Source organism: Lissotriton vulgaris, chromosome 9 (genome assembly GCF_964263255.1).
Source record: "Lissotriton vulgaris chromosome 9, aLisVul1.2, whole genome shotgun sequence".
Taxonomy (NCBI): Eukaryota; Metazoa; Chordata; class Amphibia; order Caudata; family Salamandridae; genus Lissotriton; species Lissotriton vulgaris.
The window spans coordinates 618,697,591-619,851,023 of NC_141697.1; the positions used below are offsets into that span (position 1 = coordinate 618,697,591).

The 1,153,433-nt window shown below is 47.2% G+C and overlaps 1 protein-coding gene across 5 annotated transcripts; it reads left to right on the forward strand.

The window, feature by feature from the left end:
* The first annotated feature begins 215,847 nt into the window (after positions 1–215,847).
* AKT2 (AKT serine/threonine kinase 2) lies at positions 215,848–860,571 on the forward strand. Of its 5 annotated transcripts, none has more exons than XM_086938261.1 (16): positions 215,848–215,973; positions 217,273–217,414; positions 226,134–226,263; positions 373,900–374,048; positions 435,454–435,582; positions 478,962–479,073; positions 540,200–540,356; positions 612,460–612,591; positions 639,621–639,686; positions 665,177–665,245; positions 728,977–729,099; positions 757,684–757,812; positions 814,325–814,539; positions 815,491–815,578; positions 853,862–853,964; positions 854,977–860,571. In XM_086938261.1, exons 4-16 carry the CDS (start codon positions 374,003–374,005, stop codon positions 855,054–855,056), a joined length of 1,449 nt encoding a protein of 482 aa, XP_086794387.1. In that variant the 5' UTR covers positions 215,848–215,973; positions 217,273–217,414; positions 226,134–226,263; positions 373,900–374,002; the 3' UTR covers positions 855,057–860,571. The 5 variants fall into 5 exon arrangements, with proteins under 5 accessions (XP_086794387.1, XP_086794386.1, XP_086794388.1 ...); XM_086938260.1 differs by having other exon boundaries at positions 226,134–226,234; positions 373,928–374,048; XM_086938262.1 differs by lacking the exon at positions 217,273–217,414 and having other exon boundaries at positions 215,856–215,973; positions 226,134–226,234; positions 373,928–374,048.
* The last annotated feature ends 292,862 nt before the right edge of the window (positions 860,572–1,153,433 follow it).

Genomic DNA, 1,153,433 nt, shown 5'->3' on the forward strand with positions numbered 1-1,153,433 from the left:
GCTTGGGGGGGGGGGGGGTGCTGCTACTGCTCGAACAGCCAGGTCTTGAGCTTCTTCCTGAAGGAGAGGTGGTCTTGGGTCAGGCGCAGGTCGGTCGGGAGGGAGTTCCAGGTCTTGGCAGCCAGGTAGGAGAAGGACCTTCCTCCTGTTGTCGCTCTTCGGATGTGGGGGACGGCGGCGAGGGCGTGACTGGTTGATCAGAGATGGCGTTTGGGAGCGTAGAAGTTGAGGCGGTTGTTGAGGTAGCTCGGGCCTTGATCGTGTAGGGCTTTGTGTGCGTGGGTGAGGAGACGGAAGGTGTTTCTCTTGTTGACGGGGAGCCAATGCAGGTCTCTCAGATGTCCGGAGATGTGGCTGTGTCGGGGGATGTCGAGGATGAGTCTGGCTGAGGCGTTCTGGATCCGCTGGAGTCTCTTCTGGAGCTTGGCGGTGGTTCCGGCGTAGAGGGCGTTGCCGTAGTCCAGTCGGCTGGTGACGAGGGCCTGGGTGACAGTCTTCCTGGTCTCGGTGGGGATCCACCGGCAGATCTTCTGTAGCATGCGCAGGATGTTGAAGCACGACGAGGAGACGGCGTTGACTTGTCTGGTCATGGAGAGGGAGGAGTCCAGGATGAAGCCCAGGTTGCTTGCGTGGTCTGTCGGTTTGGGTGCGGTGCCCAGGGCGGGGGGCCACCAGGAGTCGTCCCAGGCGGAGGGCGAGGAGCCCAGGATGAGGACTTCCGTCTTGTCTGAGTTCAGTTTCAGGCGTCTGGTCGTCATCCACTCGGCTACGTCTTTCATCCCTTCGTGAAGGTTGGCTCTGGCGGCGGCGGGGTCGTTGGTCAGGGAGAGGATCAGCTGGGTGTCGTCAGCGTAGGAGATGATGTTGAGGTTGTGTTGGCGTGCGATGGCCGCGAGGGGGCTCATGTAGACGTTGAAGAGGGTGGGGCTGAGCGAGGATCCTTGAGGGACGCCGCAGATGACTTCGGTGGCCTCTGACTTGTACGGTGGTAGGCGGACTCTCTGTGTTCTTCCGTCGAGGAAGGAGATGATCCATTCCAGTGCCTTCTCCTGGATTCCGATGTTGCTGAGGCGCTGCACTAGGGTGCGGTGGCAGACAGTGTCGAATGCCGCGGAGAGGTCTAGGAGGATGAGGGCCGCTGTTTCTCCGTTGTCCATCAGGGCTCGGATGTCATCGGTGGCAGCGATGAGGGCGGTCTCGGTGCTGTGGTTGGCTCGGAAGCCAGACTGTGAGGGGTCGAGGGATCCATTCGTCTCGAGGAAGGCGGCCAGCTGTTTGTTGACGGTCTTCTCAATGACTTTGGCTGGAAACGGGAGGAGCGAGATGGGGCGGTAATTCTTGAGTTCGGTGGGGTCCGCTGTTGGTTTCTTTAGTAGAGCGCTGAGTTTGGCGTGCTTCCAGCTCTCAGGGAAGGTGGCGGTGTTGAAGGAGGTGTTGATGATGTCCCGCAGGTGGGGTGCGATGACAGCGTCTGCCTTGTTGAAGACGTGGTGAGGGCAGGGGTCGGTCGGAGATCCGGAGTGGATGGAGTTCATCGTGCGGACGGTGTCTTCGGTGCTGATCGGAGTCCAGGCGCGGAGGGTGGTGGTGGGGGGGCGGTGGTTCGGTCGTGGCGTGCGTCGGTTGAGTGCTGAAGCTGTTGTGTATGTCCGCAATCTTGTTGTGGAAGTAGGAGGTGAGGGAGTTGCAGAGGTCTTGCGATGGGGTGATGTCGTTGTTTCCGGCGTTGGGGTTGGAGAGCTCTTTCACGATGTTGAAGAGTTCCTTGCAGTTGTGTGCGTTGTTGTCCAGCCGGTCCTTGAATGCTGTTTTCTTGGTGGCGTGGATCAGTTGATTGTGCTTCCGGGTGGCGAGCTTGAGGGTGGTCATGTTGTCCGGTGTTGGCTCCCTTCTCCAGGCTTTCTCGAGGGCTCGGCAGTTCTTCTTGGAGCTCTTGAGTTCGTCGGTGAACCATGGGCCTTCTTGCTGCCGGGTCTGCTGGGCGGGGTCCTCAGTGGGGCGAGTTCGTCCGCGCAGTTGCTGATCCACTTCGTGAGGTTGTCAGCGGCCTGGCTGGGGTTCGCTGAGCTGGCGGGAGGGTGCTGGCTCAGGGAAGCACCGAGCTGGTCGGCTGTGATCTTGTTCCAGCTTCTTCGAGCAACCTGTTGCTGGTGGTGGTGGATCGTGGTTCTTCTGAAGGTGAAGTGGACGCAGCTGTGGTCCGTCCAGTGGAGTCCAGTGGCGTGGCTGAAGGCGATGTCTTTGCTGGATGAGAAGACGGCGTCGAGTGTGTGTCCGGCGAGGTGGGTGGGGGTGGACACCAGCTGCTTGAGTCCGAGGTTGGCGAGGTTGTCAAGCAGGGTGGTGGTGTTGCGGTCGTTATTGTTCTCCAGGTGGAAGTTGATGTCCCCCAGGAGGATGTAGTCAGCGGAGGGGAGGGCATGCGGGCTGACGAAGTCGTCGATGTCCTCGCTGAATTGTGTGCGTGGTCCCAGGGGTCGGTAGATCAGGGTGCCTCTGAGGGTGGTCTTCGGGTCGGTGTGGATCTGGAAGTGTAGGTGTTCGGCGGTAGTCAGGGTGTCGTCGGTGTTGGTCGTGATGTGGATGTTGTCCCTGTGGATGATGGCGATGCCTCCTCCAGTCTGGATGTCGCGATCTCTCCGAGTGATCTTGTATCCCTCTGGGATGGCGATGGCGATGTGGGGCGCAATTTGGCATGGCGCAGACGGAGAAATTCCGGTATTTGCAAACCCGTCATGCGCTGCAGGCAGTCATATCACTGGGCACTTCACTACAGGAATCCAATCCACTGGAAGATAGGCTCCTGACGGAGCACATGACAGAAAAGGCGACCTCCCTAACGTACCGTAAACTGGTCAATAATTTGCCGGACCCCACATCCAAGCTGAGACGGACCTGGTCCCGGGAGGTGGGTGACTTTAATGATTCAGAGTGGCAGGAAGCCCTGTCCTCGCCCTGTGAGACGGCGCTCCCGTCCAGGCTCCGATTGGTCCAACTCAAAGTGCTACACTGCACATACTAAACCAGGACAACTCTTCATGTAATGGGGGCAGCGGAACATAAATACTGTCTGCGCAGCTGTGGAGGAGAGGATACATTTTACCACACTATTTGGGATTGCACCCGCATTGTGGCTTACTGGGTCAAAATAATGCGCACTGTATCTCAAGCACTAGAAATTTCGGTCCTCCCGGAACCAAGGCGCTGCCTATTGAATGTATGGGAAGCAAATGATCTTAACCATCAGGAACAGGATTGGGTTATGCTTGGTATGATGATGGCGAAACGGAATATTGCTATGTTGTGGGGGTCGGGAACGTTACCTACGCTTCGCAAGTGGTGTAAAGATATGGACGAGGCAATGGTGGCAGAAAGGGCGGTCTTTATACACCGTGAATGCCCGCAAAAGTGGGAAAAAGGTCTGGGGGGGCCTGGAATAAGTTCAGAGGAGACATTTGAGAACCACCAGAACTTGATGCAGATACTTTCGCCTTGTGATGAACCCCTTATATTACGGATGGCGGGGAGGGCTGGGTTGTGGGTGCGGGTCTGAATTAGAGATATCTGGATATGTTACACTAACTTGCTATCCCCTGACCTCTATGCGATTGCAGACAAGGATGAATATTGTTTTGTATATGTTAACCCTGCTTTAACCCTAAATAAAAATCTTTTTAAAAAAACCTAAAAAAACAATACAACCGTTTGTATTGCAAAGTGCCTATCATAAACCTCAGGCGATACAGCATATGTACCCCAATTCTTCATTGGAGTGTCCTAGGTGTCATAACCTGGAGGCAGATGTTATTAATATGTTTTGGACCTGCCCCTCTCCTTTGGAATTTTGGACGGAGGTTATGCAAGGCCTCACATACCTCTCTGAGCGTTCCTCCTTGAAAACCCCTGAAGCCTGCCTCCTAGGGCTCTTTCCTCTTTCTAAGAAGGCAAAAGTGTTGAGCCGCTTTATGAGTCTCATCTTAATGTTGGCCAAGAGACTTCTCACACAACGATGGAAATCAAACAGGGCACCATGCAAAGGGAAGTGGAGGGAGGAAGATATAAAATGGGCCACTGATGAGAGGGAGACATTGCACCATGAAGAATACAGAGGGTTAAGAAAGAAACCAATATCTTTGGAATGGGCTCAACTGTTAGAATATTTCAAACACAAAATGTAGATATCACTGATGACTAATGTGATACCGAACTTGTGGCCTGCTTTCCCTCCCTCCTGCCCCCCCCCTTTTTTGCCCCTGCCTTGAACTGCACCCCAATGGAAGTTGAAACAGACACTTAGTTCTTAGTCGCACAGTTCTTTATTGTTGTATTTTAACATTGACATAGATTTGTTGTTTAATAATACGATGATAGCTAGTACATTCCAGATTATGATCAATATAATGATTATACATGTATAACACATATTTGATTTATTCGTTCTATCCAGCTTTGTTCATTCTACAAACTATGTATGTCAGTAGACGCATCAAAGATGTAGTTATTGCAGGCTTATTGTTTGACCCAGATACCATGTCATTGCCTGCTGTTGTTTCTATAATTTAGCAGATTAATGTAAATGCTATTGTAATGTAATACGATATTCATCAAAACTGAAAATGTAATAAACATTTGTGTTGAAAAAAATAAAAGTTTGGAGGTGTTGGAACTGGGGTCACCAGTCCCCTAGGGTAGCATGGCACGAGCGCGTAGGCGTCCGAAAGCATATGTGTTAAGCGACCATACAGCACACTCAACCACTGAGTCAGAAACATGGGCACGCAATTAGTGACACCACTCCAGTGAGCTTGTGTAAAAACTCAAGTCAACTTTATTAAGATAGAGCAGGATCAGGGTATTAGGAATTCATCATAAAATTAGCTTCATAGCTCTCTTTTCAGATACCTGTGTGTCAACACTTGGCATTAAACTTCTGTTGAATAAATATTAGTTATTCCATAAATATTAAATATTGGATAAATACATTTCTAGTAAACCACAGGCCTGACCTATGCCTTGCCCCTGGTCAGCACCTGCATCAATTATATTAAGGAGACAACCAAAATGATAGGTCATCTTATTAGCCCTGTGGGCTTTTTACCCACCTCTCACCAAGCAAGGGTGAGCGGTTTACAACAGCAAGCATTTCAATAAATAACAGTAGGTTTCTACTTATTACTCCCCAAGCAAAGCTGAGCGTTTCAGAACAGCACATGTAAATAAATCACTGTAGCCTTCTAATAAATATAGCACTACGTGGAAGTAAACATTTCATTAGGAATAAACAATCTCGTGGGTAGGTATAACCATTTTAACAGGCAAGCCTGCGCTTAAAAGACTTGGATTAGGCATATACAATCTTTCAGTAAATGTAACACATTCCCTTAGCCGTAGCCCAGATTGACATACCACCTTCTGTGAAGCAGGAGTAAAACATTTCATGAGGCTGGAGTAAACAGCTCAGTATCTGAAGTAAACCCTTCAGCCATCCCCTTGTGCAGGGTCAACCTCTCCTCAATCAGGAATAACTACTTTAGGAATCACTCCCAGTAGGAATAAGTATTTCCTAATTTAGGGCATTAAGCAGTTCAACAACACATTTCCTTGGGATAGAGTAAAGGGAGTAATTCACCAATGCATCAACATACTATAAAGGCATAGCCTTTCATTACTTCCTAATAAACATTTCAGTATAACAACCCCAGCATTTCATTATGGCAAACATGACCAGAATTACCCCACCTCATCAGGTAAGAGTAAACATTTCCTTTATTCAGGAGCAAAACAGGTCATTAGAACCCAGGCCCCATTAGCAATTTTGCGCAGCAAACTCCTCAATTCTGCAGGGCCTGTAATAAGGTTTACCTAGCTCCTGCAGCTTAAAAATAACAGCCCCTTATGTAGGACTAAACATTGCATTTACTCAGAATAACATTCACCTCAAGCAGGGATCAACCCTCCATTAAATATATCTAAACCCTGTGCCTAAGAACCAGTAAGACAATGGCACATGAGCAGGAATTCTCAGGTTGGAACAAAACCTTTCCTTAGACAGGCACAATTAACCAATTCCTTGCTCGGCAGTTCTTGACATGGGAATAAAATATTTCAGTATCCCTGTTGGTAGGTAGAAGTTAAAACACTGGGGCAGGAGTATAAAACATTCCATTAGGTAAGTACCCCATAAAAAGGCACATCATTTCATGAGTGAATAAACGCTGCGTTACTCAGCCATAAACATGCATATGGCTACACTAACTGGCATGCAACTGTACCCCAGGCAGGGGTTAACTTTCACCAAGTGATGCCCTCACGGTGTTTAGGGGTCCTGGCCCAGGTCAGGGGACTCTCCTGGGCTAATTAGGGCCAACATAGACCAGTCACCAGTTTTCCCCAGGGAGGGGCGAACTCGGGACCTCCAGGGGCCTTCCGCCCTCCTCCCTGGGGGTTTGCTGACTCTTCGCCGTTAATCTGGGCCAACGGGGCCCAACAACAATCTGCCCCGGGGGAGGGGCGAACTCGGGCCTTCCCCGGCCTTCCACCCTCCTCCCCGGGGGTTACCTTTACTTCTTTGGCCACTCGCGGCAGTGTGCAGCCGGTGTGGAGGGCTCCGGCCCTCTGGTAGGCCTCACGCGGCCTGGGGACTCTCCCTTGGCACCTTCCGGTGGTTTGCGGCTAGTCAGGGGAGGCCTGCGCTTCTTCGGCGCTCTTCTCGGGGCCTCTCCACAGCTCCGATGTTGCTCCGGTCCTCGGGAGTCTCCTTCGTGGTCCCCGGCCGGGGACCAATCAGCGGCTGCTAAGAGAGGGGGCTCACCCGCGACCGCCAATGGCAACGCGGCTCGCAGGGCGTCCCAACCCTTCTCCAATCGCCAGCAATCCAGGGCGATGACACGGCAGGAGTCTCCCGCACCACGTGACGGGGGAGCTGCCGGCTTCGGCCTAGCGCAGCCTGACTGGAATCTACCGAAGGGGGATTCCTCTCACTCGTGGGCCGGGCGCGGCCCTCAGCGATACGGCGGCGGGCCTCTCTCGGCACCGGGGGCCGCCGGGGGCAAATCACGACGCTGGTCAGGGCAGCCTGGGCTGCGGCGGTGAGTGGGGGGCGGATAGCGCTTCAAGGAGACAGCGCTCCTGGGCACACGCAGCACTTTGCAGGATGCAGCGCTTCACAGGCTCGACAGGGGTCTCTGGCAGCACAGCGCTTTAGCTAGCGTCACACGGGGCGCAGACACAGTCCAGGCAGTAGCGCTCGGGGAGTACAGCGCCTCAGGGGGCCTTCAGCAGCTTTTACAGATCACAGTCCCCAACGTTTCACAGTTTACAGCGCTGGGAAGCAGACAGCAAACTCACAGCGCTTCTTAGGGCATGTTAGTCTTCAGAACCTCAGCGCTTCTCACAGGTGCTCAGCAGGAGAGCGCTGGGTGGGCAGGGCAGGCACTCTTCAGGTAGATTATTTGAATTCGAGCAGTGCCAGCCGGACAGGTAGTTCAGGGTGCTAGCGCTAGGGAATGAGAGCGCTTAGCCAGCAGACAGTTCACTTAAGTTGGAATCAGATCAGCAGGTTCCATAGGTCAGTTCACACAACAGTGGCAATCCAGCAGAAAGGGATCCCAGGTGGCGTCAGGGAGCGGGGGAGCGACACAGCGCCAATACCTGGTTGATTTCTTAATAGTTCTGTGGTGATTTTGTAACTTCTTGGCGCAGCTGTTTCTTGCGCCCTTGTACTTTCAGTCTCTTGGTTCCTTGAAGGGGGGGGGGGGGGGGGGGGGTTGGAGATGATGGCTGGTACCAAGTCTCCTCAGCCAGTTCCCTTCAAGCAGACCGGGGGTTCCCCTTCCGCCGGGCCAGGTCAGAGGGGCAAATTCAGGATACCTTAACACTTGATAGGCAGCACCTAGGCCCTGTCTCTACCAGTGTCAAAGGCCCCTGTCTAGGCCCCACCACCTAAAGCTCCTGCGTAGGTTCTCCCCCAGGTCTGCGCTCCCTCAGTCTGACAGGAAAGTTTCCCTCCCTTTCCTTTTATAGTGCCAGTTGACAGTTGGTAGTGGCAGTTGGTGCCACCTCATCTGTTCCAGAAGGTTCCAGGTGGTTCTAGGAGGTTCCAGCATACTGGCTATGGGCAGGCTGGCAGGCCAGCTCCTGACCACTAGAATGCGCCCACATAGACCACGCTGCAGCAGCAGAGGTCAGTGGTGGCCATGTTAGGGGTAGGAAGTACCTGTACTTTAACACTAGTTTTACACTACACAGGCCCTTCTCCACTACACAAGGCCTACACACTGTTGTTTCAATAGGGGCATTCTAAATTAAAAGGGGTAAAAAGCAAAACATTTCTGGGGAAAGGGCCAAGTCCCACAGGAGGCATAATCAAGGAGGTCTACTCCTTCATCTTCCTGGTCCTCCCACCTCTCAGCAGCCATGTCCAGAAGGGTACATGGTTTTCTGCCAAATACAAGTTCAAAAGGGCAAAACCCTGTGGAGGATTGGACATGGGTACATATGGCAAACAGGACCAATGGTAGCTGTCTATCCCAATCTTTGTCGGTTTCAGCAAACACTTTCTTCAAGAGGGACTTGATGGTGTGGTTATATCGCTCCACTAACCCATCAGTCTGTGGTGCTTTATCCCCAGTATTTTACAGACCCAAGACATCAGTCTGGACATGAAAAGGGTTCCCTGATCTGTCAGGAGTTTGTTGGGGAAACCCACCCTACAAAAGAACCCTATCATAGCCTGCTCCACAGCCGAGGTGGTCATGCTGGTCAGAGGAATGGCCTCGGGATACCTTGTGGCATAATCAACAAGAACCAGAATGTATTGACAATCTCTTGTAGAGGCTACCAGGGGACCCACCAAATCCATACCCACTCTGGAAAAGGGAGTTTCAATGATAGGGAGGGGCTGCAATGGTGCCCTAGGAATGTGGGGAGGATTCACCCTCTGGCATCTCTCACATGCAGCACAGAACCGTCGTATTTCTGAGAACAACCCTGGCCAGTAAAATCTCCGTAACAGATATTCTTTGGTCTTAACTCTCTCGAAATGATCTTCCCCTGTCTGCCTGTGGGCTAGGTGTAGTACCTGGTTCCTAAAAGGTAGTGGTACTCACAACCGTGAAACCAGTCTATCTGGGTGTCGTACTCTCCATTATAACAAACCCTTGGAGACTTGTAAATAGGGTCCTACCTGCCCTTCTTCGTTGTCAACGGCTTGAGCCCAAGCACGTTCCAGTATGGGGTCTTCTATCTGCCCTGCTCTAAAGCTGTGGGTCACTACCAGTGCTTCGTCTGTGGAAGAGGAAGAAGTGGAAGGAATGTCAGAACCACCCGCAAGGACATACCGTTGGTTATGTGCCCGTCTTTCTCGGTGAGTCATTTGGGTCTTAAACCTACTGCTGTTATTTCCTCCCAGAAAAAAGGCGCCTCCTAACACCATAAAGCTTCCTGCTTCTCTTTCATGGCCTTTGTTAGCAGTAGCGGGAACTCCTCATTATCTGTCCCCGGAATCAGGTCTTCCGTCAGATCAGGGATACCCTCCACCCGCAGAGTAATGCCACTCGTCATAGTTCAACTGTATCTTGGCTAGAGGATATTGTTTATTGTCCCCATGAACACATGTGATCCATGCAGTCTCCCCTCATCCACTGCCCGGACCCACATTTTCCGCCTTTATCACCGAATGACGGCATCCTCAGTCAAGTAGGACCTTCATGGGCGCTTGCTGATGCTCATCCAGTAATGATACTTCACCTCCCCTTGACCTGTCCATAACACCCACCCTTGTAAATTGCTAACTTCCATGGGTTCTGTGGTTGTTGCCTTGCGGGACAGTTTCTAGCTATGTGTCCCCATTCCCCACACTGAAAACACTGGGGTCCCGTCACCGTGTCCTGAGAGGGGACAGGTCTGATGTCTGTAATGTGTCTCGGGCTGCCCATTGGTGGCGTGAATCTCCATTTAAGGGCTATGGGAGTGGGCATTCTGGGCATGGGCGGTCTTGTTTCCATGGGTCGGGGTTGGGAAGGATGGGAGTCAGTCACCCTGTGATATGCACACACTAATTCTATAGCTGAGTGGATAGTTACAATAGGGTGTTGCTTTACCCAGGCTCTTGTGGGATTTGGCAGGGCATCTAGTTACTGTTCCAGGAAGACTTTATCAACCACTTCCTCTAAACTATACGTGGAAGGGTCTGCCAGTGGTTAACCAGGTGTTTGAATACGATAAAAAGAGGCCTCAAGGGTTATCATGGATGTTCCACTTTTCTCTGCGGAATTTGGAACAATAGTATTCATCGTCATAGCCAAGACGTCCTGGGATAGTTTTCTTGATCTCTGGATAGGGTGTTATGCCTGCGGGTGTTGCAGCCTGATAGGCAGCCTGCAGTTCACCGGCCAAAAGAGGAGCTTTGTACTGTCCCCATTTTTCAGGCGGCCAGGACGCTGTGGTGGCTACTCGCTCAAAATTGGTGAAGAAATAGTCTGGATCTTCACCTGTTTGAAACTTATGGAGCACGGAACTTGGGACATTTGGGTGTACCCTGGTATTAGCAATGGTATTTTTCAACCTCTGTATTGCGGTGTCCTGGATAACTTGGTTATTCGATATGATCCCGGCCTGGGCCTGAAGAGCTTCCTGGAGGGATTTGCGGTCTTTTTCGTCCGCGGTTGCTTGGCCTTCCACGACAAGCTGTAATGTCTCTGGCCTTCAGCCAGTTGTTTGACCATGTTGGTCATGGTCAGGGGTTGTGTCATCTCCTTGTCCTATAAGGAAGAAGGAATCCCACTTCTGACACCGCTGTCATAGGACAAGATGGAAGCGTAGTCACTGTTTGAGAAGAAAGGGTTTTTTATTCTTTTCAGCCTTCAATTGTGGGTTGTACTATTCTTCTTGTGCTCCACTCGAGTTCCTCTTCACTCCTTGGGATGTCAAGGTATCTTCACTCCTCTTCTCCCCTTCTCTGTTCTTTGTCTTTCCTCGCTCTTGCCCTCGGGAGAGATAGACAGGCCAGTGGCTGTTAACAGCACTTACCAGTAAATGAGAAGCCCTTCGCCAATCACCAAAGTGTCAGTACCCTTCAACTAGGTCGATGGGGTTTGTTTGTGCTGACCTTTGTAGTTACTCCCAGTTGTGGCAGGTTGGGTCTGGGGGTGTAGCTAAAGGAGAAAAGCATTTGCAATGCAATAGGTCTCGCATTACTGAAAGTTTGACCTATTGGCATTGCAAACAATAATGCAATGCTACTAGCTCAACCTTTCAATTGCAAATGCTTGTTTTATCTCTAAGAGTCATAAAAAAAGAGACTTCTCAGTTTTTAAAGGCCAAAACTCCCACCACTGTCGAATTACACAAACTTCAAGCTACAGTACAAAATTACTTTGAATCGCCAATACATTTAATTTGACAAAACAAAAGAAATCCAAAGAGCCATCGACATTCATGTGTTATTGGACATGATTCCTATGTAACTTTAGGACATTAAAAATGAAGGGCCATTGTATAAAGTACACCGTCTGCTCAAGAACAACCTTCATCCTACATTAAGCACAGTACTCAGTTCTCTCTTTGAGACATAAGTAGATTTAGCCTTGTGAATGAGCTCACCCGGAGTCTCGAGTTTAAAAAGGGGCCTTTTGTAAAGTGGTGGGTGCTATTGAGCATGTGTCTACATGACTAGAAGGAGTTGTATGACGGAACAACGCAGGGAAATAGCTTGCATGCCTTAACCAATCATTTATTTTACAACGTATACCATTACCAGGCATATTCTAATATATCTATATCTATATCTATATATCTATATAGGGACTCATATAGACGGTCTCAACGCTGTTAAACACTTTTTGAACCTTAGGCCTGGACAATTCTATGAACACAATAAGGCCATATTAAGCCTAATAGAGTGGTGTTTATGCAATAACTTTTTTGCCTTTGAAAAGGATGTTTGGCGTCAGGTGAGAGGTGTAGCAATGGGGGCCTGCTTCTCACCCAGCTACGTGTGTTTACACGTCGGCTGGTGGGAGGAGCAGGTCCTCAACAGGATACACAAAACATGGGTGGATGAAAAAATAATTAAATTCCTCAAGTACATTGATGATGTATTCATTGTGTGGCAAGGTGAAATTGAGGAAGCTATTACCTTTGTTAAGGAAATCAATGTTAATCATTTGAACCTGAAATTCACATCCCACATTAGCAAGAAGGAGGTTGAGTTCCTAGATGTTAAAGTGTATATTGATAATGACAACAAAATTCAAACGACATTATTTAGGAAACCAACCGCAGGGAATACCACCCTACATGCATCAAGTCTCCATCCCAAACACACAATCCATAGCATCCCTTATGGAGAGATCCTTCGATTGAAGAGGATTTGTAGCACCAATGAAGATTTCATTAACTGTGTGAGGGACTTGGAAACTCGATTAAGGGAACGAGGCTACTCCAAGAAGATCTTTGACCAGGCTTTGAAAAAAGCAAGTTTGAGAACTCGAGATAGCCTATTCCCGGTCGATTGTACCTTGGAAGATGATTCTTCTTCGAAAAAAGACACCAACAATGAGACATGCCCCAGGTTCATCACAGCATTTGGTGACCAGGAGAATACAATCAGGAAAATAATCACCAAAAACTGGCCCATTATAATGACAGATTCGGTCTTAGGTGCACTGCTACCTTCTAAACCCACGATAACCTTCCGCAGGGCACGTAATATGGGAGCTGTTCTGGACCAGCCAAGTCCAGAACTTAAGCAAAAAATGAATTGGATGCAGACAGCAGGTGGATTTCGCAAATGCTCCACCTGCAGAGCCTGTAAATTTGGTATTAATAAGACTCACTACTATACCCCATTCAGTGAGACCGCAATCCCGATTGTAGGTCAATATACGTGCAAAACTGAATTTGCGGTATATGTCCTGACGTGCACTTGTGGCCTTAATTACATCGGCAGTACTAGCAAACAAGTGCACGTCAGGCTCCTACAACATTTGCATGCAATTTTGCATAATGACTCAAGCTATCCAGTGGCACGCCACTTCAAGTCTACTCATAATAGGGATGTAAATTGCTTGTCTTATTATGTTGTGGGGGCAATACCAAAACTGCGAAGAGGTGGCAATAGGGATTTGAAATTAAGGCAGTTGGAATCTAATATGATATTGGAATTTGACAGCAAAAGTCCGAATGGCCTTAACAACACAGAGGATCTGCATACTTTCCTTTGAAATCCCTTAGCACTTCCTTAAGTAATTTTCTCCTTTTGGTCTGATTGCTAAAAACTGATTTTTGCTCCCAGGTAGTCAGGTTCCCTGTTGCCTGGAGTTTGCTTGAGCTTTTTTCACATATAACAACAGTTTTTCCAAATAATTTACCATATCTTTGTTCCGTCTAGTCAGGTTCCCTGTTAGGCGGAAATTAAAAAATTCTCTTGGGTCATTCCCTATTTTGTAAATATATGTAATTCATTACCTGTATTTATTCTGTATTTTTACACAATTTTTATACACAGGGTGTTTTTATAATCTTTGTCTATTTATGATTATACTTGCTTGGATTATCAAATGCTTTTATCATAGATTTTAATTTAAGCAAAATGTGGTTCTCAACCCAATTGTTGAAAATATTTTGATGAGGCAAATTTGTTTACAAGTGGGTTTTTCATGCACACTGTCACTTTTTCTTCCTCTGGACAAAATATTGGTCACAATTAATCTTTTGCACTTTTAGGACATGCACTGTTTGTACTTTAAAAATAGCACTTTAAGATCTTACCCATCTATTATTCTGATCTTGTTAATCATTTTATAAATATTCAAATTATTTAAAGATGGAATTTTTATAACTCACTCCCCCCTCTTTTTCTTGTCCCCCTCTAGATACAAGTATTTGATGGATATATCCGGAGACTTCTGATTTAAACTTGTATATACATGTGACTCTATTTTCTATGTACCAATGTATTTATACGGTCATATAGGCACTTCTACTTTATTTTGAATGTGTCTTTTATTTCCATGATCACGTGATACATGGAGGGGGCGGTGGAGATTGGGTGAAATGTGCACTATAAAAATAGAAAATGTACAAACAATGGTTGCATGTGAACAAGGGCTCTGGTAGCCCGAAACGCGTAATGCACTCTCGCACAAACTTGAGCAAATAAAAAGAAGAAACCTGACATCTGGTCCTGTGGTCTGTCTCCTGGGTTTTCGTTTCTGGATACAAGGAGTTTCTCGTGGATATATATATATATATATATATATATCCGTTCCAACTCCTACTCCTCGGCAAAGGTACCGACTCCTTGACGTAGGTACAGACCACAAATACTGCGCTTGTTTTCAAATCAAGGGTGATTTATTGTTCTTATGTCCCCAGCATGACGCGTTTCGGCTGCAACACGGCAGCCTTGATCACATGACTTAAAAGAACCAATAAGTGTGCTTTATATACTGTGAATGTCCCCTTTGAGACTCAAGTACAACATGAACATGGAAAAAATACTACGTAAACGGAGCAGCTGTCTAAGATCCAATTAATAATATACAATGGTCCATGTGCAAAAGGCAAATTCATTTCATATTAATATATACAATTGTAAACACATAATAAGGCAAATTGATATATTTACACATTATTTACAAATAAATATATCGTTCCATGCTAGTGCCTATGGAATAAAGTGCGTTGCCTATCAAAATCCATGATTCACTCCAATTAATGTATATATAGACTCAAATTGCTATAGGAAGTCTCAAATTACAGGGAACGTGCAAAATATGCTGTTACAAAAAGTGCAAAATAGTGCTGATGTGCAAAATTGTGCTTATTAAAACCGAGTGTCATACTCAAATGTTTATAGGGAGTACATTGGTGGTGGCACGTTGATTGGATCTCTATTAATGAAGAGTTACATGTCACCCACTAACAGAAGTAAATGTGTATAACAGTCATAGTAACGCTGAAAACCAATATAAGACACCGCTAGTAATGTAGCACAACGGGAACATTATGGCATAGTGCCCAATACATGATAAAAAAGCTCGCTACGGGAGGTACGGGGCCAAACAGGGGTGTAAACTCCAGTGAATATTATGGCATAGTGCCCTTTCAATGCTACGTGGACAGCTAAAAAGAGTGAGGAGCTTTACAGGGGTACCTCAAGTTGGTTAGACAGAATATCCATACCTGTCCCCTCGGTGTATAATATATCAAAAAGCTTCTACCCCTGGCTCCACCCAAACGGATTTATGAACGTAGGTGTTTTGACAGGATGATTATCAGAGCTCCCTATACTACACCCTCTAGAGGAAGCAATAAAGGTCCTCCCCCGTATTTAATCCATTTGGGATTCTGGTATCTAGCAATACGATGTACTTACTCTCAAGCTGCCTTAACGCTCTCTCCCTGTTCCCCCCTCTGATGTTTTTTGGCACCGCATCAATGATGAAATATCTTAATTCGTTTAGATTTTTATTGTGGACTAATTCAAAATGCCGGGCTACCGGATAATTGCCATCCGAATTGACCACAGCTCGTAGGTGTTGCAGAATGCGGTTAAAAGCCTGCAGTTTTGTACTACCAACGTACCTGAGTCCACAGGTACATTGGAGCACGTATACTGCAAAGTCCGTGCGGCAGGTGAAATGATCCCTAATCTTGATAGGATTGGGGTCAAAGGCAGAGCAATACTCACTGGTGTTTACACCAAACTTGCAGGCCCTGCAAGATATACATTTGAAAAAACCGCATTTGTTAGAAATTCGATGAGGTTTCATTATTACCTCTGGACTGGATTTAACCAACATGTCCCTCATGGACGGAGCTCTTCTAAACACCACCCCTGGTTCGGCTGGTATGAGGGGGGCTAGAGTGATATCTGTCTTTAACAGGGGCCAATGCTTTTTCAAAATTCCTCTCACTTTTTTGTGTTCTTCATTAAAAGTTGTTATTAGACTGATGTTATTAATCTGTGTCTCAACCTCCCTTTCAACTGGACTAGATGTAACATCCAAATTAATGGAGGCCAGATAATTGTCCCTATCCAGTTGGTTGGCTCTGTCTTTCGCCTCTAATAAAAGGGCGACATCATACCCCCGAGCACGGAATCTTTCCAACGCCTCATTCTGACATTTTTCCAAATCTGATGAGGTGCTGCAGATCCTCCTCATCCTAAGAAACTCACCATAAGGGATGCTTCTAATCAAATGGTTAGGATGGGAGCTACTTGCGTGCAGTATAGCGTTGCCCGCTGTAGCTTTCCTGTGCAAGCGAGTGTGTAACCCCCCATTCTCAATGTAAATCTCCACATCAAGAAATTGGATGAGGTGTGTACTGATCTGTGAGGTGAAACCTAAATTGAGATCATTGACATTTATCATATTGACGAATTCATTAGCTGACTCCAACGACCCTCTCCAAATCATACATATGTCGTCAATGAATCGCCAAAAATGTACCAAGCAATTGGGAAAACAATCAGCGAGTGTTCTCTTGAGGACATGCTCCTCCCACCACCCCACATGTAAACATGCGTAGGTGGGAGAGAAGCATGCCCCCATAGCCACCCCTCTCAGCTGCTGGTAAACCTCCCGGTTATAAAGGAAGTAATTATTGTTCAGACATAATTCAAGCATACTCATTAACATGTTGCTGTGTTGACTGTAAGATATGCTGCGTTTGTTTAAATAGTATCTTACTGCATTTAACCCGTCCTTATGTGAGATGCTAGTGTATAATGAATTAATGTCCAAAGCAATTAGAATAAAGTCATTTTCCCACTTGATACTGTTGATCTTAGAGAGGAAATGGCCAGTGTCTTTTATGAAGGATGGTAAATTTTCCACATATTCGTGCAGGAATTGATCAACATATCTTGAAATAGACTCCAGTAAACTCCCTTGGGCGGAGATGATTGGACGCCCAGGGACCGGCAATGTTTGTTTGTGAATTTTTGGAATTAAATAAAAGAAAGGAGTGATTGGGAAATCGTTTTTCAAAAAGGCATGTTCTTGCTTGCTTAATAAACCAAGATGCCTCCACTGATTCAATTCCTTGTGGGTCTTCTCTTTCAGGCTCTTGATGTCATTAAAGCTACCCTTTTTGTAGCAGGTGGTGTCACTTAAATGTTTTTCTGCTTCCGCCATGTACACGTCCCTTGGCCAGATGACAGTGTTGCCACCCTTGTCGGACTTGTTAATTATGAGATTCGAATCACTCCTTAATTTCTTCATTAGTCTTTGGTATTGTCTTTCCATGTATTTAATTCTTTTCTTTCTACGTGTAGTGCTCATTACTAATCCTTTCAAATCTTCCACAACTATGTCACAGAAAGCATCGATGTTATCTTTTGGCATGATTGGACAGAAAGTGGAAGGAGGCTTGAAGGATGTCACACAGGGTTGATTCATGGGAATCCCTGCCCTGGAAAGATTCTCCTGGGTGGAGCCTGGTTCAAACTCCACATTTTGTGCCAGTTCATTTGCCACTCTCAGAGCATTCACATCTGAGATCTGAAACACTTTTGAAGGTTGGGTCTGGTTAGTGATGTTTGTAGCCCGAACCTGAGCGTTGTTTAGTTTGAAATGCTTCCTTAATTTTAGTTTGCGGATGAATTTGAACACATCTATGCGTGTCTGCACGTAATTAAAAGAATTTTTTGGACAATAAGACAGCCCCAAAGAGAGGAGTTGCATCTCTGCTTTGGATAAGGTGGTGTCGGACAGATTGATGACAGTGTTGTCCTGTGCCGCTTGCACTTCTGTTGTGTTAGGGGTTGTATTTAACTTCTGATTCTGGGCCTCTGTTGGATTATCTAGGGTTAGGTTAGGTGCTGCCGTTACCATTTCTTCCCTTGTCCTCTGCCTCTCTTTGCAAAGCCTCTGCCTTTTGAGTTTTCTCCTTGCGCTGCGCTTTTTATTTGCTTTTCTTCGTTTAGTTTCCGCTGTTGGCGAGTTAGCGGTCGCAGCGTTTTGTGTCTGTCCTCCACGAGAAAACCCAATTCCTCAGATGGCGTATATTTGGTAGGTACCAATCCTCGACTAGTACCTCCTGCTGCCCCTTCATCTGAATCATAACTGCTCGTTATTGAGCTCATTTCTGGTTCTGATGCCTCCGATCTCTGTTCATTACCACCTGTTGCCTCAACATTTTTGGCTGCCAGTGCTTGTCTTTTTGCGTTGTCGAATTTTCGCGCAAACGTGAAAATCCTACCTGTTTCGTAGTCATTTTTATCTCGTGCAAACTTATATTGCTTGCGCTGACTAATTGTTTCCTGGTGTTTTACCAGTCTGGCATCTATCTCCTCTCTTTGTTTTTTGATGAATTCTTTGTCTTCTTCTGTTTCCAACTCCTTATTCAATTCCTCTATTTGTTTGATAATTTCTATGCGGTCAATCTCAGCATATTTTATAAGCAAACAAACCATGTTCATTGAGGCGTCTAGATTCATCGTGGCCCACTCTTTCAACAGGAGGGGATTGGGGTTTTCAAAAGATGGCGCTATGAGTATCCTCAATCCCCTTGGCACACGCCCCACATCTTTATATTTCTGCAATGAACGGTGCTCCCACCATTTGGTGGTTTCAGTTCGTAATAGTTTCTCCAAGCGTTTCATTTTGCTTTTCAAATCCGTTGCTTTTTCGTTTGCCTTAGCGGTGTCATTTTTGGTCTTCAGCGTCGGCAAATTAACAAACATTTCCTCTGCCAATGCCTCCCGGTTCCTTAAAGCCTCTGCTGGTAAGGACATTATGCTTAGAACAATAAACCCAATGCCTTTCACCGGGGAACGGAAATACGATCCCCAGCAGTCTTTCAATACTGATAGCGCACTTCTCCTTTCACCCGCAAAATGGTTAGCCAGTGAATTGGCACTCACGGACTGGTCGGCTTACCCGTCTGGGATCAACACGGTGCTTCGTCGATGTCCTCCGACTCCTCCAAAGCTCCACTGCGGAAACCTCCAGGCTATCCGACACTCCGCTCCGTATCTCACCAATGCGGGGAGCTGTATGCTCTTCTACTCCTTCCGGGTCAATTGATGCTTCGCTTCCGCGTTCGGCCGCATAACACAGCAGCCCATAGACGAAAGGAGGGTCTGTAGAGGCGGCAACCGCCGTTAACCGCCCAATAGTGATCCGTTCCAACTCCTACTCCTCGGCAAAGGTACCGACTCCTTGACGTAGGTACAGACCACAAATACTGCGCTTGTTTTCAAATCAAGGGTGATTTATTGTTCTTATGTCCCCAGCATGACGCGTTTCGGCTGCAACACGGCAGCCTTGATCACATGACTTAAAAGAACCAATAAGTGTGCTTTATATACTGTGAATGTCCCCTTTGAGACTCAAGTACAACATGAACATGGAAAAAATACTACGTAAACGGAGCAGCTGTCTAAGATCCAATTAATAATATACAATGGTCCATGTGCAAAAGGCAAATTCATTTCATATTAATATATACAATTGTAAACACATAATAAGGCAAATTGATATATTTACACATTATTTACAAATAAATATATCGTTCCATGCTAGTGCCTATGGAATAAAGTGCGTTGCCTATCAAAATCCATGATTCACTCCAATTAATGTATATATAGACTCAAATTGCTATAGGAAGTCTCAAATTACAGGGAACGTGCAAAATATGCTGTTACAAAAAGTGCAAAATAGTGCTGATGTGCAAAATTGTGCTTATTAAAACCGAGTGTCATACTCAAATGTTTATAGGGGGTACATTGGTGGTGGCACGTTGATTGGATCTCTATTAATGAAGAGTTACATGTCACCCACTAACAGAAGTAAATGTGTATAACAGTCATAGTAACGCTGAAAACCAATATAAGACACCGCTAGTAATGTAGCATTCGGTCTTAGGTGCACTGCTACCTTCTAAACCCACGATAACCTTCCGCAGGGCACGTAATATGGGAGCCGTTCTGGACCAGCCAAGTCCAGAACTTAAGCAAAAAATGAATTGGATGCAGACAGCAGGTGGATTTCGCAAATGCTCCACCTGCAGAGCCTGTAAATTTGGTATTAATAAGACTCACTACTATACCCCATTCAGTGAGACCGCAATCCCGATTGTAGGTCAATATACGTGCAAAACTGAATTTGCGGTATATGTCCTGACGTGCACTTGTGGCCTTAATTACATCGGCAGTACTAGCAAACAAGTGCACGTCAGGCTCCTACAACATTTGCGGGCAATTTTGCATAATGACTCAAGCTATCCAGTGGCACGCCACTTCGAGTCTACTCATAATAGGGATGTAAATTGCTTGTCTTATTATGTTGTGGGGGCAATACCAAAACTGCGAAGAGGTGACAATAGGGATTTGAAATTAAGGCAGTTGGAATCTAATATGATATTGGAATTTGACAGCAAAAGTCCGAATGGCCTTAACAGCACAGAGGATCTGCATACTTTCCTTTGAAATCCCTTAGCACTTCCTTAAGTAATTTTCTCCTTTTGGTCTGATTGCTAAAAACTGATTTTTGCTCCCAGGTAGTCAGGTTCCCTGTTGCCTGGAGTTTGCTTTAGCTTTTTTCACATATAACAACAGTTTTTCCAAATAATTTACCATATCTTTGTTCCGTCTAGTCAGGTTCCCTGTTAGGCGGAAATTAAAAAATTCTCTTGGGTCATTCCCTATTTTGTAAATATATGTAATTCATTACCTGTATTTATTCTGTATTTTTACACAATTTTTATACACAGGGTGTTTTTATAATCTTTGTCTATTTATGATTATACTTGCTTGGATTATCAAATGCTTTTATCATAGATTTTAATTTAAGCAAAATGTGGTTCTCAACCCAATTGTTGAAAATATTTTGATGAGGCAAATTTGTTTACAAGTGGGTTTTTCATGCACACTGTCACTTTTTCTTCCTCTGGACAAAATATTGGTCACAATTAATCTTTTGCACTTTTAGGACATGCACTGTTTGTACTTTAAAAATAGCACTTTAAGATCTTACCCATCTATTATTCTGATCTTGTTAATCATTTTATAAATATTCAAATTATTTAAAGATGGAATTTTTATAACTCACTCCCCCCTCTTTTTCTTGTCCCCCTCTAGATACAAGTATTTGATGGATTTATCCGGAGACTTCTGATTTAAACTTGTATATACATGTGACTCTATTTTCTATGTACCAATGTATTTATACGGTCATATAGGCACTTCTACTTTATTTTGAATGTGTCTTTTATTTCCATGATCACGTGATACATGGAGGGGGCGGTGGAGATTGGGTGAAATGTGCACTATAAAAATAGAAAATGTACAAACAATGGTTGCATGTGAACAAGGGCTCTGGTAGCCCGAAACGCGTAATGCACTCTCGCACAAACTTGAGCAAATAAAAAGAAGAAACCTGACATCTGGTCCTGTGGTCTGTCTCCTGGGTTTTCGTTTCTGGATACAAGGAGTTTCTCGTGGATATATATATATATATATATATATATATATATATATATATTCACTGAAAAAAACATAGGTTTCACACACGTTATAGTTAGGAATTAGCATTTTAAAAACCATTGAAATTTACTGATAAAACCATAAGTTTCACACCAGTTATAGTTAGCTGGTCATTTTACTCATACAAAACCTTTATAGTTAGTTCAGCTATCTATAACTCGCGGGCCCGCAATGCACATATTACATCACTCATGACATGGTCAGTGACATCACTCATGACATCAATGATGACATCTCAAATGACATCACTGATGATATCACTGATGACATCATCCAGTGGATGTGTGTTTTTCTGAAAAATAAATATTTTTTATATATGTATATCTAACGGTCAATGGAAGAATAAATGGGTAAGTAAGTGTCTAAATGGATGACTTTTTTGTAAAATTGATTGTGTAACTGACTGATTAATTGTATCTTAGTGAATGCATGGGTTAGTGAGTAATGTTTAAATATGTAAATATCTGTATCAGTCTCACACATGTTTTGAATAAGTGTCTGCATGGGTTGGTGAGTAACTACATGAGTGTCTATATAGGTTATTAGTTGTTTTTTTTGAGTATCAGTTTGAGTGTCTGAGTGTTTATATGGTTTGGTGGGGGATAATACTTAGCACATAGATGCATTAATGAGTGACTCACTGTTTATATGTGTTTTAAAGACAGCATGTGTACAGGACTGTATGGGTGGATGAGTGTGTGTATAGGTGTGTTAGTGAGTGAATGACTGTCTCAATACTGTCTTTATGACTAAGTACATATGTGTTAAACCACTATATGTGAGTATTGGTGAATATAAGTGAGTATATATGAGAGTTAGAGATTTGAAGAGTTCCTGTATAACTAAGTATGTGTTTCTATAAGTGATCGTTTAAGTCAGTATGTGTATGTTTGTGTCTATAGCTGTATATGCAAGTAAATGGATGTTTGATAGTTTATTTGCATGTGTGAGTATGTGTGTAAGTAACTCTATGGATGAGTATAGGTGTGTAACAGGATGTATATGTGTATGAGTACATATGATGATTGAGTACATGTATAAGTGACTATATAGAACTGTTGGTGAATGAGTGGATGTGGAAGTAGATGTTGGAATAGGTTGTTGTAACTGGTATTGGTATCTCCATTTTCTTTTTTTTAAAAATTCTATTTTTGAATGTGTGTATCAAAGGTTATATTAGAGTGAGAGGCGGTCTGCCACTCTTTCACAAGAATGATATCATCAGTGATGTCATTTGAGATGTCATCAGTGATGTCATGAGTGATGTCACTGACCATGTCATGAGTGATGTAATATGTGACATCATCAGCAGTCCATTGCGGGCGCGCAAGTTATAGTTAGCTGAACTAACTATAACGGGGGAATTTCAAAGGTTTTGTATGAGTAAAATGACCAGCTAACTATAACTGGTATGAAACGTATGGGTTTTTTCAGTGAATTTCAATGGTTTTTAAAATGCTAATTCCTAACTATAACGTGTGTGAAACCTATGGTTTTTTCAGTGAATTTGCAAAGTTTTTTAAATGCTAATTCCTAACTATAACGTGGCTGAAACCTATGGTTTTTTCAGTGAATTTCAAAGGTTTTTTTAAATGTTAATTCCTAACTATAACGTGGCTGAAACCTATGGTTTTTTTCTGTGAATTTCAATGGTTTTGTAAATGATAATTTTTAAATGTATTAATTGTTATATTTTTTATACTGATTTACTACATTATTTTAAATTATTTATTTTTAGATATTTTATTTTTTAAATTACATTACATATTTTTATTATAATTTGAAAAAAAAATGTTTTTACACCTCTCTGCAATGCAGCCCCCTGGCACTTTTGCAGAGGGGGAACTAATTCCCCTTGCATACTGGGGGTCCCTGGAGGCCAACTAGCCCACCTGGAACCTCCAGTGTAAGCCAGGGGGCTGCATTGTAGAGAGGTGTAATGAGGCTATGCCCCTTTTTACACCTCTCCCAAACACAGCTCCCTGGCGCGTTTACAGAGGGGTAACTAATTCCCCTTGCATACTAGTGGTCCCTGGGGGCCAACTAGCCCACCTGGAACCTCCAGTATGCACCAGGGGGCTGCATTGCAGAGAGGTGTAATGAGGCCACACCCTTTTTTACACCTCTCTGCAACGCAACCCCCGGGCGCGTTTGCAGAAGGGGAACTAATTCCCCTTGCATACTGGGGGTCCCTTGGGGCCAACTAGCCCACCTGGAACCTCCAGTATGCGCCACGGGGCTGCATTGCAGAGAGGTGTAATGAGACTATGCCCCTTTTTACACCTCTCTGCAACGCAGCCCCCTGGCGCGTTTGCAGAGGGGGAACTAATTCCCCTTGCATACTGGGGGTCCCTGGGGGCCAACTAGCCCACCAGGAGCCTCCAGTATGCGCCAGGGGGCTGCGTTGCTTTGCCCCGGGGGCGGTGGTCCCCGGGGCAGTGTGGGGGGGATTGGGCCCCCCCCCACACTTCTTTATCACTATGCCCCTGTGATTTGGTCCCCCAAGGGGTAATTTGAAAAAAAACTGACCAGGTTTAAAAAAAAAATGTTGGGCCTTGGGGGACCTTGTGGGACCACCTGGGCAGGCCTAGGGGGTAAGGGTGTTTCTACCATGCCCCCTTTTTCTGTTCTACACATTTGTTTTTCTGCTCTCTTGTGCCTCGGTCTACCGAGCACAAGATGGCTGTCAACACTTCCTGGTTTGAAGTGTTGACAGCCAATGAGCATGCAGCTTTCTCGGGAAGGTACGGGTACCGTAGGTGTACCGTACGCGTACAGTGCGCGCACGGTACGCATACCCCATGATTTTTCGAAAAAAATATATATATTTTTTGGCCTTGGGGGTCCTTGTGGGACCCCCTGAGCAGGCCTAGGGGGTCAGGGTGCTTCTACCCTGCCCCCTTTGTGAGTTCTACACGTTTGTTTTTCTGCTTTCTTGTGCCTCAGTCTACGAGGCACAAGATGGCTGCCAACAATTTCTGTTTTGGAGTGTTGACAGACAGTGGCAGCCAATCAGCATGCAGCTCGTGCACGGGAAGGTACGCGCACGTACGCGTACGGTACACGGACCTGTACGCGTACGGTGCGCGCTTCTAGATATATATATTTTTTTCTTTTGATTTTCTCAGGAACTACTGGAGGGATTTACACCATTTAAGCAAAAGCGTGATCTGCGAATCAGACGCTACCATTTTTGTCAAATTTCTTGTAATTCCGTTCAGCCGTTCGGGCTGTAGCCGTGTCTAATCGTCCTATGGAAAATAACATGGGGAAAACACGTTTTGGGACCCCCCTTTTTTTGTCAGCCCCAACTTGACAAATCCCCCCAAAACTTTCAGGGAAGTAGCGGAGCCATCTTCTTTGAGAAATTCGCGAAGATTCATCAACCGGCGCCAAAGTTATTCCCAATAGAATGTTGCGGATTTCCTATGGAAACTAGGTCCTAACTATAACTACCTACTGGCCACCGCCAGTAGGTAATATTATAATATTAATATATATATATATATATATATATATATATATATATATATTACCTACTGGCGGTCGCCAGTAGGTATATATAGTTAGGATTTTTTCTCTATGGGATTTTTGAAAATTCTATGTCTAATAACTTTGGCGTTTGTGGACGGAATTGGCTGAAATTTTCAGGAAAATGGAACATTTTGTTTCTGAGCAGCCCCTGACAATTTGGGGGGGTTTCATCAAGGGGGGGCCGAGAAAAAAGGGGGGTCCCAAAACGCGTTTTTCCCATGTTAATTTCCATAGGGCGGTTGGCCTCACTTTTAGCTCGAACGGCTGAATGGATTTGCACGAAACTTGGCAAAATTGTAGGGACTGTTAGCCCGATGTGCCTTTGCTAGGTCTCAATATATGTGCTCCAGTGGATTTTGAGTAATTTAGGTTCAAAAAAAGATATATATCTGGGCGGAGCCTAACCACACATCTGATCTGATTGGCTGTCAGCACTTCATCCAAGAAGTGTTGGCAGCCATCTTGGGACCAATATACATGATAGCACCTCATTAAAAATCATTGTAGTTAATAGAGGGTTTTAGGACTTTAGTTACATTATAAATCATTTGTTGATGGTACCATACTCGTTTTAGGAATTGTGGTGGGTTCTAAGGTGATTTTACCATGTGAAAAAACCTTCTGCTGTGATATCATGAATATTGTTTGAAAGAAAACTAATATCTCATGATTTTCCCACAGTGGTTTGGAAGGGGATCTATAAGCTAAACTGAAAGCATATTTTCTGTAAATTCACATTATCTTTCTCAGTCATGTGAAAATGAAGTCTGACATTCTCAGTAAAACATGTACATCCAACAAGGACAGAGACTGTCAGTTGATTCCTTTGTGCTCTACTGCAGCCTCCTAAAGTGTTCTAAAGAACAACTAGAGCGCTAACAGTCCTACGTATTACAAAGGTATAGCACACCTGGAGCCATCGTGATGGGAATAAAGTGGTAACTCTTAAAACATTTAATTTAAAAAGGAACAACATGAGGGGGTATATTATGCAATAGAAGGTATTATTAGTGCTGCAGAAAGAAAAATTAGGGCACATTTTGAGTGACTTTTCAAATCGTCTTCTATTTCATTAACAAATTCTGACATGCAGTCTCCCAAAATGGCCACCAGAGACAAAAGAGCCCAAATGTAGCCCAAATATCACCCAGATGTAGCCCAAGTATAGCCCAATGACAGAATGTCCCAGAGTGTTCTAAAGAACAACTAGAGCGCTAACAGTCCTACTTATTACAAAGGTATGGCACACCTGAAGCCATCTTGATTGGAATAAAGTGGTAACTCTTAAAACATTTAATTTAAAAAGGAACAAAATGAGGGGGTATATTTTGCCATATGAATTATGATTAGTGCTGCAGAAAGAAAAATTAGGGCACATTTTGAGTGACTTCTCAAACCCTCTTCAATTTCATTAAAAAATTCTGACATACAGTCTCCCAAGATGGCCACCAGAGACAAAAGAGCCTAAATGTAGCCCAAATATCACCCAGATGTACCCCAAGTATAGCCCAATGACAGAATGTCCCAGAGTGTTCTAAAGAACAACTAGAGCGCTAACAGTCTTACTTATGACAAAAGTATGGCACACCAGAAGCCATCTTGATTGGAATGAAGTGGTAAGTCTGAAAACACTCAATTTAAAAAGGAACAACATGAGGGGGTTAATTTTGCCATAGAAAGTATGATTAGTGCTTCAGAAAGAAAAATTAGGGATCATTTTGAGTGACTTCTCAAATCCTCTTCTATTTCATTAGAATAATTCTGACATGCAGACTGAAACATGCACTTTGAATACCAGCAGCAGACGTCCCTGGTGAGCAGTAGCTTTACTACAGTGATCTAATGTGCAACTAGAGTGCTAACATTCAGAATTTATGGCAAATGTGTGACACATCTGAATGCCTTCTTGATGGAACCAAAGTAAACAAGCATTGAAAATGCAATAGATCTCGCCCTCGTTTAATTTAAAGCCATTCTGTTTGTAATGAGGTGGCTTTTTAGCTTTGCTTTTATTAGTGTTTTTTCAACTTTCATGTAAATAACATGCATCTGTATGCATATAAGTATATGTATGCATGCATTTATGTTTGTATTTATATAGATATACAGATGATATATGTTTATATATGTATGTGTATATATATATATTCACTGAAAAAACCATAGGTTATAGACCATATATAGTTAGGAATTAGCATTTACAAAACCTTGAAAATTCACTGAAAAAACCATAGGTTATAGACCATATATAGTTAGGAATTAGCATTTACAAAACCTTGAAAATTCACTGAAAAAACCATAGGTTATAGACCATATATAGTTAGGAATTCGCATTTACAAAACCTTATTTTACTCACACAAAACCATTGAAATTCCATATATAGTTAGTTGCACTAACTATATATCGCGCACCCGCAATCCACTGCTGATGATGTCACATATTACATCATTCATGACATGGTCAGTGACATCACTGATGACATCACTGATGACATCTCAAATGACATCACTGATGACAACATCCAGTGACTGTATGTTTCTGTAAAGTTAAAATATGTCTTACATATTGAAGAATGTGTGGATGTATAAGTGTCTGGATGAAGGATTTAGTAGGTGCATGACTGACTGTATGAGTGAGTGATTAAATGTGTCTCACTGAGTGCATGGGTTAGTGACTAAACTGTCTTAATTTGTGCATCTTTATGTCTGTTGTTCTGTAAACTGTTGCATGTGTTGATAAGTAGCTATATGAGTAACTATATGGGTTATTGATTGGTTGCCCAAGTATTTGTATGGGAGACTGTGTGTGTGGGTGGCTGGGAGGTGTATGACTCTGTGCATAGATGTGTGAGCAGTTGATTCACTAGATGTATGGTTTCAAAAGTGCATGTGGAAACAGCTGTATGGGCGGTTGACTGTGTGCATGAGTGTATTGGTGAGTGAATGGATATCTCAGTGCTACATGTCAAAGTAAGTACATATGTAAAACACAGTACATGTGAGAGTTGACATATATAAATAACTGTGCATAAGAGCCAGTGAATGTGTGAGTGGCTGTATGGATCATTGTGAACTTGTATCAGGGATTGTATAAGAGAGTAAATATGTGTTAGTATATGTTTGAATAAGTAAAGTTTGTATAACTGTATAGTTGAGGAAATGGAGGTGTGATTGATTCTTTGCATGACTGACTAGGTGTGTGAGTAACTCCATGGATGAGTGACAGTCTGTGAGTGTCTGTTTACACTGATTGTATCTAAGGTTATATTAGAGTCTGAAGAGGTTCATCGTATTATCACATGAATGATATCATCAGTGATGTGATCAGTAATGTCAAATGAGATGTCATCAGTGATGTCATTTGAGATGTCATCAGTGATGTCATCAGTGATGTCACTGACCATGTCATGAATGATGTAATATGTGACATCATCAGCAGTGGATTGCGGGTGCGCGATATATAGTTAGTGCAACTAACTATATATGGAATTTCAATGGTTTTGTGTGAGTAAAATAAGGTTTTGTAAATGCGAATTCCTAACTATATATGGTCTATAACCTATGGTTTTTTCAGTGAATATATATATATATATATATATATGTTAGAGCAAATGTCCCTTGCTAGAGGAGGAGCGACCGATCAGCTGGTGCCGGTGCCGAGTCAAGGACAAGACTCGTAAAACTTTCCAAAGCAAATGAAATGATACACCGCACTCTTCTAGGTTTTGATTAAGCTTCTTTAATCCATCAAGGAAAAACTTCCTCACCTACGCGTTTCAAACAGATTACTGTTCTTGTTCACGGTACCGTGAACAAGAACAGTAATCTGTTTGAAACGCGTGTTGATGGATTAAAGAAGCTTAATCAAAACCTAGAAGAGTGCGGTGTATCATTTCATTTGCTTTGGGAAATATATATATATATATATATATATATATATATATATATATATATATATATATATATATATATACACACACACACACAAACAATGTATTTGTGGCGGGCCCTCTACACACAGCACCTTACCTATAATGCGTGGTAAAGGCATACGTTGTAAAAACAAACACATTGTAAAAACACGCGTGCTAAAAAGGCATGGTAAAGTCACAACATGGTAAAAACCTTGCTGTAAAGGCTGTTTCCCCTAAAAGGCCTGTCTTTGCATATGTTGTGGTCGCATGAGGGATGGAATTCAGAATGTGAAGCATAGTTTGGATTGCAAAGGGTGTCTGGCCTGGCAGTTAATATCGGTGGGAAGTTTGAGGAGGAATAAGACTAGATGTGCTCACAACTGTCTCCACTTACTACTTAACTGTGATAAACAACATGCTAACACAGATTAAGTACGCCTGGGTAACAGAGCTGCAGTAGGTGGAATAGATCTTGAACCAAGGCAGCAGCCGCTATTGACGAGACAAGACATGTTCTAACTTGTGAAAGAAGTTCTGCATTGATGCAAAGTGTTTTAATGCTCACATCAGTTGCTTGCTAATATCATGACACACCATGGCTGAAAAGTGCCCAGATTTTCTTCCCTTATAACATGAGAGCTGAAAGTGCGGCAATGTTTTAAAGGGTGACTTAATCTCAACATTTATTTTTTATTCTAGTGTTGTTTAACTCCTTTCATTGAGCATTTTCTTTGCACTTCTTTACAAGAAAGTAAATGTGCAAAAAAAAAACTAAACCTGACTAAGGGGCCAGCATTATTTATGTAATTAAGGCTGTCATGAACGTTTCCAATAATTCAGTCCAATTGTACGAGAAAACAGACTGCACATGCACTAAAAGGGAAGCTCACTACAATGTCAATTGCAGTGCTATCTCCACACTCCCCACTTCTACTCCCATGCCCATAAGAGTGGTGAAATAAAAATGTGCAAAGCCACTGCCCTGGTCTTTTGAACTTCTTTGCTAGGGTCCTACTTCCTACAAAAAAGAAGAGCGCAGGTAGTGGCTGATAGTGGAGAGGAACACAATTTGACATGGTGATTTGATACTTCTTGGGCAATGGAAAGAAAAAAGGCAACATGGTAAGGAAAAATGAAGCAACTCTACATCATATGGTTTGTATACAGACCTATTTGCTTCACCGGTACCTTTTAGCTGGGGGGTGGAGGGGGCCGTCAGTAACACAGGGGGCCAGAGACAACATGGAGGGTTCAGGTGGGGGAGAGGGAACCAAGCAGGATAGAAGGAGAGCAATATAGATAGCATGGCAGGTGAGAAAAAGAAACTGTTGACAGGGATCAATGTACAGCTGGTAGAAGGAGAAGCAGGAAAGTGAGAAAGCAACGCAGGCGGGAGGGCATCAAAAGGTGAGAGCATGACAAAGGTCGGCAGGGGTAACTACACAGGCGAGAGAGCAGCACAGAGTGAGGAAGAGAAGTACACTGGGTAGACAGCAGGAAAACGGATGTACGCTTGTGGTATGCTTAAAAATTAAAAACGAGCAATACAGAGGCAGGCACAGGAAATACGTAACTGCAAAATGAAAAGGGAGGGGGAGGGAAGCAAATCTGACAGCCAGGCAGTTGACAAAAGCAAACAAGATGGAACATGCCTTGCCCCTCCCTCGTGCACACAATCTTTAATTCAATTCATTCATGCAAAGCACGGGCTCTGGTAATCATTATTTACTCACTGCGAGCCCAGGTCGGTCTACGTCGTGCTTCGCCGCCGGGTAGAGGATGAACCTCCGCGGCATGGAAGAGAAGAGGCTTTGAAAGTAAAGCCTCAATAAGCTAGCATGAGGGAGAAGGAAATTCTCTTTTTAGAACTAGGCGCAAGAGCGCGCAAGCGTCACAGCGAGCCATGTGGTTTCAATTATCGTGCCCGTGTCTGGGCACGATAATTGAAACCACATGGCAGCGGTGCCGGTAACCGACACCAATAGGCCATGGGTGGAGCAATGCGCCCGCCTTTGGCCAATTGCGTGCAGTCTTTGATAAAAAGATGCATGCAAAGGCCAATAGCGTGGGCCAAAAGGAAAAGCAAACGCACGAGCATGTGAGATTCCTATGTCCGTTTTGAAACCCCCTACAAGAGGTCTCTTGCTGGGCGAGCAGTGCTGCGCACTGCAATGCTAGGCGCAAGACATAAAAAAAGGCTGTCCGTGGTTGTCCCATTCTTGGTTTTATCGGCCTCTCCTTTCCACTGTGCCTCCTCCAGGACCTTGCCCACTAGCCACATGCAAAAGCCCACCCGCTTCAATGCCTCCCCTAGAGACCACACTTGCCTCGAGCTGTGACTCCTGAGAGGAGTCACAGCAGCCCCATCTGTCTCCCCTTCCCTTGGATCTGTCTCTGCAATCCTTCTCCGTCTTCCGTCCCGACTTCCGCGTCCTCCTCCCAGCTCCAGATTCCGACCACCACTCTGCTTGCTCCGCTCACCTTCTCTACTGCTGCCGCGTCTCAGTGTCCTCCTTCCCCAGCCTCCTTGCTCCTCTCTCTCCTTCCGGACAGTTTGTCCTCTTCATTCCCTGCCCATCTAACCGCTTCAGGGTCGGGAAGGTACGGATCGCTAGAGCACGTCCCACCAGTGCCCCAGGGGCGCCTCTCACCCGATCCCGCGTCGCTCCTGCCACACTGCCTTTGGACAATATTTGGGAATATTAGTGAAAGTTATGTTTTTTTGCTTTCCTTTCCCTTTTTTGTCTCATAATACTCTTTTTATAGTTGCTCTTCCATAGCAACATACCGTATAGCTCTAATCTCACACACCTACAAAGAGAACTTTCTAATCATGCTAATATGTCCCATAGTGTTCATACCAGATTATCAGATAATATGTGGTATAAGCATATGTCAGACATAGCTTCAGAAAGTACCAATGAATCATGTTTCGTCTGCTCTCTAATTCCTCATGCTACTGGATCAGATAGGCTACATTCAGCTAAAGGAGTACAGACAAACACAGCTCAATGTCTATTGCATCTCTACTTGTGTAGGATTAAGGCCCAAATGCAACTAACACATGTTAAAGTAGCACATTTGCTAGTCAATGCCACAAGAAAGGACTTTTTAACAGACGTCTTATATATCCTTACAGATAGACAGGACATTAAGGATGAGATAACACAAATGAAGAGATCAGGTAATCCTACCACTATAGAATGAATACAAATGGTTTTAGATTTAGGATTTTCAGGAGTAACACACCCGCCCACTGAGTGCAATAGTTATTTAGTAAATCCTCTACCCCAGATTGTGTCTGAATGCCAGGATTCTGAGTTACTGGATCAGGTTTTACCCATGATTAATAGCATTCTGATATTGAATTTTCATGTAGGGTCATGTCCTTATGGAATGGAACTGATGTTAGTCAGGGTCCAGTAAACAAGTGCGCCTGTATATGGGATAATACTGTTGTGCATTACATTTGGATAGGCAGTACAGCAAGTCCTCAGACAGTCATGAGACTAACTTCTGTGGTTCAGAGGAAATGGCACTGTTAATGTAGGACACAATGCTAACTGTAGTGCCACAATAGATAACAATGACATGCAGGGAGCCACCTCTACCCTCGTGAATTATTATTGGCAGTGTGGAGAACTAATGTATGCCCTGTTACCACTGAACTGTGGCGGCCTATGCTCCTTGGTCACTTTGCACTCTCCTGTTTTGATAATTCCTGGAGTTAACATTTCAAGTTTATATGAACACCCCATGAGCTGTCCAATGACTTTGTTACATCATCAAGGAAGAGAACTGCAGATTAGTATGGCACTACTACCTGAAACAATATTCTTCAAGTGTATTGGTTGTTCAATGATGCACAGTTGTTCTTTGGAAGCATTCTGCCAGTTTTTCAGTTTAAGGCAAAAGCTCGATGGCTGCAGATAACTCGATGGGAGCTTCTTAAGTGCATCAACACTACAAAAGATTGATGTAATGCCATAAAGGAAGAGCTGATTGCTTTGAGAATTATAATAATGCGGCACTGTTATGTACTCAATCTTATGACAGCCATGCAACTAGGGGTATATGCCAAGATAAGAACTGCTTGCTGTACCTTTATCCCAGCAAACGATGTGGATAATGGAACTTTGTCAGAGTTTATACAAACTTTGTACAATCTACTGAAGAAAATGGTTGCTGAAGGGGATGCCCCAGATAATAGGTTTACCAGATGGTTATCTTTTCTGCCATCCCGGATGCCGGGACTGTTGAGAGCCTTGTTGCCAGCTATTGTGGTCCTACAAGTTGTATGTTGTGCTATTCAATTAGTTCTATAATGTTGTAGAAGGATTGGTTCAAGCTGGGAAGGATGTTTCCAGTTAGGACACCGATACATGTAGTAGATGCTCAGGGCAACACATATCACTTAGTGCCAAGTGTAAACCAAGGTTTAGAACCATTAGTTGAAATGTCAACTAGAGGGAGGAATGTTGTGGAAGAAATAAAATATGAAAATACGGTGTGACAGCAGACAGCAGGAGAGAGTGTCACACAGTTATACATGGTAAAAGAGCAGTGAAGGCCCAAAAACATGTGCTGATGAGAGAGAGGTGAAGACTTCACTTGAAGACAAAATGAATACCTTGTAAGGTTGTAGTTGAAGAAAAACTAGTGTTTTTAAAGCTTGATGAATTTAAGGCCTCAGCACATGAGCACACTGGCACATATTCTGTGTTTTCAATAGACTGAAACATGATTAGGCAATAGGAGCACGAGACTGAAGTAGCCAACAACACATGGAATCTGATAAGAGGTCTTAGGAGCATATGCTAAAGCACACATGTAAATAGATATGCATTCACCACAAACACACATGCATTCAAAAATAGAGCATGGTTACTTGGCCCGCTGCTCCTGCACCTGCAGCCACCATGGCTTTTCCAGCAGTACTTCCAGGAGTGACTTGGAGGACCTGGAATCACTCCCCCTGTGGAGTATGGAGCCAGCATGGAGGCAACCACTTAGAGATGGCATGTGCTTGTCAACTTGTCAACATGAATCTGGTGAGCATCACAGCATAGGGGTTGCTAACCCCGAGACTGGTGATTTATTTGTTACTGGGAGTAAGGGGTTAAGGGATGTGATGTTTCAGAGGACCAAAGGCCAGAGGCAAGCGAGTAGCCCATCTGGAGCACGTTCAGAGGGAACTTTCTTTTTGGAAGTCGATGGGTGGATTATTTCAGGCTAAACGAATTTGTAGAACTTCCAGCTATTATCCATGACTACGTACGTTCAACAGTTGCTGACTTGCATCTCTTGGGACAGGTCTCAAAAAGAAGGCTTTTGTTGCAGCCATAATCCACACATAGATGGAGAATGGCACATATGGCCTACTCAGTCTGGTGATGCATATGTGGAATTATGTCTGCCTTGTATGTGGGGTAGGCGACCATAGGAGGTTGGTCTGTTACTGCTTCTGAGAATCCAGATGATCCCCACTTACGAAGTGATCAGAAGACGATTTTGAATTGAAGGCAGGGTCTAATCCCAGATCATCCCCTTAGCGTAAAGTTTATCTTGGCCAGAATGGTTGGTTCGATTGAAGGTGTTTGGGAGCAGTGTGGTTACAATCAAGGAACCAGGCAAGTAGAGTAAAAGGCAGCTAATTCTGAATTGAGAGTAAGCCAGGAGGCATGTTATGTCTTGTGTGTTGGACTCCCATCACCAGATGACAGCTTTCATACCCAAAATGGAACAGATATAGCTGGCGTGTGACACACGCCTCCTACAAAACCTCTCTTCTTACAAACTTAAGGAGTGTTGCAGATGTTTTAAGTCTATCAGATTATGCAAAAAGGGTTCTTTTGGAAATTGCATTACATGAACATAACTGATTTGTTTCACTTGTGCTAATGTGTCACTCAGAGTGTAACACATAAGAACTGAATCGTCACATGCAAGGACACAGTGACCTTGATACCATATATAAGCACAGTAAAAACTTGGCAGCTATGTTTTGAAGTTGCTGGTATCTGTGCAGAGTGGAAAAAAATTACTGGTAATCCGGTTAATATGAGTATCAACAATAATATGGAGAAGAGAAATGGTGGTACAAAACACTTCCAGGAAATTATCATAGACAGCTCACTCATCTTCTTGTTTTGGAAACATGAGTGTGTGAAACATTGGCGTTAACAGTTGGTACTGCCGGTTACCCCCCTTTTATATAGGGCTTCATAATATAACAGAGAAGGCTGCAGCTAGAGATGATAACACCACCACCATTTTCTCCATCATAACATGGCTACATCATAATTAGTGGTGACCATTACACTTTTATTTACAGTGCCAAAAAGAACCACATCTTTTTTTTAAAAGTTCATTACCATTTTCCAGGGTTTCAAAATGTGTCCTCAATAGGGAGCACCAGGTTCACACATGCTAATCTCTAGGATAAATTGCCCGTTGGTTCTTTTATCATCTGTGTTACCAAGAGCTCCTTTTGAGGAAATATCAAAACGCCCAAAAACGTAGTTCCAGGGGGCTCAAAAAAATAGTGAGTTCATAGGGGCCTATTACGATGTTGAGCGGTAAACGGGACCGACCGACCGACCTCCCTCCCGTCGGCAGTCCCGACCACCTCATTATGATGCAACTGCACAAGGTGCGGTCGCATTCTGACATTTCCCTATGGGAGCATGTGTTATGTCCATAGCACATGCTCCCATAGGGAAATGTGAGGTGGTGTTAAACGCTGCACCCCGTGGAAAGACACCTCAAGGTGCCTGCCACGGGGTGCAGGGATTTACAGGGGGGCACAATAGATGCCCCCTCGGCCACCAACTGAAGCCTGCAAAGGAAAGGGGGCCCTGCTAAGGGACTCCAAACACGCTTTCCAACAGGGTTTCCATGTCGGAAAGGCCGGCATGGAAACCCAGCCGGAAACCGTGCATCCTAACCCAGACGGCGTAAACTGCCGTACATTTGGATTACAGGCCGGTTCCGACTGGCCGACGGGCTCCTTCAGCCCATCGGAAGCCAGCCGGAATGACAGGCTGGTTTTAATTCCGACCGGCTGAATCAAAATCAGCCGGTCAGAATTGAAACCCACGATGTCGGTAGTAAGGCCTCCGACCTCAGGTCAGAGGCCTTATGACCCACATCAAAGTGCAGCCTCGGGATGGAGAGAAATAAAAGGTTTTACATATGAAAAATAAGAACGGTGATGGATCAAAACCACATCTTTTGACTGGGTGTGAGTGTTTGATTGTTTCAGATGCTCCGTCCATCACCACCCCCTTTTGTACCGCTTTTGGCCGCCATAAGTGTGGCAGGGTATGCTCAGCCGTGAGTCCCTTGCTCAGTTTGCCACTGGATTCAAGCAAGCCATGCTGAAGACGGCTGGAATGCCAGAAACCGGTCCTCGGAAGCTTGTTTCCGGTCCAGGAAAGGCATGGCTTGGCAGTTCGGGCTGGATTGTTCCCATGAGGCACAGGGTCAGACTGATTTGCATATAGCCATGTCTGAACTGGGGTGGCAGAGTGGGCTAAAGAACGTGATGGATCAAACCCAGATCTTTTGACTGGGTGTGAGTGTTTGATTGGTTCAGATGCTCCGTCCATCACCACCCCCTTTTGTACCACATCAAGGTGCAGCCTCGGGATGGAGAGAAATAAAAGGTTTTACATATGAAAAATAAATACATAACTAAATAAAGCAAGACCGAGTGGTTGCAAAGTGGCCACATTGGTTTTATTCACATCCAAACGCATCAGCCTCACTTTACAGACTTTGCAGTGAAGCACTACTTTTTTTCTCGTCTTTCTTTGAACAGCATTGTTGTCTGCAGGTGGGGAAGTGCACCATTCCTGGATGTATTGCAATACCTGGTTGATGAGTGGATTGGAAAACAAAATGTTTCAAATCCTGCTTTAAAGCTTTCGTTTGCCAGGGGTTTCATGGAAATTAGTGTGTCATTGGGCTTTTGTTTCTGAGACAAAAGTGAACTCTACATGGAGGCGAATGTTGTTTTCCTTTTACTGAAAGGCTTGCAATTGATTTGAACCACATCGAAAAGGAGGAACAAATTGCTTTTCACCTGGTGTTAATTCCGTGACACTTGGCTCTGTGTTTGGAGCGTGCAGGTGTTTTTACTGTTTTCCACCTAGGGAGAGGATAGAGTGGTATGAACACCCAAGTATCCCATGTTGTCGCTAAGATGACTCGAGAGGTGTAAGTAAACCTATTAAAACCAGGGTTTCTCTCCCAATGGCAGCTCTGTTTTCACGCAGCAGGTCGGTGCTCAATACCGTGCGTGCATCATGTGGCCAACATACCTGTTAGTTCGCAATGATGTTCACCTCACACTGAATGCTGGTCTGCAAACAGTACCTGTGAAATGCACTGAACTAACTGCAGGAAACATTTTGGAGAGTGACATGAAGAAAGTAGTTTAAATATAATCTGCGTGCCTTCCAAATAAATTTCAACTGAGAGCTATAATGTCAGTGAGGTAATCTGATAAAAATGGAAGTAAAAAAAAAGCAAAAAACACTTTTCTTTAAACCTTCCGCAGTAAAAGGTGGCAAAACGTTAAGGAATCTAGACAATCTTGGATGTTTTTTGTTTTGAACTGTTTTCTGTTATTAGTCTGCATGTTACAAAGAAACTAGGGAAGGTATAAGGTGTCCAACAGCTACAGAGCTACATTTTTTATCATTCTGCAACCCCCTACCCCCCTTCCGACCACCAGGGCCATATCAGAAACAGTGGGAAGCAGCCATAAATTGTATATACATTTTATTAGAATTTTATTTTTAACTTGTCTGTCTCTGTATCCAGTTCCAATATCAGGCTTGCAGCAGTGGGTTCCAAATGCAGTGAGTCCCAGATCAGAGCTTGCACTTCACCCTCTGGTACCTTTATTCCCAGCCCTTTGAAAGCCAATGTCTCCATTCACCCTGACAGTGTGCTTGGAGTAAGGCAGCAAAAGCACAGACCTCCAGGAACCAAAAATACTTATTAACAAGCATTTGCAATGCAATAGATCTCACATTTGCGAGAGTTTGAGCTATTGGCATTGTAAATGATAATGCCATTTATTTATGTGTTGGTTTTCAAAACAGATAAAAAAGGCATTGTCATGAACAATGCCAATAGCTTAAACTCCACCCATGTTATGAGCATAGCTTTAAAAGACACTTAATGTTCTGGATCACTAGTTTAAAACTGAATGGACTGATGTTATGAGGTGGCCAGTAATACCTTTTGTTTTTCTAAGTGATATGCCTTAAGTGTGATAGGTATGTTGAGACGTGGGTTCCCTGTCCTATGTTCATGTGCCTTTGAACTCAAGCTGAACCTCACTGATGTGGCCTACAAGGCTGAAACCTATCCGGGGGTTTCTTGTTTTCCTGTCTGGAGGTGACATGGCCTATCAGTAAACACTGGACTATACCGGTTAGAGCAGGACCAGGCCTGATTTGCCTGTGGGTGTTCACATATTTTGATAGCACAGGGCAGAGATTCTTAACCTTTTGATTTCTGCAAACCCCCACTGAATCACCGCTGGAAGCCGGGGACTCTCACCTACCCAGTTTCTACAATTTGAACCTATTACTGCACAAAAACATAGAAACAAATATGCATCAAACAAATACACAAGTTATGAGATATTTTAGTTAATTCACGGAAAAATGCAAAAATCGATATTATAATGAGAAGTTGTTGCTTTTCGACATTTAGTTTCATTTGCAAAAGATGAAGTAACGGCCCTCACCAGTGCTTCAGTGGAAGCCCCCAATCGTCCATAGAAGATTCCATTTGCCATATGTATACTGTTCCCAGGATACCAACTTAATTTTTAGCCTTCAATTTCAAATCCCTTCATATTCACAGAATTATTTTACGGTATACAGTCAAAATATCGAGTTTTTAATATCGAGTTACATTAATATCGTGTTAAAAATATAGAATGGACACAATATCGAATGGACAGACTATAGACTACAAAAATATTGAATAGAATAGCATTAATATCGAATAAAAAATATAGAATGGACAAAATATCGTATGGACAGAATATAGACAACAAAAATATAGAATGACAGAATATAGACAACAAAATATAGAATGGACAGAATATAGACAACAAAAATATAGAATGGACAAAATATTGACAACAAAAATATAGAATTTGAGGTAAGTAAGTTAATATTATTTTTTAAAGTATTTTTTATGTTAGTATATGTGTGAAAAGTGTATATTTATTTTATAATTTATTTTAATTAATTAATTTTATGGTTTAATTTTTGCGTAATATAATTCTGTAGCGGGTTGAGGGTTTATAGGGGAATAGGGTGGGAAGTAATTTAATTATAATTAATTAAATATGTTAATTTATTTAGTGGTATTTATTTTGAATTAATTGTTAATTACTAATTAATTGGTAATTAATTAACATATAATTGTTAATTATTTTAATTGATTAATTGATAATTATGTTAATTTTATTAATGTATTTTCTGTAGCGGGTTGTGGGTTTATAGGGGAATAGGGTGGGAAGTAATTTAAATAGAATTATTTAAGTGTTTAAATGTATTAATTGGTATTTATTTTGAATTGATTGATGATTAAATTTTTAATTGGTACTTAATTAAAATATAATTGGTAATTAATTTAAATTAATTGATTAATTGATAATTATGTAAATTTTATTAATGTATTTTCTGTAGCGGGTTGTAGGTTTATAGGGGAATAGGGTGGGAAGTAATTTAATTATAATTAAATACATTTTTAAATTTATTTATTGGGATTTATTTGGAATTAATTGATGTATACATTTTTAATTGGTAATTAATTAAAATATAATTGGTAATTAATTTTAATTAATAGTTTAATTGTTAATTATGTTAATTGTATTAATTTATTTTCTGTAGCGGGTTGTGGGTTTATAGGGAATAGGGTGGGAAGTAATTTAAATGTAAATAATTAAATATTGTTATTTATTTATTGGTTTTGTTTTGTTGTAATTTTAAATATTTTTTTAATTGTTAATGAAATAATTGGTAATTGGTAAATAATTTGTATTAATAGTTAAATATTTGTAATAATTTTTTTTATATTTTTAATTGATTAATTACTATATTATATAAAATTGTTAATTACTTTTAATTAATTTGTATTTGGTATTAATATTTAATTTATTTTTATTCATATATGAAGTATTTACTTTCCCTACTGTTGCACTGTCTGGAGTGTGAATAGTAATTTTTACCCCTACGCTATCCAACGCTTTCTCTACTGTTGCACTCACTGGAGTGGGAATAGTAATTTTTACCCCTACGCTATCTAATGCTTTCCCTACTGTTGCACTCTTTGGAGTGGGAATAGTAATTTTTACCCCTACGCTATCCAACACTTTCCCTACTGTTGCACTCTTTGGAGTGGGAATAGTAATTTTTACCCCTACGCTATCCAACGCTTTCTCTACTGTTGCACTCACTGGAGTGGGAATAGTAATGTTCACCCTTACGCTATCCAACGCTTTCCCTTGTTGCACTTTCTGGAGTGGGAATAGTAATTTTAACCCCTAGCGCTATCCAACACTTTCCCTACTGTTGCACTCACTGGAGTGGGAATAGTAATGTTTATTTCAACGCTATCCAACACTTTCCCTACTTTTGCACTCTGGAGTGGGAATAGTAATTTTAACCCTCCCGCTATCCAACGCTTTCCCTACTGTTGCACTTTCTGGAGTGGGAATAGTAATTTTTATCCCTACGCTATCCAATGCTATCCCTACTGTTGCACTCTTTGGAGAGGGAATAGTAATTTGTACCCCTACGCTATCCAACGCTTTCCCTACTGTTGAACTCAGTGGAGTGGGAATAGTAATTTTTACCCCTACGCTATCCAACGCTTTCTCTACTGTTGCACTCTCTGGAGTGGGAATAGTAATTTTTACCGCTACGCTATCCAACGCTTTCTCTACTGTTGCACTCTCTGGAGTGGGAATAGTAATTTTTACCCCTACGCTATCCAACGCTTTCCCTACTGTTGCACTCCCTGGAGTGGTCATAGTAAATTTTACCCGTTCTGCTATCCTATGGTAACATTTTTGTAATTTTTGTATTAATATTACGTTTATATATATATCAATTTTCTATTTTTGTTTTACTTACATTAATTATTTATTAATTTTAAGGTTATTTAAGTATGTTTAAGTTAATTATATTTATTATTTCATTAATTTTTAATTAATTTAAAGCATTTCAAAAAATTTGATATTTTGACTAACTATATTTTTAACATCAATATTTTTGATTCAATATTTTTGTACTTACCTGTTTGGAGATAGGAGGTCAATATTTTGGTATTCCATATTTTTACCTCGATATTTTTGTAACTCGGTATTCTTGACCTCGATATTGTTTCAGTGATCCCCCATAGGTTAAGAACCGCTCACATAGGGCCTTTACTAGGACAGGTGCGCACTGGGCATGTAAAATAACATCCCTTCTAAAATTACGAGAAACCACCTACTAAAGCATGGGCATATATTATGTCAGTTCATAATCCCAATGTTTCTGAGAGCAGCATTGGTGTGTGCTTGACTTTTAGCTTTTATAGGTAGTTCTGAAATTCATCACTTGGAAACAGGTAAGCCCTGTTTTGGTCCCTTCAGGTACTTTCTCCAACTTAAGGATCAACGTTTCAAACAACCTTCTACCACAGGATACAAAGTGGAGGCATCAGTGAGTACCAAGAGCTGCTGGTACTTCCGCAGACTTGCAAAGATTCTCACTTTTTCTTGACCAGGGGATGCACTATTTTTTTTCTGTGAAGATTTGTTACAGAGGTTCAGCATTTCTAGAAGCTTGACAGAGCTTACACTAAGACACAGTCTCTTCTCCAACGCTATCAATGTTGAGAAATCATTCTTTTCTCACATTCATGCCCTCAATTCCCCAATGGCTGGCATGTGCCACGTTCATTGTTTTCCTGATAAAGCATGGTTGGTGTTGTAAGCATCTTGTATGATTAATGTTTTGTATGGAGTGTGGAGCACTGTGTCTAGTGCGTTCCACATTCCATGACTAGTTGCTGGTTCTATACTCTGGAGTTGGAGTAAATCTTCACATTGTTATAAGAGAAGAGGATATGTTGTAAGCATCTTGTATGATTAATGTTTTGTATGGAGTGTAGAGCACTGTGTCTAGTGCGTTCCACATTCCATGACTAGTTGCTGGTTCTATCCTTGGGAGTTGGAGTCGAGCTGGCCAAGGGAGAGCCACGATTGTTTCACCAGGATCTTATATCTTTATTAAAGTATACCTTTACTTCAACCACCTGCTTCCTGCGTAAGGAATGATCTCTCTTCAACAGTTGGTATCATTATTCTGTAACATCTTATCATTATTCCTGCCTTTCAGCTCTAGGGTCCACAATCTGGTGGATGCCGCTTGGTGTCTTCGCTCCTCCCTGAATATTTCCCAATTGTTATGCTACAGGGGCTGTGATGGCGGACTGTAGGCATCTGTCTGTTGTAATACATTTGTTAAAAACGATTGGACTTTGGGACGGTCTTCTGTGAATAGTATTCTCACACGAAGCTTTGTAATGTTTGCCAAGAGCTTTTCTATTTTCGTGTGTGACCATGGATGTCTGGGCAGGCTATCATTCGGGTTGATATCCCCTGGTTGGTAGCACAAATCAAAGTCGTACCATTCTGTGGATAGACCATTTGTCTATCCACAGAGGTGAATGGGGGGCTGTCTACTGAAACAATGGGATCAGTTGATCTTGATCCTTTACTACCTTTAATTGTTATTCATAAAGGTATAAGTGAAAATGTTGTCAGTCCCATTTGATGGCTGTCGCGTCCTACTCAATTTGCAAATGCCATTTCTCCATCTAAATGAGGACCCAGCTTGCAAACACAGCCTGGACATACATACATGCATGCTGTGCTGTTTCCCCGGCGGAGATAGTATCTCAATCACATGGAATGGTGTACTCAGAATGTTCTCTGGCCTTGGTGAGTGAAGCGTCATTTAAAGAAAGGTCACCAAGACTGAATACTATAACATTTATATTTATTAAAGTAAGAGGCCCACGGGCAACCAGCACGAAGCGTGGCTGGCAGGTGGAAAGGTTAGCACAGGAATGATCCAGCATTCCATGATGTGCACTAAATACAACAGCAGGATTCTAAATGACCTCACAATGCAAAAGGTAGCATGCTAGGTTGTGAGGTGAAGGCCTATGTTACATGTGCAATAACTTTATTGAACCCAAGAACTGTACAACATCTCCCCCCTTCAACGAAAACTAATACATTGCAAATTCATTAAATCTGCAAGGAAGGCGAGTCAACCTTCCAGAGCTGGTAGTTGCACCCTCTAACATATCACAAGGCGATGCTCTACAAATATTTTCATCATAAGCTTCACTGGTGGAATTTTTTTGCAATTGGGTAAAATCAACATTTGAGCCTTTGTTAATTCTAAATCCCTCTTGAGCACACGTGACATTGGAATCACTTATTTCATTACTTCAGAAAAGGTTAGATGAATTAGGATGATCATCTTGTACATTTACATGTGGAAAAGCTTCTGAGTTTTCAGATGCTTCAAAGTCAAACCAAGTATGGGTTTTCTCCCTATTTGAAAAGTCTACTTTTGGAATTAACAATGATTTCTCTTAGACCAGGTTTTAATTTAATTAAATCATTTTTGCTTCTCCATCCTTTATTATTCAACAGCACAGAACCACCTGTTACTTCAACAACCTCCAGTGGTTCAGAATATTTAGATTCTCCTTTTTGCACTTTGTGAGGTTTCTTTGCAATGAAAAAATCTCCTTTTCAAATTCTTTTATAGTTGCTCTGTGAATTTTGTTGTGGTATAATTTAGACCTGAGTTGACTTTCTTGTAACTTCTCTTTAACTCCAAGCTGGCCATAGTCAATTTCCATGACATTTGAAATTCTTTTCTCTTTAAAACCAAAGCTGGGAGTTAAAATGGTATTCCCTTTCCTGCCTCTCATCAAGAAAAATGGAGAATGTCCAGTAACATTGTTGGTAGTATAATTATAACTATTGACGTTCTCCTGAATAAACTCCTGTACTGGAAAGCCTGAAGCAATGGCCAGTTGTACACCTTCCTATATAAATCTATTGACTCTTTCGACTTGTCCATTAGATTTGGGTGAAAATAACGGGGTTTTCTCTTGTTTGATACAATTTGTTTTAAAAAATGAAGTCATTTTTTCTGAGGTAAGTTGTTTACCATTATCAGAGACAAGTACATGTGGTATACCTTCTATGGCAAAACATTTCTTTGGGAATTCTATAACAGAGTCTGTAACAATTGTAGCCACAAACTCAAAATAAATCCATTTACTAAAATAATCATTTATAACTATAATAAATCTACATTCATTATCCAAAATGTTGAATGGGCCTGTAAAATCAATGTCAATTTTGCTCCATGAACTGTCAGGAATAGAAACGAACTGTATCTCATTTACTCTAAGTTTCCAGTACTTATCAGACTTTAAACAGATAGCACAATTGTCAACATAAACATTAACATCTGTATCTAATCCTGGCCACCAATAGTACATTTTTAACATTTTCTTTGTTATGGCAGAGCCAGGATGACTTCTTATCAATAAGACACTTTCTCAATTTAGTTGGTGGGATTAAAAGATCACCACAAAGTAAAAATCCATTAATTATACTTAACTCATCAGAAATTTGGAAATATGTTTTGTGCTCTGAAGAAAGATTCTTTAAAGGCGGCCACTTATTTGTGGCAAACTCTTTGACTTTCAGAATGATTTGATCTTTACTGCTTAAATCCAACCACTTTGTCCCACTCCACCTTTGTTCAGAATCTTTGAAAAAAACTGTCAAGTAAAACAAGGTATTTTCCCTATGGGAGATACTGTTTTCTGATCCTGAACCAGGATTCAAAACATCATACTCAATCTACAGCAATCATTCAACTCGCACTCTGTTGGCTAGGAAAACACTCACCAGAAGGGAAGAAAAACAATCTATTTGTAAAAATATACAATTTATTTTAAATAAAAAACATATGAATTCTTATGCATTGCTGATTAAAAACATATAATTACACAATTAAAACCACCTAATGTGGAAATGGAGAAAGAGTTAGAAAAGACACTGCTATCTGTCTTAATCATGTCACTTCGGGCCCCCGTTTGGCAACAATGGGAGGAATAGTCTTTCCTTATAACCAAATCATTTGTTGACAACACCGAATATGACTTGTTGTAAATGCGTCGACGCGTTTCGGAAACCTTAGTTGATAATGGCTTCCTTCTTCAGGACAGTCTCTATATGTTTCTCCACAAAACTGTATCACACCGATGCCGTTGCATCGCGAAGAGTAGTCTACGTTGTTTATTGTGTTTCTGCTGGGGTCGCGTTCAGATATTCACGATCTCCCACAGTCCTCAGAATAAAAACAGAATAAAGATCTCGAAATTCGATTCAGATTCTTATTTCTTTTTCAATTTCAATTTGAATGGTATCTTCAAGATCCTTACAGATTTCTCACCGGGCGTGCATATATTAATGCCACCATCCAGACGGGTATCCGTTCTGTGTTTGTTCAATGTTAAAGTAATATTCTTTATGTGAAGTTCCTTTGGCGCAGCCGGGTAGTTTATGCTCGTGGCTAGTTATGTCACACGGCACGTATTCCGGGACTGCTGCTGTGGCGTCTATATGATCACCGTTTGTGAAATAAATAAAAAACAACAACATTTGCTACAACACATTCAGGGTCCTCCTCATCTTTTACTTAGTCATCTACAGGTGTCAATCTTGACAAACAGTCTGCTCTGACATGTTTTATGGTAAACTTATACTCCTGCAATTTGGCTAAAAATCAAACCAGCCTGGCAGAGGCCCTACCATTACCTCTGCCACAACCATCCATCATGTATGTAAGGGGTTTGTGATTTGTAATCAATTCAAAATGTTTTCCCCAGATATACATTTTAAGCTTTTCAATGGCCCACACAAAGGCCAATGTTTCTCTCTCAATTGTACTGTAATGAATCTCTGAATTGTGAAGAAGTCTGGAAATTAAAGCTACAGTATGTACTCGTCCTTTTACCTTTTGGCTAAATATAGCACCAATACCAATAGAGCTAGCATCAACAGTTATAATATTGATGCTTTCTGAATTATATGGATTTAAGGTAGGTGCATTGACAATAGCTTTTTTTACATCTGAAAATGCCAATTCCTGTTCATTTGACCAAATATATTTCTCTCCTTTACGTAACAAGACTCTGAGTGGTTCAACTTTATCGGCATAATTTTTGATGAAACGTGAATAATATTCACTGAGACCTAAGAAAGATCTCAATGTATCTTTGTCTTCTGGTCTGGGAGCATCAGAAATTGCATTAACTAAATCAAGTTTTGGTTTAATGCCATTACCACTAACAACATGACCTAAATACTCAATTTCTTTCAGAGGAAATGTATATTTGTTTCTTGAGACGGTCATATCTCTTTCACTTAACTGTACCCACATGTATAAGAACGTCATCTTGAAATTTTTCTACACCGTTAACATCTTTCAGAATACATTCCATCAATTTTTAGAAAACACTTGCTGATGACGCAAGGCCAAAAGGTAGTCTGATGAATCTAAATGCACCTCTAGCAGCTCTAACAGACAAAGGTACTGCTCCTACCTTGTGTTTTAAAGGAATAGCATTACTTTTCAGTTTGATGGTATGTTCAAATCCTTTCACACACCTGATACGATCTTCAAATAGAGAATCATATTTACGAAGAACATCAAACATGTAGGGATGCAACCTCAATATCACCAACAACAATAGGATCATCAGCTCCTGGTTTTAAAATTATTCCTAAGCGAGCCAAATCTCCCCAACCAACAATATTTCTTCCATGCTCTGCATATTTCTTCCTGATATTCGTCCAAAGGTATGAATTGCCCTGCAGGAACTTTTTTTTCAGGCAGGCTGTCAAAAATGTCTTGTCCAGCTGCATCAAGTAAACCGAACAATAAAGCTTTTTTTCTTTCAGGTTCATACTTTTTTCCATCAATGGCAATCAGATAGTTTTCAAACGAACGTAGCCAATTTTTCCATTTTATGGAAGGTTTACCAGGATCAGTTAAAAATGCTGCTGGCACACAAATATTTGAGTTTTGAGACATGTTTCCACTAATATAGCTCTCTACGATTTTTTAACTTTAAAATCAATTTTGAAGAATCTATTGTTAAACCAAAGCCTGAATTTTGAAAAGAACAATTTTCAAAATTGAATAATCAATTTGAAGCCACAAAGTAATGGAGTCATAGGAAAACATACTCCTTGCAGAGGAACTTCTTCCAGAAAAATATTGTGACAAAACAAAATTCTTATTTGCTTTAATGAAAAAATATTTATATTAAGTCAGTATATGAAACGCTCTAATAAGAAAATTTACTCCTTGCAGAAGAACTTGTTCCTGAAAAATTGTGACAAAATGTAATTCCTATTTGCTTGAATGAATTTAAAATAAGTCAGCACATGAAACGCTTTTGAAATAAAATTACTTTAAGAAAAAAAATACCTTTCCAGCAGTTTGAATAAGTTGCGATCAGAACAATCGTTAAAAATGTACCAATGAACTCCGTGTTACACACAAACAATAGAATGTGCATGACATCAAAATGGAGTCACACACGACGCGTTACGTCTTTTGCGTGCGTTGGCAACTGGAATGACGTAGAATCGATCAGAACCGTTGAGGCACGAGCAACGATGCAGGCGTTAACGGTCACTCGCAACTGACACATCTAACGGTAAGCTGCGATAAAAGAAACCGAACACGATAATGCGTTCACAAGTTAGAAAAATCTGCAGGGCATATAAATATAATGAAGAAACATAGTAACTTGCCTCAAGGATTTTCTCAGGAAAGTTGAAAATCGGAAACGCCGAAAATTTTTCACGCCTCTCGCAGGCCTCCTATATTTTTTAGTAGATCCCATCCTCGTCGCCATTTGAAGTGTTGTTTAAAGAAAGGTCGCCAAGACCGAATATTATAAAAATTATATTTATTATAGTAAGCGGCCGACGAACAACCAGAAGCGTGGCTGACAGGTGGAAAAGTTAGCACGGGAATGATGCAACATTCCATGACGTGCACTAAATACAACAGCAGGATTCTAAATGACCTCACAATGCAAAAGGTAGCATGCTAGGTTGGGAGTGAAGCCCTCTGTTATATGTGCAATAACTTTATTGAACCCAAGAACTGTACAACAGTGAGGCTGAAGTATTTTATTGGGGACTCAATCAACAAATCATCTTTTTTTCCTTCAAAAGCTAATTTTGGTACCTTTGATCAGGACCATGTCATATTATTTTTGGTCAGATTCCGCAGAATTTTCACTAGTGTAATGAGGTTGTGGATGAAGCTCCCGCAGTATAAGACCATTCCTAGAAAATTGCAGATGTTCTGAGGCCAGTTGGCCATGCAAATATCTTACATCGTCTGTGTACTGGATGAAAATCTGAAGAAGGGATTTAGTCATTATTCTGCATCTCCATTGGGAGCATCAACTATTTTGTGCCTGAAACAGACAGGAAGCTTCCACAATTTACTGACTATAAGGAAGTAAATGGCATCATAATTCTAAGTGATATCCGCTATCCTTCATTACCCTGCTGATAGAGCGCAGGCTCACCTGCTCAACATACTCACCTGGGCCCATATATCTATGTATTAATTAAACAGGTAAACCTGTACTCAATCAATTGGGGTTTTTACTATTTGGAATTTATACCATTAACTTACCAATCCAAGTCACTGATACCTAAAGTCCTAAAGGATCAAGGGAGTTAGAGAGAAAATAGGTAGCAATAATAAAATTTAGCATTTCATAAATAATCCCAAACTCGGGAAAGGTTTAAAATCTTTATCTAAGTAAAATCTTTGAAGGTTTTATAAACATGAAAACTCAAATTAATTTCTTATCCTGTGTAGACTAATACAGAATTTTAAAACATAAACATTTCAGAATGATTTGAAGAGAAAATGTCGTTAAGCATTTGAACAGAGGGTGGGTAAGAGAAAAGGGAAAACAGTACAATGACAAACCCACACTTAATAGTTACCTTTTTCGGTGTGATGACCAACCCTGGTCATGGGCTGAGACAAAGAAATAGAATCCCAAAGTTTAGGTGCCAGCAAAAAAGAACAGGTGCAAGCCAGAATCAGGACAGGTTACGGACCAAATTGGATCAGGATAGGATAGGACCACCACAGGCTAAGACTCGCACCAGAGTTAAAGTTCAAAACGCTAGCGTTGTAAACCCTCTCTTCAGCTAACAGTTAAACCCCAATTGGGTCATCGATCTCCTCCCCAGAACCCCGATTGGGTTATCGAATCTTCTGACAGAGTGCTCCGCCAGCAACTCTGCTCCCGATCACCCATTGAGTGCGTTGGGTCAGTGACAGGTCAGCTATTCGGACAAGTCAGACAATCTAACTAGCTAAGCCTACCCTAGTTATGCTATTTTTTAGGTCAGTGTACCACCCCCAAATGTTGCAAATGTATGAATCCCACAATTTTATTGGACAAAGAACGAGGAGTAGCCATCACACCATATTTTTCTATTGGCAACTTGTCAATCGTGTATTCATGACATTCCCTCCCATAACTTTATCAACCCATGTTCTTTTCATTCCTCCCAGTAATGAAATGTATCAAATGTTTTATTTTAATAAACAATTTTATAAATTCAGCTTCCTCTGTCAAGGCAAGAAGTTCATTCTTCTCCGCCTTCCATGTCCGTCTTGGCCATGATTCAAGGCTACAGCTTCTGTGGCTTCATGACATTTGTCGCACAGGCGCAGTCTCTCCACAGATGGAGTTCAGCAATGCGTTTAGGCCCATTCAGTTTATCATGTAAAAATAGAAAAGAACAGTTTTAGAGACACAGAATAAATGAATGCACTGTATACCACTTCTTTCTACTCTATTCCCATTGTTTCATTTTAACTATTGCGTTAGATATTAAGCAAAAACAAACAGCTTAGCAAAGCAGCGATGCAAGCTTCTTGCACATTAGGACACATATCAGCCATCTTAATTCTATTGCGCAGAAGCAAAAGTTTTCCCACCAAGCATGTCATGTGGGCATGACAGACGCATGCGCAGTAGAAAATCCCACGTTGCAACTGCCATTTTAGTGCAAGTGGATTATAGTTAGTAAAAGCACATTGGCAAGCTTCCCTTAGATATCTAATATGTTGTATAATGCAATTTTAATAAGACAAAACATGTTAATTAGTACATTAATATTATTATCGATAGGGTTGAGTACGAGCAAGTCACTTTACGTGTAAAACCTTGCTCCATCAATCCCCTCTTTGATGATATTTTATATCATCACTAATTAATGAAACAGATGCCCACTTTTACACTTCACCCTTCTCAATTTCTCCAAACTTTCTGTTAATATTCTTTTCATTCTTCATATGCAGGTCTTTCACCTTTTTGTATAAATGTTTATTATATTCTTCTAATTCTATTTCATTGATATTTCTTTTCTTTCCCTTTTTATTTATTGCATATATCTTTTTATGTTTGCGACATCTACAACAAATTATTATCCCTAAAATCATTAAGGCTATTCTCACCATTGGCATCAGTATTTTACCTACAAAACTTTTCCCTACATTAGAAAACCAACTACCTAAAGAGAAAAGACTATCTGTTAGTCTTTTCCAGGCACTATCAATCTCCAGTGGTTTAAGTTCCTTTTCTAAATATGTAATATTCCTTACATACCCTTTCAATTCTACACTTTTGTCAGGTATGTAAGTGCAACATTGTTGCGCTTTCAGCATTCTACAGACTCCATCCTCTTTTGCCAACAATGTATCAAGAGCAAGTCGATTTTGTAAAACCATTGATCTTACCGCAACTAATTCTGTATTAATCATTAAGAAACCTCCAGCAGTGTCTGTCGATAATCGATCTACCACTGTCGATAATTTGCAAATTCTTTGAGTATTTAAAACCACTCCCACTGAAGGTATCAATGCACTAAATATATCACCTACAATTTCTGCTATACTAGCTCTTTTACTACGTATTAGTCCATTAGTGTCTTCATTACTTCCAGTGATTCTATTTATATGGTATACTTTTGGGAATACTATTCCAAAATAGCAACTCCCATACCAATGATCAGGCAATTTGTAATACGCTTTGTTCCTACATATATATTAAATTCCAGGAAACACCGGTTCAGTTCCATCTTTGAAACCCCAACCCCCTATTATTTTATAATTGTGTTCACATTCACTGGAACCAATGAGTATATTGTTATATTAACTTGTTCTCTCCCTGTGGAGACATAGTTTCCCTTTCTTTCCAAAGTCCAGCAACATAGCAGCATGAGTTTTACCATTCAAGGTGCATTCTTTATTTTCTGCTGATTTAGGAATCTTTCGTTTCTGTTCTGTAGCTTTTCTTTGGAAATCCTCTCTCCTTTTCTCCACTACATTCAAAAATATCTTTTCTTCTTCATGTAAAATGCATGTTAAATTGCATGTTAAATTATTCTTGTGTGCTTCAGCTATATCTATTGTACCTATTGTTAGAAAATATTCTCCCATATAACGAGCTTTGTTACCTTTACTATGGTCAGAATTCAGGTTACTATGGATAGGAAGTTCAGAGAAAATCACATCTAGATTAGAATAATAATATTGTAAGGGTATCTAAAATACTACATGAAATACCATGTCAGGGGCAAATGATGATAAGTGACGCCTTCCGATACAGACAATGGTAGCTCCATACATACATAGCAATCGCTTATTTCCATTGCCGCTACATAGTGTACTAATAGATTTGCAAATACATTCAAATGTGTTCTATTTCTAACTTTATCGTAATGCAATCCTTTCTCATCTGATGCTTCTTCCTCTATTCTTTGCTGCCTAACATTGTCTATATTTCCATGTGTGTCTAATTTCTCAGGTGCATCTATCTTTTCATGAATGTTTGTATCATTCTTTTCACTTTTACTCATTAGATAAGGAATAGCTATGGTCAGTCCTAACCATACTATAAGTACTATTACTATACTACATGTGCATATTCTACAGCATGTTTTAAGGAATTTCTTTTCGGTTTACCATTAACAGTATGATCAGCCATTTTTGATTAGGGAGACTTAGCCCCTCTTTGAGACTTTTTCACAGAATTTCAACCTGTGAAATTTTCAAGTTGGTCTTACTTCTTCATCTGTTGGTTCATCAATTAATTCATCATCATCATCATCACTCAGTTCAAATTTTTCAAGATCTTCAAGAATGACATAAGTCCATTTAGGACCTCTGAACTTATTATTCAGTCTTTTCAATCGTGGACTTTTTCTTTTTGGTTGTTCTGTGGAAAGCTCAGTGTGACTTGATACTTCATTTACTTGCTCTGGTTCTTCATTTATTGATTTAAGAAAATGTTTTAATTTCTTAACAAAACCAGGCCAATTATCTCCTTTTCTGAGTCTTTTAGCTGGCACTATGCTTCGGTTTTTTTCAATTGTTCCTTTGTTTTCATTCAGTTGTGGCACAATTTGTGAATCTTCGTCATCTGTATTCCTCTTATCTGACTTGGTCCAGGTCTTTCTTTTGTTTCTTCTGCCTGGATATTTATCTGGCCTTGTTCAGGTATGTGCTGCAATTGACTTTGATTTGGTTTGTTTTCTTCTTCCTGAACACATTTATCTACATCTATCTGATCCTGCTCAGGTATCTCAATCTCTTGCTTTTCTTCCTACTGAGCTCTTGCCCTTTTACCTATCTGTCCCTTCTCAGACTCTGGAACTGTGACAGGTATTTGGAATGTCTGAGTATATTGATCTTTCCTTATCTGTTCCTCCTCAGAATTACTTTTGGCTTTGATTTGTGTAATGTGAGTACGTTCTTCTATTCCTGTCTCATCCTCACTATCACTTTGTCTATCTAAATAGGTCTGACTTCTGGTTCTCACAACAGCTGCAGGAATGTCAATCACTGGAATCCATTCATCCTGACTGGTGCTCGGTTGTTCATCATCAACTACTTCGGAATCACTTTCTCGAGACCCTTCAGCTGCACAACCTTCAGCTTCAGTTTCATCAGGTTCAGCCACTCTTTTTGTATGGCTCGCATGGATCCAATTCGGGATTCCTTTACACTTTACTGCTGTAGGGGTAACCAATATCACTTGTGTTGGTTTTCCCCACCTTGGAGCTAGACAAGATTTTCGTGTATGTTCTTTTATTACAAACCAGTCACCTGGAATTAGATTGTGTGCTGGAGTTGTTTGCCTGGTGACGGCGTCTTCTCCAACCTGGTGAGAGATAGAACGCACTTGGTCAGCCAGTTCTTTGCAGTACTCTAGTACTAAGTCATCAGATATATTCATCAACTTATGTCCTGGCAACTATGCCTGCCTCATTGCTCTTCCCATGAGTATTTAATGAGGACTCAAGCCTGTTTATCTGTCTGGAATGCTTCTGAGTCCCATCAGAACAAGAGGTAAAGCAACTGGCCATTCTAATTAATCGAGTTGATTAATAAATCTTTCCCAATCTTGATTTGATTGTGCCATTCAGTTGTTCTACCACTCCAGAAGCCTCTGGGCGGTACACACAGTGCAGCTTTTGCTCGATTTGAAATGCTTCACAAATTAGAACAATTATTTCATTATTGAAATGCCTTCCTCGGTCTGATTCAATCGTTACTGGAAAACCAAAATGTGGGTTGAGCTCTCTAAGTAGTAATTTTCTACTGTGATGCTATCATTCCTACGTGTAGGCTAAGCCTCCACGCATTTTGAAAATAAGCAGACAATGACAAGGACGTACTTCATTCGTCTACAAGGAGACAACTGAATGAAATCAATCTGAAGTCGAATAAAAGGACCTTCTGCCTTTCCAATCTTTCCTGACAAAACCACAGTTCTTTTCCCAGGATTCATTTGTTGACATATCAAGCACCTATGGCAAAGACTCTCTGCAACGTTCCTGAACCTTGCATTGAACCAGGTTTGTCTGAATAATCTTACCATAGCATCTCGCCCTAGATGAGAATCAGCATGATACATCCTAGCCATAGGAGCAAGCATACAGTTTGGCACCACAGGCCTCCCATCAAGGTAAACAATGACACCATCTTCAGCCCTTCTCTGACATCCTATTGTTGCCCACTCTTGCTTCTCTTCCTGTTCTGCATCATTTTGCAAATCTCTCACTCCTTCCCATGTTTTCACTTTCTCAAGCAACATAAGTTGGCAGCTGTTTCTTTTTGGTTTAATGTGTGTGTTTATTGCCATTTTATTCTTGGCACAATATTGTGCTAATTGGTCAGCATATTAGTTACCTGCTGTCACTTTGTCATTGCCAGATTGGCGAGCAGCACATTTGACCACAGCTATTGTTTCTGGTAATTGAATTGCTTTTAGTAATTTTTTTTACAAAATTTCCATTTTTAATTGGAGTACCTGATGAAGTCAGAAACTCTCTTTGCATCCATAGTTGGCCAAAATCATGCACGACTCCATAGCCATATTGGCTATCAGTAAAAATAGTCACTTTCAGATTTTTCCCAAATTTACAAGCTTTTGTCAACGCAATTAATTCTGCTACCTGTGCAGATTTTACTCCAGGTAAATAATGCTTCAACTGGACCCCATAAAGTGTAAACTGCATAAGCAGCACTCAAACCTTCTTCCTCATGTCGCATACATGAACCATCTACAAAAAGCTCATGTTCTACATTTAATAGTGGCCCTTCTCTTATGTCTGGGCGAGGTTTAGTACAATATTCTGTAAGATAAATACAATTATGTTCGATTTAATTTTTGAGTTCTGCAAATTATGATTCAGGTAACAATGTTGCTGGGTTCAGAATATTACATCTAGCAATTGTCACATTTTCTGCACCTACAAGAATTCGTTCTTACTTAGTCAGCCGCTAGGTGTTAGGTACTGTGTTTTAGTCCTGGTCAATAAAATCACAACTGCATGTGTAACATACACTGTTACTTGATGTCCCATATAATGGACTCACTTTGCTCAAGACTCGCACAAGTTGCTGCTACTGCTTTCAGACATCCTGGCAATGCTGTTGCCACTGGATCCAGAATAGAGGAAAAATATGCAACAGGTCGTCTCATCAGACCATGAGTCTGAGTCAGAACTGAGAGTGCACAATTGTCTTGTGTGTCACAAAACAATGCAAAATCTTTTGTATAGTCAGGCATCCCTAATGCTGGAGCTGAACACAAACAATCTCGTAATTTTAGAAAAGATGACATGCTTTCGTCATCCCATTCTACTGGGTCTTTTGCTCTTTTCCTTGTCATTTGTATTAATGGTTTTGCTAGGACTGCAAATACTACAATCCTTTGCCTGCAATAACCTACAACTCCAAGAAACATTCTGATTTCTTTCTGTTTTTGAGGTAGATTCATGTTTTGAATTGTTCTAATTCTTTTAGAGGTAACCCTTCTGCCACCTCTTTCTATCTGGTGCCCCAGATATTTCACTGATGTAGTACAATACTGTAATTTTTCAGGTGATACTTTGTGTCCACCTTTTCCTTAATGATTCAGCAAAGCAATTATATCAGTAACACAGTCTTTTCGACTCTTAGATGCCACCAATAGATCATCTATATACTGCACCAGGACTGATTGTCCGGGCAATATCAAAGATTCCAGACATTTTTTCAAGATCTTATTAAAGATCGATGGACTTTCTGTGTACCCCTGAGGGACGCGATTCCAAACATAGATATGGTCATCGAATTTGAACGAGAAAAGATATTTACTCTCCGGGTGCAGTGGTATTGAAAAAAATGTGTGGCAAAGATCAATTAAGGTGAACCAGCTTGCTGCCCATGGTATGTGATATAAAATCACAGCAGGGTTTGGCACAACTGGACAACATGGGACGACAATTTTATTAATTTTGTGGAGGTCCTGTACGACCCTGTATTTTCTGCTTGGTTTCTTGATGCCAATTATGGGTGAATTACATGGACTGCTCATTATTTCCTGCAAAATTCCTGCTTCCACTAGACGTTTTATTTCTAATGCGACTCCTGCTTTTATTTCTGGGCTCATTTTATACTGTTGAGTATTGGGATGAACGGCACCTTCTTTTACTGTCACATTTACTGGGTCAACATTTGCCATTAATCCTACACCTTTTCCTGTGAAATCCCACACTTTAGGATCTACTGTATGTGGTAATTCTTTTGGCAAGTCTTCTATGGTAAACATTTGTTTTTCTGTTTCTTGTTTTGGTAGCATAATTTTATAAATTCCATCTTCATCTGGAGTTTGAATTTCAACACCATTTGGTGTACAAAAGATAGTGCAATTCATTTTGCACAACAAATCCCTGCCTAATAGATTTACAGGACTGGAGTCACATACAACAAATTTGTGCATTTCTTTAAAATTTCCTATTTTGATTTCCATTGGTTCTGTAACTGGGGTACTAATTTGTTTATTAGAAACGCCCACTACTTGGATCCCTTCTCCCGAGAGGGATAGGTTTGGAACGTCTGCTGTTCTCACACTAGAACGGGTAGCGCCAGTATCCAACAGAAAGGTAACATCATTTCCTTCAACTTTTCCCTCAATGTATGGACCTGACTGATCTACCTGCAAGGATGTGCCAATACGCACTCCTCGTCCTCCCCCCTCAGGCCCTGTCAGAAACTATCTTCATCAAAGTATGAATCGCTAAAAAAAAATTGGGTTGTCACTGTGTTCCTTTTACCACTTCCTTCCCAACTTGTGGTATCTATACTGTATGCTGGGTGACTCCCAGGGTTTGGCATAGGCACCAATGGTAATTGATTTTGTATTACCTGTTTTTGCTGCTTTTTCTATACCTCATTCTGCGTCTGTGGATTCAAATTAATATTTAGCACAGCCTTACCCTCGTTCTTCCAATGCCCCAACTTGAGGCACCCATGACAAGAAACATTTTTCTTAGCTTCTTCTCGATTAAATTTAGCTCTAGGTTTATTACCATTTCCATCTCCTTGGGTCTGAATGTTTTTCAATTGAAGTCCATGTTGCCACTCTAATTTTACCTGTGCCCACATTACTTTTTCTTCTAAATTCTTTAATTTATTATCCAATTCGTCTTCGCAGTATTTTGCATATTTCAGTATTTCATCTGCAGGTTTGGCCTGCCAACAGATTTTATTATCCTTAATCCATTGTGAAATTTCTGGTCTTAATTCAGACACAAACCGATAGATAAAATGCGTCATATCTTTGGTGTCAATGTTTTCTAAACCACTATACTGTTTAAAAACTTGTAAAAGATGTTCATAGTATGCATGCACAGATTCAGCTTTATTCTGTGTAGTTCTGTCTATTCTAGTCCAATCTGTTTCTTTTGTAGGAACTTTCCCTTTCAAGTACAATATAACCTGATTATACTTCCTCATCACCGCGTCCGATGGTGCTCCTGTTTTCGGGTCTCTAGGATACCCATCATTTGGCCAGTTTACTGCAATTTTACATTCTGTTCATAAATCGACAGGAATACCAATGTCAAATAATCCATCCAGATCTTTTAATAACACTTTTGAAACCTTTACAAATCTCTCGACCTGTCTGTACCAATCTACAGGTTTTTCTCTGAGTTTTGGAAATTCATTTGTAAATGACAATATATCTTGTCGGGACCATGGAACATGCACATAACCTCCACCTGGTACTTCTCTCATTGGACTCAACCTTTCCACTTTTTCAGTTTCTTTCAACATATATTCCGATACAGTGCTTTTCCCTTGTGCTTCTGCCTTTTTCTTTAACCATCTAGCTTTCCATCTATCTATGTCACCCCATTTTTGCAACAATGATAACAGTTTTTTTATCTGTAATTTGAGACCTGACACATTCATATTTTCTAAATCTTTGTCAGAAAATTCAGCTCGATATGGTTTCTGTAACACTTTTGATTTACCAATGTCAATCCCCATTTCACCTGCTAAACTCATTAATTTTTCATGAAATGTTTTTGTATTTCGAGTGATACTTCGACATATAAACAACAATTCATCTTCATTTAATACATTCAATCGATTTAATCCCACATTTTCAGCAATCATTTCTTCTAATTCAACTCTTAATTTAAAAATATCCAATGTCTTGGACTGTGATTTTGGTTTTTCTATTTCTCAGGACCATCTTTCAATTTCTTCTGGAGTAACTACAGTTGCACTTCTTGTACCTGAAGAGATTTCTATTTGCACTTCTCTAGTATTTACAGGTATAGTTTTTCTAGCTTTGCTATTTACTGGTTCTCTTATAGGTAAATCCATCAAAGAAATTTCTGACCCACATTCACTTGCTTGGTCATCCACTATTAATGTTTCTTTCCTTGGCTGCACTACAGGTGTAGTTAAAACAGGAGGTCTTGGACCGGGAATGGTCTGTTTTTCTCCATATAAAGGAACAACTGGACCTATAGTCACTGGAATTGTCAAGGCTTCAGGACTAATATTTAACTGTGTAATTTTCTGAATTAACTCATTCCTTTGCTTAATTATTGCTTCTCGTTCTTTTTCCTGTAACACTTTTTCTAGTGATGCCTCATGTAACACTTGTGGAACTAAAGGTGGCTTTAAAAATGGAGCACTAGCATTTGTCTGATTCTGCTCCTCATTATAAGATGGTGGATTTTTCATTAACCCCTTGCGTGCGGGGCGTTTTCCCCGCCTGTGCTGACTCCGCCTTGCGCGGGCGGAGTCATGACGGAACGGTTCCGTCATCAGCACAGCTCAACCGACGCTGATGACGGAACCGTTCCGTCATCAGCATGGAAGGGGTTAATAAATCCTCCAAGCAATCATCTTCTGGATCAACATTTGTCATTACATTTTTATTTTTCTCAATACTTTTACTCCCTGTTTGTTCTTCTAATGCTCGGACAGGATATAATCCTTCCACCAGCATGGACTGTCTCCATTGTTTCATCTGCTTATCGCTTGTCTCTTTTGGAAATTTAGAATAAAATGTACTAATACTTTTATCACTTCTGGATCTGTCTCGTTCAAAGGCTTCTGTTTCCCATTCCTCCAATGCCTCATATTGGGTTAACCTAGGTCTTAGATCTAATTCGTTCATACGTGCTCTTAAATTGTACAAAACTCTACCATTAAAGGTACCATTTTCTGGAAATGCCAAAATTCCATCATCTTATGAATATTCTACCCAGTTTTCTAGCCATATGCAAGTATGGTAGCCTCTTTCAACCGTCATGTATGATGCGGGCGTATTCGATGGTGGAATAATAATCCCTTCTCTGGTTTTAATTGGCTTATCCTTCTTAAAGAAATTTTTAACTTTCTTGACAAATTACATTTTTCTTTTGTCTCCGTACATGATATAAGGTCTCCCTCTTATCCTCTGTTCTTTAGCAAAACCTAGATATTTTCTATCTGGTCTATTTCCTATGAATTCTGCATCTAAATGCCACATATATTTTATGCCTCTTTACTTCGTAATGACACTCCATTTGTTTACGAAAAAACTCCAATATCAAAACTTTTCTTATTTTCAAAAATTAGAAACCAAAATATTTTCAACCAATGGTTGCGCTGCTTTTTCTCGTAAGACAAGTTCTCGCGCTCCTGTACTCACCCCTCCTTTACAAAATTACCTCCGCTACACACCCGCTGTATTAACCAATACCAGCGCAGCTCTGAGTGACGTCAGCGCAACTCTGCAACTGACTCCCTCCTTTTCAAGGTAATACGAGAGATTTATTTTAAATGCTCATTTTCATTAATTAACAAAGTAAAAACATTTGCCACTGTTTCCAAGTAACTATTTCGAAAGAAAAGATTGATTTATATTCACTGCGAGTAACTCCCTTCCGTTTACTCTTCATACACTACAAGTAGATCCCTTCTGTCTACCTTTCAAACAAGCATCGGAAAACCTGTTACTCCCTCGGGCATACCCTTTCTAGGTTATGCAAGGCCTAACTTTCACCACGAACCCCTTTGATGTCAATGAAGCTTAGAAGAACCTGCTACTTCTCCAGAGTGACCCTTTCTAGGTGATATCACACTAAAGTTTTACTAGCGAACTCTTTACTATCAATTATTCACACATTTATACAGAAAAATCCGTAAAACAGTGCTTCCGGTTTTACCTAACCATGCACTTACTACTACGAACAAGTGACCTCACTACAGCATGGCTTCCATTTACCACCTGTTATTCTGCCCCCAGGGATTCCAGACAAAACATAAAAACAGGTACGAACAGTTTTGGCTAATGCATAAAATCAATAACTAATAATCAATCAATAATCAATATAAACTATCAATCTATCTACACTAATCCCTAACCACTACTCTGCTACCCAAATAACTGATAGAGCGCAGGCTCACCTGCTAAACATACTCACCTGGGCCCATATATATATGTATACATTAAACAGGTAAACCTACACTCACTCAATTGGGGTTTTTACCATTTGGATTTTATACCATTAACTTACCAATCCAAGTCACCGATACCTAAAGTCCTAAAGGATCAAGGGAGGTAGTGAGAAAATAGGTAGCAATAATAACATTTAGCATTTCATAAATAATCACAAACTCAGGAAAGGTTTAAAATCTTTATCTAAGTAAAATCTTTGAAGGTTTTATAAACATGAAAACTCAAATTAATTTCTTATCCTGTTTAGACTAATACAGAATTTTAAAACATAAACATTTCAGAATGATTTGGAGAGAAAATGTCGTTAAGCATTTGAACAGAGGGTGGTAAGAGAAAAGGGAAAACAGTACAATGACAAACCCACACTATTTACCTATTTTGGTGTGATGACCAACCCTGGTCATGGGCTGAGACAAAGAAATAGAATCCCAAAGTACAGGTGCCAGCAGAAAAGAACAGGTGCAAGCCAGAATCAGGACAGGTTACGGACCAAATTGGATCAGGATAGGATAGGACCACCACAGGCTAAGACTCGCACCAGAGTTAAAGTTCATAACGCCAGCGTTGTAAACCCTCTCTGCAGCTAACTGTCAAACCCCGATTGGGTCATCGATCTCCTCCCCAGAACCCTGATTGGGTTATCGAATCTTCTGACAGAGTGCTCCGCCAGCAACTCTGCTCCCGATCACCTATTGAGTGCGTTGGGTCAGTGACAGGTCAGCTATTCGGACAAGTCTGACAATCTAACTAGCTAAGCCTACCCTAGTTATACTATTTTTTAGGTCAGTGTACCACCCCCAAATGTTGCAAATGTATGAATCCCACAATTGTATTGATTGGACAAAGAACGAGGAGTAGCCATCACACCATATTTTTCTAGATGCAACTTGTCAATCATGTATTAATAACATTCCCTCCCATAACTTTATCAACCCATGTTCTTTTTATTCCTCCCGGTAATGAAATGTATCAAATGTTTTATTTTAATAAACAATTTGAGCAATTTAGCTTCCTCTGTCAAGGCAAGAAGTTCATTCTTCTCCGCCTTCCATGTCCGTTTTGGCCATGATTCAAGGCTACAGCTTCTGTGGCTTCAGGACATTTGTCGCACAGGCGCAGTCTCTCCAAAGATGGAGTTCAGCAAAGCGTTTAGGCCCATTCAGTTTATCATGTAAAAATAGAAAAGAACAGTTTTAGAGACACAGAATAAATGAATGCACTGTATACCACTTCTTCCTACTCTATTCCCATTGTTTTATTTTAACTATTGCGTTAGATATTAAGCAAAAACAAACAGCTTAGCAAAGCAGCGATGCAAGCTTCTTGCACATTAGGACACATACCAGCCACCTTAATTCTATTGCGCAGAAGCAAATGTTTTCCCACCAAGACGCATGCGCAGTAGAAAATCCCGCGTAGCAACAGCCATTTTAGTGCAAGCGGATTATAGGTAGTAAAAGAACATTGACAAGCTTTCCTTAGATGTCTAATATGTTGTGTAATGCAATTTTAATAAGACAAAACATGTTAATTAGTACATTAATATTATTATCGAGAGGGTTGAGTACGAGCAAGTCACTTTATGTGTAAAACATTGCTCCATCACTTCTATTAGACCAAGTCAAAATGGCCAAGATTTATTTTTCTTTTTTTTCCCCCAGAGTTTTATATATATAGCGCGAACCAGACCCGAAGGTATGGGGGCGCTTTACATCAGCACCAGTTAGTTGTGTTACACAAGGACACATTCATTCTTGAGGGGAGATTAAGTGATTTGCCCAGAATCGAAGGATGTTGAGCGTCGTTGCAGAGATCCGGTTCCCTGGATTTTCGGTCGACCGCCCTAGCCGTTAGGCCACATCCTCTCTCCAAATCTTAACTTGAGAGCGGCTTATAATTTAGTGAGGATCAGAGAGGCAAAATGAGTGAAAACAACCTTTAATATCAGAAACAGCCACTTTGAGTATTTAGTAAGGAAGTTTGATTTGCACCATTTCAACATTTCATTAATGAGATCTACAGAGATATATTGGACTCTTTTGTTATCATTTATCTGGATGATACCTTTGTATTTTCTAACACACAGGAACATTGAAAGCATGTGATAGAGGTTCTACAAAGATTGACAAAATTTATTGTATGTCAATTAAGAATGTGAGGTGCCCGGGTTAGGCCCATGTAGCCAAGCTGCACATTTTCTTACATTGTCCTCTATTGCACAATAACAATACTGCTGTGACCTTTTGCACATATTCGCGTGTGTGACAATGTTGGATTAGTTTCTCTAAAACTACTTCTGTTTACACATCTGGCTTCGTAAAACTAAGTGTTTGAGGTATCACGATGCCTCAAACACTTAGTACAAGGCCTTCTTACACACGATGTACAAATGTCATCCTATCGTCAGTCACGAGGCAACAGGCTTATCTACATATCCATAACATTGCTAATCTACACGTACATCGCAAGGATGCTTTTTATTATAAATATTATGCATCTCATAGGATTAGCAGAGAAGGCACTTCAGCTGACAGCGAGGGTTTCTGCATACTGAGACTTCACCACACAGCGGCCTGACATCTCCGTGAGGGATGTCCAGTTTGTGATCAAAACTGGATCCCACATTCCCTTCCACCAGGTAGTGAGGTTAGAACGTTCCTTGAGGGGATTCTTGTCTCTACACCTACACACACTCTAGGTACACAAAGAGTAGAGTTTTGCATAGTAGGAATACACCTGATTACTACATTGTTTTATATGCCTACATCTGTCTTAGCATCATGGTAGTAATATATCTGCTATTAACGCTTTTGGTGTTTGTAATCACTTTCATCTGCTTCTGTCTACAGATTATTGCATCACATGTATTCTATACAAGAATAACGTTGGTTCAATAAATATGTTGAAAATGTCCCTCTGTGTAATCTCTGTATATATCTCTGAGAGCAAAGAGTACGAGTGACTGAGCAAAAGGAACTGATCTGTTTCCATGATCCCTGAGGGGTCAGGGTTGTCATGTTCAGTGGGTGCCAGAAACCAGGTCAACACATCTGCAGGGGGGCCTGGAATCAGTCTAGGCACCTCACCCAAAGGTAATGTTGTCCAAAAAAAGCACAGATCCTAAGGATTAATAGGAACTACTCAACAAAAAAAGTGATGTTTTGAGGTATCCAAAATATATTTCTTAGCATTCCTGTTATAAGGTTATCAGGTTATTGAAGATAAGGTAAAAGAATGGCCGTGCCAAGACCAGTGAAGGATGTCCAAAGATTATTGGCATTAGCAAACTTCTATTGGACTTTTGTCCAAGGTTTTTTCAGCATTGTATCTCCTCTCATACACCTGACTAAAAAAGGAGCTGTGTTTTACTAGTAAGCGGAGCAAAATAAAACTTTTGAAAACCTAAAAACAGCTTTTACCACTGTTCCAGCAGTACTAGGTCTGGTTGGTACATTGCCTTTCATAATGGAAACTAATGCTGCATCCGCAACTATCGGAACAAATTAGCCTCAATGAAATTCTGAATTTGGAACTCTCCATCCTAATACTTCGATCTATGATGTTGAAATGTTAGCAATAAAGTAGGCATTTAGTCAGTAGAAATGTCCTTAAGAAAGGGCTCGACACAAAATAATTATCTGGATAGATCATATAAATTTGGATTGTATCAAGTCTATGAAATGTATGCAATGCTAGGTGGAGTCTTTTTTTTTCTTTATCACATTACCATTAAACGTGGCTACCGACATGGAAATCAGACACCCTCTCACATAAAGAAGACTTAGAGAAAAGGAAAAGATTAGATCCTCCTACCATTTTAGTAGTAGATAATGAAATGGATGAAGCCAAGACATTTGTACAAAGGATCTAGAGACAATTGGAAAAGGCGGATGCATTAAAATGGGTACAAACAGATCCTCATAATAGGAAAGTTCAAGATAATCTTTTATGTTATCAGGACATATTATTTAATCCAGTTCCCCATTTCCAACTAGAAGTTATCCAGGGGGGGCACCAACCTTCCTTCACATTGATGAATCAGTCAAATCGCAGCTCAATACTACCCAGGACTTCCATTCAATATTAAGAAGCAAGTGGACTACGATAGAAAAAAAACAACTGACCTCACAGAACAGATATGTGGCTCTGCTACTTCGGTCCTACCCAAGGTAACTGCTAAAAAAATAAGATAGTCGAAATGACAAATTTGCTCCTTAACTTGGTTTCTCTGTCTCAGTAAAATAAACATTGGCTTGCCACAGTACCAACGGGTTATTTGCCTTATAGGGGTCATAGTAAAAGGCAATGTAGGTCACTTACCTGGTACATTTGTGCAACAGATTCACTATCTATTTATGCATGACTACTGAAAGGCCCACGCAGGGACGCTCCAAGTAAATACTTAGTCTTATCATTCATACAAGCCTCACACAACTCCAAAGACAAATCTTCGACATGCACTCGGGTGCAGAGGAAAACAACAATGGATAAATGGATTAGAATTATGGGCCACATGTAGGAAGCCTTTTTGAGGTCGCAAATGGGCCGATTCGCAGAATCAGCCGATTTGCGAATGGAAAAAAGGCTTTTCACATGTATCAAATCCAAATTGCGATTCGGTAACCTGTTAACGAATCACAATTTGTGTTTGCGAATCGGTTTTAGGAAGGGGCGTGTTTAGGACTTTTCTTCCTAATACCGAATCACATCAGTATGTAGGAATGTTTTGCGACCGAAATGCAGTTGCAAAACATTCACATTTTACAACACCACCTACTTCAAGTAGGAGTCGGTGGTAACATGTGACCCCTTCCCTTTAGTGAATGTTTGCAAAAGCATTTTTTGAAAAGCAAGCAGTGGTCCCGGAGACCACTGCCTGCTCTTAAAAATTTTAAGGAAAACTTTTCATTTTTCTTTTTGTAAAGCATCCCGTTTTCCTTTAAGGAAAACAGAATGGTTTACACAAAAATTATTGCTTTATTTAAAAGCAATCACAGACATGGTGATCGGCTGACTTCAGCAGGCCACCATCCCTCTGATTTTTGCGGTTCCTAATGGGTCGAAAATTGAGATCTACCTCATTAACATTCATGTGGTAGGTCATTTGCGGCCCACTGGGAATTGCAGAAAGTGTTCAAAACACCTTAATAAATGCCATTTTGCGATTTCGTAATAGCGAATCGCAAGGATTGGCAATTAGGGGATCGCAAAGCAGTTTCTTCATACATCTGGCCCTAGGCCCTAGACAGTCTAATAGATGACACTGTTCTTGTGAGACACTGACTTACCATTTTGACCACCTAAATTTACACACTCGAAAAAAAGGAATGATTGTGGCTGAATATTGGAATTACAAGCAACACACCTCTCTTTGAGTGATTTAAGAGAACACTGTCTGATCACTTAAGCGAAGAAAGGTAGGAGATAACTGCAGAACACATGATGGATGGAGGAGGAAGCAAGGAATCCACCTTCTGGGTCAGGGGTTTAACTAGCATAGGTTTCATTTTTGTCTAGCTCAGAAAGACCCGCTAACAATTCGAATTAAAGAAGTCCTACAGAAGTACAATGAGACTTTTCAAAGTTGTTAATGTGTCTGGGTGAAAGTACTAGGAATGAGAATAGACGTCCAGAAATCAATGGACAAACACTGCATTCCTTTAATTCCTCATTTCCAGGGTGAACACGTTTAATAGTGCAGTAATATCACACCTACATGCAGTATCATTATTTCTGGATGTGGAATTACCTCATGGGTTTCCCCAGAACCTGTGATAAGCACGTAAAAAGAGAATTATGTGGCCATATTGAGAATAACGCACCTATGACTAATAGCCGAGGGCATATGCACAGTTTTAAACCCATGTGGGATTATTTATGCATGACCTCAGTGCCAATGTTGTGAGTTAACAGTTTGGTGTATATACAACACACCTTTTCTGGTGTCCCTCGGCTTGTTTTCAGGGCAACAAGGACATTATATGTGCAGGTAAAACTTGCCAATGCAAACAAAAACACCTGTCTCAAACCTATTGACAAATGAAATGTTCAAACCAACGTGTTATCTCTCTTTCTATCAAACACTGCACACTTTTGCTTGTTATTGAACTACAGAGAATATTGCACGTTGCAGCCCCTCCATCACTTTTTTTTTTTTGTTGCAGTTTCATATAGCTCGAACTCGACCTGAAGGTATTGGAGCGCTTAACATGAGCACCAGTTAGGTTACACGAGGTTACATTCATTTTTGGTAGGCACGGGGAGATTAAGTGATTTGCTTAAAATCACAGGATGCTGAGCAGAAGCCGAGGCTTGCACCTGGTTACCCAGCATCAAAGTTGGCAGCTCTGGCTGTTAGGCCACATCATCTCCCTTGCTCTCACTTTAAAATGATGAATGATCTAAGTGCGACAGGGCTAGGCCAAGACCTGTCAGGTCAAGGCCATGGCAAAGCAAAAAATGTGCAAAAAATACACGAACCAAGTGGCACATGTACAAGCCCCTATCGCCACAGGAACATCACTTTTTCTGATATTTCTGTGGAGATAGGGCCTTGCCTTATTTACAAGGCAGAGTTAAGCCACTTAACGTGGCTTAACGCTGCCTTGTAAATAAGGCCCCCTTTCACACTATGCTTTCAAGCATGAAAGGGGTGAGCAATGGGTGTTGCGGTGGGCGCTCCACGACAACACCTATTGATTTTGACGCTGCTCCCTATTTACAAAGGTGGCGTAAATAGGAGCACCATCAAATTTAGGACCAGGGAAAACCTGGTCTTAACTAGACAAAATGAGGAGAAAATAAATGCTTTATTTCTCCTAGTTTATGCTTTTTCAATGTGTGCTGCCACAGCACACATGAAAAAGGTAAAACGCCTTGGATTGTTTATGGAACCTTCATGCACATAAACAATCTTTTTAAAAAAATTACATTTTGTAACTTCTATGTGTGCTGCATCAAGCAGCACATATAGGAGTGAGAAAACGTCATTTAAAGATTGTTTATGTGCAGGAAGGGACACCTTCCTGAACATAAAAAATCTTCCCCTGCACGCAGACACCCTTGCACTATGGTGCAAGGGTGCTTGCGTTGGCGCTAGGCTGCTAAGTGTAGCATCAGCGAAGGGGGACACGTAAATCTGCACCATATTCTTGTAAATATGGTGCAGCCTTGCGTTTATGAAGTGGTGGAGTGAGGCGTTAAGCCATGACAGCTAACTCCTCACTCTGCCACTTCTTAAAACATATGCCCGTCCCTCCAAGGCCCTTTATTTACACCATTTTCCTCCTAAAAAAACACACACTGCCTGTCTTGTGCTAGTGCTGCACTGCAAAGTCACCAGATGTCCCTTTTGTGACACAATGACTAACTAACATTTGGCTAGTGTTGTTTACAACTGTTGTTCCAGGTCCTCAAGCAGTAATTCATTTCAACTGAATAACTAATATATTGCCAAGTACTTTTAAACTTAATGTGTCAAGTTGCTTTTTTTTGCTTTTGGTTCTGGATAAAGGTGCTACATAAAATGTTAAATAAAATATCCTGCTGATTTTGATTATGGGTTGTCCAGTGAGGTCCCGTTTATGAATCTGTATAACCGAGGATGCTATTTCACATGTATTGCTTACATAAGCCACATCTTGTGTAAAAACTTTACAAGTCACAACATTTTGAAAAATGTATGTAGAGCCCTATATATAGATGCAGTCCGGGCTTTAAGTGGGCTCGGTCTTGCCGGTGCTCAGCACCGGCAGTTCTGTAAAGGAGGTGCTGAACCGGGTCTCTATCGGGCACTCCATTTTGCTTTCAGGGTGAAAAAAAAATCTTACCTCTGCAGCGGTACCACCCTTTACTGCTTTTGAAGTTACTTCAAAAAGACTCGCTATAGTATTATTATTTCTTAACTGACGCATTGTAAATGTTGTTGCTGAATTATCTTGCACAAACAAAAAACATTTGCAAAGCCAATAGCCCTGGCTTGTTTTAGGTGTAATGTTACTTGTTGCATCAGTATTATAGATCTGTATGCAGTGACAGAAGCAGCAAAACAGTAGTTGGGCGGCACACCATGCTGAGCACAGATGTTTAGCTTGTGTATATTTAAGCCACACCCTTGATTACATCAACCACGCCCCTTTGAGAGTCTCCCCTAGTTTTCTCATTCCACTTAAAGCCCTGGGTGCAGTGATGAGTAGGACAACAGGTATAGGGTAAAGGAGAACATTTATTCCCAGGGTACCCTTCTTCACAACAGACTAACAAATATATAGATAAACAATCAAGGTGCAGAGGATTCCACCAATTACAACTGCTGAGCTGGATACAGCTCCCTGTTCAGCGTTCCCAGGCCACCACCATCTCCACCCCTGAAGAAAATAAGTACCCAGATTCTTGAAGGTCTACTCTATGGTTGGGAATCTTAAGCTGGTAGACATTTTGGGACAGATTTATGATGGCGTTGTGTTGCACTTGCCTCACCCAAGGTAACGCAAGGGCACCGCAACACTAAAGTCTGGCTTACCAAGCAACACAAGGCCACCTTGCTTGGCCTTGCAGTGTTTGGTGAATCTGGAGTAACGCAAGGCAATGAAAGTTGTTGTCTTGCGTTACTCTGCACCAGGGAGGTGTTCCATGGGTGGAGCGTGGGTGTTCCCACATCCACCCATGGATTTTGGAGCATTCCCAGATTTACCATTAGTGGTAGACAGTAGCGGCCCGTGCAGGTAAGCGCGGTGGGGCATATAGCGGGGTGAAAGTGACACACGAAGTGATAATGAAAAGAAAGAAATAAAACCACTTACCCTGAACTCGACGCATTGCCGAGTTGGAGATGCATCGAGGGCAACGCAAGTGGTTTTATTTATTTATTTCATTTAACTATCCTGTCATGTTATGTGTATGTTATGTTAGCTACATTTATTTTGCGCGCAGCTGCTCCAGCGAAGGAGCGTCCTGGCGCGTGGAAAAGGTGAACATAACACAACGCGAGGAAAAAAGTGAGAGTCAACATAAAAAGTTTAAAACAGGTAGGTTTTCACGGCCCTGCGGAATGCTAGTAGATCCTCTAAAAGGCGGATTTCCAAAGGAAGAGAATTCCAGAGAGCCGCAGCTCTCACACGGAAGGAGCGCCCGCCCATCCGGCTAAGCCTGAAACGCGGGGTAACCGCAAGGGATTGCCCAAGAGATCTGAGGGAGCGAGTCGGGACATAAGGGGATAGGAGGTTATTGAGGATCTCAGGTGCCGATCCTTTTAAAATTTTAAAAGCGAGGCTGAGTACCTTAAAATGGATTCGGCTTTTCACTGGCAACCAGTGTAGGGACCGCAGAGTATTGGACGTGGGACAGGACCTCGGCAGGCCCACCACTGCTCTCGCAGCCGCGTTCTGGACGCGCTGCAGGCGGACAATCTCAGCTTGGTTAGCTCCCAGCAGGAGCGAACTGGCGTAATCCAGTCATTTGTCACTTTCACCAGCCGCCCCCCGCCCCGCCCTGCTGCCCCACTGCGCTTACCTGCACGGGCCGCAACTGGTGTCAAAATGCAGCGCCTTCCCAGAGGAAGCATAACGGGGAGAAATATCTTTATTTCTCCTCATATTTTCTCTTTCATTTGATGCATTCTGCAGCACACATAGAAAGTAGAAAAAGCATCAGAGGATTGTTTTTGTTCAACATGACGCAAGGGTGCCACCGTTGGCGCTAGGCAGCCAAGAGTGTGCCCGCACTGGGAAAGAACAGTGATGCACCATATCATAGTAAATATGGTGCATTCCTGCTCTTTCCTTTTCACGCAGCACAGCACAGCATGATGGCTTGCTGGGTTCTAATGTGTGAATGTTTGATAAATATAGCCAAGTGTTTTCAACAGTATGATGTGTTGTGTTTGATCATTGCAGATGTGGACTCTGCCCCCTCTTTTGGTATCTCTACGTCGTAAGATTGACATCTGGCAGTCTTTTCAGTCGTTGTTCATGTCAGCCCAGTTAAAAAAAACAAGGAAACCCAGCAAAAGTCAATATATTTTTTCTTTTGGAATATAAACTTCAAATAACAGTACATAAATAAATCCCTTCAAAATAATTTAGAGCTACCTAATCTATCCCTGACTGTTAAGCAAACAAAACCAGAATGGACGAGGTAAAAAAGGATACAGAGGATTGTACACAAAACCATATTCCAGTAGTAGCTCCTAGACTTTTCAGAAGCTCAAGGTAAGAAAAAATGGGCAGTATTTTTCTAAGAGAAAGGTGGCAAGCCTTTTGGCTTGTGAAATCAATGGTATCACCTCTTGATCTCTTCTTGTTGAATGCTGTCCCTTTTCCCACTGTCTCACAGATCCTGGTCTGGTCTGCCTCCTCCTCTTGTCTCTCTCTCTGTCACACTCTCTTTCTTCCTTTCTCCTGGTCTTCCTCCTTCCTTTTTGGTCTCTTCTCATCTGCCATGCTCCTATTCCTATCCGTGACCTCCTTCCCTTTTGTCTCTTCTCATCTGCTTTGCTCCTATTCCTTCTGTTCCTCTCCACCACCTCCATTGTTTTTCATTGTAGGGCCTCACTGCTCATTGTCCTCGCCATCACTCTCCTCGCTTGCGACTTCTACCACCCCTCAACATCTTGTTGCCGGCCAGTGTCTTTAATCTTCTACTTCACCCCTTATTCTGGCTCACTCCACCCCAAACTCCGATGTTGATGGTCTAAGAGCAATTTCAGCATGTCCACTTACTGTTTTCCACCAAGGCTATCCAGAAAAACACAGCAAGAGCAGGTTGAGGAGCTGCTACAGCACAGAGTTAAACCTTCTGTAGGTCTTTGTGTCAGGTGCTTGACCATCACAAGCCCACTTTTCATTCTTGCCTCATTGGTAGGTTAGAGGTTGAACTAACGCAGTCATATTAAGTGATCACAACCCCTATATTTACCCGTACTGTATCACTCAGTGCCCTGTCTCTCTTCAGGAAGGACAGGGAGAAGAAGACTGAGATTAAGACAACCTCAGAATAAGGATAGGAATGGCATGATTGGTCAGTCGCGTGTGTGACTAGCGCTGCAAGTCTTTGAGGAATAGCAATGATTGACTATGGAGATTTGACACTGGTGAGGCTCCCATACAAAAATAACTGGCACCCTAAAGCTTAACGTACCACCTGAAGCGAAGGAGTTAAGCGGAAACACTCTGATGTTCTTGATTGACTAGATCGGACATGTCATGAGGGTGCTTTTATGCAAATAAAGGTGAAGTTAACCCCATTGACTGATGGGGTGCCTGCGCACTTATCTGCCCAACACTTTCTCCAGTGTTTGCAAAGTCCTTGTGCAAACAAGGGAGGAACACTTCCCTTGACATTTGTGCTTGTGCCTATTGCATATAAAACGTGTCATGAGGGCATCCTGAGCACACCCTTTTACTGTGTATTTGCGTCAATAGAGAGGTTGTGTTTTTATAGGGTAAAATGGGAAGAGCATGGGGTGCGACAAAGCTGTTTTGAAAAGCAAAGATTTGGGTTCGTAAGGGAGATAAGCGAGTGTAGGCTGCAGCGAAAGCTGGGCAACCCCAGACAGGAGAGGGTTCAGAGGTCTGTGGTTGAACACGGCTTTCAAGTATGTTGTCTTCAAGAGATGGGACACGTGCTGCAGGACATTAAGGGAAATCGATAGAGCACAAGAGCTCTGGGGTTGTTCTGAAGGTTTGTATGGGGGGGACTACTAGTCAAACAAACACCGGTCTTTTTCCAGCAGTTATTAATGATCATTTATTTCTCTTTTTCCAGCAAGACCCACCAATTTGTAACATAGAACATAATAGCGAAGCAATGGAATACTGTAGATGAGTAAAATAATTTCAAATGGTCTAATCGAATCTGTGGACGTTTATTTTCTGTTCAGAGGAGTTGACATTTCGTGGTTTCCATTCAGGCAATGTCCTGGGGCTAAATATTGCACTGCCACTCTCTTGGAGATGTTCAGTATTTCTACCTTGTAGGCTGGGGCACTTTTACTCACAGCTTTGCAAGTGAAGCAATACATCTTGAAAATGAACTGGGGTCATGGGGCAGATGGCTTTAATACATTAGGGTGGACGTAAAGAAATCATATCCCTCCGATCATTTGAAATTTACAGCAAAGCAAGAAATATTTTTGGTGCGGTCATGTTAGGGTCGCTAATACTGGTGAGGGTATGCAGACTTCTGGTTGTGTTAACCCAAGAGCTGGACACTCCAATGCACCGACTACAACCACACTGCAACAGTAGCAGGCCACGTATTGTTGCAGGGGCATTCGGACAAGATTGCAAGGGGAAAAGACTGAGGTCATGATTTTTGGAGGAAACCAGTACCTGTGGTCAAAGGAGTGGTGGCCACCCTCTTTGGGGGAATGCCCTCATCCTACCCCATCTGCAGGAACCTCGGAGTGCTAATCGGCTCAGCTCTTTCATTTGACTCCCAGGTAAACAGAACGGTGTCCACCTGTTGTGCCATTAGAAGAACACTCAGGAAGATCGCCCCGTATCTGTCTCAGGCAGCCCGAAGACAAGCAACAGTTGCCTTGGTCTTATCGAGCCTCGATTACTGTAATGCCCTCTATAGCGGCATTAATAAGAGCTCCATCAATCGCCTTCAGGTGGTGCAGAACGCTGCGGCCAGGATGGTCTTGAACATTTCTCGGCTTGCCTCGGTAACTCAGGCCAGAAGGGAGCTCCACTGGCTCCCGATTCTTTCCAGGATCTCATTCAAACTCCTCTGTATGGCCCACAGAGCTGTATATGGCTCAGGCTCAGAGGGTATTAGATCCCTTTTGTGTGTCTACACTCCTAAAAGAGCCCTCCGCTCAGCCTCTAAGAATCTGCTCTTGGTCCCTAGATTCGTGAAGGCAAGGTGGGGTGGGAGAGCCTTTTCCACCTTGGCCTCCAAACTCTGGAATTCCCTCCCTCCGGCACTTGCCAGCCAGTCCTCCATGCCGGTCTTTCGGAAACTTATGAAGACTTGGCTTTTCTCCCAGGCGTATTAGTGGTCTTGCTTCAGGTAGTTTGAGATCTTGTGTCTGTCTGTGTCACGCGCCTTGATGCCCCCTGGGGCTAAGTCTGCGCGTTATAAAATTATTTTCATTCATTCATTCATTCATTCATTCATTCATTCATTCATTCATTCATTCATTCATGGGTCAGTCTTGGCTACTTCAGAAGAGTGTTTCCCATTACTTGGATGGTGGCTTTCTCAGTGCAGCCTCTTGGTATGAAGTTGGATGATAGTCATTTAAAAGGCTGTTTGAATCAATCAGCTCTCTTAATTGGGTGGTGAAATAGAATTTCTGTTTTTAAACAGATGAATGTTAGCCTGGTGGTCAGTAGTTGAGGACATAGTGGTTCTGCTGACTCTTGTTAGCATCATGAGGATGTCTCATTTTGATTGACAGGAAGGTGGCTTGCATGAAGAAGGAGCAGATGAATGTTACAATAGTAAAATAGCAGAAATTTCATTTTCAGAAATGGACCCATCAACTAACGAAATGGAGCCCCCTCACCCCTGAAGACACCACCAGTGTTATGGAGACCATCCACTCAGGGGCCCCCCACTGACTCCTGTCCTCAACACTTCTACAACTTGGGAGGAACACTGATCAGCTATAACCTCACCACCATCATCAAAACCTCCATCCGTAATGGAACCTTAAAAGATAACTGGAAACACGCAGAGGTCATAGCTCTCCTGAAGAAACCTTCGGCAGACCTGGAATAATTCAACGACTACAGACCCATCTCACTCTTACCATTCCTGTCCAAAATCAAAGCCAAAGCACTACCTCCTGCACATCACTCGAATTGAGTCGAAACAAGCTTTATTCGATTTAGTACATAAATTGTAAAAGCACAGAAAAAAATAAACCCAGAATATTCTTCATAAAAACATGAATAAAATATAGGTAAAACAACAATATCAAAATTGACAAGATACACATAAAAACAGCAACATAGAAAATAGATTCAATATATATTTTCATTTGCTTCCACAGGGTATAGAATATCATGAATTGATATATCTAAAAATATAATATTCTAAAATTGCAAAATACAAAGTGCGCCTACTATCCATTAGCCGTACCTCTTTCTAATTACAATTGCTTCTCTAATACAATGTAAAACAGCAGAACAAATATCAATAGAATCCAAAGAGAGCAGATATATAAAACCTTCTATTTAAGAACCACGTGCTCTCAACAGTGGTAACAAAAATGTGTCTCTCACTGTCTTGTACAAGGCACAAAACAAAATGCAGGGTATTTTGTTTTGTCAGGTTATTACATGGACATAGCGTAAGGTTATTAGACCAGCCACATTACTTCAAAAAAGCTACCAAAAAGTGAACCAAAGACAAATGGAACCTGGTCAAATATAATCTATAATGCTGGCTCATAAACAATGCAAGATAAAATTGCAGTTGAATAGTCAAAGCACTTACATTTATACATCTCAATGATCTCTGCTGATTCAATGACTGCAAATGGTTTGAACTTACCCTTGTAGTATAAGCTCTCCGTATAATATGTTTTGCTTGGTAGGGCATTTTTTAAAGGATTATAAAAAATCAATTAAGCCCTCTTTTTGAAATGTGTGTTTCAGATAACTAAGCCATGGAATGATATCAACATTATACATAGAAAGACAATCTGATATAATAGACCTTGTAAATTCTAGTTCCGGAGTGAACCAGATCTTTTCCCATAACAGCAAAAGAGCAACACCAAGTCTGTCCTGAATATGCTCTAAACCCAGTTCATAGTGACAAATTGGGGTTGACACACTTTTAGGTACCTTCAAAAGCCTTCTAATCAAATTATTCTCTGCTACCTAGAGCTCAGAGCAATTACTTTAGCCACAAACCCCTGCCTCATAGGAGGCAATCGAAAAACATTTAGCTTTGTAGAGAGTTACATCTCTTTAACTGGGCAGCAAAACGAAAGTGTGCCTCCACTACTCTGGAGATCTGCAGGGCTCTTAAGGTTAATAAAGAGTCCCATGAGATCTGGGAGTTAAAAACAATTCTCAAATAAGAAAAGCTTTTGACTTTTTCGATCGCATTCCCCTGGACCATAAAAGTGTTGGCCCTCTTCTCTTAAGTCCACGTATGATAACGTATGATTTTTCACGGTTCACTTTTAAATCCAGGGATGCCATAAAACCTACAAAAGCATCAAGGGATTTCTGTAAACCATTTGCTGTCCTTGTAATAAAGGACAAGATTTTTCTTCCAACAAATGCACATCTAAATCAGTCATATAAATAAGGATTAGGAATGGAGCCAAGATACAACCTTGGCAAACCCCTTTGGTTGAAAATATAAGTTTTGTTTTCTCGCCATTAATACCATGGAGAATCTTAACCATGGTGTCGGAATGTAACCGCCGGAATAGAAGAACTAATGATTCCTCCACTACCATATCTCCCATCATAGCCCACAATCTGTCACGATGAACAGTATGAAATGCACTAGATAAGTCCATGAAAGCAAGATGTAAAGAGCTCTTCATGGACTTAGTGTACTTACAGAGTCCATTTTTTGAGAAGGGACATCTATAAACACAGGACGTTAATAACGTCCCAGGACTTTTTGATATCCTTAATAGACCCTGCAGCTACTAAATCTGTCCAAGCCTCAGTTCGCAGCTCCTTTTTTGTCTGTTCAATCGTAGCTTTGTATTTCTTCCTAAGTGCCTTAACTTGCTCTGAATGACATGGGATTACCTGAAGGGCACCTTTAAAATCTTTATGAGCTTTCTACAGGCATTGTTAAACCATTGCTTTAATGGTTTCTTCTTGTGACGATGGCTTTTCACCATAAGGGCTGATGAGATAACTGTACACAAGGCTTGAAAGACCCGTACAATAACAGCTGATGAACTCTTTTGACTTAAAAAACTTTTTATGAATTCAAAGTTCTCACAAATACATTTTTGCTCCAAACACTGTGGGCTTACCCAGTCCCATTTTAGCCTTGATTTGCATTATACCTGATGGGAACTTCAGGGGATTGATTACTCCCTTACTTTACTTTGAAAGACACTGTTAGAGGATTGTGATCACTAGACCAATGAGGTAAAACTTTATAGTCCCTAACTAAGCTAATAAAGCTGTTAGATATTAGCAAAAATCAATTATACTTGCATGCCCCTCCCCCACAAAGGTCGGACAATGCATAGCAGAATTATAGACAAAATCATTTAAAAATAGCAAATCATTTAAAATCACAATTCTTTTTAACGTGACCCCATAAATGGAATGATTAACGTGAGACATTGAATGAACGTCCTGTTTTCCATCTCACAGACTCATGAATAAGTTGTACAATTAAAATCTGCATACCACATAATTCATAGCGGATATCTCACAGAGGTTACTTAACTAATTTCTTCCTGTAATTTGTCCACCACCTGTGATTTTCGCTGTTCAAAGATATTATAATAAAAGTTTATATAATGAGCAAATCTACAGTACCTAAACCGGACAATAAAAATGATTGGTACCAAGGAGCAGAGCATACGGTTCTGATTTTCACAGATACTTTTTTAACGTCCTAAGCATTGCCAGTCCACTCACCCACCGCCCTTCCAGAGGTAACCAGAGGCGGCTCCTCCATTTGAGCAGAAGAGTGTCACCCCACAAACCCCAGAGCTGAAAAATAAAATGGCAATATAGATAATTTATTACGGTTTTATTTTTCAGCAACCCGGCCTGAGCTAAATGCCAGAATGAGGCGGAGCCAGTACTGCTGAGTGGCAGCAGCAGGGAGCTGTGCGCTTTAAAATGCGCAGGTCTGTTTGGTCGGCCGTCTTGGAACGGCAAGCCAGACATGACAATTTAAAGTACTGTAACCTAGCTGCCTTAGACAGCTGGACTAGAGAAAGTGCAGGCCTCCAGTTCTCTTAGTAGTGCTGGGAGAGCCTGCTCTATCCAATGCTGGTGCTGCTTTTATGCTGTGAACCAGTGCCAGAATTGGGTAGTGCAGTTTCCTGCATCGGGAGCTTACTGGAAGACACCCGAGGGAGGAGGACATCACGCTGCTCCTGCCCACCACCCTCTGTACAAGTCTGCCGCCACTGAGACCAGCGCACTAAGTAGGCCCACCCTGCCAGGAATGGGCAACGGCAAACTAAAACACGGACATTGAACCACGGCACTGCGATGACCCTTATTTATATTATTCACTGGCTGAAGTAAGAAAAGCTCATTATACTTTCCGGCCTGTTTATTTATTTTAATTTCTTTTATAGCGCTGGAATCAATCCCGTAAGGGTATCTCCGCGCTTTGCCAGCTATAGGGTTATCAGGTAGTACATCCTAAGAGTTAAGTGGAGAGAAACGCTTCTTGAAAGAGGAGGGTTTTTAGTGTCTTTCTGAAAGATAGGTGATTGATGGTTGTTCTTACATCAGTGGGAAGTTTGTTCCACAGGGCAGGTCCAACTGAGGAGAAGGCCCGGTCTCCTTGTCTGGATTTCTTTGTGGCCGGGGGTTTTAGAAGGGCTTGGTTGCTTGAGCGGAGAGACCTACTGGGCTGATACAGCTCCAGAGATTGAGATAGATATTTAGGACTTGCTCCATAAAGGCATTTGTGAACTGTGCAGCAGATTTTAAAGTTGATGCGCTGCCGTATAGGGAGCCAATGCAGTTCTTTCAGCAAGGGTTTGGAGGGAGTCCTGGCTGGTGCACCCATGACCAATCTTGCTGCCGTGTTCTGGACCACCTGCAAACGTCCTACTGCATCAGCATTTGCTAATGTCAGCAGGCCGTTACAGTAGTCCAGGCGACTGGTTACCAAGGCCTGTACAAGTGTCTTTCTATAGGTGGCAGGAAGATATGGGAAGACACGTCTTAGTAGGCCAATGGTGTGGAAACACAACCCTGCGATGTAGTTGGTGTGTTCCTTCAGGGTCAGCTTTTGGTCCAGCTTCACCCCAAGGTTCTTTACATGAGGTTTAGATGTAGGTACTGGGCCGAGATCTATTGGCCACCAGTCAGGGGACCAAAGGATGTTTGCCTTGCCAAAGAGCATGACCTCTGTTTTTGTCACATTGCATTGGAGGCAGTTCACCGCCATCCAATGTGACACCGCTCTCATACCCTCAGCAAAGTTCTCCTTGACTTTAGGGCCAAGGGAGCTGAAGGGATAGAGGAGCTGGGTGTCGTCGGCGTAGGAAACCGGTATGAACCCATATTTCCGTACAATCTCAGCAAGGGGGGCCACATATACATTGAACAATGTAGGGCTAAGGCATGATCCTTGTGGCACCCCCTTCGTGAGCCCCCTTGAGATGGAACGGAAGGGGCCCAGGCTGATGGATTGCGATCTCCCGGAGAGGAAACTCTCCAACCATGATAGTGCTAGGCCTCCAATTCCAACTCCCTGCAAACGGCTGAGAAGAATGTTATGGGACACGGTATCGAAGGCTGCGGACAGGTCCAACAGCACTAGAATCATGGAGCCGCCTCGATCTTGTGACATTTTGATCTGATCTGTCACAGAGAGAAGGGCTGATTCAGTGCTGTGGTTGGGCCTGAACCCAGATTGAGATTGGTCCAGGCCCCCTGTCGCCTCGATAAAGCTAGAGAGGGTGGTATTGACGTGTTTCTCTGCCAGTTTGCTGATGAAAGGAAGGAGAGAAATCGGGCGGAGGTTGGAGAGTTCTGACCAGGGCAAGGTGGAATTTTTACGTATGGGGTTCACTACCGCTTCCTTCCAGGCTAGTGGAAGTTGACCCTCAGCAAAGGAGAGATTTAGCAGTTTCTGAATAGGAGGTCCTAATATCTCAATTAAAGGGGAGATAAGTTTGGCGGGTATTAGGTCAGTAGGTGAGCCAGTCTTTATTTGGTTAGTGAGTGTGATCAGGTCCTTGATGGTTATTTCTGGAATTTCTTGAAGAGTTTTTCCAGACGTCAATATAGGGGAGAGTTCAGGGGCCTCAGTTTCCAAGGGATCTGAAACTGTAGTGATTTTTTTGTATATCCCTTCTATTTTGTCCTCAAAGAACTGTGATATTTCATCACATAGGACTTGAGTGAAGGTGTCTGGACTCTCACACACTTCAGGATTGGTGAAGGTCTGAATGATTTTAAATAGCTCTCTTGTAGAGTTGCCCGCCTCTGTGATTTGGGTGGTAAGGCTTAATTTCCTTGCTTTTTTTATATTTTTGTAGTAGGAGGTCATAGCTTCCAAGTATCGGCTCTTATCTTCCCCATTGCCTGTCCGTCTCCAGAGTTTCTCCAATTTTCTGCATCCCTGCTTTTCTGTTTTAAGGGCCTCAGTATACCATGCTTCCCTTTTAGCCATGGTAGTTTTTTTGATATTTTTCTGAGGGGCAAGAGTGTCAATAGCTGTCATCAGTGTGGAGTTAAACTTGAGGAGAGCAGTGTCGATGTTATCAGAATTGGAGAATATCGGCTGTTCCCATGTTTGTATAAGCTTATCAGAAGTAATTTTATGCCATGGTCTACGTTTTGTGGACTGAGTAGCCAGGCGATTCATGGGATTGGACAGGTGAGGTATGGAGAAATCTACCATTTTATGGTCGGACCAGTAAATGTGCTTAGGGGGATAGCAGTGGACGTTGGGATGGGTAGTGAGGATCAGGTCCAGAGTGTGACCACCTGAATGAGTAGGTCCACTGTTTCTCGGATGTAGACCTAAAAGAGCAAGGTCCGCCAGAAATACATTAGCATCCGTATGATCATCAGTATCAATGTGGAAATTAAAATCTCCAAGTAAGAGAAAGTCCCCATTAGCTTTCATGTGGGGGGCTAGCAATTCAGTAAGGGCAAGGGAGAACCCGGCATTGGGTCCAGGCGGGCGATAAACTAATGCTCCTTTCCAATGTACCTTGGGACTAATTTTTAAGTGAAAGATTAGAACTTCCATGGTAGGTAGCATTACTTGTTCTAAGACGCTGATATTCAGAGTGTCTCTGTATATGATAGCAATCCCGCCTCCTACCTTCACGGGGCGGTCTAGACGAAGAATTTTGTATCCCATGGGTATCCCCAGGGTGATAGTGGGGATAGTATGGGGTTTCAGCCATGTTTCAGTTAAGAAACAGATCTCTGGCTGAATGCTATAGATGGTGTCCCATAGTTGTATATGGTGTTTAGGGAGTGATCTGACATTTAGCAGAAAGCTTTTCCAGCCTCCATGGGAATCTGTGCTATCTATGGGCCGTCCGACAATGATGTGAGAGTCTGTAGCTTGAAAACCGCATTTCATGCAGGAAAAGGGACCCTCGGGGCAGTTTAGTGTTCTGTTGGTACACTTATATTTCCCCTGGGGTTGCAGTGCTCTAAGAGCAGATGGAGCATACCTGATATGAGGGGTAGACATAGGACAGTCCATGTAGGCAGAGGCTGAGAGGGTGGCCCCTGGCCCCGTCCTGTCGCGGACGGGCGCAGACGGGCCACTCTTTGGCTACTCTTCGGCGATGTCTTCGGCTCCCCTGCGCGCGAACGCTGCGCGCTCAGAGGGGGCGAGGGCTAAATAGCCCCGTCAGCCTGTCCGCTAGAGCGCTAACCGCTCAGCAAACCCGGAAGTGGTGTTCTCCTCCCCGATACACAATCACGGGGAGGCGGGGAAGCGAGCGAGTGCTCAGGTAATGCAGTGTTCTCAGCGTGTATGTGTGCAAGTGTGTGCACTATTTTAATCTAGTGTCACAGATGGCATAAATTCGTAAAATCAATTCTAACAATTCTTTTTAAAATCTCACAGGTTAAATCATGCGCAACACGCTGCTTTCAAAGGAAAGTAAAGTAGAGCGGACTGAGCGTCCAAGCCGGCCAGCGGGTCCGGGAAACACTCACACTGTCCCCCCTGCCGCAGCGCGGGAAGTGAAGGCTCAGCCTAAATAGCCCCGTCAGCCTGTCCGCTAGAGCGCTAACCGCTCAGCAAACCCGGAAGTGGTGTTCTCCTCCCCGATACACAATCACGGGGAGGCGGGGAAGCGAGCGAGTGCTCAGGTAATGCAGTGTTCTCAGCGTGTATGTGTGCAAGTGTGTGCACTATTTTAACTTGCTTGTGCTGCTAAAGCTGCTTGCTTGTGCTGCTAAAGCTGCAACACAGTGTTACCAGGGTGAAAACATTTAATTACACACATTTCTTAACTTGTGCTGCTGCTAATGCTGCAACACAGTGTTACCAGGGTGAAAAAAGTCAATTACACGAATCTCGCAACCTCAGGCGGTACAGGGGAGCTAAATGGATTTTAGAGCCTGGTACACGTATTGGGAAATGCAGTCATTTTGCCAACAAATATCAGCTTGTCAGATTATGAAAACATGCCATTTTTATTTGAAAAATGAACTCTTCATTTTGAAAAAGTAATCACGACTTCCTCTAACTAACGCTCCTGTTCACAAAAAATAATTTTTTGTCCTAAAATTCTGCCTTTTCATTTTAAGTAAATCCATTTTTCGGGTACAAATATCAATTTATCATTTCATTACTGCAATGTAGCAGGTCCCTGGAATGATGACAGGACAACTAAGGGTTGGCTAACCACGATATTTATTAATTATAAACCTTCCACAGAGAGCACCGAGCTTGCTGGCACTCTGCTCGGGCTCCTACACTTCATCCGCGCGTTTCCAGCGCAATCCAAGATGGCCGCCACTCACGCTACGTCACCACGTAGCGTGAAAATTAGAGCGTGATTCTACATATTTCCCCCTTTTATATCAAACAGCAAAAGAGGTAGTCTCTATAATGTTGCTTACTTTTCTTCCCCCATCTCAAAGCCTCGGTACCTAGAAGGCCTCACAATCAATCTGCCCCCCCTGGTCCATCTTACCGCTGTGGAAGTCACTTCTCTCGTACTGATCATTGTAGGCCCACTCTCTCTACCTTCTGGGATACCCGATCTCTCTCTGGCAGGAGTCTCTCTCCCTTCTCGTGGTGGTACCTCTGCTTTTGGACTCTCGCTGTCTCTTTGTTCCATTGCCGGTTCTGCCATCTCTGTGCTTTCTTCTCCTTCCTGGGCCATGCTGTCATTCTCCAGTGTCCTCCGACCTGTTGCCCCTTGTTCCCGGTCCTCAGGCTCCGTTGTAAAATCTTATTGCATCGGGACATGCGATCCTGCGACCACACATTCCCGTCGCTGAACAACGCCGCTCGGTCGTACACCTCTTTTACTTGTAAGGATCGGCTGTATTTGCTGTCTCCTTTCTTCTGCAAAGTAGCCAACTTGACCCTGACCCATTCTCCTTCCTCCAGAAATGTTTCTTTCACATTCTTCCTCTTGTTATAATGTTCCGTATAAATTGTATGGGCTCTCTCTAGATTGTACTGCACCACCGTAGGGGACCATTTACTGGTTACAGTCTTCTCCTTCCATGCTAAGTTATCCTTTGTGAAAGGGTCTCTACCTCTTAGAATTTGGAAGGGGCTGTACCCCGTGCTGGTCGGGGTGATGCGGTATGCCCATATCATATTTAAGACCTCCTTTTCCCAGTCCTTTCCCATCATGATGGCTGCCTGGATGGACCCCATCAGCACTCTGTTGAAGCGTTCTACCTGTCCATTTCCAGCCGGGTGATATATGAATGTATGCTTAGATGTGATCCCATTTCTCTCCATATATTTAGGCCATTTCTCTGATGTAAACCGTGGACCGTTGTCACTTAATATAGACTTGGGAATGCCTTCCCTGAGGAAGGTCGCGGTGAGGAACTTGAGTATCGTTTCGGTGTCCATTTCCTCTTGAATGCAGCCACTTGGAGTACGTATACACCACAGCACATGGATATGTTTGAGTTCCTTGGTCATCCAGTATGGGTCCCAGTATATCAATGGATAGCTCCTCCCACTGATTCTTCGGGTTGACGAATTTTCCAAGGGCTGGTCCTAATGGCGTCATTGTCTTATCGGCTCGTTGACATTGGTCACACTCTCTCACATGTCTTTCCGTTTGTATATCCATGCCTGGCCACCAGTATCCCTGCTTGGCCCTCTTTTTGGTTTTCACAATACCCAGGTGACCTTCATGTAATATCGCCAACAACCTAGGTATTAACTCCGCAGGGGGTACCACTTTGTCTCCTCTGTATAGGAAAGCTCCTTTGTCATTCATGGACAATTCTTCCCTTTCTTCGTAAAATTTTCTGAGGTTCGCCAGTAGGTGCCTTTTTTCGGGCCACACTCCAATTATGTGTTCTTTCACTTCCTGGATGACCCGGTCCTCTCCACACGCTTCCATCCACTCCTGATTGCTGATTACTTTCTCCGGGTCTTCCATCAAAGCCACCATCTCTTCACTCGCTTCCATTCCCTCTGTTGCTTCCTCCATCGCTGCGGCTCTGCTAAGGTAGCCAGCTACCTTATTCTTGCTTCCCGGAATGTACTCCACGTCGTACCTGTATTCTAATATTTTCAGTGTCATCTTGGCTATCCTGGGGGTAGCGCTGGCATGTCTGCTGGACGTGAGTACTCTTACCAGTGCTTGTGGTCTTCAGTGGAATCTCGTGCCCCACAGGAATTGTCGGAATTTGCCCATGGCCAATACCACCACCAGCATCTCCTGCCTTATGACGCTGAATTTCTTTTCCGTATCTGATAGGGTTCTGGAAGCAAAGCTTAGTGTTTCCGTCGTGCCGTTTCTTCTTTCTTGCATAAGGACTGCTCCCAGGCCCTTATCGCTGGTGTCTGTCGTCAACACCGTTTGTCCTTGTGGATCATACCCTTGTAGGGGTATAGCTTGGCTGACATCCCTCTTGATGGTCTCGAATTCTTTCTGCGTTTCTTCAGTCCATGCGAACACCGTTTTTTCCCTTGTGAGTTGCCTCATGTGATGTGTCTTGGTAGCAAAGTGATGCAAAAACTTGCTGTAGTACTCAGCCATCCCTAGAAAGGATCTAATTTCTTCCTTGCTGGAGGGAGGCGGGGCGTCGCAGATGGCTTTCACGTTGTCCCTTTTTGGTGTAATACCTTGCTCTCCTATTTATTGTCCGAGGTAAGTGACTGAAGCCATCCCTAGACGGCACTTATCCCATTCTGCTGTCAGGCCTTTTTCTTCCAGAATGTTCAGTACCATGGCCAATTTGGTGTCATGGTCTCTCCAATCTTTCCCCATCACCAGGATGTCAACCTGGAAGTATTGTACTCCTTCCATGTCTTTGAAGAGTCGGTGCATGAGTTTCTGGAAGACAGCCGCCACTGAGGCAAGACCAAATGGCATCCAAAGGGTGTTAGGAACCATGTTAACTTCCTGCTTTCCGGGTGTAATGCTATTTGGTGGAAGGCCAACGTCAAATCGATAGTGGAATACCATCTAATTCCTTTGGTCTTGGCCAACATTTCCACGATGCGGGGTAGTGGGAACTTTTCCACCACGATACACTTGTTCAGTTCTCTCAGGTCCACACAGAGCCGGACCTTGCCGCTAGGCTTCATTACCACCACCAGGGGCGCTAGCCACTCCCCACAATTTATGGGCTCGATTATGCCATTCTTCTCCAACCCTCGCAACTCCTGTTGCACCGCTTCTCTTACTGCAATGGGGATATTTTGCACTTTGTGCGATACTGGTATAGCATTGTCCTTGAGTTCTATCCTGTGCATGAACTTTTCCAGCTTCCCGACTTTCCCGCCAAACACCTTGGGGAAGTCCCTCTTCCATTGTTCCGGTGCCGTCATCAATACTTGTATGTCTCCTCCTGGGTCTAATGTTATGCCCAGGTCTCCTTGATCCATCCAGCCTAGGACCGACGGGCCCTTTTCCGCTACATACAATTTGCACTCCGTACTTCGTCCGCTGAATTCAAATTATAACGCTCGGTATCCTACCATGGGGATTCGTTCTCCTGTGAATGAGACAGTTCTTATGTCTGGAGGTTCCAATCGTGGTCCCAGGTGGGGCTTAAACTTCTCATTCCATACTGATCTTTGGACTATTGTATAGGGCGATCCCGAGTCCACCACAATGCTTATCTGTACACCTCCTATTAACATGTCGCACTGCGGTCTGTTCGACCTTCGGATGTCCACGCCCAGTACTTGATCCTCTATGCACAACACAGTGTCTTCTTCCTCTTGTCATCTCTCCTCTGTGTCTTCTGGGTCTTGATCTACATACTTCAACGTGTTGCGGACTGCTTTCCGATGACATACCTTTTCGTAGTGCCCTGTTATGCCGCAGAACATGCACTTACCTCGGAATGCCAGGCATCTCTTCTCATAGGCCTCGTGGGCCTGGCTGCCACATCGATAGCACGAGTTCCTGGCTCCCTTGTTTTGCTTCCCTTGCTGCATCGGTTTCCCCAGCCATTTGTTGGGCCCTCTGCTGGTTGTCGCTGCGCCTTTGTTCCTTCCTGTGGTTTCTTCGTCGTCAACTTTGTTCACCATCGGCCTCACGACTGGTTCTCTCTTGGCTGCATCCGCACATCTTTTCGTTAGTTCAGCCTTTTCACTATTGCAATCACTTCCTTTAGTGTGGCATCACCATTCGCCCACAACTTATCTTGGACTGTTTTGTTAGTGGTGTGCATCACTATCTGGTCCTTAATGAACTCGTCGTGTAGCGCGCCAAATTTGCACGTCGTCGCTAATTTCTTCAATGACGCCACATATTTGACTCTCCTATTTCTTGCTTCCACGGCTGGAAATTATACCGATCTATGGACGTACATACTGCCGGCCTGTAATACTCATTGAGTTCCTCTGTGGCATGCGCAAATACTTCATCATCTGCCGCTTGTTGGGGCTTGGATACCATGTTCTGGAATACTCTAATCCCTTCTGGGCCCAGGTTGTGCAGTTGTGTTCTCTTTTTCCTTTTACTCGTGAACGGCTCTTCATTCTCATCTTCCAGGGCTTCTATGTAATTTAGAATATATTCTCTCCAGTCTTCCCATTTCATCACGGGTTCTCCCGGTTTTGGTAGGTATGGAATTGGAGTCGCCATCGAAGACGCTTGCGCACTCATTTCTTCGTGCTTTTTCGGCGCTGTTTCCTGGCTCTTGGGACTGCCTGGCGCACTAGTTTCCTCCCCTTGGTCTGGTTGGAATTGCGGACTCTCTGCTCCTCCTGCTCCACTTCTCCTTGATTCCGCCAGGCCCCCTGCCCTGTTCGAATGTCCCGCTTCTGGTGTTTCTCCCAGCCTGTATGTTCCTTATTAGCTGGGTGTCTGCAGGCACCGGTCCTTCTGTTATGCCGCGTCCCTTCTTTTGTCCTGCTTGGTGTTCCTGGGATTTATCCTCCCTCTAAGCCATGGGTATAGCTGCCCCTGTACCTGGTTGTGCCGGTCTGCACTTTGCCCTGGTGCACTTCCTATCGCTGCTGCCACGCTCTCTGTGGTGCTCCTGTTCCCTCACACGTTGGGCCTGCCTTGCTTTACAATGCTGGTCCTTACTTCCTTGTCCTTGCCAATGCTTCTTTCCTCTTTTGTTTTCTGTTGTACATTGATTCTTCATGTAACATGGTTGTCTTTTGTCTTAGTCCTTTCTTTGTGTTTTCTTGTTCTCTGCCTACCACAATGCCTATGTATGTTCTGACTTCTACCTGGAGAGTTCCACTAGTGTCAGTTGGTGGTCTGGTCAGCTGGCGAGGTTTGACAGTAATAAACTCACGCTTGTAAAAGATATGCTTTTCTTAGTTGCGCAAAATTCGTTTGACTTATCTCTTATTGATGCGGTTTCTTCTTTCTTGTTTCCTCTGATCACAAGACTGGCAGCACAAAGGTGTAGAGCAGTGGGTTCTTTTCGTGAGGTGTAGCTCAGGCTGTGTTAGATGGTTTCTTCTCTGGTCTGGTCAGCAGAAAACGTCGCCAAAATGTTGTAAATAAGATCGTAATAGATGACAAGATACTTCTAGTTGATTGCATGTAGATTTATTGTAGGACACAGCCGAGCACAAACCTCGCCAGCTGACCAGACCACCAACTGACACTAGTGGAACTCTCCAGGTAGAAGTCAGAACATACATAGGCATTGTGGTAGGCAGAGAACAAGAAAACACAAAGAAAGGACTAAGACAAAAGACAACCATGTTACATGAAGAATCAATGTACAACATTTTCCTTTTATTTGCAGGTCCCAGCCTTGTCGCCACTGTATTATAGCAGGTCCCTGGAATGATGACAGGACAACTGGGGGTTGGCTAACCACGATATTTATTAATTATAAACCTTCCACAGAGAGCGCCGAGCTTGCTGGCACTGTGCTCAGGCTCCTACACTTGAATTGCGCGTTTCCAGCGTGATCCAAGATGGCCGCCACTCACGCTACGTCACCACGTAGCGTGAACACTAGAGCGCGATTCTACAATTACGTACTAACATATACTACTGCCACACATGGACAGTTTCTGCCTTGCAAGTCCAACAAGCATTCGCAGTGCAATAGATCTCGCATTTGCGAGAGTTTAAGCTATTGCTATTGCAAATGACAATGCCTTTTATTTATATTTTTTGATAATCAACACATAAATAAAAGGCATTGTCATGTACAATGCCAATAGCTCAAACTCTTGTTAATGCGAGACCTATTCAAAGAAGCAGCCGTCATTGTTCCGGGCTGCTTAGAAAGTGAAAGCATTCGTGGCGCGCTGAATGTTTTTTTAAAAATAATTTATTTTGTAGAGCAGAACAGGAAAACAATAAGCAAAAGTTGATTAATCATCAGGAGAAAAAACCAGCAGTTTACATTAATGTACAATTCTCATTGATTTATCGATTGGAACCCATATAAATATATAATCATCAATTAATCAGAATATTTTAAAAGACGACGGGAGTCCGGCAAAACCATATGGTAGTTTTTAACAATGCAACCAGGACTTACTACAAACAACAGGGTCTTTTTTCCCCATAAAGTGCTCAAGTGCTATTGATACTTCCTTTAGCTAAAGGGACATAAAGAGCGATATGCTAAGGTGCTTACCATTAAAGTGCAACAGTGCCTTCCCTTCTTTGTAGAACCATAGAATGCAGTATACATTGTTACTAGACACTGTTTATTACTACCTAAAGATCGCTACTAGCAAAAACCTTTTTTTTGCTTCTATCCCTCCACAATCCACAAAAATGCTGAAGAGCAACAACGGTCTAATCCAACAACGGATATTGCGAGCTTACACCCATGCTTCAGACGGCAACATTGAAAATGCTCCCCTAAATATAGGGACATGAAGTGCAACATGCTAAAGTGCTACGATTCTGACATTATCTCCCAATTCATCCAAAAACCTCCAAACAGCTGGGAATTTCTTTATAGAACCGACCCTCCTGGCATAAGCTTCTTCAAACTTTCTTGTCCTTTGTAATTTGTTTAGCCATTTAGGGTAAGATGGTACTTATACGGTTCTCCAATTTTGGAGAATTAAGGAGCAAGCCACTATAGAGCAAATTGCTATATATGTTTCTTCTGCTTTGGTCAAATCTGTCCTCACTTTAGAGACACCAAAAAGAGCTACTTCTGCCTCGGAGTCAATCTTCTTTTTAATTGCCAGGCGTATTGAAGAAAATATCTTACACTAAAAAGCTTCAAGCTTTGGGCACATAAAGAATATGTTTAGCCGTCTCCCTCGCCCTGGGTCTGACATCGAAAATATTTATTGTCTACTTCCGCATGCCGTTTATTTAAAATTTTCGGGGTATAATAAGCCAGCCACCTTCACAGGAAGGCCATTCTTTTAAAGTTGGCTGCTCTTGAGGCCTTACTTCCTACCTTGGCTATTACTTGCCATTCCTGGTGAGAGACGGAGCAATTAGTTTCCCGGGTTACTTTACCAAGAAATTCTTCGACCAAGGGGAGTGTCTTGCATTTCATTTATTCAGTAGAGAGTACCAGTTTCCTACCCCCTTTAATTTCACTTTATATAAAGCATTAACCTGATCACTTGGCGCCCCACTTGATGTTAGATTGCATTTTTTAATGAAGTTCACAATCTGCAAAAACTCCAAAAATCCAGGCTTATTTTGATTGCCATATCTAGTTTGGACCTCTTGCCAAGTAATTACTGTCTTAGCAGTCAAGAAATGGGTCAGGTCTTCAAAACCACTATCCCTACATCTTTTCAGCCGGTTCGAGTGAACTTGGAGACCAAAGATTTTACATTCTTCTAGCTTCAAAAAGGCAAACCCCCAGGAATCAGATTGTTTAAAAAAAAGTGCAATCTATTAGAGTAATCCCTAATCGACTTATAGCAAGACTTTTTAGGAAGTTTGTCTGTTTAAAAAAAAAAATTGGGAGTTCTAAGCCGGATTCCCTAATCATCTTTTCCAGAAAAAATCTATCTGGCAAACCATTGGGTTCCAGTAAGCGTGCTGTCAGATCAAGCATAGCTGCCTCATAATAGGTTCTAATATTAGGTAAGGCTAGACCCCCTTGATTTATTTCCAACTGTAGTATGGACATTTTCAGCCTTCCTATTCCACACAAATTCCCTAAATATTATGTCTATTTCTTTAAAATATTTAGAATTAATTTTCAAGGGAACATTTATAAGGAGAAATATTGATAGGAGAAGAATAGACATTTTTAAAATTCCTACACGGCCAATTAAAGTTACAAGTAAAAAGGACCACTTGTAAACCAGGGCTTTAATTTTATTTCGCTTGACTAAGTAGTTCAGGCTAAATAGTTGTTCTACTTGATTAGAAACGTAAATACCCAGATATCTTATCGGCACTACTTTTCGTGCCTGAGTTTTTAAATTAAGGCGTAAAAAGTTGCAATTAGTATTTAATATTAAAATCTCAGTTTTATGTTGGTTTATTTTATATCCCCCTATTTTTTCGAATTTACTGAACTCTTCCAGCACATGATTCAAATTCTGTTTATCTGGGCATAAGTACAAAATTATATCATCAGCAAAAAGTTTTAATTTGGCCATTCCTTCAATTGGGGCTTTAATTTGGGGATTTCCATGGATTTTTTTAGCCAAGGGCTCGATAAAAAAAGTAAACAATATAGGCGACACGGACAACCTTGTTGGGTTCCCGGATTCATATTAACTACCCCTATTAAGTATCCATTTACTATAACCCGAGCTTGAGCGCCTTGGTAAAGAAATCTCATCATACTTATAATTTGCTCCGGGATGCCAAATTTCTCCAAACCAAAAAAGAGTGTATCCCAGTTTACCAACTCAACCGCCTTTTCGGCGTCGACCCTAGAAATAAGGGTAGGAATTTTATTACTGTTCAAGTATTCCAGTGCCTCAATTAAAAACCTAGTATTAGTGGACATAGACCTCCCCGCAATGAACCCAGTCTGGTCACATTGGATAAGAGCCTGTGCAACGGGGGTAAAGCGTTTAGACCAGACTTTCATTAGTATTTTAAAATCTGCGTTGAGAAGACTAATCGGCCTATAGGAGTTGATATTCTTTGCATCTTGCCCCGTCTTTACAAAGCTAACCAAAATAGATTCCTTGAAACTTTGGGAACACTGCCTCCCTGTTTAATATTATTAAACAATTTCACCCAAAAAGGAGTCAGGTTTTATCAAATTCGATTGGTAGCCCATCAGCTCCACAGGCTTATGACCCTGCAATCGATTTTACTATGTCTATAATTTCTTGATCAGATGTCACGCTGAAGTTGTTCCACTAATGTTCCAGTGAGAGTAGAAAGATTTACCTCCTTAACATAATTAAAGATTTGATCAACTCCTACCTCATATCTAGTGGTGTACAGCTGTGAATAGTGCTCTAGAAACACATGGTATATATGGTCTTTATCAAATGTGATCAATAATTTCAGAGATCAGGACCGCTTCTTGTTTGGTTTTTGGTTGTACCGGCGAGCAGTTTTCCCACCATTTGGCTCTCCTCATACACTCGCTGCTGATATGTTCTGGGGCTGGCTATCTCTTCAATTATAAAAAACTCCTTCAGATCATACTTTGCCCTTCCTAGGTGAGCTCTAACCTCCCCCAATCCCACAGATTGTGTATCTCTCCTAAGCACTGCATTTTCTACTGCCTGCTGGAGTTTATTGATTTATTCTCGCCTTTGCTTATTCTGGCGGCTGAAAATGAAATCATCTGCCCTCGAAGGGCTGCCTTAAACCCACCCAATCAAAAAAAAAAAAAGGAGACAAAATGCCAACCCACTTTGTTTGGTTTTCTCTGAATTATAAGCAAAAGATCAATATTAATTTTGATATGTTAGGTATATTTATTTTTACCTTTTCTTTAGATTCTTTTTCTTGAAAAAATCATTGGTTTATGTCAGTAAGACAACACAACACATATAACACATATGTAAATCAACTTTTACAAAACATTTACCAAAAAACATTATTACATAAATATATACATTCACTGTACACAACATGGCTTATGCATTTCTATTTTTAACTGTTCCAAAGGCAAATATCAACTCTTCGCCTTATTAACCATCATTGATTTACAATGAAAAGAACAGTAGTGAACAAAGTCACGATCAACCAGAGATATTAAACAATAGTTCTGTGACTCAATAATTATAAATATTTCTAGTTTTTATCTCCGTTCTGCCGACGCGTTTCGAACACCATACAACAGTTATGGGTTCTTCTCAGGGCCTTGTATGCATAAAACAACGTGAACACGAAGTGAGACGCCCCTAAAGCTATCGGTGGACCTAGTAAGGTATGAAGACACTTGAGAGCTGTTTAACATATCTGAGTGGTCACATAAGCCCACAAATAGTAAACCAGCCTTGTATTGCCCGTAGGTTACAAGTGATTCCGAGCCATAGGGGGACGCCCTGACACAGATAGAAAAAGGTATGTCATGCAGTGTTTTTGTGAAGTAACCTAAAGGCTAAAACTGAGTCTGACTCTAACAGGATTCATTGATATCCTGTAGATTGCAGCTCAAAGACCCAGATTCAGACATAGGAGAACAACGGCTACAGGAAAGGTAACATGGATTTTATATGCAGTATAATGGAAGTATAGCAAAAACAGGAGGCTATGGGAAATAACACTATAACATTTTTTGGTGTTTTTTCTCTTCTCTACACACATGCAGATAGAAGTGACAAGGCCCTGAGGAGAACCCATAACTGTTGTATGGTGTTCGAAACGCGACGGCAGAACGGAGATAAAAACTAGAAATATTTATAATTATTGACTCACAGAACTATTGTTTAATATCTCTGGTTGATCGTGACTTTGTTCACTACTGTTCTTATCATTGTAAATCACTGATGGTTAATAAGGTGAAGAGTTGATATTTGCCTTTGGAACAGTTAAAAATAGAAATGCATAAGCCATGTTGTGTACAGTGAATGTATATATTTATGTAATAATGTTTTTTGGTAAATGTTTTGTATAAGTTGATTTACATATGTGTTATATGTGTTGTGTTGTCTTTCTGACATAAACCATTGATTTTTTCAAGAAAAAGAATCTAAAGAAAAGGTAAAAATAAATATACCTAGCATATCAAAATTAATATTGATCTGTTGCTTATAATTCAGAGCAAACCAAACAAAGTGGGTTGGCATTTTCTCTCCTTTTTTTGATAGTACGTAATAAGGTTCAGCCATTCCCACGCCTCAAGGACCTAACTCCTTTACTTTAAAAAATTAAACCCACCCAAGACAGAAAACATTTCTGCTGTGTTCTCATTTCTCTAAAAAAATTCTGCTATCCATTATTTAGTATTGGCCACCCATTGAGGGGCACAGCACGAAAACCGAAGCGGAGAGGGGAGTGTGAGCTGTGAGCTGTGAGAAGCTGCCGAGACCGGCGGCATCAGTATTTTGGCGTTTTCAGCGTTTTGGGCATTTTGGGCATCTACGTACCGCGCTGCACCTGGAGCGGGCTGGCTGGGGCGCCACTTGGCCCCATTGGCCCCCCTCAAGCGGGCCATAACTCCCTGAAGCTGCCGGCCTCCAAGTGCTTCTCGGGGGGCCGCAAGTGACTCTGGTGTGGTGAGACCCGCGGGCTGACAGCTGAGTACGCCCGAAACTACCGCCAGGCCTACAGTTTGGTAGGAGCGGTGCGGCCATCACCTGGGACGGTTTGGGTGCCGCAAATGCTTCCTTAATGCAGCAGGAGCTGCTACTGCACACTATACTTCATTAATCTACTGAGGATATCAGTGGATATTTGAAAGACGTCGGGAACTTCACGGGGCCCGGAGCCGTTCCTCGCAGAACACCTGGGGCCACTCGCTGCAGGATACCTGGGGCGGCAGTGGCGGCAGAGGCAGCCCTGGGACAGGGACTGGGATTGGGACATCAGGGTTCCATCGGCAGCTGAGGAGGTCCCGGGCGGGTGAGCAGGACGCAGCAGGCTGTACGGTGAGGCCTCCAGATTTACTGAATTGCTGTGCAGCGGGGAGCACTGATTTGACCCCGGCCGTGTTGTCCCTTTGCGGGTTCATCCATGCTGGCCACAGGCTCGGTCAGTGAGGAAGCGTGGAGGCTGTACGAGGACTGCTGCGGTGGCCTTATTTTAAATAGGCCTGTTGCAAAAGAGATCATCCTACTGCTTGAGAGCAAGTGGTAAAGCTATTTGCCATCCCTGCACCTTCTGTCACTACAATCTGATAATTACTTTCTACTGGGTTTTTATGGCCAAGCCCAACCTTCACTTTATAACCACACTACTTATTATTATTAAAAAGACTTCCAAAAATCTAAAAGCCCCCCACAAGTAATTACTGTAATCACCCACCCTACAATGGCCTATAAAAAACTAAGATCTCGTACGATCTTTATGAAAAGAATCGGAACACAGCAAGACATACGCAAAAACGCATGCAAGAAGGTCCATGTGGGACACATGGTGGGGACTTCAGAAATAACTGCATTTTCCCCAAAAATAAACCAGAAAGTACAAACGATCGACCCCAACGCCCAAGGAAGCGCGCTGAACGTCGGAAACCTTAATAAAGTGACCTTGACTGACCTTGGTGAAGATCAAAAAAACCTTAAGGGCCATAAAGTCAGTAAAGATAGTAATTCCATCGCTCAAGGTCTGGTATTACAGGACCAGGGAATAACATCATCCCCCCCCCCTTAGAACATAATTTACAACAAGTTCCTGCTACAGACTTTACTTTACCAGACATCAACGTCTCCCTTTTAACTCAAGCACCTAGAGGGATGAAAGATCACTTGGCAATTACAAACAGTACCCCCCGGAAAAATGCAGATTTAAGTCCACTAGGGAAGTTTTCTCCATCATCAGAATTTCTTTCTACAATGCATTTGCAATCTTCAACTTGTCACACACCGGTATCAAACTCTTTATTTTCTCTGCCCAAAATTCTAGAATCAATTCTCAGCTTTCTGGGGAATATGATGGATAACTCAGACCAGATGCTAGACACACACATAGGTATGTTGCAATATCTTGTGGCCAGAAAAAGGAAGCAGCAATGTATCTGCCAGTCACCACCCCAAAAAGGAATGGGAAAATCAGAGGACCATCTTCCTAAAGATATCCTTCCAAACGAAGAAACACTATTAAAGATTAAGCATATAGCAACCCAAACGGGGAGAAATAAACAAGAAACAACACAGCAAAGGTCTGAGACCACTCAAACATTCTCGCTTAACAAACTTTTTAAGGTGCTAGAAAATGATAAAGTCTCAAATCCGATTAAAGCATATTACCCAATTTTTTTATCAGATCAAATCTAAAGGCACAGTTGATCAAACTAATAAATCATTGACAACTGAAATCAAAAAAAGAAGAAAACTGTCAGAATCTCCAGCCTTACTCCTTACGGATACCCTTTCACCAAAAAAGGAAAAGAGAACTGTTAAGAACAAAAAAGGCAGAAAAAAAGAACAACAAGGAGAATCGCAAAACAAAAATCACGAGTGCTAAAGTGCCAAAAACCTTCATCTTCCGAAATTCAGTTACCTGAACAGGATGTACCTCTGGAAAATAATTAAAATCAACACATTACGGAGCGCATTGATACACACCTAAAAGAGACTAATAACGCATTAAATCCTTTGGCAGTTACCTTCGCAACTACCTCAAGCTGTAATGACTTTTCCCAACCAGTGCCCACTCAATAAACAGAAAAACTCGGAACTCCTTACGAAGAGCAGATTCACCCGCGTACCTTGGAGTTCACCGATCTATTCTCAACAGGGAATGTTCCACTTAACCGGAGAGAACTACGAACCTTATACAAAAGATTCACGTGTTGCATTACTTTTCAAGCGCTGAGATGAAACTAGTAGTCTTTCCTCTAAAACCCAGATTTACGGTAGCCGTCGTGGAGTTTTGGTCTCCAGTAATCCCGAGTATTATTCTAAAGGAAAGAGAAGTTTTGTTTAAAAAAGGATATGACGTTGTAGCAGCTGACCACAAAGGATGCCATAATTGGAACAATCCCAACGAAACCACTGATAACAAAAATTACTCACCCCCACAACCCCACAGTGGTCGCATTGATTTGATTGATACCACAAACGAATATCAGTCAGGAATGGTGAAAGAAGAATCCAGAACACACCTATCCCTAAAGAGGAGACAATACCAAATGAAAAGCAATAGTCTTGGATTGTAGAGAACTTAAACGGTAAATCACAGGGAAGGGCAAAAATATTCCCTTTTTAACCAAGGCCTTAGCATTACCTCCTGGAATATTGCAGGGAAAACCCAGGAGAAATTTTGCAAAGATTTTGGAAGGTGACCCAGGGATCGTGGCACTTCAGGAAACATGGTCAACTACAACTTTTCACTTAGACAATTATATGGTTTATGATATTCCAACAGAACCAGTCAGCCGGGGACATGCTAAGGGCGGTTTAGCAGTACTTCTAAGCGAAGATTTCTTATGGGAACAGGAAATTATCCTTACAAAAACGCCGAATAGCCAATGTATAAAAGTCAAAGGAACTTGCAGATACTCCAAAAGACCTACTTATTTACAACATATATATTCCGCCTGGCTCAAAGTTTGATTTTCTTATGTTCGAAATATTTGAGTAATTAGAAGAAATGATAGAATCCTTAGGATTCCCGTCAGTCTTCCTAATGGGATACTTCAATGGGAAAATCTCAAATGACTTGCTGGAGAAATGGAAACGTGGACTACACAATGAGGGCCAGTTAATCTCAACACCAGTTTTTCCTCTGTGGATAAAAGCAGATAAACGAGGGAAACTAATACTTTCCTTTATACCAACTTTCAACTGAGTTATCCTAAACGGTAACATAGAAGGAGACATACCGGCTACAAGTACAAGAACAGGTATCTCTAATTCCTCAATATTAGACTACATGATATGTAGCCAGGACTTGTTTAGGAAGATAGAACACCTAACCATCAACCCCAATCAGGGAAGCGATCACGCAATTTTTAATCTTACAACTGGTCTAATTGCGAAGTCTAGTTCAGCGGTCTTCAACATGTATCCACAAAATCGGGCACACGTGAATCAAGTTCAAGGAAGAATACTTGGAACATGAGAGCACTTGAAAATACTAACATAACAAAGGGACTTATGCAAATATTTGAGAGTATACATTTTGCAGACCCAATAACAAATTTTGAAGTTGCTTTAAAGAAATTAGTGAAATACTTGCAAGAATTCTTTAACCCCCGAGGTTCCCAATTAAGAAATCACAAAAAGAAAAATTCTGACGAAAAAACATAATACTACTAAACAAATTAATTTGTGCACAATTCTTATGCTTCTCTGAGCCTCGAGGTCCGTGGTAGCTCCTGTGCCTACTTGTAGGACACCCCCGCGCCGCACGGCCACCAGCTGCTGCGTGTGCTCCCTCCGCCCTCTGCCTCGCTGCCCAGCTGCTGCCGCCCGACCACGCCCCCTCCCTCGAGCCTCGAGGTCCGTGGTAGCTCCTGTGCCCTGCTGTCTTCTGTTAGGCTTAGTAAGATCTGTATTGCTTAATCTGTGTAATATTGTCTCTTTTCCTTTATTGTCAGCATTGTCGTTTCTGTCCCTCTGTTCCCTCCCCGCTCCCCGCTTCCCGCCACCGCCGCTAAGCCCCGCCCCTTTTTTGCCTTCTGTATCCCTCCCCGCTCCCGCCTCCCAGCTGCCCCGCCCACCCGCGCACTTGGCCATATATGGCGACCGTGCGACGCAGGTGAGTGTGACCTACTTGTAGGACACCCCCGCGCCGCACGGCCACCAGCTGCTGCGTGTGCTCCCTCCGCCCTCTGCCTCGCTGCCCAGCTGCTGCCGCCCGACCACGCCCCCTCCCTCGAGCCTCGAGGTCCGTGGTAGCTCCTGTGCCCTGCTGTCTTCTGTTAGGCTTAGTAAGATCTGTATTGCTTAATCTGTGTAATATTGTCTTTTTTCCTTTATTGTCAGCATTGTCGTTTCTGTCCCTCTGTTCCCTCCCCGCTCCCCGCTTCCCGCCACCGCCGCTAAGCCCCGCCCCTTTTTTGCCTTCTGTATCCCTCCCCGCTCCCGCCTCCCAGCTGCCCCGCCCACCCGCGCACTTCGCCATATATGGCGACCGTGCGACGCAGGTGAGTGTGACCTACTTGTAGGACACCCCCGCGCCGCACGGCCACCAGCTGCTGCGTGTGCTCCCTCCGCCCTCTGCCTCGCTGCCCAGCTGCTGCCGCCCGACCACGCCCCCTCCCTCGAGCCTCGAGGTCCGTGGTAGCTCCTGTGCCCTGCTGTCTTCTGTTAGGCTTAGTAAGATCTGTATTGCTTAATCTGTGTAATATTGTCTCTTTTCCTTTATTGTCAGCATTGTCGTTTCTGTCCCTCTGTTCCCTCCCCGCTCCCCGCTTCCCGCCACCGCCGCTAAGCCCCGCCCCTTTTTTGCCTTCTGTATCCCTCCCCGCTCCCGCCTCCCAGCTGCCCCGCCCACCCGCGCACTTCGCCATATATGGCGACCGTGCGAACGCGCAGCGGTCACGCGCAGCGGTCACGCGCAGCGGGCGCGCCGATTGTGCGCCGAAGGCGCGCCAAAGGTAAGCCCGTCTGCGCCCGTCCGCGACCGGATCGCGCCCAGCGCCAGGACCCCTGGCCCACGAGGACCCCGACCGACCCGCCTGACGTACTCCGCCGCCACCCTCATCGCACTCAACACCGGCCGACTCCCAGAATGCCATCAAGCCACTCCACGTCGCACCCACGGACCTTTCAGCTGCCACGCCTGCAAGTTCACCTGCATCCGGACCTGCCTCGCACCAGCACCTGCCAAGCCGAACACCAGCAGCACCCACCTCAAGTGCATCCTGCTCAACACCCGCTCCGTCCACAGACACGCCATCGAACTCTGGAACCTCCTAGACGCCACAGCCCCTGACGTTGCCTTCCTCACAGAGACCTGGATGAACGCCTCTTCAGCTCCCGACATCGCCATCGCTATCCCAGAGGGCTACATGATCGTCCGGAGGGATCGCATCGCCAACCAGATGGGAGGAGGCATTGCCATCATCCACAGGAACACCATCCGTCTCACGACCAGCACCGACAACACCCTGACCAGTGCCGAACACCTGCATTTCCAGATCCACACCAACCCGAACACCACCCTCAGAGGCACCCTGATCTACCGACCCCCTGGACCACGCACACAATTCAGCGAGGACATCGCCGACTTCGTCAGCCCGCATGCCCTCCCCTCCGCTGACTACATCCTCCTGGGGGACCTCAACTTCCACCTGGAGAACAACAACGACCGCAACACCAGCACCCTGCTCGACAACCTCACCAATCTTGGACTCAAGCAACTGGTGTCCACCCCCACCCACCTCGCCGGACACACACTCGACGCAGTCTTCTCCTCCAGCACAGACATCGACTTCAGCCACGCCACAGAGCTTCAATGGACGGACCACAGCTGCGTCCACTTCACCTTCAAGAGAACGACGACCCACCACCACCAGCAACAAGCCGCCCGCAGAAGCTGGAACAAGATCACAGCAGACCAGCTCGCCACCTCCCTGAGCCAGCACCCTCCTGCCAGCTCATCGAACCCCAGCCAGGCCGCCAACAACCTCACGAAGTGGATCAGCAACTGCGCGGACGAACTCGCCCCGCTGAGGACCCCGCCCAGCAGACCCGGCAGCAAGAAAGAGCCCCGTGGTTCACCGACGAACTCAAGAGCTCCAAGAAGAACTGCCGAGCCCTCGAGAAAGTCTGGAGAAGGGAACCTACACCGGACAACAGGACCTCCTTCAAGCTTGCCACCCGGAAGCACCACCAGCTGATCCGCGCCGCCAAGAAAACGGCATTCAAGGACCGGTTGGACAACAACGCACACAACTGCAAGGAACTCTTCAACATCGTGAAAGAGCTTTCCAACCCCAGCGCAGGAAACAACGACATCACCCCATCGCAAGACCTCTGCAACTCCCTCGCTTCATACTTCCACAACAAGATCGCGGACATACACAACAGCTTCAACAACCAACCAACGCACACCATGACCGAACAACCACCCCCCACCACCACCCTCCACGCCTGGACCCCGATCAGCACCGAAGACACCATCCGCACGATGAACTCCATCCACTCCGGATCACCGACCGACCCCTGCCCTCACCACGTCTTCAACAAGGCCGACGCTGTCATCGCACCCCACCTGCGAGACATCATCAACACATCCTTCGACACCGCCACCTTCCCTGAGAGCTGGAAACACGCCGAACTCAGCGCTCTACTCAAGAAACCAACAGCGGACCCCACCGAACTCAAGAACTACCGCCCCATCTCGCTCCTCCCGTTTCCTGCGAAAGTCATCGAGAAGACCGTCAACAAGCAGATGGCCGCCTTCCTCGAGACGAACGGATCCCTCGACCCCTCACAGTCCGGCTTCCGAGCCAATCACAGCACCGAGACCGCCCTCATCGCCCCCTCGCGGCCATCGTACGCAAACACAACCTCAGCATAATCTCCTACGCCGACGACACCCAGCTGATCCTCTCCCTGACCAACGACCCCGCCTCCGCCAGAGCCAACCTGCACGAAGGGATGAAAGAGGTAGCCGAGTGGATGACGACCAGCCGCCTGAAACTGAACTCGGACAAGACGGAGGTCCTCATCCTGGGCTCTTCACCCTCCGCCTGGGACGACTCTTGGTGGCCTCCCGCCCTGGGCACCGCACCCAAACTGACAGACCATGCACGCAACCTGGGCTTCATCCTGGACTCCTCCCTCTCCATGACCAGGCAAGTCAACAACGTCTCCTCGGCGTGCTTCAACATCCTACGCATGCTACGGAAGATCTTCTGGTGGATCCCCACCGAGACCAGGAAGACCGTCACCCAGGCCCTCGTCACCAGCCGACTGGACTACGGCAACGCCCTCTACGCCGGTACCACCGCCAAGATCCAGAAGAGACTCCAGCGGATCCAGAACGCCTCAGCCAGACTCATCCTCGACATCCCACGAACCAGCCACATCACCGGACACCTGAGAGACCTTCACTGGCTCCCCGTCAACAAAAGAATCACCTTCCGCCTCCTCACCCACGCACACAAAGCCCTACACGACCAAGGCCCGAGCTACCTCAACAGCCGGATCAACTTCTACGCTCCCAAACGCCACCTCCGATCAGCCAACCACGCCCTCGCCGCCGTCCCCCGCATCCGAAGAACGACTACAGGAGGAAGGTCCTTCTCCTACCTGGCCGCCAAGACCTGGAACTCCCTCCCGACCGACCTGCGCCTGACCCAAGACCACCTCTCCTTCAGGAAGAATCTGAAGACCTGGCTGTTCGAGCAGTAGCGGCACCCCCTCCCCCCCCAGCGCCTTGAGACCCTACGGGTATGTAGCGCGCTCTATAAGTGTCATTGATTGATTGATTGATTGAAATTAAAATACTCCCAAATCATAAACGGAGGGCGAAAGATAAACAAAGGAAAGTACAACAAGATAAAATATGGATGGATATTCAGATAGCGGCTAAACAAAAAAATATACGTGAATACTGGACCCTTATCGCAAGAGAAACAGGCACAAAAAAACCCTTGCAAGCCACACCAGTCCCCCCAAAGGAATGGGAAGAGTATTTAGCAAATTTGTACAAATTAAACAAGAGGAAAGAAATCATGATACGTCCATCGGGCAAGATACGGGTTACTACTCTCGATGATCCCGCACCTTCACCATCTCAAATTGCACTTCACATAAAAAATGCAAGAACATCCGCAGCAATGGGCCCAGATCATATCCCAATAAAGGTGCTTCAAAAGAACCCTAAGGAGTGGAGTCTATTTTTAGCGCCCCTCTTTGCCCATAGCTTCGCCACCGGCGAAATTCCAAAATCATGGAAAGGAAGTATAATTATTTCTATTTACAAGAAGGGCTCCCAACTGTCCCCTGGCAACTACCGTCAGATCGCCCTTCTCTATGCGACAGGAAAGATCTTCGCTGCCAGTGTATTGGAACATCTAAAGGAGTGGGCCTTCTCAATTGGATCAATTCCATTTAACCAAGCTGGGTTTCGCAAAAATCACTCTGTAACTGATAACATTACGATGTTGCAAACAATACTTGATAAATATGTGGTCTCGAAATCACAGGTAGTCTACTCTGTCTTTGTTGATTTTTCAACAGCATTTGACAGAGTGGACAGACCAACATTGTGGTGCAAGCTAAAAAAATTGGGAATCCCAGATAACTTATTACATATAATTGTGTCACTCCATTCCGAAACTTGGTGCCAAGCATTATTGGGGAAAGAGAAGGGCCTCACATCCCCAATTAAAACATCGAATGGCCTAAGACAAGGGTACCTTTTAGCTCCTCTATTATTTTCCCTTTACCGTAGTGACCTCCCAGATTATTTTTTGCAGATAACTAATTTTCCTCCGAAAATATCTCTACAGAAAATTCATACTCTCATGTATGCAGATGACGTGATTATTCTCGATCTCACTCCGTTTGGCCTCCAAAGGAATTTGCACACACTTGAGTCGTATTCAGAACAACATTTTTTGGTTCCTAACATAACAAAAACAAAAATAGTTCCTTTTCGAGGAAATAAGAGATACGTACACTATTACTGGACCTTGGGAGGTCAATCGTTAGGAATAGTGAAAGAATACACCTATTTAGGTCGTATTTTTACTCAAACCCTAAAAAAAATCACTGCCATCTTCAGCACCTGGCTCACAAAGCTGATGTTCATGCTGGGGCACTGCAAAGATTATACTCTTCTACCGGGTATAGGCACTTTTCAACCCTTTTACAGGTTTTTAGCATTACGGAGGGGGCGGAGCTAGCCGGCGTCGATGGCGGACGTGTGAGCTTTCGGCTCCTCGCCTAAGCCCCTGAAATATCCTGAAAAACTATCCTGCTAAATGCCAATTTGACTGGGTTCGGGGCCTGGTGACCCCCGGCGGCCCCCTGACCCGGTTGAGTGGCCCGGAGCGCCGAGAGCTGTGGGTGACGGCCCGCACACGATTGGCAACGGAGAGGGGTGCGGACCAGGCCTGAAGCCGCGACCTGCCCTGCGGAGCTGGCCGCACGACGTCACCTGACGTGCGGCCCCGACATCCAGAGGAGCCGGAGAGCGCAGCACGCTGATACTGGGGCGGAGCACGGTCCGCGCGACCGCCAAGGCTCACTTGGGAGCCCACGCGCAGGGAAGCTACACCTGCAGGGACACTACCGCTAGTACGCCAGTCGGGGCCAGACACTGTGCTGGGCGGTTGGCGCACTCCGACACGAGGCGCACCCCGGAGGTTATTTCTGCGACGCGGCCGCCATTTTGGGCCCGCCAGTGACACCGTTTTCTGGAGCCGGGGAGTGTGCGGTACACTACCCTTGCGGCTCTGTCTGGACATTCAAGGGGTGAAATCCTCACTGGCGCTAGATCTTCATCATGGGGAAAAACGATGCAACGCAGGTTTTTAGCATTACGATCCCTCCAGTTCTTTCATACGCCCTTGAGCATATTCCTATAAATTATTGGCATCCAATACAATTCAAAGAAAGCAAGATCCTTTGAAAAATAACCAAAATGTCTCAATCTGTACCCGTGCAAGCCCTGCGCCTTGAGTTTTCTCTAACTAGTACATTCGCTAGAGGAATCACTAGTATCATCCGATGGGCGTATAACATTTTACATGCTGAAAAAGGCTCCTTAAGAGCTCTACTAAAACTGGAAATCTTTGATGAAGGATCTGTTAAATACGTCTTCTATCGAAATTTAATATTTGCATTGAAGTTGTCAGAATTTAAAGTTGACGTACTGAAAACCTGGACCCCGGCACATTTAAAACTTTTTATAAAACACTTGAATCCAAGGATTAGCTATGATCTCGATTTCCAGCACTGCACAAAACTACGTTATAAGTTATATGCTGAGTCAATCGAATTCAAACAAAGACAACAATATCTTTCCTACACTCTGAGACATGGTGCCCGGTGTTGTATGATGTTACTCCAGTTTGGGATTCTTCCTCTCAAATCTCTTACCTGCAAATGGACAAAAAACAATGCCACTAGCTTATGTGACCTCTGTAAAGGAGGTGTTCAAGATCTGATGCATATTGTGTTTGTTTGTCCTAACCCTACTGTAGTTGCCGCCAGAAAGCACTTCAAACAAAGTGTAACTCTACAAATGAACAGAGTTTGATTTCCACTTTTAAATTCCCTCCCAATGAATTTGTATGCTATAATCTGTTTAAATGTTTTAAAACTTTTTTAAATTTGTATTAGTAAAGTGTTCACAATTTTGCTGGCTATTAAATGAAATCCTATTGTTTTATTATTCTATTTGTTGTTCTCAGTAGAGAACTAAATCAAATAAATAAATAAAATTTGAAATTTGAATTTGAGGGTCCTGCAGGAGGAGGAGATCCATCTGCCACCTGGATTGCCGCCTCCTGCACTCTTCAATCTGTACTTCGAGTTTAATGAGAGATTAATCGGAAAAAGGATTTATCCCTATTTCGATATCTGTGTAAAGCAGGGATTGAGATAAAAGAAAAAAATCGATATGGGAAGCCGTATGAAATTGTTTAGAGTAGCAAGTAAATTCATGCTTAGTTGGATTGGAACTACGCCAGGGGTCTAGCAAAAGATGTTCCTGTCCTAGTACCTGAAGGACTTTTTTGGTCTTTGGTTTCAACTCTTATTTATTTTTATTGGAGGTATCTTTCTTTATATCCGGAATAAAATTGAAATCCCCACCCACAATTATCTTTCCCGGTGCCCCCCTAAGTGAAGTATTCAAAAATCCTTCTCAGGGGTCTCACTGATACTTAGTTATTTTAAACCAATAAAGAAGAAATTGGCACAGAAGCTGAAATATAAAAGATCATATTTATTTACTTCAAATGAGGTGAGACTATGTCACACAGAAGCCTTAGAAACTGAATGAGGCAGTCTAAGGAGTACAGAAAGCTGGGGCTTTATATATGCTTAGTGTTACATCGTAAGCATAAATGCAAGGGGCAGTCCTGGCTCATGTAAGCATGCAAAATGACTCAGATGGGCATACAAGATCTACTTATTCAACAAAGTGGGAGGAGAGTTACTTCTCCATACAGCAGCAAAAATAGCCTGACAGTTAAACTAGAGAAGCAGGTGCATTCTACTAGCTAGGCCCTTCTGGGCATGTGCGAAGTGGAAGATGCTGAATATAGTTTGTCTCTAGGCATATTTCAAGAGCAGTTAACACTGAGGGAGGACAGAGCACAAGGCGAGCACATGACAAACAAAATGGCTGCCAGAAATACAAAATGGCTTTCACAAAGCAGATAAGATAACTTCTAAAAACAAGATGGCTTCAGCTAAATGCTAACCCATTGCTGTCAATTTACGACAGACAGCTGTTTTAGCATTAGCTGAAGACATTCCTATGATCCAGTAGGAACATAGAAAAATATTTACACATTAATTTTCATAATTTTATCAATTTCCTAATTCATTGCTAGGTGGGCATTTTCCTGAGCTGTAAGCAGGAATACACAAAGAACAAAGCATCTGGTCATAATTATCATTCAGATAGCAAGAGAAAGTAATGACCACTATTAGAAACAGAATTATCATGTTTCTTGTCCTAAGCAAAAGCAAATCCTAAAATCATCTAGTAAATATTACAGGGCTCCTATGCATTTCAGTGACTATTATATACTCAGGTGAGACAGTGGCAATCCTTATCAATGCTTTCAGGTGAAATGGGAATACCCTTTATCAGAGTACAGACAGAACACTACTTTAAAACGATGCCAGCAGAATAGTAAGAACAGTCACACAAATTCACTTCTGGTGGACCATTTTGGATGCTAGGGGCGGAGCTACTAGAGGCTATTCCTCTTCCATGGCAATTCAGTCAAATGGGAGCATATCCAACACCCACTTTATACAGTTGCACTGGAATCACTTGTGCAGCTATGCCAAAGTCCGTTCTAAGCCTCTTTGGTAGGCTTCTATCATCCATCAAATCTGCTTCCATTGTCTTCTTCCGCGTTGGGCCTCTTGATGCAGGCCTTCCATGAAAATAATGCTTCTCAGTATCTGTTGGAGTGCCCTCCTAGCAAACACTCACAGCTCACTCGAAAGTCTCAATGTCTCAATGCAGTGTACCAGTGTCTTTCCTCTGCGGCAGGCACTACAGATATTGTGCTCTTCGTTGGTCGTGGGCACAGATCATCTCGTTCAGACCCGGGTGCTACTGAAACAGAAAAAGCAATAAAATTTCATGTTCAGCTACATTCTCATGCTCCAACATTCATTATTCAGTGTCAGAGGACGCTTGGACTGCTCTTTCATTTTATTTTTCCTTTAAACATGGGTACCACAGTGTAGTGCCTTTTGCCAATCTTGGATCCTCCGGTGCACTGCCCTTCCATTGGAGCAAAGAAAAGGGGGGGTGGCCAAAACTCAGGCCAAGGGGCTCAAGGGACCAGCACATGACAGGTAGAAAACTGAAGCCTCAACCCAGCCCTGCCATCAACAACAGGGATCCTTCTCTTTCGTTCTTTTGCACTGAAACTCTGGTTCTGTGGCAAACAGGGAACCAGCTCCTCCTTCTTGTCTGATGTCCCACGCCATCTGATGGAGCAAGCACGATGCTTTGGAGATGCCATTGATGGCGCGCTGGCGAACGCTGTCCAGCCTTGCTACTTTCTGGGTGCTGGGAATGTAGGTCCAAGACGTCTGCCCTTCATCTGTAGCTGTCACTGATGAGAGTTAGGACTCATCTTCATCATCATTCTGCAGGTTATTTTGACTCTTCCTTTTATTCTGGAAGATCCTACAGAACCTGGTGATATAAAAACCTGAAACAGCTGTTAGTTTCCTTCAATATAGTACAAAAACAATTCATTGTATTTAACAATGAGACTGCAGGCAGATGGCCTGTAATCTTCAAAGGAGTGGCCAGAAGCCATGGGACAACTCTGGTCTAGAATGCACTGTCACTCTCAAAGGCAAAGGCAGTACTTCTAGTCTCTTCAATTGGGTATTCTTCATTATCCTCCCTAACTTCAATGTGGGAGCATTATCCTCTGCCATTTAAGGGTAGATAGCTACATGGGAAGTCTATCTGCTGAAAACTCTTAAGAAAAAAGGAAATGTTCTACACTTTTGCTCATAGATTTTACATTTACTTGTACAGGACTGCAGACACTTCTAAAATGATTCTTCTTAATAAAAAGTACCTAGATTAGACGCTTAGGACCATGCTCTCATGTTATAAGAGCAGCAGGAAAACCTAAAACTGCTAATTTCACAGGGGCTCTTATCTATAAAACAACATTTTCTTCAAAACATTTTTGCTAAGGATCATATGGGCATCTTCCCTGCGTTCTACTTTTCATGATCCAGACTATGCAACATCAGCTCTAATAAGGACTGTCAGTTTATTTACACAGACGAGCTAATAGAAAACTAGCAATGCCCTTGCAAAACTACAATAATGGTGTTATCACCTAAGACTTGTAGAACAAAACTGCCCACATGTAATTCCCCTTAAAGATCAAAATAAGTGAACAACAGTCTAAACTACTGATCCTGTCATAATTTCATCAAACAGGATGGGCAGTAATAAAACCTATATATTTATTCATTTTATTAATTGCTAACAATGTTTAAAACAGTATTACAGAATAGCCAATTAAATTTCTCATTAATATTTCACAGACAGTTTAGACAGGCTAAAAAAAATTGAGAAAAGGAGAGAGCAACATACATATTACGTAGCCTTAATTTGTAGAGAAGATAGCCTCCTTCCTCCAGTTTGACAGTAGGAAAACCTGAAACAGGTTTCACTTCTGTCAACACTATCAACCCCTATATGTAGCAACTAGGCATAAACAAAGTTATAGGAGGTACATAGCACTTTTGAGAGGGCTAAACATCCTTTTAGCAAATGTACAAATTTCATTGCCTCAGCTTTTAAGCTATAGTGCTGTATAAATATGGCAACGCTTATCTGTTAATCAAAGTTCACATATACCATTATATAATTTTCTATCACATAAGTGCATAAAACTTGCTTCGCCAAAAAAATAAGCACAACTCCTCAATGTGCTACCATCTTGTCTTTCAAAAAATTTCAGATGTCAGAATGTCAAAGCAGACCTTTACTGTGGAAGCCGTACCAGGTTTCTAAATATAGAGCTGACATTTAACTCTTCTTAGCTATCCTATTCTGTGAGCGAATGCAGCTTTCCCTATTCGAAGTCAATCTAGAGACAGAAAGCTGGAAAGCACTTATTCCCCTGTTTGTAGTTAAAAGAATAACTTCTGCTGCTTTTTTATACATTTTTCAATTATAATCAGTGTGCAATATGCTCTTGTAGCAAAATAAAGATCAGCTATTTGTTTTATACCTAAATGTATGCATTTACTGAAGCCTAAGGCACTTTAAAAGCTACTCTAAATGAAAACAATGCTGTTTATAGAGTATAATTTACCCAATTTCGACTTTGATATTTGGGGCACTTAAAAATGAATATCCTATAATTGTTTTGCATAATATTCATTATCAGAATGTTCATTACATAGCCCAGGAGTTAGAAATTGAAAATAATAATTTATACCTTTATAAAAATGAGTTTTTTACGCCTGCGCAGAGTGATATTCCACATGCAAATGTCCTCATTATGCGGTACAACACAACTTAAATTACATTTTAATGCTAGGAGGTCACAGTATGAGTATTAAGCTTTATAAATATTAAAAAACAAATTTCAAAGCACTTATTTTTTTAACAATTTTTTATAATTAATATTTTTTTTATTTTTATAAAACCAATCATTTTGATGATTCCACATAAGAAAAGCAAGCTGCATCCCTTGCTTATCATATTTAGACGCATTCATTCATAAGCCTAAGCACAGAAGCCTAACTTGAAACATGACAAATGTTTGCGCCACTTTTTTTTTTTTAAAGGACAATTATTATTTAGCAACAGAACCAAGAATATGCTTATAAAATAAACCTTAAGAAAGGAAATCCTCACTTGAAATGTTTTCCTGTTATACAAAATAATGAACCTGATTTTTGTAACCTTTTTTAAAACAGCAATCTGAAATGCAGAGTTTCACCCGTGTTTAACTGACGAATTCCTTGCTGAGTGAACATTCCTGTCTATTATTTTATTTTATTTATTGAGTTTATTGAGTGAGACAGCTACCCAAAAAGGTTTTCCCGGCGCTAGAAAATACTGAACCAAGGGGAGGAGAAAGTCTCAGGGAGGAGACCGGGGCAAGTTACTGGTTGAATAGCCAGGTCTTGATGGCTTTACGGAAAAGATAGTAATTTGTTTCTAAACGGATAGGTTGTGGGAGGGAGTTCCAGAGCTTGGGGCCTAGAAGGGAGAAGGATCGGCCTCCCATCTTTGCTCGGCGTGTTTTGGGGAAACGGAATAGGCCTTGGGTGGAGGATCTCAAGCATCGGGCCGGCGTGTAGGTATGCACTAGGGATTGAAGGTATTTGGGTGCATTGCCCCATTTTATTCTGTGCATGAGGCTGAGGGTTTTGAATCTGACCCTGTTTTCGACTTTTAGCCAGTGGAGCGCCTTAAGGTGACCGGACATATGTTCCCTCCTATGGCATTTGCATAGTAGTCTGGCTGCAGCGTTTTGTACCAGTTGGAGGCGTCTCATGACTGCCTGTGAAGCCCCTAAGTAAAGGACATTGCCGTAGTCTAAACGGGAAGTGATCAGTGCGTTGACCACAGTCTTTTGAGTGTCGTCAGGGAGCATCCAAAGGATTTTTCTGAGCCATCTCAGAATTGTAAAACAGGTAGCTGTGAGGTTGTTGACCTGGGGTTCCATGGTTAGGCCCTTGTCGATGGTAATGCCTAGGTTCCGAACTTGTTGTGACGGAGTTGGTAGGGGGCCCATTTCTGAAGGCCAATGTCTTGGATTCCAGAGGTTCGGGTTGGGGCCCCCTATTAAGACCTCTGTTTTGCTGCCGTTCATTTTAAGCATATTAGTGCTCTTCCAGGTGGCAATGTTCCTGAGACCTGTCTGCAGGATGGAGGGGGAGTCGTGGTCATTGTTTGAGAGGGAGAATACGATTTGTGAGTCGTCTGCATATGTAAACATTTTGAGACCAGCTGTTTCAGCGATCTGGGCGAGCGGGGTTGCATAAAGGTTATATGGCCGGGATGCCCGCCACCCCCTCCCAACACCAATTCCCCAAGGGGAGGAGACAGACACAAGTATGAGCTTTTGGAAGGCGGGGGGGAGTTACCCCCCCGGCCGTATTTATTAAAAATATGAAACAAAATTTAAAACAATAAATTAAAACGTTTCATAAATTATGTACAATTTTACTTTCATTATATTTTGATGAAGACATGTTCTTTGGCTAACCTTAACAGATCTCTAATACAAAAGTTTCCTAGCCGAGTCTAGCATCCTGAAAATGCATACATTCTAAAATAAAATTGTACATCCTAGCATTAAGGGCCAACAGCAAGGTCTTAACCGGTGTCAGATCCCTACTACCAAACTCCCGCCCTCACGGTGTGAGTGGCGCATGCGCAGAGGACTTTACCCTCGTTGCCAACTGTAACTTCCCTTGTCGTGGGGGCCCCCTTTCACTCAACGCCATCTTAAAGGTTGTCCGAGTTCCCGTGTGAGGTATCTGTAAGAAGGACAGCGTGGACTCCCCCCCTTCCCCACACTCTCTTCCGCCGGAGCGGATATCCGGCCCCCGGGAAATTCGTAGGAGGGGCATCTAGCCGTCTCCCCCCTGGGAGGGGCCTATGGCCGTCTCCCCCTAGGTAACCCATCCGTAGTGGGTGCCGCCTCCCCGTGGGAGGGGCCAATGGCCGCCACCCCCCGGGCGCTCCCATCGATTCTGGGTGGCGCCCCCCCTAGGGACCTTGAAATTACTGCTCACCGATCATGACCTTACCGCCACAGGCCGAATAGTTGACCGACTATCCGGCCCCCTCCTAAAGATCATGCCTCCTCAATCCCACTAGCCATGCTATGAAGTCTCCTATGAGTAAATCATTCCCCGCCCTGGACAGGTGAACCCCATCATTCAAGTAAAAGTGATCACCCCGAATACACCCATGGGGAATGCTTTGCAAATGCGCGGAGCGAAACAATTTCCCAATTTTATTGTTGACCCTCTTTACCGAGTGGTTCAACGCCGTCACAGAGAGACCCCCCCGCCAAACTCTTCTGGGGATCATGTGGGACCAGGCAATTGTGCACCCCGGGAGCCTCTTAGCCAACCAGCTGACTGCCGACAAAATGTGTTCCACTAACACTCGTCTTACCAAGTCGTTGCCCCCCAAGTGTACTGTGATTATAGATGGCGGTGACCTTTGCCGCCCTAAAAGACCCTCCACAAACGACTGAAATTGGTCAAAACAGAGGCCTCCCTTCCCATGGAAGGTTACTCTGAACCCGTATTCCCCAGATGCGTGAGTCGCGTCACCTGCCATGAATACGTCCCCGGCGCGCCTCACGTATGAGTGGCCCACGACCCATACCACTTGCTCTCCAGTCGGTGATCCTCGTCCGCTGGTCCCCTGGTGATGGGTTGATCCCAAATTCCGCCCCGCGTCACAGGCTTGCGAAACTGTAATTCAAACAAAAGACAACAAGCGTGAGAGCATTTCTTCAGTCTTTTACAACATGTGCAGTCGCACATACCTCTTGAAACAGTTCGAGGACCAACGGCCTAGCTGTTTCACTTCTTCCGCACCCAGACCCCGAGCCGTAGCCTCAGTAGCGGCCCCTATTCTGAATGAGTGGGTCCCAAAATCGCACAGGTTCAAGCCCGCCGCAGCAATCGTAAGCGCCAGCACCCTCTGAAATTGAAATTTCGTCAACGGGGTGCCGTCCTTGTGTCTAAGCAGACTCCCTCCCCATGTCGCCGGCCTTTGTGCCAGGTAGTCCTCTACATACCTTATCGGACAACTGGGGCTCCCTCGAGCGCGCTGCACCACAACACTACTCCCTATAGCATCCTGGTCTGTCTTGGACCTGGCTATCGAGGCTAGCATAGAATCACCCCGTATTTGAACGTGATCCCTGCATAGGCCTCCCTCCATATCTTTCTTGTTCCTCGCTACGAGTTCACTCACCCGCATAGCCCCATGGAATGCCAAGGCGAAAGCCGCTCGGAACAGAACTACCTCGGAAGGGGAGGAGCATGTCTCATCCAGTTTTGCTAGTAGCAGAGACAATCTTTCTAAACCAATCGGGTGCCTTGTATCTTGTCTGCGACCCTCAAGGCGTTGCCAACCGCGGAGCGCCTTCCTGACTAAAAAGGAACCCGTCGGGTCCCTTATGCCGTGGAGCTGTGCCATGAATGATATGGCCGCCCTATGTCTGTTGGCCGTCGCAGCTGATCGGCCTTCTCTATGAAGCGCCACTAAGAACCCCAGGAAGGATTCCTCCTGCCCCAGCTATGTCTCCCTGCCGGCCCTAAAAAGGCGCAGTAAGAACGAAACGCTCCCTCATAGGCTTTCCTCATCCTGGGCGCTAAACTGGCTGCCACGAGGTCCTGTAATCCGGGGCACCGATCAGCCATAGTGCTTCGGGGAACGGTGCCGCCACTAGATCCGCTGTAGGTAGATAGCCCCTGAAAGCCTGCATGTGTGAACGAGAGAGTGCATCAGCTGCATTATTCAGTACACCCGGCACATGCTTTGCCCTGAACTGTACATTCAATCTCATGCAACGTAATACAATTTCTTTCAACAGTCTCAAGATCCACCTGCAGCGTGCTGCCTGCTGATTAATGCACTCGACCACTGTCATATTGTCTGACCAAAACACAACTGAGCGGTCCCTAAAATCTTCTGGCCATGCCAACAGACCACCCAAATGGGAAATAGCTCCAAGAACCCAATGTTACCTGTTAGGCCACTGGAGTGCCACCACGTCGGCCATACTTGCGCCAACCTTCGGTTACCAAAGATGGCGCCAAATCCCACGCTCCCGGCTGAGTCGGTCCACAAACCCAGTTCGTCCGACGATGCTGGGGGTTTGGTCCACACCACTCGACCGTTGAAGTCCGCCAGGAATGCCAACCAAATGCGCATATCCTGGCGAACCTCTGCCGACAGTCTCGTGCGGTGGTGTCCCTCCTTGAGGCCGGCCATAGCCTGTGCAATGGAACGTGAGAAGGGGCGAGCCATCGGTATTACTCTCAAGGCAAAGTTAAGCTGACCCACTGTTTGTTGCAACTGGTGCAGGGTCACTTTTTCTTTGCCCAGGCATTGTGTTAAGGAAGCCCTGAACTTGGCCACCTTCTCCATTGGCAGACGGAAGCATCCCTCCACTGAATCAAGCTCAATTCCCAGAAACTCCAGTGAAGTAGATGGCCCCACTGTCTTACCTGGTGCCAATGGGACTCCAAACTCCTGCATGAGAATGCAGAAGTCCTGCAGTGCCTGTGCACATTTCGCAGTGCCGGCCGGCCCTAAGAACAGGAAGTCGTCCAAATAGTGCATCACTTGTCTATGCCCTGTGGCCTCGGTGAACGCCCATTCTAAAAAACAGCTGAACATCTCAAAATAAGCACAAGAAATTGAGCAGCCCATGGGCATGCATTTATCCATGTAATACTTCCCCTGGAACGTAAATCCTAGCAAGCGCTGGTCCCGCGGGTGTACCGGGAGCAACCTAAATGCTGATTCGATGCCTGATTTCGCCAACAGAGCACCGGGGCCCAGGTGAATCAGTAGAGCAACGGCATCGTCGAACGATGCGTACTGAACTGAACAGACATCCGGGTCAATGGCTTCATTCACCGAGGCCCCCCTCGGGGCCGATAGATTGTGAATGAGTCTATACTCCCCTGGGTCTTTCTTCGGAACCACTCCTAGAGGTGAACACACGAAATCCGCCCCTGGCGGGCATGGAAAAGGTCCTGCTACCCGTCCCAAGCTGACCTCTTTGGTAATTTTCTTGGCTGCCACTGCCGGGTTGTGTTGAACGATAGCTGATTTTTACAAAAGGGGTTCCCCCGAAAATTCCCCGCCAGGATGTTGAAGCCATATAGGAAACCATTCCTCAAAATCCCGGCGGATACATGATCAGGGTATTTGTTCAGCCATGGAGTCAAAGCAATGACGTCGATGGGTGAAGACGATTGCTTCCCAAGCACCACTTCAATCCTGCTTGGATCCCCCCTTTCCTCCCGAACTACCGCTCTTGGACCTACAGCTACTTTCCGGGTGTGAGGAGTTCCCACAGCCCGCACAAGCATGCCAGAACCTACATGTTCCCTGGGGCCTGTTACAGTTACCTCTGTTGAAACCCCAACAAACCCTGCGCTTGCCCCCATTCCCGCCGGTCTTGGGTTGTGATTCCCCACCGGCGCTTGCTCGAAAGGGCTGCGCCGGCCTTTGTTGAGCTGTCCCAGACCCGCTCCCGCCCGGCGAGGACGTACCCGCCGATCCAGGCAAGAGCTGTTTGTGCCACGATACCGTGTCCAGGCAGTCCCACGTTAAAGTTACATCAAACTCTTTAGACTTTCAAAAGTGTACATCATAACCTTTCCACTCATTCCCCCGTACATGTTATAAAAATCCATGATCCTGTTCTGGTAACAGGATAGATCGGGCAACACTTCAGGTTTACGTTCCCCCATTACTGCCGTAAATATAGAGAAGGCCTTCACCCAGTTCGCTACGGTCTCGTCGACACTAAATTCTGCCATCTTGGCCCGCCATACGCTGGGGTGCCATAAATCCTTCTGTGTCTTTGCGTACTCTATTTCACGATGGTCGGTCAATAGTGAAAACATAGTAACATATTTGTCCCCCCATATCATTTCCTTCGAGGCCGCCGGGATGTGCTGGGCTACCCTTTCGCGCCTCGAAGGCACTGAACTTTCCCCTACCATTGGCAATTGGGTCTTACCGGGTTCAACCGCCGTGTCTGCTGTCTTTTCTCGGCCCACCGTCGTCACTCCCGGTGCCACCTGTGGGGAAATAGAAGGAACATTCGCCGTCCCGGCTTCTCTTGACTGCCGTAACTGCTCGATTATTAATCTGGCTTTCTCGGCCGGGTCCCCCGCAGCCACTGCCCCCCCTGTTTTCTTCTTAAACCAGGGTAACACTGCCGCTAACTGAAGGGTCAGTTCTGGGGGCATCTGATCATCCTCAACCGGAGTTATTACAACGGGGATTGGCAAACCCACATCCGGACTTGGTACAGGGCTGTCCACCGGTGTGACTGGGCCTGTTGGGGGTACCTCCGGGACTGGGCCCTCCCCGGAACCCGCCCTCTTCTTACTACGTTTCTCCCTACCCTCTGGGGCGACTCCCGGCAAGGCCGGTCATATGACCTTATTAGGCCGCCCCAAGGGGTTGTTCTGGGCTGCTATCTGCTTTTTAACCTCAGCTAATCCCCAACCGATCGAATCCACTTTACCCAGTTTTCGGTCCATCACCGCCATTCGGTTCGACAAAGTGCGCAGTATCTTCTCCAACTCGGAGCTCTTTCCCGCTTTTTTGCCGGACATGGCTTCGCTCACTCCGTTCGAGTTGATCGACGAGGATACTGAAAAAGAAACAACAAAGATTACAAATTCTCAAAATTGCCGCTTGTTCCGTCGAGGGCTCACGAGCAACGAGTGGTGCAGCCTTCAGAGCACTGGAACAAGAGGACGCTTCATTGGATTCCCGCTCTATTTATCCGTCTGCAGGAGGGCGGGGACCCTCCTCAGGTACGCCCACTGGGCGCGGTCTTCCGGGCGGGTGTCTAGGACAACCCCTTCTGGGCGGGAAGGGCGTGCTCGGGCTACGCCGCTTTGGGCATACCAGCCGAACCACGCCCCCGCCCAAAATGGTTTCCCGGGGGGATTGGGGAGCCCATCCATACGTTCGGGGGGAATGAGTGGTCTTCCCTTTCCAAAAAGCAGGGGACTTAACACAGATCCCTGTGGCACTCCGTAAGGGAAGAAATGGACGTTGGATGCCGCGGTGCTGGAGGAGATTTGAAATGTCCTTAGTGTCAGGAAGGATGCAATCCAGTCAAGTGCCTTTCCTCTAATGTCCATGTTGGAGAGTGAGGCAAGCAGTATATTGTGGGAGATAGTGTCAAACGCTGCGCTGAGGTCGAGTAAAATCAGCGCAGCTGAATCCCCTTTATCGACCAGGAGGCGGAGATTTTCCATTACTCCGAGTAGTGTTGTCTCTGTCGAGAATCCAGGGCGGAAACCCAATTGGGAGGGGTGCAGAATATCGTTTGTCTCCGCAAACCTTGCGAGGTGTTTATGGACATGTTTCTCCAAAATTTTGGAGAAGACGGGCAGGAGGGATATAGTGTCAAACTCCACGCTGTAGGATCCGGTCGTTGCACATATAAGTCAACCTCCCGACCTCACCAACACGCTGGCACTAACAATACAGCGTGTTCGTGGGATAGGGCGAGGGAAAAAAGAAATAGAACAAGGAGGGGACGGAAGGGGACAGCAGGGAAGGGATGGCTGAAAGACAAGAAAACAAGCATACAGGTTATAAATGGTCACAGGGAAAACCTACTCTCGTTGCATTCTCTCTAGGTGTATTAAAGGATTCAACTTTCCAGAAGAAATGCACTCCACCTCCTCCCTTTATCGAAATGTGAATAACTGCACCGCTAGTCCCTATGGAACATAAACACCAGTTACTCTCAGTTAACCCAGAGAATAGATGTTCAATACTCTCTAGTGGATTTGTACGTACCCCGCCTTGTGAATAGTTCTGTGCTCAAATTAAACGTGTATATGTCCACCAATCTACGTGAATCCAAAAATCAAATAATTCAACCTCTTGGAATACAGTTCTTCCTTCAAGGATGTACAAGGATAAACCTTAATGGATACGGCAAGACGTAGCTTCCTACTACAGTCATCTGCTCTCAAACCAACAATCACCGTGTCCTCAATAAAGAATGCTCCAAACACGGCAAGGTGTAGGATTCCCCCCACTACCTTCCGCTTTGGCAATTACCCCTGTAGACACTAGTGTCTTTCTTCGTAGCGGCAGTGTGCAGAAGACTTGCCCCACATACACTCCGCTCTCCTTTATCTTAACACAAAAAATCCTTAGCAGAACACTTCCGTTTATCACTTGTCCTTTAAGAAGATGTTTTCAATACAATTTCAACAATGCGTTAAATGTCACGCATTGCTGAACGACTCACAGTACTTGTGCCGATACGTCACAGTCCGCTCTTCCTCCGTAAACTTTCCTCTCCTTCCCGCCATGGTATGTGGCCGACAACAGGAACGCCAGGGGGAAAAAACGACCAGGATGCACAACCAGCGCTTTACTCGGTAAGCTCAGAGTTACATCCAAATGACTGAGCACGTCTCCTTTTTTCACTCGCGCTGACAGCGGAATGAAAGGGTCAAAACCTCTCTCTGTATATCACAGGGAGAGGACAGGCAACAGCACACAACTAAGGGAACCTTAGTACTGCAAACAACAAAATCACGAACAGTGTAGGAAGGGCTCTCCCAGCCTTTATAGGACCACGCCCCGCTCTAAGGACTTCTGGGAGTTGTAGTCCCTATAGTTTAGGTAGGCGCCATGGCCGATCCTGACATATAGGACGGAAGTTTGCCAGGATTTTAGGATCAGCCGATGGTTTCATGAGAAGAGGTGAACCCATAGCATGTTTCCAAGGTGCCGGGACCTTCGCCGTGGTAAGGGATAGGTTCAAGGTTTGGCATATCACGGCGAGTAGTGGGGTGTCCAGGAGTCTGAGTATTGGGATAGGGAGGGGGTCAGTGGGCGAACCAGATTTAACTTTCCCAAGAATGTCTTGCAGACCCTGAATGTCGATCCCGGGCCATGATGTTAATGGCTCATAGGACAAATGAGGTTGAGGGGAAATGTCCTCTGTGTTAGGGCCAGATTCTTGCACCCTTATAGTGTGAACTTGGTGCTGTTGTAGTATCTCCTGGTAGATTGTCTCAATTTTCGTAGTGAAATATTTTGCTAGCTCTTCACACTGGAAACTGTTCAGAGGAAGAGGTTTGGCAGTTGTATTAGAGCCTGCTAACTCTTTTACAAGGTTAAAAAGAGTTTTAGATTTATTTGTAGCTTTAGAGATAGATTTGGCTACGTAGCTGGCTCTAGCCGTGTTACAGGCTTTATGATAAAGCTTGAGCTCGTTCCTATAGTTCGAGCTGGCGGTCGGGGAGTAATCTTTCCTCCAGATGCGTTCCAGGCGTTTGCATTTGGATTTAGTGGTCTTCAATTGCTCATTATACCATAGAGCTGGTGAGTTGTGAGGGGTGGATTTTTTGTGAGACAGGGGAAGGCAAATATGTAGGGCACTTAGGAGCCATTTGTTGGTCTTGGAGGCTACGACCTCCATGTCTTTGGTGTCAAATATTTCGTCCAGAGGGGCAGAGATTAGGACAGACGCAAGGTGGTTTATGTCCAATTTCTTCCAATTTCTTGTGAAGGACTTGTTTGTCCTGCACAGAGGGTTAGAAGTCGTATGATCGTTCACATTGAATTTTATTAAGAAGTGATCAGACCAGTCTAAGGATAGAGCAGGCAGGCAGTGTAGCAGGGGAAGACTGGTCTACAAAAACGACAGCTGTTTGCTTAGCGGCAGTAAAAGCTTTTCTCAGTGTTGAAACGTGAGCACAGTGGCAGTCTATTTAAAACTGAGACATTTCTTAATTGAAAATGTGTGTGCAGTTCAGCAAAATCCAATTTATTCAGATGATGTGTTTGCCTGTTAATATCTAATACAATGTATCTAAGAAAATGCTTTATAATTGTTTATTTATTTCAAAACACACAATTTCGTTTTTGAGGCATTTTTTATTCCTATTGAATGTGAATTCTAATTTTATCGTTTTAAACATTTAGCAGTTTGTACATGTGCATAATTGCTTACTCTATAAATAAATAGTAACATATAGCTATTTTAGCATATATTGTTCATTTCTGGATGTTTATTTAATTTTTATTTAATATTAATTAAATGACATTTTGCATAACAGACTGATAACAACAAGAAAAACCACAAACACACACATTGAGCTTATTCCAGACATATAGAGAAAGGGTCACACACTCAGGACACATAATACAGCAAGCTTAATAGCCATTATTTCATAAATAGCGCAATCGCTATTTACTTACAGAAATTGCACTAATGGGAAAACCACAAACCACATAGACATTTAAACACACATTTAACCCACAGATCAACACTTAAGACAGAAACAAAGGACAGCCCACAGACTGTACTTAAACCAAACCATTTGTAAATACTAGTTGTAAGTCATATTTACAAGAAGCGTTTTTTCTATAGTATTCCAAAAGACTCCAAAAATAGCCCAACAAACTATTTCATTTCCAAGAAGCCAAAATACACTCAATTCACTAGCTTTGTCTGGCAGAACACCAAAAAAAATCGTTCTGCATATCTCAATTCATAAATTTGCTCAGAAAAAGGATCCTTGTAAGTATTTTTGTACATATTTGATTCCATGGAGATACAGAATCACCAAATAAGAAATATGTTTTCATACCTAAACCTATTTAGATATTCCAAAAAGGGGGTGGGGTCGCACACCACTCACTCACCAGCGGGATCGCCCCTAAGGACTATGGTCAGTGTAGTTTTGTTTTCCGCGATGTATCTTTCTTCGCCATCCCTGGACACGTGTTTCGGGGTATTTACCCCTCATCAGTAGGGAATAGGCCATCTTCTTATCTTCTGGGGTTGCCGGTGGCTGCCAAATATTGCCAGGTCTAGTACCACACGGGCGCGCGGGTGCGGGGTCCCAGGCTCGTCAGCCCGCTTAAATATTTCAAAAAGGGGGTGGGGTCGCACACCACTCACTCACCAGCGGGATCGCCCCTAAGGACTATGGTCAGTGTAGTTTTGTATTCCGCGATGTATCTTTCGTCGCCATCCCTGGACACGTGTTTCGGGGTATTTACCCCTCATCAGCAGGGAATAGGCCATCTTCTTATCTTCTGGGGTTGCCGGTGGCTGCCAAATATTGCCGGGTCTAGTACCACACGGGCGCGCGGGTGCGGCGTCCCAGGCTCGTCAGCCCGCTTAAATATTTTAAAAAGGGGGTGGGGCCGCACACCACTCACTCACCAGCGGGATCGCCCCTAAGGACTATGGTCAGTGTAGTTTTGTATTCCGCGATGTATCTTTCTTCGCCATCCCTGGACACGTGTTTCGGGGTATTTACCCCTCATCAGCAGGGAATAGGCCATCTTCTTATCTTCTGGAGTTGCCGGTGGCTGCCAAATATTGCCAGGTCTAGTACCACACGGGCGCGCTGGTGCGGGGTCCCAGGCTCGTCAGCCAGCTTAAATATTTCAAAAAGGGGGTGGGGTCGCACACCACTCACTCACCAGCGGGATCGCCCCTAAGGACTATGGTCAGTGTAGTTTTGTATTCCGCGATGTATCTTTCTTCGTCATCCCTGGACACGTGTTTCGGGGTATTTACCCCTCATCAGCAGGGAATAGGCCATCTTCTTATCTTCTGGGGTTGCCGGTGGCTGCCAAATATTGCCAGGTCTAGTACCACACGGGCGCGCGGGTGCGGAGTCCCAGGCTCGTCAGCCCGCTTAAATATTTCAAAAAGGGGGTGGGGTCGCACACCACTCACTCACCAGCGGGATCACCCCTAAGGACTATGGTCAGTGTAGTTTTGTATTCCGCGATGTATCTTTCTTCGCCATCCCTGGACACGTGTTTCGGGGTATTTACCCCTCATCAGCAGGGAATAGGTCATCTTCTTATCTTCTGGGGTTGCCGGTGGCTGCCAAATATTGCCAGGTCTAGTACCACACGGGCGCGCGGGTGCGGGGTCCCAGGCTCGTCAGCCCGCTTAAATATTTCAAAAAGGGGGTGGGGTCGCACACCACTCACTCACCAGCGGGATCGCCCCTAAGGACTATGGTCAGTGTAGTTTTGTATTCCGCGATGTATCTTTCTTCGCCATCCCTGGACACGTGTTTCGGGGTATTTACCCCTCATCAGCAGGGAATAGGCCATCTTCTTATCTTCTGGGGTTGCCGGTGGCTGCCAAATATTGCCAGGTCTAGTACCACACGGGCGCGCGGGTGCGGGGTCCCAGGCTCGTCAGCCCGCTTAAATATTTCAAAAAGGGGGTGGGGTCGCACACCACTCACTCACCAGCGGGATCGCCCCTAAGGACTATGGTCAGTGTAGTTTTAAATTCCGCGATGTATCTTTCTTTGCCATCCCTGGACACGTGTTTCGGGGTATTTACCCCTCATCAGCAGGGAATAGGCCATCTTCTTATCTTCTGGGGTTGCCGGTGGCTGCCAAATATTGCCAGGTCTAGTACCACACGGGCGCGCGGGTGCGGGGTCCCAGGCTCGTCAGCCCGCTTAAATATTTCAAAAAGGGGGTGGGGTCGCACACCACTCACTCACCAGCGGGATCGCCCCTAAGGACTATGGTCAGTGTAGTTTTGTATTCCGCGATGTATCTTTCTTCGCCAACCCTGGACACGTGTTTCGGAGTATTTACCCCTCATCAGCAGGGAATAGGCCATCTTCTTATCTTCTGGGGTTGCCGGTGGCTGCCAAATATTGCCAGGTCTAGTACCGCGCGGGTGCGGGGTCCCAGGCTCGTCAGCCCGCTTAAATATTTCAAAAAGGGGGTGGGGTCGCACACCACTCACTCACCAGCGGGATCGCCCCTAAGGACTATGGTCAGTGTAGTTTTGTATTCCGCGATGTATCTTTCTTCGCCATCCCTGGACACGTGTTTCGGGGTATTTACCCCTCATCAGCAGGGAATAGGCCATCTTCTTATCTTCTGGGGTTGCCGGTGGCTGCCAAATATTGCCAGGTCTAGTACCACACGGGCGCGCGGGTGCGGGGTCCCAGGCTCGTCAGCCCGCTTACATATTTCAAAAAGGGGGTGGGGTCGCACACCACTCACTCACCAGCGGGATCGCCCCTAAGGACTATGGTCAGTGTAGTTTTGTTTTCCGCGATGTATCTTTCTTCGCCATCCCTGGACACGTGTTTCGGGGTATTTACCCCTCATCAGCAGGGAATAGGCCATCTTCTTATCTTCTGGGGTTGCCGGTGGCTGCCAAATATTGCCAGGTCTAGTACCACACGGGCGCGCGGGTGCGGGGTCCCAGGCTCGTCAGCCCGCTTAAATATTTCAAAAAGGGGGTGGGGTCGCACACCACTCACTCACCAGCGGGATCGCCCCTAAGGACTATGGTCAGTGTAGTTTTGTATTCCGCGATGTATCTTTCTTCGCCATCCCTGGACACGTGTTTCGGGGTATTTACCCCTCATCAGCAGGGAATAGGCCATCTTCTTATCTTCTGGGGTTGCCGGTGGCTGCCAAATATTGCAGGGTCTAGTACCACACGGGCGCGCGGGTGCGGGGTCCCAGGCTCGTCAGCCCGCTTAAATATTTCAAAAAGGGGGTGGGGCCGCACACCACTCACTCACCAGCGGGATCGCCCCTAAGGACTATGGTCAGTGTAGTTTTGTATTCCGCGATGTATCTTTCTTCGTCATCCCTGGACACGTGTTTCGGGGTATTTACCCCTCATCAGCAGGGAATAGGCCATCTTCTTATCTTCTGGGGTTGCCGGTGGCTGCCAAATATTGCCAGGTCTAGTACCACACGGGCGCGCGGGTGCGGGGTCCCAGGCTCGTCAGCCCGCTTAAATATTTCAAAAAGGGGGTGGGGTCGCACACCACTCACTCACCAGCGGGATCGCCCCTAAGGACTATGGTCAGTGTAGTTTTGTATTCCGCGATGTATCTTTCTTCGTCATCCCTGGACACGTGTTTCGGGGTATTTACCCCTCATCAGCAGGGAATAGGCCATCTTCCTATCTTCTGGGGTTGCCGGTGGCTGCCAAATATTGCCAGGTCTAGTACCACACGGGCGCGCGGGTGCGGGGTCCCAGGCTCGTCAGCCCGCTTAAATATTTCAAAAAGGGGGTGGGGCCGCACACCACTCACTCACCAGCGGGATCGCCCCTAAGGACTATGGTCAGTGTAGTTTTGTATTCCGCGATGTATCTTTCTTCGCCATCCCTGGACACGTGTTTCGGGGTATTTACCCCTCATCAGCAGGGAATAGGCCATCTTCTTATCTTCTGGGGTTGCCGGTGGCTGCCAAATATTGCCAGGTCTAGTACCACACGGGCGCGCGGGTGCGGGGTCCCAGGCTCGTCAGCCCACTTACATATTTCAAAAAGGGGGTGGGGTCGCACACCACTCACTCACCAGCGGGATCGCCCCTAAGGATGGCCTATTCCCTGCTGATGAGGGGTAAATACCCCGAAACACGTGTCCAGGGATGGCGAAGAAAGATACATCGCGGAATACAAAACTACACTGACCATAGTCCTTAGGGGCGATCCTGCTGGTGAGTGAGTGGTGTGCGACCCCACCCCCTTTTTGAAATATTTAAGCGGGCTGACGAGCCTGGGACCCCGCACCCGCGCGCCCGTGTGGTACTAGACCTGGCAATATTTGGCAGCCACCGGCAACCCCAGAAGATAAGAAGATGGCCTATTCCCTGCTGATGAGGGGTAAATACCCCGAAACACGTATCCAGGGATGGCGAAGAAAGATACATCGCGGAATACAAAACTACACTGACCATAGTCCTTAGGGGCGATCCCGCTGGTGAGTGAGTGGTGTGCGACCCCACCCCCTTTTTGAACTATTTAGATATTCCCTCAAGGGAGCCGGCTAATTTAATTCACATCTCACTAGGGTACCTTCAAAAAGCAACACATTCTTCGATGTGTGCTTGAAACAGGCATGCCTAAAATAGTGCAAAATATGCAATATTATAATCAAAGTAGCTCTTAAAGTACTCTTTTTACGTTGAGCCGTTCAAATATTCTTAGAAGTAGAGAAAAATATCCTCATTACCTGCCTATATGTATTGCAACACATACATTTACATATTCATAGGACGAGTTCAATATTTGGCCATTACAAATGCCACAGTAAGCGTTTCTAAACTACCTTACCAATCCAAGGCTTCAAACTTACAAGTGCCGTAAAACGGCTCTTACCAAACAAATGGTTGTTCAAATTCTAACTGCCAAGTTCTGAATGACCTAATGGTCATTTTAAAATACTCACACCAAAAAGGTTCTCAGTCCGGGGTGACATCATGTGAAGGATCAAAATCAGGAAGATCAGAAATATACTGGGCTGCAGAGACAGAGAATCAGCAGAATCTCCGTGCACAGAGTACCTCCTTAGTAGAGTCCTGTCCTGTCCTCCTCAGTAGATTTCTGTCTCCTGACAAGATCACTCCTTAGATAGCCACTTCTGATGAGGTCCACGTTGCAGCGCCATTTTGAAGTATTCAAAAATCCTTCTCAGGGGTCTCACTGATACTTAGTCCTTTTAAACCAACAAAGAAGAAATTGGCACAGAAGCTGAAATATAAAAGATCATATTTATTAACCTCAAATGAGGTGAGACTACGTCACACAGAAGCCTTAGAAACTGAATGAGGCAGTCTAAGGAGTACAGAAAGCTGGGGCTTTATATATGCTTAGTGTTACATCGTAAGCATAAATGCAAGGGGCAGTCCTGGCTCATGTAAGCATGCAAAATGACTAAGATGGGCATACAAGATCTACTTTCTCAACAAAGTGGGAGGAGATTTACTTCTCCATACAGCAGCAAAAATAGCCTGACAGTTATACTAGAGAAGCAGGTGCATTCTACTAGCTAGGCCCTTCTGGGCATGTGCAAAGTGGAAGATGCTGAATAATGTTTGTCTCTATGCAGATTTCAAGTGCAGTTAACACTGAGGGAGGACAGAGCACATGGCGAGCACATGGAAAACAAAATGGCTGCCACAAATACAAAATGGCTTTCACAAAGCGGATAAGACAACTTTTAAATTTAAGATGGCTTCAGCTAAATGCTAACCCATTGCTGTCAATTTACGACATAAGTATCTCACTGATTTTAAGTAGGGCTGTGCTGTCATCTACAATTGGACTGTAATATTTATTAACATTTAATATCATACCATTTAATTTGCCCTCGATCCAAATCCACCTTCCTTGGAGATGTCTCTGAATTTGGCCAAATTCCCAAGGAAAACCTCTGGCAAAATAACAGCTACTCCTCTTTTAGCCATCCCGCTGAGGCAAAAAAGAGGCATGAGAATACAATCTAGGGAGGAATAGCTTTGGGAAATTGTTTTTTAGATGCGTTTCCTGCAGCTATAATACCTGAGGTGAAAAATACCCTAACCACCTAATCAATGCACCATACCTTTGCTTATTTAGAATCCCATTAACATTAATTGAGAATACAGTACTTGTTTAGCATTTCTTTTACAGTGTGTCTATGAAATATACAAAATATGCAACTAATTTCACACTCCTAACAATCTTTTTCAAAGAGTCCCTGCTACAACTGTACCCTCCCCATCCCCACCCTCGCCGCCCACCTCAACCCCCCACCCCTAGATCCTGCCCCAGAAATGTGGTGATGCCCTCAGGCCCTGCAAACCGCATTTCGCCCTCCCTACTTGATGGGGTGCCCCGGTACGGCGCCCTTGATGGTCTACCCCCCTACGGCCCAAAGGGAGTGATACCCAGTAGAAAAGAAGAAAAGAAAAGAAAAATCAAACATTAACACTAATCAATTCAGCACCTACAAAACAATACATATTCAACATTTATTTAGCTTGACACAGTGATCTCTCTCAGAAGCTACCGGCCACATGCATCATTGTTGCCATTTGCGATTCCTAAATTGCGAAAATTAAGGAATCGCAATTTAGAAATCGCAAATGTCAATGCATGAAAAATTCGCATTTTTAATTGCGATTCGGTATTTTTCCTTAATTGCGATTCACAATTTGCGAATCGCAATTAAGGAAACCCTGCCCAGGCATTGTGTTAAGGAAGCCCTGAACTTGGCCACCTTCTCCATTGGCAGACGGAAGCATCCCTCCACTGAATCAAGCTCAATTCCCAGAAACTCCAGTGAAGTAGATGGCCCCACTGTCTTACCTGGTGCCAATGGGACTCCAAACTCCTGCATGAGAATGCAGAAGTCCTGCAGTGCCTGTGCACATTTCGCAGTGCCGGCCGGCCCTAAGAACAGGAAGTCATCCAAATAGTGCATCACTTGTCTATGCCCTGTGGCCTCGGTGAACGCCCATTCTAAAAAACAGCTGAACATCTCAAAATAAGCACAAGAAATTGAGCAGCCCATGGGCATGCATTTATCCATGTAATACTTCCCCTGGAACGTAAATCCTAGCAAGCGCTGGTCCCGCGGGTGTACCGGGAGCAACCTAAATGCTGATTCGATGTCTGATTTCGCCAACAGAGCACCGGGGCCCAGGTGATTCAGTAGGGCAACGGCATCGTCGAACGATGCGTACCGAACTGAACAGACATCCGGGTCAATGGCTTCATTCACCGAGGCCCCCCTCGGGCCGATAGATTGTGAATGAGTCTATACTCCCCTGGGTTTTTCTTCGGAACCACTCCTAGAGGTGAACACACGAAATCCGCCACTGGCGGGCATGGAAAAGGTCCTGCTACCCGTCCCAAGCTGACCTCTTTGGTAATTTTCTTGGCTGCCACTGCCGGGTTGTGTTGAACGGATAGCTGATTTTGACAAAAGGGGTTCCCCCGAAAATTCCCCGCCGGGATGTTGAAGCCATATAGGAAACCATTCCACAAAATCCCGGCGGATACATAATCAGGGTATTTGTTCAGCCATGGAGTCAAAGCAATGACGTCGATGGGTGAAGACGATTGCTTCCCAAGCACCACTTCAATCCTGCTTGGATCCCCCCTTTCCTCCCGAACTACCGCTCTTGGACCTACAGCTACTTTCCGGGTGTGAGGAGTTCCCACAGCCCGCACAAGCATGCCAGAACCTACATGTTCCCTGGGGCCTGTTACAGTTACCTCTGTTGAAACCCCAACAAACCCCGCGCTTGCCCCCATTCCCGCCGGTCTTGGGTTGTGATTCCCCACCGGCGCTTGCTCGAAAGGGCTGCGCCGGCCTTTGTTGAGCTGTCCCAGACCCGCTCCCGCCCGGCGAGGACGTACCCGCCGATCCAGGCAAGAGCTGTTTGTGCCACGATACCGTGTCGAGGCAGTCCCACGTTAAAGTTACATCAAACTCTTTAGACTTTCGAAAGTGTACATCATAACCTTTCCACTCGGGGCGTGGCTTGGGCGCCGATGGCGATGGTCGCCTGAGAGCTCGGCTCCGGGACTAAGCCCGAGTTTATCCTGAACATCGGAGGCTGAGGGGCGCCCCAGACCCCTCATTCGGTTGAGCGAGGCGACGACACCCTGCCGGGGGCCTTGGTGGAGTTTGGACGGGGGTGGATACGAAGAACCGCCGAAGTTTGCGGAGTTGCGGAGTGCGACCCAACATGGCGCCCGGACTCCTTTGTCCCCTTGATCGAACCTACGCAGTTGAAGAGGTCTCGCGGGTGTCGACTGGCACCCGGCTTCACCATCCTCGCTTGTTTTAGACATTGGACATTGGCAGGCCCGGATCTTCTGCAACGGGTTCATACTCGATTGAACGACCGGGCGGGTGCCCACGCACTAGAGGGCACCGGGTGCGGGTGCCCTCTGATCCAGGCGGTGGTCTGCATCGCGACTCCGCAACTAGCTACGATTTCCTGGCCAGTCCAACTACATGGGAGGCGCGACACTCTGGCGCCACAGATCAACCGAGGGAGTTGGTGGCCCTCACCCCGGAGCTATAGTGGGTGAACGGGCCTGCCCGACCCGGCGACGGTTGTCTCCGCCCCCTCATCGGTGCCCTAGGACGCCGTGGCGGTGGCGTGAGCCGAAGCGGCGGAGTCTCCACAGGCTCTGGAGACGGAGATCGCCCATACCCGACGCGAGAACGAACTCCCGAGAAGGGTGTGCTGGACACCTGTACACGAAGACGCCTACTCCGGGACCCTTACGGAGAGTCCCTGGCAGCATGGGGAAACCTAAAGGAGCCAAGGGTTCCAACCAGACCACCTCGGACTCTGAAGCCCAGGACAAGGAAGAGCATGGAGACCCAAAAAGACCTGGTGGCGCACCACTGCAGCAACAATTTGACCGTGTACTGGAGGCGATAGAGGCAACTCGGTCGGCCCTCCAACAGGACATTGCTCAGGTGGCGACGGGCCTGGGCCTCCTTAGGGCAGACCATGGTAAACTCTCAGACCGGGTCAAGGAGGTGGAGGGCACAGTGAAAACTTTAGAACCGGCGCAGAGAACCCTGGCTGCGACGATAAAGGATGCCTTATCCCGAATTGAGACCCTCGAACGGAGGGCGGAGGATGCGGAAGGCCGCAACAGGAGGAATAACATTCGAGTGGTGGGCCTGCCGGAAAAAATCGAGGATGGCGATATGGTGCGATACTTGGAGACCTGGCTCCGAGACACGGTGGTCCCGGAGGGTCTGTCCTCCTTTTACACTCTAGAACGGGCCCACAGAGTCCCAGCACGGCCCCCACAGCAGGGACGTACCCCAAGGCCGGTGGTGGCGCGGTTGCTACATTTCCGGGACAGAGACCTGATCCTAAATGCCGCCAGGCACAATGGCCCGTTCCAGGTTGCGAACAGTCAGGTGAACATCTTCCCTGACTACACCTACGAGACGCAGCGCAAGCGGTTCTCCTTCCTGGCGGTTAAGCGTGAACTCAGGAGTGAGGGCATCCAATATTCACTCCTATTTCCCGCACGGCTCCGCGTCATTGTCGACGACAAAACCCAGTTCTTCGACACCCCAGAGGAGGTCTGTGACTGGCTCGAACTGTATCGGACAGGGAAAGATGGTTTTGGCGCCTCGACCCATCAGGCGGATGAGCCGGAACAAAGGAGGCGATCCAAGAGGGTCAGGAATCGCCGCGGCCGCACGGGAGGGCCCTCGACTGCGGAGACATCATCGGAGCGGAGGGGAGTGTTGGAAGCTCTGTCGGAACTGTCGGGAGCAAGAGGCGAAGTCATCGAAGAGGAGGAAGAAAACCCGGGTGCTCAGGGGGCACCATCGGACTCGGAGGATTCAGTGGCAGACAGTACCCATACACCGGTGATCACACCGAAATCGGTGGAGGACCTTCTGGACGGACAAGGGTAACGGGGGATGCTGCCTTGTTTTGGGTGGGGGCCCGGCAGGGGGGGGGGGGTTGCCGTTCTTTCTTGCTGACAACGAAGGAGAATGGGTTGGGGGGCTCATGCTCTTGCCCCGGAAGGTTTTGACACCGGGGGGGGGCTTGCTATAGTCCTGGTAGCCTGGGCGACGAGGGCCCACTGCCTCCGCCCAGCCCGCACCTGGCCCATAAGGCCTTCCTACGGTGGCGACCGTAGGACTAGTGGGGGTTTTGGGGTTGATATACATCGAGGTTTGGATGGGATCTAGATGGTGCAGTTTGGGTCCTGTTCTGGGGTGGGTGGGGGGGGGTCTTGTTGGTTTTTGGGTGGTTTGGTTCTGGTTGGGGAAAATGGCCGCCATCAGCGCTGGGAGGATTGATGCTTTTTCTTTGTGGGGACCCGAACGGGGAGACTGTGCAAGAACACTCTGGGACAATGGCTGATGTTGCTAACTTGAAATGTGTTACTTGGAACGTGAGGGGGCTTCACACTATGTCCAGGCGTCACAAGGTCCATGCTTATTTAGTGCGTAGGGGAGTGCAAATGGCGCTGCTGCAGGAAACGCATCTGAACAAGGCGGAAGGGGCGGCGCTTCAGCGTAGGTGGCGAGGGCAGGTCTTTTCCACGGCGTACTCTGCTTATGCCAGGGGGGCGCTAATATGGATTAGGGCAGGAGTCCCCTTCCAGGTCACGAGGACAGTGTTGGACCCAGAGGGGCGTTTCGTGGCCATCTCAGGCACTCTAGGAGGGAGGGACCTGAACGTTTGCTGTGTGTATGCTCCTAATGTAGACCAGACTGCCTTCCTTTCCAGGTTATCGGGCTCGCTGGCCCACTTTTTCGCCGGGCCCCTCCTGCTGGGGGGAGACTTTAACTCCGTAGTGGATGTGGACATAGACCGCTTGCATCCCCCGCTCCCCGATTCCCCGGTCCGGCGGACGGCTAAGGGTCGTCAAGATTGGCAGACCCGCTGGGGTTTGACGGACATTTGGAGGGCACATCACCCCACGTCTAGAGATTATTCTTACTTCTCGAGCCTTCATGAGCTGCATGTCAGGCTAGATGGCTTTCTTGGTTCGTCCGAACTAGTTTCGGCAGCGGTCCGATCAGAGTATTTATCGCGGACCATCTCGGACCATAACCCCCTCCTGCTGGACATTCGCTGGTTCCCCGAGGGGGAAGATGCGCCCTGAGATCCTCGAGGACAGTGTCTTCAAGGCGGACCTAGGGGAGAGAATCACGGATTATTTTGCGTCCAACGGTGGCTCCGCGAGTACTAGGGCGTTCGAATGGGACGCTTTTAAGGTGGTGGTGAGGAGCTACTGTATCTCTAAGAAGGTGGGCATGCGGCGTGTTATCCTGGCTGATTTGGACGCAGCGGACCGGGCACTCCGCGAGCTCGAAGTTAGCCGCCCCGGACACCCGGAATTGCAAACGCAAACGGTAGAGGCGAGGGAGAAGGTAGCGGTGGAGGTCGAACGGCTCCGCTGTTTCGATTATAAGGCCTATACGGTCCGGTCTATTGCGGAGGGAGACAGGTCGAGTGCGTTGCTGGCGTGGTTGGCCAACCCTACGCGCCAGTCCCAAACGACGACAAATATGCGTAGGGCAGATGGGACCGAGGTGTGCACCCAACCGGAGATTCTTAGTTGCTTCCGGCATTACTACGAAAGTTTATACCGCAGTCGCTCCGCACGTGACCCAGACCGGCTTGATAACTATCTTAGCCCACTGGAACTCCGCACAGTAGGACAGGAAGTGGCGGAAACCCTGGGTTCTGATATCGACTTGGGGGAGATCCGCGGGGCCATCAAACGGATGGCGAGGAACAAGACCCCGGGCCTAGATGGCCTTCCGGTGGAGTTCTATGCAGCTTACGCTGACCTCTTGGCCCCTCGATTACTGGTGGTCTACAGGGAGGCGAAGAGGTTGGGTCGTCTCCCTGGCTCGATGTGTGAGGCGTTGGTGGTTCCTCTCCTCAAACCAGGCCGAGACTCATCTGACCCGGGGTCCTACCGTCCCCTTTCAATGTTGACGGTGGACTACAAAATATTGAGCAGCATCTTGGCCTCGAGGCTGCTGGGACATATGAGTTCCCTAGTGCATGAGGACCAAGCCGGTTTCATCCCACGGCGGAATACGACTATGAACATCCGAAGGTTGTTCCGCTTGCTTGGGGAACCATTCGGGGATGCCCCGTCCCCGGTAGTCTTGTCGGTGGACCTGGAGAAGGCTTTTGATAGCCTAGAGTGGGACTACCTATGCACGGTATTACGGAAATTCGGCCTCGGGGAGGGATTTGTCAAATGGACTGCAGTCCTCTACGCTTCCGCTTCGGCCAGGGTTAGATCGGGCCCTTTGATTTCATCGCGATATCCGGTGGAGCGTGGCACGCGGCAGGGGTGCTCCTTATCCCCGCTTCTTTTTGCACTAGCGGTGGAGCCGCTGGCGATGCATCTTCGCTCGGGAGCCCACTATACGGGCTTATGGACGGCGGCGGGCCCACATTATGTCTCGCTCTATGCGGACGACCTGTTGCTCTTCCTGGAGGATCCGGTCGACGCTTTGCGGGGAGCGGAATTAGCGTTAACGGAGTTCGGAGCGGTCTCAGGCCTCCGAGTGAATTGGTCTAAGACCTGCCTCTTCCCGATGCGTAGGGGTACCTCCACTCCTGCGCTAAGTAAGGAGATCAGATGGGAGCCCGACTGCTTTAAATACCCTGGGGTATTTGTGTACCACGACCAACCCGACCTCCTGGATGGGAACATTGCCCGTTGCGTTCGAGCACTCCGAGGTTGCATGGACTTTTGGGCCACGCTGCCGCTCTCAGTGGCGGGACGCATCGCCCTACTCAAAATGGTGGCGCTCCCCCGACTATTGTATTACTTCCGAACTTTGCCGATCTGGGTCCCACCGGCCACGTTTCGTCGCCTGCGTTCTATGGTGGTCGGGTTCCTCTGGGGAACGGGCCGGCGGCGGGTGGCCCTCAATACCCTGATGAGGCCGGAGGACGAGGGGGGGCTCGCTGTGCCGGACTTCGAGAAGTACTATCTGGCGGCGCAGCTCCAGACCTACACCCAGGAGATAGCCAGGGAATTCAGAGGCCCGGAAGACGGTAGAGGGACGGGTATGGCCAGGCACGTCCTCTCCTTTATCGCGCTGCGACAACGCTTGGTCCTACGGGACTTGTCGATGGAGGAGCGGACTATCCGACTATGTTGGAATCGGGCTCACAACAGAGGCCACCTACGGACGCCATATGCGCCTGAAATACCGTTGGGGATGCTGACGGCCCTCCCCCACGGAGGGGATTGGTCACGATTGGCGGACTGGGAGGATTCCGGTTTACAGCTCGTCGGGGACCTGTACGAGGACGGAGCGCTCCTGTCCTTTCAGGATCTCATTGACCGCTTTGGGATTCCCCGGGGCGACTTTCTGCTGCACTCGGCCATTGTGCGAGCGATCCAGGCGCACTGGCAGAACGGGCTAGAGGAACCTCAATTGTCTCAGGTGTGCCAGTACGTAATGATGTCGGCGGGCACGGTGAAGGCGGTCACTTGCCTCTATGGCAGGCTGATTACCGAGGGGTTGGTTCCTCTCACCACACTGAAGTCCCGCTGGAAAGAAGACATTGGTAGGGAGATCCCGGAGACGACCTGGTCCCAGTTGGTGAGGCGCGCCTGGAAGGGTACACGTAGCGCCCGTTTCCAACTGGTCCACTATTATGTCCTCCATAGAGCGTACCTGACCCCGGTAAAGATCAAGCGTTATTTTGCCACGGCTTCAGCGGAATGCCCTAGGTGCCCGGCTCAGGAGGCGGACCTCCTACACATGCTATGGGCCTGTCCAGGACTGACGTCCTACTGGCAGGAGGTGCCGACGACTTTGGAGGAGGTGACAGGGAGGCACTTATCATTCGATGTGGCGGTAGGGCTCTTGCACTGGTTCCCCCATACCCCCCGGAATAAAATCTCCAGTAAATTTATTGACCTGGGGCTCCTACTTGCTAAGCGAGAGGTGACCAGGAACTGGAAGGCACGAGCTGGTCCTGCAGGCAGCAGATGGCACAGTGAGCTGTTGAAATGGGCGGCGGGTGAGAGCGCGCTAAGATATCAGCTGGCTTGGAGGCAGGGCAATGAGAAGGCGCAGGAGGCCGCGTTAGAGTGGGAAACGCTGGTGCAGGCCCTCAGGGATTATTGTACCCCTAGCGACTCCGAGAGTGAAGAAGCAACTCGCCCCGAGTCCCGTTAAACATTAGCATTGACAGCACTATTACCTTCCCCGTGGGTCAAGCAGTGGCTCCTAGGTTGATGAGCTCCCTGGCGCTGATGGTGGGGGGGGGGGGGGGAGGGGGGGTTTCACAGTTACTGGGAATTTCGAGGGGGGGGTTTATTTTAGGGGTTTTGGGTTTGTTTAGAAAAGCAGATGACGGACAGTGTGTTATCCGGACCAGCTCCAGCATCCTACTGACCCCAACTGTATTTGCCGCCCAACCCCAGGGATATGGGCTGATTAGCTGTATACAAACGTTATGGAAGGGGGTCGGTGGGCTTTATTTTGTATATGTTGTTCATAATACAATGCTGGTCGCTACTGTATTGTTTTACTGATTCCTGCAATAAAAATATATTTAAAAAAACAAAAAACAAAAAAAAAATCATAACCTTTCCACTCATTCCCCCGTACATGTTATAAAAATCCATGATCCTGTTCTGGTAACAGGATAGATCGGGCAACACTTCAGGTTTACGTTCCCCCATTACTGCTGTAAATATAGAGAAGGCCTTCACCCAGTTCGCTACGGTCTCGTCGACCCTAAATTCCGCCATCTTGGCCCGCCATACGCTGGGGTGCCATAAATCCTTCTGGGTCTTTGCGTACTCTATTTCACGATGGTCGGTCAATAGTGAAAACATATTAACATATTTGTCCCCCCATATCATTTCCTTCGTGGCCGCCGGGATGTGCTGGGCTACCCTTTCGCGCCTCGAAGGCACTGAACTTTCCCCTACCATTGGCAATGGGGTCTTACCGGGTTCAACCGCCGTGTCTGCTGTCTTTTCTCGGCCCACCGTCGTCACTCCCGGTGCCACCTGTGGGGAAATAGAAGGAACATTCGCTGTCGCGGCTTCTCTTGGCTGCCGTAACTGCTCGATTATTAATCTGGCTTCCTCGGCCGGGTCCCCCGCAGCCACTGCCCCACCTGTTTTCTTCTTAAGCCAGGGTAACACTGCCGCTAACTGAAGGGCCAGTTCTGGGGGCATCTGATCATCCTCAACCGGAGTTATTACAACGGGGATTGGCAAACCCACATCCGGACTTGGTACCGGGCTGTCCACCGGTGTGACTGGGCCTGCTGGGGGTACCTCCGGGACTGGGCCCTCCCTGGAACCGGCCCTCTTTTTACTACGTTTCCCCCTACCCTCTGGGGCGACTCCCGGCAAGACCGGTCCTATCACCTTCTTAGGCCGCCCGAGGGGTTGTTCTGGGCTGCTATCTGCTTTTTAACCTCAGCTAAGCCCCGACTGATCGAATCCACTTTACCCAGTTTTCGGTCCATCACCGCCATTCGGTTCGACAAAGTGCGCAGTATCTTCTCCAACTCGGAGCTCTTTCCCGCTTTTTTGCCGGACATGGATTCGCTCACTCCGTTCGAGTTGATCGACGAGGATACTGAAAAAGAAACAACAAAGATTACAAAATCTCAAAATTGCCGCTTGTTCCGTCGAGGGCTCACGAGCAATGAGTGGTGCAGCCTTCAGAGCACTGGAACAAGAGGACGCTTCATTGGATTCCCGCTCTATTTATCCGTCTGCGGGAGGGCGGGGACCCTTCTCAGGTACGCCCACTGGGCGCGGTCTTCCGGGCGGGTGTCTAGGACAACCCCTTCTGGGCGGGAAGGGCGTGCTCCGGCTACGCCGCTTTGGGCATACCAGCCGAACCACGCCCCCCGCCCAAAATGGTTTCCCGGGGGGATCGGGGCACCCGTCCTTACGTTCGGGGGGACCGAGTGGTCTTCCCTTTCCAAAAAGCAGGGGACTTAACACAGATCCCTGTGGCACTCCGTAAGGGGAGAAATGGACGTTGGATGCCGCGGTGCTGGAGGAGATTTGAAATGTCCTTAGTGTCAGGAAGGATGCAATCCAGTCAAGTGCCTTTCCTCTAATGTCCATGTTGGAGAGTGAGGCAAGCAGTATATTGTGGGAGATAGTGTCAAACGCTGCGCTGAGGTCGAGTAAAATCAGCGCAGCTGAATCCCCTTTATCGACCAGGAGGCGGAGATTTTCCATTACTCCGAGTAGTGTTGTCACTGTCGAGAATCCAGGGCGGAAACCCGATTGGGAGGGGTGCAGAATATCGTTTGTCTCCGCAAACCTTGCGAGGTGTTTATGGACATGTTTCTCCAAAATTTTGGAGAAGACGGGCAGGAGGGATATAGGACGGAAGTTTGCCAGGATTTTAGGATCAGCCGATGGTTTCATGAGAAGAGGTGAAACCATAGCATGTTTCCAAGGTGCCGGGACCTTCGCCGTGGTAAGGGATAGGTTCAAGGTTTGGCATATCACGGCGAGTAGTGGGGTGTCCAGGAGTCTGAGTATTGGGATAGGGAGGGGGTCAGTGGGCGAACCAGATTTAACTTTCCCAAGGATGTCTTGCAGACCCTGAATGTCAATCCCGGGCCATGATGTTAATGGCTCATAGGACAGATGAGGTTGAGGGGAAATGTCCTCTGTGTTAGGGCCGGAGTCTTGCACCCTTATAGTGTGAACTTGGTGCTGTTGTAGTATCTCCTGGTAGATTGTCTCAATTTTCGTAGTGAAATATTTCGCTAGCTCTTCACACTGGAAACTGTTCAGAGGAAGAGGTTTGGCAGTTGTATTAGAGCCTGCTAACTCTTTTACAAGGTTAAAAAGAGTTTTAGATTTATTTGTAGCTTCAGAGATAGATTTAGCTACGTAGCTGGCTCTAGCCGTGTTACAGGCTTTATGATAAAGCTTGAGCTCGTTCCTATAGTTCGAGCTGGCGGTCGGGGAGTAATCTTTCCTCCAGATGCGTTCCAGGCGTTTGCATTTGGATTTATTGGCCTTCAATTGCTCATTATACCATAGAGCTGGTGAGTTGTGAGGGGTGGATTTTTTGTGAGACAGGGGAAGGCAAATATCTAGGGCACTTAGGAGCCATTTGTTGGTCTTGGAGGCTACGACCTCCATGTCTTTGGTGTCAAATATTTCGTCCAGAGGGGCAGAGGTTAGGACGGACACAAGGTGGTTTATGTCCAATTTCTTCCAATTTCTTGTGAAGGACTTGTTTGTCCTGCACAGAGGGTTAGAAGTCGTATTATCGTTCACATTGAATTTTATTAAGAAGTGATCAGACCAGTCTAAGGATAGAGCAGGCAGGCAGTGTAGCAGGGGAAGACTGGCCTACAAAAACGACAGCTGTTTGCTTAGCGGCAGTAAAAGCTTTTCTCAGTGTTGAAACGTGAGCACAGTGGCAGTCTATTTAACCACTTGGCTGCTATGCTTCTCCTTCAACTTCAATGTAATTTCCATTGAAATCAATGGAAACTCCATGACGAGTTACCCTTGTCATTAGCGGCGAAGAGGTTAAAACTGAGACATTTCTTAATTGAAAATGTGTGTGCAGTTCAGCAAAATCCAATTTATTCAGATGATGTGTTTGCCTGTTAATATCTAATACAATGTATCTAAGAAAATGCTTTATAATTGTTTATTTATTTCAAAACACACAATTTCGTTTTTGAGGCATTTTTTATTCCTATTGAATGTGAATTCTAATTTTATCGTTTTAAGCATTTAGCAGTTTGTACATGTGCATAATTGCTTACTCTATAAATAAATAGTAACATATAGCTATTTTAGCATATATTGTTCATTTCTGGATGTTTATTTAATTTTTATTTAATATTAATTAAATGACATTTTGCATAACAGACTGATAACAACAAGAAAAACCACAAACACACACATTGAGCTTATTACAGACATATAGAGAAAGGGTCACACACTCAAGGACACATAATACAGCGAGCTTAATAGCCATTATTTCATAAATAGCGCAATCGCTATTTACTTACAGAAGTTGCACTAATGGGAAAACCACAAACCACATAGACATTTAAACACACATTTAACCCACAGATCAACACTTAAGACAGAAACAAAGGACAGCCCACAGACTGTACTTAAACCAAACCATTTGTAAATACTAGTTGTAAGTCATATTTACAAGAAGCGTTTCTCTATAGTATTCCAAAAGACTCCAAAAATAGCCCAACAAACTATTTCATTTCCAAGAAGCCAAAATACACTCAATTCACTAGCTTTGTCTGCCAGAACACCAAAAAAAATCGTTCTGCATATCTCCATTCATAAAATTGCTCAGAAAAAGGATCCTTGTAAGTATTTTTGTACATATTTGATTCCATGGAGATACAGAATCACCAAGGAAGAAATATGTTTTAATACCTAAACCTATTTAGATATTCCCTCAAGGGAGCCGGCTAATTTAATTCACATCTCACTAGGGTACCTTCAAAAAGCAACACATTCTTCGATGTGTGCTTGAAACAGGCATGCCTAAAATAGTGCAAAATATGCAATATTATAATCAAAGTAGCTCTTAAAGTACTCTTTTTACGTTGAGCCGTTCAAATATTCTTAGAAGTAGAGAAAAATATCCTCATTACCTGCCTATATGTATTGCAACACATACATTTACATATTCATAGGACGAGTTCAATATTTGGCCATTACAAATGCCACAGTAAGCGTTTCTAAACTACCTTACCAATCCAAGGCTTCAAACTTACAACAAGTGCCGTAAAACGGCTCTTACCAAACAAATGGTTGTTCAAATTCTAACTGCCAAGTTCTGAATGACCTAATGGTCATTTTAAAATACTCACACCAAAAAGGTTCTCAGTCCGGGGTGACATCATGTGAAGGATCAAAATCAGGAAGATCAGAAATATACTGGGCTGCAGAAACAGAGAATCAGCAGAATCTCCGTGCACAGAGTACCTCCTTAGTAGAGTCCTGTCCTGTCCTCCTCAGTAGATTTCTGTCTCCTGACAAGATCACTCCTTAGATAGCCACTTCTGATGAGGTCCACGTTGCAGCGCCATTTTGAAGTATTCAAAAATCCTTCTCAGGGGTCTCACTGATACTTAGTCCTTTTAAACCAACAAAGAGGAAATTGGCACAGAAGCTGAAATATAAAAGATCATATTTATTAACCTCAAATGAGGTGAGACTACGTCACACAGAAGCCTTAGAAACTGAATTAGGCAGTACAGAAAGCTGGGGCTTTATATATGCTTAGTGTTACATCGTAAGCATAAATGCAAGGGGCAGTCCTGGCTCATGTAAGCATGCAAAATGACTAAGATGGGCATACAAGATATACTTTCTCAACAAAGTGGGAGGAGATTTACTTCCCCATACAGCAGCAAAAATAGCCTGACAGTTATACTAGAGAAGCAGGTGCATTCTACTAGCTAGGCCCTTCTGGGCATGTGCAAAGTGGAAGATGCTGAATAATGTTTGTCTCTATGCAGATTTTAAGAGCAGTTAACACTGAGGGAGGACAGAGCACATGGCGAGCACATGGAAAACAAAATGGCTGCCACAAATACAAAATGGCTTTCACAAAGCGGATAAGACAACTTTTAAATACAAGATGGCTTCAGCTAAATGCTAACCCATTGCTGTCAATTTACGACATAAGTATCTCACTGATTTTAAGTAGGGCTGTGCTGTCATCTACAATTGGACTGTAATAATTATTAACATTTAATATCATACCATCTAATTTGCCCTCGATCCAAATCCACCTTCCTTGGAGATGTCTCTGAATTTGGCCAAATTCCCAAGGAAAACCTCTGGCAAAATAACAGCTACTCCTCTTTTAGCCATCCCGCTGAGGCAAAAAAGAGGCATGAGAATACAATCTAGGGAGGAATAGCTTTGGGAAATTGTTTTTTAGATGCGTTTCCTGCAGCTATAATACCTGAGGTGAAAAATACCCTAACCACCTAATCAATGAACCATACTTTTGCTTATTTAGAATCCCATTAACATTAATTGAGAATACAGTACTTGTTTAGCATTTCTTTTACAGTGGGTCTATCAAATATACAAAATATGCAACTAATTTCACACTCCTAACAATCTTTTTCAAAGAGTCCCTGCTACAACTGTACCCTCCCCATCCCCACCCTCGCCGCCCACCTCAACCCCCCACTCCTAGATCCTGCCCCAGAAATGTGGTGATGCCCTCAGGCCCTGCAAACCGCATTTCGCCCTCCCTACTTGATGGGGTGCCCCGGTCCGGCGCCCTTGATGGTCTACCCCCCTCCGGCCCAAAGGGAGTGATACCCAGTAGAAAAGAAGAAAAGAAAAGAAAAATCAAACATTAACACTAATCAATTCAGCACCTACAAAACAATACATATTCAACATTTATTTAGCTTGACACAGTGATCTCTCTCAGAAGCTAACGGCCACATGCATCATTGTTGCCGTTTGCGATTCCTAAATTGCGAAAATTAAGGAATCGCAATTTAGAAATCGCAAATGGCAATGCATGAAAAATTCGCATTTTTAATTACGATTCGGTATTTTTCCTTAATTGCGATTCACAATTTGCGAATCGCAATTAAGGAAACCCTGCCCATTGATTCCTATGGGCCAAAAGGCCCATAGGAATGAATGGGAAGGCATTCACATTTTGCGAATTTCATTTTGCGAATCGCAAAATGTGAATGCAATTTCAAGGGAGCACGGGGGGTCCAAAGAACCCCTCCCTGCACCCCTGAAATTTAACTTTAAGTGCAATTTACAAACACACATGACCCAAGGACATATGTGTGTGTAAATTAAAACTTTCAAATATGCAACTCGTGCATGTTTGAAAGTTTTCGGTAAATTAGCATGAAGTTCAACTTCATGCTAATTTACCCCTTCCAATTTGCGAATTCGCAATTTAAAAATAATTATGCATTCCATTTAAGAAATCTGAAAATGCGATTTCTTAAATTCAATCGCAATTTTAGAAATCGCAACATGGTTGTGATTCCTAAAATTGCGAAATACATGATGCATTCCAAATTAGTCAATTGCATTCGCAAATGGCCGAAAATTGCGATTTGCACCGTTTGCGAATGCAATTGACTTTAATGCATGTGGGCATAAGTGTTGTTTTGTTGGTGTTAAATATGTGGCACGCTGAATGTTGCCAGAAAGCATGTCGTACTGCAGTCGGAGAAACTATTTAAAGAAAATAGTTCTTGCAGGCTAAAAAAGACTCACTGTGTAACAACCAACGTAAAAGGGCCAGTCCTCATGGGAGGTTACGAATGAAGATAAGGCGGTAATTAGGAGAGACTATGAAGCCTATTAATGAATCAGAAGCTGGCATTTACGAAGGACAATGACACAAGCCAATGACAAATATGGGTGGAGAGTGGGTGGGGCTTCTATTCCATACTCCAATATAGCATGGCTCGCAGAGGAGGACATACGCTGCCCAGGCTTGACCTAAAAAAGTGGTGGGGCCCTAAAACGAGTGTGGCTTGAGAAGCACCCCTAGAAGCCTTTACACAATGTGTGACCTGTGTGATAAATACATGTGAAATCATTAAAGAAATGGGGTGTCACCCAGAATGGCCACAGGACCTGGATATCGAATGATAAAAATGAAAAGTGGTCCTAGACCTATATTTTATATTCAAGCAAATAAATCAAATAATACTCTTTACTAGGAAATAATCCTTAGCAAAAAATATCACAAGAGAAAAAGCCCAATGCGTTTGTCTATACACACATATAGTACATACCCATCAATAGTTCAGAACATAACGTTCACTCGGAACATATTCATTTATTTTGATATTTACAAATTCATAAAATACTATATACACAGATCAAAGGAAGAAATATTGCCAGGTACAAAACAGAGTGCAGAAAATGTGCTCATGTGAAAAAGGAGAAAAATAATTATGGAAAAAGAGTCAAATAATTCCAAACAGCAATAATAAGGTACAATTCCTTACACAAACGTAAACCTGACCTACAAGCTTTATCCAAACAATTACTATTCAAAATAGCACAGTAGGGGGATGGGGTAAGGGAAAGAACAAAGTTCAGGTTTCACAAAGTAGGGGGAAAAAGTCGACGTTTCGACCCTAGAGCATTGGTTGGATGATTAACACCTCAGCTGCGGGTCTTTATCAGGACAGGGGATAGGATAAGGAATCGGAGAGAAAGCCAAAATGGAATAAATCATCAGGCCAAAGTCTAAAGGAAATAAAATGTTTTTAAAAAACGTTATCCAATTACTGGGTACATTACCTAAACTGAAGAAAAGCAACGCCCCACGTTGGTGATCCACCTACGGATAGACAAAACGCAAAAGACGGTCTAAGTGCCAAAATACCAGATAATGGCACTAAAGTGATTTTGTACACTACTCATTCCCAATGAATGAGAAAAGCAACAGCAAAAGATGAAGAACTCACCAATAAATGATGTACTCCACCAACAAAAATGAGTATAATCTGGCCTCAGTCTGTCAATGACGAGGTGTATCCAATAAGGTAAATTAATTCCACAGGCTACAATACAAACAAAGGTGATGAACATAATCATAAGAACCTGACTACAAAAGACAAATCTACAACAACGGCTATGCCAAATATTAGTTAAGCTGTTCAATGTCGTGTGGACAAAGAAACTCACCTGGTCAGTATAACTTTGTAGAGAGGACCCGTAAACAGTATGGAGTACTGGTGGTGCCAGGGTTTTTGACCGTGTCTAGGGGAACACAAAATACCAGCCCGCAATTAGTCCAATTCGTCAAAATTACATATTTAAGATATAAAATCGGATAGGAGTGAAGCCAATACCCAGCCCCCGAAAACATACCTAATTGTGTTTCTTTAAGCAGAAGCACGGGTCTCCATAGGGCTCCTGAATCCAAAAACCGGGACAGCATACAGCGGGACGGCGTCTCAATGCACGAGATTGCCGACTTCCGCATCGAGTTAAGAAACACGGGAGCCGTCCAAGAAAAGCCGACGGCGTTTCAAAATAGCAGCTGCTGATTTAGTTGTTGCAAAATAAGAGTCCCACTCTACGGCTGCAATCTCAAACGCCCATGTTAATGGTACAGATGAACCCTCACGAAGGTGGCAAAAAATGTAGGGGATGCACAAGACAATTATAAACATATTCAATATACATATTTTACATATAACACAAATGTACAAATGCCATATGGCAACTATAAGAAGGCCATGATGTAAACGATAAATCAAAATAGCTGATGTTAAACTTTTTTTAAAACAATACAGACAATGCGAAATACATTCACAGAAGAAATAGATTATAACAGGTCCAATTGATATGGCACATATCTTCATTGGGATCATATTTGTATAGTTAAGAATACAGATTGCCCCAATAACAGTTGTATGAATACAGTTACAGAATGTGTAAAAAGACTGACCAGGATATACATGCTAAACATATTACAAATATGTCGTAACCATCCCGGCCTTATTTTCATACACACTCCATAGTCATATATCCCAGACAGTATAACAGAAGCCCAAATATATCTATAGTGCCACTAGATTATACACTTTGAAGGACAGCCATTTGTCTAGTGACCTCCTCATATTCATTGAGGCCTCTACTGACCGTGTCGAGAAAGTGCATCCACTTCACGGATGCTTAAGGTGTTGGCAAAGTCCCCACCACGTGGGTTCCTAGTGACCTTTTCTACCACCCACCATTTCAGACTCTCCGGGGGGTGATTGAATTTGACAAAATGGTCGACCAAAGGAGCACCTTGTACTCTGCAACGTACTCGACTACAGTGCTGCAGAATGGGTGTTTTTACCTTTTGCACTGTTTGCCCGATGTACATGAAACCACATGGACAAAGTATTGCATAAATGACCCCCATAGAATTGCAATTACTATGGTGTTGTAAGACATGCTTATAGTCGTTATACGTAAATGTTTTTAGTTCCAAGGTCATACTGCTGCACGCCTTACAAGCCCCTCACTTATAATGTTCCAGTACTGGAGGCATGTTCCACGGTGTGGTCTGGTTGTCCATGCTTATCTTAGGAAGTAAAGATTGGACCACTAGATCCCTTACACTTCTCTCCTTCCGAAAAGCATGCATCGGTGGATACACTATTCCAATTTCATCAGCCACTAGGTGCCAATGTTTATTGATTATATTCTTAATTTCTGTGCTGCGTGTATTGAACGTAGTAACACACGCCATTCTTTCATTCTCTTGTTTCTCCTGTTTAGGTTCCCATACGAGCCAGTATTTAGTAACACTGGATTGCGCCCTCCTTCTACTTTTACTTCACCTGCACATTTGAAGCCTCATAAGGTCTTGGCTTTTGAGCAGGTGGGATGTTAACAAAACTTTGAGTGAGAAGAAATACACCAAATATAATATATCACGACAAGAACGGGAGGCTCTAGAATCTTTGAAGAAGAACACAGGAATCGTGATTAAACCCGCTGACAAGGGGGAGCGATAGTAATTCAGAATAGGGAAGATTATAGATCAGAAATCTGCTCACAACTGGCGGTGGAAGGAAACTATAAAAAACTCACTACAGATCCAACTAGAGAGATTGCAGCCTCCATTAAAACCATTACGGATATGGCATTGATGGAGGGGTACATTACAAAACATGAATGTGAATATTTGAATAATCCTCACCCTAGACTCCCAACGATATATACACTCCCCAAGGTGCATAAACACCTCCAGAATCCCCCGGGGAGACCTATTATATCAGGTTGCGGCTCATTACTTGAGCCCCTTTGTAAGTTTATCAATGTATTTATTAAACCCATTGCTAACGGAACAACATGCTTCTTGCGGGATACTATGCAGGCAATTAAGTTGGTAGATGGACTCATTTTTGAACAGGAAAGAGATTTGTTGGTCGCTATGGACATTACGTCCCTATATACTAACATCTCTCAGGAAGCAGCACTTGGTGTTATCAATAAGGTTTTAGAAGAAAGGCCTAGACCACATAAAATACCATCGAGTTTCTTAATTGATCTCCTTGAGATCGCGATGTGGAAGAATTTCTTTTACTTTGATGGAGATTTTTATGTCCAGACCAACGGAGTGGCTATGGGGGCAAGCTTTGCCCCTGATCTGGCAATAATCTATATGGATGCTTTCGAACATGAACATGTGCTCAATGAGGATAATCCATATTTTGATAACATCAAACTTTGGCGTCAATATATCGATGATGTCCTTGTTATGTGGAGTGGTAATAACAAACATCTTACATCATTCCACACATGGTTGAACAACAGGAACAAGGACATACAGTTTTCCCTGGAGTATAGTAATAGCACAATTAATTTTCTGGACATTACTATCAAAGAAGAGAATGGGAGATTACAGACCACTCTATACAGAAAACCTATTGAGAGGAATACTCTTTTGCGTTATTCAAGTCATCATCCACGCAACCTCAGGGACAACCTCCCCTATGGCCAGTTCCTGAGGTTGCGGAGGAATTGTAGCAAGAAAATTGATTTCTTTGCAGAATCAGCCATACTGATGCAACGGCTTTTAGACAGAGGATACCCAAGGAGCCTTCTCAAGAAAGCTAGGAAGAGGGCATGGTATTGCCATAGGGAGTATCTGCTTGAACCTAAACAGGAGAAACAACAAGAGAATGAAAGAATGACGTGTGTTACTACGTTCAATACATGCAGCACAGAAATTAAGAATATAATCAATAAACATTGGCACAAAGTGGCTGATGAAATTGGAATAGTGGATCCACCGATGCATGCTTTTCGGAAGGGGAGAAGTGTAAGGGATCTAGTGGTCCAATCCTTACTTCCTAAGATAAGCATGGACAACCAGACCACACTGTGGAACATGCCTCCAGTACTGGGACATTATAAGTGCGGGGCTTGTAAGGCGTGCAGTATGACCTTGGAACTAAAAAAATTTACGTATAATGACTATAAGCATGTCTTACAACACCATAGTAATTGCAATTCTATGGGGGTCATTTACGCAATACTTTGTCCATGTGGTTTCATGTACATCGGGCAAACAGTGCAAAAGGTAAAAACACGCATTCTGCAGCACTGTAGCTGAGTATGTTGCAGAGTACAAGGTGCTCCTTTGGTCGACCATTTTGTCAAATTCAATCACCCCCCGGAGAGTCTGAAATGGTGGGTGGTAGAAAAGGTTACTAGGAACCCACGTGGTGAGGACTTTGCCAACACCTTAAGCATCCGTGAATGTAAGTGGATGCACTTTCGACATGGTCAGTAGAGGCCTCAATGAATATGAGGAGGTCACTAGACAAATGGCTGTCCTTCAAAGTGAATAATCTAGTGGCACTATAGATATATTTGGGCTTCCGTTTTACTGTCTGAGATATATGACTATTGAGTGTGTATGAAAATAAGGCCGGGATGGTTATGACATATTTGTAATATGTTTAGCATGTATATCCTGGTCAGTCTTTTTACACATTCTGTAACTGTATTCATACAACTGTTATTGGGGCAATCTGTATTCTTAACTATACAAATATGATACCAATGAAAATATGGGCCATATCAATTGGACCTGTTATAAGCTATTTCTCCTGTGAATATATTTCGCATTGTCTGTATTGTTTTTAAAAAATTTAACATCAGCTATTTTGATTTATCGTTTACATCATGGCCTTTTTATAGTTGCCATATGGCATTTGTACATTTGTGTTATATGTAAAATATGTATATTGAATATGTTTATATTTGTCTTGTGCATACCCAAAAATTTTTGTCACTTTCGTGAGGGTTCATCTGTACCATTAACATGGGCGTTTGAGATTGCAGCAGTAGAGTGGGACTCTTATTTTGCAACAAATAAATTAGCAGCTGCTATTTTGAAACGCCGTCGGCTTTTCTCGGCCGGCTCCCGTGTTTCTTTACGCGATGCGGAAGTCGGTAATCTCGTGCATTGAGACGCGGTCCCGCTGTATGCTGTCCCGGTTTTTGGATTAAGGAGCGCTCGGAGCCCTATGGAGACCCGTGCTTCTGCTTAAAGAAACACAATTAGGTACATTTTCGGGGGCTGGGTATTGGCTCAACTCCTATCCGATTTTATATCTTTAATACGTCATTTTGACGAATTGCACTAATTGCGGGCTAGTATTTTGTGTTCCCCTAGACACGGTCAAAAACCCTGGCACCGCCAATGTTCCATACTGTTTTCGGGTCCTCTCTACAAAGTTATACTGACCTGGTGAGTTTCTTTGTCCACACCACATTGAACAGCTTAACTAATATTTGGTATAGCCATTGTTGTAGTTTTGTCTTTTGTAGTCAGGTTCTTATAATTATGTTCCTCAACTTTGTTTGTATTGTAACTTGTGGAATTAATTTCCCTTATTGGATACACCTCGTCATTGACAGACTGCGGCCAGATTATACTCATTTTTGATGGTGTACATCATTTATTGGTGAGTCCTTCATCTTTCTGTTGCTTTTTCTCATTCATTGGGAATGAGTAGTGTACAAAATCACTTTAGTGCCATTATCTGGTATTTTGGCGCTAAGCCCGTCTTTTGCGTTTTGTCTATCCGTAGGTGGCTCACCAACGTGGGGAGTTGCTTTTCTTCAATTTAGGTAATGTACCCAGTAATTGGATAACGTTTTTTTAAAACATTTTATTTTCTTTAGACTTTGGCCTGATGATTTATTCCATTATGGCTTTCTCTAAGGTTCCTTATCCTATCCCCTGTCCTGATGAAGACCCGCAGCTGAGGTGTTAATCCTCCCACCAATGCGCTAGGGTTGAAACGTCGACTTTTTCCCCCTACTTTGTGAAACCTGAACTTTGTTCTTTCCCTTACCCCATACCCCTACTGTGCTATTTTGAATAATAATTGTTTTGATAAAGCTGGTAGGTCAGGTTTCCGTTTGTGTAAGGAATTGTACCTTAATATTGCTGTTTGGAATTATTTGACTCTTTTTCCATAATTATTTCTCTCCTTTTTCACATGAGCACATTTTCTGCACTCTGTATTGCACCTGGCAATCTTTCTTCCTTTGATCTGTGTATATAGTATTTTATGAATTTGTAAATATCAAAATAAATTAATATGTTCCGAGTGAACATTATGTTCTGAACTATTGATGGGTATGTACTATTTGTGTGTATAGACAAACGCATTGGGCTTTTTCTCTCGTGATATTTTTTGCTAAGGATTAGTTCCTAGTAAAGAGCATTATTTGATTCATTTGCTTGAATATAAAATATAGGTCTAGGACCACTTTTCATTTTTAATACATGTGAAAGGCATTGATACATTAATAGGGCCTCAATGTACAAAGCCTAATCAGCAGCATATTTAATTTAACAGTTTATATAACAGCTTTACCCAGGGCTCTGGAACACCAATGATAAACAACGGTATCCACCTGTAGCTTAGTCTTTGCCTCATCACATACTCTGCATCAGGATTTACATTTTGTGCCAGTAACCCCTGCTGAGGTACAGTTGAGAGACTACAAAGAAGATAAGGAAGAAGAGGGGAACGCATCAAAAAAACTGGAGACAATAAGCAACAAAAGGGAAATATGAGGAAGAGATGCAGAAGGACTAATGTTGAACATGGGAGCAGAGATACAGGGCACTGGGAAGAAGAAAAGAGAAGATAACGACAGGAATGGTGGGAAACAGTAGGAGGAAAAAAAGGCCTCTGAAAGACTGAAAAAAGGCATATCATTGGTAAAAAGAGACAGTACTGAGCAGAAAAAGAGTGAGACAGCACAGAGGACATAGGCAGAAAATACACTAAAGAGTTAGCATTGTGGAACAACTTGCAGAGAATAAGAGACAGTACACAGAAACAAGCATTGGCAAAGTCAATTGGTCCCGGCAGTGCCTGAGTTATTCGCCTTTTAATGTGAATGTTTTAGCCATGTTTTCTAGCAGTACATCTGCTACTCAGCATGGCTAAGAGTCCAGAATCACCGGATGTTGAGCTGATGCTGAATCTCTTCGCCACCCCCATGTTGAGTTTATTGTCATGCCCATGCTAACAAAAAAACAAAACGCTATGATATGGCCTGCGCTGGCCACATCATTGCTCTTTTTTCTGTGACTTTTAGATATGCTAAATAGCAGAAGTGCTGCTAGACAACATGACTAAAAGACACAAGGGCAATAGCTCGCCCACTGCCAAGATCTAATGGCTTTTGCCAATACTTGTTCGGTGTTGATACGGTCTTGTTGAACAAATGTGGAAGTAATAGTGAGAAACAGTTGAGGAGCTTTGAAGTGTAGAAAGAATGTGGCGTAATGACAGAGCTGCCAACAGGGAAACTGGGGAACCAGGTTCAAATCTTGGAGTCGGCTGAACAATTTGTGATTCTGGGCAAATCACTTACGCCTCACCCTGCCTAAGACTATGAATTTGTCATTGTGTAATGTAACTGATGAGAACTTAAAGCTCTCCAATACCATTGGCTGGTGTGAGCACTATGGCAAGATAGAGAACGGAAGAAGGGCTCCAATATCATTGGATTGTACAAAAAAAAACAAGCTGTTCAAAACTGGGAGGATATGAAACAGTAAGTGCTTGAGTGATTGAAATATTAATTGATATATAGATAGATAGAGATAGATAGACAGAAGATGAATAGATAGATAGATACAAAGATAGATAATTAGATAGATAGATAAAAGATAGATAGAAGATTGATAGATAAATGATGAATAAAAGATAGATATCAAGATAGATAAAAGATAGATACATAATAGATAGATACATAACAGCTAGATAATTAGATAGATACGCAGATAAAAGGTAGCTGATAGATAGCTAGATAGAAGGTAGATAGATAGATAGATAAATAGATAAGAGATAACTAGATAGATAGATAGATACAAGATAGAACGATAAAAGATAGATAAATGATAGATAGCTAGATAGATAAAAGAGATAGATATATAGATAGATAAAAGATAGATAGATCAAATATAGTTAGACAGACAGACAGATAATATCAAAATGCTATAAGTGAACAAAGAGAAAAGTCAGGGTTGATGTGTACCTTATATGTGGCCTAGATTCTTACTATACATTGCAGTACATTATAGGCTACTAAATAAAACTGAAGCAAAGTTTTTGTACAGCAGACATCCTGCACTCACGTGTTGGTAGGTGCTTTGGCTATGTTACATTTTTTTAGCATGTTGATTTTTGGCAATTCATATGCTACTTTAAAGTGAGGCAAAAATTGGGAGTTGACAAAACAAACTAACCAGCAAGAAAAATCACTTTATGTTACCTGAAAATTGCTCTTTGCAGAAGGACTCACAGGCCAACTGCTCTCGAGTCTTCTTGAATCCTCTTCCCTCAAGGTCTGGATCAACCACGCATGAGCATTACTCCAGGACATGAATCACAAAAAAAAACTATGACAGGCCTGGTTAGAAATGGGGTTCTCTAGTTGGCAAGGGCTTGCATCTTTGTCCAATTAGGGACCCTTTTTCTTAGTCAGGATAAGGGAGTTACATCCTAAAATAACCCCTGCTCACCCCCGTGGTAGCTTGGCACGAGCAGTCAGGCCATCTTAGAGCCAGTGTGTAAAGCATTTGCGCATAACCAACAGTATTACAGTGTAAGCACTACAAAAGGGCATCACAACAGTTTAGAAAAGTATCCAATATTTATATACTAGACCAAAACTATTAAAAATCCACACTACAGTACTTAAAAATCAGCAGTTATCAAAATACGCTTTAAAAACAGTTCTTTTACAGATCCGACACGTTATTCTCACTAGCGTGCCTGACCTCCCTTCCTTGCCAGGCGCTTCCCCCTTAGAGGATCGCCTGCTTACTGAACCACTCTTGGCTAAAACTATCTCCTGCACTTACCGTAAACTCTGCAATAACTTACCTGATTCCTTTCAAACTCTTTGAGACCGCTGGCAGACAGACTTAGGGATACTGGAAGATGAGGACTGGCAGACAGCACTGATATCCCCCATGGAAACAGCTATAAATCACCGCTTTCGGCTCATACAACTAAAAATACTCCATAGGTCCTACCTTTCAGTAGCACTCCTGGCCAAAATAGGTAGCCGTGGTGTTGCGTTGTGCCTTAGGGGCTGCGGCCAAGACTGTATCTTTTATCATATCCTGTGGACTGTCCACATGTACGTCCTCTATGGGACAGGACAACCAAGAAAATGAAAGACACATTGGGTAAACACATTCACTTATCACTGCTTCTAAATATATTCTAAATATATGGGAGATCACCGACCTGACAGAAGTGGAACAGCAATGGGTGGCATTGGGATACCTACTGGTGAAATGAGCTATAGCAATGCTCTGGGGATCCAACAAACGGCCACTGACGATTGGCTGGGTAGCAGAGATGGATAGATGTATGATCGCAGAGAAAGAGGTCTATAAACAAAGAGGCTGCCCTGAAAAGTGGGATAAAAAATGGGGAGGATGGAATGCCTTTAGGGGGGAAATTTGTACTTCTCCAACAGAAGATATGGTGATGAGAAGAACTGGAATTGGTGATCCTTTAATTCCTTCATATTTGTAGCACACAAACGTCGATATATACTGTAATATATGAACTTTGGACCACACTGTGATATTGTAATGATGACTCTGTGCTTTATCTTTCATAAAATTGTTAAAATATATATTTTTTTAAAAACAGTTCCTTGATGTTGATAGCTCCGTACGGGGGCGTCGTGAGCAAACAAATCCAAATAGTTCTGGCTGACTGCGTCTGCGGCATCGCGGGCCAGTTACGGTGTCGGTAAGAACCACAAACAGTACCTTTTAGAAATGCAGGGCGCCGGCGACCTCTCATTGAGTTTCTGAAATCATGGCGCCGGTTCCGGACGTCGGTGCAGGGGTCGTCGGGCCCTCGACGTCACACGCATTGCAGGTCAATCTTCCCTCTGTTGAAGTCAGGAGCGCGGGCGTCAGGTACTGCGGTGCGAAGTGCAGCGGTGCGGCGTGTGGTGTTCTCAGGTCGCGGTGCGAGCAGCGGCTCGATGGCGGCGTCCGATGGATTAGTCGGTGAGACCAGGTTCACGGTGCGAGATGAAGGTGGTGCTTGTCGCGGTGCTAGCAGGTCACAGTGCAAGCAGCATCGCCGTCATTGCTGGAGCGCTGTCAATGGCACCGGCGTCAGTAGGCCAAGGCTGCGGTGCGGGATGAGGGCGGTGCCTCTTGTAACTTTACCAGCGGTGCCCTCGAACCACAGTGCAAGCAGCGGCATCGATTTTGGCGGGGAGCGTCGTCGTCGGGGATACCAAGGCATCGCCGTGAAGCGAGGAGGTGCGGAGTGTGGTGCCCACAGGTCGCGGTGCGAGCAGCGGCTCGGTGGCAGGATCAGCAGGCGGCGTCGGTGAGACGAGGGTGACAGTGTGATGGTGCGGCGTTGCAGCGGTGCCCTCTGCAGTGCCGTCAGGACACGGAGGCGATAGGGCATGTTACTTGCGCTCGGACTGCTCGTGAAGTCGGGTCTCTGCTGGGGGTTGCTTGGCGCTGGCTTTTGCGTGTACGCCCCTCGGGGTAAGCACGGTCTGCTGGCACTTGGTTCTTCCGAGTCCTTTCATCGTGCCCCACCTTCAGCCGTGTACTACAAAGGTTCAGATTCTACTTGATAAAATGGGCACATTTGTAATTATATAAATATGATCAATGATCTATATGGCCCATGATCTGATATACCTTATTCTTATTTTATTTTTCACTAAGGGTATTACATATACCAGAGAGATTGGATGCGGAAATATGGCACAACTCCAACTACGCAGTCTTGACAAACAGTAGTAGTAAATATACGAAGGACTGGCTAGCAGTATAACAACAAGGTATGTAAATCTCCATTGCAATACAGTGGTGTCAAAATGGTGGACACAGAGATTATAGTTAAGTTATTTTTTCCCTTTCTTACAATAGGTGGCTATCCTTTTCATTCTTGGACTCTTGAAAAGAAAGATTCCACGAAAAGGCGTATTCTTTATAAGATTCATCATTGACATAGACACATCACGTTCTTGGTAAGATAATAGTGTGCTCTACTGTCGTCTTGATTGATAGCTCCACATGTGAACCTTAGAGGTTAACATGTAAAATACAGTAATAACACATTTAATCATGGTGCATGAGACAAGCAATAGCCCTTTAGATATAGTGTCATGCGTCGTTTTAAGACTAAATTACTATGAAAAAAATTGATGTTAGGAATAGCTCTTCCCTAAATTTCTAGAAATTCTGTTCTATAATGTTAACACACTGTATTTAATATCCTGTTCATTGGGTTCTCTTTCCCTCATTTTCTGTTAAAAGACTGTCTTTGGTATGTTGTGTAAAATAAATAGAATGAAATATGTTTGAAAATCCATTTAGTAGGTGAATTATGTCGACAAATACAGATGGAATGTGATTACTAATGTATATATAATAGATCACGTATTTGTCATTACAGCTGGAATGTGATCTCCAATGTGCATATAACAGATTACACCTTCTGGGACTGCAGTGTATGATAAATTGGGTTTTTAATTTGCAAATAATAGTATGTAATATATGTATTTTTGTATATCTATTTTTATAGCCCTGAAGAAGTCCTCTGGACAAAACGCGTTGGCTACGTTTTGTATGAAGCAAGAGAATAAAAGAAATTTTAAGCCCTACTGAACGGATTTCTTAAAAATCACCCAAATATGCCCAATCCACCAGGAGTGGTTTATCCTGCACCAATGGGAAAAATATCACCCATTTGTGCAGGAAATCGCCCAATCTGGCAACACTGGTTATACTTGTAACGATGCCACATATGGCAAAAGGTATGTCCTGTGCCACAGGTACGTATCCAGTCTCTAAGTCACCCGTGCATGTACATCCCATTCATATGCACACGTGTTCACACATCCCCAAAACCCATGCTCTCACTGACATACATGCATACATACATACATAGTGCCCCGTGTAAAAGTATTTTGTTCAAACCATAGCATCTGAGTCCATGTCCATTAGGCTTAAAGTCAATTAAAGTGGGTGTGGGGGCGTCCTGGTAACCATGCTTGAGTTCCTTAGCCTTCAGTAGCTCCAGGTAATTTTTACTGATCAGAAATAGTTTTCACTACAAAAAAGGCTGGAGAACCCTGACATAGCCAAACAAGTAATATCCATGATAGGCCCACATAATGATATGGCCACCGTTGGGCGTTTCCAAAGGCTTAAAGAGTGAGATTCAATTTCTTTTTATATATCCGTCCAGCGCAATTGTGAAATAAAATGGAAAACGCTTGTTACTATGTCATGGCATGAGAAGTCTACCTATACAGTATATACATTGCAACTTTTTAAACAGAAGTGCGTTCTGCATTTGGTTAAATGTTTTGTTTATGTATTTAAATGCGTCATGTCCCCTTGGAAGCTCTGCAGAGTATTTGGCAAACAGACATACAACACATGTTTGGATCTCTGATCAATTAGCTATGGAGCATGAGCATATTTGAATGCCAAATGTTTGAGTATGATGTAGTGCTTTTAAATTTAAGAGAGGTGGGGGGTCAGTCCCCCAGCAGAAGCGAGGATGTATACCAAACCTGACACCTCACTTAGCGTTTCAAGAATTGTGCACACTGATAAGCTTGCTGCTTACCGCAATTAAATGTTATGTAGAAAGAAGGCGTTTACATACCCAAGCTTGCCACGCTTCTCCTCCAAGTCTCTGTAGAGTGAGGTTTGGTTTTAAGTACAAGTAATTCGAATAACTACATCCCCATGCTTTCCAATGAGATTCATACCTCTTATCAGTGACGCGTTTTTTCATACTTGAACTATAATTTGAATTGTTTTCTGATCTTTACAGCACAAAATATTTGTACATAAAAATGCATACTCCTTTAGGGAAGCAGAGCTGCGCAGGCACACACACAAACAAGTGTGAGTAGCAACTGACCTGCTGATTGACGGTAAACCGAAAGCATGGCAGCAGTTCTACTGAATGCACTCGGTACACTGTTATTATTGGTGTGCATTTGTAGCATCTGAAAAAATACACCACCTTGCTAGAGGCCCTGTACTGATTTTTTAACCCCTCCCCTGCTGATGACGGAACCGCTCCGTCATCAGCTACAGTTGGGCTGTGCTGATGACGGAGCGGTTCCGTCATGGCCCGGCCGCCGCGCCTGCGCGGCGCTGATTTCGCGCCTGCGCGGCAGTTTTAATGAGCGGGGCGGGTCATGACGGAACCGCTCCGTCGCCAGCACAGCTCAACTGTAGCTGGTGACGGAGCGGTTCTGTCACCAGCATGCGGCGGCCTTTAGCGCTGCGGCGGAATAGCCGCCGCAGCGAAAGGGTTAAAGTTAATATTAAACACACAACATCGTCCCTGTTTACAAAGGTGGTTCCGTAGTCAGTTTCATTTAAGGATCTTCTAATGGTGACCCTGCCAAAGCTTACCGTACATCAGCTACACAGAGCTCTGCTATTTAATTTTTGAACGCTGATTGCCTCGGGAGACGGGGGAGGGGCAAGCACTGCGTACTCTATCTGGAACCCTACTTAGTGCTTGCTTCTTCTGAAGGGATATCAAGGGAACCCCCCTCCTTCAGCACAATTTGCTGTCCAGGTGGTCTCTCAACACCAGCGACACTCTAAATTTGCTCACCTCAAATTTAGAGTGTCGCTGGTGTTGCGAGTGCTTTATATTGGAGCTGCTTTCCCTCTAAACTTGAGAACTACCCAGAGTTCTCTACTTCTTTTTTGGCATAATTTATGCATCACTCTATGCCTGAAAGAGTATTGTTGTGACTTATAATGGGTGCTCCCTTGTGCCTGGATAAAGCTATACCTCTCTGAAGAGCTCTAATGAGAGTGAAACATGTGTCAGGGGTTGCTTTTATTCATTTCAGAAATGCCCTGGTATTCATTTTTGTTCTCTTAGAAACTGTAAACCCCTTCCAGTGTGAAAACCCTCACTGAGATATCCAACGCTCTCACATCAGAGACTCTTACACAAGATCAAGAATGACAGTATAGCCAGCTTGGCCAAGAGCTCTTTTTGAGAAAGGTACTGGTTATCTTGCCAACGCATGAGAAGGCGCAATACGAGAGTCACGTCTCACAATCCCAAATATCTGGAACATCGTTAACGGGGGTAAGGCCAATAGATATAGCCAATCAGAAATAATTCACAATGCAACCCGACTATACAGTGCCAATTCTGTCAAAAAATTCAGGATATCCCTAATGTCTGACTCCATGGTATACAGATGTCTCTCCACATACCAATGAACCCATCGTCTTCAGGCTGAGTAGTACCTCTTGATGGTTATGGAGGCCCATGCTTGTTGGATTCAATTTGCAGCGACTTCTGAAAGTTGGTTGTTTTTCCAACGTTACCGGAAATCTTCCACGCCATGAGTCAGAGGTATCCTTGTAGTACATACTAATGGGTGTTGACAACCATTGTGACCTTGTAGCATGGTAGGCAAAAAAGGGCAGGTATATCGGAAGGTCCCAAAAGAGCTGCAACCAGGCCAGAGAGTTATGAATCGGTTTCACCAACACCAGTGATGCCTTCTGATGGCTGGCTTGAACCGCTACTCTGTGAATCATCAGAAAAGGTGAAAATGCGAACAGCTGGCCACTTGACCAATCCTGAAGGAAGGCATCACCCACTATCGGTACCGGATCCGGAAGCCAACTCACACGTCGGGGCAATTGACAATTAAGTCTGGATGCGAACAGATACAAATCACATGGTCCCCATCTGTCCATTAAGGCTAAGAAGATTCTGCGTTTCCAGTTGCCAATCGCTGATGTCCTTGATGTATCTGGAGTTCCAGTCCGCCACTGTGTTCTGGTTCCCTGAAAGATTTTCGCTGTCACTGAGATCTGTTGTTGCAGGCAATAATGCCAGAAATCCTTTGCTACTTCTGATCTTGGATCGACTGCCTCCCAAGCGATTTATGTATCACACTGCCAACCGTCACCTTGTCCAATCTCAAGAGAATGCAGCAGGAGACTTTAGCCCTGGTTAGGGACCTGATCGCAAAGGATCCAGCCAGAATTAATGTGCAACGTCAGCTCCTATTCCATCCATCTGCCCCACATGGAAATGTTGCTGCATCTGGCCCTCCAGGCCTGGTGACTGTCATCCGATTTGATGATCATATGTGGATCTGAGAATAGACCGGTCATTCCAGGGCTCCATGTGATCTATCCACCACTGGACCTCCGTCCAGGGACATCAGTTCCAAGTATGTCAGTCCCCTCCTGAAGTACATTGCCTTGAATCGTTGGAGAGCTCTGTAATTCAGTGGGCCAGGGAAAATGCCCTGGATCAACGAGGATAATGGACTCACTAACTCTCTAACTGCTGGCAATCTCCTGTCTCATCTCAATACTTTCGCCAGTGCCTTTTTTATCTTGGAGACTTTCGTTTCTGGCAGACTCAGAGTGGCCAGGTTCAAATCTATGAGAAGCCGTAGAAAGGTCATCCTCTGGGACATGATCAGTTCCAATTTCTGGCTGTTGATCACAAATCTGAGTTCCTGCAGGAGTGCACTAGTCATGTTCAAGTTGGATACTTACTGATGCCGAGACTGATCCATCAACAGAATATCGTACAGATCTATGATCAGCCGAACCCCTCTTGTTCTGAGAACCTCCACCACGGGTCGCAGGAGCTTAGTGAAGTACCATGGAGGCAGAGGATAGGCTGAAAAGGAGTGCCTGGAATTTGAAAAATCTGTCCCCTCTAGCAGATTTGGAGGAACCACCAGTGAGGAGGATAGAAAGGAATAGTGAGTCCAGTCTCACCATCTAATCCCCTGCAAGCACTATATCTTGTAGCAGATATATACCTTCCATCATGAAATTACGATAAACTAGCACTTATTGAATTCCTTTAAATGTATGACTGGTCTGAAGCCCTTGTCTTTTTTCTCTACTTAGAAAATGTTCCTCAAAAACCCCTTCAGGTGCAGTACTGACTTGCAAATCGCGGCTTTGGTTAGTAGATCTGTCATCTTGGTATCTTTCAAGCTCATCTCCTGTAGTGAGAAACTCAAGGGACTCGGTTTTACTGCCTGAATTCGGGATCCATAGAATTCTATGTGGTACCCTTGAACTGGCTCTAAAACCAATGGATCTGAGTTGACTTCCCTCCACTTGCCTACAAACAATTGGAGTTTGCCCCCTATCTTCTCGAGGGAAAGGTTACTGCTTAACAGTAAACCTCCTGGAGCGTTTGATCCACCTCTGCCTGGTCTGTTTCCTCTGCCTCATCCAGAGCCTCTATTGGAGAAGAATGTGCCTAGATGTCCATCATTCTATCCAATGTTCCCTTTGGACTGGCCTCTAGAGGAGCCTTGTTGGAAAGAGCAGCCAGAGGAGTGGCGCTGCCTTGTCCGGCATAAACCTACCTCAGAAAAATCTTTTTGATAGGTGAATCTGCCTTATCCAGGGCAGAGAAAGTGGCCACAAACTTACACACCTGATTGACTATGCTTCTCTGAACAGACTCCCTTGAACTATGGCTCATGTGTGAGGAGGTGGTTCTGCCCATATAATTCATCTGGATATTTTGCTTTTTGTTCATCTGATTTTTGACCTTTTACTTTGGGGAAGCCGCATAACCTGTGACTTATCCACAGTCAGCTCATGGTAAATAGAGTGTGCCTGTTGACCGCAAATGTCTACTTTTTAAGATAAGGCCGCTGCAACGCTGCAGGGATAAGGGACACTTGGCTGGCTACATGTGATCGTGTGACCATACGTGTGATGGCTATGCTTGAGAGACTCCTGTTGTGCACTGCCGAGGAACAGTGTACAGGTAGCCTGGCGCAGAACTGACTCTGCAGGATTGGGTAATTACATGGGTTAGGCCTCATAATGCTAGTATACACTCATAGTGTGGTTTACTGACTTGCCTGAAGTGACACTCCATTGTACACACATGGGAAGGGCTGACTTAGCGTGGTTTCCCTTCCTCTTGGCCGACAGTCACCAGAGTCGTACTGATTGCAGCATAACCTGTGTGAAAAGATTAATTATGCAAAGTCAAAGACATATCTTTATAGTTTATGGGTCATCCAGGAATGTCATATTTCTCTGGCTCAGCTCAAGATCAGAGCCTAGGCCTCTTATTGCCCTGCTGGGATGGGTTAATTACTTTTCTCTCAAGCAGCAGGAACATAACCCTCTCCCCACCAAGGGAGCAACTAACAGTGCTTAAGTCAGCTCCTGAGGAGGAACAGTGGGGTAGACTATTCTGCATCAATCAGTTAGCTGTCACCCTGGGCCAGGAAGAGGGCCTGCCCAAGCTCACTAAACAAAGGAGGGAGTGCAAACCTCTGCAGCCAAACCAGGAGGGTGGCTCCTTTGAAGTTTTGCAGGTGCAGGCCCTGGCAGTAATGTCAGCGAGGGGTGGAGCCGAGGCTCCAAGAGCAGAAGTGGCAAGTGACACCTGTGTGAAACCATTTTGAAATATCTCTGCTGTAACCTCCCGCCCCCGGTGAAAAGATCCTACGCAGGGGAGAGAGGTCTCCCTTTGGTTGTGCTTTTCTGCTTGACACTGGGACCAGCTGCCATCGCCATAGACAATTAGAAAGAAGAATCCCCTGACTGCCATCTGGACTAAGGACAATGACTTCCATTGACACCAGGACCAGTGGGGGAGCACTCCTAAAAAGACGAAACTGCGGGGTAGTGCTGTCGCGCATACCCAGCAAGAGCGGGAACGGGCCCAGGACCCCATCCCGGGGCCCTGAGAAGTAACGCTAGTGAGGGAGTGCTGTTGTTTTCCCCCACGATACCCGGAAGGGGCCCCAAAGAGGAAGAGGGCAAGGCAGGACTGTCGAGCTCCCCCATGATAGCAGGGGGGGGGCACAGGAACCTACCACTGGGCCCCAATGGCAGAGAGAGAGGGGGGCCAGCTGCTTGGCCAGCCCATCCCACTCCCCATGCCCAAGAATGGGGAGAGCGGGAGGCTAGCCAAAACCAATGCGCCTGCCCGCAGGAGCAGGCATGCCAGAAGAGTGCTGCCAGCTCCCGCAGTAGCATGCTGGTGGGACTGGGCACCCTGAAGTCAAGGCTGCACAACCAGAAAAGCAGCAGCAGCTCTCCCCGAAGCAGTGGGAGAGCTGAAGATCAAAAATGCATTAGCTCGCAGATCATGCCCTGCGGGGCTTGCCCGCATGCTCAGCACAACCACTCGTGTTTGGCTTGTGGTGGCCCCCAGAGGACAGGGTCACCACCAAATGACTTCCATAGTGCAATGGAAGCTGCTGAAGTTGCGCAGCCTTCCCCCAAAAGGATTCCCAGAGTCCCCACCCTAGGTTGAGTGGAACTCTAAAAGCATCACCTCCAAGGGTTTTCCTTCTAGGTTCAAGCAGTCCCCAGGCTGGAACATGAGCTCTTCAGCTGGGAGTGCAGCGCCCACTGGGGGCAAAAGCTATTGCTGCAGGGGGGGCGTGGCTGACCGGTAAACAAGATGGGCCCGTCATAGTAGAGCTCCAAGACTCACAAACCAAAACCCTAAATATCCGCCAAAAATATTCATTCTAGCCAGGAGTTAAAAGTATTCTGGTGGTTCCCAGCGCCTCAAGAAGACTTGGTCCCTAAATTGTGATCCTGAGACCCCACTGGGCTTGGAAATAGCTTGAGGACCATGACCGGCGAAAGCAGCCTGCTGAGCCTAGAGATCGCATGGGTTGACACTGCGGGGAACTGCGAGAGACGCATAGAGGCCGGGACTTATGGCAACTAACAGCGACGTCCTCCATCAGGCTCCCCCCCGCCGCTCCCTGATCAGACTGTAAGACGACCAGCACCTGGAGGGGCCACGGTACAACGAGGCACGGAGTCCACCCGCGATAACGGGAGGTGGATGCCATTACGGAGGAGAGCTCAGAGGCTAACAGAGCAGTGTCTGGCACACCGGACTGAACCAGAGCCCTTTAAAGAATGACGGTAAGGGCAGCGGGATCTCCGGGGGCACGCCCTTCCCCTCCCTTCATCTTCCCTCCTCTGGATCTAAAATACAAGGCGCTGGCTCCAGGTGGGTCTGCGGAGGTAAAACAGGCCGGAGTTGAAAGGCTGAAGTACCAGGGTAGAAATTCAGCAACTCCGCGGCAGACACACGGAAAGAGAGCGAATAAACATTGGCATTAAATAGGCCTAACAGAGGCACGAACAGACAAGCAGTGGCAAATTGCGAAGCCCCGGAGGGCATCACCATACAGGTGATGACGGTGTGTGGGAGATAGGTGGGGGGCAGGAGCAGTTTTCCCTGATTGATGTACCCCATTTGAGCACAGGACTGGGGTCCCCTAACCAGATACAACACCGTGGTTGACCAGCCGCAGACACACCGGTGGTTGCCGCAATTATAGCCTCTCCCCGGGGCTGGGGAATGCATAGGACTACTCTCAGGAGGCAAAACTTGCATCGGGAGACAGGATCACACTAAAAGACAATGGCAAGCACAGCAGGATCTTCGATGAGAGCGCACCATTATCTCCCGATCGGGACTTACAATAAGGTGCTGGCTCCAGGCCAGGGTTGAGGAGTTGAAACAGGCTGGAGTTGAGAGGCCGCCATAGGTCAAACAGAGGGGCGGACAGATAATCTGTGGCAAATTGCGTGGTCCCAGAGGGCAATACCAGACAGGCGGCATTGAGTGGAGGAAACCGGTGGGGCAGCAAGCATAGTTTTATTTGATCATCGTACCCCGTTTGAGCACAGGACGGGGGTTCCCCAAATGCACAGCATATTCTGGGGTGTGGGGGAAAAACACTGTGGTTGATCGGATGCAGATATACCAGTGGTCGCCACAACTAAAGCCTCTCCCCTGGGCTGTGGCAAGTTTCTGACTACTCTCAATTGACAAAACTTACACTGGACATCAGTGGCCAGTGGCTCGGCACCGGTGATAGTGGGACCTACTTGTGAGGACTCTAAAATGTTGACGCTAAAAGGGTCTAAACAAACGCATCCAACCAAATTGGACAAATATGCGCAATCTAAGGTAGAAAACATGGAGGAGAAAAATGAAGCACAAGGGACAACGAAACAGTCAGATAAGGGTACCCCCCACCCTCCAAGACATTATGGAGGCTATACAAGGGGTCTGCACAACTCTTGAACAAAAAATCAATTAGATGACAACGGAGGTTACCCTAATGCACGCAGACCTATTCATTTTGGGGGAGAGGGTGAAAGTAATGGAAGATTCAGTCGCTAAGCTCCAATCCTCCACTAAAGCGTTAGAACTAACGGTGAAGAAGCTCCAACTGACAACAACGGATCTGGAAGCCAAGCTTGAAGAGTATGAGGGGCGGGCGCGCAGGAATAATGTTCGAATCTTGAGAGTTCCAGAGCGGGTGGAGGGACAAGCCACAGATCTATTTGTGGAGGACCTAATATAAAATCACCTGCAACCCCACTCTCTCTCCCAATACTTCTCTGTAGAACATGCCCACAGAGTACCAGGTGGATCTCCAAAACTGGGCGCAACCCCACGTCCTATTCTGGCCAGACTATTTAACTACAGGGACAGGGACATAATTCTACAGTCAGCACATACAGCCCCTCAAACAAAGTTTGAGAACTCAATGATCACCTTCTTCCTGGACTTTACGGTTAAGGTCCAGAAAATGAGAGATCCTTCTTGGAGGTAAAAAGACTGCTTCGTGAAAAGAACATTAAATATGCAATGCTTTTTCCGGCAAAGTTGCGGGTGATGGTAGTCAGGAAAGTCTGGTTCTTTCTGACCTCAGCGGAAACCTGAGACTGGCTGGAGGGCATTGAAAACCAATGGAACTCAAAGGAATAACTCACAAAGGCGCATGCAGGGGCAATAAAGACGTCAGGACGTCCGTGAATTTAGAGTCGGCCCTCAGAAGGACTGGAGTCAAAATGATACAACTAGGCAGCGGCGAGGGTCCCTAAAAAGTAATTGATCTACGAATGATATGCTGGGCGCGGAAGAAGGCTTTTCGATGACCAATGAAGATGTTGAAGACTGTTAAGTAATTCGATTGTTGGGGGGGAGTTAAATGTGGAAATGCTGGACAAAAATAAGGGAGTCAAGGACATTGTGTTGGGGGAATATAGGATATTTGGCTTGGGTTTGACTGGGCCACGTTCCCCTATGCAAGGTTTGATGGGGTTGGCCATAAAGGATCTCTGCAAAGTTGGGGGGAGGGCAGTTCGGAGTCCACGTTGCAGGGAGACAGGGAGAGGGTCAATCAATCAATCATAGCATTTGTATAGCGCACTACTCACCCGGAAGGGTCTCAAGGCTCTGGGGGAGAGGGGTCCGTTACTGCTCGAACAGCCAGGTCTTGAGTTGCTTCCTGAAGGAGAGATGGTCCTGGGTCAGCCGAAGGTGGATGGGGTGGGAGTTCCAGTTCTTGGCTGCCAGGTAGGAGAAGGATCTTCCTCCGGCGGTGGCTCTGTGGATGCGTGGTACGGTGGCTAGGGAGTGGCTGGTCGATCGTAGCTGGCGGGAGGGCGTGTAGAAGATCAGGCGGTCGTTGAGGTACTTGGGGCCCAGGTCGTGGAGGGCTTTGTGTGCGGGGGTGAGGAGCCTGAAAGTGATCCTCTTGCTGACGGGGAGCCAGTGCAGGTCTCTTAGGTGGCCGGAGATGTGTGTGTGTCGGGGGATGTCCAGGATGAGTCGTGCGGAGGCGTTCTGGATGCGTTGGAGTCTTTCCTGGAGTTTGGCTGTGGTTCCGTCGTAGAGTGTGTTGCCGTAGTCCAGTCGGCTGGTGACGAGTGCCTGGGTGACGGTCCTCCTGGTCTTGGTGGGGATCCATCTGAAGATCTTACGTAGCATGCTCAGGGTGTTGAAGCACGATGAGGAGACGGCGTTGACTTGTCTGGCCATCGAGAGGGAGGAGTCCAGGATGACGCCCAGGTTGCGTGCGTGGTCCGTTGGCTTGGGAGTGGTGCCCAGGGCAGGGGGACACCAGGAGTCGTCCCAGGCGGAGGGCGATGATCCCAGGATGAGGACTTCCGTCTTGTCTGAGTTCAGTTTCAGGCGGCTGTTCTTCATCCATTAGGCGGCGTCTTGCATTCCTTCGTGTAGGCTGGTCCTGGCGGTGGTGGGGTCGTTGGTGAGGGATAGGATCAGCTGGGTATCGTTGGCGTAGGAGATGATGTTGAGGTTGTGTTGGCGTGCGATGGCTGCGAGGGGGCTCATGTAGACGTTGAAGAGGGTTGGGCTGAGTGATGATCCTTGTGGTACGCCGCAGATGACTTCGGTGGCCTCGGATCTGAACAGGGGGAGGCGGACTCTCTGGGTTCTTCTGGCGAGGAACGAGATGATCCATTCCAGTGCCTTTCCTTGGATTCCAATGTTGCTGAGGTGCTGTACTAGGGTGCGGTGGCAGACAGTGTTGAACGCTGCGAAGAAGTCCAGGAGGATGAGGGCCGCCGTTTCCCCGTTGTTGAGCAGGGATCTGATGTCATCAGTGGCTGTGATCAGGGCGGTTTCGGTGCTGTGGTTGGCTCGGAAACCGGACTGCGAGGGGTCGAGGGATCCATTCGTCTCGAGGAAGGTGGCGAGCTGTCTGTTGACGGTCTTCTCGATGACTTTGGCAGGAAAAGGGAGGAGCGAGATGGGGCGGAAGTTCTTGAGGTAGGTGGGGTCCGCTGTGGGTTTCTTCAGGAGAGCGCTGAGCTCGGCGTGTTTCCACCTCTCCGGTAAGGTGGCGGTGTGGAAGGAGGTGTTGATGATGTCCCGGAGTTGAGGTGCGATGATGGTGTCGGCCTTGTTGAAGATGTGGTGGGGGCAGGGGTCGGTTGGTGATCCGGAGTGGATGGTGTTTATCGTGCGGGTGGTGTCTTCGGTGCTGACCGGGGTCCAGTTGCAGAGGGTGGTGGTGGGGGGCGTTGGTTCGGTGGTTGGGTGCCTGGTGGGTGCGCCGAAGCTGTTGTGTATGTTGGCGATCTTGCGGTGGAAGAAGGAGGCAAGAGAGTTGCAGAGGTCTTGCGAAGGAGTGATGTCGTTGTTTCCGGCGCTGGGGTGGGAGAGCTCTTTGATGATGCTGAAGAGGTCCTTGCTGTCGTGGGCGTTGTTATCCAGTCGTTCTTTGAATGCCGTCTTCTTGGTGGTGCGGATGAGCTGGTGGTGCTTGCGGGTGGCGTGCTTGAGGGTGGTCATGTTGTCTGTGGTCGGGTCGCGGCGCAAGGCTTTCTCGAGGGTGCGGCAGTTCTTTTTGGAGTCCTTGAGTTCGTCGGTGAACCAGGGGGTTTTCTTGCTGCCGGGCCTGCTGGAAGGGTTCTTTAGTGGTGCGAGGTCGTCTGCACAGGTGGTCAGCCACTGTGTGAGGTTGCTGGCTGCTTCGTTGGGGTCCATTGTGCTGGCGGGGGGGTTCTGGCTGAGGGAGGTGGAGAGCTGCTCGGCGGTGATCTTGCTCCAGCTCCGGCGAGGAACCTGTTGCGGGTGGTGGTGGGTCGTGGTTCTTTTGAAGCTGAAGTGGACGCAGCTGTGGTCAGTCCAATGGAGTCCGGTGGAGTGGCTGAAGGAGATGTGCTTGCTGGAGGAGAAGACGGGGTCGAGCGTGTGGCCGGCGTGGTGAGTGGGGGTGTTCACCAGTTGCTTGAATCTCAGGTTGGCGAGGTTGTCCAGCAGGGTGGTGGTGTTGCTGTCCTTGATGTTCTCCATGTGGAAGTTGAGGTCCCCTAGGAGGATGTAGTCAGAGGAGGCAAGAGCATGCGGGCTGATGAAGTCTGCGATGTCTTCGCTGAATTGTGTGCGTGGTCCCGGGGGTCTGTAGAGGAGGGTGCCTCTGAGGGTCGTCTTGGGGTCGGAGTGTATCTGGAAGTGGAGGTGTTCGGCGGCGGTGAAGGTGTCGTAGGAGTTGGTCGAGATGCGGATGGTATTCTTGTGTACGATAGCGATGCCTCCTCCAGCCTGGTTGATGCGGTCCTTCCGGATGATCTTGTATCCGTCTGGGATGGCTATGGCGATGTCGGGGCTGAGGAGGCGTTCATCCAGGTTTCTGTGAGGAAGGCGCCGTCTGGTGAAGTTGTGTCGAGCAGATTCCAGAATTCGACTGCGTGTCTGTGGACGGACCAGGTGTTGAGCAGGATGCACTTGAGGTGGTTGTTGCTGGTGCTCGGCTTGGCGTGTGCTGTGCAGGTCCGGAGGCAGGTGAACTTGTAGGCTTGGCAGGTGAAGGGTCAGTGGGTGCAATTCGGAGGGGCATGGTAGCAAGCGGGGTTCCTGTCGGGTTTGAGTGCATGGAGGGTTGCGGCGTCGTAAGTCCGTTTTGTGGGCTGGCATCCTCGAGGACCAGGGGTCCTGGTGCTGGGCGCGGTCCAGGCGCAGACGGGCTTGCCTTTGGCGCAACTTCGGCGCACAATCGGCGCGTCCGCTGCACGTACGTGCGGCGACCTCCATTAATGGCGCAGTGGGAGGGAGGAGCAGCTGGGAGGCGGGAGCGGGGTGGCCAATGGGTGGGATACAGAAACAAAGGGGGCGGGGCCACAGAGGAGCAGCGGCGGGGAGCGGGGAGGGGGAGAAGCGGCGGGAAAAACAATCGCGGGTACACGGGGGCAACAGAGCAGGGGTACAACTAATGAAACAGGAGACTGGCAAACAGGGGTGAGTCTGGGGTGGTTCCTGAGGGATTGTTATGGTATAGTTCAATGTTTAATGTGGATTATAGCAACATTTGTAGACAGTGCATGGAAAATATATGACCTAGCAGTAGAACGACCAACTTGAAGACAGGCTGGACAGCTGGCAGCTATATCGCTGATTATACATGGGGAGAGGGAAGATGGGGGTCTGTATGTACATTATCTCGGGGAGCCCACGGCGTTAAGTACACCAACCAAATGACCAAGGACCTTGGGGAGACTAAAAATACTTTAGTGGAATGTTAATGGGTTGGGAGACAGAATAAAGAGGGGAATTGTACTGCTGTACATAAATCGACAGGCCCTTGATGTGGTGTTACTGCAGGAAACCCACATACAAGGTACCTCTTATTGTGCTTTGATCAGATGGGAGTATAAAGTAGTGGCCAATGCAGGATACACTCAGGGATCAAGAGGGGTGGGGATTCTCCTTCGTAATTCGTTCTCCTTCCAGGTACAATCAGTGATGCAAGACACAATGGGTAGTTTTGTGACCCTATTGGGTATATGGGTGTCAGGATAACCACTCACCTGAACTCCAGTTTCTTCTCTTGTGAGATGAACGAACCCAAATCCCTCCAAATACCAGTGGAACTACAGAGACCTATAAACTCTGTAAAATTCGATGGGTCTTCCAAGGTGAAGGGGAATTGGGAGACAAAGAGACAAGAGAGAGTCTGATTTGGGCTTGGCTTGCGCAGTGCTGTCAGTTGGTCTGTTCTCTAGCTTAGCGCTGCTTCTTCTATCTGGCAGCTTCAGAAAGCACCTAAGAGAGTGATTGAACAATGGAGTTACACTCAGGCACTCACTCCTAGAGTTAACTTAAAGTATACAAGACTCTTAAACATGTTTACCTAAGATTACTTATTGCTGCACCCAAAGTAAGTAATCATAACGTCTCATATCACAGCCTTTTGATTAGCACGACTCTCTTGCCCTGTTACATTAAACATCAACAATTAACTGCACTTTCCTGTTAACACACATTGGCATTCTTAAACTGCACTGTATCCAATTGCCCAACTGTTACCTTTGTTTAGTGGTAATCCTTCTTACCACCGATTGTAGTAATAAAATGCCCAAAGTCTATTTTGAAATAAACTCTTTCTGATAAATGGCTATTAGACAGTCTGTGTCCAATCACAATGCTCGGCTTCCACTAAAAACTCTTTTCGTTCGAATATCCAAACAAACGTATACATCGAAGTATGCAAATAAGGCTTCAAACGTTTGTCGAGTCACTTATCTGTTTTGTTGTTTCTCTGTTGTTTCTTTTAGGTTTCCCCAGCAACGCGAGATGCGGAAGCTAAGGAGTTCTCCAAGGTCGGCGCCCAGGAAGAGGCGAAGAATACTTCTCCAGGAAGCGAAGGGAAAATCCGATGCGGGAATTCAAGGCGCGAAGTCAGGACCGGCGGGAGCTCAGGTAAGGTTTCTTCATTCGACGAGACTAAGCATCGGATTCAGGCACGAGTGACTTTAAAAAGGATTTCTTCAGCCCCGTGCGCCTTGTGAATAAATATGCAGAAACAGCACGTGTCAACTAACGTGTGCCGCGCCCCAATGTACATGAGAGAGAACAAGACTCAGAACAAGTCATTTCAGCTTTTGTTACAACAGTCAACCATAGCTCCACAGTATGCACTATCTCATTATCACTTTACAGTATGCATTATCTGAGTACTGGGTTTAAACAGTTTACTTAATACAGCATAGGAAACTAAACAATATCTTGGCCATTCAATCATTCAAATGAGTGATGGGGGAGGTTCAGAACATTTAGCATGATTGGGATTCTGTGTGACCGTGACAATGGGAAGGCAGATTACTCAATATTTCGTCCCTATATGTTCTGGCTCAACTGCACTCCTCAGCCTGGCTGATCTGGAATCCCATATACTTAAATTGCCTGAGGGGGAATCGCTGATTGGGGGGGGATTGTAACGCGGCCATGAATGGGTAGGAGGCAACCAAAACAGGGAGAGCCGTCCGGGAGTGCGCTGGGAGAATTTTTAAAAAGCAGTGGGTTTGGTGGATGTTTGGAGAGCGTATAGCCCGTCATCCCTCCAGTATACTTTCCACTTGGGAGTACATAGGAGTCTGTCCACAATAGATTATATATTCGGTAGAGCCGAACAGCTCTCTATGTTAGGAATGTGGCACACCTACCCAGAGGTTTTTCAGACCAATTCCCCAGTTATAGTTCATTCTGGAGGTAACCCCTCGGCCAAGAAATATGAGATGACACTTAACCCCTGGTATCTACAAGTACCGACTATATGGGAGGGGCTCATTAAAGCGACAGAAAATTACTTTAAAGAGAATGAGGGGTTGTTGGCATTATGGGAGGCATACAAAACTGTGATCAGGGGGTAGGGAATATCAGTGATCGCCAGATACAAGAAAGAAAAGCGAAAGCAGTTAGATACAATAGAAGAAGAAATCTCCTAATTAGAACGCAAGCTAGTGAAGTTGGCAACCCCCGAAGTCAAACACAGATTGCTCCTGAAGCAAAAAGAATATAGCGACATTGTCGAAGAGGTGCCTGAGGCTCATTACCGAGCCACACAATGTTGTGCATATGAGCTAGGGGACAAAGTGAGCAAATTGTTGGAGTGGTTGAACAAGCGTGAACAGGCCTCCATATGGGTGTTTGAGATTGTGACACAGGAGGGGGATCGACTCAAATAAAGGAACAGTATAGCGGAGGCCTTTGCAGACCACCTTAAATCGATATATGAGCCTTCAGGTACATCTACCTACGAAGAAGCGTGGGAGTTGCTGGCCACCCTTAAACTCCCTGTTCTGGATGGCAGAGAGGTAGAAGAACTAGATTTAGATCTTACCAAAGAAGAAGTGATCAAGGCCTAAGCTCCATGACTGAGAGGCCAACATGGACTGGTACATGCAGACGGAGAGGGTGATATATGAAGGGAGAGGGTGCCCACAAAATTGGACTAAGTTTTGGGGGGCGTGGAACAAAAGTAGAGGAATGTTGTGTACACTGTGTGAGGAGTAAGCATGGGCGGAAAATCCGTTCCGCTCGCGAATTTTGCGGATTTTCGGTAAATTCGCAATCTGCGAACGCTCGCGAATTTACCGAAAATCCGCAAATTCGCACGCAGAGGATTTTTTTTTCTTGGTGATACAATTTTGCGGCGTGCGGTGTAAGTTCGCAATTGCGAACATGTAGGTGCGGCGGGCAGCAACAATCTTGCACTCGCGAAATTACAAAAATTGCAATTCTGCACAAGAAATCCACTAGCAAGCAGCATAGACCTTCAGAAAATGATGATTTTTATCAGAATAACTCCTCAGGTTGACATTTGCCTGCACTTTTTTGGATTTGAGGCCTTTTGACTTTCTTTGGATCACTTTTGGATTAGAAATCAACTTTCACAAGTAAGCTTGTTTGGGGCATTACAGTTGCTGTAATGCTGTTCTGCAGAAAAACGAGTTTTGCAAAAGTGAAAGCATTCATCAGGTTCAAAAGTTCAAACTCATCATTAGTAACAATTCCCTGTAGTGCTTCCTGACTGGGGCCCCTCCAGAGTTCAGTTGCTAGTTGCAACAATTGTATGACCCTGCTCTGACCCTCACAGCAGGCTCATAGAATAGCTTCAAGTAGGCCACAAAGGTCCTGGAAAAAAAATTTGCACTGCAACAGAAAGCAAATTACAGATATGGAAGCAGGTGCCAGACTGGAATTTTAAAACAGTGACACACTAATAAATCAACCCCAAATTAATTCATGTCAGTTGAAGCAGGGCAGGTGTGCTTGCTTTTTCCCCCCATAATCTACAGTGATGATGAACCAGAGGGTGGCATTGATGTAGCAGAGGGTGGCATGGGTGAAACAGAGGGTGGCAGGGGTGAAACAGAGGGTGCTGGGAACCTGTGATGATGAACCAGACGTAGAAACAACATAATCGCGACCGTTGCGAACCGACATGTAAGTTCGCGATTGCGAACTTGTACAAAACCCTCGCGAACTGGCAGAAATCCTTGCGAACACAAAAAGAAAAAAAATGCGCAAATTCGCGAGAATTCGCGGATTTTGCGGATTGCGAGTTCGCAAATTCGCAAAATTCGCGAAGGCCAGATTTGCAAAATTCGCTCATGCTTAGTGAGGAGGGACTCCCGGAGGTAGCACCATGGGCAGACTCTACCTGTTGTCAGCCGGAGGTACGAGGGAACCGGGTCGACCAAAGAAATCCCGATCCTGATTCTGAACCTCCATGCTGTATTTCCATGTCTATGCAGAGCAACAGCAGCCGGGACCTGGAAGGAATTGGAAGCAACCCCAGAAGTAGCTATGAGGAGCGAATGAAAGGCCGGCATGGTGAAGAAGAGGGCGGGCAGTTAAGGAGAGCGCGGAAGGACGAGAGGACGCCAGAAGAAGAAGCCGAGGAGAGGAATCATCGTGACTAGACCAGCGTGAAGGAACCCCGGAGAGAAGACGTCGCGGAAGAGGAGCTGGACGAGCCCTGGTGTGAGGACTAGTGGAGTCCCCCGGAGGATGCTGGAGAGCGGCCGTAACTCTGGAGAGTTACGGCAGGGGCGGTGAGTGAGGGTGTTGCCGGAATTAAAGGGTGGAATTCGGGAGGTAGAGGGAAGGTGGTAGCAGGTGGGGCACGGGAAGGTGAAAAGCGCACTGAAAGCCTGCCTTAAACGTATAAAACTGTAAGGCATATCCTGACCCTGACGCACCTTGTTTTTGCCTATGTCTGCACTACCTATGCCTGCACTACCTATGTCTGCACACAAAGCCTGCCTGAGCATAACATAGTGTTAATATCCTTATCCTGGCACAGTACTTGATTTCGGGTCTGTGACTTCTCGGTTGCTTATCCCAATAGGTGGTTTTGACCTTTTTCATCTCGTTTTCGTTCCTTTCTGTTAACATCATCACCCTTCTTGATTCGATAGCAAACACTGTCCAGGTGTGGTGACGGTTTTACACCTTAGGTCACTTTAGAGACTAGTTTCTGACTGACCCTTTCTTTTTGCCTCTTTTATGAGCCTCCGGGGACACCCAGTGGACTCTGACGACGAGGAGCCTGGAACAACAGCCTTAACAGCCCTGGTCCAAGAGGAAGAAACGCCGGAAGAAGAATACAGTGACGCACAAACTTTTGTTTCCCCTGAACTTAAGCCAATTATAAATAAACAGCCTGTTCGCACCTATCTTCAGCCTCCGCGCCTGATTATCAGACCTGCGTTCCCACAAGTGGTGTCAGAAGTGGGATTGAAAGGCGAAATGGAGGCCGCTCTGGCGAAAATGGCGGAAAACCAAGAACACCTGGGGAAAGTAATGGAGCGTTTCCTGACTGTGGTGGAGGAAGATCGGGGCAAAATACAGCAAGTACTATCGGGACAAAGCCAAACACATGAGGCAGCAATGGGTAAACTGGCAGAGGTCCTGGGACAGCAGAGAGGACCTACCACCCTACCCTCAGTGGTGTTACAATGATATGTAAGCGGAGAAGACCCGGATTTCTTCTTCAACAATTTCGAGAGAATGGCGACGGCAGCGTCATGACCGGTTGATAAATGGGGACAATACTTAGGACCCCTATTGTCGGGCGACCTACAAGCTGCCTATCAAGCAGCAACAGTACAAGGGTGTATTACATATGCAGACATAAAAAAATGCATAGTGTTGTCCGACCCCAAGATTTGGGTTCTCACATGGTCCTATTGACAGAGCGGTCGCTATACGATGTCTACACGGAGATACACAACCATATCCTACTGCACAAGTAAGAATACAACACCCTAAAGATGCAGTAACCACCTTGACCGTTGGCTTAATACCCCAACTGCCCGAACAAGCGATCCTGGGGAACGACTACCCTAAGTTGGCACAACTGTTACAAGAGAAACCTGCCCAGGAGGAAGAAGGGTGGACTACTGCCCCATTTGCCTAAGAGGAAAACAAAGAGTGGCCTGTGGGGTGTGGGGGTGTGGGGGTGTGCGGGCCGGAATAACAGGCGTGGAGGCCGGATATAGTGTGCTATGATTAGCAAGGGTTTTATTTATATACAGAGAAGTTAAGTCCTTGGCCTCGGTGGTTAGGTACGATCCTCGGTGTTTGGGTTGGGCTTCCGCGTGAGGGTTTCCGGTGAGGAGAGTCCAGGTAGGTCTTCTACTGCACGGCCGGGGTTCTCCTTCCTGGCGACGGGAGTTGGGGTGTCCCTCGGAGATAAAGGAAAGAGACACAGGGCAGTTAGTTCCAATGGCCACGGAACTCAACAGGTTGACACCGACACCAGGAGTGTATGGTTGGAAACAGACCATGAGGGAGGACGGGAAGGTCGGGGAAGAGGGGAATGAAATAGACGGGGTGGAGGTACAGAGTGTCACTAGTGAGGGGGGGGTTGGGGGGAAGGTACTATACAGTGCAGGAGTGCTGATAATATACAGTGGGGTGCGCGTGAATTTCTGTACAAGATTTACACTCTTTATACTAATTACACAGGGAGGGGGAAACACGGAGAATGGTAACAGTTTACTCACGTGCCCCGCCGTAACTCTCATCCGAGTTACGGCCGCTTTCCAGCCACCTCCTGAGGATGCCACCAATCCTCGCACCAAACGTCTTCCTCTTCTTCTCTCTCTCTCTTCGTCCTCTCTGCTACAGTCGTCGCTGCCGGTCCGTCGTGTCTCGCCGACTCCTGCCACGAGTCCACCGCTGGGGACCTCTCCTCCTCTGTGTCGCCGGCTTTTCTACCATCCGCTCTGGTTCCTGAGGAAAGACTTCCGGGGTCAGATGGGGTCACTTCCGGTCCTTTAGTGGCCGTTGTACTTCCGGGGTCGGTCCAGGCCGCTTCCGGTCCGCTGTACTCCGGGGTTGCCGTTGGCGCCTGCAGGGAAACAGAAAGAGGTGTAGCCGGTTTTGGCTGTGGGTTAGTGTTATCGCCCGTATGGGCGGTCCTACGGGAGCGTTGTACCCGGGAGGTAAGGTCCGCCCCTTCACATCCCCTTTCCCTAGGATTGTTTCTTGTACAGGAGGTGGAAGGTGGATCCCGGGAGAGGTAGTCTGCGTTACCCTGCTCTAGCCCTTTTCGATGTAGAGTTCGAAAGCGAAAGGGTTGGAGTGAGAGGAACCACCTGAGTACTCGATCATTGTTACCACGATTACGTGCCATCCATTCCAGAGGCGCGTGATCCGTGTACAGAATGAACTCCCGCCCCTCCAGGTAATACCGGAGACTTTCTATCGCCCATTTAATGGCGAGTGCCTCTTTCTCAACCACTGAGTAATTGGTTTCTCGGGGGAACAACTTCCTACTTAGATAAAGGACAGGTCTTTCAGCTTCATCTGCATCTTTTTGGGACAGGACCGCCCCCAACCCCAGGTCTGACGCATCGGTCTGCAATATAAAGGGCTGGGTATAGTCCGGACTCATCAGTACTGGCTCCGATGTTAAGGACTTTTTGAGCAGATGAAAGGCCTGTAGCAACAAGGGTGTTGGCTGTTTGAGGATCTCTTCCGTTTTCGTTGTTTTCTTCAGTAGATCTGTCAGGGGGGCTGCGGTATGGGAGAAGTTGGGTATAAACCTCCTGTAATATCCTAACATACCCAGGAAAGCACGGAGATCTTTACGGGTTTGTGGAAAAGGAATGGCTTGGATGGTCCTGACCTTACTGTCTTGTGGACGGATATGCCCCTCCCCCAGCAGGTACCCTAAATACTTTACGCTCTGGGCGGCTAGTGTTGTCTTAGAGGGGTTAATGGTGAAGCCGGAGGCACCTAGGGAGGTGACGATTGACCGTACATGGAACAGATGCTGCTCCCAGGTGTCACTATAGATGACGATGTCATCGAGATAAGCACCCGAGTATTGGGAGTGGGGTTGTAGGACCTGATTCATGGCCCTTTGGAAGGTCGCTGGGGCTCCATGAAGACCGAAGGGCATAACTTTAAATTGGAACAGGCCCTCTGGAGTGGAAAAGGCGGTCTTGTGTTTGTCCTCTGCTCTCAAGGGGATCTGCCAGTATCCCTTGCAGAGGTCAAGGGTACTTATATATTTAGCCCTGCCGATGCGTTCGACCATCTCGTCTACGCGAGGAAGAGGGTATGAGTCGAAGGCTGAGATTTTGTTCACCTCCCTGAAATCAATACAAAATCTGGTGGAGCCATCGGGTTTTGGTACTAAGACGATGGGCGAGTTCCAGTTACTACAGGAAGGTTCAATGATGCCCATTTTTAACATTTGATTGGTTTCCTCTTTTATGACAGCTCTTCGGGCTTCTGGGACATGGTATGGTCGCTGTCTGACTATTTTCCCGGGTTCCGTGTGGATGGCATGTTCCACTACTGAAGTGTGTCCCGGCAGGGAAGAAAACACCTTTTGTACTGAAGACAAGGTCCGGCACAGGTCCTGTTTCTTGCTCTCTGGTAGCTCGACATCAAAACAGCTCTCAAAGGGGAGGGGGCTAACACCAGACAAGACGGGTCGAGGACCCTCCCACTTCTTTAGGAGGTTGATATGATATATTTGGACGGACCCTCTCGTGGCGTCTGTCTGGACTTCGTAGGTGACCGGAGTCACCTGTCTTGTTACAGTGAATGGACCCTGCCACTGTCCTAGCAACTTATGGTCCGAGGAGGGAAGAAGCAACAGTACTAAGTCCCCGGGTACAAAAGACCGGGGTTTGGTTCCCTTATTGTATTGTTGCTTTTGAGACGTTTGGGCGGCCAGCAGGTTCTGTCTCACGATTTCTCTGATCTCTCCTAAATGTGTTTTTAAATTGTTGACGTATTCGGGGAGAGGACGGGTCCGATCGGGCTCGGCTTCCCAGGCCTCACGGGCCATGTCCAAAAGAGTCCGGGGGGCCCGACCATACAGCAGTTCGTAGGGTGAATAACCCGTGCTGCTTTGGACCTTGCACCTGATGGCAAAAAGGGCCAAAGGAAGTAACTCCTCCCACCTTTTGCTCTCGAGGCCCAAAAGTTTTTTCAAGGTGGTCTTTAGCGTGGCATTATAGCGTTCCACCAAGCCGTCCGTCTGAGGGTGATAGGCGGAAGTCCGTATTTGTTTAATCCCCAGACTGGAACAGACTTGGCGCATAAGGGAGGAGACAAAGGGTGTACCTTGGTCGGTCAAGATCTCACGTGGAAACCCCACCCTGGAAAAGATGGAAATGAGCGCTTTGGAGATGTTCTGGGTGGTTGGTTGACGGAGAGGTACAGCTTCAGGGAATCGTGTGGCGTAGTCCACTACCACTAAGGCATACCTACAGCCGCTCTTGGAGGGTAGCATGGGGCCTATAATGTCCATCCCTACTCTAGTGAAGGGGACATCGATCAGAGGGAGGGGCTGTAGGGGAGCTCTCGGTGGTCGGTACCGGCTGGTTCTTTGGCACACCGGGCATTTCCGACAATAGCGTTTAATTTGAGCATACACGCCTGGCCAGTAGAACTTCTCCAAAATCGCCTCTCCAGTCTTTTCATCACTGAAATGTCCTCCTAACAGATGGCTGTGGGCCAGAAACAAAACCTTATCGCGAAACAGCCCTGGGATAACCAATTGAGTATGAGCCTGGGCTCCTCCTTTCCGATACAGGAGTCCGTTTCGTATGAAGAAGTAAGGACCTACGTGTAAAGGGTCTTCATCGGGAAGCGCCCGACCCCAGGCATCCTGTAACACTGGATCCTCCTGTTGAGCAGCACGGAACTCCCGATCTGTTTCCCACGGATGGTCGTCCACCTGGGCGGGACAGGCCAGGGCGAACCCCCTCTTTTCTTTTTTTCTTTGGGCCTTGGTCTTCAAGGGTTTGGGACTCTCCACCGAAGCAGGGGTTTCACGGGAGAACGGAGCCTCCGCCCACCATTTTTTTAGGGAGTCTGTGGTGTCTTGAAGGAGATGGGGAAGACCGCTGTAATCACTTCCAAAAATTGCCTGATCAGGAAGATTGGGCACCAAACCAACTGTCAGCAGGCTTCCTTTATCGGTAGGGTGTTGTACACGTACTTGTGCTGTTGGGTAGCATTTCGTGTCTCCGTGGACACATTTGATGGCCACCGACCCGGTCACGGGTCCCACTGCGTGAGGTAGTTCTTGGGGATGCAGAACGCTATGGCGACATTCGGTATCTGCAAGTGCCATCAGGCTGTGTCCATCTATCCGTACGGGGCAACGGAAGGGCGGAGGGGTTGTTTCTGTTGTAAGACACACATAGTTCCTGGTTAATCCAATCTCCATGGGTTCCTCCTTCTGGGGGCATATGCGGGCTATGTGTCCGAACCCACCGCAATGATAACATTGAGGTCCTGGTTGGGGTGGTCTTGGCAGGACCGGATAAGGCATCAAGGGGGCTGGTTCTTGTTTTCGTACTACTAGAGGAGGTCTCGATGGGCGGGGATGACTGCCACGAGCTATGTGGGCTGGGTGTTCTTCCTTCGCCCGTTGGGATTCCTGTGCTCGATTGTAAGCGCTGGCTATTTCGACGGCACTGTCGAGAGTCAATCGGGCATGTTGGCGGACCCACTTCTGTGTGGCGGGATGTAGCGAAGCCAGGTATTGCTCCAGGTATATCTTAGACATTATTTCTGCCTTGCTGGGGGTCTCAGGTTTTAACCACCGGTCGGCCAAATCCTGTATGCGGTAGGACAATGCCCGGGGATTTTCTTGTGGCCCCTCCTTGGCCTGGCGGAGCCTAACCCGGTATGTTTCATCGTCTATCCCCAGACGTTCCAAGATGCACTTCTTGATATCCGCATAAGGGGTTTGACCGTGTACGTTTGCTTGCTGATAGGCTGCTTGCAATTCACCTGTCAGAAGAGGACCGAGGTAATGACCCCAACGATCAGCGGGCCAGGCCGCAGCTTGAGCGAGGCGTTCAAAGTTAGTGAAGAAAAAATCGGGGTCTTCGCCAGCCACATACTTCTGCAAGACTACCGAGGGTAGCGATGTCATGGGTTTTTGCTGCCCCATGACGGTCGTTAGTTTTTCGAGTGCTTGGTCCTGGGCCGTGCCCTGCCCCTTCAGAACATCGTGCAACTGCCCCCTGTCGTCTTCTGCGGTCTTGAGGAACCGTTCCATCAGCTTGCCGAGAAGTTCCTGGCCTTCTGCCAGCTGTTTGACGGCGGCCTCCATGCTTCCTGGCGATCCCACTTCTGACACCACTTGTGGGGTGTGGGGGTGTGCGGGCCGGAATAACAGGCGTGGAGGCCAGATATAGTGTGCTATGATTAGCAAGGGTTTTATTTATATACAGAGAAGTTAAGTCCTTGGCCTCGGTGGTTAGGTACGATCCTCGGTGTTTGGGTTGGGCTTCCGCGTGAGGGTTTCCGGTGAGGAGAGTCCAGGTAGGTCTTCTACTGCACGGCCGGGGTTCTCCTTCCTGGCGACGGGAGTTGGGGTGTCCCTCGGAGATAAAGGAAAGAGACACAGAGCAGTTAGTTCCAATGGCCACGGAACTCAACAGGTTGACACCGACACCAAGAGTGTAAGGTTGGAAACAGACCGTGAGGGAGGACGGGAAGGTCGGGGAAGAGGGGAATGAAATAGACGGGGTGGATGTACAGAGTGTCACTAGTGAGGGGGGGTTGGGGGGAAGGTACTATACAGTGCAGGAGTGCTGATAATATACAGTGGGGTGCGCGTGAATTTCTGTACAAGATTTACACTCTTTATACTAATTACACAGGGAGGGGGAAACACGGAGAATGGTAACAGTTTACTCACGTGCCCCGCCGTAACTCTCATCCGAGTTACGGCCGCTTTCCAGCCACCTCCTGAGGATGCCACCAATCCTCGCGCCAAACGTCTTCCTCTTCTTCTCTCTCTCTCTTCGTCCTCTCTGCTACAGTCGTCGCTGCCGGTCCGTCGTGTCTCGCTGACTCCTGCCACGAGTCCACCGCTGGGGACCTCTCCTCCTCTGTGTCGCCGGCTTTTCTACCATCCGCTCTGGTTCCTGAGGAAAGACTTCCGGGGTCAGATGGGGTCACTTCCGGTCCTTTAGTGGCCGTTGTACTTCCGGGGTCGGTCCAGGCCGCTTCCGGTCCGCTGTACTCCGGGGTTGCCGTTGGCGCCTGCAGGGAAACAGAAAGAGGTGTAGCCGGTTTTGGCTGTGGGTTAGTGTTATCGCCCGTATGGGCGGTCCTACGGGAGCGTTGTACCCGGGAGGTAAGGTCCGCCCCTTCACATGGCCATTGGCCAAGATACGGAAAAGTAGACGACAAAGGAGAATGGAAAAAAATAAGCACCCTGTGGTGCTACCTGTAATTCCAGAAGAAACCCCCTGGGAAACAGATAGGAGCTTCCATGCAGCCCAACAAGAAGACCCTGTCCTACAGGAAGCCTGGAATCAAGCGCTGGAAGAAGAGGACCCTCATAATGTAGGTCCTTATTTCTTTAAGAAGAATGGCCTGTTATATAGGAAAGGAAATCCCACACAAAAAGCCCAATTATTGATTCCTGGTCCTTTTAGGGAGAAGGTCTTATATCTTGCTCACAGTCACTTACTTGGGGGACATTTTGGAGCCGATAAGACGGAAAAACAAATCTTGGAACTCTTCTATTGGCCAGGGATTTACCAACAAGTGAAAAGATACTGTCAGGAGTGTCCCGTATGTCAGCGCAATAGTAGATACCGACCCCCCAGAGCCCCCATACATCCACTCCCTATCATAGGGGAACCATTCAGCAGAATAGGTATGGACATAATAGGGCCCTTGTTACCCTTGCGTAGTGGATGCAGATATGTTCTTGTTATGGTGGATTATGCCACTCGGTTTCCCGAAGCCCTGCCACTATGTAGACCAGACACAACAAACATCGCCAAAGCTATGATTACCGTTTTTGCAAGAGTAGGATTCCCAAAAGAGATCCTAACTGACCAAGGGACGCCTTTTGTGTCCAGAGTAATGAAACAGGTGTGTTCACAATTAGGCATTAAACAAATACGCACATCGGCTTATCATCTCCAAACGGATGGATTAGTCGAAAGATATAATGCCACCATAAAAACCACCTTAAAAAAACTCCTATCTTTGGAATCCAGGAAATGGGAAGACATGCTACCTTTGGCCCTGTTTGCTATTAGGTGCAAAGAGCAGAAAAGCACAGGATACTCACCATTTGAATTACTGTATGGTCACAAACCACACACCTTGTTAGAAATGGCTCAAGAAAGATGGGAAACTGAACCCCATAACTCCAAACCTATCACATAGTATGTGTCCAACTTACGAACCCATTTGGGACAGATCAGGGCGATTGTTAAAAATAACTTAGAGGGAGCCCAATTAGACCAGAAGACACAGTACGATAAAGGGGGCTAAAGAGAGAACCTTCCAAATAGGAGACCCTGTGTTGCTAATGATGGCTTCCTCGGACCATAAGTTGTTAGGGCAATAGCAGGGACCTTACATTATCATAGACAAAGTCACTCCAGTGACATACTGCCTTGAATTGGACCCCATCAGACATGTATCCCAGGTATATCATGTTAACCTGTTAAAGAAATGGGAGGGTCCTGTCCCGACCACCGTGAACATGGCACGGGTGACGGCGACCTCATTCGACCAATGCATAGATACTGATTTACCTGATTCCCTACGAGAGAATCTCAAGCAGGTTTTGCAACCCTTACAGGGTACGTTTTCCACCTCTCCAGGCAGGACATCATTTATTGAACACACAATAAGAACAACCCCAGTGAAGCGGGTGCGTCAAAGACCATATCGCATTCCAGAAGCACGTAGACAAACCATACGCGAAGAGGTACAGACAATGCTTCAGATGGATATCATTGAACCCTCTATGAGTGAGTGGAATTCCCCAATCGTTCTGGTACCAAAACCCGATGGGTCGGTACGATTTTGCATCGACTTCAGAGAAGTCAATAAAATATCAGAGTTTGATACATATCCCCTACCCAGGGTAGATGAGATGGTGGAAAGAATTGGGCGAGCCAAATACATTAGTACGCTGGATCTTTGTAAGGGGTATTGGCAAATTCCCCTTCGCAAAGAAGACCGAGAAAAAACAACATTCTCTACACCCGATGGGTTGTACCAGTTTAAAGTCTTGCCCTTTGGGTTACATGGAGCCCCGGCTACTTTTCAGAGAGCAATGAATGTAATCCTACGACCTCATGAGCAATATGCTGGTGCATACATAGATGATATAATTATCTATAGCGAGACTTGGGAACAACACTTAAGTCATCTCTCCAAGGTGATACAGGCCCTATGGAATTATGGTTTGAGAATAAATCCTGCCAAAAGTCATCTAGCAGCCCAAACAGTTCGGTATTTGGGTTACTTGTTAGGAGAAGGAGTGATTAGGCCACAGGCATCCAAACTAACAGCAATAACACAAATACCTTTGCCTCAGTCAAAAAAAGACCTAAGAGCCTTCCTGGGATTACTTGGATATTACCGAAGGTTTATCCCGCAGTTTTCCCAGAAGGCAGCTCCTTTAACCAACCTACTGCAGAAAACCTGTAAGACCGAAGAGATTCTCAAACATCACCAGTAGAGATAACACAAGCCTTTGAGTCCCTTAAAAAGTCCCTGGCTTTGGATTCAGTGTTAACCAGTCCAGACTATTCACTACCCTTTATCCTGCAAAACGACGCTTCGGACCTGGGGCTCGGGGCAGTCCTATCACAGGAAACACCACAAGGAAAAAAAAACATCCTGTATATTAGTCGCAAACTGTTTCCAAGAGAAAAGAATTATGCCACCATAGAGAAGGAAGCCTTGGCCACCAAATGGGCCATAGAGTCCTTGAGGTACTATCTGGAGGGCAGAGACTTCACCTTATATACTGATCACGCTCCTCTGGAGTGGTTAGCTAGGAATAAGGGTCATAACGAAAGAGTACTCAGGTGGTTTCTTTCCTTATAACCTTATCGATTCCACTCCAAGCACAGGAAGGGAAGCGACCAAGGCAACGTGGACTATTTATCTCGATTTCCTCAGAATCCGACCCCAAGTAGTAGGACAGCAAGGGAGAGGGGATGTGAGGAGGGACTCCCGGAGGTATTACCATGGGCAGACTCTACCTGTTGTCAGCCGGAGGTACGAGGGAACCGGGTCGACCAAAGGAATCCCAATCCTGATTCTGAACCTCCTTGCCATGTTTCCATGTCTATGCAGAGCACCAGCAGCCGGGACCCGGAAGAAATTGGAAGCAACCAGGAAGTAGCTATGAGGAGCCGGCATGGTGAAGAAGAGGGCGGGCAGTTAAGGAGAGCGCGGAAAGACGAGAGGACGCCAGAAGAAGAAGCCGAGGAGAGGAATCATCGTGACCAGACCAGTGTGAAGGAACCCCGGAGAGAAGACGTCGCGGAAGAGGAGCTGGACGAGCCGTGGTGTGAGGACTGGTGGAGTCCCCCGGAGGATGCTGGAGAGCGGCCGTAACTCTGGAGAGTTACGGCAGGGGCAGTGAGTGAGGGTGTTGCGGGAATTAAAGGGTGGAATTTGGGAGGTAGAGGGGAGGTGGTAGCAGGAGGGGCACAGGAAGGTGAAAAGCGCACTGAAAGCCTGCCTTAAACGTATAATACTGTGAGGCATATCCTGACCCTGACGCACCTTGTTTTTGCCTATGTCTGCACTACCTATGCCTGCACTACCTATGTCTGCACACAAAGCCTGCCTGAGCATAACATAGTGTTAATATCCTTATCGTGACACGGTACTTGATTTCGGGTTTGTGACTTCTCGGTTGCTTACCCCAATAGGTGGTTTTGACCTTTTTCATCTTTTTTTCGTTCCTTTCTGTTAACAATATCACCCTTCTTGATTCGATAGCAAACACTGTCCAGGTGTGATGACGGTTTTACACCTTAGGTCACTTTAGGGACTAGTTTCTGACGGCCCCTTTCTTTTTGCCTATTTTTATGAGCCTCCGGGGACACCCAGTGGACTCTGACGACGAGGAGCCTGGAACAACAGCCTTAACAGCCCTGGTCCAAGAGGAAGAAACGCCGGAAGAAAAATACAGTGACGCACAAACTTTTGTTTCCCCTGAACTTAAGCCAATTATAAATAAACAGCCTGTCCGCACCTATCTTTAGACTCCGCGCCTGTTCATCAGACCTGCGCTCCCACACACCGTTTAATGATTCCCCCCTGCAGAAATGAGTAAATCTTTGGAGATAGGCAGTCACAAAGTAGAGACACCGGTATGTAATGTACTGAAAATGTTGGTCTACACAACAAAATGATTGTAAATGTACAAATGCACTGTATCACTTTATCGTCAACTGTTATTATTATGTTTTTCTTATTCAATAAAAAAGAAACTTTAAAAAAAAAGCTATTGCTGCAGCCTCTGAGACCTGAAGGGGTTCAACATAAGTTTTCATGCTGCGCAAATACCCTCTAGGGGTGAAAGGCTACAATTGCACATGTTGTGATTTTAATTGTAATGCACTTTAGGGGCTATGTTTTAATAGTGTGTTTCAGGCTAGAAGGTATAATGAGTGCACAAATCATTCAGACATGCCTATACATTTTTCTTGTCCCTTCTTTATTGAAATAATGAGGCTGACAGCCACTCGTGATCAAACTTTGAATGCTTTATTGCGAGTATTAGGTGCTCCTAGTCATGGTTATGTTTAATTAATGCCCTTATTCCTATGGTGAAATGCTTTGGTGAGATAAAGACGTTGACAGCTACTCGTAATCAAACTTGCATGCCTTATTGCCAGTATTACGTGTGTTCAAATTTTATTTTTAATCATTGCATTTAAGTATCAGTGACTGTCTTGGCATGTAATTTGTTGAACTAGACCCTCTTTGGAAGGGGCAACAGCGATTACAGAATGTCAACAAGGAGTATTTCCATCAGCCTATGTATATTTGTAAATTGCTGAGTAGTGTGTGTAATTAATGTAAATTTTTCCTTTTTCAAAAGAAAAAGCAGACTGGACAATCATTTATTGAGTGTTATTATTGTGTGCCCGTGACTGGTAATTACTCGCCCACACCACCTCCCTTGAGTAGGTATTGGACTGCTCTGCTTCGCTACCCTGAGAGAGTCAATCACTACAATGGGGTGTTTGGTTCCCAGTGGAGGACAAATGTGATCCATTACCTTTACAGGTCACACAAATAATGACCGATTTTCTAGCTGACAATGCACAGTCCCAGTTAGCTAAAAGGCAAATGGCTCTCTGCGCCCAGCCTGTCACAAGGTCTGTAGGCATGGGCATCCCTCTTCTCTTGGACTGTTTCGCTAGCTGTATTATTTTTTTTTTGCTGACCCACTACATCTATAAGCTTATCCTCACACGCCCTCGAGGATCCATTGATCCCTTTTTTAGGATCCTTCATATATTTCCCAAAAAACGTACACATTTTTGCATTTATCTCAGGGGTTAATGCCACCTTCCCCCTGAGAAAGGGCCTGGTACACTCTGCTCTCAAATGAGCCCTCGCCTTTTTCGAGTCGTTGACGGATTTTGCTGGTGACGTAGAGCACTACGTTTTGATCTGTGATCCACTCTGAGGACCAAGAGTGGTAAATACCGTCTGGTTCGAACATATCAGACCGACCTGGCTGTTCATCCAGGGAGTCAGAGGCAGTAGAGCCAGGGGGCCACTGTCTACTGGAATCTCTTTCTCCTTCTGAAGAATTGTCATAATCGGAATCACCCTCCCCTTTGTTGGGGAACCCAGTGTCAGGTTCAGAAATTGGAGCAACTTAGTCACAATTTTCTCTGGGAATTCAGAAGTCAGTCGAAGCCTTTGAAAACTTCAGGAATCTGTGCTGCTAATCTGGTCCTGCAGAGGGAAAAGGGCTTTGGAAACATCTTGCGAAAGAACCCTATCCACCTCTGCAGGCATACTGTGTCCCTCAGGGGCCATTCCTCCTCATTCCCATAATATGTCTACTACCTCGAAGGACTCCATTTTTGAGGCTGAGAACACACTGTAATTAAGCAACAAGTCAAAAGAACTCCTGTAATCAATATATTTAAGCAGCCCCCTTGCTGGTGCTCTATCATCTACAGGTAAATTGAAGGGAAATTCAGATTACCTATAGTGGCAACCAAGTGGCATCAGCAGCTGATCTGGCTGTGTATTAAGGCTTTGCTGACCACAGCGCGGTGTCAAGCGAGGGTTGGAAGAGAGGACCTGAGGGAATTCCCCAGGAAAACCTCAATGGGGATTTCCCCTGCACATGTTGTGTGCATGGGAGAGCTCACAGGGTTTCCCTGCCAAGCCGTGGCGCACATGGCATGCTCCTTTGCACAGTGCGAAACAGCGCCACCTAGGGGGTCCGTGAGCAATCAAGCTATTTGTTCAGGCAGAAACGCCTACTGTGCGTAGACAAATAATAACAACAATAATAAATACCAATTAACCCAGAATAAACACCACTGAACATCAATAAAACATTTCTTGAAAAAATATCAAGCGAGCTAAGAAAAATGGATGACTTAACTGACAAGCACTGAAGAAAGAGGAACAGGAGGGATATTATATATATAATTTTTTTTCTCACTAGTACAAAACCAGAGAAATTCAGCAGTTATAGTTAGCTAGCTAACTATAATTCTTGACCTGCAATGCACTGCTTGTGACCTCACATAATACATCGCTTATGACATGGTCTTTGACATCACTGACAACATCATTCACAGAATCTCTGAGGCACCCATTCACACCCAATATAACTATTCATACACCCACTCCAACTTCCACACTAGCATTCTCAAAACCATTGACACACCCATACCTGTACTTACGCACCCACACACTGATTCATAGGACTACACACACTTCCACTCAGTCACCCATACAGCCACATATACACCAACTCACTCACTAATACAGTCACTGATATATCCACTCAGACAGGCAATCACACACTCAGTCACCCATAGAGCTACTCACACACCTGGTCACTCACCCAGAGTCAATTACAAAGCCACTTACTCACCTATGCAGTTATACACACACCCACTCACTTATTCAAACAGATACTAACTGTTAGACCTGGCACCTTGGCGTGAGTCTCCCTTCCACGTTTAACTGATGTGCTCCCTTGTGTTTTGTTGGTGTTAGCTGCTCAGGGCACTGTGCCACTGCCAATCAGTGCCACAGTGCAAGTGCTCGCTATGAAAAGTGTATACATTGATTGGTGTCCATGATTGACTTATTTGGTTTACTATTAGTCCCCACTAAAGTGCACCAGGAGTGCCAGGGCTTGTAAATACAAATGCTGCTGGTGGGCTTGCAGCACTGGTTGTGCCACCCACAGAAGCGGCCAGGTAAAATGTGTCTAGGGTCTGCCATTGCAGATTCTGCATGCAGTCTGGTACTGTCATGCTGACTGCGCAAGTGCACCTACTTGCCAGTCCCTAAACCTTCCCTTAACTTCATATTAGTCACCCCTATGGTAGGCCCAAGGGCAGGGTGCATTGTAAGCATAAGGTAGGACTAGCCCTGATGTGTGTGGCATGTCCTAATAGTGAATTACAGTCAATTTCGTTTTTCACTATTGTAAGGCTACCTGTTCTCATAGGCCAGAATGGGCTGCTGGAATTATGACACTCTATATTCCCAGCAGGCTCAGGGAACATGGTAAGAAGTCAAATTTAGTATGCCTGAACTCAGAATAATAAAATACTTCTTTTAGTAAAGTTTATTTTAATATCCTGTGCTTGCAAATGCTACTTTTAGAACGTTAGCATTTGCTTGCCTAACCATTTCAGCCCGCCTCTGCTCTTATGTGTATCTGCTGTCTGGGTTCTGTGAGTGACAGGGCTAGGGATGACAGGTGGTGAATGGAGGGATTACACCAGGATGGGTGGGGGGGGAGTGCCCCTTGACTCTGAATAGGGCTGTGCTCTGCCACCACAATGCTGGCTCCACCCCCTGGGGAACGACTGATGACTCTGCCCTGCACCTGGTCCAGGAAGAGGGAAGAATGTCAACAGAGTGCTCCTGGCCTGTACTTGTCGTCACAATGCTGGCTCCACCTCCTGCGGAGCGTCTGATGTCCCTGCCCTGCACACATAAAGGAGAAACCAGAGCCTGAAAAACAAAGTGCTCAGAGACTGACTGGATTAGGCAAAGGCAACCCTGGCCTGCGAGAACAAAAGAAATGGCGTATAAAAGTAGGAGCCCTGCTCCTAAGAAATCAGATCCTGTTGACGCCAAGAAGAAACTCTGCCTGAAGAGAAGGACCTGGGAAAGCTGCATGGAAGACTACTGTCTCTAATCCTGAGAGACTGGCCTGTGGTGGGTGCCTAGCTGCAAGAAGGAGAGAGGAAGAAAAGACTGAAAGACTTTTTATTCAACTTGTGCATCTTAAACAATCTCCAAGGGCTTGCTTGTGAACTTGCCCCCTGAACTGCGCCCCAGGAACATTTGGCGCTAACCCCCCCTTCAGAAAGAGCTGCTGTTCATGTGGTCTGACCCTACAGCGCTGATCCAGGGAAGCGGAGTGTGTGAGGAAGCTTCCCTGCACATTCTACGAAGCAGTGCACCCCCGTCCCCTGAGCAAGGCGACTTCCTCTTGGCCGCGCCGAAGGAACAAAGTAAAGCCCAGCCCCGCTGGTCCGAGCACCCTAAACTGTGAGCAACACTGAGCCTTCATTTGCAAAGTAAAGAGGACCCGTCCGGTCCGAGCGCCACGAGCTTCTGGCCCTTGAGCCGCAGCCCGTAAAGTAAAGACGGACCCCGCCCTGAATCTATCTTCCCGCCGTGATCACATTGAGGAGAGTGCCCCGTTGCTGAGAAAGTGCATCCCGTTTCCGCAACTCATACTCCCGCCCGCACCACCTGCAGCCGCTCCCCCTCCAGGGTAGAAGCGTACGCTGCGGGTACGCCTGTCCTCTTCACAGCGCATCGTTGACCTGAGCCACGCCTGCCGAAGCCTCGAGCCGGAGCCGCAGCTCCCCTGGAAGACACCGCGACGTAAGGAGGTTGGCCCCTGCATTCGTCCGCCTCGACTCCCCCACAAAGAAAAAGGTACTGTGTCCGTGTTTGGTGAGCCGCGCTCTGGACTACGGAGTCCGTGAGGCGCGCACCCCTTGTGATCGCTTGTGCCCCAACACTGTGCGCACCGTACCAGTGAGACTCCTTCAGCCTGTCTCACGGACGCAATACGAGCCGCACAGCCACCCAGCGCTCCATACGCCTTGTTCCCTCAACCGCACCTTACGCGTGGTACGTGAGACGCGTGAGGGTTAGCGGGGCCCTTCTGCATTTGTCGTGCGAGACGTACCAAAGCGCTACGGAGCGCACCAGCTTGCACAAAAGGAGTCAACACGTCGTAAACATTGCCTGGATTATTGTGGGGCCAATTTTAAGTACTGCAGAGTCGTTTTAGAACCAGTGACACTGTTTTAAAGACTGCACCTGACCTTTAAGAACTGTGGCCACCTTTCAAAAGTAACTGGAACCGTTTTGAAGCACAAAGTGTGTAATACAAGTCTGCTTGAGAGTTTTATATATAAAAGTATATTTTTTACAAAACAAACAGTCTTGTGTCCCTGTGTGGTGGGTTGATGGTTTATTGTGTGTGTTATACAAATGCTTAACCGTATGTACTCTGGAATTTAGCCTTGTCTGCTCGCGCCACGCCGTCTAGAGGGTGAGCAGGGGTTATTTCTAGGAGTAAGTCCTTTGCCCTGACTTAGAGGAGAGGGTCCCTGCTTGTCACAAGTGAATACTTGCGCCAACCAGAGATCCCCAATTCTAACATTGGAGGCAGCGGTGAGGATCACGAATTTGCATTTGTGTAATATATACAGTGATTGTTGACCATTGCATAGTGAGTACAGTCCAGTAACTTAGCCACAAACTCTCTTTTTAATTTTTGCTTTGCTAGAACAGATCCCTTGTGTTTAAAGCCATACCTGGCTCAAACAGCATAGAGAGGGCAGCATCGGAAACCTCTGAAATGGTAGAGGTAGAATGGGATGAGTCAAAGCTGGACAACTACAAGAGATCAGAGTTGAAGACCTTTTGCAAGAAGTTCAAGGTTCTACATGTGGGATGCAAAACCAAGGCGGATCTATACAAGGCGCTGAAAGCCTGGCTTGAATCAAGGAATGCTCCTGAGGATCTTGTGATAGCTGAACCAGCAGAGAGCGTCCATGGCTTTGGCAGAGGCCTGTCGCCAGAGGAGCTGGCAGATAGACAGGCAACCAAGGATCATGAAATGAAGTTGGCAGAGCTGAAGTTAAAGGGCCAACTGGAATTAGAGAGCAAGAGAATGGCTCTGGAAGAGCGAAGAATCCAAAATGAGCATGAGAAGAAATTGAGGGAGATTAACTATAAAGAGAAAAGATTGGAGCATCTTCCCCTTGGTGGCAGCACAACGCCGGTGCAGGTAGAGTCAAGGGTGTACATGCTTAAGGATGTGGTGAAGGAGAACTTTAAGAGGGATGACATAGGGCAGTGGTTCAAGGCCTATGAGGTAGCCATGTCCTCCTACCGGGTCCCTGAGAGAGATTGGGGAGCGGGGTTATGGGGCGGTTCCTTAGCGAGGGGCGGGACCCACTGCTAGACTTACCCTCTGAAGAGTATAATTCCTATCACCACATGAAAGAAGCCTTAATGACCAGGTTTGGGTTAACTCCTGAATTGTATAGACAGAGGTTCAGGGGTTGTACTAAGTTTCCTGGGGGTACCTATGTGGAGTATGTAACCTTTTTCTGTAGAGCACTGGATGGATGGGTGAAGGGTAGCAAAGTGAATTTTTTCCAAGGTCTCCTTGATTTGATTGCATGGGAGCACTTGTCCAGTAATTGTTTTCCTGAGCTACGCCAGCACCTGATTGATAGCAAGCTGACTAACCCTAGGAAGCTTGCTGAGGAGGCGGACCACTGGCTCAGCACCAGGGTCCGCAAGGGTCCAGTGGGAGACTCAGCCAAGGGTGGGCAGGGTCCCCAGCAGAAGAGTGGGGGGACAAGGGAAAACAGAAAGGGTTCCAAAAAGGCCCCCAAAGTAATCCCCAAGGGAACCAAGGGAAAGGTTCTCAGCCTCCCCCACCCCTCAGACCGGGGCCCCGACAGCTACACCTGTTCCAAAGTGGCCCCCCACATGTTACAAGTGTGGTTAAGGGGGTCATTTTGCCAGTGATCCCAAGTGTCGCCATTGAAACCAGCCCCCACCGGTGCTTCGCCCCGGCAGATGGCTAGTGTAGCCTTTGGGGAGTAGGTAGAAGTCCAAGGTGGGTGGGACCCCGTCCAGATGACCCTAGTCTCACTAGGAGACAGTGCGATGGTCCCTGAAAGCTACTTACCCTCTAACACAAACAAATATGGGCAAGTAGTGACTGTCAATGGGAAGAAGGTAGAAGCTCTTACAGACACATGAGCCAGTGTGGCTGCAGTCCGGCAGCACCTGGTGTCTCAAGAGCTGGTTGTACCCCATGCCTATTGTCGTGTTGTCAATGCTGAAAACACAGAGAGTCGTTGTCCTATGGCTCAGGTTCCCTTTGAGTGGGGGTGGGGGGTCTCTGGTAGTCTGCAGCTTGCTGTGAGAACTGCCATGCCTGTAGACTGTCTGCTAGAGAATGACTTGGAGAGCTCCCCTTGGGAAAAGGTTGAGAAGTCAACCCACCTGCGGATGGTGGGTTTACCCGACTGGGCGTGCGTGACCACCCGGTCAATGGCAGCCAGTAGGGGTGTTCAAGAGGTCCTGGAGCTTGAGGGAGAGGCCCAGGAACCGGCCTTAGAGGGAGGGCGCAGGCGGCCCGGGAAACCGGCCCCTGAAGTTCCCACAGCCCAGGAGTAGGCAGACCTTGAGCGGATGCCCTGGAGCCTACTGGGGAACAGATAGCCGAACTGGGGGACCTGCCTGAGCTGACCCATTGGCAGCAAGAAGGAGGCCTCTCCAGGGAGGAATTCTGCAGGGAGCAGAAAGAGTGCCCTTTGCTCATAGGTATGGGGCAACAGGCTGCAGACCAGGCCAACGGTGTTTAGCCGGTACACATTTCATTTACTGGGAGAATGACCTCTTGTATTCAGAGCCTAAGGTTGCTGAACCTGGGTCAGCCCGTGCGCTGGTGGTACCCCAGAGGTTCAGAGCCTTCATACTGGGGCTGGCTCACGATGTGCCCTTAGCAGGACATTTGAGGATGGACAAAACCTATGACAGGCTTGTCACCCACTTTTATTGGCCCCAAATGCACAGGAGCTCAGATGCTCACTGTAGATCATGTTAGACTTGCCAAGCAAGTGGGAAGAGTGGGAGGAAGCAAAAGGCTCCTCTCCAACCCTTCCCCGTAGTCTGTACCCCATTCCAGCGAGTGGGCATTGTGGGGCCACTGGACCCCAAGACAGCCATGGGCAACAGGTTCATCCTGCTCTTAAATGGGGGTGGGGTCGCACACTACTCACACACCGGCGGTGTCGCCCCAAAGGACTCTGGTCAATGTAGGAAAGTGTTCGCGATGCATCATCTTTCGATCTTCTGCGATCTTCGCTGTCTTCGCCATCCCTGGACACGTGTTTCGGGGTATTACCCCTCATCAGCAGGGATAGGCAGTGTTCTGGGGTTGCCGATGGCTGCCAATATCTGCCAGGTATAGTACCACTCCGGCGCGTAGGTGCGGGATCCCAGGCTCGTCAGCCCGCTGCTCAAGGGAGCTTTAAAGTTACAAATGGGGGTGGGGTCGCACACTACTCACACACCGGCGGTGTCGCCCCAAAGGACTCTGGTCAATGTAGGAAAGTGTTCGCGATGCATCATCTTTCGATCTTCTGCTATCTTCGCTGTCTTCGCCATCCCCGGACACGTGTTTCGGGGTATTACCCCTCATCAGCAGGGATAGGCAGTGTTCTGGGGTTGCCGATGGCTGCCAATATCTGCCAGGTATAGTACCACTCCGGCGCGTAGGTGCGGGATCCCAGGCTCGTCAGCCCGCTGCTCAAGGGAGCTTTAAAGTTACAAATGGGGGTGGGGTCGCACACTACTCACACACCGGCGGTGTCGCCCCAAAGGACTCTGGTCAATGTAGGAAAGTGTTCGCGATGCATCATCTTTCGATCTTCTGCTATCTTCGCTGTCTTCGCCATCCCTGGACACGTGTTTCGGGGTATTACCCCTCATCAGCAGGGATAGGCAGTGTTCTGGGGTTGCCGATGGCTGCCAATATCTGCCAGGTATAGTACCACTCCGGCGCGTAGGTGCGGGATCCCAGGCTCGTCAGCCCGCTGCTCAAGGGAGCTTTAAAGTTACAAATGGGGGTGGGGTCGCACACTACTCACACACCGGCGGTGTCGCCCCAAAGGACTCTGTTCAATGTAGGAAAGTGTTCGCAATGCATCATCTTTCGATCTTCTGCTATCTTCGCTGTCTTCCCCATCCCTGGACACGTGTTTCAGGGTATTACCCCTCATCGGCAGGGATAGGCAGTGTTCTGGGGTTGCCGATGGCTGCCAATATCTGCCAGGTATAGTACCACTCCGGCGCGTAGGTGCGGGATCCCAGGCTTGTCAGCCCGCTGCTCAAGCTGACGAGCTCGTGGAGAGGCACCTGCGCGCCTGGAGAGATACTGCGTTCCAAGAATACGGCAGCCTGCTCAGCAACCCCAAATAATTTTGCCTAATCTCTGCTGATGACGGATAATAATCCAGAAACACGTGTCCAGAGATGGCCAGCACTAATCTGCACCCACCTGGTGAAACACTCAAGACTTTCCAAGTGTACTCGCTTGTCGATCTGAACTGCATCTACCATTATGCCCAGGGGCGACTCTGCTGGGAGGTGAAGCAGTGTGCTCCCACACCGGTTTCTTACTTAAAGGCTCCCTCAAGCCGCTTTGAGCTGACGAGCTCGTGGAGAGGCACCTGCGCGCCTGGAGAGATACTGTGTTCCAAGAATACGGCAGCCTGCTCAGCAACCCCAAATAATTTTGCCTAATCTCTGCTGATGACAGATAATAATCCAGAAACACGTGTCCAGAGATGGCCAGCACTAATCTGCACCCACCTGGTGAAACACTCAAGACTTTCCAAGTGTACTCGCTTGTCGATCTGAACTGCATCTACCATGATGCCCAGGGGCGACACTGCTGGGAGGTGAAGCAGTGTGCTCGCACACCGGTTTCTTAATTAAAGGCTCCCTCAAACCGCTTTGAGCTGACGAGCTCGTGGAGAGGCACCTGCGCGCCTGGAGAGATACTGCGTTCCAAGAATACGGCAGCCTGCTCAGCAACCCCAAATAATTTTGCCTAATCTCTGCTGATGACGGATAATAATCCAGAAACACGTGTCCAGAGATGGCCAGCACTAATCTGCACCCACCTGGTGAAACACTCAAGACTTTCCAAGTGTACTCGCTTGTCGATCTGAACTGCACCTACCATGATGCCCAGGGGCGACTCTGCTGGGAGGTGAAGCAGTGTGCTCCCACACCGGTTTCTTACTTAAAGGCTCCCTCGAGCCGCTTTGAGCTGACAAGCTCGTGGAGAGGCACCTGCGCGCCTGGAGAGATACTGCGTTCCAAGAATACGGCAGCCTGCTCAGCAACCCCAAATAATTTTGCCTGATCTCTGCTGATGACGGATAATAATCCAGAAACACGTGTCCAGAGATGGCCAGCACTAATCTGCACCCACCTGGTGAAACACTCAAGACTTTCCAAGTGTACTCGCTTGTCGATCTGAACTGCATCTACCATGATGCCCAGGGGCGACTCTGCTGGGAGGTGAAGCAGTGTGCTCCCACACCGGTTTCTTACTTAAAGGCTCCCTCAAGCCGCTTTGAGCTGATGAGCTCGTGGAGAGGCACCTGCGCGCCTGGGGAGATACTGCGTTCCAAGAATACGGCAGCCTGCTCAGCAACCCCAAATAAATTTGCCTAATCTCTGCTGATGACGGATAATAATCCAGAAACATGTGTCCAGAGATGACCAGCACTAATCTGCACCCACCTGGTGAAACACTCAAGACTTTCCAAGTGTACTCGCTTGTCGATCTGAACTGCATCTACCATTATGCCCAGGGGCGACTCTGCTGGGAGGTGAAGCAGTGTGCTCCCACACCGGTTTCTTACTTAAAGGCTCCCTCGAGCCGCTGTGAGCTGACGAGCTCGTGGAGAGGCACCTGCGCGCCTGGAGAGATACTGCGTTCCAAGAATACGGCAGCCTGCTCAGCAACCCCAAATAATTTTGCCTAATCTCTGCTGATGACGGATAATAATCCAGAAACACGTGTCCAGAGATGGCCAGCACTAATCTGCACCCACCTGGTGAAACACTCAAGACTTTCCAAGTGTACTCGCTTGTCGATCTGAACTGCATCTACCATGATGCCCAGGGGCGACTCTGCTGGGAGGTGAAGCAGTGTGCTCCCACATCGGTTTCTTACTTAAAGGCTCCCTCGAGCCGCTTTGAGCTGACGAGCTCGTGGAGAGGCACCTGCGCGCCTGGAGAGATACTGCGTTCCAAAAATACGGCAGCCTGCTCAGCAACCCCAAATAAGTTTGCCTAATCTCTGCTGATGACGGATAATAATCCAGAAACACGTGTCCAGAGATGGCCAGCACTAATCTGCACCCACCTGGTGAAACACTCAAGACTTTCCAAGTGTACTCGCTTGTCGATCTGAACTGCATCTACCATGATGCCCAGGGGCGACTCTGCTGGGAGGTGAAGCAGTGTGCTCCCACACCGGTTTCTTACTTAAAGGCTCCCTCGAGCCGCTTTGAGCTGACGAGCTCGTGGAGAGGCACCTGCGCGCCTGGAGAGATACTGCGTTCCAAGAATACGGCAGCCTGCTCAGCAACCCCAAATAATTTTGCCTAATCTCTGCTGATGACGGATAATAATCCAGAAACACGTGTCCAGAGATGGCCAGCACTAATCTGCACCCACCTGGTGAAACACTCAAGACTTTCCAAGTGTACTCGCTTGTCGATCTGAACTGCATCTACCATGATGCCCAGGGGCGACTCTGCTGGGAGGTGAAGCAGTGTGCTCCCACACCGGTTTCTTACTTAAAGGCTCCCTCGAGCCGCTTTGAGCTAACGAGCTCGTGGAGAGGCACCTGCGCGCCTGGAGAGATACTGCGTTCCAAGAATACGGCAGCCTGCTCAGCAACCCCAAATAATTTTGCCTAATCTCTGCTGATGACGGATAATAATCCAGAAACACGTGTCCAGAGATGGCCAGCACTAATCTGCACCCACCTGGTGAAACACTCAAGACTTTCCAAGTGTACTCGCTTGTCGATCTGAACTGCATCTACCATGATGCCCAGGGGCGACTCTGCTGGGAGGTGAAGCAGTGTGCTCCCACACCGGTTTCTTACTTAAAGGCTCCCTCGAGCCGCTTTGAGCTAACGAGCTCGTGGAGAGGCACCTGCGCGCCTGGAGAGATACTGCGTTCCAAGAATACGGCAGCCTGCTCAGCAACCCCAAATAATTTTGCCTAATCTCTGCTGATGACGGATAATAATCCAGAAACACGTGTCCAGAGATGGCCAGCACTAATCTGCACCCACCTGGTGAAACACTCAAGACTTTCCAAGTGTACTCGCTTGTCGATCTGAACTGCATCTACCATGATGCCCAGGGGCGACTCTGCTGGGAGGTGAAGCAGTGTGCTCCCACATCGGTTTCTTACTTAAAGGCTCCCTCGAGCCGCTTTGAGCTGACGAGCTCGTGGAGAGGCAACCGCGCGCCTGGAGAGATACTGCGTTCCAAGAATACGGCAGCCTGCTCAGCAACCCCAAATAAGTTTGCCTAATCTCTGCTGATGACGGATAATAATCCAGAAACACGTGTCCAGAGATGGCCAGCACTAATCTGCACCCACCTGGTGAAACACTCAAGACTTTCCAAGTGTACTCGCTTGTCGATCTGAACTGCATCTACCATGATGCCCAGGGGCGACTCTGCTGGGAGGTGAAGCAGTGTGCTCCCACACCGGTTTCTTACTTAAAGGCTCCCTCGAGCCGCTTTGAGCTGACGAGCACGTGGAGAGGCACCTGCGCGCTTGGAGAGATACTGCGTTCCAAGAATACGGCAGCCTGCTCAGCAACCCCAAATAAGTTTGCCTAATCTCTGCTGATGACGGATAATAATCCAGAAACACGTGTCCAGAGATGGCCAGCACTAATCTGCACCCACCTGGTGAAACACTCAAGACTTTCCAAGTGTACTCGCTTGTCGATCTGAACTGCATCTACCATGATGCCCAGGGGCGACTCTGCTGGGAGGTGAAGCAGTGTGCTCCCACACCGGTTTCATCCTGGTCATGGTGGACCATGCCACCCGGTACCCTGAAGCCATCCCTCTGAGGACAGTGACGGACCCCGTGGTTGGACGAGCACTGATGGGAATTTTCTCCCGAGTGGGATTCCCTCTAGAGGTGGTGGCTGACAGGGGCACCAATTTCATTTCCAAGTACATGAAATCCCTTTGGCAAGAGTGTGGTGTAACCTACAAATTCACCACACCTTACCACCCCCAAGGAAATGGGTTGGTTGAGAGATTCAAATGAACCCTGAAGGGCATGATTATGGGTCTGGAAGAACCCATGAAGCGTAAGTGGGAACTCCTCTTGCCATGCCTTCTCTTTGCATACCGTGAGGTGCCACAGAAGTCACTAGGGTTCAGCCCCTTTGAGCTTCTGTATGGCCACCCTCTCAGAGGACCTCTGAGTTTGGTAAAGGAAGACTGGGAGCAATCTACCAGGAAACCTCCCCAGAATGTATACAGTTACATGCTGGCCTTCAGAAACCAGACCAGGCGAATCAGCCAACTTGCTGAGGCAAATCTGGAAGCCAGCCAGGAAGAGATGAAGCGGTGGTACGACCAGAATGCCACTCTGGTAGAGCTTCAACCTGGACAAAAGGGGTGGGTCTTGGCCCCAGTGGAGCCTTGTACACCCACAGGATAAGTGGGCAGGCCCATTTGAGGTTGTGGAGCGCAAAAGTCCTGTCACCTACTTGGTGGACATGCAGTCTCCCAGGCACCCCTTGAGGGTCCTACATGTTAACCGCCTTAAGCCCCACTTGGAGAGGTCCGAAGTGGGCATGCTCTTGGCAACAGATGATGGGGCGGAGGAGGAGTCAGAGCCTCTTCCTGACCTCCTGGTAGCCTCAGAGCGAGATGGGTCAGTGGATGGAGTTAACCTCTCACCCACCCTGACCCCTGAACAACAGGATGACTGCCGCCAACTGCTGGGGCAGTTTCCTGACCTGTTTTCCCTGGTTCCTAGTGTCACAGATTGGTGCGTCCATGATGTGGACACAGGAGACAGCTTACCTGTAAAGCACAAGGCTTAGTAACTGACAGGGTCAGGGCCTGCATCAAGGAGGAGGTCTCCGAAATGCTTGCTCTTGGGGTGGTTGAGTCCACCAGCAGTCCTTGGGCCAGCCCAGAGGTCTTGGTCCCAAAGGCTGCAGCGCCGGGTGCCACACCCGAACTCAGGTTCTGTGTGGACTACAGAGGACTCAATTCAGTCACCAAGACTGACGAGCACCCCATCCCTAGAGCTGAAGAGCTCATAGATCGGTTAGGGGCTGCCCGGTACCTTAGCACATTTGATTTAACGTCTGGGTACTGGCACTGGGTACTGGCAGATCGCCTTGACTGATAGGGCCAAAGAGAGGTCAGCATTCTCCACACCAGATGGGCATTTCCAGTTCCGGGTTATGCCATTTGGGATGAAGAATGCCCCTGCCACCTTTCAGAGGTTGGTCAACCAGGTGTTGGTTGGGCTGGATGAGTTCAGTGCCACCTACCTGGATGACATTGCAGTGTCCCCTGGACAGAACACCTGTGCCACCTCTGGGAAGTGTTGATGGCACTGCGCAAGGCAGGCCTCATGATCAAGGCAAGCAACTGTCAGATCGGGTAGGGTTCCGTGGTGTACTTGGGACACCAGGTGGGGAGCGGCCAGGTGGCGCCCTTCCAACCCAAGATTGAAACCATCCTGGCTTGGGAGCCCCCAAAGACCCAGACAGAGGTGAGGGCCTTTTAGGACTCACAGGGTACTACAGGAGGTTTGTCAAGGGGTATAGCACCATTGTTGCCCCCTTGACAGAGCTGAATTCTAAGAAGCAGCCCAGGAAAGTGATCTGGACTGACACCTGTCAGAAAGCTTTTGACACCCTGAAAACGGCCATGTGCACGGCACCCGTGCTCCTGGCTTCTCCAAATAATTCCTAGTGCAGACAGAGCTTTAGAGCATGGAGTAGGGGCTGTACTCTCAACCATGACTGAGGACGGCTGTGACCAACCTGTAGCCTTCATCAGTAGGAGGTTACTTCCACGGTAACGTAGGTGGAGTGCAATTGAGCGAGAAGCATTTGCTGTGGTCTGGGCATAGAAGAAGCTAAGACCCTACTTGTTTGGGTCTCACTTCCGGGTTCAGACAGGCCCCTCCGATGGTTGATGCAAATGAGGGGTGAGAACCCAAAGCTGTTGAGGTGGTCCATTTCCCTACAGGGTATGGACTTTAAGGTGGAAGATCGCCCTTGCATAGATCACGACAATGCTGATGGTCTGTCCAGATTTTTCCGCCTTACTGATGAGGAACTCCCTGGGGTAGGGTAGAGCTCCCCACATTTTCATCTGGAGGGGAAACGTGTCAGACCTGGCACCTTGGCGTGAGTCTCCCTTCCACTTTTTGCTGATGTGCCTCATGTGTTTTGTTGGTGTTAGCTGCTCAGGGCACTGTGCCACTGCCGATCAGTGCCACAGTGCATGTGCTCCCTATGAAAAGTGTATACATTGATTGGTGTCCATGATTGACTTATTTGGTTTACTATCAGTCCCCAGTAAAGTGCACCAGGGCTTGTAAATACAAATGCTGCTGGTGGGCTTGCAGCACTGGTTGTGCCCCCCCACAGAAGCGGCCTGGTAAAATGTGTCTAGGGTCTGCCATTGCAGAACCTGCGTGCAGTCTGGTACTGTCATGCTGACTGCACAAGTGCACCTACTTGCCAGTCCCTAAACCTTCCCATAACTTCATATTAGTCACCCCTATGGTAGGCCCAAGGGCAGGGTGAATTGTAAGCATAAGGTAGGACTAGCCCTGATGTGTGTGGCATGTCATAAAAGTGAATTACAGCCAATTTCGTTTTTCACTATTGTAAGGCTACCTGTTCTCATAGGCCAGAATGAGCTGCTAGAATTATTACACTCTATAATCCCAGCAGGCTCAGGGAACATGGTAGGAAGTCAAGTTTAGTATGCCTGAACTCAGAATAATAAAATACTTCTTTTAGTAAAGTTTATTTTAATATCCTGTGTTTGCAAATGCTACTTTTAGAAAGTTAGCATTTGCTTGCCTAACCCTTTCAGCCTGTCTCTGCTCTTATGTGTATCTGCTGTCTGGGTTCTGTGAGAGACAGGGCTAGGGATGACAGGTGGTGAATGGAGGAATTACACCAGGATGGGTGGGGAGGAGTGCCCCTTGACTCTGAATAGAGCTGTGCTCTGCCACCACAATGATGGGTCCGCCCTCTGTGGAGCGACTGATGACTCTGCCCTGCACCTGTTCCAGGAAGACTGTCAACAGAGTGCTCCTGGCCTGTACTTGTCGTCACAATGCTGGCTCCACCTCCTGCGGAGCGTCTGATGTCCCTGCCCTGCACACTGAAAGGAGAAACCAGAGCATGAAAAACAAAGTGCTCAGAGACTGACTGGATTAGGCAAAGCCCCCCTGGCCTGCGAGAACAAAAGAAATGGCATATAAAAGTAGGACCCCTGCTCCTAAGAAATCAGATCCTGTTGACGCCAAGAAGAAACTCTGCCTGAAGAGAAGGACCTGGGAAAGCTGCATGAAGGACTACTGTCTCTAATCCTGAGAGACTGGCCTGTGGTGGGTGCCTTGCTCCAAGAAGGAGAGAGGAAGAAAAGACTGAAATACTTTTTATTCAACTTGTGCATCTTAAACAATCTCCAAGGGCTTGCTTGTGAACTTGCCCCCTGAACTGCACCCCAGGAACATTGGGCGGTAACCCCTCCTTCAGGAAGAGATGCTGTTTGTGTGGAGTGACCCTACAGCGCTGATCCAGGGAAGCGGAGTGTGTGAGGAAGCCTCCCCGCACATTCTACAAAGCAGTGCACCCCCGTCCCCTGAGCAACTCGACTTCCGCTTGGCCGGGCCGCAGGAACAAAATAAAGCCCAGCCCTGCTGGTCCGAGCACCGTAAACTGTGAGCAACACTGAGCTTTCGTTTGCAAATTGAAGAGGACCTGTCCGGTCTGAGCGCCACGAGCTTCTGGCACCCGAGCAGCAGCCCGTAAAGTAAAGACGGACCCCCGCCCTGTGTCTATCTTCCCGACGTGATCGCATTGAGGAGAGTGCCCCGCTGCTGTGAAGTGCACAGCTGCGGAGCGTCCAGCGAGAGAGTGCGTCCAGTTTCCGCAACTCGTACTCCCGCCCGCACCACCTGCAGCCGCTCCCCTCCAGGGTAGAAGCGTACGCTGCGGGTACGCCTGTCCCCTTCACAACGCATTGTTGACCTGAGCTGCGCCTGCCGAAGCTTTGAGCCGTAGCCGCAGCTCCCCTGGAAGACACAGCGACGTAAGGAGGTTGGCCCCTGCATTTGTCTGCCTCGACCCCCCCCACAAAGAAAAAGGTACTGTGTCCGTGTTTGGTGCGCCGCGCTCTGGACTGCGGAGTCCGTGAGGCGCGCACCCTTTGTGATCGCTTGTGCCCCAACGCTGTGCGCACCGTACCAGTAAGACTCCTTCAGCCTGTCTCACGGCCGCAGTAGTAGCCGCCCAGCTCTCCATACGCCTCGTTCCCTCAACCGCACCGTACGCATGGTACGTGAGACGCGTGAGGGTTAGCGGGGCCCTTCTGCATTTGCCGTGCGAGACGTACCAAAGCGCTACGGAGCGCACCAGCTTGCACGAAAGGAGTCAACAAGTCGTAAACATTGCCTGGAATATTGTGGGGCCAATGACACTGTTTTAAAGACTGCACCTGACCTTTAAGAACTGTGGCCGCCTTTCAAAAGTAACTGGAACCGTTTTGAAGCACAAAGTGTGTAATACAAGTCTGCTTGAGAGTTTTATATATAAAAGTATATTTTTTACAAAACAGTCTTGTGTCCCTGTGTGGTGTGTTATACAAATGCTTAACCGTATGTGCTCTGGAGTTTAGCCTGGTCTGCTCGCGCCATGCCGCGTAGAGGGTGAGCAGGGGTTATTTCTAGGAGTAAGTCCTTTGCCCTGACTTAGAGGAGAGGGTCCCTGCTTGTCACAAGTGAATACTTGCACCAACCAGAGACCCCCAATTCTAACACTAACTCACCTATACAGTCACTGACACAAGCACGCACTCGTCCATATGGCCACTCTTTCAATCACTGTCACACATACAGTCACCATATATTCCCAACACTCACCTATACTGTCTTTCAGATATGCACCTACTCACCCATATACCACGGACAAATACATTCATTCACTGACTCACTCAGTCATCCATACAGCCCCTCACAGATGCACTTGCTAACCCATACAGCCACTGGCTCCCCCACTCACTCATCCATGCAGGCAGTCATACACACCCTCACCCACCCACACAGACACTCATTCAGGCACTCAGACAACCAATCAATCACCCATACAGCCACTCACATACCCACTCACCAACCCATACAGCCAGACACCAACTGACAGACTGATACAGACATTCACACAACCTAGTCCCTCTCCAATACATTCACTGAGACACCTAATCACTCACATATACAGTCAGTCCCGCACCCACTGTAGCATCTATAGAGGCACTTATACACCCACTGATTCACCAATACACCTTGTATATTTATTTAACACTCATAAATGTTTTAAAAACATTCAGAGTCACTGGATGATGTTGTCAGTGATGTAATTTGAGATGTCATTGACCAAGTCAAGAGTGATGTAACATGTGAGGTCATAAGCAGTGCATTGCGGCCAGTGAGTTATAGTTAACTTAGCTAGCAAACTATAACTGCTGAATTTCACTGGTTTTGTAAGAGTGACATATCAGCCTAACTATAATGTCCCTCTATCTTTGTTTTTCTCCAGTAAATTTCTAGGGTTTTAAAAAAAATATTTTTCCTAACTATAACATCCCTGTAACCTTTGTTTTTTTCAGTGAATTTCTAATGTTTTTTAAATGCTAATTCCTAACTATATGTCCCTGTAACCTTTAGTGAAGTCTAGATATCACACTTGGTATATAATTGCATACATGGCTCTCTAGGAGCATACATTGCTTTGTTACTGAGCATGCACATGCATCAGTAAGTTCCTAAAACGGAAAACATTTTTTATATTTCAAAGCACAAAACCCTTTGTGAATGGTATACCTACATTATTTCCCAAATACTTCTTCTGCTTGTAAAACATATATTCAGCACTTCTCAAACAAAAGTTACACTCCAAATAAAGGTAGCACAAGAACTCTTGAGGCATTCTGCACTTCTAATCCTCCTCAATTTTAAACAAACCATGTTTAAAGAAAAAACACCATCCTCGCCATATACATGACATTTTCGTCAGCCTTACTGAACACAGATCACCATGTAAAACGATATGAAATGTCTTTATATATGTACACCTTCAGGCCATCTTTTCATAAATATATACCTCTCTGCATCTTTAAGTAACTTCAAAAACCCCACCATGAATATATAGCTATGTGCAACCACAAGAACCATATATTACGATCTAAGCATATGCAAAGTGGTCATATAAGTTAAAAACCACATTGACAAACACTTCCCAATACATACCTAAAAAGTAGTACTTCTTTCTAATTCATATACAGGAAGACAACATGTTCTCATATTTTAATTATGACTACACTGCTCCTGTTTAATGTTACTAAAAGTACTACAACTCCCACAGTGCAAATAACAGATGTATCTGTTCTGAACATCATGTTTAGACATTTTAAACATGCTTAGTTCTCCATTGCAACTTTTCACAACACTATACAATTATTTTTCAATAAAGTACACATTGTAATAAAGAGGCACTAATTCATTTTCTCTTTCTTACCAAAACATTCAAAACTAACCTCTTAAACACATACCCTCTAATAGATACAGTTCATCTGATATATTTTTTCATATCACTGTATTACTCTTTTTTATCAAACTTCCATATACATATTTATTTCTAATGTAATTTTTACAAAGGATTAAAACATTATTTACAAAACAGTGAATTCAGTTTGTAGGTTATATTGTTGTTTTAACTCTTTGTCGATAGTTTTGACACTGTTAGGATTTGTAAAAACTAAGCACAAGAATGTAACACCACTCTTATACAAAGCAACCATGAGATTACAACCTCTTCAACTTTGTACTCTGTGATCATGAGAAAGGCACCACATAAAAGTGTGTCTTTCATTTTAGACTACACTACTTCCACTTGTGAATGGTTGGTATCTGTTAATCCTTTCCCTCCTTTTCAAAAATAGATTCCTATTTATGTGTTTTCATGATTTATTTGTGATGATCGCAGAGAAATCGCCAAAATAAAAATGGGAGTTCTAATCTAGTTTCATTTTTCAAAAATGTAAATACTACACAGCAGTTCATTACAGAGTCCCACGTTTGAAAATTAAAGCTTGTCATTACTTCAATTGTGTCATCACTCCTCAACTTTAAAAAAAATGTTCTGTCTCTTTAACACCCTTCCCCAATACACTCGTACTTCAGTGTACCTAGAAACCCAGTAGAACCAGTAGGCTACAGGTTCATAGCACATTCTAGAAGGAACATACTACTTCCCAATAAGACGCAGCAGCTGTGCTTTACTCCACAGATTCAAAAACATTTCCTTCTCTGTTTTACATTTATTTTCTTAAACAACAGCCAATAATAAGGCAGCTTGCTAAGTCATTCAACACACTACCTAATTGTATCCACTTTCATGCTGACAGCATCCAATGAAATATATCTTTAAAAACAAAAATATTCCCATGTAACTGCTTTTCCTTTGGAAAACTTCCTCTTTCCACTCCAGCCTTCTCCTGACTACTATTGTTCCTTTACTTCAAAATGCTTAGATTGAGGGCTACTGCTATTTCTATTGGACTAAAGAGGCTGCTCCTGTTTAATGTTACTAAGAGTACTACAACTCCCAGAGTGCAAATAACAGATGTATCTGTTCTGAACATCATGTTTAGACATTTTAAACATGCTTAGTTCTCCATTGCAACTTTTCACAATACTATACAATTATTTTTCAATAAAGTACACATTGTAATAAAGAGGCACTAATTAATTTTCTCTTTCTTACCAAAACATTCAAAACTAACCTCTTAAACACATACCCTTTAATAGATACAGTTCATCTGATATATTTTTTCATATCACTGTATTACTCTTTTTTATCAAACTTCCATATACATCTTTATTTCTAATGTAATTTTTACAAAGGATTAACAAATTATTTACAAAACAGGGAATTCAGTTTGTAGGTTATACTGTTGTTTTAACTCTTTGTGGATAGTTTTGACACTGTTATGATTTGTAAAAACTAAGCACAAGAATGTAACACCACTCTTATGCAAAGCAACCATGAGATGGCAACCTCTTCAACTTTGTACTCTGTGATCATGAGAAAGGCACCACATAAAAGTGTGTCTTTCATTTTAGACTACACTACTTCCACTTGTGAATGGTTGGTATCTGTTAATCCTTTCCCTCCTTTTCAAAAATAGATTCCTATTTATGTGTTTTCATGATTTATTTGTGATGATCGCAGAGAAATCGCCAAAATAAAAATGGGAGTTCTAATCTGGTTTCATTTTTCAAAAATGTAAATACTACACAACAGTTTATTACATAGTCCCGAGTTGAAAATTAAAGCTTGCCATTACTTCAATTGTGTCATTACTCCTCAACTTTTAAAAAAATGTTCTGTCTCTTTAACACCCTTCCCCAATACACTCGTACCTCAGTGTACCTAGAAACCCAGTAGAACCAGTAGGCTACAGGTTTATAGCACATTCTAGAAGGAACATACTACTTCCCAATAAGACGCAGCAGCTGTGCTTTACTCCACAGATTCAAAAGCAAATCCATCTGTTTTACATTTATTTTCTTAAACAACAGCCAATAATAAGGCAGCTTGCTAAGTCATTCAACACACTACCTAATTGTATCCACTTTCATGCTGACAGCATCCAATGAAATATATCTTTAAAAACAAAAAAATACCCCCATGTAACAGCTTTTCCTTTGGAAAACTTCCTATTTCCACTCCAGCCTTCTCCTGACTACTATTGTTCCTTTACTTCAAAATGCTTAGATTGTGGGCTACTGATATATCTATTGGACTAAAGAGGCTGAAAAAAATAGAGTTATTGACAGGAACTTGGGTTTGCCAAATGTGCAAATTACTTGGTTTGGCCACAGAAGGTTAAAGTTTTATCAGTTGCTGGCTTTGGTCATGTGGATTCCCGAGCTTCTCACCTTATGCTTTTACAGTGTGGTGGCAATGACCTAGGCACATTCACTGGGCTAAGGCTGGAAATCCTAATGAAAGAAACATTTGCAGAACTGATGTTGTTTTCCCTTCACACTGTATTGGTGTACTCTAATATATGCCAAAGATGACGTTGGTACATGAGATTCCCCCGAATACGTTGCAAGAACAGAAACAAAAGCAGACATTCAATTATCACCAACAAATCCAAAAATAATATGTAAAAAAATCCATTCTGAACATTGCCCTACACATATTACTATATACATATTTCTTTCAAAGCATGTTTAAACTCATATTTTTGTCCTATGTTTCCTTAAAAACCATCTTTCAGACCTATTTTCCATTTTTGGGCCGTCACGACATCGCCGTTAACTGTGACGGTCGTGCCTTTTCCATGAATTGAAAACACATATTACAGTATTTTACACACTAGGGGTTTATTACTGTACTCCTCAAACTCGTGTTTTCTAGTGTATTTCTAGATACGATACGAAGCAGACGCATGAAGTCCGTGCATGTTCCCGACCGCTTTGACAGAGGGCAAACCCAATCAAAATTATAAAAGTTACAAACCGGCCAGATACAGCGGTATCCATCCACAAAGCCACCGGATTACGAAAAAAAGCTCCATATTTAGGACCTCCTTTTTTCGTCTTTTCGAAGGGAAAAGAGTGACCCACAAGAAATTGACCCATATGTTATTGTAAAGGTGTTAATTGCTTTACTGAAGAGTTTCGAAATAGAGCAAACCAGGAACAAGTATTCTTCATAAGGCCCATACCTTACAGATATCACAGGAGCCATTGGAAGACTGAAACTGCTTTCTCCCTTTATTTAGAAGGTCTATTCTCGAAACAATTGACAAAGAGAGTCATTATTCGGTCTTGATAAAGATGGAATAAATTACGAAAACCATCGAAACGCGTTGACGCCCTAACTTTACACACAATCTATTCACTCTGCATTGTTGGAACAAGGAGGAAAATGTACTAACCACCTGGCAATGCGAGTTACATGCCCCTGTTTTGTTATAGATGTGTTTAACCTCAAGACCAATTAGTCCGGTCTGTTTGAAACTCTCTCTTGCTGCTATATTGTATATCTTTTTATGAACTATGTTACAAATTGTAATTATTTTTATCTTCATGTTTTTAATTTGTTGAAACTGTAGACAGAGTGTCTTCTGATAGAATATTTTAATCTGTTTTTTGTAAATGAAATAAATGTGACATTATATTCATTTCGTTCTGTTGCCATTGAATTATATGTTATGTATATTGTCCCTCTATTATATGTGGCACAAATACCTACCAGAGCATGAAGTGTGAAAGAAGATAGTGACCGAGATAATTAATTAGGTGTGAATGGGAGAAAACTCTTTCTCTGACTTTAACGCATAGAAGTAGCTACCCTTTGGGATTTCTCTTTTATTTTACTGTATTTCTAGAACAACCATCTCTAAAACCTATTTACCGTTTTAGCAGTGAGGCCGGAGATCGCGATGACATCGGTAATAGCGATCCCTGCAGTTACATCACGAAAGCAAAAAGCAAAAGAAGGAATTCAATAGCCCCCACATACAAACAATATAAGTATATAATTAATTATAACTATCACAGTAGATAACTCTACATAACTCTATAAAAACATTTATCAAAATCTCAATATCTTTATAATAATGCGTATTAATGATTCACTGATTTTTTTAAAATATTTCTACCAATATTCTCACCATAGTCGCAATGTCCCTCGATGATACACGGGGGCTGCGCTGGCAGTCGTGTCATCGTCGCATATATTGCACACAATTAAAAACATCCATTTTGGACACATAACTTGTGTCACTTACACCCCCCATCCTCACACCTGGGGTCAAACTACCTCTACTCTTAACCCTTATGTTAGCTTTCTCAGAACTTTTCAGCCCTGAGAACCATTTCCGAGCAATAAAATGGTGGCCTCAACTTTCTGTTCAGGTTTCGTCCAGCCAATCAGAGCAATCCCATTGACGCATGCATTTGTGATTGCTCGCAAAACTGTCATGAAATATCTGTGACTAGACCTAGCACTAATATTTTTAACTCACATTTCTCAACTACTGAACGGACTTCACCAAATAAGAAAAAGGCACTTCCTTGAACCAACATCTACCTCCCTGCCAAATTTGGTGTAAGTCGGTTCAGCAGTTCAGGCTTAAGCTGTGGCTAAAGGTTCCTATGGGAATTAACATTACAAACGCATCCTTATTTCGCGACCAACATTCTTGTGTCCCCACTGCACGGATCACCCCCAAACTTTTCATGACAACCAGAACCTACCTTGACACTTTTTGGGAAAAATTTCCTGAAGACTGGTCAAACCTCGTCAGAAGTTTCTTATGGCAATACGGTAGAATATATATATATATATATATATATATATATATATATACTATTTTTTTTGTCACAAAAGAGACGGCACAACCGGATTCCTTATTGAAGCCTTTTAATCAGCGCTGATTAAAAGGCTTCAATAAGGAATCCGGTTGTGCCGCCTCTTTTGTGACAAAAAGTAAATTTTGGGTCAGGATCCGACCCCTGGGCTGAGCACACACTGTGGAGCGCACTCGATACCTGCAAGATCACATTGTGGCAAATATATATATATATAAATATATATGCACGAAAATTCGTCACTGGCCAAAGCAGCCGCCTCAGCCCAACACTCCAAAATGACGAAGGAACAGACCCAGTTCTTAGTGCTTTAATCGAGGTGTTTTATTTCCAGCAAGCCTGCCGCCGCCATTACGCGTTTCGCCTTACACAGCTTGATCACATGGCCAGTTGCTGAGAGCCAGTGCCAAACATTTAAAGTGCTAGTGCGCGCGCAATTTTTACAAATGAGTTCAACAACATGGAAAAAATACTTCATCCTCATGTGCTAACATTTGTATGCATAGTTGTAAACATACCATGTTAAAAGTACAAGTGGCTTAATTTATAAAATATATAAATATATATTTACACATTAAAAACCACAGATTTAAATAACTCGATACCTGCAGGATCACATTGTGGCAAATATATATATATATATATATATATATATAAATATATATATGAAACCAGAATCCCAGTGAACGACCGCAGCGGGCCAAGCAAGGGCACAAACTCCAGTTGAAGATACAATGAATAAGTTTATTGCCTTAGAATTTCAACCACAAGCCTGTGATCTTGGTCACATAGCGCGCTTTGAAAATTGGCAAAGTATTTATAGTATCTTTAGTGACTTTTCTATGTTCATTGTGACATGGCAAAAACATGGCAATTTTGCAGCATGTAGTAAAATCATCTTGTCATCAGTCGATGACTAGGTGCAAAAATGACAAGCAAACTTCGGTGACAGACATAGACAAAAGACTAGTGCTCTATATAACAGTACAGGTAGCCCAGCATTCTGCAACTCCAGTGATGCACCGTGTTTCAAAAGGTAAGCAACTGTGGGCAATGTTTGAGGCATAATCAATGTGTTAAAAAACGAGTTATTTTATTACTAGTCTCCCAAAACGTGTCTGAGATGGAAACTTATTCTAGAATTAGATGAGGTAACATGAGTATATGTTTCGGAAAATAATCATGAATGCCATGTGGCATGGGTAAAATACAAGGAACCAGGTGTACCATCATAACTAAATGGGGAACAGTAGATGAAGCCTATCTGATTCAGCCTTTGCGTGAGAGTGCCCATGCGGGTAATTACTTTGAGAAATCGCATCTGAAGTTATGCGGCTATGTACGCTGAGTGCGGGTACTCACAATGGGCCTAGGTGTTGCAAGAGTCATTTGTAGCATGTCGCAGTCTGCGTGTGATGTGTATTGTCCACTATATGCCCAAAAGATGTAAATAAGTATGTTAAACAGTGGTGTCACTAATGAGTAATACTAGATATAAGTGAAAAAGGACAGGGAAAAGTGTGAAGGTGCTGTGAGATGTGACTAATAAACCCAAAAGTCGCTCCAAGAACTGGCGAGACTGGTGCAGTGAATTAAAAATATATACACATACTCAAGGGACTGTTATGTAATTTTCTTATAATGATGCTCTTTAAAGATCCGCTGTAAAGTGAAGAAAGTAATGCATAATCCTCGCCTTCGGTCCTTACATAAAATTAGGGAGCTTCATAACAAAATTTTCCAAAGATAGCCAGCAGAGAAAAAAGAGCCCCAATGTAGCAACAAATTTCACCCATATGTACCACAAGTATATCCCAATAAAGTGCGCAAAACTCTTAATTTTTTTTAATTGTGCAGTTTTTTTGTTCTTTTTAAACTTTTTATTTGTTTTCATTCCGATAACACAATAAAACAATCCTGATCATAAATATGCAGCATAGCACAGCACATCATCATCATAAACATCTTCAATTATAACAAAGTCACAAGTATGCATTGTTATAACACCTGAGACCCAACTTCCTTTACTCATTCCTGGGTCATCCGACCTCCTCTGAATCTGAGTCACTGACCTCTCGGTCCGATGGCGGATCACAAATATCACTTTTGTACGTATTCCACACCCCCCAGAATTTACTCCACTTTTTAGGCCATCCCCTGCTACTGAATACTGCCCTCTCAGCTATCATGGCTGCATCCATATCTTTACCCCATGCTACTAGGGTAGGCACCTCCACTCTTCCCCATTTTTGTGCTATATTCCGCTTGGCAACCATCATGCCCAGTGTAACCCAACTTTGCCCAGAACGTGTGAGGTCGTTTGGCTCCCACATGTTTAACAAGCAACGCCTGGGCTCAAGCAGCAGCGAGACCCCCTCGGATTGTGAGATAGTTCTCAACACTTGCGTTCAATATTCCGCTTTTCTGGGACAATCCCATATGGTGTGATAAAAGATCCCTTCCTCTCCGCAGCCTATCAGGCAGAAGGGATGTTCTACCCTTCCTATCTTATGCAAGGTGTGTCTAGTGTAGTAGGAGCGGTGTAGGATGCGTAACTGCACCAACCTGAGGCGTGAGGGTATACCCACCTCCCTTGGGGATGCTAATGCTTCCTGCCACTCTGAATCATCAATCTCACCGACATCGTGGGACCATTTATCCCTCAGGGGTCCCGTCGAGTCAGGCAGGTTATTCACAAGTTTACGGTAGGTTAGGGAGGTTTCCTTCTTTGACATGTAATCAGTTAACAATCTATCCTCATAGGGGATGCCTCTGGGACTTCTGAGCCAGGCGGCAGTGCTGTCATCAGAGCATGTCGTATCTGCGTGTACCTGAACAGTTCTGAGGGGGCCAATTCATATTGCTGCCGTAAACTCTCAAAGGAAACCACTTCCCCTTTCTGACACATATCTCCGGCCGTTGATATCCCAATATCGTCCCAACGGTCAAATCCTTTACTATGCCTGAGTTTTCCTAGCCGTTTCGTATCCCACAGTGAAGAGAGCTGGGTTATAACCCCCCGCCACACCAATTTTGCCTGAGCCGTATGCCATAATCCAAGTGTATGACGCAATGGTCCAAACAGTGCCAGCTACAATTTCTTGTCATAGAGGGGAGCTAACATATCTCTTACACCCAATTGTGCTCTGTCTGCCTCAAATGCTGGGTCTGATTGTGGGAGATGTACCCATTGATTAATCACTTTCAGTTGCGCTGCCCAATAATAAAGTTGTATATCAGGAAGCGCTATTCCACCATCATACCAACCGCGCACCAGCTCGGCCTGCGCAATATGTGCCGGTTTATTGCCCCACAGCAGATTAGAGACCTGTGCTGCAATAGTTTTAAAGTATGAGGACAACACTGGGTATGGTGTATTCTCCAAAATATATAGAAACCGAGGTAGGGTCATCATTTTAAAAAGTTCTGCCTTTCCCAGCAAGGTCAGCGGTAGTGTCTCCCAGTGACGTTTGCCTCTTTTGAGACGATCTAGCGGTGGCTGCAGATTCTTATTGTAGAATTCTCCTGAGTCGGTTGTGATGTAGACGCCTAAGTACTTGAACGTACGTTCTGCAATTTTAAGCGGGCAATTGTCAGGAAGATGTGGTGGCGGGCCGTGTAGCACGTACATGATGGATTTAGACCAGTTAAGGGTGTACCCGGATGCCCGACCATAAGCCGTGCAAATATCTAGAAGACTGAGTATGGAGCGCCTAGTGGAGTTCAAATATAACAGGATATCGTCGGCGTACAGGGAGATTCAATCCTCCCAAGTATCTGTCCATTTGAGGCCTCGTATCATTGGCTCCCAGCGTATCCATATTTTGCAGTTTTTTAAAGCGCGGCCTTGACCCGAAGGTATTGGAGTACATGAGCATCGGTTACTTTACAAAAGGACACATTAATTTTGGTTTTAGGTATGGGAAGAATTAAGGGATTTTGTCCAGGATCACAGGATGTTGAGTTGACGCCGAAACTTGAACCTGGTTCTCCAGTTGCAAAGTTGGCATCACTGGCAGTAACACCAGATCATCTCCCGTATTTGTAACAAATAATCAAATGATCAACTGGAATAAAAATCTAAATATAGCAAATAATTTTAAATCGCTTTGTCGCTATTTGAGGCCTCAGAAAATGTATCATCATTTTTGTTTTTTAGAGCACTAACCATAATTTATATGGGACAAAGAGCCCCTCATTTTCAGAATTTCTAATGGAACTGATTTAGGTATTACAGTTTTGATTACAAGATGACTTCAGATGTGCCACACTTTTGTAATAAATATAGAATGTTAGCAATCTAGTTGTTCATTAGAATACTGTGGGAAGGCAGAGGTCATGGGCATGGGCTCGGACAATTGAGAGCAGGTATGTGGGGGCAGCAGCAGAAGTTGCCCATGATGGCAGGTGGAAGGTGCAGTGGCAGCACAATGGACCATGGAGCGCAGGGGAAAGAGGGTGAGGAGCAAAAAAAACACCTATGAAGGACAGGCAAGACAGGCTGTGGCAATACAATAGACCATTGAGGGCAGAAGCGAAAGGTAAAGACAGTAAAACAATACATGCCAACAGAGCTAATTCAAGCAGGAGACTCCTGATGTTTTTAAGCCAAAAAGAGCTTTATTTTAGTAGTTTCCTGCCTAAAATCTCCTCTTTTTCAATGTAAGTCAATGGGGAAAATCGATTCTTCAGATTTATTTTCACAAAATCTCACTATTACCAAGTACAAATGTTAGCACGTATGATACATTGGACCACGGAGAGCAGGAGGAATGGATTAGGTACATGAACTCAGATCATAGACGGCAGGAGGGAGGTGGGAAGGGGCACCAAACTGAACTTACAGGGCAGGCGCCAGGGGTTGCAGCAGCACAATACACCCTACAGGACAAGCCAGGAGGGCAGTGCAACACATCAGACCATGGAAAGCAATAGGAAGGGACAGGGCCATGAACATGGACAAAAGGGAGCAGAGGGGAAAGAGGTATGGGCAGCAAGCGGACCATACTGGACAGAGAGGAGGGGCAGTTGCAGCACAACAGACCATGAAGGCAGGGGAGATGGGGCAGTGGCACCCCAGCAGACCATGGAAGGCAGGAGAGGGGATAGGGGCCCACACATGGAAAATGGAGGACAGGCAGGATGGGCATGTAAAGCACAACACACCAGAGGGCAACAGGGAGATTATAACAGCATAAACACAGACAACGGAGGGCAGGGAGGAGGGGGTTGGGCAAAAAGCTGACCACACATGGCTTTTGGGAGGAGCGGTGGGAGCACAAAAGATCATGCATGTCAAGCAGGAAGGCTAGTGGTAGCACAACAGCCATAGTGGGCAAGAGGAAGGGTGCCCAGGCATGCACAGAGAACCATGGAGGGCAGAAGGGAGTGGTAGGGGCTGGTCACAGACAAGAGATGGCAGCTGAAAAGGGCTGGGGCTTCACAACAGACCATGCAGGACAGGCAGGAGGAGCAGTTACAGCACAACAGAGCATGGAGGGCCGAATGGATTGGCAGCAAAATGGACCATGGGGGAGTGGCAGGTCCATGGAACATGATGGGACCAAAGGGAGGGAAAAGGGGCATGCACACAGACACCAGAGGGCAGGGGGAAGGAGGGTAGAGGCAGCAGGCTAAGAACAGAGGTTTAGCAGGGGGGCAATGATAGGGGCATGGAGGGCAGAAGTAGTACGTCAGGACAATCGAGCTAACTGGAGGGCAGTGGCAGCAAGTCGGGCCATGCAGGGCAGGAGGGAAGGGACAGGTGTATGACACAGACAACAGAGGACAGGTAGGAGGTGGGTAGGGGCAGCAAACTGACTATGCAGGGCAGTGGCAGAACAATGACCACACAGGGCTGGATGAGGGGGACGGGGTATTAACTTGGACACTGGAGAGCAAGGGGGAGGGAGGTAGGACCAGCAAGCTTGGATGGGGGCAGCACAATGGACATCTTACTTTATGTTACAAAAACCCTAGAAAGTCATTGAAACAAAGAAGTTAAAGTAACGATATAATTAGGAATTGTAAATATATCTAAGATTACATTAAAAAAAACTTTAGCAAATCACTGAGCCAAACAAGGGTTGGTATAGTTAGGAGAAAATGCCACATAAAACATACCATTTGAAACTAACAAAACCACTGAAAACCACACATGATCAAGCCTTTGGATAGGTGAAACGCGTTGTGTGAATAAACAGCAGTTATTCTGATAGACGAAGGGTCTTTCTTTCCTGAGAGCGCGCGAAGTGCGAAAGTGAAGAGAAGTAATTAAAATAGCTGGACTACTCCGCCGGCGTGCGCGCCACTCTCTGTGGGTCCCTGGAAGCCCGGAAGGAGTATTTTGTTGTGTATATATATATATATATATATATATATATATATATATATATATATATATATATATATATATATACTTACTTTGATAACTTTATTGCGGTCATAGACCATAAAAGCACAGATAAAATATGTACATACACGAAATAGAATACATAAAAAATTAAAAATGCATGGTTAAAAAGTTATTAAACAGTAAGTTATCAAAATAATGGTAACAAACATCGCAATTAATCACAGTTTATCGCAATTCATTAGAGTGAGCCTTCTGCGCCACATACCATATAAAAAACGGGAGACCGCAAACACAATATATATACACACACACAACAATCCAGCTTCCTCAGACAGAAATCCAACGAAGTAGGCACGGACCCAAGAGTGCAGGTTAAAAGGCTTCTTTTAATGAATCAGGTCATCCTCAACCAAATAAATATATATGTTCTAAAAACAAGAATGGCTAAAAAGAGACGCTCTTGAACTGCTGGTGCCAGCGTCAGGGGTTTGACCACGTCCCCTGAATTATTGTGCACACAAGACTTGATGCTGCACTCCCGGAGCTTTCAATTGACAAATTCCTTTTATTTGTCAAACAGCACTTCGCCAAACACCACAACGTGTTTCGACTCTTGGCAGTCTTCTTTACAGTGGTTTTCATCTGGTTTCACTCGTTGTTCCTATGGCTTTTATTCATTCAGAGGCATTAAGGGAATTTTAGTCTAATATCCTTCACAGCTGGACATCATTGCTTTACATGTAGTGATGTTGATGTAGTTTATAGCACCAGCCAACTCTTTGCTTTCAAAACTCCAATTGGTAAGTACAGTTATTATTGACATTAAGCTCAGTGCTGATTCATGAGCAGTACTTGTAACAATCTTCACCATTAGTCCCTCAGAGTTTATCTTCAGCAGTTCGTACATTTGTGCGTTAATGCACTAAATTTAAAAAACCAATGCTTCTATTCACAATGACAGGGATATTTGTATCACCAATTCCCAGTCTCTCATTTGGAAATTCTAGTTTGCAACGACAAGAAGGTACTACACAAAGCCTCCAGACCCTTACTCCTACTGAATCAATATTCAATTAAAGCACTGCATTAGTACTGTGGACACACTCTCAAAGGACATATGCTCACCGTATTTCCTGATGAGACTGCCCTACAGTTGGAGAGTCACGCAGGGCACATTTGAAGTCCAGAACTCTTCTTGCCATGTAGTCTTCAATCGTAGTACTATCGCAAGAGATGAGTATCTCCTCACCAGCTCTGTAATAGTTGCTGTTCTCTTTAAAGTTCCACAGATCCCGGGCACTGCTGCTTGTGTTAGTTCCAAAAACAAGACAGGTCAAAAAACAACGTGCTCAAACTGCTAGTGCCAGTGATTTCACCACGAACCCCCGAATTATTATGCACACAACAAGAGATGACACTGCACTCCTGGAGCTTTCAAGTGGCAAATATATATATATATATATATATATATATATATATTATATATATAACTCCAAATGAAATTTTGACGAGTGAGACGCCCCTCCTGGGGGGGGGTCGTTGTTGGCACGTCACTGCCAAATATATTCCATCATAAAATAATGCCGGTATCACAGCAATGAAAACAAGCCCGTCCACCTCAGATGCTGGTAGTGCCGGTTTTATTCACGGCAGGCATATCTACCAGTACAACATTACACGTTTCCACCCTGGCAGGACATATATATTCACAAACATATCTACATATATATGCACATACATATATATATTTATATATACACACGTGTATATATGAAAATATATATATATATATATACATATACACATGTATACATATATACACACATACATATTTATACACACATACATATATACACATATACCTGCACGTACATATATACACATATACATGCACATACATGCTCATACATATATACACTTATATACGCACACACACATATATACATAAATATACATACACACATATATACATAGTCACATATATGCATATATATATATATATATACACACACACACACACATATGTACACATATATACAGACATTTATGTAGACACACATATATATATATATATAAATACACACTTACACACATATATACAAATATAAAAAACAAATATATATATATATATATATATATATATACACACACATATAGATAGATAGCATCACCTTGTAGGATACACAGTTACTGTAACCCAGTACTTCTAACCAACGTCATTAAAACATAAGAGACTCTGGCAACGACGGTAAGGTGGTGACCATCTTGGAATGGGTACACTTCCTTTTGTAATCACGAATTCGCCTTCAGCAAACGGGGTTTATCAGACACCTAGATATTTACTGTACACTTCCAAAAATATGCGTTAGAGTGAAATCAGCTTTAGAAACATAGTAAAATAAATCTGGAACCCTTCAATTAAAGACAATATACATTTTTGAAAGAGAATTCAAAAACAGTGGCCGCACATTGAACTGCTTCAACTTCATCATTCTATGACCGGCTGCTGGTCTTCTGAAACGGCTGAGTCTTTTGGTAACCTCCATATACATTCAACAAGCGCCATCTGTATGGAATAAGAAGCCCTTGTGTTACATATTTTATTTTAGTCAGCATAGGTACAGACTGTTTCTTTTTAAATAATCGCTGTCTTTTTTTCATTTTCGTGGTTGGGCTTCTTTTAGTAGGAAATGCCTTTTGGGCTTCTTTTGAAGGGAGTTATGCTAGTTTTAAAAAATATATATAATTGAATTAGAGGTGGTAGAGACATAGCTGAACAGCGCCCGGTACATCTGCAACGCCTTCGTGATGCGAAAAGACGGCCTCTCTGCTGATGAGAACATTCTTCCACGACTTTAGTGTAACAGCAGGACTCCAACCAATCGCTGGCATGTGTGCGGCTATCCTTCGCCGAGAGCCACGCGGCCTTTAAGTGCGTCACCGGTGCGTCACCTCCTGCGTCCTCCTCAGTTACAGCCTTCCGAGTACCCCCTGCTCCGGGCTAGGTCCCGCCCACCGCCGTCGCTGCAGAGTGCCACTTCTGTGTCCAGGCCGACTGATCTACTTCTACAACCCACCTCGGGCCAGCGCCGCCACCGAGGCCGCCATGAGGGCTGTAAGTGATCGTTCAGGGGTTCAATTTGCTCTCTTTTCGCTGTGATGGACTATGCTGTCCCAACCACCGCACCTACCTTTCCACGGGGTAGACCTGCTCCTCATCTCTTCCCTCACCCCGTGTTGACAACAGCTCAGGCTTGAGTATTCTTGAGGTATCTAACAGGTTATAGACGCAGTCAGAATCTTATGAAAGTCCTTTTGAAGTGCATCCTACACGTGGGGACCTTTACACCTGATTTTGAGAACTATCTGTTTTTATTTGTTAAAGTGCTTTAGTGCTTTGTCCCAACCGTATTCGCCTTGGAGAAGTAATTTCACTGCTTAGTTGTTATTAATATTTTTTAATATGTATTGCATTTCTCACGGATGTAATCTTCTATAGGTGTTTTGTCCATTAGAACTAAATGATTGTACTGGAATTATATAGGTTCTCAGAGGAGCCATAATGTATTTTTCACAGGCCCTTCTGAGCACAAATGCTTGTTTCATGATCCCTTCTGGTTTCTGAGATGCCACATTGTGCAGTGTGTTAGGAAGGAATTTCAACAAGTGTTTAACTTTGGCTACTCCACCCCAAGGGAAGGATTTAATTGAAAAGAGTGGACTATATATGGCACTGTCATCGTTAGTAAACTGCATAGGTGGGACTTCGTGTACAGTATGTCTGCCATGCACTCTCATCAAATTGTTTTTGTAGGGAAAGGGTAAGGTGCTAATGGGGCTGGTAGTTTCATGTGGAGTTTGATAGGAGAGTGGCATCTTCCTTTTAGCGCTACTATCGATGGTCTGTCTCATATCATCTCGTTCTGTTTTTACTCGTGGGAGAATGGCTATCTACAGTAAAAAGTATAAAGTAACAACCCTCTCAGTCTGCTGTTAGATTTAGAGGTAAGGATGTTTTAAACAACTACCTATATTGGAGTAAGCATCCTTGTTGTATGGAACATTTAACTGATCCTCAATTTTTCATCCACTCAACTTAATTTAAATGGAGTTGTCAAGTGGAACAGAGCAACATCCGCAGACAGACTCTACAAGTTTGACAAATGGTGATCCACGATAATGTAAATCTTTGCACTTCCTGAACTTCACAGCTTTGTTTTTCTGTATCCCGAGGTATTGTAGCTGGCAGACAAAGCTTCAGTTAAAAAAACAGACAGGCTAGCTTGCATTTGAGAGGATGTGCTACAAAGAAACACAGATGAGGTCAAGAAAAAAACTGCCATTAATAAAGCACCTGACAAATTAGCCCCTAGTATATCAGTGTGACCATTAACAATCCTGTTTTGTTTCCCAGTAGGTGGAGGCACTCCTGTCGTCCTAATTATCAAAGAGACCAGGAGCTTCGAATTTTATGACTTTCTTCAGCCATTAGCCGCTACACAGTTCCCCATCTCCATATTCTTTGGACTCTATCCTAAGTGCAGCATCTGCTTCTGGTAGGTTAAATAGCACGTCGTTAGGAATTGGCAATGTAGGTGGCAACGGGTGTACTGGGTATTTCCCTATTTGGGGACTCGTTATTCAGTTGTGTGATCCTTACTGACCTTCATGGTGTCTTATGTTGTTGCACTTCTAGCATATTTCAGTAGCTGCGGCCACAGTGAATCTTTTGGGACTCTGGAAGGTGCAGGGGTTCGATATAGGGATGTTGATAGCAGAGGTCAGTGTCCGTTGAACCCAGTCTTTCTGTATTCCTCTATCTTAAGGTTTTTCTGGGAACATCTCCAAGTTGTAACAGTTCAGTATAGACCCTTGTAACCTCACATATTCTAATTTCTGCAAGGTCAGTTTCAGTTTCAGTTTTAATATTTATTGCTTGATTAATTAAAATCATCACAATGCCCCCCCTACATAAAATGAGTGAGTTTCATCTTCTCAACAGCTAGAAGTGTCATATATGCAAATGTACATCTGTGCTCTGCCTCCCATACATTTCAAGTGTGTAAAATTCTGTTATTATAAAATCATTTTAAAACTATGTTTAGATCAAGTTACAGCAAAAAAGGTAAAATTATGTACCAACCAAAATAAAAGTATGGGGATATGTTACATGCAATTATAATTAAAGGTCATCCGCTTGCAATAAGCAGCTGTTGACTGATCTCATAAACTTGACTCCTCGGCAAGACAAGATGCATGACGAGCCCTCCAGCCAGCTTATTGCTGCTTGTCTACTAGAGCGAATGTTCAGGTTGATAAAGATCGCCTTTAGGTATGGTCTCCTTTGGGTTAACATGGCTGGACAGGCGCACAGCAAATGGGCCAAGGTTTCCTTTTGGAATCCGCATAAGCGGCAACGTTCTGAGTTAAAATCTGTTTCCCAAGAGGGGGATAAATCCTTGGAGACATGCACCCCCATTCTGAACTTTAGAAAGCACATCTTTAAATAGGAACTAAAATGGGCAGATAAGTAGGCTTGTGGCTTTGAAGACATGTATGAATTCATGACTGTCCATCCATGCAGTCTCTTTGTGAGCGCAAATTTATCTTCCAATAAAGATTTTCTTTTTTGCTTACGACATTCACAGTTTTGTTAAAGGACGCTCGATCCATCTTGTTGTCCCATCCTGTTTGGAGTTCCAAAGTGGCCAAAGATGTACTCCAGTAACTCCCCCAAGAGTTTGGGGTTTCTTGCTAGTTCTGTGGCCTTACTTCGTCCCAACAGAAACTGTTTAGAGTGTCCTCTTCGGATAACCGGAGGGTGTGGAAGAATTTAATAAAGTTGCTCATTGCCCTGTATTTAAGATCCTGAAGCTCAAATTCCAGTCTTACCTGGGCGGGCGAGGCACATTTTGGCAAATCAAAAACTGCTTTATAGATTTTTGACTGCAATTCGTTCTGAAATGCGAATCTTTGCCACACCAGGGGACAAGACCGTATGATAAACTTGGTTGGATTTGAGCAGCCATAACTTTTAACAAGTGCGAGTGGTTAGGGCAGTCCAATTTTCTGCGCAAGGATCTGTAAGCATAGATCAGGGACTGGGTCTTTGCTTTGAGGGACATTTTATGTTCTTTGTGACTTGTGCCCTGCCCGATTATTATGCCCAGATATTTGTATGAACTTTTTTCTTCCACATGGGCCCCCTTAACTGACTTTCAGCAATCACATGGTGTTTAATCAAGTGCTGCCGACTTCACTCTAATGCTAGGTATATAAAACACCAGCAGGAGTTGTTTTGCATTTTGTACATACAATTGAGAGAAACCACCATGGCTTAGTTTCCTTCCAGGTTTTAAAACTGTTATCAATCAAAGTCCGCTTTATTCAATTGTCATAAAAAGCAATCATGAAAACAAAAACCATTAAATAAATACTCTTCATGATTCTAAAACATTAAGCATAAAAACATTTAAATTGATTAACATCATTACTGTGCAAACATATTTTTCCTTAGTTGTATCACGGACCATAGAAAAACTCGAAATACTGCAGCAAGTCGATAATGAGTTCAGCTGTTGTAGAAACAATAGTGCTGACCGTCATTGTTTAAAGTTAAGGTAATGTAAGATGTGAAAAATAAAGCGTCTGCGGGACACATCGTAAAACAAGTAGAAAAATATAGTGTATTGCCTAGTAATACCATCGTAAAGACAATGGTCCGAACCTCTGACCAGTCGTTTTTGTCAGGAAAAGTGACTAAGTGATTAAAAAATGTCTAATATAAAACATATTTAAACAAATCTATGGTGTTGGTTGTGTATAGCAGTTAAGTATGGCTGAATGCCATCTGGGACCAGTGTCAACTGGTTATTAATGCCACTAGGCTTAACCTTCTCCCTGGAGAATCTTTGATCTTTTAGGAAAGATGAACATTAATGTTTAATATCTTTTCTGCTGATCCTGTGTAAAATAAAAGGTGAGTCAAAGTATTGAGCATGCCCAGCTTCACACAGAATTATGTTATAGATTTAAGGAGATTGTTTTCTTTTTAGCAAGATTATACGAGAAACTCTCCAGTAAAGTGCGATATGGACTATCCGGAGAATGCACCCCACTTTCTAATGTCAAACGCGGCATCCGTCAGGGATGTGTGCTGGCCCCATTATTATTATCACTATTTATTAATAATGTAGACTCCGCACTGAGGTTAATCCCGGCAGATTCCCCTATGATTTTTGAGAAAACCGTACCAATCTATTATACGCTGACGATGCGGTTTTACTCTCCTGTACTCCTATTGGTTTACAGCGCGTTAATAACAATTTTAAATAATTTATAGATTTAAAGGAAGCTCCTTATAAATAAAACAAAAACATTTATCATGGCATGTGGTAAGCACCCCAAACTGTCCAGGCCTTCTTACATTGATGACTTTAGGGTACAGGTGATCAATTCGTTCTGTTATTTGGGAGTGACTTTTTCAGGGAACGGAACTTGGGTTCACGAACATGCCAATGTCAGGTGAAAAATGTCAAGGTATGCCAATGGCATATTTAGATTCGCAGCTAAATTAGGAACTCGTTGACCAAAGGATATGGTGGATATTTACAAGGCCAGGTGTGTGACAGCAGCCTTATATTGGGCAGGTCTCTGGGGCTATTGTACAAACAATTACCTATTAATTGAAGATAACCTGTACCTTAAACGTTTATTATGTGCCCGTCCTCTGCCTCTACAGGATTAATACACAATGAGGTGGGTCTAGAATATATCTCCGATCTAGCGGCTATGCGCCCCTTCCTCCTCTGGAAATTCATATGGAGTAAGGAAGAGACTGCGTTCGCACAAACCTTAATTCAAGACTGCTTAAGGTTAGATAGTTGCAACAAAATATCATGGATAAAGTATGTTTGTTACTAGTTTACCTGCTTATTTAATTTTGATATATGTTTGGACCCATGCCTCCCAGATACTTTATCAAAATCAAAGATTAAAACAGCTTTTCTGGAGGCGAAAAAGGTATCTCGTTCCTGTATAACTGAGAAACAACTGACAGTGATATTTTATCGGCAACTGGAACTTGTAAAGGGTTTCCAACCGTATTTAACTTTTGTAACTATTGGTTCCCATAGATATGTATTGACACGCCTAAGACTAGGAATAGCCCATCATTTGGTAGCTTTTCCTATTATGAAACAGAGTCCCACCACTCCTTGCCCATGTGATGGATCTTCCCAGCAAAGTTGCTTCCATACCTTACTCTTTTGTAAATTCTATTTGAATTTTAGGATTTTTTATTTAAAACCTATCTTTTTAAAGTACAATATTATATCCGCGCAGGATGCCATGAACCTGCTCATTGGAATGGAGGATCCGGGACTGTGTTTCCACCTAGCATCTTTTTTAGGGCTCGCCTGCTGTGCGCATGCGCACAGCTGGAAGCTCTATAGGGGCTTATCCAGTGTTTAACCACCACTGGCGATTCCACTGGCGATTCCTTTGAGTGCACATGCTTTTTAGGTCATTGCGCAAGCGCAAGCCCTAAAAAGCGCGTGCACAATGCCACCAGCCATCTGCCTGCCTGCCTCGCATTACCACATCAAAGGCAGCCGTCCCAGGTCATTTGTCACCTCCTAATTATTCACTGCCTGCCGTCCGTATTTTCAGTTTCGTCTCCTAATCTTCCCGCCCCTTGCTGCAACAACTGTTTATGCTCTGCTTGAAAAGAAACATGGAATGCATGCTGTATCCAGGACCACGAATTCCATGCTTCTTAAGAGGGCTTTTCGGAGTTTTGGTTTAAGTACTGAGTGCACTGTGTAGTAGCTAGCGAAGGCGCAGTTATGTTGCCATGTGCTGTTGCCGTGCCCAGACAACATTCATATATATTTTCTTTCCTTTCTGCACACATTGTTGCGATTTATTTTGCCCTGCTACTTATCATTTTCTAAGCAGACCTTTAAAATTCATCATTCCTTAAAATATAGTGTAGCTTCGGTATTAATTAAACACCGACAGGTTTAACAAAACCTTCTCCCAATGCAGATGTTAACAAACACACCTCTCTCATTTACGGTTCGTACTCTTTTTTTCTTTTCTGTGATTTAGTTTTCCTTCCAGAATAACGTCCTACATATTTTTCTGCATGGATCTGTTGGAACAGTAGCAAGCACTTGTCATAATTTATCCAGCATCGTTAAAGGATAGATTTTTTTTGTTTTGAGAGTTGTAATTTCTGTTAAGGCTCCCACCAGACAGCTTCACCTACACAGCTCCACCAAGGCACCCACCACACAGCTCCACTGAGGCACCCACCCCGCAGCTCCACTGATGCACCCACCGCACAGCTCCACCGACACAGCTCCACCGATGCACCCACCACCCAACTTCACCTACACAGCTCCACCGATGCACCCACCACACAGCTCCACCGATGCACCCACCACACAGCTCCACCGAGGCACCCACCACACAGCTCCACCGAGGCACCCACCACACAGCTCCACCGAGGCACCCACCACACAGCTCCACCGAGGCACCCACCACACAGCTCCACCGAGGCACCCACCACACAGCTCCACCGAGGCACCCACCACACAGCTCCACCGATGCACCCACCACACAGCTCCACCGATGCACCCACCACACAGCTCCACAGATGCCCCCACCACACAGCTCCACCGATGCACCCACCACACAGCTCCACCGATGCACCCACAACACAGCTCCACCGATGCACATAGCTCCACCGATGCACCCACCACACAGCTCCACCAATGCACCCACCACACAGCTCCACCGATGCACCCACCACACAGCTCCACCGATGCACCCACCACACAGCTCCACTGATGCACCCACCACACAGCTCCACCGACACATCTCCACCAATGCACCCACCACACAGCTCCACCGATGCACCCACCACACAGCTCCACCGATGCACCCATCACACAGCTCCACCTACACAGCTGCAGCGATGCACCCATCACACAGCTCTTGCGATGCAGCCACCACACAGCTCCACCGACACAGCTCCACCGATGCACCCACCACACAGCTCCGCCGAGGCACCCACCACACAGCTTCGCCGAGGCACCCACCACACAGCTTCGCCGAGGCACCCACCACACAGCTTCGCCGATGCACCCACCACACAGCTCCGCCGATGCACCCACCACACAGCTCCGCCGATGCACCCACCTCCCAGCTCCACAGATGCACCCACCACCCAGCTCCACAGATGCACCCACCACCCAGCTCCATCGATGCTCCACCAATGCACCCACCACACAGCTCCACCAATGCATCCACTAAGCTTCACCGATGCACCTACCACACAGCTCCACCGATGCACCCACCACACAGCTCCACCGATGCACCCACCACACAGCTCCACCTACACAGCTCTTGCGATGCACCCATCACACAGCTCTTGCGATGCAGCCACCACACAGCTCCACCGACACAGCTCCACCGATGCACCCACCATACAGCTCCACCATTGCACCCACCATACAGCTCCACCATTGCACCCACCATACAGCTCCACCGTTGCACCCACCATACAGCTCCACCGATGCACCCACCATACAGCTCCACCGTTGCACCCACAACACAGCTCCACCGATGCACATAGCTCCACCGATGCACCCACCACACAGCTCCACCGATGCACCCACCACACAGCTCCACCTATACAGCTCCACCGATGCACCCACCACACAGCTCCACCGACACAGCTCCACCGATGCACCCACCACACAGCTCCACCGATGCACCCACCACACAGCTCCACCGATGCACCCACCACACAGCTCCACCTATACAGCTCCACCGATGCACCCACCACACAGCTCCACTGATGCACCCACCACACAGCTCCACCGACACAGCTCCACCGATGCACCCACCACACAGCTCCAGATGCACCCACCACCCAGCTCCACAGATGCACCCACCACCCAGCTCCACAGATGCACCCACCACACAGCTCTGCCGTGGCACCCACCATACAGCTCCACCGATGCTCCAACTAAGCTCCACCAATGCACCCACCAAACAGCTCCACCGATGCACCCACCACACAGCTCCAGATGCACCCACCACACAGCTCCAGATGCACCCACCACCCAGCTCCACCAATGCACCCACCACCCAGCTCCACCAATGCACCCACCACACAGCTCCACCAATGCATCCACTAAGCTTCACCGATGCACCCACCACACAGCTCCACCGATGCACCCACCACACAGCTCTACCGATGCACCCACCACACAGCTCCACCGATGCATCGACCACACAGCTCAACCGATGCATCCACCACACAGCTCCACCGATGCACCCACCACACAGCTCCACCGATGCACCCACCACACAGCTCCACCGATGCACCCACCACACAGCTCCACCGATGCACCCACCACACAGCTCCACCGATGCACCCACCACACAGCTCCACCGATGCATCCACCACACAGCTCCACCGATGCATCCACCACACAGCTCCACCGATGCATCCACCACACAGCTCCACCGAGGCACCCACCGCACAGCTCCACCGATGCACCCACCACCCAACTCCACCGATGCACCCAACACACAGCTCCACCGACACAGCTCCACCGATGCACCCACCACAAAGCTCCACCTACACAGCTCCACTGATGCACCCACCACACAGCTCCACTGATGCACCCACCACACAGCTCCACTGATGCACCCACCACACAGCTCCACCGATGCACACACCACTCAGCGCAACCACAGCATCACTGGTTCAAATATGTTCTTTCAATTTTTCAAGCTTTCACGCTTTATTACAAATCACAAAAAGATGTTAATATTTCACTTCTGTTCTTGGATTTTCGTCACAATAAAAAACACTGAACATAATCTTCACAAATGTTATTTACAAAAGTTTAAGCTATTGCCATTACAAATTAAATAAATAATTAAGTATTAATTATTTTAGCTATTGCCATTACAAATTAAATAAATAATTAAGTATTAATTATTTAAAAAAATTAAAAGCCATTGTTATTTGTAATATCAATACATCTAAGTCACGTAAATACAAAACATGTTGCATTGCAAATGCTATAGGTGTCACATTTGCGAAAGTTATAACTATTGGCATTGTAAATGATAAAGCTATTAATTTAGCTATTTAAAAAAAAAACATAAATAAAAATAATTCATTTATAACACCAATAGCTCAAACTTTCCTAATTCGAGCCCTATTGCATTTCCAATGCTTGTTATTAAAGGCCATCAATACTAGGAAATTAATTGTTATTAACTAGTGACTGTATTTTAAAGGGTATATTGGATTGTGTACTATTTTTGTATTTTGCACATTGCACTTTGTCGTTTCATGTTGGCTTTGCCACTGGAATTTCAGTTAAACTTTTGAAGGGCTATCTTTTCTCCAGCCGTATAATGAATTCGTACCCGTTGCATTTTTCTCTCCTGTATTTTGCACTTTATGATGTTTTATAGCTGGATTTTGCTGCTGGAACGTTTAAAAAAAAACTTGTAAGGTTACCTTTTTCTACTTATTGTAATGAATTTGTGTACGTCGTTTTTTATGGATGTTTTGCATGGAGGTAGTTACTGAAACTGTTGATATTTTCCTACTTGTAACTTTTTAACTACTGTTATACTGTATGGCTGATATACTGAACCGAATAAAGCTTTTAAATAAATGAAATGTTATAGATTTAAACCGTGGAAACGCTCCAGAGCTGCTCTGCTATAGACAGTCATTATGGATCAACCGGTTTAAAATGGTAGTATCACTGGTCCATACTTTGTGCCAAAGTAACATTTTCTGAAATATAATGAAATTGGATAAAACCGGTTGCTAAGTTCACGTGACATACAAAATTAGAACAACTAACTGGGACAGCAAAAGATTCCTAAAGAAGGCGTTCTCCATTGACTGGAGCTGGGTGATGTCTGTTCACTCAATCTGTTGTTTTGCTTGTTTCTTTGAATAATTAAATGCTTTGTTGAGTGAAAAAAGTGTCACTTATTATGCATAGCGAATGACAGCTTGGGAAAAAATTGTGTTTTATACACTAAGGGGCAATGTTTTAAAAAATTATGATGGTTAATTCTATAGTTGTAATTTGTAATTCTTCCTTTACAAAACCTATATCATTATAGACTTGTGAATGGTAGAGTATGAATAGATTAGGTATTTAAACCAAATTAGTGCTATAGATGCTTGCTGAAAAATTTACTTTGGTGCATTAATTATTCTAGGTAGGATATGTTCTGTGTAGGCTGCCAGCGAAGAACCCATATTGAAACCTGCCCCACAGACTCTAGCAAAACGCAGAAAGGCATCAGGATTTTATCCTAAGGTATGTTTCATTCTGAATTGCTGTCTATCGTGCTTGGGGCCTACGTTTAACCTCTTGGCTGCTAGGCGTTTTCCCCCTCCTGTGCTGGGAATTACCATTTTGCTGTTTTCATGACGAGCTCAGCTCGTCATCAGCACATGACACCCGTGGGTGATGACGAGCTGAGCTCGTCATCAGCATCGAAAGGGTTAAGTATGCCCCTGTTTTATATGTACTGCCTTGTTGTTGATACCCCGTAGAAACATGCAGCTCTTTGCACACACTTGCAGCGTTTTTCCTCACTTCTACATTGCTTTTGAAATGCATTATATGGATTGAGGCAGGGTTTGCCTCATATGCTCCATGTGTAGACTGCCAATTAGGAGCACCTATAGGCACACAATAAAGACGTTCATGAATGTTATGAATTTTAAGTTGGTGGTTTAAAAGTGGTCAGTTCTTGTATATAGCCTTATTATCAGACCTAAATGCATGTTTCAAGAGACTTTTTTTCAAATCACTGTATGATTGAAAGGTTAGTTGCTTACATTTATGTTGCATTGTGTCCTGTGTAATTAAAACAAGTTCCATACTATAGAACATGTGAAATTGGTGCATATCTAGTGTTGTAGCTACCTTCTATGCTACTGTACAAACAGTTTGGGGTAACAGGATATGTAGCCAGGCACTAAAGTTTCTAGACACAAGTTCCCTCTGGTACATTTTGGACAACAGTGATATGTAAAAAGAGGAGCTTTTCTAATAAATTGCTGGTTATGCCGTTAATAAATACAAATTGATTTTTAGTCCATTAATTCATAGTGATAGTTTAAATGCCTTTTTGCAATCTTTATGATTTGTCCCTTGATTCAAAACTAAAAGATTCTCATACAATTTCTTTATTCAGAAAATCTTGTTTGGATGTTCTAAAGTAACTGCTATAGCTGAAACGATAACTTTGACATCATAACAAGATTTTTGTACTAAGAGAAATTGCAAGAGATTGCTGACAAAGATTATTGTGAAAAGATTGAATTGATCACTTGGATTAATGGACTAAACATCAATTTGAGGTTAATTTTATAGCCAGCAATTCAGTTGCTTGAGTATTTGAAGAAAACCTTATTTTTCATACATTTTTAGAATGGACCCAAAAATGAGCTCTTGTCTTTACTGTTTATACTTTTAAATTGTACTTGGTTGGGTGAATGATTTCTTTTCAGGTGAGAGTTGTACAGCTAACAATGACCTTTAAGTTTCAAGGACTTGGTGGGCTACATATAGAATATGTGATGTGTTGACAAAGTTGCCTAGGCTTTAGGTAATCAAATACATGTACTATAGTAGTTCATAAACAGCAAGTAGATATATTATTTAATTGAAAAAAAAGTGGAAGACAAAAAGAAAGACCGGAGGAAATGAGGATGAAAAAAGTGGTGGTCTCCTTTTATATGTACAATGGGTAGGATCACCTATTAAGCTGTGTGAATCTTCTGGTTCCCGCCTACTTCAGACTGTAAAGGGCGACATCAGCAGTCTAGCATAGAGTACTATTGTAACCCGCAAAATAAACGTTCTGCTACCTGGAGTGGGGAATTTGGGTGTTGAAATAGTAAAAATACAAGTACTAAAAACAATTGTGTAGGGAAGTGGAAGTAGCAACTGGTTGTAATGGTTTAGCATGGAGGTTAGGGGAAAGGTAATATTATGGGTTTGTCTTAATATCTCTGCAAAGAGGGCTGAAATAAAATCATGAAGGTGTCAGAAGGTAACCGTGAAAGTACATTTGGTTGGTGGAAAGATCTGACTTCTGTGAGTTTAATATTTCGAGTAGGAAGCAAAGTGAAATCATAGGGATTTGTTTGTTGGCGGCACTAGAAGACTGCAAAACCCAGGAAGAGGTACGAGAGTTGAGAAGGTTACCTCTTGGTGAGGAAGAAGACCAAATCCTAGGAGTAAGGACTGTGTAATATCCTGATCAATAGTGGATTACCTCTGGAGAAGAGTGTAGGTGGTGTCATTAGCATCAAGAGGGAGATAAAAAGAAGGGATACCCCAGAGTACAAGGCAAATGTTACGATGTAGAGATAAATGATGGTTATAAGGATATAGAATTATGGGCATGGATCCGGTCAGAGATTGTGACAGATGAATAGCATGGGTAAGAAGGTGCCAGTGACAACTTGTAAGTCATCAAATACCCATCCATATTGGTAATATTGACTCTGGGTTAAAGATAGTAAATACTTTTAATTTTATTGTATTGTTTTCTTCACCACACCCAATCTTCCATGAATACAGTTCTCTCTTTGGCAGGAGTGGGCCCCCAACCCTATTCACCACCATCCTACAGAAAATTCAGTATCTGCACACCTGTGACTGAACTCTTGTAGAAACCTTGCTGTCTAGTGATGCACCATTTATCATACACGCCTACCCCATTCGCTTTTAGCGCAACACAAGTTGCAATATGTGATGAATTGATTTTTCTGTCATTGTATGCATAAGTCGCAAATAGCTATTGATACTTGATCAAAGTATGTAAAGGCAAACCTCATAGAGTGCCTAGATGCTGGCATTCTTATCATAGCTGAATGCTTTTAGAATTGTTATCTTAGTGAGTTCATTATTTTTCTTCAGAGCAGCTGCTGTCATAATTTTCAAAAGGGGGTGGTCCATCACCATCCTCTTTTGTACCATCATAATTTTCAGTCAATCTGTTTATGAGCTCTTGTGTGTGTATTTTATGAGTAAGTGGATCATTAAGCTCACTTTGTTTTCGAAAGTGGTTCACAAATTGCAGACACCGAAAAAAAATTAACTGCCCCCACATTGTAGCAGTCTTAATATTCATGCATTGGTGTCAGCACATCAATTAATGGTGTTATGGGTCAGAAATTAATTTTGGTTGGTTCTATATTTGCCAAACCATTGCTTGCATATGGCCGCAGACCATGTGTAATGCTTATTTACTTGGATTTATTATTGTTATTATTATTATTTTTTTTTTTACTGTACTTGAGTTTTTATCCTGTTTCTTTATTTAAAATGTATTTAGTTTGTATTTCATTGCTTTTGTCATTATCTTGATTAATGTTTGTTAAGCTTGTAGTTGGCATTCGGTGCACTAATGACATCTTGATGCTGAAATGCGAAAACAGCCACCTAAGCACAACGAATACTTATGATCTTACTGCATAGCTATCATTTTATTGGCATCTCAAATATAATGGAAACTTCATATTGGTAAATGGCTCAGTGAGTCTTGCATGTTTCGTTTTTTGACGGTTTGAAACAAGGTATCTTCTTGTAGGGCTCGCCTTGATTCTTGGAGTTAAGTGTTTACTTACACCTTAAGTCTCCATTATGAATGCATTTGAAATCTTTTGTAAGAATGTAATCTGGCAATTAATTTTGGAAAAATAGGTCAATTTGCCACGAGATTGGAACTTTGATGGACTTTTGATCAGTTCTAAGTTCATTCTGAGAAGCAGTGCCTTTCTAAACAAGTTACCTTCGATTTTAAATCCACAGAGAGCTATTTTCTAACTAGGGCATTGTTTCACCTACAACCAAGTGTGGGTGAAAAATCTATCTTTACTTGTCTCTACAATGTAGAGGACTATACTGTGCAAATAATACCCACATTTATTAGAGTAATTTGAGCCAAAAAAATGTTTATGGGGTTTTCAAATTCTGCCCAGTTAGAGCAAAACTGGTGCTACTAGCTGGTGTGCTATAGACACGCATCCGTTTAGTTTTTTCTTTTGCTGGTTGTAGTTGGCGATAAAATACCCTTTGCCCTTTTACCAGCCCTAGAATGCATGTTTGAGGGCATGTCTGAAATTGTGCCCTCTCATTCATTCAAGATAACATAGCTTTTAACCTGCCTTAATGCCATGCTAAAAGGAATGACCTAGTTTTCTTCTGGTTGGTTTTGTTTAAACTTCCCAGTATTTTTGTTTTAACTTCCCAAGCTGTAATTGTCACAGGGGGTATTTTTTTTTTTTACTGGCTTCTCTCGCTAAGACTTTGCTGTACAACCTTTTGTGCCTGCATTTCAGTCATGCCCTATTGTGCGTAGTCTTATCGCCCAGTGTTCAGAGGACCGGAGCAAATATATAAAATTAAATTATATAGACCTGTGTTAACATGTATGTTTAAATGAAGACTTTTTTTTTTTTTACATTAACTTTAGTTGGCTACCGAACACCTCATTGTGTAGTAGATGAACTACAAGAATAGTATTTTGAGTGTTTTACACTTCCGTTCTGCAGTGTAGGCAAAACTTTCTGTTTAAGTTATTCTTGTACTCCCTTTGCTGTGTATACTATGTGGTTAGGAGGAGAAAGTATAATTCATATTTTCCTTTTTAATTATTTATGGAAAATACCTTTTCTTTCACCAATTCAAATAATATGATATTGTTACAACTTAAATATTGAAGCCGTGGACCAGGTGATACCTTTCAAAAAAGCAACTGAACAAAAATGTGTATAGTGCTAAGAATTATGTGTTAATCCCTTATATTGGCATGGTACAAATAGTATAAAAAACTGGCGTCAGTCTTCTTTTTCCCATAATTACCTTGAATCTCTAACTTGCAATATTTCATTAAATGGTGGCTCAGTCACATGTTTTACCTTGGGACAGTTGAGCATGGAGCTTTTCTGTGCTGAAAGATTATTATATACATTTTTAGAACTGTTACAATATAAAAGTAAAAAAGAAAATGAAGCATACCAATCCTAAGGAAAATGCCTTATTTGATGCTAAACAAAGGCGTGGAAGGAGAAATGAGAATTACATGGGACAGTCATGCACAGTAAGCAAACGTGAACAGTGCTTATCTTTTATTTTATGGCTGTATAAAATATGCAAATAAGGAAAATTCGCTGAAGCTGATTGATTTAAAATTATTCCATGGTAGTAGAAGGGGAGGCTATGGTTAACCTCATAGTGATATTGCTTGATTGTGACTTTAAGAATCAGCGTGCACGTGCGATGTTCCCAGTGCTTACAAGTTCTTGTTTACGCTTGACTTTGCCCGAGCGCCATATGTATATATTTGAAAGTGTTTACTTTGGATTTCCCCACAAGCGCTTCTACTGCGGTTAGCTAATTTCTCGTTGTTTCCTCAGTAACTTGTTGGGATCTGAGCTGGCAGCACATTGAGTGTTATGGGTCTGAACATTCGCAATAAAAGAAAATGGAGGCGTAACGTTTTCTTTTATTGCAAATCACGATGCTTCGTGTGTAGCCAACTCAGATTCCAACAGGTTACTAAGGAAGTAACTGGAAACGAGCTAACAGCAGTAGAAGTGCTCATGGGCGGGAAACCACCTTTATAACGCAGTCATTACATCGCAACTTCCTTTACATTGCATGTCATTGCAATGCAGCCATTACCACGAATGTCACTTCAATGCATGTCATTACATCGCAAGTCATTATAGCGCATACCATTACAACGCATAGAACCCTTACACCATCCAACACTTACTCTACTGTTACACTCACTGGAGTTAGAATAGTAATTTTTACCCCTACACTATCCAACACTTACCCTACTGTTGCACTCACTGAAGTTAGAATCGTAATTATTACCCCTGTACTATCCAACACTTACCTTAAATGCAATGTAATGGTATGCAATTGTAATGGTATGCGTTGTAAAGGTATAATGCAATGTAATGGAATGTGTTGTAAAAGTTTCTGAAAATGCGATGTAATGGCATGCTATGTAAAAGAATGCGTTGTAAATGATGTTGCGATGTAAAAACTGCGTTGTAAAGGCATGCATTGTAACGTCATACATTCCTCATGAGCAAATTGAAAGTAAACACTTTCAAATATATACATATGGTGCTTGGGCAAAGTAAGAGTACAAACAATAACTTACACGCACTGGGAACATCATACGTGCACACTAATTCCTAAAGTCACAATCGAGCAACACCACACCATCTTCCCCATTTTGACCAGAAACAAAACACAAGCACAAAAGACCAGGGTGAGGTTAGGAAAGTACTAAATCCTCAAACCTCTTAGGAAGTCTCCTAATGCGGGAACCCACACAGCTCATAGCCGTGTGAGAACTGGATGAACTAAGAAACTCAGAAATACTTCCCACATAATTTACACCCCTACCATCCCTGCCTGAAGCTGGTACTGGAAGCTGAAGCCACAGTGCCCAATCAGCACTCACAACACAATCCCTCTTTTTAGGCATATCAACTTGTTCAGGAGTCACCTTGACCAGTTGTCTTTTATTCCACCATCCTTTTCCTACTATCGGAACAGCCCCTTTGGAGACTCTTATTTATTTGCATTGGCACAGAAAATTGGTAAACTCCTTTCTTGGTTTTTATGGGACTTTTTAATCCCAACCCAATCACTAGGACACACTTCCAAGAAGGTCTCAAACACGTTTTCCATCACACCTCAATTTCATGTTAGACTGTTGCAATTAAACTTTAGAAGCAACCTCATCCCTAGGTGGTATTGTACAAGCACCCTTGCGCGTCCTCTCAGACAACCAAGATGGACATAAAAGTGTGTGGACCAGTCTACCCCTGAGCAATAAAATGAGACTACACCAGTGGTACAATGCGGGATATGTTGGGACTCCTAATCTTTTGATTCACAAAGAATTAAACATCCAACCCTGAAGATACAGCAGTTTGCACGCCTTCCTTAATGATTTTGTTGGCCTGTTCAACCAGTCCATTTGAAGAAGGGAATTATAAGGCAACCATAAGTTGCTTGATATCCATGCTGGTTAAAAATGTGCACGTGTTCAGGGGCAAAATGTGTACTGTTATCAGTGACCACAAGTTTGAGAGATCCTTCCAACACAAAAATCCTTTCTAAAAATGCATTTACTGACTCCGCATCGGGCAAACTCTCAAAAGCATGATACACCCACTTCGAGTAGTAGTCATTGAGTACAATGGTGTACTTCATGTTACATAAAAGACTAGAATATGGTCCAGAAAAATCCAATCCCAATTTCTTCGAAGCTTTCTCAGGAAAGGGCTTTGGTTGGAGGGGAATGTGCAAGCATTTCCAATGTTTATCAGATAACAAGCACTTTGGACATTTGTCAGTCATAGTTTTGACCTGGCTGTCGAGAGAAGGCCACCTGTAGTGCTGTTTAGTCTACATTCTAGTTTTGGTATAGCCAAGGTGCCCCTCACGAGCCTGAGATATAATAAATGTGTGCACGCCTGCAGGTGGCACAAATGTATTTCCCCTCAGGATAATGTTATTCTAAACTGATAATTCATCAGCAATTTGCACATAAATCCTCAAATCCTCTGCAAAATTTCTAGCTTCGGGCCTAATCACACAATGTATTCAGCAACCTTCTCTAAAATGTGGTCCTCAGACAAAGCTTTAGATCATATCGTTTCATCTACAAATGACTGATAGTCAGTAAGGGCATCAACAAGTGCAACAAACTCCACATCATCAAGGGCATCCTCCTCATCACAGTCCATAGGCATGCATGATAAACAATTTGCCCTAAAATTCTTACACCCAGGGAACCGACTAATGCAAAAGCAATACTTCTGAAGCTTTCAGCCCAGTCTGGTAAGTCGGAGGACATATTGGAGCGTAAACAATTAGAGAAGACATGCACCAAAGGTTTATGATCTGTGACCAACTCAAATCTTGTAATCCAAATGTACGTCTTAAACTTGTGCACAGCCCAAACACAAGCTATCGCCTCTCTCTCAATCGTGATGTACTGTTGCTCATAAGGTCCTAAGGCTCTGGAGGCAAATCCTGTAGTTCTATCGCCATTCGTAGCCTTTTGAGTGAGTATTGACCCCAAACCTTGAGCACTAGCATCCACCGTTATGACAGAGCAGTGCTTTTCACAAAAAGCCCAAATGGCAGGGATATTAACAGTCAACTCCTTTACCATTTCGAACACTTCATTCTGTTCATCCACCCAGACAAATATATGTCCCTTCCTGAGCAATAAACGTAGATGTTAAACACATTGAGCATATCCAGACACAAAGCGAGCATAATAATCTGCAAATCCCCAAAAATGAGCATAAAGAATCCTTGTCCACAGAGGCTTTAGCTTCCATAATGGCTTTAAAAAGAGACCTTTTCGGACTGATACCCATTGTAGAGATTTTATGACCCAAGTAGTCCAATTCATTCACTGCAAACTTGCCTTTTTCCATCGAAACAGTCATTCCTCTAGCCAACAAGATATTTAGAACTTAAAGATTTTGTTATGCTCTGCCAAATACTTGGCGTAAACAAGAATGTCATTGTGATACGCCTGCACACCAAAAAATCATGTGGGAAATGTATCACTTGTCCTGCATAACCTGGGTTAGCAATTCCTTGTGTTCAGTGTCCCAATAAAAAACCCTCATTCATGTGTAGAGATGGAATTGGCGGTATATCTTGCTTCGCCGCCTCTTAATCACGCGACAGCATCATCATGGGGTTAGTGCTCATGCTTCCTCCACCCGGAGGTGTACCCCTTGTTAGTGCAGTAGTAATCAGTGATATAGGGGTCATAAGTGGCTTTAAAAATACTCTTACAGCCAGGAGTCGATTTAATAAGTCTGGATTTGAGATATTGGTTAAAAAGCAAGGTGTGGCACGTTCTGCGATTTGATTATGGATCTCCCGCACTTCAAGAGTCCTTTAAAATGGTCGACATGTTTCAGTCCTTTTTGCCTCTGTAGGTCAGATGGGCTTTCTTCAGGACCAGGGTGAGTAAGTGATATGAGACTGTGGAAGTCTTAGTGTGTGTACCTCGAAAATGATTTACGCTCGAGGAGAAGTGGGAATAGATATGTTGATCAGTTTATTGGCAAGGTCCAGCGGTACCTGTGAACAGAAGATGGTGGGGGATGGAGTAAAGGGAACACAAACGTATAGAAAGGTATTAAGTCAACCAATCTTCCTATCGTTGCTGTCTGTTTGTTCGTATTAAAATATTTCAAATAATCAAAAATAGCAACTAGAAAATGGCAATACTTCATCACATGACCACTTGTCTCATCTCTTGGCAAAGATTCTCTCTCCCAGTTCTTAAAAGCTAGACAGTTTTAGTGTGTGCATAACATGACTGCGTATCATTATTGGCAAATTGTTCTATTAACACAAGATAATGGAGGATTGTTATGGTGTCTTGATTTATTAACGGCGTGAGCCTCTTCTATTCCAATGTGTCTCTAAGGCGGAGTTTTTTTGCCTTTTGTACGTGCCTCGCTTTACTAGGTGTTAAGGAAAGAAGAGAAGTGACTCGAGCGTATTTTTGAACCAATACGGACCTCATGGTGCTCTTCGTGTATGTTAACTGTAATGAGCCATGTCCGATTGTTCGCCCGCGACGGACAACTGCGGAGTGCTTAAATTATACTAGCTAAAATAATGGGTAGTTGGGTTATGTTGGTGAGTACTTAACCGAGTTTTATAATAGAATGCATTCGTGTCCGAACAGAGTGTTTTATAAGCGGCACGTGAGTGAGAAAATGATGCTCACACGTCTAATTTTCAATTGGATACATGTCCCAATCAGTGTGCATTCATACGTGGCATGTCTCTTGGATTAAAATATCGGCGTGGTGTTTAGTTACGTCATTGGGCGAGGCACCCATGAAAAGACTCTCACACATACCTTCCGTGGTTCTTATAAATACATCAACGGGCTGCCAGTGAGTCTTTAGGCCTACTAGATAAAGAACATGACTCCAGTTAGAAAGGTAAATTGTACGTTACGGTTTACTGTAGAATCGGCTCCGTGCTGTGACTTCTACCTTCGGCTCAGTGCCAACACGACTTATGCTGACTCTTCTGCTCTGGGCCTGGATTGTTCACTCTGTTTCTGGGTGTGTGTTTGTATGTTTGTGAGTGGTAATAAAAAGCGGAGCGAGACTATGAGTCAAAATATAGTCTGTTTTCTAAAAATTATTTATTAGGTGTAGCCCGATCTAAATGGTTGTAAACTCACGTTTAGATAGCATGGTTCTTTTAGGAACTGGGACGATGGGTATAATGTAAATAAATGAGTTCCCTTTAAATATCATAGACCGTGAACATTTCATGCAAGGATGTTGTACTGATGCATATATTGAGTCTTCTACCATCAAATTGGTTTGGTGACTGGATCCCCTTCCATCTGTCAATCATATGTGTTCTATTGTCATCATTTATGAATTATACTAGAAGTTGTTTCCGCTGGTTTGTCAGTAGTCCTCCCAGTGCTGGTTGTTGGTGTTCAATGGAGGAATTTTATTGTGATGTGGGCATCAAATGACTGACTCTTATTTAAGTCTGTAGGTAATTTTGATGTTGCAATATGTCGTTCCTTGATCGTTCAGTTATTCAGGCTCAGCAAGGGATATGATCATTCAACCCTAAGGTATCAGTTTTCAGTCTGTGTTCCCATCTTTGTTCCTTTTCAAAAAGGATTCTTTCTGCATTAGGAGATTTTTGTTGAAGGGGTTTCTAGAATTATCCACTGTAAATCATCCACTGTGTGTTTTGTTTCAATGTAGTGGTTGCTCATCTTGGTGGTGTTCCTCTTGCATTTAACGTTGCTCCTGTGTTCGCATATCCTCTGTTTTGCTTTGCGACACGTCATCCCTATGTAGCGCATATTGCACGGACAGGTGATCATATAGATGACATGTGTAGTGTTGCAATATGTGTGCCTTTTTATGGTCCACTTAAAGTCCGGTAGGAGTTGTATGACTTTAATTGCTTTAGTTAGATCACATACAGAACATGAACCACATGGATAGTGACCTGTAATCGGGGGATTGTTCCATAGTCTAGGAGTTTCTTCTCCACGTCTTTTAGGCGCAGGTCTAGTGTGTGCTAACATATCTGAAGTTGCGTGTTCTTTTGTTTCCAAATCTAGGTTTTGTCCAGTTTATGGAGGCGGAAGTCAGAATTCTCCAATTCTTATTGACTATCTTTTTTTACATTGTTTGAAGCTATATTGTACGTTATCACACAGTTCATTAGATCTTTCTCCCGTGTTATTTTTGTGGTGTCTAATAGGTTTTCTCTGTGTTGATTTCTCGCCCTCTTTTTGCATTTGTTAATGACTCTCTGGGTAATCTCGTTTTTTAGGTCTCGCCTGTCGATGCGCATGCGCATCGAGCAAGGCGAGAGTATTGGGACTTATCCGCTCTTTATCCACACTGCAAGGAATCGTGGCGATTCCTATCAGTGCCCGTGACTTTTAAGCTCAATGCGCATGCGCATTGAGCTTAAAAGCGCGTGCACGTCCGTCTTTGTTTACCCGCTCCGCCCCCTCCCCTTCCCGCCGTGTCGCATTTCTCCTCCCCCCTCCCCTCCGTCCGTCCGTCCGTCTTGTTTGTTTGTTTCGCCAGCTCTATATCGTCCGTTTCTTCTCTCGCATCCAACCCGCCGTGTATCAGTGTATTTTCATGATGTTGCTGTTAGAATTTTTATTTATTGCTTTGTTCCCATGCCACACTCTAATGCTTTCGTTCCTCATAATTTTGTTTTCTTTGTTTAATTTAACCCGCTCCGCCCCCTCCCCTTCCCGCCGTGTCGCATTTCTCCTCCCCCCTCCCCTCTCTTCCGTCCGTCCGTCTTGTTTTCTTTCTCTCCTGCCTCTTGTGTTTTTCTCCTTCACTGTTGCCTTTTCTCTCGCCAGCTCTATATCGTCCGTTTCTTCTCTCGCATCCAACCCGCCGTGTATCAGTGTATTTTCATGATGTTGCTGTTAGAATTTTTATTTATTGCTTTGTTCCCATGCCACACTCTAATGCTTTCGTTCCTCATAATTTTGTTTTCTTTGTTTAATTTAACCCGCTCCGCCCCCTCCCCTTCCCGCCGTGTCGCATTTCTCCTCCCCCCTCCCCTCTCTTCCGTCCGTCCGTCTTGTTTTCTTTCTCTCCTGCCTCTTGTGTTTTTCTCCTTCACTGTTGCCTTTTCTCTCGCCAGCTCTATATCGTCCGTTTCTTCTCTCGCATCCAACCCGCCGTGTATCAGTGTATTTTCATGATGTTGCTGTTAGAATTTTTATTTATTGCTTTGTTCCCATGCCACACTCTAATGCTTTCGTTACCTCATAATTTTGTTTTCTTTGATACACTGTTCCACTCTCTCTCGATTTTTCCCTTTACATCATCACCCTTAGTCTTTCTCTTCTTCTCCTCTCTTACCGTTTCCTCTCCTTCCCATGGTCTCATTTCCCTCTCTTGTACTTTTTTTCGTCCTCCTTCCGCTCACCTGCCCCAATCTCTGTAATCTCAATCTAAAAAGCGCTATTAAGCGGCCAGCATTGGCCTCTTCATAGTGCTCCTTCAAATTATCCGGTTATGCACCCCGCCTTCACTGTCTGCCACCCCCCACCTGAGGCCAATGCCAAAAGCTCTCCCAAGGGCGAGATCTACTGGCTTTGTCAATGCTTTTTGCATACAATGCTCTTCCAAGAGACACAGCTGTAGCATTTCACTGAGGTGAGTTTCCTGAACCCTTACATCACAACTCCAAGGAAAGGGTTACTGACAGACTGATCATAGACCTGAAGTCCGTGTGCTTTTCTTCCATAGCCATCTAGTCAGAAAAGCCGCCAGCAAACACAACATATAAAACTTGCTACCATATTAAACAGGAGTGGCAGCTGAATGAAAACGGCAGCTGACAGGCAAAAAGATGAAGGATATGACAGGTTGCAGCTATCCTTCAATGGGAAATGGGAGCTCCTTCAACGTTATGCAGTGTCAAATCCGCTTTCCAAAACACAAATGATAAAGACGGCAAGCTTCTCAGGATAAACGTGTTTTAATGCATTGCTGCCGGTTAGACATTACACTTAATACGGTCTCCACCCCTGCTTGATGGCACGAACAAGCAGAAAGTAATGAAAGTGCTCTTTAGAATGCATACACATTCAAAAGTAGAAAGTGAGCAAAGGAAATGTAGTCCTTTTCACCATTTTCAGTCGTGATAGAACGTGCTCTACCTGGGAACTGAGGCTCATCATCTGTAAAAGTCATTGTCTGCACTGTGGTCTATCTTGTAACACATTTACCCCTCCCCCAGTGGGAGTGCTTTGTCCCCAGTGCCACACCCTCCCTTCTCGAGAGAGGCCCAGGGACATTATTACTTTGTACTGAGGAGTGCAGTGTGCGAACCAATCACTCAAGGCTGCCTGACGGTTTTCAACTTCCTTACATTAGGCCTGTACAAATTTATGCCAGCCATTGTACCCTCAACCCCTCACTCACCCTCACTCTCACTCCTCACTCCCCCTCACCCTCACTCACCCTCAACCCCTCACCCTCACTCACCCTCAACCCCTCACCCTCACTCACCCTCAACCCCTCACCCTCAACCCCTCACTCACCCTCACCCTCACTCACCCTCAACCCCTCACCCTCACTCTCACTCACCCTCACTCACCCTCACTCTCACTCACCCTCACTCACCCTCACTCACCCTCAACCCCTCACTCACCCTCACTCTCACTCATCCTCAACCCCTCACCCTCACCCTCACTCACCCTCAACCCCTCACCCTCCCTCACCCTCACTCACCCTCACCCTCACTCACCCTCAACCCCTCACTCACCCTCACTCACCCTCACCCTCACTCACCCTCACCCTCACTCACCCTCAACCCCTCACTCACCCTCACTCACCCTCAACCCCTCAACATCAACCCCTCACCCTCACTCACCCTCACTCACCCTCACTCACCCTCACTCACCCTCACTCACCCTCACTCACCCTCACTCACCCTCACTCACCCTCACTCACCCTCACCCTCACCCTCAACCCCTCACCCTCACTCACCCTCACTCACCCTCAACCCCTCACCCTCACTCACCCTCACTCACCCTCAACCCCTCACCCTCACTCACCCTCACTCACCCTCAACCCCTCACCCTCACTCACCCTCACTCACCCTCAACCCCTCACTCACCCTCACTCACCCTCACTCACCCTCAACCCCTCACCCTCACTCACCCTCACTCACCCTCACTCACCCTCACTCACCCTCACTCACCCTCACTCACCCTCACTCACCCTCACTCACCCTCACTCACCCTCACTCACCCTCACTCACTCACCCTCACTCACCCTCACTCACTCACCCTCACTCACTCACCCTCACCCTCACCCACCCTCACTCTCACTCACTCTCACTCACTCTCACTCACTCTCACTCACCCTCACTCACCCTCACCCTCACTCACCCTCACTCTCACTCACTCTCACTCACCCTCACTCACCCTCACTCACCCTCACTCACCCTCACTCACCCTCACTCACCCTCACTCACCCTCACTCTCACTCACTCTCACTCACTCTCACTCACCCTCAACCCCTCACTCACCCTCAACCACCCTCACTCACCCTCACTCACCCTCACTCACCCTCACTCACCCTCACTCACCCTCACTCACCCTCACTCACCCTCACTCACCCTCACTCACCCTCACTCACCCTCACTCACCCTCACTCACCCTCACCCTCACCCTCAACCCCTCACTCACCCTCACCCTCAACCCCTCACTCACCCTCAACCCCTCACTCACCCTCAACCCCTCACCCACCCTCACTCACCCTCACTCACCCTCACTCACCCTCACTCACCCTCACTCACCCTCACCCACCCTCACCCACCCTCACTCACCCTCACTCACCCTCACTCACCCTCACTCACCCTCACTCACCCTCACTCTCACTCACTCTCACTCACCCTCAACCCCTCACTCACCCTCAACCCCTCACTCACCCTCAACCCCTCACTCACCCTCAACCCCTCACTCACCCTCAACCCCTCACTCACCCTCAACCCCTCACCCTCACTCACCCTCACTCACCCTCACTCACCCTCACTCACCCTCACTCACCCTCACTCACCCTCACTCACCCTCACTCACCCTCACCCTCAACCCCTCACTCACCCTCACTCACCCTCACCCTCAACCCCTCACTCACCCTCACCCTCAACCCCTCACTCACCCTCACTCACCCTCACCCTCAACCCCTCACTCACCCTCACTCACCCTCAACCCCTCACTCACCCTCACTCACCCTCAACCCCTCACTCACCCTCAACCCCTCACTCACCCTCAACCCCTCACTCACCCTCAACCCCTCACTCACCCTCAACCCCTCACCCACCCTCACTCACCCTCACCCACCCTCACTCACCCTCACTCACCCTCACCCACCCTCACCCACCCTCACCCTCACTCACCCTCACTCACCCTCAACCCCTCACCCTCACACAGTGCAATAGGTCTCGGAGCATTTGAGTTAGAGCTTTTAGAAATGTTTATGGCTTTTTTTTTTTAATTCTTTAGCATTGGCTACAGGAAACAAAAATGCTAAAGATTTACAAAAAAACCCATAAACAATTCTAAAAGCACTAACTCTAATGCTGCGAGACCTATTGCATTTCCAATGCTTGTTTAGTTTTTCACAGAGATAGTCTGCTTGTTTTTTGTATTCTTGGAGTTTGCTGCAGTTACGTCTCAGTCGTAAAAATTGACTGTAAGGGAGGTTTTCTCTAAGAGGCCGGGGATGAAAGCTTTGGTAAGAGAGCAGACTATTCTTTGCCGTGGGTTTGAAAAAGGGTTTTGTGTGTGAAGTATTTTCTTCGGCACATATTGTTATATCCAGAAAGTTACGTTTCTTTTTGTCTGCTGTGTATGTAAATTTTAGCCACTCGTCTCTGGTATTTATCCATCTATGGAACTCCTTTGAGGCTTCCCATGTCACCTTCCCAAATGAGGATGATATAGTCTATGTAGCGCTTCCAGAATAATATCCTTTGGTGGAAAGGATTATTGATGTTCTGTATGTGAGTTTCTTAAGAGTCGCTGACGTATCGGCCGTCCATATTTGGGGCAAATGTGCTGCCCATGGAAGTTCTGTGACATTGTTGGTATAGGGTGTTGTCGTATTCAAAATAGTTTTCGGTTAATGCTAACCTGCAGCATTCAAGAATGAAGTGTCTCGGGGTTTTGAAATCTCAGTGTGTACTGAATAGTAGTGTGTCCAGGGTGTCTAGGATCTTCTGTTGGGGGAGGTTAGTGTAGATGCTTTCTACATCTAGCCCCATCAGTATCCTGCTTTCTTCTGAGTAGTACTGGTCTTTCAATAGATTCAGTAGGTCTCTAGTGTCTTTGAGATACGTTGGTGTTTTCTGTGTCATTGGTTTAAGATACTGGTCGGCGAATTGTGAAAGAGGTACTAGAACCGGAACTATCCCGAGACGATTGGTCTACCGGGTGGTGGTTTTCGTTCTTTATGAATCTTTGGGAGCGAATAAATGTATGGCACCCTTGGTGTTTTGGTCTGTAGAAATTCTGACTCATTTTTGGAGATCCAGTTATTTACTTCCGCTTCTTCCACCATGAGTGCGATGGTCCTTTGTAATCTTTGTGTAGGATCAGTGGTAATTTTCTTGTATAATTTCTGATCTGTAAGTAGTTCCATACACTGTAGGTCATATCCTTCTTTACTTAGCAGGACGATTCCGCCGCCGTTGTCTGCCGGCTTGATAATGATTTCACCGTCATTTCGTAATTCATCAAGGGCTTTGTGTTCTGCCTTTGAAATGTTCTTGAAGGGTTTCCTGATGTTGTCATTCAGGTCATCTATTTCCTTCATAGTGGCCTGTTCAAAGGTTAGTATCCCAATTGGGATTTGGGTATTCAGGGGACAGAATTTTGATTTTCTGCGTAGACGTGTCTCCATCTTGGGTGTAATATTCCTGGTTACTGAAGAAAGCTTCAAGTTTCAACTTTCTGCAGAATTCAGCCATTTCACACTTCAGTTTGAAAATGTCCAAGTTTGGTGTGGGAACATATCCAAGTCCTTTGTTCAAGACTTTTTCTTGTTCACTTGTGAGGGTTCTGTCTGTTAAATTTACGACAAGGGTGTCGTGCTTGTCCCTGGTTTTGCCCCTGTCATGCTCCTGGCATGGACCTGTCGCTCCTGGTCCGTCCAAGTGACCCCTTTCTGTCTCGATCTCTGATTCGTCTGGCCTCTTCCTGAAAAGAGAGCCATTGTTGGTAGTTTTGTCCCATTTGCTGTTGCATGTGGGGGGCCATTGGTGGTGGTCCTTGAAAAAAGGGGTTCATCCAGCCATGGAAGTGTGGGTTAAATGGTTAGTAAGGTATCCCTTGTGGGTGACTACAGTAGTTAGGTGTGTGCCATATGTTGGGTCTTCGGCGTTTTGCCCTTCTGTTTTGACCTCGATTTCTCCTTGGTGTTGGGAACTCATCCCCACTAGAGTCTGATCCTTCTGTGGACGACCCTGTATGCACACCAGTCATGTCCCCAAATAAACTATCCATAAGCGTTTGGAACACGCTGGCGGCAGACGCGACCATTGGATAAGCGCAAAAACTTAAACTTGCATGCCCCAAAGGGTGTCACAAATATAGTAAGTTCTTGAGAATCAACAGTAAGGGCAATCTGGTGACATGCAGATCTGAGCTCAATAGTGGAAAACCATTACGCTTCCTCAAGTTTAGCTAATAACTTCTGAATTTTAGGGAGGGGATTTCAATCCACTATAATATTCTTGTTGAGGGCGCGCAAGTCAGCAGACAACCAATTTTAGTTATTAATCTTGTGTACAACGACCATGGGAGCCACCATTGTGATGAATCTGTGGGTTTGATAATACCTTGAGACAAAAGAGTCAAGCAAGTTCTTAAGATCAGCCTAGGTGCTCAACGGGACAGGGCGAACTTTGAGCCACAGGTTGCGCACTGGGCATTAACTTGACCCTGTGTTCAAACCCCCTTGACTGTACCTACCTGGTCTGAAAACACAGGATTAAAATCAGACAAAATTTCAGCTACGGACTCCTGTCTTACATCAAGATACTGAACAGGTAATTGTCTGAGAACCACAGGTGTAGATGATGCTGGAACCAGGAGTATGTCCATCTTTGCCGTATCTTTCTGACCAACAATATCTCTCCCCTTCACAGCAACATAAACTTTGGGTCTTGTTTCTCTCCCAGCCATGTCGCTGTGGCAAGAAGATAACCTAACATGTCTCTGTCCTTCTCCCCAAACGCTATGGGATGAGCTGATGCAAGGAGGGGTAGAGGATGGAATAGTCTATAAAGGGTTATTTTGGGGATCATAGGAGTAGATTGGGAATTGGGGTGAATCGGAGTGGAGGTAGAGCATATATATTGAGAGAGGTATAGGTTGAGACAAAGGGTAGTGCGTTGGAGAGTAGCAGATTGAGGTTTGGGATGAATCAGAGTAGAGGTTGAGGACATATTGAGAGAGGTATAGGATGAGCTATATAGTGTAGCCTATGAGAGATGATGCTGAAGTAGGAGTAAAGTAATAAATGTACATGTAAGGTATATGTATAGGCAAGTTACTGTATCTAGATTTCAGTTGTATTTAATAAACTCAGACTTTCAAGTGTTCCTGTTCTTTAACTTAATTTTTTTGTTTCTATAAAAAAAGTCATTCACTAGTGATGCAATTGTAGATGGATACTTATGAATAAAATGTACTTATTTATGTAGTGACCTATATACATGTTAAACATAGAATATTAGAACTTTTGAATCTTGGTAGCCCCATTGAAAACAATGGAGTGCTCCGGACTTTTGATGGCTGGTATAAGCCCGGAGCTCCAACATTTAAATGTTTTTCTTTGTTCACAGCTCTGGCTGTGAACAAAGGCTTCAGGGAGCCTGAGGGGATTTCAATCCCCTCGCGCTCCCTGAAGGCTTTGTTTTATTTGTTAGAGCAGTCTGCCCTCTACTGACAGATTGTTCTACTAGCCTTATAGCTGTACTGGCTTTTAAAGTCCCTCTGCTTTGTTAAAGTCCCTTGCCTTCGGCTCGGGCCTTTAAGGGAGCACCGGCCCTTTAACAGCCGTATAGTCCGCTGCTGCGGGCTATAAGGCTATAATATAACCATAAGTACTATGTACATTTGTTAAGCAGAACTGATAAATATCTATATAGTTATAGACATGATTTATAATACAGATTTATACAAAGGAATACACATATCTATGTGCACATATATATATTCCTAATAACTGCTTACATACACATGGATGTGCTGTATATTTATGTTTGAGTGTGGTAGTTATGAGGAGAAGAGCCAACTCTTTGTAGTCTTCTGAAGATAAGGTAGTTATCCTTGGTTCTTATGTTTTGGGGTAAAGAGTTCCACAGTTCGGCTGCTTGAACAGCGAAGGATAAGCCACCTATTTCTTTTTAGGTCTCGCCTGGTGAAGCAGCGCATGCGCTGCTCTCGCCATTGCGAGTACCTTTTGTAATCAATTAAGCCAAAGCTCCTCTGGGTGGACAAAGATGGCTGCCCTTGCCATTCAGCCAAAGATAAACATGTACGTGTACCTCCGGACAGTGGACAGTCAGACGACATCTTGTTTTGCTAGTGCCATGGTCATGGCAACCAGCGCGTGGGGACCGAGTAAACTGGTACTGCCGGCCCCTGAAATGTCACTGGGCTCTGATTACCTTTGAAAAGGAGTCTCTGTTGTCGGCCCCGGGCTAAGCAGCTTTCTTCCTCTGCTGCTCCCCGGCTCCAGATACAGTGCTCGGTGGCGACAGGGGGGAAAGCACGGAGGCCTAGTTGCCAAGAGACGTCCCGCGCCTCCTACACTCAGAGCGTTGCTTCGGCCAGACGAGCCCCTTCGTTGCCAGGCAATGACCGCAGTTGGGTCCAATCCCAGCGCGGCGGGACCCTGACGCCAGGCGCTCTATTCTCCCGTGTCTCTCTCTGCCCTTGGTCATTGAATGCACCTCGCCTTCCTCAGCGCCCATTTCAAACTTGACACGAAAGCACCGTGGAATTCATGCCTTCTGCCAGGGGCTGGTCAATTATAATGCTGTCACCGCTTAATTTGTCCTTTCATAGTGACTCCCATCTTCCTATCCGAAACTCGCTGGCCAGCCATCTGTCCGGATTTATGATTCCTTATTCTTTTTGTTTTATTGGATTTGCTCTCTCACACCCTTAATAGTTGTTCCGAGGATTTATTTCTAGTTTTAATATGCAAATCAAATGTTAGTATAAAATGAGTGCAGGTGCCTAGTGTCACTCCTTTTCTAGACAGGACAGCCATTCCATGAATTTGGAACCCAGTAGCAAGAGCCAGTATAGACCTTTTGTGTGGAAGTAATTTGTTCACATGCCCTCATTTGGTAATTAGTGATTGGTTTACTCTTTCGATGTTGTTTTGTTTTTTAATTTTTAATTGTATGTTTTATAAAGGCTGGGGGTGGTGTGTTTCATTACCTTTTGAGAAGTAGTAGCATCTATTATGTTTAGCTTTTAGAAGTGTCCTTGGGGCTTTATGAAACGCTATATAAGGTAGAGGTTCATCCATGCTACCTTTCTTTTTAGCATTGCCTTTATACTAATCCATTTTTTAAGACTCTATATTGTTTGAATTTTTCCTGCAGTGCATTCGCTCTTTAAGTGTCAAACATGTTATTCAATCGGCCTCCCATATAAACACTAACGGGAGTGATTGATGGCTGTACATTTTGTACAGATTTGTGTATACTTGCGCTCTTCTGGGTGACATCATTCCACTGCATTTCCATGTAAATGGAGTACTATAAACGATGTGTATCTATTGATCATTTCGCTTGCCATTTTCCAAAATTCGCTCTTGAGATACGGTTTGTACATCACTGTAATATTATGCGCATAAGAAACAGATTAAATTTTTTTTTTTTTAACAAATGATCAAAATCAGTTAGTTAACAATAGTATGTGGCTAATGAAGGAAAACGCATCAAGTGCCTCCGCCAATCATCTTTAGAACTCTTAAGTGTGATGTGTATGTTTATTGTCATCCACAGCCTTTTCAATAGTAAACTAGTAGTGTTGTAGCACTCATCCCACTTGTCCAGAACAGAGTCTACATAGAGTCTGCTTCAATTGTACTGTCAAAGATATTTTCCAGATGATTATTTGTCCCAGTAATGTAGATAGTTTTTCACATAGGTATGAGCATTAAGGTCTTCTTTTTGTCTGTCTTGGTCATACAGCATTTTGTTTTCTTCCAAACTTGGTTTGTGGGAGTGTCATATAGCCTTCCTGTCCCAAATATCTAAAGCATGGAAAGTAGTTGGGTAACTGTCTTAAAGTATTTTTATGTAATTTCAATTCCTTTGCCACGTTTGACATGCGGCTCAAGTTTTCTTCAGTTTATTCTCCATCAATGCTTTATAAAATTGTGAATTGGCATGTTGTGGAGGATCTATAAGAGTGTAATAGAGTAGAACATTTGTGGGTGTAAGTACCTAATGCCTCAATTGAAGTGGTAGACAGGGTGAAACAACATAAATAAGCTGTATGGTTGTGTTAAAAGTTGGAAAGCACATTGCACATCCAGGAATAATGCTGAAATGCTTATAAGAACAAGCAGTGAAAACGCAAGAGGTTTCGCCTTTGATTACTTGAAAGCCATTTTCTTTGCTAATGGTATTGTATAGCAAAGCAAATGGCTTTACCTTAATAAAAGGGGAGACATATTGCATTTTCAATGCTTGTTTCTTTGTATGGTGGGATTTTTAGGTGAGGTGTGCCAATCAAGAGTGGAAGTTCCTTTGTTAAACGTATTTGGTGATTTTATTCCTGATGAAGAGCGATCCTGTTCCATGTATCGCTTTGTGGGTGATACAAAGCAGTTTGAATGTGGATCTTCTGGCAACCACTTAACAATGTAGGGCCTTCAAGGCGGGGTACATGTGGGCTTGTGGCTTTATATTTAAGAGTAGTCTGGCAGCAGAGTTTTGAATCCGATGAAGTATTTTCATAGTTTTTAAACCCCTGCAACCTTCCCCCGACCACATAACATTATCTTCTCGCCAATTCCTTGGGCCTTCTCTCTCGATACACCCAGGCCCACGTTGATCACATGGCGGGCCTCATCTAACATCTTTCAGGCAAATTTATGAATTGAGGGTAGCACTTATAATGCTGTCCATGCACCACAAATCGTAGGTATCTTCGATGTGCAGGGTGGAGGAGTATGTGGAAGTAGGCATTCTTCAGATCAGGGGCGGTCATGATGTCACCTTGCTGTAGAAGAGGAATAACATTCTGCAATGTGTCTATGTGGAAGTGCTCCAACAGGATGTAATTGTTAAGGGCCCTGAGGTCAAGGATGGGCCCGTGGGAGTCGTATTTTTTGAGAATTAGAAAGTATAGAGAGCATACCCAGTTTTCACTCTATTGTGGCGGCAGTGATTCTATGGCCCCTTTGGGGAGCAGTGCATGCATCTCTTTTTGGAGAGATGCTGATGCTCTTGGGATAGTCTGTGTTTATGTAGAGGACTGTTTGGTGGTGTTTACATAAGTTCTAAGCGCGAGTCCTCCTGTATGATGTCTGGAACACATTTGTCTGTGGAGATTTCTGCCCAGCGGCACAGGATCCCTAAGAACCACCACACCCCCCCCCTCCCCTCCACACACACACATACTGTTTATATTCTCACCTATTCCTTAGGCCTCCTCTCCCGGTATTACCAGGCCCACTGAGATCCGGCGGAGGGCCAAATCTAACATCTTTCAGACAAATATAGGAATTGAGGGCAGGAGTTTGTGGAGGAAGGAATGATCATTTCCAATATCCACTGTTCTTTAGATGCCACGGACACAGCTGCTCCGGGCATTAACACTAGCATCCTTCTCTGCCGCCATGCTTGGCTACGCGCTTCCAGCTTTAAGTACCTCATTAATGTGCCTTTTGAAGGGAATAGTCTCTTCAACCCCTATCTCTGTACATATGCAAGTTCAGGTTTAGTTCTTACCTGGACAACAAATGCGCTATGGCTTGAGAGAATTTGTGCTCCCTTGCAGGCGGCGTGGAGTCCACCCATTGCTTATAATTGGTATGCGCCATTGTTCTGCCTTTTTCAGAGTTGCTTATACGTCTCCTTTTTCATTCCTGTCTGCCTAAATATAAATCTCCTAAATGGTTCATAGAGCTTTTGGCCATGTGTTTTGATATGGCTTTATTTTTCTAAGTATGCCATAGTATACTCATGACCATTTAAAACAAACAGTGGTAAAGCCAATAGGCCTCACGTTATAGACCTGTTGGCTCTGGCAATGTTTTCCTTGCTGGATCTGTACGCACATAAAGGAGAGGTAAAATAGGGGTGGGATTGAAGCAGCATGGAGGACGTGAGAAAAGAAGCTTCTGGGCGTCAGAAAGCAGTATTGAGTGGTGGGAGAGAGGCATAGGGATGAATAAGAGCAACATTGAGGACCTCACACGCACCCTGGTCCATAACAACTAAGGAGATCATGGATGGGAGAACAGAAGCACATGCAAAAAAGCAACGCGGAAAAGAGCGCGGCAGCAACACGTGGGTGAGAGAGCAACTTTTAGTGCAAGTGAGTGTCGTAAGGTGTGAGAGTGAAGGGGAGAAGAAAAGCCCACGAAGAAGACCACTGTAAAGCACATACATTCTCCTGGAGTGCTTCATCACAAAAAAAGTGCCCAAGAATTAGGCATGTGTAGAGCACAAATACTTCAGCTGTGCTCTAGGGAAGGGACAAACTCAAGAAGTGGAAAGAAAGCCCACACATGCTAATGAATGCCATGCAAGTAAGTGTGACAAGCCAACCAGTGGCAAGCAATGGGTGGTCTCCAAGCCATCAAACTATCTTGCAGGTGAGAAAACATGCACTTCACTAGGCGAGACCTAAAAGGCTGTGCTTGCTTAAACCAGTCTCATTTTAGTGACAAGTGTCCTTCTTTCCATAGAGTGGTGTTAATATACTCGCTGTGTTGAGACTCAACAGATGAAAGATTGTATAGTTCTCTTCTTTACTGTGTACCTGAACGGAATGTACCGTAATAGACATGTAGGTGTTGCAGTCGAAGATGGAGATGCAGGCACTGAATTTTACAATGTGCCTTAACGTGTGCAACCTGTATTGCCATGGAGCACTTAAACAGCAGGATGCTTTTTAGTGATATTAGTGATATTATTTTTACAGAGCAGTTATTAGACTTTACCAGTAAAGGAATATGTAATAGAAATTATAAGGCTCTTGGTGACTTTAAAGGGTGGGTAGCTGTTTGGTAAATATGGTGGTACTGATGAACAGTATGTCTTTTTTTTCTTTGGTAGTTGCACAACACCTGGAATTATTGCTACCAATTTTAGTTAACTGGCCACCAGACCAATGCAGTATCTGTCCGCTCTCCTCCCCCTGTGCTCCTCTTGCTTGTCGATCCCACAAGTTTGCCGTCCCTTCTTTCAACCAATCTGTAACATCTGCTTTTGCTAGGCATATGAAATTATATTCACCTTGACTCAAAGAATATGCACAAGGTATTAAAGGTGATTTAGATTACTAATACTGCAGTCTTTCAGTGGTGCGAGTACCCATATATCATAAATATACGGGCATGTTCAGTAAAAACAAACTAGAGTTTGGTGTAGCTGCTCCATTGAACACAAACAATACAAGAACTACTCAAATAAGTAACAATTCAGCTGAGAAGTTTGAGGCTAAAAATATTATGAATACTCCACTTCTATCCAAATAAGAGGTGGCAGTGACCTGAGTGCATAGTGTATTTCCATTGGTTGAGGACTGGCTGCAGGATCTAACAATTCGTAATACACATGCAGAAACATTGTGAATGTTTACTGTAGAGTGTGGCTAAACGACATTTGAGCTCCTCTTCTCCCTTCTGTAAATGCATATGTACTAAACTCTTCTCTTGAAGGTCCTTCCAGTGTGGAAGGGCCAAACGATAACTGTAGCGGACCATGGCAATGTTATTCTCTCGTGTTAAGCACTATGATTATCTCCTAAAGGTAAATATTTTATTATTCCATTAGGTAATGAAGTGGTTTGATACCTGGGTTATAAATGGGCAGATCTGACAAGTTTTTACATGTATCCCAATACTCTTGCCTTCATTAACAAATCCTCACCAAAATTTTGAACGTTTTGTTACGTTGTATACTGTGGAATTCTTTTGAAAAGAGAAACGCAATTTAAAATATTCTCAAATGCATGTATTTTCTCAGCTAATAAGAATGTAGAGGTCTCCCCTACATGGCTAAAGCAACAGCATGGGGACGGAGCGAAGGTGGATCCGCTCCCCTCTTATGGAATTTAAAATATGTAAATACTGTGAGCTACGATTAATGTGAGAATTCATGTTGCTGAGGAATCTATGCTCGATTCTGTTGGCAAGCTAGCAAAATGTAATACGATTCTACTTTATTAGTGTTCATTAATAAAGAAATTGGACTGCTACATGATTTATTTTTGTTTGTTTGTTTGTCTTGAGATGGTAGTCTTCATGTGAAAATGGTCTCCTGACTCAGGGAATGTTTACCGTGATCTGCATGTTTGCAGTGTTTGACAATTGCACCATTTTGTTTTCTTACATACAACTATGGTTATTTTGTATTTATATTTTAGTGAATTAGCAGTTATATTGCAGGAGGGGGCTCTGTGGTGTTAATTTAGTATTTATAGATTTTCTACCTCCATGCTCGGCATGATCTCTGTATGGCCTTCTGTGATTGGCTGACGTGATGGAATGGTTAATGACCAGAGCTGTGAATGTGCTGCTGTTTTATGTATCCACATGCACATTGCAGTAGGTTTGGCACGGGGATAAGCAGCTGGAGAAGTTGGAAATGCCTCTGAGTCCATCCACCTTGACAATAGTTTTTTTTTCTCCCTAGGTTCAATCTCTGCTGTCTGCTCCCCACTTATATTTAACTTTGCTCCACTGCCATTTAAACTTTTCTTTTGTCTGGTCTTAATTCCTTAATTTGGAAATAAGGATTTGCCATGGGTAGTACTGTGAAGCTAGAAGTGCAACAAACTTACTCGTCTGTATGCAGGGGAACAGGTCCATGGGTATCCTTAGCCTTCTGTTTACAGCGGTACCGTGTCAGAATTTAAAAAGTAAATATGGTGGCTTGACTTGTCTCAGCACAGAGGAAAAGGTGTCCTTTTTAGGTGCCTTCCAGTGCAAGCCGTTGATTACTCCTTTTAGAGAGAGGGGGTGTCATTTAACTTGCACACTAACCAGTAACACTAAATCTTTTCACTATTCCTTTTGTCCCTTACACAGCCTTTCTCTGAACACTGTGGGAAGGTTGCATTGCTGCTTCACCTGTCCTTTCTAAAGAAGCTTGCTCTACTGGCGTTGCTGTTCAACATGTTTAGTGTGCACTAGTTTTGCATGATGGTGGTATGCTTACTTGTTCTTTGTGTGATAGCAGCTTGTGCTATTTCTTCCTATATTTTACCTATTGTGTATGAAAGTTAACTTGCAATGCTGCAGTACTTAATGTACCTGGTTTGTTTAAGGGAATCGTGTTCTGCTGCTGTACCTCCACTTTGTAAGTAAGCATACCCTTATACGTTTCACGGCTGCCTCCCCTGCTATATTCCAAATGTGTGTTTCTCTGAAGCTTGAATGAACCATTTCATTATTGAAAAATGAGAAAATATTGACTTTTTTTTTCAGAACAAAATGTTATTATTTTCTTTGAGAGAGATTGCAAGAAAAACGCAGCACTCCGAACACCGGAGGAGCTGTGAGCATATAAGCAAAATGCACTGAAAAGCAATCAATACAATAATTCAAAGGAGCATAATCACCACAACTCTCCCACCCCCCTGCCCCCCCAGTAACTTCTCCCTCCCCGATCCCACCCTATCCCCTTGCACGATGTCCATATATTCCTAAGAAGAAATCAATTATGAAACATTCAATGTATACTCTCACTCACCCAGGATCTAAGCGCATCTGTCCTGCATCTATATCATGTTGCGCTGGCGGCTCCAGCCACAGTCCCCTGTAATCTGCCCATCTCTTCCAAATTTTATAGTGTTTCCTGGGGCAGCCTCAGGCCTAAAACACTGGACGCTCCAGCCCCATACAGTAATCTAAACCCTTTTTCGACACTCCCACCGGGGGGCCCAGGGGTCCTTCCAAGCTCGAGCCACATCCCTCTTGGCCACGGTAAGGCCAAGAAGCAGTAAATGCCGTTTATAAACGTTACCACCCACTTGTTCCATTACATGGAGAAGGCCCAGCTGTGGCGTACGGCGAAGCTCCCAACCCAACACTTCAGACAAACAGTCCCAAACACCTGTCCAGAATCTCTTCAGTGCTCCACAGGACCATACTGTATGCAGAAAAGTGCCCACCTCCCGACCACATCTCAGGCATTCAGGGGACGCAATCAAGCCAGCTCGCCATAGCCTCCCTAGTATAGTAAGCTCTATGCAAATATTTGAATTGGATAAATCGTAGGCGTACGGCAACGGCCGCTCCCCTGGGGGCAGCAAGGGCTTCTCTCCAATCCTCTTCTTCCAGCTTACCCCCGTCCCCCTCCCACGCGTTCCGCAGCTTATCGAGCAAGGGGGAACAGTGTGGAACCAACGACTGGTATATGCGGGATATCTTCTTATCCTCCAATTCTCTCATGAATACCTTAGCCTCCAGGGGGCTGAATTCAGGCAAGGAGTCTAGGCCCTCAAGGTTGGGGGAGATGGCATGTCGGAACTGTAAATATTTAAAGAACTGAGTTCGGGGCATGTCATATTCGTCCCACAGCTCTTGGAACGATTTACGGGTCGTGCCTTTCATAACGTGGCCCAACGCCGAAATTCCTATCGCGTCCCTGCCGCAGAACCCCTATAGGGACGCCAGAGCCGGTAACCGACCATTCTGCCACAATGGGGTTTCCTCCGTCAGTCTGTTCCACCATCCCATGTGGCGTAGCGCCTGTCGCCAAATCTGGAAGACCACCTGTGTGACTACTGGGAGCTTCTTCCTCTTCCCAGCCGTAGGGTGTCCGGCTCCATAAAATATTGACTTTTTAAATGTTTGTTCATCTTGCATTGACTTTAGTTGTTCGTCTGTCATAGCCTAGCATTGATTTTGACTTTATCTAACCAGCAAGAGCAACTGGATTCCCTTGTCTTTGCGTGGCAATGGGGAAGGGAGTGTTGTGAGGGTCAAATGAAATGCATTGCTGCTTGCCATCCACGCCTTTTGTTATGCTAACAATTTTGTAAAGTGTGCTGTTACTCCATACAGAGTGTACCCGTGCTAGGATTCCTGCCCTAAGATGGTCAGAAACTTAAATCTACACCAAATTGAAGTATGCCTGAAAAAACAGGTTTTGAGTTTTTTCTGAAAGACCATTTCTGAATGTTCCTGCCTCAGGCTGGGAAGGTTATCCCCCAGTTTCACAGCTAAACAAGCATTTACAATGCAACGGTTTCGCCTTTGGAAATGTTAGAGCTATTGGCATTGTAAATGACAAAATTTGTATTTATGTGTTGGTTTTGAAAACAGCTAAATAAATGTCATTGTCCTTTACATTGCCAATAGCTTAATCTCTAGCAAATGTGAGACCTATTGTACCCTACGGACGAGCTCAGCTGACAGCAATTACTACCACACACATACACCCAGAGCCAACCACACACACCCAGAGCCAACCACACACACCCAGAGCCAACCACACACACCCAGAGCCAGCCACACACACCCAGAGCCAGCCACACACACACACACACCCAGAGCCACACACACACATAAACACACACACCCAGAGCCACACACACACACACACACACACACACACACACACACACACACACACACACACACCCAGAGCCACACACACAAACACCCACTCTCCCCGCGCCTAGCAAAACAAGCCCCCACTGCTTCGTGGCAGTGAGAACAGTATTTACAGTATGGAAGGGCGCACACCAGGCGCCCCCAACTAAAGGTGTGCAGTGGCGCAGACCAGGGCAGTGAACCCTATTAATAATAAGCGCCATTAAGAGACACCCTCAACGCTACAGTCTGGAGGAATTACCATGTAATCGTCTATAACATCATGAGCCAGCATCTTTGCCATCTGGCCCTTCTACATGTATGTTAATTACGCCATGGAAGAAACTAGACTTGAAAATACTGCAGGCATAATTATCTCCTACCTAACGGAGCCCTTCAAAGTCTGTATAGCAATTTTGCCTATGACAGACAAAGGCCTTTGACGCAATGGCTCAAACTAACACAAAACGCATTCTACATCATCTCTAGAAAAATAGAATGGTTAAATCAAGTCAAAAGTAAATAAAAGGGAAACTGGACCCTTTGAAAGAAGAGGAAAGAAAACATACCATCAAAATGAAATTTTTTGGCTCCAAAGACAATAGAGAAAAATCAGAACTTTCATCAAAGAAGCAGAGATACCATTCCTCCCATTGCGTTTCAGAGGTCTCATGGCTAAGCAAATAACTTTCTCACGTCCCTAAATTCCGTATATCAGCATGCATCTCATCAGTGGTGTGACACACCCAGGAACTCTGCAAAGCCTTAGCAGACCACTTCAAAAAAGCTGCAGCCTCAAAGCACATTTCCTCCAAAAAACGGGCAGTAAAAGTTCCCAGCATCAGATGCCTACTAAGCAGGTTACATCCAAATAACAACCTACTTTCTGTCTTTCAACTGGCGATCAATAAAAGGAGCCAATGATCTAATTAAATCTATAAACCTATCTGGATCTTCTGCAAACCCTCGCCCTAAAAAAATATATAAAACCTTTCTTCAACAAATCATTACTGTCATCCCGATTCGAGTTTTCATTAACATATCCCTAAGTAACTGGAGTGTTTCAGAGCAACTTGAAAACATCCTACAATAAACGCTTTTTATAGAAGCATGAACTTGAATACTCTCACCCTGCAAATTACAGACCAATAGAAAGTGGTCTGTCCCTGTGCCAACTCATGTAGAAGCATTGTTCTAACATACCAACCTTCACTGAACAAAACTCCTCTCTGACAAAGGGACAAGATTACGAACGGTGGAAGCATAGCATCAGTGCTGATCTCCCTCTGTAACGACCTCAAGAACGCCACAGACATGAAAAGAGGTGCTGCATCACTCCTTCTGGACTGATCATCAGCATTTGACACCATGGACCACCAGCTACTCATGCAAAACGTAGAAGACAAATAATTCAGGGCACCGTCTTCAAGTGGATAAAACCCCATCTCAACCAAGTGAGCACCACTTTATTACCCCACAACTCTGCCAAATTCGGCAGTACAGTAGACATCTCAGAGTTTCACTATCTCTCCCCTTCTATTTTAACATTTATCTGCACCACATGCTATCAAGCCTTCAAACTCTCCTACTGCAACTATGCGGATGATTTCCCACACCAGCCGGTCCCCAGAACAGGATGTACACCTCCTTCTGTGTACAAAATAGTTACATGCCACTGCAGCAAGCGTGGAAAAACGTCTACATGCTCTCACGCAGGATATGAAAACACGCCACGCCGAGCCCACTTCTCATTCAACACCTTCTTCCAAACGTACACCCAACAGAGCAGCTTCTTATTTGGCCTCCTGTAGTGAACTTTAAGACCCCGTCAAGGGGTAGAAGAGTGCAATAGAAAAACAACAATAAAATAAGATAAACAAATATATGAATGTAGGTATGCTTGGAACACTCCCTCTGCCCAGAGACAGGTACAAAGCCAGCATAACAGCACAAATTATGAAATTTACTAAAGCCCTTGAACGTTTCAAAATGTTGTAGATGAAGTGGATTAATTAGGGCAGATTAACAGTGTTGGTTCTGGGTTTCCCACAGGGCCAGACATTGCCATCTCTCTCACAGCTGCAGATGCGTTCACCCTCAAGCTAGGGCACCTGAGGTGTGGGGTCAATTGGGGATAAACTGAGGTGCCCAGGATCACAGGTTTTTATGTTTCTGTAATGAGAAGTAACGTTGCTTCATATTCTGGTCTCTCAGTTCCAAAGTGGTCTGCTCACCGCTGGGCTACACTTCAGACGCGTCTCAGCAGTTTATTTATATGCCGAGGGCATTCTCTCCTCCCGCCTCTGGTCCAAATTATAAATACTGTGTAATCAGAAGGGGGGGATCAATAGAGTTTAGGCCACTTTCCCGGTGATTAATTTTACTCTGATGGCAGCTGGTGTGCTGCTCCGCAAACTCCTCGACCCGCCAGGAGTCTGTGGCGTCTCCAATCAAAAGAGGGGGGAGAAAGTGGATTACACCGGTCTCCGTGGCAACAAGTGACTGGCGAGTGGATAAAGAGCGCGCGGTAATCTGGTCAGCGGAATGTCCCCGACTCCCACAATGCCATTTCCCGCGCGCTGCTGATCGCATTACAGGGTCGATGCAGTTATGAAACTATAATCAGTGTTATTAGATGCGGCGGCGGGAGCCCCTGACGCGACGCAGGGAGACGCAAATGTGTAAAATGCGATGGTGCTATTTAACCAAGTCTACGGCCCTCCCCGTCTAAGAGTACTTATGCTTAGTGCGAAAGTTCAAAAGCAAAAAAAAAGGGGCCAAACTACTTTCCTTTCCGACTGCGTGCTCCATTAAAACAAGGAAAGGCACGGACAGCGGGAGGGGGAGCGGGAAAGGCACTGACAACGGGAGGGGGGGCGGGAAAGGCACAGACAGCGGGAGGGGGGCGGGAAAGGCACGGACAGCGGGAGGGGGGAAAGGCCAAGACAGCGGGAAGGGGGGGCGGAAACGGCAAGAAAGGCAAGAAAAAGCACTCACCTGGACTTCTTCCGGCGGCGGTCGGCCTGCAATGACTAAAACAAACCTTCCCCCCCCAAAAAAATAGGAACCGCCCACCGCCGCAATGACTGCAACAAAGGGGCTGGATATGAGAAAATCTCAAACGCCCACGAGTCGCCTCGCAGAATGACGGACGCCTCGGTCTTCCAATGGCTAGCCTCCATTTATGGAGCTAGCCAATGGAAGACTGAGGCGGGACTTTTGTCCATACTGGTAAACAAAAGTTTTCGCCTGCGCGAAACGCTGCTTGCGCAGCTGTTCGCCAGGCGAAACCTAAAAACTGAACTAGCAGCCTCCCATCTGCGCTCTTTCTGCTCTGGGGTATCACAGTGAGTGCTGCTCCTGTGGTCCTGAGATATCTGCAAGGATGATACGGCTTAATCAGGGAAGGTACACCTCTGGGTCCTTTCGGGTGCAGGATCTTGTGGCAAAAACATAGAGGTTTGAAGGAAATTATTTTCCTGATTGGGAGCCAATGCGTTTGACAAGGGCTGAGCCTGTCAATGAGTGTCTGGGAATATTCAATAGCATCCTAGCTGCAGCATTTTGTACTCTTTAAAGCTTATGTAGATTGCTTTGTGTGACTTCCAGATAAAACATGTTGCAATAGTCCAGACGGGAGATCAAGAGGGCTTGGAATACTGTCTTTCTAGCCATATCAGGAAGCAGACCCAGGATCTTGTGTAGCGCCTTTTCTGTTGAAGTACATTACCCAGTCTGTTAGCCATTATTCAATTGTTATGTTAATTTGGAGAGTGCGGCTAATCGCGTGCGAGTTTATCCAGGCATAGAGTAGGGTTGGCCTGAGGGGGTATGAGGAGCTCATGCTTTGCCAGTCCATGAGTGAGGGGGAGGTTCTGAGGTGTTTTGGGAGGTAGTTCAGGTTTTTGCTGCGAGGTATGAGAAGTAGCATCCTCATCTTCTGGGCTGCTTGATGTGAGGGAGGTGTGCTATTTCCTGGGACGCAGGTCGAAGGTGTCTGGTGGGTTTGCAGCAGTTGAGGCGGTGGTTGAAGAAGGCTCTACCGGTGTTGTGGAGAGCTTTGTAGACGTGGGTGAGTAGCTTGAATTCACATCTTTTCTGAACTGAGAGCCATTGAAGTATGTTGAGGTTTGGAGAGATGTGGTCATTTCACACGATGTGTCTGGCGGCGGTGTTCTGGGTGGTTTGGAGCCTGCATAGGACAAGGGCTAGGATTCCTATGTAGAGGACGTCTTCATAATCAAGTCTACTTGGTGTTCAGTCGGATCCACTTCAAAACGTTGCATAGCATATGCAGACTGTGGAAGCATAAGGAGGAAACTGCGTTTATCTGTCTGCTCATGGAGAGGTTGATGTCCAGGATGATCATGAGGTTCTTGGCATGGTTGCAGGAGTGGGTGGGGGTGCAAACTTCGGAGGACCACCAAGAGGTGTCCCAGTGGGAGCAGTTGTTGCCGAAGATTAGGACTTCAGTTTTGTCTGTGTTGAGCTAGAGGAAGTTGTTTTTCATCCTAGCAGTGATGTTGCTCATGCAGTTTGCTTGTGCAGTGCTGGTTGAGTCATTAAGGGAGAGGATGAGCTGTGTGTCGTTTGCATAGGGTACTACGTTGATACTGTGGGTTCTGACAACATCTGTGGGACGCTTCATGTAAACGAAGAGTGTTGGGCTGAGCGACGATCCTTGATAGACTCCGCAGATTAGTTTCTTGGGTTTTGGGGTGTTTGGTGGGTGGATGGGTTCTGTCAAATTTGAAGGAGGATATCCATTTGAGAGCCAGTTCGCCGATACCCAAGTGCTGAATCTTTCTGATGAGTGACTTGTGGGAAACAGTATTGAAAGCTACTGAGAGGTTGAGGCAGATAAATATGGCCATCTCTCCTTGTTGAGGATGCTTCTGATGTCATCAGTGACCGCATTGATGGCTGTCTCTGTGCTGTGGTTGGTGTTCAAGCCTGATTGAGAGCTGTCTAGAAGTTGATGGAGCTCTAGGTGGTTTGCGAGTTTGGTATAGATGGCTCTCTCCATGACTTTAGCTGGAAAAGGCAGGCACCCTGTGGGTGTGTAGCTGCTGAGGCTGTTGGGGTCTACTATTGGTTTCTACATTTTTCCATTAAAATGGGAAATTGACGGTGGTTATGAAGGTGTTGATGATAGCAGTGAGCAGGGGTAGTTGATAGTTTTTCCGAGGTTGAATATGATGTGGGGGCTTGGGTCTGATGGGTCTCCTGCAAGGATGGTATTCATCAGTGTGGTGATTTCTTAGTTTGAGGGGTGCTTCCAGTTGCTTAGATGCTGTTTGGCGATTAGGGAGGTGTCCGGCTGGTCGAGGAAGTTCGAATCTGTATTATGTCGGTTGAATTTGTTGTAGATCTCGGCAATCTTCTGTTTAAAGAAGTTTGAGCGGTTGTTGCAGAATGCTTGGGATGGAGTAGTGATGTTGGCAGCTGCGGGACTGGCGAACTCCTTGATAATGCTGAAAAATTATTTGCCCGTTGTTGGAGCTGCATTAGTGTCTGCGAGTTAGGGCCTTTTTCTTTGCGTCTTGTAGTTGGTGGTAGAGGTTAAGGGCGGCTTTGTATGTGGATCTTGTTTGTGGTGGTTACTTTGTTGAGTTTGGACTCCCTGAGGAACTTTTGTGTACCATCTGAGTCATTTGTTGTTTTTGTAGGTCTTATTTCTGGTGGGAGCGGTACAGTTGGCGCAGTCAGTGAGCCATTTGTTGAAGAGCTGGTGTCGACAGCAAGGCTCCCGATCTGGTTAATTGGGCGTTCCTGAAGGGTTTTGGTACAGTTTTTCTTCAGTTATTTTGCCCCCTTGTCTTGGTGTTGCTTTGGGTTTTACTGGTGAGGTGGCTTGGTGGGCGGGTATCTTGAAATGTGTGATATAGTGGTCGGACTATGTGAATGGGGTCATGTGGGTTTTGGTGATCCTGTTGTTGGAGGAGAAAATAAAGTCGAGGGTGTGACCTGCTGTGTGGGTTGGCCCTTGGATGAGCTGGGCGAGTCCGAGACTGTTGAGACTGTCAAGGAAGGCTGTGGAGTTAGGGTCTGTGGTGTCTTTCAGGTGAAATTGTGGTCCTCGAGGAACATGTAGTTGGTTGAGCTGATGGAGAGGGGAACAATGAAGTCTGCAGTGCTTTTGCAGAATCCTGCTCAGTGGGTGGGGCAGGGGACGGTAGGCGAGGGTTCCCTTAAAGTTGGCTTCATAATCGGTTTGTATTTTGAAGATGAGGTGTTCCGTGAGATTGATGTCCAAGTCTTGGAGATGGTGCAGTCAATCATGTTTTTGTAGAGGATTAAAAGTCCTCTGCCTGGTTTGTTGGTTCGATCCCGGTGTATCATTTTGTAGGCCTGCGGAGATGTCTGCGGCGATGTCCGGGTTGAACCATGTTTCAGTCAGGAAGAGAAGGCCGGTTGTGTGGCTGTGAGTAGATCCCAGATTTTGCTGGAGTGTTTTCAGAGGAAATGGATGTTCGAGGACCATGGTGGACAGTGGGTGTGGGGTGGTGGTGGCAACGTGCGTTGGATGTCTGGAGGTGTTGGTGTCGGTGTCTAGGGTGTCATAGGTGCAATCTAAATAGGTGCAAAACGAAGGTCCTACCGTGGTGCTGAGGGATGTACGGCAGTATTGTGTTTGCCGGTGTCTGTCGTTGAGGTTGCAGAGGAGTATTTGTGGTGTTAGTTGGCTCCCGTGGAGACTGCGGTTAAGGTGTTGCATTTAATAGTCATGGGGCCAGGGTTCCCATATCTGGTCGCGATCCAGGGGTGGACAGGGCACAAATGAGCTGGGCGTTGGTGTGTCAGCTGCGTGTCCGCTGTGGGGTCATGCTGCGGCCTGCCTTATGTAAGTCCTCCGATGGGCGTGGCTTCTGTTGGCGGGAGAACAGTGAGCGAGAAAACACAGACAGCGGTGGTGTCGCTTGGTCAAAAGGCAACCACTATATCAGGCTGGAGCAAACACGAACTGGAGTCCACTGACAAGTGGCAAGCTAGGTGCCCAGGTGCATACCGTGCTGGTAAAGTACCATTCTGATAACAGTGGCTATGTCTAAGGGTCTTCTAAAGTCCTATATGTTGCATCTTTTATTCATAAAAATCAGCATTGGTTACTTCTCCAACCTTTTCTTCTCATTGGTTAGATCTTGCACCACTTTAATTTTCTGAACCGGAAAGAGAAAAGGGATACAATTTTTTTTTTTTTTTATTTTAAGCATGATTATAACCGTGTTTGTATCAAGTATTGTGCAAATGTTTTTCAAAGGGAGCACACTATTGGGTTACCATTCCCTTTATAAAAGGAAATAAACTTAGTCCAGTAGTCGCCCACACACCAACACCGGGCTCTTTTTTTGTTACTGTCCTGGAGACTTTTTTTTCGTTTTTCACCCGTTATTTGGATTTCACATGGAACGGTATGTTCTGTGTAGACCTTCTTTCTTCAGTTGTGTGGATTGCTACATTGGATGTCTACACAACCTTCCTCCAACCTTTGCAATTCTGAATATGGTGTGTGTGGGCTGCGAAGTGAGTATGAATGCTGTTCGGCAAACAGGTTAGTTTGGTGTGCATGTTGTCTGTGGGGTGCCTTGTGAATGTAGTTCATTAGCCTTTCATCATTATTCTGTGTTCCTAGAGCTCTGAGCTATTAAGTTGTGTTGTGTTTTTTCATTGTGTTTTGAAATGTGATCTTACTGATTTGCATTAAGCAGAGGGAGGGAGTTTAAAGTTTGAAGGGATTGCAGATTTGTAGTGGACTGCTTGCAGACTTAATCAGTTAACAGAAATAAAATAGTATTAGGGATCAGTTTTGTATGGTTGACCCAATCCTCTAGATCGTTCAGCAGGTTTGTTGCATTAATTTTGGCCTCAACATCGATAAGTGCAATTAATCTGTAGTTAGAAGGATCGGAACGAGCCCCTGATTTATGTATTGGTTTCAGGATGCTTTCTTGCCATGAATCTGGAATGGTGCTGTTCTCTAGTGTATATGCAAACAGCGAGGTTAAGCGCACTGACCAGAATTCTGGATCTTTTTTAATAAAGCATTGTGTAGACCATTTGGTCCCGGGGCTCCATCAGATCTTTGCTTCTTAATTGCGTACAAAACCTGTTTTTTTGTGAGCTGTAGTTGGTAGTCTTGGGGGTCGGGCCTTGATGTTTCAAGCAGGCATAGAAGCGAATTACCTTCTCGCTGGTTGATTTGAGGGGTGGGGGGGGATTTCGGTCTTGATGTATAGATCATAGGCTCTAGTATTTGATTGCTTCTTGATGTTAGCGCCTGGGTGGTCGATCCCTGGGTGCTGGTTCTCCGGGTCCCTTTGTTTGAAGTGGTCTTATAGATCATTGTCTCTTTTGATGTTTTGTTTTTGTCACCAGTCCCTGAGCGGGTCTGAGTGTTAAATGTGGCTTCTATGTGCACTCTCCACATATGTTCCGTTAGTTCTGAATTGAACTGCCTATTCTTCCCATTTATTAGGAGATTGATGAGTGCCCAGAACTGTTTTGAATTGTGTTGCTTGCTTACATAAAGCATTTTTGTCCAAAATTGCTCCTGGTAAGATCGCTTTGCCGCTCTGATATCCTTTTTACGGTCTCTTTTCCTCTGTTCGATTGTTGTCAAAGTCGCTCTGGCATGTGGGGGGCCCTTAGTTCTCAAAAGTCTGTGAAATGTATTTAGTTGTGTTTTTTTTGTCCTTATGGTGGGTGTGTACCAAGCTGCCCCGGTTGGAGTGATCGATTTTTAGGTCACGGCTAGAAGCGCGTTCTCGCCAGAGAGCTATAGTCGTCGGCTCAGCCGACAAAACGAGTGGAGACAAGAGATGGCCACGCGCAGATTGAGAAGCATGGCAGAGTCGGATTCCAACGCGCGCCTTGGGATTGGGTCGCGCGCGTGAGCTTCTACTGTACACAGCTTACGAGGCACGCCTTGTAAGTTGCGGTTTCGTTTTTACTCGTGCATGTGAAGTAGCGGCGGAGATGCCCTCCTCGGAGACCCGGTGTGAAGAGGAGCAGGGCAGCGGGGAGTTGACTAGCAGCAACGGAGGCGGCGGAAGCGGTGGAGGAAGGGGTAATGCTTGTATGTGTATATCGTCGGTATGAAAAACTGTGCACCGAGATTCAACTACTGACGGAGACGGGCAGGCACGACAAGCTTCAGCACCTGGGCATGGAATGAGCAGGGAGGCTGGAGGCGGGTGGGGGCACCATGACGACTGAATCCACCCCGGAAGGGCTGCCCCCTGGGAATCACATCAAAGTAATTTCTCCATGTGAAACATGGGGACTGATGTGACCTTTCACTTACGGGCTGCTAGCGCCAGGAAACCCTGGACTACGCGCTATTATTTATGTGTTAACACCCGACGGGCCTGCCCCTTCAAACACCAGCGTGCGTTTTGCCTCGTTGCCTTGCAGCACACACCCTGGGATACGTTTCTGACCTCTGTGACGGGCTCTTGATTCAGTGGGTGTTTATCATGTGAATTTCACGAAACGTTTGGGAACATTAATCACTGACAGTACAAGCACATACATAAATAAGCACTTATTTCGTATAGCGCTTCATATAGCAATATTGTCGCCGCTCTGCACTCCAGTGTAATGGTACTCAATTTACAGAGCTCTAGCCGACGGGACGCTAAATCCGCTGGGATTTGAACTCCCCAGCAGGTGTCAGAGGCGAGCATTGGGCTCACTGAGCCATCTAGCCGTCCGTAGTACATTTCTGAATCTTGTTCAGAAAGGCTAGATGTAGGGAGGAAAGATGGCATACAGGAGGAGTTGGCGGAGGGACTTTATATACCAGTTGGTTTCTTTCATTGCCCTGATATCCTACCCACAGGCCGTTTTATCCCTTTTAACTTTGTGTTTCTTTCGCTCCTTGTCATTTCCCTCTCTTGAAGTAAACTGCAGTATTGCTTTGGGCTCCCTGTCCAGCTATCTGCAGATTTTCTGGAACGGCTGGATACAAGAGACGGTTTGTGCGAGAAAGAGGGACAAAGAACGCATAGAAGAAAGACTGTTCCACTAGAAAAAGCAAAATACCAAAATGACATCTGGCAATCACTACTAGCATCTAGTAAATCTAATAACAACGGGAAATTTTGGGCTGAAATTAACAAAGTGGCAAATGGAGCGGCACAGGTCTTCAATGCAAACATTCTCGAGGGCGATTGGATACAACACATCGAGCAAGCCCAAAGGAAAAATATCCCGGCTTGGTGCACTGACCAGCAGACTTTGCTACTAATAAATACCCAAGAAGTGGAGCCACAATCATAGGGAAACTGGATAACGCCATCTCAGGTTGCAATGGTCCTTAAAAACTTGAGGTCCAAAGGCGCCCCAGGCCCAAATGGCCTACCGAACGGTTTGTTCAAACAAGACCAACAGTTTTGGGCAGAATACCTCACCCCACTATATAATGATGTATTTCAAACCGGAAGCATTCCCAAGTCATGGAGAGGTAGCATTTTACATCCTATTTTTAAGGCATGCTCAAGGTCCGACCCAGGCAATTACCGCCTCACTGCACTCATAGTAGGGGCACTGCACAGGACAAGAATGCTTAGAGGATATTAGACATCAGGGATGTTGAAAAACCATAAAATAGTAAAGAAGTGGGCATGTAGCTGAAAGCAAATCAAATTGGCAGCTTCAACAAGGTAAAGCTAGCATAATAGAGTTATGTCCATTCATAGTGGGCACTAACAGGCTGCCTTTGTGTTCAGTTCCTTCCTTTCAGCTCCATCCGTTTCCATGCAAGGTAAAGTAAAAAGTGCTGTTATGTGCCAATAAGTTTTTCTTTCCTATGGCATGAAACAGACTCGCTCTTCATGAACTACCAGCTTGATATGGTTTCTCGGCTAGCCTTGTTAGTATCTTAGTAGAGGCACAGTCAACTTGTGTCTGGCTACTGGTGCTGCAATGTCAATGAATGAACACAATGAACAAGAGAGCCTAGAGGCCCTGCCCTTCTGATGCTCAGGCCTCATGGAACTCCTGATCCTGGTCGCTGTATGTCTTGATGCCTCATTGTGTTCTTTCCCATTGTGTTGACTCTTCAGGTGCTTGTTCCAAACTGGTATCCATAGATGGAAGCTTGAGATGATATATGCATTAACGCGTTTATTTGAGGGGGAGTTTCTTTAAGAGCCAAGAAGGAGTAGTGGACTGGAAATGAGCAAGTGTTCCGGTCCTTGGTCGACCAAACTGGACCACAAAGGAAGTTGCATCCTAATTTGTGTTAAGATTTGTTGTGGCTTCGAGAGAAGACACCCTGTTAGGAGCTGTGAAATGTATTCATGACTAAAGCGAGACCTGCACGGCAGCTCCAAGGGCCAGATGTACGACCCTATTTTGCATGTGCAAACTGGTTTGCAACCCCTTTGCGTATGCAAAATGTCACAGGGCCACGTACAGTTCCTAAATAGGAGTCACAATTTATTTGCAACTTGCTATTTAAGAATTGCTAGTTTACTATTAGGAAGGGGCGTCCCTTTCTAACAGTGACCCCCAAAGCCATGTTTGAATGTTTTTTTGGGTGGGCAGGCAGTGGTCCCAGGTACCACTGCCTGCCCTTTAAAAAATGAAACAAAACGTTTCATTTTTTAAAAAAATGCATCCTGTTTTCCTTTAAGGAAAACGGGCTGCATTTAAAAATAAATACATTGAAAAGCAGTCCCAGACCTGGTGGTCTGCTGAGCCCAGCAGGCCACCATCCCTGGGAGGGTCTGCCATTCCCATTGGGGGTCAGAAATTGCGAGTGGCTCATTGCGATTCCCAATGGCGTCGCATAATGCGAGGCTCATGAATATTAATGAGCCACTCGCATTTTGCAACGCCATTGGGAATCGCAATCCGTGTCTCTGCCACTGTAGTACATTGTAAATTGTGCCTCGCAATTTGCGACTCTCAATTGAGCGCAAATTGTGAGGCGCAATTAGCAAGGGTCGCTCATCTGGCTCTAAGACTTTTAGAGAGGGAGTGGGGAAACCGATGCGGGCTACCCCTGTACAAGAACTTTAACCTTACCAGCCAAAAATACCCACAGACTTCCTGACGTTTCCGTTAAAAAAACAAAACTATTTGAATCGCTCACATCTGCTTTTCTGACTGAGACCACATAATAATAGTTTATTTTGACCAATTTAGCAACGCTCGAGACCTGCTGCTGCTTCTACATATAGAGGAAGGGTCTCCAGCAATCCATTCACCCCACAGTTCAAGCTTGTGACGTTTTAATAGCCGTGGCTGACTTGTTTCAAAGCACGGACGATTTTTGACACTTAATCAGGATTGCACTGTTTGCCAAAGTGGAGAGGCCCGATTTCAAACTTTGGTTTCTAACTTCCTTAACTGACCAGGCATGTTGAAGGTGCGGGTCTGCATACCTGGTTAGTTCATTTGTATCAGCAGCTAAAAGTTGCGCATTGTTCAAGTGTGCACGTTTTGTCCAAATTTGTTCCAGTTCAATTGTATTACTAACTACCTTTTACTCGTTTTTCATGAAAAATATTGATCTTACGTCACTTTGGGCTGTTTTTACCAATTCTGTTATTGTGAATATTTTTATTGTCCCCTTTGTGTTCTGTTTATTTATAATATTTGCTTTATTTTGAATTCTTATATAATATTTTGATATGTTTAACTTCTGCTTGGGGGCATCTCTTCTGCCTAAATGAACGTTTTGGATTAAATGGAAGCATAGAGTCAACACTAATTTAGAGAATGGCTTGATGGTATTCTTGGCATGCATGTAAACTGACAGTATGCAAAGGACAAAAATGTTGCATTTCCATCACATTGTTACTGTCTCTTGACTTAGCCCATATCAATGTGCAACCATTATTAACTGCCACAGTACTCGCTGTGTGTGTGGTCTTTCTTGGCTTGTGACTGAAACTCTGTGTGGGGCCATTGTTGTTCCACGGAAATGCAAACCTATTGCCCCAACACTTGTATTATGAATCACACAGTATCAGAAAGCATACTATTACACCTTCGGCTGGAGCATAGAATAACTTTGGGTTACGTAACAAATGATTTATTTCTCTTTCTGGAGATGAACATGGCAGATTCTTGGTTTGCATACTAGTTTTCTTTGGCACAAACTGTTAGCTGATTGACTGAGGCAGTTCCCAGAAGATATCTATTGTGGTTCATGCACGTGTATTTCACTACACCAGCACCCCCCGATTCTGAGTTTTAGAATACCTCCCATCTGGTGTCCCATCAGGACCCACCATTCTGTAAGTTGATATAATGAAATGAACGTGACTCTGTGCCAGTGTAATGTGATGTAATATTAAAATGTAGTAAAAAAATGTCAGGGAATGTGTCGATGGAAGGGGCAGTATCAGGAGTCGGTTGTTTAAGGCAGTGGTTCTAAGTTCCAGGGGTAGCTTTTGAATTGTCCCCCACGCCTTTGTTTATTTGGGAATTCCCCTGAGGGCAGGTGAAGGAGATGGCGCATGCGTAGTAATGCGTGGCCGTGATTTCAAAAGAATATGTGGGCAGTGAACCCTAAGCTGTTGTTTACGCTGCTTAAGTTGTGAAGTATGATAGGTGTATATCGAGGGTATTGGGGGAGGGATTCATGGAAACTTCTTACTGTGTGGTCCTGCACTGGAAATTGTAGCCTAACATCCTGTAAGAGTGATCATTTCATAAATTCCACTAACAGTGAAGGCTTCGTCCTCAGTGCGAATGCTGTTGTATCTGTTATCATTCAAATGTGGACTATCCTGCTCTCCGGCTGCCCTCGCCTCCCCCGACCCCCACCACCTTAAGTCCGTGGAATCTCAGGCTGCTGCTGGAAGCGCTTTTCATGGTCCCTGTTTGCTTTTCCACAAACTCTCCCAAATGCTTTCTTGTCAATAAGACGTTCGGTCTTTGCTCCTGCCATTAAGGGTTATATTTACCACATTCCAGGCATACCTGACCAGCCAAGTGCTGTTTTCTTTCTAGCCTGAATAGACATTCTGTAGCCACAGGCCACTTAGACATGATACTGTTGGTGGGTGGGTTGGTGGTTTCCATTCAGTGCATGTGCATAACTTTTTGTGGCTGGTAGGTTACATTAATAAATAACATTGCACCAGTTTTTATGCGACACATTTTCTGTCTTAGTTTCTGTCAAACCCTGTTTAATTGATACACAGTTGTGTTGAATTTGTGCTTTGTAGTCATTGCTAGCATTCTTTTTCGGTATTGTCATTTCAGACAACCTTACAGAGTTCATGACGGAGCAGTAAAATATCAATGCTTTTTATATTGGCAGAAGGTCTTTTTTAAATGTATAAGGGTCGTTCTAAGCTAACTGGACTCTGTACAATAATAAAACGGTGATATATGGAACAGGAATAAAAACAAAGAAAGATAATCGAACGATAGGCATTAGGAAGCATAGTAGGGCAGAAGCTGAAAGATAACTGACATAAGACTAACAATGGTAGGAAAGCTACTACTATTATTATTTCCTTAAATCATCGACCTGTGATTTTTGTACTGACATGTATGGTTTCTACCATTTATATACCTGTATGCATTCCAGGAATTTTCCTTTATTGCTATGTTGAACTACATGCGCTCTCACACTCTCAAAGCTCATATTTTTTCCCCTCCCTCTTAGAAAGTCTTAAACTTGGATTTTTGTGCGAACATTTCTGATTTGTTCCATTGGAAGAACCGGCTGATTTACTGAATGTTTTCCTGATAACTACGTCGAATGGCCATACAAAGCACCTCCAAAGTTCCATTCATACTTGACAGTGTTTGAATTAGAGCAATTTTCATTTTGTTTTTATAGAGTAAAAAGGTCGTTCTCAAAGTAGGGGCCATTCATTTTCAAAAGTTCGTTTATTAGTAGCCCATTTATAAAATCTCTAAATAAATAACTTGTGATTTTTGCCATCCCTTCGCTAGTGGGTTTTTCCGTGGTTCTGCTAATTTAGTGCAGCTAGTCCAGGTGTAGAACATGACAAAATGATCCCACTGTTCAACTCCTTTGGGTGGCACCCTAGGCAGACTAGTGAAATGAATTTGAAGTTCCTGACCAAAGTGTGGTTCAGGGTGACGTGTATGCTTTTCCATACACTTAGACCCTTGCAATGTGTATTTTCAAACGCTTATTTAATTATTTCTGCTTGCATTTTAACAATATATTGCAGAAGAACTTGCATTATACTTCAAATAGGTTTGCTTAAAATGTATACCTCCGTTTTCCTTATGTGGCCAGTTAGGTATTATTTAAATTGGCTGTGTATGTGTATAAATGTAGGCGGGTACACTTTAAATCTGCAATTCCGTGCCTTAATTATAGAGAGCACTTTTCCTTTACTTTCAACTTGTCTTTACTGCAAAACAAGCACTTCGGTTTCATGGAGGGCGGAAAGAGATTTTTTGGGTGCAGTGAGGATTCGACCTACATTTGGACATTTGAAGAAGGAATCTGTTTTGAAATTGTAACAGTTCATCTTAGTTTGTGTTCTTTGGTTCCTAAGGTGTTACATTGGCACTGACATTCCTTTTGTCCTGACTAATGCCTGGTACCAATTTTGGCCATGAGAATAGGGCAGAAAAATGTTGGCAAGCTGAGGGTCATAGGACCATTGTACTCCTTTTTTTTTTGCACCTCTCCATAATTATCATAAGTATAATTATTTTTGTAGTGCCTATCCATCCCGTGGTGTGCTGTCAGTCTTGGGTCTGTAGGAACTTTTGAAAAGAAAAAAAAAAAGGAATGTTAATTCTCAGTGCCCATTCATGTATTGCCGTTTTAACGATTTACTCATTTTAAACTGTGCGCGCGTTATCATTTCTATTATTCAGAAAGTTTACAGGTGATATGAAAACTGTAAATGTGTTTTAAAGATCGTTTCTTGCAGAACATTTCATGGATTGAGCACAGGTATAAGGGTGAATGTGCCTTATTTTAGGATTACATTGACTAATCGGACACATGAAGTGTGACGCGTATTAGATTTTAAGAATTATGTGCGATGGGACTAACCTGTATTGGCATGCAGATTTGAATTGGTTCCCCCTCCACGGTCTCAACTCATCTCCTTTCCAGCCTGAGAATGTCCAGCACAAGACATGAACGGTACAGCCTAAGCTAATCACTTTATTTCCCCACAGCTGTCCTCACTCATGTGATTAAATAGTTTCTTGAAAAGCAAACATCAAATAGTAATTTGAATTACTTGCACCTGAACTTGGAATGTAAAGGAGGAACGCTACAGTCCAAGGATGGTGGAAGCATTCGCTCCTCATAAGGAGCGCTTAAGAATTGTGACTGATACGTTGGGTAGGGCTCAATCGCTGCTGTATTGTAGAAGAGGCTGCCAGACAGAGGGATCCTTCTTTCATATTAATTGGGAATGACCTGTTATTCATCCCCATCCATCACTAGGGAATGTTTGACCTCCTTGCTGCCTCTGGTCAAGTCTGGTTCTCCGCTTGACCCCTGTCCGGCTCACATTCTCCGCCATATCTTTGTCTCTTGCCCAGACCCCCCCTTCACCTCCTTAACAGCTCTCTTGCTCAAGGCGTAGTTCCCAACCCCTTGAAGTCCGCGGTTATTGTGCCTATTCTGAAAAAACCCGGGGCAGACCCTTCTGTCCCTGCCAATTTCCGCCCCATCTCCCTCTTGCCATTTTTGGCCAAGGTGCTCGAGCGCCATGTCACCTGCGCTCTGAGCTCCTTTGTGGAGAAGCATGGAGCCCTTGCCCCTCGCCAAGCCGGCTTCCGCCCCGCACACTCTACGGAGTCCGTTGTCATTTCGGTCCTGGACAACCTCAGGGAGGGTATGGATACCAATCAGCACCAGGCCCTTGTGCTCCTCGATCTCTCAGCCGCCTTTGATACGGTGGACCACACCATCTTACTCTCCCGTATCAAGGCGGCGGGGATCGGGGGGACCGCCCTTGTCTGGTTATCCTCCTTCCTGAGCGACCGCACCCAGGCCGTTCGCCTGGGTGACTTCACAGCGGACGTCCAGAAAGTTCAGTGCGGGGTTCCCCAAGGTTCTTCCCTCTCCCCCCTCCTGTTTAATCTGTACATCGCTCCTCTGATTTTCTCTCTCCAACAGATGGAGGTCGCCGTATTTAATTATGCGGATGACCTCCAGCTTGTTTTCAATCTATCCTCTTCCCCCTCTTCTGTTCTAAACTTTCAATCTGTCATGCTCCATATCAGGGACTGGATGAACCACAATCACCTCAAACTTAACCCCGACAAGACCGAGTTGGTGTTGACGGGCGGTTCATCCAGCCCCTGGTCCTCTCTTTTCTGGCCTCCCTCTCTTGGCCCCTCTCCTGCACCCTCCTCCTCTGTCAAAACCCTAGGCATAAAACTCAATTCTCAACTCACCCTTCACTCCCAGGTTAGCTCTGTGGTATCTTCTTCTTTCCTTTCACTGCGCACTATACGCAGGGTGTCTCGCTTCTTCACTTTCTCTGCTCTCAAACTTATCATCCTGGCCATGGTGGTGTCCCGCCTGGATTACGGCAACGCCCTGTATGCCGGCATTCCTGCATATAGCTTGCGGCGCCTACAGCAGATACAAAACCAGGCGGCCCGCCTGGCCTTCAAACTTCCAAAATTTCACCACTCTACCCCTCTTCTGAAATCTCTACACTGGCTCCCCGTGCGAGCCAGAATTCAATTCAAGCTCGCCTCCATCACTTTCCTGGCCCGACTTGGCCTGGCACCAGCGTTCATCTCCTCAGAGATCGTTCCATACGTTCCCACCAGGGAACTCCGCTCGTCTTCCCAATCCCTCCTCACCATCCCACGCTACCGGAGAAAGAAGTGGGGAGGCTCTAAATTTGCCACCCTTGCCCCAACCCTTTGGAACTCCCTTCCCCTTGAACTTCGTACCATCACTCTCTACTCACAATTCCGTAAACACCTGAAGACCCACTTATTCACGAAGTCTTTCGAATAACACTCCTTTAGCTCTCCTAGCCTTTTAGCCTCGGATCCTGTTAGCTACAGCGCCAAGAAACCGCTGGTATACGTGCGCTCTAAAAGTAATTTTAAACTCCAACTCAAACTCATCGATTCTGGCAGGGACTGACAATGACAAGGGTTACGGGAGGGGAGGCGCCCATGGATGCTAAATGGCTTTTACTTATGATCAAGGGGGAAGAGGACTGGCCCAGGCACACGAGAATCTAGCTAGCCCTAGTAGCCGGAGTAGCGAAATGGAACATTGCGCGCAGGTGGGGGTCAAGCACTCCCCAATCTGTGGAAGAGTGGGAAACTGACCTCGATTGGTGCCAACAAGTGGAGAAGGTTATATACGACAGCAGGAGGTGCGAGAAAGAATTCTATAAAATATGGCCCCCCTGGGAAAAATACAGAACGGTGGGTGAGGGATCAACATCCAAGGATCCAGTGGATCCACAGTGACTCGCGACTGAAGAGGGCTCGAAGCCAGAAGTGTCACATAACTTAACAGTGGCCTAATTGTGTTGTAACTACTCGTTCTAAACTATAATGACTGGTGTATTGACCCGGTTGTAATGTAATTTGTCATCCTATATTTGATCATCTGAATGCATGTGCTCCTTTCTTCATTATGTATCACTTCATGAGCCTGTTCAATAAAGATTTTTTTTTTAAGAATTGTGACTGAATTAAAGAATTTGAAGACGTCAACCATCATATTGAGCTCCTGCAACAATTTTGTGAGACTTTTCTTTTTTTAGCAACGAAAACAAAGGATAAATCGCCTCCTCTAGGACCAGTTAGGAAGCTTTTGAGAAAGTAATTTGATAACTAAGAGAGTAAAGGATGAAGCCTCAAAAACACCAGCATTCATCTCTGTATCAGTTTAGGTCTCTACTGATCTCCCCATAAGACTTCTTCCAACTAATCAAGTTCAAAGCATTGGTACTGTTTAATGGTGGAGTACCAGTCCTGTACATTAGTTTATTTAGATAAGTTTTCTTCATTTTTTATAAAATATCTCAATTCATAATTGAATAATACAATTCCCTTGCACTTAAACCTTACATCCCATCTATATAACATGGCCAGTTTGGGGGGAGGAGCAGGATTGTTATGTCAAGACAACATTGCTTGTGGCCTCGTTACATGTTCACACATTCTGACTGTAGAGGGTCGTCTTTACACTGTGAATTATTTGGGTCCCCTTCTAAACACCCTACGCTAAATTTGAGGTACAGTGTTTAAACACTCGTACTAAAACATTGGTATATTGCTACCTTTTTCTTCAGGTTCAACCACATTTTATTAGAGGTTAAACCTTTGTACAATACATCAAAAGAGAAATTGAGTGTTGCGCAACTAAGGTCACAAGCATCATTCAGTGGGCAGGACATATACTAGTATACATAAAGCAATACATTCTCCTGAATGACGTCTTTTATAATACTTAGGATGAGAAAGTTAAACATATATAGTCAGGAACTTTTTGCACACTTTTAAAAAACAAGCCAAACTTGCCTTCAAAGCTATACAAATCTGGTGACATTTTCAGTAATCTCATTTGTGTGTGTTCATTTTAGATTTCCAGTTTTTAAAAATCACATCTGCCGTTGGTGTTGTATTAACTGTGGGCTGCTTACACTGCGAGATTTTTTTCATTTTTGGACTTATTTTGGAGACTGAAGTCAGGCATGTGTGAGTGTTCTGTTGGATCTGATCAGTGGTGAAGCCCAGCGTTCTGTAATGTTCATTGTGTGAGGGGATTGTTGTTTTATGAAAAACGCTAGTGATTTGAGGGAGTTCTACAGGATGAATGCAGTATACTTCACCTACTTTTTAGTCAGTTGATTTCAAGTGTGTGGGTTACTGTTGATGTACATGAAAGATTAGTTGGTGGGAGTTCTACTGGGTTCTTGTTCTTAGGGGACACTTGCCCTTTACTTTGCTGTTTAGGTTAATCCATGCTTTTTAGGTTTTGCCTCGCCAAAGATGCGCTCTGCGCATCTTTTCGGCGCAGGCGAAAACCTGATGAGAAGTGTAGTGTGGCTTGGTTCGGCCCTCGTCGTTGATTGGCTGGCTCCGTAAACGGAGCCTTGCCATTGGACGAGGGGCCTGTCCGTCAATGCCGGACCAGACACGGGGGCGTTCCCGACATTCTTTGGCTTTTGCCGACGTCACGGGACGCCGGGAACGCCCCCGTGTCTGGTCCGGCATTGCCGGCACTTCTGCGTCTCTCCTAACCCCGTGACTGGCCGGCCGGCCAATCCTAGCGCGGCCGGCCGGAAGTGCCCGCCCCCGGCAGCCCGGGAGAAGAAGGAGAGGAAGACGGCAAGCACTATGGCGGCGCCCGCGGGGAGACCGGAGAAGTGCCTCTCCAACCTGCCGCTCTAGCTGATTCACAGCATCCCTCCAGCTCTCAGGCCGTGCAATCAGGCTCTCGACGCTGCCTGCCGCAGGTCACACCGCCCTCCCGACAGCCCAGCCCGCCTCAGATCGGAGTGAAGTGCAAATCAATATGGTAATTACATTGCCATGCTGAACCGCAGCCAGGCTGGTGTGGCGGGAGCTCCGAGCCTCAAGTCTTCGCTTCCAGGCGCTGCATTGCGGTTACACCTTTTCTGATCCATTCTCGGCAGGCAGCGCTTGGGGACATCTCAGAGTCCCCGGTCTCGCTTCAAGGCGCTGCATTGCATACATCCTCTCCTTACATAAGTATCTTTCGTTCCCTTTTTGTAGGGGAGGAGGTGCGAAGCCTCTCGAGGCGCTATGTTCCCGTCCTCCTGCGCTCTGAAAGTTGGTGATCTTCGCCCAGCCGAGCCCGTTTCGAGGCGCTGTATTGCCTTTTCTCCTCGCCCCCTCTTCTCACGGGCGGGTTGCGGCCGCTTCTCGAGGCGCTGTGTCCCTGTCATTCTGTGCTCCGAGGGATAGTGATGTAGACACAACTGAGCCGGTTTCAAGGCGCTATGTCCCTGTCCTCCGCCTGTACTCTGAGGGTTGGTGATCTGCGCCCAGCTGAGCCGGCTTCAAGGCGCTGTGGCACCTCCGCCTCTTCTCTCGCCTCTCCCCCGTCCGCTCCACCCTCTCGGGGGTACCTCGGGGGTGGGGGGCGGGTACCCCCGAGGCCCGGAGCCCTCCCAGAGCCCTCCCGGAGCCCGCGGGGCTGGCCCGGCTCCAGGCACACCAGCGCCTCACAATCGCGGCTTGTAGCGAAGTGCCTCTCCAACCTGCCGCTCTAGCTGATTCACAGCATCCCTCCAGCTCTCAGGCCGTGCAATCAGGCTCTAGACGCTGCCTGCCGCAGGTCACACCGCCCTCCCGACAGCCCAGCCCGCCTCAGATCGGAGTGAAGTGCAAATCAATATGGTAATTACATTCCCATGCTGAACCGCAGCCAGGCTGGTGTGTAATAGGCTTCAACACATTGACAAAGCCAACAGCTCTTACATAGGCGGGACCTGGCTTTGCCAATGCTTGCTATATATTTTCAGTTTTATATAGGCTATCTCGACCGAAGGTATTGGAGCGCTTTATATGAGCAGCGGTGACATCACACGCGGTCACATCCTATTTCAGGCACAGGAGATATAGTGGTGTGCCGAGGATCACAGGATGTTGAGACGATGCGAGACTCGAACTTGTTTCTTCAGTGCCACAGTCAGCCGCTCTGGTCCTTAGGCCACGTCCTCGCGGTGTTGCCTTCCCATCCGATATTACTCTTGTGGATTGTGGGGTACGCTTCAAAGCGCTGCACGTACCCCTCCCCCCCCCCCCCCTCCTCCTCCATGTCGTCCTGTGGATGTGGGCGACTCTGAAGCCCATGGTCCGCTTCAAGGCGCTGCACCAGGGTCTACAGACATGTCCAAGGTCAGAGTCAAGGTGACCCCGTTGAACCCGGCTCCCTGGCCGTCCTCCGCCGAAGCCTTAACCCCAGCCCTCTCCCCCCGCCCCCACCGCGTTGACAGGCCAGAGTCTGTCTTCAAGGCGCTGCATTAAGTGTATACCAACTTTGGCACTTTCTATGCAGAGGGTGGGTGTGGCGGGAGCTCCGAGCCTCAAGTCTTCGCTTCCAGGCGCTGCATTGCGGTTACACCTTTTCTGATCCATTCTCGGCAGGCAGCGCTTGGGGACATCTCAGAGTCCCCGGTCTCGCAGCCCGCCTCAGATCGGAGTGAAGTGCAAATCAATATGGTAATTACATTCCCATGCTGAACCGCAGCCAGGCTGGTGTGTAATAGGCTTCAACACATTGACAAAGCCAACAGCTCTTACATAGGCGGGACCTGGCTTTGCCAATGCTTGCTATATATTTTCAGTTTTATATAGGCTATCTCGACCGAAGGTATTGGAGCGCTTTATATGAGCAGCGGTGACATCACACGCGGTCACATCCTATTTCAGGCACAGGAGATATAGTGGTGTGCCGAGGATCACAGGATGTTGAGACGATGCGAGACTCGAACTTGATTCTTCAGTGCCACAGTCAGCCGCTCTGGTCCTTAGGCCACGTCCTCGCGGTGTTGCCTTCCCATCCGATATTACTCTTGTGGATTGTGGGGTACGCTTCAAAGCGCTGCACGTACCCCTCCTCCCCCCCCCCCCCCCCCTCCTCCATGTCGTCCTGTGGATGTGGGCGACTCTGAAGCCCATGGTCCGCTTCAAGGCGCTGCACCAGGGTCTACAGACATGTCCAAGGTCAGAGTCAAGGTGACCCCGTTGAACCCGGCTCCCTGGCCGTCCTCCGCCGAAGCCTTAACCCCAGCCCTCTCCCCCCGCCCCCACCGCGTTGACAGGCCCGAGTCTGTCTTCAAGGCGCTGCATTAAGTGTATACCAACTTTGGCACTTTCTATGCAGAGGGTGGGTGTGGCGGGAGCTCCGAGCCTCAAGTCTTCGCTTCCAGGCGCTGCATTGCGGTTACACCTTTTCTGATCCATTCTCGGCAGGCAGCGCTTGGGGACATCTCAGAGTCCCCGGTCTCGCTTCAAGGTGCTGCATTGCATACATCCTCTCCTTACATAAGTATCTTTCGTTCCCTTTTTGTAGGGGAGGAGGTGCGAAGCCTCTCGAGGCGCTATGAAGATTAATAAATGTTTTATATTTTTTTACTTTCTATGTCTGTCTGTTACATGGTTACAAGACGGGGGATCTTAAATGATTTTATATCTATGTATTTTATGGTCCCTGCCCTTTCCCAGCCTGTCCTCTCCCAGCCTGTCCTCTCCCAGCCTGTCCACTTCCAGCCTGTCCTTTCCCAGCCTGTCCTTTCCCAGCCTTTAAACTTCCAGCCTGTCCACTTCCAACCTGCCCTCTCCCAACCTGCCCTCTCCCAGCCTGCCCTCTCCCAGACTGTCCCCTCCCTGCCCTCTCCCAGCCTGTCCCCTCCCTGCTCTCTCCTAGCCTGTCCTCTCCCTGCCTGTTGTCGTGTCCCGGCGGCAGAAGGCAGCAGCGTGCACTGCGTCCCCGAAGTAACAGCCCTAAAGCAAGCAAGAAGTACGCCCCCCTCCCACCAATCCCTGTTAGGTAGTGGAAACTGTCCAAACTGGGGTGCAGACAGCCCCTCTCACCTTTCGGCCTGGTACCACTGCACCAGCCGCACTACTTCCCGAACTGACCGTTCTCCACTTCAGCCCCGTCTAAATTACAATTCATGCTTGTGACCCTTTTGCCTGCTTGTGCTTGTTTTCATGACCCTGTTGCCTGCTTGTGCCTCCGTGTGCCCCTGTTGCCTGCTTGTGCCTCCGTGTGCCCCTGTTGCCTGCTTGTGCCTCAGTGTGCCCCTGTTGCCTGCTTGTGCCTCCGTGTGCCCCTGTCGCCTGCTTGTGCCTCAGTTTTCGTGCCCCTGTTGCCTGCTTGTGCCCCTGTTGCATGCTTGTGCCTCCGTGTGCCCCTGTTGCCTGCTTGTGCCTCCGTGTGCCCCTGTTGCCTGCTTGTGCCTCTGTGTGCCCCTGTTGCCTGCTTGTGCCTCTGTGTGCCCCTGTTGCCTGCTTGTGCCTCCGTGTGCCCCTGTTGCCTGCTTGTGCCTCCGTTTTCGTGCCCCTGTTGCCTGCTTGTGCCTCCGTGTGCCCCTGTTGCCTGCTTGTGCCTCCGTGTGCGCCTGTTGCCTGCTTGTGCCTCCGTGTGCCCCTATTGCCTGCTTGTGCCTCCGTGTGCCCCTATTGCCTGCTTGTGCCTCCGTGTGCCCCCGTTGCCTGCTTGTGCCTCCGTGTGCCCCTGTTGCCTGCTTGTGCCTCCGTGTGCCCCTGTTGCCTGCTTGTGCCTCCGTGTGCCCCTGTTGCCTGCTTGTGCCTCCGTGTGCCCCTGTTGCCTGCTTGTGCCTCCGTGTGCCCCTGTTGCCTGCTTGTGCCTCCATGTGCCCCTGTTGCCTGCTTGTGCTGTGTGGGTGTGTGTGGAGGGCTCTGTGTGGCTGTGTGTGTGGGGGGCTCTGTGTGGCTGTGTGTGTGGGGGGCTCTGTGTGGCTGTGTGTGTGGGGGGATCTGTGTGGGTGTGTGTGTGGGGGGGGCTCTGTGTGTGTTTGTGTGTGTCATTTGCGAGAGATAAAGCTAGTGGCATTGTAAATGACAATGCCATTATTTATGTTAAAAAAACATAAATAAAAATAATGTCAAGAGCAATGCCAATAGCTCTAACTTTAACAAAGGCAAAACCATTGCATTGTAAATGCTTGTTGTTATTAGTGTAGTGTTATGAATATTGTAGGGTCCATATCAGGTCATATTGTGTGCCGAGTGCAGTTTTGTTTTGGATTTAATAAGTTGTGAAGGGGTCGCATGAAATATTGATGGTTGCTCTGACTGTGTTAAGACTTTCTTTAGAATTTGCTTTGTACAAATAAAGATGCTTTTGTTTGGTAGCTGTGTTGCACGTATCGAATACGTTTATCCAATGCTGTTGTGAACGCTGCAGTGGATTCTACATCATTCTTAGCGTTAGTGGTCTCCACTTGTGTTACTAATAATTTTTTCAAATATTTCCATATTTAATTTTAGTAGGGAAACTCATAGGGATGAGAAACAGAAACTGCCAGCAAAGCATAATCGATGTTGTGGTGGAAGAGTCATTGTCTGCATTCTTCATGATTTTGTGAGGACACCAGCATGGTAAACCTTTGGTAGAATGCTTATTGCTTGTAGTCTTAAGCCATTGCTGTTCCCTTTGGGATTTGTAAACTCGTGCTGTGTGCACGAGTTTGCAAATCAACTGATGCCTGCTATTTAGTTGCTAGCAGCCAGTTTTAAGGCATTATACATGCTTCGCTGACCATCTCTTCACATTGCCCTATATTTCTGACAGTTGTATGTAAGCATTATTTCCTGCAGGCGCTAACAACTATTAATTACAACCTCCCTTGCTGCTCAGAGAAAAGCTGATCACCTTTCTCAGCCAGTGTGTGATGACTCCACTATTTACTTTGCTTGGGGGTGGGAGGGAGGAGGTTTAGTGAAGTAAGCGCTATCAACTGCAGTGGAGTAGAGTGGGGGGAAAAGTTTGTTTTCAAACTGCTCTGACCGATTTGGTCTCTAACAAAATAAGTCGAACCAGTGGTCTCAAAGGGAAAGCCAAATCTGGGCAGCCAAAGTATGAAGCATTTACACCTATCCTACCTGAGTACAAGAATCAAGGCCACACTCTAGGGCAAAGATGCTGAAAGGGGTTGAGGGAGCAGTGGTTCTCCAGGAAGGGCACACCCGCAAACTGGGGGTGGGGGTTGGAGCTGGCAGCCACAGAATGCTTCATGAGGGGCCCTCTCTTTGCCAGTAATTATTGAAGGGAACATGAGTCTTCCTGATTAAATGCCTGACTCCTAACGTTCCGTTTTGCGTGCCAGTTTCAATTATTGTACTCAGTTTGATCCCACTTGCTTCTTAAACATGGTGTATAATTTTTTTATATATTTCTTTTCCCCTGAGTGCCCCTCTATTTGCACTTCTGCTCCTTTCAATACGGGGAGTACGCTATGTTCACCTGCGAGGGAGTGAGGATTTCCGGCCCTCTCCCCTGTGGTGCTACTTACGATGCTTTGCCTCAGGAACTACTGTACTGTGACTTGGTACCAGCAGCCCAGCCGCTGTTCTCCTCTTTGGACAGCTATATATTTGTTATTTGTATTGTCGATGTGTTTATATGCTCTGTAATGATGTGTTTCGTCCCTGGCCTCTGCTGCTGCCATAACTTCATTTTTACCCACTGTGCTTCCCCATCTGGATATGGCGCCCGGACGTTATATGTATGCCGCTGCACTGCACTACACCTGAATCCTTTGTATGCTTTGTATGTCCGTCATTGATGATCTCATGCTTGTCTTCCACTGCTTGTTGCGAATAAAGGTTTTAAAAAAAAATATATATATATTTCTTTTCCCCCACTTACTGCTTTTTCATCAGCAATTGCGGCTCTTTGAATTACATTGTCTTTCAAATGAAAAAAGCGTGTGAGATTTTGTGTAAACTGGAAAGAGTACATAAGGACTTGCCAATTACGTTTATTTTCTGATAAGTTACAAGCCAGTTATTAAAGAAACGTGCATGATCATAAATGTATTAATGAGGTGTTGACCGCATCAGATCTGGAACATGGGTATAAATATAGCAAGCACACACATTGTGACGGGTGGATGATTGCAATACGTCTAAACTCTGGCGGTTGCTCATGGTAGCATTCCAACTCGTAGTTTTTATGCCCACCAGGCCACCTGAGACCCAGCCATATGCAAATCAGTCTTGACCCTGCCCCAATTGGAACAGTCCAGTCCGAACTGCCAAGCTAGGTCCGTGTTATACCGGAACACAAGCAACCGAAGGGTAGCTTTTGTCCTTCTCATTTGTCAGTGTTTTTTTCCTGGGTGACTAATTCAGTTGTATGTAGTTATTGTAGAACTATGAGTGATGTATCTGGCACTGGTAGTCATGACCTGTCTGCCTCTGTTACTGTTTCAAATCCAGCCATGTGCTTTGTTTGATTTCTTCATGGGTGACTTGCTGACTTTTATTATATTGCTAGTAGAATTGCTCGTCAGTTAATCTCTCGTCTTCAGTTGACTGTAGGTAAACTGAAGTTCGAGTTAGACACCTTGCTAACCAGTCGTTCTTGTATTCAAGATTAATAAAAAATGTATCCTTGTTGTTGCTGATGTTAATTACTGTTATTTGTAGTACTACGAAATGGCATATTTCCAGGGTTTTCAGCACTTAATTAAAAACTCATGTCCGTTCAGTGCTGATGACACCCAGGTCTTGTTAAATCTACACAGATGCTCTCAGGAGTTGGCAGAGGTGGAGGTTTGCATAAACTTAGGCCGTCACTGGATCCATGGGAAGTTTTGCTCTTGGATGCTCAGGATCTTAAGCAGCATGCTTCATCTAGCCCAACAGCTTATGAATCTTGGGGTGGTTTTTGACTATGATCTCTTCCTTGAGCTGCAGGTCAAGACCGTGACAGTCAACCATTTCAACTTCTATTTTTTATTTGAAAAATGGTCTTCTGGTGACCAGAGAAATCTTTTGGTCTAAGTTATGGTATCTAAGCTATGATGGTTTCACAGCTGCCGTGCTTTGACTGGCTACCTGAACATTTCTGTAAAATTGTTGTCCATTGCACAGTTGGAGAACATTGAGCAATTGGGAACATCATTAGGATACTCCCAAAAAATATAACCATCTCCTAAAATGATTCCTCTATTGGGTTTGCTCACAATTCTTGACCAGGGCCATTTTCAAGGCCTCTTCCTGATATTATGGCTTTTTAGTGCTTCTTCTCCTAAATGTTTGATTCACCTAGTCTGCTTGGGATAGGAATACACTTGAAAAAGGGAGTGGTAAGTTTGTAAAAATTATTCTAGATAACCCTCCTCTTTTTAAAATTCGACTGAAGACTTCTCTTCAGAAGGATAGCAGTTTGTTCCTCTTCCAGTTGTCTATTCTCTTCGTTATGGGTCTGTTTTTGCCCATTTTGCCGATTGGTTTCTTTTATGTTCATTGATGTTGCATGACCTATTCTATTCACCAGTCTTTTTCTATGCTGTGTATCTTAACCTGCTTGTGACTGAAATGTATGTATAGTTATTTGTATATGCTCTTTAAGGCTTACTACAATTTGTACGGTTCAGATTTGGAAAATATATACCATACATTTTTGTCTCTTGATCAGTTCTGTTTCGTTGAGTCACCGTTACAGCTACCAAGTGAACAGATGGAGAAAATGTCATTGAATGTTATTCTCGTCTTGGGTTAATGTTGCATACATTTTAATTACAGTGCCTCCACCATCAAATCGTATCACACTTATGGTACTGCTTTAAAATTGTGTTTTCTTCAACTCTTCTAAAATACAACCTCCTTATTTTATTTGTCAAAATTATTTTTTGTGCTTGTTCTTATTTGGGCAACGTGAATAGGGGTATGCAAGTTATTTTTTTTTCCAAAACACCTACATACTTCTGCTTTGTTTGCCCATTATGTTTAGGCCTACACATAAGTTCATTGTACAACTTTCCACCCTGAATTTTGCCCATATCTTGGACTGCTTCTAAAAGTTTATGTCCCTTTAGTGCATGTCTTGGGTGGCGTGTCTCTCTAAAAGCAATAATCTGGCTTTGGCAGAGCTGCTGACAATTTTATGTTCTGCTGCGGTCTCCTTTTTAAAAAAAATAATATGAAGATAAAAGAAATTCCCCAACCATATTTCTTTACCAGGTACTGTAATTGCCCTGCACCGCCTACACTCGCTCCTCCCTCCCTTGTAAGCCGTCTTTAGAGAGGACCCAAATAGTTTCCCTCATGATGCCTGATGCTTTCTTCCTTTCATTGACCATGTGTGTGGCACACAAAGATTATTTTTCTTCCTTGCAAGTATCTCAGCGTATCAGAGTGAACAAATTAAACACAGATGAAGGTCGAAGCCTTACGTAGCACTACCTGTATGGTGTCTAGACCAATTGTCAGCTGTATTCAATTAGGAACCTAAATCTTCCTACCATAATCGCCTAGCTGTATTGAAGATGGCCACTACAGCTTCCAAATTCTGGTCCTTTTCCGTTTTAGGCCATCGTCATTTGAAATTTGCTTGCGGGCTTTAGAGCAATTCCAGGAGGCTAAAGGATGGGAATGATCTCCGGCCCACTAGAACTTCACCCGTAAACTATGTGTATATGTTAGTCTTGCAAGTTATAGATGCAAGTTTAGGTGTCAGTCCCTCTTTGCCACTGGCAACCACATAATTGGCACATTTAACTTGCCCGTGTGGTTTGCGGTATGTTGGTATGACCACTCGCAAATTGAAATTACGTATATGCGAACATCGCAGCAAAATCAGATGTGGTCGGGTAACAACTAAACTGAGCGAGCATTTTTTGCAACACAACCAATACGACCAATGACTTGAGGTGGACAATGATTGAACAGGTCACCACGAAAAGAAATGCCCAAAAGATTCTGTTTGAGAAGGAGCAGAGGTGGGTGTATCGACTTGGGACATGCCCACATGGATTGAATGACAATATCCCCTGGGCTACTGTACTACAGAACTTATCACCTGTTGACCCCTCCGTTGCTCCTGATTTTGATTTTTGATTCTTGATTCTTGGTTTTGGACTGCTGGCTCCGGGATTTGATATCCATTAAAATGGAACGGTCCTAAACGTTGTTTGCAAGTTGCATTGTGCAATTCTGTTCTTTACTATTCATACGGTTCCCCCAACCATGCAAAACCTCCCTATTTAAAGGCACCTTTCTCCGCCTGTGAACGGTTTACCATGACTTGGTTTCCTCTGCAGATTGGGGTTTTGCAGAGTTAGGGGGTTATTTATCTTTGTACTTTTATCTCCTTACGACCTCAGTTGTAATGAAAATCTCCAGGAATGACTAATTAACACTGTGTGCACCCGCCTACACCATTTAGAATAGGCAATGGCCACTTCAAAGTACAGCTGAGCATTCCTTTCCCAACAATGATCCATTATCTTGGATCTATTGGCGGTTTGCTCGCTGCATACTTTTTCACCTTTAAATTTATCGCTATTAAGCAATCAGTTGCTCCATTTATTGGGCATGATGAGTTTTGCATCCCACGCCCCACATCGCCCCTCTATCTTGTAACGATCGGTAGCGTGTCCGCTTGCGTTGTCGTTACCATGACAACTGTTTATCCTTTACTTTTGTTGTCTGCGATTGGGGATTCCCGCGCCAAAGGTAACAGCCGCTTGCGATTGGCTCTCTCTGAATGCGTCGTCAACACACAGTGGTGACGCTAACCATTTCCTATTATACTCCGGGTTTCCACCTCGTCGTAGGCGGCGGCCGCCGTCGATTGGTCCTTGCATTTCACACCCCCCTCGTCATGCTGACGTGCAGTCCCGCGTTCGTTAACGCTGGTGATTTGAATTCCGGCTGTATAAACGCTGACCGGCCCACATTAGGACTATCATCGGGGTCCGGATATGAGAGGGAGCACGCAGGTTCCAAACGGGTGCCTAGGGTAAAGGGCGCGAGTACAACGATCAGCAGCTTAGTACAATCCTGTGTCATTGTTTGTTTGTATTACTTATCCCTCCCTCTTTTCATGTTTCGTAGGGTGTGCCGAATCGTTACCACCCCCCTCCCGTGACCCATGGTGCATTGATTGTTTGTACCCTTTGTAAGAACCAAACATTGTTCCCTTTTAGTCCGTCTTTTGCCCAGCCGCACTAATTATTTTGTCTGACCATGTGTATGTTTCCTAATGTCCACTTGCTATGCAGTAATGTTATATGGGCATTGAGACACCATTGTGCCCATTAGTTTTAACTGTACCAGCACGCCACATAGGCTAGACAGGGGACGGCTGTCCCTTGTCTTTTTCACGAGAATTCTGATGATAGTCCTGTTTGCGCACAAGTTCACTATTAGTCGCACTTTTGACCTTGATACTGCTAACAGTGCACCTCGAAGAGCACACCAGCATGATTATTCTAATTATGACAACTTCTAGGAACATATTGATATATTCCTTTTGTCTTTCTTTGTTCTTTGTTTGTTTGTCATGTTTTTTCCAACCAGAATAAACTCTTTTGCGCTCTAATTTTGAAGGAATCCACATTCAGTGTTTATAAACTTTTTAACACTAGTAACCCCATGTCACGGTGGGCCTTAGCGCGCCCATACCGCCAGGGTTTACCACTACACTTTTTTAGTCCTGATGAAAGCCTGACTAAATGCTCACACATAGGCAGAAACATGTTGACCACACTCTGGATAAAACTGAACTTTTCATTTAGTTCTTTATCCTACACTTCAGTTTTTATTCATGTCTGATTGGCAAAACTAATGAAATACTTTTTTTTTTCTTATTCCAAGAGCAGATGAGCTAATTGATAGATTAGCTTCTGCCAAATTTCTGAGCACATTTGATTTGACAGCTGGCTTTTGGCAACTCAGGTTAGCTGAGGAGTCCAAGGTCAAAACAGCATTCTCAACCCCTGGAGGTCATTATCAATTTGTGGTAATACCCAATGGCTTAAAGAATGCACCTGCAACTTTCCTTTTTTTTTTTTTTTTTTTAATATATTTTTTACTTTTCAAATTAGCCACACTTTATACATTATACATTATTCATCATTAATTAAATTTCCATTAATTCATGTCAACCAAAGATATACAGATATATATATTATTCAATACATTTCACTATTTTATACAAAATTATATAAAACAAAATAACCACTCATGCTAATCCCTCCTTCCATCTCCTTATAGGGTCCCATATTCTCAAACCCATCAGTCGCCCTCTCTTCCCTTTTCGAGCATATATATTCTTCTCTATATTGTACGATGCTAATAAATTAGCCAGCCAACACTGTACTGTCGGTGGATTCTTATCCAACCAGGCCCTAGCTGTCAATAGCCTGTATACCGCCATTGCCACAAATATAAATTCCTGCTGCATACCATCATTATCCCTGCCAACCCCTAATAAGATCCAAGATGGAGTAAGCTTAATTCGGATCCCTAGTGTACTACCCAGAAACCTCTCAATATCTCTGAGCAGCGTATGGAGTTGCAGGCAGGTGGCAAATATATGTATATTGTCAGCTTCAGCGGCATTGCATCTCGAACAGGTAGTTCCCGTAGTGCCTCCCCATTGTGCTATCCTAACTGGGGTAAAATATAGTGAATATATAGTTTTGTAATGCAGAGATTGAAGGGAGGATGCACACAGTATCGATCGACCTAAATCTAATGACTCCTGAAACCAGCCTGTTTCTCCACTTATTTTCTCCGCCCATTTATTACTATATTTTTCTAAATCATCAGTTTTCTCTTTTGCCAGACTCTCATACATAGAGCGTATCGAACGATCTCCTGCTATTCTTATTTTCTCCAAAATTTCATTCTTATTAAATCCCCCCCTGGTCCTCCTTGTTTATTAACTAGATAGCTCCTGATCTGGAGGTACTTAAAGAAATCTCTATTGCTCAAATCATATTTATTTCTAAGATCCATAAACTGCACCAGCCCCTCCGGTTTCAGTATATCTCCAATTTGTACAATCCCTCTTTCCGCCCAGTTTAACATGATTTGGTCTCCAAATATTTCCAAATGGAATGACTTATTTTTATACAATCTTACATACCGATTATATCTCCCCAATTTAAACTTTTTCAGAAATGCATTCCATATTTTAACAGCAGCCAGAATTGTCTTAAACCTCGTTCTTTTAAAGTATCCATAATCTATACAATTTAAAAAACAATTTCCCGCATCCACCCCTACTACCGCTGTGTATATTTTCTTAGAAAAACTATTAACCCTTGGATCACAGTCATTTCCACCTATCAATCCCTGCATATATTGCAGGGCAGCTGCCATATAATAAAGTCTGAAATCCGGAGCACCCCACCCTCCCCTCTCTCTAGGTAGGGACATAAACCTATAAGCTCTACGCGTTTTGCCATATGCCCAAATAAACTTATTACAAATGGCCTCCAGAGTGTTAAACCAACTAACCTCAAAGAATAAAGGGATTGATCTAAAAAAGTAAAGAAACTTGGGAAGGATTATCATCTTTATTACATTGGTACACCCCACCAGTGACAAATGTAAATTATTCATTCTCTCCAGATCCCCTTTTACTTGTGACATTAACAGGGTAATATTATTACCCACAACCTGATCTAAATTTGCTGATATTGCCCCCCAAATATATTGCTAAGTTAACAACTCTATCATCATTACAATTCACGTAACTATTCTCAACAATCTGTGTTTTACATTTCTTCAGACTGTATCCGGAAACCTGTCCAAAATGTTGAGCCTCCTCCTCCTCCGTCACCCTGATTGCATCTCTGGGATTGGGTGTCAATATAGCTACGTCATCCGCGTATGCCAGTGTTTTTACCCTACAGCCATTTATACTCCTTGCCGGTATGCCTGGATTTCTCTCCAATCTGCGCAGATAGGGATCCAGATATAACGCAAATAGTAGGGGAGATGAAGGGCAACCCTGCCTTGTCCCTCTCCTAATTCTAACAGCTTCCGACTGTCCTCTATTAACTCTGATCTTAGCTGTTGGATTTATATAAAGAGTTTGTATAGCTTTTATGAAGCCTTCACCTATTCCGCTCCACCTCATAACCGACCATAAAAACCCCCAGGAGACCCTATCAAATGCCTTTTCAGCGTCCAAAAATAGCGCTGCCATAGGGTCTCCTAGGGTATTTGCTGCATCAAACATTGTTATTACCTGTCTTATGTGCTGTGTTGTTCCTTTTCCCGGGATGAAACCATGTTGGGAAGGACAGACCAGACTTTCTACAACCCTTGATAATCTTTTAGCCAGCATCTTGGAATAGATCTTTACGTCTGAATTCATCAATGTAATTGGTCGGTATGAACCTGGGGCGGTCATTGGTTTCCCTTTCTTTGCAATTACTATAATGTCAGCTCCTCCCCAGGATTCCGGTATTGACTCTCCCTTCTGTGCCAATAGCATTATATTAAACATATCCCCCAATAGAATTGTTTGGAATGTTTTATAAAACTCCAGTGGTATCTGATCCGGGCCTGCAGCCTTCCCTAAGGGTAGGTTACCTACTGCTGCAACAAACTCCTCTAGCTGGAATGTTGTTTCTAATTGAGCCTTATCCTCCAGTGATAGCTTTGAAGGGAGTATTTCACCCAGATAGCTTTCTACATCCTCCATACCCGCTGCATTATCTGCATCATAAAGAACCGAGTAGTATTGCCTAAATACTTCCCTTATCTGATCTGATTCTTGAACCATATTTCCTTGTGCATCTATGATCTCCCGAATATCTGCTGCCGCTCCTTTCTGTCTAGTCCGAACAGCTAAAATATGGCCCACACGTTCACTAAGCTCGTAAACACTCTCCTTCCTTGCCAGGTACTTTTCTATTGTTTTCTTGGCAATCCCTTCTGCTGCCTCTGCCCTGAGTGCTATACCTTTAAGCAGTATCTGATCTAGCGGGGAGTGTTGTCTAATAGCCAATTCTAGCTCATCTTCGACTCTCGAGATGTTTCTATGCATCTCTTCTACCTTCAACTTTTCCCTCTTTTGTTTCGAAAAGACATAGCTCATTGTCTCCCCTCTCACCCCAGCCTTAAAGGTGTCCCAGACTACTCCTGGGGATGCTGTATCTCTATTTATATCCCAAAAACTCGTAATCCAATTTGTCATAGTTGTTTTATATTCCTGATCCTGCAGCAAAGCCCTTTCAAACGTCCATTGTATCTCTTTCCTTTGAACTTGACCGAGTTTAACTGTTAATACTAGTGGACTATGATCTGATATGATACGTTGGTGTTTTTCTATTCCTAAACCTGTTACCAAACTATTTGAGATTAAAAAAGAATCCAACCTAACTAAGACCTGATGTGGGGCTGAAAAGAAAGTACTACCGTCCAAATTCGGATGCCATTTTATCCATGGGTCTATCAAAGCATTATTTAGCACCATTTCCGACAAAGCTCTATGGGTTTTTTTCTTTCTACCTCGATACTGGGTCCCCGGTTGTACAAATGAACTGACTGGGTCATGCAAATTAAAGTCACCACAACATATGATTGGTTCCGACCATTGTGCCAACTCCACATCCAGATACTGAAAGATATCCGAATCGTCCTCGGTGGACCCATAAACTGAAACCAACGTAATTGCCTCCCCTTTAAATACTAATTCCAACATTACCCATCTTCCCCATTGATCTTCTTCTTTTTTCCTCTTTACCTCCGTGTCTTTCTTTCTACCCATCACTACCACCCCTCTAGTTTTTGTCCCTTGGTTAATAAAATACTTTTTTGACACAATCTGAACATTTTTAACTCACTAATTCACCTTTCACCAATCACCATAACCAGCTCCGCAGTAAACTGGCGATGCAGCACACTAGGGTGGCATTCGGCCACTCCTGGTGGGGCCCGATGATGAAGCATGTCACCAACCAGGTTGGTGATTGAGGGCCTTCTGAAAAACCTAAATTGGTTCTCTTCACAGGAAATTCTCACTGTGAATGGCAATACATGCTTGCTCTTCTTCCTTTTCGAAAATACACTCCTCAACTGATTTCTTACATTTTATGTCGTATCACAAACAATCACTGTGACATGATGTTACGTACCCTACTCTCCTTGTTTGTCTGCTTAAACTGTTCGGATTTAAATCGTTTTGTCAGAAAAACGACCATTGAGCAAAACTCTGAAACCGAATGTTACCTTTTGACTGGACCTCTTCAGTTAAGGCAGCTTGTTTAACTGGAATGCTCCTTATGTCGAATCCTACCAGACAGTCTGGCTGTCTAGTTTGCTAATGACACCTTGGGGACATTCGGAAAGCTTCACTGGGAATGCATTCCCCCCATTGCTTACCATTGGCTTTGAAGTTTGTACCTCACATTTGCTTACTTTCTATTTGCTGGCTCTATTTGTTTTAGGCTGGCCAGCTCGAGGTCGTTGCATCTTACGCGAGGCAGGTGGGACGGATTTACTCCCTGTAGAAGACAACGAAAAGATAGAGAACCATTATTGTGGTCATCATATTACCAAAGCTTGAATAGCACCCACGATATCCACACCAGAACCCCTTGAGGGTTGGAAGTATCACCTCAACTAACAACGTGAAACAGCAACGGAGAATAGCCTTGAAAAAGTCAGGGGTTACATTCCCCAGTACGACGAAACACGTGTTGGCTGTGACGTCTCCTTCAATAAACAGCGACAAACCCTGAACAAAAGGATTAAGACATTTTATTTTCTGATGGATGAACTGTATTGTGGAAACACGTGTATTTAACAATATCATTTAATACCAAACGTGTGCTAAGGAGTAACAAACATTTTTGTGGCATTGCCTAAACAGAAGAGGGAAGTGGTTCTCTTCTCCTTTTAGCACCGTGAGAAAATTGGAATCTATTTACTTGTATACAAGAAAAGTGCACATCTCCCTGTGGCGCCACCAACCTAGTATAAATACCACTATTCTAGTAGCAAAACAGCTCGAGGTCGTCCCTTCCCTTGCCTAAACCCTATTTACTGTATATTTTCACTAGTACTTGATTTCTGTAAGGAGACCTTTAAAGCTTATTGTCATCTTGTCACATTTGCTGTGCATTCAAAGACCGAGGTAAAATGTCAGACTCTGTCTTACATGGAGCTTGAAGTATACTTTTCTTTCTATTACTTCAGAGAGAGGATTTATGTGACAATCATGCTGGTTAGTGGGGTAGTGCTTGAGGACGACCGGACAGTGTTTCTTTAGGTCGAAGCCTACCAGACAGCATAGCTTTCTGGTTTGCTAATACCAAGTTGGGGACACTCATTCATTGCGTCCGTTGTTTACCATTGGCTTTGTGGCTTGGACCTCACACTTGCTTGCCTTCTATTTGCTGGCTATATTTGTTTTCGGCTGTCCAGCTAGAGTGCGTCCCTTCCCCAAACCCCATTTACTGTATTTGTCCACCAGTGCTTAATTTCTCAAAACAGTCCTTTAAATCGTGTTCACATCTTGTCACATTTGCTGTGCATTCAAAGACAGAGGTCACATGTGAATCGGTGTTCCAGAGAGCTTGACATGTTCTTTTCCTTCTCTTACTTCAAAGTGAGGATTTATGTGACAATGTGCCGGGGAGTGCTTGAGGAAGGCTATACGAGGTTATTTATTTCTAGCATACCGCAACATTTAAACATCTCTAAATGAGCTGTGCAGATATTTCGGAATTGGAAATGCCCAAATTAAGCACATTTTGGTAATTCTGAAATGCGGTGGGAACTATTTTAAAACTAGCAAAACAAATCATTCCACTAGATGACGTTTACACACATTGTTCGTGCGCTGTACACTCTTATATGTGAAACTGTATATCTGTTCAAATGTAATGATTTCAATTGAAGATGTGTGGTTTGTAAAAGGAAGTGTGCAACCACACCATGCTTTTTCCACTCTATGCCACTGCACTCTCCTCTGCACTATTTCATTCTATGTCCCTCACTATATGCCACTATATGCCACTTCACTCTGCACCTCTTTACTCAACACCACTCTATGCACTTTTTGCCACTGTACTATTTGCCTCTACAGTCTAGGCCACTCTACACTACTCCAGTCTATGCCTCTGAAATCTACTCTGTATCACTCCACTCTATGCACCAGCGCTCTATGCCAATGCACTGTACGCCACTCTAATCTACTCTGCACAACTGCTCTCTTCACCACCCTATGCCACTGCTCTACGCCACTTTTCTCTATGCCACTTCGCCCCATGCCACTTCACTCTACCCTGCAACACTCTATTCTTTGCCACTTCACTATACTCTGAAACAATCTACACCAGTGGTTCCCAAACTTTTGACTTTGAGGACCCCCACTGAATCACTACTGGAGGCCGGGGACCCCCACGCAATTTTTACAAGACAGACAGCAGAACAACATATTACCACCACGGGGGTGAGCAGGGCAGTTTAGGCATTTTTCAGAGAGGCCTCGCGTGGCACCTGATATGACCCTCTCCTGTTAGGAGGCCCACTGCCCCCGTCCCTTCCAACATCAAACCGCAAAGGCTATGCAGAATAAAAGCTTGATATGTCGGAGTATGAAAGCTTGACAACAGACATAATTCACCCAAGGGCTTATGGAAAGTGAGCAATCGGACAGCAGCGCGAAAATCCTACTGCGATCCTAACTGCATCTAGTTGTACCCGCCTGCCAAGTAACGATAACCTATACATATGTGCCTTTCCACAGCAGCAGCACAGACTCAAAAATCAACATAAACAGCTCTTTAATTGCTTGATTTTTGCTCCCAAACAAGTGTCACTTGTAGTCTTTGAATGTCACCCAAAATGCCATTGAAATTATGAAAATGTCACACTTTGGCAATCTGAAACATTGGCAGCTATGTTACATGAGGATGACCTAAAAAGGAAAGACGTTTTTAAAGCACACACGCGCTTTTACTGTAAATGCGGGCGTACACTTGTAAAAAAACACTCACATGCAGTTACAGAGGGAGAAGAGCCCACCTACCAGTTGTACTCCGCTTTCAAGGCAAAAGGGGGCATATGGTAGCAAAATACCCCAGGTCAGTGTCACAAAGGTTTGTGTAAGCTGCAAGCTTTCCCATACTTGCTGCCTCGGATTAGCCTCCAGCACTCCGGCAGCGCTACTCCATAAATATCAGCATTTGTAAATAGCAGGAGGGTGGTGTGCGCTGAGCTGCATGCAGCCTAAGTTTAAGGAGGCGTAGTTGCAGGCAGTGTGGCAGCAAAATCGGTGGAAGCTTTGGCAAACAAGGGACTGGGAGAGTTCAGGACAGCAAGTGCTGGGCACTGGCAGCATTCCTACCTGAAAGCGAAGTGGTCAGCAGCAGTAGTACTGCTGGCATAGGGGGTGCCTGCCTTTCAAAGTGGTTGGACTCTTTCACTTCCCTCCCAAAAAAGAATACAAGGGGAACAAAAGAGCCAGGGAGCTGAGACAATTAAGGTGAAACTAAGAAAATGAAAGAACCAACAAGTAACAAACTGTTTTCAAAAGCTCTTAGTGCATCACACGCGCGCTTCATTGGAATTATGAAAATGTCACACCAAGGCAATCTGAAACAGTGGCAGCTATGTTACATGAGGCTGACATAAAAACTGAAAAGACATTTTTAAAGCACGAGCTCCCTTTTACTGTATATGTGTGTATGTACACTTAAATAAAACACTCCCATGCAATTCCAGAGGAAGAGCCCTCCTGCCGTTTTAAGGTGCTAGATTGCTCTTCAGCCTCGATGCAAGAGGCACAGCTCCACTCTGCTTTAGGGACATATGGTAGCATAATGCCCCGGGGCTGGCCGTAAGCACAAGAGGAAATGCACGCACTGCTGTGCGAACTCGACGTCTGGTAACGGCAGAAGTAAATAATAAAATAATAAGCCTTAAGGCCAATCACCCGTCAGCTTGCATCTAAAGCTGAATGGTGATTATCCAGATAGTATTGTGGTATCGCCGCGATTGTATTGTGGTTTCGCCGCCCCTGCGCCAACATTCACAGCTCTTGTGTGCTGTGAGAGCGCATGGGCGTTTCGTTTTTCACTAGGACTGCAGTCACTCAAGTCCGTCCTGCGGACCCCCTTGGAATGTGTTACGGACCCTGGGGGTCCGCGGACCACAGTTTGGGAAACGATGATCTACACCAGGGCAGTCTATGCCACAGCAGTGTACCCCACTGCTGTCTATGCCACTGCACTCTACAACGCTACTCTGCAACACCACACTCTCTGCCACTGAACTCAACACCACTCTACTCTGCACTACTGCACTTTACAGCAATCCACTCCATGCCACTGCAATCTGCAGAACTACTCTATGCCACTCCACTCCGACAATATACTCTACTTTGTGCTACTGCATTCTGTACCATTCTACTCTGCACCACTCTACCCCACTGCACTCTATGCCACTGCACTCTGCACCACACTGCCACTCTACCCTGCGCCACTCTACCCTGCGCCACTCTACTCTTCACTACTACATTCTTTGCCCATGCACTCTACACCACTCTACTCTGCAGCCCGCCCTTCTACAGTTCTCTACAGCGCGCCCCCCTGCAGCGGGTCTCTCTGCAGCCCACCGCTCTACAGTACACCACTCTGCAGCACTCCACTCTATCTACTCTGCGCTACTGCACTCTGCTCCATTCTACTTTGCGCCACTACATTCTTTGCCCATGCACTCTGCGCCACTCTACTCTGCATCACTCTACTTTGCGCCACTTCCCTCTGCAGCATACCACTCTGCGGTGCACCACTCTACGCCACCCTATAGCGCGCCGCTCTTCGCCACCATACGGCATGCCACCTCTACAGAGCGCCACTCTGCGCTCCTCGTTCATCTACTCTGCAACACTTTACGCCACTGCACTCCATACCACTCTATTCTGCGCCATTGTACTCTGCTTCACTGCTCTCTACACCACTTTACTCTGCACAACTCCACGCACTGACTCTGCAGCAGTCTACACTGCGCTCTCTGCCACTGCCTTCTACACCACACCAGCTACGTCACTGCCTTCTACACCACACCACTGCCTTCTACACCACACCACGTCACAGCACTCTGCATCACTGCATGAAACACCACTGTACTCTAAACCATTGCACTCTATGCCAGTGCATGAAACACTACTCTAAACCACTGCACTCTATGCCAGTGCATGAAACACTACTCTAAACCAGTTTGCTCGAGATCATTGCATTCTACACTTACTACCTTGCTCCACTGCACTCTATGCCACTATGCTCTACTTTGCAACACTTTATGCCCCTGTGTGCTGCACCATGGCACTCCTCTCTCTGATGCTGTACTCCATTAAACTCTACTATGTGCCACTCTACAACACTTTGACGCTCTACACAACTCCTTCTATGCCACTTTAATTCATTCTGCTCCACAATGTATTTTTGGATGGCTTTCGGAGGTGGATTTGAAAGATTTTGCTGACTTGGAGAATTCGAGCCCATTCCTTTTTTAAGGCAATGTTCAGGACTTGTAGTTTCCTTCACGTAATTTTGAATCTTGACAACCATTGTTACTCCACTAGCTCTTTCATGTGGGGTGGGGGAGAGGTCGATCATTGTTGCCAAGATGTTACCCAGAGGAAACGTTCTTTTGAATTAAGGCTTTATCACAAAAGGCTTTAGAACGAAAGCAGCATCACGATGGCGGCACTAGTGCATCCGTCTTTATGCTGGATCGTTTACTTTCACGCCGAAAGTAAAGGCTAGCGGAGTCAAGGAAGGAGCGGTTTAAGGCAAAGTAAAGGGCTTCTTAGGGAAACGGTAATGGGTGGTTTTAGGGTTAAATGAAGGTGTAGTTTTCGAGGTATGGGAACAGGCAGTTTTAGGGTTAAGGGAAGGGGCGGCTTAAAGAATAAGGGAAGGGATGGTTTTACGACTAAGGGAAGAGATGGTGTAAGAGCTGAGGGAGTGCATTGTTAGAAGCCAAGAGAAAAAGCGATGCTTTGTTTTTGAACGATATAAAGCGTTCTTCGTTCCGACGCAATGATGAACTCCAATCTAGAAAGTAGCATGAAAATGACAGCTTCGAAATTACGTTTTTGTTATTCAAGCTTTCGGCTTAATGGCATTCGGTCTACAAACATATATTCATTACCCACATGTGATCGGCTTATTATTACTCAATAGCCCTTTTATCGCTCTGATTCTTCTCCTCTTTTCTCAGGGATTCGGTGGTCAAAATGAATAACCATGATCAGAAAGGGCACAGGTTTCTTGTCCCTCTCTGCAACTCCTTTAGTAGGGAAGGATCTTCCTCTAGCCCAAATACATGATGTCTTAGCCTCTTAAGAATTTTGAGCCAAAAACCTTTAGTGTTCTGCTCGTGTCAATTGAAGTTAACATAGGATTTTCCATTGTCATGTGAATGTGCTCTAGTAAGTGTAGTATTTTCTCAGTACTATCCCCACAATTCCTTCCAAAGATTCACCCCAATTGGTCCCATTCTGTCAAACCCAGCAAGATCGACCCAAATATGGCTTGTAAAACACTTGAATAGATTTTCAGATCTGATCTGTAAGAATAGCTAGGGTCTGGTTCTTCTCAAGCCTGGGAATGAACATCGTCATGCCCTCTATCATCCACGTGTCTAATGATCCAGTGTCAAAGAATGTTTCGAAAAATTGTCAACGTTGGGGCAGTTGTGATGCCGTAAGTCTTTTAAGAAATCCAGTAGTTACTGTGGACTTGACTAGCTTTAACATCTCAATACTGGAGATCGCCTGCCCTAATTCAAACAGCTATTCTAGAGTTATTTTATGCAGCCTTGAAGCCTGGAAGTATTCATCTATATGCCTCAAGGAAGCTTCTCCTGTCGGACATAGTTCAGTTCTGAGCATTGCAGAGGGTATTGACGTTACTTTTGTAATTTTCAGTACGGTCTCCGTCTTGGGTACCCTCGCTAATACATTTATCATGTTACCTGTCGTCCCTCTAACTACATTGTGTCTGGTCTGTTATGTGTGGTGGGTGTGAAAGATTAGCGTTGGGATTCTGATCTGACAAAGCTATTGGGCCTGTTTCTGTTTCAGTCTTGCATTTTGATACAGAGGTTGATTTTGAAGAAGTAGTCTAATTTAGCGTACTCTTGTGCAGTGCTTAGTAGTCTTGTCAGATCTGGATTTTGTGTTTGCCGGGCGTCAACAATTCTCTTGCTTACTAACCACTCCATACACTCTTTCGTTAAGGAGGCTACCAGGCTGGTGGGCTTGTTAGTCTTCATGACTTTGTTAGGGACTCCCCCTGCCATGGTCTCACCCTCTGCTGTTTTCCAATGCATGTGTGATGGTCTCCATTTTGAAACTTTCCTATCCATTATTTGAAGTGAATTTCTTGATTTTCGGCATTTGAGGGGCCCTCTTGATTTGCCAGTGTAAGAAACACTACTCATAGCGTTTGAGTGGACCCTCTCTGCTCAACCCTGTGACCCGGCAGGTCGCTCCCTCTGCCACCGCGCACACCCCCTGTGCTCTGCTGCTGCCTCTCGTGTTGTCTGCTGCCTGCAGACTGGTCTTTTGCTCGTTTTTCTTACTTCTCCCTGTTTGACTGTTTCTTTAGACTTCCCCCTCTTTTATTTTGTCCCCCTTGCTATTTTTATTGTTCATTTGTGCCACCTTTCTCGCCGCTCGCGTCTCCCGCGGTTTTGCCCCCCCCCCACTTCCCATTGGCCGCCCCGCTCCCAGCTGCTCCTCCCTCCCGCTCCCCCTCATATGGAAGCTGCGCAGCGCACACAACAGCAAGGAACTCTTCAGCATTGTTAAAGAGCTCTCCAACCCCAGCGCCAACCACAACGACATCACACCCTCGCAAGACCTCTGCGACTCACCCGCCTCGTTCTTCCACCACAAGATCACCAACATAAGCAACAGCTGCGGCGCCCAGACCACGCACCGAACCAACGCCCCCCACCACCACCCTCTGCACCTGGACCTCCGTCAGCACCCACGTGATGAACACCATCCACTCCGGCTCCCCAGCCGACCCCTGCCCACACCACATCTTTAACAAAGCCGACTCCATCATCGCACCCCAACTCCGGAACATCATCAACATCTCCTTCGCATCTGCCACCTTTCCGGAGCGCTGGAAACATGCAGAGATCAGCGCCCTCCTGAAGAAACCCACCGCGGACCCCTCAGACCTCAAGAACTTCCGCCCCATCTCGCTCCTCCCTTTCCCTGCCAAAGTCATAGAGAAGACCGTCAACAAACAGCTAACCGCTTTGCTCGAGACAAACGGTTCCCTCGACCCATCGCAGCCCGGTTTCCGAGCAAACCACAGCACCGAGACCGCCCTCATTGCAGCCACCGAATATATCAGGTCTCTGCTCGACAACAGGGAAACTGCTGCCCTCATCCTCCTCGACCTATCGGCCGCATTCCACACAGTCTGCCACCGCACCCTAACAACCCGCCTCCACCATGCCGGGATCCAAGGAAAAGCTCTGGAATGGATCACCTCCTTCCTCTCAGACAGAACTCGGAGAGTCCGCCTCCTCCCCCTTCCGCTCAGCGGGCACCAAGATCATCTGCGGCGTTCCGCAAGGCTCCTCGCTCAGCCCCACCCTCTTCAACGTCTACATGAGCCCTTTCGCAGCCATCGCACACCAACACAACCTAAACATCATCTCCTACGCTGACGACACCCAGCTGATCCTCTCCCTCACCAACGACCCCGCCAGAACCAGCCTCCAGGAAGGAATGAAAGACTTTGCGGAATGGATGAAGCTCAGCCGTCTGAAACTGAACTCGGACAAGACGGAAGTCCTCATCCTCGAACCGTCCCCCTCCGCCTGGGACAACTCCTGGTGGCCCCCTGCACTGGGCACTGCCCCCAAGCCCACGGACCACGCACGCAACCTGGGCTTCATCCTGAACTCCTCCCTAATAATGACCAAGCAAGTCAACGCCGTCTCGGCATCCTGTTTCAACACCCTACGCATGCTTCGAAAGATCTTCCGATGGATCCACACCGTAACCAGAAAGACGGTCACCCAGGCTCTCGTCACCAACCGACTGGACTACGGGAACGCCCTCTACGCGGGAACCACAGCCAAACTACAGAAAAGACTCCAGCGCATACAGAACGCCTCTGCACGACTCATCCTGGACATCCCCAGTCACAGCCACATCTCTGCCCACCTGAGAGACCTGCACTGGCTCCCCGTCAGCAAGAGGATCACGTTCAGGCTCCTCACTCACGCACACAAGGCTCTCCACGACATGGGCCCCAAATACCTCAACAACCGCCTCACGTTCTATACACCCACCCGCCAGCTCTGCTCCGCCAGCCTCGCCCTCGCCACCGTCCCACGGATTCACAGAACCACCATCGGAGGAAGATCCTTCTCCTACCTGGCGGCCAAGACATGGAACTCCCTCCCCACCCACCTACGGCTGACCCAGGACCAGCTCTCCTTCAGGAAGCAACTCAAGACCTTGCTCTTTGAGCAGTAGCAGCACCACCCCCCCCTCCCTTGCGGGCGATTAGCGCGCTTTACAAATGTGCTTGATTGATTGATTAATTGCTCTTCCAACCCTGATTCTTGTTTTGGCAATATTGGCACTCTGTCTACTTTGTGCTCCAAAGAGAACTATTGTGTGGATAACAATTTTGATTTAATGTGGGACTGATCCCTCGAGAGACGGTGGATCTCTAGTAGCAAAACAAAAATGTCTGCTTCATATTGAGCCGCATTTTAAATTCTACTTTGCGCTTCACCAGCACCTACCATGACAGTAGGTGTGCCAAGTCGTGGTATTGTGAGGCTAACTTGTTGGCATATGCACTGTGCTCCTAACTTTGAAGGACTGTTGTAGCTACCTTTTCCCCTTCATTTTTACCACTAAAGCCAACAATGTCCAGACTCATTTATTTATTTTAAAAAACGTATTCATCAGAAAACAAATGTGAGCCTGAATGTGAGGTTGTCCTTCTCGTCTGTGTTTACTGCCCGAGAATCTCTCAAGCTTTTTTGAGATACCTGACAACAACTTTCTTTCTCTCCCATATGAAGATTATACAAAAGGATTATCCCCATTTTTTAGCAAATGTGCAGTGATTGTAGTTTGTCTTTGATTAATTTAAATTCCTTTCTTCTTTTAGTTCTTCTTTTAGTGAGGCAATAGCCAGGTCTTGACATAAATGCGTTTAATGTCCCTGTATATCCACTTTCCTTTTTCACAAGCTCTCGCTATCGTATTCTTCTTTTTAGCCAAAAAAGGGATCTCTTTGGTGGTATCTGTGGGGCACCTTTACATCCTTTTGGTCCTAAGCATGTGAGTATGTGTACTGATGAGGGCTATTTAGCCCTCTCGTCGCAAGGAGAGCGCAGCGGTCGCGCGCAGGGGAGCGCCTAAGGACGCGCCTAAGACAAGCCCGTCTCCCCCCGTCCGCGTCCGGACGGGGCCAGGGGCCATGGCTCCAACGTGTTTATCTAATCATGGAGGGCCCTCACTGGAAAATGGGAGTTATTCTTCTAAAGAACTGTTAGCCATACAGGTGGCCCCTTTGGCTGGCTGTGTAAGAAATGGGGGTTTTCCTCCTGTGGGACAGTTCTCATGTCGTCACTGCAGGTTTCAAGCCCAATTTAGCCATGAAAGCTTAGATCCGTATCAACAAATCCCAATAAGGATAGCGCCTCGTAGGCAGTTAGGGTGGAGAAACTTACTCTGTAATATTAGATCATTACCGAAACATCACACTGAGGTCTAGAACCTCATTTCAACTCATCAGTCGGATCTCTGTGTTTTGACAGAGACATGGCTCAAACCCCACTCGGTCCCTGCGATTACTCTTGGGATTCCAGTGGGATACAAAATTGCAAGATTATACCGCCCGATCAAGGTTGGTGGCGGTATAGCCATAGTGCATAGGAATGAAATTGCCCTCACCATCTTAGATCAGTATTGTGCTACGGATCTGGAGATGATTTTTAAGATTGGTACTTCAGAGATAAACAGCTGGAAAGGGGCTCTAGTATATCGCCCCCCGGGTCCCTGTGCGAAGTTTTCAACCTCCCTGATAGAGGCATTGGCCCCTCACGTTAGTCCAGGTAGAGATTTCCTTTTGCTAGGGGATTTTAATATCCATAGTAAGTTGAAAGATAACCCGGAGACCCAACTCCTCTTGACAGACCTCTCACTGTTAGGCCTCATACAACATAACATTGGTCCCACCCACCAGGCGGGCCTCACTTTAGGTCTGGTTCTCTCTAACTCCCCTGCAATTGCATGCCATACACCTAAGCAGGTGAATTGGACTGATCATTTTGTTTTAGAATTTACTATGCCCAACTCCTATAAATCCCCTAATAACATACTATCATTACCAGAAAAGAGGAGACAATGGCACAAGGTAACTCGCGAAACCTTTAAGGAAGCTTTTGTTGCACCATACGTTATGCCCAGTGAGAATATTGAAGCAGCCTTATGTAAATACGAGCTAGCCATTCATATAGCTGTGGAACGTATTGCCCCTATGAAATCTTACAAACCCCGTTTAGCCAGAAAGCAGCAAGTTTGGTTTTCAGATCACTTAAGAGCCCTTAAAAGAGTAGCTAGGAAACTGGATCTACACGCCAGGAAACAGATAAAACATGTTACCAAACAGCGCTAAGCGCCTATCATAAAGCCATTGGAGTAGCCTGAAAAAATCATATTGCGTCTCCACTTTCGGCTGCTGGGGATGCTCCTAAAGCACTATATCAGATTCTGGAGACTTTCGTTAAACCGACTGCCTGTGAAAGCGTGGATATGGCTTCCCAGCAGTTATGTGATGACATCTCATGCTTTTTCACAGGGAAAATAGATAAGATCTATGGAAAAATCAAGTACTCTAATGTATCTAATGTACCCATCTGTCAGCTTAAAATGCCATCTTACGTCGTAGAAGAAGCCAGAATTGATACACTCACTAAGTTCCCGGATATCTCTCTGAAGGAGGTGGTGGACATGGTGAGCCAAATAAAAAGTGGATGTCCATCAGATAAGATTCCAGCCAGAATCATGCCGGTGGTCGGTAAGGTGCTCAGTCTAGAGATTCAGGGTCTTATCAACCGCTCGCTTGCGGACGGTTGCATTCCACTTGAGTGGAAAAGGGCATTGGTGAGACCAATCCGGAAGAATACCTCGATCCCATGGACAGACCTATCCAATCTTAGACCCATATCTCTGCTCCCTCTCCAAAGTAAGATCATGGAGAAGCATGTGAACAAACACCTTTCAAATTATATCGAACAAAACGGAAGCCTGGATTATTCTCAATCCGGTTTTAGGCCAAACTTCAGTACTGAATCGGCCCTGCTGTCGGTAATGGATGACCTCCGCATGTACCAGGATAAGGGTTTTTCGATGATCCTGGTACTGCTGGATTTATCGGCAGCGTTCAATACTATATCACATGACAGCATGATGGGACGCCTTTCAGAGATCGGGTTGGAGGATATGGCAATGGCCTGGCTGAAGAGCTTTCTGTCCGAACGCACTCAATGTATTAACATGGGTGAGTTCCGGCCTGCAGAGTTTAAGATCACTAAGGGGGTGCCCCAGGGCTCATGTTTGAGCCCAACCCTTTTTAATATCTATGTGGCCCCCCTGGCCAGGATCATGAGAGCCTTTGGTTTCATCCCAGTGTCCTACGCTGATGACACCCAGCTCCTCTTCCCGTACAAACTCCTCACCTCGGAGGTTAAACAATCTTTTTCCGAAGGCATGAAGGCGGTTTCCCAATGGATGTCATCTAACTTTCTCCAGTGTAATGTGGAAAAGACAGAAGTCATGTTGTTTGTGGAGGCTAAGCTACAATGGGCCCCAGATTGGTGGCCATCTGACCGTGGCCCAGTTCCTGAGCCAAAACAGGTGGTGAAGAACCTGGGGGTCCGTCTGGATCATGAGCTATTCCTGAAACAGCATGGAAATAGCCTAGTGGGATTATGTTTCCACGTGATAGGTCTTCTCCGCAAGGTATTTCCACTACTTCTTGACTCCACTCGAAAGACTCTGGTACAGGCCCCGGTGCTTAGTCGATTAGACTATTGCAATGGACTGCTGGCAGCCGTAAATGAAGAAGTACTGGACAAACTTCAAGTGGTCCAAAATACTGCTGCAAGATTGGTCCTTAATGCCCCCCAGGTCCCCTTCTAAACCTCTTTTTGAAAAGCTACACTGGTTGACAGTACGTCAGACAGTAAAATTTAAACCCTGTTGTATAGTCCACAAGAGTCTGCATGGACTTGGACCCTCCTATTTAGCAGAGAGATTTGTCTCATATGTTCCTGCCCGTACCCTTAGATCGAGCGATCAGCTTCTCCTACAAGTCCCTAGGATAAGAAGGGCAAGGTAGGGTGGCAAAGCTCTTTCAGTGGTTGGGCTTGTGCTATGGAACACGCTTCCACTCATGTTGAGGCAATGTTCGGACCATCTGACGTTCAGGAAAAAGTTGAAAACCTTGTTTAAAATGTGACGGGGTCTTTGTATTCTTCCATCACACTCTCCCTTCTCATGACTGGCTTTTTCTCCCTCTATATGCTATTGTTGCTTTTTTTGGGTGCAGAGATACTCCTCCGGGAGTGGATTCAAGCACGCAAATAAATAAATAAATAAAATGATGTACACAGATTTAGTTCAATATGTAGCTTATTTAATTTAGTGCACACGCAGGGGAAACACAATCCTTCCAGTGCAGCGCCAGTCGGCAACTGCCTTTAGAAAACTCCCCCACATTCAGTAAAGGTGAACACAGACGAGTCATAACAACCCCCAAACCCATAACAGTAGCACGTGTTAACCCCTTCGCTGCGGGGGTAATTCCCCCGCTGTGCTGGGGGGGGGGGGGGCACGCCCAGCGCCTGCATGCTCATGACGAGCTGAGCTCTTCATTAGCTACGGTGTCCTGTGCTCATGACGAGCTCAGCTCGTCACAGGTGCATTGGCTCCCGTGGAACGCTCAGCACAGCAGGGGAATTCTCCCCGCACTTGAGCGTTCCACGGCCCATGACGAGCTGAATTTGTCATGAGCACCGGAGCACCGTGCCTCATGACGAGCTCAGCTCGTCATGAGCATGCAAGGTGTTAAGGCAAAACGAGCCCACAACAGTTTGGTCCAATCCTACTGGATTGCTGTGTGAATTACCTCTAAAACTGTCCATCAGTTCTTGTTGCCGATTAGGTCTTCACCTACTTCTCGCTTCTCAGCTCTTATGTCTGTTCTTTCATTGAGAGAATGGCTCCAGACTTGTCTTGGAAGCCACTCTACTTCGCTTTGTGGAACAGATTTTTAGTGCCACCCTTTGTTCCGGATGCTTATGTTGCTCAGTGCATGCGATACATCGTCTCAGTTTAGTTCCTGACTTCATGGTCTTCTTGGTGGGGATTGTGATCGAAGCAAATTGATCGTGCAGCTTGCTACTCTTTTCTTCGGCCGGAGTGTTGGCTACCCTCACCGTGAGTCTGCCTGTATGGGCCTGGGGAGTTATGGATAAAGCTGGTGGTCCAAATTGGACCAGAGAGTTGGGACAGCGCAACTAGTCCTTTTATTTCTTGGCCACTCACACAGTTGAATTGTTTAAAAGTAACGGAGGGTAAGCCTTTTTTTGGGAAAAGTCTGTTAACTTGACATATGCATTGTGGTTGTCCTGCACCGTTGGAATGTATCCAGGTGAAGAATTCATTGTCAACATATTTTGCTCAGCCAAAAAAAAAGTTAGGCTGTTTTTTTACCTGCTTGCTCATATTTAAATCCTACGCTGTTCAGATGTGTTCAAAATGTGCCATTTTTTTGGTGAAATACTATTACTGTGCATTTACACATGCTATACAAAATATATTTTGTTTGTATCCCGAGTAGCTTTTCGCTTCTCGGTTATGCCTCACAAGAACATCACACATCACATGAGCATGAGGTTGGTTTGAGGAGAAAATATTTTGTTCAAGTACATGTCTAATGGTGAAAGTTTCTGATGAACCCAGTCTCTTACAAGTCAAAATTTGGTTATTATCTGTGGTTATGCCAGCATAATAAACATTTTGCACAAGTCGAATTACTGTGACTGCTGACCATCAGTTGGATTTCTTCAATTGTGTCCTTTATATGTGACAGTTTTCAGTTTATCTGCCATAAGTCTGGATTTATGTGCCATGGCAGTGGAAAGGTGACCATGTTGCCATGTTGCAGAGACCAAGGGGATTAACAGTATGTGGATTGGATTTGATTAAAGTGACAGCAGTTATTGAGTTTGGAAATGGAGGCTAGTTGTGCAGCGCATAACTTGGGAGGAGGTTTTAGTTGTAGAAACGTAATGTGCACACCTCAATGGATAGAATGCTGGCTGCACAAGCAGATCATGGTAGGGTGCAATAAGGTGATTGTTTTCAGAGAAGAGCTCTCCTGACTTGGGACAGGAGGCCACTGGATGGTTTGTGAGTGATCACTTTACCATAATTTTACTAGTGCCAGCCATTAGGCAGTGCACACAGCACTAATGTACCGTAATTTTTGTAGATACAGCCACAGAATTCATGACTTTTGTACTTTCCTTCCACTGGTGGGCTTGCGCCCTAACCTCCACGTGCATTTCCCGTGCATGTAGGCAGATGGTAGGCAGTGGGCAGGGAGTCAGAACTGCAGTGTAATTGACTGTGCAGGATCTATCTGATTGCAACCCGCATTGTCAATCACACTGTGATGCAAGAACCTCCCAGTAACCCCCCAAGCAGTTCTGCCACAGTGAAGTTTTGGTGCTGCTGACCAATAAAGCAGCAGCTCAGCAGAGGCCTACTCTGACACTGGGCTGTCTGTGACTTGCAGACTGCTAGCCTCAGTGGCACAAGTACTTCCCAACATACCACTGATATGTCCGACAACCCCTGTGTGGATCTCCTTATCCCCGAACTTCCGGTATCCAAGGGAGACTATTTCATCTTAAACCAGAACTTCTGGTATCAAAAGGAAAACATGTAGGAGGTCTAGCAGTCAGTACAAATGTGATGTCATTTCCCATTCAGTTTTGATGGTGGGTTTGGTGAGGTGGACAGCTGGCCACAAGCAGCACAACCAAAACCACCTTATTTTACATTTACCAGTAAACAAACCGACTGATTAGCGTTTGCAGCTGACAAACCAGCTGTTAAAGGGCTCCCCATCTATGCAGCCATTTTTTTGTCATCTCGTTTGAGGCGTTATATATAAATATAACCCATTCTTCAAAGATGTTTGAACTCCGCGCACAGAAGTTCAACATGTTTTGAGACCTTTTTTGTTGGAAGGTGGTGCCTCGTTTTCGGTTTTTAAATGAAGTAGTTGACACAATTCCTGCTATTACCGGGATGTGTTTCCATCGCCCGAAAGTATTTAATTAGAGGTTTGCTGGCCGCCAGAAGCATTTTTCACGCCTGAACGAACTGCATTGAATTCAAAGATTGAAATATAGCCTAAAAAGTCCGCCGAGGCTTCTTGCGCTAGCAACACAATACTCCGGTTTACAGTGGTCATCGATGACCCTGTGTACAGTGCCTTCTCCCCAGCGGGGAACATAACATTCGTGTTTTCCTGGCACGCGCGCGGATTCAAAATAAACAATTGCCCTGTACATCGCGTTTGGAGATCTGTCAAGCGGGTGCATGTGGGCTTTTTAAATACCTCATTAGGCAGCCTGCGCGGCTTGTTGATGCGGCTGTCTGGCCAGTGGGGTGGCTGCTGGCTTCTGCTTAAAAGCAGGATGTGCTGTTTGGTGGTAAACACGTTTTCGGGCAGCTTTAGTAAACAGTGCACCTTGGCTTGTCTGGTGGAGGCGGACGCTGCTGCGCTGGCCTAGTAAGTCGCCACTTTATCATTCCGTTTTCAGGTGTATCGTCTTCCCTTAAAGCACGAAGGTGAAATTCAGGAGCGCCTGTTCATTAAGGACTGTAGCCCCCTTCTTAGATTCTTCCTTAAATACCACTTGCAACTCTTTACTGGTCGGGTTTAATTTTCTACAGCGTAATTTGGGGGAAGTCATAGGCCGGCGCCCCTTGAAGTGATCCACAGCCTCCATATAACACCATCTCACCTGAGATCATTGGGTCTTCTATAGATTGTATCATTACTTACTATGTCTCACTACTACTTGGGGATTGACCAAAGCACTAGTTTAGCAGTTCTGTTTGTAATCCGTTTGGAGAGGAGGTATTGGTTGAGAACTACTTGGAGCTCGGTCATTTCTCAAAGGTAAAATTAAGACTGCTTTTTAAATATTTTTTATAAAGCTGGCTTCACTTTTGTCCAATTTTTACTTCATTAACCCCTTGCATGCGGCACACTTTTTTGCGCTGTGTGGGCGATTTGAATAGTGGGTGGGATTCGGAAGGCCAGGGGCCGTCCTCCGCACACGCCCACCATGACGTCGGGCGGCCGGGGGCTGTCCAAAGCATGCAAGGGGTTAACACTACTTTTATTATTATTTTTTTTAAAGCTAGCTTCACTTTTGCCCATTTTTTACATCATTCTAGATAGAGCTCTGTAGCTGTATTGCTTTAGACAACAAAAGGTGTACTTTATTCTTCACATTAACACAGTAGACCATGAAGTGGTGCGATCTGTATTCTACCTAAATCTGTACTCCCGAGCAAAATGATACCTCACTTGTTTGAGTGGGCCAAGGGCCTGTGACTGGGAAAGGCCACAAACGTGGGGATTGAGGGGATTGCACAATGACCTTCCTCAGTGTTTCCAATCTGTGTGTATTTCCCTCTCTTGTTCTCGTTCAATATCTAATGCAGAAAAGCTGGTGCCCTCCACCGGCATTTACCAGCCCCAATTAAGCATCGAGGATACTGATTCTATATGACTGGGATGGGATATCCATTCATTAGAAATTAATTGATACTTAAATCATTTAGAGAAGTAGGAACCTTTGACCTGGTTGTTTTGCTGCAGGGAAGGTCTACAGTCAGAAGGTAAAGTCTTGTCTCTATCTCACATGTGTTTTTTTATTAGGTCTCGCTGCGAGAAGCACGCGATAGAGCGCTCTCGCTGAGTGAACTATAGCTGTCGGCTCCGCCGACAACGAGGGGAGACCAGAGCTGGCCACGCGCGCAGCATTGTCTATGGCAGAGTCTGATTCTGACGCGCGCCTTGGGATTGGGTCGGGTGCGTCGGAATCCGACTCTGCCATGTGCCGTAAGTTTAAGTTTAAGTTTCGTTAGCGCTCGCTGGATTCCTGTTCAGCGAGTGTGCCTCATCGCCGGAGCTGGGAGGTGTGCGGGGGATTTTTATGGTATGTTACGCTATTTTGTCATTGCCACTTCCTTACACAGGTACATCCTTTGTTCGTCGCAGTTCTGCCGCTCCGAGGATTCAGGGGGGTTCATGACGCGGATCTGATGGAGCTGCGCCGCCGTCGAACAAGGACCAGGAAGGGTCCTGCCGAGCTGTCCGCCCGCCCCCTAGCCACGGACTACACCGGATCCGTTTCGCTGCCAGTCTGGGACCCTATCCGGGGTCGGATGCGCCACTTCTGCTGGCCTGACGGGGATCCGCAGCAGCCGTTCAGCCCATCTCCCGGAGGACCCAGCTGGGGAGTGGGCGCCGCGCTGCGGTCTAACGGGGGAACTCACAGCTGCCCGCCCAGGATCTGGGCTCACCTGCTGCCGATCTCCCAGAGTTCCGTCCGAAGCCCTCCTTGTCTGCCTGAGTTTTCTAGCACCGCGGCCGTCCGTGCGTGCGCTCCAAAAAGGACTGAAGAGTGCTCTCTGTGCTGTGCATGACTGCTCCGTGTCTGCGAGTGCACTGCCTGCACTCACTGCATGCGCGAGTGCACCAAACCGAGGCAGTCTGTGCAAAGGGTCCGCTCCCTGGCTAGTGCATGAACTCGTGTATGCACCGAAGAAACATGCAGTCGGGGCAGTCAGCGCAAAGAGTCCGCTCCCTGGCTGCTTGCACTCACGTGTGCACCGAACAAACTGGTGATTGGTAGAGTTAGTGCAAACGGTCCTTTACCTGAAGGTGTGTGCACTATAAGCACTCACACTGCATGAGCACTTATCAGGCAGTCAGTGCAGTTGGTGCAAATGGTCCGCTCCCTGACTGCTCGTAGGCTGTATGCAGTCACTACATGCGCATGGGCACTAAACAAACAGGCAGTCGGTGCAGTTAGTGCAAACTGCCCATTACATGTCAGTGTGTCTCCGGATGCACACACTGGGTGTGCGCTATGTGCCTCACTGAATGCACTCACCGAATGCGCCCTGCGTGCATTCATTCGCCCACTAGCTCTGTGCCCCACGCACTCACTGGATATGCGTGTGCATTGAACAAATAAGCAATACATGCACTTGATGCAAATGGCCCGCTCAATGTCCGTGTGTGCGCTGTGTGCACTCACTGGGTGTGCGGTCTTTGCACTCACTGCCACTGCATGTGCGCCATATTCACTCAAGGAGGAAACTTTGTGCCGTGCCAAAGGTCCACCCCGTACCCGTTTTTTCTCGGCCTTCATTGGCTGAATGTGTATGTGCACTGCACACACACGTAACAGCATTCAGTTCAAAGGGCCCGCTCACCGACTTTGTGAGCGCAGTATGCTTTCACTGGTTATTTGTACTGGAAGGATTTAACCCTATGTGGTACGAGAGTTGAGCCCCATCTTTTGTGTGATTTTCGGTTTTTATTTTTTTTGTATAAATCTTTGCCATTCAAGTTTCTCCTCTGTGCACCATTGGACAAACCGATGAGTGGAAGAGAGGGCAAATGTTGTGGAGACGAATGTGGAGAGAAAGGGAGGTAGGATGGAAGCAAGCGAGAGAAAAGTCGAGCGTTGAAAGAGGAGACGAAGGGAACAAATAGAGTGATGGAGAGTGGGTGTAACACGCTTTGCAAAGCAATAGGTCTCACATGTAAATAACAATGCGGTTTATTTATGTTTCAAAAACCAAAACCTAAATAAAAGGCATTGTCATTTACAATGCCAATAGCTCAAACTCGCGTAAATGCGAGACCTGTTGCAGTGCAAATGCTTGTTATTTTTTTTGTGGGTGAGGGGAAGTGGTGGAATGGTAGGGCTGGTGGAGCACATCCCCATGTCGAACAATATAGTCAACTGTGCAAATCCCGAAACGATTATCGAAATTATTTTGAAAGTGAATACTAGACAAAAGTGAAAGCTTCATTAACAATAATCAAGTCTCTAGATCCCAGTAAAGTTTCTTGCCGGTTACCGTTCTGGTTTAAATACTCAAGATTGGGATCTGCATGGATTGTATGCTTTATCTGGCCTAGCCCATTACAGCAAGTAGGATGAATGGTGTCTGGTGCTTTAAGGGAGCAGAGACGTGAGAGTAGGGCTGTCACAGATTCGGTGAATGACAAAAAGAAAATGCTCAGCATACTTGTGAGGCAATACGTGAAGAGTTAATTCACTGAGTGACTGTGAGCTAGTGGGGATGCATCTGAAATGAGGGAGTGACTGACTTTTTATGTTGAATATCAGGGGGGAAAGACAGCAGAATAAAAAAAAACGGTATAATTGTCAATTAGTGCGCTTACTAAACTATCTCCGTCGTCGTCTTGGGGTCGAACAAGGGGACGAGGAAACTCTATACATCAGCCACCCGTATAAATATGATTGTGTGATTATTATTTTTTTTCCTTCAACTGCTGGGCAACATCTACTCCTGTTTCTGTTTTGTGATTGCTGGTGTCTTGTTTGCCTATTACCTGTACTATAATTTAAGCTGCTCTTCCTCTCTTGTCTTTGTGCATTTATTACATGCAAGCCTGTGCCTTTTGAACATGTAAACAGATAGTGTTTACACTAGCCAAGTCATTGCTTGTTCCCAGGCTTGTCTACCCCGCCCCTCCGCCTCCCCCTGCATAATAATCGTCACCGTAGACACCGGGGCATGACATTGCTTCTAGAAACCATGAGAGCAGAGTTAATGAAATGTTTTGATCGTTCCAAGTGCAAAGCATTGTGATGGTGTTTCAGAGAGGTGAAGGAGATCCTAGCTTGGATTTTCTGTCGATGAATGCCGTTTCACTGATTATTGTTAAAGTCATCAGCATTTGTCCTTTACAGGCTTTACAAAAAAGCCCTTCAAGATCAGAAAATATATATCTAATATAGTCCTTCCTCACTGCCCTCACTACTTTTGTCCACCGGTCCCTCCCTGCCCTTGTTCCTGTACTCGCCCACCCCAACCCTCCTTATGCTCTCATTCCATCTCTGTCCCGGTCTGCATTATCAATTGTATAACTCCCATTAATGTAAAGTGCTCAGTCAGCTGCATACACCACTCAAATTTCTTTTATATTTTCACTATACTAATTCACTACTAATCCTTAATGGGTACCGGAGTAACGTTCTACTCTCCGAAAAAGCACTTCAACACCTTATCATGGGTAGCAGGTGCTATATAAATGCAAACCTTTTTCCCTTCTTCTATCCTTCCACTATCATTCTCAATCCAAATAACTAACATGTCCCAATCAAATTAATTTCATGTTTCGCTACACTAATTCACCCCATATCCTTTAAGGGTTCTGGAATAGCGTGCTTCTCTCAGAAAAAGCGCTTTGACGTCTAGTGAGCGCTATATAAATGCAATTTAGGGAGAGGGGTTGGCCTTCTGGCTAGGGCAATCGACCTCGAATCTGGTTCGAGTCTCGGCTGTGACGCTGAACATCCTGTGATTCTGGGCAAATCACTTAATCTCCCAGTGCCTAACAAAAAATATTGTGTCCTCCTGTAACGCAATTGGTGCTATGTGAAGTGCTCTGATATTCGATACCTTTGGGTCAAATTCACACTATATAAATTTCTGTAAAAAAAATTAAATTACAATACAATACATACACAGTTACGAAGCTTCTGCCTGGCAAGTCTAACATTAGCAAAGTGAGCAGCAGGCCTTAAGCGTGCCTGCCAAATATCCACCCAGACGCTTCAGAGGACTGCCGTGAAGTACTACTCCGAATACCCGTTCACTCCGGTGTTGTATTTGCCGGAGAGTGGCTCTCAATGAAAGTATGAGCAGTGGGCATGGCTCTATGGAAAAGTCCCCTCCCTCAGACAAAACCCAGGCATAGCTGAAAAAAAACACCAGTCACTTCAGTACTGGTGCCACAAATACTTCATTTTCCATCTGACTTTTTCAGTACTGGCAAGAAAATCAGAAGAGGGCATTGCCAGAATTTCCTGAAAGCACTGTTGGCATATCTGCAGGTGTAAATATTTATAGATTGCTGGGTAACTATGAGAGATGTGAGATCCTGCAAATGTTAAGGATAGGCCTAGTGGCCTTAAACTGAAGTTCTGGAATTTGCCAGTTATCCTTGGTCTCACCCTCACATGGGAAATGGTGATGGGTAGTCTGCCTCAGGTGTAAGGAATCGATGACCCCCTCCTAGAAATGCCCATAGACATTTCTCAAGCAAAAAGTGTGATTTGAAGGTAATTGGTCTTAGGGTGCTGCTATAGGTAGACAAATGGCAAACATGATTCGCACAGTGTGTATTTTCCAAGGCTACAGTGAATTTTCTAAAATTACTTTGTGTAGGTATGATCTGACACCGAAGGAACAAATGTGGGTTTACTGTGAAATGAATATCCGGTGTGATTAGCGAGAACATGTTTTTTAGGTTTCTAAAAACATAACATGTGGCCTTACAGTTGCCTCATAATCTTTTACGAGTTTATGCGCCCACAGTGGTTTGACTGGAAGAGGACTACATCACCCAGAAGGCCTTTGGCCACGCCTACTTGAGCGGGGGATGGTTAATCGAGTGCTCTTCACCAAGCCTGTTGCTTCATTAAAGAGGGATGTTATATTTACCTTCGTGAGGCTTCTTTCCACTTGGGTTCTGCTATGGTTGGATATATATATATATATCTATATATATAGCATTTCGGCTCTATCCGCCTTCCTCGGGTGCCGCTGTTGTATCAGGATGTTCCCCGCCCATGTTCAAATCAGTCCTGCATCCCTCCCATTGGTGGAGGGCACTTAGAGCTCTTGGTCATGTGACTGTTCTTTCGTGATGTAACGTTGTGAACACTACATCTCCCAGAGTTCTTTGTGTCTGGGTGGAAGATGCGCTGAGCTGGGTAAGTTGAAAACAATCCCTGTAATCTTGTGCTATGCAGGACAAACACGGGTGACTGGATGGAAATGTCCTGGTTGCCGTGAAAGTTCAAAGCACCTCCTCGAGCCCCCTTCCATTCCATCCTCGAAAAATAGGTGTCACTGGGCTGTAGGTTTCCGTTATATATCCATATATATATATTCTAATTGACCAACATTGGTTTTGACCAACAAAGAAAGGGTTACTCTGACTACAATCACTTCATCTTCACGTCTTCGAAGAATCCAACGTGGTCCCATAGAAAGAAACTTGATTTCACATGAGATAAGGTCCCCTGACTCAGTTTCCTCTTCCCACACCAACATACATGGTTTTCTTAAACTTTGCCTTTGTTTACTCGGTATTGCACCATGTTGATCACACCTCATTTTGCTTGAGACTTGTTGCATCTATTAACCACTTTTTCTGTAAACAGTATATTTTATAATGTTATTTCTATGTCTCCAGCTTCATTTTCTTATCAGCGACTGATGCTTGGAGCATGATGATGCTGAAGGTACCTGCTCAATCATTAGTCCAGAGGTGTTGAATGTTTGTCATACTTCACCCCAACTTCTCCAGCGTATAATTAGGTTTGCAAACCTCTCTTAATCGATATTGTGGTTTACAAAGTTGCAATTTTGTTTTCATGACACTGGAGGATGGTTCTCAATTCTGTATGCTTTCCAAGAAAGCCCTTAGAGGTCAACGCACATTTCACCAGATGAGGCCTTGCCAGATTGCTCCTGTGAATTTGTTTGGGAATTGGGTTTAGTTCAGGAAAATTGCCCGTCCTGGATATTGATTAGGGGAGGGGGTGGTGTTTGTTGGGGGGAACCGGTTAATACATTTCGTTTTTATGATCATTTATATTTTTCTTACTTGCTTTAAATGTACCTTGGGGATTGCCTGTTTCATACCATTACCCACATGTGTACAATATGATGTACCTTTAAAAAAGACCTAGCAAATGAAGCCCGGAGGCGCCTGTGATTGCTGATTTGCTCAGTGCTCCCTGTGCGTCTCATTTCTTAAACCATTAAAACATGTTGAACACAGTTACACTACTCTAGAGTTAGTGAAATGAAGGGGCTTAAGTTGGTGCTGCTTGAATTGAACATTTCTACCAGTGTGCAAGAGGCTGAGGACCATAAAGTTCTTGCGCTGGCATTTGGTATTAAGGCAAGATGGAAGCCCCGGGATGAGTGAGGACACGAAGTTTGAGTGCTTTGTCTGATCGATCCATGCTCGGAGTCTGTTGCTGCTGAGTCACCAGAATATACACACCTGAGGGAGACTTATCTTGTTCAGCAGGAGGAGCCTTACCTATCCAGGGCCAACTTGTTGTGTACTACCTATGGTCTCCTACTGGAAGGTAGGGAAAGATGAGACCATTCATTTCCTGGGGAGAGTGAGCACTATCGCAGAATTTGGCTGTGGTTCCTGCTGTAGGAACGAGGTGAGGCAGGTGATTTGATGGCCATGGCGGGGAAGCAGCCCAAGAATAAAGAGTACGTTTTCTTCACCCCTCGGATGCTCAAATGTGGTTATCTGAGGAGGAGGGAGATGGGATTCCCCGAAGGCTGTATAGTACAGTGGTCAGAATTAGATGTTGATGGTTTTGGGGGCATAAAGGAACCATTGGGAAAAGTGGAGACGACAATGACTGCCATAGATTAAAGGATTGAAGGATTGAAAAGATGGAGGTCAAGCCTCAGGCCAGAGCCCTTCCTGATTAAGGCTGGTGAATGTAGAGAAAGGGAATGCCTGATCTTTCTCTCGCTCTGTTGACTGTATACCATTGTGAGATGGTACAAGGGAGCTTCATATAATGAGTGTCAATGTGGAGGTTTGCGGCCAGGGTTTAGTTTGAGTCCTTCCTCTCCTCATTCTCTTTTGCTTTTTTGTAGTTTTGCTTACAGGTGCACTGTTTATATTGTTAAAATGGTTTTGTAGCTCATTGGAGCTGTACCAATGTTGCTCATGTGATATTGAAGTGCCTTGCAATTAAACGTTTTTTACTACTTTATTCATTTTCAACCTTCGTGGCATATTACTGATGTTACACAAGTGGGAATATAAATAAACTAATAAGATGAAACAAAAATATTAAAAAGCATTATCAGAATCAAGTGTGTTCTTACATGGGCCCATATATCTGAGTGTTTCCAGCTGGATGTGTTGCGGCATACTCTAAAAGTGTTTTTAACCAGTGTGAAATGCACATACTCATTAACCTACTTGGAATAAAAAAAGAAAAAAAAAAGAATATCTATCTATCTCCACGAAACTATCACCTCTTTCAAGCAATCCACGGACAAAGCGGGGTACTTGTCAGGAAGCCTTTATTCACAGGTAACAGCTGGGCATTAATTTTGATAATTGGACAGCACCCTTCAAAAGTTATACACTGTTGCAGAACAATTATTAGAAGGGTGCTGTCCAATTATCAAAATTAGTTTTCGTGGGTGGTAGGCTACCTATCTCCCTTAAGACCCGTGTGGGAATCGCGTGTCTGGGCATAGCACCTTCTATTTTCGACACAATACATGGTACTTCAATAGTGGTGCAGTTTTTTCCTTAATTCCCAGTTCTCTTGCCTCACCAACAGCTGGGCATTATGCATTTCGGCTTGACTCCTTCCTCAGATGCCGCTTGTTAACCTAGGATACACCTCCTCCCACCTTTAAACTGGTTGAGGCACTCCCATTGGCGGGAGATCAGCTGACCCCACTGCTGGAGGAAACTACAGTCCATGTTATAACTACAGTTTCCAAAGTGCACCTCGATGGTAAGTACCGCAGCCGGATCACTGTCAGTCCGTGTGGACGCTGAAAATTGCCTCTCAAAGGTGGGGCCGTGTAGCAGCCGGTGTCCCCTTAAATGTAGTGCTAAGGCGTCCCTCGGGCCCCCAACGCCTAAGCCTCAATACACGAAACAAGCCAGGCTGTGAAGAGAGTGTGATCATCCCTCTTACCCGTGCAGTCACGGCCTGTCATAGACAGCAACCACTTGCGAGGCTCGTTCATTTTTAAAAAAAAATATGTTTTATTGAAACACTCGACATACAGTTACTTTTCTTTGTAAGCATAATCGGTAATGGAAACAGTGAATTAAGCAGCTCATACAATATCTGTGCGAATGTTGGTGACAGCTTAAAACCCAATAAATGCAATCATTAGCGAATAATGCAACCAACAGCGATGGGGACAGTCTCAACGTTCACAATAACTGACACTCTGTCCTTGCACTACAACATATTTTGCGGTGTCCATCCCACCAGAGTATCTGACCCATCCCTTCAAGGCAGGCGTGCCTCTGGTCGGCCGTCCCCCTGTTGCTCACAACCCTCCGGTCAGCAATGCAATGTGTTTTTTCTCAATGGTGAGCGCTACCGACCAGGTCCGACTCTGGGCGGCGTATGTGAGTGCCTTGGATGGCTAGTACACTCAGAGTGTTGTGGTGTGGTAGAGGGTCGCGGCGGGGGTCGTCATGTAGGTTACAACCTTGTGCTCGCTTGTCAGGTGCAGAAAAAGTAAAGTAAAAGTTGTTAGAAAGGCAGAAGCAGCGAAGTCAACTGGGGGGCGACAGTCTGCTGAATCTACCCCATATCCAATGGGGGAAACAGGAAAGAAATTGGGGGTGTAAGGAACCTTAACTCGACGGGGGGAAGGAGGTGCTGCAGTGTGGGTCCTGTTGTGCAAGGTCCAGGTAGTGTGGCAGTGCAGGGTGGAGGCGTCAGGTATGTGCGGGGCAACGGTCCTGGTGGTGTGTGTAGACTACAAGGCCTGGGGTGGGGTTGCTCCGTTGGGGTCTGTCGCGTATGTGGCCCCTTCCGATTGAGGGGGGGGGGGGGGAAGGGGGAAGGGGGGGAAAAGGGAGGTGGCCGGGGGGGTGGGGGGGGGGGGGGGGGGGAGAGGGCCCGCCGGGGCGGTGGCTTATGTTTGTACGTGTACGGCTCTGGTGTCTCATTATTGCTATGCATCGTACTTCCCAGATGCGTCCCTTCACCCTAATGTGCGGGGGGGGCGGGTTGTCATCCAGCCTACATCACCCCTTTGTCGTGGCAGGCTTTGGTGAATGCTTGTAGGATGCCCTCCCAGATCTGGGCTATCGGGATGGCTCTCCGTCCCGCGGTTTCTTCCCTGCTTAACACTGTGCCTTCTGCAGTTGCCCAGTAGGCGAGGGAGTGGGCCTTGTTGTGTTTTGTTCTGTTAATCAGGCCCAGCACACAGGTGTCCCAGTCGTTACGAAGTTCCAGTGCCGTCCCTTTCGTCAACAATGTAGTGACATCATGCCAGTACGTCCGCAGTTCGGGACATGCCCACAGCATATGCAGGAGATCTGCATTCAGCAGCGCGCATCGTGGGCAGCTGGAGGTATCCAGGCCAAAATAACGGTTGATCTTGTCCGGGGACAGATACGCCCTATGTGTGATGTAAAATTGTATCATTTTAAATCTCGAGTTGCGGGGTATGTGCCGTGGGCCTTCCATTCCTTATCTGACAAGTCCCTCCCTCTGTCAGTCGTCCACCTGTCTCTTAGTGGCTGTAGTGAGCATGTAGTGTGGGACCGTAGCACTTGTGTCAGCCAGTGTATCACGTGCGACCCCGCTCCCATAACGTGAAAGTATTGTATCAATTGGTGTGTCTGTGGTTCCTCTGACATGTCGCCCCAGTGTTTCGTGAGGACTCGGACCATAGATGCGTGGAGCAAGAACTGACCAGCAGGCAGTCCGGGATTCTCTACCAGACTCTCAAACTGGGCCAGGGCGCCGTCGTTATACAGGTCCGCCATTGTCTCAATGCCCACTTGCAACCAGTCGTCCAATTGCGCTGCAGTTACTACGCCTCCAGGCCTAGGCATTCCTTCCAACGGTAGGGCTGGGGCGTAGGGTGTAATCCCCTTAGTTAGTTTTAATGCTCGTTTGTAGCATCGAAGTGCCACCGCTAGGTGTAATTGCGTCCCGCGGGCTGCGCCGTTGAGGGGGTGGAACATTGCGAGAGCCCCCGCATGAGTCCAGGCCGGAGCTGCTGAGGCCGTGTCGTTCAGGTTTCTTCCCGCGAGCCAGGCCACCACCCACTGGAGTTGCGCTGCGAGGTAGTAAAGTTCTTGGTTAGGGACCGCGAGTCCCCCTGAGGACGTCGGGGCATACAGCTTCTTTAGGGCCACCCTGGGTCTTCCTGTATTCCATATGAGTGTTCGCACAAGGGTCTCCAGGTCTTTAAAGATCCGGGCAGGGACATACACCGGTATGTTCGAGTAATAATAAAGGAGTCTAGGTAAGACTATCATTTTCGTCAGGGTGATTCTGGCCGGGACATTCAGCGGGAGCGTGTTCCAGAAATGTATCTGGGCTCGCAGGGAGGATATGGCCCTGTTCAGGTTGCCTTCCAGTATATCCATCGGCGACCTGTATATGTGGATGCCTAGGTACTTAAATGCGCCTGCGTACCAGGCCAGCGTCGTGTCCCCTAGTTGCACTGCGTTCTCCTGCATATCAGGGTGGAAGGGGTAAACCCCAGATTTCCCCCAGTTGACTCTCAGTCCCGAATGGGTTGTAAATTCGCGAAGGGCATCTGTGAGCCTTGACGGTATCTGCGTGTGGTCCCTGACGTAGAGGAGCAGGTCATCAGCATACAGCGAGACCGCGTGTGTGCCGTCCGTCAACGGAATGCCCCAATCGGCACCCTGCGCCCTCAGCAACTCCGCCAGCGGCTCCATTGCCAACGAGAAGAGCAGCGGCGACAACGGGCAGCCCTGACGTGTGCCCCGCCTTACCTGTACGGTGTCCGATAGGAGACTCCCCGTCCGGACACGGACGCTAGGTGTTTGGTATAGGAGGCCCACCATTTCCAAATATGCGTCCCCCAGATCAAATTTCTGCATAACTACTCTGAGATACGGCCACTCTACTGAGTCGAATGCTTTTTCCAGATCTAATACTATGCAACCCGACTGTGGCCAAGGTTCCCTCGCGTATTCCTGCACCCTAAACAACCGACGGATATTGAGTGAAGTGCTGCGTGTGGGCACAAAGCCGTTCTGGTCGGGGTGGACCAGTGCGGGTGTGTATTGGGCCAGCCTCCGCGCTAGTGTGGATGCCAATATTTTATAGTCAGTGTTTAGGAGGGCGAGCGGTCTGTACGAGCCCAGTTGCGACCCGTCCTTTCCCGGTTTTAAGAGGGAGACCAGGGTGGCTTCACTCAGGGAAGGAGGCAGGGAGGAGTCGTCAAATACCGTCTCATACAGTTTAACGAGTTCAGGGATCAGGAGGTCCGGGTACGCTTTATAGAACTCCGCTGGGAGTACGTCGGGGCCAGGGGACTTTCCGTTGGAAAGCGCTGCTTTGACCTCCCGGAGTTCCTCAGAGGCAATGGGCGCCGCTAGGGCAGTGCGTTGGGCATCGCTGAGCGACGGTAGCGGAATCAGGCTAAGATAGCCCTCCGTGTCCAGAGCGGGGGTGGGTAGATAAGAGCGATACAGTGAATTATAGTGTGCGGTAAATGCTCCATGGATCTCCGATTTGAGTGTGTAAGGGCGTCCCATCCGTGCCCAGTACTTTCGTGACTGGTTTCGTCTTGTCCTCTCTGGCGACGAGCCACGATAACAATTTTCCTGGTTTGTCCCCCTTGCCGTGGGTGCGTGCCGCATGTGCCGCATAATTCAAACATCGGAGCCTCTCTAGTAATCTTTCATGGCTCGCCTGCGCGGCTTGATGCCCAGTGACATCCCCCCTAACCGAATCCCGCTCATGTCGGCTCAATTCTTCCTCTACCTTCTGTAGGTTTCTCTCAACCTGCCGTTTGAGATTTCCCTGCGTGCCTAGGCATTGTCCCCTTATGACCACCTTGAACGCATCCCATTCTACTTGTGGGGAGGTGGCAGAGCCTGCATTCTCCTCAAAGTAATGCACTATATGTGTGAATAGTGAATCTCGGAAGGGTGCGTCTAGTAGGAGGTCTGGTTGCAGTCTCCAGTTGGGGATAGGGGGACGAGCATTCGCCCATGAGACTGACAGCATGTGAGGATTGTGGTCGGAGTGTGTCCTACCCATGTAGTGTTATGTTATGTTATGTTATTAGGGTTCTTCTATAGCGCAACGGCTACTCCAGTAGGAGTGTCCCGGCGCTTTAGCGAAGAGGTCCTTTATGAAGAGGAAACATAACTGCAGAATAAAAGGAACAGCGAAGTTAACTGGTAAACAGCCAGGTTTTTAATGCCTTTCTGAACGACATCAGACTAGGGGCCTGTCTGAGAGAAATGGGAAGCTCATTCCAGGCGCGCGGGGCCAGGTAATGAAAAGAGCGCCCCCCTTGTCTGGTTCGCTTGATGGTCAGAACAACCATTTTAGACAAGGAGGCAGTGTGCTTCTGTTACCAATGGAAGTAAGTCGTCGGTGAGCATGTATCGGTCTAATCGGTTGTGTAGGGTGTGGGCTCCTGAATAGTACGAGTACATCCTGGTGGTTGGATTCCGATGGCGCCACGCGTCATGTAAGCTCCAGTGGGAGGCCCAGTCTACAAGGGCTTTCATGGCGCCCACTACCGGCGCATTGGGTAGTGGCGGGAAGGAGCGGTCCAGTGTGGTGTCCAACACGCAGTTGTAATCCCCTCCCAATATCCAGGGAATCCCATGCCAGTTTGATAGGGCTGTGGTCACCGACGCGAGAAAGCCCTGCTGATCCGTGTTGGGGGCGTAAAGCGACGCCAGTACCAGCGGTCGCCCATCTAGGCGTCCCTTCACTGCCACCAATCTCCCCTCCCTGTCTATGTGTGAGTCTTCAACATCAAATGGGATCCCCGGCCTCACCCATATCAACACCCCCCTGGCGTAAGAGGAAAACCCCGTCGCGTAGATCTGGCCACGCCATCGCCTGCGTAGGGTGTGTACTTCAGGGGCTGTTAGGTGTGTCTCCTGCAGGAATGCTATTTGCACTTTGTGCCTCTTCAAATATGAGTATATCATGTACCTGCGCGAAGGTGTGTGTATTCCGCGTACATTCCAAGTACATATTTTAACCTCAGCCATCAATATTCAGCATGTTAGTTCCGCCCGTTCTCCCCCTCATTTCACCCCCCCCCCCCCCAGGGAGCCCTCCACCACCCGACCCCAAAACACCTCCACACCTGTCCGTAGAACTCTGAAGTGAGTCAAGTGAGTACATTACCAGTCCTTGTATGCAGCACATCACAAAAGGGAGGGGGAGAGAACGTGAACTGGGGAAAATACCATAAGGTCGGTGGCCAAACGTGCAGCCGTCCAAACAGTCTACTGAAAGTACTAACAATCCATTCTGGGGGGTTGCTGCCCATCACGCAGGCGAGGTGGATAATAAGTACCAGCAGAGCGTGAGTGCGTGAGTATCCTTTCATGGGGGGAAGATGTATGAGTCCGGGCGGCCATCAGACGGGCCCACCGCCAGCTATGTTGTGCAATCATAATGTCATGAGGCCACATCGCTGTCAGGGCCCGGCAGGAGCCGGAGACCACCTCAGACTCAGAGTGACCCCCGCCATAGTGTGTCTCGTGAAGTGCGAGTGTCTCAGGCCATCTGTTCAGCGGCTGGCGACATTAAGTGCGGCTCAGTATCAACTTACTGCGTGTTCAGTGTTCGCCGACACAGGGAGGAGCTGGCTCTGTGCTTCCGCCTCGCTTGATCGATCGATACCTCCCGGCCATCACCCTCCGGCGCTTCATGTCTGTCGGTTTGCAGGTGCACGGGTAGAGAACGGGAGGGAGAGTGGAGCAGGATATTGAGAGTGCCGGGGTGCGGCGCACCATCAGCCATACAGATCCGATGTTTGTGGGGTGATGTCTGGTAGACCACTTGAGATTTGTGAGTCCGGTAGACCATAGATCGCCTCGTGGTCGCTCGGTGACATCCTGCAGCTAGTGGCAGGCGGGGAGCGTTGGGACGGTGAGCCGCTGAGCTCCGAGACCATCCGCAAGGCCTCCTGTTGTTCCTGGCGCATTTCTTCCTCCGGCGGGCTCGCGCTGTGTTGATTGCTACATGCCGTAGGGGAGGGCGATCTGGCACCGCGTCTCCTTTTGGATCTCCTGCGCCTCCTCGACCTGTTCGGGTCTCCTGCTTTTCTCGCGTTTTTGTCCGTCCCATTGTCCAGCCAGGCTTCCACGTCTTCCGAGGAGTCGAAGAAGTGTGTCTTTTCGTTTGCTATCACTCTCAGCCTTGCAGGGAAGAGGAGGGAATAGGTTAGTCCTAGCTGGCGCAGTCTCCGTTTCACTATCAGGAAGGAGTGTCTCTGGCGCTGCACCTGGATCGTGTAGTCCGGGAAAAACATTATATTTGCATTTTCAACCTGTATGGCCTGTTCCACCACAAAGTGAGGCGAGAGGGCGTCTTCCGGTAACAGGGTGCGCAGCCAGTCTTCCACGTGTGTGGTCGGATCTCTCCCTTCCCATTTTTCAGGTAAACCCACTATGCGGACTTTGTTGCGTCTCGCCCGTCCTTCCGCATCCTCCGCCATGTCTTCCAAGAATTCCACCCTGTTAAGGAGGTCTTTTATCTGTTTGTCTGACTGGGCAACTCGTGGTTCCAGGTCGGACATGGAGGCTTCCAGGGTTGTGGCGCGCTCGGCTAGTTTTTTGTGGTCCGCCTTCTGGTGCGTTAGGTCTATGGCGACTCCGTCTATTTTCGCCTCCAAGGACGTCCGAGTGGACTGGATGGAGTTCTCCAGGCGTTCCATGGCCTCCAGTACCGAGTCCAGTCTAGTCGCCACCGCGTCCGCGTCCGCCTGTTTCTGTGTCTTGTCCATTTTGCCCTTCTGGGATGTGCTCCCTACTCCCGTGCGTTTCCCCGCGCCCCCAGACATGGGCAGGATCTGGCGCGTGGAAGACTTGGTCGGCGGGACAGGCAGTGGTGGTGCGGGCTGTCAGCGCCACAAGCGGGGATGGCGTCCGTACACCCGTGATGAGAGGTGTTTGGAGTGTCCTCCGCGGGTCGTCGCGTGGGTCCCACCAGCGTGCGGTCCAGGGTGGTCTGATGGGAGCTGCGTCACTGCCCGGTGTTTGTCTAGGGGTAATGCGCTATTTTGCTCGGCCTCTGTGGACGTATAGTGCGGGATTCACGCCGTCTTCTCGCTGTGCCGTTCACTTAGTGATGCTGTGACCCTAAGGGCGTCGGCTACTGCAAGTGCCCAGCCGCACTGTTCGGAAATCCCATCGGTGTGGAGGCGCGTGTGACATGCAGATGACAGAGTCCCCCGTAGGCACTCTCCTCAGTGGGCAGTCCGTATAGCTCGGGGGGCGCAGTGTGCAGTGGAAGCCCCCCTGGCAAGCCGCAGCCGTGGTGCTTGCGCGGCTCGTTCATGAGGCGGTCTCACGAGAGTTCAATACCTTGAATGTCACAGTTTGTTTGCCAGCAAACTCCCGGGACAACTTGTAAGGCAGGTCCATGTAACGCGCTCCTGGCAGACGCGTAAATATCCACAAAACGATCACCTCTTTCAAGCAATCCACGGACACAGCGGGGTACTTGTCAGGAAGCCTTTATTCACAGGTAACAGCTGGGCATTATGCATTTCGGCTTGACGCCTTCCTCAGATGCCGCTTGTTAACCTAGGATACACCTCCTCCCACCTTTTTTTTTTTTTAAATCTTTATTGTCAGGAAGGCAAAAGACATATTCACAGTAACCTATGTAGATCGCATTTGCATATCAGTGGTATTTGCAATCAGGAGAAATGGGGAAAACATGCCGTGTTCCAACATATAGCAATCGCCACCGTGATTTGGGCATGTAGCAGTCATGAGTAACTAATATATACAGACTTTGTCACATTTCCATACCATATCCACATGTTATTCCATGAGCAGCTCATTCTAGGTACATTTATCCGTTCCTAACAACTTCAACTTTTAGAAAAAGAAAAAACTATATAACCCAACTAAGGTCATCACTTGGCAATGGATTATTTTCTTTTACAGTCAGTAGTCGGCCATTTCACATGTTCAGCACTATAACCAAGCTAATATTGCATCCCTGCACCTTCCCGGCACACTCCAGTACTCAGTATGTAGACCCACTCCGTCTAGTCCTCATCATCCTCTGACTCCGAATCCTCGCCTTCCGGCAAGGGTTCACATGGTTCTCCCCTATATTTGTTCCATGGCGTCCACACCTTATTCCATTTACGGGGGCATGCCCGTAGCACATATACTGCCCTTTCTTTCACCATTAGGAGGTCCATATTCCTGATCCACCCAGCTACCGTAGGCAGTTCCGGGGCACCCCATTTTTGTGCAATGTCTCTTTTGGCCACTGTCACAGCCAACGTTACCCACAGCTGTCCATACCTGTCCAGGTCATTAGGGTCCCAAATGTTCAACAGGCACTTACGGGGTTCAGGCAGTACTGATACTTCAATGGCCTGGGAAACTGTGCGCATGATTTGCTTCCAGATGTCTTGGATTTGAGGGCAGTCCCATAACGTGTGGAGCAGAGTTCCCTCTTCCCCGCAACCCCTGAGGCAGTATGGGTGTGGCGCCCTCTGTATTTTGTGGAGAAGTGTTCTGGTGTAATAGGTGCGGTGTAAAATCTTGAGTTGCACTAAGCGGAACCTGGCCGATATGCCTACCTCTCGTGGTGATGCAAGCGCCTCGTTCCACTCTGTATCGTCCATCTCACCTAGTTCCCCCACCCACCTCTCTTTAAGCTTCTGTGTGGGGTCTGGCAGGTTGTTAACCAGTTTTTTATACGTGAGAGAGGTTGCCTTTTGTTCCATAAATTCCGTCAGTAGCCTGTCCTCCAGTGGTGACGATTCTGGGAGTGTGGTGTCAGGTGGAATTGTCTGTAGTAGAGCGACCTCCTCCCACCTTTAAACTGGTTGAGGCACTCCCATTGGCGGGAGATCAGCTGACCCCATATATATATATATCTATCGCCACGCACTCCAGATTCCTCGGGTGTGAAAAATAGATGGCACTCCAAGTCAGTATTTCACCAAAGATGATTTATTTGGCAGACCCCCCTGCCCCCTTGACAAACGCGTTTCACCCGTTTGGCTCCGTCAGTGTCAGCCATATTATCGTGCCGTACACCATTATATCCCCTTCCCTCCTTACACATAAAGAGAGGACTAAAACCTCGCCAAGGTCTTATCGGCGGCCATCTTGTAGTGTGCAATTTATACATTTCATCTATACACATTAAAACAGTATGTACACTGGGGAAATGGTGACAATAAAGTGCTCGTGCATTATTAAAAAGAAATAACAGGGTTCATCTTTAGCATTGTCTATAATTCATTTCAATAAAGTGCTAGAGTATAAAACATCTTTTGTTGATTATACCAATGATTTTAAGTGTTGTATATCTCAATGCGCTCCTGTACTTTGTTACGTCTCGCCCTGTATGGGCTTAACTGACTAATGTTAGATCCCCTGTTTATTTGTTTCTTTTGCCCTGTATGGGCTTATTGTATAAACCATTAATCATTAATCCCAGATAAGTTATTAAGACAAGAAAGAGTGGTAAATTTCCTCGTTGCAGGACTGTATTTACATTTAATAGTATCAGCTTGAGGGGTGAGCTTACTCATTCTAAATGAACCCAGAGTTCCTCATCATTGTTCAGCCCTTTCGGGTGCATGCTCTGGAGGTCAATTATATACCTGGATTCCAACGCCCTTAATGATCTTACTCTGATTCGGCGAGGGCTTTGTCCCTATCACTCCCTGCGTACTTGATTAACATTAATATCATTCCTTTGCTTGAGTCGGCCGTATATAATGCCCAGTCTTTTAGTAATTGGGGGTCCGGATTTTCATAAGAGGGTATAGTAAAAATCCTTAATCCCCTTGAAAAAAAAAAAAAAAAAAAATATATATATATATATATATATATATATATACACAATCTCAAAATAATTCCCTTGCAGGCATAGAGTAGTGACGCATAAATTATGCAAAAAAGAAGAGAACTCTGGGTAGTTACCAAATTTAGGTGGAAGGCAGCTCCTGTATAGAGCACCCTCAACACCAGCGACACTCTAAATTTGCTAACCTCAAATGTCTGCTTTTCTATCAAAGTTTTGTCCAGACATTAGCTAAACCTCTCTGAAGAGCTGTAATGACAGCGAAACACGTGTCAGGTGTTGCTTTTATTCATTTCAGTTTGGCTTGGATGGTATTTTACCAATCCAAAGCTGTAATATTGTGCCTGGGGTGGTAAATGGCTTTTGTCATTTTAACATAGCGTAGTCACGTGCTCTTCCTGCGTACAAGTTTCAACCAGTGCAGTTAAAATGATCTGCCGGTCTGGAGGTAAACAGCTCCTTGTTCCTGTGTCCTTCTGACCTTCACCAAGACCTTCGCCTCCGTTCCATCTCACTTGCACCTGTAGAAAGTAACAATTAATGTGAAACATTGGTTTGCTCCTGCCGCGCCGAATGTTCCTTAATACTTGGTGGAGGGGCCCATTTTGTGCTACGACCAGATAGGCCAACACATAGTCCGGTGTTTGATAATAAAGGTATACCTATACAGAGTTGCAAAATGTGGATTTCCAAAATGACCTTGTGGTCGTGTGTGCGGCAAAAAAAGGAATCCACTGGTATGCTTTCCCTTACTTTTATTGAATGCTTAATTTAACCGCTTGCTATGAAGCCTCTGATGGCAGTTATTTATTTGCACTTTTATGTAGCGCAAACTTGATCCCAGGGCATTAGAGCGCTTTACATGCGCACCAGATGCCCATACAATTTTTTGGGGCTCGGGAAGATTATGGGATTTGGCCAGAATCACAGGGAGTTGAGCTGACACAAGGACTCGAACCTAGTTTCCCACTTCCATGGTCGACCGCTCTGGTCATCAGACCACATCTCTCCCTCTTGTGTTTTAACAATGTTTGGTTTGACTCCTTCTGGTTCTTTATTTTTGATTTGTACTTTTTTTAAAAACAACTTAATTTATATCCGGGTTTAACAAGCAAGTTAAGGGTTGTAGGTAGGACTGAAGTCCTCATTCTAGCACAATTCTTAAAATGGTACATCTGGGAGGAAACACATTGAGTAATATCAATCTGTACATCACACAATTGCTAACCACAGCAATCATACATTGATTTACAAAGCCAGAGATGATGTGGATTTTTCACACACCCTCCGTGATAAATCCTGCCTCCCCACTCTGCCTTGGGAAACACAGTAGTATAGGAGACCATGAGCAAATTCAGGCCACCAAGAAGCACCCTAACTTTAACGTACCCGTCTTCTCCGGGGTCCGTTTACCAGGAGAAATAGATAGGCTGGCTGTCTTGAGTATTCTCGGAGCTCTACAGCTGTGTGATGCCAGGTTCTGCATCTTTATAAATGTCAAAAAAAGGAACCATATTTTCTCAAACTGTGACAGTGTCTTGCTAACTGTAGCTGTGAGACTTTCCATGTCATAAAGATGCCACACTTTATTTCACAAGGCAGCCATAGTGAGAGGTTCTGATCCCTTCCATTTGTGTGTGGCATTCAGTTTAGCTGTAAGTAATAATTGGGCGAGAAGTTTCCCAGTTACTGAGGTAAGTGGGAAGGGGGCGTCGTCCCCCACCCCCAGGAGGACAATCTGTTAGTCTATGTCCAATCCAACTCCTGTGATGCTCTGGCCCTGGGCCAACACTGCTTCTCTAAAGCATTGGACATCGGGGCACTAACAACAAAGATGTGTGTATGTCCCTTGGGTCTCGTAGCCCCTACAGCAAGTGTTGTTGTCCCAGTGCATGTGTGCTAACTGAACTGGAGTCCAGTACCTCTGGAGCATTATTTTATAAGCACTTTAATTCTAACAGCGGATTCCTAATTTATTTGATGTATTGGTAAAGTTTTATATAGCGCTGGCTAGACCCGGAGGTATCGGAGCACTTTGCATAAGGAAGAGCATTGTTTCAGAACATAGTTACAAAGTTACATCAGTTGCAAGGAACGTAATTACATGTGTTACCAAAGCATAGTATAAACATTAGAAAGAAAAAGAACGGGCAAGGGGAAGAGACATTTTTTTGGGGGGAGACATTAAAGGAACAGGGGAGGTAGACAAAGACTAATAGAGGGAAGAGGCCAGGCGGGGGTAGGAAACACAACGGGTAGACGAGGAAAACAGTGTCCGACGTCCGACTGGGTAGCTGAGGGGTAAACCAGAGCCAAACTCATCTATAGCTGCATATGACAGATCCACCAGTCATTGGCAAAAGGTAGCTCGGGCATCGCAACGCATACAGAAGGTTCTGGATTCGGCCTGGGGGGGGCATCGTCAAAGTTCCAGCGAGAGTGCCGGTCCCAGTGTATGGTGTTGTGCTCCCAATGGTAGTGGGACCATTCCCAATCCTCTCCTGCATGTCTCCCTTGTTGCTGTGTTCTCATCCAGAGGGGACTCTGAAACTTCAGCGAACAGATGCAGGAACCATCCCCAACAACGGGTGAAGGAGTGCTTTGGAAAAGGGCCCACTCGTGGCGGCCATCTTGGGGACAGTCATTGCTATAGGAGGATTTGAAAGTTGAGTCCCTGGTTCAGTTGCCAGGGAGACTGCTGCTCCAAATAGAGCAAATGACATTGGTAATAATATTGTAGGTTCTAAACAGTCAATTAACAAGTGTAGGGGACCATTTAGATCATCGCGTTATCAATAGCATCTGCATTCGGACTGAAATGAGTCCGAGAGCAGATTATAGCAGGCCAGGGGCCACAGAGTGAAGAGAGCGCAGGCAGACTAGGAAATCAGCAATTACACAGGAGACAGAATATTGCGGTGAGTTGCGGGTAGATGCGGATTGAAGAACAATCTCGGTCGCCATTTTAAGGTCAGGCAGGTACAGGCAGTGTCTCAGGAGCGATCCTTGTGAGGGGCGAGAACAGCGCAACAAAGGTAAAACCAAAAAAAGAGGGGTATCTTGACTGGAGGGCCACAAAATGTCTTTCTCCAATGAGAAACAGCCGTTCCGTGAAGAGTATAGAAGAACCTCAAGGCGCTGTGGTCCGGAGTGTCGGCCATTTTGGAGCCGATGTGATGTTCCAAAACTGAATTTGTCTGCTCCTCCTGGCCTCCTCAGGCTCTGATCGCACAGTGGGAACTCACAGTGGATCCTGTTAGCGGGATGTCTCCATTCGGCCTTCCTGCGCCTCCGGGTGGAGCCGAAGAGCGTCCGCTTGCATACAGTACTGCACACTACCACACACAGCAAAGATCAGCAATTTCCGTGGCAAAGGGGGCACAGGTGCCAGCTCCGGAACCCTCTATGCTGCGGCTGTGGGGAGGGTATGACCGTCGTACTGCCCACCGAAGTTGAGGCTCTTTTTGGCCAAAAGTGCCATAAAGAGGCCTCAGAAGTAGGAAATGGGTTTACTTTGCCACTTCTTGCGCCAAAAAAGGACGGAAGCCTCCGTCTTATCTTAGACCTTCACCCTTTCCATGACTTTCTGCGAAAGGAGAAATTCAGCATGTTCATGCTAAACCAGTTACTGTTTGCCCTGGGCTCCGAAGACTGGATGGTGGTAGTGGAAATTATTTTCACATACCCATCATACAGACTGTGGGCCAATAGCATTTTCAGTTCAGTGCTCCACTTTGGGCTCAACAGTGCCCCTCAGGTGTTCACAAAAGTGATGGTGGTTTCACTACATCTACAGTAGTTTGGGAGGGAAGAGGGGGTTTACCAGTCTTCCACTTCCTCGACAACCGGTTGCTGAAGGCTTTGCTGGCTCCAGGCAATCGTCGACCATCTGAGAGGACTGCAAAACTCCTGACATCATTAGGGCTCACTTTCAACGAGCCGAAGTCACACCTAACTTCGCTGCAGATGCTCCCTTTCATCTGAGCCATACTTAATGCATAATTGTACTCTGTATTACTTTGGTTTTATGGGCTGACAACCAAAGTGAACTACCTTTTTAGGTTTTGCCTCGCCAAAGATGCGCTCTGCGCATCTTTTCGGCGCAGGCGAAAACCTGATGAGAACTGTAGTGTGGCTTGGTTCGGCCCTCGTCGTTGATTGGCTGGCTCCGTAAACGGAGCCTTGCCATTGGACGAGGGGCCTGTCCGTCAATGCCGGACCAGACACGGGGGCGTTCCCGACATTCTTTGGCTTTTGCCGACGTCACGGGACGCCGGGAACGCCCCCGTGTCTGGTCCGGCATTGCCGGCACTTCTGCGAGCTTCTGCGAGGCTCCCGAGCGAAGGAGGAGCCCCGGGGAAAGAGCAAGTCCCGCCTCGGCCCCGGAACGAAGTCCAGGTGAGTGCTTTGTTTGCTGGGACTAGGGGAGGCTCCCTCCCGCTACCCGTGTGTCCGTTCCCGCCCCCGCACCCCCCCCCCGCCCCCTCTCCGTGTGTCCGTTCCATGAGTCAGTGTTGGTGTTTGCTCTCCAAAGCTCCTTCCTTGTTATGACATTTCCCTGCTTGAACACAGTCGGCTAGGAGGCGTGCAAAACGTGACTGCCTCGAACTCCCGTAGCCTCAATTTTAACCCATGCGCCGACATTATTATTGAAAACCACAGAGACAACTGGGTACAGCAGGAATACAAAGGCACGTGAAAGTGCTCGGCACCCCTCCAATTGCTGCTGGCAGCGCTTATGGGCAGCCAGCAGCAGTTTGACATTCAGTGCCCGGCATTCTCTAGGCCGACGGTCCCGTGTCCAGCTCGGCACACCCTGCCTGGCACCCCCGTGGCTCCCCTTGCTGGTGCCCGCTGCTCCTACACGCTGTGCCTTCGGCACACAATTCTCATTCCGTCTCTCACTAGGCCAGTTTTCCCCTTGCCCCTACGGTCTCATGCACTGCTCTAGCACCCCTCTCCCAAACCACCACCACCCAGTGTGCCTCTGCTAACACATGCGAAGCATGGAACTTCTCTCGGTAGCCCTTTTGCCTTTCCTGGCACCCCTCTGCGTGCACATTGCCTGGCACCTTATGGTCTCCTGTCCTTTTGCGCCAGGCACTGTGTGCGTGCATCTCCCGCTCTCCGCCCCCTCTATCTACGGGCACACAATGTGCCTGGCACCTCTGCGTGCATAGTACCCGTTACCATGCTGTCCCTCTCCTTATGCACGGGGGCAATGCCTGGCCCCTCTCCGCCCCTGTACAGCTGTACCATGTTGTCCCTCTCCTTATGCACGGGGGCAATGCCTGGCCCCTCTCCGCCCCTGTACAGCTGTACCCCCCTCCCCCACCCAAGCACACAGTGCCTGACACCCTTAGTGCCCCCCTCGCTTTGCACGCACCTCGTGCCTGGCACTTCTCTCGGGCCCCTCCCCCGTGCCCAAGGCGCCCCCTCCCCGCCGGGCGCAGGGTGCGAGGCCTGTTTACAAGGAGTGCAAACAGTGTGACAGCTGCTGGCCCCGCCGGCCGCTCGGCTCACAAAGCGCTCATTATGGGGGAGGCGGCGGCGGAGCTCGGGCACTTTACGGCTGCTGCCTGCGTGGGTTCATTTGAAAGGCAAGCCGGCGTGCCTGCTCCTCCGGGGCCTCCTCTCCCGCGGCTGCAGCGGGGTGGGCAGTATACAGCCCCGTCTCGCAACTTTACCCACCACCTCCTGTAGCGCCTCTCAAGGCTTTCTAAAAATCCAAACCCACCTCATGGGGGCAACCCCACTGAATTCTGCTAGGCTGTGCCCCATAAAAGAAGGCTCGACAAACATTACACTTTGGCATGCATATGTGGCGATAGAGAGTAGCTTCTCAATTGCTGAATGTTTAATTTTTACAGAAGCATTTATATCCGGGCTGATGTGTGTTTTGTAGGGAAGCCAGTGGGTTGGTTGTAATTCACGCTTGCTGTTTGAAGTGTAAATTAATGGGCAGTTTGAGACCGGTCCAATTAAAAAAAAAAATATATATATAAGGGGGTGTCACATGTTTACCGACACCTTTCGGGTGAAATGATGTCAATATATTGCTTTCTCGAAGTGTTTAGTGGGGGTTGGGGGGTTGTCCCTTTCTGATACAGGGTGTATAGGTGTATTTTATGGGGCCCGTGAATTAACGTTGTAAACAGCAGGGGCAATCGTGGGGGGTTGTCCCTTTCTGATACAGGGTGTATAGGTGTATTTTATGGGGCCCGTGAATTAACGTTGTAAACCGCAGGGGCAATCTGAGGGTATCTGTGAAAAGTCACCAGTCCCGTGGCTCATCTTACACGAACACGATACACGTCAATAATTGTATTGTATGCTGGCCCAACAATTATGCTTTTAGTGTTTTGCAAACATGCAAGTAAGAGTGTACTTTCCAAGTAGGTTTCCCTGTGTGTTGACGATGACGTTTCTCTTGGGGGGGGGGGGCGGTTGTAAGGGGGATTCCCCAGCTTAAGTTCCATGCTGGTTGCGGACAAGTAGGTAGATTTGAAAACCCTAAGTGAAATCTCAGCAAGTTTTGAACTGTTATTTATAATGTTTAGAAACCGCATAATGTTCACGCTGACAATGGGCCACCTTGTAGACCGACTTTTATAGCTGCTACTTAAGGTGGTTAGTTCCGAGCTGTGGTGTTTTTAATATGTATTTACTTTTCTCTATAATATTGAAATACATTGGCGAGTAATTTATCTGGTGGGAAAATCAGACCAAGGAAGAGGCTTTCTGGGCGTCTCCTGGACTAAATGTTAGGAAGAATGACCCATCCCTAAATGCGGAAATGACCGTATTGTGAAAGACGTGTGAAAGTGTTTTTATTAGTTTTATTATAATTGCACACTTGTGCGCCTTGAAATATAAATAAGATGTGTGCGGACGTATACGCTATGAATCCCTATGCCCCCTGCCTTATTAATAGTAATAAATGGCTTATTACACTCAGCTGATCTGCATGTATCATGAATGCTATGTCATAGTACTTATTCAAGTGTAAAAGTTGTAAACAATGTAATTTCTACATAACCAGTACATAGTAGTTAAGTCCGTGTTGAAATTACACTGACTAGGCCTTTGTGAGTAACCCTTCCTACGTAAAGTACATGTGAGCCAATAAGGGGGTTTTGATGGAATTTGACGTAATGTGGTCCCTTTTAAGTTTTTTTTTTAAATCTGTTGTATTGTGTGTGTTGTCTCTTATCCACACGATAAACTTTCGAACGCCACAATTAACCCCAGGCTACAGTGTTTAAAGAGGTTTGAAATAACATGCTTTATTTGGGGCCCTGGCTGGGCACAAACGCATATGTGGGCACTCTCTGGTTTAAACTTGTGCTGGTCTAACAAGAAACCTGCACCAGAGGCCTTTGGCAGGACAAGTACCCGTTAGCTTGAGCCGCCCATGGAGTCCTTTCCTGGGTGTCCTGCAAAGAAGGGGCGGCCTGCACCTCATTTTGCTTCCGGACTGGCGAGCGGTTGTAAAGCTCTGCTGCAGAGATGGGCTGGCGCTGCTGCCAGGGAAAATAGGCCAGCATGAACTGATTTGGCAATAAATCCGTTGTAACTGGGCCACAGTTGGCCTTAAACACCACTAGGCCCCGGTGCCACTGCACCTGCTAATCTTTTGATAGCCACGCACACGCACGATTAATACAGAATTCTGGTTGTAGGGTATCTTATATAATGTACGACAATAGGCTGTGCATTGTACCACTGTTTACGAGATTCGTAATTCGAGGCCAGCCTGTGCCCTACCCAGGGCAGCATGAATCGCATCAGGGTGTCACATAAAGGCCGGGTTGGCCCGCAGGCATGCCACGGCGGTGCGGGGCCACTGTGACTTGCTCCCTAGAGCCCCAGGAGGGCAGGCAGCCCCTGATGGACGGGCGCATTCTCTGCAGTAATCGGCTTGTTCATATGGGGGTGACCTTGTGACCCTGCGGGGGCGCAGTGAGCCGTGCGGCCGAGCATTATCGCCACTGGGGTGATATTCGCTTTTGCGAAATTATATGATTTTTTTTTTTACATTACAAGAATGAACGTGAAAAGCAAACATCTGATTTTGCAACAATTCTTTTTTTAACGCAAAATGATTCCTCGCATCGATTTTAGCGTATGTAGCGCATGTACCGTAATTGTGCAATTACGGGACTTTCCCATTAGAAGCATAATGTGAAAATATGCAAATTAACACCTGCATAATTAAAATTTCACCGGGCCTAGATAGAAGGGAGCATCTCTGTAAAGCAGCTGCTGTGGGGTCGAGACCAGTGCTGAAATTAGGTTCCGTAGTCATTTATAATGGTAACCGACTAACCTTCCAGAGGCAACTTGCCTATTGCTAGAAATTGTAATGCCATGACTGTGGTCGAAATGTTTATATTTTTGGATAACATGCCTGTTCTACGACCGCTGGGAATCGCGAACCACGAATCTGTAAGGCCTGGGGGAGTTACTGAACACGCCCAGGCTATAGATTCACATGTGTGAGTTCACGAAAACCAGGCAGGATTTCCTATGTAATTTCTTTTTACAGCAGCTAACATTCAGAAAACTGGATAGCCAGTGGGTGTCCCAATCCGGGAGCTAGACCCGGCTGCACAACATTTTCCACATGTTCGGCATTACCGAGACACCACAGCAGGGTTTCCAGTATCAACGTAAATTCTTTTACTTCCGAGCAATGAGTGGTAAAAGGTTGAGAAGAAGGCCTTGCCTACGGTCTGACCCTGAACAACTCTTCGAAGCAGACTTCCTTTCCTTTTATTTAATCTTCCCCTTCTGTGAACTGCTAGACATTAACTTGTAACACTGTTAATAGGGAATAAAACACCCGTTGAGGGAAATCACAACTCTTCTGATCATATTATTTCCCTACCTGGATTTGCACAGTCTACAACATACTAAATGTTAAAAATGCTTTTTTTACTTCTCCATGGGATTATTCCTACCAGTAATCCTTTTGAGAACTCCGGAAAAGCGTAAATAAAGGTCAATTCAGTCTTAAACATGTTTAAGACTGAATTTACCTTTGTGTATAAGACCATTAATATATACCTAGTCATAGAAAAAGACAGGGTGGCTCAGGTAGCTGAATATTTGCCGCTGACAAATGTGCCATTTAGAAGACCACAAGTCAGAATCCCGGAAAAAGGCGAGGCAGGCTTTAATTTTGGTTGATGCAAACCTAGGATGGCTTTCCTAGACACAAACTGATCAATAAATGTGTACTATCTCCTAAGGCTGCTCCTGCACCTTCTATGCTAATTCAAAATAATTTTCCACCATACCCTATCTTTTTGACCATTTATAGTCATAAGGTTTCTGGCGTTTGTGGCCTACACCTGTACTTTAAAAGTATAACTATTAGCCTAATCTTTGGGCCATTTCATCTACAGGAAAACATTGGAGGCCACCACCGTGGTCCCATTTTAGGATGTCAGTAGAGGCGCAAGCCATCAGCCAGCCCTCAAAATTCCCCAGTAAAGGCTGGCGCAGAATAACCTTTCCAGTTGTAAAAACATAGGTTTGGAAATACATTTGAACGCAGTTTCCAGGTATGTTATTTTATAACTGCACATGTAAGGTTAGCTCTCCTCTGTCTGTAACTTTTAGAAGGATTAAAAAGGGAGGGGAGAGTCTAGGTCTCTTACTGGTATCATAAAAGGTAAGGGAAACGGGCGTGGTGGCTGTTTAGGCTTCAGGTTTTGTTTTACAGGTATGTGTGTTTTAAAACAGTACAGACGGTGGTCACAACACTAATGCAAGAGATGATGCTGAAAGATCATCTGACAACATAATTGTCCTGTTGACCTCTATGTTCAATTATTTACCATCTACTCTGGTATGCCAAGGGATCAATGCCATCCTCCAGTGCACAAGCCAACTCCGCCTCTCACCACGAAGGTAAACAAAACGTATTAAACGAGTGGGATGAGAAATGTACACCACCAGACCTAGAACCAAAAGAAGTCTTAGGAAAAAAATCCACCAGGCCAACATTGTGGCATGTGAGGATCACACCCAAGACAGTTCACACTAGAAGGGAGAATGCAGATTTTGGAAAACAGACCAATTTATAGGAGAATTTGCTCTCATATCTCAGAAACGAGATATGAGAGCAAATTAGTTAAAGGAAAGGTGGAAAAAAGAGAAACAAGTGTCAAAAAAAGAAAGGGAGAACAGAACTAGCAATTGAGATTGGGAAGAACCAGAAATAAGGATGGCAGGGAAAGAATAAACAAGAGGAAGACGATGGAAGATGGAGAGAAATATTAAGACAAGATATAGGAATCAGAGGAAGGATACAGAATGAACAGAAAGAGAAACAAATGAGAGTTTAGGCGAACGAGGATGGAAAAATGAGAGAAAGGGCGGGAGGGGATAAGAATGAGTTAAAGGCACAAGGGGAAGAAACACATGAAGCGATAGGAAGGAGACCACGTGAAAGAAGGATATATGAGCGAAGATGGAAAGAGGGAGTAGAGCAGTGCTTAATTTGAACCAGTGGTTTCCACCCTCGCATCTCCCCCCCCGCCACCCGCCCCCCCCCTCGCCCCACTGTTGCTTCCAGGCAGCAGAAGCAACTGCTTCTTTGTTTAAAAATGAAGCTCTGGAGAAGAAAGTAAAAGACAGGCCATAGAAACTCAATGACCTGTAAATACCACGAGAGAAGCAGTTTTTAGGTTTTGCCTAGCCAATGCGTACGAAGTACGCATGTGCTAGGAAAAAACGAATTAGTATAGTATATGGGGCTTGGAATCCGCCCCTGTTGCCTGCTTGTGCCTCCGTGTGCCCCTATTGCCTGCTTGTGCCTCCGTGTGCCCCTGTTGCCTGCTTGTGCTGTGTGGGTGTGTGTGGAGGGCTCTGTGTGGCTGTGTGTGTGGGAAGCTTTGTGTGGCTGTGTGTGTAGGAAGCTTTGTGTGGCTCTGTGTGTGGGGGGCTCTGTGTGGCTGTGTGTGTGGGGGGCTCTGTGTGGCTGTGTGTGTGGGGGGCTCTGTGTGGGTGTGTGTGTGGGGGGCTCTGTGTGGGTGTGTGTGTGGGGGGCTCTGTGTGTGTTTGTGTCATTTGCGAGAGATAAAGCTAGTGGCATTGTAAATGACAATGCCATTTATTTATGTTAAAAAAAAAAAATAATAATAATGTCAAGAGCAATGCCAATAGCTCTAACTTTAACAAAGGCAAAACCATTGCATTGTAAATGCTTGTTACTACTTATACTAACTTAAGGCTGGTGGGGTGAATTTTACTTGCCGAAAGTGCATTAAAAGAGTAATATTGAAACCTGATAATTGTGTGTAAAATGGTCTAACACATTCTAATATACATCATTGGTTCCTAACCTTTTTTCTTCTGTTGACCCGCACTTAATCATTACTGAGCCGCTGGTGTTATGTGTTTGGTCCTGCTTTGTTTCCCTCAATACTGGCTCCAACCCACAAAGCTTGACCCCCTGCAACCGATTTACCTACTTGCAAGCTTGAGAACTTGCAAGTTTGGCTTTGAGAACCCCCAGCCTCCATTGAAACGCATTGGGCTGAACTCTGATTTTGACGTCTGCACCTGACCGCCCATGTGCTGTTCGTCGTGAAGTTTTGGGACTCACCTGACTTGTGGCCCTTGCTGACCTCTGGTCCCGAAGATTGGAACTGTAAGTTGCTTACACCTATATAGCCGCATTATTGTTTTCCTCCATGGGAGAAGATTGAACTGTTCAGAAATGGCACTGTTGACTTTTGAAAGTGAAAAGTATTTTTATTTAAAAACATACCTCCCATACTGCGAAGATCTTGGTCTGTAACCCTTCGCTGCGGCGCAAATTTCGCCACGGGGGTCTAGGGGGTGAGCACGGCACCTCGGTGCACATGACGGAAACACGCCGTCATGAGTCATGGGTGGCGTGTGCTCATGACGGCGTGGTTCCGTTATGGCCCCACCCGCTCATTAATTCGCCTGCACAGGCGGGGAATTAATGCCACATGGGAGGAGGGGCAGCCGCATGACAGAACCACGCCGTCATGAGCACATGCCACCAGTGGCTCATGACGGCGTGGTTCAGTCATAAGCACGGAACTGGTTAAAATAAAACCTAAACATAGCTTATTTTTTAGAAAATTGGTGTGGATCTCCTTTTAAAGATGTGTGTCCATTATTGGTCAGTGTTGTGCTTTAAATGTCTTGCACTCCTCTGTGTTAGGCCTAAGGCTGCTCACCCACACTACCACTAATAGAGCACTTTTGGTTTTACATTGGGCCCTGTACACTTTTGGGGTACCCCTGGACTATGTGCACGGTATAACCACCTAGTGGTAAACCATATACAGAGCCAGCTTCCTACAACTGCCAAAAGGCATGTCTTGCACCTACTGGTTTGTGTCTGCTATGCATTTGTGTCTACTAAGTATTTGTGTCAAAGCTCAGGTTCAATAACTCAGTCAAGCAGGAAGCGGTGTCAATTTTGTTTTTGATTTATAAAAATATGTATTAATCAACAATGAGATGGAGGCATTTGGTAACCTTTTGTCATGAGTTGTGAAGAGTTTTGAAAGATCCGAATGCAGACATATTGATCTTTTCTACACAAATATATGTTTGATTTGTTGGTTTGAAGATAAAATCTTTTATTCTGGTTTTGGGAATAGTTAAAGTTAATTCCAAAAATACTCTTGAACGTTAGCTTTTAGGTTCTAGGCAGCTTTTACAGTATATTCTTGTTAATTACGTCTGTTTAGCTAATAGCTTGTCATGATGCATAAGGCTTTTGTATAAGTCGGCATGTTTCGTTTGAGCTGCATAATTTTAAACAACTTCTTATAGGAATCTCCGTTGCTCAATTATTACTTCGAAATTCCTTTTGGTGTTGGAACACTCAAGGGGTGTTTAGTGTTTCTTTGCTCTGTCTGACAGTTTTAAAAGTTACTTTCGAAATTAAATGCTGCTAAATTTTGTGTTCCTTGACTTTGATTTGTCTCCAGTCGGAAGATCTTTGCGACTTGTTTTCGGGTATTGAGCTTGTGAATGATTTATTTGACCAGGAGCGCAGAATGTTTTCTCCACGTAACATATGCTTTTAGTTGGGGGTTCCTTTTACATAAGCCCGGGCAAAATATTAGTAAAACCTTTGAAGTTTGCAACATTTCAGAATTTTGTGAAATTTTGATTTACACAGTTACGGAAAATGTTATTTCCTTAGTTCTTACCGTGCGGGTTAAAACAAAATGTGTCCTGATGTACAGTTGTCGCTGAAGGACATTTTCTGCTCGAACCACTTTGCTGACAGTATGCGTATGTCGGATACTATTTTAATAGTGAAGAGCAATTTTCTGAAATTTTGCTACAAAAAATACGCGATTTCATACACCCTTTCTTTTTTTTTCACTTCGCAGGTAATTGAAAAATGAGCGCAATATAAACCGGCGGGGAGATGCAGTGTGGTTTTTCATCCATATACTTTGTATTACCCTTTGCCATAAAGTAAGAGCCAGTTGTGCATGCCTGCTAACTTCAGAGCTTCCTGGGGGATGTAAATGGAAAAGAAATAATAAAAGGCGCAGTGTATCACTTTATGCACTAGGCATTCGTCTCTTCCTCAAGGCTGCATCAATTTGACGCCGCAATGTTAGGTTCATTGTCCTGGCCCTGTGAGTGGTAATATCATAGTCTTCTCATACTCCACAAATGCAAGTCATTTTTCGTTCTTCAGCCCTAAAATCTTCTGCCTGCTTTGTTTGACCGTTTTTCACACCGAGTGGTTCCTGCATTATCAGTTTGTCCTTTTTTTGAACACGTGCCAAAGCCGGTGTCGTCATCCGCTCCTCGAGATGGCATGCAGCCATAGGGGCTCCGTAAATTGAGCTCTCTGGGTGACTGAACAGTTGGTGCAGCGTTGGCAGGAAAGCCTCCTTCAGAGCCGAGCCCTGCCGCATGCTCTGCAGCAAATGCAACCGTTACCGTCGTCGCCAACCTCGGGTTTGAAATTACATCGTCCCTTCTTGCACAGCAGCACGGACTCCATCCTTGCTTCGAGGAAGCCGAAGCGCAGCCTGCTGTCCCGACATGACCATTTCAGATTTTGTAACGGGAGCCTTGAAAATCCAAAAGGTTCACTCTGGATGCCAGGACCCCTCCTTAAAGCCCCTTTTCCTATTGAACTGTTGGTCTGTTTTGAAGAGGCATCTATGTTACGTATTCGGTCATAGTTATGAACCCCCCACATATTACAAGTGTTTGTTTTTTATCCTCAATCAGCACAAACTCTCTGGTGCACATCCTTTAACTTTGCCTACATTTTTGAGACTCAGTCGAGTGCCCTTGCCCAACCACCATATATGGCATTCAGATGTTTAAGTAGTAGGCAGAGTCGCCAGCTCTTTGTTACAGTTCTGACGTTGTCTGGACGGACCTTGTTCCGTGATCCATAAATGCTTTACGGAGCAATACTGATCTATTGGCATGATCTGCAACCCTGGTCAAAGTAGCTGTGTGTTCATCAGTATGGCAATTGTTTTAAATCGAGATTTTTTGTAGGTCTGATGACATTTTAAGCTACCTGTTGGGGAAGTTCCTCTAGCAATATGCACATCTTGTGTTCATCTATACGACTTGTAAAGTCTGTGATCCTGTGGGTGAAATGTTCACAGCAGCTTTTCTGTCTTTTCTTGTACCTAGGCAAATAGATCTCGTTTTTCACTAAGTATAGATCACACTGTTGACATATCAGATATTGAGGATAAAACGATGTTGCCCAGTGGCTCTAAAACTTTATAGGAATCTGGAGATCCAGGTTCGAATCCCAGATTCGCCGCTAAACTGAACATTATGTGATCCTGGGTAAATTGCTTCAAACGTTCTGGTGTGTAAAATGTATTTGTGTAATCCCCACAACCTATTGTCCCTGCCCATCAAGTTAAATATAGCGCTCCATTGATAGGTTTGTGCTATATAAATATCAATACAGACTCGCATACTTTGCTCCTTTTTAATGTCCCATTTTACATTGCACAAATTTTCTGATTTTTCATTGGTTGTCTGTTTTAGGCTTTCTTCACTGTGGTGAAGTAGTTTTCCACGGAGTAGTTCTTATCTAGCATTCTGCAGCATTTAGTTTTGCCTTGCCTTTATTGGTTTCTCTATGGGATATGTATATTGCTCTGATATTTTTGCTTGCCGGTTCAGCTTGTGCGGGCCTATGTTCCATTCGTTTCTGTGATAAGTCTGCATTTCCGCCATGGGGCTCACTGTCTCATTTTCTTATTAAAGATTGTAGGGATTTGGCATTTACTACTTTTTGGATAATCTTGTGTGTAATTTTGCAGTTCATTTTTCTGTGTTAAATAGTACCGGTTGCTGTCTTAGTTATTATTGGCATGCATTGTTGGAGGCAATCATATTTACTATTTTTATTATTCTGTCTTCCTTAACTTTTAAATCTTTCAGTGACCCTCTTTAGTATAATGCCAGCATTCCATGTACAGCTCAAAGATTCTGTATTTAATACTTTTTTCAACCTTCCTATGAAACTTTTTTAAACCAAAAATCAGTCGAGGTATGCTGCTGAGCTTTGTATACAAGATAGGCTGTGGGATATCTTTAACCCTTTAAGTTCTTGAAGAGCCACATACATTTAATGTAGAAAATAAAACACTGAGCTGGGGCAAAGGGACTTGTTTGCAGATACCTGAGGCCAGAATGTCCATTGCAGGGTGATCCTTTCTGCAGTCCTATTTTAGGTCTAGCCTGAGTAGCACATGTACTGCTCTGTGAGCCATGCTGTATTGGAGTATGTACTTGACGCCCCACCAACTCTCCGCCCATATTAGTCCTTGGCTTGTTTCATTGTCCTACTTAAATGCTGGATTCTGATTTGTTATTTAGGTTTGTTAGTCCCTCCTTAGTACCGCCCTGCCTTCATTTGTAACCTCCCATGAGGACTGGCCCTTTTTCTTCGGGTTCTTACACAGTACACCTTCTTTAGTCATCTTACTGCGGTAGGGCAGGAGGGTCTCTCCTGTGCAGTTGTGATAGCAAACTGGGAGCTGTTCTGGGGCCATATGAGACAGAAGGGGGCAACTCAGCAATGCCTTCAAGCATTTGGAATGCAATAGGCCTCGCATCTGAAAGAGACTATTAGTTATAGATTCCTTACCTTAGAATTGCCCCCAGGCATCAGACTGGATCCAGAGAATTTTTCTTCAGCAGTACCCCTGCGCGTCATTAGGTGGCGTCTGTCTGTTGTCTGTGTCGTGGTCGCTAGGATGACGTTGAGGTGCGTACTTGGGTGCTGCCCCTGCGCGCTGACGTCCGTTCCTTTATCCGCGCCAGCCTAGCGCAGATCCTGAGAGCTTGACCCGTAGTCACCTTTTGACAAAACTTTTTTTGCCCTTAGTTTGCTTTTTTTTTCCGCGTCTCGACTCCTGATGCGCGAGGGATGTCCCATCGTCGAGGCCGGCTTAAAGCTTTGCGACTCCTGTCGTTTTAAAGCCTTGCGCTGCCCGTCACAAGCTGATGTCCATGACTGATCTGCATCTCGTGTTCCTCTGGTACCTGAAGCGCGACCACGGCCCAAAGTGGTGCTCAGACTCTCGGGCCGTGAATCCGAAGGCTTTGCGGGAGCAGTCGTGAGAGCTTTTGGAGGCCAGCCAGTCAGCTCCGCGTCGCTCCCGGTCTCCCTCGAGGGCAAGGTCCTGAGACCGGTCACGGAGCCACCACACCTCGTTCAAGTCTTCTCACTCCTCGGGTAAGTCAAAGCACAAGAAGAAAGCGAAGAAGCACCGTCGCTCTTCACCTTCTCCCCGTCGATTGGCTGATGTGACGCGGAATCCGGAGAGTCGTCGCTCTAAGGCTTTGTCTCTGGAGCCTGACTCAGGGACAACTCTGCGCTTCCCCATGTTTCCGGGAGCAGTGGCATCCCCTGCCCAGCTTTGTGTGTTCTACGAAGCCCTCCACTGTGTATTTGGGCAGCCCGACTCTACTGGTGCGCCTCGGGCCCTGCGTAGTAGGTTGGGGGCCCTGGGCCTTCGATGCCTGCGGCTTCGGCCTTGACACCAGAGGTCCCCCGTGGATCCAGGCCTGGATCTGAATTAACGCCAGTTGACCTTACTCGACATATTCCGGCAGTGCCGCTCCCGGTGCTGGCCGTGCCCCTCGCCAATGCAGTCTCAATCCTCATCCCCAAGACTGAACCGGACCGACGTTGGGCGGCGTCAAATCTGACCCCTGAGGGCACTTATTTTTCCTTGTTCATCCCAGGTGTTCCCTATCGCCCTGAGGGTGGTGGAGGGGGACTAGGAGGGGTTGCTGGACCCTTTTGACAGACCAGCTAGAAGAACCGGACTAGAAAGACGACTTGGGTGATGCTAGTGTTCTGGACCCCTCCCCAGACCATGGCATGCTTTCTCCCCCTACCGTGGCATGCTTTCTCCCCCTACCGTGGCTACGGAGGAGGGAGTGTCCTATGCAGTGGTGGTGCATAGGGCAGCCAAGGCCCTGGTGCTACCTACATTGGTAGTCACGACTAACTTCCTGACAGAGGTGCTTTAACCGGCAGCAACTTCCTCTGAACCCCTCTTGCCCTTAAATGAAGCCCTCACGGTTGTCCTTCTGGGCACTTGGTCGTAGCCAAGTATAGGGGCTCCTGTGGAACGGACATTTGCCCGACACTGCCCGGCTCCGGACAATCCAATTTTTCTCACCCAATACCCTACCCTGAGAACTTGGTGGTCCAAGCTTCTTCCAAGGGTGCATTCCCTCGTCTCTTGGGCCGATATCCCCATACCATCTGCTATACGGTCACGCAGGTGCTGCTTCAGTGCCTTGAGGAGCCGGACCGTTCTCTCCCACGCTGTGGCAGATGGGAGAGACACAGAAAAATTCACAATTCGCGAAGTGCTGTATACCACGACTCACTGGGCAGAACGATTGCCATATCAGTAGCCGTTCGGCGCTAAGCCTGGTTTAGGACGTCTGGTTTTTCCATGGATGTTCAGTCAACTCTGCTGGACATGCCCTTCGATGGCCGTCGCCCTTTTGGTGACAAGGCAGACTAGGTGCTAGAGGTCTTTAAGGATTCTCGGGCTAATGCCAGATCCTTGAGCCTCGCTGCGTACTCCCATCCACCACAGTCTGCTTTTCACCTCTTTCGTGGCTACGGAATAGGCACCCCACCCCGTCCAACCCAGTCCAGCCACCGGTCCTCGCAAGCTACCCAGCCTCTGCGTAGCCATGGACTTGGGACCCAAGTTTTACCTTTCAGGCCTATCCGGGGCCAGAGGGTGGCAGGCTTCGCAAACACCTCCTCCACTGTCAATCCATCACGTCAGACAGGTGGGTTTTGCAGATAGTCCGAAGGGGCTACTCCCTCCCCTTCGAGCCCACCTCTTCCTCCATGCCACCGTCTTTCAATTGCATGTCTGAGGATCATTTGGTGCTTCTCCACCAGGATTTCTCAGCTCTCTTGGCCAAGGGAGCTATCAAGAGGGTCCCTGCACCAGAAGTAGGTTGTGGGTGCTATTCCCGCTACTTTCTGGTGCGCAAGAAGGACAAAGGCCTGCGTCCTATCCTAGACCTCAGGGCACTCAACCGTTTCCCCTGGAAGGAGAAGTTCAAAATCCTCACGTTGGCTCAGGTCCTGTCTGCCCTCGACCCTAGAGACTGGATGGTGGCGTTGGATTTGCAGGATGCCTATATCCACATCCCCGTCCTGCTAGTTCACGGTAGGCCACAAGCATTTTCAGTTCACCGTGCTCCCCTTCGGCCTTACTAATGCCCCTCGGGTATTCGCGAAAGTGATGGCGGTGGTTGCAGCTCATCTGTGCAGATCAGGGCTGCCAGTCTTCCGCTATCTCGACTGGCTGTTGAAGGCGGGCTCGCCCTAGGCTGTTGTCTCCCGCCTCCAGATCATGGCTGACCTCCTGCATTCGCTGGGGTTCACTATCACCGTGCCAAAGTCACGCCTGGCTCACTCTCAGTTGCTGCCTTTCATCAGAGCTGTTCAACACACAGTTCAGTTTCAGGCCTATCCTCCCAAGCAGCGAGTCCGGGATATTCGGGCGATACTGATGTTTCAGCCTCTGTCCCGGATTTCGGTGAGAATGACCCTGAGGCTGCTGGGCCTCATGGCCTCCTGCATCCAGCTGGTGGATCATGCCAGATGGCATATGCAGGCTCTGCAGTGAGACCTGAAGTTCCATTGGGCGCTGCATCAGTGGAATCTTTCTGACTACGTCCAGATCTTGGAGGGAACTGCGCAACAACTACAGTGGTGGTTAACGAACCAGGATTGGGTCAGAGGCAGATCCCTCTCCCTTCCCCATCCAAGACCTCATGGTGGTGACCGATGTATCACTCCTGGGATAGGGCGGTCACCTGGGAGAGGTGGAGATCAGAGGAGTCTGGTCTCTAGTGGAGTCCAGGCTCCATATCAACCTGCTGAAGCTCCGGGCAATTTGCTTGGCACTGAAGACATCCCTTCCCTCTCACAAGGGGTAGGCAGTGTAGGTGTTCAGACCACAACACCGGCATGTGCAACAAATTGGACAGGGTTGGGTCGATGACCCTTTGTCAAGAGGCTCTTCGCCTTTGGGCATGGCTGGAACATCAGGGCATTACCCTTGTGGTTTAACACCTGACAGGTTCTCTGAACGTCAGGGCGGACAAACTCTGCTGCCGATGCCTGGTGGATCACGAATGGCATCTTCACTCCGAGGTGGTGTAAGGTCTCTTTCAGCAGTGGGGAGAGTCTTGGTTGGATCTTTTTGCCACCGAAGAGAACGCGCAATGTCAGAAGTTCAGCATGTTGTAGTTTCCAAGGCGGCACTTGCTCGGCGAAGCTTTTCGTCACAAGTGGAGTTTCGGCCTCCTATACGCCTTTCCGCCTGTACCACTACTGCCCTTTATGCTGAAGAAGAACAAGGGCGACTGGGCCCAAGTCATTCTTGTGGCACCGGACTGGGCACGAAGAGTCTGGTACCCCGAGCTCCTGAGCATGGGTATCGATCTTCCAATCAGGCTGCCCTTTCGGGAGGGTCTTCTGTTACAGCAGCAGGGGATGTTCCTCCACCCTAACCTGTCCAGCCTCCACCTCCTTGATTTAGCAGGGATGTTGAAAGATTTTGACCTTCCTCCTGAAGTCTGTAATGTCATTTTGGCAGCCAGGCATCCCTCCACTAAGACGGTAGACGCCTGTCGATGGTACAAGTTTGTGGCATGGTGCACAGCAAAGGCTGTGGATCCCCTTTCTGCCCCACTGTGCTCTGGGCATTCTTAAGGGCTACCTGGCAGCCATTTCTGCTTTTCTTCGGCTACCAGATCAGTCTTCTTTGTTCAAGTTCCCTATTGTAAGTAGGTTCTTTAGAGGCATTATACATCTCTTTCCTCCATCTCCTTTCATAATGCCTCAGTGGGACTTGACACTTGTTTTGAACTACCTTATGTGCGCTCCTTTCAAGTCTCTTCACAACTGTCCTCTTAGGCTTCTCACTCTGAAGACTAACTTTCTTGTTGGCCTCACCTCTGCTCGCAGAGTGAGTGAGCTTAAGGCTCTTTCTTCTAAGCACCCGTCTCCGTGCATCCGACCAGTGGTGTGGAGTTTAATAAAATATCTACTTGTCCATGGTGCAGGTTGCTTCATAAATCTACTTGTCCTGTAACAAAATCCACTTGCCCCTTTGGTGTCATGTAGTTCATCGACAAATTAGGGCAGTAATCTCATTATATTAGAGCTCTCATATAGCCTCTCTGATTATGCCAGGGCTCATACCATAGCAGTGTTTGAATTCTTGCCACTCCCCTTATGTTGTCACGTTTCCGCAGATCTACATACTGGGGCTGAAGGTAGTGGTAAGTAATAGTTCCAGAGTTAGAATGCCCTTTTGAGTCTGTGCAAACCTACTAACTTGCATGTTTTAAGGGTTTTCAACAACTCTTCTCTAATATTTTCCCATGCTGATTAATATTCGAAATGTACGCCTGACAATGGCAGACATAAGAGTTGGGGAAAAAAGTGGTTGGAGGGAAAGTGAACTTGCAAACACTCAGATTGTTGCATGAGCTAATCTACACATGTACATTTGCTCAAACTAAAATGGAGTTCACAAATATTTTCTAGGAGTACTATTTCTTGTCCTACTTCTGTAAATCCTTGGGAAATCACGAAAGCCGTATAGCTGCACTTAATGCAAGGACATATACCATGGGTGCACTTTTGAGACTTACCTTAATAATTGTGCCTCTAATTTGGTCTGCCATTGACCTGACCTTTTGTGTTTACTAAAATTCTTTCTTTCTCTCTCTATCGGCTGGCTTCACTGTGAGTGACAGCATTCTGCTAATTTCACAAGAAGCATATCGGCACACAAAGTAGTTTTCTTCAGTGCCAGTAACTACTTGGCAGTGTGTGCTTTTTGGGACCAAACAACAATTTTTGCTTCTGCCAATGTTTGTTATAATGATGAGGGCCCGGCAGCTTCCACACCAATAAGGTTTTAGAAAAACCACGCCAATTACAAGTCTCACATTGACCAAACTAAAAAGCTGACCACCAATTTCAGACCTGCTGGCTTTGTCAATGCTTGTTTATTTTTGTTACCCACAGTCATATTGATAATGGTTATACTGATTTTTCATTATGAATATTTTTGGGAAATACTAGCATGCCTCAACACGTTACTAAATGATGATGGAAAGAAATGGTACCTGAAATTTGACAGTAGTTTAGCAAAAACATTTTTTTTCCTGCTTTCATTTTTTTATGAACATTTTATTTTAAAAGCAAAGAATCATCAATCTTGCTTTCAAGCTTCTGCAAATATTTGCATCTAATCATACAGCATTCTGTTAGCATTTTACAGAGCCTCATATTGCTAAACTTTGAAAAGGTGTGTACACATTTTTATACTGGAACCACTGTCAGCAGTGGAATTGGAGCTTACAACATTTACTTAGAGCGCTTACCCTAATAATAAAGGCTTTCAATTAATAAACCATCAATACAAGTTTGAACTGCATTAACATATGGGCAAAATACTACCTTAACTGCAGACGGTGCCCTTTCCTGATCCATAAAGTGGTACTGCAAACTGGCAGCCAAAGGGTTTGTGCTGCAGGGGGCTTGGCCTACTTCTCCTAAGGACAAAATACACATGAAAACTTGTTGCCCTTGAACCCAAACAATTTGTCCTGGGTGTCGGGCTATATGAAATCCACATCCCTGATCCGGACAAAGTGGTGCTTCAAATGAGGCCCTCGTTCCTACCTGAAGTTGTCACTCCTTTTCACATCTGACATACTATTACTCTGCCCACCTTTTTCCCAACTCCGTACCCTTCCAAGGAGGAGGAGAAACGTTATAATCTGGACCCTAAACGTGTGCTGTCTTTCTACCTTGGCTGAACGAAGGATTGCCAGGTGGACGATCAACTCTTCGTTGGCTATGTGGGTGTCAAGAAAGGTCGGGCTGTGCAGAAGGGGACAATCTCTCGATGGGTTGTCCTTTCTATTAAGATTTGTGTCGCTTTAGCTAAAAGGGAGCATCAACTGGGACTGTGAGCTCATTCCACAGATGTATGACGCTTCAACGCATACTTTTTTCTAACGCATTTTTTACAACGTAACATCCATTACAACGCATTCCATTGCAACGCATGCCATTAAATTTTATTTTAAATACTTCCTTTACAACGCATTCCATTACAACGCATTCCACCTTTACAACGCATACCATTACAACGCATAACATTACATTGCATGTAAGGTAAGTATTGGATAGTGTAGGGGTAAAAATTACTATTCTAACTCCAGGGGGGTGCAACAGTAGGGTAAGTGTTGGATAGTGTATGGGTAAAAATTACTATTCTAACTCCATGGGGTGCAATAGTAGGGTAAGTGTTGAATAGTGTAGGGGTAAAAATTACTATTCTAACACCAAGGGGTGCAACAGTAGGGTAAGTGTTGGATAGTGTAAGGGTACTATGCGTTGTAATGCTATGCGTTGTAATGCTATGCGTTGTAATGCTATGCGTTGTAATGACATGCGTTGTAATGACATGCGTTGTAATGACATGCGTTGTAATGACATGCGTTGTAATGACATGCGTTGTAATGACATGCGTTGTAATGACATGCGTTGTAATGACATGCGTTGTAGTGTCATACGTTGTAATGGTTGCGTTGTAATGGCATGCGCTCTAATGGATGTTGCGTTGTAAAAGTTTCATTGTAATGGTAGTGCGTTGTGAAAGTTGAGTTGTAAAGGTTGTTTCCCCATTCCACTAGAGCTGAGGCAGCAACTACTGCTTTGCCATGTGGAGTCCCACTCATTGACATCTGCCAGGCGGCCACATGGGCTTCTATGCACACGTTCACCAGACATTACTGCCTGGCTAGTCAAGTATGTAGGGACTGGAACCTTGCCTGTTCTGTCCTCCAGGACGTTCTGGTGTGAACTTGGTTCGCAGTCCATCCTCCAGGGGTTGGTATTGCTGGTGTATCTATTTTAAGGTAAGGAATCTAGATCTATAACTAATAGTCTCTTTCAGATGAACAAGTTACTAATCTTCTGTGAGAACTTGGCGAAGGCCAGTGGACTAGACACGTCTCCAGATACTAGCATGCTATTCCCTCTACCACCGCTTAAAACAAAAAATGCTTTTGTATGTTTTTTCCTTTTACATACCATTCCAACTCTCATCAGTAACTAAGAAAAAAATTCTTCCCTTTTGGAGGCAAGTTTGGTGTGTGTGTGTGTCAATAAAATGATGTCGGCAGGCTGTATCTAAAAGATTATATTTTTAATTTTTAATTCTTTAGTCCTGTGTGACAGCATCAGGGATGCTATGCAGCATGGCTAAAACACTGGCAAAGCCACTCAATCCCAATGTCGAAACCTATTGAATTTGCGCCGATATGTCAAAAGTCCTGCACCATAAAAATTATCTATCTTTGCTAAATTGAACACTGAGGCATTATACTCTCTATCCCATAAGACTGTGTTTAGAGCCTGCTGAAGTCTTTACAGTCGATTGAGGGATTGCTGGAACCAATAAGCTTGAAAGTTTAGAACCTTCCATGAAGGGACTTCTCAGAAAGTAGAACATCGCCGAGGAGCAGAGGCGTAAGATTTGCACCATATGCGAAATGTAGGGTGACCAGGCGTCTCGGATTTGACCGGACGGTCCCGGTTTTTCACCAGCTGTCCTGGCAGATTTAAGGAAATTTAGCTGCTGTCCCGGTTTTTAGAGAGGGTCGACTGAGGTGATGTTGTAATGTTTTACAAAAGCAGGGATAGTTATCAGTTGTTTCAAGAAAGCAATTTTAACAGGCAAGGAACTGGGTTTAAAAAATTGCATTTTATGTATGTTCTTACTGCCTGTTCTTTAACTCTGCTGAGGAAAGCTGTCATTCTGTGCGCACGCCTGAAGTAACAATATAGCCCTTCTATTTTCGTGAAAGCCCCGGTTTTTGGCTTTAAAATTCTGGTCACCCTAGGGGAATGTGCCCTTAGTTTTGGTTGAAGGGAATACGACCCTATACATATCAAGAAAGCTGTCTGGCATTGGTGTCTCATCATTTTAGTCATCACTTTATTGAGATAAAATCCGTAAAGCATCATTGCGTTGTGCTAGATCTTCAATTTTCACAATAAAAATGGAAAGAAATATATTTGTACACGGTGAAGGTGCTAAAAGCAGTGGAAAAATGGTCTATTTAGAGTTTGTACCATCACTGCTGCTAACATGCACACTTTTCAAAAACGTTATTATAAGCACTTTATCCCATCAGCTACAGCTAAATTTTGCTAAAATGTTGCGTTTCATCCTAATATGCAATTTAACTGGTGTAATATTTCATAGAACGGTTTTAAAAATCGTTCACAAGAAATTTGGGTCATTTGGAAGAAATAAAGAAGGCTTCCAATTGCTCTTTAAGTCTTTAAAGTTACTCTGTTTATTCCCCTCGAAGCGTGGTATGAAAAACCACAGAACAGCATACAACATGTAGGCTGTGTGATAATGTAGATAGAACACTTGTGGTGTTAACATTTAGTGTTATTTCTTTCTCAGTTCCCATATGTGTGGCATAACAAGGTAAAATCTGACTATCCCCACACATGCAGAAATCGTATTTGCCGAGCTGATGAGAGAACCTTACCCCATAGCCTATATTGTGCATTTAAATGTGAAAAGAAAAGCATATTTAACATGATGAAAAGATTTTCTATTGTAAAATACTTCATACTCCTAAGATGGTGTTAATAATGTACTGAGGCAAAATCTATCCCCAATTTCCAAATAAGCTATTCTTAGTGAGTCGCATATAGACCTACCCAATGAGTATTAATGAGGTAGGGGTGTAATTTGTGATGCACCGTGATTTGCTGTCATCACATGGAAGGTGGCCAGCTGAGGTCAGCAGACCACTATGTTTACGATTTTCTCTTAATTGAAACGCTTATAAAAGTTATATGTTTCATTTTTATTTTTAAGAGTAGGCAGTGGTCCATGAAAGCACTGCCTGCTCTTAAAAAGTATATTTTCAAATATTCGCAATGGGGAACGCATTCAAAGGGGGCCCATCCCATTTTCGAATGGGCTACCACCAAGTTTTAATTGGTGGTAAGGTGTGAATGTTTTGCGACCACATTTCTGTTGGAAAACATTACTACATACCATTCAGATTCCCTATTTGGAAGGGATGCCCTGAACACTCTCCTTCCAAATAGCAATTCTGTTTTTGTCCGCAAACCGAAACTATGAATCAGTAACAAGTTACAGAATAGCAATTTGGTGTTTTTGCGAGCACAAAAATGCTTTTTGTAATGTATAAAGTCAGATTCTGCAAATCAGGCCATTTGCGACAACAAAAATAATTTGTACATCTAGCCCTCAATCACAGAGTCCTTTCAAACAGTGCCTTTTGCTTGATGCAATACAGTATTAGTTCTATAGCAGCAATGTCGGAAAGATTACATTCCCATTTTGGCTCTCCAGGTAGGTGTGGATGGTGACTGGAACATTTACCGGAGATCTATAGCATTTATTTTTGATTGCCTTAGTATAGTTTGAGTCCAACCTCATTCAACGGAGATGAAAGTAATTGGAGTCTGTGATTGTCGAACAGTATTGATATTGTACTCTTGTTGTTTAAAATTATGCAAATAATGTAGTGCTGATATCCCCCACTAGCTGCTTCTGTACAACCCAGTTTTTCCCAGTGCAAGCTGTCTGAATAAATTCTTGGAACTTCCAGAAATTAGAACCATACACTTGCCCAAAAGGGTGTGGCTGAATTCACACATTTATTTTCACATTCATAAGAAATCTTTTGATGCGCATTTCTTTTTTGTTTTTTTTTAATTTATTTTTTATTGCAGATACACAAGGAGCCATTACACGGTCTTTCTGTAGACCTCAGTATACATCAGCTGTTTAGCATTGCACCTTAAAAATACACAGCCATTTAGCCCACACCCCAATGGGTCGGGCGGCGAACGTTTCCGGTGCAACATGTTCATCCACAGTTACCAATTACAATTAGACTCCGGCCATCCCAGGTTCTGCATTTTCGTTATGGTTATTGAACATACCTCCCCCCTCCCCCCTCCCTTCCCCTAGGTGTTTGAACATGAAAAACTCAATTTAGGATTCTATGGTACACAAGTATAATGCAAGACAGCATCAATGGCACATTCCCGCCTCTCCTCCCTCTTCCCCACCAGCATCACAGTATACACAGTCCAAATCCGGCTTTGCCCTGTGGCTCACCGACCCACCAATTATCGATAGTCCGCCTGTACAGTCTCTCCAGCATCCCTCTAAGCACAGCGGCCCCTCCACTCTTCCTTCTCACATCCCCCTATAGCCCCCCATCCAGCCCATGGTAGTGTCTCCATTTAGACCAAACTTTCCTGAATTTTTTGGGACAACCTCTGGCCTTATACGTGACCCTTTCGGCAGCCATATACAGGTCCAAGCCCCTTCTCCACTCCTCTAAGTCCGGGGGTGTGGGTGCTCCCCAGTGTTTTGCAATATCTCGTTTGGCCACTACCAATGCTAGGACCAAGAATGTGAGCAGTGGGCGGGTTAGGTCTACCTCTGTCGTCATCCCAAGTAGTGCCAATTTGGGGTCTATGGGGATGGGGGCCTCGAGAATCTCCTCCAGTTCCTGGAAGATCTGCGTCCAGTACCTCTGTATAACAGTACAAGTCCACACGGTGTGGAAGAAATCACCTTATGCCTGCAGGCACCTAAGGCACCCTGGTTCCTCTATTTTCCCCATTTTGTATAGGCGTGCCCTATCAAAATATGTTCTGTGGAGAAAGTTGAATTGTATCAGCCGTAGTCTGGACTTGATGGCCACTTCCCAGGGGTGCATCAAGACTATCTCCCAGTCCAAGTCCTCCATCTCCCCTACCTCTGTCTCCCACTTGCGTCTAAGTTTTGTTAAGTCCCTCAGTATATGGTTCGTCAATGTTTTATATGTGTGGGATACCGCCTTTCCCACCATGTGCTCCTGGAGCAGCCTACCCTCCAGTGGTGCATATTCAGGAATGTCAAGGAGCGTGATATTCTGAGCCCTCCAGGCATGGCGTAACTGGACATATTTGAAATGTTGCGTTTTGTGTAGCCCGAACTCCGTTTGAAGAGCCCCGAATGATTTCATCTCCCCCTTGGCTATGACGTCCCCTATGGTGGAGATACCGATGTAGACCCATCTCTGGAATCCGCGTAATTTGTGTAGCTCGCCAAGCCATTGGCAATGCCACAGTGGCGTTTGCCGTGTGGGTTTCCGCTCCCATCCCATTCGTTTTGTAGCTTTAGTCCAGGCCTGTAACGTAATGCCCGTGGCCCCCCCTGACCTTCCCATATAAGTACCGTAGGACAGTCCTTGGCGCCAGCTTAGCTCTTTCTAGTGCATACGTCGGGTGGTCTGCCGCCGCATGAAGCCAATCATTGATGGGGGTCAGGTGTTCCGCCCAGTAGTAGGCTTCCAAATTGGGGAGCGAGATACCTCCACTGTACTGGTGCCTTTGCAGTGTGGTCAGGGCCACCCTCGCCTGTTTGCAGAGCCAAAGGAAGGATCTCAGATCACCATGAATCCTATTGAAGACCGCCGTATGTAGAGGATAGTATTTATTTTGGAGGGCATATAAAAATTTCGGTAGAATAATCATTTTATACATGGCCGCCCTTCCCAGAAGTGTTAATGGGAGCTGTCTCCAGCGGTCCACGTCCGTCACTGCGTTCACAATGATTCGCTCTAGGTTCCTTTGGAACGAGAGAGTAGCGTTTGTTGTGATATATACCCCGAGGTATTGGAACCCTTCCACTGTAGTCTTCAGGTCCCCGGGCAGTCTCCCCCATTGATTGCACCCCCTCGGGTCATAAAGTACCGATTTGTGCCAGTTTATTTTGTGGCCCGCCAGTGCACCATATCGTTCCAGTTCTCCGAAGAGTCCCGGCACTGTCGTCTCGGGTTTCGTAATATATAGCAGGACGTCGTCTGCGAAGAGCGAGATCTTTTCCTGGGACAGTGCCGTCCCGCCTGCGGTAAAGCCGTGGATATCCGTGTTGTGCCGGATTCTGACCGCAAGGACCTCGATAACGAGCGTAAAGAGAAGTGGTGACGGGGGGCAGCCCTGTCTGGTGCCCCTCTGGATGGGAAACTCACGCGATAGCGTACCATTTACCCCTGTCCTTGGACCCTCGTACAGCAGTCTAATCCATGCCGTAAATTTCGGCCCGAATCCAAACCTCTGCAGAACAGCAAACCGAAAGGGTTTCGATGCGCATTTCTAACTTGGCTACAAAGCCAGTAGCATTGTTAGGCCAGATCTTTTAACTTCAATTGCTCCACGTTCTTTGTCAAACAAAGTTGGTATAAACCTTTGGGTGGCAGTAAGCACAGGAGATTTCTAGCAGTTTGGGCCAAGGTGAGGTGAAGGTTTGTCTTGAAATATTGTTTAAGCAACAGTGAAAGTATTTTCATGGTAATGGAATTTGCTTGGCAAGTTAATGGTTTTCGGGGCGTCTCGGTGTTGGAGATAATTGGACCCAAGGAGATTCAGGATTAGAGAAGGTGAAGGCAAGCATAGAATTGGAAGCTATTTAAAAGTGGATATTACAAAATGGCTGACCAAAGTGATACACATGGCTGTTAAACTTAAGAGATGTATTAGTTGAAGCTGTTTCCTGTAAAGGCGTTGGTTATTAAGCTCAGTGGGGGCCAGTGTTCAAGTAAGTTTACACATGACTATTGGAGGTATCTCCTGAATTGACCAGTACTTGGTGTCATTTGGAAATATCAACTGGCATGTGAGCTACAGCCTACGTGTTTTGTGAAGCATTAGTTTTGAATCGGTGTTGCTACTGAAGGGACAATATTAAGGGACGGCCATTAGAAATGTTTACACAGTAGTTTACATTTTAACAATAATTAAGTTGAAATTTCTTTCTCTTTTAAGAGGCAATGATGAGATCTGGCAGATCTTGTCCAACTGACTTGCAGAACATTAAAGGGTGGACTAATTGAAAGAATTTCTGGCTAGTATAATGGGCAGGTGGTCTGGTTAAGGTGAGGATGGTGTTCCTAGGGCAGTAACGGTGGAGGGATTGTTTGAGGATGAAGTGTATGGCTATGATGATGTATTAGTTGGGTGGGAGGAGTTTGCTGATACTTGTGTGGTATGTAAAAAACTGTGCTTATTTGTGATCTTTGCCTATGTGGAATTTATCAAACGAAAATGTTTGTATTCAGGTCTTACTTTCTATTCCCCAAGGTGTCCTGTTCAGGGAGGGTAAGCATACTACTATTATAGTCACACGCTCCCGATTTGTGATTCAAAGTAGTGTAGGGCATAAGAAATGTCCTGTTGTAAAACAAATTGTCAAATCCATATTAAATTAACAAATTGTAGGGCCTGGGGTAATGACCCTTGAAAAAGCATAGGAGCTGAGGAGGCGGTCCACAGAAAGCACCCTAAGTGATTTCCATGGTCTATAAAACAAAAATCACCTTCTGGATAAATCCACAATGAGCAAAAGACTATACAGCTCTGATTATTTTTTTCTGTAAAGTGTTACTGGTTTGCCTAGCTAAGACTGTTTTGAAAAGTACCTGCATAGTGGTTTGAGTCCTGGCAATACTAACCTGCAGTGTAGTTTAAGAGACTGTTAGAGTTAAAATCAAAGACCAAAACTTGTTGTTCTCCATAAACTATCCAAGACCAAAACGTGTTCATAAACTATCCAGGAAGGATTGACTGTCTCAAAAAGTACTGTTAGGCAATGACCTTTCTCCCTTAAAATTAAACGATTAACGTATTGTGTGTGTAGGTTTGATATCAACAGAAATCTATGTCACTGTAATGCAGCAATTTGGGTTTGGACAATGTCGCACAGTCAGTGGAAAGCATTAGAAGCTTGTGTTTACTTTAAAAGGCTAGTTTAAACATGCTCCTACTACATGCCCTTGTAGATTTTCCAGAAAAAGCGCTCATCTGTAACATATTTGTATTTAAATGCAGACCACTTTGAATGATTGTCCAATGATTTGAGAAAATTTTGAGAATCTATTTACAGCACTCCTAAGAATTCATAGTTCTAATAATCCGGGCAAAAGGTTAAGGACCCTCAATATAACACACTCTACTTATCATAGAGTATTCCAAAAGAAACAGATAGCAAGGTTGGGTTCAACGGGGATTTCCAAAGAAAATTCAAAGTATAGTCCAATTAGTTTGTTTTCTTCAGTCTTTTCTTTATTTTCAATTTCGTAAAGCAGATATTCCCAGCACAAAAGATCACCAACACGTGTTTCGTCCTACACAAGGACTTTTTCAAGGCTGGAAAAATTTAAACAATATACAATGTAATCACAAGTTGAAAATATATACATTAATGCATTTTTTTTTTTAAAGTTAGCATTTTCTAGAACCTGTGTAGCATAACACTACACATGATGTTATATTTATATATCATGTGATAAACTTATCCAAATTGTGGTGCATAATACAATATAAACTATTTACAACATAGAACAGAAATATCCCAGATTCCAAAGGGATATCTTTCTGGTAGGGATAGGTCCAAATAGTTAAAAAACATTAATTTTGACACACGTTGTCCCTATATACAGTTAAAAAATATATATACACCCACCATGAACACGGGGGAGTGAAGCATATATTGAACATCAAAGTGAACGAGGTAAACCGTGGTTAGAATGAAGCATAATATCTGAGGAGATAGAATATAAAGAATCCAGATTAAGTATTTGACCACTGATACATGTGTCTAGAATCACTAACTGTATTTAACATGTGACCAAAAGGGAAAAGCCCAATCTCATTTCTACCCTAAGATACTACATGGATAATGAGGCAATATTAGGGATAAAGAAAACATCCTCATACAGCAGTTTTATGGTGCCAAGGGAGATGTGAATAGCGAACATTGATATTTGAGTAGTACCCATGTACTCAAATATGTTTACAGTAGTCATAGGAGATGCTATAGATGTGCATATACAAGACACATGACTCGAATAATCTATATCCCAAAGAACTCACCAATAATATTGATGGCAGGGTAGTTAATCAAAGTAGGGAATGAGGAATGCCTTCAAGTCTGTTCAACAGTCACGACAGTCAAATACGATACAGCTAATCTGCTGTTGAGAGTCATGTAATAGAAGAGAGGAAAAGATATATGTCAAATAAACCCAATCAGTTAGAACTCATACTTGATGATGCGCCATGTGAGTAAAGTGAACCCGATCAGTTAAAGAGTCATACTTGGTGATGCGAGACTAATTATTATGGAGGCAGATTTGTAAATCCCTCTCTGAAACATCGAGAAAGCAGTTGGCCATCCGATACCAAAATAGTATACGCAAATAAGCGGCAGGAGTCACATAATATACTATGTTATATATAATAGTGACAGCATTATCTAACCTGCTCCGTGCGAACACAAGTATTAAAATCCATAGACTAGACTGTCTCAGATATCACACGGACATGTCACCCTAAATATAGGTAAATAACGTCAATGCTTTAAATATTAAACAGAACTCACCTAGCTATATGTTAGTCGATTGGCAAATGCACGTCTTTTGTATAGTATTCATCTGAACGAACACTGGATAGTAGGGCAGTGTTTTTCAAATTAGTATATTTGCAACCATGATAAGTTATTAGGCTGAAACGACATAAGTCCACAGTGTGGAGTAAGTAACGGAGCTATCATTATTAACCAACCCGGTACCAAACATCTAAATTACTCGTTGGCGCTTACCGAAAGTTAGGATCATCGCATTTCCTCACACAAGCCGTCCCTGTAACGAAAAACCATATGTGTGCACGGGCGGCATTATATACACTGGCCGCTAAATTAAACTCGCCGCCAAACACATTGGCCACTGGGCATGAAGGTAAAAGAGGGACTAACTAGTAGATCGACATGCTTCCTATTTAAGAGTAGCATCCATTTTGGAGTGTAGAAATGTATGCACGCACAATGATCGTAAGGTTTGTATATAGAATTGAAATGACTATCATTGCACAACAAATCTAAGTTCGCGTTTTGTCCCTTATTAGACACGAGTATCAGTGTTATTGTGTTATAGTAAAGTCTTGTATTGTATTAACAATAAGAACTTCCAACTATGGTAAACCCATGGCAGACATATTGGAATGGGTTAAGGATGAGCTTCGAACATGATAAGGCTTATTGTAAGCATAATAGACTAGAATTAGACCCGGCTGTAGCAAGGAAAAAAACAGAATATTTTTAAACAATAACGGCACTAAGTTTGATATAGTTATAGAGTGCCTCAACATATTATAGTTATTATAGTGCATAGTTCATACAAATGATTACACATTATTCAGAAACGAAGATGTTTGTAAACGAACACCCACACATGAACAAGAAACATTGATTGGTGTTCTAATCAAAGATGGTCAACAGTAATCAGGATAAGTATAATGATTCAATCTTTTAGAAAGACATGAAGCTCACGGTCAATGTTGAGTCCCATATCTACCGCTCTTAATTTAATTAACCATTGAGATTCACACTTTCTGAGTGCACTGGTTCTGTCACCTCCTCTAGGATTGGCTTTCACCTCAGTAATGCCATGAAATTTGATCGCAATTATTTCAGAACCGGCATGAGCTGTGTTGTAATGAACTGCCAAAGGATAACTTCTATTGAAGTTACGAATAGCTCGTATATGTTCCTGAATTCTTTCTTTAAGAGGTCTAGTAGAACTCCCAACATAGATTAAACCACATTGACACACTATGCAGTACACAGTAAATTTAGTATTGCAATTTATGAATTGATCAATGTGATGGGTTTGTTGAGAATTGTACTTGAAGCTTTTCTTTTTGTCATCAGCAAATTGGCACACAGCATTGGGTGCATTTGAAGAAACCTTTTGGTTTATTAGAAAACCATATGTTTGTATTGCCTATTGGTACAGGCTCCTTAATTATAGAGGGACTTATGTGGTTCCTAAGAGTTTGTCCTCGTCTATATACAATTCTAGGTTTGCTAGTTAGATAGGATTCTAAATCGGGATCCATTCTAAGGATACTCCAATGTTTATTTATTGTCTTATACACCTGATTACTGTGGGAGTTAAACTGAGTAATGAAAGCTATTTTCTCTGTTGCTGTCTTATTATTCTTTTTCTTGGGTTTCCGTTTCAGGGTTTCTGTTCTGGTTACTTTATTAATGCGGTCATGCGCTTTATCTAGTGTTGCCTTATCATATCCTCTCACTACAAAACGTTCTTTTAAGTTATTAATCTGATTTTGAAAATCAGTTTCAGAGCTACAATTGCGACACAATCTGGTCATTTCACCAAAAGGGATAGCAGTAATCTGGGATGAGGGGTGGGCACTGCTTGCATGCAGAACCGCATTGCGAGCAGTGCTCTTTCGGAATAGTTTGCTTTCCAATTTGTCATGGTCCACAAATAGAGTGGTGTCCAGAAAGTCTACACTCTTTTTGCTGTGGTGTGACGTAAAACTTAAGTTGTATGTGTTATTATTGATATATGTGACAAACTGGTTGAGAGAAGTTTCATTGCCTCCCCATATTAAAAAGATGTCGTCTATGATGAATGCTTCAAAATATTATTGAACTAGTACACTGGATTTTGGGTGTACATGCGGATTACATTATCGGATTGGTGGTACTTCTATTGCCATGCGAGATGTAATAAAGTAGGTGTCTGTGGGATTAGTTTGGTATGCATCAGATCTAGGGCCTTTGGAACAGATCTTGAGCATACATATTTAGATAGCCCAATGTTCATGAATAGAGAACATCTGGTCTACTTGCAAAATTTGTGTGTGTCTGTCTGTCGTCTCGCTGAAGCATTGCGGCGAGATTCTAGTAAGCAGTACGAAACGTCTGCCAAAACTGCGGATTAGACACAGTTTATGTGATCTATGCACGCCATCGCCAGCCACGTCATACCATCATTTGTCTGTGCCTCGCATTAGACTTCAAAGGCTGCTGCTCCCCCACCACAGCAATGCCGAGAGCTTGTTTCTGGGTGAAAGTCTACTGTGCTTGTTTACAGTAGCCTTGCTCTTTAAATGCTGTTGCTGTGTTGCCATCTCTCTAGGGACACGTAGCTTGAAAACAATCGACTTGCTAGCTGCAATGCTACATCTGCTATGCTTTGCCTCTAAACACGTTGACCCCTCGCAGACTGTGCTGATTCTGAAACTGACCAACGCAGTCACCACCAGTCTCTTCTCTCTGTCTTATTATGTCTGCCCTGCCCACATTTACTTCGGACTCCCACACCCTTGCTTACCCTCACACCCTAACCCTCACTCACTCACTCACTCACTCACTCACTCACTCACTCACTCACTCACTCACTCACTCACTCACTCACTCACTCACTCACTCACTCACTCACTCACACTCATGCACTCACCAGCATAGCATAACAAAACATAACATAACATAACAAAATAAAGCATAGGATAGCAAAACAAAAAAAGCATAGGATAGCAAAACAAAACATAGCATGATATAACAAAACATAGCAAAACATAGCATAGCATAGCATAACAAAACAAAACCTAGGATAGCAAAACTAAACATAGCATAGCAAAACAAAACATAGCATAGCATAACATAACAAAACATAGCATAACAATACACAAAACATAGCATAGCAAAACAAAGCATAGCAAAACATAGCATAGCATAACATAGCAAAACAAAGCAGAGCATAATAAAACACAACAAAATATAGCATAGCAAAACAAAACATAGCATAACAAAACATAGCATAGCAAAACATAGCATAGCAAAACATAACATAGCATAACAAAACATAGCATAGCATAACAAAACATAGCATAACAAAACATAGCATAGCATAACAAAACATAGCATAACAAATCAAAGCATAGGATAGCAAAACAAAACATAGCATAGCATACAGCATCACTCTACACCACCACAGCATCACTTTGCGCTACCACAGCATCACTAGGCGCTACAACAGCATCACTATGCGCTACCACAGCATCACTGAACGCCACAGCATCACTCGTTCACCATCACAACATCAATCAGCACCACCACAGCATCAATCTGTGCAACCATTCAAGAACACCTGGTTCAAATAAGTTCTCTCAATGTTTCAAGCTTTATTACAAATGTAACAAAAAGATGTTAATATTTCAATTCTGTTCTTGGATTATCGTCACAATAAAATACACTGAACATAATCTTCACAAAAGTTATTTACAAAATCTATAAGCTATTGCCATTATAAATTACAAAACCTTTTAAGTATTAATTATTGAAGGTTCTCTCTGGACTGGAAAGAAGCATCCTGGGACCGGTTTCAGGGTTTCACCCCCTCATCTGCCAGGCTAGCTTGACTCCAGTGACCTGGAGAGCACGGGACCCACGTCTGGGCATTCCTGTCCCACTTGGGGTGACAGATGATGGACAGAATGTTGAACAATGTCGAACATTCACCCCAGTACAGAGATCGGGCCTAAATCCATCTTTTTTGCTCCCCATGCCACTCCAGTTTAAGCCCAGCCAGTTGGAAGTGTATGCCCAGACGAAGGTCCTTTGCTCACTTTGCCACTGGATTCAAGCTAGCCTGGCTGATTAGGGGTGTTACCCCGAAACTAGCTCCAGGATGCTTGTTTCCAGTGCAGGGAAGACCTGGCTTGGCAGTTCAGGCTGGACTGTTCCCATGAAGAAGAGGGTTAAGACTGATTTGCATATGACTGGGTCTGAACTGGCGTGGTGCAGTGAGCTAAAGAACGGTGAGGGATTCAACCCAGATACGTGACTGGGGGGGGGTTAATGTCTGGAAAGTTTCAGAGCTCCGTTAATCATCTCCTTGTGTTTGCTCTGTTTCTCTCCATCAGCAAACATTGGCTATGCATAGAAAGCATCCTGCTTTGCCATTTGAAAATCTGAACATTTCTTCCTTGCACTTGCATGCTATGTGACAGTTTCTGGTGATAAGGAACTGGTCTTAGTTTTTAGATCTGCATTAGCCAAGATATGTTGATTTTACTAAAATTATATTTTATAATATACTTTGACTTTGGGCTTCCAACGAGCCCTGTTTAGGTCGAAGTCTACCAGACAGTACAGCTGTCTTGTTTGATAATGACATCTTTGAGACATTCGGAAAGCTTCCCTGGGGATGCATGCCCATTGCTCACCATTGGCTTTGTGGTTTGTAACTCCTATTTGCTTGTTTTTTCTATCTGCTTGCTGTATTTGCTTTAGGTTGTCCAGTTTGAGTCTATCCCTTCTTTGGCCCACAGCCTATTTACTGAATCCTTTCAAACCAGTATTCTCTTTCTGTTAACAAGCCTTTAAATCTTGTTCTTGTCTTGTCACGTTTGCTGTGTCGTCAAAAGCCAGGCTCTGTCTACCAGGAAGCTTGGTGTTTACTATTCTTTCATTGACTTTAATGTGAGAGGCTTTATGTGACAATCATACTATGTACTAGAGTAGAGGTGTGCTGGTGGAAGGCTGTATTTTATTTTTTTCTAGGATAAAACCATGCTAGAGGGTCTTCATCAGGACAGGGATGCAGGTGGGGCAATAAATCTTAGTAGAAAGGCGTGGTTGCAAGGTAGATAAGGAATCCGCCATGTGGGTCAGGATCCTGAAGTCTGTATTTAAACCGCTGTCCCCGAAGAAAGTATACTCGATGTCTGTGGTTTCAATGCGACCACTTAGAGTAGTCCAGATCAGTTTCTGAGAAAGGGGAATTGCGGCACTCTCACAGGAGTCTGGTGTGTTTGGTCCAAATATCGTAAAAGCTGTGGGGTAAGATCTTACGAATCTTGACTTCATGCATCAGACCCCGTTGAAGTTTCGGAACTCCACCTTTTCGGAAATCGAGCCGAAGCAATCCATGCGGCCGTTTCGTAACTGCTGATATTTACCCCGCATCACTGCTGTTACCCATCCGGACTACATACACCAGACCCCCGTGAGAGTCCCGACCCCCTCTCTTCCAGGAATTGAACCGAAGTCATTGACACAATCGTATCGTAACTGCAGACACTGATCTTACCCCACGGCTTTTACGACCCCACTTAAATACAGGAGACACTGGCTGTCCCTCACTATATCTAATTATGCCGGTTAGCCCACAACACCAATCCTTACAAGGGGAATGCTCTATCCATAGGTGCTGATTGTAAAGACAGAATTCATGGCAACAACCATACATGCATTAGACCGCCGTCTAAAGTAATGGTTGTCCCAACTCAAGATCTAGCAACCCTCACTATACCTCGCTGTGCCTCACCAAGGTTTTGTGACATGCCATTGTATGTCCATATTTAATCCTCGTTTGACACTATCAAGGGTGAAAATTCAATAGGTCTCCCTTTGCTTACGGACGACATCCATCGGTATACCCATCTTTCCCCTAATCTTTTCTAGGATACACCACCTAATTTCTTCTTCCGAGTGGTGTTTATCCACAAAATGTTGTACCAAAGGGGCTATCACTTTGCTGGTATGTATAGCGGATTTGTGTTCGCTGTATTTAATGCGAAATTCTCAGGATGTCTCTCCTATATAAGCTAGACCACAGGGGCATATTAACATATACACAATGTTATAACTCCCACAGTTAGTCAGTTGTCTTAGGTTAACAATGGTGCCCTAATATTGTATGGAGCTTGTGACTATGGCAATCTCAAACGCTTGGCAAGACCCTCATTTGTGGTTGCCTAAGATCAATGGAAGCCCAGTCACGGTTTTCTAGCACAAAGTGTTAGGTACAATCGGTTTAGTGTGTACCAACATATCACGTAAGTTACGGATTCTTCGGTATGCCACCAACGGTGGTTCCAGTTGTCTAGTCTTAACTGGTATTCAAAAATTTCCAATTTTTGTTGGATGATGTTCTTAATCTTGAAATTTAGCGGGGAATGATTAATAGCACACACCACCTTGTCCTTGGGCATACGGCGAGTGCCTGCCAATAAGGCATCATGATTGTAATACTTGGCCCTCTTATATCTTACCAGTCTATGTGGGTACCCTCTGTCAAGGAGTCGGGTTCTCAAAGCGTCTCCATGTCTATGAAATTCATGTATTTCAGTACAGTTGCGTCTAACGCGCAAAAATCCTCCACAGGGAATCTAATCCCTTTGGCATGCCGGGTGGAAACTTTGATATTGCAATATTGTGTTCTTTGCCGTGGGTTTCCGGAATAGACTCACCTCGATGATGTTATTTCCTCTGAATATCAAAATAACCAAGAATTCTACTTGGATAGAGCTGCTTTTTGCAGTGAACTTCAGAATGCCATCACTTGCGTTTAGCCAAAGTATGCATTCCTCCAAAGAATCGCTGTCTTCTAACCAAATGAAGAAGATATCGTCAATGAAGCGTCTCCAACTGACAACATTGTCAAGAAAAGGAGCCGCCTCATTGAAACCTATATATATCTCCTTCCATCCTACTGGCGATAGGTTGTTATAGTCCGGACCAACTTTTCCCATAGACTAAGTATTTTTTATTTTGCTAATAACTTTGGTGCAGTTTGACAAATCTTTATCAAATTTTCAAAACTACTATGCAAGCTCGTTGAGTTGCTGTCTGGAAAGGTTTTAGGGGGATTCGTGAAGTTGGTCCGCGAATGGGGGGTGGGGTATTCAATAGAGATATGTAGGGACATGGATCCCGGGAGTAAATATAGTCGATCCGAAGCCCAATGTGGGGGGAAAAACCCTCACCTGCCATACCGCTGCCACACTCGGCCAAAGGTGGTTGTATTAATTTACGATAATTGGGTAACTTTTTTTTATTGTTCACTTAAAAAAAAAAAACCAATACAACATGTTGCGCCATATAAATGAGACATCAAACAGTCACGCTCGTCCTCCACTTGCCATATCCAGAGATTAAATAGAAGCCTAACACTGCAATAGTTCACTTGCAATACTGACATATATTCAATGGATTTGTAACCTTGTTTACTTCCCGCCCTCCTCAGCATCCAGTCCAGGTGTACCGATAGGTATGCTGTTAGAGGACTTCAGATATCAGTGGGTCTTGAAGGGCCCAATGGTTCTTCCACATAGCGTTCCAATTGGGAACTGTAGTAGGTCATATATGTTAGTCAGTTGCTCTTGGTGGGTTTAAGTCTGCTTCTCCAGTGGAGGGACACTCGGTTCTTACCCAACAGCAGGTCCACAGACACAAATCTCTGGTTATCTGATTGGAGGTCTTTGACCAGCCGTAGCAAACCCAGTTAAAGTCTCAGGGACTTGAGTCTAGCATTTCATTATGGCTGTACACTGCCAAGCCAGATGCAAGAAGTCTGCCTTCATTGTCCCACACTGTACAAAGTTGGTGTCTGCCTGCAGCCCAACTTTGCAAATTTCAACAAGAGTATAATACACTTGATGCAAACATTTAAAGTGTAATATTCACAGATTACAATTAGGTGTGTGTAGTTGTGCACACCATTTAATTTCCAATCTGATCCCTTTATAGACATCCTAATGTAGCTCTCCAGCACCCTGCCAGTTGCCTGTTTGTGCTGCAGTACATCATTTAGTTACTAAATGTCTGCATGTTGTACTACTGAGCAATACCTGCAAGGCGGTCGGAAGAGCCGCTGGAAATGGAGGGTATAGATCACATAGAACAGCTGGGAGTCAATAGCATACAAACTTCAAGAGAGGGGTGCGTATCTGTGTGCCCACAAGGTCTTCAAGGGCCACAAAGGTACAACTGGGGAAGACGTCCTCCATAGTCTTTAGACCTGCCTGGGTGACTAGATTAAGCGTATTATCCTCCTGCAAAACAGAAATCGCAGGATGACACCGCAATGGCAGTGCTGGAGCATATAATAGTAATTTCCCTTCCCCCTAGTGTCCACCACGCTGTCGTTTTGAAATACAATGTGTTAATCTCTGTGCGTGGCATCCCCTCTTGTTTGTGTGGCAGGAGAGCCAGGAGCAGACTGGGATGACCATCGTCCTGTTTAACAACTAGGTCTGGTACATATTCATATGCTTAATACCAGTAATGAGCGAAGTGAGCCTGTGTGCACAAATAAAGTTAGAAGTCGGGTGCATCAAACCTCCCTCGACCATATGGTAATGTGAGTACATCCCAACTGATTTTCAGCTGCTTTTCTGCCCATATCAATGTAAGCAGAAGTGATCTAAGTTTCTGAAAAAAATTGCATGGGTAAGCCATTGGTTATGTTCACAAATAAAAAAGGAATTTGGGCAAAATCACTATTTTTAATACTGCTACTCTATTCATCCTGATACAGCTACTGGTCTGATTTCTGTAAAGTGGGCAGCAGAAGCCATGATTATAGGCGTATTATTAAACCTGACTGGGCAGGACTGAATTTCAGTGCAGCCATCTTGCCGTGGGCCCTCTAGCACCCCCTCAATTGTGTTACTTTATGTTAAAAAAAACTATAGCACTTCACTGAAAAAACAAAGGTTACACGGAAGTCATATTTGTTTCACTCTTTACTCAAAACCATAGAAATTTGGCAGATATAGTTATATAGTTCTACTTATCTGAAGAAACTCAAACTCGTGCCGTTAAGTAACTCTAGGCCGCGAGTTATAGTTTCTTAACAGAAGTATAGCTGATATATATATATATATATATATCATCACCCCCCCCCCATAACATTTTACAAAACAAAAATTAAAGCTAAAAGGCTTGGTAGTTAATTAACGCTGTGTCTTTTGACTTTGCCTCTGCTTGTTTTAACTGCAGCTGTTGCCAGAATCTTTCTGACATGGAAGGTAGCGTTAAGATAGAGCCCGTATGTTGCCATCTGTTGACTCTTGGGAAAGCTGTTTTGCTTCAATCTCGGACTGCCCTGGCTCATTTAGTCAGGTGATTCGGATTAATTTTTCTCTAAATGTTTGCTCTGTCCAGCTCCTGTTTTTCTGGGCTCCTGCCTTTGATCTGAGCGTGTGCAGCTCGGGCTGTTTATCTCCAGAGATAGCAGCCCACGGTCCAAGGAGATAAGGCGGGCGGCATCGAAAATGCACGCAACTTTCATTCTGATTAATTACGTTTGCAGGTAACGGGATCGTATATTATTTTCTAAAGACGCATCGGGTGCTTTATCGTGTATAAGTGTCTTTCAAAAAAAAAAAGTGTGAAAAGTTTTCCGTTTCGACATGGTAAGTGTAGTGTGTTGCGGATGACGTGGGATTGCCGTTCTTGGCTGCAACAAGTGTATGTCTCTCCACCGACCAACATATGTTACACAATTTTGATTGTTGTGAAGATCCGTGGGGTGACCTTCGTATATATTTTTGAAGGGTTACGGAAAGAAGTGTTTATAGGCTGGTCGCGAGAGCTCAGCTTGTGGGCCTAATTAATGTAAGGTGTTTGGCCACCCTTAATAATTTGCCTATATCATTGAGGGTGGACTGTGCTGCACTTGCAAGCGTTTTTGTCAGCCTGTGACCTGGGTGAGATAATAATCAACCCGCTTCTGTTGAAGTTCTTTAATATACCTACAAACGGTTTACTGGCTATTAATGATGTTTAGTGAACGTGATTTAGTAACAGTTCACATTATTGTATGCAGCAGAGATTTATAAAATACCCATATAGCTAGAAAAAGCTTCATGGCACAGGCTCTGAAAAATAGACATAGGCACGCACGGAACGCAGAGCTCAAATCGACCCCAAATATCCAGGTTGTTAGCTTTGCACGATAGGCCAGATTGTGGTCTCACACAAAAGAGAGAGTGCCAGATCTACACACACTAAGTCTGAATATGCAACCCATGGAACTAGTTTTTCTAAATGCAGGAATTCATTATGATGATCAGATTTTCAGAGAACGAGGTAAAGGGTTCCACTTGGTGCATAGCCCTCGAAGTGCTGGCCCAACATCCAGAGCCAAGATTCTTCAGACATTTATGGATCACACTCGAAGCATTTATTTATAAAGTTTTATATAGCACGAACATGTCCTTCGCGGGTATCAGACAGAGTGCTTTACAGTGTTCAAGGTGGCATGAAAATAAAAACATCACCAAGGAGGGACATGGTATGGGAGATTCCCTTTGAGAGAACACCGCACGTCCCAGATGGACAGCACCCTCATCAAGGAGGGACTCCGTATGGGAGAATATCCTAGAGAGCACAAACACCTCTGGTCCCAGATGGGAAAAAGGTCATGTGTTCATCAGTATTCTTTTGACTTCTTTCTGAATTTGGCAGTTGAGGGGTTCATTCTGTTTTCAGGAGTATATGCTTTCATATTCATGGGGTCATACCTGAGAAGGCTTTGTGTAGGAAGGTAGGATCCAACGGCATGGTTAACCCCACTTTTTGCCTGATGCTATACTGGTTTTTGACTAGCCTGACTGGGAACCTGCTATTCAGGACCCCAGTCTATCTACTTTCTCCTTAAACTGTTGTGTTCAGTACTTGGGTACATCCCAGATTGGATACTGGGTACCCTTGTCAGTCCCTAGTATATGGTATCTATGCACTCAGGGCATAGGTACCCCAGAGTTCTCCCATGGGCTGAAGCATAAAATATTCCACCCACGAGAGACAATTCAAAATAGAACTACAGGCCTGCCATTGCAGTCTGCGTAAGTTAGTGCATGCACCGTTTACTAAAGATATAGGTTTACTATATCTAAGGGTCAATGCACTTAAAACTTGTAAGTCACCCTATAGCAGGCCTTTACAATCCTGAAGGCAGGTTGCTTGGTTCTAAGTGAGAAGGTGCCCCTGCATGAGCAGGACACCCTTGAAGCCTACGGAGTCCATTCTCCCGGGTTGTCAGTGAAGCAGCCATATACTATATAGAGGGCCACCGCGTAATTATGCAATGACCATCTCGAAAACGGCTGCAACAAATTCTATCATGTTTGGTATCAAACATATTGGAATCATAGCCTATGATTCCAAGCCCACACCATAAACGGTGTGGGAGGTATGATTCCAAGCACTGATAGAGCCCTCTGTTAGGCTTTCAGTGTTCCCGGTACCAGCCTTCTGGACCCGGCAGCACAAAATGGTTGTTGCCGACCAGAGACACATTTCTTCCCTCCTGCTGCTGAGCCAAGCTTGAGAAGAGGAAGGTAGAACAATGGGCATCCTGTCACAGGGACCACCTCCCAGACAGGATTTAGGGTATTAGGGCTGGGTGGGTGCGCTTGCCAGCGCCAGAAAGTCTGCATAAGGGGCATATTTGGTGTCCCTGTGCATAGTCCAGTTCAAACTAGTCCTGGGAGCCGTTTGCTCCTGCTCTGGTGCGAAACGGGACAAAGGACATGGGAGTAACCTCCCCCTCCTGTCAGATCCTCCCCTGAATCTTTCCAACCCTTTTCTTAGGGTACTTAACGTCTTACCTGGGTGTAGGTCTCTAGATTCGTCGTGGGATAAGATTCAGATCCGACATAACTTCACTTCTACCACCTGGGCAATCTGGACTTTACTGGACTTCGTTTGGGCCTGACCTTGTTTCCCTTCCAGTCTGCTGCATCATCTGTGCCTGTATATCCTACAGGAACCTGCCAAGGCCTGTGAAGCATCGAAGACACCTGAAGAAATCTCCCTTGGAGTGAAGGAGTCACTCCCCTGCATTTGCAGGAACTGCAACTAAGTCGACCGGTCTACAGGTCCTGAGCCCCTCCGGACTCCGTGGGCTCTGCAACACAGGTGGTGTTTTTTCACAGCTCCCGAGGCCTGCCCTGCCCGTATAGCAAGTTTGAGGCCAGTATCCCTTGTGGTGGTTGCAATAACCGAACCCCTGTGCAACGTGTCCAACTTGCAGTTGCTAAGGCTTGTTGGCATCCTTCCAAGAAGGTCTTCAGGCTTCACTTAACCCCAACCTCAAACATCTCCTGTGACTAGAATTTTCAGCCACACCGCATTGTGTGCATCCGTGGCCGCTTGAGGTCCTCTTGCGACTCCAGTGCCTCCCGCCTGTGGGTCCATTTGAAGGTCGCACTTGTTGTCTTTGGGCTTCCTTGATTGCTCGGTTCCTGCCCTGACTCCCCTGCTTGTGGTGAGTCCCCTGGACCTTGCTGGTCCCCACCTTGCGCCTTCTCGACTTCCTGCGTTGGTTGCATTTGCCAAGGCGTGGTGATGCTCCTGCTGGACACCGACCCTTCAGCATTCGCCATCCTTTGTGGGACACTGAACAGCACTAAGATAGTGGAAAGGATGTAACGCTCACTGAAGACTTTTCAGATGCATGTAGCAATGCTTGGCCACAGCAGACTCTTAGCCTTCCAAATACCAGTTCCTATCAACACAGACGTTTTTTTATACTTGTTGAGAGGTGTGGAAAAAGGCCCAATCCCTCTGGCAAGAGGTTGGGGGAAAAAAGCCATGTTCATGGTTAGTATACTTTTGTACCCTAATGTACTGTTCAGGTTGGGTAGCATACTACCACCATGAGACAATAAACTCTTGTTCTCATTTATTACACATGTCTGATATTGGATAGGTTATGTTATGAATGTTTGTAGAGCACATGACACCCACGAGGGTATCCTGGCACTTTTAAGCATATCCTGAGCAGACCGGGTCTGGAGCCTCGTTAAAAAGCCATCTCTAAAGTTTCTTGTGTGCGAAATTCAAGTACTGATGAGGTGGCGCTTACTTGAAGAACCAGGTCATTCCAGACTTTGGGGGTGAGGCAAGAGAAAGCTCGGCCATCAGGTCTTGCCCTGAAAATGCAAGAGATGTGTATGAGCTGGAGTCCGACAGAACAAAGTTGTCCGGTAGGTGTTTGGAAGTTGATTCAGGTTCGGAGGTTTGTGTGGCTTAGGTCGTGTCGTGCTTTCTAAGTGCGCGAGTCAGTGATGGTCTTTGAGGTACACTGTGATGGCGTGTGGAGGTGAAGCCTGATTGTGTCTGGCAGCTGCTTTTGCAGTCTTGTGGTCAGTTGGGCAGTGCTACTGACAAAGAGGGCATTGCCCTAGTCTAGTTTGCTGGTGACAAGGACTTGGGTGAGGGTTCTACAAGTATTGAGCAGGAGCTAAGAATTTCTTGAGGATTTTGAGGGTGTAGAGGCAAGAGGCGGCGACTGCCTTAACTTGGCTAGCCATTGTCAGCTGGTTGTCCAACACTATCCGCATGTTTTTTGTTTGGGAGGCCTGGCAGGGTGTTGGGGGTGACATCCTCTGGCCACAAGGTGGAGTTTCATAGCGGGATTTCTCTGTCTCAAACTGGACACTGACAATAAGTGGTACTTTTCAGCAGTTGGTCTCCAAGCATCTGTCTCATTTGGACATGCTGAAGGTAAAGTTGGTCCTGGGTGTTGTGTTGGAGAGGGATCCGATGAGCTGGGTGTTGTCCGTCTATGAGATGTTGATTACATGCATTTGGATTATGATAGCAAGCAGGGACATGTAGACATTGGACCGTGTGCAGCTAATTGATAATCCTTAGGATATCCCCACAGATCATGTTGGTGGAGGACAAGGAGTTGGGAGCTAGGCTGACTGACTGAATAGACCGGTGAGGAAGGAGCAAAAACAGCAGAGCGTGGGTCCTTGTGAAGGTGTCTGATGAGGAAGCCCACAGTGCATCTCCGGCCTCGAAACTTGCTATAGTGGACAGACAACACTGATGGAAATATATTGCGACTGTGCTGGGCTTGCACGGAAAGCATTTACCGTGTACATAAGGTGTACCCATTATTTCCCGTCCTTTCTGTAGGTGACGCGTGGTGCTGGGACTCAAGTGCCGAAATATTGATAGAATTCCTTTGACTGCCTGTGACATTCATTTACATCCCTACACAAACCGGATATTTATTGAACCCAGATGAATCCTGCTTTAAACAGCCAGAAATGTTCTCTTTTCAGCCGTGTTGAATAGTCGTCTCCAATAACTTTGTACAATTTATTGAGCACCTGTCTTCGCAGCGTCATCAGTGCACCACCCAATCGTCACCCGCAACTTTCCCCTCTTTCACAGTTTTTAAATTACATTTATTGTCATTATTCTGGCGAAATGTATACATTTCTTTTTCACAGTTTTTGTTTATTTGCTTCAAAGTACCTAATAATAACCAATGACCATGAATGTATCCTTATAATGAATGAATATAACCCAGGGAACAATTGTTGCTACTAAACCTAGATGATACTTCGCGTCCGTGGCAAAAGAATGCATAATAATACTAATTATTAACTTTGAAGAGGAAAGCTCATGGGACTTCCTCATACCAAGATGACTGAGCCATTTTCTCAGTGATTATGCCACGTGGTAGACTACGTTTTTCATATTTTACACTTGCAGAATACTGTACATTTTTCATATTGAACTACTGTCCAATTATGCGTGTGGTATGATTTTGCATTTGGTGTTTTTATATCGCGGGGAATATTTCATGGTTATTTAGAGCCTTTTTTTGTGCCACACTATATGCTCGAGCCGTTGGAGTAGTGGACTTTTCTGCTGTGGGTTTTGTTCGCTTGCATAGTTTAATAGATTGTGTGCTGCAGTGCTTGGTATACATGCAAGAGCATAATAAAAACCTATAGAGGCTTTTTCATCTTCTCCTGCGCCCTTGGCAGCCATTTTCCGTGCATAATAATTTGTGTGTCCTAGGCTTCAGCTGTTTTGCTAGCGTCCTGCTTCTCCAAAATAAACCCTAATAAAAATACATATAGGGGGGCTTTAGGTCAGCCCTCAGTCTATTGGTCTATTCAAGTATTATATACATTTTGTTTCCCACCACCACAACATATAGCATGGCGAATGGGCCAGCGCACCTAACCCACTATATTCTTGTACTGAAGGATGGTATTTGGCTGGATTACACCTGCACAGCCATTTGAAAATGAATGCTCTTTAGTGCCAGGGCTGATGTGCCTAGGCAGCTGGCCTGGCCACCCTATTTAAAAAAAATATATATTTTTTTCGCTATGTTCCTCCGCATTTTATTTGGTTGCAGTAAATAAATATGAATAGCATTCTTTCTAATCCTATACCTACTGGCTTTGTCCGTGCTTGTTTATATCGCCTTTCACATCGCATTAAAGCTTCTATGTAAAATTCATAATCCCAGTATTGATATTTTATTTTACAATCGAAAAACTAAACCAAGGTCCTGTGGCTTTTTTTCTTTTTTGCAGACGTCACTTCCTGGCTTTTTGAGAGGAGCCCATTTGTGGATCTAGCCAAGGGAGCTGGAACACTGAGGTTTCACTATGAACGAGGTGTCGGTTGTAAAGGAAGGCTGGCTGCAGAAGCGAGGTAAGCAGGTGAACTTTTTCTCCTGAAGAGTTGAGGATTAGCAGTGTGAGGTGCGGTGTGTGGAGCCTGTTTTGGAGAACGTTGTTTGCTTTGCCCCCGAGCAGATACTTTTACCCAATTACAGAGGTACTGCTGGCTGGAAAATACCAAAAGCATGAGAAGGCGTCCTATGGCGGGCACATTCCACTGTGGCTCATCCTGGACATGAAACACAAAGATGTGTCACTTGACCCTTTGACCTCGAGGATTCCCAGAATTCCTAATTTACACACAGTGGCGGAAGAAACACGAGTCCTTGTAAAGCCTGCAGGGAATGTTTTACTCCTCGAGACTTTGCACGCCTGAAAAAAGAGGCAGACCGGGTGCAGCAGTTCTATGTTCTTTAGTTAATTAACCTGGACATGGAAATGACGCTGTTTGCAGTTAACGTGTGATGATTTTTTGGTTCATCGTTGTTGTTTGCTATCAGAAATGGACACTTTTTCCCAACGTGCCTGCACTCGTCTAACTCCCAGTTGTCTTCCGTACTTTCTGCTCTCATATCCACCTTTTTCATTGTCTATCGGATGACGCGGATGGCAGATGTCAACATAGTCTTGAATAATATTACATATATATTTCCTTTTTAACGAAGCCCCTCATTGTAGGCGAAAGCAGTAGTGAGGCCCAGCAGCTAAGGCTTAATGTTGGATGGCTATGCAAATGTAGAGAATATGGCACTCTACACTGGAAAAGGATTCAATAAATTCCGTTTTCAGGCTTTGCTCATTTGTCAATGAAATAAGATTTTATTTGCATTTGGATTAAATGGTTGAGTGAGAATGCAGTGGTGCTACAGATAAAGTATTTTTACCCGAATAGGTGTCCCATGAGCTTGGCGGCTAGTTTAAGCTCGGCAAACCATGGTTTAGGCGCAGGAAACATGCCATTTGTGTTCTAACCTATTTGCGCATAGGTGCTGAATTTCTGGCCTGTGGGCAATTTCTGTGTCTCTTTGTGTTATTTTGTTTCTTTGAGCAGTGGATGCCATGATAGGCGGTGGAGGCTTCTGCAATGCTGGAACACAGCCCTTGGTCCCTAAGCACGAGCTCCAACTTGGAGCTTGTTTTTGAGGCTTCACATCAAGGGCAGGCTGTCGACCGAGCTGGTTTCCATGCGCAGCATGAGGGACAGCGATTCCTATCTCATCGGAACATATGGCCCAATGGCTGGAAATGCACAGAAGGATGTTCAGCCGCCTTGTTATGGTGTCATTGCTGCAGCCTTTGCAGTTAATTTGATGATGAGGAAGGCTATGCAACGGAAAGCATGGGAGTCGCATGACACCTCTTATTTGAGACAAAGCATGGAGGTAGCATTTGCAGTGCAGTGCAGTGATTGTTCCAAACGGGCTCTTCACTATTCTGTCGCACAGTGTGGTCATGGTCTGATGCAGTGAGGGTCTTTGTTGGAAACCAGCAGAGATGCACCAAGAGAAACTTCTTGGCAATGCTGGCCAAAGAAATTAACACTTTGATCTTGGGCATACTTCTTTCTCTTCAGGGTGTAGTCTTCACATCAGTGCTTGTAGAAACTTGGCCTTGTTCTTCAGATGCATTCAGACAAGAGTTCACACCACACAACACTGTACCTTATTCTTTTCTTTCTCGTAAGCCACACCAAACTTGTTTTCCTCAGTCTTGAAGTCTGATCCTTACCCTAAGGAAAGAAACCACGTTTTCTGGTTGGTCTTTTACTTTGCAGTGATGTAGAGAGCCTTGCCAAACCAGAACTGAACTTAGTTCTTGACTGACAGGGCCAGCTTATATTTCCAAATGATGGCACTTGGTGTCGGGTCATTCATAACTGGTGCGACACTTCATGTTTTTGCAGGGAGCCAATTAAGTCGATTTAAATCTTCTATTATGTACATTTCAGTCTTGTTGTAACCAGTGTCTGAAATACTTGCTTACTCTGGTTCCATAGTGATGGCAGGCATCTCGTTTTTCTACCAAGGACTATATATCGCTTCCAGACAGTACTTCAATCAGAGCTGACCACAGACTGTGGGGTGTGGGCCATTTATTCAGGTGCCATAACACAGTTTTCACAGTTGTGGTAACTATGGTATCTGGCCTCTCCAGAGTTCTCTGTCCCTAAACAACATATTAATATTTAATTTATATAGAAATATTTGTACAGCTAAACTAGAAATCGACCAGTTGAAATACACATTAATAATGGAACTTTCAGCAGTGGGGTCCTATGTTATTTACATTATAGGAGGGTTACAATCCCTAATTGGCTAACATTGTACTTTATTGCAATTATCTTTTAAACATGAACATTATAAGCATATTGCGATCATCTAGAAAATGGACTATACAACCAGTATGAATGCCTGTGAAGAAAGAACTTAACATTCTTTTACAGTGAATTCAGATGTCTCGGGGTGCACATTTAATAGTTATGGTGCAGTGAAATATTACTATGTCTCTTAGTTTAGGGTTGGGGTTGTTGGTACTTAGAAACTTAAACACCTCAGAAATCTGGATATCTCCTGACTCTATGGCTCCACATCCAAGGTGAGCAGATCTTGTTACTGTATGAGGCAGACCAGGGTCTGACCTTTTTGGATGAGTTGATTTGTCATGGCCCGACAAGGACGCCCAAGGATAACAAAAGACCTATTAGAGCTTCTGGACTTGGCTAGCATGCACAAGAGCATGCTGCTGGCCCATTGCTTGTAATAAATGATCAAGAAAACCAATGGAGTCTCAATGACTGTGCACATTAATAGCAAGAGGAGGTGTCACAGTACCTCCTGACCCGAAAGACTTCTTCAAAAGAAAAACAACTTGCACACATCCAAGCCCAACACTAGATGAAAGGTATGCACAGAATGTTAATCTACAGCACTACGTGCCACAAACAGAGGCTTTCTGGGTAAGTAACATTTTCCATGCGTCTTGAGGACCCTACTTCTGCATCCAGACCACTGAAGGTTGTGATGTTCCTTTGCTTCAATACCTTCAGTGCAAAGGAAATTCACCACAGAAGGTGGTGGTCTTCCGATGGCTCATGTGATAGATTGGATTGAGGGGTGTCCTACTAATGAGAATAAACAAAGCAATCTTTATTCGAGTGTGGGAATGTCGCCATGTGACAGGCAGGGACACCATTTAGCTCTCCAGTGCTTGTATATGGATCTTGGGCTGTCCCTCCGTGAGGGCTTACAAATTGCGTCTTGATATGTCTGAGTCTCTGAGCTCATTTAGCACACTGATGCTTTAGTTTGGTGCCCCATACTTGGCAGTAGGGCAGCAAACCATTTACAGTCCATACCAGTGCACCTTCAGTGTTCAAAGAGCTAACTCATCTGGTGTAGGGGGGAAATCTGCTTAGAGGAGATGCTGGATAGAGTCACAACATTTCCCAGAATGCATGGCAAGGGCTGGTTTTCTACATTAATTGAGGCAAGGTGGTTGAAAGCTGCTGTCTAAAGTTGTTCTCATATGAAGAAGAGAGACAGATCATCTTTGCTTTGTCGTCTACACAGAGGAAATAGCACTGGTACCCTAAACTTAGGCGTGAGCAGGATCTCCACATAGATGAATGCAAACTCACTCAAGCTAAAAGGTGAGAAGACTTGGGTCAGGGTTCTGGGGACAAACTCCCCAATCATGGGGGCCTCTGCACTGTCCAGAGGCTCTGGGTAGTCTTCCGGATTCGTCCTCTAAGGTAAATAACTTTGGCTTCTGGTTGGATGAGAGGCGAACCCTGAAGCTGCAGATAACTAAGGAGGCTTCTACCTGTTTTGCTGTATTTAGGTGGATAAACAGATAATCGGCATAATAACAGTCTCTGCCAAAAAACAGCGATTCAAGCTCCGATCATGTAGAAAATTGAGAACACCTTAAATTTGGGTCCGAGAAGGCTGTGAATATGCACTTATAATGGTCCTCAGGATAGCAGGTTTCATGCCTCCAAAGAGATGTCGGTGTCAGGTCCCCCACTAGGTTGGCCTGTTGTGTATGGGGTGGGCCACAACTGCTTATCAATGAACCCATAGGCCATCAGGGAACGGGAGGCAAACTTTACCTCATCAATGCACAGGAAGACGCATTGCTGGTTCCAAGTCAAAAGCTTGGTCCCAAACCCGGAGTCTGTGGAACCGCTCTTGAGGTCTGTCTTCGTTGCACTCCAAATCCTCAGGTAAGCATAAGAAACATTAATTGTTGAGGCAGAGTTCTTTTCCATCATGCCAATGTTCCCATTCCTGTAGACAGCCAACTTGGAAGCTGATTGTGCAGCTGGTTCCGACCCAACAGAGTTTCCAGGGCTAGGTCATGCTCCAGTTTTTTACAGACTCAATCTGGCTTGTCTGTGGGCCCCATAGAGCTGTGAGGCATACCCACCTGTGTTACCGCAAGCGGGTTTGCTCTTAGAGCCAGCTTGATCCTCTGTACCCTGCTTTCGTCTCCAGTGCCAGTGCCGCCCCAGTGGCCTTACCCGCTTCGAGCCCGGAAATGGAGATGCGGATGCCAACTTCACCTCTCAATTGTCCTTTCCTATGTCTGTTTGAATTCGACTGATGCCTCAACTGAATCTGACCAAGTATTCTGCTCTCTGATGAGTAGTTCTCTCAGGCTTATGCTGATGACCACTGGAATAAGAATTTGCAAGATGTTAGTAGGTAGACTCCTCCCTGTGTCAACCCTTTTATCCTCTCCTTGTCATGCCACATGGCTGAACCGGAGCTGCACCCCCCTCCCCCCCCCCCCCCCCCACGCCTTGAGACCCTCACTGGTGAGTAGCGCACTTTAACCCACCTGATTGATTGACAGTAGAATTTGCGTCCTACGCCATGGTTATGCACATGGTAGCTGAGGTCCTGGTCCTTGACCTCCAGCTCCCAACTATGGAAGTGAAAACTTACTTCCTGACTGAAGACCTGCAGCCTGGCCACACTGCGTCTGAGCCTCTCCTACCTTTTTAATGAAGCCTTGGCAGACACCCTACTTGGGGCTTGGTTAAGCCTTGTACTGGCCCTGCCTGTTAACCAGCCGCTTGCCAGAAGCCATCACTCTTCTCCCCAGGTAATCCAGCCTTTTTGTCACAGCACCCTTCTCCTGAAAGCCTTGTGGTTCAAGCCTCCACCAGCCAGATCAATCACATTACTTTTCCTACCCCTCCTCCTAACAGGGTGTCAAAGCGTGTGGAAACATTCGGTAAACTCCTCTTCTAATCTATCAGTTTGGCCCTTCGGTCCATTAATGCTTCCTTCATACTAGGCTGCTATACTCCTGTCCTCTGGGATGTGGTGGCGCAAGTCCTTCCATGTGTTCCTGAAGACCATCGATGTGTTCTGCCATTGGCCGTTGAGGGTGGTTGAGATGCGCTAAGTTCATGATTGGTTGTGGCTTGGACACAGCAGACTCCGTCAGACGGTCCATAGGCACCAGTGTTGCTATCCTTCGCCTGGCAAAGCTGCGTTCAACCAAGATTCTCAAGCGATGTCCAGTCCTCCTTGGACATGCCATTCGATGAGACTCTCCTTTTCGGTGAGAAGACTGATTGTGCTTGTGAACATTTTAAGGAGAGTAGGGTCGCCTCTTGTGCTCTGGGCCTTTACACCCAGCCTCTTCAGTAACATTTCTAATGTTCCTTTCGTGGCATCAAATGAGGCATTCTCTATCGTCAGCCTGTTGGCCTGCCTCAACAGGGAACTCAGCAGTTTTGTGGAAGAGGCTGTCGTGCTAAGGTCAATGTGTTGCTCAGTCTGCCACACCCATCCACATAGCCCCACTTGCAAAGCCCTTTAGTGTACCCGTACTGGGCCACAGCCACCTGTGGGATCCAGAGTCCACTCATTCTATCTGGGTTGGCAAGTGATCACATCGGACAAGTAGGTCCTCCAAATTGTTTGCAAAGCCTTTGCCTTATCCTTCCTTTCCTCCCCACCGCACCTGCCACCATCCATCCAATGACTAACAGAAGACCATCTCTCCATTTTTCAGCAGGAGGTGCAAACCTTTTTGGCCAAAGGGCCTATAGAGAAGTTTTGAGCACCCAAAGTAGTACATGGTTGTTATTACACTGCCTCTCTGTACATTGTACTAAAATGAAGTGCACTATGTGGAGAGTGTGAGGTAGCTCCAGAGGAAGATGGAGGAATCAAGAAGATAATGCTAACTCTTTTTTTGGGGAAGGGTGGGCGAGCAGTTAGGCTTATCACAGGACAGTGTTAAGCATTTGTTGTACTCAGAGGCCATAAATGAGACACACTCGACAATACATTTGTGACAAATTTTGTATAAAAAGAGCAAGTTTCTTTATATATGTTTTGAGAAGCAAGACTTCAAATCGGAGTTATACTTTGTGCAGTTTTAAAATACTTCAAGCAATACTTTGTGGACTGTAATATTCGAAATAAAAGGCAATGCAGTTCAAAGTATGTAGTACTTTCAGTATTTAGTTACACTGCGGTCGATACGTTAATCATTGGCCATTGCGGTCAGCGGAGGAAGCCTGGGAGGCATATAGCTTTAATGGTAGGCTGCCTACACAGTTACCGCCGCGTTCGCCGGAAGCATGTCACAGTAGTTCTGTAGAAGCACCACCAACCCCAGTAGTTGTAGGTTGCTGGGATGAAGGTTTAGTCTTGTATGATGGAGTCCTGCCGATGCACTTATTCTTGTGGTCGCTGGAACGAGGACTCTGCCCAAGACTTTTGGAGGCCCACGCTACCTGGCATGGTTGGAGGTCTTCATCACTGGCTGGATGAAGGTCTTTAGAGGCCCAGGACTCTAGTTCAGCAGGAGCGGGGATGCGCACATAGCAGTAGTATCAGAAGTTGTGAGTGCTGGATGTCGGAGTTCACCGGCAGCGGTTGGGCGACAGGTGGGTTGCAGGGCAGACTGTCACGGAGGAGATGCAGTCGTGCCAACGTTGCTGCTTCTGCCTTTGGGGCCACCAGCAGGAGGGTACAGAGTACATGCTCTCAAGAATGGGGCTACGTCCAGCGTCATTCGCTGTGCTGAGCGATCCTTCGAGGTGATGGAGGCTTGCTGTGAAGTTTCTTTACAGTTGTGAGTCGCGTGGACACAAGTGCCGGTCCTCAACCACCATGGTTCTTTACCAGCGGTTGTCTTGGACTAGAGCTTGTAGCCCAAAGGGAGGTTTGTGGCAATTTGCGAAGTCTGGAAGGACTACAGAATTTTCTTGGAGGCCTTGCAGGTTTCGGGAGGGACAGCCAGTCCCGTTGTCGAGTCAGTCTGCAGCTGGCAAGGTTTTTGCGGTTCAAATGGCAGCAGGGATCAGTTTCTGGTTCGTCAGCGGTCTTCTTCTGTCGCCTTATTTTCGTCCGTCGAATCTGAAGTCCAGTTCTTGGGGAGCCAAAGAAATACTAAATTTAGGGGTGTTTTCAGAGGGGGCTAGGTAGAGCCAATGTGCTGCCTACCTGTAGGGTGCATGCACCCTCACTTGCTCTCCCCACGTAGGAGTGTGGCCATACCCTGACTCTCAATAGGCTACTGTCCCCATCCTCAAGATGGCGGATAGTGAAAAGTGGGTTCCCACTTTATCTAATTTTCCCATCAGTCCTCCCAATGAAAGTGGAGCAGGACTGGGTGGGTCGCCATCTGCTTCTAAAAGCAGAGGGCTGGGGACATGGTTCAGAGGCGCCATGTCCTTTAAAGTTCCTGCTGAGGCAGATCCTGCTGAGGGGAAGGTGTGATCACCACCGCCCAGAGAAGGCATTGTCTCTGGATCCAGAGAGCTCTGGCTCTACCCAGAGGTCAGGAAACCTGTCTGGTGATGGCAGGCTGGCTAAAACTAGCCAGGGAAAACACCAGTGATTAGTAGGTTTCTGGGGAACCTCTAGAAGGGTCTCCTGTGTGAATTTATTAGTAAATCCAATATTGGTATCGGCAAGGATTTATTAAGACAAGGTGTTAAATACCAAACATCTTAGAAATCAGTGAAGCTATCATGGAGCTAAGAAACTTGTGCTGACCAGTATCCAGCCCATGTGCTCTTTATGGCTTCCCTGTTCACTTACAACACCCAGAATGGACTGGACATTGTAGGGGCATATTTGCTCATGCTGATATGCCCCACATACGATATAGTGCAGCTTGCCTTAAGGCGAAAGGCCTTCAGCACGGCTGACTTAACTACATTGTATGCAGTGTAATGGTGTTATGACACTCGGGGCTCGGTGCCATGTCAACACTTCGGGTTGTCCTGCACCTGGACATGCAGCCTGCAATAGCAGCACTGCCTGGTCCGGGCGAGGGGTTGCCTAGAGGGCCTTCTCCTGTCCCCATGCCCTGGGTACCAAGGGCACCATTTACTGCGATTTACTGGAGAAATAGGAGTTGTGCCAATCGTGGTACATTTTTTGGGGAAGGAGATCTGGCACTTGGAACCTGGTTAGCAGGGGCCTAGTGTACTTACAGTTCAAAACTACATCCACCATCAGGCAAAAAAGTGGGGGCTAACCATGTTAAAAGAGGCACTTGTCTACACTGCTACTTTCTGGTGCCCAAGAAGGACAAAGGTTTTTTATCTAGTCTAGATCTCTGTCCTCTCAGGTTCTCTATCCACAAAATGCTCACCCTGGGCCAGGTCTGGTCTACCCTAGACCCTGGAAACTAGATGATGGTGTTGGACCCGCATGATGCCTATTTTCATATTGCCATCCTGCTGGCTCATCAGCGTCTACCTGCTGTTCATAGTAGAGAGGAACCTTTTCAGTTTGCTGTCCTCCTCTTTGTTCTCACCAGCGCCCCGTGGTGGCAGCACACCTTTAAAGGTCAGGGGTGCCAGTCTTCCCCCTACCTTGATGATGGAAAATTTAAAATGGGCTTGTCCCAGGCAGTCATCACCCACCTCCAGAGGATGGTAAACCTCCTGCCATCTTTGGGGTTCACTATCAACATGCTAAAGTTACACCTAACTTCTTCTCAGATGCGCCCTTTCATCCGCGATTTGGAACACAGTTCTGCTTTGTGCATTTTTTTTCCAGGAAAAAGTCCAGGACATTCAGGCTATGATTCCGATCTTTCAGCCTCAGTCTTGGATTTCAGTAAGAGTCGACTCTGGGGCTGCTGGGACAGATGGCATTCTGCATCCTGCTGGTCGAGCACGCCTGGTGGCATATTCGGGGTCTGCAGTGGGATCTATAGTCCCAGTGAGCCGAACATCAAATGGACCTCTCCAACCATGTCCAGATCCGAGAGGAGAAAGTGATAGTTCTGTAGTAGGGGATCTCTGTGTATAGTCATAATGTAGTGAATAGTCCCGCTCATGTGCGTGGACCCCGGCAATCAAAAATAATCTCTTAAGTTTTCAAGAAATGCAGAACTGCAAGACACTTAAGAGAGAATTAAAGACAAATAATGCAGCCTATATCCACAGGCTACACTGTCCAGTACTTCAACTAGAAATTCCACCAAAAACACCACACACAATACAACCTGCCCAGTTTCTTCCATGGAGAAACTTGCCTCTACCAGTAAAAGCCTCTGGAATGATAGAGAGGAAGGCATGGACAGACAAGCCCCATAGGCTGCCATTATGTGGCTTACAATAGGATACTGTGCCTTTAAGAGAACTTTCCAGAACTTTCTCCCAGTATCCCAGAATGCAGTGCAGGTACCTTTTACTTTCAGTTCTTTTTTCCGGCTCCTGCTAACAGGACCCTGGCATTGAGCTCTCCCCTTTTTCAAGGGTTTATTGGATTTTGTTCACTTTTTTTATAAAAAGTGTTTGTGATATATATTCCTTGGTGCTTTTCTTCTCTCCTGTGTGTTTGTTCAGGCTTTTAGGGCTCTAAAATGCCTGCTCTCTTCGACAAATACCCAGTGTGTGAACGGAAGAAGGCCAAGAGTGATCCACATGAGGTCTGCATTATCTGTCTCCCTGAGGCACATGTCCCTGAAGACTGCGACATCTGCCAGCACCTTTCAGCTAGAACCCTCAGGGAAAGACTGAAGATTAGGCTTCAAGGCCTTGAGGAGAGACGGCTGCAGGCTGCAGGTGGGTCTGGGCAGGGTGGGAAGGTTCCCCCTGCCTCTGCTGAGGCCTCTGAGGGTCTCCCCAGGGGCAGGAAGACCAGCAAACGGTCCCAGTGTCCGCCGGCATCTATTGCCTCGTCGACGGCGTCGAGAGGGATGACGACGGTGTGTTCCCCTTCTCCCCGGGGCTCCGGGTCGAGAAGGCGTGAGAGGTCGCCGTCGAGGGTCTGGTTCGGCCGCAGTCGAGCCCACCGTCGATGGTGTCTTTATCGTCGTCAGCGTCGAGCCATCGGCGTCGAGGGAGGACAGACAGGCGTCGGCGCCCGCCGTCGAGACGACAACGCCGTTCGCCGTCGAGAAGGCGGTCGCCGTCGAGAAGACGGTCGCAGTCGAGGGGATCTTAGGCGTCGAAGACCTCGAGGAAGAGGACGGCGTCGAGGAGGAGTCGACGTTCGTCGTCGAAAAGGGATCGGTCGACGTCGCGGATGCGGCGTTCGACGTCGAGGAAGGATAGTTCGGCGTCGCGGCGGCGACGTTCGACACCTGAGTCACGGAGGCGACATCCGACACCGGAACAACGTCGTTCGGAGTCGTGGAGAAAGAGGTCAGCGTCGAGGAGTCGTTCGCACTTCCCGAAGCGGCGCAGAAGGGATTCTGTCGCAAGAAGTCACGCTGGGTCTGATGGAGGCCGCCGGAGGCGGCGATCATGTACTGGAGGGGCTGATTCGCAGTCCCCTCCTCCGAAGAAGTCACCGGGCTCGGTGTACTCGGTGGTATATACGCCACCCCAGCGAAGGTCTCCTCCTCCGCCTCCTCCTATACCGAAGGGGAATCCTCCCGTCAAGCCTCCTCTACCATCAGGACAGCAACCACCACAGCTTCCGCCGCATGGGCCCGCCCCTCTGCCGGTGATACCCCCTGTCCCTCCACCGAGATCGGTGTCGCTACCGCTTCTCCCTACTCTGCCTAAGGGGACTCCAAAACTTCGTCCCCAGGATAAGCTGCGGAAGACGCCCCCAAGGAAACCTGCGGAGCGCCCACGGACAGGGAGGTCACGCTCTCGTTCCCGGAGGAGGGAGCGATCGCGTAACAGGTCGTCCACGCGGTCGAGACATCGCCATAGGAGGCACAGATCTCGCTCACGCACGAGGTCCTCAGGAACCAGGGACTTCTCCCCGACGTTGTCAGGATCACCAGATACGTGTCTCTCCGGTTGATGACTTGGTGGCGTTCCATTATGTCCTTCTGCGAGGCGCTGCCAAATTGGGCATATCCTTGACGGTGCCCACGCCTAAGACATCAGTCATCTTCGAGACACTGCACCAGAAACACCTGTCTCGTCCACTACTTCCTTTGGTGCCGGGTCTGGAGAACCCGGCCAAGGACCTTTTCCTCACCCCTGCGGTGACTAGGGCAGCACCAGCGAGGTTGCAGAAGAAGTACCGGGCTCCTGATTCGGACCCGGCTTTTCTTCGGGTAGACCCTCCTCCGGATTCGGTGATTGTGACGGCGGCCCGCAAACAGCATGCCACCACCCAGTTATCCACTGTCCCCCCCCGACAAAGAATCTAAGCGGATAGATTCAGCGGGAAGGAAGATGTGTGGAACATCGGCGATCTCCATGAAGGCTGCAAGTGCCACAGCTCTTTTGGGTCGCTACGACCGCTCCCTCTGGGAATCTCTTCAGCAGTTTGCAGAGCACTTACCTCGTGAAAAACCGGAGGATTTCCTGGAAGTGCTAAATGAGGGGATGCTGGTAGCTAATCAGATTATCAGCGCTTCGGCAGATTCATCCCTATTAGCGGCACATGGCTTTTGCCATGGAATTAACCAGAGACGACATGCCTGGCTATGCCTTACGTCACTGAAACCAGACGTGCAGCAGAGGGTGGCCAACCTTCCATTCTCTGGCGAAACCCTCTTTGGGAAACATGCGGATGACGAAATGGCCCGCATGAAGGCGGAGGCCAAAACACTCACGGCTGTGGGTCTGGAGAAGCCTAAAGACACAAAGAAATCGTTCCGACCAAGGGCCACGCTGGGTCTAGGCCCTAGGAACCTACTTCCCCCGGATCTGTTACCCACTCCGGTAGGGGGAAGCATTCAATTTTTTCTGGCAGAGTGGAGAAAAATTACTCAGGACAAGTGGGTGCTGAATATTGTTTGCAATGGATAGTCTTCGGTTCACCAGCCCGCCTCCATCAATCCCTCCAGTCAGTTTGCAGTATCAACTGCAGGAGCTCCAGGAGGAGGCAGATATCTTGTTAAGGAAAAGGGCGATAGAAGACGTACCTCTGTCTCAGAGAGGAAGAGGTCTGTACTCCCGGTTCTTCCTGGTTCGCACGAAGGACAAGAACGAGTTCAGGCCCATTCTGGACTTGCGACAGGCAAACAGATGGATTCGCAGGGAAAAGCTTTGCATGCTGTTGTTGCATCAGATTTATCCTCAGTTGCAACAAGGAGACTGGCTATGTGCTATAGATCTACAGGATGCTTACTTCCATGTGCCCATTGCTCACAAACGCAGGAAGTTCCTGCGGTTCCAAGTCGGCGCCAATCATTATCGATACTCAGTACTCCCATTCGTACTAAAGTGTGCGCCGAGAACGTTCTCGAACTGCATGGCTGTTGTAATGGCACACCTGAGGAAGAACAAGGTGTTTGTCTACCCGTACCTGGACGATTGGTTGATCAAGGCATCCTCCTTCTCGGAAGCGCGAGCACACTTCCAGAAGACATGCGTTCTCTTGAACAAACTGGGGTTGCACGTCAACATGTCCAAGTCTGTCCCGACTCCAGTCCAATGCATACAGTACTTGGGAGCCTCCATCAATACGCTGTCAACAAGCGTGTCTCCTTCGGAGGAGCGACGATTATCACTCCTTCGGAAGGCTCAGGCTCTTATGACCACTCCATCTACAACAGTGAGGACGGTGTCTTCTCTACTGGGATCGATGGCCTCTTGTATCTTCCTGACGCCACACGCGCGGCTGCATATGAGACCGCTGCAGGAGTGCTTGGAGGACAAGTGGGATCAGAGGAAAGGATCTTGGGACGACAAGATACGACTGTCTCTGCATGCTCTTCAGTCCCTGAAGTGGTGGTGTTCGGCGCAGAATCTCCTCAGAGGGGTTCCCTTCCACAAGGATATTCCCACGCAGACTGTCGTGACGGATGCTTCTCTCCAAGGGTGGGGAGCGCATTCCGGAAGTCTACAGATTCAAGGAACGTGGTCCCCGTTGGAGGCCACGTATCGCATCAATTTCCTGGAACTCAGAGCTGTTCACTTGGCACTAAAGGCCTTTCTTCCGTCCTTCCGGACCAACTCTCTGCTTGTACAGACAGACAATACCACCACGATGTATTACCTCAACAAGCATGATGATCCTGATCGCCCCGGAATGGCCCAGACAGTGGTGGTTCACGGACTTGCTTCACCGGTCTCTCCTTCCTCACATTCGGCTGCCGTGCAGGCCGGACCTTCTCACGAAGTTCGGGGGGCAGATGTTGCACCCCAACCTCTCGTCTTTGAGTTTGGCTGCATGGCTCCTGAGATAGTGCAATATGGCCATCTTAATCTGCCCGAAGATTGCATGGACATACTGAAGGAGTCTAAGAGACCTTCCACTCGGACTTCCTATGCTTACAAGTGGAAGAGGTTTTGTATCCTATTCGTAAGGCTTCGTTGCAGCACCTTTCCTGGAAGGTGGCGTTCCTCGTGGCCATTACATCGGCCCGCAGGGTGAGTGAAATTCAGGCGTTGTGTTGCCAAGAACCTTATACTGTATTTCATGCTGCTAAGGTTATGCGTACTCACCCTAAATTTCTTCCCAAGGTTATTTCTGATTTTCATGTCAACCAGACTATAACTTTGCCTACGTTTTTTCAAAATCCTTCATCTCCAGCGGAAATGTCTCTGCATTCCCTGGATGTTAGAAGGGTGTTGAAATTTTATCTGGATAAGACCAAAGATATTCGTAGGTCAGACCAATTATTTGTCAATTATGGATCGGTCAGGACCGGTCTTGCTACCTCTAAGCAGTCCATCTCTAGGTGGATTGTGTCCTGCATACAGTTGTTACCAAAAAGCTAATAAGACCTTAGGGGGTAAGCCTAAGGCTCATTCCACCAGGGGGAAAGCTGCCACAACAGCTTTACTCCGTAATGTTCCGATTGCAGAGATCTGCAAGGCGGCCACTTGGAAGTCGGTTCATACCTTTGCTAAGCATTACTGCCTGGACACTGATGCCAGGGCGGATGCTCAGGTTGGACAGGCTTCGCTGCGGAATTTGTTCGCACAATAGTGGTGTTGATTTTCTTCTCTCCACCGCCGCTTTGGTGTGGGGATGGGCTTGCCATTCTATTCACTAGATTATGACTATACACAGAGATCCCCTACTACAGAAGGAGTAGTTTCTGTCCTGTAACTCCAGTTCTGTAGTAGGGGAATCTCTGTTATAGTCATAAGCGCCCGCCCTCCTCCCCGGTGGAGAAAGATATTCATGCAAGGAATGCTACAGGTCTGGCGTGCTACGCCTTAAAAAAGAACTGAAAGTAAAAGGGACCTGCACTGCATTCTGGGATACTGGGAGAAAGTTCTGGAAAGTTCTCTTAAAAGCACAGTATCCTATTGTAAGCCACATAATGGCTGCCTATGGGGCTTGTCTGTCCATGCCTTCCTCTCTATCATTCCAGAGGCTTTTACTGGTAGAGGCAAGTTTCTCTATGGAAGAAACTGGGCAGGTTATATTGTGTGTGGTGTTTTTGGTGGAATTTCTAGTTGAAGTACTGGACTGTGTAGCCTGTGGATATAGGCTGCATTATTTGTCTTTAATTCTCTCTTAAGTGTCTTGCAGTTCTGCATTTCTTGACAATTTAAGAGATTATTTTGATTGCCGGGGTCCACGCACATGAGCGGGAATATTAACTAGATTATGACTATAACAGAGATACCCCTACTACAGAACTGGAGTGAAGTATTCTCATCAATAAATCCAAGATAGGTGATCTTTCTTAAGACAAGGGAGGGGACAGTATGGGGAGCAGGTGGAAGAATCTCAGCCTGGTGGATAGCCAAAAGGTCAAACCCCGTGGTGATGGGAAGCAGTCAGAAACGAAAGTCCGGCGCGTAGATCCTCCCGTGTCTTAAGAAAGACCCGCCGCGACCACCAACTGGGGCGCATCAGGGTCGAAACGCCGACACTTACTACTGGTCCAGATACTCCAGGAGCATGTACATGTACCCCCTGTCTCCTTGGAGATCAATTTAACACTCTGGCCATCTTATTCCTTTATGTATAATTTGTATATATGTGTCACTGGATTTAATGCACTGATCACTTTATTCACCAACAGTCACATTCCTCACACATGTTCCTAACGGTTCTACCATGTTTGGAAACCTTTGGCATCACAGAATGAAGTAATTCTGATGTATCGTGTTTGCTTTTTACAAATATAAAGACTTTCTTTCTAGGTCCTTGTTTTCAGAGAGGTTATTTCAATGTGTATTGAGCTTACCTAGCCTTTTTCAAAGTAATTCTCATTACCCAACAGAACCACCTTTGTATTTAACCACGTTTACCCAGGTTCTGAGGGACACAGGGTCACCCCTTTTTATGTAAACCACTATTGTTTAAACAGCCAAGTCTGCTTGGAATGGCACTTCGCCTGCTCGGTCCTGCAGGACTTGCTGGTTTGTCTGTCCTTGGTCTACGTTCCTTACCTACTTCTTTTGTACCTATTCAAAAGGAGAGAGGAATCTGCTGCTAGAAGTCTCTCTAAGAAGAACAGGTTACCTTTGGTAACGCTCTTTCTGGTAGAGACTCAATCTACCCAAATGACACCTGAACAGGGCTGTGCCTGTCCTCACACAAAGCTGTCTCCACCCCCGTCTTTAGTGTGTCTGGAGGCCTAAAATCAGAACACTTCTGGACTGAGGACATTCTACCAGGAAAAAGAGCTGGGTGCTGTAGGAGGGACTGCCACTCTGCATGCTGCGTTGTTGTGCTGGCTTGCTGCTTCTGTCCTGGGAGCGAAAAGACTGGACTTTGCTTTCTACATCCTGCTTTCCAGGTTCTCCAAGGGCTTGTGTGTTCACTTGCCTCCTGTTAAGAAGTCTCAGGGCCATCGAAGACTTCACCTGCCAGCGCCTGGGTTCTTCTGCTGAAAGTCCTGATGTGCTAAGTGGTGCCAAATCCAGTTTCTAGGCCCTTGGAAGTGTAACCTGGTCATCTTCAAGAGAAATCCATGCATCGACTCCCAGCACCTGTTTTCTTGACGCACCACTGTACAAGATCGCCATATTGCCACTGCCTGCTCCGAGGCTCGGTTCACACTTGAAGCATCGACCACTGCTTTCACTGCAGGCCTCAGAGTGCCATTGCAACGTGTAAAAAAAGTCACTGCAGCTTGGGTCTCGAGCACAGTGGCACTGACTTCCATGGCACCTGCTCCAACTTGCACTTGCCTCGCTGCTATTGCATTGATGGAGCACATCCGTATTTTCAACGCATTGTCCCTGGTTGCAGATTCTTCATCGACACTGCACCATAGTAAGGGACTGAGGCCACGGGTCCGGAAACAGACGCACCACCTTCCCTGCTAGTAAGGAACGGACGCACCACCTTCCCTGCTAGTAAGGAACGGACGCACCACCTTCCCTGCTAGTAAGGAACGGACGCACCACCTTCCCTGCTAGTAAGGAACGGACGCACCACCTTCCCTGCTAGTAAGGAACGGACGCACCACCTTCCCTGCTAGTAAGGAACGGACGCACCACCTTCCCTGCTAGTAAGGAACGGACGCACCCCCTTCCCTGCCAGTAAGGAACTGACGCACCCCCTTCCCTGCCAGTAAGGAACTGACGCACCCCCTTCCCTGCCAGTAAGGAACTGGCGCACCCCCTTCCCAGCCAGTAAGGAACTGACGCACCCCCTTCTGTAGTAGGGGATCTCTGTGTATAGTCATAATCTAGTGAATAGTCCCGCCCATGTGCGTGGACCCCGGAGCAATCAAAAATAATCTCTAAAGTGTCGAAAAAATGCAGAAACTGCACAGACACTTAAGAGAGAATTTAAAGACATATAATGCAGCCTATAAAAGGCTACACTGTCCAGTACTTCAGCTAGAAATTCCACCAAAAATCCACAAAAACAGCAAAGCCTGTCCAGATTTCCTTTGTCTTCAGTACAAACCCCTCTGGAAGATAGAGAGGAAGGCATGGACAGACAAGCCCCATAGGCTGCCATTATGTGGCTCAGAATAGGATACTGTGCCTTTAAGAGAACTTTCCAGAACTTCACAGTATCCCAGAATGCCTTGCAGGTCTCCCTTACTTTTAGTTCTTTTTTCCGGCTCCTGCTAGCAGGACCCTGGAGCATTGAGCTCTCCCTTTTCAAGGGTTTTGTTGGTGTTTTTTCACTGAATTCGATTTTGTGTACTTTTCAAGTACTTTGGTGACTTTCTTCTTGGTTTTTTGCACCCTTTTATTGTCCATAATGCCTGCATTATTCGACAAATGCCCTGAGTGCTCCAGGAAGAAGGCCAAGACAGACCCCCTTGAGGTCTGTATCCTCTGCCTTCCCGCTTCCCACATCCCTGAGGAGTGTGAAATCTGCCAGGGCTTCTCTGGCAGGACCCTGAAGGACAGACTGAAAATCAGGCTTCAGGGACTAGAAGAAAGAAGACAGAAGACGCAAGGTGGGTCTGGAGGGGCTTCATCTGCCCATGCTGAGGCCCCTGGGGGGCTCCCCGGGGGCAGGAAGCCCAGCACACGTCCCCATTCTCCGTCTGGGTCGGTGGCACCCACCAAGACGTCGAGGGGGAAGTCCAAGGCCGGCTCCCCATTTCCCCAGGGCTCTGGGTCGAGAAAACGTCGCCCGTCGACGTTGAGGGATCTGCATAGGCCGCCGTCGAATGCAGAGACTTTGTCATCGTCGCTGTCTTCGTCGTCGTCGACGTCGAGATCTCGGCGTCGACAGGATCGGCGTCGACGCTCGCCGCGAGGCGATACCGTCGATCGCCGTCAAGACACAAGGCGTCATCGTCGTCGAGGGGATTCTCGTCGTCGAGCCCGCCGTCGACGCAGAAGCACTCGCCTGCGAGACGGAGGCGTTCGCCGTCGAGGCGTAGGAGGTCGAGGTCGACGTCGAGACGCTCCAAGGCGACGTCGAGGCGATCGCCGTCGAGGCGATCGCCGTCGAGGCGCAAGAGATCGCCGTCAAGACACAGAGGGTCGTCGTCGAGGTGGTCCGGGTCGACGTCGAGACACGGCAGCCGTTCGACGCCGAAAAGGAGGAGACGGTCGACGCCGAAGGGTCGCTCGACGTCGTGATGCCGACGGTCGACGCCTGAACACCTGTCGGTGGCGTCGAAGGATCATACTACGCGGCCTAGGGCTGAGGGGGGCTCTCCTCAGCCCGGGAAGGATGGTGGGTCACCGGGATCGGTGTACTCGGAGGTGTATACTCCAAAGAAGTCCGTTCCTCCTCCTCCTCCTCCGCTACCTAGAGGCCCGCGTCCGAGGACTCCTACCCCTCCTCCTTTGCCTCCTCTGCCTGAAAAGCCGCCTCCGGTTCCGCCGAGGTCGGTCTCGTTGCCCGATCTCCCGACCCCTCCTAAGAAGACTCCGAAGTCTAAGGAACCACGTAAGCCCAAGTCGGCCACCCCGGAGAAGCCGGTGGACCGGCCGAGGCCCAGGAGATCGAAGTCTCGCTCCAGACGGAGGGAACGATCGAGAAGTAGGCACAGGTCCTCCACCCGTTCCAGACGGCACCGTAGGAGACACAGATCCAGGACCGATACGTCCTCTAGGACCCGCTCCTATTCCCCTTCTTTGTCCGATTCACCGGAGACTAGGGTGTCTCCTATCGATGACATCGGTACGTTCCAGGAGGTTCTCCTGAGGGGGGCCGCGAAGTTGGGTATCACGGTGACGGCTCCTACACCTACGACGTCCGTGATATTCGAGACTTTGCACAAAAAGCACCTGTCTCGCCCTCTGTTGCCCTTGGTTCCGGGACTGGTTGAACCGGCACAAGAACTTTTTCTTACACCGGCGGTGGTGAAGGCCGCCCGTCTAGACTTTTGAAGAAGTACAGGGCGCCGGACTCAGACCCTGCCTTCCTGAGGATGGACCCGGTCCCCGACTCAGTAATAGTTACGGCGACCAGAAAACAGCATTCTACCTCCCCGTCCTCCACCGTGCCTCCGGACAAGGAGAGCCGCTGGATTGATTCGGCGGGCAGGAAGGCGTGTGGGACTTCTTCCACGACAATGAAGGCTTCCAGCGACTTGGCATTACTGGGACGATATGACCGTGCGCTTTGGGATTCCATGGAGAAGTTCGCGGACCTTGTGCCGCGTGACAGGAGGGAGGACTTCATGGAAATTGTCAAGGAGGGGATGCTGGTCTCGAACCAGGCCATCAGTGCCGCGGCGGATATCTCCTTGTTGGCTGCGCATGGCTACTGCCACGGTATCAACCAGCGCCGCCATGCATGGCTCAGGCTTACGTCTCTCAAGCCTGAGGCGCAACAGCGAGTGGCCAACCTACTGTTTTCCGGGGACACGCTCTTCGGTAAACACGCAGATGACGAGATGGCCCGGATGAAGGCCGAGGCAGAAACCCTGACGGCGGTGGGCTTGGAGAAGCCCAAGGACAAGAAACCCTACCGCCAGTTCCAGCCGCGGTTCGGCTCGCAAGGGAAAGGAAGAGGACAGTCTTCGGGACAACAGCAGCAGCAACAACAGCAGCAGTTCCGAAGACCTTTCCAAAAACGTCAGAGGGGTAGAGGTGGACAGCAGCCATCTACCGCGAACAAGGGCCCGGCCGGGTCTCGACCCTGAGCGGTTACTTCCCCGTCATCCGTTACCCACTCCGGTGGTGGGAAGCGCTCAATCTTTTCTGGCAGAGTGGAGAAAAATTACTCAGGACAAGTGAGTGCTGAATATTGTTTGCAATGGATACAGTCTTCGGTTCATCAGCCCTCCTCCGGCGATCCCTCCGGTCAGCTCGCAGTATCAACTACGCGAGCTCCAGGCGGAGGCCGATATTCTGTTAAGGAAAAGGGCGATAGAAGACGTACCTCTGTCTCAAAGAGGAAGAGGTCTGTACTCCCGGTTCTTTTTGGTTCGCAAAAAGGACAAGAACGAGTTCAGGCCCATTCTGGACTTGCGGCAGGCAAACAAGTGGATTCGCAGAGAAAAGTTTTGCATGCTGTCGTTGCATCAGATTTATCCTCAGTTGCAACAGGGGGACTGGCTTTGTGCCATAGACCTTCAAGATGCGTACTTCCATGTGCCCATCGCGCACAAGCACAGGAAGTTTCTGCGGTTCCAAGTCGGCACCAATCATTACCAATACACGGTGCTGCCTTTCGGACTGAAGTCTGCACCCAGGACATTCTCGAAGTGCATGGCAGTGGTAGCGGCACACCTAAGGAAAGGCAAGGTGTTTGTCTACCCGTACCTGGACGATTGGTTGATCAAGGCCTCCTCCTTCTCAGAAGCCCAAGCGGACTTCCGGAAGACGTGCGTTCTCTTGAACAAGTTGGGGTTGCACATCAACATGTCCAAGTCTGTCCCGATCCCGGTCCAATGTATTCATTACTTGGGGGCCACCATCGATACGCTGTCAGCAAGCGTGTCTCCTTCGGAGGAGCGACGGAGATCGATCCTTCGGAAGGCTTAGGCTCTTATGACCGCTCCATCTACAACAGTGAGGACGGTGTCTTCTCTACTGGGGTCGATGGCCTCTTGTATCTTCCTCACTCCTCATGCACTACTACACATGAGACCTCTGCAGGAGTGCCTGGAGGACCAATGGGACCAGAGGAGAGGATCTTGGGACGACAAGATACGACTGTCTCTGCATGCTCTTCAGTCTCTGACGTGGTGGTGTTCAGCGGAGAATCTCCTCAGAGGAGTTCCCTTCCACAAGGACATTCCTACTCAGACGATCGTGACGGATGCTTCTCTCCAGGGCTGGGGAGCGCATTCGGGGGACTTACAGATCCAAGGTACGTGGTCTCAGACGGAGTCCACGTATCACATCAATTTCCTGGAACTCAGAGCTGTTCACTTGGCGCTGAAGGCCTTTCATCCGTCCTTCCGGACCAACTCTCTGCTTGTACAGACGGACAATACGACCACGATGTATTACCTCAACAAGCAGGGGGGGTCGAGATCGCGCACCCTGTCTCGGGAGGCGCAGACGATCTGGCACTGGCTTCTGGCAAGAGGATTGACGATAACGGCTACCCATCTGCCAGGTGTGCAGAATGTTCAGGCGGACGCAATGAGCAGGCTGATTCAGGAAAACCACGAGTGGGTCATAAACGACGACGTGCTAGGAAAAGTCTTCGCAAGGTGGGGGACTCCAGACGTAGATCTGTTCGCCACCGCCGAAAACAGCAAATGCCGAGACTTCGCCTCCAGGTACTACCAGCAAGGGACGCTGGGGAATGCACTCTGGATGAACTGGTCGAACAGCTTTGTTTACTCTTTTCCGCCCATCCCTCTGATTCCGGCGGTTCTCATCAAGCTGTCCCGGTCCAGGGCACGAATGATCCTGATTGCCCCGGAATGGCCCAGACAGTGGTGGTTCACGGACCTTCTACACCGGTCCCTCCTTCCACACATTCGGTTGCCGTGCAGGCCGGACCTTCTCACGAAGTTCGGGGGGCAGATGGTGCACCCCAACCTCTCATCCTTGAGTTTGGCGGCATGGCTCCTGAGGTAGTGCAATATGGCCATTTGAATCTACCAGATGATTGCATGGACATACTGAAGGAGTCTAAGAGGCCCTCCACTCGGACGTCATACGCTTACAAGTGGAAGAGGTTTTGTATCTGGTGTGTGTCCAGGAACTTCGATCCTACGACGTGCAAGGAAGATGTCATCCTTCCCTACCTTCTACATTTGGCGCGATCTGGCCTTAATGTTCACTCTATTAGGGTTCATCTCGCTGCATTGACTGCCTACAGGAAAAGCCCTTCACAGACTTCCTTCTTTCAGATCCCTGTGATCAAAGACTTTTTGGAAGGCTTGAAGAAAGTGTTCCCTCCTGTCAGGCTTCCTTCGCCTTCATGGGAATTGAATGTGGTGCTGTCCAGATTGATGAAGGAGCCTTTTGAACCCATTCATAAGGCTTCGTTGCAGCACCTGTCCTGGAAGGCGGCGTTCCTCATGGCCATTACATCGGCCCGCAGGGTGAGTGAAATTCAGGCGTTATGTTGTAATGAACCTTATACTGTATTTCATGCTGCTAAGGTTGTTATGCGTACTCACCCTAAGTTTCTTCCCAAGGTTATTTTTGACTTTCATGTCAATCAAACTATAACTTTGCCTACGTTTTTTCAGAATCCTTCATCTCCAGCGGAAAGGTCCTTACATTCCCTGGATGTTCGGAGGGTGTTGAAATTTTATCTGGATAAGACTAAAGATATTCGTAGGTCAGACCAATTGTTTATCAATTACGGATCAGTCAGGACGGGTCTTGCGACCTCTAAGCAGTCCATTTCTAGGTGGATTGTGTCCTGCATACAACTGTGTTACCAGATGTAGGAGAGTAGGGTCTGCAATCCTATGATCACCCAGATTTTTTGCTTTTGTTTCACTGGTTTACGACTTTCTCTGGCTGTGGGCCTGCCAATCAGACCCACAGCCTGGCTGTTCTCTTTCTAAATTACCTCATGTACCCTAGGTGCATCTACCAATTGGTACTGGGCCACCTTATCAGACCCTGTAACTCAGGGCATAGGTGTACCCAGGGCTACCAGGGGCTGCAGCACGTATTGTGCCACCCCTGGCTGGCCTCCTAAATTTGACACAACTGGCTGCATGACAGCTGGGGCAAAGTCGTGTAATCACCCTTTGCTGTAGGTGTAGTATACCTATACCTAACCCTAAAATGGACACACAGATTCCTATCAGTCACTCCTATGGCAGGCCTTGACAATCCTGAAGGCAGAGTGCTTGGAATCGTGTGAGATGGTGCTCTGGCATGAGCTGAGCCTGTCTGCAGCTTGCGGAATCAAGTCCTAATAGCTGTTCCATGATATCGCATACCATATACTCTTAAGTGCATTATAATCCTCGCGGTTAAATGCTATCTTTGGTATTGCTTTATCAAAACATGTCGAGTAAGGTGTCATACGAATTGGAATACTAACCCCTCGCCAATTCTGGCGACGGGGTTAGCATTCCACCCTTCTAGAGGGACACGACATGTATGTAACTGTGAACCCCGGTTAAAGTTAACTGAAGCCTCAGCTCCACAAAATGGATGCTGCCACCACAGACACGAGTCTGACCCCCTACAGCTGGGAGTCCTTCCAGCGAGGGGAGCCTGGACAAAGGGTTTCCTGTCAGGGGCGGTGCTAGCACCGTCCCAGACATGGTTTTGTGTATCCTGGGTAGGCAGGGCTTTACAGGAAGGTGACTGCTGAGTGGCACCCCGGTGCTCACTACGCATAGGCCGGTCTGAACCAGTTCCAGGGGCACACCAGCCCCTGGCCTGGGGAAGTCCGGCATGGCTGAGGGGTGTAACCACCCCCCACCTAGTCCCACCCATAGGCAGGACCTAGTCACCGGGTCAGCCCCCTTTTTTAGTATAAAGATGGGAGCGGGCCCCCTGTTAAAATTAGATCATCTTTGGAATCAAGATACCACTTTCTTCGAAAGGACTTCACGATTTCTTCTTCAAGATTCTCCCTTGTGGCTAAGGAGTAGTCACCCTGCATCCGCAGGCACCATCCTAAAGAACACTGCGGTCTGCTGCAAGTCCTTCATCACGAATCCGACGACCCAGCACGACGAGACCCGGCTTCCCTGGCACCTCTGACCTCTACTCACCTCTACAGCAAAGCTGAGAACCGTGAGTGCGACGAGACCTCGAGGGACCGACGATCGCCAAGACTGCACGACATCTTTATTGCAAGCCCACCGAGTCTTCCACTGGTGAGTGCTTTGGGGTCCGAGAAGCCCCAACCCTGCGCAGCTCCAGCACCCAAGATCAGCCTCCCTGCATCTCCACGATCGGCGTGGGGCCCTTCTGCTGTTTGCTGTGCACCGCGTTGTTTGGCTACTAGCCGGCTGGCTTGTGGCCTTCTGAACGACGCCCGACGACAACTCTTCTGCTGGTCTGGTTGCTCCAGGCTGGCCCTTGCTTCCTTGTTCAAGAGAGGCACCCCGGACCCTCCTGGTCCACTCCAGACGCCATTTTAGGTCCACCGCGTGGGCTTGAATTTGCCAAGGCTTTGTTGCCCAATCCTGGGTCCAGCGACGCCGACAGCTTCTATCTTCGTGGGACAGCTCGATCCTCCATCCTGGTCGCCGACAACGCCTCCTGGTCCGTGAGATCTTCGAGTCAAGCGTCACCCACTCACCTTGTCGAGGTGGCTACCATCCGGTGCCCTCCTGGTGCCCACTGACTACTGGCTAGTAGTCTCGAACTTGGTCCCCTCTGCTTTCAGGTGTCATCTATCTTCGAGATCCAGGCTTGGATCCAACTGAACTTTCTTCACTGGTCACCGGCCAGCATCTTTTCTTCCGGCTCCTGGTCCGTCTACGAGGATTCCCGACGTCTTTTCAGACCTATGCAGCTGCAGCCCCTGGGCTAGGTAACTTCGGCATTTCGGTGCCCCAGCATAGCCTCACTATCCAAGGGTCAGAATCTACTTTCGTTTTCTCCCTACCAGGTCGGGTTCGCCCGAGAACACTAACTTTCTATTTCCTAGCTACCATAGACTTTTGTCCCGCCTCTCGCGTGAGAGTGCACACACTGCACCCGAGTCCCCTAGGCCTCCTAGACGTAATCTAACGATTCCCTAGTCAAGTCCTAGCGATTCCAAAAGCTATTAGTACTGTACTTACCTGCTAGGAATTTCGCATTCCACTTTCAGAGTATATGGTTTCCCGTGCCCCTCGGGCATTTGTATATACTGTGCTAACTTAAGTATTTTTGTAAGAGTTTTGGTTTGTGCTTAGTACCCTGTCCTCATAAAGAGTACAGGGCTGTTGTGATCTTTAAATAAATAACTGTTTATTTTCATAACACTTGTGTGGTGTCCTTTCACTGGGTATTCAAGGGGTATATGTGTGGTAAACAGCTGGCTTAACACGCCCTCTCGAGTCTTTAGCCTTAGACTGCTCGTATCCATGCTACTAGGATAGCTGGTCTATAAGGTTGACTTATAACCAATCATCAATAAGGGTTGCTGGACTGATACATAGTGGGCACTAGAATAGTGACCACTGCATATCAGGCCACCTTCTCACATTGGTGAGCAGCGGTTGGGATTTGAGCTTGCTGTTGTTTTACCACACGTATCCTAAGAATATCTTGTTGAAAGATCACATAAGTACTGTTAGGTACATATAACTAAAGCTTAGAATACTCTGAGTTCTACTGAACCAGCTGTTGTAGCTCCTCAAGGCTTAGCACACCTTGGCTGCAACTCTTAGCAAGGGATCAGTAGGTAAACACATAGTGTAGGTAGGTGCATCACTTACACCACACTAGAAACAGTATGTCGGACAAAGGAGGAAACACTGAGGTTCCCCTTGTGTCAGTTGACCCTCCACAGGTCATCCCTTCAAGATATACTGCGCTTAGCTTCCATGAGTTACGACAAGTGTGTACCTCTAGGAAGATTAAGCAGGGGTCTAACCCCACAACTGCCTTTCTGATTGGTCTCTTAGAGACTCATGATGCAAGGAGGGCTGGTAACCCAGACCCTTCTAATTCAGATGGCAACATGCCCTCCTTACAGGGTCCCTTTGATGCCCAGGACCATCCTCTTCAGGAAGCAGATGATGCTGATGATGAGGATGATGATTTGGTATCAGGGGATGAGGCAGAAAAGGAACAGGTAGAAGTCAGCAGACTAACCAGGTCCAACTTAAGCAGACATGAGATGGGCACTAGGGGACCCTTGGGGCCACTCTCAGGTCAGCTTAACATTGGGAATGGACGAGATAGATCTCTGTCAAGAGGCTCTATCAGATCCCTTCATACCAATGGCTCTCAACGTTCCTCTCAAAGGGGAATGACATCTCCCCAGAGGAGAATGTATGAAGCTAAGGAAAAGGCAGCCAATCTGAGGATTGAAAGGGAAGAACTTGCCCTGGCCAAAGAGAGGCTTGCCTTTGCTAGAGAGCAACAATTGAGTGGGACAGTCCCCACTGGTGGCAGCATTGTACCTAGCAATAGGGAAAGGAGTTTTGATACAAAACACCTTGGTAAGATAGTGCCCCCCTTTAAACAAGGGGATGACATCCACAAATGGATTACTGCTTTGGAGAGGGCCTGCACTGTGCAAGGTGTTCCCCCAAGTCAGTGGGCAGCTATCTTGTGGCTCTCCTTTGAGGGTAAAGGAAGAGACAAGCTCCTCACCACAAGGGTGGAGGATGCGAATGATTACCAAGTCTTGAAAAATGCACTGGTTGATGGGTTTGGCCTAACCACTGAGCAGTACAGGGTGCTGTTCAGGGATACCCAGAAAACTCAGTCTCAAGATTGGGCTGACTTTGTAGATTGTGCCACTAAGGCTTTTGAGGGCTGGTTGCTGGGCAGTAAGGTTACTGATTATAAAGGATTGTACAATTTGATGATGAGAGAGCAAATTTTAAACAATTGTCAGAACCAGTTGTTGCATCAGCATCTTGTTGACTCAGATCTGACCTCTCCCCAAGAATTGGGAAAGAAGGCAGACAGATGGGTTAGAACAAGAGTTAAACAGAACCAGGGCCAGAATCAAGGTGGTCAGAAGAAAGCAGACCAGAAGGGTAAGGATTCGAAAGGGGAACAAAATGACCAGAAGTCTTCGACAGGTCCCCAACAACCCAAAGAGGGTGGGGGTCAGGCTCCCCAAAAGAAGAAAGAAGGCCAATCTAAAAGGTGGTGCCAATACTGCAAAAGTAAAACTCACTGGTTTAGTGAGTGCACCAAGAAAGGAGGAGGGCAGACTCCTGCCACTGCAGCCCCTAAGGCACCTGTGCCCCCTAGTACAGCCAGCAGTGGTAGTGCACCTCCCAAGGGTTTAGTAGGGTTAACCCTGGGTTCTGAGGGGAGTGACAACTTAGTTGGCACCCTCACTCAGGCTGTCCTTGTCAGTACAGGGGATATGGATATGTCCCCTGACATAAGTCCCAATACTTTGGGCAAATACAGACAGACACCTTTTATTAATGGAAAAATGGCTCAGGCCTATAGGGACACTTGTGCCAGTGTCACAATGGTGACACCTAGCTTTGTGGACCCTGGACAGATCATGCCAGGTACAGAATTCCTGGTGACCAATGCAAGCAATGTCACTACCAATCATAGTATGGCAATTGTAGCTTTCTCCTGGGGAGGGGTAACTGGCCAAAAGAAGGTTGTAGTTAGTTCAGACCTCCCAGTGGATTGTTTGTTGGGCAATGATTTGGAGTCATCACAATGGTCAGAAGTGGAGCAGAGGACTCATCTGGAAATGTTAGGTTTGCCAGCACATGTGTTTGCTGTGACTAGGTCACAGGCCAGAAGATGCCCCACTGAACAGGTGCTGGATCCTGGAACAATGGACCAGACACCTTCCAAGAAAAAGAGCAGTAGGGTTAAGGCTGTGCCTTCCCCCTTGCCCCAGGTTGTGGATCAAGTCTCAGAGGAGGCTGACCTGCAGGAATTGAGGGAAACTGAGCCTAGAGAGTTTGAACTTGATCAAGTTGAATTCTTGGGTTCAGGGGGACCCTCAAGGGAAGACCTGGGGAAGGACCAGTTAGACTGCCCTTCTCTTGAACCCCTCAGACAGCAGGCTGCTGCTGAGGCTGCTGGGAACGCCACAGGTACCCACAAGGTATACTGGGAAGATGGACTCCTGTACACTGAGTCAAGAGACCCCAAGCCTGGCATGACCAGGAGGCTGGTTGTACCCTTGTCTCAGAGAGGTTTCCTACTTACCTTGGCCCATGAGATTCCCTTAGCAGGTCACTTAGGCCAGACAAAGACTTGGGACAGGCTTGTCTCACACTTTCACTGGCCTCACATGAATGAGGATACCAAGGAGTTTTGTCGCTCCTGTGTCACTTGCCAAGCCAGTGGTAAGTCAGGTGGCACAACAAAGGCCCCCCTTATACCAATGCCTGTGGTGGGGGTGCCCTTTGAAAGAGTGGGGATTGACATTGTTGGTCCAATGGAACCCCAGACAGCATCAGGGCACAAGTTTATACTGGTGGTAGTGGATCATGCCACCAGGTATCCTGAAGCTATTCCACTTAGGACCACCACAGCCCCTGTGGTGGCAAGGGCCCTAGTTGGAGTGTTCTCCAGAGTGGGCTTCCCTAAGGAGGTTGTCTCTGACAGAGGTGCAAACTTCATGTCAAGCTATTTAACTGCTATGTGGAAGGAGTGTGGTGTCAATTACAAATTCACTACACCCTATCACCCACAATGCAATGGGCTTGTTGAAAGGTTCAACAGGACCCTCAAAGGGATGATTCATGGACTACCTGAAACACTCAGGCGTAGATGGGATGTCCTGATGCCCTGCCTTCTGTTTGCTTACAGAGAGGTCCCACAAAAGGGGGTTGGCTACAGCCCTTTTGAACTTTTGTATGGGCATCCTGTGAGAGGCCCCTTGTGTTTGGTGAAGGAAGGATGGGAGAGACCTCTCAAAAAGCCTGCAACCAACATAATGGACTATGTACTTGGTCTCCGCTCCAGGATGGCTGAGTATATGGAGAAGGCATCAGAAAACCTTAAGGCCAGTCAAGAACTTCAAAAAGCTTGGCATGACCAAAAGGCTGTCCTGACTGTTTATCAGCCTGGACAGAAGGTGTGGGTGCTGGAGCCAGTGGCCCCAGCAGCACTCAAAGACAAATGGTCTGGGCCCCACACAATCCTTGAGCAAAAGGGAGAGGTCACCTACCTGGTGGACCTTGGAACTCCCAGGAGTCCCCATAGGGTACTCCATGTCAACAGGCTCAAAGCATATGTCGACAGGAAGGACATGAGCTTGCTCATGGCCATAGATGAGGGACAGGAGGAAGAGAGTGACCCTCTCCCAGACCTGCTCACTCAGAATCCTGATGATGGGTCAGTAGATGGTGTTGTCTTTTGTGGCAGCCTCTCTGAACATCAGCAGAAAGACTGTAAACAGGTTCTTCAGTCTTTCAGACATATGTTCTCTCTGACACCCAGTCAGACCAATTGGTGTACCCATGAGGTTGACACTGGTGACAGCCTGCCAGTCAAGAGTAAAATCTACAGGCAGCCTGATCATGTTAGAGACTGCATAAAAACTGAAGTGCAGAAAATGTTGGACTTGGGAGTCATTGAACCCTCAGATAGCCCTTGGGCTAGTCCAGTAGTTCTAGTGCCAAAGCCTCACACCCAAGATGGTAAGAGAGAGATGAGGTTTTGCGTAGACTACAGGGGTCTCAATGCAGTCACTAAGACTGATGCCCATCCAATACCAAGGGCAGATGAACTTATAGATAGATTGGCTTCTGCCAACTACTTAAGTACATTTGACTTAACAGCTGGGTATTGGCAAATCAGGTTAGCTGAGGATGCCAAACCCAAAACAGCATTTTCAACCCCTGGTGGGCATTATCAATTTGTGGTAATGCCCTTTGGTCTGAAAAATGCACCTGCCACCTTCCAAAGGTTGGTGAATCAAGTCCTTACTGGGCTGGATGACTTCTGTGCAGCATATCTAGATGATATTGCTGTCTTTAGCTCCACCTGGGAGGATCACCTGGTCCACCTGAGGAAAGTATTAGAGGCTCTGCAAGCAGCAGGCCTCACTATCAAGGCCACCAAGTGCCAGATAGGGCAGACACAGGTTGTATACCTGGGCCACCTTGTAGGTGGAGGCCAGGTTCAGCCACTGGAGAGCAAAATACAGTCAATCAGGGACTGGGCTCCTCCAACCACCCAGACTCAGGTTCGAGCTTTCTTGGGCCTGACTGGATACTACAGAAAATTTGTCAGGAACTATGGTTCCATTGTGACACCATTAAATGAACTGACAAGTAAGAAAATGCCAAAAAAGGTTCAGTGGACAGCAGGCTGTCAAAAAGCATTCGATGACCTAAAGCAGGCCATGTGCACAGCACCTATCCTTAAGAGTCCAGACTACTCCAAACCATTCATTGTCCAAACAGATGCTTCTGAGTTGGGTGTGGGAGCTGTTCTTTCTCAACTGAATTTTGATGGTCAGGATCAGCCCATTGCTTTTATAAGCAGAAGGCTGACCCCCAGAGAGAAGAATTGGTCAGCTATTGAGAGGGAGGCCTTTGCTGTGGTTTGGGCCCTGAAGAAGCTGAGGCCATACTTGTTTGGCACTCACTTCAAGATTCAGACCGACCATAAGCCCCTCTTGTGGCTAAATCAGATGAAGGGTGAAAACCCCAAACTGCTTAGGTGGTCCATTTCCCTACAGGGGATGGACTTTACAGTGGAACATAGACCTGGTACTGATCATGGCAATGCCGATGGGCTCTCCAGATATTTCCACTTAGAACAAGAAGACTCACCTGGTCAAGGTTAGCTTATTGTCCCAAAGTTTGGGGGGGGGTCATGTAGGAGAGTAGGGTCTGCAATCCTATGATCACCCAGATTTTTTGCTTTTGTTTCACTGGTTTACGACTTTCTCTGGCTGTGGGCCTGCCAATCAGACCCACAGCCTGGCTGTTCTCTTTCTAAATTACCTCATGTACCCTAGGTGCATCTACCAATTGGTACTGGGCCACCTTATCAGACCCTGTAACTCAGGGCATAGGTGTACCCAGGGCTACCAGGGGCTGCAGCACGTATTGTGCCACCCCTGGCTGGCCTCCTAAATTTGACACAACTGGCTGCATGACAGCTGGGGCAAAGTCGTGTAATCACCCTTTGCTGTAGGTGTAGTATACCTATACCTAACCCTAAAATGGACACACAGATTCCTATCAGTCACTCCTATGGCAGGCCTTGACAATCCTGAAGGCAGAGTGCTTGGAATCGTGTGAGATGGTGCTCTGGCATGAGCTGAGCCTGTCTGCAGCTTGCGGAATCAAGTCCTAATAGCTGTTCCATGATATCGCATACCATATACTCTTAAGTGCATTATAATCCTCGCGGTTAAATGCTATCTTTGGTATTGCTTTATCAAAACATGTCGAGTAAGGTGTCATACGAATTGGAATACTAACCCCTCGCCAATTCTGGCGACGGGGTTAGCATTCCACCCTTCTAGAGGGACACGACATGTATGTAACTGTGAACCCCGGTTAAAGTTAACTGAAGCCTCAGCTCCACAAAATGGATGCTGCCACCACAGACACGAGTCTGACCCCCTACAGCTGGGAGTCCTTCCAGCGAGGGGAGCCTGGACAAAGGGTTTCCTGTCAGGGGCGGTGCTAGCACCGTCCCAGACATGGTTTTGTGTATCCTGGGTAGGCAGGGCTTTACAGGAAGGTGACTGCTGAGTGGCACCCCGGTGCTCACTACGCATAGGCCGGTCTGAACCAGTTCCAGGGGCACACCAGCCCCTGGCCTGGGGAAGTCCGGCATGGCTGAGGGGTGTAACCACCCCCCACCTAGTCCCACCCATAGGCAGGACCTAGTCACCGGGTCAGCCCCCTTTTTTAGTATAAAGATGGGAGCGGGCCCCCTGTTAAAATTAGATCATCTTTGGAATCAAGATACCACTTTCTTCGAAAGGACTTCACGATTTCTTCTTCAAGATTCTCCCTTGTGGCTAAGGAGTAGTCACCCTGCATCCGCAGGCACCATCCTAAAGAACACTGCGGTCTGCTGCAAGTCCTTCATCACGAATCCGACGACCCAGCACGACGAGACCCGGCTTCCCTGGCACCTCTGACCTCTACTCACCTCTACAGCAAAGCTGAGAACCGTGAGTGCGACGAGACCTCGAGGGACCGACGATCGCCAAGACTGCACGACATCTTTATTGCAAGCCCACCGAGTCTTCCACTGGTGAGTGCTTTGGGGTCCGAGAAGCCCCAACCCTGCGCAGCTCCAGCACCCAAGATCAGCCTCCCTGCATCTCCACGATCGGCGTGGGGCCCTTCTGCTGTTTGCTGTGCACCGCGTTGTTTGGCTACTAGCCGGCTGGCTTGTGGCCTTCTGAACGACGCCCGACGACAACTCTTCTGCTGGTCTGGTTGCTCCAGGCTGGCCCTTGCTTCCTTGTTCAAGAGAGGCACCCCGGACCCTCCTGGTCCACTCCAGACGCCATTTTAGGTCCACCGCGTGGGCTTGAATTTGCCAAGGCTTTGTTGCCCAATCCTGGGTCCAGCGACGCCGACAGCTTCTATCTTCGTGGGACAGCTCGATCCTCCATCCTGGTCGCCGACAACGCCTCCTGGTCCGTGAGATCTTCGAGTCAAGCGTCACCCACTCACCTTGTCGAGGTGGCTACCATCCGGTGCCCTCCTGGTGCCCACTGACTACTGGCTAGTAGTCTCGAACTTGGTCCCCTCTGCTTTCAGGTGTCATCTATCTTCGAGATCCAGGCTTGGATCCAACTGAACTTTCTTCACTGGTCACCGGCCAGCATCTTTTCTTCCGGCTCCTGGTCCGTCTACGAGGATTCCCGACGTCTTTTCAGACCTATGCAGCTGCAGCCCCTGGGCTAGGTAACTTCGGCATTTCGGTGCCCCAGCATAGCCTCACTATCCAAGGGTCAGAATCTACTTTCGTTTTCTCCCTACCAGGTCGGGTTCGCCCGAGAACACTAACTTTCTATTTCCTAGCTACCATAGACTTTTGTCCCGCCTCTCGCGTGAGAGTGCACACACTGCACCCGAGTCCCCTAGGCCTCCTAGACGTAATCTAACGATTCCCTAGTCAAGTCCTAGCGATTCCAAAAGCTATTAGTACTGTACTTACCTGCTAGGAATTTCGCATTCCACTTTCAGAGTATATGGTTTCCCGTGCCCCTCGGGCATTTGTATATACTGTGCTAACTTAAGTATTTTTGTAAGAGTTTTGGTTTGTGCTTAGTACCCTGTCCTCATAAAGAGTACAGGGCTGTTGTGATCTTTAAATAAATAACTGTTTATTTTCATAACACTTGTGTGGTGTCCTTTCACTGGGTATTCAAGGGGTATATGTGTGGTAAACAGCTGGCTTAACACGCCCTCTCGAGTCTTTAGCCTTAGACTGCTCGTATCCATGCTACTAGGATAGCTGGTCTATAAGGTTGACTTATAACCAATCATCAATAAGGGTTGCTGGACTGATACATAGTGGGCACTAGAATAGTGACCACTGCATATCAGGCCACCTTCTCACACCAGAAAGCTAATAAGACCTTAGGGGGTAAGCCTAAGCCTCATTCCACCAGGGGCAAAGCTGCCACGACAGCCTTGCTCCGTAATGTGCCGATTGCAGAGATTTGCAAGGCAGCCACTTGGAAGTCGGTTCATACCTTTGCTAAGCATTACTGTCTGGACGCTGATGCCAGAGCAGATGCTCAGGTTGGACAGGCTTCGCTGCTGAATTTTTTCGCACAATAGTGGTGTTGGTTTCTTTTCTCCACCGCCGTTTTGGTGTGGGGATGGGCTTGCCATTCTATTCACTAGATTATGACTATACACAGAGATCCCCTACTACAGAAGGAGTAGTTTCTTTTCTGTAACTCCAGTTCTGTAGTAGGGGTATCTCTGTTATAGTCATAAGCGCCCGCCCGCCTCCCCCGTGGAGAGATGTTCATGTAAAGAATGCTACAGGTCGGGCGTGTTACGCCTTCAAAAAGAACTGAAAGTAAGGGAGACCTGCAAGGCATTCTGGGATACTGTGAAGTTCTGGAAAGTTCTCTTAAAGGCACAGTATCCTATTCTGAGCCACATAATGGCAGCCTATGGGGCTTGTCTGTCCATGCCTTCCTCTCTATCTTCCAGAGGGGTTTGTACTGAAGACAAAGGAAATCTGGACAGGCTTTGCTGTTTTTGTGGATTTTTGGTGGAATTTCTAGCTGAAGTACTGGACAGTGTAGCCTTTTATAGGCTGCATTATATGTCTTTAAATTCTCTCTTAAGTGTCTGTGCAGTTTCTGCATTTTTTCGACACTTTAGAGATTATTTTTGATTGCTCTGGGGTCCACGCACATGGGCGGGACTATTCACTAGATTATGACTATAACAGAGATACCCCTACTACAGAACTGGAGTTACAGAAAAGAAACTACTCCTTCCCAGCCAGTAAGGAACTGACGCACCCCGACGCACCCCCTTCCCAGCCTGTAAGGAACTGGCGCACCCCCTTCCCAGCCAGTAAGGAACTGACGCACCCCCTTCCCAGCCAGTAAGGAACTGACGCACCCCCTTCCCAGCCAGTAAGGAACTGACGCACCCCCTTCCCAGCCAGTAAGGAACTGACGCACCCCCTTCCCAGCCAGTAAGGAACTGACGCACCCCCTTCCCAGCCAGTAAGGAACAGACGCCCCCCCCACCCCCCTGCCAGTAAGTTATGCACTCATCCCCTCCCCTGCTAGTAAGTGACGCACTCATCCCCTCCCCTGCCAGTAAGGAACTGATGCATCCCCTCCCCTGCCAGTAAGGAACTGATGCATCCCCTCCCCTGCCAGTAAGGAACTGATGCATCCCCTCCCCTGCCAGTAAGGAACTGATGCATCCCCTCCCCTGCCAGTAAGGAAGTGATGCATCCCCTCCCCTGCCAGTAAGGAAGTGATGCATCCCCTCCCCTGCCAGTAAGGAACCAACACATCACCACCCCTGTGTAGTAAGGAACCAACACATCACCACCCCTGTGTAGTAAGGAACCCACACATCGCCACCCCTGTGTAGTAAGGAACCCACACATCGCCTCCCCTGTGTAGTAAGGAACCCACACATCGCCTCCCCTGTGTAGTAAGGAACCCACACATCACCTCCCCTGTGTAGTAAGGAACCCACACATCACCTCCCCTGTGTAGTAAGGAACCCACACATCACCTCCCCTGTGTAGTAAGGAACCCACACATCACCTCCCCTGTGTAGTAATGAACCCGCACATCACCTCCCCTCTGTAGTAATGAACCCACACATCACCTCCCCTGTGTAGTAATGAACCCACACATCACCTCCCCTGTGTAATAAGAAACCCACACATCACCTCCCCTGTGTAATAAGGAACAGATGCATCACTTTGTTTTTCTGGCACCTCAAGTTACGAGTAAGTAAGAGTGCCATGCGGTTGCTCTCTGTCCACGACCAAAGAGCTGATTCCACAACTGATACCTGTACATGCCCTGAGTTTTTGGTTCAATCTGCGATGATGCAACAGATTGAGGCCTTTAGAAGCCATGTTGCAAATTTTCGCCATCCTTTTAACTCTGTTGCACCTTTATGCACCAAGGAACCGTGGAGGCCTCCTGATGATATGCAGGAGCATGTGCTCTCTGTGCCACCTGTGCCTCAAGAACCCGCCTCGGGTTCTACTCTGAAGCCTGTGTCAACTTCCATTCCAGCACCAAAATGAACACGTACCCCTGCGACATGGAGGTCGGCACAGACTGTAAGAAGACGACTCCAAGCCTAATCCAGATCTACCTCGACCAAGTTCACGTCTTGACAGTGTACAGATGCTCCTGCCCCCTGTTCATTCCAACTCATACAGAACAAGGTATTTATCTTGAAACCGCACTCCAGCACTCCAACAACTTTTTGGCTAGGACTCTCTGCCATCTAGCCTTTGAGGATGACCATGATGATGAGGCGGAAGTATTTTCTCCAACATTATGACAATGACAATTTATATCTGGAGTTGAGAGATACCAGTAGGTTGGACACTTCCCTGGACACTGGGTTGGGTTCTTCCTCTGGACCACTAACAGAAGAGTGCCTCCTTCGCCGTGTTTGAGGCACTAGTGGAGGTTTTGGACTTACAACTGCTCACTATAGAAGTCAAAACCAATGTACTAGTAGCAGTTTTGCAGCTGGGACAAACATCACTGGAACCATTATTCCAATTTAATGAAGCCCTCTTCCTATCCTCTAGTGAACAAGCAGTTTGGCAGAAGCCAAAGTCAGGCTTTGACGGAGCACCCTATACTAGAGTGTTGGTCCTTGAAACTTTCACCAGTAGTTTGAAACCAGATTCTTTCCCCACAGCTCCTCCTGACCGAGCGATGAAACATCTTGACTTCTGGAAAGCAAATGTTGTCCTTGGTCAGCCCACTCCAGCAGGCAGTCCGTGCCAGTGGGGTTTTTAAAAACGTTTTTTTTTTTTTTTTAGGAGAAACGTATCTATATTGGGATGCCGTTACTTGAAAATGCGAGGGGTTTCTTCACTGCAATGTAATTTGGACGACTACATTACCTTTGTACATATTGTGTTTTTCTGGACTCAAAATATGTGCCCTCAAGAAGTGCAAGTATCTTTGGTACATAATGCGTTGGCTGTGTCCATGTCTTATTTGAACTTGTCAAGATGAACATAAAGAATACAAGTTTTTATCAGTCAGTAGGGGATGTCTATTTTGAAGACTTAACAGACTAACGAATGTTATTATATATTTTTTATGATACATTCTTAATTGTTATCATACAACTCGCCGAGTACTCCCACTCTATTTTTACTGTTGGATGGATTACCAGCTGCTTGTGGTGTTCTCTGAGGCAAAGAAAGGTAAGGCTGTGCAGAAACTAACTTTGTTAAGGGAGATAACCCTCTGCATCTAGACCTATGCACTGGCTAAGAAGCAGCCTCCAGAAGGGTTTTATTTATTTTATTTATTTTGAAAGTTTTATATAGCGCGAACAAGATCTTTGCAGATATTGGAGCGCTTTACATAGGAGGGGTACATGAGGGAGCATAGTCAGACAGATAAATCATTAGAATAAACAGTACAAATAGGTGGCTGCAAGCCAATCATGTGAGTAATAAGACAACTAATACAAATAAGCAAAGGGGTCAGACATGTGGTACATATCGGTGCAGAGTATTAACAGAGTTCGATATAATAGTTCAAGTGTATTTAGCCATGAGGATAGCTTTTACTTCATTTTTAAAGAGTGTAGTGGAAGAGATAAGCCTGGTTTCGGGAGGGAGTGAGTTCCAGATCCTAGGCGCCATTCCTGAGAAGGAGCGCTTATAAGTTTTTTCCTTCCGGAATCTTCGAGGTTTCAGCAGAAGATTGTGTGTGCCTCTAGTGTTTCTAGCTCCGCCAGAGAATGTCAGCTTCTGAGCGAGGTAGCCGGGTGAGTTTAGGTGTACCGCCTTGTGTGTCATGCAGGCGATTTTCAGATGTATTCTGGCTTCAAAAGGCAGCCAGTTCAGGGATTTCAAGTCAGGGGTAATGTGGGAGTGCTTTCTTGACCCAGTGATGAGTCTCGCTGCAGCGTTTAGAGAAGCTCTTAGGGGTGCGGTTGTAGTTAGGGGGAGTCCGCAGAGGGCGGTGCTGCCGTATTCTATTCGAGGGATGACTATTGCTTGTACTGCGGTTTGGAAGTCTTTGGCTGGGAGGAAGGGTTTAAGTTTCCTCAGCGTATTGATTTGGAAGTTCGCTCCCTTTGTTGCCTTGCTGACATGTTGCTGCATGTTGAGATTGGTGTCGAGTGTTATGCCTAAAGATTTTGCTGAGTCAACGATGGTGGGTTGGACATTGAGTGCGGTTAGGTGTTTAAGCCAAATTTGAGTGGTGGAGATCTTCGCTGGAGGTGAGATCAGAAGGAACTCTGTTTTCAGGGCATTGAGTTTGAGATGATTATCGGCAAGCCAGGATTGGGTGCCTCTGATCGTTGAGTTCAGGAGCAGGATGTCTTTGGGGGATTGTAATTTGAGATAAAGTTGGGTGTCATCGGCGTACATGTGAAAGTGCACATTGGATGCTTGTAGCAAGGTGGTCCGAGGTTCCATAACTAGGTTGAACAGAGTTGGGGATAGAGAGGATCCTTGGGGGACTCCTAGCGTTACAGGTATTGGCGAGGACATCAGGTTGTTGCTCTTGAATTTCTGAGACCTGTTGTGAAGAAAGGAGGTGAACCACTTGAGAACAGTTCCAGATAAACCCATTCTTGTGTTCAGTAGTTCTAGTAAATTCTCATGTTTAACGGTGTCGAATGCTGAAGAGAGATCAAGAAGGATGAGGAGGCAGGTGTCGTTTTGGTCTAGCATTTGAAGTGCGTCATCAATTATGTGAGTCGTAGCAGTTTCTGTACTGTGTCCTGCTCGGAAGCCTGACTGGTGAGGATTGAGGAGATCAAATTGTTCAATGTGTTTAGTCAATTGAAGTTGTGCGCATTTTTCCAGCAGTTTGGTGAGAGTGGGAATATTAGTAATGGGACGGTAATTGTTGAGATCAGAGGGGTCGGCTGTAGGTTTCTTTAGAAGAGGTGTGACTTGTCCGACTTTGAGGGAGTCAGGTATGCTTCCTTGTTGGAGAGAGCTGTTGATAATTTTAGTCCAGAGAGGGAGAAGCAAAGGGGTAAAATCTTTTACTGCGGTAGCAGGAAGCGGGTCTGTGAGGTGATTGGATGGTTTCAGGGTGTTGAGCAGTTTGCCCATTTCTTCTTCCGAGTATGTGCCAAAGGTTGACCATATAGCATTGTTTTTTGGTTCAATGGGTGCTAAGCGCTGGGGTTTGGAGTATAGGCTTGCGTCAATGAGGAGATCGCTCTTTATGTTGTCAGTTTTTTGGATAAAGAAAGCAGCGAAGTCTTCACAGGAGGGTGCTTCACGCCCAGTGTTGAGTGGTTGGGGTTGATCCTTGGATTGTGATCTGATTAGCTCAAACAGTTTTCTCTGGCGTTTTTTTGCTTGGTCGAGCTGGAGGCTGAAGAAGACTGATTTTGAGCGTTTTATTTTCCTGAAGTAGGCGTTTCTCTTTTTCTTCAGAGCTTTTAAGTGCAGTGCAAATGGTGCTGATCTTCAGGTGCGTTCTGCCATTCGCATGCCTCGTCTATCCTCATTGAGACTCCCGTCGTACCATGGATTGGAGATTTTAGAGGAGACTCTTTTTAGCTGCATAGGTGCAGCCTCATTAATGCATGCTAATTTTACCAGGACCATGGCTGCTACTACTGTGCTGGCACGCAAAGTGCCTATACTTGACATTGTCAGGCTGTGATGTGGGCATCTGTATACATGTTCATGAAGCACTATTACCTTGACCGCCAACTCGGTTGGAAGAGCATTTAGCTTGTTCAGTCCTGCGGGGCCTTTTGATTGTATTCATTACACAGATCCACTATCTTGGTAGGCACTGCCTTGATGTGTATTTAAAAGGAGACCTAGCCATCGGAACAAGATGCATACCTTCAGTAACGCTCTTTGTGGTGGATACATTGTCTATCTCAGTTTCCTCGCTTTCCTCATGCCCTCCCACCTCTCTGTTCTGTGCAATGGTCTAATTTCTAACCTAAAAATATACCAGTGTCTGAATTTGAACATTGATATTGCGGATTATTAGCTTTCCTCAGAAGACCCATGATGCACGTTCCAAATCCACCGATCATACAATCTGTTACTTTCATCATCTTGAATTTCATTTGCCATTTTTTACATACCTTTGAACAATATTAGTAACAAAACAAACAAACCCATTGGTATTTCAAACAATAAATAAAATTTTCCATTGCAAGGATGCGGGTCAAGTAATGTAGACTACTCACCCCCCAAAGACACGATATGCATTCCCTACTCGTCGATTATACACTGCATTACATAGGTCATCTTGGTTTTCATTTGTCTTGCCTACATACTATTGTACACTATTAGTAACATTAAAAAAATTGATATTTGAAACAACAAATTGAACTTTCCATTGCATACATACAGCAAGTAGTGGAAACTTCTTGAGGAACCCACATGATTTCTGAAGTGCCAGGTTGAGGTAAGAGAAATACCCCAAACGTAAAGTACTGGTCAGAAATATTTGCACTTGACATTGCTGTCCTAGGTATTTAGAGATGGAAATCAATATTTAAACAATTCATGTACCATTCCTTAAGTATTGTACATTTGTGGGTTCCACCTTCTTAGACATTTGGTGATTTCTCTCACTGCAGCCCGATGTCGCTTCACTTGTCTCAACTTCATATTTTTGGGGACACCTTGCAGCCCTCCATTCCCTTGGTGTTGCCAATGTCCTTCACAATCTTTCAGTTTTGTTGACCAAATTTGTTGATCCAAATTTCTTCACTTCATTGAACATCATCTAGTTTACAAACTGGTTATGCTTCTTCTAAGGTCCTGACATACATTCTTTGCACTTAAGCTTGAAAGATACTCAAAATGGGAAGCCCTGTGAATATATAATGTTTGCTTTCTTAAGGTGATTCAATTATTCTGTTGTCTTTTCTTTAGCCAAAGGTTGATGCATCTAGATCCTGAAAGAGTAGGATTTTTTTTCACCTATGAAGAGAATAAATAGGTTATTTTTCTCTAGTTGCTTTCATTGTTCCTCTTTTAGTTTTAACAAGCATTGGCATAGCCAATAGGTCTCGCCTTTAGGACCTTCTAAGTATTGGCTTTGCCAATGTTTTTAAGTTATGTTGGCCGATGTTGGACTGAGAAACATCCCTGCATAGACTACAGTCGCCTTCCCCTGCCTTGAGTGTAAGGTGTACAGAAGCAGCACTGTAGTAAGCATGTCCCACAGTGATAAACAGTCAGAAGGAAATTGTGCAGCGTGATGTGCATGTGTTGATGCAACAGAAAATGTTGAATAATTAAAATGGATCATTCCTGCTTTGCCCCGCCAAACGCACCTAAGAGAACTAATGTTTTTTCGCTGCTGGAAGGGAAGGGAAATGCATCTGTTGTCAAGTGTCTTTCCCAGCTACATAATGCGTTGACTGTATAGATGGACAACTGGACAGCAACCTATATCTGTCCTTTAGGCCGCTGTGTATGAACACAAGGTTAAACTTAGCACCAACTCCCAGAATTTGTGTTATTTGTGTCACAAAGCAGAGCCAAGGCAGAATTATTTGCCAACTCTCTCTGAAGCAGCCAGTTACGCTCACAGGTTTTGGAAATAAAACCCCCGGTGCACTCTGGTACATGTAGTCATCAAATTAGTATTTGCACTGTTATCACAGTAATTGTGGATAATACAAACCCAGCAGGAGGCCAGCTCTGTGAATTGATAGGTAAGTAGGCCATTACAGGTATTTATAACGAGAGTTTGAGCTATATTTATTGTAAATGACATTGCCTTTTATTTAGGTTTTGCTTTTTGAAACATAAATAAAAGCCAATGTCATTTACAATGCCAATAGGTCAAACTCTCGTAAATGCGAGACCTATTGCATTGCAAATGCTTGTTGTTACCGAAAAGCCCTTTCCACAGCGCATACTGGTTCTTTTAACGTTACTCACAAAAACAAAGTACAGGTAAAGCACGAGATGGCTTCGTGTTACCAAAAGCAAAATGCTCCAGCACTGGAATTATAATCAACATAGTTGCAGAACTTAAATCCCAATGGCAGGAGTCAGGAGGTCTCACCAGGAACATATTAACCTGTAATAATGAGCTAGAATCTGTTGGAGGAATATGGTTAAAGACCAGTGTGCACACTGATAAGAGGCATGTGAGTCCAGGACAGTGTCTCCTATGAATGAGCAGTGCTGACCCTGAGTAACAGTCTCTTAATCATGCAATTTTGCATCTGCACTAGTCAGGTTGACATTGGCACTAGTCTGGTTGACATTGGCACTAGTCTGGTTGACATTGGCACTAGTCTGGTTGACATTGGCACTAGTCTGGTTGACATTGGCACTAGTCTGGTTGACATTGGCTTTAGTCTTGTTGTCGTCATCAGCGCTATTCTCACTGTTCTCGTTAGCACTAGTCCCACTGTTATCCTCAGAGCTATAGTCATTGTTATCAGTGCTATTCTCATTGTTGTCATGAGCACTAGTCCCATTGTTATCATCAGAGCTATTTTCATTGTTATTATCACCACTAGTCCAGTTGTTATCAGTGCTATTCTCATTGTTGGCATCTGCACTAGTCCCATTGTTATCATCAGTGCTATTCTCATTGTTTGCATCAGCACTAGTCCCATTGGTATCATCAGCGCTGTTCTTATTGTTGGCATCAGCACTAGTCCCATTGGTATCATCAGCGCTATTCTCATTGTTGGCATCAGCACTTCTCCCATTGGTATCAGTGCTATTCTCATTGTTGGCATTGACACTAGTCCCATGGTTATCAGTGCTATTCTCATTGTTGGCATGGGCACTAGTCCCATTGGTATCATCAGCACTGTTCTCATTGTTGGCATCAGCACTAGTCCCATTGGTATCATCAGCGCTATTCTCATTGTTGGCATCGGCACTAGTCCCATTGGTATCATCAGCGCTGTTCTCATTGTTGGCATCAGCACTAGTCCCGTTGGTATCATCAGCGCTGTTCTCATTGTTGGCATCAGCACTAGTCCCATTGGTATCATCAGTGCTATTCTCATTGTTGGCATTGACACTAGTCCCATGTTTATCAGTGCTATTCTCATTGTTGGCATGGGCATTAGTCCCATGGTTATCAGTTCTATTCTCATTGTTGGCATCAGCTCTAGTCCCATTGGTATCATCAGCGCTATTCTCATTATTGTTATCGGCACTAGTCCCATTAGCATCATCAGCGCTATTCTCATTGTTTGCATCTGCTCTAGTCCCTTTGGTATCATCAGCGCTATTCTCATTGTTTGCATCGGCACTAGTCCCATTGGTATCATCAGTGCTATTCTCATTGTCTGGAGCACTTGTCCCATTGTTATGATCAGTGCTATTCTCATTGTTTGAATCGGCACTAGTCCCATTGGTATCATCAGTGCTATTCTCATTGTCTGGAGCACTTGTCCCATTGTTATGATCAGTGCTATTCTCATTGTTTGCATCGGTACTAGTCCCATTGGTATCATCAGCGCTATTCTCATTGTTAGCATTGCCACCAGTCCCATTGTTATCATCAGTGCTATTCTCATTGTTGGCATCACCACTAGTCCAGTTGTTATCATCAGGGCTATACTCATTGTTGTCATGGGCACTAGTCCCATTGGTATCATCAGTGCTATTCTCATTGTTGGCATCAGCACCAGTTCTATTGGTTTCATCAGTGCTATTCTCATTGTCAGGAGCACCAGTCCCATTGGTATCACCAGCGCTATTCTTTTTGTTGTCATGGGCACTAGTCCCATGGTTATCAGTGCTATTCTCATTGTTGGCATCGGCCCTAGTCCCATTGTTATCATCAGTGCTATTCTCATTGTCAGGAGCACTAGTCCCATTGGTATCATCAGCGCTATTCTCATTGTTGGCATCAGCACTAGTCCCATTGTTGTAATCAGTGCTGTTCTCATTGTTGGCATCAGCACTAGTCCCATTGGTATTATCAGTGCTATTCTCATTGTTTTCATGGGCACTAGTCCCATGTTTATCAGTGCTATTCTCATTGGCATCGGCACTAGTTTCATTGTTATCATCAGTGCTATTCTCATTGTTGGCATCTGCACTAGTCCCATTCTTACCAGTGCTATTCTCATTGTTGGTATCTGCACTAGACCCATTGTTATCATCAGTGCTATTCTCATTGTTGGCATCAGCACTAGTTCCATTGTTTATCATCAGTGCTATTCTCATTGTTGGCATCAGCACTAGTTCCATTGTTTATCAGTGCTATTCTCATTGTTGGCATCAGCACTAGTCCCATTGGTATTATCAGTGCTATTCTCATTGTTTTCATGGGCACTAGTCCCATGTTTATCAGTGCTATTCTCATTGGCATCGGCACTAGTTTCATTGTTATCATCAGTGCTATTCTCATTGTTGGCATCTGCACTAGTCCCATTGTTACCAGTGCTATCCTCATTGTTGGTATCTGCACTAGTCCCATTGTTATCATCAGTGCTATTCTCATTGTCAGGAGCACTAGTCCCATTGGTATCATCAGCGCTATTCTCATTGTTGGCATCAGCACTAGTCCCATTGTTATCATCAGTGCTATTCTCATTGTTGGTATCAGCACTAGTCCCATTGGTATTATCAGTGCTATTCTCATTGTTTTCATGGGCACTAGTCCCATGTTTATCAGTGCTATTCTCATTGGCATCGGCACTAGTTTCATTGTTATCATCAGTGCTATTCTCATTGTTGGCATCTGCACTAGTCCCATTGTTACCAGTGCTACTCTCATTGTTGGTATCTGCACTAGTCCCATTGTTATCATCAGTGCTATTCTCATTGTTGGCATCAGCACTAGTTCCACTGTTTATCATCAGTGCTATTCTTATTGTTGGCATCTGCACTAGTCCCATTGTTATCATCAGTGCTATTCTCATTGTTGGCATCAGCACTAGTTCCATTGTTTATCAGTGCTATTCTCATTGTTGGCATCTGCACTAGTCCCATTGTTATCATCAGTGCTATTCTCATTGTTGGCATCTGCACTAGTTCCATTGTTTATCATCAGTGCTATTCTCATTGTTGGCATCAGCACTAGTTCCATTGTTTATCATCAGTGCTATTCTCATTGTTGGCATCTGCACTAGTTCCATTGTTTATCATCAGTGCTATTCTCATTGTTGGCATCAGCACTAGTTCCATTGTTTATCATCAGTGCTATTCTCATTGTCAGAAGCACTAGTTCCATTGTTATCATCAGTGCTATTCTCATTGTTGGCATTAGCACTAGCTCCATTGTTATCATCATTGCTATTCTCATTGTTGGCATTAGCACTAGCTCCATTGTTATCATCAGTGCTATTCTCATTGTTGGCATTAGCACTAGCTCCATTGTTATCATCAGTGCTATTCTCATTGTTGGTATCAGCACTAGTTCCATTGTTTATCATCAGTGCTATTCATAACCTCTTAACAGCTATGGAACGTCCAGCTCCAGTGCTGAACGTTCCATTGCGCAGGTGAGGTTCGAACGTCCAACGGCCGACGGCAGCACTCCTGAGGTAGTGGTGCCGTCGGCCGTTGGAATAGGCGCAGCACCTAAGAGGTTATTGTTGGTATATGCACTAGTCCCATGGTTATCATCAATGCTATTCTCATCGTTGGCATCTGCTCTAGTCCCATGGTTACCAGTGCTATTCTCATTGTTGGCTTGGGCGCTAGTCCCATTGTTATCATCAGTGCTATTCTCATTGTTGGCATGAGCACTAGTCCCATTGTTATCATCAGTGCTATTCTCATTGTCGGGAGCACTAGTCCCATTGTTATCATCAGTGCTATTCTCATTGTTGGCATTAGCACTAGCTCCATTGTTATGATCAGTGCTATTCTTATTGTTGGTATATGCACTAGTCCCATGGTTGTAATCGGTGCTATTCTCATCGTTGGCATCTGCTCTAGTCCCATGGTTACCAGTGCTATTCTCATTGTTGGCATGGGCAATAGTCCCATTGTTTTCATCAGTGCTATTATCATTGTTGTCATGGGCACTAGTCCCATTGTTATCATCAGCGCTATTCTCATTGTTGGCATTAGCACTAGTTCCATTGTTTATCATCAGTGCTATTCATAACCTCTTAACAGCTATGGAACGTCCAGCTCCAGTGCTGAACGTTCCATTGCGCAGGTGAGGTTCGAACGTCCAACGGCCGACGGCAGCACTCCTGAGGTAGTGGTGCCGTCGGCCATTGGAATAGGCGCAGCACCTAAGAGGTTATTGTTGGTATATGCACTAGTCCCATGGTTATCATCGGTGCTATTCTCATCGTTGGCATCTGCTCTAGTCCCATGGTTACCAGTGCTATTCTCATTGTTGGCTTGGGCGCTAGTCCCATTGTTATCATCAGTGCTATTCTCATTGTTGGCATGAGCACTAGTCCCATTGTTATCATCAGTGCTATTCTCATTGTCGGGAGCACTAGTCCCATTGTTATCATCAGTGCTATTCTCATTGTTGGCATTAGCACTAGCTCCATTGTTATGATCAGTGCTATTCTTATTGTTGGTATATGCACTAGTCCCATGGTTGTAATCGGTGCTATTCTCATCGTTGGCATCTGCTCTAGTCCCATGGTTACCAGTGCTATTCTCATTGTTGGCATGGGCAATAGTCCCATTGTTTTCATCAGTGCTATTATCATTGTTGTCATGGGCACTAGTCCCATTGTTATCATCAGCGCTATTCTCATTGTTGGCATTAGCACTAGCTCCATTGTTATCATCAGCGCTATTCTCATTGTTGGCATTAGCACTAGCTCCATTGTTATCATCAGTGCTATTCTCATTGTTGGCATTAGCACTAGCTCCATTGTTATCATCAGCGCTATTCTCATTGTTGGCATTAGCACTAGTCCCATTGTTATCATCAGTGCTATTCTCATTGTTGGCATTAGCACTAGCTCCATTGTTATGATCAGTGCTATTCTTATTGTTGGTATATGCACTAGTCCCATGGTTGTAATCGGTGCTATTCTCATCGTTGGCATCTGCTCTTGTCCCATGGTTACCAGTGCTATTCTCATTGTTGGCATGGGCACTATGGAAATTGGAAGCCTTTAGCAGTGCATTAAATGGCAAAGGGGGTTGTTCCTTTACACGCTCAAAATTTAGAGCATACTGTTGTACTTTTAAACATTAAACAACAATGCTTTACATTGACAGCTGAGTGTGTACATTTAGCAGCTATTGTAGCATAATACAAAACTGGGAGAAAAATCCTTTCCCATAGCCCTGTTCATTCACGCTTCTATAGAAGCCCTAAAGAGACTCATTCCCCCAGGGATCCTTCCAACTCTGTCATGAGATGTCATATTAACGCGACTAACATGGGCTCCGTTTGAACATCTGAATACATGTGCACTCGAAAGCCCTTTTAAATATATTTTTTCAGTTGCCATAGCACTACTCGAGGAAGGTGAGTTAAAATCACACTCTAGAAGAGTCTTACTTTAAAACCGACACTTGTTCTTCGTGTACATTTCAAGTTTTTCTTTAAATTATTGTCGCCTTTTTATATTACTCAGACAGTAAAATTGCGCTTATGCTTTAAAAGCAATATACAGTCACTGGCTGAGCTCTCCACGTGTAGCTCGAGGTACGTCGATTAAACCATGCTATTTTGAAATCCATTTGCAGCGCTGTGGTGTTTGCTGAAGAATAATGCTTTTTTAATAGTTTGCTTTATTCATCTTTTGCAAGCATGCTCATAGTTATCTTCCTGTTACTCATAAACCTAAAACAATTAACACATTTCCCCTTTTGTTCGCTGCGATAGGAAAGGGACCGGTACTACATAAGTGTATGGACAGCCTGTGAATCTACAATAGGCGATTGCGGCGAAAGGAAAACGATTGTTTGTTTACCTATCGCCATCGTTTGCCAGTTTTTCTTTTGTATGTTCAATTTTCCCGCCTTCCTTTTAAGTAGATAACTGAATGATATATGTTCGTTAAAAGGTGGCATCAAGGGAATCCGATGGTTGACTAGCTCTGAAGGATGCATTGCGCATTTGAGTCACTCGCACCTTGCTGTGTCACACTTCCACGCCTCCAGGAAAAGTCAAAAATACATTCTGGGAATAACAAGTTGTACTTTCTAAACCTGACGCTAGGTGGCAGGATTATGCCCGCCTATATGAATCAAACCAAAATAAGCAGCAAAGTAATAGCTGCATGAAAGTAAAAAATTTCTTTTATCGTGTGGTATCATTTTACCCTTGCTGAACCTGTGCTTGTTTGCTATTTATGCCACGGGAAGCCACGTGTTTAATGCGTGCGCTTTGTCCCCGTATTATTTTCAGGGCACGGGTTATCTCTCTGGATAGATCCATGGAGGTTTCTGTGAATTTACGCCAGCATGTGCGAATGTTTTGAGACAACGGATGTTTGTTAGTGGCTGGATTCATTGCAGGATTCCTGTCAGTATTAGTTATTTGATGGACCCGTGCAACTCTGCCTTACTTGTGGATCTTATGCAGCGCCATTAATGGGATTTCTGCCCCCCTATGCGACATGATCTTATGTGTTTGCCACTAAACAATACCGCCCATCTCCCCTCCTCTTGTTTTCGGCTTAGATAAGGGGTTATGTCTACTATCAGTTAGTTGATTGTTTCCAGTCACAATGAAAAATGTAATCCTTAAGTCAACTCTAGAGTGTGGTCACTGTACAGTGCTCTCACACCTTCGGGTAATGTCCGCGCTTTATAAAAAATGCACTAAATAAAAAAAATAAACTGAACCTGCCGAAGTTTCTAAGTTTGGGTCTCTCATTCCAGGGTAAACGTATTCCAATTTACTTAACTGTAGGCCTGTTTCCCAGTTGTGGTTGTCTCTTCTCTACAAGGCTCCAATGAAAACCAGACCTGATTTACCTGATTTACCCTCCCCCTCCACCACCCACTCCCCAAGCAATGTATTTTATCTGTAGAGTTAAAGCTACGGACCTCCCGGTTGCAATATAGTGATTTTTCTAGGGTCTACTGCTAGAACATGGATATCTGGGTTTGAAGGGTTCAACAAGAGATTCTTAAGAGTCTTCGCCTCCTCAACAGCTCCCTTGTGCAAGGCATAGTTCCTAGCTCCTTGAAGTCTGCGGTAATTGTGCCCATCCTGAAAAAACCTGGGGCAGATCCTTCTGTCCCTGCCAATTTCCGCCCCATCTCCCTCCTGCCATTTCTAGCCAAGGTGCTCGAGCGCCACGTCACCTGCGCTCTGAGCTCCTTTGTGGAGAAACATGGAGCCCTTGCCCCCCGCCAAGCCGGTTTCCGCCCCGCACACTCTACGGAGTCCGTGGTCATGTCGGTCCTCGACACCCTCAGGGAGGGTATGGACACTAATCAGCACCAGGCCCTTGTGCTCCTCGACCTCTCAGCCGCCTTTGATACGGTGGACCACAACATCTTACTTTCCCGTATCAGGGCGGCGGGGATCGGGGGGACTGCCCTGGTCTGGTTGTCCTCCTTTCTGAGCGACCGCACCCAGGCTGTCCGCCTGGGTGACTTCACAGCGGACTTCCGGAAAGTCCAGTGCGGGGTTCCTCAAGGCTCATCTCTCTCCCCCCTTTTGTTTAACCTATATATCGCCCCTCTTATCTTTTCTCTCCAACAGATGGAGGTCGCCGTATTTAATTATGCGGATGACCTCCAGCTGGTCTTTGATCTTTCCTCTCCTTCTGCTGTCCTCAACTTTCAAACTGTCATGTTTCACATCAGGGACTGGATGAGCCACAATCACCTCAAACTTAACCCGGACAAAACCGAGTTGGTATTGACGGGCGGTTCATCCAGCCCCTGGTCCCCCCTTTTCTGGCCCCCCTCTCTTGGTTCTCCTCCTGTCCCCTCCTCCTCAGTTAAAACACTAGGCATTAAGCTCAATTCCCAACTCACCCTGCACTCCCAGGTTAGCTCTGTGGTATCTTCTTCTTTCCTCTCACTGCGTACTATACGCAAGGTGTCCCGCTTCTTTACTTTTTCTGCTCTCAAACTTATCATTCTGGCCATGGTGGTGTCCCGCCTGGACTACGGGAACGCTCTGTATGCCGGTATTCCTGCATACAGTTTGCGCCGCCTACAACAGATCCAAAACCAGGCGGCCCGCCTAGCCTTCAACCTCCCCAAATTCCACCACTCTACCCCACTTCTGAAATCTCTCCACTGGCTCCCCGTGCGGGCTAGAATTCAATTCAAGCTCACATCCATCACTTTCCTGGCCCGATTGGACCTGGCACCCGCCTTCATCTCCTCTGAGATTGTTCCCTATGTCCCCTCCAGGGACCTACGTTCATCTTCCCAGTCCCTCCTCACCATCCCTCGCTTCCGGAGAAAGAAGTGGGGCGGCTACAAATTTGCTATTCTGGCACCTACCCTCTGGAATTCCCTTCCCCTTCATCTTCGTGCTATCACCCTTTATCCCCAATTCCGTAAAAGTCTTAAAACCTACCTATTCACAAAATCCTTTGAATAAATGTTCCTCCCTCTCTCCCTGCTCTTAATCCTCAGCCCCCACTAGCTACAGCGCCAAGAAACCGCCGGTATACGTGCGCTTTAAAAGTGCTTTTAAACTCAAACTCAAACTTAGCACACTCCATCCTAGCACAGAATGTCAGAATTGCCTCTGCTCTGGGCTTGGTCCTAAACCCATAGTGTGGGAACTCCAATGAAGCCCCTGTTGTCCAGGTCTGTTAAGGGCTCACTCTCAACATTTTGGATACTTTGGGATGATGTGGGGGAATTTGGAACTCTGTGAGAGTAGGAGGCAGTGACAGACATCTTAACCACCAGAGCCACGCACCCGTACTTCTCCTTTCTCAGGGCCTCTTTCAGTGGATGAGATTCTTTAGGCCCAGAGTTCAATTGGTCTTTGGCCTGCCCCTCTAGGCATATGAAAGTGACCCTACTTCAAACCACAGTGAGGGAGAGGAATTGGCAACTGTTTCATGGAGCCAGATAATGGATTGGTCCAGGTTTTATGAAATTGAATGGAGGAGTCGTGGTTATGAAGAACAATTTGCCTGGACATGCAGGTTCGAGTAGCAGACCATATAGATCTGACGTTACAACAGGAATGAACTTTAGTAGGGGTTACTGGAGGGTATTGTTTTGAGCAGCAGAGGCCGGATGAAGAAGAGACGTAGAGTGTCTAGCTGTTTTTCAAACTTAAGAGAATACTAGTTTGCTGTCTTTGTTTTTTAATTGCTAGATGAATGCATTTACGCTGGAATTTACTGACCTAAACATTAATTTATTTTCTATTACTAAGCAAAGATTTTGGATTGTATATTTTGTGTGCCTTCGGAACATTGCTGTAATTAAATACGTCCCCGTAAACCCTCATGATGACGCGCAAGAAAAGCTTGATGACAGCGATTTAAAATTTGGCGCTAGAAACACCTGCTTTGCTCCTTTTCTGATTCTCTGTTTGTAGAATTACAGAAGAATATTTTCCCACTTTCGTATTGCCAGATGACGCTTGAAACAAAGAATGCCTGTATATGCACATTACTGCAGAGAGAGAAGAGGGAGGGTTTTCAGTGAAGTCTTTGTTTATTGAAGTTGAACGTTGTGAGGGGAGGCTTACCTATTGAATTCTGGTGAGAGACTGACATAACAGTAAGCAGTTTGAGGTAAAGGAGCCAGGAGTCTTCTGAGCCATGGACTTAGCACGTTTTTTGCAGTGGAGTACATTTTAGGCAGCGCATGCACATAGAGTGCGATGGTGACTCTATGATGGGTGCAACTTGTTTTATAATTTTGCAATAGCATCTTAGAAAGGGGCATGTGCACTAGGCATGAAAATCTACATCTATGAAATGGCAATGATTACAGTAAGGAGATAATGAACAAATTAATCCAATAAGTGGTCTATAAAAAGGATTTTTTTTTGTTTTTTTGTTGGGTAAAAACATTTTTATTTGTTGCCAAAATTTTGTAGAAAGTGAAAATACGAGTATTGTAGTGGCTTTGTTGTGGGCAAGTCAAAGTATGATATGGTAGTCTCTGAGGAGTACATTTCTGTTAGGTTGAAAATCGTGAGCCTAACAAATGGTACTTGTACTCAATCAAAAGTGTATCGTGAACAACTTTGTACAGGTGTAGCACAAAATAAACTAGACTGTCTGTGCTGCACGACCCCATGCCACTGCTCTCTACGGGGCAGTGAACTAAATCACCAGAACACCGCCCTCAACAAGGTTGAGACACCTTACTCCTTGTACATAAATGTATGCTGCATCTGTAATCCACTCGCCAGTCTTTCATTTGGTCCTCCAAGGATGGATGATTCCACAAGCAGACACCCTCTGTCTCCAGCTTGCATGTAGTCATTCCGTACATTGTCTCCCTGGCATACTGTTCCTTTAAAGAGTGCTATAAAGGCTCACAGCCTTTTAATGGCTACACTTTGCTCTACCCCTTTTGTGCCCCCAAATATCGGTCTACTGTCAGCGCAGATGCAGCCAGTGCAGTAAATGCGAGGTGAGTCAGTAATGGCATAAACCTCACAGTTTTTTCTTACCTAGGGCAAATATTCAAAAGGTGATTGTTAGAACTGGGGGTCTCTAGTTGGCAGAGGTAGGTCCCACTGTCCAAATAGGGACCCTTGCTTCTAGTCGGGGTAAGGAGGAAACACTCTTTAGATAACCTCTGCTCACCCCCTTGGTAGCTTGGCACAAGCAGTCAGGCTTATCCAAAAGCAATGTGTTAAGTATTTGTACCAGCACTCACAGTAACACAGTGAAAACACCACAAACTGACTCCACAACAGTTTAGAAAAATAAAGGTATTTAATCTAAACTACACAGACCAAAACAACAAAAATCCTACATACACAGTTCAAGAATATGGTTGCAAAATAGTTCTTAAGGTTGCTATAAAATAATCCACAGTTGTGTGAAAAGTTCACAGTTGCGTCACGTTTAGCCAACAGTACCTTTTAAATGCGGCAAAGTTCCAAAGCAGAAGCTGGTGCGGTGGAAAACAAGCAATGCGTTGCTCCTGAGACCCTGGGGAGGCGATGCGACAACCCCGCTGCAGCAGCGGGCGTGTTGCGACAAATCTGGTCTGTATGGGGAGGAAGGCGGACTTGTATGGATTCCGGTGTGTAGGTTCCGTATGAAGTTTTCTCTCGCAAAGGCACAATGTGATGATCTTTCTCCGGGGCCACGATGCGCGGACCAGCGGTGAGCTCTCTCTCTCGCAGCTCCTCGATGCGATGGCTTCTGCGATGACATTCGCAGCGACGTGATGCGGTCCGCAAGCAAGCAGTGCGGCGATCTCACCCAGCGACGACAGGCTCTGTGACGACACTCCCAGCGATGGTAATCTTCCCGGGACGCCTTGCTGCTTTTGGGGGACGCCTTGCTGCTTTTGTTTCTGCCTGTTTGGAATCGCCTGCTGCCAGCCTACTTCTTGCGGAACCCGCTCCGCGGGTCCCGCTGCGTGAGGAGTGTTGACCGCAGCGCCTTGAAGGGGACACCGAGGGAAGTACTTGCACGGGGCTGCGAGCGAGTGCGTGAGTTCCTTTGGGACTGCATTTCCCAGGAGCACCCGCCTGCCCTGATCAGCTACACCTGGGCCGCTCTCCCCGACCCCTCCTACCCTTCCACCGAGCCCTTATCATCTGCTCTCGCTGAGACGGCGAGTGGGACGCCTTGCTGCTTTTGTTTCTGCCTGTTTGGAATCGCCTGCTGCCAGCCTACTTCTTGCGGGTCCCGCTGCGTGAGGAGTGTTGACCGCAGCGCCTTGAAGGGGACACCGAGGGAAGTACTTGCACGGGGCTGCGAGCGAGTGCGTGAGTTCCTTTGGGACTGCATTTCCCAGGAGCACCCGCCTGCCCTGATCAGCTACACCTGGGCCGCTCTCCCCGACCCCTCCTACCCTTCCACCGAGCCCTTATCATCTGCTCTCGCTGAGACGGCGAGTGGGACGCCTTGCTGCTTTTGTTTCTGCCTGTTTGGAATCGCCTGCTGCCAGCCTACTTCTTGCGGAACCCGCTCCGCGGGTCCCGCTGCGTGAGGAGTGTTGACCGCAGCGCCTTGAAGGGGACACCGAGGGAAGTACTTGCACGGGGCTGCGAGCGAGTGCGTGAGTTCCTTTGGGACTGCATTTCCCAGGAGCACCCGCCAGCCCTGATCAGCTACACCTGGGCCGCTCTCCCCGACCCCTCCTACCCCTTCCACCTATTGTGTTCATACTCCTTATTAAGCCACTAGTACTCCCGCAGCGCGGGAGAGCGCGCGGGAGACGGGCGGGACCGTCTGTGGCCGTCCGGGGCCGAAGGAGGCCGGGCTGGGCCACCCCCCTTACCAGTGACATATAGTATCACCTCCAGTAAGTGGCTTAGAAAAGTTGGATTTGTTTAGTGTTTAACATGGCAACGTCCACATCAACAAACTCTGTAAATAGCCATCAAATAACTCCTCCTGTAGAGTCTGGTCCACTGGCAATTGGCCCCTTAGATACATTTTTCTTTAATCGTTCACTGGTAATAGACAAAGAGTTGACCTTGGCAGAGAAGCGCGCAGAGCGTAGGCTGTCAATCGAAATACTCAAGAATTCAACGGATAAGTTTTCAAATCTAGCTTACCCCACCCTGGTAACTCCTCTGTCATCAGTGAACCTGCCAGTTGCAAACGACCATTTTGAGGTCCAGGCCCAAAAACCAAACAAGGATGTTGTGACAGAACTAAATAATCCTTGTGGCGGCAAAATCCTACCAGCACCGCTCACTGATTCTGGTGCCCAGGTTTCATTGGCCCAACCCAAAATCGGGTCCAAACGGAAACGACCAGCATCTGTAAGAAAATGTAAAAGGGTGGTCAAACCCCCTCAAAAACTCAGGAAGTTACATAAACTCGTGAACACAGGAGAGGTAGCTACTAACGAAACTCAAAGTACAGAAAGTGTTACACCTACTAATCTTGTCTCCTTGAACAGCCAGGACGGAGATGATAATCCTTGTACCGACTCCACTGTACCATGTAAAGATAAGGAGCAATCACTTGTAAATGTTCTCCCTGAACTGGAAAAATTGTTTAGATCACTACTCACCCCTATCGAGGATAGAATTGCAAAGCTTGTAGATAGGCTAAACCATTTTGAACAGACTACCTTAGACAATTTTTATTCCACAAAATCACTGATTAAAGCGAATAGGGTGGAAGTAAGCACAAACTCTCAGGTCCTAAACAACCCTGTTATTCAGGATAAGGGAAGAAACCCCCGAAATAGCTCTCCTTTACCTCCCAAACAGAGCAAACCTACAGCTAAAGCCACTATAAAATCCTCAGACAGAACTGAGAGAGCAAACGTTGGCCCCGATTTACCTCAGTCGACCATAATACACCCTACACAGCCCACAATCCCCCCGACACAAAATCCACCAATCATAACGAGTGCTGAGGCTACAGTGCGTCACCAAGCGGGAATAGTACCAACAACCGCAAACGTAACTAATAGCACGCAGAAAGCTCAGAATATTCCGGTGGGAGGGAATAGGGCTAATGCAGGTCTGTTGGTAGGTAAAACTTCAGTACCGTCCCAAATAAATAACAAACAACAGGCGCCGAAGCCTGTCCCCCAATATGTCCCCCAAGTTCCCAAATCTATCCCACCGCCCGTGGCAAAGCCACCCCACAGAAAACCACCAATTAATCTCACCCCAGACTCCTTTCCCTATGTAGCAGTTCTTATAAACGTACCACCATTACCCCCAGGACAGAGAGAAACTTTCCAGATGCTCAAAAACAAGATCATGCACTGGCTAAAGGAAAACCGTCCTCTGCCTGGTGACATCGACGGGCTAATCATAGGGGTAAGGAGAATAGATTGGATGGGATACACATCGAAAACCTTGGGTGGGGATTGCATAGTGGTTAATTTTCAAGACCCAAGGGTGGCGGGATGGATAACAAGGCAGGGATGGGGAACAAACAAGGGAGGTATCGGAATTGTAGACCTTACCTTTTTTTACCCCCGACCGACTAGTGTAACGACTAGTTTACTCAATGAACCCCTTATTCCCCCTACTGTATCATGGCCAGTCAATCCCTTACCACCTCCTCCTGTTGGTCATAACCATACCACTTACACATATTACAACTCTCATGTAGGATGGCAGGAGCCGGGGTGGGGATATTGACAAACCAGTACTGACAGTATAGGAGGGAATACTAACGAGCCAAAAGGGCAATGTGATGTTCATGGTAATACAATTGTTACAAACTTATTGGTCAATAACATCGAGACGGGGGGGTTTGGTTGAAGAAGGTGGTTTTAGACTGGGAACCCTAAATACAAATGCCAAGATAACACACCCAGCTACAGCCAATACGACAGTGGATCCAATATATGACCAGGAAAGGCAGACTAATTCTACTGAAAGCCCTATGTTAGCCCAAGTGTTTCCATTAATTAACACCCGAGATGGGCTAGATGCTAGCATTGGTACGCTTTTATCTTGGAATGTTGCTGGGCTGGCAAGTAAATTGGATTCCCAATCCTGGGTGGACTTTATAAGTGGGTATGACATCTGTTGCTTCCAAGAAACCTGGGCTTGTGATCCCCTTTTCTGTCTTGGTTATTTGAACTATTGTATACCAGCGTCAAAAGGGGGAAGAGGGCGGCCCAAGGGAGGCTTAACTGTTTGGGTTAGACAGGACCTGCAGGTCAACATCAAAATGTTGGACCTGGGAAATTGTGATTTGCAATTATTAAGAATCTCCGTAGCAAAGGGTCAACTAATAGATTTGTACAACGTCTACGTGAGAGGTAGCAACGTAACCAATTTACCCACCATTGAGCTGTTGTCTAATGCCATTGAGACCAAGTCCCAGGAAAGTGTAACGATAATTGTAGGGGACCTCAACAGGACTTTTGAACCTCTGGACTGTACAAATGACCTCTTGGAGAGCGAAGAGGACAATCTCTGGGGAGTACCACCTCTATGCCTAAAACCTGTAAAGAGATGGACAAAAGAGATCTTATTACTGAATGGAATTTGTATGGAACATGGCTTAAGAGCACTGAACGGGAGGACACCTGGGGACAAGGAGGGCAGCTACACTTTTGACAATGGCATCAACAGGAGCCGAATCGATTACATTCTGTGCAGTCTCCAACTGTGGAAAGGGGTTGTTGATATGACAGTTAGGCCCCGGGTTGAAAGTGACCACAACCCCCTCTGTGTGACTCATAGGTGGTAGAATACTGGTGCGGGTAACCCTCTAGTGATATACGATGAAACCCCTGTTATGAGTAATGATGAACGCAGGTTAAAATGGCCCAAGGTACTGGCAAACGAGGCCACTATGACTTACATCAATAACGCTGTTGATTGTGCAATTTCCGCGATGGAAACAGCGGTTCCAGTGGTTCCAGGGGATAGTGGAATCACCGAAATCCACAATAAGTTATTCTCCCTCCTGAGACCATGCTTCTTCATTAAAAAAAGGAAAGGGAAGAAATCTAAAGAAGTGGGAAGGTGGTTTGATAGTCACTGTAGATCAGCACGATTAGCCCTGGGACAAGCCATAAGGAATAGGGACCGCGCCGCTGTGATAAAGAATAGGTAACTGTACAAGATGGCCATCTATCGTGCAAAAAAGAATTGGGATGAAGGCCACTGGGCCGAACTAAAAGAGGCCTCTGATAGTAAAGACTCCAGGGCATTCTGGACAATCATCAAGTGGGGTAGTGGAGCCGGTCCTGCGAAGCCAGACAACAATGTAGCAGAGGAAGCTTGGGTTGATTACTTCAGACCTCAGTACGCGGAAGTTAACCATCCTGTGGCAGCTGATAGTATAACACCGGTTTATGCAACCGACGATTTGTTCTCCCTTAGAGAAGCGGAAATTGCCATTGGTTCCGCGAAATGTGGGAGGGCGCCAGGTCCAGATGGCATTCCACCTGATATTTTTAAACACGATATGACCAGATGGGCGAGATATACCCTCCTTGTAGCGAATGCCCTAGCCAAGGGGGAAGTGGTCCCAGACCTCTGGAAAGGCGCAACCATTATCCCCATCCACAAGAAGGGAGACCGTTCACTGCCTGCAAACTATAGGCCCATAAGCTTAATAGCCACCATACAGAAAGTAGTTGGGAGAATGGTAACAAACCAGCTTATGGACTGGGTTGAAGACAACAACGCCCTTTCTCCATACCAAGCGGGATTCAGGCGAGCAACCAGTACCATCGACCAGGTCTTCCGCTTTACCATATTACGGTGGAAGACCGTTGTACTGGGAAGGGGCTGCCTGTACGTCGCGTTCGTCGACCTGCGGGCGGCGTTCGACCTAGTCCCCCGGTTTAAGTTATGGTTGGTTTTGCAAAAGTTGGGGATCCCTGCTGATCTGCTAACATTAATTATGCGACTGCACGAATCCAACTTCGCTAGAGTCCAGTGGGGTGGAAGTGGGGAGACAACAGAGGACTTCCCAGTGGAAAGGGGAGTTCGACAGGGCTGTTCCATGGCCCCTTTACTTTTCTCGTTATTTATTAACGGAATCGTCGAGAGGATGTTGAAGGCTAGTGTTGATGCCCCATCGTTAGCGGACACCAGGGTTCCGATCCTGATGTTCGCTGACGACACTCTTATCCTGTCTAAGACCCCCATGGGGCTGCAACGTGCATTAAACATTTTTGATGCTTTTTGCACTGAGCATGGGCTAGAGGTAAATGTGGGAAAAACAAAACTAATGGCTTTTTCCCCCGGACGCAGGAATTACCCCAAGGTAACCTTAAACAGCAGTAGGTTAGACATTGTCAAAGAATTTACGTACCTGGGTGTACAGATCGCAGAGGGCATTGGCTGGACGCATCATGTGGATAAAGTGGTCTTAAAGCACCAGCAGCTTTCTGGTGCTTTAAGGGGGGAACACCGCAAATCCAAAACTAAACCCATAAAACCCGCATTAATAGTGTATGATGCGAAGGTTTTGGGTGCCACATTATATGGCGCGGAGCTATGGGCCTGGGATGGTCTAGCGGCTCTCCAGACTTCAGAGAAAAAGTTTATGCGAGGGATTACAGGACTCCCACAGAGTACCCCCTTAACCCCACTGTTTTTGGAGTTAGGTAGACGTACCATTGTAGATAGAGCCCAATTGCGCCCAGTTCTTTACTGGAGACGCCTCTGGACGGCTCCAGAAATAAGACAATATGCGGAGGGTTTTCAATGGATAATCAAGGAAGATACCTTCCATAAGATAAAATGGCTAAAACATCTGAAGTCCATGTTAGTAAACTTAGGGTTTTCAAATCTTTGGAATAACCCTGAGGGAGAGATCTTCCCTAGCAAAGTTGCCCTTAAAGAACAATACTGGGATTGGGTTGGCGGTAAGATGCTGAATGACACCAGGGCCGACTCTATGTCTGGTCGCTTCCTGGAGGTAAAATTTCTTCCTGCCCTGGAAAACTACTGGGACAACATCACGGTACCAATGGACAGGAAACTTGTATTTCAGTTAAGATCAGGATCTATCCCCCTCAAGAAACTGACATCTGGCTGGCACAGACCCACCAATAACTTATGTCCAGCATGCGAAAATGCCGAGGAGAGCATAGGCCATTTTCTTTTCGTATGCCACGCCTATGCAAATCCGAGGAGAAAATAGCTCTCGCCGGTATGTAAAAACTTGGGGACACGAGACAGCGCAGTGGCTCTAAGAATCCTAAGTACAACAACTCAGGATTCGATAGTCATAGGGGTAGCTAAATACCTGGGTTGGGCATGGGCAATTAGACGACGGTCCCTGGGGGGAAGCAGGTAACAAGGCATTCCTTTCAACAATGATTAATGTAATACTATTTGTTAATATGGTTTTTATATGCAAATGTTGTATGAGCTGTACTCCATGTTTAATGACTTTTTAATCCGTAATAATGTATTATTGTATAACTGTTTTGATTTTATGTGCTTTTATGAGAATTGTCTCGAATAAAGCTTATACAAACAAACGTAATCTTCCCGCACCGGTCTGGTGCGTCCCGCAAACGAAGGATGCAACGGCTCTGGCAGCGGCAACAGGCGCTGCGATGATCTCAACCTTCGTAGCGGCGGGAATTTCCTCGCACTGTCGGGGATGCGCTCCGCAAGCGAGGGATGCGACAAAACTTGCATAAAGTCTTTAAAAGCTTGGTTTCCAGCTTCCCAACACAGGTACAACTTCCAGAGGCACCACAACCGGGCCACACACTCCAGGAAGGACATAACTCTCTCAATAGAGTTCAGGAAAGCTGGGGGTGAAGTCCTTTTGTTCCTGGGACTTCATTCCAGGGAGCCAGCTCTTCTCAGGCCCTTGGAGATTCCTTCAAGCAAGGGGACACAGCACAAAGCAACGTCCTTCCCCTCTCCTTGGCAGCAAAGCAACAGCAGGTCAGTCCAGCAGAGCAACAGCAGGACAGTCTTCCTTCTTCAGTTTCAGCTTTCTCCTTGGAAGAGGTTCCTTCTTGATTCCAGGATGATCTAATTTTCTGTTGTCAGGGGTCCTGTACTTATACCCCTAAACGTCTTTGTTCACTTTGTGCAGGAGGGCTCTGAGCCCAGTCTGAACCAGTTCTGGGTGTTCCTTGAGCACTTTGTTTTCCTGGCTTCTCCTTTCCTTTCAGAGTGAGGGGCAGGGTCGTCCGCCGCCCAGCAGGAGGTGGATCCAGCATTGTGGAAGGCAGGCGCAGCTCTATTCAGGCCCAGGTGCTATCTCCTCCCACCACTCAAGTTGCAAATGCAGTCATTCAGCCTAGGGCTGACTCAGCCAGCCTCCTGGGGAATCCCCATCCCCTGTCACTCTCAAACCAGACAGTCAATTCACAAACAGGCCAAGGCACAACAGAAAGGTCAGACAAGAGAACAGCAACTTTCTAAAAGTGCTATTCTCAAACACAGTAGTTAAAAAACACCTTTCCTAAAAGATGTGTTATTAAATTCTGAGTTCAGGGATACCAGACTTTTATGTCCTATTTTGCTCTTATGGAAAGATATGCTGGTAGCCACTGTAGCCAGCATCCCCCATGATAGCCTATGGAGCAAGATAGCCTTGCAGCAGTGACAAACGAAAATGGCTGTAATTCACTACCTAAGCATGTCACCTGCACAAGCAGGTGACATGCGCTACCTTTCTACCATGCTCTACCTTTCACATACACTGCACCCTGCCCAAGGGGTACCTTGGGCCTTCCATAGGGGTGACCAATGTGCTCAGAAAGGGAAGGGTTATGCCTGGTCAGTGGGAACACTGATCAGGAGGACATGGCAGTTCACAGACTGCACACAGGCACTGCGGTGGCAGGCCTGAGACATCATTTGAGGGCTACTCATGTGGGTGGCATAATCAGTGCTGCAGGCCCACTAGTAGCATTTGAATCACCAGCCCTGGCACACTCAGTGCACTTTACTAGGGACTTCTTGGTAACATAAATATGCCAATCAGGAATAACCAATAACCATAACAATTTACACAGAGAGCATATGCACTTTAGCACTGGTCAGCAGTGGTAAAGTGCGCAGAGTCCTATTGCCAACAGCCACGGGTCAGGAAACATAAGGGAGGAAGAAGCTAAAAGTTTGGGGATAACCCTGCAAGAATGGCCAGTTCCAACAGTGATTTTTAAGATTCTGAACATTCTTTGAAATGCATTCTTAAAATTTCTCAATATAAGGATAGCTTTTCTTTTTCTGTTTCTTATATCTTTGCAGCCACATAAACCAGATTGAATTTACTTTTGCCTGATACTAAATGGATTCCTTTCATATAATTGACAGCTTGTTAATTCTACTTGCACCCTACGATGGAGGCTTTGACCTTTTCAGAGCCAAAATTTACCTGCCAGACCCTTAACCACTGGTCCCAAAGTTGCCTTCCATCCCTTCTTGCCGTGCTTTTTACTTGGTTGTAATTGTTCTTCTCCAATATTTTCACTGCAACCTGAATTGTAATAATTGAGAATTACATGTTCTTGCTGCCTGAAGTTTACGTGTACAGGTGTGTTCACAAGTTGTCTTTCTTTGTTGCAGGAGAGTACATAAAGACCTGGAGACCGAGGTATTTTCTCCTAAAAAGTGACGGTTCTTTTATTGGCTACAAGGAGAGACCAGAGACATCTGACCATATATTACCTCCTCTGAATAACTTCTCGGTTGGGGGTAAGCAAAATAATGCTTCCACTTCTTTTACTGTTGTTGCTTTATGTAGTGCTTGTTTAGTATGTCCCTCTTTCCATGTTTGTTCAGAAATAACAGCCAGTAGTACATTCCCCACGCTAGCATTTTACTTTTGGGTAAATAACTGTTTTTTATGATAGCCGTTTAATAGTATTGATTCAGCAAAATATACTTCAGCATAAACTGATAAACATGCAATTGGTTGTGAAACAAAAATCGGCAATGATATTGGAAAGCAGTCTCAACCTATGAGATGTGTCTTTAGGTGTAAAACTTCGGGACAGAGAGAAGAGTTAGTGCTGGCCTTTAGAGTCTTCCAGATGCTCTGCTTGAGCATGAAAATCACCAAAGGAAGACAACAAGTTTCCATTTTCAAATACTTTATTTGACAATATGCCATAAAAGCGATAACACAATTAAACAGTTTGAAAACATACAGTATCCTAGCAGTTACAAATAAATAAAAACTATGATTGAAAAAAAAATATAAAATGCTCAGGAGGGCCAAAGTTCATACATTACATCATAAAGTGACAAGTGCAATTCCTAATATGTTCAAGTAAATATCTCTTCATATCTTCCTCTGATTATAAAAGCCAGTCTGAGAAAGTTCAAGACAGCGTAACTTATTTCCACCGTGGGTAGTCACTACAACATCTCTAGCCACAGCTGGTGTTTTCTGATCTTGGATAAGCACAAAACCAGGACCAGGAGAGTTTTACGTGGGTCTTGATTAAAGGGACAAAACATGATGATATCACTTGTGGTTTGTATTACATCTGCATGGAGTAAGTCCTGGTGCCATGTTTTTTGCATGGGGAAAGCTACCTTAAAATGTATAACATTAAAACTATAAAGGGTTAAGAGATTACTCTGGGTTGGATTTTCCATCCTACTAGAGTATAGTTCTGAACACCTTGTTGTTGAGACAAGTGCATATATCACAACTGTTTGTAGTTTAAATGCTCTTCCGTTCCAATTTCCATGCACCTCTCTTAGCATCTATTTATTATATATATTTTTTGTAATTTAAATTTTATCCTTGTGAGTTTGTAAAAACATCGGCTAAATACAGTTCATTACAAAAAGTGTCAAAAGAAAATTGATTCTGTCTTTGATTTTTAACCACCAGGCTAGACTATTGTAACTCACTGTACCTGGGAATCAATAAATCCCAGATACAGCGTTTGCAAATAGTCCAAAACGCAGCAGCCCGTTTTGTCACTGATGCCCCGAAACTCGCCTCAGCCACTGCTACTAGGAAGGACCTTCACTGGCTTCCTGTCCAAGCCAGAATAGAGTTCAAGGTCTTATGTCTCACCCACCGCGCCTTGCACGGGCTTGGCTCTGAAGACATTAAACCCCTGGTAACTCAGTATGTCCCCGGCAGGGCACTTCCGTCAGCCAATAAACATCTTTTGCTTGTCCCTAAAACCAGCAAAGCCAGATGGGGTGACAGAGCCTTCAGCTCCTGCGCTCCAAAAATTTGGAATGCTCTTCCGCCTGAGATCAAGGAAATTACCTCCCACCTCCTCTTCCGAAAGGCTCTGAAGACCTGCCTTTTCAGACAGGCCTACAACTGATCCTCCCATCTCTAGCGCCTTGACGCCCTCGGGCAAAGTAGCGCTCTATAAATTACCTCTCAACTCAACTCAACTCAATGGGACGGGGAAGGGGTGTTGTAGGAGGATTTGATTATCTTGGGCCAGCAAAATCTCTCTGGGCACTTATGTTATCCCTAGATTGCATTTTAAGCTTTCACACAATTATGAGCATGCCATGTGAGTGAGAGTAGATGTTTTCTCGTTTGTGTATATATATATATATATATATATATATATATATATATATATATATATATATATATATACACACACGATTTTAATACTTCAGGCTTTTAGAGACCTATACAGCAAAGTACAGGTCTCATCAAGTTCAAAGGGTTCATTCTTTTTGTATAGACCGTTGCCAAACCCTCCTCACTGGGTAAGGTTACCAGGCATCAACCAGTTGTATCAAAGTACCTGAATCTGCTCACCAAAAGCAGTTATATGACTGGGGAGGGGAGAGAGAAATTGCAGGATATAGTCTCTGTGATCAACTACTTGCCACAAAAGACACCCCACGTCAGACTTTATCTATACCATTGACAACTGTTATTAAAGGGCTATATTGGTGTTCATAAGGTATTATTTTTATCTACCTGAATTCCCTGGCTGAAAGAATATATTAAGTGCTCCCTGAAATACGGTTGAGCCCATCCTTTTTTAAAAAGACCATGATGAGATCCTATAGGTGTTCCTGTTGTTTTCACTTTTGATCCCAATTGGAGGTTCGGTTGACCATAGGTTGTATGATACTTTTTTATGATGAATCATTCAGTTGTACATAATACCAGCAGTCATCACAATGCTGTGTTTCCAGAAATAGGTGTTAACCCTCGATCTGACCATCAAAGCCTGATTACCCCAACATTCTGACACCCCTATGTTTTACAATCCCTGATGAGTTAAGTTTTTCAGACTTTTACAGCCGTCTCATTTAAAAATTCGGATTGCTGTAAGCTTTCAGTTTGGCTGCGCACTGAGTTTATCGGACACCTTCTGCTCGCCAAGCATCTTCGAATACCAGAACATGAGACTGACAATGCTACTAAAGGAGCCATGAATAGGGTCCCTAATGGCCAACACAAGCGAGTATTGTAGTTGAGGTAATTTACAGTGAAAAAAGTATCCAGGGTGCAGAGACACATTCTAGACTAATGAATTCTAAAGAAGTTCATATTCCAGACTAGAGAATCCTAAATACGTTTTTCAGGAAGCAATCCTTCTGAGTTTCCATTCTCAAACACGTCACCCCTCTGCTCCAGGAGGTTAGAATTACTAGTGGCTGTAGTTCTTGAAAGCTACTACGGCAGCAGAAGCACTTTTTAACAAACGGTCAGTCTAGCACCCTGACCACAGGAGAGCTATATTACAAATCTTTACTTGGTATACCTTACCACAAAGGCATTAGTCCTCTGATGGATCTGTATTTGTCGTAGTTAGGGGTGGAATCTAGGATAACCCAACTGTCAGTCTACCCAAGTGATGTCCATTAATTGTTAGCCAACTCCCCAGCACAGTTTTAAAGAAAGCATGTTAATGTTCGGTAAATAAGTAACATCTTTAGCAATTCTGTCATGCATACTAAGGCATGCAGCTAAATTCTAAACATTTAGTAAATCAAATAATGCAAAGAATGGTTTCCAAGGCAACAGGATGGTTCAAGTAGAAATCTGTCAAAAGGACACTGAATTAAAGTTAAAGTCCACTAGGAGAAAGTCCGTAAGTATTGACAAAAGGAAATGGAGCATTTATCAAAGGTTCAGGTCTTAATTCTCACCAGACCGCTCCAAATAGTCCAGCAGATATGTTCATTAGCATAAGGCAATAGGAAAGTAAGATAGTTTGACAGGCAGAATAGAGTCAAGGAAGTGATATGGCAATGGATACAGTTCTCAACAGCATTGCTAAAGAGTCTTCCTACAGCCAAGACCAAAGAAGAAGCAGGGAGCCCACTCTTCCTAGTTGTCCTTATAGTGCATATTTGTCACCATGACGTCGTTGTCAGTCCACTGTGGAGTGACTCCATGTGATCACTCTTCAGGTACACACTGATAATCCTCGAACTTTCCCATGTGATTTATGAGAAAAGACAGTACATTGCATCCTCACAGGTATGTCGACAAAAAAGTTTTAACATTGTTGTTTTGTCCATGGTCAAGCAACAGTTGGAGACGTGTCAAAGTTTATTGCATCAGGCCGTGGAAAGACACAGCCCAAAGAGACAAGTTAATTCGAGCATCTTTAAACTCTTATTCCATTTAGTGTAAAACTCCTAATTTGTTAAAAGGCATTATAAAGTCACTCAAATATATCATATATAAGCATTCTATAATGTTCGTCAGTGATTAATTCGCATAAATGGGCAACTGTGATTATGGCCTACTATTACATTTTCAAAATAGCAACGTGTAGAATAATTTCTAAAAACATTTGATCAATATAAATCTAAAATCAACATATTTTTAGGCATCTATATTAAAAAAAATTCTAAGCTCCAACATGTATCATACAAGTTTTGCACCGAAGTCTGTTGTCATTCTGCAAAAAATGTGAAGTTTTTATCGTTCATCATAACAACATCTTTGTTAAAATGTGACGTAATTAGTTATAAAATTAATCTCCAGAACACTGTTTATTGACTCTACCACTCTCAAAGTAACCAAGCACACTTTTACGATGCTGGATGGTTCAACTTAACCAATTTTCAGTATTGTTTTTTGACATGCGTTTAAGGTGCACATTTTAATTTCGTTGTCGTTCTCAATGGTTTTGTCTTAATCAGAAAAATCAGTAATTTCGCTCTAACGCTACATATTTGCACAGCACGGTTTAGCATGTCTTTTTCACAGACTACTGGCTTTATAACCCCTTCTTAAACAGAAGCACCAAGCTCCAACAATGCCGCCCTTGGTTTGTCGGAGTCTCTGGGCCTCTTGGTCTATGTCTAATATGTCCCTTCTTGATTGCAATGCCTGCAGTTCCTGATCACAGATTTTAAAACGCTCCTGCCAAAAAGCATCTTTGGAGGATAGTATTGTCGCACTATCCAGCTAGCCAGAACGGTTCAATCTTATTCGTTGCACTGGTGTTAGCATAGCACTAGTGTGAATGATATATTTCTATGTACCCTACTCATATAAGACGGCACACAGCAACTATTCAAGAGTAGATGAATACGCATTGGCATCAGCTGGAGGTGAATGACGTAAAGCAGATAGTAATATTACATTTGGCCTTCCATTTAAGGACCATTGAAGGCATTAGTAGGAGAAACATCTTGGAGGAATTCCCTTTCAAGACCCGAATCTACAAACAATACTGGTGATAGATGCTTTGCTTGCTGGTCAGGACACACTCATACGAGGGTCTATCAATTATATGGTTATTGGACAAGTAAGACTGTAAGATGCACATAAATGTTTTGTAACTCTGGTCAATTTGCTTACCCTTAATGCTTTTCTAATGATCGTCCATGTGAAATCAGTCATGATCATGCTACTCTGTGAGAGTCCTGGTTTGTATTTGGAATTGATGCCGAAGACCGTTTGTCCTTTTTAGGTTTTGCCTAGCAAATGCGTACGAAGTACGCATGCGCTAGGAAAACCTTATGTTTTTCTCTGTGGGGTCGGGTATCCGCCCCCTCCTCCCATTGGCTAGCTCCAAAAATGGAGGCTAGCCATTGGGAGAGGGCTCTGTCCGTCAATCTCGGACCAGATTCGGGGGCGTTCCCGAGAATTTTTCGCTTTTGGCGACGTCACGCTACGTCAGCCAAAAGCCCTCAGGAACGCCCCCGAATCTGGTCCGGCATTGAGCCGGCACCCGCCTTCCTGCTCGCGTGAAATCCGTGGTCAATGTCTGAGGAAGTATGTTTTCCGTAAAACAATATTCTACACGATGGGTATCTCGTGCGGCTTGTGCTGTGAACTCCCCCCACCTCCCCGCGCCCAGGTTTTGGGGACCCTGTTCTTAATTTTATTTGCAAATTCTCGCGTGGTATTTTGGAATTGTTTCTACCAATAGAATTCGATTTTTAAAGAGACACACCGGGACTTAGCACCCAGAATGTAAACCCTGTCCAAAGCACTAGAGACCTCGTTCTATCTCCGAGTGGTGTCTTTCTGGGAGCCATTGCTCGGCGCCTCGCGCTGGGGTGCGCTGCTTGGGTTTTACGGCTGTTCTGCGGGTTGTCGTGAGTTACATGCATTGGGGCGTCCATACCTCTGGTTGACCACGCCTGGTGGTTAGTCCTTCAATGCGCTTTAAACTTCTAGCTCGATTTGTTTATTTTTACTTTTTCTAATTGCACATCTCGTGCTGGCCGTAGCATGGAGCGTCCTTTCACGCTTGCCCGCACACCTGTACCGTGGGGCAGGGGCGCGCCGGGTGTGGTGCTTGTCCGGACAGAGGGTGGGGGTTCATACTGGCCCCTCCCGCGGCTGATCTGGGGATACTAATATTGAATTCTAGGGTTCCAGGCCGTTCGCTCCTCCCAAAAATAAGTATTCGTTTTAGGCGCTGATGTTGAATTACCCCGTGAGCCCGAGTGCACGAACCTGGGGTTGAACGTGGTATGCTTGTTTCCTTTCTTCTCCGCAATTGATAGTATTTTACTGAAATGAGGCGCCGGATGGTGTGAACCTGTCCCCTCCTGACCTACATGGAGGGTCTCTTAACCCCACTCCCCTTTCTGTGTCTGCAGGCGAGTGTCGGGCAAAGGAGATTTGGTAGCTGCGAATAGTGGAGGGGAGGCAGCGGAACTAGGGTCATTTACAAACCGATGGTTTTATATTTTTGTGCCATTTGCGATTGTATTTGGGGGGGCGTAAGGGTTTTACGGAGAACAGTTTATAGAGAAATAAACAGTATTCCGAGACAATGTCTGGCCACGACTTAACACGGGGGAGGGGTTCACACACATTTATCAGTGGTGTTGCTAATAAGAACGTGTGGCAAGCGTATGAGCCCGCGGCGTGACGAGGGGCGCAGTGCCGGGCGTAATCTGTAGCTATGACCGACCCTCGCGCGCGTTAAAGTTATAAAATGTCCCCCCCCCCCGACTGCTATTGGGGTAGCAATTAGGGTGACCAACTGGCATTGGTGCAAATTCAGGACGGTGAGTGTAAAAATTCAGGACAAAGGGTCAAAATTCAGGACACAAATTTAGGACAGGAGGTCAAAATTCAGGACAAAACTTCAGGACAATAGGTACGTTTTACAGGCACATCAGAGGTCGCGCAATAGTATATAAGTAAGCCCAGCCATTTCCAAACATATTCAACCGTTTGCAAACCTATCCATCATGTATCCTTCCATCTATCATTTCACTCATCCATCCCTTCATCCATCCCCTCATCCATCCTTTCACTCATCTCCATTATCCATCCACCATTTCACCCTATCCATCTGTACACTTATCCATCCACTCTTTATCCCATCCATCCATTCACTCATCCATTTACCCTTTCACCAATCCAGCCATCCTTTCACTTACTAATCCTTCCACCCATCCACTATTTTAGTCATCCATCCATCCTCCCTTTCTCTCTCCATCGACCCTTTCACTTAGCCATCCTTCCTTCCATCCATCCATCCACCCACCCATCCATCCATCCATCTACTCATCCACTCATGAATCCATCGATTGATCCTATCACTCATCCATCTATCATTTCACTCCTTCACACATCTATTTATCCTTTTGTCCATCTACCCTCCCTTTCACTCACTCATCCATCCTTACATCCACCCTTTCAAACATACGTCCATTCATTCCCCCTTGCACTTATCAATCCATCAATCCATCCATCATTTCACTCATCCACCTACCCACCCATCATCCCACCCAACCATCCACCCACCCACCATCCACCCACCCACTCATCCATCCTTTCACCCACCCACTATCCACCCACCCACTCATCCATCCATCCTTTCACCCACCCACTCATCCATCCATCCTTTCACCCACCCACTCATCATCCATCCATCCTTTCACCCACCCACTCATCATCCATCCTTTCACCCACCGACTCTCCATCCATCCATCCTTTCACCCACCCATCATCCATCCGTCCTTCCCCTCATCATCCAGCCATCCTTTTCCCTCATCATCCATCCATCCTTTTCCCTCATCATCCATCCATCCTTTTCCCTCCTCATCCATCCATCCATCCTTTTACTCACCCCCTCATCATCCATCCATTCCCTAATCATCCATCCATCCATCCATCCTTTCACGCACCCCCTCATCATCCATCCATCCACCCTTCCCCTCATCATCCATCCACCCTTCCCCTCATCATCCATCCTTTCACCCACCCCTCATCATCCATCCATCCTTCCCCTCATCCTCCATCCTTCCCCTCATCATCCATCCATCCATCCTTTCACCCACCCATCCATCCATCCTTCCCCTCTATTCATCCCCTCATGCATCCATCCATCCCCTCATCCATCCCCTCATCCATCCCTCCATCCCCTCATCCATCCACTCATCCATCCATGCATCCATCCATGCATCCCCTCACTCATCCCCTCACCCATCCATCCTTCCCCTCATCCATCCATCCCCTCATCCATCCATCCCCTCATCCATCCATCCCCTCATCCATCCATCCCCTCATCCATCCATCCTTCCCTCATCCATCCATCCTTCCCCTCACCCATCCATCCATCCCATCCATTTATCCTTCCCCTCATCCATCCATCCATCCAACTCCTGATTCCTCCATCCTTCCCCTCCATCCATCCATCCTTCTCCTCATCCATCATCCTTCCCCTCATCCATCTTTCCCCTCATCCATCTTTCCCCTCATCCATCTTTCCCCTCATCCATCATCCTTCCCCTCATCCATCATCCAGCTACCCTTCCACCCATACATCCAGCTATTTACATCTTCTCTCCATCCTTCCCCTCACTCACCAATCCATCCATCGTCTCTCATTAGCCATTTATTCAATCTTTCATTCATCCATTCACCCTTTCACTAATTCATCCAGCCATTCACCCATCCCTTCACTTACTTACTCGCCGACCTTTCCATATTCATTTTGAGCTGAGCCCTTTTGAGAAGAGGCCCATCAAGAACTTCACCCTCGCTGCAGGGGCCGTTTCAGGACTGGGACAAAAGCCACCCAGGGCGGAGACAGGATCCACCACAGGGGGGGACAAGAGCCATCACAGGTGGGGGTGGACTGGAGCCACAACATGGGGGGACAGGAGCCATCCCAGGCGTGGGGTGGACTGGAGCCACCACAGGTGGGAGTGGACTGGAGCCACCACATGGGGGGACAGGTGCCATCCCAGGCGTGGGGTGGACTGGAGCCACCACAGGTGGGGGGTGGGCTGGAGCCACCACATGGGGGGACAGGTGCCATCACTGAGGGGAGGGCAGGAGCCATCACAGGAGAGGGAACACAGGGGTGGGCATGCAGTATTCTAGTATCATCTTGGGCTCCTCTCCTGCACAAGACAACGAGAAGACAGGCTCTCTGTCCAAAATGCCATCCCCCACTGTGATGTACAGTACTTACAGGAGATACTCTAAGAGAACTGATTGAACTGATTGTCCTCCATACTTTGTTAATCAGTGTGGGTGTGATTGTGCCATTTCTTTATTTTCTTACATTATAGACTGCATGTTTGAAGAACCGAGGTTTGCTTACAATTTAGTGACAGTAATTAAGCTCTGTGAAGAGAACCACGTGCTGCCTCGGTGTAATCAGGGGTGTAATCTGGCCGAGTCTCGGATGTTTGGGGCCCTGGGTAGAAATGGAATGTGTGAGCCCCCCTCTAACTAGCAGAGACATGACACATTCAGGGCTGTTTGCATGTGAATAGATGTCGCTGCTCTTGAACCGGCAGCCCCTCCCTCTCAGTCACCTTCGAAGCACCTCTTAACAGGTCATCAAGGGCTGGAGGTGTGAGGGTAGCCATCCCGCTGTGCCTCTCCAATGCTACGGGGCATCTGAGGAGCTTGGGTGCAGCATCAGAGTGAAGAAAAGAGGTGGGTGCAAGCTATGCCGGCTTTAGGGTGGAGCAACCGGTGCCCTGTTAAAATGACGGACAAATGGCGTCCGTTAAAGATTCCTTCACGGACAACGGACAGACGGCCGAAATTACGGACTGTCCGTGAAATTTACGGACGGTTGGTCACCCTAGTAGCAATACACCGCCATTTTCACCATTCCGCCGTCCTGGGCGTAATAACCCCTTCCCCCGAGAACCAGGGAGGGGCGGTATTCAGATTCTAATGGCATCCACGCCGCACTTGTAGTATCCTGGGACGGAGAGGTCACATTTATACATGACCTGGTGAACATGTCGCCCCCCCCACCCACCTGTTTGTCGCGGCATCCATAGGCCTTGGCAAGCCCCCTTTGACCAATGCGGAAGCCCTGGTGATGGGCCTGGCTTGAGTCGCCGCTCTGTCGAGCCGTGGCTGGACTCTGGCAAGAGGGCTTCTTTAAGTCAGGCACACTTTTGGCTGTTTCTGGGCGCATGAGGTATGGGTGTGGCGGGGGCGGTGTTAAGGATTTTGTGCGGTAATAAGAGCGTGGCCAAAGTCGCAGGTCTACACCAGAACTCACTATCTTTCTCCTTTCGAATGATCGGAGAGGTGTTGTCCTAACGGCTAAGGCGCTCGACCTCGGACCTGGGGAACTGGGTTCGAGTCTCGGTAATGTCGCTAAACATCCTGTGATTCTGGGCAAATCACTTAATCTCCCCGTGCCTAACAAAAATGAATGTGTGTCCTTATGTAACGTAACTGGTGCTATGTAAAGCGCTCTGATAACCTATTCGGTTCAATTCGCGCTATATAAAAAAACTCAAATCTATTTAAGTCAAAGCAAATTGAAGTAATTTAAATCCATAATTCATAAATTCGTTCAGACGTCTGTTGAAAATTCTTTATTGGCAATGTACAGAATGTTCGCAACAGCGTAACCAACATGTTTCGTCCCTTTATCGAGACTCCTTCAGGGTTTTTCCTTTCAGAGAAACGTTTCTCATACATTCTGTTAGGAGTCCAGACTCTGCTAGACCGTTTTTATACAGCATCTCCTGTCGCTCATGGGCAACGTTATAGCTTATTTCTCAGCTGGTGTTGTAAATATGGGCTCTAGCCTAGTGTGGGGTACGTTTGTAGTGTAGATTCTGATCTGACTGCACTAAACGTAAAGTCACCATCCAGCTGAGCGCACAGTATGACCTGGGCGCCTGCTAGGCGCTGCTGGTGGAAACTGCTATAGGGTGCCGATTGGCTGCAGCAACCTGCACTTGGGTGGACTTGTTCTGCTGCCTGGGTGGGGTGTCTGTATGCATTTGTTGCTGTATCGGCTGTGGACGCTCCAGCGAAGGGTCTGTCTGCCTTCGCCCACGTGCTGTGGATTGCCTGAAGGGGCCTCGCCTACTCTAAAGTGCCTGATACTAACTGACGCGCTCCCCAACACTCTTCCTTTGCGCCATATGGGCAGGTGAAGCGTAGAGCGAACTTCTTGCGTTTCTAGCCAGTTGAAGGCTGCAGGGGCCGTGGGGTATACTCGCCCTCTCCAGGTCCACGCCCTGGGTGCTGTCACGGTCTCTGGGTTGGCATTCTGCACACGGGTAGGAATGTAGCTCTGGTGTTGCGGCATTCCTTGGTGACGTCATAGATTGCACTGGCTGGCAGTCGCATGTTTGTTTCTTCCCCCAGTGATGGAATTTGTTTATTTCTGTATTTACTATGTTCACCTTGCAGATGGAATGTGCTGGGCATTGCCACGTACATGCCCTCAGCCGTCCCAAATGTAGGCGCCCTTAAGCATCTGTGACACTGTACAGGAGGCTCGGCACTTGCGGTCCCCCCACACACACACAGCGCCAACTAACCAAATGTTCGTCTCGTCCCTCCTACAAGCCATCCTCGCCGGTGCCCTAAAAAATGGCGTACTTTCTGGCAAAAACTTCTCCCCAAATCCTGTCAAACGCTGACGGCCGGCCGTTCGGCGTCTCAGGACCTGGTGCGGGTTGTAGGGTCCCCAGCGGGGCTCCCTTCTAATCCTATCAACGCCCGCCTCTCGTCTGCTTCAGCTGTGAAGGCCGCTTCTGCTCTAACCTGGCTTGTATCCACCCGGAGGGTTCAGCGTCCTGGCACCACCTTCTAGAAGGTGGTCGGTTTCTTGGCTAAACTGACCGCTGTTAATCCCGTTTCTGAATGTATAGCGGTAGGAAGGCGAGTGCAACAAAGTGTGTGAATAGAACGCTGGTATTCGGACCTACTCCACCAGTGACGTCAAATCAGACCCATCTTGAAGTTACAACTTTTAGTGTCCACAAATCATACCGGTGAGCACGAGTTGTACTTCTGTCGTTTTAGGACCTGTCAGAATAAAAAGTCCCACTGCGGGGGGGGGGGGTTCTTTTGTGCAGCCAGTATGTTTCAATGGTCTGCTTTCTGCCTGAGAGCAACTTCAGCACCTCATTATTTATATCCCCCACCACCGCCCCTTCTTGGTGGAACTCTGTAAAGACCATTGTCACAATACCTCCTTATAAAGAAGTCCCTAAAGACACCACTTGAGCAGGAATGTGCTTTCATTCTGAGCATGGTCTAACTGGATACTAGCGCTATACAAACAAATAAAATAAATAAAGGCAAAGAAATGCACGTTGTTGAAAGCGAATGAGCCATTTTAACTTATTTATTTATTATTTATTTATCATATTTATAGAGCGCACTACCACCTGCCAGGCATCTTGGCTCTAGTAACTAGAGATCACATCGCCGCTGAAGGGAAAGCCACATCACAAACCTAGATTGCGGGCAACAGCCAGGTTTTAGGTTTTGCCTCGGCGATGCGCACAAAGTGCGCATGCGCCAAAAAACCTCATGAGTTGAATAAGGGCTCGGGTACACGCCTCCTGCTCCCATTGGCTAGCTCCATAAATGGAGGCTAGCCATTGGGAGCTGAATCTGTCCGTCAACACAGACCAGATTCGGAGGCGTTCCTGGAGCAGTTTTCGTGTTTTCTTCCGTGGGCGTGCCTTGCCGATCTGGGATTGAGGGCACCCGCCTTCCTGCTCTGGGCCGCGCTGCTATTGGCGGACCCCTGAGGCAGGAAGGTATGGACGTCATCTCCGCAGCTAGCAGCAGGGCTGGGAGGAGGAGCCGCCATCTTGGAGGCTGGTGATCTGTGCAGGGAGCGGCGGCGCCCGAGACACGGGCTGCAGGGACACGTGAGAGCGGGCTCGGTTTTCCTGAAGGGGGTGTCATCTGTAGCCGCCTGCCTCGGGCTTCCCGAGATCCTGACAGCTCGCATATGTCTCCGGTAACCCTCGGGGGGCGAGGAGCGCTGCCGCCATCTTGGAGGCTAGTGATCTGTGCAGGGAGCGGCGGCGCCCGAGACACGGGCTGCAGGGACACGTGAGAGCCACTAAGAGAGGGGACGAGTCAACCGTGACAGACGTCGGGAGGCTTAGCTGGAGCACGAGTGTTAGCCGGCGGGGCAGGGAGGGCTCTGGCACGCAGAGATGTATGAGTGGGTGGGTCTCGGTTTTCCTGAAGGGGGAGAGGTACGCTTTCTAGCCGACATGCTTCCTCCAAGGGTTGTAGAGTAGATGCATAGGTGCTTCCCTCTCCCAGCCTGCCCTCTCCCAGCCAGCCCTCTCCCTGCACTCTCCCAGCCTGTCCTCTCCCTGCCTGTTGTCGTGTCCCGGCGGCAGCAGGCAGGAGCGTGCACTGTGTCCCTGAAGTAACAGCCCTAAAGCAAGCAAGAAGTACGCCCCCTCCCACCAATCCCTGTTAGGTAGTGGAAACTGTCCAAACTGGGGTGCAGACAGCCCCTCTCACCTTTCGGCCTGGTACCACTGCACCAGCCGCACTACTTCCCTACTGACCGTTCTCCACTTCAGCCCGTCTAAATTACAATTCCTGCTTGTGCCCCTTTTGCCTGCTTGTGCTTGTTTTCGTGACCCTGTTGCCTGCTTGTGCCTCCGTGTGACCCTGTTGCCTGCTTGTGCCTCTGTGTGCCCCTGTTGCCTGCTTGTGCCTCCGTGTGCCCCTTTTGCCTGCTTGTGCCTCCGTTTTCGTGCCCCTGTTGCCTGCTTGTGCCTTTGTTGCCTGCTTGTGCCTCTGTGTGCCCCTGTTGCCTGCTTGTGCCTCCGTGTGGCCCTGTTGCCTGCTTGTGCTGTGTGAGTGTGTGTGGAGGGCTCTGTGTGGCTGTGTGTGTGGGGGGGCTTTGTGTGGCTGTGTGTGTGGGGGGCTTTGTGTGGCTGTGTGTGTGGGGGGCTTTGTGTGGCTGTGTGTGTGGGGGGCTTTGTGTGGCTGTGTGTGTGGGGGGCTTTGTGTGGCTGTGGGGGGCTCTGTGTGGCTGTGGGGGGCTCTGTGTGGCTGTGTGTGTGGGGGGCTGTGTGTGGCTGTGTGTGTGGGAGGGCTCTGTGTGTGTTTGTGTGTGTCATTTGCGAGAGATAAAGCTAGTGGCATTGTAAATCACAATGCCATTTATTTATGTTAAAAAAAAAAACATAAATAAAAATAATGTCAAGAGCAATGCTAATAGCTCTAACTTTAACAAAGGCAAAACCATTGCATTGTAAATGCTTGTTAGAGAATTTCAGGCCATGTGAACATGGGCCATTTAGAATGAGATTTGAAGCAACTCCTTCCACCACAGGGAAACTAGGTGGCTGATGCTCCGATCGCAGCAAATTCAAATCCTATTCAACATTCTAACTTCCTCAAACTTTATGGGGTGGCAATCAAACACTTAATATTTGATTACTTGAACCTTATGGAGGAGTGTATAAACGTCTCATCTTCTCACAGATTCCTCACCTTCTGAATACTCACCCAGGCATCAGACTGGATCTGGAAATTCGGCAGTACCCTGTGCGCCGGAGACTCCGCATCAAGTGGCCTGTGAATTGCCACACCAGTGCTGATAGCCCTGCCGAGAGAGTAGTAGTATTCAGTCTGCAGAAGATGGTGAACTTGAGCATCACAACCATCTTGCATGGCCAGGGCTTCTTCCAGGAGTATGGGCAATACTGGGTGTGAGAGTTGCAGCCTAAGAGGCATTAACTAAGTGAAGGGCCATACTTGTAGAGGAAAAAACCTGCCCTCACAAAGTCTCTATCCTCTTTGATTCCCTGTCTGGGGGTGTAGTAGGGGAGTCTGGGTTTACTCTACTGACCAAAGCCTGCACCGCGATGCTCTCCGCAATGAGGTGCTGGGTAAGGAAAGATGGGTCGCCAGGGCAAGAGAAATGGAGTTTGGCGATCTGGCGATGCACAGGATGGCCCTGAGCATGGTTTTGCCCAGGTTCTAATAAGTGTATCAGAGAAAGCCCAATTGAATGGGAATAGGAGCACAGAACTGAACTAACCGCACTGTAACACCTTAATCAGAACATTGGTTTTAACTTCCTGTTGGGAAATTGTAGATCAAGAACCACCGCTGCCCTTTGCATAAATGGCTAAGAAGGCAATGTCTTCCATGGCAGATCCTAGGGGAGAAACTAGTCCAGAGCCTAGGGTGGTATCCAGACCACTGGCTCCTTGGAGGTCTCTGTGCCAGTTCTCAAGGCAAGGCAGGGCAATTTCATCTCCACCACCATAGCCCCCATTATCAGAGTTCATGCTAAAAAACCTATGAAGGTCATGATCCCTTCCAGAGGGTAGAGGCACGGTGTTATAATCTGAAACGGTGGTAAAGAGGTTGGGGCTCAGATATAGGATCATGTGGCCTCGATAGAGGTTGGGATGGCACCGTCTCATCTTTCGGACAGCACTACGGGTTGACCATCATCTTCCGAATCGATGGTGCAGGTATTGGCAGGTCACATTCTGGCATGGATTGTGGGGATGAGGATCAAATCCCCAAGTGGATCCAGAGGGCACAACTGGTGCCGACTGCAGACCCGGCAGTTAAAGCCCAGTTGGAAGGCCTCCTGACTCCTTGGGGCCCATAGGTGCTCTAGAGGGATCTGGTAATGTGCCAAAAAGTCACAGCATGGCTTTGCGGAAGTCCTGAATTTACTGTGGTATCGCCAACGGCCCTGTAAGTTCCGGCTGATGTGGAGTGAAGGATCGGAATAGACTGCAAAGCAGAGCGATTTTGGGTGTCTATCTGGAAGCACAATGACTTCTGGATCTCTAGAGATCGGGAGTAGAGGTAGGGGCAGCCTCGTGTTCTGCTGTAGTTCCACCTTCATTTAGCTTGATCAGTGCTGAAATACAGATACAGGATCAGCCCCATGGTGAGTCATCCATTTTGGCTTGGGATTATGAAACAGTTAGTGAGAGGTTTCTCTTGATTTTCCTGCTGATGAGAAAGCCTGTGCCAACTTGGCTGCTAAATACATGTTTGTAAATAAATGCGTTTGCTATTTGATTGTATGAAGTCTATACAATAACCGTGACAAATAATATTTACAACCCACCTGTTTGTGGAAATTGCTTTCCAAGATTTAAGAAAGAGACTCACCTGGACCCCACCACTAGGTGGCGGAATTGTGCAAAACGTGAATCTGGACGAGTTTCAAGCTGCAAAACCATAATTACAGCTAAGAAACTGCTTTCTTTCAGGTGGGGTGGGCGAAATTTTTCTTTCTGATGGCAGAATTACTCAGCACTACTATTTATAACCACTGGCTGCAGAGATCAGATAGCCCGCACTCAAAAAGTTGATAGAACTCCTATGTAAGTTGCAGGGCGGCCCAGGGGAGGTGACCGTGGGAACCAGCTGGGAGATGAAAGAAACTAGCCCCATCCTTGGAATCTGTGGTTCCACAGCTAGAGTGGGGCCATGCACTCTTATCTGCTCACAGACGAGCACACCATCTCCGTTCATGGGACTGTCCATGGTGCAGGCGCTGCACTACACTATCTGCTGCTCATGTACATGATGCATGGGCAGTGTGTGCATGTTTACGGGGACCTCAGATTGCAGTGTGTAGCTCTTTGCACATGTAATGAGATGTGTATTGTTAGGGATTCTGCTCTACCCTGGGGCTTCTAGGTCTGTGTGCGAGTGTTCATTAGGAGTTCCCATTCTTGTGTGTAAGTACTTGCATATTTAATACAGCATGCATAGTCAGGTATTCTGTTGCACACTAGGGAAGCGTGCACTCCCAGGCTCCTTTGTACGTAGCGAGAGGTGTGTGCACTCACGGTTTTTACTGTTTTTTTGATATTGCTTAATGACAGCTCTGCTGTACACTCAGGAGTAGGTGCACTGTCACAGTTTGTAAAGTTAAGGCTGCATGCAAAGCTGTCAGTTGTACACAGAGGCCTTTAAAAAAAAAAATATATATATTTTTATTGAAATAAGGCATCAGCAAAAAGACACAATACAGAGGTTCGTTCAAAGTTGCAGATTCTATAAAGGGGGGTTACAGGATAAACAATACACAGAGGCCTTGTGTTTTTGCTACTGCACTTGTGAGGTGCACATTCTTAGGCCTGTTTACTCAGAATGAATGTGCATGTCATCTTCTGCTGTGCAGCACTTTGTGTGCGCTATGAAGGCTGTGTGCACCGCCAGCCTATGTTCACTAAGGGCATTGCAGTCTGAGTCTGTCACAGGCACTCGGGAAGGCGTTGTCCGTGGTCTCCCCCAGTTTTGTGTTAAGGACTGAGTGTGCTGTCAGAACTGTTGCGCCGTGCACTGATTGCTGCCTGCATTTCCTGCTGTTTCAGGTCTACATGCATTGCCGTGGGAGCTTTGTTCCTTTCCTACGGTAAAACACCAAGAATACGCATGTAGTGCAGTGCCTCCATCTGCACTACAGCTCCCAGCATGCTTTTGTTTTTGATCTTCTCTCGATCCAACCTGAGGAAACTCCCACTTAAACTACAAGACCCAGGGAACCTGGGAGTACACCTCCAATAGGTGTCTGGCATGTTGTCATGCAGTCAGTAAGCTTGGATACTAATCCCTGAATAAAGCTGGCAGACCGCGGTGAGACTGCACTCTGGCAGCAGGTCAAAACTCTGGCAGCAGTTGAAGGACCACGACCATGAATACTGCATTTGACTCTGAAAACGAAAAGGAGCACAGCAACAATCGGTGGTGGGGGTGGGTGTAAAGGTGGGTGTAAAGGGCGTTGCGGCGTAAATGGCGTTGTGGCCAAGGCATGGGAAGTGTGTCTGGGTCTCTCATAGGGGCGGTGGGTGAGCAGCTACCTCTGTCTACTAGGGGTTGGCTTCACTCCGCGAAATCTTGTGGAGTTTTTATCTAACGCCATGAGTTCTGCCCACTGGTGTTTCAGAGAGCTTTTTTTCAGCCTCCCTAGCTCTCTCCTCCACATTTTGGAAATCTTGGCGATCACAATCCTGTTTTTCAAAACATCATGTTGAACGAAGACCACGCCTCACCTATTCTTCCATTCAGTGATGCTCAGGATCGTTTCTCTGTTAGTCTTGAGAGCTTCAACCTGGTCCAACTGCTTGTCAGTAGATGGCTATGGCAGACCAGTCAATTTCTCATGAATCTGCAAATGTCCTTATCTTTTACCCCAGTATTGGAACCTTCATAGATTCCCATGCTTTGTATAATTCCCCGTCGTCGTAATGGGAGCCTTGGTAAAATAAAAAATATCATAACCATAGGTACAAAAGAGAAAACCAGGCCTAGGCCTCATCTCATTTTGTAGCATATCACCCTCTTTGTGTAAAAGAGCCCAAACATTCCGCAACAACCAATCAGAATAGCCTCACCCCTTAGAACCTTCCTGAGAGAGCCTCAGATTTTCTACTGCACGTTGTGCTAGGGAGTCTCTTCTGAGCTCTGCTCAGTTTCTTTCTTTTCAACTTGAATTCTTCTACAAATGACTTCAAAATTATAATGTCGGACAAGGAGAAAAAGGCTTTGTTCAGGGCCTGTGCTACCTGTGCTAAAAAGAGGCTTTTTGTGGACGACACGCATGATGATTGTATCTATTGCCTGTATCCAGACCACAAGGCCACAGATTTCAAGATCTGTAGAACTTTTTCTACAAAAACGTTGAGAGACAGAGAGGGCCGTTTATTGACTTGGTTGCAGAAAAAGAAGTCACGGAAGGAGGCGCTGTCATCGGATCAGGAGGACTCTTCATCGGCTACATTCTCAAGAAAGTCCAGAAAGAGGGGTAGGTCACCTCCCTCTACTTCTTCTGGGGCCCCTGTCAAAGCCCAACAAAAGATCTCTGATAGGTCCGAGAGGGCTAGTCCCATTAAATCTCCTCACCGAGGTGAAAAGGAGAGGCTGGGACAGGCTGCTGAGGCGGACACAGCCAAGAAGTTGAAAAAGGATGTTCCTATTCCTTCACAACCATCTCAAAAGGTGAATGATAGCAAGAAACTGGCTGCTGTCTCTCAGAATATACAGCCTGACAAGAAACCGCGTCCGTCGACGACGAAATCAGCAGGTACGTCGACGAGTTCTTCTCAGAAGGACCTGAATTCTAATGTAGCTCCGTCGACGGTGACTGCGTCGACGACAATACCATTGATGACTTCGTCGACGTTTAAGGTGCCTTCCTGCTCGTCGACGATGGCGGTGTTCTCGACTACGCCGATGACGACGACTGCTGTAATGTTGATGACGACGAGTTCATCGACGAGACCGTCGACGATCAATCCACCGTCGACGACAACCAATTCTCCGTCGACGGTTCCGTCGAGGATTCCTTCGACGACTCCGCCGACGAGGTCGTCGACGATTCAAAAAATCCACATTTCCATGCGGAAGCAGCAAATAACTCCGGAGATGACTTCTCCCTAGACGAGTGACTCCTTTACTCCCTACTATGCTTTTTGATGAGGAATCTGATGACGAGGAGGATGATAATCCTTATGGGGATGCCTACAGTCCCTCTGATTTAAATGTGAAGTGTCAGGATACAGACACTGAGGAATATTACGAACGCCAATATGTCCAGCAAAACGCACTTCCTCAATCTTTAGGACAGGACATGATAGCCATGTCATCCTCTCTAGTATCGGATTTGCAACTGATGTTGCAAGATTATAGAACAAGGTTTCCAACTCAACCTATAACGCAACAGGAGCACCCTCCTTCACCTGTTAGACCTCCTGCTTCTGCAATCATTGTGACAACGGTGGTCCCACGGGGTGTGCAACTGGAACCCAGTGAGGAAACCCAGGTGGCGGTGGATGATGTTTCTTCTGAGGACAGTGTTCAGGAAGATCCTACGCATGATCCAGATCTGGATTATGATGATGGTGGCCTTCAAGATCCGGATATGGCAGGTCAGGATACGGCTAACTCTCCGCCAGCTGACATTGGGGGATTCCATAACTTCATGGAGAGGGCATCTACCAGATTTGGTCTGCCGATCACGACTGTGCAGTCAGACTGCTTCCTATATGACTTTAAGGAACTGTACAAGAGGTCGGTCCGATCTATACCTATAATTGAACATGTATGGTCAGAAGGGGTTAAGGTTATGCAAAATCCAGCGACAGTCATTCCTGTTCTTCCCCGGCTGGAGAAGAAATATAAGGCGCTGGAAGGCAGTCCAGCATGTCTACTGGGACAACCTAAGCCGGATTCTGTCATTTCTCAGGCGGCACAAAGAAAATCGAAAAATCCTTCAACGCCCCTTACTACACCTCCGGACAAGGAAGGGAGGCGCTTGGACAATGTAGGCAAAAGATTCTCCTCTATGGCCAGCCTCCTTGCCCGTGCTGCCAATGTTCTTGCCATCCTGGGCAGGTATGATCGCCTGATGTGATGCGACCTATCCCCATTTGTGGAACAGCTTCCAGACTCAACAAGAGATGAGGCCAGGAAGGTGTTGATGGAAGGAGAGAGATCTTCGTCAGAGGTAATAGATTGTGCTATGGACATAGCGTCTACTGCTTTTCGAGCTCTGGCTGGATCAGCTGTGCTTCGACGTCAGGGCTGGTTGCGGGCGACCTGGTTTCGCCAGGAGGTCCAGAACAAAATCTTGGACTTACCGTTCGATGGAGAAATGCTTTTCGGAAAGCATGTTGATAAGGCCCTTCAAAGCATTAAAAAGGATACGGACACAGCAAAGTCCTTGGGTTCTTTGAACTACCGTAAGGTTTCGTTTAGAGGTGCGAGAGGAAGAGGTTTCTCCTCTTACAGGGGTGGCAACCAGCAGAGATATTCATCACAGTCCTCCCAATCGTACAAACCTCAGTATTCCAATCAACGTCAGGGCCAGTCGGCCTCTTTCTCTCGTCAACCGCAGAGAGGACGCCAACATCGTCAAGGACGTGACCACTCCAAGAGGGAATAGCGGCCTCGCGGCTCTTTCTACTGTTCCTACCCCTCCAATGACATCAGTGGGGGGCAGGATATCTCATTGTCTAGAGAGCTGGAGAATTATTACATTAGACCAGTGGGCCCTGAATATCGTCAAGAGTGGCCATATGTTGGAGTTTCAACATCTACCACCAACCAGAGCTCCAGGTGCCAATCAATCGAAACATCTGGGACTGCTACGCCTCGAAGCCCACCAGCTTTTCATCAAGGGGGCAATAGAACCTGTACCTCTCTCGCAGAGAGGAAAAGGGTTTTATTCCAGGTTCTTCCTGGTTCGCAAAACAACGGAAATTTGGCGCCCCATATTAGATCTACGGAATCTCATCAAACTGTCCTTAAGGGTGGTCACTCTCCAGGATATTCTTCGTCTTTTAAATCCAGGGGACTACATGGCGACTCTGGATTTGGAGGATGCTTATTTCCATGTACCGATCCACCCAGCTCACAGGCAATACTTGCGCTTCACAGTTGGCAAGAGCCATTTCCAATTCAAGGTACTTCCTTTTGGTCTGCGGTCGGCACCAAGGATCTTTACGAAAGTATTGGCCCCAGTGGCTGCTTTCCTCAGGAAACAATCTCTGGAAATTTTTCCCTACCTGGACGACTGGCTAGTCAAAGCTCCATCTTTCCAGGAAATTTCCAAGGCCATTACGACCTGCATTCAATTGTTCAATCTCCTGGGCCTTCAGCTCAACAAGAACAAGTCAGTTCTTCAACCGTCCAGGTCAGCGAAGTTTCTAGGGGCCATTCTGGACACGAAACGCTGCAAGGCTTACCCAACAGACGATCGTCAAAACAAATTGATGCTCTCTGCTCGCCAATTACTCAAAAATAAATCTGTCAGTACGGCTCTACAAGTCCCTGCTCGGATCGATCTCATCCTGCATACCATTAATTCCACATTGTAGGCTGCGAATGCGTCCTCTGCAAGAGCAGCTCGACAAACAATGGTACCAAGCAGAAGGCTCTTTCGACGACAAGATTTCAGTAACACCAGAGATGAGAAAGGCATGCGACTGGTGGTTAGTGAGGAACAACATCGCCAACGGCTTGACTTTCATGCTTCCACCGTCTCCCATGGTTCTCATCACGGACGCCTCTTTAGAAGGCTGGGGAGCGGTGCTCCAGGAACTACAAGTCAGTGGTCACTGGGATCCAGGTCAACGCCAGTGCCACATCAACCTGTTAGAGCCCAGGCTTTTCTGCCACAAATTTGGAATCATTCGGTGCTGGTCCGGATGGACAACACTACGGCCATGCACTATATTAACAAGCAGCGGGGAACAAGATCTCAAACTCTGTCCAAGGAAGCTCAACTGATTTGGGATTGGGCAATCCTTCACAAGATTGCTCTAACAGTAGAACACCTTGCAGGTTCGCTCAATATAACAGCGGATGCACTAAGTCGTCAGAAATCGACCAATCACGAATGGGAGTTAGGGGGGACCCCAACCATAGACCTGTTTGCGACTCTGGAGAACACCAAATGCCGGTTCTATGCAAGCAGGGATCACCTTCCGGGATCCTTGGGGAACGCGCTTTCGATTGCTTGGTACGGCGCATTCTGTTACGCTTTTCCACCGATACCCTTAATTCCGAGGTTAATCAGGAAAATCAAGGCGGAACCGTGCAAAATGATCTTGATTGCACCGGCGTGGCCCCGGCAATTCTGGTACAGGAGCTCCTATTGCTCTCTCAGGATCATCCCAATTCGCCTGGGACTGGTTCCTTCCCTGTTGTCGAGGTCTCTGGGTCAAGTGCTCCATCCGGATCCGAGCTCGCTTCACTTAACAGCGTGGCTCCTGAATACAGGGAGTTTTGCAGCGTGAATCTTTCTGGATTCACTATGCTGTGCATATTCCGCGGTCTTGTGGTTGGGTCCGGATTCGTAGTCTTTTCTTTCGTTTTTTTGTTTTTTTCGTCGCCCAGGTGGGCGTCGGCGTCACCCCTCCTTGGGTGTATTTCCGGTGACGTCGGCATGCTTCCTGCGGAAGCTCCCACCCTTGGGCGTCATCTTCAGATTCTTTTTTCCGCGGTCGGGTCTGGATCGTTCCCGTTGGGCTCCAGACATTTTTGGAGAAAGTACTAGGAAAAGATTGAAATTGGAGAAGATATCGAAAGAAGAAGACTGCAGAAGACTTTTCCGACCACTGACCAGCGAAAGGAAGGAGAAATCATCGAGGACTTCGACGATCGTCGACGTCCACGCGGTCAGGGAGGCCTGAACACTCGATGATGGACAACACGCCGTTCAAGTTCTGCCCTAACTGCCACCACAAGTACGCGCAGAAAGACCAACACCCAGTTTGCAACCTTTGCCTACCGGTAGACCACAGAAGCGAGGACTGCAACGCCTGCTCCGCCTTCGCCCCGAAGACCCTTCGTGTGAGGAAGAGCCAGAGGGTAGCGCACGCCACCCTCCAAAGGAAAGCCCCGACGCCATCGCTGTACGAGCTGGGGATGTCCTCGGAGGAAGAGGACAACGCTGCCGCCGAAGACGACAGCTACACGGTCGTAGAGACCGATTACACGAAGACATCTGATAAGGTAGGAGACTCGTCGTTCCCCAAGAACACGAGAGACTCTGAGTCTCGTAAAAACGAGGGCAAGACCCCGAAGCGCCGACACAGAGACACCTGGCGTCCGCGACTACCCACAGGCCCAGCGGATCCTCTGAGAAGGAGTCCCTGGCGCGAGAGCTGTTGAACAGCAGAAGTCGTCGAAGATCGTCCCTGAAAAGGACCGATCGATGTTGAGGGAGAAAGACCCTAAAGCCCCGACGCCGTCCAGGGACCCGAAACCCAGTTCGACGTCCAAGTCCTCGGCACCGAAAATCTCACAGCCGAGCCAGGCGCCGAAAAAAGATTTCGACGCCAAGATGAGAGCCTTCATGATTCCCCACAAGACCAAGCCACCCGTGCTAGAACTGGTCGAGGAGGAAGACGAACACGTCGAGGAACATGAGCCTGGCGCCAAAATGGTCGACGACCAGGAAGAGGACGAGAATCCCTACGAGACTTACAGCTATGAGGAGGAAGAGGACAGCAGGTTGGACGCCGAGTCGGCCACCTCTGACCCGCAGGAGGAGGATTACCTGGATGTCGACACCGAGAGCCCGGAAGAGGCATACCCCTCGAGGCCATCGCCGCTGGACGACATCGGGGCCTACAACTCGGTGATAAGGTCTGCGGCAGCAGCTTTCAAACTCAAGCTGGACGAGGAGAAGCAGAAAGCATACTTTTTTCTTGAGACATTACTCTCCACGCAAACAAGAAGCCAGTATCTACCTATGCTCGACAGCGTCTTGGCGCAGGGGATGGAAGCATTCGGGGAGCCCGCAACATGCAAGGCAGTCACTCCCAGAACGGAAAAGAAGTACAAGCATTCATCAAAGGACCCAGCCTACATTCGAGGCGTGGTCTCAGCTGACTCCATCATCACGGCCACAGCAAGGAAGAGGGCTAACGTGGCCACTACTTCTGGACCACCTCCTGATAAGGAGAGCAAAAGGATGGACTTAGTGGGCAGAAGGATCGAACGGAATGCCGCGACCCAATGGCGCATGGCTATTTCCAATGCCCTCATAAACAGGCACATGTACCAGATCATGGAGGAGCTAGGGAAACTGGTGAAAGACCTGCCCCAGGAGGCCAGGCAGAAGGCAGAGAAACTGGTGGAAGACGGGAAGAATGCGGCAAATTGTTGCCTCAAGAAGGCCCTAGATGGAGCAGACCCCTCCAGCAGGCTCATGATGATGGGCGTCACGGAAAGAAGACACGCATGGCTCAGAATCTCGGGCTTCAAGCCAGAGGTGCAACACAGCATCTTGAACACTCCGTTCAACGGCGAGACGCTGTTCGGGACAACAGTTGACGACAAACTCAGTCAACTAAAGAAAGACAATGAAACTGCACGATCCATGGGAGCTTTGCAGTTCAGAGGCAACAAGAGGGGCACCCAGTCACGGAGGCCCGGCGGAAGAGGTGGAAACCAGCCAGGTACTTCACACCAGGCTTTCCAACAGACGCACCAGGCGAACTCGCAGGCGCAACCGAGTCAGCAGAAGCAGTCCTGGCAGTACCAGTCAAGGGGCCAGTCCTTTCGAGGGAGAGGAAATGGACGAGGACAGCATAAAAGAGGGGGCCAGCAGCCCGCCTCTAAATGACTTCAAAGACATCCGTGTGCCCGCCCACAGAAAAGATCCCAGGGGGCAGCACGTACAAAGTGGTCAGGACAAAATGGGCAACTACCACCACATAACACCAGTGGGTGGAAGATTAAGATTCTACCTCCAGGAATGGAGAGAGATCACATCAGACAAATGGATACTAAACATCATCCAATTCGGGTACTGCATAGAATTGGAAGGGAGGCCAAGAAGCAGGAGACCAAGGAGAAAGCCACTAGCAAACGAACAGCTACAGCGGCATCAGGAAGAAGCAAAAGAGCTCCTACAAAAGAAGGCCATAGAACGGGTTCCCTTCAAAGAAAGAAACAAGTGAATATACTCAACGTATTTCCTCGTGCCAAAGGTCGACGAGACAATGAGACCCATTCTGGACCTCAGGTTCCTGAACACATTCATAAGAACACAAAAATTCAAAATGACCTCCCTGCAGGAGGTGCTACCGCAATTGCAGATTGGAGACTTCATGGTCACGATAGACCTCAAGGACGCCTACCTGCACATACCAATGAACGTAAAGCACAAACATATGCTCAGGTTCACGGTCGGAGAAAGCCACTACCAGTTCACAACACTAGCCTTCGGCCTAAAATCAGCACTGAGGGTCTTCACAAAGTGCCTCGCGGCAGTCGCAGCGCACCTACGAAGGCAGGGAATACACATATACCCTTACCTGGACGACTGGTTAGTGAAAGCAAACTCGTACCAGAAATGCAGGAAAGACGCATATACAGTGACGAGCACGCTGATAAACCTGGGGTTCTCCATCCATTGGAAAAAATCGTCAATGGAGCCGGAACAAGAAAAGATCTTCCTGGGGGCACAGATCAACACCTTACAGGGCAGGGTGTTCCCCAGCAACAAGAGAGCAAGGGCCCTGGTGAGGGAAACTCGCCTCTACCGGAAGGGACAAGCCAGGACAGTGAGGACTGCGAGCAAGATCTTGGGGATGATGGCATCATGCATCCACCTGGTACCAAATGTACAACTTCACATGAGACCCATCCAAGAATGGCTCCAGGAACAATGGTCACAAGCTACGGGAAGTTGGGAGGATCTAGTGGTTGTGACGCACGTAGTGCAGAAGGAAATGGCATGGTGGACCATGGAGAACATAGCAAGGGGAAAGCCTCTAACACCCCCAACACCAACAGTGACCATCACCACAGACGCATCCCTGAAGGGATGGGGCGCTCACATGGAGGAGCTCAAAGTGAGGGGTCTGTGGACACCAACAGATGCGACAAAGCACATCAATTACCTAGAATTGAAAACAATCTTCCTTGCACTGAAAGCCTTCCAAACAAGACTGTACAAGCACAGGGTGCTGCTGCAGACCGACAACACCACAGCGATGTTCTACATCAACAAGCAGGGTGGAACACAGTCAACAATGCTTTCGACACTGGCGCAGGAGATATGGAGATGGGCCATCCCCCTCAGGATAGACCTACTGGCCATACACCTACCGGGGAAGGAGAACATTCAGGCAGACTGGCTCAGCAGACAGACATCGGCATCCCACGAGTGGGAGCTCAATGCTCAGGAGACGAAGTGGTTGTTCAACAAGTGGGGAACGCCATCAGTGGACCTGTTTGCAACACGCCAGAATGCCAAATGCCAAAGCTTCGCATCCAGACAACCCGAAGAGGGGTCCCTTGGGAATGCCCTATGGATAGATTGGTGCGGGACATTTGCTTACGCTTTTCCCCCGATACCACTGATACACAGAGTACTGAGCAAGTGCAGAGTGAGCAACATGACCCTGATACTGGTCGCACCACAGTGGGCCAGACAGACATGGTACTCGCAGATCATGGAGATGGCAAAGAGTGCACCCCACAGATTCGGCAGAAGAAAAGACCTGCTCTCCATGCACAACGGAGAGGTACTGCACCCAGAGCCAGAGAGCCTGAGCCTAGTGGCGTGGCTCCTGAGGACATAGAATTCGCACACTTGAGGCTGCCAGAGAGCACCCTCAGGGTCCTTCGGGAGGCACGAAGGGCCAGCACACGGAAGTGCTACGTGGCAAAGTAGAAGAGATTCACAACATGGTGCAGGAAGGAAAGACTTCACAATAAAATGAAGAAGGACTCCACAGTGCTAAAATACCTCGCGCACTTACTGGAGAAAAAACTCAGCCCATCCTCCTTAAGAGTCCACTTGGCAGCGATAGTCGCCTACACAAGGGGGGAGATGGGCAGGAGTTTCTTCACGTCACAGGTTGTGAAGAGATTCCTGGAAGGAGCGAAGAGGATCGCACCACCCAAGCGTGTGCCGCCACCGGCATGGAACTTGAACATAGTCCTGACGGAACTCATGAAGGAGCCCTTTGAACCATTCCACCAGGCCTCACTAGAAATGCTGACCATGAAGACAGCTTTCTTGGTTGCAATAACGTCCTTACGCCGAGTAAGCGAGCTTCAAGCGCTAACGCTGCAGGAACCATACATACAAATACACAATGACAGGGTTGTGATGAGGACCGACCCACACTTCTTGCCAAATGTGGTGTCCAAATTCCACATGAACCAGTCCATACAGATACCGAGTTTTTTCCAAAAACCAACAAATAGCGCAGAGCGAGCCCTACACACCCTAGACGCCAGAAAGGCGGTCATGCACTATATCGAGAGGACAAAGGGACACAGGAAGACAAAGCAGTTCTTCGTGTCCTTCGCCAACAGTTTCATGGGAAAGGCTGTAACCAAGAACACTATTGCACGATGGATCGCGCAAACAATCCAACTCTGCCACAAACGGGCAGGCCAAGAACTAGCAGAGGGGCCACGTGCCCACTCCACTAGGAAAAAAGGTGCTACAATAGCCTTCCTGGCTAATACACCCATACAAGACATATGCCTGGCGGCAACATGGGCTTCGGTGCACACATTCACGAAGCACTACTGCGTGGATGTTCAGATGAACAGAGAAGCACAAGTCGGACAAAAGGTGCTCCAGCACATATTCAAAAACCAAAGCTCATCTTCCACCCAGCCGCCACAGAAATGAGAAACCGCTACAAAATCTATGCACAGCATAGTGAATCCAGAAAGATTCACGCTGCAAAACGAATAGTTTCTTACCTGTCGGTGTAGTTTTGCAGCTTGATGATCTTTCTGGATTCACTAGCGAACCCACCCACCTCCGCCAGAAAGATGAGGCTGGAGAGGAAAGAGGTGGTCAAAAAAAGAAAAAAAGCAGAAAGGACTTTATATACAAAGCAGTTAAAAGAAGTTTCACCTACATAGAACATTGCCATCACTTCGGAGACGAAAGAAACACGGAAAAAAGAATCCGAAGATGGCACCCAAGGGTGGGGGCTTCCGCAGGAAGCATGCCGACGTCACCGGAAATACACCCAAGGAGGGGTGACGCCGACGCCCACCTGGGCGATGGAAAAAAAAAAAACGAAGAAAAGACTACGAATCCGGACCCAACCACAAGACCGCGGAATATGCACAGCATAGTGAATCCAGAAAGATCATCAAGCTGCAAAACTACACCGACAGGTAAGAAACTATTCGTTCCGACATCTGAACCTCCCCAAGGAGTGTAGGGACGTGTTGTGTCCGGCTCGAGCTCCAAGCACCAACAAGACTTATAAGGCAAAATGGAAGAGATTCTGCCTATGGTGTCAGGAGCAAAAACTCCATCCTTACACTTCAGCTCCACATCTGATTTTGCCGTATATCCTGTTACTGGCTAAATCTGGGTTGGCTCATTCTTCTGTGAAAGTTCATCTGGCAGCCATCTCAAGATTCAAACGGACATCTTCAGGTCCTTCTCTTTGGTCCGCTAGGATTGTCAAGCAGTTTTTAAAAGGCCTGTTTCGGATGTATCCCCCAGTCCGTCCTCCGCCTCCAATTTGGCAGCTTAATTTAGTGTTAGCTCAGCTAATGAAGGCTCCGTTTGAACCCATCCACAAGGCGGACATTAAATACCTTTCATGGAAGCTAGCTCTTCTGTTGGCTCTAACATCGGCCAGGAGAGTTAGTGAGCTTCAAGCGCTGTCAATAGTTGAACCTTTTCTTCAATTCAAGCGGGATGTCTTAATCCTTCGGACCAATCCAAAGTTCATCCCAAAGGTTCCATCTGAATGAACCTTTGATTTTGAAGTCATTCTTTCCACGACCTACTACTCCAGCGGAAAGATCCTTGCATTCTTTCGACGTTCAAAGGTGTTTAAAGTTCTATTTAGAGCGCACAAAATCTTTTAGGAAATCATCACAACTGTTTGTGTCTTACAGTGCTCCGAGGAAGGGATTTCCTCTAACCAAGAGCAGCATTTCCCGATGGATCTCCTGTGCTATTCAGTTCTGCCACCAAGGAGCGGGCAAGCCACTTGCAACAAAAGTCTGTGCACATTCCACAAGATCAGTGGCATCTTCGGTGGCTCTATTTTCTGGAGTCTCTATCAAAGACATATGCAGGGCAGCGACGTGGAGCAGTACACATACCTTCACGAAGCACTACTGCCTAGAGTCTACAGTGAGGGATGACGCTGCTGTTGGACAAGCAGTCCTCCGGAATCTTTTTCAATGAGAGGTGAGCTTTCCCTACAATCCCTCCTTCCTGTATGGCACATTTTGTATCCGTTATCGTGTTCTTTCTATGATAACATTTTATGATTTGTATCCTATGAGGATAACTATGTTGTCATGTCATAAGATTCATGTAACAAAATGTGCTTTTATGGCTTACTGCTAGCTACTCTGATACAAAGCATGGGAATCTATGAAAGTTCCAATACTGGGGTAAGAAAACAAGTGTTCGAGGCATGAGGGCTGCTGAATTCATATCTGTGCATAGATCGCCGCCTAGTGTTGGGTCCGGGTGATTGCACATTGTTGTCCTGGAAGAGTCTTCGAAGTATCACAAGATAGGTGGCTCCTCCCCTGGACTACAGTGCACATGGGCATCCTCTCCATCCTCAGATTGTTTTTTTCCGCCATTGGGTTCGGATGTCCTTATCTCGACTCCAGTTTCCAAAACTTGTACTCTTACTCCTAAGGCCAAAAGGCCTTCCCAGCGTCGGTATTGTATCGTTCGGTGCCTGTCCGTTTCGAGTTCTACAATCGACGTCGAAAGACAAGATTTATTTCGACTACACAGGCCCAGACTACGACGACGATGGAACGGACCCCGTTCAAGCGGTGTCCCGTTTGTAATTCGAAATATTCCAACTTAGATGTGCACCCAGTGTGCAATACATGTTTGTCCCCCGACCACGACGAGTCAAAATGTTTCGCCTGCTCGAAGTTCCGCTCGAAGAAGACTATCAAACTTCGACGCGCGGCGAGGCAGTCGGCCCAACAGTCGGCCCCTGCACCTGCGAACATCTTCGATGCCGGAGACGAAGAGGTCCTCCCTGAAGAGGAGGAGGACGAGAAAGACGTTCCCGAGGAAATGTCGGAACCATCGTCGGAGCAGGACTCCAACTTCGAGGTGGACGACCAAGCTGAGGAATACGTCCACGACCAAGACGTCGTCGAGGTAGGGGAGGACGATGAGGCCCTTGGGGCCGTCGATGACGACTCCAATGGAGAGCCGAGCCCGCCCGCAGTTACGGGGCCTATCACTATTATACAGCCCCCTCCGGCTCCGGTCGAGGCATCGCCGAAAGGCCTTAGCCAAGATCCTTCTGCACGGTCTACAGCACCGCGCCAAAGCCAGGCTAAGACCCTTTCCAAGGAGCCTTCGGTCGATTCCACGAAAACGAAACCGAAACAGTTGGAGCCGAAACCGAAACTACTCAAGATGGTGGTCGGTTCGACGCCGACGCACGTCCAAACAAAGGCTGCCGACGATCCTTCGGCGTCGAAGATGGCCGTCGGCTCCAAGACTGGGTCATCGAAACAGGCCTCGTCCAGCAAGCACGTCGCCTCGAAGGGCTCGGCGTCGGCGCCGACGTCGACGACCAAACATGGCGAGAAGACCAAAGACCTTCCGTCGAGGAAAAGTCTCGAGACAAACCTGCCTGGCCTCAAGGCTATGTTTGGAAAACGCGCAGAATCGACAACCAAGGAGGCCCCGAAGGTGTCGGCGACGCCCAAAGATGGTGGCCCAACGCGCCGGGTGCTTGACTCGACGTGGGCAAGCGAGCGGCCTACACAGGTGTCGAAAAGGCCCGAGTCAGCCTCTTCAGGCTCGAAACCTACGGGGTCGGCGCAAATACATTTTGGACTTCCGCCTACGGCCCGCCCAAAGCATCTAGAACGCCATGAAGCCGCAGAGGCTTCCAAGACTTCGAAGGTGTCCTCCAAGGCCACGCACGAACAGGTTGTCTATCATGAGCCTTCATATGACAACCAGGCTAAACTCTTGATTGACTCGGAGACCGGCAGGCTTACTGTCCACAAGCGGAAGGTCACGCCAGAACATCCGTTGGAGGGCTACAGGATTCCACTCAAAAAGAAGATGGTCTCCTCTACATCTCCTGTTCTTTTTGAACCTGTTCAGGACTATTCACAACATGTGCCTCATTCTCCAGCTCAGAGTGAGGAAGACTTACATGCAGACTATGGCCAAATGGCATACTCTTACCACACAGACCCTGATCAGGATGACTCGCATCAATGGTCCGGGACAGGGGATCAAGGCGATTACCCTGATGACCCCCATACTGCTCCAGACTCACAGTCCTACAATGTAAAACAATTTCCAACGGAGGACACCGCAGCATTTAATGCATTAATTGAGCGTGCTGCCCTTAACCATGACGTCGACATGCATGCCGAGCCAGTGGAGGAGGATTTCTTATTTGACACCTTCTCAACATCTGAACGCTCCTCTAAAACACTGCCCATGCTTAAAGGGGTCCTCAAGCATGCACCGGACATTTTCAAGGAGCCAACCAAAGCCAGGGTTATTAACCCCCGGATTGACAAAAAATACAGGCCTGCACCAGTGGACCCCACCTATATCAAAGGACAGCTTCCCTTGGACTCCCTCGTGGTGGCTAATGCGCGCAAAAGGGCTAACTCTCAAACCAGTGGTGACGCTCCCCCTCCGGACAAAGAGTCAAAGATCTTTGAAGCGTCTGGAAAGCGTGTGGCAGCGCAAGCCGCTAACATTTGGAGAGTAGCCAATACACAGGCCCTGTTGGCTAGATACGACAGGGCGCACTACGATACACTAGAACAGTTAGTGCAGCACATGCCTGATATGTACAGAGAAGGTGCAGAAATGGTTATACAAGAAGGAAAATTAGTCTCCAATGCGTCAATCAAATGCGCTCTGGACGCAGCGTACACAGCCGCAAGGGCAATTAATACTAGCGTGATGCTGCGACGCCATGCATGGCTGCGCATCTCGGGCTTTAAATCCGAGATCCAAACTACTCTTCTCAATCAGCCGGTTAACCCGACTTCCTGTTTGGACCGGAGGTTGACACAACCCTTGAAAAAATGAAAAAAGACACTGAGACGGCGAAATCCATGGGGGCTCTGCAGTCCCAGCAGTTTCGGGGCACTTCCTTTCGTCGCTCCGGTAGCAGGGGAGCCACAAGAGGACAGGCTCTACAGCACTCCCAATACGCCAAGGGGAACACGCAGTCTACCTACACGAAAAACACCAGGGGTGGATACCGTGGGAACAGCGCCAAGGGAAGAGGACGCGGCAATAACAACGCCAGGTCCTCCGCTCCCAACAAACAGTGACTTCTTGTCACTGCCCCCCGACCATCTAACACCTGTCGGGGGAAGACTCCAGCAGTTCCTGCCTCTCTGGGAAGACATTACAACAGACAGGTGGGTGAGACAACTTATCCGATACGGCTATTGTCTAGAACTAACCTCCGCCCCCCCCCCCCCAACATACCCCCAAGAAACCGTCCTATGTCCGCAGAGCACACGCACTTATTGCAGCAAGAAGTACTCTCCATGCTGCAAAAAGGAGCCATAGAACTCGTGCCTGTAAAAGAGCGGGGTACAGGGGTGTACTCTCTGTACTTCTTGATTCCAAAAAAGGACGGATCCCTGCGGCCCATTCTAGACCGCAGACCCCTCAACCAATACATCCTTTCAGAGCACTTTCACATGCTAACCTTACAACAGGTCCTGCCGCTGCTCCGTCAGGGCGACTTCCTAGCCACCCTGGACCTCAAGGATGCTTATTTCCACATTCCCATTCATCCAAGTCACAAAAAATATCTCAGGTTCACTATCAACAATCAGCATTACCAGTTCAAGGTTCTGCCGTTCGGGGTCACTACGGCTCCCAGGGTCTTTACCAAGTGCTTGGCGACTGTGGCAGCGCACTTTCGCAGGCACAGTGTTCACGTGTATCCCTACCTGGACGACTGGCTCGTTCAGGCCAAGTCGGCTGAGCAGTGCGGCCGCGATATGTCGCGGACCATTCACCTCCGTCACAGTTTGGGGTTCTCCCTCAACTACGCGAAGTCTCACCTGCAGCCAGCCCATGTGCAACAGTACCTAGGCGCGACACTAAACACCCAGTCGGCCACAGCGCAGCCGAACCCTGCCAGGGTCAACAGCATGCAGCTGCTCATTCGGAGGTTCCAACCTCAGCGATCCCTCCCAGCGCAGGTGTTCATGCAACTGATCGGTATGATGGCCTCCTGCATATTCATAGTCCCGCACACGAGACTGCACATGCGTCCCCTTCAAGAATGCTTAGCCCGACAGTGGAACCAGGCTCATGGCCATCTGAAAGACCTAGTGTTGGGGACCGGTCGTGCTTACAACTCTCTGCATTGGTGGAATCCACAAAACCTTTGCAGGAGACGACCGTTCCAGGAGCCTGTCCCACAAATAGTGCTAACTACGGACGCATCTCTCCAGGGTTGGGGAGCGCATGTCCTCCACTACACGGTGCAGGGACTATGGACAACACAACAGCAGAAAATGCATATCAATGTGTTGGAGCTGATGGCAATCTTCATGGCGCTGAAAGCATTCAAGTTGCACCTGTGCAACAAGGTCGTGTTAGTCCGGACGGACAACTTGACCGCCATGTATTACATCCAGAAGCAGGGAGGCACGCACTCCCCGCAATTGTCTCACCTAGCCCAGAGCATGTGGAAGTGGGCCATTCAGAGGAACATCTTCCTCATGGCGGAGCATCTCCCGGGTGTCGACAACCAGATGGCGGACCTGCTCAGCAGGCACAGTCATCAGATGCACGAGTGGGAGATCCACCCGTCAGTACTCCATCCATACTTCCAAAGGTGGGGTCATCCAGACATCGACCTCTTCGCCACGAGCGAGAACGCAAAATGCCCAAACTTCGCCGCCAGGTTCCCACACCCGCAGTCTCAGGGCAATGCGATATGGATGAACTGGTCAGGCAGATTTGCGTACGCTTTTCCGCCAGCCCCCCTCATACCTCTGGTGGCGCGCAAACTGCGACAGCACTCCATGACACTCATCCTGGTTGCTCCAACGTGGGCACAGCAAGCTTGGTACACCACGTTCCTGGAACTTTCAGTGGTGCCTCACCAGCGGCTGCGCCTCACTCCCAGCCTCCTCACGCAGAGCCATGGCGACATTCAGCACCCAGATCCCCAACAGCTGAACCTTGCGATTTGGCTCCTGAGGTCATAGAGTTTGGATACCTGAACTTGTGTCCCGAGTGCATGAACATCATCAGGGAGGCAAGACAACCGACTACCAGGGCCTGCTATGCAGCCAAATGGAAGCGGTTTGTTATTTACTGCTCCAACAATGACATTAATCCGTTGGACGCATCTACGCAAAACATCATATGTTACTTGTTGCATCTGTACCAATGCAACCTGGCATACAGTTCGATCAGGATCCATTTGGCGGCCATAGCCGCTTACCTTCAAAACAGGCAGCACCTTTCCGTTTTCAGGGTGCCTGCCATTAAAGCCTTTTTGGAAGGCCTTAAGAGAGTAATCCCTCCCAGACACCCTTCTTCACCAGTCTGGAACCTAAACATCGTTCTCACCAGACTCATGGGGCCACCCTTTGAGCCACTCCATTCCTGTGAAATACAGTTTCTTACCCGGAAGGTGGCCTTCCTAATAGCTATTACATCGCTACGGAGGGTCAGTGAGCTGCAAGCCCTCACGATTCAGGAACCCTACCTGCAAATTCATGCAAATAGGGTGGTGCTTCGCACCAACCCTAAGTTCACGCCAAAGGTGGTTTCGCAGTTCCACCTTAACCAGAACATAGAACTGCCAGTTTTCTTTCCTAAACCTGACTCAGTGGCAGACAGAGCACGGCACACCTTGGATGTCAAGAGGGCTCTCCTATATTACATTGACAGGACAAAAGACTTTCGGAAGACTAAACAGCTGTTCTCTCCACAACATAAAGGCAACCCCATCTCCAAGTCTGGTATAGCCAGGTGGATTGTTAAGTGCATCCAGATCTGTTATCAAAAGGCTAAGCGCACGTTAACAGTTCCCCCTAGAGCGCATTCCACACGCAAGTTAAAGGCTTCCATGGCTTTCCTGGGTAACATTCCTCTAGAGGATATATGTAGAGCAGCCACATGGACCACCATACATACATTTACCAAACACTACTGCGTAGATGTACACTCCAAACAGCAAGCTGCTGTAGGACAGGCTGTTCTCAGAACTCTCTTTCAGACTGCTGCAGCTGGCACGGGCACCCACTGGTAAGGAGGTAACTGCTATTTATTCTATGCACAGATATGAATTCAGCAGCCCTCATGCCTCGAACGGAATATGCTACTTACCAGTATGCATCTGTTCTTGGCATGAAGGGCTGCTGACATTCATATCGCCCACCCTCCTCCCTGGTGCCTGTCGCAGCTGTAGCTCTCAGAATCATTTTCAGGCATGGTCATCACTTTCTGTATTACACTCCATCTCTGCCACAATGGCGAAAAACAATCTGAGGATGGAGAGGATGCCCATGCGCACTGTAGTCCAGGGGAGGAGCCACCTATCTCGTGATACTTCGAAGACTCTTCCAGGACAACAATGTGCAATCATCCGGACCCAACACTAGGCGGCGATCTATGCACAGATATGAATGTCAGCAGCCCTTCATGCCAAGAACAGATGCATACTGGTAAGTAGCATATTCCTACTTACCTGTAACTTTGGTTCCCCAGTATTGGTAACTTTCATAGATTCCCCTGCGCCCACCCTCCTCCCCTGGGAAAGCTCGGCCTTTTTACTGAGATAGTGGCTGTTTGCACAACGGCTACGAAAATCTGAGGCTCTGAGGCTCTCTCAGGAAGGTTCTAAGAGGTGAGGCTATTCTGATTGGTTGTTGCGGAAAGTTTGGGCTCTTTTACACAAAGAGGGTGATATGCTACAAAATGAGATGAGGCCTAGGCCTGGTTTTCTCTTTTGTACCTATGGTTATGATATTTTTTATTTTACCGAGGCTCCCATTCCGACGACGGGGAATGATGCAAAACATGGGAATCTATGAAAGTTACCAATACTGGGGAACCAAAGTTACAGGTAAGTAACTTGTTTTCTTGCGCACCATGGTGAAGCCAGCTGGTGCTTGAAGTTCAGGAGAGTAAGCGGATTATGGGGTAGTCATCTGTATTTCTTTGGCTGGGTGCCACCTATGCTGGTCTCCTTCACTAGAAGCAGATGCGAGCAAAGGGATGTAGCTCTCAGATGGGAAAAATATGCAAAGGTCCAGTATTGCGCTGTGCAAGTCAAATCTGGGAGTCCTGCCCCTAGGTTCATGATTATAGGCTGTTGCACTTCTAATTGAAATTTAGAATAGCTCTCCTGAGCTGGTAGGTGGGTGCCACAACTTTCTCTGCTCTGATATCCAGCCTACATTAGCTCCTTTTTGTTCTGCACCCTTTGAGAGTCTGGAGTTACTCTCCTTGGAACATTTTTGACCAAATATTGGACTAGCAGTATTTTGAGGGATGCCTCCCTCCAAAAAGTTTACGCTTTAAACCTTATTGCTCTTGTCAAAACAAGGTGTTGTTACTGCCATGGCTATCAGGGGCTAGGCAGCCACATTGTTTATTCTGCGGGACCGAGATAAATGTCTAGGCTGGTGCTGCTCAAGGCCCAGGTCCCAATTCAGAACATGCTCTGGCTTTTTATCAAAAGCAGTCCTCTTTGATGGGCAAGAACAGGTCATCTAGGAAAAAACACAATAAGCATTGCCATATGGATTTTTCAGCTTTTTGTCGTTGACTCTTCTTAAGGGGTAGGGCTCCCATTCAGTGGCTTTTTTGCTAGATTTCGACCTCAATATTGCCTTCAAAGCATGTCTTGATGGAAATGAACCCGACGTGGGATTAGACACTACCTCTGGAACCTCCTACTCACTACCTGACTCACTTTTGGCCCACCTCGGCTTCCTCAGACATGTCTGGGGGCTCAAAGATGCCGTTTTTACACCAAACTGTCATGGCATCACTTGACACCACTCACTTTCCTCCTGACACTGCTCTGACTGCCCTAGGGCCTTGCTTGGTGTTTTGACAACAGAACCTGTGCTGTCCCCAAAACCACTGTGCTGACTTAAGACACTGCAAATCACAGCAAATGTTTGAAGAGAAAGACCAGTTTGGTCAGAACCTGACATAAAGCACATCATTTGAGAAGAGGCATCTCGGTACAGGCCTTTGCCTCGTGATGAATACTTTGATGGGCGATTATGTTGCACTGGGTCATTCCCCTTTCAGAAGCCGAACTTTGTGAACCATAGCCATGATGATAGCACTGAGTCAGACATCCTTCTCCTCCTCACGGGGCGGATGCTGGAGACTGTTTTGCCCTGCTGAATGCAGAGTTTCCAGAAATTACAGAATAATCTTCTCACAGAAATTCTACTGAGGTATTCTCCTCTTTTGAACCTTTGCTACCCTTCAATAAGTTGTTGATGGACACTGTTTGATTGCCTGAGGAGGACCAAGTGCAGTCGCCTGCCTGCGCCATTTGTGACACCTGGGGATCCAACATTCTTGACTGCGCATCATTCTCAAGAGAGTCTTGTGATACAGGAGTTATCTTCCTCTAAACCGAAAGTGAGCCTTTTGTTTCTGCCGATTTAGATAGGGAGTCCAATAAAATTGAGGAAGTGGTCTGCTTGTTTGGGAGCCCTACAATTCACTCAGTGAGCTCTAATTCCTGCATGCTTGTTATGCCTACCCTATCCTAACCTATCCGTTATGGGAGTTGGCACAGATATTCATCCCTAAACTTTCAGGACCATCTTTGCTACCATTTTGCTTCAGGTATGCACGATGGGCACTATACAGCCATGCAGATCCCTCCCTCTATCTTGCACACAGTGTTCATTAGCATGAGCCAAGGGTTCTTCCTCCATGACTAAATGTGTTCCACACTCTTTTTGAGGGTAGTCCAGGTTGAACATGTCCTTCGATGGACCATGACCATTGGCAGAGACAGCAGATTTAGTGCTGGAGGGCTTCAAGCAATGTCCGACTTCCGCTCAGTTTTTGGGGCTGACTTCCCATGCTCAGCAGTACAGAAAGTTTAGGCAGTATTCTCAAGTCCTGCCTTTTGGCAGTTTCATCCCTCACAGCCAGTGCAGCAGCTCAAAAAGTTATTTCGGAGCTACAAGAGGTGTGGTGGCTCAAGAGACAATCAACTGCAGTAATGACTGCAGTTCTTCCCTCTCCTTCCCTCTTCCCTTAAAAATGCTTCAATCCATCCTTGAAGGAGCACATGTTGCTTTTGTGGGGATCCTTTTATTTGCCATGCCGGACGTCTATCACGTCTGACTGCTTCTCCTCAAAATTATCAAGCAGGTAAGCCCTTCTTTTCTACGTGCCCCCTCCCATTTTTCCTATTCTGTCTGTCACCATAAACATCCATACCCACATTCTTCAGCAGGAGGTTTTCACACTGATGAGCAAAGGAGTTGTGTAATTGGTACCAGAGAGTGCAATCAGGTCATTTTATTTTCTATTTTCTTTATCCAAGTAACCATTCTGCACCTTCACATTTGTAATTGTTCCCTCCAGAAGTAGAAATTCAAAATGCTTACCTCAAACAGATCCTTTAGGCTCTGGAGTTAAAAGACCAGATGTTATCACTCAACATGCTAGGCATGTACTTTAATGTTTCAATTCTGCAGTTGCACAGGAGTTTCCTATATTTCATTATGGACTCACCCACAGTCATTTGTGGTATTCCTTTTTGAACCAATATCTGCTTCAGTCTCTTATCCGGAGTGATGTTGGTGGTCGCAGCCAAGCAGCTGTGTATTCTTGTAGGTCGATGACTGACTGGCTGTTGAAGGCTTTCGTCACTGTTTGGGTCGGACCACTTGCATGCCACTATCTCACTCCACTTTGACTTGGGTTTTTTTTGATCAACCTCCCCAAGTCTCACCTAGAACTCTACTAGCATCGCCTCTTGATCGGGTGAAGTTCGAGGCCCTCTCCCTCTCCCTCAAGACAGTCATGCTTCCCCAGCTTACCCAGAAGCATTGAGACCCATCTCAATGCTTTTGGGTCTGACGGTCAGGCATGCTCGCCTATTGAATCCTGCGGCTGCCCAATGCTCTTGCACATGTGTGCTCTCCAGTGGTGTCTGTATTTACTAGGTCCAGCACAGTGAGGTTACTGATGGCCAACTTTCAATTTACTCTCAAATAAGCAGTGGATGCATTGAACCATCTTCTGCCTCTCCACCGGCAGTGGCCAAGGTGACTACAGGCACCTCTTCCCTTTGTTGCAGTGGTCATCTTGATCCATTGGAGGTCAGAGACCTATGGTACTCTTTGAAGCAGGTCACACATCAGTCTGCTCGAGTTTGTGTTGATTTTCCTGGCCCTCAGGGTGTTCCTCCTTTCCAATCATGGTAAAAGTATCCAAGTCCTGACAGACAATATGAAAGCATCGTAGTACTCCAATAAGAAGGTGGCATGTGCTCACAACCATGTATCTGGAAGCTCTGAAGCAATAGGATTGAGCTCTGGCTCACAGCCTCACTAGTCGTAAACCATTTGATTGTCTCCCCAAACATGCTGTCCTCCAATCTGTCAGGGCCACCTTGCCGATCACGAGTGGCAGCTCGACCCATAGGTTGTTCAATCCATTTTCGCCCTTTGGTGCCGTCTTTCACTGTAACTTAGTGTTAACGAGAATATTCACTGTCCACATGTTAATTTGCTGTAATTCCCGCTGCATGAAGCACTGAGAGATGTGTCCCTTCTTAGATTGAACTTCTTTGCAGATCATCTTCATTGCATTAGACTGGTCGCAAAGGGTCTGCTCCCACTGTCCCTCCCTTTTCTACATCTGACTCTTCAGAGACTTCATTATCATACCTAGAGTTTGACCTGGACGCCCACCTCAGAACGGAATGGTGTGTCCTTGTCTTTCCTTATCTAGTGGACTGACTGATCAAGAGTGTCAGCTGACAGCAATGCATGTACACATTCTGATAGCACTCCATCTTGTGCACCATCTGGGGTTTACCATACATGTATGCAAGTCCCATTTGTAACACCAGCAGGTTCCACCCTTTTTGGGCTAAGTGATAAACACGGTCTTGAAAGACTTGCCCAAACCTGGCGATGGCATTCCAACAACTGCTGCATGTTTTTCAGTCTACCTGGCCATTGCCAGTTCGAAATGTAATGAAAATGCTTCGGATGATGGCATCATATATAGCAATTGCCCAACATGCCCAATTACACCTGGCCCCTGCAGCAGTGCCTCACTAGTCAATGGTCACAATTGCAAGGTCAGCTGGAGAATCTAGTGTTGATAAAGCCTGGCATTGTGCACTCTCTGGAGTTGCTAGCCATTTCCCTGGTGCTCAAAGCTTTTTATACAGTTATCTGGGACAAGTCAGTCCTTATAAAGATGGCCATGTACTACATACAAAAGCAGGAGGCATGCATTCTCTTATGCCGCTACTCTAGCACAGCAGATTTGGCTCTGGGTAACTTGTCACAACATACAGCTCCTAGCAGAACACCTCCTTGAGGCAGACCGCAACCACTTTCCTGACCTGCTAAGCAGGACACAGCAACACGTCTATGTGTGGGAACTCCATCCTCAAGCCCTATAGCAGTATTTTTGCGGTGTGGAGGAGTCCAACAATTGACCTCTTCTCTCTACGCATGAAAACTTAAAATGCCCAAACTTAACCACCAGGTGCACACATCCACAGTCCATCAGCAATGCACTACACATGAGCTGGTCAGAGAGATTTGCAGACACCTTTCTACCTTTTTCCACTCATTGCACATGTGGTCAGGAAGATGAGAAGTTTCCACTACCCTTATTCTGATGGCACCACACTAGGCAGGCAGCCACACTGATCAGCACTGTTAGATATGTCTGTCTCCCCTGAGGAGAAGCTCCCCATCGGGCCAGACCTTATCACTCAACATCAGGGACTAAACGGACACCTGGACGCCAGGAAGCTAAATCTAGCAATTAAATGCATGACTCATTAGAATTTGGATGCTTAAACCTACTAGAAGAAGGCATGATTATTTTGCACAAAGCACACAGACCTACCACATGTGCATATTTTGCAGCTAAGTGGAAACACTTCGACCATACTGTCTTGCGAATCAACTTGACCATTCTAATGCAACTGTTCAGGGTCCCAATTTGTGTTAGCTTTACTAATATCAACCAGCTGCTAAAATAATGACTCTCTCACACATAGTTAGCACCATTCACAATATTGGTTTATTAGGCCGTAAGCCTGAACACTGCATACATGAATTCGTACAATTGGGCCTGGTTTATATGTAACATATATGTATTACCTGGAAAGCCCGGCCACATATTACAGAAGAACAGCATTCATTGCTCCAGATGAGACCTTATTACTGATGTTTAAACAGTAGTATCATAGCCTTGGTTTCCCTGCTTGTTACTCTTCTCCATTTACATTCAGATTTTCTGTTGATCTATGAGTGAAATTTACTTTGATGTCGCTTTCTAAAGTCACATTGAAGCCATTTAGTAAAACCGAAACTTCTCTCATGTTTGATATTAATGTCCTCTCCTTCCAGATTCCACTATTACTTAAAATTACTGTCTCCTTAATGTGTATTTTATTTAAACCACATTTAATTTAAGCTTCGTTCTCCATGTAATTCTTTCACCATTTTTAGGTCGAGCCTAGAGCCAGCGCACATGCGCTGTTCTGCGAGACTTATTGTAGAGGAGTAGGTGAATAGAAGCTCCGCCCATATTTACCATTGGCTTGTGTCATTCTGTCCTAAATGCTGGCTTCGGATTAATCTATAGGCTTGTTAGTCCCTCCTTAGTATGACTCTTCTTCATTTGTCACCTCCCATGGCAACTGGCCCCTTTACTTGGGTTGTTACATGGTACGTGCTATTTAGACTGTGAGCACTATTTTCTTTAATGAGGTTCTCCTACTGCAGGTACGACGTGCTTTGGTGCCTTCTTTACTCCCCCCCCCACCCCCGTCTCCCATTGCTGTGCCTTCGCCTTCCCCTCTCGTTGTCTGTGCCTTCTCCCCCTCCCCAACCTCCATCCCTTTGTCTGTTCCTTTTTCCCCTCCCCGGCTTCCCTCCCGTTGTCCGTGCCTTTCCCCCTAACCCGGCTTCACTCCCATTTTCCGTGCCTCCCCCCCTCCACCTCCCCACCCCCATTGTCATGATGCCTACCATTTGCAATGCAATAGGTCTCGTGTAAATGCGAGACCTATTGCATTGCAAATGCTTGTATTTAAATATGCTTTAAGATTATTTTTTGGGGGGATATATAGTTTGTCTACTTAAATCGCCTCTTTTATTTAAATTCTACCATATTTTGAAGATTTTTATTTAGCCCTTTTTAGTAATTTTAAAAAGTAACAATTTATTTGTATTTTTTCCTGATTCTGTTTTGCGCTCAGTTGTGCTGGGTGCGGCGGGAAACAGCGCGTGCCTGTTTGAGGAGAGGGCTTAAAAAACCAAACCATAAATAAAAGGCATTGTCATTTACAATGCCAATCGCTCAAACTTACGTAAATGCGAGACCTATTGCAGTGCAAATGCTTGTTAAATCATGCCTCAAACAACCCCTCTATCATTTCTAATTCATTCCTGAAAAAAAGCTGATCGTATTGGTGATGTGTGTACTGTTACTATTGGTGATGTGGGCGCTCTCACTAATGTCCTGTGACCGTAATGTGAAAATTAATGTTTTCTTCACATCGGCTCTCCACTTGCTAATGTAAATTAAACAAAAATGTACTCTATGTATAAAGTAGGCCGGGATTTGGAGAGCGAATGGTAATTCATGCAAACTTTGAAGTTATGTAATGAGGATTGATTGCCATTGAGCATTACATGTAAGGAGTGCAAACTTTGCCTGAACACCTTAACTTTATTACAGAATGTCAGCTAATGAAGACGGAGAGGCCAAGGCCGAACACATTTGTAATAAGGTGTTTGCAGTGGACAACGGTCATTGAAAGGACTTTTCATGTGGATTCCACAGAGGAACGGTAGTAAATCTAACTTTGATTATTTTTTGGCCAGATTTTTTAAAAATGCATTAGTGTTATTATACATATGTAAAGTTAAGAACAATGTTCATTGTCTCAGGTGGGGGAAAGTTCATGATTATTACAGGAAAGCTAACTCTATACCTGAAACCATAGCATGCATGAATGGCTCTTTTATGTGATTGGTCACCAGAAAATTATTCTAATGGCTACTTCAACTGCAGATCCCTTACCTTTGCATATCGCCAGTCACTAGACTGGATCCGGAGTGTTTTCCAGAAATGCTATTACTTGCTGATAGGTCGCATTTTGCAGCTCCCTCCTGACTCCATATTACCCTGAAAGTGACGCAGCAGAACAGCATATTAGTGCTACACCTGTGCTTGGAAATTAGTTGCTTGCTTTCTGTGTCTTCAGAGTTAAAGTTTCGATCTCACCTTTGTCGGACTTCTGACTACTCCATAGAAATTTTCAACGATGTACTGGCAAACAATGCTGTTACCGAAAACTACAGGATTCCAGCAGTACCACAACTGCAAAAAGCAGACGTCTGTTATAACCAGCATAAGGTGTGCCTTTGGCGTCTGGTCTCTATCCTCATTCGACGTCCTGTGACCAGACTGTGGTACTGAACCTCCATGAGCTTAAGAAGAGATCGCTCTCTTTACATAGGTCCTGATCCAAGCCATTGTCCCAGTCCTGGGGCTTTTCCCATGACCATTCCTCTTTCTTCTCAAAATCTTCCATTAAGTCCAAGTGCAAGCATAAAAATGAGAAGCAATGTTCAACCTCATCCCACCACTCGGATTCTAAATAGAAGACTTCAGGATTTGAGTTGCACTCTTTCTTGAGGGCATGAGCCAAGGAATCAATTCATTATCTGCTCCTGAGGTGTCCCAAGTAGCCCTGCCCACCATCGACCTGCAGCAAATTAAGGCCTTCAAGGAGATCATGTGCAAATGTGTGTGCATTTCCAGCTCCCTCCAGCATGCCTTCTGACCCCACTGAACCTCAGGGGCCTCCAATCTGGTTACTGGACCATCCAACACAATTTCCATTATTGGGCTTATACCAACTTCAATTCATACATCCACTCTTGCCAGAGAGACACGCCTTTCCTTGACACGGGTACTTCCTCACAGGACACCAATTAAAGACCCTCTGCAAAGGGCATGTTCGATCCCAAGCCGATGTCAAACCAAACGTGAACGATATGAAATCACAAGAGTGCAGCCAGTCGCTTTGCAGCCTGACTCTATCCCGGTGCTTCTACCATGATGCAGATATCGACAGTCTCTCCGTTTGTTTTTGGTTCTGAATCTGATGAAGTACCATATGATGATGATGGTGGTGAGGGAGATGCATTGCTTCCTCCTAATTATACTGATGGTGCTTTATTCCTTGAGTTACAAAACACCAGTTAGTCCAGCATCAATGCCAACACCATCCAGTTCTCGAAGGCGACTGCTCAAGATCTGCCTTTGTGATTGACTGATAACAATCTGTTGTGCAGCATTTCACTCTCTATTCCTCATCCATACTGATAGCTGCATCACTACTGGGTTGGGTACTTTGATCTCTAGAGGAGGGTCATATCTATATCAACCAGCTGGAGCTACAGGCCATCCGCTCCACCCTAAAGAGCTTTCTTACCACCTAGCTAGGGCAGTTCTCACAGACAGTACTACTGCCATGTAGTCCTGCAACAAGCAGAGCACAGTGTGGTCCTGTTGCCGTTGCCATGAGGCTTTTTGTCTCTGAAGGTGGCTGGAGCGGAAGAACATCTCTGATAGCCAACCACATGGTGGTATCCCTGAATGCCAGAGCGGACAAACCGGGCAGAGATCATATAGCAGATCGCAACTTCATCCTGAGGTGGTGCAGGGTGTTTTTGACCACTGGACAAAGTGCTGGCCAGATCTCTTCCATTGGGGACGCTCCGTATAATCAGTTTTGCATGGTTAATTTTCCACTAATGCACTTGGTTAGAAATGCATTGCGTTTGCAATGGGACAAGAGACGCCTGTATGCCTCTCGGCAATTGCCTATCCTACTTCAAGTTCTGAAGAAGATCAAGCACGGCTGGCTTAAGTCTTCCTAATTGCCCTGCATAGGGCAATGAGAGTGTGGTATCTAGAACTCACAAGCATCTGCCCTTCGATCAAGCTACCACTTGAGCAGAACCCCCTGTCTCACTAATAGGGCAGGGTTTTGCAGCGTGAATCACTTCTGGATTCACATGCTGTGCATTATCCTGACATCTAGTTCACAGCTTTCCAAACTTTTCATGTTGTTGACACACCTTTTTGTGAAAAAATGTTCAGGGACACGGTAACGCGAGCGAGCCCAAACCACCTAAGGGGCGTCGGGCCCCACACACACACCCCACACACACAACCCCCCCACACACACACACACACACAACCCCACACACACCAGACCCCCCCCCCCACACACACACCCCACAGACACCCACACACACCCACAACCCCACACACACCCACAACCCCACACACACCCACACACACACAACCCCACACACACACACAACCCCACACACACACACAACCCCACGCAAACCCCCCACACACAACCCCACGCAACCCCCACACACACACAACCCCACGCAGCCCCCCACACACACACAACCCCACGCAACCCCCCCACACACACAACCCCACACACCAGACACTCCCCACACCAGACACCCCCCCGCACCACACACCCCCGCACCACACACCCCCGTACCACACCCCCCTACCCCCCCCCACACACACCCCCCCACACACACCCCCCCACACACACCCCACACACACACACCCCACACACACACACACACACACACACACACACACACCACACACACACAACCCCACACACACACACACACAACCCCACACCCCCCCCCACACACACAACCCCACACACACACAACCCCACACACACACAACACCCCACACACACACAACACCCCCCACACACAACCCCAAACCCCACACCCCCCCCACACCCCCACACAACCCCCCACGCCCCCACACCCACCCACACCCACCCACCCACACCCACCCACCCACACCCACCCACCCACCCACACCCACCCACACACACCCACCCACCCACACCCACCCACCCACCCACACCCACCCACACACACCCACACACACACACACACACACACACACACACACACACACCCACACCCACACACCCACACACACCCCCACACAACCACACACAACCCCCCCACACACACAACCCCCCACACACAACCCCCCACATACACCCCCACCCACACACACACCCCCCCACATACACACAACCCCACACACACAACCCCCCCACACACACCCACAACCCCACACACCCACAACCCCACACACACCCACAACCCCACACACACCCACAACCCCACACACACACAACCCCCCACACACACACACACAACCCCCCCCCACACACACACACAACCCCCCCACACACACACAACCCCCCCCCCCACACACACACAACCCCCCCTACACACACACAACCCCACACACACACACACAACCCCACACACACACACAACCCCACACACAGCCCCCCCACCCACACACACAGCCCCCCACACACACACAACCCCCCCACACACACAACCCCCCCACACACACACAACCCCCCACACATACACAACCCCACACACACAACCCGCACACACACAACCCCCCCACACACAACCCCCCACACACACAACCCCCCCCCACACACACAACCCCCCCACACACACACAACCCCCCACACACACAACCCCCCACACACACAACCCCCCCCCCCCACACACAACCCCCACACACACAACCCCCCACACACACAACCCCACACACACACAACCCCCCCCCCCCCCACACACACACACAACCCCACACACACACAACCCCACACACAACCCCCCACACACACAACCTCCCACACACACACACAACCCCCCACACAACACAACCCCCCCACACACACACAACCCCCCCACACACACAACCCCCCCACACACACACATCCCCCACCACACACACACACAACCCCACACACAACCCCACACACACACAACCACACACACACACACAACCCCACACACACACACAACCCCTCACACACACACAACCCCACACACACACAACCCCACACACAACCCCCCACACACACACAACCCCCCACACACACACACAACCCCCCACACACACACAACCCCCCCACACACACACAACCCCCCCACACACACACAACCCCCCCCACACACACAACCCCCCCACACACACAACCCCCCCACACACACACACATCCCCCCACACACACACAACCCCACACACAACCCCACACACACACAACCACACACACACAACCCCCCACACACACACAACCCCTCTCACACACACACAACCCCCCCCACACACACACAACCCCACACACCCCCACACACACACTCACACACAACCCCCCCCACACACACACACAACCCCACACACACAACCCCACACACACAAGCCCACACACACACACACACACACACACACACACACACACACACACACACACACACACACACACACACACACACACACACACCCCCCCCCCCCCCCCCCCCCCACACACACACACACACACAACCCCACACACAAGAAAATGCAAGTGTTCCATCTGTAACACAACTGGTGCTCATGTAAAGCGCTCTGATACCTTTGGCCCTAGTTTCCTCAACAAAAAAAGTTTGGCAAAAGCTGCGTGGTAAAGCGTAAAGGATGTTTTCTACCATTATTTATCAACGTAATTGCTTTCTTAGAATTACTCCACTTGGCTACAGTGATAGTCGATTGGTCCCCAAACTACATTCACTTAAGAATCGCCTGTTTGAGTACTTTAAAGCCCTGGAGAGAAATCAATATGAGGTTTTATAAAAACAATAGTTTCTACTGAGTGCTGATATGTATTTCATCCGTAGCCTCCAGGAGCACATGGGTGTGTGTGTGTGTTTCGGAAAAGCTACAGTACCACAGAGTGCAACACCATGCAATAGAATACAATACTATACTATATACAGCAAATTAGGAAATGCTCTGAGCTTTTCACATTTACATCAGCTGGCCTATATCGAAGTCACATTTAATAGTTACAATACATCAGTTGACTATATCGTATACACCTGGAATATATTGATCCATCCTCAAACATCACAAAGATGCTGGAGGCATCTGCAGATTTAAGCCAATAAAAAACTCTGAGAATTATGTAGAATAATCCTTGTGTGAGTGAATCTTTAATACTTCGTCCACCTCACAATTTCCTAAATATCATGTATTTGTAATTTATGTCCATAGTTTATACAATACCATCATTATCCAAATAGCCGACATTGTAAGGGCCTAAAACGCTTTCCTATGCAATCTATTGATTTTAAATGTACAAATCCATTATTTAACTCATAAAAAATACAGTATTTACTTTATACAGTTAGAAATGCACTGTGAAATTACTACTGTGCATACATTTTTAGGGATCGCCTGCTGTGCGCATGAGCACAGCTGGAAGCTCTATAGGGGCTTATCCAGTGTTTAACCACCACTGGCGATTCCACTGGCGATTCCTTTGAGTGCACGTGCTTTTTAGGTGATTGCGCAAGCGCAAGCCCTAAAAAGCGCGTGCACAATGCCACCAGCCGCCTGCCTGCCTGCCTCGCATTACCACATCAAAGGCAGGCCAGCCTCCCTCCCACAGCTTCTCTAATTATTCACGGCCGGCCGGCCGTACTTTCAGTTTCACGGCCGGAGGCCGTGTCTCCTTTTAAAACGTGTTTAACTTGTTTATAGCTCTTGCTATGTTAGCCCCGTCTGTTTCTAAGCACTCCTAATGTGTCCAGTACAAGATTACAGGTTTATGGAGATTGGGAGGCCAAACATTCTATTTCATTGCAGTTCAACAATCAAGTTGCTTAATTTGTGCATTTGATTTGCCAGAAGTAGAAATAGCAAGCAGAGAAGGGTTTCCCCGGGGTGCGGTAGAGGTATGCTAATCTGACACAACATAACACAGTATTGTCAAAGCACTCTTATAGAAACTAGGGGCTTCATTTAGAGGGCAGAATTGAATGACAACCTCAGAATAACTCGTAGATGCTCGGCTCGCCCTACGAGAAGCTTACATCTTCTCACACCTGACTCGACACTGCTGACACTAATACAGTCGTCTGACACGCCATGATGGAACATGCTTTCTGGCTACATGCTTCAGTTCAGATCATGGCAAGTGTGCGTCGAATGCGCACACTTTTCCTTTTCTATACTTTCTCATGTGCATCAAAATACATTACGTATTTCGGCACAGGGCATTCACTCAGTAGTGCAACATTTCACCTGCACTCAGAGTATGTTTTTACCCCTTCTCTCTAACTGATATTGCAGGCACAGAAACATATATATTCATTGCCTCGAGGTCACTGCTGAGACATTTTTACACATACGTGAATCAAATAATTAAAAACGTGCACCACTGTGACCCTGCCACGTCATTCCCACCATTTCACGCAAAAGTTTGAACACTGGCAACAGTTACAGCTAAACGTCATCAACAAACCTGCTATTATGAATTTTGCACCAGGCCTGAAAGGCAGTAATTAAAAGGGAACCACTGGTGTACTCACAATCACAACAATGGAGATCCCCTCGTTCACAATCCAGTTGCTCATGTCTGCTGTCACCGTCTGTCTGGTCTGCCCGCACTGCCCGGCTCCTCTCTGCAGCTGCAGTTCTTAAGACTCACGAGGAAGTGGAAATGGGTCCCCGCTGTTGCAGATTTCCCCTTTTCCTCAACACGAAACGATCAGTACAGTTGGCTAAAGAAATGTTGCAATGCTATGAGGAAATCTTTGCGTTGCTTTTAATCCTTTTCTGAAACCAGGGTGTCGTGCTTGATTGCCCCAAAGTACCACGCGCGCCTCATTGCTGTATGTCTGTAGGTAATATTGCACCCCCCCCCCTCCCCCCCCCCCCCCCCATCTGTGTGGGATTCCTCATGTGTGTAATGTGGTGCTTCTGTGTGTGTGGTGTGTTTGTGAAGTCTGTTAGGGGTTTGTGCGGTGAAAGAAATACACGTTAAGGAAGGAGGCAGCTTCCCACACCTGATGACTGGCACATTAAAGAAGAAGGCAACTCCTCGCAGTGATCATGGAGAGGCACACTAAAGTAGGCAGCTTATCACAGTGATAACTGACAGACACATTAAGGATGGAGGCACAAAAGCAGCGCACTCAATGAAGGGCATTAAGACATTCAATCTTGAATGGAGGCTTTACAGTCAAAACCCTAATGTAGAATAAGGTAATGCAATATGTCATTACCAAAGTAATCAAAAATACATTCATTACAGGTACTAATTTAACAGACAAATAAGGACTAGCAGCATTTCTACATTCGACCCTCCAAATACATGCCAAGTCCACACTGTGGATCGGTAATATTTTCTAAATATAATAAAACACCGTTAACTACACAGCACATGGAGTTCATTTAGTAACTGTAAAACGGACCGTATGTATGTAGCAAGATGACAAATTCTATATAACTCCTCTGGAACCACTTAATTTACAGGCTAAAAGGGAGCAAACCATGCAGTAGGTGAAACGGAACTCTATCCAGTGATGGTGCAGAAAACGCAAGGCACTCAGGACCCAAACATGCCCAGGGAGGTGACAATTTACTACAGCCCTTTAAAAATCCCTCCAACCGATATGGCTTCATTGACAGAAGCTGGAAGGCCAGTAAGTGGTCAAGTTTAGCAATAAAAGCAACTCATGGGAACACAATTAAATCAAAATACGTTTGGGGGAAGCTCAAAATGGAGTTCTGAAACCACATGCAGGGGGGTGGTGCTTGAGGAAACCAGGACTGGTTGAGTTAGCAGTAAACAATATATTAGAAATATCACTGTGGCAGCTACCAGGAATCCTGACATTTATTTAGCTTTGTGCAAGCCATCTGTTACCAGAGAGGCCCAAAAGACTCTGTGCGGACCATAGAGGTGTGCGCTTTGCTTAATAGTTATATCTTAAGCTACACAGCTACAGAGAGGGGTACAGAAAACCAGTGTCTAAGATTAAGGAATGCATGCAGGCTCCCTATGAGGACAGACTGCTACAACCAGCACATGTGGTAGTTTCATAATTATCTCCAATGTTACACAGACTGCAGCACCGATGCACCCAACACACAGCTCCACTGATGCACCCACCATCCAGCTCCATCGATGCACCCACCACACAGCTCCACCAACACAGCTCCACCGATGCACCCACCACACAGCTCCACTGATGCAACCACCGCACAGCTCCATCGACACAGCTCCACCGATGCACCCACCACACAGCTCCACTGATGCAACCACCACACAGCTCTACCAACACAGCTCCACTGATGCACCCACCACAGAGCTCGACAGATGACCCCACCACAAAGCTCCACTGATGCACCCACCACACAGCTCCACCGAGGCACCCACCACACAGCTCCACCGAGGCACTTACCACACAGCTCCACCGATGCACCCACCACACAGCTCCACCGAGGCACCCACCACACAGCTCCACCGAGGCACCCACCACACAGCTCAACAGATGCACCCACCACACAGCTCAACAGATGCATCCACCACACAGCTCCACCGAGGCACCCACCACACAGCTCCACCGAGCCACCCACCACACAGCTCCACCGAGGCACTTACCACACAGCTCCACCGAGGCACTTACCACACACCTCCACCGAGGCACCCACCACACAGCTCAACAGATGCACCCACCACACAGCTCAACAGATGCACCCACCACACAGCTCAACAGATGCACCCACCACACAGCTCCACAGAGGCACCCACCACACAGCTCCACAGATGCACCCACCACACAGCTCCACCGATGCACCCACCACACAGCTCCACCGATGCACCCACCACACAGCTCCACCGAGGCACCCACCACACAGCTCCACCGAGGCACCCACCACACAGCTCCACCGATGCACCCACCACACATCTTCACCGATGCACCCACCACACATCTTCACTGATGCACCCACCACACATCTTCACTGATGCACCCACCACACATCTTCACCGATGCACCCACCACACAGCTCCAGCGATGCAGCCACCACACAGCTCCACCGACACAGTTCCACCAATGCACCCACCACACAGCTCCACTGATGCAACCACCACACAGCTCCATCGACACAGCTCCACCGATGCACCCACCACACAGCTCCACTGATGCACCCACCACACAGCTCCACCAACACAGCTCCACCGATGCACCCACCACACAGCTCCACTGATGCAACCACCACACAGCTCCATCGAAACAGCTCCACCGAGGCACCCACCACACAGCTCCACTGATGCAACCACCACAAAGCTCTACCAACACAGCTCCACTGATGCACCCACCACAAAGCTCTACCAACACAGCTCCACCGAGGCACCCACCACACAGCTCCACCGAGGCACCCACCACACAGCTCCACCGAGGCACTTACCACACAGCTCCACCGATGCACCCACCACACAGCTCCACCGAGGCACCCACCACACAGCTCCACCGAGGCACCCACCACACAGCTCAACAGATGCACCCACCACACAGCTCAACAGATGCACCCACCACACAGCTCCACAGAGGCACCCACCACACAGCAAGTGGTCAAGTTTAGCAATAAAAGCAACTCATGGGAACACAATTAAATCAAAATACGTTTGGGGGAAGCTCAAAATGGAGATCTGAAACCACATGCGGGGGTGGTGGTGCTTGAGGAAACCAGGACTGGTTGAGTTAGCAGTAAACCATATATTAGAAATATCACTGTGGCAGCTACCAGGAATCCTGACATTTATTTAGCTTTGTGCAAGCCATCTGTTACCAGAGAGGCCCAAAAGACTCTGTGCGGACCATAGGGGCGTGTGCTTTGCTTAATAGTTATATCTTAAGTTACACAGCTACAGAGAGGGGTACAGAAAACCAGTGTCTAAGATTAAGGAATGCATGCAGGCTCCCTATGAGGACAGACTGCTACAACCAGCACATGTGGTAGTTTCATAATTATCTCCAATGTTACACAGACTGCAGCACCGATGCACCCAACACACAGCTCCACTGATGCACCCACCATCCAGCTCCACCGATGCACCCACCACACAGCTCCACCAACACAGCTCCACCGATGCACCCACCACACAGCTCCACTGATGCAACCACCACACAGCTCCATCGACACAGCTCCACCAACACAGCTCCACTGATGCACCCACCACACAGCTCCACTGATGCAACCACCACACAGCTCCATCGACACAGCTCCACCGATGCACCCACCACACAGCTCCACTGATGCAACCACCACACAGCTCTACCAACACAGCTCCACCGATGCACCCACCACAGAACTCCGGATATATGATGTTACAACGCGGACTTTTCCAACGCATACCGTTACAACGCGGATTTTACAACGCGGATACTGTAACAACGCATGTATTTACAACGCATTTTTTTACAACGCAGGTACCTTTACAACGCAGACCATTACAACGTAAGTATTGGTAAGTATATATTAATATTAATATTATAATGGTAAATTAATTGTAAAAAATATAATTTAATGTAATTTTATTTAATATAAATACAATTAATTAATTTAATTTTAAATTAATATTACTTTATTTTTACCCTGTACCCCTGCACCCCAGAAACTCAAAACTGACCCTCAACCCCAAAAATAAATTAAACTGATTTAATTTAATTTAATTCCAATTAATTAATTTAATTTAAAATAAATTTTACTTAATTTTTACCCTGTACCCCAGTACCCCAAAAACTCAAAACTGACCCACAACCCCTAAAATAATGTAATGTAATTTAATGTAATATATTTTCAATTAAAAAAATTATTAATTTATTTTAATATATTTTTACCCTGTACCCCAAAAACTAAAAACTGACCCTGAACCCTAAAAATACCCCTTTACCCAAAAACTGAAAACTGACCCTGAACCCTAAAAATACCCCTTTACCCAAAAACTAAAAACTGACCCTGAACCCTAAAAATACCCCTTTACCCAAAAACTAAAAACTGACCCTGAACCCTAAAAATACCCCTTTACCCAAAAACTAAAAACTGACCCTGAACCCTAAAAATACCCCTTTACCCAAAAACTGAAAACTGACCCTGAACCCTAAACATACCCCTTTACCCAAAAACTGAAAACTGACCCTGAACCCTAAAAATACCCCTTTACCCAAAAACTGAAAACTGACCCTGAACCCTAAAAATACCCCTTTACCCAAAAACTGAAAACTGACCCTGAACCCTAAAAATACCCCTTTACCCAAAAACTAAAAACTGACCCTGAACCCTAAAAATACCCCTTTACCCAAAAACTAAAAACTGTCCCTAAACCCTAAAAATACCCCTTTACCCCAAACATATAACATTTAAAATATAACTATATACTTACCAATACTTACGTTGTAATGGTATGCGTTGTAAAGGTACCTGCGTTGTAAAAAAATGCGTTGTAAAAACATGAGTTGTAACAGTATCTGCGTTGTAATGGATGCGTTGTAACAGTAGTGCGTTGTAAAAAATGCGTTGTAACAGGTGCATACCCAGAGCTCCACAGATGACCCCACCACAAAGCTCCACTGATGCACCCACCACACAGCTCCACCGAGGCACCCACCACACAGCTCCACTGAGGCACTTACCACACAGCTCCACCGATGCACCCACCACACAGCTCCACCGAGGCACCCACCACACAGCTCCACCGAGGCACCCACCACACAGCTCCACCGAGGCACCCACCACACAGCTCCACCGAGGCACCCACCACACAGCTCCACAGATGCACCCACCACACAGCTCCACCGATGCACCCACCACACAGCTCCACCGATGCACCCACCACACAGCTCCACCGATGCACCCACCACACAGCTCCACCGAGGCACCCACCACACAGCTCCACCGATGCACCCACCACACATCTTCACCGATGCACCCACCACACAGCTCCAGCGATGCAGCCACCACACAGCTCCACCGACACAGTTCCACCAATGCACCCACCACACAGCTCCACTGATGCAACCACCACACAGCTCCATCGACACAGCTCCACCGAGGCACCCACCACACAGCTCCACCGAGGCACCCACCACACAGCTCCACCGAGGCACCCACCACACAGCTCCACAGATGCACCCACCACACAGCTCCACCGATGCACCCACCACACAGCTCCACCGATGCACCCACCACACAGCTCCACCGATGCACCCACCACACAGCTCCACCGATGCACCCACCACACAGCTCCACACAGCTCCACCGATGCACCCACCACACAGCTCCACCGATGCACCCACCACACAGCTCCACCGATGCACCCACCACACAGCTCCACCGATGCACCCACCACACAGCTCCACCGAGGCACCCACCACACAGCTCCACCGATGCACCCACCACACATCTTCACCGATGCACCCACCACACAGCTCCAGCGATGCAGCCACCACACAGCTCCACTGACACAGTTCCACCAATGCACCCACCACACAGCTCCACCGAGGCACCCACCACACAGCTCCACCGAGGCACCCACCACACAGCTCAACAGATGCACCCACCACACAGCTCCACAGAGGCACCCACCACACAGCTCCACCGATGCACCCACCACACAGCTCCACCGATGCACCCACCACACAGCTCCACCGAGGCACCCACCACAGAGCTCCACCGAGGCACCCACCACACATCTTCACCGATGCACCCACCACACAGCTCCAGCGATGCAGCCACCACACAGCTCCACCGACACAGTTCCACCAATGCACCCACCACACAGCTCCACCGATGCACCCACCACACAACTACACTGATGCACCCACCACACAGCTCCACCGATGCTCCAACTAAGCTCCACCAATGCACCCACCAAACTGCTCCACCGATGCACCCACCACACATCTTCACCGATGCACCCACCACACAGCTCCAGCGATGCAGCCACCACACAGCTCCACCGACACAGCTTCACCAATGCACCCACCACACAGCTCCACTGATGCACCCACCACACAGCTCCACTGATGCACCCACCACACAGCTCCACCGATGCACCCACCACACAGCTCCACCGATGCTCCAACTAAGCTCCACCAATGCACCCACCAAACAGCTCCACCGATGCACACACCACTCAGCGCAACCACAGCATCACTCAGCACCACTACAGCATCACTCAGCGCAACCACAGCATCACTCAGCGCAACCACAGCATCACTCAGCACAACCACACCATCACTCAGCGCAACCACACCATCACTCAGCGCAACCACAGCATCACTGGTTCAAATATGTTCTTTCAATGTTTCAAGCTGTTTTCAAGCTTTCACGCTTTATTACAAATCACAAAAAGATGTTAATATTTCATTCTGTTCTTGGATTTTCGTCACAATAAAAAACACTGAACATAATCTTCACAAATGTTATTTACAAAAGTTTAAGCTATTGCCATTACAAATTAAATAAATTATTTAAGTATTAATTATTTAAAAAAATTAAAAGCCATTGTTATTTGTAATATCAATACATCTAAGTCACGTAAATACAAAACATGTTGCATTACAAATGCTATAGGTGTCACATTTGCGAAAGTTATAACTATTGGCATTGTAAATGACAAAGCCATTAATTTAGCTATTTTAAAAAAAAACATAAATAAAAAAAAATCATTTATAACACCAATAGCTCAAACTTTCCTAATGCGAGCCCTATTGCATTTCCAATGCTTGTTAAATACAGTCACTGAGTCACAGCAGAAAATACTGATTTCCGTATTTTGCTTCTATGCCTACTGTAGACATATAGACGTGCACAGTGAAAGTAAGTTCTTTTATATCGCCTTCATGAACACAGTACATATCCAACCTCAGATACCTACATGCTAGTACTACTTGCACACTCACAAAACCATATACATAATACACGTTAACCCAGTCAACACTGAAACACATAAACTGCACTTTTACAAGCTTTGTGTGCATAAGCAGAGGGCCGTCCAAGAACCACCTCAGCACACTCATACCCTCAGTAAACATACAAGACTTTTAAAGACCAACACGCGCGCATGCAGCAAAATGCATGCATATACCTCTCACACGTGGCATACGTGTCTGCACGCACATGACATTACACAAACTTGTACGTGCAGACGTGTGTCACACATAGAAGCATGTATATAACCATATACACAAAATCCTGCACAGACTACTGACAAACGCAGAGTTCCTTCTTCCCATTCACCGCTGCATACCTATTCGAACTTCTTGAAGGGGACAGCTGAAGGCACTTATCTGAAAGAGACACGTTAGTGATAGATTCCTTACCTTAGAATATCCCCAGGCGTCAGACTGGATCCGGAAAGTTTTGCGTAGCAGTACCCTTGCGCGTCGGTAGGCGTCGTCTGCGGCTCCGCGTCCGTTGTCGGCGTCGTGGGCGCAGTGATGACGTCGTCGGAGTACTTAGACGCCGCCTCCGCGTGCTGACGTCAGTTCTTCTTTTTTCCGCGCCAGCCAGCGCAGATCTGGAAAGAGCAGTTCCCTAGTCACTTTTTGACTAAACTTTTGTGATCTTTTTTGATCCATATCGAAGTCTTTACGACTCCGACGGTGCAGTTAGGGATGCCCGGCTTCAAGCATTGCGACGAGTGCGACCGTACCATGTCGGTTATGGATCCCCCTTTTTGCTTGTGCCTGATGTGTTTGGGCGTCGACCATGACGACGAGGCCTGCTCCGACTGTCGGGCCCTCTCGAGGAAGCCAGGCGGGAGCGGTCCCGCAGGCGACTCGAGATCCGCCAGTCGGCTCCGCGCCGTGTGAGGTCCCGGTCCCGGTCCCACGGGAGGTCGAGGGAAAGGTCGCGGGGACGGAGCCGTCACAGCTCCGGGAGTCGGCGACACTCCTCCGGGTCCAAGTCGTCGGGTAAGAAGCATAAGAAGTCGAAGAGACATCATCGCTCTTCTGACTTCCCCCGACGCTCGCACGATGCGGCCGGGGGTTCGGGTGACACCGCCCACGCGGCTCCTCGCGAGTTGCGGGCGCCGCGTTCGGCCCCATACCCCCCGGTCCCTGGGCTGAACGCGACGCCGGAGGAGATCGAGCGCTTCCTCATGGCCATGAGGTCCCTTTCTCCTCCGACGGGTTCCGCGGTGCCTTCGGGCCCAGTAAACCCGTCTGGGGGCCCTAGTGGGTCGGGGGCTACGACCCTGACGCCGTCGGGTGCTTCGGCCTCGACGCCGCCGGCGCCTTCGGGCCCGGCGCGGCAGGGCCCCACTATCCCGACGCCGCCGGTGCCCTCGGGCTCGGCGCCGCAGGGTACAGCGGCCCCGGCGTCGTCGGTGCCTTCGGGCCCGGCGCCGCTAGGCCCTCGTCGGGTGCTGGATCGTCACCGGTGGACCTTACGACCCCCCCGGGGTCGGTCCGTGTGGTGTCCCCTCCGGCGTCGTCCTCGGGTGTCGCCGTCCCCGATGCCTCCTCTCACTGGGTTCCGACGTCGGAACGACGCCTGTCGGCGCCGCTCTCGACGCCGTTCGGAGAATTTCAATTCTATGAACCCACCTCATTCGCTTATGACCCTGAATCTCAGGAGATGGGAGACGAGGAGAATTGGGAGGGGTCTGAGGACCCTCTGACAAGGGAATGTCAGTCTAACATGGACTGGACAGGAGACCATGGGGAGGCCAGTGGCCTGGACACCTCTCCAGACACTGAATTCGTCTCTCCTCCGACCGTGGCTTCGGAGGAGGGCGCTACATATAGTGTGGTGTTGATGAGGGCTGCTAAGGCCTTGGGCCTTGAGCTCCCCGTCGCGGCCGTGAGGACTAACCTCCTCACTGAGGTCCTTAAGCCGCCGTCATGCTCCATGGAGCCTCTGCTGCCGTTTAATGAGGCCTTGACGGACGTTCTTTTGGGCACTTGGTCCAGGCCCGCTACAGGTTCGCCTGTAGATAGGAACGTGGCCAGACGCCACCGCCCGGCCCCGGGCGACCCATGTTTCCTGTCCACCCACCCCACCCCCGAGAGTCTGGTTATCCAGGCCTCTAACTCCCAGACCGCCTTCCCGACGGCTCCCCCTGATCGGGAATCCAAGAGGTACGAGGCCTATGGCAAAAAGGTGTTCTCGTCCCTCAGCTTGGGACTGCGGTCTTCCAACACCGCATGCCTCTTGGGCCGTTACACCCACTCTCTGTGGGAAACGGTGGCGGAAGTGCTGCCAGAGTGTCCGTTGGAGGTACGGGGCAAACTCGGCCAAGCCCTACTGGAAGGCCGGGACGCAGCGAAGTATAATATCAGGTGCGGACTGGATACTACTGACTCGCTGGGCAGAGCGATGGCTAAGACAGTGGCGATACGACGCCACGCCTGGCTGAGATCCACCAACTTCTCGGCAGACGTCCAAAATACACTCATGGACATGCCGTTCGATGGCCGTCGCCTCTTTGGCGACAAGGCAGACCACGCGCTTGAGCGCTTTAAGGACTCCAGGGCTACGGCCAAGTCCTTGGGCCTCTCGGCCCCGCGCCAGCAAATGGGTGCCTTTCGCCCCTTTCGTGGCCAGGGAAGGGGCGCCCCCACACGTGCCGCCAGCCAATCGCCGCAAACTGTCGTCCAGCGCGGCGGCGGCCGTGGAAACCGCCGTGGAGGTGGTCGGGAAAACGGGCGGAGCCAGTCCCCACCTACCCCCGCAGCATCCGCCTCTAAACCCTCCTAGTCCGTGCGTTTCGGCCCATGCGACGCCAGTGGGAGGCAGGGTTCGCCATCACCACCCTCACTGGCGCACAGTCACTTCGGACAGGTGGGTGCTGCAGATTGTCCGAAGGGGCTACTCCCTCCCCTTCGAGACGACCCCTCAAGCCATGCCACCGCAACACCACCGCGCATCGGGGGATCACTTGCGGCTCCTGCAGGAGGAAGTGTCGGCCCTTGTAGGAGAGTAGGGTCTGCAATCCTATGATCACCCAGATTTTTTGCTTTTGTTTCACTGGTTTACGACTTTCTCGGGCTGTGGGCCTGCCAATCAGACCCACAGCCTAGCTGTTCTCTCACTAAATTGATATGTGTACCTTAGGTGCATTACCCAATTGGAACTGGGCCACCTTGTCAGACCCTGTAACTCGGCATCGGTGTACCCAGGGCCTACCAGGGCCTGAAGCATGTATTATGCCACCCCTGGATGGCCATCTAAATCTGACACAACTGGCTGCGCGACAGCTGGGGCAACGTGGCGTACTCGCCCTTTGCTTTAGATATAGTATACCTATATCTAACCCTCAAATGGACACCCAAATTCCTATCAGCCACTCCTATGGCAGGCCTTGACAATCCTGAAGGCAGAGTGCGTGGAATCGCGTGAATTGGGCTCTGGCACGAGCCGAGCCCGGTTGCAGCTTGCGGAACCAAGACCCAATGGCTGTTCCATGATAACGCGTATCATATTGGTAACTTCGGTATCGCGTTATCAAGACATGTCGAGTAAGGTGTCATACGAATCGGGATGCTGACCCCTCACCAATGCTGGCGACGGGGTTATCATTCCACCCTTCTAGAGGGACACGACATGTACGTAACTGTGAACCCCGGTTAAAGTTAACTGAAGCCTCAGCTCCACAAAAAGGATGCTGCCACCATAGACACGAGTCTGACCTCCTGCTGCTGGGAGTCCTTCCAGCGAGGAGAGCTTGGACAAAGGGTTTCCTGTCCGGGGCGGTGCTCGCACCATCCCAGACAGGGTTTTGTGTATCCTGGGTAGGCAGGGCTTTACAGGAAGGTGACTGCGGAGTGGCACCCCGGTGCTCACTACGCATCTGCCGGCTAGAACCAGTTCCAGGGGCACACCAGCCCCTGACCTGGGGAAAGTCCGGCACAGGAGAGGGGTGTAACCACCCCCCTACCTGGTGCCACCCCTAGGGCAGGACCTAGTCGCATACCCACCCCTTTCTTTAGGATAAAGGCAGGAGCGGGGACCCTTCCAAATTAGATCATCTTTGAATCATGAAACTACTTTCTACGAAAGGAAATCAAGACTTCTTCTCAAGATTTCTCCCTTGTGACTAAGGAGTAGTCACCCTGCATCCGCAGGCACCATCTAAGAACTCTGCGGTTTGCTGCACGTCCTTCCTCAGGAATCCGACTGCCCAGCTCGACGAGAACCGGCTTCCCTGGCACCTCTGACCTCTACCCACACCGTCAGCTCAGCTGAGATCCGTGGGTGCGACGAGACCTCGAGGGACCGGCCATCATCAGAACCTGCACGATTTCTAAACCAGCACGACCACCGAGGGATCCTCTGGTGAGTGCTTTGGGGTCCGAGAAGCCCCGACCCTGAGCAGCTCCAGCACCGAAGTGCAGCCTCCCATCTTCTCCACGATCTGCGTGGGGCCCTTCTGCTTTTTGCTGCTCATCACGTTGTCTGGCTACTAGCCCGCTGGCTTGTGGCCTTCTCGACGACGCCCGACAACAACGCTGCTGGTCTGGTTGCTCCAGACTGGCCTTTGCTCCCTTCTGAGAGAGGAGAACCCCGGACCCTCCTGGTCCACTCAAGATGCCATTTTAGGTCCACCACGTGGCCCTGAATTTGCCAAGGCCTGTTGCCCCAATCCTGGGCCCAGCGACGCCGACAGCATCAACCTTCATGGGACAGCTCGCACCTCCATCCTGGTCGCCGACAACGCCTCCTGGTCCGTGAGACTGCAGAGCCTAGCGTCGCCCACTCACCTAGTCGAGGTGACGATCATTCGGTGCCCTCCTGGTACCCTCTGACTACTGGCTAGTAGTTACGAACTTGGTCCCCTCTGCTTTCAGGTGTCATCCATCTCTGATCCAGGCTTGGATCTCTACGAACTATCTTCCCTGGTCGCCGGCCAGCAACTCCTTCCTTCCGGCTCCTGGTTCGTCAGCGAGGACTCCCGACGTCTGTACAAGCCTTATGCAGCAGCAGCCCCTGGGCTAGGTAACTTTGGCATTTCGGTGCCCGCATAGCCTCCTTATCTAAGGGTCCCGAGTTCCTATCGCTTCCGACTTACCTTATCGGGTTCGCCCGAGAACACTACCTTTCCGTGCCCTCGGGCATTTGTGTAGATTGTGCACTTGAAGTATTTTCCTAAGAGTTTTGTTGTGTGCTTAGTACCCTGGCCTCATAAAGAGTACAGGGCTGTTGTGACTTTAAATAAATACACTGTTTATTTTCATAACACTTGTGTGGTGTCCTTTCACTTGGTGTTCAAGGGGTATGTGATGGTATAACAGCTGGCTTAACACGCCCTCTAGAGTTTAGCCCGAAGACTGCTCGTATCCACGCTACTAGGATAGCTGGTCTAAGGTTGACTTACAACCAATCACCATAAGGGTCGTTTGGACTGATGCATAGTGATCACTAGAATAGTGAGCACTGCATATCGGGCCAACTTCTCACATTGGTGAGCAGCGGTTGGGATTTGAGCTTGCTGTTGTTTTACCACGCGTATTCTAAGAATATCTTGTGAAAGATCGCATAAGTACTCCAGGTACATATAACTTAGCTTAGAATACTCTGAGTTCTACTGAACCAGCTGTTGTAGCTCCTCAAGGCTTAGTTCACCTTGGCTACAACTCTTAGCAAGGGATCAGTAGGTAAACATATAGTGTAGGTAGGTGCATCACTTACACCACACTAGAAGCAGCATGTCAGACAAAGGAGGAAACTGAGTCTCCCCTTGTGTCAGTCGACCATCCACAGGTCATGTCCAGATATGCTGCACTTAGCTTCCAAGAGATGCAACAGATCTGTACATCTCGGAAGCTAAAACAGGGTGCAAACCCTACAATTCCGTTTCTGATTGGTCTCTTAGAGACTTATGATGCTAGGAGGGCTGGTAACACAGACCCTTCTCATCCAGAAGGGAATATGCCCCCCCTCGAGGGAACCTTAGGTGACCCTGACCTTTTCCATCTCTCCGCAGAGGGTGAAGAGGAGGATGAGGATCTGGAGCAATCTGAGGACGAGGCAGACAAAGGTCCAGTAGTAGTTAGCCAGCTAACTAGGGACAACTTAAGCCGGCACGAGAATGGTACTAGGAGACCCCTGGGGCCCCTCTCAGGCCAGCTTAACATTGGGAATGGACGAGTTAGGTCTCTGTCTAGAGGCTCTAATAGATCCGTTCGAACCAATGGCTCTCGAGGCTCTTCTCAAAGAGGGATGACATCCCCTCAGAGGAGAGTGTACGAAGCTAAAGTGCGGGAAGTCAATCTGAGGATTGAAAGGGAAGAACTTGCCCTGGCCAAAGAAAGACTCGCCTTTGCTAGAGAGCAAGAATTGAGTGGGACAAACCCCACTGGTGGCAGCATTCCCCCAAGGGAAAACAGGAGTTTAGACACTAGGCACCGGAGTAAGATAGTGCCCCCTTTTAAGCAAGGGGACGATATCCACAAATGGATTACTGCTTTGGAGAGGGCCTGCACTGTACAGTGCGTCCCCCAGAGTCAGTGGGCAGCTATCTTGTGGCTCTCCTTTGAAGGTAAAGTTAGAGATAAGCTCCTCACTACTAGAGCTGAGGATGCTAACGATTACCAGGTCCTGAAGAACACACTGATTGATGGGTTCGGCCTAACCACTGAGCAGTACAGGTTGCTGTTCAGGGATACCCAGAAAACTCAGTCTCAGGACTGGTCTGATTTTGTCGATTGTGCCACTAAGGCTTTGGAGGGCTGGTTGCTGGGCAGTAAGGTTACTGATTACACCGGATTGTATAATTTGATCATGCGAGAACAGATTTTAAACAATTGTCAGAACCAGTTGTTGCATCAGCACCTTGTCGACTCGGATCTGACCTCTCCCCAAGAATTGGGAAAGAAGGCAGACAGATGGGTCAGAACAAGGGTTAAGCAAAACCAGGGCCAGAACCAGGGTGGTCAGAAGAAAGCAGACCAGAAGGGTAAAGATTCTAAGGGTGAACAAAATGACCAGAAGTCTTCGACAGGTCCCCAACAACCCAAAGAGGGGGGGGGGGTCAGGCTTCCCAGAAAAAGAAGAATGAAGAAGGCCAATCGAAAAGGTGGTGCCAATACTGTAAAAGTAAAACTCACTGGTTTAGTGAGTGCACCAAGAAAGGAGGGCAGACTCCTGCTACTGCAGCCCCTAAGGCACCTGTGCCCCCTAGTACAGCCAGCAGTAGCAGTGCACCTCCCAAGGGATTAGTTGGGTTAACCTTGGGTTCTGAGGGATGTGACAACTTAGTTGGCACACTCACTCAGGCTGTCCTTGTCTGTACGGGGGATGTGGATATGTCCCCCGATGTCAGTCCCAATACTTTGGGCAAATACCGACAGACGCCTTTGATAAATGGAAGAATGGCTCAGGCCTATAGGGACACTTGTGCCAGTGTCACCATGGTGACACCTAACTTTGTGGAACCTGGACAGATCATGCCAGGTACAGATTTCTTGGTGATCAATGCCAGCAACGTCACTACCAGTCATAGTATGGCGATTGTTGCTTTCTCCTGGGGAGGGGTAAATGGCCAGAAAAAGGTTGTTGTTAGTTCAGACCTCCCAGTGGATTGTTTGTTGGGCAATGATTTGGAGTCATCACAATGGTCAGAAGTGGAGCACCAGACTCACATGGAGATGTTAGGCTTGCCAGCACATGTGCTTGCTGTGACTAGGTCACAGGTCAGAAGGTGCCCCACTGAACCGGTGCTGGATCCTGGAACAACGGACCAGACACCTCCCAAGAAGAAGAGCAGTCGGGTTAAGGCATCGCCTTCCTCCTTGCCCCAGGTCGAGGATCAAGTCTCAGAGGAGGCTGACCTCCAGGAATTGCGGGAAACTGAACCTAAAGAACTCAAACTTGATCAAGTTGAGTTTCTGGGCTCAGTGGGACCCTCACGAGAAGACCTGGGGAAGGGCCAGTTAGACTGCCCTTCCCTTGAGCCCCTCAGACAGCAGGCTGCTGCTGAGGCTGCTGGGAACGCCACAGGTACCCACAAGGTATACTGGGAGGATGGACTCCTGTACACTGAGGCAAGAGACCCCAAGCCTGGCATGACCAGGAGGCTGGTTATCCCCTTGTCTCAGCGTGGTTTCCTTCTTACCTTGGCCCACGAGATTCCCTTAGCAGGACACTTAGGCCAGACGAAGACGTGGGACAGGCTTGTCTCGCACTTTCACTGGCCTCACATGAACGAAGATACCAAGGAGTTTTGTCGCTCCTGTGTCACTTGCCAAGCCAGTGGTAAGTCAGGTGGCACAACAAAGGCACCCCATATACCAATGCCTGTGGTGGGGGTGCCCTTTGAAAGAGTGGGGATTGACATTGTCGGTCCAATGGAACCCCAAACAGCATCAGGGCACAAGTTTATACTGGTGGTAGTGGATCATGCCACCAGGTATCCTGAAGCGATTCCCCTTAGGACCACGACAGCACCTGTTGTGGCAAGAGCCCTAGTTGGAGTGTTCTCCAGAGTGGGCTTCCCTAAGGAGGTTGTCTCTGACAGAGGTGCAAACTTCATGTCGAGTTACTTGACTGCTATGTGGAAGGAATGTGGTGTCAACTACAAGTTCACTACACCCTATCACCCACAATGCAATGGGCTTGTTGAAAGGTTCAACAGGACCCTGAAAGGGATGATTCACGGACTACCTGAAAAGCTCCGGCGTAGATGGGACGTCCTGATTCCCTGCCTTTTATTCGCTTATAGAGAAGTCCCACAGAAGGGGGTTGGCTACAGCCCTTTTGAACTTTTGTACGGACATCCTGTAAGAGGACCCCTGTGTTTGGTGAAGGAAGGATGGGAGAGACCTCTCAAAAAGCCTGCAACCAGCATAGTGGACTATGTGCTTGGCCTCCGCTCCCGGATGGCTGAGTACATGGAGAAGGCATCCGAAAACCTTAAGGCCAGCCAAGAACTCCAAAAAGCTTGGCATGACCAAAAGCTGTCCTGACTGTTTATCAGCCTGGACAGAAGGTGTGGGTGTTGGAGCCGGTGGCCCCAGCAGCACTCAAAGACAAATGGTCTGGGCCCTACACCATCCTGGAGAAAAAGGGAGAGGTCACCTACCTGGTGGACCTTGGAACTCCCAGGAGCCCCCACAGGGTGCTCCATGTCAACAGGCTCAAAGCATATGTCGACAGGAAGGACATGAGCTTGCTCATGGCCATAGATGAGGGACAGGAGGAAGAGAGTGACCCTCTCCCAGACCTGCTCACTCAGAATCCTGATGATGGATCAGTGGACGGTGTTGTCTTTTGTGGCAGCCTCTCTGAACATCAACAGAAGGATTGTAAACAGGTTCTTCAATCCTTCCGGCATATGTTCTCTCTAACACCCAGTCAGACCAATTGGTGCACCCATGAGGTTGACACTGGTGACAGCTTGCCTGTCAAGAGTAAAATCTACAGGCAGCCCGATCACGTTAGAGACTGCATCAAAACTGAAGTGCAGAAAATGTTGGAGTTGGGAGTCATTGAACCCTCGGATAGCCCTTGGGCTAGTCCCGTAGTTCTAGTGCCGAAGCCTCACACCCAGGGTGGTAAGAAAGAGATGAGGTTCTGCGTAGACTACAGGGGTCTCAATGCAGTCACTAAGACTGATGCCCACCCAATACCAAGGGCAGATGAGCTTATAGATAGATTGGCTTCTGCCAACTACTTAAGTACGTTTGACCTGACAGCTGGGTATTGGCAAATCAGGTTAGCTGAGGACGCCAAGCCCAAGACCGCATTTTCTACCCCTGGTGGGCATTATCAGTTTGTGGTAATGCCCTTTGGTTTGAAAAATGCACCTGCCACCTTCCAAAGGTTGGTGAATCACGTTCTCACTGGGCTGGATGACTTCTGTGCGGCGTATCTTGACGATATTGCTGTCTTTAGCTCCACCTGGGAGGATCACCTGGTCCACCTGAGGAAAGTGTTAGAGGCTCTGCAAGCAGCAGGTCTCACTATCAAGGCCACCAAGTGCCAGATAGGGCAGACACAGGTTGTATACTTGGGCCACCTTGTAGGTGGAGGCCAAGTTCAACCACTGGAGAGCAAAATACAGTCAATCAGGGACTGGGCTCCTCCAACCACCCAGACTCAGGTTCGAGCTTTCTTGGGCCTGACTGGTTACTACCGGAAGTTTGTCAGAAATTATGGATCGATTGTGACTCCACCTAATGAACTGACAAGTAAGAAAATGCCAAAAAGGTTCAGTGGACAGCGAGCTGTCAAAAAGCATTTGATGACCTAAAACAGGCCATGTGCACGGCACCTATCCTCAAGAGTCCAGACTACTGCAAACCATTCATTGTCCAAACAGATGCTTCTGAGTTGGGTGTGGGAGCTGTTCTATCTCAACTGAATTTTGATGGTAATGACCAGCCCATTGCTTTTATAAGCAGACGGCTGACCCCCAGAGAGAAAAATTGGTCAGCTATTGAGAGGGAGGCCTTTGCTGTGGTTTGGGCCCTGAAGAAACTGAGGCCAAACTTGTTTGGCACTCATTTCAAGATTCAGACCGACCATAAGCCCCTCTTGTGGCTAAATCAGATGAAGGGTGAAAACCCCAAACTGCTTAGGTGGTCCATTTCCCTACAGGGGATGGACTTCACTGTGGAGCATAGACCTGGCACTGATCATGGCAATGCAGATGGGCTCTCCAGGTATTTCCACTTAGAACAAGAAGACTCACCTGGTCAAGGTTAGTTTATTGTCCCAACGTTAGGGGGGGGGGGGTCATGTAGGAGAGTAGGGTCTGCAATCCTATGATCACCCAGATTTTTTGCTTTTGTTTCACTGGTTTACGACTTTCTTGGGCTGTGGGCCTGCCAATCAGACCAACAGCCTAGCTGTTCTCTCGCTAAATTGATATGTGTACCCTAGGTGCATTACCCAATTGGAACTGGGCCACCTTGTCAGACCCTGTAACTCAGGGCATCGGTGTACCCAGGGCCTACCAGGGGCTGAAGCATGTATTATGCCACCCCTGGATGGCCATCTAAATCTGACACAACTGGCTGCGCGACAGCTGGGGCAACGTGGCGTACTCGCCCTTTGCTTTAGATATAGTATACCTATATCTAACCCTCAAATGGACACCCAAATTCCTATCAGCCACTCCTATGGCAGGCCTTGACAATCCTGAAGGCAGAGTGCGTGGAATCGTGTGAATTGGGCTCTGGCACGAGCCGAGCCCGGTTGCAGCTTGCGGAACCAAGACCCAATGGCTGTTCCATGATAACGCGTACCATATTGGTAACTTCGGTATCGCGTTATCAAGACATGTCGAGTAAGGTGTCATACGAATCGGGATGCTGACCCCTCACCAATGCTGGCGACGGGGTTATCATTCCACCCTTCTAGAGGGACACGACATGTACGTAACTGTGAACCCCGGTTAAAGTTAACTGAAGCCTCAGCTCCACAAAATGGATGCTGCCACTGTAGGAGAGTAGGGTCTGCAATCCTATGATCACCCAGATTTTTTTGCTTTTGTTTCACTGGTTTACGACTTTCTCTGGCTGTGGGCCTGCCAATCAGACCCACAGCCTGGCTGTTCTCTTTCTAAATTACCTCATGTACCCTAGGTGCATCTACCAATTGGTACTGGGCCACCTTATCAGACCCTGTAACTCAGGGCATAGGTGTACCCAGGGCTGCCAGGGGCTGCAGCACGTATTGTGCCACCCCTGGCTGGCCTCCTAAATTTGACACAACTGGCTGCATGACAGCTGGGGCAAAGTCGTGTAATCACCCTTTGCTGTAGGTGTAGTATACCTATACCTAACCCTAAAATGGACACACAGATTCCTATCAGTCACTCCTATGGCAGGCCTTGACAATCCTGAAGGCAGAGTGCTTGGAATCGTGTGAGATGGTGCTCTGGCATGAGCTGAGCCTGTCTGCAGCTTGCGGAATCAAGTCCTAATAGCTGTTCCATGATATCGCATACCATATACTCTTAAGTGCATTATAATCCTCGCGGTTAAATGCTATCTTTGGTATTGCTTTATCAAAACATGTCGAGTAAGGTGTCATACGAATTGGAATACTAACCCCTCGCCAATTCTGGCGACGGGGTTAGCATTCCACCCTTCTAGAGGGACACGACATGTATGTAACTGTGAACCCCGGTTAAAGTTAACTGAAGCCTCAGCTCCACAAAATGGATGCTGCCACCACAGACACGAGTCTGACCCCCTGCAGCTGGGAGTCCTTCCAGCGAGGGGAGCCTGGACAAAGGGTTTCCTGTCAGGGGCGGTGCTAGCACCGTCCCAGACATGGTTTTGTGTATCCTGGGTAGGCAGGGCTTTACAGGAAGGTGACTGCTGAGTGGCACCCCGGTGCTCACTACGCATAGGCCGGTCTGAACCAGTTCCAGGGGCACACCAGCCCCTGGCCTGGGGAAGTCCGGCATGGCTGAGGGGTGTAACCACCCCCCACCTAGTCCCACCCATAGGCAGGACCTAGTCACCGGGTCAGCCCCCTTTTTTAGTATAAAGATGGGAGCGGGCCCCCTGTTAAAATTAGATCATCTTTGGAATCAAGATACCACTTTCTTCGAAAGGACTTCACGATTTCTTCTTCAAGATTCTCCCTTGTGGCTAAGGAGTAGTCACCCTGCATCCGCAGGCACCATCCTAAAGAACACTGCGGTCTGCTGCAAGTCCTTCATCACGAATCCGACGACCCAGCTCGACGAGACCCGGCTTCCCTGGCACCTCTGACCTCTACTCACCTCTACAGCCCAGCTGAGAACCGTGAGTGCGACGAGACCTCAAGGGACCGACGATCGCCAAGACTGCACGACATCTTTACTGCAAGCCCACCGTGTCCTCCACTGGTGAGTGCTTTGGGGTCCGAGAAGCCCCGACCCTGCGCAGCTCCAGCACCCAAGATCAGCCCCCCTGCATCTCCACGATCTGCGTGGGGCCCTTCTGCTGTTTGCTGTGCACCGCGTTGTTTGGCTACTAGCCGGCTGGCTTGTGGCCCTCTGAACGACGCCCAACGACTTCACGACTGCTGGTCTGGTTGCTCCAGGCTGGCCTTTGCTTCCTTCTTCAAGAGAGGCACCCCGGACCCTCCTGGTCCACTCCAGACGCCATTTTAGGTCCACCGCGTGGGCTTGAATTTGCCAAGGCTTTGTTGCCCAATCCTGGGTCCAGCGACGCCGACAGCTTCTATCTTCGTGGGACAGCTCGATCCTCCATCCTGGTCGCCGACAACGCCTCCTGGTCCGTGAGATCTTCGAGTCAAGCGTCACCCACTCACCTAGTCGAGGTGGCTACCATCCGGTGCCCTCCTGGTGCCCACTGACTACTGGCTAGTAGTCTCGAACTTGGTCCCCTCTGCTTTCAGGTGTCATCTATCTTCAAGATCCAGGCTTGGATCCGACTGAACTTTCTTCACTGGTCACCGGCCAGCATCTTTTCTTCCGGCTCCTGGTCCGTCTACGAGGATTCCCGACGTCTTTTCAGACCTATGCAGCTGCAGCCCCTGGGCTAGGTAACTTCGGCATTTCGGTGCCCCAGCATAGCCTCACTATCCAAGGGTCAGAATCTACTTTCGTTTTCTCCCTACCAGGTCGGGTTCGCCCGAGAACACTAACTTTCTAATTCCTAGCTACCATAGACTTTTGTCCCGCATCTCGCGTGAGAGTGCACACACTGCACCCGAGTCCCCTAGGCCTCCTAGACATAATCTAACGATTCCCTAGTCAAGTCCTAGCGATTCCAAAAGCTATTAGTACTGTACTTACCTGCTAGGAATTTCGCATTCCACTTTCAGAGTATATGGTTTTCCGTGCCCCTCGGGCATTTGTATATACTGTGCTAACTTAAGTATTTTTGTAAGAGTTTTGGTTTGTGCTTAGTACCCTGTCCTCATAAAGAGTACAGGGCTGTTGTGATCTTTAAATAAATAACTGTTTATTTTCATAACACTTGTGTGGTGTCCTTTCACTTGGTATTCAAGGGGTATATGTGTGGTAAACAGCTGGCTTAACGCGCCCTCTCGAGTCTTTAGCCTTAGACTGCTCGTATCCACGCTACTAGGATAGCTGGTCTATAAGGTTGACTTACAACCAATCATCAATAAGGGTTGCTGGACTGATACATAGTGTTCACTAGAATAGTGAGCACTGCATATCAGGCCACCTTCTCACATTGGTGAGCAGCGGTTGGGATTTGAGCTTGCTGTTGTTTTACCACACGTATCCTAAGAATATCTTGTTGAAAGATCACATAAGTACTGTTAGGTACACATAACTAAAGCTTAGAATACTCTGAGTTCTACTGAACCAGCTGTTGTAGCTCCTCAAGGCTTAGCACACCTTGGCTGCAACTCTTAGCAAGGGATCAGTAGGTAAACACATAGTGTAGGTAGGTGCATCACTTACACCACACTAGAAACAGTATGTCGGACAAAGGAGGAAACACTGAGGTTCCCCTTGTGTCAGTTGACCCTCCACAGGTCATCCCTTCAAGATATACTGCGCTTAGCTTCCATGAGTTACGACAAGTGTGTACCTCTAGGAAGATTAAGCAGGGGTCTAACCCCACAACTGCCTTTCTGATTGGTCTCTTAGAGACTCATGATGCAAGGAGGGCTGGTAACCCAGACCCTTCTAATTCAGATGGCAACATGCCCTCCTTACAGGGTCCCTTTGATGCCCAGGACCATCCTCTTCAGGAAGCAGATGATGCTGATGATGAGGATGATGATTTGGTATCAGGGGATGAGGCAGAAAAGGAACAGGTAGAAGTCAGCAGACTAACCAGGTCCAACTTAAGCAGACATGAGATGGGCACTAGGGGACCCTTGGGGCCACTCTCAGGTCAGCTTAACATTGGGAATGGACGAGATAGATCTCTATCAAGAGGCTCTATCAGATCCCTTCATACCAATGGCTCTCAACGTTCCTCTCAAAGGGGAATGACATCTCCCCAGAGGAGAATGTATGAAGCTAAGGAAAAGGCAGCCAATCTGAGGATTGAAAGGGAAGAACTTGCCCTGGCCAAAGAGAGGCTTGCCTTTGCTAGAGAGCAACAATTGAGTGGGACAGTCCCCACTGGTGGCAGCATTGTACCTAGCAATAGGGAAAGGAGTTTTGATACAAAACACCTTGGTAAGATAGTGCCCCCCTTTAAACAAGGGGATGACATCCACAAATGGATTACTGCTTTGGAGAGGGCCTGCACTGTGCAAGGTGTTCCCCCAAGTCAGTGGGCAGCTATCTTGTGGCTCTCCTTTGAGGGTAAAGGAAGAGACAAGCTCCTCACCACAAGGGTGGAGGATGCTAATGATTACCAAGTCTTGAAAAATGCACTGGTTGATGGGTTTGGCCTAACCACTGAGCAGTACAGGGTGCTGTTCAGGGATACCCAGAAAACTCAGTCTCAAGATTGGGCTGACTTTGTAGATTGTGCCACTAAGGCTTTTGAGGGCTGGTTGCTGGGCAGTAAGGTTACTGATTATAAAGGATTGTACAATTTGATGATGAGAGAGCAAATTTTAAACAATTGTCAGAACCAGTTGTTGCATCAGCATCTTGTTGACTCAGATCTGACCTCTCCCCAAGAATTGGGAAAGAAGGCAGACAGATGGGTTAGAACAAGAGTTAAACAGAACCAGGGCCAGAATCAAGGTGGTCAGAAGAAAGCAGACCAGAAGGGTAAGGATTCGAAAGGGGAACAAAATGACCAGAAGTCTTCGACAGGTCCCCAACAACCCAAAGAGGGTGGGGGTCAGGCTCCCCAAAAGAAGAAAGAAGGCCAATCTAAAAGGTGGTGCCAATACTGCAAAAGTAAAACTCACTGGTTTAGTGAGTGCACCAAGAAAGGAGGAGGGCAGACTCCTGCCACTGCAGCCCCTAAGGCACCTGTGCCCCCTAGTACAGCCAGCAGTGGTAGTGCACCTCCCAAGGGTTTAGTAGGGTTAACCCTGGGTTCTGAGGGGAGTGACAACTTAGTTGGCACCCTCACTCAGGCTGTCCTTGTCAGTACAGGGGATATGGATATGTCCCCTGACATAAGTCCCAATACTTTGGGCAAATACAGACAGACACCTTTTATTAATGGAAAAATGGCTCAGGCCTATAGGGACACTTGTGCCAGTGTCACAATGGTGACACCTAGCTTTGTGGACCCTGGACAGATCATGCCAGGTACAGAATTCCTGGTGACCAATGCAAGCAATGTCACTACCAATCATAGTATGGCAATTGTAGCTTTCTCCTGGGGAGGGGTAACTGGCCAAAAGAAGGTTGTAGTTAGTTCAGACCTCCCAGTGGATTGTTTGTTGGGCAATGATTTGGAGTCATCACAATGGTCAGAAGTGGAGCAGAGGACTCATCTGGAAATGTTAGGTTTGCCAGCACATGTGTTTGCTGTGACTAGGTCACAGGCCAGAAGATGCCCCACTGAACAGGTGCTGGATCCTGGAACAATGGACCAGACACCTTCCAAGAAAAAGAGCAGTAGGGTTAAGGCTGTGCCTTCCCCCTTGCCCCAGGTTGTGGATCAAGTCTCAGAGGAGGCTGACCTGCAGGAATTGAGGGAAACTGAGCCTAGAGAGTTTGAACTTGATCAAGTTGAATTCTTGGGTTCAGGGGGACCCTCAAGGGAAGACCTGGGGAAGGACCAGTTAGGCTGCCCTTCTCTTGAACCCCTCAGACAGCAGGCTGCTGCTGAGGCTGCTGGGAACGCCACAGGTACCCACAAGGTATACTGGGAAGATGGACTCCTGTACACTGAGTCAAGAGACCCCAAGCCTGGCATGACCAGGAGGCTGGTTGTACCCTTGTCTCAGAGAGGTTTCCTACTTACCTTGGCCCATGAGATTCCCTTAGCAGGACACTTAGGCCAGACAAAGACTTGGGACAGGCTTGTCTCACACTTTCACTGGCCTCACATGAATGAGGATACCAAGGAGTTTTGTCGCTCCTGTGTCACTTGCCAAGCCAGTGGTAAGTCAGGTGGCACAACAAAGGCCCCCCTTATACCAATGCCTGTGGTGGGGGTGCCCTTTGAAAGAGTGGGGATTGACATTGTTGGTCCAATGGAACCCCAGACAGCATCAGGGCACAAGTTTATACTGGTGGTAGTGGATCATGCCACCAGGTATCCTGAAGCTATTCCACTTAGGACCACCACAGCCCCTGTGGTGGCAAGGGCCCTAGTTGGAGTGTTCTCCAGAGTGGGCTTCCCTAAGGAGGTTGTCTCTGACAGAGGTGCAAACTTCATGTCAAGCTATTTAACTGCTATGTGGAAGGAGTGTGGTGTCAATTACAAATTCACTACACCCTATCACCCACAATGCAATGGGCTTGTTGAAAGGTTCAACAGGACCCTAAAAGGGATGATTCATGGACTACCTGAAACACTCAGGCGTAGATGGGATGTCCTGATGCCCTGCCTTCTGTTTGCTTACAGAGAGGTCCCACAAAAGGGGGTTGGCTACAGCCCTTTTGAACTTTTGTATGGGCATCCTGTGAGAGGCCCCTTGTGTTTGGTGAAGGAAGGATGGGAGAGACCTCTCAAAAAGCCTGCAACCAACATAATGGACTATGTACTTGGTCTCCGCTCCAGGATGGCTGAGTATATGGAGAAGGCATCAGAAAACCTTAAGGCCAGTCAAGAACTTCAAAAAGCTTGGCATGACCAAAAGGCTGTCCTGACTGTTTATCAGCCTGGACAGAAGGTGTGGGTGCTGGAGCCAGTGGCCCCAGCAGCACTCAAAGACAAATGGTCTGGGCCCCACACAATCCTTGAGCAAAAGGGAGAGGTCACCTACCTGGTGGACCTTGGAACTCCCAGGAGTCCCCATAGGGTACTCCATGTCAACAGGCTCAAAGCATATGTCGACAGGAAGGACATGAGCTTGCTCATGGCCATAGATGAGGGACAGGAGGAAGAGAGTGACCCTCTCCCAGACCTGCTCACTCAGAATCCTGATGATGGGTCAGTAGATGGTGTTGTCTTTTGTGGCAGCCTCTCTGAACATCAGCAGAAAGACTGTAAACAGGTTCTTCAGTCTTTCAGACGTATGTTCTCTCTGACACCCAGTCAGACCAATTGGTGCACCCATGAGGTTGACACTGGTGACAGCCTGCCAGTCAAGAGTAAAATCTACAGGCAGCCTGATCATGTTAGAGACTGCATAAAAACTGAAGTGCAGAAAATGTTGGAATTGGGAGTCATTGAACCCTCAGATAGCCCTTGGGCTAGTCCAGTAGTTCTAGTGCCAAAGCCTCACACCCAAGATGGTAAGAGAGAGATGAGGTTTTGCGTAGACTACAGGGGTCTCAATGCAGTCACTAAGACTGATGCCCATCCAATACCAAGGGCAGATGAACTTATAGATAGATTGGCTTCTGCCAACTACTTAAGTACATTTGACTTAACAGCTGGGTATTGGCAAATCAGGTTAGCTGAGGATGCCAAGCCCAAAACAGCATTTTCAACCCCTGGTGGGCATTATCAATTTGTGGTAATGCCCTTTGGTCTGAAAAATGCACCTGCCACCTTCCAAAGGTTGGTGAATCAAGTCCTTACTGGGCTGGATGACTTCTGTGCAGCATATCTAGATGATATTGCTGTCTTTAGCTCCACCTGGGAGGATCACCTGGTCCACCTGAGGAAAGTGTTAGAGGCTCTGCAAGCAGCAGGCCTCACTATCAAGGCCACCAAGTGCCAGATAGGGCAGACACAGGTTGTATACCTGGGCCACCTTGTAGGTGGAGGCCAGGTTCAGCCACTGGAGAGCAAAATACAGTCAATCAGGGACTGGGCTCCTCCAACCACCCAGACTCAGGTTCGAGCTTTCTTGGGCCTGACTGGATACTACAGAAAATTTGTCAGGAACTATGGTTCCATTGTGACACCATTAAATGAACTGACAAGTAAAAAAATGCCAAAAAAGGTTCAGTGGACAGCAGGCTGTCAAAAAGCATTCGATGACCTAAAGCAGGCCATGTGCACAGCACCTATCCTTAAGAGTCCAGACTACTCCAAACCATTCATTGTCCAAACAGATGCTTCTGAGTTGGGTGTGGGAGCTGTTCTTTCTCAACTGAATTTTGATGGTCAGGATCAGCCCATTGCTTTTATAAGCAGAAGGCTGACCCCCAGAGAGAAGAATTGGTCAGCTATTGAGAGGGAGGCCTTTGCTGTGGTTTGGGCCCTGAAGAAGCTGAGGCCATACTTGTTTGGCACTCACTTCAAGATTCAGACCGACCATAAGCCCCTCTTGTGGCTAAATCAGATGAAGGGTGAAAACCCCAAACTGCTTAGGTGGTCCATTTCCCTACAGGGGATGGACTTTACAGTGGAACATAGACCTGGTACTGATCATGGCAATGCCGATGGGCTCTCCAGATATTTCCACTTAGAACAAGAAGACTCACCTGGTCAAGGTTAGCTTATTGTCCCAAAGTTTGGGGGGGGGTCATGTAGGAGAGTAGGGTCTGCAATCCTATGATCACCCAGATTTTTTTGCTTTTGTTTCACTGGTTTACGACTTTCTCTGGCTGTGGGCCTGCCAATCAGACCCACAGCCTGGCTGTTCTCTTTCTAAATTACCTCATGTACCCTAGGTGCATCTACCAATTGGTACTGGGCCACCTTATCAGACCCTGTAACTCAGGGCATAGGTGTACCCAGGGCTGCCAGGGGCTGCAGCACGTATTGTGCCACCCCTGGCTGGCCTCCTAAATTTGACACAACTGGCTGCATGACAGCTGGGGCAAAGTCGTGTAATCACCCTTTGCTGTAGGTGTAGTATACCTATACCTAACCCTAAAATGGACACACAGATTCCTATCAGTCACTCCTATGGCAGGCCTTGACAATCCTGAAGGCAGAGTGCTTGGAATCGTGTGAGATGGTGCTCTGGCATGAGCTGAGCCTGTCTGCAGCTTGCGGAATCAAGTCCTAATAGCTGTTCCATGATATCGCATACCATATACTCTTAAGTGCATTATAATCCTCGCGGTTAAATGCTATCTTTGGTATTGCTTTATCAAAACATGTCGAGTAAGGTGTCATACGAATTGGAATACTAACCCCTCGCCAATTCTGGCGACGGGGTTAGCATTCCACCCTTCTAGAGGGACACGACATGTATGTAACTGTGAACCCCGGTTAAAGTTAACTGAAGCCTCAGCTCCACAAAATGGATGCTGCCACCACAGACACGAGTCTGACCCCCTGCAGCTGGGAGTCCTTCCAGCGAGGGGAGCCTGGACAAAGGGTTTCCTGTCAGGGGCGGTGCTAGCACCGTCCCAGACATGGTTTTGTGTATCCTGGGTAGGCAGGGCTTTACAGGAAGGTGACTGCTGAGTGGCACCCCGGTGCTCACTACGCATAGGCCGGTCTGAACCAGTTCCAGGGGCACACCAGCCCCTGGCCTGGGGAAGTCCGGCATGGCTGAGGGGTGTAACCACCCCCCACCTAGTCCCACCCATAGGCAGGACCTAGTCACCGGGTCAGCCCCCTTTTTTAGTATAAAGATGGGAGCGGGCCCCCTGTTAAAATTAGATCATCTTTGGAATCAAGATACCACTTTCTTCGAAAGGACTTCACGATTTCTTCTTCAAGATTCTCCCTTGTGGCTAAGGAGTAGTCACCCTGCATCCGCAGGCACCATCCTAAAGAACACTGCGGTCTGCTGCAAGTCCTTCATCACGAATCCGACGACCCAGCTCGACGAGACCCGGCTTCCCTGGCACCTCTGACCTCTACTCACCTCTACAGCCCAGCTGAGAACCGTGAGTGCGACGAGACCTCAAGGGACCGACGATCGCCAAGACTGCACGACATCTTTACTGCAAGCCCACCGTGTCCTCCACTGGTGAGTGCTTTGGGGTCCGAGAAGCCCCGACCCTGCGCAGCTCCAGCACCCAAGATCAGCCCCCCTGCATCTCCACGATCTGCGTGGGGCCCTTCTGCTGTTTGCTGTGCACCGCGTTGTTTGGCTACTAGCCGGCTGGCTTGTGGCCCTCTGAACGACGCCCAACGACTTCACGACTGCTGGTCTGGTTGCTCCAGGCTGGCCTTTGCTTCCTTCTTCAAGAGAGGCACCCCGGACCCTCCTGGTCCACTCCAGACGCCATTTTAGGTCCACCGCGTGGGCTTGAATTTGCCAAGGCTTTGTTGCCCAATCCTGGGTCCAGCGACGCCGACAGCTTCTATCTTCGTGGGACAGCTCGATCCTCCATCCTGGTCGCCGACAACGCCTCCTGGTCCGTGAGATCTTCGAGTCAAGCGTCACCCACTCACCTAGTCGAGGTGGCTACCATCCGGTGCCCTCCTGGTGCCCACTGACTACTGGCTAGTAGTCTCGAACTTGGTCCCCTCTGCTTTCAGGTGTCATCTATCTTCAAGATCCAGGCTTGGATCCGACTGAACTTTCTTCACTGGTCACCGGCCAGCATCTTTTCTTCCGGCTCCTGGTCCGTCTACGAGGATTCCCGACGTCTTTTCAGACCTATGCAGCTGCAGCCCCTGGGCTAGGTAACTTCGGCATTTCGGTGCCCCAGCATAGCCTCACTATCCAAGGGTCAGAATCTACTTTCGTTTTCTCCCTACCAGGTCGGGTTCGCCCGAGAACACTAACTTTCTAATTCCTAGCTACCATAGACTTTTGTCCCGCATCTCGCGTGAGAGTGCACACACTGCACCCGAGTCCCCTAGGCCTCCTAGACATAATCTAACGATTCCCTAGTCAAGTCCTAGCGATTCCAAAAGCTATTAGTACTGTACTTACCTGCTAGGAATTTCGCATTCCACTTTCAGAGTATATGGTTTTCCGTGCCCCTCGGGCATTTGTATATACTGTGCTAACTTAAGTATTTTTGTAAGAGTTTTGGTTTGTGCTTAGTACCCTGTCCTCATAAAGAGTACAGGGCTGTTGTGATCTTTAAATAAATAACTGTTTATTTTCATAACACTTGTGTGGTGTCCTTTCACTTGGTATTCAAGGGGTATATGTGTGGTAAACAGCTGGCTTAACGCGCCCTCTCGAGTCTTTAGCCTTAGACTGCTCGTATCCACGCTACTAGGATAGCTGGTCTATAAGGTTGACTTACAACCAATCATCAATAAGGGTTGCTGGACTGATACATAGTGTTCACTAGAATAGTGAGCACTGCATATCAGGCCACCTTCTCACAGCCACCACATACACGAGTCTGACCTCCTGCTGCTGGGAGTCCTTCCAGCGAGGAGAGCTTGGACAAAGGGTTTCCTGTCCGGGGCGGTGCTCGCACCATCCCAGACAGGGTTTTGTGTATCCTGGGTACGGCGGATCTCCTGCACCGGCTGGGATTTTCCATCAATGTGCCGAAGTCACACCTGTGCCCCTCTCAGAAGCTCCTTTTCATCGGAGCAGTTCTCGACTCGGCGCAGTTTCGGGTTTACCCGCCCGAACAGCGGGTTCGGGATACACAGGCCCTGATTCCGATCTTCGGGCCGTTATCCCGGGTTTCGGTCAGGTTGACGCTGCGGCTTCTGGGGCTTATGGCCTCCTGCATCCTTCTGGTGCATCACGCACGGTGGCGGATGCGGGCTCTGCAGTGGGACCTGAAGTTTCAGTGGGCCCAGCACCGGGGCAACCTGTCCGACCATGTCCTGATCTCGGAGGGCACTGCGAGACAGCTGCAGTGGTGTGGCTCACGGACCGCGATTGGGTCAACGGCAGATCCCTCTCCCTTTCCCAACCGGAGCACGTAGTTGTGACGGACGCGTCCCTCCAGGGCTGGGGAGGCCACTTGGGAGAGGCGGAGATCAGAGGACTCTGGTCTCCGGCGGAGTCCCGGCTCCATATCAACCTGTTGGAGCTGCGGGCGATTCGTCTGGCACTGAAAGCATTCCTCCCGTCTGTCCGAGGGAGTGCAGTGCAGGTGTTCGCGGACAACACCACCGCCATGTGTTACTGCAACAAACAGGGCGGGGTGGGGTCGTGGACCCTATGCCAGGAGGCTCTGCGCCTCTGGCAATGGCTGGAACATCAGGGCGTGACTCTGGTGGTTCAACACCTGGCAGGTTCTCTGAACGCCAGGGCGGACGAACTCAGCCGTCGGTGCTCGATGGATCACGAATGGCGTCTTAACTCGGACGTGGCGCAAGGCCTCTTTCTGCGATGGGGAGAGCCTTAGTTAGATCTATTCGCCACCGAAGAGAACGCGCAATGTCATCAGTTCTGCGCGTTGGAATTTCCAAGGCGGCACTCGCTCGGAGACGCTTTTCGTCGCGAGTGGAGCTGCGGTCTGTTGTACGCCTTTCCGCCTATACCTCTTCTGCCCAGAGTGCTGAAGAAGATCAAGCGCGACCGGGCACAAGTCATCCTTGTGGCTCCGGACTGGGCACAAAGGTACTGGTATCCCGAGCTACTCAGTATGTCAGTCGATCCCCCGGTTCGTCTGCCTCTTCAGGAGGACCTTCTGTCGCAGCAGCAGGGGACGGTCCTCCACCCGAACCTGTCCAGTCTCTCCCTCCATGCATGGAGATTGAGCGGCGACAGTTGAGGCCATTTGACTTGCCTCCTGAAGTTTGCAACATCATTCTGGCAGCCAGGCGTCCCTCCACAAAGACGGTATACGCCTGCAGGTGGAACAGATTTGTGGCATGGTGCACAGCAAAGGCTGTGGATCCCCTCAATGCCCCTCTCTCTGAGGTTCTCCTCTTCCTTCTTTCTCTTGCCCAGCAGGGCTCTGCTCTGGGAACTATCAAGGGCTATCTTTCGGCTCTTTCAGCCTTTCTGAGGCTGCCTGACCAGCCTTCTTTGTTCAAGTCCCCTATCGTACACGGATTACTGAAGGGCATCACTCATACCTTTCCTCCTGTTCCCTTCGTGATGCCTCAGTGGGACTTGAACCTGGTTCTAACATTTCTGATGTGCGCTCCCTTTGAGCCACTTCACAACTGTCCACTTCGCCTTCTTTCTTTGAAGACTGCCTTCCTGGTAGCCATCACCTCTGCCAGGAGAGTGAGTGAGCTCCAGGCTCTCTCTTGTAAGCCTCCTTTCCTTTCAGTCCATCCGGACAAGGTTGTTTTGAGGACTAGGCCCTCCTTCTTGCCTAAGGTGGTCACGGCCTTCCACATTGGGCAGTCCATCACATTGCCCACCTTCTTTCCGCCTCCGCACCCCTCAAGAGAGGAGGAGACGCTCCACCGTCTGGACCCAAAACGTGCGCTCTCGTTCTATCTGGATCGCACACGCCAGTTCCGGGTGGATGATCAACTCTTTGTTGGATACGCGGGCGCTAAGAAAGGGAAAGCGGTGCACAAGAGAACCATTTCTCGATGGATTATCATGTGCATCCAGGCGTGCTACTCCTTGGCTAAGAAGGAACCCCCTGTTGGGCTGAGGGCTCATTCCACTCGAGCCACGGCCACTACAACTGCCTTGGGCCGAGGTGTGCCCTTGCAGGACATTTGCCAGGCAGCTACGTGGGCCTCGTTGCACACGTTTGCAAGGCCCTACTGCCTGGACAGTCAAGTCCGGAGGGACGGCTACTTCGGCCGTTCCGTTCTCCGGGACTTTCTGGTGTGACTATTGGTTCGCAGACCCACCACCACGGGGATGGTATTGCTGGGGTATCTATTCTAAGGTAAGGAATCTATCACTAACTAATGTCTCTTACAGATATATCGTTACACAAGTAGTAACTTGTGCGATATGGACCTTTACAGCATTTCTTTGATTTCAATGTGTAATCTTGATGCAAGTTGCTAATTTGCGCTCTCATGTGTGACCCCAACTTATTCTGTCTGGCCTCAGTCCTCAGTATGTGATTACTGCCGCCTCCTCTGATGCACCTATATGTGTTCTACTTTACTCTTATTGGTTGGGACGAACATATAATTAATAGAAGAGATGCTCTGGGGGTAGTAGTGTCCCCATAGGCCCTATGGGGACACCCCCCCAAATTCACATTTTAGTGCTTCACCACTGACATGGCACCTTCTTCAAGGACCTGGATTCCAACTTTATAACAGCCCCCTCTCATCCGCCCCATATTGTGTTTGGTGACCTCATTTTGGATCGTAACAGACCACACTATTCATCTACTCTTACTGGACAACTCAATATCCAGAACACACAGGCTGCCCTCACGTTTTCAAGAAAATATTTTCAATATCATACTAATCCTTAATCCACCCCCTCACCCAATATAAAGTCCTCTCATCTGACAGCTCCTTAACTCACATGCTTTATGCTTGTGAACATATGCACCCGAGTACTTCGCAGGTCTTTAAAAGACCATTTACATGTTAATGGGGCTTTGTTGTGAATTGTCGGCCCCCATAGAGCAGTGTCTCTCGGAGTCCGCGCTGCTGCGGCAGACTCCGAGACACTCTTTAAAAGGAATGACACACACACACGCACACACACACGCACACGCACACACGCACACACGCACACGCACACACGCACACACGCACACACACACGCACACACACCCACGCACACACACACACACACCCACGCACACACACACACACAGACACACACACACAGACAGACACACAGACACAGACACACAGCCACACAGACACACACAGCCACACAGACACACACAGCCACACACAGCCACACACAGCCACATAGACACACACAGCCACATAGACACACACAGACACACACAGACACACACAGACACACACAGACACACACAGCCACACAGACTGTAGGAAGGTACCTCCTGACTATGGTTGCCCCCAACTTTTTGCCCTGTGTTTTAGCTGGTTTACGACATAGTTGGCCTGGGACCCTGCCAATCAGGACCCCAGGCCTACTGCTCTCTCTGTAAAATGGATTCCATGTACCCTAGGTGCATTTCCAATTGGTACTGGGCCACCTTATCAGACCCTGTAACTCAGGGCATAGGTGTACCCAGGGCCTACCAGGGGCTGAAGCATGTATTATGCCACCCCTGGCTGGCCTCCTAAATCTGACACAACTGGCTGCATGACAGCTGGGGCAAAGTCGTGTAATCACCCTTTGCTGTAGACATAGTATACCTATATCTAACCCTAAAAATGGACACACAGATTCCTATCAGTCACTCCTATGGCAGGCCTTAACAATCCTGAAGGCAGAGTGCATGGAATCGTGTGAAATGGTGTTCTGGCATGAGCTGGGCCCGTTTGCAGCTTGCGGAACCAAGTCCTAATAGCTGTTCCATGATCACGCATACCATATACTCTTAAGTGCATATAATCCTCGCGGTTATATGCTATCTCTGGTATTGCTTTATCAAAACATGTCGAGTAAGGTGTCATACGAATTGGAATACTAACCCCTCGCCAATTCTGGCGACGGGGTTAGCAATCCACCCTTCTAGAGGGACACGACATGTATGTAACTGTGAACCCTGGTTAAAGTTAACTAAAGCCTCAGCTCCACAAAATGGATGCTGCCACCACAGACACGAGTCTGACCTCCTGCTGCTGGGAGTCCTTCCAGCGAGGAGAGCTTAGACAAAGGGTTTCCTGTCCGGGGCGGTGCTAGCACCATCCCAGACAGGGTTTTGTGTATCCTGGGTAGGCAGGGCTTTACAGGAAGGTGACTGCTGAGTGGCACCCCGGTGCTCACTACGCATAGGCCGGCCAGAACCAGTTCCAGGGGCACACCAGCCCCTGGCCTGGGGAAAGTCCGGCATGGGAGAGGGGTGTAACCGCCCCCCTCCTAGTCCCACCCATAGGCAGGACCTAGTCACCGGGTCAGCCCCTATTCCTAGTATAAAGTTAGGAGCGGGCCCCCTTCCAAATTAGATCATCTTTGGAATCAAGACACGACTTTCTGCGAAAGGACTTCAAGATTTCTTCTTCAAGATTCTCCCTTGTGACTGAGTAGTCACCCTGCATCCGCAGGCACCATCTCAAGAACACTGCGGTCTGCTGCAAGTCCTTCCTCCGGAATCCGACTGCCCAGTTCGACGAGAACCGGCTTCCCTGGCACCTCTGACCTCTACTCACCTCTACAGCAAAGCTGAGAACCGTGAGTGCGACGAGACCTCGAGGGACCGGCCATCTTCAAGACTGCACGACTTCTTTCCAGCACGACCGCCGAGGGATCCTCTGGTGAGTGCTTTGGGGTCCGAGAAGCCCCGACCCTGAGCAGCTCCAGCCCCGAAGTACAGCCTCCCAGCATCTCCACGATCTGCGTGGGGCCCTTCTGCTTTTTGCTGCTCACCGCGTTGTTTGGCTACTAGCCCGCTGGCTTGTGGCCTTCTTAACGACGCCCGACGACATCACTGCTGCTGGTCTGGTTGCTCCAGACTGGCCCCTGCTCCCTTCCAACAGAGGAGCACCCCGGACCCTCCTGGTCCACTCAAGGCGCCATTTTAGGTCCACCGCGAGGGCTTGAATTAGCCAAGGCTTTGTTGCCCAATCCTGGGTCCAGCGATGCCGACAGCTTCATCCATCGTGGGACAGCTCGCTCCTCCATCCTGGTCGCCGACAACGCCTCCTGGTCCGTGAGATCTGCAGAGCCCAGCGTCGCCCACTCACCTAGTCGAGGTGACTACCATCCGGTGCCCTCCTGGTGCCACCTGACTACTGGCTAGTAGTCACGAACTTGGTCCCCTCTGCTTTCAGGTATCGTCCATCTTCAAGATCCAGGCTTGGATCACTTCGAACTCTCTTCACTGGTCGCCTGCCAGCATCTTTCTTCCAGGCTCCTGGTCCGGCTACGAGGGTTCCCGACGTCTTTTGAGACCTATGCAGCTGCAGCCCCTGGGCTAGGTAACTTCGGCATTTCGGTGCCCCAGCATAGCCTCACTATCCAAGGGTCAGAATCCACTTTCGTTTTCCTCCTACCAGGTCGGGTTCGCCCGAGAACACTAACTTTGCATTTACTAGCTACCATAGACTTTGTCCCGCATCACGCGTGAGAGTGCACACTCTGCACCCGAGTCCCCTGGGCCTCCTAGAAGTAATCTAAAGATTCTATAGTCAAGTCCTAGCGATTCCAAAGCCTATTAGTACTGTACTTACCTGCTAGTAATTTCGCATTCCACTTTCAGAGTATATGGTTTTCCGTGCCCCTCGGGCATTTGTATATACTGTGCTAACTTAAGTATTTTCGTAAGAGTTTTGTTTTGTGCTAAGTACCCTGTCCTCATAAAGAGTACAGGGCTGTTGTGATTCTAATAAATACACTGTTTATTTTCATAACACTTGTGTGGTGTCCTTTCACTTGGTGTTCAAGGGGTATATGTGATGGTATAACAGCTGGCTTAACACGCCCTCTCGAGTCTTTAGCCTTAGACTGCTCGTATCCACGCTACTAGGATAGCTGGTCTATAAGGTTGACTTGCAACCAATCATCAATAAGGGTTGTCTGGACTGATACATAGTGTTCACTAGAATACTGAGCACTGCATATCAGGCCAACTTCTCACACAGACCTACAGACACACACAGCCACACACACACACATCCACACACACACACACACAGCCACACACACACACACACAGCCACACTCACTTTTTGACTGACTTTTTTGATCTATTTTGATCACTTCTCGAAGCGACTTTCGACTTGCGGTGCCGGTAGGGATGCCTGGGTTTAAACCTTGCGAGGACTGTCACCGCTTGATGTCGGTGACCGACCCCCACCGTGGGTGCCTTTACTGTCTCGGAGCCGACCACGATGACAAGTCGTGACCTGAATGCCGGGCCTTGACCTCGAAGGCTAGACTGAAGCGGTCCCGTAAGCGGCTCATTTTCTTGCAGTCTGCTCCGCGCAGCTCGAGGTCCCGGTCTAGGGGGAAGTCTAGGGACCGGTCACTGAGCCGCAATCATTGCCGCTCAACGAGTCACCACCACTCGTCGGGCTCCAAGTCCTCAGGTAAGTCGAGGCACTCGAAAAAGAAGTCAGAGGCATCACCGCTCTTCCGATGCCCCCTGACGCTCGCACGACGCAGTCGGGGGTTCGGGCGACACCGCCAAAGCCGCAAGCGCCGCGTCCAGCTCCACACTGGCCGGTCCCTGGGCTGCACGTGACGCCGGAGGAGATACGTGACTTCATCGTGGCCATGAGGACCCACTTCCCTCCGTCGGACCCTGTCGAGGCGCCTTCGGGCCTGCAGGTCCGTCTGGGAGCCCTAGTGGGCCGGCGTCTCCGGCCCCGGCTCCGTCAGGTGCTTCGGCGTCGACTCTGGTCCTGACGCCGCAGGGCCCCTCAGGATCCAGGCCTGGATCCGGGTCGTCGCCAGTCGACCTTACGACTCCTCCGCTGGCGCCGACCCCGAGGCTGTTACCCACAACACCGTCCCCGGACGACGTCGTACCCGGTCCCAGCCCAGGTCCGACGTCAGACCGGCGCCGTCTCTGGCGCCGACGGGTGAGCACTTCACCTACGACCCGGCTCCATAATTTTTTCCTGACTATCAGGAGATGGATGACGAGGGCGACTGCGAGGGGCACTACAGTTCCAGTTGAGCCAGGACTGGGCAGACGAGCTAGGGGAGGCCAGTGGTCTGGACACTTCGCCCGACACTGGATTCGTCTCTCCTCCCTCCGTGGCTTAGGAGGAGGGAGTTGCTTACAGTGTGGTGTTGAACAGGGCGGCCAAGGCCTTGGCTCTTGAGCTCCCTGTCGCGGCCGTGAGGACTAACCTCCTCACTGAGGTGCCCAAACCGCAGGCAAGCTCCTCGAAGCCTCTACTGCTGTTCAACTAAGCCCTCACCGGAACGTGGCCCGGCTCCTGCGACCCTAGCTTCCTGTCCGTTCACCCCACCGCCAAGAGCCTGGTGATCGAGGCCTCTACATCCCAGACCGCATTACCGACCGCTCCTCTGGATCGGGAATCCAAAAGGTATGATCCGTTTGGGAAGAAACTGTTCTCCCTGAGTTTGGGGCTGCGGTCTGTCAACACTGCCTGCCTTTTTGGCCGTTACACCCACTCTCTGTGGGATACGGTTGCGGAGGTGCCACAGTGCCCGGGCAAAACTCATCCAAGCCCTGGCGGAAGGGCGGGATGCAGCACGCTACTCAATACGGTGTGGACTCGACACCACAGACTCGCTGGGTAGGGCGATTGCAACGACAGTGGCGGTTCGTCGCCACGCCTGGCTGAGGTCCGCCAACTTTTCGGGGGATGTCCAGGCCACCCTCTTAGACATGCCCTGTGATGGCCGTCGCCTCTTTGGCGACAAGGCGGACAGTGCGCTGGAGCGTTTCAAGGACTCCAGGGCTACGGCCAAGTCCTTGGGCCTAGGCCAACACCAGCAAACTTCTGCTTTTCGCTCCTTTCGTGGCCAGGGAAGGGGCGCCCCCACACGTCCAGCTAGCCACAGGCCGCAGACCCAGGCTCAACGCGGTCGGGGACGTGGTTAGCGCCGTGGCGGTGCCGGGCAACACCGGCAGGGTCAGTCCACACCCGCCCCTGCAGCATCTGCCTCTAAGCCTTCCTAGTCTGGCATTTTAGGCCCATTCGTCGTCAGTGGGGGGCAGAGTCTGCCATCACCTCCCCCACTGGCGTACCATCACGTCGGACAGGTGGGTGCTGCAAATCGTCCGAAGGGGCTACTCCCTCCCCTTCGAGGCGACCCCTCCAGCCATTCCACCGCAGTACCACCTCATGTCGGGGGATCACTTGCAACTTCTGCAGGAGGAAGTTACAGCCCTCTTGGCCAAGGGGGCCATCGAGCGTATTCCTGGGCCAGAAGTAGGACGTGGTTGCTATTCCCACTACTTTCTGGTACCCAAGAAGGGCAAAGGAGGCCTATGCTCTATTTTGGACCTACAGAGCGTCAACTGCTTCCTCCGGAAGGAGATGTTCAAGATGCTGACTTTGGCTCAGGTCCTAGCTGCCCTGAACCCAGAAGACTGGATGGTAGCGTTGGACTTGCAGGATGCATATTTCCACATCCCTGTCCTGCCGGCCCACCGGCGTTACCTGCAGTGCTTGCGGTACTTGCGGTTCATGGTAGGCCACAAGCACTTTCCGTTTACCGTGCTCCACTTCGGCCTTACTAGCGCCTCACGGGTGTTCACAAAAGTGATGGCGGTGGTCGCAGCTCATCTGCGCAGATTAGGGGTTTCAGTCTTCCCCTATCTCGACGATTGGTTGTTGAAGGCGGGCTCTCCCCAAACAGTCGTCTCCCACCTCCAGACTACGGCCGACCTCCTGCACTCGCTGGGGTTCTCCATCAGCATGCCACAGTCACACCTGTGCCCCTCTCAGAAGCTCCTTTTCATCAGAGCGGTTCTGGACTCGGCGCAGTTTCGGGTTTATCCCCCCGACCAGCGGGTTCGGGATGTTCAGGCTCTGATTCCGGTCTTTCAGCCTTTATCCAGAGTCTCGGTCAGGTTGACGCTGCAGCTCCTGGGGCTGATGGCCTCCTGCATCCTTCTGGTGCATCACGCCAGGTGGCGGATGCGGGCTCTGCAGTGGGACCTGAAGTTTCAGTGGGCACAGCATCAGGGCAACCTGTCTGGCCACGTCCTGATCTCGGAGGGCACTGCGAGCCAGTCGCAGTGGTGGCTTACGAACCGCGATTGGGTCAGCGGCAGATCTCTCTCCCTTCCCCAACCGGAGCACGTAGTGGTGACAGATGCGTCCCTCTTGGGATGGGGGGCCACATGGGAGAGAGGGAGATCAGAGGCCTCTGGTCTCCGGCGGAGTCCCGGCTCCATATCAACCTTCTGGAGCTACGGACGATCCAACTTGCACTGAAGGCATTCCTTCCCTCTGTCCGGGGAAGTGTAGTGCAGTTGTTCACAGACAACACCACCGCCATGTGGTACTGCAACAAACAGGGCGGGGTGGGGTCGTGGACCCTCTGTCAGGAGGCTCTGCGCCTCTGGACATGGCTGGAACACCAGGGCGTTACCCTGGTGGTTCAACACCTGGCAGGTTCCCTGAACGCCAGGGCGGACAAACTCAGCCGCAGGTGCATGATGGATCACAAATTGGTCTGAACTCTGACGTAGCGCAAGGCCTCTTTCAGCAGTGGGGAGAGCCGTGGTTAGATCCATTCGCCACCGAAGAGAACGCGCAATGTCATCAGTTCTGCGCGTTGGAATTTCCAAGGCAGCACTCGCTCGGAGACGCTTTTCGGCGCGAGTGGAGTTGCGGTCAGTTGTACGCCTTTCCGCCTATATCACTTCTGACCAGAGTGCTGAAGAACAACAGGCGAGACCGGGCCCAAGTCATCCTTGTGGCTCCGGACTGGGCGAGAAGATACTGGTATCCCGAGCTACTCAGCATGTCAGTCGATCCCCCGATTTGTCTGCCTCTTCAGGAGGACCTTCTGTCGCAGCAGCAGGGGACGATCCACCACCCGAACCTGTCCAGTCTCCACCTACATGCGTGGAGATTGAGCGGCGACAGTTGAGGCCATTTAACTTGCCTCCTGAAGTCTGTGATGTGATTCTGGCAGCCAGGCGTCCCTCCACAAAATCGGTATACGCCTGCAGGCGAAACAAATGTGTGGCTTGGTGCACAGCAAAGGCTGTGGATCTACTCTCTGCCCCCCTTTCAGAGGTTCTCCTCTTCCTTCTGTCTCTTGCTCAGCAGGGCTCTGCTCTTGGCACTCTCAAGGGCTACCTCGGCCATTTCAGCCTTCTTAAGGCTTCCTGATCAGCCTTCTCTTTTCAAGTCCCCTGTTGTAAATAGATTCTTGAGAGGCATCACACACGTTTCCTCCTGTTCCCTTCGAGAGGCCTCAGTGGGACTTGAATCTTGTTCTGACATATCTCATGTGCGCTCCCTTTATGCCACTTCATAACTGTCCTCTTCGTCTTCTGACTCTTAAAACTGCATTCCTGGTTGCCATCACCTCTGCCAGGAGAGTGAGTGAGCTCCAGGCTCTATCTTCAAAACCTCCTTTCCTCTCTCTCTCCATCCGGACAAAGTTGTTCTGAGGATTCGTCCTTCTTTCCTGCCCAAGGTAGTCACAGCCTTTCACATCGGGCAGTCCATCAACATACCCACCTTCTTTCCGCCTCTGCATCTTTCGAAGGAGGAAGAGAGGCTCCACCGTCTGGACCCAAAACGTGCGCTCTCCTATCTAGATTGCACACGCCAGTTCCGGGTGGACGACTAGCTCTTTGTTGGTTACGTGAGCGCTAAGAAGGGACGGGCGGTGCACAAGCTGACCATCTCTCGTGGGTCGTCTTGTGCATCAAGGTCTGTTACTCTTTGGCAAAGAAGGAGCCTCCTCTTGGGCTGCGCGCCCATTCCACTCGGGCCACGGCGGCTACTACTGCCCTGGGTCGGGGAGTCCCCTTGCAGGACATCTGTCAGGCAGCTAAGTGGGCCTCGCTGCACACGTTTGCTAGGCACTACTGCCTGGACAGCCAAGTCCGGAGAGATGGCTTTTTCGGCCGTTCTGTTCTCCAGGACTTTCTGGTGTGATCTTGGTTCGCAGACCCTCCACCGGGGTTAGTATTGCTGGGGTATCTATTCTAAGGTAAGGAATCTAACCCGAACGTGTTTCTTTCAGATGCACAAGTTACTTACCTTCGGTAACGATATATCTGTAAGAAACATTCGTTAGTGTTAGATTCCTTACCGCCCCACCCATCCTCCCCGTTCTGCGAACCGATGTCTAGGGTTAAGGACATCCCTTTCAGGTCCCTAGTTTCATGGCACCAGTGTCGGTTTCTATCATGGCTCTGCATTACTGGTGCCGAAAGCGATGTACAGAACTGGCGTCAGCGCACAAGAGCGGCATCTAAGTACTCCGACGTCATCCCGGCGATCACGACGACGGACGCGGAGCCGTAGACGACGCCTAGCGACGCACAGTGGTTCTGCTGACGAAAACTTTCCGGATCCGGTCTGACGCCTGGGGTTATTCTAATGTAAGGAATCGAACACTAACTAAGGTTTCTTACAGATATATCGTTACCGAAGGTAAGTATATTGTGCTTCAGGTCTGAGTGCCTTCAGTAGAAAGAGCTTTCATGCTTTGTCTATTCAGGCCAGTATCTTGTGTTGCTCTTCTCTCTCCAACCATATATATCCATTGTTTTCAGGTGTTCAGCAGCTGTGTACCTTACCATAAGGAGGCAAATTTGCAATGTAACGTCGTCTGCACCTCGAGTATATATCCTCTGCCAAGGCAGCCTTGTTTCTCTTGATCGTCCACCATTCCTGTGATGGGACTGATTTCCCAAATTTGGGGCCTCAGATGTGAGCACACAGTAGATGTGACTGCCTTATTTGATGCTCGGTCACACCCTATAATTGCATTATGGTTTCCCATAGTTATGCAACTGCTTGGAATAGACTTCCTTATTTTATAATTTTTCTTAATTTAATGGCAAAAGAATGAAAGTGTAGGAGCAAACAATACTTCTAGTGGCCTTGTTCTAATTTGACATGCATCATTATTTTAAATTAACACATTTTTGTGCGGATTCCCTCATCGTGCTTTTCTTGTTTGAAAAGGTTTCCAGTTCTGGGTGTTCACTGGAGACTATTCTGTTACAAATTACAGATCTCCAGCGTTATTCTCTTTTTCGAAAAGAGTTTGTTAGCTTAAGTGTTAGTTGGTAGGGTAAATGTGTGTTTCATTATATTCAAGGCAGGTGAGTCTGTAGATACACATGCTTTGCATAAGTCCGCCATCTAATGTTGGGCTCAGATGATTGCAAGTTGTTTTTTGTTAGTAGAAGTTTTTTGAGTCGTGCGGCTGTGATTTGGTTATACTGTGCACGAGCATCGACTCCATTGTTGGATTGTTTATTTTTGCCAACGGGTTTGGATGTACTCTCTCGCGCTCCGGTTCTAGATCCTTTCAGGCTCCCTTCGGTTTGCCAGTAGATCCCCTATGTCTGTGGTATTATCTCAATTGCATACTTACTCTTGCTTTCGGAGCAAAATAATTTGCGCGTCTGCTTCTTTGACTTGTCTCGACGGCCTACACCTGCTTGGGTATCCGACAGACCTTATCCAAAAATGAGCCGCTGATGGACGCACTCCGTTCCATTTCTGTCCGAATTGCCATTCGAAATACCCTCACATGACCAACAATTGGTCTGCAATTTGTTCCTCTCGCCTGAACATCTGGGAGACACCTGCAAAGCCTGTAAGTAGTTCCGAACTAGAGAGACCCTTTGTGGCCAACATGTGCGTTGCTAAGAAATGCTGCGCAGACAAACAGACAACACACTTTGGTCAACAAGAGGAGGGGGAAGACGAAGTATCAGCAGCCCTGGAAGAATCTTTCCCCAACCAAGAGTCTGATTCAGAGTTGGAGACCAAACAAGATCCAGCCATACTGGAGTCTGCCCACAAACATCAGACCGCATGTACAACTGCCCCAGATTCAAAGCCCAAATAATCAGATCAGTCTGAAAAAATTGCTCATGGCCCACCACTGCATACAAGCCACGGCGGCGCACCAACACACAGACTGAAGCCCAACCCTCGGCACTGACATTTCGGCCTACAGCAGGGGCCTCCACCTCCTCGAAATCTGATTCGGCATCGATATATGGAACAATAACTTCGTTACTGAAAGACAAGACATAGTACTTTGGCTCAGAGCGCACAAGGCACCGAAACCAAAGCTTTCCTCTGCCCTGAAATGTTATACCTTTGGACCGAAAACTCCACCCGAAGTAATCCTCAATGTTATGCAGGAACGGCTCGACCCGAGACAAAAAACTTTACAATTTCAACATAGGGGTTCTGAGTAGGATATACAAAAACATGTCCTCCCCTGTGAAGTTTTTAGACCTTGATGATTTTTGCCGTGAGCAAAGTTTGCTAGGCTTTCAGGGTTACCTTCACTCGAGTAAGGTCACCTCAGAATAGCTAGATACTTTACTACTATTCTAAGTCAGCCAAGCTGCAAAAAAGATACAGATTTTTCCTCCACAAAGCGGGTCAATGAACAAATGCACAGCGCAGGAGAACTCAGTTTCCTGCAAAGCGCACCTCAAGCAGAACCATATTGTTAGAGTTAAATAAGCACATATACAACAAATTAGTGGAAAAGTCACAATTCTCATGCGAATGTTACAAACAAACGTTGTGATGTTGCAAAGACTTGCTAGACACTCTGTGTTGCCAAAAGAATACAAAATTGGAACATCCCTGGCTACAAGCCGACCTACAGGGACAGGTGGCATTGAATGATGCCGCTGCATTGTGTAACTCCTACATGGCAACAGGCAGCAACTCTACACAAGTCCTCACACAAAATGGTGAGTTAAGACATGGCCTCCATTTACAGCACATCTCCAGTGAAGGTTCGAGCTTCTCTGGTGTTCAGTCAATGCATATTACCAAAGCAATCATTTACAGTGGGCCTAGCACTCCGAAGAACTATCCGGAACCAGAACAATAACATCACCATGCAGCAGATACAAGCCTTTGTACACCGAGAAACAATAGCGGGAATGGGGACAAAATAATCGGATAACTAAAAACACAGATCACATCCGCCTTCCAGCCCCCCAGAGGCTCTGAAACGCCTGTATTAATACAACGAAGGCGTGAAGAAGGGAGGGACGTTCCACAATCCTCAACACAACACACTTGTGGCCCTTAACCACACGTTGTCATCCTTAGATTAAAGGCACAGGCAGAAGGAGCAGATGTGCAAACTTGACATAAGTAGTAGTAACCTTTTGACCTGAAAAGCTCCAAGCAAAAAGCACTAAAAGGGTATATGCTGAAGGCAGTGTCACTACCAAAGACAAACATCTCTAAAAAGATGTTTAACAGTCATAGACCTACTTCGACCTGCTTGCCGGTCATAGCTGTGATGAAAATGACATGCTCAGGTTTGTTAAATTTAATAAGGAAAAACAAATCAGGTTGTAGGGACTGTGGTGCATTGTTTTCATGTTCCGAACCTTTCACTTTGGGGACACCGGTCCAATGAGCCCAACCCCATGCACTCCTGCAAGAGTACTTTGGCTACAAAGGTTTTCAAGGCAAGGAGATCTTGCAAAGTCTAGAAGTCATGTGACACAGACAATATGGCTAGTAGTGACACAGAGAACGGGGCATTAGCTCCCTGTGGTCACTACTCACCTCCCTTCCGACACACTCAAAGAAACTGAACCCAAAGCCTCACCAACAACTGGGCAAGACAGAGGATTCACAGGGAGAGCCAAACTGTGTTGGCTCTGAGAGGTGAGGTGCAAGCCGAGCCAGAGGGAGATGGGTTATGTCACCATTGCAGAATATTTTAGAAATAGCATCTGCTATATAATATGTAAAGTATAGCAGGCCTCTTTAAGGGGAAGACGTTCTTATCTGTGTTTTAATTGTAGTCCAATAAAGGAGCAATGCCTATTACACACTGGCTCCAGTATTTAGCATGTTCAGCTGTGCATAGTCTATTTTTACAACTCAAATCAAAACCACACCTTCCCGAATGCAAACTGCTGCAAGTTAAATGCCAACACTGGCTTAAGGTGTCCAGTGTGACACAGGGCCCCTTAGTTAACAGCAGTACTGGAGTGCCGGACATTTACTTTACAACCAGCAGTCACCGAAGTATTACAAAGGAAATAAGACACAAAATCCTGCTACCATCTCTTTCAAAATGAAGTCAGACACTTATTCGGACAGGCTTCCATGCGCACTTTGGACATAATAAAGCATAACATTCAACTGAGTCTGCTCCACTATTGTTGAGATGTGAGCAGACACCTCCCTTCTGCCCCCACATCTGCTGCAGTGTCTCAAAAGAAATCCCCAAACACATTCATGCAATCGCTAACAGGTGATTCTATTCCCACCTTTTCAAGAAGAAATCCAAAATAGTTCAAGCTCAGTGGAGCGGCAGACTCCTGCGTCCACCACCTCTCCCAAACTACATTTTACCTCTGCATATTAAAGAGTAGGGGGTTCCCGCCTTTGAAGCTAAATTAGGTTGCAAATTATAACTCTTCGTGATAAAAGATCAGCACTACAATGTCCCTGCATTAGGCCCCAAGTGTATTTATGAATAAATTCTTAGCTTTCCCTTTATTTCAACTTTCCTGCTCACCGTATGTTTTCCCTTCAGTGTATTCGAAATCACTTTGCACTCTGGATGTGCTTCTTATTTGTTCACCACCATAGCACAAGGATTTTCTGCACTGATGATGATCCAGTGTATACCCCAGCTATATCAAGGGTTGTCCACTGCCACTCAATACATTAGAATATTTCCAGTTTAGTTACTGAATACGCATTGGATGTTTTTGTTTATTTTTTTATGGCATCACCCCAGCTTGATTGGGCATGTTTTCCATCAGTGCCTTCCAAGCAAGTGGGTTGTATTTATTTGGACAAGCTCTTCTACACCAAAATTGTTACACTTTACTAAAATCAACACTCTGGAAGTTGACTTATTCCTAAAGACTGGGATGAACCATGGTATTCTATAGGAGACTCTGCTGTGTTAACCTGCTCACGTCGAGGTTGCATCTAAATTGTTTTTTGTGGGGAAGAAGCTTCCCCCTTACAAGAAGAACAAAGAAGCAAGACCAAACAGACTGAAGTTTGCATCTTGAAACCAATCCAAAGCCATGAGGACTGTGCAGGCATCTAATCACACCTATAATTTTTGCAGATGTTGTGGGCTAAAGGCAAAAATCGACCCCAAGCGCTAAATCTCAGTTTCCCACTTTGTTTTTTAAACCAATTCACTCAGTATGTGCCTGAGGGCTATCATGTTACCCCGGCCACTTTGTCGCTCACATGAAAAAGGCTATCACATTTCAGGCTTCAGTAATTCCTTGTTTGTGAGTTTGATTTTGGAGATGAGTTGACATTAACTGCTATTGTTTCCACTTTTCCTACCAAGCATTGCCCCCTCATAGTCCCATCAACTTAAAGCTGGGACTTTGACGATGTTATGGTGTCCAGAGGACTATTCAAAAATCAGTCTCTGTGGGTGGAAATGCCAGTTGGCTTTTGAGTGGTCTATTTTTCAGTCTTTAAAAAATTCTGCTTCGTGAAATGTTCTCTGACCCTCATATGCTTGGACTCAGACTGACTGGGTTGTACCTATCACCATTGCACCCAGGGCGTCTGAGAAGCCAGGGCAAGTGGAAGATGTATTCTTGCATTCTTGATACAGTATAGCCTTCTGTCTAACAGCTCTGGTTCTATTCGCTTGGATTATAAACAAAGTTATCATGAAAGGATTGAGACCCCTCTCTTTACGGATAGAAGAATGCTCACAAAGCTACTCGTAGGAGATAACATGCCCTGTAAATGCCTAGATTATTTGAAGAGTAGCACATTAATTGGTAAGCTAAACACATTTTATGGAGTTGTATCTAGGCTCCAAAAATTGATAGAATTTTCTGATTTGTTTTGTTGTTAATGGCTGTGTCTGAAGTTTGCATAATTACTGTGTCTTACTGCGTCTTAGTTTTAGGTCGATCCCTGCCTACTGGAGTGTGTCCTAAGTCTGTGCTACTTAAAGAGTTTTTATATTGTGTAACTTGGTTATCCGGTTGGAGTGCTTTAGTACATAAGGTCCAGAGACTCAGTGGTAGGCTTAAGTTTACTCCCTGGTCATATCCGTTAATCATTGACAGCCTGAAGATCCGGAGAAAAGGCCTCCCAGTATTCTAATGTGATCATTGTTGAACATTTTCCTGGGAAAAAAAGACTAACTAAATTTACCAGCGCTGAAACTTGTGTTACAAGTAGGTAACATTTTCCTTTGCAGGGTAATAGACTGCTGTCACGCAGGTTGAAGTCAAATAGAAAAGCTGGTTTCCTGGTGTCCCTGTTATCCAGTACCCTTGGTAGTTCCCTTCAGTTTACAATACTTCCACATATTATATACTGGAGAATTTCCTACCTGCACTCTTCCCAGGGCTGGATACAGTTTCATCTGAGGATAGACCTTGACTATTGGTGTTTGAACATCTAGGTGTCTGTGTATGGCCTTTCATCCCAGATGTCACTCATGCTGACAGGTATGCTCTGTTTCATATGAGCAGTGATATGCAACAATTAAAAAATAAATGATGACATCCAGGGCAGACCAAAATATCTGCTTTGGAAAAATGCTTTTTTTTTTTACTAGTGGTTAAAATTGTTGAACTCAGTAGGTTATGTTGTCATGTGGTCACTTTAGGCCTGAGTGAGAACACTGCCGTTTTACACATTCTCGTTTAAAACTTGACATCTTTCTTGAACATTGACATTTGACACACATTTACCTGGATACCTGTGCAGGCTAATATTCTCTGAAATGGCTTAGCTTACATTTAAACTTCTTCATAGGTGTATTATCAAGCGCCTTGAATATTCTGTACAAAGGCTAATTGCACTATGCATATTGTTGCTGTTATTGTCCACTAAGTGATACCTATCACAAGAGCGTCAACAATAGCGGCCTGATTGGGACTTCAGCATGATTACATGAGTGAAGAGTATACAACATTGCTCCATTGTCAGACTGACGAGTATTTTGCTGACACTGTTAAGGTTGTCTCATGCCAGATTTCCAGCCAGGCTGATTCCTGTGTACCTCCTGAGAGGGATGGTGCCAAGCTCTCCACCAAGACAGGCTCCCTGATGACACTTACCCACAGGTAACTGGGGAGTTAGATCACCCTACAGGGATCTGGCAGATTCACCCTCCCCAGACACACTAGGATAGGTAACCCTAGGTAGCAGCACAAAATATAATCTATGCAACAGCACAATGTTTGAGATGTTTATATTCTTTAACGTTCTTTGATGTGGATTGCTATACTAAGTTTCCTTCTACTAATAATTTCAGCACACATATTTTACACAAGAATCCTGCTGCTTCAATAAATATTGAAATGCCGCGTTGTATATTTCTTGTTTATCTCTTTGAGCATGCATGAGTCACCAAATAAAGAGTTCTAGATCTGTTGCCACGATTTCCTTAGGTAGTCAGGGGTGTCATGTTATAAGGTTGCACAGTTCACCTGTTACCTTTCCAGGTTTGGGGTACAGATGGTGCACTGTGAGCTAGCAGGACTTATGCCAACATATCCTGATGGTGTGCATAGAATCAGTCTTGCACAGTTTTGATGTTTATGGTATCCAGCAAACATACAGTTTCTGATGGATACATCTGTCTGTGGATTCCTCACCTTATGAATATCCCCTGCACCAGCATTAATCAGAATTTTTTCCTAGCTCTCCACGCCGACGAGGACGTCGACTCCGCTCGCCACTCCGCATGTCGTCATAGGAGCCATGAGAGAGCCTCGTCGGCGTGATGACGGCATTTCCCTTGTTTCTGCGCAGTCGATGTGTAACCGTTTTCTAGCACACTCCATATTTGTAGAGTTACTTTGCTGGTTCTTCTGCTATTACTGTTGCTAGAAGGGATGTCATCCTCTAGGAAGTCCGGTTTTGAACCCTGTAGGGAATGTGGGGGTCGCATGTCCATCACTGACCCCCATGAAGATTGTTTATGGTGCTTATCTTCAGAGCACGACGTGGAGGACTGTTTCTGTTGCAGAAAAATTCATCCAAAAGCACTTGAAGAACGGGAAGCCAAGTTGTTTCTGGCTAAGGCGAAGAAAGGAGATGGATAGAGGGCTAAAATGAGAAGTCAAAGTCGTCGACTACACATACATCGAAGTCGAGGAAACATAAGAAAAAAAAGACATGGATCTCGGCGCCGATTGTCAAAGGGTAAGGCTTCGAGGTCGCCTTCACCTGCCCCCCGATGTCGTCGTAAGGACTTAGTAGCTCCTTCGCCTTCTCCTCGTGTGTCTCTGGAGAAGTGTCCTTCGCCTAGAAGTACTCCGGCGCAGTCTACGGCACCGAGGAATTCTCCAGCTTCAGACGCCGAGTCAGTTCAGGAAGTTACACCTTCTCCTGTGCCTGAGATTGAACCGGTGGATCCGGCAGTGGATCCAAATGTTCCAACGCCGGACACTCCCCGTTTGGATACTAGCTCCAATCCATATCCACAGTTCCCGGCTCCAGGTGCGGATCCGTCGCATTTCTTAAATGCAATGTACAGGGTTTTTGCAAGGGCGGCTTACCCATCCGGAGCACCTTCTGGTTCAGTGGCATTCAAATTGGGTGTGCCCCAACACCATGCCCAGGCACCCTTTATGCCCTTCATGCCGATGACGCAGTCATTGCAATTTCCGGCACCAAAAGCCTCAACGCCGTTGATGGAATCCTCAGCAACGTCTGGTGAGCCCTCCTGTCGACCTCGTGTGGATCTTGTGCCTCCTTCGGAACCCTCTTCGGCGAAGGCTCCGGCACAGTCATCGCCACGTTCGACGCCACTGGCGCCTTGTCCACAGATTTGATCACAGAGAGAAGCTCACAGGCTTTTAGAAGAAGAGCAGTACGGTAGAGAGGAGGTAGAAGAAGGCGAGTTGGAAGAGTCTCTGGATGAATTCGAAGGAATTCAGGAGGCGAGCGGTATGGATACCTTTCCAGAGTGGGAACTCTCTTCTACAAGGGCTTCACCACCTCAGGAGATTGGTCCTTACCATTTGGTAATAATGAAAGCTGCAGAGCTTCTGGATTTGCAGTTACCTACTGCTGAATATAAGCCAAATGTATTGACAGAGGTCGTGCATGCACCATCCTCCATAGTAGAACTTCTATTACCATTTAATGAAGCTTTGTTGGATCCTATCCTCAAAGTTTGGCGTAAACCACTATCTTCGCCTGCTGTTTCTACGGCTGTGGCTAGAAGGTTATAGGACTGCACCAGGGGATCCAGGTTTTCTCTCTTCACATCCATCTCCAAAGAGTTTGGTGGTGCAGGCAATTTTGCTCCAAGCAATCTTCAGGTGCTTTTCCACAGCCCCCAGCTGACAGACTCAAAGAAAATAGATCAGTCAGCTAAAAAGGTTCTGTCCTCTTCTAGCATGGCTCTGAAATCGACCAATGCCACTTGTCTTCTGGGACGTTACTTACATGCTTTGATGGATTCAGCAAAGCAATTGGCCCCCAAGTTGCCTGAAGAGGAAAGGGAAAGCTTTATGGAGGCTGTTAGACGCGCAGGCTGCGTCTAGACAAGTTATTCAGTGAGGTCTAGATACGGATGACTCAGTGGCTAGAATTATGGGCTCCTCCATTGCTACAAGAAGGCAAGCTTGGCTTCGTTCTTCTGGATTTTCCCCTGATGTCTAGGCTACTCTTGTTGATTTGCCCTTTGAAGGGTCGAAGCTCTTTGGGGGAAAAAGCAGATTCGGCCTTGCAGAGGTTTAAGGATAGCAGAGCCACTGCTAAATCCTTGGGATTGGGATTGCAGACCTAGTCGAGAGGTTTTGGCTTCAAGAGATATCGAGGTTTTGGAAGGTCTAACTTTCACAACTTCTGCCAACCTCAACAGCAGCAGCAGCTGCAAAATCCACTCTATAAATCTTAAAGAGGAGGAGCTGAAGGTCACCAGCGTGGTTCTGCCCGCAATCTCTCCTCCTCTTCTTCTGCCTCTCCCGCTCCCTCTGGTACCGCAGGAAAGCAACCCAAGATCCCCTATCCTGGAACATGTGGGTCCGGTAGGGGGTCAACTGTCTCACTTTCTGCAAGGTTGGAAATCAATCACGACAGACCTTTGGGTTTTAAACCATGTGGAGAATGGGTACGCCCTTCCCTTTCGGGAATTTCCTCCTCCCTACCCTCCTTGCCAAGGTTATTGTTCAGGCGACCATTTGCTTCTTCTACAGAAGGAGGTTCTTGCATTACTTCAAAAAGGTGCGATAGAGGTGGTTCCAGAGCAGGAAAGTGGGCAGGATGCTACTCCCGGTATTTCCTGATCCCCAAAAAGGACAGCAGATTACGTCTCATCCTGGACCTCCGGATCTTGAATCTTTACCTAAAACAGGAGAAATTCAAGATGCTGACCCTTGCGCAGGTTCTTCTAGCGCTGCAGGAAGAGGACTGGATGGTGCCGATCGACTTGGACGATGCGTATTTGCATATTCCCATTCTGAAGTCGCACAGGAATTGTCTCAGTTTTACGGTTGGGTCGCAACACTACCTGTTTGGTCTTACTACTGCACCTAGAGTCTTCACAAAGGTGATGCCAGTGGTGGCAGCTCATCTCAGAAGATCGGGGATTCCTGTTTTCCCCTATCTGGACGACTGGCTGCTCAAAGCGGAGTCGCCAGAGATGGTGCTTCATCATCTGCGGGTAACATCTCATCTGTTGTTCGACTTGGGTTTTTCAATCAATGTGCCCAAATCTCACCTGGTGCCCTCGCAGCGCAACCTGTTCATAGGGGCGGGACTGGACACTACTGTGTTGAGCATTTCCTCTTCCACAAAGAATTCTCTACATTCAGGAGATGATCCCTTTATTCCACAATGGAGCAGCTGTTCCAGTTCTGAAGGTCGTTCGCCTGCTCGGTCTGTTCGCTTCCTGCATTCTGTTGGTCAACCATGCACGCTGGCTCATGAGGGCGCTCCAGTGGTGTCTACGCAGGCAGTGGTATCAGCACAACGGAGATCTCAGGGAGTCAATCAGGATCTCCAGAGAAGCTGCATCGGATCTATCCTGGTGGAGCGTGGAGGGCAATCTGTCTCAAGGAAAGCCCTTTCTTCTTCCTCCATCGGTGGAAACAGTGATAACAGATGCCTCTACCCTAGGGTGGGGTGCTCATCTGGGGGATCTGGAGATCAAGGGTTTCCGGAGGAAAGGTTGCTTCAAATCAACCTTCTGAAATTGCAGACAATATGTTTGGCGCTCAAGGCCTTTCTCCCTTCCCTTCTTGGTCAGTCGGTTCAAGTCCTGACGGACAACACTACCGCAATGTGGTATGTCAACAAACAGGGAGGAGGATTGTCATACTGTCTCTGCAGAGAGGCGTTGCGGCTCTGGTCCTGGGCTCAGGACCAGCGGATTTGCTTGATGGCAAATCATCTGGCCGGGGTGCTGAACGTGCGTGCGGACAGTCTCAGTCGGCAGTTCTCTGCCGACCACGAGTGGAGACTTCATCCATAGGTTTTTCGTTATGTCTTCCGGACGTGGGGGACTCCTCGGGTGAACCGGTTTGCCACTCTCAAGAATGTGCACTGCCTGTCATTCTGCAGTCTCCAGTTTCTGAGGCAGGGAGCGTTGGGGGGGGGGGACACATTTCAGTAGAATTGCAGTTCACAACTCCTTTACGCGTTTCCCCCATACCCTTGATTCCTCGTTTCTGAGAAAGATGCGCCAAGACCGGGCCCAAGTTATATTGATCGCCCCGGATTGGCCAAAAAGGGTGATGTACACTGATCTACTTCACCTCTTATCGCACCCTCCGCTCCAGCTCCCTCTTAGGGCAGACCTCCTCTCGCAGTCGCAGGGGCTGGATTCTACACCCCCACCTCCAGAGCTTGCACCTTCATGCCTGGAGATTGAATGGGGCAACCTGAGTTCATTCTCTCTCCCGCCTGACATGGTGGATGTTATTTTATCAGCCAGGCGACACTCCACCAAGTCCATTTGCTCCTACAGATGGTCAGGATTCGTTAAATGGTGTGGCGAGAGATCCATTGACCATTTAAAGGCCCACTCATCAAATGTTCTTCAGTTTTCTCTTTCTTTGGTTCAGCAGGGTTGTGCTGTGGCCACGGTTAAGGGCTACTTGTCGGCCTTATTGGCTTTTCTGTCTTCCTGATCATCCCTCTTTATTTAAGTCTCCTATTGTTTAGAGATTTATCAAAGGACTCCCCAATAGGTTTCCACCTACACCCTTTGTTATGCCCCAATGGGATCTTCATCTTGTTTTGACTTTTTTGATGGGTTCCCCGTTTGAACCCCTTCATAGCTGCCATTTGAAACTTTTGTCTTTTAAAACAGTATTTCTGGTAGCAATTACCTCAGCAAGAAGGGTGAGTGAGCTTCAAGCTCTTAATTCGAAACCTCCTTTTTTTGACCGTACATGCTGAAAGGATGGTCCTTAGGACTAGGGCTGCTTTTCTGCCTAAGGTAGTTACTCCCTTCCATCCTTACAGTATTTTATCCTCACTCTCCCCCTTCCAAGGAGGAGGAAAGACTTCACTGACTGGACCTTAAATGAGAGGTGAGCTTTTATTTGGACAGAACAAAGGATTTACGTTTGGACGATCAGCTCTTTGTGGGCTATGTTGGATACTTAAAAGGCAAAGCTGTGCAAAGCGTACTCTGTCCAGGTGGATCATCTTGTGCATCATGATCTGCTTCGCCCCTGCTGGTAGGGATGGGAACCACCTGAGGGTATAAGAGCTCATTCTACTAGGGCTAAGTCTTCTACCGCTGCTTTGGCTAGAGGTGTTCCTGTGTTGGGCATTTATAAGGTAGCGATTTGGGCCTCCCTCCAGACTTTCGCAAAGCATTACTGCTTAGATTCCGAGGTGAGGAGGGAGGGCCATTTTTGCGCGTTTTGTCTTACAGGACTTTTTGGTATAAGAAAGGTGGACACCCTCCTGGGAGTGGGACTGCTGTGGGAATCTATTCATAAGGTGAGGAATCCACAGGCAGTTGTATCCATCAGAAGAACAAGTTACTTACCTTCGGTAATGCTTTTTCTGGTGGATACAGGATCTGCCTGTGGATTCCTCACTGACTCACCCTCCTCCCCGTTGTCCACCTTTGTATACCTTAAAAAGGATGCCTTATTTAGCTTGGTTTTTTATATTGTATCTTCTTTCAATCTGGTACATTTATAGGCAATGCTGATTTTCTTTAGCTTTCCTTTTTGATGTTATACTGTGTATATTGATTTAAATGTTGTGTACTATGGTTTGTTGTCGGTCCACCTGTTTCACCTCGGAGGCACGGAAAAAATGGGTGGAACTGACGTCATCACGCCGACGAGGCTCTCTTATGGCTCCTGTGACATCATGTGGAGTCTCGAGCGGAGCCGACGTCCTCGTCGGCGTGGAGAGCTAGGAAAAAATTCTGCAGAATGCTGGCACAGGGGATATTCATAAGGTGAGGAATCCACTGGCAGATACTGTATCCACCAGAAAAAGCGTACCGAAGGTAAGTAACTTGTTCTTTACTGAGAAAGTATAAGCTATACGAAAGTTTACAACTGCATCCAAACAGGTGACAGATCTGTAGATATTAAATTTAGCAAAGCCTGTGCTCAATATTGATACAAATGTTTTTTACCAAAACAGGGAAGAATGGATGAGGGCCATTCAGACTGTTGCTAACAGTTTAAAGAACCAAGAGCCACAAGATGAGGAGACTATGGATTTCAAATGTGGGTCACCGAGTGACTCCATGGGACCCGAGAACATGGAGGTCGTAGAAACTAAGGGAGGATCTAAAGTGGTAAGTTTCCTGAAAGAAAAATTGGGCCCTGTAGAATAATTGATTCAGTTTAAATATTTGTATTTATTTTTTTAATATATGTTTCGGAGTTAATGTAAGGCAAATCAGGTAAACAATGTATTGTATGTTAAACAATGCCACCATGGAAATTAGGCAACTAATTCACGGCCTGAAATAGCAACTTAATTCTCGATGGCTAAAATTCTAGTTATGAAAGTAGGTGAAATAGTTGCGAGCTAGCACTGCAGCTTACTGGAAAAGCCAGGATGAGTGAAAGGAAGGTGGCAAAGAACAAGAGGATGTGATGAAGAGTATAGGTTGAGGAGCCAGACACAAGTCAGGGAAATTATTTCTGATGGTTGAAAATTAGTGGAAGAGTCACCAAAGCTGTACATTTAAGTGTTTTTTTTCTAAACTGTCTTGTGTTGCAGTATGTGGGAATCCAGGAGGTTCTGTTTAGAGAGGAAAGTCTTTGACTTGGACATTGTTGGACCTGCAAATGTATGACACCCATCTACTGCGTATGTCTAAACAGCTTTACACCTCATCTAATGTGAAAGAAAATGTTTAACTGCCAAAGATAGTAACAGGTCAAGTGGGGTGAGAGCATTATTGTTAGAATGGCACAAGGAGTCTGGCAACGCATTCCAGGTTTTGGTGTGGTCTGAAGTGAGGGGTTATCTGCAATTATTTGCCAGACGTTGTCACAAAAGACACTTTTACAGTCATAAATTATGAAGTTTAATCTTCTTGTTCACTCAAAAAGCACCAGCCGGGTATGAATGGTAGTATTCCATTTTGTGCATTTTGCTCTTTAGCTCAAGAATACCAAAGTTCACAAGATTCAGAGAGCAGCATGTTAGATTGCAATGATAGTTCTACCATTAGTCCTTCAGATTTGTAAAATGTACATTCTGATGGATCTCACCTTAAGAATGTTTCCCCCAGGCGCCAGACTGGATTTGGACTTTTTCAAGCAGTACACCCACATGCCACAAGGTGGTGTTGTGCGACTTTGCGTTGACTTTATTCTGCCACAGAAGTGATGGGGCAGGACTCCATATGAGTGCTACCCAGGCGCACCAGCATAAATTCCTTTCTTTCCATACCTTTGAATGCAGACCCAGAGCACCGCTTCCGCCAGCTTTGAAAAAGTCCAGTGTGCAAGGAAACAATGTCCCTTCTAAAAAATACAGGCTTCAAACTATGACATGACTACAGAAAGCAGATGTCCATCACTGAGGTGTTTCTTTAGTGTTTGTGCTTGGTGCACGACTCCTAGTCATCTGAGTGCACCCTCATGAATCCAATGGCAGCCCAGGACTGGAAAACTGTATGTCACCAAACATTGGAAGAAGTCACAGGCCTCAAGTAAGTCCGCACCTCTCCAAGCCAAGGGCCCGACTTCTCGATCCTTGGTTCAAGACCGGATTTCACAGCTAATCCTGGTACACTCGCCAAGTTCTGCTCCCTCTGTTGCAATTTTGGCTTGCAAGGATCCTCCGGGGCCCTGAGTCTGATTACTGCTGGCACATCCCATCCACTGTGCTATCTGAACTCTTTGTACCCCTCTCGTGTTCAGCACAGACTGATACAGGTTTCCACACTGGCTCCGGGACTCAAGTCAGTCTCCTCTCCACCAACGCCAATAACGGAGGAGAATATGATGCCGGTATTCAAAATGAACCCGGCATCAGCTCGACCCCCAACTGAGCCCTCACTCTGAATCCCTACAATGGACTACCAGAGTGGGAATCTAACCATCCAATATCACAGAAGTGCCCTCAAAGGCTCCATTGTCTTTTTGGTTCTGACTCTGGATAGAGCTTGCCACTAATTGGAGTAGACAATTGCAGGGATAGGGGGTGATCTACCCTCCCCACCTCCAACTATGGTGAGCAGTTGACGTTCTTTCTGGACCTACAACTGCCTTCTGTTGAATTCATAACAAATAACCTCACAGAAGTTTTGCAATCTGATCCGGCCTCATCTGAGCCCTTGCTTCCGTTTACTGGCTGATACCTCATTGGGCACTTAGTTCAGACACTGTTTTTGCCAGCTGGTGATTGGTCGGTGGCCTGATGCCTTAGACTCTGATTTCTTTATAAAGCATCCTGCTCCAGAGAGTCTGGTTGTCCAGAATTCCACCAGCAAGGTGAACCCCAATAAATTCCCTCTGGCCCTTTCTGACAGAGATTTGAATACGATTGAGGCATGTGAGAAACTAATATTTTGATCAGCTATTCTCACAGTGAGGTTGGGCAACGCTGTTTGTAAGTTGGACCGAAACGCATAACTCCTCCTGGCACATGGCTAGGGAGATGTTGCTGGAGGTCCTGTAAGAACTTGGAGCCTCTTTGTCTGAAAACATTCAAGATGCAGCCAAATATGTTATATGTGCTGTCCTTTTGTGGCCAGGGGCCATGAATCTGGCATGTAACGCATGGGTCACCACAGCCATCCGTCCACCCTTTCGTTTTCCTCTGCAGCAACTGCCTCCAAGCTGCTTCAGCTTGCCATTAGTGGCGCACAACCACCCTGTGGTAGACAGGATCAAGCTATTTTCTCCATGGTGGCATTCACCACATCTGACAGGCCCGCCAGATCATGCAGCATGGCTATGTTTACCCTGTACCTTCAGCCCACAGCAGAATGGATCTCAGAAGAGTACCTGTCCATTCTAAAGCAAGAGGTCTGAGCTATACTCTCCGAAGGAGCTATTAACTGTGTTCCAGGCTCAGAAATGGGGCCGGATGGTTGTTTCTTGCTATTTCCTTGTGCCGAAGAAGAATGAAGGACTTTGGCCTTTCTTAGATTTTCACCCTCTGAATGCTTTCCAATAGAAGGATAAATTCTGATTGCTCACAGCCCATATTCTATTTGCCTGGATCTGAATGACTGGATGGTGCACCTGGATCCTTCACAGAGACTTCCTTTTATTGGAGCTGTATTGAACGCATGCAGTTCAGAGCCTTCCCTCCGTCACAATTAGTCCAGGACATTATGTATGGCTAATAACTGCTTTAAATTAAAGTCTCGAAAAAACGAAGTTCTCTTGTTTGGCAACAACACCTCCTGTCGGTCCCTAAGTTGTTGGGTGCAGAAACTGGGTACTGTTACCGCTCCTGTGCTTTCCAAACTGGATTATTGTATTGCCTTAATTATCAACATGCAGTCAAAACTTTTAAACCAATTGCAAGTTTTGTAGAATGCTGCGGCTCACCTGCTGCTTGGGATTCCTAAGCATCCGTCTACATCACAGGCTTTAATCCAGTTACATTGGCTACCAGTCAGAAAGCAAATAGACTTTAAGGCTCTGTGTATTGCCTTTAGTGCTCTCCAATACTCATGACCTGACTATCTGAAATGGAATTTCACATGGTACACTCCATCCGGGGCTCTGCGCTTTTCAGCAGCCAACAATGTGGACCCTGGCTAGATAGTTTTGCCACAGTTGAGATCGCTCAGTGTCAAAACGTTTGCACATTGGAGTTCACAAGAGGGAAAGATGCATTCCAGTTCACGTTGATCACTGGACTCCTGCACTCCATACTGCCTTTGCCTCGCCTACCCAGAGTTCTGAAAATCAGAAATGAGTGCGCCCAGGTTATTCCTAGTGGCTGCAGATTGGACCAGAAGAGGGTGTACCCGGAATATCTTGTCTTGAGTATCTGCACTCTAATTAGGCTACCACTTTGGGAGGATCTTCTTTCGCAGCAGTGTGAAGGGGGAGGCTGTCTGCACCCAAATCTGTCTCATGTACACCTCCATGCATTGATATTGAGCAGCAGCAGTCGACTGAGTTTGATCTAGCACGTGAGGCTCTAGATGTCCTCCATTCAGCCAGGCGTCAATCTACAAAGAACATTTACGCTGGTCTCGCATGCAGATTTGTGGCCTGGAGTGGTGTCCGAAAGAGAACCCCTTAAAAGCCAAACTGTTGGATGCTTTGCTGTTTTTATTTCTTCGCACCGGCAGGGTCTTTCAGTAGGCACTATTAAAGTTTATGTTCGAGGCATATGAGCAGCAGATTACACACTATGCATAGATAGCCACCTAGTGTTGGGCCCGGATGTTTGCAGTTTGTTTTGTTGTAGAAAGTCTTTGGAAGTCACAGGATAGGTGACTCCACCTTTGGATGATACTGCGCATGGGCATCGGCTCCATCCCCAGATTGTTTTTTTCCGCCACCGTGCTCGTATGTGTTTCCAGCAGTCTGTGTTGGAACCGATTTCCTTTGGCCCGCAATCCTCACCAACTCACAGAAATTAAGTTTCGAACGCTTTTCCAGTCGACGCTACTCTTCAACACCGAAGACTTTGATTCCGGTCTGTGGTAAATAAAATTACCGGGACTATTTTTCTATACATTAAATGACAATAAGGATAGCTCAATAAAATGAGAGGCAGAGTCCGTGATATCTGAGTCATACGGGCTTTAATTAAGTGGCTCGAGTCACTGGACATCGGGTTCCATCACCACTAAGGTTCAGGAAGGGATATTCAACATTTTATTAACATCACACATTATATATAGTAAAACTGTATAATTGAAATGAATACAGTAGGCGTAACAAGTGAAAAGAGAGAGATAAGAACACATGGGCGTAAAAGAAGGCGTGTAAGGAGGCGTACACGGAGGTGTGTGCTGGAAGCGTCACAGAAGTGTCATAGGTGGGTGGATGCATAGAGAAATTCTGCAGGGTCAGCAGAAACCTTTACCATGGATGCGTGCGCAACTGAGCATGACGTGGTATTGACGTGGAACTGGGGAGAGCTGGGGGGCTTGACTTTAGCACTAGTAGAGGAGTCTTGGTGTCTGGGATGTCAGAACGACCTGCACTTATAGCATATCTGATATCTTGTGTTTTGAGGACGTGTTGTCTGAAGTTAAAGGTCTCTCGGGCAGAGGCCGTTCAATACTGAATGCTAGTGCGTGCATATGGTTCTTCATGCATGTACGGGGGCCATGGGCCATGGGCCTACCATGGTAACGGGTTCGGTAAATCACTTGCAAGGAGACAGGAAAGCAGGGCCCTTTGCTCTGCAGCCGGGAATATGTTTACCTATTTCACTAAACTGGAATGTGTTTTTGCGGAGGCTGAGCAGATAACTGTAGGCAAAATACCGTCTTGGCAGGCAGGCCAGGCCGAGCCGGGCACCGCTTGGCTGGGCAGGAAGTAAGGTAGAGGTCAGGGATGCATACCTAAACTGCAGCTTTCAGAGACAGAAGAGGCTCGGAGCCTCAATTAAGGGCCTGGCTCGACTGAGCCAGAAAATCGTGTAAAACGTGTGCTTTGCGATGTTTAAAAAGTGCACCATGTAAATGCATTGGAAACGTAGGCTTTGAGGCTGAATTATCGTTTCGTTCATGGAGGACCTGGTAGATGACATGTTAACGTTGGACGCAAATGCAATTGCGTCTTCAATTCGGCCATAGAGGGAGAATGCATGGATGTCATGCACATACATTGAACGTTGGGGTACACGATAGGGGACATACTTGGCCATATAAAATTCAATTTTCCTCAGGTGGTCGTCGACCGCCTTCGGGCCTAACTAGGCCTCGATTCCAGCTCATGGAAAGGACACCATTTAAAAAGTGTCCTCAAAGTGGGTCGAAGTTTCCCCACACCGACCTTCATGAAGTGTGTAACCTTTGCCTCTCCCCGCAGCACGAGGTCAAAGACTGTTCCACTTGTGCCTCTTTCCGCTCCAAAAGACTAACCGGGACCGAAGGGCGAGGAGAACAATGGCTCGATCTTCAGCTTCGATTCCGGACGACATCTTTGAAGAAGGCGTCAACGTTCCAGAACAACACAACATCAACAGCAATTCCGAGGCAGAAGACTCCGAAGTCGAGGACTTCACTCCAGCACAGCAGGTCGTAAGTAAGCCTGTCGACCCCGACCCTTCCTCGACACACCCAAAGAAGGCCCCAGTCACACCCTCGCCCTTGGGTGCACACCGACACACTGCTTCTACTGCCCCACCTTCGGGCCCATCTAAGAAGCTAACTAAGCCTTCAGGCGACTCGGGCTCGAGTCGGCCTTCGCACAGTGCCGGCGCACATTTACCGGCACCGAAAAAGACAACTTCACCGGCTACGCCGACATCCAAACCATCGGCGCCGAAACATACCACTACTCCTTCGGCACCGAAACCCAGGTCGGAACCAAGCAAACGCGCTTCGGATCCGAAAAAACCACCGGAACTGAAAAAAACATTGGATCCAAAAAATATACCGGAGCCGAAAAATCTTCGGAACCGAAAAAAGCTTCGGAGCCGAAAAAGACTCCTACTTCTCCGGTTAAAGACATTGCCAAAAAAACAAAACAAACCGCTTCGTTGCTGAAACCTTCCTCCGCACCAAAAGATTGGCCTCCCGCAGAGGACTTACTTTATCCAGACCCTGCTCAGAAGACTCTAGCTAAAGATCCAATCACTGGACAGCTAATTTTGGCTTCAAAAAAGCGACCACTGGACACACCAGCTCCAGCTCCGCATTCAAAGAAAAAGGACATGGCTACCTCTCTTTCACCTGTACCATCACCACCTCCTCCCATACCACAACATTCCCCAGCATCCTCTATCATACGAGACGAAGACAACAGGGATGATAGCTCTGACGATATGGGGGGGAAGCATACCTGATCCAGCTACTTCTACAGGATCACCTGACCCGTGGGATGATAACAACCCAGATGTCCCAAATGTCCCTCAGGATGACATATACCCCTCAAGGCCTTCCCCACCAGAAGACACTATGGGTTTCAATCAATTAATTCACAGAGCTGCACAATATCATGGGGTAGCATCCATACAGACCCTGTAGATGAAGACTTCCTAATGAATACCTCTGATAATGCATACAAGTCCTCATCCATTTTACTAATGCTTAAAGGTGTGATTAAGCATGCTCCTGAAGTCTTCAAGGACCCAGTCAGAACTCTGGTAATTAACCCTCGTATAGAGAAAAAATATAAAGCTGCCCCCTCAAACCCAGCATACATTAAAGGCCCAGTACCACTAGACTCACTTGTAGTTTCCAATGCACGCAAGAGAGCAAACTCACAAACATCAGGTGAAGTTCCACTACCAGATAAAGAGTCTAAGCTACTTGACGCATCCGGGAAAAGAACGGCAACTCAAACAGCAAACATGTGGCGTATCACCAATACACAGGCATTATTTGCCAGATACGACAGGGCACATTATGACGAATTAGAATCATTAATGAGGCACCTCCCTGATAAGTACAAGGATAGAGCAAATGAGCTTATCCAAGAGGGGAAAAATATTACAAACACCTCTATTCTATGTGCCCTTGATGCAGCAGATACTGCCTCTAGGGCAGTTAACACCAGCATTTTATTACGTAGACATGCCTGGCTACGCATATCCGGGTTCAAACCTGAAGTACAAAGTGCCATTCTTAATCCACCCTTTGATGAGCAACAACTATTCGGACCTAACGTAGATGTATCATTTGAAAAAATGAAAAAGGATACAGATACCGCCAAATCTATGGGAGTCCTGTAGTCACAGGCTCCCAGACTTTCATCTTGTCGCTCATCCTATCGAGGTGCCACCAGGGGATACTCTTCAGACACACCTTCTACCTCATACAAAGCCCCTACACAGTCCACTTACAGCAAGGGCTACCAAAGGGGTGGTTACAGGGGTAATAATAACAAAGGCAGAGGTAAAAATAACTCCCGCTCTGCCTCTGCCCAATGACTCCCTCTTACCCCGTCCCATTCCACTCCTGTCGGGGGAAGACTTCAACAATACCTGCCAGCCTGGGAAAACATCACTTCAGACAGGTGGGTGCTCCAAATAATTCAAACAGGTTACTGTCTAGAACTAACATCCACCCCCCCCAAACATACCACCCACGTAGCGTCCAATGTCACAAGAACATTTAACACTGCTCAGACAGGAGGTAATATCCCTCCTGCAGAAAAATGCAATAGAAATAGTTCCAGAGCATCAGAAAAACAAAGGAGTTCGAGGCATGTGGGCTGCTGAATTCATATCTGTGCATAGATCGCCGCCTAGTGTTGGGTCCGGATGATTGCACATTGTTGTCCTGGAAGAGTCTTCGAAGTATCACGAGATAGGTGGCTCCTCCCCTGGACTACAGTGCGCATGGGCATCGCCTCCATCCCCAGATTGTTTTTTTCCGCCATTGGGTTCGGATGTGTTTCGGTTCCCTCTGTCGGAACCGATAGTTGTTCAACTTCTACTCGAGACCAAAAGGTCTTTAGGCTGAGCGTCGGTATAGTTGCGTACGGGTTTCTTGTCTGACTCTCAGCTCCGAACTCTTGCTGCCCTTCCGCGTGCTTTCGGCGCGGACGGGCCTACACTACACTTCTGCTATGGAGCGAACACCGTTTAAGAAGTGCCCGGTGTGTAACTCCAAATATTCACACCTCGACGTGCACCCTGTGTGCAATACATGCTTGTCACCGGACCATGACGAAGACAGCTGCATGGCGTGTTCGAAATTCCGGTGCAAGAAGACTCTGAAGATTCGTCGGGCCAATAGGCTCCAGGCTAAGTTATCGGCTACTGCGGCGACCCCACCAGACGACATATTCCAGGAATCTGTTGAAGGCGAAGACGACGTGCAAGGTTCGGACTCTAGTCCCGCGTCCGAAGGGGAGGCCTACGACGCGGGTGAGGAGAACTTTGACGAAGTCACCGACGAGGTAGGGGACGACGATCGGGCTTTTGCCACTGTGGGGGATAGCTCGGAGGAAGAGCATCCCCCACCAGACTCAGGGGTCACTCCCCTTCATACGGCCCAGGTCGAGGGATCGCCTTCGGGCCTTACCCAAGATCTACTTATGAGTCCTACGTCCCCGCCTCCGGGCCCGGTCACGGACATTTATGAGAAGCCACTCCCGTTGAAGAAAACGAAAGTGAAGCCGTCTGGTCACGCACCCTCGGATGCGAAACCGAAAGTGAAAGTTACGCTGGTGCAGAAGGTTCTGGAGGCGTCAACTTCCAAAAAATTCAAGATGGCCGACTTGAAGAGCCACGCCAAGATGGCCGACCCGAAACCCTCGAGGTCGGCGCCGAAGGCGAAGTCGTCCGACGCGGCTGCGTCGGCGCCGAAAGGGGTCGTGGACCCGAAAACGGCTCCAAACAAGCGTCAGGGCGACGACGCCCATAGGCATGGGGCGTCGGCCCCGAAGAAAGTGCCTGCCGGCGATCCGGCTCTCGACGCAGAGAGGTCGCTCGAGCCGGTCAAGCCCTCTCCGGCCTTGACGAAGAAGGTAGCGGAATCCCTGCAGCGGATACGAAAGGACAGTGTGGTTCCCGCTCAGGACACTGTAGCGCCTAAGCTCACGCCTAAGCCTGCGAAGGAGCAAACGCCTATCCGTTTTACCCTGCCACCCAAGTCGGCGCCGAAGGCCTTCGCGCCGAAACAGGGCGGACCCTCGAAGGAGGTATTGACACCGAAAGCTGCCTTGGTAGTGTCGAAGCTTCGGCTCCAGCCGCTTGCTGAAGAGGAACGTCGTGAGGTAATCATCGACGCCAACACCGAGAAACTGTCCCTCCTCAAGAGGAAAATCACTACGGAGCCGGTGTTGGAACATTTTCGGATCCCTCTCAAAAATAAAAGGGACTCTGCGGAATCTTCGGCTCTGGTGGAACCTGTGTCTCCACAAGCACTGGGACACTTGCCAACGCATTCCGCCGCAGGCGATGCGGACGAGGAAGACGCCGAGTACAACTATCCGGCGTACTCTGATCCGGAGGAGGAGCACGAACCTTGGTCGGCCGGAGGCGACCCAGAGGACCCGCAGTCGGGCCAGGACGCGCAACTTTTCGCGGCCAAAACGTCACCGACGGAGGACTCGGGCCTTCAACGCTCTGATCGAGAGAGCTGCGGCTAACCACGATGTCGAGCTGCACTCGGACCCCGTGGATGTGGACTTCTTATTTGACACTTTCTCAGTAGCTGAAAAGTCAGTCAAAACGCTGCCGATGCTTAAAGGGGTGTTAAACACGCAACGGAGGTCTTCAAGGAGCCCACCCGGGCGCGTGTAGTCAACCCTCGCATTGACAGGAAATATAAGGCAGCGCCCTCGGATCCAACATATATCAAAGGACACTTGCCATTGGACTCGTTGGTTGTTTCCAACGCTCGGAAGAGGGCGAACTCGCAGACTACTGGTGACGCTCCTCCCCCAGACAAAGAGTCCAAGATCTTTGAGGCTTCAGGCAAACGGATTGCTGCACAGGCAGCTAATATCTGGAGAATATCTAACACACAAGCCCTACTTGCACGCTATGATAGGGCTCATTATGACACCTTAGAATCAATACTGCAACACTTGCCTGAACAGTACAAGGAGGCAGGAGAAATGCTGATTCAGGAAGGAAAGCTCATTATGAATGCATCCATTAAATGTGCACTGGATGTGGCAGAAACAGCCTCCAGGGCGATCAATACCAGTGTGTTGCTTAGACGGCATGCCTGGCTTAGAATTTCAGGGTTCAAACCCGACATCCAAACTACAATACTGAATCAAACAGTTAATCCTGACCACCTGTTTGGCCCTGAGGTGGATGCGACACTGGAAAAAATGAAAAAAGAACTGCCAAATCTATGGGGGCCCTACAAAGTCAGCAGTTTCGGAGTGGTTCCTTTCGCCGCTCCACTTCCAGAGGCACCTCAAGGGGTCAGGCATCGCAGTCCACACAGTATTACAAGAGTAACACCCAAACCTCGTACAACAACAAGGGTAGAGGTGGTTACAGAGGCAATAACGTCAAGGGCAGGGGACGTGGAAACAACAGCTCCAGGTCCACCACCGCCAACAAGCAGTGACGTCTTGTCACTGCCCCCCGACCATACAACACCGGTCGGGGGGAGACTCCAGCAGTTCCTGCCAGCGTGGAAATCCATCACCACGGACAGGTGGGTCAAGTCTCTTATCCAGTACGGGTACTGTCTGGAACTTACTTCCATTCCACCAAACATACCCCCAAGGAGCCGTCCTATGTCCGGCGAGCACTTGACCTTGTTGCAGCAAGAAGTTCTAGTCATGCTGCAAAAAGGGGCGATAGAGCTCGTTCCATTGCAAGAGCGGGGAACAGGGGTTTACTCCCTGTATTTTCTGATCCCCAAAAAGGACGGATCCCTCAGGCCCATCCTGGACCTCAGGCCCCTAAACTGGTACATCCTCTCGGAGCACTTCCATATGCTCACGTTACAGCAAGTGCTTCCCCTGCTTCAGCAGGGGGACTTCCTGGCTACGCTGGATCTGAAAGATGCCTATTTTCATATCCCCCTGCATCCTTCCCACAGGAAGTATCTCAGATTCACGATTCTAGACCAGCATTACCAGTTCAGGGTTCTGCCGTTCGGGGTCACCACGGCGCCAAGGGTATTTACAAAGTGCCTAGCGACTGTGGCGGCGCATCTCCGTCGCCAGAACGTCCACGTCTACCCCTACCTGGACGATTGGCTCATTCAGGCAAAGACAGAACGACAGTGCGTCGACCATGTGTCACGCACCATTCATCTCCTGCACGATCTGGGATTCTCTCTAAACTACCCAAAGTCCCATCTCCAGCCCGCCCACGTGCAACAGTATCTGGGCGCGACAATCAACACTCTGGCAGCCACTGCGCAGCCAAATTCAGTGAGAATAGCCAGTATCCAGGCGCTGATCCAGCGGTTCAGACCTCAGCACTCGCTTCCAGCGAAAGTGTTCATGCAGTTGATAGGCATGATGGCCTCCTGCATCTCCATTGTCCCGCACGCGAGACTACATATGCGTCCGCTTCAGGAGTGCCTTGCACGTCAGTGGACTCAGGCTCGTGGGCAACTGACAGACCTAGTGTTGGTGAGCGGTCGGGCTTACAACTCTCTGCATTGGTGGAATCCACAAAACCTTTGCAAAGGCCGACCATTCCAAGAGCCTGTGCCACAGATTATCCTGACAACGGACGCCTCTCTCCAGGGATGGGGAGCTCATGTACTCCAGTACACGGTGCAGGGACTCTGGACACTACAGCAAAGGAAGATGCACATCAATGTGTTGGAACTGATGGCAATCTTCATGGCCTTGAAGGCGTTCAAAGTACATCTGTGCAACAAAGTCGTGTTGATCCGGACGGACAACATGACGGCCATGTACTACATTCAGAAGCAGGGAGGCACACACTCTCCGCAGCTGTCTCATCTGGCTCAGAGCATGTGGAAGTGGGCCATTCAGAGGAACATCTTCCTCATGGCAGAGCATCTCCCGGGCAAGGACAATCAGATGGCGGATCTGCTCAGCAGGCACAGCCATCAAATGCACGAGTGGGAGATACATCCATCAGTACTCCAACCGTACTTCCAAAAGTGGGTTCATCCAGAGATAGACCTGTTCGCCACAAAGGAGAACGCAAAATGCCAAAGCTTCGCCGCCAGGTTCCCACACCCGCAGTCACAGGGCAATGCAATGTGGATGAACTGGTCAGGCAGATTTGCGTACGCTTTTCCCCCAGCACCGCTGATACCGCTGGTGGCACGCAAGCTCAGGCAGCACTCGATGACTCTCATCCTGGTTGCTCCAACGTGGGCTCGCCAACCATGGTACACCACGTTTCTGGAACTCTCCGTGGTACCGCATCAAAGGCTTCATCTCACTCCCAGCCTTCTGACGCAGAGCCATGGCGACATTCAGCACCCAGACCCGCAACAGCTCAACCTGGCGATCTGGCTCCTGAAGTCCTAGAGTTTGGCTACCTCAATCTTCCTCCCGATTGCATGGACATCATTCGAGAGGCAAGGAAGCCCACTACTAGAGCTTGTTATGCGGCTAAATGGAATCGGTTTGTCATCTACTGTGTTAACCACAATATTGACCCGCTAGATGCTTCCATTCAAAACATCATTTGTTACCTGTTCCTTCTGTATCAATGCAATTTGGCGTACTCTTCCATACGCATTCACCTGTCTGCTATGGCAGCATACCTCCAGAATAGGCAACACCTGTCGCTCTTTAAGGTCCCTGCTATCAAGGCTTTTTTGGAAGGACTCAAGAGAGTCATTCCACCAAGGACACCACCAGCCCCAGAATGGAACCTCAATGTGGTTCTTACAAGACTGATGGGTCCTCCCTTCGAGCCACTGCACTCTTGTGAGCTTCAGTTTCTAACTTGGAAGGTTGCGTTCTTAGTAGCAATCACATCGCTACGGAGGGTTAGCGAGCTGCAGGCGCTCACCATCCAAGAACCTTTCTTCCAGGTACATGCTAACAGGGTTGTGCTCCGCACTAACCCTAAATTCTTACCCAAGGTTGTATCTCAATTCCATATAAACCAGACAATTGAGTTGCCGGTGTTTTTCCAAAACCCAGAGACGCTGGCGGAGCGGATGCTCCACACCCTTGACGTTAAGAGAGCCTTGATGTACTATGTAGACAGGACGAAAGATTTTCGCAAAACCAAGCAGCTTTTCGTTGCTTTTGCCACACACCACAAGGGAAACGCTATCTCCAAAGCGGGGATCGCTAGGTGAATCGTGAAATGCATTCAAATCTGCTACGCTAAAGCTAAGCGCACTCTCACTATCCCACCAAGGGCCCACTCCACCAGGAAGCTGGGGGCCTCTATGGCTTTCCTAGGTAACATTCCCTTAGAAGATATCTGTAGAGCAGCCACATGGTCTACCACACATACTTTCACTAAACACTACTGTGTAGACGTGCACTCCAAACAGCAGGCAGCTGTTGGTCAGGCTGTTCTCAAGACACTTTTTCAGACTGCTGCAGCTGGCACGGGCGGCCGCCGCTAATGGAGGGACTGCTATGTATTCTATGCACAGATATGAATTCAGCAGCCCACATGCCTCGAACTGCAAATGCTACTTACCAGTATGCATCTGTTCTTGGCATGTAGGGCTGCTGACATTCATATCGCCCACCCTCCTCCCCGGCGCCTGTAGCAGCTGCAGTGTTCATTCATATGTATATATATATGCTCATAGCATGGTCATCACTCACATACTTCACTCCATCTCTGCCAATGGCTAAAAACAATCTGGGGATGGAGGCGATGCCCATGCGCACTGTAGTCCAGGGGAGGAGCCACCTATCTCGTGATACTTCGAAGACTCTTCCAGGACAACAATGTGCAATCATCCGGACCCAACACTAGGCGGCGATCTATGCACAGATATGAATGTCAGCAGCCCTACATGCCAAGAACAGATGCATACTGGTAAGTAGCATTTGCAGTATACTCCCTATATTTCCTAATACCAAAGAAGGATGGATCTATAAGACCCATCCTAGACCTCAGACCTCTAAACATTTACATACAGTTGGATCATTTTCCTATGGTCACACTCCAACAAGTCCTTCCACTTCTGGTACTAAACGACTTCCTTGTCACTCTAGATCTCAAGGACGCCTACTTCCATATTCCCATCCACACAGCGCACAGAAAATATCTCAGATTTGTGCTAGACGGGCAGCACTACCATTTCAAAGTGCTCCCATTCGGAGTCACAACAGCGCCAAGGGTGTTTACAAAATGTCTAGCAGTAGTAGCAGCACACTTAAGAAGACAACATATTCATGTCTTCTCATATCTAGACGACTGGCTCATAAAAGCCAGCTCATACAGCCAGTGTGTACAACACATTCACGCTACTATTCAACTGCTTCACGACTTGGGATTCACAGTAAATCACACCAAATCGCATCTGCAACCCTCGCACATACACCAGCATCTCGGTGCTACAATAAACACACAACTAACACTAGCTTATCCCTCTCCAGCCAGGATAGCAAGTGTACAAACTCTCCTAACAAAAGTCAAACTGCAACACTCGCTACCAGCTCGAGTGTTCATGCAGCTCATAGGAATGATGGCATCTTGCATATTTGTAGTACCTCACGCAAGACTGCAAATGCGTCCACTTCAAGAGTGCCTAGCACGCCAATGGAACCAGGCTCAAGGTCAACTAACAGACCTAGTGTTGGTAGACGGTCGGACTCATCGTTCTCTGCAATGGTGGAACACCAAAAACCTTTCCAAAGGGCTACCGTTTCTAGAGCCAGTTCCTCAAATAGTCATGACAGCGGACACATCGCTCTCCGGCTGGGGAGCTCACCTACTGCATCACACCATGCAAGGCAGGTGGACACCGCAACACAAGTTACTCCACATCAACCATTTGGAGTTGCTAGCTGTGTTTCTAGCCCTAAAAGCATTTCAAATTCCAGTGTCAGGCAAAGCTGTCTTAGTCCGCACAGACAATATGACAGCTATGTACTACATAAACAAACAAGGGGGAACACACTCTCTACAGCTCTCTGTTAGCACAGCAGATATGGAGATGGGCTATACCACTAAAGATCTTACTCTTAGCCCAACACGTCCCAGGAGTACAAAACACTATGGCAGATCTGCTAAGTTGACAATCACAGCAGATCCACGAGTGGGAACTTCATCTGTTCTTTCAAATGTGGGCGGCACAATCTCAGATTGACCTCTTTGCCACCCACGAAAACGCTAAATGCCCAAACTTTGCCGCCATATACCCACACCCAGTGTCCAAAGGTAATGCGATATCGATGAACTGTTCAAAACTATTTGCGTACGCTTTTCCGCCTCTCCCACTACTTCCGTTAGTGGTACGCAAACTACAACAACATTCCCTGACGCTCATTCTAGTCGCTCCAACTTGGGCCAGACAACCGTGGTACACCAGGCTGTTGCAGATATCTGTAGTACCACACCAAAAACGAAACCTATCTCCACGCCTATTAACGCAGAACCATGGAGAGATCGGACACCCGGACCCAGCTCAGCTCAACCCAGCGATCTGGCTCCTGAGGTCATAGAGTTTGGTTACCTCAACCTTCCTCCAGAATGTATGAACGTTATCAAAGAAGCTAGACGTCCCACTACTAGAGCATGTTATGCTGCTATGTTCAAACGGTTTGTCATATACTGCCAAAACACCAAAATAAATCCTTTAGACGTGTCTATTCAATACATCATAGGATATCTATTACACCTTCAAAAGTGTAATTTAGCCTATACGTCTATCAGACTACACCTCGCTGCCATTGCAGCATACTTTCAAAATAGACAACATCTATCTCTTTTTAGAGTACCAGCTATGAAAGCTTTCATGGAAGGACTCAAAAGAATAATTCCTCCCAGAATGCCACCTGCACCAGTGTGGAACTTAAACATTGCTCTCATTGTTTAAACCATTACATAAATGTGAATTGCAATTCCTAACCTGGAAAGTACCTTTCCTAGTAGCAATTACTTCTCTCAGAAGGGTTAGTGAACTACAAGCATTTACCATTCAAGAACCCTTTCTTCAAATGCATCATAACAAAGTGGTTCTTCGTACTACTCCTAAATTCCTTCCTAAAGTCATTTCACCATTCCATCTAAATCAATCAGTTGAGCTGCCCGTATTTTTCTCACAGCCTCAAACAGTCGCAGAAAGAGCTCTACACACCTTAGATGTCAAAAGAGCATTTCTGTACTATATCGAAAGGACACAAACTTTTCGTAAAACAAAAGAACTTTTTGTGTCTTTTTCACCGCCACATAAAGGCAACCCCATATCCAAATATGGGATTGCCTCGTTGATTGTTAAATGCATACAAATATGTTTCCACAAAGCTAAACGTACATTAACAATTCCTCCAAAAGCCCATTCTACAAGGAAAATACAGGCTTCAATGGCATTCTTAGAGAACATTCCCCTAGATATATGCAAAGCAGCTACATGGCTTACACCTCACACATTCACAAAGCATAACTGTGTAGATGTGCAAACTAAACAACAAGCCACTGTGGGCCAGGCTGTACTAAAAACACTGTTTCAAACAACTGCAACAGATACTAGTGGTCGCCGCTAGGTGTGGGTACTGCTATACAATCTATGCATAGTGTGTAATCTGCAGCTCATATGCCTCGAACGGAAAATGCTACTTACCAGTATGCATCTGTTCTTGGCATGTAGAGCTGCAGAGTTGCACACGCCCATACCTTTATCTGTTCCAGTATTATCTTAATTAGATATAAATCACATGGACATCACTACCTCTTGTACAGCTCCATCACTACCCTAATGGCGAAAAACAATCTGGGGATGGACCCAATGCCCATGCGCAGTGTTGGACAGGCCACATGAAGGGCCGCTCTCCCCCGGCCCAACCAGGCCTGAGTCCCGTCACGCAAGTTCCACACACCACCATTGCACGTCCTCCATCCTCTCAGGGCCCCTGCCCTCGGGCACGTTAACCTCGTGGGTCCGATCCACTGCCGGCCCACGCGCCCAGCCTGGGCCGCCATCTTGGACACTTCACCACGAGGCCGCCTGGCCCCCGATCGACCTCAACCCTGGGCCTAGCCCGGCCTCAGACATTCCGGCACCACCCTCCACCCAGGAGGTGAGCGGGCTACTTGGCAAGTCAATGGGAGAAAGAGGTGCCGATGGCTCTCCCCCGCCAAGTGCCGCTCGCCCATCGCCTCCCCGGGCGCTGGCTCCACCCCCCTGCTGGGTGTCTGGACTCCCTCATCCCGGACCTCCCGACCTCCAAGTGCGAGGGTCCGGACATCAAAGCACGCCAGCCCTATAACTGGGGCAGCTCCAGAGCAGGAAGGCAGTTGTATCTTGGAGTCGAGAGACGTAAAGAGGAACTCATCCTTGACAGACTACTGGCGCTGCCGTAGCTCTGTCCTGTGCACCATCGTCCTGCCTGTTGGCGCTGCCACAGCCTTCGCAACCTTCCAATCCATCATCGTCGTCGGGACCTGCTGGCGTGGCCGCGGACCGTTGTAACCGTCATCTTCACCGGGACCTGCAGGCTCCGCCGCGGACCGTCGTCCTTCCTTCGTCCATCTCGGGACCTGCCTGGCTCCGCCGCGGCCCGATCATCTAGAACGCCGAAGCTCGAGGATTGAGAGCTATTTTCCACTCATTGGTAACAAAGACTGTCCCGCTACCCCTTTCCTCAGCCAGAGACTAGAACCGAGGGGACCCCTGAGTCCAGACCTCCTTGTATCATATCATCGTAACCTAAGAATTGCATATAAAGTCTCGTTAACCTTCAATCCTGTGTGGTGTCCGTCTGTGGGGGGGAAGTTACTTGTCTGTACAGTCGTTGGAGACGGCTCTCCCCGGAGACCTCTCCCCGTAATCTCGGCCGACCCTCCCGGTCCGTCTAACATTGGTGGCCAGCGGCGCGATCCGAATCACCGCATAACGTACAGAGAGTAGCTCACCCCACGACGAAATCACAATGACAACTAAAGAAAGCGGATCAACCGAGAAGTTCCAAATGGAGAAACTAGAGGAGTACAGCCATCGTGAACTAAAACAATTCTGCATCGAACTAGGTATCGCTACCACCGGACTAAGCACCAAAGATGATTTCAAGCATGCCCTAGAATCTTGGGCAGAGACCGGGGCTACCGGAACCCCCGATCAAAGCACCGCAGAAAAAACAACCACGGCCCCTGAAGGGCAAAGAACGGGTCTCTCGCAAGACGAGATCCAGGAAAGAGAAAGAACCCGACTACACGAGCTGGAAATGGCCCGACTCAAGATGGACATTGAACTCAAGCTGGCTGAACAAAAAATCAACTTAGAGCACCTGCGTCTCCGAGAAGAAAGAGAAGAGAAACAGAGACAAAGGGAGCTCGAGGAAAAGAAACTGGCGTACGAACACGAACGGAACCTAGCCGAGATCAACCTGCGCAAGCAGAATAAAGAAGCAGGGGTGCCCGAGCGACCCCACACCTCAGGGGCCACAGAGAAAAAGGTCCACATCCCCAAGGATGTTGTCCGAGAATATTTCCGAGAAGACGACATCCAGCAATGGTTTAAGGCCTATGAAATCGCTATGACTGCACACCGGATCGATAGAAGCGATTGGGGAGCCGGTCTATGGGGGAGATTCCTCAATGAGGGCCGCGATACCCTGCTACAACTCCCGGACCACCAGATGACCTCTTATGACCATATGAAAGCGGCCCTCCTCACCCGCTATGGCCTCACACCCGAGATGTACCGTCAGAGGTTCCGAGACTGCACCCGCATCCCGGGTACCACTTGGGTGGACTACGTAACCTACTTTAGCCGAGCCTTCGAGGGCTGGATCAGAGGAAGCAATGTCACGACCTACGAACAACTGTTCAATCTGATGGTATGGGAGCATCTGTCGAACAATTGTTTCATTGAACTCCGCCAGCACCTCCTCGACAGCAAGTTAACAGATCCCCGGCAGCTCGCAGCGGAAGCTGACCGGTGGGAAATCACCAGAGTGGGCCGGAATGGGTTCTACGAACAGAACCGGAACAACAATGGTCAGCACCGACCCAGAGGAGGAGGAGGGGGCCAAGGACGAGGAAGAGACAACGCTCCGGCCGCCCCCGCAACCAGCACCACCCCCCCGGCCAACCGGGGCAGCACCCCGGCGCGACCGGGGTACAGAGCCAATGTCACGTGTCACCGATGCCAACGAGTCGGCCACTACGCAAACGACCCAAACTGCCCACAGTACCAGAGCCCAAGACCCCGCCAAGTGGCCGCTGCGGCCCTAGGGGAAGAACAGACCTCCGAGGAGCAGGAAGAATACGAACAAGAGCATCAAGAGTGGGAGCCAGCCGCCATGGCTCTGGCATGCTTAGGGGGGAAAGACATGGTCCCGCGGGTCCCCCTACCCGCTAACACCCAGAAGTACAGCCAATGGGTGAACATCAATGGGCGCCGGGCCGAAGCCCTTCGTGACACCGGGGCCAGTGTAACAGCCGTCCGCTGTCACCTGGTGGCCCCAGAACAGTATTTACCGAACATTCTCTGCCCTGTACGATCAGCCGATAACTCGGAAAGTTTGTGTCGGATGGCCTGCGTCCCTTTCGAATGGGGAGGGGTCTCCGGCATGTTGAAAGTAACAGTCCGAGACGACGCCCCCGTAGACTGCCTCCTTGGGAATGACCTTGAAAGCTCGCCGTGGGCAGCCGTGGAGCGAAAAGAACACCTGGGGATGTTAGGCGTCCCGGACTGGGCGTGCGTCACCACCCGGTCCATGGCCGCCCGTGCCAACCACCGCCCAGCAGAGCCCGAATGGCCGGCGCCACCGCCTCCGGTCGCCCCAGCCGAAACCACCGACCCTGACATCCCCTCCGAACCAGCTCAACCCTCCGACCTCGCTAACCTCGACCAGTGGCCTCAAGAGGGGGGGCCCACGCAAGAACAATTTCGCCAAGAACAGAAGACCTGTCCCTCCCTCGAGGGACTCCGCCAGCAAGCGCTCGCCCAAAGCGCAGGGGATACCTCCGGAACTCATTGGGTCTACTGGGACAATGATCTGCTGTACAGCGAGCAAAGAATCGCCGAGCTGGGGGCCAACAGAGTATTAGTGGTGCCCCTCCGTTTTAGAGACTTTCTGCTAAACCTGGCCCACGACGTCCCCCTGGCAGGGCACCTGGGCCAAGATAAAACTTAGTCGCCTAGTGACCCACTTCTTCTGGCCCAAAATGAGGAACGATGTGCACCAGCATTGCCGATCCTGCCCCACGTGCCAAGCCAGTGGAAAGAGCGGCCGCAAACTAAAGGCCCCCCTGCAACCTTTCCCGGTGGTCACTACCCCATTTGAGAGGGTCGGAATAGACATTGTGGGGCCCCTGGACCCGCGCACGAAACAGGGCCATCGATTCATCTTGGTACTAGTGGACCACGCCACCCGCTACCCTGAGGCTGTTCCTCTGCGGACTGTGACAGCCCCGGTAGTCGGCCGGGCTCTGATGGGGATCTTCTCCCGTGTGGGCTTCCCCCGAGAAGTCGTCAGCGACAGAGGCACGAACTTTATCTCTAAATACATGAAATCCCTCTGGCAGCAGTGCGGGGTCACCTACCGATTCACGACCCCCTATCACCCCCAAGGGAACGGACTTGTTGAGCGATTCAACCGCACGCTAAAGGGGATGATCGGGGGGTTGGAAGAGCCCCTCCGTCGCCAGTGGGATGTGCTGCTGCCGTGCCTCCTCTTCGCCTACCGAGAGGTCCCTCAGAAATCCCTAGGCTTCAGCCCATTTGAACTGCTATATGGACACCCAGTGCGGGGGCCGCTCAGCCTAGTCAAAGAGGGCTGGGAGATGCCTCCGTTAAAGAACCCTCCAGATGTCTTCCGGTACCTCCTCACCCTCCGCAACCAGACCCGGCGGTTCAGAGAACTAGCGAAAGCCAACCTAGAGGCCAGTCAAGAGGACATGAAAAAATGGTATGACCAGAATGCCTCATCCATTGAATTCGAACCTGGCCAACAGGTATGGGTAATGTCCCCCACGGAGCCATGCGCTCTACAAGACAAATGGGCGGGGCCCTTCAAAGTAATCGAGCGCAAGGGTCCTGCCACCTATCTCATCGACATGGAATCCTCCCGGAACCCTCTCCGGGTCCTCCACGCTAATAGACTAAAGCCCCACTTTGCACGAACAGAGCTCAGCCTCCTGATGGCCACAGACAATGGGGTTGAAGAAGACTCCGAGCCTCTCCCTGACCTCCTACGGACTCAGGAGCAAGACGGCTCCGTGGATGGGGTCCGACTCTCGGAGACCCTCACCAGAGAACAACGCCAAGAGTGTCAAGCCCTCCTGTCACAGTTCGCCAGCCTGTTCTCCCTCACCCCAGGTGTCACTTCCTGGTGTGTGCACGATGTGGACACCGGGGACAGCCCCCCTATCCGCCACCGGGCCTACCGCGTGCCAGATCGGGTACGGGCCTGCATCCAGGCAGAAGTAGCCAAGATGCTCACGCTCGGGGTCATCGAGCCCTCAGACAGTCCCTGGGCCAGCCCTGTCGTACTGGTCCCCAAAGCAGCTGCCCCCGGCACCACACCAGAACTCCGGTTCTGCGTCGACTACCGGGGCTTGAATGCGGTCACCAGAACAGACGCACATCCCATCCCCCGGGCAGATGAACTGGTCGACCGAATGGGAGCTGCCCGCTACCTCAGCATCTTCGACCTGACAGCAGGCTATTGGCAGATCGGCCTCACACCCCGAGCGCAAGAACGTTCTGCCTTCTCTACCCCCGATGGCCATTACCATTTCACGGTCATGCCCTTCGGCATGAAGAATGCCCCAGCAACATTCCAACGGCTCGTCAATCCGGTCCTGGCGGGGCTCGAAGGATTTAGCGCCGCCTACCTCGACGACATCGCTGTATACAGCCACCATTGGACCGAACACCTCCACCACCTCCGAGCAGTGCTACAAGCCCTTCAGCGAGCTGGCCTCACGATCAAGGCCAGCAAGTGTCAAATTGGGCAAGGGTCTGTGACTTATCTCGGACACCAGGTGGGAAGCGGCCTAGTGGCCCCTCTACAGCTGAAAATTGCCGCCATCCAGGACTGGCAGCCCCCCATCACCCAAACCGAGGTACGAGCCTTCCTGGGCCTCACGGGCTATTACCGAAGGTTCGTGAAAGACTATGGTACCATAGTGGGGCCCCTCACAGAACTCACGTCAAAGAATCAGCCCAGGAAAGTCAACTGGACCCCAGAGTGTCAAACGGCATTCGAACAATTGAAGGCCGCCATGTGTTCCGCTCCTGTGCTCCAGGCCCCAGACTACAGCCGGGAGTTCGTCGTCCAGACGGACGCCTCCGACCAGGGCATTGGGGCGGTCCTGTCTCAAGTGAACACCGAAGGCCTTGATCAACCGGTGGCCTTCATCAGCCGGAGACTCCTACCACGGGAGCAACGCTGGAGCACCATAGAGAGGGAAGCCTTCGCTGTGGTATGGGCCCTCAAAAAGCTCCGGCCCTACCTTTTTGGCACCCACTTTCGGGTGCAGACCGACCACCGACCCCTGCAGTGGCTGATGCATATGCGGGGGGAAAACCCAAAGTTGCTACGCTGGTCCATCTCCTTGCAAGGTATGGACTTACCAGTCGAACACCGGCCTGGGCCAGACCACGCCAACGCGGATGGCCTGTCCCGGTTTTTCCGCCTCGACGAGGAGAGTCCCCAAGAGGATGGGTAACTCTCCCCGCCTTCAGCTGGGGGGGACGCATGTTGGACAGGCCACATGAAGGGCCGCTCTCCCCCGGCCCAACCAGGCCTGAGTCCCGTCACGCAAGTACCACACACCACCATTGCACGTCCTCCATCCTCTCAGGGCCCCTGCCCTCGAGCACGTTAACCTCGTGGGTCCGATCCACTGCCGGCCCACGCGCCCAGCCTGGGCCGCCATCTTGGACACTTCACCACGAGGCCGCCTGGCCCCCGATCGACCTCAACCCTGGGCCTAGCCCGGCCTCAGACATTCCGGCACCACCCTCCACCCAGGAGGTGAGCGGGCTACTTGGCAAGTCAATGGGAGAAAGAGGTGCCGATGGCTCTCCCCCGCCAAGTGCCGCTCGCCCATCGCCTCCCCGGGCGCTGGCTCCACCCCCCTGCTGGGTGTCTGGACTCCCTCATCCCGGACCTCCCGACCTCCAAGTGCGAGGGTCCGGACATCAAAGCACGCCAGCCCTATAACTGGGGCAGCTCCAGAGCAGGAAGGCAGTTGTATCTTGGAGTCGAGAGACGTAAAGAGGAACTCATCCTTGACAGACTACTGGCGCTGCCGTAGCTCTGTCCTGTGCACCATCGTCCTGCCTGTTGGCGCTGCCACAGCCTTCGCAACCTTCCAATCCATCATCGTCGTCGGGACCTGCTGGCGTGGCCGCGGACCGTTGTAACCGTCATCTTCACCGGGACCTGCAGGCTCCGCCGCGGACCGTCGTCCTTCCTTCGTCCATCTCGGGACCTGCCTGGCTCCGCCGCGGCCCGATCATTTAGAACGCCGAAGCTCGAGGATTGAGAGCTATTTTCCACTCATTGGTAACAAAGACTGTCCCGCTACCCCTTTCCTCAGCCAGAGACTAGAACCGAGGGGACCCCTGAGTCCAGACCTCCTTGTATCATATCATCGTAACCTAAGAATTGCATATAAAGTCTCGTTAACCTTCAATCCTGTGTGGTGTCCGTCTGTGGGGGGGAAGTTACTTGTCTGTACAGTCGTTGGAGACGGCTCTCCCCGGAGACCTCTCCCCGTAATCTCGGCCGACCCTCCCGGTCCGTCTAACACGCAGTATCATCCAAAGGAGAAGTCACCTATCCCGTGACTTCCAAAGACTTTCTACAACAAAACAAACTGCAAACATCCAGGTCCAACACTAGGTGGCCATCTATGCATAGTGTGTAACTCTGCAGCTCTACATGCCAAGAACAGATGCATACTGGTAAGTAGCAATTTTCTTGTTGACCCTTTCAGCCTTTTTGGGTTTACTAGACTGCACAAACTAGGACTGCTGCTGATCTGGTTTTTAATTTACAGTAACTGCATTTGAATTATTCGCCCTCTGGGGAGAAAGACCATCAGCGAAACCGGTTACGACTTTGCAACCCCGAGCGACCACTTGATATCGTTGACTCTTGTGATTTCACTACCCGTTACTGATGTGTTTTCTTCGAAACCTGGCTCTACCTCAGAGCCAGCACCCTTTATTCAATGATAAAGTAGTGGTTTTGGAACACAGCTATGTTGCATCAAATATGATTCTCCATTTGTAGTATGATAAGAGATATTATGAAATTCAATTGGACCGCTAACTTCCTTAATGACAACCATGCTTCTTTAAATCTGTTGTGATGCAGTTTACTTAGGTTCTTACACGCATGTTCACTCCCAAACCATTTGTGATGCCATAGTGGTACCTGAACTTAGGCTTGAGGTTCCTCATGTGTACTCCCTTTGAGCCGATGAACAACTGTTCGCTACGTTTTCTGGACTTAAAGACTGTCTTCCTCATTGAGATCATTAACGTTGATTTCTTCATTTACACCCTTAACACCACTCACCAACTAAAATTAATACCCACAACTCCTTAAAACTCTGCTTCCCAAAACCAAAGCTCTCCTCAGCTTGTTGCGTGAGTGAACTCAAAGCTGTGTGTCCCCCACCACCAGTTTTCCAGACAAACAGGTGGTGAGGACTTGGATGACCTTCTTACAGTGGCGGCTCCCCCTTAGGGGATTGGGTGCGTCGCCCACTGCTTTCTCGCAGCACGAGAAGCCAGAAACATAAAATGGTAAAACTACCATTTTATGTTTCTGCTTCTCGCACTGCGAGAAAGCAAAATGCCTGGAATGCCTGGTTGTGGGAGGGCGGGTGGGTGGTCCTTGTCACGGGCAGGGGGGAGTGGTTTGCCCACTGTTGTGGGCACTGACTGTTTGGTCGGCCCCAGGGTCGAACAAAGCAGTCATGCACACTCCCCCTTTTTCTCTGTGTAGGCTGCTGCATGCAGCCTACACAGAGAAAATGGCCTGGCTGGGGCGCTCTCCGTTGCACCTCACCAATCACAAAACTGCCATTGCAGAGTTGTGATTGGCTTGAGTAGGGGTGGGAGAATTCCTGCTGGCTGCTTCATTTTTCCTGTTCCTGCAGCCGGGACACATGCGGGACCGGCTGCACCATGACCAGCCAGGAGCGGAGGCTGCTTGGTAATCGGCAGTAAGGTACGTTGTATTTTTATTTTTTAATTTCCCTCCGTGTCCCCCTCTCCCGCGAGCTTGGCCCCTTGCCGACTCTAATCATGTACACTGGCCGAATAATATTGTAGAAGAATTCACGAGGACACCATAATGGTATGATTTGCAGAGGTGCAGGGGGATTACTGTTGGGCTTCTCTCTATTTTATAAGCGCAGACCCATCAGGTATTTAGGAAATATGCGGTTCACTCTATCTGTATGTCACACAAAACATAAGAAATCAAATGAAATATCCAATGTGTACATTTACTGACATTATGCAATGTACAGGCAAATCCTTCAGTTCATTAATAACGTTATATATTTTAAACTGGAAGGAGTGTATTGCATATGCTTAGGCAGCATTTAAAAATAAAAGAATAGGATGAGCTGTTCAGAGAGATTTGATCGCTTTCTCACCTGGAACAGGACAATGACAGCCAGAACAAATGACTTCTCAGGACATCTTATAAAACTGGGTTAACTTACAGTGTGAAATGGCTTGGTGCCCTCTAATATCTGCTGCCAATCAGATTATGTTAAGCACTTTCTGGAGCTCTAGACTGTTACACTGTAATTTGATTGAGTAACTGAAGGGGCCATCAGACAGAAAGCTCATATTTCTTTATGCTGCATGGGTTTGTAGGTCTCGCCTGAGACAGCGCATGCTGTCTCTTCGAGACATTTAGTAAGTGGCTTTTAGAAGTGCCACCAGAGGATTTTGCTGGCCTACAGCTTGCGTTCATGAGCTCGTGCACGTACACAGCTGCCATCTGTTTTTTTTATTTCTGTAATCAGGCTCCTCTGCTTGCATTACCCCCCCTCCCTTTTCCCCCTCCTTCCTGGTCCGCTCCGTTTGTGTCTTTTAGCTGTGAATCATGCTCCTCTACTTGCACTCCCTCTCCCCCTCCTCTTCGTCAGTTTCATTTGTGTCTTCTATCACTGTGAATGCTCCTGCTTCCACAAAGCACACACACCATCAGTCGTCAGTGCACGCTTCCACCAGGTGCACACACCACCAGCCGTCAGTGCACCCTTCCACCAGGCACACACACCACCAGCCGTCAGTGCACGCTTCCACCAGGCGCACACACCACCAGCTGTCACTGCACGCTTTCACCGGGCACACACCATCAGCCATCGTCGACGGGGCCATCGTCGACTGACTCTTCGTCGACGGCCCCGTCGACGAAGAGTCCATCCACAGTACCACCGTCGACGACGACCCCATTGATGACCCCATCGACGACGAGCTAGTCGACGGCGCTTCTGCCAATAAGCCAGCCGCCTTCAACGCAGCTTGTTAAGACGCCTAAATCTTCAAGGAGTTCAGCTATTACCAAAACTCTGCCAACAAGACCCTGGCCTGTTCCATCTCAGGTCTCTCATGTCTCACCTGTGGCCTATACACACTTTCAGCTCAAGACCTGTCATAGGCAGGACTACTCTAATATTTCCCCACTGCTGTCATCGCAGATCTTAGAGTCTTATGTGGAAGAAGAGGATTCTGAGGAGGATGACGGAGATAATGAAGGTCCCTTTGGGATTGCTTGCCATCCATCCGAATTACACAAAATGCCAGGATGAGGAGGACAAAGAGGATATGCAAGAGCATTACTACCAAGAGGAATTGGCTACACCTTTCTATAGGCAACCATATAGACATCCACGATCGGAGGAGACTAGTCCTCTACCTCCTTCTTTGATACAGGATTTGCAAGCCATGTTGGCAAACTATCGCCAGAGGTTCCCACCGACACCGTCCACGCAAGAAGTACCTCCGGTACCAGCGGACGCACCTGCACCTCCTCCACCGCAGCCTCCAGTGTCACCAAGACACACTGAAGAACCCGTGCCACAAGGGGATACCTCCTCTTCGGATGAAGATGGAAGAGAGGAAGGTGAGCTGCCTCAAGACAACACACCTACGGATCCATGGGATGAATACGTAATACCCATGCCTTCACCTCCTTTGCCACAGCCCTCTGATTATCCGCCGGAGGACATTGGAGGCTTTCATAACATCATGCAAAGGGCTAGTACAAGGTTTGAACTGCCAGTTACCATTGAGCAGTCGGACTATTTCCTACATGATTTTAAAGAAGGGTATAGAAAGTTCACAAGGGCCATACCCATTATAGACTTTATTTGGCAAGAAGGTCTAAAGATTATGAAGACACCCGCTTCTATCCCTGCAGTCCTTCCTCGTATAGAGAAAAAGTACAGGGCTCCACCAGAAACTCCATCTTGTTTGGTGGGTCACCCTCGTCCGGACTCTGTGATATCTCAAGCCGCTCAACAGAGGTCCAAGAATCCGTCCACTCCAATCTCAACGCCGCCGGATAAAGAAGGCAGAAGATTAGACTTAATTGGCAAAAAGTTTTCCATCAACGCTGCATCCTCTATCAAGGCAGCAAATTCTCTTGGGATTCTTGCCCGTTATGACCGACAGATGTGGTCGGAGCTGTCTGAATACCTGGAGTTGATACCGGAGGACCGTCAACAAGAGGCACGCAAGATACTGCTTGAAGGAGAAAGAGCAGCTTCTGAAATAATAGATTGTGCCCTGGACATTGCAAATACTAATTTCCGTCAGTTAGCAGGCGCTGCGGTGCTCAGATGCCAAGTTTGGCTTAGAGCAACATCCTTCAGACCTGAGGTTAAAAAAAAAATCCTCGATATGGCTTACGACGGGGACTCGCTCTTCGGTAAGCACATAGATGACTCCTTGCTTGCCAACAAAACTGATACGGATACCGCAAAATCGCTTGGTACTCTACAGTACAAGAGAGATTCTTTTAGAGGAGCAAGAGGTCGTGGCTTTTCTTCTAGAGGAAGTTACCATAACCAACAGAACCGGCAATACAAATCACAGTACAAGCAACCGTATTACCAGTCATCATATCGTCAGTCTACCTCCAATCATTTCTCTCGTCAGGGAGGAAGACTAAGAGCAAACAATCAAGGACGAGACTCAAACAAGCGTCAATGAGTTTTGCCGGACGCCAGTCCAACATCCTTTCCTCCCTGTGGGCGCGAAGATCTCTGCATTTTACCATCATTGGCGGAACATCACATCGGACCAGTGGGTCCTAGAATTAGTGGAAAAAGGGCACACTTTGGAATTCCTAAAGAAACCGCCTACAACTCCGCCCAAGGGTTCCCCTCCCCCTCGTCTTCACTTACTGTTCAAGGAGGCCTTAAACATGTTTCGCAAGAATGCGATAGAGAAGGTTCCAATCTCGCAGAAGGTAAGAGGATTTTACTCTCGCTTCTTCCTGATAAAAAAGAAATCGGGAGAGTGGCGCTGTGAGAAGTTGGCCTGATATATGATGTTTCCAATTCTGGAGCCACCTTGTATCAGTCCAAAAAATCCCTTATGGTGTCTGGTTGTAAGTCAACCTTATTAGACAAGCTATCTTAAGGGTAGCATAGACTAAGCAGCCTTAAAGGCTTAACTCAAGAGGTCGTGTTAAGCGAGCTGTTTTACCACATACAATCCTGTAATATCAAATGAAAGGACACCACACAAGTATATATTATAAAAATATATGTATTTATTTCTAAAATAATCCCCAGTACTCTTTATGAGCAAAGGGGCACAAGCGTTAAATCAAAAGCACAGTATAACATACAAAGTTGCACAATTATGGATGAGGGCGGGTGGCCACTCAAACCATATACTAAGAAAGTGGTATAAGAGATACCAATCGAACAGTGGTTAGGCCTAGGGCATCGCTGGGAGCAGTCAGGACTAGCAATGCTGAAGTCGGGAAAAGCCCGCGGGATTCGGGTGCAGCACTTAAAGTGCGGCTTGCACCAATGCAAAGTCAATGGTGCGTAAAAGTTACACAAAGTTAGTTTAAAGATACTTCCGCTGAACCTAGAGGAACAAAAGTTAAGGCACAGACCCTAGAGGTGTGTACCAACGTGGGCACACTGGCGTTGCAATGTTACCTCACCCACAGGAAGTGGGTGGGTGCACAGGGTCGAAGTGGCGTCAGGTTTTGACACGCAGGCTCTTGGTGCTTGGAGCTGAAGATGCTGCAGGCGATGGGAAGCAGAAGTGTCCGGTGTGATCCAAGGGTGGATCGAAGTCGAGAAGAATCTGAAAGCAGAGGGAACAGAGTCGGGGTCACTCAGCAGTGACCAGGGTGGAACCAGGACGGAACCAGGCAATGTCGGGTGCAATCAGGTGGTTGTCGAGGAGCTTCTCTCCGCTGTCACGTGGGCTCTGGGGCATCTGCGATGTCCAGGAGCAGGTCACGATCTGTCCCACGCAGGCTCTCGCCGTCAGCGCCGTCGGCTTCAAGATTGCAGCAAACAGCACTTGGCAAAAGCAATCCACGCGGAACCGGGAGATTGCTTCTCACTCAGACCAGGAGGGTCAGAGCGGGGGCTCCTTTTCACAGGAGCTGGTGCAAATCTGGAGCAACCAGAAAAGCAAGTCGGTTTAAGGTTTTCGTCGGCACAGGGGCCACAAGCCAGCTGGCAAGTGACCGGGCCAACGCGTCGAGCCAACACCAGCAGAAGGGCCCCACGCAGCACTCGTCGAGTGTGGAGGGGGTAGCTTCGGTGCAGGAGCAGCTCAGGGTTGGGGCTTCTCAGACCCCAGTGTATAGTTTCGAGGGTCACTCGTGGGCTGCACGGTCAGCGTCTCGTGGCCTTTTCAAGATGGCGTGCCCCACGCTTCCGGTCACCTCCACGGGTCTCAGCTCTGCAGGGACTGTGGATCGGGCTGGAGGAAGGCAGGCAAGCTTGATCTTGTCGATCTCTGTCGCTCGAGTTCCGGCAGGAACTGCAACAAAGCAAGGGTCGAGGTGCTGGATGGTACCTGTTTGCACAGGGTGGTCACTCCTTGACCACAAGGGAGATTCTTCAGTCTTCTACGTTGAGTAGGATGTAGAAGGGTCCAGAGTTTTGTTTCATATGTTTCTTCAGGATAATCTGCTGTGCTAGGGCACTGCTCCCACTCTTATTCCAATCTGGTGGGCTGGATTACCTGCTAGGTCCACTCCTATGGGTGGGACCCAGGAAGGGGGTGGATACACCCCTTTCCTTTGATCCAGGCCGCGCTGCGTCTGGGGCTGGTGTGCCCCAGAACCGGTTTGGCCGGATTATGCAAGGGGCAGCCTTGTGCTCCCCAGGCAGTGTCTGGTTTCTTTGAAACCTCCCTGCTACAATCCACTATCTCCTGTCTGGGGTGGTGTAGCACCGCCCTGCGTCAGGAAACCCTTTGTCCAGGCCACCATCTGCTGAGTTTCAGTCAGCAGCAGGAGGCCAGACCCGTGTCTGTGGCAGAGGCATCCATTTTGTGGATCTGAGGCTCTTTTAAAATCAACCGCGTTTCAGCAAAGTAACATGTCTTCTCCCTCTAGAAGGGTGGAATGCTACCCCCGTCGCCAGAACTGGCGAGGGGGTAGTATTCCAATTCGTATGACACCTTACACAACATGTTTTGATAAAGCCAAACCAAAGTTGCTATATAACCGCGAGGATTATAAGGCACTTAATAGTATATGGTATGGCATTATCCCGGATCAGCTTAGGGAGTTGTTCCCGACAGCTGCAGACAGGCTCAGCTCATGCCAGAGCTCCATCTCACATTAAACCACGCACTCTGCCTCCAGGATTGATAAGGCCTTCCATAGGAGTGACTCACAGGTTTATATGTGTCCAGATATAGGTTTAGATATAGGTATACTATATCTAAGCAAGGGGTGATTACACCCACTTGCCCCAGCTGAGTGATCAGCCAGTTGTGTCAATTTTGGATAGCCAGCCAGGGGTGGCAAAAGATATGCTGCAGTCCCTGGTAGGCCTTGGGTGGCACCTATTCCCTGGGCACCTATAGTGCACTATACAGGGGCTGATAAGGTGACCCAAGCCAATTTAGTTATGCACCTAGGGTACATGGAGTCCATTTTACAGAGAGAGCAGATAGCCTGGGGCCCTGATTAGCAGGGAACCAGGCCAACTAAGTCGAAAACCAGCTAAACACAGGCAAAAAATCTGGGGTAACCATAGTCAGGTAGCCACCTTCCTACAGGCGCCCGATTTTGGATCTGCGCAGGCTCAACAAATTCTTGAAGAAACAGAGTTTTCGCATGGTGACATTGGCAGATGTGCTCAATTGTCTCAACGAAGGCGATTTTATGGCTTCTCTGGACTTGGAAGACGCCTACTTCCATATCCCTATACACCCCAAACATCGCAAATACCTCCGATTCACAGCTGCTGGCGTCCACTTTCAATTCAAGGGTGCTTCCATTCGGGCTAAAGTCGGCACCAAGAATATTTACAAAATGCTTGGCCCCAGTCTCTGCAGCGTTGAGGTCCCAGGGAATACAGGTCTTACCGTACCTCGACGATTGGTTGCTCAAAGGACCAACGAAACAGATCACAAGTCAAGCGGTCAAAAGCGCCCTGTGTCTATTCTCAAGTCTGGGCCTCACTCTAAATGCGAAAAAGTCACAATTACAGCTCCTACGGGTATTAACCTTTCTGGGAGCCTCTCTGGACACTCGAAAGTGCAAAGCATTCCTGTCTCAGAAGCGTCAGGACAGACTTTAAAGACTGGCAAAGCAGATCTCAGCAAAAAAGTCACTTTCTGTCCGGTCGTATGCGTCTCTCCTAGGGATGTGCTCTTCAGCAATCAACCTAGTTCCCTTTGCAAGACTCAGGATGAGGCCGCTGCAGGAGGGACTACAACAACAATGGCAACAACTAGGAGGATCTTTCGATGATCGCATAAAGGTGACACCCAAAATGAGACAAGCTCTCTCCAGTGGTGGTCGAAAGAAAGCAATCTGTCTCTGGGCCTCACATTTCTTCAGGCCATCCCGGAATTCGTTCTGACTACAGATGCATTAATGGAGGGATGAGGAGGTCATCTTCAGGACCTCCAGATTCAAGGCCGATGGTCTCATCAGTATTGGCAGAAGCACATCAACAGTCTCAAATTAAGAGCCGTTTTCCTTTCTCTGCAAGCGTTCCTTCCAAGAATTGCAAATTCATCAGTATTGGTGCGTACGGACAATATACCACCAGCATGTTTTACATAAACAAGCAAGGAGGAACGAGCTCTCTATCCCTATCGCAGGAAGCTCAAGAGATGTGGGAGTGGATTATACAGCAGGGCATAACACTAAGAGCGGAGCATGTGAAGGGGGTTCACAACTCCTTAGCCGACAACCTCAGCAGATCCCTCACAGGATGCCACCAATGGGAGCTAGAACAGGAACAGGTGAACAGACTCTTTCAAAGTTGGGGCACACCAACTCTGGATCTGTTTGCGACAAGACAAAACAGCAAATGCCTGTTCTAGGCCAGCAGATTTCCACAACGGGGGTCAAGAGGGAATGCCCTGTCCATGAGATGGTCAGGAATCTATGCGTACGCTTTTCCCCCGATACCGTTGATACCAAGGATTCTGCAGCGATGAAGAGGGAACATTGCACTCTTCTCCTCATTGCTCCTCGCTGGCCGAGACAGTACTGGTTACAAGAACTGCTCCTGTTATCTCGACAACCTCCAATTCATCTCAAACCGACTCTTTCCATGCTGTCAAGGGAAGGAGGTCAGATTCTGCACCCGGATCCTCAATCACTGCACTTGCATGCATGGCTCCTGACTTCTTAGAGTTTAAAGATCTCCAAATCTCTGAAGACTGTAGAGCAATTCTGTCTCAAGCCCGTGCTCCGAGTACTATCAGAACGTACCGTTTCAAATGGAAACACTTTTGTTGCTGGTGCGAAGCAAATATTCTCCAGTATTCAATCTTTCATAGATTCACATGCTTGTATCTTCCCCGTCGTCATGGTGGGAGTCTCCCGGTAAATAATAATCATAGCAGTAGAAGAAAAAACTGCCTGAAACCATAGAGTAGAGAAACCAGAGGGTAACCTCTCCTCCTCATTATGTGGCCCAAACTACAGCCAATCAGCAACCAGCCCCAGCCTACACCATTCCCAGCAGAGCCACCATACCTTAGATTTCTAACCGCCTTCGTGTGAGAAGGAGTCTCCCTGAGCTCTGCTCAGTTTTTTCTCTCTCTTCACTGAACTTTTGACCTTTGTCAGCTGGATTCAGGTACTGTTTTTTCTTGTTGGAATTACTTCAGTCACGATGTCTGAAAGCTCTAAGAAGAGTCTTTTCAGAGCTTGCAGATCCTGTGGCAAGGCCAGACTTTTTTCTGAGGATCCTCACAAGGAATGCTTGTACTGCCTGTACCCCAAGCATATCCCTAAGGACTGCAAGTACTGCCAGAACTTCCCTCCCAAAACTCTGAGGGATAGGGAAGGGCGCCTCCTAATATGGCTTCAGAAAAGGAAGGTTCATGACTCTGAATCTGAAGGAGAAGCCATGGGACACTCCTCTAAGAAGTTAAGAGGGTCCTCTGAGGAAAAGGGAGATGTGAGGCAAAAAGCAGGAAAATCTAAGGAAGGTGAACCTTCTACTTCACTCCCTCCAACTCCTCTCAAGCCTTCCTCAGAAAAGAGGGCTCCGTCGTCGCTTCCGTCAACGAGATCTGTTAAAAATCCAGTCAGATCGACGACGAGATCGTCGACGACGGCGGCGAAGACCGTTCCGTCGACGATGGCGACGACGACCGTTCCGTCGACGACCAGGACCAGTCCGTCGACGACGACGACGAGTCTCGATGTCGACAGCTTCGTCGACGACGATGACAACGACGACTCCGTCGACGGTGAGTGTTAAGTCTTCGTCGACGAGCATCCCGTCGACGGCCCCGGCCCCGTCGACGGCCCCGTCGACCCCGTCGACGGCGAATAAATCATTGAAGATGTCTTCTCCAACGAAAATAACGTCAACTTACATTTCTGTTAAAAGGATTGCTCCGTCGACGGTGGGGGTGACGAGCAGAAAAGGAGAATTTTCAACGCCAAAGATATCACCTCTGCTACCTTCCACCATTCTAGATGGCCAGGAATCTGAGGAGGAAGGATCTTTTGGAGCGGCGTACAGTCCTTCGCAGCTCCATATTAAGCATCAGGACACTGATGAGGAAGATCAACAGGAGGACTATGCCTTTACAGACCGGCCGGTCAGGGGCCAAATGAGATATGAGTCTTTCCACCAGGCCTATCACTATGATGATGATGAGGAGGAAGTGGATACGCCTGCGCGAGATGAGTCAATGTCGGTGCCAATCTCTTTAATTTCCGACTTAAGGAGTATGATAGACAACTATTATCGTCGTTTTCCAGAAGATAATGCTCCTGCGGCCCCTGAGAAAAGCTCTCAACCTGTTAAAGAGGCGCCTATAGCTCAACCACCTCCCCCTCCTCGGAAGGAGGTTCAAAACGTAATTACGATTCGTGATGACCTGAATGAGTCTGATCATGAGGAGGAAGAAGGAGAAATTGCTCAGGACGGGAAAGTGGGAGACGAATGGAACCAATATATTGCTCCAACGTCTCCGGCGTCACCCTTGCCTCAATCAAGTTCTCCTCCAGCGGATATAGCCAGCTTTCATGACCTGATGGAGAAAGCGGCTACAAGGTTCAAGCTTTCTATGCCAGTCAAGGAAAACGATTGCTTCCTTTATGACTTTAAGAGTCCTCCAGGAAGTCGGTAAGAGCTATTCCTATCATTGAGCATATCTGGGAGGAAGGACTCAAATTGATGAAGAATCCAGCTTCAGTCCCAGCGTCCATACCCAGGCTGGACAAGAAGTATCGCGCTGTAGAGAAGGCTCCAGCATGCCTTATTGGACATCCTCGTCCAGACTCGGTGGTGACTCAAGCAGCCCAGAAGCGCTCCAAGAACCCGATGGCCACATGCGTGGCGCCCCCCGATAAGGAGGGCAAGAAGATGGATGGCATAGGAAAACGCTTTGCGGTGATGGCAGCGGCTTCCATCAAAGCTACCAACGCAATGGCTCTGCTGAGTCGGTTCAATAGACAGATGTGGTCGGACATCGCGCCTTTCCTGTCGCACCTTCCAGAGGACAAGAAAGAGAAGGCAACTACCATTCTTCAAGATGGAGCCAGAGCAGCGTCGGAGTCCATAGATGTGGCAATGGACATATCATCTATAGCTTTTCGCCAAATGGCCGGGGCGATAACCCTACGGAGGCAGGGATGGCTCAAGGCTACGTCTTTTCGGCCGGAAGTCCAGTCTAAGATATTGGATATGCCATTCGATGGAGAAAGCCTCTTTGGAAAACAGATTGATGAGGCGTTGCAGGGGATAAAAGCAGATACCGACACTGCTAGATCCTTGGGATCATTGCAACAGGGCCGTTATCAGTCCTTTCGCGGTCGAGGATCCAGAGGACACTTTCAACAACAACGTTCCTCTTATCAATCTAATCGGTACCAACCGTATAACCAGCAGGGCTACCGTCAGTACCCCTCCAACCAACAATATCGGTCCTCAAACACTTCCTTCCAGCAGCAAGGAAGGAGAAAGTCCGCCGCCAGAGGAAAGCAGGACTCTGGGCGCAGACAGTGATGTTCCGCAGGCGCCTCTATTGCCGCTTCAGATCAACCAGTTCCACTACATCTCTCAGTTTCTCCCGTATTGGCAGTCCATAACATCGGACAGATGGGTATTGGACATTATTACACAGGGTCACACCCTGGAATTCTCGCAAAAACCTCCAAATCGTCCACCCCTCTGCAGAGTTCATCAACACCTAACGGCTCTCAAAACAGAGGTCTTATCACTCATTCTGAAAGGAGCGATAGAGGAGGTACCACCAAACCAGCGGGGAACAGGTTTTTATTCGCACTTCTTCCTTATAAGGAAAAAGCAGTCATCGAAATGGAGACAGGTGCTGGACCTCAGAGATCTGAACACATACATAAAAAAGATTTCTTTCCGTATGCTATCCTTGCAGGAAATTCTGCTACTGCTTCGCAAAGGAGACTACATGGTCTCTCTAGACCTGCTGGAAGCATACTTCCACATTCCGATACACGAAAAGCACAAAAAATATCTTCGATTCATGGTGGAGGGGCGCCATTACCAGTTCAGAGTTTTACCTTTCGGACTGAAATCCGCCCCCAGAGTTTTCACAAAATGCATGGCCCCTATAGCGGCGCACTTAAGAAAACAAGGTCTACAGGTGTTCCCATACTTGGACGACTGGTTGATAAAAGGACCATCGTTCCAAGCAACGCGAAGATCTCTACAAAAGTGCATGGATCTCTTCCGAGGTCTAGGTCTTCGGATAAACAAGGAAAAGTCATCCTTTGTCCCGACTTGCGTTCTACAGTTCTTAGGAGCAATCTTGAAAACACAAGAATTGAAAGCTTACCCTTCAGAGGAAAGGATAATGAAAATCTTGAATCTGACTGCATCCCTAGCAGCAAAAAAGTTCACTTCCATCAGGATATTCAAATCATTACTGGGAATGATATCCTCTTGCATTCCGCTGATCCCCAACTGCCGTTTGCAAATGAGACCGTTACAGGAAGCCCTGGACAAGCAGTGGGTCCAAGCACGGGGTTCCTTCGACGACAAGCTGGTCATTACAAATCAGATCAAGCGGGCAATGTCATGGTGGGGTATCAGGAGCAACCTAACAAAGGGCCTCACATTCGAACCACAATCACCAAGCTACGTCATGACGTCAGACGCTTCATTGCGAGGTTGGGGGGCTCATCTGCAAGACCTAGAAATTCAGGGCCTTTGGTCTCCTCAAGAGGCGAAACGTCACATCAACCTCTTGGAATTGGAAGCAGTCTTTCTGGGCCTCCAGGCTTTCCTTCCCAGGATCCAAGGTTCATCGGTTTTGGTGCGGACAGACAGCACAACAACAATGTTTTACCTGCGCAAACAGGGCGGAACGAGATCAAAACCCTTGTCGATTCTGGCACAAAGAATCTGGAAATGGCTATTGGGTCAGAAAATATCGCTGCAAGTAGAACATGTTCCGGGAGTGGACAACACAAAAGCGGATCTGTTAAGCAGGTCATCCGACATTTGCCACGAGTGGGAAATCAACCAGATCCAGCTGAACCGGATTTTCAAAGTGTGGGGCAAACCAGGTCTAGACCTGTTTGCGACTCTGAGCAACAAAAAATGCAGTCATTATGCCAGCAGGTTCCCTCAACAAGATTCGAGGGGGAACGCTCTTCACCTCAGATGGACAGGGATGTTTGCCTATGCCTTCCCTCCTTTCCCCTTAATTCCCAGACTACTAAGGAAAATGAGAGCAGAACCTTGCCAGATAATACTGATAGCCCCGGCATGGCCGAGGCAGTTTTGGTATACGGAGCTTCTGCAGTTGTCGGTAGAACCGAGAATACAGCTCCCGATAACCAGAGATCTGATTTCCATGAACAGAGGCCAAGTACTTCATCCGCAACTGACCTCTCTAAGATTGTCTGCTTGGAACCTTTTGAGCACGAATTCCGGTCCCTAGATATCACCCCAGAATGTCGTGAAATACTGCAAAGTTCTGTGGCACTGTCTACCAACAGGACATATGTAGCAAAATGGAAGCGATTCTGTAGTTGGTGCGTGACTAAGGCACTGCATCCCTTAACGTCCTCGGCCGAGCAAATCCTTCCGTATTTACTGCATTTAGCCAGATCAGGACTGGCGCACTCATCTATAAAAGTCCATCTAGCTGCAATTTCCAGGTATAGAAGATCACCAGGATGCCCTTCCTTGTGGTCTAACAGGCTAATCAAGGAATTCTTGAAAGGGCTGTTCAGGAAGTTTCCTCCTGTCAAGCATCCTCCACCTTCATGGCAGCTTAACACAGTATTGTCGCAGTTGATGAAAGCTCCCTTCGAACCCATACACAAATCAGAATTACAATTCTTGTCATGGAAGGTGGCTTTGCTGTTGGCGCTCACGTCTGCCAGAAGGGTGAGCGAGATACAAGCTTTTTCTATATTGGATCCCTTCATTCAATTCAAGCCGGATACGGTGATGCTAAGAACCAACCCTAAATTTGTGCCTAAAATACCCTCTTATTTTCATCTGAATGAACCTGTCATCCTGCCGACATATTTTAAGAACCCATCCACGGCGGCTGAAAAAGCTTTGCATACTTTGGATATCGGCAGATGCCTAAAATTTTACATTGAAAAGACAAAGCTTTCGCAAATCAAACCAACTGTTTGTTGCTTACTCAGGGGTCAGAAAAGGGCTGGCCCTTTCACGTTCCTCCATATCCAGATGGATTGCTTCCGCTATTTGCTTCTGTCATGAGAAAGCAGGAAGACCTCTCGACAGGAAAGTCCGTGCCCATGATACACGGAAAATGGCGACGTCTTCTGCATTGCTGGCAGGAGTACCCCTTCCAGACATATGTAGAGCAGCAACCTGGTCGACTGCTCATACATTCACCAAGCATTACTGTCTGGACACGGAATGGAAAGCAGATGCAGCAGTGGGACAGGCAGTCCTGCGACATCTCTTTAAATAAGGTACATGTTTATGAATTGTATTCTGCAAATTTCTTTTTACAGTATAATATGCTTTTCTCTTTACGCAAATAATTATGATGACAATGTTTAATTGATCATGCCTTGGTATTGTGGAAAGTTCTTTTGTAATAGAAGCAATTTATGGCACACAGCCCCGAGATAGGAAAGGGGTCTAGCCTAGAAACGCTCTAACTACAGGAACTGCTATCTAATCTGATACAAGCATGTGAATCTATGAAAGATTGAATACTGGAGAAAGAACTAGTTACTTACCTGTACACTATGGTTCTCCAGTATTATCTTTCATAGATTCACATGCGCCCGCCCGCCTCCCCGTTTCCTTTAGGTAGACCGCCTTTTATCTCTGGTTTTCCTGTATAGCTCACTCTTGGGCGGTAGGAAATCTGAGGTATGGTGGCTCTGCTGGGAATGGTGTAGGCTGGGGCTGGTTGCTGATTGGCTGTAGTTTGGGCCACATAATGAGGAGGAGAGGTTACCCTCTGGTTTCTCTACTCTATGGTTTCAGGCAGTTTTTTCTTCTACTGCTATGATTATTATTTACCGGGAGACTCCCACCATGATGGAGTCAGGAGCGCTGGCGTCGGCCGACGTAGTGTGCTGCAGTGCAAAGTGCAGCGGTGCGGTGTACAGTGCCCTCAGGTTGCGGTGCAAGCAACGGTGCGATGGCGGTGTCAGATGGTGTTTGTGAGACCAGGGTCGCGGTGCGAGATGAAGGCGGTGCTCGCCACGGTGCTGGCAGGTCACGGTGCAAGCAGCGTCATTGTCGTTGCGTAAGTGTCGTTGGCTGACTAACTGGAGTCAATGGTGCCGGCGTCGGTAGGCCAGGGCTGCGGTGCGGGATAAGGGCGATGCAGCGTAACTTTACGAGCGGTGCCCTTGAACCACTGTGCAAGCGGCGTCGTCGATTTCGGCATGGAGTGACATCGTCGTAAAGCGAGGCGGTGAGGAGTTAGGTGGCGGTGCGAGCAGTGGCTCGATGGCAGCGTCAGCAGGCGTCAGTGAGACCAGGGTCGCGTTGCGAAGGTGCCAAGGCACCCTCGCGAAGCGGTGCAGTGCCCACAGGTTGCGGTACACACAGGTCCCGGTGCCCACAGGTCGCGGTGCGAGCGTTAGCTGGGTGGCAGTGTCCGCAGGTGGTGTCAGTGAGACCAGGGTCGTGTTGCGGCGGTTCCCTCTGCAGTGCCTTCAGGACACTGTGTCGGAAGCAACGTCATGGACCTCGTTGAGTTGCTTTTCTTCTGTTGCAGCATAAAACACAAATCCCCCAGTGCTGAAGGCAGATGAGCTTGAAGTCTTTGCTGTTCCTGAGACTTCTTCAACAGGGGGCAAGCTCTACCTTAAGCCCTTGGAGAAACTCACAAAAGTAGATTGTAGAACGTTCAATCCAGTCCTGCCACTGCAGGCTAACACAGCAAAGCTCACAGCAAAGTGGTAGTTCCTCCTCACAGCCTCTCCAGTTCTTCTTCTTGGTAGTCTTTTTGATCCAAAAGAGTTCTGAAGTTCAGGGGTCTGGGCCCCAATATTTATATCCCAAAATCTTTTGATCTCCTGGGCAGAGAGTGTCTGTGCCCAGCCAGAACCAGTTCTGACTTCTCTGGTGTGACTTCCTGGCATGAGATGGAGACGACATTGTCAGAGGCAGACCAGGCCCTTTGAGGTGCGAAGAAATCTCCTCCCCCTCCCCAATTGCAGCCCAGGTCTATTCAGTCCTTCCCTGACCCACCTAGACTATCTGGAGCCACTCCAGCTCCCCAGCCTTCTGTCATCCAAAACCCAGACAGGCAATCCACATTCCAGCAGAGGCACACAGGAGGATTGAGCATTAAAATACCTACTCTCTAAAAGTGGTATTATCAAAGGCAGAATGTAAAAATCACCTTCACTAAAAGATGCATCTTTAGATTCTGATTTCAGGCATATAAACTTTATTTTCCTACCTAGTTCCCAGGGCCAGTTATGTTTATAAGATGTTATAAACAAACTTCCCATTCTGTTCTATGGGGAACCGGTAGCCTTACAATAGTGAAAAACGAAATGGGCTGTAATTCAGGACATGCCACACACACCAGGGCATGTCCTACCTTCCACATACACTGCACCCTGCACACAGGGGTACCTTGGTCCTACCTTAGATGTGACTAACATGTAGAAAAGGTAAGGTTAGGGACTGGCAATGGCAGGTCTGAGTTTACCTTTTATGGGCTACTCACGTGGGTGGCAAAATCAGTGCTGCAGTCCCACTAGTAGCATTTGGTTTACAGGCCCTGTCGCACTCCGTGCACTTTACTAGGGACTAACCAGTAAATCGAATACCCACTCATGGGAACACCAATCCACAACACAATTTACACAGAGAGCATATGCACTTTAGCACTGGTAAAGTGCTGGAGTTCTATAACCGGTACAAAAGGGGGTGGTAATGGACGGAGCATCTGAACCAATCAAACACTCACACTCAGTCAAAAGATCTGGGTTTAATCCATCACCGTTCTTTAGCCCACTCTGCCACCCCAGTTCAGACATGGCTATATGCAAATCAGTCTGACCCTGTGCCTCATGGGAACATGCCAGCCCGAAATGCCAAGCCATGCCTTCCCTGGACCGGAAACAAGCTTCCGAGGACCGGTTTCTGGCATTCCAGCTGTCTTCAGCTCGGCTTGCTTGAATCCAGTGGCAAAGGGAGCAAGAGACTCACGTCTCACGTCTCCATCCCACTGGATTCAAGCAAGCCGGGCTGAAGACGGCTGGAATGCCAGAAACCGGTCCTCGGAAGCTTGTTTCCGGTCCAGGGAAGGCATGGCTTGGCAGTTCGGGCTGGACTGTTCCCATGAGGCACAGGGTCAGACTCATTTGCATATGGCCATGTCTGAACTGGGGTGGTGTGGAGTGCAAAAAAACTATGGATTTAGGCCCAGATCTCTGTACTGGGGTGAATGTATGACATTGTTCTGCATTCTGTCCATCACCTGTGGTTTTTGCATTTGTCACCCCGAGTGGGATGGGTATGCTCAGACGTGAGTCCCATGGACTCCACACCACTGGATTCATGCAAGCCGGGCTGAAGACGGCTGGAATGCCAGAAACCGGTCCTGGGAAGCTTGTTTCCGGTCCAGGGAAGGCATGGCTTGGCAGTTCGGGCTGGACTGTTCCCATGAGGCACAGGGTCAGACTGATTTGCATATGGCCATGTCTGAACTGGGGTGGTGTGGAGTGCAAAAAAACTATGGATTTAGGCCCAGATCTTTGTACTGGGGTGAATGTATGACATTGTTCTGCATTCTCTCCATCACCTGTGGTTTTTGGAGTTCTATAACCAACACAAACAAGTCAAGAAAAAATAGGAGAAAGAAGCAAAAAGTTTGGGGATAACCCTGCAAAAGGGCCATTTCCAACACCCTCCATCTATGCCTCCAGTGTACGATAGGCTGACGGATGATCACTTTGCTTTGCTCCGGAAGGAAGTCCAAACTCTCTTGGCTAAGGGAGCTCTAGAGAGGGTCTCTTGGCCAGAAATAGGCTGTGGTTGTTATTCCTGCTATTTTCTGGTTCCAGAGATGGATGGAGGCCTTCGTCTTAATCTTGACCTCAGAGCCCTCAACTACTTCCTCAGGAAGCAGAAGTTCAAAATGCTCATCGTAGCTCAGGTCGTTTCTGCCCTGGACCCGGGAGACTGTATGGTAGCGCTGGACTTGCAGGATGCCTATTTTCATATCCCCGTCCTGCCTGCCCATTGTCAGCTACCTGCTGTTTACGATGGGCCACGAGCACTTTCAGTTTGCGGTGCTCCCATTCGAAATCACCAGTGTCCCTTGGGTGTTCACAAAGGTGATGGCAGTGGTTGCAGCCCATCTGCGGAGGTCAGGGTTTTCAGTCTTCCCCTATATCGATGGCTGGTTTTTGAAGGCGGGCTCACCCCAAGCAGTAGCCTCCCACCTATGGTGAACCTACTGCATGCGTTGGAGTTCACTATCAACATGCCGAAGTCACACCTCACTCCCTCTAAGATGCTCCCTTTTATTGGGGCGGTTCTGGACACAGTGCAGTTTCAGGGCTATCCTCCCGAAAGGCGAGTCCAGAATATTCAGGCAATGATACTGATGTTTCAGCTTCTATCCTGGATTTCGGTGAGAATGACTGAGGCTGTTGGGCCTCATGGTCTCCTGCATCCTGCTGGTGAATCACGCACGGTGGTGCATGCGGGCTCTGCAGTAGAGCTGAATGGGCACAGCATCGAGGAAATCTCACTGACCTGGTTCAGATATCGGAGGGCACTGCGAAAGACCTGCATTGGTGGCTAACAAACCATGATTGGATCAGAGGCAGGCCCCTCTCCCTTCCCCTCCCAGATCTCATAGTAGTGACAAACGGGTCTCTTCTAGGATGGGGCGCCATCTGGGGGAAGTGGAGATCAGAGGACTCTGGTCTCCGGTGGAAGTCAGGCTGCGAATCAGCCTGTTGGAACTTCGGATGATCCGATTGGTACTAAAAGCCTTTTTACCATCCATCAAGGGAAGGCTAGTTCAGGTGTTCACAGACAACACTACTGCCATGTGTTACTGCAACAAACCAGGCGGAGTGGAGTTGTGGACTCTTTGTCAAGAGACCCTGCGTCTCTGGACTTCGCTGGAACAACAGGGCATTTCCCTCGTGGTTCAACATCTAGCCAGTTATCTCAACGCCAGAGCTGAATAACTCTGCAGAAGGTGCCTTGCGGATTTAGAGTGGCGTATTGATCCGGAGGTGGAGCAAGGTCTCTTTCAGCGGTGGGGAGAACCTTGGTTAGATCTGTTTGCCTCTGAAGAGAACGCGTAATGTCACCAGTTTTGCGCTTTGGAGTTTCCAAGGCGACTCTTGCTCTGCAATGCATTTCATTGTGAGTGGAGCTCAAGTCTGCTCTATGCCTTTCCACCCATACCACTCCTACCCAGAGTGCTCAAGAAGTTCAGCAGCGACCAAGCACAAGGTATTCCTGTGGCTCCGGATTGGGCACAGAGTTTGGAATCCCGAGCTTCTGGATAGGAGCATCGATCCTCCGATCAGGCTGCACCTTCGGGAGGATCTTCTGTCGCAGCGGAAGGGGAGGATCTTCTGTCGCAGCAGGAGGGGAGTGATTCTCCAATCTCCTTTCATGGAGGTTTGAGCGGCGACAGTTGACCGCTTTTGACCTTCCTCCCGAAGTCTGTGAGGCAATTCTGGCAGCCAGGCATCCCTCCATGAAATCTGTATACGCCTGCTGATGGAATACTTTTTGTAAATATTGTACAGAGCATTCTATTAACCTCTTATCTGCCTCCCGGGCAGGTATCCTCCTGTTTATCCTTTCCCTGGCCCAGTAGGGCTCTGCTTTGGGTACTTTGAAGGGCTACCTTTTGGCCCTCGCTGCTTTTCTTAGTCTGCCAGATCAGCCTTCACTTTTGTAAGTCCCCTCTGGTGCAGAGAGATTTTTAAAGGGGTTATCCAAATTGTTTCCCCCTTTTCCTTTTCTTATGCCGCAATGGGACCTTAATTTGGTCCTTACTTTCTTGATGTGCGCACCCCTTGAGCCAATGCACAACTGTCCTCTATGGTTGCTGACTATCAAATAAGCTTTTTGGTGGCAATTACCAGTAGGGTGAGAGAACTACATGCACTGTCATTACAGCCTTCTTACCGGTCAGTTTTCCCAGACTACGTGGTATTGAGAACTAGCGCATATTTTTTGCCCAAGGTTGTAACTCCCTTTCATCTGGGACAGTCCATTACTCTTCCCACTTTCTATGCACCTCCACATCCTTCCAAGGAAGAGGAGCGTCTCCACCATCTGGACCCAAAAAGAGCATTATGGTTCTACCTTGATCGCACAAGAGTTCCGGGTGGATGATGAACTTTTTATAGGATATGTGGGAGCAAAGAAGGAGTGTACTTTCCAAAAGAGGACCATGTCACGCTGGGTTTTCCTCTGCATCAAAATATGTTATGCCTTGGCAAAGAAGACACCTCTCTAAGGCATGAGAGCCCATTCCACCAGATCGAAAGCAGCCACCACAGCCCTCCAGCGTGGTGTTCCTATTTCTGAGGTCTGCCAAGCGGCCACATGGCATCTCTGCACACATTTGTCAAACACTATTGCCTGGATTCTCATGTTCGCAGGGAGGGCCTGTTTGACTGCTCTGCCTTGGAGGATTTCTTGGTTTAAAGCTTTCCATAATCCCACCTCCTTGGATGGTATTGCTTGGGTATCTGTTCAAAGGTAAGAAATCTGCGGCTAGATGTCGCTCTATCAGATGGACAAGTTACTTCCCTTCAGTAACACCACCGATTCCTTACTGACCCACCCATCCTCCCCTCACTGCGGAATTGTCTTTTAGTGTAAGGGCTCTTCCCCTTCAGGGCCCTAGACTCTTTTTAACACACCATTGTCATTCACGTCATGGCTCCGCACTTCTTGTGTGGAAAGTTGTGTTAAGTTCTGACGTCAGCTCACTGGAGTGGCAGTTACATTGACGACACGGACCCCACGACAACGACGAACGTGATTCCAACGTCATATGGAGTCGACTGACTCCACCTACCGCCGTGCAGGGGTACTGCTAAGAAAAATCATCCGGATCCAGCCTGACACCTGGAAATTCAAAGGTAAGGAATCTACGGCTAGATCACGTCTCTACCAGATGAGGCGTTACCGAAGGTAAGTAACTTGTCCATTGGTGGGCATTCTGGTTGTAGATTTTTTAAATGCTGGATTCTGGGAGCTTTTAGAATCAAACATTTTTATTATGCGGACAAAACATCTTAGTACACTAATCCCAGGGACCGGCCTTCTCTTTGGATTGCAACCCTCCGGTTCTTAAGTGCGTGGTGTGGCGCCTACACGCTCCAGAGGAATAAGTTGTAGGATTTGCAAGTACTTTGTGCATGTCACCTCCCGGAGGTCTTTGGACAAGAGCTGCAAAAACAGTGCCCAGAGGGTAGCATATTCCGATCCCTTCCCATCCACACCCAGGGAAAGTCTCTCCATAGCAAGGGTGTGCCACAGACGCTGAATCCAATCCCGTGTGTCAGGAATCGCTGGAGAGCCCCACTGCGCTAAAAGAACTTGCTGCGCAGCCAGTAAAGCCAGCGCAATTTGCCTGCCAATGAGTGAGCGCAAGGGAAAGAATTTAGGATGGGGCAGCCTGTAGTGTAGTTCCTATTTTCCCAATAGGCTCTGCGCATTGGAATAACATAAACAATAGTTTAGACGTAGGACTGAGGTCCACTAGGTCTCTATTGAATATGTTAGACTTAATTTAGGTTTGCCAGCTAGCTCAGAGGTCACTAGAAACTTTCTCGAATGAACAGGGAGGAGTGAACTTCCCTGATTAGACAAGAAGGGAGTCCGCTTCTGACAACCGCATAAACATGACAACTTTGCTCCCCCAGAATAAGGAGTATATCTCCAGAGTCGTGTGAAAACAATAGATATCTATTTTACTCAGTCAGGTGTGCATACTTAGTTTCACCAGAGTGCAGAGAAATAGAGAGACGGGCGTTTTCAATAAAAAGGTGTTAATTATTGAACAGTCTTCTTTCTCATGCAAGAGAAATGAATTGCTACGATTGCAATACTTGTTATAAAGTAAAGTGCGTACAGTAAAAGGAGTATTAAGAAATAATACTGTAAAAGCATTGATATGGTTTCTGAGCCATATGTTACTTAAAAGGTATAAAATATATACAGTTACATACAATGATAAAAGTTTGACTAAACGTACTCAACTGGTGCTTCTAAATACGCCTACCTCAGTGTACCTAACCTAAGCCTAGTACTTGGGAAGGGGTAAATGAGCTGCAGTTTAAGTTAAGTTAGTTTTTGCCAAGATTCTGACTCAAGAATTCTCTAAGGATCTAATCAGCTCCGTACCTTGGTTTTAGAATGGATGAGGTCTTGTATCTCGCTCTCAGGACTCAATCTCCCAGTACCCCGCAAGGGAAACTGGAAACACCAGAGCTGGATTTTCTCTGCAGAAAAAAATGACAGCGTCTTTCTCAGTGCGTCAAGTGGGCGGGACGGCTTCCTTCGGCACTCGCATCAGCTGGGCTTCGGATAAGTAGATAGCCGCTCTGCTCCACACCACCGTGTGTTGCTTAAGGCAAACGCTGGTATATTTATACCTGGAAGGTGCCGTGTTTGACGTATGGTTGGACATAAGACGTCAATTAAAGATGTCACTAAGAACTGACCGTTCTTTCAGTGCTTGCAGGAGTTCTAGGACAAATCAAAACAAAAGCACAGGGAATTCCCAGGTTGCTGAAGGTTTGGTATGTTGTAAGAACTCGTTGTGCTTTCTAGGAGTCTAAGGAAATAGCCTTGCAGCATTTGGTTTGCATTGGCTATTTACTAAATATGAAATATTTAATTAGAGTCCTAGATAAAACACAACAAGCCCTAGTATGGTGTTTTCAGGAAGCCGGGGCAGTGTAATCTTAAAAGCTGCGTCTAGCTCATCAAGAACCATTGTCCAATAGCGTTCTAGTTTCGGGCAGTGCCACAGTAGGGGAGTCAGATTCCCAGACATCCCACATCCCCTCCAACAGAGGCCTGATTTAGCTTTATCCCACAGCTTGACACGCGGTGGAGTATAATACCAATATGTCGCTGTCTTATAGGCTGATTCAGTCCCTGCCGTGTTAGAGGTCGTATGATGCGCCCGGTAGAACCCCTGCTCCCACTCTCTAGTCGATAGGGGGCGTCCTAACTCTATCTCCCAGCGAACTTGCGCCTTCGTGCGTAGTTTCCAGGAGCAGCGTAAAGTCATCGCATAGAGCTCCGAGATAAGGCTCCGGTCATCTTTCTTGCCATCTAGCCATTGTTCAAATGCCGTGAGCGGCCGCGACATAAGGGCCACATTGGCCGGGCAAGTCACCCAATGTGCCACTTGCGCATGGTAGAATGCGTCCTCCTTAGCCAGCGGGTAATAGTCCGACGGTAGTACGGAAAACGGGATCAGCCCATCCAGATCAAAGAGCATACCCACCCGCTTGCACCTTTCTCTCGCCAGCAGTGGAAGACCGGAGACACACAGCCCGGGGGGGAAGTCGGGGTTATCCACTATGGGTGTCATTGGAGAAGGGAAGGAGGTCCACCCTTTACGTAGCACTAACTGGTCCCATGTCTTTAGCGTCGGAGACGTCACCGGGGAGCAGTACAGTCCCCATGCCCTGCATTTACGCGGCAACCAAAGCTCTCGCCAGATATGACATCCGGCCACCGTTTGGTCCATAAAAAGCCAATGTTTACTGGACATGGGCCTGTTCCATTTCACTATATATCTAAGACAGGATGCTTGGAAGTATGCGGAAAGCTGATGGAAACCCATGGTACCCAGCCGCCTTCGGGGAGGTGGTCACTGTGAACATAGACCGTGGTCTTTCGGTGTACCACAGAAACTTATTAATAAACCCCTGCAGTTTCCTCAACATGCCTGGCGGCGGAGTCAGGGGCAACATCTGAAACAGGTAGAGTATTCGAGGAAGGACTGTCATCTTGATAGCGGCCAGTCTGCCAAACCATGCCAAGTTAAGGCGGGACCCGTCTGACAGGGACTTAGTGACCTGTTCAGCTAACACGGAGTAGTTCAAGGATAGCGTCCCGCCTAGGGTTGGGGCCAGTAGTATACCTAGATACATGATGTCTGAGTGCGCCCAGTGAAACTCAAAGTCCCTCTGCAGATCTGCTACCTCGGAGGGCGGGATCGAGATCTTGAGGATTTGTGATTTAGAGAAGTTAACTTTAAACCCCGCTGCGTTATGGAAAGCAAGAAGCTCTGCCGATAATCCCCGTAGGGAAGAGTAGGTATCCGTCAACGCCAAGACGACATCGTCCGCATAGAGACTGATTTTATGCACGTCAGCTCCAAAGCGGATACCCAAGATATAGTCGTGGGACCTAATACGCTTGGCGAAGGGCTCCATTTAAAGCGCAAAAAGTATTGGGGAGAGGGGACACCCCTGTCGCGTTCCCCTAGTGATGGGAAAGGAGGCCGATTTGCATCCATTTACCCTTACTACCGCTTTGGGAGCTGCGTACAGGCACGGGACCCAACGCAAAAAATTGTCACCTTTGCCAAATGTCCTCAGCACCTCAAATAGAAAGCCCCAGTCCACACGGTCAAAGGCCTTCTCTGCGTCAATAGACTGCAGGAAAGCCTGTGACTTAGAGCGGTGCACCAGGTCTAGCAGATGGAGTAGCCTCTTAGTTATCCCCCCCTTGTCTAGTTGGTATAAACCCTGCTTGATCAGGGTCAATCACTCTATCCATTAAGAGACTAAGCCTCGCTGCCAGTATTCACGCAAACAGTTTAGCATCAATGTTGAGGAGCGAGAGTGGCCTATAGGAGCCACACTCCGTAGGGTCCTTCCCGGGTTTGAGAATGACCGGTATGGCCGCTTCAGTCATAGAGGGGGTGACCATCCCGGTGTCCAGGAAGGAATTGAAGAGCCGAGTTAGAAAGGGGGCCCGTCTGGCCCGGGCGATTTAGCCAACTTAAGCCGGGAGATGGCTGATATTACCTCCTCCACTCGGATCTCCGCATCTAATGCTTCAGCCGATTCCGGGTACAGGGGCGTGATACCGGACGCTGCAAGATATTTCTTTATGACCTCAGGGGATGCACCCTCCCTTGTGTATAAAGAGTGATAAAAGTGGCGGAAGGAGTCAACAATGTCCGTGTCGTTGGTGTGGGTTGTCGCCTGGTGATCCTTAATCTCCGTGATGGCATAGGCCTGAGCCCGCGCGCGTAGTCTATGCGCGAGCATCTTACCCCTTTTATCTCCACACAAGTAAAATTTGTGTCGCAGGCGCAATAAGGCATACGCTGCTCTATCGAGATTCAGGTGTTTTAGCATGCGTCTTTTCGTTTCTAGCTCTCTCCATACCCTTGGGGCCCCCGTTCTCTTATGAATCGCTTCCAGGCCTCGCAATTCCCCCTTTAGTTCCTCTCGCTTTTCGCTGCGCAATCTAGCATACGTAGCCGCAAGCGCTATGAAGTCCCCCCTGACCACTAACTTCAGGGCCTCCCAGATGAAGCTAACGAAGTGTCCCCTACCGTATTCTCAGCTAAGTAGTGAGTGATCGTGTCGCGGATCTTCGTGACCAAGGAGTCAGCATGTAACATGGAGTCTCTAAGCCGCCAACCAGCCGAGGGCGGCCGGACGCTATTGAGGGAGACCTTCACTGATATGAGTGCGTGATCGGAAAGAGAGCGTGGTGTAATGTCCGCCTCTGAGAGGTGTGGTAAGAAGGCGGTCGCGGCCAGGAAATGATCCAAGCGCGCATACGTCGTGTGTGCAGCTGAGGAATAAGTAAAGTCGCGCTCTTGGGGATGCTGAACGCACCACACATCATGGAACCCTCCTTCATCAAGCCACCGTTTCCCTTCCCGTGCCCAAGCGCCGGTTTGGTTCGACCGGTGCTCCGATCTGTCTAACCCCCATCCATCACAAGATTAAAGTCCCCTCCCTCCAAAATCAGCGCATCAGGGGATGCTAGAACTTGTGCCAGGGCAGCGCGAAGGAAGGGCTCTTGTTGGGCATTCGGGACGTACAGAGACCCTATTGTGAAGATCGCATCACCCCGTTTAACGCGCACCGCTAGGAACCTCCCTCTAATATCTACAATATGGGATAGGACTCTACAACGCACACAGCAACTAAACATCAGTGCCACCCCATTTTTCTTATTCGGGCTCGAAGACCTGAGCTGTAAGGGATAACGCTTATCCTGCATGCGCCAGACATCTTTAGGGAGAAGATGCGTTTCTTGCAAGAGGCATACATCACTATCTGCGTTCTCAAGAAGGGACAAAATCGCAACAGGCTTCATTGGGTTATTGAGCCCACGAACATTAAGGCTCACCACTTTCATCACTCTAGACATCGTACACTAGGTAGTAGAAACGGCTGTTTCACAAGTCTCAATTAGAACTAGACAGCATAGCACAAGCAATTCAGGTTGACAGTCACTTTCCCCCTCACCTCCCAGCTGAAGGCTCACCACTTCCATTTTCTCAACCTCCCTACAGTAGAAGGAGGAGAATATCCGCCTCCCCAGTCCTTTCCAACAACCCCCCGTAGCTGATGCGGAGTCCCACGACACCCCTTCCCCCAACCCCCCCCCCCACTCCCAAGCAACAAAACTCCCACAACTCAGAGCATAACAGGACAGAGAGGGAAAACAAACAACAGTTCGTAAAACAGGCCCCAAAGGCAGGGGAACATGGCACCAGTCTCTATCCTTCAGTTCCTGATACAGGACTTCCTCACGGGCAAGGACATAAAACCAATCGTTACCTCTGGAGGGCAGCCCCCTCCGACGCCTGCAACCAGCCCTCTTAGGGCCTCACGGACCTGCATCCCGGGTGCCCATCGCCGCCTCAGTTAGCAGAGCCACAGATGCAACTGCAGCCCCTCTTTCCTGTATGCTCGCTGACAGGTCGGGTGTCCCTGCAGGCACAAGCCTGCCAACTCTCTGCCATTCCGCAGAACGCCGTCGTCGTCTGCTAGATGAACTGCCGCCGTCGGATGGAGAGGCAGGCCGCTCCAAACCCAGAATGTCCATGGCCGCTTCCAAGGACCGCACTTGGACCAGTTTATTCTGCCATCTGAAGACGAGCCGGAACGGATGCCCCCAGGAGTAGGGTACATTTTGCTCTCGCAGGTGGTTGGCGACAGGTTTAAATTCCCTCCGTTTCGTCAGTGTAGAAGCTGCAAGGTCCTGAAATAGCAAAGGGCGATGATCCCGGAATTGAAGGGGGTTGAAGTCACGTGCCTTTCGTAGGATCCGTTCCTTCAGCTGAAAGTCATGTACGCACACCAAGATATCAGGGGGAGGGGTTACGGAAACCCGTGGTAACCCTACTCTATCCATTTGTATGTCTTGCAGGTCTTCTTCATTCAAGATATGCTTAAAAAGGGCTTCCACATACTCCTGCAGGACCGACCCCTCTCCCTTCCAAGGCACCGCTCGGATCCTAATGTCGCGGCGGGACCTATTCTCCAAGTCCTCGGCGTGGGCTTGTAGATCCAGGTTCGGCTCTGTCAGACGGATCACATCTTGCTGGCGCCGATGTATGTCCTCCTCTGTCCCCAAGTCGTGCTCCTCCAGTATCACAACACGCTCTCCCACTCCATCCACGTCCCTCCGCACCTCACGAAGATCAGACGCCAGCTGGGAGCGCAGCTTCGATATGTCTTCTTTAATAGCTGTAAACAGCTCAATCATGAAGTCCTTGGTTGCGGGTTCCTCGTTCTCGCCCCGTCACAGGGATCTGTCTGCTGCCGGTGAGGCAGGCTGTGCCGTCCCCTTCGGCGTCCCGTCTTTCATGGGCTTGTCTTTCTTTAGTCTAGTTGTCGCCATAACGTCTTTCGCCTAGGTCTGATGACACACCGCAAGGAAGATGAAAGGGGCCTCCACGCCAATCCAGTGCCGCCTCGTGCTCCTCACATCCACGAAGGTCACCGTCTGCTGCAACCGACCAGGACCAAATCGCTACCTTTCAGGCCTCACCCAGCTGTTCAGTTGCGTCTCCTCTGTTAAACCCCACGCAGCCCTCTCTCCTGCATGTGCGCTACAGGTGGCGGTCGCGTAGTGGGGCAAGGCAGCGAGATATCCACACTCCCGGAGTGCCTCTGTCCCACGGGCCTAGCTCGCTGTGGATGCGGCGTCCAGAGCGTGTGGGAGGGGTGCCTCCGTCGCACTCAGGCCTCCCCAAACTGGCTGCTACCACGGGGGTTCAATCGGAAGGGGGATCCGCAGCAGATACAGCTCCCTCGCCCCGTTCCCTCTCTAGTGCTGGGCAGGCACCGTCCGCCGAACTGCAGACCGCGATTCAAGCGCCCCCACTCTGCTCCTCACTTCCACTGGTGCGCCGACTCAGGGCCGGAAGGGCCCCCTCCCCTTCGGGCACCAAGCCTTTCTAGGCCGCAAGCCGCGTCGCCGTGGAGCCCGCTCCAATGCCTCAGCTCCGGTCCCTCCAGCCGCACTCCACACTCCCAACTGGGGAAGGCCGGGCCCCGTACTTAAAGTTCCTTCGCCTGCTTTGCCGCTCACCTCCTCGCAGACGATTTTGTGGCCGCCAGCTACCGCCACTCACCAGACTTCACCAGCTCCTCCCAGTGCATGTGCCGACAGATCTCCCAGCTCCTGCGACTTCAGGAAGGCCAGGACGCCTCCGCCTCAGGTAAGCAGCGCCTCCGCTCCGTGCCTGGCTCCAGCTAGGGTCGCAGCACACTCCCGGGCTCCGCTTGTCTCCGCTAGCCCTCACAGTGGGATCGCAGTGCAGCACCGGCAGCGCAAGGATGCACCCCATGTTGGTCCTCACAGGGCCCTAGAGCACTCCCGATCCGGCAGACGGGCAGTCGCACCGCGTCGCGGCCTCAGCCTCGATCTCTCCCGCAGTTGGGCCCAGGCCACCACCTAGGCTCTGCCTGGATTTAGGCCGCACGTCAGGCCGCGGCGTTTCTCCGATCCGGCGTGGCAAAATGGGGTCCCAAACCTCGACAGGGCAACAATGGGGCACCAGGCGTCACAAATTCCTCACCGGATGGGCACCTAAGAGGGTGCTGTACAATGCGATAAATCTCGTGGCGCCGGAGGGACTGAGAAGCACGTCCTACTCCGCCGCCATCTTGGCCACGCCCCCCTCAGGGAGCTTTTAGTTGTAATAATCCGATCTTCGCTTAACCAGTTGTTATATATTTTTTCAGGAAGGACCAGCATGTGAACTGGGTGTCCTAAGTTGTTTGGAAGGAGGTTGAGAGTCAGGGACACATGGTGAGATAAGGATAGAGTTACTTTCACCTCTATCTATTGCAGTTGCCGCCCCCCAAAATGTGTTTAGGGCTGGATCTGAAGTTGCAACCTCAGTATTTAAAGATTCTTCCACATTCATAATCTGTTTGTTCGAGGCATGTGTGCTATAGATATACATGCTTTGTATACTCCTGCCATCTAGTGTTGGGTCTGGATGTTTGCAAGTATTTTTTCTTCGAAGAAGTCTTTCAAGTCACAAAGTAAGGTGACTCCTCTTTTAGGTGATAGTGTGCATGGGCATCCACTCCATTGTTTTTTTCAGCCATTTGGTTCAGACGTGTACTGCTGCGATCTGGTTCGAACACCGTTCTGCGGGTTTACCTCGGTGCGCAATCCACTCTACCCACTGAGGTATTGTTTCCGTACGCGTTTCTCTGTTCTCCGCTTATCAAATGGCTCTACAAATTCTCCATTTTCGATCAAAAATCTCGTTGGCAGCCGTTGGGCCTAGCCACATTGGTCCAGCCTTTTGCTGATGGAACTGATTCTATTACAATTTTGTCCTCATTGCCTCGCCAAATATCCTCGCACTAACCTATACCAAGTTTGTAACTTGTGCATCTCTCTGGAGCACAAGGAGGAACACTACTGCGACACTTGTAAGTCGTTTCGGTCCAAAAAGACTCTACAAGATCGTTAGGCTTGGCGACGAGCGATGCAATGCCAAAGTATCCAACACATTCCGGATATCTTTGGGGAAGAATCCGACGAAGATGAGATTGAAGCGTCCGCCGCAGAAGAAGAGGCTGTCTCCGTTTTAGAGTCTGATTCCGAGCTCGCGATAGATCTGGAGTCTAAAGACTTGCCTCCGGGACAGGGTGCTGTGAATACCGAAGACCCCTTACCCCCTAAATACTCTTCCAAAATTCATAACGCTGTGGTACCACCTCTGCCTTCTGGCCAAGGTCGGCATAGAAACCATGTTTCCTAAGCCTACATCTTGGCTCCGCACCGAAACAAACCATCAAGCCTTCCGGCTCGGGCCTAAGTCGGCTGAAATTACCTTTTGGATCCGAAATCACCTTTGGATCCGAAATCGGGCTCCAAGGACAAATCTGGTTCAGAGCTGAAACCCTCCGCTTCGATACACAATCATGCTTCGGAGCCAAAACCCTATGCTCCGAAACACAAACACGCTTCTGAGCCGAAACAGTCCATTACCAAAGACAAGTCGATTTTGACACCAAAATCTAAGGACAGTGTTCCTGAGCCTACAGAACCAATTTTAGATGTTTTTAAGGCCAAATTGGATACCAGACAGAAGAAAATGTATATTAATCCTGATACTGGACATATTTTGGCTAAAACCCCAGCAAAACACAAGCTTCCTGCAGCGGACACTACAGATAATAGTCCCCTAAAGAGGAAGAAGGACATGGCTATCAGCCCTGTTTATCCTTCCCCACAACCCTCTCTACCCTTCCGGATGTGATGCGGGGAAAGAGGGCGCGCGCTGCCAGGTACGCCAGGGCCTGGCCTCTCCCCGGCAGCCCCCTTTGACGCTCCGGCGTCATTCTTCCGACTACGACCTCAGATCAGACGTGGCGATCCGCTGAATTTAAGCATATTACTAAGCGGAGGAAAAGAAACTAACCAGGATTCCCCCAGTAACGGCAAGTGAAGAGGGAAGAGCCCAGCGCCGAATCCCCTCTCAACCCCCACCATCTTCTCCACAGTTAATAAAGATCCCTTAACCTTTTCCATGCTCATGACGAGCTGAGCTCGTCATGAGGCACGGTGCTCCGGTGCTCATGACGAGCTCAGCTCGTCATGGGCCGTGGAACGCTCAGGTGCGGGGAGAATTCCCCTGCTGTGCTGAGCGTTCCACGGGAGCCAATGCACCTGTGACGAGCTGAGCTCGTCATGAGCACAGGAGCACTGTAGCTCATGACGAGCTCAGCTCGTCCCAATTATACAGCTCATTACAAATATCTCAGATTTATGAGTTGCAACTCATCTCAGAAGACAACAAATTCATGTCTTCCTGTACCTTGATGACAGGCTCATCAAAGCCAGCACACACCAAAAGTGTTTACAAAATACTCAGACCATGCTACACCTACTCCACCAATTAGGTTTCACTGTCAACATTCAAAATTCTCACCTACAGTCTTCACGATACAATCTGATCTAGGAGCCACTCTCAAAACTCACACGACTTTAGCACTCCCCAATGCAGCCAGAATTTCCAATATCCAAACTCTATTGCTGCAATTTCAAACCAACCAAACCTTACCATCCACTTTCATGCAGCAATTAGGAATGGTGGTGTCCTGCATTGCAATAGTACCTCATGCAAAAAGATTCATGCATCCATTACAAGAACGGTTACCGCGTCAGTGGAATCAGTCACAGGATCAATTGACCACCATTGATCTACTGTTGGTGGACAGCCGCACCCAACGCTCTCTGCAGTGGTGTATCCCACAAAATTTATCAAAAGAGCTCCCTTTCATCGACCCTGTTCCACAAGTCGTGCAGCAGATACACGAGTGGGAACTTCATCCCCAAGTTCTTCTTCCATACTTTCAACAATGTGGATACCCACAAATAGATCTGTCCGCCACAGTAGACAACGCGCAATGTCCACTCGTCACCTCCAGGTTCCCACACCATCTATCCAAGGGCAATGCCCTATGGATGAATTGGTAACAACATATTTGCCTACGCTTTTCCGCCTCTCCCACTTCTTCTGTTTGTGGTTCAGAAACTCAGACAAATATCACTCTCTTTGGTAGCTCCCACATGGGCCCATCAACCGTGGTACACCACCCTGTTAGAGCTCTCATTAGTTCACATCAAAAGCTACATCTCACCTCCAGTCTCCTCACTCAGAACCATGGAGAAATCAAGCACTCAAATCCCAAGGAGCTAAACGTAGCAATTTGGCTCATGAAGTCATAGAGTTTGGATGTATAAACTTACAACCAGACTGAATGACTATTCTGAAAGAAGCTAGAAAACCTACTACAGAGCTTGCTATGCAGCAAAATGGAAACAATTTATTGTTTACTGCAATAAAACCAAAATTCTACCTCTAGATGCTTCTGTTCAGAACATTTTCTCTTACCTTCTAAACCTACAGCAATGCGGGCTAGCTTACACAACTATTCAGTTCAGTTGCACCTTGCAGTAGTAGCTGCGTATTTGCAACACAGCCATCATTTGTCTTCATTCAAAGTTCCTGTCATCAAAGCCTTTATGGAGGGCTTAAAACAAGTTATACCACTAAGAATTCCACCAGCACCAGTGTGGAATCTTAATCTTGTACTCACAAGACTTGTGGGTCCACCCTTTGAACCACTACATAAGTGCCCTTTGCAGTTTCTCTCATGGAAAGTTGCATTTCTATTTGCAATCACTTCATTAAGAGGAGTTGGTGAGCTACAGGCATTAACCTTAGAAGAACCCTTCTTTCAGCTCCATAAAGGTAGGTCAGTTCGTCGCACCAATCCCAGATTCCTTCCCAAAGTGGGTTGTGCTTTCCATATTAAGCAATCAGTTGAGTTAACTGTGTTCTTTCCTCAACATGATTCAGTAGCTGAATGAGCTCTTCACACACTTGATGTCAATAGAGCTTTATTGTATTATATAGAAAGAACAAAAGATTTTCGTAAAACAAAGCAACTGTTTGTTTCATTTACACCACCTCACAAAGGCAATCCTATTTCTAAATCTGGCATTTCAAGATGGATTGTTAAGTGCATTCAAACTTGCTACGCAAAAGTTGAAAGAACTTTATACCCTCTGAGTGCATCCCACTTGAAAAATAGGGGCATCTATGGCCTTTTAGGTAACATTCCTATAGCTGACATTTGTAAAACAGCAACAAGGTCTACACCACACACATTTACCAAACACTACTGTGTGGATGTACTAGCACGCCAACAAGCCAATGTAGGGCAAGTAGTGCTAAAAACACTTTTCCAGACAACTAAAACATCTACTGGTTAGCCACCGCTTTGTAAGAATACTGCAATAAAGTCTATGCAAAGCATGTGTATCTACAGCACACATGCCTCAAACGGATTATGTTACTTACCCAGGAAGCATCTGTTCTTGACATGTAGAGCTGTAGATTCACATGCGCCCACCCTCCTCCCCGGCACCTGTAATTGTTGCACTTCTCATTGTTTTCATATCTACACAGGGACATCTCTTTACTACACTCACTCCATTCTCACCCTCTTGCAGGAAAACAATCTAACTATGGATTTGTTGCTCATGCACACTATCACCGAAAGGAGGAGTTGCCTTACCTCGTGACTCAAAAGACTTCTTCGAAGAAAAACAACTTTCAAACATCCGGACCCAACACTAGATGGCAGGAGTATGCAAAGCATGTGACTCTACAGCTCTATATGCCAAGAACTAATGCTTACTGGGTAAGTAACCTAATCCTGTAATTTATAATGGATGCTAGGGTTTTGTCAAGTGATTTAGTTGCTGTCCTTGGGTGTTTTCTTTTCCCCATTTTTTCACATCCTAAGTGCTCATTAAACTTAAAAACTCACTTAAAAATAAAATTAAGTCCAATATATTTAAAAAAGAGAAAAAACATACATTCAGTACCAAACAAAACTAAGCAATTCAATAATGAGGTTTTCCCCTTACGCTCAGTCAACCCCAAGTCTGAGCCAAAAACCTAACTGAGAGATTAACGTTGGTTGCAGTTGAACGGTGATCAAATCAAGAGGGGCAAAGTTTCACAAACCTCAATAACCAAGCATTATCCAATGGTCCACAGGGGCAGATAAATCTACGTAGCCGAGCCAACTGCGTGGCCCTTCCGTATCTCTTCCTGTCACGGACTGGTGTAGGATGGGCCTGTCTTTGGCCCGAGCTTCACCCGGCCCGTCCGGCGCTGCGGAAGAGCATCGCGCCTATATCAGTGCAAGCCAATTAAGCCCAGGTGTCAAAGGCCCAAGGGATTGTAAGGAATCTTAGTCCTCAGCTGCAGCGGCAAACCCGCAGCAGCTCTCCACAGGCAGTTAGAGTGACGATCCAATAGCGATTAGCACCAGGGCAGCAAAACTAGCGGTGGTCCTCTCAAAATAAATATAAATTGGATGTGAGGAAAACAGCGTCTTACCTCAAAAGCCAACCCTCTCAGTATGGGGTAGTCCAAAGAGCCAAAAGAGTGACAGAGTGCACACCTTTTTGGTTTTATCACTAGTTTGTCACTTTTGTATTTATTCGCGGGCTTGGCCCAGAATCGTGGTCTGCCCTAAACCACGTGCTTTTGAAAACATTAGGAACAATGGGGCAAACTCTCACCCCATTACCGGACGCACAGCGATCTTAGAAGCATTCCAATAATGCGACGTTTTAAACCAAGTTTGTTCCAACGTTAATCCAAAGTTTATTCAAGTTGTTCACGATATCCAGGATTTATCAAAAGTCAAGTGCGAGGCATTTTGCTAGCATCACTAAAACCTCAAAAGCTAGAGACATGCCGAGGCCTTAATCGGTAGCTAGGAGTGTATGCCAGTAATCTCCATGAATTCTTCACGATAACCCAATGCATTTCGGGCCTTGTCTTGGCCCTTCGTCAGGGTTATTTCTACAATTAAAAAACAATGTTTCAATACAAAAAAGATGTATCTAAGTACATGTTTAAACGTATTGCTGAGCGATTATATCATAACCTTTTCAACGTTATCCTGCTAACAGTGACTATAAACCGCCACTAAATTCTTAATTGATGTCTAGGTCTCCCTCCCTTATTCATCTCATGTATAGTTGAATGTATACATCCCTGTGTAATAATCTTAAACATACCAAATTCAATGTACTGCCTCCATTTAATTTCCACGCTGATTATAACTATTCTATACGTGCGTAAATTGAGATGCTGTTATTAGAATTGATTTACAAGCAGAATCTCTTCCATCAAGTTCCTTACCTTTACAAACATCCTTCTCGTTCCCTCCCAGGTGGTTCACTAACTGTGTTTCACCCGCCATTCACTATTTAAACACCTTCGTTCAAACTCCGCCCCAAGGTGACTTTTATTAACCCTGTGCTTCCCACTGCTCTTCATTTACGATATCTTGACTCAGCAATACGTTTAAACATGTACTTAGATACATCTTTTTTGTATTGAAACATTGTTTTTTAATTGTAGAAATACCCCTGACGAAGGGCCAAGACAAGACCCGAAATGCATTAGTGATGCTAGCAAAATGCCTCGCACTTGACTTTTGATAAATCCTTGATATCGTGAACAACTTGAACAAACTTTGAATTAACGGAACGAACTTGGTTTAAAACGTCGCATTATTGGAATGCTTCTATGATCGCTGTGCGTCCGGTAATGGGGTGAGAGTTTGCCCCATTGTTCCTAATGTAGTCAAAAGAGCAGCAGATGAGTTGCTGTCCAAAAGTACATAGAATGTGAGCCTTGTTTCTTGTTGGAAATGTTAGGTCCTCTGCATAGATGTTAATACCTCCCCATGCTACCATGCTTTCTTGAAGCAAAGCAGACAATCAAATACAAAAACGGTTCCATCCACCTTGGACCAACAGAACATGAAAGCACAAGTGGAGCCCGTTTTACTGTGCAAGAAAAAGGGTCTAATTTTCAGCTTTTAAGATATTAAGAGGCTGGAGGGTGTACGCAGGAAAATGGAGAGAGCTGCTGGTATTTAAGGGCACATAGCCAACTCCATTGTTTTAATAGATATGTACACCAAAAATATGATCTGGAGGAATTGATTAAGCAACCTCCTTAAAGAATTTGAGATGCAGGCAAAATGTATAGTAGAAGATGGGAATATTATATCAAGGTTGTGTTTAAAATTAACTTTAGAATCTTTGGACATGGCCAGCAAACCACTCACAAAAGAAGCTCTTTCGTGAACGTGTGCCTAGTTATGCCTCTCTGGTTTAAAACGAAAGTGCATTCAAACAAACTGGATATGCCCTTCCAAGGCAGTTATTTATTTGGCCAAGAAGTTGACCACCTCGTGGAATACATGAAAATGGCAAACAAAACCGCTACAGTAATAGAAGTATTGCAAGCGATGAGATGTGCCTTTACAAGAGGAGATGCCACAAAAAGGAGAGGCCAAAAAATTCAGCCTTGTAGATCCTGGTTTCAGAGGCAAACTTCAGTGTAGTGAGCCACATAGTCTACAAATTTGCAGCAGCCCAGTCAGACCAAAACCACCTTTTGAGTTACAGAGAAAACCAGGTGAATGGCTTCAAGAGGGTATGCTACCGGCACCAAATGCTCTAGAAAGAAAGGGGCAACTCTGGCATTGTGGCTAATATATCATTGCAACACATGCTTTGAAGTGACATGGTCATCAAAACACACTTTCCCTAATCACTACTGTATAGGTGTAGAACCAAGAAGAGGAACAACTGTAGGCCAAACACTGCTTGAACATTTACTTAGCTATTCTTCATCTTTGGGCTATATTCCAGAAGGCAAAATATACTGCTAAATAGTCAATCCACAGCATGTGGCTCTCGAAGAGATTTATGCTGCAAAAGAAAGTAGTTACTTGCCGGCATCAATGGTTTTGCAAATAAAAAAGGCTCTAAAATGACTACCATGATAGGGGACATTGTGGGCTTACATTCGGCGACCTAGTGAGTCATACTGACTTTGCCCTGGTTGATGCTCAGCAGGAAACGGATTGTAAATAAACTCTTCCTTTCCCAACCACTAGATGACATTGAAATGCTTGGCTTGTTATCTCGAAGAGCTCCAAGTTGCAAAACTCGCTTCAGAAGTAAGTAATTGGTTTCATACCGTGCACTCAGCCATTACTGTTCTCTCCTGGAGTGGAGTGTGATTTCGCTGATCACCTAAGCAGAAATCAAGAGATTTACAAAATGTTGGGGGATAACATAAGTGACAACACAAAATGCCAGGAGAGATTGCCACCTGTTCCCCCCTCTTTCATGTGTAATAAGTAATATGTGCTAGACTTGATGCTCATTGGTTTCAATCTGGTCTCACCAGCCAGGGTTCTCTTTTCTTTTTGATAAGTTAGTCAATCTATTTTGAAAGTAACTACATCAGTTAGATTTGCTTAGCCAATGGAGGGGCAAGGTCTTGAATCTTTTAAATTGTGACCATGGTGATACGGCCCCTGAGAGTTTGGCTACTTGCAGCTTCCAAAGAATGTTTGGGCGTTCTTAAGAAGGCTTGACGTGAAACGTTAATCCACCAGACAAAGCTTATGTTGCTAACTGTTGCATTACACGCAGTTTAGATCTACTTCATGCTTGCACTTGAGCAGGCCTTTAACAAATTGCATTTTACATCATAAAATTCAGACTTCCTTTTCACATAGAGTAAGCTGATTTCGCAGTTACTATATCCTTCTTACAAAATACACAAAGTGCATCCATTTTAGGATTGCGTAAGAGCCTTTGTGTAAAAGAAAAGTATAACTGTAATTTCACCAAGGATGCATTGATAGCCAGTGTGTGAACTAAATGTTGTCATGAATTGTGGGCCCACCTTTCGAACTAATGTGTTCTGCAAGAACTTTTGAAAGTAATCTTTCGGTGTCTGTTATCTAATTGTTAAGTCAGTGAATTGTAGGCTTTGTCACCTGAAAAAATTAAGATTGAAAAGTATCCTGTATAAACCACAGATTTGTACCTAAAGCTGTCCCCAGTTATATTTCATGTACAAATCCCTTAATTTGCCAACATTTGTTTTCCTTCTAATTCCCGGAATATTGCAGAGAGATGGCTACCTGTACTCTGTGTTAGGGGGAGCTTAAATTCTATGTAGGTATGGGTATTTATCTACCACTGTACATTAAGTCTTTGAAGTTTGCTTTATACATATTTACAGTTTAGGCACAGGATTTGTTTGTTGTTGTTGCCCAGATTCATATGATATTTCAATCGAGTTCTAAGAGACCGGGATTTGAAGTCCACTAGAAAATCACTAGACCACAACTCCTTATTCCATTTCTAAATCGGGAATAGCTAGAAGGATTGTTTAGATGCATTCATATTGGCTTTGTGCTGGCCAATCGTACACATAAAGTTACACCATACCTTCCTTCCACTTGTAAGAAGGTCACTACAATGTTGAAACTTCAGTTTAACTTAAATTTGCAGAGCAGCGACATAGGCTTCTAATTAAGCATTATTGTGTAGACCTCAACGCTAGGAGAGTGGACCATGTTAGTCAGGCAATTAAAAAAAAATATTGCTCATCTTCTACTTTGCATTATCTACTGCATTAGAATAAAAAGGACACTGCTTTAACCACTGCTTCACTGCATGTGAAACACACATACAGTACACAAAAAAGTAACTTATCTATAGTCATCAGTTTTCAGCTTGTTTCACATGTAACCCCCAAATCTCCCTTGGTCACAAAACTAACAGAATAGTGATGCATGTTACATTCCATAAGTTTATGTGCACAAGCAGCAAGGTCAAAACATTTTGCTCAAAGTTGAAATCTGTGGGATTTCAGAGAGCTAATCACTGTGATGATACGCATCCACTGAAAGTATTCAAATAAAAACAGGTTTTACTGTTTCAAACTCGATTCTTGATAGCATGAGAGTGCACCACCAATAAATCAACACTGCCAGCAAGCTTCATTCCTGATGTTTCTAGAGGTAACGTTTTCTCTGCTTCCCAAGTGTGGGTAGATAATTCACACGTACACTCAAAATAAATGCAAACTTTTGTTGCATGAGGTCCTTTGTAGATTCATATGCTGGGCATAATTCCTCCATGTAGTGGTTTTGTCTGGGAGAGTTAGCGTACAAAACTGTTTCTACTGTTGATGAGTGTCTACCTCGGGGGAGCGGAGTAGGCCAATGCCCCACTGTGTGACCACTATTTAAAAAAAGTTTCCACCATTTTGGTTGATGGGGCACTAAGAGCACTCTCTGGGAAGTCGGCAAAAGTTTGTCGAGAGAACTCGCTCGAACATTAAAACCTTTGAGGAACTTCAGATCTTGATGCTGGATCGAAGTTTTTTTTTTCTTTCCAAAAACCTTTATTGTACCTTCAAAGTTACACAGCGGAACACCTACAACCTCACGGGCTGGCCGCTATATCAATTTACTAAACACATTGCAGCAATTCAACGTCTTTGCAGAAATAGCCGGCACATTAAATAGAATTGAAACTGCCGCAGTGAAAAGGTACAGTACATGCATCATAGTCCAAAACTGTACTGGTTTTTGGTTTTCTATTTTTTCAAAAAACAACAAATCAAACTAAACTTCAGGAATCACGATGCGGTCATGTACTGATTGGTATCGGTCGAGTACGGCTCTTTCGTTAAATGTTCCCCTTCGGTATCCCCCCCCCGTTCCCACTAACCTGCCTAAGGTGAGTGTTCGTATGCGTGAGTATATTCTGTCTAACTGTGTTCCCTTGTACTCTCCCTCCCACGCCTCTATGCAAAATCGTAACTTATTAGCCACTCTTGTGGCCCATGTCTATTCCCTCATTACAGTTCGTTAGTAACACTAGCCCTCCTCCTCTTCCTCATCCGACACATCCTGTTCTTCCTCCGGCAAGGGATCACAGATCTCCCCTCTGTAGACATTCCACTTGGTCCAGATTTTGTTCCACTTCCCCGGGCAGGCCCGGTTGGAATAGACCGCCCTTTCTGTTACCATCACCCTGTCCATATTCAAGCACCATTGTGTCTTGGTTGGCATTTCTGCCACTCCCCAACGTTGCGCAATATCCCGTTTGTCTACCATCAATCCTACCGTAACCCAGAGTTGACCATGTCTAGAGAGATCAGTAGGTTCCCATATATTTAGTAGGCACCGCTTTGGCTCAGGTAGCAATGATATCTCCAGTGTCTGTGAGATTGTACGTAGTATTTGTTTCCAATATTCCTGAATCTGGGGGCACTCCCATATGGTGTGAAAAAATGTGCCCTCCTCCCCACAACCACTAAGACAATAAGGGTGTTGTGACCTGTGGATGCGGTGTAGCATAGTTCTTGTGTAGTACACCCTATGTAATATTTTCAGCTGCACAAGTCGCAGCCTTGCGCAGATGCCCACCTCCTTAGGCGACGCTGTCGCCTCATTCCACTCATGTTCGTCCGGTTCACAGGTGTCCCCCTCCCATTTCTCCTTTAACGATGTCATTGGGTCTGGAAAGTTGTTGAGTATTTTACGGTACGTGAGGGACGTTGCGCGTTCAATCATAAAGTCAGTGAGTAGACGGTCTTCTAGTGGGGACGATTCCGGTAGATCTGTGTTCGGGGGCAGATCAGCGAGTAATGCATGTTGTATCTGAATGTATCTGTAGAGCTCCCTTTCACTCAGGTTGTACAATTCTCTCAATCTATTGAAAGATATCACCCCTCCCCTCTCCCAAAGGTCTCCCACCGTGGATATCCCTATAGTGTCCCAATGGGAGAATCCCTGGCTATTTCTCATGTTACCTAAGGCGCGAGAATCCCACAGTGGGGTAAGCTTAGTTATTCTCCCCTTCCAACCCAGAGCCGTTGTCGCTGTATGCCATAGCGTCTGGTGGGGCCCACTAGTTTGCGCATTTTGCGTTGGTCGTACAACGGAGCCAGTAAACTGTTGGTGCCCAACTGTGCCCTATCCGCCTGAAAGGCTGGCTCAGTCTGTGGAGTAAGGAGCCACTGGTTGATGGGTTTGAGATGTGCGGCCCAATAATACATTTTTAGATTAGGCTGCGCAATACCTCCGTCGTACCATCCTCTATGTAATTTGGGTTGTGCAATGCGCGCTGGGAGGTTCCCCCCATAGGAGATTGGAGATCAATGCTGCAACTTTTTGAAAGAATCTTGGGGTCACCGGGTAAGGTGTGTTTTCAAGAGCATACAGAAATCAGGGCAGTGCCATCATTTTATATAATGCGGCCCTTCCTAAAAGCGTTAGAGGTAGTCCCGACCAGAATTTAACGTCTGTTTGAGTCTTTCTAGTTGGGGCCCCAGATTCTTGTCCATAAATTCCGTGGGGTCACTAGTAATCTGGATGCCTAAGTATTTAAAGGACGAACCAGCTATCTTCAGAGGGCAGTCTGCATCGAGAGCCGGGACCTGTCCCTTCAGAACATACAGTTCCGATTTGCTCCAATTTATCGTATATCCGGATATCCTACCATGATTATTGCAGAGATGTAATAGGGCCGGCACCCCACTTTCTGGATCTGTGAGATACACCAGCATATCGTCTGCATAGAGCGATATCCGGTCCTCCCAGCCCTCCTTCCAATGTATGCCTTTCATCAAGGGTGAGGTTCTAATAAGAGTGGCAAGGGGTTCCAATGAGATCGCAAACAACAACGGCGAGAGGGGGCATCCCTGTCTTGTGCCCCTCCCTATTGAGAACGTTTGCGAGATATGCCCATTCGCCACAACCTGGGCGACCGGGTCCGTGTACAACAATCTAATCCATGCGATGAAGCGGGGGCCAAATCCCAAACGCGACAGCGTTTCAAACAAGTAGTTCCACTCCACAAGGTCAAATGCCATCGTGGCATCAAGGGCCAATATCACTGCTTGGGTCGCGATCGAGTCCGCCCTAGCAAACACTCCGTGCAGTCTACGCAGGTTCAATGCTGTGTTTCTGTGGCGCATAAATCCGGACTGATCCGGGTGTATAAGGGACGGCAGATGGGGCAAGAGCCTGGTTGCAAGGAGTTTGGCAAGGATCTTAGCTTCTGCATTGAGCAGTGAAATGGGACGGTGGGAGGAGCATTCCTCAGGCGGTTTCCCTGGCTTGGAGATGGCCACTATAGTTGACATTCTCTGGTCTGCCGGAAGTGAACCTTTTTCTAGACATTCCCTAAACATCCCTAGTAGATGTGTACTGAAGGTCTCAGGCGTTGCTTGGTACCATTCTATAGGTATGCCGTTGGGCCCTAGTGCCTTTCCCGGGTTTAAGGCTTCAATAGCCAGTTGGATTTCGTCAGCGGTAACGTCCGCCTCCAACTCATTGGACATGTACATAGATAACGTTTGAACCTCTATTGGTGCCAATGCATCTCTGGCCATCTCGGGGGTAACCACATTTGCAGGGGTGTAAACCCCTTCGAAGTGGGTTGCGAGCTGTTCCACTATGTGCTTCGGGTTCGAATGTACCCTCCCTTGACTGTCCCTTAATCGTTGGATTCCCCTGGAACTTCCTTCCCGTTTGTCAAGCCAAGCAAGCATTCTCCCTGCCTTGTCACCCACCTCATAAATCCGGTTCTGAGTTTCGGTTATTTGCCCTCTCACTTGGAAGCGCAAATGATCGTTGTACAACTGCTGCTGAATGTCAAGTGCGTGTAAGGTGGCCGGAGTTGGGTGTTGTTCGTGTGTCGTCGTCAAAATTCTCAACGTTAATTCCAGGTCAACTAGCTCCTGAGTTTGTTCCTTTTTGTATCTCGTGACTGAGTTTATGGCTTGCCCCCTCAAGACCGCCTTATAGGCCTCCCAAAGTACCTCGGAGGAGCGAACCGAGTTAATATTCTCATTGAAGTATTGTGTTGTTGCTCTTTTAAGAGCCTTGCGAACTTATGGAATCTTTAGATAAGTAGCGTGTATGGGATATATGCGTTTGCGGGACCTCTCTTGAGTGGAGAGCGTGAGGGTGAGTGGGGAGTGGTCTGAGATCCCCCGGGGGTGAATTTCTACTGTGTCTATAAGTTGGAGCCCATCTCCCAGGGTCAGGAAGTGGTCGATTCTCGTCATACTGCCGTGCACTGCGGAATGGAATGTGTATTGCTTCACATTGGGGTGGAGGTACCTCCAAATATCAGTAAGACCCATGGCTGTCAGGAAGCGTTGGAGGCGGGGGATCCCCCCCGTAGGGGCCAGTGCCGGAAACCTATCAAGTTGTGTATCTAAAATGGCGTTGAAGTCCCCCCCCCCCCAAGGATAACCTCCCCCTCGGGAAGAGTCAGTAGAAAGTCTCCCAGCTTCGGGAGTTGCACCGAGTGTAGTGCCGGTGGGATATACACGGACACTATGTTAAGAAGCCTACCTTCCCATTGTCCCTGTAAAGCAGCAAAGCAGCCTTGATCATCTGTCTTGGTTTGTAGAGGGATAAACCGTGAGGCCCTCTGGAGCAGTATACCAGTCCCCCTGCAGACCGACGTGAAGCCCGAGTGGACTATCATCTTATAGCCTCTTCTATCCATGGCCTTGGTTGCCCCCCCTGTCAGGTGAGTTTCCTGCAATAGTGCTATGGTGGGTTTCTGTCTCTCAAGGGCAGTCAGTACTAGGCCTCGTTTCACCTTATCCCCCAGTCCCCTCACGTTCCAAGTCAGCAACCGTAGGGACGAGCCCAGCGTCTCTGAGTCTATTCCCATTGCCCCGGGGATCGGGTCCTCAGCCATTTGGGATTATGGGGTCCATGATGTGATAGTGAGAAGGTGAGTCATGGGTGTGTGCTACGAACTCGTTCAGTGAAGTGCTGAGGGTTCTCCCCAAGGGATTAAACAGTTGTCGTCCCCACCAATCTTGTAACAACTCCTGTGGTAACATAACTTTCTTCTTTGACCGCACATGTGTATTCCCAACTGTGCCAAAACAATCCCTCCCTTTTCCCCCCCTCCCTGCATCCCTGCCTAACGGACTTTCAACTGCCCGCCCCCCCAACTGAGCAGAATGCTTAACCCATCCCACAACCAGAGTACTTGCGTGTAGGGGGGAGAGCGCCTCCCCGAGCAGGCGGCATCCCTGCGTGTTTCCAGGGCTTTGCCATGCCAGTGTCCGTATGCAGCTATCAAACAGTGTTTCAATGTCCAATGAACGCAGTCATTTCAGTTTCTAGAGGTCGGGCCATTCTTCTCCGCCGGCCCCTGCAGATCCACGGGGAGGGGAGCCTTCCGCCCCCCCTCGGCCTGACGTTTGTGATCCTGTCCTGCTATCGTCTCTGTGACCGTAGTTGGACCTATGTGTTCTTCGTGGGTGGTCCGCAGTGCGCCATCCCTCAAGCCAGTCTCGGGCCGCTTCCGGGGAGTCAAAAAACCATACTTTTTTGTCTGCTACTACTCGCAGCTGGGCCGGAAAGAGCATCGAGTAGGGCAGTTCCTTTTCTCTCAGTGTCTTTTTCACCCCCAGAAACGTTCTCCTTTTCCTTGATACCTCCGCCGTGTAGTCCGGGAAAAAGGCAATCTTTGAGTTCTGAATCTGAATGGCAGGAGCTACTTGTGCTGCTTGTAAGATGGCGTCCCGGTCTCTGAAGTTGAATAACCTTGCTAGTATTGGTCTTGGCGGACCTCCTGTCTTAGGTTTACCCCCCGGCACCCTATGTGCCCGTTCTACCGAGAAGAAATTCGAGAGTCCCTTCGGTTGGAGCCTGGTTTTGATCAATTCCTCCACATAGAGGTCCATAGCTCCCGTGTCCTCTGATTCCGGCACGCCTAAGATTCGGACGTTGTTGCGTCATGAGCGCCCTTCTTGGTCATCCAGTTTTTCCCTGAGTAATTTGTTATCCGTTTGCAGTCTTTCCACTGCCGTTTGCAGTTCTGACACATCCTCAACTAAGGATTTGGTCACCACCTCCACTTGCTTGACCCTCTCGTTGATCTTCTGGAGGTCCGCCCGTATCAAAGTTACTTCCGTGGCCGTGGCGCCGACCGTTGCCTGCACCTGGGCCAGCGCTGCCAATACGTCCTCTAGTGTGGCCTTCTTTGTCCCCTCAGCTTCCGTCGTCTTCCCGGTGGGCTTGCGTTGTTCTTGGGGAGGAGTCTGCCTTTCATACGCAAATTTGTCCAATTTGGCCTGTGTTGTACTGTGTTTGGGGCCTCTGTTCGACATGGTTCTCCACTTACTAGCGTTCCTGTCCCCCGCAGTTGCTATATGTCAAGGCCAATAGAGGGCTAATCACGCGTCCACTCGCAGCCTTCCGCGTGGTGATTGCGACGAGTTCCCCGCAGCAGCTGGAGCCAGTGTCCCCCAGTGGCTTTTTATTGTCTGAGCTTTATTCAGGTGGCGATAGGGGTACGTGCCGTAGATTACACTAGCTAGAGGCAATTGGGGTGATCTCCCGTCTCCCGCTCGAGTGCAATGTGCTCCGCACTCTCTGTTCGCGGTGCTGAATAGTATCTCCGCTTAGGCGGCAGGTCGAGCCTCCACAGAGGTAGTGCACAGTGTTGAGGCCCTTTAGGGTTCGCGCTCCTGTTTGCGCTGTTCTGAGTGTCTGTGGCCCTCTGACCCGGCGTCTCCCCTCCCTGCCGCTGCGCTTTGCCTACTCCTTGTCTGCCGCCGTTTGTGACCCTTCTGAAGAGGGGCAGGGGGTGGGGGGGGGGGGGGGTAGTCCGCAACTCCCCACCGGCACTTGAGTCGGCCATCGCTCGGCCTGATGCTTCCGTTAACCCGCTGCAACTGCCACTGACTGCCGTGCATTCCCCGCTGCGCCTCTCCGACTGCAGCGTGGTAGATGGAACTGCTCCGCAGGGCCAGCCACTGTAGGTTCAGGGTCCCGATGTTTAAGACGGGTCCGGCACTCAAGATGGCGGATCCACCCTCCTGGATCCGAGTCGTCTTGTCCGTCCCCTGCCAGGTCGATCCCTTTGTCGCGCTGACCTCCGCCGGGCACCGCAGGTCGTCGCCCTGTCTTCCGGGTCTCAGGAGGGTGTTCTGACAGCGGACAGGCAGTTCACCCGAGGGGCCGGCACTTCCGGCCAGTCATGCCCGCCAAGGCACCACTTCCGGTTGGGTCCGATCCGCTAGCCACACCACTGCTTTCAGGAGTACAATAGGCCCCTCCTCTCCCTCGTCTTGCGGGCTGGTGTCTGGCTGTTTGCTGGCCGCCTCCAAAATGCTCCACTGGGCGCTGCAAGGACTCCGGGCACGGTCCGCCCCTTCGGACACCGAGAGTTTACGGATAGATATCGCAGATTAATGTGGGAAGCCGCCTTTCCACGGGAGCCTCCCTAAGCTGCGGCCGCCATCGTTGGCTGCTAGCCACGCCCCCCTGGATCGAAGTTTTTGGGTATTTTCCTGGGGGAGCTTCGACTTAGTTTGCGAATGACAGTTGATGGTGGTGGGGTCACGGAGGTTCCTCAATTCCATTTTATAGTCTAAGCACGCTTTTCAAGTTGACACAACTGTCATATGAAGTTCACCCTTAACGGCACCCAGTATGTACGTTCTGCCTGCCAGAGTATGATAAGTTAGAAGATTGTTTTGTCTGCTCCTTTTTAAACACAAGATTCTTAATACACAGACAAGGTCTTTCTCACTGGGCAATGGCAGATGGTGGGGCTTTCTGACATAGAGAGACAGAAGAAACCACGCATAACAATAGACTGAAGTACCTCAAAGACAGCTTTGCTTGTAGCGATCACATCACTCAGGGTCATAGGAGTTACAAGCATTCACCATACAAGCACCATTACCATCTATCTTCAAAGACAAACCTATTATGAGAACACAAAAGTTATGAGAACAGGTCCAAAGCTTTGTAACATTACCCTTTCACATTAATCAAATATACCACAACTGGCTTTCTTCAAGAAGCTAAACAATTCAACATAAAGGCACTAGAAACATTAGATGTCAGGAGGGAAGTGATGTACTATATGCAACAAGCCCAATTCATTAGAAAGTTTGCACAGTTCTTTGTGGCACATTCACCATAAGTTTTAGCAGTGACCAACAATGTGATTGCAAGAAGGATATTGCAAACAAATAAACACTGTTGTGCAGGGGCTAACAAAACATTATAAGTGAAGGTGGGAACAAGGGAGTTACATGTGCATGTACAGCCAGTGTACCTCTACAAATTATCTGCAAATCAGCTCATGGTCTTCAGAGCACACTGCCACATGACAGTGTTATAGATGTCAACCCCCGTAAACGGGTAGGGGATAGGGCATTCACACTGAGACCTATCTTCTCCTCCACTTCTTCTTCCAGCCCCTACTCCACAGAAGAATTAACTCTGCAACACAGTCTATGCCCAACATATACTTTGAAGAGACTTCACATACTAAAAGAAACATACCATCTGCACTCAGCCCCCACCCTACACACTCATTACAGCACTCCTTAAGCCTTAAGGGAAGCTTTAAGCACCACAAATGATCTTCTTGGCATATTTCTGCTTTTTTCACTGCAGTCTGCCATTTCATACGCATTTTCCCAGTGATGAACTCACGTTTTCAATACATTCAGTAGGGGATTGAAGGGGATGAGATTGGACAGTTTGGTCTGCCTTCTGTCCTATATCAGTATTTTGGCAAAGGGGTCCATGCTGTTAGCCTCATTTTTTAGATGGATGCAATACCAAGGATTTGAGTGAAATTTCTGCTCCCTCATTTCTTGCCTGTTTGTTGTTTTTCAGACCATGAATGATTTTGACTACCTGAAACTGCTAGGAAAAGGCACATTTGGGAAAGTAATCTTGGTCCGAGAAAAGGCCTCTGGGCGTTACTATGCTATGAAGATCCTGCGGAAAGAAGTGATCATAGCAAAAGTATGTATTTGTTAATTAGCATGTGTTTCTCTTTATAACTGCCCTGATTGTGGCATCTTCTAACACATTCACACCATCTGACTACCCCCTTAATACACACACACCTTACACTGACACCGTCAAACAGTAACTGTGTGCCCTCACCATCATAGACCCCCTCACCACAATTACCATCATAGACCCCATGCCCTGGTTATCATTATTGCCCTCCCATGCCGTCCTAGATCCCACACTCTTATCAGACCAATCAACATCAGTCCCACGGCACAGAGTTTAACAGAACACACCCTACCATCATACACCCATCCACTAAAACAAATAACCACGCTTTATTTATTTTATTTATGTCTCACCCTTCAGCAACATCATAATCACTTAACTGTAACCCATAACACACCTACACAAATTACAAGTTACTACCTTCACCTAATCTCCCACCATGATGTACTAACTCAATACTTAACACGTACCAGTTGTTAAAGGTGATTATGAGGCATCAAAGAGAAAGTGAATGAGCATGTTCATGGCTGTGCATTTGTCACGTGACTAAGTAGCCAAAGCGTTAATAAACAGAAATGGTAAATGCAGAATCGTATGTTTTCTGTGGGAATATATTGTTTTTTTTTTATTCTCACCCTATGATATTTTACGCCATACAACCCATGTGTGTCATTGTATGATAGCACTCTGTGTATTGATTGTTGTTTTATGCATGCTTTTGTGGTTTAAAACTTGGTGTCCTATCATATGTAATTCATGTAAATTAAATTCCTGAGGTTGTATATTTTTGAAAGTGCTATGCTATAAACCTGTTTAGCATTATTTGCAATTACGTTGGTGTTGAAAGGTGAAACTGTGTGTGCACATTTCCTTGTGAATTTCATGTTTTATTTTCTGTTGCATATCCATTATATGTATATCACACTTACTTTCCTTTCTCTTCAATTTTTTTATGGCTATATATATATTTATATCTCTGTGCATATATTTGTAAATGTATTACCATGAAATATCTTAAATTCAAATGCTGTGCATTATTCTGAAGTCTAGCAGTTGGAGCTGAAAGGTTTCCTTTTCTACATTTTTGCCACTCCTGGTGAGGAGATTGTGATAGGGTGGTGGGCAACGGACGTTGGCGGATTGATTCCCTGCTTCAGACCGCGGTATTACCGACCGCTCCTTGGCAGTTCTATTCACTAGCCGACAACATTGCCCATGGACAATTCCACTTTGTGTTTTTCACTCGAGATATGATTTCCCTATAATTATCTGGCTGCATGCACTGCCCTGATCTCCGTGCGCGACCACACCTGCATGGAAGCTTGCCCACCACCCTTCCCCGTCCTGATGAAGACCCACCTGTAAGGGCCAACCTACCCTACGCCTATCCGGGTCGAAACATAGACAACCGTCTCTCTTACCAACTTCTATCCCTAGCACGAATTGTACTGCTGACTCTATAAGTTTGGTTGTTTGGAACTACATGATCATTTGATGTACCTATGCTTGGCTCTCACTTAAAGCCATTTCTGAAGTTTCATATTGTTGGAGAATAAGTATGCTTGACCTGCTTCACGTTCCTCACCTTGCACTACTTCCTACCACTTTCACTTCCCCCCTTCCTCTATTCGTTGGGCACTACTATTTGTGAACTTATGAACTAATGCAATGTACTTTAATATGAGTGTGAGTACCTTGTGATTAAATAACAATGAACTCCTAAGTTGAATATTTCTGTTTATTTTTGCCATAAGTCATTTCTACTGTACTTTCCATTTGTTCTGGGACCCTTCTTTCTGTACTATGGTAGATCTTAGACATAGTGAGGGCTTTCTCTGCTTTGAGTCAAGCCCTTCACTTCCAGTATGTTTAGCAATGTCACCTTTTTGGTAATACTGATGCAGCTGATAACTTGTAAACAATCCCACTCTCCCCCCCACAAAGGTGGCAATAATTCAGCATGAACAAACTGTGTGGAGGAAGTCCCCTTCAATCTAACACTTCAGGCATATAGAAAGGGGTCTCTTGCACATACGTCATAGACCTTGGGTAGTGAAGCAAAGCTGAAAATTATTGAAATTGTATCAGATGATACCTAGTAGAGGTGACCTCCTCTCTTGGTGCAATGAGGTGGACATCCAGTTTTAAGCCTTCCAGGGGCTGAGCTCCGCTTCCCCTTCCACCTCAGACTGTCAAATATATCTGAAAGAAACAGGTTAGTATTAGATTCCTTACCTTAGAATATCCCCAGGCGTCAGACTGGATCCGGTAACTTTTACGTTGCAGTACCCTTGCACGTCGGTAGGCGTCGTCTGCGGGTCAGTCGTCGGCGCCGGGATGATGTCGCCGGAGTACTTGGACTCCGCCCTCGCGCGCTGACGTCAGTTCTTCGAAGCCACATTCGGCGCCGGCATAACACTTTTTCTTCAATGATCCGGCCCCATCATTTAACCCTGAGTACCAGGAGATGGGTGGCGAGGCGGATTGGGAGGGGTCTGAGGACCCTCTGGCACGTGAGTGCCAGTCTTATCAGGACTGGGCAGGTGAGCTAGGGGATGCCAGTGGTCTGGACACTGCGCCAGACACTGGTTTTGTCTCCCCTTCTAGCATGGCTTCAGAGGAGGAGGGGGCTGCCTATAGTGTGGTGTTGATGCGGGCGGCCAAGGCCTTATCCCTTGAGCTCCCCGTCACGGCCGTGAAGACGAACCTCCTCACTGAGGTCCTTAAACCGCAAGCAAGCTCCTCCTAGCCTCTGTTGCCGTTTAATGAGGCCTTGTCTGACGTTCTTTTGGGCACTTGGTCCAGGCCCGCTACAGGTCCCTCTGTAGATAGGAACGTGGCCAGACGCCGACGCCCGGCTCCGGGCGACCCTTGCTCCCTGTCCACCCACCTCACTCCCAAGAGCCGGGTCATACAGGCCTCTAACTCCCAGACCGCATTCCCGACGGCTCCCCCCGATCGGGAATCCAAGAGGTACGAACAGTATGGTAAGATGATGTTCTCCTCACTGAGTTTAGGGTTGCAGTCATTTAACACTGCGTGCCTCTTGGGCCATTATTCCCACTCTCTGTGGGACACGGTCGCGGACGAGCTGCCATAATGTCCGGAGGAGGCCCGGACTAAACTTGCCCAAGCCCTTGCGGAGGGTCGAGATGCGGCACGGTATTCCATCCGATGTGGGCTGGATACAACGGACTCGATAGGCAGAGTGATGGCAACGACGGTGGCGATTCGTCGCCACGCCTGGCTGAGGTCCGCCAACTTTTCGGCTGATGTCCAAAACACCCTTATGGACATGCCGTTTGATGGCCGTCGCCTCTTTGGCGACAAAGCAGACAGTGCGCTTGCGCGCTTTAAGGAATCCAGGGCTACGGCCAAGTCCTTGGGCCTGTCGACCCGCGCCACCAAACTGCTGCCTTTCGCTCCTTTTGTGACCAAGGAAGGGGCGCCCCCCACACGTCCTGCCAGCCACGGGCCCCAGAGTAGCATCCAGCGCGGTGGCAGACATCTTAACCGCCATGGCGGTGCCCGGGGACAACGGCGAGACCAGTCCACATCCAATCCCGCAGCATCCGCCTCAAAGCCCTCCTAGTCCGAGCTTTCAGGCCCACGTGACGCCAGTGGGGGGCAGGGTTCGCCATCACCTCCTCCACTGGCGCAACATCACTTCGGACAGGTGGGTGCTGTAAATCGTCCGAAGGAGCTACTCCCTCCCCTTCGAGGCGACCCCTCCAGCCATGTCACCGCAGTACCACCGCGTGTCGGGGATCACTTGAATCTTCTGCGAGAGGAAGTTACGGCCCTTTTGGCCAATGGGGCCATCGAGCGCGTTCCTGGGCCAGAAGTAGGGTGTGGTTGTTACTCCCACTACTTTCTGGTTCCCAAGAAGGGCAAAGGGGGCCTACGCACTATCTTGGACCTGCGGAACGTCAACGGCTTCCTCCGGAAGGAGAAGTTCAAGATGCTGACACTGGCTCAGGTCTTAGCTGCCCTGGACCCGGGAGACTGGATGGTAGCGTTGGACTTGCAGGACGCTTATTTTCACATCCCCGTCCTGCCGGCCCACCAGCGGTTCCTGCGGTTCACGGTAGGCCACGAGCACTTTCAGTTCACCGTGCTCCCCTTCGGCCTTACCCACGCCCCACGGGTGTTCACGAAAGTGATGGCGGTGGTCGCAGCTAATCTACGCAGGTTAGGGGTTTCAGTCTTCCCCCTACCTCGACGACTGGTTGTTGAAGACGGGCTCGCCCCAGACAGTCGTCAGCCACCTCCAGACTACGGCCGACCTCCTGCACATGCTGGGGTTCTCCATCAATATGCCGAAGTCACACCTGTGTCGCTCTCAGAAGCTCCTCTTCATCGGAGCGGTTCTAGACTCTGCGCAGTTTCGGGTTTATCCTCCCGAACAGCGGGTTTGGGATATTCAGGCTCTGATTCCGATCTTTCAGTCGTTATCCCGAGTCTCCGTCAGGTTGACGCTGCGGCTCCTGGGGCTGATGGCCTCCTGCATCCTTCTGGTGCATCACGTCAGGTGGCGGATGTGGGCTCTGCAGTGTGACCTGAAGTTTCAGTGGGCCCAGCATCAGGGCAACTTTTCCGACCATTTCTTGATCTCGGAGGGCACTGCAAGACCGTTGCAGTGGTGGCTCACCGACCGCGATTGGGTCAGCGGCAGATCCCTCTCCCTACACCAACCAGAGCACGTAGTTGTGACGGAGGCGTCCCTCCAGGGCTGCGGAGGCCACATGGGAGAGGCGGAGATCAGAGGCCTCTGGTCTCCGGCAGAGTCCTGGCTCCATATCAACCTTCTGGAGCTGCGGGCGATCCGGCTTGCACTGAAGGCTTCCCTCCCCTCTGTCCGGGGGAGTGTAGTGCAGGTTTTCACGGACAACACCACCGCCATGTGGTACTGCAACAAACCGGGCCGGGTGGGGTCGTGAACCCTCTGCCAGGAGGCTCTGCCCCTCTGGCAGTGGCTGGAACATCAAGGCCTGACCCTGGTAGTTCAACACCTGGCAGGTTCCCTGAATGCCGGTGGGCGGACGAACTCAGCCGTCGGTGCATGATGGATCACGAATGGTGTCTGAACTCTGACGTGGCGCAAGGCCTCTTTCAGCAGTGGTGAGAGCCTTGGTTAGATCTATTCGCCACAGATGAGAACGCACAATGTCATCAGTTCTGCGAGTCGGAATTTCCAGAGCGACACTCGCTCGGAGACGCTTTTTGTCGCGAGTGGAGCTGCGGTCTGTTGTACGCCTTTCCGCCTATACCACTTCTGCCCAGAGTGCTGAAGAAGATCAGGCGCGACCGGGCCCAAGTCATCCTTGTGGCTCCGGACTGGGCACGAAGATACTGGTATCCCGAGCTACTCAGCATGTCTGTTGATCCCCCGATTCGTCTGCCTCTTCAGGAGGACCTTCTGTTGCAGCAGCAGGGGACGGTCCTTCACCCGAACCTGTCCAGTCTTTACTTACATGCGTGGAGATTGAGCGGCGGCAGTTGAGGCCATTTGACTTGCTTTCGGAAGTCTGTAATGTGATTCTGGCAGCCAGGCGTCCCTCCACAAAATCGGTATACGCCTGCAGGTGGAACAAATTTGTGGGTGGCATGGTGCACAGCAAAGGCTGTGGATCCCCTTTCTGCCCCTCTTTCAGAGGTTCTCCTCTTTCTTCTTTCTCTTGCCCAGCAGGGCTCTGCTCTGGGCACTCTGAAGGGCTACCTCTCTGCCATTTCCGCCTTCTTAAGGCTCCCTGATCAGCCCTCTTTGTTAAAGTCCCCAGTTGTAAATAGGTTTTTGAAGGGCATCACTCATATGTTCCCTCCTGTTCTTTTCGTGATGCCTCAGTGGGACTTAAACCTTGTTCTGACTTTTCTGATGTGCGCACCCTTCGAGCCACTTCATAACTGTCCTCTTCGTCTCCTTACTCTTTAGACTGCTTTGCTGGTTGCCATCCCCTCTGCCAGGAGAGTGAGTGAGCTCCAGGCTCTTTCTTTTAAACCTCCTTTCCTTTCTGTCCATCCGGACAAAGTTGTGTTGCGGACGCCACCCTCTTTCCTGCCCAAGGTAGTCACAGCCTTCCACATCGGGCAGCCCATCACCTTGCCCACCTTCTTTCCGCCTCCGCATCCCTCTAAAGAAGAAGAGAGGCTCCACCGTCTGGACCCAAAACGTGCGCTCTCATTCTATCTGGATCGCACATGCCAGTTCCGGGTAAATGACCAACTCTTTGTTGGTTACGTGGGCACTAAGAAGGGATGGGCGGTGCACAAACGGACCATTTCTCGATGGGTCGTCTTGTGCATCAAGGCTTGTTACTCTCTGTCTAGAAAGGAGCCTCCTGTGGGGCTACGTGCCCGATCCACTCGGGCCACGGCGGCTACTACTGCCCTGGGTCTGGGAGTCCCCTTGTAGGACATCTGTCAGGCAGCTACGTGGGCATGGCTGCACACGTTCGGAAGACACTACTGCCTGGACAGCCAAGTCCGGAGAGATTGCTTATTCAGCCGTTCCGTTCTCCAGGGCTTTCTGGTGTGATTATTGGTTCGCAGACCCACCACCGGGGTTGGTATTGCTGGGGTATCTATTCTAAGGTAAGGAATCTAATACTAACCTGTTTCTTTCAGATGCACAAGTTACTTACCTTCGGTATCGATATATCTGTAAGAAACAGTAGTTAGTATTAGATTCCTTACCGCCCCACCCATCCTCCCCGTTCTGCGAACCGATATCTAGGGTTAAGGTCATCCCCTTACAGGGCCCTAGTTTCATGGTCCCAGTGTTAGTTTTTATCATGGCTCTGCGTTTCTGGCGTGGAAAAGCTTTGTATAAGAACTTACGTCAGCGCGCGAGGGCGGCGTCTAAGTACTCTGGTGACGTCATCCCGGCGCCGACGACTGACGCTGAGCCGCAGACGGCGCCTACCGACGCGCAAGGGTACTGCTACGCCTAAGTTTCCGCATCCAGTCTGACGCCTGGGGATATTCTAAGGTAAAGAATCTAATACTAACTACTGTTTCTTACAGATATATCGTTACCGAAGGTAAGTTACTTGTGCATCATAGCTATTTATGATAATGGATCGATTTATTCTGGAGATCTTTCTTTCCTTCGATATTTGCAACATGATCAGCTTAGCTCCTAGTAGGCTGAATGAATGAATCTTCAATGTTGGCCAAATGCAGACTTGCATGTAGTGGCAGATCAAAAGTTTACTAGCCCATATTCCTTCCAAAGGTCTGTGAATAACTTCAATTGATTCCAAAGGTTTACTTTCACTAGAGTGGATATTCCAAGTCTGTCTCCTCCCTGAAGCACGAAGGACAACTATCTACCCACAGTGGTATTTCTCCTGTGATTTTACCTGCACATTCAGTTTGTGAAAGTGATGCTGTCCCTGTGTCCAATACCACTGAAATTGCTAGGGAAATACCAGGAGGAGGCTTCTCCCACATAAGTGAAGAAGTGAAACCGCTCTCTATACTCGTGGTGCTGTTCTGTAAATTGGGTCAGATGTGAGAACATAAAGCCATTTGTTAATAGGTGGAATGCCCAATAGTATGAGGTGAAGTCAGCCATGCTCCACTCCCTGTTGCAGGAAGACTTGTTGCTTTTTCCTATCGCCACCCTTTTGATTAACTTTTGACAAAAAACCTCATGAAAGAGGTGAGCCTTCTAAAGAAAAGGAGATGAATGTGTAATGTATAGTTCTGCAAGCCATTTAGCAACTTATGAAGGACTACCATCTTGACCTGGGCTGTCCTTCCCAGCAGAGAGAAGGGTAGATGAGACTAGTGTGGAGGATGCTGTTGAGGGAGTAAAATAGGGTATGGATTATCCATTGCCAGACCATCTATTCCCTGCGACCATCAGATACCATAAATTTGGCTCATTTTGTTCTAAGTACTGACTGAGAACTAACATGATCTAAGATGTGTACAGCTCGAGAACCTGAGGAAAGGGGGTTACTCTAGTATATCAAGAGGTCGTTGATGTACAGGTATGCTTTGTTTTTTGATAACTCTTCTAACTGCAGATTACTCAATTTAGAATATTCCCTAGGCTTCAGGCTGGATACGGGAAAATCTTGAGCTTTATCTCTGTGCGCCAGTAGGTAAGGTCAATTGGCTTGGCTACGGCTGAAGTGGCGTTCCAGTGCCTATATAGGTGTCTGTTCCTTTTGTTTCATACCAACAGCGCTGATCCGTAGAGCTACCTCAGTCACTTTTTCACTAATTTCTATTCACTTTCTGTAGATATTTTTGAGCTATTTTCCGAGTGTGCATAGGATGTCTCCTGTTAAACCCTCGGGGTTCAAACCACAAAAAGAAGTTGAAGCGCTCTTTAACTTCACCTTCTTGTTATTGTTCCCTCAGTCTCCTCCCACCGTATGGTCCCCTGCAGAACCCACATCATGACTACTAGTATGAGGAGCTGCCCGATGAGTGACTGAGATACCTCCCCAGCGGCAGGCATGGTTTCCCCCGACTTCATCCCTGTCAGGTTTTGGAGGAATGCATATCCTTTGCAGTGGATACCATATATATCCAGATGCCAGTTATCGAGATTAAGACAAATGTCTAGATAGAGCGGTTTCAACCTGGGGCGGACTCTTCTGAACCCACGATCTCCTTTAATAAAAGACCTCCCCAACGTGCTCCTGGAGGGCATGAGTGAATCCTTGCACAGGGGCTCCTGTGTATCATGTTTGCCCATCAGCACCGTCTCAACCTTCCTTTCTGAGCACACTTGCCTGTGAGCCTGGTGGTGCAGGCCTCAGCAGCAAAGGTTCACCCGAGCGTTTTACCTACCACACCACCGGGTAGGTGATCCAAGAGGATGGACACCTTTGGGAAGCACATTTCTTCCACCTGGATTGCCCTGTGGTCGGTCAACACCTCATGCTTCTTGGGATGATTTTCCTATACACTTTGGGATTCGGTTGCACAGCTGCTTTCCATGCTACCCAGAGAAAAATGTGCCATCCTCAACCTAGCTCTGGTGGATGGCAGGGAAGCAAAGTTCTCCATTGAGTGCTCATTGGACAGCACAGACTCCCTGGTTAAGAGCCCTGACTTCTATGGTGGGGCTGCATATAAACGCCTGGTTAAGGTCTACTGGGTTCTCGGGGGATGTACAGTCTCCTTTGGTTGACAATGACTCCCGCCTATTTGGCAATAAGGTCAGTGTGGCACTCAATCGCGTTTGCAAGAGCAGGGCCAGAAACGTTGGCATTTCCCTCCCAGCACGTCTGCTACAGCAGTCCTTTTGCCGCTATCATAGATGGGGAAACTTTTGGCAGTCTGCCCAGCTTCTTCGAGCATGCAGCTGCGAAACCCAGAAAGTACGCTGGAGCCAGTACCAGTGTGCTATCCAGTCCCCCACCCTCTGGCTGCTGCAGCTTAAAAATCCCTTTAGTGTGTCCTCCATCCAGCATGACCTTCTTGTTGACTGCTTAGTCAGGCACCACCTGTCCCAATGGTCAGCATTTGCATCCGAAAAGTTGGTACTTCAGATCATCCTGAAACCTTTTTGGAAACTCCTCCACCATCCCAAGAATGGCTGACGAAGGACCATCTATTTTTGCTCTGTCACGAAGAGCAGTCTCTTTTGGCCAAAGGAGCAATCAAGAGGATGCCAGCACTAGAGGTAGTATGGTTGGTATTCACGCTGCTTGGGAGTGCCTCCAGAACTTGAAGATGGTCACATTGGCTCAGGTAATGTCTGCCCTGGTTCCTGGAGATTGGAAGGTAATGCCGGACCTGCAGGGCTTGTATTTTTACATCCCCGTTCTGCTGCCCCATAGTATTTACCTGTGGTTCACGGTGAGTCAAAAGCATTTTCAGTTCACTGTGCTCCCCTTGGGCCTCACTAGGGCCCCTCGGGTACTCATGAAAATAATAGCAGTGGTTGCAGCCTATCTACGGAGGTTAGGGGTGCCAGTCTTCCCCTACCTCAACGACTGGATCAACCCAGGCAGCCAACTCCAAACTACAGCGGACGGCCTGCATTTGCTGGGTTCACTATTAACATGCCAAACTCCCTCTCAGACATTCCCTTCCATCAAAGTCATTTTGGACACAGTGCAGTTCCATGTGTATCCTCCGGAGCAGAGAGTCCTGAATATTCAGGCTATGATTCTGTTGTTTCGGGCTCTATCCTGGATTTCATTCAGACTTACTGAGGCTTCTGGGTCTTATGACCTCCTGCATCTTGCTGGTAAATCATGACTGCTGGCTCTGCAGCGGGACCTGTTAACTTCAGTGAAGAAAGGCAAGGCCATGCAGGAACAAACCATCTACAGATGGATACTTCTCTGCATAAATAAATCTGCTATATAATGGCGAAGAAGCAAATCCCAAAGGCTGTCGGCCCACTCCACAAGGTTCAGGGCCGCTACTACTGCATTAGCGCATGGGATACCTGTCCTGGACATCTGCCAAGCTACCACGTGGGTGTCCTTCCACATGTTCACGAAGCACTACTGCTTGGAAGGTCAGGTTCGTCATGATGGGCGTTTTGCCCATTCAATCATCCAGGACTTTTTGGTCTAAGCCTCTGGGAAAGTATGGCTTTGGTATCTATTGTAACTTGAGAAATCAGAGGTTAGAAGCCTCTTACCATCAGGAACACCTTTTCTGGTAAAGACTCTATTTACCTGTTGAATCCTTATAGACCCCACCCCCTCCCCATCCTCGCTCATCTGCAAATTGGGCTCTTTTTTTAAAAAAAAAACACTTTATACACTGCATCCTGGTCAAAACAGTTACATTGGTTTTTACATGGCTTCGCGCTTTTGGCACAGAACTACTAACAAAAGAAACTGATGCAGTGTGCCGGGGTAGTGCCTATACAGGCACTGTGAGATTACTTGTGACTCAGATGACACAGAGCTGAACGACACCAGCATCTGGTGCAGAGAAATACTGCTCAAGATTTTCCAGATCCAGTCTGACGTTTGGGGAATGTTCTAAGGTGAGAACCTGCAGTTGGAGTCTCTACCAGAAAACGAGTTACCGATCGTAAGCAACTAGTTCATCCTTGCTAGGAGACCATTGATAGTCCGTATTAGCTCTTGTTGTTGAACAGCTAAGCCATTGGCTCAATCGCCAGAGCAAATAAGAGCAGCAAGATTATTCACCCCTGGCAGTTACCACATTTGATATGGAAGAAATCCACCAGACAGCTGCTGTCACATGCTCTGTTGGCCAGACTCCATATGGGAGAGGAGAAAAAACCGGTATTTCCATGAAAGCTTGTCAAAGGCCTTTCAAATTTTGTAAGCAATATTGCCAGGCTTTATTGCAACGAGTGAGCAAGGCCCAGCACTTTAAACCGACACGGAATGGCGTGGTGCGTGGACATAAGTGGCATAAACCCACACTGCCTTGCTGAACTAATTCACCTACCACAAGCCATTCACCAGAACATTGCTAAAATGTTGCCACAGATATTAATGAGGGAAATGGACCTGTATGAGGTATGTCTCTTCGCGGAACAATCTGGTTCCTGGATGACTATGATGTCCTCACACAAATTCCTCTTTAAACTATCCTTCTCCCTTGCCACCATGAATAATGTATCGAGAAATTGTAACCGAAGAGCCTGAAAGCATTTGTTAGACTTTAATTGTTTTGCTAGATGAAAATTGGGTGATGGCATTTGAGATTTCCTCAGTCTTTAGGGCCACATCAATTAGGGCTTTACTTGGCTGTCTGAGGTTGTACAGCGAGAAACCGGACCTACATGCATCAAGGGCAGAGTCAAGTGTGGATGTCTTTGCGCTGTTTAAAACGGATAGTATTGGATGAATTCTTGAGCGATCTCCATCGGGTGTGTTTAGTCTCTGCTATCATTGAGGATGTTGCTGATGTCTTATTTTATCCTCCATGTGGTGTAGCCAGTAAAAAAGCTTACTTGCTTGGTCTCCTTCACCGTACAGCCTGGTCCGGTACAGGAACTATATCTTGCTAGCCTCATCCAGGAGAAGAGACCGGTTCTGGAGTTTCACCAGTGTTGATTCCTATAGATTTTCCTCTGAGGTTTTGCTTTGGTACCCATCTTCTGATTTCTGCACCACATCTAAAGAAGGGTGATTGTGTTAGCTCAGATTTCTTGGGATGCAAGACAGTGTGACTAACACTTCTCGTTACAGCCTTGTAGGCTTCCAAAACAGTTTACTGGCTCAGTATGTATCTGCCTTGGTGAGTCTCCTTACGCAAAAATGCCAGGGTGGACACCTCTCTGCAATAGAGTGGAGAAGTGTGGCTCAATGATTGGAGCGGCAGACCTTGATGCAGAGGTCTAGCCCTGGACCAGGGTTCAATTCCCTGCCTCGGCGGGTCTTGGGCTCAAAATTCCACGGGCCTGATAATTCTCGCCTCGGTGCCTATTCCAATCATGGAGTCCCACTCTGCAACTCTGGGCGATAGCTTGCTTAATCTCCACAACGGCCCCCACAACGCTAAGGATGCCTGGCCTCCACCTTGGGGGTGCCCAGGAGTGGACGTCTCACAGGGAAAGCCAGGATGGGTTCCACAGCGGTATTCGTACAAGCGCCTTGAGACCCTTGCGGGTGAGTAGTGCGCTATACAAGTATCAATTTACAATTTACAATAGAGAGATTTGACGACAGAGTCGTGGCAGATATAAGCAGTCTAAAAAATAAGCCTTAAAGTCCAGGAGCTACCAAGAGGAGAGGCTAAAAGGTTAGATGGAAGTGGTCAAGAACAGGTTTAAGGAAATAAAAGCAAGATCTAGAAGGCTCCTGCATGTGTGTAGCCACTCTCTGGGTTAAGCCTACCATGTCTGGGACTTAATAGGCAGTGGGAGTACTTAGGTCTGTTGTAGTCTGCATTAGAGGCCTGGCAACTTTTTCCGATCAATTGTACGGCTTCCTGTTTCGTTCACTCTGTCAACATTCATTCCATGCATCTTTGTTTTGTTCTTTACCAGTTTCTTTGAGTTTACGGGGTTAGACAGGGTTTCCCCTTGATTGTTTTGCTATCTTAATTCTTAACTCTGAGATTGTGTAGTGTGTTGAGGTGCAGCATTTGTGTTCAGGTCAGTGTGCTGCTCATCAAAGCACCGCCTTGCATGGAATTTGGTAATTTAAACTCCTGTTATTACCTTGCAATTTCTTGTCTTTTTATACTGGTCTCTTTGTTACCCTTATTTGTTAATGTGCTTTGTCCTGAACCCTCCTAGTCTGTTCCGTGCCTCTTGTTTCCCTGCCAAAACCGAGAAGTAAATGAAAAACCGGCATTTGTCTCTCTCCCTTCATCTTTTCTCCTCACACTCTGTGATTGAGTTGGATATTTTAGTACCAATCAAGAGGGAATGGAATTCTTATCCATTCCACTGCCTAGCTCCTCAAGATTGACAGCACCTTTGCAGGGCGGCCCTACATCTGTATCTCGAGGAGCATTGTGGGACAAGCCATAAGCAAATATATAGACACGAACAATCTTGCCCATCTGAGAGGTTGGGACTAATGACTAGTTTAGAAAGAAATCGGAACTTTGGGCCCCTGAGAAGAAGGTATAATTTATTTCAATTTGATCAAAGAGCCCTTCTTCGACTTATCTTCAACCATCTTAGAACATGCTCATATTAGAGTCATTATAGCCTGCTTCGTTTTAACCTCCTTTTCTTAGATGTGACTTTCTGTCTTCGTATTCCTGTCCACTGCATTATGCCGGTTCTGCCAGAAGCCAGACTGTCAGCTATTTCAGCAACTCATGGGATGATTGAATTCCCTGCAAAATTATGACAGTTAAGGACAACAAGGCCTCCAATCCAGTGGCAGCTTTAGTTAGCTTGGCTGAAGAGCTGGCCGACGTGGCCAGTGAAGGGGAAAGTTGGAGGGGGGTTTAGAATGTGGTTGTCATCTGCATCCATTTTGTCCATTTCTGCCTATTTAAGACCAAGGCCCTGCTTATCCTTTGCCATGGTGTGAAGGGGCCTCAGTAGGTGGAATGGGCATCAGCTCGCAACAGCATGCTAATGACAACCAGGGAAAGACCAGGCTTACCTCAGAAGATCATCTTCAGGCCTATCAGTGGTCAGCTCTAAGGAGCTACCCAGAGTTAACGTAAATAATGGGCTGCAGTGGTCCTAGAGATAATGATGGGAGGGAGTGGAGCTTAGTGGCCAGAGCTGAGTGCAAAAGGATTCATTGGTTGCATTCAAATAAGTAGTAAGCCTCCTTTTTCCTTTCTCGTAGGACTGGTTTCTTCTAGAGAGTCCATGCCAACCTTCCCCACCCAAACAAATTGTGATGCAACAGGTGCTTTACAGGCTGCCCACCAGTTCATGTCTTTCTATAGCTTGGTCCAACTACCTCCATGGCTGACAGCCTCATTCAATATTCCCCCTCCCCCAGCCCAGTTCCCCCCCTAACTTATAAACTTATACCCAGTACCACCCCCATCTAACGTAGGTTGAGAGTATCTCTGTTGTAGTTCCTGGAGTAAGTGTTTTAGATGGTCCTAGGCTGTAAAGTCTTGTGGAATGCTTCAGAGACTGAGTGGAGTTGGCTCTGACGACAAGGCAGGGCCTGATGTCTGTAGCGATCCTCTTCCCTGCTGTATCGGTAAGCTGTACTGTTCCTTGACGGGAGGTGGCCAGCATAATCCCACCTGCGTCACTCCCATCTCCATCCAATTAGGCTGTTGCTCAGGGTCACAGATGCCTTTGGCAGAAAGGATGGAGAGATCCCCAATATAAGGGATGTGACTCCAGAGAGGTATAGGGAAGCTACTCCAGCAAAGTCTCCTGTATTTGGGAAGTGCAGTGCAAGCACTCCTGTATCATCACCATTTTGTGAGAACAGAGCTCCCACCAGTGGTCTCCATGAACTGTCCAAGGCATGGAACCCTTACAAGCCCAAGTAGATCTCCCATGGAGATCATGATACTCAGGTACCCAGAAGGCAATTTGGCCGCCTTGGCCATCTCCTGAATTCCATACCGGCTCTGTTGCTCATGCCCATCACTTGATCAGGGGCAGCTGAGCCTGCCAATTAGCTTCAGGGGACTAATGCTACCTGAGGTAGCCACATAGGCTGGTCCACTGATTATATTAGATGTGTCCACCCAACAGCTGTGATATTTAGGCCAGAATAGTTCGCTTTGTGTTAGGGTCTTGCAGGATGTCTGGACATGAAAATGAATTTTTCTAGGAAACAGCCACCCTCTTGGAAATGCCCTGAATTCTTACTTTTCAACAGTTTCTGGCGTCTTTATTTTTTAGGCCATATTTCACTGTTCTAATGTGCTTAATAGATCTCCTTTTTTATCCAATTTAGACATAGTGAATGAAGTTACTTTTAGCAGATATTACCATGATTGTTAGCTATTCTACAAAAATACATGTTCAAGGCATATGAGCTGCAGATCACACGTTGTTGTATTGGAAAAGTCTTTGGAAGTCACGAGATAGGTGACTCCTTCTTTGGACAATAGTGTGCACGGGCATCAACTCCATCTTCAGATTGTTTTTTCCCCCATCGGGCTCAGATGTGTCTATCGCACTCCAGTTCGGTGTCGTTACCAATTCAACTTTCGACGCAGAATCCTTCATCCTTTTCTCGGGTATTGTTTTGATCGTGATTCCTACTTGACGCACATCTGTTCAAGCAAAGCCTTCGATTCTAGTCGTCGATGAAGGCCTTCGGGCCTACCTACTCCATTACATCTGGCTCATGGAAAGGTCTCCTTTTAAAAAGTGTCCTCAATGTGGATCCAAGTTTACACACACAGATCTTCATGAGGTGTGTAACCTCTGCCTTTCGCAGGAGCACGAGGCCTGAGGCTGTCCAACTTGTTCCTCTGTTCGAGGCATGTGGGCTGCTGAATTCATATCTGTGCATAGATCGCCGCCTAGTGTTGTGTCCGGATGATTGCACTTTGTTGTCCTGGAAGAGTCATCGAAGTATCACGAGATAGGTGACTCCTCCCCTGGACTACAGTACGCGTGGGCATCCTCTCCATCCTCAGATTGTTTTTTTCCGCCATTGGGTTCGGATGTTATTCCTATACTCCAACTTCGGAATCGAAACAAAACTGTTATAAAGGCCAAAAGGCCTTCGAATTCGACGGTATTGTTCTCGCTCGGTACCTCTTGACTCTATAAAGCTTTTCAGCTCGAATCCGTCGGCGACGCGGGCTGTTGGGCCTTTTCGACGCCACGTGGGCCTACTGTCGATGAAAAGGAGCCCGTTTAAAAGATGCCCATTATGCCACTCCAAGTTTCCGCATACTGACAAGCATCAAGTATGCAACAAGTGCCTTTCTCTAGACCATAAAGAAGAAACCTGCCCAGCCTGCGCCCAGTTTCGGTCGAAGAAAACCATACGGAATCGACGGGCCGCTAGGCAAGAGATGCAGCGACAGGCACCGGAACCGGACAACCTCTTTAATGATGACCAAGAACTTCCAGAAGCTCCAGATTCGGACCTAGAGATCGTCACCGCCGAGGACTGCTCGGACTCCGATGACGAGATCCCACCGGGGCAAATCGTGAGTACACTGCCCCCGACACCGATTACCCCGTTACCAAAGGCTCCGGTCGAGGCATCGCCAAAAGGCCTTAGCCAAGATCCAAAGAAACATTCGCCAGCCCCGCCATCCGGCTCGGCACCGAAACTGAAGACTTCAGAGACCCCAGGGCCAAGTACCGCAATCCCAAAGAAGGTTACAGAGCCTAAAAAAGTCGTCGACCCGAAGGCCGTCGACCCCAAGAAAAACGTACAGCCTAAAGGCGTCGATCCAAAGAACACTGTCGAGCCGAAGAAGGCCGTGCAGCCTAAAGGCGTCGACCCCAAGAAAAGCGTCGACCCGAAAAAGCCGTCGAGCCAAAGGGCGCCGACCCGAAACAGACCGTCGACCCGAAAAGGCCGTGCCAAAAGTCGCCGAACCAAAGAAGGTCGCCGACGGGAAGGGTGCCGTATCGAAGCCTATAATCCGGCCGGAGAAGGCTATCGACCCAAAGACCAGTGCTCCAAACACACCAGTCAATCCTAAAAAGACCATCGACTCTGGAAAGGACAGTCCACCTAAAAAGCCTGTCGAGCACAAACGTGTCGAACCGAAAGACCCGGTCGAGCCAAAAACACTTGCCGACCCGAAAAAAGGGCCAGAGCCGAAGAAAAGCACTACGGCACAAAAAGACGTAGAAGCAGAAGGTGTTGTCGACCCAAAAAAGTCACAACCAAGAACAGTGGAGGAAGAACTCTTCCATCCCGATCCAGCAGACGACCAGGCAAAAATATACATTAACCCAGAGACTGTTAAAGTGAGAATCCTGCACAGGAAGAAGAGGCCACTGGACACTGACTCTCATTCCCCTATTCCACTAATAAAGAAGGACTTTGGGACTTCTCCATCTAGACCCTTCATTCCATTCTATCCCATTATGCCTACTACTCCTTTCCTCCTTACTCTCCTTCTCACTATGGAGACAATGAGGGGAACACAGGGGAGGATCCTCAGCCTGATTATGATTATCCACAGGATCCTGAGCCACAAAATGAACCATGGGATGAGCTAACTGACCCTTATAACACCCATCCCATTCCTGATGTCTCCCCTTATCCAACTAAGCCTTCACCTACTGATAACACCATTGTCTTCAACCAATTAATAGACAGGGCAGCACAGTACCACAATGTAGATATGCATAATGACCTTGTAGAGGAAGACTTCTTATTTTACACCTTCCCTACTTCAGAAAAAAGTGTCCGAACACTTCCTATGCTAAAGGGAGTGTTAAAACAGGCACCTGACATATTTAAGGATACAGCCAGGGCACGGGTAATCAATCCCAGGATTGAGAAAAAATATAGAGCAGCCCCTACAGACCCTACCTACATCAGAGGGCAGTTACCATTAGACTCACTAGTGGTGGCTAATGCACGAAAAAGGGCTAACTCACAGACAACGGGGGAAGCCCCTCCCCCCGATATGGAATCAAAGATACTGGAAGCCTCAGGTAAAAGGGTAGCAGCACAGGCCTCCAAATCAAGGAGGATTGCCAATACACAAGCTCTGCTAACTTGTTACGACAGGGCACACTACGACCAGCTTGAAAGCTTAATGCAACACCTACCTGAGCCTTTTAAAGCCCAAGCTGATGACCTCATACAGGAGGGAAAGTTCATCACAAACGCCTCCATCAAATGTGCGCTTGATGCAGCAGACACCGCAGCCAGGTCTATTAACACTAGTGTTTTACTAAGGCGACCTGCATGGCTGCGTATTTCAGGCTTTAAGAACGAGGTGCAGTCCACCATCCTTAATCAGCCAGTCAACCAAGACTTCCTTTTTGGCCCTGCTGTCGACACCATTTTAGATAAAATGAAGAAGGACACAGAAACCTCAAAGTCAATGGGAGCATTGCAGTTTCAGCAACACAGAAGTTCCTTTCGACGCTCCTCATACAGGGCAGCTACACGAGGCAATACTTCTCAAACGTCATCATCATACAAAGGCAACACACAAAGTTCCTTTACCAAAAACTCCAACAGAGGAGGTTATAGGGGAAACAATAATAAGGGAAGAAGACGTGGAGGCAATAACACCAGAGCCTCCACAACCACAAAACAGTGACTTCATCACGCTACCTCCGGACCACCTAACACCGGTCGGAGGCAGACTCCAACAATTCCTACCTGTGTGGAACACAATTACCACAGACAGGTGGGTGAGACAAATTATCCAGTATGGTTATTGCTTCGAACTCATTACTACCCCCCCAAACTTACCACCCAGACACCGTCCTATGTCCAAAGAACACATCACCCTGCTACAACAAGAGGTGAAATGCATGCTGGAAACGGGGGCCATAGAGCCAGTCCCTTTCCAACATCAAGGGACAGGAGTATATTCCCTATACTTCCTTATTCCCAAGAAGGACGGTTCCCTCAGACCAATATTGGACCTCAGACCCCTAAATCAATACATACTGTCGGACCACTTCCATATGATCACACTACAGCAGGGATCTCCAAACCGGTCCTGGAGGGCCGGATCCATTCCAGATTTTTTGGATATCCCCATTGAGATACATGTAGTAATTTTAAGAATCTGGCATGGATCCAGCCCTCCAGGACCGGTTTGGAGACCCCTGCACTACAGCAAGTGCTCCCGTTGCTCCAGCAAGGAGACTTCCTAGCAACATTGGACCTCAAGGACGCGTATTTTCACATACCCATCCATCCATATCACAGAAAATATCGAAGGTTCACAATAGAAGGTCAACACTACCAATTCAAGGTCTTGCCCTTCGGGGTAACCACAGCTCCAAGAGTGTTTACAAAATGCTTAGCAACAGTAGCGGCACATCTCAGGAGACAACACATGCATGTGTTCCCGTATCTGTACGATTGGCTAATACAAGCAAAATCGTACCAACAATGTGCAGAAAACACGTCCCAAACACTCCAGCTGCTATACAGCCTAGGCTTCTCAATAAACTACTCAAAATCGCATCTGCAACCGTCCCACATACAACAATATCTGGGAGCCACTATAGATACCTCAGTGGCAAAGGCATACCCAAATTCAGCAAGGATAGCCAGCATGCAGATGCTCATTCGCAAATTTCAGCCACAACACTCTGACAGCTCGAGTCTTCATGCAGCTCATAAGCATGATGGCCTCCTGCATATTCATTGTCCCCCATGCCAGACTTCAAATGCGTCCATTGCAGGAATGCCTAGCACGACAATGGAACCAGGCTCAAGGACAACTAAAAGACCTAGTGTTGGTAGACAGTCGCGCTCACAGCTCTCTGCAGTGGTGGAACCCAAAAAACCTTTCCAAGGGGCGACTGTTCCAAGAGCCGGTTCCACAACTAGTACTAACAGCGGACGCATCACTGACAGGCTGTGGAGCCCACTTCCTTCACTACCCAGTACAAGGGCTCTGGACAACCAAGCAAAAGAAACTGCATATCAACCAACTAGAGTTGTTAGCGATATTCCTAGCACTGAAAGCATTCCAGAAATACTTGTACAGCAAAACTGTGTTGATCCGGACGGACAACATGACCGCAATGTACTATATCCAGAAACAGGGAGGAACACACTCTCCACAGCTGTCCCACTTGGCACAGAGCATATGGAAGTGGGCAATTCCAAAAGACATCTTTCTCCTAGCAGAACACCTTCCAGGGAAAGACAATTAGATAGCAGACCTGCTCAGCAGGCACAGCCAACAACTACACGAATGGGAGATTCACCCCCAAGTTCTCCAGCTATTCTTCAAAGAGTGGGGTCACCCAGAAATAGACCTGTTTTCCACAAAAGAAAACTCGAAATGCCAGTACTTTGCCGCCAGGATCCCACATCCACTGTCACAGGGCAATGCGATATGGATGAACTGGTCAGGCAGATTTGCGTACGCTTTCCCCCAGCACTGCTGATTCCGCTGGTGGCACGCAAACTGCGGCAACAGTCACTCACGCTAATCCTAGTTGCTCCCACATGGGCGAGACAACCATGGTACACAACGTTCCTGGAGCTTTCAGTAGTTCCTCATCAAAGGCTGTGCCTCGCACCCCATCTTCTGACTCAGAACCATAGACAAATCAGGCACCCAGATCCCAATCAGATGAACCTAGCGATCTGGCTCCTGAAGTCTTAGAGTTCGGATACCTTAACTTGCCTCCTGATTGCATGAACATTATCAAGGAGGCAAGACGGCTACCTACTAGGGCATGCTATGCAGCTAAATGGAAAAGATGTGTTATTTACTGCAACAATAACCAAATCAACCCATTAGATGCTTCCATACAAAACATTATATGTTACCTGCTGCATCTTCAAAGATGCAACCTAGCATACTCTTCAATAAGGCTACACCCAGCAGCTATAGCAGCATAGCTTCAAAGCAGGCAACACCTTTCACTGTTTAGAGTACCAGCAATCAAGGCTTTTATGGAGGGTCTTAAACGGGTGATCCCTCCAAGACACCCTCCTTTCCCAGTCTGGAATTTAAATATAGTACTTACCAGACTTATGGGACCTCCTTTCGAACCTCTACACTCATGCGAACTGCAATTCTTAACGTGGAAGGTGGCTTTCTTGATTGCCATTACCTCACTCAGGCGAGTTAGCGAATTACAAGCACTAACAATTAAAGAACCTTTCATGCAAGTACATGCTAACAGGGTATTTCTTAGAACAAACCCTAAGTTTATGCCAAAAGTCGTATCACATTTCCATATTAATCAATCGATAGAACTGCCAGTGTTCTTTCAAAATCCACAGTCAGTAGCCGAAAGAGCCCTACACACACTAGATGTAAAGAGAGCTCTGCTTTACTATGTGGACAGAACTAAATCATTTAGAAAGACAAAGCAATTATTTGTTGCTTTTTCACCACAACATAAAGAGTCAGGAATAACCAGATGGATAGTTAAATGCATTCAAATATGCTATCAAAAAGCCAAACGCACTTTAACTGTCCCCCCCAAGAGCACACTCTACAAGAAAAATGGGGGCATCCATGGCTTTCCTAGGGAATATTCCTTTTGAAGACATATGTAGGACAGCCACATGGACTACCATACACACTTTGACAAAACACTACTGTGTAGACGTGCAAGCAAAGCAGCAAGCTGATGTAGGCCAAGCTGTCCTATAAACTCTTTTTCAAACTGCTGCAGCTGGCACAGGTAACCACCGCTAGAGGAGAACCTGCTATAAAGTCTATGCACAGATATGAATTCAGCAGCCCACATGCCTCGAACGGCATATGCTACTTACCAGTATGCATCTGTTCTTGGCATGTAGGGCTGCTGACATTCATATCGCCCGCCCTCCTCCCCGGTGCCTGTCGCAGCTGCAGCATTATCTTTTGCATGGCCATCTCTTACTTTACTATTTCCATCTCTGCCACAATGGCGAAAAACAATCTGAAGATGGAGAGGATGCCCATGCGCACTGTAGTCCAGGGGAGGAGTCACCTATCTCGTGATACTTCGAAGACTCTTCCAGGACAACAAAGCAATCATCCGGACCCAACACTAGGCGGCGATCTATGCACAGATATGAATGTCAGCAGCCCTACATGCCAAGAACAGATGCATACTGGTAAGGAGCATATTCCTTCTGCTCCAAGAAAACAATTTGGGATCGTCGAGCTCGAAGAAGCATGGCTCGCTCATCAACATCCATTCCCGACGACCTGTTCCAGGAGGTCGTCGATGTACCGGAGCAGGAGCGGATCGAAGAAGGACTCATCAGCGCCTCCAAAGCCGATAACTCCGACATCGAAGACATCACTCCAATGTAGCGGGTCGTAAGTACAAACGTCGACCCCACCCCCAAAAAAGGCTTCGGTAACACAATCACCTTCGGGCCTAGGTGCACACCAGGACAATACTTCTCACGCCCCGCCTCTGGGTCCGGCAAAGAAGTCAACAAACAAGCCTTCAGGCCACTCTGGATCGAGTCAGCCTGCCATTGGGTCCGAAACCAAAACCCACACATCCAAAAAGAAGCCTTCCTCCTCCTCCTCCATGCCGACCACTAGCTCGGCATCTAAACATGCTGGGACGACCCCTTGAATCCAAAAAAGTCAGCAGAACCGTCGTCCTTCTCCATGCCGACCACTACGTCGACACTGAAACAAACTGGGACCGACCCTTCAACTCCGAAGAAGTCATCTGAACCAAGTAAAAAACCACTTCCAAAAAGTACAGACTCTCAACCTTCGGCACCGAAAAAACCTTCAGAACCTAAAAAAACACCGGTTCAGCAAGCTCCTTCAGATATTAAAAAACCTCACGCTCCTAAGCCAAAACAGCCTAAATCTACTCCAGATTCTGTGCCTCATAAACCTTAGGAATGGAAAAAATCGGCACCGAAAGAACAACCTACACCAGAATCAGATCCCACCCCAAAAACTCTTCTAAAGACCCAGAAAAAGGTCAAGTGACTCTCCGTTCCATAAAGAGACCAATGGACACGCCTCTACCGGCTCCATCTCCACCAAAGAAGAGAGACATTGCAAAATATCCTCTCAGACTCCCTTCTCCACCTCCTCCTCTAACTCCCCCCCACACCAATCCCCTACTCCATTTCCACTACCCTCACCATCTCCTCCACCAGATGATAACCCCTCTAACGACGGGGGGGGACGGTGCAGATGATGAATCACTAGTGGATCCTGGGCAGCCTTACGCCCCAGACCCATGGGACGATTATAACACACCAGATATCCCTAATGTACCACAAGAGGATGTCTATCTAGACCTTCTCCTCCAGAGGACACCATGGGTTTCAACCAGCCCGTTCAAAGAGCTGCACGATATCACGGGGTAGATCTATATACAGACCCTGTAGAGGAGGATTTCTTAATGGACACATTTAATACAGCCCAAAGGTCCACTTCTGTGCTACCTATGTTAAAAGGGGTAATTAAATACGCTTCTAAGGGTTTCAAAGATCCTGTTAGGGCTAGGGTTATTAATCCCAGAATAGAAAAGAAATACAAATCTGCCTCAGCAGGCCCTGTTTACATCAAGGGACAAATACCATTGGATTCCTTAGTGGTCTCCAATGCCAGAAAGAGGGCCAACTCACAAACGTCAGGCGATGCTCCGCCTCCCGACAGGGAATCAAAGCTCTTGGACGCTTCTGGTAAACGTACAGCGTCACAAGCAGCAAACATATCGTGAATCGCAAACACACAAGCTTTGCTGGCGAGATACGATAGGGCACACTATGACGAGCTAGAGACCCTATTGCAACACCTTCCTGACAAATACAAAAGTCAACGACCTTATACAAGAGGGCAAACTCATAACAAACACCTCCATTCATTGCGCTCTAGATGTGGCAGACACTGCCTCACGAGCCATTAATACAAGTGTCCTTCTACGTAGACACACATGGCTACGCATTTCAGGTTTTAAACTAGAAGTCCAAGCTACCATACTTAACCAGCCATTTGATCAAAAACACCTATTTGGCCCAGACGTGGACTCCTCACTAGAGAAGGTGAAAAAAGATACCGACACAGCTAAATCAATGGGAGCCTTGCAATCGCTGGCTCACAGACGTTCTTTTTGTCGCTCCTCCTACCGAGACACCTCTAGAGGCTATTCCTCTGACATCCCCTCCGCCTCCTATAAAACTCCCACCCAAACCTCATTTACCAGAGGTTATCTCAGAGGAGGCTAAAGAGGCAATAATAGCATGGGTAGAGGCAAAATCTACAATACTTGCTCCACCTCCACCCGTGCCCAATGACTTCCCTCCACTCCCCCCCGAACCATTCCACTCTGGTCAGGGGAAGATTGCTACAATTCCTACCTGTCTGGAGCAACATCACTACCGACAGGTGGGTAAGACAAATCATTCAATCAGGTTATTGTATAGAACTCACCTCTACCCCCCAAACATACCACTCACACAGCACCTAATGTCACCAGAACATTTATCGCTCCTAAAGCAAGAGGTACTTTCCCTCCTACAAAAACATGCAATAGAACCAGTTCCCCTGCATCAACAAAGCACAGGTGTTTACTTCCTGTACTTTCTCATTCCAAAAAAGGACGCATCCCTTAGACCCATCTTGGACCTCAGACCCCTAAACCTTTACATACAGTCAGACCCTTTTCATATGGTCACACTTCAACAAGTCCTTCCTCTTTCACGTAAGGTGATTTCCTTGCCACCCTAGACCTCAAGGACGCCTACTTACATATTCCCATTCACATCTCTCACAGACAATTTTTGAGGTTCGTAGTGGACGGTCAGCAGTACCAATTCAAAGTACTCCCATTCGGAGTCACCACAGCACCCAGAATTTTCAGAAAATGTCTGGCGGTGGTTTCGACTAACCTAAGAAGACAGCAAATTCACGTCTTCCCATACTTAGATGACTGGCTCATAAAGGCCAATTCATACAACCAATGTGTACATCACACTTACGCCACAATACAACTACTCCACGACTTAGGGTTTACAATAAACCACACAAAGTCTCATCCACAACTGTCCTGCATACAACAGTACCTAGATGCCACAATAAACACCTCAAAAGCACTTGCATATCCCAGTCCACCCAGGATAGCAAGCATACAAAGCCTCATAACCAAATTTCAGCCGCAACACACTCTTCCAGCTCAAGTGTTCATTCAGTTAATAGGGATGATGGCCTCTTGCATATTCATAGTACCTCATGCAAGACTCCAGATGCGTCCATTACAGGAATGCTTAGCACGTCAGTGGAACCAAGCTCAAGGTCAGCTAACAGATCTGGTGTTGGTGGACGGCCTCACACATCGCTGTCTGCAGTGGTGGAACACCCAAAACCTTTCCAAGGGGCGACCGTTCCTTGTGCCAGTTCCACAAAAAGTGGTAACAGCGGACGCATCACTCTCCGGCTGGGGTGCTCATCCATTACATCAAACCATACAGGGCACATGGACACCTCAACAAAAGTTACTCCACATCAATCACCTGGAGTTACTAGCCATATTCCTAGCGTTAAAGTCATTCCAGAAACAAATATCAGGCAAAGCTGTCCTAGTCCGCACCGACAATATGACAGCAATGTACTACATACAAAAACAAGGCGGGACACACTCCGTTCAGCTCTCTCAACTAGCACAAAGCATATGGAGATGGCCTATTCCTCAGAACATTTTTCTCCTAGCCCAACACATTCCAGAAGTCCAAAACAATATAGCAGATCTGTTAAGTCGTCAAACGCAACCGATTCACGAGTGGGAACTTCATCTACAAGTTCTTCAACCGTTTTTCCAGTTGTGGGGGCAGCCAGAGATAGATCTCTTTGCCACACACAAATGCTAAATGCCCAAGCTTCGCCTCCAGATATCCACACCCATTGTCCAAAGGCAATGCGATATGGATGAGTTGGTCAGGCAGATTTGCCTACGCTTTTCCGCCTCTCCCACTCATTCCACTGGTGGTGCGCAAACTGCAGCTACACTCACTGACTCTCATCCTAGTTGCTCCAACATTGGCCAGACAACCTTGGTACACCACATTGCTGGAATTATCTGTAGTCCCACATCAAAAACTACACCTCTTCCCAAGCCTCTTAACCCAGAACCATGGATAAATCAGACACCCGGACCCAGCACAGCTCAACCTAGCAATCTGGCTCCTGAGGTCTTAGAATTTGGCTACCTTAACCTTCCCCCTGACTGTATAAACGTTATCAGAGAAGCTAGACACCCCACCGCTAGAGCTTTCTTTGCAGCCAAGTGGAAAATATTTGTAATATACTGTAACAACAACACCATCAATCCTTTATATGTGTCTATTCAACACATCATAGGTTATCTACTACATCTCCAAATGTGTAATCTAGCATACACATCTATTAGGTTACAGATCGCTGCCATAGCAGCCTACTTACAGAATAGACAGCATTTGTCGCTATTTAGAGGACCTGCAATCAAAGGGTATATGGAAGGCCTCCTAAGAATAATTCCTCCCAGGGTACCACCCTCACCTGTGTGGAATTTAAACCTCGTTCTCAGAAGACTAATGGGCCCTCCATTTGAACCAATGCACAAATGCGAGTTACAATTGCTTACATGGAGTCGCTTTCCTGGTAGCCATTACTTCCCTTAGAAGAGTCAGTGAACTACAAGCACTAACTATTCAAGAACCGTTTTTACCCTGGTGCCAAACTGGATCCAGAGAATTATTGTTTTTCTTTGTGTATTTGCTATAGATGGGAAAATAATAAAAACTTTATTTCGCATGTGGAAGTGTATTGCTGATGAAAGCATAAATGTTGCTGAAAAAAGAAACTACCATAATTTACTTTGTACCAAAATTACACTTGTCTCAAGTTAAGTGGTACACACCCCCTTGAATGCAAGGTAAGTTTGGGTTTTGCGCACAAATAGCTTAAATGAATATGTAAGTGAAACCTTGACCTCGGTAGAAAGTGTTTAGAAAATGATTTCCTTCTTAATGTGCCATGTATCTACTCAGAATGCCACCTGTAATATAAATGTCTGTCATGTTTCTATTGTATAGGATGAAGTTGCTCACACTGTTACAGAAAGCAGAGTTTTACAGAATACAAGGCATCCCTTCTTAACAGTAGGTATTTGTTACTATAAATCTGTTAAAATATTTGTGTGCTTGGGTATTAAGTTTTTTGAATATTTTATAAACAAAAATATAATGTGGATCTATCAGTGTCAGTTTAACATATGTATAGATATATATGTGTGTGTATGTATGTATGTATGTATGTGTGTATATTCTTTCCAAAGGAAACTCTGTTTCCTGGGTGGCCTTCTTTGGCAGTGTCACACAAACCGCCAGGTAATGGCCCTTAATATTGAACATCAGATTTCTTGAATCTTTCACCAGAAAACCTTGCACATACTCATTTATGAAGTAATAATGTTTGATTCACCTGCTGAAGCATGTCCACCACGCCACTGTGTTTGGCCGAAATACTTCTGGTGTAAATCCAACTTTTATGTAATTTGCACTTGGGGAAGTATGTATTGGTTACATGATGGCTGGTTCCACGACCCGTGAGAGAGGTTTTGTAGCTGAAATGTGTCATGGTTTGGAGATGCAAGTTTTATAAATGACGACTGATCATAAACGAGTGCACACAAGGTTTTCTGATGATAGGATTCTGCAAACGTGATGTTTGAAATGTGTGTATGTATATGTGAAATGAAATAAAACAACGGTTAAACCTTCATTATAGTTATGAAAATGTTATTCATTTTATCTATACAAAATAAACTTAAAGTAATGTTACTGAGATTTTTAAAGAACTCCGTTAACCTGAGGGTAAGTACCCAAACGTTAGAAATTCTAGAGTTATAGTTATCCCTTAAAGTTCCAATTTACACACCACTGTCAAACTATTGTAACACATGCAACTCTATACACAGTGTAGTGAACTTGGTAACCGCACTACATTAACTATAATGCACCACTCTACTATACACAGTGTTCTGACAAATGTGATTTTCTCTATTATAATTGTTGTTATGAATGCTGTAATTTCAGATGGTATAAGTGATATAATGTGGAAGGATATAAGTAGTGCAGAGAGAAGGCATGCATTCTAGTTAGTGTGGCTCCAGAGTTTAATACACTGTGTATTGAGGTGCGCAAGTTCAAATAGTTTGAAGGTGGTGCATAATGTATTCATTTAAGGTATAACTATTACTTTAGAATTTCTATTGTTTTGGATACTTACTCCTCCAGTCTGTGTGTCGGCCATTGGCTGACACGGGCCGGCTCTCTGGTGCTTTGCCCAGGTTTCTTCTTTTTCAGTGAGGCTAGGCCGCTAGGGCTGTTAGGCATGAGCTTCCCGAGCAGCCTTTTTTGTATGTAATGCCAGTCAGTGTGCAGGGTGAGCGGACATCATTACATAGAAAAGTGAAAGTAAAATGAGCCATAGGTCTTCTTTCACTTTAACTGAATCAGTGCTCGGGGGGAGGGGGATATCTCAGAATTCCCCCCCACCCCCAGACCAAAAAGCATGGATCCACCCACTAGATGCCATGGATGGGGTAAACTGCCCCTTAAGCAAGGGTTTGTGCTCCCCTGCTTTATTTGTTTATAGCAGTCTTTCTGCCCCCTCCACCCCCCAGGGGGGCCTATGGAGGCAATAGCCCCCAATCTGACCCCCTGCAGAAAGTCCACTAGACGCCAAGGATTTTTCCCCCCATATAAAATATGAGTTTGGGCAGCCCACAAGGGCATGGTCTTGGCCTCACCCCAAAATGCATGGAACAATCTTTCTGCTGCCCTGCAGGGCAGATAGGGCAATTGTGTGGTGGCACCTGTTGACTTCTGTTTGATCCATTCTTGTCACGGGCCCTAGGCCCAACCACATATGTGTTGCAGCATTTTTATTGGCACAAGTGGAGCAATGCTTGGTGTTAGGAACTTTATGGATTCCTGCGTAGTCAGGAAGTTTCCATCACAGAAATGTAAGGAAAATGCATAATTTCAGGCAAAGTTTGAGGTTTGCTGGGCATTGTCGTTAAGAAAAGCTTGTGGGATTCACACAAGGTACTCCACCCTGGAATCCCCTGTTTGTTTATTTTTAAAAAATGTTCATGGTTAGTAGATTTCCGTGTGTAGCAGCTGAGCACGCCCTAAATCCCGCAGCTACCCCTATTGCGGATATCGGCACATATCACTTTAGGGCCTTTTCTGTCAAAGTGTCTTGGCCCACCCACTCAAGTGAGGTACAATTTTTATATAAAGACTTGGGGGAATGCTGCCTGGAAGGAAGTGTGTGGCTCCCTGCAGATTCCATCACTTTCTATCAATGACATGTGAGGAAAATGCCTTTTTTTCGTCAAAGTTTGAGGTTTGCAAGGAATGCTGGGTAAGAAATCCTGATGAGAGCCGAACAAATCACCACACCCTGGATTCCCCCAGGTGTCTACCTTAAAAGAATTTACAGGTTTGCTAGGTTTCCCTAGTTGCCAGCTGAGCTAGGGCCCATAATCCATAGCAATCCACTTTGCAAAAAAAAGGGTCAGTTTTAAGTGGAAAAATGGGATTTATCCATGCAGCGTTTTGGGCTGTTTCCTGTTGGATGCACTAGGCCTACCCATACAAGTGAGGTACCATTTTTATTAGGGGACTTGGAGGGGGCGGGGGGGATGCTGGGTGGAAGGAAGTTTGTGGCTCCTCGCAGATTACAGAACTTTCCGTCACAGAAATATGAGGAAAATGTGTTTGCTCAGTTGAAGTTTACAAAGGATTCGGGGTAAAAAACCTGATGAATGCCTTACAAGTCATCACACCCTGGATTCCCTCAGTTGTCTAGTTTTACCCACGAAAGTCAGGTACCATTTTTATTGAAATACATGTGAGAGCATTGTTGCAGGGATTCTGCCCAAAAATAAAACTGTGTAGGATTATGGTACCTCAGTGCTTTGGACTGAGTCATCCTACCACCTTAGTACCCATGAGCCCAGGACCGACTAGCTGTAGTTGTCTCCCTTGCTCTCCTACTCATTCAGAGAAACAAGCGATTAGACACACAAGAACACAACACTCCTGAATCTCTCAGGAATCACAGTTGCAAGACACACCCTTTCGCTCACGCTCTTGTACTTTTCCACAATAAGATTGGACAGAGACACAAACAAGTTTAAAATATTTATTTTAACTAACGTGCTCTAATATGCAGTATACGTGCCACAGCATAGCAGTTAGTCCATATATCATGAAAGGAGATGTCATTATGAAATAACCGTATAGCCTAACCTCCCTCCCCTTGCATTGAAAAAGTATTATTGTATATTAGAAGATCTCTGGGCTTTGTCTGCAGACCCCATACCTTAGCCTACAGATCGTAGATTTACATCATATGTGCTATCTCAGGTATGCCTGCAAACAGTACCATGGAATTGTGACCAAGGTGTGAACTGCATAACATTATTGCACTGTAAATGCCCGATGTTTGATGTTGGGGAAAAATCAATCAAAAAAATAATCATATGTGCTATCTCGCTCTTCTCTCCAAAAAGGTCCCCCTCCAAGTGTGCCACCTATTCGTGTATTCCAATAAGACCAAAGTACGTTGTCCCAAACAGCTGCATCTCGGTATGTTTTGTCTAGGTGCTAAGGCTTGACCAGAACAGAATAACAAGGGGCATTGTTAGTCCTTGCTCACCATGTTCAGACTAAAGCCCAGTAACCTGCAGAGTGTGAACACATCAATAGGTTCTCATGCAAAAACGGCTAAAGACATTTGCAAAAATAAAGTCCGGTAGTAACGGGTGCAAAGCAGCGGAAAATCTACAGCATGCTCATGCTAACTTGGAGAAAGCAACAATGTCCCCCCGGGCCATGTGACAGCATATAATAGTAGAACATTTATTACCACCAATTGAATTGCATTGCATTCATGCCTTCTAAATGTAAGCCAGTGCGTAAAAAAAAAAAAATCTAGAAAAAGTTTGAAATATACCCTCAAAATCATATGCTAGTGCGGGCGCACACAAATTCAGAGCTGTACAAAAATTCACTGCTCCTAAACTCCTTACATTGTGTCCATTTCAGAAATATGTTTCCTTGATACCCATTTTTCAATGTACATATTTCACCATATGACTTGTTCTACACTTGCTATGCATTAAAAGCCATTGTATGGTGCAGCTTAGTTGTTGGCTCTGGGTACCTTGGGCTCATGGAGAACCTAAAAACGCCGAAATATCCCAGCAACCAGAAGGGTCTAGCGGATGCAATGGTATATTGCTTTTATAAATTGGTCATTGTAACAAAAATTTACAGATGAAAGCTTTGCCACAAATAGATGTTTTTCCTGCTCCCTTTCAGTATTTCTTTATTTCAACAGTTAGTAACCTTAGGAAAACCTTGAGGCATCCATTCAGATGACCGCTTGCTAAATAAGGAATTTTGTCAACTTTGCAAAAATCTTCAGCTTTACTGGATTACCTATGGGTTTCAAACTGGTTTCCACCACAAACTGAAAGTAGGTTGAAAAGCACACACAAAAAGCTTTGCATGTACCTGAAAACTTTAGCAAGACAATGCCAATGTCAATGCCGTTTTTTGTAAAAAATTTAAAAAACACTTTTATCCATGGTACTTTTTCCTATTTCCCCCCCAAAACTCCCAATTTAGCTATAGAATAGCAGTAGATTTGTATAGCATGGTGTGGCATGAAGTGAGTTAGAGTAGAGTACTGTAGAGTCAATTGGCTTAGAGTGGAATAGTGTGGAGTTGTGTAGAGTTGGGTTTAGTGTCATAAAGTTGAGTGGTGTACAGTGGAGTGGCATAGAGTGGAATAGCTTACAGTTGAATGGTGTAGAGTACAATAGTTTACGGTTGAGTTGCTTAGAGTTGAAACCAGGAAGTGTTGACCGCCATTGTGGGAGTTGGTTTTAGCAGAGTCCCATAAAAATGTAAAAAAGAAAGGGTGGCAGGTTAGGACTACCCTGACCCCCTAATACAACCCCACTGGAATAGGTTTAGCGTCCTCGAGGAGGTGGATTGACTCACGCGGTCTTGCTCACCCCCAAGAGAACATAAAGAAGGCAGCCCAGTGGTAGGTGTTGTAACTCAAGATAAGCCACTATCCTCTGATGGCTCTGTGACTCTCCCCCCTCAACCCTTAATGAGGGAGGAGACAAAGATTGATCAGAGATATAATCAGGTACCACCAAATGAACGAGGGGGAGTAAAGGATAAAGTAAAGGACGGGGAGTGCAGTATAAAAATACTCTCGTGGAATGTCGCAGGTCTAAAAAGTAAGCTACCTATACCTGACTGGACCTCCTTCATGTCCACTTTTGCTATCTGCCTAATGCAAGAAACCTGGTCCCTTGAGAAGATTGAAAACCCTGGTTTTGCAACCTATGCCATCCCTGCAGTCACACGCGGGAAAGGGCGTCCTTCGGGAGGCCTTGCTATATGGATAGGTCTGCATATAGGTATGCAGGGCGTACAGGTGGCCACAAACTTGCCTGATATTCTATGTGTTTTGCTAACATCTGTTAGCGGATCCACACTAGCTATTATTAACATCTATTCTAGGCCCATAATCAATGAAAAAGAATTGAGCACCATTCAAGCGCTCGACCACTTCCTTCAATCACTTGACCCTGCAACCTCGATCATCCTAGGTGGTGATCTGAACTGCCAGTACGAGCCTCAGAGTGGATCTGAGTCGTGTGAGGAGGATGAGGTGGACTTGCTTTGGCAAATTCCCGCCTCAAAAATAACCCCAGTAAAGGCCTGGAATCCGCTAGTTTTACAAATTAACGCCTTGACCCTTGCAATGTCTCTGCGGGCATGCAATGGAAGGGGCAATAATAAAAATACTGTCCTGCCTACATATAACAGGATTAATCGAACTTCCAATATCGATTACCTTATGATGGAGGCTAAAGACTGGGGCAAGTTCAAAGATTTTGAAGTTGTCCCAAGGCATGATAGCGACCACAATGCCCTGGTATTATTGCTTAAACCCGGTGCATTTGGGTTGACTAATCCTGCCTCTAACTCCATCCTGGCACCCCCACCCTATATTTTATCTAATAATAGGAGAAGAGTAAAATGGCCTTCGTGCCTAGACTCTCCTACCCGACTTGCACAAATTTATCAGTTAGCTGTCCCATTAATAAGTGATATGGGAAATTCTACCTCCCATGGGCAGACTATAGAAATCCACAGAAAGTTAGTTGAGAGTCTAGGGGCGGTGTTTTATCCGGTTTGCGGGTGTCAGGTGCCCCACAAGTCTTACCTTGGCTTGTGACGCAATTCCGCAGAGACGACAAGAGCACCCGTCCCTGTACCCACCTGACCCTCGTGGAAAGCGATACCCAACAGGGATGAGATGGACGCAGGGATGGGAGCCAGGGTGTGTAGGGGTAGTGGATAGTGTGAGCTGGCGGGGGCGTCCGGGTGTCAACTGGAAACCAAAGGAGATAGTTCAGAAACAGAGTCGGACCCGGAAAGGAACCACCCCCCACATACACACACAGACCTTGTCACCCTCTGAGAACTCACCAATGCTTCCGGAATGAAAGACCCCAGATGAGAGCAGCTCCGGAAGTGAATAGCGACGGTAATGCGCTCCTGCGCGTTGCAGTTAAGTCCAAAACTAAAATAATGCGCTCCTGCGCGTTCACCCAAGCTAAAAAAAAAGAGTGCGCTCCTGCGCAAGTAGCAGTAGCTGGCCACCAGTCACTCCACCAGTGGTATCCCTTTGGCGCACCTGCACGGTGGAACACCTTAGTACAAACTTCAAAAAGCAACTTAGGTCCTTTTAACACCCTCTAGGCGCTCCTGCGCGATAAGGGTTAATGAAAACAGAGAAACTGGCACGTTCCTGGAACCCCCAGGAGAATGAACGAACACGCGTCTGAGTGACGCAGATGTGAGGCAGGGTTGCGCTCCAGCGCGAGTTGCCTCCTAGGTCCCAAGACGAGTGAATGGAATCACTCCGACGAGTGGCTGACGTAACAGCCGAGCAGCGCTCCAGCGCGGCTGGTCTCTGGAAGGCAGGTCTCGGCAGCGGGATTCCCAGCAAGTAATCCGGAATCCGAAGCACCAAGCCGGCGGGAAACGCGATGTTTAAGCGATTTCCCCCGGAAGTGCTTCTGTGCTCTGCTGCCCGGGACTAGACCGGGTACTCTACTTCTGACCGGAAGTGAGTATTCCGGCCGTCCGTGTGTGTATGCGGAAATGGCCGGCCGCGGCAATGCCGCGAACCGTGACAGTGGGTCCAAGCCGCACCGGAATAAAACACATCCCTGGCACAACCACACATGCAAAAACCTTAAGAAAGATCTTCTTATGGCTATTAAATCCAAGGAGGTCCCTAAAATTAGAACAACTAGACTGCTGTACAAGAAGGCACTTATTAGAGCAAAGAGCGAGTGGGAGGAATCTAGGTGGGAGGAGCTGAGACAGGCACTGCTTTTAAAAGATTCAAAGACCTTTTGGCTAATTGTCACCTCTTCAGCGATAGGTGAGAGAGACACTGGGGTCTCGAATATTGCCCGTATAGTGTGGGAGGCTCACTTTAAGTCACTTTACACAAGCCCTGAGATGGGGGATAGTGGGTGGTTGCCCCAGGGAGAGATTTCAGAACTGGCTCTGGCTACACGGGATGCTGTGCCGCGGGACCCCGGGCATGAGTCGATTGCCAGGGGCCCCGGGGACCGAGAGTTTGGCCCTTTGCACCCGCATGACTCGGGACCCCTTGCATGAGTGTCGATTGCTGGGGGCCCCGGTCACTGGGTCCCGCCCTTGCCAGAACCCTAGCTCCGATCGGGCCTCCGAGACCTCGGTCGCCCCAGACCCCCCGCACGAGAGCCGACTGCCGGGGGCCTTGGGATCAGGGACCTCGAACACCCGCATCAGCACACTACGGGACCCCCTGCACGAGTGTCGACTACAGGGGGCCCCGGGCTCAGGGTCTTCCCCTCATAGAACCCATGGCTCTAACCGAGCTCCCAATGGCCCCAGACCCCCCGCATGAGTGTAGACTGCCGGGGGCCTTGGGCCCTGGACCAGGACTCTGTCCTGCAACTGTAAAAATAGGTGCCCTTATTGGAGCCCCCGCATACTGCCCAATTAACATCACACTCAGGGAAGTCGAACTGGCAATTGAAAAATTGCTTCCGAACAAGGCCCCGGGCTTGGATAAGCTCCCTGGAGATCTTTTTAGATCCCAGCCAAAGATCTGGGCCCCATATCTGTTGGTTCTGTTTAATGCTGTTATACAGGGATCCCCAGTCCCAGAAACCTGGCTGGGGGCAGAGATTGTTCCAATCTTTAAAAAGGGTTGTCCACTCGCTCCATCAAACTATAAACCAATTAGTCTACTCGATACCACACAGAAGTTGATGGGCCGAATTCTGCTGGTGAGGCTATTGGGCTGGATGGAGGAAAACAAAATCTTGACCACCCTCCAAGCCGGTTTTAGATCAGGGGTCTCGACCCTCGACCAGATCTTTCGACTCCAGGTCCTATATTGGAAAACTGCAAGAGTAGAGGGTGGCAGCCTCTACCTTGTCTTTGTGGACCTGCGGGCCGCATTCGATCTGGTCCCGAGGGAGAGGCTCTGGACGGTCTTGGAGGATCTTGGTCTCGCTCCCTACTTACTGCACTCCATAATTCGGCTCCACACTGGGAATTATGCCCAGGTGAGGTGTGGGAAGAACGGGGAATTATCTGATCGTTTCCCTGTCACACGAGGAGTACGTCAGGGCTGCGTACTAGCCCCTACCCTCTTCAGCTTATATGTCAACGGCCTGATAGACAGACTTAATTGTGTCAAGGACAATGATGCACCACGCCTGGCCACTGGTAGGGTGCCCGCTCTGATGTTCGCGGACGACACCTTGTTGCTGTCGCGGACATCATCGGGCATCCAGCGGGTTTTGGATGGGTTTGTTTCTTTTTGCGCCACACGAGGCTTGGAGATCAACTTGGAGAAAACCAAGTTTATGATCTTCAACCCTCCGAGGCACACCCGCCCCAACCCCACACTAAACGGAACCCCTCTTGAGAGAGTTAAGACCTTCATATACTTGGGAGTGACTCCGACAGAACAATTCATATGGGACCAGCAAGTCTCTAAATCCTCCCTGAGATTAGCACAGATAGTGGGTGGCATAGGCAGATTTTGCAGTGCCTCAACTTATAAACCGGTTACCCCTGCCCTAGAGATATATAAAATACAGGTCAGGTCTGCAGCCTTATATGCAGCCGAACTCTGGGGACACACTAATACATGTAACCTGATGAAAGCAGAACATTCTTTCATGCGGCATCTGTTCGATCTTCCGCAAAGTACACCTTTGCTCCCACTACGTCTGGACCTGGGTCTGGAACCTATTACTGAGCTGGCGGCAGCCCGACCTCTGCTCTATTGGAGAAGGCTCTGGTCTGTCCCGGAGCTGGAACCGTTCAGAGCAGAATTTAAAATCATTTGGGGGCAGTTAAAGACCAAGAACATACCAAGGCTAACACATGTTAAGTCCCTTTTCTACCAAATCGACCTTCCCCAACTTTGGGACACACCGGAGGATAGCTGTTTGAGGACCCAAAGGTCTGTCCTGGTGGCAGCTGTTAAAGCGTATAACCTCAAAATGCTACATTCCTCTAATTCCCTGGGCAGACTATCCAATGACTTTCTAACAATCAAAGATGAATTCAGGATGGAGGCGTTTTTGGACTTGGTGCAACCTCCACTGGCAAGAAAGCTTTACATTCAACTGAGACATGGCTCCCTACCAGTCGGAGAATTCACTTCTAGATGGGCTAAAGCGACGAAATCTAACTGCCCTGCCTGCAATCATGACAGGGAAGACATTACACGCATCCTTTTTTTCTGCCCAGCATGTGGCGAAATTCGGAAGTGCTGGATCATCCCACTTTGCAAGAACTTGGGCTTTAGGCACTGTGCTCTCGCCCTTAGAGTCTTAACTTATGATACTACCCCCCCCCCACCCCCCCCCCCCCCCAATTGTCTTCGCTGTTTCCAGGTTTCTTCTCAGTATGTGGAGGAGAAGATCTGTAATAATCCACAAGGACTAAGGGACGACTGCTTCCATTCATAATTATTACTTTGATATCCACTGTTTAATAACTTTTTAACTCGATGTATTTATATTTTAACACTGTGCTTGTAAATATTTTATTGCACTTTTATGGTCTATGACCGAAATAAAGTTATCAAAGTAAGTAAGCTTTTATAAATTGGTAATTGTAAAAAAAATTTACAGATGAAAGCTTTGCCACAAATAGATGTTTTTCCTGCTCCCTTTCAGTATTTCTTTATTTCAACAGTTAGTAACCTTAGGAAAACCTTGAGGCATCCTTTCAGATGACCGCTTGCTAAATAAGGAATTTTGTCAACTTTGCAAAAATCTTCAGCTTTACTGGATTACCTATGGGTTTCAAACTGGTTTCCACCACAAACTGAAAGTAGGTTGAAAAGCACACACAAAAAAGCTTTGCATGTACCTGAAAACTTTAGCAAGACAAACAGTTTGTCAATGGCGTTTTTTGTAAAAAATTTAAAAAACACTTTTATCCATGGTATTTTTTCCTATTTCCCCCCCAAAACTCCCAATTTAGCTATAGAATAGCAGTAGATTTGTATAGCATGGTGTGGCATGAAGTGAGTTAGAGTAGAGTACTGTAGAGTCAATTGGCTTAGAGTGGAATAGCGTGGAGTTGTGTAGAGTTGGGTGTAGTGTCATAAAGTTGAGTGGTGTACAGTGGAGTGGCATAGAGTGGAATAGCTTACAGTTGAATGGTGCTGAGTACAATAGTTTACGGTTGAGTTGCTTAGAGTTGAAACCAGGAAGTGTTGACCGCCATTGTGGGAGTTGGTTTTAGCAGATTCCCATAAAAATGTAAAAAAGAAAGGGTGGCAGGTTAGGACTACCCTGACCCCCTAATATTGTGATATTTTTTTGGTTAAAATAGAGTTTTAGGAACCTCTTTAACAATATTCAGCCAAGTGGGGGGGTTTTTATTCGCTAGGCATCAAACATGTAAGTATAAGATCATTCACTCGATCGGTACTCGATTGTTGTGAGGGCATTAAACATATGGTCACAAAGTAAATTCCACGCTGCCCATATGTAGCTGATATCTGAGTGGCTCTCCAGTGGGGATGTGAAGATCGTAAAACTCCCTTTCATCTCCACACACACACCTGGGGCCTCCACAATGGGGGATGTTTCCAGCATGGGATAGAAGACACCGTAAAAGGACCTTCAAGCCCCATACAGATGCCTCATAAATCATAGGCGTATCTCCAGAAAATGCATACCTACCAAGGGTTAGAGTGCAGAATTACAGATCCAGAAAAGAAAAAAGAGCAATTTATTATTTGATTTAGCTTCTCAAAGGCCAACTAGGCCTTTGAGGTACTTTCAAACTGCAAATATAGTTTACTTGCACATAAGTGAGTTTTCTTTTCACATAGCAATATTAGACATAGGTGCCTAAAGAACGCCCTAATATATCAGCATTTGCAACACTTACTAGTTGCTACAACTACTCAGTAAAATAAGTTGCTGCATAGCATATAGCCCAGGCAAAGGTACAAAATCTGGGTAATAACAGGATTAGTTGTCTGCTCCTAACAGTACAAAATGTCACTGTTCATCTCAACCATCAAAAAAAAAACGAAAAAAAGAAAGGCAACAATAATGCCTATAAGAAAATAAAGCCATTGTCGCCAGTCCCACATGGCATTATACTTAATTTTTAGAGTTGTAGGTGACCAAGGCACATTACTTTCAGATATACACTCGGGGATGAACTGGTTAGTAACAGAAGTTTTTTTTTCTTCTATTCCCAACACAAGACATCACTATCAAGGTGAGCTATAGAAAAAAATAGAACCTTTAATGGAGAAGCAGAAGGAGGCATCAATAATGCATATATGAAAATAAATGCATTTTTACCTATTATGTACCCCATTATGCCTAAGTTCATGGCTGTAGGCAATCACAGTGTACAACACATACATGGAGGTTTTTCTGCCCATATGTGCAGTTACACAGAAGGAGGACATATAATGACTCTGCTTCCACACATTCACATGTAATACCCATAGTCCTGTCCGACTTAAGTTTGGCACCGGTACGATCTTGACTGAAGTCTCATACGATGACTGTTGAGGAACCGCTCATTTCACTTGATCTGTCATCTCCACAAGAGTGACAAGACACCCTACACTTTAATTTGAACAATGATTACGACGCGAGCGACGAGTTTGCTCAGTTCTACCAAAATGAAAGTTGGTGTGAAGAATTGCAAAAGGCTAGTGATCTTGATGCCTTCTCTAAAACTGGCCTTCTCACCCCTGGACCCATATTAGAGAAACCCGCTTTCTATGTCATGGTAATCCATAGGGCGGCCACAGTCCTTGACATAGTAGCTCCCCACCTTGGTAGTCAAAATTAACGCATTGACCCAAGTTCTCCGGCTGGGGCAGATGTTTTCTGTTCCCTTTTTTACCATGTAATGAGGCACTTATTAGAGCCTTGGGCCAAACCTTGCACCGGCCCTCCACTTAACAGGTAAATTGCTAAGCGCCATCTCCCTTCTCCGGGCAGCCCTGCATTCCTCTATCTGCACCATTCCCCTGAAAGTTTAGTGGTTAAAGCATCCACGAGCCTGTCTAACCTCCACACTTTTCCTACTACTTCTCCCCCAATAGGGAGTCTAAATGGGTGGGAACATTTCAAATGTGAGCTTTTTCTTTCTCCAGCTGGGCTTTCTGATCAGAAAATGCCAGCTGTCTCCTGGGAAGTTAATCCCACACCTTTTTGGACTCAGTGTGAGTTCTTCCTGGTGTTACTCACTGAAGATCTCTGACCGGTCCTTGCATAAACTATCCTGGACGTTTGTGATATGCCCAATTTTATGATTTGTTGTGACTTGGACACCACTTTATTTACTTCAAGCGAGCATTGGCCCCAATGTTGCCATTCGCTGCCTTGCTTGACTGAGATCAACTGGGTTCTCAGGCGATGTCCAGTTGTGGCTTAAGGACGCGCACCCTCATCCTCCAGCAGCTGACCGAGGACCATCTTTCTATTTTGCTGCAGTAAGTGCAAGACCTTTTGGTCAAAGGCGCTGTCAAGAAAGTGCCAGAAGTAGGACATGGTGGTTGTTCCAGCTACTTCCGGTGCCAAAAAGGGTAGAGGCCTTCGTCCTATTTTAGACCTGCTCCCTCTCAAATCCTTCCTCCGGAAGGAGGGGAGAAATTAAAAATGTTCACATTGTCCGAAGTATTATCTGTTCTCGACCCTGGAGATTGGATGATTGTGTTGGACATGCAGGACACCTATTTTTTGTATACGTGTCCTGCAGACTCATCGGCACTACCTGCGGCTTGTTGTGGAACAGGAGCATTTTCAATTTGCTGTGCTCCCATTTGGTATCACCAGTGTCACTTGGATGTTCATTAAAGTAATAGCAGTGGTAGCAACACACCTTCTGAGGTCGGGGTACCAGTCTTCCCCAACCTTAACAACTGGCTGTTAAAGATGGGATTGCTGTTGGCGCCTAGCAAATCACAAGTGGCAGTTGTGTAGTGTAGTTCCTATATTCCTAATAGCCTCTGCGGATTGGAATAACATATACTATAGTTTAGACGTAGGACTGAGGTCGACTAGGTCTCTATCGAATATATTAAACTTAATTGTGAGTGCCAGCTAGCTCAGAGGTCAGTAGAAACTTTCTCGAATTCACAAGAAGGGATTAGTTTCTGACAACCGCATAAACATGACAACTTTGTTTCCCAAGAATAAGAAATCAATCTCTAGAGTCGCGGAAACAATAGATAACTATTTTAATCAGTCAATCGTGCATGCTTCGTTTCACCAGAGGTGCTGAGAAAATAGAGAGACGGGCATTTTCAATAAAAAGTATTTATTGAACAGTCTTCTTTCTCAAGCATAAGAAATGTACTGCTACAATTGTAATACTGGTTATAAAGTATATAATGCGATAAGTATTATAAAGTAGTACTGTAAAAGCATGATATGGTTTTAAGCCATAAGTTGCCTAAAACGTATAAAATACATACAGTAATAAAATAATTACTAAAAGTACTCAACTGGTGCTTCTAAAATACGCTTACCCCAGTGTACCCAACCTAAGTCTAGTACAAGGGAAGAAGTAGGTGAGGAGGAGCCTAAGTTTAGTATTTCTCTGCCAAGGATCTATCCAAGAATTCTTTAACCCCTTCGATGCTGATGACGAGCTCAGCTCGTCATCACCCACGGGTGGCGTGTGCTGATGACGAGCTGAGCTCGTCATGTATCGCGGTAATTTAAAAAATGCCGCACAGCGCAAAAATCGCCGCAGCAGCGATGCGGTTAAGGGTCTAATCCGCTCCGTACCTTGTTTTTAGAATGAAGGAGGTCTTGTATCTCTATCTGAGGACTCAATTTCCCAGCAACCCGCAAGGGTAGCCTGGAAACACTGGAGCTGGATTTCTCAGCAGGAGAAAACACAGCTTCTTTCAGTGCGTCAGCTGGAGGGTCTGCTTCCTTCGGCACTTCCTGCTGCAGGGCGTCGGGCAAGTAGTGAGTCGATCTGCTCCAAACCGGCGTGTGTTTGTCTGGGCAAATGTAGGCATATTTATACTTTGAAGGTGCCGAGTTTGACGTATGATTGGACTTAATAACGTCACTCAAAGACTCAGTTCTTTGAAAACTCCATGATTTTCTATATAAATTAGTATTCAGGCGAGGGGAAGTCCCTAGCTGCTGAAGGTGGGTTTTTCTAAGAAATCATTGTTGATTCTTGGAACTTAGTGGAAGTAGCCATGTCGTATTTGGACTGCATAGGCTCAGTCTAAATATGGTAATGATTTCTATGCCTATATAAGGATTGGGTCATTTATACCTATATAAGGGCATGAATCGGGAAAATTACACTAGGGTCCTAGATTCATTTACAATAGTGGTACCCAGAGGTCGCGGATGGTCTCTTCTGCAAATGGGGGGAACCTTGGCTCAATCTGCTTGCTACTGCAGAGAATGAGCAATGTCCGTGCATCTGCATGTTGGAGTTTTCATGGCATCTCTCGCTCGGAGACACGTTCTGCCTTGAGTGGAACTCTGGATTCATGTATGCCTTTCCACTGATACCACTCCCACCCCGAGTTCTCAAGAAATTCAGGATGGACTGGGCCTAAGTCATCCTAATAACTCTGGATTCGGCACAGAGTATGGAATCCAGAACTCCTGGGCCTTAACATTTGCCCTTTGATCAGGCTGCCTCATTGAGGGGATGTACTGTTGCAGCATCAGGACAGAGTTCTTCACCTGGCCCTTCGCAATCTCCAGCTTCATGCTTGGAGATTGAGCAACAACAAGCAGCTGAACACCTTCAACCTTTCTCCAAAGGTGGTGATGCCATCTTGGCAGCCAGGCGACCGTCTTTGCAACTTGCTGGTCTCTCCGGTGAATGTAGATTGAAGCTCAGAAACCTAATGAGGGTAAAAACTCATCCTGTTTCTTTGCTTCACTGGTGTTAACCCAGTTACCTGCACTGGTCATCTTTGCAGAGAACTGCTTTAATACCACTTGTTGTCCCCAAGTATACCGTTCACAAGTTCAATCATAAAGCACACCCACAAGGAAGAAAAGTATTCCAAGTATGGGGTTAAGGCACATCATTTGCAAAGACATACAAGAAGCAAAACTAAAAGACCTCTACATATTTAGCTGTCATCAACCCTCTTTCTCCGTGTAGCCCGGTAATTTGGCAGGAATCTTCCTTTTCTGTGGGTGAGGGAACAATCTGATTTTTGAAGTGTGAAATATCTCCGAGATTCACATGCTTGCAATATTCTGCTGTCGAGAGGTTCGGTCTGGAAGAGTTTATTTTCAAACGTTTTCTCCTAAGGGCATTGACAAAGGTGGAGGCAGTATGACTCACTCTCACATCGACTGTAAACCCACAGTTCCCACAGTGCATTCAGGTTTTTCTAGGTGGGTCTTTGGCATTGTCAGAGAATGTTAGATACTGAAGGTGGTGTGAGCACAAACTTTAAGTTCTGCTACACCTTTTATGTATGGTCTGCTTCTTCTTATAGGTCTTAAGAATGTTATGCCATGTTGCTTTTAAACCAAAATCTAAAACCCTATTGAACACAGATCACTTATTGCTTGCACACTGGGCCACAACAGACATGTTAAGGCAGCCTTAGTTCAGATTCTAGATAACATTTTAGGGTGTACCAAGCTATGTCTAAGAGAGTATTTAATTCCATTCCAACCATAAACCTACCTACCTGCATCTTGAAGAGGTACAGTTTGGTATTATGGATCTGCATGCAAATGTATAATACAGTGGGTCTTGACCTTTTTTAATTCTGTGAACCCCCAATGAATCATTACTGGCATCTAAGGGCCCAAACAGACTCATTACTGGAAGCCGGGGACCCCAGTCTCAAGCAGTTTCTTCGATTTGAACCTCAAATGAATGAGAAAAAAAGGATTTTTATTGGGAAGAGTGGAGCGTTTCTAAGTTAGATTTTTAATTCTAAAAGGCAAAGCAATATGCTAGATGGATACATGTTGGAAATGAAAGGTGCACAGAATTGTACTAATAGAGTCGATTCTGAATGTACCTTTTAGACATTTGCTTACATTTGTGTCTTTTGAGGTACTAATTAATAAACGGACTTGCTATACAGTTAGTTCAGCTATGGAGTTGTGGACCACTGAAGAATTCTGGGTGATTTCCTACATCAGTGCCATTGGCAAAAATGCTCCTAAGTGGTGCTCATATTTTTTTCTGATTTGTAAAACAACTGATAATTGGCAGTGTAACGCACATCATGTGAAACTAAATCTGATCACAGGCTTTAAAACTTAAGTCCGTAACTTCTTTCTTCCCTTCCATTATACCTTGTTATACTATGTCACTACCGCATTCTTGCAAGATATATATAGAGTGCCTGTGTCACTTGTTACATGACTGCTATCCAGCATGAGCGTGACCATTATTTGAATTGCACTAAAGTCCCTCCAAACAGCCTTCAGCATGAAAACCATAAATTTTTGCATATTTTCCAGAAAGACCTGATTTTTTTTTTAATGGAAAAGGGTCTTAAGCACTTATCCATTTCCAGAATAATTATTTAGAGGCTTAGAATGGACTTATCTCCCCTGTCACTTTGCCACCAGACCCATAACATTTTCACAATTCATCTCTCAATCTTGCTGGTGCGATGAATGCTTGTACAACATTCTATTTTCCATCAGTGCATTCGGGTCAGTAGCAAGTTGTGCGTCTTTTCTCTTGTTGTGATGATTTTCAAAGTTCTGTAAAAGTTGAAGAGTAGCTGCATGCATTTTCTGGGTTTTGGATTTGCTCATTCAAGCTACAGCAGTGTATTCTGAGGTGAAACACCAAACGATAAAGGTGGCACATCACTTTATTTGAGGGGAGCAGTGTAGGCACTAGGTGGGAAAGGAAAAGCAGCAGTGGAGGATTAGTGAATGGAAGCTCAGAGTTCATGGGCGGTTACTTGCACAGAGAAGCAGCACAGGATACTAAGAAGGAAGAAAACACTGAACGTTTCAGGGGACTGAGAAGCAGGGCAGGGTCCAGGGGGAGGAGATACAGTACAGGGTCCAATAGTGAAGAAGCAGTGTGGGATGGTGAAGAAGCAGGGAAAAGTCAAAAGGGGCAATGGAAAGGCTGGGTGTAATGGGGCACTTGGCAGGGTTGGGTCCAAGGTTCTGTGGGGTTGATAGTAGTAGTACAGATTCCAAGGGGTTGGGGAGCAGTACAGGGCTCAAGGGGTTAATCAAGGGATCAAAAATCTGGGGCTTATTGCAATATGCAGTGCACACATTCTGCACACTTTTTGGGGGTACCTCAAATGATGTCTTTGGTGCACGTATCCCGGTAAGCCCTTACTTTCTCTCCTTGACTGGAAAGGAGATACCGAGTGGTGAACAGACTGGCATCAGGGTGGAGCGGGACATACATCAAAATATCAGGATATATTACAGAAAGAAGACACAGAGAGGGGACAGGAACTTTTGTATCCGGAAAACCTAAAAGTAGTGTTCCTGCATGCTTCTGACTTCAGTCCATTGCAAAAGTGCCTAATGCAGCCAGTGCTAAGGTCCGTTCCTTTCTTTCTGCGCCTTCAGACACCGGTCTGGAGCTCCGCTCCTTCCTCCTTTCACTCAGTGAAGAGATTTTCTTCTAAACCTTTCCGGTGTGAAGGAGATGTCTCCCTTTAAAACATCATGGTTTAAACCTTGTAGGGATTGTTATAAGCAGAGGACTATCACAGATTTCCCTGAGATGTTCCTCTGGTGCTTGGGTTCATCACATAGCTCCAACTCCTGCGTTGACTGGGTCCAGCTGAACCCCAAAGACAATCAAGAATGTGAGTTGAATCTCTTCATGGTGATACCCTGGAAGGCTCTGCATCGGTCCCGCTCCAGATCGAAATCGGCAGACATGACCTGGCCTCCTGTGTCAGCGCTGATCTGAATCTTAGCCTCACCGGCCACACCCCTTTAGTATGCCATTACTCACCCACAGCAATTTAGTAGGAGGCAGGATAAGCCACTTCCTGCAGGGGTGGCAACACATTACATCTGGCAAATAGGTACTGCAGATTGTCCAATGGGACAATGACCTGCCATTCCTTTTCTACCCACCGCACCTGCCACCTACATCAGACCACTTCTCAGAGGATCACAGGTCCGTTTTAAGCCAGGAAGTGCAGGCTCTTTTGTCCATGTGAGCCAAAGAGCGGTTGCTGACCTAGGGAGTAAGGACTGGATGCTATTCCCGCTACTTCCTTGCATCGAAGGACGGAGGAGGACAGATGCTTCCTTCCTATCGATAGATCTTTGCCCTCTCAACACCTTCCTGCACAAAGACCAATTTAAAATGCTCACCTTGGCCCAGATAATGGTTGGTGGTGTTGGACCTGTAGGATGCTTGTTTTCATGTCCCCGTCCTGTAGGCCCACAGACTCGACCTGCTTTTCAAGGTGAGCCACAAGCATTTTCAGTTTAATGTACTTCCATTTGGCCTCTACAGTGCCCCTTGAATGCTCACAACGGTGATGACTGTGGTCGCAGCTCCATCTTTGGAGGTATGCATACAAATGATAGACGAAATGCTGAATAAATCCTACATTCACCCCCAGTCAAGAGATCTGGGTTAAATCCATTGTTCTTTTGCTCACCATGCCACCCCATTTTAGACACCAGCATATGCAAATCATCCTTGACCCTGTGCCTCATGGGAACAGTCCAGACCGAACTGCCTAGCCAGGTCCTCCCTGGACCAGAAACAAGCATCCTGGGACCGGTTTCTGGATATTACCCTTCATCAGCCAGGCTAGCTTGAATCCAGTGGCACAGTGAGCAAGGGGCCCATGTCAGGGCATACCCATTCCTCTTAGGCTGAAAAGTGCTACGCAAACAAATGATGGACGGAATGCTGAATAAATCCGACATTCACCCCCAGTCAAGAGATCTGGGTTAAATCCATTGTTCTTTTGCTCACCATGCCACCCTAGTTTAGACGCAGCCATATGCAAATCAGTCTTGACCCTGTGCCTCATGGGAACAGTCCAGACCAAACTGCCCAGCTAGGTCCTCCCTGGACCGGAAACATGAATGTATGATTTGTTCAGCATTCCGTCCATCATTTGTTTGCGTATCATCTTTGGAGGTAGTCAGGAGTACCACTTTTCCCATACCTAGACGACAGGCTGTTTAAGGTGGGCTCTCTACAATTAGTCACAGACCACCTCCAGATGACGGCTGTTAGAAATGAAAGTATTAGTTGAAAGGGGTGGTAGCCCACTTCAAATAATAATCACAGCACCTGTCGGGGTGAACCAATGAAGTCACCTAACCTGTGCTTAATCCTCTGGTAATTTGCAACTAAGCAGTCAGGCTAAACTTGGAGGCAATGTGTTGTCTGCAACAGTGGAAAAGTGGCAAGTGGGTGAGGACTGTGTCCATTAAGGCCTCTACGTCGATCGGATGCTGCTCTGTGTCAGTCCCAGTGAACCCCTGTACGTTCGGTTTTTGGAACTTCTCTAGAAGTTTAATTTTCTTCAGTGGGGCAAACTGGCAAGTTGAGGACGACCTGTTATTCAATGTTGACCTCTGCACCTTTGATGACTACTCTGATCTCCGTTGGGTTCTCCAGGCAGCAAGTTGCCAAGCGGTCTCCAAGTTCCACTTCTCCCAGTTTGGGAACAGGAAGAATACGCTTGATCACAAGCCAAGTGTCCTGGACCTAGGAGGGCACCATTTGGGGATAGGGACCCAGGGTTGAGGACCACCCCAACAGAGGGCGACTAAAGTGTTCAATGCAGGTCCAGTTGGAACTGGTCAGTTGGGCAGTTGCAGGGAAAGAGGCCTCTGGAAATCTTGGTGTGTCCCTATAGCTCAAACAGGAGGTCAGCCAACTGACCCTTGGAGTCCCTTCTGGGGACCTGGGTTCAGGGGAAGTAGGTGCAGTCTTTCTTCACTTCAGGTTCTTCAGACAGCAGGGCAGTCCTGATTCTTTTAATGTCCAGGAGAGTTGTGAAGAGGTATGTGGGGTCCATTTATATGCCCAGTTCCAGCCTGTGGGCGGAGCGCAATCCATTGTCCATTCCCTAAACCAGTTCTATTAGGTTCCTCCCCTTCCACTGGATTTGGAACCAACCCCAAGAGAGAGAAAAGGGAGCAGGTTTAGATGTGAGCTTTGTAGACAAAGAGAAAGGGTTTGCATTGATGGACAGGACTTTGTTCTCATTAGATGTGAGCTTTGTCTGCCAGTGACCAGGTAGGCATGCTTTGAAGCTCAGGAAGGTGCTGGGTACAGTCCAGAGGCCATTCTGCCAAGAGAGGAGACCCTCTCCCCACACATAGAGCCCTTTGTCTACTGTCTGGGAACAGTACACATCTCACCACAGGTGAGCCATCATGGGCCCAGTGACAGCTGGAAACTGGCAAGAAAGCCTTTTGGTTTTAGGGAGGAAAATGACAACTTTCTGGAAATGTTACTTTCAAATAGTAATGTAAAAGCCAACTTAACAATTAAGTTGGATTTTAAATGACTATTAAAATGAGTCCTTGAAATATTTTTCTAACTATTCCCAAACTGAATTTAGCACTTCTTAAATATAATAGTTTAAACCAGTGTTAATCTATGGGAAAGCCTGCTTTGCTACAGTGAAAAACGGCGTTAGAGTTTTATTCATTGCCAAGACATGTAAAAGATTAACTACACTTGTCCTACTTTTAAATACCATGGACAGTGCCCTGGGTCTTTTAAGGCCTATACTGGGGGTGATTTATAAGTATAACAAAGGTAGATTTAGACTTGGCAAAAGATTTATTTTGTCAAGTCAAAAAAAGCCGTTTAAAACTGCGCACCCAGGCTGGATGGAGTGGCCATCTTCGAGACATATTTGATAGGGCTACTTGGGTGGGTGGCACATTGAGTGGTGCAGCCCACTAGTAGCATTGCATTTTCAGGTTCTGGGTACAGGTGGTACCATATACTAGGGCCTTACAAGCAAATTAAATGCACCAGTCTGGTGCATGCCAATTTTACCATGTTTAAAATGGAGGGCACAAGCACTTTACCACTTGTTAGCAGTGGTGAAGTGCACAGAGTCATACGTCCAAGAAAAATAATCTCCGCAACAGAAGGACCCCCTCCCCCATCAAGGTCAAGGAGAACAACCCACCCTCATGGGAGTTTTCATTGCTAAGGTGGAAAAGCTGGAAGGACCATCAGCATTGGTGTGGTCGGTTTGACTGTAAAGTCCTTCCCCTTTTAGGAAATGGACCACCTAAACAGTTTTGGATTCTCACCCTGTGTTTGTACCAGCCATCTGAGGGGTCTGTGGTCTGGCTGAACCCAGAAGGAAGCAACAAACAAGTATTGCCTCATCTTCTTCAGTGCCCAGATCACACAAAGGCTTCCTTCTCAGTTGCCCTCACCACCTGTCCATGGGATGTAGCCTCCTGATGGTGAGGACCACAGGCTGGTGTAAACCCTCATCGTATAGCTGTGTCAAGACAGCCCCAATGCCAATCTCTGAAGCATCTGTCTTTACTAGGAATGGTTTAGAAAATCCAGGGGCCATAAGCACTGTTGCTGTGCACATAGCTTCCATCGGAGTATCATAGGAGTACTGGCACACCTCTGCCCAGATCACCTTTTTGGGCTGCGTTTTTAAAGTTAGTTCAGTTACGGGGGCAACAATGGTGACATAGGCTTTGCCAAATCTCTTGTAATACCCAGCGAGGTCCACGAAAGCTCTCACCTGGGTCTGGGTCTTGGGAGGTTCCCAAAGCCATAATGGTCTGTATCTTGGGCTGAAGAGGCTATACATTGTAAATGTAAATGTAGAGTATTTATATAGCGCACTTCTACCCGGAGGCCTCGTAGCGCTGTATTCATACTGCTGAGGTACCCATCCTGGCTTTCCTGTGAAATGTCCACTCCTGGGCACCCCCAAGGTGAAGCCAGGCATCCACAGCGCTGCTGGGGCCGTGTGGCGATTAAGCAAGCTATTGCCCAGAGTCACAGAGTGGGACCCATGATTAGACTAGGCACCGAGGCGAGAATTATCAGGTCCGGGGAAATTTAGTCCAAGAGCCGCCGAGGCGGGAATTGAACCCTGGTCCCGGGCCAGACCTCTGCATCTGGGTCTGCCGCTCTAACCATTGAGCCACGCTTCTCCACTGCCGTCACCAACTTGGTGGCCCCAAGTGTACAACAGATCCCTGTCCTATCTGGTACTTGCTAGCCTTGCTAGTCTGGCCTTCCCATTGCAGAGCCTTAAACACTTCCCGGAGGTAGTACAGGGTTGTCCTCCCATCTAGAGCTGAAAACCACAATGTTTTCCAAGTAGGCAGCACTGAAATTTTCTAGCCCAGCCAGGACCCGGTTGTCAACCCTTTGGAAGATGGCAAGGTCACTCTTTAGTGCAAAGTGCATCACTGTGAACTGAAAGTAGCACTCTGGGGTGGACAATGATGACCACTCCTTGGCCCTCTCGGTTAAGGTGATCTGCCAATATCCAACGTCAAGACAAAGGTACTGAGAAACTTGGCAGCCCCAAAATGATCAATGAGCTCATTGGCTCTGGGAAAATGGTTAGCATCAGCCTTGGTGACTGGATTTAGTCCTCTGTAATCCACGCAGAACCTCAGTCCTAGAGTCGTGCCTTGTGGGGCAGCCTTATATACCAGTACCACTGGACTAGACAATCGAATACAGGAGCGATCAATCATCCCCAAATCCAACATCTTGGATGATGGCTCTCACTCTGTCATAGAGCCTTTAGATATTATTCTTGACAGGTATGCTGTCCCCCGTGTCTGTCATGGGTGCACTAGTATTTGTGCCCTTGGGTACTTGACAATAAAGTCGCGAACTGCCCCAGGAAGTAGCCACAATCCTTCCGTTGCTCTCGCGTCAGGGCAGGGGAGGGGTCAACTCCTGCTTCTGATTCATCGTGCTCCTTGGAAGACCGGAGGTCTGGGAGGGGATCACTCTCCTCCTCCTCACCATCAAGTCACCAAGAGCATAGTGACTTAAGACCTCTCAAAATTTGGCTTCAGACGTTTTACATGTAAGACCCTTAAGGGTGTTCCTAGAGGTCTTGAGGTCCACCAAGTAAGCGATCTCCCCCTAACAGTTCTTTATGTTAATCCACTGGTCCTTCAAGGCCTGGGGCTCAGTCACCCACACCTTGTGGCCAGCTTGGTACTCAACCTAAGTGCTTCATAACTTCCTCGCAGTGTTCTAGGTGCTTAATGGCCTCTTTCAAGAAGCACTTCTTTTGAGTCCAAATAGCTAATGTGGCGCTCACTACATCTTGAGGGCGTTTCCTGGGAGCTTGCACCCAACCCTCCTTTACAAGACTGAGAGGCCATGCACAGTGATTGGAAACAGAAATTCAAAGAGACCGAAACCCACTTCCTTCTGAGGCACTTTCCTTGTTTGCAAACAGTACGCAAGGCAAGAGGACATCCCACTTACACCTCAAGGGTTCTAAAAACACAATCACGCCCTTCATGGGGTTCTCTGGGAAGAAGAGGGGCAAGACGGTGTAAGAATGGACCTTCTCTCAATGGTTAACCCTCTGCATTAAGATCTGTTATTCACTGTCTAACAAGCAGCTTCCAGGAGGTCTGAGGGCTCACAACACTAGGCCTAAGGCTGCTTCCAGTGCATTGGCCCCTGTAGGGCATGTCCTGGGTAGTTGTAAGGCAGCTATGTGCGCATCAGCGCACATGTTCATGAAGCATTACTGCCTTGGCAGTCAGGACTACTGAGATGGGTGTTTTGCCCCCTCGTTCATGCAGGACTTTTTAATCTGAACCATTTCACAGATCCACTACCTTGAGAAGTAGTACTGGTTTGGTCTTTAGTCACATGGTGAGGAATCGGTGGTTATACATTTCCATCAGATGATCAAGTTACTTCCCTTCGGTAATGCTCTTTCTGGTGAATTCTCTATGTAACTGCATATTCCTCATAGCCTTCCCAATTCCCCAATCTGTGGTATGGTTTCAATCATCTAAAAAGATCACAATATGGGAATCTGCACACTGGTTCGTTCAGATCCCCAATAGGCTTTGTGGCTGAGGGCATAAGCAAATTGATGAAAAAAACTGATGTCGGCACGCTTAATTTGCACTTCTATCCAGCTCCATTTGTCACTTGCGGAGCGGGACAGTATTGAAGCAGAAGAGTCACATAGCGACAACTAAGGGCGCGAAGGAGCACTGCTTTTCCGTTTTCTCGATCAAGTCTGACACCTGAGGAAATTCGCAAGGTGATTAATCTACAACTAGAGTTTCCACCAGAAAGATCGTCACTAAGGGTAAGTAACTTGATCTTCTTGCAATATGCGCCACTCTACATGTTTGATGCCACTGCCAGTAGCAGCATCATCTCAGCTGGACAAAATTACCATGTGTTCACTGCTAGGTGCTGATCCGGCTACCTTTGCCAGTCAGGTAGTGCTGTTTGCACAAAGTAGGTCATTGCACCATCCATTGCTTCAAGTGGGTACTTCCTTATCCTTTTATTTGCAATGGTAGCACTTCTATGACAGTATAATGAATCTGATATCTACTTACTGCATATAGGGCAGATTCTTGAAAGCTCCACTGAGTTTCCACCTAGCGTGTCTAAATGTATTATTGTCTTGAAAATGATCCTAGCCTGGACTGGAAAACTTGCTAATATATTTCTCAGTTATTAACTTTGCAATACTTTCTGTGATAACCAACCCCATTGGCCTAATTTGACTAATGGAAAGCTCTGCATCGCTAATCAGGCTGCCTTCTGTCAAGACAAGATCTGCAAGGCTGAAGATTAGAATTGCAGAATCTAATCTCGAATTGTGATATCATCTGGATGCTAGGTATTGCTCTTCTGCTGTTGCCCTCCGGTATATCTGCCTTAGTCTTTCATTCTTGATACTTGCAACGTTATTATGCATTTTGAAGTCAGAATGTCTTGCTGTATAGTTTATTATTGTTTTAATTAGTTTTTTTTAATTCCAGGCTCTGAAATACGCTTTTCAAACCAGTGATCGGCTATGTTTTGTGATGGAGTATGCAAACGGTGGGGAGGTAGGTCTTTAACTTTTTATTTGTCCACCTTCCTTCTCTTTTCCTAACTTGTATCTCTGTAGTAAGGATTTTAATGTTACTATGATGAACCACTGATATACCATTATGTCCGGTTTGTGAAATTGTAGAGGCATATATAGCGTTTCATGCAAAAACATAGCTAAGAAAATTCGATGTTTAAAATAAAAATCATTTATTTTTAAACTACACTTTTACATTTCTTTGAATGGTTAGTGACTCAAATGATTAGCTGAAATACAAAACACCTTTTTCTTGCGGTATAGCATGGGCAAAAGCTTTTTTCATCTAAATTATTTTATTAAAAGTGTATTTTGTTTCTAAATTTGAAAAGAAAGTGGTGTCTCCCAAAAGGAATTAATAGTGTGTGACAGGAGACTGAAGCACATATTGACCTCATGTTTGCCAGGGATTTGTGTTTTTGCAATAAACTGTCTTTGGGTCAGAGTGTTTGCCCCCATATGTAATAAAGATATGGCCCTCAAATCGTTGCTGTTCTGTGAGTCGTTCTCTTTTTAGATGCGCAGAATTCAGAGCGTTTGTGGGACTTGTCGCTCTAGGGTCCAGGTCCAAGAGGCGCCCAGCATTACCGATATTCAAAACTAAAGTGCATCTTCCTTGTATGGTTGATTTTTAAGTTTAGTGGACAGGGAGTGTTATAACATCTTTTTAAATACAGACCTCTGTACTGAAATCAACTAGAACTATTGCACCACAGCTCCTTCCTCTGATTGAGTTCAGTTGATGCATAGCCCTCTACCTGTGTAGCCCTCCCTTGCCTTCAGTTTTGAGGGCCCAAAAATCTGAAAATGACCGATGGATTCAGTTTGTTTAGCAATTGATGTGTGCTTCAGCTCTGAATCCTCAAGCATAATAATCCTTTACCTTTTGGAAGTATTGCATGTTTTGTGCACAAAAATAAGAAATGGAAATCGTCAGTTAGGACAAGAGGTTATGGATAAATGACTAGCGCATAAAAGCAGACTGTACATTCATAGCTATATTGCATAAAATAGAGCCTAATTCGTTTTTAGTGTATCCCTAGTCTATTGGACATTTTCCTTGTGTGCTCCTTCTCGCTATGGGTCGTGAGAAATGACGTGGAACGCATAACCTTCATATTTATGTTCTCCACCCAATCCAACTATGAAATGGAGATGAGGACAGTGATGCAGGAAAAAGAAGGTTGTTTAAATATAATCCCTCGGAGAATAACGACTCTGTCTTTAATTTTAATGCTGGTGGGCAGAGGCCAACCACTGTAGCTTTTGCATATGCCAGTGTTTCATACATTTTGAAAATTTGTTTTAAGGTAGCCTTGGATGGCCCTACAGCCTCCTCAAGCACAATATGTGCTCTTTCATATACATGTTCTTGATTGATAGATCTGTTTCCAGCCGTCACTCAGCGGAGTGCTGGCGCCATTTAGCTTATGCTCAGTGTAGTGCAGCAAAACCTAATTAGACCTGGTAGTACATACCGACCCTTGTTTGGACTTTGACTGGATGCTGATCTTCTATGCGCTAGGAACCTACTACAGTCCGCAAAGACACAAGAGGGAAATAGACATCTACTTGTACTACAGTCAAAGCATCATTTACAGAAGCTATTTGGTTCAGGCCATGGTGCTGTAAGTGCACAGTGGCTTCTTTAACCTTAGCAGTACAAATGCGGTGCCAACTCACATCTATTCTCTAGTGGGACCTAGTTCCAAATTCTGCTTACAAAATCGTGTTTTTTTTTTTTCTTTGACAGTACCAACAACCCTATAATCAACAAGAATCCACCTAACTGGACGTTGTGTTCCCTACAATGGTGGGGATCACAGAATGTGGGGAGCATAAAGTGTTTGTAAAATACCCCTCACACACCAAAAGGACCCTTGGTGTCATGCTTCATCATTGGGGTCTTCGCACCCCTCTTCAGAATGCGGCGTGCTACGACCTACAGCTACGTGGGAGCACTATCTCGTGTAGACTATGTGTGGTGTGTGTGAGAGTTCGGTGTGAGTATGTGGTGAGGTGATATGAGTGAGTGAGTGATTTAAAAAGGTACCTGGCTCGTGGGGTGAATCAGAACTATTTTAATGAGCCCCCGGGCTGGTACTGTTTAAAAAGGGTGCAGGTTGAGGTGGTTATGTGATATTAAGCACATTGCCTCTCGGGTGCGTAGACATGTTTCGGGGTAAGACGCCTTCTTCAGGACAGGGTGTACCACACCCCACCTTACTCACGTTTTCCTAAATAAAAATTATTTTTACACAAAAGTGAAAGTGTAGTGCTGTAATATGCCTACACAGTTCATCAAGTTCTCTGCTAATATGCAATAAACCTGTAATTTCTTCGCCCCCTTGTACAGGCCACGGATACGTATCTGAAAGATACAAAAGCAGTCCTACAATTGTTGAAGGACATACCTTTTGACCCAGAAACCCAATTATTGCTCAGCCTAGACGCCGAGAGCCTGTACGCCAGTTTGCCACATGATGAGACACTATACATCATTGAGGAAGTACTTTTCAGTAACCCTTGGAAGTACCAGACCCCACGTGGGGTAGTCCTGGAATGTATTTCATTGGCACTCACAAAGAACTTCTTCAGATACAATCAAACCTTGTATCTTCAAAGCCACGGTACCAGCATGGGCAGTACTTTTGCCCCAAGTATTGCTGGACTCTACGTCAACCATTTAGAGACTACTAAGATCCTCAATCCGTCCAATCCCTTCAGAGACAATATATAGACGATGTGCTCGTAATTTGGGAAGGGGATCCACAGTCAGTAACTGACTTCATGAACTGGTTGAACATGCAAAATGCCTTTCTCAAATTCACTAGCTCAGTCTCCAATGAGTCCCTGGTTTTTCTTGATCTGAACATCTACCCGGAGGGCGGCACACTTAAGACAACTACTCATTTTAAACCAACTGCCAGACACTGCTTACTAAGATTTGACAGTTTCCACCCCCGGCTCTTACGAACCAATTTACCATACGGTCAATTCCTCCGCCTGAGATGAAATTGCACAGATATCATCCAGTTTAAAACACAAGCAAAGGATTTCAAAGCCATGCTGCAACACAGACAGTACCCAGACCGCATAATTGATGCGGCAATGAAACGAGCAAGGAACAATAACCGAGACTCCCTTCTGGAAGACAGAACAGAAACAGAAAATAACCAGAAAAGACAAGTATGTCTAACAACATACACTCAAATGAGCTCGCAAAAATCATTAATAAAAACTGGCGAATCCTGACCTGTGGCGAATTGACATTTGAAAAACCAATGTTTGCTCATAAACGAAGGAGAAATCTAAAGGACATGTTGGTCCACACTCGCCCAAAAGAGAGCCAACAACACACAGCGCCTATGCATGTAATAAAGGGACATTTCCCATGCGGAAACTGTAGTTGTTGCCACCTGACCTCAAAGAGTAAACAACTAACCTTTAGAAATGGCACCACGTGGGAACAAAGAAGCCTTACAACCTGCAACAGCAAAAACGTAGTCTATATGATTACATGCCCCTGTACATTGGAATACGTAGGGATGACAACGAGAGCAGTCAAAATACGCATGAATGAGCATAAGAGCAACGTCCGGTGCAAAAAAAGCACCACCAAGATGGCTACGCATTTTCTGGAGGCTGAACACTGTGTTAACGATATCAGATGGACAATAATTGAACAGCTACCCACAGAAAACAGCTTGTTCCAGAAGGAACAACGATGGGTTTTCCACCTCGGGACACATATTGACGGCCTTAACAATGAGATACCATGGGGGCAAATCACCTGAATAAGTATCAAGATTTAAGTCACAGCTTCCCACTAAAAATAAGGGAGTGTTCTCTCCCGTTTTTCTGTTCTCCCAACTATGTGCCACTATGTGCCTGTGTGAATGGTACTGACAGTACTGCTACACAAGAGGTCCAAGACTTCATAAGCGGCCTGATCTAACCAAGATTACAAGGAAGAACGCAAACACCCCTCTAATTTGAATGTTAAAATGGAACTCACGAGACCATTTATACGAAAATGAAATGCATGATTTTATTGATCCACTTGTAAATAATATTTCACAATGTTTTGCGTTATTATGAACATGCAAAACCACCATTTACAGGCTCCATTTGGTCGCATGGCCAGTGGTGAATATAGCGCAAGTCAAACTCTGAATTTCAGACGAGGGAGTGAAGTCTCCCGCTCGCACATGCTTGGTGGCCCTGCTCAACCGCGCATGCACGAACGATTAGACAGCGCACAGACGGAGCAAGGCGCACAGGGAATCGACACCAGTGAGCGCGCCAGGTGAACAGGCCATTTTTTCATTTTTTTCATTAATGAGGAAAACCCATATTAGGTATTTCCGCTGAACTAATTACCAATTAACGAAGACCAATGAGAGCAATAATGACTATAAATACTACCCCGACGGGGCGCTACTGCATTCACAGCGGAGCCACGTTCGGGGGCAGAAGGACGTTACCAGTTCAGTAACCCGTGAGTAAAAGCAGAGTTTGAGACAGAAACAAACTCTTAAAACCAGGGTGAAGTAAGTACCTATAAATGCCGTTCCATTATTACTACTTCTAGGGGCCAGTGGACCCAAACTCTCCACCAACATTCGGAGGCTCATGAGGCATTGTACTATTGAACACCAAGTATGTCTTTTTCATTCTCATTTCCTTCACCTCCTATAACGAATTTTGACCTGGATTCTTTACAATCACTGGGCAGAAGGAATGTACAATTCTAGAGTGTGTGCTTTATGTTATATGTGTGTTTGTGATGTATTTGTCTTCCCCCTTTTTAGGTCTCGCCTGTTGATGCGCATGCGCATCGAGCAAGGCGAGAGTATTGCGAGTTATCCACTCTTTATCTACACTGCAAGGAATCGTGGCGATTCCTTGCAGTGCCCGTGACTTTTAAGGTCAATGCGCATGCGCATTAAGCTTATGCGCATGCGCATTGACCTTAAAAGTCACGGGCGCGTGCATGTCCGTCTTTGTTTACCCGCTCCGCCCCCTCCCGCCGTGTCGCCTTGCCTACTCTCTTCCACAGCCTCCCCCAGCTCCGCCCCCTCACTACTTGATTGCACGGCCGCTAGGCCGTGCCTCCCCTACTCTCCTCCCCCCTCCTCCTCTCCTCCCCTGCCTGCCTGCCGTGTCGCACCTCTCCCCTCTCCGCCCCCTCCCCCGTTCCGCCCCCTCCCCTTCCCGCCGTGTCGCATTTTTTGTAGCCTTGCGATCGTTGTACTTTTAGGCGCTTTACACCCAAATATCTGTTTTAACAGCTTCCTGAGAGAGCTTTGCGCCAATATTGGTGTCATATTGTAGTAATCCCGCACCTGTCGCAGTCCCTGGCAACTGGTATGTCATGCCTCGTTTCATTGTTGCATTGTTCATCGGCGGTGGTCGGGAGGAGGAGAGGCTTTGGTAACTTTAGTGCATCCGTTGTAACTACCCGAACACGGCTATGGTCATGAGCCTCTCGTTACACTGCGACTTTCCGGTAAGATTCTTTATACTCTCATTACCGACTGGTTCGTTTAAGTCAGCCGCTTGTCATTACACGCGGTTTAACTTCACGAGTAACTTGCGCATGAACCGGATTTTGTTCTACGCACTTTTCCAGATACTGTAACCTGCCAACGGGCAGATTATAGTATGCCCATGCACCCTTCACTTGATTTTCAATCGGATTCACTCACCACCTTCTTTTTTACTAACTGGACTCTTCTATAAGCACTTTTCCTGGGCACACGTTAAGCTTCATCAACACCGTCAGTTCCAGCCATAATATGGTGTATCTGCACATTTTCCACCCGAGCTTGCACTAGGGATCATATCCCTTTCCTATCTGAGAATCACGGTTAAGCATGACGCCATTTACACTATTAGATGCACTTCTCCCCATGAACCTTCTTCTTACATATTTATGTGGTTGAGCTCCCTACCTGAATACCTGCCGCTAGGCCGTGCCTCCCCTACTCTCCTCCCCCCTCCTCCTCCTACTCTCCTCCCCTGCCTGCCTGCCTGCCGTGTCGCACCTCTCCCCTCTCCGCCCCCTCCCCTGCCCTGCCCTGCCCGTAGAATAATATATCCTGACAAAACGTGCAATCAATCATTGTACCCTACAATACATAATTACGTCTACAGTATATCTTAACACCAATAAGTAGTTTTAAAGCTAGTACAGTGTTTGCGCAAATACGCAAAACCAATGTAAACATGCAATCGGACAGCTAATCAACTCAAAGCAAATTAGTGCGTTTAGGCAGTACTAAGTGAAACATCCTGAGAGAAGGTGTAAACAATATTTTACCCCGACATTCACATGTTTACCAATATAATGTAAAATAAACTGAAACGCACGCCACCGCCGACTCCTATTCAGCTGAGAGTTCAAACGAGACCAAATTAATACCATTTTAACTGTATGCCGGCAAACTAGCACATTAATTTTAAATCGACAGATATCATCCATGCGGAATCAGTTCTTTTTAATGCTGACCGCCGTACACATTTCTGCCAATTAACGTCAATACTACAGCACCTCAACCCACGCCACCCCCCAAAAAATCTTCTGAATGGATCCCAGTGTCTGTATCAATCGGGCTACTATAACAATACTACCGTCAGCGGACAATAAAATTGTAATATAACAGTCATTTATTAAAATTATGAGAATCATCCGAAGTGGTCACTGCATTTGAATCTTGCCCTTCCTCGCTTCTTATTTCATTCAGTCTAAGAACATTCAGTCACACTGATCTGCAAATGTTCTTCGACTGGGGTTTTCATTACCCGTCCTAATTGAGCACTCAACCACCCACCTAGCATGGGCAGACACGTATATTTACTCTGTAATTCTGCGCATTTACTTAGGGGGCCACCACCTCTCCTCAACTTACACGACCGCCTGTGATTTCAGCTTAACAATTCCGTCGTGTGTTGATCTGTTTTACTTTTAACGGATGTATAATTTTAGAACTTCCGGGTCGAATATCAACCGATTGAAAGGCTTTACAAGTGCGTGGCGGAGTCTAGGAATAGGCGGTACCACCAATGTGTAAGACGGCCTGTGATTTGAGTATTGTTGACACCTCAGCCAATCCTGATCCAGCCCACAGAATTCTAAAGCGATATTCGGCTGTGAGGGAGGCTTTGGCTGTCATATGCATGTACTCTTTTGACAGACGGCGCACACTTTTGGCTGCTGCTACCCCTGTTCCATGGGTTCAGGCTGGACAGGTGCCAGTCATACGGGTCACGGCCAGTGTGGCATTTCGCTAAGGGACATGCGGCATTTCTAACACGTAGTAAAAATAGGTATTCCGTTAGTTTTGTGACATTGGTTCTATTTGAACTCTGCTTCTAACTTGATTACTCCCCTGACATGTCAGACCACGTGCCGTTACCCTCAACCCCTCACCCACCCTCAACCCCTCACCCTCAACCCCTCACCCTCAACCCCTCACCCTCAACCCCTCACCCTCAACCCCTCACCCTCACTCACCCACCCTCACTCACCCACCCTCACCCACACTCACCCACACCCACACTCACCCACACTCACCCACACTCACCCACACTCACCCACACTCACCCACACTCCCCCACACTCACCCACACTCACCCACACTCACCCACACTCACCCACACTCACCCTCACTCACCTTCACCCTCACTCACCCCCACTCACCCTCACTCACCCTCAACCCCTCACCCTCACTCACCCTCAACCCCTCACCCTCACTCACCCTCAACCCCTCACCCTCACTCACCCTCAACCCCTCACCCTCACTCACCCTCAACCCCTCACCCTCAATCCCTCACCCTCACCCACACTCACCCACACTTACCCCCACTCACACTCACCCTCACTCACACTCACCCACCCTCACTCACCCTCACTCACACTCACCCACCCTCACTCACCCTCACACCCACCCTCACCCTCACTCACCCTCACACTCACCCTCACCCTCACCCTCACTCACCCTCACTCACCCTCAACCTCATGCTAAAGATTTACAAAAAAAACCCATTAACAATTCTAAAAGCACTAACTCTAATGCTGCGAGACCTATTGCATTTCTAATGCTTGTTTTACAGGGTCACCTGCACCAGTAGCATGACATAATTTCATGTCTAGTGACCTCTTACCACTTATTTGTTACAGGTCACTGCACTATGTACAAAACAAGAAGTGGCATACTACATTGTGGTTTCTCTCCTTTTTCCATTACAGGTTTATTGCATATTAGCAGAGAACTTGATGAACTGTGTAGGCATATCACGGCACTACACTTTCACTTTTGTGTAAAAATCATTTTTATTTAGGAAAACGTAAGTAAGGTGGGGTGTGGTGCACCCTGTCCTGAAGAAGGGGTCTTACCCCGAAACATGTCGACGCACCCGAGAGGCGATGTGCTTAGTATCACATAACCACCTCAACCTGCACCCTTTTTAACAGTACCAGCCCGGGGGCTCATTAAAATAGTTCTGATTCACCCCACGAGCCAGGTACCTTTTTAAATCACTCACTCACTCATATCACCTCACCACATACTCACACCGAACCCTCACACACACCACACATAGTCTACACGAGATAGTGCTCCCGCGTAGCCGTAGGTCGTAGCACGCCGCATCCCGTAGAGGGGTGCGAAGACCCCAATGAAGAAGTATGACACCAAGGGCCCTTTTGGTGTGTGAGGGGTATTTTACAAACACTTTGTGCTCCCCACATTCTGTGCTCCCCACCATTGTAGAGTACCAACAACCCTCCATAAAAGACGTTACACAATGCCTTTACAATAATATTGCACACGTTATTGCAGTTTCACTTCTACTTTTGAGATTCTGTTTTTTGTCAAATCATAACGGCGGATTATAAATGCAATCTTAATGTTTTGCATCCAGTGAAGAACCAAGTTTAAAAGATTGAAAGTGCATAAATCGCTACAGTGCTGTGTTTGTGAACTGCAGTAGACACTTCCGTTAAAAGGGAAGTGACTTCGACAGTAAACGAGTGGATTGTACTGTTAATAGAAATAAGGTTAGATTGCTAAGAGGTTGCAGTTGGGCTGAATTTTAAACAACACATCTCGAATTTCGATCCCCACATACCTCCCAATTATATTCAGGCCTTACACATAAAATGAAAGCAGGGTATCTAATGTAATTTAGGGGTCAAAAGTAAAATTCAAACCCTTTATAAAAATTAATCATGGGTTATTGTATCTAACCTTGAATCACTGATCACGGTGTACTCCCTCAGCGCTTTGCGCACCCAAATGATCACAGCAATTTCTGCTTGCAGTGGTGAACCAATATCAGGCAGTAGTACTCTCAGATCAAGGGATTAAAAGTATCCAAAAGACACCAAAGACTTTCTGGTGAAAATAGCAGGTTGGAAATAGAAGCAAAGAAAGAAATGAAGGGAAGAATGGTGCCTTCACAGTGCCTATTGGAGCTGATGGTTATTATCAATCAGACGTGCTGAAAAAAGCACTATTAAATCAGCAACCTTTCACTTTGTTGCTGCCTGCTCTTCAAAAAGTTCTGCGGTTTCTTTCTTTCACTCTCTACTATAGAGAGGCAGGAAATGGTTCTGTTGTAGACAAAAGATATATTGTAGGCAAAAGTCTCTTGTGAAATAGTCTTTGTTGGGTAGTACAGCTAAAGTTTGGAAAAAATAAAACTGTCTCTTTTTACCATGGTATCAATATTTGTTTTAACATGTGTTTTGCGCGCGTTGAGGGACGATAAAAAGAACGGCCCGCTAAAAATAGAAGAAAAATGGTAGCAGGTGTGTCCACAGAAGGTCACGACGCGAGATTGGGAAAAGATACACAGGAGTGTGCGGAAGGTGTTGGTGAGCTATCGCTTTAAGCAGATCCAGTACAACAAAATACATATGACATACCTTTCACCTAAGAGGCTGCACGCCATTGACGGCTCCAGAGAACCCTCACTGTCCCAGATGTCGCTACGGCCAGGCAGATTTTCTGCACATGGTGTGGTTGTGTCCAATGATCCAGGTGTATTGGGGGGTGGTTCTCGAGAATCTGACCCGGATAACGGGTTGGACAATAGCTCTAGATCCACATCCTTGTCTTCTGGGCTTGATTCCTGGGACCCGAAGCGCAAGATAAGCAGGCGGTTCCTGATCCTGGGTCTAGTTATAGCCAAGAGGCGTATAGCAATCCACTGGTTATCTCAGCAGGGACCGCTTCTGGAAAAATGGAAGACGGATCTACGGGAGTGGACCCTAGCGGAGGAGGGACATATGCGATGTACCAGGAGGGATACTGAGGCGGGGTATCAGGAATAGAGAGGACACTAGATCGCTTTAGAGATGGTTTTATTTTACAAAGACTCTTCTTTGTCTACTTGTAAGTCTTTCTTTAGCAAAAGTGGCGGGATCCCTCTTGACTCTGTGCAGATGGTCCACCATGAAGGGAAACCGGCTTCTGGAGTACTTGTTCAGGTGGTTTGAAGTTCAACCACTCCCTCGTAACAGCCTTGTCCCAAAAATAAATCAGAGAAAAAAATAAAGTATTAGGACAACCGTCCACGCTCTGGGTACTTTGTCAGGGACTGGGTGTGAGGAAACCAAGTGCTCAATATTTCTCTACAAGTACGACCGCTACCGGGGCTTTAGTGCTCGTGAGAGGGAGGGGTGAAAGCTTTGACTGTACACAGTATTTACAAGGCTTTTATCTAGCTCGTTTAGGTATCGGGAACTTTAAGCTTCAGTGCGGTCTCGTCTTCCGACCCAACCCGCTACCTTGCCCCGTACCTGTTCGAGCCACGCTCCTCCCTTGGGAACGTGGCGGCGCGGCTCGTGGTAACAGTGGCCTCCTGGCTTCGCTGCTGTGTTCTCTAAGTTCGGCTTCCGCTCCTCCCCGTCTTCGGTAACCTGAATGTACGATCCGGATCCGACTCCCAACCGTCCTCCTCGTGGGAAACGCCGTCTGCCTTCTTCCGGGGATCTCCTTCTTTTGACGGCCCAGGCGTGTTGACGTCGTCAGTGGGCGGGGCCTCGTCTTGCATGAAACCCCAATTAAAGAGACCTTGTCTGTTTTCTTCCTCCGTGTTCAATAATGGCTGATTAAGCGGAGACCAATCGTCCTGCTGGAAAGTGACAGAAGGGGGTGAGAGAGAGATTGCTGACCACCATTCCTTTTCTTTTTCCGTTTCTTCCATGTGCTGACCTGCCCCGTTACAGATACCAAACTGCCCGAGGTGTTAATGGCATGGGGAGTGATGATGCAGGAGATAGCGGGACAGGCCTCCCAGGGCACCATAGCCAGCTCTGTTGTGACGCCTGCAGTGGAGGGGTGGGGGGTCCCAGGACAGGGGTGCAAGACTTACCATGGCCCCGTATGACTACTTAGGCACATGAGTTACATGGACCCGGCAAAAGGGGGGAGGGTTCTGGCGGGGAACTTGGGATGGGGGGGGTGGGAGGGCAGGCGGGGGAGATTCCTAAAGTTGGGTTTGATTTTGATGACATACAAACAGATATACCAAACGATGCTATGAAAGACCGTGGTCGCCTCACGATTGTGAACATAGAAGTTATTGCTAACATGTATTTGAACTGTGTTAATCCCCACCTCGGCTGAGGTGGACGAAATGTATACCTGTTGTTTTGAATATGAACCATCGAGATGGAAAAAAACCTAATAAAGAAATATTTTTTTTAAAAAACATGCGTTTTGCGCAGGGCTCCGTCCCTTGAATGGATTGGACGGTTAGCAATTTTGGTTTACCCCTAAAATGTGTAGGCTCCACATTGGAGGCTGAAAGTATTGAATATAATAATGTTCGTCTTTTTGAAAACCCCACCTCTGGCGCTTCAATTGCACAATGGTGGCTGACTTTTCCGTGGTTGCCCTCTTGACGTTTGTCTCCATGACAGGTAATTCGCATTTTTGAGGGACTTCTAAACTTCGCAGTACTCATTATTGTTATTTTTAGTGATCTAATTTTTAAGCACGAATAGCTGCCTTCATTTCCTATTCCTAACAACCTCAAAGTGGCACAGTTTAATATCTCTGGATTGGAGCATGCCAGGCAGGGCAAGGAAGTGTCTAAAGATAATTCTTAAATAAACATGCATGAAAATTGGGTTCTTATGATAACATCAGATTGTAGCATAGATTTTCATTTTTCAGATGACCGGAGTTTGCCCTCTGCCTTTCAGAATACATTAACCCCCTTTCACTACCGGCGTTTAAGTTCTTCAAGCATATGTACCTCTCTGGTCGATTTATGCACCCATACAAACTATACATTTTATCAACACATTTAGGAGTATTTATTGGTGCAAACCCCATAAATATCTCATTGAAGCCAGAAAATAAAATGAAATATGTGGAGAAATATTCATATATTGTAACAAATTGGCTCAATATTTGTTGCATTTATGAGATGGACAAACATATATCCTGAAACTTTAACCAAGGAAATGTTGCCCTGGTTGACTGGAGTCTGGTAATACCAAATATAAGTGCATTTTCCTAAGAAACACACTCCTTCTAATCAATTATATATAAATGTCGCAGATGACTGTTCATTTGGTGAGATATCAAACTCATTACTATATTTTCGAATTCTGCACGAGCTGACCTCTATTGAGTCAAGCCAGATCTCACATGCCCTGACTAGCTCGGCTGTAGTATTCTCTGAACATGACATTTGTCAGATTGTTTTTTTTTTTGTATTCTGGGTAAGGGTGCCCAAAGGCAATAATCTGGGTGTTGTGAAATTTGGAAAGCTGCTGCAAGAAAAAATCCTTTTTATGATGCCTTTCTTTTGATAAGAGAGACCACGCTTTGGTTGCATGGAAGCAGACACAACTTATTTGTTTAATATAGACACATCTACAGTTTGTCGCTGGGTACCTGCCCTCGCTCACTTAAATTGGCTTGGTGAAAGATCACACAGAACTAAATGATGTGTATCACATTTGATTTCTTTTCTCCAAAAACATGGTTCTTCGCTCCAGTCTCTCTTGTGTAGGAACATATTTTCCCAAGACTTAGTTTAAATCTGTGTTATCCTCAATCAGGGATTTAATTTGTGATGTGCGGCAAATCACCCATGAGAGTTTCATGGTGCTGGAGTTGCTGCTTTCCTTGTGATTATCTGTTTATTCAAACAGCCAGGTCTTGAGGCCTTTCCTGAATTGCTGGAGCAATGGGGTGGTCCTTGGGTAAAGGGGAAGGTCATTCCAAGTTTTGGCCGGCAGGTGTGAGAAGGAGCGTCCTCCACTGTTGCTTCGGCAGAATCAGAGGGTGTCTGAGAGAAAGGGGGAGGTGGATAGTAGGTGTCTGGTTGGTTGGTTGAAGGTACGGCGTTTGTTGATGTGAGGTGGTACTTTGTTGACCAGGACTTTGCATGCGTGGGCCAACATCTTGAACTGGCATCTCTTCTGGATTGGGAGCCAGTGTAGCTTCTTGAGGTGGGGTGTGATGTGGGGTCGACTGGGCAGGTAGAGGATGAGACTGGCTGCTGAGTTTTCTATTGTCTGTAGTCTCTTTAGGAGGTGTGCAGTGATCCCTAGGTCTAGTGTGTTCCTGTAGTCCAGTCTGCTGGTGATGAGGGCCTTCGTGATGGTGCTTCTTGTGTTGACTGTGAGCCACCTGAAGTTCTTGCACAGCATGCATAGGCTGTGGAAGAAGGACGGGACTGAGTTTACCTGTTTCTTCAATGAATGCTTGCTGTTCAGGATGTTGCAGAGGTTGCTGGCGTGTCCTGTCGTGGCGGGAGATGGTCCAAGTTTGGCAGGTCACCATATGTCGTTCCATGGAGGGATGTTGTTCCCAAAGGTGAGGGCTTCAGTCTTGTCCCTGTTGAGCTTGAGACAGTTGTTCTTCATCCAGTGGGCGATGTTCATACATCTGTGGATGTTAGCTCTGGTTGTGAAGGGGCATTCAAACAGCGAAATGATGAGATGGGTGTTGCGGGCATAAGAGATGTTGAGTCCTTGTCACCTGACTGTGCTGGCCAGGGCAGTGCCGGGGGGTGTCATGTACTAGTTGAAGAGGGTGGGGTTGAGGGATAATCCTTGCAGGACACTACAGATGGTCTTTTTGGGCACAGAGGTGAATTGTGGGAGACTGATTCAATGGGCTCTTCCCGTGAGATATGTTGCAATCCATTTCACGAAATCCCCCCCTGGATACCGATGTGGTGGAGTCTGTTAATCTAGATGTGATGGGAGACTGTATCGAAGGCAGCTGACAGGTTCAGGAGTATGAGGTCTGCTGTTTCGCCACAACTTCCAGGAGGGCCATGATGTCATCAGTGGCTGCAATCAGGGCTCTCTCGGTGTTGTGGATGGCTCGGAATCCAGATTGAGAGAGTTCCTGGACGTTATTGCATTCTAGGTGTTTGGTGAGTTGCTGGTTGATTGCCTTCTCGAGAACCTTCGCTGGAAAGGGGAGCAGGGACATGGGTCAATAGTTCTGTGGTTCTGCTGGGTTGGCGGAAGATTTCTTCAGAAGGGGCCTCACTTAAGCCTGTTTCCAGTGCTCAGGGAAGGAGGCTGAGGTGATGGAGGTGTTCAGGACTTTCTTGAGCTCGTCACTAATAGTCTTCCTCCTGAGATTAAAGACTTTTTAAAATTTGTTTATTGAAGATTCTGAGAGAGCATACAATTTTAACACATGTCAATAGCACAATATAATAGCGCTCCTTCATATAAGAAACAGCTTAATCATATCTGAGATTGAAGACTTGGTAGTGACAGAGGTCTGTGGGCGCCCCCTAAGTGCATGGAGCCCATGATAGAGATTGTGGTTTGAGTTTGAGAGGGTCCCAGTGGGTAATCAGTTGTTCAGGGTTAGTGTGTGTGAGCAGGCCGATGCTGGCGGTGGGTGGGGGTTTCAAGTTTTCGTAGATGATTGAGATCTTGTTGTAGAAGAAGTCTGCCAAGTTGGAACACAGTTCTTCATAGGGGGTGATGCTGTTTCTGGTGGCTGCGGTGTTGGAGAACTCCTTCACCATGACGAAGAGCTCCTTGCTGCGTTTGTGCTGGCTTCTATGTGGTTTGCGAGGGCGTGGCTCTTTGGTTCTTTCAGGAGTCTGCAGTATTGGTTGAGTGTTGCCTTGAAGGTGGTGTGGTCTCCCGTCTCTTTGCTGGTGCCCCACTTCCTCTGTAGTTGCTAGCAGTTGCACTTCTTGGATTTCAGCTCTGGGTGAGCCAGCTGGCTCTTCTGGCAGGTCCTTTGGATTTGGCTGCCTCAGCAGAGGCGATTGTATTTGCGCATTTCGTGATCCATTGGGAGAAGTTAATTGCAGCTTGTTCTGGGTAGGGTGTAGTGCATGGGAGGTGGGTGTTGAAAGCCTTGTTCCACTGGTCATATTATCTCTTTTTCCAGTTTCTGTGTTGGGAGCTGGGGGTAAGGTGCAAGTGTTGGTAGGTTGAGGCCAGCCCCTTGCTGAAGAAGCCATCTGTCGACCCGACAGACCTCCTCTTTCCAGCCTAGGTCATCGAGAAGGCCATCAACACCCAACTCTCCAAGTTCTTCGAAGAGAACCACATCCTGGACATGTTTCAATCTGGCTTCCGAAGTAACCACAGCACTGAGACCACACTCCTAGCCCCCACCATAGACATCCACTCCCTCCTTGACCATGGCGAAACTGCAGCCTTCATGATACTAGACCTCTCAACCGCCTTCTATACTGTCTCCCAGCGTATCCTAATCACGAGACTCCATGACGCCACCATCCGCGATCAGGCCCTGGGCTAGATCCACTCCTTCCTTACTGGACAAACACAGCGAGTCAGACTACCCCCTTTCCTCTTAAAACCTACAGAGATCATCTATGGAGTGCCCCTGGAATCCTCCCTGAGCCCCACCCTCTTCAACGTCTACATGGCCCCCCTTGCAGCCATCGTCAGAAACCACAGACTCCACACGGTCTCCTACGCCGACGACACCCAGCTGATCCTTTTGCTCACCGACGAACCCAGTCGCCAGAATTTACTTTCACAGTGGGATAAAGGCCGTTGCCACCTGGATGAAAGACAGCTGCCTCAACCTTATCTCTGACAAGACTGAAGTACTCATCCTGGGACCTTCCCTCCTCAGCCTGGGACAATTCCTTGTGGGCCGCTGCACGGGGAACCCCTCCCACCCCCATGGACCACACACTTAACCTCTGCATCATTCTGGACTCCTCGCTCATGACGAACCACCATATCAACCCTGTATCCTCACTCTACTTCCGTAGTCTCTGCCTGCTTCAAAAGACATTCAGATGGATCTTCACAGAGTCCAAAAAGATGATCACCCATGCACTCATCACCAGCAGACCTGGCTATGGCACACACTCTATGCTGACGTTACCCAGACACAGCTCAGGAAACTACATTATGTTCAATACACTGCAGCCAAACTGGTGTTAGACATCTCCTGCTGCAGTCACATCACAGAACACCTTTGACAACTCCACTGGCTCCCAGTCAACAAGAGAATTGCCTTCAAGCGCCTCACACATGCCTACAAATTTCTCCATGACTTAGGACCAACGTATCTGAACCACCACCTCTCATTCCACTTACCCACCAGACAACTTCTCTCCACCCAACTTACCCTGTCCCATGGATTCACAATACCAGAAATGGAGAAAGATCTTTTTCCTACCACGCCGCCAAGACCTGGAACACCCAACCTCTCCACCTCAAGCAATCCCTGTCGCTGATCCAATTCAGGAATGTTCTCAAGACCTGGCTCTTGAGGTGGCGATTGTGAAGTGGACGTTGTAATGGTTGGTCTCGTTGAGTTGAGAGAGGTGATTTTACTTGACTCCACTAGACATGAAGATGGGGTCAAGTGTGTGTCCTGCGATGTGGGTGGGGTAGGTGACAAGTTGCTTGAGGCCGATGTTGCGCATGCTTTCCAGGAGGTTGTTGTGTTGGTGTTACTGGGATTGTTGAGGTGGAAGTTAATATCTCTTAAGAAAGATGTAGTGATCGGAGGTGATGGCGATTGATGCGATTAGGTCAGGGATGGCGTTGCAAAAGCTGGGGTGTGGTCTTGGTGGTCTGTCGGTGAGGGTGCCTCTGATGGTGGTTTTTCCATCAGTGTGGATTTGGAAGTTGAGGCGCTCCATTATATAGTCTGAGGACATTCTGCAGCGGATGGTGTCCTTGCAGATGATGCCATTTCCACCTCTGTGTTTATTAGTTCGGTCCTGGTGTATTCACTTGTAGCCTTCGAGGGTGGCGATGGCGATTTCTGGCGTGAAGATGGGATTCCGGCAGGTCTCTGTCAGGAAGATTATGTCCGGAGTGAGGGATCAGATCGTGTCCTAGATCTCTGGCGTGTTTGCAGAGTGAACAAGTGTTGAGAAGAATGCATTTGAGTTTTACTGTGACTGTCTCGATCGGCGAGGTGGATACAGTCATGTTTGCGGGGTCGTTGCTTCGATGTTGCAAGTGAAGAGGCAGCGGTGACAGGTGAAGAGTTCTACCGTTGATCAGGGAGATGCGAAGAAGCAACTGTTGGGGTGTCTAGGGCCTAGGTCTCGGAGCACTGCAGCAAAGTATCTGTGGCTGGAGGACCAGGGTTCTTGGCACTGGGCGCGGTACAGTCGCGGATAAGCTTGCCGTTGTCGGGCTGGTGGTGCTCCCGCTGTGCAGTCGCACTGTGATCTCTATTCAGTAGGCCCTGGGAGGTGGGTGGGTCGCTGGGAGGCAGAGGGCAGGGCCAGCGGGAGGGAGAAACAAAATTGTGTAATGGACGAGGAGAACAACAAGAAATATAAAAGGCTATGTAACCACAAGGAAAATGAAAACGGAATATCACACAATCACAATTGAACTCGATATGTGCTAAATGATGGCAAAAATAACTGGGACAAATGGAAGGCACAGCAAACGGAGGTATCAAGGGAGCAGGACACAGTGACTCAATTTTTTAATGTGGGATTATCATCTATGGGTGGGTTTTCAAAGGGTTTGAGCAGGAATGGGAATTTGCCTAGCCTAGGTGCTGGTAAGTTCCGGTTCTATTAAGGACTCTGAGGCGAGGATTATGCCTTCTTTCTCCGCTTTTATTTTCACAGCAGCGAGAATAACAACAAACCACATTTCCCATGAATACTTGGGAAAGGAAAAAAAGTCTTAACAGCAATAGTCCTTCGCTGACAGCACCCCAGCCAGTCCTGATAGTCCTACTTCGGTCATTCCTCATCCTCTTTCCTCGCGCGATGCACCTGTAGCAAATTTTCACTCATCTTGCTTGGAACCATCGTTTCCTGCAAAAGAGGCAATGTCAGAGGCCGAGCTAGACCAAATGGTGTCACACAACATTAGGCACACCAACTGTAACCAGAGTTAACAATTCACCAGAACAAATAGTCCCCATGAATAGATTACTTACAACAATACGGTAAGGGTCCACTTCACCGAAGTCGTTGGGAGGGATAATCCTCGCCTCCGAGTCCTTAATAGAATCGAAACTTACCAGCACCTAGGCTAGGCAAATTCCCATTCTATGGCAGGACCGGAGGCTTCGGATTATGCCAGTTCAAAGCTTGTCGACAACTAGCCTTGCCACCTCAACTACTGCCTTAAAATAGAACCTCTTAAAAGTCTAATCCGAGGACCAATCAGCCGCCTGCATCAGATCTTCCAACCGTGCTCCTAGGGCAAAAGCTTTAGAAGCCATCGCACCCTGTTAGACGGGGACCTGGAGGGTCGGCCGAGGACAGGGGGAGAGGCCTCCGGTGAGGGCCGTCTCCAGCGATCGTACAGACAAGTAACTCCCCCCCCCCCCACAGATGGACACCACACGAAGATGAGGTCAACACTCTTTATATACGATTCTTAAAGCAGAGGTATCAGCGGTACAGTGAGGTCGGACACGAGGGTCCTCTTAATTCTAGTCTCTTGAGGGGGAAAGGGTAGCGGGACAGTCTTGGTACCGGTCTGGTACGGGTGGTAGATGGATAGCTCCCAATCCTCGAGCTCGGAATTCTGGAAGGTCGGGCTGCGGCAGCGCCAGCCGGCTAGGATGACAAGTCTCACTGGAGAAGGGCCGCGGCAGCGCCAGCAGGCAGGAACGATGGTGCACAAGGATGGGCCACGGCAGCGCCAGCAGGTCCCGACAATGGTTCACGAGGATGGGCCGCGGCAGCGCCAGGAGGTCCCGACGAAGGTTCACAAGGATGGGCCGCGGCAGCGCCAGCAGGCAGGAGCGATGGTTCACAAAGATGGGCCGCGGCAGCGCCAGCAGGTCCCGACGAGGATGTAGGTTGCAGAAGGCCGCGGCAGCGCCAGCAGGCAGGATCGATGATTCACAAGGCAGGGCTGCGGCAGCGCCAGCAGTCCGTCAAGGATGAGTTCTTCAAGGTGTCTCTCGACTCCAAGATACAACTGCCTTCCTGCTCTGGAGCTGCCCCAGTTATAGGTCTGGCCTCCTTTGATGTCCGGACCCTCGCGCTGGGAGGTCGGGAGGTCCGGGATGAGGGAGTCCAGACACCCAGCAGGGGGGTGGAGCCAGCGCCCGGGGAGGCTGGGGGCGATCGGCACCTGGCGGGGGAGAGCCATCGACACTCCTTTCTCCCATTGACCTGCCAAGTGGTCCCTTCACCTCCTGGGTGGATGGTGGTGCCTCGATATCGGGGCCTGGCCAGGCCCAGGGTTGGGGTCGAGCTGAGGCCACTCGGCCTCGTGGTGCAGTGTCCAAGATGGCGGTTGGGCCGGGGCAATGCTGCTGAAGGAGGCCCGGGCCGGCCGATGTCGTGGTGTTCGGGAGCAGGGGTCCCGTGAGGGACGGGTTGCAGGTTGCTTTTGCGGGTTGTCGGGGTGGTTCTTCTGGTGATACTGGGAGAGCCGGTGTTCGGGTCTTCCTATGCGGGGAGGGAACGGCCCGTGCACGAGGCCTGTCCAACATGCATCCCCCCCCAGCTGAAGGCAGGGAGAGTCACCCATCTTCTTGGGTACTCTCCTCGCCGAGGCGGAAAAAGCGTGACAGGCCGTCTGCGTTGGCGTGGTCTTGGCCAGGGCGATGCTCCACAGTGAAGTCCATCCCCTGCAGGGAGATGGCCCATCGCAACAGTTTTGGGTTCTCCCCCCGCATCTGCATCAGCCACTGCAGGGGTCTGTGGTCTGTCTGTACCCGGAAATGGGTACCGAAGAGGTAGGGCCGGAGCTTCTTGAGGGCCCATACTACTGCGAAGGCCTCTCGCTCTATGGTGCTCCAGCGCTGCTCTCGGGCCAGCAGGCGTCGGCTGATGAAGGCCACCGGCTGGTCGACTCCCTCAGCGTTGAGTTGTGAGAGCACTGCCCCACTGCCCCAATGCCATGATCGGAGGCGTCCGTCTGGACGATGAATTCCCGGCTGTAGTTGGGGGCCTGGAGCACGGGGGCGGTGCACATGGCGGCCTTCAATTTCTCGAAGGCCGTTTGACAGTCTTGAGTCCAGTTGACAGTTTTGGGGTTTTTCTTGGATGTGAGTTCTGTGAGGGGCCCCACAATACTGCCATAGTCCTTTACGAACCGCCGGTAGTATCCGGTGAGCCCCAGGAAGGCTCGGACCTCGGTTTGGGTGACAGGAGGTTGCCAGGACTGGATGGCAGCGATCTTGAGCTGAAGGGGGGCCACCAGACCGCTCCCCACTTGGTGTCCGAGATAGGTCACGGACCCCTGGCCGATTTGACACTTGCTGGCTTTGATGGTGAGGCCAGCCCGCTGGAGGGCGTGCAGGACTTCCCGGAGGTGGTGAAGGTGGTCGGCCCAGTGACGACTGTACACAGCGATATCGTCCAGGTAGGAGGCGCTGAATTCCTCGAGGCCCGCCAGTACCTGGTTCACTAGTCGTTGGAAAGTGGCTGGGGCGTTTTTCATGCCGAATGGCATCACGTTGAAGTGGTAGTGGCCATCCGGGGTGGAGAAGGCGGATCGCTCTTGGGCTCTGGGGGTGAGGCCGATCTGCCAGTAGCCCGCCGTTAAGTCGAAGATGCTCAGGTAGCGGGCGGCCCCCATGCGGTCAATCAGCTCATCCGCCCGGGGGATGGGGTGAGCGTCGGTTCTGGTAACAGCGTTCAGGCCCCGATAGTCTACACAGAACCGGAGCTCGGGGGCGACGCCTGGGGCGGCAGCCTTGGGGACCAGTACGAATGGGCTGGCCCAGGGGCTGTCGGAGGGCTCGATTACTCCTAACGCCAGCATTTTGGAGACTTCTTCCTGGATGCAGGTGCGCACCCGATCTGGCACTCGGTACGCCCTGTGTCGGATAGGCGGACTGTCTCCCGTGTCCACGTCATGAAGGCACCAGGGGGTGACCCCGGGGGTGAGGGAGAACAGATCCGAAAATTGCAGCAAGAGGGCCCGGCAGTCTTGGTGGTGTTCTGGGGACAAGGCCTCGGAGAGTCTGACCCCGTCCACGGAGCCATCTTTTTCACAGGTCCTCAGCAGGTCCGGGAGGGGCTCGGAGTCTTCTTCTGTCCCACTGTCCGTTGCCATTAGTAGGCTGAGCTCCGAGCGCACAAAGTGGGGTTTGAGTCTGTTTGCGTGAAGGACTCGGAGCGGGTTCCGGGGGGACTCCATGTCTATTAGGTAGGTGACCGGACCCTTGCGCTCTATCACTTTGAAGGGTCCGGTCCATTTGTCTTGCAGGGCACAAGGTTCGACTGGAGACATCACCCATACTTGCTGGCCTGGTTCGAACTCGATGGAGGAGGCATGTTGATCGTACCACTTCTTCATGTCCTCCTGACTGGCCTCCAGGTTGGCTTTGGCGAGTTCCCTGAATCGCCGGGTCTGGTTTCGGAGGGTCAGGAGGTATTTGTACACATCCGGAGGGGTCTTCTGAGGGGCCATCTCCCAACCTTCCTTGACCAGGCTGAGGGGGCCCCGGACGGGGTGTCCGTACAGGAGTTCGAATGGGCTGAAGCCGAGGGACTTCTGGGGGACTTCTCGATAGGTGAAGAGGAGGCACGGGAGCAGCACGTCCCATTGGCGACGTAGGGGTTCTTCCAGGCCCATGATCATTCCCTTGAGGGTACGGTTAAACCGCTCGACCAGTCCGTTTCCTTGTGGGTGATACGGGGTCGTGAAGCGGTAGGTGACTCTACACTGTTGCCAGGGCGACCTCATGTATTTCGAGATAAAGTTCGTGCCCCTGTCGCTGACGACCTCCCGAGGGAAGCCCACTCGAGAAAAGATCCCCATCAGGGCTCGGCCTACCACGGGTGCTGTTACAGTTCGAAGAGGAATGGCCTCGGGGTACCGGGTGGCGTGGTCCACCAGGACTAGGATGAACCGGTGCCCCTGGGCCGTCCGGGGGTCTAGGGGCCCCACAATGTCTATTCCCACCCGTTCGAACGGGGTGGTGACGACAGGAAAGGGTTGCAAGGGTGCTTTAATCTTTCGGCCGCTCTTCCCACTGGCCTGGCAGGTGGGGCAGGCCCGGCAGTGGATGGCGACATCATTTCGCATCTTGGTCCAGTAAAAGTGTGTTACCAGGCGGTTGTAAGTTTTGTCTTGACCCAAGTGCCCAGCAAGAGGGACATCGTGCGCTAAGTTCAAAAGGAAGTTTCGGAAGCGGAGGGGCACTACCAGCACCCGACTGGCCCCTAGCTCCGCAATTCTTTGCTCGCTGTAGAGCAGGTCGTTGTCCCAATAAATCCAGTGTGCCCCCGTGGTGTCTCCTGCGTTCTGGGCGAGGGCTTGCTGCCTGAGTCCCTCGAGGGAGGGACAGGTCTTCTGTTCTTGTCGGAATTGTTCTTGGGTGGGACCACCCTCTTGCCGCCACTGAGCCAGTTCTGGAAGGTCCTGGAGTTGCACGGGCTTTTCTTTGTTTTGTTCTGGGAGGTTGGCACTTAGGGCGTCTCTCTCCGGGACGATCGGGGGAGGAGGCTCTGGCCACTCGGGTTCTTCGGGACTGGAGAGGCCGCGGGCGGCCATGGACCGGGTCGTTATGCAGGCCCATTCAGGGAGGCCCAACATCCCCAGGTGCTCTCTTCTTTCGACGGCTGCCCAGGGGGAACTTTCGAGGTCGTTCCCCAGGAGGCAGTCCACTGGGGCATCATCGCGGACAGTCACCTTCAACATCCCGGACACTCCTCCCCACTCGAAGGGGACGCAGGCCATCCGACACAGGCTTTCGGAGTTGTCGGCTGATCGAACGGGGCAAAGGACGTTTGGCAGGATCTGTTCCGGGGTTACCAGATGACAGCGGACCGCCGTCACACTGGCCCCGGTGTCGCGTAGGGCTTCGGCCTTGCGCCCATTTATGTTTACCCACTGGCTGTATTTTCTCGTATTGGCGGGTAGGGGAGCCCGCGGAATCATGTCTCTTTCCCCTAGGCAGACCATGGACATGGCGGCTGGTTCCCACTCGGGCTGTTCCTGTTCGTATTCCTCGTAATCCTCTGGGGCTGGCTCTTCTCCCAGGGCGGCGGCAGCGACCTGGCGGGGAATCGGATTCTGATTTTTCGGGCAATTAGGGTCGTTGGCATAGTGGCCGGTTCGCTGGCACCGGTGGCAAGTAACATTGGCTCGGAACCCCGGACGCATTGGGGGGTTTCCCCTGCCGGCCGGGGGCGGGGTGTTGCTGGTGGGAGCCGCTGGGGCGGCGTCTCTGCCTCGTCCCTGGCCTCCTCCTCCTCGGGGGCGATGGGGACCTTGGTTGGTTCTGTTCGGCTCGCTGGGCCCACTTCGGGAAACTCGAGTGCTTTCCCACCGGTCAGCTTCGGCGGCGAGCTGCCGAGGTTCAGTCAGTTTGCTGTCGAGGAGGTGCTGCCTGAGCTCGACGAAGCAATTGTTGAAGAGGTGCTCCCATACAATGAGATTAAAGAGTTGCTCGTAGGTGGTTACTTGGCTGCCCTTGATCCACCCCTCGAATGCTCTGCTGAAAAAGTTCACGTACTCTACCCAAGTTGTACCCGGGATCCGTTTGCAGTCGCGGAACCGCTGGCGGTACATCTCGGGCGTGAGTTCGTATCGAGTGAGGAGGGCTGCCTTCATGTGGTCATAGGACGTCATCTGATGGTCCGGCAGTTGCAGCAGGGCGTCGCGCCCTTCGTTGACGAACCTCCCCCATAACCCGGCTCCCCAGTCACTTCGGGAAATCCGGTGGGAGGTCATGGCTATCTCGTAGGCCTTGAACCACTGCTGGATATCGTCATTCCTATAATATTCTCGGACGACATCTTTGGGGATGTGGACTTTAGGGTCTGCAGGGCCCGGAGTGTTTGGGCGCTCGGGCACCCCGAGGTCTTTGTTTTGTTTCCGAAGCTCTATTTCGGCTAGGTTGCGCTCATGTTCGTAGGCCAGTTTTTTCTCTTCTAGCTCTCTCTGTTTTTGCTTCTCTTCCCGCTCCTCTCGGAGCCGCAAGTGTTCCAATGTTATCTTCTGTTCGGCCAATTTCAGTTCTCCGTCTAACCGAAGTCGTGCCAACTCCAATTCATGGAGTCTGCTTTTCTCTCGTTCTCGGATCTCCTCCGGGGAGAGACCCGCTCTCCTTCCTTCTGCTGCCGGAGCGGTGCTTGTTTCTGGCGTTTCGGTGTTTTGGTTCTGGGGTACGGTCGCACCCGTCTCCGCCCAAGATTCTAGGGCCTTTTTGAAGTCGTCTTTCGTGCTCAGTCCTGTAGTAGCAATGCCTAGTTCCATGCAAAATTGTTTGTTCTTTGTGGTTGTATTCCTCTAATTTCTCCATCTGGAATTTTCCTGTGGATCCGCTCTCTTTGGTTGTCATTGTGGTTGAGCCGTGGGGTGAGTTACTTTTTGTACGATTACGCGTTGATTCGGATCGCGCCGCTGGCCACCAATGTTAGACGGGGACCTGGAGGGTCGGCCGAGGACAGGGGGAGAGGCCTCCGGTGAGGGCCGTCTCCAGCGATCGTACAGACAAGTAACTCCCCCCCCACAGATGGACACCACACGAAGATGAGGTCAACACTCTTTATATACGATTCTTAAAGCAGAGGTATCAGCGGTACAGTGAGGTCGGACACAAGGGTCCTCTTAATTCTAGTCTCTTGAGGGGGAAAGGGTAGCGGGACAGTCTTGGTACCGGTCTGGTACGGGTGGTAGATGGATAGCTCACAATCCTAGAGCTCGGAATTCTGGAAGGTCGGGCTGCGGCAGCGCCAGCCGGCTAGGATGACAAGTCTCACTGGAGAAGGGCCGCGGCAGCGCCAGCAGGCAGGAACGATGGTGCACAAGGATGGGCCGCGGCAGCGCCAGCAGGTCCCGACGATGGTTCACGAGGATGGGCCGCGGCAGCGCCAGGAGGTCCCGACGAAGGTTCACAAGGATGGGCCGCGGCAGCGCCAGCAGGCAGGAGCGATGGTTCACAAAGATGGGCCGCGGCAGCGCCAGCAGGTCCCGACGAGGATGTAGGTTGCAGAAGGCCGCGGCAGCGCCAGCAGGCAGGATCGATGATTCACAAGGCAGGGTTGCGGCAGCGCCAGCAGTCCGTCAAGGATGAGTTCTTCAAGGTGTCTCTCGACTCCAGGATACAACTGCCTTCCTGCTCTGGAGCTGCCCCAGTTATAGGTCTGGCCTCCTTTGATGTCCGGACCCTCGCGCTGGGAGGTCGGGAGGTCCGGGATGAGGGAGTCCAGACACCCAGCAGGGGGGTGGAGCCAGCGCCCGGGGAGGCTGGGGGCGATCGGCACCTGGCGGGGGAGAGCCATCGACACTCCTTTCTCCCATTGACCTGCCAAGTGGTCCCTTCACCTCCTGGGTGGATGGTGGTGCCTCGATGTCGGGGCCTGGCCAGGCCCAAGGTTGGGGCCGAGCTGAGGCCACGCGGCCTCGTGGTGCAGTGTCCAAGATGGCGGCTGGGCCGGGGCAATGCTGCTGAAGGAGGCCCGGGCCGGCCGATGTCGTGGTGTTCGGGAGCAGGGGTCCCGTGAGGGACGGGTTGCAGGTTGCTTTTGCGGGTTGTCGGGGTGGTTCTTCTGGTGATACTGGGAGAGCCGGTGTTCGGGTCTTCCTATGCGGGGAGGGAACGGCCCGTGCACGAGGCCTGTCCAACACACCCCTTGCTGAATGAGCACCAAACTGCCTCGTGTCTATACCAGCCTCCTGCATCACCTAACGCACCCATCTGGTGATCGTCAGGGAGGAAACTGCCTTGTACAGCCTGCGTAGCGTAATGAGCAGGTGCCTTTCGCCCAGAGGGCGAGACTCATCAGTCATTTCTTCGTAAGCACGGAGGCACTGAACTACACACAGCTTCGGGGAGTCCGGAAAAGCTGGGTATGAAATTATTCTTGTGTTAGACTTCTGCTCACTGTGAAGGGTACCCCATCTGGGGAAAGAACTCTGGCAGAAACATCCAAGGCTTTTACGTCCGAGACCCGTCTGCAGGAGACTAAACACAACAACATCGCCAACTTGCCTGTTCACTCCTTACGGGAGAGGAACCTATTTGGTTGCCAAGAGAGTAACAGGTTTAAAACTCTGTTCACGTCCCATAGGACAGAATGTTGCGGCTCCGGGGGAAGCGACAGACTTATTCCCCATAGGAGACGGCACACCAAAGGGTGTTTGCCAATGGGTGAACCCTGTACCGTCGCATGTCCAACAGAGATTGCGGATCAGAAGATATTAATTGACCGATAGGCCAGCCCGTCCTCCGCCAAACTCGCCAAGAAATTAAGGACATGGACTACATCCGCCCCCACGGAATCGACACTCTTTCGCAAACACCAACAACGCCATCGGTGCCAGGCTGATCTGTATCTTTGTTATGCTATCCGACCATGCCTTGGAGAGCAAGTCCTCAGCCGCTCCCGAAAGACCCGGGAGCGTCCAGCGACGCGGGAGATCCTCCAGGCCATTAGTCTCAACGTTCCGTCTTGGACTAGACGATGAGGAACGAGATCTGGATTGAGAAGGATGTCAGGAGAGTGGGGGAGTGGGATTGGAGAATCCCAGGAAAGTTCCAGTAGAACCGGAAACCAAACTTGAGACCTCCACTGCGGGGTGATCAACACCACCTCCGCTTGTTGGCTACGCAGGAGCACCGATACCCTCGTGATCATAGAGAATGGGGGAAGGCATAGCCCAGTTCCCCCTGCCATGTCCTGGAGGAATGCATCCGTCGCCTCCGCTAGAGGGTCCAGCCGCCAACTGAAAAATCTCAGTAGCTGATAATCTAGTCTCAACGCAAACAGGTCCACCGAGAATGGACCTCATATCTCCGCCAAGCGGGCAAAGACCCGGGGGTCCAGTTTCCACACGCTGGCATCCAGAAGATGACGGGCATGCCAATTAGCCACCTCGTTCTCCCAACCCGGCAAGTACTCTGCTGTAACCGGAATCTGGTTGTCGAGACAAAAATGCCAGAAATCCCTGGCTAGGTTCGCTAACATCCTGGACCTGGTCCCGCCAAGATGATTGATGTAGCGGACTGCAGAAACGTTGTCCACCCTAGTAGGACACACAACTGCACTCTGGCCTTCGTCCAACACTGAACCGCGAAGGAACCTGCCAGCAACTCCAAGCAGTTGATGTGTAATGACTGCTCTTGAGTGGATCAGGCACCACCGGTGGAAAATTCCTCGGCGGGTGTAGAGTGGGCTGGTCCGGAGCTTCCTGGCTGGCACCAGGGGGGTTGTTGCAGTAGAGCCTCTGCTGATGGGAGTCCCAATCTTCAAGAGGGTCAAGGCAGGCAGGTCCTCTGGGTGTACCAAGGTGGTTGTCCGCAGGAGTCGCCGGGATTTAGGCAGGAGCAGGTTCCAGGATCAACAGTCCGGTAGGGATGGGTCAAAGTCAGTTGTTGTCGTCCTGTTGTTAGCAACTGCACGGCGGGTCTTCTTCTTCTTGATCTTCTTTCTTCTTATAGGGATCTGAGGAAGGAAGGTTCAGGGAGCCCCTAAATACTTAATTTTTTAATGGCGTTACAGGTAGGGCAAGGACAGGGACCAATGGGTCCCTGCCCTGGGGTGAGTACACCCCCTAGCCTGCTCCTCTCCTGTTGGAGGAGGCAGGAGTCTAGCTGTGATTGGGCAGGGCTTCCCATCTTCAAGATGGCCGGAGCCCGGGGTCATGCTTCACCTGGTCTCCCCCACCTGAGGGGTGGAGTTGGCACAGGCTGGCACACCCCTTTCCTGACGTAGTTTTTCCCGCCAGTCTTCCTGCCAGAGTGGGGGGCAGGACTGGTGGGGGCTGGTTGCTGGGTACAGCAAATGGTCTGGGGATGTTCACAGATGCGGCATGCCTTTGAAGCTTCCCCCTGCCCATCCTGGGGGAGGAGACCTAGCACCTCGCCCAGGATGTGCATTGTTGCAGGCCCAGGAGAGGTGGGGGGGGCTCTCCTACCCAGGGGTCCAGCAACATGTCTGCTGTGTGGCAGCCTCTGCAGCCACTCAGCCAGACGTGGATTGTAGGTTAGGTTTTCAGGGGGCATCTCTAAGATGCCCTCTGGTGCATTTTACATTAAATCTCACACTGGCATCAGTGCGGGTTTAATGTGCTGAGAAGTTTGGTACCAAACTGGTCAGTCTTCAGTTAGCCATTATGGTGCTGTGGAGTTCGTAATGACAACCTCCCAGCACCATATACTCTTAATGGCATCACTGCACTTACAGTGCCCAGGAATGGCCCTGGATACTGTAGGGGCACAGGGCTCATGCACCTGGGCCCACACCACTGGCATAGGGCACCCAGCTAGAGGGGTGACTGATGTATGCCAGGGCAGTGGGTTTGTGGGCATGGCACCCAGGGATGGGTGCCATGTCGACTCTTTGTTTAGTTCTGTACCTAGGTACTTACCCTGCAAAAGGCAGTGTGTGGGTGCCAAGGTACGGGGGCCCTAAGGGTGGCACAATAAGTGCTGCAGCCCTTAGGGGTCTTCTCTGGTCACCATGCCCTGGGTACCTAGGGTACCATTTACTAGGGGCTGATAGGTGACCAGAGATGCCAATTGGGTTTTGTTTCTACACAGTTTTTAAGGAAGGAACACAAGCCCTGGGTACCTGGTTGGCAGGAACCCAGGGCACACTCAGTCAAAGCACATCAGCAGTCAGAAATAAGTGGGGGCATACCAATGCAAGAAAGATGGCACTTTATCACACATCCTTCCCCCCAAACGAAAGGTGATGAGACTAACCTTGCCCTAGTGAGTCTTCATTGTCCAAGTGGAAGAACCTGGAAAGTCCATCTGCGTTGGCATGGGCAGTCCCTGGTCGGTGTTTCACTTCAAGGTCCATTCCCTGTAGGGAGATGGACCATCTCAGTAGTTTTAGATTTTCCCCCTTCATCTGCATTAGCCATCTGAGAGGTCTGTGGTCCGTTTGAACCAGGAAGTGAGTTCCAAACAGGTATCGCCTCAACTTCTTCAGGGACCAAACCACAGCAAAGGCCTTACTCTCAATGGCACTCCAACGCTGCTCTCTGGGGAGCAGCCTCCTGCTTATAAAAGCAACATGTTGGTCTTGGCCTTCCTCGTTGATCTGGGAGAGGACCGCTCCTATCCCCAGCTCTGAGGCATCAGTCTGCACTATGAACTGCTTGGAGTAGTCTGGTGCTTTTAGAATGGGTGCTGAGCACATAGCTTCTTTCAGGGTGTCAAAAGCCTTTTGGCAGCTAGCAGTCCAGTTCACTTTCTTGGGCATTTTGTTGGATGTGAGTTCTGTGAGGGGAGTCACAATGGACTAATATCCCTTCACAAACTTCCTGTAATATCCAGTCAAGCCAAGGAATGCCCTTACTTGGGTCTGGGTGGTTGGAGCTGCCCAGTCCAGGATGCTCTGGATCTTAGGCTGTAAGGGTTGGACCTGGCCTCCACCAACAAGGTGGCCCAAGTACACCACAATGCCCTGCCCTATCTGGCATTTGGATGCTTTAATAGTTAGTCCTGCAGATTGCAGGGCTTGTAGGACCTTCCCAAGGTGGATCAGGTGATCCTGCCAGGTGGATCTGAAGAAGACAATATCATCAAGATATGCTGCACTAAAAGCTTCCAATCCAGTCAGGACTTGGTTCACCAACCTCTGGAAGGTGGCAGGGGCATTCTTTAACCCAAAAGGCATCATAGTAAACTGGCAGTGCCCATCAGGGGTGGAGAATGCTGTCTTTTCTTTGGCTCCTGGGGCCATGCTAATTTGCCAGTACCCTGCAGTTAAGTCAGGTACTTAGGAATTTGGCTGCCCCTAGTTTGTCTATCAACTCATCTGCCCTTGGAATGGACTGAGCATCTGTCTTGGTGTCAGAGTTGAGCCCTCTATAGTCCACGCAGAACCTAATCTCTCTCTTTCCACCCTGTTCATGAGGGTTGGGCACCAGAAACACTGGGCTAGCCCACGGGGCTCTCAGAAGGTTCAATCACCCCTAGCTCCAGCATCTTGCTGACTTCAGCTTTGATGCTTTCCTTGACTTGGTCTGATTGTCGATAGATTTTGTTTTTGACAGGGCGTTAGCGGGTCTGGAGGGAAGGACACAACACGTCGATGAGTTAGGTAAGGCTTTATTGTTTTATACCAAGACCGTCTACTGAGTCTCTTTTTAGGGGCCAAGATGTAGGTAGAGGCGTCTCTTCTCTTCTCCTATTATGGGGTCTTTGGTCTCTCTTGCTGACCTTTGGCTCTCGTCTTCTTTCTCATTTGATCTTGTGCTCGGATGAAGGAGAGAGAGATAATCAGTGTTGGGTTCAGCTACGTACTCTAGGAGAAGGGGAGGTGAGGGAACACCTTCCAGCGAGTGTTGGTTGTACTATAAAAACGAGGGGGTGTGAGTGAAGAGTAGGGGGGGATAGTGCAATTCTCAGGGCTCTGTGTGCCCTATACGTCCGGTGCCTCCCACCTCCCTACCCAGCCTAGGACCCTTTTGCGTGCCTGGATTAGCCATGCTCCTCCTGGAGCGTGGCGGGATGAAGCGTGGTCTCTGCGGTCCCTCGTGCTTCAGTCTGCTTCGGGGCCTCGTCTGTTTCTTGGGCACAAGAGGGTGAATCACGTGGAGCCTCCCACCAGTTCACATTCTTTTGCGTCTCCTCCTCCTCCCTTGTACCCCTGATCCTGCGGCACAGGGTTACTGTCACCAGTGTCCACATGGGTACACCAGCTGGTCAGACCAGGGGTCAAGGAAAAGAGGCTAGCAAACTGTTGCAAGACTTGCCTGCAGTCAGCCTACTGTTGGGGAGTGAGGGTGTCTGAAAAGACTACTCCATCCACTGACCCATCTTTTGGGCTGGAAGAGAGGAGATCAGGGAGAGGTTCACTCTCTGCTTCCTGTTCCTCATCAGTCACCATCAGCATGGTGAGGTCAGCCCTGTCATTGTAGAGTGTGAGGCGGTTCACTTAGATAACCCTTTTGGGTGTCCTGCTGGTGCCCAGGTCCACTAAGTAAGTGACCCCACTCTTTTTCTCCAGGATAGGGTAAGGGCCACTCCATCTGTCTTGGAGAGCCCTTGGTGCCACTGGCTCCAAAACCCACACCTGTTGCCCAGGTTGAAATTCAACCATGGCAGCTTTTTGGTCATGCAGGGCTTCTGCAGTTCCTGGCTGGTCTCAAGATTTTTGGATGCCTTATCCATGTACTCAGCCATTCTGGACCTTAGGCCAAGCACATAGTCCACAATGTCTTGTTTAGGCTCTCGGAGAGGCCTCTCCCAACCCTCTTTCACAAGGCAAAGTGGTCCCCTTACAGGGTGGCCAAACAGAAGCTCAAAGGATGAAAACCCCACTCCCTTCTGAGGCACTTCCCTATAAGCGAAAAGCAGGCAAGGCAACAGGACATCCCATTTCCTTTCGAGTTTTTCAGGGAGTCCCATAATCATACCTTTCAATATCTTGTTGAACCTCTCAACAAGACCATTGGTTTGTGGGTGGTATGGGGTAGTAAACTTGTACTGTACCCCACACTCCTTCCACATATGTTTCAGGTAAGCAGACATGAAGTTAGAACCCCTGTCTGAAACCACCTCCTTAGGAAACCCTACCCTGGCGAAGACACCCAGGAGGGCCTTGGCAACTGCAGGAGCTGTAGTCACCATAAGGGGAATTGCTTCAGGGTACCTAGTAGCATGATCCAATACTACTAGAATGAATTTGTTCCCTGAGGCTGTAGGAGGCTCCAGTGGACCCACAATGTCCACACCTACCCTTTCAAAGGGTACCCCCACCACTGGCAGTGCTATCAAGGGGGCCTTTGGTTTGCCACCTGTCTTGCCACTGGCCTGCCAAGTAACACAGGAGCTCACAAACTCCTTTACTTTTTGGTTCATCTGGGGCCAGTAGAAATGGCTAACTAGCCTTTCCCACGTCTTGGTCTGCCCCAGATGTCCAGCTAGGGGGATGTCATGAGCTAAAGTTAGGAGGAACTCCTTGTACTTCTGTGGCACTACCACCCTCCTGGTAGCTCCAGGTTTGGGGTCTCTTGCATCCACATACAGTAATCCCTCTTCCCAATAAGCTCTGTGAGTACCACTGACATCTCCCTGGGCTTCTGAAACAGCTTGCTGCCTCAGGCTCTCAAGAGTAGGGCATTCTCGCTGACCCTGGCACAGCTCTTCCCTTGTGGGTCCCCCTGGGCCCAGGAGTCCAACCTGGTAAGGCTCAAGCTCCATGGGCTCAGTTCCCTCTAGGGTTTCCAAGCCCTCTCCCTGGGGAGAGGGGTCCTGAGAGGTTTGCGGTGCAGAAGCTGGTCCCCCAGTCTTCTTGCTTCTTCTCTTGGTTGGTTGGGCCATATTTTCAGGCTCCAACCTACTTGTTCACCCTTCTTTTTGCTCTGTGCTCTGGTTTGCATGCACACCAGCCTAGGGATACCCAGCATGGCTGCTTGAGTTACTTGCTCAACCAGGCTGAAGTTTCCAGATCATTTCCAAGCAGACATTCAGCTGGCAATTGTGGAGAGACCCCTACTAGTTTCAGGCGAGTAACCTCCCCCCAACCTAATGTCACCATAGCCATAGGGCGTTGGGTGGTAATGCTGTCAGCATTGGTGACTGGGTACGTTTTCCCAATCAAGTATTGCTCTGGGGAAACCAGCATTTCCTTCACCATAGTGATACTGGCATCTGTATCCCTCAGGGCTTCTACTCTAGTTCCATTAATGGAGGGGTATTGCAAATACTTTTTACAGTTGGGTGGTCACCCAGCCACAGTGGCAAACTCCATTTCCCCCAAGGAGACTAGACTAGCTTGAGTGTATTCCCAGATTTGCTCTGGGCACTCCTCTGATCCCATCTGTAGATTTACTGTCCCTGGAGTAGCTGTACTGGGTGCCTTAGGGGCTTTGTTGTAGGGGCAGTTCTTGTCTACAGTTAAATGTCCCAACTTCTTACAGTTGTTACAGTTGGCCTAGTTAGGATCAAAGTTTCTTCCCCTATAGGGCTGAGGCACATAGGGAGTAGTTTGTGACCCACCCACCAGCACAGGTTTTTGGGACCCTTTGGAAGACTCAGACTTTTTGTATTGGGGATTCTCACCACCTTTCCCCTGAGGAGGTTTTGTGACCACCTTCTTTTGGTCACCTGCAGTAGCTGTCCTTGCCACCCTAGTCTTGACCCAGTGGTCTGCCTACTTTCCCAGTTCTTGGGGAGAAATTAGACCTAGGTCTACCAAATGCTGATGCAACGTTTCATTTTTGCAATTACTCAAAATATGTTCCTTCATAAACAAATTATAAAGTCCAGTAAAATCATGCACATTGTGTCCAGTTAACCAACCATCCAGTGTCTTTACTGAGTAGTCTACAAAATCTATCCAGGATTGGGTCTGGGTTTTGTGAGCCCCCCCTGAACCTAATTCTATACTCCTTAGTAGTGAGACCAAATACCTCAATTAGAGTTTTCTTCATGAGGTCATAGGACCCTGCATCTGGCCCAGAGAGGGTCATAAGCCTGTCTCTGCAATTAACAGAGAACCGTTCCCAGAGAAGTGCCCCCCAGAGAGGTTTCTTTAGTTTTCTGATATCACAAGCCCTCTCAAAGGCTGTGAACCACTTGGTGATGTCATCACCTTCCTCAAATTTAGGGATAATCCCTTTGGGGATTTTAGGATGATAAGATTGCTCTCTATCCTTGTTATTGATATTGCTGCCACCAGAGATGGGAGCTAAGCCCATCTCTTCCCTTTCTTTTTCTAGAGCCAGGAGTCTGGTCTCTAGGTCTAATCTTTTGGCCAACTTTGTTAAGAAGTTGTCCTCTTCATTGGGGCTCTCCCCAATGTGTTCCCTGGGGCCCAGTCCACCTGTGTGGTTCCCAGGCTCCCAAAGGCTGACTCTTGGAGTGAAGGGTATAGAGACCCTTTCTTCCCTAGTGATGGTGGGGGGACCATTATCCTCCTCCTCGTCCACCCCTACTTCCTCTGGCTGGGTGTCACCCTGCTCAGAGGGGTGGTCCTTTGTTTGAACATATCAACAAACGAACAATAAACTGTCTTAAATATGGAACATAAAAAGTGGTCTGTGGATTAATTGGTTTACGAGGAAGGTTACCTAACCTGTACAACGAGATGCATCCTGGAACTGATAGTACTTTGTATATCAGTGTTCTGTTTCGATTTCCCTTTGCATACTCAGCCAGGAGCTCCTGGAGCCCTTGTTTGGTTGAATGCAGACCTACAACTATTTTTTTAACTTTGCGTAGGGCAGTCAATTCCTTGAAGTCCAAGTGCAAGTAAGGTGTGTGGTCGAGTTCCTCCACCATGTCTACATTATCTTCACTACTAGCTGGGTTCGTTTGAGATATTCTAACCTGACAGTTCTAATCCTCTACCCTAGCGTATATTGACTTTTATTTTTCAAAAATTCTAATGGGACTTAAGCAAGGCCCTACCAGACTTTTAGTATTTTTGGAAAGACCAAGTTCAGAATTCGAAAGGCAATTTAAGAGTTCTTTCGTGTGATCAGATGGTAACCAAGTAGTCCAACAAATGCAAGTTTGTATCCCACCGCTGATCCACCAATGTGAGAAAGTGGCTCTATATATACTGGACAATAATGAAGTATAGTGTGTATAGAGTCCACAAACCCTAAAGGTATAACAGAGGTAAAAGTCAGGTCTGACCTTACTCTCAAAAGTGGTAGCTTGGTCGAGCAGTAAGGCAGTACCAGAGGGCAGTGCAAAGCATTTGTTGTACACACTCAATCAGCTAAAGGTTTCACACACTCAACGGCTGAACTCTAGGCCAATTGTTTTTATATCCAAAGATATAGTTGTTTAATTTTTAGAACCAACAGGCATACAAATATACTTCTCTAGATATGAGTACTCTCATGTAATTACTTTGCAAGGAAGCAATAACATTTGTGAACACAATAAGTACAGTGGTTGCTGAAGGCAACACAGGTCTAGACACACTTTAGCATTGAGCTCAATGGGTTTTCAGCATATAAGTACAGTTGATTACCACACAGATTACTTTGGTAGTTCCAGGACTAGATCCTAGATTCAGTACTGGGGTCTAAACTGAAACAAATTTAGTAAAATCGTTTTAGGTACTGTAGTGAATTTTCATGAATATAAATCGGTTTTAAAAGTTCACACTTAAAAACTTTTCAAGGTAAATCTGACAATGTTATCCAACGGGGGAATATTCAGGTTGCAGGTAAAGTATGATTGCGTTACTTTTGTAATCCAGTACTGGGCTCCTGGGGCCAGCACTGGGGTCTCAATTTAAAACAGGTAGGTAAGTGCGTTTCAGGCTTTCATAGGATTTTTAAAGAATATTTCAAGTTTTCAAAAGTAGACACGTAGAAGAAATTTCAGAGAAAAGCATACAATGGATTCCTACGGAGAAAATACAGGTTACTGATAGACCCGGTAAGGATTACTTTAGCGGTTCAGTACTGGGCCACAAGGTACAGTACTGGCTTCTCCCCTGATCACAGGTGAGTACTTCGGAATTTGGGTGATTTTATATGAATATGTTCAGTTTTCAAACTTCACACTTAGAACATTTTTGAGTCAAAATTGGTCAATGTTCTCCAATGGCAGGTAAGTGAGTTACCGTTTGCGCGGTGAGTACTTGGCTGGTGAAGTTAAGGTTCTGGGCATAGACTCAGGGGTCTCCCAGGGTCAGGTAAGTACAGTTGGTTCAGCCCCAGAAGCACAGGGCCGGCCGGGTGCAGAGGTAGTTAGGCCCAATGATATCCAATGAGGGAAAGGGGGCCTTCGGTTGGGGGCTGCTGGCTAGCAGGCCACACGGCTGTGGGAGCTGGGCTCCTAGTCACTTGCTCAGGGCAAGGGGGGCAGTAGGATAGGACAAAGGTGGCACAGCCAGCGGCACTCGGGCGGCTGGGGCAGGGTGCGTTTGAGCCGTCGGGCGCTCATTGTTATCCAATGGGAAAGGTCAAAAAGGAACAAAGGCTGCAGGCTCTGGGACGGAGACTCTCCAGGGGCGACCAGCACTTTGAGAGGTAAGTTGGGATCTTGGAGCCCAGGTAGGCACCCCAAAGGGGAGGCACAGCGGGCTGTAGGGTGCCGGGTGCAGGGGTGTCTGGAAAAGCTTACCCTCAGCTGATCACGGTTGGGGTGGCCTCTGGTTCTGAGTCTGCAGGCGTCGTCTAGTTCGTCGAGGAGGGTATTTGGGCACGGGACTTCGGGTCCCAGTCGCCGGGGGCACATCCTCGTGGTCTTGGTTCGGTTGGGCTTGGCCCGGGTTCGGCGGGTGCAGAGTGGGCTGGTCCGGAGCTTCCTGACTGGCACCAGGGGGGTTGTTGCAGCAGAGCCTCTGCTGATGGGAGCCCCAATCTTCAAGAGGGTCAAGGCAGGCAGGTCCTCTGGGTGCCCCAAGGTGGCTGTCCGCAGGAGTCGCCGGGATTTAGGCAGCAGCAGGTTCCAGGATCAACAGGCCGGTAGGGCTGGGGCCAAGTCAGTTGTTGTCGTCCTGTTGTTAGCAGCTGCACGGCAGGTCGTCTTCTTCTTGATCCTCTTTCTTCTTTTCTTATCGGGATCTGTGGAAGGAAGGTTCAGGGAGCCCCTAAATACTGAATTTAAGGGTGTTACAGGTAGGGCAAGGACAGGGACCAATGGGTCCCTGCCCTGGGGTGAGTACACCCCCTAGCTGCTCCTCTCCTGAGGGAGGGGGGCAGGAGCCTAGCTGTGATTGGGCAGGGCTCCCCATCGCCAAGATGGCCGGAGCCCGGGGTCGTGCTTCGCCTAGTCTCCCCCACCTGAGGGGTGGGGTTGGCACAGGCTGGCACCCCCCCTTCCTGACGTAGTTTTTCCTGCCAGAGTGGGGGGCAGGACTGGTGGGGGCTGGTTGCTGGGTACAGCAAATGGTCTGTCTGGGGAAGCTCACAGAGGCAGCATGCCTTTGAAGCTTCCCCCTGCCCATCCTGGGGGAGGAGACCTAGCACCTCGCCCAGGATGTGCATTGTTGCAGGCCCAGGAGAGCGGGGGCTCTCCTACCCAGGGGTCCAGCAACATGTCTGCTGTGTGGCAGCCTCTGCAGCCTCTGCAGCCACTCAGCCAGACGTGGATTGTAGGTTAGGTTTTCAGGGGACATCTCTAAGATGCCCTCTGGTGCATTTTACATTAAATCTCACACTGGCATCAGTGCAGGTTTAATGTGCTGAGAAGTTTGGTACCAAACTTGTCAGTCTTCAGTGTAGCCATTATGGTGCTGTGGAGTTCGTAATGACAACCTCCCAGCACCATATACTCTTAATGGCATCACTGCACTGACAGTGCCCAGGAATGGCCCTGGGTACTGTAGTGGCACAGGGCTCAGGCACCTGGGCCCATACCACTGGCATAGGGCACCCAGCTAGAGGGGTGACTGATGTATGCCAGGGCAGTGGGTTTGTGGGCATGGCACCCAGGGATGGGTCTCAATATCAAGGGAGAGAGCCAGGGAGATTATACTTATACTATGTTAGGTGGGAACTCCCGGTCCCCGGAACAATTTTACAAAAACAATGGAGGAGTGTCCCCTCAAAAAGGCAGAGAACAATTTCTCTGAGTCTAGGGTTAAGTGCTCCAGTCAGCACAAAATGCCCCAACCCGTTGTCGGATAATGCATATCCTTATAGAAGACCCCTCACTCACCAACCTGGTTGGTGACATGCTTCATCATCGGGGTCCCACCCCATAGGCCGAATGCCCACAGGGTGTGCTGCGACACCTGACTACAGTGGAGCTGGTTAGTTTTTCTTTTATGTGTGCATAACTATCAAAAAGTGTATTAAAAAAGGGCCAAAACTACTCACTTCAAGTATTTATTCTTGAGTGCTTGAACCCTTATAAAAACAGTGTGGCACCTGTTCCTAATTAGGTAGGCTTTGGTGTCTTGAGACGTATAGTGTGTTAAAAATAGCGAGGTGTGCTATGTGAAATGTGAAACTATCCAAAAACTACTGATAACTAGGTCTACATGTTTCAACCATTGAAGAGATTCTTTGGTTTTCGTCAGGACCGTGAATTTTGAACTGGGTGGTCCGCACACGCTAAGGCGCGTCCTGCCCTAGTTCAAATAGGAGATTGCAAATAGCGATCTCGTGTAAAAAGGTGCGTTTTTCCTTATTCGGGAAAAAAACCTGCAAGACAAACGGGGGAACAAAAGAAGGTTGGGATCACATACCAGGGTAGACATAACAATGAATAACATTTAACATATATGTCGCTGGTCATAATCACACTCGAAGGATCAAAAGATGGAGTCATGCCAGCGTTTAGATTAAAACAGTAGGTTCCATCTATTGCGGTCAAGAATACAGTGCTACAGTGATTTTTACCGGACTGTGCCTGAAGTACAGAGCCAGCGCCAAAGAGAGGTGTCGGACTGGTTTGGCAACTGGGGATCTAGTGTAAAATGGCGGGCCGTAGTAAGGGAGAGTGATCTCTATCGTGCTGCGTTGTGGGCGGCTGCGTAGCTTTGTTTATGTGCAGTGGTGATGTCGCTATGGTGGATCATAATAGCGACATAGTTAAGCTTACGCTAGAGGCGAAAGCTACCGCTTCATGGGCACCAACATTTCCAAGACGGCAAGTGTCCCTCACCTGTAAATGGTTAGAAAACAGACGCAAAATATGAGCTACAAGCTGCCCAGGTCGGGCAATAAAGTAAAACCAATGGGATCGTGCAGTGAGTAGTTGTCCCGCATGTCGGTCAGCCTGGTTGCACTTACTTGCGACTTCTGTTCGTCTAGCGGTAAACCTACTTGGTTACTGCTGGAGGTGCCCTGTGGAATAACCGGATTGTTCGCGGGATACCGGTAAAGTAAACCGTTTGCATTTCCTGGTTGGGCGTGGCCTCGGCACGTGATTCTACGTAAGCCAATCAGAATGCGTTAACGGGGAGTGTTCTTTCTGCCCGAACACGGATTGGCTACAGCAAGATATCCGGTATTCTGGTTACCATAGGAATCATGCTAACCACTTCTCTTTTTGCGGGAAGAGAGGGTTTTTATATCACACGGACTTTTGCCCTGAGCAAGAAAAAATTTGATATTTGGGATTTAGACAGAATGGTCAAGGAATGGCAGGTAAACCACCGGGGATGGTCTAACAATGTTGGCTGGGTATTTCGATAGAAAAATATTGAGAAATATCACGCATAAATAGGCTGCTGGTTGTAGAGAGCAGCCCCCTGGTTCGTAAGAGCATGCTCTGCTAGAATTAACATGATTAAAGGAGAAAGTTCTTATCCCATCACGGTATTCCACGGGATGTTATCGTTCAATCCGGACTTGTGGGTGGAGAGTCTATATACCCACCTTTGTTCTTTCTCGAACAGGCGTTGATTCAGATTGGTTCCTGGTTTGCTCTGTTCAATAATTGTCCATTGTAAGTCGTCTGGTGTATGACCCGCCGACAAAAAATGTTCAGTGAGTCTTGTATTAGTTTTTTTGCACCTGATGGTGCTCCTGTGCTCTCCAATGCGTAGTTTTACTTTTCTACTGGTCATTTCTACATAGTGTAGATCACAAGGACATGTTAATCTGTAGATGACGTTTTCACTGTTACAATTAGTCTGCCCTCTGATTGTCCAGATTTTATTGGGTTCCAATTGTAGTGTCTTGGTATTCTTGGTGTATGGGCAAACGCTGCAACTTCCACATTTGTAGTGGCCTGTCAATCTTGGTAGACCCTATAGGTTGGTAATTGTTTCTCTCTCTGGGGACTCCTTCTTTGGCCTTGTATTGACTATTGCATCTTTGGTGCTCCGTGCCTTCCTGTATGAGAAGAGGGGTTTCTCCCATCTCAGGTTGCCTGTGTTAAGAATGTTCCAATGTTTCCCTATTATTCTGGATACATCATTGGAAATGGTGTTATATGTGGTAACACAGGTCAGGGGGATTTCATCCACTGTTTTGTTTGTGTTTTCCAGTAGAGCTGCTCGTGGTTGATTTCGCGCTCGCTTTTGGCTTTTGTGGAGGATCCTTTCTGGATATCCCCGGTTACGCAATTTTTGGGTAAGGTCATGAGCTTGTTTTTTATAGTCTTCCAGTTTACTACAATTTCTGCGGATCCTCAGAAATTGCCCGTAGGGTAAGTTTTCACTTAGTGGTCTCGGGTGAAAACTTTCAAACCGTAGTAGATTATTTTTGGCAGTAGGTTTGTAATGGGTGACAGTTATCAGTTTTCCATTTTCTTTTGTAATCGTCACATCTAGGAAGACCAGTGTGTCCGTATCTTTCTCGTATGTGAACCTTAAGTGGTCGTCACAAGTGTTGATCCAATTAAAGAAAGAAGTTAAGGTTTCTTCTGTGCCTTTCCATATGGTCAGCACATCGTCGATGTACCTTCTCCATAATAGAATATTGGAACTGTAGGGGTTGGTATTACTGAGGATGTATTTCTCCTCAAAATCATGCACGTAGAGACCCGCTACGCTCGGCGCAAAAGTGCTGCCCATAGATGTACCCCCCATCTGCAGGAATATCTTGTCTTCAAACTCAAAATAGTTTCTTTTGAGGGCCAGTCTGGCACACTCCATAATGAATTGCCTAGGGGTTCTCGTTGTCCACTCCTCCTTTTCTAGCGCCCTCCTAAGTACATCCAGTGTGGCATCTTGGGGGATGCTGGTGTACAGGCTCTCAATATCAAAACTCACCAGGATGGTGTCATTATCCACGGTGAGTTGATCCAGGATTTGTAGTAAACTTTTGGTGTCTTGTAGGTACGTGCTGGTTTTCTGCACCATGGTCTTGAAGAACACGTCGCAGAATTGCGAAAGAGGTTCTAGAACGGAACCCAGCCCAGAGACAATTGGTCTTCCGGGGGGGGGGGGGGGGGGGGGGGGGGGGGCATTTTGTTTTTGTGTATTTTCGGGAGTGTATAAAAGTAGGGTATTTTCCCCTCACTTTTACACTAGAAATCTGCCTCCTGTTTTGATATAAATCCCTCTGTTTCACCGTACTCCACAAGTGATTTTATCTCACTTTTTAGGTCTTCTGTTGGGTCCACCGGTAATCTACGGTAGCTGTTATGGTCTGCCAGTAGTCGGAGACATTCATTCTGGTAGGCTGTTCTATCTTGTACGACAATTCCTCCGCCTTTGTCTGCGGGTTTTATGATGATAGTGTCACAGTTTCGTAGATTGTCTAAAGCAATTCTCTCCTGTTTAGTGAGGTTCATAAATGTTTTTTTGGGGGTGGCGTTTTCAACTTCATTGAAAACGGCTTGCTCGAAAGTGGAGACTTCCACCGGAATCATATGAGGTGGTGGGGTAAAGGTGGATTTATTCCTTAACCCTGTTTCATTGGTATCCAAGTTCTCCTCAGAGTTGGTTCTTTGCTCAAAGAAAGCCTTCTGTCTCAGTTTCCGGAAAAATGATGAGAGTTCAGAGTGAAGTTTAAATTTGTCTAGATTCGCTGTAGGCACAAAACCTAAACCCTTGTTAAGGACTGATTCCTCGTCATTGCTTAAGGGTCTGGTGGAGAGATTGGTTATTAAGTTCTCCGATTGCTCGGCCCTGCTTGTTGGGGTTTGTGCCTGTTCTGGTTCGCACTCTGATCTTCCGGTGCCCAGTGTACTTGGCCACCCTGATTCTGGTTTTTTCTTCTTCCCCGTCCCCTGCCGCCCCGATATAAAAAAGGCGGTCTATAGGGGTTGGGTGCAAAGAATGGTTGCTGAAAGGGTGGTTGCCAACCGTACATCGGGATATTTTGTGGGTGGTAGTAAGGGTCACGGAACCCTTGCATAGGCATTGGGTTAAAAGCCAGCCAATTTCCTTGCCCTCTGCCTCGTCCTCTGCCTCTTTGTTTGGTACTGCCACCGCTTGAGTTCCACTGGAGTTCGATGTATTACTTGATGCATTGCTAGAAGCATCTGAGTTATCTTCTCATTTAGACGGTGGTACAAACTCAGGATCAGAGTATGGATATGCTTTAGTCATTGAGAACCTTTTCAAATCCTTCTGGAACTTCTGCACTTTCTGTTGTGTCAGATTATCCTTATAATCCGTCATCTCTTTGTTCAGCTCATCAAGCTTTTTCTTGAAACCTCCCAGCACCATATACTCTTAATGGCATCACTGCACTTACAGTGCCCAGGAATGGCCCTGGATACTGTAGGGGCACAGGGCTCATGCACCTGGGCCCACACCACTGGCATAGGGCACCCAGCTAGAGGGGTGACTGATGTATGCCAGGGCAGTGGGTTTGTGGGCATGGCACCCCGGGATGGGTGCCATGTCGACTCTTTGTTTAGTTCTGTACCTAGGTACTCACCCTGCAAAAGGCAGTGTGTGGGTTCCAAGGTACAGGGCCCCTAAGGGTGGCACAATAAGTGCTGCAGCTCTTAGGGGTCTTCTCTGGTCACCATGCCCTGGATACCTAGGGTACCATTTACTAGCAGCTGATAGGTGGCCAGAGATGCCAATTGGGTTTTGTTTTAACACAGTTTTTAGGGAAGGAACACAGGCCCTGGGTACCTGGTTGGCAGGAGCCCAGGGCACACTCAGTCAAAGCACATCAGCAGTCAGGAAACAGTGGGGGCATACCAATGCAAGAAAGATGGCACTTTCTCACAGCCACCACCGCATTTCGTCCTGTACTTCGTCCAACAAGGGGATCAACGGAAAATAGGTCAGTTCCTGTCTGAGGTGATAGGCCTTCAGGCGTTGCATGGCTCGGTAATGCAAGGTACCTGGAAAAATCGCCTGAATGGAAGAGGCGAGCAGCCCCACCAGGCGTGCTAGCTGGCGCAAAGAAATCTGACTCTTCACCAAAGTCTGACGTAACTCGTGTCTGATCTTTGCCATCTTCCTGGCAGGAAGACTCCGAGTAGACACCACTGAGTCGATGTTGAAACCCAAGAATGTTGCCCACTGGACAGGGGACAGCAGGGACTTCCGTTCGTTGATAACGAAACCCAGACCCTGAAGGAGGTTGACTGCGGTCTGCAACTGGGAGGTCAACCTCCGAGGACATTTATCCAAAAACAGCATGTCGTCCAAGTAGACGATCATTCGCACTCCACTTGCCCTGAGGAACTCCACCACCGGCCAAAGGACTTTCGTGAAGCACCACGGCGGGGAGGATAGACCGAAAGGGAATGTGGTGAACTCGTAAACCTGACCTTCCCACCTGAACTCAAAAAACGGCGATGAGGGGGAAATATAGGCACAGTCAGGTACGCGTCTTTCAGGTCCAATCGTTCGGCCTCAAGACGCCATGGAGGAGGTGAATGCCCTCCATTTTGAAATGGCGGTACACCAGCCACTCGTTGAATTCCTTCAAGTTGATAACTGGGCGCCTGCCACCGTCAACTTTGTCGACCAAGAAAAGATTGCTGACAAAACCTTTGGGATGCTTGGTTGAAATGCAAATCGCCCCTTTTTGCAGGAGGGCGCAAACCTCCTCGCGCACCAACTCTGTGTTGCGCTGCGAAAAGGAAATATGCCGGGGGCGATGTAGCTGACAAGGACTGCCATGGACCTCCAGCTGGAAGCCCTGGACCGTCTGCAGCACCCACGCATCGCTGGTGAGGGTAACCCAAGCTGGGAAGAACTGCGCCAAGCGCCTCCCCACCTGCAAGCTCGCCGAAGGCAGCACACTCCCCTCGTCCAGCACCCTGATGCTGTCCTTTTTGATGGCCACGTCCATGGAACTTCTGGGCTCTTGTTGGATAGAAGTTATTGAACCGGGCGTTGTCCTGGGCCTGACCATGGCCGGAGCCTCGTCCCCTGTCGGAGCTGTTGAAGCGACCGAACGAGCGGCTCCTGCCACGTCTGGCCCAATCGAAAACCAGAGAGGTGAACACTTTCCGGATGTTGGCTTGCGTCCTGTCAAGGGAGGTGAAAGTAGCCACAAACTTCCATAACTCCTTGATGAAGGGGTCACCGAACAACCCCCCTTGGGCCACCGATCCAGCCTCGGGCGAGGTGAGATCCCCCAGCTTGGGATTCTCCTTGATCAGGAGTTACCTTCTCCTTTCTGTGGAAAGTGCGCAGTTTGCATTTCCGATGAAGACCGCTGCGCCCAATTGGACAGGACCTCCAGGGAAATCACACCCCCGTCACCTTGTCTAGGATTTTAGTGACTGGCCCTACTACATCAAGCAGTTTGTCCTAGCATGTGCGCCAGGACCGGTCTATCCCCTTTTTCCGGTCCCTAACGAACTTGGCCAGGAATGTCGCCATCTTTTGATCCATCTCGGGCGTGAGTTTTATTGTAGTGAGTGTAGGGCGTGGACATTCTGCCCGAAGGCGGCTGCGGGCATCCTTATGTAAGAGCTTACGTAGGTGCGCCGCCACATACAGGGCCACCTTATCCCCGGGAACCCAGTCTGAGGACCTCGGTGGACTATATCATCCGGGTCCAGCATGTCAGAAGGCCCGAAGGGGCAGGGACCGGGGTCTAGGACCTAGAGGAGCATGCTTCCTCCTCCGTATCTGAGGGATCTCCGTTGTCTAGGGTGTCAGGAGTTATGGGCCTCGGAGACTGAGGGGGCCCCCTGCAGGAGCTGGGGGTGGGATTAGAAGGCGGTTGTGCCACAAACGCTCTCTTCAAATGGGCAAAGTCCTCTGTATCAACCCCTTCAACACAAGGCCTCTTAGGAGGTGAGGGGGGGGATGAAGCAGGAACCGGGGGAGGGGCAGGGGTAGTGGAAATGAGGGCAGCCATTTTCATGTATGCCTCCTCCATTCGGGCTGACAGGCGTTGTTCCACAGGCCCCATGGCCTGATCTACAGCCCTGTAGATAGAATCGTCCACCGCCTGGTAAAAATAATCATCCCAGGGGAGGTAGCTCAGTGGGTCCTCCTCCTGGTATTGATGCTGTTCCCCCTGCATGCTGAGTTACAGTGTCCTAGGCACATGCCGTTGCTGAGCATCTCCGTGTTTAGAATGCAGCAGATTTTTGAATAAGGTCCGCGATTTTATAACGCACACCATACCCTTGTGTTTTGCAGCGTGAATCTTTCTGGATTCACTATGCTGTGCATTATTCCGCGATCTGGTGGTTGGGTCCGGATTCGTAGTCCTTTTTCTCTTTTTTTTTTTTTTTTTTTTTTTTGTAGCCCAGGTGGGCGTCGACGTCCCACCATTTGGTGCACCTTCGTGACGTCGGCACGCTTCCTGCGGAAGCTCCCACCCTTGGGCGCCATCTTCAGATTCTTTTTTCCGCCGTTGGGTCTGGATCGTCGCATGAAGCTCCGGAGAAGTTTCAGGAGAAAAGAAGGAAATACACAAGTTTTTGGAAGAAAAAGGACCGAGGAAGGTCGGAGAAGAAGACCTCCTAGAACCAGAACGGAGAAGGAGGAAGAAAACATCGAGGTTTTCGACAGCCAAGGAGAAGGAGCGGGCAGGGGACCCCCTGACCGAGCACATGGACAACACTCCATTCAAGTTCTGCCGTAATTGCCACCACAAGTACGCGCAGAAGGACCAGCATCCAGTCTGCAACCTCTGCCTGCCGGTCGACCACTCCAGCGAGGATTGCAACGCCTGTTCAGTCTTCACGCCGAAGACTTTGAGAGTTCGAGAGAGACAGAGGGTGGCCCACCAGACGATGCAAGGGAAGGGGACCACGCCGACGCTTTACGACCTGGGTGCCTCCTCCGAGGAAGAGGAGAACATCGCCGAGGGACCAGATGACTTCACGGTCGTAGAGACCGATGTGAGACCTTCAAAAAAGGTAGGAGAGTCTACGACCCCGAAAACCCAGACAGGGCCTAGAAAGCCTGAGGGAGAACCCCGAAAAACAGAGGCTAAGTCCTCGAAAGGAGCACCGGCGACGAAATTTTCGACGTCCGAAGTTGCATCCTCCGAAAAGCCCAGCGGATCCTTCGGAAAGGACTCCCGGATGGCGAAGACCAGCGAAAAGCATAGGTCGTCGAAGCAGGCCCTCGAGAAGGGACCCGCGAGCGAGAAGACGCTCAAAATGGCCTCCACGACGAAGGCGCCGTCGAAGAGACCAGCCGAGAAGCTCGACGCCGAGCAGGCGGCAGAGATGGAGAAAAAGAGAAGAAGGCGCGAGGCCGAAATGGAGAGTATGCTCCAGAGGAAGAGAGACTTCGACGAGAAAATGAAGAACTACTCGATTCCCTCGAAGACCGCGACTGCCGCCTCGAGCACCGCAGCGCCAGCCGAAGAGGTAGAGTTGCAGGAGGACTTAGAGGCCGAAGAGCCGCCGAAAACTCCAAACCCCACAGATGAAGGGGAAGAGGAGGACTTCTACCGCTCGGAGGGAGACTACCTCCGCGAGAGCTACTACTCAGAATGTTCGGCGTCGTTAGACGAAGAATGGCAGGATCTCGAGGCCGATAACCCCGAGGAACCTGTGGAGACGTATCCGTCGAGGCCTTCGCCGCCAGACGACATCGGGGCTTACTATGAAGTCGTCAAGAAGGCTGCAACAGTCTACAATGTAAAGTTGGAGGAGGAACAGACAAAGGCAGACTTCCTGCTGGAAACATTGCTCCCCTCACAGACAAAAAGCAGTTTCCTGCCCATGCTGAAGAGCGTCACTGCACAAGGAGCTGAAGCCTTCAAGGAACCGGCTACATGCAGGTCGGTGACCCAGAGGACGGAGAAGAAATACAAGTTCTCCTCCGGGGACCCCCCTTATATCCAGGGCACCGTGGCAGCTGACTCTATTATCGCGGCAACTGCCAGGAGAAGGGCCAACGTGCCAACCACATCTGGTCCACCACCTGATAAGGAAAGCAGGAGGATGGACCTCACTGGAAGGAAAATAGAAAGGAATGCGGCCATGCATTGGAGGATGGCAAACTCCAACGCACTCCTGAATAGACACCAATACCAGCACTGGGAGGAGATGAGCCAGTTGCTGAAACACATGCCTGAGGAGTACAGGCAGAGGGCAGCCCACCTCGTCGAGGGGGGAAAGGACATAGCAAACGCATGCCTGAAGACGGCCCTAGACGGGGCAGAAACATCAAGCAGACTGATGGCCATAGGTATCACTGAGAGAAGGCAGGCCTGGCTCAGAATATCAGGCTTCAAGGCAGAAGTACAGAACAACATCCTGAACACCCCCTTCAATGGGGAGACGCTGTTTGGAACAGCGGTGGATGGCAAACTGGCCCAGCTGAAGAAAGACAACGAGACAGCCAAATCAATGGGAGCCCTACAATTCAGGGGGATGCGGAGAGGCACCCCCACGAGGAGACCAAATGGTAGAGGTGGAAACCAGCAATCACATTCGCATCAGTCGCACCACCATGGTCAACAAGGGGACAACCAATGGCAACAGGGTCAACAGAGGCAGAATTGGGGCTCCCAGAATAGGGGCCAGTCCTTTCGAGGGAGAGGAAACGGACGGGTCCAAAGACGGAGAGGTGGTGATCAACCCCCCCAAAAATGACTCCACGAAGAGGGAGGCGCTCACCCACCCAAAGCCTCCGGGGGGAGAGCACCTACAGCTAAGGAGAGGCTCACACGGACACGGCTCAAGAGAACACACAACACCAGTAGGGGGAAGGTTGAGATTTTTCCTACACGAGTGGAGAAAAATAACCACAGACAAATGGATACTAAACATTATACAACACGGATACTGCATAGAGTTGGAAAGATACCCACCAAGCAGGAGGCCAAAGAGAAGGGGTCACAAGGGCAGAGAACAGCGCCTGCTCCAGGAGGAAGCTCAAGAACTGCTCCTCAAAGAGGCCATAGAGCCAGTCCCGCAAAGAGAACGGAACAAGGGAGTGTACTCAAACTACTTCCTAGTACCAAAGGCGGACGAAAGCCTAAGACCCATCTTGGACCTACGCTTCCTGAACACCTACGTAAAAACTCAAAAGTTCAAGATGACTTCCCTGCAAGAGGTCATCCCACAAATAAGGCCCGGGGACTACTTGTCCACAATAGACCTAAAAGACGCATACCTGCACATCCCCATGAACAGGAATCACAAACACTTGTTAAGATTCAAGGTGAACAAAGACCACTATCAGTTCACGACCCTGGCTTTTGGGCTCAAGTCAGCACCAAGGGTCTTTACCAAATGCCTCGCGGCGGTGGCCGCACACCTGCGAAGGGAGGGTATACATGTGTACCCCTACCTGGACGACTGGCTCGTGAAAGCAAGCTCTTACACAAGGTGCAAAGCCCACGCAGAACAGGTCACAAGAACGCTCACGAACCTGGGCTTCTCCATCCACTGGAGGAAGTGCTCCATGGACCCAGAACAAGTAAAAATCTTCCTGGGAGCCCTGATCAACACTGTCGAATGCAGAGTGACACCCAGCGAGAAGAGAACACTCAGCCTGCTGAAGGAGAAACGCCACTACCAGAAGGGGCAAGTTCTGACAGTGAGGACGGTGAGCAAGATCTTGGGGATGATGGCGTCATGCATCCACCTGGTCCCCAATGTTCACCTAAAGATGAGACCACTACAGGAGTGGCTGCAACAACAATGGTCACAAGCAGAAGGAAGTTGGGAAGATCTAGTGGTTGTTACGCACAATGTGCAGGAGGAGATGACATGGTGGACGAAGGAGAATATAACGATGGGGAAGCCTCTAACGCCACCGGACCCAACTGTGACCATCACCACAGACGCATCCCAGAAAGGATGGGGCGCACACATGAACAGGCTCAGAGTGAGGGGTCTGTGGAACCCAGGAGATGCGGTCAAGCACATCAACTACCTGGAACTGAAAACAGTGTTGCTGGCCCTCAAGGCCTTCCAAAAGCACCTTTACAACAGAAGGGTGTTGATACAGACAGACAACACCACAACGATGTTTTACATCAACAAGCAAGGGGGGACTCAGTCATTCCCTCTGTCGAGCTTGGCTCAAGAAATATGGAGATGGGCGATCCCACTCAGGATAGACCTGCTGGCCATACACCTGCCAGGGAAGGACAATGTGGAAGCAGATTGGCTCAGCAGGCAAGCATCGGTGTCCCACGAATGGGAACGGAACAACCAAGAGACAGAGAACCTGTTCAGGAGGTGGGGCACACCAACAATAGACCTGTTTGCAACACGCCGGAATGCAAAATGCCAACACTTTGCATCGAGGGAACAGGAACCAATGTCCCATGGGAATGCCCTATGGATAAGCTGGTCAAAGAAATTTGCCTACGCTTTTCCACCGACGCCACTGATCCCCAGAGTCCTGAACAAGTGCAGGTCGAGCAACATGACTCTCATCCTGGTGGCTCCCCAATGGGCGAGGCAGACTTGGTACTCCCAGATTATGGAGATGGCGCAGGGCAGAGCACACAAGTTCCCAAAAAGAAGAGACCTTCTCTCCATGGAAGGGGGACAAGTTCTACACCCAGAACCAGAAAGCCTCTGCCTGTCAGCGTGGCTCCTGAGGACTTAGAGTTTGCTCATCTAAAACTACCAGAGAGCACACTTCGGGTGCTGAGAGAAGCAAGGAGACCCAGTACACGGAAGTGCTATGGGGAGAAATGGAAGAGGTTCACGCAGTGGTGCCATAAGAAAAACCTGGAGAAAAAACTGACTAGAGAGTCTACAGTACTCAGATACCTCACGCACCTGATCAAAGCCAAACTAAGCTCGTCCTCGCTGAGGGTTCACCTGGCAGCGATTGTGGCATACACAAGGGGAGAAACAGGGAGAAGTTTCTTCACTTCCAGAGTAGTGAAAAGGTTCTTGGAAGGAGCAAAGAGAATAGCGCCACCCAAGAGGATGCCGCCGCCGGCATGGAACTTGAACGTGGTACTGACGGAACTCATGAAGCCGCCGTTTGAACCCATCCATAAAGCGTCACTACAAATACTGACAATGAAGACAGCCTTTCTAGTAGCAATAACATCGCTACGCAGAGTGAGCGAACTACAAGCTTTAACGCTGCAAGAACCGTACATACAAATACACAGTGACAGGGTCGTGATGAGGACAGACCCGCATTTCATGCCCAAGGTAGTATCTAAATTCCACATGAACCAAAGTATCCAGATCCCTAGCTTCTTCCAGAAGCCCACATCAAATGCGGAGAGGGCGCTCCACACTATGGATGCAAGGCGGGCAGTAATGCACTATATAGAAAGGACGAAAGAACACAGGAAGACAAAACAATTCTTTGTGTCCTTCGCAAGGAGTCTCCTGGGTACACCAGTGACTAAGAACACCATAGCAAGATGGATTGCAAAAACAATACAGCTCTGCCACATGCAAGCGGGTGAGGAGCTCACGGAGGGGCCACGAGCCCACTCAACCAGGAAGAAAGGGGCAACAATCGCCTTCCTGGCAAACACGCCCATCCAAGACATATGCCTGGCGGCAACATGGGCTTCAGTGCACACTTTCACTAAACACTATTGCGTAGATGTGCAGATGAACAAGGAAGCACAAGTGGGCCAAAGAGTGCTTCAACATATCTTTAACAACCAACGCTCATCTTCCACCCAGCCGCCACATGAGTGACAAAACCGCTACGAAATCAATGCACAGCATAGTGAATCCAGAAAGATTCACGCTGCAAAACGAATAGTTTCTTACCTGTCGGTGTAGTTTTGCAGCTTGAAGATCTTTCTGGATTCACTAGCGAACCCACCCACCTCCGCCAGAAAGATGAGGCTGGAGAAGGTGGAAGGACATAGAGTAAGATGGGAACGCTTAACAAGACAAATATACGTGAAGAAGTTTACGTTGAAGGAAAGTTTAATACACATAGCCATGGATTCACCACAAAGGAGGAAAGAAAAAAGAATCCGAAGATGGCGCCCAAGGGTGGGAGCTTCCGCAGGAAGCGTGCCGACATCACGAAGGTGCACCAAATGGTGGGACGTCGACGCCCACCTGGGCTACAAAAAAAAAAAAAAAAGAAAAAAGAGAAAAAGGACTACGAATCCGGACCCAACCACCAGATCGCGGAATAATGCACAGCATAGTGAATCCAGAAAGATCTTCAAGCTGCAAAACTACACCGACAGGTAAGAAACTATTCGTTTTGCAACTATCTGATGCACCAGTTTCCCTGATTTACATTCTCCATTCGCAGACTCTACTTTGTTGACTTTTGAGCAACACTCATCAGGAGAATAATGACCCGTACCTTCACCGTTTATCATAGTGAATCCACACACATGGTCCTTCAGCCACAGATTTTTTCAGCAACACTCATCGGGAGAATAACTACCCCAGATGGTGATCGTCCATTACAGTGAGTCTCCTGTTCGCACGCTTCATTACTTAAAGACACTTTGTGTCACTACCTTTTTGTAAACCGAAGATTGCACATTTCATTACAGATACCACGGACAGCCTACTGCCAACTAGGATCGTTCATTGATAGTTCCGTCCCCAAGTAGGTACCTTTTGGTCACCCACTTTAATAATTTACCACATCCTACGTCATGCACTGAATCAATTTTATTATTCTTATGTGCTCCATACACCATCTTGTCCTGACTGAGGAACCAACAACCCTACATCCAACAGGGGTTGAAACGTAGACTACCACACACCCTCAAACCCATAGGAATAGAAGAAATTAACTTATTGTGTACCTATGTGTTATGACTATAGGGGAACTATGGACCTATATTAGGCTGCAAAGGTTCTACTGTATATAAATGCGATTGTATCTATGTCACAACACCTTTACCCTGTCCCTCACTTATCCATTCACCCCGTATCCCCAAAAAATCTTCTTTTTCCTCTATTACACTGTGAGCACTGTAAATATCACATGCAATAAGAGTATACCTTATTAAAGTTGTAACTGTTTTGTGGTGGATATTTTTTGTGTAAATATTCTTTGTGTAAGTCTAAGGTTATAGATACTACTTTGACCCCTTCTCGAACGTACTGTGATTATGACCCAGGTCGGGTAGTTTTATGGGTGAACCCCGTTAAAACGTAACACTTCTTTATCCCAGGGCAAGCCACTCGGGACGGTGTCCCTGTGCACTACACACACAGTGCCAATTACGACCCCACAGGGTGTTTCAGGGGAAAAGTAGTTACTGCCCCAGAGGACGTTCAGGCAAGAAATAAGGGAATTAAAGACCCCACAGGGCGTAGAACCGGGTAGCTGGGAGCAGGCAACCTCAAAGGAGCAGCGCCAGTGAGGTATCTCCGAATTTCAAGCTGCTCGCCGAGGTGAAAGTCTGCCCCATGGTGGTGGGAGGACCACACCGCACCTACAATGGGCAGAAAAAAGTGTTACGTACTCTTGCAGCGTCCCACGATTTGTAGGGAATCTGTAAATGAACAAACACCACCCGCGAGTCAAAACCTCAAGAAATATGCCCAATACAACACTCCCAACTCAAGGAGATAAGTAAAAATGCGATTTAACTTGCTGCTGAGCAGCCAAGAAAGAGGATGAGGAATGACCGAATTAGGACTATCAGGACTGGCTAGGGTGCCGTCCGCGAAGAAGGACTATTGCTGTTGTACTTTTTTATTCCTTTCCCAAGTGTTCATGGGATATGTGGTTTGTTGTTATTTTCGCTGCTGTAAAAATAAAAGCGGAGAAAGAAGGCATAATCCGAAGCCTCCGGTCCTGCCATAGAATCCACACAATATACACCAGGAAGTATTTTGATTTGGGGGGGTGGAGAGGTGATTCCAGGGGATTGTGTGCTGCATTTTGGCACTGAACTGGTTTGCACCCAGTAGAAGCTACTCACCCCAGTCAATTCTGAAAACTAGAGCGACAGTGTATTCCATGGTGATGTGGCTTGCATGAATCGCACATATTTTAATAACCAGATTGCCCTGCAAGTGTTCACGTATTCGTTAAAAAAAAAGATTCTTCCTTTTTCTTTAATGGAAAGCTTCAGTACTTGAACAAATTGCAAAACTCCTAGCATCCATTGTTTCCACACTTCTCCCACTGAAGGTCACCTTGTGTGTGGGTGGACAAGAATATGACCACATTATCACTGCATACAGTCAAATACTTGTCCTATCCTGCCAGTTATTACTGTACTGTTGTTATTGGCTAAAGTTGTAGGAACTTTGAATGGTGAGCTTTGCTGTTTCTCACACATTATTGAACTTTCAGTCACAGAAATTTTAGGAAATCCTTTGCTTGAACCAATATTTGAACTGTGCAGGGCATCTGGGAAAACAATGGAATGTGGAACTGTCATGTAAGTCACACTACCCAGGACTCTTCCTGGTGCATAGTGTTTAGAAATGTCTCAGGTTGGTAGGTTTGCATAGGGTTCAGACTACACAGGCCCAGATGTGTATTTCTGTGACTCCTAGTTATCTGTACTCCAGTGAGGAGATTGTTGATCTTTTGATTGGCTGCTCTTTAGATTTCTTTCTGAGGCTAAGAAAATAAATCCCTGTATAGGCTCTTATTGGGACACAGATGTGTGTCTGTGGCCCAGGGAGGAGGCTTGTGCTGTTGGGATTTTTTTATTTGAAGATACAACATTTTTAAAAAGCATCCGTACTCCTCTCTGGAATGTGAGTGTGTATGTGTGTCTGGACCCAAGCGAGGAACCAGACAGTGTGAGTTTTTTCCCCCTGTGGTTAAGAAAAAGATTTGAAGACTGTCCAGGCTCCTTGCTGGAGCGCAGGCTTGTGAGTGTTGGCAAACCAGCAAGGAGCCAGACGCTGCTTGGATTTTTCTGAGGATAATCAAAATCCAGACAGTGTCTGGTCTCCTCACTGGGATACATGTGTGTACCCACCTGCCCCCCAACACACCCATGCAGTTAAAAATATTTCCCTCCGTGGAGCGGTCTTATTTAGGCAACAATGGTCCCTTCCGTGGAGCGGTGGCAAAATAATAATGAAAACTAAAATTTTACCCTATTGAGATAAGTGTACATATATGTGTGTGTGTGTGTACATATATATATATATATATATATATATATATATATATATATATATATATATATATATATATATATATATATATATATATATATATATATATATATATATATATATATATATATATATATATACACACACATTCCCTTCCCAGGGCTTGTTCTGTCTCTCACACCCTGCGTGCTCTCCATTGGCTACCTATCAGGCAGCGGATTCATTTTAAAGTGTTGTGTATGTCTTTTAAGATCTTAAAGGGTCCCTCTGCTCAGATACTTCACAATCTTCTGTGTTTCTACATTCCTGGGCGCGAATTAGCTGCAGTTCCTCGTTTCAAACGCAGCCGAGCTGGAGGACGCTCCTTTCGGGTGCGGGCGGCTGTGTTAAGGAATGCCCTTCCATTTGAAATCCGGACCATTGCCGACCTGCTTTCTTTCCGTAGAGCGGTCAAGACTCTTTTGCTCCCGTAATCTGTTCCTTCTTAAACGCTTATTTCTTTCAGTTATGTTGTGTGGCCTCCTTGTCAGGCGCCGGGACGCTCCTTCGCTGGAGCAGCTGCGCGCATAATAAATGCCATTAACATAGCATAACACATGCATACATACACTAAAGGTGTCCTGTCCTGTTGACATCCTATAATGTACATGTCAATAGGGCAATGAAAAGGTTTATTCTGACTGAGCAGACGGGGTAATCTGCTTAGACCCTTTTAAATTGTAGTGGCCTTTTGTCCTCACCTCTTTTATTTTAAGGTCTATAGCTTTTCCCTTAATTGAATAGATTTAGAGGCAAATTTACTTAACAACATTGCACCATAATTACAATACTCCAACAAGAGGAACGATATATATGAATGTTTGGGGTTTTAAAGTAGAAATACCGCCAAAAAACCCTAGGCACAATGACAGTCTAAGGCACCATAAGCCGGGCCCTAGGTGCAATTTCAGTCCAACCTTGATGGAGCACGGGTTGCATACACCAACCAGGTTCACCCTAGTCCAAGATTTTACCCTCTGACTTAGCCCTTTATATCCCAAGCAACCGCAGGATTTCACTTCTGAAGCCTCCCAGGACCTCAGGGGAAGCACTTGAAGACTCAAAGGTTGTCAGGCAAAGGCCAAAAGCATGGTCCAGTCCAGGTCCAGTTGCCACTGGTCAGCTGGGTACTTCCAGGAAAAGGACTCTTGCAGCTTGTTCTTTCCCTGTAGCCACGCAGGAGGTCAGCCAGCTTACCCTTGGAGTCCACTTTTTAGGGCTCGCCTGCTGATGCGCTTCTGCGCATCGCTGGCGAAGCTCTATTACGGCTTATCCAGTGTTGATCCACCACTGGCGATTCCACTGGCGATTTCTTCAAGTGCATGTGCTTTTTAGGTCATTGCGCAAGCCCTAAAAAGCGCGTGCACAATGCCACCAGCCCCCTGCCTGCCTGCCTCGCATTACCAGATCAAAGGCAGCCCAGCCCCCCTCCCACAAGCTTCTCAGCGTGTGCTCTGCCTCAGGCCTGCATTTCTCCTCCCCTCGGGCAAACAGATAGCCGCAATAACACCCTCCCTGCTCAGCTTTTTTTTCTCAATTTCTCCCCGTCTACACTTCCCATTAGGAGCCCTTCCTCCCCCCAGATAATCTATCTCCATAAGAGATAAGCAGCTCTTCCACCATCTCAAACCCGTATTAGTGCTCCTCACTATGCATGTTTTTACTTAGAAAATCAGCACAATGCAGCAGTGTGACATCAAGCCAGGTTCATCGACATCACTGCAAAAGTAAAGTTTTTATTCCCCATTTCCTCTTCAAGAAAGTGACTGCCATCAGCCTCTACGGATCAGAAAGCGGAGCCCCTCCACTGACCAGGCTGCGAGTCAAATGGCCATGTTTCACAAATTATGGTTTTCGTGGTCTTATTCTGGAGTAGCCCTGTTGGCAAAGAGAGGAAAGAGCAAGGCTCTGACAGTCAGTCCTCCTCTGCTTCATAGTATGCCGCGCCACTATAGTAAGTTGAACAAGGGATATTATTTGACAGAAAGAGGCAACCTGCAAATACATTGAGCAGTCTACATTTTTATTATTTTTTAAAGCTACAATGCACCATAACTATTCTAGGTCTACAAATGGAAATACATAACAAGCAATATTTTTATTTATTTTTTAAGAGGTGCATACTTAAAAAATGATTACAAAAATTAAACATCAACTAGTAATTAAAAAACCTAGCAATTAAGATATGCCACGTCAAATAATAACTTTTGTCGCCAATTAATTATCAGTGTCTGGAATGGATATGGTCACACCCTCACTCACCCTCAACCCCTCACCCTCACTCACCCTCAACCCCTCACCCACACCCTCACTCACCCTCAACTCCTCACCCTCAACCCCTCCCTCACGCTCACCCACCCTCACCCTCACTCACCCTCAACACCTCACCCTCACTCACCCTCAACCCCTCACCCTCACTCACCCTCAACCCCTCACCCTCACCCTCACTCACCCTCAACCCCTCACCCTCACTCACCCTCAACTCCTCACCCTCAACACCTCACTCACGCTCACCCACCCTCACCCTCAACACCTCACCCTCACTCACCCTCACTCACCCTCAACCCCTCACCCTCACTCACCCTCAACCCCTCACCCTCAACCTCACTCTCACCCTCACTCACCCTCAACCCCTCACCCTCACTCACCCTCAACCCCTCACCCTCACTCACCCTCAGCCCCTCACCCTCAACCCCTCACCCCCTCACCCTCACTCACCCTCAACCCCTCACCCTCACTCACCCTCACCCTCACTCACCCTCAACCCCTCACCCTCACTCACCCTCACTCACCCTCACCCACCCTCACTCACCCTCAACACCTCACCCTCACCCTCACTCACCCTCAACACCTCACCCTCACTCACCCTCAACCCCTCACCCTCATTCACCCTCACTCACCCTCACTCACCCTCAACCCCTCACCCTCAACCCCTCACCCTCACTCACCCTCAACACCTCACCCTCAACCCCTCCCTCACGCTCACCCACCCTCACCACCTCACCCTCACTCACCCTCAACCCCTCACCCACCCTCAACCCCTCACCCTCACTCACCCTCAACCCCTCACCCTCACTCACCCTCAACTCCTCACCCTCAACACCTCACTCACCCTCACGCTCACCCTCACGCTCACCCACCCTCACCCACCCTCACCCTCAACACCTCACCCTCACTCACCCTCAACCCCTCACCCTCACTCACCCTCAACCCCTCACCCTCAACCCCTCACTCACCCTCACTCTCACTCATCCTCTATCACCCTCAACCCCTCACCCTCACTCACCCTCAACCTCTCACCCTCACTCACCCTCAACCACTCACCCTCACTCACCCTCAACCCCTCACCCTCACTCACCCTCAACCCCTCACCCACACCCTCACTCACCCTCAACACCTCACCCTCAACCCCTCCCTCACGCTCACCCACCCTCACCCTCACTCACCCTCAACCCCTCACCCTCACTCACCCTCAACCCCTCACCCTCACTCACCCTCAACCCCTCACCCTCACCCTCACTCACCCTCAACCCCTCACCCTCAACTCCTCACCCTCAACACCTCACCCTCACCCTCACGCTCACCCTCACGCTCACCCACCCTCACCCTCAACACCTCACCCTCACTCACCCTCAACCCCTCACCCTCACTCACCCTCAACCCCTCACCCTCAACCCCTCACTCTCACTCATCCTCTATCACCCTCAACCCCTCACCCTCAACCTCTCACCCTCAACCCCTCACCCTCACTCACCCTCAACCCCTCACCCTCACTCACCCTCAGCCCCTCACCCTCAACCCCTCACCCTCACTCACCCTCAACCCCTCACCCTCACTCACCCTCACCCTCACTCACCCTCAACCCCTCACTCACCCTCACTCACCCTCAACACCTCACCCTCACCCTCACTCACCCTCAACACCTCACCCTCACTCACCCTCAACCCCTCACCCTCACCCACCCTCACTCACCCTCACTCACCATCAACCCCTCACCCTCAACCCCTCACCCACACCCTCACTCACCCTCAACACCTCACCCTCAACCCCTCCCTCACGCTCACCCACAACCCCTCCCTCACGCTCACCCACCCTCACCCTCACTCACCCTCACCCTCACTCACCCTCAACACCTCACCCTCAACCCCTCACCCTCACCCTCACTCACCCTCAACCCCTCACCCTCACCCTCACTCACCCTCAACCCCTCACCCTCACTCACCCTCAACTCCTCACCCTCAACACCTCACTCACCCTCACGCTCACCCACCCTCACCCTCAACACCTCACCCTCACTCACCCTCAACCCCTCACCCTCACTCACCCTCAACCCCTCACCCTCAACCCCTCACTCACCCTCACTCTCACTCATCCTCTATCACCCTCAACCCCTCACCCTCACTCACCCTCAACCTCTCACCCTCACTCACCCTCAACCCCTCACCTTCACTCACCCTCAACCCCTCACCCTCAGCCCCTCACCCTCAGCCCCTCACCCTCAACCCCTCACCCTCAACCCCTCACCCTCACTCACCCTCACCCTCACTCACCCTCAACCCCTCACCCACCCTCACTCACCCTCACTCACCCTCACCCACCCTCACTCACCCTCAACACCTCACCCTCACCCTCACTCACCCTCAACACCTCACCCTCACTCACCCTCAACCCCTCACCCTCACCCACCCTCACTCACCCTCAACCCCTCACCCCCTCACCCTTACTCACCCTCACTCACCCTCACTCACCCTCACTCACCCTCACTCACCCTCAACCCCTCACCCTCACTCACCCTCAACCCCTCACCCTCACCCTCAACACCTCACCCTCACTCACCCTCAAACTCAACATACATACATACATACATACATACCCTCACTCACCCTCAACCACTCACCCTCACTCACCCTCAACCCCTCACCCTCACTCACCCTCACTCACCCTCACTCACCCTCAATACCTCACCCTCACCCACCCTCACCCACCCTCACCCTAACTCACCCTCACTCACCCTCAACCCCTCACCCTCACTCACCCTCACTCACCCTCACTCACCCTCAATACCTCACCCTCACCCACCCTCAACCCCTCACCCTAACTCACCCTCACTCACCCTCAACCCCTCACCCTCACTCACCCTCAACCCCTCACCCTCAGTCACCCTCATCCTCTCATCCTCACCCTCACTCACACTCACCCTCACTCACCCTCACTCACCCTCACCCTCACTCACCCTCAACCTCACTCACCCTCAACCTCACTCACCCTCACCCACCCTCAACCCCTCATCCTCACTCACCCTCACCCTCACTCACCCTCAACCCCTCACCCTCACTCACCCTCAACCCCTCACCCTCACTCACCCTCAACCCCTCATCCTCACCCTCACTCACCCTCACTCACCCTCACTCACATTCACCCTCACTCACCCTCACTCACCCTCACTCACCCTCACTCACCCTCACCCTCACTCACCCTCACCCTCACTCACCCTCACTCACATTCACCCTCACCCTCACTCACCCTCACTCACCCTCACCCTCACTCACCCTCACCCTCACTCACCCTCACTCACCCTCACCCTCACTCACCCTCACCCACCCTCAACCCCTCATCCTCACTCACCCTCATCCTCACTCACCCTCAACCCCTCACCCTCAACCCCTCACCCTCCCTCACCCTCAACCCCTCACCCTCGACCCCTCCCCCTTAACCCCTCACCCTCACTCAGCCTCACTCACCCTCAACACCTCACCCTCACTCACCCTCAACACCTCACCCTCACTCACCCTCAACACCTCACCCTCAACCCCTCACCCTCACCCTCACTCACCCTCACAACACATATTGTGATACAATAGGTGTCACATTTGCAAAAGATAAAACTATTGGCATTGTAAATAACAAAGCTATTAATTCGCTATTTTCAAAACAAGCACATAAATAAAAAATGTGTCCTTTACAATACCAATAGCTCAAACTTTCCTAATGCAAGACCTATTGCATTGCTGTGCTTCTCTCCCCTGCTGCACTCTCCTGCTCTCTAGAGATGTGGCCTAACGACAAGAGCTGCCATCTAAGTCACGTAAATACAAAATATGTTGCATTCCAAATGCTATAGGTGTCACATTCGCAAAAGTTATAACTATTGGCATTGTAAATGACACAGCCATCAATTTAGCAATTTTAAAAACCAACAAATAAATAACATGTCATTTACAATACCAATAACTCCAACTTTTCTAATGCGAGACCTATTGCATTTCCAATGCTTGTTTGTCATGGGTACAAGATGGAGCAGTCCAGTTCTTCAGGGCTCCCATCAGGTTACAGACATCAGGGCAGTCCTCTTCTGATCTACCGCCAGTGAAGAAAATGTTCTGATGAAGGAGTCTTGGGGTTCCACATTTATGGTTGATGTCGGCTAGTGAGTTGGAGTGACTCCTGGGTACTCCTTAACCATTGGGTTAAAAGGTTCCCCAGATAACCCTACCCACTTTTCCAGTAATTCCCATTCTCCTTAATGCAAACAGGTCCAAATAGCCATGTCTCTGGGAATTTTCAAGATGGCATAATTCTTCGGCCACACTAAATGGGGAGTAAGGGGAGAATTACATACGTACAATGGTAATCTTAGTGTCCTACCACATTTAGCACTAAAATCCAGTTTGAAGCAAGTACTGTATAGACAACGAACACAGTGACTGAAGGCTAGAAGGACAAAAGAAGGGTCCTTCAGCAACCAGACAGGTGATACCCGAAAATGATGTTGGCTTTCTGTTCTCTTACTTATAGGGGTTTGCCCCAATTATTACATGTGGCTCAACAGATCTTTTAAGCAGGATTTGACAGTGTGATGTTGCAGGATTCCTTCAGCTCCAACTCCGAATGTTCTGTGGAGTTCTGAGGAGTCATCTGTCAATTCAGGTCCATTATTGTATAAATATGTAAGGCATTTCACACGGCTAATCACTGGCTGAGCTACTGCTGGAGATATAATGCAAATTAGCCACCAGGAGCTTCAGGCATAATGTAACATTCTAAGCTTTACTTTTCCCTAAAAATAGTGGTTTGATTATTCTTATATCCTTGCCCATGATACAATCTTAAGATTTTAACCTGTACTTTAGTTTTCTATGTAGGATAGCAAGGCCTGCCACACTGAAAAGCTTTGTCACTGTAGAGACATGGTATTTTTTAATATTTTAAATACCATGCACCCTACCTTTTGGGCTATAAGGCTCACGTAGGAGTGACTTACTAATATTTAAAAGGGAGGTTTTTAATTGTCAAAAAGCGACATTTCAACAGATCACAATACAGGATTTACACTGCAGCAGTCGGGCTACAGAAGCCATGTTTGTACTACAATTATAGTGAATAACACAGTTGTTGCTGCAGTCCACTACTGGCGTTTAACTTCCAAACCCTGGGTACACTTTATACAACCCTATGTCAGGGACTACCAGGCAAGTTAAATGGGCCAAACAATTTCCACTCCAGCTTTTCTCTAGCGTATAGTTAAAGAAAGGCTTCATAACCAGTCATGCAACAGACTGGTCAGTCCTTTTGGAGCAGCAGATGTTGACATAGCAGCCGTAAGGCTGCTAGTCTCCCAACTCCTCCTCCTCTGCCAGAACTACCAACAAGCTGTTTTGCTTTGTGCAGTATTACTTAGGGCAGAATACGAAACTTTCTCATTATCTGTGATCCACCAGATCCAACAGATCACCTTCCAAATTATTCAATATGGTTATTCCCTACCTTTTCTTTCCTCCCCTGCCCAATATCTCCATACCCTGGAGCAGATTTTAAAAGAGCATATGTTGATCTTCCTACAGGAGGTACACCTCTTGCTTTCCAATGTTGCAATAGCTAGGCTACCAGATTCAGAGATAATTCGGGGTTTGTTAGTCTTGCTATTTCCTCATCCAAAAAAGGATGGGCCGCTCAGGCCTAACTTGGAACTCTGTCCCCTCAACCCCTTCTTACAGAAAGCGAGAATAAAAATGTCCACATTAGCTATGACTGTACCTGCTGTGGACCTGGGTGCCTGGATAATATTCTTGGGCTTGAGGATCACATATTTCCATATACCTGTCCTGAAATTTCACAGGCAGTCTCTGGGTGTCGAGGCAGGCCAGGGCCATTTTCCTGTAACTGTGCTCTCCTTTGACCTCACCAGCACTCCTCATGATGGTGGCCGCTGCCCATCTACAGAGATCTGGAGTTACTGTATTCCCATACCTAGACGGCTGGCTGCTAAAGGTGTGGCCACCGCAATCTGTCATGGACCACCTACCGACAACAGCAGAACTTTTACCATTGTTGGATTTCACAGTGAAGAAGCAAGATTCCACCTGATTTCCTCTGTGAGGCTTGAATTCATTGGGGTGGTGCTGGATATGATGGAGTTCCGGGCTTTTCTTCTTCAGCAAGGACTCCAGGCCATTCTGGCTATTATCCTGATGCTTCAGGCATGTTTCTGGTTCCAGGTGAGGGTGGTTCTGAGGCTTCTTGGCCTCTTAGCTTTGTGCATCTTCCTATTCAAATACATCAGGTGGCACATGGGAGCCCTACAGTGGAACTTGAAGCGCCTGTGGGTTCAGCACAATTGTCACTATCCAAATCTCAAAGTTGGCCAACCACAATTTAACTTACAGCAGACCACTCTTCCTTCTCCACCCTGAGATGTTGGTTGTGATTGATGCATCATTGCCGGGTTGTGGAGGTAACCTGGTGGAGGTGGAGATCAGAAAACTCCAATATCTGTGCAAGCCTTCCACTGAACATTTTTCCATTTCCTGAAGATTCAGATTGTTCGTCTTGTGTAGTTTGAAGAACATGGTGGTGTGCTGAATACTGGATTGCAATTTGCCGCTACAATTGGGAGTGTGTTGAATGCACTGCTGCCTTTTTACAAGGCCAGTGGAAGATAGAAATAGTAACTGGCTTGGTGATTAACAGATATAGAGGAGTTCTCTAAACCAGGATTAAAACCATAGTCACAGTGACGTGATCTGTCCTGTACAGCATTAAAATAATGAACAGAAATTCTTGAATGAATGTTAGTCCCTGGTAATTACTATGCCTCATTTCATGTCGTTTTAAACAAAAAATAAACAAAAACAAAACTAGCCTGGAAATATCGTAGGCAAACCAATCTTGGCAATGCTGCAGAACAACGAGTCCAGTCTGAACAGCTAGGGCATGTACTTCTTAAAGGGATTAAAACCAACTTGGACTGCATAGAATGCTACTGTGAGCAAGACCAGTGATCACAATTAAATTTTGAATTCCATCTACCTCATTTTATATTGCTCAACCTTGAAAGCCCTTCTAAAATTTCATGCATATATTTTAATTGAAATCCAGACTTGAAGTCTTTATTTATTTATTTCTTACTTCTCAAAAAAAGTTGATTTTGAGCCTTGCAGCATGTTTTTTTAAAATTATAAGTGGTTGTGCAAATGGGTTAGTATTCTGTGGTTCAGTTTGGGCGATTACTGTGTTTTACACTTTTCTGATCTGCCTTTCTCATTCTTGGCTCTAGCTGTTCTTCCACCTTTCAAGAGAGCGTGTCTTCACAGAAGATCGAGCCAGATTCTATGGTGCAGAAATAGTCTCCGCTCTGGAATATTTGCATTCTAGAAATGTGGTGTACAGAGATATTAAGGTAAGCAGTGGATTTGTGTGGGGTTTAAGATATGTGGTTGTAAAAAGAGGCCGTAGTGGTATTAAAGTAAAACTTAGTACCAGTTGTGTTTATTTCCCTTTGTGGTTGTTTCACAGTGTCCAACAGGATACTCAAAACTAACAAAACAAACTCCAATATTGGACATTGACTGCTGCTTTTACACATTTCCCTGAGCACACTTTCTTAAAATGGCAAAGTTAGTAACTTAGAAAACGGTTGCTACTAATTTGAGAAGTCAAACAGCTTGATAATGGTCATCCCTGATGGCATTCTTTATCTAATTTTACCAATCTGGTATCTTGAATCTGTCTGGTTTGTTGTATTAGAAGTTAGTAAATATTTAGCCCGTATAATTCAACTCTTTGTTAAGGAAAAATCTGACATTATAGGAATCAAAATCTCCCGATTTTGCTGAACATCTGGAAACCATGCCAGGACAATCTGAAATGCAAATATTGCCCAGTGTTCCAGGATCTCTGGAACCAGATTTCTTGTAGTTGCAGCTTTCCATCATGCTCTATAGTGGCCTTTTTTCAAACTTACTGCAAAGGATCCCTGAACACATCAGCCTTCTTCATAAACTGTTTTTGATAGAAGACTATATTGTTTATAAACCACCCTTTCCAAGTTACTTGGTAGGTACACCATCAATTGTAAAATGGGTGAGTTACTTTAACTCCTTTTTAGTTCTCGACCTACGAAAGACTGCGCACATGTGCAGTCGAGCTGGCGAGATTTAATGATGTAAGGAGAGTTTCACTAGCAAGGTTAAGCCCCGCCCCTCTTTTCCATTGGCTGGCGTCCTAAATGGTGGCCAGCCATTGGAGAAGAGGTCCTAGTGACGTTCTTCTTTCTCTCTAAGCACCGTCCTTTTCAGACTGGGCTCCTTGACTTACTGCTGAAGTAAAAGATTTCTTATCTTCTTTATGGGTCCAGATGGCCCCATAAAGAAGATAAGGAACCTTTTACCCCAGCAGGAAGTCTGAAAGGGACTGGGCTGTGAAGAGTAATTTCTTTTATTTTAGTTTAATCGCGGTACCCACGCATTACTTTTAAAATGTTATTAAGTAAAGCGCGGGTGCTGCGATTATACTAAAATGAAAGAAATAGACAAAACATCTATTTCTTTCATTTTAGTAATAATCGCGGCACCCGGATTTTACTTAATAACATTTTGTTATTAAGTAAAGTAATGCGCGGGTGCCGCTGCTGCCTGGCGACCGATTGTTCTGTTTAGTTTCAGAATTGAAGCAGGAGTAAATGTGAAAATAAAACTGGTCAAGAAGAGGCTGCATTATTGATGTCACTGATGCTTATACGTTGCTCTTTAGAGTAGTAGCGTGTTATATGCACAAAACGTACATTTTTTTTTGACACGTGACAGATACAGAAATAAAGCAAGGAAGAAAGGGAAAGCCCCCCCTGTCTCCCTCCTCCCCACCGCCGTCCTTACAAGAACGGTAAATTATTGTTCACGACTGCTAGGATATTTACAATTACATATATATCAAGAGTAAGTTTTGCGCACAACGAGAAGCTCTTTATTTACAATGGAAATCAGTGGCTGCATCCGGATGACTGCACCGTACTGGTTTAATTTTGTTTTTCCCTGCCTCAGAGTCGGACTCAGGACTCAGACTACATATCACTCAGCCAATAGGAGGGCTTGTATAATACACATGCTACGAGTTGTAGCATCTGAGACGCCATTGGGCCACGCACTCAGACCCGCCCCCTCAGCCGGGTCAGTTGTGACATTGGAGCACAGGCAGCAGCACTGTAAATGTAGACTGGTGGAAGGAGCGCTGCGCACAGTGGAGAAAACATGTCGCTTCTTTGCTGAGGGGTGAGTACCTTCGCGGCTGTCATGATTACACAGGAACATTTTTCCGTGGGGCATGCTGCCTCAGGTACGTGTTAGTGACTATTTACACAGAACGCTTGTTGATGACCCATGCATGCTCGGCGAGTGTGCAGTCCTGCAGATCGACTTTCTGTTTGGTGTAAGTGCGTGTATCCCGCCAGGGTTCCTATTACATCACTTTTTTTGGGGTCCGGGACCACTGCCAGCACATTCGCAGATCCCACAATGCGGCTACTCAAAGAAGCTTATCCGCCCTTTTTAGTCCCCTTGTATGCACAGGAATTGCCATTTATTATGTCTGCATCTAAGAACAGGATGCTTGTCTCAGACTGCAACTTCTTAAAGTTGTGGTCTTTTCAGTCCAACGAGAGCCATGCCTTCTCCTTTGCGATACGTGCATTTAAAGCACGCCATATATGGGTACTGTGTACTTCTCGTTTTGAGAAAGCAATAATCTGACGACATTTGATATAACGGTGCAGCCGAGTTAAGGCGTGGGTCTGTTTGTTTTCTCGATTCCGTTTTGTAGTAGAAATCGGAGGGCTTATGTGGAGTGCATGCTTTCAGACATATTCTGAATGTTTTTGCACTCGCAGAGCAAGCAAGCTAACGTCTGTCACGTACAAAACATGACATAATTTTGTATTTTTTTATTTATTAACGATTTGATTTTAATAACTATCAATTCGTCCTCCGGAGGAAGTGGAACAACCTGCGTCTTTTAATTTCCATGTCGTTCAGCTGTGTTCTTAAGTCAACGATCCTGACGGAGCATGCCCCCGAGTTTTTCCTTCTTAGTAGGACAGACCATTGCGCCACACGCGTGATTGCTGCGACCTCTATGTAAATGTCACTCGACACCTTAAGAATGTAAAGGGAACTCTTATCAACTGGTATGCTTTTGTTTTAGTTATATTGTCCCTGTCGTGCGTGCTGCTTTTCCTGGCTGAAGTGCCTTTGACTCAGTTGTAAACCGAGGTTCTTGCAAGATACAATTGTTTATGGGGCATTTTTCTTGGTAATTCCAGTTAGTGCTTTTAATGACCGTAAATGATTACAACATGGCCCGAGCCCCAAAACATAATGTTACATTCAGTCAGGGATAAGATCAGTTTACCCAATAGTACTATGGATACTATGATTTATAGTCTTTGTGTGTGTGTGTGGCTCTGTGTTTGTGGCTCTGTGTGTGTGGGTGTGTGTTTGTGGCTCTGTGTGTTTGTGGCTCTGTGTGTTTGTGGCTCTGTGTGTTTGTGGCTGTGTGGCTCTGTGTGTGTGTGTGTGTGTGTGTGTGGCTCTGTGTGTGTGTGGCTCTGTGTGTGTGTGTGTGTGGCTCTCTGTGTCTGGGTGTGTGGGTGTGTGTGGCTCTCTGTGTCTGGGTGTGTGTGTGGGTGTGTGTGGCTCTCTGTGTGTGGCTGTGTGTGTGTGGCTCTGTGTTTGTGTGGCTCTGTGTGTGTGTGTGGCTCTGTGTGTGTGGCTCTCTGTGTGTGTGGCTCTCTGTGTGGCTCTGTGTGTGTGTGCGGCTCTCTGGCTCTGTGTGTGTGTGTGTGTGTGTGGCTCTGTGTGTGTGTGTGCGGCTCTGTGTGTGTGTGGCTCTGTGTGTGTGCGGCTCTGTGTGTGTGCGGCTCTGTGTGTGTGCGGCTCTGTGTGTGTGTGGCTCTGTGTGTGTGTGTGTGTGGCTCTGTGTGTGTGGCTCTGTGTGTGTGGCTCTGTGTGTGTGTGTGTGGCTCTGTGTGTGTGTGTGTGTGGCTCTCTGTGTGTGTGTGTGGCTCTCTGTGTGTGTGTGGCTCTCTGTGTGTGTGTGGCTCTCTGTGTGTGTGTGTGGCTCTGTGTGTGTGTGGCTCTGTGTGTGTGTGGCTCTCTGTGTGTGTGTGGCTCTCTGTGTGTGTGTGGCGCTGTGTGTGTGTGGCGCTGTGTGTGTGTGTGGCCCTGTGTGTGTGTGTGTGTGTGTGTGTGGCTTTGCGTGTGTGGCTCTGTGTGTGTGTGTGTGTGTGTGGCTCTCTCTGTGTGTGTGTGTGTGTGTGTGTGTGTGTGTGGCTTTGTGTGTGGCTCTGTGTGTGTGTGGCTCTCTGTGTCTGGGTGTGTGGCTCTCTGTGTCTGGGTGTGTGGGTGTGTGTGGCTCTGTGTCTGGGTGTGTAGGTGTGTGTGGCTCTCTGTGTCTGGGTGTGTGGGTGTGTGTGGCTCTCTGTGTGTGGCTGTGTGTGTGTGGCTCTGTGTTTGTGTGGCTATGTGTGTGTTTGTGTGTGGCTCTCTGTGTGTGTGGCTGTGTGTGTGTGGCTGTGTGTGTGTGTGGCTCTGTGTGTGGCTGTGTGTGTGTGTGGCTGTGTGTGTGTGTGTGGCTGTGTGTGTGTGTGTGTGGCTCTGTGTGTGTGTGTGGCTCTGTGTGTGTGTGTGGCTGTGTTTGTGTGGCTGTGTGTGTGGCTCTGCGTGTGTGTGGCTCTGTGTGTGTGTGGCTCTGTGTGTGTGTGTGGCTCTCTGTGTGTGTGGCTCTCTCTGTGTGTGTGGCTCTCTCTGTGTGTGTGGCTCTGTGTGTGTGTGTGGCTCTGTGTGTGTGTGTGGCTCTGTGTGTGTGTGGCTCTGTGTGTGTGTGGCTCTGTGTGTGTGTGTGGCTCTGTGTGTGTGTGTGGCTCTGTGTGTGTGTGTGGCTCTGTGTGTGTGTGTGTGTGGCTCTGTGTGTGTGGGGCTCTGTGTGTGTGTGTGTGGCTCTGTGTGTGTGTGTGTGTGGCTCTGTGTGTGTGTGGCTCTGTGTGTGTGTGTGTGGCTCTGTGTGTGTGTGTGTGTGGCTCTGTGTGTGTGTGTGTGTGGCTCTGTGTGTGTGTGGCTCTGTGTGTGTGTGTGTGTGGCTCGGTGTGTGTGTGTGTGTGGCTCTGTGTGTGTGGTTCTGTGTGTTGCTCTGTGTGTTGCTCTGTGTGTGTGTGTGTGTGTGGCTCTGTGTGTGTGGCTCTAGGTGTCTGTGTGTGTGGCTCTCTGTGTGTGGCTCTAGGTGTCTGTGTGTGTGGCTCTCTGTGTGTTTGGCTCTGTGTGTGTGTGGCTCTGTGTGTGTGTGTGTGTGTGTGGGTGGCTCTGTGTGTGTGTGGGGGGGTGGCTCTGTGTGTGTGTGTGTGTGGCTCTGTGTGTGTGTGTGGCTCTGTGTGTGTGTGTGGCTCTGTGTGTGTGTGTGGCTCTGTGTGGCTCTGTGTGTGTGTGGCTCTGTGTGTTGCTGTGTGTGTGTGTGTGTGTGGCTCTGTGTGTTGCTGTGTGTGTGTGTGTGTGGCTCTGTGTGTGTGTGTGTGGCTCTGTGTGTGTGTGTGTGGCTCTGTGTGTGTGGCTCTAGGTGTCTGTGTGTGTGGCTCTCTGTGTGTGGCTCTAGGTGTCTGTGTGTGTGGCTCTCTGTGTGTGTGGCTATGTGTGTGTGTGTGGGTGGCTCTGTGTGTGTGTGTGTGTGTGTGGGTGGCTCTCTGTGTGTGTGTGTGTGTGTGTGTGGGTGGCTCTCTGTGTGTGTGTGTGTGGGGGGGGGGGGGGGGGTGGCTCTCTGTGTGTGGGTGGCTCTGTGTGTGTGTGTGTGGGTGGCTCTGTGTGTGTGTGTGTGTGTGTGTGTGGCTCTGTGTGTGTGTGTGTGGCTCTGTGTGTGTGTGTGTGGCTTTCTGTGTGTGTGGGTGGCTCTCTGTGTGTGTGGGTGGCTCTCTGTGTGTGGGTGGCTCTGTGTGTGTGTGTGGCTCTGTGTGTGTGTGTGGTTCTCTGTGTGTGTGTGTGTGTGTGTGTGTGTGTGTGTGTGTGTGTGGCTCTCTGTGTGTGTGTGTGTGTGTGTGTGTGGCTCCGTGTGTGGCTCTGTGTGTGTGTGTGTGTGTTTGTGGCTCTGTGTGTGTGTGGCTCTGTTATTGGTGTGTGGGGGGCTCTGTGTGTGTGTGGCTCTCTGTGTGTGGGGGGGGGGCTCTGCGTTTGTGTGTGTGTGGGGCTCTGTGTGTGTGTGGGGCTCTGTGTGTGTGTGGCTCTGCGTTTGTGTGTGTGTGGGGCTCTGTGTTTGTATGTGTGTGGGGCTCTGTGTGTGTGGCTCTGTGTGCGTTTGTGTGTGTGGGTGGCTCTCTGTGTGTGTGTGTGTGTGGGGGTGGCTCTCTGTGTGTGTGTGGGTGGCTCTGTGTGTGTGTGTGTGTGTGTGGCTCTGTGTGTGTGTGTGTGTGTGTGTGTGGCTCTGTGTGTGTGGCTCTCTGTGTGTGTGGGTGGCTCTCTGTGTGTGTGGGTGGCTCTCTGTGTGTGTGGGTGGCTCTCTATGTGTGTGGGTGGCTCTCTGTGTGTGGGTGGCTCTCTGTGTGTGTGGGTGGCTCTGTGTGTGTGTGTGGCTCTGTGTGTGGCTCTGTGTGTGTGTGTGGCTCTGTGTGTGGCTCTGTGTGTGTGTGTGGCTCTGTGTGTGTGTGTGTGTGTGTGGCTCTCTGTGTGTGTGTGTGTGTGTGTGTGTGTGTGTGTGTGTGTGTGTGTGTGTGTGTGTGCGTGTGTGTGTGTGTGGCTCTCTGTGTGTGTGTGTGTGGCTCTCTGTGTGTGTGTGTGGGGCTCCGTGTGTGGCTCTGTGTGTGTGTGTGTGGCTCTGTGTGTGTGTGTGTGTGGCTCTGTTATTGGTGTGTGGGGGGCTCTGTGTGTGTGTGTGTGGCTCTCTGTGTGTGTGGGGGGGCTCTGTGTTTGGGTGTGTGTGGGGCTCTGTGTGTGTGTGGGGCTCTGTGTGTGTGTGGGGCTCTGTGTGTGTGTGGGGCTCTGTGTGTGTGGGGCTCTGTGTGTGGGGGGCTCTGTGTTTGGTGTGTGGGGGGCTCTGTGTTTGTGTGTGTGTGTGGCTCTGTGTGTGTGGCTCTGTGTGTGCGTTTGTGTGTGGTGGCTCAGTTTGCGTGGGCAATTATTTTTTTTCTTAGCCGTAGTATGCAAATGTGAATCAGGTGCAAAATCTCAGTTTTTGCATTATCCGCTTTCTGCCTGCAGCGGACTTGAAAATGAATGACTTGTATGCAGCATTTTTGCAGTGATCCATTGACTGCCACAAAATTACTGCCCATGCATGCCAACTTGCAGATACATTTCACAATCGGGGGGGGGGGGTTGGGGGGAGGATCTTATAGGAGATGTGTCTATAAAGGGACAAAATCATAAGCCAATTGTGTTTACGAGGCATGAAGGCACAAGGCCATAAAGAGGGGTCAGGGTTTGGGATGAGATCTGACCCCCCAACATCCCTCCCCCCAAAACAAAAGCTTCTGAAGCCACCACTAATGCCTTGGGGAGTATGTAAAAAAAATATCCATGAAACGCAGCAGCGCCCACCCTCCAGATATGAGCTGGAAACCCACATCCCACAACCCACACCTGCAGTGTGAGAGACAGCAGTGTGTGTGAGAGACAGCATTGTGTGTAAGAAAGACAGCCGTGTGTGTGAAACAGCTGTGTGTGTGAGAGAGACAGCAGTGTGAGAGACAGCATATGTGTGTTCTAGGGAGAGTAAGCAGTGTGAGAGAGTCAGCAGTGTGAGAGAGTCAGCACTGTGAGAGACATTTTATTTATGTTTTGGTTTTTGAAACATAACTAAAACGCATTATTTGCAATGTCAATAGCTCAAACTCGCGTAAATACGCAACCTATTGCATTGCAAATGCAATAGGTCTCGCATTTGCGAGAAATTAAGCTATTGACATTGTAAATGACAATGCCCTTTATCTGTTTTCAAAACCAACACATAAATAAAAATGTTGTCATTTACAATGCCAATAGCTCTAACTTTTGCAAAGGCGAGACCGTTGCATTGTAAATGCTTGTTTCTTGAGGTGTTCTCTTTTTTCAGTCTGCTTCCTTTGTCACCATTTTTTTAAAAACTATTTTATTGAGTTTTCAAATGACATAATCAAACAAATCTCAGAAATTGTTAGGATTATATGCGAGCCCCCATATGCGTAAGGAAGCAATTATGCACAATAAACACAATTCTTCCAACTGCAATTGTCCAGCATTCTCACTTGTGAGGTAGGAGAATAGTATTCGTCGTAGGCCCGGGCTATCCTCTAGACCAGTGTTTCCCAAACTGGGGTCTGCTGACCCCCAGGGGTCCGTGACACATTCCCAGGGGGTCCTCATGCAGCAGTTTTAAAAGCACTACAAAGTTCCTTGTAGAATTAGCAGTTATCGAGCAACCATAAAATTGTCAAGATAACACCAGTGATTAATGTACCTGCTGGAGAGAGATGAGAGTTTTGTCCAGTGGCAGGTTTGACTTATCTAATGCAGCACAGAGGGTTAATATGCCTGCTGCAAGGAATGCGTACCAGGCATTATAAAAAACAGTATGTTCGAGGCATATGAGCTGCAGATTGTACACTATGCATTAGATCGCCACCTGGTGTTGGGCTCGGATGATTGCAGGTTGTTGTCTTCTCGGAAGAAGTCTTTGTAGTCACGAGATAGGTGACTCCTCCCTTGGACAATACTGCGCATGGGCATCGGCTCCATCCTTAGATTGTTTTTTTGCGCCACTGGGTTTGGATGAAAGTTTCTCCGCTCCGGCTAGAAAAACATTTTTCAGCAACTTCGAAGCGCAAAACTTCTACAAAGTACCCCCGACATCGACTACAATACTTTCGACGCCATCAGTTCCATTCCGGTCATCGACGCGGGCCATTGGGCCTACCAACGCTGTGCGGCCTGCACCACATGGAAACAACTCAGTTTAAAAGATGCCCGGTATGTCGAGCAAAGTTTCCACATAGTGACCACCACGAGGTCTGCAACCTCTGTCTGTCGCCGGAACACGACGAGTCGACCTGCACAGCTTGTGCATCCTTCCGATCGAAGAAAACCATCCGGGATCGGAGAGCCCGTCGACACGAAATGAGGAGATCAGCTCCATCACCGGAAGCCATCTTCGACGAAGAGGTTCCCCTCGTTCCCGAAGAAGACTCACCTGATCTCCAGATCGTATCAGAGGCAGACGACTCAGATGACTCCATTCCATCAGGTCAGCGCGTGAGTACTAATGCCCCTGCACCACATAATATGCCCAAACTGAAGGCAAAGGTCAGCACTCCGCCCAAAGAGCCCAGTCGAGACCGAATACCTGCTTCGAAAGCTCCGCTTCCCAGCCCGGCTCCGAAGAAACCAACTAAGCCTTCTAGTGCCTCAACACTGAGCAAGCCTCTTCCATCGGCACCAAAAAATAAAGATGCCTAGGCGCCGAAGCCAAAAGACCCTTCGACACTGAAACCAAAAGACCCTTCGGCACCGAAGCCAAAAGACCCTTCGGCACCGAAGCCAAAAGACCCGTCGGCACGAAGCATAAAACAGTACCGACACTGAAACACGTACCGGTACTGAAACCAAAAGACGCACCGTCTCCGAAGCCGTCCACTTCTACATCTTCGACGCAGAAAAACTCGAGGCCTGATTCCGAGGTGCCCGAAGCCTCGAACATGCCTACAAAGCCGAAAACAACACATTCGGCACCAAAAACTACGCCACAGGACGTTTTAACACCTCCCAAGGCTAAAGAGACACGACAACCTCTTCTGGAACCAAAAAAATCGACGCCCAAGAAGGTTGTGGAGGAGGAAGAACTTTTTAGACCAGATACTCGACAACAGAAGATCTACATAGACCCCAAAACAGGTCATGTAGGTGCTACACCTCACAAGAAGAGACCAGCAGATGCACCACCCACACCTGTGGTTCCTCCCAAAAAAGGACTGTGCAACATCTCCTATGCACCCTTCCTCTCCTATACCTGCCCTTCCTTCTTCTCCTGTTTCCCCTCACATATCACCTCACATCTCTCCTGTACATTCTCCATTATCATCACATTCCCCACAGCAGAATGATGATGAATACAATTTGGGTGTAGGGGAGGACATGCAAGAACCTGACTCATACCATGTAGATGAGGGTGTATGGGATTTTTCATACCCAAACATTTTTCCTATATGGGACTTCACAAACCCACAAAATGTGCCTGACATTCCTGAATCGCAGTCATACCCATCAAAGCCTTCCCCTCCAGAAGATACCATTGGCTTTAGTCAGCTGTTAAACAGAGCTGCTGTTTACCATGGGGTCCCTATGCATTCTGACGACATAGAGGAGGATTTTCTCCTAGATACCTTTGAGCAGTCTCAGGGGTCTGCTCAAATTCTTCCCATCATCAAAGGGGTTATAATACACGCTCCAGAGGTATCTAAAGACCCTGCATGCACTAGAATATTAGACCCTAGAATCGAGAAAAAATATAGACCAGCACCCACAGATCCCATCTATATTAAAGGGCATTTGCCACTAGACTCATTTGTTGTGGCCAATGCTAGGAAGAGGTTAAACTCTCAAACTTGTGGCGAAGCACCGCCACCTGACAAAGAATCAAAAGTAATTGACGCGTCAGGTAAGAGAATAGCTGCACAAGCTACAAACATTTGGCGTATAGCAAATACACAAGCCCTCCTCTCTCGTTAAGATAGGGCTCATTATGACCAAATAGAAAAACTTTTTCAGCACCTACCAGATCAGTACAAAGATCAAGCAAATGACCTTATACAGGAAGGCAAGTTAATATCCAATGCCTCAATAAATTGCGCGCTAGATGTCACAGACACAGCATCTAGAGATGTAAATACCAGTGTCATACTCAGGAGACATGCGTGGTTACGCATTTCAGAGTTTAAACAAGAAGTGCAAACCACCATTTTAAACCAACCATTTAATCAGAACCAGTTATTTGGCCCAGAAGTAGACACTACACTGGAAAAAATGAAGAAATACACCGACACCGCAAAGTCTATGGGGGCTTTACAGTACACACCAGGTAGAAGCTCCTTTCGTCGCTCCTTTTACAGAGGAGGTTCCAAACAAACTGGAGCAGACACCACAACGGCTTTCAAATCCCAAACATCCTCCAACAAGGGATACTTTAGAGGAGGATACAGAGGCAATAATAACAAAGGAAGAGGTCGCGGTAACAATAACAACCGATCCACTTCCGCCACAAAACAGTGACTTCCCTCTGCTCCCCCCACAGCATTACACTCCTGTAGGGGGCAGATTAGCACAGTTCCTGCCTGTCTGGAACTCCATCACAACAGATAAGTGGGTAAGACAGATTATCCAACATGGCTACTGCCTAGAACTTACAGCAACCCCTCCAACCATACCTCGCAGGCAGCGTCCATTGTCTACAGACCATCTGACTCTGCTTCAACAGGAGGTTCTATCACTTCTACAAAAAGATGCTATTCAGATAGTTCCTTTAGAAGAACAAGGAACAGGGGTTTACTCACTGTACTTTCTAATTCCCCAAAAAACTGGAACACTAAGGCCAATCCTCAACCTCAGGCCCCTCAACCATTACATACAATCAGATCATTTTCATATGATCATTCTACAACAAGTGCTTCCACTGCTGCAACAAGACGACTTCCTTACAACACTAGATTTTAAGGATGCCTACTTCCATATCCCCATACATCCTGCCCACAGAAAGTATCTTAAGGTTTGTATTGGAAGGACAACACTATCAGTTCAAAGTCCTCCCATTCGGAGTGACAACGGCACCAAGAGTATTCACAAAGTGCCTAGCAGTGGTAGCAGCACATCTCAGATGACAACAAATACATGTCTTCCCTTACCTGGACGACTGGCTCATAAAAGCCAAGTCATTCAATCAGTGTGTCCAACACACACATCAGACAATTCAAACACTGCACGACTTGTAGTTTACAATAAACTACACCCAGTCGCACCTGCAGCCTTTGCATGTACATCAGTATCTAGGAGCTACGATAAACACATCTGCAGCCCTAGCGTATCCCAGTCCAGCCAGGACACAAAACATATAAGCCTTAGTCACCACTTTTCAACAACAGCAGTCTCTGCAAGCCAGGGTGTTCATGAGACTAATAGGCATGATGGCATCTTGCATCTTCATAGTACCACACGCAAGATTGCAAATGCGTCCACTACAAGAGTGCCTAGCACAACAGTGGAACTACGCTCAAGGTCAACTAACAGACCTGGTGTTGGTAGACAGCCGCATGCATCACTCTCTGCAATAGTGGAACACCAAAAACTTAACAAAGGGGCGGCTGTTCCTCGAGCCTGTTCCACAAGTAGTGCTCACAACAGACGCATCCCTCACAGGATGGGGAAACCATCTCTTACATTACACGACTCGGGGCCAATGGACCAGTCAACATAAGATGTTCCATATCAACCATCTAGAGCTGCTAGCGATATTCTTAGCACTCCAGACTTTTCAACTTCAAGTACAAAATAAAGCTATCTTAATCCGGACGAACAATATGACAGCCATGTACTATATACAAAAACAGGGGGGGACACACTCTCTGCAACTGTCCCAACTTGCACAGAACATTTGGAGATGGGCCATTCCTCAAAACATTTATCTGTTAGTGGAACACCTTCCAGGAGTTCACAATCAAATAGCAGATCTGTTAAGTCGGCAGTCACAACAGATTCAGGAATGGGAACTACATCCACAAGTTCTTCAGCCATTCTTGCAAAGGTGGAGGCACCCACACATAGATCTGTTTGCCACACACGAAAATGCTAAATGCCCAGCCTTCGCCACCAGGTTTCCACACCCACTGTCCGAAGGCAATGCGATATGGATTAACTGGTCAGGCAGATTTGCATACTCTTTTCCGCCTCTCCCACTCCTTCCATTAGTAGTGCGCAAGCTCAGAAAACAGTCTGTCACACTGATCCTAGTAGCTCCCACGCCAACCGTGGTTCACCACACTACTAGATCTCTCTCTAGTTCCACATCAGAAGCTACGGCTCACACCCTCCCTGTTAACACAGAACCATGGAGAAATCAGACACCCAGACCCAAACCAACTGAATTTGGCGATCTGGCTCCTGAACTCTTAGAGTTCAGTTATCTAAACCTACCACCAGACTGTATGAACATCATTAAAGAGGCTAGAAGACCCACTACCAGAGCGTGTTATGCCGCTAAATGGAAAAGATTGCAACAATAACCAAATTGATCCCTTGGATGCTTCATTCCAAAATATCATTTGCTACCTTTTACGTTTACAAAGGTCTAATTTGGCATATTCTTCCATACGCCTGCACCTTGCAGCAACTGCAGCCTATTTACAAAACAGGCAACATCTGTCTCTCTTCAGAGTACCTGCAATCAAAGCATTCATGGAAGGATTAAAAAGAATAATCCCACCCAGATTGCCACCTTCTCCTGTGTGGAACCTGAATCTTGTCCTTACAAGACTCATGGGGCCCCCTTTCGAGCCTCTACATAAATGCAAACTGCAATTCCTAACGTGGAAAACAGCTTTCCTTGTAGCCATTACTTCTCTCAGAAGAGTAAGTGAGATACAAGCTTTCACTATACAAGAACCATTTTTTCAAATACATCCTAACAAAGTCGTTCTTAGATCTAATCCAAAATTTCTTCCAAAGGTCATCACTCCTTTTCACCTAAATCAATCCGTAGAGTTACCCGTCTTTTCCCAAAAACTAGATTCTGTAGTGGAAAGGGCTTTACACACATTGGATGGTAAGAGGGCTCTTATACTATATAGATAGAGAACTAAATCCTTTCGAAAGACAAAACAACTGTTTGTATCTTTCTCTCTTCCACACAAAGGCAACCCCATCTCAAAAGGTGGGATTGCAAGGTGGATTGTAAAGTGTATACAAATATGCTATATTAAAGCTAAACGCACATTAACAGTTCCTCCTAGAGTGCACTCCACTCGCAAACTAGGAGCCTCTATGGCTTTCTTAGGAAACATACTCCTAGAGGACATATGCAAGGCAGCAACATGGTCTACACCACACACATTCACGAAACACTATTGTGTTGATGTGCAAGCCAAGCAGCAAGCTACAGTAGCTTAGAACTCTTTCAAACTACTGCAACGGATACAGGTGACCACCGCTAAGGGAGACACTGCTGCACAATCAATGCATAGCTTACAATCTGCAGCTCATATGCCTCGAATGGAAAATGCTACTTACCAGTATGCATCTGTTCTTGGCATGTAGAGCTGCAGAGTTGTACACCCCCTCCCGCCTCCCTGGGACTTGTATCCGTTCCAGTTTTTCATCTTACTTAGATGCACACGCATGGACATCCTTCTTTCTTTACTTCTACTAACTCCATCATTTCCCATCATGGCGAAAAACAATCTAAGGATGGAGCTGATGCCCATGCGCAGTATTGTCCAAGGGAGTAGTCTCCTATCTCGTGACTACAAAGACATCTTCCAAGAAGACAACAACCTGCAATCATCCGAGCCCAACACCAGGTGGCGATCTAATACATAGTGTACAACTCTGCAGCTCTACATGCCACGAACCGATGCATACTGGTAAGTAGCATTTTCGTTTATGTGCATAGGTCAGTGGGTTACTGCTTTTGTCACAGATATTGTGTTACATTTCATCGTGAAATCCTGCATTCCAAGTATTTTTTACCTACCTGTACCAAGTCCTACTTTGTTTCAGAAATAAAATACAAGTATACCTTTTTTCTTTACTTACTCAATTTTTCTGGATTCAGTCTCTGGGTATGTGCGCATCAGTCTTGATTAAGTAAATACAAAAAATGCTTAACACACCCTCTGGATAAGCCTAACTACTCGCCCACACTACCACAAAAAGAGATATCTGATAGACTACTAGCCGCAGCTTTCTTCACATAGAATTATCCCCAGGCATGAGACTGGATCCGGAAACTATTTGCCACAGCATCCCTGCGTGCCGGGTAGGCATCACGCGACCCCGCCCAGGCATTTTCCGCGCACGTGACGTCAGCGTAGTCACATAAGCCCCACCGAGGTGCGCCTACGTCAGTTTTTTCCTTTTCCACGTGCAACGCGGATCCGGTCTTACTACGGGCCTGTTTTGGGCCCCTTTTTTCTTCACCATTGTCTTTTCTCAAGGTGGAACAGAGTGCAAATGTTTTCTGGCTTCAAAACTTGCAAGTCAGGTGGGCATCTTATGTCTGTGACGGACCCTCATCTCATTTGTATGTGGTGTTAGGGGAGGATCACAGCACCACTGATTGTGAGGCGTGCCAACAGTTGAAGTCGCGGCGGGAGCGCAGGATGAAACTACTCTTCGCGTGTCTCTCCAGGTCGACTTCCTCCCCTCGATCAGCCTCTGCAGACGGCTTCAGATACGGCTGTGGTCATCGTCCTTCTCCGACGTCGCAAGAGAGTTGCTCCCCGGTGGGTAAGTGTCGCAGTTTGTCCCCAGGTGCTGGTGTTCAGCCTGCCGGGGGCATGGACTCTCCACGGGTGATGCGGCCCCACGTGTTGGCCTCCTATCCACCATTTCCCGGTGGTGGGGCGTTGAGAGTCCAGATAGAGACATACGCGGTGGCTTTGCAGGCCTCGCTGGCGTCTCCTCCTCCTTCCCCTCCTGGGGCATCAGCAAATCCCTTGCCTTACACGTGGCCCTCCGCGGAGGCCCCGGTGGCTCCGGCGCTGACTGGTTCGGAAATTGGTTCCAGATTTGGAGGATGTGGTGCTGTTGGGGTACGGCCCCTCGGGGGTCCCTCCTTCAAGCCACGGCACCTCTGCCTTGCCGCAAACTCCCGCACGAGGTCGCCGGGGCTCGGGTCACATCCCCGAGCCCCGCTCGGCCCTCTGGGCAGGCAAAAGCCTCATCCACGGTTGAGCTGACGCTGCCACGGTGCCTGCTCAGGGCGGCACCGCAGAGGTCAGTGACCTCTCCTCGTACCGCTCTGGGTCGAGGCGGGGTAGGAACCTCTAAGTTCCCCTCCAGGCCCCTCTCCTCCCTTCCCGCAAGCGGCTGCCTCGTCGGAGGGAGAGCCTGAGGTTGAATCGTCCCTGGCGCCACCGCATGAGTCGCCGGACCACCTCCGCCACATTCTGGGCCAAGGCTGGCGGAGGGCTTAGTGTCACTATCCCTGGTCCCTCTTGTTCCTCCATGCTGGCGGCTGCCTCAACGGAGGTCGAGTCTGCGTCGTTCCGGCGCCGCCCCTTGGCCTCTTTGGCTCTGACTCCACTCCGGTCTCCGGCGCGGTGTGACTTGGTGGAGCCCTATCTGGTCTCTCCTTCGGCGCTGGATGGTGCTGGCATCCTGCCTCAGGGTGCGAAGTCTACGCCTCCACACAGAGGTCGTGCCGCGGATTCGTCTTCGGATGCTCCCTCTTCTCCGGAGGCTGGCTGCATATTGGTGTCCTCTTCCCCAGAGACTGGCCGCTGTGTGGTGTCTTTTTCACTGTCGTCGTCGAAGAGTGGCTCCCCGCCTTTTCTGAGGCCGAGTTGTTCTTCAGAGGAGCGGCAGGTCCCTCATTCTTCGGTACCTTCTGGCTTCCAGGTCTGGCCCTTGCCCGTCCCGCTTGGTTTCGGGGACGGCCGCCTTAGTTTGCAGCAGTCATCCACTGAAGAGCTGCTTTCTTCTCCGCGGGGCCCTACGGAGGTGGGTAGGGCCTTCGCTCACACGGTGTCCACTGCTGTGTGCATTCTACGCAATGGTGACCCGATTGCTCATTTCCGGCGGACCATCCCTTTGAGGTTCTCCACCAGGGCTCTGGTGGGAGGGAGATCTTCCTTTCCTTTGAGGGTTCGCTCCTTTCCTCCCTGACGGGGGCTTGGAGGCGTCGCGCCTCTTGGGATCCGGTGCCTCAACACCTTCAGCACCGACACCTCCCAGCACCGCGTGACCCGGCGTGCCTTGCCCTCCACCCCTCTGCTGCCAGTCCACTTTTGCGGACTGCATTTCCCTCCCTGCCACAGTTGTTGACTCCGCCGCCCCGGGAGGCCCGCTGGCTGGACTCTTGGGGGTGGAACATGTTCGCCTCGATCAGTGCTGCCTTGTGGGCCCTTAACACCTTGTGTGTATTGGCTAGGGCCTCTTCGTGTTTGTGGAACTCAGCTGAGTCTCTGGGCTCTGCAGATTCCCAGGAGACTGTTCAGGTGGACTAACAGCATCATGCTTTAGATGCCCAGGAGCTAGCAGCGTTAATTCTCCCCTCCGCTCTGGACATCTCGGAGGTGCAGGGCCGGGCCATGGCTTCTTCCGTCGCCCTCCTTCGCCATGCTTGGCTTAGGGACGGCGTGTTCCCTGAAAATATTTGGGAGCGGCTCATTGACCTCTCGTTTGATGGCAGCGTGTTGTTCCATGCCCCGGCTGACTCTGCCATACAGAGGTTCCTGGCAGGGCTCCGTCCTCCTCCGCCTTATTCTCCTCCTCCTCAGTGACTGCGGGGTTGAGCTGGTTTTGGGCCTTTTTGGGCAGATGGCCCTTGCTGTAGATTGTGTTTTCTGGCCATTGGGTCCTCCTTGCTGGGACTTTGGCATTGTTGGCTGCTGGACGGTCCTTTTGTTGACTGTTTGTGTTTTCGCTGGAGTTGTTACACAGACTTGGCCCTGAGATTAGGCCTTCTGTTTTTCATTGGGCTGCTGTCAAGCCTTCCGTAGGGCTGTTTTTCCCCCCTGGACTCTTTTGTTTTCTCCTCTGCTGCAGAAGTTCTTCCAAAGAGGGTTCCCATGTCTTGGGACTTACCGTACCCTATGTGGGGTAGTGGTAGCTGTTATATAGCTAAGCTCTGCTGGGGAGTGCGGGTCGCCTTCGGGTGCCTGTTCTCCATGGCGTTTCTGTATGTTGCTATTGCTTCTTGAGGTTGTGTGCTGTGTAGGAAGGTACCTCCTGACTATGGTTGCCCCCAACTTTTTGCCCTGTGTTTTAGCTGGTTTTGGACATAGTCGACCTGGGACCCTGCCAATCAGGACCCCAGGCCTACTGCTCTCTCTTTAAAATGGATTCCATGTACCCTAGGTACATTTCCAATTGGTACTGGGCCACCCTATCAGACCGTGTAACTCAGGGCATGGGTGTACCCAGGGCTGCCAGGGGCTGCAGCATGTATTATGCCACCCCTGGCTGGCCTCCTAAATTTGACACAACTGGCTGCATGACAGCTGGGGCAAAGTCGTGTAATCACCCTTTGCTGTAGGTGTAGTATACCTATACCTAACTCTAAAATGGACACACAGATTCCTATCAGTCACTCCTATGGCAGGCCTTGACAATCCTGAAGGCAGAGTGCTTGGAATTGTGTGAGATGGTGCTCTGGCATGAGCTGAGCCTGTCTGCAGCTTGCGGAACCAAGTCCTAATAGCTGTTCCATGATAACGCATACCATATACTCTTAAGTGCATTATAATCCTCGCGGTTAAATGCTAACTTTGGTATTGCTTTATCAAAACATGTCGAGTAAGGTGTCATACGAATTGGAATACTAACCCCTCGCCAATTCTGGCGACGGGGTTAGCATTCCACCCTTTTAGAGGGACACGACATGTATGTAACTGTGAACCCCGGTTAAAGTTAACTAAAGCCTCAGCTCCACAAAATGGATGCTGCCACCACAGACACGAGTCTGACCCCCTGTAGCTGGGAGTCCTTCCAGCGAGGGGAGCCTGGACAAAGGGTTTCCTGACAGGGGCGGTGCTAGCACCGTCCCAGACATGGTTTTGTGTATCTTGGGTAGGCAGGGCTTTTCAGGAAGGTGACTGCTGAGTGGCACCCCGGTGCTCACTACGCATAGGCCGGTCTGAACCAGTTCCAGGGGAACACCAGCCCCTGGCCTGGGGAAGTCCGGCATGGCAGAGGGGTGTAACCACCCCCCTCCTAGTCCCACCCATAGGCAGGACCTAGTCACCGGGTCAGCCCCCTTTTTTAGTATAAAGATGGGAGCGGGCCCCCTGTTCAAATTAGATCATCTTTGGAATCAAGACACAACTTTCTGCGAAAGGACTTCACGATTTCTTCATCAAGATTCTCCCTTGTGGCTAAGGAGTAGTCACCCTGCATCCGCAGGCACCATCCTAAAGAACACTGCGGTCTGCTGCAAGTCCTTCATCACGAATCCGACGACCCAGCTCGACGAGACCCGGCTTCCCTGGCACCTCTGACCTCTACTCACCTCTACAGCCAAGCTGAGAACCGTGAGTGCGACGAGACCTCGAGGGACCGACGATCGCCAAGACTGCACGACATCTTTACTGCAAGCCCACCGTGTCCTCCACGGGTGAGTGCTTTGGGGTCCGAGAAGCCCCGACCCTGCGCAGCTCCAGCACCCAAGATCAGCCCCCCTGCATCTCCACGATCTGCGTGGGGCCCTTCTGCTGTTTGCTGTGCACCGCGTTGTTTGGCTACTAGCCGGCTGGCTTGTGGCCTTCTGAACGACGCCCGACGAAATCACTGCTGCTGGTCTGGTTGCTCCAGACTGGCCCTTGCTTCCTTCTTGAAGAGAGGCACCCCGGACCCTCCTGGTCCACTCCAGACGCCATTTTAGGTCCACCGCGTGGGCTTGAATTTGCCAAGGCTTTGTTGCCCAATCCTGGGTCCAGCGACGCCGACAGCTTCTATCTTCGTGGGACAGCTCGATCCTCCTTCCTGGTCGCCGACAACGCCTCCTGGTCCGTGAGATCTCCGAGCCCAGCGTCACCCACACGCCTTGTCGAGGTGGCTACCATCCGGTGCCCTCCTGGTGCCCACTGACTACTGGCTAGTAGTCTCGAACTTGGTCCCCTCTGCTTTCAGGTGTCATCTTCCATCGATCCAGGCTTGGATCCACCGAACTTTCTTCACTGGTCGCCTGCCAGCAACTTCTTTCTTCCAGGCTCCTGGTCCGTCAACGAGGATTCCCGACGTCTTTTGAGTCCTATGCAGCTGCAGCCCCTGGGCTAGGTAACTTCGGCATTTCGGTGCCCCAGCATAGCCTCACTATCCAAGGGTCAGAATCTAGTTTCGTTTTCTCCCTACCAGGTCGGGTTCGCCCGAGAACACTAACTTTGCAAATTCTAGCTACCATAGACTTTGTCCCGCATCTCGCGTGAGAGTGCACACACTGCACCCGAGTCCCCTGGGTCTCCTAGAAGTAATCTAACGATTCTATAGTCGAGTCCTAGCGATTCCAAAGCCTATTAGTACTGTACTTACCTGCTAGTAATTTCGCATTCCACTTTTCAAGTATATGGTTTTCCGTGCCCCTCGGGCATTTGTATATACTGTGCTAACTTAAGTATTTTTGTAAGAGTTTTGGTTTGTGCTTAGCACCCTGTCCTCATAAAGAGTACAGGGCTGTTGTGATCTTTAATAAATAACTGTTTATTTTCATAACACTTGTGTGGTGTCCTTTCACTTGGTGTTCAAGGGGTATATGTGGTATAACAGCTGGCTTAACGCGCCCTCTCGAGTCTTTAGCCTTAGACTGCTCGTATCCACGCTACTAGGATAGCTGGTCTATAAGGTTGACTTACAACCAATCATCAATAAGGGTTGCTGGACTGATACATAGTGTTCACTAGAATAGTGACCACTGCATATCAGGCCACCTTCTCACATTGGTGAGCAGCGGTTGGGATTTGAGCTTGCTGTTGTTTTACCACACGTATCCTAAGAATATCTTGCTGAAAGATCACATAAGTACTGTTAGTACATATAACCAAGCTTAGAATACTCTGAGTTCTACTGAACCAGCTGTTGCAGCTCCTCAAGGCCTAGCACACCTTGGCTGCAACTCTTAGCAAGGGATCAGTAGGGAAACACATAGTGTAGGTAGGTGCATCACTTACACCACACTAGAATCAGCATGTCAGACAAAGGAGGAAACTCTGAGTATCCCCTTGTGTCAGTGGACCCTCCACAGGTCCGTACTTCAAAATATGCTGCTCTTAGCTTCCATGAGATGAGACAAGTGTGTACTCTCAGGAAACTAAAACAGGGGTCTAACCCCACCACTTCCTTTCTGATTGGTCTCTTAGAGGCTTATGATGCCAGTAGGGCTGGTAACCCAGACCCTTCTAATCCAGAAGGAAGTTTGCCCTCCTTACAGGGACCCTTTGATAGCCAGGACCATCCCCTCCAGGAAGCAGATGATGCTGAGGATGAGGATGAAGACCAGTTGTCAGGGGATGAGGCAGATAAGGGACAGGTAGAAGTCATTAGACTAACCAGGTCCAACTTAAGCAGACATGAGCTTGGTACTGGGGGACTCCTGGGCCCACTCTCAGGTCAGCTTAACATTGGGAATGGACGAGTTAGGTCTCTATCAAGAGGCTCTAACAGATCCCTTCGAACCAATGGCTCTCTCAACTCTTCTCACAAAGGGATGTCTTCCCCTAAGAGGAGAGTGTATGAAGCTGAAGAAAGGGCAATCAAACTGAGGATTGAAAGGGAAGAACTTGCCCTGGCCAAAGAGAGACTTGCCCTTGCTAGAGAGCAAGAATTATGTGGGCTACAGCCCACTGGTGGCAGCAATAAACCTAGCAATAGGGAAAGGAGTTTTGATACAAAGCACCTGAATAAGATAGTGCCCCCCTTTAAAGAAGGGGATGACATCCACAAATGGATTACTGCTTTTGAGAGAGCCTGCACTGTGCAGGGTGTTCCCCAAAGTCAGTGGGCAGCTATCTTGTGGCTCTCCTTTGATGGTAAAGGTAGAGATAAGCTCCTCACCACAAGGGTGCAGGATGCTAACAATTACAAAATCTTGAAGAATACACTGGTTGATGGTGACCAGAAAAAGGAATCAACCAAGCCTCAAGAGAAGGGTGGGGATAAATCCACAGAGAAGACTTCCCAAGGGCCCCAAAACTCCAACAAGGGTGGTGGGTCCCAGAACACTCCTTCAGAACAGAAGAAACCTTATTGCCATACCTGTAAACAGGTGGGTCATTACAAAAGTGATGCCAGTTGCCCTAAAAGTGGTAATAAGGGAAATATACCCCCAGGTAATACTCCTAAACCTCCGGTTACCACTAGTGGTAATCCCCCAGGTGGTGGGAGTGCCCCCAAGAATGTGGTGGGCATTACTTTGGGCAATCAGGAGGACTATGGCCTAGCCAGGTTCCCTGACCACACTCTTGTCTGTGAGACTGGCATGGGGTTTGCCAACTTCACTACTGGACCCCACATTTTGGGAAAGTATAGACAAGAAGTTTTAGTGAATGGTCAGAAAGTTGAGGCATTCAGAGACACAGGGGCCAGCCTCACCATGGTGAGTGACCATCTGGTCCCCTCTGCTCAACTGACCCCTGGTTTTACTTATCAGGTGACAGACATTCATGGAATGAAGAGAAGGCATCCCATGGCAGTAGTCAAGCTCAGCTGGGGTAATGTCACAGGGCCCATGAGAGTGGCAGTGACAGATAACCTACCTGTAGATTGCTTACTGGGGAATGACCTGGAACTCTCAGCATGGGCTGAGGTGGAGCAAGAAACTCATTCCAGAATGATAGGCCTATCCAGACAGGTTAGTGGGGCAGTAATAGCTACAGCCCCAGTCCAAGCACCATTCCTCCCTGAAAAGGTTGGAAGGGCAGTGGTAGCCACTGCCCAGGCTCAGACAGACTTTCCAGAGCAGGATAGGAGGTCTGTGACAGTCACAGCCCAAACACAAACTGAGTGCCCTCCTGAAAAGGTTGGCAAGGTTGAAATGGTCTCAGCCTCTACTCAGACAGATAGTGAGGTTGTGAAGCCTGAAACAATGGATCACTCCACTCAAACAGAGAGCATTGAGGAGGAAGAAGAGTCTTCCCCCTCCCAGACACTAGGTGAGAGCCAGCCTCCTCAGGGAACTGACTCTACCCCTGTTGAAGGAACTGCCCCAGAGGTAGTCAGGCCTAGCCTGGCAGGGCCCCTGATGGCAGTGGACCCTTCCCAGGTGGGACCCAGTCTGGAGCAGGTAACCTGCACCTCTCTACCCTGCCTCAGTCAGCCCAGGGCTGAAGAGACCAGGGAGGCCAGTGGTGGACCCCAAAGGGCCCCCTGTCCAAAAGAACCCCTTAATCAGCAGATTAGGATCACTGAAGCTGGTAAACCTAGCCAAGTGAAAATAGAACAGACTCCTGAGGGATCCCCTTAAAAGTAGTTAGGGAACTTCCCCAGCTGGACACTGTTGGGCACAGCCAAACCTGGGGCCTAAAAACCCCAAACCTGACCTGTCCCTCCAGTAAGCCAAACAGAGGGACTCAGCCTCCAGCTTTAGGTAGCCAGAGGCTGACCCTGAGAGCTCAGTGCATCTCAGCTAAAGAAAGAAAGGCACACATGATGGATGGTGATTGGAGGAAGTTGAGCCCAAAGGTAGAGGAGCCTCACTTCAGTACTCCATCCCAGCATCAGCCTTCTTCTTTCCCAAGACACACCAGAGACAGAGATTCCCTATGGTGGAGACCCTCAGATACCCTTAGGGTGAGGGGTTGCCTAGTGGACCATGACACAGGGGGAAACCAAGCCAGAGCTGGTCCTTCCTTATATGGCCACTTAGGTAATAGAGGCTTACCTGGACAAGGATAGCCTTATCTCCTTTCGTTTGGGGGGGGGGGGGGTTGTGTAGGAAGGTACCTCCTGACTATGGTTGCCCCAACTTTTTGCCCTGTGTTTTAGCTGGTTTTGGACATAGTCGACCTGGGACCCTGCCAATCAGGACCCCAGGCCTACTGCTCTCTCTTTAAAATGGATTCCATGTACCCTAGGTACATTTCCAATTGGTACTGGGCCACCCTATCAGACCGTGTAACTCAGGGCATGGGTGTACCCAGGGCTGCCAGGGGCTGCAGCATGTATTATGCCACCCCTGGCTGGCCTCCTAAATTTGACACAACTGGCTGCATGACAGCTGGGGCAAAGTCGTGTAATCACCCTTTGCTGTAGGTGTAGTATACCTATACCTAACCCTAAAATGGACACACAGATTCCTATCAGTCACTCCTATGGCAGGCCTTGACAATCCTGAAGGCAGAGTGCTTGGAATTGTGTGAGATGGTGCTCTGGCATGAGCTGAGCCTGTCTGCAGCTTGCGGAACCAAGTCCTAATAGCTGTTCCATGATAACGCATACCATATACTCTTAAGTGCATTATAATCCTCGCGGTTAAATGCTAACTTTGGTATTGCTTTATCAAAACATGTCGAGTAAGGTGTCATACGAATTGGAATACTAACCCCTCGCCAATTCTGGCGACGGGGTTAGCATTCCACCCTTCTAGAGGGACACGACATGTATGTAACTGTGAACCCCGGTTAAAGTTAACTAAAGCCTCAGCTCCACAAAATGGATGCTGCCACCACAGACACGAGTCTGACCCCCTGTAGCTGGGAGTCCTTCCAGCGAGGGGAGCCTGGACAAAGGGTTTCCTGTCAGGGGCGGTGCTAGCACCGTCCCAGACATGGTTTTGTGTATCCTGGGTAGGCAGGGCTTTTCAGGAAGGTGACTGCTGAGTGGCACCCCGGTGCTCACTACGCATAGGCCGGTCTGAACCAGTTCCAGGGGCACACCAGCCCCTGGCCTGGGGAAGTCCGGCATGGCAGAGGGGTGTAACCACCCCCCTCCTAGTCCCACCCATAGGCAGGACCTAGTCACCGGGTCAGCCCCCTTTTTTAGTATAAAGATGGGAGCGGGCCCCCTGTTCAAATTAGATCATCTTTGGAATCAAGACACGACTTTCTGCAAAAGGACTTCACGATTTCTTCATCAAGATTCTCCCTTGTGGCTAAGGAGTAGTCACCCTGCATCCGCAGGCACCATCCTAAAGAACACTGCGGTCTGCTGCAAGTCCTTCATCACGAATCCGACGACCCAGCTCGACGAGACCCGGCTTCCCTGGCACCTCTGACCTCTACTCACCTCTACAGCCAAGCTGAGAACCGTGAGTGCGACGAGACCTCGAGGGACCGACGATCGGCAAGACTGCACGACATCTTTACTGCAAGCCCACCGTGTCCTCCACGGGTGAGTGCTTTGGGGTCCGAGAAGCCCCGACCCTGCGCAGCTCCAGCACCCAAGATCAGCCCCCCTGCATCTCCACGATCTGCGTGGGGCCCTTCTGCTGTTTGCTGTGCACCGCGTTGTTTGGCTACTAGCCGGCTGGCTTGTGGCCTTCTGAACGACGCCCGACGAAATCACTGCTGCTGGTCTGATTGCTCCAGACTGGCCCTTGCTTCCTTCTTGAAGAGAGGCACCCCGGACCCTCCTGGTCCACTCCAGACGCCATTTTAGGTCCACCGCGTGGGCTTGAATTTGCCAAGGCTTTGTTGCCCAATCCTGGGTCCAGCGACGCCGACAGCTTCTATCTTCGTGGGACAGCTCGATCCTCCTTCCTGGTCGCCGACAACGCCTCCTGGTCCGTGAGATCTCCGAGCCCAGCGTCACCCACACGCCTTGTCGAGGTGGCTACCATCCGGTGCCCTCCTGGTGCCCACTGACTACTGGCTAGTAGTCTCGAACTTGGTCCCCTCTGCTTTCAGGTGTCATCTTCCATCGATCCAGGCTTGGATCCACCGAACTTTCTTCACTGGTCGCCTGCCAGCAACTTCTTTCTTCCAGGCTCCTGGTCCGTCAACGAGGATTCCCGACGTCTTTTGAGTCCTATGCAGCTGCAGCCCCTGGGCTAGGTAACTTCGGCATTTCGGTGCCCCAGCATAGCCTCACTATCCAAGGGTCAGAATCTACTTTCGTTTTCTCCCTACCAGGTCGGGTTCGCCCGAGAACACTAACTTTGCAAATTCTAGCTACCATAGACTTTGTCCCGCATCTCGCGTGAGAGTGCACACACTGCACCCGAGTCCCCTGGGTCTCCTAGAAGTAATCTAACGATTCTATAGTCAAGTCCTAGCGATTCCAAAGCCTATTAGTACTATACTTACCTGCTAGTAATTTCGCATTCCACTTTTCAAGTATATGGTTTTCCGTGCCCCTCGGGCATTTGTATATACTGTGCTAACTTAAGTATTTTTGTAAGAGTTTTGGTTTGTGCTTAGCACCCTGTCCTCATAAAGAGTACAGGGCTGTTGTGATCTTTAATAAATAACTGTTTATTTTCATAACACTTGTGTGGTGTCCTTTCACTTGGTGTTCAAGGGGTATATGTGGTATAACAGCTGGCTTAACGCGCCCTCTCGAGTCTTTAGCCTTAGACTGCTCGTATCCACGCTACTAGGATAGCTGGTCTATAAGGTTGACTTACAACCAATCATCAATAAGGGTTGCTGGACTGATACATAGTGTTCACTAGAATAGTGACCACTGCATATCAGGCCACCTTCTCACATGCGCGACCCTGGTAGTGGTGGATCCGGGCATTTCCTCTTCTTCCTGCTCTTTTGCTGAGAGCTGGGATGCTTCTGTGTTCTTCTTGCTTCTGGTTGTTATGGCTATGGGTCCCGTTCTGGCTGGCCTGTTGCCTTCCCTTCTGGTGAGCTCGCCTCTTCCCTTGTTTCCTCAGCCCTCTATGCTTCTTCTTCCTCTTCTTGTTCCTCTGCCTGTCCTGGCATTGAATGGAAACTCTGTTGCCTGGAGGGTGGAGTGGGGTTTTTCGGCCTCTCCAGCCTTGCCCTTGGTTCCTCTATTGTGAGTGTACGGGCCTCTTCACTCTTCCTGCCTCCTCCTACATCCCTCGGGGGCTGCTGGTGTTCGACATGTGCGGGTCCTCTTGCCTGGAGTGGACGAGTTTACTTCCCTGGTCTACAGGTCTGGTCCCCTGTGGGCCCTCTGTCCTGTCTTGACTGGTGGGGGTCCTCTCGCAGACCCTCCTTCCCTGTGGGTATTGCTAGGGTATCTATTCTACGTGAAGGAATCTGCGGCTAGTAGTCTCTATCAGATGTACAAGTTACTTGCCTCCCGTAACAATGTATCTGGTAGAGACGATTCTAGCCACAGATTCCTTCACGGCCCTCCCTTCCTCCCCGTTCTGCGAGGACCCCTGGGCTGGTCTTCGGTACTCGCCTCCAGGTGGGGGATTATGTCTCCTCTGAGTACCTTCTTTTGCTCTTGACAGTGGCTCCGTTTTGTTGCTGTTCATTCCTCCTGTTTGGTTCTTTGGAAGATAGAGTTACGGTGCTCCTATGCCCAGCTGCTCTGGCTGCTCCAGTTTGGGGGGGCTTGCCTTCAATCTCTTCCCTCCCTCCCCTTCCTCTTGCTGCTAGGGGTTCTAGCCCCTCTGCTAACCTCTGAGTCGGGGTCCTCTGGTCGTGCGTCACCCCTTTTTTTTGGGGGGTGGTTGACCTCTATGCCGGGGTTGCTTGGAGATGGGTTGTTCCTGCCTGTTGGGAGTTTCTCTTTCCTTGTTTGGGGGTGAGGGTTGTAGGCCTGCTACATGTGTCATGTCTTTTTACGCAGGTTCCTTGTCTCAGAGGGAGAGGGGAGGGTGGCTGTCTATGTACTGGCACGGTGGCCGCTCTGGGCTCTGCTCTGTTCTTCCTTCTGTCCCTGCCCTTGGACACTGCAGTGTTGCACTGTTCCTTAGGGTGTCTTTTTCTTTTTTTATATACTCTTTCGCCCACTGTTCCCATGCTCCCACAGTTTTTTGTCTGGTGGTTCCGCATTGTGGTGCAGAAAAGTTTGCAGATGAAAACTGACGTAGGCGCGCGCCGGGGTGGGGCTCATGTGACCTCGCTGACGTCACGTGGGTGGACGACTCCTGGGCGGAGTCGCGTGATGCCGCCCCGCCCCGGCGCGCAGGGATGCTGTGGCAAAAAATTTCCAGATCCAGTCTCACACCTGGGGATATTTCTACGTGAAGGAATCTGCGGCTAGAATAGTCTCTAACAGATACATCGTTACCGAAGGTAAGTAACTCGTACGTTAGTACTTAGCAAATTTAGCCCCTGCTATACCTCTGGGTCCCTGGACTCTGTGCACACTATACCTTACTTAATATATTATATACAGAGCCAGCTTCCTACACTCCCTTTCATCTCAGCCATTCTGAACATTGTTCAGTTTTGTGCCTTTCCCTGGGAAAGAGACGCCAGGGCATTCAGGCTGTAACTTAAATATTTCTGCTTTGTTCTTGGACTTCAGTGAGGTCGACTCTGAGGGTACTGGGGCTAATGGTCTCCTGCATCTCACTGGTTGACCATCCCAGGTAGTATATGCAGGCTCAGCATGGGATCTGAACTCCAAGGGGGTCCCACCGTCAAAGGGACCTCTTGGACCACGTTCACATTTCAAAGGAGACTGCAAAGGACCTGCTATGGTGGTTGCTGGACTGCCATTAGGTCAGTGACAGACCAGTGCGTCACTTCTGAGTTGGGGTGGCCATCTGGTAGAGGTGGAGATCAGTGGTTTCTGGGGGAGTCCCAGCTCCATATCAGCCATCCGCTTGTAGTTAAAAGCCTTCCTTCCGTCGATAAAGGAGAGGCTTCTAAAGGTGTTCTTTGCATCTTCATTGACATGTGGTATTTCATCAATAGGCCCTGCAGTCCATTAGTGAAATTTAACATGGAAGCCCTGGGTACTCACAGTACCATATAGATTTCTGGGTAAGATACATTTCAGTCAGGTATTAGCCAATTTGTCATGTTCTTAGGGGGTCAGAGCACATACACTGGGCCCTGGACCGCAGTGCCACTGTGTTAAAAAAAAAAAAAAAGTAACTTTAGTTTAAAAAACTAGGCGGAGAATACACAAAGAGTTACTTTTCCTTCAAATGCCGATTTCTAAAAAGATCACTTACAAAACCAGTCTTACTGGGTAATGTTTTCAGGTCATTCCTACTTAAAATCAATAACTGTGTGCTTTGTCTGCTATTTATTCTTTGCTATGTTGTTTAAAAATGTCTATGTATGATACTGCTATGTTCACTTCATCTCACTGCCTAAACCAGGAAATAAACATCTAATTCACATTTATTTCAATGATTATATAAAATAGACTTTGATGCATATTGATTTTTTTAAAAAATCTTTTAGCTTGAAAACCTCATGTTGGATAAAGATGGACACATTAAGATCACAGACTTTGGGCTCTGCAAGGAAGGAATTACTGATGGAGCGACTATGAAGACTTTCTGTGGTACACCAGAATACTTGGCTCCAGAGGTATATATAGTGCTTTGGGTGAACTTTTCCATGTTTCATAGGTCAAACCGCTTTATTTGTACTGATGTCAGTTGTTGAATTTGTTATTTTTTATTACACATCTAGTTAAAGACTAACCACCTTAACCCCTTGCATGCTTGTGACGGAACCGTTCCGTCACAAGCCTCGGGTGAGCTGTGCTTGTGACGTAACGGTTCCGTCACGGCCCGCTCGCCGCGCCTGCGCGGCTCGAATTCCGCGCCTGCGCGGCGCGAATTCCGAGCCTGCGCAGACGATTTAATGGGCGGGCGGGTTCGTTACGGAACCGTTCCGTCACAAGCACAGCTCACCCGCAAGCCGTGACGGAGCGGTTCCGTCACAAGCACGGAACCGCCGCGCGGCCGCCCCACCCCCTTAGCGCTGCGGCAGAATAGCCACCGCAGCGAAGGGGTTAAAGCAGCACTTAAAAGGGTGCTGTAAAATCATACTATTTTGAACATTACTTTAGGGGTTTCATTTCTTTCCTGAACACCTGTAGGTTATACAAAATCCCTTTTTAAACCCCTTTGACATTAAATTCATTATTTTTTACTTGGAAACATAAACTCCAGGAAGCTTTTCATTGATCACAAGAAGATTCTTAGCATTTTGTGATAGCTGCAAGTAATTGTAACAGATTGACAACTTCGATTTAAATTCTGTTGGGAAGTGTGCCTTTTGCACAGGTGAAACAGACACAATAAATGTTAATAAAAAAATGGAGAAGGTTAAAACAAAGAAAAATCAAGAAATGTTTATTAAAAAGGGTATCAGACGGGCTGCTCAGATATAATAATGGAAGGTGATGGTTTTGCTGCCCCCATATGATACCAGTTTGCAATTCTTTTCCACTGGAGCTAAAATGTGATATGGCAGTTTTTAGAATTTTGACGGTAGAGTCTTGCCCCCCTCCCCTATAATACAGATTTCTGGAGTTTTAAAGTGCATCAAAATTGTTTCCTTCTCTTTTAAGATACTTTCCATCTAGATGTTTGCCCCTACTCCAGCAATTGCTTTTTTTCCTTTTGTCCAGCTCCGCTCCAAATATTGTCTAATCAATCTTGTTTTGGCATTGAAGTTGTCACAGAGGAAGAACACCATATCTCCCTCTGTTACAGCTTTTTCTTGGAAATGGCTCACACAATAGTGTAAAAGGTACCTCTTTTTGTATGTTCCCCCACCCCCTACATTTTTAGGCTGATGCTACTGGGTTTTTGTCTCTGAAGTGTACTGGGCCTGTCTGACCAGGCCCCATTGCATGCGTTCTAACTTATTAAATGTGTATGTGCAACAGGCTAATCCCTGATTGGCATATTTAACTTGCCTATAAGCCCTAGTATATGGTAAAACATGTACTAGTAAGCACAATTTTAGTAGTGGAATGCAGCACGTATTGTGCCACCACTACAGTGACAAGGTGACAACATGGTTCTATGCAAGGGAAATGTCATATCCCAAAACAATGGGTTTTAAGCACTGTAAAGACTGTCGCAAACAAATGTCTGCAGATCCTCATCAGATTTTTCTGGGTCACGATTCCAAGTCCTGCAATGATTGCTTGTTGATGAACCTGAGGGCCATATGAAACCGCAAGGCGAAACTAAACATTGCACAGCAGTGGCAGACTTTACCAGTCCATGTCGTGGGTTCAGTCCAGTTCCTGATCCTGAAGTGGGAGGAGTTGTTCCATAGGTTGGGCTTCGTCTTGATCAAAATAATTGATTGACCCAAAGAAAAAGTACAAATAATCTAAGTGGGACTAAGCCCCCTTACTCAACTCACAAGCTTCTTTAAAAGAAAAAAGAACAAAAAATGCAGAGGCGGCAGCATATATCTCAAGCTCACTTCTGGAGACAGCTGACTTTGGAGCCGACCCTGCAACTTGTCCCAGTGCAAACCGAGTTACTGAGGTCGTCCACCTCTCTTGAACATATTGAAGATTTCCACAAGGTCATGCTTCAATTCTTTGGACCCTTGCTGACTCCCTCTGCCACTCCTTCGTGCCCCATGGTGCGGAGACATTCTCCTTTGGATTGCCTCCATCAAGCATGCCCCTGCGCCAGTTGGACCCTTGGAGACCATCATGGGGTCTCTTCCTTCTTCAAGCTGGACTCTGCCTTCAGAGCCAGGATCCATGCCAGTTACTGGCACTTCAGCGACAATGCCGATTCCATTGATGCAAGAAGATGACATTGGTCAAACCATCAGCCTGAGGACATTTTATTCTCCGCCTTACCCCTCTGAGGAAGAAGGGATATTGCATTGCTTGGACTCCAAAAGATGACGGAGCTTCTACATGGATTGTACCAAAGAACATCTGGTGGACGATAAGCTCTTTGTGGGGCTCTCTAAAGTGAAAAAAGGCAAGGCTGTACAGAAGAGAACCATCTCCCTCTGTATCATGCTTTGGATTAGGATCTGCTATCATTGCGCCAAAAACAGTTTCCAGAAAGCCTGCATGCTTATTCTATCTGGACCAAAGATGCTACCACTGCATTCGCATGTGGAGTTCCTCCATATGTTAATGAAGCACTAATGTCTGGATAGTCTGGTTCACCAAGGGGGGCAGTTTGCCTGCTCAGTCCTGCGGGATTTTCTGGTTTGAGTCAATTCAGATACCTGCCTCCGAATAGGTACTGCTTTTGTATCTGTTCAAAAGGTGAGTCTGCGGCTAGAAGGCTCTATCAGAAGAACAAATTAGTTACCTTTGGAAACTCACTTTCTGGTAGAGACCATCGCTAGAGATTGCTCACTGACCCTCCCATTCCTCCCATCCTTCCTATTATGTGATTTGACTCCATCTATTATGATCCAAAGTCTCAGAATCTGCACTGTTCACAACCAATTTGCTATTGAGGCTCTCTGAGGGTGCGGACAGTCTCAAGAGCAACTGACACCAGTATGCAGGAGTGGCGCTTAAATAGGCTCCTCACATCATTTTTGGAGCTGGATGACTTCAGTGTGGAACTGCACAGTACTACCTGCCAGCACACGGAGGTAATGTTGAACATTTTTCAGATCCAGTCTGACACCTGGGCAATATTCAAAAGATAAGGAATCTGAGGCTAGATAGTTTCTACTAGAAAAGAGTGTTGCCTGAGGAAAGTAACATGCTCTTCTCACCCGTCGGCCTGTGGGGGAGCAAGAGGAGGGAGAGACATCTGTAAGCGAGGCCATAGCCTATGTAGCAGTATGAGTATCTTCATATTTCCAAGATAAAACAGCATGTGCCTTCATCGTTAACACCCGTGTGTCATTGCTCTCCTCTAAGATGCCTTTATTCGCATCCTCTCCATATGCTGTACTTGCTGTAATCATTTTGTCACCAGCCCATCATGAAGTCAGAATAGTCTCATCGCTGCTGTCTGGGATCTGCAGTATAATGCTTCTCGGTGCTTCTATTGTATGTTTTAACAAAACCACTGTACAATTAATGTGGCTGGGACTTTTGTTTCTGTATTTTGTTTATAAAAACTCTGAGGATTTTTCCTCTGCGGTGCAACTTCATCAGGAGTTTTGACCCCCAGGCAGACATCAACATTGAAAGATCCAGGCTTCCAACCTTGAAACTGCACTGCAGAGGCCTGGACTGTCTACACCGCTTGGCCCAGAAAATGTAATTTTGCTCCGGGGGATGTGCACCAGCTGGCTGAGTCTTGATGCAAAGAGACTCCATGGCATTAAGATCCCATTCAGATATGACTGATACCTCTGGGTGGGCATGGGACAGCTGTTTTAAACACCTGCCAGAGGCATACTTGAAAAGTTAGTATGTTCAAGAGGGAAAATGTCCAATGCCAAAATCTAATGCGTGTTGTGTATGGCTGGCAATTCTTCCAGAGAGACCAAGACAAGCGTCTGACTCTGAGGACATGCCTGGTTAGGAATCTACAGTTTCTGTCTTGAAGTGCAATAACGTTCTTAAATGTACCTTTTGACAGAGAAAATGTATGCGGAGCACAGGGGCCACACTGCTCTAAGAGATCAAAAAAGACCTGTATGCTACCAAGACTTTAGGGGTACTCCCAAACTAATCAGTCTGGTTTTTGGCGCCAGCCGGCAAGGGAAGGAGCAAAAGCTGCACCTCCACATCTTCAGCACCCTGCTTTTAAAAAACAGCAGGCCTTTCAAGGAGAGGAAAAAGTTCAAAGCCCTATCTCAAAAGAGTAGGCCAAAGCAACAGCAGTGACAAAGGCAGAGAAGGCCAATCTAAAGGAATGTCTGCTTCAAAGCATTGACCTGCTTTTCATTACTGCTATCACACACTGCCCTTCAGAAGATAGAACATCAGATACATGGGTATTGCCCATTGTCGCCCACGGATACGGCTTAAAATATATTACCATACCTCCAGATGTGCCACCTTACAGGCACAACATCAAGGGCTGCCACAGGAGATGGGGACGTTGTTTCAAAAGGGGGCACCGTTCCACCATTTCCAAGAGGACAAGGAATATGCTCCCTATGCTTCCTTATCTACAAAAAGGGTAGAACATTCAGGTCAATATTCAATCTCAGGCTATTGAACCGCTTCATCTTGTCAGAGCACCTAAAAATGACAACTCTGCAGGAAAATATTCCTCCGCTTTTGGGGTTATTTGGGGACCCTCGAGCTAAGAACTCCTATGTTTATATCCCCATCAAACCAATGCATCACCAATACCTCAGGCTTGTGGTAAGTGGACAGGACTACCAGTTCAAATACTATATTTTGAGGTTACAATAGCCCGGAAGGGTATTCACCAAATTTCTAGCTTTGGTTGGGGTGCACCTTCTTTGCATCCTCATTCACGTCTTTCCTTACCTAGACAACTGACCGATAAAGAGCAGCAGCCATCTACAATGCCTACCACACAGTCAACCAGTAGTGTTGTTTCTGCACAAATTGTTTCTCGGTAAATGCAGTACAACCTTTCTTGGGAGCCATACTGAACACAGTGACAGCCAATGGCTACCCCAACAACGTGGGAGTGATAACTACCACATTATGTCGGCTGACATTGGTTCAGCACAACTACAATGATGAAACAACTTGTTACTGGGCTGGGCATTTCTCGAATCTCAGCTGCAGTTGACCATTTCCACAGCCTCCTCACTTAAGGTGTGGGGGGGGGGTGTGGGGGGGCACATCTAAACAATCAAACCATGAAGGGTGCTTGGTCACCCCAACAAAAAATCCACATCAATTTCCTAAAACTGATGGCAGTGCAATTGGCACTACAAGCCTTTTACACTGTGATTAGCTGAGACTACGCTTATTTGTACAGACATGACCATCATGTACTACATCCATAAATAGCTGTTGCTTACTCGTCCCATCTGTCAACTTTACCATTGACAATAGACATTCGGCCAATCCTCATCAAGTCTTTCACCTAGAAGAACATCTCCCGGGATTAGATGATGACTTTGCAGGCCTTCTAATCTGGACACAACTATAAACACAGACAACTGGGAGGCAGACCCACAGGCATTTCTTCAATAATTCCAGTGATGTTGGACTCCCACTGTCACCCACTGCAGAAAATGCAAAATGTCTAAACTTCTCCAGGTACCCAAATCCGAATCCCATCTGCAATGCTTTATGGCTTACCTGGTCAGAGATATTTGCCTATGCTTTTCTTCCATTACCACGAATTCCTTATATAGTGGGGAAAATGAGGCAGATTCCCATGAAGCTCATTCTGATCGCTCCCACATTGGCGAGACTGTGCCATACTTTTGGATAACTCTGTTCATCCACACCAGAAGTTATCTGTGTTTGCAGCTATATTGATACAGCATCAGGGCAGCTATTACCCCCAAATCTCAAGTCACTTAGTCTTCTTATTTGGCAGTTCAGGTCCTAGAATTGACATACCTTCAGCTTTCAGAAGAGTGCAGTCTTATCTGAAAGAAGCTTGCAAGCCCACTACAAGGGCATGTAAAGCTGCCACATTGAGTACTTTTGTCCAGTGCTGACTCAGTAGTAACATACAGCTCCTGCATAGTAACCTTCATTAATGTCCATTGGTTAGATACAGCGGCCTTTCTGATGGATACGTCGAACAAGAGGATTTTTCTTTCCTAAACATTTTTCCATTGTGCAAGGCATGTCACCCCCTATGACTGCAGGGTTTAAACCATGTCACATTGTCACAAACAGATGTCTGTGAAAGATCCCCATGGGGTGTGCATTTGGTGATTGGGTTTAGTGAATGTCTCCAAGAACTGCTACTACTGCGCCCAGATGAACCCAAATACCATCTGAGATTGCAAAGCTGTACAAGGCTTCGTGTAGGTCCCACTCTTAAGTCAGTCGAGAGCACAAACCTAGTTCCGCTACCCTTCTGCCCCTTCCCGCCACTCTTTGGAGGAGACGCTAGAAAGTCACTGTGGCTCTCTGTCTCGCTCAGTTCCATCAAGGACCCGATTAGACTACAGACCAGATGCACGCCCTGTTTCCCAGCCCATCTTCGGTAACTGCCAGCAGTTTCTCATTTGACATAATCTGGACCTCTTGAGCCCACCACCAGTTCTATTCTGCTGTGTGGCTTGAAGAAGAAATCAGCGACAACTCCTTGTTCATCGGTGCCAGCACAGATGTGACTAGCGCTGGAGTAGAACTTCCAACCCATTGTTCTGTCCAACTCAGAGCGGGTTTTGGCTCGGCCAAGGCTACATTCTGATATTGGCATGCCACAGCCTATACTGAACGCATCAAACTCAGACACGATCCAACTATCTGGATCATGCACATACATTGCACCAGCTTTTTGGCTAAGACTTTGATCAACATTAAGGAGATGAAAGTGGAGGGGGTGGGGAAAATGTGCCCCCCCCAATGATGCAGACAAAAGGATATTGAATTGCAGGCAGCCAGTGGACAGGGCACCTCACCTCACCCTACACTGAAGTGGTTTCCCCTAGAGACCAGCAACAGAGTAGCTGTCCAGAGTAGTGTCAAGGGATCGGAAGGCCTGCGTAGATACTCGACTGCCAATTCCCCACTATGGAGGATACAACGAACATCCTCAGAGCGGTCCTACCACCTTACCAGGCACCGACCAAACCTCTTTTACCTCTGTGAAGCCCTTACTATCACACTTTTGGGCACTTGGGCTAAGCCATGCACAGGCCTCAAGGGCAATTGAAAAAATTGCCCGCTGCCAAAGATCTGCTCCAGGTGACCCAGATTGTTTTCTGACCCACCATCCAACACCTGAGAGCTTGGTAGAACAGGCATCTACAGGTAGGTTAGACCCGAGCACTTTTTGAAATAAGTGAACACTTTTGGCAATGTATGTTCTCCTTGTCCAGTCTTGCTCTGAGGTCAGTTAATATGAGCTGCCTACTCAGAGGTTATACCTAAACACTTTGGGGCACGGTAGGCAAGATCTTGCCTGCTGTCCCAGAAGACTTACAGCCTTCATTAGCCCAAACCCTTCAAGATGATCGGGATTCAGCCAGGTTCATCATCCGCTCAGGCCTGAACACCACAGATTGTCTGGGCAGGCTTATGGGAGCTACTGCGGTGCTTAAACACCATGCATGGATGAGAGCCACAGGCGTAAATAGGGACACCCAGGCATACTTAATGGACATGACTTTCGATAGCTCCCGCTTGTTTGACAAGAGACTGACTGGGCCCTAGAATGTTTTAAAGAAAGCCAAGCCAATCTCTGGGCCTCTCCACTCTGCAATCCCCTCAGTAATGTTGCCCTTTTAGGGGATCTACCCGTGCCAGACGTATCTCGACCATCAGCCCCCACTGCCCGCACTGCAGGTTTTACAGTCCTTTCGAGGTCAGGCTGTGGGTCCAGCAGACCAACCTGGCTATCGGGGACAGCGTTCCTCCCAATCTTCTAACACCATCTGCCCCCTCACTCCCCTGCAACGCCCACAACATCTCTTTAGTGCACCCATAGCAGCTCACAGCTATCTGGTGGAAGGCAGGATCTGCCACTTCCTGCAGGGTAGGCAAAAGATCACATCCATCAAGTGTGTCCTCCACATTGTCCAGTGGGGCTATGCCCTGCCATTCCTTTTTTGACCAACCACAACTGTCACCTACAGGAGACAACTTTTTAAGGACCACCTGTCCATCTTATGCCAGGAAGCTCTGGATCCTTTGGACATCCTGGCTATGATCCTGGTGTTTCAGCCTTTGCTCTGTCTCAGTAAGTATGGCTCTGAGGTTTCTTGGCTTACTAACCTCCTGCTCGGCGATTATGCCAGATGGTGCATGCAATGTTTGGTGTGTACCATCACCCTGCCCAATGAGCTCTGCCTTCTTGTCACAATGGACATTGAAAGCCTTTATACCTGTATTCCACAGGATGACACCATCAAAATTGTACAAGAGGCATTGGATAACACATCTTGGGATTTTGTAACATCACTTTCCTTTGTGGTAGAATGTTGCACTTTGGCCCTTAAGAAGAATTATGTTCGAGGCATGTGGGCTGCTGAATTCATATCTGTGCATAGATCGCCGCCTAGTGTTGGGTCCGGATGATTGCACATTGTTGTCCTAGAAGAGTCTTCGAAGTATCACGAGATAGGTGGCTCCTCCCCTGGACTACAGTGCGCATGGGCATCGCCTCCATCCCCAGATTGTTTTTTTCCGCCATTGGGTTCGGATGTGTTTCGGTTCCCTCTGTCGGAATCGATAGTTGTTTAACTTTTCTTACTTGAGACCAAAAGGTCTTTAGGATTCGCGTCGGTATTGTCCATCGTTCGGGTTGTTTCTTTCTCAGCTCCGAACACTTGCTGCCCTTCCGCGTGCTCTCGGCGCGGTCGGGCCTACTCGACGCTCCAGACTACTTAACATGGAACGGACTCCGTTTAAGAGGTGCCCGGTGTGCACCTCAAAGTATTCACACCTCGACGTGCACCCTGTGTGCAACAAGTGTTTGTCGCCGGACCACGATGAGGCCAGGTGTATGGCCTGCTCCAAGTTCCGGTGTAAGAAGACTCTCAAGATTCGTCGGGCCGCTAGACTCCAGGCCCAGTTATCAGCGCCCCCGCCGGACAACATCTTCGAGGAAGACGTTGAGGACGACACCGTTTTACAAGTTTCAGACTCCAGCCCGGCGTCAGAAGATGACAACTACGACGCGGGGGACGAGGAGTTTGAAGAAGTCGTCGGAGAGGTAGGGGACGACGACGGGGCCATTGCCACTGTGGAGGATAGCTCAGAGGAGGAGCATCCTCATACTGACTCAGGGGTCAATCCCCATTATACGGCCCAGGTCGAGGGATCGCCTTCGGGCCTTACCCAAGACCTCACTACTCGTTCCACGGCCCCGCCTCCGGGCCCGGCCACGGACATTGGTGATGCGCCACTCCCGGTGAAGAAACCGAAAGTGAAGTCGTCAGGGTCCACACCAACGGTATCGAAACCGAAAGTGAAAGTCGCACTGGTGGGACAGAAGGCTACTGAGGCCTCAGCGCCTAAAAGGTCCAAAATGGCCGCCGACACCAAGGGCCAATCCAAGATGGCCGACCCGAAGACCCCGGTGTCGAAGCCGACTGCGAAGACGACCGACGCAGCCGCGTCGGCGCCGAAGATGGTCGAGGTCGACGACCCGAAAAAAGCCTCGAAGAAGCGTCAGGACGACCCCAAAGCTCTGGCAGCGCCGACTCCGGGCGTCGAGGCCAAAGGTGGTGATGTGTCGGCTCCGAAGAACGTGCCTTTGATCGCCGACCCAACTCCGGCCTCGGGGGAATCGCTCGGGGCGGGACAGCCCTCCCCGTCCTTAACCAAGAAGGTCACGGAATCCCTTCAACGCATTCGGAAGGACGCATTGGCTCCCGAACCGAAGAATGTGGTGCCGAAGCCTCCAAAGAAACCGGCAAAGGCGCAGACGCCGATCCGCTTCACGCTGCCGCCGAAGACGACGCCGAAGGCTTTCGCTCCTGGACATGGGGCCGGGGTGCCCTTAAAGCTAGTGTCGACGCCTAAAGCGTCATTGGTAGTGCCGAAGCCTCGGCTCCAGCCACTCGCGGACGAGGAGCGTCGAGAGGTTGTCATCGACGCCAACACAGGCAAACTTTCTCTCCTTAAGAGGAAGATCACCCCGGAGCCAGTGTTAGAACATTTTCGTATTCCACTCAAGAAGAAGTTGGACTCTGCGGGTACTTCTGCCCCTATAGAGCCTGCATCTCCACAAAATCTGGAACTCTCACCAACTCATTCCAACGCTGGGGATGGTGATGTAGATGAAGAGGACGAGTACAATTATCCGGCGTACTCGGATCCTGAGGAGGTCAATGAGCCATGGTCTGCTGGAGGCGACCCTGAGGACCCTCAGTCCTCAGCTCTTTGCTGCAAAAACTTCTCCAACAGAGGACTCTGCAGCCTTCAGCGCCCTGATTGAGAGAGCTGCGGCCAATCACGATGTCGACCTCCATGCGGATCCAGTGGATGTCGATTTTCTGTTTGACACTTTCTCAGTGGCTGAAAAGTCAGTCAAGACATTGCCCATGCTCAAGGGAGTGCTGAAGCACGCGCCAGAGGTTTTCAGGGAGCCCACTCGGGCGCGAGTCATCAATCCTCGTATTGACAAAAAATACAAGGCTGCGCCCACTGATCCAACGTACATCAAGGGACACTTGCCACTGGATTCTTTGGTTGTATCCAACGCACGCAAGCGGGCAAACTCGCAGACCACGGGTGATGCTCCTCCCCCAGACAAAGAATCAAAAATCTTTGAAGCCTCAGGGAAGCGTATTGCTGCGCAGGCAGCTAATATTTGGCGCATCTCAAACACGCAAGCCCTACTCGCACGCTACGATAGGGCACATTATGACACCCTTGAAACACTTCTACAGCACTTACCTGATCAGTACAAAGAGGCAGCAGAAATGCTAATTCAGGAGGGGAAGCTAATCACTAATGCTTCCATTAAGTGTGCACTGGACGTGGCTGATACCGCCTCCAGGGCTATCAACACTAGCGTGTTACTGCGTAGGCATGCATGGCTTAGAATATCAGGCTTCAAACCAGACGTTCAGACGACCATCTTAAATCAAACAGTTAATCCAGACCACCTGTTTGGCCCTGAAGTGGATGCAACCCTTGAAAAAATGAAAAAAGACACGGACACTGCCAAGTCGATGGGGGCTCTCCAGTCCCAGCAGTTTCGGGGTGGTTCCTTTCGCCGCTCCAATAACAGGGGCACCTCAAGGGGTCAGGCATCGCAATCCACGCAATACTATAAAAGCAACACCCAGACCTCATACACCAACAAGGGTAGAGGTGGTTACAGGGGCAACAACATCAAAGGCAGGGGACGTGGAAACAACAGCTCCAGGTCCACCACCACCAACAAACAGTGACGCCTTGTCACTGCCCCCCGACCACACAACACCGGTCGGGGGGAGACTCCAGCAGTTCCTGCCCGCGTGAAATCCATCACCACGGACAGGTGGGTCAAATCTCTTATCCAGTACGGTTACTGTCTGGAACTCACTTCCACTCCTCCAAACATACCTCCAAGAAACCGTCCTATGTCCGGCGAGCACTTGCACTTGTTGCAGCAAGAAGTCCAAGTCATGCTGCAAAAAGGGGCAATAGAGCTCGTTCCACTGCAGGAAAGGGGAACAGGGGTGTACTCTCTGTACTTTCTTATCCCCAAAAAGGACGGATCCCTCAGGCCCATCCTGGACCTCAGGCCCCTCAACTGGTACATTCTGTCGGAGCACTTCCATATGCTCACGTTGCAGCAGGTTCTCCCTCTGCTTCAGCGAGGGGACTTCCTGGCTACGCTGGATCTCAAGGATGCATACTTTCACATTCCCCTGCATCCTTCACACAGGAAGTACCTCAGATTCACAATTCAGGACCAGCACTACCAGTTCAGGGTTCTGCCTTTCGGGGTCACCACGGCGCCAAGAGTTTTTACAAAGTGCCTGGCGACTGTGGCGGCGCATCTACGACGCCAGCAAATCCACGTCTATCCCTATCTAGACGACTGGCTCATTCAGGCAAAGTCAGAACAACAGTGCGCCGACCACGTGTCCCGCACCATTCATCTCCTGCACGATCTGGGATTCTCGCTGAATTACCCAAAATCCCATCTCCAACCCGCCCATATACGGCAGTATCTGGGCGCAACAATCAACACTCTGGCAGCCACTGCGCAGCCATCTTCAGTGAGAATCGCCAGTATCCAGACGCTGATCCAAAGATTCAGACCTCAGCACTCGCTTCCAGCGAAGGTGTTCATGCAGTTGATAGGCATGATGGCCTCCTGCATCTCCATCGTCCCGCACGCGAGGTTACATATGCGTCCGCTTCAGGAGTGCTTAGCACGTCAGTGGACTCAGGCTCACGGACAACTAACAGACCTAGTGTTGGTGAGCGGTCGAGCGTACAACTCTCTGCATTGGTGGAATCCACAAAACCTTTGCAAGGGCCGACCGTTCCAGGAGCCTGTGCCACAGATTATCCTGACGACGGACGCTTCTCTCCAAGGGTGGGGAGCGCATGTACTCCACTACACAGTGCAGGGACTATGGACATTACAGCAGAGGAAGATGCACATCAATGTGTTGGAACTGATGGCGATCTTCATGGCCTTGAAGGCATTCAAAGTACATCTGTGCAACAAGGTCGTGTTGATCCGGACGGACAACATGACGGCCATGTACTACATCCAGAAGCAGGGAGGCACACACTCTCCGCAGCTGTCTCATCTGGCTCAGAGCATGTGGAAGTGGGCCATTCAGAGGAACATCTTCCTCATGGCGGAGCATCTCCCGGGCAAAGAGAATCAGATGGCGGACCTGCTCAGCAGGCACAGCCACCAAATGCACGAGTGGGAGATACATCCATCTGTTCTCCGACCGTACTTCCAACGGTGGGGTCATCCAGAGATAGACCTGTTCGCCACAAGGGAGAACGCAAAATGCCAAAGCTTCGCCGCCAGGTTCCCACACCCGCAATCGCAGGGCAATGCGATGTGGATGAACTGGTCAGGCAGATTTGCGTACGCTTTTCCCCCAGCACCTCTGATACCGCTGGTGGCACGCAAGCTCAGGCAGCACTCGATGACTCTCATCCTGGTTGCTCCAACGTGGGTTCGCCAACCATGGTACACCACGTTTCTGGAACTTTCCGTGGTACCGCATCAAAGGCTTCATCTCACACCCAGCCTTCTGACGCAGAGCCATGGCGACATTCAGCACCCGGATCCGCAACAGCTCAACCTGGCGATCTGGCTCCTGAAGTCCTAGAGTTTGGCTACCTCAATCTTCCCCCCGATTGCATGGACATCATTCGGGAGGCAAGAAAGCCCACTACTAGAGCATGTTATGCGGCTAAATGGAAGCGGTTTGTCATTTATTGTGCAGACCACGACATTAACCCGCTGGATGCTTCCATTCAGAACATCATATGTTACCTGTTCCATCTGTACCAATGCAATCTGAAAGAGACACGTTAGTGATAGATTCCTTACCTTAGAATATCCCCAGGCTTCAGACTGGATCCGGAAATTTTTGCGTAGCAATACCCCTGCGCGCCGGTAGGCGTCGTCTGCGGCTCCGCGTCCGTCGTCGGCGTCGTGAGCGCCGGGATGACGTCGTCGGAGTACTTAGACGGCGCCCATGCGCGCTGACGTCAGTTCTTCTTTTTTCCGCGCCAGCTAGCGCAGATCCGGAAGAAGCTCTACCCCCAGTCACTTTTTGACTGAAAACTTTTTTGATCTTTTTGATCCTCTATTTAGTCGATTACTCGACTATCGGTGCCAGGGATGCCCGGGTTCAAGCCTTGCTCGAAGTGCGGCCGACTCATGTCGGTCACGGACCCCCATCGCCGGTGCCTGAAGTGCTTAGGCCTCGACCACGACGATCGAACCTGCTCCGACTGCCGGGCCCTGACGTCGAAGGCTAGGCGGGAGCGGTCCCGCAAGCGTCTCGAGCTGAGGCAGTCGGCCCCGCGCCGCTCCAGGTCCCGGTCCCACGGGAGGTCGAGGGACAGGTCGCGAGGTCGGAGTCATCGACGTTCCGGGAGTGGACACCAATCGTCTGGTTCCAAGTCCTCAGGTAAGAGGCATGAGAGGTCGGAGCGACGCCATCGATCCTCCGACCCGCCCCGTCGCTCGCACGATGCGACCGGGGACTCAGGCGACACCGCCCACGCGGCTCCGCGGGAGTCTCAAGCATCGCCGCCTGCCCCACACCTTCGGGTCCCTGGGCACGGCGCGTCGCAGGAGGAGGTCGAGAGGTACCTCATGGCCATGAGGGCCCTCCCTCCTCAGTCGGTTCCCGTGGCGCCTTCGGGCCGATCGGCTCCGTCTGGAGGTCCTTCCGGGTCGGGCGCTTCGGCCCCGACGACGTCGGGTACTTCGGGCCCGGCGCCGCTGGCGACTTCGGTCCCGGCGCCGCACGACCTCGCTGGATCCGGCTCCGGATCCGGGACCCCGCCGGTCGACCCTACGACCTCGCCGGCGCCGTCCCTCCAGGTGTCGTCCCCGGCAGCCGATGTGGTTGCCGCCCCCAATGTTTCCTACGGTCCTCCTCAGGAGTCGGAGGGGCGCCGCTGGGCGCCGATTCCGTCGGCCTTCGGAGAGTTCTATCTCCACGAGGAGGCCCTGGCTGTTAATCCTGGTCTCCAGGAGCCGGGTGACGAGGAGCAATGGGAGGGGTCCGAGGACCCTCTGGCACGTGATTGCCAGTCACATCAGGACTGGACATATGAGCTTGGGGAGGCCAGTGGTATTGACACCTCGCCAGACACTGGATTTACGTCGCCCCCGACTGTGGCTTCGGAGGCGGGTTCTGCTTACAGTGTAGTGTTGACGAAGGCAGCTAAGGCCTTAAACCTTCAGCTCCCCGTCGCGGCCGTGAGGACTAATCTCCTCACTGAGGTCCTCAAACAGCAGTCCGGCTCCGCGGAGCCCCTCCTGCCGTTCAACGAGGCCTTGTGTGACGTTCTTCTGGGCACTTGGTCCAAGCCCGCCACAGGCCCCCCTGTGGACAGGAACGTGGCCAGACGCTACCGCCCGGCACCGGGCGACCCTTGCTTTTTGTCCACCCACCCCACCCCCGAGAGTCTGGTCATCCAGGCCTCCAACTCCCAGACCGCTTTCCCGTCGGCCCCGCCCGACAGGGAATCCAAGAGATATGAGCAGTTCGGGAAGAAGGTCTTCTCGTCTGTGAGCCTGGGGCTACGGTCAGTGAACACCAACTGTCTCTTGGGCCGCTACACCCACACTCTGTGGGACACGGTTGCGGAGGTGCTGCCACAATGCCCTGAGGAGGTCAGGGCTAAACTCAGCCAAACCCTTGCGGACGGCCGAGATGCGGCACGTTTTTCTATCCGGTGTGGGCTGGATACCACGGACTCACTGGGCAGGGCGATGGCAACGACGGTGGCGGTTCGACGCCACGCCTGGTTGAGGTCCGCCAACTTCTCGGCCGATGTCCAGGCCACCCTCCTGGACATGCCGTTTGATGGCCGTCGCCTCTTCGGCGACAAGGCAGACCATGCGCTGGAACGTTTCAAGGACTCCAGGGCCACGGCCAAGTCCTTGGGCCTTACGGCCCCACGCCAGCAATCGGGTGCCTTTCGCTCCTTTCGTGGACACGGAAGGGGCGCCCCACCACGGGCCGCCAGCCACACGCCGCAAAATGCCCAGCAGCGCGGTGGCGGACGTGGGAACCGCCGCGGCGGTGGTCGGGGTCAGCGGCGAGGCCAGTCCACACCTCCCTCAGCAGCCCCCGCCTCAAAACCTTCCTAGTCCGAGTTTTCAGGCCCATGTGACGCCTGTGGGAGGCAGGGTTCGCCATCACCTCTCCCACTGGCATACAGTCACTTCGGACAGGTGGGTGCTGCAAATTGTCCGAAGGGGTTTCTCCCTCCCCTTCGAGTCTTCCCCTCCATCCATGCCACCTCAATGCCACCGTGTGTCGGGGGATCACTTGCAACTTCTGCAAGAGGAAGTTTCGGCCCTCCTGGCCAAGAGGGCCATCGAGCGCGTTCCTGGGCCAGAAGTAGGACGTGGCTGTTACTCCCACTACTTTCTGGTACCCAAGAAGGGCAAAGGGGGCCTACGCCCTATCTTGGATCTGCGGAACGTCAACGGCTTCCTCCGTACGGAGAAGTTCAAGATGCTCACTTTGGCTCAGGTCCTGGCTGCCCTGGACCCAGGAGACTGGATGGTAGCGTTGGACTTGCAGGACGCCTATTTCCACATCCCCGTCCTGCCGGCCCACCGGCGTTACCTGCGGTTCACGGTAGGCCACGAGCACTTTCAGTTTACCGTGCTCCCCTTCGGCCTTACCAGCGCCCCACGGGTGTTCACGAAGGTGATGGCGGTGGTCGCAGCCCATCTGCGCAGGCAAGGGGTGTCAGTCTTCCCCTACCTCGACGACTGGTTGTTGAAGGCGGGCTCGCCCCAGACAGTCGTCAGCCACCTCCAGACTACGGCCGACCTCCTGCACTTGCTGGGGTTCTCCATCAATGTGCCGAGGTCACACCTGTGTCCCTCTCAGAAGCTCCTCTTCATCGGAGCGGTTCTCGACTCGGCGCAGTTTCGGGTTTACCCACCCGAGCAGCGGGTTCGGGATATTCAGGCTCTGATTCCTGTCTTCAGGCCGTTATCCCGGGTCTCGGTCAGATTGACGCTGCGGCTTCTGGGACTGATGGCCTCCTGCATCCTTCTGGTGCGTCACGCCAGGTGGCGGATGCGGGCTCTGCAGTGGGACCTGAAGTTTCAGTGGGCCCAGCATCAGGGCAACCTGTCCGATCATGTCCTGATCTCGGAGGGCACTGCGAAGCAACTGCAGTGGTGGCTCACGGACCGCGACTGGGTCAGTGGCAGACCCCTCTCCCTACCCCAGCCGGAGCACGTAGTTGTGACGGACGCGTCACTCCAGGGCTGGGGAGGCCACATGGGGGAGGCGGAGATCAGAGGCCTCTGGTCTCCGGCGGAGTCCCGGCTCCACATCAACCTTCTGGAGCTGCGGGCGATTCGTCTTGCACTGAAGGCATTCCTCCCCTCTGTCAGGGGGAGCGTGGTGCAAGTGTTCACCGACAACACCACCGCCATGTGGTACTGCAACAAACAGGGCGGTGTGGGGTCGTGGACCCTTTGCCAGGAGGCTCTGCGCCTCTGGCAGTGGCTGGAACATCAGGGCGTGACCCTGGTGGTTCAACACCTGGCAGGCTCTCTGAATGCCAGGGCGGACGAACTCAGCCGCCGGTGCATGATGGATCACGAATGGCGTCTGAACTCGGATGTGGCGCAAGGTCTCTTTCGACAGTGGGGAGAGCCTTGGTTAGATCTATTCGCCACAGAAGAGAACGCGCAATGTCAGCAGTTCTGCGCGTTGGAGTTTCCAAGGCGGCACTCGCTCGGAGACGCTTTTCGTCGCGAGTGGAGCTGCGGTCTGTTGTACGCCTTTCCGCCTATACCACTTCTGCCCAGAGTGCTGAAGAAGATCAGGCGCGACCGGGCCCAGGTCGTCCTTGTGGCTCCGGACTGGGCACGAAGATACTGGTATCCCGAGCTACTCAGCATGTCAGTCGATCCCCCGATTCGTCTGCCTCTTCGGGAGGACCTTCTGTCGCAGCAGCAGGGGACGGTCCTGCACCCGAACCTGTCCAGTCTCCACCTACAAGCTTGGAGATTGAGCGGCGGCAGTTGAGGCCATTTGACTTGCCTCCCGAAGTCTGTGATATCATTCTGGCAGCCAGGCGTCCCTCCACAAAGTCGGTATACGCCTGCCGGTGGAACAGATTTGTGGCATGGTGCACAGCAAAGGCTGTGGATCCTCTCTCTGCACCCCTTTCGGAAGTGCTGCTCTTTCTTCTTTCCCTTGCCCAGCAGGGCTCTGCTCTGGGCACTCTTAAAGGGTACCTCTGTGCTCTTTCAGCCTTCTTGAGGCTACCAGATCAGCCTTCTTTATTCAAGTCCCCTATTGTGAGTAGATTTCTGAAGGGCATCACGCACATGTTCCCTCCTGTTCCCTTCGTGATGCCCCAGTGGGACTTGAATCTGGTTCTCACCTATCTGATGTGTGCTCCCTTTGAGCCGCTTCATAACTGCCCTCTTCGTCTCCTTACTCTAAAGACGGCATTCCTGGTTGCCATCACCTCTGCCAGGAGGGTGAGTGAGCTCCAGGCTCTTTCTTCTTCTCCACCTTTCCTGTCTGTTCATCCTGATAAGGTGGTGTTACGCACACGACCTTCCTTTCTGCCCAAGGTTGTCACGGCCTTCCACATCGGGCAGTCCATCACTTTGCCCACCTTCTTTCCGCCTCCGCATCCCTCGAAAGAGGAGGAGAGGCTCCACCGTCTGGATCCAAAACGTGCGCTCTCCTACTACCTAGATCGCACACGCCAATTCCGGGTGGATGACCAACTCTTCGTTGGTTACGTGGGCGCGAAGAAGGGAAAGGCTGTGCACAAGAGGACCATCTCTAGGTGGATCATCTTGTGTATCCAAGCATGTTACTCCATGGCGAGGAAGGAGCCCCCAGCTGGATTGCGGGCTCACTCTACTCGGGCCACGGCAACGACAACTGCCCTGGGCCGCGGTGTCCCCCTGCAGGACATTTGCCAGGCAGCTACGTGGGCCTCGCTGCACACGTTCGCAAGACACTACTGCCTGGACAGTCAAGTCCGGAGGGATGGCTTCTTTGGCCGTTCCGTCCTCCAGGACTTTCTGGTGTGATATTGGTTCGCAGACCCTCCACCGGGGTTGGTATTGCTGGGGTATCTATTCTAAGGTAAGGAATCTATCACTAACGTGTCTCTTTCAGATGCACAAGTTACTACTTGTGTAACGATATATCTGTAAGAGACATTAGTTAGTGATAGATTCCTTACCGACCCACCCATCCTCCCCGTTCTGCGAACCGATATCTAGGGTTAAGGTCATCCCCTTTCAGGGCCCTAGTTTCATGGCACCAGTGTTAGTTCTATCATGGCTCTGCGTATCTGGCGCGGAAAAGCTGTGTCATCAGAACTGACGTCAGCGCGCATGGGCGCCGTCTAAGTACTCCGACGACGTCATCCCGGCGCTCACGACGCCGACGACGGACGCGGAGCCGCAGACGACGCCTACCGGCGCGCAGGGGTATTGCTACGCAAAAATTTCCGGATCCAGTCTGACGCCTGGGGATATTCTAAGGTAAGGAATCTATCACTAACTAATGTCTCTTACAGATATATCGTTACACAAGTAGTAACTTGTGCATTTGGCGTATTCTTCCTTTCGCATTCACCTGTCTGCGATGGCCGCATACCTCCAGAATAGGCAACACCTTTCACTTTTCAAGGTTCCTGCTATCAAGGCGTTTCTGGAAGGACTCAAAAGGGTCATTCCACCACGGACACCACCAGCTCCAGAATGGAACCTCAATGTGGTTCTTACAAGGCTGATGGGTCCTCCTTTTGAGCCACTACACTCTTGTGAGCTTCAGTTTCTGACTTGGAAAGTGTCATTCCTAGTGGCGATTACATCGCTACGGAGGGTCAGTGAGTTGCAGGCCCTCACCATCCAAGAGCCTTTTTTCCAAGTCCATGCAAACAGGGTGGTGCTCCGCACTAACCCTAAATTTCTACCCAAGGTTGTATCTCAATTCCACTTAAACCAGACAATTGAGTTGCCAGTGTTTTTCCAAAACCCTGAATCGCTGGCGGAGCGCATGCTCCACACCCTTGACGTCAAAAGAGCCCTTATGTACTACGTTGACAGGACTAAGGATTTTCGTAAGACTAAGCAGCTTTTCGTTGCCTTTGCATCACACCACAAGGGTAACGCCATTTCCAAAGCTGGTATCGCTAGGTGGATCGTGAAATGTATTCAGATCTGTTACGCTAAGGCTAAACGCACTCTTACAATTCCACCAAGAGCCCACTCCACCAGAAAGTTGGGGGCCTCTATGGCTTTCCTTGGGAACATTCCCTTAGAGGATATATGTAGAGCAGCCACATGGTCTACCACACATACGTTTACTAAACATTACTGCGTCGACGTGCACTCTAAACAGCAGGCAGCTGTAGGGCAGGCTGTTCTCAAAACACTTTTCCAAACTGCTGCAGCTGGCACGGGCGGCCGCCGCTAATGGAGGGACTGCTATGTATTCTATGCACAGATATGAATTCAGCAGCCCACATGCCTCAAACTGCAAATGCTACTTACCAGTATGCATCTGTTCTTGGCATGTAGGGCTGCTGACATTCATATCGCCCGCCCTCCTCCCCGGCGCCTGTAGCAGCTGCAGTATTCATTTTATTTATGCTCATAGCATGTGCATCACTCACATGGTTCACTCCATCTCAGCCAATGGCTAAAAACAATCTGGGGATGGAGGCGATGCCCATGCGCACTGTAGTCCAGGGGAGGAGCCACCTATCTCCTCGTGATACTTCGAAGACTCTTCCAGGACAACAATGTGCAATCATCCGGACCCAACACTAGGCGGCGATCTATGCACAGATATGAATGTCAGCAGCCCTACATGCCAAGAACAGATGCATACTGGTAAGTAGCATTTGCATTATCTTCAGGCCACAGGCACTTCAATGGGCAGCACTTTTGCCCCTTCGGTGGCAAGTCTGTATGTTTACAATTTTGAGGTCAAGAATATCCTCGGCCCTACGAACCCTTTTGTTGCCAACATCATCTTTTGGCAACGCTATATTGATAATGTGTTGATGATATGGAAAGGGGGAGAGCACCCATTATTGGATTTTTTTACGTGGCTTAATACTTGTGACCAGCATTTAAAGTTCACGCATGAATACTCCTCTGATACCATCACATTCCTGGATGTAACCATCAATAGACGAGATACCCACCTGGAAACTAAAACTTTTGTATAGCCCACTGCCAAAAATAACTTGTTATATTTTGCAAGTTATCATCCCAGGGCCCTGCGGGAAAATCTTCCCTACGGCCAGTTTTTAAGGCTGCACCGGAATTGCAGTAATTTACCTGATTATAAACAACAATCAAAGGAACTAACAACTAAATTGCAAAACAGGGGGTATCCGCTGAGGATAATTAACAATAGTCAGAGGAGAGCAAGAAACCAACAGAGAGAGACTCTCCTTGATGTCAGTCCAAGGACTCAAAACACAGAAGTCCCACTTACCTGCGTGACAACATATAATCCACTATCCAATGCGGTCAGTAGGAGCATCTCCAAACATTGGAAGATATTAACTAGCAACAGACACAAGTGGGATAAACCACTTTTCTCGTACAAAAGAGCCACCAGCCTAAAGGATTCTTTGGTCCACACTCGCCCCAGGGACCTGACTTCAACGAAATCAGGGTCAACAGTGCTCAATGCCTGGGGTTTGCCAGCAGTTACTGGACATTTCCCCTGTGGGAATTGTAGTATATGCCATCTTACTACCCACACCAGAACACTAAATCTTTCAAATGGCCAAGTCTGGGAACAACGTGGACACACAAATTGTAACACAGCCAATGTCATTTATCTAATATCGTGCTCTTGTGGCTTACAGTAAATTGGCATGACGTCCAGACGCATCAAACTAAGAATAGGCGAGCATCGCAGCAACATTCGTTGCCGAAAAACAACAACTAAGATGACTGCCCATTTTTTGGAGAAGCAACATACTCCTAATGACATGCGCTGGACTATTTTGGAACAAGTGCCATCGGGATCGGAAGCTAAGATGTTTGAAAAAGAACAACAATGGATTTATCGCTTATCAACCAATAAGTCTGGTTTGAATGATTATATCCCGTGGGGATCAGTGTTGAGACTGAACTGACTGTTCAACATTTTGATCATTGATGGTTTGCAGATTCATCATGAGAAGGGGGATTTGTTACCACCCGCGATCCCATAGCAGTGTTCTTTGTTTTCCCAAAAAAAAAACCTTTCACATAAACTGATACTGTGGCGGCTGGGTTTTCTCTTTTTTCCTGGGCGAACAACAAAGGGGTTCATTGAGTTCTGGCAGTATATTAGTTCATCTACATCCATCAATCGCCATTACTGATCTTGTTCAAGTGTATATTGGTGATTTGCACTCACCCTTCTATAATACAGGCAATTCTAAAAATATCGACCCCATTAGGTTTTGGTGGGTTTTTCCAGAAGATAAAGCCAGGCTTGGTTAATGGATACAATAGAACCTAAGCAGTGATCTACTATGGTTAAATTGTCGGGATCTCTTTGACTCTCATTATTGCACTGAACAAATACGCTATGACTTTACCAGGGCATATGCAGTATTGTCTCCTAATTTGCCTTTTTTGAAGAGCGGTGCGTGTTTTGTATTTTCTGCACGATATTGATAACTTATTTACTATGGGCATTTGTGGAGGGGACACGGGGTCTCGAACCCTGCAGTCACGTATTTTAATACTGCCCCTTTAAATTCTGTTGAACCTCTCGTGGCGGGCCCGACGGCGTACGCCGGTCACGTGACCCGCTTCAGGGAAGATGTAAACAGCCCGGCTCCATTGCTGATTTACTCTTCGGGCAGACGGCGGTCCCTGAATGTAGGTGCTGGGCGGGGAGTCGTGGGCGTTGAAGTAAGTACAAGGCCGGCGTGTGCAGTAGTTCTGCTACTGATTTTGATACATCGGCTTTTCGGAGGTGTTGTTTATTGACTACCTCCTTCCTAATTTAATTACAGAGGACGCTGCGTGAATATTGCCCAAACCGTCCTGACCCAGGAAGTCGATGTTTTTCTAATGATTTGTAAGTGCCTCCTCCATGTCCGGTATAATTTACCATGCTGAATTGACATTTTTTATCTTGTTCGGCATAATTAACCCTGCCGTGTTGACAAAATCTGCCGTATTTACTAAATCGGCCACTGGTGTTCCACCTCACTGAGGTCCATATTTGTATTTTTCGTGAGTCTTTTAAATTAACATAATGGTTTCCTTGCCTTACTCAGCATGAATATATGGCTGGATACCAGCAAGGACTGCCTAATTGATGGAAATCTGTAGATGTAGATACAATCACTTTTGCTGCATCTTAGGGATCGCGTGTTTCCCCTGCCCACGCTTGATAACTATTCTGGCATAGGCACTAATGATTTCCTCACTCAAGGGGGATTATGACCTTGTAATCACACTATGGGGTCTATGACACGGGGGCATAAATGAGCCTTAGTGTTGCCCATGACATGTGACTGAGTTGGATTACATGATTCATTGTTGTTTGTGTTTTAAGTGTCAGTTTGTTCCTTTTTCTTCCCTCTACAGGTACCTTTAGGCTACTGTATTCTACAGTGTGCCGGCACGGTTAATATCCGTGAGTAATTTCTCTTTTAGTATTTCATTTTTGTATTTTTCACATTAAGTGCCTCACGGGAGGGTGTACCTTAGCGCGTACATACCCCCGGAGTGCCATTTAGGTGTGGTCCTGACGAATGCTGCGCGATCCCGCTTTTTTGACAGCAGAAACATGTTGACCAGTTATTGTAATTAAGGACACAGGTCTCCTAACATAGAACCATTGGTTGTCCGACCAGCACGTTTTAACCTTAATACGGGTTGGCCCGCATTAAATATTTTGTTTGGGTTCCAACCTTGTATTTTTTAACCCTGCACGCACTTATTTTGCACATACATCTGAGTTTAATCACTAGTACACTCACCGACAAACCCGCTCCGCTGTAACTCAGGCGTTGTAGCACGCTGGGGCGGCATTCGGTCACCCCAGCGGGGACCCAATGATGAAGCATGTCACCAACTAGTGGTGAGTGAGGGTCCTTCTAAACAAAAGGCTGTTTGCCTTGCCTTGTTGGATTCAGTCATCCCTGTCCACAGGGTGGTCGCCTCCTGACTATTAGGACTAGACATGCTAAAACATAGTACTACCTGACCCAGGTAGGGGTCCGGGAATAAACTGTCACTTTATTTTGCTTTAGTATTTGGATTTTAAGTTGCACATAAGCACTCCTCTGTTGTTTCTAATAATGTTTGGTGTGGGACCTGAAGCCTCCATGGGCCCAGGACTAGGAAAGCCTGTAAGACTTTATCCAAGTGTCAGAGACTGTTAAGGGTCTGCAGAGGTGGCTGCCAGACTCTTTTTGGACTAGTAGTCAATTGCCCCTTACTGCCCCATCCAGAGTTGACGATGGGTAAGGACAATTCACTACTGGGTTAGGGAAGTCATCTGAGAGAGGTGGAAATCAGAGGACTGTGGTGTCTGGTGAAGATCCTTCCCCACATCAACTTATTGGAATTGCAGGCGATGTGCTTCCTGCCAGCCATCAAAGGAAGGCAGTTGTAGGCTTTCATAGACAACACCACCTCTATGTGATACCACAAGTAGTACAGGCAGGGTAGGGTGCAGGGTCTTGAGCCAGAAGGCCTTATGCCTCTGGAGGTGGAAGGATCATTGGGGGATTTACCTGGTGGTGCCCCCCCTGGCAGGATCTATAAATGCCATGTCTGATGAACTCTGTTGCTGATGTGTAGCATATCACGAATGGTAATTGCGTCCAAAGGTGACAGAGGGAATCCTCCAGCAGTGAGGAGAACTCCGGCTAGATCTGTTTGCCACTTCCGAAAAATGCAAATTGTCAGCATTTTTGCATGTTTGATCTTTCAAGAAGGCTCTCTCTCAGATGCATATTCTGCCTAGAGTGGAGCATGGAAGTCCTCTCCTTTCCTGAGTTTTGAAGATCAGGAATGACCGGAAACAAGTCTTTCTAGTGACTCCAGATTGGTCCAGGAGAGTATGGTACCCAGAACACGTGGGCTTGTGCATTTTCTGCACCTTTTATTGTGCTGCAGTGGAACTTTAACTTGATTTTGTTTTCCTAATGTACACACCTTTCAAGCCAATGTACAACTGTTCATTAAGGCTAACTTCCTCATTGTGGTCACATTCACTTGCTGTGTCAGTGAACTGCTAGTGCTGTCAGTATACTTTTAGGAGGTACTGCTTAGATACCAATTCCGAAGGTTCGGAAACTGTACTTCGAAGTATTCATCAGGACAAGTTTTGATCGTTTGGTGGATGCTGTTATCTAACCCCCAAATTCATGATTACCTCTCCTCCCTCCCTCATGGTGGCGCTGTTTGCCTAATTTAGTAGTTTATTTATTCAATATACATTAAAAAATGACTGATGCCTGCCGTGAAAAAGCCATTCTTACAACCTTGAGGCCGAAAGGTGTGAATTGTCACACTTGTATGAGTGTGATGATTAGTAGTTGTGTTGGGACTGTTATTGGCAGGGGCAATGGGTGATGCAAGCTGCAGTGGGCTCCTGACGAGGGACCTGGCAATTATTATTATTATTATAATTATTATTACTTTTCTTTCTACAAATTATGCACTGTAATGTCCCATATTAGATTGTGCACAGTAAATTGATACTTGTATAGCGCACTACTCACCCGCAAGGGTCTCAAGGCGCTTGTACGAATACCGCTGTGGAACCCATCCTGGCTTTCCCTGTGAGGCGTCCACTCCTGGGCACCCCCAAGGTGGAGGCCAGGCATCCTTAGCGTTGTGGGGGCCGTTGTGGAGATTAAGCAAGCTATTGCCCAGAGTGGGACTCCATGATTGGAATAGGCACCGAGGCGAGAATTATCAGGTCCGTGGAATTTTTGAGCCCAAGACCCGCCGAGGCGGGGAATTGAACCCTGGTCCCGGGCTAGACCTCTGCATCAGGGTCTGCCGCTCTAATCATTGAGCCACACTTCTCCATCCGTCACCATTTGTGATGTATTCCTGAGGACCTATATTTAACAGTGCAAAATGCTTTGTTAAACTGATGTCCGTGTGCATATGGCTCCGTACTGTCACTTTCTGAGGCTAGGCAAGGTCACTGTGGAATCCATTGGTACCACCTATCCCTGCAAAGCAATATCTGGAAACGTTTCCTAATCCAGTTTGTAGCATTGGTGTTCTTCAGTTAGAGCATTATCAGTGAAAGGGTTGCCAAACTTATGTAACTTATTTTTCGCCTTCGGGCTCAGATCTGAAGTTGGGTGCTCAGTCATCTACATCGCGTTGCAACTGAAAAATGTATTTCTAAATGGTGCATCTTTTACCAGGTACAGAAAAACGATGATTTCAATAGCACTTTGGACACTGAAGGATACCAAATTGATGCTACAGTGATCTGCTGAATCCTATTTATTTGCCTTCCAGGTCTTATGGGAATGTCTTCTTTTTGAGCTGGGGGATGGAAAAAATGCCATTTTTATATTTTTTTCGCTCTGTCACACAAAGTTTTCATCGGATCTGTGATCTGTGTCTCAATATTGTGGTGAAGAAAGCTGCTCGGCATTTCAAGTATAAATGGACTATCCATAGCTTTTTTAATTGTAGCTGGGCTTTTTGATGCCGATTAGGACACCTATAGTCCGTGCTTTAAATGGAAAAAAGGTACTCATTAAATTGAGTTAGGGGCGTGGCTAGTGGGCCTAGTGGACGGGGGTTAGAGGCGGGGTGAGACATGATGATAGAAACACTGCTATTGAGTATTCATTTTTCCCTTGCATTGCCCTTGACAGTTGTCTCAAACTTTCCATATGTGCAGATTAACAGGTACACATGCTAATAAAGGGTGATGTGAAGTACTTCTGGGAGCAATGCAAGGAGCTTCTAAACCCTGAATGCAGCCAAGCCATCATCAGTACTTTAAGCCCTTCCAGGCTAAGAATCAATGTGCACCAGGACGAGAGAGACTGGCATAGCATCATTAATAACAAGTATTAGATGCATTTCTTTTCAAATGCCTCCTGGAGGTCCTGATTCCCTCCATATCTGATTTAGTTTCTCTCACACACAAACATACATACACAACCAGGCAAACTCACACAAACAAGCAGACAAATACTCTCTATCAATCTTCACATCTCTAATTTTGCGATCCCTCCCCCACTCGCTTCTCTCTCATTTGTATTGATTTCTTTTGCTGCCCCATTCTCTTTACCCTTAAGGTATCCTATAATTCTCTACAATCACTCTTTCTATTTCGCCATCTCCATGCCTCTGTTACTCTTTCCATAACCGTCTCAATCTCTTCCCCATCTCTGTCTGCACTTACCCCTTCTGTCTCTTTTTTTCCCCTTTAAACTCTCCTCTGCTCCTTCTATCTCTGACCCCTCACTCTTTACCTTCTTTCACCCCATTCTCCTTCCTCTTCCCTCGGCAGAAGGCCACACCGCCGGAGAGCTTGCAGTGACAGACAGTGCGCACTGTAGGGTCGTGAGCATATGCAGAGTCCAGTAGGGCAGAGGTCAGGGGAAGAACAATACTGGCCTCTGATGGGCAGGTTAGACCTCCTCCCACCTCACCTGGGCTCCAGGCAGGCTGTGTAGTCCATCTCCACCACCTCATCCCTGTCAATGTCCCAGCAGGTGGGCAGGGGTGGGGGTGGAATTGCCCATTGGCCCAATAAAACGTCCCTCCACTCTTCTCTTTATCACACAAAATCCTCTCTTTTTCCACATCTCCTCTCCAACAGCATTGATTCACCACACTCCCTAAATAGGCTGCCACACCCTCACCTTTCTCACCCTCCTAATCCCTTTCTCTATTTTTTTCTCACACATCCCATCTTTCTCCATTTTTTGACACCCTCTATCTTCCTTCCTCCACTTCACAGCATACGCATATCTGACTCCCTTCCTCACGATCGTCACCTTCAGACTTTTCTCAAAACTTTCTTAAAATTACTTTTCTACATCTTTTTTTACTGCTTTTCACCCCCTTGTAACGTTCTCCTGTAACCACATCTTCTCTTATCAACTTGCTGTCTGTCTCACACACACTCTACACTGACTTTCTCACATCAGCACCTCAAAAAACTTTGCCTACAGACACCCTCTCTTAAATCCAACTTTACCTTATTAATCCTTATCAGACACCTCTTCCTCCTGACTCTCTTAGGCCATAACCTCCCTCAATCTCTTCCTTCTCTCTTTCGAGCAGCTCTACTTCTTTTTTGCATCTCCTATTTCTCTCCCTCAATTTATCAGACACACTCTGTTTCTCATTCTGTCTATCACTCCTGCATGTTTTAAATGATAAATTTACAAATGTACACAGGAGAAAAATCTGTGCTCCACAATACGATAAAACTGACCCAGTGGCCTTGCTTTTGATGTCCGTTGAACAAACCAAGCACATGGCTGAAGATTTAAGTAAGTGCAGTGATGATATCAAGCTAAACATGGTTATTTACTTGTTTAAAAAAAAAGGAGCAAATAAAAATTCATGCCATTTTGAAATTGCTAGATGTGTATTCTTCCATTTTAGGTATTAAAGGGTTTAACTTTTACAGTTGGGGCCATAGGGGTACAGTCTTAGCCGGTGCAGCCCATCCACCTCCTAAGTAAATACCCTCCAGTCAGGTAGACAGGGTTGGGGGTGGAATTGCAGGAGCAAGTCAGTCAGGGCTCAGTGGGAGGCCAAGCGTTTAATGACACGGTCACCTATGCAGGCTCTCTTCCCTCCCACCCATTCAGGCTGCACACATCACTGTGTCCCTGGCAGCTGATGTTTAATACACTAACAACAATTCGACCCAGCATGGAGGCCCGTCAGGGGGCGGTTGAGGTCAATGAGAGCTTCAGTAGCAGAGGCCCTTCTTACCCCTGAGGCAGGCCTCCAGCAGGCGCCAAAACGGCAAACATGCTGCGAAATAAACGGGCCACAGCTGGCCCTCAGGCACCTGCCCAGTATCTGATCAGAGTACCGGTACCAGGCCCGGACTGGCCTTTGCGGGCACCGGGCAATCCCCCGGTGCGCCGCAAGGGTGGAGCCGGTTTTGGGCCCAGTGGGCCGTTTTTGTTACAGGACCGTTTTTGCAGCTTAACTGCAAAAGCGGCCCTGTAACAAAATCGGCCGAAAACCGGCCCGACAAAGAGCTCGGTCGCACCCCCAGGGTGCCGGCCGAGCACTTTGCCGGGGCCGGTTTTGATTCTCAGTCCGGCCCTGACCGGTACTCTCCTTAGCCATTGGAAAAGTTCCTATACTCTGCTTAGTAAAAACAAGAAGTGCCGGTACTCAGTACCTGTGAATACTGGCCCATTTAAAGCACTGCCTATAGTCAGTCAGGTGTTTGTGAACCTGGAGCATGAAGCTGTTCTCAGATAGAGAGGTGTCTGAAGAAGATTAGATGTAGGTAGCCCAATATCGGTCGGTAACGGCCGAAATTACCGAATTTCGGCCGTTACCGACCGGTATTGGGCATTTGAGATGTAGGAGGCAGGTTTAAGGATTCGGTAATTTACCGAACGGTAATTTAAGGAATCTGTAAATTACAGAATTCTTAAATACCGATTCGTTAAATTACCGAATCTCTAATGTAGGGAGCACTCAAGTGAGTGCATTTTTCATTTAAGGATTCGGTATTTACCACCAACTACAAGTTGGTGGTAAATATCGAAAACCTTTGAAAAAGCAAATTTGTGCTTTTCCATAAGTGCCATGTGGCAGACATACATGCCCTTAGGGCATGTATGTGTGCCACATGTGCACCCTTTCACTATTCAGGGATGCAACGGGGTGTCAATGTGACACCCTGCCACCCTTGTAAGTCTTCCCCCTATTACCGATTCGGTATTTACCGAATCAGTAATTCTCATTCATTCCTATGGGCCTCCAGGCCCATAGGAATGAATGGTAATTACCGAATCGGTAAATACCGAGTCGGTACTTACCGAATTTTACCGATTCGGTAACATTTACCAAATATTTTCCTACGTAGCATTTACCGATTCTAAAATACCGAATCGGTGAAATTCGGTATTTTAGAATCTGTAAATGTAGATTACCTACATATGGCCCTAAGTATTGATAGTCAAACTTTCTCCACCTTACAAAAGATGCACCATCTAAATAGAGGTGCTTTGACCTCGTACCGACAACAGGGTCCTCGCAGACTCATTCTAGTTCTCCACTTTAGATGCCTGAGGGTTCCCAAAGCATACTTTGAAACGTAGAGGTTTACCCTGAATGAGTCAGTGGCAATCTAAGGGGCACTGGCCGCAAAATGCTATTTCTGAAGGCACACCCTCTTTAGGTCCTGCTTTGTTGTCCCTGAAAACATTTTCCTTGTCAAAAAGACACTCTGCCCTTTTTTGATCTTTCTTTGCCTTATACACATCAGGACGCAGAAGGTAACCTGGATTTTAGATAACTCCTTTAAATTGATCATGATACATGCCATATTGTCACAAGACCTTGGATGGATGTTTTTATGCCCATTCACAGCCAAATCAAAGAGGTTTTCATAAAAACTACAACCTTCAATCAAGACTGTTACCAAATAGAAGATCAGTTTTGCGGAATCTGTTTCACCTAAAATGCAGTTATCATATACCAAATCAGACAGCCTTCACTTAATAAAGCCCATGATCTATAGAGCAGTATTAAGTAGTACCTTCACACATAGACACTGATGTAAAGGAGGACTAGGGTCAATCAGGCAAGAAACTTGCCGCCTGTATTGCATGGGATGAAAAGTAGTCGCAGTGAGGAATGTCAGAGCAATATCTCTTGCATATGAGACACCGTTTATAATGCAGCAATCCAGCGGGCTGTATCACAACATAGTATAGCCATGGTTTTAAAACGAGGCAAATACTTCATCATAGAAACACTGTCCAAAAGTGAAAACCATTTCGGTATCTGCCTATACTGAAGACTATCTTTAAAAAACTTGACAGAAAACAAATGTACTGTTGAGATACGATTCATAGCACTTACAGTGTATTGAAATTATAAATCCAATTGTCAGGGCTCTCAATCTTAGTGGGTCATGTCCCCCCAGATGAATTATGGCTCATGCTGCTCTAAAAAGATATATAAATTCGGGTCAGACCCAAGACCTGCTGACCTTCAGGAGGATACTCAACACCTGGCTGTTCGATCTGTAGCCCCCGCCCCTCCAGAGCCTTGAGACCCTCGCGAGTATGTAGTGCGCTTTACAAATGATTGATTGGGTGCCAACAAAGGACCACTCGTAGTCAAGGAGAGCAAATCCCCTTAAAACAGCAGGGCACAGAGTATTTAAAAACATTTTTGATTTTAATGTGAAAGTTAGAGTTTTTCTAAATTTAGTTAAGGTCACTTCTTGGCATACTATGTTTGCTACACTTGTGGTATTCCCACTAATGAGTCTGAGGATACTAGGTAATTTTTAGCCTCCAATTTCAAATTTCTTCACATTTAGTTAACCTTTTAAACTTTTCAATTTTCAACTTTCCCTCTTTATTTATATACACTTTATTAATCTATTAATATGTTTAATTGTCTAAGCAGTTACAGACACCCTGAGTAGGCTAAGCGTACTATAGGAAAGTGCCCCTTTTTGTATGGTTGCCCCCATGTTCTGCCCAATGTTGATGCTCTTTGACTAAGTGTGCCCTGGGTTCCTGCCAACCAGTTACCCAGGGCCTATGATCTTTCCCTAAACCTGTACTGTTGCAAACCCAATTGGTGACTCTCAGGCCACATGCAATTCCCTTGTAAAAGGTATCAGGGGTACCAAGGGCACACTGACCAGGGAAGGCCTCTAAGGACTGCAGCACATATTGTGCCACTCTTAAAGGCCCTGTACCTCGACACACACTGCCATTGCCGGCTGTGTGTTTGGTGCAGAAAAAGTGAAGTCAACATGGCACACATCCCTGTTCTATACTGCTCCCGTGTGCCTGGCCCACAGACTTTTACACTGAAGACGCTACATATCCATTACTGCGTCTATTGTTTACCTCTGTTACCTTGGTAACATGCGCTTCAGCACACTGACCCCGTGACCATGTTGCCACACCCCCTTGATCCAGCACCCGGGAGCTCTCTGCATTTAACCAGCAGAGCAGCTCCGATATGGTCACCACTGGGAGCGGCGGCGAACCTTAGGCGCAATAGCGGGTGACTGACAATACACAGTGAGTACTTTGACCAGATGCGGGTGGGCTCCGCTTTAACACCTAAATTTAATTGATTCTCGATTCCAGAGATACCCGCCATTCCTACTTATCACGCTCTTTCATCTAGATTGTGTAACGGAGTCAGCACCACGACCCTGACTCCCATGAGGCACACAACGCTGTGATTTTTAGTAAGCACCCCATTTGCCTCCTACGATTCTTGGTACCTTGATTGTAACGCTTGTTGACTGGCATGCATGCTGTTTTAAGTACTCCCTCACTTACGTAATGAGAGCGCAGATACCCTCTTTTTAATATGAATGAAAGTGGAGTTGTAACATATACTCACGGGTTCAATTGATATTCCTGTGAGTTGAAGAATGCATTTGTATTTCACGGCAAGTCATGCCAACTTGTTTGCACCAACACCCACCGGACTGAATGTCACGAGTGGACGATACGTTATTCCCTAGTGACTGACTCTGTCACTTGAATAAATGTGCACAGTGTGAATATTGCCTAAAACTGTCTCTCATCTCAGGAGACAGACATTTATAATTGTGTATTCGTCAAGCTTTCTTAATACACAATATTGGGACAGCAAGGAGCACTCAACTATCCAGACACTGCGTTACAGGAAGTTATAATATTTGCTTGTGATTGTACTTTTGTCTTTGCAGGTTTTTCCTTTTGAATAATTGGATGAAAGGACACCCAACTGAAAGTACAAGGTTAGGTATCAGTGATCAAGGGTAGGGTACACCTTAGCGCGTGTATACCGCCCGGGTCAGGCATATTTGGTCCAAACGAAAACCTAGTACTAACAACTACAGGTTGAAACATGTAGACCTTTTAATGCACCTTTTTGGCATTTTCTTTTCACTTTATAGATACCAGAGATCAATTTAACCAAAACAGGTATCCAATCAATTTTTAACATTGACCAGTTGCTCCAGAATAAAGTCTTCTCAGTGAGTTATATCTGGCCAATTTTTAAACCAGGTTTTCTCCAGTATTAGGGGTGTCTTTCATAGATTCACATTCCTGAATCATTCCCCGTCGTCGGAGTGGGAGTCCCACGGTATATAAAAAAGCAATAACAAGCCTGTAATAACCAAAAAACCTTGGTAATAACCAACCAGGAAGTAAAGTAGGCTTAGCTTACAGGAGCAAAAGCTCCCACACTCATGACTATCCAAGTCATTATGTTATACCAAACTGCAGACAATCAGGCGATAGCACCCACCAGAATGTTCTCCCCAGAGGCTCAGGCTCTCAGATTTTCTACCGCACGTCGTGTGAAGGGAGTCTCCCTGAGCTCTGCTCAGTTTCTTCTAACTTTGGTTGGTTTTTTCACCTTCAAAGAATGTCTACTTCTAAATCCCTTTTTAGGGCTTGTGATTCCTGTGGAAAGCTGAGGCTGTTCAAGGAGGATCCTCCCAAAAAATGCATCTATTGTTTGTATCCTGATCATGAGGCGAAGGAATGTAAAATCTGTAGAACCTTTCCTCAAAAGACCCTCAGAGACAGAGAGGGTCGTCTGCTCCTGTGGCTTCAAAGGATTAAGGACAAGGATAACCCTGTTTCAGAGGTAGGGAGCATTGCCTCAGGGTCTTCTGTCTCCTCTAAGAAGAGGAAATCTGAGGTGGAATTGGCTTCTCCTAGGGCTAAAACTGTGAAAAAGGCCCAATCCTCTCAGGATTCTGGCTTGCCTTCTACATCCAAAAAGGTGTCTCCACCTGTGGTATCTGCGCCCTCAGGAAAATCTGGAAAGTCTACTATTTCCAAAGCGCCTGCCCAAAAGGTTTCACCTCAGGCCTTAGCAGACTCAGGAGCAGCCTCTTCGTCGCCTTCTCGTCATGTGGTCACTTCTTCCACTTCAACAGTGACTTTTTCTTCACCAAAACCATCTATGGTGATGTCTTCAGCCTCCTCACCGTCGACGATGGTTTACGTCCAGGTGAGACCCATTCCGTCGACGAAGATTGTTCCGTCGATGCTCCACCGTCGACGGGAATACTGAAGGTACCGTCGACGACCGCTGCGACGACGACTCAAGCGTCGACAGCTCTCTTACCGTCGACGAAGAAGACTTTTCCGTCGACGACATCCTCATACTGTCGACGTCGTCATCGTCGACGACGAAGTTACCGTCGACGACGCCCTCGACGACGAAGTTACCGTCGACGAAATTACCGTTGACGAAGAAGACTGATACGTCGACGACCCCCTCGTCAACGAAGAGATTGGAATCGTCGACGAAGAAATTGAACCCGTCGACTACCTCGTCGACGAAATTGGCAATACCGTCGACACCGTCGACAAAGAGGAAAACATCATCGTCGATGAATTAATAGACGACGACGACCCAACCGTCGACGGGCACTCCGTCGACGACGAATCTGAAGGAGACAGGCTTGTCATCAGCTTCAGTGGTTCCATCTACACCCCCACTATCGACCTGTACAGCAATGCAGGTGTGGTCGGCAGGAGCATCCACAATACCGTTGCCATCACCAGCTACCACTGCTTCGCTCCTACAAAAACGTGTGTCATCCTCCACAGCTTTGTCTCCTCTACAGCTGTCAGATCAGTTGTTGGACTCTGAAGAGGAAGAATCCTACGAGGATGAGTCATTTCGGGTGGCTAGGAGCCCTTCGGACTTACTGATAAAAGTTCAGGATCTAGATCAAGAGGAGGAAGAAATTTCCCAGGAGCACGCTCATCGAGAGACTGGGTCTACACCTGGCATGCAAATGTCTGTGGAGTTATTCCAAAATCTCCAGTACATGTTAAGCGATTATTATCGCAGATTTCCACCTTCAGAATCGGGCGATTCTTATGTGTCTTACGCCGAGGCCAAGAGCATCTACTACAACTTTAGGGCACCAAGAATCAGTTTCTCTAGGGGCAGCAAAAGATGCACGCTCTGCACCACCCTCTTCTCCAATACAATCTCATCAGGCAGAGGGTGAAAATTCGTCTGAGGACGAACGAGAGGATGGAGAATTAGACGACAAATCGGTATCGTCGGAGTGGGACGACTATCGGGCACAAACTCCTTCTCCAGCAGCTCAGCCTGCGGCGGAATCTCCTCCGGTAGACATTGCCAGCTTCCATAAGATTATGGATAGAGACACGAAGAGATTCCTCATCTCCATGGAGGCTAAGCAGGAAGAGTGCTTCCTATATGATTTTAAGGACTTGCCACAAAAACAATCTTGGTCTATTCCTATAATTGATTTTATATGGAAAGAAGGTTTAAAGATCATGAAGACGCCAAATTCTCTACCCTCAGTGCTACCTAGGGTAGATAAAAAATATAGGGCACCCAGTTCATCACCGGCATGCCTGGTTGGTCAGGCTAAGACGGAGTCCGTAGTCACCCAGGCAGCACAACGAAGGGCCAAGAATCCGACTACACAAATCACTACCCCCCCTGATAAAGACGGGAGACGTCTTGATTCAATAGAGAACAAGCATTAGAAATGCAATAGGTCTCGCAGCATTAGAGTTAGTGCTTTTAGAATTGTTTATGGGTTTTTTTGTAAATCTTTAGCATGAGGTTGAGGGTGAGTGAGGGTGAGGGGTTGAGGGTGAGTGAGGGTGAGGCTGAGGGGTTGAGGGTGAGGGTGAGTGAGGGGTTGAGGGTGAGGGGTTGAGGGTGAGTGAGGGTGAGGGGTTGAGGGTGGGTGAGGGGTTGAGGGTGAGGGTGAGGGGTTGAGGGTGAGGATGGGTGAGGGTGAGTGAGGGTGGGTGGGTGAGTGAGGGTGGGTGAGGGTGGGTGAGGGTGGGTGGGTGAGGGTGGGTGAGTGTGAGTGAGGGTGAGTGGGGGTGAGTGTGGGTGAGTGTGGGTGAGGGTGAGGGGTTGAGGGTGAGTGAGGGTGAGGGGTTGAGGGTGAGGGGTTGAGGGTGAGTGAGGGTGAGGGGTTGAGGGTGAGTGAGGGTGAGGGAGGGTGAGGGGTTGAGGTTGAGGGGTTGAGGGTGAGTGGGGGTGAGTGAGGGGTTGAGGGTGAGTGAGGGTGAAGGTGAGTGAGGGTGAGTGAGGGTGGGTGAGTGTGAGTGAGGGTGAGGGTGGGTGAGTGTGAGTGAGGGTGAGTGTGGGTGAGTGTGGGTGAGGGATTGAGGGTGAGGGGTTGAGGATGAGGGGTTGAGGATGAGGGGTTGAGGATGAGGGGTTGAGGGTGGGTGAGGGGTTGAGAGTGAGTGAGGGTGAGGGTGAGTGAGGGTGAGGGGTTGAGGGTGAGTGAGGGTGAGGGGTTGAGGGTGAGTGAGGGTGAGGGGTTGAGGGTGAGTGAGGGTGAGGGGTTGAGGGTGGGTGAGGGTGAGTGAGGGTGAGTGTGAGTGAGGGTGAGTGAGGGTGAGTGAAGGTGGGTGAGGGGTTGAGGGTGATTGAGGGTGAGGCGTTGAGGGTGAGTGAGGGTGAGGGGTTGAGGGTGAGTGAGGGTGAGGGTGAGTGAGGGTGAGGGGTTGAGGGTGAGTGAGGGTGAGTGAGGGTGAGTGAGGGTGAGGGGGTGAGGGTGAGTGAGGGTGAGGGGTTGAGGGTGAGGGTGGGTGAGGGTGAGTGAGGGGTTGAGGGTGAGTGAGGGTGAGTGAGGGTGAGGGGTTGAGGGTGAGGGGGTGAGGGTGAGGGGTTGAGGGTGAGTGAGGGTGAGGGTGAGGGGTTGAGGGTGAGGGTGAGTGAGGGTGAGTGAGGGTGATAGAGTGAGGGTGAGTGAAAGTGAGGGTGAGTGAGGGGTTGAGGGTTAGGGGTTGAGGGTGAGTGAGGGTGAGGGGTTGAGGGTGAGGGTGGGTGAGGGTGAGTGAGGGTGAGTGAGGGTGAGTGAGGGTGAGGGGTTGAGGGTGAGTGAGGGTGAGTGAAGGTGAGGGTGAGAGTGAGGGGGTGAGAGTGAGGGGGTGAGAGTGAGTGGGTGAGAGTGAGTGGGTGAGAGTGGGTGGGTGAGAGTGGGTGGGTGAGAGTGGGTGGGTGAGAGTGGGTGGGTGGGTGAGAGTGAGTGGGTGGGTGGGTGTGAGTTTCTGACTAATAAATGAGTCTGGTACAGAATCCAGAGAGTTCTGTACCAAGGAAGCTGGTGGAACATGGTAATGTTGAGAGTTCAAGGCCGCAACAGGTGTTGGCCGCGGGAATGCTGAGGGTTCTATTCTACAGCAGGGGGATGGACATGGTCAACGATGGGACACAGGGACAAGCTTGGCCAGGTGACCGAGCACCATAGCATAGGGGTAACCATTTTGATCGGTGGAATTCTGTACGGAAAGGGGCTGTCGTAGCAGTTGAGTTCTGTAGCACCGCAGGGCGCAGAGCAGTGTTGTGCGCCAGAGGAGTGCACTGGCAACGCCCACCAAGCAAGTTTCGCACACTGGAAGGATAGACATGCTATGCTACTAGCACTGGTGTGAATCGAATGGCTTCATTGCACTGTGGGCAGTCTGGGATGTGTGCTTCCCTCCAATTTTGGGTTTAATGCAGACTATGCTCTGAGCATCATTTGATGCATTTAGGATTTGTGTTCTGCTCGATCCTCAAGACGGTCATGCGTACCATGTAATGAGAAGTTGTACATTGGGAGCAACTAAAGGAGGGCCACTAGTTCAATCAAGGGAACCGGCATCATAGAAGGGCCCTGCAGATCGCAGATGACGGAAGGTAAGAGGGTCCTGGAACAGTGATGGTTACGGCAGCCTAGCGAAGGTATGAAAACAATGCTCATGTAGTCCTAAAGTGACGAGTGTACACGGTCCTGCACCACATGAGGAGTTTAGGCATAACGCTCAAAAGGCAGAGGGGATTCAGCAGAAGGGTTTGCACCAACCTTATTTTAAAGAAAAGAGATTTGCCGAAAACGTGCAGGCGAGGTGCGACACGGCCCGGAAGACGCAAGGAAGAGAGGGGAGGGGGAGGAGAAATGCGACACGGCGGGAGGGGGCGGGCAGGGGAGGGGGCGGAGAGGGGAGAGGTGCGACACGGCAGGAAGACGAAAGAGGGGCTGTCGTAGCAGTTGAGTTCTGTAGCACCGCAGGGCGCAGAGCAGTGTTGTGCGCCAGAGGAGTGCACTGGCAACGCCCACCAAGCAAGTTTCGCACACTGGAAGGATAGACATGCTATGCTACTAGCACTGGTGTGAATCGAATGGCTTCATTGCACTGTGGGCAGTCTGGGATGTGTGCTTCCCTCCAATTTTGGGTTTAATGCAGACTATGCTCTGAGCATCATTTGATGCATTTAGGATTTGTGTTCTGCTCGATCCTCAAGACGGTCATGCGTACCATGTAATGAGAAGTTGTACATTGGGAGCAACTAAAGGAGGGCCACTAGTTCAATCAAGGGAACCGGCATCATAGAAGGGCCCTGCAGATCGCAGATGACGGAAGGTAAGAGGGTCCTGGAACAGTGATGGTTACGGCAGCCTAGCGAAGGTATGAAAACAATGCTCATGTAGTCCTAAAGTGACGAGTCTACACGGTCCTGCACCAGAAGGGTTTGCACCAACCTTATTTTAAAGAAAAGAGATTTGCCGAAAACGTGCAGGCGAGGTGCGACACGGCCCGGAAGACGCAAGGAAGAGAGGGGAGGGGGAGGAGAAATGCGACACGGCGGGAGGGGGCGGGCAGGGGAGGGGGCGGAGAGGGGAGAGGTGCGACACGGCAGGAAGACGAAAGGAAGAGAGGGGAGGGGGAGGAGAAATGCGACACGGCGGGAGGGGGCGGAGGGGTAAACAAAGACGGACGTGCACGCGCCCGTGACTTTTAAGGTCAATGCGCATGCGCATAAGCTCAATGCGCATGCGCATTGACCTTAAATTTATCGTGCACTGCAAGGAATCGCCACGATTCCTTGCAGTGTGGATAAAGAGTGGATAACTCGCAATAGTCTCGCTTTGCTCGATGCGCATGCGCATCGACAACAGGCGAGACCTAAAAAGGTGTCTACTATTGCGGCAACCACGGTCCGAGCCGCAAATTCACTGGCAATTCTTGGCAGGTATGATAGACAAATGTGGTCCGACATATCACCCTATATCGAGAAGCTTCCAGAGCCGGATCGGACTGAAGCAAAAAAGATCCTGCTAGAGGGAGAGAGCGTCTCATCTGAGATTATTGATGCTGCAGTGGACGTGGCAGCAACAGGTTTCAGGCAGCTGTACTCCGAAGGCAAGGCTGGTTAAAGGCTACATTTCGTTTAGAAGTCCAGACAAAAATCCTGGACATGGCCTATGATGGAGAGTTCCTCTTTGGTCAACATGTAGACGAGTCATTACAATCAATAAAGAAGGACACAGAGACGGCACGATCGCTGGGCTCTCTCCAGTTTTGAAAGTCTTCCTTTCGAGGTGCAAGAGGAAGAGGCAACTACTCGAACAGAGGAGGTTATAATCAGCAACGCTCCTACAGTAACAACCAAGGGAACCAGAGGTACCAGCCATACCGTCAGCAAACATATGGCCAAAGGCGAAGTAATTACTCTCAACCAAGAGGAAAGACCTCTTATCGAGGGAGAGACAACAAGAGCAAGTGAAAGACACATCCCCTGCCACCACTTTGTCCCAGCCTGAAACAAATTGGAGGAATAATATCCCAATATTACTCAAATTGGTCCAAAATTACCACAGACAGATGGGTTCTGGACGTAGTTTCCAGAGGTCACCTTCTCGAATTCGTCAAAGCCCCTCCAAATTCTCCCCCAAAAGGTCCACCACCAGCTCATCTCAAGGAGCTATTTTCCCAAATTTACTCAATGATTCGGAAAGGAACAATAGAAAGGGTACCTCAACATCAGAGGGGAACAGGTTTTTATTCAAGATTTTTCCTGATCCGCAAGAAGTCGGGGGAATGGCGCCCCATCCTCGACCTGCGTGCCCTCAACAAATACCTCAAGAAATTATCCTTCCGAATGTTAACACTTCAAGGAATCCTCCAGTTTCTCTCAGTAGGGGATCACATGGCAACACTCGACCTTCAAGACGCATACTTCCATGTGCCCATTTTTCCAAGACACCGGAAGTTCTTACGGTTCAGAGTGGCTGGCAAAGACTTCCAGTTCAAAGTGCTTCCCTTTGGACTACGTTCGGCCCCCAGAGTGTTCACAAAGATGTTAGCCCCGGTGGCCGCACGCCTGAGACTAGAGGGAGTTCAAATTTATCCATATTTGGACGACTGCCTTATCAAGGCCAGTTCCATCGGCCTAGCAAAGATGCACATTCAAAGAGGTCTATCACTCTTCCAGAGCCTGGGATTTTCAGTAAATTTCAAAAAATCTCACCTAACTCTATCACAAAGGAAGTCGTTCTTGGGAGCCACACTGGACACAAAACTCGCCCAAGTGTTCATATCAAAAGAAAGACAAGTGAAGATTCGCAAGATGTCCACATCACTGCTAGAAAGAAAGTGCGTTTCTGTTCGCTAGTTCAAGTCTTTCCTCGGGATGATCTCATCCTGCATTCCGCTCACCCCCAACTGTCGCCTGCGAATGCGACCTTTGCAAGAGGAACTCAGTCGTCAGTGGGTGCAAGTGACAGGCTCTTTCAAGGACGTCATCAACATAACTCCTCGTATGAAAAACTCCATCCAGTGGTGGGGGCAAGATGTGAACCTGCAGGAGGGATGCGCTTTCCTGTCAGAAGGACCCAGATTCATCGTGACCACGGATGCTTCTCTGGAGGGCTGGGGCGCCCATCTCCAAGGGATGACAGTCAGTGGCAAATGGGACATTCACCAGAAAAAATGGCACATAAACCTGCTGGAACTAAGAGCCATTTTTCTAGCCATGAAATCCTTTCAGGCGACCTTGGAGGGCTCGACAGTGTTGATACGAACGGACAACACTACCAGCATGCATTACCTGAACAAGCAGGGGGGCACAAGATCGGCCCGATTGTCCCGTCAGGCGCAGGAGATCTGGAATTGGGCCCTGAATCACAACATCAATCTGTCAGCGGTCCATGTCCCAGGGGTTGCCAATGTCCTAGCGGATTCTCTCAGCAGGACAGCAGGAAGCAATCACAAATGGGAACTCCATCAACCATCCCTGGATTAGATATTCCGAGAGTGGGGTCATCCCAACCTGGACTTGTTTGCGACAGCCCTGAACCGGAAATGCCAACGCTTTGCAAGCTGGGTTCCCCACAAGGACTCGTGCGGAGATGCCCTTTTGATGAATTGGTGTCGAATATTTGCTGACGCTTTTCCGCCAATCCCGCTAATTCCCAGGATCATCAGGAAGATGAGGAGTCAACCATGTCGACTAATCCTGATTGCTCCAAGGTGGCCCGACAATATTGGTTCACCGAGCTTCTCCTCCTCTCGGAGTGCGAACCAATACAACTGCCTCGAATACCGAATCTGCTCACAGTTCAGCAGGGCAGGGTGTACCATCCAGATCCAGATTCGCTGAAATTGTCAGCTTGGCTCCTCAGCACAATGAGTTCGCCCACTTAGACATTCCTCGCTACTGTCAGGAGGTATTGGCTAACGCCAGAGCACCGTCAACCATCAAGACTTATAAACTCAAGTGGAAACGTTTCTGTGCCTGGTGCCAGACTGTCGATCTGCCCCTGTTTCACGCTACCCCAGAGCAATTATTACCCTTCTTCCTACATCTGGCTAGGTCGGGTTTGGCGCATTCTACCCTGAAAGTATTTCTGGCAGCCATTTCCCGATTCCGTCAAGACTGATCGAATTCTTTGTACTCATCAAGAATAATCCAGCAATTTTTCAAGGGTTTGTTTCGCATGTTTCCTCCAATCCGTCGGCCACCTCCTGTTTGGAATTTGAATGTAGTACTCTCACAACTCATGCGTCACCCCTTTGAGCCTATACATAAGGTTGACCTTAAGTTTATCACTTGGAAAGTCTCAGTGTTATTGGCTTTAACATCTGCCAGGAGGGTCAGTGACATTCAGGCTTTCACTTCTAAATCGCCTTTTTTGCAATTTACATCTGATTCGGTGGTACTCCGTACCAATCCAAGGTACATGCCTAAGGTCCCTTCAGACTTTCATTTAAATGAGCCGGTAGTCCTCAAGAAATTTTTCCCAAATCCACAAACACCGGCTGAGCGAGCATTGCACTCTTTGGACATTAAGAGGTGCCTGAAATTTTATCTATCAAAGACCTCAACTTTACGCAAGACAGATCAGTTGTTTGTGGCCTATGGCAGACTGCACCAGGGCTGTGCAGTGTCCAAACAGACTATTGCTAGATGGGTCTCGTCAACAATTGGACTCTGTTATCAACAAGCAGGAAGACCTTTACAGGCCTTACCAAGAGCGCATTTGTTGGACCCGGCCCATTAGGCAGGTTCACCCCTAGACTTTTTGCTTTTTCCTAGCCTCTTTCTGGAACCTGGTGTTGGTGATTTTAGGCCTCTGCGCACTTTTTCACTGTGGTACAGTGTAAAGTGCTTGAGCTCTCTGTATAGGTGTGGTGAGTGGCCTGCCCTCCCATAGGAATGAATGGGGAATATGTATGCCCATGGTAGATTCCTGATGCGTGGGGAGTGCAGGGTCGAGTTTGATATGTGTGAACTCTTGAGAATGAATGCTGCAAAATGATGTATGCGGCATGACTGTGTCTAGTCTAGAAGTACTACTTTTGGAAGTTGGTATATTTGTGTAAGTTGGGTCTGGCGTGTGATTGGCTGGTGAGCCTGGACCAGGAGTGCCTGGACCTGCTGGTGGATGGACTGTCCGGTTTGAGTAGGACAGGGTCTGCAGGGTCTGCAAGGCCCCGGAGGAGGGGGTCTGAGTCAACCGTAGATGAAAGGCCCCTCTGCTGTCAGGGATGGGAGGAAAGAGCGTCTGGTGGTGCCGGGCCGTGCCTGCCGCCCACCCTGCTGGCTCTCCATCCTGACGGCCCACTGTCACCTCTGGCCCTGAAGCTGTCAGGAAGACGAAAACCAGAAACATTCCAGTACTCAGGGTCCCTTGCACGAAGTACTTCAAAGGCATTTCTGTGTATAAGAAGGGGCTGTGTCTCCTTCCAAGGGGTTCTTGTTCTTGCTCTTGTGGCTGACTTGGATCTACCAGGGGTGGGCGCTGCCCAGTCCCTGGATGCCTAGATTCCTGGACTCCTGGGGGACCCTTCTGCCTGCCTGGGCTGAAGGGGGGACTTGGCTTTGCCCCTGGGGAAGTTCTGAGACCATGGCAGCATGGAGAAGCTGCCTTTTCCTGTGGAGAGCGCTGGAGTTGGTTTCTAGCGCCTGGAGGCGCTGTGCTTCGCCTTGAGCGCCTGGGAGCGCTCTGCCTGCTGTCTAGCGCTTTGGAGCGCTTCATTTCCCCCAAGCGCTTGAGAGCGCTGTCGCTGGACTTTCTAGTGCTTAGGAGCGCTGTTGTGCTCGCTTATAGCGCTGGAGGCGCTGAGGATTCCTGGCCGTATTTACTTAATCAATTACGAGTGCCCACCTCGATCTGCCGCGGAGAAAAACAAACCACGAAGGGGCCGCGACCGGATTGGCCGAGACCCGAGGAGAGCCGTGCTCTGATTGGTCCTTGGACGGGGGCCTGGTCCAGGAGCCGCGCTGTGGTTGGCTGACTCCTGGAAGCTGCAGGCATGACGTGGTGGGGAGCCGAGGAGGAGGAAGGACGCATGGTGGCCGGGAGAGAGCTGTTCCCGCTTCCCCCTGCCTGGGGGAAGCTCTGATTGTCGTTGCCGGTCTCCCGTGTGCAGAGGGAGACCGGAGATTCCCCCGCCGCCAGTGGAAGCCGCCACAGTGAAGCTGGCGGGAGGATCCGCCGTCTGGAGGAGCAGGCGGGGCTCCGGCGGCAGGAGCAGAGAGCCCTCGCGTGCAGCCGCCACCCCAGGAGACCGGTGAGTGGGGTTCGGGCGTTTGACCGGCCGTGAGACGCTGGTGAATGTAGGGCGGCCCCAGATGGCAGTGGGCCGCCCCCACGTCGCGCAGAGCCTGTAGAGGCTCCCACAACCCAGGGGCAGTATTTGTGGCAGAGTCCCCCGCGAGGGGCTCCAACGAAGTGAGGAGGCTTTGGGCGGCCCCGCTTGGCAGAGGGCCGCCCCGACGATCGCGGGGCATATTACTTGGAGCCCTGTGAGGGGCTCGTGCCCGCATATTGTTTAGTGAGCTTGTTGAGGCTCAGAAGGGCGTTCTCTTGATTCGAGTCCCCCGTGAGGGACTCCAACTGCCTAAGTCGTGTTCAGAGCCTGTTGAGGCTCTTGGGGGCCATGTTAGTTAAGCGGGGGCGTTGGGGCATATTGTCGGTGCTCGTCCCCTCCTGCCTGGGAGAAGCTCGTGTCCAGAGTCCGGCGAGGCTCATGGGGGCACCATTGTTTTAAGAGCCTCTGTGGCTCCAACGTCTGGGGCATGTGCTATGCCCAGAGCCTGTGTGGCTCCAGCAGTGGCGCAGTTGGCGCCTAAGGGCCAGTGAGGGCCCTGGCGCAGTTCTGTTGTTCTCCAGGTGCCCAGCACTTAGTGGGCATCTGCCACGTTTAGGCTTTTTTGTACTTTGGGACTGGCACCCTGACATTGAGACTCAGGGCGTCTGAGCCCCAACAAGGCTGTTGGCCTAGGGACTGCCACAGGTAGTGGCTTATGTGAGTTTGCGCAATGGTATGGTTATTGCACCTCTGAATGTGATCTTTTGCATCATGTGTTATTCCTACACCTCTGAAGGTTTTTAGGCCTCATGTGATATTTGCGCTATGGTATTACTCTTGACACCTCTGGATGTTTTATGCATTATGTGTCTTTCGTTTCATGCGCTGCACCTCTGAATGTTTAGTCATCATGTGTCTTCTTGCGCTGCACCCCTGAATGTATTTTGATTGCATCATGTGCTCTGTCCTTAACACCGCTGAATGTGTAGGTCTATACATCATGTGTTTTCTTTCTTTACCACTCCTCTGAATGTATATTCATGCATCATGGGTAATGAGTTCGGATTTATACCCCTAAGTGGATTTTATCCTTAGGTGGTTGTTCTTTCTAGTACAGGTGGTCCTAGTGAGGTCCTGGTTACCTGCGTGACATGCTCCTAAGGTGTTTAGGGTTGCGTAGTGTGTACTTACCTGTTCCCAGTAGTTACTGGATGGGATTCATAACTGTTACTTTGTGCTACAGTGATTTTATATACTTATTCTAATTTCTAAGTGCTATTTCTAAAGGTGCTGATTATGACAGTGGCCTATATGGCCCTGTCTTGTAAATAATCCCTTATGAATGTTGCCGTGCCAATGGGCACAACAATGTACATGTGTGATGTTTATCTGATATGTGTTTTTACAATACAAAAGTTATTTTTATAATAACCTTGTGTGGAGTCTCTTTTGTGGTGTACCTAGTATGTTGTTGCTATTGTGCGTTGACGCAAATGCTTTACACATTGCCTCCGAGTTTAGCCTGACTGCTCGTGCCAAGCTACCAAGGGGGTGAGCAGGGGTTATCTTGGCGTGTGACTTCCTTGCCCTGACTAGATTGGTGGTTTCTGCCTGGCTTTGGCGTCAGCCTTAGCCTACCAGAAATAGCCAGTTCTAACAGCATTCCACAAGGACAGTTTCCTCTTCCACTGCTTTGTTCGCTGGTGTGCCTCTTCAACAGATCTGCAGAGCTGCAACATGGTCCAGCAGACACACTTTTACGAGGCACTACTGTCTGGACTCAGCGAGTGATGCAGATGCTTCGGTGAGAAGAGCAGTTCTTCGCAATCTTTTCCAATAAGGTGAGCCTCTGTTCTCCCGCCTCCTCTATGCTCTTTTCTAGACGCTTTATCATGTTCTGCATGTATACTGTGATACTGTTAGCGTCTAAGAGCCTTGGTTCATGTGTACTGCTATCTATTCTGATTCAGCCATGTGAATCTATGAAAGACACCCCTAATACTGGAGAAGAACAATAGTTACTTACCTGTAATCTGTGGTTCTCCAGTATTGGTGTCTTTCATAGATTCACATGCAACCTGCCCACCTTCCCCTCAGAGGCTCCCTCAGGAAATTGTGTTGGCTTCACTCCTGTGCGAGAAAATCTGAGAGCCTGAGCCTCTGGGGAGAACATTCTGGTGGGTGCTATCGCCTGATTGGCTGCAGTTTGGTCTAACATAATGACTAGGATAGTCATGAGTGTGGGAGCTTTTGCTCCTGTAAGCTAAGCCTACTTTACTTCCTGGTTGGTTATTACCAAGGTTTTTTGGTTATTACAGGCTTGTTATTGCTTTTTTATATACCGTGGGACTCCCACTCCGACGACGGGGAATGATTCAGGCATGTGAATCTATGAAAGACACCAATACTGGAGAACCACAGATTACAGGTAAGTAACTATTGTTCTTCACTCACATACACAAAAACAACCAGCTCCACTTTAATTAGGGGTCCCACCCGAATAGCTGAATGCCATTCCGGTGGGACCTTGATGATGAAGCATATCACCAACTAGGTTGGTGAGTGAGGGGTCTTCTTAAGAAAGGATAACTTTCCTTCTTGTGCAACTTCTCCCAAAACTTTGAGACTTGGAGTGGTCTCTTGGGGATATACCTCCTATTGTTTGTTTACACATCCCTGTGTGCCATGCCTACAATCCACTGCCATGACCTAGGTTAGCCACCCCTCTCGCTGGATGCACTATACCACTGGTGAGGGTACAGGTGCAGGAACCCTTTACCCCTACAGTGCCTAAGTCCATTCTTAATCAATCAATCAAAGCATTTATATAGCGCGTTACTCACCCGGAGGGTCTCAAGGCGCTTGGGGAAGGGATGTCCGCTACTGCTCGAACAGCCAGGTCTTGAGCTGCTTCCTGAAGGCGAGGTGGTCTTGGGTCAGGCGGAGGTGGGTCGGGAGGGAGTTCCACGTCTTGGCGGCCAGGTAGGAGAAGGACCTTCCTCCTGTGGTGGCTCTTCGGGTGCGGGGGACGGCGGCGAGGGCGTGGTTGGTTGATCGAAGCTGGCGTGTGGGAGTGTAGAAGTTGAGGCGGTTGTTGAGGTATCTCGGGCCTTGGTTGTGTAGGGCTTTGTGTGCGTGGGTGAGGAGTCGGAACGTGATTCTCTTGTTGACCGGGAGCCAGTGCAGGTCTCTCAGGTGTCCGGAGATGTGGCTGTGTCGGGGGATGTCCTGGACGAGTCTTGCTGAGGCGTTCTGGATTTGCTGCAGTCTTTTCTGGAGTTTGGCGGTGGTTCCGGCGTAGAGGGAGTTGCCGTAGTCCAGTCGGCTGGTGACGAGGGCCTGGGTGACCGTCTTCCTGGTCTCGTGGGGATCCACCGGAAGATCTTGCATAGCATGCGCAGGATGTTGAAGCACGACGATTAGACGGCGATGACTTGTCTGGTCACGGAGAAGGAGGAGTCCAGGATGAAGCCCAGGTTGCGTGCGTGGTCTGTTGGTTTGGGTGCGCTGCCCAGGGCAGGGGGCCACCAGGAGTCGTCCCAGGCGGAGGGTGAAGATCCCAGGATGAGGACTTCCATCTTATCTGAGTTCAGTTTCAGGCAGCTGTTCATCATCCACTCGGCTACGTCTTTCATCCCTTTGTGTAGGTTGGCTCTGGCGGTGGCGGGGTCGTTGGTGAGGGGGATTCTTAGACATTGTAAGTGGAGTAAAGCCATAAACAAGTATATGGTCTGGGAGTTTGTCATTACAAACTCCACAGAACCATAATGGCATTACTGAAATCTGGGAAGTTTGATATCAAACTTATCAGTATATTAAAACACTGATGCCAGTGTGGGGTTTAATGCCAATTGTAAAACGACCTATCGCTAGGGTCCTGACTGACTGACTGCTCGCCAGCTACCAACCCCAGACATGTTTCTGGGCCCCTGGGTCGAGAGCCTCCCGCTCTCGAGGTCCTGAAACACAGCACATCCTGGGCAGAGGTGCCACGCCTCCTCCCTGAGGATGGGCAGGGTCCACGAAGGGGAAGCTTCAAAGGCTTGCCGCCTTGGTGTGCTGACTCAGCCATTTGCTGCTAACCGGCAACTGGCCCCCACCAGTTCTGACCCCCACTTTGGGCGGAGAATCGGTGGGAAAACCACGATAGGAGGAGAGGTGTGCCCACCTTTGCAAGCCTCAACCCTCAGATGGGGGTGGCAAGGCGAAGCACAACTCTGTCACTGCCATCTTGAAGATGGGGGATCCAGCAAACCAGAGTGAGGCTTATGCCCTCCTCCCACTGCAGGGTGGAATAATAGGGGTTGTTCCCACCTCAAGGAAGGGGCCCATTGGTCCTGACTTGTGCCTACTTGAAATGCCCCTACGTTTTGTATTTAGAGGCAATCGTGAACCTTGCCTCCTCAGACAAAGAAGGACCGAAGAGCTGTGCTGAAAGAAGAGGTGGAAGATACCAACTGACTTGGCCCCAGTCCTACCGGCCTGTCTCGACCTGCTCGAGCGAAACACTGGTGTGTCCAGCAGCACCCCAGAAACCAGAGGACCTGCCCTGCCTCACCTACCAAGACTTTGCCTCCTGTGAGCACTGGATTTGCTCACCAACAGACTCTGGCTCCAGCCAAATCCTTGATTTTGCACCACTCTACACCAAATGCCCCCGGCCTGAATTCAAGTGGCCCAAAACCACGAGGAGGTCTCCCGGGAGATCCTGAACTGGGATCTGGTGATCCGTTATCTACCCCAAGTCTCCCGACGACGCCTACAGTCTCTATCTGGAGGATCCCTGCTACCGGAGCTGGTAAAACCCAACGGCAAAAGTCACCCCTGCATCCGACGCCCCACGACCTTGGGTGGCCCAACTGACGGTGTCCTGCCATCCTTCGACACCCCGACTTACCTCTCCAGCCGGTGGTCGCCTCCAGAAGATCTTCGTGCACGAGCCTGCAGTGTTTGTTCTGACCGGAGCTTCCCCATTGAAACCAACAGGGCTCCCGACGTCGATCCTGCACCTGGCTGCCCCTGTGCCGCTGTGGGTGCACCTTGTGTACCAGCTTGGATCCCCCTTTGCCCTGAACTTACCTCTGAGCTTTGCTCCCACATCCAAGTGGCGTGCCCGTGAGCAGTCACCATCCGAAGGCCCCCTACCCCCATTGAATAACATTGGGCCTCAGCACTCTCCACCCGGCCGCCCTAGTGCCGCTTAGGGTGGTCTTTGAGTGCATCCTTGACCGTGGGGTAACACTCGTTCTAACCCCAGAAACTCAACCCTCAAGGCAGTTTACGTACCTGCAAAACGTTAACCCTATTTTTCCCCATAGGATTGCATTTATTGTTTTCCTCTGCAAACCTGTGTTGAGGGTGTTTTCTATGGAAACCTAAGAAACTGTTTTACCTACCTTTTATGCAGAAAATGTCCCATCGTGATATCTAGGCATATCACACTGAGTAGAAAAAGTAATCCTGAAAAGTAATCAAAAGTAATTACAGCTGTATTTGCACATTTTTATAAACCTGAAAGAAAAGCCATTATTCATCCAGCTTGCATTTTAACAAATTACAATCATGTTTACCTGTACCAAGTCCTGCTTAGTTCTATAAATAAAATACAACAAGTAAATATTTTTGATACAAACAATTGATCTTAGTTCAGTCTTTGAGTGTGTGACATAATTTCTTACCCGAGTGTGTGCAATAAATGAATAACACTACCCTCTGATAAAGCCTTAAAGCTAGCCCACACTATCACAAATATAGAGTAAGGTATTATCTACTTTTTTCTCTGTAAGCCTTTGGGGATCCACTGGGCTCTGTGCACATTATACCTTACTTTGGTATAGTATATACAGAGCCGGCTTCCTACGTGTACCCCTGGGGCCCCCAGTTCACAGGTTAAGCGGCACTGATCTACAACACATTCTTTAAATTAAATGTTCCTTGTAACCATTTACTCATAACTTGTCATGTTGTAGATTCACATGCACCACAAACCCCCTCTAAGATGTAGACCGCAGTAGGGTTGCTAACTTTCTATGCTACTATGTATTTAGATATATTCACAAGCAGATTCGCCTATTTTGGTGGGGGGAGGGGGGGGGGGGGGGAACTACATTAATCTAAGGTGGAGTCTGAAGGCTTAAGCACTGGATTTCAGCTGCATGACCGAGAGTCATTCCTGAAATCGAAACTAAATTCTTGAAATTGAAAACTAACTTAAGCTCTAGATGGCAGGTACAAAGCAAGTGATCTAAAATCTGGCCAGCTGGAAACAGTGAGTTACAGACAAGTGACAGTTTCCTTATCTCAATTTCTGCTGCTTTATCTAGGCGCCTCAGCCCTCCTAGTGCCTTGTGCATGCAAAGTTTGCTATGCATAGGTCAAAAAGCCTTACCATTAAGTGAAGTACCATTTGAATTGTTCTCATATAATACACACTATATTTAGTTCTTCAGACTCTTGGGTAACTTTGAGCTTTACACACAACAGTAGACACCAGATCTCACTTTGCAAGGGAAGGGGACATTGGAGAGAGTAGATGGAGAGCAGAAAATTCAAAAGTGAATACAAATAGATCAGTCCCTCTAGAATTTGGATTAGTAGATAATTTTTCCTACTAAGTCACGAGAGCGAGTGGAGTACGAAAATGAACAAGACTTTGCATTCCAGTTTGTTATTACCATCATCTATAGTATGTTGCCCCATCGAACCCACTTGTAGGATCCAATCTGCATACAAATCTAGTAAATGCTTCAGACATGCTTTAGTAAATATATATTTGTTTAATGTTTACCCACAGATGATTATATCGACAGCAATGCAAGTGACAGTCCGATTTCCTATCTCTATAGTGACCAGAAGTGTTTTCATATCCTATACATTTTTTTGGGGTGTCTTAATTCAGTCCGTCATATACAAAACACTTTTACCACAACTTCTCACTACTCATTCCGAACAAAGTAAGCCCACATATTTTTCTTTAAATATTTGTTTCCCTACAATGCTCAAAGCCCAGATTCCGACAGAGCTGTACGAGCCAATAGCGTCTCGCTTTTTGGTAACCAGGACAGAAAAATAATACATGCATTTCTGTTTCCTCTTGTGTAATGCATACAGGGCATCCCTCCTCTTTCTGCCCGGCCCATTTATTAGTAACGGCACATACAGGTAAAGTGCTAGGTCTGAACTGGACATACAATTTTCTTGCAACCTGGGGAAGGATATCCTCCAGAAAAATTTCGAGCTCGTATTTATCTTTCAATGAAAGAAACTGTGTTGCAAGGGAGCCCAATTTGAGATTTGTGTGCATGGCTTTGAGCTTTAGAGTGCGATAGGTCTTCGGTAATAGAGCTCGGGGAACTGAGGGGCTAGTGATGCCTGGTGTGCTCCACAAAGATGGGTTACCAAGCTTTTCGCTCTCTTGCTTCACGTTGGCAAACCAAGGGACCCTTTTCAGCAAACCCGGGTAGGCTAAAAGCTCATTTGTTTCTGCCTGGTATGGTGCTCGTTCGGGAGTTGCCCATAGTCTTCGCCAAAAGGTTAGAGGTTTTAGGGCGGTCTCTTCTTCAATCGGCGAAATACCAAAATCTAGTCGTAAGTGAATTAGCGGGGTACCCGCTAGGAGACCCGTTATTGGTCTTAAAAATCTATTCTCGACTACAGCTAAGGTAGAGGACGAACAGTGCCCCCATAGTTCTGCCCCATACAGAGTGGCTCCATGCGCTTGAGCCCTGTACATTTCAAGCACGGGACCATTGGGTTTTAAAAATGATTCCCTGGCTAGTTTGGCTATGCTCCCGGCAATCTGAGATAGCTTAAGCTTGGCTTTGGCTATTTGGGGTGCCCACTGCATATATTCTGAAAGGTTAACGCCGAGGTATTCAAAAACAGGCACCCTTTCCAAACAAATACCATTCAATTGTGGGTTGGGGCGTGTTGTCTTAGGAGGATTGACGATCATGAATTTGGTTTTAATAGTATTAATCGCCAGACCCCTAGTGTTACAAAATGAAGCGAAACTGTCCAATAACCTCTGAATACCCATCGGTGTCTTTGATAGGAGGAGGGTATCCTCCACAAACATCAATGCTGCCACCTTGGTGTTTGCTAACTTTGGGGCATCATTGTTTGCTACCTCAGCCAGAAGTGGGATTAGTGCGTTGACAAAGAGGCAAAACAGGGTCGGTGCGAGCACACAACCCTGTCTTACACCCCTGCCAACTGTGAGCCTGCTGGTTAGTTCTCCTCCCCTTCCACATCTAACTTTAGCATAGATGTCATCATGCAACTTGATCAGGATATCAAGTAGGTAGGAAGGGATCCCCATATCTCTTAGAACCCCCCACAGTTTGGGTGTAGGGACGAGGTCGAAGGCAGTTTTCAGGTCCACCAATATCAATTAGAGGCTGCCACCCTCCATTGATACTGTCTTCCAAGTGATTAGTTGAAATCTAAACACTTGGTCGAGTGTGGAGGTGTTTTTCCTGAATCCTGCTTGGTAGGGGCTGATGATGTCATTTTCTTCCAGCCATCCCTGGATGGCCTTTAAATATTAATGATCCTCTGTAGTAGTCCTTCTTTTCCTGTGAAATGTACGTAAGACGCAAGTAAGCATGTTATATCTTGAAAAAGTTTGTTGTTGACATATACCATTCACAGTTGACACTATGGCATGTCACTGTGCTAGTAACATTATCTTGGGCTTCCTCTAACTTCTAAGACTCATGTCTTAACCTAGCATTTGCATACATACTTTTTTTTTAAGTTTACTGTTTTCCTCTTCTCTTTGTACAGTCATCATTTAAAGGAAATGCCTCTTTTTGTATGGTCACCCCTAAAGCTATGTTTTGGACGGATTGCTGTTGTTTTTTCGACTCTTGAAGTGCACTGGGCCTACTAATCAGACCTCAGTATCTGTGCCCTGGTCTTAAACTGTGTACCTTTGATTGGATTATACCTATTTGGGATAAGTTCACATACTTGTAAGTCTCTACACCAGGTCGGTAAGTTAGAAAGTCAAGCCAAGGATTGCAGCACTGGTTGTTCAAGCCTGGTGTGATAAAGGTAAAACATGGCTCCCAGTCTGCTACTGCAGACTGGAGTAGCAGTTTTAAACTGCCATCTCGACTCTGGCTTTTAAAGCAATGGCAAAGCCAAGTCTTCCCCTTTTAATAAAAGCAAGTCATTCATAAGGCAGACCTATCAAGAGCTAAAGGCAGGGTGCTGTGTATTAAAAAGTGGTAAATGTTTTTTTTACATGTTTTAATTGGCGAGTGCAGAGTTACAGGCTGCCACAACAGCCCTGCTAACTTCTCCCTAGGATCACTAAAGTTGATACCGTAAGGTATGAAACCAGTCATTACATTAAGCCAAACCTGATGCCCAAGTCGAAATTAATGTAACTTGTTGTGGTGTGCAACTTTTACAAAGTTGCCACTTTGTTGCCCAAAGTCTGCTATGCCTGTTTATGGTTGAATGCATACATAAGACAGCTTCCTGCCCTCTTGGGGAGACGTGCTAACTACTCCCAGGAAAGAAACAATGGAAGCCTGCATGAGAGAGAGGTGTTGCCCCTAGGCCTGGGCGGAGTTTGCAGATGTTCTGCTACACCGAACTTCGTGAAGTGACCATAAAACTCCAGAACGGTACGCGAAGTTCCGCAAGCAGCAAAGTGCGTTTGGTAATGCAGTTCACATTGATTTTCAGCGCCATGTGTTCATTCAGTTTGGTGTCTAAAAAATACCTACAGACATACTCTATTTTATAAATTGGTGTCGGATTTCTTGAGTGTCTTGTATATTTCTTCTTCAATTGTTCTGGTGCTGTTCAAATGCTTAAAACGTTTTCCTTGTGTAAGCCTGACTGCGCGGAGCCATAGCTTCCCATGGTTGAACTAAAGCTTTAACAAATAAAACCTACTTGTCCTAAAATGTTTGGTAAATGTATTACACAGTGTGGTCACACAGTCACACCATACAACACACTCAATTTCCTCACATATCCTTGTACACTTGTTTCTGTGCAAGGGATATTGTTCTCCTGCTGTTATCATCTGGCATGGTCTTACACTGACAAAACCTGTTTTAGGATGACAGTGGCTATTTACACCTTATATATGTGTTATTTATCTTTTGTAGCAATAAAATAGAATGTATTTTGAATGAAGGTGTGTGTTCTTGACTCTGGCTCCAGCAATGTGGCCGTGCAAGCAAAGCCAACTCTGACTGAATTAAACTAACAAACAATTGCTATATTACCTCCAAAGTTAAATGTTTCTGGTTCTTTTGAGAAAGATTCAGTTAGCGGTTTTTCCAAGCGGCGTGGCCACTTGCATTACTTCTTTAGCATAATTTTGTTTATTATTTTACATCTGGCTAATTTGATGTTCCTGTGCTGCACAATATTCTGTCTCTTGGCTTGAATCCAAAGCGTCAAATATATATATATTTTTTTAAGGGTTTTACACTCGTATTCCCCAAGTTCGCCGCTCGCACTTGCAAGAATGTTTTTATTCCAACTCCTCGCATGTGCACTCCTTTTGGACTCATGCTAAACATAAAGGTCCTCCCCAAAGTATGACTTTAAAAGTAGATGTCATTACTGTGATGTCTAAGCGTGGAGAGTGACATTTTTGTTTTGGGTAGAGGAATTCATATTTTTGTGTATTGTCACCATCTTAAATTAGTGTTGAAAACTCATGTCTTTTTTGCTGTTTGTTTTGGTATACCTCTCTTCCGGCTTTCTTCCCAAACCTACTGCAGAGTAACTTTCGTGGCTAGATCACAAAATAGGCTGTACAATATTATTTAGATATGTCCACTGCTTTCTATTGCTTGGGAGTGTTATTTTCTTATTATTTTCTTTTATTATTTTTTTAATGTGTATTTTCACGAATTAATTCAAATAAATGAAGAGGTTATTTGTATGCTGCTGTATATAACTCTGCAATGCTTTATATTGTTAAGAGCACCTACAGCTTATTTGGCTACGGTCAGGCTTATTTTCGGATGCCAGCCAGTCGAATGGTGTTTTGCACAGGAGTGAGAGTGGTAGCTCTTTAAAATTAGGAAATCATTTGCCTAATCTATATCCTGTATGTATGTTTGTACATGTATGGGTGTGTCGATATATAAACGTTGCTGTTTTTCTTACAGTAGCAACCTAATTTTCATTTCCCCCTCCCCCACCCCCGGAAGTTCATTGATCCCTGTAAAATTATGTGTCTCTTTAGTTCCTTATGGCTCCACGTTTCCTTTCCTTATCCTGCTTGATCTTCTTACTGAAACATGCGAGCAATCCTCTCTCCTTATGTTTTTCACTGAAGAACATCTTTGAACAAACAACGATTGACTTACTAATATTACATTTCATCTTCTCACTATGTTGTGCCTACTGAAAATGTTTTATTTTTATTCTGTACTAAAATAACGTGTCTGCTGTGTGGGCCAGGTGTGGACTGGAACTCACTAATCTATTTCTGTACTATGTATCAGCGCATTTACTGTATGCGGTGAGTTTGGTTGATGAAAGTCCCAACTGGAAGCATATTATTTTAGTTTTTATCCAAATGTACTTCAAGTAGATATTGTGTGTGTGAGAAAGTTTTGAAGCAACCTCCATTCACTCAATATGCCATTATGGTGCATTAGACGTTTCAATAATATAAAGAAAGATGTAATCTTCAGGTTATGTTTGTGGCGGGCTCCGGCCAATTTCTCCAACCAGCAAAATTGGCACGCATAGCCAGCAAGATCTGCACAACTTTTCCAAATGTGCCTGCTAGTACAGGATAGGGGAGGGGATCTGGTAGAAGCACAAGAGATACGGTCACTAAATTGCCCTGACCCACTAATATACATGGACTGGAACAAAACTCGCAAACAAATTAGAAAATAATTCTTCCAATACCAGTATTAAGCTGATTCAGTTCCTTTATCTCCTCAAGACCTATATCACGCCACAAAAAAACTAGCAAAAATATATCTGGGGTTGTTGCCTGATAAAGCATGAAACCATGCCTATAGGGGATATTCCCTGTGAAGAAAGAAAATAAAATGAAAAACTCATTTGCTGCCCCATGTACGGATAAATAGTGGTTCAGTTGGTCATGTCAAGGGTTCCAATAGACCTGCAAAGTGGGTGCTGGCAAAAGAGCAGGATATAACATTTACTTAAAAAGACGATTCGCCAACGGAAAGCTGACCGAGGGGGCAGAAATGCTGGCATGACACCAGATCACTGTGATAGATAAAACATAACACACTGGATAAATTAAACAAATGTATTAAAACTGGGAGAGGGGGGAGAGGACATCTGTCAGAAATTGACAGCTGTGACAAGAAAGCCTGACTGAGATATTACTACAATGTGTTGTGTAATGATGCTTGATCAATTTGACCAACTGGGTGGATGGTTTATTTTCAAAATATGCTTACGTTTTTGCAATTTGTCGATTCACATCGGACGCTTTACTTCTCATTCTGTAATGTCTGCTTCTGTGTTTCTTTCTGTTAATATCATGTACCACTTTAAAAAGACTGGTTCAGGGAGCTTGAAACTGATGTCGAATCAAAAATATCATTTATTAAATAGACCACTCGAGAGAACAGCTAATTGCCAGGAGTTTGAGCTGGTGGCAAATATGTATACATTGTAAAGATTATTCTAATGTTGTTCTCATTTGTTAACAGTATCAATATTATCTGAACAGCACAGCAGATGGAAGATATACACATTTCCAAGGATTTTAAATATTTACCATTTCTAGAAAAACGACATCTTAGGAAAAAACATGCATTTCTTGGCACTCATTCTTCTTTTTTTTTTTCCTGGTAGGTACTGGAGGACAATGATTATGGTCGTGCTGTGGACTGGTGGGGCTTAGGTGTGGTAATGTATGAAATGATGTGTGGACGCTTACCGTTTTACAACCAAGATCATGAAAGGCTTTTCGAGCTCATTCTGATGGAAGAGATTCGCTTTCCTCGCACCCTGAGTCCTGAAGCAAAGTCTCTGCTGGCAGGGCTGCTGAAGAAAGATCCTAAGCTACGGTGAGCAAATCACCCATTTTATTTGCATCTTACAAAAGCAATCAGTGTATTAAGCAGCATGACTTCCCTCTTTGTCTATCTGAATCCTTATAAGGCCCCGCTCATCACCCTTAACTGGGCACAGGAAATGGACTATTAGATAAACCTCTTAATATTTTACTGCTAAAACCTTTTTCTTCCCCAATTAAGGCCTTGATTGCTGATGTGTCTGCATTCCTTTGTGCCAGACATCTCAAATGTATGCACAGATAATGTTCGTGGAAAACTTGGTGGAGGCACTTCCCGACTTATTTGTGTCTTGTCCCAAGGGTATACGCATACGTAGTCATTAAAATATTAAAGGGTTAAGCTACCACATTTTTTATGGAATGTTGTAATTTGGTTAATGGCCTCTCACACCTCTGTTGCTCATAATCTTGTTTCTTCCTTTTCAATTGTGTAAAAACGAAAGTCGAATGGATTGCTAGGGTAATTTAGAAATGTTTTCCATCTAAGAGCAGATTCTGTTCCTATGTCAGCTCATCCCTTTTACTTACGTTGATAAACAGGTCTCCTCCTTCCCACTGATGTCGCCAGAATAATTCTATTCTTAACATTTATTGGTTGAAATATCAGTATCCAAAAAATCATTGAATCTACATTTGAAGGATTGCCCTTTTCATAATATTTCCATGGAACAAGCACTTGGTCCTTAGCCTGATGTGAAAGGCGGTTTTGTGAAAACAACCTCCTTCTCTTGAAGTGTAAAAAAAAAAAACTACTAAACTCATGCTTTGTATTCATTTAGGTTTTTCCTTGTAGACTGCAATGTTGCCCTCCTTACAGTTTTCTGTTAGTCACATTTTCATTTTCTGTATCGTAAAGATCAACTATTCCGACTACAACTCATAAAAGATGCATTCACCAGTTTGAATAGGTGTACTAAAATGCTTCAACCCTGTGCTTTTGCAGGTTAGGTGGAGGTCCCAATGATGCCAAAGAAGTCATGGCTCACAGATTCTTCACCTCCATTAACTGGCAAGATGTCAATCAGAGAAAGGTATTGCATCACTGAAAGAATTTTCTCACATTTAAAATTTTAGGAAAGCTTGCATTAGATTCAAACCTCTATACGCGATTGCTCTTTCTTCTCTCTTCTAACCATTAACTGCGCTGTTTTAGAACTTCTGGTTTATGTACCTTTACCAGGGATTAGCCTAAGGTGATTTTGTTCGGGCTGTAGATCAGAAAAATAATAGGCATTTTTGCCTGAATCAAATCTTGAAGGTGTTCCAGCAATCTTTCCATATAAATGCCCATGTTAAAAATGTTGACAAAAAGGTAACACAGGCAGCTTGGTGCTGCCGATGTATTTAAGGTGATAAGTGCATTCAAATAAGCACACAGCATATTCAGTAGGGCAAAGCAGGGTATTGTAAGATGTTTACTGGAGCAGTTAATGGTAATAGGGTGCTAAAAGGATGATCTGATACAGTTTTATTGATGAAGCCTTCCAGTATTAATCTCATGCCTGTCTAACTTTGAAATATAACGAGGCTGCTTCAAATAAGTTATCTGTTTGAGTTATGACACTTGGTGCATGCTTTGACTTGCTTCCGTAAATGTCACATGAATGTGGTTTGCTAGCTGAATAAGAGCAAGAAACATGAAGTGACCTAACCCCTGATGTTTCATATAATAGTTGTATGTCACCTTGTAAAGAACAGAAACGTGATTTTGTGAGGAAAATGCTACACTACATTTGTACTCACTTGTTTTTTAGGGCTCGCCTTTCCTATTCCGCAGGAATAGGAAAAAGAGCCCTAATGCAGCTAAACCACCACTAAGGCCAAGGGCTCTCCCCAAAAGTGGATTTTGGGAAGTGCACGCCTCGTGCACGAGCTTGCCTGAGCCTTCTCCCTATCAGCCTGCCAGTTCTCCTCCCCTAATTATTCACTTCACTTATTCATGACCACAGGCCGTGACTCTGGCTCTTCAAAGGCTCTGCTCCCCGCCCCCCACCTGCACTTCACGGCCGCCAGGCCGGGCCCCTGTTACTTCATCTGCTTGCTTTCTGTCCCTTAATCTCCCCGTGACTCCCCCCTCACCTCTCCCACTCCACTGCTTTAGGCCCCCACCATTTGCTCAGGACATTGCTTGTTTACATTTAGGTGTGATGTGAGTGCTTGGTTTTACTCATTGTAATCTCTTGTTGCTGTATCCTCTGATGTGCATTATATCAGTTTATGCTTCATTTTTATTTAAAACTATCTTTATTGGGTTTTTGATACAACTGTCGTACAACAGACATGACGAGCATTACAAAACAGGACAGTATTCTCTAACATAGATGTTCAAAGCCAACGTAGCCCTTTGCGTGAAGATGATATAATAGCTGTGAAACATGAATATAAAAACAGCAACCTTGAGCCTGTCCCATTCTCTCAGAAGGGAGCGGAGGCACAATCTAAGTGGGCTCGCTGTGCTTTTAGTTCTGGTGTTTTGTCACTTTGCCATTCTACAGGGATTTAATCACTGAATAGTGTTAATGACGTGTCCAGGATGAAATCCCTAACTTCTGTCATGCATTGGACGCCCCGCCCCCCAACACAGCCATCGTGCTGGGGCGGGCTTCCCCGTTCTGCAGAGCCACCATCGCTTTCCGCAGTTCCCTGTAGATCGCGAGGAGCTTGTCCCATTCAACTGCAGAGGGATGCTTCCTCTGTCCGTGCACTTCCTCCTGGCGAAGGGCAGCCGCCACCATCCTACCCCACCGGCCTACCAACCCCCTCCACTGTACCACGCACAGGGGCCTTCCAATGCATCGCTATTGTCCTGGTGAGCATCAGAGCCAGATCTGTGAAACGGCTCGTAGCACCACCTGCTTTGTTATGCTTTTAGAGGCCCAGCAGGGCAGCTGGTCACATTGTCTAGGTCAGTAATGCTTGTGACTCGGGCGAGGGCCGTGCAGACTTCTGTCCATAATCCGCAGTAGCTTGGACACTTTCAAACCATATATAGTATATCTGGTGCCACTGCGGGGGTATTTTATGTAATCTGACTGGTGTTAAATAGGCTCTGTGCAGAACATTCTGTTGGATATACTGGAACCGGGTGCTGCAAGAGACCTTACGTGGGTAACCCAGTGCTCTGCTCTACTCCTTCGCAGACAGCGCACAACCTATATCCTGTTCCCAGGTGCACTGTAGCATTGCAAATGGGTTGTGTGCCATATAGGAGATGGCTTTCGTGAGTCAGGAAAGTAGATGGGACTTATTTACCATTGTATACAGTGTCCCTGCATTGTGTGAGGAAGGAAGCACAAGAAAGCAATCTGAGACTGCAGGAAGGATATTGCTTTTGTAAGATTTGCATACATGAGGTCACGCAAAGGCATTACATCATTATCCCCCACCCCCACCCGCCTAAAAGCTACGCCCCCGGGCTGCTTCTATTGAGACAGCCAAGGAGTCAAGTCCACTCAGGCCAGATCAGCAGTCTGGTTCTTTTAAAGTGTGTGCTCAGATACCAGACCAGACATGGATCTCGTACCCCAACACACATGACCATGGCTGCTGGCGAGGGCGAAGTTGTTGGCTTCCAGTCAATCACAATAAATCTGGCCGGACCGCAGAAATTGTCTGGAGTGCCAGGGAGGCCAGCTGCAAAAAGGGGAAAGCATCTTGTGCCCCACGCCCACTGCCTGCCAGCTCTACCTCTCTTCCCCCCCCTCACCCCCCGAACACTGTGAGGGTGGCATTTGGCAATTTGAAAAGAAAACTAAGACCTACCGCTGCCAGAGCGACATTCGCTGTCTATGGTGTGTGGTCACTGGTGCGAGACAACAACAGACGCTGGTCCATGTGAGGCTGGGTCCAGATGGATCCCACTGTTTGTGAACAAACTGCTGCATCGCTGCATGACCATGTGGTCCAGAGAGGCTATTGTTGCTGCAAATCGTGGAAGCCACGTGATGTCAATGTTTCAAGCTTTATTACAAATCACAAAAAAAGTTAATATTTCACGTAAATACAAAACATGTTGCATTACAAATGCTATAGGTGTCACATTTGCGAAAGTTATAACTATTGGCTTTGTAAATGAAAAGCTATTAATTTAGCTATTTTAAAAAACAACACAAAAATAAAAAGTCATTTATAAGACCAATAGCTCAACCTTTCCTAATGTGAGCCCTATTGCATTTCCAATGCTTGTTATTGCATTTCTGTAGTCCATAAACCATTTTAGATTGTCTTTTAATTTGCAAAAGATGAGTACCTCTTCTGTAAAAATGTGAAGCTGTACAGTGGTGCTCTAGCAGTCGGAATTGCTCCCTGTGGGATTTCTTTTGAAGGCCCAGGGTTCACAAATGCTCTTAAACTTTTGGAGCTGTTGGTGGAGTAGATTCATGTTAATTGTTACATCTATGCCAAAAGCTTGCCAAAACTTGCTATAGCAAGAACAAGATGATGCGGTTCCCATGCAGTTAGGCAGCGTGTTCTAGGACACCATGCTCAGCACATAGCTGTGCATCCTCATGGCCTCTTTAAGGCTGAGGTTTGTGCAGTCACACTCATCAGAGGGGTGTACCGTGATCAGTGCTGAGTGGCATACAGGAAGGGAAGCACCTTGACTATTTCATTCTGCACCTGTCGAAGAATGTCAACCCTGGGCTTCCACCTTGTATTGTAGACCAGTACCTTGAATATCAGGAAAGGGATGTGCAAGCATTATGAGTTACCCGTTGCAAGATTATGAGTTGCCCTTTGCAAGATACTGTTCGATTCAGGGAATTCTAGGTGATATTCCCAAGCAAAGATAAAGTTGAGTCCTTTCCTATGTTGTCTCTTGCTATTTGAATCCTATATAAGGAAGCATTTCCCAGTGATGGATGCTTTGCAACTCTTTCCTTCCCCGACTTTTCGACACGTTTAACACCCTTGTTACTTTTATCCTTGACCCTGATTTTAGTTCTTATTACTGTTAGTGCTGCACTTACAGGTAGATACATATGCTGTGCATACTTCTGCTTTTTAGTGTTGGGCCCAGATGTGTACAGTTTGTTTTTCTTCGAAATAAGTCTTTTTGAGTCACCGGTCCAGGTGACAACTTCTATCAGAGGTAATGCGAATGGGCCTTGGCTCCCTTGTTTTCTTTTTTCTCCACTGTCTGGTTCAGATGGGTTAGTGTGAGCTATCGTACAACCCCACATGCTGTTCTCGCTGGGCCTTTGCATCTTTCACCCATCGGGTGCGGAAAACAAACAATTGTACTAGGTTTGTCACTTTCCACCGTCGAGACCTTGTAGGTTCCGGTCCATCGGGTGCGGAAAACAAACACGTTTGTCACTTTCCACCGTCGAGACCTTGTAGATTCCGGTCCAGTTGACGACTTTCTGGAATACCATCTCGGTGGTGGAGAATGTCCATGTGTTGGAGAGGACTCTGTTCCGATTCTGCCCCTCTTGCCATGCCAAGAATCAGAGTTCAGATCTCCACAAAGTCTGTATTTTGGGCTTGTCCCCCAAAACCTGTGAAGACTCCTGTTTAGCTTGCCTGGCCTTCAGGAACAAGACAACTCTTCGAAGAGCTAGCAGCATTGTCTTGGCTTCAAAGTGCACAGAAGAGAAGGGGATGACAGTCCAGACCTCTTCAGAGAGAGAGAGAGAGAGAGAGAGAGAGGAGTCTGATGCCGAGCAGTCGAACACCCCAGCTTTCTCACTGCAACGTGTCAACTTCGAGGCAGACACCAAGAAAGAAGAGGGATCTCTGCTGGTCCAGTGCCCACCTAAGGTTGCAGTGAGTACTGTAACTCCCTCTTCTCACCAGAAGAAGGCCCTTGCTTCTAGCTCCTGTGCCACCCTTGAGACCTCCTGTGCGCCACTCCCTCTCGCACATGGTCAACGCAGTCATTCCAACACCGTAACACCCTTTGGCACCAAAATCTTCCTCGAGCGTCGATGTCGACTGCTGCTTTGGCATCAGATGCAAAGGTGCAGAGTTGGCCACCTTCTGACTTGAAATGGGTTGACCAGAGGCCCTCAGTCCCAAAACATACTGCACCAAGGCAGTCAGAGTGGAGAGACACCAATCCAAAATGTTTAGACCCGAGACATCCTGCTCTGAAGTAGTCAGACACGAAACCCTCTTAGATTGACTTGGGCGGCGGCTGGGTTGCACGCCTCTTCGGCTTCATCCAGGCGGTCTACAGCACCATCCTCAGCCACTTAGGAGGATTCTGAGCTATCAATCCTTCAGTGGCTCCAAGAACACCTAGACACCAAGCAACAACAGATCTACATCCAGTCGGCTACTGGTCGGATCCTGGCAAAGCTGCACCCAAGAAGACTAAGACACAGTAGGGCCACCTCTCCTCTGCCTCCTGTTCATCCCTCTTGTCGAATTTTTTCTCCATCATCTTCTTCCCCTGCTTCTCCTCTCCTGCCTGTAGGTTCTCCACAACATTCATCACACAGTTTCTTACACTTATCCTTTTGTGGCTATGAGTGTCTGTCTTCAAGCCAGAGGTCCAGCAAATCCTCTTGAATGTCCCTTTGATGGCCAGCATCTCTTCGGCCCCTTGGTCAATCATCTGCTAGAAAAAACTAAAAAGGATGGCGATACTACCAAAGCGAGCGATGGGTGCCCTGTAGATTCCCAATCCGTGTGGCTTTTTCCTGCTCACAATATTGTAACACGAATAATACCACGGCCCCAGAGACCTCTTCACTTTCTCCAGGCAGCAGACACTCTCACATGAATACTATAGGGGTGGATACAGGAGCAAAAACAGAGGCAGAGGAAAGGGCACCACCACCAAAGAGATGTCACTCCCGGACAGTGACCCTCTAGTCCTTCCTCCCAACCACACATCTGTTGGGGGAAGGTTGCACAGATTTCCGTCCCGTTGGGCAGAAATCACCTCTGAACACTGGGTTCTCAACATTATACAGGAGGGGTACTGTTTCAAGCTCATTCATCCACCACCAAACACTCCCCCACACCTCTCCCCACTGGTGCAAACTGTCCCCAGACCATCTCCACCTCCTGCAATAGGAGCTACAGGCCCTTATTACCAAGCGAGCCATAGAGCCTGTTTCTCCCTGTACTTCGTTATACCCAAAAAGGACGGCTTCCTCAGACCTCTCAACAGATGCATTCTGTCAGAGAACTTCTGTATGGGGACTTTACAGGAAGTCATTCCTCTGTTGCACCAAGCCGGCTTCATGACCGCCCTCAATCTGAAGAACGCCTTCCACATCCCGATTCACCCGGCACATAGAAGGTACCGGAGGTTTGTGGTAAGTCAACAGCATTTCCTGTTCAATCGCTCATTTTCGGGGTTACCACAGCTGCCTAGGTTTTTACAAATGTCTGGCCAAAGTAGCAGCTCATATACGTAGGAGCGGCATCCACGTGTTACCTTACCTGGATGTCTGGCTGATCAATAGCGCCATGCTCCAACAATGCCTAGTGCATAAGCAAACCACCCTCCACACATTGCACAATCTAGCTTTTACCATCGACTTCACCAAGTCCCAGCTCCATCCCCTTCAAGTACAGCCCTTTCTCTGGTCCATATTTAATGCCCTGCGAGAGTACAAGCGGTCCAAAACCTACTGCCTCTTTTTCAGCCGTATTGCCAGGCAACTGTCAGAAGGGTGATCCCCTTGCTAGGAATGATTGTATTGTCCATAGCCATAGTTCCCCTTGCTAGGTTGCACATGCGTCCCTTGCCAGAGTGCCTACCGGCACAGTGGTGTCAGGCAGAGGGTCATCTAGAGATTCTAGTGTAGGTGGGAAGCCGCACATTTTGATCTCTGCAATTGTGGTGCAACCTAATGCAAGGGTGATCCTCCTGTGACCCGGTTCTGTAAGTCAGCATCACCACAGAAGCCTTACTGGCTGGGGAGCACATCTCAATTCCCTCATTGTTCAGCCGAGTTGGCCCTCTACCCAATAGCCCCTTCACATCAATCGACTGGAGTTGCTGGCTATTGGGTGTTCTGCCCTCTCACAGACAACACAACTGCAGTGTTCTACAGAAACAAGGGGCAGACGTTCTACCCAGCTGTCAGTAGCCATGGGCATTTGGTGATGTTCATTTAATCACAGAGTGCATCTGCTTCTCCAACTCACTCCTGGAGTGAACAACAATCTCACCGACATGCTTGGAAGGATATATCAACAAGTCCATGAGTGGGAACTCCATCCCCAGTTCCTACTTCCGTACTTCCAGGAGTGATGCTTTCCTTAGATAGATCTGTTGTCGCCAACAGAAATGCAAAATCTCCAAACGTTGCCACTAGGTTACCACACCCACAGTCCATAGGGAATGCATTATGGATGAATTGGTCAGTGATATTTGCCTACACTTTTCCGCCTCTTCTCCTACCATTTGTAGTCCAATAGGCTAAGCCAAACACCCCTTACCCTCATCCTAGTCAGACCCTCCAGGATATCGCGATTTGCAAAATAATCGCGAAATCGGCCGAACGCCGCAAATCCCGCGATATTTGCCCAAACGCCCGCGAAATCCGCCGTTTTGCCAGCCATTAGTACTTCAGAGATGAGGTCTAAATATATGAAAGTCTTATTTAAGGTCCCCGAACGCTTTGAGACGGCGCTTCGGAAAGAAAGGCTGTAATGTGCCCGTCCTTTCCGAGTTTGTGCTATATAAATCTGCGAAAAAATAAATAAAATAGGAGGGGACGAGTGCTGTGGTAGGTCGACAAGACTGCTCAGTGTTGCTCCGAAGGCAGGTAGGCTATACTGCCTGGTATTGCCCTTACCCATAATGCAAACCGGCTTCACTTCTAGCAGAAACACCAGCTGCACCTCTCCCCCTGGTTCAGGTCTGACGCCATTGGTAAAGTTTTAATGCTGCGCCTCGGCCTGGAAATCGAGGTCACGTTCCTCACTGGCCGCCATATTGTTCATGTGACAGAATGTTGTTTCTTCCTTAAATAGAGTGATGCGAGTCAAACAAAGCCCTGGCTGACACGTCCTTCCCCAGGAACGGAAATAGTGTTTCTTCCTCTCCAATGTCACCACCTGTAAATAATACTCCCTTTTAGCGGGGACATGCTGGCTTCAGTGCGACGCACGCTTGTGAATGGCTGCATCAGGACAAGTTGTTCGCTCTCCCAGCATCGATGGGGTTAAGAGAGGGTCATATTGCGGGATACATTCTGCCATCCCATGTGATACAACATAGCTCACCGCCATTGATCAGTTACGTAGGAGACTCGTATTCCATGCGGCTTACTTAGCCTTACATCCTTCTTGAGCCAGGACCATAGATAAGGTTATTAATAGCGGCTGCTATAGACAAGCGTTGCAATGCTCCTTCTGGGACGCCCCGAAGATTTTACATGAACTTTTTGTAGAGTTCCGCATTTAAGTGCTTGAGGAGAACTACTGAGACAGAGACAGAGAGCGCTATCGCCAAGGTGTGGAAAAGGAAAGAGGGTTTAACTGAGATTAGGATGACGAACGGCGGCCATGGGGCCGGCTGGATAGCTGCACACCTATCAGAGAGAAGGAGGGAGGGAGAGGGAGGGAGGGAGAGAGAGAGGGATCGAGGGAGAGGGACATAGAGAGGGAGGAACATAGAGAGGGACAGACATAGAGAGGGAGGGACATCGAGAGAGAGGGAGGGACATCGAGAGAGAGGGACATCGAGAGAGAGGGAGGGACATCGAGAGAGAGGGACACAGAGGGCGAGACAGAGGGAGGGAGACGGAGGGAGAGGGAGGGAGGGAGGGAGAGGGAGGGAGGGAGGGAGAGGGAGGGAGAGGGGGACAGAGGGGGACAGAGAGAGGGACAGACACGGAGGGACAGACTGAGGGACGGAGACTGAGGGACGGAGAGAGGGACAGAGAGCGAGAGGGACGGCGTGAGAGAGAGGGACGGCGTGAGAGATGGTGAGAGAGAGAGGGACGGCGTGAGAGACGGTGAGAGAGAGGGACAGCGTGAGAGAGGGACGGCGAGAGAGAGAGGGACGGCGTGATTTTTCTGCTCTCCTTGTGTTTTCTGTGTGGATGTTCACAATGTGCTTACTTTTTTGAGTACATCTGTATGTTTCAATGACAAGAACGTAACACTACTACTTGGAATATCTGAAATCCGAGGGTTCCCTAGTAAGGATATAAAATGGGCTAATACATGACCCCATGAAGTCTTGTTGCATAAAAGAGTTTGAAGGCGCTGCCAGCCTCCGGGGACAGGTGATGTACATGCGTATGGTAAGCACATCTCCTGTCCGTACGCGTGCACATCTCCTGTACGCTCGTGCCTTCTCTTATCTCCCTTCGGGACAGAAAGCAGCAGCAATAGAGTCTCATAGCTTCATGTTGCTAAATAACTCAAAAACAAAGATATCTGTGTTTGTTGTAGGAAAAATGGCCCAAAAAAATGCAGCAAAATTGCCGCTAAATTTCCATATTCGTGCCGCTAAATTTCCTTTTTTGTGCCGCTAAATTTGCTAATCCATGCCGCTACATCCTGGGGGGGTCTGCCTAGTGGCACCAACATGGGCACGCCAGCCATGGTACTCCACCCTGCCAGAGCTCTCTCTTCTTGCACACAACTTCCGGCACCCCAATCTTCACCAGCTCACCCTTGCAGTTTGGCTCCTGCGGTCTTAGGGTTTGGTTACCTCAGCCTTCCAGAGGAGTGTATGTCTATTCTTAGAGAAGTGCATAGGCATGCTACCAAGGCCTGCTACTCAGCCAAATGGAAATGTTTTGTACATTATTGCCTTCTCAAAAATATCAATCCACATGCAGCATCAGTACAAGACATAGTTTGTTACCTCTTTCCTTTCAGAAGTCAGGACTCGCCTACACTTCCATTTGGTTGCATGTGGCTGCTTACCTACAGAATAGGCGACACGCTCCACTCATCAGAGTACCGTTCTTTAAGACTTTCATGGAAAGCCTTAAACTGGTTATTCCGCCCGTACGCCTCCTGCTCCAGTGTGGAACCTTAACATCTTACTAGTCTCATGGCCCCTCCTTTCCAGCCACTTTAACCTTTTTGCCCATTGCAATTTCTGTCATGAAAAGTAGCTTTCCTCGTAGCCATCATTTGCCTTTGATGAGTCAGTGAGATACACGCTATTACATTGGAAGAGCCTTTCTTCCAGGTTCGTCACATTAGGGTGGTTGTCAGAACCAGTCTCAAATTCTTCCCTTAGGGTGCCTCCAGCTTCCACTTTAATCAGACATTGGAGTTGCCAGTCGTCTTTCCACATCCAGAGTCTGTAGCGGAACGTGCTTTACATACTCTGGATGTCGAGTGCTAATGTAATACAGTGACAGAACAAAACCATTTAAGACACAACAGGTGTTCGTGTCCTATTGTAAGTTGCATAAAGGTGCGTGCCGTTTCCAAGGCAGAAGGTGCACGTTGGCTTGTCAAATGCATTCAGACTTGTTACACTAAAGCTAAAAGGTATCTGCCCTTCCCTCCCCCAGACCCCATTCTACTCGGAAGGAAGGTGCTTCTATGGCTTTCCTAGATAACATATCTCTAGCTGACATCTTTAAAGCAGCTACCTTGTCCACTCCTCACATCTTTACTAAACATTACTGTGTGGTTGTCCTGGTCAGATAAGAAGCGAGAGTTGGCAAGGCTCTACTACTCACACTAATCTGATAGAGCTATCTAGCCGCAGATTCTTTATCTTTGAATCCTCCTCAGGCGCCAGACTGGCTCTGTAAAGTTCGAGGCATGTGGGCTGCTTCGAGGCACCACTAGATGTGGACTCGTGGGTTGTGCCGCTCTTGGCTTTGTCATGTTGACGCGGAGTCTCGAGAACCTTCGGATCACCGAGTCCTTTGTTGGTGTCGACCGTCTTCGGCGCCGATTTACTCGGCTCGACCACCTTGACTTGAGTCTTCGGATCGGCAACACCCTTCTGCTTCGTCGGTGCCGACGGCTCCGAGGCCTTCGATCCGACCAAAGTAATGCGCACTTTCGGTTTCGAGGGGGGCACCAGTGCTTTAGCTTGCGTCGAGACCGTTGGTTTCACTTTCGATTTTGCAGGGTGCGGCTCAATAGTAATGTCCGTAGCCGAGCCCGAAGGCGGGGCCGTAGAACCCATTGCAAGATCTTGGGTAAGGCCTAGTGGCGATCCCTCGACCTGAGCCTTTTGAAGTGTTACGGCCCCAATGTCAGTCTGAGTTAGCTCTTCGCTCGAGCTATCTTCCATGGCCCCAAAGGCCCCGTCGTCGTCTCCTACCTCGTCGACGACTTCTTCGGCTTCGAACATTTCAGCGTCCGCGTCGTAGTTATAGTCGACCTTCGACGCGGGATTCGACAGGTTTTCACCAACTTCCCGGTCAGCTCCCTCATCATCCCCGGCATCGAATATGTCCACAGGCGCCGGTGCAGTCTGCTGGGCCTCCTGGCGCGCAGCGCGTCGATGCTTAAGCGTCTTCTTGGATCTGAAACCGGAACAAGCCATGCAACTGGCTTCATCGTGATCCGGCAACAGACACTTGTTGCACACCGAGTGGACGTCGATGTGGGGATACTTGGAATTGCACACGGGACATCTCTTGAACGGACTCCGTTCCATGATGATCAGTCGATAGGGTCTGTCGCATCGACTGGGCCTTCCGCGCCGAAACCACGCTGTTCTCTGGAATCCGGCTCGGAACCGAGCTGGAAGAATTAGGCACCGAACGCAAGACTATACCGACGAAGAAAACTAAAGACCTTTTGGCCTTAAGAAAGTTTTTTATCGATTCAGACTAGAGGGAACCAATATACATCCGAACCCAATGGCGGAAAAAAACAATCTGAGGATGGAGTCGATGCCCATGCGCACTTAGTCCAGGGGAGGAGCCACCTATCTCGTGATACTTCGAAGACTCTTCCAGGACAACAATGTGCGATCATCTGGACCCAACACTAGGCGGCGATCTATGCACAGATATGAATGTCAGCAGCCCTACATGCCAAGAACAGATGCATACTGGTAAGTAGCATATTCATTATTCCAGCTGTACCTCTGTCTGTCTGTAAAGGGTGTTGAGTGACTCCGCAGCGACACTGTCACCCAAATGTGATGTCAACAGAGTCCGTATAAACTCTCACCTCCAACTTGCTGATGTCAGTCAGTCCCTTGTTTTCTTCACTTACAATTCAGATCCGCACTGCAGTTCCTTTGGCGGTTTTTCGGCCTATTTGTCTTTTTATTTTTACAAGGAAGCGATGTTCCCTTGTTCTTCCCTTTTTCAATGTCCTCGGGTTTAAACCTTGTGAGTCCTGTGGACGACAAATGTCCACCACGGACCCTCACTCGGTCTGCATGTGGTACCTGGGTGAGCACCAGGACTCCAAAAAGTGCAACTCCTGTCGCCAACTCCAACTGAAAGTACGCAGGGAACGTCGCATGAATCTCCTTGTGGTGTGGATGTCGGTCATCAAAGTCCTCTCGTCGTCCGTGAACCCCTACACGTTCTACATGCCGTCTGCGCTAGGAGCCATTCCCGCAGGCATCATTTTCCTTCGACGGCCGGAGGTAAGTCTTGGCGGTCGAGGTAATAGCGCTGCTCGCCTTCATCCCCTACCGCTGGTCCCCACTCTTCTGTTGAAGTATCAGGGCATGGGTCCACCTTGCGCCTCCCACCTATCCTGGGGCTGGGCCGTCTTTGACCCAGATTAGGCAATATTCTCAAACTCTTCTTCTTTTTATTCTTGGATTGTCACCTCCCTCTGGAGTGCGCTCTGGTCCCACGAAAGTGCACAAGGTCATTCCTGTGATCCCACCAGTGGGTTCTCCCCTGGTTTCAGGTAGCCTCCTGTGTCTAACACCTTTGCAGCTCCGGTACACAGCCCATTGATGCTCCCACCTTTAACTCTTTATTCTGGTCTGTCTACTCCGATGTTGGTGTCGGGTTGCCGACTCCCATAGTAGTGGTGTCAATGCTGAATCTGCTCCTTCCGACGTCGAGGCATATCCTTTTTGAGGTCTTCCGACTTTAGTTATGGTGTCTGTTGGGGCTCCGATGAAGCCAACTGTCTCAGACTCCCTTCCTCTAGTTTTTTCTTCTGAAGACCATTGTTGTGGAAGTACTACAGATGGTGTGGTTTGTCCACCTCCCATTTTGGATACAGCTCCACTCTCTATGCAGTCTAACTGGTTACTTGACTTGAGTGACGCCAGTGGTTTGGAATCTTCTCCATCCTCCTGTCTCCTCCTGTTTTAGCTATGGAGGTGAGTTCCTTTTCTGGCGGACATGCTCAGTTGAGTTTCGGTTGTACTGGATTCACAACTTCCTTCTGTGGAATTGTCAACAGACCCTTTAATTGGCATTCAACAACCTGACCAGTGTAGCATTGAACCTGTACTTCCTTATAGTGACTGTCTCTTCAATATCCTTCCGGGTGCTTGGGCTAAATCTGAAACAGGGCTCCCTGTGGATCGCTCTATTTCTCACAGGCACTGCCCGGCTCCGAGGGATCCCTCCTGTCTCCTTAGACATCCCTCCACTTCAGACCGCTTTGGCCACCCAAAATATTGATATTCTCCATCTTAGTCCTCCGGAGAGAGAGGTCACAAAATGTGACGCTTGTGGTAGGCATATTTTCTCTTCTCCTAGCGCTGCCCTGCACTCTCCGAACACTTTTTCTGTCCTTGCCTTGTGGTATCGGCATCTTTTTGGCATAGTAATTAGTTGTCTCCGCACTGCATTCTTGTATATGCCCTTTTCAACTTTTATTGTGCTCCTGGTGCTGTTTATCTTCAGCAGTCTGGTGATCCTGTATGTGTTTTTACCCTTTCGGTGTTCTACCTACCTGCTTGGGTTATGGCCCCTGTTGCCCTCTGCAGGTTTTTTTAATACATATCTGCCATCACACCCATGAGGTAGCTGATGTGTCTGCTGTTTCTTTCAGGTCTGGACACCAGTCCCCTTGATTGTTTGGATCCTTATCTGGTATCCTTATGTTCGAGGCATGTGGGCTGCTGAATTCATATCTGTGCATAGATCGCCGCCTAGTGTTGGGTCCGGATGATTGCACCTTGTTGTCCTGGAAGAGTCTTCGAAGTATCACGAGATAGGTGGCTCCTCCCCTGGACTACAGTGCGCATGGGCATCCTCTCCATCTTCAGATTGTTTTTTTCCGCCATTGGGTTCGGATGTTTTTCCTACACTCCAAGTTCGGAATCGAAACAAAACTTTTTTAAAGGCCAGAAGTCCTTCGGCCTCAACGGTATTGTTTTCGCTCAGTGCCTATTGGCTCGATTAAACTTCAAATTTCTCTCCGGTCGTCGACGCGGGCCGTTAGGCCCACGTGGCGTCGAAAGGCCTATCGTCGATGGAACGAAGTCCATTTAAATTCTGCCACAATGCCATTCCAAGTACCCTCATACTGACAGACATCCAGTATGCAACAAGTGCTTGTCACCGGACCATAGAGAAGAAGATTGCCTGGCCTGTGCCCAATTCCGTTCCAAAAAGACGATCCGGAATCGACGGGCCGCTAGGCAAGAGATGCAGAGACCAGCACCGGAACCGGAAAACATTTTCGATGATGACCAAAACCTCGTCGACGTAGAAGACTCGGATCTAGAGATCGTGGCCGTCGAGGACGACTCGGAAGACTAACAGATCCCGCAGGGGCGAACTGTTAGTACACTGCCCCTGAAACCCACTCTACCGAGAACAGAGGCTCCGGTCGAGGCATCGCCAACAGCCCTTCGCCAAGATCAAGACACTGATTCGATAGCCCCGCATTCAAGCTCGGCTACGAATACCAAGAAAAAGCCTTCTGACACATCAGGCCCAAGTCACGTTCTCAAAAAACCAAAGGTTGTTGATCCGAAGGCTGTCGGACCGAAGGTCATCGTACCGAAAGTCGCAGACCCAAATGCCGCCGAGCCGAAGCTCGACGTACCACGTAAGCCTAATCAACCAAAGGCCGCCGACCCTAAAAGTTGTGTCGACTCTAACGTCGCACCTAAAAAGACGGTCGAACCGAAACCGAAAGTCGACGAGCCGAAAGCAGTCCAACCGAATAAGGTTCGCCAAAGCCTATCGACCCGAGCATGACTGCTCCGAAAAAAACAGTTGAATCGAAGAAACCAATCGATTCGACAAAGGACAAACAACCAAAAAAGGTCAAACTTCCGAAAAAACCGGTCCGACCAAAAAGTCCGGTCGATCCGAAAACAAGCCTCGATCCGAAGAAGGCTGAAAAGACACCAAACCGACAAAAATTGTCGATCCGAAAACAAAAGTCGATCCAAAAAAGACAAAACCAAAGGATTAGACTCCAAAACCAAGGACAGTGGAAGAAGAACTCTTTCACCCTGATCCTATCGAAGAGGAACAAACAAAACTGTACATAGACCCTGAGACTGGAAAAGTAACAGTTTACCGCAAGAAGAAGAGACCAGTGGACACTGAACCTTCTTCACCAATTCCTCTAAAGAAAAAGAGAGACTCTACCACTTCTCCACTTAGATCTTTCGAACCTGTCTCTCCTACTATGCCTACCACGCCTTTTGCCCCTTACTCTCCTTACTCTCCTACACACTCTGAGTATAATGTAGATTATGCAGAAGATGATCCTCAACAGGATTAGAACTATCCACAGGACCCAGACACACAAGATAACACATGAGACAATCCACAAGACCCATATGATACACATCACATCCCTGACACCTCCTAACCAGTTAAGCCATCACCCACAGATGATACTGTGGCATTTAACCTACTAGTGGATAGGGCCGCACTATACCACAATGTTGATATGCATAGTGACCCCATAGAGGAGGATTTTCTATTCGATTCATTTGCCTCTTCTGATAGAACAGTTAGAACACTCCCTATGTTAATGGGTGTACTAAAACACGCCGCTGATATATTTAAGGATACGGCTAGAGCACGTGTTCATGGCGAATTGCGAACACACAGGCTCTACTAACTCGCTATGATAGGGCAAACTACGATAGACTAGAGAGCCTACTGCAACATTTACCTGAGCCATTCAAAGAACAAGCTGATGCTCTTATTCAGGAGGGGAAGTGCATTACAAATGCTTCCATTAAATGTGCATTAGACGCAGCAGATACCGCAGCAAGATCCATTAATACTAGTGTCTTGCTAAGACGGCACGCATGGCTACGCATCTCAGGCTTTAAAAGCGAGGTGCAATCTACTATTCCTAATCAGCCAGTCAATCCAGACTTCCTCTTTGGCCCAGCAGTAGATAATATTCTTGAATAAAATAAAAAAAGACACAAACTGCAAAATCAATGGGTGCACTGCAGTTCCAACAGCATAAAAGTTCCTTTCGGTGCTCATCATACAGAGGAGCTGCACGAGGCAACAAGTCACAAGGTGCCTCGATATATAAAGCCAATACCCAGTCCACCTTCAATAAAGGTTCCAATCGAGGTGGCTACAGAGGAAATAGCAATAAGGGTAGAGGACATGGAGGCAATAACAACAGAACCTCCACTGCCACAAAACAGTGACTTCAATACACTACCTCCAGACCACATTACACCGGTCGGAGGAAGAATACAAGAGTTTTGCAGCGTGAATCTTTCTGGATTCACTATGCTGTGCATATTCCGCGGTCTTGTGGTTGGGTCCGGATTCGTAGTCTTTTCTTTTCTTTTTTTTTTTTTTTTTTTTTTTTTGTAGCCCTTGTGGGCGTCGGCATCACACCTCCTCGGGTGCATTTCCTGCGGAAGCTCCCACTCTTGGGCGCCATCTTCAGATTCTTTTTTCCGCGGTCGGGTCTGGATTGTTCCCGTTGGGCTCCAGACATTTTTGGGGAAAGTACTGAAAAGAGTGGAAGTTGGAGGAGATATTGGAAGAAGAAGACTTCACAAAACATTGACGAAGAGGAAAGAAGGTGAAAACCTCGAGAACTTTGACGATCGTCGACGCCCACGCGCTCAGGGAGGCCTGAACGCACGAGGATGGACAACACGCCGTTCAAGTTCTGCCCGAACTGCAGTCACAAGTACGCACAGAAAGACCAGCACCCGGTTTGCAACCTCTGCCTACCGGTAGAACACAGAAGCGAGGACTGCAACGCCTGCGCTGTCTTTGCCCAGAAGACCCTCCGTGTGAGGAAGAGACAGAGGGTAGCACACGCCGCCCTCGGAGGAAAATCCCTGACGCCATCGCTGTACGAGCTGGGGATGTCCTCAGAGGAGGAGGACAACACTGCCGCCGAAGACGACGGCTACACGGTCGTAGAGACCGATTACAAGAAGACACCTGATAAGGTAGGAGACTCGACGTCCCACAAGAACACGAGAGACTCTGAGTCTCGAAAGCACGAGGCCAAGAGCCCGAAGGCGCCGACGCAGCGACATCTGCCGTCCGCGACCACGAGGAGGCCCAGCGGATCCTCGGAGAAGGAGTCCCTGGCGCCGAAGGCTGTTGACCAGCAGAAAGCGTCGAAGATCGTCACCGACAGGGACCGATCGAGGGAGAAAGACCCTAAAGCCTCGGCAACGTCCAAGGACCCGAAAGCCAGTTCGACGTCCAAGCCGTCGACGCCGAAAATATCGACGCCGAACCAGGCGCCGAAGAGAGGAGCCGAACGTTCCGAAGCCGAAAACGCGGCCGAGGTGGAAAGGAAAAGACGTCGGCTGGAAGCCGAGATGGCAAGCCTCTTGCAGCGGAGAAAGGAGGTCGCCGCCGAGATGAGTGCCTTCACGATTCCACACAAGACCAAGCACGCCGTGCTAGATCTGGTCGAGGAGGAAGAGGAACATGTCGACGACCATGTGCCTAGCGACGAGATGGTCCACGACCGGGAAGCTGAATAAAATCCCTACGAGGATTACAGCTACGACGACGAAGAGGGCAGTAGAGTGGACGCCGAGTCGGTCACCTCTGACCCACGTGAGGAGGATTACCTAGACGTCGACACCGAGAGCCCGGAGGAGGCGGTCGACTCATACCCCTCGAGACCCTCGCCGCCGGACGACATCGGGGCATACAACTCGGCGATACAATCTGCCGCGACTGCATTCAAGTTAAAGCTCGACGAAGAAAAGCAGAAAGCAGACTTCCTGCTAAAGACATTGCTCCCAACGCAAACAAGAAGCCAGTTCCTCCCAATGCTCGAGAGCGTCTTGGTGCAGGGAAAGGAAGCGTTCAAAGAGCCCGCAACATGCTAGGCGGTAACTCCCAGGACAGAGAAAAAATACAAACACTCCTCTAAGGACCCGGCCTTCATTCGAGGCGATGTCTCAGCTGACTCCATTATCACGGCCACGGCTAGGAAGAGGGCGAGCGTATCTACTACCTCGGGCGCACCGCCGGATAAGGAGAGCAAGAGGATGGATCTGGTGGGGAGAAGGATCGAGCGAAATGCCGCGACCCACTGGCGCATGGCTAATTCCAACGCCCTGTTAAACAGACACATGTACCAGATCATGGAGGGGCTGGGGCACTTGGTGTAGGACCTACCCCAGGATGCCAGGCAGAAGGCCAAAAAATTGATCGAAGAAGGGAAGAACGCGGCAAATTCTTGCCTTAAGACGGCCCTGGACGGAGCAGACACCGCCAGCAGGCTAATGATGATGGGTGTCACGGAAAGGAGACACGCCTGGCTCAGGATCTCAGGGTTCAAACCCGAGGTACAACACAGTATCCTGAACACACCGTTCAACGGCGAAACGCTTTTCGGAGCAACGGTTGACGACAAACTATGCCAACTCAAAAAAGATAACGAGACTGCAAGATCCATGGGGGCATTGCAGTGCAGAGGCAACAGAAGAGGCACCCCGGCACGGAGGCCCGGCAGGAGAGGTGGAAACCAGCCAGGTACATCGCACCAGGCCTTCCAGCAGATGCACCAGGCAGACTCGCAGGCTCAGCAAGGTCACCAGAAGCAGTCCTGGCAATACCAACCGAGGGGTCAGTCCTTTCGAGGGAGAAATGGACGTGGCCAGAATAGAAGAGGGGGGCAGCAGCCCACCTCGAAGTGACTTCACACTCCCCCGGGTGCCCGGCCACAGAAAAGATCCCAGGGGGCACCACGTACGAAGGGGTCAGGACAATCTAATGACCTACGACCACATGACACCAGTGGGAGGAAGATTAAAGTTCTATCTCCAGGAATGGAGAGAAATAACATCAGACAAATGGATCCTAAACATCATTCAATTCGGATACTGCTTGGAGTTGGAGAGAAAACCAACAAACAGAAAACCAAGGGGGAAGCCACCAGCAAAAGCACAGCTGGCGAGGCTCCAGGAAGAAGAGCAAGAACTTCTACAAAAAAAGGCCATAGAAAGAGTTCCCTTCAGGGAAAGGAACGAGGGAGTATACTCAACGTACTTCCTAGTACCAAAGGTCGACGACAAAATGAGACCCATTCTAGACCTGAGGTTCCTCAACAAATTCATAAGAACACAAAAGTTCAAAATGACCTCCTTGCAGGAGGTGCTGCCGCAGTTGCAGGTCGGAGACTTCATGGTCACGATAGACCTCAAGGACGCCTACTTACACATACCGATGAACGAGAAGCACAAGCATATGCTCAGGTTCGCAATTGGAGGAGGCCACTACCAGTTCACAACGCTGGCCTTCGGACTGAAATCAGCACCGAGGGTATTCACGAAGTGCCTCGCGGCAGTCGCAGCGCACCTACGAAGACAGGGGATACACGTATACCCTTACCTCGACGACTGGCTGGTGAAAGCAAACTCGTACCAGAAGTGCAAGCTGCATGCACATACAGTGACGAGCACACTCATAAACTTGGGGTTCTCCGTCCATTGGAAGAAATCATCAATGGAGCCGGAGCAAGTGAAGATCTTCCTGGGGGCAGAGATCAACACCTTACAGGGCAAAGTGTTCCCCAGCGAGAAGAGAGCAAGGGCACTGGTCAACGAAACTCGCCTATACCGGAAGGGGCAAGCTCGGACAGTGAGGACTGCGAGCAAGATCATGGGGATGATGGCATCATGCATCCACCTAGTGCCGAATGTGCGGCTCCACATGAGACCCATGCAAGAATGGCTGCAGGAACAATGGTCACAGGCTTCGGGCAGTTGGGAGGATCTTGTGGTGGTGACGCACGCAGTGCAGAAGGAGATGGCATGGTGGACCCTGGAGAACTTAACAAGGGGACAGCCTCTTACACTCCCAACTCCGACAGTGACCATCACCACGGACGCATCCCTGAAGGGATGGGGCGCTCACATGGAGGAACTCAAGGTGAGGGGTCTTTGGACGCCAGCAGATGCGACAAAGCACATCAATTACCTAGAACTGAAGACAATCTTCCTGGCACTGAAAGCCTTCCAGACAAGACTGTACAGGCAGAGGGTGTTGCTACAGACAGACAACACCACGGCGATGTTCTACATCAACAAACAGGGTGGAACACAGTCAAAAACGCTTTCGACGCTGGCGCAGGAGATATGGAGGTGGGCCATCCCTCTCCAGATAGACCTGCTAGCCATACACCTACCAGGGAAGGAGAACATTCAGGCGGACTGGCTGAGCAGACAGACCTCGGCATCCCACGAGTGGGAGCTCAATGCTCAGGAGACAAGGAGGCTGTTCAACAGGTGGGGAACACCATCAGTGGACCTGTTTGCAACACGCCAGAATGCGAAATGCCGAAACTTCGCATCCAGACAACACGAAGAAGGGTCCCTTGGGAATGCCCTATGGATAGATTGGTCTGGGAAATTTGCATACGCTTTTCCCCCCGATACCACTGATACAGAGTACTGAGCAAGTGCAGGGCGAGCACCATGACCCTGATACTGGTCGCGCCGCAATGGGCGAGGCAGACATGGTACTCGCAGATCATGGAGATGGCGCAGTGTGCGCCCCACAGATTCAGCAGGAGAAAGGACCTGCTCTCCATGCAGAACGAAGAGGTGCTGCACCCAGAACCAGAGAGCATGAGCCTAGTAGCATGGCTCCTGAGGACATCGAATTCGCACATTTGAAACTGCCAGAGAGCACCCTCAGGGTCCTTCGGGAGGCAAGAAGGCCCAGCACAAGGAAGTGCTATGTCGCAAAGTGGAAAAGGTTCACGATGTGGTGCAGGAGGGAGAGACTTCACAATAAAATGAAGAAAGACTCCACGGTACTGAAGTACCTGACACACTTACTGGACAAAAAGCTCAGCTCGTCCTCCTTGAGAGTTCACCTGGCGGCTATAGTGGCATACACAAGGGGTGAGATGGGCAGAAGTTTCTTCACATCACAAGTTGTAAAGAGGTTCCTGGAAGGAGCAAAAAGGATTGCACCACCCAAGCGGGTGCCACCACCGGCATGGAACTTAAACGTGGTCCTGATGGAACTCATGAAGGAGCCCTTCGAGCCGCTTCACAAGGCCTCTTTGAAGATGCTAACTATGAAAACTGCTTTCCTGGTTGCAATTACGTCCTTACGCAGAGTGAGCGAGCTGCAAGCGCTAACGCTGCAGGAGCCCTACTTACAAATACACAATGACAGGGTGGTGATGAGGACCGACCCCCACTTCATGCCGAAGGTGGTGTCCAGGTTCCACATGAACCAGTCCATACAGATATCGAGTTTTTTCCAAAAACCAACCACTAGCGCAGAGCGAGCTCTGCATACCCTGGACGCCAGAAGGGCGGTCATGCATTACATCGAAAGGACAAAAGGACACAGGAAAACGAAACAGTTCTTTGTGTCGTTCGCCAACAGTTACATGGGCAAAGCAGTCACTAAAACCACTATTGCACGATGGATCGCGCAAACAATCCAACTCTGCCACAAAAGGGCAGGAGAAGAACTGGCAAAGGGGGCACGCGCCCACTCCACTAGGAAAAAGGGGGCTACAATAGCCTTCCTGGCCAATACACCCATACAAGACATATGCCTGGCGGCAACATGGGCTTCGGTGCACACATTCACGAAGCACTATTGCGTGGATGTTCAGATGAACAAGGAAGCACAAGTCGGACAAAGGGTGCTCCAGCATATATTCAGAAACCAGAGCTCATCTTCCACCCAGCCACCACGGAAATGAAAAACCGCTACGAAATCTATGCACAGCATAGTGAATCCAGAAAGATTCACGCTGCAAAACGAATAGTTTCTTACCTGTCGGTGTAGTTTTGCAGCTTGAAGATCTTTCTGGATTCACTAGCGAACCCACCCACCTCCGCCAGAAAGATGAGGCTGGAGAGAGAAGAGGTGGTCAAAAAAAAAAAAAAAAAAGGGAGATAGAAGGAGAAGAAGTAACAGAATATAAGGACAAGTGGTAAAGAAATTATCACCTGAATAGAACATTGCCATTGCTTCGGAAAAGAAGGAAACACGGAAAAAAGAATCCGAAGATGGCGCCCAAGAGTGGGAGCTTCCGCAGGAAGCATGCCGACGTCACCGGAAATGCACCCGAGGAGGTGTGACGCCGACGCCCACAAGGGCTACAAAAAAAACAAAGAAAAGACTACGAATCCGGACCCAACCACAAGACCGCGGAATATGCACAGCATAGTGAATACAGAAAGATCTTCAAGCTGCAAAACTACACCGACAGGTAAGAAACTATTTGTTCCTACCAGTCTGGAACAACATTACCACAGACAGGTGAGTAAGACAAATTATCCAGTATGGCTACTGTCTGGAACTGACTTCTACTCCACCCAACATACCACCCAGACACCGTCCAATGTCCACAGAACACATTGCCCTGTTACAACAAGAGGTGAAAAGCATGCTGGAAAAGGGGGCCATAGAGCCAGTCCCTTTCCAGCACCAAGGAACAGGAGTATACTCACTGTACTTCCTCATTCCCAAGAAGGACGGGTCCCTCAGACCAATACTGGACCTCAGACCCCTAAACCAGTATATACTTTCGGAGCACTTCCACATGATCACTCTACAGCAAGTCCTCCCGTTGCTAAAGCAAGGAGACTTCCTAGCGACCTTAGACCTCAAGGATGCATACTTCCACATACCTATACATCCTTCTCACAGAAAGTATCTCAGGTTCACAATACAAAAACAGCACTGTCAATTCAAGGTTCTCCCCTTTGGGGTGACCACAGCTCCGAGAGTGTTCACAAAATGCCTAGCGACAGCTGCACATCTAAGGAGACAACACATTCACGTGTATCCATACCTGGACGATGGGCTGATACAAGCAAAATCGTACGAACAGTGCATAAGCCATATGTCTCAAACACTTCAGCTGCTACACAGCTTAGGCTTTTCAATAAACTACCCAAAATCCCACCTACAGCCATCCCACATACAGCAATATCTGGGAGCTACCATAAATACCTTGGTGGCAAAGGCATATCCAAACTCAACAAGGATAGCCAGTATGCAAATGCTCATTCGCAAATTCCAACCACAACACTCCCTGTCAGCTCGAGTGTTCATGCAGCTCATAGGCATGATGGCCTCCTGCATTTTCATTGTCCCTCATGCCCAACTTCACATGCGTCCACTGCAGGAATGCCTTGCAAAACAGTGGAACCAAGCTCAGGGACTATTGAAGGACCTAGTGTTGGCGAACAGTCGTGCATACAACTCTCTGCAGTGGAGGAACCCACAAAACCTTTCCAAGGGACGACTGTTCCAAGAGCAGGATCCACAAATAGTGATAACAGCGGACGCATCGCTGTTAGTTTGGGGAGCCCACGTACTCCAATACACAGTGCAAGGGCTATGGACAACCCAACAGAAAAAAATGCATATCAACCATTTGGAGTTGCTAGCAATATTTCTAGCTCTAAAGGCATTCCAGAAACACCTGTACAACAAGACTGTGTTGATCCGGACGGACAACATGACAGCCATGTACTACATACAGAAATGGGGAGGAACGCACTCTCTACAACTGTCTCACTAAGCGCAGAGCATATGGAAGTGGGCAATTCTAAAAAACGTCTTTCTCCTGGCAGAACACCTCCCAGGGAAGGACAATCAGATAGCGGATCTGCTCGGCAGACACAGCCAGCAGCTACACGAATGGGAGATTCACCCTCAAGTCCTCCAACCATTCTTTCAAAAATGGGGGCACCCAGAGATAGACCTGTTTGCCACAAAAGAAAACTCAAAATGCCAGTACTTTGCCGCCAGGTTCCCACATCCATTGTCACAGGGCAATGCGATATGGATGAGCTGGTCAGGCAGATTTGCGTACGCTTTTCCCCCAGCACCACTGATTCCGCTGGTGGCACGCAAACTACGGCAACAGTCAGTCATAATGATCCTAGTTGCTCCAACATTGGCAAGGCAGCCATGGTACACAACGTTCATAGAACTCTCAGTAGTGCCTCGTCAAAGACTAAAACTCACACCCAGTCTTCTGACTCAGAGCCATGTAGAAATCAAACACCCAGATCCCAATCAATTGAACCTAGCGATCTGGCTCCTGAGGTCTTAGAGTTCGGATACCTTAACTTACCTCCAGACTGCATGAACATCATTAAGGAGGCAAGAAGGCCAACTACTAGAGCATGTTATGCAGCTAAATGGAAGAGATTTGTTATTTACTGTAACAATAACCAAATCCATCCTATAGATGCTTCTATACAAAACATCATATGCTACCTATTGCACCTTCAAAGGTGGAACCTAGCTTATTCTTCTATAAGACTACACTTAGCTGCTATAGCAGCATACCTCCAAAACAGACAACACCTTTCACTGTTTAGAGTACCAGCAATCAAAGCGTTCATGGAGGGCCTTAAAAGGGTAATTCCTCCACAAAAAAAACCACCTTCACCAGTCTGGAATGTAAACGTTGTACTCACCAGACTTATGAAGCCTCCTTTTGAACCCCTACATTCATGTGAACTACATTTTCTCACATGGAAGGTGGCTTTCCTTATTGTTATTACCTCACTTAGAAGAGTTAGCGAGCTACAAGCACTAACTATGCAAGAACCCTTTATGCAAGTGCATGCAAACAGGGTAGTACTTAGAACAAACCCTAAGTTTATGCCAAAAGTCATATCCAATTTCCATATCAACCAATCTATAGAACTGCCAGTGTTCTTCCAAAATCCACAATCAGTAGCTGTAAGAGCCCTACACACCCTAGATTTAAACAGAGCTCTGCTATATTATGTTGACAGGACAAAGGCATTCAGAAAAACAAAACAGTTGTTTGTTGCTTTCGCACCACAACATAAAGGAAATCCCATATCAAAGTCAGGAATAGCCAGATGGATAGTTAAATGCATTCAAATATGTTATCAAAAAGCTAAACGCACTTTAACAGTCCCCCCAAGAGCACACTCCACGCGCAAAATGGGGGCATCCATGGCTTTCCAGGGGAATATTCCTCTTGAGGATATCTGTAGAGCAACCACATGGTCTACCATACACACTTTCACAAAACATTATTGTGTAGACGTACATTCCAAACAGCAAGCTGCTGTAGGACAGGCTGTTCTTAAAACTCTTTTTCAAACTGCTGCAGCTGGCACAGGTGACCACCGCTAGAGGAGATACTGCTATACAGTCTATGCACAGATATGAATTCAGCAGCCCACATGCCTCGAACGGAATATGCTACTTACCAGTATGCATCTGTTCTTGGCATGTAGGACTGCTGACATTCATATCGCCCACCCTCCTCCCCGGTGTCTGTTACAGCTGTAGCAGTCTCTTTTTGCATGGACATTTCTTACTGTACTATACTCCATCTCTGCCACAATCGCAAAAAACAATCTGAAGATGGAGAGGATGCCCATGCGCACTGTAGTCCAGGGGAGGAGCCACCTATCTCGTGATACTTCGAAGACTCTTCCAGGACAACAAGGTGCAATCATCCGGACCCAACACTAGGCGGCGATCTATGCACAGATATGAATGTCAGCAGCCCTACATACCAAGAACAGATGCATACTGGTAAGTAGCATATTCCTTCACAAGCGGCTGGGTTCCCACTTTTTTTTCTGTATCTTTACTCCCTCAACTCCTGCTTTTGTGGCATCACTTTTTCTATGGAAGACGTTCCATTTAACCCCCTTCTCGGTGGGGTTATTTCATTATGTTTTCTTGGAGCATATCCTATCTTTTCTCCAGGTTAAATAAAGTGATGGTCAGGTTTCTTACCTGTTTCTCCTGCTTCCCTAAGTTGGACAATGTGTGATTGTCATAATAAACTATTTCTCTTAGTTTCCGCCAGACCTTCGTTTCACCCTGGTGGTCTATTTCATGGTTGACTTCCATATGCTGTTTATCCTTTGCTTCTCCTGCTACCTTTCCTCAGCTGGCGGCATTGGTTCTTGGACTGGTGCTCTTGCTTTCCTATAGTGGGCAATGCCTTCTACTTCTTACTCTTAAGTGGCGTTGTGTTGCTATTTTCCAATCTTGTCTTTCTGTTTTCACGTCAGTTACTGTTGAGAGTTCTTCTTTTACAACAGTAGGATATTTTACCTCGGCCCTTCTTTGGTTCCCCCTGTTCTTGGAGTATCCTCCGTTACTCCACTTCTCGTCTTCCCATTCACTGACGAAGGACATTGGTTACCTTCGGTAGAGTGGATATACTTTTCTTACCCTGTATAACTTGTGTCTCTACTGGAATTTGTTTTTTGAATGCAGATTTATCATTTTATACAATTATCTTTGGGTGTATATGGCTCTCATGTGTATACCTTTCTCTTGAGCGGATCTCTTGTAAATCTCTGTATGTCAGGTATATATATGTGTGTGTTTTGCACATATGGCGGTCTGGCTTACTATACGGTGTACGTCGCTGCATTTTACCTACACCCTTCTTGGTGACCTGGTTCAGCTTTCTTGGTTGCACTTGTCTGTTCCATTCCTTCTCTTCATTGAGCATCTATGTTACAATATTTTGGAGGATGCCTTGTATATCTCCAAGGTTCTCCTCCGCATTCATCGTTCTTTCTTTTTTACTCCATCATTGGAGGTCTATTTTTTCGGAATCTGTTTCTCGGGATAGTTTCCCAGACGATCGGTGGGTGCTCTTTATTCATTGTATGTGTTGCTGTGGCTGAGTATGCTCTGTAAGCTCCTTCCATTTGGGTTTGCGTCTGGACTCTATGGACTATTGTCCTTGGCCCCTTTTGAATTTCTGATCTTAGGTTGCATCCCTTTTAGGACTGCCTACTTTACTGGTTCTATGTTTCTCACTGTCTTACAGCTTTCTACTCCCTACGGGCTTGGAGATCAGTCCTTTGGTGAGCAGCTGCTTCACCTATCATTTTTCAATTAGTCTGGTCCCTTCTATCTTTTGATCCATCTTCTCCTATTTGGGGTTCTTTGGTAGTGTCCGATCGCAGCCCCTCCTCCAGGGATGGTATTGCTTGGGTATCGGATTCTAAGATAAGGAGTCTGTGGCTAGAAGTGTCTCTATCAGATGGACAAGTTGCTTAGCTTTGGTAATGCCTTATGTGGTAGAGACCGGATTTAGCCGCAGATTCCTTGTCAACCCACCCATCCTCCCCACTCTGCGAACTGAGTGCCCTGTGGATTCCCACATCCCCTCTTTGCTTTCTACTGCAGTTCTCTCAATCTGTACTTTTTGCTTTTTGATACAAGATTGTGTCCCCCCTTTTTGGCACGTTGTTTCCTGCGACTGTTTCTATAAAGTGGCTCCGCATTGTTGGAGCGAAATAATCTCGATAGAAACAGGGGAGGGCTTATATGGACTCTGTTGAGCAGATAAGGTGTTACTGAAGGTAAGTAATTTGTCCTTCCAGACATCTGCATCATCCTCAGGCTGAGCCACCACTTTGGGAAGAATGCTTTGCAGTTTATGCACAGCATTGTTATCAACACCTACATATGTCACGAACGGAAATTGTTATTTACCCTGTAAGCATCTGCCTGTGGCATGTAGTGCTGTAGATTCACATGCTCCCACCCTACTCCCTGGACGCATGTGGGTGTTGCAGAAACTCGTTCTTCCTTTTCTACCTTTATTGATACTTTCTTCTTTGCATGGTCATCAATTTGGTCCAGATCATACTAGAAGGACCAGATGCTGCATTGTATTAAAATCATATCAGAGCTGGACACCACAGATTGTTTGGGTAGTGCAGTTAGTAACAGTGTGGTGCTTTGCTGCCATGCCTCAATGTGATCCACAGGCTTTCCTAGTGACATCCAAGCATCATCGGTGGACATGCCATTTGATGGCACCTGCCTCTTCGGGGCAAGCCGATTTGACCCTGTAGTTCTTCAAGGAAAGTTACAGTGCATTCCCTTGTTGTTTCAGCGACCATGCAGCAGTATGTTCCACAGTACTCCCCATTTCGAGGCTTCAGAAGGGGCATCCAGCAGAGACCACACAAAGGCTGGCCTCAGCAACAGCAGACCTCCCAATCCGTTTGAGGTGAAGAGTGGGTGATGTGACTGAAACATCCAAGACCTGAGCGGCAATGCACTACAGTCTCCTACCCTTCCCAAACCCCTTTAGTTTTTCATTTGCGGCACACTGTCGGTGTTGGAGCTGGATAGATTTTTACCTCCACAGGTGGCAAAGCATTGCATTAGACAAATGGGTGCTTCAAATTGTCCAGGATGGATACGCCCCAGGTTTCCTGTCAAAACGCTCCTCATATACCTCCTACACCACAGCGACTTCCAGAGAAACACTCATCTATCCTGCAAGGGGAAGTTCAAACTCTTTTTCACAAGGGAGCCATCCAGAGAATGCTGGCATCAGAAATATTCACTGGATTCTACTCCCATTATCTCCATCTGCTGCCAAAGAAGGATGGAGTACTATGTCCAATTTTACACCTTTACTCTCTGACCTTCAGAAAGCAAATGTTCAGGATGCTCACCCTGGCCCTAGTTCTGTCTCCCCTGGATCCAGGCAACTAGATGGTGGCATTGGATTTGCAGGACACCTATTTGCACGTCCCTGTCCTGCATTCCCTCAGATGTAATCTGCAGTTCCAAGTGGGCCACATGCATTTTCAGTTCTCTGCTCCCTTCTGGCCTCAACAGTGCCCCTGAGGTGTTCATGAAATTGACTATGGTGGTCGCTGCACATCTTCGAATGTTGGGAATTCCAGTCTTCCAATACCTCGATGACTGGCTGTTTGACAGCAAGCTCATCTCTGTCAGTTGTGGATTACCTCCAGGGGCAAACATCCTGACATCTTTTGGGGTTTTCGATCAAAGTGCCGACTTGCTCGCAGAGCCTCCTCTCATCAAAGCCATTCTGCTTGTGATGCAATTTCGGGTCTTCACCATACCCCAACTAATCCAGGACATTCAGGCAGGGATCCTGATGTTTCAAACTTTGGCATAGGACTCCGTGAGAGTGGCTCCGAGGCTTCTTGGCCTCCTGCATTCTGCTAGTGGACCACGCCAGTTGGCACAAGCAGGCTCTGCAGTGGGATCCTTATGGGCCTAGCACCAAGGAAACCTGTTGGATTTCATTCTGGTGTCGGAGGTGACCGCAAAAGATCTGCAGTGGTGTTTACTAGACTGCAGTTGCACCAGTGGCCGACCCCTCACCCTATCCCACCAAGAGCTGATGTTTGTAACTGATTCATTGTTGCTGTCTTGGGGAGGTCACCTGGCAGAGGTGCAGATCGGAGAACTCTGGTCTCCAGGGAGTCCCACCTCCACCTCAATTTCCTGGAGTTGCAGTAGACTTGCTTGGCACTAATAACCTTCCTCCCATCCAAGGGGGAACAGGTGCAGGTGCTCATGGACAACATTCGCTCCATGTTATACAGCAACAAGCAGAGCAGGATAGGTTTGGGGGTCCAGGGTCAGGAGGACTTAAGCCTCGAACTGCATGAGTCATCAGGACATTTCCCTGATCAAACACTACCTAGCAGGGTGTTTAAATCCTAGGGTGGACGAACTCTGTCAGCTTGTGTAGGGATCACAAATGGAGATTGCATTCACAGGTGGTGCAGAGCATCTTCCAGCAATGGGGCGAACTCTGGCTCGATCTTTTTGCCACTTCTGAGAACTTGCTGTGTCCAAGGATTTGTAGGTTGGAGTTCCCAAGGTGGTACTCCCTAGGAGATGCCTTCCGACTGGATTGAGCTTAGGACTCCTGTATGCTTTACCACCTTTACCTGTCCTGCACAGTCCTCTGAAGAAGATCAGAATTGACCTAGCCTTAGTCACCTTAGGGGACTTCAGACTGGGCAGGAAGGGTGTGGTACTCCGAACTTCTGTCCATGAGCATCTATCCTCAGATCTGTCCTCTGCTTCGAGATGATCTTCTGTTGCAGCAACAGGGCAGTGTCTTGCATCCCCAGCCTTTAAAACCTATGACTCAATGCATATGATTGAGCTGTGACTGTTGAGTGTTTTTGATCTCCAACCCGAGGCAGTAGATATGATTTTGGCAGCAAGACATCTGTGCAGCAATCTATCTATGCTGGATGATGGGAAAACGTTGTCGTTTGGTGCACTTGTCAGCACTTCAGTCCTTTACAAGCACAGTTATCTGATGCGTTGTTGTTTTTGCTTTCTCTAGCACTGCACAGACTTTGTCACTACTGTTAAAGGTAATTTGTCGGCCCTTTCAGCCTTTCTACGGTTACCTGCTGAACCCCTGTTATTCTAATCATCTGTTGTGATGCTTTTTTTGAAGGAGCTGTTTTCACCCGATACCCTTTGTGATTTGCTAGTGGCACCGTAATTTGATCAGAACATTCTTGGATGTGCTCCTCATTTGAGCTGATGCATAACTGCTGTATGTCTTTTAACATTGAATACAATTTTCCTCACAGGGGTAATGTCAGCTCGTCGCTTGAGTGAGTTGCAAGCCCTGTCTGTCAACCATAAGCCACCTTCTTCCCAGACAATTTGGTGCTCTGGATCAGGGCAGCATTCCTAGCCAACATCATGGCACTGTTTTGCATCTGACCGTCTATCATGCTCCCGGCGTTCTTTGCTCCAACTAATCCTACTAAGGAGTAAGAGGGTCTACATCACTTGGATCTCGAAAGGGCCTTAAGTTTCTATGTTGATCACACAAAAGAACACCACTTGGATAATCAGCTCATAGAGGAGATACACACGGCACCAAAGAGGGGTAAAGCAGTGCAAAAAAGAATTATCTCCAGGTAGATATTTTTCTACATAAAGATGTGCAAAGCACTGGCTTAGGAGCCCTTTTCAGTATTGTTTAGATCACGTTTTACTATCCATCGCGTGTCGAAATTCATAAACTTTCCTTAGTCTCGTCGGAATACTCCGATCGCCGTCTTTGGGCCTAGCCCATTCAACGTACCTTTGACAAGAACTTCATAGAGTAATCCGCTGATGGAATGGAATCCATTTCAATTCTGCCCTCGGTGCCACTCTTAAGTACTCGTGCATCGACCGTCACAAAGTTTGTAATCTGTGTCTCTGCCCAGAGCACAGAGAAGCAGATTGTGAGGCCTGTTAGTAGTTTTGATCCAAGAAGGGCTCGCGGGACCGTCTGGCTTGAAGAAAAGAGATGCAGAGCATTGAAGTCACTCCCAACAAGATTTCGAACAGGAAGATGTGGAAGCAGCGGAAAAGGAAGAAACTTTTTCTCTCCAAGTCTCTGATTCAGAAATCAAAACAGAATTGGAGTCCCATGACATCCCAGCTGGTCCAAGTGCTGAGAGAACCCAAACCCCTTTGCCCACACAAAAACCTGCTTCCTTCAAACAAAAGCCTTTCGCGCCACCACTGCCATCTGGCCCTGATAGCCAGGATACTTTAAATCCAAATTAGAACCCACACAGCCCATAAGTACTGCGTGACCAGGCCATTTGTTTAGCAAAACATTTATTTTAAGTTTGTAATCAAGTTTCAAAATTCATAAGAACATGTCATCAGAAAGAAAAACACTGTCAAAAACAGTCAAGTCAAAGGCAAAAACAAACAATTGTGTGCACAATAAATCCAAAATATGCAAACATAAAGACTGAATATTCGAACAATTACATGACACCAAAGTGCAACTTAAAATACATTACATACATTTCAAATAAATTGGGATCAAAAAACATTCAACATGTAAGGAAAAGACCAGTCCTTTAACTAGAATACCAGTGGACAGGCGGAATTAGAGGTGGAAAACAACTTCCTGCCTGTCTCACAAGACCTGTGACTAGATGTTCAGTCTGGTTGCACGCAAGGGCCCACAAGAGTGGAGTAATTTGATCCCTAGCTGCACCCTTCTTTCTTGTCACAGGCTGGGGGTCAACGCGTTTCGAACCAAGATAAGTAAAGGTTCTACTCAGGACGGGGACTGGGTACAATCTTCACTGCACCACGAGCAAAAGGGATTGCAGGAGTGGAGGTAGACTGTAAAGCGGGACAATTAATCTGAATCAAGTTGTGAAGATGTCAAATAGCGATGCGCCCGCGAAGCGGTGCGCTGTTGGGAGGTAGCAAGGTTCACATTCCTTGTGTCAACTGCAGGCCGTATAACAATGGAACCGGCTGTGTAGAGACTGAATCGAAGGGTCTTAGTCAAGTGAAGTTTCGTTTTCGGCGGGAATAGTTCTACCGCACGAAGCCGTTGTGCACAAGGGATTCAATCCGGGCAGCGGCCAGAGACGTTCAGGGCGTCCTAGGACGCCCTGAACGCCTCTGGCCACTGCCCGGATTGAATCCCTTGTGCACAACGGCTCCGTGCGGTAGAACTATTCCTATTCTGTGTGGGTTCTAATTTGGATTTAAAGTATCCTGGCTAGCCACTTTGTTCTGTTTCACAATTGTTGAGGTCCAGGCTGGTCAGTTGTTCGGACCCAAAACCTTTTTGTATACACATCTGTCCATGATAGGCACCGAGATTACACTTCCGACGCCCCACCCTCCGGCTCCGCAACTAAAGCCTTCTGGCTCCAATTGGAACCAAGACTCCACCTCCGCACTGAAAACGTTTGTTCCGAGTGACAAAAAAGAGAAGCCTGGTTCAGTTCCAAAAATTCTGGAACCAAAACTTATCTCCTCATCCATTGCTTCCAGAACCAATTCTGGAAACAATGCACGAGACTGGATCCAAAACAGAAAAAAACCTGCATATTCATCCAGAGACTGAGCGCATCATAACAAAGCCTGCGCTACAACCTTCCTCCAAAAGGAAAACCCCTTTCCTAGAGGACACTAGATATAAAATTCCTTTAAAAAAGGACATTGCTGCCAGTCCCTTCCACCCTATTTCTCATTCCCCACAACTACCATCTTCACCTGTACCATTAATAACTTGTACTCCAGGAAACCCTTTAAACATTACACCTCCGAGTTCTCCTCACACAGACCCTGATGTATATGGGGAGGGGTGACACTTATAAAACACCACCAGACCCTGATAAGACTACAATTTAGACCCTCAAGGAGGCTGATCATGATCTCTATCCTGCAATACCTTCAACCTCCTGATGACAACACCTCATATCAGGAGTTAATAGCCAGAGCAGCTACATACCATGGGGTCACCTAACATAGAGACGCCTTGGAGGAGGACTTTCTAGTTGAATCTTTAGGGGCTGCACATAAAACATCAGTCTTTACCAATGTAAAAAGGCATGGTGCGTCATGCAGAGGATATTTTTAAGGACCCTGCACAAGCATACATTATAACACCTAGGATTGACAAACCATATAAACCCCCACCATCTGACCCAGTTTTCATTCGAGTTCAACTTACACCAGATTCGTTAATAAACCATTTTAAATGCTCCTTTTGATAAATTGCATCTTTTCGGACAAGTGGATGAAACACTAGGCAAGATGAAAAAGGATATTGAAGTGGCTAAATCATTGGGGGCACTTCATACATCCTCTAATAGAGGTTCCTTTTGTCGCTCTTTCTACAGAGAAGGTTCAAAAACTACATCCACAGATGCCTCTGCATCTTCATACAAGTCCCATACTCAATCCTCCCCCTCTAGAGGATTTTACAGAGGTGGATATAGAGTCAAGAACTCTAAAGGTAAAGGCACACCAACCCGTACCTCCCCATCTCCCAACAAGCAGTGACTCCATAAAAACTCCCCCCTTACACCTGTCCAGGAACGTCTTCAACAGTTTCTTCTCACTTGGCAATCAATAACATTAGACAAATGGGTTGTTGACATTATCCAACATGGGTATTGCCTGGAGTTCACCAGCAATCCTCCCAATATCCCACCTCGCAATCACAGGCTCTCGCTGGAGCACCAACAATTGCTCAAACAAGAAGTACAAGCTCTGTTAACAAAGGGAGCTTGAGAACCAGTTACAAAGTTACACCAAGGGTCAGGGGTTTATTCATTTTACTTCCTAATACCCAAAAATGACGCTTCTCTCCGGCCAATTTTGGATATCAGGCCTTTAAAGCTTTACATACTATCAGAACACTTCCATATGGTCACACTTCAAGTCCTTCCACTTCTTCAGCAAGGCGACTTTGTCAACACTAGACTTAAAGGCCGCATATTTTCACATCCCTATTAACCCTGTGCATCCCAAATATCTCAGATTTGTGATAGCAGGAAAGCCTTATCAATTCACACTTTGAAGCTATCACGCATCTCTCAGACCATTTGACGTTAGGCAATTCATCACAAAATACAACTGCTAGCAGGGCACCTTCCAGGGACAGACAACGATGTTGCTGACCTCCTCAGAAGGATGCGGCAACCAGTCCACGAGTTGGAACTCCACCTTCCAGTCCTCCTCACACACTTCCAAAGGTGGGGGTTCCCAAATATGATGTCTTTGTGACAGTAGAGAACAGAAAATGCCCAAACTTCGCCACCAGGTTCCCTCACCCTCCATCCAAAGGCAAAGCCCTATCAATGAATTGGTCAGGACTATTTGCCTACGCTTTTCCACCTCTCCTTCTTCCATTTCTTATTCGGAAGCTCAGGCAGATGTCTCTCACCCTTATTCTAGTGGCTCCCTCATGGGCTCATCAACCATGGTTCACCACACTACCAGACCTTTCAGTAGTTCCACACGAGAAACTTCGACTCACCTCAAACCTTCTCACTCAGAACCATGGCAAAATCAGACATCCAAACCCCTAGGATCTCAACCAAGCAATCCGGCTCCTGAGGTCATAGAATTTGGATATCTAAATATGCCACCAGATTGCATGACCATTCTTAAGGAATCAAGAAAACATACAACTAGAGCTTGCTACACAGCTAAATGGAAAAGGTTTGTTATATATTGTAATACCTAAACAATTGACCCATTATACGCATCTATACAACAGATTATTTGTTATCTCTTTCATCTACAAAGTTTGTGCCTTGCCTACACCTCTATACGTCTCCACCTGGCGGCTGTGTCTGCATATCTTCAAAACAGACAATACTTGTCCTTATTCAAAGCAGGGCCGGACTGGCTACCGGGCGTTATGGAATGCTGCTGACCTGAGGGCAGATTTTGTTGATGGGGACCTGGTGTACTGAACAAAATTAGTTTTGCTTTAATTATTTCGAAGTACATGCAGGTCTCTATGAACAAAATCAGCCCCCACTGCAGTGAACTCTGCCCCCAGCTCGGCAGAATTCCAAAACGCCCGGTAGTCAGTCCGGCCCTGATTCAAAGTACCAGTAATTATAGCTTTCATGGAACGCGTTAAGAGTGATACCACCAAAAGTTCCACCTACACCTGCGTGGAACCTTAATGTTGTCTTAACAAGACTTATGGGTTTACCTTTTGATCCTTTACATAACTGTTCCTTTCAGTTGCTCTCTTGGAAGATTGACTTTTTGAATGCTATCACCTCATTCTTCCAACTTCATAAAGATTGAGTGGTTCTTTGTACCAATCAAAAATTCCTTCCAAAAGTAGTTTCAACTTTTCATATTAACCAATCAGTTAAGCAACCTATTTTTTCCCTCAACCAGAATCTGTAGAAAAAAGAGCTCTACATACATTAGATGTAAAAAGAGCATTAATGTATTATGTTGATAGAACATAGGATTTTCGCAAAACAAAACACCTTTTTGTTGCATTTGCTAACCCACATAAATGGAAACCGATCTCAAAATCTGGCATTTCTACTTGGATTCTTAAATGTATCCAGACATGCTATTTTAAAGCTAAACGAACTCCTAAAGCAGGAGCATCAATGGCCCTTTTAGGTAACATTCCTGTATCTGACATCTGTAAAGCAGCTACATGGTCTACACCACACACTTGCCAAACATTATTGTGTGGATGTGTTAGCGCACCAACAAGCTAATATAGGGCAGGCAGTGCTAAAAACACTTTCAGACAACCAACTCCCACTGGTTAGCCACGCTTTGGGAGGGTACTGCTATACAATCTATGCAAAGCATGTGTATCTACAGCACAGATGCCTCAGAAGGATCATGTAGATTCACATGTGCCCTCCCTCCTCCCCGGCCACCTATGGTTGTTGCAGTTCCTATATACATTACACATGCATGGACATCTCTGTACTTACAAATACTTACTCCATTCTCGCCCTCATTCGGAAAAACAATCTAACAATGGGGTCAATGCCCATGCGCAGTATAACCAAAAGGAGGAGTCACCTTACCTCGAGACTCGAAAAGACTTCTTCGTAGAAAAAAAAAATTCCAAACATCCGGACCAAACACTAGTTGGCAGGAGTATGCAAAGAATGTGAATCTGCAGCTCTACATGCAAGAACAGATGCTTACAGGGTAATTAACATAATCCTTCTGGTGGATACTCTATCTAACCTTAGTCTCCCCACTGCCCTCCCACCTCCCCGTTCTGTAGAATGGTCTCTTTTTTTTTGCCCTATCTAAAAATGCCCCAAACTAGATATGTGTACTCTGCATCCTCTGATTATTTGTCCCTCACTAAGGTTCTTATATGCGGCTCCATCGTCCCTTTCCGGGTGGATCAAAGTTAGTGCAGACCCGCACTGTGCCACCCATCAGTGCGTGGGAGCAATGCTGTTTAACCCCTTCACTGCGTCGGCTATTCCGCTGCAGTGCTAAGGGGGCAGGGCGGAAGAGCGGCGGGCGCATACTGGTGACGGAACTGCTCCGTCACCAGCGTCGGTTGCGCTGTGCTTATGACGGAGCGATTCCGTCATGGCCCCGCCCTCTCAATAGAACGTTCAGCGCAGGTGCGGAATTCGCGCGGCGCAGGAGCGTCGGGCGGGCCATGACGGAACCGCTCCGTCATCAGCACAGCGCCACCGCAGCTGATGACGGAGCGGTTCCGTCATCAGCAGGGGAGGGGTTAAGTCTTCTGGATCCAGTCCTACTCTTGGGGATTTTCTAAAGGTGAGGAATCTGCAGGTAGATAAAGTATCCACCAGAAAAAGCATTACCAACTGTAAGTAACCTGTACTTTACTGTCGGGATGCAGGTGAGGAACATGTCGCAGTTTGGTTGTGCTGTTCTACAGAGATTTTGGGTGCTTGATTCTCAAGAGTGCATGACTTTTGCCCTGTTTTCTTATGCAATGCTTCTTTGGGAACAATTCAAAATTGGGAATCTTCAGGAAGGAGTACCTTTTAGTAGAACAAAGTACGTAACTTAGGTGATATTGTTTCTGATGGAAACTCATCTTCCAGCTCATTTATTTTCTTAGCATTCTTGTCTCCGTCTGACAGTATATTTTTCAAACAGATGTATATTTATGTTGCGATTCCTTTTTTTTTTTTTTTTTTAAACGGAACTTTGAATCCACCTTCTTTGCATTCCGACCAATGTCAATTGCAGAAAATAAGGTAGACTACATTCCCAGGCATCTGTGTAGTGCCTTCATGAGTCCATTTTCTTACTTCTGTGTGGCGCTCAATGGAATAGCACTTGATGCCACAACTGCAACACATGGCTGTGATGAAGAATTGACAAAATAATCTTCTTGATAACACCTTAGGACTGGGAATACTTCAATGCGAGAAATCTGTCAAAACATTATCAAAGGTAAATAGCTTGTGCTAACAGTCACAGAGACCTAATTCAGTTGGTTGATGTAGGATTTTGAGCCAAGTCCTCACAAACTCACTATATCAATTAATTTGTGGAACTTTGCTCATCTCTCTTCCAGAACGTGCTGCTCCATCTGAAGACCATTAACTCCTATAGAAGTCCTCTCATTATATTGTCTGATGTAAAGGAATTTCAGCTCTTTACAAGAAGAACCACCCTATACAGAGATGTTACCTATGTTGGTAGTTATGGGAATCTACCACTACATTAAAAGTGGTTTTAGTGATCTCATGAAAAGGCTGTGCTTAATGACATTGATAGACTGAAGTTTTACACATAGTTTCTTGATCCATGTCCTGAAATCCAGTATGGTAAATGAAAATGTGCTTGGCTAAAATATAACAACGCTGAAGAGCATTCATTCTAGGGTGTTCATTTGCCTTTGCTTTGCTGAATGTCATGTCGGTACCATAGAATTTTGTGTGAGTGTAAATTAATTACTGCTTTCTTCTTTGTATCATTTATTTTAAGCTTATCCCTCCTTTCAAACCTCAAGTGACATCTGAGATAGACACAAGGTACTTCGACGATGAGTTCACAGCACAGTCAATCACTGTGACACCTCCAGACAGATGTGAGTAAAGAATACTGTTGCTTCACTATGTCTTTGTCCAATTATTTGTCTTTAATTCCTATCAAATTTGGCATTCCATTATCCTGTTCTGACCACAGTAGAGGCATAGACTACCATGTCTCTAGGTGGGCCTTGTTTTCATCCTCCATGTCTCCAATTGACAGATGGTCGAAATTTGTGTAGGAAGATAGTTGTGCTAATAAGCAGATATTTTTCTTATGAGAATTAAATGTTGCTTTTAGGTTTAATGTGGTATGTTTTTCACAGCCACAATATTCGGAAGAGCAGATACGTATTACTGACACTTAGCCTGGGGTATTGAAAATTAAGCATTTCTCAGGTCTCGGTGCTTCATACTCAACCTGAATTTGGGGAGGGAAAGGTTCAATATTTTGTTAGGCAAGTTCTAAGCAAGCCTCTTTTCAGAACAACTTGCGTGTTTTGTAAGTGTTTTTATTAGTAACCGTTTGAAGTAAAAGTGTAGATATCAATACACTATTTTTAGTGAATTTGATGCATTTGGGTGACAAAAACAGCTTGATGATGCATTTTAGGATGCACACTTTGGAAATATTGGCGAAAGGTAGTAGCTTTGCAGCTTTCACGAAAGTGCCAGGAGAGAATTACCACAAAAAACATCAGACACAGAACAGTTGATCAGTCTTACTGCCTCTCACTTGTGAAGGATGCTTTAGTTACCAGACTTGAAAAATTATGGAGAGCGTATTCAGGAGAGCAATTGAGAAACAAAGGTATTCCCAGTTTTCCAAAGCTTTACAGTTAATCTGGGAAATGGATAGACTTGAATAGTTGCCATTATTACATTATGATTGACCAAATGGTTTTGTTTATCCAAAGAACGTATACCTTGGTGCTGCTTGAATATCTCCTTGGCTGTGCTACTTAAGCCCAAACCACTACATTACAAAGAGGTCAAACAAAGTTTGTGTTGAGGTCTTATTTCGGCTAAGCGTGCCTTCAGTTGATATTTGCTCTTTGCTTTCTCTCATAGATGATAACCTTGATGCTTTGGAACCAGATCAGCCGACACACTTCCCTCAGTTTTCCTACTCAGCCAGTATACGAGAATAAGTGGAAGAACGCCGACAAGGAAACAAAAAGACTTTCTGTGGACATGAACACTTATTTCTATTTACTTGGATATATCTTTAAAAGCAGAAAATCTTACAGCTCTTGGTCTCGGCAGACACCACAGAGACTGCGTGGAGGAACAAGTAGCTTAGGGGGGAAATATATAGTTTCTTTGAAATAGTTTGTTGGTTCGAAGAAAAAAAAAATACTGTAGTATTTTTTTGTTCATTTTTAAAGCCATGAAGAGAGAAAAGAGGACTCCCACCAGGAACTGCGTAACCAAGTCAAAAAGCTGCAGCTACTTTTGTGGTGCTGGAATGTTACCTTGTAAAGCGGACTTCACATGTAGTCAACAGCATGCCTCTCCTGCAAGAGCTGATTATACCCTATTTGGGTGACACATTCATTTTTATTTCAATTTGGAAGAGTTCTTCTTGGTTAACCTGAGTGTTGTACGCTACAGGTACCCCGAGGGACATTGTTGCAGTTCATTTGGCATTTCCGGGGAGTGCTCACATGAAAGCAGTTTATTTTTATTGGGGGTGTGCTACCAGCATATCTAGTGGGCAACTACATATTTACAGGCCCTATGGGTTGTGGATAATTTGAGAAATAACATGCTTGGGCTGTTAACAGTGCTCCATGTACATAAGTTCAATCTCTCTCAACACCCCTTTTCATTGGTTTTTGGAGATCAGCTGTATTTTTTTCCATATGCATTGTGGCAATATCCTCAGACGGATGCTGGGTTTGAGATCTCCACTCAAAACAATCAAAAAGGGCTATTGGGAAAATCCGTATCAGTGCTGAACCAGTTCTTGAAGTATTCTTCAAGAATTTGAAGTTTTTCATTGGCGACCATTTATCTCTAGTTTTGGAAGTGGCAGGACCACTTCTAAACCCAGAGGGTACCACCTGGCACTGCCGTTGTGACTGAACCATTCAAGGAAACCCGGGTTTCACAACGATATATAAAGCTGGGATTAGATTTCAGACAAAGACCTCCTCCTTCTGTTGAATGTCATAGGGGTATATCGTCAGAAATGATCCAGAATGAATGGTAAAGCAGGGCATCCTAATTGTGATAAGGAAATCAAGACTTGTCCAGAAAATGCTCTATGGATTTACTTAATTATGGCCTTATGCCACAAAAGTGCACAAAACATATACAAGAATAAAAGTTATATTTGTAAATACTAACCATAAACGGGGCCTCAATTGGGAAATCCTTAACAGTGCAACATTTCTACCACTGATTGCACATACTCTTAAAGTTAAATTTGCAAAGGGTATTTTTACAAGAAGTGCAGATGGATATGACCAACTATAATATTTAAAAAACTTTTAAAAAGTAGCACATGGAAACACTACGAGACACATCTCCTATACGTCATAGTAGAACCTCAATTAGAAATCATTGGGGCCGGAAAAAAAATAATTTGCCTGTTGTTTGGTACCGTTGTCAGTCGCCCCTTTTGCATTTCTCAGACCTAATTGTTAACCTGAATTTAAGGGCGGATTTGCGCTGAATTGCAGTTCAAAAAAGAAACTGGATCTTTCCACTGTAACATGAAAGGGCTCTAACTTTGAATCATGGCTCCAACAAGCACCCTACCAAAGCCAACATTTCTTGATGACATAATAGGTTGGGCAACGGTATTCAGGTTTCACTTTAATGGGCCTTTATGCTGACCTCTAGGAATCAATTGCTTGCCCCAGATTCACATTTCAAGGCAGGATTAGCTAAACAAACTGTGAAAGAACTGGGAATGTATCTATGATTGATTGATTGATTGATCGATCTTTGCCCCTGGAGGATAATCCTTGGACCATTCAAATGCTCAAGGGTTTTCTTTAACATCATATCCTCGCAGTCGGATGACCCTGCTCTTTCCATGTCGATTTCTTGTAATTGTATTTTTAGCTGAGTTGTGCCCTGCAGTCATCAGGCAGGGATAGGCAAATTACATGTGACGATCATCAAGCAAAGTCGAGAGTAAGTAAATCCCTGCTCCCCTTTGCAGTTTTAAAACTGAAACAAACTGCATATGTATTTTTTTTATTTTTTTTAACTAGTATCTACTTTGCTTTTCATGATCGAGTACGTCGGATCTTATTTGATTTTCAATGTCTGAGATGGTTATAACTGGGTAAAGGTGTTTTTAATAGTGTCACTAATGTAGACACCTAATTTACGTTATTGGGAGGGGCAGAATTGTCCAGTGTTCTTCATAAAATAGAAACCAGGTGTGTTGCATCCCACTATAGTTTACGAACGTGCATACCCGGTTGGTCATCCTACTTGAGGGGACTTGCCCATAAGGATGATCGTGAAATGAAATTAGCCCTGGGAGCTCACTTGAGTAGTACAAGCTCAACTTGAATGTCTGAGTGCTGCACGTCTGGGGTGGGCTTCACAAAATGCAATGTCCTGTTAGAAGACTGCCCACCAGAACGAGAGTGTAGTGCACTTTTCCACAAGTTCTGTGGCTGTTCAGGGTCCGAGTGGCCAGTGATTTGAGAAAAGCACACTTCTAGCACACTGCGTGTTTTTATCCCATACCAGGAATCCACTCAGGGCTGGGGTCCAGTGCCTGGTCAAGCGCAAATCCAAATATTAAGCTGCAGCACTCACGAGTTAACAGGTTTTTGGAACCGCGTTGGTCTAATGAGACATTCTGCCTTCGAAGAAATGTATCAAATACAAGAATGAGTTTGTATGCAAGCCGTTACATGGGTCAGTGACTGCATACTTAGGATTACCTCTTTCCTTGCTATACTACCAATTCTTCCATTATAGGTCTGCTGAATTGTTAGTTCCTTTCAATTGCGTACATGTGCTTCTGGTGTCACATTGATGATTTTATTCTCGACCATAAAGCAGAATTTGTCAAATGCCAGCTGGGGATATTTTTGTAAAGTTAGAGTTTAAGCCGCTTGGTCCGCTCACACGTAAGAAGTGAATAGAAAGAGGAGTTGAGGCTTTGGGCCCTTAGCAGAGCACAAAGCATTCAGCTGCAATTGACTCGAGCCTAGTGTGCCTGAAATTAATTCTGCAATAGGGGAAAGCTCACCTTTCAGACCATGGCGGTGAAGTCTAACCTTAACTGGTTGCAGATCGGGATATGGTTACTGCTTTATTAGTGACGGCCCTTCATTTTAACCCAACCTAAGCATGTTTGTGGTTTACCATGGTCTGTTTGGGGTCATAGCTTGACATCTTTGCTTTCAGTGCAGTGTCTGTCTGTCCGGCAGTCCTGCTGTTCTCTTATTTTGGTAATGTTGTCCTTGCTGTGTAAAATGAGGTGAAAGCCGCTGAGAAATACCAACATGAATCTCTGGGAATATCTTGATGCTCAGGTGAACAGCACTGAATTCTTTGCAAGTGCTTTGTAAATACAAAATGTTGTACAACATATATAAAGAAAACGTGGCTCATTGTAGTGCCATGAAGATCTAGTTTATTTCCTTCATATGCAGCTGAAGTGGGTGCCATCATGTGTGTTTTGGTTTGGTGCAAGCTTACCGTCTAGACGATGGCAAGCTTTCTATGCTGACTAGGGTACGAAACTGGGGTTAATATTTTGCAACAAAGAGTGTTTTATTTTACTTTGGTTGATGTGTCTGTCTCTTATGGATTCCTTTTGTTCGTGAGCACAATCAACTAGTCTTTCGATAAGTAATTTTCTTTTTTTCTAAGAACTCGGTGTTTATTATATTTTTCTCTTATAGAGTCTTATAAACTTTGAAAACGTCAGAGGTTAAATACAACCAGTCCTGCAGCTTTACTTTGGCTTTTTGGTGTTTCTGTTACTCTCTTTTCCCAACCTGCTGCTGATTTTCTTAATGCTTTTTTGCTCCCTTCAACTTAGATAGGCCATGTGATTTTATTAACATTTGTAGCGCTTGAAACTTTGTTACACCCTTGTCCTACTTCTGTCCTTTCCTTTAGCGTTTTGGAGCTTCCGCTCTTTTGTCGAATTCTTGCTTTGTGTTTTTTATTTATACTGGTGAGAAATGTCAAGTTCTGGCATCTCTCCCCCTCCAATCGTTGAGAGTGTATTCAGAGGTTAAGGGCACCAACCCATTTCTGTAAAACGGCCCTTTCTTCCACCATATTGATTTGGTCTTTTTCTGCCCTGCCTATATCCTCCTGAAGTCAGGTCCTCCAGTGTCATAATTAAGTTTGCTTCACACAATTTTTGTTTGAGAGGGAGAACTCCAAAGAGAGTAGTTTTCACAAATTGACTGTACAGCATTGAAGGGAAATATAATCAAGTTAAAAATTATATACTACAGTTGATCTTGCAAAGCTACATCGAATCAAATACCTCATGGCTGTCAGTGTGCATGGGATGCTGTGCTGAATTTCTCATTTACTGTGGACATGATTTAGTATGAGAAAATGTCCCAAACAAAATACTGTTACAGCTTGAATGCATGGCCAGTGGCATATGGAAATGTGCCTGAAACCGCTATGCATGACCAAGCCCAACACGCCTGTCATGTATTTTGAGCGTGAACGCTATTGTATGTCTGTTTACTTGTCTATTGCACCTGCCTTCATTCAGCCATCTAATGTATTGATCGGCATTTTGTCTTTTTGTTGCATCTTTCTGTCTTTGACTGGATCTCCACGTTCAAGAGTGGGTGTAAATGCACACTTGTACATTATGTTGGCAAGATGCTGTGAAGCAGACTTTTTCCCTTTTCTGAATGCCTTAGGCAAGCTAGGATGATTGAATTTAACTTTGTGTGTGGTTTAATGTGAGTTTTTCACACATGCACACACAAAAACACACACAGTGTGTGTTTGGTGGGATGTGCCTAGCGTAGGGTTCTAGTTAACAACTAAGCAATAGCTGGATTTGGATAGGAGAAAATGGTGGTTGTTAATTTTAGTATAAGATATAAGTGTGTAGTCTCGTTTCTGCTGTCCATGTAAGATTGTATTTCATGAATTATCCAGGCATGGTACTTTAAAAGGTGGACATTCAATTCCCATGCCATCGTTTTGGGATTGTTATGAGGCTGACTACTTGGACCACTACCCATATGTGTATGGTTGCGGGAGCATCTAGTTTCTTAAAATTGATGCTTAAGTGAAAGACATGTTTCTGTCTAAGACACCTGGGGGGATATAGGGCTAGGAATGACAAATATAATGTTCTGGTGTGATTTTGACTCCATTGCACCTTTCTGAGATACAAAAAGGACTATGAAGCAATAATATTTTCATAACTGCCTTAAAGCAAAAGTAATGTACTTAGCACTACATTTTAACATGTATGATAATGCACCAAAGTGCATTGGCTTCTGTGACTTACCAAACGATACAAAAAAAATGGGCAATGTAATAAAACAAATAAATGAATGTGGTCTTCGAAGTAAACAAATGTTCTAGCTGTGGAACTGATTCCATCCAAAAAGATGCCTAAACAGAATCTTTTCTGCTCCATGATGTATCATTGTAAGTGCCAGGGATTGCCTTTCAATAAATACTGAATTGAATGTATTTGCATTTTCAAGCATCTGTTTCTGTGCTGTTTGATGCCTTCCTTTAGATGGGTTCATGAGCAACTCTGATCTACAATGACTGTGTTTGAGAATTGCAGTGAACTTGAGTGAGATGTTTAAGACTGTGAAGCATTTCACACAGTGATAGTTTGTGTGCAGATTGTTTACTGTAGTGTTTGAAAATTCCTTTTCTAAATAGAGCGCTGTGAGTTCTAGGAATATGCAGGATATCTTATATGATAATGAGTGACCAGATGGTCCCCGTGGCACTGAGACGATAGCTCTACTTGCACCTTTCTCTTGCAATATTTTGTTATCTTTTATGTTAGTCGGGATTTTTTAATTAAAACCAATTTTCAATTTCTGAAAATGCACAGTCCTGATTAGTGAATGCCTTGGCCTGAAAGAGTGGTGTCCCAGTGGCTTAGTATCATGTGGTCATTCTAATAATGGTGCATCCATGTGGATCTTCATTTGAGGAAAGCTGGAAGTCTACTCAGCCTGATGTGTTTCTTAATGCATCATCATATTCTTTTCTCATGTACTATTGGCTGAGTCGGAAGGTGACAACATAACAGGGCTTACGTTCAGGTTGCAAAACTCAGGTAGCACTCTGGTTGATAGTTACGGGATGCCATTACTATCTTGTGACTACTCTAAGGACTTGGAGATAAGAGTTTAGGCATCTGCATCTATCTGAATGCCTTATGCAAGCTATGATGAGTGAATTTAACTTTGCTTCTTTTTCACACACGAGTCACACAGAGTTTTATGATTTCTTAGACTTTTCTGATATTTGCATACCTTTTCTGTTATATAAGTCACAGCAAAGAAATGTGTTATGTACTAAATCTAAACTAACTCATTCTTAGGCGATAATTGGCATAGAAAAGCTAAATTAATTTCCTACGGGATTGTGAGCATCTTCAAATGTAGCTGGGCATCCTGTATTTGTCCCATACATAACATAATAATTTCAGTGCCCTTTGCTCCGACACCTTTATCGAAGTCTACTGTATATTATTACTTCAGTCAACCAAACGTTTTGTTACGTGAACCTGATCAAAATGTACCTGCTGTGAATTATTCTGACAGCTGGTGATTAGGCTTAGGAAAACTTTGAATAACACTTTTGAGTTTTGATCATGGGTAGAGTCTACATGACTCCTGATGAGGTCATCAAAAACATACAATAAGAAGTGGGTCCTTGGGCGTATTTATAGACCTGCACATAGACACAGCCCCCAATCAGAAACATAAACCAACAAAAGGTGCCTATGGGTCTCAGATAGTCCTTCTAGGGCATGAAATCAACAGATGTTTAACTGTGAGGGAGGAAGAAAGAAATCAGACTATCCTATGTGAGTATGGCACAATAAGATATCTCTAGGGTATGAAAAGTACCCATCAGTTGCCGTCCGATACCGCCCTTGTCATCATCTGGGTCTCCTCACACCAAGGAGAATATGATTGTAGCCACTATGTGTAAAAGTGGGTACTGCTGGACCAGTGTTATCAGGTGAATATGGGGGTATCTTGAACAAGTATGTAAGGATAACTGATTTGCAGTGCGTAGATGTTGGACCTGGCCCTCTTGGCAGGGTCATCCCTAAACTTTTTGCCTTCCTCCAAACTCTCTCTGACCTGTTTTTGTTGGTTTAATGACTCTGGGCACTTTACCACTGCTGACCAGTGCTAAAGTGCATATGCTCTCCCAATGTAAAGTGTAAGAGTGATTGATGTCTTGATTGGTTCATTGGATTTACTGTCAGTCCCCAGTAAAGTGCACCAGGAGTGCCAGGGCGTGTAAATGCCAATACTGCTAGTGGGCCTGCAGCGCTGGTTGCGCCACCCACAGAACCAGCCTTGTAAAAATGTGTCTAGGGTCTGCCATTGCAGAACCTGCGTGCAGTCTGGTACTGTCATGCTGGCTGTGCAAGTGCACACACTTGCCAGCCCCTAACCTTCCCTTAACTTCATATTAGTCACCCCTATGGTAGGCCCAAGGGCAGGGTGCATTGTAAGTGTAAGGTAGGACATGCTCTGATGAGTGTGGCATGTCCTAATAGTGAATTACTACCAAATTCGTTTTTCACTATTGTAAGGCTACCTGTTCCCTTTAGGCCAGTTGGGCTGCTGGAATTATTACACTCTATAATCCCAGCAGGCTTAGGGAACATGGTAGAAATTAATGTTTAGTATGCCTGAACTCAGAATAATAAAATACTTCTTTTAGTAAAGTTTATTTTAATATCCTGTGTTTGCAAATGCTACTTTTAGAAAGTTAGCATTTGCTTGCCTAACCATTTCAGCCAGCCTCTGCTAGTATGTGTATCGGACTGTCTGGGATGTGTGAGTGACAGGGCTGGGGGATGACAGGTGGTGAATGCAAGGATTACACCTTAGTGGGAGGTAGGAGTGGCCCTGGACTCTTAACCAGGCTGTGCTCTGCCACCACAATGCTGGCTCCACCCCCTGGGGAGCGACTGATGACTCAGCCGGCACCTGGCCCAGGAAGGGCGAAGCACCATCAACAAGGTACTCCTGGCTGCCCCTGTCCACATAATGCTGGCTCCACCTCCTGTGGAGCGTCTGATGTGCCTGCCCCTCACACTGAAAGCAGAAGTCAGAGTACCCCCAACACAGTGCTCAGAGACTGAAAGTAGTTATGCAAAGGCCCCCCTGGCCTGTAAGAACAAAAGAAATGCAGTATAAAGGTAGGAGCTCTGCTCCTAAGAAATCAGAATCCTGTTTCCCCACGAAGAACCTCTGCCCGACTAGAAGGAGAAGAAGACGCTGGAAGGACTGGCCTGCTGCTTGCCTTGCTGAGAAAGGAGAGGAAGAAGACTTGCTTTAAAGACTTTGCTGCTTTGTGCTAAGAAACATTCTCCAAGGGCTTGATTGAGCAAGCTCCCTGAACTGAACCCCAGGACTAGTGGACTCTTGGTGCCTTTGCTCGTCTTTGGATGCCAAGCCGTGTGTGCCTCCCGCCGGAGTAAGACTGCGCCCCTCATCGCCCCCTCCTAGGGCTGTGGCACCCGGGAGCTTGCCTGCCTCTTCACCCTTGAGAGCCTCGCTCTAATTAGAGTCGCTCTCTGCCCCCGGGTCAGGCTGCCTGCTCCTCTGCCACTGTCTGCTACTGGAGCGCGCTGAAGCGCTCTCGCCCCTCCCGCCGGAATTCCCTGGGAGATCGTGATGTCCGCCGAGACTGCAGCCTGCACGGACCGTGCCCTGCCGCCTCCGCTTCACTGCCCCCCAAGTGAGTACAGGCCGCGCCGCCCCCTTTGTGGAGACCCCCGTACCGTCGTACTGGGGTCGAGGGCCGCGCCTGCCTGTGTACCCACACCCGCTGACGTCCAGGATCCAAAGGTGCCACCCTGAACTGGACAAGTCGCACTGCCAGTGCACGACTCGCCCTCAAGAGGATTGAAGCCATCGGAGAAGCTTCACCCCGGGCTAGGGGCCCTCAACGTTTGTTTTCCCCTTTTTGCCGCCAGCCGCTCCTGCCTACAAGTGACCCAGGTACTGTGATCAGCTGTGGTGCGAGCCGCTCTCTCCAGCTGACTCGCACCGCTCACTGTGTGCCTGCCTGCAGCGCCTCTCAGTGAGCGCACTCCAGCCCCTCCCGCTGGAATCCTCTGAAAGCCGGGAAGCCGCAGACTGCCTTCCGAGCCCCTGCCAGAGCGACTGGAGCCGCTCTGTGTTCTTTGGCCTCCCTCCTTGGCAGCTCTGAGGTCGGCGCTCCCCCCCCCCCCCCCCCCTCCCCCGTGTGGGTCCCGCAGACCAGGGGGGGCCGTACGCTCCCAGAGACCCGGCCGGGCCGGACGTGCCCCACGCGGGAAGCGTGAGCTTTGGCCGGTTAGGCCCGGATGTCTGCCAGGAGCGGGCTGGAAGCGTGAAGGAGCCCCTGGGCATTCTTGAGGAAGGAAAAGGGGAGCATTGTTGAGTGAAGCATCCCACAGGGACCAAGAGAACTGTCCCTAAATCACATGAACCACGAGTAGTATTTTCAAGAGACTGAGAGATCTAGTGTGAAAGTACACTGAAGTAAGAGAACTGTTGTAGGAGTAAAGAGTACACCCTTGAAGTGCAACAAAGAGAACATTGCCTATATTGATAATGTTGTGGCTAAGAAAAGTGTTATTTATGGTCTTGTACTAAGTCTAACAGCATATATATATATACTTTTATATAAAGAATACACGAGTCACACAGAGTTTTATGATTTCTTAGACTTTTCTGATATTTGCATACCTTTTCTGTTATATAAGTCACAGCAAAGAAATGTGCTATGTACTAAATCTAAACTAACTTATTATACCAATCTACACCTTAATGTGACCAGATCCAATAACAGATCAGGTAGTGCACCGCACAACATTTAATGTATCTGAATATACTCGTCTACACTCATGTTGGAGAAGTGCACGAGTGGACTTCATGTCATTTTCACATTAACTGTATCTGATGTCGCTCGTCTACACTCTCATGTTAGAGAAGTGCACGAGCTGTGCCATGGGATTCGATTGTATTTTCTCCAACACTGTAACATATTAGACACCACGCCAAAACCCAGAATTTGACTCGTGTACAACCTCCTGTGAGTGAGTTGCTCGAGTCGAGTAATATTTCAAGCCCGCACTAAATCCAACCGGCAAATTACTGGTTTTTAATGACTTTCTGATTTTAATGCATATATCATGCTTTCTAGTAATAGTTGCCCCCGCTCAGTGCCGGTTCATTGTATTTATCAAGTAACTCTTCTATTTCCTGCAAGTCAGTCTAATATTGACCCCGCCCCCAACTCCGCGTAGCAGCCCTGCGGAGTTTGCACAGACGAGCGTTGACTGCAGCGGCCCCACTAAGTGCCTGTAAGTAGCAGCGCCTTCCCTTTCCCCGAGCTACTCCATACTTTGTTACACTACTAATGAGAAATCCCATTTCCCCCTTGACCGATGGTTTCTTTCCCCCGTAGGATTTAATCACCACGGAGAATGTCAACTATGGTTCCCGCCTCAAACTCCGCGAAGCAACCTTGCGGAGTCCTTACCGACGAGCTTTGACGGTAGCGGCCCTTCTGTATACCTGTAAGTTCTCCCCGAATAACTCTTTACTTTGCTAAATTCTAAGAGAGATTCTCTTCTTTTGTCTGACCGGTGGGCCCTTCGGTTTTCCCCGTAAGGTTTAATCACCACGGAGACAGACGGAACGGCTGTCCAACCCCTGCCCCCTTCTATCTTTAAGCTGGTGTTACACGAGATACACCTGTATCGAAATAAAAGAAGATCGGCTCCCCGACCAGTTCTGACCTTGGAGGTATGTCATGTAGTCGTTTTACCTTAGACTAAGCTGGTACTCCCACGTAGCCTGCTTCCAACGCGGTCCCTTTTGTATCCTCACAGCGACCCACAGCGTTGCGAAGTCAGACCAGGAACAACGTTCCATGTGCAAAGACCATCAGCGGTTTTCACCTCAGCTTGTCTGATGTAAGTTACGAGTTGATCTACTTGCCACAATGTGGGCTCCTGTTACGAATAGCATCCGACTAAATCAGTCCCAAAACTCTTTTCAACCCACAGCTTGTGTACATTAATTGCACCTTGTCCCTCTTGGATAACGACTACTGGGATTAAAACCCAGAATAATTTCACCATTCGGCTGACTGGTTGAAGCTCATGTAAGTTGAGTCCCGATTTTTAATCTAGTATGTAACATTGCATGACAGAATATCTTTCAGAACATCCTTCAACTGGTGGATGTTCTCATCCCACACTGTTTATTTCTCCTCTGTGTTTGCGAATTAATATCGCTGAGTTTGACCACGACTAACTGGTTGGTCTCACTCCACTCCTACCTTCAGAGGCCCGTTGGGACCGGACTCCATGGTAAATTAATGTACTGTAGTATTGTCAAATAGGATGACGGTAATCAGGTCTTACAAATATTTTAGTCTGACCTCTTGTTTTAATTTCACAGATAGAACCGCCCCACCCAACCCCTGCCCCTCCTCTTTCCCGCACATGTCCTGATGAGAACCCCGTTAAAGGACCTAACGTAGCCTACGGCCAGGGGTTGAAACGTCGACAGCTCTTGTTCTTCGATTTGGACTTCCGGCACATGCCCCTAATTGTTCTGATTCGTGTATGTGACCGTTGAATGTCTCTAGTTTAACAGCTTTTCAATGGATGCCTTAATTGTTCAGGCTTTTTGTGTTTGATTTGTCTCGATCTGAATTTAAAGACTGTTACAATTGCCTTCTTTTTGACTGTGCCTACTCTTCTTTGACTTTACACCGCCCTGAGCACCCCCCCCCCCCTCCCCTCCCTTTCTTCCCTTCCCCAACTGGGGCTATTTATTAAATGTGAATGCAAATTGATAATGGTTGATATCCGGTATTGTAAAATAAAGGACAATACCTGTTACAAGTCTTTTTGATTGATGTTTGTCTAGTCCATACTAGTGTTAGTGTGTGTTGTACACAACACGTTTCCCTTGCGGGGTCCCCCTTCTCACACATACCATATAGCGCCCAGGTCCCTGCGACTGCATGGGTTCAACCCCCCTTCTTGTAACGTCCCTTGAGCAGGTGCTGACTTGCGAGGTTTCCTGTGTCTTCATTTATTTTAAGTAAACCATGGTGGAATCTGAATTACTGTCCTACACAGAGGAATACATTAACCAGTTGACCAAAGATTTGTCCACTACTTTTCTGTCTAAATCCGTCCCCACGATTGATATCACTCTAAATGATAAAATATCTTGTTTAGAGAGATTAGAGAAAAAACTTATCAGAACACGGCTACATGGGCATTTGTTCACAAGATACCTCCAAGAAAATATAATCCCGGTGGGATTACAGATTAAAATCGAGCCAGCAATTTTTGTGGACGTCCCTAAGTTTAAAGAAGGGTTCAGCTACGTGGCGAACAATTGCTACCGGCACTGGATGGTGCTGGGGGTTGAGACAGCTGCCGAACAAGTTGTCACGCTCAGCAAGGAATTTGCTGACCTCAAAGCTGAAATTCTAGGCGATAGTACACTTACAAAAGCAAAGGAGGCTCTGGAAAGTTTGGAAGCTTCAATTAAAGATTTTGATGTAACAGCGCAGACCAAGAAATTGGAGAAACTAGCCAGAGACTTGAGATTATTTGACAAAAAGACTGTCTATCCTTACCTGCAACCTGATTATTATAAGCAGGACACTCAAGGACGCTTCTCCAACCGCGGTCGCGGTCGTTATAGAGGAAGGCGAAACTTTATAACTTTTTCCGACTCTTCCTACAGCTCGGGCAGCGACGGTGAAGCTGGTCCTAGTACCTCCTACAACTATCCACCTCCAGATCCAAGCTATCAACAGTACCCTCCGCAATTCCAGCCTCATTTTTTAGACCAGGGCCGAGGACAATGGCGGCCCCCACGAGGACGCGGCAACAACTGGGCGAGAGGACAGGCGAGAGGTCAGCAACAGAATTCCGGATGGGATGGCAACAGGGGCAAACAGCAGAAATGGGGGATGTTCCGCCCCGAAGTGCATGGAGAAATCTCGACCAGGAGAAACACCTACAGGTGGTGAACCATACACCCACCACTGGACTGAATACATCCAGCACCAGCACGCCTATCCCCAACCCTGTGATCAACATCTCTGAGTATAAACTACAGGATGAAGAGATAAAGGTCCTAAGCAAAGGCCTTTCTTATGTTCCAACGGCTCCAGCTAACAAATTCCTGCTTAAAACAGAACTATATAGATTCTTCAGAAAGATCAGACTAAGATACTACTTTCGCAACCAAACGATTAGGCAACAAAGCTCCATTACCGGCCTGAGGGAACCTTCTACTTTCTTTCCACCTACCTATGCCATGAGCCACAAGATTTTGGCATTTGAAGAAATCGTGACCACTGCAGTAGACCAACTACTGGACCAAAGAAAGTTTGTCAGATTAAACCTAAGCAAAAAAGAGAAAAAGGCACTAACTGATCTGGGCACCAATAAAGAAGTTGTCATCAAACCCGCCGACAAAGGCGGGGCCATTGTCGTGCAAGATCTTTCGAAATACAAGGAAGAAATCTATAGACAACTGTCAGACGGTGTCAGCTATCGGCAACTGCCAAGCAACCCTTCAAGAGATTTGGCTCTTACAATTCTGGCAACTACACAGAAAGGTTTGGATGATGGGTTTTTAAGTGAGCTGGAATTTAAATTCCTAAATCAAAAATTTCCAAGATTGGCCACAATATATACCTTACCAAAGGTACATAAGAACCTGGACATCCCTCCTGGGCGCCCCATCGTGTCAGGCTGTGGATCTATGTTAGAGCCTTTGTGTAAATATATTGATTTCTTCTTAAAGCCTATCGCCCTCAACACCAGGGCTTATCTCCGTGACACCACACAAACCATTAATCTGATAGACGAGAGACCTTTCGACCCAGAAAGGGCACTTTTGGTGACGTGCGATATTGTATCGCTTTACACTAGCATCCCTCAACAGGATGCTTTGGATGTGATGCGAAAGGTTTTAGACAAAAGACCGGCTCCTGTACAAGTCCCTACGGACTTCATAATTGAGTTGCTAAGCATCGCGATGAAGCAGAACTTCTTTATCTTTCAAGAGGAATTCTATGTGCAGACCAAGGGGGTAGCCATGGGGGCTACCTTCGCCCCAAATCTGGCCATCATTTTTATGGACCACTTTGAACAACAACATGTCTTCTCATCCAATAACCCTTTTCAGACCAGGTTGACCCTATGGGTCAGATATATTGACGACGTCCTGTGCATCTGGGAGGGCAATAAACAACAATTGAATGAATTTTATGTGTGGCTCAACTCAAGAAACCCCCATATTCAATTTACTATGGAATCTAGCAATGAGTCTATACCGTTTCTGGATATCTCCATCTATGTGGATAAGGATCATTTGCAGACTACACTTTTTAGGAAACCCACTGAGCAGAATTCCTTGTTGCAATATGGGAGCCACCACCCCAGAGGTCTTAAGGACAACTTGCCTGTTGGGCAATTTCTCAGAATTAGGAGAAAATGCTCTACTCGAGCAAATTACATCAAGGAATCTGAGATCTTAAATGAGCGCCTCATCTCACGTGGATACCCAGTTCGAATGGTCAGACGTGCCAGGAAAAGGCCGTGGTACAATCCACGCGACAGTCTGCTGAACCCAGAAATCACCAATCCAACAGAGCTAGACCGCATTATCTGTGTTACTACTTTTTCGACACGGAGCAATGAGATCAAACAAATCATCAACAAGAACTGGTCTTTGATAGCAGACGAGATTAAGCAACCGCATCTCCCCCTTCACTCCTTTAAAAGGGCTAAAAATATACGAGATATGGTGGTCCATTCCTACCTGGAATCAGGGAGTCAACCTACTCTTACAACCTTATGGAACCTGCCTCCCTTGGTGGGACATTACAGATGCGGCACATGCACCCCTTGTGATACCACCATTCAGACTAAGACATTTGCCCATGGTGGACGGGTTTACACCTTAAAACATTACACGAATTGCAACTCGACTAGTGTGATCTACATTGTACAATGTCCATGCAATCATGTATATGTTGGGCAAACCCAACAGAATATTAAATCCTGCATCTCTTCCCATTGTAGTAGACTGCGATGTAAAGTGTTGGGCGCGCCTCTGGTAGAACACTGGCAAAAGGCAGGACATATGGTGTCTGATTTAAGATGGCAGGTCATTGAAAAAGTATCCCTAGGGAGAAGAGGGGGTAACCTGCTGACAGCTCTCAACACACGAGAATCTAAATGGATGTCCCTTTTAGACTCGATAAAAAATGGTCTCAATGAACAGGACAGTAGCCTGGCACAATTAGCAGCGCTTGTTTGATTGTTATGAGTATTGCCGATGATTTGTGTTCACCCTTCATCTGCCATTCATGAACATAGTTTATCACACTATAGGCTTCTGATTATACCAATCTACACCTTAATGTGACCAGATCCAATAACAGATCAGGTAGTGCACCGCACAACATTAAATGTATCTGAATATACTCGTCTACACTCATGTTGGAGAAGTGCACGAGTGGACTTCATGTAATTTTCACATTAACTGTATCTGATGTCGCTCGTCTACACTCTCATGTTGGAGAAGTGCACGAGCTCTGCCATGGGATTCGATTGTATTTTCTCCAACACTGTAACATATTAGACACCACGCCAAAAACCAGACTTTGACTCGTGTACAACCTCCTGTGAGTGAGTTGCTCAAGTCGAGTAATATTTCAAGCCCGCACTAAATCCAACCGGCAAATTACTGGTTTTTAATGACTTTCTGATTTTAATGCATATATCATGCTTTCTAGTAATAGTTGCCCCCGCTCAGTGCCGGTTCATTGTATTTATCAAGTAACTCTTCTATTTCCTGCAAGTCAGTCTAATATTGACCCCGCCCCCAACTCCGCGTAGCAGCCCTGCGGAGTTTGCACAGACGAGCGATGACTGCAGCGGCCCCACTGAGTGCCTGTAAGTAGCAGCGCCTTCCCTTTCCCCGAGCTACTCCATACTTTGTTACACTACTAATGAGAAATCCCATTTACCCCTTGACCAATGGTTTCTTTCCCCCGTAGGATTTAATCACCACGGAGAATGTCAACTACGGTTCCCGCCCCAAACTCCGCGAAGCAACCTTGCGGAGTCCGCACCGACGAGCTTTGACGGTAGCGGCCCTTCTGTATACCTGTAAGTTCTCCCCGAATAACTCTTTACTTTGATAAATTCTAAGAGAGATTCTCTTCTTTTGTCTGACCGGTGGGCCCTTCGGTTTTCCCCGTAAGGTTTAATCACCACGGAGACTGACGGAACGGCTGTCCAACACCTGCCCCCTTCTATCTTTGGGCTGGTGTTACACGAGATACACCTGTATCGAAATAAAAGAAGATCGGCTCCCCGACCACTTCTGACCTTGGAGGTATGTCATGTAGTCGTCTTACCTTAGACTAAGCTGGTACTCCCACGTAGCCTGCTTCCAACGCGGTCCCTTTTGTATCCTCACAGCGACCCACAGCGTTGCGAAGTCAGACCAGGAACAACGTTCCATGTGCAAAGACCATCAGCGGTTTTCACCTCAGCTTGTCTGATGTAAGTTACGAGTTGATCTACTTGCCACAATGTGGGCTCCTGTTACGAATAGCATCCGACTAAATCAGTCCCAAAACTCTTTTCAACCCACAGCTTGTGTACATCAATTGCACCTTGTCCCTCTTGGATAACGACTACTGGGATTAAAACCCAGAATAATTTCACCATTCGGCTGACTGGTTGAAGCTCATGTAAGTTGAGTCCCGATTTTTAATCTAGTATGTAACATTGCATGACAGAATATCTTTCAGAACATCCTTCTACTGGTGGATGTTCTCATCCCACACTGTTTATTTCTCCTCTGTGTTTGCGAATTAATATAGCTGAGTTTGACCACGACTAACTGGTTGGTCTCACTCCACTCCTACGTTCAGAGGCCCGTTGGGCCCGGACTCCATGGTAAATTAATGTACTGTAGTATTGTCAAATAGGATGACGGTAATCAGGTCTTACAAATATTTTAGTCTGACCTCTTGTTTTAATTTCACAGATAGAACCGCCCAACCCAACCCCTGCCCCTCCTCTTTCCCGCACATGTCCTGATGAAGACCCCGTTAAAGGACCTAAAGTAGCCTACGGCCAGGGGTCGAAACGGCGACGGCTCTTGTTCTTCGATTTGGACTTCCGGCACATGCCCCTAATTGTTCTGATTCGTGTATGTGACCGCTGAATGTCTCTAGTTTAACAGCTTTTCAATGGATGCCTTAATTGTTCAGGCTTTTTGTGTTTGATTTGTCTCGATCTGAATTTAAAGACTGTTACAATTGCCTTCTTTTTGACTGTGCCTACTCTTCTTTGACTTTACACCACCCTGAGCACACACCCCCTCCCCTCCCTTCCTTCCCTTCCCCAACTGGGGCTATTTATTAAATGTGAATGCAAATTGATAATGGTTGATATCCGGTATTGTGAAATAAAGGACAATACCTGGTACAAGTCTTTTTGATTGATGTTTGTCTAGTCCATACTAGTGTTAGTGTGTGTTGTACACAACACGTTTCCCTTGCAGGGACCCCCTTCTCACACATACCATATAGCGCCCAGGTCCCCGCGACTGCATGGGTTCAACCCCCCTTTTTGTAACATATTAAACAAGCGGCGGCAGACCTCGCCAATTAATCTGAGGCATGTAGTTCTACCAATGACGATTCCTTAAGTAGCTTGTCTTTGACAAACATCAGATCTTAATTATGATAATCTAGTAAGACATTATGACATCTCTCATGCATACAGTGATGTCAAAATGTCAGGATGTTGAGGTGTTAGTCATACCTGCAGCGCGCAGTTAACGCCACAACGGTTACACGATCCAACGTGCACTCATCACACGTAGGAGCGTCTGATCACGTGTCCAAATATGAGCAAGATGGGAAAAGTAGTATTACTCAGCATACAATTTTTAAAGTTCAGCTATACAACCACATGATGTTTCGTAACTGTCAATATGATTGGACATTGTCCGCACTTGTTAAAAGTCGATACGAAGCATGTAGCATAGAGCGCAGAGAGCTCATGTAAGACATGTAGCGGAACAGGCTTAATCAATCAATCAGAGTACTTGTAAAGCGCGCTACTTACCCGTGGGGGTCTCAAGGCGCTATGTGGAGGGGGGGTGCTGCTACTGCTCGAAGAGCCAGGTCTTGAGGAGTCTTCTGAAGGCGAGTAGGTCTTGGGTCTGCCGTATGTGGGTAGGGAGGGTGTTCCAGGTCTTGGCGGCGAGGTAGGAGAGGGAGCTGCCGCCGAGGTCGTTCGTTGGATGCGGGGGACAGCAGCGAGGGCGAGGCTGGCAGAGCGGAGCTGGCGGGTGGGGGTGTAGAAGCGGAGTCTGCTGTTCAGGTAGGCTGGTCCGGCGTTGTGGAGTGCTTTGTGTGCGTGGGTGAGGAGCTTGAAGGTGATCCTCTTGTCGACGGGGAGCCAGTGTAGGTCTCTCAGGTGGGGGCTGATGTGGCTGCGGCGGGGGACGTTGACGAACAGTCTGGCGGAGGCGTTTTGGATGCGTTGTAGTCGTCGTAGGTGTTTGGCTGGGATCCCTGCGTAGAGTGCGTTGCCGTAGTCCAGTCTTGTGCTGACGAGGTCCTGTGTCACCGTTCTTCTTGTTTCGGTCGGGATCCACTTGTAGATCCTGCGGAGCATGCGGAGTGTGTTGTAGCAGAAGGATAGACGGCGTTGACCTGCTTAGACATGGAGAGGGAGGAGTCGAGGATGAATCCTAGGTTGCGTGAATGGTTAGTGGGTGTTAGTGCTGTTTCCAGTGTGGTCGGCGACCAGGAGTCATCCCAGGCTGAGGGGGTGGGTCAGAGGAGGATGACCTCCGTCTTGTTAGAGTTCAGCTTCAGACGGCTGCTCCTCATCCCAGAAGCGACTGCCTTCATTCGCTCGTTGAGGTTCGTTTTGGCGGTGTGTCGGTTCTTGGTGAGAGAGAGGATGAGCTGGGTGTTGTCGGTGTAGGAGATGATGTTGAGGTTGTAATGGCGAGCCACTTGTGCGAGGGGGGCCATGTAGACGTTGAACAGCGTCTGGCTGAGAGATGAGCCCTGGGGGACGCCGCAGATGATGTCGGTGGCTTCAGATCGGAAGGGTGGGTGGTGGACGCTCTGGGTTCTGCCGGAGATTGTTACTGGGACATGTAGTTTTACCGATTTCTCGAACACATGTGGCTCATATATAGGGAACACCAACTCCTCATCAGTGATAATCTTGTGAGATTTCCACGTCCGTAGAACGATCTAGATTGTAAGCCTGTTGCATATACCAGAGGGTAATTCATTACATGACGTATTGTAACCATTAGTATGATTTGTACACCGTGATTGGAAATTCTCCAGAAATTGTGGGAAACTCGCACTCATATAAAGATATCAAGTCTTCATGTTTCTTTTAAAGCGTGTCAATCATGCCTGTAAGAATTATATGGACCTGATGTAGAGGGGTATCTCCAAACTCCTATATCCGGTACTGAGAAGCTGTCATTTGATGGCAGAATACTGCATTACAACAACATCCACGGGATATCCTCGTTTAGACCATCTTTGTCTGTGTTCAGTCTGTATACCCACTTCTGTTCCTTTGCAAATAGGTACTTGCCAATGTCAGCTACATGGTCAGAAATGAAAGGTTGCTCCACTACGGTCCACATGAATTCTGTGGGTCCATGACCTGCCTCAAGAAAATGGCTCGTAAGACGAATAGCCTGTTTTTACATTGAATCGTGCTCTTATGTTCAGAGATTCGAAGTTTAATTTTTCTTGTTGTCATACCAACATTTTTGAGTCGGCAAGGGCATGTTATCAGATAAATCAACCTCTCGCTATTGCAATTGGTGAATCTTCTCTGTTCCAAGGGCGGTTAGTCCCACTATCTATACTCACTGATTTGCAAGTTTGTAGGCATGCAGCACATGTACCACAAGGATGGTGACCTTCCACTGCCGGTAAGTCCCAAAGGGTACAGACAGCACGAGGGATTTTACTTTTGTGTCTCGTGTGCACCAAGTTATCTTTTAAATTGGGGCCCCGTTTGAATGCAAATAGTGGTGGCGGTAAGGTGTCTGTACCAGTATTCAAGATGGACCAATGTCTCCTAACGATCTTCTGTATCTGATTAGACATTGTACTGTATGTATTTACAAACTTCATTCTCTGAGTTTTCTCTGTAGGAGTTGCTGGTTCCAGAAGAGCCTCCCGATTATTATTTGCAGCTCGTTTCAATGAATTCCGTATCTAATAGAAACAGGTTAGTATAAGATTCCTTACCTTAGAATATCCCCAGCCGTCAGACTGGATCCGGAAACGTTTGCATAGCAGTACCCTTGCGAGTCGGTAGGCGTCGTCTGCGGCTTCGTGTCCGTCGTCGGCGTCGTTGGCACCGTGATGACGTCGCCGGAGTACTTAGACGCCGCCCTCACGCGCTGACGTCAGTTCTTCTTTTTTCCGCGCCAGCAAGCGCAGATCCGGAAAAAGTTGTACCCGTAGTCAATTTTTGACTAACTTTTTCGATCCTTTTTGATCCTTTTTCGAAATCTATCGTCTCCGACGGTGCCGGTAGGGATGCTCGGGTTCAAACCCTGCGTCGACTGCAACCGACCCCCTTCGCCGGTGCCTTCAATATCTGGGCCCCAACCACGACAACAAGTCCTGCTCCGACTGCCGGGCCCTGACGTCCAAAGCTAGACGGGAGCGGTCCTGCGAGCGACTCGAGCTCCGGCAGTCAGCCCCGCGCCGCTCGAGGTCCCGGTCCATGAGGGACCGGTCGCGGGGTCGGAGTCATCCTAGCTCTGGGAGTCGTCACCAGTCTTCGGGCTCGAAGTCCTCAGGTAAGAGGCACAAGAAGTCGAAGAGGCGTCATCGCTCTTCTGACTCCCCCCGACGCTTCTCGCGACGTAGCCGGGGGTTCGGGCGACACCGCACCGCAGCTCCGCCGGAGCCGCAGGCATCGCGGCCTGCTCTATACCCGCCGGTCCCTGGGCAGAACGCGACGCCTGAGGAGGTCGAGGCGTTCCTCACGGCCATGAGGTCACTCACTCCTCTTGTCGGGTTCTGCGGTGCCTTCAGGCCAAGCGGCCCCAACTGGGTCCCCACGCGGGCCGGGTGCTTCGGCCCCGGCGCCGTCGGCGACTTCTGTCCTGACGCCGCAGGGCCCCGCCGGATCCGTCTCTGGATCCGGGTCGTCGCCGGTCGACCTCGCCGGCGCCGACCCCCAGGGTGTCTCTTTCGGTGCCGTCCCAGGACGACGCCGTCCCTGGTCCTACCCTCGATTCGGGTCCAGCGTCGGAGCGGCACCGATGGGAGATACCTATTTCTATGACCCGGCCCCATCCTTTGACCCCAAGTATCAGGAGATGGGTGGCGAGGAGGATTGGGAGGGGTCCGAGGCCCCTCTGGCACGTGAGTGCCAGTCTTCTCAGGACTGGACAGGTGAGCTTGGGAAGGCCAGTGGTCTGGACACTTCGCCCGACACTGGTTTTGTCTCCCCTCCTACTGTGGCTACGGAGGAGGGGGTTGCTTATAGTGTGGTGCTGACGCGGGCTGCCAAGGCCTTGGACCTTGAGCTCCCCGTCGCGGCCGTTAGGACTAACCTCCTCACTAAGGTCCTTAAACCGCAGGCAAGCTCGGCTGAGCCTCTGCTGCCGTTTAATGAGGCCTTGTCAGACGTTCTTCTGGGCACTTGGGCCAAGCCCGCTACAGGTCCGCCTGTAGATAGGAACGTGGCCAGGCGCCACCGCCCGGCTCCGGGCGACCCTTGCTTCCTGTCCACCCACCCCACCCCGAGAGCTTGGTCATCCAGGCCTCTAACCCCCAGACTGCATTCCCGACTGCTCCCCCGATCGGTAATCCAAGAGGTATGAGCAATACGGGAAAAAGGTATTCTCCTCCCTGAGTTTGGGGTTGCGGTCAGTCAACACCGCGTGCCTCTTGGGCCGTTACTTACACCCACTCTCTGTGGGACACGGTCGCGGACGTGCTGCAACAATATTCGGAGGGGCTCCGGACTAAACTCCCCCAAGCCCTTGCGGAGGGTCGAGATGCGGCACGGTATTCCATCCGGTGTGGGCTGGATACCACGGAATCACTGGGCAGAGCGATGGCAACGACGGTGGCGATTTGTCGCCACGCCTGGTTGAGGTCCGCCAACTTTTCGGCTGATGTCCAAAATACCCTTATGGACATGCCGTTTGATGGCCGTCGCCTCTTTGGCGACAAGCCAGACCATGCGCTTGAGCGCTTTAAGGACTCCTTGGCTACGGCCAAGTCCTTGGGCCTCTCGGCCCGCGCCAGCAAATGGCTGCCTTTCGCTCCTTTCGTGGCCAAGGAAGGGGCGCCCCCTCACGTCCTGCCAGCCACGGGCCACAGACTACCATCCAGCGCGGTGGCGGACGTGGAAACCGCTGTGGCGGCGGTCGTGGACAACGGCGAGGCCAGTCCACACCTGCCTCTTCAGCATCAGCCTCAAAACCCTCCTAGTCCGAGCTTTCAGGCCCATGTGACGCCAGTGGGGGGCAGGGTTCGCCATCACCGCCTCCACTGGCGTACTTTCACATCGGACAGGTGGGTGCTGCAAATCGTCCGAAGGGGCTACTTCCTCCCCTTCGAGGCGACCCCTCCAGCCATGCCACTGCAGTACCACCGCGTGTCGGGGGATCACTAGAAACTTCTACAAGAGGAAGTTACGGCCCTCTTGGCCAAGGGCGCCATTGAGCGCGTTCCTGGACCAGAAGTAGGGTGTGGTTGTTACTCCCACTACTTTCTGGTACCCAAGAAGGGCAAAGGGGGCCTACGCCCTATCTTGGACCTGCGGAACGTCAACAGCTTCCTCCGGAAGGAAAAGTTCAAGATACTGACATTGGCTCAGGTCTTAGCTGCCCTGGACCCAGGAGACTGGATGGTAGCGTTGGACTTGCATGACGCTTATTTTCATATCCCCGTCCTGCCGGCCCACCGGCGTTATCTGCGGTTCATGGTAAGCCACGAGCACTTTCAGTTTACTGTGCTCCCCTTCGGCCTTACCAGCTCCCCACGGGTGTTCACGAAAGTGATGGCGGTGGTCGCTGCTCATCTGCGCAGGTTAGGGGTTTCAGTCTTCCCCTACCTCGACAACTGGTTGTTGAAGGCGGGCTCGCCCCAGACAGTCGTCAGCCACCTCCAGGCTACGGCCGACCTGCTTCACCTGCTGGGGTTCTCCATCAATGTGCCGAAGTCACACCTGTGTCCCTCTCAGAAGCTCCTCTTCATCAGAGCGGTTCTAGACTCGGCGCAGTTTCTGGTTTATCCTCCCGAACAGCGGGTTCGGGATATTCAGGCTCTGATTCCGATCTTTCAGCCGTTATCCCGAGTCTTGGTCAGGTTGACGCTGCGGCTTCTGGGGCTGATGGCCTCCTGCATCCTTCCGGTGCATCACGCCAGGTGGCGGATGCGGGCTCTGCAGTGGGAACTGAAGTTTCAGTGGGCCCAGCATCAGGGCAACTTGTCCGACCATGTCTTGATCTCGGAGGGCACTGCAAGACAGTTGCAGTGGTGGCTCACGGACCGCGATTGGGTCAGGGGCAGATCCCTCTCCCTACCCCAACCGGAGCATGTAGTTGTGACGGACGCGTCCCTCCAGGGCTGGGGGGGCAACATGGGAGAGGCGGAGATCAGAGGCCTCTGGTCTCCGGCGGAGTCCCAGCTTCACATCAACCTTCTGGAGCTGCGGGCGATCCGGCTTGCACTGAAGGCATTCCTCCCCTCTGTCCGGGGAGTGTAGTGCAGGTGTTCACGGACAACACCACCGCCATGTGGTACTGCAACAAACAGGGCGGTTGGGGTCATGGACCCTATGCCAGGAGGCTCTGCGCCTCTGGCAGTGGCTCGAACATCAGGGCGTGACCCTGGTGGTTCAACACCTGTCAGGTTCCCTGAACGCCAGGGCGGACAAACTCAGCCGTCGGTGCATGATGGATCCCGAATGGCGTCTGAGCTCGGACGTGGCGCAAGGCCTCTTTCAGCAGTGGGGAGAGACTTGGTTAGATCTATTCACCACAGAAGAGAACACGCAATGTCATCAATTCTGCGCGTTGGAATTTCCAAGGCGGCACTCGCTCGGAGACGCTTTTCGTCGCGAGTGGAGCTGCAGTCTGTTGTACGCCTTTCCGCCTATACCACTGCTGCCCAGAGTGCTGAAGCTGATCATGCGCGACCGGGCCCAGGTCATCCTTATGGCTCCGGACTGTGCACGAAGATACGGTCCTCTACCCGAACCTGTCCAGTCTCCACCTCCATGCTTGGAGATTGAGCGGCGACAGTTGAGGCCATTTGACTTGCCTCCTGAAGTTTGTAATATGATTCTGGCAACCAGGCGTCCCTCCACTAAGTCGGTAAACGACTGCAGGTGGAACAGATTTGTGGCATGGTGCACAGCAAAGGCTGTGGATCCACTCTCTGCCCTCCTTTCTGAGGTTCTCCTCTTCCTTCTTTCTCTTGCCCAGCAGGGCTCTGCCTCTGGGCACTATCAAGGGCTACCTTTCTGCTTTTACCGCCATCTTAAGGCTACCTGATCAGCCTTCTTTGTTCAAGTCCCCGATTGTAAATAGGTTCTTGAAGGGCATCACTCATATGTTTTCCCCCTGTTTCTTTCGTGATGCCCCAGTGGGACTTGAACCTGGTTCTGACTTACCTGATGTGTGCTCCTTTTGAGCCGCTTCATAACTGTCCTCTCAGTCTTCTTACTCTTAAGATTGCTTTCCTGGTTGCCATCACCTCTGCCAGGAGAGTGAGTGAGCTCCAGGCTCTTTCCTCCAAGCCTCCTTTCCTTTCTGTCCATCCGGACAAGGTTGTGTTGCGGACAAGACCCTCTTTCCTGCCCAAGGTAGTCACAGCCTTCCTCATCGGGCAGTCCATCACTTTGCCCAACTTCTTTCCGCCTCCGCATCCCTCTAAAGAGGAAGAGCGGCTCCACCGTCTGAACCCAAAACATGCGCTCTCATTCTATCTGGATCGCACACGCCAGTTCCGGGTGGATGACCAACTCTTTGTTGGTTCCGTGGGCGCTAAGAAGGGACGGGTGGTGCACAAACGGAACATCTCTCGGTGGGTCGTGTTGTGTATCAAGGCATGCTACTTTTTGGCTAAGAAGGAGCCTACTGTTGGGCTGAGGGCCCATTCCACTCGGTCCACGGCGGCTACTACTGCCCTGGGCCGGGCAGTCCCCTTGGAGGACATCTGTCAGGCAGCTACGTGGGCCTCGCTGCACACGTTCACAAGACACTACTGCCGGGACAGCCAAGTCCGGAGGGATGGCTTCTTTGGCCGTTCCGTCCTCCAGGACTTTCTGGTGTCATTATTGGTTCGCAGACCCACCACCGGGGTTGGTATTGCTGGAGTATCTATTCTAAGGTAAGGAATCGAATACTAACCTGTTTCTTTCAGATGCACAAGTTACTTACCTTCGGTAACGATATATCTGTAAGAAACAGTAGTTAGTATTAGATTCTTTACCGCCCCACCCATCCTCCCCGTTCTGCGAACCGATATCTAGGGTTAAGGTCATCCCCTTTCAGGGCCCTAGTTTCATGGCACTAGTGTTGGTTTTTATCATGGCTCTGCGTTTCTGGTGCGGAAAAGCTGTGTATAAGAACTGACGTCAGCGCGCGAGAGCGGTGTCTAAGTACTCCGGTGACGTCATCCCGGTGCCGACGAACGCAGAGCCGCAGATGACGTCTACCGACGCGCAAGGGTACTGCTACACAAGTTTCCGGATCCAGTCTGACGCCTGGGGATATTCTAAGGTAAGGAATCTAATACTAACTTCTGTTCTTACAGATATATCGTTACCGAAGGTAAGTAACTTGTGCATTGGTTTCTTAGGATACTTCCTTGTCACTAGCTGTTTCTCCAAGACATGCGCATTTTCATAGAAAGAGTCCTTGGTCGAGCAATTGCGTTGTATCCGTAGGAACTGCCCATAAGGCAGAATGTTCTTTAGAGCCCTTGGATGACAACTTTCAAAGCACAGTAATGAGTTCCGTGCCATTGGTTTCTTATATAGTTCTGACCTGAGCCCTGTGGATGTTGCTGATATCAGCAGATCTAAAAATGACAATTGATGTTTGTCGTACTCTACAGTAAAACGTAGGAAATTGTTCCTCAAGTTTAACCATTGCAGGAACTGTAGTATTCTTCACTAGTTCCTCGCCAGACGACAAAGATGTCATCAATATAGAGTTTCCATACCCGCAAAGCATTGCGGTATGGATTTGTTGATGTTAAAACATGCGTCTGTTCAAAGTGGTGTACGTATAGATAGGCCAGACTAGGAGCGAAAACGCTTCCCATGCTGGTCCCAGACGTTTGTAAAAAAATGGTCTTCTCAAAACGAATTTTTTTTGTTTCATTGCCAAACTGGCACAGTTCATTATAAAATAAACTGAGGTTATGACCCAAGATCCCTTTCATGCAGTAAAGTAACAATTACCTCCAGGGTGTTGTCCTGGGGAATCGAGGTGTACTAGGATTCGACATCGAATGACACCAAAAGATCGGTCGTGGTGTTGAATTCGATGTCTGGTAATATTCATAAAACATCCTTGCTGTCTTGAAGGAAGGTCTGCATTTCTTTTACCATAGGACGAAGAATAAAGTCTACAAAAGTAGACAATGGTTCTAGGATAGAACCGATCCCTGATATTATGGGACGTCCTTGAGGAGGTCGCTGTTTCTTATGAACTTTTGGAAGTACATAAAAGTACGGCATCGTAGGATGGGTAGTCCGTAGGTAGTTTGCTTCTTGAGATGTGATCCAACCTTCAGAAAGCGCTTCCTCCACCATATGACCAATGGTGTTCCTAAGTCTCTCCGTAGGGTCTTCCGTCAGTGGGAGATATGATTTAGTGTCTTGAAGTTGTCGGAGACACTCAACGCGATAGGCGGTAGTATTGAGTAAAACTATGGCACCGCCTTTGTCTGCTGGTTTTATAGTCAAGGAATCATCGGCCATCAAGTTCCGAAGTGCTACTTGTTCATTTTTGGGGATATTGACAAAAGGATGTTTCTCTATTTGGTGCAGTCTAGAAATGTCACTCAACAGCCTATTCAAACGCCAGTACTTTCGCTGGTAGGCCTGTTGTGGGTGGATTTAAAGTAGATGGTTTTTTCAAGCCAGTGTTGACGTCTATGATATCTGTACCTTCTCTGGCATTCTTGGCAAAGAAAAAATGCAATCTTATTTTGCGAATTTTTTTTGCCATCTCTATATTTGTTAGAAAAGGATCGCCAGTTTGGGTACCTCCAGAGCCTAAGCCTCTATTGAGCACCTTTTCTTCATCATTTCTTAAAGACTTCGTTGTGAGAAGTTGGCCTGATATATGATGCTCACTAGTTCTAGTGATCACCTTGTATCAGTCCAAACAACCCTTATGGTGATTGGTTGTAAGTCAACCTTATAGAGCAGCTATCCTAATGGTAGCATGGACAGAGCAGTCTTAGGCTAAACTCTTTTGGCATGTGAAGCCAGCTGTTTTACCACATATAACCCCTTGAATACCAGATGAAAGGACACCACACAGGTTGTTATGAAAATAAACAATATATTTATTACTAACAAACACCTCTGAACTCTGAGATCAGAGGGCTAAGCACATAACAATACTCTTCAGAAAAATACAGTAAGTTGCACAATTACAATGGTGCCCTAGGGCCACGACAAACCATATACTAAGTAAATGGGTAAAGTAGAACGATAGAAGAAATGAGGATGCCCAGAGGCGGTAGAATTGCTGGGGCTACACTACCCAAACCTTAGGTAAGGAGCAGGAGGCCCACGGGATGCGTGTGCAGTGTTAGAACACACACGCGGGTTTCAATGCAAAGTCAATGGGCACAAACAATTTACAAAATAGTTCCGACTGGTTGAGACTAAAACTACAGGATACCTGGACACTAGGAGAGTCAATCTACCTATGAGCACCGAAATGCTCTTGTTACCTCACCCACGGGCTGCGGGTGCAACGGTGTGAAAGTGTGTCGGGTTTCCGCGTTGAAGTCAATGGAGCCTTGGAGAAAAGATGCTGCAGGCGACCAGGAGGAAGATGTCCGGAGTGATCCATGGGCGGATCGAAGAAGATGGAGACCTGAAAGCAGAGGGGACAGTGTTCAAAGTCACTAGCCTGTGACCGGAGTGGAACCAGATGATGTTGTCGCGATCAGGTGAAGAGGTGACGCTTGACTCTGCAGCCACGTGAACCAGGAGACTTCTTCGACAACCAGGATGGAGGCACAAGCTGTCCTACGCAGGCTCTCGCTGTCGGCAGTGTCTGTTCCAGGATTGGAGTCAACAGGCCTTGGCAAATGCAACCCACGTGGCAAGTGAAGATGGCGTCTGGTGCGGACCAGGACCTTTGCAGGGAAGCAAGGGCCAGTCTGGAGCAACCAGACCAGCGGTGTTTCAAGATTTTGTCGTCTAGGAGGCCACTAGCCAGCCGGCAAGTGACCAGACAACGCGTCGAGTAGCAATCAAGCAGAAGGGCCCCACGCAGATCTCGTGGATGCTGGAGGGCTGGTCTTCGGTGCAGGAGCTGCTCCGGTCTGGGGCTTCTCAATCCCCAAAGCACTCACTCGAGGGTGCCTCAGAGGTCGTGCTGGAAGTGAAGTGTAGTTTCTTCAAGATGGCCGGTCCCACGTGTCTCGTCGCACACACGGATCTCAGCTGTGCTGCAGATGTGAGTTGAGGTCGGAGAGGTCTGGAAGTCCGGGTCTCGTCTGGCTCTGAAGTCTGGTTCCACCAGGAAGGACGACAAAGTGAACCGCTAAGACGCTTGATGGTGCCTGCGGATGCAGGGTGGTCACTCCTTGGCCACAAGGGAGATTTCTTCAGTCTTCTGTGGAGCAGAACGTCGAAGTCCAGAGTTTCTTCTTTGTAGAGTTGTTCAGGATAATCTAATTTGGAATGGGACCAGCTCCTACCTTTATTCTGCTAAAGGGGGCTGTACTAGCGACTAGTTCCCTCCCATGGGTGGGACCAGGAAGGGGGGTGATTACACGCCCTATCCTTTGTCCGGTTTCGCGCTGGGGCTGGGGTGCCCCAGCAACTGGTTTGAACGGGGGTATGCACAGGGACACCTTGTGTGCCCCAGGCATGTCTCATTCCTTTCAGCCCTGCCTATCTGGATACACAAAGTCCTGTCTGGGGTGGTGCTGGCACCTCCCCTGGCAGGAAACCCTTTGTCCAGGCCTCCCTTGCTGGAAGGACTCCCAGAAGCAGGAGGTCAGACTTGTGTTTGTGGCAGCAGCATCCATTTTGTGATGCTGAGGCTCGGGTTAACTTTAACCGGGGTTCTAGTTCTGTACATGTCGTGTCCCTCTAGAAGGGTGGAATGCTACCCCCATCGCCAGAACTGGCGAGGGGGTAGTATTCCAAATCGTATGACTCCTTACTCGACATGTTTTGATAATGCCAAACCAAAATTAGCAATAACCGCGAGGATTATAATGCACTTAAGAGTATATGGTATGGCACTATCATGGAAACAGCTAAAGGACATGGTTCCGAAAGCTGCAGACAGGCTCAGCTCATGCTAGAGCACCATCTCACATATTTCCAAGCACTCTGCCTTCAGGATTGATAAGGCCTGCCATAGGAGTGACTTATAGGAATATGTGTCCATTTTGGGTTAGATATAGGTATACTATATCTGTAGCAAAGGTTGATTACACCACCTTGCCCCAGCTGTGTTACCAGCCAGTTGTCTGTTTAGATGGCCAGCCAGGGGTGGTATAATACATGCTGCAGCCCCGGGTAGGCCTTGGGTGCACTTATGCCCTGGGTACCTATGGTACACTGTACAAGGACTTATAAGAGTGACCCAATACCAATTGGTAAATGCACCTAAGGTACATGTGTGTCAATTTAGAGAGAGAACAGCTAGGCTGTGGGTCTGATTAGCAGGCCCACAGCCAGGGAAAGTCGTAAACCAGTGAAGCAAAAAGCTAAAATCTGGGGTGACCATAGGATTGCAGACCCTACTCTCCTACATTCGTGCTTAGATTTATTACGAGGCTGTCCCTGCACTCGGTCCTGCTTGTTCTTGTTGAACCTTCCTCCCGCTCCTCAGGTCAATTGACGTTGGGAGTGTGCTCCAGTGGACCTGTCTTTGCTGTGTCCGTCTCCTGCCCCGCGATTTGCCACGGCCAAAACCTAAAAAGGCTGTGTATTAAAGTCAGAGTGAAATTGTTGTGGACCATATGGTCCCAACTTGTGTGGAAAGCCTGGTCCACCGTACATCCATGGACCTGGTTGCCACCAATAAGGCGCCTGATTGTGGTTGCAGTTATTGCCTCTCCAACCACGTCAGTTGCCTCTACCTCGGTTCTTAGTGGAGGGGTTACCACGACTGGATGAATCTGAGTCGCTTGAGGCTTCTTCGGAGCTTGATGTTCCGTATGTAGATCCTCCTCTTCGTCCGTTGCGATTGAATGCTGGTGGAACATGTGTCTCTCAGAGGAAAAACAGGACAGATCTTTATTTAATTTTTCAAGTTTTGTAAACAAGATGGAGTCTTTGTATTCTTTATTAGTTTTGTTTTCTTCCTGACTTTTCTTGAAGAATTTGCTAGTAATCGTGTTCGAGGCATATGAGCTGCAGATTGTACACTATGCATTAGATTGCCACCTGGTGTTGGGCTCGGATGATTGCAGGATGTTGTCTTCTTGGAAGAAGTCTTTGTAGTCACGAGATAGGTGACTCCTCCCTTGGACAATACTGCGCATGGGCATCGGCTCCATCCTTAGATTGTTTTTTCCGCCACTGGGTTCGGATGAAAGGTTCTCCGCTCCGGCTAGAAAGACTTTTCAGCAACTTCGAAGCGCAGAACTTCCTCAAACTACCTTTGACATCTACTACAATACTTTCGACGTCATCAGTTCCATTCCGATCATCGACGCGGGCCGTTGGGCCTACCGACGCCCTGCGGCCTACACCACATGGAAAGAACTCCGTTCAAAAGATGCCCGGTATGTCGAGCAAAGTTCCCACATAGCGACCACCACGAGGTCTGCAACCTCTGTCTATCGCCGGAACACAACGAGTCGACCTACACAGCTTGTGCGTCCTTCCGATCGAAGAAAACCATCCGGGATCGGAGAGCCTGTCGACACGAAATGAGGAGATCAGCTCCAGCACCGGAAGACATCTTCGACGAAGAGGTTCCCCTTGTTCCCGAAGAAGACTCACCTGATCTCCAGATCGTATCAGAGGCAGACTACTCCGATGACTCCATTCCATCGGGTCAGCGCATGAGTACTACTGCCCCTGCACCACATATTCTGTCCAAACTGAAGGCAAAGGTCAGCACTCCTCCCAAAGGGCCCAGTCGAGATCGAATACCTACTTCGAAAGCCCCGCCTTCCAGCCCGGCTCTAAAGAAAACAACTAAGCCTTCTATCACCTCGACACCGAGCAAGCCTCTTCCATCGGCACCGAAAAATAAAGATGCCTCGGTACCGAAGCCAAAAGACCCTTCGGCACCAAAGCCTAAAATAGTACCGGCACCGAAACATAAAGACGTACCGGTACCGAAACCGAAAGAAGCACCGGCTCCAAAGCCGTCCACTTGTACATCTTCGGTGCCGAAGAACACAAAGCCTGATTCCGAGGTACCCAAATCCTCGAACATGCCTACGAAGCCGAAAACTACACCTTTGGCACCCAAAACTACGCCACAGGTCGTTATAACACCTCCCAAGACTAAAGACACGCAACAACCTCCCCTGGTACCGAAAAAATTGACGCCCAAGAAAGTTGTAGCAAAAAGGGGGTGGTGATGAACAGAGTGTCTGAGTTAAACAGACCACTCTTACCCAGTCCAAAGATCAGGGCTTGATCCATCACCGTTATTTATCTCACTGCCCCATCCCAGCTCAGAACCTGGCTATATGCAAATCAGTCTGTCCCTGGCCCAGTGCATCATGGGAACAGGGCAGACTAAACTACCAAGCCAATTCTTCACCAGAAAGGAGACAAGCTACCGGGGACCGGTTTCTGGCATTTCAGCCTTCTTCGGCCCGGCTTGCTTGAATCCTGATGGAGCAGTGAGAAAGGGACTCGTGTCTGAGTATACCCTGCCACACCTATAGTGGCCAAAAACGATTTACAGGGACAGGAACAGACTAATTTGCATACAGCCAGGTTCTGAAACTGGGATGGTGCAGTGAGCTAAAAAACGGTGTTGGATCTAGCCCTGATCTCTTGACTGGGTGAGAGCTTTCTGCTTAATCCAGAGACTCTGTCCCTCACCACCCCTTGTTGTAAATATTTTTGTCCACCCTAAGCGTGGAAGGGTATTCTCAGATGTGAGACCCTTGCTCATTGCACCATCAGGATTCAAGCAAACCGGGCCGAAGACGGCTGTAATGCCAGAAACCGGTCCCCGGGAGCTTGTTTCCTTCCCAGTGTAAGAATTGGCTTTTGTAGTTTGGTTTGCCCTGTTCCCATCATGCACTGGGACAGGAACAGACTAATTTGCATACAGCCAGGTTCTGAAACTGGGATGGTGCAGTGAGCTAAAAAACGGTGTTGGATCTAGCCCTGATCTCTTGACTGGGTGAGAGCTTTCTGCTTAATTCAGAGACTCTGTCCCTCACCACCCCTTGTTGTAAATATTTTTGTCCACCCTAAGCGTGGAAGGGTATTCTCAGATGTGAGACCCTTGCTCATTGCACCATCAGGATTCAAGCAAACCGGGCCGAAGACGGCTGTAATGCCAGAAACCGGTCCCCGGGAGCTTGTTTCCTTCCCAGTGTAAGAATTGGCTTTTGTAGTTTGGTTTGCCCTGTTCCCATCATGCACTGGGACAGGAACAGACTAATTTGCATACAGCCAGGTTCTGAAACTGGGATGGTGCAGTGAGCTAAAAAACGGTGTTGGATCTAGCCCTGATCTCTTGACTGGGTGAGAGCTTTCTGCTTAATTCAGAGACTCTGTCCCTCACCACCCCTTGTTGTAAATAAGAAAGTTGTAGAGCAGGAGGAACTTTTTCGACCAGATCCACGACAAAAGAAGATCTACAAAGACCCAAAGACAGGTCATGTAGGTGCTACACCTCACAAGAAGAGACCAGCAGATGCACCACCCACACCTATGGTTCCTGCCAAGAAAAAGGACTGTGCAACATCTCCCATGCACCCTTCCTCTCCTATAACTTCTCTTCCTTCTTCTCCTGTTCCTCCTCACATATCACCTCAAATCTCTCCTGTACATTCCCCATTATCATCACATTCCCCACAGAAGAATGATGATGAATACAATTTGGGTGGAGGGGAGGACATGCAAGAACCTGATTCATACCATGTAAATGAGGGTATATGGGATTTTACAAACCCACAAAATGTGCCTGACATTCCTGAACCGCAGTCATACCCATCAAAACCTTCCCCTCCAGAAGATACCATTGGTTTTGGTCATCTGTTAAACAGAGCTGCTGTTTACCATGGAGTCCCAATGCATTCCGATGACATTGAGGAAGATTTTCTCCTAGATACCTTTGAGCAGTCTCAGCGGTCTGCTCAAATTCTTCCCATGATCAAGGGGGTCATCAAACACGCTCCAGAGGTATTTAAAGACCCTGTACACACTAGAATATTAAACCCTAGAATCGAGAAAAAATATAGACCAGCACCCACAGATCCAGTCTACATTAAAGGCCACCTACCACTAGGCTCATTAGTTGTGGCCAATGCTAGAAAGAGAGCAAACTCTCAAACTTCTGGAGAAGCACCCCCACCTGACAAGGAATCAAAAGTGATTGATGCGTCCGGTAAAAGAATAGCCGCACAAGCTACAAACATTTGGCGTATAGCAAATACACAAGCCCTCCTCTCTCGCTACGATAGGGCTCATTATAATCAATTAGAAAAACTACTTGAGCACCTACCAGATCAGTACAAGGATCAAGCAAAGGACCTTATACAGGAAGGCAAGCTGATATCCAATGCCTCTATAAAATGCGCGCTAGATGTCGCAGACACAGCATCCAGGGCTGTAAATACCAGTGTCATACTTAGGAGACATGCACGGTTATGCATTTCAGGGTTTAAACAAGAAGTGCAAACCACCATTTTAAACCAACCATTTAACCAGAATCAGTTATTTCGCCCAGAAGTAGACACTACACTGGAAAAAATGAAGAAAGATACCGACACCGCAAAGTCTATGGGGGCTTTACAGTCCACACCAGGTAGAAGCTCCTTTCGTCGCTCCTTCTACAGAGGAGGCTCCAAACAAACTGGAGCAGACACCACCACATCTTTTAAATCACAAACGTCCTCTAACAAGGGATACTTTAGAGGAGGATACAGAGGCAATAATACCAAGGGAAGAGGTCGCGCTAACAATAACAACCGATCCTCTTCCGCCACAAAGCAGTGACTTCGCTCTGCTCCCCCCATAGCATTCCACTCCTGTAGGGGGCAGATTAACACAGTTCCTGCCTGTCTGGAACTCCATTACAACAGACAAGTGGGTAAGACAGATTATTCAACATGGCTACTGCCTAGAACTTACAGCAACCCCTCCAACCATTCCTCCCAGGCAGTGTCCAATGTCTACAGACCATCTGACTCTGCTTTAACAGGAGGTTCTATCACTTCTACAAAAAGATGCTATTCAAATAGTTCCTTAAGAAGAACAAGGAACAGGGGTTTACTCGCTGTACTTTCTAATTCCCAGGAAGGATGGAACACTAAGGCCAATTCTAGACCTCAGGCCCCTCAACCATTATATACAATCAGATCATTTTCATATGATCACTCTACAACAAGTGCTTCCACTGCTGCAACAAGGCGACTTCCTTACAACACTAGATTTAAAGGACGCCTACTTCCATATCCCCATTCATCCTGCTCACAGAAAGTATCTCAGGTTTGTACTGGAAGGACAACACTATCAGTTCAAAGTCCTTCCATTCAGAGTGACAACGGCACCACATGTATTCACAAAGTGCCTGGCAGTGGTAGCAGCACATCTCAGACAACAACAAATACATGTCTTCCCTTATCTAGACGACTGGCTCATAAAAGCCAAGTCATTCAATCAGTGTGTCCAACACACACATCAAACAGTTCAAACGTTGCACGACTTAGGGTTTACAATAAACTACACCAAGTCGCACCTGCAGCCTTCGCATGTACATCAGTATCTAGGGGCTACACTAAACACGTCTACAGCCCTAGCGTATCCCATTCCAGCCAGGATACAAAGCATTCAAGCCTTAGTCTACACTTTTCAACACCAACAGTCTTTGCAAGCCAGGGTGTTCATGAGACTAATAGGCATGATGGCATCTTGCATCTTCATAGTACCACACACAAGATTGCAAATGCGTCCACTACAAGAGTGCCTAGCACAACAGTGGAACCAAGCTCAAGGTCAGCTAAAAGACCTGGTGTTGGTCGACAGCCGCATGCATCGCTCTCTGCAGTGGTGGAACACCAAAAACTTGACAAAGGGGCGGCCGTTCCTCGAGCCTGTTCCACAAGTAGTGCTCACAACAGACGCATCCCTCACAGGGTGGGGAGCCCATCTCTTACATCACACAACTCGGGGTCAATGGACCAGTCAACAGAAACTGCTCCATATCAACCACCTAGAGCTGCTGGCAATATTCTTAGCACTCAAGACTTTTCAACTTCAAGTACAAAACAAAGCTGTCCTAATCCGGATGGACAATATGACAGCAATGTACTATATACAAAAACAGGGGGGGGGGGGGTCGGAACACTCTGCAACTGTCCCAGCTTGCACAGAACATTTGGAGATGGGCCATTCCTCAAAACATACATCTGTTAGCGTAACACCTTCCAGGAGTTCACAATCAGATAGCAGATCTGTTAAGTCAGCAGTCGCAACAGATTCACGAATGGGAACTACATCCACAAGTTCTTCAACCATTCTTCCAAAGGTGGGGGCACCCACACATAGATCTGTTTGCCACCCACGAAAATGCAAAATGCCCAGCCTTCGCCGCCAGGTTTCCACACCCACTGTCCGAAGGCAATGCGATATGGATGAACTGGTCAGGCAGATTTGCGTATGCTTTTCTGCCTCTCCCACTCATTCCATTAGTAGTGCGCAAGCTCAGACAACAGTCTCTCACATTGATCTTAGTAGCTCCCACATGTGCACGCCAACCGTGGTTCACCACACTACTAGATCTCTCTCTAGTTCCACATCAAAAGCTACAGCTCACACCCTCCCTGTTAACACAGAACCATGGAGAAATCAGACACTCAGACCCAAACCAACTGAATTTGGCAATCTGGCTCCTGAAGTCTTAGAGTTTGGTTATCTAAACCTACCACCAGACTGTATGAACATCATTAAAGAGGCTAGGAGACCCACTACCAGAGCGTGTTATGCCGCTAAATGGAAAAGATTTGCCATTTATTGCAACAATAACCCAATTGATCCCCTGGATGCTTCCATCCAGAATATCATTTGCTACCTTTTACATTTACAAAGGTCTATCTTGGCATATTCTTCCATACGCCTGCACCTGGCAGCAATTGCAGCCTATTTACAAAACAGGCAACACCTGTCTCTCTTCAGAGTACCTGCAATCAAAGCAATAATGGAAGGATTAAAAAGAATAATCCCACCCACATTGCCACCTTCTCCTGTGTGGAACCTGAATCTTGTCCTTACAAGACTCATGGGGCCCACTTTCGAGCCTCTACATAAATAACTGCAATTCCTAACATGGAAAACAGCTTTCCTTGTAGCCATTACTTCTCTCGGAAGAGTAAGTGAGATACAAGCTTTCACTATACAAGAACCATTTTTTCAAATACATCCTAACAAAGTGGTTTTTCGATCTAATCCAAAATTTCTTCCAAAGGTCATCACTCTTTTTCACCTAAATCAATCCGTAGAGTTACCTGTGTTTCCCAAAACCCAGACTCTGTAGCGGAAAGGGCTTTACACATATTAGATGTTGAGGGCTCTCTTATACTATATTGATAGAACTAAATCCTTTCGAAAGACAAAACAACTGTTGTATCTTTCTCTCCTCCACACAAAGGCAACCCCATCTCCAAAGGTGGGATTGCAAGGTGGATTGTAAAGTGTATACAAATATGCTATATTAAAGCTAAACGTACATTAACAGTTCCTCCTAGAGCGCACTCCACTCGCAAACTAGGAGCCTCTATGGCTTTCTTAGGAAACATACCCCTAGAGGACATATGCAAGGCAGCAACATGGTCTACACCACACTCCTTCACGAAACACTATTGTGTTGACGTGCATGCCAAGCAGCAAGCTGCAGTAGGCCGAGCTGTCCTTAGAACTCTCTTCCAAACTACTGCAACGGATACAGGTGACCACCATTAGGGGAGACACTGCTGCACAATCAATGCATAGTGCACAATCTGCAGCTCATATGCCTCGTACGGAATATGCTACTTACCAGTATGCATCTGTTCTTGGCATGTAGAGCTGCAGAGTTGTACACGCCCTCCCGCCTCCCCAGGACTTGTATCCGTTCCAGTTTTTTATCTTACTTAGATGCACACGCATGGACATCCTTTTTTCTTTACTTCTACTAACTCCATCATTTCCCATCATGGCAAAAAACAATCTAAGGATGGAGCTGATGCCCATGCGCAGTATTGTCCAAGGGAGGAGTCACCTATCTCGTGACTACAAAGACTTCTTCCAAGAAGACAACAACCTGCAATCATCCAAGCCCAACACCAGGTGGCGATCTAATGCATAGTGTACAACTCTGCAGCTCTACATGCCAAGAACAGATGCATACTGGTAAGTAGCATTTTCCTTTAATTTGGCCTTCAAGTACTTCTACAAGGATTTTGTCCGCCACCTTTTTAGCTGTTTTTTTTTAAGACAAGCTAGTCTCTAGTGCACCTCCAAGCTATTAAAGACCAATCTTTAAGGAAATATTTATCATCTAAGAAAAGTCTGGGGGCATTAGCAACTATGAGACCTGTGGGGGCGCAGTTCCCTCTTAAGTATTCGGCTATTGTAATGCCATGTATAACAGTTCGTGAGTTGGTTTTCTTTAAGGTTAATACCTTTGCCCATTCATCCTCATTAGTACTAACTATAGTTGGTATGGTTTTAAGTAAACCCCCAATTGGTAGCCATTGTTATCTAGATATTAATAGTCGCAAGCAGAGTATTGGTCATATGTAACAAAAGATTATAGTGGATACAGACACTGTACACAGATACAGATTTAGATACAGAGCTATAGATCTTTCTCTAATTAGAGAGAAAATGCACCTATCAATAACAGGTTTTGATCCAGTATTAAAAGACCCGCAGCCTAAGCTACTCAAGAACATCAAAAACATACGATAAGAAGTGGGTCCTATGGCATATTTATAGACCTGCACATAGACACAGCCCCCAATCAGAAACATAAACGAACAAAAGGTGCCTATGTGTCTCAGATAGTCCTGTCTTGGGCATGAAATCAACAGATGTTTAACTGTGAGGGAGGAAGAAATAAAACAGACTATCCTATGTGAGTATGGCACAATAAGATATCTCTAGGGTATGAAAAGTACCCATCAGTTACTGTCCGATACCTCCCTTGTCATCATCTGGGTCTTCTCACACCAAGGAGAATATGATTGTAGCCACTATGTGTAAAAGTAGGTACTGCTGGACCAGTGATATCAGGTGAATATGGGGGTATCTTAAACAAATATGTAAGGATAACTGATTTGCAGTGCGTAGAAAATAGTGCAAAATAGAAAGAGGTGATGTGTATTAGCCATAGGCACCTCCTGATGAGGTCACCTATAAGCCTCTCCCAAAAAATGAGTCTGAAAAATGGAGATTAAAAACTCCTGCACCTCAACACATTCTTTGACTATTCACTAACTCAAGTTTAAGCATTGGTTCTGAAAGGAAAATTGTTTGTCCTTATATTTTGGCTCTAATTTTCAGTTGAATAAATGGGCACAACAAAATTTAGGTTCTGTCCTCAATCTGCTTATCAACCATTGGATACACTTACAGAGATTGAGTAATTTGCTTCTCCGTCTGGATTTCTATGAAGGACTTTGTTGTGTTAAATCCAAAAAGTTTGAGAACAAAACAGACAACGAAAAACATTAGATTTTCCACTCCCTGATTTTCCTCTCTGTGGTGACAGCTCAGAGATTGGGAAGGCAGACTGCACCTCTGGATTTGGGTTTTGGTGGCAGCAATGATCGCTGTGGTAGAATACACATAACCAGCACAAGGAGAAACAACTCCTTCTGACTGGTAATAAGACTTCAAAGATACAGCTTACAGAAATTACCTTTACTGAGCCTGCAGTGCTGCAATCAGAAAATGTTTTGGAACCAAAGCCTATTTAGTTATCTAAAAAGATCAGTTTGAAAAGAGATACATCACAGTGACCATCAAAGAAAGCTACAAAAAAATGCATTTCTCTAATTAAATGCACCAAAGATTTGAGGTGCATAAAGGAGTAAGGAGTCTAGGACTAGTGCCCTGAACCTAGTTAACTATGGGGAGAAGAAATTGACTGTAACTTGTAACAAAAACATAAAAATGTTCAGGTCAAAAGCCTCGTGTTTACCTACACCCAGGGTAAACTTCAAAACAGACACTAACCTTTGACAGGAAACGAAATAAAGAGTGAGGTGCCTAAATCTTATAATGATTAAAAGAGCACAAGATGAAAACATACACTGAAACAAACCAGTGTCACCTGATCTAGACTTCTATCCCTCAATTCATTACCTTAGAATCATCCCAGGCGTCAGACTGGATGCAGAATTTATTTTTGAGCAGTACATCTGCGCGCGGGTAGGTGGCGTTATTCAGCTCGGAGTGGCATTGTGTGCGCTAGAAGTGAAGTGTATGTAGGCACCACCCCAGGACACTGACATCAGTTCTTTTCTTTCCACGCCAGTCAGAGCAGATCCAGACAGAGCTATCCTGCAGTAATTCTTTGACTGACGCTCCTTTGAGTGATGTGGTGGTGTTCCCGAGTGATGTGGTGGTGTCCCCGAGTGATGTGGTGGTGTCCCCGAGTGATGTGGTGGTGTTCCCGAGTGATGTGGTGGTGTCCCCGAGTGATGTGGTGGTGTGCCTGAGTGATGTGGTGGTGTGCCTGAGTGATGTGGTGGTGTCCCTGAGTGATGTGGTGGTGTCCCCGAACCATCAGTGTAAATGATACAATGGTAATCCTCATGCGGGTGCAAGGACACAGGAGTAGGATGAACAAATTCATACTGTGAATACTCCTATGTCTGCAACGAGGGGTCAAAGATAAACGTGATATCCAGAGATGTCAGTGATGGGCTCACTGTATCCAACGAGGATGCAAAGCTTTTCAATTAGGTACACTGGCTTTCGTCACTGCCTCAAGAGCAGGATACAGTGTAACAACCAACATGCGTTTCCCCTGCAACAGCGCTCTCTCTTTTAGAATCGCTATCTGCACTGCTGTCAACTTTTTCGACAGTAGAAAATCGCATTTCAGCCGAAGTGTACAAGTGTGACTTGTAAGCAATAGGAACTGTCTCTCCTTCATTAAACGTCAAGTATGTGAAACTTTCTGTACCTGGCACAATTCTTATTACCAGGTTTGTGTGGTTGTCACGTTGAAGTAAGTATTTCGATTCAAGAAGATCAGACTGCAAAGATTGCAGTATAGCTGAATGTTCTGGCAGCCAGCAAGATTTGGTAAAAGTAGGTTGTATCAAGGCATACAGTGGCTTGATACGCTGGGCATAATCGGGAATGTAAGTACGCCCAGTAAAGATGGTAGTTTTTTCAGAGTTGTAGGAGCGCGCAACTGTGCACATTTCTCCAAGAAGTGAGGTGCTAAACCTCGGCCTTCGTTGTTGAGCTCATAGCCCAGAAACAACACTGTGATGTGTGATTTGGCAAAGTTACATTTGTAACCGAAGAACGCAAACATAACAATGATGCGGTCAACGCTACACAGATGCGGCCATAATTCGTCGTCTGAGATAAATGTTGTCAACATACGAGTACGCATCAGGGTCGATTCTCTCTAACAGAGAGGCTACACGGGCGGCAAAGACACCTGGGCTGTTTTTGTAGCCCATGGCCAATCTTTTGAACTGTTTTTGTTTGCCGCCAGAAGTAAAAGCTGGCCATTGACTACTTATAGAGGACAGGTTATGACTAAAAAGGCCATTGGAAATGTCAAGTGTGGTTTTAAACCGTTTTCTCATGAGACTATCAACCAGGGCAGAACTGTGAGTATTCTGTACCGCACACATACAACAATGAGAGTTCAAATGCCGATAATCCAATACTAGGCGGTACAACCCATCTGGTTTGCTCACTGTAAAAAGAGGATGTTTCAATTACACCTTGATATTCCAATTGTTCAAGGATTTCTGCCACGGGAGCTTTCGCTTCCCGCCGCATGGGGTATCTGAAAGAGACACCTTAGTGATAGATTCCTTACCTTAGAATATCCCCAGGCATCAGACTGGATCCGGAAAATTTTGCGTAGCAATACCCCTGCGCGCTGGCAGGCGTCGTCAGCGGCTCCGCGTCCGTCATCGGCGTTGTTAGTGCCGGAATATCGTCGTCGTCGGAGTACTTAGACGCCGCCCATGCGCGCTGACGTCAGTTCTTCTTTTTTCCGCGCCAGCTAGCGCAGATCCGGAGAAGCTCTACCCCTTAGTCTTTTTTGACTAAACTTTTTGATCTTTTTGATCATTTCTCTACTCGAGTCTTCGACTCCAACGGTGCCGGTAGGGATGGCCGGGTTTAAACCCTGTTCCAAGTGCGACCGACTGATGTTGGTTACCGACCCCCATCGCCGGTGCCTCAAGTGTTTAGGCCTAGACCACGACGACTGCACCTGCTCCGACTGCCGGGCCCTGACGTCTAAAGCTAGGCGGTAGCAGTCCCGCAAGCGACTGGAACTCCGGCAGTCGGCCCTGCGCCGCTCCAGGTCCCGGTCCCACAGGAGGTCGAGGAACCGGTCGCGGGGTCGGAGCCCTCGCAGCTCCGGGAGTGGACATCGGTCATCAGGATCCAAGTCCTCAGGTAAGAGGCATGAGAGGTCGGAGAGACATCATCGTTCCTCCGACCCACCGCGACGCTCGCGCGATGCGGCCGGGGGTTCGGGTGACACCACCCACGCGGCTCCGACGGAGTCGCGGACGTCGCCACCTGCCCCACACCTTCGGGTCCCTTGGCATGACGCGACGCCTGAGGAGATCAACCGATACCTCATGGCCATGAAGTCCCTCCCTCCTCAGCCGGGTTCCGTGGCGCCTCCGGTCCCAACGGCCCCAGCTGGAGGGCCAAGCGAGCCGGGTGCTTCGGCTCCGACGCCGCCGGGTGCTTCGCCCTCCCTGGATCCGCTTCTGGATCTGGGTCATCGCCGGTCGACCTCTCCGTCGCCGGCCCTGTGGGTGTCGCCCCTGGCGCCGCGCCGTCTCCGATCCTACCCTCGGTCTGGTTCCGGCGCCGCTCCCGACGGCCTTTGGAGATTTCTATTTCCATGAACAGGCCCCATCTGTTGACCCTGAACTACAGGAGATGGGTGACTAGGGTGATTGGGAGGGGTCTGAGGACCCTCTCAACAGGACTGGATATATGAGCTTGGGGAGGCCGGTGGACTTGACACTTCGCCAGACACTGGATTTGTCTCCCCTCCCACCGTGGCTACGGAGGAGGGGGCTGCTTATAGTACATAAGCAACGTTCATTTCCCTTTTCCCACTCCTCTCCCTGCGCGCACCATGAATACCGTAAAGCATTGACTGCATCCCTCTGCCAGCAAAGGCCTGTACCCATGTGTACATGACAGCCATTTTAGGCACCCTGGCCTTTTGCCCGCCTAAGATTAGAATCACCGGCTTCCCTTCTGCGTGTATTTGAAACCCCCCCTCTCTCTCACATGCATAAACCATGAAACCCTCCCCCTCTGCGCGACCCTGCCCTGAAAGGCAGCCCTTCTGCTTGACCCACGCAAACCCCCCCCCCCCATTCCCTCTTGAAGAGGCATCCTTCGCCTTAGCTGACATAGCCCTCCCCAGCTGCACCTGACTGCCCCCGCTCTCTCATGTACGGGTCATAAGATCTCTCTCTCTCTATGCGACTCTGTCCCTGTGTCCACCCTGGCTCCCCCTCCCTTCTCCTCACATGGGCAAGTCATAAACCACCTTCTTCTGCAAGACCCTGTCCTTGGGAGTCACGGCCGCGCCTGACCAGCACCTCCTCTCCTTAATAACCCCTCTGTTAGTAAACCCTCCCTCCGCGATTGACTGTCCACACATGTCTGAGGTCATCGCCTAAGCCAGGAGATGCTGTTTACTGCTTATTGTATGGAGTCACTCCTCTTCAAAGGACCCACTATTGATCCTGGCCACCCCACCCCCCTGGGCCATGATCAGGCGCACACATCCTAAACAGTTGACGGAACACTCAGCTGCGTGATTGCCCTCCCCTCTTATCAGCAGGTCAAGGGTCCCTATTGTGAACGCATGTGGGGTAGGATTGACACGAGGATTATGGGGATGTCTTTTCCTTGTTTCACAATATCGTGATTGTAATGCCAAGTGTTTTGTAAGTATAAAAGACGGAGTCTCAGCTCACTTGTTAGAGCAACTCCCGAAAGACACTGTGTTTCGTGTCCGAAATGACTGGCTCTCCTCATGAGAAATAAATCCTGTTCTTGATTCCTGCTTCCAGCGCCCGTCTCTTTATTTGGTAAATTATTCAGAATGGAAACTAAGAGGCGGCCCACGCCAGCAGCCTGGGCATCGATAGTAATATGGGCTCCTGTTCCACAGGGAGCTTTCGCTTCCCGCCGCATGGGGTATCTGAAAGAGACACCTTAGTGATAGATTCCTTACCTTAGAATATCCCCAGGCATCAGACTGGATCCGGAAAATTTTGCGTAGCAATACCCCTGCGCGCTGGCAGGCGTCGTCCGCGGCTCCACGTCCGTCATCGGCGTTGTTAGTGCCGGAATATCGTCGTCGTCGGAGTACTTAGACGCCGCCTATGCGCGCTGACGTCAGTTCTTCTTTTTTCCGCGCCAGCTAGCGCAGATCCGGAGAAGCTCTACCCCTTAGTCTTATTTGACTAAACTTTTTGATCTTTTTGATCATTTCTCTACTCGAGTCTTCGACTCCAACAGTGCCGGTAGGGATGGCCGGGTTTAAACCCTGTTCCAAGTGCGACCGACTGATGTTGGTTACCGACCCCCATCGCCGGTGCCTCAAGTGTTTAGGCCTAGACCACGACGACTGCACCTGCTCCGACTGCCGGGCCCTGACGTCTAAAGCTAGGCGGTAGCAGTCCCGCAAGCGACTGGAACTCCGGCAGTCGGCCCTGCGCCGCTCCAGGTCCCGGTCCCACAGGAGGTCGAGGAACCGGTCGCGGGGTCGGAGCCCTCGCAGCTCCGGGAGTGGACATCGGTCATCAGGATCCAAGTCCTCAGGTAAGAGGCATGAGAGGTCGGAGAGACATCATCGTTCCTCCGACTCACCGCGACGCTCGCGCGATGTGGCCGGGGGTTCGGGTGACACCACCCACGCGGCTCCGACGGAGTCGCGGAAGTCGCCACCTGCCCCACACCTTCGGGTCCCTTGGCATGACGCGACGCCTGAGGAGATCAACCGATACCTCATGGCCATGAAGTCCCTCCCTCCTCAGCCGGGTTCCGTGGCGCCTCCGGGCCCAACGGCCCCAGCTGGAGGGCCAAGCGAGCCGGGTGCTTCGGCTCCGACGCCGCCGGGTGCTTCGCCCTCCCTGGATCCGCTTCTGGATCTGGGTCATCGCCGGTCGACCTCTCCGTCGCCGGCCCTGTGGGTGTCGCCCCTGGCGCCTGCTATGAGCGCCGTCTCCGATCCTACCCTCGGTCTGGTTCCGGCGCCGGAGCGGCGCCGCTGGGCGCCGCTCCCGACGGCCTTTGGAGATTTCTATTTCCATGAACAGGCCCCATCTGTTGACCCTGAACTACAGGAGATGGGTGACTAGGGTGATTGGGAGGGGTCTGAGGACCCTCTCAACAGGACTGGATATATGAGCTTGGGGAGTCCGGTGGACTTGACACTTCGCCAGACACTGGATTTGTCTCCCCTCCCACCGTGGCTACGGAGGAGGGGGCTGCTTATAGTGTAGTGTTGACGCGGGCGGCCAAGGCCTTAAACCTTGAGCTCCCTGTCGCGGCTGTGAGGACTAACCTCCTCACTGAGGTCCTTAAACCGCAGGCAAGCTCCAATGAGCCTCTGCTGCAGTTTAATGAGGCCTTGTGTGACGTTATTTTGGGCACTTGGTCCAAGCCCTCCACAGGTCCGCCTGTGGATAGGAACGTGGCCGGGCGACCCTTGCTTTTTGTCCACCCATCCCACCCCGAGAGCCTGGTCATCCAGGCCTCCACTTCCCAGACCGCATTCCCGACGGCTCCGCCCGATCGGGAATCCAAGAGGTATGAACAGTTCGGGAAGAAGGTGTTCTCGTCCCTGAGTTTGGGACTGCGGTCAGTCAATACCGCATGCCTCTTGGGCCGCTACACCCACACCCTGTGGGACACGGTCGCGGACGTGCTGCCACAATGTCCGGAGGAGGCCCGGTCAAAACTCACCCAAGCCCTTGCGGAGGGTCGAGATGCAGCGCGGTATTCCATCCGGTGTGGGCTGGATACCACGGACACACTGGGCAGGGCGATGGCAACCACAGTGGCGGTTCGACGCTACGCCTGGTTGAGGTCCGCCAACTTTTCGGCCGATGTCCAGGCCACTCTTCTGGACATGCCGTTCGTTGGCCGTCGTCTCTTTGGCGACAGGGCAGACCATGCGCTTGAGCGTTTTAAGGACTCCAGGGCTACGGCCAAGTCCTTGGGCCTCTCGGCCCCACGCCAGCAAACGGGTGCCTTTCGCTCCTTTCGTGGCCACGGAAGGGGCGCCCCCACACGTGCTGCCAGCCACGCACCGTAGAATGTTCAACAGCGCTGTGTCGGCTGTGGAAACCGCCGTAGCGGCGGTCTGGGACAACGGCGAGGCCAGTCCACACCTTCCCCCGCAGCACCTGCCTGAAAACCCTCCTAGTCCGTGCTTTCTGGCCCATGTGACGCCAGTGGGGTGCAGGGTTCGCCATCACCTCTTCCACTGGCGCACTGTCACGTCAGACAGGTGGGTGCTGCAAATCGTCCGAAGGGGCTACTCCCTCCCCTTCGAGGCGACCCCTCCAGCCATGCCACCGCAATTCCACCGCGTGTTGGGGAATCACTTGCAACTTCTGCAAGAGGAAGTCATGGCCCTCTGGGCCAAGGGGCCCATCGAGCGCGTTCCTGGGACGGAATTAGGGTGTGGTTGTTACTCCCACTACTTTCTGGTACCCAAGAAGGGTAAAGGGGGCCTACGCCCTATCTTGGACCTACGGAACGTCAACGGGATCCTCCGAAAGGAGAAGTTCAAGATGCTGACTCTGGCTCAGGGCTTAGCTGCCCTGGACCCCGGAGACTGGATGGTAGCGTTGGACTTGCAGGACGCTTATTTTCACATCCCCGTCCTGCCGGCCCACCGGCATTACCTCCGGTTCACGGTAGGCCACAAGCACTTTCAATTTACTGCGCTCCCTTTCGGCATTACCAGCGCCCCACGGGTGTTCACAAAAGTGATGGCAGTGGTCGCAGCCCATCTGCGCAGGTTAGGGGTGTCAGTCTTCCCCTACCTCGAAGACTGGTTGTTGAAGGAGGGCTCGCCCCAGACAGTCGTCAGCCACCTCCAGACTACGGCCGATCTCCTGCACCTGCTGGGGTTCTCCATCAACGTGCCCAAGTCTCACACTTGTGTCCCACTCAGAAGCTCCCCTCATCGGAGCGGTTCTGGACTCGGCGCAGTTTCGGGTTTATCCTCCCGAACAGCGGGTTCGGGATTTTCAAGCTCTGATTCTGATCTTTCAGCCTTTATCCCGAGTCTCGGTCAGGTTGACGCTGCGGATTCTGGGGCCGATGGCCTCCTGCATCCTTCTGGTGCATCACGCCCGGTGGCTGATGCGGGCTCTGCAGTGGGACCTGAAGTTTCAGTGGGCCCAGCATCAGGGCAACTTGTCCGACCATGTCTTGATCTCGGAGGGCACTGCAAGACAGTTGTAGTGGTGGCTCACGCACCGCGATTGGGTCAGTGGCAGATCCCTCTCCCTACCACACCCGGAGCACGTAGTTGTGACGGACGCGTCCCTCCTGGGCTGGGGGGGCCACATGGGAGAGGCGGAGATCAGAGGTCTCTGGTCTCCGGCGGAGTCCCAGCTCCACATCAACCTTCTGGAGCTGCGGGCGATCAGACTTGCACTGAAGGCATTCCTCCCCTTTGTCTGGGGGAGTGTAGTGCAGGTGTTCACGGACAACACCACCGCCATGTGGTACTGCAACAAACAGGGCGGGGTGGGGTCGTAGACCCTATGCCAGGAGGCTCTGCGCCTCTGGCAGTGGCTGGAACATCAGGGCGTGACCCTGGTGGTTCAACACCTGGCAGGTTCCCTGAACGCCCGTGCGGATGAACTCAGCCGTCCTATGATCACGAATGGCGTCTGAACTCGGACTTGGCACAAGGCCTCTTTCAGCAGTGGGGAGAGCCTTGGTTAGATCTATTCGCCACAGAGGAGAACGCGCAATGTCATCAGTTCTGCGCGTTGGAATTTCCAAGGCGGCACTCGCTCGGAGACGCTTTTCGTCGCGAGTGGAGTTGCAGTCTATTGTACGCCTTTCTGCCTATACCACTTCTTCCCAGAGTGCTGAAGAAGATCAGGCGCGACCGGGCCCAGGTTATCCTTGTGGCTCCGGACTGGGCACGAAGATACTGGTATCCTGAGCTACTCAGCATGTCAGTCGATCCCCCGATTCGTCTGCCTCTTCGGGAGGACCTTCTGTCGCAGCAGCAGGGGACGGTCCTCCACCCGAACCTGTCCAGTCTCCACCTACAAGCTTGGAGATTGAGCGGCGACAGTTGAGGCCATTTGACTTGCCTCCCGAAGTCTGTAATGTCATTCTGGCAGCCGATTCAGAAAAGGGGGTGGTGATGGACAGAGTATCTGAATTAAACAGAACACTCGTACCCAGTCAACAGATCAGGGCTTGATCCATCACCGTTTTTTAGCTCACTGCACCATCCCAGCTCAGAACCTGGCTACATGCAAATTAGTCTGTCCCTGGCCCAGTGCATCATGGGAACAGGGCAGAAAAAACTACCAAGCCAATTCTTTTACTGGAAAGGAAACAAGCGTCCCTCCACAAAGTCGGTATACGCCTGCAGGTGGAACAGATTTGTGGCATGGTGCACAGCAAAGGCTGTGGATCCACTCTCTGCAACCCTTTCTGAGGTTCTCCTCTTCCTTCTTTCTCTTGCCCAGCAGGGCTCTTCTCTGGGCACTATCAAGGGCTACCTTTCTGCCCTTTCTGCCTTCTTAAGGCTGCCTGATCAGCCTTCCTTGTTCAAGTCCCCGATTGTAAATAGGTTTTTGAAGGGCATCACACACGTTTCCTCCTCTTCCTTTCGTGATGCCCCAGGGGGACTTGAATCTTGTACTTACCTACCTAATATGGGCTCCCTTTGAGCTGCTCCATAACTGTCCTCTGCGTCTTCTTACCTTGAAGACTGCTTTCCTGGTTGCCATTACCTCTGCCAGGAGAGTGAGTGAGCTCCAGGCTCTTTCTTCTACACCTCCTTTCCTCTCTGTTCATCCGGACAAGGTTGTGTTGCGGACGAGACCCTCTTTCCTGCCCAAGGTTGTCACGGCCTTCCACATCGGGCAGTCCATTACCTTGCCCACCTTCTTTCCGCCGCCGCATCCCTCTAAAGAGGAAGAGAGGCTCCACCGTTTGGCACCAAAACGTGCGCTCTCTTACTATCTGGATCGCACACGCTAGTTCCGGGTCGATGACCAACTCTTTGTTGGTTACGTGGGCGCTAAGAAGGGAAAGGCGGTGCACAAGCGGACCATCTCGTGGTGGATCTTCTTGTGTATCCTGGCGTGTTACTTCTTGGCTAAGAAGGAACCCCCTGTTGGACTAAGGGCTCATTCCACTCGAGCCACGGCGACTACCACTGCCCTGGGCCGAGGAGTGCCCTTGCAGGACATTTGCCAGGCAGCTACGTGGACCTCACTGCACACGTTTGCAAGACACTATTACCTGGACAGCCAAGTCCGGAGGGATGGCTTCCTTGGCCGTTCTGTCCTCCAGGACTTTCTGGTGTGATTATTAGTTCGCAGACCCACCACCCGGGTTGGTATTGCTGGGGTATCTATTCTAAGATGAGGAATCTATCACTAACGTGTCTCTTTCAGATGCACAAGTTACTACTTGTGTAACAATATATCTGTAAGAGACATTAGTTAGTGATAGATTCCTTACCGACCCACCCATCCTCCCCGTTCTGCGACCTGATATCTAGGGTTAAGGTCATCCCCTTTCAGGGCCCTAGTTTCATGGCACCAGTGTTGGTTCTATCATGGCTCTGCATATCTGGCGCGGAAAAGCTGTGTATCAGAACTGATGTCAGCGCGCATGGGTGGCGTCTAAGTACTCCGACGACGTCATTCCGGCGCTAACGACGCCGACGACGGACGTGGAGCCACGGACGACGCCTGCCGGCACGCAGGGATATTGCTACGCAAAATTTTCCGGATCCAGTCTGACGCCTGGGGATATTCTAAGGTAAGGAATCTATCACTAACTAATGTCTCTTACAGATATATCGTTACACAAGTAGTAACTTGTGCATTGGGGTCGAGGCTGTGGCAAAGACAGCAATGGAATCTCATGTCTGGGTGAAAGTTTGTCCGAACTGACTTGAGTACAGTACAAAGCCGGTGCAAGCACCTGAGCCCACTCTTCTGCAAAATTCTGCGCCTGCTCCCTCGACAGTGTGTGCAAAACTAGGGAGGATACCCTCCTCCGCTCTTGGAGCGGCCAAAACGAAAGGTGGGGACCAGTCCACCTCCGCTAACAAAATGTCATATGTAGAGGTCAGATTTTCCCAAAATATCCCTTTTATTACACATAATACATGTTAGGGGGAGTCACTCTAGTGTCAGCAGTCTCTACTGTGATGAACGTGTCAGTTGCTGTCGCCTTCAGATACGGACGCAGTGCTTGCTGCACTACTGTAATCTCCGCTGCGCTGTCTAGAAGTGTTAGCGCCCATGTCAGGCTCTGAAGCTGTGTTCTCACTGTCCGTGGCATACCTTGCGGTTAACTAAGCAACCTTCTTTTTCTGAAACTGAGGGCGTTGACTTTTAAAGTCGTCCTTCTTGCCTTTACCTTCAGCGAGGCGGGCCTGCTCACGTCCGTGTGGGGTACCCCGGCCTCTGCCGCGTTCTCCTTCACCGGCTTGTGAGACCGATGTTTCCTGTGAAGAATGAGGAGAACTTGAAATCTCTCAGGAGACCTAATTCTCGCGCAGTCGCGCAAATCATATGTGCGCTCAGTAGACACAGGTATTGATGATGCAGGACCTGACCCTAGTTCCTTTTGCTGCTTACCCTGTTTTTTATTTTTCCAATTCTGTTTAGGGAAAACGGGACGTCTTCTTTAGTAGACTTAACTATCTTAGTTTGTGATTGAGCTGCTGTTTTAGCAAAAGGCTTAACACCCAAACTATTGTGGCCAATGGTCTTCTAAACCTCTGCAATAATTTTCAACATTAGACACCTGAAAGTTTACCGCATCTCCCTTGACGTTAGCAAGGATTAGATCGGAAACTACGTCAAACACTGACAAGTCTCATTCCCAATTCGACAGCCGCCTCCGGACCGTGTTGATCCTGAACACGCTTGATCACGGAGGGTAGAACAGTCATTGAAGGTGTGCCAAAGCACTTCGCATAGACTGCCGCAAATACTTTACCCCAGGTCTCACAATCGGTGGCCTCAGGCACCAAGTCTTTCTGCAAACTAATGATCAGAATCCTGTGTTTCTCCACAGGAGTCTTATTAGGAAATACTGCTTCCAGTTGGTCAAATTTCTCGGCAAGTCAATAAGGCATCTCATCCTTATTCTGGGGGCACTTGCCCATTACCAAATCAACCATGACGGGACTGATTTTTATCCCGGACGGTCCAACTCGTTGCATCGCAGCTCAAGGTGCCCCCACCTGGATGTTGCGGGAGACATGTTGCACTAAAGCCCTATGTACCCCTATAATTGAGGCATAGAGTATTTGTATCTCTGCTATAGGAACTGCTAGATAACGGGGATGTGGTGTGAACCCGGCCAAGACTGGCCAAGTGGCCCCAGGTATAGACAAAGGGCCTAACCGAACCGAAGTTACGGAGTGGGGGAGGGTGGTATTAAACCAAATCTGATGCTGCCAAGCAGAAATCGGAATCTCCTGTGTCCTATATGGTGCATAGACTGCAGGCACCACCGAGTGAGTGTAAGTATGGAATGTACTGTCATCGGCATTCACTGCAGGAAACGTGACCCAAGAATAGAAAAGCTCAAAAGGGTACACTACATCGACACTCACCACAAAGAGCACCGCCATTCCATCAGCGGGCACCCCATACTGTGTCAAATCATTCCGGAGGGGTACACAACTATGCTGGGCTATAGCAATATCACCCATAAGGACACAGTACAGAAAAAACAATCTAAATGAATTGTAGCACAAACGAGTAGTAATTCAAAGGAAGAACCTTTTTAAAATCTCAAGCTTGAATGAACCTATAATTTATCCATATAGGTAGGTTAATCCATCACTGCTGTCAACCGGAAACAGGAGTGAGTGTGTTGTGGACTATTATAAACACTACTCAAGTGTCTCGAATATAAGACCAAACGTTAGGTGCGCCATGTTGCGGGGATTCTGCTCATGCACAGAACTATGCACAGGAAACCAGGAGCTCAGTGAATTGTGGTGTACCATAAAAACTCACCTCAGTACCCAGAACCCCTATCCGACTAGCATCAGTGTCTCATTAGCTCTCCCTACTACAGCGAAGCTACCAATGATTAGACAACCCAGAACAAGCAACTTAGGGTACTCTCATGAATGGTGGGAATCAAGAACACTTTCGTTTTTATTCTCATACCAGTCCACAACTTGAGTAAACAGAGACACGGAAAAGTTTAAAATGTTTATTTTTAACTACGTGCTCTAAGATGCAGTATTTTGGCTAACATAAGCAGGCCTATGATTAGAAATAAAACAATCGGCATTGTTACAATTCCATAAAACACAAAGGGAGATATCCTGTTACAGTGATAGTGGAAATCGGTCATGTAGCGCTTTGTGAACCACCCTCCCCTGCTAGGAACTAGGTTTTATAATAATAGAAGGTCTCTTAGGCTTAAATGGGGAACCCTATAGCTTCAAGATCAGCAGAGGTGAATCACATCTCCGGATCAGCAAAGCTCTCTGTCTCTGGAAAGGTTTTTTCTCCAAGTGCTCAAATCATGCATGCAGTGCAATATTAAAGGCAGTAGAATTTCAGTTGGTTGCAGCTGTGTGCGTGTTGTGTCTAGAGCGTGGGCCGATCAACCTGAATCACAGCATACATTGTTATTATGACCTTGAAGACTTCTGCACGCAGTGTACAAGCTAAGGTCGCGGTTTAAGTCTAGGGATGTGAAAAACAGACCGCTCTCATGCGGAGAAAATGAAGCAGTTTAACTTAAAACAACAGTTACATGTAGTGTTGTGTGCAAAAGCTGCAAAGTGGCAAAATGGCGTTTAAACTTCTAATACGCTTATGCTGACATAGCAATGTGTGCAAGCAGAACCCTGTCTTCACTACAGGACCTTAGTATTGTATACTAGAGACTTGCAAGTGTATTTATTTATTTGGCGATTTTTAGAGCGCGCAAATACCCTGGGGTGTCTCGGCGCTGTAGTTGCAGAACTCTCAGGTAGAAGGGAGATTTAGGCTGGGAACAACCATGTTTTCAGTTTTTTTCTGAAGTTGAGCAGGGTCGGAGCACACTTGATGTGGAGGGGCAGTGTGTTCCACAATTTAGCTGTGGCAACAGAGAAACGTTTGTCGCCCCAGTTGGCCCTTCTTGTACGGGGGACTGCGAGTAAGTGAGCTGAGGATGAACGTAGTGTTCTTGTGTGCTCAAGCGGGCGGAAGGCTTGTTTTAGGAATAGAGGGCCGTGGTTGTGGATAGCTTTATATGCTATGCATAATGCTTTGAATTTAATACGGCTCCTCACCGGTAGCCAGTGTAGCTGTCGGATGTAGGGGGAAACAGATGCAAATTTGGGGATGGATAACAGAGTCCTAGCTGCTGCATTTTGCACTGTTTGCAGTTTGTTGAGGACCTTTTGTTGTGCATTAAGTAGCAAGGCATTACAGTAGTCTGTTTTGGGAAAGCCTAATGTGCTGACTAAGGTTTTGCCTGCGGATGAAGGTAGATACGGAATTAGTTTTTTAATCCTTTTTAATATGTGGAAGGAAGAGGAAACCACCGCGTTGGCATGCTGCTGGAAGGACAGCTTTTTATCGAAGATAACGCCTAGGTTACGTACCTTGGTTACAGGTTCAGGAGGTTGTCCCATCTGATGGGGCCACCATTGCGGGGACCAAGTTGGTTGTAACCTCCCGAATGTCATCACTTCTGTCTTATCAGAATTAAGTTTAAGACAGTTGGATGACATCCAGGAGCTTATTGCCTTCATTCCATTTTGGAAATTAGCTGCCACAGAAGTGCCATCGTTGTGTATCGACAACACCAGTTGGGTGTCGTCAGCATACGTAGTAAGGGAGATTCCGTAGGATTTTATGACCCTCGCCAAGTCGGACACATATATGTTGAATAGTGTCGGGCTTAGCGAGGATCCCTGCGGTACTACACAAGGCAGGGAGAAGGTCTGGGATGTGTAGTTGCCTAACTTCACAGTTTGTGGGCGGTTTGACAGGAATGAAGCAAGGAGATCCTTTGCTTTGTCTTTTATTCCTATGGCCGCGACACGGTCGATCAGAGTGACGTGATCGACCGTGTCGAAGGCCGCGGACAGATCCAGGAGTATCAGGATTGCGGCTCCTCCGTTATCCATCGTGGACCTGATCTCGTCTGCTGCTTTTAGAAGTGCAGTCTCTGTTCCGTGGCCCTGTCGAAACCCAAACTGGGTGTCATCCAGTAGATTATTGTTGTGAATATAGTTTGACAGCTGAGAATTCATGATCTTTTCAAAGATCTTAGCGGGGAATGGGAGGCATGCAATGGGCCTGTAACTGGCAGGAAGGAGAGGGTCTAGGCTGGGTTTTTTCAGTAGTGGTTTGATGATGGCTTCTTTCCAAACCGAGGGGTAGATGCCGGATGTGAACATTGCATTACAAATGGTGGTTAGTGACGGGGCAATGACTTCAGGAATGAGGTTAAGAATGCCTGGAGGGCAAGGATCTAAAGGTGAGCCGGATTTGGTTCGGGTGATCAAGGGTTGAATAAGTTCTTGGGTGGTGGTTTCAAAAGCTGCAAATACTGGGCCGCTATCGCCGGTAGATTGCAAGGAGGGAGTGAGCGATGGGTCGGGGGAGAACGTGTTAAAGATGGCTCTGACTTTGTCCTCAAAGAATTTAGCCAATGCGTCCGAGAGGGCCTGTGATCCTTCTGACCGGGGTGCAAGAGGGTTGGACAGATATGTTACTACCTGGAATAGTTTCCCTGATGAATTTTTGGCCTGATTAATTTGGTTTGTATAGTAAATGGTTTTCTCTGATATTAAAAGTTTTTTATAGTTGGAAAGGGCGTTTTTGTAGATGATCTTGTCAGGGGTATTGAAATTGCGGCGCCACTGCCGTTCTAGATTCCTGCAGTATTGTCGCTGAAGTCGGAGCGGCTCGGAAAACCTCGGGGCTGAGGGGAGTTTTCTACTACGGTGAGAAGTTTTAGTAGGTGCTAGTGTGTTGCAGGCTCCATTCAGATTCTCCAGGTAGGTAGCCGAGGCTGCTATGGGATCATGCTCATTTGGCATGGGGCTGTCCCGCATCATCTGTGTAAGATGGTCGAGATTTATATTTTTCCAGTCTCTAAAATTGGTGGGTGGAGAGAGAGTCGGGGGGGGGGGGGACCGGGCTTAGTGGAAATAGAAAAGCATACTGCAGAGTGATCTGTCCAGACCAAAGGAATAACCTCGGTGATGGAGATCTCAGGGTTGTTGGTGAAAAGTCCGTCCAACGTATGACCTGCTTTGTGGGTGGGTTGCTTAACTATTTGTAGGAGACCAGCTGTCTCTAAGTCGCCAAGTAGCGTTGTAGTATCTGGATCTTCCGAGGCTTCGAGATGAAAATTGAAATCACCCAAGATGGTGAAGTGTGGCGATCCAATTGACGTCTCAATGATGTGGTCTAAGAGTGATAGAAATTTAGATCTGGATCCTGGGGGGCGGTAGATCAACATGCCTTTAAATGTTGTTTTGCTGGAGAGGCCTATAGTAAAGAGGAGAGCCTCGCATTCAGAGTAGGTTGTCTCTATTGTAGTTATTTTGAGGTGGTCTTTATAGATGATCGCTATTCCTCCGCCTTTCCTTATTGGTCTGTCTAGTTTGCATACACAGTAGTTATTAGGCGTAGCGTCTCTGAAATCGGGGCCGGAGGATTCGTCCCCCCATGTCTCAGTGATAAATAATATATCTATTTTATGCAAGTCTATGAAATCCGCGATTTCGAATTTGTGTCTTGGCAGGGACCGTACATTTATGAGTGCTGCTGACACTAGTAGGGGAGGGGTTACGGGAAGAGCAGGCGTAGTCTCAGTGCAAGTGGGGCACTTGAGTGGTCCGATACAAGGATTGTTGTAGTTGAAGTGAGGTAGGGAGTGAGATATCTCTGTTGTCTACTTGATACCAAGGAGTTGGGCCGAGGTATACGTTAGTGGTGAGGAGTTGGTGACGGGCCAGGGGAGTGGTGGTGCAGGGGGGGTGGCCCTGGGCCCGGCCTCCGCGCGGACGAGCGCAGACGAGCTTGCCTTATGTGCGCCTTCGGTGCGAAATCGTCGCGCCCGCTGCGCTTGTCCGCTGCGCTTGTCCGCTGCGCTTCCGGATCCTGTGCATTGTACATAGGGGAGAATCGGGGTGTGGCTGGGGGCGTGGCCAGCGCAAATGGGCGTGGTCTGTTGCCGAAGGGCGGCGTTGCTATGGCAACCCTGGTCCGCGTCAGCGTTTAGTCGGCTGGGCGGTCGAGTGCTCGTAGCGGATGACAGGTCAATCAAGTTTTTACAAAACACAAGTATCACAGAGTAAAAGCAATCTAAATGAGCGTAAAATCTCCCGGCTTCCGCCTCAGGAGAGAGTTGTGCAACAAGCGCTTGTGATCAGCGCGAGCTTTTAAGGAGGGTGGCTGGGGGCGTTGCCATGCAAATGGGCGTGGTCTGTTGCCGAAGGGGTGTACACCAGTAGCATATTGTGGAGGTACACAGTTCTTACCAAAGCCATTTTAGGAGAAAGAGAGCACAGATGCTTGGTCCTGATTAGCAGCATCCCATCAAGCTGACGGGCAAAGGTGTCAGGATTTAACCCCTTTCTATGATGTTTCAAGAAGCTGCCTTATAGAATTAATAAACATCTTGATGTGTCTAGGATCCGACCTTTATCATCCAGCCTTCTCCTCTTGCTCGTCAGTGCACACGGAGACCTTCAGGCCAAGCTATTTTTGGCAAGAGCCTGCGAAGATCTCCAAAACTATTCCTGACCCTCTTTTTCAGACCTGCTCTTTTTACTCAAGGAAATGGTCCAGCTCATATGAATATTCAGAGTCTCTTGTCATGCGAGTCAATTGCGGGTCCTGAAAAAGATAAAGCTAGGGTTTTGTGATCGTGTATGCCTCCTGTCATTCAGCTCTGTGCATCCAGAGGCTCAAGTCTTGGAGCTGCGTCCGTAGAAGCTCTTGTGTCCAGCTCTTGTGCCTTTGACTGAATCACTGTTGCTGGTTCCACCTTTAAAGTTGGCAACTTGATAACGGCATGAGAAAAGGCTTTTGTGCGCTTTAATGACAAACCTGTGCCACAGCACTTTGTAGTGCCCAGTGATTCATTCAGATGGAAGAACTCTTCAGCTCAGGTTCTTATGCCCTTGATATGGCCAGTAAGGATAATGTCACACAGAGTAAGACTATTCAAAGGCTGATAACCTCCTTTCTTCTTATAATACGGATTCTGGCCTTTATTTATAAACCTACAAAATGCAAGTGGCCTTGACACTTCACCATAAATCAGGTGTTGAAACTGTGAGATTAACCCACCTAGAGTGGCATGGTTTCATTTAGGGATGCAAACTTCCACATTTAAGAAACTTGCGCTCATATTTTAATGAATTGAGTGTTGAAAAAGCAAACCATCACAATTTCCTTTGACAGAAAACAACAATTAGCATAACCTGCACAATGATGCTGGTAAGTTTATCAGTGTTTAAATAACAAGGACAACCCTATCTGCCCATGTGGACCAGGGTAGGTGTGTATTAATATAACAGTTATCCCTTGGGACTTATTCAAAAGTAGTACCTTCTTATGTGCCGTAGAAGAAACCCAGAGTTGCTCAGACTTATTCATCGGTCCAAAATGAATTACAAAGAAGACAAAGCACAGGATTAACTCCGCCGCTGGCGGGATTACCCCGCTGTGCTGGGGGGCGCGTACAGCGCCCCCATGCTCATGACGAGGTCAGCTCGTCATGAGCCACGGCTCTCCGGTGCTCATGACGAGCCGCGCCTGTTCGATGGAACGCTCAGTATAGCAGAGGAATTAGCCCAGCGTGCGAGCGTTCCATCTAACGGGCGCAGTCATGACGAGCACCGGAGCTCCGTGGCTCATGACGAGCTGACCTAGTCATGAGCGCTCAAGAGGCTAATATAATTTGCATCTTGTATTGTTTTGACTCCAATCAAGTAAATAAGTGAAAATAGTGCAGACAATATAGTGCTCCAATAGTGACTTTATTTACAAAGAACACAGATAAGACTCTGTACAATTCCCAATGGATGCTTGCATTAATTGACAAAGTACATAAAAGGGTTTGCATATGTCAGTGTGAACCCTTAAAGTTAAAGGACTAGTAACAACTAAGAGGGTTGGGTTTATCAACGTTTCGACTCTGTGTGACTGTTAGGGTCTCTTCGGGATGTAGTCCTCTGACTACCAGGCCTATCCCAGTCAAATGTTTCAGTTCCTTGTGTATTCTGTAAGAACCAGTACCAATACTCTTCATACCAAATGCAGCGAAGATGATCCCATGCAGATCAAACCAGTACCAATATCGAGTCAAAATTGCTCAAATTGTCGTTTCAATTTATTATTCAACAAGAAGGCGGTGGCGCTAATCTCACTCCTTTCGGCACCATTAAAGTGTGGCGCAAAAATGGAACTCGTTCAAGATGAAGTATAAATTGAAACAACAATTTTAGCAATTTTGCCTGGATTGGTGCTGGTTCTGAAAGAAAACCCCTGTCTATTACTTCAACATAAAGGTTGGTGTTTGGAAGCTTTGAGGCTGATTTGAGCACTAGAGCAGAGTGAGTTCCTAGTAGCTGTCTACCTTGTGGGCACCCTCAATGTGAGGCATATGAAACAAGTTGCCTGCAGTAGAGGACCTTGAGTGAGATCTTCATCCTGTGTGACATATATGATTTTCTACGGATTAGAATATCCATGGATGCTGTATTCTCCAAAGCCTGAATAATGTGTATTTTATTTTGCATTACACTGCCCTCTGAATTGTTTCATGGGGGCACCATCTAGCTCCACTATACATAGGATTCTCTCTATGCATTCTCTAGAATCTCACTTCTTTCAGTAGTGATGAAAATGTGCGGGAGGATCAAGCACAGTTAATCCTTAACAAACTTGTGTTAGGAGGATTTGGTGCACCAACCTGTAACTTTGCATTTGTTCTCCCACTTCCGCTCAATCGGAGCACATTTGCTTCAGCTGCATATGTGAAGATAAAGTGGTGCAAATTAAAGACCTTCTTTATACCACTGACAGACATCACCTTGGCTTCCCAAAACCTGCTCCTAAATCTGTTTGCTGGCAGCTGGTCAAAACATTTTTGTTTGGTGCATATCTGAGAGTATGAACACACTCCAGTTTCATCTGTCTGACATTCTGCACTTTCCCTTGCCACGTAGAGCTTGGTAGTCACCACTGTGAAGGGGTATTGGGCTGCTTTATCCACCTTAAATTGTCTCCCTGGTCAACCCTCTTTTTTAGGTTACCTCTGTGAGCACCATTTTACTCTCATTCCTTTTATTGCTCTTCAGTGAGGTCCGATTTTGGTGTTAACCTTTCTTTAGCTTTGCAGTTTTAATGGATGCACACTTGCTAGGCTTGAAAACGATATGTTCGAGGCATGTGAGCTGTAGATCTCATTCTTTGCAAAGCCTGCCATCTAGTGGAGGGTCTGGATGTTCGCACTTTGTTTTTCTTGGAAGAAGTCTTTTCCAGTCATGAGGTAAGTGACCCCTCCTTTCAGTGATAGTGCGCATGGGCATTGACTCCATTGTTAGATTGTTTCTTCCTCCATCGGGTTCGGACGTGAATTGCGACGCTCCGGTTCGACACCGTTTCTCTGGTTCCTCTCGGTGCGCAATCCACTACCCTCAATGGTATTGTTTCTTGATTGCGTTTCCCATTCTCCACGCATCATTTTGACTCCAGGTCTTCGATCGGAAAATTCGTGGTGGGCCGTTGGATCTACCCGCGTCCGGCTCGCTAGCAGTCGATGGAACGGATTCCATTTAAATTCGGTCCCGGGTGTTGCACTAAGTTTTCGCGCACCGACTTGCACTAAGTGTGCAACCTCTGTCTATCCCCGGAACACGACGAACAAGACTGCAATAATTTCGATCAGAGAAGCCGCTTCTTGACCGTCGGGCTGGACGTCACGAAATGCATCAACAAAGCAGCTCCGCAACAGACCTCTTCGGAGCAGATTCCGACCAGGAAGAATTCCATGCACCTGGAGTCGAAGAAGAGGGGCAACACATCTCTGTGTCCGAAGCCACTCAGACACGGAAGAGCATGTAACACCGAGTCAGCGTACCGTGAGTACTGACATGCCCCTGCCCCAACACTCGACTAAGAAAAAGGCACCTGTCCTTCCTCTGCCCCCGGGCCAAGGTGGGCACAGAGAAAACATTTCGGACCGCCCTCCCTCTGGCCCAGCACTGAAACACAAATCAAAGCCTTACAGCTCGGGATCGAGTCAGCCCCATTCCGGTACTGAACCGAAACCTTCGACCTCGAAATAAAAGTACGTTGTAGTGGTCATCCCTTCGCTACCGAAAAGTAAGTCTTTGGAGCTGAAACTTTCGACGCTGAAAAGTACGGCGGCAAAAGGGAAAACACCTCCTTCCACCTAAAGGGCCTCGTTTCGACATTCCGCCTGCTAACACGGATCCGCAACAAAAATAACTGGTTATTCATCCAGATACCGGGCATATTCATGTAAAATTGCCACAAAAAAGCAAAATGGGCTTACGAGAGGGCTACCACATTTCTTTGAGACACAAGAATGTGGGTACTAACCCTTCTCCTCCCTTTACACCTCCTTCACCCATTGACCCAAATTTACTCATTACACCCACAAATTTCCCACAATCACCTGATCCACAAGCTGAAAAGGATGGGATGAAGATACACCACAGGAAATTATTTATGACCCCTGGGAGGACTATAATACAGATCCCAACACTGATAACGTTCTGGCTCTATATCCTTCTAAACCCTCACCACCTCATGATAACCTAGTGTATATAGAGCTAAATAGGGCTGCTGAGTACCATAGGGTAGAATTACCTAAAGAGGCTATTGAAGATGATGTTCTATTTGAGACCTTAAGTTCCTTTCATATATCAACACAGACACTACCTAGGCTTAAGGGAATGCTTAAGCATGCTGTGGAATTTTTTGAAAGACCGTGTGTGGGCAAGGATTATCACACCCAGAATAGAGAAAAAATACAAACCAGTGCCTACTGACCCCACTTACATCCAGGGTCAAGTTCCATTAGACTCCCTTGTAGTATCTAACTCCGCAAAAGAGCAAACTCACAAAACTACAGGAGATGCCCCTCCTCCCGATAAGGAGTCTAAATTGCTAGATCCCTTGGGCAAAAGAATAGCAGCGCAAGCTGCCAATCTCTGGCAAATTGCAAATACACAAGCTCTTCTAGCTCACTATGGCAGAGCTCATTATGAGGAGCTTGAAAATGTGATTACATTTTTACCTGATGAGCACAAAACTAAAGCCAATGACCTTATTAAAGAGGGGAAATTATTTTATTAGGTGTGCTTCCGACGCAGCAGACACCGCAACTTGCACAGTCAACATCAGTGTATTGCTACGAGCACATGCTTGGCTCAGAATTTCAGGGTTTAAACCTGAGGTCCAAGCCTCTATTCTCAATCAACCTTTCGATAAGGAGCACCGCTTCAGTCCTACAGTCGACACTTCTTTAGCGAAGATAGAAAGAAATCGAGGTCGCTAAATCCATGTGGACTTTGCAACTCCCTTTCAATTGGGGCTCCTTTCGTCGCTCTCATCTGTACTGCTGGTGCCTTGCTGCAGGACCCGACGACCCTAAAGTAGGTGATGAGGTGTTGGGACACACCAAGATCCTGTCGCTGATCCCCGGAGCGTCTGAAATCTTGCCCATTGACTGCAAGCTGTCCGACTCCCGAGACCGCATGGTCTCCATTACGGGACTCCGCCCAGGTCGCTGAAAGAAGAGGGAGATACGCGGATTCATGAAAGCTTTGTAGCTGCAGAGAGACTACAAGAGCAGCAGTAATTGAGGCCAGCTGTAGTATACAAGTGTCCGTGAAAAAGAAAATGTTTGATCCCAAAATGGCCGACACCTGAGACACTTTCTACTAAGGATGTATAATGAAGGGCAACTGATGGGTTTGACCTCCTAATTGACCGCTTTCAACATCCCTGGAGCCCAATCCAATTAAACAAGGTTACATCAAGGATAGTTAACTGCATTAAACAAGGTCCTGACTACAATGGGCAACATTCACCCTGCCTGACCCCAAAATGGCCGACAACTGGGACATCTCTCTCCACTGGAAAACTGAAGCGGACAAAAAGGCGGTATTTTGAGTCATCATCTTGAGAAAAAGGCAATGATCATGCAAACGGGGGTCATAGTCCACCTACCCATGTCCTATTAATGCACAAGACTGCTGCCTGAGCGCTATAATGTTCCATCGGATGTGTTAACATTGACGAAGATCTCGGAAGGAAGACCATGAATTACAAGGTCATTGGGAGACAAACATAGCTACTATATCAAACCAGGCTATTTCAATCAGGGCTGGTGACATACAGTTTGTCACTATCCTGTGCTAGTTAAGTACATATTTACGCCCAACTACTGGAGTACATTAAATCTCGTCTCGGCGTCAATGTCGCCTGGAACAATTGCTAAATATTTAGAGCGTTTGTATTTTGTATTTATTTTATTTGTAAAGCGCTAACATTCATCCTGAAAGGACATCACGGCGCTGAGAAAAGGTTTGCAGGTGATTTTAACGGAAGCACTAGTTGAGAATGATTGATCTGACCTGGGGAAGAGGAATGTCTTTAGTTGTTTCCTAAATGAGAGGAAGCAGTCAGTTGTTCTGAGTTTGGGGGGTAACTCATTCCACTTTGTTGCGGCAATGTGAGAGAAGGCCCGTTCTCCCATCTTGACAGTCCGAGCTCGGGTGATGGATGCTCTACCTGACGTCATAGATCGTAGGTTTCTAGAGGGTTTATGAAATCTGATCATGTCATGTAGGATGATGGGGCCTGTATCGTGGAGTACTTTGTGTGAAATACACAACAGTTTAAAAATGGCTCGTTGTCGCATTGGAAGCCAATGAAGCTCACGCATACAGTTTTTCGCGGAGTCGTATTTTCTTTTATTACAGATGGCTTTGGCAGCGGCATTCTGAACCATCTGTAATTTGGCAAAGAGGTAATCTGCCATTCCCACAAACAGGGAATTGTCGTAGTCCAACCTACTCATCAATAGTGATTGGACTAGTGTTTTCCTGCAATCTGTCGGAACCCAAGGAAAGACTCGTCTAAGCATCTTCAGAAGGCCGAAGCCTCTGCCGCAAACTATGGAAACATGGGATTTCATGGATAAGTCCCTATCCAGTGTTATTCCTAGATTTTTGGCTTTTGCAGTAGGGTTGGGAGGCAAGCCCAAGTCGCTCGGCCACCAGCTGTTGTCCCAGGCCTGTGTGCCTCTGCCGAACAATAGAATTTCAGATTTGTCCGCATTTAGTCTGAGACAGTGGTCCTGCATCCAAATTGCCAACTCAGTCAAGCAGTTCGTCAGTCTGGTTTTAGAGTCATCTTTTTCATCAATGGTGACCATCAGCTGGGTGTCATCCGCATAGGAGCACATTTCGACACCCCACTTTTTGCCGATGGTTGCCAATGAGGAGACGAACACGTTGAACAGGGTTGGGCTCAACGACGCCCCCTGGGGAACTCCGTATTTTATAGGTCGCGGAGGGGATGTGTAGTCACCCAAGCGAACTGATTGGGTTCGATCCGCTAGGAACGATTGTAACCAACCTAGTGCTTTGTCTTGGATTCCTTTCTCTGCCAGGGTGTTCAATAATTGATCGTGAGGTACGGTATCAAAAGCTGCTGATAAATCAAGGAGTATCAGAGCGACTGTTTTACCTTGATCCACCTTGGTTCTAATACTGTCTGTCACCGCTAGGAGTGTGGTTTCGGTGCTATTGTTTGTCCGGAACCCTGTCTGTGAAGCGTCCAGCAAGCCGTTGACTTCCAAAAATGTGGAAAGTCGTCTGTTGACCAACTTCTCCAGGACCTTTGATAAATAAGGTAACTGGGATATTGGTCTGTAATTGGGCGGATTGTTTACATCTGCCCCAGCCTTCTTTACTAAAGGGGTAACTAGGGCCTGTTTCCATGATTTTGGGAATTCAGCAGAACTAAGGGAGAGATTAAGTGCTCTAGTGACTTCTGGACATATTACAGGGGTTAGCTGGGAAAAAATGTAATGTGGGCATGGGTCAAGTGGTGAACCAGACTTGACCTCAAGCATGACTTTTTCTACCTCCTCTTCTATAAAAGGGCCAAAACTGTGACAGATGGTATGTGCAACGGTTGTTACATGTTGTTCGTTTTTTTACCATCCCTGGTTTTGGAAAGGAGGCATAGATGGTATAAATTTTTTTCACAGAAAAAGTCATTAAGTTTGTTACAGTTCTCCTGTGAAGGAGTAAGATGTAAGGAGAGATTGGTTGGGTTGCATAATTCTCTGACAATTTTAAAAAGTTCTTTTGAGGAATTTTTATTCTCGTATACTCTGCGTGTGAAGTAGTCCTTTTGGAGTGGTTCAAGCAATAACCATGGGTGTGAAGGAAGCTAAAAATCTTAAAAGACTGAAGGCCGACCCGCCGAATCCAATTTCATCAACCAAAGGGGCCCGTGACATAAACGCGACGCTGGACACAATACTCCTAAAATTAGCCGAAGTCCACGAAATCACGAAATCTACTAGAGAGGAGATTGCGGCATTAAGACAAGACATTAAAGACACTAATGTAATGCTGTCTGAAGCTGAATGCAGGATCGGCCAACTTGAAGACTCGGAGGAGAAGGTGACCAAATCTCTTAAAGACCTCACCATATCTACATCATCCATGTCGCGGCGCATCTCGGAGTTGGAGGACAGGAACCGAAGAGGGAACCTCCGTATTTCCGGAAGGAGCAGAGGATAAAGATGGATCATGTATAGCATTCTTAGAATCCTGGTTTCCTCAAGCCACGAACCTCTCTTTCAGCAATCCACTAGAATTCGATCATGCACATAGGGTTCCTGGCCGTATCACACACCAACAAAGAGGTCCTAGACCGATAGTCGGCAAACCTTTGAGGTATCAACACGTGGAACAAATCCTGTTGTTCATGCGCAGACATAATCATGTCCTCTGGAAAACCAACGAAGTGTTCATCTCCCAAGACTACTGCAAAGAAACGGTCAATCTGAGAAAAACTTCCTTGCTCTTCGAACACGGCTTCGTTCACTTGAATATCAACATCGCTTTGTTGGCCCTGCACGCTTTCGAGTAATAATGCAAGGTGTTCCACAAATATTCTCGGACCCAATGCATCTGAAGAAATTTCTTGATGGTCCAGAAGACTCCGAAATGGACACTGCCGCGGCAGCGAACACCCAAACAGAGGGCTTATAAACCCTCAAGATCAATGATGTATGACCTGGATATATATTATTCAGTAACGACCAGCATGTCGCTTCACACAAATGGGAGATGGGGTGATCCTCATCACTAACTCTTCTGTCATTCATTACAGCTATGGCTTCTGAGGTGGTAGGACGTTCTCTTTCATAATCTGTAAGAGTTTGCATGCCTATGTTGATAATCTGCACCGCCCTCTTTAGCGACATGACTAAGATAGTGGGGTTATAGTCACAACAGTTGCTTATACAAGGTTGCATGTCCTTAAATAGATGTAAGACACCACACATCTACGATATCGATTTGATATGCCCGTTGTGATAATAAGGTCATGCCAATGGCATGATAATGCTAATGCAGATGTTATGTGTGATATCCTACTGAGCTTATAATGGAGTTGATTCCTATTGTAACCATGACCAACGGTATAGCAAGATGTTATCCTCATACTTTACAAGGCGTTTGCAGGACCAAGATGTCTCCCCACAATGTCCTCTATGGTGAAATGCCAAGGTGCAAGACAGTTGCTAATTCGATACATTGGCCAACTCAATTGTAATCTGTGATCGGAACTATCTGATTACTATACGTTCCAGTCCTTAGCACAATGGTGAAGATACAAAACATGCCCTATCCTAGAGTAATAATAATGGTAGTTGAAAGATGCCTATACGCCTGATGTAGGTCTTGATACGTTCGTAAATAAGAACCAATAGCTGGTATTTTTCTGGAGTCAGTGCACTTATGAAAATTGATGATGTTCCTGTTGGCTATGATGTTCTAAAGCTCAATGTTGAAAGTGCTTATGTTTCTATTGTCTGGCCAGGTTCTAGTTACATTTATGGCCTGCACAAGCAAGTTACTATGTAATCGCCACGGAGAGGTGAAACTGGTTTTGGTTACTTCTCCTTGGTCGCCATGACCTTAAGGTACTTTTGGGGTAGGGTGGGTGGGTGGGTTTGGGGTGTGGGTGGGTTGGTTGGATGGATTGATTGTATTAGTCCTTTTGATTTTTCTTGTGTCCTCTGTGTCCTCTGTTTTGCTTCTGATTTCACTTCCCCTTTTGTTTCTGTGTCCTGGCAACAACATACGACGATTCAAGAGGGCAGATGGTGCTCATAGTGTTCATGAAAGATGCAAGTGCAATCATATGCTGATACTGTGGGGTTTGGTCCTTACCTTTGGTATGAACACAACAAACAACAGTTATCACTTATTCTATATATTGAGGTCTGACACATCACTTACACACCTCAAAATGGCGACAAATAGACAGGCTATCAAGATAGTTTCGCTTAATGTAAAGGGAATTAATCACCCTATCAAAAAAAGGAAAATCCTTGACTACCTTCATAAACAGAAGGGAGACTTACTACTGCAAGAGACCAAAATTGATTCACCACAATTTACCTCAATGAAAAATAAATGCTATAGTGAAGCAATTGGGTCTGACGCCCTTGGAAAAAAGAACGGGGTCCTTACACTCATAGCCAAAAGAGCGAACTTCGATGTCCTGCAGAGTGTTGCCGATAACAAGGGTAGATGGGTCTCCACTAAACTTGCAAAAGATGGCAAGGAATTCTAGGTCACCAACGTCTATGCACCCAAAAAAGACGACCAAGGTTTCTGGCAGGAACTCTGCATCCACATTGATAAGTTACCAAACTCGGTGACACATATATTAGGGTGTGACTTGAACCTTCCCATGGATCCTCTTCTGGACAGAGACTCGCGTCACCCCTTTCGATCAACCAACTCACACAAAGCTCTCCTTAATCTTTGTAAATGTTTCAACCTGGTAGACTCTTGGAGACTGATTAACCCAACTGGCAGAGATTATACATTTTACTCCCCATCACATGGCTCATACTCAAGAATAGATTATTTACTCACATCGGCTCACTCCATCGCTGACATTGAAGTCACCTCTATTGAACCACGTGTAATATCCGACCACTCATGTGTAACGATGTCTCTCGCTATTCACAACAGGGTTAAAAGATCTACTTTGTGGAGATTTAACAATGCGGTATTAAAAAAAGAAGAGAATAGGGAGGCAATAGAAACAGCCATAAATGACTATCTTACACATAATAGAAAAGGCGACACAACAGATCTTACAAGGTGGTAGGCCCTAAAGTCTACTGTCAGGGGGTGCTAATCAAGATAAGAGCTGCCATGAATAGGGATGCAACCTTAGCCCTTTCGCAGCTGGAAGAGGAAATAGCAGCGTTCGAAAAACGACATATAATCTCGAAAGACGCCTTGACCTTTACTGAAATGATGAACAAAAAATACGAATATAACAAACTAATCAGCGAGAAGGCTGGAATTTGGCTCCAACATCAGAAAAGCTTCGGACTATGCCACACCAATAAAGCAGGTAAGAGCCTTGCATCTTACTTGAAATTCAAACTGCAACAAACCTCCATAAAATGTATCGTCGACAAGCTATGGACACCACATTCAGACCCTATCAAAATTGCAGATATCTTTAAGGATTTCTCCAATGAGCTATACAGCAAAAATAAGAGCATTGACGGATCTAAACTGGGGCATTACCTAGATAAATGCAAACTCCCCTCTCTTACGTCAAATGACCGAACCGAACTAAACTGACCGATATCACAGGAAGATATCACCCAAACCATTAAGTCCCTCAAAACTGGGAAAGCACTGGGTCCGGACGGATTCAGTGCGATGTTCTACAAAAGATTTTCGAATGCTCTAGCTGAACCACTTAAGGATATGTACGACCAGTTCGCCACAAGTGGACAAATTCACGGTACGCCTGCAGAGGCCATTATCGCGGTTCTCCCTAAGGAGGGTAAGGACCCCACGCTTCCGAAAAACTACAGACCGATAAGCCTGATCAATCTCGATTGTAAGATTTACACCATGATTTTGGCCTAAAGAATCCAGAAAGTGCCTCCCCAATTGGTCCACTCGTCGCAAGTAGGGTTCCTTAAGAATAGATTGTCTAGCGACAATACGCGAACCCTGGCGCACATCATAGAAAAAGCAAAGCTAACCAATTCCCCTACGGTAGCAGTGACCCTAGATGCCGAAAAAGCATTCAATAAGGTTGACTGGGCTTATCTGGAAGCGACTCTACATAAATTTGAATTGGGGACAGATTTCATGCGCATGGTGATGGCCCTATATGATAATCCATCAGCAAGAGTGAGGGCGGGCGATTGCCTCTCAAGTTCATTTGAACTTCAACAAGGTACAAGACAAGGCTGTCCCCTCTCCCCCTCGCTATTCTTTCTAGCGATTGAACCTTTCTTATACTCCTTCAGACATAACAACCTCATTAAAGGCATAGGTTTTGGTGATGTCACAGTCAAAATTGCGGCTTAGGCCGACGATGTGTTGGTGCTTTCCGAGAATGCGGATCTAGCAATTCCTGCTCTAATGTCCTCGATTGCGGAATTTGCTGAAGTATCAGGATACAAATTCAGTAAAGATAAGACTGAGGTTAAGCTACTTAATAACATAGGTGATAAGGGCATCCTAGGTGACTCCGGATTATGCTAGCAAACAAAGAGCTTTAAATATCTTGACATCGAATACGAGAAAGACTTAATTATCACCCTCAAAATCAACAAGCTTTTCTTATATAAAAAGATCTCCTCATTATTGGACGGCTGGTCTCCAAACTTCTTGTCCTGGTGGGGTAGAGTGGAAACTATAAAAATGATGATCACGCCACTCGTCAATTATTTAATAAGACTGCTACCCATGTTACTGTCTGATGACTTCCTCACCAACCTACAAAAGACCTTTAATGCTTTCCTGTGGCAAAATAAAAAACCAAGGATTTCCTTACGGAAACTCCAATTGCCAAAAGACAAAGGAGGTGTAGGTCTACCAAACTTTAGATGCTATCAGACGGCATATCTATGCTAAGAAGGTGCCAACTGGTTCCACAAATACCAGGAGTATACTCCTGTATGGATCCAAGTTGAAAAATCTATCATTAATGACTTACCGCTTCCTGCCATAATGACTATGGACGCCACAGCTTTCCCTCATTCTAAGTATATATTCCTCAACACTAAAAGGGCTCTCCTAAATTTAGAAAGGCAATGTAAAGCAAAAATAAAGTTCTCCAAATCAAATTTAACCTCATTCTGGTTTAATCCAACTTTAAAAGATGAAGGTCATCTTCTTTTCTGGGAAGATTGGTCCAGGAAGGGAATAAACCTATTGCAAGATATTTATGAGGGAACAACACCTTTACCCTTTGCCACCTTACAAACACGGCTTGATCTCCAACCACTTAACTTTTACAAATTCCTACACCTTAAAGCATGTGACGGGGCGGGACACCACAGTGATGTCGACAGTTATGAACTCGATGTTGAAAAAGACTGGTGGTCAGCTGTTCCCTTTTCGCCCTTTTCTATCCCCGACAAACAGCCTACCTCCCCCTGGCCGGAGGAGTGGACTCGGGCGGACACAGAGGACGGGTGGGTAGACGAAGGCAAGATGGAACACGGCCCCTTTAATTCCGCCGTCGAGGGAGACAAGACTCAACCCCCCTGGGTCGTCACGGAGCCAAAAGGAGGTGGGACTCGGAAGACTACGGACAGCGTTTCCCGAGGAGAAGAAGGAGTGAGAGTCCAGAGAGCGAGAACTGAACTGGAGTGCGGCGAGGAAGAAACACTGACGAGCCCAGCTGTGGACTGCAAGCCAGGAGGCCAACGTTCCGGTGATTCGCCCTGCCACGTTCCCGCGGGAGGAGCGTGGCTCACAAAGGTACGGCGCAAAGTGGCGGGCTGGGTTGCTCGTAGTGGCCATTGAAACGAGTAAACAGCTAGTGTAAATAAGTGTATAGGCTCCTCAAACCTATACCCTCACGAGCACTAAAGGCACAGGATCGACCGTTTGTAAATACACTTCAGCACTGGGTGTCCCTCACTTCCCCGGCCCCAAAACGTCCTACGAGGAACGTCAGAGTGACTCCTTTCTTTCTCCTTTTTTTTGCCTTCCTGACCTGTGTTGAGGACCTCGGCCCCGACGACCACTGCTGAACTTCCGGTCTGGCGGGCTCTCACCCACTGCGTGGTAGAAGCACCCTGGAACTATCATCATTCCCCAAGGGCGTAAGGACGGAGCCGGACGAATTTGCTCGGTTAAGACTTACCAGTAGAAGACGAAAAAGCCTATTTGAAAATAAAGCCTTCTTTAAAATCTCTACTTCAGGTGTCAGACTCCCTCCCTTCCACCTCTTCTGTTTCCAATCCTGTACAAAGCACTAATAACGGCAAAAAATATCACACCACAAAATCCTACACTGTGTACTAAATTAATCTAGCTTATGTCCATGGGTCATATGGTCTCAAAGATATACAAGATCCTATCCCCTATGCCTAAGAAGGCACACAGAAAGTGCGAACAGGATTGGGAAAGTGAACCAAACACCTCCAAAATGACCTTTGACTGGGACAAAATCCACCTCACTCCATTTTACTACAAAATATCACCGATATTGTCGCAGACCAAATTTATGCTGATAAATAGATCATACTGGACACCGGGGAAACTTTTCAAGTTGAAACTTATAGATAGCCCTCTTTGCTGGAACTGCAAATCAGGAGTGGGTAAGCTAGCACATATGCTTTTCCATGGTCCATTGTTGCAAAAATACTGGGATGAGATATACAACTACATCCAATGCATCTATCACTACAGGCCTCCTAGAGAGTTCAGCTATGTTCTTCTGGGGGCAATTGATCCGAATATAACAAAAGACCACGACAGGCACCTTCTAGATCTCATGATTACTCTTGCATGTAAAGTAGTTCTCAGTAAATGGAAGAATGCTTCCGACGTCACTTTCAAAATCTGGTAAGAATGGCTGGTGTCCCTGAGAGGTGCTGATAATGACGCTCTCCATTCATCTCCTTGGCAAAAACCTCACCCTAAGCTATAGAGCCTACTAGACTCTTTAGAGCTTTGTTATGACCCGCCTTAAGCTAAAACACCTCACATTATACCTGTGTCAGTAAGCTACATATCTTCTCTTGTACTGTGAGCTCGCTGCTCTACCATGTGCTTAATATCTACTGCCATACTATTGCTGCCTACACTTCCCCCCTCCCCTTCCTCCCTTCCTTACCCTTCCCCATCATCTGTGCTCCTTGGTTCCAATACGTTATGTATGGATGGTAAACATTACTACCGACTGTCACCTGACCATCAAGGTACCACCTTATGAACATCTTATGTATTACAGTACATTGGTATACTAGTGTCTCAATTACAGTACTGTATGTATACACTTATGCAATACTCAATATTCTCTGTTCCCCAATATTTGATGAACCATCCTTACACCTTCTATTCATTATGTGCCTTACTGTAATTACCATATCTTAATGCTCTTCATGGTTTTGTACTTTTTGGTATTTTATTTATTTATTCTATTTTACTGTATAATTGTGTGCGTCATTTTGTATTGTCTTGATTCTCAATAAAAAAGATTTGAAATTTAAAAAAAAAAGAAAACTGAGTTATAGAACCAGTCCCATTACAATATCAAGGGGCCGGTGTATACTCCCTATACTTCTTGATTCCCAAAAAAGACGGCTCTCTCAGGCCTATACTAGACCTCCGAGATCTGAATCTATATATCCAATTGTATCACTTTCATATGGTGACACTCCAACAGGTTCTCCCGCTCCTTCAACAAGGCGAATTTCTTCCATATTAGATTTAAAGGACGCCTAGTTCCACTTCTCAATACACCCCGCTCTCCGCAAATACCTCAGGTTTGTGGTAGAGGGGCAACATTACTAATTCAAAGTGCTCCCATTCGGAGTCACTACTACTCCCAGAGTTTTCACCAAATGCCTGGCAGGCGCTCATTTACGAAGGCAACACATTGACGGCTTCTCATACTTAGACGACGGGCTCATAAAAGCCAGCTCACAAGCAAACTGTCTCGAACACACTTACAAAACAGTGCAGCTCCTCCACGATTTTGGATCACAGTAAATCTGTCTAAGTCCCATCTTCAGCCCTCCAGCACGCAAACGTACTTGGGAGCCACTGTTGATACACAAAAGGCTCTGGTCTGTGCCAACACTGCCAGAATCCGCAACATTCAAACTTTAGTTTGCCAGTTCCAGCCTCAACACTCATTGCCAGCTTGAGTGTTCATGCAGTTACTAGGAATGATGGTGTTTTGCATCCTAATAGTCCCCAATGCAAGCCTTCAAATGCGTCCCCTTCAGAAATGCTTAGTATGACAGTGGAATCACTGCCAGTCATCAGATCTAGTGTTGGTGGACGGCCGCACTCATCGCTCTCTGCAGTGATGGAATCCACAAAACCTTTCCAAAGGGCAGCCATTCATCGACCCAGTTCCACAGACAGTGCGAACAGCAGACACATTGCTCACTGGTTGCGGAGCTCATCGCCAAACTCTCACAATTCAGGGCATGTGGAGCCTGCAGCAGAAGCAGCTTCACATAAATTATCTAGAGCTTCTAGCGATATTTCTAGCGCTCAAGACCTTTCAAGTTCACCATGTAGGCAAAGCTGTCCTGATAGGCACAGACAACATGATAGCAATATATTCTGTACAAAAAACGGGGGGACACCCTCTCTCCAGCTGTCACAACTTGCACAGTTCATCTGGAGGTGGGCCATACGTCACAAAATGTATCTCCTTGCAGAACACCTTCCAGTTCTCCTCACGTTCTTTCAGATGTGGGGCTTCCCAGAAATAGTTTGCCACACACCAAAATGCTCAAGCTTCGCCTCCAGGTATCCACACCCATCGTCCAAAGGCAATGCACTATGGATGAGCTGGTCAGGGATATTTGCCTAGGCTTTTCCGCCTCTCCCACTCATTCCACTAATGGTTCGGAAGCTCAGGTAGGCATCCCGACCCTAATCCTAGTTGCTCCAACAGGGGCTGTCAACCTTGGTTCACCACCCTGTTGGAGCTCCCAGTAGTCCCTCACCAAAAACTAAATCTCACATCCAGTCTCCTCCTGCAGAACTGTGGAAAGATAAGACACCCCGGTCCCGGTCATCTCAACCTTGCAATTTGGCAACTGAAGTCATAGAGTTTGTTTACCTCAATCTTCCACCAGACTGCATGAACATTATCAAAGAGGCTAGATGTCCTACTACAAGGGCTTGCTATGCAGCAAAGTGGAAGCGGTTTGTTATTTATTGTACTAACAATCAAATCAACCTGCTTGATACTTCAGTTCAGAGCATCATCTGCTATGTACTGCATTTACAACGTTCAAATTTAGCGTACACATCCTTACGCTTACATCTTGCTGCAATAGCTGCATGCCTTCAAAATAGACAGCATCTGTCTCTCTTCAGAGTGCCTGTTATTAAGGCATTTATGGAAGGACTCAAGAGTCATTCCACCAAGACTTCCACCTGCCCCAGTGTGGAATCTCAATATTGTCCTCACCAGACTAATGGGTCCCCCCTTTGAGCCATTGCACAAATGTGAGCTGCAATTTCTCACTTGGAAAGTTGCTTTCCTCATTGCTATTACGTCACTGAAGAAAGTAGCTGAGCTTCAGGCACTAACCATAGAGGGACCATTTTTACAAGTACATCAAAACAAAGTGGTTCTTCGGACTAGTCCTAAATTTCTACCCAAAGTGATTTCTGCCTTCCTTATCAACCAATTTGTTGAGTTGCCTGTGTTCTTCCCTCAACCAGATTCTGTGGCAGAACATGTTCTACACACCTTAGATGTTAAAAGAGCATTACTCTATTACATAGAAAGGACAAGACCTTTCCATAAGACTAAACAACTTTTTGTGGCTTTTGCTCCTCCTCAAAAAGGCAATTCCATTTCAAAATCAGGTATTGCACAGTGGATAGCCCAATGCATTCAGACATGCTATGCAAAAACAAAAAGGACCTTAACAATTCCCCCTAGAGCGCACCCCACTCGCTTTATGGCTTTCTTAGGAAACATCCCTATAGCGGACATCTGCAAAGCAGCAACATGGTCTACACCGCACGCATTCACAAAACTTTGTTGTACAGATGTGTTAGCAAGACAGCAAGTTAATGTGGGCCAGGCAGTTCTATGTACACTCTTTCGAACCACTGCAATAGCCACAGGTTAGCCCCCGCATTGGGAGATTACTGCTGAGTAGTCTATGCAAAGCATGTGATCTACAGCTCACATGCCTTGAACGGAAAATGCTACTTACCCAGTATGCATCTGTTCTTGGCATGTAGAGGTGTAGATTCACATGTGCCCACCCGCTCCTCCGGGTACCTATACCTGTTGCAGTAATATCGTATTTAGATACGTACACTTGCACATCTCTACTGTTACTTACTCCATTATCACACTCTGCGAGAAAATAATCTAACAATGGAGTCAATGCCCATACGCACTATCACCGAAAGGAGGAGTCACTTACCTTGTCACTGGAAAAGACTTCTTTCAAGAAAAACAAAGTGCAAGCATCTGTAGCCAACACTAGTTGGCAGACTATGCAAAGCATGTGAATCTACAACTCTACATGCCAAAAACAGATGCATACTGGGTAAGCAGCATTTTCCCCTTGTTGGCCATATCTTTGGCTCATAGGGTCGGCAATTTACAGGCACTTTCAATTCAGCCACCTTTCACTGTTTTCTATCCAGAATAGCTGATATTTGGCACCTGCCTCTCCTTATTGAAAGTTATATCTCCCTTCCACATTGACTAGTCCACCACTCTTCATTGCTTATTTCCTCTTCCTCTCACCACTAAGGAAGAGGAGACATTATATAGATTGCACCCTTGGCAAGCTGTATCTTAATAGATTGACTGCACTAAGCAAGATGGATTGGGTGATCAGCTCTTTGTGGGCTTTGCTGGATCCAAGAAATGCAAGGGAGTCACCAAAGCTACAACTTCATATTAGATTACCTCCTATATAAAGATCAATTATGCCTTGGCCTGGAAAGATCCTTTGGATTACATTTGTGCTCCCTCCACAAGGGTAGCTTCTGTTTTATCTAGTGGCATCCCAGTGGCTGTTTGCCAGGTGTCCACTTGATCTTTGTTGTACACTTTTGCAGAACATTACTTTCTTGCGGCACAAGAGCACAGAGCTCAATACCATTCCAGAGCTTTGTTGCTTGGCTTCCTTTGTTTATCCGATAGGCATCTAGCTGCAGATTCCTTACCTTTGAATTTCCCGGGATGTCAGTTTCAGACGTCCAACTTGTCTGTCTCTTGTGTCTCGAGCGCGAACACGACTCAAAGTCGTGCTCGGACTGTCGGGCTATGGCTCCGAAGGCCATGCACGAGCAGGCTATGAAGCTCCTTGCGGCCTGGCAGTCAACACCATCAAGCGAGTTTCCGCAGAGGTCCCGGTTGAAGAAAAGGAGGTCGCGAGACCGCTCCCGGAGCCTTAAGTCCTCTTTGTCACACTCAGTCATCGGGACATTTGGGCAAGAGGCACAAGAAGAAGAAGTCCATGGAACATCATTTTCGCCTTGACTGTTGTCCGTTGAAGAACAGGGTAAGGAGCACAGATGTTCTAGGCACAGTTCTTCGGAGCCAGAGCCAGGGTAGACATCGCCCCTCCCTCCCTTTCCGGGAGTCGGAGCGACCCCCGCTCAAAATAAAGAGTTTTTCGGGGACATGTGCTGCGTATTTGAGCGGGCCGACCCCCTCTGTTGAGATCTCGAGCCCCGTGGGGTTGGAATGGGCCACATTAGCTTCAACACCATCTGCTCTGGCCATGGCGCAGATGGGGCCTCAGGGATCCGATCCCGGACACCAGTCATGCCATCCCGACCTTCCCTGGCATCTGACCCGAAGTCAGTGCCACAATCCCCATCCTTATTCCCGACGACAGAGTCAAAATGGCGTCGCTCGATGCAGATTCCAACGACGATTGAACCCCGGGTTTCTATATTGGTGCCTGACAATTTTGATGATGTTTTGGGCTCATGAGAGAATTGGGAGGGGTCTAAGGACCCTTTAGAACACCAGGATATTTCTGCAGAGCAGGTCGAGATCGACTGGTTTAGGGAACTTGGAGAGGCCAGTTGACTGGACACTTCCCCAGGTACTAGCACGCTCTCTCTGCCAACTGTGGCTACAGAGGAGGGGGCATCTTATGCCATGGTGGTCAAGAGAGCAGCCGAGGTCCTCGGACTAGAGTTGCCCTCTGGGCAGGTCAGGACTAATCTCCTGACCGAAGTGCATCAACCTGGGGCTCCCACCTCTGAACCCCTTTTGCCCTTCAATGAAGCACTTACTGATGTTCTTCTAGGCACTTGGTCCACGCCTAGCACAGGGGCTCCTGCAAATAGGAAAATTGCACGCCCCCCTTGCCTGGCTTCGGGCAACCCAACGTTTCTCAGCCAACACCCCACCCCTGAAAGCTTAGTGGTGCAGGCTTCTACCTCCTAGGGCGCAGTCCCTTCCTGCCCTCCGGATTGGGAAACCAAGATGTTTTCTTTATCCAGCCTGCCATCACGGTTGGTGAATACTGCATGCTTATTGGGCTGTTTCTCCCACTCCCTAGGGAAGTCGGTTGCGCAAGCGACACCACAAGTCCCGGAGGAGGCCAGGGCTGTGCTCTTTCAGGTGGTTAATGACGGGAGGGATGCAGCAAAATTCACCATAAGATGGGGCCTTGACACAACTGATTCCCTGGGAAGAGCGGTTTCTTTGACAGTGGCTTTGCCACGCCTGGCTTAGAGCAACTGGCTTCTCCGGCGATGTCCAGGCAAACTTGATGAACATGCCGTTTGGTGGATCCCGTCTTTTTGGGTAGAAGGCAGACTTGGCCCTAGTGCGGTTCAAGGACTCTCGAGCTATGGCTAGATCCTTGGGCCTCTCTTCTACTTATCATGGCCAGTCTAGCTTTCTCCCCTTTCGTGGCAACGGAAGGAGTTTCCAGCTGTGTCAGCCCTATCCCAGCCAGTGTCCTGCGCAGACTTCCCAAGTTTTGCGCGGACGTGGACGCGGTTCATTCTGACCAAGGAATGGAAGCCAGAAGTTGTCGCAACGCTGCCATCAGCAGCTGCAGCCTCGAAGCACCCCTAGTTGGACTCTGCAAGACCACACCACTCCAGTTGGTGGGAGAATCCATCATCATCTCCCCCTCTGGAGGTCCATAACATCGGACAAATGGGTCTTGCAGATCATTCACGAAGGCTATTCTCTGCCTTCCCTTTCTTTTCCTCCTCCTTTTTCTGCCAAATCCAGAACGGCTGATGAAGGATCATTTAAAATTGTCCCAAGAGGAAGTTACAGCTCTCCTGGCCAAGGGAGCTATAGATAAGGTCCCGGATTCAGAAGTAGGATGTGGCTGTTATTCCTGCTACTTTCTAATTCTGAAAAAGAACAAAGGATTGCAGCAAATTTTATATCTTCGGACCATCAATCTCTTCCTCAAGGAGGAGAAGTTCAAGATGCTTACTTTAGCTCAAGTCTTGTCTGCCCTAGACCAAGAATGGTAGCATTGGACCTGCAGGATGCGTATTTTCACATCCTCATCCTGACTGGCCACATGCGTTACCTGCGGTTCAAGGTAGGCCACGAGCACTTTCAGTTTACAGTGTTCCCCTTCAGCCTTACCAGTGCCACTCGGGTGTTTACCGAGGTGATGGCGGTGGTCGCAGCTCATCTGCGCAGATTAGGTGTGTCAGTCTTCCTCCCACCTCGACGAAGTGAAGGCGTCCTCTCGCCAGGCTGTTGTCTCCCACCTTCAGACCACAGGGATCCTCCTGCATTCGCTGGGGTTCTCTATAAACATGCTGAAGTCACGCATGACTCCTTCTCAGACACTCCCTTTCATCAAGGCTGTTCTGGGCACAGTGCAGTTTCAGGCTTATCCTCCCAAACAGCGAGTCCAGGATATTCAGGTTATGATCCCAATGTTTCAACCTCTATCTTAAATTTTGGTAAGACTGACTCTGAGGCTATTGGGCCTTATGGCCTCCTGCATCCTGTTGATAAAGCATGCCTGTAGGAGGCTGGCTTAGTATATGGTGCACACTTATTTAAGTGAAGCACCCTGCACTAATCCAGACAACCCTTATGGTGGCTTTAATTGTCTTAGACAACCGTATAAAGCTCTTTAACCCCTTCCATGCTGATGACAGAACGGTTCCGTCATCAGCATCGGTTGAGCTGTGCTGATGACGGAACCGTTCCGTCATGACTCCGCCCGCGCAAGGTGGAGTCAGCACAGTCGGGGAATACGCCCCGCACGCAAGGGGTTAAGTAGTAGGTGTGGAGAGCAGCCTTCAGGCTTAGTCCAGAAGGAGTGTAAAGCTGCTTGTTTTACCATTACAAATCATATAGTGTGGGTTAAGTGAAAAAGGAACCACACAGTGTAGTTATAAAAATTTATATTTATAATAAACAGTCCCTAACAGATTGCAATATCTCCTACCCGGAGATATAATCACAATACACATAATACTTCAGTAATAGACCAGGTAAGTAGCACTAATACACAGTGGTCTCAAGGGGAGACCAATCCATATACTAATAAGGTGGGATGTGAACTGCAACCAAAGTCGAGGCTGGAGCCAGAAGACTTAAAAGAGCCAGGGACACAAGGAGCCACCCAAGGTACGTACCGAGGAACCCCATGGAGAGTGGGAACATAACAGCATGCTCAATACAAGTCAATGGGGAAGTCGCTGTTGCAGTTTTCAAGAAGAAGGACCCTTCCCAGAGGATCCTAAAAAACCCAGTGGAAGATGGAAGGTTGGAGAGTCACCCCACCAGTGGATACCCCAGGAACCAGGATACCCACACCAGCAAAGCCGGATGCATAGATTTGAAGTGTCGGAAACTGCTGTAGACCACAATGGAGGGCATCAGTGAAGATGCCACCAGCAAAGAAGGTGAAAGAGTCCAGTGGAATCCAAAGGCGGATTCTTGAAGAGGAGTACTTGCAAGCAGAGGGGGGCAGAGTCTATGCCACTCAGGAGTGACCAGGAGGCACAGAAGACCAATGACCACCAATGAACGAGGATGCAGGAGGGTGGGCGGTGACCTTGACGTTGGAGCTGTGAAGCCCAGGCTATGCTGTGGGAGACCAGTAGCTGTTCACCAGCTGTCCCACGTCAGAAGGCGAGAGCCAAGGGAGTTGATGTCTGGCGGAAGAACCAACTAGCCTTGGAAGCAGTAACAGACTTAATGAAGAAGGTGCAGTGTCAGGACCAGCAAAGTCCAAGGGACTCCCCAAACACAGAAGAGTCAGAGCAAGCAGGGGAGCTCACTGGAGCCAAATAAGACCCTCAAGAGGACCCACAGGCCAGAGGCACATGAGTTGCAAGAGCACCTCGAGCAGCTCATCAAGGATGCAGGCCCACAGTGCAGAGGGTAGAGTGAGGATGAAGATCTTGGTAGCAGGAGATGCTGGAGCTTCTTGGAACCTGAAGATCTCTGGAGACGAGTCAACAAGCCTTGGCAACGGCAAGTCGGCGCGACGCACAGGGGTACTCCTCCAGCCGTTCCGACGAGGTATGCTGACTTCAAACTTGCTGAGAAGACCATGCAGGCCTCAAGGGAGTTGCAGAACTACCACCTGTGTTGCTGAGCCTTTCAGAGTCAGTAGGACGTCAGTAGCAGCACACCGGTCAGCTTAGTTGTGGGGCCAGCAAATGCAAGGTAGTGACTCGTTCACTCCAAGGGAGATTCCTTCCGGTGTCTTGGATGCCCACAGGCCTGGAGAAGAACCTGTATGGAGCAGACACAGATGAAACAGAAGACTGGCAGGACTACAAGACCAGGAGCAGCAGGAGGCTTCCAGATGCAGTCTCTGTTCCCAAAGTGAATCCCACATGCCCAGAAGTTTGAAGATGAAGTGGTTTTAGATCTGAATCTTGTCCCACGTCAAATATGAATATCCACCCACAGGTAAGCCTATCAGTACCCAAAGGAAAGGTTTGGGACAATTCAGGGGTTCCTCCCAGAGGAGGGGCTGGACAAAGGGGGAGGATACTCCCATGTCTTTTGCCCTGTTTCATGCCAGAGAGGGAGCCAACTGCTCCCTAAACTGGTTTTAACTGGAGTATGCAAGGAGGGCACCAAATGTGCCTTTCAAAGCCGTCAGGTGGTGCTGGCAAGTGCCCTCACCTCAGCCCAATACACTAAGTCCTGTCTGGGGTTTTTTTAGACCTCCCTATGACAGGAAACCTGTTGTTCTACTTTCCCCTGCTCGATCCTGGCTTATCAGTAGGAGGGCAGCATCAGTCTGTGGTCAGCAGCAGCATTAGCTTGCTGTTAGACCCTGAAAGGCTGATACCCGGAGAATACAGGGGCGCTCCCTAGGGGAGCCCCCAGTACATGAGATCCTACATCCTACATCCAACACTGGAATCAGTGTTGGGGTAGGATTCCAACATGTTTGATACCAAACATGACAGGCTTCGGTGCAGCCAATATATAGTTAGACTTCTCGTAATTGACTTGATGTTCACTATATGTAGTAAATGGCAGACCACACTTACAAACCCGGGAGAATAGACTCCTAGGTTTGTAGGGGGTATCCTGCTCATGCAGGGCACCCTCACACTTATAACCAAGCTCCCTGCCTTCAGGATTGAAAGTCCTACCTTAGGGATGATTTATAGATTTTAAGTGCAGTGACCTCAGATATAAGGAAACATATCTGCTGTGAGTGGTGCCAGCACCAGCTCACACAGGCTGCCATTGCAGCCCTGTAGTCACAGTTTGAGTGGTCTCTCATGGGTGGCATAATACATGCTGCAGCCCATGGGAGACCCCTGGTGTACCCATGCCATGGTTACCTCCGTACCATATACTAGGGGCTTAGAAGGGTATACCAATGGTCAACTAGGAAGGTACCAATGTACTGACCATAGTCCAATTTAGGGAGAGAGTACAGTGACTGGAGTCCAATTTAGCAGGATCCCAATCAGACTAGTCAGAAAAACATGGTAGGCACAACGGGCAGTGACCAAGGCAGCGAGAAGTAAGTGTTTCTCTCCTTCCCTAGGTAACATACGCGGTGATTGACATGGGATTGTGCGATTCGCACACTGCTAACCCGTACTTTGGCAATGTCTCCCGTTATTTTGACCCATTACGCGCTAACTCCCAGACGCGATTTGGCTACTGCAATGACATGTCTCCCGTTATTTTGACCCATTACGCGCTAACTCCCAGACGCGATATGGCTACTGCGAGGCAACACTCTGTTATTTAATCGGACCCTTATAGCACTGACTCTGAAACGTGATATGGGCACCGGGAGGGAGCATAAAACTACTCGAGACCGAGAGAAAATGGTTAACCGCATTAAATATACCGGCGATTTCCCCAAGCTCTGTTTCACGAAGCACTTGCCCCAGAACGCGCTATGGGCACTGCGAGGGAGCGCTCACCCTCACCTTTTTGAGTAAAGATCAGTACTGTCGATCAGGCAACTGCCTAAACCCCCCCAACCCGGTACTGGCACAGCGAGGGCACTCTATTGATTAGTGACCGTTGACACGCCGCTTAAACACTCTTAGCCAACTATAGACGGGGAGTAACCACATCTCCTCCTCCTCCCCCTAACTAGCAGCCAAGATAGGGGTTGACCATTATGCAACTCCATGATGTACTTCATTTGGGGAACCTTTCCCAGTAAGCGAGTAATGCATTACTTTTGATTATGGGAATAATTCTATTATTGGAATCGACTATCTAGAGAACATCATACATTGTTAACAAGGCTCACGAGGCAATCTAATCCTCCCTACACAGCGATGACACAGTGTTCCTTGTTTACCGCCGGCCACCTCCTTATTACTTAGCAGGCACCTGTTTAATATAGGAAAACAATTCATTTAGCCTGCCATTTTGCTTTTTTCCCCTTTATAGGCTTAAACCCCTATGGTTCCCCCCCTTGATGTCAAGCCTACCGGGTACTGTTGACACCTATACACCTTGACCATTAGGTGAGTAACATGTTACCCGTGTGTCATAGGTTTGTGGACTAGAGACTCTGAAGAAACTGCTGCTGTTTTTAACTTTAGTTTTAATCTATGGTTGCTGTGTTTTGTTGAATTGTGATATAAGTCAATACATACTGACCACCAATCACCAACAGTATGTCACTGCTAGTATGTCACTTTATCCACAACAACACTGCGTGTTCACGGTCACAAAGGGCACTTGTTGTCACTGAATTATGGTAACGATTTCTTTTGTCTCCTCTAGGCAAGAGCAGTCCCATACAGGTAGTACAACTGTAAAATCTTAACTGACACTTTACTAGGTCATGTTTTTTTAGAGATAGATGTTACTAACTAGGTCCTGAACAATTGCAGCCAGTGTGCAAAGGCGAGAAACATGTTGACCTTACGATATGTAATGTAGCCCTGGATCGTGACGTGGAATCCTAATTTCCTGCGATCACAGGCTACCCACTGTTTTTACTTGTGGCAGGGGACCACCAGAATAAATTGATCTCCGGTACCTTGTGCCACATTTTAAATCCACTTATCTACACTATCCCTTCCTTCCTGGCCCCTCACTCTCACTTCACCCATAGGCAGTTGGAAAAAAGATCTCTGCCAAAGAGCCCCTCTTTGAGGTGAGCCCGTTGGGCATTGCACCGCCTGCCCAACGAGGAGCAAACACCTATGATGAAGCATGACACTCGCAAGGGTGTGTGAGGCTATTAAATCCAACAAATTGGATACCCAGGGTAGCCCTCCACTGAGCACTACCTCTACCCTCCCTGTGACCGCAACTTTCCCTTCTTCTCTCCTTTAGGAACAGCCGAGTCGTTTTTTGCTAGTTACTGTCCCTTGGGGCTCTGACTTTGGCTGGACCTTCCATTCTCTATTTTCCGTGAATGGTAATCTGAGCCCTTGGATGTTCACCTGATCCACCTCCTCCCCTCCTTTTGACATATTGTTACTACCAAGCCTATGTTCCACTGAATAGTCCATCCCCTGTAGGGTAATGGACCACCTCAAAAGTTTGTGATTTTCATCCTTCATCTGCTTAATCCATAAGAGGGGCTTATGGTCTGTCTAAACAATGAAGTGAGTACCAAACAGATATGGGCTCAACTTCAAGTCCCAGACCACAGCCAAGTCCTCCCTCTCAATAGCTGACCAACGTTTCTCCCTGGGTGTCAACCTTCTGCCTTTAAAAGCTACTGGTTGGTCCTAGCACTCTGCATTAAGTTGTGATAACACAGCTCATACCCCCATCTCAGAAGCAACTGTCTGGAGAATGAAGGTTTTGTAGTAATCAGGACTTTGCAGAATGGGAGCAGTGCACATGGCCTGATTCAGTTCATCAAATGCCTTGTGGCAGCTGTCAAGTGAACTTTCTTAGGCATTATCCTGGAAGTGAGATCATTAAAGGGTGTCACAACGGACCCATATCCCACAACAGTAGCATCCAGTCAGTCCCAAGAAAGCTCTGGCCTGAGTTTGGGTAGTAGGAGCAACCCAGTCTTCTATGGTCTGGATTTTGCTCTCCAATGGTAGAACCTGGCCTCCACCTACCAGGTGACCCAAGTATACAACCTTACTCTGCTCTATTAGGCACTTGTGGCCTTGATAGTGTGGCCTGCCTTTTGCAGGGCCTCTGGAACATTTCTGAGGTGGACCAGGTGATCCTCCCAAATGAAACTAAAGACAGCAATATCATCTAGATATGATGCACTCCAGACCGGTTAGGACTTTGTTCACCAGCCTCTGAAATGTGGCAGGTGCTGTTTTCAGACCAGAAGGCATCACAGCAAATTGATAATGCCCACTAGGGGTTGAAAATGCTGGTTAGGCTTAGCATCCACAGCAAGTCCAATTTGCCAGTAGCCTGGAGTCAAGTCAAATGTACTCAGATACTTGGCTGAGGCCAGGGTATCAATAAGCTCATCTGCACGTGGAATTGGATGGGCATCAGTCCTAGGGACTGCACTGAGGCCTCTGTAGTCTACACAAAACCTCATCTCTCTCTTGGCATCTTTGGTGTGAGGTTTTGGCACAAGGACTACTGGACTAATCCAGTGGCTATACGAAGGTTCAATGACCCCCAACTCTAGCTTATTTTGGACCTCAGTCCTGATGCAGTCTCTGATATGGTCAGGCTGTCTGTAGATTTTACTTTTCACAGTCAGACTGTCTCCTGTGTCCACTTCATGGATACACCAGGTGGTTTGACTGGGCGTCAAAGAGAACATGTGGGTAAACCGATAGAGGACTTTCCTTCAATCAGCTTGTTGCTGATTAGTGAGGCTGCCTGCCAAGGCTACTCCATCAGCTAACCCATTAACAGGGTCCTGAGAGAGAAGATCAGAGAGAAGGTCACTCTCTTCCTCCTGTCCCTCATCAGGGGCCATGAGCAAGCTCATGTCAGCCCTGTCAACAAAAGGTTTGAGGCGGTTCACATGAAATACCATGTGAGGACTTCTAGGAGTACCTACGTCAATCAAATAGGTAACCTCACCTTTTTTGGTATTAGCTTCCTTGGTGTGGGACTTAGGACAATCAGCATATCTTGTCCAATGGGCTTTTACTTTACATACATAACACTAAAGGTTTCTTTTTACCCTGCTTGGGAGTTTGGGGCCTTGCCCCCAGATGCAGGTTTTTGGGGCCTTGAGAAGACTCCTTTTGGTCTTTGCCCTTCTCCGCACCCTTCTCTTGTGATTTAGAAGAATCTTGCTTCTTCTGGTTACCTCCACCACCATAGTTTTTCTGCTTAACCCTGGTGCGGACCCATTTGTCTGCCTTCTTTCACAATTATTGGGGAGAGGTAAGATCATAGTCCACCAGGTACAGTTGCAGTAGTTGATTCTGAGAATTAAGGATGTGTTCCCTCATAAACAAACTGTACAATCCCTCACACTCCTGTACCTTGCTTCTAGGAAGCCAGCCTTCCAGAGCCTTAATAGCACTGTCTATAAAATCAACCCAGTCTTGAGTGTGTACCTTCTGAGTATCCCTGATCTTAACTCTGTACTGTTCAGTATCTGAAAGAAACACATAGTGATAGATTCCTTACCTTAGAATTACCACCAAGCGTCAGACTGGATCCGGAAAGTTTTTCGTCAGGAGTACCCCTGCGTGTCAGTAGGCGTCGTCATGCAGCTCCGCCTGCGTCATTGGTGCTGGGATGATGTCGATGGTGCCCACGCGTGCTGACGTCAGTTCTTTCTTAATCCGCGCCAGCAAGCGCAGATCCGGGAAGAGCAAGTACCCCCAGTCAATATTTGACAGAGTTTTTTCGAGGCCTTTTACATAATTTCTTCGAGTTGATCGACTCCTCGTGTCGTAGGGATGCCCGGCTTCAAGAACTGTGGGGACTGTCACCGCATGATGTCCGTGCCTGACCCACACCACGTGTGTCTTAACTACCTGGGCCACGACCACGACTCCAAATCGTGTCCCGACTGCCGGGCCATGGCACCGAAAACTTTGCGGGAGTGGTCCTGGAAGTTTCTGGAAGTCCGGCAGTTGGCTCCGCACCGCTCAAGGTCCCAGTCCCGTGGGAGGTCGAGGGACCGGTCGCAGAGCCGTCACCATCGTTCCTCTGGATCTAAGTCTTCGACTCAGGTCAGGTAAGTCAAAGTATTCCAACAAGAAGTCAAAGAAGTTCCGTCTCTCATCGACTTCCCCTCACGTGACGTGTCTCTATTCAATTTGAATCAATGAAAGAGAACACTAACAAAGAAGAAACCATAGTTATCTGGTTAAACCAACACACTGCGGAAGCAGTGCTGAGAGAAAAGTATGTTTTCAAAAACTGGGGAATTGGGATGAGTCAATTAGAACAAGAAAAGTATCCATCAATTCTTCAGGAGCCAGTAAACATAAGAACAAAAAATATGAAAGAGCCCTCCCAAGGAATACTTAGAGGCACATCAATAATAAATGCAGACAAAAACTACAACAAACTGATCATATAAGTCAGGAGACCGGAGGATACGACCATAAGTAGGAGTGTAACAGATGATGGTTCTCCCAGAACGCAAACGAATGCTTCCCCAAATAGAACAAGCCAAGAGCCACAAAGAACAACTCAATACTCCTGACGCCCAAGGGGGCACTCTAGAATCGAAAGGGTGTCGACAATGGCCTTCAATTGTTAGACCGGTAATAACGGAATCGTTTAGGTCATTCCACACTAATTATAAAACGTTCTCCAATCTCAAAATTATTTTGTGGAATGTGGCAGGAGTACATAAAGCATTGAAACATGAAACTGTCCCACACATTTTGCAGGAAGGAGACATAGTATGCCTACAGGAAACTTGGGCCACAGAATACGTACACCTCGAAGGCTACACTGGTTTCCATAAACTAGCAAACAAAAATAATCACTTTGGCAGACCATCGGTGGGGAATTTCGATCTACGTAAAACATCAAAAGTTGATGACAGTAAAAAGGTTAAAAACAGATTCTGACTCACTACAGGCACTCATAATAGAGGGTGACAGGGCCCGAAAAGATAGCGTACCCATTTTAGTTATAAACCTATATCTCAACGCACAGGGAAAGAACAAATTGGACGCCACCAAACATATCATAACACTAATAAAGGAAATCTTATATTCCAATGCGCTCCTGGCCAAGGTTATCGTAGGAGACTTCAACCTGCATCATCTGGGAACATACCAGAGTGACAGGCTTGGTTTAACCAGCTCTGAAAGGGTTTATAACTCCTTCTTGAAAAACTACGACCTAATATCTGTGAAGGACATAGGGAAATCTCCAGACTCTAAGCTCTTGAGTATGGCCACATTTAGGGATTGTTCCACAATAGATCACATATTTTTGTGTAATCTGTTAGACCAGAAAATGGCCAATACTGAAATAATAGCACACCAGACTAGTGACCACAAAATACTGCAGGTGGACCTAAATTTGTGCTTACTACAGAGGGAACAAGCAGAGGCAATATCGCAGTCAACAGGGACCGAACAACATTCCCTAGTCAAAAGGATAAAATGGAAAAAGACCCAAGCTAAACGGTTCAATCTTTGGGAAAAAAAACAAGAGATGGGCCCGGGGAATCCACCCACTATGGAAAACTGGACAAAGTGGATTAGAAACCTAAAAGCCAAATTGGTCAATAACCTTAATGTCAGTGGCCCGGGCAATAAAATGCCTACCTTAAGGTTTAGACATAACACAAACCGAACTACAAAGTCATCCAAATAAAAAATAGCAAAGCGATTACACAAAATTAGAGGAACACAAGAAACAAGGGAGAAATGCATAGACCTATCCAAGAAGAAGAGACACTTATTATGGTCACTCAAACAGGAAAAACTAGAGCAAGACTGGGTAACAATACACAAGCTCTCAAAACCCTACAAACAACGACAACTTTGGCAATACATTGCAAATTTGGAGAAAGGCAAAGTGGACAGGCGCAACTCAGTACACGCCCATGCTTGGATAAGGCACGCTGCCTCAATCTACACTGAGAAAGCAGCTATTACAGTCCATGAAAAACATGAGGTCCAACTCGCAATTGGAGAAGACACAGATACGTAAGCCCTCGTGGGATCATTTGCGAAAGAACAAGATGGTACCTCAGTTAACCAAGTGATAAACAGGATAAGAAGAGACTGGGCTCCTGGGCCCAATGGGTCCCTGGGGCCATCGTCAGAGAAGATCCAGTCTACTGGAGTAGAATTCTCTCTAAACTGTTTACCGAATGTAGATTAAAAGCACAAGTACCACACTCATGGCCAGGGTCCTTCTTGCATCCTATCTTTAAGAAGGGGGACAATACAGACCCAAAAAACTATCGACTCATTGCTCTTCTGGACATTGAAGGGAAAGCCTACGCCAGTACTCTACTGAAGGAACTACATGAATGGATTAAAGAGAACGAAATACTCCCCCACTATCAGACTGGCTTCCGTAAGAGATGCTCTACAATTGATAACATTGTGGCCATGTCATATTTGAGCCAGCAAGCTAACTGCAAAAACAATAAACCAATTTTCGCATGTTTTGTGGACTACTCAGCCGCCTTTGACGGGGTACCCCGACACAAGCTCTGGAAAAAACTGAGCAGCTGGCACATCCCAGCAGGACTCCTTAACGCCATCATTTCATTATATAGTAATACCTGGATCCAAGTAAAACTAGCGAACAACACCATAACAAAGAAGTACCGGAAAAATCGTGGACTAAAACAGGGCTGTATACTCGCCCCCACGCTGTTTAATCTATACACTGCGGATCTGGGGAAGAAGCTTCTTAATGCCTGCCTTACAACCCCAAAAATCGGGAGAAACAAACTGCAAATTTTACAATATGCAGACGATTTAGTGGTAATGGCCCACACAAAAACAAAAAATGGCCTGCAAAGAGGTCTGGAAGCCCTAAATAAGTACAATGAAATCAACGAGCTCGTGATCAACTCGCAAAAAACTGAAGTCGTTATTTTTGGCCACTTCCCAAAAAAAGTCTCACTGAAATGGCACGTGGGCAAAGAAATGATCACAACCACGCGCTCATATAATTATCTCGGGTGCTGGCTAAGTGAAACTGGCAAAGCAACATCACACACGCACAAAATGAAGGCCAGAGCACAGGCAACAATTTTTTCGATATGCAAATTAAATGAACTCGTCCAACGTCAGCACCTATTAGAAAAGTACTACAAGCTATAAGATCAGGGCAACCGCAGGATATGCACAACAGGCATTCCCAGGCAAAATGGAGGTAATGTTGGATAAAGTACAATGCCAGGCCTACAAACACATTTTTAAACTTCGCAAACACACCTGTAACAGTTTAATTTGTTTGGAGTTTGGCCTAAAGCAACAAAGTAAGGAATGCTTGGGAACACATGCTAAATACTTCTACCAAGTCATAACAGCCCCAGCTGGAAGCTTAAAAAGTATGCTTAATCCAATTTACTGAGAGACCGCTAACCAGTGGCATAGTTACAAGGAAAAAGCAGTGGACACCTTGGGGCTGGCAATTGAAAATTGGAAGGATGCACCAACAAACTACCTGGAAATTAAAAATGCAATAAACAAACAATGTCTTCATCTGTCACACACAAATGACCTAGCAGAATTCGTAACAGGAAGAGGGCCACCCGGGTTGGCAACATCATATATAGGGCATAAAATACAGCCCTATCTTAGCCAAGCACTTGGAAGGAAAGCACTCAAAAACATTATATGGGCCAGACTAGTGCCACTTCAAATCAAAGAGCTCAACCCTGGGTGGAGGTCCCTTGAACACAAAATAAGATGCAGACTCTGCAACTACAAACACAAATCTCTGCTACACATGATTTGCTGCTGCCCTGCAATGCTCTTGCCCCGACAGATCTTGTTAAAACAGATTTGGTTACGACACGGGGTTCGAACAGTAAAATAAGCTGTTTCTGTACTTTTCTCCTGTACTCTTCCATCGGACCTGGCCAGGTTTGGGAAATATATGGCCAAGCTTTGAAACAGGTTTATGGAAGACTAGTGGTCAGGCATGATGAAAGTCATTTCAGTCCAATAACCCAACTCGCCCCATTAACCAGATGGAGAAGATATCATTTTAATACCTAAAACACTTTAGATCACGCAAGAAACTTACTAATGAGGACACACTGGTATACTCTTGCTGTTTTTATTTACGAATGTATAGACACAAATATTTATACATATATTGTCTTTTATATATTGGTTTTGAAAGTCTTGTATACAAATGTCTTTTTTTAGGATTGTTTTTTTTTTCTCTTTTCTTCTTTTAACTGGCATGCAAGATGTATTGCAAATGGTTTTAAGTAACTTTGCAATATAAATAAATATATTCTACGTGGCTGAGGGTGTGGGTGGTACCAGCCCTGAGGCTCCGGCGGAGCCTGTGACGTTGCCGCCGGCATACCCACCTTTTCTGGGTCTGTCGGCAACACCTGCACAGGTGCAAGAGTCTCTTGCTGCCATGGCCCGAGTCTTTAGGCCAACTGGCCCCGGCAGCACGCCTTCTGGCCCCATGGGCCCGACTGGCGGTCCTGCCCTTCCGATGCCGGTGGTTTCGACCACGGCGCCTCCGTCGGCTCCGGCGCCGCAGGACCTCCCTGGATCCAGACTCAAATCCTGGGTGACACCGGTTGACCTGATCACACCTTCACCAGTGTCGACCCCTCCTTCGGCACCACTTCCAACGTCATCCCCGGTTTCAGCCCTGAACTGGACACCGTAGCGGAACGGCGTTGATCGACGCCAATTCCGACGCGGATGGGGCCTTTTTACCGCTACATCCGTCCTCCTTACTTTCAGCCTGTTTCACAGACTTCAGAGGAAGGGGAGGACTGGGAGGGGTCTGAGGACCCTCTTGCATGACAGTGTGGGGATGACCCGGACTGGGCAGAGAATTTTCGGCCTAGACACCTCGCCTGACCTTGGCATGCTGTCTCCTCCTTCCGTGGCTGCTGTCTCCTCCTTCCGTGGCTACAGAGTAGGGGGCAGTACTCACCCAGGCTATTGCAGCTGGGAGGGACGCAGCTAAGTTCACCATCCGTTGTGGGCTTCATACCGCCAACTCGCAGAGCAGGGCGATTTCCACAACGGTGGCACTTCGGCGCCACGCCTGGCTGAGGACCACTGGCTTTTCGGGGGATGTCCAAAATACCTTGATGGACATGCCGTTTGATGGCATTCCCCTTTTTGGCAACAAAGCAGATAGTGTGTTGAAGCGCTTTAAGGATTCACAGGCTACGGCCAAGTCCTTGGGCCTCTCAGCCACTCGGCCTCCTCCGCCTTCTGCATTTCGTTCCTTTCATGGCCACGGAACAGGTGCACCAACATGTTTATTCCAGAGCCACAGGCCGGCGCAGCAACAACCTCAGCGCGGGAACCCCCGAGGTGGTTCTGGGACCATCTGGCGGGTCAGTCCACCTTCACCCTCGCAGCATCAACTTCAAAGCCTTCCTAGTCTGACCTTTCAGGCCCATCAAATGCTAGTGGGCACAGAATATGCCATCATCTCCCCCACTGGCACAACATCACTTCGGCCAAGTGGGTGCTGCGAATGTCTGACATAATATCGACAGACAGAATATCGAAATGCAAAAATATCGGAGCAAAAATATCGACAGCAAAAATATCGGAATCCTATCTTCATTAAGGTAAGTACAAAAATATCAAAAAAATAATATCGTAGTACAAAAATATCGGAATCAAAAATATCGTTTTTTTAAATGTATTAATAATAATGTAAAAATAATTTTAAAATACATATAATTTTACAACTATTAAATAAAAATATTAAAACAAAATTAAAACTAATACATATACATTTAAAATAAATAAAACACTTAATAATTTAATGTAATTTAAATTTTTTTCATGTAATTTATTTGATTTAATGTAATATTTTTTTGTTTTTACCCTGTACGCCTGTACCCCAAAAACCCAAAACTGACCCTGAACCCTAAAAATATCCCTGTACCCCAAAAACCCAAAACTGACCCTGAAACCTAAAAATACCCCTTTACCCAAAAACTGAAAACTGACCCTTATCCCTAAAAATACCCCTTTACCCAAAAACTGAAAACTGACCCTGAACCCTAAAAATACCCCTTTACCCAAAAACTGAAAACTGACCCTAAACCCTAAAAATACCCCTTTACCCGAAAACTGAAAACTGACCCTGAACCCATAAAATACCCCTTTACCCATGAACTGAAAACTGTCCCAGAACCCTAAAAATACCCCTTTACCCAAAAACTGAAAACTGACCCAGAACCCTAAAAATACCCCTTTACCCAAAAACTGAAAACTGACCCAGAACCCTAAAAATACCCCTTTACCCAAAAACTGAAAACTGACCCTGAACCCTAAAAATACCCCTTTACCCATGAACTGAAAACTGACCCTGAACCCTAAAAATACCCCTTTACCCAAAAACTGAAAACTGACCCGGAACCCTAAAAATACCCCTTTACCCAAAAGCTGAAAACTGACCCTGAACCCTAAAAATACTCCTTTACCCAAAATTAATTAATATTATTTAATTACCAATTAATTATTAATTAACAATAACAATAAAGTAAATATATTAGCACATTTGCTGCAATTAATTTAATTTAATAATTATTATTTTTCCCAATTAATTAATTAAGAATAACAATAAATTATATATAAAAAAAATGAATATAATTAATGTAATTAAATAATTAATATTAATTACTTACCAAATAATTACTAATTATAAATATGTAAAACATTATATTAATTAATTAACGAATTAATAGAAATTAATTACCAATTAATAATTAATTAAAATATATACAAACATATATCAATTAATTAATTATTATTAAATTACTTCCCACCCTATTCCCCTATAAACCCATAACCCACTACAGAACATATTTATCAATTAATCAATTAATTAAAAATAATTAAAAATTATTTCTCAATTAAATAATTAATAATTCCTACTAATTAATAATTAATTTAACATAATTAAATTACTTCCCACCCTATTCCCCTATAAACCCACAACCCGCTACAGTAGTAAAAGACAATATTTAATTAAATTACATTAAAAATAAATAATAAAACATAATAAATACAATATAATATACACTAAATTTATTTAAAAATTGATATTAGTAACATCAAAGTTATTAATTTCGATATTATTGACATCGATATTTACAACTTCGATATTACTGATATCATACCAATATCGATATTAAGACTGTCGATATTACTTACCTTCGATATTTTGTACCATCGATATTTAAACTTCGATATTTTTGTATATCGATATTTAAAAATCGATATTTTGTCTGTGTACCAGGTGCTGCAGATAGTCCGAATGGGCTACTCTCACCCCTTCGTGACTACCCATCCAGCCATGTCACCTCGGCACCACCGCATGTCGGGGACCATCCTGCGCTTCTTCAGCAGGAAGTCATGTCTCTCTTGGCCAAGGAGCCCATCGAGCACGTTCCTGGGCCAGAAGTTGGTCTTGGTTGTTATTCCCACTACTTTCTGGTCCCCAAGAAGGACAAGGGTCTGCGTCCTATCCTGGACCTCAGGGACGTCAACGGCTTCCTCCAGAAGGAGAAGTTCAAGATGTTGACGCTTGCTAAGGTCTTATCTGCTCTCGACCCTGGAGACTGGATGGTAGCTTTGGACTTGCAGGGCGCTTATTTCCACATCCCTGTCCTGCTGGCCCACCGGCGTTACCTGCGGTTCATGGTAGGCCACAAGCATTTTTTTCAGTTTACCGTGCTCCCCTTCGGCCTTACCAGCTCCCCTCGATTGTTCACCAAAGTGATGGCGGTGGTCGCCGGTCATTTGTGCAGATCAGGGGTTCCAGTCTTCTCCTAACTCGACGACTGGTTGTTGAAGGCGGGCTTACCCCAGGCAGTCATCTCCCACCTCCAGACTACGGCTGACCTCCTGCATTTGCTGGGGTTTTCCATCAACGTGCTGAAGTCACACCTGATTTCCTCTCAGAAGCTCCTCTTGATCGGAGCGGTTCTGGACTCATTGCAGTTTCGGGTTTATCCTCCCGAGCAGTGAGTCTGGAATCTTCAGGCTATGATGCCGATCTTTCAGCCTCTATGCCGGGTTTCGGTCAGGATGACCCTTCGGCTACTGGGCCTGGTCGCCTCCTGCATCCTGCTGGTGGATCATGCCAGATGGCATATGTGGGACCTGAAGTTCCAGTGGGGACAGCATCAGGGCAACCTGTCTGATCACGTCCAGATCTCGGAGGGCACTGCACGACAAGTGCAGTGGTGGCTCACGAATCGCGATTGGTTCGATGGCAGATCCCTCTCCCTTCCCCAACTGGAGCACACAGTGGTGACGGACGCGATCCTCTTGGGATGGGGCAGCCACATGGGAGAGGCGGAGGTCAGATGCCTCTGGCGGAGTCCTGATTCCATATCAACCTTCTGGAGCTTCGGGCGATCCGACTTGCACTGAAGGCATTCCTTCCCTCTATCATGGGAAGAGTAGTGCAGGTGTTCACAGACAACAAGCATGGGCGTAAAATCCGTTCCGCTCGCGGAATTCGCGGATTTTCGGTAAATTCGCAATCCGCAAACTCTCGCGAATTTGCCGAAAATCCGCAAATTCGCACGCAGCGGATTTTTTTGCTTGGTGATACAATATTACGGCGCGCGGCGTTCACTTACCGTCATTCAGCGTTTGCCGAGGTGTTTTTCTTGATATTTTGCGTGTGCTGCGCTATTTTGGATCTTGCTGCGGGATCCCGCAGGAGTTTGGCGACCGCGATTACGTCATCGCGGCTTGCCACCTTGCACAGCGAGAGTTTGTCAACGCGAGTACGCCGTGATCACGTATCGCGGGAGTTCGCAATTGCGAACACGTAGATGCGGCGGGCAGCAACAATCTCGCACTCGCAAAATTGCAAAATTTGCAATTCTGCACAAGAAATCCACCAGCAAGCAGCAAAAACCTTCTGAAAATGATGATTTTTATCAGAATAACTCCTCAGGTTGACATTTGCCTGCACTTTTTTTTGCAAGGAGTGCATTTGGGGGGGGGGGGGGGGGGGTGGGAAGGAAGTGCCCCACAGTCTCCAACTTCCTGTTCCTGTCCAGCAGGCTCCTCCGAGTGTATTCTTCATGTGCTGGTCAATTTCATTCGGATCTTGACCTGGAAGGATTACTTTTTGTGGATGCTGCTGGATATTTGGATTTGAGGCCTTTTTGACTTTCTTTGGACTTTTGGATTAGAAATTTCACAAGTAAGTTTGTTTGGGGCATTACAGTTGCTGCAACTACCATTTTGGAATTTTCGATTTTTGGGCTGTTGTTGGGGCCTTTTCCCCAGGGGTAGTGAGTGGTGCATGGGCCTAGTCTTTCTGTGGGGTGTCTTGAATTTAAACATCATTGAGGGCATGGGTGGCATGGGATTGTGCTGATTTTTGTGTGTTTTTCGATTTTTTGGGCTGCTGTTGGGGCCTTTTGCCCAGGGGTAGTGAGTGGTGCATGGGCCTAGTCTTTCTGTTGGGTGTCTTGAATTTAAACATCATTGAGGGCATGGATGGCATGGGACTGTGCTTATTTTTCTGTATTTTTCGATTTTTTTGGCTGCTGTTGGGGCCTTTTGCCCAGGGCTAGTGAATGGTGCATGGGCTGAGTCTTTCTGTGGGGTCTCTTTAATGTAAACATCATTGAGGGCATGGATGGCATGGGATTGTACTGTTTATGTGTTTTTTGACTTTTTGGGGGTGTTGTTGGGACTGGCCATATGGGTGGGGGCCATTTTGAGTGCTGGTACAGGCAGGCCCAGGCCATGTGCTGGGGGGCAAGGGGCCATTTTGAATGCAGGCAGTGTTCTCAGGCCTGCACCCATTTTGCCTAGCTTTCATCCATTATGCCCAGGGGTACTCAGTGGTGCATGGGCCTAGACTTTCTGTGTGGTGTCTTGAATTTAAACATCATTGAGGGCATGGATGGCATTGGATTGTGCTGATTTTTATGTGTTTTTCGACTTTTTGGGGTTTATAACTTGTCGCGTTCTAATCTAGGACCCCGATCAATACTGTGACCTTATGCCCCTATACGGCTATAATCCCTTTGTACCCCTATATTGGCATAACCGATCGAATGCAATATTCAGAAACTCGTCTCTGGCCTCACACGATCAGAGCCACATTTCAGAATCACTTCCTCTGTAGCTTCCTCTGCAGCTCATTAGAGCAAATGACACAGCAGAAGCCATTATCTAAGATTCCTACATTACACTCCGAGTTCTTCAACAAGATAAAAACTCAGCAACCTGGGAAAGCCCCGCTTGCTATGTTTTGATTCGTAATAGAACTCTAATGAGCACTGAGAGACGATCACTTCCTAGTGACATCTTTATTGACGTCTTATGTCCAAAAACTTACGTCAAACAAGGCACCTTTCAGGTATAAATATTACCAACGTTGCCTTAAGCAAATGCTGAAGCTGCCACGCTGATACTGATGCTATCACTGCCTCAACGACATCAGCGAGCGATGGTGTGGTGAACATAGGAGCAGAACAGCTGTCCCCCTTCAGAGCCCAGCAGATGCAAGCTGCCCACTGACGCTGCCCCTCCTCCTCCTCGACGCGCTGAGAGAGACGCTGTCTTTTCTCCTGCCGAGAAAATCCAGCTCTGGCGTTTCCAGCCTACTCTTGCGAGTGACTGGGATATCGAGTCCTGGAAGGAGATACAAGACCTCCAACATTCTATTCCAGAGGTATGGTGTTGACTAAACCCTTAGAGAGAATTCTTGAAGCAAACCTTGGCAAAACCAACTTAACTAAAACTGCTACTTACTTACTCCCTCCCAAGTATTAGGCTTAGGTCAGGTACACTGGGGTAGGCGTAGTTAGAAGCACCAGTTGAGTATGTTAGCCTAATGTATATATGAATGTATATATGTTTTATTCATTTTAACCATTGTATGGCTAAGAAACCATATCAATGCTCTTACAGTATTATTTCACAATCCTCATTTTACTGTACGCACTTTTTATAATAACTAGTCTTGCAATTGTGGCAATTCATTTCTCTTGTATGAGAAGAAAGACTGTTCAATAAATAATACCTTTTTATTGAAAACGCCCGTCTCTCTATTCTCTGCATATTGGTGAAAGTAATCTGCAAAAAACTGACTGAGTAAAATAACTGTCTGTTGTTTCACACGACTCTAGAGATTGACTCTTATTCTAAGGAGCAAAGTTGTCATGTTTATGCGGTTGTTGGAAAACTGAATCCCTTCTTGTCTGTACCAGGGAAGCTGATCACTTCCTATTCAGTCAAGTAAGTTTCCAGTGACCTCTGAGCTAGTTGGTAACACACCCAATTAAGTTTAGCATAGTCAGTGGAGACCTGGAAGATCCGCACTTCTACGTCCATACTACTGTTTATGTTATTCCAATGCGCAGGGCCTATTGGGAAAATAGGAACTACACTACAAACTGATGTTCCTCTGTCTTCCATTGCTTTTAGGTGCACAAGAGAACTACCAGTGCCTGGAAGAAGTCCTGCAGCGGTGTGTGTGCAGCATAACGTTACGCGACGTCACGTGTGGCCACAGACAAGACAACTCTGCAACTCGTGCAACTGCGGCCTGCTGTTCTGACATCTGAAGAAGATGGCCCCAAGAAAGGTTCCCCGTAGCTCCTCTAGCAAGAAAGTTGCCAGTAAGGAGCAGAAGAAGCAAGTTACCAAGGAGACTGGTGTGCCGTCCGCCACATTTTTTGGAATAAAAAAAAAAGTACGCCTGCAGCAGCAGCAGGATCTGCTGGGGACCAAGCTGGGAGCAGCACCCCCGCTCCATTGGGCTCAGTGCCACCACCACCACGCCAACTTAAGTCCAAGCCCTTGAGTTCTGCAGAGGCACTTAGTCTAGTTGTTCAATCACCATCGACCAGTGATGTTGGCTCATCGCAAGAAAGTAGCAGCAATGTCCTTCAATCAACACAGGTTGTTGTAACCCATCTGACGAGTGTTCAACAACCACAGCCGCAACAACAACCACATGTGCAAGTACAAGCCCAAGTACATGTGGAAGGAGAGGCAGCGCAAGGAAATGCACAAGCAGAGATGCATGGAGGGGCACAAGTGCCCACAATAGTTGTTCCTCCCGAAGTAGGGGCACAACAGGAAATCGACATTCAAGCTGAGCTATCATTTGAGGAAGCCACTCCTCCTGATGATCATTTATTGTCTTCCACATCCCTAGCAAGGAAAAGATCAAGGATGGTGTCTACATCTTCTTCAAGCCCCCTTCCTTCTGATGATATGGATCTAACTTGGGAACCACCACTGCCGTCTGAGAGTGAGGCACACCATGATCTGACAAAGGTAGCTAAGCGTAAAAGGAAGGTCCCCGAAACTCTCGTACTTATGGAGTGTGATGCTGAAGAAGAAGTGGCGTATACTACTCCTGCTGATGAAGACACTCACGACGACGACGCAGTCATCATAAACGCCACTACAGGCTCAGCGGGCATGCAGCAAACAGACATTTTTACCCTAGCCCGAAAAGCTGCTGAGCGTGATGTTGTCGACGAGGAGGCAATGGGAACACCATCATTGGAGTTAACTAGTACACCACCACCTACCGCTTCCATATTTTTTTCTCGCCAGAAGGGACCTCCATCCACCTCGACCTCAATTAGTGGTGGTGCAAGTGCACAATGTAGTAAAGTTCGGCAACACACATCCTATACTTCATCTGGCATTAGCAGCATGACCACCAGTATCGCCTCCTCCGCCCCCCACAGACATTTTAAGTCCGCAGTTTGGGACTTCTTTAGTGTTTGCACAACAAGGGAAAACAGCCATTTGTAGCATTTGTAAGCTTGCAGTTAGTCGTGGTAAGCTTGGTACCAACTATGGTACCGGAGGCCAGAGAGGTCATCTTGAGAGACAGCACACTGTCCAATGGCATGCGCACCTAAAGGAGATCAACGAAGCCCGAATTGGAAGTCAACAAACTGTATACATTGATGTTTCATCTGATGATGACGAGGAGGAAGAAGCGTCAAACATTTCTTCACTTACACCCAGTACCCCTGTCAGCAGCACACCGCCTGTGAGCCACACTAAGAGTGTGGAAGAGAGTGAGACACCAATGCGAAAAAGTTCATCATCACAGAGCGTAACTGGGTCGAAGAAGTCATCATCATCATCCCGTAAAATCATGGTCCAGCCCACCATTAGAAGCATGTTGTTTTCAGAAGCACCATTTGAACGCAACCACCCACTGACGCGTCTGTATAACACTAAGCTGGCTAAAATGCTAGCTCTGGACCTTTTCCCTTTTTCTTTTGTGGAAGGGGTTGGTTTTCTTGAATTAGTGGCAACGCTCAGCCCTAAATGGAAGGTTCCTAGCCGGTTCTATTTTGCCAGAGTTGCGGTTCCAGCACTACATGCAGATGTGCTGAAGGTGATTGGGGCAGCTTTGCAGAAGAGTGCTGTTCACACTATACATCTGACAACAGACATGTGGACCAGTGGCGCAGACACTGATTACATGTGCATCACTGCACACTGGGTCTCTTTTTCAGGAGTTACAGCAAAGCTAAGGGCAGGTGTTGACCCGGACAACGTTTTTAAAGCTGCTCGGAAACATGCAACACTAGCCATGTTTGGCATGGAGACAAGTCATACAGGAGAAAGCATTTTGAAGGAGTTTAACACAAAGGTCTTTCAATGGCTGTCCCCAAAAAAACGCAAGATTGGTTATGTTTCCACGGATATAAGGCGCCAATGTAGTTAAGGCCATGGAACTGGGTAAATATTTCAGAGTGCCGTGTTTGGCGCACTGTATAAACCTGGTTGTTAAAAAATTCTTGAGTGAAGAAAGTCCAGTGTGCGAGTTACTGACCACCTGCCGAAGAATGTGCACACATTTTAGCCATTCTTTTAAGGCCCGGAAGCATCTGAGGGGCCTGCTACATGAACGTCGACTGCCAATGAAAGCACTCATCCAGGAGGTGGCAACATGTTGGAACTCAACCTTCTACATGCTTGAGCGTCTGTATGAGCAGTTTACGGTAGTCGATCAGTATTTCCTAACACTGGGTACAGCTATGAAGGACCTGAGGCTAGATGCGGAGCAATGGGAGCTAGTTAAAAGCCTGACAGACATGCTTCGTCCTTTTGAGGTCTTCACGCGTGCAGTCAGCAGGGAGGAATGTAATTTGGGAAAAGCTATCCCATTGTTGCGCATGCTAGAGCACCAACTGAAGGCGGTGTCTTCTATGTTTCAAAAAGACAAAGAAAAGCAAGAAGCTTTTGATTTGGCAGAGAAATTATTACAGCGCCTACTTGGCGATGAACGTCTTCAAATGTTCCACTCAGAACAGCATTACATTTGTGCTACTATTCTGGATCCACGGTACAAAAAGGCACTGGCAGGCAGAGTATTCTTTCCTTTTGATGACGCAGAAGTTACAAAGTACAAACATTGGCTAGCTGTGTCAGCCACTTGGTTTGAAAGAGAATGGCAGGAAATTGAAGGAAAAGGCAGTACATCAGCAGGCCATCCCGAGTCAAAAGAATCCAATTCTGCACCTGTGGCTGTGGCAGAAGTGACCTCTCAGCCGTTAAAGACACCAGCAACCGGATCATCTGCACCACACACAACAGTAACATTGTGTGAAGAAGAGCATTGGCTAACTGAGCTTGGGTTTGCTTCTCAAAAGGTCCCAGCAAAAAGTAAGCAAAGTGGAGGAACCGTGGAGAACCTTGAGTCGATGGTGCAGGACTATCTGAATGACTCAACAGAGGTCTATGTTCATGATGACCCATTGGCGTATTGGCATGGGAAAAAAGAATTGTGTCCAGAGATCTCCAACCTGGCTATAAACTACTTGTCTTGCCCACTCGCAAGCGTGTCTTCTGAACGTGTTTTCAGTGCTGCTAGTGGCATTGTAACTTGCAAAAGGACCCACCTCTCGCCCAAAAATGTGGAGAGGTTAACAATGATCAAGATGAATCAGCACCTCATACCACCAGATTACAAAGTACGAGAATACACGCCGGAAGAAGACGAGGAGGACACCAACTTAGATGAGGGAATTTCTTCTCTGTTAGGTGACCTACTCCCGCCTGAATGAGGACGAACTCTTCTTCCCTGACACCGAGCCCTGAAAATGAGCCAATGAATCAATAACTTTCTTTTTCGCCCTTATTAACTTTTATTCCTGTGTGTATGTCTTTCTTTGTTTTGCAAAGTCAATATAAATAAAAACTTTAATCACGTAATCACAAAAACAAGCCCATCAGCCGAACTGTCTTCACTTTTTTTGCTTATTGATTTGAAGGTGCCGCAGTCTGCATTCCTCAGGTTCACAAGTTCAGAAGAACATGCTCCTCTATCCTCCTCCTCCAGACTCCTATTTCCCACAAAGCAGAGGGCTGGATTGCGCCCAATGAAGAAAGACTCTGCACTTGTGGGGGTGTTCTACTTCTTTGCGGGTGAGTTGACGGCTCTGGGGCCATTGCTGGGAAGGTCTAATAGCGGATAAAAGTGGTTTGGCGAAAATCAGACTTGAAAAAGTTTTTGCCTTTTTGCTCACTATCATGTTTTCGGGGGCCTGTTTGGGGGGCTTCCTGGTGTTTGTGGGTGGGTTTCGGGGTCTGGGAGCACTGCTGTCACAGTCTAATGTTGATTGCATTTGTTTTCTAGGGCATCCATGGTGGAAAAGTGGAGTCATGACCTAGCTGCACAGCGCGTTTGGACAGAAGGCCGAAAAATATTGTAAGTATGAGATTTTCCATTTTTGCTTTTTGGCTGTTTGGGGGTGTTGTGCTTTTTTGCGGGTGGGTTGGCGGGTCTTGGGGCATTGCTGGGAAGGTCTAATACCGGATAAAAGTGGTTTGGACAAAATCGGAGGCGAAATTTTGTTTGCGTTTTTGCTGACTTGCTTGTCTTTGAGGTGCTCTTTGGGGGTGGTTCCGGGTGTTTGTGGGTGGGTTTTGGGGTCTGGGAGCACTGCTGGCACAGTCTAATTTTGATTGCATTTGTTTTTCAGGAAATCCATGGTGGAAAACGGGAGTTATGGCCTAGCTGCACAGCGCGTTTGGACAGAATTGAAAGAAGGCCGAAAAATATTGTAAGTATGAGATTTTCCATTTTTGCTTTTTGGCTGTTTGGGGGTGTTGTGCTTTTTTGCGGGTGGGTTGGCGGATCTTGGGGCATTGCTGGGAAGGTCTAATACCGGATAAAAGTGGTTTGGACAAAATCAGACTTGAAAAAGTTTTTGCCTTTTTGCTCACTATCATGTTTTCGGGGGCCTGTTTGGGGGGCTTCCTGGTGTTTGTGGGTGGGTTTCGGGGTCTGGGAGCACTGCTGGGAATGGATACTTTTGATTGCAAGATGTTTGAAGAAAATCCATGGTGGCAAAGGGGAGTTAGGGCCTAGCTGCAGAGCGCGCGCGGAGTGATTTTGGAAATTGACCTGAAAATGACTAAGTCCCCATTTTTGTACTTTGGCTTTTTGGCTGTTTGGGGGTCTTCTACTTGTTTTTGCCTGGGTTGACGGCTCTGGGGCCATTGCTGGGAAGGTCTAATACCGGATAAAAGTGGTTTGGACAAAATACATGAGGAAATGTTTTTGCTTTTTCTGACATTTCGCTCAATTTAGCATTTTCGGGGGCCTGTTTGGGGGGCTTCCTGGTGTTTGTGGGTGGGTTTCGGGGTCTGGGTGTACTGCTGGGTATGGATACTTTTGATTGCAAGAGGTTTGAGAAAAATTATTGGTGGCAAAGGGGAATTAGGGCCTAGCTGCAGAGCGCGAGCGGGGTGATTTTGGAAATTGGCCTGAAAATGACTAAGTCCCCATTTTTGTACTTTTGCTTTTTGGCTGTTTGGGGGTCTTCTACTTGTTTTCGCCTGGGTTGACGGCTCTGGGGCCATTGCTGGGAAGGTTTAATACCGGATAAAAGTGGTTTGGACAAAATCGGGGGCAGAATTTTTTGCGTTTTTGCTGACTTGCTTGTCTTTGAGGTGCTCTTTGGGGGGGGTTCCGGGTGTTTGTGGGTGGGTTTGGGGGTCTGGGAGCACTGCTGACACAGTCTAATTCTGATCGCATTTGTTTTCAGGAAATCCTTGGTGGAAAACAGGAGTTATGGCCTAGCTGCACAGCGCGTTTGGACAGAATTGAAAGAAGGCCGAAAAATATTGTAAGTATGAGATTTTCCATTTTTGCTTTTTGGCTGTTTGGGGGTGTTGTGCTTTTTTGCCGGTGGGTTGGCGGGTCTTGGGGCATTGCTGGGAAGGTCTAATACCGGATAAAAGTGGTTTGAACAAAATCCATGCTGAAAAGCCTTTTGGCATTTTTTGTAACTTAGGGTTCGTTAGGGTTAGGACTAGCAGCAGTAGTCCATGTGTTTTGGGTGTTCTAGATTTTTGCAACTGGGTTCTGGGGTCTTACAGCACTAGTGGGAATGTGTAATCTTGGTTGCAAGTGGTTTGAAGAAAATCCATGGTGGGAAAGGGGGGATTTGGCCTAGTTAAAGAAAGCGTTTGCCACTATTCTTAACTTAGGGCTCGTTAGAGTTAGCAGTATTGTATTGCATGTGTTTGGGCGGGGGGCTGTTTGTGGGGGGGGTTTGCGAGTCTTGGAGCGATGCTGGGTATGGATACTTTTGCTTGCTTGCAAGTGGTTTGAATGCAATCCACGGTGGGTAAGGGGGGATTTGACCCTACTTTACTTTCAAAGTACGTTTTGTCACCATTTTTCTACTAAGCCTCGTTTTTTGAGATCTCATTGGGGGTCTTCTACATTTTTGCGACTGGAACACAGTTTACAGTACACCTAGCTTGAGGGGAAAGATCCGCTAAATTAATTCGCCCATACTTATTTATCCTTCAAAAGGAGACTCAGAGTACGCACTTTCAAAAATATTGCACTGTCGTTTAGGAAACTCAAAGTGTGACTTTTTGCACAACACAGCGTACATACCTTATATTTATTTGTCAGTGGTGTTCTAATATCACTTCCTGTTTTTCCATCAATAGGCCGGGTTTCAGTCTGTGCAATGGGAAAAAAAGGATGAAGTCAATCTTCACATTAGCGAGCCGCAATTCAGCATCCGCCAGGCAGGCAGTGGACAGGGTGTCTTCTGGTCACCAACATTGATGGACGGAGCGTCAGCTGGAATGGAGGAGTCCCGCTAATAAGAGGAATGGTTTGATGCATGCAACTTACCAAATTCAACAGGACAACTACAACAACATACAGATACAGTATCCGTTCTTTTCTAATTATCTTTTAAGTAATGTTATTGCTGTGAACTTCTATGAGTGTGACTCTGCATTTCTTTGATCTCTGCTTCTAAATTCATCCCTACAGCCATTCTATAGGTTTTACTTGTGCTATTTTTTAAACCTAATTTAATGTGAGAAGTGCTTCTCTGAGTGCAGAGATAGGCAAGTGAAAACGCATAATTAGTACTGCAGCCCTGTACTGTCTCATTCTTCCATTCACAGATGTCGAAAGTACTACTTATTTTTCAGTGACCATGCATGCAGTAGTGCATGCACTTCCTTTATGTCACTTAAAGGATTTATGGTTAGCTTTGTACCCAAAGATTTCTTTATCTTCAATTATTGTTTGTCCATGCTGTGCTTTTTTTTTCTCTCAACAAAACTTTCCCAAAATCCCCCATTCCCATCCATTTTCCAAACCCTAACCCTCTTCCCCCGGGCTGTGTGGTTTTGATTGATGTGTGACTAAATGACAGCAATAATTCCACACACTTCCTGGGGAGGATATGGTCATAGCAACAGGCTGGTGAAGGAATCCGAGGATATATTCTATTCTTACTCAGCTTGACACTCAGTCACTATTGGCAAATGAAAGCAGATTTTCATGTGCGCCATCAACTTGATTGGTCATCAAGAACATCCTCCTCCTAGACGTGGCAAATTATTACGCTGCTGTGTCCTTCACCGTCGGTATTATTTCTTGTAGGAGTAGCCAATGTCAAAGAAATTCAACGCAAGTACTAGTTATACTTTCAATACTTTACCATTTGTTAGGCTACATTGTGGCACTGTTCTAGTGTACTGTCACCTGCTATTCTCTATTGTACCGTTCTAATGCTACGGTAAGGACAAACAAGGTTTCATTTTCTTTTTTTTCAGATGCTGCAACTGCCACTGTGTAACACCACTAGTATCACCGCAATGATGACATTTCATCCGCCCAGGATTGCCAACCTTAATCGCCATTTGCCGTGCAGCCAGCCCTGTGCCTAGCCCTATTTCCAAACACAAATTACAGGCAAGATAAGCGTTTGGGGGGAGGAAGTATAATGGAGTATTAGGAGAGACGAGAGACTGACGCTAGTACTAGTAAAGTCCTAGGACTATTGAATTCACTTACTCTGTGAGAGGCACTTAGTTTTGAAAACATTTGGGCAATTAATTATACAACTTGAATCAAGATGCCACTTAAGTTTCAGGAAAACAAACTTACTGTTAAATCCCCACCACCAGCCTCAAAAGCAGTAAAAAAAAACACGTATGCTAAGATAAAGTTTAAAGTATATTTATATCCCTAACAAAAATAATCTCCCACAAGACCCAACCCACCCCCACTCCCTAACCCCAACGAATGTCCGTGAAAAGTCCAAAAAACCCAACTCCCAATTCCCACCCCCCAGAAGTCTTTAAAAAAGGGGCAAGGGACAGTCTCCTCCTACTGCTGGCTGCTGCTGTTGACTTTCCGGGCAAGGTCGGCATGCTCCTTGCGGAGGGTCTCGAGCAGGGTTTTGGTGTTGAGGAGCTCCTGCTCGAGGTAGGAGACCCTCAGGGAAAGGCGGTGCATACTTTTTTTGTAACTGCTGTGGGGGGCAGCTGATTTCTTTGCTGCTCGGCGGTGGCGGGTGGCTGCGGTACCCCGGCTCCGTACCGCTGGAGACCTGCTGCGCTGACTGGCTGACCCAGGGAGCAGGGAGGAGGATGCAGGTGTCGCCGTAGATGTTGTAGAATTACTCTGCGTGCCCTCCTCCTCCTGGGCCACCAGCCACCGATATTCGGCGACAGTGGCCTCCAGCCTCCGTTGCCGGGCCGGTCTAGCCAGCTCCTTCCGTGTTGGTTTGGAAGGAGCATCTATATGAAGAAAGAAAAAGACATAGTCTGTAACCAATGCTCTTTAAGATTAACACAAAATGATTCAGCAGAAAGTTGTGTCACAGTAGAACTAGCAATTTGCAAGCGCAGTACATAACTATTGTGGCCAGTATCTATCTAACCTCCCACTTCTTCATCCTTGCTCTAACATTAGTGGGAGCTTAAGGAATCAATTCTACATGCACTATGGACTCACTCCATTAGAGTCGACTATGACAGTACACCAGTCTTATTCTTCTTCTTCTCTCTTGTTTAGCAAAATTGGTATGTTAACTTCTGCAAGCCGGTATAATGCCAGCGCAGTCAACTTGCACCCGAGAAAAACAAACGCCTGCCATGATGAGTGAGACAGACTTGCGTTACTGTACCAGTCCAGTACATGCAGGTGGTGATGCTCTTACTTTTCTATCATGGGTGGCACTGAGAATACTCTGTTACAAGGGCTACTGCTTAATTAATTTAACTTTCACCCTACAGTGCCAATGAATAGTAGAAAAGGAAAATGAAGAAGATAAATAATCTGATTATCTATCACTGCACATGGTATGTATTTGCTTACATATGGGATGACTTTAGGTGCTTTGCTTTTTATTGAGTGAACAGTGATACATCCACACATGAATGACCGAGTTCTACTAAACTTATTAACAGAGGTAGTGAGTGGCCATCGTAATAGCCGGATATATGCTGTGCTTGCAATACAAACTACTGCTACTATTCATGGTAGTATTCAGACAAAATTACAACTTCTTTTCCTTGCCTTTCCTACACTGGGACGGACGTGCGGGTGTGGTGTTACATGCTCTTCAAAGTAACACTTAGTTCATCCAGTGACCGTCTACTCTCTCTAGATACACATATGCAATCTAAGAGTCAGATAGTACCATGATCCAGGTATCCATCCATTCAAACTATATGTCAATCATTCTTCTTCATGTCTCTCATCTGGACAAACCTTACGTTTTCTCACGGGGAGCACACTATGCAGTCTGCAATCTCAATAAGTAAGGAATATAAGAGCTTACCACTGCCCGCCACTACCGTGGCAACCCGCACAGCAGTTTGGTCCGGCACTTCCACCGCCTCCTCCCCAGAGCATTCCTCCTCCACCTCCGCGCTGGGCCCAGCACCAGATGTCCCACCTACAAAGTACATTTAAGAATGTTAGATTTCATAGACATACACCACTCACTAGTATTTTGTCTAGGAATGAAGAAATGTGAATACAGAAACCAATCTAATAATTTGTGACTGTCTACTCTGAAGTAAAAATGTCCCTTTTTCCAGGGAAGGGTGTTGTCTTGCTGCACTTTTTGGCACAACTGATGAATGCTTGCTTTTTAACACGCACCATTTTTCTCATAACAGACAGAAGCTTCACTTCTAAGAACAAATCATCATAACTAGGACGAAGGGACCAATGATTCAGCACCAAAAAAAAAAATGAAAGTTCAAACCAGGTGAGGGCTCGGCTCGCCCACAATAAATGTGTGAAATAAATTACTATAAGCACTTTTCCATTTTTAATCAACCGTTTATGTTTTATGACAAGCTTGATTTTAATAAATATTTTTACTTTTAATAAAGCTTTAAAACTTAAATATACTCTGTGGTTTTTGATCATGAGTGAATGAGCAAAAGGTTTTGCAATTTACAAGCATGAGTCCGTGCCTCTGACACTTCTGGACTCTGACTTCGTACTCTTGTCCTGCATTGGATAATCATCATTGGGGATCAATCATCGATGAATTCAGGAACTAAATGACTCTGCCACACTATCTAGTTAGTAAGGAGATTGGGTGTTCTTCAAAGTCTGATATCACTGAGGTATGTGGAAAGTCAACCTGTGCCTATTATAATTGATAAGCAATGCACTATTTAGTGTCCATAGTTCTGTTTGTGCAGATTTGTCCCTGCAACAGTAGTAGTATGGATTGTCCTCCTATCCAAACCAAAAGTAAAGTAGTATCTTATTCTTTCTTGGTGGTCATTCACCTTTTTATTGTTGGTAATTGTCAAAGCATAAACATTTAGAAGACTTGAAAAGACATTATGGACAATCCCAGAGCACTGCACTCAGTGCATAGAGCTATTGCTGACTAGAATGGGAGTTTCGTTTTACACCTTTTGCCAAATGTGCAATCTTAGTTAGCTACACAGACAGACTAATAAGAATAATCTAGTAATACCACAGGGAGTCATAGTCGAGGCAGGATAAGAATTTAGATACAGTCCACAAGAAGATCAAAGACGATTTAGAAAAAATAGAATGAGGAACGCTAGGAAAAAATAGGTACTCTATATTAAAATTAAAACTTACCGGGGCCAGCAAAGGAGCCCTCGCCTGACCGAACCTGGCCTTGTTCAGCAGCAGCAGCAGCCTCCTCCAATGCCCTCTTGCCCCTGGGGGGAGCTGATGTACTACATGAAAGAAAGAAAGACCAGAAAACATAGATGATATTTGTCAACCAAATCAAACATTTCAAAAGAACAATAACAAAATATTTTGGCGAAATAGCAAATAGACAACTATTCCATGGGATATATTGACCTATGTGTATAACAAGAGGGAGAGAGAGGACTAGGTAGCTAGTCTGAGTCCCCTAGGGTTTATATGTGATTAAACAAAAAGGACTAGCTTAAGTTGACCAAAGTGTTACAGTACTCAAATTAGTTCTGTCACGGGCACTTTGTTGGTGTATTCACGAAGCCCTCACCTACCAACCTAGTTGGTGGCATGCTTCATCATCGGGCCCACCCAGTGACACCTAGTATGTCCCGGGTGTGCTACGACGCCTGATTACAGCGGAGCTGGTATGTTGCTGAGAGTGCAGTGAGGTTGGGTGAGTTGTGATTTAAAACGGCTTGGTGGTGGTCCCAGTACCCGAGGGTAAATTAAATTGTAATAACTGGGCCGTCACCAGCGGTTAAAAGTAAGGCTACAGGACGCGTAAGGGTGGCGAGTTACTGCCCCCTGCGTCCTTCAGATGGTCGACATGTTTCAGCCAGTGCCTTAGAGTATTCTGGCTGATGAAGCATGCCACCATATATTGACCTATCTCATGGGGTCTACTACGATATTAGTATTGCTTGATTTGCGGACCGTCGACTTGGAAAGTTATGTAACTCACTAAACAAACTACTAAAAAGGTTCGCCTAGGACTGGCAGGCAGCAGTCCGCAGCTCGCAAAGTGACAAAGTCCATTGTGATTGCAGATCAGCGACAACACTAAAAAGTTTCCTACTACATTAACCAGTCATTAAAATACTCAAACTATCAATCCACCACCACTATTTCTTCTTATTGCCAGGTGTACAAAGGAAGGACTGGACTTCAGTCTGTAGGGGCAGATTTAGAAGCCCCTTGCGGCTCTTTTGCTCCATTGTTGCGTGACTTTTGTGACGCAGCAGCAGAACAAAATAGGCGCCATGGTGCGACGTATATTAACAACGTGACGCATATGGGAGATGCATCACGTTGTAAAGCCCTGCGCCATCAGGGGGCGTTCCGGCGCAAGGGAGGGCGTTCCTGCGCAGGAACGCATCCTAAAAGTGGCTGAGGTAAATCTTTTAGGACAATGATGCGTGACTCAAACCCTGCGCCTGCTTGAAGCAGACGTATGGCTTGACGCAGCATTGGGGAGATAGGGCACCCCAGAGCATTGCTGGAGCTGCGCCATTGTTGCGACGCAACTTCAGCAATGCGCCGCCTTCACGGCACAGATGCGTAACGCTTCGTGACGTTTTGGGCCATGGTGCGCCGCATTGTAAATACGGCGCACCATGGGTGGTGGTGGCGTGGCGCACAATTACTGGCGCATCCCTGCTACTTTGCAGGGATGCGCCGGTAATTAAAAATATGACCCTTAGTGTCTAGCATTACGCAGTTCTTTAAACTACACTCATACATAATTTCTCAGGTCAATGAAATTAACACAAAATCAAAAACAAATAAACATAGTAGTAACGCTACTGAGAAGGAGAGCAGTGCACCTGAAATGCACAGAAGATTTTGAAATATAATTTACCTACATTGTAATCAGCAGCATTATTGCTCTTGGTAAAAAACAAAAATTTGCAATATAATAACACACAGAGCAGGAGAAAACAGAGTAGTGAAGAAATAGCTACTACTACTCACCAAGCCCGGGGATCTCAAGGCCGAGCAGGTTGATCAAGTCGCATTTCCTGGTCCAGGAGATCCGTCCAACGGTGGGTGGCCTGGTTGTAGGTGCCCCGGACCCGAGAGTGTTAGTACATGGCCCGGCACACCTTCTCCCACCGCTTCCGGCGCTCCCGGATCCCGTACCCGCTAGCGATCTTGCCGCCTGTCATGATGGTCCTAGGGAGGCGGCACTGAACATAAAAAACTAGTGCGGCCACCTCCTCCGTGCTGAAGATCTCCGGGGCTGTGACTGTCTCCCCCCTCAAACGCCCGCACGGGAGCCGGGTGCGGGACACTTCCCCTTCTCAGGATGCTTCCCAGCTCCCTTTACCATGGTCTGGGCAGAAAGGAAGCTAAATAATAAAGAAGAAATAGAATAGGGAAGAAGAAAAGAAAAGAGTTAAAAAAAGTAGTTTAAAATTAACCAAAAGTAGCAGAAAACACAAAAATATAGAGCTAGAAAAATAGAGGGATAGATAATAAGTAAAATAGATCCAAAAAAACTTCAAACAAGCAAAGGATGGCAGAGATTCAGAGAGGATACAGAAAGCATGCCCAGAACCATAGCAATGAATGAGAAACAAGACAAGATGGCCGCCATTCACGACCGCGTGGGTAAGTTCGCACGAGATTTCCCTTGCGATCACACGTGAACTTGTACTAGCGAGCCGCACACTTTGCGAGATTACACATCGCGCCAGGAAACAGAAATACGTCATGCAATCAAGATGGCCGCACCCGTGAACGACCGTGAGGGTAACTTCGCGCCGTTGCGCTACAAGCGGCTCGCTAAAACGCACAAAACCGCCGCAAAAAAACAAATCGCATATTCGCACGAATTCGCGGCTTCCGAATTCGATCTCGCGCAAATTTGCGCCCCACGAATCCTGCGAAATTGCAGAAAAACGAGTTTTGCAAAACTGAGAGCACTCAGCAGGTGCAAAAGTTCAAACTCATCATTAGTAACCATTCCCTGTAGTGCTTCCTGAGGGGCCCCTTCCAGAGTTCAGTTGCCTACTTGCAACTATTCTATGACCCTGCTCTGACCTTCACAGCAGGCTCATAGAATAGCTGCAAGTAGGCCACAAAGGTTCTGTGAAAAAAAATTGCACTGCAACAGAAAGCAAATTACAGATAAGGAAGCAGGTGCCAGACTGGAAGTTTAAATTCAGTGACGCATTAATCAACCCCAAATTAATTCATGTCAGTTGAAGCAGGGCAGGTGTGCTTGCTCCCCCCCCCCCATAATCTACAGTGATGAACCAGAAGGTGGCAGTGATGTACCAGAGGGTGGCATGGGTGAACCAGAGGGTGGCAGTGGTGAAACAGAGGGTGCTGTGAACCTGTGATGATGAACCAGACGTAGAAACAACATAGTCGCGATTGTTGCGAGCCGACAAGTAAATTCGCAATTGTGAACTGGTACAAAACCCTTGCGAACTGGCAGAAACCCTTGTGAACACAAAAAAAAAGAAAAAATCCGCAAATTCGCGAGAGTTCGCGGATTTTCGGATTGCGAATTCGTGAATACGCAAATTCGCGAACCGCGAATTCTCAAAATTCGCCCATGCTTAGACAACACCACCGCCATGTGGTACTGCAACAAAGAGGGCGGGATAGGGTCGTGGACCCTATGTCAAGAGGCTTTGCGACTCTGCGACTCTGGACATGGCTGGAACATCAGGGCATTTCCCTGGTGGTTCAACACCTGGCAGGTTCTCTGAACACCAGGGCGGACAAACTCAGCCGCCGGTGAATGATGGATCACGAATGGCTTCTGAACTCGGACGTGGCGCAAGGTCTCTTTCAACAGTAGGGAGAGCCTTGGTTAGATCTATTAGCCACTGAAGAGAACACTCAATGTCATCAGTTCTGCGCTATGGAATTTCCAAGGCGGCACTCGCTAGGGGACGCTTTTCGGCGCAAATGTAGTTGCGGTCTACTATACACCTTTCCACCTATACCACTTCTAGCCAGAGTGCTGAAGAAGATCAAGCGCGACCGGGCCCAAGTCATTCTTGTGGCTCAGGACTGGGCTCGAAGATTATGGTATCCCGAGCTACTCAGCATGGCGATCGATCCCACGCTCTGTCTGCCTCTTCGGGAGGATCTTCTGTCGCAGCAGCAGGGGAGGGTCCTCCACCTAAAACTGTCCAGCTTCCTTCTCCTTGCATGGAGATTGAGCGGCGGTAGTTTTTTTTTTTAATTTGTTTTTATTGCAGAGTTAGAGACATGTCCTCAAAGTTAGACCAACCATTACACTTATGACATCACGAAGTTGAAGGTAAAGCAAATACACTACACAGCCATTTAGCCCACATCCCGGAGGCTAGGCGGCGCGCCAAAAGTACTGTGCTCCAGGTGATGTCTCAGTGTATGCCCTGCTCGGGCATCCGGTCGGTTACATCATGTTGTATCCGCTTTTACCCCCTAAAGCCCACCCCCCCCTTGCACCATCAGAACCCAGAATACTCCCTGGGCGCCAACATCAGCTCTCAACTATAACCTAACAGGCCCAGTTGATTCCTCTGAACTACTACTCGGTGCCTAACTACCCTACCAAGAACATCCCCCCCTTCTCCCCCCCCACAACTGCTGCTGATTTGGGTACTGATAAGCCTTGCAAACACCAGAGTACACCCCCTATAGGATCCATTCACCATCGTGTAATCCACATGGAATCCAACTATCCCAGTTCTTCGTCTTCATCCTCCGTCATATAATCACGCAATGCCTGGACCACCATCTCCCATGCCCTAGCCAACTCCAAACACTTCTCATTGCCAGTCCCAGTGGCCTGCCGCATTCTGATAACACTTTCGCAGTGTGACCACTTCAACAGCTCACTCATCCATCTTCTCACTGACGGACCATCCTTAGCCTTCCAGTGCCAAGTTATCTCTCTTTGAGCCAGCATGATACCTAGGTCTATAAATTTACTAGTAATTGTTGTCCTCTTGGTATGGGGAAACCAGAGGAGCAGACACGCTGCCATATCAAAGTCCACCTCCCTATCCGTGACTGCATTCAGGAGTTCCCCCCACCGCCTGCCAGTACGCCCCTAATTTCGGGCAGTTCCATAGCATATGATCCAGATCTACCTCGGGTTCCAAGCATCTCGGGCACACCGCATCGAGCACCTGGAAATACCGCCTCACCCTCTCCGGTGTCATGTACGCCCTGTGGATAATGAAAAATTGCACCAGTTGGAATCGTACATTCCTCGTCCCTTTCCACGTCCTTCGCAACACTTGGCTCCAAACCGTGTCCGGTATGGGCTTGCCAACGCTGACCTCCCACCGCGACTTCAATGCCAGCAGTGGCTCCAGCCCCTCACTCCGCAGTCTAGTATGGAGACAAGTCACCGCTTTAACAGTGCCCACCGCCATCACCACATATTGGCATGCCATGGTCACCTCCGGCTCCTCCAATCCTTTCCTCCAATATCTCTGCATCGCTGCTACCACTGCTGCATGCAGCAGGAAAGCCCCATCCGGTAGACCAAATTGTTCTTGTAGCGTCTGATAGGGGGCCAATGTTCCATCAACATACAGATCCCCCACTACCTGCAGGCCCAGCTCCTCCCAAGCCAATAATTGGGACCAATCGCCCCCATGAGGCAGCGCGGTCAGCATTCCCAGCGGTATCTCCGGCACATATGGGCGGTCTCTGTTTGCTCTTTTTAAGCTCCTATGCCAACATAGTTTAAGCGTTCTTTCTTCTATCGTAAGCTCTCTCACGTCTAGTTTCTGTTGCATTATTATGTATGACAATACACACCTCTGGATGCCTAGCCCCCGGTCACGCTCAGGGCCCCTGAATTCTCTGGCAACATTTTGCGTCAATATCTGAAGTTGTGCCGCCAGGTAATATAATTCAAAGTCAGGAACGGCCACCCCCCCTCAGACTTAGGTCTTTTCAGGGTGCCCAATGCCACCCTGCGCCGCCCATGTCCCCAAAGAAAGCCAATCACCAGTGTCTTCAGATCTTTAAAAATCCGCTGCGGGATCCATATCGGTAGCGTCTGGAAATAGTAGAGCAGCCGCGGGAGTGCCACCATCTTCAACAATGCCACTCGTCCTAATACTGACAACGGAAGGGAGGCCCAAAATTCCATGCAGCCCTTCAGCCCACGAATACACCGCCCCACGTTCCCTTCCAAGAGGTCCACAGCCTCATGATAAATGCGCACCCCCAGGTAGGTGAAACTGGAAGACTCCCACACCACCTCTCTCGTCAGCGGTGGACTGGGCGCACTTTTCCGCAAAGGAAATACACAGGTCTTGGTCCAGTTCACCCTAAGGCCTGATAGTTGCCCAAATCTACCCAGCATATCCACTGCTCCCTCCAGCGACTGCACTGGGTCCGCTAGATACAATAACAAATCATCGGCATACAGCGATATGTAGTGTGACTCCGGCCCCTGCGCTATCCCATTGTACATGGTGCCCGACCGCGCCTGCGCTGCCAATGGCTCCACCGCTAAAGCGAACAGCAGAGGGGATAATGAGCAGCCCTGCCTCGTCCCCCTACACACTGGGTAGGCCGAAGACACAATAGGCCCCAGCTGTACTCGCGCCTTCGCCGATGAATAAAGCACCCTCGTCCATCTCCGAAAGCCTTCACCCACCCCAAATTTCAGCAATACTCCATCCAGATATTCCCACTCGAGGCTATCAAAAGCCTTTTCGATATCAACCGCCAATACCACAGGGTCAAGATCCGACGCCCCAGCACCATCCATGATGCGGATCAGACGACGTATGTTCATAGAGGTGTTCCTAGTTGGGATAAATCCCGCCTGATCCCTATGTACCAGTGTGGTCATGTGCGGCAGCAACCTGGCGGCTAGGATGCGACTCAAAATCTTGTAATCCACTGTCAACATAGACAATGGGCGATAAGATGTCACGTCCAATGCATCCCTGCCCGGCTTCAGCAGCGGTACCACCATTGCCTCCCTTATTGATTCAGGCAAGTACCCCATCCTCTTCGCTTCCGAGTACACCACCAGCAATCTAGGCGCTAAGATATCAACAAATGTGGCATAAAATTCTACCGGTAGCCCGTCCACCCCTGGGGTTTTATTTCGCGCCATATGTTTAATCGCCCCTCTTATCTCTGTCAATGTTATGGGACCCCCGAGTTCTTTCGCCTCTTCGCTATCCAACACCGGTAGCGGAATCGGATCCAGGTATTCGCCTATCTCTGAGACCTCTGCCTCTAGGTGGCTTTCATACAGGCCCGTGTAATAGGATTGAAATCGCGCCAGTACTGCTGATTGAGAATAGACCACTTCCCCATCTTCCTTTCGTATACTCACGACCAGGCACCCCCTAGGCTCTGGATCAGCTAGTTTGGCCAAGAGCGTACCCACTTTATCATGTTCCTCATGCACCTTAGTAACATACGACTTATAATCATAGCATCGCAGCCGCTCCGTCTCAGTCGCCACCGCTTCTTTAGCCTGCAGCAGTTGTTCCCGCAAGTCCGGCCGCTCAGGCCTTCGTTGTTCCAGTTCTCTCAACACCTCCTCTGCCCTCGCAAGATCGTTCAAAACTGTTTTTTTCTCATTTGAAAATCTGCCCATGCATATCCCTCTCACCACCACTTTCATCGCATCCCACTCCACTGATCTGGTCGAGGCCGAGCCTCCATTCTCCTCAAAATAACAGTCAATGCCCTGTCGAACCGTGTCGCTAAACACCAGATCTTCCAGTGTATCAGGCCGCAGCCGCCATGATGGAACCGCCGATCTCACCTGCTGCCACTGCATTGATATCAATAAAGGGTTATGATCCGAAATGGTCCTGGCTAAATATTCAGACTGAGTTACTACCGCGGCTAGGGGGCCACTGCACAGCACAGAATCCAGTCTAACATGCAAGTCATGAAGTGTGGAAAAATAGGAGTAATCCCTGATCTCAGGATGCTGTTCCCTCCACACATCTATCAATCCCCACCTCTCCTGCCATTCCTTCCTGTGGGTCGCTAGCCTGCGCACCGGGGAATCAACCAATGGCGGATGCGACCTATCCAGCTGCACATCTGTGATTGAATTAAAATCTCCTGCTAGAAAGAGAGGGCCCGCCAAGAAGTAGGCCAGCGAGCTTGCTAAACACTCAAAGAAGTGGGCCTGATCAGAGTTGGGGGCATATATATTGCACAGGACCACCTCTCTGCCATAAAGTCGCCCCTCAACCGCTACATATCTGCCCTCAGGATCAATTCGCTGACTCATCATCTGGAACGGCGTGCCCGCTCTTATCCAAATCAGCACCCCTCTGGCGAAAGCTGAGTATGTTGTGCCAAAAACCTGCCCTCGCCACCTCTTCTGTAATGCCCCGCACTCTTTCTTGGATAAATGGGTTTCCTGAAGCATTGCTATCTGTACATCCCGCCTCACTAAGTAGGCATGCACCTTATGACGTTTCACCATTGTACGTAGTCCTCGGACATTCCATGTGATACATTTCAAGTTAGGTAACGTCCCCATGATGTACCGTTCCGCACAATGGCACTAGGCAACAATTCTTCCCCGCACTGCAGCAGTTGTATATCCCCTTCAAAACATCCCAAACAACACCCCAAACCCCTCTCCCCAGGACAGGACCTAATAACCCAGCTTCAGCCCCGTTCCAAACCACCAACACCCCACACATTATTCTAACCTGTGGTCGCCACCACAGAAGGCCTTAAGGGCCTCGAGAGGTCGATGGAGTGCCGACCAGGGGTAGGCGGAGCCCCAACCCTACGCCCATGGTCCCATACTGCTTGTGCAGCCCCATACCTGGTAGTCCAAGAAATGTCCGGAGAGTCTGTGCCAGCAGATACCTCAGGATTATCCAGCGTTCTCAAGCCTCACTCATTGAACATACCATCTGAGGTTTGCGGTGTGACCGCCGGTCCCTTTACACTCCCCGCTTCTGAGTCGTCGCCTCCGGACTTCTCCCCCTCCTCCTCCGAGTCCGACCCTCCAGATGTCCTCTCCTGCTGTGAACCTGTGATGTTCGCCGTCGCAGCCAGCGCTCCCCTCCTGTCCGCTGCCATTTGCGCCTCTCGCTCGGCCTTTTTAAGCTTGTTCCGGGAGCGGATACGCTGTGATTTTCTGATCTGTACCGGTTTAGGCCGCTCCCTCCCGCATTTGTGTGCACGATCAGTCCCTGCACGATACAGTTCAAGCCACAACCAAGCCTCATCAGGAGTCAGAAAGAAGTGGGTCCTATCGCCAATGATCACTCTCAGTTTCGCAGGAAAGAGCAACGAGTATTGGATCCCTTCCTCTCTCAGTTCCTTTTTCACTGACAAAAAGGATGCTCTACTTCTCTGAACTTCCTGAGTGTAGTCCGGAAAGACTGTGACCTTGCTGTTGTCCACTTGGAAGGGGCCCTGGGATCGTGCCCTCTATATCAGCAGGTCGCGGTCCTTATAGTGCAGCAATTTGCCCACCATCGGCCGAGGTGGTCGGCCCTCCAGGGGCGGTCTGGCGGGAACCCTGTGCGCTCTTTCCAGGGAGAAGAAGGGAGACAATCCCTCCGGCGCCACCACTGTCTTGAACCAGTTCACCATGTAGGACACAGCGTCCCCTTTTTCAATTTTTTCTGGAAGGCCTACTACCCTCACGTTATTCCTCCGGTTGCGACTTTCCGCATCCTCCGCTCGTCGCTCCAGAATCGCCAGACGGTCGAGGATATTCGTCAATTTATGTTCTGCAGTCACCACTGCCGGTTTCAGTTCCTGGAGCAGTTGTTCATTCGTTTTCACTCTGTCCGAGAGTTTGGCGTGGTCCGCCCTCAGTAGGCCCAGTCCCGTAGCTACCTGCGCAATATCCTGGTGCAGCGATTCCTTTGTCGCAGTGATCGCCTCCAGGATGGTGTCAAGGCGCTGGTTCAGCCTTTGTTCTTGCAGTGAGGCTTCCTGTGGGGCAGGATTACCGCCTTTCTGGGCCAGAGCGACCGCATCTTCTCGCCCCTGTTGCGCATTCGGGGCATTACCCTGAGCAGCCATCTTGGGCGCGATATGTGGCGCACTCAGGCCGCTGCTGAGGGCCACACCAGGTCACCGCAGTCACAGCACAGGCCCTTTGGTCCCGGAGCCCTTCTCTGGTCACTCAATCACGAAGCACACAGCGTACGGCAACCAGAATCACGGTCCCATCATGCCCCCACAGCACTCTTAGGTGTCCTTCTGCCCGCAGCTCATTCTCGCTGGGCTATGGCCGGGTGTCGCATGGGGCCACCAGCGCTCCGCACGTCCAGGATAGTAAACCCTCAATACTCCGCCAGAAGGGCGTTCGGGCGTTACCCAGGGCCGATCACGTCCGCTGCTCCAACCAGCACCCCGCAGGCACCAGGGCCGCCGTCTCGGCTCTCCCACCTCGCTCGCCCAGTCTCCGCACCACGCGGGCTCCAAATGAGCACCCAGGATGATCCCACCAGCTCCAGTCACTCTTGTGGGGGCACAAGGACCGGAAGGGCCCAGGTCCAGGCACTCTCTCGCGGCCGTTGTGCAGGCCGCCACCCCTTCACTGCTCCTCACCTTCGGGCGGCTGATCTATCCGTGGCAGGCCCCCTGCAGTGCAGCCCCACCGGGCCCTTGGGCAAGAAGCCACCACCAGACGCCCACGACTCTGTCCAGGAGCAGCCTGTTGTCCTCTGAGCCCTCTCGCCGGGGAGGGAGGACACGGCGAGAGGGCTCCCGCACTCCCCGTGTCGTGGGGTGCCAATAGTCCCGCTGTTCCTCACCGCATGTAGCCCCCGTCCGGTCCCCGCTCCGTTCACTCCGCTAGGCAGCCTTCAATGATTCAGCGCAGAGCAGGGACACAGCTCTCAGTCTCTCCGAGCTCCGCGCGCCGCCATTGTTCCTGTCTGCAGTCCGGCGCCTCTGATCTCCGATGTCCGTTCCGCTCTCCGTAATCAAGGTCCCACTGGAGTCCAAACTCCCCCCTCCGACCTAATGGCACCTCATCTAGCAGGTACGTGCCTCCAAGGGCACTAAAGGGCAGAATTTCAGGATATTTGGTGGGACTCGGCGCGGAGCTGCAGGCTCACACGGCCATCCCGGTCGGCGCCTAAGCCACGCCCCCTTTGAGCGGCGGTAGTTGACATCTTTTGACCTGCCTCCCGAAGTTTCTGATGTCATCTTGGCAGCCAGGCGTCCCTCCACTAAAACGGTATATGCCTGCAGGTGGAATAAATGTGTGGCATGGTGCACATGTGGTAAATAAAATATTACCCTGTCGGAATTTCTATACTTAAACAATGGGTCATGCATATAATGAGAGGCAGAGTCCGTGGTGTCCGATTCAAAAGGGCTTTATTTCAGTAACTCGAGTTAAGGGAGAATCGGGTTCCATCACCACTTAGGTTCAGGAAGGGTCGTCATCTGAACTTTATTCACAGAGTACAATATTTATACATTCAACATACATTACATTGCATAGAGAAGGCGGAGCGCTTCAGGCGGAGCATGAGGAAGAGAGATAAGAGCACGTGGGCGTGCAAAACGGCGTGTAAAAATGCGTACACGTGGGCGTTTCCTTTAGGAGTCATAGGTGTGTCAGAGGTGGGTGGATACATGGAGGGGGTCTGCGTGGTCAGCTGGAACCTTTACCCTACTTGTGTGCGCCACTTGGTTATGACGTACAATTGACGTGTAACTGGGGGGAAGCTGGGGGGAGCTGACTTTCGTTCTAGTAGAGAAGCCTTGAGTGTCAGGACGACCTGCACTCCTGATATTATCTGGTATCTTAAGTTTGGAGGATGTATTATCTGAAATAAAGGTCGCTTGGGCAAAGGTTGCTCATCACTAAGAATCAGTATGTGCATATATTTCTTCGTGCATTGCGTGGGGGCCATGGGCTTTCTATGGATGCGAGCTCTGTAAATCATATAAACGGAGACAGAAAGGCTGGGCTCTATCTCTGTGGACGGGTTCTGTTTACCTTTCTTCGCTGGGCAGGAATGTGTTTCTGGGGAGCAGAGCAGATAGCTGTAAGCAAAATACTGTCTTGGCAGGCCGGACTGGGCCCCTCTTGCCTGAGCAGAAAGTATGCGAGAGGTCAGGGATGCATAGCTGAACTGCAGCTTTCAGAGTGTCTGGAGGCATGGAGCCTAAATTCGGGTCCTGACTCGGCTGAGCCACAAAACGGGTTCATCTCGACTTTTAAACGTGCACCATGCAAATACATTGGCAACATGGGCCTCAGTGCAGAATTAACGTTTCTTTCATGGAAGGCATGGTAACTGACATTCTAATGTTGGACGGAAATGCAGAGGCATTATTATTACTGGCATGAGAGGGAAAGTGCATGGGTGAACGTGGGTACATACACTAAACGTGGGGTACATGCAGGGGACACATTGGCCATATAGAATTTCTATTTCCTCATTCCCTCCTTGTCCCCTACTGTGCCCTTCAGGACACATCTATTTTCATGAGACCGTATATCTGATCATACAGCATCATTTGTTCGTCTTTTCTCTTTTGTATACGTGGATGGGGAATACAGGCAGTGGCACACAAGCCGCAAATCGCCGGGCCACATTGCAGACAGAGACAGCAGCTGAATATCATAAGCAGTATCATTCCTAGGAAAGACAACACTTTCCATCCCCATGCTGATATTACACTCCAGAGCCAACCGGACCAAGTCCATGTGCCTGGGTCTTGATGTATCTCGTGAGCTATCTTGTGGAGCCTTGTTATTGCTGCATACACGGATGGCGCGTTATTAGGAATAAACACGCAACAACTGGAGCCGATCACTCTACAAGCCCCGCCCCTATCTGCCAGGATGACGTCAAGAACAAGGCGGTTCTGAAGAACAACAAGTCTCATGGCAGACTGCTCCTCTGTCAAGTTCGCCAGAGAAGATGCAGTCTCATTCGCTACTGCTTCAAGAGTTCTTGTTAACCTACGTATCAGTTTACTGTTTTGGATGGGGCCTATGAAGAAAAAGAATCCTTTATTGAAATCTGTATATTGCTCCCAAGCTGTCTCAGTCTGATCAATCACTGGGGAATCGTTCTCCCTCCTGTGTCTGACATGTACTAGTCGTGAATCTCGATGATAATGGGATGGTGCAAGAAAAACAGGTGGCAGTAGGAACGCTATATAACATGTTCTACCCCAGTCTAAGGGCAGACGTACATAGGCTGTCTGACCGCAAATGAAATAGGAATGGCGGGAAGCTTTGAAAGTAGACTTTCCTTTATCAGTAAACTCGACTACAGTATTACAATCACTGTGTCCCATATGCACTGATCCTTTCTTTCTAACGCACAATTCACCTTTTACTGGTAGGACTGATATAAACGGTGGACCTGTATTTTTCTCGGACTGGACATTTAGAATCATAAAGTTAAGGGAAGCATTTCCTTGTTCGTACACTTCATTTTCTAGATCGGTCCCTTTCTTTTGGGGAAGACCGTCTTCGTCTGGAAAACATGCCTCATTCATTACTTTATTCAAATCTCCCCAGATCCAATCGCCCTGGGAAACTGTGGATTTTCTATCTAGTGATGACATTAAAGCAAACCATGCTCCGCACGAACCATTGTGCGAGAGCGGAAAAGGAAAAAGGGGCAGAACTCCCTTCGTTTTCTGATAAGGTGGGAGTCGGCCACATACCCAGCAATTTGTTACATTGCTGGTCTGATGAGAATGGTGCAACATCCGAATAAAAGTATTTTTGCGCAGTGCTAGTCGATATGACAGTTCATGGGGTAGCAGATCACTGAATGTGTGCTCTGTGGTGTCATTAAAGGAAGAGTGTATATGTGAGGCAATAGGAGGAAAGAAAACATGTAGTGCCAAGCTGATACATATAATCGTTATACTTAGAAGAAACATAATAATCAGAGTTACTATACATCTACTGCGTAAAATCTTGCAGTATTTCTCTCTCATCTTGCTCTTTTTGCTATTCTGATCTACGATCTTATACATGTCAGGAACCTGTCTAACCGATTCACCACCTGGTGGACTTAAACAATTAAACGCTGTCTGACTTACTAGATCGTAATTTGGACCTATAGTCCTGTTGCGGGGTCTTTTCTAGCAAAGGGGGCTTACAGTCCGTACTATCGGGGCAGTCTTTAGTTTTGATCACAGTTCCGGAATTTCCGAAGAATCTTTTACAATGCTGGGCGTGAATCCAACCTTTGCGTCCCTCGACCTTGACGGCAGTCCTCGTGGTGAGCAGTACCAGCTTCTGTGTTTTCCAGCGCGGCTCAAGAGGGCTTGAACGATCAAAGTTCCTTATGTATACTAGATCGCCAGGGACGATGGCATGCTCTTTCACTTGGGTGTTGTCGGGGAAAGCGGCGGCAACCTGTGAACGACAAGAGAGTAGTGCAGACATCAAGGAAGCCAGGTAATCTGTCAGCATGTTACTGTCAACATCAGTAATTCTCCTAGGCATAGGCGTACCCCACATATTCGGTGGTCTACCAAAAACCACTTCGTACGGAGATAGGCCTGTTCTGGAATGAGCTACCATACGCATGTAAAAGAGGGCAACCGGCAGGGCTACCATCCAATCCACGCCTTTTTCTGCACAGACTTTCGCTAATTTCGTTTTAAGAGTCTGATTATGGCGCTCGACAAGTCCAGCTGCTTCTGGGTGTCGTACACAATGAAATTTCCACTGGTATCCTAACAGAAGGGACACTTGTTTCATTAACTCAGAGGAAAAGGGCTGTCCGTTGTCTGAGTACACGACACGGGGCAATCCGTACCGTGGGAAAAACTCTCGTACCAATTTTCTGGCGGTGGTCACAGCAGTATAATCTGGTACTGGATACGCTTCTGTCCATCTAGATAGTGCACATACAACTACTAGGACGTACTTGTAACCTCTACATCTGTCCATCTGGATATAATCCATCTGGAGGGCTTCAAAAGGATGGTCAGGAGGATGAAATCCACCTTGTTCCACCGGAATACCTTTGCCTGGATTGAACTGACAACAGATCATACAGGTTTGTACTTTCTGTTTCGCTGCTGCACGCAGGTGCTTGTTAAACCAGATATTCTGTAGACTGTCTAGCATTGCCTTTTCTCCTAAGTGTGCTGGACTATGTGCTGTGTTTATGATGACTTGTACCATTAGGTCTGGGAGAAACCATGTAGCTTTGCCTTTCGTCATCCAACCCTGGTCAGTCTGGACCCCTCCTTGTTCAGTCCATTTCTTTATTTCGTCTGGATTGGCATGTGTCTGTATATCGAGTACATCTTGTGAAGGATCCCTGACTGTCATACTGTTTGTCAATAATGGTCCCTCTGTCTTTGTCGTGTCTGTTGTTGTCTGGGCTGTAAGTTTAGCTGTTCGGTCGGCCAGGTCGTTACCCTGGGAAATGGTGTCTGTAACATTCGAGTGTGCTTTGCATTTCATGATGGCTATGGATGCAGGCAAATGTATTGCTTCTAACAGAGCCTGAATAAGGGGACCGTGCTGAATTTTAGCCCCATGAGAAGTCAGGAAACCTCTCTCCCTCCATAATACTCCGAAGTCATGAACAACCCCAAATGCATACTGTGAGTCTGTATATATGTTCACTTTCAAGTTCTTGGCTCTTTTGCAGGCTTGTGTCAGAGCGATGAGCTCTGCTGCTTGTGCTGACAGTGTGTCTATTCTTTGTGTCTCTATGACTTCAGTATCAGTGGTCACGGCATATGCGGCCACTAGCTCTCCTGTGCTTGTTCTCATGCATGAACCATCTACATAAAGTGTCAGGTCAGGGTCGGGCAGTGCAATGTCTGTCAAGTCTTGTCTTGGTTTTGTCACTGTATTTATTACTTCCACACAGTCATGTGGTGCAGTGTCTACTGTGCTTGAGGGCAGGAGTGTAGCAGGGTTGAGAATATTGCATCGTCTGATCTCTATGTGTGGCTGAAATAACGTCAGTTCATATCCTGTCAGTCTCGCTACAGTCAAGTGCTGTGTCTGTGTCCGGTTCAAGAGAACTTCTACTGCATGTGGAACCTGTACTGTCAGGGGGTGTCCTAACACTATGGAGTCACTCTGTCTTATAGCTAGGGCTGTTGCTGCAACTGATTTCAGGCACGCAGGCAGAGCCTGGGCCACTGGATCCATTGTACTAGAAAAATAAGCACAAGGCTTGTGTTTTCCTGCTTGATCTTGTGTAAGAACAGATAATGCTGTTCCATCTCGTTCAGTGACAAAAAGCATAAAAGGTTTGCTGTAACAAGGAGTCGCTAAAACTGGTGCTTGACATAAGGCTTTTTTCAATTCTTCAAATGCCAGGGTATGTTCTTGTGTCCAAGGGAGGACAGTCGAAGACGCTGCCTCCTGTGTTGTCAACTGTATGAGTGGCCTAGCTAGATAGGCATACTGGGGAATCCATTGTCTGCAATATGAAGTGAGGCCAATGAAGGCCCGTACTTCCTTTTGTGTCTTGGGCTGTGAAAGGTTAGCAATTAACTGAATGCATTCTTGTGTCAGCTGTCTACCCCTCTTGGACAGCAAGTGTCCAAGGTACACCACTTGCTGTGCACAGAATTGCAACTTTGAAGGGGACACTTTGTGCCCCTTTTCTGCCAGAAAGTGTAAAACTGTCAGTGATGCATGTTCGCAGTCTGATTCTGATCGTGTTGTGATTAGGATGTCGTCTACATATTGGAGCAGTGCAGTGTTAGCAGGCATGTGAATACTGTCCAGCTGTCTTTTTAATGCTTGGCTGTAAATGCTAGGACTCTCTGTAAAACCTTGAGGAGCTCTCGTAAATTTGAAGCTGCGTCCATTTAAACTGAATCCGAAGAGGTATTGGCTATCTGGATGAATTGGGACACTGAAAAAGGCGTTCTTAAGGTCAATTACAGTAAAGAACGTTGCCTCAGAATCAATTGCAGTCAGTAATGAAGAAATGTCTGGGACCACTGGGTATTGAGGAACTACACACTTGTTCAATTCTCGAAGGTCAACCACTAGTCTGTAAACTGGTGGTGCATTAGGGGTTGTTCGTTTAAGAATAGGGATGACAGGTGAATTACATACATTCGAGTCAGTCTCTACTACCACTCCTTGTGCAATGAGTTCGTCAACAATTTTCAGTAAGGCTACTACGGCATCAGGTGGTAACTTGTATTGTCGGATTCGTGGTAAAACTATTCCTGTTTTGAGTGTGACACGGTGTGGCGTAATGTGCATGTAACCTACGTCAGTCGGACCTTTCGCCCATAAGTGCTGTGGTATATTCTGGAGTCTGTGGTCAAAATCTTTCAACAAATAATGTCCTTTAAAATCACGCAAGAATAGTCGTACTCCCTCCGGAGAACAACATATAACTGCTCCTAGTTCTTTCAATGTCTTTATACCAAGCAAATTTTCTGGACATGACGTAGTAAGTAACAAGTCTGTGGTACGTGACAATGGACCGACCCCTAGGGAAACTGGTTTCGACACATCGTTAACAATAGGCTTTCCTGAAAATCCCAGGGAAACATTCTGTGAGCCTGAAAGGGGTGCCCCTGGAACCTCGTCATGACTGATGGTAGTTCTGCTCGCCCCTGTGTCAATCAGAAATTTTCTGTCTTTTCCCAATACATGACTATGTACATAGGGACCCTCTTGATCTACAGGAACTTCAATAAGGGGCAAGCCAACTTCCCTCTCTAGGCTGTTTCATGAGAACTGTTGGTATTCTGGATAATCTGACTGCGTGTACTGGTACATTTGTGTCGGGGCAGTAGCAGGTGGCGGTGGGGGTGGTAAGGTCGCTACTGTCTGGTTTGTGTTCTGTGGGGTGCTATTCTGCCTTGGAACGTGTGGTCGTTCTTTTGTCTTGCCTGTAGCTATATTGTGTTTCAGGACAGCACAATCTTTTACAAAGTGACCTGGCTGTTTGCAATAATTACAGTTCCCATTAACAAGTGTCGTACCCTTTTTGTTCGCATTAGCTGGTACCGTTTGGGCAACCAGCACTTTCATTTTCGTATCTTTCATGCGTCTCTTTTCATGATCCTGTTCCTCTCTAATTCTGTTCTGGTGATATTGTAACATTTGCAACATTTGTGAAGGGCTATTTGCTTGCCAAGTACTCTCAACCTTCAGTACTCTATTCTTAATCGGGGTTAAGGAATTCTCTACTAATTTGCTCACGAAGAGATGTGGATATGATTCACTACTGGGCTTAAGGCCACTATTAATAGAAAAACATTTCTCGAATCTAGAATAAAAATCACTTGTGTCCTCGTCTTGTTTCTGTTTACAGGCTGAAATAGCATCCCAATCTTCCTTTTTAGTAATCAATAATCTCGGCAGTACCTGTATTAGGAGTTCAGGTAGTGCTTTTGCTTTGTCCCCAAGACCGACACCAGGGTGCCGTCCTTTATCCTCTGTTTCCAATTCTGCCCAACTTAACTTTTTCTCTCCCACCTCCCAGTCCTTTTCCTTAAGTTTTTCGTAATTACCAGCAGGCAACAGTACTTTCAATAATTTAATAATGTCAGCATATTAATGTCAGCATAGGTGTAATCCCCTATGCGGAGAATGTCTTTTAATTCTCGATGAAACGCCCCGGGTCTTTATCATGGCAGGGCAACATCTTTTTCATTTCCAATATTTCTAATTTCGTTAAAGGTGTGTAAACATATACTCGCTGAAGCTCACCCGCTGCATTTTTGACGGGATGTACCTCTCGTAGGGGATTCTGTCTGTCTATGTACAAGTTCTTTCTGTCGTGGTGTGGGGCGGGAAGCATGCATGTGGTCAGAGAAGTCAAGTACTTATGTCGTTGGTCCAGAATGACATTAATTAATTCAGTACCTAGGCCGATCCATCTGTCTAGAAGGATATCGTCCAGTAATTTATACAAGGGACCGGGATCGGAACATTGACTCTCATACAACGTAATCAAATGTTGAACCATGTAAATACCAGCCAAACGCTGTTCGTTCGGTGGGAGGCTCAAAAAGGTCTGAGCCACTATATCACTGCTATATATGTTGGAATTAGACACCCATTGGACGGCTGACCGGACCAATTCCTGTTCGTGTGGGGTGTGGGGTCTCTCGCTCTCTACCCGTCGCTTCAGTGCTTTTTCAGTAGCTTGGAATAGATTTTCAAGGGAATATCTTTCTTTTATAGAATGTCCCTGTTTACGGTAGTCGAGACACTTGGGCCTGTCAAACGGTCGTGCTTTGCCTACGTAATTCATTTTATCCCTTTTCTCGGTTTCTGGGTCAACATCTTCCGTTGATGACTCATACTGCCTGTCAGACTCTTCCTTGTGTATTTCTATGATCACCTTTTGTATTTTCTTGTACATACTTTCTGTCTGTCCCTGTTTGTCATGTCGACCGGCAGCTATGTTGTCACTCCAATCCATCAGTCCTTTCTTTACCTCTTTGTCTGGTTGGTCTTGTTCCCTGATCAGACAGTTAATCAAAAAACGTAAAATGAAGTTCTTAACTTCCACCTTTCTTTGTTCCATGGCCTCTTCTATACTCTCGGGTCCCTGCCCCGTTCTAACGAAATTGTATATTTTTCCTAGATGTTCCTTCATGCCTGGTAATGAGATCAAATAGTCGGTAGCATGTCTTAATCTTATTGAGCATTGAACCTTCTCCTGGTACTGGATCGTATATACAACGGGAACTGCTACAGTATGCTTGAATGGTGTTGACGTCATTGGTGGCGTTCGTGATAGTCCTAATCCTAGCAGTGTTCGTGTCGTTGTCGGTGTTCGTGGCGTTGCCGGTGCCCCCCCCCCCGGTGTTCGTGGCATTGGCGGTGACCCCCCTCCCACTGCCCCGGGCCCTACGTCCTCTTTCACGATCTGCTGGAGCGAAAGCTGTTGGAGCTGATCCGCTGATGGGGGCGGAGGGAATTCTGCGTTTACATAGTCTGGAGCGGGCTCCTCTAGATAGGAGGAAATAAAAGCTTCAGAGGCTGTTGGCTTCTGTCTTCGTACTCTAAAGGGTACAGGTGGTGGTGGCAACTTGCTGGGTACTTCTGAGGGCGTTGGTCTAGCTAGTTCTTCGGAGAGGACAGGATAAATACCAGCAACGAGGGCATTTCTTTCTCTATCAGCTTGTTCTGCCTTGACCCGTTCCCCCTCTTCCCGCAGTTCTTTTTCTTTAGCTTTTTCCGCTGCTTGTTTACTCCTCTCTGCTTGATGGAATTCTTTCTCTGCTCTCCTATTCGCTTCTTTACGCCATAATTCAATGGCATCTTTCTAGGACGGTCTAACTTTCCTTTTCCATAGAGCTTCCTCTACTTTCATAATGCATTCAGAATCCCATGTTCCTGAAGCAGGCCATCTGTACTTCTCCTCTAAATCTTTCGTGTAATCTACCCATAAGTCTAAAAACAATATGGCATCTAGCCCGTGTTTCTGGTACATGAAATGACCAGGTGTGTCTCTAGGCGGGACGGGAACTGATTCTTCGAGTATCCCTTTCCTGGTCCCTATCTGACGTAATTTCGAAAACAGTGGCATGTTGGAACGAAGCGTAATGAAAACACAATACCCTAAAATAGACTGACTGAAACAACCATTCACACTACAACACTAAAACACAAAAACAGATACATTTTGACTGATACATGGGGAATACACGAACTTGAAATCCATAACTTTATGCACTGAAATACAGCACAACCATAATGGTCTCATAAAGAGACACGTCTTTACCGTGCCCACCGAAATGGACACGTCTTTACCGTGCCTGTATGACCAGACACGTCTTTACCGGGCTCAAATAAATGAACCCGTCCTGAACTATATGCGTCCCCAATAACGGTACTCACCGGGAAGCAGAACTTGAAGGCCTCGGAAACTCGATACTGCGGACTGCGGTGCTGCGCATGCACCTCGGAACAGGTGGGCCTCTGGATACCTCGGACCTTGCTCTCTCACGGCTTGGGCTCTGGTTGGGATGATCCGCAATCCTCACCGCCTCGTGTGGATGCTTGGTCGCAGTCCGTCCTCCTCGTGGGCCTGAGGGAGTAAGCAGGAAGACCCGCTGGCGTGTACACTTTGAAGTCCATCATGACTGTGAAAGGGGGCAAGGGCTGGACCTACATCACCGGCGCGTGGGGAAGGAGACTAGTCCCTATTCGGGCGCCAGATTATGTGGTAAATAAAATATTACCCTGTCGGAATTTCTATACTTAAACAATGGGTCATGCATATAATGAGAGGCAGAGTCCGTGGTGTCCGATTCAAAAGGGCTTTATTTCAGTAACTCGAGTTAAGGGAGAATCGGGTTCCATCACCACTTAGGTTCAGGAAGGGTCGTCATCTGAACTTTATTCACAGAGTACAATATTTATACATTCAACATACATTACATTGCATAGAGAAGGCGGAGCGCTTCAGGCGGAGCATGAGGAAGAGAGATAAGAGCACGTGGGCGTGCAAAAGGGCGTGTAAAAAGGCGTACACGTGGGCGTTTCGTTAAGGAGTCATAGGTGTGTCAGAGGTGGGTGGATACATGGAGGGGGTCTGCGTGGTCAGCTGGAACCTTTACCCTACTTGTGTGCGCCACTTGGTTATGACGTACAATTGACGTGTAACTGGGGGGAAGCTGGGGGGAGCTGACTTTCGTTCTAGTAGAGAAGCCTTGAGTGTCAGGACGACCTGCACTCCTGATATTATCTGGTATCTTAAGTTTGGAGGATGTATTATCTGAAATAAAGGTCGCTTGGGCAAAGGTTGCTCATCACTAAGAATCAGTATGTGCATATATTTCTTCGTGCATTGCGTGGGGGCCATGGGCTTTCTATGGATGCGAGCTCTGTAAATCATATAAACGGAGACAGAAAGGCTGGGCTCTATCTCTGTGGACGGGTTCTGTTTACCTTTCTTCGCTGGGCAGGAATGTGTTTCTGGGGAGCAGAGCAGATAGCTGTAAGCAAAATACTGTCTTGGCAGGCCGGACTGGGCCCCTCTTGGCTGAGCAGAAAGTATGCGAGAGGTCAGGGATGCATAGCTGAACTGCAGCTTTCAGAGTGTCTGGAGGCATGGAGCCTGAATTCGGGTCCTGACTCGGCTGAGCCACAAAACGGGTTCATCTCGACTTTTAAACGTGCACCATGCAAATACATTGGCAACATGGGCCTCAGTGCAGAATTAACGTTTCTTTCATGGAAGGCATGGTAACTGACATTCTAATGTTGGACGGAAATGCAGAGGCATTATTATTACTGGCATGAGAGGGAAAGTGCATGGGTGAACGTGGGTACATACACTAAACGTGGGGTACATGCAGGGGACACATTGGCCATATAGAATTTCTATTTCCTCACACAGCAAAGGCTGTGGATCCCCTTTCTACCCCTCTTTCAGAGGTCCTCCTCTTTCTACTTTCTTTGGCCCAGCAGGGCTGTGCTCTCGGCACTATCAAGGGTTATCTCTCGACCCTTTCAGCCTTTTTATGGCTTCCAGATCAGCCTTTCCTTTTCAAGTCCCCTGTTGTAAATAGATTCATAAAAGAAGTTACTCATCTTTTCCCTTCTATTCCCTTCATAATGCCTCAGTGCGACTTGAACCTCGTTCTAACTTATCTGATGTGTGCTCCCTTTGAGCCACTTCACAACTGTCCTCTTCATCTTCCCACTTTAAAGACTGCTTTCCTGGTGGCCATCACCTCTGCCAGAAGAGTGAGTGAGCTCCAGGCTCTTTCTTCTAAGCCTCCATTTCTTTTAGTCCATCCGGACAAAGTTGTTCTTCGGACTCGTCCATCTTTTCTGGCAAAGGTTGTCACTGCCTTTCACATCGGGCAGACCATCACTTTGCCCACCTTCTTTCCGCATCCCTCAAAAGAGGAAGAGAGGCTCCACTGTCTTGACCCAAAACGTGCGCTCTCTATCTGAACTGCACACAACAGTTCTGGGTGGATGACCAGCTCTTTGTTGGCTATGTAGTCGCCAAGAAAGGTCGGGCCGTGCATAAGCGGACCATCTCTCGGTGGGTCGTTCTGTGCATTAAGGCTTGTTATTCTTTGGCTGAAAAGGAACCTCCGGTGGGGCTACGCGCCGATTCTACCAGTGCAACGGCAGCCACTACTGCTTTGGGATGGAGAATTCCCTTGCATGACATCTGTCAGGCAGCTACGTGGGCTTCGGTGCATATGTTTACCAAGCATTACTGCCTGGACAGCCAAATCCGGAGAGACTGCTTCTCTGGCCGTTCTGTTCTCCAGGACTTTCTGGTGTGATCTTGGTTCGCAGACCCACCACATGGGTTGGTATTGCTGGGGTATCTATTCTAAGGTAAGGAATCTATCACTATGTGTTTCTTTCAGATGCACAAGTTACTTGCCTTCGGTAACAATATATCTGTAAGAAACATTAGTAGTGATAGATTCCTTACTGCCCCACCCATCCTCCCTGTTCTGCGAACTGATTTCTAGGGTTAAGGTCATCCCTTTTAGGGCCCTAGCTTCATGGCACCAGTGGTCGGTTTCTTGCATGGCTCTGAATTCCTGGCACGGAAAGTCGTGTACAGAACTTACGTCCACTTGCGTGGGCGCGTCTAAGTAGCTCCAGCAATGTCATACCGGCACCAAAGACACACGGAGCTGCACAACAACGCCTACCGACGCGCTGGGGTACTGCTGACAAAAAACTTTCCAGATCCAGTCTGATGCCTGGGGGTAATCCTAAGGTAAGTAATCTATCACTACTAATGTTTCTTACAGATATATCGTTACCGAAGGTAAGTAACTTGTGCTTTTAAGCCAAACCCATTTATGAGGGCCCTCTTCAAAATTGAGTAGTTGTGAGCATCCCCTTCTCTAATAGTTAGGAGCTTATCTCTACCTTTGTTAGCAAAGGAAAGCCACAGGATAGCTGCCCACTGCCCTTGAGGGACCTTCTGAACTGTACAGGTCCTCTCTAAAGCAGTGATCCATTTATGGATGTCATCCCCTTCCTGTTAAGGAGGGACTTTCATGGTCAGGGTACTAGTATAAAAGGATTTCCCCCTGACTCTAGGAACACTAGTGCTGTCACCATGGGACTCCAGTCCCAAATTCTTCCTAGCTCTCTGGACTTCCAGGGTCTCTTTATCAAGAACCAACTGTTCTTGCCTGAGCTTGAGTCTAACTCTCTCGAGTTTGACCAGGTGGTATTCCCTCTCTAAAGAGTCCTCCCTTGTGCTAGAGATGGAGGTCCCTATAGAGTTCCCAGATGCATTGCAATTAGCAGAGGAGGATCTAGACCTCCTCTGTACCCTCCCGGGAGGAAAAAATGGTGGACGTACCTCTAGAGACACCCTCTGCCTCATCTGTACTGTTCCCTGGGAGATCAGAGTTCCCCAATGTGGAGTCATCAGACTCCTCCTGTTCATGCTCAGAATTAGGGTCACTATGGGTAACCCCTCCTGACCCATCTTCTAGAGCATCCCCACCCACTTTGTCCTGTTCCTCTGACCTATCAGGATTCTGGTGGTCATCTAGGATAAGCAGCTCTAAGAGATGCTTAGTGGCTGTCTTCAACTTTCTAGAGGTACACAGGGTCCTTAGTTCCTGAACTTAAGACCACTATATCTAGAGAACTGGGACCCATTGGGTTCCATAAGTAAAGACGTGGTGTATAGGTGTAGTGTGGTGTGGTGTTGCACCTCCCTACCCTAGTGGAAACTAAACTTCCTAAGATTAGAGAAAGGGGTGTACTAGGCCCTTAACAACCAATCTAAAAGTTCAGTAGAACTTAAATGTCTAAAAATATTATATGTGCCTAATGCTAGTGATGGTTTTTCATGAATCCACACCTAGATTAGCCGGTAAAACAATGCAGGGTTAGATTCCAACCGCTGCACACCAATGTAGGAAGCTGGCTGTTTATATGGTGCACACATTTGAAAGTGAAGCACCCTGCACTAATCCAGACAACCCTTATGGTGATTTTAGAAGTCTTAGACAACCATAGAAAACTCTCTAAGTGGTAGCTATGGAGAGCAGCTTCCAGACTTAGTCCAGAAGGAGTGTAAAGCAGTTTGTTTTACAATACTAATATTGTGTAAGTTAAGTGAAAAAGTAAGAACATAGTGTAGTTATAAAAATATGTATTTATTATAAACACATAAGGAGCCACACAAAGTAAGTATCCAGGAACCCCTTGGAGGCTTTGTGCAGAGTGGGAACAATAGTGTATGCTCAATACAAGTCAACGGGGAAGATGTGGTTGCAGTTTTCAAGAGGGAGGACCCATCTCAGAGGACCCTGAAGAAACTCTGTGGAAGATGGAAGGTTGAAGAGTCACTCAACCTGTGGAGACCCCTGGAATCAGGATGCCAACACCAGGGAAGGCGGGTGCATAAGTGTGAAGTGATGTCGGAAACCTCCGTAGACCACAATGGAGGACTTCAGTGAAGGTGCCGCTGGCGAAGAAGGTGAAAGAGTCCTGTGAAATCCAAAGTTGGATTCTTGAAGAGGAATACCTGCAAACAGAGGGGACAGAGCTGCTGCCACTCTGGAGTGAATCCAGCAGGGAAAGGGGAAGGAGTGATCAGTCAATGTTGAAGCACTCGGTGTTGTGTAAAATACCCCTCACACACCAAAAGGCCCCTTGGTGTCATGCTTCATCATCGGGGTCTTCGCACCCCTCTATCGGGATGCGGCGTGCTGCGACCTACGGCTACGCGGGAGCACTTATGGTGTTGACTATGTGTGGTGTCCAGTGTGTGGGGTATATTTAGAGTGAGTGGGGGGTGTGTAGTGAAAAATTAAAAAATACCTGGCACTAGAGTATAAAAGAAAAAACTTTTTACGCTGAACTCTGGCTGGTACTGTTAAAAGAAGTGCAGGACAAGGTCTAAGTTGTGTAATGAACTTGACCTCTGGTGTGCGTTGTTGTCGACATGTTTCGGAGACAAGCTCCTTCCTCAGGACGGGGGCACAACCTCCCCTCCCTACTCACGTCTTTATTACTAAAAATGTGTATTTACAGAAAAGTGAAATTAAAATTATAGGCTAAGTGTGCCTACAGCGGTCTGCTACAAGCACAATGACCTGTAGAAAGACAAAAATAACAACTAATGGTTACCCATGTAGCGGGTAGTTCAAACAGGTGCAGTCACCAGGAACCATACCATTTGCTTATATTATAAGCCTGTTAAAAGGTACTCACAACACATACAACATAAAACACAAAGTACTAGGGTGTTCTGTAAGATGTATTCCTACTTGTGAAGCTTCTTTGAAGGCTTCATGAGCAAAATCGGGACGTCGGGGTGTTGAACACCCTAGTACTTTATGTGTTTTATGTTGTATGTGTTGTGAGTCCCTTTTAACAGGCTTATAATATAAGCAAATGGTATGGTTCCTGGTGACTGCACCGGTTTGAACTACCCGCTACATGGGTAACCATTAGTTGTTATTTTTGTCTTTCTACAGGTCATTGTGCTTGTAGCAGACCGCTGTAGGCACACTTAGCCTATAATTTTAATTTCACTTTTCTGTAAATACACATTTTTAGTAATAAAGACGTGAGTAGGGAGGGGAGGTTGTGCCCCCGTCCTGAGGAAGGAGCTTGTCTCCGAAACATGTCGACAACAACGCACACCAGAGGTCAAGTTCATTACACAACTTAGAACTCGTCCTGCACTTCTTTTAACAGTACCAGCCAGAGTTCAGAATAAAAAGTTTTTTCTTTTATACTCTAGTGCCAGGTATTTTTTAATTTTTCACTACACACCCCCCACTCACTCTAAATATACCCCACACACTGGACACCACACATAGTCAACACCATAAGTGCTCCCGCGTAGCCGTAGGTCGCATCACGCCGCATCCCGATAGAGGGGTGCGAAGACCCCGATGATGAAGCATGACACCAAGGGGCCTTTTGGTGTGTGAGGGGTATTTTACACAACACTGAGTGCTTCAACATTGACTGATCACTCCTTCCCCTTTCCCTGTTGGATTCACTTTGTTTATTTAAATATCCTCGTGGAGCACGAATCCAACGATTTGCTCTACCTCCCTCAAGTGTTTGTGATAAGGTCTAGGCAGCGGGCAGCTGCGGGAGTACAACCCCTTACTCTCTTCACAACACATAATCACATACACTAGGTAAACTGTAGACCACAGCGGTCACAAAATATGGAGGACGAACATGGCCTAACCTTTGGAGAGGAAGAAATCGACAGAATCCTAGCTGGACCAAACCCTTTTGAGGGACTCAGCAATCCTGAAACCGGGCCGAGTATAAACGACTGGAATGAATTGGTAAAACTAAGACGCAATCAAATCAAGGCAGCTCTACATGGCCTGTTAATGACGGGGTATCCGAGGAACAAAATGGGCCCCCCTGGTCTGATCGTAAAAAACGAACCCTTCATCTTCCAGACAGACATGCAATTCAAAAAGGAGTGGTCATTGATCTCATGGCATTGTACCAGGGACTGGTTGGTCCTAATTTTAAAAACGGCAACCAGAATCACCCAAGAACTCAAGATCGAAATTGAAAAGATTGAAGTAAAACTAAAGACATATATATCAACCGAAGATTTGAAAGCCAGATTAGACGAGCTTAATCAACAAATGACGGAATTTGAATTCACCTTGAAGCAAAGCAAACTCAACAAACTGAGTAAAGATAAAGACAAATTCACACCAGAAGGAGCGTACCCATACACTAGGGCTGATTATGTATCCATGAACAGAAATAATGATACCGACAGTGATGGGTCAGACACTAGCTCAAACAGCTCAAATTCCAGCGGTGGTAGAGGAAATCGCCAGAATAGAGGTGGTTGGAGACAAAGAAGGCAGCAGTTCCCGAGACAACGAGGGTGGAGAGGATACCCACCCCAATATTTGCAATTCATGGGACAGGCGCCTTTCCAGCCATTTCAGTTCAACCACCCTACAAATGCTCAGGGCTATCCACAATGGAATCCAGACTTCAATGGAGGTTTTTTTGGTCCACAACCTTTTTTAGGGTCCCGCCCAGGGAACCGGGGAAAGAACCGGAAAGGCAACAATGTAACTTGGGAGGAGAAAGGCCAAGAGAATCCACGGCAGACCAGGAGTATGACGGGCTCCCTACCCAACCAAGCCTCAACCAGCAACCAGAGAGGGACCTAGTGGTCAATCTAACTTCAAAACCACTGACAAAAACACAACGAGAGGTATTAAATAAAGGTTTAGGTTTCGTACCAACACAGAGACCAGACATCTTCAAGATAAACGTGGAGATACAGGAGTTTGTACGGAAATTAAAATTACAGGCTTTCTTCCTAGACAAACCACCACAAGCACCAATAACAGACACCGGCCTGAAACCAAAATCTACCTTTACACCTCCGGACTCAGCACTTCCTCTTGAGTTACTAGCTTTTGCGAAAGCCATAATGACAGAGGTCAACAAATTGGATACGTCCACCACACGGACGTTTCACAACACAACCAAGGAGGAACAAATTGCCTTAAAAACCCTGTCCGAAGACAAAAGCTTGGTCATAAAACCGGCAGACAAGGGGGGAGCTATAGTGCTACAATCAACTGAGGACTATGACAATGAATGTATAAGACTCCTATCAGACAGACGCAACTATATGGTCCTACAAGAGGACCCAACAGAAAACCTCAGGACACGAATCAGAGGTATGATAGAAGAAGGCCTAACACACGATTGGTTAAGCAAGAAGGAAGGAGAATTCCTGGAGCAGAAAAAACCACGCATTCCATACTTTTATTGTATTCCAAAAATACATAAGAACTTAACTAAACCCCCAGGCAGACCGATAGTATCGGGCATTGGCTCAATACTAGAACCACTATCAAAATTCGCGGATGCTTTCCTGCGACCTTTAATGCAAGCCACAAACACCTACCTAAAGGACACTAAGGCAGTCTTACAACTACTGCAAGAGACAACATTTGACCCACAAACCCAATTTCTGATGTCCCTAGACGTGGAAAGCCTCTATACCAGCCTCCCTCACGACGAAACATTGGTTATTATTGAGGAGGTTCTTTTTTCTACACCTTGGAAATACCAGACACCACGAGGTTTGGTTCTGGAATGCATTTCTCTGGCTTTACAAAAAAACTTTTTCCAGTATAAAACCACGCTTTACCAACAATGCCATGGGACTAGCATGGGAAGCACCTTCGCTCCGAGCCTAGCCGGTCTCTATGTACACCATCTTGAAACCAACAAAATCCTCCATGACCAAAATCCATACAGGGCTAATATAAAGTGCTGGAGGAGGTACATAGATGACATCCTGGTCATCTGGGAAGGGGATCTACAGTCAGCGGAGAGCTTTCTGGAATGGTTAAATAAACAAAACACTTTTTTGAAATTCACAAGCACCATATCAAACAAGACATTGGTCTTTCTGGATCTGAACATTTATGCAGAAGCAGGACTGCTGAAAACCACGACTCACTTTAAACCTACCTCCAGGAATTGCTTGCTGAGATATGACAGCTTCCACCCGAGACATCTACGGGAACATTTACCATATGGACAGTTTTTACGCCTTAGGCGCACTGCACAGAGGTGTCTGAATTTAAACAACAAGCGAACGACCTCAAAGAGAAGCTCAGACAACGAGAATACCCCGATAAAATCATCAACAAAGCTATGAAGAGGGCAAAGAATAACAACAGAGAGGCATTACTTGAGGAGAGAACCAAGGAGCCCACAGAGAACAAGCGACCAATCTGTGTGACAACATTCAACACCATGTCAAATGATGTGTCGAGAATTGTAAATAAACATTGGAGAATATTGACATGTGGCAAACTGGACTTTGAGAAACCTATGTTTGCACACCGCAGGGGGCGTAACCTGAGAGACATATTGGTACACACAAGACCGAGGCCATCAATACCCCCTCAACCATCTATTGGCGTCCAGGGCCATTACCCCTGCGGAAATTGCAGTAGCTGCCATTTGACAGAAAAAAGTACGAAACTCTTTTTTCGCAATGGTACCACATGGGAACAAAGGAAATTCACAAACTGTAATTCAAAAAACGTAATTTACATGATCAAATGCCCTTGTAACCTTGAATACGTGGGGATGACCACGAGAGCCATAAAAACACGGATGAGTGAACATAAAAGCAACGTGCGGTGTAAAAAAAGCACAACTAAAATGGCAACGCATTTTTTGACCCAACAACACTGCGTCAATGATTTGAAATGGACGGTCATAGAACAATTACCCTCAGAGGCTGGCCTTTTCCAGAAGGAACAACGGTGGGTGTTCAGACTGGGGACCCATCTAAACGGGCTTAATGATGATGTACCCTGGAGTCAACTATCATTATAAGAAAGGACCACCAACAGTTCTCATCTACAATCTGTCCAACATGTCAGAAGTAGCATTAATACACGCGCTCTATAGGAAAGCAGCGATACACACGTATGTTCATCGCGCATGCGTGTGGGACAAACACCGACTACCATCACGCGCGAATGGAAGGATGCCGGAACGATAGTGCACATGCGCTGTACACACTTGTTCTATGATGCAGACACTAATCCTAGGTCGGCGCCCGTTCCATCACATACGTAAGCCCTGTATGGTCAGAAAGCGGATGCTCCGTACATGGACATACAATCAGTGGCGGGAAACACCCCTAATTAACACACACCCCTACCTCCGCCAATGAGGATGAAAGGGTATAAGTATCCTTGACCACATCCTTACTCCACATCAGCGGAGCAGCGTGCGGGGTTAGACGGTGATCAGAGAGTCCTGTTCTTGTGAGTATGATACTGTACAACTAAGTACACACGACCAGCTGTAATCCTCTACAAAAGTAAGTGCGATAGAATGAATGATTAAAGCTGCATCATTCTCTACCACAGATAGCCACTGAAGCAACACCCCGACGTCCCGATTTTGCTCATGAAGCCTTCAAAGAAGCTTCACAAGTAGGAATACATCTTACAGAACACCCTAGTACTTTATGTGTTTTACGTTGTATGTGTTGTGAGTCCCTTTTAACAGGCTTATAATATAAGCAAATGGTATGGTTCCTGGTGACTGCACCTGTTTGAACTACCCGCTACATGGGTAACCATTAGTTGTTATTTTTGTCTTTCTACAGGTCATTGTGCTTGTAGCAGACCGCTGTAGGCACACTTATCCTATAATTTCACTTTTCTGTAAATACACATTTTTAGTAATAAAGACGTGAGTAGGGAGGGGAGGTTGTGCCCCCGTCCTGAGGAAGGAGCTTGTCTCCGAAACATGTCGACAACAACGCACACCAGAGGTCAAGTTCATTACACAACTTAGACCTCGTCCTGCACTTCTTTTAACAGTACCAGCCAGAGTTCAGAATAAAAAGTTTTTTCTTTTATACTCTAGTGCCAGGTATTTTTTAATTTTTCACTACACCCCCCCCACTCACTCTAAATATACCCCACACACTGGACACCACACATAGTCAACACCATAAGTGCTCCCGCTTAGCCGTAGGTCGCAGCACGCCGCATCCCGATAGAGGGGTGCGAAGACCCCGATGATGAAGCATGACACCAAGGGGCCTTTTGGTGTGTGAGGGGTATTTTACACAACACTGAGTGCTTCAACATTGACTGATCACTCCTTCCCCTTTCCCTGTTGGATTCACTTTGTTTATTTAAATATCCTCGTGGAGCACGAATCCAACGATTTGCTCTACCTCCCTCAAGTGTTTGTGATAAGCCACTCTGGAGTGACCAGGAGGCACAGAAGATCAATGACCACCGATGAACGAAGATGCCAGAGGGTTGACCGTGACCTTGTCGCTGCAGCTGTGAGGACCAGGTGACGCTGTGGAAGACCAGGATCATTCACGAGCTGTCCCACGTCGGAAGATAAGAGCCTGGGGATCGGTGGCCAGCGGGAGCTCCAACAAGCCTTGGCAGCAGCAACAGTCGAGGAAAACAAAGAAGGTGCAGTGTCGAGACCAGCAAGATCCAAGGGACTCACCAAACTCAGGAGAGTCAGAGCAGAGCCCCCGAGCAAGCAGGAGAGCCCACTGGAGCCAGGAAGACCCTCAATCAGGGATTTGTAAAGTGCGCTGCTCACCAATGAGGGTCTCAAGGCACTGAGGGTAGGGAGGATTTCGGGCAGCTCTCATTCATCTGAAGAGCCAGGTCTTGAGGCTCTTCCTGAATGCCTGCAGAGTAGGGGTTCATTTGATGCTTAGAGGGAGTTTGTTCCAGGTCTTGGTTGTGATGCAGGAGGTGGCTCTTCCTCCCATTCTGGCTCTGCGGATGCAAGGTATTTTGGCCATGGCAAGGTCGGCAGAGGTTTCTCTTGGGGGCATAGAAGGAGATTCTTTCTTTGAGGTATTGGGGTCTGGTGCTATGGAGGGATTTGTAGGCGTGAGTGAACAGCTTGAAAGTCACTCTCTTTTCAACGGGGAGCCAGTGGAGGTCTTGTGGGTGCTGGATGTTGTGATCTTGTCGTGAGATTCTGAGGACGAGTCTGGCTGCGGCGTTCTGGATGTTCTGGGGTTTGTGGCGTAGAGATTTATTGATTCCGGCGTAGAGAGCATTTCCGTAGTCTAGTCTGCTTGTTATGAGTGCGTGGGTGACAGTCTTTCTGGATTTGGGGGGGATCCATTTGAAGGTCTTGCAGAGTATGCGGAGGGTGTTGAAGCACATGGAAGGTACGGCGTTGATCTGTTGGTTCATGGTGAGGGAAGAGTTGAGTATGATGCTGAGGTTGCGGGCATGGTCCGTGGGTGTGGGAGGTTTGGAGCAGGCCACCAGGTGTCATCCCATGCGGAGGGGGTGGATCTGAGGATGACGACTTCAGTTTTCTCCGAGTTGAGTTTCAGGTAGCTGCTGCTCATCCAGGATGCAACGTCCTTCATTCCTTCCTGGAAACTGTGTCTGGTGATGTTGGATTCCTTGGTGAGGGAGAGGATGAGCTGGGTGTCATCGGCGTAGGCTACTATGCTGAATCCATGTTTTCTGACTATGGATGTGAGAGGGACCATGTAGATGTTGAAGAGCGTGGGTCTGAGTAAGGATCCTTGGGGTAATCCGCATCTGATCTCTGTGGGTTTGAAGAAGAAGGATGGTGGTCTGATTCTTTGAGTTCGGCCGGTGAGGAAGGAGTGTATCCAGTCTAGGGCAGTTCCTTGTATGCCGATGGCGTGGAGTCCGGTGGCTAGTGTGCAGTGGGAGATGGTGTTGAAGGCTGCTGAGAGGTCTAGTAAAATGAGGGCTGCTGTCTGGCCTTGGTCGAGGAGAGTACGGATGTCGCCCGTGGTGGCTAGGGGGGCGGTCTCTATGGATTTGTGAGCTGGTTGTTGATGACCTTCTTGATGACTTTGGTGGCGATGGGGAGGAGAGAGATGGTCCTGTAGTTCTTGAGGTCCGTCGGGTCTGCAGAGGGCTTCTTGAGTATGGGTTTGACTTCTGCACATTTCCAGTCGTCAGAGAAGGTGCCTGTTTTGAGGGTGCAGTTGATTGCACTTCATAGTTCAGGTGCTATGGCGGACACAGCTCTGTGGAAGATGTGCGGCGGGCAGGGGTCGGTGGGAGCTCCTGAGTATATGCTCCTCATGGTCTTTGCGGTGTCTTCTGTGGTCACAGGGGTCCAGGTGAGGATGGTCGGCTGGGTGGCATTGTTGGTGGCTGGTGTAGTGTTGGTGCCTTGGTTCTGTTTGACAAAGTTGTCGTAGAGAGTCCTGATCTTGAGATGGAAGAAGGAGCCGAGATTTTACAGAGGTTTTGCTGGGGGTTTGGTGAATTCTTGTATGATGCTGAAGAGTTCCTTAGAGTTGTGGCAGTTGGAGAGGATTCTCTCCGGGATGAAGTTTCTCTTCGTGGTGATGAGTTAGTGGTGTTTTGTCATAACGGTCTTGTAGGTGGTGTGTGCCTCCGGGGTTTTGCTGTTCCTCCATGCTTTCTCAAGTTATCGGCATGTGCGCTTAGATTCTCAGAGGTCCGTGGTGAACCAGGTGGCTTTCGTGATGCGATGTCTGTTGATATTCTGGACGGGATAAGCGTGTTTGTGGAGTTCGTTGGCTGCAGAGTTGGCGTCGGTCATGGTGGGTGGAGGAGTGCTGCTGAGGGTGGAGTTGAGGTACTCTTTGGTGATCTTGCTGCTGTGTCTGAACTGGTGCGTGGCATGGGCTTGTGTGCGGTGGGTTTTGAGAAGGAAAATTGGGCGCAGTGGTGGTCGGTCCAGAGGGGTTGCATGGTGTGACTGAAGTAATGTTGTTTTCTCCCGCAAAGATGGGTCGAGGGTGTGTCCTGCTTTATGGGTGAGGTGACGAGCTGCTCTAGTCCGATGTTGGTGAGGTTGTCAAAGGGGGCGGTGGAGTTGGAGTCACTGAAGTTGTCAAGGTGGAAATTCAGGTCTCCGAGCAGTGCGTAGTCCGTGGATGCGAGGGTGTGGGGCGCGATGAGGTCTGCGATGGTGATGGTGAATGGGGCGTGCGGTCTGTAGGTGAGGGTTCTATGTAGTCATTTTGGGGTTGATCTGGAAATGGAGGTGTTCCACAGAGGGCAAGGAGTAGTTTGAGCTGGCGGTTGTGAGTCGGAAGGAGTTTTCGTGTACGATGACAAGGCAACCTCCAGGTTGGTTAGGGCAGTCTTTCCTCTGTATCTTGTATCCGTCGGGTATGGCAGTTGCGATGTCTAGTCCAGGTCTCTGTGAGGAAGGCGACGTCGGGTGAGTTGGTGTTGAGGAGGTCCCAGATTTCTACTGTCAGTGTAGGGCGCGAACGTTGCAGAGGATTCAGCTCAGGAATTTGGATGATCTGGTGTCCGGTGGGTTGCGGGTAGCTGTAGGGCTCCGGAGGGTGTAGGTGCTGCAGCAGTGTCGATAGGAGAACTGGCCTTCAGTGGTGTTCAGCATGTACAGCTGGCAGTTGTTGTTTCTTCCCCGGTTGAGAGCATGGAGGGTTGCTGAGTCGTAGCAGTGGGGGGTTGGAGAACCAGGGTCCCAGGTGTTGGTTCCGGATGGGTGCAGATGGACATGCCTTTGGCATGCCTGTGGCCGCCATTAAGTAAGGGTCGGAGGGAGGTTGAGCTGCTGGAAGGCGGTAACATGCAGGGGGAGGGGTGGCGAGAAAAGGAGCGAAAAAGCAAGGAGGGCAAAGACAGTGAAAAGAGGTGCGAGAGAGACAAAAAGGGCAGAGAGAGGCAAAGAGACACAAAAGGCTGACTGAGACATAGAGGCACAAAGAAGGCACAAGGAGAAAAGAAGGCACAGACAGACGAAGGCAGCAGCGCAACAACTGAGCTGCGCGAGGGGGGAAATCAGTTTCCCTGACCAGTAGGTCAGAGGTCTTGCTCACCCTATCGTGCAGAGGCTGCCAATAAGTAGGGGTCGGGGAAGGTAGAGCAGGTGGGAGTGGGAAGATGCAGGGGGGAGGGGCCATGGGGGCAGCAACGGCGGGGAAGGGAGGGAAAGAGCAAAGAGGGCAAAGACCGTGAAAAGAGGCACAAAGTGAGACAAAGAGGCACAAAAAATGCAGAGGGAGCCAAAGAGGCTCAAGCAGACCCACAGGCCTGAGGCACAGGAGTCTTGAGGACCTCGAGCAGCTCCCCAAGGATGTAGGCCCATGGTGCAGAGGATGTGGTGAGGACGAAGATCTTGGTAGCAGGAGATACTGGAGGCTGGAGCTTTTCGGAGCCCGAAGATCTCTGGAGAAGAGACTCAACAAGCCTCGGCAAGTCGATGCAGTGCACAGGGGTACGGCTCCAGCAGTTCTGACGAGGGATTCTGACTTCAAACTTGCTGAGAAGACAGTGCAGGCATTGAAGGAGGTGCATAACCACCACCAGTGTTTGTGAGCCTTTCGGAGTCCGTAGGACTTCAGGAGCATCAGACCGGTCAGCTTAGTTGGGGTGCCAGCAGATGCAGGGGAGTGACTTCTTCACTCCAAGAGAGATTCCTTTGGGTGTCTTGGATGCCCACAGGCCTGGAGAACAACCTGTATGGAGCCCAGGCACAGATGACTGGCAGGACGATGAGCACAGGAATCTTTCAGATGCAGTTTCGGTTCTCAAAACATAGTCCAACATGCCCAGACGGTTGAAGATTAAGTTGTTTCGGATCTAAATCTTGTCCCACGAAGAAAATGAGGAGCCACCCACAGGTAGGCCCTTTAGTACCCAAAGGAAAGGGGTGGGATGATTCAGGGGTCACCTCCCAGAGGAGGAGCTCTGGGAGGGACCCCTGGCCCCAGCCCTTTGGAACTCCATTCCAATATCGGCCCACAGCACACAAAATCCCTGGGCATTCAGAAAACAGATTACACCTGGCTATTTCCCTCCATCTAGCTGGGAGGCACCCCTGCACTGCGATTCTGCTCCCGAGCTTTTAGAAAATAGGCATTTCTTGGCTGTCTTTCCATCTGGCTAGCTGTCGTCATCCATTGCTACTTGTCCGCAAGCTCTGGGACGCCTGCTTGTTGGGGCAGCCATGCGCTATATAAGCATTTTTTAACATACCATAACATATACCACTATATTTAAGTACCTACTTTTTGTAAAAATCCAGCATCTGCATTGGAAAGGACATTTCATACTTCAGATGTTGGAAAAGCTTTAATTCATTACATGGATAAGACAACTACCTTTACACAGGTTGGTTTATTACTGCTCAAAAGGCTTGCCCACTATTCTAGGTTCAGTGCTACTAACAAATGGGTGCACAGAAAGATAATCAGATTCATATGTCTGAGACGTCAGGCTGGGAGCCCGTGTTTATCAGTTTACATATACAGTCAAATTGTCGTAATTTGACAGTGATCAGGTTAGCGTTCAGCTTTGCTACACAAATTTTCTCTTATCTTGACCATGATGTTCGGGGGCCATTTTGAGAGCACTGGCGTCCATTTTACATGAACGCGCTGCCTCGTGGTCAGCATGCCCTTTTGTCCTTTCTCTGCACCACTGACCACCTAACTTGCCCAGCAACAGGCTATTTTTAGGACTGGTCAAGCTTGCACATGCGTAGTTAAACCCTCTGTACTAGTGGACAGTCATTACTTAGGAATGTTCCCCAAAACTGACCAGTAGAGTTATAACTCCTCCCATGAGCTGGCTGTGTTCCAAAAATTTCCTTATATGTACCTAAACTGAGCAAATGTGTTCCGCCTACTCTTTTTATTACTGTAAAACTGTATAAAAGAGGTCTCTCACCGATGTTCGGTGTGATACTTCTTGCATTGCCGAAGGGTGCTGTAGGAATGTACCACCACCCCATGGGGTCCTAATAAACTTGTCTTTTGCATTTCTAGTTTCCGTGCAAACTTCTGTTTTATGGTGTCAGAAGTTTCACAGAATATGTAGGTCTGGAGAACCCGATGCCACAAATTGGCGACCACGAAGGGACTCATCGGCGACTCGGATGCCCGAAGGAGAGGTCATGACGAAGGATTGGAAACTCGCCATGGACGCGTACGCTGCCGTTGAGTGACCCGAGTCTTGGCACCCACGTGTTTTCTTCCTTTCCTTCTGATCTGACCTTCCAGGTGGCGCCGTTCCTCGACTGAGATCCTGATCGTTCGAGTTGTCGTACAGTGCCTGTTTGGCTGATGCGATTAAGGAACTTGGCAGTTGGAACCTGGATACTTGAGAATTTTGTAAGCTTGTGATTGGTAAGATAGTCTACGGACGCTTACTGTGGCTTTTTGGATTTGTTTTGAGTTAGCTAACATTTGGTTCTATGATTTGAGTTATATGTGCAGTGCACTTCACATAGGCAGGCAATGTAGAGAGATTTCTCTAATTTTGTATCTGTTTGAACGGCACACCGTGTGTGAAGTATATTAAGTGCCATTTTTGTAATATCGCGTTTTCGTGATATTTTGACATGCCTGTTTTAAGCACACTTCGAGGAATGTGCTGTCTTGGAAAAGGTACCAATTATCGATTAAATGAATCTTAGCCGGCTCCCCCAGAGGGGACACCTAATCGTGAAATGTATGCTAAATTTGGCCTTCCCCCTATTATGTACAGTACACTGTGGCACAAATATACTAAATCTGATCAAGAATTGCAATGGCCACTGCATGGGTCATTTGATTTACGAAAGGTTCAGTATGTGGAGCAATGTTTGTTTCAGCGCAGGTCTAGACAGTATATGTTTGATTGCGTACGTATGTGGGAGAAAGCGGTGCGTGAGCGAATGAAGCGTGAACAAGCCTTGGCGGACAAAGAGCAGCAAAAGGCTGCTCGTGACAAAGCTTTGCAGCTGGAGGAAAAAGAGTTGCAGGAAAAGAAAGAGAGGGAGGGACGGGAACGTAATTTGCAAATGAATGGTCAATTCCCTATTCGACGTCCTCTTTATCCTATCCTTACTAATGAATCTGATGATTTTTCATTATTAGACCGTTGTCGGCCTCCATACGTTCCACCTACGGCCCGACTGAGGATTCGGACGGAGATGATCATGGGAGTAGTCGTACTAGGCTAAGTGCTGGCCGAACTGCGGAATTGCGTAGCTTTGCTAGAAAACGTAATCTTAAGGCGATAACTATTTCAGAGATTGATGACCACATGCGTACGTGGTCTGAGCAAGAACAATTGTATTTCTTGAGTCAATTTGGAGATGAAGTTGTTGAACGATTTAGAAAGTATTCAACTGATTTGGAGCCTAAGGATATATCAGTTAGTCGTGAGAATATGCGTAAAGGTCTTTTTGTTCTTACAGATGCGGATTCGTTTTTTCAACGGTCGGTCCAGCTACGGGATGAGGAGTCAAGACTACGGGAGGCGAAAAAGGCTTCAGTTGCGCCTGCGCCGGGATTGACGGAGAAATCCAAAGAGTGTCCTATCTTTGGAGCAGATAAGAGTTCTACAGTCCATGTTATGCCTATGCGTGAAGCTGCACCTTTATATGTCCCTCCTAGAGGGCAAGGTAGTGATAATGACAAATTGTCTGCGGATGCAAAGGGTTATTTTATATATAATTGGGTTTATACACCGTGGAACAGAACAGATGTTATGGCACTTAAGGCTGCTCTGCCTGACCCTCGTAAGAATCCGGCAGCTTTCTATGAAGGAGTGGAAGGGGCTATTTCTTTGTGTGTTATGACATTAGTTGATATTGATCTTTTCTTTGGGTTAATATTGCCTCCTGATATGTGGAGGGCGATTTGTAAGTTCGATGATCAAGCGATCCTTAGGGCGGATTGGAAAACTTTAGCTCAAGCTGATTTAGATAGGGAGCCCGCGTGTAAGCCGTGCCAATTAATTTTAGATCTCCCGGCGGCTATTTTGAATAAGTTAAAAACGCTTGTTCCTCCTAAAAAGATTGATTGGACCATGTTAGCCTCTTGTAAGCAGAAGGCGGATGAGTCAGTTTCTGACTTTTTCTCACGTTTTGAGGAAGCATTTCATGATTACAGTGGGCAATTATTAACAGAGGACACGGGTCGGCATTTATTCGTTGACAAGTATGTAGCGAACCTCCTACCGGAGATTGCAAAACGTTTAAAGACTAGTGAAAGTTCCTGGACCACGGCGACCCCTGCTTCTTTATTGACTATGGCTCAGTATTATGAGCGACAGGAATTGGAGGATAAAGAAAGTACAGATAAGAAAGCGAAGGAATTAAAGACTAAAGTGATGTTGGCTCAGGTTTATGCTACACAGCCGAGAGGGAATGATAGAGTTAGGCGTGGATCGTACGGTACGTCTTCCGTTCGCACCGACATTTCTGAGGATCAGTGTGCATACTGTAAACAGTTTGGACATTGGGCCTCAGAGTGTCCGGTGCTTCGAGAACAACGTAATCAGCGTGGTCGAGGAGGTGGAAGGACACGGAATAGTTATTCAGGAGCGAGGGGTGGAGCGAGTGATTGTGGTAGGTTTGAAGCGAGGGGTCGTGGTCAGGCCGATCATAATACTTTTGATCGAAGGAATCAGTATCAGATAGCGGAGGGTGAGATTGCAGAGTCCCAGGATTATGTACATGCATAGGATTGCGTAGGATGGGTTGTGGAATCAGTTGAAGTACCAGTAGATCAAAGAGGTCCATATGTATCAGCGGGCGTTTTGGGTTCTACTGATCAGTTCCTGGTTGATACAGGAGCTACTCGTAGTGCTCTGTCTAAACACTTGGTTCCAAGGGCTCCCCTGTCTGGCGAAATGATTACATCAATAGGGTTCGATGGAACACCCTCTCTTAGCCCATTGTCACAACCCCTCACATTTCATATTGACAAATTTCTCGCCACATGCCCGTTTTTGTTGTCACTGAACACTCCAGACAATATTATGGGGATAGATATGCTTAAATATTTTCGAGCAACTATACGCTGCGCTCCTGAAGGGGTGCGGGTTATTTTGAACGACAATTACCCAGATGTAGAGAGATTGTGCTCCATGCATGAGATCGAGGCGCTAGCCTCGCTCCCAAAAACGTTATGGGCTACTTCGGACACGGATGTGGGACAGATGATTATCCCTCCCATTCGCATTACTGAGAAGGAGGGAGCGGCTCTGCCTCGTGTACCACAGTACAAAATCTCCAGGGAAGGTGAAGTTGCTTTAACGCACATTGTACATGATTTGATTATTGCAGGCGTGGTAGAGGAAGTTCCCTATAATGTCTGTAATAACCCTATTCTTCCGATTTTAAAGAAAGATACTGATGACAAAATCTATCGGTTTATTATTGATTTGAGAGAAATTAATAAGATAGTAGTGCCCAAATACCCAGTGGTGTCTGATATTACCACCCTACTTACTTTGATCCCGCCCACAGCCACCACCTTCACCGTGATAGACCTGAAAAATGCTTTCTTTTCCATTCCCATCCATCCTGATAGTCGGTATCTGTTTGGCTTCACATTAAATAATAAATCGTATAGATTTTGTCAAGTTCCTCAAGGTTACACTGAAAGTCCTAGCATTTATAGCCAGGCTCTAAAAAGACAGCTTGACTCTTTCGATTTACAGTCTGGAGTGGCTCTCATTCAGTATGTTGATGATATTTTACTTGCAGCAGACACGCAGGAGCAATGTGAGGACAGTAGTCTTGCCTTGCTTTCTTTTCGTGCCCAGAATAATCACAAGGTTTCGAGGAAAAAGCTCCAATATTGTAGACCAAAGGTGACCTACCTCGGTCATCTTTTGTCTAAGGAGGGACGTGCATTGACATCTGATCGAATCCAAGCGATTTTAGATACACCAGTCCCCCGCACTCAGAGAGATGTTCGCGCTTTCATAGGTTTAACGTCTTTTTGTAGGCAGTGCATAATGGGGTTTTCACACATTATAAAACCTTTGTTAGCGTTGTTGTCCAGAACTACACCGATACCCCTTGAATGGACAGATGAATGTCAGAATGCTTTTGAACAATTGAGACAAGCTATTTGTTCTGCACCAGTACTAGGTACACCAGATTATACGAAGATTTTTACATTATATGTACACGAGAAGGATGGGTGTGCATTGTCAGTCCTAGTACAGACACACGGGGATAAACAGAGACCATGTGCGTATTTCTCAGCAGTACTTGACCCCCTAGCACGAGGATTACCTGGGTGTTTTCGAGCAGTCGCAGCCACAGCAGTGGCTATACGACAAAGTGAGGGAATAGTTTTGTCACATAAATTGTTGGTGTTAGTTTCCCATGCGGTAGATGCTCTGTTAAATCAAACAAAGACCCAGTATTTAACGAGTGCACGTTTAACAGGATATGAGCTAACGCTGTTGGCGCCACAGATCACACTGAAGAGATGTGCTACTCTGAACCCTTCTACTTTATTGCCGTATCCAGTTGCTGAGGGCCAGGAGGAAGAACACCATGATTGTGTTTTCCTGACTGAATAACAAACAAAGGGTCGTATTGACTTACAGGATACGCCACTTCCAGATGTAGATGGAGAACTGTGGGTTGATGGATCGTGTTTAAGGATGCCAGATGGCACAACTTCTGCAGACTATGCGATCACGACACTTAAGACAGTGGTAGAAGCAGCACGAATACCACAGAAATCGGCCCAAGCAGCGGAATTGATAGCCTTAACAAGAGCATGTGAATTAAGCGCTGGTCTAAGTGTGAACATCTACACTGATAGCCAGTACGCCTTTGGAGTAGCGCATGATTTTGGCCTACTCTGGAGAGAGCGAGGGTTTTTGACTTCACACGGAGTGCACATTATGCATGGAGAACTAGTGCGTGATCTCCTGAATGCGCTACTATGTCCAAAGAAAGTGGCGATAATTAAATGCAGTGCACATAAGAAAGTGACAGACAAAGTAGGACAAGGAAACGCTTTTGCAGATTACGTAGCAAGGGAGACTGCGATGTTACAAAATGCTTCGCCAATGTATGTGGTGAAATCGCAGGCTGAACGATGGCATGATGCTAGAGAGGAGATACTAGACATTCAGAAATCAGCGTCTGAAGCAGAACTCGCAACCTGGGCAACGGAGGGAGTGTTGGACGATGAGGGTTGTTGGAGAAGCAAAGATATGGAGAGATGGAAATTGCCTGCAGCTTACTTGCAAGCAATGGTTCAAATGACACATGGATTGGCACATGTTGGAGCTCTCGCAATTACTAAATTGCTTACGTGAGTTTGGGAGCATCCTGAGATTGCCAATACGGCCAAAAGAGTAGTGCAGACCTGTCTGATATGCTTGTAGTACAATCCTGCTAAAGGGACGTATACTCCAAAAGGAGGGTTTGTTCCACCTACTGCACCATTCGAAGTACTGCAAATGGATTACATCCAGCTTGAGCGTTGCAATAACCTTAAGTATGTCTTAGTGGTGGTGTGTGCTTTCAGCAAGTGGATTGAGGCCTTCCCCACGAAGGATAATACAGCGCTGACAACAGCTAAGGTTTTGCTCAAAGAGTACTTCCCGTGCTATGGTGTTTGTAAATTTCTGTGGAGTGATAATGGTCCTCATTTTGTTGGGAAAATTGTGGAATATGTCATGAAGGGATTGGGAATTCAGCAAAAATGTCATGCTGTATTCCATCCGCAGTCAGCAGGTCTGGTGGAAAGGTATAATGCTACTCTGAAACTGAAGCTAGCAAAGATCGTGGCATCTACGTCTTTGAAATAGCCAGATGCTCTGCCTTTTGCATTGTTATGTATTAGATCAGTGCCCCATTCCCGAACTGGCCTCACACCGTATGAAGTGGTGTTTGGAAGGCCTATGAATATATGGGGAGTTCCTAAGCCTCGGTTGTTACATGATGTGCCTTGTATAATGATGAACGATTATTTGGCACGATTAACAAATGATTTACTTTCTATTCATCAACAGGTTCGAGAAGCGCTCCCCGACAATTCCATTGGAGAGGCTCATAATCTTCGTCCTGGCAACCACGTGATGATCCGGTCCTTTGAGAGAACTAGCAGCTTGGAACCGAGGAAGTGTGGCCCTGAGCAAGTGTTGCTGGCCACTCGGACGGCTGTGCGAGTCACGAATAAGAAGCGGTGGGTGCATTCTACTCATTGTCGTCGTGTCTCTCCGGATCGGGTGAACCCCACTGAGCTGTCTGATTATCGAGACATCTTGGACGAAGAGAAGAGCCCAGCGGTTACGCCTACCGAATCGGAGGGAGCCTTTCCGGACCACACTGTCTCTGGTGGAGAGAGTTATAATCTACGGCCAAGAAAAGCAGTTGTTTTGTGCGAGACTGGTTGAGTTACCGCTCCAGGTTTGTGAAACGGAAGGCGGGAATATCAAGGGGGGGGGGGGGATCAGTTCTGCCAAGTGTAGCGACACCTGTCTTGAATCTCGGAGAAGAAACCAACGGCTACCTCGGAGCTCAGCACTCATATTTTTATTTTTAAGTTGTTTTCTTTTTGAGACATTTGTACTTTGAACTATGGCACCTTATACGAGAATAAGAGAATTCATGGTGCAATACTTTTCGTTATGACCATAGTGGTGATAGCAGTAATAGCTTGGGTGGTAGAACGACTGGTTCTGGCAAGAGAATATTTATTGCCTACTACCCCAATTCCATCTGAACATTTTCATTTCATTTGCCCTATCATGAAGAACGACACAGACAGACTTATCTAAATAACAGTTTCATTCAAATTTTACATCACACCCATAATATGACGAACACTTCGAACTGTTCGGTATGTGGAATGTTGCCTGGACATCAAAAGAAAGGTGGCACTCCGCTTATTCCTCTTCCATTCTCTCACAATGGTTCTTGTAACGCCTGGTACACTCTTCTGTTCACTTTGAGGTGGCCAACAAAAGGTGGATTACTTTTTCGGCTCAAGAAAGTGTGCTATAATGATCGAGATGGTTACCCACAAGCAGAAGGAACTAAATTTGAATGGGAAGAATATCGACCGGATAATGTATCTTTGCCTCGAGTTTATACAAATCAGAGTAATGTAAATATGTCTAATTTGCACGTGATTACAGTTATTGATACTAAAGCCGATTTATGTGTCCGAAATAAAGGTACAATCCCAGTAGGAAGAAGTGAATGTAATACTACTCTCACCTTTGACACTCCAAATGGTATTACCTTTGTGGCTTCACGAAACACTTACTTTATTTGCGGAAATAAAGGTTATCACCGTCTCCCTATAGGATGGTTAGGAACATGTTATATATCCTTTGTATTACCTCCTGTGTTTATTGCCCCGCCTATGTATCATAATGATTTTGTGTTATACCATGGTTTTACACTAAATAGAGTGAAGAGAACATTAGCAATTGACGAAATTGACCAGACGGATACCTCCCTGCAGCAATATGTTGATTTCAATTTAGGCCTCTTTTCATTTGTTGGTGCTGCTCTAAATAGCAGAAAGATTAGACGACTGACACGTGTTGTGGAAGCCGTTGCTAATGAGACTGTTTTTGCTTTAGGGAATTTGACTGAGGAACTTCAAATTACCAGAATTGTAACGCTCCAGAACAGAATGGTTCTAGACGTAGTGTTAGCTGATCGTGGGGGTGCATGCCGCATTATCTGAAGTAGTTGCTGCGTGTATGTACCTGATAATTCACCTTCTGTATATGATGCTATTTCTAAATTGCACAAAATAGCTGCTGAAATACACCCTGATAATGGTACCTGGACACTTTCGGGTTGGTTTTGGACTTTGCTCAGTACTTGGGGTTGAAAACTTTTGACAATTTTATGTATAATAATTGGGATACTCTTCTTTCTATGCCTATGTATTCAGTGTGGCCCTATGTTATGTTCTATGTGCATTTCTGTTTGTATTCCATCCAAACGAGCTATTGTCAAGAATGAGCAAATGATCAATAGGGAAATAACGAATATTATGTCAATCAATATTGACGATGAATACCCCGATTATGTCCATTATGAGGTAGCTTCAGCTAAACGCTAAAAGGGTTGTCTGTTGTAATTTGACAGTGATCAGGTTAGCGTTCAGCTTTGCTACACAAATTTTCTCTTATCTTGACCATGATGGTCGGGGGCCATTTTGACAACAATGGCGTCCATTTTACATGAACGCGCTGCCTCGTGGTCAGCATGCCCTTTTTTCCTTTCTCTGCACCACTGACCACCTAACTTGCCCAGCAACAGGCTATTTTTAGTACTGGTCAAGCTCGCACATGCGTAGTTAAACCCACTGTACTAGTGGACAGTCATTACTTAGGAATGTTCCCCAAAACTGACCAGTAGAGTTATAACTCCTCCCATGAGCTGGCTGTGTTCCAAAAATTTCCTTATATGTACCTAAACTGAGCAAATGTGTTCCGCCTACTCTTTTTATTACTGTAAAACTGTATAAAAGAGGTCTCGCACCGATGTTCGGTGTGATACTTCTTGAATTGCCGAAGGGTGCTGTAGGAATGTACCACCACCCCATGGGGTCCTAATAAACTTGTCTTTTGCATTTCTAGTTTCCGTGCCAACTTCTGTTTTATGGTGTCAGCAGTTTCACAGAATATGTAGGTCTGGAGAACCCAATACCACAAAATAGTACTGACAAAGAATTTTCTTTGACCTCCCACTTGGCAGCACACAAACCATTGTAGGCACTACTTCCACCTATGGTGTTCTTGTCAGTTGCCTTGTCTGGAGCCACTCTCCTAGTGTCTTTGTTGGTGACAGTCCTCCTTCCAGCTTCATCATTACTTTATCCCTGGCATCAATTATCTTTCCTACAAGGCCCTGCCTGTCAACCACAACACTGCAGGTGTTCATCTTACATCACAGCGAGGGCATAGATCAAGATCTTTTGGTGTTTTGTTCTGATGGTGATCAACGGGAGGACCCCTGGCCCAAAGGACTAGAGTATTTAGATATTCACCTTGAATCGCCCCATTCGAAGGTTGTAAACATTTCCTGACTTATCAGGCAACAGTTGATTGTAACAGGATCGTTCTCAAGAACAGCTACTTTTCCTCCTCCCCATGGTCCAAATCTCAGCAGAATTTCTTTATTGGGTCAAGCACATGATGCAGTAATATCCTGATTGTTTCATACCACTGGGCATACTACCTACTTCCATCACAGGCTTCCCTGATGTATCCATATACATAACTGCTTCAACCTTTGCAGAGGTTAGTGCAGGCACCTCTGTTATTTGATTCCTACATTTTATCTAGAGAAGATGTATACAACCTCTGACACTTCTATAAATGGATGCTGAATCAGGTTAAAAGAGTCTGTCATCTTGGTAGACTCTCAACCAAGTTCTTGCATATCATCTTCTTGAACATTACCTCTGGAATGCCCAGATACTATGGGGGAATGGACACAGCAACTTTAGTCAAAGTGGCCAATGCCATTGCTCTTTAGACTTGATACAACAGAGAGCTGTGCTGTGAGATGCAGTTCTTCATTAAGCAGTTGCTGCAGGATTGTTGAGCCCAGACCAAGGCAGTGGTCTGGGTTCAACAATCAAGGAAATATACTACACTTTCACTTCAGCTCTCGTCATGATCGCCTTGAACACTTGCTTTCTGCCACATGGCTACTGGTGCAGTCTGCTGCAGGCGTAGTTTGTTACACATTGTCTGTATGTTTTCCTCCGGAGGTAAAGTCCAGTGTTCTTGAAATGCCCGTAAGTGGCACACATATCTTTTCTGGGCAAACATATGGATGATCATGTTCAATTGGTAAAGGATAATACAGACACAGCTCGGTCAACAGATACTCTCCAGTGTCAACAGTATTAATGCAGAGGCTAAAGTTACTAAGCGTGACAAGTTTATTCCCAGTTTTGCATACAGTGCCAGTTGGACATCAGACTGCACTGTTAAGGTAGAGGAGGTCTATCCAATAAGGACCAAACTTGACAAGCATGACTTCCCAGGCTGAGCAGTTTCCTTGAGTACCTTGTTGGTAGAGGGTTAGATATGGGCATTGCTTCCAGCCTAATGCAATATCACCGCTGATTGAGTTTTTATTTTATTTTATCCGCTATGGACATTCAATAGAGTTTATCTGCAAGTATCCACCCTGTATCTAAGACCATTCAACAAGTACATCAAGAAACAAGGCTCTAGGTTGTTCATATTACTGTAAATCCATCAGTACCTTGTTGGATGGGATTTTGTGGGTTTGATCGGCTTGAAGAGACATACTTCCTTACATTGTGTAGTCACTTTATGTTAAATTATTAACATTACTGATTCAGAGCTCTGTCCCTGGGCCTCAAATTGGCTCAATGTGTATTCACCAAGTGTGATGCCAGTTTCTTTGACCAACCAACTTCTTCTGGCAATGGCAAAATTACTAGCATCTTAGCCAATGATGTACCAACGACTCACTTTAAATAGGAAAACACCAATTTTGTAGTCCAGCCAATAAGCATTGCTCATGCAGATTGTTAGAAATGGGTTTTCTAGCTGGCAGAGTTATGCACCTAAGCCAGACAGAATCCACCACTCTAGTCAGGATAATGGGATTACACGTCTAAAATAACCCCTGCTCACCCCCTTGGTAGCTTGGCACGAGCAGTAAGGCTGATCTCAGAGACAATGTGTAAAGCATTTGCATATAACAAACAGTAATACACTGTAAACACTATAAAAGGACACCACACCAGTTTTAGAAAAATATCCAATATTTATCTGTGTAAAACAAGACCCAAAATTATATAAATCCAATATACAGTGATCCAAATACCAATAAAGCAAAAATAGACTTTATATACAGTTCTTTGAAGTCAATAGCTCCGTCCATGGCTATCACTGCATCATGAGCAAACAAATCCAACTGTTCTGGCAGACCGCGACGTCGTGGGACAGCTTTGGTGTCGGAAGACCTGTAAAACAGTACCTTTGAAGATGCAGGTTGTCTGGCCTTGCGGTGAGCTCCTGAGGAGCAGTTTCAGCAGGCGTCAGTTCCAGGAATCGGTCCAGGAGTCGTCAGGGCCTTAGAGTCACATGCGTTGCAGGGCAAACTCAGTGAGTTTGAAGTCAGGAGCGCCAGAGTAGCAGAGTGGTGCAACGTGTGGTGCCCTCAGGTCGCAGTGCAGGCGTCAGTGAGACCAGGGCTGCGGTGCAAAGCGGGCGGTGTATCATGGTGGTGCTGACAGGCCATGGTGCAAGCAGTGTCGTAGTCGTTGCTGAAGCACTGTCGGTAGACCCAAGGCTGCAGTGCAAGATGGGTCAGTACAGTGTGCGGGGCCTGAAAAGGCCAAGTCTAACACAGATCTTATGTGCACTGACATTCTGAAACAATTCCCCTCACTAGAGTGGGAACAAGCCATCTATTGTTGGCCTTGTATATCCAGTCAAAATAGATTGTCACTATTCTGCAGGGTATGATGTCCTCCGATATCCTGTTGGCCCTGCATTGCCAACTTCAGATACCCTTCCAAGCTCAGAACCCTCATTTCCATCTGACAACAGAGGCTTCTCCGAAGAAGTGTGGGTACCAATTCAAAAAGATTTCAGCAAACTGATTTTGGACGTCACAGGAGCAGTCATTGCACATAAAAATGTTGGAGTCAGGGTCGCCAGGTTTACCCAGACGACCTTCCTCTAATGCTTTGTGCACCAGGAAGAATTGTTGATAATAGACAACATTTCAGCCTTGCTTTACAATTTAGAAACAAGTAATGCAAAATCACCTGTCCTGTCCAGGGAAGCTCAATGTTTTTGCCATGGGGTGTTACTACAGAACAGCCCATTGATAGCGGAGCCTGTATTATGTCAAGGTGAGCACTTTAATCCAATGGGACATCACATACCACAAGTGAGCAATCAACACATGGCAGCCGTGTCTTGTGTTTGAGTTTGGGTGGTACTTCTATAGACCGCTTTGCAAAACCAGAGTATTCTAAAAAGCGACAGTAAATGGTGGTGCCCTGGGCGTCTAGAAGCAGCATTTCGATTCCATGATAAGGATTCTTTTCCTGGACCTTTTCGAGAGATTTGTTGGCATACAGACCACAAACCCTCCTAACACAACAGCGACTTCCAAATCAGTTCTAAGCACAATGGGGCCTATTCACAAAGGTTAATAAATGTCTATGTGTATGTTAACTCACAAGTATATTTTCTAGTACCTAGGTGTAAAACCAAGGTATAGACGTGCATTGCTCCCTCCCCTCAGATCAAGAAGTGGAGCCTCTTACATCAGCATTTAATGTGTAAAATGATTACTGACATCCTAGGGGAAAGTACCAGTTGAATTACTATATTATCTTTCCTTTAAAAATGTCTATTTTGTAAATGTAAATCACTTTCAAATGTTTTATTAATGTAGAATTAAAATACAATTTTAAATCACATTTATCGATGAAATATAAAGTATGCATTAAATAACTAACTAAATATATTGATTTATATCAATACTTTTTATAGAATTATTAGAAATATCCCACCATCACTAACATTTTATGTAATATGTTGCAAATGTTCTTTAACAATGTGTTGAATTTTTAATAGGTTTAATACATTTCTGTTAACTTTATTACATTTAAAAATAATCATATTTGAACTCTAAAATACATATATCTATAATTATATAAAGTGTAAAAGTAATTTAATTCCTTCTTGCATTAATTCCTATGGGATGTTACATTGCTTACCTGCTTTTATTTTTGGAGTGTTTTGTAGTACCAGTGAAGGGCAAATTTGCTTAACTTATTCCAATGCTGGAGTACGTTTACACCTGTTATGGCACCTAAAGGGATGTGTTAAATTCATAAGTGTAGCATGTGAATAACAGTGTTCTTAATCTTGTGTGGGTGTGGATATTAGCATATCCATTCCTAAACCCCTCCTTAAATTTCCCTAAACCCTTCCATGTTGGCAGTAACTATGCTCCATTTCCCCGCCACTTTGTCCTTCCCACATTTATTACTAAAGTATATACTCTCTGACACCGTGGTGGATACCTCTGCACAAAAAAGATAAGAGAGGTGGAGGGCTAAGGGCATAGGTTTGTGAATAACATTCAATAGTACAGGAGTACAAAATTCAGTTTGCGAATAGGCTCCTATATCATTGGGTTTGGATTCAGACATCAGTAAACCAAGACCAGGTATTTTTTGTTTTGTAGAGGAGTTCAGGAGCTACTACCTGCAAATGTACCAAGCAACCACGAGAACGCTACAATACGCCTAGACAGGGCAAGAAGGAGAAAAAGAAGAAGAAGGCATAATTTAAAAGAGGACCTTTGTATGACAATTGCACGAAGAAGGGAACAGGATGAAAATGCCACTACCTGAAGAACTGCTAATAGTCAGCCTGTTTGACTATACCATTACAAAAGCTGAAGAAAGTATACACAATAAGGGTCTTTCATTCTGTTCACGAACAGCTCAGACCGAAATCCAACTAAGATTTGCCTTTATGAGGAGCTTCGCGGGCGACCAAGATGGCCGCGTAAGCTCGGAGCTCCGCGGACCCTCCGCAAATATCCTGCTGAAAATCATGATCCACGTTAGTGGATTCTGTTTGGTGAATGGTCGCAGACGCGGGAGCTGCTTTCCGCTTTCAAATTGGTGGTTCCTAGGCGAAGTTACGTCGAGCTGAACTTCGTGCCAGTGATGCGCCATTGTCTCATGGGTGGCTGCTGCTTGTACCGACGCTCCGCATGATTGGAATGCGAAGCGGATATGTGCGGTCCCTGCTGGCGAAGTGATTGTGGCAGCGGAGTTGCCTACTACCGGCCTGGCTTGTTTGCTGACTTTGCCTCTGTTTTGCACATCTGCTCCCTTGCTCGGGTGGTGTAGCCCTTTGTTCTCCTTGGATCCATCATGGCAGGCAGAGGGGACCCCGACAAGGCGTTGAACAGAGGTGTTCGTAGGATGACTCAGACGCAGCTGAACAAAATTGACCGATACGCTCAGCAGCGGACTTCACCCACGGTGGTGGCCTCATCTAAAGACCTTCATCGTGCGGGCTCACCTGAGGGTTCTGAGCCCACTCTGAGTGACATTATGGGGGCCATCGCGGGCATTCGGTCTGAAATGCAGAAACAACACGAGGTCCTGACTCATAAGGTGGACACTCTGGCCGTGGACCTCAACCTGATCAGAGCTGACTTGGGGAAGACCAATGATCGGGTAAAATCCCTTGATCTCAAGACCTCCAGCCTAACTACCGACGTTTCGGAACTGCAGACGGAGGTCCGGACCTTACGATCAGTCAACGATCAATTTTCTAGAAGGTTGGAGGATTTTGAAGGACGTGCCAGGCGGCAGAATGTCCGCATTATTGGCGTTCCGGAGGGTGCGGAGGAGGCGGCAGTGGACCTTAGTGTGGAGGACTTGGTACAGACACATCTCGCACCTTCTGGCCTGAGCAATTTCTTCTCTGTGGAGCGTGCCCATCGGATACCGGGCGGCCCGCCGAAGTCGGGTGTTGCACCAAGACCCATCATTGCCCGGCTCTTCAACTTTAGAGACCGGGATGTGATCCTTCAGGCCTCCAGGAGGCAGGGGCCGCTCAAATTCCAGAACTCTGAGGTGCACTTTTACCCGGACTTCACCAGGGCCGTTCAGAGGCAAAGCCAGAGTTTCGCAGGGGTGAAACGACGCCTGAGAGACATGGGTTTTAAATACTCTATGTTGTTCCCTGCTAAACTGCGTATTGAGTACGAGGGCCGAGCCCTGTTCTTCGATGTGCCGGAGAATGTGAGTGATTGGCTGGACACTTTGCCACAACGCCGGGAAGAACACGACGAACATTCTGGAGGCGCAACTGGTGGCTCTGATCTCTAGGACTGGGCTTTGCTGTGCTGATTGTGGCGGTTGGTGACCCTGATGTCTGTGACTGCTAATACCAATGCTATTCCGATTTTGATAGTTTTCCTGTTTCTTACATGGAGGGTGGCGGGAGGGGTTTGTGGAGATTCCTTACTCCTCTAGGGACTTTTTGTAGACTAGTTATGGGGTGATAGGCACACTGCTGGTTGGGGGGGCTTTTTAGTCTGCTGCAGGGGTGCAGGGTGGGGGGTGGTGGTGGGGAAGTTTGTTTGTTTGTTCATCTTTCTCTTTTTCTATTTCTTAGGCAATGGGATGTATGCACTGTTCAGTTTCCTTTGTTGTTGAGGCTTGTTGGGGTTGGGTGGGGCCGGGGACACGACGATGGGGGGTAGGAAGCTACGAGTTCTCAGTTGGAATGTCAACGGGTTGGGTGACCGTATCAAGAGAGGGGTTGTGCTCCAACTGATTAAACGCCATATGCCTGATGTCGTTCTCCTTCAGGAGACGCATCTGGTTGGAAATACATGCAAAGCGCTTAACCGCAAAGGGTACAAAATGGTGGCCCACTCGGGGTTCTCCTCGGGATCTCGGGGGGCGGGAGTTCTTGTTCGTACGTCCCTTCCGCTTGAGGTCGACGTCACAGTGATCGATGAGAGGGGGCGGTACGCCGCTGTTGCGGGGCGATGGGAGGGGCGCGCCCTGACATTACTTTCAGTTTACGTTCCCCCGGGCTTGCAATCTAGCACCTTCCAGGACCTTGGTGGTGCCATTTTAAATTTGCCTGCTGGTTTGCTGATAGTGGGGGGTGATTTCAATTCGGTTTGCTCCGGCTCCTTGGACCGCCATCCGCCTAGAGACCTCCGTAGCTCCCAATTGTGGTTGCCATCTTTCCTCGAGACCATGGGACTGATAGATAGCTGGCGGCTTTTGCATCCCACGCTCTGTCATTTTTCCTTCCATTCTGGCGCACATGGTAGTCTTTCTAGGATAGATTATGTTCTTACATTGGCTGCACACGCGCCTGCCGTTTCTGAGGCCCGTTTTTTGGCACGGGGTATTTCTGACCATTCCCCGCTGTGGGTCTCCTTTGATTTTGACGTAGTCACATCGGACCGGCCGGCGGTTGTTAACCCATGGTATTTCCGCAATCCCAAGACTCGCAATCTCCTAGCCAAGGCCATCGACCTCTATTTCACTGAAAATGAGGGATCGGTAGCGTCGGCCGCGACTCTGTGGGAAGCGTTTAAGACAGTTCTGAGGGGTGAGGCCTTCGCTCTTATAGCGGAGGCCCGTAGAGTCAGAGATGCTGATATGCTACGCATCGAGGAGGAGATTATGGAGCTTGACTCCCAGGTGGAGACGGAGCCCGATCCCGCTTTCCTACACGACCTCTCCCTCAAACAGTCGGAATACCGCGACCTTGCTACAAACGCTGCCCTTGTTCTAGCTAAGGAACAGCAGGGACGTATATACGACGTCGGCGATAAGGCCGGGAAGTTACTGGCCTGGTTGGACAGAAGAGAGATGGCTAGCCGTGTTGTACCCGAGATAGTAGGAGAGGACGGAGTTGTCGTCTCTGATCCAAATGCCATTGCCGAGTCCTTCGCGGACTATTTCCGAGGGGTCTACACCTCTGTTTCGGACCGGTCTGAGACCGATTCGACAGTGCTTCTTTCGGCTGTCAATCTCCCCTGTCTTTCGGGCGAGGAGCGCGATGATCTGGACAGAGACGTCTCTGTGGATGAGATCGCCCTTGCGATCCGCTCACTGCGATCGGGCAAGGCACCTGGTCCCAACGGCATCCCGGTTGAACTATATAAGATCAGGCCGGATGTGGTTTCCCCATACCTGCGTAACATGTTTCTGGAAGCGCGGGAAACCGGCCTACTTCCCCTAGACCAGAGGTTGGCCACCATTGTGGTCATCCATAAGGAAGGGAAGCCGAGAGACTTGTGTCGGTCCTACCGCCCCATTTCTCTTCTTAATGCTGAGCCTAAGATCCTCGCCAAGCTACTCGCTAATCGACTGATTGGAGTTATCGGCGACTTAGTGCATCCGGACCAGTCGGGCTTTATACCACACCGCAACACTGCCCTTAATTTGCGTAGACTCCACAGCGCCCTGGCCAGGGCCCATACCCTGGAAGAGCCGGCGGTCCTTGCTTCCTTGGACGCCACAATGGCTTTTGACTCTCTTGAGTGGAGTTACCTTTGGGCGGTGTTGGCGAAGCTCGGCTTTGGCCCAGTGTTTGTGGGATGGGTGAAGCTATTGTATGCCGACCCACTGGCTAATGTTACCGTCAATGGCCGTATCTCGGCGTCTTTTGCCCTTCATAGAGGCACCAGGCAAGGTTGTCCCTTGTCGCCCCTTTTGTTTGCGCTCGCTCTTGAGCCGCTCGCGGCCCTGTTGCGTACGCACCCGGATCTGCACGGCATAAGCTGGGCCCCTGGTTTCGAGGACAGAGTCTCTCTCTATGCGGATGACAATCTGCTCTACCTCACTTCCCCCTGCAAGTCACTTATTGTGGCATGTGATGTACTCAGACTTTTTGGACGGTACTCTGGCCTTGTTATTAACTGGGCCAAGTCCTTCCTATACGTACTGAAAGGGGACACACCGCGCCTCCCTCGAGGCTGCAACATCCAGGTGGCCAGCCAGGGCTTTAAATACTTGGGGATTTATATCTCTGGTAATGCGAAGGCGCGATACGAACACAATTTGCTTCCCCCTCTTCTGCGCCTCCGGCGTGACGTGGAGGGCTGGCGCAAGTTTCCGCTTTCCTTACTAGGACGCGCGGCATTATTTAAGATGATGTCATTACCCAGGTTCTTGTACGCCCTGCAGAACACCCAAGATCCGGTCCCCGCCCGTTACTTCCGAGAGATTGAGGGCCTTCAACGTGCCCTACTCTGGGACGGCCGTCCCCGCGTCGCTATCACGAAGCTCACGCTTCCGTGGTACGACGGGGGTATAGCACTACCAGATGTGCGCAGATATTACTGGGCCTCCCAATTGGCGGCTATTAATCATGGTTTTTATGGTCCGGAAAATAACCCTGGTTATGCAATGGATAAGTGGCTCTTGAGTGGCGGCAATTTCTACAGGGCGCTGTATTCGAGGTCTCTAGATAGGCGGATGTCGGGCCCAACGAAAACTGCGGTCCATATTTGGCGGACAATTACCAAGGCGCAGGGCTGGCAAGGCAGGCTGACTAGGTTCACCCCGTTGTATGATTCAGATATTTTGGGCAGGTTGTGGCACACCAAGGGGTTTGATAAATGGGACCTCATAGGTATCTCCAGGGTGGACGATATGCTATCGAAGGGTGAGATCAAGACCTTCTCCCAGCTGCAGGCTGAGTACCAGCTGGGCAGCTCAGAGTTTTTCCGATATGCCCAGTTGCGACACGCACTGCTTTCTGCTAAACCAGCTGAGGGGGCAATTCCAGAAAGCTCCCCGTTGGAGGACAGGGTGTTGGATGGCCATATGCCTGACAGTGCTATCTCACTGTCGTACAAGAAACTCATTAATGTTCGCACTGACCTCCTCCTGGGTGTGCGGGAACAGTGGGTGTGTGACGGACTGGAAATTGACGATGAGGATTGGCAGAGTGCGGTTTCTTCCCCTAAGGAAGTCGCCATTTCCTCTCGTCTCCGGCTGGTGCAGCTCAAAATCCTGCACAGGGTGTACGTGACTGGCCCCCGGCTTGTGCATATGGGCTACTCGATCGATGGGCTCTGTCGCCGCGGCTGCGGCGCCTCCGCCACTTTTATGCACATTCTTTGGGAGTGCCCCGCCATAGCCTCCTACTGGAGACGTGTGCACCGGATTATGGACGAGGTGACTGGGGTGGTAGCGATTGCGGAAGCTAGGAGATGCCTCCTCAACATTTGGGAGCCGTCCGATCACAATGTGGCTCAGACGCAGTGGGTGACCCTTGGCAACATGGTGGCCAAACGCGATATCGCGCAGAAATGGGGGGCTTCGGCAGCTCCCATGGTGGTGCAATGGAAAGCCAACATGGATTGGTGTATGTTTAGGGAAAAGACGGTCTATGTTGCCAGGGGTAAGCCCAAAAAGTGGTTGAAAGTGTGGGGGGCCTGGAATGCTTATAGGGGAGAAATTTGTGTGCCCCCAGAACCTGTCTCTTTGGAGGAACATCTGTCGCCATAACCTATGACACCAACTGTGACACGCTGTAATGCTGAATCCTGTCTTCTCTTCTTCCCCCCTTCTATCCTGACTCGCTCTCATGTGTCCGTGTTTGTGTACCCGCGGCTCCCCCTGCCCCGCTGTCAACGCCTCGCTGGTCTCATCTACTCCATTGCCACTCTTTTTACGCCTTCTGGCATCTCTTTTTTCTTTCTCCTCTAGGTTCCTTTTATGACACAAAATAATAAAATCAACCTTCATTGTACTGTGCCATCCATTCTTGCACTGTTGCTCTCCTGCTTCACTATGCTGCCTTGCCTCCGGGATGTTAGGCTGAATAGCTGTGTGCACTTTTCTAAATAAAGGTTTTAAAAATTAAAAAAAAAAAAAAAAGATTTGCCTTTATAAATTCACTCAGAAACTAAAATTTATTTTTCTTTTCTTAGCGAAACAAGGTCCATCAAGGCTAACATTGCACAGAGATTTTAGCTCAAAATCTTGAAGACATCCATACTGCAACCACATTGGTCTCCTCTGAGGTACATTCCATCTATATTGGTTATGACACATGATCTCCCATGTGTAGATCTGTTCTACACATTGGCAACAAATCTCAAGAATATCTACGTCTTCGGGTCCATGGGTACACAGCGGAACAAGGAAGTCAAAAGTCCTAAGTTGGAATGTTAACGGGTTGGGGGACAAAATTAAGAGAACGGTGGTGTTACAATATGTCAAGAGACTCTCGCCAGACATTGTACTGCTCCAGGAAACTCACCTTATAGGCAATGTATGCAAGGCAATGCACAGTTGGGGATACCAAATGGTGGCACATGCAGGTTTCACATCTAGCTCAAGAGGGGCGGGAGTAATGCAAAGGAAATCATTCCCCTTATCTATTACATCCACTTATGTAGACAACCGTGGGAGGTATGCGGGGATCACAGGCACCTGGGAGGGCCGAACTTTCCCTTTCATGTCAATATATGCGCCACCAGGGCTACAAACCGCAACATTCACTGACCTCAGTGCTATATTGCTACCGCTGCCAGATGGGCATTTAGTACTTGACTTTAACTCAGTCTTGTCGGGCTCGCTAGACAGGCAACCTCCTCGCACACTACCCCAGGCTGCCCACTCTTTTCCCAGGATTTTAGAAGTGATGGGTTTACCGTCTTGAACAAGTAATAAACTCTGACGCTATTCCGGAAGCCCTTCACTCACTACGTCTGTACCAGGACCAATACCAGGCTCTGGTCACCGACCGTGCAAAGCTACTGGGGCAGGACAGGCTAGGCCGCATCTATGACTAGGGAGACAAAGCCGGGAAAATAATTACCTGGCTTGACAAAAAAGAACACACCAGTAGGCTCGTTCCAGAACTTAGAGACGCTGACGGATCCCCTATTACGGACCCCCAAGACATAGTCAACAACTTTGCAACTAATTTTCACACAGTCTACAGCTCGGTGGCACCTTACACAGAATCAGACTCCTCGGACCTTATCAGAGATATCTCCCTTCCAACGCTCTCAGAGGTTGACCGAACATTCATAGACAGTGCACTCACCACTGATGAAATTGCTCTGGCAATACGAGCACTCCACCCGGGTAAGACCCTCTGCCCAAATGGAAATCCAATTGACATGTACAAGCTCCGCGCCGATAACCGTATTTTCCGGCGTATAAGACGACTTTTTAACCCCTTCAAATGTTTTCAAAAGTCGGGAGTCGTCTTATACGCCGGACACCAAATTTTTATGAGTGGAAGCAACGCTCCACCGACTTGGAACCCTCCAATATGACCTGGGCTCTACTCGCGCGCTCACACTCCCACGTTTACTGGTACATTAATCTAAAATTGCACATGATTTAGTGCACAGTTACTTACCGGTACAGTCCCGTAGTGCTGTAGTGCCGATGGGAGAGGGTCCACGGGGCATTTCGGTATTTTCTTACTGCGTCTTCATACTAGAGACACAGCGGTGTATGCGCTGATCTGGCGCCATAATCCTCACGTTCATCGGAAGTAGAGGAGCGTCACTAGCGCACGTCATCTACTCAGTTCATGGACATGGAAAGGGGACTGCAGAAGGTTCCAGCCGGCAATACAGTACCTTGGAAGTGGGGGTCGTCTTATACGGCGAGTATAGGACGAAACCTACATTTCATCATGAAAAGTAGGGGGTCGTCTTATACGCCGGGTCGTCCTATACGCCGGAAAATACGGTATCCCCATATCTGAAATCCATGTATGAAGACAGTCTTGAAAAGGGATCACTGCCCCTTGATCAGAGAATCGCCACTATTGTCATAATCCATAAAGACGGAAAGCCCAAAACAGACTGCTTCTCCCATTGCCCCATTTCCCTTCTGAATGCAGAACCCAAAATCCTAGCTAAAGTACTCGCCAACAGACTAGTCAAAGTAGTACGGGAGTTAGTACATCCTGGCCAATCAGGGTTTATGCCACGAAGACACACCGCTCTGAATCTGTGCAGATTGCATGGGGTGCTGGGGAGGGCATCTACTATACGTGAGGATGCAGTCATAGTCTCCTTTGATGCCACTATGGCATTTGATACACTTAAGTGGCCTTATCTTTTTGCCATACTAGGAAAAATGGTATTTGGACCGGTTTTCTGCCGATGGGTGCGCCTGCTATATAGTGTGCCTAAACATTAAAAAAATCTGAGACATTCAAGGTTATCCGAGGAACTCGCCAGGGTGTCCCCTCTCTCAGTTGCTATTCGCTCTGGCCCTCAAACCCCTTGCAGCATGGATCCGTAAGGAAGTAATGATTCGAAGGATGCGATGGTTGGCAGACTGGGAAGACCGCATTTCTTTATATGCGGACGACATCCTTCTGTATCTTACTTCCCCCAAAAGATCCCTGATGGCAGTTTTTAACATCCTAGACACTTTTGGCAGATATTCCGGATTCCGTGTTAACTGGCAGAAATCTCTCCTCTATGTCCTTTATGGGGATCCTCCTCCACGACCCGGGGACTGCCCCATACCTATAGTCTCAGAAGGCTTCAAATACCTATATTTATTTCTCTCAACCCCTCGGACAGACATGCCCGTAACCTTGCCCCCCCCTGCAGAGACTTAGAAGTGACATCATGCTTTGGAAGACACTCCCGCTCTCGCTATAAGGCAAGGCGGCCCTTTTTAAAATGATGTCCCTACCCCGTTTCCTATATGCCCTACAAAATTTAGCTGATCTGGTCCCAAACACGTACTTTAAAGATATTGAAGGGCTCAAGCAAGACCTTTTGTGGGGTGGAAGACCGCGCATTGCTTCACAAAAACGTACCCTCAGTTGGTATGACGGCAGTATTGGGTTACCCGACATTAAAAGATACTACTGGGAAGCGCATCTTACGGCTATTAATCATTGCGCATACGGTCGCCTTGACGATCCAGGTTTCAAACTGGACCGCTGGCTCCTTCCAAACGCGACCTTCCCCCGTGCATTGTACTCCAAACCAGATAGGTATCTACTTACCGGCCCTACAAAACGCACAGTTAAAATCTGGCACGCTGCAACCAAATCCCTCGGCTGGAATAATAAGTTGACTCTTGCCACTCCTTTATGGGACTCGCAAAAATTAGGAGACTTGGGAAACTACAAGGGTTTCGACAAGTGGGACCTGTTCGGCATCTCTCACATTAGGGACCTATGGAGTGCAGAGGGCATGAAACCTTTTGCCACACTACAAAGTCAATACTCCCTCACTGATTCGGAGTGCTTTCGCTATCTCCAAGTCCGACACCGCTGCAGGAAACCCTGCCCCGTGACGCCACTCCACCACAAAAGCTCCCAACTAGAGGACAGACTGTTAAACGGACACCTACCCGAAAAGGCCATTTCCCATACCTATCGAAAGCTCATCAATAACATAGGTGACCCCCCTACTGGCACTAGGTGAGAAATGGACTGGGGATGGTATCGAACTAGAAGACAAAAATTGGCAGATGGCAATCTCCTCCCCCAGGACGGTTGCTATTCTGGCGCGGCTTCACCTTGTACAACTAAAGACCCCACACAGGGTTTACATAACTAGTCCCCAATTAGTACACATGGGTGGGCTGGCAGACGGTTCATGTAGGCGGGGGTGCACTCAGATAGGCACATTCATGCATATTCTCTGGCACTGTGAACCAATCCAGGAATACTGGTGTGCTATCCACACAGTCATGAGCAAAACATTGGGGGTCGAAATTAAGCCAGAAGCGCCCAGGTGCCTCCTCAACATCTGGGAACCAACTGAACTTAATACATACACCACACAATGGGTCACTCTCGCTTGCATGATCGCCAGGAGGAGTATAGCGCAGCTCTGGGGGCCTCTCATTCACCCACAATTACCGATTTGAAAAAAGACCTTGATTGGAGTATGCTACGAGAAAAGACTTTCTATGTGGCACGGGGTTGCCCCCGGAAATGGTCTGAGATATGGGCCCCCTGGAAAGCATATCGTGGTGACATTTGTGCTCCTCCCCGCGACATAGACAGCGACAACCCCCCCCTCCCCGTGATTTCCACTGAATCATTCTACTGTAACCATATGTATTTTTTGTAATCCGCTGTACCTTACTCATTGATCACTGTTGCAATGTACCGGATGTCGAGATTGTTTAATAAAAAGATTTATGAAAAAAAAGAATATCTACGTCTTATAGAGTGCTGCCTACTGGTAATGTTGGTGAGTATTTTCACTCATCACCAATATAAAGCAGGAAATGCACAACTTGGACTGCCAATGTGAAAATAGGAGTTGTTTTCTTCCAAACAGTCTTAAAAATGAGAGTGCAGCACACCACTGTTTGAGTGAGAACTAATACTAAATCAAACTAAAATAAGCTAACTAAGGGGAGATGTCCTGCTGAACACCAAGATTTACATCAAGGAGGTACTCCACCACTTGACTGATACTGAATACTAATTATTCTATCACAAATACAGTGTCAAACCTGAACAGTATTGCCCTACTCTGTGCTGAATAAGACTGATTTATTTAATTCCTGTACCCAAAACAGCTACCTTTTACTTATCGCAAATAATCCCCAAACCTATGCATCTACACTTAGAGACAAACCTATCATCTTTCATATAGACTCAATGACATCTTGTGCATTTGAAAATAAGGATATACAACTACAGGGTTTTGTCAGTCTTCCATCTTTCTGTAGATACTATAGAGATGTGCTAACTAAACTGCAGTAGGGTACAAGGGTGCCAGATGTTTAGCTTGCCATGTTAAACCTGTTAAAATCTTACATATCAATATGTTACAAGATTAATAGCAGATTTCTCTTTCCTCAAAAACACTCTCTAGAGTTCCTTTCTTCCAGTAACCTGATTTTGTAGACGATTGGACTCTACTTATAGAACCTTCAATGGAAAGCTGCATAGAGAATAGCGAAGGGTTCCGTATTTGCTCCAGTGCAAGGCAACCTATTTTGGTGCTTTATGAACACTGCTGCAGGTGAGTGGACAGGCTGGCGACCGAGATGACCATATGACTCTGAATCTGAATCTTCTGAGGACTTCGCCTGATCATGCTTCATTAGGTGGCATTTGGCCCTAATAAACTTGGCAGTTTCCTTTCCTAAGTATGTGGACCCGCTCTGCCTGACTGCGGTTCTGATCCAGAAATGCCTCTTGAGGGGCCGCCCCCAAGTCCTGACTGGCCATAGCGGGCACTGGGCCTTCTTTCCCCGGTAGGCTGCTGGGTGGGGGCCGGTTTTGGGCCCCGGGGGCTGCTTTTGTTACTGGGGGGCGGCAATATCGGCCCCTTGTAACAAAATTGCCCAAAACCGGCCCTAGCAAACAGCTCGGCCGCACCCCCCCCTCACCCCTGGGGGAGGGGGGGGGAGACTGAGCAGTGTGCCAGGGGCCGGTTTCGGTTCCCAGTCCGGCCCTGGCCGCCCCACTATATGCCAGCTGAACTTTTCCTGGGAGGCCCATGTCGTCGGGCCCGCCGCATGCATGGCTCATTTCCCGGGGCCTGCTGCTTTCATCTGCCGGGTCTGCAGCCGGCGCTTTGGCACGGTCCCCTATCATGTTGCGGGCCATATGCGTGCTCCCTGGAGGCGCAGTATTTCTGAGGCGGGCAGCTGTGCTGGCATTGCAGTATGTGGGGGACAGCCCTGAGATGGCTTGGGCTCTGCTGGGCCCCTTCACCCTGCACTTGGCGACTGTCATCCAAGCCTACTGGTGAGTGGTGACCGCTGTGGTACCCGGCTTAAGTTTTACCACTGCTCCGCCTGCTGGGTGTAATGGCCCTTTTCTTTTTCAACCGTCTGTGGCCTTGGCCCTATGTTACACTGCTGCGTGCCTTTTGCACTTCCCTGCTATGCGCTACCCTGGCCCTGCGGGTGTGACGCGTTGAGATCGGACACTGAGGGCCTGCTACTGGACTTAACTTGTAGCAGTGTTCTGGGGTAACACTGGGACGTGCACATATACCCCCCTGGCTGCGCCTGCATTATCTGGATGTCTGGAGTCCCTCTGGCCTCCTGTTGCCTATATCCTGCGAGCATGGCTCTGTCCTGCGGCTCCATTGTGTGTACATAAAGGGCCCAGCTCCTCGTTATCAAGGGCCCATACTGTTTGCCCCTCCCTGCCAACACTGTTTCCCAACGGTACGACCTTGGCTGCTGTTTGCTCTGGTTGTGCACGTCTTTCCTGCATACATTGTGCATGTGCCCTTGTGGGACCCTCAAGGCCTCTTAGTGCCACTCCTAGTGGCTGCTGCAACGGCGCTTTGCACCCTCCACTTCAGCATAGCCACAAAGGGCCATACGGACCCTAGGCAGTAGAAGCTGTCTTTCACCACCATGGAAGTCCCACGCCAGTGTTGCTCCTCCTCCGACACCGAGGACCACCAGCCAATTGATTTCGAACACTCCTCTACCGATGGCATGTCCTCCATTTTGGCAGGGTTGCGTAATGGCTTAAAATCTATGGATATGCACTTCGATACACTCACCAACCGTTTGGATTTATGGGAGAATGCTTGGACAAACATTGAGCCCACTCAAGACCACCATGGCCAATAACGAAGATCTGGAGATGCGGTGTAACAATCTACGAATTAAAGGAATTGGGGAATCAAATACCATTGGCAACCCTGATACCTTTGTGCAGAACCTTTTGATTAAGGTATTTGGCGGACATGCTTTTACAGACACCTTAGTTGTCGAAAGGGCCCACAAATCACTTGGTCCCCATGTCCCAGGAGCCCCGCTGCAGCCGATCATAGCCCAGCAACAGGGATACTGCGTTGCACCTGGCTCACGAAAAGGGACTTGGGAGGGAAGGCAAGGGGGGGGGAGCAGACCACCAGACAAAGTATTTGTGTGAAAAAGGCCGCTTTATTGAAACAGGTGCACATTAACAAATTAAAACCTCGGCCAATGCCTTACAAAACTAAACCTCACTAATTAAAATATACTACCTTAATTTCCCCCATCCCACCCCCACCCCTAAAACGTCATTGACCCCGCCCCCACCCAAATATTACATAATTACAAAAACAACAATGCAAACACCCCGCATAAACATTTCAAATTATCAACCCTCCAAACCATAAAACAAACTCCACATTTTGCCCTCAAACCCCTCTTCGTCCCCCAACGTATAGAACCATCCCAAACCGTCAACCTGTCCAAAACCCCCTACCGATTGTGCCAACCAAGTAACAACCAACCACAAACTTACCAACCCTGACAAAATCAACTAAACCCCCGCCACCCAGAAAGCGGAGGGGGAGAAATACACCCCCCTTTCTGCCCCCCAACCTCGCGAATGCACGAAAGAGCTAAGGAAAAAGAAAAAGTTAACCAGCAAACTCCTGAACTTTCAAACAACGCGACAAAACTTCACGCAACTCCAAAAGATATAAGTCCATACCCAAACGAGAAAGGTGAACACCGTCATCTCGAAAAAACTCCACTGCATCAAACCGAATGTCACCATGTGACACCTGACCAAAACCCAGATCCCTGCAACCTCAGAGTTAATCTTTTTCCGGGCCTTATCAATTGCTTTGGGTTTGTTAGCTCCCCTCCAAGATTTCCTGGAGACCAATTCCGTCCAAAAGACATGACACCCCGCCCACTGCTGCTTCAAGAGAGAAAGATCCTTTTTGATAGCCCGCAGAAGAACCACTCCCTTAACTTTGCAAAGATCATTTTCCCCCAGGTGAATAACTAAAACATCAGGGCAATGACCCCCACCCAGCCAAGAATTCAGAGCTGGAATCAATTCCTTCCAGCACATCCCACCTTTACCTCTCCAAACCACATTGAAAAAACGTTCATTAAAACCAAGCTGCGTTCCGAAATAACTATTTCGTGCTTGAAGCTGCGCCCACTTCACGAAAGAATGGCCCACAATCCAAATGGTCAGAGCCGTGGACCGAGGACCAGCCACCGAACCTGGAATGAGAAAAGCAGCATCAAATTTTAAGACAAAGAGGAAGGCGCCAGCGCCTCGCCCACTTCAGGTCGTACATAGCGCTGGAAACATTTGGAGGACCAACGCCCTAAGCGCATGATATCGTGCCCAGACCAACCCCTATTGTGTGCCTCTGTGGCTGCCCCAATTCGGAAGGAATGCGTGCCAAATTTAGTTTCATCCAAACCAATGCTCTTCAACGCTTTGCGTAGGACCATGCACAATTGATAATAAGAGACCCTGAAACCATTTGCGTGCTGAAAAACGCCAGCCTCCATAACCCCACCCACACCATCTCCTGGCCCACTGCAGGGGACACGTCTCAAAAGGGGAAGAGGCTTCAAACCAAACCCCCTTACCTCTGCCTCTTTGATCTGTTTTTGAGCGATACAGCCATATGTGGACACCCTTCTCGGACAAATGAACATCCCCCCACTTAACACCCACATTAAACTTAGAACCCAACAACTCAGAAACCCTGAAGGCACCAAAGAACATCCATACCATAAGTGTGGAAAACAGACACACCTCAAAAGCATCAATACAAACAGAAGGAAGTACCTCCACCACCCGCGCCAAAGTCTGCCACGACAAGGGATTCCGAAGTGACTGATGCACACAGCGTTCACGTGACCACCCCTCCAACAATCTCCTCCCTACTTCACCTGCCGAAGGAGAGTAACCCCAAAGGAGTTTGCCCATGAAGGAGATGCCAGCTAACTTACCAGCAATGGTAACCTTGGATAGCCCTTTATCAATCAGAGACAGAATAAATTGGACCACATCATCCAAACGCCTCCAGCCAGGTGCACGTCTAACAGCTCCAGATTCCAAAAATTCTCTCCAAGCCAGGTCATAAGCGGCTTGAGTAGATGAAGACAAAGAACCTACCACCAACTGTAGGACCCTGTGTTGCTGACCTCCCATAGGTACTCCAGCATACGTGTTGGCATTCTGTCCGCCTCCAAGGCAAGCCCATGGAACCTCTCCCACTGTGAACGAGACAAAGCATCCGCAATGTCATTGTCCACACCAGGAATGTGCAGAGCCCTAAAACAGATGTCATACCTAAGACACCCCAACACAAAAACCCGCAGCAATTTCAGAATCTGGGGGTCTCTGGCAGACTGCCTGTTAATGATATCCACCACAGCCAGATTGTCAATCCGAAACAGAACCTTCTTGTGAGCGAACTGCTGCCCCCATAGCGTCAAAGCAACAACCACTGGAAACAGTTCCAAAAAAGCAATGCTTCTGCCACCGTCCTTCCACAATTCCGGCCACTTCTCTGCACACCATTTACCTTGCCAGTAAACTCCAAAACCATCGCTGCCTGCCGCGTCTGAAAAAATTTGAACCTCCCACAGCCAGTCCTCCTCCCGGGCCAAAGGAATCCCATTAAAGGAATGCAAAAAGGTGGACCACATCCGCAAATCCTCTTTGACACCTGCAGTCAATCTCACACGGTGATGGGGCAAATGATGTCCAGACAGAGCCCTGCCTAGACGCCTACAAAAAGTTCTACCCACTCTCACCACCCTGCAGGCAAAATTCAAATGACCCAATAACACCTGTATTTCTTTCACCGTAACCTTTGGTTTTGCCAACATCGTCTGTAAGAGATCCAACATTTTCATCTTCTTGTCCTGTGGCAATCGAGCTTGCATGAGTCTTGAATCAAGCTCAATTCCTAAAAAAGACATAGTCACGCATGGACCCATGGTCTTTTCTGGGGCCAAAGGCACACCCAAGTAATCCATAAGTTGTTGAAATGTATCCAGTGCTACCTGACACTCAGATGATCCCGGAGGTCCCACAAAAAAGAAATCATCTAGATAGTGCGTGACAAGCTCATGACCAGAACGACGAGTGAAAAACCACTACAAGAAGGTGCTAAAAGTTTCAAAAAGGGCACAGGATATAGAGCAACCCATTGGCAGTGCTTTGTCCACGTACCATTTACCATGGAAATGGATTCCCAGAAGACACCAGTCTTCAGGATGGACTGGAAGCAGTCTAAATGCAGATTTGATGTCGCATTTTGCCATCTCAGCCAAGGGACCTGCTGCTACCACCAAAGTCATGGCCACATCAACAGAGGAATAGGACACTGAAGCTGACTCATCATCAATAAAATCATTCACTGATGCCCCTTCTGGCCATGACAAGTGTTGAATCAACCTATACTGACCAGGCTCCTTTTTAGGAACCACTCCTATAGGTGAAATTATCAAATCCTCCAAAGGCCAATCATCAAAGGGGCCTGCCATTCGACCTTCAGAAACCTCTTTATTCAGTTTGTCCTGTACCACTGTTGGATGTTCATCAGCCGATTTTAAATTCCTAGACCAACGCCTCACACGAGGACCTGTATAACCTAATCTGAAACCTTCACGAAAACCAGACAACAACATTTCTTGAGCTCGCACATCACTATATTGTGACAGGCTGATAGCCAACTGGACCAATTTAACCGGAGTACGAGCCTTTGGGCCCAACTCCAGCAGCACTCTTCCCCCCTCTGTTAGCCTGAGCTTGTTGTGAAGGGCCGGACGTGCCAGCACCCTGCTGCGGCCACTGTTGTCCCCCTGTCGGTCTAGGCCCCCAGCATTTGACTGAAGAGTGTTTTCTACCACATTGAGAGCATTCATGTCGGAATCTGCAAAACTCCCTTGAACAGAACCCCTTGTTAAAATCCCAACAAGCCCCCCTCCTGATTGTGTGCCGGCTGTGCTTCCCACCCCTCCCCTGGTGGGTTTTCCTGTAAAGGGCCGGCAAACTAACGGTAAACCGCTAGCTGTGAAAATGGTCTTACCACCCACTGAAACACCCATTGTGGGCTGCCAAAGATCGGTATCCAATTCACCCCACTTAGCGTCAGGGTCCCACGCCATACGGGCCCTGAACTCCTCATCATACTGCGCCCAAGCAAAACCACTGCCAGTAATCTGAGCTTTCCTGATAACATCCATGTATTTTAATAATGGCACACAGCGCTCAGGAAACTTTTCGCAGTACACACTAGCATAGATTAAAAATGCTGACGTCCAGTTCTCAATGGTCAGCGGTACTTTAGGGCGCTTAGCCAACTCATACTCTTCCTCTTTTGAGCCTTCCTTCGAATGCACTTCCCTATGTAGCAGCTTCAGAAGCTCCACATACTCACCTTTCCAAATCCTTTCTTTAGTTGAGAGCATCAAATGTGCACCTAAAGGCTTAGTGACACCCATGTAGGGTAATTTCTTAATTTTCAGTTCCTTACTATGCAAAGGATCCTTTCTGTCCCCTGCCGGCAAAGTGCACATGCCACTGTCAACCTTAGAGGACGCCTTGTCATCCTCACCTGTACTCACTCCTTGATCCTTAACATAGCGGCCCTTAAACAGTTTACCTCCTAATTCACCATCTAAAGGCTCACCCCCGGTCCCCACTGACACCATTTCTGGTCTGGCCTGTGAGTTATGAAGCTCACCTGGATTCAAAACGGGGGCTTGCCCTGGCCCCGACCGCCAAGTCCTTTGGTGCACGTTGTCCACCATCCGAGGAACCCTTCCTGCGGGGCCGCGCTCTCGAGCTGGTCCGGACACCACCACTTTCTTTGCCTGCACCGCCACCGGTGCCTGTAAAACACTATGAGAAGCATGAGAATGCCCCCCCCCCCCCCAGACACAATATCACGAATTTCCCCTTCCTCGGGCTCTCCTCATCATAGTCCAAAAGTAAAGATTCCTCCAACCGAGGAGGACTTGGCGCCAACCTTTTATGAGCTTTACCTTGCTCTACCACACTAGCACGGGCCTTACCAACCCTCTGTTGATCACTCAAAGGAGGAGCCGACTGTACGCGCCGGTACTCCTCTGACTTTCTACTACTCCTGTAAATATTTGCTGCAGAAAAATCCATCTGTCGTGAGTGAAGGTTTGTAGGGGCCAGCGAGGTCGCGCTGGACCTGCATCTGCTGACCACGCCGGGATACCCCGACGGTACGGAATGTGCCGAGCTTGGCTCCACCCTCCCTTCTCCTCGGCGAAAATGGGCTGGACTCCGCCCTACCGAGTCTGCCGTTCCACGTTGCTCCCTAACCTGCAAAGAAAAAGGCTGGACTGTTGTGCCGGGCCCCTGACAAAAAACTGCACCACTACCAACTGACCCCTTCACAAAATCTCTCTGCATGAACCTTTCGTCCTGTAACACCACCTCACCAGACTGAAACCAAACTCTAGGCTGAGGAGGGGAAGGCTCCACCACCTCCTCCCCACTGCTCCAATCCAGCGTAGCCTGTAACACAGCTGACGCAGGACCTTGAACCTGACCACCAGACTTCACCTGTTTCTGAAGTAGCATATCACCAGCCTGTAATCTTTGACTCCCAAACTAGGTTTATGCAATGTCAAAGCTTGCCCCGACTCACCCTGAAAACCAAGCCCCACTCCACTCCTACCCCTGACAGAATCACAAATACCCTCAGACCAAGAAGGAAAAACATCCAAACCTTCCCAATACCGAGCTCCCACACCAGACCCTTTTTTCACCACCCCAGCAGAAGAAAGGGAACCAGCCTGCAACAAATTAATAGGCACCACCCTGCCAGACCCCAAGGAATAAACTGGGGAAGACAGCTTGCCTATTTCTTGCCCAAACGCTCCAACAGACATATCCACCCAACCCCCTGTCTGAGCCCACTCATCTTCCCCCACTGACCCACTATGCACAGAAAGTACCTCATCTCTAACGGACACTGCCGGGGAAAACAACAAAGGGCTGAATTGCCCTGCTTCCATATGGTCAAACACCACTCCCATAGAGTGCAATTGTAGCCGCTTTTCCTGCACCAATACCTCCTGACCACTCACAACGGGCCGATTACACTGCAAAGGTGCCACCTCCGTAGAAAACGCCCTCCCAACATGAACTGTTTCAGCGCCCAAGGACTCCTTAGAAACCTGGCCCCCTCCTGCCATCGGCAGAAATGATTGTTGAGGGAGAGACGGAGAACGCGGCACGCGCATAGGCTCCTCCCCCTCCTCCCGAGCCACTGTCTCGGGCAAAACCGCGGAAGCCGAAGCAGAACGCTTCTGGCCTCCGCGCTGCGCCCCTCTCCTCCCACGTTGTCCCGCCACAGAACCCGCCCGCACTAAAGCCGCCGGAGCAATAGCTAGCTCCTGTGGCGCCCCCTCCAAGAAAGCCCCCCCCACTCTTACCGGCTCCAAACACCGCTGGGCTTCGACGTTCGCCACCTCCTTCAACCGCTGCTGGGCAGGCCTTCGAGTACGCGAGCGGCCACGTTCGCTCAGCGCCCCCGAGCGGGAGCGTTTCGGCGTGACACACGCAGCCACCACAGCGGCTACCCCGTCGGAAGCCTGACGGTGAGGGCGCGAAGGGCCCTCCACATTACCAATCACAAGATCTAACCTGCCCGCCTCACTGAGAAGCCGGATGGCTTCCAAGACCCTGTAATCTTCAGCCACCATAATTATGCAGAATTTAAGTCGAAAAGACTAAGAAAACACACTAGATACTACCAGAAAAATTTTCTCCAAAACTAACTCCCGGCCACCAGGTCACCAAACCTAAAATGGTGGCCGGGAGGAGGAGCCCACAGAATTTATTCTTGGGCTCCTCTAGTAGGAAAACAAAGCCCAAATTTGTAAAAGGCGCCCGGGGCCTGATACCCCCCCCCCCCCACCAGACTCTCCCAAACCGCCCGGGGGGGAGACCTCCCCGGGGTCGGCTGCCCCCCCAAGTCCCCCTTCTCAGCTATCAGGGAGCAACACTGTCCATCTGTCTAGACTTCACCCAAGCTGTGCAAGATGCACATCATGAGTTTGCTGATGTGAAGCGCAAGCTTCAAAAGCAGGGCCTCAAATACAACATGCTTTATCCAGCACTTCTACAGGTGGAGGCGAATGGATGGCGCAATACTTTTCAGACCCTGGCAGAGGTGGTAAAGTTCTGCAGGCATTGTCCTCGGCAGCATTGCTACACCCCCAAGGTGTATGCCAGCATGTTTGATTGTTTTCTTCATGGGAGTTTTGAGGGGATTCACCAGTTGCTTTCCTCCTGGTGGGGTTTACTTTTGCGTTTGTTTTATTTGTTATTGTGACTTAAGCAGACCATGCCCTTTCCAAGACGTTGCAGACGTTCCACCTAACATGCTTCATACTCAAACACTACGCAGTATGACCATGAACTATGACAGTACACGGAAACAAAGAGGCAGATTTACAAGCCCCTTGCGTCACTTTTGCGCCGCCGTTACGTTACTTTTGTGATGCAGCGGCGGCGTAAAAGTTGCGGCCCATTTACAACATGACGCATCTGGGAAGATGCGTCACGTTGTAAAGCCCTGCGTCACATGATACCTGCGCCAGGTATACTGTATGCAGAATGGGCGTTCCCATGCAAAAAGCCACGTAGAAGCGTCAAAATCCCTACGCCTGCTCAGACCAGGCATAAGGATTGACACAGGGCATTTTACATGGGAGCTACCTATGTTTTCTGGCACATTGCTGGAGTTGCGTCACTTTTGTGACAAACTCCAACAATGCATCACTTTTCCTCCAATGGACGCCTCAGAATTTCTAATGCATCTGTAATTCCTTGCGCCATGGTGCACTGTATTGTAAATACAGCGCATCCATGGTGGCGCAAGGACATTTGGAGGTGACACAAGGAAACTGACACATCTATGAAGATGAATCAGTTCCTTGTAAATCTGCCCTATGTCTTCAATGTATGACCTGGAACATAAGGGGTCTCAATCCTAGAAAGGGGGAACACATCCTTTCATATCTAAATTGGCATGGCATCAGGCTTGCATTTCTGCAGGAGACTCACTTCTCCCCACACACGGAGTGCACATATGGCACTTCATGGGGAGCTAATAATTTCTTAGCTCATTATAGTTCTTACTCCTGTGGGCTGTGTGCATACTTCTTCATAAGAGTATCCCGTTTATATGCAAAGACTGTATTGCCGACACAGAGGGCCGGTATTTACTGGTGAGTGGCTCTCTGGCAGGCCAACTGACGCTGCTGGTCAACGTATGTGTGTCCAATGTGGATACACTGGTGTTTTACCGTGATTTATCTGCTCATATGCTGCGCTTCCAGCCCAACTTAATCTTTCTGGGCGGTAAATCCAGTCTCAGCTGTCACCCCCCTCTGGACACTACCGGGTCCCCTGTTGTTCACAAGCCTCCCTCGCTGCGCGAACTTACTGAACTACTTTACAGTTTTTCAATTTACGAGTGCTTGGCGAGCTCGCCACCCACATGCTCAGGATTTTACATTTTAGTCTGTACCACACAACTTGTGGACCTGTATTTTTCAAGGGATGGGTCCCGCGGAGTCTTGCTATGGCTCACAGACATCACTCACCCGCACTCTTTCAGATCACGCACCGGTCATGATGGTGCTTCTTCTGCCATACCAGGACCCATGTGCCCTGTGCTAGCTGTTCCCAGAAAATGCCTTAAATAATGAGGCCTTCCGTTCCGAAATTCGTAATGAAATTCAAAGCTTTTCCAAACATCGGCTCTGTAGACAAAAACTCAGTGGTTTGGGAAGCCTTTAAGGCCCATATAAGAGGGGTATGTATAGCCAAGCACGCAGGAGTTGTGCGTAGTAGACAGAATGACCTAGATACAGTGGAACATATGCTACATGCCATGGATCAGCAAAAACAAAACTTGAAGGGGCAAAATCGATCAAGGTGAGAGGAGTTGGCCTAACGGCTAGGGGCCAGGGCACTCGACCTCGGACCTGGGGAACTGGGTTCGAGTCTCGGTAATGACGCTAAAACATTAGAGGTTGATTGTTTGCCATTCCATCCTCCTCCATCCAAGCCTGTGGAAACTCGCGGCGCCCTATGGATATTCTGACCCTCCAGGCCCGTCTTGTGTGTGCTTTCATAAACCACGGTCAGCCCTGCGCTCGCTGGTGTCCCAGTCCCCTGCTGCCGCCTTGCCTGTATCCCCTGCGCCTAAGGGGAGCTAACATAGGTTTAAAACACCGTCTGTGTGGCGCTGTTACCCACACTTGACCTTTGTTGCAGATCTGATTCCACCGCCAGCAAGAGTTGCCCCCCCCCAGGGAATGCGATTTCAGGAAATTCTGATACTGAGTGATTTCTCACTAAGATGGCCGCCCCCTCCTCCCTGGATCACCTCGGCTGAATGCTTAACCCTCCATTAAGGTCTTTCTGCCCTCTACCTTAAATGGCCACCCCCAGCCCACAAGACCGTAGCATATCTCCGTCTGAAGTTTTGTATTGGGACATCGGATTCTGGGGTAAGTGACACTGTAAGTGACTCTCTGGGCAACAACTCGTCCGTCCCGGTCGTGTAAATTTAACTGAGAGCCCTTCGCAGGACGTGTCCACTGATCTGCTAGGCAATTGGAAGGTGCCGTTTTCGATGTCTTTTTGTTTGCACTTCCTTACAGGGATTGCCTTAAAACTGAAGTCTGGAGGGAATCCCCAGCTGACCGCTGATGTATCAGATGTATCTGTATTCTGTTATGTAGCTGTTTAATAAAAATCTTATGTAACCCTATTGCTGACCTTATTTTTTACATGTATTGTTGTTCTTTCTATTAATAGTTGACTCTATCTTCCTACTCGTACTTTTTTATCGCTTTATGGACCAGATGTAGGTAAGTATATTTTACCGATTCATAAATACCGAATTTTACCGATTCGGTATTTATGAATCGGTAAAATAGAAGGGGGGAGATGTAGGGAAAATCGGTAATTGAATTACCGATTCTGTAAAAATCAGTATTTACCGAATTGGTAAATACCGATTCGGTAATGCCCATTGATTCCTATGGGCATTGAAGCTCATAGGAATCAATGGGCATTACCGATTCGGTATTTTACCGATGCGGTAAATTTACTGATTCGGTAAATTTACCGAATCGGTAAAATAGGGCCCCTACATGCCAATTACTAAATACCGGTAGGTAACGGCCGAAAATGGCCGTTACCGACCGGTATTTCGGCTCCTACATCTGGCCCTTATTCTGCTTTGTTCATTGATTTACACATATGTCTCTCTAACTCGTCTTTAATGATGCTTCGGTATTACTCTCTCTTTCGGGTTTTCCCTTCCCTAAATGTTTCTATTGGATTATTAACTCTATCTTCCTACTGTAATCTTTTTGCACCGCTTATTATTCTTCTTGGCTCATTGTTTTACCCTTATGTCCCTCTAACCCTTTCTATATTTATGCTCTTGTATTACTCTCTCTCTTCCAGTATTCCATCTCTAATTTTGATATCTCTAATCTCTAATGTCCCTCTAACTCTTCCTATATCTATACTCCTGTATTACTCTCTCTTCCGATATTCAATCTCTAATTTTGATATCTCTAATCTTTGTTATTCCGCACCATCGCAAGCATTGTTGTTGTCCTACCGATTGTTACTCTATTGGATTGCAAGTTTTGCTGCTGTGATACCGATCTCCATTTTTTACCGATTATTTATCTATCTGATTTTCTCCATGTTGTAGATATAATTTGTTTATCTAATTTGCTTTACCTATTCTTTCCTGGTCTACCCCCCATTTCCTTAACCTCCCTCCCGCCACTCTCTCCACCCACGTCTTCCCAACATGCCTCCCCACAGCTATGACCTTCACCCCTGGACCCTACTCTCTCCAAACATGGCCCAACTCATGGACCATTCTCTACCACCCCAGTCTCTCCAAACATGCAAAGAAAAATTTCAAACATAAACTCCTTATCCGTAACCCTGAAAAAGTCATTGTTGATAACTACCTCAGCCTCTCCTCCCCCATAATAACCAACTATTTTACTCTAAAGACTCTTCCAAATGGAAAAGCCTCTCCCTACAACACCACCCAATCTCTAAATCAACTAAAATACCACATGGATTCAAATTATCCACCACTCCTTCCTCAGCTTTTCAGGGCGATATATCCATCTTCAAAACTGGTAACATCCTCATACAAGCCACGGCTTCTCACCTCTCTATCTTTGAACACCACTTCAGCATTATGTCCCTCTTCTTTGACCACTCTGTGCCTAACAAAACCTCTCTCCAACTGAATAACGCCCCTCCAACCTCTCCCTGCCCCCCTCCCCCAGCTCCACTTCCACTCTAAACCATCCAGCAAACACTATCCTCCAACAATTGCCTTCATCATTACCCTCCCTGAACCTCTCTACAGCAAACGACACCCCCAACCACCTTTATCTATTTCTTATCCCGTCTAAATTCCCTGTCTCCCCCTAACTCCTGGAACTCACACTTCTCGGGCCATCCCACTAAATATGGCAGCCCCCAATCCCTGCCGTCTATATATCATTTCCCTCCCGTGATCCCTCCTCTTCATGACCCCCCAAATCCTCTCCCCTCACACTCGCATACTCCACCGTCCTTTCCCCTCAATCCCCTTACACTACTCCTCACCGCCCTCCTCTTCCCCATCCTGAATACCCTCTCCTCCTCCCCATCCTTCCTATCCTGCCCCTCCATGCCCTCCAAACTCCACCTCCTAATCCTTTATCTCAACCCCCAATAAATACTCAACCCCTCCACCCCAACATATCTGCTCTCCATGCGCTCTATGTTCTTTTATCCTCTCTGACCTCTTCTCCTGAAGTTCTTAACCTCCTGTCTAAACTAGCCCAACCCCTCACACCTAAAAGCTCTGACATCCCCCACTCCACACCCTCTACCATATTTCCCCCCTCACACATTAGGCCACCAACCACAACCAACGCAGATCTTTTCCTACCCCCAGATATTTCCCTTCCCCGCCCATCCCCCTTCAGTACCTCCCGTTTCATCCACCCGTATCTACCTATCTAACCTGATTATCGAACCCCTCTCACCTAAGAACCACATCACCCCTCTATTCACTCCCACTATCCTATCAGTCCACCCTCTATAACTAACTCAGACCATTCCCTACCCCGGCCCTCGCCCCATCGATATCCCCTTCATCCCAATTGTCACGAACCTACACTACAATGAACTTGACCTATCCAACTTGACTACCAAACCCCTCACAGCTAACAGCCCCGTCCCCCCTCACTCGACACTCACTACCCTTCCTCCCCCACACTTATCAGTACACTCTCCCCAACCAACCCAAACCATGCACCCTCGGTATCTCACCTCACCAAAATTGCCCAGAGACTACACAATATTGAACTTGATCTATCTGAATTAGTTACCAAACTTTCTCAATTCAGGAAAGATCTAATCTACCTCAGTGCCAGAGCCCTCCCTCACCATAAAATCCCCCCCACACCCCTCCAAAAATTCCTAACACCAAACAAAATCATTGGAGAGCAACTCCTCTCCGCTGTTGTTTACATAAACCTCACCGCACCTCGAACCATCTCTCCCCTTCCGACCTATGCAGCTCTAACCTTCCTAACTTACCAACCACCAATCCTCCACCCCCCTACTCCCACATCCCCGTTATCCTTGGGACTAATAGAACCCCCTCCTCCCCCACTTCCCCCCAGACCACGGCCCCAACTCACATTAATCCACACTTCCACACCCACCATATGCAACCCCACACCACTTACATGTATGCTTGTCAACTATCGTTCCGTAGTCCAACATGCCAGGGAAATTTCAGAAACTATCCTGAGTGAATCAATTGACATTGCATTCCTCACTGAAACCTGGCTCAATGCCCACACAACCAGCATACTTGACCTACACTTCCCCCCCCCCCCCGGGATACTCTATTCTTAGGAAAGATAGACCCAACAGAGTTGGGGGTGGTCTAGCCATTATTTTTTAAAATTAACTTCAGTTATCCCTTGTCAATAACTCTGGCTACTCCTCCTGTGAATACCTAGAAGCTGAACTGACAACTTAAAATTCCCAGCCTATTCGTCTACACACATTTATCGCCCTCTAACAAAGATCTGGCCTCCGTGACCAACATCGTCCCCATTGACTGGTCTGACCATCACCTTATTCTGTTCACCATTGTTACCACTGGAAATCTTCCCACCTCCAAAATTAACAGACCTAAGAAATTGACCAGAAATCTAAAACGTATCCCCCCGGGTGTTCTTGAATCCAAACTCCAAGCCCAACTTCTTCTCATTCCTCCCTCACAAAATGCCAATGAGCTCACTGAACACTTTAACAATACTGTCACCGGTCTCCTTGACCAATTGGCCCCGCATAAACTCAAATACCAAATAAACACCCCCTCCAACTTTTGGTTTAATACCGAGCTTAATAACGAAAGATGGTCACTCAGAATGTCGGAAAGAACCTGGAGACACCATCCATCCCCCTGCCATCTTGCACTCCTCAGACGTGCTAGATTCACGTACAAAAAACACATCTTCAAGGAAAAGGCATCCTTCTTCCACACTCAACTTGACGGTGCCAAAAACAGACCTAGGGAACTCTTCAAAATCATTTGAAACCAAACTTTCCCCGCACCTCTAATTTTGATCGCCTCCTCAGCCAGATGTTAAGAAATTTCCCACTTTTTCACGGAAAAGATAGCCAAAATTGATCATTCCTTCCTTCCCATGAAGCTCCCCTCTCACTCCCAATACGATCCTGCCCTCACCTCCAATGCCTTCTCCACATCCCCTCGACCAGTTAGCCCTTCTCTCCCTTTCCCACTATTCTACTGCTCCCCAGAGACTCTCTTCATCTGCCTACTTCCTCATCCCCCCAACCACTCCCCACACCTATCCTCGACCACATCTCCGGAACCCAAATCCCCTAACTCACAACTAAAGAACAATGCCTCCCTGCTCAACTTCCTCCCCATGACTGAGCTTGAAGTCCTTAAAATAATTGGTAATCTTAAACCGTCCTCCCACACAAAAGACCCCTTAACTTCTAACCTCGTCCCTGCCTTTAAGCATATCACTGCCCCATACTGGACCACAATCATCAACACCTCTCTCTCCACTGGCTGTGTCCCTACCTCCCTTCAACTTGGAAAAATCTCTCCCATAATCAAGAACCCCAAAGTCGACCCAAATGACCTAAACAATCTGCGCCCCATCACTAACCTCCCACTTCTCTCGAAGGTCCTTGAAAAATGTGTCCTATTACAACTAGATAAACACATTGAAAACTTCAACCTACTCCACCCCTTTCAATCAGGCTTTAGGAAAGGCTGCAGCACTGAAACGGCAATGCTCAATGTTATCGATGACATCCACCACTCACTTGATAAGGGCAAGTCCTGCCTTCTTATCCTCCCTGATCTCTCTGCTGCGTTCGATACAGTCAACCATTCAGCCCTACTTAATGTGCTTAAGACCCGCTCTGGCCTTAATGGCACTGCCTACAAATGGTTTGTCTCCTACCTACAACATCGAACTCAGCAAATCAAAATTCAAAACTGTCTTTCTAACCCTACTCCGGTCTCCCTTGGAGTCCCCCAAGGATCTATTCTCTCTTCCTTCCTCTTTAACCCATTCATGGAACCCCTCACCGTCATTCTTAAACAAGCAGGCATCAACTACCACCTCTACGCCGACGAGCCCCAAATCTATTACAAGATCAAAAATCACACTGACATCCTACAACTGAACAACACCCTCACCATGATCCAAACCTGGATCCATTCTAATCATCTTAAACTTAACCCTAACAAAACCGAAATCATTCTCTCCTCCCCTAAAAATAGCCCTCTTCCCGTTCAATCCTGGATCTCTGACCATAACGCACTCAACTGCTCACTCATCCTGTCAAACTCCGTCAAATCTCTTGGTATTTCTATCGACAACACCCTAACCCTTAACGTCCACATCAAAAACTCTGCTAAAGGAGCCCTCTGCACTCTGTCACCTAAAGAAAAATCAAATCCTTCATACCTACCGATGACTTTAAACTTGTAGTTCAATCACTTGTCCTTTCACGTATTGCTTATGGTAACGCCATCCTCAATGGAATCCTCAAGGTCCACCTTGCTCCAACCCTTGCTGCAAACGCTTCGATCATATCTACCCAGCTCTCAAATCTCTTAAATGGCTCCCTATTGAAGGTAGATTTGCCTACATAACTGCCTGCATCACTCAAAGTCCTCCACCAAAACACTCCAGAGTACCTCTCCAAGAAACTCCTCATTGCAGGCACCACACGACCTCTGAGAAGCACCAACATCCTCCTTCTAATCCCACCACTTAATAAAAAGAAATCCACACAATCACGCTCATTCTCTGGAAATGCCCCTATCATCTGGAATGCCCTCCCAAAAAGCCTGTGCTGTAACCCCTCCTATTTCAGTTTCAAAAACGACCTAAAAATTCACCTCCTCAATCATTACTGGGGATCATAACCTGGGACCTGCACTTAATCTCCAATTTCACCATTTTACTTAATATCAGTAATATCTTATCCTGTTCCTGAGCTTCCTCCTACATACTACCTCATGTGTACATTTCTTGCCCCTATTAATCTATTTGATTTCTATATCTCACAGTTTGTTTTCATTATTATTTTATATACTTGTATGGCATGTTTGGCCAAATTAGTATTGGGGTCATAACCTGTGACATTACACCTGTTCTCCAAATCACCATGTTATATTTTTGCTCTGTAACTATTTGACCTCTTTCCGAACATCACCTTCCTAATTACTTGAACTGTATAGCTTTTGCACCTTATATATCTATTCTTGATTTGTATACTTTACATGTTGTTTCACTATCTTTTTATCTACGTGTATGCCTTGTTTGCCTCATATTATCTTGCCATGTAAAGCGCTCTGATACCTCTTGGGTCTAGCCAGCGCTATAGAAAACGTTTTTTTAAATAAAAAAATCACAAAAAAAAATTCTGTGATTTTGGGCAAATCACTTAATCTCCCTGTGCCTAACAAAAATGCATGTGTGTCCTTATGTAACGTAACTGGTGCTATGTGAAGCACTCTGATACCCGATTCGGGTCAAGTTTGCGCTATATAAAACTCTGCAAAAAACCCCAATAATTTCTAAACCTGAAGGACACCTCAATTAATCCCTCAAGTGGAAAATATTCTCCTCAAACTGTTTATCTTATTGAAAAAGCACTCACACCGGTCCGTGATCCAGATGTTTTATCTCTATGTGTATATTTGTCAAAGAACACATAAAATATCTATATATACATATATTAAAGTGATATAAAAAATTATATACATATACATTTATCATGCATAAACCATCATACAATATCTTCTGTCACCCGAACAGAATCCTGTTGCCCTAATTTCTTAAGGGGCTGCGAAAAAAACAACTTATTACCAACTATGGTTCGCAACCCATATCAAAAAGATAGCCCTTGTGCCAGCACCAATAAGGGGAAAAAGTCTCAGCACCTTTCTATATTAGATGGTGCTGTGAATTTCCTTTATTTAAACGTCAAATTTGTAAGGGCTTCTCTCGTCTATCAGGTCGACGCGTTTGAGCCCGTTTTGTCTGGGCCTCATCAGGATTTGGGGCACAAAGGAAACCTCCAAAACCCTCAGATAGTATGACATTAATTGGGACACAATAAACAGCACCAGTAACAGAAGACTACTCTGTAGGGAGACATTTTTCGGATGGGTAATTAGTCGAATAAGCGTTCTTCCAATAGTCCTTAGATGGAGGTGCTAGATGCGGCTCACCCGTAATCTTATTTTCTCATCGGGAAGATCGGGGAAATATTCAATGGTTGCGGGTCCTCTCTGGCCAAATTGTTTGGGCGTCAAACAGCGCACTCTCTCAGATCACGCACCGGTCATGATGGTGCTTCTTCTGCCATACCAGGACCCTGTGCCCTGTGCTAGCAGTTCCCAGAAAATGCCTTACATAATGGGGTCTTCCTTTTCCAAATTCGCAATGAAATTCAAAGCTTTTCCAAACAAACATCAGCTCTGCAGACAACAACTCAATGGTTTGGGAAGCCTTTAAGGCCTATATAAGGGGTTTGTATAGCCAAGCACGTGGGAGTTGTGCGTAGTAGTCAGAATGACCTAGATAGAGTGAAACACATGCTACATGCCATGGATCAGGCTGCTGAGGAAACGACTCCAGGAGTTCCGGGAGCTAGCGGACAGAGAGGTAGTCTACTTAGGTAAATACACCGGAGACCGTCAATATGGGAAAGGCCAGGAAGTACATTGGCACGGCTACTCCGACCGAACTACTACTTCACATGTGTTGCAGGGCTCCTAGTAAATGATGGACGTACCGCTACCGATTCTGCTACAATTGCAAAATATTCTATGACTTTTATTGGCATTTGTACACTACTCATGATGTGGAAACCACTACAGAGTTAGCAGACTATCTGGCCAAAATAGCTAAGATGTGGGTCATGCCTGGGCAACAGCAGTTTCTGGCTGCCCCATTCACGTGTGAGGAAATAATACAGGCCATCGATGCCCTTAATGGCTCTAAGGCGTCGGGCTCAAAGGGCCTACGGGTAATTTTTATAAAGCTTATAAGCATATCTTAGCACCCCACCTATTAGAGGTGTACGCAGAGTTTCTGCAGGCTGGCCTGCTATCCCCTTTCCCCTGTGAAGCCATTATCACTCTACTGCTAAAAACCGACAAACCCACGCACCTTTTTACTTCTTACAGACTGTAGTGTAGTTCCTAGTTTCCCACTAGGCCCTGCGCATTGGAATAACATAAACAGTAGTATCGACGTGGAACTGCGGATATTCCAGGCCTCCACTGACTATGCTAAACTTAATTGGGTGTGTTACCAACTAGCTCAGAGGTCACTGGAAACTTTCTTCTCTGCACAGACAAGAAGGGATTCAGCTTTCCAACAACCGTGCAACATGACAACTTTGCTCCTCAGATCAAGAGTCAATCTCTAGGGTCGTGTGAAACAATAGACAGGTATTTCACTCAGTCAGATTAGTGCAGTTTACTTTCACGAGATGTAGAGAATAGAGAGACGGGCGTTTGTCAATAAAGGGGTAACATTTATTGAACAGTCTTTCTTCTCGTACAAGAGAAAGGTATTGCCACAATTGCAAGACTTGTTAATATAAAAAGTACGTACAGTAAGATAAGTATTGCGAAATAATACTGTAAAAGCATTGATATGGTTTCTTAGCCATACAATGGTTTAAAAGTAATAAAACATATATACAGTCATATATACATTAGGCTAAAATACTCAACTGGTGTTTCTAGCTAAGCCTACCCCGGTGTGCCTGACCTAAGCCTAACACGTGGAAGGGGAGTAAGTAAGTAGCTTTAAGTTAAGTTGGTTTTGCCAAAGTTTGCTTCAAGAATTCTCGTCTAAGGGTTTAGTCAACACCATACCTCTGAATAGAATGATGGAAGTCTGGTATTTCCTTCAGGAGGAACTCGGTATCCCAGTCACCCGCGAGGGCAGACTAGAAACGCTGGAGCTGGATTTCTCTGCAGGAGAAAGGCAGCGGCTCTCTTCTCAGCGCGTCGGGGGCAGCTTGGCATCTGCTGGGCTCTTCGCAGAGGGACGGCTGTTTCAGCTCCTAAGCTCACCACACCATCGTTCGCGCTTTAGCAGCGATAATGGTATCAGTAGCTTCACCAACAAGGGGACAGCAGCAGCATCAGCGTACTGCATGCAGCATACAACAGCAATGGGATGCACAACAGGGTGCACGACAGCAATTGCTTAAGGCAACGTTGGTAGTATTTATACCCGACAGGTGCCGGGTTTGACGCAAGTTTGCTGGACATAAGACGTCAATTAAAGATGTCACTAGGAAGTGATAGCTATCAGTTGCTCATTAGAGTTCCATTACTAATCAAAACACAGCAAGCGGGGATTTCCAGGTTTGCTGAGTTTTTATCTTGTTGAAGAACTCGGAGTGTTAATCTAGGAATATCAGATAGTGACTTCTGCTCTGTCATTGCACTAATTGGTTGCAAAGGAAGTGGCAGAGAACTATGCTGGAATGTGGCTCTGTTCGTGTGAGGCCAGAATGACTTTCTGAATATCGCACTGAAACGGTTATGCCAATATAGGGAATAAATGGATTTATAGCCGAATAGGGGCATAAGGTCACAGTATCGATCAGGAACCTAGATAAACACGCAACACCCACTCCACGTTTTCATGTCCATCAAATTACTAAAACTAGAGCAATAGGATGCATGTGTAACATTGCCCACCCCAAAATACATAAATGCATTCGAAATAGGCGTATATTGTAATACGTGAAATTTAGGTACTGTACGTTTTTTGAAGCATAGAAATCATTCAAAAAATTATTGCATATGAAATCAATGAACGATTATGCAAAAAGAATTACACATGAAATATCTCTTAACAGAAGAAGGGCGAGATAAATCATCACATCTCTCCTGACATCGCCTTCTTAACAGAAACATGGATGAACGCCTCCTCCGCCCCGGACATCACCATTGCCATCCCAGAACATTATAAGATCATACGCAAGGACCGTACCGGCCACACAGGAGGAGGAATCGCTATCGTCCATAAGAAATCCATCCACATCTCAACTAGCTCTGACGTCAATCTCGCCAACTCTGAACACCTTCACTTCCAGATCCACATCGACCCCAAGACCACACTCAGAGGCACCCTCCTCTACAGACCACCAGGACCCCGCGCAAAATTCAGTGAAGACATCACGGACTTCATCACTCCACACGCGCTCCCCTCCAAAGATTACATCCTTCTGGGAGACCTCAACTTTCACCTTGAAAAGAACAACGACCGCAACACCACCGCCCTCTTGGACAACCTCGCCAACCTCGGACTTAAACAACTGGTCACTTCCCCCACCCACATCGCAGGTCACACACTCGACCCTATCTTCACCTCCAGCAATCATGTCTCCTTCAGCCACACTACGGATCTCCTCTGGACTGACCACAGCTGCGTTCACTTCACCTACAACAAGCCGAAACCCATCAACCACCCCCAACCAACTCTGCAACGAAACTGGAACAAAATCACCATCGACCAGATCTCCTCATCGCTCCGTCTAAACACCCCAGCCCACTCTTCTAACCCAGACCAAGCCGCCACCAACTTCACCCTATGGCTATCCAATAGCGCCGACATCCTAGCACCACTGAAAAAACGTCAAAGCAAACCTGGCAGCAAGAAGGCCTCATGGTTCAACGATGATCTTAAGAAGTCCAAGAAACTCTGCCGCTCCCTTGAAAAAGCCTGGAAAAAAGACCCAACCACTAGCACCAAGGACGCCTTCAAAAACGCCACCCGCACACACCACCAACTAATCCGAAAGGACAAGAAAACAGCTTTCAAGGATCGACTAGACAACAACGCCCACAACAGCAAGGAACTTTTCAACATCGTCAAGGAATTTACCAATCCCTCGGCCAACTCCAACGACATCACCCCCTCTCAAGCCCTCTGCGATTCCCTGGCTTTATTCTTCCACAACAAAATTGCAGACATCCACAACAGCTTCGACAACCAACCCGGAGACCAACCCACCCGACCATATGATGAACATTCTCCCCCCTTGAACACCCTTAACGACTGGAACCCAATCTCCACTGAGGACACCATCCGCCTGATGAACTCCATCCACTCAGGATCCCCCACAGAACCATGCCCTCACCACATCTTCAACAAAGCAGACTCCGTCATAGCACCGCACCTCCGAGACGTCATCAACAGCTCCTTCAACTCCGCCACCTTCCCGGAAAGCTGGAAACACGCTGAACTCACCGCCCTTCTGAAAAAACCCACAGCGGACCCCACCGAACTCAAAAATTACCGCCCCATCTCGCTCCTTCCTTTCCCGGCCAAAGTCATCGAGAAAGCTGTCAACAACCAGCTTGCCGCCTTCCTCGAAGCCAACAAATCCCTCGACTCCTCACAGTCTGGCTTCCGAGCAAAACACAGCACTGAGACCGCCCTCATCGCAGCAACAGACGACATTCGAACTCTACTGGACAATGGAGACACAGTCGCCCTCATCCTCCTCGACCTCTCTGCAGCCTTCGACACAGTCTGCCACAACACCCTTTTACAATGCCTCAGAAACATCGGAATACAAGGAAAAGCACTTGAATGGATCACCTCGTTCCTCACCGGAAGAACCCAGAGAGTCCGCCTTCCACCATTCAAGTCCGAGGCCACTGAAGTCATCTGTGGCGTACCACAAGGATCCTCACTCAGTCCCACCCTCTTCAACGTATACATGAGCCCCCTCGCGGCCATCGCCCGCCAACACAACCTCAACATCATCTTTTACGCGGATGACACTCAACTGATCCTTTCTCTCACCAATGACCCCAGCACCGCCAAAACTAACCTACACGAAGGAATGAAAGAAGTTGCCGAATGGATGAAACACAGCCGTCTGAAACTGAACTCAGATAAAACAGAAGTCCTCATCTTAGGTACATCCCCCTCTGCTTGGGACGACTCTTGGTGGCCGGAAGCCCTTGGAAAAGCACCCATCCCGACAGACCACGCACGGAACCTAGGCGTTATCCTGGATTCCTCACTTTCAATGAACAGACAAGTCAGCGCCGTCTCCTCATCCTGCTTCAACATTCTTCGCATGCTCAAAAAAACATTTCGCTGGATCCCCACCGAAACCAGAAAAACAGTCACCCATGCTCTGGTCACGAGCCGACTGGACTACGGAAACACCCTCTACGCAGGTACTACTGCTAAACTCCAGAAAAAACTCCAACGAATCCAAAACGCCTCAGCCAGGATCATATTAGACATCCCGCGTAACGAACACATCTCTGGTCACCTGAAAAACCTCCACTGGCTACCCGTCAATAAGAGGATCACTTTCCGACTTCTAACCCACGCACACAAATCACTCTACAATATCGGACCAGAATGCCTAAACTCACGACTGTCCTTCTACACCCCCTCCCGCCAACTACGTTCTTCCAGCCAAGCCCTCGCCACTGTACCTCGCATCAACAAGACCACCATGGGAGGTAGATCCTTCTCATACCTGGCAGCTAAAACATGGAACTCACTCCCCACTTACCTTCGCCTTACCCAGAACCACCTAGCATTCAGAAAGCAACTTAAAACGTGGATATTTGACAAGTAATCCTCCTCCCCTACCTAAGCGCCTTGAGACCCTCTGGGTATGTAGTGCGCTATATAAATTCTTTGACTTTGACTTTGACTTTGACATATAAATGCATTGCAATAAATGTGCTTGAGGCTGATGTAAGTTTGTTATGTCTCTAGATGTGTTTAGAAATAGAAGTGTGAAGCTTCTGTTCTCTAAGAATAGTTTTTACCTTAAGCAAAGAATTGTTCGTGCCAAAAAAAGGTCAATATTAAAAAAATGTTCAATTCAAAAGAAGTATTGCTTGAACGAAGAAAAATAGAGTTCCAACGCTTTTAGCAGTTTTTGTTGATCAAAACTGAAGGCCGAATTCAGAGTTCATGGGAACGCTGTGTGTCGGAATGTTTCTCCAAAGTTATTATTTCTGTACGGGTGAGAACATCGTATCAGACAGGCTCTCAAAGAATTGGTCTACAAAATCAGGTGACAGTTCAACCAAATTCGATAGTGCTGTAACTTGGCAGGTGTGAGAATGATTGCTGTCATCATAGTCAGGAGCAGCAATGCTCACAGAAGGTCGTACCTGGGTGATGTTGCTTTTGTCACTCGCTCCACTGTTACCACCTAGTCGTAGTACAGGAGTCTCAACGAATGCCGTCATCAGGATTGGTAGCCGCTGGGGACAACACAATGCGTGAGCCGTTATTGAACTGAGCAAAGTATCGACGTCCATTGGTACTGCTGATGGAAGTGAAAGACAGATGTCCAACACGCATTCATCTCCGCATAGCATACATCGAAGTACCGGTAAGATACAGTTCTGCCATATAGGTCTGAATGAAAGGAACCAGGTCATGTTTAGATCTCTCAGCCTGGCCAATCCGAGGACGTTAGTTATCCTGTCCCGGTAGCGCATTGCTAGGATTGTTTCTTCCATTCCCATGGGAGCTATGTCTGAGTTTCGGCTCGCCATAACGAAGCAGGAGGGTCAAAAATAAAATCCCTGCTACAAGTCCCAAAAATAATGGTATGCCGCCAAAAACAGAGTGAACAAAATTAGGAACGATTCCCAAAATTGCTTGAAAAGGTGTTAGCAGTCCCGTAAAGACTGTCTTAAATATGCCTGGGATGCTTGTGGCACTAGACATGTTAAGGAGTTGGCTGAGCATTTCTACGAAATGCACGGGGCAATTTGTTGATAAAAGTTCATGAACTTCAGTAGCTGTCCTTGCAACTAGAAGATCATACGTCTCTTTTGATGACGTTATAGGCACTGTTGTCTGTAAAAGTACAGATTTCATTTTGCTTAAAGTATCAATTCGTATAGAATAGAGATTCAGACGAGGCCAGATGGGAGTCACTGTGTCTGCAGGCCCACTCGGGAACAATGCCTGCATACAGCATTTGACCATGGATGTTACGCTTACTAGATAACTTTTCCCTGGCACAAGGCCACAACATCTGTGATCCGTTCTTAAGAATGTAACTCCCGTTTGCTAGTTGCATAAAGAAGGGCTCTATCTGAGTTGCAGGTGTGACAAGCTGGTGGCATGAAAGGTTGTTAGAATTTCCATCACATGCTCCGTGTAAATTAATACCCTGACACAAAAGTATACCGCTTAGTGAATGTTTACAGTTGTCACCACTAAGAAATACATTTTTGTCACTGTCACTATAGCAAGAATGTGTGTATGGTAATTTCCATTCAGATTTTACATATCCTTTACCCAATTGTTCATACTGGCCAGCAGGTATGTACTCAAGGCACTTTTTAAATCGGAAAGTTGTTATCGGAATAGTGATAATTCCGTGTATTATCCATTCAATGACAGGACTCTCTGACATTGTCAATGGTAATCTCTCAAGTTTTTCGATGCTCAGGATTGTATAGTCTGCTCCTTTCTGTGCCAAACTGATCTGTTTATCAGTAAGGTTAAAAATGGAAAATAATGACGTTGTGTTGATTAAACGCCAAGGTACATAGCCTGAACGAAGATTTTGCAGCGTCCAGCCTAATTCTATAATAGAACGTAATTGAGATTGGCCATGTTGTAACATTAGCAAGTCTCTATCTATCACATCAAAGGCAGAGGATACAATATTGTCCAACGAATATATTCTGGAAGACAGAGTCATTAACCCATTGTCCACTACAGAAAGTGATTTCTCCAAATTAATACGATCAATTTCTCGTATTTTTTCTGCTGTTTCAATTTGTTTGACTTTCCAAGCCTCGTTGTACGCAGCATAGATACTGGTCGCTATGAAACGCTTTTGACGCTGTTTGCGTGGCCCAAGAATGAAATCGCGCAAATCAGCACCATCTTTTAGTAAAGACAAGTGTTGCTTAATTTCAGCCAGTGTGGATGATGTTAGCCATTCAAGGGATTTGTTTGTATAATGTTCTGGCTCAGTTGGGAGTCGTATCAATAATATCTAACTCCAGTGTACCAAGTATCACAAAATGACAAAAAAGGAATTAATCAATGGAAGGAGAAGGAGACACGGAGAAAGTATGAAATATGTTATTCAAATTTTTATATAGATTCAATTAAGTAAATTGCAATTCAGAGTATGGGGAGACATACATACAAAGCAACAAAGAAGTGAACAGGGGTATATATAACTTCACCACATCAGTTCACAACTTGAACATCAACTCCAGTCAGTTAATAACAACAACCACAAGAAATTAATTAGTGATGGTTGTGTGCTTGTGCACAAGCAGCATAGAAGGAGATGATGAAGCTGTCGACGTTTCGGTCTTATATTGCTGTCGTCATCAAGACCATCATCAGGACCATAAAGTTCTTTGCAGGTAAAAGAAAACCCCCTGAAAATTCCAGTTGTATTATTCTCATATGGAACTGTATGTTAAAAACGAATCTCATGCGAAGCATATGTGGTCTCAGCATGTATCTGAGGATGTATCTAGGTCACGTCGCAAAAAGTCTATGTCCGACATAGACTTTTTGCGACGTGACCTAGATACATCCTGCCACCTATTTGAATTACAAACTTCATGCGCTGGGTTGTTCCTCGCTGGTAGAATTCATATCATTGCTGAGACCACATATGCTTCGCATGAGATTCGTTTTTAACATACAGTTCCATATGAGAATAATACAACTGGAATTTTCAGGGGGTTTTCTTTTACCTGCAAAGAACTTTATGGTCCTGATGATGGTCTTGATGACGACAGCAATATAAGACCGAAACGTCGACAGCTTCATCATTTCCTTCTATGCTGCTTGTGCACAAGCACACAACCATCACTAATTAATTTCTTGTGGTTGTTGTTATTAACTGACTGGAGTTGATGTTCAAGTTGTGAACTGATGTGGTGAAGTTATATATACCCCTGTTCACTTCTTTGTTGCTTTGTATGTATGTCTCCCCATACTCTGAATTGCAATTTACTTTATTGAATCTATATAAAAAATTTGAATAACATATTTCATACTTTCTCCGTGTCTCCTTCTCCTTCCATTGATTAATTCCTTTTTTGTCATTTTGTGATACTTGGTACACTGGAGTTAGATATTATTGATACGACTCCCAACTGAGCCAGAACATTATACAAACAAATCCCTTGTAGCATTCCTTTGACCTGAAAGAATCATTGCCCAAGCCTACAAGGGTCTATTGGGTTTCCCCTGGTATAATCACGTTAGCCATTCAAGGCAGAGTTTCCCTACACTGTATGTTGTTATTATCCCTGGATGTTGTCTCTGGGAATATCTCGGGTCTAGTCTGGTCATTTTTAACCCCTGTGTTTTATTCAGGAATCTATCTTGACAGCTGTTTGTGTCAGTAGGCCAGATTAACCACTTTTTCCAATCAGGATGTGATCTGTTAAAATGTAAAATTTGTGACACGTCTAACTCAATATCTGCAGTCATATTTTCAGGTATTGGCTTTGGAATAGACGGGTTTTTAAGGTCTTTGATCTTAGCTAGGCCAAGACAAGATGTTTGGTGTATTGTGTCATTTAAAAACAACATTTGTTCTGGTATCATGCAGGTTCTAAATAGTGCTTCAATGCCTTGTACCTGCCAATCTTTTGTACCCCAAATTGTTTTCGTTTCAATGTTATTTTTCCAATAATCAAAACCAAATGTCATCATTTTGTCATAAAATGCTTCTGAATATATCAATTTAGAATTTGTCAGCATTGTTTTCATTCCTGTTTTATCTAACAGTTTGTAATAAAACGTTTCTGCATCACTGGTGTTAAACCCTGAAAAGTATTTGAATTTCTCAAAAAATGCTTTAGAACTGCTTTTAGGTGGTGTAGTACAATGTTCCCATTGATTATACATAAAAACATTTCTAGGCTGTGCAGATTTATGCAAGTAATGATCACCATAGTGTGTGTAGCAGAATAGCTGCTCATAACTAGATGAACCTTGTAAATAATCATGATCTGTGAATCTAGCTGACATTACTAAATCAGACATCATGTCATTAATACTGTTAAAGTCCCAATCATCAGAGAATGTACTAGGTGTTACAAAGTCACTTAAGGAAACCTTCAGTTGATGAGGATACTTCAAGATTTCGACCGGACCATATATCTCATAGTCTGTTTTCTCCCATACTACCCCACCAGGTATTGGAATTGCTGTGACGTTTACTGTTGACAGTTCTCTTTTCTTCACGTGGGATGATCTGTGTGGTTTCAGGACTAGGTTGATGTTCTGACTTGCTGTGTCCATTGTAATATATTTTCCCTCAATTAATTTTCCCAAACAAAGTACCATGATGAGCCAAAGCAGGAGGAAAAATACACCTAGACCGAACCAGAACTCTAACCAAGGGGAAACAAGGTAGATTTCCTTCAGTTGATGAAAGAGTTCCGTTGCTTTTTTTTAAAAGTCTTTTTTGTTTCTGGCATCACTTCGGGTCGTTTTGATCTTCAGAGAAGTTGTCGAAGTTGATGAAATAACCAGAGGCAGTTCTGTCAATTGATGGGATTGTTCTTTCAATCTGTCTTTCGGTAGCATTTTCTGATGCCACATTAGTGTAGACTGGTGTTGTTTCTTGACGAACTGTTTCAATCTGTGTCTCAAGAGGCACGAGTTCCATGGCATTATTGCATAGTCCTTCACTGTGCACTGCAGGCTGATCGAATGTGATTAGTCTTTCAGTTTGAACCTCTTGGATTGTTGCAAGTTTGGGTATTCTGTTGTTTCTTGGGAGTCCACTGGGCCTACTGTTGATTATAGGCCACATGCTTGTGGTTTTACCAGATCGATAGACACGACTCTGTTCTCCTTTTTACCAGCAAGGGGCGGTAGCACAACTGATCTTGTTCCGGTGACTGCCAAGACAGGTACTGCTTTTCTGTAAGAAGGCCCAAATTCCTTCTTCACCGCGATTTTTTCTCTGACTAGATCACCAATCTTTGGAATCCAGACAGGCCTTGCTGGGGCTGTTGCTTGTGGTGCCTCGTCAGTGGTATCTGGCTGTTGCTTTAACTTTTTGTTGCTTAAGGATTTTCTTGTTTTATTCAGTTCCTGTAACACAGCCAAACGATCCTTTACATCAAAGTCTGTTGTTTTTTCTTGTACCACTGACATCTGACTATCGAGGTCCTGAATACGCATTCTAATTCCGAACAATAGTTCGTATGGGCTGAAACCTTTTAGAGAATTTCTTGGCAAATTATTAAGACTAGTCTGGACACTTATTAAATGTTTGACCCACCCAGCGCCTGAACCTAATACCTTCGCTGTTATAGATCGCTTTATGTCCCGGTTTTTTCTTTCAACCACACTATTCCCTTCGGGGTGCGACGGACAAGAATACCGCAACCCAATTCCCATGCTGGCCATGGCCTCCTTATAGGCTTGAGAGCTGAAAGCAGGACCCTGGTCAGAATGGAACGTGGTAATTGCGTATATGCCGATATGGACTCGCAGACCTCTCTTATAACAGTTCAAGCGTCAGCTGAGCGCAGGAGGCTACATTATTTAAGTGTGTTTAGCCTTAACTGTGTACAATGGGACGCGCTTCTCTTCTTTGATTGCGCAGATAGACCGCCTTATGCTGTCTAGCAGGGATCCTGAAACTACACTGGCCTGTTCATTACTGCGATCTCTGTTGCAGTTTTCACAATTTTGAGCAAAATATTGAATATCTATGCTCATTCCTGGCCACCAGTACTCTGATTGTAATTCTTTCAGAGAATCCTTAATTGTTTGGTGTCTCAGACCCAACCCCATGTGTGCTTCCAGTAAGAGGAAGCCCCTCCTGCTCCTGTTTGGAATTACTCTGTCCTCCACTCCAGGGATTCGAGCAAAAGGAACGGAGTTTGCATCGATTACGTATGCATAATTGAGTGGATAGTTCACGGGTAGTGCTGCACAGTCGCCTTTTACGGTCGTTTTACTGCCAGCATGGTTTCCCCGTCTATGTATTTTTCTGTATGCTTTTTTGTGGCTACGGAAGCCGGTTTAGTTGCTTCCGCTGTGGCTGTATTAGCCAATGAATTCCCTGCAACGTGAACGCCATCACGTTGAAGACTCTGTGCGTAAATCACGTGAGTCTTTTGTAGTTCTTTGTATAAAAGAGCTACCTGTTTCCAGAGCAATTTATGCTTTATTGTGGCACCTGTGTCATCTTTGTAGTCGTTTTCAATCCACCTCTGCAATTTATTGTTGTAAGAGTTGACGCAAAAATGAGAGTCGCACACGATAAGTGTCGGGAATTCACGTTCTGCATTTTCAAGCGCCATCTTTAAACATCTGATTTCAGTTCTTTGAACCGAACAGTTTCTTACAGATTCAGTTTTTGTTACTTTCGGTCTGAATTTACCGCACAACCAACGACCTTTAATGATCGCACATGCTGCATCGTAGGATTTTCTCTCTACGTTGAAATGCTGTACAAAGCTATCTGTATAGATTATACAGGCGTATTTTGGGAGAGGCAGGATTTCGATTGGCAGAGGATATTCTTCTTCATACTCTAAATCATTCAGTTCTTTGAATTGCGGGGCGAAATAGTATTTCACATCTTCCGCTCCTAGAGAATCTACACACTGTATCCATTTCGGATCCAGTGACACTGTAGGCAGGTTTACTGGGCTGAATAGCGCCTCGAAGGCGGATTCCGCTGTAAGGATATTAATCCGTTTGCCGTGTGCTAGTTCTCGTTCATTTGCTAATGCGATTTGCATTGCTTTCACAGTTCTTTCTGTGTGACTGAATGCTTTTTCTGCTTGTGTGTACAAGTGAGATTTAATTGAAATTGGTACCTTTTCTCCCTCATTAGGGGTCAGGTACGTGAACCCGCATCTTCCTGGGATGACTCGGATTACAAGATCACGTGTGTTGTCACGTGTATCTAATTTTGTTTTTGCTAACATGTCTGTTTGCAGTGATCTCAAAATTTCTGTGTGTTTTTGAGTCCAATTGATTTGTTTAAAATCAGGTTTAATTAGTTCGTAGAGAGGTTTAACCCTCTCTGCGTAATTTAGAATGTATGTTCTTCCGAAATTCAGAAAACCTAGAATGGATTGTAAATTCTTCAGCGTTTTTGGAGCTTGGAGTACAGCGCACTTCTTTAAGAAGTTGTCCGCTAGGCTCTTTCCTTCACTTGATAATTCGTACCCTAAGAATATTACTGTCAGATGGGCAATTCGGGACTTTTTAAAGTTGAATTTGTAACCCTCTGCTGCGAACCCAAGTATAATGGTGTTCACTCTTTTCAAGTGAGTACCCAAGTCGTCGTCTGTGAGATAGATATCATCTACGTAAGATAATGCCTCATCATCATATATTTGTAGTAACTCTGTTACCCTAGCTGAGAATAGTCCTGGGCTGTTCTTGAACCCCTGTGGGAGTCAACAGAATTTTTTCTGCGACCCAAATGCTGAGAAAGCGGTCAAATATCTGCTTTCCGGTGCAATGTTTTGACAAAAGAAACCATTAGATATGTCTAATGTCGTTTTATATTTTTTCCTAACTATGTTATTCATTAGGGCTGCACTATGCGAGTTTTGTACTGCAAAGGTTTTGCAACATGTATTAAGGTGTCTGTAGTCCAAAACTAGACGATATGAATTGTCTGGTTTGGAGACAGGAAACAAAGGATTGTTCATTGGAGAGGTGCATGTTTCAATCACCCCCTGGTATTCAAGTTGATCTAAAATCTCCCTGACTTGTTTTTTAGCTTCTTGCTTTATGGGATACTGCCGTTGGGCAGTCGGTTCACTTTTTAATTGGATTTTGTGAGGAGTTGAGTCCTCATCCCATCCTACATGATTTTTATATAATGCAGGTGCCTGGGCTACTGCCCATTTCCTTGCATATGTATATTTTTTTGTGAATCGGAATGTGATTCGAGAAGGCAGGCATAATAACTTCTTCGCCACGAGGGCACTCCCTGACAAACTCTGGGGGCCAATCTTTTTCAGCTAACAGAATATCATAGCCTTTTGAGAGCTTATCCCAAAATAGACCTCTTATTTTCCTAGTCTTATCACCCTCTATACGCAATGTTATTTCGTATATTTTATGGGGCTCGCTAAGTCTGGTGTCGGCAGTTTCAACCTGAATGTATTCATTCGTGTCCACTGTCTCCAGATGACTCATCAAGATCTTGCGCGCTATACTGATTTCTGCTGCACTGTCCAACATTGTCAATGCCCACTCCCCGTTTTTCAACTGTGTCCTCAGTATTCTCGGCATGGTTGATTACTCTAATACTGGCTACCTTCTTTTTCTGAAATTGAGATTTTTTACTCTGAGCAGGTTCCTTGTCTTTGGACTTGGTGTGCTCTCCTGGGTCTGACCGTCCTCTTCTTTCCGAATTCTGTGGAAAAGATCGAGAGGGACGTGTATCAATACTTTGATATCTATCAGGTTTTTTCAGATTATCCCTATTTCTAAGGTTATATCTTTTTTCAGAGGGCTCCCTCTGGGGAGACTGGCGTTCTCGAGTCGGAGTTCTTTCCCTCCGTCGAGGAGACCTTCCTCTGGACTGGAAAACTTTTTCCTTGGGAGTGGATTGTTTATTTCCATCCCAGCTCTTTTTAGGAGTGTTTGAATTATTTTCAATAAATAATTTTACTAACTCTCTATATGCTTTGTTAATTCTCTTATGTTAACCAAGAGGTCTTCCCTTGACATTTTTCCAATGTCCGGATGTGGTGTGTAGCTGGCTAGAACCGGCCACGTTGCTCCTGGTCTACCTAGTGGACCGAGCCTGGTAATGTGATCATTGTGTTTTAGGGCGCCATTAAACCAGAGCAGGTGCTCTTGAAATTTAAGTGGAATTTCAATCTCCTCGAAAGGAGCGTACTCTTCCGGAGGTTCCTCTATTTTGTAAAAGTGAAACTCTTTTGTTGTAGCGTTTGCCGCTGGAAAGTTTATCCATGAATAGAATACCTCTGTCTGCCGATACTCGTGAGCCTCTATCACGAAAATTACTGTACCACCTTGTGGTGTCAGTCCGTTTTCTATAAGTTTTAAAGTTATAGATTTTCTTAAGTGGACCGGGATGATAATTGCACCCGGGTCTGTGTATTCGGGACCCTGCTGAGTCGCATCTGCTGCGGCCCCAGTGGTTCCGTTTTCTCCTGGCATTGTATAAATGCAGGTTTTGCAGAGTTGGTCTCCAAGGAGACAAAGATTAGGTGCACAATATTTTGGAACACTGTATCCTTCAACGTTGAATAAACCAGAGCTTTACATAGGAATCCCTTCCTACTGAGTTCGGGCGGATTTTAACCTTTCACCCACTCCAGACGTCTATTAGAGTATTTACGGGAGAAAGGGGTCTGTGTGAAATATGCACGACTGAGTTACTCTAACGTCTTGCGTTAGTTTATCGCCTTACCAAACGTTGGGGGCTATGTAGTGTAGTTCCTAGTTTCCCGCTAGGCCCTGCGCATTGGAATAACATAAACAGTAGTATGGACGTAGAAGTGCGGATCTTCCAGGTCTCCACTGACTATGCTAAACTTAATTGGGTGTGTTACCAACTAGCTCAGAGGTCACTGGAAACTTTCTTCTCTGCATGGGAAGTGATCAGCTTCCCTGGCACAGACAAGAAGGGATTCAGCTTTCCAACAACCGTGCAACATGACAACTTTGCTCCTCAGATCAAGAGTCAATCTCTAGGGTCGTGTGAAACAATAGACAGGTATTTCACTCAGTCAGATTAGTGCAGTTTACTTTCACGAGATGTAGAGAATAGAGAGACGGGCGTTTGTCAATAAAGGGTTAACATTTATTGAACAGTCTTTCTTCTCGTACAAGAGAAATGTATTGCCACAATTTCAAGACTTGTTATTATAAAAAGTACGTACAGTAAGATAAGTATTGCGAAATAATACTGTAAAAGCATTGATATGGTTTCTTAGCCATACAATGGTTTAAAAGTAATAAAACATATATACAGTCATATATACATTAGGCTAAAATACTCAACTGGTGTTTCTAGCTAAGCCTACCCCGGTGTGCCTGACCTAAGCCTAACACGTGGAAGGGGAGTAAGTAAGTAGCTTTAAGTTAAGTTGGTTTTGCCAAGGTTTGCTTCAAGAATTCTCGTCTAAGGGTTTAGTCAACACCATACCTCTGAATAGAATGATGGAAGTCTGGTATTTCCTTCAGGAGGAACTCGGTATCCCAGTCACCCGCGAGGGCAGACTAGAAACGCTGAAGCTGGATTTCTCTGCAGGAGAAAGGCAGCGGCTCTCTTCTCAGCGCGTCGGGAGGAGGAGGCTGGGGACAGCGTCCGCGGGCAGCTTGGCATCTGCTGGGCTCTTCGCAGAGGGACGGCTGTTTCAGCTCCTAAGCTCACCACACCATCGTTCGCGCTTTAGCAGCGATAATGGTATCAGTAGCTTCACCAACAAGGGGACAGCAGCAGCATCAGCGTACTGCATGCAGCATAAAACAGCAATGGGATGCACAACAGGGTGCACGACAGCAATTGCTTAAGGCAACGTTGGTAGTATTTATACCTGACAGGTGCCGGGTTTGACGCAAGTTTGCTGGACATAAGACGTCAATTAAAGATGTCACTAGGAAGTGATAGCTATCAGTTGCTCATTAGAGTTCCATTACTAATCAAAACACAGCAAGCGGGGATTTCCAGGTTTGCTGAGTTTTTATCTTGTTGAAGAACTCGGAGTGTTAATCTAGGAATATCAGATAGTGACTTCTGCTCTGTCATTGCACTAATTGGTTGCAAAGGAAGTGGCAGAGAACTATGCTGGAATGTGGCTCTGTTCGTGTGAGGCCAGAATGACTTTCTGAATATCGCACTTGAACGGTTATGCCAATATAGGGAATAAATGGATTTATAGCCGAATAGGGGCATAAGGTCACAGTATCGATTAGGAACCTAGATAAACACGCAACAAGACCAATATCCCTCTTTAACCATGATTACAAAATATTGGCTAAGGTCATTGCAACCTGCCTTTTCCTTCTACTGGAGCATATAATCTCACCCCTGACTTCAGGGTTTGTCCCATACTCCTCCACATCAGTTCATGTCTGCACTATCTTTGCTGTTCTAAATCAGGTTTTCCCTACACTTCTTGCGGCAGTCGTGATGTTAGACACCAAAAAGCGTTTGACTGGTCGTTCCCGCAAGCAACTTTGGCTAAGCTGGGAATCCCTTATGTTGTTCATGACTTTTTATGCTGCTCTATAGGGATCCCGTGGGTCTAGTTAAAGTGAATTGTATGCTCACATTGACTTTTCCAGTGGCTCTGGGCACCAGTAAAGGCTGGCCCCTGTCCCCCTTACTTTTTATTATTTCCATGGATCCATTGGTAGGGCACCTACAGGAGTGCCTTTTGGGTAGAGTCCTACAGCTATGACACAGCTCGCTTTTACCTTCCTTATATGCAGATGACATTCTCTTGCTCATATGTGATCCCTCTGCCAAACCCCCTCACCCCTTCCCTTATTCGTGAGATTGTGCAGTTTAGCTCATTCTCTGGTTTGTTGATTATCTGGCTCAAATCTGAACTTTTTCCCTTCACAGAAGTCACCCTGCCTAGCAGCCTTGACTATCCCTTGCAATGGTGCACTGATGCCACTAAATACCAAGGCATACTTTTGCATAGAGTCAAGTTAGAAGTCACAACAGAAGTTATGGCCCTGCGATTGATTAGCTTACTTCACAGATAGAACGTTGGTTTAAACTTCCACTGTCATTAGCAAGGCGAATCGTCATTATTAAAATGGTGGTACTACCTCATTGTTTGTATCTATATATGTATCTATATATTTGATAGAGACTTCTAACAGCAGATTCCTTACTTTAGAATCCTGCCCCAGGCGCGAGACTGGATCTGGAAACTTATTTTATAGCACGTCTGTGCACCTGAAGAGGGCGCTGTGCAACTCTGTATCGACGTCACCATGCAATGTGACGTTGACGGGACTCTATATAACCCCCTCGCCGACGCTCTGACGTCAGTTCCTTCTTTTCTGCGCTTGCAATGTGGATCCGGAGCAGTTAAAGGGCTGTTTTTTCAGGTCCATCGCGACGTTTTGTCAAGGGAACAGCGTGCTTTTTGCAATGTCTTCCGGGTTTCAACCCTGTGGATCATGTGAAAGACAGATGTCGGTCAAGGATCCGCATACCATCTGTTTGTGGTGCCTTGGAGAACACCATGGCTCCAAGTAGTACGATTCTTGTCAGTGTCTTTGGCCGAAGGCGTTGAGAGAGCATCAGATGAAACTTCTGGTTGGGTGTTTACCAGAGAAACCACGTTGTTGTCAGTCCTTGTCAAAGTACAGAGAACGGTCGAGGAGCTATTCGGGTGAGAGGCCACCTCCATCAACATCAAGGGTGGCTCAGAAGGGCAAACGGTTGATATGTATGTCCGTCTCTGATGCCGTTTCCCAAATTTTGGTTGCAGAGCGTTCACTAGAGTCCATACCGTGCCTTTCTAAATATCCTGGAGTCGAGGCGACTCTAGCCTAAATGCAGGAATATTATTTTCCCCTGCATAAGGCTATTGCGCCTCAGTCGCCTTCTGCTGCGGTTTCTGGCCCCAAGGAGATTGGAAGTGCCGTGTCTGGATCCTCACAGGAGGGTTCGCCCTCAGTGACAGTTAGGCCTTCTGAATCAGTTATTGGATTTGAATTGGCACCGGTACACAGCCCTTAGGGTTTACACCTTCGGTGTCGGGGTTGAGTCGGCCAATTAAGTTGATGGCTCCAGTCAGCGCCAATCCCATATCTCTTTCCAACATCGATATGACGCTAAATGCCACTGAATAAGGCACTGATGGAGTTGTCTTCTTTGGGCTACTCTCCACCTGGGGTTATTCTACCTGTTCCTCCTGTGGGAATGCACAGGTTGGCTGGTGAAGGAGGTGATATAGTGTCCAAACCATATGGACAATTATATCCAGACTCCTTTGGAAAATTTGCTGACTGAACTGGGGGAGGCTAGTGGACTACAGTCCTTTCCAGTTTCAGATGTACTTTCTCCACCTAGTACGGGAACAGTGGAAAGTTCATCTTTTGCTGAAATATTGACAGGGAAGCTGCATTCTTGGACTGCCAGTTACCCTCAGAGAAACTGTCTACATAACCTTTGGTGGATGTTGTTCATCAAGGTGAAACAGGAGTGGAGCCTTTACTCCCTTATAATGAGTCTCTGTTTGACCTTTTGTCAGGTGCCTGGGCTAGGGCTGCGTTAGGACCTTCACTTGACCTGAATGTGGGACATATGCACCGACCCCTCCCTGAGGACCAACTATGTCTCCTGCAACATCCCACCAAAAAAGGGCTGGTGAATCAAGCTGCTAAGGCTTCACTGGACCTTGATGTTCTTCTCTTGCTTCCACCAAATAAAGAGTCCAGATGACTAGAACACTGTTGGAGAAATATATTATTTTCCATCAGTTCAGCATTGATGTTAAATACAGCATGTGTTTTCAGCAGATTTTCTCATGCTTTATAGAACTCTGTGGCGCACTGGCTGCCTTTTCTTTCAGAGGAAGCAGGAGATAGCTCCTGCAGGTGATGCAAGGTGGCCAGGAAGCAGCGAAATTCCCCATAAAATGTGATATGGACACCACTGATTCCGTGGGCAGAGCTATGGCTCAGTCGGTGTCTGCGCAGATATGCATGGCTGCGTCAGTCTGGGTTTTTCAGAGACTGTACAGGAAAGCCTCAAAGATATGACCGTTGATGGTGTTCATCTATTTGGTGCTTTAAGGTGCTTCAGAGCTGTGATGTAAGGATACCATTGAATTGCCTGCACTCACCTGTCAACATGAGTTAATAATGACGTGTAACTATTTACCATGAAATGTAAAACTCCCAATAAAGAAATTTAAACAAAAAAAAGAAGTTGCTTCAGAGCTGGTCGAGGTGAGAAGACCACCTGAATTCTCTTTGACAACATGGGGTGGATTCTTCTTTCTGACCTGTGTAGAGTGAAGTGTTTCTGCATGACTGAGTTACTATATGTACTTCATCTGGTTCCTACCAGTTTAGTGTTCTGGTTTATGTTTATTTCAATAACCTTGCGGTCTTTTCCTGTGTTTTCCTGTCCTGAGCAGATGGGATTGCAGAGGTTGTATAGCACGATAAGTGGCTTTCTCGAATCTTCTGCTGGATGCCAAAGTGGTGTCTTTATCCTTTGGCTCTGTCCATGACAGTTTCTCAGCTCTTTATTTCTGTTTGTTTTTTAATTATTTACCTGACATACAGGTCTTGTGGTTTGCTTTACTCTGAAGATGAATTCGGGCTTAAGAGTTTATGCCTTTTTGGTGTGTACCTTATTCTATGTGAAGTATCTTGTATATGCTACCATAGCATTTCTCACCATATATGTGCTAATCTGGGGTTTCTCAGCTTCTGAACTATTAAATTCTCTTTGAGGGTGCAGATTCCCACACTCTGTAGGATTATTCCTCTGTTGTTTGGTATCATACATTATGCATATTTCTATCATCCTCTTATTATTCTTGGTAACTGCTCATCTTCCAGTCAGATAATAGACGTTGTTTTTGGTTTATAGTAAAACTTCTCGATTTTTGCTAGATTTTAAGCATTCTTAACCAAGTTTAACCACGTTTGTGAGCCTTACCATACTCTGTGTTTGACTCTTTGGGTTCTATCTAATAGCCAATGCTTTTTGTTTGGCTCTTCAACCTCTTTGTGTACCCATGGACAAGATTTTAGTTTTCCTGGGTTTGTGTCAATTTTTATAGTTCTCCAGAAGACGTGGTCTCTCCGTCTATTTCATTCCTTTTATTTAGAAGATACTGAATATTCTTCCCTCTTTTAGGTTATAATGCCTTGCATTACTACTACAGGTGTTTCCTTTTTTGGTCTCGACCTCTGCCAATGCGCTTGCGCATTGCAGATGTCGAGACATATAGAGGCAGAACAGGAAAGCTGACCAAGAGGGCTTTGGCAGGCGGATTACGCTGAGTGCACGTGCCCGTGCACGCGCTTGCCATTTGCTCCCCGAGCCGCCTGCATCATCGCATCGGACCCGCCACAGCAATGCCGAGAGCTTCACATTTCAAAGGAATGCTCTCCCCCGACCCCCTCTGCGCAATGCCTTGCTCCCATTTGCTCCCCGTTTCTCCGTGCTTACTGGAATGTGTCCCCCCCATAGCGCTGTTTTTGACGCTTCCGACTCCAAAGGCTAACGCTCTCCCGCCCCCGCCTCCCCCGCCACAGCAATGCCAAGGTCTTGTTTCAGAAAGTCGGTGTGCTTGATGCTGTAGTGCTGTAGGTGACCATCGGTCTCCCTGACGGGGTTTTTCAAGCACTATGGCATCAGAACTATTTCTCTTGATGCAAGCACTTACCTCCATTGCATACATTGCTTTCGCATGAGCATGAATCAACAAAAAGCACTTTTAAATTCTTTTGCTTTACAAGGTGAGGAATGGAATGCTCGTGCAATTATGTGCATTATGCACACTTGGTTGTCATGCAGGCTTGCAACCTTTATTTGTTGAGATGTTCGAGATGGTGCATGAGTACATGGAAAGTATGCATAGATGTGATAATAAGAGGAGCTGAAATGCTGTAAGTTTTGTGGTGTGAGACATGGTGGTTCTAGCCCATATCTCATTAGAAAGTTACCAGGCCCAAGTCGGCGCAGACAGGTGATGCCCTTCTCTACACCCACCCGCTTGTCTCAGGCATCTAGACGAGTCACCCAGATGGAATTGGTGAGTAAGTTGGACTGAATTTTCCTTGCCTGTGATTGGCTTCATCGTGGCAGCCAGGTTACGTGGCCTACTGTGATCTGAGCCGCAGGCTAATTGGTGGCAAGGCTTCCTCGTGTGCCATGTATCTCTCATCTTCCTCCTCTAACTCTCTCGTCATGCATCTCACATTCACTGTCTCGTGCACAAACTTTAACAGTCTCTCATTCATTGTATCTCGCATTGAGTTTCTCCACATCCTTCCTCTCCTTGTCTCTGTCTTTCTCTCTGCATGCATCTCACATTCTGAACGTTCCTCTCGTCTTGCAATCTCACTAGTTTCTTTCTCTCTCTCACCCTTGCTCTCATAACGTATCACAATCCTAGTCTCTCTTGCCTTCTTCGGTCTCGTTATCCTTGTATTTCACACTCAGTGACTCTCCCTCCTTACACTCTCTTTCTGTTCAGTGGCCTTCATTCATGGCCTCATGTGCAAATCTCAGGTCGCGCTACAGGTGCAATTTTTGTGCAGTATCTGCAAATTATTTGTGTGAAGAGGTAGATGTAAAAAATAATCACAGCATAAAATGGCATTCAGTAGGATTCAATATTCATATTAAAGAGGCAGAAGTGTGCTTTGTGAATCCTGACGAATGCCTGTGAATGCAAGGATAGAAGCCTATAATGGGCAGCAGACTTAAGTCCCTCCATTCATATTCACAAAATTGTGTTTTAATTTTTTTTTTTTTATTGCAGTCGCTGTCTATCAAAGGGACAAGGGCTGGAAAGAAAAAGACAGTTCAAATGATGCCAAGTGCTCTGTGGAGGCATTTTTCTTTCCAATGCCAGAGCTGCCTTCACCCTCACACACCCTCTCACCCTCACACCCCCCCGAAACCCCTCACATCCCCTCACCCACCTTCAGCCCCTCACCCTCGCTCACCCTCACACACCCTCTCACCCCTCCCATCCCCTCACCCTCCCATCCGCTCACCCTCCCATCCCCTCACCCTCCCTCACACCCTCAACCTCACAACCCCTCACCCTCACACCCCCTCACCCCCTCTCACCCTTACCCACCCTCACATACCCTCATCCACCCTCTCACCCTCACACACCCTCACACACCCCTCACCCTCACACCCCCTCACCCTCACACACCTTCACTCACCCTCACACACCCTCACACCCTCACCTCCCTCACCCTCACAACCCTCTCACCCTCACTCACCCTCACCCTCACAACCCTCTCACCCTCACCCCCTCACACCCCCACAATCCCACACCCCCACAACCCCTCACCCCCACACACCCTCACACCCTCTCACCCTCACTCACTCCCTCACTCACTCACTCCCTCACTCACTCACTCCCTCACTCACTCCCTCACTCACTCACTCACGCACTCCGTCACCCTCACAACCCTCTCACCCTCACAACCCTCTCACCCTCACCCCTCACACCCCACACACCCTCACCCTCATGTCCTGTCACCCTCACACCCCCTCACCCTCAGACACCTCTTCACCCTCACACCCCCTCACTCTCACACCCCTTCACCCTCACACCCCCTCATCCTCACCAATACACCCCCTCAGACTCATCCTCACACACCCTCTCACCCCCTCACCCTCACATCCCCTCACCCTCCCTCACACCCTCACACCCCCTCATCCTCACACCCCTCATCCTCACCCTTACACCCCCTCACCCTCACATCCCCTCACCCTCACATCCCCTCACCCTCCCTCGCACCCCCTCACCCTCACACATCCCCTCACCCTCACTCACCCTCTCACCCACGCTCACCCACCCTCACACACCCTCACTCTCACACACCCTCTCACCCTCATCCACCCCCTCACCCTCACACCCCCTCACCCACCCCCTAACCCTCACACACCCTCTCACTCACCCACACACACCCTCTCACCCTCACACACCCTCTCAACCTCACACCCCCTCACCCACCCCCTCACCCTCACACACCCTCTCACTCACCCTCTCACCCTAACACACCCTCTCACCCTCTCATCCACCCTCTCACCCCCTCACCCACCCCATCACCCTCACACGCCCTCTCACTGACCCTCACACACCCTCTCACCCTCACACACCCTCTCACCCTCACACACCCTGTAACCCACACACACGCTCCCACCCTCTCACCCACCCTCCCTCTCCCTCACACGCCCACACCCTCACACTCTCTCTCACCCCCCTCACCCTCACCCACTCACACCCCCTCACCCACTCACACCCCCTCACTCACACACCGCACCCCCACACACCCTCACACACACCCTCACTCTCAAACACACCCTCCCTCTCACACACCCTCTCTCACACACCCTCACTCTCACCCTCACACACCCTCACACTCACACAACATCACCCTCTCACACGCCCTCACCCTCTCACACACCCTCACCACTCTACCGGCCTCACTCTACCGCCCTCACTCTACCACTCTACCACCCTCACTCTACTGCCCTCACTCTACCACTCTACTGCCCTCACTTTACCGCCCTCACTCTACCACTCTACCGCCCTCACTCTACCGCCCTCACTCTACCACTCTACCGCCCTCACTCACTCTACCGCCCTCACTCACTCTACCGCCCTTACTCACTCTACCGCCCTCACTCTATCTATCTATCGCCCTCCCTCACTCTATCTGTCACCCTCCCTCACTCTATCTATCGCGCTCCCTCTATATCGATAGCCCTCCTATCTAGCTATCCCCCTCCCTCCCTCTATCGCCCTCCCTCTATCTATCGCCCTCCTTCTATCTATCGCCCTCCTTCACTCTATCGCCCTCCCTCCCTCTATCTATCGCCCTCCCTCTCTTCCACCCACCTCCTTCTCTAACTCCCTGTTCTCTTTTGCTGTGCTGATCTGCTGCTCTCTTCCACGCCGCCTCCTTCTTTAACTCCCTGTTCTCTTCTCCTGTGCTAATCTGCTGCTCTCTTCCACCCGCCTCCTTCTTTAACTCCCTGGTCTCTTCTCCTGTGCTGATCTGCTGCTCTCGTCCACCCCAACTCCTTCTTTAACTCCCTGTTTGCTTCTCTTCTCCTGTGCTGATCTGCTGTTCTCTTTCACCCCGCCTCCTTCTCTAACTCCCTGTTCTCTTCTCCTGTGCTAATATGTTGTTCTCTTCCACCCGCTTTCTTCCGTAACTCCCTGTTCTCTTCTCCTGTGCTGAACTGCTGCTCTCTTCCACCCCACCACCTTCTTCATATCCATGTTCTCTTCACCTGTGCTGATCTGCTGCTCTCTTCCACCCTGCCTCCTTCTCTAACTCCCTGTTCTCTTCTCTTCTCCTGTGCTGATCTGCTGCTCTCTTCCACCCGCCTCCTTCTTTAACTCCCTGTTTTCTTCTCCTGTGCTGATCTGCTGCTCTCTTCCACCCGCCTATTTCTTTAACTGCATGTTCTCTTCTGCTGTGCTGGTATGCTGCTCTCTTCCACCCACTTCCTTCTCTAAATCCCTGTTCACTTCTCTTCTCCAGAGCTGATCTTCTGCTCTATTCAACCCACCTCCTTCTCTACCTCCCTGTTCTCTTCTCCAGTGCTGTTCTGCTGCTCTCTTCAACCCCACCTCCTCCTTTAACTCCCTGTTAACTTCTGCAGATCTGCTGCTCTCTTCCACCTCACCTATTTATCTAACTCCCTGTTCTATGCTCTTCTCCTGTGCTGATCTGCTGTTCTCTTCCACCCCACCTCCTTCTTTAACTCCCTGTTCTCTTCTCCTGTGCTGATCTGTTCCTCTCTTCCACCCACCTCCTTCTCTAACTCCCTGTTCTCTTCTCTTCTCTCATGCTGATCTGCTGCTCTCTTCCACCGTGCCTCCTTCTCTAAATCCCTGTTCTCTTCTCTTTTCCTGTGCTGATCTGCTGCTCTCTTCCACCCACCTCCTTCTTTAACTCCCTGTTCTCTTTTCCTGTGCTGATCTGCTGCTTTCTTCCACCCACCTCCTTCTCGAATTCCCTGTTCTCTTCTATTCTCCCGTACAGATCTGCTGCTCTCTTCCACCGCCTCCCTCTCTAGCTCCCTGTTTTCTTCTCTTCTTCTGTGCCGATCTGCTGTTCTCTTCCACCCCACCTCCTTCTTTAACTCCCTGTTCTCTTCTGCTGTGCTGATCTGTTCCTCTCTTCCACCCACCTCCTTCTCTAACTCCCTGTTCTCTTCTCTTCTCTCATGCTGATCTGCTGCTCTCTTCCACCGTGCCTTCTTCTCTAAATTCCTGTTCTCTTCTCTTTTCCTGTGCTGATCTGCTGCTCTCTTCCACCCCACCTCCTTCCTTAACTCCCTGTTCTCTTTTGCTGTGCTGATCTGCTGCTCTCTTCCACCCCACCTCCTTCTTTAACTCCCTGTTCTCTTCTCCTGTGCTGATCTGCTGCTCTCTTCCACCCCACCTCCTTCTTTAACTCCCTGTTCTCTTCTCCTGTCCTAATCTGCCGTTCTCTTTCACCCGCCTCTTTCTCTTACTCCCTGTTCTCTTCTCCTGTGCCGATCTGCTGTTCTCTTCCACCCGCCTCCTTCTTTAACTCCATGTTCGCTTCTCCTGTGCACATCTGCTGCTTTCTTCCACCCCGCCTCCGTCTTTAACTACATGGGCCTTATTTATGAAGGCCTTGCGCCGCCGGTGCGTCACTTTTAACATGGGGAAAAGTGACGCACCGGTGGCGCAAGGCCTTCATAAACAAGGCCCCATGTTCTTTTCTCCTGTGCTGATCTGCTGCTCTCTGCCACCCGCCTCCTTCTTTAACTCCCTGTTCTCTTCTCCTGCGCTGATCTGCTGCTCTCTTCCACCCCACCACCTTCTTTAACTCCCTGTTCTCTTCTCTTCTCCTGTGCTGATCTGCTGCTCTCTTCCACCTGATTGTAAAACGGGAGTGCAATCAATGAACGAAATAACCTTAAGTATTGCCCGGCGATGTCGCCTCTTAACCCACAGAGTATTGATCAATAAAGAGGCAGGAGCTGGAGACTGGAAGGCAGGAAACAAGGGTTTATTTTCTCTGGAGGAGAATACATCAGATCAGACCAACAGGGAATCTTCTCAAGGTGCCCTAACTGCATCTCTGAGGCCTGGCCTCTTATAATCGCATTTATGGCAGGAAGACATTCTTTATTACAATAAAGGTACTTTGAAGTATGAAAGACATCCCCGGAATCTTCCGCTTCAGGCCCATTCCCACACACCCTAACAGTGAGAATCCCCTCCCTAATCACAATACAGGATCGTTATCAAACGGTAGGAACAGCAGGGCATTTCGCCGATTCCCGGAATGCGTGTGGTGTGACGGATCTCAGGGGGTGGGAGCCTTGATCTACTGTAACTCCTTTGAAGAGGGGTGGTTTTTTATAGTTGGGGTCATAAACTGCATCCACAAGGCGAGGTGATAGCCTGGGAATGGCCTGGACAGTCGGATACGGCAGAGGGTGCGATAGTGAATAGGATGAAAGGGAGGTGTCGGGCAGGCAGGGGATGTGATTCTCAGCGCAGATGGAGGGGGTTTATGGCCCATGCATGAGAGAGAGAGAGCAAGAGAGAGAGAGAGCGGGGGTGACCAGTGCGTGGGGGAGATGCCTGCGAGGGTGGGGAGCCACGCTGGAGATCGGCGGCGTGCCGAGAGAGGGTCTGACCAAGGCATCTAAAATGGCTGCCGGGTGCGACAAAAGTGTGGCATTGGAAAAAGGCAAGATGGCGCAGATAATGTTTATCAATACGAATTAATTTTCCACACTGCCTCCTTTAACTCCCTGTTCTGTTATCCCATGCTGATCTGCTGCTCTCTTCCACCCGCGTCCTTCTTTAACTCCCTGTTCTCTTCTGCTGTGCTGATCTGCTGCTCTCTTCCACATACATCCTTCTGTAACTGCACACACACAAACATACAACCACGCACACACACACACACACAAACACACACAACCACACACACACAACCACACACACATAACCACACACACTCAACCACACACACTCAACCACACACACAACCACATACAGAACCCCACACACAAACAACACCCCACACAAACATCACCCCACACACAACCGCACATAACCCCATACATCACCCCACATGCACAACCCCACGCACAATCACACACTCAACCACACACTTCACCACAAACACAACCACACACACAACCATACACACAACCACACACACACCCAACCACACACACACCCAACCACACACACAGCCACACATAAGACCACACACACACAACCATACATACACACATCCACACCCAACCACACACAACCACACACACAACTACACACACACACACACACACACCACACTCACACACAACCACACTCAATCACACATACACACAACCACACCCACAGCCACACACACAACCATACACACACACAACCACACCCAACCACGCACCCAACCACACACACAACCACACACACAGCCACACCCAACCACACACACATACAACCACACACACATCTATCTATCGCTCTCACTCCATCTATCTATTGCCCTCACTCTATCTATCGCCCTCACTCTATCTATCTATCTATCGCCCTCACTCTATCTATCTATCGCCCTCACTCTATCTATCTATCGCCCTCACTCTATCTATCTATCGCACTCACTATCTATCTATCGCCCTCACTATCTATCTATCGCCCTCACTCTATCTATCACCCTCACTCTATCTATCGCCCTCACTCTATCTCCCGCACTCTATCGCCCTCACTCTATCTATCGCCCTCACTCTATCTATCACCCTCACTCTATCTATCGCCATCACTCTATCGCCCTCATGCCCTCACTCTATCGCCCTCACGCTATCTATCTATCGCCCTCACGCTATCTATCTATCGCCCTCACGCTATCTATCGCCCTCACTCTATCAATCTATCGCCCTCACTCTATCTATCTATCGCCCTCACTCTATCTATCGCCCTCACTCTATCTATCGCCCTCACTCTATCTATCGCCCTCACTCTATCAATCTATCGCCCTCACTCTATCACCCTCACTCTATCTATCGCCCTCACTCTATCTATCGCCCTCACTCTATCTATCGCCCTCACTCTATCTATCTATTGCCCTCACTCTATCTATCTATCGCCCTCACTCTATCTATCTATCGCCCTCACTCTATCTATCTATTGCACTCACTATCTATCTATCGTCCTCACTATATCTATCGCCCTCACTCTATCTATCGCCCTCACTCTATCTATCGCCCTCACTCTATCTCCCGCACTCTATTGCCCTCACTCTATCTATCGCCCTCACTCTATCTATCGCCCTCACTCTATCTATCACCCTCACTCTATCTATCGCCCTCATGCCCTCACTCTATCGCCCTCACGCTATCTATCTATCGCCCTCACGCTATCTATCGCCCTCACTCTATCAATCTATCGCCCTCACTCTATCAATCTATCGCCCTCACTCTATCTATCGCCCTCACTCTATCTATCGCCCTCACTCTATCAATCTATCGCCCTCACTCTATCTATCGCCCTCACTCTATCTATCGCCCTCACTCTATCAATCTATCGCCCTCACTCTATCTATCGCCCTCACTCTATCTATCGCCCTCACTCTATCTATCTATCGCCCTCACTCTATCTATCTATCGCCCTCACTCTATCTATCTATTGCCCTCACTCTATCTATCGCCCTCACTCTATCTATCGCCCTCACTCTATCTATCTATCGCCCTCACTCTATCTATCTATCGCCCTCACTCTATCTTTCGCCCTCCCTCTAGCTATCTATCGCTCTCACTCTATCTATCGCACCACCACAGTATCCCTCAGGGGCACCACAACATCACTATGCTCTACCACAGCATCACTGAACGCCACAGCATCACTCTTCGCCACCACATCACTCAGCGCCACCACAGTATCAATCTGTGCAACCATTCAAACACAACTGGTTCCAATATTTTCTCTCAATGTTTCAAGCTTTATCACAAATGTCACAAAAAGATGTTAATATTTCACTTCTGTTCTTGGATTTTCGTCACAATAAAATACACTGAACATAATCTTCAAAAAAGTTATTTACAAAAGTTTAAGCTATTGCCATTATAAATTACAATAACTTTTATTTAAGTATTAATTATTTAAAAAAATTAAAAGCCATTGTTATTTGTAATATCAATACATCTAAGTCACGTAAATACAAAACATGTTGCATTACAAATGCTATAGGTGTCACATTTGCAAAAGATAAAAGTATTGGCATTGTAAATGACAAAGCTATTAATTTCGCTATTTTCAAAACCAACACATAAATACAAAATTTGTCATTTACAAGACCAGTAGCTCAAACTTTCCTAATGCAAAACCTATTGCATTGCAAATGCTTGTTTTCTGAAGGATCTATTGCTCTATGGTGTATCTTTTATTCTCAGTGAAAGTTTTCTTATAGACATGGTCTATGAGGGACTGGGCGTTTCCCTCATAGAGTCTACTTTTTTGTAAATGGCTTTTATTCTTCTCTTACTGCTTGGTGCTTATAGTTGGGCTCACACCTAGCGAAGTATGATTCCTAGATGACATGTACACATTGCTGATATTTTCTTGACTGATCGGATGCCTTTCTTTCTATAATTAAGGATCCCTGGGGCATATTAGCAAGAACCTCATTAAAATGATCGCTGTTTTAGCAGCAGGATACTTCTGTTAAAACGGCGATAATGGGCTTGATAATATGCGTTATAGAATTCCAATAGAAGCCCAGGTTAGATGTGCAGGACATCTAACCTGGGCTTCTATTGGAATTCTATAATGCATATTAGCAAGCCCATTATCGCTGTTTCAGCGTCAGTTTCCTGCAGCTAAAACGGCGATAATTTGAACGAGGTGCTTGCTAATATGCTCCATTGTTCTTCTAGGTGACAGCTATTTTCCCCTGACTATTGTTTGGAGATTGAGTACACACTTTACAGAGTGTTGTTTCTAGATAGACTATACATTTCAGCCGGATTCTTTTTTTAAAATTATAAAACATTTTTTTAAAACTTTTATCGTCAAAGTATGAGTGACCCTTTCTGGATATGTAATGGGTCTCTATTCACAAAGTAAGGTCAAGCACTAACCTTTTTGGATCATCTGTAGATGGATCTTTATTCTTAAAGTAAGGTTGTATTCTAAACTTGGCTTCCACTGAGCTTTGGTTTCTTTGACATACTTTATATTTTCTTCAACATATACTCTATTGCTGCTTAATGATGTCTCGGGAAACTTGCATTTTGCTGATGTTTTCAATAGCTGTTGCTTTACTACATGGTATTATGGCCACTATGGTTTCCATACTGTTGTGTCAGTCTTGTCGGACAGATAAGTTAGCTTTATTTCTATCTTTGTGTTAGACTTTTCTCTTGTCAATACATAGGCAGTTATTTATTTTGCTTCTATGTCAGTGTATATCTTGGGGATCTCCGTGAGGTAGTGGATTTAGATGCTCTTAAAGAAATTCTGGTCTCTACCAATAGTTATTGCCTCTAGTGGCTTTGTGGTCTAATGCGTCCACTCTGGCAGCCTGTATTTGTCCTTCTGGTCACAGGTTAACCTCTCAGTGGGCCCACTCAACCTTTCATCTTTCTTAGGTCGATAAAATGAGTACCGTTGAGTTGGGTAACACTAATCGTCTGTTATTCAATGCCAACATACCTTTTATTCGGGTATTGTGCACTTTACACATACACAAGTTATTGTGTTGTCTTGAACATTTTTATAGAGCATTTGTTAAGCTTTCCCACAGGTGAAGGATGTTTCTCTGTGTTTACATAGCTGTTCCGGTGCGGATAGAATTCTCTAAGGAGTGGTACTGCTCCATAGCATGCCCTGCTGATCTGTGTGTTGCAGGTTTCAAACACACTGTTCGAGTTTCATTTGGTGTCCAGATCACTTCATAATATGGGGTCATTTGGCACAATTGTCCTACTATCATGGGTATTGATCTTCCCATCTTTTCAAGGTCTTATGACCTTTCTGGCTGCGGTTCCTTCTGCACGGCTTATGTGGTTGAGCATGTATGGGTTTGGATTCCCTTAAGGGTGCGAATAGTTCTCCAATCATATTATTACTTGGATTCTACCATATTTTGTTAGGCCAACAGGGATGTTTTATTCCCATGCTTTTGAGTGTCTTATGACTTTATCTGTGGTTCTTTCCACAGATTTTTCATTATGGAGTATGTTTTTGCTCACATCTACTCTTCATGAATCTTTGCCTCTTGTTCTATACCGGTTTTGTTCTAGTTAGAAACACTTATCGTCTCAGTTTGCAGACCCTCCTTTGGGGATAGCATGCTTTGGATCTCCTCTCACTCCAGATTGCAGAAAAAAACAAATTTAAGTGGCCCCATAACTTTGGAGGAAGTTGCTCAAACTATTAGTACCTTAAACAAGCATTTGCAATGCAATAGGTCTCGCATTAATTAAGTTTGAGCTATTGGCATTGCTAAATATTGCAACACCAATTGCAACAAAAGTCTATAAATTGTAGGCCAAAAAAATTTGTATTTATTTTTGTAGCAATGGTGGCATGCTGCGCTTTAGATGAATATGTTTAAAAGTAAAGTGCGCCATACTGCGATTGCTGCAACAGTTAATTGTGGATGCGTTAACAATTGATGTGTGCACTGATGGCTGGTGGTGTGTGTGCCTGGTGGAGGTGTGCACTGCCGGCTGGTGGTGTGTGCGCGTGATAGAAGCGTGCACTGACGGCTGGTGGTGTGTGCCTAGTGAAAGCGTGCACTGATGGCAGGTGGTGTGTTTGTGCCTGGTGAAAGCATGCACTGACGGCTGGTGGTGTGTGTGTGTGCCTGGTGAAAGCATGCACTGACGTCTGAAAGTGTGTGCCTGGTGGAAGCGTGCACTGACGGCTGGTGGTGTTTGTGCCCGGTGAAAGCGTGCACTGACGGCTGATGGTGTCTGTGCCTGGTGAAAGCGTGCACTGACAGTGTGGTTGTGTGTGTGTGTGTGTGGCTGTGTGTGTGTGGTTGTGTGTGGTTGTGGTTGTGTGTGTGTGGTTGTGTGTGGTTGTATGTATGGTTGTGTGGTTGTGTGTGTGGTTGTGTGTGTGTGTGTGGTTGTGTGTGTGGTTGTGTGTGTGTGTGGTTGTGTGTGTGTGTGTGTGGTTGTGTGTGTGTGTGTGTGGTTGTGTGTGTGTGTGTGGTTGTGTGTGTGGCTGTGTGTTTGGTTGTGTGTGTGTGATTGTGTGTGGTTGTGTGGTTGTGTGGTTGTGTGTGTGGTTGTGGTTATGTGTGTGGTTGTGGTTGTGTATTTGTATGTGGTTGTGTGTGTGGTCGTGTGTTGGTTGTGTGTGTGTGCTTGTGGTTGTGTAGGGGAGACCTAAAAATGAACCACAAGCGCTCAGCAAAGCAACAGGCAGCCGTGCAGGAAAAACCGGGGATTCGAGCCCTCTACATCGACCCCCACAAACAAATGCCAAAAGTGGCCACAAGAGCCCAACAGGCACCCGCTAGACAGGCGAGGAAAGGTGAGAAGCACAAGCAATGGCGACCCTCCGCCAGCAACCTCTGGTAAGGCAGTCTGGCGCAAAGCGGACCACAGAAAAAGCAAAGTATACACCGGCCGGAGAAAAATTAGCAGAGACCTCTGACCAGGTAATCCTGAGAACCATATAATGATTTCAAACAATGCTATAGGAATTCATTAAAATGCATATACGTTCAAGGCAAGGCTGACTGTACACCCTCAGGCCCTTCTAATCTGGATGGCTCAATTGGTCTAGCTTATTCTACCTCCTCTCAAGGCATTGTGGAAGGTGCAGTGCTGCCCTTCTGTGCTGGAAACATGCCTACACCCACAGAATAACCAGCAACATTCGCAATTTACAAGTACCACTAATGTACACGTTTGTTTTCATGTAGCCTGCTTATTTAGGTACACAATTGTGAGCAGTACTTCTTCTGAAAGCTACATCGATGAGGCAACTGGGCCAAAACAGGTGCACTGGTGATTTTTGTGTCGAATCTGCCATGAGTGCAGCGAACAGAGACGACAAGTGCGATATTAGGCACTACATTAAAAAAACAAGGTCAGTGGTGTAGACATTGTGTCCTGCGACCTACTGCAAGGAAGAGAATACTGCTTGAATTATAAAATACAATATTCAGGGTTCAGTGGGGCCCTGGTGCCACTGCACCTGCTGCACTCACTGAAACTACGCCCCTGGCCAAGACACACTTGTTGACAAGCGCAGCGTTCTGTAAGCAGCGTAAATAGATCAGATAAATGATAAACTTTGACACAGCTGCTCACACTACCTGTAGGAAGGAGTAAGACCGCTCTTTGTCACACCCTTAGTGTGAAATGTTTTCAGAGTGCAATATCCCCCCTCACCCCCGTGGGCCCCCCTCCAGTCTTACAAATTCGTACAAAGGAGAGTTTTGGTACTATACACACCATGATGAAAACATTTAACTTGCAACACTTAACTGATTAAATTAAGGGAGGCCACACGTACTTCACCCAATAAACTAACACGTTGACCCCTCCCCGGCCCCCAACAAATACACGAGATGGTGCCCATGGATGCCACGCCCCACACCCTCGCATGACCTTTGAACCGACAGCAGTGCGCTAAGTGCAGCATATTACAATGTGAACTACAAGTCCCAGAATGCAGCGGTCTCGTGGCAGCCAGGCACACCGGCTGTTCATTTACGCACAAGGCAGGTGTGTGAGCCTCGCCAGGGCTGGCTGTGACCTGCTGGGGAGAGGGGGGTCTCCTGTTAACAAGACCCACCTCAGGCCTGCCTAGGGCACTTGGCACGAAGGCAGGTGCAATACACGGGAGCCCCGCCGTAGGCCAAGATGAAAACACAATTAAGAACAAACCCCAGAAAGGTTAATCCACTTTGAGAAGACGCGCAGGCGGAGGGGGTGGAGAGGGGGGTAAAGTGTATTAGAATTGAATGCCCTCCCCCATCCACCCCGCCCCCCACCGGCACACAATGAGCTTGAGAACAGTCACTAATGCGATTACATCTTCAGGGGGGCGGGGTGCCCTTAGGACACCGCTTTGTTTGTAAACCCCGGGCTCTACCTACTCACTGGCACATACTATAGCACACTGAGCCAATGCAGCCGCTTCTAGGTGCTTTACAGGTGGCTGGATGTACCATGGATTGGGCAACAAGGCCAGCTGCAGGCGGGGAGGGCGTGCACTTCTCAGTGTCTCATAGAGCTGAAAGGGGGGCGAAGAGCTAGATCTGCGCATCGCCTGGGGGGTACAGACGAGGTCGGCTGAGCACAGGAGTAGTCATGAGGCCCAGTCAGATCTATCCTTCGAGGGTAGATTCGAGGCTGGTAGGGCTGGGGTAGAGTCGGTGCTATGTGAGGCCGGGACAGAGTTGGCAGAGCCGGTGATCGTGTGAGGCTGGGGCAGAGCCAGTGGGCACGCACGGCCGGTCAGGGTGAACGTGCAAGGGAGGTGGGGGCGGGAGTGAGCGTGGCGGCATGGTGAACTCGCTTTCTACCCTAACAAGCGGCACAGAAGACAAGGCACTGATTGCAACGTGAGGCTTTGAAACAACAAACAGTCTAATAAAGTGGGCTCTAATACTGGACACAGGCTGATAAGTGAGGCACTGAGACGAGGCACGGATTGTAGAGTCACTGAGTCAGCATTTGAAACGACTCACAAACTAAAAGGTGGACTCCAGAACTTGTATTTAAACACACGAGAGTGGCAGTTAAAATTGGATGAGTGAAGCGGGCTCTAAAAAGCATTGATTGTGGAGAGAGAGGCTGTGAAATCAGACACATTGTGGAGACTGGCTCGGACATAAGGCACAGATTGTGAGGACAGGCTTTGAAAAAAAGGAAAAGATTGTGGAGACAAGCAAGAGAAGAAGAGGAGAATTTAGAGATAAGCTCAGAAACGGAGAGCTATGCGCGGCACGCAAAAGCAGTTAATGAGCCCCCATGACAGCTCGTAAACGAGATAAGAAAGGCAGGGGGGTGGAGAGGCATATGGCTGCATTGCACGCGTGCACGCCTCGTGCACTGTAGCTCTATGTCTTGTGCACTGTAGCTCTTATTGTTAGTTTGATGTGCCTTTTTCTTTATTACTGGATGGTTTGCTGAATAATTCGTTTTAATTAAACTGGGCTACAAAATAGTTCAATGTACCCATTCCCTCGGTTTTACTTTTTTAGATTTCTTTTACTAAATGCAGTTCTTGGTACACCCGCTCGATAAGGTATCTACAAAAAAAGAGAACGAGAGAACAAAGTTAGATTCAGATGTAGAGGGGGTGAAATGAGGACAAAGGCAGAGAGGAAAGGGGAAATACAGAGGGAGTGAAAGAGTGTATAAGGAAACAAGACCGGCTCAGACATCATAGAATAAAACAAGGCACGGCCTTCAGCTGTGAATAAGTGACGGCGGGGGGGCGGGGCAGCTGAAGCCTTTGATGTGGCTAATGCTGCTGGCAGGGGGAAGCCTGTGGGGAAATGCAAGCTCGTGCATGAAGGAGCTTGTGGTCACGTGATTTCACGTGAATTGTTGAGAATCCTCCTCATAAAAAGTCAGCTTTGTGGATGGACAGCATTAGGTCTCTCTACGAGCCCTAAAAAGGGGAAAGCCGCTGGCCCGGATTCTATCCCAAACAAGATTTATGTTATTTAAAGGAAGAGCTTGCCCCATTTCTACTCCAACTGTTCAACTCTGCTTTCATATCTGATCAAGACCTCCTCTTATCGTGGGATGAAGCCACCATAACAATTTTCCTAAAACCAAACAAGAACCCGCGATCCTGTGAATTTTACAGGCCTATCTCACTTTTAAATTGTGACCATAAACTATACACTTAGATTATAGCTAAACGCCTGGATAAGCCAAAAGGACTACTGATACACCCAGATCAGAAAGGTTTTATGAAAGGGAGACAGTTTATGAACTAACGCACGATCTAATCGGGGCAATAGACATGGCAAGAACATACAAGCTCGTACTAGCAGTAATGACCTTTGATGCTGCAAAAGCATTTGATCTGGTCAATTGGCCGTTCTTGTATAAAATGATTCAGCATTTAAACTTAGGGGAAACGTTCCTAGCAGCAGTTAAGGCCCTATATAAAAACCCATCCACCAAGGTCCTTGTTAATGGTAACCTTACAAGATCATTAAAAATAGGCGGGGAGACTAGATAGGGATGCCCTCTTTTACCCCTACTTTTCAATATATATATCGAACCTTTAGTATGTAAATTAAGAGCCTGACGGAATATTCACCCTTTTATTCATAATGGTTGGGAAAAGAAAATCGGTCTATATGCTGATGACCTGATGATTCTGACAGGTGATTTAGAGCAGTCACTTCCTGCGATGTGGGAACAGCTGGCGATTTGTAGGAGGGCGTCCGGATACATGATTAACCAACAAAAAACTGAGTTAATGAAATGGAATACTCACTATAAGAGCAACCTCATAAAGAGAGAAATTGGATATCTAGGCATCCAAATAGTCCATAACATCGATAAGATAGCACAGGCTAACTTTGATAAAGTAACCACGAGTGTCAAATCACAGTTACAAAGATGGGGGGCTTTTTGGGTAAATCTAATATTTGAAAAATGTTGATTCTCCCCAAATGTACCTTTTTGTTTAATACTATCCCGTTAGAGTTTCCAAAGATTTGGTTCAAGAAAGTGCAAGGGGCTTTTTTTAGTTTTATTTGGGGAAACAAAAAAACAAGAATATCCTTAAAGAAATTTAGAAGGAAGAAAGCTCATGGAGGCAACGCTACCCCAGATTTATACCTGTATTACTGTGCCTTCTATCTAAAGAACTTTCGGCAACTACTGATGGATAGTTCAGCTTTCTCCCCGCTCTTTAAAGCTCTTATGGCCAGTGTTCCCCACCAGGCAGAGTCTTTCCTTCTAAAATTTGGTCACCCTAAATTTTTTAAGGAGGTGAGATTGAAGGTTCTTGTGGCTGCAGTTAAGCTTTGGTCACAGGTGAGAAGATTTTTAAAAATTACCTATTTGGGACTCACTAGGTACTCCGGCTGGTTTAATGGACACCCTTGCTATTCCGCTTCAATCTTGTGGCATTTGCATGTGGGGCCAGTTTATTGTGGATTCTGAATTATTCTCATGGCACCACTTATCTGCGTTTTGTGAGAACATGGTCTCAAAATTCAAATACTATCAATTGTCAAGTTGGGTAAAATCTTAAGGGAACGAGCTTGAAGGGTAAGGGGACTTGGTGTCAAAGTTCAGCAGACATTCCACAATTCGAAACGAGGTCACAGATGGTATTGGTTGCGAACTCAAAGTGGAGAAGATACGCAAGATCTATTTACAGAGATTTGGAAGAGGGACCTGCCGGAGGAAGAGCTTGAAGAATTAGGGCAAATATATATGTCTCTTTTATGGTCTTATGTGAAACCTGCATCGTTAAAAAAGAACCATCTTTTCACAGTCTATAAGGCATACTGGACGCCACAGAAAATACCAAAGATGGGGAGTCGCGAGATTAAGAAACGCCCAAAGTGCGGTGAAGACAACACTGAGGAGGTCCATATGTTCTGGTGGTGTCCCTCAATCCAACCTTTCTGGCAGAAAGTGGGTAAGTTCAAATGAGAGGTGGGTGCACAGCCTGTAGTTTTAACTAAGTTATGTTATTGGTTAACTAACGTTCATGTGGTTTGGGTGCTCCTTTGAGTGACGCATCCATCCCTTCGCATCCGTGTAATATTGAACATATATAGTGCTACCAGCAATTTGGGAGCCTCCTCCTATAGGGCACACCTTGGGTTCCTATGATTGGATTCCACTCAGTTTTGCATCATGAATTTATTTATTTCTTCATTTGAAAATTATCGTTTTTGTCTTTATGTCATTATTTTCACTTCATAGTGACAAATTTGAATTTCTCCTCATTTTATATGTTGCTCCAATACATTTCGGGCTGGATTGCCCTTCATCTGGGAGCTCTGTGAACACAAGGATATAGCATAGGTATATAGTATCAAAACATCACTTGATATGTACAATTCATCACCCTACTGTTCCGTGAAACCTTATTGTGCTCTTCTATCTAGTGAACCGTGTGTTATCAATTTATAAACAAACACCCGCTGTGTGAGAAAACCTTAACCCAGTGAGTCGGGAGCCGGTGAAACCGCTTACGTTTAGCTGGTCATCTCATGCATCAGGTGCGTGATCTGTAAATAAATGTACAGCGTATAAGGGACTGCGTTTATGTGCAGTCACGCTATAACGTAACGCGTACAGGATGTAAAATATACAAAATGCTCTGCGGCATCTTGCCGATTTACTTGAGAAGTCTCTCCATAGACCTTTAAATGTGGGTTCTGTAAATCGCCAAAAGTGGGTAAGACCATATCAGGTATTATGGGGCAAGGGATTAAGTTGACTATACCCTCTGTGATTTTTGGGGTGTTTCCAGGGGAGGTAGTTAACCAAACCCTAACTAAAAATCATAAAGCTCTCTTTTTTGCTCTGATTCTTCTTGCCCAGAGGGAATTGTGTGTAAAGTGGATTCTACCGTGTCCCCCAACGGAGGATGAATGGATTCATTCCAATCAGAGGGTCTCTCGACTTGACTGTGCAAGCAAACAGACCAAGAAAAATAGGTTTTGGGTAATTTGGGATGGTTGGGTTAAGACCTTTGTCTCTAACGCATCTCATTAAGTATCATCTTAAATTTCTTGGGTACATAGGATACACCTTTGTTGTTTCTGTTTTATGGTCCAATGATTAACAATTTGTTATACAGGTTGCTTTAGTGGCGGAGCCATTTCTAACTATAGCACCTGCCTATAAAAGATTAGGAGTCCTTTTCTAGCCTAGAGGTAAAATCTTTGACCTGGGTGAAAATGTTATCTTTCTCTCCTTTGTGGAGTGACCGGGAATCATCAATACCTCGTTTTGTTTGGGTTATGCCCTATTTCTTTGAACCTAAAGCATCATTGGATAATTGAGGACTAAAAAAAAAAACAATGAGGTGCCGTACACGGAGTATGGCCTACATGTTATGCTTAACACAATTTGACACACAATTGATGGACGGAATGCACAACAAATCACACCATTCACCCCCAGTCAAGAGATCTGGGTTAAATCCATCATTCTTTTGCTCACCATGCCACCCCAGTTTAGACCTGGCCATATGCAAATCAGTCTTGATCCTGTGCCTCTTGGGAACAGTCCAGCCCGAACTGCCAACCTGGACCGGGAACAAGCATCCGAAGACTGATTTCGGGGTTTCACCCCTGTTCAGCCAGTATAGCTTAATTCCAGTGGCATAGTGAGCCCAGGACACACGTCTGGGCATACATGGCGCACTTAGGGCGAGAAGGAAAAGACACACAATTGATGGATGGAATGCAGAACAAATCAAAACATTCACCCCCAGTCAAAAGATCTGGGTTAAATCCATCATTCTTTTGCTCAAGCCCGAACTGCCAAGCCAGGTCCTCCCTGGACCGGAAACAAGCTTTGTAGGACCGGTTTCCGCATTGCTGTTTGTGCATGGATATCTGCTTGTAACTCTGCTTGTAACTCTGATCTCCATGTTAGTTACTTCATTATTATTGGTATCTGCTTACAAAGATCAGACACTGATTTCGATAAGAGAGCAGTCAAGATGTTTCGGTGAAGCAGATACTCTTGAATTCACTAAAACAATTGGCAGTGAATTCTAGATACCAGCGCTTAAATTTCACAACTTAGATTAACATGGTTTGAAATGCTCTTGAATGCATTATTTGACATTTTATAATATTATTCCTGTAAATACGATTGCTAACACTTGTTTTGGTTCATAATCATTGTATCTCACAAGTCCATAAGGATATCTCTTACTGCAGACTAATTCCTCTCGGCCTGCTACTACTTTCAGTTAGATGTGCATCAGACAAGTATCAGACAAGTATTAATCTTTTCTCTCGTTAAATTTTTAATAAGAGTAATTGCAACTCTTAACCCCTTCCATGCGGCCGCGATTCCCCTGGTGTGCTGTAACCAACACGAACGGGGGCGGGCCGTGACGAACCCCATCCGTCATCAGCACACGAGCACAGTAGTGCATGACGGCTTGGGTTCGTCATCAGCATGGAAGGGGTTAAGCCAGTATTTATTAGCATTTAACATATATCTGCTTTCGTTTCCTTTCTTTTATATTTCTGATGTTTTAATCCCACCTCCCCCCCAACATTGGAAAGCATGTTTGTCCTGTAACGTTAGAGGGAAAAAGGTCTATAACATTCCTACATCCTGTCCACCACATTAAGCTTGCCCTACAATCATTTGTCCCATTCTTTCTGGGACTCCCTCCACCCATCCACGTTCTCTTAGCTTCTACTTTATATTTCCAAAATCAAATTCTTCAAAAAGTGCATAGAAAATATATTTAAAAAAAGGCAATATGAATAGAGTGGGTTTTTGTTGATGTTTGCATATAAATTGGCATTACTAAAACGAACTTCTTGTTTCTTTATGAATAATACCGACTATTGGCAAAAACCTTAATTGGAAACATGCAAAGTTGCAAAATGTCTCAAAATTCTTGTAGGCCTAAAACTTGACAACAGGTAAATCAAACTGCTACAGAGGCCTCATTACGATGTCGCCATTGCGGTCTCGGGACCGGCCGACCTCCACTCCCAACACCGCTGTTACAATGCGACTGCACATGGTGCGGTCACATACTTACATTTCTCTATGGGAGCTAGTGCTGCAGCTGTAAAGCGGCCACTGCACAAGCTCCTATAGAGAAATGGGAGTTTTTGTTAATCCCTGCATTCTTTTGCAGTCACCACATGGTGCCTGCCATGTGGTGCAGGAATTGACAGGGGGGGGCACCATATGTGCCCCCAACTGGAGGCCACTTTTGCAAGGGTACCCTGCTTGAGGCCCCCATAAGTTCCTTTCCGACAGGCTTTTCATGTCAGAAAGCCCGACATGAAAAGCCTGTGGGAAACCAACATCATAATTTGGACGGTGGAAACGCCGTCTTTAAGGAATTACGTGTCGGTTCTGACTGGCCGACATGTAATCCAAGCTGGCTTCAATTCCGACTGCCATATTCGTAATAAGGAAGTCGTTATTTAAACCAAAGATGTCGGTCGGATAGCCTCCGACCGACATCAAAATAGGGCCCTTAATGTTTATGGCAATAGCCCAGTAATCATCTAGGCCAACACCAGAAACTTGAGATATTTCTTGATAATTTTTCCCAACGTCCTACTAACCAAAAACAAGCTGCCAATATCTCAGGATCTAACATCCTCATCAGTGAGAATCGGGAAGGAGCAAATATCAAAGTAAGACTACTGAGCCTCTTCAATCAAGTCGCTACAGAGCATCCTCACCCAGCTTCTTCTACAATACAACAACTTTAAACAGGGAAGAGACAACCACTGACTTGAACTATTGGGAAAATAGGGTTTAGATAGTTGTAATGGTCGATTCCTTCAAATTAACCAGTGTTCTGAATGACAAATATGCATGTCTTGTGTTTTTTTTATATTTCTCTTGATATAACGTTTTAATAATATATGTGCAATATATTTCTCATGAATCATTTTTGATTATATGAGTTTTACATAACTGTGCAATTGTTTTTATCATATGTTTTATTAAATAGACTTTATATAATTTTCTCTTGGGTCCTTTTGAGACTGGTAGGGATGAATATATGTTCGTGAAAATAGTGGAGCGCGAGTTATGATTGTTGATCTCTCTAAGAATTTTTTGTTGTTGTTGATACATTGTTGTATAAGGAACCCTGTTTCTTAGAGTAGTGGGGTTGCTCTCCTGTTTCTGAGACAGCATGCTCATGTTGTGCGAAAATGAACAGTAAAGCCTTTTGAGACCGCTCCACCAAATTTGCAGATATCAAACTCCAGAAGAAATCGCAAAAGCGGTCCCAGATCTGGGCAAGAGCTTGATAAAATTCCCGCTCCCATCACCGAAACCCAGGCTGCCCCACATCTAGATCCAGAAGCTTAGGTAAGTCAAAAAAACACATGCAAAACAAATAATGAATCGAAGCACGGTCCCGCCTCTTTCACCACTTTGAGTCATGCGAAGTCCTGGGTGCCTCTAGGCCTCAGAGGTGCTCTAAAGAACGGTTTCCACATGTGCTTTCACTCGACCACATTCCCCCTCTGTGGTCAGCCAAGATGCATTGTCTGAAAGAGGCCATAGCAGCCATTTTTTTTACCCCACCGGATCCCTATAAAGTATTCTCGGGCTCCATGGATTCCAGGTGGCAGCCTGTCACAGGGCCATCTACAGGTCCTTCCCCAGTGCCGACCATGCCACTTGACCTTCACCCAAGGTCAGACCTGCGCTCTAGCATGGTGCCGCCGGCTCCACCCCCACTCCCCAAGTTATATCAGATTACAATGTTTGACCTGCGCAGTGTCTGCTGCATTATTTTATTGTTTCTGATGATCAGCAGTTTTATGAATAGGATGTTGAAAAGATACATTTTATGATGACGGCAACGTTTTTGAGGGCCTTCAAGATGCCAGTGGGTTGGATACCTCCCCTGACATCGACTTAAACTCATCTAAACCTGTGGCCTTTGAAGAGTTTGCATCTGTCATCAAGAGGATGGTCGAAGTTCTCAACCTACCAATGCAGGAGGTGAAGACCAATATGTTGAGAGATATTCTTAACCCAGCAGCTACCTCTCAGGAACCTCTGCTTCCATTCAATGACGCTCTGGGGATGTACTTCTGGGCCCCTGGATGAAACCAGGATCTTGCCCACTAGTCAACAGACCGGTGGCAAGGCGGCTCAGGCCTGCTCTCGGGACGAGACTTTCTAATATACCATCCCACTCTGGAGAGCTTGGTAGCACAGGCATCATCCAGCTACCAGAACCCCAACTCTTTCCCCACCACTCCACCTAGCAGGGAATTTAAACAGATGGAACGTTTTGAAAAATGTGTTTTTTAACTGCCAATCTTGTCCTACTATTTGTCAAAACATCATGCCTCCTGGGATGGTATTCATACATCTCGTGGAACAGAGTGGTGGATGATTTGCTAGCTGTCTCGGAGTATGACAGATATAACCTACAGCATCTGATCCTCAATTGCTAAAAAAATGTACAATCCATTGGGGGCATGGCTAAGCAGCGCGGAAAGATGGCAGCTCTCTGACAGCTGGAGCACTCATCCTTAAACATCCGTTCTACATCGTTATGGTAACCTGAAGCGCACACCTACGGCAACAGCTTGAGACATGACATCAGCAAATAGCTGGAGTGAGAGGGGCGCCCTGTCAGGAGACGGCCGGCTGGAGGAAGCGGAGCCCGTGCTGCGGCCTGAGTGCCGGGTAGCCTGTAACACCCGGCAGCCCCTGAACGGAAGGCCTATCATGAAGGAGCAGACGAGGATAGCTGGACGCGGCTGCTGAACAGTATGGGGACACTGGAGCCGTGACTGACACTGCATGAGATGTGTCTCTACTCTACCAGTGACTGGAGGAAAGTGCGTACTCTGGAAAAAGAGCAGTGGGAAAGCTGCCAATAGCAATCCAGTAAGGCTACCGAGACTGGGTACATGGACTAAGCAAGTCCCTTTTGCCGCGTAAATCTGCCCGGTGGACTGGAGCTGTGACCAGATGGTGGTCCAAACTGGGGGGAGAGAACACAGACCATCCAGCTGTGAGGGCGTTTGACCACCGAGGAGCGGCTCATCGATTACAGTCATCCCTCACATATGTAATTGAGAATACTTTCCAAGATTCTCCCAGGACCTGTGGGGGAGGCGAAATACCCCCGATCCTAGGTCCACCTCTTACAGCCCCCAAATATAATTTTCCACCTACAGCACACATCATGGGCAAAACCAAGCAATTCAGGCTGGTTTTGGAAGCCAAGAAAAGTGCTAAATAACCAGAGCCTGAAACTGGGCTCCCACCTCACCAAGAGCAATCATCGGATGGTGGATCTTGCTTGTGGGAGAACTACTAGAGATGAAATCAAGCCTCATATCTGCAGACTCCAAAAGAGACTCACTAACACAAAAAATGGATGATATGAAAGACCGGCTAGATAAATAACAAACACACATCACATCTGCCAAACCAAAAATCTCTGAAATAGAGGATGATAATGTGCAACAATCAAAGGCTTTGAAGGAAATGCATCACATATACTAAAAAATGAAGATTTAGAAGCTCGCTCAAGAAGGAGCAACATCCACAATACAGGATCATCTGCATCAACTGTGATGGGGCGAACTGCAGACTACACTGAAAAAATTATACATTTCTTTGACTCCGACAGCTTTTCAAAAAGGTTTGTGGTTGATATAGCGCATTGATCTCTAGCCCTTGGGCATATACCAGCTGCTCCACCACACCCCTTCATAGCCAAATTTGTAAACAATAGAGACCGAGATCAATTTTTAAAACTGGCCAGGTAAGAAAGGGAGATTCGATAAGAAGGAATGCGCATTACATTTTTTTCTGACTTCACTCAATCCATGCAAGAGGTCCAGAGAAACTTCACCCCATCAAGAGAAAACCCCAAGAGCAAGGTAAAGAGTATGCCATGTTGTATAAGACATAACTCCGCTTTACCTGGAGGGGCAAGATGCAGGTGTTCATTGACCAGAGGAATGCCACTACTTTGCTCCATAAATGCAGGGCAGATGGGGGTGCCACCCCGGTACGAGACCATTCAAACAGCAGATGGTCATTTGGAGTGGTTGACTGGCTATACCACTATGTGAGATAAGAAATCAAGTACATATTCCTGTTGACTTTAATACTACACTGGCCACAGGGCAATACCCTCTCTATATATGCTTGGAAACGCCTGAAGGGGATAACTTATTTCCCCAATGCGGAGGTACAAAATGCTGAGACGCTATTATATGTTTTTCAGGGGCGTAACACAGGCCTCCGTGGTGCGGGGTCCCAAGCTCCCCTCAGCATAGTACCCTGGCTGGAGAGCTCCTGATTGATCCCAGAGGGGGCCCCTCCACGTACCTTGCAGGGGGGCCCCCTCAAGTTTCGTTACACCAATGATGTTTTCTTGTCGCATTGCAACACTTTGGTAAGCCGTAAAGGTCATCATCCATGGGGACTGCATTGCCAAAGGGAATGGTATCCTCATGTCGATTAGGGCTAGACATACGTGAATAGAGCAGGAATTGTGTGGTATTGAACTCCATTATGAGACCTCCCACGACAATGCAGACCTGGGCCCTGTGAATTCTAAATTGGCAAAATTTAAGGACGACACAGATACAAAGTTCAAATTTATGAGCAAATATGGACTGGCGGGTCTCTATGGGGAGGGTAATAGGTAAGGACACACCCTATCTACACTTCTAAAACTTCACTGGGCAGCCATATACATAATTCATCTTGACACAAGAGGCAAGCCTATGGAGTGCGACCCTGCTAACATTTAAACGCCTTTGTAGATTTTTATAGGGTGCACTCTACCTCCAAATCACGATATTGTTGATATACACAAATACCTAGATAGGGCTACACTAGCATGGATAGGACATGAAGAACACACAATCTTATCCCAAATGATCACTATAGAAGAAATCAAATCGGTGATTAAACATCTCAAAAATGGAAGTGCTTCTGTTTTATAAAGAAGCTATTACAAGTATGGTAATGTGAATGCACTGTGCACTATTCACTGAGATCTAACCGAACCCCTAGATTTTATCCAAATCTAACATTCTTCTCAAAACAGTACTCAACAATGGTTGTCATTTATAAATAATATTCTTGTTATCATGTCTTGGTCATCATCATAACCACAACGAAAACATAAACAGAAATAAATGATCAATACATGATTATATTTAGTTTGTTAACAATTCTACTCACTGGAATTCTTTCTGGGCTAAACTACATCAAGACATTAAGTCAAACAATTCTGTGAGGTTCTGGGTACCATCAATAGTCTTGGAGGGAATGTCCCGAAAGCTGCTTCATCAAACATACAGGAGTCTGAGTGGCATTCATTCTTGCACATCCACTTCAACAAACAACAAGAAAGCACAGTTGATCAGCGACCCGGAGAAGAGGGCAGCAAAGCTCCAAAAGTGACAAACATGCCTCCAGAGCTGCCAATTAAAATGCTAACCATGGAAGAATCTCCCTACCAAGACCATTTACCTGAAAAGCAATCAGTGAGACCAAATCATCCAAGCAGCATCGTACAAAGTCTAGTCCCGGATGACCAAATTGAAAAACAGATTAAGAAGGGCCGGAAAGATGGAGCTCCAGGCCCGGGAGGCATCCCTCCAGCTTTGTTTAAGGAGGATCCGGCCTTCTGGGCTTCTAAGTTATCTCCACTCTTTACCTCCATCTTACAAAAGAACATCATTCCACCCTCTTGGCAAGGTTCAATTCTTGCGGCAATATTCAAAGGCGGGGACAAAAAAATCTCCAGGGAATTACCGATTGGTCGCCCTTATCGACAATGAAGCAAAGTATTTTGCTGGGACTCTGCTCAACTCACTTCGGGCATGGGCCAACGAACATTCAGTAATCCCTCTGAACCAAACTGGCTTCACAAGTGACACAGGTACCTCGGTTAATCTCATGACTCTCTCCTGCTTGATAGACCAGGCGGCAACCAGCTCTACATGGGATTTATAGATTATAAAGCTACATTCGACAACGTCAACAGGGCCAAGCTCTGGCAGAAGCTTCCCAGATTAAATATCCCAAATGGAATTTTAAGAGCCATACAGCTACTGCACCGGGACACATGGGTCAGGATCAAGATCAGTGACGGCCCCAGACTGTCACGCGCGATCGTAACAACTAAAGGACTAAAGCAAGGATGTGTCCTGTCCTTTTTAATCTATTTTTATCAGGTTTCCTGGAAGCCCTAAACAAGGTAAACTCTCATGCTCCTAAACTAGCCAGCTTTCAGCTGTCAAATCTACTATATGCAGATAACGTAGTTCTCCTAAGCAACACAAAGATTGGCCTACAGCGACTCATGGACGCCACTGCCGAATATTCAATAAAGAACGAGCTCCTTATAAAACAATAAGAAAAGGAAAATCTTGGCGGTCCGACCAGGAAGGCCCCAGACGCTGGCATGGGTCCTAAATTCCAAAAGCCTTGTAGAATCCAAGTGCCACAAGTACCTAGTAGGTCTCTTTGATAACAACGGCAGATACAAAACCCACCTAGAAGAGCAAAGAAAGAAGGGAGTAGCACTATCATTTGCACTCAGTTCTATTCATAAGAAGCTATTTGGCCCAACATTCGCTCCAACATTGCAGGCAGCACAGGCAAAAGTCATTCCTATACTAACATACGGAAGCGAGGTGCTAAAAGGACTCGACAGTCGCCAATTAGATAAAATCATTGCGAAAATATTCAGAACAGTGTTCCAGTTACCAACACACACGTCACCTGCCCAAATCAGGCTGGAACTGGGCATCTGTAACCAATCATTGGCCAGATTGATGAGTTTCCTAATGTGCTGCCACAAACTGAGGTCGTCAAAAGAAGGCAGCTTAGCGCAACACCTATGGTCAAATCTGCATACGAAACAATGGCAGGCAGGGTACAATTATTGGGCAAGAGGACTAAAAACCTTAAGCCTGAAGGAAGTCTGGGACTTACAAGTCAGCCAAAACGAATTTAAAAGGCTAGGAAAAATAAGTGCAAAAAAACTCTCTTCACTAAAAGACAAGGCATGCCTCGCAAGAAGAAGCCGCGGCTGGATGACTCTTAGATCGTATGACCAGCTGACGCCTCAGGTGTATCTAATTTTACTGTTCACCGCACACACTAAACTTTGCTTCTTAAAACTAAGAATGGGAGTGATCAACTTGTCTTGCCACCTTCCCAAATGGAAAAGAGAACAAGCCTAGCAACACTGTCGGCTTTGTGGAAACCATAGGGAAGACAGAACACACATCATTTGCCTGTGTCCAAGTTTGCTGAGGGAAAGAAGGTCCCTTTTACGAAGAGGCTGGATCATCAACGAGGTCTGATCGTGCAGGGCCGCAGTACTAGCCTGCTTTGACCCACGGAACACCAACCTAAACTGTGCTCTAGTAAGGTTTATGGATCGTGCGGCAAAAAAACGTGGGGAGGGGATTTACTAACAGTAACCTCCACCAGAAAAACAACCGTCAACACTGCAGGTACTCAGGCAAAGGAAAAATAATTGTCAGAGGCACCAAACAGACTGAATAAAGGGGCTCAGCATATAGGTTGACACACTCCGGGACTCGATTTTCAAATCTTGGACACTACTACTAATGCCCCAAAGGGTTATTACTAACGCGTTAGCAAAAGGGCAACTACGATTGTGTACTCTGAAAAATGGGAGGCACGGGGATCTATTACTAGAACTGGGGTTTTATCTTCTTTTAACGCGCACTATTTTTATCTTTTGTAACTTGCAAAGGTTTTTTTTTTTAAATCATGCAATAAAGTTTTCTTTCAATTCTACTGGTAGCTTCATAGCTCATGAATAATTTTCATTCAAAATTCATATGAATGCCCGATGCATTTCAGGATGTTTCAGTCCATTCATCAGCGGCCAATCTACAAAGGAAAATGATAGTCTTTTAAAATCATAAACTTCAACTTTATGAATCCACATAGTCACTATATTGGTGAAGTAGTGGCGTAATCTCAGTGATCGCATTAATCTGAAAAAGTTGGTGTCAACTTCCAGTTGATTGGCTTTATTGGTTGGAACAAATGTGATCCCCCTGCCAAGTACAATGATTTGTTGAGTTATTTGCATCGAGGATATGTTGATGACTAGACTACTGTTGTGCCGCTACATAGTGACTCGAAGCCAACATTTTCAGATTAATGCAATCACTGAGATTACACCTCTACTTCACCAATATAGTGACTGCAGAAATTGAACCTGAGGAACATACACCCATTATTTTTAAATCTAAGAGTACTTTTTTGCCACCTGTCTCACATAAGATGCTTGACACATTCAAAGTTTTGATCCATAAAGATTTGAAGCAATAGAACTTTGACGGGAACAGAGGCAACAACCTAACGATTCATGACAGAAAGGCCATCAAAGCCATAGCAAATAATCCCAAGATTACTTTTCAACCAGCCGATAAGGGAGGAGTAATTGTTGTCATGGACACCTCATTTTATCAAGCAAAAGTTAATGCACACGTGGAAGATGGAAATACTTATCTGAGATTAACTTCTGATCCGACATCTCAACTCCAAGGAATGTTGGAGGACATTTTGCAAAATGCTCTAGACCAAGATTGGATTAACGTACAAACAAAAACATTTCTTACCACAAACAACCCACGCAGACCGAAGCTATATATGATACCAAAAGTTCTTAAGACTGGTCAAAATTCTCCATTCCGCCCTATAGGTTTCAGGGTGTGGTTCACTCTTTGACCCACTTGGTACATTTTTGGATTTTTATTTACAGCAATTTGTGCAAGGTTCCAATTTTTACCTTAAACATGTTGAAATGGGGCTTTTGTATGCCCCAGCCAAAGGCACTGCATAAGCATGCTATTATTGGCGATGCAGTAAGTAATTTATTCTGCCAATCTTTTTCTTAAACTTTCTTTTCGTTTTTCACAGTTTATCCTCATTTTCTCCAATTTAATTCCCACATGCTGTCAAAAACGCCTTTTTAAAATATTCTTAATGTTTAGACTGTTTCCGGCCTCTTGTAAAAACATGAACTGATGCGAGGTTCGTCAGACCGTGTTTGTTTAATAAAAACCCAATACATGGCAAACAACTTCATGGGTATGTAAACCACATCTCACCATTCAGAACATATCGCCTACTCGAGTGTTCCCAATCCCAAAAGATTTCCCTCTATCTTTCTCACTACTTACTGGCGTTACAAACTCTGTTGTTCAGTGCAAACCTGTCCAAAATCATTCCGATCACAAGTTCTCTTCCCCGTGCTAACGGAGTTTGTAACGGTTGAAACAAATATATGAAGTTGGCGAGTTTAAATTGAGCAGAGAATGCATGCGTAATGAAATAATTCATAGTTCTAAGAGAAAATAAATTGAAGTCAAAATACATTTGAATCAATTGTTGGAATGTTGTGTTAACAGACAGGAAGTAGGCTAATGAGGCAAAAAGACTCGCCAGTAAGTAGTGAGAAAGATAGAGGGAAGTCTTTTGGGATTGGGAACACTCCAGTAGGCGATATGTTCAGAATGGTGAGAAGTTGTTTGCCATGCAATTGTGGGGGAGGGTTCATAAGAAACGGTTACAGTGATTTATTGTACATTATGAATAGACTTTTTTTGCATGTTGGTAAAAGATACTAATTGGTTGTTTTATCGTTTATTTATAGTGACCCCTGATGAAGGGCACTCTGTTGCCCGAAATGCACTGGGTTTTTATTAAGCAAAGACGGTCCGACGAACCTCGCATCAGTTAATGTTTTTACAAGAGGCCGGAAGAGCCTCTTGTAAATTAAGAATATTTGAAAAAGGCGTTTTTGACCGCATGTGGGAATTAAATTGGAGAAAATGAGGATAAACTGTGAAAACCGAAAAGAAAGTTTAAGGAAAAGATTGGAATAATAAATTACTTACTGCATCACCAATAGTAGCATGCTTATGCAGTGCGGTTGGCTGGGGCGTACAAAAGCCCCATTTCAACATGTTCACGTTAACATTGGTGTCATTTGGGCTAGGCACTTTACCAAACTGCACGCTATAAAAACAAACATCGGAAAACTAGCACTAGAACTAGGAGTGCATCCCGTCACCATAAATGTACGTTCTACAATCATACCTTAAAGACACCACTCATTTTTTACAGAAATTACAAGAGGTGGAAGTGGAGAGTCCAGACAGGAGATTATTATGTACCATTGACGTTGCAGCTTTGTATACGTCAATACCACACAAAGCAGGTCTAGAAGCAGTGGAATGGGCCTTACTCCAGATGGGAGACATTGGCATGGATTTTTATTTTATTTTACAGTTGTTAAAGTTCAGTTTACACCACAGCTATTTTTTATGGCAAAGACAATTTTTTGCACAACTCACCGGGACCTCCATGGGTTTTTCATGGCCCGGCATATGCTAACACCTTCATGGCCCAATTTGAGCATGATAATATCATGACCAACACAGTTTGGTGGCAGAAAATCAAAATGTACTGTCGAAGATGATCGACAAATTGAATACAATTAATCCCAGGATACAATTTACTTATAATATTGAAGACCAGAGTATTCATTTTTTTGGATGTATTGGTGAGCAAATCACCTTCGGACACACATTTCGACACTCAAATTTACAATAAACCTACTGATCGTAATAATGCACTGGCATACACTAGTTTTCATCCCAGGAGTTTGATCAGGAATTTGCCATATTCACTATAAAGCAGGATTAAAAGGATATGTTCGGATCCCAACATCTGCATACAGAAACTTCAGGAATACAAACAACGGTATCAGGAACGTGGTTATCCTGAGGAAATATTGCAAGATTGCATAACACGTGTTCAAACTAAGGAACGCCAGGAATTATTCACAAAGCAGGATAGTTCAGATGAAAAGAGAATAGTATTTGTGTCTAAGTTTTCAACTTCCGCAAACGTAATTAAAAAGATCGACACTAGATGGGAATTATTGGAGACTGAAGCAGACTTCAATGTCATTTTTTGGTATAAACCCCTATATGCTTATACCAGGGGCAGAAACCTATGTACAATTCTCTCCACTCCTGAGCAACCATCTAGCAAGGAGACAACACAAGGAACCAAGAAATGCAATAATTGCATACATTGCAATAATGTCATAACCGGCAATATCTTAACACATCCAACCACTGGTAAAAAGGTTCAACTACAACACACAAGTGACTGCAACACGAATAATGTGGTTTATTGCATTAAGTGTCCCTCTGGCAAGGCCTGTGTAGGGAAGACGGAGCGTAAAATAAATGTACAGATTTCAGAGCACAAAAGCAAGATTCGAACCAGAAGTACAACATCAAGCTTGGCAGTTCAGTGGGATGAAGCAAAACACACTATGTCACAACTTAGGTTCCAAATTATTGAAAAGGTAATATCCCAACCAGGGACTGACAACCCTAAGAAATGACTTCAAGGAGAAATGTATTGAATTAAGAACTTGGACACCATGATTTCCATAGGTTTTAATGACGTTTAGATATGAGCTGTTTTTTATAATTAAATAGCCAGATGGGACATTTTGTATACTGACATTAGAAGTTATCAAAATTGTGTAGACACACAATTTACAATATAACTCAACACACAGGAACACTAACATCACTGGTGATGGGAAACATACGAACGGGGCACTGAATTGTTTCATTTTCTATGACCTTTGTTTCAGATCATCGCCTCTCGAGGACCAACGCCCTATATTTCGTTAAACTTCTGAACATCATGGGTCATATAATAGGACTACACCACCCTCATTGTGTAATATAATTTTTCCTGAAATCTTGAGTTGTATACCTTTTTCCTTCCGTTACTCATCTACCCGTTGAGGTTGAATATGTGAAGGATTACTGGTATTGGTCACATTTCAAGCTTCATAATTAGGTTTACACCTGGTGACCTCAGAGTCTTTCTTAATGACATCAGTCACTGTTTTTTCACTAATACATCATATATTATATCTTTTTGACTGTTCTTTAGTATTATATATAGGAGCATTCTGCAACTTGTGTATTATCGCTTTTTGATCCATCTTTTTTCGATTCATTTTTTTTATCACAGCATCAAGTTAAATACACACGATCTCTTTTTGGATATAAGAGGGATCTTACAGGTGCAGCATTAGAGTTTTAACTGCAAAGTGCCGATATTTTCAATTATCGGTAGACCATTATATTATTAGTTGTTTTCTTCACTAGTCTGATTTTTTATATTACCCACGCTAAGATTGCGGCCCCAGTTTTGTTTGTGCAGTCCCATTTTTATCTTTATGATGTCAGAGGTTTAACAGCCTCGTACGTGCCACCATAACAAACATTGGCAAAAGGCTTCCACTCGTGAAGACAGGGCTATGGTATCATGGGTAAGTTATTACAAAGCGGATATTTTTGTTTGACAGGCGTCGTACGACAGGTTTAAATTCTTATCCCATGTTATTTCACTTGTAGGATTCAGTCTATTCATTGCTCCTTTTTTTAATACGATGCATGGTTCTTCCAATTAGTAACGTAAGCGCCATTTCAGCATCACTGCAGCATAGTGCCAATATCGGCCCAGCCCCAGACCTTTCTTCATACAACACACCACTCTACCAATAACCGACACAACACAAGTTTGATGGAGAAAGTTGTTGCAGTTTTTTTAGCATATACATTATGCTCATGTTGGGTTATCTTACGGGTCGATCCAGAGCAGGCCGCCTCTCGCGACCCGTCCACCTGATGAGCCATAACCCCCCGGGGTATTAACCGCGGGGGTGTTGTTAGTTTCGGGGGAAGGTCTAACCCCTCACCTCGGCGGACCTCTATTCCGCCCCTTGCTCACGCCCCCCCCCCCCCTCGGGGGGCGGAGCGTTGTGGCAATCCCCGGTTGCTCAGGTCTACAACCGCCCGAAGGACTAACGGGGCGCCGTCGGTCCTCCAGGATCCATCACAGCGTGGATCTCCCTGGGGGATAATTCTGCTCTCGCACCCACCGGTGCTCCTGTAGAGGGTACCCCTCTGTACCTATCTGCATTGGATCGCCCTGTAACTCCGCCTGCAACACAAAGACAGTAATAATAATCGCAAACCCCCCCACTTACTGCCCAAAAGCAGGGTAAGCGGATGGGAGGGAAAAGGCAACGGGCAGTCACCCGCTCAGGGTCCAGGCCGGGGAGGGCGAGGGTCAGCGTGAGCAGTGGACACAAACAAAGAGGGCGCTTGACCCTCGCCCCCTGGGCTATATAGTCACCCCTCCCCCCAAGACACAGGAAGTGACATCACGGGGGGACCACTGATCCCCCCCCAACCACTAGACCGCTCAGGGTCTGTGCCATCCTATGGCACTAAGGGTGGCCGCCCTCGTAGGTGGCCACCTTTGGTGTCCCGGGGCAGCCAATCATAGTGCCAATATCGGCCCAGACCTTTCTTCATACAACACACCACTCCACCAATAACCGACACAACACAAGTTTGATGGAGAAAGTTGTTGCAGTTTTATTAACATATACATTATGCTCATGTTGGGTTATCTTACGGGTCGATCCAGAGCAGGCCGCCTCTCGCGACCCGCCCACCTGATGAGCCATAACCCCCCAGGGTGTTAACCGCGGGGGCGTTGTTAGTTTCGGGGGAAGGTCTAACCCCTCCCCTCGGCGGACCTCTATTCCGCCCCTTGCTCACGCCCCCCCCCCCTCGGGGGGCGGAGCGTTGTGGCAACCCCCGGTTGCTCAGGTCTACAACCGACCGAAGGACTAATGGGGCGCCGTCGGTCCTCCAGGATCCATCACAGCGTGGATCTCCCTGGGGGATAATTCTGCTCTCGCACCCACCGGTGCTCCTGTAGAGGGTACCCCTCTGTACCTTTCTGCATTGGATCGCCCTGTAACTCCGCCATGGCTCTGGGTGTGGCCGCCGCCGCCCCAGAGTCCCCCACCTACTAGCTTCCTATTAGTACAACCTGCTGCTCCTAGTGCTTTCCGCTATATCACCCAAGATCGTCATATCAACTTCGGGTAAATGAACCCCGTCTACATCAAAGCACACAGTGCATTTGGCAAGTAGCAACCCGAGCCTGATAAAACAAGTTCTCCTATACTTCAGGCTACTACCAAGTTGTCGGGCGACACTATCCACCTCTCATTGGCGCTCAGGAACTATTGCACTACAATTGCAATCACCGGCCTCCTTCAGCTCAGGCAAGGACAAGTCTGCTCTCTTCCTCAGCACCGCCAAGCTGGCTCGCAACCAAACTTCCTTCTCACTTCTGCCGCCCTCCGGACAGGGAACTGTGACAGTGATGTCCATGAACTTCACAACTAACTGCCAACTGTGCTTTGCAGGTGTCCATCAAGTGTGCCACCCCCCAGACTTTTCCTATTCTGTACCGCTGGCTGACCAGCAACCACAAGCCCCTATCAGGTAACAACACCACTGCCGCTGGCATGGTGTCTCCTGTCTAGCATGTGGCCTTACACCCTTACTTAGACCTACTGGGGACATATTCACCATCAAGGTCACGCCAGGCGGCTCACTCCCCTGACGCCGACTCTACTGTAGGCTAACCAACTCCTCGCATGTTTAGCCTCACTGGAAAGACACGTAACTTCCAAACCCATGGGAACCTAATTGTAAGACCATCACCTCTCAACTATGCCTGCCAACTGCGTTCTGGTGTCGGCTTAAAACACTGTGTAGAGGATCTCCTCATGATTGACACTTGTACAAGACGTCCCTCTGTGCCTGGCCTTCAATGGACCCTATGAAGCTTGTAACAAGCCGCCTATGCAACTGTATATATAAGTTGTGCAACTAAGAGACTAATCCTTCCTCGCTCTTACTTTCTGGCATGTGCACACTGCCAAAGGAATCCTTACTTTAGTACCTGAAAACAACTAAGTAGATACTATCTAGGTGAAAGCTTACCCGAACACCTAGCCACGGGCCCTCCACTGCATGCCAACCCCTGTTGTTGATTTTTAGCTGTTAAAATTGCCTGGCCCTACCGGACCCTTCACGTAAAACCAGCCAAACCAAACGCTTACATGGCCAACTATGTGCCAACATGTGTCCCATGAATTACAAGTTAGAGGCATACTGTATCGGCCTGATCCAAGTGGATGCTGAGCTGAGAGGTCTTAGTGGGATCAGACTGGAGGAGGTATGCGAGTGGCTAATGTAGGCCCAAAAATTCGATGCAACCTGATAATGCATTACCATGTTGCCAATGGACCAGAGTAAAGGAAACTGGCAAATCTGTGGTACAACTAGTGATTGTCTCAGCGTGGGCCTGGATGCAGCAGTTAATGTGAGGCTTAAGCCGGCCCACTAATCTGCAGGGCTCTCCAGCTTGTTCAGGTAAGTGTTGAATATTGCCTGGTATATAGCCGCTATGCCAATTGCCAATTACAAAAGGAGCACTTCACTACCACAGTCGAATTGCTTAGTTGCCCAAGATGAAGAAGCCAAAGATAAAGCTTTCTTGCATAGCCAACCACGAACTAGCCACCCCCCTCAGAGCTACACGCGTAAAACTGCTATGTGTGACATTTCCATATTACAGTGCACGATGAGTGACATTGAAGGACTAAGAAAAACACTTTCTTGCTAGTACACATCGTCGAAGATGAGGGAGACCCAATTTCAGAATTGCGCCCCTCAGACCAGCAAGCATTCTAGGCAGACCACGGTTATCAGGCTGCTTTTGTCAGACATTCCATAGCTTGGAGTGTGCATGTGTGAGGCAGTAACATATGCACGAAACCTTGGGCATGAAAGTGCCTGGTCTTGAATGAGACTGCTTAGCTCAAATGGAACAGAGTATCACAAAATTACACAGTCAGTTAGAACTGCCTGGCGCCGTGAGACCGGAGATATTAGATATTAAGAGAAGTCCTCCATGTACCCACAATGCGGACCTGCCCAGTCGACTACCATTCTACCCATGAGATTACTTGTCCATTCACCTAGGATCTGTAGCCCGACAGGAAAATAAGACTTTGTTGCTGTTTGGTCATTGCCTAATGTTGTTAAACAATAACTATGGGTATCGGAGAACAGAACAAAATTCCACCATCCTGAACTGATCAGCCTGTGCCAAGGGAGTGGTCCCAACAAGGGTTTATCGATGTGCTACAGGTATCAGAACCCCCTCCCGTCCCTCAGTGGATGGGGCCTAATATGTTCAAACTACTAATAAAATATTAGAGAACAAACGGCACAACAATCCATTAATGCACATGAGATGCATTATGTGCCCAAATCAACCTGTTGTTGAGCTGAAAACACATTTCCCATAGCTTTCGCATTAAATGCATGCGAACACCCCAATTATTGTACCGTAAAACACATTGCCCAGACTCAAGTAAGAGAGAACATCCAATTCTGCACAGGGCCGCCTAATAAGTCCCTGCTCCCAGTTACTATCCATGTATTACTTCCATGAGTGAAACCAGCACGCGACCCACACCTAGTATAGTAATGACAACTGGGGAGAGCATAGGAATCCCAGACCCTAACACACTGTCCCCAGTGTGCTATGACCCTTATACCTGTTGATAATTAAGGTGGCCCCATATGGGTGGGGCGGCTCTCGTGCGCGGTTCCTGCATTAGAGACAGAAAACATTGATTAAAATGTCCCCCCCGATCCACGCTTTGCATTCTCTACAATGAGACATGGCCCTCAATGCCCCACACGCTACCCAGGCCAGTTGTGGTTACGATCACTAATTAGTCAGTATTACCTGCACCCTTCCAGAATAAAGGTGTCCTCTCTTAATAATTGAAGAAAGTCCATTCATAAACGAAACACTCCTCTCCTTGGCTCTGCAGGTGTCTACGCAAGTGTTCTGATGCCAAGAGAGGCTGCCCATGCTTGCAGTATTATCCCTCTGTGTAGATCCTCTGGTGTCGCATGCGCCCGTCACCAACTTCTGGTAACACACAGCTTGCTACCTCTAACAGTCTGTTTAGATCCGAGGTTTGCACGAGTTGCCCCAATGCTTAAATAACGTTTGAATATTACGTTAGACTGACCGCCTTGAATGTACCTCACTTGTACTATATACGCTAATGTAATTGGCACCCAAGATGCATTCTCCTCTTGCAATGCCAAGTACAGACTTCTTCCACTATCAGCTCTTGTTGAAACTTGCTTCTTGTAACTTCGCGTAGCTATGTGCTGAGAACACCTATGGGAGAATCGGTTCTGTACCCCTTGAGAAGCGTTCTGACCCCATCGGCAAGGTCCGTGCTCCCACGCCAGGCGCATAGAACTGCAGAGACCTGCAACAAGGTTCCTTTCACCTCGAAAAACTACCCCTTCTACTCTGTAGCGGGCCTCTAGCTTGAAGCTTGGGTCAGTCATTCCACGTTAACTGAGTGATTAAATCTATTCTCGCTCCCCAAGAGTTCGGCCCCAAGGTGTTAAGAGTTCATGCACTAGTCTCCTCATGCAAAGCCCACTTCCTCCTGGTAGGCCCGCAATGTTCTTGTTAAACTTTTAATTAATTGCTAGCATGGTTACCCTCGCACCAGCATATCATGCCAGGAATGATGGATGAAGACACTAATTCCGAAACACCAGGAATATGCTCATAATGATCAATGATGCTAATAGACATCAGTTATTAAAGTAATTCATAGGATATGCTATATACACCCCACCTAGACAGAGTTTGTGTGGACCTTACACGCCATGAAGGATAATGACGTTAAGTAAATTGCAACAAGACATGCCCCACCATCAATTTACTACTTTGTACACATGCCAAACTACAACACAGGTCGCTAGATGGCTGCCATGCCGTGATCCACGACATCCTCCTCTGACCGATACCTGCATGGAAATAGACAAAAAACATCCAAGCCCGCTGACCGTGCTCGAGAAACCCCATGGTGTTGAGTTACCTTCGGCATGTAATCGTATAATTGACAACAACACTTCCCCATATGCATGGGATCCTAAGGCATGCCTAATGCCCATTCATTTAATAACACCTACTGAAACACGGTGAAGCATTCCATGTTCACCTTAACAGCAATACTAATCCCAATGAGCATCAATAACCACTGGAATAATATTAACATTGGGTACAGCAGCAATGTGTTGCCCAGTGTAAGGAGCTCTCCCTAGTAGCAATAAACGCTATGTAATTAAATAACCTACAATTAGAAGCTCCCGCCGTCTTACAGGTGTAGTGGCAGACGCATGTAGAGAAGAGTACTATTGCCCTCTCATGTCACCAATAAAGAATGCTTTCAAAATTGTACATTGTCAGTCCCCAAAGTGGTTTCTCTATGCATCGTACTGCCATATATCTAATGCGGATAAAATTAAATGCAGATGAGGTGGGGGAGGTCCCATGTCAACCTGCTCAATATGGTTGATAACTGCTCACCTACCAGCAGCTAGGTTCTGAGCTCATTGGGTATGTGTTGACCTTGGTTTGGGTGAAAACACAAAGAAAGACTGGGGAGCAAAAGGGGGATTCACTGTAGAAATAGCTTGGATGAGTAAATATGGTATGTATAGTATCCACACCACAGGAGCATATATGTTTACGCCAACTCAACGTATGTTGAACTCGCCCATCAACTAACTCTTCCCTAGTAAACACACATAAGCTCCCTGACCTATATATACAGTGGTAGTAGCACAATAGCGGTCCATAAAATTGCCCTTAAATATGCCTACTACTTACAATTGTATCAATACTATTGCTAATATTTAACTTATATGTTGCTTAATGTTAATAGTACTTTCATCATCATGGCTAGACCCAAAAGTGTCAGGGCACTGAGCCATAAAACAGTTATGTTTATGAGAGAACTGTTACAGGAATAAACACACAAAATTAGCATTGTAAATTATTATTTAGAGTACTTCCGTCGATCCCGAATATACCCACAAGTGTCAGGGCACTGCACTATATAACCAGATACGTTACCTGAGTCAGCTTCATCACAGACTGGTACACGGGTGGATACGAGGGTACCATAAGGGTTAGAGAAGTCAGTTATTTTTACCTGAAAGCCTTGATGGGGGAACCTTCCGGGATTTTTAAACGGTATCACAGACCAGGTATGCCCTTAGTCTTCGACATACCAACTACAAACCATTTTGCCCCACTCATGGGTCTGGAGGGGGTCGATTGACTTCCACACTCTAAAGAGACCGACCCTTTAGTGGCGGGCAACGCCTCTATGTCACCACTATATGATATTAGAAAGAACACTAATATTAATAATAATAATAATAAAACATTTATAAAGCGCCTGGCTGCACAAAACTGTGTGTCCCCGCGCTGACTGCTAATACAATACAGAAATCCAGAAGAGCTGTGACAATGGAGCTCAGAGTGGAATTACATTTTAGGGAACAGATACGTTTTTAGCTTTGTCCTAAATCTCAGTTCGGATGGCTCCATCCGCAGGTGGAGCGGAAGCGCATTCCAGTGTTTGGAGGCTAAGTATCTGAAGGATTTTCCTCCCATTTTGGCTCTGGTGATTCGGGGGAGTTTAAATAGCATCATGCCAGATTAAGGCACCTCAGGCACAAAAACACGGGGAGGGTGGAGAACTGGAAAATGAGGGAGACATAGGGAAGACACAGGGCACTGTTCCAGCATGGGCACTGGCTGCAAAAGACGTTGAGCCCAGACCAATAAATATGCAAGCAAAGGGTACTAGCAGGACCTGAGAGAGAAAAATTAGAAGAGATGAACCACCAAGCGAGGTAAATAATAAATCCTGCCAATTTGTACTATCATGGAACTTGGCTGGCTTAAAGAGCAAAGCGAATAACCCTGATTGGCTTAAAATTATTCATAAATATAGTATCCTGTGTATACAGGAAACATGGCTGACTATTGAAATCCACCTACTGGGATACCAAACGTTTAACAGCCCCGGGAGGATAAGCAACCGGGGAAGAGTTTGGGGCGGATTATGCACCTTCATTTCTAACACTGCTGGTATTAAAGTTGTCAGAAATATCTCAGATGACTTTTTCCAAGTTCTATTGGTCAGCTGGCCAGGAGTGAGTAAACTCGCCATAATTAATTTTTATAACAACGCCCACTGTAGTGAATGGGACAACATCTTTCTCAGGCTAAGGAAATGCATAGGGGCACTAGAAAAGCTGGGGACAGGAGACATAGCACTCCTTTAGGTAGGGGATTTTAACTGTACTATCTGTACTAACAGTGATTTGGGCATTTGCCCACTGAAGGGAAATGAGTTCGGTGACCCGTCCCATTTCATTCATTGTGGTATAGGGAATAAACTGAATGAGGTGATCTATGAGCTAGACCTGGGTTTTTTATAAATGAAATCTGTGTAACAAGGAAGGGCTTTGAGCCAACCTTTATCGGAAGGGGTGTTAATTCGGTAATCGACTTTTCTCTCCTATCACACTGTCACCGAGGGTTGGCCCTCTCCTGGGAGACATTAAAACTCGCTTTTGGGGACCATTACCCGATCTCCATGGAGCTGCAAGCAAAGGGGCCGAGCCACAATAAAGAGTACCCGATACCCATAACTCTGGAGAAATTAAATGGGTATTCACTTAAGTGTGAAAAGGTGGACCCCGAAAAATTCCTGATAACCTTATTGTCCAGAGTTCTCGATTATGTCTTAATCTGTTTGAGTGATTGTGAATGACCAGAAAAGTTTTTAGACTCTTTTAGTAAGACCATTAAGGAGATAACTAACCAGTTATGGAAGACATCCAAGAAACACCATAGCAAAAAAAAAGGGCTGGTTTAACAAGGAATGCTCTAGAGCACATTCACATCTAATAGCAGTTTTGCACGAGACCCCAAGATCCGTGGCCCACGTTAGAGAGGCGCGTAAGCTTTACAGAACTGCATTAGACACCAGGAGGAAGGAATTAAAAAGAGACTTATGGGAAAATTTACACCTAGCTTGCCAGAAAAACGACAATATCGCCTTTTGGAAGGCAGTAAATGCGCCTTTTTTTAAAAACAGAGAGAATGACGCAATAGATATTGCAGTGGGTGTGGGTTGATCACTTTACGCACCTGTATAATAATCCCAATCAAAGTGGATGTACAACCCCAATATCAACTAAGGAGCCCCCTGCTCAGTTCCCGCTGGGAATCATCTTTGATTATAGGGAAGTTACAAAGGCCATAACTGACAGGGCATCTGGCAAGGCACCCGGACCCGATGGGGTCCCCATTGACATATATAAAAGTAGGATAAAACTCTGGGCTCCCCTTTTAACAAATGTTCTGAATAGCATCAAAACCGTGGGTTTTATACCCACGTGGCCGGAGGCAATCGTGGTCCCAATTTTTAAAAAGGGCAATAGAAATGATCCTGCCTGCGACCGTCCAATTTCACTTCTGGACGCATTGATGAAGGTAGCAGGCTTCAAGTCTGGGCGGAAGAGAACAACACCATAACCCCCCTTCAATATGGCTTCCGCCAAGGGAAGGGCACTATAGAGCAGAGTTTAAATCTGGCCCTGCTCGTTGCCAAATACACAGAGGCAAAACATGAAACCTATACATAACATTCGTCGATTTGACCTCTGCCTTCGATTGCGTGGACCACATTAAGCTCTGGGACACGCTGAAATGTTTAGGCATAGATAACAGAATCATCGTTTTTATAAGGGAACTATACAGAAACGCAGGGGCCAGAGTGAGATATGGTAGAGAAGGCCAATGTTCAGATAAGTTTCCCATCAACAGAGGTGTGCGGCAAGGGTGCATTCTGGCACCCTTTCTCTTCATATTATATATAAACACAGTGGTGGAGCACATGAGAAAGTTTCAGTTTGACTATCCCTCAGTGGGAGGGTCCTCCATACCAATCCTTTTATATGCAGATGATGCCGCCATACTATCACGGACTCCAATCGGTATGCAGAGGGCGGTGGTGGAATTTTCAAATTACATGGACACATGTGGACTAACTATTAACGTAACAAAGACTTATTCCATGAGATCTGGTCCCTTAATAAAAATTCCTAAATCAATCTTTTTAAACCAGCAAAAGATCCTTAATACCACTACTTCTTGCTACCTAGGAATAAACTTCGACAATAAAGGAAACTGGACTAAGGCGGTCCACTCCAGAAACCTGGCCTTCAGCAGCGCAACCGGAGCCCTAATCAACTTTTCGAGGAAACTCGGTGGTCGCCCTGCCAAAGAACTCGTACAAATTTATAAGGCCAGATGTCTCTCAACTGGTACATATGGCGCAGGAATTTGGGGCTTTACAAACACTAAGCAGATACAATTGACTGAAAACAAATTTTTACGATATCTGCTTGCTACCCCAAAATCATTATCTATCCTTTTCACCCACAATGAATTGGGGCTTCCCCTTGTAGAGGATACAATCAAAGCTAGCCCCCTTCTTCTGTGGCATAAAATCTGGACTACCCCGGAAACTTCATTAAACAGGGATATCGTCTTGGACTGCTTAAAACTAGAGGGGGCACGAAACGTCAAATGGCTGAACTACCTGAGACACATGTACATAAATATTGGCCATGAAGAATATTTTAATGACCCTCTGTGCCTGGAAAATATTTCTAAGCGTTCTTTGAAAAAGTCCATAAGGGATCACCTGGCCATCCAAAGGTGGTCAAGTGAGAAAGGAAAATACACTAACAATTTAATAGGCGCATCTATTCAACCAGTAGGAATGAATCTTTATCTAACCACGGAGAGCAGTCCGTACTCAAGAATGTTATTGACTAGGTTTCGAGCCAACACATTCTTCCGCTTGATAACATTTCCTAAATGTAATGACTGGGGCAAACAGTTGGAAGAATGTCCCTGAGACGGAGTCTTGAAGCAAACAAATATCCATTCTACCCTGTTCTGTCTTTTTTACTTGGCCCCCAGGAAACAGTTTTTAAAACCTATATTTATTAAATGGGGAATCAGAGGATGCCACAATGCCTATCTCAAACTCAAGCAATTGGAGACTGCCTTCGAGATAAAGGCTGTGGCATCCTATCTGAAGACTATCCTAGTCCTTCGAAAGTCGATGTAACGCCCCATGAATTTTTGTAACAACGTTCCTACTTTTTAAATGAACTGGTGAAAGGACACATACGATATTTTAACTACTGTATTAATGATTTTTTTTTAAAAAAGGGCTTTTATTCACTGTTTTTAATTGAAATGTAATTTTTTCTTTGTGCTTTTATGATTCTGTTTTCAAAATCGAATAAAGCTATTTTGAACTTGAACTTGAACTTGAGTCAAATGTTACAGATAAGAACAAGCAAAATTAGTGGGCCATAGAGTTGAAGCAACACAGGCAGAAGGCACATAATCTCAAGTGCAGCAAGTACAGACTGTACAAGCCAAAGTAAGAATAAATATGCCAACATTTCAATGACAAAGAACTTCCTGGCGAGCAATCCTGCAGCACTGTATCCATTAAAGCCGGCCCACTGACCACAGTGGGACAAACCCAATTACCATGCGCTTCCCGTCATGATGTGTGATCCTACAAACCCATCTTGATGAAGTCCTGCAGTAATAGAAATTGAAAGCAATCAATATCTCATCCCCGCCCCCCCACCACCCCCCACTGCCCGGTTCCCTCCATGTTTGTTGACCTTCCCTTTGCCGCTCTCCTGCTGAAAGACAAAACAACACATAAAATTCCCCAAGCCCGCCCCCCCCGCCAAGAACAAGGTCGCCCGTGAGGAGGAGGGAGGGGTAGGAGAGCGCGCTCGCCACACGCAAGCGTGCCATCCGACCAGCGGCCATGCGCGACCCCAGAAGGCCAGTGGGTGATAATCACACTACCTGGTGTGTGCCGACCTTCTCTTCCAGCTGTCCTGCAGTAAGACACAATAAAAAGCGTCAAATGCCCCCACAACCCCCCCCCCCGCATCCCCATTGCACGGGTGAATATAAATTCCAACATCTCACGATTGTCATTATTGCTTCATTTAATGTAACGTTCGCCTATGTATTTTGTTCACTTGCAATGCACGTATGCATCAGCTGTGTTCCTATATGAAGCGATCTGACACCATCGGGTAACGTCAGCGCTATGTAACAACGCACAAATAAATAAATAAATAAATAAGCAGACGCCAATCCGTTAATATATACATGACCCAAAGTGCATGCATCCAGGACAGTAACATGAAAAGTTGTCCTAATGTAACCAATAATGTCCTTTACATCACACCGACTTCTGCGTGTAAACATCGCGCCAGGGTCGCGACATGGCAAAATTATCCCAATCCCTCAGCGCTGCTAACGGGGAGCTGCAAGGGGAGGGGAGCACGCGCGAGACTAGCGCGCATGCGCGAAGGCGAGACTGGCCTCCGTCCATTATAACCCCCCAGAAAGTCCAGCGTGGGCCCCAACCACGAGAACAAAGAACCAGCGAGCCACAGGTGCCGGAGCAAAGAGCAAGATAAGGCATGACGGAGAAACACTCCCGGGGCACCGCCCGCAAACGCCGCTCCCGCCCTCCGGCCGGGGTCCGAGGAAGAGAGCAGGGGCCCGATGCCCGGCCACCCCGCGAGAAGATGAGGAGGCCCGGGGCCGGCGCGTGCAGAGACAATGGCACGGTAAGGAACGGAGCAGAAAGTGGGGGGGGGGAAGGGACCTCCCGCCCGCCCGCTCGCCTAACGCACAAGGCCCCCAGGAAACCCCGGCCCCTTCTCCCCACACGAACAACCAAAGAGCAACTGACCCAGCCGCCTACCTCGCCTCCCTCAATACTGCCCTCCTCCACCCGCAACAGGAGAAGCAACGCGCCCCCGCAGAACGAACCCCCTCCCCCGCACTCCCCTATGAAAAACAACAACCTTTAACCCTGCAACAAACCCACAACGTCCCTCCTCGCCTTAAGAAAAAAAAGGCAACGGGCAGTCACCCGCTCAGGGTCCAGGCCGGCGAGGGTCAGCGCGAGCAGCGGCCACGAACAAAGAGGGCGCTTGACCCTCGCCCCCTGGGCTATATAGTCACCCCTCCCCCCCAAGACACAGGAAGTGACATCACGGGGGGACCACTGATCCCCCCCAACCACTAGACCGCTCAGGGTCTGTGCCATCCTATGGCACTAAGGGTGGCCGCCCTCGTAGGTGGCCACGTTTGGTGTCCCGGGGCAGCCAATCATTCTCTGTTCTCATTGAATTATGTTTAGACACGACTCTTATCTTGTTACAGGCACTGGCTTATGGTGCTTGAAACTCTTTTTGTTACAACGCATATGAGCTTAAGTTTTAAACCTTCCAGGTGAGCTATTCTTGATCTGTGGACACATTAAACAAGGAGTTGTCTACGGCATCAACCGTTGTTTTTTTATAGGGCACGATAAACTGTAATCTCGCTAGAGCACCACAAAGTTTATCTACCAGGTATTTACTCACTCATCATGATTTCTGTGCTCTAAACAACACATTGGATGTCTATGCACTTTACTTTACTATCACTCTGACAACAGACTTTAACACAGACTGACTCCAGTTATGGTTGAGTTATTAAATCCTAAGACAGTCAACTCTTCTGCACTTGTGGATACAAGGGTGACTTACGGATTGCAGCTGTTTATCATTACACAGGCACTTAGTATTGCAGTTTATGTGGTATCATAAAGTTGATGTTGAAGATTTTAAAAGAGTATCATTTTCCTTAGTAGATTGTCCCCGGAGGAAGGGACTGAAACGTCCCGAAATGCATCGGGCATTTATATGAATGTTGAATGAAAGTTATTCATGAGCTATGAAGCTACCAGTAGAATTGTTAACATACAACATATAATCATGTATTGATCAATTATTTCTGTTTCTGTTGTGGTTATGATGATGACCAAGACATGATCATATAATCATGTATTGATCAATTATTTCTGTTTCTGTTGTGGTTATGATGATGACCAAGGCATGATAAAAAAAGAATATTATTTATAAATGACAACCATTGTTTTTTTTTAACTCTTTTTATTAACAGTGCTCATTCCAGTTGACATGTTAATCCATCGGTCACATTGCATCAGACAAATAGGCAGTGCACAGAATAGTTACTATTAACCACTAACTGGACATTCAAAGTAAAACCCATTATCCCAGGCCACTCCCATTATCCTGTATCTTCTCCAAGGCCCCCAGATCTTCTTCCATTTTTTGGGGCACCCCTACTTTTGTAAATTGTCTCCTCTGCCCTCTGACACCAATCGAGGTCCCGCTCCCACTGGTCCCACTGTGGAGGAGCCGACGCCCCCCTGGCCCTGGCAATATTCCTTTTTGCCACTCCCGCCGCCATGGCCAACCAGAGTTCCCCATATCTGGTCCAATCAGTGGGCCCCTTTATCATTAAGAGTAACCATCTGGGCTCGCTCGGGACCAGAGAGCCCACCACCTCCGCCATTAGGTCTGTGACCTTGGTCCAAAAGGGGACAATCTCCAGACATTCCCACAGTATGTGGTAGAAGGACCCTTCCCCCCCCAAACCCACGCACGCACAAAGTAGACTGGCACCCAGCCCAGGTGTACAGTAGGGTACGGGGGTAGTATACCCGGTGCAGAATTTTGAGCTTCACCAGTCGGAACCGGACCCGGGTCGCGATCTCCCAAGGACTCTGCAGGGCGTCCTGCCAGTCGTCGTCCTCCAGGGGACCCAGATTCCGCTCCCAAGTCGCCCTCAGTGACACTAAAGGATCGGGCATGTTGTTTATTAGCTTGTGGTAGATCGTGGACGTGGGCTTTTCAAGGATGGGATCAAGGAGTAAACGATCCTCCATGGGGGAATATTGCGGGAAGGAGGCACCCCCTCGAATAGGGGAACATAAAGCATGGATAAGGTATAGGTAATGATAGCGAGTCCCGTAAATCATATTCCTTCTGCAGATATTCAAAGGAACCGGGGGGGTGTCCCCCTTCCACAAATCCCCCAAGTAGTTGCTGCCAATGAGTTGCCAACCCCTAAAGCCCTCCAATCGAGCTACCTCACTCAGCTGCTCCCCAATCCACTAGGAGGTCCTACCCGTCAGGGATCCCGTCCACCCCTGGAATTTAGTCGCCTCCCTCCAACATTGGACCACCACTCCAGTATGTTAGGGCCAGTCTGCACATGTCCTTCGGGTGTATAACAATGATTCGCAATTCCCGACCGGCATCACAAACCGATCCACTCTATAGGCCGGTTCCGACCTGTCTGCATATACCCAGTCATTTACCACCTGTAGCTGGGATGCCCAGTAATATAATTGCACGTCCGGCAGGGCCAGCCCACCGTCATACACCCCCGTTGTTAGTTTGCGCAACGCAATCCGGGGGTTGCCCCATCCCAGAGAAGCGTCCGCACCGCCTGGGATATTCGTTTGAAGATCCCCGGTGGGGTCGGATACTGTGTGTTCTGCAAGATATACAGGAGGCGGGGTAACGCCAACATTTTAAACATCGCGGCACGACCCATCAGGGACAGAGGCAGCGCGCGCCAGTGACTTGCATCAGTGAGAAGGCGCGACAACTGAGGCTCAAGGTTTCTAGCAAGGAACTCTACTTTGTCTCTGGTGATAAACACCCCCAGGTACCTGAAGCCATCTCTCGCTAACACCACAGGGCACCTGGACGGTATCCGCTGAGGAGGGCCAGAGAGGGGGAAGAGAACCGATTTTGCCCAATTGATTCGATAGTCTGAGTAGCTCCCAAAGAGCTCGAAGAGGTGAAGTGCCTGCGCCATCGACTGATAGGGCCTAGCCATATATAGCACAATGTTGTCAGTCTAAAGGCTGAAGCGCTCCTCCCATTCATCGTTTAGCACCAGGCCCCACAACGACCTGTCCCTTCAGACCCAACAAGAGGGGGTATAGGGGGCATCCCTACCTCGTGCCCTGCGGAGCTGGAAGGCCGTTCCGTTAACCCGTACGCGAGCTAACGGCTGTTCATACAGGAGGCGCACCCAACTGTAGAAAATCGGACCGAAGCCCAGTCTCCGCAGGACCATGATGAGGTATGGCCATTCAATGCCTTCGAACGTCAAGGATTCGTCCAGCGCCATCAATGCAGTCTGCGTGTCCTCCACGCCATCCATCATATCCAGTACGCCATACAAGCATTGCAAATTATGTCTAGTACTTCTTCCGGCATGAAACCTGACTGATCTACATGTATCAGGTCCGGTAGTACCGGGAGCAACCTGTCCGCCAGGATCTTGGCTAACACCTTCGCCTCTGCATTTATGAGTGAGATCGGCTGATAGGAAGAACAACAATCGACTGGTTTGCCAACCTTCTGGATAACCACGATCGTGGCCTCTCTCTGGTCGGGCGGTAGCGTCCCCACCCGACGCGCCTCTAGGTACATCCATAGAAGAAGGCCTGTGACAATGTTCGACTGTCTCTTGAAGATCTCAATCGGGAGCCCGTTGGGACCCTGTGCCTTTCCGGACTGCAGGGAGTTGAGCGCCGCCCCTATATCCTCACTAGACAAAGCTATCTTCAGAGAATCACTCTGAGACTGGGACAGAGTGAGAAGCGCAAAGTCGCGGAGAAATTCCTCACAGTCCTGCTCTGTCCTGGTACATACCGGGGTGAATACCTCTTCAAAGTATGTCACGAACGCCTCCGCGATGTCTGTACTGGTGGACACAAGGGAACCCGACTTATCCCGCACGGCCGCCACCCAGGAGCGCTCTCTATCTCTGCGATCCAGCCAAGCCAGGAGCTTCAGGGCTTTATCTCCAACATCGTGTATATACGGTGTTGTGTGTCCAGTGCAAAGGCCCTCGCCCTCTACTAGGGCCCTGAGCTCTTTCTGCTTAAGTGCCAGAGCATGATGACTGTCTAGCAAAGACGCAACGTCCACCCTATGTTCTAGCTCACTGATCTCATCCTCAAGCCTCCTAATCCGTAAGGAAATGACAGCCATTGTGGATTACTGTTTTGAGTAGAATGTTAGATTTGGATATAATCTAGGGGTTCGGTTAGAACTCGGTGAATAGTGCACAGTGCACTCAAGTTACCATACTTGTAATAGCTTCTTTTGACCTAGCACTTGGATTGACAGCAAGTGTAGCACCACCTAGCAATCAGTTTTCGTTTAAATATTTTAATCAAGTAGTTCAAATAGGAGTGCTCCTCCAACACTTTTCTTCTATTATTAACTCTCTGTTTTATAAAGAACATGTGGAGTAATGTGCCCCTCTGATCTTAGAGGTTTATGACTAGGCTCTCTCTGTCCCTTAGAAAGACCATTGTGATAACCCTGCTCAAGCAAGATAAAACTCCAGCACAATGCAAGTCATATTGACCCCTGTCCCTCATTAATGTGGACAGTAAAATTCTAACCAAACAAAATACTTGTAAATAGAATGCTGCTATTGTTGGCATACTTAAGCTAACTGAATCAACCTGGATTTAAACCAGGTAGGACCACTGTGGATAATGTGAGAACACTATTTTCATTCACAGGTCATATAGATCTGGACCTACCAGTAGTGGCTACATTCCTGGATGCCACAAAGGCATTCAACATGGTTGAATGACTCTTTCTGCTAGCAGTGTTGGAAAGAATTGGCACCGTTAAGGCTATTATGAAATGTATCACTTATTTACACAGAATCCCTGACCAAAGTTAGGGTAAATGGTGGGCTGTCTGCTTCCTTCCCTGTCATTTGCGGACCACCCTGGGGATGTCCCCTATCCTAAATACTGCTTTCCCTCACAAGGGCACCACTGGCTTGCATTCTCAGAGAAATTCATCATAAGTGGGAGGTCAACTTGGAATTTCATGATAGCCTTCTGTTGATGTATGCTAATGACGCCTTACTGCTGGTGAGAAAACCAAATGTAAACCTGAACCCAATTATACAGGAGATCAGACATTACGATTGATGATCTGGATTGCAGATGAATTGGTCCAAATTGATTATGGTTCTATTTACGACCACACAACCCACAATAGACTACCCACTGCAGTGGCAGACAGAATTGAGTTAAATGGGAATATAATACCACACAGATATCCAGAACCAGGAAAACTATGGGAAGTGTTGGATGAAAATGAGTACAATGGTAGACAGGTGTATCAACCTCTCCCCATTATTTGCCAATAGGATCGTGTTAATGAGGTCGGTAGTATTACCAAAACTGCTACACCTATTCCAAAAAATATACCTTTCCCACTCAATAGACAACTTGCAATCCTAATGATAAAATTGGCACGGGCACGTAAACATTCTAGGGTAAGATGGAACAGTTTACAACTGCTGCATGATAGAAGTGGCTTCGCAGCACCACACTTTGAAGTGCACTATATTGTGAGACAGGTACAAATCATCCATCAGTGGACTCAATAGCAGAAAAGCACCATGTAACCCCTGAGAGTGGAGTGATACACCCAATCCAGAGTGCTATATATCTCCAGCCTGCTAGGCCTACACAAGAGAGCCACGTGGTCTTGCATGTGTGATGCCCCCGTTATTCACACCTAATTCCAATCAAACACTATTTATTATTACAGGTAGATTGCACAACCACCATAAGGGTGCAACTCCATAAGAAAAATTAACACGCTGGGGGAACTTTTCATAGACCATACATTTAAGATATAGGAGTACCTTGAGGAGACAACTGGTATACTTATGAACACCATCACCTATGGTACAATAAGTCGCACGACACGCAGGCTATCCCCGATATTCCAGAAGAAATGGGCAGAATAGCCGGAGAGGTCTGTTCTACTGTCCATGCTTCAACCTATCTAAGTAATCTCTAAACTATGCAACGCAGTTATGGCGGGAATGCGGACGAGGGACACCAGGTTGCATGATCAATAGTCCGCAGTTTTATAAGTGGACATCTCTGATGCATATGGACATGCTGCTGCCAACAGGCAAAGAAGGTGTCGCCAAACAGCAGGTACAGACTTATCCATTATACGTTTCTACAAAGACTATAGCTGAGACCTGAACACCAGGGTTAAATACAGCCTCATGTACAGCACCAATTTCAAAAGATGTGGAGTTCAGGAGGTGGATTTAATACAAAGTCAAAGGACTATCCCTGGAAGAATTAGTGTAACGGGATGCTATCTCACTCACTCACAACATATACTCCAATTACTGTTCAAATCACTGGTCACAAACTAACTTATAACGTTCACAGTCTTTTTATTAAAAAACATATTTGTTAAAATTTCAGTATGAAGTCGATTAGATTCTACTGAAAACATATGACATAAAAAACCATCTCATACTGTACAGCAGATTAAAAAGAAACTTAAAACATTTTCACATTTATACAGCATATCAAAGAAAGAAAGAATAAATTCTCTAATTCATCAACATATTCCTACAATTATTAACAAATAAGAAAAAAAAGAAGACAAAGAACCCCCTACTATAAATGGAACACCTCTTGTTGCTACAGATTGTCAGATTCAATAGCCTTTACATTAATTCATTCGGATTTCCAGTATTACAGTGTGCAAAAAATTAGAAACAAAAGCGTCGATGCGTTTCGGTGTATCGGCCCGTAGATATGGTCACACCTTCCTCAGGACAGATCAAATTCACTTGGGGTCATCTGGTTCATTTAACCGGTATCCTTTCTGTGAGTTAGAGAAGTATCAGTCAATATATATTAATTTTTATGTATTGAAATCATATTCTAGCTTCACTGTCTATGTTTTATTTATTTATTTATAGTGTTTTGTATAGCGCGGACAAGACCCGTGGGTATCAGAGCGCTTAACATAGAAGGTAGATTACAGATAGACATTATAATAGCAATTATAACAACAAACAGATATGAGGTAGAAGGCGATAGGCTATAGGCTATAAGGGGTGATTAGATATATATATTCCTAAGCCTGTGCAATTAGCATTAAGAGGTGAATAAGGCTTAGCTTGAGTCATAGGCATATAGCCAAGCTCGGTGAGGTAGGGTTATATAGCATTACCAGTGCAATTACATGTGCAATTAGCATTAAGAGTTGAATAAGGCTTAGCTTGTATCTAGGATCACAGAGATTAAACAAAAGTGAGGTAGAGGTTATATAGTTTTGGCTGTGAGATACAGTTATCAGATCACATAGATGTGAGGTAGTAGTAAAGGGTATAGCCGAGGCTTGAACGTGGAATCAGTCATTTGTCAGATATTGATCTTCAAAAAATTCTTGACGAGGCCATCCTTCTTTTTGGCGTAAATGTTCATATCAGTGATCAGTAGGCTTCTCTATGTAGGGTATTTACTCATCATGTGGCTCTTCAGTTCCCGTTTGAATGTTACAATATTTTGAATCTTCCTGATGTTTGGAGGGAGTGAGTTCCAGACTCTAGGGGCGGCTCTAGAGAACGCTCGGTCATAGGTCTTTTTCTTACGGAAAAAGGCTGGCCGCAATAGCAACTCCTTAGCGCTTCTAGTTGGTCTGTTACCTCCCGATAGCTTAATTTTCTTGGCTAGGTATCTCGGCGTGTTGTAGTGAACCGCTTTGTGGGTAATACAAGCCATCTTCATTTGAATTCTGACCTCGTAAGGTAGCCAGTTTAGTGCTTTCAGGTGAGGAGATATGTGATCGAATTTCTTCGATCCCGTGATGAGTCTTGCCGCTGCGTTGAGACAGGCTTTTAGTGGTGCTGTGGATGTTTTCGGTAGGCCAGCTAACGTGGTGCAACCGTATTCGATCCTCGAGATAACTAGGGATTGGATAGCCAGTTGTAGATCCGCCTCTGAGATAAACGGTTTCAGTTTTCTTAAATAGTTCAAGTGGAAACGGGCGCTCTTGGCCATTGAGTTAATGTGGTCTTTCATGTTGAGGTTCTCATCTAACGTAATTCCTAGTGATTTAGCTGAATTAACTACGGTCGGGGTGCAATTTAGCGCAGTCACCAATCTAGTCCATCCCTTTACCTCGGGTTGGCTCCTTGTCGGTGAAATTAGCAGGAATTCTGTTTTATGGGCATTTAGTTTCAGATGGTTAGTGGTTAACCATTGCAGAGCTCTCTTTAGTGTCTCGTTCATTAGGTCAATGTCATCAAGGGAGGCGATCTTTATGTATATTTGCGTGTCATCTGCATACATGTGATAGGAGGATATCTGTGATTTTTGAAGAATCTCCGTGAGAGGTTCTACATACAAGTTGAATAGATCTGGGGATAACGTTGAACCTTGCGGGACCCCGATTGCGTTAGGGCGCGGGGAAGAGATTGCTTGGTTGACCAGGAATCGTTGAGTCCTGTTCTGTAGGAAAGAATTGAACCATTTCAGCACTTTTCCGGACAAACCCATCCTGTCTTGTAGCCTGGTCATTAGCATTTCGTGATTTACCGTGTCAAATGCTGATGACAGGTCTAGGAGAATCAGTAGGCATGCTTGATTTCGGTCTATGGCTTGTAAGGCGTCATCAACAATATGCAGGATCGCAGTTTCAGTACTATGCCCTGTTCTGAATCCAGATTGGCAATCATCTAGTAATGAGAACTTAGCGATGTGTTGACTCAGTTGGCCCTGCACGCATTTCTCAATAAGTTTGGCCAGTAAAGGGATGTTGGTCACTGGTCGATAGTTATTCGGGTCTGTTGCATCCGCTGTCGGTTTTTTGATGATGGGCACAACCTGACCTGTTTTTAGGCAGTCAGGGAGGGTCCCTTGTGCAAGTGAAGCATTTATTATCTCGGTCCAGATCGGAACTAGAGTGTGGCTGATTTCTCTTACGCACTTTGCCGGTAGAGGGTCTTGATAGTGGTTGTTCGGTCTGAGTTCCGCTAGCGTTTTGGCGATCTTTTCCTGGTCGTATAATTCAAATGTGTCCCAATTTGCCTTATTTTTTGTTTGAAGACCCTCTGTTGTCACATTGGCCTCATTTTTAGGTGAAGGAAGGGTCAGGAGGTTAGCCGCGGCACTTGTGAGCTCAACTTCAAGCAGTTTGGTTTTCTCTGTGAAAAATGTGGAGAATTCCTCGCAACTTATGGGAGTTTTTGAGTTCTATTGAACCGTTTTGGCTAGTTTATTTGACTGTTGTTTTAGAATCTCAAAGAGTTTTCGAGGTCTGTTTATGGCATTGTCCAGTTCAGCTCTTATAAATTCTTTTTTGGAATTGATTATCTTTTTGTTATATTGGTTTCTGGTTTTTCTGAGGGCTTTCAGCTCGGGAGAGGAGGGATGTTGCCTCCATTTCCTTTCGGCCATTCTCAGTTTGCGCCTGTCTTCGTTCAGTGACTCACTAAACCAAGGATTTTTTGGCTTCTCTGAGACTCTTTTCAGTTTTTGTGGCATGGTGTCATTGACGATGTTTCCTATCGAGGTTATGTCGTGATCCGTCAACTCATTGACATTCTGTCTGTTAGGTGGCTTCAGGTCTTTCTCACATCTTTCAACCAATAGTTCAATATTAGCCTCTTTTGTATCTCGGATCAGTTTTTTGAACTTGCGGGGTTGCATGGTCCTGCCCTTTTTCATTGTAGGTATCGCGAATGTTATGGCGTGATGGTCAGACCAATCACACGGGTCTATAGCGAGGATTGATGCCTCTTTATTTCTTGAAATAATCCAGTCTAAGGTCGCTCCTTGTGAGTGACTGGGTTGGGTGCATGCTTGTGTAAGGTTTAGCTCACTGAGGAAGTCTTTAAGCGAGTTAACCAGTTTGTCATTGCCGTCGTCCCAGTGGAGGTTAAAGTCGCCTAGGAATATATTGTTGGCATCCGAGTTAGAGTTGGCCGTTATGATCTCTATTAGTTGCTCTGTGAACTTTGCGTTATCTCCATGTGGGTGGTAGAACACATGCATGTTGCATCTTTGATTATTTGTTCGTCTTATATTAAGACCAAGGTATTCACAAGATTCTAGGGGGTCAGATTGTAATTGGCTGACCTCGATCTCTGACCGGTGAATGCAAGCTATACCTCCTCCCACTTTCCTTGGTCTGTCTAACCTGACGATGTTATATTGTGGTGGTACTAAGAGATCAATGTTAGGAGATGATGATTCACTGAGCCATGTTTCCGTGAGGATGGCCAGGTCGATTTCCTTGTTAATGATGAGGGCAGCTATGTCTGATGCATGTTTAGTTGCCGAACGACAGTTAAGTAGTAGGCAATTCAGGGGTTTCTGTGAGTTAAAGAGGTTTCCATTTTCGGATTCGGTTGCAGTTACCTGGATATGTCGTAAGTTGTGGTGGATTGCTTTCCTGTCATTCTTTCTGGACGTTCTATTAGAGTCAATAGGTACTATTTTGATACTCTCCTCTCTTCCCCGGGCCGGTTGTTCATAAGATCGGAGTAAGGCCAAGGCTTCTTCATTTGACAAGGGATTGGTCCTGTTTGGTCTGTTGGGCCTGAGTACAAGATTCTGGATGTGTGAGACTTTAGTGTGCGTACTTATCGCCATCTCCCAAATGTTTCCAATTGTCTGTGAGACTTTCATCGAGACTTGTGCCAGGTTGCCTACTAGTTTCTGGAGCTCCTTGACTTCTTTCTGGGTTCGGGATGATTTCTTATGTGGAATAGACCTGACTGTCTGGGTTCTGCATTTTGCTTTTCTCCGTGATTGATCTGTTCTCATTGCCACAGATCTTTCTTTTTTATCCTTCCTTTCGTTGTCATTCCTGACTCTATTAGAGGTGTCCCCATTGTTCCCTATGTTGTGTGATGTTAGGGGTGTATTTGGGGATAGGGATCTATGGGACTCAAGTCTCGCATTCAAGGGAGGTTGAGGAAGGTAGATATCCTCTGCCTTGTTCATTTCGTGGTTATCTTCATAGGGGGATTCGCTTGGAGCTGAGGTACCCTCTTCAAGCGAGGTGGCATCTTGTGATAGCGGCATCGGCTCTTCCCTTGGGGCCAGGTTCTTCTCTTTGTTTCCAAGGTTAGTAGACTTCGCTATCCTTTCTATCACATTCTCCAGTATTGCCATTACAATTTCAGTTAAATCTCCGGAGTTAGAGGTCTGATTGTTCTGGCCGTCCGTTTGATTGGCGTCTCTAGTGATAGGGTCGTTGTTGTCAGGGGTGACATCTGGTGGGGTCATGTGTTGTTGGTAGCTTGGTCCTTCTATGGATTCCTTTAAGGTTTGGAAAGTTATCTCAAATTTCTCGAGTTCTCTTTTAGCTGCTTGTATCAGCACTATTCCCGTTTTATACATAGTAATGCATAATTCTGTATTACATCTTTTAGTTAGTGAGGTCGTTATTTTTGTGCCATGTGGTATGTTTTTTATAGCTTTTGTGAACAGCATTTTTGTAAGGGCATTGCGCCATTTAGCTGTTTTGTCTGTGTAGAATATCAGGTCATTCATCATGACGCCTTTAACTCTATCGAAATATGGGTCAGCGAACAAAGTGTCCGGATTTTTTCTCAAGGTGTTATGTTTGAATTTTTTGGCAGCATTTTTAGATAAAGTAGAAGGATATTCTATACTCTTTGCATTAGATCCAGTCGACCCTCGGTATCTTCTATCCATTTCCGCTTCTCGTTGTGAGTCTTCTGAAGCCTTTGTCTATTTGTTCTGAGTTGTTCCCTGCTAATATATCGTGGAAGATCTAGAAATCTAAGTAACTCCAGTACTACTGTTTCGAGGTGGTAGGTATAGTTTTCTTTGTAATGTGGTTTACTCTTATTATACTTTTGTAATCATGGAAGATATAGAGGTTGAAGTGACTCCAGATCTACTGTTTCATAGTGGTAGGTATAGTTTCTCTGTAGTGGGTATCCTCTAATTAATCCTTAGTAATTATGTCACCATATTCTAATTAATTCTTTGTAGTTATGGTGCCATCAACAGTAATTAATTAATTAACTATCCCTAGTTGTGAAAAGAGTTGTCTGGTGATAAGTTAATCAGTGCAAGATGTCAGCCGAATCTGTGCCTGATGATCTCTTGAGGGGGAGAGGACTTTCTCTCTTTCCCCTTCTGAAATTGTCAATAGCCTAGGAGATTCCTGATATTTTGCACACTGTAATACTGGAAATCCGAATGAATTAATGTAAAGGCTATTGAATCTGACAATCTGTAGCAACAAGACTTTCTTATTTGTTAATAATTGTAGGAATATGTTGATGAATTAGAGAATGTATTCTTTCTTTCTTTGATATGCTGTATAAATGTGAAAATGCTTTAAGTTTCTTTTTAATCTCTTGTACAGTATGAGATGGTTTTTACGTCATATGTTTTCAGTAGAATCTAATCGATTTTATACTGAAATTTCAACAAATATGTTTTTTAATAAAAAGACTGTGAACAATATAAATTAGTTTGTGACCAGTGATTTGAACAGTAATTGGAGTATATGTTGTGAGTGAGTGAGATAGCATCCCGTTACACTAATTCTTCCAGGGATAGTCCTTTGAGTTTGTATTGTCTTAAGTACCCTGTTCCTTGGAACTCGTGGAGTCTTCTCTCAATTTTTCGACTTAGGTGGACTTAATGCATCTGGCATGGCATTGTCCTGGGATGAATGCATATTGGAAACAGGTAATAGATGCCATAGAGGACATGAGTTTCAGATGACACCCCCCTGTGAGGTATTACTCGGAAATGTAAAAATAATTCCTAAGGAATAATGCAAAGAGTGGTCAATTGTATTAAGGGGACATCAGGTCCCTCATTTTCAAGACTAGCTTAAGGACATAACCCTCGGCAAAGAATTGTCGGAGACCTACGTCACTACTGTAAGAAGCACAGGTAGACCTAGAGACTTTTGGTCACCACTACAATCCTATCTGTCGACTCGAACATATGATGCCATGTACTGCGGAAACCACCAATTGTCTTAATGCACACGTCATACTGATTGTTCTCAGTGTATAATATATTTCAGATTAAAACGCCAGATATATGCAGAAATACTCTATGTATTAATATGGTATGGATTTACTGCATTTGTTACCTCGGGCTCTACAATTGTAAACTGCCAATGATCTTGGGAATATGCACCTCCGAAATGCTCATTTTTTCTATGTCTGTATAGCTGAATACATTTAATTAAAAACATTTATACAGCGCTGACTTTACCCAAAGGTGTCAGAGCGCTTTACAATAGAACCGAGCACGTTACAATTGGGATCATTACACAATAAAATGTTACAACTTACAATCAGGATAATTAAAAAGGTAAAGATAAAATAAGAGGGTCTAAAATTCGGTTAATGCAGGTAAAAAAAGACATTTTCACAGCGTTGCGTTCAAATGAATCCCATGCAGCCTTGAGGGACATGAGAGAGAGAGTTGATTTAAGCCTGGAAGGGTCTTATGAAGAGAAGAGATTTAAGGTCTCTTTTGAAGGTCCGGATAGAAGCTATGTTTCGGAGGGTTGGAGAAAGTGAGTTCCAGATTCTAGCCGCATTGCCTGAGGATTGACCCATACATCATACAATCCGTCCTGGCCTAGACTCAACTAACTGCCTGGATAGGGAAGTCTGCACCAATGTGATCCTTAGACACCACGGCTGGATTTGCTCCATGGGCTTTAGACATCCAGCATTCCCTCATGGGCATGCTATTCGAGGACTCTAAACTTTTACAGGTGAAGGCGGACTTGGCCCTCGAGATATTCAAGGAAAACAAACCCACCACTTACTCTCTGGGCCTAACTCAGCCAGCTCAGCAGTTCCCTCATCAACCACGCAGCAGCGACTCCTCCGCTTAGGTGGAGGAGCGTCGCCCACAAGAAAAATAAAATGATAACACCATGTTATTATCATTTTACTTTTCACCACTGGCTCTGTAAGTGCAGGGCGTAGCTGGCAGGCACTTTTTAAGTGCACATGACTGTTTGTCCGGCCAAACAGTCATGCACACTTAGCATTTCTCCACCTGGCTGTACTGCACAGCTTGGCTGGAGAACATGCACAGCCTCCCACTCCCTGTCTGAGCGCTGAACCAAGGCGCTCCGACCAATCATTGGCCAGGGGTGTCTGGGAGCCTGTGTGCTTCCTATTTCCTGAGTCAACCGAAGAGGACGGAGGGTGGCAGGTAAATTTTTCTTTTAATTCTTTCATTTTTTTACAACCCTCCCCGCCCACCACTACTATTCCGTAGCAGCCGCTACTGCAACCACGCCCCTTTTGAGGCTTCGGCAAGGGATATTTTGAGATGCAGCGTCAATATGGTCATCAACAGCAAGGTCTCCCAGCCCTTTTAAGGATAACGATTCAGAAAAGGGGGTGGTGATGAACAGAGTGTCTGAATTAAGCAGACCACTCTAACCCAGTCCAAAGATCAGGGCTTGATCCATCACCGGTATTTATCTCACTGCCCCATCCCAGCTCAGAACCTGGCTATATGCAAATCAGTCTGTCCCTGGCCCAGTGCATCATGGGAACAGGGCAGACTAAACTACCAAGCCAATTCTTCACCAGAAAGGAGACAAGCTACCGGGGACCGGTTTCTGGCATTTCAGCCGTCTTCGGCCCGGCTTGCTTGAATCCTGATGGAGCAGTGAGAAAGGGACTCATGTCTGAGTATACCCTGCCACACCTATAGTGGCCAAAAACGATTCAGAAAAGGGGGTGGTGATGAACAGAGTGTCTGAATTAAGCAGACCACTCTTACCCAGTCCAAAGATCAGGGCTTGATCCATCACCGTTATTTATCTCACTGCCCCATCCCAGCTCAGAACCTGGCTATATGCAAATCAGTCTGTCCCTGGCCCAGTGCATCATGGAAACAGGGCAGACTAAACTACCAAGCCAATTCTTCACCAGAAAGGAGACAAGCTACCGGGGACCGGTTTCTGGCATTTCAGCCGTCTTCGGCCCGGCTTGCTTGAATCCTGATGGAGTAGTGAGAAAGGGACTCATGTCTGAGTATACCCTGCCACACCTATAGTGTAAAAAACGGTGTTGGATCTAGCCCTGATCTCTTGACTGGGTGAGAGCTTTCTGCTTAATTCAGAGATTCTGCCCCTCACCACCCCTTGTTGTAAATATTTTTGTCCACCCTAAGCGTGGAAGGGTATTCTCAGATGTGAGACCCTTGCTCATTGCACCATCAGGATTCAAGCAAACCGGGCCGAAGACGGCTGTAATGCCAGAAACCGGTCCCCGGGAGCTTGTTTCCTTCCCAGTGTAAGAATTGGCTTTTGTAGTTTGGTTTGCCCTGTTCCCATCATGCACTGGGACAGGAACAGACTAATTTGCATACAGCCAGGTTCTGAAACTGGGATGGTGCAGTGAGCTAAAAAACGGTGTTGGATCTAGCCCTGATCTCTTGACTGGGTGAGAGCTTTCTGCTTAATTCAGAGACTCTGTCCCTCACCACCCCTTGTTGTAAATATTTTTGTCCACCCTAAGCGTGGAAGGGTATTCTCAGATGTGAGACCCTTGCTCATTGCACCATCAGGATTCAAGCAAACCGGGCCGAAGACGGCTGTAATGCCAGAAACCGGTCCCCGGGAGCTTGTTTCCTTCCCAGTGTAAGAATTGGCTTTTGTAGTTTGGTTTGCCCTGTTCCCATCATGCACTGGGACAGGAACAGACTAATTTGCATACAGCCAGGTTCTGAAACTGGGATGGTGCAGTGAGCTAAAAAACGGTGTTGGATCTAGCCCTGATCTCTTGACTGGGTGAGAGCTTTCTGCTTAATTCAGAGACTCTGTCCCTCACCACCCCTTGTTGTAAATACTTTTAAGGATAAAGCTGGGGAGCTGGCCGGCAGTGTTCAGGCCCACAAGGGCAGTGCTCCTGTGCTCTAACCAGACTACAACCCCTCTCCCTGCAGCCACTACTGCAAGACCACTTTAATTTTAGTCTTGGGTGAGATTTTAATTAGGCCTGTATAATCAGATTAACTTGGTAATTCTGCATTACTGTTTTAGCATGAAATTACTGAAAATTGATCTATTACGTGAGTTCACACAAGTATGAATAATTTGGCACAAAAATCCTACCACAGTGAGGTACAGGATCTGCCGGTAATCCCAGAGATCTTTTATATAATCATTTAGCTTTAGTAGCACGGGATGGGGTGGGGGGGGGGGGTACGTAGCTATGTCCTATACAATGACAGCGCTTTTCACGGTATATGGATTATTAACAATGCTAACAATATTTGATTATGCATCTTTTTTCTAATTGTGGTGCATATACTGCATTTCAGAGTACAATAGTTAGAATAAATATTCTAAACTTTCTTTGTGTCTCCTGGTTATCTTATTGTGGAGAAGAACGAGTCTGTGAGCGAAAAGGTGTGTCCGGTTACCATTATTCCTGAGAGGCTCGAGAGTGTTGTGTTCTGCGGGTGCCAATTCACTTGTTTCTCTGGTAAGGTTAGGAGGGAAAGTGAGGCACTATAGCTAGTCGGACTATTACTCATGGACACTGAGGTTGTATGGTGACTCATTCCCTACATACTGACGTTCTAAAGTTCCAAGCATAGTTCTGTTCCAGAGCAGAATCCATGCAACAGAGGGAGCTTGATAACAAAAATATCTCACAAGATGGCCACCAGAAAAAAAAGGGCCCAAAAATAGCCCAATGACAGAAGAGTGCAACATGCTTCAGTAACTTGTGGAACAAATAATTAAGTGATCAGTTAGATCAAAACAAAAAAATAGCAACTAGTTTAAAAGTCTTTTGACAGCAATTTCAGAATTCAGAAAATTTATTCTCATTTGAAATTCTTTAGAGCACTAACCATATTTTCTATGAGAATAAAAAAAGTATTTTAGGCTTTATGTTTTACAGTTTTGATTCCATCAAGAGGACTTCAGGTGTGCCACACTTATGTAATAAATACAGGTTAGTGTACTAGTTGTTCATTAGAACACTGTGGGGAGGGAGAGGGCTGGGGCGTGAACATGGACAATTAAGGGCAGAGAGGAGGGGGCAAAGGCAGCAAGTTGACCAAGCGAGGGAGAAGCAGTGGCAGTACAACATACCACGCAGGGCAGGAGGTAGGGCAGTGGCAGCATAACGGACCACACAGGGAAGGAAAGAGGTTCAGTGGCAGTACATCAGACTATGGAGGGCTGTTGGAAGGGTGCAGAGGTCCACACAAGGACAACAGGTAAGGGGGTAAGGGGTAGGCCTGGGGTGAAATCCCAATCCGCTCGGAGAGTTTTTCCAGCTCCACATAGCGCTCCAAGTTCCAAAAACTCTGCTCCGCATAGTAGAGTTTTTTTCCGTCTCACCAACTTTAAGTTGGTGACAGTAGAAAACCTTACTCCAGACCACCTCCAGTCAAAATTTCTCAACACAGAAAGTTGCAGATGACAGCTGCTACCTTTCGCGTTGAGAAAACATCAGTTTGTATTGAGAAAGCTGCCAATCGAGTAGAAAATCTACTCGAGCAGCAGAAAGAAGCAGCGTCCTCTTGTGCTGCGCATTGTGCCGTTCACACTAATTTTACAGTTTGAAACAAATACCCAGCGCAAGAAAACAGCATGAACAATGCAACACAATACACATCGCCGCTTGCGGAACTCTGCAATGCGCTGCATAGTTTTTTGGTCACTTTGTGGAGTTCCTCATAGCAGAACTCCACCCAGGCCTAAACATTACAGGGTGGGATGAAAAATAATTGGGGGGAAATACATTTTCCCCATTGACATATATTCAAGCAGAGGCAACATCAAGTGGGAAACAGCTAAAATAAAGCAATTTTGGGATTTAAAAATTGGGAGATTCCAACCTGAATTAGGTATGTTCCCATGCATGCATGGAGGGCAGGATGCACAACAACTCAGGGAGGGTGCAGAGGTCCGCACATGGACAACCGAGTGTGGTGGAGCAGGGGAGGAGCATCAAGCTGACCATGCAGAGCAGGTGGGAAGGGTAATGGAAGCACAACAAAACCATGGAGGGCATCATGGAGTGAATAGGGGCACAGGCATGGACAGGGCATGTGGGAGACAGTCATGGACAGCACAACAGATCACGGATGGGTGACGGGAGAGTTACTACCAGCACAAGAGATCATCGTGGGCAACAGGGAGTGGGGAAGGGCATGCAGAAAAGAAAGACCATAACAGGTAGGAAGGAGGGGCAGAAAAATTGTCCATGGAGAGCAGGAGGGAGGAGATAGCATTGTGGACTCAGACAATGGAAGACAGAGTAGAGGGGCAGTGATAGGGGCAGCAAGGTGGCCATGCTGGTTGGAGGGAGGGACTGGCAGTTGAAGCATAACAGACCATGCAGGGCAGGCAGGAGTAGCAGCTCTACTGACCATGAAGGGAAAAAAGGGATGAGGCAGAAGCAGGGTAGGGACAGCAAGCAAAGCATGGAGGCCAAGCAGGAGAGCCATGGCAAGAGCACAGCACAGACTAGGACAACATAGGGCAGGAGGAGGGGGTCGGAACAGCAAGCTAACCAACAAGGCAGGTGGAAAGGGCAGAGGCAGCACAACAGTCACACGGTTGGAGTAAGGGAGCATCGACAATAGAGGGCAGGGGCACCTAGCTGACCATGGAGGAAAGGCCTGCATGGTTGGGGCAGTATAATGGCACATAGAAGGAGGAGGCAGAGGCACATACACTAAGAACTATGGGCAAGGAACAGAGGGCAGAAGCAGCAAGCTAACTACACAGAGCAGGCTTGCAGGGGCAGTAAGCTGTCCACAGAAGGCTGGTAAATATGGTGCAGGGGCACACAGATGGTGAATGAAAGGCAGGCAGGAGACGGGCAGCAATCTGACCACGGTGAGCAGTTGGCATGGGTAAGGTTAGCACAAGGGGAAGGAAGCGGACCATGAAGGCAGGGCAGTCTTAACAGCATTATAGGCCCCCAGGCAAAGCAGTGCATTGGTCCTTGCCTACACAAATACTCACCAGAATTAAAATGTTAACAGAAAATCTGTGTAAAATTCTGGTCTGCATGGGGCCTCTATCTTCGTGGGGCTCCTGGTTAACTGACCAGTGTGCCCAAGAGTTAAAGCGGCACTGCATGGTGGGGAGGCAGGAGGGGCCAAGGGCATACAGATGGAGAACAGAGGGCAGGGGGCACGCAAAGCAAGCCGACCAGAGATGGCATCAGGTGGGGCATGCATTTGGAGAATGGGGAGGAAACAGTGAGGATACGCTGCAGTTGGTTGGCCACAAGCTGGGGGTGGGCCTGTGCCACCCCCCTGCTGCGAATGGGTGAAGGCTGCATGTAGGGGAGGAGTTGGCTGAATATGCTAAAATAAAAAGTAACACAAATGTTAAATAGAGGTATGGTAATATGATCGTCCCCAACATTAACATGCCCCCCCAGAAATTCACTTTAAAAAGGAAAAAAAAAGGTTAGAGTAGCATTTTAGTTAGGTATAGTAATAAGATCTTAGTTTGTGTTTTCAAAAAATCCTAGAAATTCACTGAAAAAGCAAAACCAAATTGTTAAAGTAACGTTATGGTGGGGTTTTGCAATGAGTTTAGAACGAACACTCACAAGCTGAAACAAAAACTCTGAAATTCACCAGTATAGTCCATTGTGCTATCTATATTGTGCACCCCTGCCATGCACTCCTATGAAGTCACATATTACATCCCTAATGACATGTTAAATGACATCATTGCTGACATCACTGACATCTCAAATGACATCCCTGATGACATCATCCAAGCTACTGCTCCTCAAATTACAAATAAAGTAAGTAGTAAAGGTCCTACAAACATATACAGCATACATTAACTGTATGTACATGTGTGCATGCATGACAAATCTGATTCAGCATGACAAAATGTATATGGTGCACACTTTAATAGCAACATTTTAAGTACAAACAGTATTATATTTAAACAAGGTTGAGAATTAGCGCAACTAGTGTGAATTGCAGTTGTATGTTACAAATAAGTTGTGGCATAAATCAAAGGTCTTTTGCCAAAATGTGGCAGAAAAACGCAAGCTTGCATGTACAATACATATTTCACTTGAGGATTTCTGTGCACACGTTGACACTAAATGCTCTGTCATACAGTGCAATGACCATTTTTAAATAAACTGGAGATTTATAACGGTACAGATATATATTTCCAGAATTTTCAATGAAAAATCTGAGAATATATATATTTGAAGAATGTATAATGTATGGGTGCCTCACAAACAGTTCAAGTCACAGAATGATTGTAAGCATTGTTGAAGTCTGCTAATTTCAACCATATGTGTAAGGTATTTTCCAATCTGCTGAATTAAAATTCTCTGTCAGACTAGGTATTTAAGAGGCACATCTTATTAAGTTAAATAATGATCAAACACTCTTTGGAATGCTATTTAAGGTTTAATAAATTATTGGTTGCATCAATGTCTTCAGATATTAGGTTTTTTACGCTGCTGAATAACAGTAAAAAAAAAAAAAAAAAACAGTCTCTACATTATGGAGGTGGTTTCACAGATGTACTTTATGTCCTGCATGTTCCAAATGGTTACACCTATTAGCACTGGAGAGGTGACAAATTGAGTCTAGGTGAAGCTTGCTGAATACCTCTCAATATGAAAAGTGTATAGCAAACTGATATATTCTTCGGATGATGTAACCAGTGTCATCAATGTCTTCATTTAAAATGCAATGAATGATGTGATTATATATATATATATATATATATATATATATATATATATATATATATATATATATATATATATATTACCTACTGGCAGTCGCCAGTAGGTATATATAGTTAGGATTTTTTTCCTGATGGGATTTCTGAAAATTCTATGTCGAATAACTTTGGCGTTTGTGGACGGAATTGGCTGAAATTTTCAGGAAAATGGCACATTTTGTTTCTGAGCAGCCCCTGATAATTTGTGGGGGTTTCGTCAAGGGGGGGGCCGAGAAAAAAGGGGGATCCCAAAACGCGTTTTTCCCATTCATTTTTCCATAGGGCGGTTGGAATCACTTTTAGCTCGAACGGCTGAATGGATTTACACGAAACTTGGCAAAATTGTAGATATGGTTTGCCCGACGTGCCTTTGCTATGTCTCAATATATGTGCTCCAGTGGATTTTGAGAAATTAACGTTTTAAAAAATAGATATATCTGTGACAGCGTCCCGGTTAGCGCCCCGGTTCGCGTACCTGACGCGTAACGGAACTTCGCGAGGAGAAGCGGATTGGCTACCCGGTGACTGTGAACATTCTAAACAGTTCGGAGCGGCCGCCATCTTGTGTCTCGGTAGGATCGAGACACAAGAGGTGGCAAAAACAAAGGGGGAAATGAGCATAAGGGAGCAGAGTACATCCTCCCTGACCCCCTAGGTTTGACGAGGGGGCTTTAAAAGGGCCCCGCGGGGCAAAAAAAAGAATTTTTCTTATCTTTTTTTTGCGGGAGAGCGCTCGGTACGCGCACCGGGAAGCGGTCCGGGGAGCGTAATATAGGGAAAATAGAATGAAGGAATGTTTAAATAATGTATGTTTATTGATTGTTCTTTTTGTTTTATTTTTATTTCTTTTTTTTATTTAAGTACCAACATGTAGGTACCAATGCAGAGTCTAAAAATAAATATACACCGTTTCCTTTGTAGATATCTTGCATGTTGTTTCAGAAGTTATTGTGGTATATGGAATTCATAGCATAGTCTGAGGAAGGCAGAAAGAACATGGAGGCAGGAGAGGATAAAGAGATGTTAAATACACATTGGAGATAAAATAGTGGGAGAAAGGAAGTAATTATGAGCAAACTTACTATGTAACACAAAAAAGTTGCACAGTACATTTAAAGTCTGACTTTACATTATAATCAATTTGGTACTAGTGTAAAAAATACATATAAAAATGAATAATGTCTCAAACAATTTTTGAATTATTAAATATACATTTATTTTTCAGATTCTTTTTCAAAATTTAACAGAACTTCTAATATTTGATTGTCAGAAATGTTCTCATTTTCAATCAGGAAATCTACTGATTGTACACATTGAAGTAGTTCATAGTCCTGTGATTCATCCATGAATTCTGAGTCATTGGGTTCAATATCTTTATCATTGTTGCTTTCCAGAACAATTTCGATGGAATTTGTTTGCTCTCCTTCCATTTTTGTGCTGTAAATTGCATTTAAAAAAAATATATCATTAGAGATAGGGCACTGTTGGGTTTAAGTTCAGACAGGTACTTTTAACAGTGATTTTATCTTAGGGCAGTGTATGGTATCAGAGTGGAAGTAACAATATAAAAAAGTGTATGTGATAAAGCCTAAGTAAATTCATAATTATATAAGACAAGCCTAACTCCATCCATAACTATAACAGATAAGTCTTTCTTATTCTATAACTATTACAGAGGGATAGTATATAACTATCAGAAAATGTGTTGAGGGTTGTGGGTTCAATTAACACGCAGGAAACAGGATTCATGTAGATTAGAGAATTTATTCTCAGAAGAACTGATAGAGCGCACAGTTCACCCGGGTCACCTTTTTCCCAATTTTCCACGCACTGGGCCCTGGCGTGCATACAAATGACAGCGTTTTGCGTGAACCGGGTGATTTTTCCACACGCTGCTATGAGTAATTCGGGGGGTGACTCTCACACCACTTACTATTCATGTACCTGACTTACACAGGCACATTACTCCTGATGGACCAGGAGCTAGCAGTGGACAGGCAACAAGATTCCTACAAAGAAGTAAAATTTTTATACACTTAGTACATTTATCCACACTTTATAATGTATAATGACCACAGACACCTGATGGGTTTTCAAAGTTTTATATAAAGAATGTTTAGAATGAATATGCCAGGATAATGAGGCAGATACAAATCAGTACATCAATGATTAGAATTAAAGCCACAATGTAACTATGGATTAGGGCAAGTACCATTAGAGAATTTAGGGAACACTACAGAGTACACGCTATTCAGCACAGGCTTAAACTAAGGCAAGGGACATGAGAAGGGCCTAACATGTGCACTAATATTCTTATTCTAAACTTTATGCTATTCTTACTAAGTTCACGGCAACCATGCTAAAGGGAAGGGAAAATGGAACACACTAACATAATATGGCAATTTTAATAATATCCTACAGGTAGGGAGATTAGTGGAACATCACTAATAAACAATTGCATATAAATTGCTTTCAAAGGTGATAGGGCAATATCACAGGCAAGAGTGCTTTATTAAGAAGAGGAAAAGTGAGAGTATAGTCAGACGGACACCCACATAAAATATTTACCTAGGACGGGAATGAAGACTAACCCTGGCCACGGGTCAGTTGGGACAGGCTCGGGGACAAGGACCCTCAAGGATTCAGGAATACCAAAGGGTGAGCAGGTACAGCTCACGGGCAGTCAGGACAGGATACCCCTCAGGATTTGGGTCAGGACTGGGCTCACCAAAGGGCACGACCAACACCTGCAGCCTCGGATGCAACGCCTGCGTTACCCCCTCTCTGCACGGAATCCGCCAATAACCCCGATTGGGTTTTCGAATCTCCCAGCAAAGTGCTTTGCCAGCACCTAGGACTATTTCCACCCTTTGGAGTTTGTGGAAAGTGTTGACAGAGTGCTCCGCAGCGCTCTGTATCAATCACCTATAGAGTTCGTAGGGTCAGTGACAGGTCTGCTACTCGGACAAGTCGGACAATTTCTCTAAGCTAAACTAGGCTAGTTATACTGTTTTGGGACCCCTAGACCACCCACAAATGTTGCAAGTGACAAGGTCCCAACTTATGATTGGTCAGGAGAGGTGGTTATGTCATGGTTACCACCTATAATTCTGTGTTCCCACAATGAATATTTAATTTTTCATATCCGCCCCTTGCGTTCACGTTCCCAGGCATAGGAATATGGAAAACAATGAGAGTATACAGAATATAGAAACATTATAGCAAAATTTAGGTAGATAGCAGCATCTTCTCCCATGACCTAGGTAGGTTCCCAGGCGCATCTTGCTTCAGGAGCCAGCTGGCTGAGTTCTGCTTCTGCGCAGTTGGGTTTTTCCCTCATCACGTGTGCGGGGAGTTTACAGGCTTCAAAATGGATTCAATCTCCCGACCCAGGCCCATGGATGTGTAATACATGAAAAGTAAGCGAAAACAAATTAGAAACACAGACAAAATGAATACACTGTATACCAGGTAATGCTTCACTGCACCCCTTACTTTATAATATCTATAGCATTAAAGTTAGTGCGAAAAAGACAGATATGCAAAAGCACCAGGAGCTGGCAGAGAGCATGGTTAAATACAAGCGGCCATTTTTAGCGGCAATGCGCATGAGCAACAATATCCCTCCAAAATGCGAGTGCGTCACATCACGTGGGTATGACCGACGCATGCGCAGACTGGATTTCTGCGAAGCGGCCATTCAGTAGTGCAAGCTTTGTAATTACGGAAAAGACACATAGGCAAGCCTCCTAGGGACACCCGCGTGTTGGGAAAAAAGGCGGAATACATGACATACAAGTTGAATTAATATTATTATGAGTTGTAAATGTGTTGTATTTGTATAGCGCGAACAGTAACCCGTAAGCATCCCGGCGCTTGTACTCCTACCACAAGGGAACCCCTCCTGGCTTTTCCTTGTGAGGTGTCCACTCCTGAGCATCCCATGGTGAAACCAGGCATCCCTTGTGTATCGGGGGCCGTTGTGGAGACTAAGCAAGCTATTGCCCAGAGTTGCAGCGTGGGGCCCATGCTTAGATTCAGCACTGAGGCGAGAATAACCGGTCAGAGGAATTTAAGCCCGATTCCGCCGAGGCGGGAATCGAACCCTGGTCCCTGGCCAGCGCTCTGCATCAAGGTCTGCCGCTCTAACCATTGAGCCACACTTCTCCACTTTTAAGTTAAGCGAGGTTCTTGAGTAAGAGCAAGTCGCTTTACGTGCGAATCCTTGCTCCATCAATCCCCTCTTTGATGATATTTACTATCATCACTATAAAGGAAACAGATGCCAACTTCATTCTTCCAATTCGTTCATTTCTAGTTCAACAAATTTATTGTTGAGTTTTCTTTCAGCTTCTCTATGAGAGTGGTGATTTTTAGCCTTTTTATAAATCTGGTTTCTTAACTCTTCTAATTCTAGCTCATCAACATTTCTCTTCACTCCTCTCTTATTCACAGTGTACTTCTTTTTGCATTTTTGACATTTACAGCAGATGAATATGATCAGTACAACCACACCTATTCCAGCTATTGGCATCAGTATTTTCCACAGAAGACTTTTACCTAAGTTAGAAAACCAACTACCTACAGAGGAGAGACCGTCAGTCAGTCTCTTCCAGGCACTGTCAACCTCTAATGGTTTGAGTTCTTTTTCCAACTTAGTTATGTTCCTTACATATTTCTTAAGTTCGATACTTTTGTCAGGTATGTAGGTGCAACAATGTTGCGCCCTCAGCATCCTGCAGACTCCGCCCTCTTTTGCCAATAAGGTGTCAAGAGCAAGGCGATTCTGTAAAACCATCGATCTGATCGCAACCATTTCAGTATTGACCAGCAGGAATCCAGCAGCAGTGTCAGTTGATAACCGATCCACTACTGTAGACAATTTGCAGATTCTGTGAGTATTCAGAACTACCCCCATTCCAGGTATCAGTGCACTAAATATATCACCTACAATTTCTCCTACACGTTCACGTTTACTACGCACTAAGCCATTAGTGTCTTCATTGCTTCCAGCAGCGGTGTTCACATGGTATATTTTCGGGAAAACAATGCCAAAGTAGCAGCTTCCATACCAGTGATCCGGCAATTTGAAATAAGCCTTGTTCCCACATATATAATAAATTCCGGGAAACACAGGTTCTGACCCATTTTTGAAACCCCAACCTCCAATTACCTTGTAATTATGTTCACACTCGCTGGAACCGATGAATATATTGTTATAATAACTAGTCTTTTCTCTATGAAGACAGAGTTTCCCTTTCCGTTCAAAATCCAGCAACAAAGCAGGAGCAGCTTCGCTCTGTGAGGTGTTTTCCATATTGTCTGCCCACCTAGGGGTTCTATCCTTTTCGTCAGTGGCCTTTTTCTGAAACTTTTCCCTCCTTCTCTCTTCCATTTTTATAAACATCTTTTCCTGCTCTTGTAAGGAGCAGGTCAGATTAGCTTGTCTAGCTTCATTTAAGTCTATGTCACCTATAGTCAAAAAATATTCTCCCATGTAACGGGTCACCTCACTTCTAATATGTACAAGGTTTAGGTTTCCACGAACAGGAAGTTCTGAAAAGATTACGTCAGTGTTTTTGTAATAGTACTGTAAAGTGCTTCTATAGAATAAGCTTGCTAAGATACTACAGGAAATTCCATAGGTCAGGGGCAAATGGTGATATGTTACACCTTCAGCTACAGAAGTGGGTAGCTTCATGCAAACATAACAATCTTCTATTTCCATAGCTTCTACATAGTGCACTAAAAGGTTAGCAAAGACATTTAAGTGTGTCCTGTTTTTCATGTGGTGAAAATGTGGTCCACCCTCATCTGATGCTTCTAATTTAGGTCGTGTGTGTCTCAGGCTAACTGTGTTGTCACGTTTTTCTAAACTTCGTGGTGTTTCTTCAGTCTGTACAACTTCTGAGTCTAACGTCATTGGTTCAGTAGGGTACAAGTTAGGATCTTTACTTATCATAAAGGGTATAAAGAATGTTAGTCCTATCCATATCACTATCAACATTGCTACACTACATAAGCATATTTTACAGCAGGTTTTGCAACAACTAAATCTGGATCTTCCATTGACACTTGAATCAGACATTATAGCTTACAGGTGGGTTTTCGACCCCTCTTTGTCTCTTTACACCAGAGGCTCACTTAGGTGTGTTTCAGGGAGGGTCTTCGTCAGAACTCCGATCAGCAATGGACTCTTCGTCACTTTTGCCACTGTGGTTGGGCTCGTCAATTTCTTCCAACACCAAGTAAGTCCATTCAGGGCTCCGATACAACCTGTTCTGTTTCTTTACTCTGTCGCTTTTTCTGTGAGACTTGCCTCGGGCTTCTTTCCTTTCACTTTCAGCCCTTTTTCGGTCTTTTAGTTTTTCTTCAACTGTCTTTATTCGGAGTCTCAGTCTTTTGATGTATCGGGGTTCACCCTTACTCTTGTGGCTTTCAGTGGTCGAGGAAACTTGACCTTCCTCGTGAACTCTCTTGATTTCACTTCGTTGTGGCACTTTTGTCTTGACAGTGTCTATTTCCCTTCCTGTCTGACTAGTTCCAAGTCTTTCATCTATTTCTTCTGCCTGGTTTCTAAGCTGGCCTTGTTCAGGTTGGAGTTGTATTTGTTCTTTACTTTCAGGTGATTTGGATTCTGCTTCCTGAACACGTTCGTCTATATCTATCTGTTCCTGTTCATGCACTTCGATCCCTTGATTTTCTTCCGCATGAACTTCAACTTTAACCACTATCTGACCCTTTCCAGATTCTGGAGTTTCAGGAGGAGTGTCGATGACTTGATCTGTCCCTACTTGGACTACTTCCTGATCAGGTTTGATGTGAGTCTCGTTGACCTGACCTTCGTCCTCTAATTCTGTCTCACCTTCACTATCCCACTCACTATCTAGGTAGGAATATTTTCTGGTTCGTATTGGATCAAGAACCTGTTCGTCAGCAGGGAACCAATCAACGTTTTGACTTGTGCTCGGTAGTTCGATGTCAGCGAGATCCGGACCCTCCTCGGGAGTCTCCTCAGCTGGGCTACCTTCAGCTTCAGTCGCGTTTTCTCCAGTTACCCGCTTCGTGTGGCTGGCATGGATCCACTTCGGTACACCAGCACACTTTACAGCAGTTGTGGTGACAAGGATCACTTGTCTTGGCTTTCCCCACTTTGGTCCAAGGCAACTCTTCCGGGTGTGTTTCTTTAACACCACCCAATCACCTGGTTTCAGTTTATGTGCTGGAGTCTTGGGCCAGTCGTCAGCAGTCTCTCCAATCTGGTGAGAGATAGAACGCACTTGGTCACCCAGCTGCTTGCAGTATTCTAGTACCAAATCATCATAAATACTTAGCAGTTTGTGTCCAGGTACCCATGCCTGTCGCATCACTCTTCCCATTAGCACTTCATGGGGGCTCAGGCCTGTTTTTCGGTTCGGAATACTTCTCAAACTCATCAGCACAAGGGGCAAAGCTTCTATCCAGTTCATTTTGGTGGAATCACACATCTTCGCCAGTCTGGACTTGATAGTACCATTCACTTGTTCCACTATTCCAGAAGCCTCTGGATGATATGCACAGTGCAGCCTTTGCTCCATCTTAAATGCCCTACAGAGTTCTTTTAGGACATCGTTGGCAAAGTGCCCACCTTGGTCTGTTTCAATAGTCTCTGGAATTCCATATCTAGGTATCAATTCCCTGAGTAATAGTTTGGCTACGGTTATGGCATCATTTTTCTTAGCTGGGTAGGCCTCCACCCATCTAGAAAATAGGCAAACTATGACCAGGACGTATCTGTATCCTTTGCACATGGGCAACTGGATAAAGTCCGCCTGCATCCTGACAAAGGGACCTTCTGCCTTTCCAATTGTACTTTGTTCTACTACCGTCCTCTTTCCTGCGTTGAATTGCTGGCACACTAGACACCTCTGACAAAGCTTTTCCGCTGTGTTCCTGAATTTTGAGTTATAAAATACCTTTTCAAACACACAACACATTGCATCCCTCTCCATATGTGTGTGTTCATGTATGATTCTTGCCATTGGGTCTACCAGGCTATCTGGTAGTACAGGCACACCAGTCTGGTTAACCACCACACCATCCTCATTCCTGATTCTGCATTCGTTCATCCTCCATCTGTCCTTTTCTTCCCTGTCTGTTGCCTGTTGTAAGTCTCTCAATTCTTCCCATGTAGATACACTTTCAAACAACATCAGTTGGCAGCTGTTTCCTCCCCCCCATGCTTTTATTTGGAGGGACATTTTATATCGGGCACAGTACTGGGCGATTTGGTCAGCGTATCGGTTTCCGGCTGTCACATCATCATTTCCAGATCTGTGAGCCGCAAACTTGACCACAGCCAATTCTTTGGGCAATTGAATTGCTTCCAGTAAGTTCTGTACCACCTTTCCATTTCTGATAGGGGTACCTGAGGAAGTCATGAATTCTCTTTGTAACCATAGTTGGCCGAAGTCATGAACAACCCCATAACAGTACTGGCTGTCAGTATAAACAGTTACTCTTTTGTTTTTCCCCTGCTTACAAGCTCTCGTCAATGCGATTAGCTCTGCTACGTGTGCAGATTTTACTTCGCATAGGTAAGATGCTTCCAGGGTTGTCGCCAATGTGACTACGGCATAGGCAGCACTCAGACCTCCATCCTCATGTCTTAAACACGAGCCATCCACAAACATCGTAATATCCTCATCAAGTAAGGCTATTTCTCTGATACCAGGACGTGGCTTAGTGCTAAATTCTGTTAAATCTATGCAGTTATGCTCCATTTCACCCTCTGCTTCTACATCCAGAGGAATGGGCAACAGGGTTGCAGGGTTCAAGACATTGCACCGGGAAATAATTACATTCTCAGCACCTATTAGAATTCTCTCATATTTAGTCAGCCGACTAGGGGTGAGATACTGGGTCTTGGTTCGGGTCAGTAAGATTACAACAGAATGTGGAACATATACAGTGACAGGATGTCCCATGACAATGTTCTCACTCTGTTCTAAACTAGCGCAAGTAGCAGCTACTGCCTTCAGGCATCCGGGTAATCCAGCAGCCACTGGATCTAAAGTGGCCGAAAAATAGGCCACGGGACGCCTGATCAGCCCATGCTCTTGTGTTAGGACTGAGAGCGCACAATTGTCTCTTGTGTCACAGAACAGTTCGAAGTTCTTGGAATAATCAGGCATTTCTAATGCAGGAGCTGAGCACAGACAATTTCGCAATGTTACCCAAGCGGACATGCTTTCTTCGTCCCAACTGACTGGGTCTTCCACTCCTTTCTTGGTCATTTTTATCAGGGGTTTGGCTAGAGCTGCGAATCCTACAATCCATTGTCTGCAGTATCCTACAACTCCTAGGAACATTCTTACTTCTTTCTGGGTTCTGGGTAGGTCCATAGTTTGAATTATCTTGATCTTTTCTGTAGTGACTTTTCGGATCCCTTTCTCTATCTGGTGCCCCAGATATTTCACTGAGATCCTACAGAACTGTAATTTGTCTGGTGATACCTTATGTCCTCTCTTTCCTAGGTGATTCAGCAAGGCAATGGTATCAGTGACACAGTCAGTTTGACTTTTAGATGCCACCAGAAGGTCGTCTATGTACTGTACCAGAACAGACTCTCTTGGCAGTACTAAAGATTCAAGGCATCTTTTTAGGATCTGGTTGAAAATCGATGGACTTTCGGTGTACCCCTGGGGGACACGATTCCAGACAAATACATGGCTGTCAAATTCAAAACTAAAAAGGAATTTGCTTTCAGGATGCAATGGGATGGAGAAGAATGCATGGCACAGGTCAATGACAGTGAACCATTCCGCATTCCAAGGAATCTGATACAGTATCACTGCGGGGTTGGGCACAATGGGACAGCAAGGTACAACAATTTAGTTTACTTTGCGCAGGTCCTGCACTACCCGGTACCTTCCGCTAGGCTTTTTAATTCCAATGATGGGCGAATTACAGGGACTGCTCATTACTTCCTGTATGATGTTCGCTTCTAGCAACCGGTTTACTTCGATTGCAACTCCAGCTTTTACTTCTGCACTCATTTTGTATTGTCTGGTTCTTGGGTAAACAGCATTTGTTTTTATTGCTATTTTAACTGGATCTACATTTGCCATTAAGCCTACATCTCTTCCTGTGAAATCCCATACTTCAGGTACCACTTTTAACTGCAGTTCTTCAGGAAGGTCTTCAATGGACAGGGGTCTAATTTCGGTGTCCGGTCTTACCAACATCAATTTGTACAATCCGTCTTCATCTGGGGTCTGAATCTCGACACCATTTGGTGTGCAAAAGATGGTACTGTTCATTTTGCACAACAAATCTCGTCCTAACAGGTTCACGGGACTGGAGTCACAAACCACAAATCTGTGCATTTCCTTGAAATTCCCTATGGAAATCTCCATGGGTTCAGTTACCGGAGTACTGATTATCTGATTTGAAACACCCACTACTTAGATTGCTTCTCCCGAGAGGGGTAGGTTAGGAACATCCACTGTTCTCACAGTAGAACGGGTAGCACCAGTGTCCAACAAAAAGGTGACGTCTTTTCCCTCAACCTTTCCTTCAATGTATGGTCCAGTCTGGTCTACCGGTAAGGAGGCGCCAAGTACGCACTCCTTGTCCTCCCCCCTCAGGCCCCGTCAATCTTGATCATCACAGAGGAAGGAATCATTTAACAAATACTGCGGAATTGCTGCATTTCTCTCATTCTCTCCTTCCCATACCTCAGCCCTTTCATTCTGCTGACCCTGATTCTTATAATTCTGTCTAGGAGCGCGAGGCAATGGAGGCAGCTTTACCTGTTGCTGGTTCTTTCGTGTCCCCTCTTTCTGCACCTGTGGATTTAAACCATTTACGGGGGCATTACCAGCCTGCAAATGTGGACACTCGTCTCTCCAATGCCCTATCTGACCGCACCCGTGGCAGGGGAACTTTTTCATAGCCTCCTCCCGACTCATTTTTACCCGGGGTTTCCCTCCTCCCCCAGCATTGGAATTTTGGGCATTATTATTAGTATTCAATTTACTTAACTGTTTTTCTTGCTGTTCAGCCAATTTCACTTGTGCCCACATAACCTTCTCCTTGAGGGCTTTCTTCTTGTTTTCTATTTCATCCTCGCAGTACTTGGCATACTTGAGGACATCATCTATGGGCTTACCCTGCCAACTGATTTTATTATCTCGAATCCACTGGGATATTTCAGGTCTTAATCCTAACACGAATCGATAACTGAAATGAGTCATATCCTTCATGTCCACATTATCGATTCCACTGTAAGTTTTGAACACCTGCAGTAACCTTTCATAAAAGGAATGAACGGTTTCATCGCGCTCTTGGGTAGTTCTATCTATCCGGGTCCAATCAGTTTCCTTTGCGGGCACCTTTTTCTTTAGGTATTGTATGACCTGATCATATTTCCTCATTACTTCAGGAGAGGGAGCTCCGGTTTTGGCGTCTCTCTCATATTCATCACTGGGCCAATCAATTTCAATTTTGCACTCAGTCCACAAATCTACAGGTACCACAATGTCGAAAAACCCATCCAGGTCTTTCAGAAGACATTTCTGAACTTTTATGAAACTTTCAACCTGTCTGTACCAGTCAACTGGTTTCTCCCGTAATTTTGGAAAGTCATTAGTAAATGACACAATGTCTTGTCGGGACCAAGGGACATGGACATATTTTCCCCCAGGTACTTCTCTCATGGGACACAATTTCTCTGTGGGACCTACTTCTTTCAGCACGTATTCTGAAGCCATGGGTTTAGCCCTACTATCTTCCTTTTTCTTCGCCCACCGGGTTTTCCATTTTTCTACATCCCCCCATTTCTGTAGGAGCTTCAACAATTCCTTTATCTGGGTTTGTTTTCCTGACACATTCATGTTCTCTAAGTCTTTGTCGGAAAAATCTGCTCTGTAGGGTTTCTTTTTTTTTTTTTTTTGAAAAAAAGACCTTTATTGCAAATATTGCCAACTGTCAGAATACACACGTCATTTCAGTTCGACTGTACAGTGCATCAAAGCTTACATAAGTCCCAAAAGCAGGTTCTCTGCACCCAATACACAGCCTGTGTGCCGGCATCCCGGAGGCCCGGCGGCGTAACTCAACGACATAACTCAATCGAGAACAATGTGATCATGCACTGTTGTCCCGCAGCGTAGCATCAAGACAGTCAATAGGCAATAAATGGAGGCATAATAGTACAGTCTTTCGTGAACAAGGAAAGGGCAGGAAACCAAAAATAGTAAAGGGAGAAACTAACCCAAATTACCCCCAAACCCCCCCCAGGCCAACCCCGTTTGCTATTGTGTACCTTGAAGGAGTCCTAGCGACGCTACCTGCCTGCATGATGTCGTGTACGTATCGTGTATGTTCTGCACCCGTCCCCCGCCAGCCCTGTCCCCTGAGCCCTGACACACCGATCCCCCCCTTCCCGTCCCTCACCTACACTTTGCCTGTACCCACCTCCCCCCAGGAAACACTAAAGCCCCCCCTGCGGTGAATGTCTCCATTCTATAGCAGTGTCTAACCCCTCCTCCTGAGGGTCCATGTCCTCCGACCTGTCACTGTCGTCCACCTCCCCCTGTTGTTTGTATTCCTTATAGAGCTCCCAGAAGGACTTCGGCCTACTTTTGGGCGGCAGCAGCTCGCTGTACAATTCCGTCTGTGTGCAACAGTATTGGAGATCCCTGAGCCACCTCGTCTTGGTGGGGAGAGGACCGCGCATCCAGCACGCAGCCACCACCCTTCTGGCCAGTAGCAACGCTACATCTACTAATCTGCGCAACGCAGGAGCCAACGGCTTGGAGAAGCCCAGTAGCGCAAGCGATGGGGATCGCAGCAGCGGTTCCCCTATAATCTGTCCCAGTTCCGCGAAGACCTCCTCCCAGAACGCACTCACTCCCGGGCACAGCCATGCCAAATGGAGGAAATCAGCGGACCCAGTCCCGCAGCGCTCACACTCCGGGGAGCCACGTAGGCCGTAGCGGTGTAGCCGCTCTGGTGTGTAGTATACTCTCTGTAGAAATTTGAAGTGCACCAATCGGTGTCTACCATTCAGCGAGACCCTGCGAGTGTTGGCACAGCAGTAGCGCCACATAGCATCGTCTATGGGGGTTTGGAGATCCGCTTCCCATGCCGCTCTGGGGGCCGAAGTGGGTAATGCCTGATAGGAAGGCCCGAGCCTGTTAACCGCAGAGACCAATTTGGCCGGTGACTTCGTTCCGATAATGTACGTCAGTTCTGGGACCTCTTCCGGTTCCCGCAGTTCGGGGCCCAGTATTACTTTGCAGGCCGATCGTATCCTGTAATACTGAAACTTCTGCAGCAGCGATGGAGCCGGGGCAACAGGGGGGAGTTGTTCCCAGGTTTTCAGCGCTCCGTCCAAGAACAAGTCCTCCATCGTGTGCACTCCCAGGGCCTTCAAGGCCTCTACCACCCCCCTCTCATTAAGCGGATCCAACCACAGGGCCCAGGCTACCGGCATCTGCGGGGAGTACAGTAAGGGACACCCCCTTTCTCTCAGCAGCGCTTGCCACGCATGATTCGTCGCCTTAAGCGAGTCCATTCGCCCGATTGCTCGGTCAGTAGTGAGGCAAATCGTGGCGGGTAAGGGAAGAGGGTCAGCGAACAGTTTCTCCAGTATGAGATGCGGAATGCGGGCATCCCCATGTATCCAGGTGTGTAAGTGGGTCGCCTGTGCCACCCTGTAGTAGCGCTCCAGGTCCGGTGCCCCCAGGCCCCCCATCTCACATGGGAGCATCAGTGTCGTCCACTTGACGCGGGGTTGCTTTCCGCCCCAGGCGAGCTTAAGCAGGACTTGGTTCAAGCGCCTAAAGAACGATTTCGACAAGACCACCGGGATATTAACAAAGAGGAAGAGAAACCGGGGTAGCACCACCATCTTCATAAGGGCAATCCTGCCCAACAAAGAGAGGGGGAGCTTAATCCAGGCGTCCACATCCTCCTCAAGCTTGGCGAATGCGACCCCATAATTATCGCGGATCAGGACGTCTGGGTCCGTGTGGAGTCGGATGCCCAGGTATCTCACGGAGTCATCCGTCCACTGTAGGGGATACTCCATCCCAAATGGTCGCGTGACTGGGGTCAGCGGGAAAGCAATGGACTTGTCCCAGTTCACCTTGAGTCCCGACAGCGCCCCAAAGCGAACCACCTCCCTGAGTATCGGTGCTAGATTAGTGACCGGGTCCCGTACGTACAGTAAGGTGTCATCAGCATAAGTAGAAATGCTAATCTTGTATGTGGGGAAACTGACACCCTCCAGGCTATGATATTCTCGCATGGCGCACGCTAGCGGCTCAGCCACCAATGCATATAACAGGGGGGACAGGGGGCATCCCTGCCGGGTGCCTCTACCGATGGGTATCGGTGCCGAGACCCTGTCGCCGATACGCAGGCGGGCCGAAGGGTGATGATAAAGAGCCCCTATTCTTTGAAGAAACGGTTCTCCCAGCCCCAGTTTGCGCAGCACCCTGATCATGAATGGCCATTCGACAGAGTCGAACGCCTTCTCCATGTCCAAGAAGACTGCCAAGGCGGGGTTCTCCTGCTTCACATGCTGTATCGTCCCCAGCACCGTGCGAATATTATAGGTTAGGTTCCTGCTGGGTACGAAGCCCGACTGTTCCGGCGCTACTAGGTCCGGGACCAGCAGCGCAAGTCTGTTGGCTAGGACCTTCGCGTAGAGCTTCGCGTCCACGTTCATTAAGCTCAGCGGGCGGTATGACCCACATTGGTCCAGGGGCTTCCCTGGTTTCGGGATCGTGACCAGCAACGCTTCCCGCATGGAGGTCGGCATTTCGCCCTCTTCGCAGATTGCATCAAATAGGGCAAGCAAATGAGGGAGTAAAAGGTCCTTGAAGGTTTTGTAAAAGCCCGCCGTGAGCCCGTCCGAGCCTGGGGCGCTGCCCGAGCGCATACCGCTCAGTGCATCCAGGATCTCATCCTCATGGAAGGGGGCCATCAGGAATATCCTGTCTGAGTTCTTGAGGAACGGCATCGAGATGTAATCTAAGTAATCATCTATCTCGGCGTCTACACCCCCTGCCCTAGCGCGGTACAGTTCCGAGTAGTATCGGCGGAACGTCTCCAATATTTGGTCCTCTTCAACCACTCGGGCGCCCTCCGGAGTCTGCATTTCATCCACCACCAATGGTTTACGGGACCCCTTGGCCATACGCGCCAGCAGAGCCCCCGGTCTCTCCCCCTCTCCATAAGCTCGAGCCGTGGCGTACTTCCCCATATAGAGAACTTCACGATCCGCAAGTGCGTGGTATTCCGCTAACATGGGCGTCAGGTCTTGTCCCGCCTCTCCCTCCGGGTCTGTCAGTTGTGCCCTCTCCAGGGCGGCTAACTTGTTCTCGAGCGTAGAGAGATCCCTTCTAATGGAGCGTAGGACACTGGAGTGTTTGGACATGGCCATCCCCCTAATATAGACCTTGAAGGCCTCCCATACCGTAAAGAAACTATCTACTGAGCTGGTATTGGTGGCGAAAAACCTTTCTATGTCTTCCGCTAGGTCCCCTCGGAAGGCGTCGTCTAGGAGCGCGTAGGGCGGGAAACGCCAAGTGTATGGCGGTATCCCCTTCCCGGCAGTGGAGAGACTAAGCAATATCGGGGAGTGGTCCGATAACGTGCGTGGTAGAACTGTACACGAGCTGATGCCACCCAGCACCGAAGAGGAGGCGAGCCAGTAATCTATCCTAGTATGTATGTTGTGGTACGCGGAGTAGTGCGTGTAACCGCCCTGTGTAGGGTGCTTCTCCCGCCAAACATCCACTAGGTCCAGCTTCGTCATTTCCGCTCTCATGTAGACAGCTGACGCTACTGGCCGCCTAACAGGGCCCGCCGAACGGTCCCTTTCGGAGTCAAACACAAAGTTGAAGTCCCCCCCCCATAACATTTTTGTGTGTGTGTGCGACCTACAGGTAGCTGACAGTGCCGTGTAAAACTCCGGGCTATCATGGTTCGGGCCATAAACATTCACCAGGAGCAGGTCCAACCCCCTCCCCGTGCACTTAGCCACTACGTATCTGCCCTCAGTGTCCACAGTTAGAGGGGTAAGCTTCAGTCTCGAGGCAGGGTTAACCCAGGTGATTACGCCGCGGGCATGTGAGGTGAAACCCGCTACTGCTATATTTCCAGCCAACCCTCTGACCTGTAACATCTTACTGTGTACTGGCAGGTGTGTCTCTTGCAACAGGGCTACGTCCACGTGGTGCCTATGTAGGAAGCTCATCACCTTCCTTAGCTTCCGGTGGTCATTCAGCCCCCGTACATTCCAGGTTATCAGGGACAGCGCGCGCATTGGCTGCGGGTGCCCAGATACTACAGCAGCAGACATCTTAACTCATAGCACAACATCTTGAATCCACCGGGAGATATCTGATCACCAAGCAGTACTGCTTCACACAAAGCAGACAGACAGACATTCCGCTCATTCTCACACATCGTTCGCCAGTCATCCATAGCAAACCACAGGCCCTTCAATTCCCGAACAACAAACTCCTCAACTTTCGACCATCCACCCTCCCCCCTGACCCCTCCCCACCCACAGCTGACCACCCCCAACCCGGCCAGACAGCACCCCCCACAATTCCCCATCAACACAACTGCCCCAACGTAGCGGGCGATACTAGTCCCAACTCCCTGGGGAGTTCCTCAGCCAAAAGCACAGGGGCAAAGCGTGCCGAAACTGCGTAGTAACCACCAGTGGTGTTAAAGTCCACTTATCTCCAGTTCCGTTCCCCCGCCCAGCCCCCGTGTTGTAATGCCTCAAACTGGGTTCACCTGATTTCCCCCCTCCGCCCCCCCACCCGCTTCCAATGATAACATAGTGATCACCTCACCGGCAAGTGTAAATGGGACCACGAACCACACGCGGCTTAAGTCATGGCGCCGCTTCTCCATCCGTCTCCCGGCCATGATTACTAGACTAGTCCGGGCCACAGCCCACAACCGGGAGACTCCGAGTGTATCCACCGAGTCTTACTCAACAGTTACGTTATGACAGGGAGGAAAGCAGGCGTGATGCTTCAGTCTTGTTCCTCCATCGGGGATGTCTCCCCCAAGTCCTCGCCTTGTCGCTGTCGATGTTCCTTGCGGTCTTTGGCCCAAGTTTTCAGTGATTTCTGCAGTTCCTTCGGGTCCGTAAAGAAGTACGATTTCCCGCCAGTGTTAATTCTCAATTTGGCCGGGTACAACATCGCATAGTCTAGGCCCAGCTCGCGTAGCTGCTTCTTGTGCGGTATGAACTGGCGGCGTTCCTCCTGTACCTTGGCCGTGAAGTCGGGGTACAGTGATATCTTCATGCCCTCCACCTGCAGTTGACCTTTCTCCCGAGCCAGTCGCAGGGCCGTGTCTCTGTCCCTGTAGTTTAGGAGCTTGGCAATGATGGGTCGGGGTGGCAGACCAGGTTGGGGTTGGGGGCCCAAAGTGCGATGCGCTCTCTCCACTATGAACATTGGGGAGAAGGCCTCCTCCCCAAGTAGCATTTTCAGCAGGCGTTCCACGTAGAGCTCCATCTTGCCTGTCTGCGTTGATTCCGCCACACCCGTTATGCGTATGTTCGATCTGCGGGAGCGCGCTTCCAAGTCCTCGGTCTTATCTCTGATCACCTGGAGCAACCTGCCGAATTGTCGACGGTCTTTGTCCCACTCGGTCTGCGCCTCCTCCGCTTCCGTGAGGCGCCGTTCCGCCATGTCGAGGCGTTCGGCATGCTTGTCCACACGTTCCGCCATGCGGTCCATGCGGTACGATAAATCGTCGATCTTGGAGCCCACCGCTTCTATGCTGTTCCGGATCCCTTTCTCCATCGCTGCTAGCAGCTCTCTAAGGTCCGCAGGGGTCGAGGACGTTGCACCACCCTTCGGGGAGGACTCCGCCGCCTGTGACTCCGGCCCCCTCGTTTTCCGGCGGTCGAACGAGAGTTTCGCTTGCGTTGCCTCGTTCTTCCCCATGGTGTGAGCTCAGCACCAGAGCGGGGCCCACCCTGGGAATGTCCAGCAAAAGCGTAGGGTACCTCACCCTCCGCAGTCCCCGCTACGGCGGCACTGGCGGGCTCAAAATGGCGTCTGCGTCGCAGGAGTAACCTCCGGTGTGTTCCTCGTGGCAGGGTGCGCCACCCGCCCAGCACAATGTCCGGCCTTGACTGGCTCACTAATGTTAGCGACCCTGCAGGGTTATCTTCCCCGTGCCTGTTCTTCCAAACGAGCCTTGTCGGGCATGCGAATCGTGCTCCGCCCCAGTATCCGCGGGCGCGCTCTCCGGCTCCTCCGGGTGTCAGGGCCGCACGTCAGGTGACGTCGTGCGGCTAGCACTACAGGGCAGTCCGCGGCTTCAGGCCTGGTCCGCACCTCTCTCCGTCGCCAACCTCGTGCGGGTCGGTACTCACAGCCACCAGCACTCCGGGCCTTCCAATCGGGTCAGGGGGCCACCGGGGGTCACCAGGCACCGAACCCAGTCAATTCGGCATGTAGCAGGATAGTTTGCAGGATTTTTAAGGGGCTTAAGCGAGGAGCCGAGAGCTCACACGTCCGCCATCGGCGCCGGCTAGCTCCGCCCCCCGCTCTGTAGGGTTTCTGAAGGACTTTGGAACGACTAACATCAATTCCCATGTCTGCGGCAGTGTCCATCAATCTCTCATGGAGCAATCTAGTGTTCCGGGTAAGGTTTTTGCTGATGAACAGTAACTCGTCTTCACTAAAGGAGTTTAACCGGTCCAATCCTACATTACCAGCCATTAGCTCCTCTATTTCTATCCTTAGTCTATAGATCTCTAAGGGTTTCGGTTGGGGTGTGTCCTTTTCTAACTCTTTGGTCCACCTATCCAATTTTCCGGAGAAACTACAGTGGCACTCCTGACCCCTGAAGTGGTTTCAATCAGGACCTCCTTTGTCCTAGCCTGAGTTCTTGCCCTTGGTACACTGGTCCCAGGTTCCCTTATAGGCAGATCCATCAAGGAGATCACGGATTCACATTCACTTTCATGATCATCGACTATGAGCGGCTCTTTTCTTGGGGGAGGAATACTAGGGGTAGGTATAATTGGAGTTATGATTGGAGTTCTTGGACTAGCCAGTCTATCCCCATAAAGGGGTATGGCTGGACCGATAGTTACTGGGATAGTCAGTGAATCCGGACTGGGATTTATCTGAGCTATGGTCTGAATCAATTCAATTCGCTGTTTGTTCAGGGCTTCCCTTTCTCGCTCACGCAAAACCCTCTCTGAAGAATTGTCATGCATCACTTGGGGTACCAATGTAGGATAGATATTTGGGGCAGTCGGAAGGACCAAACTTGGTCGATCTTCCCCAAAAGGGCGATAATTTGGAATCGCGGTACTAGGTCTGCAAAACCCATCACCATCACTGGCTTTACTTTCAGTGCCAGTTACGTCTGTCTCACTGGCCCTTCGATACCTGGGATATTTAGAGAACGGGTTCGGTGGACTCATAGGCTCTGACTCGGCAACATAGGGAGGTGGATTTTTCATTAACAAATCTTCGAGGTGTTCATCTTCCGAGTCCCCCACGGTCATTAAGTGGCGGGTTTTCCCTGTACATTTCCCTTTCTCTTGTTCGAGTACCCCCATCATTGGAAACAACCCCTCAACCATCATATTCTGTCTCCACTGTTTCATTTTCTGCTCTTTGGTTTCTTTTTGGACCTTTGGATACCATTTCCTTACTCCCTTGTCCATCCGGGGTCTATCTCTTTCCAGAGCCTCAATCTCCCATTTTTCTAGTGCTTCGTACTGGGTTAATCTGGGTCTGGGATGCAATTCATTCATTCGGGTTCTTAAGTTAAACAGGATTCTGCCATTAAAAGTACCGTCAATAGGAAATGCTAGGACTCCGTCATCTGCAGTATACTTTACCCAGTTTTCTAACCATACACAGGTATGATACCCTTTTTCAAACATCATGAAGGAGGCAGGAGTATTTGGCGGGGGAATGATCACACCCTCCCTCGTTCTAATGGGCTTGTCTGTCTTAAAAAAATTCTTTATTTTATCGGCAAATGACATTTTTCTCTTTACTCCGTACATTATGCGCGGTCTACCTCGTAGAATCTGTTCCTTATGAAAGCCTAAGTACTGTGGATTAGGTATAAACTCAGGATACCACATACACCTTTCCAAACTCTTCTCAAGCTCCTGTTGATTAATTTTGTTTATCTTTGTGCTTCCAATGCTAATGCGACTTCTATCTCGCAGTAACCAATCAACACCGTGACTACAAAAATCCTTGTCCAATGGGTGCGCGGCCTTTCGCGAGACGAGGTCTCACGCTCCGGCACTCACCCCTCCCTTACAATTTCAGCGCCACTGCACACCCGCTGTTCCGACCAATACCAGCGCGGCACGGAGTGACGTCAGGGCAGTCTTTCGACCGACTCCCTCCTTCACAAGGTAACGGAAACTTTGAATTTTCCCTAAAGTGCAAGTGCAAATTTTAGTTAACAATATGCAACGTTCGCCGCTGTGTCTGAGTGTTATAAATAGAAAGAAAATTTTCCTCTCACTACAAGTAAACCACTTCTGTCTACTTTTCATTCACTCCGGATAGACTTCTCTGTCTAACCTCCCACACGAGCAATATAGAACCTGCTACTCCTCTGACTCATCCACTTCTTTCCGGGATATATACTAAGTCAGTCTTTCACCAGCGGACTACTTTGCTTACCAATCAAGCTTCGGAGACCCTATTACTCCTTCCGCATGTGACCCTTACTAGGTGATATCACAATGGAAGTTTTACTAAAGGACTCGTGGCTATCATTTATCCAGATACAAAAAGATCCTAATTAGTGCTTCCGGTCCTTCCTAACCATGCACTAATAACTCACAACAAGAGACCTCATCAGCTAACCGGATTCTGCTCACCGTTAGCTATAGACTTCCCTGGGGATTCGGACTACACTGAACGCTCACAGACAATTTTGTTAATATTACATATAATACTTATAGCAGAAATGCAAAAATCATTTACATATATATAAAAATCCTTTAAAACATTTGCACAATATTTGAAGCAATACAATCAATATAGCAGCAGCACATTTTTATTTTCACGGTTTGTTTATTAACTATCTTGTCTACCTATCTTTACTAGTCCTAACCATACTACTGCTACCAGAAAATTACTGATAGAGCGCGCAGGTCACCCGGGTCACCTTTTTCCCAATTTTCCACGCACTGGGCCCTGGCGTGCATACAAATGACAGCGTTTTGCGTGAACCGGGTGATTTTTCCACACGCTGCTATGAGTAATTCGGGGGGTGACTCTCACACCACTTACTATTCATGTACCTGACTTACCACAGGCACATTACTCCTGATGGACCAGGAGCTAGCAGTGGACAGGCAACAAGATTCCTACAAAGAAGTAACATTTTTATACACTTAGTACATTTATCCACACTTTATAATGTATAATGACCACAGACACCTGATGGGTTTTCAAAGTTTTATATAAAGAATGTTTAGAATGAATATGCCAGGATAATGAGGCAGATACAAATCAGTACATCAATGATTAGAATTAAAGCCACAATGTAACTATGGATTAGGGCAAGTACCATTAGAGAATTTAGGGAACACTACAGAGTATGAGTATCAGTGAACACGCTATTCAGCACAGGCTTAAACTAAGGCAAGGGACATGAGAAGGGCCTAACATGTGCACTAATATTCTTATTCTAAACTTTATGCTATTCTTACTAAGTTCACGGCAACCATGCTAAAGGGAAGGGAAAATGGAACACACTAACATAATATGACAATTTTAATAATATCCTACAGGTAGGGAGAGAAGTGGAACATCACTAATAAACAAGTGCATATAAATTGCTTTCAAAGGTGATAGGGCAATATCACAGGCAAGAGTGCTTTATTAAGAAGAGGAAAAGTGAGAGTATAGTCAGACGGACACCCACATAAAATATTTACCTAGGACGGGAATGAAGACTAACCCTGGCCACGGGTCAGTTGGGACAGGCTCGGGGACAAGGACCCTCAAGGATTCAGGAATACCAAAGGGTGAGCAGGTACAGCTCACGGGCAGTCAGGACAGGATACCCCTCAGGATTTGGGTCAGGACTGGGCTCACCAAAGGGCACGACCAACACCTGCAGCCTCGGATGCAACGCCTGCGTTACCCCCTCTCTGCACGGAATCCGCCAATAACCCCGATTGGGTTTTCGAATCTCCCAGCAAAGTGCTTTGCCAGCACCTAGGACTATTTCCACCCTTTGGAGTTTGTGGAAAGTGTTGACAGAGTGCTCCGCAGCGCTCTGTATCAATCACCTATAGAGTTCGTAGGGTCAGTGACAGGTCTGCTACTCGGACAAGTCGGACAATTTCTCTAAGCTAAACTAGGCTAGTTATACTGTTTTGGGACCCCTAGACCACCCACAAATGTTGCAAGTGACAAGGTCCCAACTTATGATTGGTCAGGAGTGGTGGTTATGTCATGGTTACCACCTATAATTCTGTGTTCCCACAATGAATATTTAATTTTTCATATCCGCCCCTTGCGTTCACGTTCCCAGGCATAGGAATATGGAAAACAATGAGAGTATACAGAATATAGAAACATTGTAGCAAAATTTAGGTAGATAGCAGCATCTTCTCCCATGACCTAGGTAGGTTCCCAGGCGCATCTTGCTTCAGGAGCCAGCTGGCTGAGTTCTGCTTCTGCGCAGTTGGGTTTTTCCCTCATCACGTGTGCGGGGAGTTTACAGGCTTCAAAATGGATTCAATCTCCCGACCCAGGCCCATGGATGTGTAATACATGAAAAGTAAGCGAAAACAAATTAGAAACACAGACAAAATGAATACACTGTATACCAGGTAATGCTTCACTGCACCCCTTACTTTATAATATCTATAGCATTAAAGTTAGTGCGAAAAAGACAGATATGCAAAAGCAGCAGGAGCTGGCAGAGAGCATGGTTAAATACAAGCGGCCATTTTTAGAGACAATGCGCATGAGCAACAATATCCCTCCAAAATGCGAGTGCGTCACATCACGTGGGTATGACCGACGCATGCGCAGACTGGATTTCTGCGAAGCGGCCATTCAGTAGTGCAAGCTTTGTAATTACGGAAAAGACACATAGGCAAGCCTCCTAGGGACACCCGCGTGTTGGGAAAAAAGGCGGAATACATGACATACAAGTTGAATTAATATTATTATGAGTTAAGCGAGGTTTTTGAGTAAGAGCAAGTCGCTTTACGTGCGAATCCTTGCTCCATCAGAACGAGCCACTGCACCATACACTGGCACAGGGAACCATCAACTGACATTCAGTAGAATTAGAACACCAAAA

What these genes read in the sequence shown, in the direction of transcription:
- AKT2 (XM_086938261.1), top strand. Translation starts at nt 374,003, where the DNA reads ATGAACGAGGTGTCGGTTGTAAAGGAAGGCTGGCTGCAGAAGCGAG. An exon ending in TGGTGTACAGAGATATTAAG is followed by an intron (nt 729,100 to 757,683) that starts GTAAGCAGTGGA and finishes AAAATCTTTTAG; the next exon opens with CTTGAAAACCTCATGTTGGA. An exon ending in CAGAATACTTGGCTCCAGAG is followed by an intron (nt 757,813 to 814,324) that starts GTATATATAGTG and finishes TTTTCCTGGTAG; the next exon opens with GTACTGGAGGACAATGATTA.